This window comes from Marmota monax, unplaced genomic scaffold, assembly GCF_021218885.2.
Source record: "Marmota monax isolate L192 unplaced genomic scaffold, Marmota_monax_Labrador192_F-V1.1 WCK01_AAM20220418_F8-fsc00029, whole genome shotgun sequence".
Classification (NCBI taxonomy): Eukaryota; Metazoa; Chordata; class Mammalia; order Rodentia; family Sciuridae; genus Marmota; species Marmota monax.
The window spans coordinates 12,971,214-14,122,065 of NW_026693024.1; the positions used below are offsets into that span (position 1 = coordinate 12,971,214).

The following is a 1,150,852-nucleotide window of genomic DNA, read 5'->3' on the forward strand; positions in this document are numbered from 1 at the left end:
GGTAAGCTAATTTAGAGTTAGAGCATGCGTTCCATGAGTTTGGACAGCCTCAAATCCCACTTCACACTAATGAAACAGTTCTTATATAGTTATTTCCTCTACATTGGGTGTTCTGACATTTGGATCAGGCACCAAATGAGAAAGCTAACTTAAAATGCTTATTGTCTTCTTTGTGCCTGAAAAAAAAATTGTGAGGAACAACTTTCAAAAAGATCTTTTACTCCACCCGTAAGGAGATACGACCTTGTCTAAGGGTGGATATGGGTAAAACAGGTTGTACATTGCCAGACCTAACCCAGGAGGTTTGAGGGACTCAACCCTCTAAAACATGGAGGTATTAGATTCCACTTTTATCCACTATGTTTTGGCTAATTTCTTTCGTAGAAGGGATGAAGCTCAAGACAAAAGATAGCAATTGTAAAGAAGTAAACAATAGCACCACCAACAAAAAGAAAACTAATGTAGACCTTAAGAAAAAGTACTTAGTTGATTCTTATTGCTCATTCTCTTGTCTTTCTTAATCACCACCTATATGCATCTCAAAGGTTAAAAAAACAAACCCCTTGTAATACTATTGTGTAATAATATATACACATAATAGAATAACTAATATAAATTCCTCCAAACCAAACCTATAGGAAATGCCTTATAGAACATGTTTTCTGAGAAATCTTGAACTGTGTAGATTCATCCTTTTTCTCTTAGCCAGCTTTCTCTGACTGATTTCAGTAGGCTTCCTGGGGTCAAGAAACCATAAAATACTACCTGGCCCCAGGAGGAAGTGTTTCTTCAAGTTTGTCCAAGCAGAAGGATTACTGGGGCATTGTTTAAAAACATAACTTCCTAGCATCCTCGCCTACGTAGACTCACTAGACGGTAAGTTGAACCCCAGGAATATGGATTGTGAATAAGGTGACTGTCAGAAGAGGTGTGAAATACTTCTCTAGAATACAGAATCTCCAAATCATGACCTCATCCATTGAAGATGTACCTGTTTTGTTGACACATGTGAATGGAATGCTATGTCATTTCTTTATTAATCTGCAGAACAACTCTCTGAGGTAGGTTTTATTGTTACAAGTTTACAGATAAGAAAACAGAAGCTCAGAGAAGTGCTTTATCTAAGATCACATTATCTATAGGTGACAGCTAGGATTTGAACCCAGATGTGCCTCCTCCTAACACATGGTATGTTAGTGAGAGGATGAGCCACCGATTATGAGACAAGAAACTTGGATCTGCTTCCTGGGGTGCCATTGTGTCATTGTGTGTGGTTAGATTGCTCTTGGGGTGTTTCGGACCTTGGATTCCAGAACTTGCTGTGGACTACTTTTGAACAGTTGATAATGCAGCACCAGTGGAAGTAAATACAGGACCTCTGTTGGAAAAACCCGTGTAAAAATAAAAGGAACATTTCAATAACCTTTTAGTCACAGCAGTCACAGGTGAGGGAGCCCATTGAAATCAACTTCAGAGTACCATTTGTCTAACTGGGGACCATTTGATGTTTCGCTTGTCTTTTGACTGCATCTCATCCTTGTGCACTCTGTCCAAAGAGGCAGGGTGGGTCTATCATCTCAAACAAAGCATTAGGTTCCAACTGGCAAAAGGATCTCCCAGGCCCCATTGCCTAAAAGTAAACTGCTCTCTAATGAGTGGCTGTTTTTATTGAATATTTTGCTGCGCTGATTCATCCTCTTGGATTACAAGAGACACAAACGTAACGCCATGTGCTTTTCCTCTGAAAAGCTGTTTGCATGCTCAGTAACAAGTCTTCAGTGAATCTCTGCAAATCAGTGATATTTGTACAGATTTAAAGAGGTTTGCACGAATCTTTGAAAGAATTAAAACAAGCACATCGAACATGCTCCCTGGTGTCAAGGCGTATTCTCTGTAAGAGGGAGCTGGGGGATATGAAAGAGGACATGAAATTAATGTTAGGAAAGCAGATGTCCAGAGCCTCAGGGACCAGCCAGGCAATTCCTGAACAAGAGAGCTACAAAGTGTAAATGAGTCCAAGAAAGACATGTGATATGGGGGGGGGAGTGCTATCTTTTGGGGAGGTCCCAGGTCTATTGGGGCTTCATTTTTTCAACATCAAGTCAATGATGGCACCAAGAATGTATTTGTGTCCACTGTGTTAATGGATGACCCCAGGCTGACCCAGAGAAAATTAAAATTCAGAATGACTTTATTCAATGTGGGGAGCAACTTAGGGAAGATTTTGAGGCTGGGTTCCAGGCAGTGCACAGAGACAAAAAAAAAATAAGAGTGGTAGAAAGTCATTTGGGGTTTATAACAAACTTTATGCTTCCTCGAGGTCACCAGTGCACAGCTTGGTACTATTTCCTAAGCATGGGTGGTGTGCAGTGTTTGGCGGGAGAGGAAGCATATGGTAGGTTTCCTTTTCTTTTGTCAATAAAACACATGGAGGAAAAAGAGCATAGAGATGAATCACCAAATGAGAGATCTGGGTCAACCAGGAGGAGGAGATTTGTAATAATGAATTTGTTGAACATCAAAAATGTATGGGCAGGAATGCTGCTACCATTCCTGAAGATCTCTGAAAATCAGAGAAGTTCTTCTCAGATGGCAAGGATTCACATGTGGTTCCAAGTGCAGATGATTCTGGAAGGCGCCCTTAGCCCAGGGCTTCCATGGACTCCAGGAGAGGAGAGTCCGCGCCCTGCACGAGAGCTCCGCAGGCTCTCCTCTCTCCTCCCAGGTCCGGACACAGTCAGGATAACTCAAGTTTGCTTTTCATCTCTAATCAACTCTGAATTGGGGGCAGGCTTCCATTTCTTCTCACTCTCTCCCCAAAGTGGAATGGAACAATTTCATTTTTCTCCTCCTTTAAACTTAACTCTGACTTAGTGGACTTAGATGAGAAGGCAAATAAATAAACAAACAAACAAACAAATAAATAAATAGAAGGAAAAACTGAGGAGTACCTAGGTCCTGGAGCTTTGATCTCCATTTGCACCTCCTCTTCGGGCCCCCAACCTCAGCTCAACACTCTTGTGGCTGTGCAAACGTAACTCTGAGACCAACTCCCCAGACCCCTCTTCCAGTCGATTCACTAGACACCCTGGAAACTCTGGACATGTCAGTTCTTTTACATGATCAAACTCATAGAGTAAAGGTAGGGGTTGGGGGAGGAAGGAGGGGAGGGAAAGGGAAGGTCCTGGGGAATGAAATTGACCAAATTATGCTATGCGCCTGTATGACTATGTCACAAAAAAATTCCCACTATTATGCCTGATTATCATGCACCCATAAAATACAAGATAAAAAAAGAAGTGCTCATTCCCTGACTTGGTCATCATCGACATCCTTGGAGATACATCATCTAGTCAAGCAGTTTCATTTTACGAAGGCACAACTAAGAGTCAGAGCAGAAGAATGGCCAGATCAAAACCACCCTGCCCCAGGATAGCCGAGGAATGCTGGCCTTCAGGAATGCAGCGGGCTCCATGGGGCAAGACCTCTGTCTATTTTTTTTTTCCTGCCACGTTGCAGGATTTAGCACAGTGCCAGCGCATAGTAGGCACTCAGTAAATGTTTGTTGAATGAACAAACAATGATTCCTGAGGAAACGTTCCGCATTCTTCCTGCACGAGTACGTTATGTTAGGTCTCTGAAAGGCACCAGCAGTGGCCATCTGAGGACCCAAGGAGCTCACTCTGCCCCACCTCAAGCCCTGAAATGACCTCATATTTTATCTTGGAATGTTCCACTGGGTTTCCAAAAATTCCTAGTATGCAGTGGTGTGGTTTGACTTAATTCTGTTTTCACACACACAAAAAAGTCTGGCTACATGAATCCTTCACAAAAGCTCCATTGTATTCACCAGACTCTTTTTTTTTTTTTTGCAAGTGAAGAAACATCACCTTTTATTCCTAATTTTTGCAGTTTTGATTCTCAGGCCTTCTTCTTTATCTTTCTTAAAAACAATTCCTGATCAATGTGAAGAAACTCTTTTATCTTGGTTTGTAGTTAAAAAAAAAAAAAAACAAACAGATTTAGAGTACCGTAAGCCATACATACGCAGGTAATTCTCACTACATATAAATTCTGGATTTCAAGAAATCTGATTTCAAGTCCAACGAATTACAGGTGAGGCCAGTTCTTTGTAGTACTGAAGAATTCACCGTAAGATCCCTTTAAATATTGGCCTAGGGTGTAAACGTGGTTCAGATTACGTGCAACCTTTAAGGAACACATCTTCTGTGCACATGAGGTAATGTTTCTGAGACAACCACCAAGCAGGAAAATAAATCCACTGTTGTGTCTTGTCATAGGAGTGACTCAGTGGGCCAAGGGCCAAGGTGACCAAGACCCTCCTATAGGAAGCTCTGGAAGCCAGGGATGACCTAAAGATCCCCCCTACTCACAACCCTTTTCCTGTTTGTTTTCCAGCCAGTTAAGTCCAAAGGTGAGAGATAAATTGGAGATTCATGTTCAGAGCAGAAGGAAAGAGCATTGTAACTCAAACTGGAGTTTCACATGGCCCAATCCTAGCTAGCTTTGAAAGATATGTGATAAATAGTTCCAGGAGACACTGAGATGCTTGCATTCTATATATTTTTTAAATTAAATAACAAGGAAATCACTAAATACAAGATGGAGAAATCAAATATACAGATGCTTCTCAACCTAGGATGGAGTCGTGTCCCAGTATATCCAAGGCAAAGTGAAGATGTCATATGTATCTAAGATGTATTTAATGCATCTGACTTACCAAACACCATGTTCGCCCCACAGCACATTGTAGGGTGTGGGTTGTTTCCCCTGGTGATCCCAGGGCTGACTAGGAGCTAGGGTCACTGCTTCTGCCCAGCAACTGGAGAAAGGATGGGTACCACATATGGTCAGGTTGGGAAAAGATCCAAATTCAAAACTCCAAGAATGTTTTCTACTGCGTGCATATTGCTTTCATACAATTGTCAAATTTGTAAGTCAAATTATCATTCAGTTTGGGACCACTTGTATATGAGAAATCACATAGGAATATAAACATGAGAGGCTAATACGGCAATGGAAACCACTATGAGAAATAGCGACATGACTCCTGGTGTTTTAGCAGTCAAGGAAAAGATAAAAGCTCAGTTACACAATTGACTGTCTTCCTAAGGTGATTCGATTTTAATTTGCTTTTTGTTTTTGTTTTGGCTTTGGTTTTTTAATGCTCAAGAAAGAATCAAAAAGGTACTAAGAAATGTGTCTTCAACATCCCCATGAAGATGATACTAGGGGCCGGGTAGGTGGTGCACGCCTGTAATCCCAGTGGTTCAGGAGGCTGAGGCAGGATAATTGCAAGTTCAAAGCCAGCCTCAGCAACTTAGCGAGGTGCTAATCAACTCAATGAGATCCTGTCTCTAAATAAAATACAAAATAGGGCTGGGGATGTGGCTCAGTGTTCAAGTGCCCCTGAGTTTGATCCTAGGTACAAAAAAAAAAAAAAAAAAGATGATACTGGGTAAATAAGAAATAATATTTTTAATGATACCTTTACCGTTCACTAGTGCTTTTCCAACTTTGGCAGACATCAGAACCACCTGGAATCTTGTTAAATCATAGATTTCCCTAACTACCCAGAAGGTGTCCTGCAGTAAGTCAGTCTGGGATGGAGACTCACATTTGTGTTTTGAATAGACTCCCTGCTGATGCTGATGTTGCTGCTCCAGGGACCACACTCTGACAACCAAGATGCAGACACAGGCTGTCTGCTCAGGTCTCCTGAAAGCACCCTCCATACACACTGGTGACAGTGTTCTGACTGGAATTGAATGGTCTCACTGAACCAGCACAGTAGCCTCCAGGTGCATGCCATCAGAGTCCAACCCGCCGTGGGAAACACCAATAGGGAGAGATCCTGGCCGCCATTTTTCTTTCAGCATGTTTACCATGTCCTTTCCTGATGCACTCCAGCCTGATTGGTTCATTCACTGTGTCCTCCAACAGACATACGGATTTCTTTCTCACTCATCAAATTCCTCTGCAGCTCAATCCAGAAAGAGCTCTATCTCTTGGAACCCAACCATCATTTATCAGCAGTGACAAGAACAACCTTTTCATTGAAGATTGCCTTTTAAATGTCAGTAGAACTCTGCACTTCACTTATGAATTACTTATATATTCTCCTCTCATTATATATATTCCTCTTTTTAAGACTAAAATACCTTGTATTTCCAACCACAGTTATATCTAATACACCTTCATATGGCTAAAGCATATAACATAGTGTTTTGTATAAAATGAAACTTCGATTATTTGAATGTAAAACAAAATTCTTGAGAAGAAAATTGTCAGAAGCCCATGAAATGACCACTAGTATCATAACTTATGGTCTTTTTTCATGAAGCTTGGCTGTTTTAGGTTGACTACATTTTATTGAAGAAAAGATTATATATTAAAAATGTGGTTTTAACCTGGCACAGTGGCACACGCCTATAATCCCAGCAGCTCCAGAGGCTGAGGCAGGAGTATCACGTTCAAGGCCAGCCTCAGCAACTTAGGGTTGTTCTAAGCAACTCAGTGAGACCCAGTCTCTAAATGAAACACAAAATAGGGCTGGGGATATGGCTCAGTGGCTGAGTGACCCTGAGTTCAATCCTGGGCACTCCCCCCCAAAAATGTGGCTTTATTAGCAGTATAATCAAATGTGTCATATAGTTTTTCTCCCGGGAATATGTTTCCACATTCTAAGTTGATGTCATTTACTGATTTAACAAATATTTACTGAGAATTTTTCCATATTTAAAGGAATAGAAAAGAGTATATTCTCTTTTTTTCTTTCACTTTTTTTAAATTGGTACATTATAATTGTACTTACTGATAGGATTTTTTGTTACATATTTGTACATGAACAAAATACAAAATATAACAATGTAATTTGGCCTTTTCACTCCCCAGCAATTCCCTGCTCCCTCCCCACTGCTCACCCCTTGGTTCCTTTCCTCTACTGATCTCCTTTTGATCTCCATGAGATCTGCTCCCCGCTCTTTTCATCCTTTTTCCTCTCTAGCTTCTGCATATGAGAGAAAGCATACAGCCTTTGTCCTTCTGACCAACCCGCATTGGGAAGCACCAATAGGGAGAGATCCTGGCCACCATTTTTCCTTCAGTATGTTTACCATATGACTTATTTCACTTAACATAACTGTCTCTAGTTCCCACCTATTTTCCTGCAAATGACATAATTTCATGTTTCTTTGTGGCTGAATAAAACTCCATTATGTGTGTATATATATATATATATATATATATATATATATATATATATCACATTTTTTTTATTCATTCATCTGTTGATGGACACCCAGGGTGTCCATAGATTGGCTACTGTGAATTGTGCCTCTATAAACATGGGTATGCACATATCACTGCAGAAACATGACTTTAATTCTTTAGGATAAATACCAAGAAGTGGTGAAGTTGGGTCATATGATGATTCCATGCCTAGTCTTTTGAGGAGCCTCCATACTGATTTCCACAGTGGTTGTACTAATTTACTATCCCTCCAACAGTGTAAAAGTGTTCCTATTTCTCACATTCTTTCCAATATTTATTATTATTTGTATTCTTGATGGCTGCCATTCTGACTGGTGTAGGATGAAATCTCAGGGTAGTTTGGATTTGCCTTTCCCTAATTGCTAATGATATTAAACATTTTTTTTTAAATACTTGTTGGCCATTTGTATTTCTTCTTTTGAGAAGAGTCCGTTTAATTCATTTGGCTATTTATTAATTGGATTTGATTTTTTGGTGTAAAGTTTTTTGAGTTCTTTATATACTCTAGATATTCATCCTCTGTCAGAAGAGTTGCTAGCAAAGATTTTCTCCCATTCTCGGGGATCTTTCTTCCTATTCCTAATTGTTTGCTGTGTGGAAGCTTTTTAATTCGATGCCATCCCACTTATTAACTAGGAGAGAGTACATAAGGAGCTCACACCACAAAACAGAGAACAGATACATAAACCAAGAATGTGTTCCATGTCAAACCAAAGGTACATACAAAGCATACTGGGGAGACGGAAGTGAGTCGTTGGTTTGGGGGTGTCAGGGGCTGGGCTTAGAAGATCATCCTATTTGAGGTAGCAGAACACATATTGAGGGTGACGTTATTAGAAAAATAGAGCTCAGGCTGTTGGGAATTGTCCTGTCTTATACCATAATAAATGAAAGCAAGAACACTCCTTCATTAATCCATAGTCTACTGGGAATAAGAGAAGCCTGGGGAATCCAAGGGCTGAGCTAAGGCACTCAGTGGTTATTTTGAGAAGAGTCATGAGGGATCTCTGGCCATGGCCTAATATTTCTCCATTTAGAAGTTCTTCCTATACACCTTAGCGACTTTCTGGTCTCTTAAAGGCCTTGGGGAAAGGGCCATTTCTCCCAAGACATCATCTCTCAACCTTGGCAACGCTACTGACATTTTGGACTGAAGAATTCTTTGTTATCGGAGTCGGTCTTATTTATTTTAGGAAATTTAGCAATTCCCTTTAACTTAGCAGATGCCAATAACAACCCACTCCATAGTCATGGGAAAAAAAATTTTGCAGGCATTGCCAAATATCTACTGGGAGACAAAAGCACCCCTACTGAGAACCTTCTTCCTAGGAGAATGAGAGAGGTCCTTCTTAGGGAGATGACCCCTCCTTTACCGTCTACCCCATCCCAGCCAAGGCAGCTAAAAAAGAGTGACAGAACAGTGAAAACTTAGGATGACATTTGCAGCCAACCTTATTGGCTATAACAGGTCTGGCTGTCAGTGGGGTGGCAGGTGCCACAGACTGATAGCCATCACTTCCAACTGAAATTTAGGAATCAAACTATCAGCACAGAAGAGATTTTGAAAAGAAGTGATTTGAGATTTGAAATCAAAACTGCTCAATTTTACATGAACTTGGGGGGAGACAGGCTAAACTGAATCTTCTCTTTAAGCATACATAGAAAAAACTCTATTGATGATGTATTGATTAACCAAACCTCTATAACACATGCAATTGTTTGCACATTAGTAATCAATGTCATCTGACATCTTTTAAAGCTTTCCAGCTTTGAAATCCTTTTCATATATTATCTTTAGAAAATATTAACAATACATTATCATATTTTAAAAATCTAAATCTAAAAAGGAAAACAGCGAAAAGTCTCATTTGCACCCTTGCCCCATTTACTCCATCCATAAATATCGTATGAGGGTTTATTTTTTGTATTCTTCCAGAACTTCTTTCTTAAAATTAAACACACACACACACACACACACACACAAATAGGAGCTGAGGTTGTGGCTCAGTGACAGAGTGCTTGCATAGCACGTGTGAGGCGCTGGGTTCTATTCTCAGCACAACATAAAAATAAATAAAGTCATTGTGTTCATCAATAATTAAAAATATTTAAAAAAACACAAATACATGTTCGTAATTTCCTGTGTCTTAACACAAAAGATATCATGCTATACATTCTCTGCTGCAGATTACTTTAGTTCTTACTGTTTACCCTCTTGGGAGTTGTTTATACAGGAGCGATTTCTCATCACTTGTTTTTAGACCTACATCGTCTTCCATTACCTGGATATGCACCATTATTGAGACAGTACCCTGTTGGGGAATGTGTGGTTCCTTTTCCAGTCATTTGCTATTGAAAGCTGAGATGATTGTCATTATTTTGGGTGCCTCACATAAGTGTCCTTTTATGTCTGACTTACCTCCCCTAGAATTCTGTCCTCCAGATTCATCCAAGTCATAGTATGCCATCATATAGCGATCCTCTGCCTCAGCCTCAGTCTCCTGAGTGGCTGGGATTACAGGCATCTAGCTTCCCAATGCCTTCATCCAAGTCTGCTTAGTATGCCATCATACAGCATATTTGTTTACCCAGTCATCATCAATGAACATTTGGCTTGTTTCCACCTCTTGGCTGTTGTAGATAGTGTTGCTGTGAACAGAAGTGCAAAAATATCCCTTTGAGACCCTGTGTTCAATCCTTGTGGGTAGGTAATCAGAAGTGACATTGCTAGATCATGTGCTAATTCTATTTCTATTTTTTTTGCCACCCTTCTTTCTGTAGCAGCTGCACCATTTTTAAATTCTTTATAACAGTGTAAAAGTCAAATTTGACTCTTCCATAGTAGGAATCTGACTTAGTATTCTTCATAGTATGAAGCTGATATAATTCTGTATGTGGAAACCAAGACATGTGCTACAGCCTTGTAGATAGTAACCCCTTAACACAAATACTACCCTGAATCATCCCCTTTTCTGCATTAAAATTCACAGTGAAATAAATAGTGCTAACCTTATTTTCTGTCTCCACTGAGTTTGATTGTCTCCAGTTCAAGTTTCTGTGATAATTTTAGTGAACGGATTTTTATACTCCCCACTTTCTCATATCTGCTAATACTCCCCCTAGTACCACCACCATACTTAACACTCCAAAAATATAGATTGCTACACTAGATTATTTTTTTGTTGTTAATGTCAAGGGACAGTCCCCCTCCACCATTCACCAATTAAGCAAAGTTTAAATATGGATATAGACTGCTGCCCACTGGGCCAACACTGGGGAAAGAGTCCTAAATGGTTAAAAGCGTAACCCTGGATGCGATTGCTAACTATACGAGCTGTGATCTCTGGGCCAGGCTCGTGGAGTCAGAGGAAGAACAAACTTTTGGCTGTATTGTTGCATTTTTCCACCAAAGAATTATTGCAGGAAGACGGGTCACGAAGTCAAGGCATATATTACTGAGCAGGGAATACCATCAGAGGCAAAAACAAATACCAGCAGGAAAAAAGGGAAGCCTGACCCACTCTCCCTCACACGTCTCACCTCAAAGATGTTAGTCGTTGGAAGCTGTTTCAATAATGATAGCTCAAACCGTTGACAATGCTTTACAGAACAGTCCTCGGGATCCAATATTTTATGTGTCCTTGGTCAGGGAGCCAATGAAGCAAAGAAAGGTCATCGCCATGGGGAAGGGTGCAGCTGAACATTGTCCAGCAGAGCTCTGCTTTCCTGACCTACATGCCTCCGGCCAGTATTCAAAGGGTTCGTGCTCCAAATTGTCAAGGAGCTTGCTGCACACTGTGAAATAACACTGTGCACATCAACATTCAGAGAAGGTCAGCTATTGCACATGAATGAAGTAACTGATGATTAGTTAGCAAGTACTGAAACCTGACATCAAGGCAAACTAGAAATCCACTCACCTACCAAAGGAGGCATTGAAAAGCGAGATGCCTGTAATCCCAGCCACTCGGGAGGCTGAGGCTGAGGCAGAGGATCGCAAATTTGAGGTCAGCAACTTAGTGAAGGCCCAGTCTCAAGATAAAAAGTAAAGAGGATGGGGTGAAGCAGTGTAGCTCAGTGGTAAAGCACCCCTGGGTTCGATCCCAGTATTGCAAAGAAAAAGAAATAGAGGAGGAGGCGTTGAAGGAACTGCAGTCTGGCACATATGAGGGTTTGCTACCTGATTTTGCATTTCCAGTTTGGTCTAAGGAAAAATGAATCCAATCCAAGGCCTTGGGAAATAAGCTTTGACCTTTCAAATTCCTACTTCTTTTAATATCAAAATCCGAATCATGCCAGGCACCGTGGCACACACCTATAATTCCAGTGGCTCCGGAGGCTGAGGCAGAAGGATTGGGAGTTCTGCGCCAGCCTCAGCAATTTATCGAAGCCCTAAGCAACTCAGCAAGACCCTTTCTCTAAATAAAATATATAGAAGGGCTGCAGATGTGATTAAGGGCCCCTGGGCTCAATACTCAGTATCAGTAAACAAATAAATAAATAAATAAGCCTGAATCATCATAAATTAACCTTCCATTTTATCAGTACAATTTCTTATATAATATAAATACCCCCAGAAAGCAATAATGCATGAAAATACCAACAGCCAGCTCTCTACTGTAACTCCAATCTCAACTCTCCTATCCACATAGCCAAGTCAGTGAACTTTTGAGTCTCATAACTTATCCAATGCAGACGACTGAAGCAACTTACGAAATTGAACGCAAGTCCAATTGGTATTTTGAGTCTAGTGTCAACTCTGTTAAAAGATCTCTGATCTAATTCCATAAAAATCTATAATGTGCCTATTATCGTTATTACTATCAACTTATAGGTGATGAAACTGAAGCACAGTGACAGAGTAACTCGTCCAAAGTCACAATAAGTGAATGATAATTTGCAAGGTAGGATTCAATTGATGATAAACCCCAAATACTGCCTCACCATGCTTCTTCCCAGTCCTCACATCCTATTGTGATGGTAGAATTCAAAAATCAGAACTTGTCTGCTGTCCTATCATTAATAATATGTCCTTCCTTATTACACATTATTGTAATTACATATTACTCTAGTACAATAATATCTGATGCAGTGATTTATCTCCAAAGACTCATGAACCAATGTGAGTAAAGCATCTGAAATGAAGTGGGATTGGCTCCTGGGGGAAAGGAGAGATGGGGCTCACCTCCTTCTGGATTTATTAGAAGTTTTACTATGTTCTGGGGTCTAGGTATGTATTAATGAAAAACACAGATGAGAAAATGTCTCTCAAGGATCTCACATTTTAATAGGAAAAAAAAATGTCAAATTAAACAAATAGGGAAATAAATGATATCATTCAAGAAAATGGTAATTGCTAAAAAAAATCAGAATGTGAGTTACTAGAATTGTTTAATATCAAAAGTACTACATATCAAAATATGTGTGACACAAAAAAATCAATATGTAGAAGCATAGAGACAAAACCTTGCTATTAGAAAAATATGAAAGCTAAATTTAAAGTAAAATAAATACCCAATTTTGGAAGTTTTATAAAATCCCAGACAACTAATATGATAAAGCTAAATTTGAAATTAGTAAAATAGAAAGCAAAACTTAAATACATTAAGGAAGCCAAAAGCTTATTCTATGCAAATGCTAATCAAATTGTCAGCAACATCCTGGCAAAACCAATCAAAACAAAAAGACATATTTTTTTGAAAAATAGAAAATATAGCAAAACTGACACAAGAAACCTTGAAACTGAAAACCCAACATTTAAGATATTAAATCAGTCATTTAAAATAATAAAACAAGCAAACAAACAAAGCTCCCCTGGCACATCCATGAATGAAATGTAGGTCATCTTTCTAAAGTCACTGTAGTAGAAAAGAGTCGATAAATAGTTTAGGTCTTGTAGGTCATACATGATCTCTGTTACCTATTTTTGTTGTTGTTTTTTATCTCTAGAAACCCTTTAAAAATATGAAAACCATTTTTAGCTCTTGAGTTATGCAAAAACAGGCCCTGAATTGGTCCTGGGGACTGTGGTTTGCCAAGCCCTGCTTTAATTTGATCATTCTGGAAAGAGTCCCAGAAATTCATTAAAGAAATTTCTAAAGGAGTGAGAGCGCCAGGAAAGGAGGAAGGTAAAAAGCAATCCAACATGAGAGAGGCATGAAAGAAATCCCACAAGAGAAGAGAAGGAATCAGAGAAGGAATGTTCCCAGAGGAAGGTTGCGCAGCAGGCCAGGGACAACCCATCTGCTTGAGAACAGGAAGAGAAGAGTTCCAGAAAAGTTGACTCCAAGAAAAAGATGAAACCGATAGTTTCAACTCATGTATTTGGCTACTCGAAAAGGAGTTTTCCTGATTTATTGGTGGGTTTGACAATGACCTCATGTTAGCTGCACAGAAAAACAAACAAAAAGTAAAGTGATAAATAACTCCAGGAAAGATGATCACCTATACAAAAAGGAAAATGAACTCATAGCATACGACATGGGTCAATTATTAATAACTAAAGTATGAATGGGGAAGAGGGTAGGAATATTAAACCCTCATTTTCAGAGCAAAATGTCAGTAAATACATCATTTTTAAATCAAATTATTGTAAACCGTTGTGCACGCCTGAGATCCCAGCAGGCGGGAGGCTGAGGCAGGAGGACCACAAGTTCAAAGCCAGCTTCAGCACAAGTGACACACTAAGCAACTCAGTGAGACCCTGTCTCTAAATAAAATACAAAATAAGGCTGGGGATGGGCCTCAGTGGTCAACTGTACCTTAAGTTCAATCCCCAGTACCTCCCTCCAAAAAAAAAAAAAAGCAATTATAGAACCACATTGTTTAAAAATAGATAATCACACTATTTGAAAATAAGTTTGAGAAGGCAGCTAATGTTCTGTGATTGAATGTTCTCACCCACCAACCTGGTATCACCTGACTCTTATTAATTAGAAAATGGGCCTGGTTTCTGAGGAGCCAAATAATTCACTTTTGAGACCTCAAAAATATCTTATTCATTATCTCTCATGCTATACTAGGACAACTTATATTCTCAGGAATATGCATTTTTGTTTTATGAGAAGTGCTATTTATTCTCTTGATATTAATATATCTGGACGTTCCAAATTCTAGAGTGTCTAGGTAGTCCTGACCTATCTTCCTAATGATGAGTTCCTTTTCAGAACTCAAAACCCTGAAATCTAAATTAAAAATAAGATCAGTCTAGGAACTGTTGTCTTCCTCTCCACTCAGGGCCTAGCTCCGTCAGTACCTTCTGAAATGTCTCTTCATTTCCAGAAAAATTATCCATAATTACAGAAATCTAGCAACAGTGAAAGGAAGTGGTTTTGTAATCACACTGATTTTGGGTAATTGCTACCTCTTCACTTTTTACTTCAGGCTCTTTAAAATTAATATCACTCTATTTTCCATCCTCAGGAAAAGTAAATTAGGGAAATAAAATGCTCTCAAATTCTCCATAGCTCCCTGTGCCACTGTGCTCAGCATGAACTAAAACTGAACTGTTGGCCACCATTTTCCTTCTGTTCTGATAACCTACTTTCATGCTCTTCTCCCTTCCTCATATGCTGTTTTTCTGTTTGCCTATTAACATACATGTTTATAACTGTTCATTAGAAGTATGTCCATATATCTATGTTGATATGTACATTTCACCCACTGTATATCATTTTACATTTATGTTTCATTATAGAAATACATGACATCTTTATGCTCTTCCGTTTTTTCCCATCGTAGTCAATTCTCTCTGAGGTTTCTAGGGCAGTTGACTGTTTATAATTGCATGCATTTACTAATTTACCACTAACTTGCATCTCAGAGTGTCATCTGCCATTACAGCTACAGAAACATTTCGAAAAGCATGAGATACGAATTAATCCAATCAATCAAACAGAAATCATAACACAATGTGGGAAAGGTATTTATGGCATAGAGTTAGGAGGCTCACTGAGTTCAGGACAAGGGTGTATGCTACTAAAACCACAATGTAATTTTGCTGAAGCTGGGTGCTTAGATTATACATTGGCAAACGATGATCTCACATCTGCCAATTCCTTTTAATCCCTTTTGTCTAGACTTCTCATGTCCTAAATGCCTTGATGCACGGTAGTTCTAGTATATCTAGAATTTCTATCCCTATGAGAAACTCTACATCCCATAGTTTTATGCATTTTAATAAATATCAGCAATTGGTATAGGGTTCAAAAAAAATCTCCATCCAGCTGCCATTTGGGAGACTACTCTACCATCTCTTTGGCACAGGTTCTTAGTGGCCCGTTTCAAAACGAATTTAGGCTGCGAGTCTGGGTTGAACCACGGGGCACAGCTCTCAGACTGAAACACTTTCACAAAATCACCCAGGTCCTCTCTGAGTTAGGAGAGACATGAAAGGGCTTTCTTTCCTGAGTTCTCAGCTGAAGAGGGAACAAAACAACCTGTTTGTCACCCTCGATAGGAATTTGAGTCTAATCAAGGGCTACAAATTAATCATGTTTCCAGGAAGAGCCCCATCAGGAAGCTTTTCTGGCTGGAGAGGAAAAAAATGGGAATGAAAATAAAGCAGCACACTTCACCCATTTGAGAGTTCTGAAAATGAGTCACCCAGCAGTCATGTCAGGAATGCCGGGCTGCTACCAGATGGCAGGACTGGGCGGCAGACTGGATCCTTGAGATCCAGGTGGAGGGAAGAAGTTTCTCCTTCAGACCAGACCTTAGTTGAAACTTGCTGAGATCCAGGCCCATCTGGGAATGGAGACCAGGGTGTTCCCGGGGATGTGGACACTGCTGTGTCCTCCACTGTTGGTTGACTTTGGAAGGAGTGTATTTCTCTCAGAAGCACCTCAGCCTGTCTGGGTGGGACTTGTAGTTGGTGTAGCACAATTCTAGGGGTGCCTATGCGTGCAGGTGGTGATTCAACTCACACACACACCTGCAGTTCCATGTGAGGCTTGCCATCTTGTGTACTAGCTTTTTATTTCAAATATGATATATATATATATATATATATATATATATATATATATATTTCAAAATTTAATGTGTAAGACAACTTTTAAATTTTATGTCACTTAATTTTTCACTGAATTCTCCACCTAAGCCAACTATAAGCTCATTAGGAGAGGGGATCATACTTTTTACTCTTTGTGATCTCCACCCCTGCCCCCCATCATCTAGCTGAAATTAGATTGAGACACATTCTGGATTTCAAATGAATAAAAGAATCTGTGTGCTGTTCTTCTTATAAAGGAATCTCATGTGCTAAGCAAACATGGAAAAGGCACATTTTCTACAAACTTATCTTATTCTTCTTGGAACTAATGGCACAAAGGCTCTGAATGGGAAAAGCGACCATTGGCCTAGGTGTGTTCCTCGCAGGTGTACTGGCACCAGATTCTTCCTCCCGGGGCATAAACGTCACAACGCCTCCCTCTGGTCTTGCCTCCCATCGAATGTTGCCACTGACCTCAAAAGCAAAATCACTTAACTCATGGAAAATATAAAGTGACCAATCAAAACATTGTTCTTAAGTCCACTATGCCCAGGGACTTTTCCCCACACACAAAAATAATAAGTGTTTCCAAGTCAAAAACAGATATTATGACACCGGAACTGGATCTCGCTATTGGTGAGAATATGATTCATAGTGTACCTATTTGGAAATAAGCCTTAAGTGTGAGTTCTTGAGGGGGGGGGTGTCTTATTCATTTACTCGAGATGTGAAAAGTCATGCCCAGAGATCAAGTAGGCACTTCTGGGCTAACGACACTCTGGAGTAGTGTTTCCCAAACCACCCTCTTCAGGACGACAGTTTCTGGCAAGGTGTCAGTACATCCATGTTCAAAGGCCCTTGTGATTCAGTGAGTTTGGGAAATGGTGCCCACTCTTATCACTCACTTGAATAATTCTCAATGCATATAACTACAGTGACAATTCTGAGAAGTCCCCTCTGCTGAGAAATCTTCTTATCTTCGTTTGACTCAATGTTCTCCAAATTCATTGGCCTAAAGATCACCTCTCTTGTATTTTCACGATGTATTAATGTTTCAGGAAGCACCAAGTTTCCAAGGAGCACAATTGGGAAAGCTTCCTAAGGATTCATTCTTTAATTCAGCTCTTTTTTTTTAATAAGGAGGAGATTCACTGAGAAACACACACACACACACACACACACACACACCTGCTCTCTGTGATGCAAACTTCACCCAGTGTCATCTGTGTATGTGCCTTGGTACCACAACCAGCCTGTACTTCCTAGGACAGAGGTATCACCTGCAACCAGTGAAGTGAGAAAATAGTTTCTGTTCTGTATAATCTTTACTTTTTTCTCTCTTCTCTCTCACTTGCCTTTTTTTGGGGGGGGGGGAATTTTTAAAATTCTTGCCTCATGTTACTAAATGTAGAAAAATTACTAATATTTCCTTCATCTACCACAGGCTGTTGCCTATTGCTGAATCTCCTCATCTTTCCAACTTGCCTGTTTTCTGCCTGAGAGGTTAATTTTCTGTGATGTTTAAGAGAGAGAGCAGTAAGACACTACCTGCTCTCTTTTTGGGGGAGGGTGGCGAGTACTGAGGATTGAACTCAGGGGCACTCGACCCCTGAGCCACATCCCCAGCCCTATTTTGTATTTTATCTAGAGACAGGGTCTCACTGAGTTGCTTGGTGCCTCACTTTTGCTGAGGCTGCCTTTGAACTCACGATCCTCCTACCTCAGCCTCCCAAGCTGCTGGGATTACAGGCGTGCGCCACTGCACCAGGCCCTACCTGCTCTCTACTTAGTGTTTTTTCTTTGTTTTCAAGAATATTCTGTGATAATTAATAACCTACATATGTTTTCAGTCTTCCCTCAACTGACCCTGTTCCCTTGCTCCATAAACACATTCAAATCTCTGCTAGGCTAAACCAACAAATCCTCTTGACTTTGCTTAACTTAGCATAGTTTTACATTTTCTCCCAAATGTAGAAGAAAGGTTATTTTTACTCTTTCTGTTGCACCTCCAGTCTGAGATCCCACCCTCTGTGCTCCGGTGGTCCTCATCCTGCCCCGTCCACTGATAACCGTTCCAGGGACATCAAAACCGCCTGTTATCGAGCTCCATCTCTGAGGGAGTGGCCCGTCCACCGGCCCCTCCTGACCCCGTCCTCACCTGACTGGAGGGACCGCCCATCCTCCTAGTGTTCTCATTCTTGCTCACCTCGGAGATTCTTGGTGTCCATTCAACCCTAACTTGATTGTCCTCTTGCTCACTCTTCTCGCTCCACTTGTTCTTTCTGAAGAAACTTTTAGTTTCCACTTGTTGCTGATGACGAGCGATCGGGCCAGGGTCACCTCTGTGTCTAGACTCACAAGACCCAGCGCCTCCTGGACACCTTAATTCATCTGCCTGCTCCACACAAAATCACACTCAACATCCAAGGTGGAACCCTGCCTGCCCCCGGGAGTGGTGGCGCGGCTTGGGAGGCTGAGGTGCGAGGATTGCAGGTTCAAGGCCAGCCTCAGCAACTTAGTGAGGCTGGAAACAACTTAGTAAGACCTCGTCTCTAAATAAAAAATTAAAACGGCTGGCTGGGGATGTGGCTCCGTGGCTCCATCCCTGATACCAAAAAAGAAAAGAAAAAAACACTTTCCTTCCTCTGACCTCACACAGAGTCCCTCTTTTAATGACATCCTTAGCCACAGTTAGATTTGTCACCCTACACAAACACCCATGTGTTCCTGTATGTTACCTCTCCTCTCTTTTTCCCCTCACCTCCAACAGCATTGAACATCATTGGGTGACTTGACTATATATATATATATGTTTATACAATTTACTTTGTTTTTATTTATTTATTTGTGTGTGTGTGTGTGGTGCTGAGGATTGAAACCAGTGCCTCACACTGTGCGAGGCAAGCACTCTGTCACTGAGCCACAGCCACAGCCCCCCCGACTTGACCTTTTCAATCCTATCACCTCATCATGTCTCACTCGATCAAGTTCATTGACCACACAACTGCTAGAATCATCCACCTAAAATACCTGTGGCCCAGTCGTGGCTCTGTGTAATGTCCCAGCAGAAACCAACAGGAGGCCTCCATCCATCTCGGCAGAGTTTTAGTGTCGGCTGAAAATTCTTCACATTTCAACTTCTTGTCTCTGTGAGGCTGGATAATCTTCATCAATTTCAATGAAATCAGCACAACACAATGCAAAACCCAGATGAACTCTATTCAGCCAGACATGAAAGGATCTTGCGAAACCATTAAGAGAGACCATTCTTCCATGTAATTCATTACGTTTTGGAAAATGGGGTTACTTTTCATTAAAAAAAAATCTGTTATCTCTGTTAATGTTGAATAAATTGTTTTTAAGTGAATGAATAAATATTTGTAAATATCTGAGTTAAAAATGTCTAAGAATAAATACAAATGGATATAATCTGTGTAAACTAAGTTCTTGGGGATCTTTCAGACTTTTTAATAGTGTGAAGTGATTCTGAGGTCCAAACCAGGAAGGTTCTGATCTAGAGGATCCAGGCACTCTCCCCAGCAGGCAGGTGATCACTGGGGTGTTTCATGTATTTAATCAGTCATGACTTTGTTGGTGAGTTGGCTGGCAGTCAGGGAGGGAAGGAGGGTTAGAGTCAAGAGCGAGGCTATGTTTTTAGTAAAGCAATTAGATAGATGGTGGGGTCTTTTATTGAGATGGTGGGTTTTGGAAAAGAGTAGAATTTATAAAGTAGAGGGGTGGGACAGAAATCAAGAATTCAATAATATGTATGCATATCACATATATAATGCCTGTAGCCTATCTATTTGGCCTGTAGTGGGGACTCCTGGCAAATGGTATGATAATGGCAGAGGTGCATATGGAAGAGATCTCATGGCAAGACAGGAAACCAGAAGGAAACTAGGAAAGCAGGCTGGCTCCATCTACCAACTTGTTTTCTCAAGAACTCACTTTGCAAGACCTGCATTAATCCCTTCTGAGGCAGTGTCCTCACAACCGCATTCTACCGTATCCAAACTATAATATACTTGTGACATAAAAAATGGATAGAAATTGGCTCCTAATTTTCTACTTTGAAAGCCTTGTTCTATCTCCTATGGTAGATCAAATTCAATGACTGCCTATATCCTGTCTTTTAAAATATTAAATTGTGGGCTGGGGTTGTAGCTCAGTGGTAGAGTGCTTACCTTTTATGTGTGTGGCACCAGGTTCAGTCCTTGGCACCTCATTAAAAAATAAAGAAAGAAAGAATAAAAATATTAACAAAATATTAAATTCTCAGCTATTTCTGGGCAAGACTTACACTCCAGAGTAGTATTCCTCAGAGTCTGAGGATAGATAACTTCCAGAAAAATTAAATTAGTTTTCTAGCTTATCAACACGTCCCCTAAGAGATTTGTATAAATAATAACCAGACTCACTCATACACTTGCAAAATAATTTAATTTTATTGGTGAAAGGTCAAGCGATGATATTTTGCTTGCAAAATATTGTTTTTAAAGCTGATGTAGTTATTCTCTTTATAGTAAAAAGCCTACCAAACGTATCTTAGGAAGCAATATTTCTTTAATGAGGGGTGTGTCCCTTTCCACTTTTAGACTTGAAGTTAAAACTAACTTAGGTCATTAATTTTTTGTACTTCTGAGTTCATGTGAGAACTCATGCCTGAGGAATTCTCTAACTGAATCAGCAATGTCAAGAATTTTGGAGGATATTCTGCTAAATCTCCCAAAGGTTTATTATTTTTCTAATCAGTACATGCAACACATAAATAAAAAGAAATGGCCATGATTGGCTAACAAAGACTTAGCCCTGATCAACTCTTACTACTATCAAATGGGAATGGAAAACCCGTCTGATTACAGCGTATACATTAGTTTCCAGGTGTTCCTAGACATCAGGATCTAAAATAAGAAGGTCAAAACTTTCATCTGGCTTGGGATGTAGCTCAGGGGTAGAAAGCTTGCCTACCATGCACGAGACCCTGGGTTCCATCCTCAGCACTGAGACACAAACTTCATCTATCCCTCGAAGATTTTGCTAAGAAGGATAATATGGGGATTCTGGCTAGGTAAGTATATGTGTACGTAAGTGAGTATATATAAATAGGCATGCATACGTGACCAACTGCATATTTGATGGGCATGAGGTTATATTGCTGGTGACATGATAGCTATCTTTGTGTCAGTAGACTGATGGTCACATGGTGAAGTTGATTCACAATTCATTTCTCAGAACACATCCTCATCATTAAGCTACACATGATTGTATATGTATGTGTGTCAATTTGAGTATGTGTGTAGCTAAGTGTGTGTACATTTCCCATGGACATATCGTAGGTAGATGTCAACTAGCCATCAATCTCCTCTAGAGAGGAATCAGGGAGTACAGAGATACACAAAGGGGACTTTCACATTTATTCTGTGAATATCCATAATATTTGAAATGACATTTGGATCGTTCACCAAGTGAATGCATTTATGTTTCTTTGTGTGATTTAAAAGGAAATAGAGAAAAACTAAAGAAGCAAATGAATCACATTTATTAAAAAGAGGAGGAGTGAGAGAGAGGAAATACAAAGATGACCATCCAAAAGTGAAAATACAGCAGAAGTATTTAAACTTCCTTCATTGATTTACTCTCCATTCGGGAAATTTATGCCAAGGCCTGTAGCATCTGAACTTGAACTGAGCCCAACTGGCCGGTTATGAACAAGCGAACCCGCTTCTGCTAGTTTGTGCAGGGAGAGAGGCAGGTGCCACCTCCTTCTGCAGTGCACGCTCCCCACCTTCAGTGCTGTCCATCACAGGTGTCCCTCAGCCGATGAGTCACGGTGGACCTCATGCTGCTCGGTCTGTTTCCGGCTCCCACTATTGACAGGGCCGACCTTGGCTGAGATCCTCCCCCACTTTGTTTTATTAAGTTTAATTTAAAAACAAGCTTGCAAAGGCTCTTCTCCTTTTCCCTTGGGAATGGTCATGCGAGTCCTCCTGAGTCATGTGTACCTGTCCAACACGCAGCCTGGAGGAAAGAGGGTGTCACCGAGCAAGCAGCTCGTCTCGTTAAAACAAAACCCTCTGACTTCCAGGGAGTTTTTCTGTGTCACATCCATCCTGTCCCCAACATCTGCAGGCATCACCTTATGGAAACGCTCAGAGACATTTCTCCCAGGAGTCAAGCTGCCCCTTGCTACCAGGGAACCCAGTGACCCTTGGATGACCAAATCTTCAGTGGTCGGAATGGAAGTGACAGCTAAATGTTCTGATACCCCCTTCTCTCCCTCTACCCTAGCCCCCTTCCCTTCTTTTTCAACCTTGGGTCTGTTTCCTTCACCTCAGTGTCCAGTACCCCTCAGAGTCTTGGCTTCAGCCTCAGGACTGGGTGGCTTTTTGGGGGGAGTGCAGCCATCTGCCAATCCCTGAGGCCCGGCGGCCTGCCTCCCTGACATGCTGTTCCCAGAGGCCCACGCCTGCAGCCAGGGATGGCCCGCGGCTATCGCTGACCACCTGGAATGTACAGATCGGATCTGACAGGCAGCTTCAGTGACTTGAAGGAATGTGAAAGGAGAATTTTGCCCCTCCTACGTGAGTCCAAGTTCTCTTTGAATCGGCCAATCTCTCTTCCCCTTCACTCCTTGCTCGGGGGCAGGCTGGGGACCCAGAGCCACACTCCTTAGCAACAAGGGTTTGAGAATGTCTAAAAGTGGCTCATCATGACATCCCATTCGGCTAAGTCCTCCTCCTGCCTCCCCATCCCCTTCTCTCCAAAAAAAGGGAGAGAGAGGGGGGCAGAACTGTAATTTCCTTAAAGTGACCAAATGCCATCCAATGCAGAGAGGCCCTGGAGAGCCACAAGTCCTCCTGGACATCTGAGTATGGTTTCTATTGCTTAAGTGGGAGAGGTGGATTTCACCAAAGAATGAAACCTCACCCACTTCCTCTTTTTTTCTTTGCTTTCCCATTTTGTGTTGGCTCTTTTCTGTGACACATAACGTCAGGATTCACTTTGACATCATTAGAAGAGCATGGGATATAATTTGCTCTAACTCAGTTCCTCGTATTTCCCCTTTCCCTCCCTCTACTCTACTGATCTTTCTGCTATTTACTTTTAACATTTATTATTATTATTATTATTATTATTATTATTATTATTATTATTATTAGAGTTAGTATCCTGTGTTTTCGTGTGGCATTGGTCTGGGGTTTCTGGCTGGTAACAAGTGGTACCTTTTCTTCCGGACTCTCCTGTCTGAGGTCCGTCCTCCCTAACACTGGCAGGGTGAGTCATTCTCTGGCTACTCTTACCTCATCCCAGTGACCCCATCCCAAGCTGTGGACCAAGTATGGGATTGAACTTTGGGGAAATAAACTTCGTGTTTTATATTTTTCTTGGTACAGACTGGCTACTCAAAACAATAGTTGACATTTGATTCTTTAAAACGTTCGAAATGTTAACAGGTTGAATGCCTGTGGCCCTGGCTACTCAGGAGGCTGAGAAAGGAGGCTCCCTTGAGCTGAGGAGTTCCAGGCCAGCCTAAAGAACACAGTGAGACCTCATTTAAAAAAATAAATTAATTAAATTCCTCAAACTTGCATGTGTAAGATGTTGCAGGCCTAGCTAAGGTGATTCAGGTGTAACTTAAACCATACACCCCAAATTCCCCAGGCTTCTGTGGAACAAAGATGACCAAATTATCACAAACAAAGAAATGAGGTAAAAATATGGATTAATTACCTTAATTAATTACCTTAATTAGGCTTTGAATTTGGAGCCAATACTTTAACCTGATGATAACTCTCACTCTCTATCTTCTAAAGTAGGAGCCAGAGAGTTATCTGTGAGCTTCAGAAAGTCCATCCAAAGTTACCCACCAGTTCTTACTTCTCACCAACAGACAAGTTTCATTGTGAAGGCGTTTGAGCTCCCTCCTGTTTTTTAGGCATTTTGAAGTGTGCTCATCGGCCAGGTAGCCCAGCACGTGGCATTTTCTAGCTATGGATGCTTCTGTGGCCTTGAGTTTTCCTACACCAGCACAGAGCACCCCAACCCTGCTGATTTTTTAATGACTCAACAGGTTCAGATTCAGGCAAGAATCTGAGAGCCATCACCCAGGCCTGAATCAGCCGGCATGAAATCCAATTCATCACTTCGCAAGGATGTTTGTTTATTCTTGTTCCAAATGCGGTTCAAAAACAAAACCCAGGAAAGCTGGGTACAATTTGTCAGCCTGAAAACAGCAGTTATTATAATGAAACTATGTAGAAGAGACCTGGTCACCGTGCCACAGCAAGGACCCTTTGACTTCTCGGTTTACTTAAAATGATCAAGAGCGTCAGTCATGAGTCACCATTTTTGCTGATGTTGTGGTTGTTGAAGGAGTAGAATCTAAAACCTTTTCTATATTCATTGTCAGGAATTATTTCCTGGGACATCTGTCTTATATGAATCTCCCACCTAATTTTCTGGACCTTGGCCAAGATGTCCCTAGTCATATAATTGATAAGTCACCATGTATTCTATTATTCAAATGTATTTCTGTTTGGGGAATCAATAAATCCTAAAGATTTTTAAATTACTCTTTTCTTCTCTAAAGCCTCCAACTCACAATTTCCATCTGTATTGTGGGGTCCTGCCAATGACTCTCTGAGTTCTAAACTCCTTAGAGATCATCATTTTGCTCTTTGACTTTGTGAAGATGATCCTGCCTATCGTTGGTGAGTGAATCCTGGAGAAGGGGAGGTGAGGAGACTAGGGAGGAGATGGCCTCTTCCCCAGCCACAGCAGAGGCCCTGACTATGCTGACATTTTTACAGTACAGTGATAACATAACCAACCTATGATTCCAAAGGGTGCCCTGCCTTTGCTCAAAAGACAAATTTTTAACAGGCATCTGTTCCCAATCTCTTCCAAGAGAGAAACAGCAATATGTAAAAGAAAGTGTCACGACTTATAAAAAACAGAAAGTTTCTACTTCTGTTGTGTGTTGGATAGGTCGATGCTGTGGGGCAGCCTGATCACTCTTCCTCCTTGGCTATATTAGGAGAAATGTCCCTCTCTGAGGTCAGCTTCTTTCAAGGGCACTGAGTCTGCCTCTGAGCTTAAACCAGTTCCCACAGGAAACCGTGGATGTTGCTCAGGCTGTTTATGAGACAGCTGAAAACAACTTTTGCAAGGTATTTGTACATAATCGACTGTCGTGGGTCAGGATCACAGCTGTACAAACGGTTCTCTAAAAACCATGACATCAGTGAGGTATTTCTGATTGTTGAAGTAAGATATTTCCTATCATGACCTTCTGTGGGACAATGTAGTTACTAGGCATGAAAGTTCCCAGAGCTTGTCCAGACGCCCTTGGCCCGAGACATGCCATCCATCTGCCTTCAACTGGGTCAAACGGATTTCTCAGACTGTACAAGAACCTTCATCTGCCAATAGCAAATAAGGAGATAAACCATACTGAAACTGAATTTTGGCTGCTTTGGGGAGTAGGTAGTGTCTTAGGGATTCATGGATGGACAGAGGTACTGAAGAATTAAATCACTCAGACATCTGAGTTTACTCCTACTCTTGGGATTGCTTGAAGGTGCATTCAAGTCTATGAATATTCAAGTGGAGTCTCCTCTAGCACTTCAGCCACATCTACCTCTTTCTAATTGAGCACCAGTCAAATAGATAGACTGATCAGCCTTAACTCCTCTACCAAAGAGTAATGTCACTATTGTTATATAGTTTTCAATTAATTTTTTATTCAATATTACTCTAGTGAGTAATGAAACATACTCTCAGCCAATGGTTCACTAATGAGCATAAATAGAGGCTGTTTTAAGCATATTTCCTTGCTCCTGAATAAAAGGCCGCACAATTACACAGGGAGGAGTATGTTGATGACGAGGTAAACTCTTAAGAATAAGGGGACATTTCTATTATAGATTTTCTAAAATTTTGAAATGTTAGAAGGAAAGAATTCGACTGTTTGATGTTTGGAAACATCTGTGTGTTTCTCCAGTCTTTGCCTTTAACTTTCAATGAAATTGCACTGATGGCTGATATCAGACACACCTGTTCTGAAAAACCTGGAGAAATTGGAAAAAGTGGATAAAACTGATGCACACAGACAGAAGAGGCTGTGAGTTGAGAAAGGTATGCCACAGGCTGGTGCAGCCAGGAAGCTGCATGATTGCAACTTGACTTTCTTTCCTCACTGTCTTTTCTCACAGTGTGCCCTGTCATATGGTCCCAGCTATGTCGAGTGGCTCAACTCCTACCTATTGGGTTTGTTCATGAGAGTCAAGTGACGCCTGATTTAGAGCAATAAAAATTCAGCAGTTAAAATTTTACTTTTCCTAAAGACATTGGACCAATCCTTGTTACTCATACGAAAATATTGGTGTTTAAGTGAATTTTAAAAGTAGGCCACTGCTCCTCTTTTAAAAAAAAAAATGTGCACATACAAATATGTAAAAACAAACCCCACCAGTATGTACAACTATAATGCACCAATAAGAAAGGAAGGAAAAATAAATAAAACATCCTAAAAAGCTTATCCAAAACACTACATACAGTTAATTATGAATGAATAGTTAATTATAGTCAATTATTAAGACTGAAAATCCTAGAGGTTATCCAGTGATAATTTGAAAACTTAAATTTTATTTCTTTATTGAATTGGTCTTTATTCTTCCAAGGTTAGTGAAATTGCCAAAATAAAAATAACATAAACTATCATTGATATAACATTGTGGATAGAACTGAAACCTAAAATAATTTATTTTTACCCTGCAGTTCTCAAGGAGAAATGTCCTTAAAAATGCTGGAGAAACAAATCATTTGGGTTAATAAACTTCCAGGTCTATAGTTCTAAACAGTTGGATAGGAATTTTCTGCCCTATTCAGACAGACACCAGGTTAAAAAAAAAAAAAAGTTATGCACTTTTTTGATCTAACTTGAAAAAGCATTGTCAATGTCAAGAACACAGTGGCCATGGGTTGTTTATTATGCTAGAAGGAGCCTTCTGTATTACATTGTTTGCATGGTATGAAGTGACATTGTATGCCTGCTGTCCCTTGGGACCCTCATAAAAAGGAGATGTGTTATCGCCCGGCCTATGCCCATAAATGAATTCTGTAAAGTAAATACATCATATAAAGCCAGGCTTCATTCCAAAGCCATGCTGTGTGCCTCCCTTTGGCTATAGAGAAAGTGACTCCTAACTTTCAAATTTGGTGTGGCATTATCAGGTAACAGCAGCGGCATGGTACAAGGACCACCATGAAGCAACGTTAACATCTAGGCATGCCATGCACTGCTCGCCATCTCAGTTGCAGTTGCTTACTAACCAAGGGGGCTGAGGGATAACTACAGATGTACAGAGAAGTCAGATCATTTGAGAATCAGCATCGGATCACTCATTCATGTGGGAGGAGTTGTTAAGTACATCCACTTAGAACTGCATTTTCTTTTCTGTGTACTGAAGTTTGGAGAACTAGAATATGTTTTATTTTATTGCTCTACATCTATTAGGGATTACTCGCCTCCCTTGAAGAAACCAAATATGCAGGAGGAATTTAGCCACTGGACATACTGCAAGTCAGAAAGAGGATAATGGAGAAAGAAAGTCAAGTTCAAGTGGTATGGCTTTTCCTCGGTGCCTGCCATTTCTTTCCTGCTCCTGACACCCATTCTTTTCTGCACATGCACATCAGTTTGTCCAGTTTCTCCAGGTTATTGAGAAGATGCGTGTCTGACCTCAGCAGTCAGTGCAATCGCATTGTTGGCGTTAAATGGCATTCCCTTGCACCTGAGAACATCGGGATTCGAATTCTGACTGTGCCACCTACTAACTGTAGCTTTAGACAAACAAGCCTTTGAGCTTTGCTTGCTTTGACGAAGCACTGGAGATTTTATAAAATAGCCACACAACACTGGAAACACTGTATTTTCATGGCAAGTTACAGATCTGAGAGCACATCAACTCATCAAAAATACTTGTGCTTTTTTTTTAAGACAGAATATTAAATAAAATTTATTTTGCTATTTACCGTTCTTAACTATTTAGCATTCACCTGGTATTCTATATTGCATAATAGAAGATACAATTTTTGCCAAAGGCATCAAACTGATCCTTGATCCTCAAGTGAAAATTTTGGCTAGATATTACTAATTTAAATTTATGACTTAGAAACAGAAATAACTTAAAATGTCAGAAACACTTCTGAATCTTTAAAAAGTCAAGCCAAGGTATCTAGAAAAACATAACAGAGTATCTTATAAACTCTCTCTTTTTTTTTTTCCTCTATTTCTCTCCCTAGGATATCTTTCTCAGTTTAGAATACTTTTGTATACACTTGTATATATACTGCTTTAAATTTGCTAAACATTGATGTCAATACAACCAACATTTCAATCACATATTATGTTGAAGAATCAAGATGGATTTAGCAAGCCTAAATTTTATGTACTGAAGCATTTATAGCAAATCTAGAAAATAGGTCTTTGGACTTCTTGTGATCTGTTTTAGAATGCCTCATTTTTTATACCATCTCAAAACATAAAAGAGAAGCTTCAACACACCAAATACACTTGGTGTAGGATAGCCCAAAAGGTCAAGTGCCTGAGGATTAATACTTTTCAATTGAGTATTCTAAGGAGTAACATTAATGTGTTTTTTCCCCCTCCTACTGATTGAAGCAATTGAAAGTCAAGCAATTAAATTTCATACTGTGGAAAGAACTGTTGGCTTTTCTGGTCAGTGTCCACCTGCCCACTCTCTATGGAATTAGTGTGGAAATTTACATCGCCACAAAGAAAAATCACTCATAGTACCCTCAAGAGCATAGGCATCTATTTTGTTTTCTTTGGTGATTTTAAAACCTATCTGGGTCTGAATGTGTGTTTTTGAAACTGCAATTTGTCAGTTTTGTTGTTGACATATGACATTCGTAGGGTTTGATTTGAGCTTGTCTTTTAAAAAAAAATAAGAAAGAAAAAGAAAAAACAGAACTTCTTGAAACTGTGAGCCTTTATCAGAAGTCTCCCCTGGGCTATTTACAAGTGCCATGGTTACAGACCTGCTAGACTGATGATATTCGCATGCAGGAAACAATGCAAGGAAAACAGGATTTGCACGGCTCCGACTGCACTGGCCCAAGAATTCCAGGAAGTGATTGTACTTTATGAAACCGTCTGTGCTCCGCTAGATTGTCTATAGCTTTTAAGGTCAAGTCCTATCACCCTGAGTTTGCAACAAGGCGGCGTGTTTATGAAGCCCAGTACACGCTGTATTGTTTATCAGCCCGGGCGGTTGAAAGGTGCGATATTCCAATCGGTTGTTCAGGATGGCACAGGACATCCATCATGGGCTTTCCTGACACAAGCTTGGGATGGGTCCCTGGAACAGTGGCCACCACCGTCCAGCGCGTGGTGAAAGTCACGAAGCCCACAGTCCCGGACAGGACAGGCGGGTTCTTGCAGAAGACAAATGTGGGCAGCAGCACACTGTGAGTTTACGTTGTTAGATTTCCGTGCTTCCTGCTGGGGCTGAGGCGGCTCCTTGCAGGGAGAAAGGGGCCGCGTACAGTAGGCGCTGGGTCTCAGAGTTGGGAAAGGGGAAAGGAGCGTGAGACAACAATGGAATTTATTTCTTCGTAAGAGAGCTGGGAGGCAGCCAGGCGTTCCAGGGCCTGGCTCTGGAATTCTTTGATTTCTCTACTGTGCACAATGAGAGAGACTCCTGGTGCCTCTGGATGCTGGAGCCGGGCAGGGGACGCCCAGGCTGCTCACGTGCGCGGGCAGCGCTGCCAGCTGACCGCGCTCCCCCCTCTGCCCACGTATCTCTGCAGCCAAGGGAGGAGACGCTGCGGTCAGACCACCGCTTGCTCCTTCTCCTTCAGTGACATCAGTCCCTCAAACTGGGTTAAAGGAGCTAATGGTAGCCCACCACTATTTAAGGATGCTGCAGCGATTGGATCAGCTGTGCGTGCGCTCTTCCAACCCAAAGCATCTCAGATACCCATTCCCAGGAGAACCGACTTTCTAGAGACATTTAGGCACCAGGTCCCCAGGTCCTAGGAGCAAATATGACAGCACTGTTTTCAAATGAATGAACCTTCATGGATGATTACTGATACCTAATCAATCATGTAAATTTAATGAAGTCTATGACTTTAGAAATTAAATGACTCACTAAGACTATTTCCTCAAGGGTGACAAAATAAATGACGATAATGTACATGATGTACTCCGAGAATGGCTTTTATAGATCTGGTTTGGCAATGGATGGATGGATGTTGTTGATTGGATTTTATTTCTAAGTTCATAAGGCACCTTGAGCATCGTCATTTAATTCCTGAACACTCTGTTAACAAAAATCACTTTTTTTTTTTTGCAACCAGGGATTGAACCCAGGGATGCTTAACCACTGAGCAACATCCCCAGTACTTTTTTATTTTTTATTTTGAGACAGACAGGGCCTCATTAAGCTGCTGAGCCTGGCTTTGAACTTGGGATCCTCCTGCCTCAGCCAACTGAGCCACTGGGATTATAAGCATGGGTCATCGAGCCCAGCCACACAAGTATCCTTAAATCTTTTAATAAAAATGTTCTTTGTTTCTAGTAAGCTCAAAGAGGCCCAATGTTGGTACCTCGTAAATGGTTGCTAACTATCGGCCAAAGCACTTAAAACTAAGTAAAAATTAAAATAAACCTGTGACTCATTGGGTAAGAATACTGTAGAAAACTCCAGATCAGAAGTCCTGAGACATCTGTTCTGTCTTGGCCCTGCCATTAACTCCTAAGAAATCTCACCTCCACCACAGGACTTGGAACTGTCTTTTCCTGGCCCTTCGTTTCCCATTTGAAAAAGACAAAAACAAAAGCTTTGAAACACACGTTTTTAAGAGCTTTTGCATCTATGGAGATAAAAATTAACACGTGGCGTCTATCTAAACAGAAGTCTCTTTGGATTGTGAGAGTGAAATCCTCTTAGGGGAAATAGTAGAAAAACGTTTTTATAATTTAATATAAAAAAGTAAGGAAAAAATACTGACATGGGAAAAAAAAAACAATCATTTAAATTCATGAAGCACTTCAGCTTTTACAAAGTGCCTCTACATGTATTATATCCTTGGAGGTTAATATTAGGATTTTCCATTTAGAAATAAGGAAATTGAAGCTTGTAAAATTTAAATGAGTTACTGAAGGTACATGGGATTAAAGTTTAAGTCAGAAAAACCAATAACACTCGTGGGCTCCCCAACAAGGGCTTCTTAAAGGATCCACCTGCAAGGACAGAAGTGTCTATAGGGAGAGCACGTCTACACTTGGTTTTCCTAGCTATATAGATCATCTTCATCTTCTCCACGTTTTAGATGGCAAAAATACACAGAAGGGTCATGGGCCCTTTGTAAGAACATCTTCTGATTTTAACTGTGCCAATATTATTTTTCACTCAGATAGGACATGCATACATAAGAGAGAAAGGAAATCATAGAGTCATTTATTGAGGTTATCATAGTTAAGAGAAATATGTCCACTAGAAATTATGAAAACCATATTCTATGCCCTGGTGCTCCCCACTCATTGTTGGATAATGTCAATAAAATGTCGAGGTAATTGCTTTATTTATTCAATAATTATGTTATTAGTTTTAACAAAAAAAATCTATATTTAAAAGTTGTAGAAGCAACAAAGGCAGTTCTTAGAAAAATATAATTTACGATTCTTATATTAGAAAAAAGTAAAGGCCTAAAATTAATTGAACCAAATATCCTACCTACAATGTTTGAAAAAGAACAACAAAATAAACCCAAAGAAAGAAGGAAAATAAAAGAAAAACACATATAAAACATAAATAAAACAGAAAATAAAATTCAAAAATCTAAAAAATTATTGCCTGAAGAAATGAATCTCTGGTGAGATTAACCAAAAACAAAAGAGGGAAGGGGGCAGAGAATGTGCAAACAGATAGCTTTAGACATAAGTGAAGGAGATGAATATTGTTCTCACAGATATTTGAAAATAAAAAAGAGACTTTTACAAAAAAAATTTAGGCCAGCAAGTTTGCAAACTTATGAAATATGAGTTTGTAGAAAATGTGTCCTAAAAATGACTCTGGAGGACATAGAAATCCCTAATGTGGTAAAATCTTAATTGAACCTCTAATTAAAAATCTTGTCACTGAGGAAACATTATGCCAGCTTTTCATGAATTTACCAAACATTTCTTACATAAGATTTTTCAAGAAGTTTTATAAAAATATGAAGCACTTCCACACATATTTTATGAGACTTGAATAACCTTAATGTAAAAGCTAACAGAACAAAATGGGAAAGTTACAGGCCAGGATTATTGCAATTCATTACTTTAACAAGTTGAAGGAGATTAAAACATATAATTACACCTATAGTCACAGCATAGATGTCCCATTACATTCAATAACCATTCTTGATAAAAACTCTTACCAAAGTAGACAAAGTAAAAAGCAATGTTTTAATTGATAAAGCAGAGATCCAAAATTGTGAACATCTACATAATAGTAAAAGTTTGATAGTAGTCATTCTAACATCAAGAACAAGACAAAGGTGGCTATTAGCAGACTTTTGCATAATGTAGTAGAAGTCCTAATGTTCATGATTCAAAAGGACTAAGAGAAGTTTTGAGAATTTGCAAAGGAAAAAAAATACCAACCTTTCATATTGTTTAGAGAGGAAACTTGAATTACTGACATTTTTTTCAATTAATAATAAAAATTGACAATAAATTAATTGTCAAAGTTCATTGCATTTCTACATATTAAAAACATTCAGGCAAAAACGTAATTTAAAATATACTTTTAATAAAAGTAACAAATTACATAAAGGACATAAACAGGAATAAATTTAACAAAAGTTATCAAAGGCACTTATAGGGAAAAAATGGAATTTATTGAAGTTTATTTAAAAGCTGGATTAATAGAAAAGTGTTGGATGAAAAGATCTGTATCATAGAGTCCACAATTCTTCTACCTTCTAATGTCATCACACTAACAACTCCAGCAAGTTTTTTCATAGAACATGGCAAGCTGGTTTTGAATTGTGTATGAAAGAGTAAAGGATAAGAGCTGATATGCTCCTAAGGAAAAAATAGAAAAAGAATTTCATCCATTAGATATCAAGACTTCCTGTAAAACTATAGTACTAACTTATTACAATGTAATGTTGTGCATTAATAAATAAATCGACCAGTGCAACAAAATAGAAAACTTGAAAACAAAATCACAGATGTAAGGAAACTTGCTTTATGACAGAGGTTGTATTTGAAACAAATGAGAAAAATTTACATTCAATACATTCTTCATTCAAAATTTAAGACCTGTAATTAAAGCCCTCTTCACACCATGCACAAATGTTAAATTCAAAGAGGATTGAAGATATTAGAGTGAAAACCATAAAATCCCAAGGAGGTGGGGGGATGACATGTCTAGAAACAAAACTTAAAATGCAAAAACTCTAAGAAAAAAAAGATTGAAGAATGCAGTGATTTTAAAATTAAGTACTATTCTTTGCTAAATGAACCTACCAAAAAGAAAGAAAGGAAGAAAGAAAGAAAGAAAGAAAGATGATTGATTAACTAGGGAGTGAGAAAACATAACTATCTCACATGTAATTTGTAAAAGTAAATAAAATTCACATGGTTATATATTTTTTTGCCTATCCCTATTCCTATTTTGAGTATTTAATGAGCTCCAACTAATTATTATAAAAAAGAGAAAGACCCAATAGAAAACTAAGCAAAAAGATCCCAAAAAAGAATTCTAAAGACAAGGAAGCAAATATAGCCCATCTACACATGAAAAGAAGCTCAGCTCCTTCAATAATTAGAGAAATGCAAATGCTAAATCACAATGAGATTTGAATCCACATCCTCTAGACTGCAAAGAACAAAAAAAAAAAAAAAGAATTGAGCAACAGCACATTCATTCAGAGGATATTGAGCAAAAGCAATTCCCATCTACATCTGGTGGGAGTTTAAATGTGTATTACAACTTTGGAAAACAGGTTTGCCTTCCCTGGAAATTTTAACATTCCTAGCTTATGACTCAGCAATTCTAATTCTAGGGTTATCCTCTAAGAATCTTGAATATGGGCACCAGGAGAAAAGTACCCCCAGATTCATATAAATCTTCTTCACAGTATTCACACACTTGAAAAATGTATGTCTATAAAAAGCAGAGAAAAATAAATTCGAGTGTCTATCAAAAGCAGGATAAACGAATTTGTATTACAGAATGCTATACAACAGCAAAAAATGAGTTACAGACACAGGCATCCATGTAAATGATGTGTAACTTTCAGAATGATTGATTGGCACTCACTAGTCAAAGCAGGAAATAGGAACAGGCAAAAACTAAATTTTATTTCCTTTTGCAAATAACTTGCTATATAACTTATGTTTTCTTGCTCCATAGCTAATTATTTAAATACAGGTTTGAGCAAAAGGAACAAGCCCCAGGAAGATATAAATATCAAATTTCTTATTAAATTTCCCCCAAAGTCAAAACTAAATTATATATATATATATTTTTTAGGTATGTGTGCCCCTGTGTGTGTGAGAGAACTATAAAGGAAATCAAGGACTCGTGATCACAAAATTCAGGAGAGGGGAAGCAATCTACTTTTTACATTTAACATAAGAAGATTAAAGCTATAGATTCTATTCTGCAGTGAGCAGTGAGTATATAGGTGCTCAGTTTATTGTTATTCTTTGCAGTGCAGATGGGCTTTAACCCTTTTGTGCATGTATGAAACACTCTACAATATGAATAAATGAATCTCAACTTACCCACTGAGTGTTCCTATCTGGAGATCTTTCAAAATTTCTTTATTCTTTGCCACTGAACCATTTTGATATGAAATGCTTTGAAAACCGTATTTTTACCTTGATTACTACAAATGATTAGCTTTAAGATTTATAAGGTGATAGGAAGTAAGGGAGAGTGCTGGTTACCTGGAGCAGGCATGGGGACAAGAGGGACAGGAATCTAGTGGCCACCACTGTGAATGTGCTTCACACCAGGAGCAACTTTGCCTACTGCAGTCCCTGACCTCAGAACTGCCTGGGTGTTTGGAAATCCCTCATCAGTCACCATTTCCTTGGTGACATTAGCTGTTCGGGTAAATTCCACATCATTGAAGGCTGGATTTTAATAACAAAAATAGAAGGAAATAGAAAACAAAGACAGAGCCCCGGTGGTAGTACTAGAGTCTCTCTGTGGCCTCTTCCCTGGCCTGGTGACGTTCTCCTTGGTTAAGTATGTTAAGTATTTGGAAAACAGGTCCCATCTTGTTCCCATACTAGGAAGAGTGACAGGTGTCTTTCCTTATTACAGGAAGGCTCATCTGAACCCCTAAAGCAGAGAGATCATTTTTTCCCCACATTTTTATGGGTGCATTATAGCTGAACATAATGGTGGGTACATATTCGTACGTGCACACATACGACACTCTGACTTGACCGATATCACCCTCCAGTTTTTTCCCCTCCCCTCCTCTCCCTCCCTGTCTCTTTCCTCTGCTTTACTGACCTCCCCTTAGGTTTTCATGAGATGCTCCCCCACACCTTTCTTGTCTTTTTTCCTCTCTAGTTTCCACCTATGAGAAAAAACGTAGGACCCTTGACCTTCTGAGTTTGGCTTATTTCACTTAATGCAATGTTCTCAAGTTCCATCCATTTTCCGGCAAAACTGAGCAAATCGACTTCGGGATAACATGTATGTAAAACTAGAAAGCAGAGCTAAGACTAATGAACAGAAAATTAAAGAGAGCTAGCTGTTAGCCCCAGCAAGGGGAAGATGGAGGACCTGCGTGAGAGTTGAAATTCCCTGGTAAGGAGGGCAGGTTCTCATGCGCACCTCTACTCCTTTCAAATTTCAGTTTTTCACACATATCCCTTTCAGATGAGTCATTTTACATGTGACCCTCTGACCTGAAGAAACAAATCATTTGCTGAGATGAAAAGGGAAAAGGGAAGAGAGGCCATGAGTCTTCTGTCCAGTTGCCCACTAAAAGCCACTGGAGGAGGATGCCCAAAACTACATGTAGAGGGTAAAGAGCATCCAGTCCCTCAAAGAAATGCCTCAGCCACTCAGGAGGCTGAGGCAGGAGGATGGCACATTTGAGTCCAGCCTCAGCAACTTAGTGAGACTCTGCAAGATCCTGTCTCAAAATAAAAATAAAAGGGCTGGTAATGCAGCTCAGTGGTAAGAGGGCCTCTGGGTTCAATCCTTAGTACAACAAGAAGAAAAGAGAAGGAAAAAATACTGTACAGCAGGTGTCTGTGTACGTCAGTCTGTCTGCAACAGCCCCTGTCCTGCCTGCTTTGTGCCCTCCTTTTCCTTCTCGAATGTGTGACAGTTTGACAATAAATGATGCCATCACCCTATACATTAAGGATAGGGTGTGAGAGATGAGGGCAGAGGGTTGTCCAGGGAGGCTTCTCAGAGAAGGAGAATCCACTGCTCAGAGACTACAGCAAAAAGACTAGAGAAAACTTTTGAAAAAAAATATTAGAGAAGAGAGAGAGAGAGGAAGAAAGAGGAGGAGGAGGAAGAAGAAGCAGAAACAGCTTGTGTGGAGTCTGGGCTACCTCTTACTTCAATTCCCTTTCTACCTGAGACGGGTGCAAGGTGCGTGGGAACTGGAATGGTGGGAGTTGATGTAGAGATTAGAGAAGGTTCCCTTCAAGCCCTCCGCCTTGCCCTTGCCTCGAGGAGGAGAGGATGTCAGTTCCTCCCCTCTCCCATCATGGAGCTTGTTTGGGACCTGTAATTTTTGCTCTTTCCCAATACACATTTTTGTGGCTTTGTGAGTTCACGGAATGCCGTGATTTATGAGCTTTCTTCCCTTTCAGCCCTTCCAGCTGACTTTATCAGCATCCTCTGATTTTATTAACAAAAGAAAAAGAACTATTTTTAGGGACGATGATGACATGAAGCTGAGCCAGACCATCCTAACCAAGCACGTTGCAATGTTGTAAAGCCATCCAGGGTGGCCATTCCTTCTGCACCTGGCCTCGGAGCAAAAGTCCCTGCTTTTACACCCTTGTCTTCATGCACATAGTAAGTGCTGCTCTTTCCTTTATTTCTTCCAAAATCTCTATTTGCATATGACGTTGGGGGGCATCATAGTTTATTGGGGAGAGGGGGGGAGAGATGAAAGTTTAAACAGAGGAAAGAGTGAGAGGAGGAGGTAAAGCAACAGATCACGTGGAAGCCAGAAAACTGCTAGTAATTACGGTGGTGGTCCTCTTTGTCTTCCCGAACCTGTTCTTTTCTGAACAGTGGCTGCATTGGGATGGATAAGTCAGACTGAGATCCTGGATGAAGATGTTGGGAACAAGGAGAGGAGGAGCAAGACCAGCCAGGAATCCCTTGCAGGACCAAGGATTCCAATGATCAGGTTTCAGTGTCCCTAGGGAAAATCCAGGCTTGTTCATTTCTTGGCCTCCAGAGATACTGAGAAAAACATGATGGATCCACAGAGATAAGCAGTTTGATTTGACTCAAGAGCACTCAAGGTAGAAAGAAAGATCTAGATTTCCAGTTCTGGAATCAGACACTCAAGAAGGGGGCGGAAAAAAGCCATTTGCTAATGTTTTCACAGCATCAAGATGAATAACAGCAATCAAATCATGGTTCCATGTACATTAAGCTCTGTACCCAGAGCTGTTACCCAGAATCATTCAAAAAGTTTGCATCATATCCAAGGAAGATCCTTGGCAGCAAAGAGACTCCTACCTGAAGAGAATAAGCAGAACACCAGCTCCAAAGCTCAGTAAATATTAACAGTCTTCATTTTTCCGGTTTAAAGGCCGCTCTTCTTCTATATAGACACTTCAATTCTTCTTTTTTGGTCTCTGCCTACAAAGAGAAAAGGGTCATCATTTCGTATGTTGGACTCGCCACGGACATTTCATGACAAAAGGAAGAGTGGCCTTGAATTGACATTAATAAACATAAAGGAGAATTACAGAGGTACCCACAAAAATCTCTCCCTGTCGACGCTAACTCCAGTAAGTGACAGCGATTGAGGCTGGGAAGTTAGTCCAGTGTGGAGCAGGGAAGAGAGGTGTACCACTTGTGTTGTGAAGCATGCGTATCCATCCCAGGCACACCTGTTCAGTGCTCACGGAGGCAGTTGGTCAAGTATTTGTCCTTTCCCACTTCTTTTCCAAATAGTAGGTGAGGTCAGCTCCTTCTCAGAAGGGAAAGGTGGTGACAGTGGCTTTCTCTTTGAAAAAATCAGCTCAGTCCAATAGCCAAGATGGCGAAGTAGTCTCCCAGAGAGGAGGCTTCCGAGCGTTGAGATGGGTTTTCTTCTTGTTGCGGGGTCTCTACACAACTTTGGTGCTTTCCAGTATTACATTCAACACCTGGGGTAGGCGTCTCCTTGACATCACCCTATACATTGTTTGTTCGAATGTAGAGTGATTGTTAAAGGGGTGGCTTAGTAGGAAATGAGGAATCAGAAGAGAGGAAGGATAACTTCAAAAGGTGAGGACAACAGCCAATGGATCCAGGGGACAGAGGCTGAAAGAAACAGTGAAGCCATTAGGAGACAGAGAATGACAGAAGAGAAGAAGAGCCGTGAGGAGGGCCAAGGTCAACTTAAATGACAAACATCTAAATTGGCCTTGGCCATTCCTCTAGTGATGGATTGGCTCAGGCTATTCCATGAAATATCCATTCCTCTGGCCAACGTTGGTTGAATATTCTAGGTTCTTGACTCAAGTCTAGAAATAAAACTGAGGCAGCTATTGGTACAGCTTCCATACCAGAGTACATGTTAGAGGAAATGACATCTAAACTGGGCTTTGAAAACCAAGTAAGAATTCACAAGAGGCAGTAGCACCTGGCAGGAAATCCATTCGTGATTTCTAACTCAAATGGATCCTCAAACATTGCATGTTTTCCGCTCTTCCGTAAAGTAACTAACTTTGTAATTTGACCTTCAACACTGCCCTCTGTCCACTCATTGTCAGGAGTTAAACTAGTTTCCAGGGGAAAGAGGGGTCACCCGTCATGACGATCTTCACTTCTTTCTGCATCTCCCTTCTGTATTTCCCCCCCACTCCACCCCCTTGCCTCATAGGACAATGTGCTCACCTCTCCTCCTTGGTTAAACCAAGCTTTTCTTCAAATCACTGAGATCAGGACTTTTCATAACTCACAAGGAACCTGCAAGATTATTATCTTGAATCTTGATCCTCCTCCTTAGTTCTTAGCAAGAAAAAAAAATCAGCTCTTCTCCCTCTTCAAAAGCAAACTCACACCCAGTACACACACACCCACTCACAAAATTTTATTAAAGTAATTTCAGTATGTTTTCCCTCTCTTTACTTAAATTGCTTTATTAATATCCTCATTGACAAATCAATGAACTCCCCTCTATTCCAATCCTCTTGGATATTTCTGCACCTTAGGTGTGGATAATCATTCTTCCCTTCCTGGAATGCTCTCATTTCTAAAATATCAACTCCTTACCAGGTCCCTTCCTTCTAGCTATCTTCTCCTGATTTATTCTTTAGCCCTTAACGGTTCATAGGGCCCAGTGGATGGACCTTGATCTGCCTCTTACTCCATTGTCCAAGTCATTTTACTCCCTTTTAAGGTACTTTCTCCGGTTTCTTACATCCTACCAACAGTAATTTCTGCTAGATTTTTCTTATGTTTATCTATTCTAACCTCCTCTCTACATCCAGCGTGCTATCCGTACCCAGTCTTGGCCATCCTCGCCCCCCACCTGGCTGGAATTAGAGCTTCCTTGTGCATCTTTATGGTTTTCTTCTCGCTACCCTCCAATTCTTCCTCCAAGCTGTGCCTGAGTGATCTTTCTAAGTGATAAATCTTATCTTTTGCAACTCTTCTTAAAACACTCCAGTGGTTCCTCATTGCCTTCAGGATAAAATCCAAACCTTTATCAAAGTTCTTCTTGTGGCAGGGAAAATCATTTAAGATCTGTCCACTCTATTTTTATAAATGTTTCTTCCCCTTCTTGATCCTCCAAGCTGACTCTGAGTGAAATATTTCATCCTCCTTCAGCCATACCATGATTTTCATACATCCTGACTTAGTTTCTGCTTAAACTTAACCCTGGATTATCTCTATTCAATTTTTCTACATGGAAAAAATATATATATTTATTCTTCAAAATACAAATACAATTTCCTCTACTCTGAAACATTTCTTTGTTTTTGTTGTTGCTTTTGGATTTTGTTGTTGTTGTTGTTGTTTTGTTTTGCTTTTTTTTTTTGGTACCGGGGATTGAACCTAGAAAGCTGCATTACACTCTGAGCCACACCCCCAGCTCTTTTTCATTTTTTATTTCAAGACAGAATCTTTCTAACTTGCTTAGGGCCTCACTGAGCTGCTGAGGCTGCCCTCAAAACTTGCAATCCTCCTGTCTCAGCCTCCTGAACAGCTGGGATTATGTAGGCCTGCACCACCACATCTTGCTTCTTGATAATCCTCCTTCCTCCTTTCATCCTGATGATACATCCCAGGCAAGTTTATTGTGGCTTCCTTTATGCTTTTACAATATTAAATTCACCCCACTAATTATAGCCCCTGCCAGATCTTTCTACGGCTCTATGATAGCTGTGTTCCTTGTGGGAATGTAAGGGCCTGACCCAGCATGGTAGGGACAGTTGATGTTACAACTGGAGTAATCATGATGTAGAGCACTTGTGTTGTGAGCTGTCTCCTACACAGTGGTATGAGGCTAGTGTCATCCTGCTGGAGAGCAAGAGACGGATCTGATAACCTCTGAAAGTCTGTGTGCTATGACCATGATTCTTTGACTACCCTCTTTCAACATCGCTGCCCCCACAGAACCCACATAGCTGATGCCTTTGAAGGCTACCCTGGGAACAGGAGCAGGAAAAACAGCCCCTCTCTTACCACATCACCATCATCATTATTGAAGGTGACATCTTGATAGTGTTCAGGCTTGTTATCATTCTCAGATGCCTGGATAAACAGAGGGGCGTTTTTAGGTCTGCCCCAGAAACTGAATCATTTTGAAAGGTGCCACAGTTATCTGAAGAGTTGGGCATTCGGAGAGGTGATTCACTGTGGCTTATCAACGAGTCGAGATGAATTAATTGTGCTTAATGGACCTCTTAGTTCAAAAGATCTTCCTGAGGATCAATCCAAATACGAAAGTGCTTCTGACATGGAAGGAATCATTTTTTTTTTCTAAAATGGGAATTGAGCTCATATATTTCAACCTAATTTCAGATATTGGAAAACCCAATTGAACAGTTAGCCAATGAAGCAAACTGTAAGAAGACACACTTTCTGGTTCAAATAGCACTGTTTGGACAGAATTGAAGTTTCTTGAATAAATCATTCTTTTAGATAGTAATTTTATAATACAGAGTGGAAGTTTTTAGGCCTCATGTAAAAATACATGGTACCTACAGAATGGTAGAAGTTCAACTTGGAAAATTTACCCTGCTCCTTTGGGGAGGTAGCAGAATAGAGGACTTTAAAACTAATTATGTAATCCCTCGGGCTGCTGTTTGGAGAGCAGGTCTGTGGGGAAGCTCGCAGGGGCAGGTCATTAGGAGCCTGTCACAGTGACCAGTTTATGCTTAGGACCAGACAGGTCACAACAGAGGCAGTGAGAGGCGCGGAGAGTCTGGATGTAGTTTGTAGAGAGAGACCGTCAGATTTCCTACCGGAATGAACTTGAGGGGTAAGAGAATAAAAGGATCCTCTAGTCCTGGCCAGGGGAAGAATGGGCAGGCCATTGTCACTCCCCCAGGGACACTAGTCCAATTCGGAGGAACTTGAAGTGAACAGTTGAGCGTGATCTCTTGGTCAGAATTTGTGGACATCTTTCTAAATGGTAAGAAAGGAATTCTCAACCGAGAAATTTTAAAGATTGTTTGAAAGACACTCCATAATAAAAAAAAAAAATTCTTGCATCTATATATTACATTAAGAGGCTCACCTGATCCTATCAAAATATCTGTAATACAAAAAGTGTTTTCAAAAAAAGATCCATGAAAAAGGAACAAAAGGGTATTATTATACCAGGTTTGATTAGTGAACAAACAGGGGCCTTGAGAAATCGATACACACTAAGGCCTGGTTCTCCTCATTTCTTCCCCCAGAGAACTTTGCCCCATGACCACTGCCTCCCTAGCCACATCAAGCTCATTGGTGGTGCTTTTATAATAAGAATGATGATTTTGGTATGAGAAGACTCTTGGGTTTTAACTAATGAACTCCTCAGCTGGGGAACACTGATTGCTGTAGAAGATACAAAGTATTACCCAGATTTTCTTTTATTCTTTAAATCCTAGCCATCGAATTAGAAAGACTCAATAATCTGCCAATTGTGTTGTTTCTTAGGTATTAAAACTAAAATGCAAAGATTGACTTGGAAGTGCAGATGCTATTTGAACATCCTTCCGGAAAATATTGCTTTGTACTAATGCTAGAGAGGGAAATGAATAGATCCAAGTTTAGGCTTTGGTTCCTCTCAACTTTCTCTTCTGGCCATTCTAGAATGTTCTGAAAGCAGGCTATGCAAGCAGAGAAAGTTCACAACAACTTGTATTTTCTCTGCTGTGGGGCAAAGCAAACCTTGAATGTCGGTTTTATAGTCTTCTCTGCTCCCAAGGGATTTGAGGTATGCAGCGCTCTGGCTGAGATTGGAAAGGAACCACTCAGAGGTGGGAGTTGCAGCTTAAAATGTTCCTTTGTTTAATTTTTTTCCTGTTATTGTATATGAAACTTTGAAACCATCCTGACTTTCCACCCCAAAGGCACACGCCGGCCCAGGTGCCAAGTGAGCGACTGTCTGGACGGGGGAAGATACGATCACAGGCTTTTAGGGGGGCCCAGAGTCGAAGCAAAAGGGGGGGTCTCCTGGAGAGGGTTTCCTCGTGCAGAGAAGAGGGCCACCTTGCAGGGTAGGCTGCCGTCCCCACCTGCTCTTGGTGTCCTGTGGTCCTGCTCTGGTGAGGAAGGTCTACGAGGGAGATTTCCAGATTCGGTGCAAACTGGTCTAAAGCAGGAAGGCCAAGGATCAGGTGGAGCTCCGGATTCTACCCTCCATCTGTGTGGACTTGCTTTGTAACCTAGGGCAAGCGCCTTTAAACTCCCTCAGCCTCCATTTCTTCATCTATTAAGTCAGGCATGCCACAGGCACTGGTATTATGTAAATACATCATTCCTTAAAAAAAAAATAGTGCTTTGATTAACCAACAGGGCTTTCCACTCCTTACAGCAGGGTGTGAATCAGAGCTCCCGGGTCTCACCCCAAATTCTGAGATGCTCTAGAAAAGGCACCTTCTTGGCTTTGAATACGTGACACAACTGACGCTCAGATCCAGTGGCATCTTTTCAGTACATCCTTCTGAAATAAGGGGCCTTGGACCTGCTGGCCTAGTGATCTTGACCATGTCCAACAACAAATCCCACCTTGAACATGCTGGATCCACTCTCCATACTCCCCCCTCCCAAATACACACATGCCCCAAGACCTCTGCACACTGGTCATTTCCCTGACCTGTGTCTGGTGTCATTTGAGGGATGACAAAATGCTCCCTACTGCCACCTACACGCACCCCTGGAATTCCCCCTGTGACAACATTTAAACAGGTTAGTGATGTGGAAATCAGGAGAGTCGAACGCACGTGGTGGTTGCGACCAGTGTCAGAACAGCGTTAAGAGCATGGGCTTCAGGCTGGGATCCTGGCTTGGCCACTCATGGGATGTGTGAATCTTTCACTGTCTATGACATGATGACAGACAGAGCACAGGTCTCTCGGACTGCAATGACAAGTAAAGATGACCATGATGCAAAGTCCTTCGAATGCTGCTGATACATAATCAGCACACAGTAAGCATGTGTGCTTAGGATGATTATGATTGACAGTAAGAAGGGAGGCATCCCATGACAGGGAAGCAGGACAGAGCTAACCAGGCATTCACACGGACCGGCTATGAGTGTTTACATTCTCTCTCTCTCTCTCTCTCTCTCTCTCTCATTCTCTCTCTCTCTTCTGTTTCTGCTTCTGGCAAATTCCAAGGGTTTGCAAGAGCTGCCTTGTCCTGTAAGACAGACTAGTCTAACCACCTAACCACTCTGTTGCTAATAACTGCAGTGACCTCTAGTGGTACTGATTTTCTCATGGGGGGGCGCCAACCAACAGTCTCACACAAGTCAAAGGTCACTTTTAGCATCATCATTTACTGTTTTGTTTGCGAATCCCAAAGTCAGAAGTGGTTGTTAATTTGGTGCTGAACTGAACGGACTGATTTAGTAATTAAAAGTTTACCTCTATGGGGTAGTTTGAATAACACCCGAATATCATCTCGCCTTGGCTCCATGTGGCTTCTGGTCCATTGCTACTGAACCATGGAAGTAATTCATTAGCATTCAATTATACGCCCGGTATTAGACCAGACAGACAGAAAAAGACATATAAAGATGAAAAATAACCAGACCCCTGTGAAAGTATTAAAATGACCCCTGTGTCCTTTAAAAAATATACTAAAAGAGATGTTGATGCCTATAAAGTATTGCCACCATTTGATGTTTTAATGGCTTTTGTGGCCACCTTACTTTTTCTGATATGAGAAGAAACATACTCTCTTCAGATACATCAGAGTGAAGCAGGCCTGAGACCCAAGAGAATTCTCCCCATGAGCTGCAACATTTGGCCAAGTGAAGAGCCAGAGAGCAAAGCAGAAGAGTATTCTGCTACAGTTTTTAAAAAGTCAGTGTTAGAGAAGCAAAATTCGAAAATCTTTTGAAGAAGTCATTTAAAATTTGTTTTGTTTTTTCCAACTACCATAAATCCCCTCTTTCCTGGGTAATTCCATCTTCAAATAAATGCGCTTCTTTTTTTATGAAAGCAAGCATTAAATATGCAACTGAAAATGATCCTTTTAATGCTTTTTTATATATTTTTATATAAAGAAGTTCACAAGCAAGAAAAATATTTTGTCAGAGTTTATTATATCTTGCAGAATGCTAACAGTGTATATCTAGTCTCTGTGTAAGAGATGAAGAGTCTCAAGGAAAAAACCAGTATACTAATATAAGGCCCATACTTTGTTGGTTTTTCTTTGTTTGTTTTTAAATATATATGTTTTATGACTTTATTTTGTTTATGTATTTATTATGTGGTGCTGAGGATCAAACCTAGTGCCTCCCCTGTGTTAGGCAAGCGCTCTACCACTGAGCCTCAGCCCCAGCCCCAGCCACATGGGCCCATACTTTGATTGGTTTAGATGGCTACATGAGGCTAAGAAATATTTTTAACTTCATGAAAAACACAAGTTTCTCTTTTTTTCCACTGTACTTCATGAAGTCCTTTAGTGCATGAGGCCTTGGCTTCAATCCCCAGTACTGAAAAACCAAAAAAAGAAAGAAAACTTTTAGAAATGTCTAGTTGACAGGCTGGTGGCCTTATCACAAAGAACTATTTGGACTTGGCAAAATTTTAGAAATCTCTACAGCCTAAATCAGTCTAAAATTCTCAAATGAACTCACAAAACTTCAAACCCCCTTCTAGTAACTTTGCACTCCAAACACCCTGTCCTCTGAAGGAACACTGAAAGATTCCTAAAGCACAGCATCCGATGATGGTTGGGAATTCTGGTCTATTCCTGTTTTAAGCTTTCTCTTAAGTGCCATTTATGCTCGTCTTATGTCCTGGAGGCATGGGTATAACCAATTAAGGACACTTTAAAATTATGTTTTTAAAACTTATTTTTAATTTGTTCTTTTTATTCCTTATTTATTTTCTTTTTAAATTCTTGATCCTATTTCTGATTTGTCTGATTTATTCTTAGCTGCTCTTCAGTTTAAATGAACCTTGAGACATGCCACATCCCAAAGATGCTCACTTCTCCATGGTGAGGCTGAGTCTGGTGAGGAGCTAGAGAGAACGGAACAAACAATTCTGAAGGAAATGTCCTAGGAAATATCTGCAGGGACAAATTGAAAATTAGAATCCCATCTGCATTTATAAAGTATGTGGGATATCAATTTCTCATTGGCAAATTTTATCTGATTTTTATTTGTCTTATACTTAAAACAATATCTACAATTTGTTTTTATGAGAATTCATCTTAGGAAACATCAAGTGGTAACTTACACACAGTTGGACAGCTTGTACTTTTTAAAGCATTTTTTACTTGAGAATTGAACTGATGGTGAATGTGTTGGTTTTAATTATCTGAACTTAAATGTTACCCTTAAAACTGCTATAAACATAGCTGAAACGAGAAAGAGACTGGTTGCCATCACAGATATAAAATAACTTTCATATGAACTAGAAAAGCTATAGTATCCAGATGTCTTATTTTGACTACAGAAAAGTAATAAAACTGGATATGATCTTCATCAGAAAAGTGTTAGGGCATATTAGAGGTAAAACTCTGTCCCATGGAGTTGAAGGTAAGTGGGTTTAGCTTCAAGCCTCAAATTTTTGAGGGAAAGTCGATAGTTACCAATGTGCCTTTGAAACTTTACACCTGTGTTCTTTCAAACCATTCAGTTTTACCCACCTGCCATCTTGCATCTTCTCCCTTCTATGACTGGGTGAACAGGTTCCAGTCCCTTGGTCCCTTGGCTAATTGTTTATCTCAGCAGTTTGCTGCCACCTAGTGTCCAGGATGGAGTGCCATGTGTTGAACCTGATGGTGGCTAAAGAGAGAGCTGGACATAACTCTCCAGAGGGTACAGAATACATAAGCAAGTACACAAGGCAGGTATGATAATGGTGCCCAAATGGATCCAATAACGTCACGACATCACGTTCAGCTCTCATTAATGTGTGTCTTACAGGAGGAATGGCTGGAGAGTGGGGGTGGGGGTCTTGAAACACTTCAGGTTTCAAACTAAATTAGAAAACCACCTTAGCTGTTGTCAGGAACCTGGCTTTCAAATCCCAGTAAGTTATGATGAGAATTTTCATAGCTTCAGCTCTACCAGATGACTTAACAAAGGATCTGGTAGGATTTCAGAGAGTTTCATGCTGAATTAGGTCTACCATGTTCAGGGGGTACTTTTAGATGCTTGGTCCTCATATAAGGGAAATTACCCCTGATTTTGTCTACATAATTTGAGATCTCTTCAACTGAAATCTTCTATTTATATCCAGCTACAGTTGGATCACGTGTTGATTATGGAGGTCTAGCTGTTCCTAGGATATGACAAAATGCATTTGACATCCACTTTTCTCCCTAAACGTGTTCCACTTACAGCTGCTCTGGAAAAAAAAAATAGATTTCATTTTGAGAACAGAACACGGTACTGTTACATAAAGTCTGATTGATAGGAGTTAAGGTGGGCAGAAGTTATCAAAATCTGAAAATCAGGTGTTTGAAGGGAAAGAAATGCATTATCATTAAAGAGGTGGGAGTGTAGAATTGCCTGCAACAACTGGGGGATTGGTTGGTGGCACCAGCCCCCACTGTTGATCCCAAGATCTGTGCCCAGCATCCTCCCGAATAGGTGATCACCGCTGACCTCACCAGGTATGAACTGATCCGGTCACAAGGAAAGCCATGTTGGCTTATCTCCCTGTAAGTGTGGCCAGAGTAGAATATTAGAACCCACCAAGGAATGACCTCAGCAGCTAAGAGCCAAAACAAATTAGGGAAATGACAAAGAAAGCAGAAAAGGAAAAAAAAATCAGCCTCACTGCTATATCCACTCTGAGATCTCTCTTTCCCCATCTGTCTCTTCCCCTCCCCTATTGATTTTCTCACAATTCTTATACTCAGTCTCTGCCATATACACACATTTATCCCTCCCCAAACAAATGAACTGACTGCAGAAGCCTTCTCCTTGTAGCAGAACAACCATTGAATTATATAAAATCCTACAGTTGTAAAGTTTACACATGCTCATTAAACATACAGATTGATTGTAAATCTTACTTATCATTTCCTTCATGGATATGAGCTTAGAATGCTAGGGCATAACATAAAGGATCTGTGAACAGAGAGAACATAACACTTATCTTTACTTCTCTAATTATGAAAATTTTCATTTAAACAGTCTCATCTATCAGGTATAACCTCTAACAAAGACTCTTCTCTGCTTTGAATGTTAAGTGGGTGGTACATAAAGGAAGACTGGATTGTGTATGAAGAATTTATTCTGATCATATTGGCTCTGTTGTGACCCGCTATGTCTGATAACATTCTTAATGAAGACAACTCTATAAATCTGTCCCTAATGAGAAAAAGTGCCTAGATGATAAATCATAATGCCAATTTGTATGTACTGTGAGTATAGATTCCCACCTCCCAGTAACCATGGAGAATTAAATCCATGGATGCTCCAGTCCCTTATACAAAATTGGGTAGAATAGCACCTACACAATCCTTCCATGTACTTTAAATCATCTCTAGAGTAGTTGTACCTAACACAATGCAAATGCTCTGTTAATAGTTACTATACTGTATTGTTTAGGAAATAAAGACAAGAAAAAATATCTGTGCATGTTCAGTAGAGACACATAGTTTCAATCTGTGGCTGGTGTAGGATTTATGGATTCAGAAGGTCTATTGTATGCATATTTCTATACACCTCTGCACATACATTAGAGAGAGACTGAAGCCAGCAATAGGAATCTTTATGTTAATATTAGGCAAGGAAACTCCTTTTTCTGAAAAGATATCTTGAAATATAAATTTCCAGGGTAGACCTTGAATTGTCAATTGCTAATATTCCTAATAAGCCTATGATAATAAAACGTCATGTTTTTTTGTTATTCAAATAAAACTGTCCACCGACACTGTATTATATAAAGAAGACTGAGAACAATTTTGAACGTTGTTTTATCACTCTGTTTTATCAATATAATGGAAAATATTCCTCTGTTGATGTGATCTTGGTAGAGCATTGAGAATAATCCTTCCTGCAAAAGAAGAAAACCAAATATCTCTAGTGGTGGAAGGGCACATGTTCCAAGAACATCCACTAATTCCCACAACAGAGCACACTCAGAGTGTGTGTGGGCAGCGTGTATTATTGTGCTTTATCTGTTTAAAAAAATAGAATTAAGATGCAAAGGCACCATCATGTTTTCTCTAGTGTCCAGATGTAAAATTCAATTAGTTAAACAGAAATTTTTTTTTTTGCAACTTTGAAAAGATGGTCAGAATTGAATGCTATATTCAACAACAAAAGCTTTCTCTTCATACCTCCTGCAGTCATCCAAATGAAAACTGCAGAAAGAAATTTTAAAAGACCTTAGAAGATGTTCTTGGATAGGCAGAATTAATATTGTCACAATGACCACACTACCAAAAGCACTATACAGATTTAATGCAATTACAATCAAAATCTCAATGACATTCCTCATAGAAATAGAAAAGGCAATCATGAAAATGTTTTTTGGAAAACTAGGAGATCCAGAATCGCCAAAGCAATCCTTCAAGTGAAGCTGGTGGCATCACTATAGCAGACCTTAAACTATAGTACAGAACAATAGTAACAAAAACAGCATGGTATTGGCAACAAAGTAGACTTGTAGACCAATGATACAGAATAGAGAACACAGAGACAAACCCACATAAATATAGTTATCTCATACTAGACAAAGGTGCCAAAAACATACATTGAAGAAAAGATAGCCTCTTCAACAAACGGTGCTGGGAAAACTGGAAATCCAAATGCAGCAGAATGAAATTAAGCTTCTGTCCCTCACCATGCACAAAACTCAACTCAAAGTGGATCAAGGACCTAGGAATTAGACCAGAGACCTTGCACCTAATAGAAGAAAAAGTAGGCCCAAATTTTCATCATGTCAAATTAGCCCCCAACTTCCTAACAAGACTTCTAAAGTGCAAGAAATAAAATCAAGAATCAATCAATGGGGTGGATTCAAACAGAAAAGCTTCTTATCAGCAAAAGAAATAATCAGCGAGGTGAATAGAGAGTCTACAGAATGGGAGCAAATTTTTACCACACATACATCAGATAGAGCACTAATCTTCAGCATATATAAAGAACTCAAAAATCTTAACACACACACACACACACACACACACAAAATAACCCAATCAATAAATAGGTGAAGGAACTAAACAGACACTTCTCAGAAGAAGATATACAATCAATAAACAAATATATGAAAAAATATTCAACATCTCTAGAAATTAGAGAAATGCAAATCAAAACTACTCTAAGATTTCATCTCATTCCAGTCATGGCAGTTATTAAGAATATAAGTACCTGGTTCGGTGGCACACACCTGTAATCCCAGCAGCTTGGGAGGCTGAGACAGGAGGATCGTGTGTTCAAAGCCAGCCTCAGCAACCGCGAGGCACTAAGCAACTCAGTGAGACCCTGTCTCTAAATAAAATACAAAATAGGGTGGAGGACATGGCTCAGTGGTTGAGTACCCCTGGGTTCAATCCCCAGTATACCAAAAAAAAAAAGAAGAAGAAGAAGAATATAAGCAACAATAAGTATTGGCAAAGATGAGGGGGGGAAAGGCACACTCTTACATTGCTGGTGGGATTACAAATTGGTGCAACCAATCTGAAAAGCAGTATGGAGATTCCTTAGAAAACTTGGATTGGAATGAAACAGACTCAAACTAGCCCAACGCGTATTTCTGGGTTTAGATCATTCAAATTCGTTATCTGGGGATTGCTAGCCACAAAGAATCGACTTGAGAAAACAAACCAAACTAGATGACTTTTCTGCTTTCTTCCCACCATTTCTGGCTTTCTGAACTTCTCTACTCACTTGTTCAACCAAAGGTCACCCAAACCAAGCCAGCTGTTGACCCAATCTTTGCAATCAGCCTGCCTGAGTCAAACTAGAAGTAACTTTATTCCTTGTTTCACCAAAAATAGACTTAATAACATATCTAAACCTTTCCCTGGAGAAGAGAAGGAGGATTGACCAGAAAGACAAATTGTCAACTTGCGAGTCAAGGTTGACTTCAGAGCAACAACAGGAAGTGTCCATGAAGCTGTTTACAGCTTGTCACGCCTGGCTAATGGGGGACTACATGTGGGACCTACCTTGACAATAGCTCAAGCTCTGGAATTTCCTTCCACTCTAGTAAATTTTATGGTGCCCTTGAACCAGGGAAGCCCTGGGTTGAGAGGTAAGCCAAGAAGCAGGATTTGCTGGTAGATGATCCTAGGTAAAAGTCCTCAGAAGGTCACTCACCAGCTGGACGGCTTTGTCAATTTCCTAAAGAGTGGGAACTTCTTTATTATAATATGATCATAAAAATATATGCCTAACAGTTCTGTGTGAGGACTTAGAGATAATATCTAAAAGTTCCCGGAACACATCTCTACCCATTACCGAGAGCTTTATACAGAGCATTCGGTATATAATGAATATAATGTATTATAAAGAGTTATATAACAAATTATATAGAATGGGGAAAGGGGATTTTGTTGAAGACCCAAGTAAGAAAAGGCTGGGGATTCAGATAAATCGTACACCTCTACAGCACAAGATTTCCCTGAAATCCAGCAAGTACCATGCAGAGGGAAGGCAGGTGACAGAGATTTGGTGACGGTGTTTAGTGGCCCTACACTGGAGCTGTCTCCTCTCAGTTGCATTCTGAAAGTCCCCTTTTCAACAAGCACTGTGCTAGTTGAGTGGTGCCCACGGGAAACGTATCACTCTGTAACTATGCTTAAAATCAACTTTAGCAACTGCAGTGCCTAAATGGCAAATGCTAATTTTTGTCAGTCCTTTGGCACATGCCAGATTGACACATACAGAATTTTGCTAATCTAAATGAAGAATTTTCATCAATCTAAATAAAGCACTTTCACTTGGAGACTGTTCCATTGCTTTATTGAATTAAGAGACGAATCATTCATTAGGAATACGCAGTTCAGGTTTTTGATCCCAACGTTTTGTCTTTTGAAGGAAAGCTGGAGTGAAGCTCCTCTCCATATGCTGGGGCAACATCCATGCATCTGTAATATTCATCCTAACCCTCTCTGCCTTGGCACAGCAGCTGCACAGATCAATGCTCCTGGATTTGTTCCAAGCACATCACCACAGAGATTTGTAGCAATAAATCAGAAATTTAATATCTACTGAACAAGTTTTGCTAGTGGGTGGGGAAGTTGATTTACTTTGGTAAACATATATTATTAGTACCTTTTCATGCAAGTCATTGAATAAACATTATTTAATTTTCCAGCAATCTTGCTCAGAACTCCAAAAATCTGCAGAAAACAGTTTATTTAACTCGAAAAGCATTGTGCACTGGATAAAAAGGAAACATAGAAAGTTTCAGAGCTTCAAAGAAAGGAAAAAAATATTTCAGGAACCTACAAATATACGCTATGATGTGGTTAGAAGTAAATCTTAGAAGCTGGGCATGGTGGTGCACACCTGTAATCCCCGCAACTCAGGAGGCTGAGACGGGAGGATCATGAGTTCAAAGCCAGCCTCGGCAAAAGTGACGTGCTAAACTACTCAGTGAGACCCTGTCTCTAACTAAAATACAAAATAGGGCTGGGGATGTGGCTCAGCGGTTGAGTGTCCCTGAGTTCAATCCCTGGTATCAAAAAAAAAAAGTAGAAGTAAATCTTGGATAAGCATAGGTTTTTGGACAAGACACAGAAAACACTCCCATAAAAGGAAAAAAATTGATAAATTAAGTTGTATCCAAATTTAAGTACATGTAGGAAGACATGAATTAGTGTGAATATACTTTGTATACAACCAGGGGAAAAAACTGCATATTAAGAATTCATTTTGAGAAATTTAATAGACATCCCAAATATTCAGAGAAAAATATTCAGTGTGCTTAACCAAGAATACATATCTAGACTATATAATTATTACAAATCACCTGTTTTAAAAATGCAATGAATGTTGTTGTAAGTTTTGAATAGACACACTCCACAAGAATACATACAAACAGCCCAAAATCACATAAAAGTGCTTATCATTAGTCTTAAGCAAGATTCAATTTAAAACTAATAAAGCATTGCTTTACACTTACTACAGTGCCCCAAGTTAAGATCACTGACTACACCAAGTATTAACCAAGTATATGTAGCATCCAAAATTCTCATATCAGTGGCAAGCCATTTGGGAGGACTCACTTCCAGCAATTTCTCTCCTACAGACTCTCCTGTGCTACTTATGCAGTCATGCATTCTGGAAAAAAAAAATGCATCCTTAGGCAATTGTCAGTGTGCAAACATCACAGAGTGCAATCACACAAAAATGGAGGGTCTGGGTCAATCACTGCACATGACCTTGAAGCAATCAAGAAAGAGACCTGGTAAGCCCGAGAGAGATGTGGCTGCTGCCGGCTCCGTGTGGTAGGCTGTTCTACCCTATACTTCTATGTTTTGGAAGTAGAAGAAGTCCACTCTGAAACAGCAATAAAACCATGGCATAGTAAACACATAAACAAATGACAGTCAATTGTTCTCATTATCAAGTATTGTTGCTGTATGTGATGTATGTTCTGTGCTTTTATGTAAATGGCAGAGCAGTAGATTCGTTTGCACCAATGGCACTGCCAACGTGCGAGAAATGCATTGCTCCACAAAGTCACAGTGGCTGCAGCATCACCAGGTGATAGGCATTTTTTTCAATTCCATTAGAATCTAAAGGGACCACTGCTGTATACACAGTCTATTGTTGCCCAATTTTACTGTGCCGTGCATGGCCATATTTATCAATGAGAAATGGAAGCATATGTTTACAAAAAGATTGGCCTGTGCAAGCTTATTTTTAGTGGTTTTATTCATAATAACCAAAAACTGAACTAGCTTCAGTGTCCCTTAAAAGGAAAATGGATATATGAATTGTGATATATTCATATTATGGAAAACTATTCAGTAATTAAAAGGAAAGGAACAGCAGTACGTACAACATCTTGGAGGGATCTCAGAAGCATCATACTGAATGAAAGAGGCTGGCCACAAAGACCCCATTGATAAGAAATCCAAGTTCAGGCAAAACCACTCTGTGGTTATTGAAATCAGACAGTGGTTTGAAAGAGAGCCTGACTAGAAAGAAGCACATCAGTGGAAGTACCCTGGATTTTGTTTTGGGTACAGGACGGAAGGGAGTCTAGTAATGCCGAAACTCCAAGACCAGAAGAGATGCACGCTGGTAGAAGCCATGTGATCCTACCAGAGCATTCCACTCATGCATTCTTGTAAAATCTGGACAAAATGTAAAAAGCAACAACCTGGAGAGAGACACTACCGGACAGACACTTGGATAAAGAAAACAAAACTGGATTGACTTCATATTTATGTGGCTTTTAGCCTGAGGGCAAGCCCTAGTCGGTGCCATGCAGAGATCAGACCTAAATGTGCTGCCACACCAGCTTCAGGGACCACGTGGCAGAAGTTGGTGGGCCACAACTTCAGGGAAATGAGGGGACAATCCCAGAAAGCAAGACAGAGAGGGTCAGCCTCCAAACCTGTCTAGACTCAGCTCTAACCTTCTGTTGGCTCCAAACTGCACAAGCACTGGGAAGATTGCTAGCAGCCCAGAGAAGCCTGGAAGAATTGAACTGAAATTTCAGCTGCTTCCGGCTCAGGCCAGTTTACTGCCCAGCCTAGTGATGTACCTATCTGCTAGCATGAAAAAACTCAATATTTTTCAGCCACATTATAGAATCCAGAGTCTGTTCAACTTATCATTTGTCCCTAATGCAACCCAAAATTCTCCAATAAGGTAAAATACTCAAAATTCAAGTGATTAGGCATTCGATGGAGACTGAGACGACGGTGCTCTGGATATTGGAATCAGCAAGTAAGGAATTAAAAGAAGCTCCGTTAGCAAAGCTATATAAAATGATGAAAAAAGGAAGAAATTCAGTAGAGACATAAAACCTGGGGGGAGTGGGGCAGCGGGGTGGCGGGTGGTGGCACACGCCTGTAATCCCAGGGGCTCAGGAGGCTAAGGCAGGAGGATTGCAAGTTCAAAGCCAGCCTCAGCAACTTAGTGAGACCCTGTCTCAAAATAAAAAATAGGCTGTTGGTGAGGCTCCGTGGTTGTAGGCCACTGGGTTCAGTCCCTGGTGCAAAAAATAATAATAATAAATAAAAACAATTGGGGTGAAAGGAGAAAGCCAAATGGAAATTCTATAACTGAAAAATCAATGTGGCTTTTAGTTGAGGGCAATAATTAAACATTGTTCCAACGGACTGGAAATTGCAGAATAAAGAAATATTGACTTTTAAGACAAAGAGGCAAAAAGTATTCAGTCTATCGAAGACTAAGGGGGAAAAAGGCTGAAACTAATGAATAGTGCCTGTGGGACCAGTGGAGCGACAGCAAAAGATCTAACATACACAGAATATTGGGGTCCAAAACGAAAGAAAACAGACAACAACTCCCCCCAAGATATTTGAGGAAATAATGGCTGAAATTTTTCCACATTTTTTTGTGAAAGACAAAAGTTATAGATTCAAAAATCTCAGGCAAGCCTGAGTCTAGGTGCCGGGATGTGGATGTTAACTTTCCAAGTGATAGTTTCTCTCTCTGATTGAAATTTTTCATAATAAAATGTTGAAATAGAACATAAAACCTCATCGAAATGAACACTTCATTCCTGTGTATCTTATTGTATGTTCATGATATTTAAATTGTTTAAAAAGTAACCAATCTATTCTAGAATGTATTAAGTACGTATTCCAGCTTTAAGCATTAGCTGGAAGGTACAACATCCAGCACCTTTATGATGCCTGTTCATGTAGGTGAACATAACCCATGGGAGGGGGATGGGCAATCGGGATTATTTTGGTTCAGTCCCAAATCATCTGTTCACCCATCCGTCCTCAACTTGCTTCTCAATCCTCATCTCAGCTCTTTGTTTTTAGCTCATGGATAATATACACATCTAATAAAAGTTTAAACATTCAAAAAAAAAAAAAGATGGGAGACAACACAGTCCAGCATGTACACCTTCCTCCCTGTTGTCGGCTGGTGACCTGTGTTTTACCAGCAAGAGTGTGCATTAAAAGGATGTGCCAGGAAGCCCAATCCAAACCTGTGTTTAGGCATGATGAAGAATGCTCTTCAGGAGCTTAGTGTTCCCACATCATGACTCTAGTGACATTAACTAGTGGCATTAACTAGCATGTGACTGTAAACACCTATATTTACCCAGAACTCATTTTCCCCCCTCTAATATGAATAGACAAGGAAAGAACTGGTCCCTCAGCCTCATTCATGTCTAATAGCCGCTGTCATCACTGGGCCCTTTGCAGAAGGATAATCATTCCATAATTCTGGGAAAACGGTGAGACACGGTGAACCAAGTTCTCTCGAAACAACCTCTCTGGCCAAAGTCAAGGCCAGAGCTTCAGTTGGCCCCATTTGAACTCAGCAGATTTGAACATTTTCAAAAAAGCATCACAAACTCTTAACAATTGTTCTTTTTTTTTTCTTTCTTTCTTTTTTTTTTTGCAAAGAGGAAACTGACATTAACAACCAGGTGGGTTTTAAAAGATACAAAAATCCCCAAAGAAAAGGTAATGTGCTGCGATTAAGTTCGTACAGAATTGACATCATGTGGGGGACAGAGAGAAAAAAAGCCACCTACAATAAAATGTTATGCCTGTCCCTGTTTTCAATTTCCTCCCACACATCGACTGCTTCTGTTGAAACTTGTTATTGCTAAAGTACTTTTTTATCATAAAAAGAGCTACAGTTCTAAAAGAGATTGTTGGCACCCAAATTCAGCTGTGGTATTAGTGGCAATTAAATTGTTTGGTAATTTCTTTCTCGGGCATTTGATGTTATGACTGTTGTCAGTGTGCCCAGCAGAGGGGTGATTTCTATTAATCATACACACAGAAACATGACAAGCATTATTATTAGAAACACCAGAAAATTAGAAATATTACACTAATCTTTGAAGACAATGAGATAAATTATATCATGTAGTAATGGTAGGGGAATAGAAAAAGCAAAGACTTTATTGGTAAAAAGAGATATATTCTATTGCTAATCAAAACACACAAATCATTCCAAAAAGCTCTTCTCCTAATTTGGGGTGTTTGAAATTCAGAAAGTTATTTCTGGAGTAAAACAAATGTGATTTAAAAAATTTAAACAATAAGGTCTCCAAGTCTTCAAGACCACAAAACCAGGTGACCCTGAGACTAGTAGGCAGATCCACTGTCCAAGAGGCATCCATCCAAAAGCCTGTGAGATCCAAGGCCAGAGAATGTGGACGGTGGAAGGGAGAGCCAGTGAGACCATAGGGCTGCAAGACAGCGGGTCTCAAGATTGCAAAACATCTTCAGGCATATGAGGTCACGAATTTATGATGAAATATCAGTCTCTGTATTCCCCAAGACATCTGGCTTCTATTCTACTCTGCAGCTAAATAGACAACAAGAAGAACTTAAGGATACTCAGGATTGATTGGGAAACAGCAGTCTTGGATCTCTGTCGTTTTTATTGGTGCATTAACAATTATATACAATAGTGGGGTTCATTATGCCATGTTCCTACATGAATATAATTTGATCAATCTCACTGAAGCCAAGAATGAAATAGAGAGAACCTGCTAGCTAGACAGAAGTTCAAATGTTCTATAACCTAATCACAGAAATGGCATCTATTCAAACATAGTCTGTGGGATGCTGGCAAGCTACTCAGGAACAGGTTTAGATGAGGCCCTGGATACCAGGAGGTGAGGAAAAACTGGGGACCATCGTAGAGGCTCGGTGACAGACATTTCAAGTGTTTACAGGTTGAATTCCATTTTACACATGAACTAAAAGTGTGATAGGAGCTACAGAGGAGAAGAGAAGAGGAAACATTAGAGGATTACAATTTCTCGTCTACCATGTGCATCTAATAGAGATTAACTCAAGGCAGTAACAACGACCATGATATTTAAGAATACACAGGTGAACACCAAGGGATAGGGTCTGGAATGTGATATTTCTGGCACTATTTTAGCATATATTTTTATATAAATAAATATTAATTAAATGGAAGAAATTATCATCCTTTCCTAGTAGAAAAAGAAAGCAATAATACAGTATTCAGCTTCCCTTTGGGCAATGGCAAAGAAAATTATGAGAAAACATGAATTAATGCCAAACCAAGAATCCAGAGCAGGAGTATTTTTTTCCCTAAGTAACATTAGCTACAGACTTGACACTTCTCAAATAAATCTAAATGGACTGGATTTTGATTGCTAAAGGAAATCCTTAATGTTGACCGTATTAATTGGATTTCAGAGTTTTAAAGGGGCTTTTTATTGCACTATTCATTTTATGATTTTTTTAAATATCCGTGGCATTGATTTTTATTCTTTAACAAGTAAAAAATATTGTCAGGTATTTGTTATAATTTGCAGCTTATCTTTGTAGGTACCACAGGCTTTATTTAAATCTGTACTTGTATGTGTGATTGTGTGTGTGAATGTGTGTGTGTGTGTGTGTGCATGCCTACATGTGCGCATGCCCAGAAATACTGGATATTTTTTCATTTTGACTTTTCCTCTATGAAAGCATGAGAGCTTTTATGAATGGAGTTAGTTAACTACAGCTACTAGAGGTACTTACTTCATCTCTAGTTGTATTCCGGAAATACTTCTTTTTCTTGTAAATTAAAAAAGAGAACTTTCCCTTTCACTGAAAAAAAAATAGATTTGTAACACCAATTTTGTTATGTGTCTTAGTGAAAAAAATCTAATAAGCATGATTTCTTTTTATCCAGAGACATTTTTATAAGGATCACAAGAATATTCTTTCTTTCTAGTGTAACTTTTAATTATTTATAAAGGAAACTGCAGGTGTGTTTTTATTTGTTGTTTCAATTGTCATATTTTATTGAATTTTTTTTTTTCGGTTTTCCTAATTGATGGGCTATTTCGGGATTTAGGGTTACACTTTAACTCAGCTAACTGTGTGCCACTATTCCATCAGAGTCTTGGATTGCACACCTTGAAAGCTGACCTTTGAGGTAGGAGCCCAGCTCTCCTGTGTAAAATAAAGCAGAGGGGAGATCCCTTGTTCAAGGTGACATGGCTACAATTCAGAGAATGCCCCATCTTCTAGAAGATTCTTCCCTATTCAATGCTATTTCCACCATGCTTAAAGTTGTCCCACCATATTTTCTTTTAAATAAATGGATGTTGTGCATGTATTTTGTTTTTAATTTTAAAATATGTCCTTCCCTTCCTGGGTAAGAAATTAAATATATGTCTAGCAAAACTTATATACAAAGGTTTATAGCAGCATTATTCTTAATAGTCAACAAGTGAAAACAACCCAGTGTCCATCAACTGATGAAGAGAGAAGCAAAATGTTCTATATTCATTCAATGCCCTATTATTCAGCAACAAAAAGAAATGGAGTATTGAAACCCACTTCCACATGGGCGACCCTTAAAAACACGCCAAGTGAAAGAAGCCAGGTGTAAAAGTCGGTAGAGTGTAACATTCCATTGATAAGAAATGTCCCTGAACAGGCAAATCTTAGAGACGGGAACAGACTCATGGACACCTGGGCCTGGGGGAACTGGGCAGTGGTGACCAAGGGGACTTCCATTTCTTCTGGGCCTGATGAAAAGGTTCTTCATGTGGTGGTGGCAATGACACATGCTGCAAATAATCTAAAAGTCACTCAATTATACAGTATAAATGGGTGAATTTTATAGCATATTACTTATATCTCAATAAATCTGTTGTTATGGTCTGAATATGAGGTGTTCCCAAAAGCTCATGTGTGAGACAATGCAGAAAGGTTCAGAGGAGAAATGATTGGGTTGTGAGAGACTTAATAATCAGTGAATGAATCTCCTGATGGGATTAACCCAGTGGTAGCTTAAGGTGGGCAAGTTGTGGCTGGAGGGGATGCCCTTGGGGTATATATTTTGTATCTGGCAAGTGGACTGTCTCTCTCTCTGCTTCCTGATCTTGGGGTGAGCTGCTTCCCTCCATCATACTCTTCCACCATGATGTTCTGCCTACCTCAAGCCCCCAGGAATGGAGCCAGCTGTCACAGCCCTGAGACTGTGAGCCCCCAAATAAACTTGTCCTTCTCTAAGGTTGTTCTTATCAAGTCTCTTAGTTGCAGCAGTGAAAAAGCTGACTAAATCATCGATAAAAACTGTAACTCAGGGCTGGGGTTGTGGCTCAGTGGTCAAGAGCTTGCCTCGCATGTGTAAGGCACTGGGTTCTATCCTCAGGACCACATAAAAATAAACAAAATAAAGGTCTTAAAATTTTTTTAAAAAACTATAACTATGTTGGTCTTTTTAATAAAGAATTTAGTTTTATATTATCATCAATTCTTAAAACGAGATGAAGGAACCATCAAGAGCCATTGATACAATGAGTGACCAACAGAAAGTGGATAAAAACAGCCTAGCTCTTCAGTAAAATAAATTTAACATAGTTTTGCTTTCCTGTTCTTTATTGTATTGATTAGGTTCTCACTAACTGGTGTCAGGAAATAACTGGAGTGTTAGTGTACCACTGTGGGGCAGGCTTACACAGTCTGCACATCACGTTCCTCCTACTTGATGTCAGAAGCTGCTGGACACGGGAGGTAGAACAATCCATGAAAACACAAGGTCCTCCCAGGGCGTTCATGACAAAGATTTCCAGTTTTGTCAAAGAAAATGAAAAAAAAAAAGTCAGCATTTGTTAAACACGTTCCATGGGCCAGACATAAAACAAGGTCATTCCCTGTCTCACTCTTCTCTGTTTCTCAGATACCTGTTCACCTAAAAGTTATCAAAATGTGGTAGGCTCCATACAAATTGGTTGACTCTCCAAGGTAATTAATGATTTAGCAATAGGATTGCCTGTGGTTTGTAGTCCATTAAAGTCCAAAGAACCATGGAACAGTTTGTTTTATTGATTGCATTACTCCTCAGTCCAAGGGAGCCGAAAAGGGAAAAATATTTGCCACAGCAGAACAGGGTGAGTTCAGAGCACAACCTGAAACCACGCAGAAAAGATGGTGAGAGTTTAGGGACTGTCATGGATATTGTGGTCTGATGATTTTTTTTTTTCAAACGATTCGCCAGGCTAACCACCGCTTTATGCTTTATTTCACATGGCTCCCAAGACTCCCTCAGGCACAGTAGTTGCTTTATTCTTTTGTACTTGAGCTTGAAAAGAGAGTTTCTCTTTATTGCATATGCTTTTGGTCCATGGCATCTAAAGACAGAAGAAAGCGTGGCCAGTGTCAGCATTTGCCCTGGGTGCAGTCAAGGGGATAATATCAACTCTTTAAAGTGTGACTTTTCTTCTGAGAACAAAGTGCTTTACAAATATTATCCTACTGAGCTCGGAACACCAGCAGAGAGGCCAGGAGATAGGGACTAGTAGTAAACTATTTCACACCTGAGAGAATCAAAGAGAAAGAGACTTTCCAACCGAGATGCAAGGACGTTTTGACTTCTTAACTACTAGAGGCAAATGGTCCAAGAAATCATTTGAGAATGAGTTTGCCTCCTGCATCTGGATGATGGCTAACACAGCCCCCAGATATTGAGTGCACTCGGCTTACATCACACAGAATCTCTGGGCTGCACAGAATCTGGCATTACAAATGGGCCCCTGCTCTGGGAGATGGCCCGAGAACCAGGCCTGAGCAGAGTGGGCTCTTGGCACGATTCTTATGTTTGAGATTGAAAACAGTGAACCTTGACATAAAAACACAGCAAATGCTACAGGCCTGCTGCATGAGACAGGGGCAGCAATGATTGCCACTGGGACTGTAAGAGAGAGACGAGGAGAATGTGAGGGTACTTGCAGTGGATTTGGATTGTATCCACCCACAGAAGGGCTTGAAAAATAAGTTACATATTTGTGTGTGTATATGTGTATATATGTAAATTAGCAATTATATAGTGCATATGTATACACAGCATGTATTATATATATACACACACATATATGTAGGTATATATATGCATATATATATATATATATATATATATAGAGAGAGAGAGAGAGAGAGAGAGAGAGAGAGCGCAAGAGAGAGAGAGAGTTAAGCAGTAATGAATAGAAACTACAAACAAGTCCCTGGAGTTTTCATTAAAACAACTCTTTATCAACTGATGTCCACTTGCAGACATTTTCATTACATTATCTGTTGGAATGACAAGAGATGAGTAAGTAATATAACTGAAGGTTAAAGTATCAGAACAATGCATGTTCATTATTGAAAATGAGCATCCTGGCCCTGTCGTTTCCTGTGTGATCTACAAAGGTCATTGAATCTCTCTGTGCCTCGGTTTCATCATTTGCCAAATGAGGGTAAGGAGAGTATTTGTCTCCTGGAGTTATGTAAGAATGAAACAGCTTAATAACAACAACAACAAAAATACAGGTGAAAAGGTGTCTAGCTCAGCACACGGTACGTAACTGCCAGTTTATCTTTGTCCCTGTGGTTATTGCTGCTATTATTATGTCATTCGTGTGACAGTACTGAGCACTGACTTTAGACACACACCGTCTATCAGTAAAGTGGACATTAAGTAAGGGATTACTACAAAGTAATGGTATGAGGTTGGGGAAATAAAAGATGCTTATGGTTCTCAACTAAATACAATCTCGTCTCCAAAACCGCAATTTTCCTGTTTCCTTGCATTTGCAACTGCTTGGGGCTCAGGCTCAGTACAAGAGCCAAGAGGGCCAGCTCGACCTTGGACCCTAGGCAGGCGATTTTGACTCATGGATAAACGAGAGGTAAGTGGGAGGAGACTGCCTTCTAACTCTGCTCTCTTCGAACAAAGGGAGAAGAGAAGATGCTAGGGAACTTGCAGAAAGCCTCCTTAAAACATCCATGGGGAAAGTTATCAGCAGCATCAGAACCAGAGATGGCAACAGAAATGAGAGCCAGAAAGGGCTGGCTGGTGGCCTTTGGTGGCCTCTGGCATTGCATGGATGCCCTTCAGAAAGGGCAGTCTGAGCCTGAACACCTGGAGTAGTGTCACCTAACTAGCAGGACTCTGAATCAGCATCTATGGCTGTCACAATGACAGAAATGAGGATGGCAGCTGTGTCCAGCAAGGCCGGGGTCCTGTCTCTTCATATACCAGGCTTGTGTCCGAAGGATCCTTGGGTAGGCCCCACGTTGGAGGAGATGCCATCACCCAGGGCAGTGGGTAGAACTACAGAGGACTGGAGATCTCTGCAGAGTCAAAGCAGCTGCTATGGTACAATTACCACGGCCTGATTGATGGCCTGAATTACTGATGCCAGAAAAAAAGGTACGGACACTTTTCAAAGCATTATATTTTAGTGCTTTTTTAAAATATTTATCTTTTAGTTGTAGTTAGACACAATACTTTTATTTTATTTATTTATATGTGGTGCTGAGGATTGAACCCAGGGTCTCGCACCTGGTAGGTGAATGATTTTACTGCTGAGCCACAACCCTGGCCCCATATGTTAGTGCTTTTAAAATCCAATTCTAGTGGGGCTGGTGGTACACGCCTTTAATCCCAGCGGCTTGGAAGGCTGAAGCAGGAGGATTGCAAGTTCAAAGCCAGCCTCAGCAACTTAGAAAGGCTCTAGGTAACCTAGAGAGATCCTGTCTCCAATAAAAAATAAAAATTAAAAAGAGCTGGGAATGTGGCTTAGTGGTTAAGTACCCCTGGATTCAATCCCTGGCACCAAAAATAAATAAGTAAATAAATAACCCAATTCCATATATAGAGAATTATGTATTTATATATAAATCATAAAATAATACTTCTAAAAACTACAAATATTAATTAAAATAACTGGAGAAGACACAAATCAATGGAAAGATAGCCGGTATTCTTAGATCAGAAGAATGAACATTGTCTAATGTCCATATTTCCCCCAACGACTTTAGATTCAATGCAACCCTATCAAAATTCCAATGGTGCTTTTCACAGAAATAGATACAACAATATTAACATTTGTATAGAAACACACACAAAACACCCCAAATATCCAAAGTCATCTAGAGTAAGAACAAAACAGTATCATACTTCCCAATTGCACATCATGTTACAAACCTGTACTCATTAAAACAACCTCACACAGAGGCATAGACCAGTGGAAAAGAATAGAGAGCCAGGGAGTGAGCCCCCCATGTCAGTCAAGTCCTTCTGTATAAGAGTGACAAGAATAGACATGGGGAAGAAGAGTTTCCTCCATAAATGGTGCTGGGAACACTGCATGCACATGTATAAAAATTCTCTTGGACCCTTACCCTGCACGACACAAAAATCAGCTCAAGCTGGATTAAAGATTTAAACCTAAGATCCAAAATTATAACATTCCTTGAAATTTAAAAAAAAGCCTACAGGAAAGTCCATGACCCTGATGTGGGCAGTTTGTGGTTTTGTTTTTTTCAATATGACACCAAAAGACAGAAACAAAAGCAAAAATAATCAAGTGGGACCATATAAAACTAAAATGCTTCCACTCATCCAAAGAAATGATAAACACAAAGAAAATGCTACCCATGAAATGAGAGAAGATATTTGCAAACCATATAGCCCATAAGGGATTAATATCCAAAATGTGTATGGAACTTGTACAAAGCCAACTCAAAACAAACAGAGCAACATATAATCAACTTAAAAATGAGAAAAGGACCTGAATAGATATTTAATTTAATTGATTATAATAGGTATTTATCTATTATAATAGATACAAAAATATGCTCAACATCACTGATCCGGAGGGGAATGCAAATCAAAATCACAAAGAGAGATATCCTCATACCTGTTAGGTTAGCTATCATCCCAAAATCAAAAGACAGCATTGGTAAGTCTGAGGAGAAAGGTGAGTGCTTATGCATTTTGGGTGGGATTATAAATTAGCGCAGCCATTAAGGAAAGAGTATGAGTTTCCTCAAAAAATTAAAATGGAACTCCCTGATGATCCAGCTATCCTACATTTGGGCAGGCATCTGAAGGAAGTAAAATCACCATTTTGAAGAGATATCTGCACTCCTATGCTCAATGTGACAGTATTTCTAATATCCAAGATAGGGAATCAACCTAAATGTCCTCTGATGGATAAATGGATAATGAAAATGGAATTGTACTGCAGTGGAATACTATTCAGCCTTTAAAAAGAAGGGAATGCTGTCATCTGTGACAATATGGGTGAACTTGGGAGACATTATGGTAAGTGCGATGAGCCAGACATACAGAGAAAATACTGCATGAAATTATTTACGTGTGAATCTGCAAAAGCCAAATTTACTGAAACAGAATAAAAGGTGGGTGCTACAGTTGAGGCTGGGAGGAATGGGATGCTGGTCACATGGCACAAGCTCTGAGTTACAAAATGAGTAAGTTCTGGAGATCTGATGTACAACATAGTGCCCACAGTTAACAATTAAGCATTCTTTCGTTGTCAGTTGCTTAGAGAGCAGAACTTCAGATTTTTCACACACGCAATGATATGTGAGATGATGGGTATAATAATTAGCTCGCACCGTGGAAATCATTTCACAGTGAAATGTATATCAAAACATCATGTTATGCAACTTGAATATATGAAAGTTTCGACAAGTATACCTCAAAAAAAAGAAAAGAAAAAATTGCTAATGTGTTATTTTAATCCTGTGATAATGAGAAGTAATGTAAAACCCCCAAATTAGCTATAGAAAAAGTTTTCTGTGAGTTCCGGATGGACACTGAGACTGTAATTATTTAAATGCTCTCTATGAGGTAGAATTCTGGTTTGTTTATTTGTTTTTACTGCCATGATTATTTCAAATATGTTATCAATGACCCATCCAGGACAAGGGAGTATTCACAACAAGGATGAGGAACTGTGTATTATTTGCCTCTTACACCTGTTACCATGGGTAACACAGCACACATCTCTATATAATCTAAAGTAGAATGATTTGGGTGCTTAAAAATATGCTGTTATCTTTTTTTTCCTCTCTTTATTAAAATTTACTTCCCTTAATCAGTGTGTTTCTTTGTCTTTCTCTTGAGTCATGCTTACTAGGGACACACACTCAGGCTTGGCTTTAGATAAAATTGCAAAAAGCATCATTCATTTTCATGTCCCCAGTGACCGGCTCTGCTTCCTTTAGTCTTTCCCAACCCCACCTTCCACCTTCTCTCCAACCTCCAGAACATCTGGTCTGCCTGTATCATTTTCCTGATGTAATCCATGGAAATCTGTTTTAGAAGAAACGACAACTGGAATTAACTTACCATCACCCCATTCTATGTTGGTGTAATTTCCTCCACAGAGAAAGAGCTGGATTTTAACAAGAAACAATGCCTGAGCTTCTCAGACCAGGGAACCTTTTATTCTAGGCATATATCAGGCTGCCTGAGCATGAAAAACCACACGACAAACCTGCTACATCTTCTTGAATTCAATTTTAATAGTACCTCATCTTAAATATTTTTATATTTTAAAAAATAGGGCTCCATTATAAATTGGGATTTCAAAGTAGCTGAGAATTTTAAAGTTAAAATACAAACTCTAAGGAAATTTTATATTTGTGATCAGCTCTCTGAGCCAAAGCTACTCGTGACTCTACTATTTCATATGAAGTTCCTTAGCATGACAGGCACCTATAGAAAAAATTAAAGTAGCACAGCCTTTACCTAAAGAGATGAAGTCCTCGTGTGCAATTTATCTACCATGAGCTGCTGAGACACCATAAATCAGCAAGAGGGCGATGACTCTTATGTAACAGCAAACAGTTGATATCCTGATATTTGCTGACTGTGTGATCTTAGGTAAGGCACTTAACCTCTCTGAGTAAATTTCCATACCTGTGAATTAGAAACCAAGGGTCCAGTGTTCTTCACAAACATTTGTGAAGCTGAAGGAAGACAAACTTTATAAACTGTAAAATGCTTTATAAACTGTAACTTACTCTCGCTGTTTTTCCTCCCTCAATTATATTGTGGAAATGTTTCAAAGCCCTCTTGAACCCTGAAATCCCATCCCTATAGCTAAGCTCCAGAATACCTTTCCTCTTACTTTGTGTGTATATCCATCTGGACTTCTGAGTTCAAGTCCAAATTGACCGAGTATTAGAATTTGATCATAAATAACTATCTGTGCTCTATATTGAAGTTTTACATAAAAGAGGGGAAAAAAGCATCTACATGCAAACTCTGTGCATGGTTCTTGCTCAACCCACTTCCACCTAGAGGATCTGCAAGATCCAGTGAAGAAGTCAGGGTTTGTGCTAGAAATGCTTACTGTGAGCTGGAAGGAGCTCAAGTAATCACATTCCTTTCTTTGGGACCAAGATTATCTCTATCTTTGGCTTATTGGCCATCTGTGCTGGTAAATCTTTTGGGGAGAGACAGATTATAGCTCTAGATTCGAAGCTTTCAATTAGCTATTTATAAAAATTTTAAAAATGCCTTTATCTGAACTTGGAACTCCTTAGTGGGTGTGGATCAAGATGATGCCACTTCCACTGTACAAAGTGGCAAGCCGTGCACCCGCACACAGCTAAATCACAGTCATGCAATTCTCCACTCCTAAGGAGCATGCTGTATGACGATTGTGAGTTTTTTCTTGCAACTTCTTGATAGAGACAAATTTCCTTTAAACTGCTACTGTATTAACTATACAGCTGGGAACTTGTCAGCCCTGGGGATTAGGCATTGTCATGTCAGGGAGACACAAGATGCATGATTCTTTAACACTATGAGAATAGAGTCACTCTTGGGAAGGGTATATTGGCAATCAGAGATTGAAAGACTGTTTTTCTAGAGATTGTTCTAGATCCATAGGTTATGGGGTTTTGTTGTGGTTGTTAGTTTTTTTATCTTGGAATGGCAAAAGCAAAAAGAAAAGCTAGACAAAAGCTCATGTCCATTGATACCTGAGACAGCCTGGTTAATACCTAGCCTGTGTTTTCTGAATTGTGCATCGATATGTACATTTATTTCTTTTGACCATGTTTGCCTGAAAATTGTTGCTTTTTAAAAATTAACTTTGCTAAGTATTTTTACTGAAGATCTATGGATTTAATGTTCCACTTAATTGGATTCTGGATTATTTTTCTCCTATTTAAGAGACTTAATAATCATTTTAAACCATACTCTTTCAACATGTTTCTCTACTGCTATTGCTTTCTGGTTCAATCTTTTACTAAAGAGTCTCTCTCTCTCTCTCTCTCTCTCTCTCTCTCTCTCTCTCTCTCTCTCTCTCAATGTCTCTCTCTCTCTGATATACAACCTGTTTGTGATTAGTGATCACATTTTTTTTGTTTTATTTAACTTTATTTTTCTCAAAAATAATTCTCAAAAATTGCTCTCAATTATGACTATGAAAATATTATTTAATTAATTATTCAGTTATTCGTGTTTTATAAATTGTTTTTAGTTGTAGGTGGACACCATACCTTTATTTTGTTTATTTATTTTCATGTGGTGCTGAGGATCGAGCCCAGTGCCTCCCACATGCTAGGCAAGCCTCTGCCACTGAGCTACAACCCCCGTCCCCAATCATTCCTGTTTTAATTATATAGTCAAGAGCTCTGGTGCTTTGTTTTTTAATTGAATGTGCATGTCTATGTAAATTAGATGCTTCTCTAATATTCACTAGTTTTGATACACAGGCATGCTGCTGTTTCTGTTTGCCCTAACTCACACTCTTTTCAGCTGTCTATTTTGATTTCTTGCTCTGTTAGATGGACCACCTGTCGGACACCCGAGCACATCTTCCATCTCCTGCATGCGTGACCCACAGTCCCTGTGTCACTGGGTTCATGTGCCCCTGAAGAGCACCCCACATCTAGAATCCAGAATCAGGAAAACTGTTTCTCTTTTAGCCCTGCTTTGGGTCCATCAGTGACACTTCTTTGCAATTCAGTTTCGCACAAACCTGAGCTCCTGGGACGCTCCTCATGGCTCAACTTTTTCTTCCATATTTACCTCTATCTGTTCGACCTTAGTGTCGGGAGAATTTTTGAGTTCTTCTACTTTTGTATTTCCAGTATCTAGTATTTCCAGTATCTAGTTCTTCTACTTTTGTATTTCCAGTATCTAGTCTACTATTCATTGCATATGTCACGGTTCTTATTTGAATACTTGTGTATTTAATCCCCACATATGTGGCTCTGATTTTAGAATTTCACGCCAGCTTATTTTGGATCCTGTATGCAAATTCTTTTAAGGCTTGTTGAGAACATAGTCAAAACCATTAATTTTTTTCCCCCTCCCGTTTCTTGAGGGAAATCTCAGGGATGCCCTTGCTTTGATTATTTTTGCATATTATGGTGAAGCATATAAAATTTCCATATTCCAAACACTATTTACTTACCAGCGTGGAAATTTTATATAGTCTAATTTAAAAGAAATGCCTGATCTTTTTCAAAACCTATGACTTCAGCTTTCGGAAGCAAGTCAGGGCTCCCCCAATGGGCTCACATTTCAGTCAAAATGAGGCAAGCTTGTGAGACTGGGTACTACCAGGTACTACCTCTTCATGTCCAGGTACATTCAGGTACTTGGGAGAGGAAGTGTTTTTTTAAGATAAATATGTATTTTCTTTTGAACATCCCTGAATTCTGGGCAATGGGGAGGAAGCCAGAGTTTCAAGTAGTCCCAATGGTAAATTTTGTCCATGACTTCATATCTCTTTGTGGTGCTAAATTGACTTGCCTGTTTTTTGGTTGTTTTGTTTTGTTTTGTTCTTGGTATGAAGGAGTGAACCCAGGGGCACTTAACCACTAAGCCACATCCCCAGCCCTTTTTCATATTTATTTAGTGAGACCCTGTCTCACTGAGTTGCTTAGGGCCATGCCAAGTTGCTGAGGCTGGCTTTGAACTCATGGTCTTCCTGCCTCAGCCTCCCAAGCTGCTGGGATTACAGGCATATGCTACAAAGCCTGGCTGCCATTTTTCTTGTCACTAATGATAGAAGAGGAAGCCAACTGGCAGTGTGTCCTTTGTTGCTGCTGTGGTAACTGGATCTGACAAATAAAAAGGAAAACTCAGTTAAGTTTGAATAAAAAACAAATAATTTTCTAGTATTTTTGTAACCTACAGAGTATTTGGGTCATACATGTATTAAAGAAGTATTCATTGTTGATTAGAAATTCACCTCCATCTCGTTCCTGTATTTTATTTACTGCTGAGCCCAGCCACAACATCAAATGATGCTCAACACAACTAGGCAGGCAGCACAAATCAACTGGTGTTGACATGATTTGATGATGTTCTTTTGACATCCTTTAAAGGAGCATAATTGGTGATGTCTAAATCCTACTAAAGAGGCCGGACTGGACTCCAGCCCTTGCTTTCCTGAGTTTTTGGATACGGGGACCTGCAGGATCTCCTTGTCTCCTCTCCAGGAACATTGCAGGTCACCCTCTGTAGATCTCAATCTGGGTCCATCAGGCTGCCTCTCGTGTAAATTCCCCAAATGTTATGGAAAATTAGTAGCATCTTTTCTTCATTTGCAGGTTTTCTGTTTCTGATTTTAAAGCAATCTTGGAAAGAAGAATACTAAAAGACCAAAATATAGTCATCTTGCCATCTGATTTGGGCCACCAAACGTTTTTAAATTTATTTATCTGTTTCTATTGATGCATTATGATTATACATAAGAGCGGGAGTTATTGTGACATAGTCATACATGCACATAACATAATTGGATCAATGAAGTTTTCTTCACTTAAAACAAAATGAATTCTTGCCCATGGTCAAATGATCACATTCCACCTAACTGTGACACTTATCCTTAGGATAGTCAGTATTATTATGAGTGGACTATTCATCTGGTTGTAACAAAAGAGATTTGAGAAAGAGAAACATTGAAAGAAATTGCCTCTTCCTGCCTCTTTTGAATGTGAGGCCAAGGGCACACATTAAGAATTGATCAGTGACAATGTGGCATATATACACAACTGGTGTTGACACGATTTGATGATATTATTCAGCAATAAAAGAGGATAAAATCATGGTATTTTCAGGTAAATGGATGGAATTGGGGAAGATAATGCTAAGTGAAATTAGCCAATCCCCAAAAAACAAATGCCAAATGTTTTCTCTGATCTAAGGTGACTGACTCATAGTGGAGTAGGGAGAGGGAGCATGGGAGGAATAGATGAACTCTAGATAGGGTAGAGGGGTGGGGGGTTAGCAAGGACAGTGGAATGTGATGGACATCATTATCCAAAGTGCATGTTTGAAGATATGAATTGGTGTGAACATACTTTATATATAAACAAAGATATGAAAAATTGTGCTCTATATGTGTAATAAGAATTGTAATGCATTCCACTGTCATGTATTTAAAAAATAAAATCAATTTAAAAAAAAAAGAATTGCTCAGTGACTATCATGAAAAAGAACTCTTTAGAGGAACACACTAAAAAAAGCTTTGGAAACTTCACATTTAATACAAATTCTTATTTCAACACACACTAACCTCAAGCTTCAAATGAGAATTCATTGAGAATTAAAAAAAAAAAAAGACAACTAAGTAGCACCTGAGAATTTTACTTACATGGTCTCCTCTATTCTCTTCCTTCATCTCTTTCTCTTCCTGGGTGATAACAAAAGAGAAAACTTCTGTAGCATCAAAACAGGTTTCATACTCATTACTAGGATTGTATGTGCATTGCCGATACATGCCCTATTCTCATTTAAGTCATGGAGATTACTAGAAAAACATTCTTTGGAGAATTTTGCTTGTTTTTTTCTGACATTTGTGCATATTTCATGCTAGATAGATCAGACATTGACCTTAAAATTGAGTATTCATGCTTCCATTTGCTACTTTCAGTCAATACTAAGGGTACCTGAACAAACCTGTTAGGCAGGTCTAAACATTATACAAAATTTCAAATCAATTCATTTTTACTTCAAAAGTATGTTGTTAATAAAACTCTGCTGTTCCTGTGGTAGGAAGTTTACTTTTCTTTCTTACTGTACAAAATAATTTTCATCTTTTAAAATTTTTGTGTGAAATACACTCAAAGTGAAAATTAAAAAAATATAAAATAGCATAAAGAAAATATGAGAAGTTATCTTTAACTCCAATCCTATGAGACAAAAATGATTAATTTTTAAAAATGACCATTTAATTGTGATATACTCCTGGAAGTCTTTCTGCTCACAGACAGAAACACAAATGTAGCAGATGTATGGACACAATAACAGAAGAGCAGGCTTTATTTGAGGTGTAGTGAGCTCCAGTACTTTATTTGAATTTCTTGTTTATGGTCATTCCCAGTGTAAAATAAAGATGTGAGGACAGAGAGGACGTCACCTTGTCCAAGGTCACATAAAGGTTAGCAAGTGGTGAGTCCAGCATCTGAAGTGAGACAGTCTAACTAGAAAACCCACAGCACTGAGATGCCCCAGAAGGACCCTTGGTTTCACCTAACAATATTTCATGGACTCCTTCCTGTATCCAATGCTCACATCCCTTCCAAGGTAGCAGAGATAATCCATTAGCTGGCTCTACTGTGATTTAGGTAGACAACTGCTTCACATTGGCGTTTACCTTGTTTTATTTTTTTCCCCCGCCATGTTTTTATTTTTCACTATTATAGTAATTCTTTGAAGAAGACCCTTGAGAGTCATTTTGGCTAATTTTTAAGATTACTTCATTTGGGTCAATTCCTAAGAGTGGAATTTGGAAACTCAGTTGAATGTTTTGATACACACTTCTAAAATCCACTTCCTAAAGATCAACCCAACCTACACTCCTACAAACAGTGCATGAGAATAACTTTTCCCTACCTTGCACCACTTAGGAAATCCATTTTTAAAACTTTACATTCCAAGACACTTTCAAGGCAAAAAATCTCCTTCCATAATGAGCAGCAACTTCCGTGGTTTCCATAAAACCCAACTTCTTTAGAGCCCGGGCTACTCTGTCCTGGGACTAATGCTTCTCTTAGAAACACTCTCCCGGGGTCAGTGTGCCCTATCGTGGCCAGTAGGCGGTGCTCACAGACAGATGAGAAGGATCTCTGGTCACACTCTTGAAGCACAGCCAACATTCATGTCACCTCAAGCCCTTGGAAAATATAACCTGCTGTGGAAACCACTTGCTTGCTTGCTTGAAACTTACACTATGGTTTTTCCCAAGAATCCCTGAAGTTCAGGATCATGGCTATTATGTACCCATGTCTTGGGGTCAATCGTGTAGGATCTGTGGCGCCAGTAGATCCCTACAGCATCCATTAAAATATGTCTCAGCCAATCTTCCTTCCACCCACTATATATAGTCCTTGTCTAAAAGGGGTGCCTGTCAAAACATTATCTAGTGCTCTTCCCAGCCCATATTTCACTTTTCATTCATTATCATGCTTTTCTGATTAAAAAGATGACTAAAATATTTATCACTCAGGTAAAATTTTCTTGGCATTTTCTTTCCTTACCTGAGCCCATTTTACTGTCTTCTAAAGTCTCTGAAATCATCCAGAGCTATGATACAGCCTTGTGCTTAATACAGAAAATTTTTTGCCTCCTTTGTAGTTTGGTTGTTAACATTTCTAAAAGCAGAATACAAATTGAAAGATGGAAATATAAAAATGCCTGGATGTCCAAAATATCAGAAAAACATTAAATTCACAACAAATGTCAATCACAAAAGGTAATCTTAGAAATCTCTCGTCTGTGCCTATTAAAAATAATAAAATCCTAACAGAAAAAAAAATGGGCAAGTTGCCTGAATGGAATCTATAGAAACACAACTATGGATATATTTTTTAAAAATATCCAATATAATTAGTTATGAAAGAAAAACAATTGAAAATTACCTTTGTTCAAATCAGCAAAGAGTAGTTCAGAGTTAGCCATGATGGTTAGGATATACCAGAGGTCAAACCACCCCTCTCACATAGTTAGCAGACACACGTAACCATACTAAGAAGAAAAGTTACAATGTATGACAAGAACATGAAAAATATTGTATCCTTTGGTTAGCAATATGCCCCCAGAAATAAAAGGAAACAGAGTCAAAGAGTATATATGAAAAAATTCATTTTGGCATTGTTTAGCACAAAAAAAAGTTAAACATCACCAAATATCCAATAAAGCAAGAAACTTTATGATACATATGTATTTTTATTATATATAATATATGTATATATATTATATGTATATGCATATATATGTAGAAATATCTCTTCTATGCCTATTAAAAATAATAAAATCCTAACAGGAAAAAAAAAAGGACAAGTTGCCTAAACGGAATTCATAGAAACACAACTATGGACATATTTTTAAATGATATATATGTGTGTGTGTGTGTATACACACACACATGTATATATATACATACATATATGTATATATGTACATATATAATATGTGTATATATGATATATACATATATGTGTATATATTATATGCATATGATATATGCATGTGTATATATATCATATATATGCATATATTATATAAGTACATATATACATATATATGTGTGTGTATATATATATATATATATATATATATATATATATAAAGAAAGGCAGAAATTCTGCCCTATTTGATGGTTTTTTTTTTCCTTCTGATGTAGTTTTAGTTTTTTACTCATACATTACTGTTTCTTACAGTTTGTATAAGAGATCACATTAATTTTATAGTTTAAAAAATAAAAAACTTTAAAAATCAACAAAATTAAGATATAATTCTTACACAATAAAGTGCATGCAATTTAAGTGCAGAATTTAGTAATTTTCACACAATGACACCCTAATAGCACTCTCATGTAATACTTGCCACAATCAAAATGTAGGATATTTATAGTCTAATATTTCTATCTCCATGCCTAGTGCCATTAGTCAGCATGCTATTACTATGGACCAATCTCTAAAATGTCATGAAAGAGGATCCAAACCATCTTTTTTTTTAAATCTCCTTTCCTTCAACATAATATTTTTTGAGATTTAAACGTGATGGTACGTGTATCAATGTGAGTTTGTTACTTTTTATTATTGAAGAGTATTGCTTTTGAAGATGTATGATTTGTTTGGTAACTAATGAAGGATGGGTGGTTGGTTTCTGGGTTTTTAGTTTTTATAAATAAGGCTTCTGGTCACATTTATGTCAAAGTGTTTCTGTGAATATATGCTTTGATTTTCCATGGGTAAATACTTTGGAGTAAAACTTCTGGATACTGTTATATATGAACTTTTAACATTATAAGAAAAACCTGCTAAAGTGTGTTACAATGTAATTATACCAATTTACCTTCCCATCATCAATGTGTTAAAGTTTGTCTTCACTTTTATCTCCCTAGTGACTAAATTTGAGCATCTCTTCATGTTCTTATGACCATCTGTGTGTCTTCATTTGTGAAGTCTATTCTAATCTTTTCCTCACTTTTAAATGGAATGTTCACAAAATTCCTCGTCTTTGTATCTTCTACCTAAAAGTCCTTTATCAGATAAACATTTTTCCCGGTCTGTGACTTGACATCTCGTTTCCTTAAAATGTCTTTTGCAGAGCACTTTGAGAAGTTAATAAAGTGTAATTTACTGATTTTTCTTTTATGGTTTGTTTTTGTTGTCATATTTAAGAAATACTTCCCTCCCTGAACACAAGAAAAAAAAACCCTGTTTTCTTTTTGAGGGATCTTACTTTTAGCTTTTATGTTTATGCCAATGATCTATTTCTAGTTTTTTTTTTTTTACATACTGGAAGGTAATTTGAGATTCATTTTTTTCAAATAGGTATCTAATTATCCTAGCATAATTCATTGAAAAGACTAATTTTTCTTTAGTGAATTACCCCCCAAAAAAATGTTCATAAGAATTCAACTGACTCTGAATATAAACGTCTATTTCTTGATTTGCTATTCTGTGGCAATGATCTATTTATCTCTCCTTCCACCAGGAATCACCAGCTCTGACATCTCTGCCATCTGCATGTGCACATGTCATAGGAGATGGGAATCACCTCACCCTATGGATGTTAGAGTCAGAAGGCAACAATCTTGAATCTCAGTCAGTCCTCTAGCCAGCAAACAACATGAGCCAGTTAACCTTTCTGAATCTCAATGTCTTCATCTATAAATGAGAATATTGATATTCTCCTTCTAGAATCCTTCTGATTACTTGGTGTGATGATGGAGTAAGGGGTCTAGAACAACACCTGAGGCACGTGTGGAAACCAAGGCAGATTGGTGTGTCTTCACAGAAGCCACCAAGAAATATTCCAGAGTATCTATACCACTGGGATTTCTAGCCCTGATTTTATGTTTCTAATCATTTGATTTTAATTTTGATTCTGACACTTAATTATTTGACAGCTCTTTGGTGAGTCCCACAATTTGTCTGAGCCTCAGTCCCTCCTTCTGAAGAAGAGGTCACATTAATCTTCCTTCTTTAGTCACCCCCATCTCTACCTGTAGTATCTCGAGGGAGGTACAAGCTTCACAAGCCGCCATGTTGTTTAAGTTGTGCGCAGGTCATGGTGTGCAGATCTAGATCGTTCTCAGAAGAAGAGGAATGAACAAGAGGGCATATTAAGTCTCATTGCCAGAGAGCAAGAATCTGGAGATCGGAGCTCTTGGGGACTGACAGAAAAATCTTGCAATGATTAACCTGGGAGAGAAAGATGGAATAGATAAATGCTAATGGGCTTCAGAAACCAAAATACCTGTGGGAACAGGGAAGAGAAAGTTGTTCCAGAGGGTCAGACAGCATTAGCATGGAGCATGGAACATGGCTGAAGGAGGGGCAGGTTGCCATAATTCATTCATGCACAGATATTTATAGAACAGTCTGCTTTCCTACAGAAGCCAGCTCCCTGCCCACTCCAAGTGTCCAAACCCAAGTCAGATCGTCACCTAACAGGAGTGTTCTACAACATCCTGCAATGAGCTTTTAACTTTTCTAGAATGCCTCCGAAATCCTCTCTAACTCCATGATGTCGTGATTCTATGAAAAGCTTGAAAGAACTCTAGGGTCCTTGAAAATATACATCATAAAAATTCTCAGTTTCTAAAGCCAAAATAGCCTGTGAATATCCATCTTTCATCACGAGTTTAGGTACCAAAATAAAGAAAGAATCAAATTTTACCTCTTTTGTCATCTCTGCAAGTGGGGGAGGGGGGAGTTCTTTCAGTTCCAATGGTATTCAACTTTCTACCTCCCACCCCTGCTCCAGAACAATAAAAATTAAAAGATAAAATAGTTTAAAGAAAAGAGGTCTATCTTTTCCCCCTGCACACTGAATTAAGTAAGGCCTATAGGTCTAAGGCTGGAGGGAAATCAGACTATAAATAGGAACAAAATAACAGAGAACCATAGTAGCGTTGCACATAGTTCTCTGTAGCTTCATGCATATTAATCAGTATCTAATGTACCAATTGAACACAAACTTTTCAAGGTGAAGGTTCATTTTTTTTACTGTGTTTTCTTATCAATTCAGTCCTTTGAAATAGTATTTTATTAACACAACCCCAAATACTAATAATAATCTATTATATTATGCTGCATTCATCAAAGATTTTTTTAAGTGAATGGTTAGTTCATCTGATTGGCATGAGACAGCCAGGTTAAGTTAATAAAATTTTTCTGAATCATGATTTATAACTGATAACAATCCTTAGTTACAAACTGTAGTAGATTAGTTGCATTATGGCTCCAATTCTTTATCCCTCCTGATACACATTTTGTCAAGTGACCCTGGAGGCCCTCCTATTTTTCCAGCCCACATGCTTTCCTTTGACCTCTAAACTGAGTGGAAATGGCAGTGGCCTTCTGAGACCAGACCTTGCAAGTGTCTGCCCCTGCTATCATCTGGAATATCCCCAGGCTACTTCACCAAACGATAAGGGACATGTTGAACTGAGCGGAGCTGTCCATCATCTCAGCTGTGGCATCCTAAACCAGCCAACCTCCAACACGTGGGTGGGTTCCAACAAGATCAGCAGGGACCCCACAGGAAAAACACATCTCTCTGTACAATAACAAAGCTCCATGGCTGGATGTTAAGATGACAATAAATAACACGGTTATTTTGCAAGCTTTCTTGTAGATGATGTAAGGTGCCCATTATATCTTTAAACACTGTGAAAATCGACTCTGAACTGATTTTGTTTCCTTGCATATCATCAGAACCTTGGGCACCCCAACCTGCAAACAGACCTCTCCTGTATCTGTGATCACACATAGGTAGCACGGTCTGTCAGGCTTAAGTTCACAAACACAGCAGAAATGTCTGCCTTCAAATACTGTCATGCTGACTTTTAGAGTCTCAAAAATCAATTTCTAAGCAAAATCCATTTCATGCAATAAATCTAGACTCAATAGAGATGTGTGTAGGTCTATGTGTGTGTGTGTGTGTGTGTGTGTGTTTGAATCAAACATACACATTCTTCTTAAATGTCCTTGAACTATTATTTAAAAAGATAAGATACTAGTTTACAAAGAAAACTTCAATAAATGAAAAGAAATAAAATCACATAGGCTATTTTCTCTACATCATATGTTAACAGCAAAAATTTATGAAATATTTTAAACACAAAATATCAGATTATATTTTTTAAAACTTTCCTAAAATATTTTACACAAAAAATAATTATCTTAAACTATTAGTTAACTAGGAACAACTACATTTCTGGAACTTTTAGTCTGAAACCAGAAGTCACATTATACTTAATAATGAAATGCTTGATTTTCACTATCATTCAGACATGTAAAGTTTAATATATTTAATGTATAATAAAAATATGCATTTTAGTACATTAATATGTCAATACTTGTAAATCTTTAAATAACTACATTCTTATACATATTATAAAAAAACAATCTATTCAAATAAATGATATAGTTGCTGAGAGTGATAGTAGATGATAGACAGTAGGTACACAGGGTAGGTGGGTAGGTAGGTTGATAGGGATATGGATATAGATCTTATTGTAAATACGATTTTTATAAGAGGCTAACACTGTTAAAAGAATGTTGGAAATGATCATTAAAAAAATTCCTGTAATACATTAGGAGTTGATTGGGGGCTAGTTTTACCCTTGGTTAATTCTAGGAAGAGTAGTACATTTATTCTGTGCTTGAAACAGTGTTATGGTTCAAATATAAGGTATTCCCCCCAAAATCTCATTTTTTGTGGTGACAAAAAAGTTCAGAGGTGAAAAGATCAGATTATGAGAGATATAACCTAAACAGTGGATTAATCCATTCATATGGATTAACTGGGTAGTAACTGTAGGCAGGTTGAATGTAGTCAGAGGAAGGAGGTCACTGGGGATGAGCTCGTGAGGTTTATATTTTGTCCCTGGTGAGCAGAGCTCTTTGCTTCCTTGTTATGTTCTGAGCTGCTTTCCTCCACCATGTTTTACCTCATCTAGATCCAGGGATGGAGAATTGGCAAACCACAGAATGCATCTCTGAAACCTTGAGCTAAAATAACCTTTTGCTCCTCTAAGTTGTTCTTGTCAGGACTTTTGGTCATAGCAATGCAAAACTGAGTAAGATAAACCAGTACTATGAAGTGGAAAATGGAGCTTTTAATTGGAACTTATTTCTATGTGTGTTACACCCTATTGTTAATTAAATGACAAAACAAAAAAGAGCTATATATAATGGCTATCAACATTACAATTTATACTGGAAAATAATCTGTCTTTGTGCTTGTAAAACTCTTATATAATTAGTTTAGTCAGTGGTATTAGAAAACACCACAATAAAAATAATTCTGAATTGTTTTCCAACAGGCCTGTAGTTATGACAAACACTCATACACACCATTTGTGTTTACTTTGTGGAGAGATAGCTTATTTTGTTTCTGGTCTCTATTCCTTCCACACAAGTTATACTTTGATTGCATCAGAATCATTTCTCAGCCAGAAGCAATTCGACCTTGCACAATGAATTGGAAAACGCTCTAGCAATGTCTTCGAGGGAGGCAAGAATCATGCATCAAGACCACAGATGGGCAGATGAGAGTTCATCTTCTCTTCCTCCCTCAAACTATTGTCTGGGAGAGGTGTTAATGATCAGTGGAATGGCAACATGCTTAATATAGTCAGAAACGCAGGAAAAAGAACCAGTCTAGTCAACTTCTGAAAACTGCAGGGCTGGATACCCCTAAAACCAACCCAATAAAAATGAGTGACAGATATGAATCATTAAATTCAACCAAAAATTACATAAATGTATAAAGAACAAGAAAAAAAGTGAAAATTTAAACAGTGGTATATATTTTTCCACTAGATTGGAAAAACTGAAAAAATCGATAATATTCAATGTCAACAACACTGTCAGAGAGGGCTGTTAGGTAGGTTAATTGGTACAAGGCTGTAGAAGCTGGTATGGTCGCAGGAATCAGAAACACAAGTAGCATGGAGTAGAGAGAAGGGCTTTTTTTTTAAAACACATAAAAATGCGGGGGGGGGGGGCGTAGAAGCTGCAAAGATTGGTTCAGCTGTTGTCTTCCAATGTTTCTGCTCTGCCAACCCAGGGCGTTGGCTTTGTATACCTGTGCTCATTGTCCTGTGTGGGAGAAATTGCTGCTGCAGCCCGTGGGGTGCTGCACCAGACTACCCAGCAGGGAGAAAAGGTCCAGGGCCCAAAACCCAAAGCCTGTGGTCCCCCACCTTCACCTTTTCATCTGGAAGGGCCACCAGCAGTCTTCCCCCAAGTCTCACTGGCCAGAGCTGAGACTCATGTTCACTCCTAGAAACTGAGATGCATGTCCATTCCTAGAGCCAGAACTACTGAAGAAGCAGGAGAGATGTAGAAGGCCCAGCGCCACCGAGGGAAGCCAGCTCTTAACTGGGACGTGAATTTGTGCCAGTCAGAAATTCTAAAGGGACAGTTGGGTAGTAGTATCCACCATAATTTAAATGAGTAATATTTCTTCCAGGAATTTGGGCCATAAAATATAAACATATTTTATATATAAAATATCCTTCCAGAAATACTGTGTAGTCCTATACACACTATATCTGTTCTTCCAGAAGGATTGTCATATGAACATGTGTGAATCAGTCATCATAAAGCACTGAGATTATAGGAGCTCAGCAAAGATGAGACCTAAGCATAGGTCATCGGTCCTGGCTGCGTGGTGGAGTGTCCCATGATTTCCTAGATGGGAACCCAGTCTATTTGCAGACAGGAGGCATGAGCTCTGAAACATGACCCAGGCAGTCCTAGAAGAGAGAAGGGCCTTTACCATTCCTTAAAGCCTGCAGCAAATGTCTCTCCACCAATTCTCAACCCGTGAGCCACCCTCCAACTACAGAGGAGCAGATAAAGTACCACTGCCCTCAAACCCTAGGTTAAGGGGAAAGATATTAGTACACTGATTTCAGATACAATGGAAACCAAGACAGGACCAACCGAGATGTCTCATGATGGGTGAACAGATAAAGAAAATGTGGCATATATACACCACGGAATATCATTCAGCCATAAAAAAAGGAAATCCTGTCATTGATAGCAATATAGATGAAACAGAGGAGCATCATGTTAAGTGACATAAAGCAGGCACAGAAAGACAAATACTGCATGTCCTTACTCCTGGAAGCTAAAAAAATAAATATTTCATTGTAGCCAGGAGCAGAAGCTCAGAAGAGCAGAAGGGAGGATGGGTAGAGAGAGGTTAGATAACAGGTATCAAAATAGGATTACATAGGAGGTATTCATTCTAGTGTTCCATAACACAGTGGGGTGACTATGGGTCACCAAAATTTATTACATATTTCAAAATAACTAGAAGAGATGGATCTACAGTTTCTCAACACAGAGAAATGATAAATGTTTGAAGTGATGGTTGTACTTACTATCTGGATTTGATCATTACACATGTACACGTGTATCAGATTATCATATTTTATCCCACAAATATGTACCATTATTGTGTAGTTACAAATAAAAAGGAAATATTGCTAATGAATGTTAATTTACAATGTGTCAGAAAATCTGGTTCACGAGTGGTCCACCTTAACCATGAACAAAAGTACAATTAAAAAAAAGCATAAACCGAGCAATGATTAAAAATTCTCAGGGAGAGCCTTGTGTGATAGAAAAAGTTAAAACGAATATTAATTTTATAAATGAAGAACTCAGAGTTAAAAGAATGAGGTCACATAAGAAGAGGATATCAGAAAGCTCTTTTCATTTTCAGCCAAGGAAACAAATTGAGAACCAAAAAGACTGACCCTTACTAGGATAATAAGTAAATAAGTTAAAAACCTTAAGCAATAAATTGCATATAACAAATAGACAAATGCAACTCATCATCCAAATGGGTAGAAAATGATGAATAAAATACTGCAGAAATGGTTAGAGATACAGTTTGCATGGGTAAGGACAGTGGTCGCCACACAGGCAAATATTTTTCTCACGCTGACACCTCACTATAACCATAGTCATAATCATGGTATGTCAGAGAGAACAAAGAAAAGTGCGATAACATCTAGGGAGCTGAAAAGCATAAAAACCCTCAGCCACAGAGTTGGCAGATCCAAGGACAACGTGATCATCAGCCAGCAGTGTAGGAAGCTGAGACAGCCCAGATTGCTTCTGAGTTCTCAAAAGTTACAGGAACTCTTCTCCCTCTGGAATTGGGGGCAAAATGGAAGAAATGTCCATACCAAAAAGATATCTGACAGAGCTGTTTGCAAAAAGAAAAAGAAAATGTCACAATGCTTTCAAGATTCTGAAGGCAACTCTCTCTCACCTTGAATTCTATAGTTAGCCAAACTACAAATCAAGTACAGTCAGATTAAGGACATTCCCAATAGTGAGGGCTCAAAATATTAACCTCAGGCACACTTTGATAAGAAGGTACCGAAGGATGTGCTCCTACAAAATGAGTGTATAAACCAAGGAAGAGGAAGGAGTAGAGATGCAGAAAACGGGTCATTCAATGCAGGAGAAAGAATTCTCAGGGGAATTCCTGAGGAAAAGTGCCATCTGGGAATTATGGTTATGCCCTAGATTAGGAAGCAACAATCCAGCCTGAAGGAGTGTGTCTCAAACAACAAATAGGCAGGAAGATTTCTTCCTAAGATCCCTACAGCCAGAATTCAACCTGGAATGCTTGGGTGCACCTGTTCCAAATTCTGAGTCTTGGATTGTTTAGTGCAACTTGTGCTGCCAAAATTTCTGCTCTCCATCCATAATCCAATGAACCAACATTGGGTCACCTAAGTCCCTTTTTTCCAAACCACATAAGTGTACTTCAGTCACTTTTATCTGCCAACTAAAAGTGGGCCATGATGAGATGTATTTATCAAAGTGTTCCTGGATGTGCTTTGTAACACATCAACTGCCAAACCACAGGGATCTATGACTTTGACAATACGTGCTCAGTAGCTGGGGTTGGAGACCCTGCTCCACAGAGTCACTGAGACACCCAGGCTGATGAGCTTTCTAGTTCTTAACATACTGCTGCCACCAATGCTCTGGCAGGTGCACAGAGAGTTGGCCTGGCATCGGTTCTTGGATCTTCCACCCAGAAGTAGCACACACCTCCCACACTCCCACTGCCTTGGCGACAACTAGAAATGTGGCCCCACCTAACCGCCAGAGTTCCAGGAAATGTGGCAGACCACATGAATAGGGGGTGAGTAATCCACATCTCTGCGGCAGACGCCGGGAAGCAGAAAATAGAGAACAGCCCCATCTCTCTGACGACATTTTTGTCACATACCCAGCTTCTGTCCCACAGCTCGATCCTGCCAGGTGTCCCATTTTGGTAAGCTCTGTATTTTCCGGGGCTCAGTCATGACCTCTCCCACAGGAAGCTGCTGTTAATTCTAAGAGAAGGTAAAGCTCCAGTATGACCCTGAGAGTGTTCACCCTTGTTTGCTTCATTCAGAGGAGACCCTTCCTGACATAACTAGGTCCATACTTGCTCCTCAGATTTTCAAAACTAAGGCCAGGTTGATAGCATGAAAAAAGAGCAAGTAATAGAGAGAGACGGAGAGTTCACTCATGGGTTAAAAACTACTTTGAAAAAATAAGGAAATTAAAACATAAAAGTCAGAGCAGGGGCGGACAGGGGTGTGCTACACCTGGGAAAAGTACTGGTGATAGATTTTCTTTCCTAGCCTGGGTGCTAGGTTCTGGGCACATGGGTGTTTTGTTTTATTAATGTTCTGAAACCTATTTATCTATCTACCTAACCTCTGTGTGGTTTTTATGCATTTTTCCATTGGGTGGTAAAGGATTAATCTTGCCCAAAGAAAATTTTGGCCCTTGATCAGCTCCTGGGAGGTGACCTCCTAGCCCTGAGAATGTTCTTCTTGGTACTAGTGTGTTTAATTACTCTGGGACCTGGAGCCGCACCAGATAGTGCACACTCGCAATGTGATCTTTGGTGCAAGCTTTGGGCTGGAACACAGACTTGACCTCTGCAGAGGCTGGAGACGGAGGTCAGTCATGTGAATCAGTCACACCTGTGCATCTCTCCCCAGTGAGACCCTGGACTCCAGGGCATAATTGTGCTTTCCTGTTCAGCAATATACACATCACTACTGGGATAAGCAGGCACTGTCTGCACAGCCCCACTGCAACAGGACAGCTAGAAACACTATAACCTTTTTTACCTTAATAAACTGAATAACTTTGTTGAATTCTCTCTTTCCAGTAAATCATTGGGTCTTGGTAGATAGCTGAACTGCAATTGTATACAAGATCTTTTGCAATTAATTTTATAAAAGATATAATAGAAGAAATTTACCGTAAATATAGTTAGCACTAAATCAGTACAGTGCATGAGCATTTCGTGTCCTGCAGAAGATTTGTTATAATAAAAATCTACATGATGACATGTCATGAAGAGGTTACTGAATATTAAGTATAATGAGAGAAAAATCTTTACTCATCCAGAGGAAATGTAATTCACTTACAAAGAGAAAAAATAACTGCTATTAAGTTCTAGGGGATAATATAAAAATATTATAAAATCTGAGGAAAAGTATTACAAAAGGATATAATAGCCTAAATTATTGCTTTTTTAAATGAGCAGACAGAAATTCTTAATCAGGAAACTATCAGGCTAGAGCAATCATGAGCCTTTGCTGAAAGCAGTAACTCCAAAATCAAATCCGATGCAATCAAAAGATGAATCAAAATAAAGATATCAGAAGAAGGGAAACTGATCTAAAATGATAGGTACCCAGGATTGAATTCATTTCAATGCACAACTATGATTAAACAACTGTAGGAATGATAGCTCTAGAGAAGAGCACTCTTGACTAACTAAAAATAATAAAATAGAAGTCAAGATGTGGATGGGAAGGCGGTAGGAGGGAGGGAGAAAAGGCAGGATACATTTCTCCACCTTGCACAGCTAAATAAAGCTGCAGAATGTTTTGAAAAATGGACCTCACCCAAAAACAGAACTCCCACCTCTGATGCTTCATAACACTGTCTTTAAAACAAATCTATATAACTGCTAACATAAAAATAACTCCCATTTATGAGTCACTGTACCTCGGGTCCTGTTTTAAGTGTTTGATGTTATCTCTGGTTAATCCTTGCAGCAATCTTAAGATTCAGGCTCTTTAAAATCCCATTTTACAGATGACAATCCTGAGGCACAGATGAAGTAAGGCATTTTTCCAAGTTCCCATAGAATGCTTAAGCAGCAGGTCCTGGAAGAAGTATTTTTTTTCATGTACAGAAACAATTTTATAGTTTGACTTCCATTTTTTTCCTCTTCATTATGTTCGTTATAATTAAATTTAAAATGTCTTACTTAAAATAGCATTTATGGCATGGTTTCTTTTTATTAAAATTGATTTCTTCTGTCTAGGTATTTTAAATACACACACGTACACACACAGACACACACACACAGACACACACACACAAAGTGTTGCAATGTTCTTCACCTTACATTAGAGAGTTAAAATTGGGGTTGATATTTTGCTCTATGCTTTAGACTTTTCTATACTGCTTCAATGTTTTATGCACAATATATAAAATTAATAAATTATCTTTAAAGGCACACCTTCAATTTAAAATATATATACATAGTTCTCTTGTACCAATGCCATGAAATTTTAAGCAGCTATTTAAAGTATTGCTATTCATAAAGAGTTACTGAAGGGAAAACTTATTTTTATAAAAACAGTCAATTTGTGATACAATATAAAATGCATTTTAATTATCTAGAATGAAATGTCTTGTGTGGAAGGTATCACAAATTGAACAGGCATAGAAATATTATTTCCAACGTGTTAGTGGTGGTTAACCTCAGTGCTGGTATTTGAGATGATCTTTTACTTTATTCTTCCTTGTTTTCTGAGCTGAACCATTTGTTAACCATAAGCACATCATTCATTTAATTAAAATCTTCATATTCATTTGGGGAACTGTACAGGTAAGGGCTACATTTTTATTTGTTCCTTGGAGAGATTCCATGATTGCTCTTGATGTTAGGTAAGTGTGTGGGTATTTGGGGTTTTTCCACTATTTTTTTCCCTTTGCTGATGATTACCCTTGATTACCTATTTTGATATTTAAGCAAGCAGGCATCTTTCAATAGTGATTCATTTTGCCTGAGAGGGAAAGAAATGTTCCAGGGCAAGTGGAAGGAGAAGAAAGGAATTGATTATAGGTTGACCTATTGCTGCTCCAATAGCTGAGTTTGCCCAGCTGTGGCATGATTGCCCTCGAGAGTGTCTGCTGCCCAGGGAACACCTTGTCCCCATCCTTCTCTAGACCAAGCCTGACCATGCTACTCCAAGTGGTTTTGAAGAGCAGCCTGTCTCCCTGGGGAGCTTGTTAGAATGCCATCTTGGGTCCCATCCCTGCCTTATTACCTCTTATGAATGCCCCAGGAGATGCTCAGGTCACTGAAGTAGGAGGAGCTCTGACTTAGAGCACAACCTGTCCCTGTCTCTCTCTACCTGCACTGAGGCTAAGAGTCACTGAGTGCTCAATGGGAAAGACCCTTCATTCCACACAGGAGCATCTGGGCTGAGAATCAGGCTGACTCAGAGGAAGAGCAATCCCATGCGCCTCGCCACAATGACACCCTGCACAGAGAAGTGCCCAGGAACCTACAAGACCATTATTCAGGGATGCAGATTGACTGTTTTTAAAATCAGGATATCTAAATATAATATTGCAGGCTCCAGTGCTGTAAGGTAGCTCTCAGTGGCATTTACAGAAGAGAGAGTGAACTTCCCTTTTCATTAAAACATTATTAATAATAATGAAGAAACGGAAAAACCCCTAAGAGACTATCAATGGACAAATTAAAAATGATAAATGCTGGTGAGCATGTGGGGGCTAAGGGAACCCTTATACACTGTTGGTGGTGATGTAAATCAGTATAGTCACTATGGAAATGATTTTGGAGATTCCTTAAAAAACTAAAATTCAAACAACCATCTAATCCAGGTATACCACTCTTTGGTATATATCCCAAAAATTAAAGTCAGCATACTATAGAGATATCTGCACAGCCATGCTCATCATGGCTCAACTTACAGTAACCAGTTACGGAATCAACCTAGGTGCCTTTCCAGAGATGAATGGAAAAGAAAATGTGGTGTCTATTCACAATGGAATATTATTTAGTCATAAAAATATCTGACATTTGCAGGAAAATAGGTAGAACTAGAGATTAACATGTTGAGACATAGAAAGATAAATATTGTATGTTTTCTTTCATATATGGAATCTAGAAAAAAAACAGATAACATGAAAGTAGAATAGAGACTGCCCGTGAAGAGGAAAGGGGTCAAAGAAGGGTAAAGGGGGTAGAAGGGATCAAAACATTTTATCTGCAAGTCTAAATGGGCCACAATGAAACCCACTATTCTGTATAATTAATGTGCCCTAGTATAAAAAGAAAATGTGATAGAGATACCCAGAGAAAGAAATGTTATTCAGCTTTGTAAAAGGGGACCCTGTCATTGACCACAAGTGGATGGACCTGGAGGACATTCTGCTAAGTGAAATAAGCCAGAAGAAAAGTTCTGCATGATCTCACTTATATGTGGAACCTTGGAGCGGGGGAGGCCATATAGACAGAAATTAGAATAAAATAGTGGTTACCGTGGGTAGGGAAGGAGAGGGAAATGGGAGGTAGAGGTCAAAGGATACAAAGTAGCAGATATGTAGGAAGAAGAACTCTAGAGAGCTACCTTACAGCACTGGAGCCTGCAATATTATATTTTTGTATTAGAGATTTTTGTTAAATAAATAGATTTTAGCTGCTCTTATGACATTAAAAAGTAACTCAGTGGTTGATAGATGTGTTCCCTTACTTCATTCTAACAACCACTTTCTCATCTATATGTTCCCATAACATCACATTGTCAACCTCAAATATAAATGATAATTAGCATGTAAGTATTGATCGTTATGTCCCTAATGAGTTCAATGTCCCATGTTGCCTCTTTGGGGTGCTAATTTCCAAGTTCATTGTCACACTGACTTTTTATTTTTTCTGAAATGCTTCAAATGCATAATTTAGCAGAATAATTTAGCAGAGTTGAATGGCTTTGGATCACAAAGATCAGCTGTCAATGCTGTTTTGTTAATGTTTACAGGCAAGAATTTTAAAATGACCTCCAACTAGGACATTCGGGGAAACAACTTAATGTTCTTTTATTAATTCTTAAGTCCTCAGTTAATAAGTAATAAAGATGAAATAAATAACATTGATTTGAATTATTAGAATGGACCAAGAATAAGTTTATTAGGATTAAAAATCACCACCCAAAACAGTGTTTTCCCAGGCTTTGTTAGTGCAAGAATTTAAGTGCCTTAAAAGATAAATGTGGAAGTATCCCACACTGAGCCAATTATGTAATTCCACCAGATTTTCCAGGAAATAAAGCTCAGAATGTTTAGTTAGGAAGGCATGCAATCTCCAGGGCTGCATCAGAACAGGCCCTTAATAATTCAATTTTCCTGATTATTACAGATAACAAAAATATTTTACTAGTGTACACTTCTTTTACAATTCTATTGAAGCTTTAACTATTTCCTGATTCTTCTTTTTCTTACCTTCAAAACAGTCCTGAGATGAGCCCAGAGCCGGTGTTGTGAGTGTGTGTGTGTGTGTGTGTCCACTTTGCACATAAAGAACTGAGCCCCAGAGATCAAGTCTCTTCCAAAGCTAAAGATGGGTGATTCTGCATGGAATGGGGATTCCATTTGTCTAGAAAGCAGAATGAGCATTAGATAGCTTACTTTTCAAATTAAAAAGATTATGTAAATTCCGAACTACTTTAAAATAATATAAGCATGCAGGAAGTCATTAAGTAGCACTTGAAATTAAGTGTAAAATCTAAGGTGGATGAATATCTAAAGTCTTTGCCTCTAAGGAGAGCAACCAAGAATTGGCCCAGAATTGCACAAGGGAACTTTTTGTGGGGTTAACAATATTCTAGATAGTTAGAGGGCTGGGTAGACAGATGATAAGGTAAGTATAAAAAAATGTTAACAATACAGTCTTGGTGCATATTCAATGTTTGCTGTATAATTTCAATTTTTCTGTATGCTTAAAGTTTTCTGTGTGCTATAAAATACTAAAGTCCTATTTTATATCACAAAAAAATATAATAAAATGTGGAAAAAAGGCAAATTCTTCTAAATGGAGTTTTAATTCAATATATGTTAGAAAGTCCATGTCTAGACACACAAATCACCATATGCCTACTTCAGAAATACAATTTGAAATAGTGCACATAGGAATTACAGTCAGGAGCGGCATTGGGAATCTCACTGTGTTTTTCTTGAGAAAAAATTTGATATGTCCAAACTTCTGTACTTCTAAACTAAGTCTAAAATGAAAGCTATGATTATTTGCTCTTCTCTGAAGGGCACCTGGGTTGGTTCCATAGTCTTGCTATTGTGAATTGAGTTGCTATAAGCATTGATGTGGCTGCATCACTGTAGTATGCTGATTAAGTCCTTTGGGTATAGACGGAGGAGTGGGATACCTGGGTCAAATGGTGGTTCTATTCCAAGTTTGATATGTGGATGCTAATTCACAATAAGGAGAGGTAATGGGGAAAATAAACGTTCTTTGGATTAGGTAGAGGAGATTAAAGGGAGGGGAGAGGCTGGGGGGTAGGAAGGATAGCAGAATGAATTGGACACTATTACCCTATGTACATATATGATTAGACTACCCATGTGATTCTACATTATGTACAACCTGAAGAACGAGAAGTATACTCCATTTATGTATGATGTGTCAAAATGCATTCTACTGTCATGTATAGGTCATTCATAATTAGAACAAATAAATAAATCTAAAAAAAGATAGGCAACAATCTTTTGAAATGATCCTAGTAAAGTAGGTGTTTCACTTTTCTAAAAGTGATGATGGATGAAAGACCTGTACATTCTCTCCTTGATTCTGTCACACTCATGCATGCCCAGTGTGATCAAAGACAGCCAGAGGCCATGCACCATGGTGCACACCTGTAATCCCACCCAGCAGGTGGGGAGACTGAGGCAGGAGGATCACAAATTCAAAGCCAGCCTCAGCAATTTAGTGAGGCCTTAGGCAACTTACAGCCTGTCTCAAAATAAAAAATAAAAAGCGTTGGGGATGTGGCTCAGTGATGAACTGCCCCTGGGTTCAATTCTAGGTACTGAAAAAAGGCAGACAGTCACTGTACTCGGTTCTTCCTGGAAACCTGGGCTGCCCGGAAATTCATGCTTGTTACGTTTCCTGTGCTGCATACTCTCTAGGTGAGTTCTGATCACTAACCATTCTTTGTTAATATTTATACACCACTCAAAACTTTTCCCAGTTTTCAAATGCTTCATCAAGCCATCTGCCATTATGTCACATAGTAATGGGATCTAATCCTGTGTGTGACCCATTGATAGGCTGATTCTCTTCAAGGTAATCGCATTGAATTTCTGATGATGTTGAGAAACTTGAGCTTATTTGTGAAAGTTCTTCAGTAAATTATTGAATAACAACTGCAAATGATGTATTATTGGTGGGGTAAACTTGATGTTAATAATGTTAACTTAATATTGACACATAAATATATGAAGGGCCTGGCTAATGTAGAGGCTCTACTCCTGGCTATAAACGCAAAGAGGCAGATGCCACCCAAGAGAGATAGGTCGAAGGATCTTAGAGACTAACAAAACAGGGCGATCTCTGGGGAGAGAGGACCCGAGTCTGCTGCTGTGTCCATGACAGAAAGGGCAAAGAAAAGCCAGGAACAGAGGACAGAGAACCGGGGGGGGGGGGGGGGGGGGGGGCACAAGCTAGCTGAGTCCTTTTCTTTCCTTCTTTTGCTTTATTTATTTATTGGCTGTTACTGTGGAATAGAAAAGCCATAGTTCCCGCCCAGTGCCAGGTACAGGAGTGAGTAAAATCAGAGACAGTCTGGAGCCTTGTTTGCCCGTCACCTGCACTGACTCCAGACATTGAACAAAGAGCTCATGGTGGAAAGATGTGTCTTCAGGTGTATTTTGGTAGCGGTGGGCAACCCGATGACAGGGACCACACTGGCAAATTTACAGATAAGGCACCACATAGCCAGTGCCAGGGCTGTGATGGCCCAGCTTGTGTCATAAGTGGTGACAATAGCAGTGTCCCCACCTGTCTTGATTACGGTGGACGCAGAGTGGTCCTCACGCTGGCCTTCTGCCCAGTCGCCTTTTATCTATCAGGTGGTCCCTGGAAATTCAGACAGGTCTGCAGAATATATGCACATATATGTGTGCACAGGAGGAAAGTTCTAGAGTCCACATATCGTATCATTTCACTCCATTGCACTTTATGTCCAGTTGTGTCTCCTACTATTGCTACACTCCACAGTCAAGACAACTTGCTCTCTGCACTTTTCTACATTTGAGCCCCTGATGTTCCTGTTCCTCTTGCCTGGGACAAAGTTCCCCTTTCCCTCCACTGGAGCTGAGCCGTGAGCATGTGATCTGAGGCACTGAGAAGACAGGCAAGCCAATTCTTTAAAGCAGTTCAGTTGGTAAGGGGTGGCGAGCAAGCGGGTGGTAGAGGACATCTAGGAGACAGGCATTTGCCTGAAGTCAGCTCTGCCTATTGAAACTGTCGTGTCTGCAATTTGCCTGGAGCGTCACCTGACCGCATTTATCCCAGCCACCCCTGGACCCTGGATCTCCAGCCTTTGCCCACTTAATGGAGCACAGTAGTAGCAGGTGCTTTTAAGACAGATCAAGCTGTCAAGTGGATGTGGAAGGTGAAGCCAACGTCTAGAGAAGGTGATTAAAATAGATAGGCGAGACACGTGTGCATTTTAAGTTTTCTTTGGTCAGCATTGCTACAAAGCTGGATCATTAGCCTAATGGCTGTGGTTCTCTGCAAAGGCATATCCCAGAGTGTTCCATGAAAACCAGGCAAAGAAGCCATTAAAGCAAAGACAGGTGGTGCACCAAGGCTTGTGATTCCCCATCCCACCTCTGCTGTCCTCACCTTCTCCTGTCTTCATCTTCACCTTCTCAGGCTCACCTCCCCTGAACCCTGGATGCCCGGAGAGTCGTTCATTTCTCCCCTGTCCCATTGTGAGACACACTTAAAAATGTTCCCACCCCAACTGATGTTCCTCTGCTTCCATCTAGTTTTGTTCTGACGAATAGTCAATTAAGTGTCAGCTTCAGTGGGGCCTGGTGACATACACCTGCAGTCCCAGTTTCTCAGGTAGCTGACGCAGGAGGATCACAGCAGCCCCATGAATACAGTGCCAGTCTTGGAAACATAGCAAGACCCTGTCTCAAACAAAGGTTAGCTTCAAGAAACCAGTCATTAAAGATTGATACTGTTTTTAATTGGAACATTTGAAATACCTTAGGATTCACAAGAAGTATAAGTCATTGGCCCTGGATTCCAGCATGCCGACAACCTGAAAAGAAGACTGAGGCTCTGTATGAAAAATCAGGTGGGAGCCAGGCTCAGTGGCGCATAATTGTAATCCCAGCACTCGGGAGGCTGAGGCAGGAGGATTGCAAATTCAAACTCAGCCTTGGCAATTTAGTGAGGCCCTAAGCAACTTAGCGAGAACTTGTCTCAACATAAAAAATAAATAAAAAGGGCTGGGGATGTGGCTCAGTGGTTAAGTGCCACTGGATTCAATCCCTGATACAAAAAAAGAAAAAGAAAAGAAAACAGGGGGAGTTAGAAGCCCTGTGGGTGTGGGCAGGAGCATGCTCTTCCCTCTCCCCACCCTGAACTAGGCAGGCTGAGTGTGGGCTCTGAGGACTACATTTGGCCGTTCTGCCTGGCTTGTGGGCTCCCTGGATTGACACAGCACGCTGGGATGGCAGACAGGGCATCCCCTGTATGCACAGGCAGTTTCACAGGGTCCCTTGCTTCTGCATCCACACTGGCTTTCTTCCTGCTCAACACACCCTCTTATTTCAGGGTGCAGTCTCCATGGCTCCATTTGGATTGTGAATTGTCTTTGTGCCTGGAGAATCGGAGTTGGTCAGGGAAGGAGGGGGTTAATTGATTTCTAGCCGCCTACTTCCTATCACTCCAAAGATCTGACTGGGTACATGCCAACTCCTGATGGCCACGAAGTGTTACCTGCCTGAGAAGTGCAATGAAATCAGTGTTCCCCAGAAATACGTCCACTCCCACGCTCTCTGCAGCACCTCTAACAATAGCCAAGGTGAGGAAACAAACACAGTATTCACCATCAAATAGATGACTAAAGATACAGTGTGTGTGTGTGTGTTTACGTGTCTATGTATGTATGTATATTTATGTATGGTGTATATAGACCACGAATACATGCATATATGTCATGCACACACACACACACAGCCTTAAAACGGGGGGGGGCCTCTCATTTGTCACAACACAAAAGAATGTGGAAAGCATTGTGCTAACTGAATAAGTCACTTACAGAGAGAGACAGATAACACATGACTCACTTATATGCAGAAGCTAAAAACATTTAACTCATATAGGTAAAGAGCAGGAAGGGGATTGCTGGAGGCTGGGGAGAGGGGTGCACAGGGACTGGGTGATGTCAAAGGCTGCAGTTGCTACAAGGAGGAGTAAGGTCTGGGGTCCATTGCACAGTGAGGCGACTACAGTCAGCAATAATGTATTGTGTATTTCAAAACTGCTAAAGGAGTAGATTTAAAATGTTTTTACCCCCAAGAAAATGAGAAGTACAGTCAGGGGGTGTAGCTCAGTGGTAGAATGTTTGCTAAGCATGCACAAGGTCCTGGGTTTCATCCTCAGTACTGTAAGAGAAAAAAGGAGAGAGAGAGGGAGAGAGGATCTATTTGTTATTTAGTTTGATTTAATCATTGCACATTGTAAACATATGGCAAAACATCACATTGTGATCCGTAAGTACAGACATTTATCAATTAAAAAGAAAAGAAATGGATTTTTTTAAATAAATAAAACTAACAAACATTGTGCCCCAAGGGAGAGAACACTTTGCAATTTGTTGATTTCTCCCCCAATACTTGGCTCAGGTCCCTGTGTGAGTAAAAAGACAGAGTGTCAATCCCTCTGGTTCTCTTTGCTGGAGCAACAGAGAACAGCAAGGTGCCCAGTAGGTGCCCCTGACAGGCAAGCTCAAGCTGTGCAGAGCCTCCCCACCAGGCCCTCGACAGCAGGGCCATCCCTGCCAACAGACGTGTTCCAGGCAGAGATTAAATCATGATTGCTCTCCCCCACACACACCTCTGCCACCCAACTCAGGCCACCCTCCAACTGGGGGCAGCCCAGCCAGGATGAGGAGATGGAGTATCAACCTACAATGCAGCAGTAACAGGATCCGGCAGGATCTGGGCACCCCGTGTTGAGTGTAGGTCGGGAGGATAGGTCTTCTGCTCAACAAGGAATTCTGGTACAGATCCAAGGGACCAGAACACACTGGAATTCACCAGAAAGTACAGAGGGCCAATGTGAGAATGGCAGATGAAGTGGGGGTGCAGCTCAGTGTTAGCACATGGGCTTAGCATGAGCGATGCCCTGGGTTAGATCCCCAGCAGCACAAAAGAGAGAGGGAGGGAAGGAGGGAGGGAGGGAGGGAGGGAGAGAGAGAGAGAGAGAATAGGAACAGAAGTTGAAATGAGTTTTAAGAACTGGTTTAAGAGATGTTGGCGCCTGGAGATGTAGCTCAGTGGTAGAGTTCTTGCCTAGCATATGTGAAGTACTGGGTTTGGTCCCCAGTCCTGTTAAGGAAAAAGAAAGAAAGAAAAAGAAAACTAAAGAAAAGCTGGAAAAACAAGGTTAAGAAAGTGGATCAGGAAGGAAAATAGAATAGAATATAAGTCCTCACAAAGATATAAGAGAATGAGTGTAATTTCTCATTCAATTGCGAAATTGGAAATGTAGCCCTACTTTGAATGACCACCCCCTTACTCTGCACAGATACCTAAGACGGCAGAGGAACACTGAGGGGCAGTGGCAGGGCCTGATGTCACATGAGTGTCCCGTCAGAGAAAACAAAGGCACCAATAGCAACAACCACAGAACACGCACTGAAAACAGAGGACACCGGAGAGGTCAGCACGGACTCTAAAGGGGTCAAGGGAGAAACACAAGTGCTGTGGAAATTCCATAAGGACAGCTGTCCTACCACCAAAGGCAGGGGACAAGGTGGAGATGGACTGGGAAGGGGCAGCGGGGATGAGAGGGAAGGACTGGTGTACCAAGAATGGTTTCAAAATAGGTGGGGAGCTGGCACTCTCCCTGCAGATAAGTGGAAGCATCACACAAAGATATACATATCTCTATATGTATATTTATACAGCAAAGAGTGCGGGGCCAGAGGCAAGATAGCAAAACAGTCACATGGAGGAAGACAAGGACAGGAAGAGGCCAACAGGGAGGGTGTTCAGGAGAGGTGGGAGAGTTGGAGAAGCCCACAGGAGGCTACCTGGAAGAACAAGCCCCGAAACGTGACCGTTAAATAACTTGACCATGACCAATGCGGTAGTGAGGGACCAGAGTTAGCCAATTGTAATTCTATTTTCTAAAAGCACTTAAAATGCAGCAATTACTGCCAGAAAAATATCAAATTTAATTACCAAAACTGACATAACAAAAGGCAATAGTGGGAAAATGCTCTTATCTTGCCCAAGTTCTTGTGGCATGTAGGTCACCCAGTTCCCAATCCATGGCCATTTCTTTTCTTCTCTTAGTCATCAGTTTACCTGAAAAAAGACTTAATTGTATGCCATATTACATATATATATGACATGTATGTTTATAATACATATACACATAAATGTATGCATACATATATATCTCCTTCATCAACATAGACTGGCCAGTCCACTAGCAAAAGCATCTGCAGTACTCAGATTTAATCTTGAATTATTATTTCCCATTAAAAAGAAATGATAGATTGCTGAGAACATGCTGGTTCCAGATCTGCAGCAGGAAATGTACAAGAAATTCCTGGCTGTGATTAACCATAAAGAAATGCAAGGAAATGGTGATTGTAAAAGTCAGGATGTGATTGACTGAGCAAGGAGGGGCCCTGGAACGGCAAGCACTGTTCAGTTTTAGCCTGAGTGATGCTCCACTTCCTCACCAAGTAAATTCTCCTTAAATTCTGCGAGTTTCTGCATCCATTTTTATTTCACAATGAAGAGATTAAAAGCGAAAGAGAAAGGGGAGATGTGGTTATCTGAAAAGAATGTTTGCAAATTCACTCAACTTAGTGACAGGGCAGTCACGTTTTGGCTTGAGGGAGACAATATTGGTGGAGTGACAGAGATGCAAGATACAATCGCTCTGGTGGAGGAGGGATTGGTTCCAGGGCTCCCTGCAGACATCAAAATCCAAGGATATTCAAGTCCCTGATGTAAAATGGTGTATTATATGCTTATTAACCTATGTACAGCCTCTGAGCAGTTTATAGCATCTCTAGATGACTTATATATAATACCATAAATGCTATGTAAGTCGTTGTCCTGCTGTGTTGTTTAGGGAACAAGATGAGGAAAACTTTGTACATGTTCAGTGCAGATGCAATTTTTTTTCTCCCTGAACGTGTTCAATCATGGTGGGTAAAATCTGCAGATGTACCCCGACTTGTGACTACAGGGGGCTGACTACAGACTACAGCAGGGAGAAGACTGAGCAGGAGAGGAGGAAATAGAGTGATGAAGTGGAAATAAGAGATACGGCAGTAGATTCAGGGTTATGTCTAGAAAGGAGAAATGGGGATGTTTAAATGCTGGGAAAATCAGCCAGCAGAGAGAGAGGTTGAACATAGAGGCAAGAGACTCTCAATGACCAAATCCTGAGCAATTTGATCAAGATTAGATAAATCTCTACAGAACCACATAATCCATTTAAAAAATAATACCCACAAGTCCATGGCAATTTCATTCATTCATTCAATGACAGCAGAGAATGGAAAGCTGTTCTTTACACTAAAATGTCAGCTAATGAACATGGAAGGAAGATAGAAAATTATCAATGGGTGCTAAAAGTAGTGAAAAATTGAAGAATAGGATTTTTTTTAAAAAATTAACATGTTAATTGCACATGATAATGTACTTGTTAATGTAGATCAGCATGACATTTCCATACTTATGTCCAACCACCCTTTTTACGCCCTTTCCCTACCCTCCTCGCGCTTCCCAATCTCTAGTAAACATTATTTTATTTTCAGGTTGACTTTTGAAGTTTCCACATGTGAGAGAGAACATGTGTCTTTGAGACATTTGTCTTTATGTGTCTGGCATATCTCAATATGATATAATGTCCTCCCATTCCATCCATGTTGCTGAAAATGGCAGGATTTCATTGTTTTTTAATGGTTAATAATATTCCACTGCATATACATATACACCACATTTTCTTTATCCATTGACCTGTTGGTGGGCACCTGGGCTGATTCCGTATCTTGACTTGTGAATATTGCTGCCATGAACTTGGGAATGCAGATCTGTCTTCAGCACACCAATTGCATTTCATTTGGATCTACACCCAGAATAGCTGAATCCTATGGCAGTTCTATTTTTAATTTTGCGAGGAACCTCAATACTATTCTCCATATTGGTTGGACTAATTTATATTTCCACTGTGTATTCGAGTTCCTTTATCTCCATATCCTTGCCCATATCTGTTATTTTTTTCAAATAACAACCATTCTCACTGGAATAAGATAATATCTCACTGTAGATTTTGATTATCCTTTCCCTGATGGCTAATAATATTGAGCATCTCATATATATATTTATTGGCCATTTGTATTTCTTCAGATCATCTGCCCATTTTTAATTGGATTACTTTTCATTGTGAAATTTTTCAATTCTTTATACATCCTGAATACTAATTCAGTGTTAGATGAATATTTAGCGAATAATTTCTCCCATTTGTAGGTAGTCTCTTTACTCTCTTGATTATTTCCTTTGCTATGCAGAAGCTTTTGAGTGTGATGTAATCCTATTTGCCAGTTTTTGCTTGGATTTCCTGAGTTTGGGGGGCACTATCTAAAAAATCATTGCCTGTACCAATGCTTTGAAGTATCTCCCCCTGTGTTTTCTTCTAGTAAATTCAGAGTTTGGAGTCTTACTTTTGTACAGAATAAGATATTTCAGTACAGGGTGAATAATAGGGGTCAAGTTCCCATCTTCTCCAAGCTGATACCCTGTTTACCCAATAACATTTGTTAAAGAGACTTTCCATTCTCCAATACATGTTTCTGGCATCTTTGTCCAGAATCAAGTGGCTGAAGATGTGTGGATTTGTTTCTGGGGGTTCTCTATCCTGGTCCATTGGTCTTCATGGCCATTTTTTTTTTTGAGAGAGAGACAGGGAGAGAGAGAGAGAGAATTTTTTTAATATTTATTTTTTTAGTTTTCGGCGGACACAACATCTTTGTTTGTATGTGGTGCTGAGGATGAAACCCAGGCCACACACATGCCAGGTGAGCGCGCTACCGCGTGAACCACATCCCCAGCCCCCTTCATGTCCATTTTTATGCCAATACCATGCTGTTCTGGTTACTATGGCTCTGTACTATGCTTTAAAATCAGGTGTTGTGATACCTCCAGTTCTATTGTTTTCATTCATGACTGCTTTGGGTCTTTAAGGTCTTTTGTGCTCTTATATAAATTTTAGCTTTGTTTTCTGTATTTTGGGAAGAACATCATTGGTATTTAGATGGAGGTTGCATTGAATCTGTACATCACTTTGGATAGTAGGCATATTTAAACAATATCAATTCTTCCAATCTGAAAGTAGGAGAACTTTCCATCTTTCAGTGTCTTCGATGTCTTTCATCAATGTCTTATAATTTTCATTGTAAAGGGCTTTCACTTTCTTGTGAAGTTTATTCCTAGGGTTGATTTTTGTTTGTTTGTGTTTGTAGGTTTTTTTAGTTTTTGTTTTTTGGGTTTTTTGTTTGTTTGTTTGTTTGTTTAGAGAGAGAGAGAGAGAGAGAGAGAGAGAATTTTAATATTTATGTTTTAGTTTTCGGCAGACACAACATCTTTGTTTGTATGTGGTGCTAAGGATGGAACCCGGGCCGCATGTATGCCAGGTGAGCGCGCTACCGCTTGAGCCACATCCCCAGCCCTTGTTTTGTTTTTTAATGTGTGCATGTGTGGCTATTGTAAGGGGGATTTACTTCATGGTTTCTTTTTCAACAAATTCATTACTGCTGTATAGAAAAGCTACTGGGTTTTGTGTGTTGATTGTGCTTCCTGATACTTTACTGAGTTTATCACTTCTAGTAATTTTTTATTTTAAATCAAAAATTCTAGTAATTTTAAATTTTGATGTATCATCTACAAATAGGGATAATTTGACTCTCTCCCTTCCTATTTGTATGTCATTTATTTATTTATTTATTTATTTATTTATTTTGCCTAATGGTTCTGATTAAAACTTCAAGTATTGCAATGAATGAATGGTGAAAGTGGAAACCCTGGTCTTTTTCCTAATCTTGGAGAAAATGCTTTCGTCTCTTCCTTCACTGAGGACAATGTGGGTATAGATAGACTTAATTTTGTTGAGATATGATAATTGTACACCTAATTTGCTCAAGGTTTTTAATCAAGAAAGGATGTTGAACTTAATCAAGAAAGGATGTCTCTGCTTTTCTTTTTTGTTATGTCTTTGTCAGATTTTGGAAATAAGGTAATGCTGGCCTTCTCTCAATTTTATGGAAAAGTTTATAAATAATTGTCACAAGCTCTTTAGAAATTTGGCAAAATTTAGTAGTGAAGCCGTAAGTCTTGGGCATTTCTTCATTGGGAGATAATTTATTATGGACTCATTACCCGTTATTTGTCTATTCAGGTGTTTTATGTCTTCTTGATGCCATATTGATAGGTCTGTATGAGGGATTGGTCCATTGCTTTTGAATTTTCCAATTTGTTAGTATATAGTGTTTCAAAATAATCCCTAATGATCCTTTGTATTTTGTGATATTGTTTGTAATGTCCCCTTTTTCATCTCTAATTTTACTTATTTGGGTCTCTCTCTCTCTCTCTCTCTCTCTCTCTCTCTCTCTCTCTCTCTCTCTCTCTCTTTCTTCTTCTTTTTCTTCTCCTCCTCCTCCTTCTCCTCCTTTGATTAGTCAAGCTAATGGTTTGTCAATTCTGTTTATCTTTTCAAAGAGCCATGTCATTGTTTCATTAATCTTTTGTTTTGGAGTTTAGTCACTTATGTTTTTCTGATGTGGTTACTCGCTGTTCCAAACCTCCCTGTTTGTATAACTGTCGGTGTTTCTCTCTGGTTTTGCAATGTTGAGTTTCTATTTCATTTGTTTCAGTTTTTTTTTTTAATTTTCCTTATGACTCTCTCAATGACCCACTGTTCATTCAAAAGTGTGTTGTTCCATTTCTCTGCATTTGTATAATTTCTAAAATTTATTTTGTTCTTAACTACTGGCTTTATTTCATTGTGACCAGAAACATACAGGATGCGATTTTAATTTTTTAAAATTTGTTCAGACTTGTTTTGTGACCTAATATACTGTCTACTCCAGAGAATGTTCCACATACTGGTGAAAAGAATATGTACCCTTTAACTGGACACCAGTTCAATTACATTTAAAGTTGCTATTGAAAAGTTAGGACTTATTCCCATTATTTTGTTGCTTTTTTTCCCAGTTGTTTTGAATATTCTTTTTTTTCTCTTCCCCTCTTATCCATCTTTGCATGAATTATTGTATTAACAATGTTTGGCCCTTTTCTGTTTCTTTTGCATATCTGTTCTCCTAGTGGGATGCATAGTTTCAAGTACTCTCATGATGGTAGTCCCCTTCCACCTCTGGGCATAGGACTCACTTAAGCATCTCTTGTAAGGCTGGTCTGGTGGTCATGAATTTCCTTGTTTTTTGCTTATCCTGAAAGGACTTTATTTTTCCTTCCTCTCTGAAGGGTAGCTTTCCTGAGTATAGTATAGTTGGCAGTTAATATAAGGGGAGCTTTCTATTATTATTTCATTAAATAGCGTTTCTATGTCCTTGACTTTAATCTCCTCCACTTGCAGGTGTTCCAAAGATGCCAATGTTTGTTCACTCCATGATGTCCCCAAGGTCTTGAATATGCTGTCTTCTTCTCCAACCCACTCTCTTGTCTGAATGGTTTATTCCAAGAAGACTGTTTTCACATTCACATAGCCTGTTTTTCACTCAATCTGATCTGTTGTTGAGGTTTTCAATTGAACGTTTTTATTTGATTTATTGAGCTCTTCATTTCCAAGGTTTCTGTTTGGTCCCTTTTCAGACATCTCTACTTCATTCACTGAATTTCATTCATATCCTGCACTGTCTTCCTGATTTCATTTAAAATGTTTTTCTGTATTCTCTGGGGTCTCATTGAGTTTTTTTGTAATCATTCTTTTGAATTCTTTATCAGGCATTTCATCCATGTTGATTTCTTTGGATTCTGTTGCTGGAGAGTTATGGTCTTTAGGAGAGGTCCTCTTACTTATCTTAACTTTGTTTTCCATATTTCTTGTGTTCCTACATTGAGATTTGTACATCTGGTGGATCAGATACCTCTATTGTTTTTATGGAGCATCTTTTTAGTAAGTGACTTTCTCATGAAGTGTGTCTTGGGGTGTCGGTGTGTTATGCGATGTTGGCTTTGTTCTGAGTACCATACTGTAGTCTCCCTGTAGCTACTTTGGCTATGATCAGTGAGTTTGGGCACCATGCATACCATGTTGAAGTTGGAGAGACCCACTGTCTCTGTGGACCTCACAAGAGTAGAGACATTCTAGCAGTTCAGGTAGGTGCAGTGTAGACATCAGAGAGTGTGGGATGCTCATGTGTGGCTACTCCTACAGTGGGAGTGGTGCTCCCTATCACATGATGGGGTTTCACCAGGCACTACTGAGTTGGTTCTGCTAGTAGAGAAGGTCTCTGACCTGAAGCACTTGTACTCCAACCAGATATTGGTATTGTCCCAGATGTGCGTGGGGAAGGTAGTGGCAGGAACCACAGTCCCTGCACCCCATAGTGCTCATACCCAGTCCTGACAGCAGTACATGTTCAGACAAGGTATGGGACTGGTGGTGGGAGCTCTGGAGGTGTGATGACAACAGGAACTGATGTTCTTCATTTGTTACTAGTGGAAGTGCTCGCTTAGGACCAGGACCTCACACCCCCTTCCCCCGATGTGCACACCCAGGGATGGGGTGATAGCTAGGATTTTTCTCCATCTGACTCCTTCAGCTGTAGTGACCTCCGGGGAAACAATTTGAAGCAGGACAGTGCCAGGGCCAGGCAATGCTCCCTCTCAGGGTCTCCTTTAGCCATGTGCCTAGGGGCAGAGAGAATGAGAGTCCTTATTACCCAGGGCTGCCTCAGCATGTCCCTGTGGGTGGGCCAGCAGTGGAACTCTGGTCTCCTGTCTTCCCACCTGTCAGTAACAGGCATCTGTGTGTTCAGAGGGAGAGGCAGTGGGAACCACATGGGTGCCTGCCTTCAATTCTGGCCCCGGGACAAATCCACAGATCCCTTCAGAAAGACCAACAAAATGAGAGACTTTGACTGCATATTTATTGAATACAATGTGATATTCAATGTAAATACAGGAGGTTTTAATTGACTATATGAGCATAACACCTACTCCAGTTGATGTGGGGGGGGGGGGGTGGGCAGAGACTAGAAGCAAAAGAAAAATATATCTTATAATGCAGAAGAATCTCCCTCTGCCACTGGTGAGAGAGACCCAGAAGACTGTAAGAACTTAACATCTATTAACGGCTGAGCGAGGGTGCTGGGTTCTGGTCCTTCCTTTGGTTTTCCCTGAAGCCAGTTTTCATAAAATGTGGCTTTAGGCTATTTTTAGACTAAGGCATAAAATGTGTTTTACCTGCAAAGTGCTCATAAAACTGTTTGCCCTGGTCGTTGCTTGAATTTAAAACCTATCTGTGGAACGATGAAATCCTATGGCCAAAGGTGAAGTATTCAAATTGTAAACGCACTCTCTATAAGTACACAACATTACTTTCATACTTTTCTTTTAAAGTGCCCCAAAGAGACCAATAGCTAGAGTAGATGTATTGTGCTTTCCTCGAAAAATTGGCTTTTCTTCCTTCTTTATGGCTTAAAATTTCACCTTTCCAGGTCATTATAGCAATAATTTGATCAATCGCAAGATGCACTAGAAGGGTTCAAAGATAAATTTTAATAGTGGCCTCCAAAGGCATCTTCTTATGGTGCTAAGTCTGTTCAAGCACAAACTGTCAATATAGTGTTTTTTATATATGGGAAAATATAATGCCATCAGAAATTTTTAAAAAATTAATGAGAGCTTCTGATCACTCCAATGAAAGAAAACCCTACTTAGAAAATTTTAGAAATTGAAGAAATTATTGAATGGCTGTTTCTAGGTCCTACTCCTCTCAAAACAATTTCTGGAAATAAAGGTGCAGATTCATTTTGAATTCTACAAGAGAAAGAGGTTCATAAAATAGGGTTTTAACTGATGTTCTCAAAATTGCTCATTTGGTTGGTCTTTTTGAAGGGAAAATCGAGTGACCTTTTTTTTATGAACATAATAATTTTTATGAACATAATAATTGCTCTGTTGTTCAAAGAATTACTGTAATGTATGTCTATGAAATAAACCGTGTTGAAAGAAGTAAATGTGTATAGAACTCTGTGTGTCTCCACTCAGCCAGGACATGAACCAGAAAATGTGAGGTGCCATTGGTTTGTGTAGCACCAAAGAGTAAAGTTTGCTCATGGAATAAATAAGGAAGGAACTCATAATTATGTTTAGATTTTTAAACATAAAATCATTGATTCATAAATTTTTTTATAAATAAAAATAAAACTCTCACCAATTGTTTTATCATTTTTCCTGCTATGTTCTCATAATACTTTTTAATGCATTTTTTCTTCTTCTGACTTAAAATATCTGAGAAAAATGGATTATATGACAAAAGTTAAATCTATCATTACCATGTCCTTTTTAAAAATTGCTGTAAAGCTTGCTGAGGCTTGGGACAGAAGATGAGAGGGGGATGTCCGTAGCCAGCACCAAAAGATGCAGGCTACCCTCTCCTCTTGGAAACTAGAGTTGATTACGAGATGCTACAACTGGGAGTAATTTTCTTGCTTTCTATTAAAGGGTTTTTTTTTTGTTGTTGTTGTTGTTGTTGTTTAAAGCATGGTCTTTCCAGGCATGGTCATGTTGCATGCTTTTAACCCCAGCGACTCTGGAGGGAGAAGAAGGAAGATCACAAGTTCAATGCCAGCCCAGGCACCTTAGCAAAACCCTGTCTCAAAATTAAAAATAAAAAGGGCTGTGGATGTAGCTCTGTGGTAGAGCTGCCCTGGATTCTATCCCCAGTACTATAAAGAATAATAATAAACATGATGATGATGGTGATGATGATGATGGTATGTTGCTTTTACAGTGATTTATTAATAACACAATTCCATCGTTACAGCATAGCTATTTTTCTCTTCTTTATGAAAACACATTTTCCACACAGCTATAATAACATTTAGACATTGACGAGTTTTAATATGTATTTTTTTCTGATTATGTAAGTCATATTGGGACAGAGGAATCCAGGAATCTGGACACAGATGGTCGTCCGTGTGTCCCTCTTATTTCAAGTCCTCTGAGGAGATTACTCAGCATTGAATGCATGATAGCTACTTCTAAGAGAACTGCACCCTTGTGGCTGGGCCATGAGCTACCCAAAGATGGTGCAGGCTGCAGAGGAACAGGTATACACGGACCCTCTGTGCGCAATGCTGGTGGGAGAGGAGGAAGAGTCAACCACGGGAACAATTGCACCTGAAGGCTGGAGGGCACCCATTTATATTTGATGTAAGGCTAGTGATAAGTGGATTCAGACAGGACCATTAAAATCACTAAGAGCCTCAGTGGAAAGAGAAGAAGGGGAAGTTTTGTATTGGTGAAATGTTTTCTTCTTGCCAAGCATAACTGCACCTACAGGCTTACGTTATGAAACTTGGTGTTATTTATTTCATGCCCTCTGAACGCTTTACTACTGTGCTACAATTGTCACATAGCAGGGATGTTAGTCCTTCTCTGTTCTACACGATGATGCTTCCTATTTATAGAAATTTCCATTTTTATATAGCCACATATTCTAGCCCATTGTCATTTATTATCATTTCTGTTGTTTTAATGTCTCAAACATGTTCTCCACCTAAGGATTTATTAAATATCCACATAAAACTTGCTGTTACAGCGATTTCATTTTTTACCATTATCATTTAAAAATTTTTATTGTTTCTTTTCGGTTATATGTAACATTAGGATTCTCATTTTGACATGATTCTGAAAGCATGGGATACAATCTGCTCTAATTCAGTCCGGTTTTTCCTTTTCTCCCTCCACTCATCCCTCCCCTGTTCCCTTCCCGCTACTCTTCAGATCTTTCTGATATTTACTTGTAGCTCTTTTTTAAATTAGTGCTTGTGGAGGGGCCTGATGGTGAGATCCACTGTGGACATTCAGACAGTCCACAGGAAAGTTAGGTCAGACTCCTCCCACAGTCCTTCCCTCTTCCCGTCCCTCCGCCCTCCCCGTCCTACCCTTCCTCTATTCCACTGATCTCACTGAACTTTCTTTCATTTTCATTCCCCTCCTTTTTATCTTTTCTTTCTCTCCCCCCACCAACCCCCCATTGCTTTGGATTAGCTTCCTCCCATCCCAGAAATCACTTGGACTTTGACCTTCTAGGTCTGGCTTATTTCCCTGAGCATGATGGCCGTTCCCCCTTTATTTTTTTGACATTCGTTTGGAATTTATTTGTTATATGACATAAAGATAGAAATAGGAAAAAAAGTACATCAGCCTCACAGTATAAATACTATGGCGATGAAGACCGTTAATATATTTTTGTTAGTTTGAATTATTTCCTTTTGTTAAATTCTTATTAAAACCAGGTCAAGGGCATCTGGTTCTTAGTTGCATTCCTTTCTGGAAGAATTTGCATTCACTTAAATATGACTAATAGTGAATGTGGTTGGCTATCAATTCAGTGAAGCTTTGTTTTACGTGTGTTTACACTCCTAAACTCCAGTAATGTCTTGTTAGGTGTAAATATAGTGTGTTTAGTTATGAGGACTGTTTAGTTATAGTCTTGGTGTTACATGAAACACTAACAGAAACCAAGGACTCATCTCTTCAGGAGCTCCACAAATGCTACATGAGTCAGGAGTGGATATAATAGTGGCAACACAAATAGGTAGCTAGTAAAATGAGCTTCATATTGAAAATAATAATAAATTTAGAAAAACACGATGCTAATTAAAATACTTTGAGACATTTTAAAAAGAGATGTTAGCTCTATTACTGTGAGAAGATATCTGAGAAAATAAGCTTATTAAGAGGAAAGATTTATTTTGGCTTATGGTTTCAGAGGTTTCAGTCCATGGTCACTCGGCTCTGGCCTTTGAGTCTATCGTGAGGCAAAATATCATGGTGGGGAGTATGTGGTGCAGAAAACTTCTTGCCTCATGGTAACATGTAAGCACAAATTGAAAAAGGGAAGAATGTGCTTGGGTACCAATAACCACTTCCAGGGCCCACCCCCAATAACCTGTTTCCTTTCACTAGGCCACACCTCCTGAAGGTTCCACACCTCTCAGCAGCTCACTCAGCCGCGAACCAGGCCTTCAACCCATGAGCTGTTGGGGGACATGTAAGCAAACCGTGACTGTTGGCAAGGAAATGAGGCCACCTGAGACAGACCCGGAGGGCAACACCCCCTTTGAGTTCTGTGTAAACGGTGCTCACTGAGGAGCTGCAGGTGCTACAACGTAACCACAGTGAAACAGGACTTCGGGTGATAGGATTGAGAATCGTTTTTATTCTTTCTAAAGACTTCTGTATTTTCAACTAGATCTGAAAACAAATTTCAAAAATATGTTTGAAAAACCACCAACATGATTATATGGCATCTTGTAATCCCCCCCAAAAAAGTATGAACAGGGGATATTTGAACTGAAAAGTAGATCCAAGCTACTTATTATATCTGGAATTAAAACTAATTCAGCCATATAAATTCATAAATTCATCAATTCAATTTTCACCTGACACATACTCAATGCATGTGTTTCAGGAACTCTACACACAAACACTATAATACCACATAATAAGGTGTAATACAACATGCAAAAGAGCACAGTTGATTTTAGAATAGGTCCTGTCACATAGTAATTGCCCAATAAATTTGTATGAATGGATGATGGATGATGAGTAAATAGATATTATACCAACTCAGATGTCAACAAAAATGACATTTAGAGTACACACGCTGTTCATTTTATCTACCAGGAATCAGTGTGAAGGAGGAGAATGATGTGAGTTTATTCAAATGCTGAAATCAAGCACAAATTGCAAATGACCGATACAAAATACTGCCAGGAATCCTGAGGGCATATTTGGTTTATGATGATCATAACTGGACCACTCCTCAAGTCAACCATCCATTGTATAGATAGTCCTTCCCAGGAGCTACCTAAAACTCAAATACCTAGCAAACTTTGTAGTGTTATTTATCCCATATAGATAGTTCCTACTAGAGACCAACTAAAAGTCAACAAGCAAATACTGTGATTCTTTAGTCGTTCAATTTATAGTCAGTATTATGCTTAAAGCCCTGTTTTTGTAACTGGGGAAAAAGAAGTAGTTTTGAATTTCAAGAATCTCAGATTCTACCAGTAGATACCTATCATCATCATCATCATCATCATCATCATCATCATTGTCATCAACATCAACATTATCAAATCATCATTATCATCACCATAATCAAATCATCATCATCAACATCATCATCATCATAATCATGAACATCGTCATTGTCACCAACACCATCACCACCATCTCCATCATCTTCATAATCACTAACACATCATCACCAATATCAGCACCAGCCGCACCATTACAATACAGTAGATATGTATAATAGGAACATGGACCTGACTATAAGAATATGGTGTCAGAGTGTTGAAGGACGCACACAGGGAAAGAATAGCACCCTGGGCAGAGGCAGAGCATGTACATGGGAAAAGAGGCCTCAGGAAGCATGGTGCCAGTTGAGGCCAGCAGGTCTGGTCTGACTAGAGCAGGCAGTGCTTATGGAGGTAGGACACGATGCAGTTTGGATCTGGACTGTCCCTCAAAGGCTCATGTGTTAAAGGCTTGATCCCCAACCCATGGTGCTCTTGGGAGGTGGTAGAATCTTTAAGCTCTGGCCTAATGAGAGGTCTTTGGGCTACTGGGGGGCATATCATAAAGGTGATTATGGGGATCCTGTCTCTTCCTTAATTTTTTTCACATCCCAGCAATGAGATAAGCAGTTTTGCTCCACCATGATGAGCTGCCTGTTCCCCAACACACACACACCAGACACCTAAAAGAAATAGGTCCGCCTGATCATGGACTAAAATCTCCAAAACTTTGAACCAAATAAACATTTTCTCTTTCTAAGATGATTATCTCAGGTTTGTTGCAGTATGGGAACACTCTGTGCCTGGCACAGAGTGACCTAGTACAATTGCTGAACATGAAACCCCTGGGGACCCAGATGTCCCACTAAGCAGTTTGAACAGCATCACAGAGAAATATGGAATCACCAAAGACCCTTGTTGTCAGGCAGAGCAAAGCTCTTCCTATTTTGAAGGTTTTAGACTGAATTCTCAATTTAGAAGATTCTAATAGAAAACATAGTTTGAATGACCTAAGTTTATTTGCAAGTTGTATGTGAAAGGCAGTCAGCTTGACCTGGGAAAGATGACCTGTTATTGAGTTCTGTGAATGCAAACTATTTGTCTCAACCACTTACTGAACTGCTTAGAACTTTGTGATTTCCTTGCTACTGTTGGCATACTGTTTGATGTGTCAACTGCCATTGTTCTTAATTGTCCTTCTTAGAAAAAAATCCAAAAGGTCCCTTATCGAGGTACCAGGGGATAATTTCCCAGTGGAGGTGGTGCACAAAAGTACTTATAGCTTGAAATAATCCCAGTGAGCCCTGAAAGGCTGACCCAGACTCCTGCAAGACACCCAGGCCTTAGAGAGACTGACCATTTTAATTACACCCAAATCTCTCTTCTTGGCCAAGGTGGAAGCACCCGTAATGTTTAAAGTTCTTCTTTGCCTTTGGTAAAACAATTGTTTGAGAAAGAAACTTTGTCAGATTATAGTTTTCTCAGCATCTGACAGATTATGATAGATTCTGCTCAAAAAGCTGTTAGGAAACAAAAAAATTTCTGTCCTCACCACTTTGCAAAGGTTTTCTGCTGTGAATTCTGTGCACTCATTTTTGGCACATCTTTAGCCCCGAAAGGATGATTATATTTTATTTAATTTCATGTAATTGAGATTTTAAATGTGTCCAAATAATCATTGTGTTTGTCGGCCTGTTTGATGAAGATATTTCCTTACAGAGATGGGGAAGGCCCATTCGAGATTGGAAAACATATGCAGTGGCCCTCAGGAATGGAAGTGTATGGAACACTGCAGAACACCATCATGGCACAATTGTCACCTCTGAGAGGTGACATCCAGGCAGGTCTCGTTCACCACGGTAAGAAAGGCGTGAGAAATGCATCATGGAAGCTAATGGATGAGCGAAGGATCTCAGTCAAGTCTATGACGTGCTCAACGTCTATGATGAGCTCAGTTTGAATGATCAGGATCCATTCTTACATCACTGCTGGGGATGAACTGAGGAGAGTCGTGCCTGGTATCCAAACCACCACTGGAAGGCTGGGGAAGTAACAGGAGCCAGAAAATGATGAGGTTGTAGGAATAGAAGATATAAAGAAACTTAAAGGAGGAAAGAATGAACTGGATTTAGTGATTGACTAGATTTTGCTGGATGAAGAAAATGCAGAAATTTAAGATACTCCCAGCTTTCTGAATTGGGCTACCTGGATGATGGTGTGCCTTCCACAAAGAAAGAATACAGGAGCAAGGACAGTTTTGACATATGTAATGATGATAGCTGAAATGCGTAGGGTCTCACTCCCTGCTCACTGTACCAAACTCTTCATGCTGTCTTATGTCAAAAGGGAGTCCAGTTTTGAACAGGATGAGTTGAGGAGGCTCAGGACTAACCAAGCCAGGGTCCTGACTATCAGCACCAGGGGGATATGGATGAGTCTGCAGCTAAGAAAAACGGGTTGATTTGGAGATCAAAATTTCAGAGTCATAAGAACATACAATAGCTAACTTTCAGTACTAACCACGTGCTAGGCACTGTTCTAAGGACATTATGTCATTTACCCATTAGTTACCACAGCCACAAAACGTGGTAGGGACTGTTATTGATTCCTTTCATAAAAGAGGAAAAGGAAGTCCAATAAGAAATGTTAGTAGACTTGCCCAAGGTCACAAAGCTGGTAAATTGCTCAGTCCAAATTCGAATCAGGGACCAGGTTCTTAAATCCTGTGCCTTGAGGTTGAAGACCCAAAGATAATGGCTAATGTGAGAACCCTGGACCACACATGGGTTCCTTTGAAAGTAGATCCACTCTTGCAAACCAGGTAGTGGTGTTCTATAATCTATAACCTAGAGCAAATGCCAAGTCCTGTAGGTAATTTAGGTTAAAAACCAGAGTTTGAAATATCCTTTGTGTGGTTTTAGGCAAGCAACTTTTTCTCTGTGATTTTCAATTTTTTCCTCCGTCTTTCAACCTTGTATAAATCTACCCAAAAGTGTATTTCCAAGAATGAAATAAAATGAATTTACTTGAAAGTGCAGCACACAGGGAATACTTTCTTTTATATATATATATATATATATATATATATATATATATATATATAATTTTTTAGTTGTAGTTGGACATATTATCTTTATTTCATTTTTATGTGGTGCTGAGGATCGAACCCAGCGCCTCACATGTGCTAGGCGAGCACTGTACCGCTGAGCCACAACCCAGCCTGGGAATACTTTTAAAGGTCTATCATCCTGCTACCTGTTTCAGTATACAATAGCTCATTCACTTCTAAAAGTAGCCATGATTACAACATACCAAGGAACAGATGAGGGAAAAGAGGTTTAAAAAAAATTTTTTTTAAATGGTATTTCTTCACATTGTCTTTGCAAAATTAACCTGTTCAGGTAAGAAAGACAAGGAAGCAATGATTATATCCACCCCTTTTCAAGAACTGCAGTGAACAGCTCATTATATTCTGGGGAAAGGAGAATTATGGGATATAGCCATTTCTCAAGCCAGTGCTCTGCACTTCAACTGACATAATAATTTCTTTAAAATGCTGCACTAGATATTAAAACATCTGCAGTTTTGCATTCCCTATCATTGGGAATATTAGTGCTATCATTCATCTTTTAAAACCTTGAGCTTGATGGCTTTACAGGTTTCCTCATTTGTAAATGTATCTTTACGCTTTATTGAAAATAGAATATTTTCCCAAGATGCCTATCTCTAATTGTTTTTACTGAACAAATGTTTATGTCCATCAAGAACAGAGAGAGTGACTTCCAATTCTTTCATATAATCCATCAGTATCCAGGAAAATTAGGGGAACTTAACAAGTAAATGTTGAGTACAAAAATATCCTCTAAAATGTTCCGTAAAGAATCATTCTGCTAGTGGGATGACCATAGTACTTTAATCATGGCTTGATTTGGGCACTTGGGAAAATCTTACTAGGTTCAGCAGATAACACATCCTAGGATAATCAGGAAATCTGAACTTTTTGAGATCCTATTTTACATAGAACTGGTCTACCCATAACTAAACAATATGCTTGAGAAATTTTGCAGAACTACATAAAAACGCATGGCTTAAGTCTTCTCCAGTCTTGAATCAGACATAATCCATTTAATTAATTTTTCACCCAATGTATGGGGTACTATAGAATCAGTCCATCCTTCCTTCTTCCCAACTTGATTTCCAAGACTGGGGTATAAAATTCCCATCTCACAGTCTGTAATTTAGGTATTAATCTTTGACTCATCCTTGACATTCTACTGACACCTACACAAAGCCTTTCAGTCTTACAAAATGCCACCATTTCAGAGTTTAACAAATTTAAGCATACATATCTTTATTACTAAGAGAAAAATAACCTGTCCCTTCACCGACTTCTCGCTCCCCCCCTCTCCCTCCAACTACTTTAACATGAGGCAAGTTTTTCATGTGTCTCTGCTAACTTTGAAAAACCGTTTTTCTGAGTGTTCTAAGTTCATTGACATTCTTGCAAGAGCTTAATAAGAACTCAAAGTTTCCCAAAGACTATGCCACCCTTTATGTCAACGATACCTTCCAAAATTGCTTTCACACCATCCTGTAGCACAGCGACTAAAGCTTCTATTATTAATACCTGCCTGGCATTATGCTCTCATTATATTAAAAAAAAATTCTATTTTACTTGAATTGAATTTAGATGTCTGCTTTTCCTTAGGACTTCTCAGCACAAAGAATCTTTTACTTAACTCTACATTAGAATTACCTTGAGAAACTTTTAAAATATCAATGCCTGGGCCTCAACCCAGAACAAATAGGTCAGATTCTCTGGGAGGGGGTGGGGTGGTCAGATCTGAGCTTCAATATTTTCTTAATGTCAGGAAAATGCTTTCAAGGTACAACCTGGGTTTCACCCACTGTTGAGCAACTCAGAGTGCACTGAAGTTGGGTTTGGCTAGGTCTGTCCAGTTATCTTTGAAGAATGGCCCGTGACCAATGCAATGGCAAGACCCCGAGTCACTTGCAACATATAAAACTTGATGTTTGCCTCTCGTTGAAATTCACATTCTGATCCATAAGGTCAGGAGTGAGGCCTGAGATAGAGCATTTCTAGCAAGCTTCTGGGTGATACCAGAGCAGCTGGGGACCACTTTGAGTACCCATCCGAGTATTCCATTTGGTGGTTAGAACCCTATCTACAAACTGAGATCTTAAGAAGTAATGATGCCCTGGCTGAAGCCCTTTGGAAGGTGAACTAGAGTGAGTGGAGGCAATCAGCCCTTGAGGTGGGGCCATGGATCTTGTTTTCAAAGAGATCCTCAGATGAATCTGCTGAATACTTGAGTGAGTATCCCTAAGATTCCATTTCTGATTCAAAGCTGGGAGAAATTCCAGAAGAAAACTTTGGAGAGTGATGCTTTACTGGCTGCAGGAGAGGTTAATTGCCATTAAAAGAAAAAAAATCATCAGTCAAGACAAATGTGTCGGTGCAAGACCTGTAATCCAGTGACTCTGGAGGCTGAGGCAGGAGGATCACAGGTTTGAGGCCAACCTCAGCAACATATGTAAGACACTATCTCAAAATTTTAAAATTTTGGGGTGGGTGTAGGGGTGTAGTTTGGTAGTAAATTGCCTATGGGTTCAATCCCCAGTACAGAAAAAAGAAAAGAAATGGGAAGGAAGGAAGGAAGGAAGGAAGAAAGATCATGAAAGCATTTGTACATGGTGGGCTAACTAGTTACTAATGCAGATCTACCCATCTAGGACCGCATCAAGGACCTTGGAGTCTGGTAGGCTGGGATTCACTGACTGGTTTGTCTCTGGCTGCTCTGATCATCTGTGAACACAATAGAGATTTCTTAGTAGATTTGCAACTGTGAGCTCTCCTCTTGGTGTCCTCCTTGGCTTCTGGAACAACCTCCTTCTCCCAGCCCCTCTCTGTCCTCAGCCAGCCTCCCCTTCCTCTGGGTTATCCCTGAACACTCTGTTTATTCTGGTCACTATGCCCAGAGTGATCCCATTCATTCTCATTGCTTCAACTATGCTAATGGACAGTTCATCGGCACAGTCTGGCCTCTCCCTTTACACCCACGATCCCTACACTTTTAAATATCTACTAATGAAATTCAAAGTGACCCAGATTGAATTACACTGTCTCAATCAAGTACTCCTTCTATTTTGCCTGGACTCTGTCAATTGCCTCTTAAGACTCTCTGCCTACAGTTTAAACCTTAGAGAAGAAAGTCAGGACACAATATTCATCAGTGTGGTACATTTTCACCTCTTCTGCCAACATCTAGACCTGTCCTTTACAAGAGCCCCTCCAACTCCTTATTCTTCCTGAGATATAATAGGCCTTCCATGCTTGCATGGCTATTCCTTTGCCAGAGTCTCTCCCCCACTGAGCAACTAAACTGCTCCTCAGCTCTGCAGAACTTAGGTCAAATGTTACCTGCTCTCACTCTCTGTACCTGCAAGATGATTTGGTTAAGTTCCCTCCTGGAAATGCAGTTAAATTACTTTAAATTTTAAATTGCAATTTTTTGTTTGTTGTTGTTGTTTTACAACTTTCTTTTTCAACAAACCTAGGGCCATTGTTCACCTTTACCCCCAGGAGAGGAACCTAGGAAATTGGGGGTGGTTGTTTTATTTTTTAGCCTATCTAGAAGAACTGCAAAACAGGTCAGGCAAGCTAAATTGTCACCAATGTTGCTCTCTTTGACTCTATGAGAATTCAACCTTTTTTTGCTTCATGCTTTTGTTCAATAAACATTTATTTGTGAGACAGAGAAGATGGCGGCGAGGGGAGTGCATTGCCCCCGTGTGCTGCTTCACTGTGTGGGAGTATGACAAGTCAGGACGGCTAAAGGATATCTTGTTAGGAATTTCCAGCAATAGTGGGGTGCTCCAGAACCTGGAGGAAGGATTTCCATCGCACGAGGATCGGGTACGGGGACTCAAACGTGAGAGGTTTGTCGCACGGAGGGTAACACTGCTTATTCAGCAATTCGCCCCGCGGCTAGAGTCTGCAGCACGCGCTGGGATAGAGACGCAGGGATACAGCGCTGCAGTTTCTGCCAGCCGCGCAAGCACCGTACTCAGGGCTGAATTCTGGGTTCGAGACGGGGGAAGGAAGCGGTCCATCTCGGTTCTCTACACCGGTCAGACCACAGAGGAGGCCAGCAGCCACCATGTTGGTAAACTGACGTCACCTTCCCTGTTTTCGACGGACCGCAGCTCATTCAGCCATAGAACAGGTAATTTCAGGCTGCAATTCGCCTGCGGCTTGCAGACAGATTGCTAGGGTTCAGCGCCTGGGTGCTTCTTAGAAACTGACCTTATCGGAGCGAACACCAAGCGCGGGGCGGCCGAGTTCCGGCTCCCGGAACCGTCCCGGAACCGCCCTGGCCCAGGGCTGCGGAGCCTGCGGAGGCTGCTTCTTGGACCCTGCTACTATCAGAGCATACACCAAGCACTAAGCGGCCGAATTCCGGCTCCCGGAACTGAGCCCGCGGGGGCTGCTTCTTGGAGCTTACACTTATAGGAGCTTACACCGAGCACGGAGCAGCCGAGTTCCGGCTCCTGGAACTTCCCTGGACCTGGGCTAGGAGCCCGCGGAAACTGCGTCTCGGTCCGGGTCCTGCTGAGGGCCGGTCAGGACTCACCCGTTGCTTTGGTTGCCCGGCAAGGGGAACGAAATGCTGCCATTCGCATAGGATACCAACATGGCAGAGATCTGATGTCAGCAGAAAGCGGCGGAGGAGAGAACTTCATCAATACCAGCGGTGACATAAGCAGTTGGTCTCCTGATAGGGGGGGTGAGGCACAGTCACCCGAGTCCCCTCAATTTGTCGTCGAGCCAGAGGGGAGGAGCCGGGCCGCCAGCGCCCAGAGCAGGCCCAGCGGCTCGTCAGCGTGGTGACCGCGTGACCCCAATTGGAGAGGGGGCGGAGCGGAGCCGCCACTTGCACCCGCAAGGTGGGCAGACCCGCGACCCAGTGGTACATGGGCGTGGTAGGAGGGGCAGGGCAGAGCCGCTGTTAGTGCTTGTAAGGTAAACAGACCTGTGACAGCCTGGCGGGTCAGGCCCAGTGGCCTGCCAGTGTGGTACACACGTCACCCCAACTGGAGTAGGGGCAGAGCAGATCCTTCTCCCATGCCCGGATCAGGCCCTGCCGGTGTGGTGGTCACGTGACCCCAATTGGAGTGGGGGTGGAGCGGAACCGCTACCCGTGCCCGCAGGGTGAGCAGACCAGTGATCAACCTGCAGATCAGGCCCAGGGGTCCGCAGGCGTGGTAGGAGGGGCAGGGCAGATCCGCCGCCCGCACCTCCAAGGGAGGCAGACCTACAACAGACCGGCGGATCAGGCTCAGGCCCAGGCCCAGGAGCCTGCCCGTGTGGTACAAACACCACCCTAATTGGAGTAGTGGCAGAGCAGAGTCGCCGCCCGTGCCAGGAACAGGCCCAGCGTCCTGCAGGCGGGGTAGTCACGACACCCCAATTGGAGTTGGGGCAGAGCAGAGCCTCCACCCGTGCCCGAAAGGTGGGCAGATCTGCGACCGACCAGCGGGACAGGCCCAGTGGCCTGCCGGTACGACAGACATGTCACCCCATTTGGAGTAGGGGCAGAGTAGAGCCGCCGCCCGCGCCTGCAGGGTAGGCAAACCTGCAACCGACCGGCGGATCAGGCCCGGTGGCCTGCTGGCGTGGTACACTCCAATTGGAGTAGGGGCAGAACAGAGCCGCTGCCAGCTCCCAGAACAGGCCCAGTGACCTGCCGGCGTGGTAGCCACGACACCCCAATTGGAATAAGGAGAGAGCAGAGCCGCCGCCCGCACCTGCAGGAAAGATACGCAAGCAGTATGAAAAGACAAGGAAAGAAAGGACCACAAGCAATGCAGGTCAACGCAACTTTAGAAGAGGTAACAGCTGCAGCAGATGGAATGTCAGATAAAGAATTCAGGATATACATGCTTCAGATGATCTGGAGTATCAAGGAAGACATTAAACAGCAAAATCAGACAATGAAAGATCACTTCAACAACGAATTACCCAAACAAATCCAGGAAGCAAAGGATCAACTATACAGGGAGATAGAGGTTATAAAAAACAAACAATCAGAAATCCTAGAAATGCAGGAAACAATAAACCAACTTAAAAACTCAATGGAGAATACTACCAGCAGAGTAGAACACTTAGAAGATAGAACATCAGACAATGAAGACAAAGTATTTCAACTGGAAAAGAACATAGACAGCTCAGCAAGACTGTTAAGAAACCATGAGCAGAACATCCAAGAAATATGGGATAACATTAAGAGACCAAACTTAAGAGTCATTGGGATACAGGAAGGTACAGAGCTCCAAACCAAAGGAATGAACAGTCTATTCAATGAAATAATACAAGAAAACTTCCCAGACTTGAAGAATGAGACAGCATCCCAAATCCTAGAAGCCTACAGGACGCCGAATGTGCAAAATCATAAGAGATCCACACCTAGACACATTATAATGAAGATGCCCAACATACAGAATAAGGAGAGAATTTTAAAAGCTACAAGAGAAAGGAAGCAGATTACACTTAGGGGAAAGCCAATCAGGATAACAGCTGATCTTTCAACACAGACTCTGAAAGCTAGAAGATCCTGGAATAACATATTTCAAACACTGAAAGAAAATGGGTTCCAACCAAGAATTGTGTATCCAGCGAAATTAAGCTTCAGGATGGAGGATGAAATTAAAACCTTCCACGATAAACAAAAGTTTAAAGAATTTGCAGCTAGAAAACCATCTCTTCAAAACATCCTCGCCAAAGCATTACAGGAAGAGGAAATGGAAAATAACAATGAAAACCAACAGTGGGAGGTAGGACAGTAAAGGGAGGGGGGAAATAATCAAAGAGGAAAACAAACCATGTTTAGTAACAGAAATAAACAAATATGGCTGGAAGAACAACCCATATCTCAATAATAACCCTAAATGTTAATGGCTTAAACTCACCAATTAAGAGACACAGGCTAGTAGAATGGATCACAAAACAAGACCCAACAATATGCTGCCTACAGGAGACGCATTTGATAGGAAAAGACATACATAGGCTGAAGGTGAAAGGTTGGGAAAAATCATATCACTCATATGGACTTCGGAAACAAGCAGGCGTGTCCATACTCATATCAAATAAAATAGATTTCAAGCCAAAGTTAATCAAAAGAGATAAAGAGGGACACTACATACTGCTTAAGGGAACCATACACCAACAAGACATAACAATCATAAATATTTATGCCCCAAACAATGGTGCAGCTATGTTCATCAAACAAACTCTTCTCAAGTTCAAGAGTCTAATAGACCACCATACCATAATCATGGGAGACTTCAACACACCTCTCTCGCCACTGGACAGATCTTCCAAACAAAAGTTGAATAAAGAAACTATAGAACTCAATAACACTATTAATAACCTAGACCTAATTGACATATATAGAGTATACCACCCAACATCAAGCAGTTACACTTTTTTCTCAGCAGCACATGGATCCTTCTCAAAAATAGATCATATATTATGTCACAGGGCAACTCTTAGACAATATAAAGGAGTAGAGATAATACCATGCATCTTATCTGATCATAATGGAATGAAACTGAAAATCAACGATAAAAGAAGGAAGGAAAAAGCATACATCACTTGGAAAATGAACAATAGGTTACTGAATGATCAATGGGTTATAGAAGACATCAAGAAGGAAATTAAAAAATTCTTAGAGATAAATGAAAACACAGACACAACATATCAGAATCTATGGGACACATTGAAAGCAGTTCTAAGAGGAAAATTCATTGCTTGGAGTTCATTCCTTAAAAAAAGAAAAAAACAACAAATAAATGATCTCATACTTCATCTCAAAATCCTTGAAAAAGAAGAGCAAAACAACAGCAAAAGAAGTAGAAGGCAAGAAATAATTAAAATCAGAGCTGAAATTAATGAAATCGAAACAAAAGAAACAATTGAAAAAATTGACAAAACTAAAAGTTGGTTCTTTGAAAAAATAAACAAAATCGACAGACCCTTAGCCATGCTAGCGAAGAGAAGAAGAGAGAGAACTCAAATTACTAGCATAAGGGATGAAAAAGCCAATATCACAACAGACACTTCAGAAATACAGAAGATAATCAAAAACTATTTTGAATCCTTATACTCCAATAAATTAGAAGATAGTGAAGGCATAGATAAATTTCTTAAGTCATATGATCTGCCCAGATTGAGTCAGGAGGATATAGAAAACCTAAACAGACCAATATCAATTGAGGAAATAGAAGAAACCATAAAAAGACTACCAACTAAGAAAAGCCCAGGTCCAGATGGGTATACAGCAGAATTTTACAAAACCTTTAAAGAAGAACTAATACCAATACTTTTCAAGCTACTTCAGGAAATAGAAAAGGAGGGAGAACTTCCAAATTCATTCTATGAGGCCAACATCACCCTGATACCTAAACCAGACAAAGACACTTCAAAGACAGAAAACTACAGACCAATATCTCTAATGAACCTAGATGCAAAAATCCTCAATAAAATTCTGGCGAATCGGATACAAAAACATATCAAAAAAATTGTGCACCATGATCAAGTAGGATTCATCCCTGGGATGCAAGGCTGGTTCAATATACGGAAATCAATAAATGTTATTCACCACATCAATAGACTTAAAAATAAGAACCATATGATCATCTCGATAGATGCGGAAAAAGCATTCGACAAAGTACAGCATCCCTTTATGTTCAAAACTCTAGAAAAACTAGGGATAACAGGAACATACTGCAATATTGTAAAAGCAATCTATGCTAAGCCTCAGGCTAGCATCATTCTGAATGGAGAAAAACTGAAGGCATTCCCTCTAAAATCTGGAACAAGACAGGGATGCCCTCTCTCTCCACTTCTCTTCAACATAGTTCTCGAAACACTGGCCAGAGCAATTAGACAGACGAAAGAAATTAAAGGCATAAAAATAGGAAAAGAAGAACTTAAATTATCACTATTCGCAGATGATATGATTCTATACCTAGCAGACCCAAAAGGCTCTACAAAGAAACTATTAGAGCTAATAAATGAATTCAGCAAAGTGGCAGGATATAAAATCAACACGCATAAATCAAAGGCATTCCTGTATATCAGCGACAAATCCTCTGAAATGGAAATGAGGACAACCACTCCATTCAAAATATCTTCAAAAAAAAATAAAATACTTGGGAATCAACCTAACAAAAGAGGTGAAAGACCTATACAATGAAAACTACAGAACCCTAAAGAGAGAAATAGAAGAAGATCTTAGAAGATGGAAAAATATACCCTGTTCATGGATAGGCAGAACTAACATCATCAAAATGGCGATATTACCAAAAGTTCTCTATAGGTTTAACGCAATGCCAATCAAAATCCCAACGGCATTTCTTGTAGAAACAGAGAAAGCAATCATGAAATTCATATGGAAAAATAAAAGACCCAGAATAGCAACAACAATGCTAAGCAGGAATTGTGAATCAGGCGGTATAGCGATACCAGACTTCAAACTATACTACAGAGCAATAGTAACAAAAACAGCATGGTACTGGTACCAAAACAGGCGGGTGGACCAATGGTACAGAATAGAGGACACAGAAACCAATCCACAAAACTACAACTATCTTATATTTGATAAAGGGGCTAAAAGCATGCAATGGAGGAAGGATAGCATCTTCAACAAATGGTGCTGGGAAAACTGGAAATCCATATGCAACAAAATGAAACTGAACCCCTTTCTCTCGCCATGCACAAAAGTGAATTCAAAATGGATCAAGGAGCTTGATATCAAATCAGAGACGCTCCGTCTGATAGAAGAAAAAGTTGGCTACGATCTACAGTCGGTGGGGTCGGGCTCCAAATTCCTCAATAGGACACCCATAGCATAAAAGTTAATAACTAGAATCAACAAATGGGACTTACTCAAACTAAAAAGTTTTTTCTCAGCAAAAGAAACAATAAGAGAGGTAAATAGGGAGCCTACACCCTGGGAACAAATCTTTACTCCTCACACTTCAGATAGAGCCCTAATATCCAGAGTATACAAAGAAATCAAAAAATTAGACAATAAGAGAACAAACAACCCAATCAACAAATGGGCCAAGGACCTGAACAGACACTTCTCAGAGGAGGACATACAGTCAATCAACAAGTACATGAAAAAATGCTCAACATCTCTAGCTGTCAGAGAAATGCAAATCAAAACCACCCTAAGATACCATCTCACTCCAGTAAGATTGGCAGCCATTAGGAAGTCAAACAACAACAAGTGCTGGCGAGGATGTGGGGAAAAGGGTACACTTGTACATTGCTGGTGGGACTGCAAATTGGTGCAGCCAATTTGGAAAGCAGTATGGAGATTTCTTGGAAAGCTGGGAATGGAGCCACCATTTGACCCAGCTATTCCCCTTCTTGGTCTATTCCCTAAAGACCTAAAAAGAGCATGCTACAGGGACACTGCTACATCGATGTTCATAGCAGCACAGTTCACAATAGCAAGACTGTGGAACCAACCTAGATGCCCTTCAATAGACGAATGGATAAAAAAAATGTGGCATTTATACACAATGGAGTATTACTCTGCATTAAAAAATGACAAAATCATAGAATTTACAGGGAAATGGATGGCATTAGAGCAGATTATGCTAAGTGAAGCTAGCCAATCCCTAAAAAACAAATGCCAATTGTCTTCTTTGATATAAGGAGAGTAACTAAGAACAGAGTAGGGACGAAGAGCAGGAGAAGAAGATTAACATTTAACAGGGATGAGAGGTGGGAGGGAAAGGGAGAGAGAAGGGAAATTGCATGGTCATGGAAGGAGACCCTCAGGGTTATACAGTGGAGGAGGTAGAGAGAGAGGAGGGGAGGGGAGAGGTGGGGAGGGGGGATGGTGGAGGATGGGAAAGGCAGCGGAGCACAACAGACACTAGTATGGCAATATGTAAATCAATGGATGTGTAACTGATGTGATTCTGCAATCTGTGTATGGGGTGAAGGTGGGAGTTCATAACCTGCTTGAATCAAAGTGTCGAATATGATATGTCAAGAAATTTGTAATGTTTTGAACAACCCACAATAAAAAATTAAAAAAGGAAAAAAAACAAAAAAAAACATTTATTTGTTTAAGCTTCAATTAATTGCTTAGCTTCCCTAGCGATGTCAATGTAGCAAAAAGAAAAGAAATGAATTCATGTATTAGGGTGAATTCAAATGTACAAATGGTGGTTTCTGTAAGGTAACTGGGTAGCTTGTCTCCGTATCCTTAAACTTAGAAAAAGCACTGCGCTCCCTTATACATCCAAGTCAAGATCTGGCCAGGAAAAATGAGGCAATTTCAGGGTATTTTTATTGTAACATTCTTTCCCTGGCTTTACAGCCATTGAAGTTTGAACAACACCAAATTTTCAAGCTCAATTCTATAAGCAGAAATCAGAGGCTGTGGATATGTGAGCAGAAACAGAATTGACAACCTAAATGTGTCAAGTGACATCAGCAGGTTTGGTGGGCTATTATATTTTGTTGTTGTTATTTTTAAAGGTGAGTAGTTGTTTTAAAACTTTAAAATGTTTAATTGCTTGTGGTTTTTAAATGTGTTTTTAAACATGAGAAGTTCTTTACAAGAATTTGGAGATAGGTTAGAGCCAAAAAATTTAAACTTGTGTTTACAGCTAAAAGCAGAACTATTGAGAAAAGACAGCTATCTCCCAAGAGATGTGATAATTTGGGGATTATCCCCAAATAATTAGAAAGGGGCCCTAGAGTGTGGACCTGAGGTGACTATCAGCATAACTGTCTGTAGGGAACTGCCACAGTCTGTCTGGGCACAATTCAGGAGCCACTTGTCAAAAGAAACGAACTTTATTTTTAGAACCACACACACCACACCACACAGCTCCTCAGGAAAAACCCTCAGAGCCCAACTGCCACCACCGGCTTCCCACAAGCCTCTCCACCTCCCCCACTCCTCCTGCTCTTGAGGCCCATTGGCTGGGTTGCGTGGGCGGAGCCAAAAAAAAGTCCCCCAATGAGCAGCTCCGTGGTCTGAAAGGGCGGGGAACCAGCCCAAGGAGCCAATCAGTTGGCAGCTAGAAGTTGCTGGGGCCACTGTGAGCCAATCATCAGCCGGCAGCTGGAAGTTTGCTGGGGCCCCTTTGGGCTGTGGCTCTCAACATCGAACCTCCTCACAGCAGAGTTCTACAGGAACCATTTGATGACAGTCCCTTGATGGATATTCAAAGGACTTCCACTTGGACTGCAGAGGAGAGAACAGCTCTGTGTAAAGTCATTGAGCACAAAAGGATAAATCCATTCCCAGGCGATTTTGTACTGTCATTCTGCGTCAGGTTGTTAGGGATGTTCCCTTCAAAATGAACCAGGAAAGAATATGCAGATTGTTCTGTGGACATGTTTTACCTCTGCTGCTGAAGGGCATCAGTAAAATTCCTGCTGAAGCAAGACAGTTCTTCTGTCTTCTCTGCTCTCAAAGAACTGAGCATGCCTCTCTCTCTTCCAGAATGTTCACACTTACCACATGTTCAGCGTCTGCTTCAGTAGCCCATGAGTTCTTGGGATGGGAAAATTTTATTTTAAATCATGTTTTAAATGTTTAGCTTGCTGGGTTTGTAGGCCCAAAGTGGTTCAAACCAGAAATTTCATATTGTTCAACCTAGTCGTTATGGAGCTTATTTATTTATTTATTACAGTGTTGGAGATCTAATCCAGAGCATGGTGCATGAACTATACCACTGAGCCACATCTCCAGCCCTACTGTTCAATATTTAATGAGTGAATAATGGAGTTTCTTCATTTACCAGGAATGACTTTTTTCATGAGGAAATTTAGCATTTACTTCATGACTTTCATGTTTAATGATGTTTGTAAAATGATAAGGAAGTATCCATTCTTCAATTATTAGTTTTGTCATAGGGATTTGACCTGAGTTTATGGCAACTCAGCCCTTATAGATAGCAAATAAGAACCCATGTCTCATTTCTTCTGATAAAGCAATTAAGTATTATTACATATTTTGAATATGAGAATGTTTGTTACTAAAAACAGATTTTCATTGTGTGTGCATGTTTGTGTACGTCTGTTTCTCTCTCCACTCATATCTCTCTCCCTCTCTCTCTCTCTCTCTCTCTCTCTCTCTCTCTCTCTCTCTCATGGATTTTCCAAATATTTCTAAAGGGTAGACAAGAAGTTGAAATGGAGAAAAGTGTCACTCTGGTAACTTCTGGGAGACATGAGACTCTTTTCTATATTAAGTGAACTTTGAAAGAAAGATAATTTCTTCTAAAAAGCCGAGAGCTCCAGACTAGCTGGTAAGCTAAAGGACACCAAAGTCAAAATCAAAATAGATCCAGCCATATTTTTGTTAATCATGTTGTTCAAGGGGTGATATGAGAATTCTTTAATACCATTTATCAATCTGTTTCAACAATAGCCCTTTCTGTCACACAAGAAAGCCATAAAACCAATCCAAAGAGACATTTTCACTTTTTGATGTATATTTTATGTCATTTCAATGATATTTCAGCCTTGAAACCACTATAATTTAGTTTAAAATCTAAAAAAAATGTGCTTTTGCAATTCTCAATAGCCAAAATATGGAATCAACCCAGATGCCCTTCAATAGATGAATGGATCCAGAAAATTAGTGAACATCCACATGGAGTTTTAGTCTGCCATAAAGGATGAGATGATGGTATTTACCAGTAAATGGATGGAAATGGGGGAAATCAGGCTAAGTGAAATAAATCAGACTTAGAAAATCAAGAGACAAATGTTTTCTCTCATATGAGGAAGCTTAAGGAAAACAGGGACAGAAGGCAGGTGGAACGAGATTGGATATCATAAAAATACAGGGAAGATTAGTGGAATCAAGGGAGAAGGAGAGAGAGGGAGGGAGGAGAGGGGAAGATACGTGGAATGATTTAACAAAACCACGCCATGTTCACACACGAAGGTGCCATTTATGTATATGGAAGAAGGACCAATCAAAAATACACAAATAAAGGAACAAAAGGAAGATTAGTAAAGTTGAGGGAGAGTAGAGGGAGGGGGTAAAGGAGGAAAAGGAGAGGAGATTGAGATTGAAACCATCCCTTGAATGTGTGATTTTCGTAAAAATTGCCCAGCGCAGTAGTGCATGGCTGTAATCCAGTGGCTCAGAGACCAAGGCAGGAGGATTTGGGAGTTCAAAGCCAGGCTTGGCAACCGCATGAGGTCCTGAGCAACTTAGCGAGACCCTATCTCTAAATAGAATATTAAAAATGACTGGGATATGGCTCAGTGGTTAAATGCCCCCTGGATTCAATCCCTGGTGCTCCCCACCCGCTAATGAATCTAAATACTCTGTTTAATTATAATGCTCTAATAAAAATGTTTTAAATATGGATTTGGGGGCTGGGGATGCATTTCTGGAGTAGAGTGCTTGCCTACAATACATGAGGTCCTGGGTTGCACTCCTAGCACTGAAAGAGAGAGAGAGAGAGAGAGAGAGAGAGAGAGAGAGAGAGAGAGAGAGAAAAGAAGAAGAAGAAGGAGGAGGAGGAGGAGGAGGAGGAGGAGGAGGAGGAGGGTGGGGAGGAGGAGGAAGAGGAGGAGGGTGGGGAAGAGGAGGAAGGAGAAGGAAGAGGAAGAGAAAAGAGAAAGTGAAGAGGAAGAAGTCAGGAAGACAAGCTTCCTTGGTATATTTGCATCTTCTATAAGCAATAACTTATTTCAGTTGGCTTGGGCTGAGCCAGTCTGGGGTGTATTATTCGGCTTCAACTACTACACTAAGAACAGTTGATTTCTAGCATTAATGTTAAATGGCTTGCTGCTATGAAAAACTAATCATGGCAGGAGTTGCTGCATGTCAAAAGCAGAAGCCTCACAATGAGTTGTACAAACCCAACAGCAAAATGTACCTAGCATCTCCCTTTCCAAGAGAAGAAAACACTGCTGAGTGGCTTATAACTTCAGAAGTCGGCATTCCAATTTCTCAGGAGAAAGATAGAAAAATGGACAAGAAATCAAGTTGGTATTACTTGTTCCTTTGATTTTAACAATAACTTTTTAGAAGGGTAATTGACACACAGTAAAAAATATAAGCATATTTAAGGAATATAACTTCATTTGTTCACCCTGGAACTATATACACTCTGGAACTATATGTGCTCTTGAAACCATTTCCCACAATCCAGGTCATGAACAGCCCATCGCCTGCCATATTTTCCTATGTCCCTTATATTCCTATCTCCCCTGCCCTACTAAATTCTAGACAACTGCTAATCTTCCTTTTGTTTGTAAACATTCGTTTGCATTTTCTGGTGTTTTGTATAAATTGAATCATACACTATGTACTTCCTGGTCTTGCTTATTTCAATCGGCATAATCATTTCGAGATGCATCCAATTGTCACACGTATCAATAGTTCCTTCTCTTTCATAGCTGAGCAGCGTCTCATTGGGTGAGTGTACCACATGTAGTGTCCGTCATCCTCCTTTGAGTGACGTGTGGCTTGTTTGCTGCTCAGGACTTGTTAACAATACGACAGCAAGGAATGATCATGTCTGAGCCCTTTTGCAAGCATATGACTTTGTTTCTCTTGGATGTTTGGTAGGAGCTGAATGGCTGGATCAGATGGTAATGACTGTTCATTTAAGAAACTATCAAAGTGTTTTGCAAAGTACTTGTAAGAATTTTACCTCTCCACCAGCAAGGTAAGAATTCTAGTTGCTCCACAGCCTTCACCACACTGGGGCTTCTTAACCTTTTTCACTGGAGACATTCTGATAAGTGTCAACCTGCCTTTGCCATGACCAGTGCTGTTGAACATCTATTTGGGGGGGTGGTATCAGGGATCAACCTCAGGGGCATTCAACCACTGAGCCACATCCCCAGCCCTATTTTGTATTTTATTTAAAGACAGTGTCTTGCTGAGTTGCTTAGCACCTCCCTTTTGCTGATGTTGGCTTTGAATCTTTTTCTTTTTTTTTTTTTTTTTGTAGTTGTAGATGGACAGAGTTGCCTTTATTTTATTTATTTTTATGTGGTGCTAAGGATGGAACCCAGTGCCTCACACATGTTAGGCAAGCACTTTGCCACTGAGCCATAGCCCCAGCCCTGAACATCTTTTGATGAGCTTATATTTCATCCATGTATTTTCTTTGGCAATGTATTCAAATATCCTGCCCATCTTTGTATTTTGTGTTTTTGTTTGCTTATTATTGAGGTTTGAGAGTTTTTCTTAGGGAACATGATCCTTTTATCCAGTACGTGGTTGGCAAATTTTCTCGCTCTTAGTGTATGATTTGTCTTTTTATTCTCTTAGCAGCATTATTACCATCTTAGCTCCATAATAAGCTCAAATTGATGTAGCTTGATCTCTATGTCAGACACCTATTGGGCAAGTCGGTTTGTGAGCCAGCCCATTCAGATAACTTCTTTTTAATACCTATTAATATAGTTTCTATCAGAAAAAGAGAAAATAATAAACATTGGCAAAGATGTAGAGAATATGCAATCCTTGTGCATTGTTGGTGGAAATGTAAAATGGTAAGCTGCTGTGGCAAACAATTTAGTGGTCCTTCAAAGAAATTAAAAATACAATTACTCTATTCATCAGCAATTCCACTCCTACGTATATTCCCAAATGGATGGAAAACAGGGTCTCAGAGAGATACTTAAATACTCATGTTCTTAGCCTTATTCACCGTGGCCAAAGGATAGAAGCAACTCAAGTGCTTATTTTTGATGGACAGATGGTAACAGAATTTGAGGTATATGTATAATGGAATGTTATTCAGCCCTCTAAAGGAAGGAAATGTGACACATGACAACCTGAAACTTTAAAACATTACACTGTGAGAAATAAGCCTGTCACAGAAGGATAAATACTCTATGATTTTACTTATACCAAAGACTTAAACTCATAGAATCAGAGAATAAAATGGGGGTCATCAGGGGCTGAAGGGAGGAAGGAATTGGAGGAGCCATTGTTTAATGAGCCTAGAGTCTCAGTTTTGCAAGATGAAAAGTGTTCTGGATTTGAATAATGTGGATGGTGCACAACCATGGGCGTCTATTTAATATCAAACAATTACAAGTGGTTAAGTAGAAAATTTGATGTGTATTTTGCAACAATAAAAATATTTTTAATTGCAATGTCACCAATAAGGCACCCCGCACACACACAGTTGTGGTCTTTGAGGTCCATGCGGACATAGAATGGCAAGGGCCCTGCAGCAGGATGAATGTCCTGACTCAGGCACAATGAACAAGGGGAGTTTACGGTGGACCATCTGAAGAAGACTGGTTCCTTCCCCTTCTCAGCTGACTGGCCACATGGGGAAGACTCCTTCAGTCGACCCCAGCGAGGCCACTTAATCACCCATGATGTGACTCGAGGCAGGTCACCTCAACTCTGCACTTCCAGTTTGTCATCTGTGAAGTGGGAATGATGACCAAGAGCAACCTCATGGGGGTGGGGTCGAGTAGGCCATGGTGCCTGGAACAGCTGACCTTGCAGTCCACAAACTTATCCGTGGAAACACAGCCAGGAGTGCCCACATCAGTGGCCCTCACACCTGAATGGGACTGTGAATGAAGATCTTGGCACGGTGCAGAGGCTGAAGCAGTCGGTCTGGAGAGAGGCCCAAGGCTCTGCAAGATGGATGCTGCTCACTCATGGACACATTGTGAGAGGCGAGGCAACTTAGCATGGGTCTCACAGTGTGTCCACCTCTAAATATCTCAGTCTCTCTTATGAAAAGGCAGTTTTAATCAAGCCTCAGTTGTGTTGCCTTCCATTCTGACAAGTCTAGACATTATTCATGCTGGTTTGCATGTGGCTAGTCCCCCAGGGACTCACCCATTGGAAACTTGGTCTCCTGAATGGCAATGCTAAGAGGTAATGGGACTTTTAAGAGGTGACCCTACAGGGAGGTCATTGGGGAGCTGCTCTCAGAAGAAACTGATGTTGTTTTTATGGGACTCTGATTCGCTCATGAGCCAGCCTGGCCCCTCCCCATACTCTGGCTTCCTGTTGTACCATGTGTCCTCTCTTTGCACACATTCTTGCCAGGATGTCATCTGACATATGATGCAGCCAGGAGGCCCTCCCCAGGGCTGGTGCCATGGTTCTGGGACTTTTGGCTTCCAAAACTTGAGCTAAATAAACCTCTTTCCTTTATAAGTTATCCACTCTTGGGTCTTTCATTATAGTAATGGAAAACAGACTAATATGAGTGTAGATAATCTTGGACGCTAAATAATTTAACATGGCCATGTTACAAGGGAGAAGAAAAACTCATAGGTGGAAAACACCGTGCCTCAGGTCAAAAAGCAACAGTTACCTGGATCCTTAAATTTACCACTCACACAGTGACTACGGAAGAATCTTAACCTGGATCCTCCCTAAATAAAGCTCTTGATTGAAAAGCCCAGGAGCAGAGGGGAAGTGGCTGGACTTCAGAGAGAAGCTCATGAGGGTATCAGCTTCTTTCAAACCCAGAACATTCCTCTGAAACTTCCCAAAGCCAGCGACCAGTCCACATTTTGTCAATATCTCAGAGTCCAAGAAAGATTTTATGCGAAGCAACCCAGGCCGTCTTCATTCCCAAAGTTATTTTTTGCCCTTGGGAGTGTAGAAAACCTTCATCTAGGATTCATGCATGTCTGACCCTGGTTTGGGGGTATTTGAATCTCAGGTTTTAATTTCTCTCTCTTAAAAAAAACACACGAAGGCTCCCCCACACCAACCCCCCAGGAGCACAGAGAGACACTGACTCCGCCTGCAGGAGCAGGCAGTGGTGACAGCATCCAGTCCCACCACCCAGGAGCCTGGGAGGGAGTCTCTCCATGCCCGTGACGAACTCCAGCTTCCTGGGAACGTGTCATAAATGTTCCCAGCGCTGCGCTGCAGCCCAGCGGGTGCTTTTTGGCCGAGTCTCACCACATATGTTACCTTCATGGTAGCTACTCCCAAAATGGGTTTTAACTCAAGGGAATCTCTTCACAGATCTGTGTCTGGCTTTAAAACAAGGAGCTCTCAAACATGTCAACTCGGGGGAGCAGACGGTGGTGTCTCTATTTCGAGATGCGCTTTCCCTTCGGGTTGGTGAAGATTTCCTCTGGGAGGACTCTTCCCTGGTCTGGCTGGTTGCAGGTTGGAAACCAGCCCGTGCTTTGGGGAAGGAGTTTTGTTCAAGGTGCACCATTCAGCTAGGTCCAGGCGGACTCCAGAGGGAGCCCAGCAGCAGAAGGTGGGGGAGGCACACCCCGCGCTTAATGTACACAGCGTGGAGCATGAGTGGAATACTTCTGCTGGTTGCCATAGGAATGAGAAGACTTTTGATTTTAAATCACAGTTCCTCTGGAGCTATGTTTAAAATGTGATGTAGATTCTTGCTGTTTACAGCTATCAGCTTTTAAATCAAGGACTCTTTAAAAAAAAAAATGCTGTCCAGGTGTCTACCCTGCCAGAGGAGGTGACACTAACCTGAAAAATGTCAGTCCCAAGGCCCTAACAGCTAAAGAACACAGATTTCTCCCAATTCCCTTGTATCTTGCAACCCCCCAGCTAGTGAAATACAATGCCATTCTGTTATTTCTCCTTCCAGGAGGGACCTGTGAAATACACAAAAGAGCCTGTAACACATGGTAACTCACTGAAGGCAATTGTCATTATTGTGTTGTGGAAGCACATTTAGGAAGCAAACAATTGGTGTAAAACCAACAGCTCTTGATGTGTTTTAAAGATTATTTGTTTAAAACCTGGTGGCGTATGTTTGGTTTTTTTTTTTTTTTCCATCAGTCAGCCTTTAATCCTTTCTATAAAATGCTTATTCAAAGTTAGGGCATGAGGGTACCAGCCTGTGAGTTTAACATTAAACACTGCATCAAGTTTAACAGTGTCTACTCCTTCATTTACCCATGACCAACAAGGTACCGGATTCTTCATCTAATTTGGAAAGCCGTGGAGAATTCAAACACACTCAAGATTGAGCATCCTACATAAAGCTCCCATGGTGCCCCTGCAGCCTTCAGAGGCCGAGCGCATGTCCTGCCTGCCTCTGTTATAAATATGGTCTCTCTCAATGTGTGTCTGAACGTGAGAACAAATGGGAGAATCTAAATTCAGCTAATTTGTTATCTCCCGAGAAAAAGAGTTGGTTCAGTAGATTGTATTCCCAGCAACAGGACAGTACCTGGCCCTGTTAGTGATAATCATGTGTCAATTAAATTGTGGAGAATGAACAAGTAGTGACCGAACATTCATACTGGATTACATCTGCAGAACCATCCCTGGGAGAATAGAAACATCCATGGTCAAGCCAGTGCTCAATGTGCAAAGCTCCTCCTCTGTTATGAGCATTGACGCATCTTCTGCCATTTAATTTGGCCCAGGATAAAGAAAGTGAACCTGTAAAAATTCTGCTAGTTTTTAACTCACTGTTGCAAACTTTTTCTCAGGAAAGCGAGGTAGTCAAAAGCATGACAAATGCCCTCCTGGTGAAAATAACTTGGCATGAGTCTTTGATGCTCCCTAACCTTACATGCTCCTCCAGAACCAAGAATGCACTTTGGAGAACTCTCTGTGATGGAAAATAACGACAATCACTAACCCTTCCGAGGCAATGCTACAAGCCAAGCACCATACCAGATGCTTTGCCCATATTAACTCATTTAATATTTGCATATTCATAAGTAACTATAACATAAGCTAGAGCCACAGACGGTGATGGAGGTACTGCTGCAAAAGATGTACTAGATGGATGTGGTTTGGGTGGATGGGACAGGGTGTCTTATTTCTATAACTCCTTGTGTATGTACGTTGTCCAAAAATATTTCTAAATAGTACTAACCTCAATACTTTCTGCATGTTGGGTTTTGTCACTGTCTACATGTATTATCTCTCTCGCCCTTGATTTTTAATCTGATACCACAGAGATGGAAACCAAGACAGAGGTTAACCAGCTCAGTGAATAAGCACCTAGATTCCCATGCCAACATATCTAACTACATCATTGCACTGTCTTCTGAATAACTTAATGACCTTTCTTTAGTGCTAACTGTACAGCAATGAGTATTTGGTGGCTAAGTGACAGATCTTGTTTTTTCTGTTTTCATGTACCGATCGATCAGGTTTATGAGAAATTAAAATGCAGGGAATAGAAGTAAGGTCCTCTTTGTTTCAGAAGTAAGCCCCACCCGCCATCATCTGCCCTGAGCATCATGAGTTGGGTCTTCTGTTACCCTCAATCCACTGGGTGTAGAGCATTATAATTGGGAAACCTGATATCTGTGATATGAGTCTCTCCAATGCCTTTAGTGACAGAGCCTAAAGGTACTTAACTCTAAAAAAATAAATCAAACTAGGGACTGTGTCATGAATAATAAAAATAATATTTGTTATACAAACATATGCACCAATTATCCTTGCGTGTATATACATAAAGAAAATGTTAAGCACTAATATTTAAGCACAAAGAACTTGCACTTGAATCTGACAGTGTATTTAGAACCCAAAAAGAATGAAACAGTCTCCAAATTCCCTTTGGCATGCTATTTTGACAGGACTCACACTCACAGCCTCTTGTGTGTTCTCACGGCTGTGTTCAGTCTTGTTTTCCTAATGTGCTTGGGAAGCTCAGGGGCCCTCTGGTCTGGGTAGGGTGCATTAGATTTGTGGCCCCTAGATATCATTATTCTGTTTTTCTTCAACACATCTTTGGTTATCTTCAGGTTGCTATCTGGATTTTTAGGACTAGGGAAGTGCTATTGAACTTGTGGATAATTTTCAGCCCCCTCCAGGAGAGTTTAAAATAAAGTACACAAACAGACAAGCAAAGAATTGGGAGCAACATTATTTTCTTTCCAGAAAGAGTGAAGTCAAATATCATCATCATCTACTGTAAAGCTCAGGTTGTAAACCTACTGCTGTCAACACGTTTTTCCATCACTGGGTGCTCATGGAGGGCAAAGAACAGTCTCAGGAGTGGTAGCCAGTGGAGCCAAGGAACCCACTCTGCTGGACTCTGGCCTCCAACACATTGGCCAGGACACTCCTCCCCTAGTGAGGCTCTCTCTAGTGAGGACTGGCCAACGGGAACTCCTTTGGCATAAATCCTTGAATAGGATTTAGGAATCTGACTCTGGACCTTTAGGGCAACTTCAGATGCTGGAACTAACTGAGATGTTTACAGATTTAATGCTTTTTTTCCTAGGAGAATATGACATCATATACAAAGGTAGGCCCCCCAAAACGTGCCTACAGACTTATATGGAACAGAAGTAAGCTCCTCCTCTCTGTGAAACTTTTTTCTTATCTTCTCGGCCTTCTTTATCTTTCCAACTATTATTAAAACTTTCTCAATAAGGATTGAAAATTCATTGCAAGTAAAAATAACTGAAGATGGCTGATAGTATCATCTCACAGGGAGAATTAATATGAACAATGCCTTAGATAAAACCTTTGCAGTACCCCTACTATTTGATGACAGGTTTTAAGGAGCAATGGAAGGATATATTTCTAATAAATGAAACTCTGGGAGATAAGAGTACCTTATCAAACAGAGGAACCACTTCTCCTGAAACAAATCTATTTGGGGGTTAACTATTTATATAAAAATTAATATTCTTTTCTGTACAGTAACCATGGGTTCCATATCCACAGACTCATCCAATCTCAGATTAAAATATTTAGTCAAAGAAACCTGCATCTGTACTGGACAGACTTTTTTCTTGTCACTATTCCCTGAACAATAGAGTATAACAACTATTTACATACCATTTACATTGTATTAGGTATTGTAAGTAATCCAGAAATGATTTAAAGGATACAGGAGGAGGATGTATATAGGTTTATGCAAATACTACACCATTGTACATAAGGGACTTGAGCATCTGGGATTTTGGTATCCATGGGGCTTCCTGGAACAGTCCCCACAGAGACCCAGAGAGCAACAACTGTGCTTATGTAGCAATCTGGCACCTCACCCAAGGTCATCGTCCTAAGTACCCTGCAAGAGATCCAAGGTATCATCACACTTTAAGAGAGCTTCTAATATTTTAAAGTTACACTTGGTTTGTTTTATTAGGAAAAAGAGAAACTACCCCAAGATTCCATGTAGGTAGAAGGCAAAACTTCACATGATCTAACACAAATACAAAATATAGTCTTCTAGAGAGTTTTGGAACATAAAAAGGCAATCAAGTAAGAAAAAAAAAAAACTCATTGGAAATTTGTAAAGTACCTTAAGCAAACAGACTAAGCCCAGACTGATTCCAATGGAAGTTCATCAGATGGTATAAAAAGAGCAAGTTATCTAATTACAAATCATCTCCTCTTCTCTCTCTGAATGTTTGAATCTATGCCATACCATAGGATAAAAAAGTATACCCCAAAGATAAATTAATACAAGCTGATATCTTTATATGTCTCTAGATCCCTTCATGAAATATGCTTCTATTTTGAATTTATTCAGTACTTCTTCCCCGAGTCTATAGAACACTCTCACACATGTCCTCTTACCACCAAACCAGAAGCAGAAAAGACTACACTACTAGGTGCCATCAGTGTAAAAGACATGAATCTACTTCAGAATTTTCAAAAAATGTTTAATTTCTGGGACATGAGCTGTTAATTCCATACGAGTTAACTTTCACAGAGCCAGAGTCTCAAAAGTGTTTTGAGGTGAATTGTTCGTTGCTACGTCTGAATATTTGGACTAACCTTGCCACCTTCTCTGATATTACTATATCTGCTTTTGAACAGATTCAAGTTATAAAACAGTTGAGCTGCCCAAATTTTGACATTGCCTTTTGAACATTACTATCTTTCTCTGCCTTCGAAAATAATGTCCTCACATACATATTCCTATATGAAATCTATACCTCTGTTTCCCAGAGAATGAAATCATTTTTTAAATGTATTTCAGAAGCTGGTTATATAATGTTGAAAGAATCTGGTGATTAAGTAAAATGAAGCCCCCTTTTGCAAGAAAATTATCATTGCCTTCCCAAATACATGTCTTTTCTTTTTTAATATCTTTTTAATTGTAGGTGGACACAATACCTTTATTTTATTTATTCATATATGGTGCTGAGGATCGAACCCAGTGCCTCACACATGCTAGGCGAGCGCTCTGCTGCTGAGCCACAACCCCAGCCCTACATGTTTTTCCTTAAGTTGAATTTTTTCCCCCTGTGAGTTTTCTTAAATTGTGGCCCTTTTATATGATTTGTTCCCTTTGTAAGGTTCTCCAAATTTCCTTCTCTTGGTCAACTCTCCAGAAATGCCGGGCTTCCAAACCCAGCCCCAACTCCAGAAAGCAACTCTGTTTTTCCAGTGTCCTATTTAGCGTCCCCTTGTTCCATCACACGTTCATTGCCACTCACCAAAATGTTTGGTGTTTGTCACCAGCAGCACACTTGTGCACTCTCTCCCTCTCCCTCTCTCCCTCTCTCTCACCTATGAGTCATTACAATTTCCAAGGAATCACAATAGAGGGTTCAGAACATGTCGCCCACACCTGACTGTAAGCGAAAGGAACTAGAAGACAGCTTTCTCCTCTTGTAAATGTCAAGTGTTCACAGTGCATCTCCATTGGGGGCTGAATAGAAATGTAACCTTAGAGCAGCGAGTCCTTGGGGCTGAGCAGAGCTCGGAGCATTCAGAGTCCTGGCTGACTTCCCTACAGAGGCTTCAACCTTCTTGCATCAGGCTGAACTCTCTGCAGCACCAGCGTGGACGCTGATTCGCGCTGGTTGGGTGGGCAAGCCCACGAGACAACAGCTGACAATTTCCTGGTTTGTGTCCAGGGAGGCTGGCAGAATTGTACACACTGGGGAGGGGAGTCCCACGATCCTCCCTCCGGGTCTCTTTAGATGTTGCTTCTCCCTTCTTGACAATCCAATATGCTGCCTACCACACCACACTAACAATCAATTCTGCTTCATCCACAAAGGGTGCAAGAGGGTTGTGGAGAGTACACAATAAGGTTGATGTGGCTATCAATCTGCTTTTCACAAGCGGATCTCCAAGAATTGCACCTCCATGTTCTTGCTGAGGTACAGGAGGGAGGCTATCAGGCCAGCATAACCTCAGGGACCTTACCAAAGTTTTCTTTTGGTTGCCAGGATTATTTTGTGACATTCACCCAGAGAGGAATGCATTGAGAAAGATTGGCATGATTGTGTTGGAGATCTGACCAGGCTGTCAGAGGCAGGAAGAGGGAGGGAGCCAAACCAAACGTGCCCTCTGTATTTCTGTCCAGAAAAAAAAAAAAAAAGCTCACATTTATAATTACCCACCTTGTTTTGCAGCTCAGAATAAAAGTGGCATTGCACCAAACCCTACCGGAGCAGCCTTCGTGATTAGAAAGTGCTCCACACCTTCGAGAGCCGTGGAGACATGAGAATAATTTTAAATGCAAATTAAATTGAGGGGGTAGCAGAGAAGAATATATAAAAGACAGTAAAACAAAACCTTTCAATTTTCTTAAATTAGCAGTCTAATGTGTTCTAAAGAGCAGCCCCACTCAGATCTCTTCTTAGGGGTTGCATTTCATCACAATATAAAATGGGCAAATCCGTCACTTTCCTCCACTCAGGGCTCTTGACTCAAGATTGAAGGGAAAATTAGGAGCTGCTCATTTGGGCTTGCGGGCTCAGCAGCACTGCTCAGCTTCATTTCGTGTTCTCCCGGTGTCCTGTGGAAAGGGGTCAACAAGTGCTGGTGAGTATCTGCTAATTGAAGAATCTTCCTTCCATATATCTTTCTATCCACCTTTCCTTTTCCAAGAGGAGGGGAATTTCCCCTACGATCTGTGTTCTAATGCGTCTTTCAAAAATCTGGGCAATTTCAGACAGCTTTTAAAGCTGCTTCCAGTGACTGATTCACAGAAGGAAAGAGTTATTTTCAGCCTCAGTGCCGGTGACTGTTCTGTGTATTAATTATAACTAGCGATGCCGAACACAAGCGGCTCCTGTGGCCTTTCCTTGCCAGCTCCCATCTCTGTCACCCGTAGGTCAGCATCAGTGTGGGAATGGATGCCCCAGGACAGTGTTGCAGACAACTTTCTCCTATTCATTGTTTCATCATTTCATATGCTCTTCTGTTTTGATTGCAAATCCAACAGGGACTTGGGGTTGTGCAAATAAATCATTACACCACAAATCTGCTTTTTAGTGACTATGGCACTTCTCTGCATAAAAGATGGGGGGGGGAGGTAAGGAATGACCCTAAACGATATCAAATCTACATGTGGATTTTGATGGTTTGCTGCCAAAGTTTTGCATGGGAAACTGGTAATTTTCTTCCTCCACAGGGGAGGGTACAGAGAGGCTGTGGCTGGCGTCACCTTCTGTTGCTAAGGTAACGCGCTCTGGCCATTTTATCTGATAAAGGAAGTCCAGTGGACAGAATGCATTATTCATCTCTGATCTAATCAAACAATCAAAATTGTTTACTTTCACCGGGAATATTTAGTGAGATCAAAGACATCTGGCTGAAACTGCTCTTGTTTGCCGGCAGCCCTCGATTTTTTTTTTTTTTTTTTTTTGCAGTAAGTATAATTTGCTGTTGGGTACCTTTGGGTATTTTTAAAAAGTTTGCTCATACCAGACTTGGGTTCTTAAAAAATTAAAACGTGTACTGGTAGAAAGGGAAATCTATTCAATTAGCCTTCTGAGCTTCATTGTAATGACTTTGTCTTGTTCATTCTTTCTAAAAGAAAAAAAAAAAAACAAATCCTGCTGAAATAGATACTTCATTTGTGCAAATATCAGGGAAAGGCTACATGGGTTTGCAAAAAGAGGCTGGATTCTCCTTGATGAAGCGTATTCGCTTCCTGATGGGCAAGTGCATGATACTACTGTGGGAATCATTGCAAGGCTGCAGTAATTGCTGCTGCTCTGAGAACCACAATTCTTTCTCCTAAGCAGCCTGTGTCGGGTGTAGGCAGGTGAGGATCCTATAGCACTTTATAAAATGTGCCAGAGGGAATCGCTGAGAAGGAAGGAATTCGGGGCATTTCTATAGCAAACAAGTCAGTGTGTCATAAACTCAGGGCGCCTATGAGCGGAGTCACATTCCCAGGCAGTTCTCTCTGCTGGAGGGGAATCCAAAACTCCCTGGATCAATTGAGGATCAACCTTTCCGATGGCTGACGCTAATGATGCCATTCATCAGACATTTTGAAAACCGATAGCCTGTGAATTTAACAGTGTATTTTCCAATTAATGTACAGCAGGGAGAGACCGGTATGTTATCTCTCTTTAGCTTGGATTATCTGTTTTTACTGAGTAGAATATATTATTTTAAATGAATGTTAGCTAAAGGTTATATTTTCTCATACAATAGGAAAGTGCTGCTGAATGGTGGTGGGGCAGGTGGGGGTGTTACTTAGAATTGGAAATGTCAATCAAATAATGGGATATCTTAATGGACTGTTCTTATTCAAAATATTTAAAGTGTATCCATATTTTATTCTTGACAGTCTAAAATACTGTGGATTTTCTTCTCTTTATAGGCATCCAGGTGAAGATTTTTCTTGCTAAATTCTGTGCCTGGAACATCAAGGATGGATTATCCCAAAATGGATTATTTTCTGGATGTTGAGTCTGCTCACAGACTCTTGGATGTTGAGTCGGCTCAAAGGTTTTTCTACAGTCAAGGAGCTCAAGGTAATGACATGGGGAGAAAGGAGGAAAGCCCGCTGTTTACAAGCTGGTTTAATATTAACAGTGCAGGGTATAGGCTGTGACAACTTGGGCTCGGGCTCAGAAGTTCAACAATGGATATTTCTTAGTTAATAACCTCTTGGAAGCTGTTGCTGGAACTGTAGCAGGTATAGAGTAGAATAAACAAATACACACCTGTTGAATGTGGCAGAAACAATGTATCTGACTTGAGGTGCAACTGCTCTTCTAAAAGCTGTGATAGAAAATGATTTCCCCTTCTCCTGAGTCCAAAACCTGCACTGGACAGGAATCAGGAATGCTTTTATGCCTGGAAAATTTCAAGTTTTCAGACACTGCAGTTGATGAGATCTTAGGGCACCTTGACAGAGCTCAGGGGAGTCAGCTGGGCTAGGGGCTCTTAGGATCAGCACAGAGCTTCTACACTTCCTTAGCTATTTTAGATGATTTTAGTTAGTGCCATGGAGAATTAACAGAGTACATTCAAGGTGCAGTCAGGAACAACCGTGTGGGGAGTGTGGCTGATGTGCACATTTTCATTACCTATTTCAAGATGATCAATTAGTCTCTGTTTGTTTGCTCTTCTGTTCTAAGGTGCATTTAGAATGTTTTACCACCATGTTAGAGTAACAAAAAAAGCTAGGGTGTTTTATAGGATCATCTGATAGGTAGGGGATTTTTTTAAAGCATAATTTCCATTTTCTGTTGAATATTTTAATTGTTCAATCAAAGCAACCTGGTGATGGGCATGTCCCAAATGGTACAGGTGATAAATTGAGAAGGAAGAAAATGGGCTTATATTTAAATAGAAAAGTCATTGAATTCTTGGAAGTCACAAAGAGAGCTGAGCTGAGCAGAAAATTCCATGTTTATAATCCTGGCATCTTTTACTGTCATGAGATGGGGTCTTAACACCAGGCACTGATAATATTTTGTACTGGCTTTTCTAAGTGGTCTTGTGAATTGTTTTTAACTTGCTCTCAAGCCAACTTTTATGGTAACCTTGAGGGTTTGCAAACCTCCTGTTTCCATTTCTCCAGGGCATGGGCCAGACTTCTGATAATCCAGGGGGGTTTAGAATGATTTGGTTGATTTCCTTGGGTCAGCATGCTCATCAGCAGAGCTTAAATTAGGAAAAATGATACAATATCTAATTTTCCTTCTTCTGGGTGGAAGGAACCAGCATTGCTACTCTCTGCCACTAAGACATGAAAGTGTAGCTAGCGAAGGAGAAGGGACAGAGACTGGTAGAATTCTCCTGCATGGTCTGAGTTACAAAGATTTTGGAAGAAGCTGCAGAGCAGAGGCTGGAAGGGAGGTTCACTCTGTCCCACAGCCTGTTCTGAATTTATACATGGCCCCATTCCTTCTGAAGTGGAGGATCACATTCCCTGATGGGGTCACGCACCTGAGGGGCTCAATTGTTGGCACAGCAAGAAGGGGAACAGCAGTTAGTTATAGAGAATTAAGATGTCCACTTTCTCCTGACATGGAGATGGATTAAACCTTGAAGGAAATGATGGGCTTCTGGCTTTTGTGGAAGGGAAGCGGGCAGGGTGTGGGAGGCTCAGAGAATTCAAGGCAGCCTGGTGGCTGACAGCAGATGGAGCTGGGGGCGGAGTGGTCAGATTGTCACCATCAGTGACTGTGGCTTAGACACCAGAGCTGGAATGACTGGAGAATGCAGGGGAGGTGGTAGCATAAGCTACTGTGGCTCCCTGGGATCCTGTTCATTCGAGGGTAATCAGGATGATGTTCCAGTTGAGGAATCCTGGATTGATTTGCAGGAGGCATTGGGGGCTGCCCAAATGTCATCTAGGCCAATGTTTGAAAAGCTCCAGACTCCCAGAATCAGAAGTCCAGGTGTTCAGAGGTCCTGGACCTAGCTGGTTGGAGTTTTCCTTTTAGTTGGGAACACCAACAGTGGTCACCAAGCCAGCCCATCAGTGTAGGGCTCCACAATTAAGAAGCAATCCATCCCATCCAGTTACTGTCCTACCACCCTGGGACAGAAACATTAGAGGCAGACCTCTCTGCAAATTGGAGACCCTAATAATGTCTAATCCATACATTGTTAAGAGCATTAATGAGGCAAGATTTAAAAGTGTTTAAGGCAGTGGCTGCCACATTAGACACACTACACGTCAGCAAATCAATGGAATCGACATCCCGGCAAAGGGCCATTCCTACTCTGTTTGAGATTTCATAAGGAAGCCAGGAAATGGCCTGAGTACCCTGGCCTTTTAAATTTGATACTTATATTTTAGAGGGCCATGCTAAAGCCCATACCTAACCAATGGCAAGGCCCTGAGACCAGGAAGGAGCGCAGCAGGGTGGCCACCTCTTGAGAAGGGGGTAATTAGGGTGCCTCTCAGCCCATAGCAGCTCTCTGCTCAGTCAGTCTAGCCCAGGTGCAGAGGGCTGTTAGCCAGGTCAGGTAGCCCCCACGTAATACCCTCTTCATCAAAGGTCTACCAGGACCCCAGGAGCACAGTGCAGAGTTGAGTACCTGGAATGAGGGTGTCCACAGACCTGGGGTGGGATTTTGCATTTTCATGTGTCCTCTCTCACTGTCACACAGCTATTTCCATAGACTGGTCCAACGTTCTTACAGATATAAATACTTTTAAAGGGAAAGGAAGAAAATCTGGGTATTGTTATCTTTCCTTCCCATATGATTGCCCTTACCTCAGTTTACTGTATTTGCAAATTCATGATGTTCTAGGAAAACAGCCCTTTCCATATGTTTATCCAAGGCAATAATTTCAGAACCACGCTTTTGACTGCCTCGTGGTTGTTTTATAACTTTTCTTGGAAAGTGGTAATAAGCCTTCCCCTAAATAGAGGACATTCTAGCTCATTAGCATGAAGGGAATCTAGAAGGGTAAGGAGAAAAAAAAAAAAAGCAAGACAGGAAGCATATGTCACCAGGCACATTCTTTGGGAAGTCCTTGAGATTTTCAAAGGTCAGCAATCCATCCTGCGGAATAAGCACCTTATTCTTTTTCTCCCATCTCCATTTTTCCTTGGTTTGAACCCAAGGTTGGGAAGACCGACTGTCTCTCTGGGATTCTGCTTCCAAAAACCATGATGTGTCATGGAGAGCAGAGAACAGTCCAGAGGCATCCCATTAGCCTCCTGTCAGGGAGGGATGCTCTCCTGATTAATTTGTGGGTAGCTCACCAACAGTCAATCCTGTCAATGCAGTAATGCTCTGGGGCTCCTCCCTAAACTAAGGGAAACAGAACTGTGAGGGCAAGATCCAGGTCCCAGGACTGTGTTTTCAGTAAGCCCCTGGGTTATGCTAGTAAACACCAAAGGTTGAGAAAAATGATTATGGGTCATCAGCCACTCGCCTTCCAGACTATGGGCCCAGGCTACACAGCACCTACTTCCTCTGGCAGCTAATCATCAATTCTAAATCTCAGTCCCCATCCCCAGTCTGGAGACTCAAAATGTGCATTTTAACAAGTTCTCCAGGTAATTTATGTTGAAGTTTGCAAACCAGTAAGTGTATCCAGTGCACATCAGAAACACCTAGGGCCTAGCTAAGTTGTACAAGTACCTTGGGCTACTTGTTGGTGGAGGCACATTTTCAGCCAGTCATTTTCAGGGTGATAAATCAACTCTGTGGACTGGCAGAGTAACAATGGTGACCCTATCACACTTCCCAAGATCACGATGCTGGGGCTCAGAGTGGCACCACCCTGTGCCCAAATCACTCAGCTTATAAAGAGAGGACAGAAGCAAAACCCCGATCTCAACTTACCACACCCCTGCTCTTTCCACTGAGCTAAGTTGTTTTGTTTTGTTTTGTTTTCCCCTCTAAAACCATCAATAACACTGGACATTTAAATTACCTCCTCAAGGGAAAATATATTAAAAGACAGCCAATTGACTAAAGTCCCTAAGCATCAGATTTACAGCTCCTGACAATAACACCCTCCCCTGCTTTTAAAAAAAAAAAATCATTTTACATAACTCTTGGCATTAGAACCAGGCACCCTAGTCATTGTTACTTGTCAGAATGTCTCCTCTACATTGTCTTGTTCCACAAAGGAAAGTGCCAGTTTTGACAGCTGATGAGCGCTGCGGTGAGCAGCTCACATGCTCTCGGGTTGTTTTTGGAAGTAGAGAGGAATTCACCCAAACCCCTTCTCCCCACCATGTTCCCCCAACCCTCCCACCTCCACCCTTGGCCCAGCCTGTGAAATCTGTCAGAACAGCTGGTTTTCGAATCTTCAGCTTTGAGCTAAATGAACTCTAAACCTAAGCTCTACGCCCCTGGGACTTCTTCACGTGGCCCCAAGAGACAAAGACGTTCAGTGGTGCTCAATTAGTTGCAAATCATTAACAGCAGTCTCAGGAACAAGGATCGCTCCTGTCCTTTCCTTTCCTGTGCTGAATGCAAGACCCAGCCCCAATGTCACCTCCTCTGTGAAGGTCATCCGATGCTTCTCCCAAAGTGTTCTGTTCACGCCTACATTCTAGCCTTCTCTTGTCACAGTGGACGGTGCCACTTATGATCCATTTTGTCTCAGCCACTGACTAGATGCATGAGCTCCCACAAATAGCTGTGCCTCTATAAACCTCTGGTTCCCATCAAAACAGGTGCAATGCTAGCTTCAGGTCCACAGAGACATTGGAGAATTAAGTGAGACATGCCTGCAAAGTGCTTGCTACATTATCTGTCCTTACTGATTAGTCATCTAGACTGTTATTTTATTGCTACTTAAGTGTCTGTTACCTCATCCATGGTAACCTCCTTGTGCACCATTTTCTGGGGAACCAGTGTCACCCCAGTGTACAGTAGAGGCACAGGTTTATCCACCGTATGTCTCTATTGAATGATGGAATGAAAGCGGAAACCTGCACTTACGGAGAGAAACTCTGGATTCAGAAAAGGACTTCAGGATTCTTGATTTGGGAAACAGAATCTCTGAATACATTTAGAGAATTAAAAATCTTCAGCTGAGAATAGAGACTGCATAAGGCTGAAGGGAGGGATATATACAAAAATGAGGTTCAAATACAGAGAGAGAGAGAGGAAATGGGTGGAAGTCATCAACCACTTCATTTCCTAGTAAACAGAAGAGATTCCTTTAAAAATCCAAAGGGAAAATAAAATACAACAAAGGGAATATTGGAATGTTACTGAAGAAATTTGACGCTTTAAAACAGACTTCTAGGGGTCCATGAAGTCTCTTTAATATACAATACTCTGTGATGACTGGGTGTTTATTCTGCCTAGAAATAGAGTCATGGGATAAATGGCCACACAACTCTCACTGTGATGAACTCACTGTGATGGATCCAAAAGCTACTCTGAACATGTCCTTTCCCTTCCCTCTGTAGACCTTTCTTCCTAGCCCAGTCCACCCACTTTGTGGCCAGATGATCCTCAGATCAGCCACACTCTTGTTTCCAGCCATACTCAGTGGAGGAGTCTGTGGGAACACCATGAGTGGTCCCTGAAGCCCATCCATGGCCATCTTCCTTCTCTGTCCCTGTCCCGAGACCTCATGTCATAGCTTCATATCTGCACCTGCAGGCCTTATTAATTGAGTTATTAATTGATCGGAATGACTTCATTGTATTTTGGATCCTTTTCTTCCTCTCATCTCTCAACCTCTCATTTTTTCACTTCCTTTCACCCTCATGGTCCACTTTCCACAGAAGCCCTGGATCCCAGGACCTGGCCAGGCAGATGGAGGCCCAGGTACCAGCATTGTAAGCACCAGAAGTGCTCACCAGGACCAGTGATCTGGAGGCAATTTGTTTGGGGCTTGACTGGATTGTAAACTTTTCCATTCATCAGTCTAATGTCCTCCCACCTGCCCTCAGAGTTCTGCTAGGAGAGCACAACAAAGTTGGCCACATCTCCTCAGAGAGATGCACTTCCTTTATTTTTGTGGGTTCATGAGCCAACCAGTTTGTTTACATGTGATCATACAATTTTCTAGACCTTTCTCTGAGAAGAGCTTCCAAGAACAATTTTTTAAAAATAGATTCCAGTCTTGTTTTTAGGATGCCTTAGCCATTGCCCTCAACAAATTCCTGGTGTTTGGTTTTTAGGGGTTCTCTTTTTCCTTGTTTTTTTGTTTTGTTTTGTTTTGTTTTTTAATTCTATAGTTCTAGCCCGGAAGCTCCATGCTGTGCTTCACTTATGGACGACAAAGTAGCGACAAGCCCCCTCCTAACTTCCCACACATTCCATTTTAGACCTCTAGTTTCTCCTCCCCAGGCTCTCCAAACCTGTGTTTAACACAGGGAACATTGTGTCCAAAAGAGAGAATGAAGGTAAATCAAGAGGGAATATGTCGTAGATGGTGCATAGAGGACCATGAGCTCCAACCCCGACTTCCGCAGAGTGCCTAGGGACAGGGACAGTTCTCTGCACACCCAGGAGCACTCGATGTTGGTACCTGGGCCTCCATCTGCCTGGCCAGGTCCTGGCATTCAGGGCTTCTGTGGAAAGTGGACCATGAGGGTGAAAGGGAGGGAAAAAATGAGAGGTTGAGAGATGAGAGGAGGAAAAGGATCCAAAATACAATGAAGTCATTCTGATCAATTAATAACTCCTACGCCCCCAGGAGGCATATGAGAGAGAGGATCAGAGTGCAGCCCACACTGCGCCAGCATCAGCGCTGACCCAATTAGCATAAACAATGCACAGGTGCTCGGAAGAATTTTCACTCCTCATTTGCCCAAACAAATCTGTTTCTGGGGAAAAAAAAAATCTTTCAGTACCACCCTCTGTTCCTGTGCTAGCACAGGCATAAAAATTCACTTGTGGCCAATACCGTTTTAAGAATTCCTCAGTAAGCAATTAGATGCACACACTTATACAAAGCCTCTGAATGAACATTGGTGTTGAATCAGAAGGCTGAAGTCCTAGGACTGAACAGAGAGTCTATCCTCAAGATCCACGTGTCTTTTGCCAATTAGAAAAGCAAACTGAAGATACTTGTAAAGGTTTTGGAGGTCGAAACCAAGCCTACATTCCATTTGCCTTTTTTATAGCTACTTTCCATGCCTTTCGAAATACATTTGAAATTTTACAAAGTTAACAGTTATGGCACCTACAAAATCGGAGTTAGGATTGAAATAGTTGCTGGCATTGGCTGAGAAATGTCACAGTGTTTTGGAATTTCAGTTGCTCTGAGTTCAAACTATGATTTCTACTTTCTAATTTGAGAGGTTATGCAAGGTGATTTCCTTTTTCCTCATTTTTCACATTGGCATGCCAATAATGAGAAGTTCCTAATCCAATATTGAGGCTTAAATGAAACAAAATATCATTTTGCATGAACTCTTTTATAAATAATGTATTTATTTTATTGTTTTAGGGAAATATAAATAGAGGGCTGGGGTTTGGGCTCAGTGGTAGAGCGCTTGCCTAGCAGGTGTGAGACACTGGGTTTGATCCTCAGCACCACATAAAATAATCAATAAATAAAATAAAGGTATTGTGTCCAACTACAACTAAAAAATATATTAAAAAAAGAAAATGTAAATAGAAAAATATGTAATTGGTATATACAAATAGTAGCTAGCACCACATTTAGGGAACACTGCTTAACACAAATAGTACAAGGAAAAGTAGGCTGATCAATCCATTTAAATAAAAACATTAGGCCAATAATGTTAATAATATAATAATAAGTGACAGTTTTGTGTAAAAGTGATATGGGAATGCCTAAAGTTTGGGAACACTAAACAAATGAATGTAAAGTACTAAGCAAATGTCAAGCCCTTACCGAATGCTTAATAAATGTTAGTACCTATCTTACTTATGCTTAAATTTGATCAAGCCTCAGAGGAACACAGTAGGACATGACCTTCCCCAAGAGCGACCTCCTCCCTATCCGATCTCTTCTCTGATGCCATTCATTCCTAATTCAAAGTTCTAGGCCCTTTGAGAACGTGAGACAATCTTAAAGCACACACACACACACAAAAGCAACAAAATTCTTATTTTAAAATTAAATGACCCAACAAACCCCTAAATCTACTCCTGGGTAACATTAGCTAAATCATGCTGATTTCCTATGAATGTTCAACAAATTCTAGTTTATCAGAGACCGAGCTGTTTCTAAGTTGGCCTCCAAGAAGAGATGGCAATTAACTTGCATTTCAGTTTCATTTAGAGAGTAGAAGAAAATCTCCTGGGCAGCGTGAAATGGTACGTGATAAGGCATGGACTATGAGGAGCGTGATACATCGGGGAAACAGTGCGTGCTGCATTCACTGTGAGCAGACTGAGAGGTGACACTGCCAAGATGCAGAATGACAAGAGACCAGAATAGCAGGTGGAAGCCCCAAGTGTGCACAACCTCCCCTGCTAAACCAGGGGATTCCACTGAAGAGTCTGGCACAGAGATCAGTGGTCAGGGTTATTTCTAGGAAGGTCAGAGATATGGAGGATAACTGGGGAAGTAAGAGGAGAGCCAGGAGAACTCCAGCTAACCACCAGAGTGATCAAAACAAGAGGGCAATGTAGCTTGGAAATGCAGGGGCTGAGCAAGTGAATTCAGAAGGGGAGAGGTCCTGGAAATATTAAGCAGATTCTTTTTTTCTTCCTTCCTTCCTTCCTTTCTTCCTTCCTTCCTTCCTTCCTTCCTTCCTTCCTTCCTTCCTTCCTTCCTTTCTTTCTTTGTAGTTGTAGATGGACGGCATGCCTTTATTTTATTTGTGTATTTTTTCATGTCGTGCTGAGGACCAAACCCAGTGCCTCCCACATCCAAGGCAATCCCTCTGCCACTGAGCTATAACCTCAACCCCATAAGCATATTCTTTCAGGTGCTGTATAGTGAGGGGAGAGGGGGTCCTTCAAATGATCCTGAGATGTTATGCATAGTCACACTGGAGAAAAGATAAAGCTGCTCACCCAGAGTGGGAGCCTAGGAAGAGAATCAAGATGAGGAGGACTCAATTGAGAACCTGCCAAATTTAGAGGCCCTATGGAATATCCACAGGCTACCAGCATGGAGTAAGTTTTTGGGTCCAAAACTTGGTATAGAGACCATGGAAAACCATCAAGATTTCCTATATGCCTTGGTGATTACTAAAATGATTTCTTTTTTATTTTTTATTTATGTATGTCAGTGGAATGCATTACTATTCATATTCACATACAGAGCACAATTTTTCATATCTTTGGTTGTATACAAACTATATTCACACCAATTCATGTCTTAATACATTGTACTTTGGATAATGATGACCATCATATTCCACCATCATTTCTAACCCCATGCCCCCTCCCTTCCCCTCCCACCTCTCCGCCCTATCTAGAGTTTGTCTATTCCTCCCATGCTCCTCCTCCCTACCCCCCTATGAATCAGCCTCCTTATATCAGAGAAAACATTTGGCATTTGATTATTTGGGATTGGCTAACTTCACTTAGCATTATCTTCTCTAACTCCATCCATTTACCTGCAAATGCCATGATTTCAGTCTCTTTTATTGCTGAGTAATATATGCCACATTTATTTTATCCATTCATCTACTGAAGGGCATCTAGGTTGGTTCCACAGTTTCGCTATTGTGAATTGTGCTGCTATAAACATTGATGTGGCTGTGTGCCTGTAGTATGCTGTTTTTAAGTCCTTTGGGTATAGACTGAGGAGAGGGATAGCTGGGTCAAATGGTGGTTCCATTCCCAATTTTCCAAGAAATCTCCACACTGCTTTCCATATTGGCTGCACCAATTTGTAGTCCCACCAGCAATGTATGAATGTACCTTTTTCTCCACATCCTCACTAACACTTATTGTTGTTTGTCTTCATAATAGCTGCCATTCTGACAGGAGTGAGATGAAATCTTAGAGTAGTTTGTATTCGTAATAGCCGCCATTCTGACTGGAGTGAGATGATATCTTACAGTAGTTTTGATTTGCATTTCTCTAATTGCTAGCAATGATGAACATTTTTCATATATTTATTGATTGATTGTATATCATCTTCCAAGAAGCATCTGTTCAAGGACCTAGGAATAAAACCAGAGACCCTGCGTCTAAAAGAAGAAAAAGTAGGCCCTAATCTCCTTCGTGTGGGATTAGGCCCCAACTTCCTTAATAAGACTCCTCTGTCGCAAGAATTAAAGTCAAGAATCAATAAATGGGATGGACTCAAACTAAAAAGTTTTTTCTCAGCAAAAGAAACAGTCTGTGAGGTGAATAGAGAGCCTACATCTTGGGAGCAAATCTTTACCCCTCACACATCAGATACAGCACTAATCTCTAGGGTATACAAAGAACTCAAAAAGCTAAGCACCAAAAAAACAAATAACCCAATCAATAAATGGGCCAAGGAACTGAAATGATTTCACTAAGATGTTTTGATTTTGCCTTTGTGTGTGTACTTCCACTGAGTTTTTAATTTTTCTTTCATATTATTTAAAGGACTGGGAGATTATTTAAAGGAAATATTTTCTAAATTAAACACTTTTCCTATGAATTCAATATCTTTTCCCTAGCACTAGTACTTAAAATTAATAGTTCATTTTACATGTGTACATGAACTAAATGTTTGCAGTTACCAAGATTATTTGAAATTTGGACTCATGTTTTCAATAAGCAGCAACATTCTAAATTATCACTTATGAACTCATCTAAAGAAACCAAGTTTTCCAAAACCTTAGTGCAACTCCATCACAGTATAGGACTATACCTTACCACAGAATGTTGCCAAGGAAGAAAAAACAAGAGATATGATTATAGCTGGTTAAAACTAGACCTTGCTTGGACCTGTTCTGTGTAGTGGATTATGTACTTTTTTGTGACCAAACTTAAATAGGTGACAGGCCGACAAGAAAACCAGTTGGCTTAGCCCCATTTTATCATCATCTTCGAAAAGTGAAAACACATTCCTACATCATACTGCAGGACTGTTGGACATCAACCCCACATCTGTGCTAGCTCAGCAATCCGGATATGTGTACTAGGACTGAGGAAGGAAATGAGGGTGAGAAGAGGACTTGCGTGTGTCAGGGACTTCATATTTGTTGTTTAACTTGATCCACACAAAGGAAATTTATGGACTACATGTCGTTATCTCCATTTACACATGTTCCAGTAATCCAGTAACTTGCCAGGGTCACACACAGCTATACCAACTGAGCCAGAAGTAGGACCCTGAACTTTTCCGTTCTTCTCACTACGTCTCACGGTCCCATATTGCATCGGAGACCATGGCAATGCTAGCAAAGACGTCATAAGCAACATATGGAGACACACAGATGTTCATGAGTTGCCACATGCTCAAAGGTAGAATATCCCAATGTTGTGAGATAAAAATATGGCAAAAGAATAATTTTATGTACTCATGCTCTTAGGGTAAGCTTCTTAAAAGAGGTATTTGTCTTTTACTTGGGAAACCACCAGGATGGAGTGGTGGGGCCCTTGGTTTAAATTGCAGGGCATGTGACTTGCTTACAAAGACAATCTTCCCTAGTCTCCATCATGGATTCATACTTGCTTTTTCTTCTCTATGTGGAACATATGATCATTCATAAATTTTTAAAAATAGAGGCAAAACAGCAAAGTAAAGCTTAATTAGTCCCATCGTTTAAAATAGGTACTTCTTTGCAACCTGATGAATAATTTTACATTCCTTTTTCATACATGTGGACACACATATGTATATTTTTAACTCCATTAAAGCTCCTCATATTTAGTATCTTTAGTTTTTTTCTGTCTTAATTTTAAAAAGAATAAATAATAAAAATTCTTCTTACTTTGGGGCTCTTGATTCTAACTAATGCATGAAATAATCAAAGAGAGTGGTCAATGTAGCTTTAGTGTTACCCCAAGGGTGACTTTGTCAGCTGAGTTAATGTCCCTGGATCTGTTCTGATATTGGTCACTAGACACAGTCTCTGACTGACACCCTGTGATCTGACACTGTCATCAGCTCACCTGTTGACACAATAGACTACAAATAAAATGTCCACTTACTCTACCTCAGCAGGTCTTCTCACCTGGGGAATTTTCATATTTCCTCCTCCACAACCACAATATGCTGTTTTTTTTTTTTTGTTTTTGTTTTTTTTTGAGGAGGGGAGCTAACCAGAGATTGAACCCAGGGACGCTCAACCACTGAGCCACATCCCCAGCCCTATTTTGTATTGTATTTAGAGACAGGGTCTCTCCGAGTTGCTAAGCACCTCACTTTGCTGAGGCTGGCTTTGAACTCGCTATCCTCCTGCCTCAGCCTCCCGAGCCACTGGGATTACAGGCACATACCAGCCACATATATTTTTATTCTTGTTTTAGATAGAAATGGTATTTCATTACCTTCCATGAGCAAATTTCTAGGTATTTCTCTTATTTCATTGAACAGTATAATCAAAACAATAATAGAACATTAGAACCAGAAGTTACTTAATTCAACTGGCTCATTTCACAGATGATAAAACTGAGCTTCAGGGAAGGTAGGCAAGGCAAATATCGTTTATTAGATGCCTAACATACCAGAAGCTATGCCTGTTTATTTTGTTCAAGACCACAAACTTACAAGTTAGATATCACTGCCCTCAATTCATATGGAATTAAAGCTTAGAAGGATCAGGAAACTGAAGAGGTGGAGCTAGGATTCAAACATCTGTCGTTCTGACAACACAGCTTTCCTTGGGTGATCCTGCCTTCGTGTGCCTGTGTGTGGGGGAGTGACTTACTAAATCAGACAGCTAGATGGTTGCAGGGCAGGCATCAGAAAGAACCTAGTCTCATGCTCTCTTAAGTTCACGTTCACATCTCCTGCAGTCTTCCTGTACATAGGACTCAAATGGTACTCACCTTGACCTCTGGGGTTACTCTGCAGTCAACCAAGTCCAGCAGATTGCCACCCAAAGACATTTCCAAGTATATGCCATCTTCTCATACATCAAACTTGAACTAGAAATGTTAGAACCTTTCATTTTAAACGATGTCAATTAATTAACATCTATATGGAAAATCAACCCTGTAGAAAATACAAAATCAAAACAAATAATTTTATTATTATCTTCACTATTCAACGAGGCTGGGAAAATGACTTGTGTACCTTAACCAGGCAGGTTCAACATCAGAATAATGGAAAGCGGCTTGGGTTTAGGTCTAACTTAATTCAACATGCAAAGCTTGAAGCAGTTTCCTTTTCTGCATCTAACACGTTTTAGCAACCAGCCCCCAGCCACTCTGCACAGCATCTACTTTAAGAAACTGGGAGAAAGGAAGCAATGAACATTTGCTGCCCGCCCACAATTTGTCAGGGTCTGTGTTTTACATTTATTATATAATGTTTTATCCTCCCAAAGCCCAGTGAGAGAGTTCGTTTTATTTCCAGTTTGCCTATAACTAAACCAAAGCTTAGAGAGCTAACTTTTTTTTAACAAGGTCTAAGAAGTATTAAGTTTGGGAATTATGCCAAAGATTAATTTCACAGCCACAGAGTTACTTGAAACTGGCTAGCAATAATAGCTTTAAGACAGTAAATCTCTATCAAGAATTTCCATTGCCAAACACTTCATAAGGATTATGTATTTAAATTCTTAGAGTGACCCTACCATGTAGGTCCTGTGTTAGCAGCATCTTACAGATGCATAAGAGGTTAAGTAGTTTCATGAAATCACACAACCAGTAAGTATGGGATGTGGATGCCAACTCAGGAGGAGTAGTCTTAGCCTGTGCTGCTATCCAGTAGTTCCTATTATCTAGAAGGAATACAATATCCTCATTATCTTGCTTATACATTCATACCAAGTGAAAATTACTAAGTGACACACGGTTGGCAGAGATAAAGAAAGAGGAAGATACTAATTCTCCTAGGGCTGTTGAAGCAGGCATGGGGATAAAAACGTTTTAGCCCTACAGGGTGGACACAGTTTGGACATGCAAAGATGGGGAGGAGAAGATAAAGAAAGGTTTTTCACTGGGGAAAAAACAATTCCTTGGTCACTTTAGTTTTCTTTACCATCATCTCTCTCTTGAAATGTATCAACTTATCCATCATACTGGTTAAGATCTGGGTTTTCTGGTACATATGGATGACATCTAAGGATTTATTTTTGATATCTCTGAGTCCATTGAGAACCTGTAAATATTACTTATTTATTGATGCCTCTCATATTACCCCAAAACTTAGTGGTCTAAAACAGCAAACACTTATTATCTCACACCTTTTGTGAGTCAGAAATTTGGGAGTATCTTAAGCTAGGCTATTCTGGCTCAGGGTCTGAGATGACAATCAGGATGTTGGTTTGGGCTGCAGTGACCTTCAGGCTTGACCAGGGATCCCAAGGTGGCTTGTGCACATGGCAGAAGGCCTTGGTTCCTTGCTACATGAGCCTCTCTGTAGGCTGCCTATGGGTCCCATCACATTGCCTAGGGGACCCAAAAGCAAGGGACCCAAAGGAAGAGCAAGACACAAGCGACAGTATTTTTGTGACCATCACTTCTATCATATTCTAGTGGTCACAAAACTACCCCTTATTTAATGTAGGAGGGAAATTCACAAGAGTTGGGGATCCCAAGTGTTGAGGGTCACTGGGGGCCATTTTGAAGGCTTTTAGAAGGCACATAAGTCTTTTAGGGAGTGGAAATGTTTCAAAAGGCAGAGAAAATACAATTCCTGTACTTAGACAGGGTTTGTTAATATGTCTCATATCAATAAGCAGTTTTTAAATTGGACACAATGATGCCTAGAGCAAAAGGTAGTCCATCTGGGAGAGGATGGCCAGGCCAACATTGGTCTAGCAATGACTAGTCTCGCACTCATTATAGTCAGGCATTGATTCAAGAAAAGCTAGGTAGTTGAGCCTTAAAGAAGAGAGCAAAGTCACCACTAGAGCCATATCTTGTTACAGGAAATGGGGCTGGTCTGAATGCCCAGATATGGAACTGTCCCTTTGGGAAGGCCCCATCTTCTGTATCATCTTGCACAAACTCTACCGTTTCTTGTCCTAATCACATAGACTAGGATGCGAATTGTGCTCCCTTGAGTTGTGTAACAGGGAGACAGGACTCAGAGCCAGAAGGAACACTGTGCACCTGGAATCCAGGCAGCAATTGTAAAACCAAGGCAACCACCCGCTCTCCTTTATGCACACCCACAAAATTAGCCAGATGTAAGAGGGGAATAATATCAGAACTTTTCTCTAAGTGGACAGCTTGTTTAACAATAAATTAAGCCCAGAGAACAAAGATATACCAATAGCAGCTCCTCAGATTGTTGCTTCTCTATCAAAATAGGTGTATGAATAGACAAGAAAACCATTCTAGGATCTGTGCTCTAAATTTAGTTGTGATTAAAAAGCCAGTCAAAAAAAACATTTTTGGCATATTTTTGAGAAACCTATTTAGATATGCAAGTTACTAATGTAGGTTGGGTTGATATTTTACTTAATAGCATTCATCCTCATCATTTACATTTTTATATTTTCTACATGAATGATTTTCAACACCATCACTGTGATTAGCGACAGCCTACTGGGCTTAATTGTGAGGTACACAAGTTCTTATATTTCTAATTCATGTCAGATATGCAAAATCATGAAATATGCTTCATCTGTATCGCCCAAATTCTTAATCTGTTTCATTAAAATACACCAAGTTTTTCTTTTCCTTCCTTTTTTTCTTTGGTGTGAGTGGGGGGTACCAGGGATTGAACCCAGAGGTGCTTAACCACTGAACCACATCCCAGGCACATTTTTTCTTTTTCTTTTTTTTTTCTTTTTTTTTTTTGCTTTGAGACAGGGTCTTGCTCAGTAGCTAAGAGCTAAGGCTGGCTTTGAACTTGAGATCTTCCTGCCTCAGATTTCTGAGCTGTTGGGATAACAGGCTGTGCTACCACATCTGGAAGAGTCAATTTTTAAAGAAAAATTCCAAATCTTGCAAATAAATTCAGGACAGACTACTCTTAATATCAGCGTTATGTTTGTTCAATGTCTATAGAAATGAATACCTGATAATGACAAATTTTCATAAAAAAATTTTCATAAAGTAAGGAAGGGTAGGACATCCTCTCTAATCTTAGAAAACCCTCCTGAATAGAGAGGAATAAACAGGTTTTTACTAGTGTTTTTTAACTTTTAATGGAAATCATTTAAAACTTACAGAAAAGTTGTAAAAATAAAATAGTATGAAAAACACCTAAATGACCCTCCCTGTTGAGGGCATTTTACCTGATTTGTTCTCTCTTATCTCTCCCTATCATCTCTATTCTCTAGAGTAAAAAAATATTGTGGGGTGGGGAGGCTAGAGACATAGCTCAGTTGGTAGAGTGCTTGATTGATGCACAAGGCACTGGGTTCAATCCCCAGCACCACAAAAAAGTAAAAATAAAATTGTGTTTGTGTGTGTGTGTGTGTGCATTTCTGAGTTATTGTGGCCTTTGATTCCTAATACTTGAATGTGCATTTCCTAAGAATTTGGATCCATAACCACAGCACATCTGTTAATTGCAGAGAATCTGACATTCCCATTTTAATTTGCATTTCATTTTGTAAGTGGGTGTAGTCATGTCTTTTAGAGTCCTTTTTCTACTCCAGGACCAAATCCAGTCTAAGGTCAGTTCTGTCTAAAATTAGGGGCCAGGAAAGTCCAGTCTAGGCTCAGGTCTGTTTGGCCTTTGCCTTCTTTAATCTGAAACATCTCCACACCCTTCATTTGTCTTTTAGGATTTCAGCATTGTGACCAAATACAGTTCTTCTCCCGATTTTTAGTAGACCACTCCTAACTTACCTGATAATGTATCATGATTAGACTCAAGGTCAGTCAAGGTCTGGCTGCAATAGTTCAGAGATGACATTGTATACTTCTCTAGATGTCACACCTGGAGGTGCCTAACAACCCACCATCTGTCCTTCATTGGAGATAATTTGCATTGCCCAAGTGACAGGCTGTCCTATTTCTACTTTGAAACTAATAAATGTTTGGGAGGAAACTTTAAAGCCATGAAAGTGTCCTGGTCATCATCAAAATTTCCCCCTAGGTTTAGCGTCCATTGTTGGCTCTTGCTTCTTCTTTACTGTGATGGGTGCATAATGATGATCCTTCCAATTCCTGCACCACCTCCATGTTGGTGTAAGCCAGGGTAAGCCAGGGTCTGCTTCTGTCCTGCACATATTTCATTTATGTACCATTTTTCCTTTCCAGATTTTATCCATTCATTATCAGATCTCATAGTGCCTGTTTTTAACGACTTATCTTTCATTAACAGACTTCATTGGTTTTTGTTCAAATTGTCCCAGATTTGGCCAATGCAAGCCTCTTTGAGCTGGCATGGGTTCTCATAACACATCACCTTCATTTTGACCCTTAACAAGGCATAGCAAGAATTCCATTGTCGTCATTATTTTTTTATTCCTTACATCACTACCAATCCAGTTATTTTATTATATAGTTAATACATTGGTAATGAGGCTTGGAATATTTAAATATAATGGCTATCAGAGATAGGTATGAGGATAGCCTAAAAATAAGGAACAGGAAAAAACACCACAGAATTTTGGAAGAGTGGGATTATTGATAATCCAAAGATGGCCCAAGTCACTAATAAATTATTTCCATTAATTAAATTTATTTTTGACATTATGGTTTTACAATATTTAGTGCTTATTTTAAATGCAGTAATTCTCAAACTGACTTGGGGATCTTAACATGCCAGAAGCTTTTTACAAAACTGAATTTTTAGTGGTATAGATCAAATGTACATCATTTCCCATGCATAAATACAAAATGTGCAACCTGAACTTTTACAAAAGTAATCAGCTTTCTTAAAAAGTAGAACCACCATGCAGATCAAGATACAGAATATGTCCACACCCCACATTGGTTCGAGACAGTCTCTCTTCCATCACAGCATGATAACTTTGCTTATTCTTCAACTTCATGTAAATGAACTCATGCAACTTAAAATCTTTTAGAAATGGCTTCTTTCATTCAAGAGTATGTCTAAGAAGATTCATCTGTGTTGCTTCTTAGAGCAGGAGTATTTTATTTTCATGTAGCATGACACTGAGGATATTACAATTGTTTTATATGCTTCTCCTGCAGATGGCCATTTGAATTATTTCCAATCTGGGGCCGTAATAAGTACATCTTCTATGAACATGCTTGACCACATTAAAGGACACACGTAGGTTTATTATGTAAACATGCAGTCTTCCAAAGTGATGTTACAAGCTCATATTCCCATCGGCAATATCTGAATGTTCCAGTTCTTCCACAGCCTGACCAATACTTGGAATGGAATGAGTTTTAAATGTTAGCCATGTAGGCTAAAATTTCAATATCCATTTACCTACAAGGAATAACGCTGGCCATCTTTTCATATGTTTTTTGGACACCTGGATATCCTCTTCCTATGAAGTGGGCTCTGTCAAGTCTTTTGTCTATTTTTTTTAAGCTAAAGAGAAAGAGAAAGGAATAAAAAAAAAGGAAATCTCATGAAAATGGAAGGAAGATCAGTAGAATAGAAGCAGAGGACCAAAGGGGAGTAGGAAATAACTAGGAAATGAATTGACCAAATTATTCTATGACCATGTATCAATATATCACAGCTCATTCCAATGTTATATATGATTATAAGGCACCGATTTAAATAAATAAATAAATAACAAATAGAGGAAAATATCTGCTCCAGGTTTGCACTTTTCTTTTCCACTCTCATGATGTTGTCATTTTCAAAAAAAAAAAAAAAAGAGTGCATATATGAGCAAAAAGGTATTTTCTGTATTCTCCTATTATCTGTTTAATGGTTATAGGATCCACAGTGATAGCCCCTATTTGATTTTATGATATTGGTGAGCTGTATCTTCTCCTTTTTTTTTTCATTAGTCTTGCTACAGGCTAGTCAATTTAATTGATTTTTTTAAAGATAGGATCTTTTTGCTTCATTTATTTTCTACTGTTTTTCTATTTTCGATGCCATTGACTTTTGCATTTATCTTTATTAATTTCTTCCTCCTACTTGCTGTGGATTGTTTTCTCTTTTTTTCTAAATTCCTGAGGTAGGAATTTAAATTATTGACTTAGGACCTTTCCTTTCCTCTAAATCAGTGTTTAATGCTATAAATTTCCCTACTAGCTCTATTTGAGCTGAATCCCACATATTTCAAATTTCACATTTCTAATGAGGTCTTCTGATGAACAGAAGTTCTTAGTTTTAAGGATATCCACATATCTACCTTTATGTTAGTAGCTTAATTTTGTCGCATTTAAAAATCACTGCAGAGGTCATTAAAAGTAGAAGCTTTGTTGTTTATTTTCCACATATGTACCCTTGATCCATTTGGAATTGGACTTTGCATATGGTGTGAGGTTGGGAGCAAGACTGATTTTCTTCTTTGCTAGGAGTATCCAAGTGACTGAGCACTATTTATGAAAATCGCATTCTTTTCCCACTACATTGCAGGGGACTCTTGTCATGGTCATGTAACTGTTCATATATGAGTCTATTTTTAGGTTTCACTCTCTTCCATTGGTCTATTTATCTTACACTCTTTTTGCATTCTACCATGTTTTAATATCCTCTACTGTCAGTCCTACAAGCTTATTCTTATTTGTCAAAATTGCAATGGCTAGTCTTCTCCCTTTGCATTTTAATATGCATTTTAGAATCAGCTTTTTCAATTAAAACAGCTGAGATTTGAGGAATTGCATCAAATCTGAAAGTCAATTTGAAGAGACTGACATTTTAAAATTATTGTATTTTTCAATCCAAGAGCATGATCAGGGGATCTTTACCCCACTTCCCATTTTTTAGTTCTTCTTAATTTTTTCAACAATGTTTTATAGTTTTTCATTTAGAGGTATTGCTCATTTTTTGTTTATTTGTAGGTATTTGATGGTTTTGATCCTATATAAGTGGTCCTTCTAATCTTTATTTTCTAGTGATATTGTAAAATTTGATTAATATTTCTAATAAGTCTGCGTATTATTTTCTTTTTTTAGTCTGTGTATTCTTGAGGATTCTATAAGTGCATGACCTTAACAGATACAACTAATAACAATTTTATTCTTATTTTTCCAATAATTTTATCTGTTAAATTTCTTTTACTTGCATTATCTCTCTGGCCAAGACCTGTTTCATAGCACTGAACAGAAGTGGTGAGCATGGTCATTTGGGGAAGACTTGAAAATTTAAATGTACATACAGGTCTCACCTCTCAAATTCTGACTCAGTAGGTTCAGGTTGGGGGCCTAGAAAATCCACATTTTATAAGTATCCCACGTGATTCTGATGTAAAGATGTCCTAGAAACACACTTTGAGCAATATTTTTAAAAGATAACTTTTACTCATCTGAAGAATTTTCTTAATAAGAATGAAGTTTTATGCTTTTATTTTTTTCTCATCTTCTCCTCTCTGTCCTCTTCCATGTCAGTGATGGATTTATACCATCTTACTTTTTTCAAGTACTCTTCTGTACAACTTCTCTTTCCCTTGATGTATTCTCTGAAAACAATGTATGTGTAAGAATCCAGAGTTTTAAAATGATGATTGACTTTAGAAAAAGGGGGAAAATGTCTTTTTCCTAGGCCAGCAATCATATTCAAAAAGAAAAAAAATAACTACATCTGGAAGGAGTTGAGATCATTAAATTCTATCCTTTTGATATACACGTTTGCATCCACACCAGCAGACATAAAATTTTAGGTGCTGTCATATGACTGGAACAATCTGTGGGGACAGAGTAGATTATAAAGGATGCAGTTACATAAAACAGACTTGGATAATAGATCACTTGTGAGAAGTGCAGATACCATGTTGTTCCCTGAATATGATCAATTACAAATTAAAGGAAAAATTATTTTCTTGGATGTACAAAGTATTCCTTGGATATTTATGAAAAGGAGTAGAGATACAAGAATAGCTGCAAATGATTAGGTATTGAAACTAGGAAGAACATTTAAGATTATAGTATTGACCCTTGCATTTTCAAAAGTGAGGAACCCGAGCCCCATCCTGGCAGAGTGACTTGCAGTGTACTTGATGAGGCAGTAGTAATGTTGGGATCCCTGATTCCACCCCAGGTTCTTCCCCTGATGTCACCAAACAAATATTTTATAACATGAAGTCACGAATGTGAAAGGAATACCAGAGGATAAAGAATGTGGTCATATACAGACAAGTCCACAAATATGAGTCCTTCATATGAGATACAAGGAAAAGGAACTGTTAGAAAGAACTAAAGAAAGATGTGAGAAAAGGGGACAAAGTGAAAGCAAAAAAAAATTTAAAAAGTTGAAAGATAGAGAAGAAATAAATTAAGGAAGCCAAGAAATGGAAGATATAATCAGAAATGAAAAAGTGATAAAAGAATTCCAAAGCATGAAGAAAGATATAGTATTATATTCTGTTGTCAAAACATATTAATCTGGAATTACAAAATAAATAACAAAATAATAAACAAATAACAAAATAATTATAATGAAATAAAATGAAAGTGCCTTTAAACTCCTCTGAAGAGGGGTTAACCTAAAGTGGTAGCGATATTAACTTCCTAATCCTCTAAAATGTTAAATGAATGAGAATCAGAAATTCAAAGGTGTATTTCTATATATTAAGAACCATTATATCATAAAATCAAAGAAACATTGGAAAATCTAAGGCTAGTTATTCCTTCAAATGGCTTTGTCATTTTTCTAAAGACTGACTAATAAATGAAAATTCTAGTACCAGAAAATTCCAAGCATTTTGAACAAGGAAATTAGCACTGCATTGATTCAGAGTTAAGATTTATTAATTAAGATTTATTAATTCAGAATTGTTTGAGTTTATTTCCTTACTTTTTATACTTCCTAAATAACATAAACTCAAATGTTGTATTACAATTTGGTTTTACAACCTTAGTAGTCATCTAAAAATATTAACTTTCATAGTTCATTTGATAAGACAATGATCTTTCTTGTTTCCTCTTGGAATTGGGGGCATCCATTTTTGATTTATGTTTAACAAAGAATAAATGTGATATAATGATGAGGCGTATTTAAAATATTTTAAATGTCACATTTAAAATATGGATAGTACACCAAATACATATACTTAGAAAAATCAGTATACACTCATCCTTCCATATCCATGGGTTCCTATTTTAGTTATCTTTTTGTCACTGTGACCAAAATACCTGACAAGAAGAACTTAGAGGGGAGAAATTTATTTGGGCTCACAGTTTCAGAGGTTCAGTCCACAGTCATCTGACTCCATAACTCTGAGTCCAGGGTGAGGCAGCACAGCGTGGTGGAAGGGCATGACACAGGAAAGATGCTCAGGAAATGATAGCCAGGACGCAGAGAGCAAAAGTACCTACCCAGTGACCTACTACCTCTCACCACACTGTACCTATGGTTACCACCCAGTTAATCCACATCAGTGGATTAATCCACTGATTGGGTTATAGCTCTCATAATCTCATCATTTCGCCCCTTTTCATTGTCTCACACCTGAATTGGGGGGGAACATCTCATATCTAAACCATAACAGTTCCACATCTATGAGTTGAACCAACAGTAGATCAAAAATATTGGGGAGGGGGTTACATCTGTACTGAGCATGTATAAACTTTTTGTTCTTGTCATTATAATTATAATTTGGATTTACAACCTTATTAGTCATCTAAAAATATTAACTTTCATATCTAAATTCCCTAAATGATGCAGTATAACAACTATTTATATAACACTTTCACAGTATGAGGTATTATAAGTAATCTAGAGATGAGTTAAAGCATGTGAGTGGAAGTATATAGATTCTCTGCAAATACAACACCATTTTAGATAAGGGACTTGGACACCTGAGGCTTTGGGGGGTCTTAGATTCATTAAAGAGATAGGATTTGGAATCAGGAAGACATGGATTTGATCCCCAAACTTAACTACTCATTAGTTATGTAATCTGCCTTTACCCCCTTTCTTTTTTCTCTCCGTCTCTTCTTCTTTTCCCTCTCTTCCTTCCTTCAGAACCACGTGCTGAACATTTACTAGGTACTAGGTTCATGTCTTAAATACATTCTTAGGGAGAACATGGAAAGTTTATAGGGAAGAAACTGAGGTGTGCCATTGGAGCACAGGTGCAGATGCAGGAAGGAGCCAGACTTGGGGCAATTCCCAGTAGACTAGAAGAAAGTATGGTAAGTAAGGATGAAAACACAGATTAAAGTCAGGTTGATGAAGACCCCAAATGCCAGGGTGAGCACTTTCAATTAACATGCAGAGAACTGTCTAAGAATTAGAAATCAAGTGGCTAAAGGAGTTAACCCAGTACTGGAAGGATATGGGAGGGGAAATCTTTGAGAGGAACAAATTACTAAATACTTCAAAGAAACTAAGAAAGAGATGCAATGGAAAGACAGGTGCTGATGGTCTTTTAAATTAATCTTGGTTGAGAGATGAAGATGAAAAGGTGAGGGTGAAACTTGCCACTGGGAGTAAGAATTGGAGCTGGAGGGGCCAAAAATCCTATGGCAAGATTAAGCAGAAGAGCAAGGAAATAGTATGGTAGAGAAACAGCAGCAAGGTCAAGGGCAGATATATTTTTCCAAAGATGGAAGGTTACTATGCACATGTGAGGTCAAGAGACCAGTGAAGAGAGACTGAAGATTGCAAGGCAAAGGAACCCAAGATGGGGGAGAATTGACAGCTGACATGGGGAGGGAAGACTTGCTGAGCCAAAGGAACATTTTTCCTCTGGGACTGAAGGGCAGGACTTCACATGGAGATTACCTTTGTACCAGGGAGGAAACCCAGGAAGGGTAGCTGAGCATTCCAAGTGAGCACTTAGATAGAAAAGTGGCAACATTGGGAAGCAAAGGGCCAAGAAACTGAAGTTTCAGAAAGATGAACATAAAAGAGTTTTTACTCCATCAATAGGTTCAGTGGGAGCATCACAGGGGTCCAATTCACATCCCAGAAAACCTACATGGTTCTTCTCTTGTGCTGCTGGGAGGGTGGGGCAGCAGTACCAATGTTCAAAGAATTGTAAAATCCCTTTGATCCTCACCTGTCCTTCAGAAACAGTGGCACAGGGTTGTAGAGACTACAGGTCCATCCCAGAGAGGAGCGTCTGTGCTATATGTGACCAAGTAAAGAGAAGGTTGAAGGGCAAAATGAATGGATATTTATGGACAGATAAATACAAACTAGAAGTTAGTAGCTGTGTGGGAGGACCACTCCATCCTGCCTGAGTAAGAGTAGTCCACAAACTTTACTGCCAAACTGTCCCCAAACTTGGGTACACTTTCCCTCCAGCCCACACCTGCAAGTTGTAAGGGATAGAAAAGAGTGGCTGAGGAATTTCAGATCTGGTTCTCTCTCTGTTTGAGCTCCTGGTCTGGAGCAGAGGGTGCCCCTGGTAACAATGCCCTCCTCCATGACCAAGGGACCAGGGCTGGCACCGCAGGAGTGATAACAGCAAGCAGGCAGCGGCCAAAGCTGGGCCCAGAGGCCCGCATCCCGCACTAGAGGATCCTGAGGGTTAAACAGACCATAGTGGGCACTTGAAAAGCAGAGTAAGTGCGTTTGGCGGGAGAGGGCACAGTGCTGACTGGGCATCTTTGCTTTAGAGTCTTTCCTTTCGCATTAGCCTCTCGGTGCCAACGCCTGAAACTGGGGCTGCGGGCAAGAGGCAGGGTGTGGGTCCTGACCACTGACCCCTTGCCCTGTGCTGGGAGGGGACTCAGGGGGAGCCCCCTGCGCCAGCCAGCCAGGGACAGCCAGGTCTCTGCTCCAGTCCACGGATCCTTAACGGATTTTCTTTCTCTCCCTTCACCCTTTTCTCTCCTTTGCTCTCCTTCTTTCTCTCTCCCTCTTTTTTCCTTTTCCCTCTCTTTTCCCTCCCTCCCCGTCCCCCTTCCCCTCCTCTCCCCTCCCCCCTCCCCTCCCCCCTTCCCGGTGTGGGAGCCTCTTCCTCTCCCCTCCTCCCCTTTCCGCCTGTCTCCCTCTCTCTCCTCTCCTTCTCCTCTCAGCTCGCCGGGCGACCCTGCTCCTGCCTCCCACATTAATGGCGGCATCTTCGGAGGACGATATAGACCGGCGGCCCATCAGAAGAGTCCGCTCCAAGAGCGACACTCCGTACCTCGCGGAGGCCAGGATCTCCTTCAACCTAGGGGCAGGTAAGGACGCCCCCTCGCCTGCCCCGCTCTGCCACCCGGCTGGTCCCTGGCTTCCCTCCAGCCGCTGTCCCCCGGCGGCCGTGCCCTCCCCGCCCCCGCCTACCCAGCCGGGCGCTGCCCTCTGCGCTCTTTGTGTCGCCGCCGGTGTGCGGAGGGCGTGTGCGTGTGTGTGCGCCCGCGTGAGTGTGTGTCGCAGGGGTGGGGGAGGGGTGCGTGGAGCCCTACATCCGCCCGGGAGTCACATGGGGGCTCTCCCCTTCCAGGAAGAGAAGAAAGTGTTGTCAGCGCTAACAATGACACTGGGAAGCCCGGGCTGGTGGGGACGCCCGTGCGCTGGCTGGCTGTGGGCGGAGGGGCTGGCGAGGCTCGCTGGCGGGGCTGCTGCTACCGCGTGGAACTTGTTGGTGACATTCAGACTCTGGTGATTTGGACGGGTGGATGCCACCGCTGCGGTGCTGGAGTGGGGCGAGGGGGTGGGGCTGACCGCGGGGGACAGAACCTTCTCCTGGCACCGAGCAACTGGCAGGCAACGTGGTGGTCATCATAAAAGCGTGGGCTACAGGAGGCACGTTGGGTGACTTGACGCTGTCATGGGAACTGGTGCTGCAAGTGGCCCAGGTTGAATTAGGTGGAAAGGGTAACTGGTGTGGAGGAAGGGAGAGCAGGGGGCAGGGGAGGAAGGAAGGTAGAGGTAAGGAAAGAGGGAAAGAGGGGAGGGAGGGAGGAACAGGAGGAAAAGAGAAGCCAAGAAGGGAGAGAGGGCAGCAGAAAGCAGAGCCAGAGATTCAGAGTGGAACCTGCCTCAGTTGAGTCCACTCAGGTTCCCTAATAGGAACCCCAGAGTCTGCTGCTGTGCCCAACTCGCCCCCGGAGCCAGCTGTTCATTGCTGAGAAGAAGTTATCCACCACTAACTCCTCGGTGCTGCCGCCTCTTCTGATAACTCCTAAGCCTCACCCCTAGCTGTGTCTCTTCCTCTCCAGGGTCTCCTGTTAATTCAGTGACTCCCCTGCCAAAAGAGTGGGAGCTTGTTCCTGAAGGCTCACTTTCCATATAAGTTTTGAAAAACAGGCAATACTTTTTTTTCCCTCCCTTTAGGAAATTAGACCCTTGAAAATGGAACTGAATTAAATACTGTGTGTGTGTGTGTGTGTGTGTGTGTGTGTGTGTTAGAGCAAAGTGAAGCTTCAAGTGATAAGTATTTTTCTCCTTGTTGAGAAGTTTGGGCAAAAGAGAACACTCTGCCTAGAAAGGAAAGATTCATTCACTAAGCAACCACATATTTGTGGTTGGAAGAATGGGGACTGCATGTGCCAAGGTAGCCCAGTTGGTTGGAGTTTGATTTTACTGTGTCGGTGATTTGTTGTTTTTTTTTTTTTAGTCATACAAATCCAGTCACTCTCTAAATGGTTGCCTCTGGCTTTGGGGATAGAGAAAAGAGGACTTCTTCAAGGAAGCTCTGATGTGTCATGCTGTGGTAGCTTGTGGTGTTCATCTCAGAGTTGGTGATCCCTTGCTTGTGTATTCCAGATTTAGCATAGGGTTATGAAGGGTGTTTTAAAGGACTGAGAAGAGCTTTTTAGGGACTGAGTTTTGTTTTTCCAAACCTGGGACATGAGAAGTTATTCCATTGACCCCTTAGTGTAGGAAAAGGACTAATGCCACTAGTAAAGGTTGTTAACCTTCTACTGGCACTCTCAATAAAACAAAGCACTCAGAACGGGTTTCAAGTTTCCACTTCTACTCATTACTTTGAGCCACTTTGCCAACAAATTAAACCCAGTGACTTGCCATCTTTTATTCTGGTTAAATTGCTCTGGAGTCCAATTAAGAGATTGGCTCAGGCAGGATTGGTCTCCCTTTGATCTGCAAATAAACAAACCAGGCAAGTATTCTGTCCCTTCTGTATGTCCCTTAAAATACCCCAAATGCAAAAATGCAAAACGTCAAGAAGATACCAATGAGAAAGAAATGCTGTGGAAGGAGGCTGGTGAAGGGGGAGGCAGGCTGGATGGCTGGTGCTGCGCACAGCGGAGCTGTCCTCTCTCGGTGGTGCTGAAGTGAAGGGGGAGGAGGCAGAGATGTGCTTGTGAGCCGGACAGCGGAGGAGGGGTGCTCAGGCCTTCTCTGTGATGGGATCTCAGGGGAAATGCGGAAGATGTGACCACAGAAACTTTTCTATACCTTCCCACCCCCATTTGCCGCCTGTTTACTACGCCTCACGCCTACTGCTCCACTGCTCAAATTGGGCATTTTTTTGCTCTAATTTTGCACCGGCTGCTCACTCCTGGGGCTTTGTTTATTTTCCAGCTGGTTTCTGGTTGCTTTCCTAACAAAGTAAGATGTACTCGCAGATGTGCCTTTCCCCCGCGTTTAAAAGTAATTGTAACCCCTGATTTTAAAAAGCAAGCAGCCTTGTTTATCTCCTCGAGCAGCAAGTTGTAATTAAACTATTAGCGTCATTATCAGCGTGGCTGAACAGAGAAGCCTGCATACTTCCCATAAATTACATAATTTGGGCATAACAAGAATTTGGTCTGTCTCTTAACAATTTATAAACAATGAAGCAAACATGCATTCCCCTACCCTTTCTTTCCATCTCTCATGCCCCCAAACACTCACTCACTGTTCATACTTTCCAGATAAATCCTTTATTGTTTTAAACTACTCCTGTTAAATATTTGCTTTCCCACACCCACTCTTTGTGTATAAATCCATCTTTAATATTTTAGAGGCTTAGGAATGCTTCAAGGAAATAAATATACACATATTAATTTTATTTGGCTATCCTGAAATCATCGTGGGTACAAACTAGCTTCCACCAATCTGTAAAGTTGCCAAATAAAGTGGACTGGGCATTTGGAATACAAATTAAACACTTCCGCATTCCTTCAACTACACCCTGCCCCTGATAATACTTAATATCATTTTGAAAATTACTCCAGAGATTGAAAAGGATATATCCCCTCACCTGCATTCCCAAATCAGACACCGAATAACCCCCAAATGGGGGTCTATCATCACTTTTATGAAGATGTTAATTTTAAGGTTCAGCCTAGAGTGAAAGAACAGAAATTTTCTGAATTGTGTCTTTTATTTGTCCCAAAGAGACCCTTTTCAAGGTTTTAAACTTATTTCAGCATTTAGAAGATATAAATCTTGATAGATGGTTGTTTGCTGAAGATAGTATAAATGCTAGCAAAAATTTTATCAATGTATTTGCTGAGAGTCAGATACATCAGGCTTCCTTTAAAACATTGAAAGTGCTCCCCTCCGGGATGGGGGGAGAGATTCAAATGTGTTAAAGGACATTCTGATACAGAAGAGTAATATGTTCACACTGTTAGTAGCAAGTGTTCTAATTGTGTTCACACTTAGTGGTGAGCATCATTGACATTTAGCTTGAGAGTTCACCCTGCTTCATGAAATCATTCATTTACTACATCAAACTGGATGCAATGAAGAGTTATAGCTCCTCTATCAGGTACTTCCCTGGGGTCCAATGTATTCTATTTATCTTTATATTGACATTATATAGAAGGTATCCACTATATAGGTGGTGATAAAACTGAAAAGTTCTCTATAATTGAGTGAATAAATGTGTTATGGTAAGGAGAAGAATTATACCCATCTAAAACTTCTTAAAGGGATCGAGGAAGAACTGCTAGTCATCCTGATGATTAGGACTGTTTAAACACAAAAATATTGGGCCCTATCGAAAAGAAGGACTTCTCAATGTTTTTCTAACTGGATACTCAATACTTTTTTAATCATCAGGAGGTTACTCTTTCCTGGCACTCCAGAATTGCTTTTGTATGGGGAGATTTTAAATGAATGCCATGGTTAACTCCAGCAAGCTTATACTCTTTATGGAGCTGGGATATGTTTTAGTGTCACCCAAGGATATCTGTTTTTGACTTCCAGTGGTCTCTTTCACTCTTTCAGTCCCAGAGAATGAAGGAGTTAGAATTGGTTTGTTCTGGCTACCTATAAGAATCAGGTAGATGAAGAGGAAAAAGTGGGTTTCAGGAGACCCTTTTCTATCCCTCTTGAAAAGAAAGACCTTTATCCCTTAGCCACATTTTGAAAGCCCATGATCTTGAGAAGTGGCAGCTCAGAACATAGTGTCATCACTTCGCATTGAGAACCATCCCTGGGGAAATTGTGCTGAACTGAAATTGTTTCTCCTACCTTAATTTCTTAGTAATCATCCTCCATGCCTCTTTCCCTGAAGAAGGCCAGTGTATCCCTCTTAATACTATTTTTGTTGCTGATTTCAGATTGAAGGAAGATCTTTTGGGCCTGGCTTTTATTGGGTGACCTTAACACTCTTTTTAAGTGTTGCTTCTCATATTTAATAGCCAGAATTCAAGTAGCCAACCACAGTGCTAACCAGAGGTCTCTGTTGTAGGAGGCTTTCCTTCTTGTGTGCCATAGTTAAGTCAGCTAACTTAATAACCTCATTATGTCATGCATTGAAGTGGTGCTAATGAAGATCACCCACGTAATGTAAATGATGTAAACAAGGTACAGGAAAGCAAGTGATTAGCACTAGGAATAAATGGGAAATCTTTTTCCACAAGTATTTAATGTGGCTATTTATGATATTATTGTTTCCACAATGACATTTATGAGGCAACTTAAACATAAAATCTTGCCGCAGTCTGGCTGGGCATAAATCTCGAGCCACTGAAGCAGGAACAAACTTTATTTTTGAACTGCAGGAAAACACTTCACACAGCTCCCGGGGAATCCTCCCGAATGCCATGTGGCTAGTCCAGGAACCCCCAGCCGGCGATATCTCTTCCGGAAATCCCTCCTCCTGCACTTCCCCAACCAATGGGAACTCTCGGGGAATCCCTGGAAATCCCCACTAGAACTCCAAATAGTGCGAGAACTCAAAAGTTGCGGCAGAGGCGGATAGTAATGCCTCGCCTGTCAATCAATACTGTTGGTAAAATGCCAGGGGCCATACAGACTCGGCCATGGCTCTCAGCAAAATCTGTGTTGAGTAATTAAATGCACTTAGGATCTATGGTCTGGGTGTTCTTAATTTTTTAAAACCATCTAGGTATTGTATTTGTTACTATTTTATAGCTAATGGTAAGCTACTTCTTTGGTTTGTCTATATGTTTGCATATGATTTAAACTTCATGGAAGTCCACAGAGGTGTGTTTTAGATAAAAAAAAAAAATGTGAGATGAGAGTCAGAAGAACTTGATTCTTAAGTGCTGTATACTAAGACATGGGCAAGCCATTTCACCTTTCTGGGTTTTCCTCATTCAGCTCTAACAAGAGATTGGATTTAAAATCTTTAAAGTTTCATCCAGTGTAAAAATAACTAGTGTTTCTAACTGTAGCTGTGTTATTGAATATATGCTATACCACTGATTTTATAAGTAATTTATTTAAGGTATAAAACACAGAGAAAAATATAATTACAATAAGAATGAAATATTTGACTACTGCAAAGTTATTGAAATGTGTTGAACTAAGAAAGAAACAGGGGGGCTGGGGTTGTGACTCAGTGGTAGAGCGCTCACCTAGTGCAGGTAAGGCACTAGGTTGAATCCTCAACATCACATAAAAATAAAGGCATTGTGTCCACCTACAACTAAAAAATATTTTTAAAAAAGAACAGGGGCTGGGGATGTGGCTCAATCATGAAAGCATTTGCCTAGCATGTGTAAGGTCCTGAGTTCAATCCCCAGCATTGCTGACAAACAAAAAATACACATTATATGCACCATATTAGTTAAAATATTTTAAATATGGATATTCAGGAATTAATCTTAGCACATTTTATGCTGTTTAAATATTTATTGTACGATTGCATAAGATATTGACTGGAGAAATTTACATAATAAATGGATAGTGAGTAAACTAAATATTAATCCAGTTCCTAATTGGCATCTCAAGTCTTTTAACCTGTACTCCTTTATAGTTAAAATGGCATGGGTAGGTAAGATCTATGTGTTCCCCTTATTCTTTTAGACTACCAGGGTAGGTAAACATCAGTGTAGACCTGTGAAATGCCAGAACTCAGCACAAGTGGATTCACAAAGAGTAATCCTAACCTCTAGGCTCAGAGAGGTCATGAATTACAAAGGACTTTTTTCCTTTTTTCTTTATAGGCATATAAGCTGGAAGGAGCAAATAAGTTATTTGTCATAATAAATGCAACAGTTGCTTATGAATAATTATATACATATATTTTAGTACCAGAGCAAACATTTTTAAAGTTACTTATAGAGTTATTCTTTGATGTATGCAACTTCAACTCATGATAATTACTTAGTGCACAAGTAAACAAGTGGGAACAGAGGACAATTTATAGAGCTTACTTTTTCTCCTTAACTTAATGGAGTAAAAAAAGGGGGGGGGCATCAAGTATAGCCAGTGTGCTATGTGAGCAGAAGAGAGCCCAAGAAAACATCTGATACAAAGTGATTTTCACAGTATGCTACAAGACAAACTCCACATTTTCATATTTGTTTCATCAATGACAGGTGCTAAAGTAGATGTGATTTCCAGGGGGAAAAGTGGATCATGTGAACAATTTAAATGCTTTAATTTGTAAGTATTTCATATAATGAAAGATAGTTAAATGGAAGCAAAATCAATTTGATGGCCTTACTGAGGGATGACAGACTCATCACTTTGTACCCGGGTTGCTGAAGGACAGCAGGGATGTCCTCACGCTAGCAATTATTTAACATTTATGAATCTAAGTGCTGGGTAAAAGCTTCTAGGTTTCCTATTGATCTTTTCTGCCACGCTTGTGTACCCCCAACTAATAATTCAGCAGCAGGATCTCTGATAGTATATACTTGGGCTGTGATTGGAGTCATGAGAATTCATTGTATGGAGTCATGAGAATTCATTGTATGTCTTGGTTTTGAATCTATTCTGAATTTTATCAATATGATCATTTGCCATTTATGGTCACAGAAAGCCCCGTGATTTCTGGATTACATTCCATCAAACCACAAGTTAGTTTAGTATTAAATCATGTTAAAATGAAAGGTACAGAAAGAGCTGTATTACTCTTGAGTTCCTCTTTTATTCCACCTGGGCCCTTTATTTGGGGGGAGAGGCTATGAGATAAAATGACCCACACCCCCAGCCCTTTTTATATTTTATTTAGAGACAGGGTCTCATTGAGTTGCTTAGGGCCTTGAAAAGTTGCTGAGGCTGGCTTTGAACTCAAGATCCTCCTGCCTCAGCCTCCCAAGCCACTGAGATTACAGGTGTGCCACAAATAACATCTTAATCTCATGAATTTTAACTTCTAAAAATGGATTATGGGTAATGAAGAATATAAAGGTGGAATATCCCTTATCCAAAATGATTAGGACCCATAAATGTTTCAGATTTTGAATTTTTTGTATTTTTGATATTTGCCTAGACTTTAGAGTATTCCTAAATTGAAAAATCTGAAATCCAAAATTCTCTATAAAGTTGATTGTGCACAAAAATTTTTAGATTTTGGAGCATTTTGGATTTGGAGTTTTTCAGATTAAGGATGCTCAAACTGAATATGTAAGTAAATTATATAATATGCTCTAAATTAATGTGTTAAGGCCAAAAATGAATAAAGCAGACTAAGAGATTGAGGTATGTAGAAGCAAAAAGAAAAGTGGGTTACAGGATTAGCAGCATGGAGAAACAGTTTTATCCAGGCTCTTCATCACAGGTGAAAGAATGGACAATGTCAGTGTGGGTTGGGGTGCGGAGAGGGCTGAGAAAAGGCAAAGATAAAGGATCTATACCCAGCGTTCCAGGGATGGTAAGGAGCCAAGGCTGGCTGGAGAGGAGCAGGTGAAGCAAGAGGGGAGAGTGGACAGGGAGCAGGGATCCCACTGTGCAGGGTCCAGTAAGCCATTGCAAAGACCTTGACCTCACTCTTGGTGAAGCGCAGAGTAGTGCAGGGTTTTGAGCCCTGCTAGGTTTTAAGGGATCGCTGGGTTTGTTATGTTAAGAATTGGCTGTGGCGGGGCAGTGAGGAAGCAGGATAGCCAGTTTGGAGGCTATTCTAGAAAACCAGAGAAACAATGGTGGCTCCCCAGCATGATCCTGCAGAAGCCTTGGGAAGTGGTCGGAGCCCATATGTATTTGAAGGTCTGGCCAGTAGGCTTTCTGGATGGACTACATGTGCCTGGGAGAGAAGAAGAGCCAGGAGTACTTCAAAGGCTTGACCGGAGTAATTGGAAGGACAGAAAGGCCATCTGGGGTCTGGCGGAATGGTCAGGAGTTCTAGGACAGATGTGCCAAGTGTGGTATGTGCACTAGACATTTAGTGGAGGGAGTAGATGGATAAAATGAGGTCTGGCCTAGAAATGAATATTTGAGTTGTTATATAGAGAACATTCAGTGGACAGAGAGTAGTTACTACACTTCTGGGCCAAGGGCATGTTAAGCATTTGTCCATTTATTTATCACAATGACCTTAGGAGATTGCCATTATTATTATTGCCCTCCTTATTTTATCCACACGAAAACTCAGTTGCAGAGAAGTTAAATAACTTAGCAAATTACAACTAACAAGAGAAAGAACTGTCATTTGGACTATGTTTTATATGACTTCGAAGCCTATGTTCTTGGTGGCCATGATTTACCCCAAGAGAGTAAGATTACTAATGTGACTGGCTTTGTCCCAAGATTGCAATTCAATCTGAACGTAGCTGAAGAAAAGGAAAAGACGGAAATAGGAATGTGTCCTAATAGTATTTTTAAAAATTGGGGGCAGGAGCTGAAGTGTAAGAAATACACTTTTTATCACCCCACATTAACATATGTATGTATTTATAATTGGAATGGAACTTCCCCCGAATACCCTGACAAGGTGCAAATATACTGTGGTGTTTCCATATTATCCTATCCCATCCGTTCCCACTCCAGGCATTCTAATATATTTTAATTGTGAGTGATTTTACAACCCACAGTCTGAAAAAAACATCACTTAATTGGTGGTTTTCTAAGGGCTATTTCTCAGGAAAAACTATTTGCAAAAAACATTCCCGCTGAATGAGTGTGGCAAATCCATTCTCTCATCTGGACACGAATTTAAGGTGAAAGAGAAGAATCCTATTTTTAATTTTACTAATTTTACATTTGGGACTTTCTTACCCCAAGGTGTCATAGGCACAGAGCCCTGTTCAGGATATTCCTAGAAGCCCACAAAAACATTTTAATTTCTTTTAAAGTTGAAAGGAAAAAAATAATACAAAGCAGGCTGTGGATTGTGTTTGTCATTATACTAACACCAACCTCCCCCTGCCTCAGTGTTCTCTCCTGTGAAATGGGATAAATGATGGTGACTCTATGGATTTTTTTTTTTTTTAAAGAACAAATAATTTAATGAACATGAAACCCAGACTAGCGCCTGGCATGGTGGGAGTGTGGACTCCTTAGCACAAAGTGGAGAATGAGGTCCATTATGTTTCTCTTTCCTGCTTCATCTTCTCCTGTCCTTCAAGATGATTTTACAGAATGATGTCCTTCTGGTGGGTCTGTCTTACTCCTAGAAGCAGAAGATCACATGGGGTACAGATCAGAAATTCACACATAAGGAGTCAGTTTTCGTGGGGTTAAATTTTACCATTATTGAATCCTTCTTGCTTGGACTATGGAATAAATATATGAAGACCAAAATGAGAAAGAAATTCACTCTTGGACTCTGAAAATTAGAGCAATTTTCGTGAATAGTCTATCCTCTGAAGTTGAGTAGATCAACCTTAAAAACATATCTTGCAATAGGTCATGTGGAAGTGAGGGAAACCTACTGGAAATTCCAACCACCTTCTGAATTTGGAGGAGATTGTTGAGTTTTAAGAGGATGAAAGGGCAGAGTAAGACATACAGGGAGAAGAAGAGAGGGAAATCAAGGAGGAGGCAGGTGAGAGAGAACTCAGCTTTTCAGTGGGAGGAGCCATTTCTGTAGGTCAGGTGAGCGCATCCCAAACCACAGCTTCTTACCTTGGCAAAGGTAACAGGAGCCTCTTTTTTTTTTTTTCTAAATAACAGACACAGTGTTGTGATGGGTCTGTAGATTTGCTAGTTCCTAAACCCAGTCTACCACATAAAAACTGAATCATTTCATTCATACTGCCAAGCCGGTAGTATGTGGCTGTCACTCTGCCTAAGTGTCACTGTTTCTTTGAGAACCAAGTGCGAACACACTTGGCCAACAATCCAGTGCTGTACAAAGGCCAGAAACAGGTGTGATGTGGGTGACTGAGACAGAATTCCACGCCTAACACTGGAGAAAAGAAGACGTAAGAATGAAAATGTAAAAAATAGACTAATCCTCCCCAAAGTGTTGCCTTTGCCACAGCCCCAAACTCTACACACCCTAGTACATCAAATAGGCTGAACACAGCACTTGCCAAACTATAACTGAGGCCAGGTTCATGCCTCTGCTATCAGTTTTCATCCTTATGCATAATGTGGCCTCCTTAGAATATTACTAGCATCAAGAGACCATGTGCTTGAATTTTACTAAGCACTTTTGAGTCACAGAAATTTTTAACTTCTCAGGGCAGGCCCAGCCTCACTCCGCCTGGCACCACGCCACCCGGCACCACGCCACCCTCCAGCAACATCCTTGCTGCATCTGATCTCGAGGCTGACTGTAATCAGCAACGAAGCAACCCTTCAATAAGACCGGGACTTCTGCAGGCTGCCCCACGTATTAGAAACAGTTCTAGAAGCGATTTCTCCATGTTAACATTGTTGAGTTGAAATAGGACAGGCAGAAACAAAATTATGTGTGATGGGAATTTTACTTATTTATTTTCTTATTTTGTCTTTGGGTTTTACAGCCTGGAGTCTGCTAAACTATGGATTTCACTCATAAAGCAAACTAAAATTTTCAGCCTACTCTCTGGGCCTGAAGCTCTGATCGAGAACACAGACCCCACCAAATTCTGGTTTAGCACTGGTTCCCTATGACATAGAACCTAACATCCCCATGATTCTCATGCACGCATTTTTCTGTAGTTGATGTAAAACAAAAATACTTGATTTATAGATTTTGAACAAATTAGATGCTCAGCGCTTTATTACAGTTGTGCAAAATCTCACAATGACTAAATATTTTTGCAAGTAGTAAAATGGCTAGATAGTTTTCCTTTAATTTCCCTTGAAAGAAGTTTATTTTATATACACAGGAATAAATCATTAGTGTGGTTTCTGAGGTTTAGCCAAAGGTGGTCTCTGCACTCCACGTACCGATCAATCCTCACCACAAAAATCCTGCCCATGTTATGAAGCAACCAGACAGCTTTGCCAACTTATACCATCAAGCTTGGTTTGTAGTTTACTTGATTTGAAAAATCTTTGGTTTTCAAATTTGATTTATATGTTTTCATCTGTAGGTCAGGTAGTAGTATCTTTGGGGTATCTTGAAAAAAAATTATTTTTAGAAATAAAAGATTTATTTTTATTTTTCTTGTCCACCAAAGTCTGAGTCAAACTGTGCCACCACTTGGATCAGAGAATAGTAACCGAGTCAATGGGGTGTGTTTCTCCTGCAGGAAACATCCTTAAAGATAATCCTAGGTCAAGCCAGAGTAAGCTCAAGTCAACCTTAAAGTCACTTCATTGGCCTCTGGGTTATAGCTCATATAAGATGATCTGTATGAACAAATTCTCTTGCAAAGCTGCCTCGTAAAGAAATACATCATCTGCACAGTGCTTTCATAAACCCAATTATAAGAACAATTCAGCAGAGTTATAGCTGCTGGGATCTGCGTCCTATAGCTGCCTGATTCCACATATTGCAGACAGTGAAGTGGAAATATTGAGGCGGAAAGGAAACAATATTGAATTTAACCAACACAAAAAAAAGGCCAGGGTAATCACTCAATCAAGGGTAACTTTAGTGCTCTCTTATTACCATGTCGCCAACTTCCTTTGTGATAGGTGATGTGCCCTAAAAATAAACCTCTAAGCCAGTCCTTGGTATGCAAACAAGAATATACTGTCAATATCTCATTGACTTTACTTGCACAAAATTGTACAAGATTCAGCTAAAAATATTAGTTGGTGATTAAATTCAATCATCACAGTACTCTGTTAACTGAGCACTTTGGTGGTGAGTGGCAGAGAGGAACCTAAGGATACAACAAGAACACATTGTTTGTTAGTAATTAATAAAATAAATCATTGGGGGGAAAGTCCCAGTTGTGAAAGATGTGATCTCTTTTAGTTTTTATACCAAAACTACAATTCAGAAGATATTATGACTAATTTGTTATCCCACACAGGTTGAAATGGCAATACTGTTTTTGTAATCACATGGTTTATAATAAAAAGGCAAAGAAGAAGACAAAACATAGAGTAGATGTTAATGGTTGAAGGAAAGCTTTCCTGGAGCCAAGACCTGTCATTCAGAGGTGGACGACAATGAGAGGCATATAAGGCTACTGGCATATTGAGTGACTCCGTAGTGCACTCTCCACAATTGAGCAAGTAGACCCAGCACCACTGGGGTGTATTACAGCTAGTGTCATTTTCTTTAGTGCTTCTGGTTCTTAGAGGACTTTATTTTCTGTCACTTTCTGAAAAGCTCAAATACGGTGCCGTAGCCACAAGAAATCTTACGCTCATTCTAGTGTCTTTTCTAAATTATAACTGGTTTCATGCGTGCTCTTTGGTGACTTCAGGAAAAATAATGAAGTTATATATGTGGGCTCATAAAAAATGTTGATTTCCCCCTTAAATCCGTAGTTTCGGTAAATCTTTTGCTGAGGTTCCATTGGTTTTCTGCCCCGAGTCACAGAGCACTGGACAAGGTTAGTTTCTTGTCATTTCTCTTCTCGCACTCCTGGCTCTGCCGAGTGTTTGCATAAAATGCTTCTCCAGGTGAAGGTCTAGAGGCTGAACAGCCAAGAGCAAAGGGCAGATGCAGAAAGTGTGTGGAGGTACAAGGCAGAGCTCTAGTCGTCCTCAGGAAGTGAGGCTCCCACTGATTTTCAGCATACCATCATGGCTAGGAGGAGGGAAATGCCTGAGATCATCATCTCATCTGTGAGTTGCTCTGGTCTGGTAAATGTGAAATGATTGTCTAATCCTTTGGTGGCCCAGGGAAGCTTTGTGGATGAAGTAAAGATAAAGGTGGATTTGTGTCACAGACCTGTTTGAATTCAGACTCTATCCAAACATTTTAGGGCAAGTTGATTATCTTTTTATTTTTATTTATTTTTTTTATTTTGGGGGGGCCAGGGATTGAATTCAGGGAGGCTTAACCACTGAGCCACATCCTCAGGCCCCTTCCCCCTTTTTATATATTTTATTTAGAGACAGGGTCTCGTTGAGTTCCTTAGACCCTGGCTAAATTGCTGAGGCTGGCTTTGAATTCATGATCCTCCTGTCTCAGCCTCCCAAGCAGCTGGAATTACAGATGTGTGCCACCACACCTGGCAAGCTGATTATCTTTCTGAACTTCATCTTACTCGCCTGTAAACTGAATATGCTCATATCTCAGACTTGAGAGAACTGCATGAAAAGGAGACATAAAGTGAAGAACCTGGTATAGTAGGTGCTTATAGTAAGTATCTTTTCAACAACTCGAGCAAGAAACAGGCTTAATTTGGTTATTAACCTAAAATCTTGATGCTATATCACAATGACAATTATTTAGTTAGATTACCCATAAATCTGTTATAAAAACCTGCTCATATTTTAAGGTAACGAGGATGTACTGTCTTTATTGTGAGTCGTGGCATTAATTATCAATCTAACAAACATTCATCAAAGGCTGCTATATACTAACCCAATTTGACAGTTTCATAAACAACTAAATCTATCACTAGACACAACATCAAAAAGAGGACGGATTCCTTTTCCAAGGGAAGGAGCCATATCTGCTTTGTTCGCCCTTCCTCTTGGCTGGTCCGGGGCATGGCCTATATCGGATGCTCAAATAGTACTTGTGGAGGGAAGGAATGGGCAAGAGCTGTGACCACTGGCTGTCATTCCTTCCTTGTAGCAGACTTGTTGGAGCTCTTTCTCATCATTTAGTGACGTCTGCAGACAGCCAGGTGCCTGGCCCTTATTCCTTCAGACAGTATTCTTATGCAGAAGCGTGGAGCTAGGCAGACACTGGTCAGGCCTCTCAGCATTGTTGTATCCACGTTTTCAGCCCCCTCCATCCTGAGAAAGCATGCAGAGACCTGATGTTCTCAGAGCGTTTGTGTTTGGGTCCTAAAGAATGTGGAAAGGCTGGTGTTGATTTTTACTCTTTATATTATAGCTGTGGTGTCACTTGCGATGGTAAAGTAAAGGTAAAGGTGGTAATTAGCTCTCCTACGTTTATTCAGCTCATGGTCTCCTCCCAAGCGATTCCCGGAGTTGTGAAGAAAGATTTAGAGTGCAGATCTCGCAAAGAAGACCAGATGTCACATCTTCTGTGCTTTGGAAATAGGGATAGTTTTGATTTTACCCATTTTGAAAATGCAGAAATAGTAATTAAGCAGGTACTGTGTGACATACCATAGTGTGTTTCCCTTCATTGACCTGCAGCGTTTTCTTTATGAGATGCACTCTAAGAATTGACACCGTGGTGACAAATTCAGGGGAACCTCCCAGTTGACATATTTCTAAAAATCATACCTAAGTTATATAAAATAAATTTACTACAATTGAAATAATGGACTCTACCACCCAAGGTCATCCTTCATCTCCAAATCATTAGACTCTGAACTTGAACTAAATAGAATTTTTCTTTAATTCTGCTGGCATACTCAGGCTGCCTTAAGATTAAGAGTAGGAAAATTATTTCAATATTTAAAGAACTGAATTAAAAGAGAGCTTAGAGATTGTCTATTTTAATGAGCCCATCTTGCAAATGACCACAGAGCTAAGTGGTCCCTAAAGAAGAGAAAAAGAAAATGAAAGGAGAACTTCTCAGAATCTAAGGCTTAATAGTACTTCAGTTCTAGGGTGTGACGGAGCCAAGTCTTGCGAGTTCACAAGAGCCCTCCGGGTATATTCTTTCCAACTTCGTGATGGGAGCCATCACCTTGGTATCTTGAAATGGGTAATGGAGGGAGTTTTTACACCTTAGGAATAAGCACACACTACCATCCATCAGCCAGTTTGAAACATTTATCAGCACACCACTGCGTCGCTCACAGTTGAGATGGAGATATGGTAGACATACTATAATCACTAAGTGTACATGTAAGCACTTCAAGCATTTTTTGTTTGTTTCTTTGTTTTGTTTTGCTGCAAACAATATTGAAGGAAAAGCATCAAAATGGTTTTGCTTGGCCAATCAATTTAATTTGACAACTTAACATTCAAATGTTTATTGACTTCAAAGGATCTAAGAATGCATGGATAGGTAAACTCAGGAGTGCTTTTCTATTATTTTAAATGGGAACATCAATATGGCTAGGGTGAAGGATGGCAAGCACATCTATTGAAAATGTTTCCATCTTTAGAACAGATATAAATTTATATGACCCAGAGATGCTTAAACATTTTTCATAGGAAATATTTTATTACCTTACATTGTGTTTGGGACACTTATGAAGATAAAGTGAATTGCTTTTTGCAGTCCATTCAATAATAAGTTCAAGGTGGTAAGCATTCCAACATACTATGCAGCGTTTCCACATATCCCAACTAAAGCCACCATAATACATCAACTCTGTTTGGAATACAGTTTCAATCAAGTAGATGGTGAGTCATTTACAGTGTCACCGTGCCAGCCATGCCAGCTGGGCAGATGTATCTTGAAGCAAGCTATCAGTAGCTCTTTAGAATCCTCCCTGCATTTTCTCCTCAGCACAATTGTTTGACTATATCAGAGAGTTCTGAATGTAGACCTTCCAATGGGAGCATCTTAAATTATATTTCATTTTCCACAGATCACATGAGTTTTTAAAAAATTTTGTATAATATAATTTTTGTATATTTTAATGTGCCTGTATTTTATATTATTAGCGAATATTTGGGGGTTCATCATGACATATTCCTGAATGAATAACATCATTTGCTCCATTCTAATCCCGGTACTACTTCTTTCCCTCTCCTTCCTCCCCTAACCCCTTACCCCTACTTTATTGGTCTTCCTTCTATCGATTTATTTTTTTTAACTGGTGAATTATACTTTTACATAAAATTGAAATCCATCGTGATACATTCAGACATGCACATAGCATAATTTGGTCAATTTCATTCTACATGCTTTTTTAAAGCAATGTAAAGAAATATTCTGTTTGATTATTTTCTGAATAGCTCCTGACTCAAAGTTAATGCAGCCACAGATGAAACGAAGGTCCCAGGTGAGCACTCGACATGCTACGGGAGATGTGAACTAGCTCCTTCAAGTTCTTTACTGTCTCTTTGAAAATGTGACCAGAGGACAGTCATGGAGGATGACATGTGCACGTGTGGAGAAACCAAATCTGAATTTTGCATTTATGCACAGGGTTTAAAGATAATGAATGATAAAAAAAAATTGCCTTTTTGACGTAGGTCAAAACTCTTCAAGTTATTTCCAGGTACTCTGATGTGACAGAAAGCATAAATAGATTCAGAATCAGAGATTAATTAAGGAAATGGCCTAAGGATGGATGATTCCAGCAAACGTGACAAACTTTAACGGCATAAATAAACCCTGTCTGTGTTACGTAAGCATATTCTATCTAAACACATGAACCAGTGGAGATTCTTAGAGGTTTTTAGCCTAAATGTTATTGCACAATGGGCCTGGCATTTTTCTTGGGTGTAGAAAGTGAGACCTGGCACATTGAGACAATTTGATTTGTTAATTGAGAGTTAGAATTGCTTGATTTTGACCAGTTGGTTGTGACTAGGTACACCGGTATCTTTGGGACAATTGAACACCATTAAAGCCTTTTCAGGGAACAGATCTTAGGATCTATCAAACCCCTAGGGGGCAACAGATCCTGGGAAGAGAGTCCAAATTTTATTTCCTTTAAGGTCATGGTAGGATGAATTAGTAGGAAGGGGCAAAATAATGTGCTTTTACATTTTCTTTTCCTATTTGAGACAGGCATGAGTTCCAGTCTCAGTTTGGGTTGGAGTCTCGGTTAGACCACAAGCTAAGGAATGCAGCCCAGAGGGCTTGAGCATCCCACCTGCAGTTTCACTAAGTACAGAGTTTGTGGATGGTCCCTTTGTCTTGCTTCCTCCTGGAAAAACTGGGGATCATAATCATGTCTGATTCACAGTTGTGAGGATTAGATAAGGCAGCGTGTATAAAGTTCTCAGCTTGGTTTGGGGTACACAGCAAGCACTCTGGAATGTTCGCTGGTGTTATGAGAAGGGAGGGCTGGCCCAGTCAGCCCAGGATGCTAATAAGCTGCAGAGGCTCTGCGCCTGCTGAGAAGAGAACTGCAGACAGACTCGGGTGAGCAGAGCCAGCTGGCTCAGCCACAAGATCCCTCCGTGAGTCCATGTTTTCACTTTGGTCCCCCTTTGACACAGGTCTGCTCAGAAGCTCAGAGCACAACCTCTTTAGCTCCCTGGGTCGAACCTTGGCTGAAGTAACCTGTCCCACGCATAGTTCAGGCTGTGATGAGGCAGCTTCAAGTCCTTCTTAGGCAATTCAACTTATGGGGTAAAGTATTTAACTCGGTAGGCAGGTAAAAGATGTGATATTTCAGTGTTTAGTCACATATAAATCTAACTGCTTGGGATGATGATGCAGTTTGAAATGTCAAAAGGCGTGGGAAGCAGGGGATGAGTCAGTAAAGACTCCAGGTCCTTTTGCCCTTCCATTTGGAGAGCCTGCTTGCTGTATCCTCACATCGTGGGGACTCCTAAAGTGCCTGCACAGTTATCCCGGAGTGGTAACATTGGAACAGGTGTGAATCCATTTATTTCACAACACACATCTATTTAGCATCTCCTGTGCCCACACCATGAGCTAGATATTGGGGAAACAAAGGTAGATGAGCATGCCCCTCATCTTTAGGACCTGATCCTGGTTGGGCAGAGGGATTACAAGTAGATGGTAACATAGTCGAGGTACTGATAAAGCACCAGTGCACACAGAATGAAGGGACCAGCCCTGCCTGGGAGCACTGGGAACTGGAAAAAGGAGGACACTTGGTCTGATTCTCCAAGGATGGGTAGCATATTTCCCTAGGATACATCATGTTTGGAGGGACCCGGGGGAAGGGTTTCATGAACTGAGGGCATTGTCATTAGAAGAAACTGGGCACAAAAATGCATCTGGCATTTAGGTCCCCTGGTTCATCAGATTTTATATGTGCTTCTTTAGAAATATCTGCATGTGATCTTCAGAGCACCAGAGTGGCCATGGAGATACAAAGATACCTGTCCCTTGGGGTGCACAGAGGGTAAGGAGGATGCTGTGGAAGGGGAATATGATAGAGTACCCCAGTTCTTGAAGTCCTTTGTACTTGGAGGGAAGAACGCGATGGCGGGCCACCAGAAGAGTTTCAGGATCTAGTGTGGCTTTGGGTGAAGGTGGTGCTAAGGTAGAGCTTCAGGAATGAGAGGTACCCCCCAGGGATGCCAGATTTTGTGTGTGTGTGTGTGTGTGTGTTTGTAGGTGTGAAGGCAAACAAAACAAAGAGCAAGAAAACTGGTAGGACCCAAGCATATCGTAGGAGCAGGAAAATAAAACAGATGAGAGAAAATTATACAGGACAAGGCAGGGACTCGTGGGTGTCGGTTTCAAGAAGCTCATGGTGGCCGAATGAGGAAGATGAAGGATAACAGTCTTACCAGGGAGGCAGGGTAATACAGCTTCATCTTTAGCATTTGACAGGACAGGATAAAGGTCTGAAGAGGCAAATAATAGCAGAGGCAGGAAACTGCTTTATGTTAGGCTCTTTAAGAAGTAGAATGGCCAGGACCTCATCATCAACTGACTATGAGGGATGAGGGAGAGGGAGGGATGACCTGCCATTTTCTACCTTGGCCAGCAGGGTAGGTGGAGGGTTCTCTGTTCAGGGAACAGAGGATGAGACAGATATTCACCAGACAAATGACTGAGCTCATACCCTGGCAGGTGGACTTGGAGGGTGGCATTCTAGGGAAGGATCCAGTGAGTTTTGGAACTTGGGGAAATCCTTCATATTTACTGAAATCCTGCATGGGCAATATCTCCTGGTCAAGGATTCTTGTTCAGTGTCATCAGTGGATTGTGTTGTGCAGATGCTTGGATCCCTTTACCACCTCAGAATGGCCCAACAAGGCCAGCTTAGGTTCCCAGCCCAGCTGCCCCCAGGTATCATTGGGCCTATCATTTTACCCTACTGTACCTTAAAATACCATTCTTGTCTATATTTGCCGTGTCGGGACAATGTCAGGAAGCCTAGTGTGGGGAGACCATGGGGAGAGATGGAGGAGGATTGGTAAGGGACTCCTAAAGGAGCATCCACGGCAGAGGGCTGCGGAGAGGTGGAGCCAAGTGGCAGCTGAGGTGAGAAGAGCCAGGCAAGGGGGACGGGGCCATCCAGGGAGCAGGAAGGGCCAGCAGGGCCGAACAGCAGACAGGCCAGGAGGACTAAACCACGTTGCTTTTATTTGTCAGAGAGAAAACAGTGACTTTATCATGGATTCTTTTAGTCAAGCAGTAGAAGCTCAGTCGCAGCAAGTAGAAGAAAGAATGGAGGTGAGAAAACGGAGGCGATTTGGTTTCTCAGGGCTTGGGCTGTAGCTCAGTGGCAGAGACTTGCCTAGCATGCAGGAGACCCTGAGTTCCCGCCCCAACACCAAAATATAACTCAAAGACACTGGCTTTCAAGGTGTCCAGTCCCACATTCCCTAACTAGAGTGGGACACGTATCAGGGAGGTTTTGCACAGATGTGTGGCTAATCTGATTTCCCTGCTTAGTTCACATGCTCCCCGAAGAAGAGGCCCTGCTCCCTACAGAACTGGGCACATTCCAGAAGCCAACAGGACGTGCGTGTCCACATGTTCATTTTTGTCATGGAATTATTCAAACAACGTTAATTGTACGCATGCCAGTTCCAAATGTCTGTTGCATTTACAAATATGTGCACGGGCACATTTCATAAGGAGAGAAAAGGGATTTTCTTAAGTTAGCTAGCAGTGGTGGATCTGTAAAATACTATTGGGCTTCAATGGACAATTAGCCTCTTTCCCTGGGGATTTTCTTTTATTGAGATTTATTTTCAAGTGCTACAAGACATTTTATGCCCACTTCTGCATAGTGGCCTTTCTCTGACGTTCATCTGTAAAGTCACATCTTTTCTACCACAGTGTTTGGACCACATGTTATCCTTTGGTTGGGTTTTGTTTTGTTTTTTCCTTTGGGGCAGTGGTAAATGGTACTTGGGGTGGGTTTTATCATTCTCAAACACCAAGCAAATAAACTAATTGGGCTTCAGCATGAAATCAACTCTTCCCAGACAATGATTTATTGATCAAAAGCACCACCCTTGCCATTGCTCTTAAATTGAAAGCTCCATGTGAATTCATATCAGGTAAAGCATGACAAACAAAACGCAATAGTCCATGTTTAAAATTTCTGTTTGCCCTAGGATGTGTTATTTAAACTCAGAAAAAAGTGTTAGGAATGATTGCAGATCATAGCAAATGGATTCCGTCTTCAATTCCCTTGTTTAATGTTAATGTTCACCAAATCCAGTGGGATCTCCAGACATTTATATATAAAAATTCAATACGGATGTGTGAAAATAGTGAGACCTTTACATAAGAAAAATATGCCCTGTAAAATAGTGAAAAGAATAAGATAAACTTTGGTGAACTGATTAAACGCACAGCAGACATCTCTTTACCAGGAGTTTGGAAATTGTCAATTATATGCAGTGGTTTCTGTTCACATTTTTCTGAAGTGAAAGGTCTTCAGGGCTGGGGGGCGTAGCTCAGTGGTAGACCACTTGCCTTGTCTGTACCCAGCACTGCAAAGAAAAACTTTCAATCTCCACTTAGGAAAAGACCGGTTATTTCAGCTAAAACTCCATTTCATGCGGAGGTTTCTTAAAGGGTGCAGCAACTGAAATTTCACATGTGGTGAGTGATCCTGTGGACGTTCTACTCTGTATCAGCTCAGTCTCTTAAGAGCAACGTGACAATTGGCTATATTTTCCCCCAGTTAACTTGCAACTCTGCTAAAATTTGTACCATCTCTCCTCACCTCATTCACTTGTATGTTTTTGAGACTTAAAACAATTTATCACCTTCCCAAAGAGATAGAAAGTGCAATTTTACTCATTTTGTCATTTTGCTTTAGACCAGGTACTTGAAAAACACCACATTTCAAACTAACCCCCAGAACCATGGGCAACAGAACCAGGAAGCTGTCAGTTAAAGTCCTTTCTCCATTCTAATATAAAACCTCAGATTTCACAAATCTCATAATCTCTGAGCTGTGAATATTTCCTTCAGGTATCAACTTGTCATTTTTTTTTAAAAAAATCTTTAAAACCCCATGGATATTTCATTTTTCCAGAATATCTGCTCCTTATATAAGGCTTAACAATATCAAACTTAAACAAAAATATCCAATATTCCCCATCCTAAGAGTCAGAAATAGAAATCTCTTTGTTTTGTGAGCCCATTTTTCCCTTTTATGTCATTGTTAACTGTAGGCTTGGATGGACCCTTTGTAGTGATTGGTTAATTGACTAGATCATTAAAGTTACTGCCCAGAAAAATGTAATCTAAATGCACACAAAGAAACAATTGCCTCTAAGAATTTGTGCTTAGGTCTTTCATGCTATAATCTACAGTGTGCGGCTGGAAGTGCAAGACAAGAGAAAGGCCAGGGGCGGGGGGTAAAAAGAAAGGTCTTAAATGAAAGGTCCAAGATTGAACACAGTTTAAAATATGAGGCAATGGTGTTTGACCCAACTGAGGCAGAAATGTATTTTTGTATTGGAAATACTCTTTATGGCACCCTGACATCTATTTTTGATGTTATTAACTATCTTACTACATCATATTCATGGATGATGGTTACCTAGGCCCCCACAGTTTGCAAAGTGCTCTCACATCTTATGTTCCCACCTGCATCATAAACTCCTGGAGAACCAGAGGCCTATATTGCACTTCCCTGATGCTTCAGAGGAAATATATATAAACCATAACCTGGATACATTTGAATATATTCATGCCAGTTATTTTTGAGCCTTGAAATATCTATGGAATGTTTCAATCCATACGACACCTGCAAACACTGTACTACAGACCTAGTACTGTAGTCTGCTTTCACTGGAGGTTATTAGCAGAGATGGGGTTCTTGGTGTCTGATCCACTTTAGTTCCTAAGAGGCAAAGCCATTTCCAATGAAAGTCGTGCTCCCCATAATGACACCTTGGCCAATGACAAACCATATAGGAGATGGTGGTCCCATAAGATTGTTGAAGCTGAAAAATTCCCCTTGCCTAGTGACATTGTAGCCATCACAGCCTCATAGTATGTAGCACTGCTCAAATGTCTGTAGTAATACAGGAGTAACAGACCCTCTGGGCTGCCAGTCATTTATAAAAGTAGAGCACATGTAGGTATGGATCGTGCATAATACTTGATAATGATGATAAATGGTTTTAATCATTAGAATGATCTTTTCTTATAAGAAAATTTTACTGTAAAACAATGTGCTGCGCGTGCAGGCAGCAGCCTCCTGGGTCTCACACTGACCATGACTCCTGATTGCAGCATCTTTCCTTATGCTTGATTTAATCGCAGACTGTTTTGTTCACCCTGGTCTCAGCAGCAGTAGGCTCTACCATATAGCATTGGTAGGTAGGATAGACCTTCTCAGCTTTGTACTCTCGGATGTTTGCACCATAACAAAATCACCTAACAAAGCACTTCTCAAAACCAGTCCCTGCCATTAACTGGTGCATGACAGTAATGTGTCCCTAAACAGTTTCCAAGTCACTTCTGCAGCATGTGCAGAGCTGAGGGACCAGGACTTTCTATTGTCTTTGCAAGATGACTTCCCACATGTGGAATGCAGAGGAGGAGTGTGCAGCAGGTGCTTCTCAGGGCCTTCTGGCCAGAGGAGCCTGTGAGAAGGAAGGATGAGCAGGAATGGTGCTCGGTGCCTCCCTGTCTGCTCTTCCCAAGACTAACCTAGTCTCCCTTAATCTTCTTCACACATTAATCAATGACCCAGTGTTTCAGTTATGTTTTTGTCACTGTGACCAAAATGTCTGACAAGAATAGCTTAGAAGAGGACGTTTATTTTGGCTCATGATTTCAGAGGTTCCATCCGTGGTCAGCCAACTCCAGAGTTCTAAGGTGGAGGTGAGGGAGGACATCATGGCGGATGGGTGAGGCAGAGGAAAGCAACTCAGGACATGGAATGCAGGAAACAGAGAGAGAGCTCCACTCACCAGACACAAAATATTCACCCCCAAACAGCGCCTCCAGTGACCCACCTCCAGCTACACCCTACCTGCCTACAGTTACCACCCACTTAATCCCTATCAGTGGATTAATCCACCAATTAGGTCAAGGCTCTTCTAATGGAAACATTTCAGCTCTGAACATTCCTGCATTGTCTCACACATGAGCTTTTGGAGGACACTTCACCTCTAAGCCATAAAACCCAGGGACACATACTCCTTATCACACTTCATTAAACATTTCAAATAAAGAAGTTCGTATTATTATAACCCTATAATAATAAATGTTATACTCTCAAAAAACGCCCCTAACAAAATAACACATCCCATGGAAAAATGGTTAAAATAAATATCTCTGCTGTTTTTTTTTTAAAATTATTTGGAGAAAGTTGGATCTTGCCATCTGTTGCCACACAGTTAACTAGTCATGTAGTAAATACAATCTGAGAACACGAATCTGTTTCCATTCACTGAACTCGTTAATCATGGGCCTAATGTGATGACATAGTTCTGCTCCCATTCTAAATTTGTTTTAAGATGATAAAGGCTCATCCTGGGATATTTTATTTATTTTTGATTGCCAAGTGACAAAATAAAATTTAATATCATGTTTTTTTTTAAATTCCATTGTGGTGGAGAAAATATGCAAATTCATGTGAGATGCAAAATGGAACGAAATAGCTTGTACATATGGAGATCTAGGAGCAGGTGGTTTTCTTTTCCTCTAACTTGGGTAAATTTTTTAGAAGCTTGGTATTTGAGGATCGGAGAGTCCAAGATTCCCTCCTGCCAATAGTTCTGACTAGAACAAACTGTACTTTCAGGTCCACAAACCTCCATATCTGATCGAAGATATTACGAACCATCTCCATAGATTTCACAGGCAGGAAACCATTTGTTAATTATATACGTAAAAACTGTTAAGACCAATTAGCTAAAAATAATTACCTGATTCAACAATCACTTGTTAAGTGCTTATTCTCTGCCAGACATTGTGCCTGAAGATAGAAAGATGATGATCAGCAACATAATCATGTTTTCTGTTCTGATAGATCTTACAGTTTTAAGAGTTACATTAGCTGGCACACTCAGGTGATATTTTAAACTTAAAAAAAAATACTCTCTGAAGATCTGTTCTCTTTGTCATGCAGAAGCAATATTTTAACCAAACATGTTTTTCTGTATCTTTTGGCTATCAATGAGATTTTTTTAAATTGCATGTAATTGAATTTTTAAAAATTATACACATTCCCATCAACATGGAAAGTCTTGATTCTGCAGCCAACACTGGCCTTATTTTTCTTTTCCTTGTTTACTTAAAGAATGAAGAAAAAGTGAGAATTTCCTCTGTTGTCTTAACACACTTCTCATTATCATTTACAAATTTAAGTTTGTCCAGAATAAGAAAACAATCTCTTTACTTCTACTGGAAAAGCTGATTCTGTAAAGTTAGGATCAGAATAAAGTAGGTACTAAATGACACCCACAGCTCACACTACCGTTTCTGGCAATAAGCAAGTCACCATTCCACAAAGATTTCCACTTGGCTTTGCAAAATACCACACAGCCATTGTCACTGGGCAGAGGTAGACTCCATTCCCAGGGACAAATCAGAAGTGCCTCCTGTCGGTTAGAATCAGACAATTCCAGAGGTCTAATTGTGTGTGTGTGTGTATGTGTGTGTACTTTTAGCGGCAGGTATTAGGGACTGAAACTAGGGGTGCTTTACCACTAACCTAAAAAAATACATCCCAGACCTATTTATTTATTTATTTGCTTATTTATAGGTAGGATTTCACTAAGTTGCTTAGGGCCTCACTAAGTTGCTGAGGCTGGCCTCAAAGCTGTGAACCTCCTGCCTCAGACTTCCAAGTTGGATCCATCTATCTATCTATCTATCTATCTTATCTATCTAAAACATGCTGTTCCACATTAACATTTGCAGTTCTACATATTCAAGTTAAATCCCACCCACCTATTAAGAGTTATTCAAACAAAATGAGTGTGTTATTTTAAAGTTTGTTTTTATTTTTAATCAATCATTCATACTCCACCATCCCTAACTTAAGAACAAGTACTAGTTACAGAACTAATATTTACTTTTTCATCCTGCTCATTCACAGATTGAGGAAATGAGATGGCTAATGGTAGAAGAACATTGAAACAAATTCTTGGATCATTTTAAAAGAAGACTAGTTAGGGATCTTACATGATGTAGCCTATTATTAAATGCCATCTTTAATACACAGAAAATAAGAAGCTTGGACCCACACTTTCCCAGAGCAGGGTGACAGTGGCCATAGGAAGCTCCCAGATCAGTCGTCCCCCTTCCTAGTTGAGTAAAAACACTTATTTTTAAGGTGAGACACTTTCGGGTGTCCCCATAAGGACATGCAGGGCACGCACATGGCATTTCTACTTAAAATCCATTCACTGGTGGAAATAGCCAAGAATCGAGGAACACTGAACATTTTCTCCAGTATTCAACACGGTATTTCCAGGCATTTGAAGAGTAATAGGAAGACGAGGTTGAGCCCTCAGCTAAGACTGGTGTACGCACAGGGAGGGGATGACTTTTCATAATAATTCTGCCATCTCAGTTCACAGGGTGTGGGTGTGGTATGAGGGCTCTGGGGGAATTCTCAAGACTGAGTCATGTGTGGATCCTTTTTAAAGATAAACAAGGCTGCTACAGCTCCGTGGTACAGCACATGCTCAGTGTACTCAAGGCCATGGGTTTGATCTCTAGCACTGCCAAAAAAAAAAAAAAAAGGCGAAAAGTTATACATAGATGTATTATAAAATTATATAATATTATATTACTAAAAATATATATTATATATTTCTTATATATTTTATAAATATATAATTTTAAAATATATATTAAAATAATATATAAAATATGATTTATATAAAATTAACTAACTCAAAAGCCTAAGGCAGGAAGATCACAAGTTTAAGGCCAGCCTCAGCAACTTAGTGAGGCCCTAAGCAACTCAGTGAAATCCTATCTATAAATAAGCAAATAAATAAATAAATAGGTCTGGGGATGTGCTTTGTAAGTTAGTGGTAAAGCACCCCTGGGTTCAATCCCCAATACCTGCCCCTAAAAGTACACACACACACACACACATACACAATTAGACCCCTGGAATCTACTTGGATTATTTTTGTTATGTGTGTATGCAACAGAACAAACATATTAAATGTGTCCATATGTAAACCAGGTGAAAACCCCCTTGCTCTCAGAGCCCTTTGGACAACCATAAAAATCAAAACAAATTAACAATCAAATGCAAGCTACAGAGGCAATTAAAATCAGGTTAACAAAACTAACTTAATGTGGCAAAACATGTCATTTGGACAAGATTAAATTACCACTCAAACTGCAAGTAGAGTGTGGCCTGCTATGGCAACAGTGCTTTTGATTTCAGCGTGACTATATATATATATATGAGAGTAAAGCCTTCAGTTATTCTTGGGATTTATCATCAAACATTTGGGTGTACAGTTTGATTTTGTTACATAGTATATTGCAGGGCCCCTAATGATCCATATTGTGTCTTTGTGCGAATTAGAAAAGAGCCTCCCTCTCAGCAGATGTGGCCTGTAGCCAGGGCTCATGGTTGAGCCACTGGGTCCAGATGGGACCTAAGCCCTATTTGCCCCTTGGCTCAGTGCCCCGCTGCTATGACAACCTGCACAACTGTACATGGCAGAGCCAGTATATTAAAAAGTGAACAAAGCAAATTTCCTCTTCTTCATTTCATTTTTTTTTAAGGAAAGAAAATCAGTCTCTCAAATTGATTCATTAGCTAAGTTAAACCTCTGTGTGGTGTCATATTTACTCCACTTAATTAAAGCAGTTGCACTGGGAGATGCTCCTTGCAGTTTCCCTGGGGTTACTATTCTTGGTGGCCTCTTATTAAATAAAAGACACCTTCGACCCATGAGTTTCTTTTCCACTTATTTCCCCTAATTTCTTTGCATTCTTCCCATTTTCTTTCATGTGATATGATTCATCAAATGGTCAAACTCCAAGTCCTCTGACCCTTTCTTGGTTAGTTTGTATTATTGAAAAGGCCATGTCCTTATGTGATAGGGACTAGAAAGAAATGCTTTTCCTACCTGCTGTGGCTGTGTGCCTCAGCAGCAGTGCAGACACATATACATATATATGCATATGTATTCTTATTATAGCTTAATTTGAATAAAGTTCTTTCATTTATAGAAAGTATCTCAAATAGAAATACATCATGGAGAATTATGTAATGCTGCTAACTTAAATATCGCTACATACAGGTTATTTCTAAATGTGCGAGTCCTTGATAAAGTCCACCAGTGTTCACACGTCACTGGAGCCCAGAGGGAAAGAGACCGATTTATCAAGAAGCTGTGGCAGGAAATGCTGAACGAAGCCTGCAGGTTAAAACCAGGACGTTAGGAAAATTCAGGGTCTCTGCAACCTGGCTGCATTTTAGTGGAATCGTTATTGTTGTTGAAATTTGTAAACCTTTGACAGGTATGTGACTAATAAAACGCACCTGGAAGATGAATCTGTGGAAGCATTCGTGTGTGTGTGTGTGTGTGTGTGTGAGAGAGAGAGAGAGAGAGAGTGACAGAGAGACAGAGAAGCCATTTCATTTCTTGTGTGTGCATACCAAGCATTCTGCAGAGGCAACTTCATACATGAGGACCAGGTCCTGACATACAGAAACAGATAATTGCTGTTATGCGATTGTGAGCTTAAATAGTAAATCCTCTCTCCTCTAAGCCCCATACCCAGCAGAATTTTTCATAGGCAATTTTACTTAGTGGATTATGGTCATTTATCAAGCAGTAAATCTTTTGCCAGACTCCTGCAAAAGCAATAGAGCACTCGGAGCAGTCTTACCTAAGGAGTCTCAGCCTTGTCTTCAGCCCTAATATCCCTCTCTCAGGCATGCGAAATGACTCCTCTGCACCAGCAAGTCAGGTGCTTCCTGAGCAGCCCGCCTGGGATTTGAGTGCCTTCATTCAAGCCGCCTGTGGGTCAGCTGGAAAAGGAACCTAAGCACAGCTTCAGAAAGTGATCCCAAACTCTAAACACATGTGTAACCCTTGAATGGATAATCTCGGGAATCCTGGACCACAAACCTACCCCATGCTTCCTCCTTGTCTCTTTTTTGTGATGGATGGTCTTGGAGGACAGAGGAACTGGGGCCAAGACTGAGGGGAGAGAGAGATTTCTGCTCTCCCCCCTGTAATTACAGGAAGAGTGCTGAGGACCCTTTGCACAGTGGGGCACTCAGGCTGCTGGTGGCGGTTCCTTGTGCGGAGCTGGAATTCTTCCCAATGCAGGGATGGCTTGTTCCACATCACTGTCTGCTCTGGGACAGGGGATCTTGAGGGTGGAAATGAATGAGTTCTTCAAATAGGCTCCGTGTGCTGAGGATCCCCCCAGGTCTTCTCCCATGTCCTGGATCTGGGATGATTCTGGGTTCACAGAGAGCCCCTGTTCTATGGTAACTTTAGAGAACCCAGAGCTCTTGTGTGCCTACTGTCAGTGGTATGGTCCACAAGTGTCTCCAGTTACCAAGTTTTCCTTCCATCCTGCCATGACTTGGATGTGGTTTGAGTGTGTCCCCAGAGGTCTGGGTGCTGATAGTTTGGTCTCCAGTGTGGCAGTGATGAGGTGGTGGAACATGTAAGAGGGGGGCCTGGTGGAATGCAATTAGGAGTTGGGGGGGCTGCAGCTGAAGGGATTCAAGCTGGTCTTGTACAAAGCTGGTCTTGTAGAGTGAGTTGGACTCACAAGAGCAGGTTGTTATGACATGAGGCCGCCCTACGTGCTTGGCCCCTCAGTATCTGGTTAGCTCCCTTATCTTTTCCTCTCCATGTTGTGATGTACCCCGTTGTCTGTCATCAGAAGTCAAGCAGATGGGACGGCCTGATCTTGGACTTTCAGCCTTTCAAATTGTAGGTGAAATAAACCTCTTCTCCTTATAAATTATGTAGCCTCTGGTATTTGTTATAGCAACAGAAAAACGGACTAATATACATCCCATACGTGAGCGTCTTGTGACAAAGCCATTTGGAATCAGTGTCTTCAAACGCTTGACAGGCTATTTTCCAAGCAGGCCTATAAATGTTATATGGTTTTCCTGTTTGAAAGAACATTTTCATTAAGAAATCCACTGTTCCCAATGGACTTAAAATCAGCATACTTTAGTGATGCAGCCACATCAATGTTTATAGTAGCTCAATTCACAATAGCCAAACTACGGAGCCTGTCTAGGTGCCCTTCAACAGATGAATGGATAAAGAAAATGTGATATATACACACAATCAAATATTACTCAGTCATAAAGAAGAATGAAATTAAGACATTTGCCAGTAAATGGATGAATCTGGAGAATATCATGCTAAGTGAAATAAGCCAGTCTCCAAAAACCAAAGGCCAAATGTTTTCTCAGATATGTGGATGCTAATATACAATAAGTTGGGGTAGGGGGAGACAATAGAAGTTCATTGGATTAGACAAAGGGGAATGAAGGGAAAAGAGGGGATGGGAATAGGAAAGACAGTAGAATGAATGGGACATGACTTTCCTGTGTTCATATATGAATACACGACCAGTGAGATTCCACATCATGTAGTACCACAAGGGTAGGAAGTTATACTCCATGTACGTATGATATGTCAAACTACACTCTGCTGTCATCTATATCTAAAAAGAACAACACCAACAAGGTATGTCCACTGTTAGCTAGGTTTCTCATTTGGAAGGAACAACATTCAGTTTGGTCTCTTAATCCATGAAAAGCAAGGCCCCAGAGAACTGGTACTGCACGGTGTCCAAGGTCCCTGTCCCCAAGCCCCCATGGCAGATGCCCAGGGCCTGGTCCTGTTACCCGTCACCCTGCCCCTTCTGCAGCAGGGTGCTCCTGAGCCTTTCCTCCGGGGCTCCTCTGCTGGCCACCCCTACTTCCTCCTGGAGGAAGATGGGTAGAGTGGTCACTTCATATTCTTCTCTCACTAATAACTGTTTATTTTAAAATTGTCCTTTCAAAATCCCAAGTAAAAGAAGGCAACTGTCTTAAAAATTAACGTCAACTTTCTTGGGGCCAAGCATCTGTTGAACTGTCATCTCATAGGTTTCTGGGCACCCTAAGGGTCCCCTTCCGAGTCCAATCATTAGTCCTGGAGGTTTGAACATGGCCCAGAATACACGCTTCTAAACAAGGTCATGGCTGGGGTTGCTTTTCTTAGCAGGACCCATGGGTGGGACAACACTCCAAGAGGGTGCACTGGGTGGGCAAGTACCATGATTGACACTTCCTGTTTCATGCCAGACTGTGAGGAGGCGGGGCTTCTCGGGGGCCAGACATGGTCGTCTTGCGTTTCTAATGCTGTAATGTTTAAATACAGATTTGTAAGACTGAGGATGTGGCTAAGGTATTCCACAAAAATATTGACAAAAAGCACGAATTGTTTCACAGGAATCTTTAAATCAAGTATTTAACCTTTCATGAGCTTGGATTGTGAGGGTACATGGAGTCATTAGGAGAAAAGTAGTAATGACAAGTAGCAGGAACTAAAAGGAGGCAGGCTCACCCTTTAGGGATGCTAGAAGGATCTAGACAGAGGCCAGCAGCAGAATTTTAAAACAGGACTACTATTAATTAGGCAGAGTAACAGAGATATAGAAAATAAGGCTTCTGGGTGGGACCTTAAGTGATAGGAAATGAGGGGCCATGTAAATCTCAAAAAAGAAGAATTATTCAGTCCACATGGTAATTATTTGAGTGCCTATTTTTAAATTTTTTAAAAATTCATTTTAATCAGTTATACATGACAATAGAATGCATTTATGCACTTTGATATATCATACTTAGGTGGGATATAATTTCTCATTTTTCTGAGTGCATGTTATAGAATCCCATTGGTCATGCAGTCACATTTATACATAAAGTAATAATGTCTGTTTGGTTCAACTATCTTTCCTATCCCCACATCCCGCCCCTCCCTCACTTCCCTCTACCTAATCTAAGGTAACACTCTTCTCTAGTGCCCCACCCCACACTTTATTGTGAATTAGCATCCTCATATTAGAGAAAACATCTGGCCTTTGGTGTTTGGGGATTGGCTTATTTCATTTAGCATGATATTCTTCAGCTCCATGCATTAGTACCTATTTTTTTTTAATAAAATATACATTCAGCTGGAAACTCAGCTGGGAGATTGAGAAGGGAAAAGAGATGAAGGATTTGTTCTCGACCTGGATCATTTCTGGAGCCAGATATTTACAGTGCTCAGCTAGGAATCTTCCTTGGGAACTCTGGCCCCGTATTTAGTGTGGCCGTGACTTAGGCCAGACGAAGTCAGTGCTTCCAGTTCACCTGACTTAGGTGAATATCTGAGCCAATGAAGGAAATCAAGGGTGGCCGGCCGTGGTTGCATTACTGGTGAGGTACTGATTGAATGTCAGAACCCTGGCTTGAGTCGCAAGTGGTCACATGGTGGTGTCTCTCTACATTCGCTGCAGGGGGTGGGGTGGGCCTGCAGCAAGGGCTCTGCTTCTTTTCTTGTGGTCCTTGTGCGTCCTGGCAGGTGACCAGGAATATACTGAATCTGTGATGGGTCAAATGGGTTCACATTTTAAAAAGCCCACCTGGGATTAGCATTGGCTGTAAGTACAGGAATTGTATTTGATAATACATAATTATTAAGTGGCTTATTATGGACATATGTTTTTGCTCCTTTTGGGTAACATGTGGACCCCAATGACAGCTGAGGTGTGATATTAGGTGACTAAGGCACAGGGAATATGTTCTTAGGACAGTGAGATGACTGTCTAACTTGTCCTTAAACTTAATTAGCTACAGTCCAAGCCACTGGGCTTTTTCAGTGGTGTGTATACAGAGTGCCTTCCTGTGCGCCAGGCTTTCGTGGGCACATGGAGAATGGGTTCCAGGCTAGCATCTTTCAGCCTCAAGGAGCTTTCGGTCAAGTTGTGGAGAAAAGCAATAATAAGAATCACAACAACTTAACATTTGTTGGCTGTTCAATGCTTTACATGTATTCCTGTTACCAAGGGATCGTAAAAATTATTGTCTCCTTTTCAGAAAGGATGAAATGAAGGAATATTTGGCTGATATGATGAGCCCAAGTGACAGGATATAGGATTCAAATTCAGATGATCTGAATTCCAATCTACCTTTTCTACTATGTCATGTTAAATAAATAAAATAGTGAAATCATAGCAGTAGGATAGATAATCGCTCTAGAAATTCAGAGGAAAGGAAGATAAACACAAGATCAATTAGTTTTGTATTTGTTGATAGTCTTTATAGAAGGCAGTGCCATAAATCATACACATACATATACATGATGATATATACACACCTGCTCACATGCTTATGCATGATGATATATAAATATATTCACACACATATGCATGATGATACACATGTATATGTATATACACATACAGATATATATCAATATACATACATAGGTCTGCACACACACACACATGTATAAAAGAGAGAACAAGAAAAGAAAAATTAAGCTGCTCCTGGGAGTTGATACTCTAAGAAGAAATGTAGGACATACCTATAACAAATTAACAATTCATTTAACTGACACATACATACAGACCCTCACTATCTACAACTGCTTGAACTGTTATCGCATAGAGAGGTGGCTGTATCCACCACCCTCTGGCTCCATTCCCATCTACAGCAGAGCTGTTATGTAAGGAAAAAGTAGGAAGGTATGTATGAGATTGACGCAGAAGAATGGGAAGTGTATTTTCCATCTTGCTCAGGAAGGAAACTAGAGACAAGAGTTCTATCTTCTGCCCTGATGTCTTATAGCAAGATATTGAAGTAATTCAAGGGTTAATTTGGTGCTACAGACAGGCCAGCCTGGCTGCTGAATAGAGGGGAGTACAGATTCAGGTTTCTTCTTTTGTGTTGAAACAAAGGTATTTTTGCAATGTGTTGTGTCAAGTCTCTCTGCAAAACAAAACTAAGAAGTGTGTTAGGAACTGGATGTTTACAGAATAGGTTCTTACAGCAGGCCTGGCTCCCAAGCACCAGGCACCCTCTAACACATGTTGTTGAGAACAAACTGGGTTTTCTTTGCCAGAATAGTTTTATTTATTTATTTGTATTACATTACATACATTATACATGCTATTATTACATATGCTATATCACATACACTACATATGCTATATTATTACATATAATATGCTAATATAGTATGCTATACTAATATATTATGTTATATTATATGTAATATTGTATAATATGTAATATTATATAAAGTATGTAGTATAATATATACTACATATATACTATATAGTATATATACATATAATATATAGTATAGTGTACATATATACTATACATAGTATACTAAACTAATATTACATACTATTATTTCTAGACATATATTATACCTACATATATTACACATAACATTATATTATTTGTATTACATTTTATTAGTGATTCAAGTCTTTTTTAATTAATTCATTCATTCAAAAGTATTTATTAGGTGCAAACTTAATGTCTGGTAGTGGAGTGTGTTCACAGTTGGACTCACCCCATTGCTGACATTGGTCTGGCATTCCTAAAGGGAATTCTTTCTTGATGAAGAGCCTGTCAAGGTCCAGCAGTGTGCTGTGTTCCTGACAGCATACATAGTCTTTTGAGACTCAGAGCCACAAGTCATGTCTTACAGCCCTTACTCCCTCTGCCTGCTGATGCTCAAATATATTAACATGGCGACTGGAGGGGCTCCATCCCTGGGAAAGAGGGGCCTCTGAGATCATCGTCTACAGGGCCTGTTGTGCCTTATTATAATACAACATATAGATGTAAAGAAACGTGGCTGGATTTTTCTTTTTCTTAGTTAATACATTTTGATTGTACAAATTAATATTGTTGAGAGTCGTATTTCAGAATGCACGTAGCACCTATCGATCATGTCCAACCTCCCTTCTTCCACACACCACTCCCAGCCCACATCTTCTCCACGCTGGTCTCTTGTCCTTCTTGTTTTGTTCTTTCTAGTTATACAGGACAGTAGAATCTATTTGGACATATTTATGCAAGCATGGAGTGTAGCTTATTCGGATTAAGATCCCAGTCTGTGGACATACCTGATGTAGAGATTGACTGGAGTGTGTTCATCTGTGTACTAGGAAAGTCATGTCAGACTTGGGAGGGGAAGCATAGAGTTCAGTGGATTAGACAAAGGTGAATGGCGGGAAGGAAGGGGAATGGGAATAGGAAAGACGGTGGAATGAACCTGACATAACTTCCCCACGCTGGGGTTCTTAGGCTACTCATAAACTGATGGCAAACAAAACCAGGAGCGTCGCTGCTTCGTGTGTGTGTGTGTGTGTGTCCAGCATAATTATTAATTTATATAATTTATAGCTTCCTAAGGTGACTCTTTTGGATAGGAAGATAATTCCTAGTCCAAATTCTGATATTTGTCAGCCACCGTTTCAAAGCGTCAACTAGGTGGATTGAAACAGTCCAGGCTGTAGTGTCTTCCCCAGATTCAGAAGTCAGTCCCCAAGGAAGAAAAAGTAGAAGGAAAAATCTGAACTCCTCCTTCTTGAAAAGTGACTTGTGAGTGTCTGTGCAGAGGTTCAGGTTCTTAGAGGATAAATAATAGCTGCCAGACTCCTCTCCCGTGCTATGTGAAGTGCTTAAATGTCAGAGAAGCTGGACATCTGGAAATTGCTGTTTTGAGTTGAGTTTGAAATGACAGCTGCTTCGGGAGCACAAGGGCCACTCTCCCCAGTGCCCACATCTTCCATCTCGGTAGGAGGGTCATTCTGACGTTTCTTCTAAGTTAGAACCACTTGGCCGAGCCCCAGTAACAACCATGAACCACAGGCATGAAAATATTCTACCCGTGAAACTACACGTGTGTGACTCCCCAGCTAAATCACTGACGGTAGCAAGTTTGTAAGTTTAATATAAATTCAGAGAAGCTAAGATATAAACTGTTGAGACATGAGCGAGACACAGATGCTTATCAGCTTATGATGAGGTTGATCCTGATAAACCCATCATAAGTTAAAAATCTTGCATTAAGCCTGCTTTTACACCCCTAACCCATGGAACAATCTTGCTTGGTGGTGCTGTATTATGTGGTGGTCTCCCCTGGTGATCGCCGGGCTTAGTGGGGGCCCAGCATCACCAGAGAGGACAGGACCACATACCAACAGCCTGGGATAGATCCAAATGCAAAATTTGAAATAGCATTTCTACTAGATGTTCACGGGCTTTGCACCACAATGGAGTCAAAGGATCATTAAGTCAAACCATTGCAAGCCAAGGGCTTCTTGTACTACAAAGAGAAATGTTTAAATTAACGAGGCAATTGCAAGTCAGGAGCATTCTGAGCAAAAGCGATGATTTGAATGGACACTTCTTACAGAGTATTGGGAGAGAAGGGGATTTAGACATCATTCCCCCCTTTACAGCTGATGAGATTGTGGCAGGAACAGAACATGAGGTTGAGTGGGTTGATGCTGACCTTAGATTCTACCCATAAGAGTTCCCTTTTTTAGATACATGGTATCATTATCACTGTTATTTTTTATTGGTTAGGATTAAGTAGGTGTGAGATTAAAATCAGGCATAAAGCATGAGAATTATGAATACTTACTTTAAGGCTACCCCCTTAAACTTTCTTCATAGACAAGTTACTTCCTTTGAAAAAGACACCAAAATCTTGCCTTGACTTGAATGCCCAAGGCAGAAGGGTCTATAGTGCCACAAATTGCAGACAGGTATCTCCCTTATCTGTAGCTTTGCACTTTGTGATTACAGTTAGTTAGCCTTGGTCAATCATGATCCAAATATAGTAAATGGAAAATTCCAGAAAAAGCAATTCATATGTTTTAGACTATTTTTATTACAGTAATTTGTTATAATTGTTCTATTTTATTATTAGCTGTTACTAATAGTATCCTGTACCTAAAATATAAACTAAATTTTGTCATAGGTATGCATGTAGAGGCTACACATACAGTCATTTGCCTAACAATGAGTTGACTTTGGATTTTTCATCTTTACAATGGTGTAAAAATATACGTAACCATGGGTGGGCTAGGTGTGTTAAATGCACTTTAAACTTACAATGAATCTGTGGGGATGAGACCCCATTGGAAGTCAAGAAGCATCTGTGTGGGGTTCAGTCCGTTCATCATCTCAGGCATCTGCTGGAGGTCTTGGGATGCATCCCTGTAGATGCGGAGGGGAAGGGCTTCTGTCTATTCGAGACCAAGACTGGAGCAATCCCCACGTGTCCTGAGCAATGGCTTCCCAGAACACAGATCTAAGGAACAGTTGGAGATATGTTCTGGGAGTTTCTTCCAACTTTCCTTTATACAAAGGTTGGGAAGGTCATGGAGAAAAGGTCATGGCTCTGGTTTATAGCTTGGCTCCCCTAACAGGTGGACAGAGGCTGCTTAGAATCAATTGCTGGGTCAGGTTGAGTCAAAAGTTAAATCACAGCCCTGCTCCTGGGAAGATTCTGGCAGGCTGAGGCTAGGGTCTTGACGGGGTCCCAGGGCCCTTACCAACAGTGACGTTCTCCCCAGTGTGACCGCCCCTAGGCTAGAATCAGTGTCTAAGTGGACAAAGGGGGCTGACTGCAAAGACCATGACAGCAACCTCCGCCTGGCCTGAGCCTGGGACTCAGGGGGAATGTGACCCCACCAACGGTAGGCTCAGGCAAGCAAAGCAAAGGAAGCAGAGCCCCCCAAAATCCAGTGCTCCCTCCCGAGCTCCCTGGGACATCAACCCATATAATCATATAACTAGTGGTGATATTTCCAGTTTGCATATTTAGTAGATAAGGGCTTGACTTTGCAGAAATGAAAATCTAGAGGCCCCCAACAAGAGGGGAATATCACCTTATCAGAGTAATTTCCAGGGCTTTTGAATGACTTAGCAACAATATGCAAAGTCACCTGTCGTTAATGAGGATGGCATGGGTGCTGGAGAGGAAGGAAACACAATAAATGAGAATCAGTTCATCAAGAGTATATTGGTCTCTAATTTTCTTTGAAGCTTTATTTCCCCTTAGTACACTCTTCTGACTTTTAGATGGCCTAAGATCCCAATGTGAATTTCATAATAGTTGTTATTATTCTTACCTTTCAAAATATTAATAAAGTGAGAAATTAGTTACACTAGCTGACAATATGAATGAATCTGACAGTGGCCAAGGCCTCACCGGCTGCCCATTGTATGCTTAATATCCTGGAAGTCACTTGTAAGAATAGAAAAGAAATCTAAAACACGGTTTCTGCCTCCTCCAAGAGAGCTCATAATTTTGGGGGGAGATAAGACACACAAGAGAAGAGTAGAGAAATAATGAGAGACACAATTTGATTAAGTGCTGAACTGCAGGCCTGGAGGGAAAAATGCAAAAGCAAATATGCAGAGACAAGAGGAATAATATGAGTTGGACTCTGAAAGGAAGATAGGACCTGGAGAAGAAAGCTTGGAAGAGAAAGGAGGAAATCATGGGAGGAGAATGAGCACCTGTCTGGCATTTCGCCACCTGAGTCTGTTGTAAGATTCCAACCACCTCCTCTAGGTTCTTTGTTAGAGCTTGTAGTTTCTGGTTTCTCTCTTCTCACTTCTTGAGTCGCCTTGCTTGAGTCTTTACCCCGCTTGCCTTCATGCTGTCTGAGGCCACGAATGGCATCCCTGCTGTTGACTTTGAAGGTCAGTTGCCAACCCTCATGTTAGTTGGTCTGTCAGCAAATTTGGCCCCATAGACATGTCCCACCACCACACTGGTGGACTTTCCTCCCGTGTCTGGCTTCCAGGAGAGTCTCTTCTCTTGGTTTCCCCCAGAGCCATCTATTACTTATCCCTAGTCTCTTTCATAGCCCTTGTTCTGACTCTGATCATTTAATACTGGGGTATCTCAGGGCTGGGCCCTTTGCCCTCTCCTCTCCTCTATCCACACCAACTCCCTTGGTGATCTCTGTTTTCATGATTTTAAGCATCATCTATGCAGAGAGAACTCCCAATTTATACTTTAGTCCAGATCCCTGTTCCAGACCTTGTACTCACATATCTGACTTTTTGACTTAAATGCCCAACTTACATCCAAAACTGTGCTCCTCGTCTTCCCACCAGCACTTCCTCTATCCTCAGCCTCGCCCACCCCGTTGGTGGCCGCTCCATCCTTCTGGTTGCTTAGGCTAAAGCTGTATAGTAATTCCTGCTGGTCCTCACTGCTGACATCTGGAGGTCCTGTTGGGCTATTCCTTAAGTATGTCTGACCACATCTTGCCACTTCCGTTGCCACCACCCTGGTTCACACCATCATGGTTCACCTGATTTATTCAACAGCCTCTGAATAAGTCGCCATTTCTATGTTTTCCCATTAGAAATATGTTGTCAAACAGAAACCAGAAGGTCCTTCTTATACGAAAGGCAGGTCATATGAGTCCTCTGAGTAAACCCCTTTACCAGTTCCCAGGTTCACTGGGGAGTAAAAGCCCAAATCCTGACAATGACCTACAAGGCCATTCATGATCTGGGATTCTGATGGTCTCTCTGATGGCTTTTCCTAGAATTGTCCCATGCGCTCACTCCCATCTCATCACAATGAGCTCCTCTTTCAAACACATCTGGGACGCTGTGACTTCCAGCCTCGTCACCGACTGCTCCCTGTGCCTGGAGTGCTTGACCCCAGGGATCTGCTGACTCACTCCCTCTTCCCTCAAGTTCTTACTTAAATGTCACCTTGATCAGGCCTCCTCTGCCCACCCTGTTTACAGAGGCACCACCCTAGCGCCCAGCACCCTTAATTTTCTATTTCTCAACATGTGTCTCTCTGATAAAATATGGGCCCGTAAGACCAAGATCAGTTGTCTGTTTTATATAGTGATAAAGACTGTTGAGTGTGTGCCCAGTAAGTATTTCCAGAAGGAGTGAACAGAGACCAACTATGGATGAGTTATGAAAAACACGGTATTAATGGAAGTACATGGGATGGATCAAAAAAACCTAGAGGTAAATGAAGAACTAGGTTTTAGAAAAAAATAGGAATCCATCTCCTCAGGAGTCTATCATCAGGCTAAATCATGAGTTTATGAGTTCAAGTTTGCAATTTCAAACTTGAGAGCTCTGATTGGTCTAGCTGGGTCACCTCGACCAGGAGAGAGTGAAACAACTTGATTGACAGTTCTATTAAAGCTAGATCAAGTAGGAAAAGATCAAGCCCTCCCTTTAATATCAGTGGGCTGTTATCAAAAGAAGGGGGACTAAATGAACTAAATGATGACCAGACAAACACAACAGACATCTTATTCAACAGTCATTCAACACACGTTTATTGAACACTATCTGTGTCTTGCACTGGGCTGCAGAGGGGTTTTGGGATAGAGACAAACAGAGATGTAAGCAATTCTGTACAGTGTAATACACACAGCGCTTTGGGAACACAGAAAGGCAAATGACTGCCCTGTATGCAGAGGGAGAAGGGGAATAGGTGGAACCTTCCAGAGGAAGTGTAGCTGTTGTATTGAAGAGGACCTCGACAACCTCGGCCTCCAGCCTTTACCTAAGATGCTCAGTTGCAGCCCTCTCAGAAGGTCCCTGAGATACTTGCTCCTGTTCACTCCATGGAAAGAAGGAATATATTTAAGGAACTAGAGCAACTCGAATATCCTGATATAAGACCCCAGCGTATCACCACTGATCTCGTTCTACAAATAAAGGGACCTTGGGCTGGCTTGTGGCTCAGCGGTAGAGTGCTTGCCTAGCACGTGCCTTAGGCGCTTGGTTCGATCCTCAGCACCACATAAGAATAAATAAAATAAAGGTATAAGAAATAGTTTTAAAAAACAAATAAAGTGACCTGGGCAGAGTGGCACAGTGATGTCTGAGCATGGTGTCTTGAAGTGGCAGTGAAGAAACCAGGCTTTCAGCAAAACCAGGTGCACACCCAGTAACCTTAGCGCAGGGGTCAGAGGGAGGAGGTGGCAGGGCAGAGTGCACGGGCTGGCTGCTCTTGAAGCCTTCTCCACTCTGAGACCCGCTGCTACATGGGAGAGGATAATGCACCAGAGTCACAACCTTTATTCGGAAGACTAAAGAAAACCATGACATCGTCTGAGTAGATGACCAGTCCAGCTCTCCCCATCCAAAAACAAGCAGCTGCTAAAGATCTGTCCTTTTAAGGAGTGTCTGCTGACCACCCCTCTGTCCAGATTCTCTTCTAGGTGTATTAATGAACAAGGCAGGAAAAAAAAAATCCCTCCTTGTTCAGTGGGAGTGTACCTCACAGAGGACAAAGCAGACAGTGAATACATAATATGTTTCATAATGCACAGGTGAGGTAAGCACCATGGGTTAAAATAGAGCAAGAGGGAGAGAAAATAATGGATGCAGGTAGGTGGAGACTATTTAATAAAGGGTGATCCAGGGAGACCTCTCTGATATGCAACACTTAAGCCAAGCCCCAAAGGAGGCATTAATAGACATACATGCACTGATGTACATATATGAAAGTACACATAGGTGTGTATGTATGTGTGTGTATATGTTCGCATCTATAGTTGCTTAGATATCAATGGAATTGATAGATTGTGGGTAGAATTAAGAAAATGAGGAGTCCTGACATGGTCCTGAGAAAGAAAAATTAAACAGAATAGTTTTCATTACCCAGAAATTCACAATGCTTCAAGCATCCTAAGTATGCCTGCGTCCTAGGTCATCCATGGCTGTGAAAATTTCATTGTTGTTCGTGTCTTAGAAAAACAAACCAGTTTGTTGTGGTCATGATTTCCCAATTTTTGTTCAGAATCCTGAAAATATAATTTGGCTTGGGATTCTTTCGGACTCGGAGGCATCTTCAATCCCATAAAAATGGAAGTCAGGGTTTCGTGATGTTAAAAAGAGCTGGGGATTCTTGAAGGTTTATATTCCCTCAATGCCGGTGCTTTAAATAAAGCCTTTTTTTAAGGAGCGCTCATCAAAGGAATTCTGAAGTGTTTCCATCTTGACTACACCTACGTGCTTGCTATTTAGAGCATGTTTCTCTTAAAGACATTGCTTAGATTTTGGAATCTGCTTGCTCTCAGACAAGTTGGTTTGAGACTTGTCATTTTAATTTTATCTTCACAGATGTATTCTTCCCCCTAAGGTCATCATCAATCCCCACCCCATGTGGAAAAAGAAAAATGAAAGGATAATGACCAGGTAGCCTTCACACTCATGTTTGTTTTTTTTTTTTTTTTTCATTTTTTGCTGCTGCGTTTCTCAAGTACGCAGATAGGAGATTACTAAGTCTGTATTTCATGAATGTTTCAGAATCAAAATTGAACATATGGCAAGTGTTTCCTTATGTGAAAATTGGCAACCATTCCCACGAGGTCTGATCCTTGAGTTTATTGGGTTATAAAATCTTGCAACTGCAAGATTTTTATATCATGTTTCCTTCATTCAGAGTCGTTATGTTATTTTTTTCCCTCATTGGTGTTCTTTGAAGAAAGCTATTTGGGAAACAGGGTTTTGCAGGATTTCTGCCCTTGTATCTTTTTCTGTACCCTTTTTGTGTGTCAAGTGAACCAAAGGAAAATTTAATAAATGACGTCTCTTTATGCTTCAGGATTTGAAAGGCAAAATAAAAGACGGAGAAAACAAAATATTTGTGCATCTTCTGGCTGGAAGATACCTAATGCACCAAACTCTGATTATATTGAAGAAACCAAAACTCAGAAAGGAAGAGAGACTTTTAAAAGTTAACTTAGTGGTAGGGAACCCAAGATTTATGCTTTCCCACACTCAGGGGTGTCTCAGCCATTAACGCTATTTTCCAAAGGAGAGGAGAAAATCAGACTCTCTGAGATCCGCCTATGCTTCCAATTTCTTTGATAAGTAATTGAAATTTCCAATTAGTCATTATCACTTTCCCAAAACCTCCTCCAAAACTACCATATGGCAGTTAGTAATTTGAGTGAGCATAAAGTAGAGACCCATGTGAACTAGAAATAAATTTAACCCAAAGAGCCATTTATCATGAACCAACAAAATGCTAGGCACCAGGCTTAATTATCAAACTGTAAAAAGAAATAAGGTGGAAAGGGTATGGTTTAATGTCAGAGACTTGGGCTCAAATCCTAGTTCAGTCATTTAGCAGCTGGGTGATCTTGGAAAAATAAGTTGGCCTCTCTGAGCCTCAACCCACTTGGCCTACTCATGAAAACAGATGGAACATGACATTTTGTAAAATGCCTAGCCCACTTCACACATAGTAGACCTTCAAATGTGAAGGCCTTCTCCTTTAACTTATAGATCAATCGATCTAGCAAGAGACCAAACTTAACCGATGACTGTGATACCACTTGATAACCACGCAGTGGAGTGTGGAGGCAACCCTCCTTTGTCCTGGAAGGATGTGCCCGTGGAAGGGATTTGCATGCAGACAGCATATGGAGGGTCATTTTAAACCCAGGGAATCATCCAAACAGATTGCAAGGCTGCAAGTGCTGGGCACAGAGAGGCCCTATCCCATAGAAATAGACCCAGCTTTCAGTTTTCTTGAAGTCACACTTTAGAAAGCAAAAAGGAGCAACTGAAATTCATTTTGATACTGTTTTTGACTCTGCCATATACATATCTAAACTAGGATCTTTCAAATGTGTCATCAGCATAAAAACTTAAGAGGCACTTGGTCTCCTTTCCCCCTGGGAAACCCCGTGTGTTTTTCCCACTCAGGACTCATCTCAGTCCACACGGGCCCTGGGGTACCATACTGCACAGACCCGTGGACTGCAGGGAGGCTGGGCGTGCAAGAGAACAGGCATTGGAGGGGAGAGGAGCGGAGGTAGAGGCCAGGGGCCAGATGACAGAGGCCCTGTTGACCACGTCACCAAAGGGGACTTTCCATTTTTAACTAGGAGAATTATATGACCAGATCTGTTCCATAGAGATCACTCTGGGGGGGGCGGTAGGGAAGGAACACAGCATCACTTAGGATCCTGTCACTATGGATCTAGATAGACTCTGGCTTCTCAATTTCATTGTGTGTATCACTAATCTGAGAACCTTGCTCAAGTGAAGGTTCTGGCTTTCTGAGCCTGGGATGGCCTGATGTTCTTCATTTCAAACCAGCTCCCAGTGATCGGGTACTCTTGGGGCAGGCACCGCACTTGGAGGAGCAGGCATCTAGAATCAAAGAAAGACATTTCAAAGCTGCTTTTATCTAGACAGAACAGAGAAACTAGTTCATAATGAAATGGAGAACAAATAACACAAGCACTCTGAGGTCTAGAGCTTTCTCTCAGCACTGAGCCTCCTGATGAAGTTGCTCTTCTCAGGTATCTAGCAGTATCAGTTAAGGATGTGAGTGACAACCATGATCTCGCAATTTAATTTTTTATAAAACATTTCCAGGAAACTCATTATTTCATGTTAAATGGTTAAAGACATTTCAAGTACAAACTGCATGTGATTTTTTTTGGGGGGAGGGGTACCTGGGATTGACCCAGGGGTACTTAACCACTGAGCCACATCCTCAGCCCTTTTATTATATTTTATTTATAGACAGGGCCTCCCTAAGTTGCTGATGCTGGCTTTAAACTTGGGATCCTCCTCCCTCGGCCTCCAGAGTCCCTGGGATTATAGGCATCTTCTACCATGCCCAGCTCTGTGTGTGATTTAAGGTTCCAATTCACATATGAATGGAGAACCACAGACTGTAGCTGGAGTCCCATCTAAAAGCTGGATGTGATTAATGGATCCCAGTGTTGACTTATGTAACATGGAACCAAGTGATGGGAGGGGGCAGGGGAAGAGGAGAGCCACAGAATCAATGGATTCTTCATTGTGCCTATGCAGGTTAGACAGTTTGAGAGGTCAGTTGATCTATATTAGGAGGACCCTCAGGACCATGGAGATTTATAAATTTATTTATAATTTTTCTACTTTCAAAATAGTAAATTACCCAGTTGTATTCCCTCTTTTTTTTCAATAGAGTGAAACTTTGCTTCAAGGGGCAATCCTGGGTGGAATACTGTCTTCTCTTAACCGGAATGTACGTTTTAGGCAAATGAATCTTCAAGTTAATAGAGAAATATTAATCGTTATTCTCAGAATTTATTAAAGACTCCCATGTGATGACTCCCGGCCATTCAGTGAATTTAATTAAATAAAGAGTGAATATTTTAAAGGAGAGGAATTCCAACACGTGCACCTGTGTACCTCTGGCATCCAAAGATTTTAACCATGCAGGTTACTTAAACAAAGCCCACAATGTTGATATATTTATTTCTTGATTAAGTTGAAGGGATTTGGAAAAGAAGAAAAAAGAGCAGCATTTGGGAGTGCATGGGCTAAGGAGATTTCACGGTTGTCACTTCTATTCTAAACACGTATTTCCTTTTACAATATTTGAGTCCCCTCTGACTTCAGTAAGCACATGCATGCTGTTTGTTTTATAGCAGTTACGTATGAATCCCAGTTTGATTCAAAACAGTATTTTCCCCAGGACATGCCACTTGGAAGATTGCACAATGCTACAGGCTGTCTGTTATTTTACTATTTCATGTGACCTAGTTCCCAGCACAGACTTGGGACTGGAAGCTTTCTCTCTGTCCTGTCTGTTGACCGAGGACTAGCACAGTTCTCTGATCATGAGAGGATGGACTGTGGGACATGTCTGCACAAGGAGCCCCAAGATGGGATGACCTCATTTGCAAACATGAACTTTGATTTCAAGGTCAGATTCCCGGCATAGCTGCATAGATGTTGGTGCCCGGAATTTCCACGGATACCCAAGGAGGGGAGAGAGGTGGGACATCCCTGTTTTTGCAAAATACTCTCCCTGGGCCTGATGGCAGAGGGACAGTGGGGCACTACAAAGCTAGAGTCCATGGCAAGGGAAGGGCAGCTGGCATCTGTCTCTACCCATTGTGCTGCAGATGTTGGGTAGACAATCCAGCAGCTCTTAGGGACTCTGGACAACGCCACTCAAGAGCACTTATCAACACCTCCCTTATTAGTAGAGAAACTTAGAAATACTAACTAACTTGCTGTGGAACACAGAGTTTGTCAGTGGGAGGGCCAGACCCTAGGCCTGGTGTGTCAAACTCCAAAGCCCAGAATCGGGGGCGCAGCGGGGGGTAGGGTGCACACACGTACAAGCATGCACAAGTGTGGGACAGAAAGTAGGACAGACTGACAGACAGAGAGACGTAATTAATGTAGGACTCCAGTTGGAGAGAGGAGAGCTGATCTTACAGGTCCTGAGGCTTTCCAGGTGGAGTGAGGAGGACCCACTGCGAATTCTGTAGCAGCAGCTTGCAAGCAGCTAAGGGGCAGCTGAGCCTTTCCCATGGCCCCCGGGAGAGGGTTCTGTAACAGAGTCGGCAACGAGAACATGCACATTCATGGTCGAGTATTGGATAGGGTTTCAAGTGCATGCACTTTTATTGAGTTCTCAATATGACACTGAGTACACTGGCTCTTCTCAGTCTGATGACTACAGTGACTCTGGCCACTGGACATGCCAGTGGAAAGGTGGCTCGTTCAGGCCTTAACAAGTGATTCTCTGAGCATCTCTTGCATAATATTCTGGAGTTTACAGACCAGTAGGGAAAGGAAGTCAGCAATGATAATGCAAGAGAACAGCTGGTGGGATGGAGGAGATGTCAAGTGCAGCTGGAGCTGGGGTTGGGGAAGCACAAGGAAGCCTCCCGGTCTCATGGACAAACCTGGGCTTCTCACCCACCAGTGTCACCACCTCCATCCCAGGCCCCTCCCTCCCTCCCTGCACTCCAGCCATGCTGGCCCTCGTGTCTGTCGATCTGTGAAGTTCATTCTTACCTTGGGGGTCTGTACCACCTGTTCCCTCCGTCTAGAAGGATGGGATGGATGGTCCCAGGACCGGCTCCAGTTGGTTATTTAGGTGTCAGCTCAGATGTCCCTTCCTCCCAGAGGTCATTCCAGACCGCCATATTTCAAGGAGCCTCCCACTGCCCTCGGTCTGTACTACGTCTTCGTGGAACTGGCCACTCTCCAACCTGCTATTATGTCAGTTTGTTTCCAGGGTTATTTTCATGGGCTTTCTTCTCCTCACCTCTCTCTCTCCTCTCTCTCTCTCTCTCTCTCTCTCTCTCTCTTTCTCTCTCTCTCTCTCTCTCTCACACACACACACACACACACACACACCCTTGATATGTGCTTAACAGAGTTTCCAGCCAATAAAATTGTCACTGAATGAATGAGAGAGGAAAGAGGAAAGGGCTAAAAGGAAGACGGAGAAAGTGTCACTGAGGGGAGGTGAGGGGTGGGAGTGGCTGTGGGTTAAATTGGACCAGCAAGGGGAAGGGGTAGGGGACCTGTGCGGGGGTGCCTGGTGATGTGATGAGTAGGTGAAGGTGCAGGGCGCAGAGTCCCAGGGGAAGAGGGAGACATGCTTTAACATTTCAAAGAGTCGATTTGATTCCAAAAAGAATCCAATCCATCCCAAAATAAGTCCAATCTATTCCAAAAAGGATCCAGTTCATTCAAATGGGAAAGATATGTTCCCGCCTCAGAGAACACCCTTAGTGTCATTACTTAATGCTTCAGTAACGCATCACAGCACAACTGACTGTAATTAATAAATGACCAAGTAAAATCAGCGCTTAGGTGACATCTCTGACAGCTTGCTGACCCGCCTAGGGCTGCATGTCCTTCTTTCTAAGTCAGGGTGTGGGGACCTGCCGGTGGGCTGGTCACTTCAGAGGTTCTGTCAAGGGAGCTGGGTTTTTATGCTGGGTTATCTTTCAGGCCACACTTTTTTATTGGCTTCGAATGTTGGTGGGTCGCTGGCATGTGCCCTGGGCACGGTATTTACATATTCACATGGTTTCCACGGGTAACACGTTTATGGTCCTTCCTGAATCTATGTCCTGACAGGAGAGGTACTTGCTCTCCACACTTCTGCTCTAGTTGGTGGCTTTTCTCCCCAAACCAAATTCTACCAGTTCCCCTGAGAAGAATATCCAGTATTCTTTCTGTTCTGCAGTTGCTCCCTTTTCTTTCCTTTGTTCAAAATCTCCAGGTAGCAAATGGAAGCATTTCACAGACTTAAGATTATGTCAAATTGGGAAAAGGCTGAGTGACATGTTCTAAATGTCACATCGCTGCTGCCGTTACTGTCAGGAAAAGCAATATCCAGTTTTTAATTTGCCCTTTCTGTGGGGCACATTTGGTACATGTGATTCACTTCAGTTTTCCTCAAGTGGTGAGATTTAGAAAAGAATCCTCATCCGTGCGATGTTGCATCCTGATCTCCAGAAAGGGGAGGATGGAGATGAAACTGAGCATCCATCGGGGGTCACACTATGGGGGTCACAAACAAGCCAGGGTCACGCTCACCTGGAGAAAATTCGCCTGTGAATCTCATCAGGTTAATACCTGCATAATACAACCAAAACCAAAATGCATGTGTCAATGTGATTTTGTTCACTTTCAAAGGTAGAATCATAGCGTTAGATTCTTCTCGTCCTTTTCCAGATCTAAAAGCTGTATAGGCTTCCTGTTAACATTTTAAAAATACCACACACACACACTACCAGGTGATCTCATACTTAACAACATTTGGAGTGACTCCTGAGTGTTAAGATTTCTGTAGCTATAGCAAAAACACCTCAGATATCGAACTTATAAACAAAAAATGTTTAATTTGACTCATGGATTTAGAAGTTTTAGTTCATGGTTAGTTGGCTTTGCTGCTTTGGACATGGGGTGAGACAGCACATCCTGGCAGGAACATGTGGCACAGCAAAACCATTCACTTCATGACAGGAAAGCAAAATGGGGAGGCAAGGACCAAGTTCCCATCATCTCCTTCATGGGCAACCCCCAGTGACCTAAAGACCTTCCCCTATATCCCACCTCTTCATGTTCTGCCTCCCACTGCTTCATCCTGGGTGCTGAGCCTTTAACACGTGGACTGTTAGGAGCAGTTGAGCATATAAACCAAACCACACAGTGCCACAGAATTAATTATAATTTTGGTACCACCTGTTCCCTCCATCTAGAACACTCCTTGCTTGGGTAGTCCCCGGATTTGCTCAAGAGTCCCAGGACTTGGTCCCTCCTAACCCAGACATCATTGCGAGAAACTGACACACTACACATTTCTGTTGTGGCGACAGTCCTCACCACCCTGTAGTGACAAGGACGCTGTGTTCATGGTAACCTGGTGTCAGTCATGTTTACACCATAAATCCGTCTGAATTGAGTAGGACCTTGAAAATAACAAAGGAAAGATAGATTTTATCTAATTATTCAAAGGTAAACTATTATTGAACTGAATAAAGATGCTGGCTGTAATAGTGAGTCAGAACTCTGTGTTGGACTGCTCTAGTATGTCACAGTTCTTTCCAATGACCAAGAATTTTTCCATAGATTATTTCCTTTAATCTTTCAGCACTGTCATAGTTTTAAATTATCCTTTCGATCCCCATTTTATTTATGAAAATATTGATCTCAGAATACATGAAGGACGGACATGGCAAATCTGGGTCTTCTGACCACCATTGCTCTCTTTTAGAGGGAGCAAGGGACAGTCACATGTGCCAGCAACGGTGGCCAAGAAAACCTTCAATCTCCTGAATTCTTTAGACTGGATGTTTATTCTATAATTTGATTAGAATGAGTTTCAGGGGGTATAAATCCCTGGAGTTGATTTTTTTTTTAAGTTCAGGGATTATCATTCCATATGTGCAAAAGAAAAATCTCAGAGTCTGGGCATTTCACCGAAAGACTGCAACCCAAGAATAAGGAAAGTGCGTGGGCAACACACGCAGGGAGGCTAACTTTATCCTTCTGGTGTTTTCGGCCTGTTATCCTTCCCCCCAGCCTCACGTTCAACCAATTGATTTACGTCTCATTGTGCACTGTTGTTTTTTTCTCTGAAAGTGAGTTCTGATGTCAACGTGCGTTTTTCATTATGGAACTTCCTAACCAAGAACTTCGTAGCCAAGACAGTGAGTTGTTCTGTCTAGAAAATATGGAGTTAAAGAATTTTAAGTCAGCCAGACTAGTCCTTTTCCCTTCCAGCTCTCAGTATCTAAAAGGTGAATCTTTCCAAAAATTTGAGTATAATTTTTAAAATAAGATGGAGCTACTGGGAAGATAGCAGGTGCTAATTATCTACAAGTTGTCATTGGGATTTTTGATTTTTTTTTTTTTGTATTCAAGATGCTCAAGCAAAAGATAGCTGTATCAGTGTGCCTTAACTTAGTAATTTGTATTGATCAAGTAATTTAGACTAAGATCTAGAGCCTGGGAATAAATACAGGTTGATAATATTTTGCAGGGGAGGAGGTACGAAACACTAAAAAGCTTTGTACAAATGCATCCCAAGAAAACACACACTCCTTTGGCCACAACACTCAATTTGCATGTTAAATTATTAAGAAGGTTAATAGAGACCACGTGACCCGTGGTCCGGCCAGCAGCGTCACTCCATCTACCCCTCTGGGACCAGGTGTCGGCAGCACTTCACCTGCCCGACCATGTGTGGCTTGGGCATCTCATCATTAACAGAATGTAGGCCAATTAGAACCAGTTCAGAAGAGGCCTTGAAAATAATTATAAGGTTTATGCATAAGAATAAAAATAAAAAAGAACAGAGTATCCTCCCTGCTGGCTGACAGCTCTGTATGTAGGGTGCAGGGATGGCAGGAGGAGGAGGAGGAATTAATTGCAAAGAAGAAGCTAAAAAGTCTGTAGATGTTCAGGAAGGAAGCATTTAGCAGAATCTTGGGACTTTAAAGCTGCAAGGCATCTCAGAGATCATCTGGAGACTTGGTTGGAATTAATGAGGCTAAATTAAGCCGGGGGAACTTGAGATAAAATGCAAAAAAAAATAAATAAATAAAAAACCATCTGCAAATGAGAACTATTTAATAAAGCTTTATTCAGCAAAGAAACTACTTCACTTCTTCCCCAAGATGTTAAACCCTAGAATAGGATGTCCTTTTGCCACTTATAATTTTTTGCTTACATGAATCAGGAATTAAGCTCCTGAAAAGTCACTAAATAAATTGTTGGCTAATCCAAGCATTTGACATTCTAGTTCGGTATTATTAATACCATTATTAGTATCCTTATCTAATTCAAATTTATTTATTGAATTATAGGCAGAAAATATAATTTCTGGGTTCTGGGTTCATGGAACTCTTTGACTTTATATCATAGGTTCTCCTATGATTTGTGATTGAGTGATATATTATTTTATATAATGACAGTAAACAACTTACAAAGCCAGTTAACACCAAGGACAAAGAGCAGATTCTAACTTGTACCTAGGCCCCCTTTTCCCAGCCTAATAACTTATTTATTAAAATAAATATTTTTAGTCCCTCATAAGTTTATAGTCATCATTAGCAATTCATGGTGAACATAAAAGAAAAAGGAACAGTCTTAGAAACAAAATGATATTCCCCAAATCAAATCATTTTATATGCTGGCAAATACAATATATAATCCGGCTAAAATAGAAGCTGAACAGGAGCAAATTTTAGAAACTGATGTATATACAAGCTTAAAAAAAAAGAAGAAGAAGCGCAATTAGAGCTAACCTGCCTACTTTTAATGACTCTAAGAAATTCAGAAAGCATTTACTTTATTTTACTGAAACTAAAATGCCATCAATTACAGGATGCACCATTATTTTATCTGTCACGGAAAAGGAGAAAACCAATTAAACTATGACATGGTTGCTTTTTATCACATCAATTATAAGATGCACTTTCCGTTTTCAAATGTTAGATTGTTTCTTACAGTTGTGCTTCTTAGAATCTTTGAACTGCGATATTTTAAGCTTAACGACATGGACATTGATTACCTCTCTAAACTCACAGCTGACAGCTGTCCCAGTGGAAAGCCCTTGACACCCAACAGCAGCCTCACCTCTCTCGTCAATTCCAAGAGGTGGAATTTTAAAAGTGACCCCAAGTTTTGAGTTTTGTTTTCCTGTTGTTTTTTGAATCGATTCAATTAATTCCCTGCTCTTGGATGACAAGGGTGGTAAAATAGAAACCTTAATGGAGATAGCTCATATATGTGGCGGTACCAGGAGGAGCAGGCACACTGCGTGATATAATGAAGGTGAACCTGTGTGGGGATATCAGGCAGCCCTGACATTTGCCCTTTTAAAGCTTGGGTATTCAACCCTGACCTGTGGACAAGCTGCACCATTCTATCTGTGCACTGCGGAAGATGCTTCTGTTGGGTCCTAAGGTCATCTCACCTCTTCACCAGCCCTCGTGATTGACAGTTGTAGGGTCGGTCCTGCAGCTGCACTCAGTCATTGGCAGGGCTCTGGTACCTTTGAGCCAGGCATGCAGGCTAATCAGGCTGCAAGGGAGGAGGAGGCTGTGGCAGGACTTAGGGGTGGTCTGTCCTGCTCCTCCCTGCACTAACTCTGACTGGGTCCACCACTCTGCATGGGGAGGAGGAGGAGGAGTCAAATTAAGAAGGACGAGGGAGCCTGGGGCTGAGCCTACTAAAGAAAGAAGAGGAAACTGAGATAATGAAAATGTGCTACAACGGCATCACTTTCAAGGAACTCCAACTTAAACTCTGCATCTTTTTTTAAAAAAGTATTTGTTCCTTTTAGTTATATACGACAGTAGAATCTATTTTGATGTTAACTATGTAAGCATGGACTGTATCTTATTCTAGTTAGGATCCCATTCTTATGGCTGCCCATGGTGGTGGGATTCACTGTGTTGTTTTCATATATGTACATGGGAAACTTACGTCAGATTCAATCCACTGTCTTTCCTATTCCCATCCTCCCTCCCTTTCTTCCATTCCCCATTGTCTAATCTACTGAACTGCTGTTCTTGCCCTCACCACTCCCTTATGGTGGGTTAGCTTCCACATATCAGAGAAAATGTTCAACCTTTGGATTTGGGGAACTGCTTTTTTTACTTAGCATGTTAGTCTCCAGTTCCATCTATTTGCCTGCAAATGCCATAATTTCATTCTTCTTTATGGCTCAGTAATATTTCGCTGTGTATATATACCAAGTTTTCTTTATCCATTCAACTGTTGAGGGGCACCTAGGTTGGTTCCATAGCTTAGCCACTGTGCATCATGCAGCTGTAAACATTGATGTGGCTGCGTCTCTGTGGTATGCTGATTTTAAGTCCTTGGGATACAAACCAAGGTGTGTGATAATTGGGTCAGATGGTGGTTCCATTCTAAGTTTTCTGAGGAATCTCCATATATGCATCTTACACCCTGGAATTCTACCCCCAACACACACACACTTGGGGGGTTGAACCAGAACGTTGCACAGCTTAACCACCTGTTCTACCACTGGGCTACACCAGAGCCCCCACACCTTGTTACTCTTAAAGAGTAAAATGTATTTTAATAAACAGGAAAAAGAAAACAATTACTGCCTTTTCATACTAAGGAATTTATGCTGAAAGGATCAGAAATACAACCATATTCTTTTCTAAATTCCTCTGAACCCTGGGTAATCCAGGGTTTCTCAACATTGCCTCTAGTGACGTTTGAGCAGCCACTGTGTCCTGGAGGGGCTGAGGGCTCTCGTGGGCATCACAGGCTCTTAGCAGTATCATCATCCCTCTATGCTAGATGCCAGTAGCAGCACTTTCCCAGTTGTGACAACCAAAAATCTCTCTAGGCATTGACAGTTATTCTCTGGAAGTTAAAATTTCTCCCCATCCTACCCTATTGGAGAACCTCTGTTCTAATCTCTTCAGAAAGAAAACCTTCAGGAAATGGAACAAAATTCTAAATGATAACGAACTATTGATTGATTTTCCATGAAGGCCTGAAAGGATTCCTTTTCTAGAATTTGCCAATGTCACGCAGAGAGACAGAAAGGAGGACAGAGCTGTTTGATACTGCTCCTCTGGCCTTGGCTCTACTACACGTGTAGTGACTTCGTTCTTTAACAAAGATGATCAAAGGCCAAAACATTTTCTGGAAGTATCTTGTGGCTAGTTTGGTTTCTTTTTGCTTTTTCAATTTAAAGTCAAATGCTCATTGAATTACCAGCAGATTGAATTGTCTGATGATCCTAACATTGACATCAACTCCATTTAGATTAACTCCATGACCTCTGGGAGGCTCCTTCAGTGTTGATTTACATGGCTTTGAAAATTCCTTTGTCCCATGTTCTTCCCATGTGTCCTACCTTGCTTGGAATGGCCCTGGGCATGGTAGTCTTAAGAAGAAGAATTAAATATTGTGCCTGAGTTTGACTGAAAAGCAACAATTCCCTGAAATCAAATTTATTTCAAGAAAGATGGTAGGTTCCACTGCAGAATAATTCTTTGCTGCATAAAATAATCTTATAGGAATTTTATTAAATATTATTTTATCAGATATTTTTAGCATCCATAGTCTGAGCATAATAGCATGTCACACCGGTGAAAACAGACTCTAAGAAAAATGACAAGAATTAATCCATACACATTTACTCAAAAAATTCAATCTTAATGGTTATCACTACAAATTGTACAAGAATAGAAATAACTATTTTATATGCTATTCAGACTCTTGTCCTTATTTTGTCTTCTGTATATGTATTGCAAGGGAATTTTGCTTTTTTGATTACTTCTAGGCTCTTTGGGATCTGTCCATTTAACACTTTTTGGTAAAGTTTGGAGCAAAAAAAAAAAATAACCTATCAAGTTATTGTGTTAGTTAAGTTAGAAAATCTTATCATGAAGGAAATGATTCATCTGCTCTTGAAAAATATCACACTTGGAATTCATCAATTAACACATTATATGGAATTTATCTAACAATACTTTTTTAGGTGCCAAATGCTTCTGCTTCTCTAAAATAAATCTCTTAAATAATCTGGTTGACTCGAGGGTATAGTGGGCCTCCAGTCACTGCCAGACCTCTGGAATCCTCCCTGCTCTGTCTCCTGCAGGGGCTTTTCTAGAAGTGTGAACCGACCCTCGCTCCCCATTTGTACCTCAATCCTGGACGTTTGCTCCACAGCACTCCTCAGGTGACATTCCCTAATGACCAGTGACCTACCAATCGTCAACTTAAATGGCAACTTATTTGCTTTTCCTCATTTTTAGTAGCATTTGCCGGAGTTGAGCAGGGCTTCCTTCCCGAAATTTCCATCCTTTGGCCTCAAAATGCCACATTGTTCCCATTTTCCGCTGCCCCAAATCCCAGTTCTCCGTCCTCCTGTCTTCCCTGCAAATGAGTCTCCATGTTCTGAAGTTGGTCCATTTCTCCCTCCACACTGTTCTTAGAAATCCTCAAGGCTTTAACTTCTGCCTCCAAAATACACACCGTTGAGCTTCCTGTCTGCACTTCAGGACCTCCGCGGGCCCCACCACCCTCAGCTCTGCAGACCAATCCCTCCTCACCCTGCAGTGGTCTTCTCTTCCCTCTATTGGGGCTGACATGGCCATCGCCCACACTCTAAATCTGGAAGACAGGCTTCACTTACGACTTCCTGGCCTGGCACACATTGTGTCAGGTGCCAACCAGGTAGAAAGCCCTTTGGGGAGGTCTCCAGTGAACCCCTGCTCCCATTTCGCCTCAAGACCTGGACTGAGGTCAGGCTCCTGTTCCCTGGTTCTCCCTTCCAGTCCACCCCACAGGCTGCTGCTAAAGCCAGTCTGTTTGCAAAGAAGGGATCTTTCTAAAGAAATGGTGGGGTCTTTCCCAGGCTCAGAAACCTCCAGTGGTTCCTCGCAGTGTTCAATGGCTTCCACTGTCTAACTTGACACATCCACACCCTGGCTGACCCAGACCATGCACCATTCCCTACGTACAGTCCCCACCCCCACCCCCCCCATGGTGTCCTGTGTTTCTGTTTACACCCTGGTCCTCAGAGCGTGGTCCCCATGACCAGCAGCACCAGCAGCACCTGAAAACTTGTTAGAAACGCAAATCTTGGGCCAACCTTAGCCCTGCCGACTTAGAAACTCTGAAGGTAAGTCCAACAACCCGTTAGAAGTGGCCCTCTAGGGATTTTGATGGATTCGGCATTTACCAACATGGAATGCAGTGTCCTGTTTCCTCTGTTAACATTTTCTCCATCTTTCAAAATATACTTTAAATGTTGTCCCTTCTGAGGTTGTCTGATTCTCCACTCGGCTCCTGTAACCCTCTTTGGTGCCCTTATCACATCATTTCTGAAACTTTGTCTTGGTTTTCAGTCACATGCACATGTTGGCTCTTCCCTGGTAGATCCCAAGCTCAAGGATCAGGAACGTGTGTGTGCACGTGTGTGTGTGTGCAAGTGTGTGTTATACTTTGCTTTGTGTCTTGTTCAGGTATTTTTGTCATTTGTTTTATATTTTTAAAATTTTTAAGAGAATAAATTAAATTTTCTTACTTTGTAATTGATCAGACTCTGGAAAACTATCAGGAGAATTGAAATAGCATGTAACACCGGGCAGAGCAGCTTTGTTCCTCTGGTGATCTAAATCTGTTCTTTGTGCCCGTGTGTTTGTCCCCTGGTGACAGGCCTTGGTGGTTCTGTGGTATTTACTTCAGATCACTTTGACTGTCTAATCTCTTGAAAAAAAGAATTTCCCAGGCAATGGTAATAGAGACAGAGCTGTGTTTTCAGAATGTGTATTGTTGCCTACAAGGTTCACGGTTACCGTTGCTTTTCCTACCATTTATTTTATTCAAAGGGCGACCAGAGGCAAAGAAGAAAGCTCTTCCAGATGTGTCTGAAGTTTAAGTATTGAAATCAATATGTCTAAATTTGTCTATTCAATCATCCTGTATCTGCGATTTGAACTCATTCCATTCTGTTCTGCTAATTTTTTTAAAGAGAGAGAGAGAGAATTTTAATATTTATTTTTTAGTTTTCAGCGGACACAACATCTTTGTTTGTATGTGGTGTTGAGGATCAAACCCGGGCTGCACGCATGCCAGGCGAGCGCCCTATTGCTTGAGCCACATCCCCAGCCCCCTGTTCTGCTAATTTTTATGATCTTGTTTAAGGAATTATTTGGTTATAATATAAGATAAAATAACCATGCATAAACACTTTGTATCTTCTCAAGTATGGAGCAGAATTCTCAAGTAGAGGAAGAAGAGGAAAATATGGTTGTTGGTAGTAAGACTAGTTCATCATGCTGCTGGTGGTACCCAACCCACAATTTCAGATGAACCATTAGTGGCAGAGAGCCTTAGTTTCATTTTGTTACTTTATTTGGGGTTGGGTGGGCCATTAAAGTTGTAATTAGGTGGCTCTCAACAACTGACCCCAAAGACTATTAGATAATGACTTCTAAATTGGGAAAGGCATAGAGTGCCTAACTCTAGAGCAAACACTTCAAAAATGACACTTTAATTCTTAAAGCTTCGAAAGGAGAGATAGACCTTCCCCATGGGCCAGGATGCTTCAGCAAGGGGAGACAAAGACACTTGTCCAAGGGTCTGAAGGCCACACAGTGAAATTCTCCCAGACTTCAACCTGAACACTCATGGGTTCCCTCCAAAGATTAACAGAGCTTAACAGGGCTTCTGTGTGTAGCCCTTCTAAATTCTTGGCAGTGCATTTAAAGGAATCCAAGCACCTCAAGTCAGCACGAACCCCAGCATACACCTGCTCCAGCGGCCGCAGCTCAGTGTCCACACAGGCATCCTTCCTCTCCTGCTGATAGCCACAGGCTGCTGCCCCCTGCATCACGTGGACCATGAACAGAGCTATGAGTAGCTCTGACTGTACTCCCACAGTCTCGCGAGGCCAGTTTCTCACTGTGCCATAGGAGAATCTTATCTACTGCAGCTTGAAGTTGGCTGTGCATTCCTCTGCACCTTGTTGTGGATCTTCTCCATGACTCCGCCTGACCGCCCCTATAGTATATTCAGGTACAACAGAAGTCAGCTTTACACATTGTGAACACTTGGCAGTAAATATGTGATAGGACTGCAATACCCTGAGGACCCCTGGAGCACATTAGGTTCCATCTATTAGTTGACCAGGTAATGGAATATAGAGATGTGGACTATGATATGACAGAATTGTGACTGGTGGAGGATTAAGACAATTGTAGTTGGATTTTTAAAGACTTTTAAAGGAATATGAACCCTGACACTCCTAGCATGTTTTCATGCTAGGAAATTTTCTTCTATGGGAAACAAGCTCTTGAAGCAATTATTTTTATGAATCAGCTCTGCATTATTCATTTCAATTTAATGTATTTTAATCATCCTAAAGATTGACTCTATAGCTATTACTAGTGAAAATGTAATGATTAAAATAGATACACTGCAATGCTGGGCCAAATGACTGTCCTTAAAAAACATAGCTAGTAGGACCTATATTTTCAGAATTGTGAATTTGTTTGCATGATCACTGCAATTACAAATCTGGAGTTTTTAATCTAGCAATCAGATGACAAGTTGAGCAATTACCATTCCATGCTTAACTATTTTTATGATGACATTTTTTGAAAGCAGCTGTTGTGGTTAAAACTACAAAGATTCTTATTTTTTATTTCCATGCTACAGTATTTTGGCAAACAAATCTATGTTTCCCAAAACATAAAGAGTCTGATTCTGAAAGATGATGTGGTAACACATGTGTGCTTCATAGACGTTCTAGGGCTTAATTACCTTACAGAGCTGGGATTTATTTTAAATCTCACACAGAGCTTAGTACAGAGCAGATAGCTAAGGAGTCAGCCATGAATGGCTGAGTGAGTGAATATTATCTGGATTATTTAATCGTATTTTTCTAAAAGGGGTATTTTGTGTAAATGAGCAACTGTGAATGGAAAAGAATATATTTATTCCATTTTCTTTTCTTCCCCAATAGACTGATGGCGTTGAACTGATAGTTTTTCTTTGGAGAAGTTTGCACCAACAGGGAACATCTTGTTTCTCCTTGATGTATATTGTGTCAACCCACAGAAATCTTTTTTAAAATAGTTTTATTGATGGGACAAGTTCAAGCTTATGCAGAATACTGAGATGCATTTTGGAAGAATCATACACACATGGAGTATATTTGCTCCATTTCAGTTCCCGATACTTCTTTTCCTCCCCCTTTCCTTTCCCCTTTTCTGTCCTCTGCTGGTCTTCCCTCTATTTATTGTGGTTTTTTTCAATTGGTGCTCTGTAGATAGAAATTCACTGTGGTACATTCCTATATGTACATATCACATTTTCTTTATTCTTCTTGTGATGGGCCCCTGGGCTGGTTCCGTAACAATTGGCTACTGTGAATTGTGCTGCTCTCAACACTGACGTGCCTATAGTATGCTGTAATATATACTGATTTTGGTTCTTTAGGATAAACACCAAAGTATAGGATAGCTGGGTCACATGGTGGTTCCTCCGTTCCTAGCTTTTTGCGCAGTCTCCATACTGTTTTCCAAAGCAGTTCCACCAGTGATGTGTGAGTGTACCTTTCCCCCCACATTCTCGCCAGTGTCTATTATTATGTGTATTCTTGATGACTTCTAGTCTAGCTGGATTGAGATGAGATCTCCATGTAGTTTTGACCTTATGAACTGAGAAAGCTAGAAAGGGTAGTGGATGGACGGGGACTGCTGCAGAGTGCTGATTTCAGATGTTTTAGTTTGCCCGTGGACAGTTTAGGGTAGAACAAAGGCATGTGAAATGCTTCAAAGATTGATATATAAAAAAAAAAAAATCTTGTACCAACCCAGTCTCCCTAGTAAATCCATCTTAACTAGTTCTTCATTTATAAACCTTCACTAATGATCAGGGGCATAATTTATGCTTGAATTTTTCCCTGTGTCTTGGATTTGTTTCACCAATTCTAGTGCTTATTACCCTTAGGCCCCAATAGACTTGTTACAGATATAAAGGACAGGGCTATGTTTTAATAATCATTGCATCTGCTGCATGGAATCACTGTGTGGATGCAGTTGCCCAAAGTTTGTTGAATTCGATTTGGAGAGGGTAAACTTATTCAATTCATACACCTCAGTCTCATTATTTTAAACTGATTTTCAGTCTATGAGTTTAATCTTCAGAGACCAAATTTTCCACTTAGGCAGCAGGATCATTTCCATAATGTTAACTAGTTTGGTTTGATTCTAACTTATACACCAGGCTATGCTGGAAATCAGGATAATAATTTAGAACTCTGTCCTTGCTATTTATGGAACTTTTTCTTATTTTCTCTAACACTTCTCAAAGTAGAGTTCACTGTGGAGTCCTGACCCATCTAATGAGTCAAGATATTCCTGACAAGCAGGTAACTTTTTCCATTATATCTCTGTATTTAGAAAAAGTATTTTGCCACCCACATAGTGCCAAATATGACATTAATATGATTCATTGTAATCACATGTACAGAAACCAGTTTGGGGAAAGCTAATTGCTAATCTATACAACAGAATTCTTTATTAGTCTCTTATGTCTTATTCAGGCTTTGGGCACATTTCAAGTATTGATTTCAACTTTTAAAAATTTTATGGTAAATAAGTTTTATAACATTTTAGTTGAGCTGTTTATCAATACACATCCAAAGTAATTTGTATTCACGTTGTTTCAGCAATTCCACTCATAAAAATGTACCCTAGTAAAATAATCACGTAGGTGCCAAAAGATTTGGCTGTAAAAATCTCACAGAATTGGGATAATTAAAATAGTAAAAATTAGGAGTCATGGTAATATGAAACCACATAAAAGTGGCTTAAGGGAATGCAAGGAAGATATTCTAAATAATATAGAAAGATTTTCATGAGATATGATCAAGGTTCAAACAGTAGATGAATATCTATTTTTAGAAAATAATCCTGTAGCAGAAGGAGAATACCAGTATTATTGCAGCTGTTTGATAGAATAGTAGTGATTTCTGATATCTTATTTTGAGTTCTATTTTCTAACTTTGCACAGAGAGCACAGATTGCTTTGACAGTAAGGAAAATAAAAGCTATTGCTGATAATAAAAGCTATTGCTTTTGCTGTGGCATGGAGAGGAGCCAACCTCTGTCACTCAAGAATAGCAGGAACCCCACACCCAGACCTGCTCCTGTGACCTCCACAGACCTCATCATCATCCCAGGACGCTGCCTGAGTCCTTGGTGAACCCATCACCCTCGGCACATTGCACGTGGCAGCCATTGCCCCTTCATTCAAGTTGGCACAAGAGACAAGACCTGTTTGCCAACAATATACAAACACACACACAAGTAAAACAAAACAAAGCTCTGTTCCTGGAAATTTAGATTTAAAATTATCTCTTTGCATTCAGATCTTCACACAGTGTTTATCTTTCTCCATTTATTAAAACAAAACAAAACAAAACAAAAAAATAAAACACTTTTCTTCACCTGCAGGGAATATTACATCCACAAATGACGTGATAGAAGTCTTTCTTGAAGAAAAAGAAAATAATGCTTTAAGTAAGCTTCATGGTTCTTCTGCATGGGGCTGGGGATGGGGTCCAGGGCCTTGTGCATGCTGGGAAGTGCTCTAGAACTGCACCACGCCCCTGGGCTGCGGTTGGATGGTTCTTACAAGATCAGATAAGAGGTGGGAAGACCCATGGGTTGGAACTTCATCTCCATCCAAAAAATGAACAAACAAAATGTTATTAAAAAATGTCTTTTGTGGATGATAACAAAACTTCTGATTCTTTTCTTCTTCTGACTAGTGGTTAGAACAATTCATTTTACAAGAATTCTTATCATCTTCACATTAATGTCCAAGACCTCACACTTGGAAGGAAAGTGTCTAGGGCCCTAATACTAGAGAGGAAAATATGGACTAAACAAACTGAATTTATTGAAAATCTAGATCTACAACCTATTCTGCTGTCAGGTTAATCACCTTTGCTTCTTGAGAAGTCTTTTAAGAGCTGAGGATGTGGCTCAGGAGAAGAGTTCTTGCCCAGCACGCAGAAGGTCCCGGGTTCCACCCCCAGCACCGCAAAATAAATAAATAAATAAAAGAGGCTTTTAGGTTTTAGGTCTTAGGCGCATGCCGTTTCAGCTGGTATGAAACAGATGTGATCTAATGAGACCTACCTAGGTGGAAGATGAAACGACGCTTCATGAGGTATGTGAATTTCAAAATCTAGGTAGATTTCATTCTCTCTTTTCTCACTGGTTCTTAGTAAACAAAAAGACCAGAATTGCTCCTTGGTTCCTGCCCTTTTGTTCTTCGGCTGCATCGTGGGAGTTTTTCCCCCTTGAAGAATTCACATTGCCCTTCCCGCAGGCCAGTCCTGTGCCCCCCACCCACCCACCCAGCCCCTAGTGACTACAGAAAAATTCCCACTGAGTCACATTTGGAGAATCTGTGTGAAGCTCTTCCGGTTCCACCACACAGAGATGCACTGGCTTCTCCCATTGGATGGGATTTCTGAGAGGTCTCAGCAGCTGCAGGACTGGAAGTCTGTTCCCTTTGTCGGGAGGTGACAAGGGCTTGTGTTCCCAGAGCTTCTCCTTAGTGACCCAGCCTAGTCTCTGCCATGGAGTGGCTGCACACAGCTCAGCACTGTCGCTCCACTTCTCTTCCCAGAGGACCTTCCTCCTCCTCGGCCACCTTCACCTCCTCGACACCTCCGCTGTCTGGGCTCCTGCCTGCTTCCTTTCTGTGTGCGCCTATGCTCCTGGACTGTAAGTCACCTGTGTGTCTCACATTCTCACTTCTCAAGGAGAAACATGTCTGCCCCGCCAGTCACCCTCGACCTGCAGGCAGAGCACCCAGGAAGCCGTAGGGCTCTCAGGCTGCTGTCCTGACTGTGATCAGCTGGCTTTGGGACTGTCTTCCATCCTCCTTCCTCGAAGAGGCTCCTCCACCTCAGGAATGGCTGTGGATTTGGCAGATGCTCGGAGGACTTCTGTGGCATGTTCAGTACAAGACTGACTTCCTAGGTTATTTCGTGAGCTGTCTGGTGACTGGGATTTAGTGTGATTGAAGAAGCCTCATTTGCTTGTTTTATTGTCAGTCAGAAATTACATACAGGAGTTTCAGAAAGCATGGGAGGCAAGAAATGTAACAGATTGGAGAAAGTGTTGGAAATTGTGGTGGGGTTACACTTTGTCTAGTCACATAAACCTACAAAATGAAGGAAATCGAGCTCGGACAAGATCTAGCACTGGTTTCGTTAAAACCATGACATAAAATGTGTCTCTGTATCTGGCTATGCTGGAGAGTAGAATTTCATAGCCCCAAATAGCTGTGGATTTAATAATTTGACTTGTTGAAAGCAAACATGATTTCTACCTGGAAGTGCTCTATAACCCATAGGTGTGTTACGAGGCTGTATACTTACCTGTAATAGCCTTGAGTTACGCATTTGCCATTAGTGTACTAGATTTACTTAATTTTAGGTTGGTTGTTCTTGAGTTTAGAAGGGTTGATATGATTTCTCTCTCACTTTCTATTCCTGTCTTGCCCCAAACTCCAGCCTGGAGCTGTACCCTGAATATCTAACACTGGGCGCCAGCACTGCCCACTGCTCCTCCTGGTGCTGCCCCACCCCACCCTCACCTCCCCTGCAGCAGCTGGGGCTGCCTCTGTCATCATCAGGTACCATCATGCAAATAACCCTGCCTCTCACTCCCTACTTAGCCCCACGTTTTTTGAAGGCAAGTGCTGTATCTTATTCTTCCTTATGACTCTGTGGCAGCCTGCGCGGGATTTAACTCACGTTGGGATTTCATTAAGACTGTAACAAATCAGGGTGTCAGAACCACACAGAACCATGGCGATCCACAGCCCTTCATCTTTTCTGAAAGAGGAAGCTGATCCACAGGTATTTGGCGAAAGGACGAATAAGCACTACTGTTGTTTTCTATTCAGGTGAAATGCACACAACATGAAATTAACCATACTAAAGTTTACCATTCGATGGTAGTTAGTTCCCCACCTCCATCTTGTTTTGAAACATTTTCATCACCCCCCCCCAAAAAAAAACTCACAAGGATTAAGCAGTCACGTCCTATTCAATGACCAATCTGTTTTCTGTCCTTGTAGATTTACCTATTCTGAATATTTCATGCAAATGGAATTATATAATGATGTCCTTTTTCTCCCTGGTTTCTACCACTTGGTATAATGTTTTTCAGGTTTAGCATGAATCAGTACTTCATTCCTTTTGGTGGCTGAAGCATTGACATTTTTTAAAAAATATTTTTATTAGTTGTTTATGGATCAATATTTATTTATTTATATGCGGTGCTGAGAATTAGACCCAGTGCCTCACTCCTGCCAGGCAAGTGCTCTACCACTGAGCCCCAGCCCCAGCCCCTGAAGCATTAACATTTTTGAACACTAACATACAACAGACACTGTTGTGTTTTATATGTGTAATCTGAGGGAGTCCTATTAATAGCCCCAGATGTAGATATTATGATCTCTATTTTACAGAGATTTGAAGAAGTGGATTGTCTAGCCTTTGTTTGTTGAGCAATCAAACCATGCAACCAAGTCTAGGATCCTCATTCCTGAGCTTTAGCACAGAGTTCCTCCAGGGCACCTCTCCTGCAGAGCACCCAAATGACTGTACCCATCCAGCCTCAGCATCTGTATTTGCTGACAGTGGTGATGCAGGGCATTTCAGAGTGGGCCAAACAGACCCTTGCTCCTGGATGTGGAAGCGTACGTGTTAGGTTTCACAACACATTTTACAAGCATTGCAGAGATCTCTTTTGCACAGTGGTGGGGCGTAATTGGAGTCAAAACAAATTGAGGCCCAAAAGCAGTTCTCCTTCATCCCCTGGCGCTCATCAAAGACAGCCTCACCACACTGTGCGTGGACTGTTGGGGAGGGGGGGCTTTGAATATGCATGAGCACCGCAGAGGCGGCAACTGCAGAGGTGGATTTTAAATAATTAAATCATTAGGCCAATTTATTTCTCTAATTGACTGAGAAGTTATATCAACTAGGAGTTAGTGAAACAATTAAAAATTTAAAAATTTTGAAAAACTTGGTTGAGTTTGGGTATTAAGGATGCACAGAGAGATGGAAAGCAGACAGGGCGCCCTAATTATTCCTTGAGTGTTTAAATATTTACAAATGGCACTTCAATGAAAATGATTTTTATTTTCATAAATGAGTGCTGTCTCTATTTACACTGGGGTATTGGTTCCAAACACAAGTTTGGAGAGCCCTGTTGGGGTTGGAAAGCCTTGTTCTTAAACTTGGGTCCATGACCCGGCTTCAGGGGTCTATGAACATCTGCAGATTATCTGGAGAATGTTACACATGTGTGCATTTTGGGGGGATTAAGGCACAGGGTTTTTACCAGATTCTCGTGGTTTGGGATCGACAACTCCACAGCATCTTCTCCAACTCTCTGAGTCATCAAAAAACAGCAGTGTAGCTATCTGAAGACAAAACTCCCTCTTCCATTTAAGGAGATGTATTTATGGTGTGTGAGGGGCCTTCTGCCATCTCAGAGTAGACCATGACTGACCGGCTGCTTAGCAGGGGCTCAGAGCCCTTCCAGTGACGATAGCCTTAGAAAAGTCACTCTGCACTTTCCAGCAACCCTGTCTTACTAATTAACCAAACTATGCCAGAGATCAGAGACTGCAGCAAGTACTGGGAGGAGCCAGATGAAGGCTAGCACTAGAAGGAGTGTTCTGGAGGTACAGAAAACCACCAGAACCTTGCAACACCAAGACATTCCATGCACCAGCAGCATCTGCGTCCCCTTGGAGCTTGTTAGAAATGCAGGCTCCCAGGCCCTGCCCCAGGCCTGCAGAATCAGAAACTGCATCTGAACAGCATGACCAGGGATCCATGCATTACGGTTTGAGAAGCACCCAGTTCTGAAGGTTGCTCTTTGTTCCCAGCCCAGTCCCTTCTCTTCTGTCTCCCACGTGAAGCCACATCCCTTCTCTGGCACTGCCCTGATTCTGGCCCCTCAGCATCAGGAGGGACATCTACTGTTGTCATGTCACCTAAGGAAGCACCAGTTTCCTGTCCAGCCATGTCACCTGTATTCTGTGCTCTGGGTCCCTTTCTGGAGTATGAACCCCTCTGACTTCATGATCTTGATGGTGCGGTGATAAGAGACAGGCAGGGAACCGTCAGATCAGGTTCTGCAGTCACTGTCTGCATGAGCCACGTGGATATGAGATGTCACTGCCTCCCTCCTGTCCCTCAGTTTCCTCATCTTCATGGGGACTTGCCAAGGACTGAGCAAAGGTACCTAGGGGATGTGCTTTGTGCCTGGCAGGGAGCACAGGTTCCAAAAATGTCCCTGTCATTACAGCTGTCCTCACTTCTCTGCAGGGGCATGTTCCGAGACCCCCAGCCAGGCCCGAAACCTTGGCTACTACGGAACCCTCTGATTCTGGTTCATCCTATGCATATGCACCTATGGTAAAGTTCCAGTTGTAAACGAGGCACAGTAAGATATTAACAATAGTAATTAATAGTAAAACTAAACAAGTATAAAATGTACTCCCTCCCCTCTCCCTCTCACATTTCCCTTTTATTTCCTTCACCTTTTTCCTTCTCTCCCTCACCCTCTCTGTCTTCTAAGTACCCTCTTGTACTTCTACCTGTTCACAAAAGGAGATACTTTATGACTCCTCTTTAGCGTATCCAAACTACCAGCATCATGACCTTGTGCTGTGTGTGTGTATGGAGGGGGGAGCTTCAGGAAACTAAGGGTACTTGGCAGTTTGATTCTGTGAAGGGTGGTCTGATAACCAAGATGCCTTGGGTGACCCACAGGCAGGTGGTATACACTGATAATGGACGCAGCAATGATCTGTCCTCACTAGTGGGGCCAGATGTCATCATGCCAGGCAGAACAGTGCGCAATTTAAAACTTGTGAATTGATTTTTTCTCGGTTTTGCTACTTAATATTTTCAGACATCATTTGACCCCAGGAAGCTGGAACTATGAACATGAACCCGTGGGTAAAGGGGGGATAGCTGCACAGATTTGCACAATGGCCACAGGTACTCTCTGGAAAGACACTGAGTGGGAACCCAGCGAATCTGTTCTCCTTGTGCCTGATCAGGCTTTGACTAGTTGTGTGTGAATTTGGGGTAGTCTCTCCCCCTTGGTTTCTCAGCCTGTAAAAAAAAAAAAAGAGGCTTTGACCACTGTACTGTCTGTGGTCCTCTCTGATTCTGTCATATTATGTGCTACTTCCCATAGGAAGCCCTCGCCCACCAGATGTTTTACAAATGGCGAGAAAAGCTATCCTCGGTGGGTGGGCTCCATCTAAGGTTTGGAGGGTCTCCCTGGGACTCATTTGTTTTCACAGTTCCACTTCTCTGGACGTGAATCCCCCTCCATTAGTGATTCTGAGTCGCTGTGAGTGCTTAATGCAACTTCAAACCCAAATCTTTGTTCCTCTGTAAAGCGTCCTCCAATGTGTTGGCCTCAAAGTGCAACATACTTCCTGTGAATTAAGCAGTTGCAGATTCCTCTGCGACAAAATGAAAAGATTAATTTTGAGCTTCAGTACTCGTGTTTATCCATCACGGTGCCAGCTGTCATTGTAATAATCTAGTCTCTGATGCAGACAATTAAAAATCAAGCTCAAGGAGTCTGTTCTAGTTGCTTTGCTTTAAATTATAATTCAGTGTGGAAACAGCCCCCATGCAATAAGGAGGACCATCACGCTTCGTTTGCCGTTTCAGAAATTTATTAATAACCTGTAGCTACTGCTTTTCTCTCCAGAACATTTCAAGGAGTCCCCTAAAAGCTGTAGATACACAAAGGGTGTCTTTGGTAATGCCTGTAATTCTTCTTCCTTTTATTCCTGGATACCCAGTCTGCCTTTCCCCCCAACCTGGCTGTGCAAGATTCCCTTCTCCCTTGACAGCCTCAGACTCTGGAATTTTCACCACCTGCATCTCTCCATCCAAATTTACCTGTTTTGCTCATTCCCTCTGGAGCCAGATCATTGCTATGAAATAGCAACGGTGACAAATTCATCTGTTTAGTGGCTGCCAACGAAGCTACTCTTGTTTTTTTGTACTTTGGAAATGGAAAAGGGAGAAAATTATCTGCTTCTTCTTTCACAGAGTGTAGGTTGGCAGGTGCATGGGGTAGGGGTGGGGGTAAAGCAGAAACGGACACCCAACTCCTTCACCTGCTTCCAAATTATGTCAGACCTGTGAAATCCTAGTTCACATTGGAAACAGAGGACCAAATGCACGTCTCTGGGGAAAGTAGTGAAAGGGATCTGTTTATTGTCTTTCAGGTATTTTTTTCTCCCCCCCCCCCCACCAGCAAGTACAAGTACATCAGGGTCTTTCTATAAGAGACTGAAGATTTGGGTGGGGTAAAGTCAATTCCTGTCTCTTCATGTACGTGCACCTTCTAGGGGACAGGGTAGGTGGTCCCAGGCCTGTGCTCAGCTTCCAAGGGAATGAACCAATATTTCCTGGGACTCATTTTCAAACAGCAGAATCTCTCCAATATGGACAAGATGAAAGGAAGTCAACTCAGCACACCTCCTTATCCAGACAGGGGGACGATATCAGGAAAGGGAACACAGGCAAACATCCATATCATTAGATTCTGGAAACTTCCACCAATGCCACCTCAAGTGATTCCATGTCACATTAGAATTGGAAGGGCATAAATGATTCTTAGAGATTCATGAATGTCAGTGTAAACATAAAGAAACCATCAACTTATCTCCTGAATATACCTCATGATACCTGATATATTCAGAGAGGCATGAGCCACTCGGTCATGTATGGGAGATCTTTTATCAGAGTCATTCCTTTTGAATTTCAAAGAATGGATGTCATTTCTTGAACATTTTATCCTTCTCTTAATCTGACGCTCTCTCTAAGGTAAATGCAGCCATTCCCTTCAGTCTTCTAGACGTAGGTAATTAAACTCTGTGGGTGTACATCCTGGGTTTCATGACAGGGAGAGATAAAGCCTGATTAGGTTCCCTCCCCAGGGGGAAAATCCTTACTCTGAGACACCGTGTCTTTGTTCTTGAGGGATTTGCATTATATTACATCATAGCTGGGAGACATTTGTCAGCATGTCATTCATTGTCCAGAGAAACCCTAGCTGCAACTCTGAGAGTATCACACGCTTCATCAGAAGTGATAAATCTCATTTTTGTCTATATAAGTTGCAAGAGCCACAGCCTAGAAGACAGACTTTGATTTCTTTTTCTTTTGTGATAAAACAGTCTTGCATATCCTATTAGGAAGCTAGGTTGGTCCGAAGGTTGCATTGACAAGTATCAAAAGACTTTAGGAGTCCTATTTTATTTCTAAAGAAGACCGAAATATCAGGACAATATTTATATTGGAGCAGGATGTGCAATAGAATTATAGTTTGCCTTAACTGGAGCATCCCCATGGGGTTTAGTCATGCAAAAAGAAAAATACCACTTTGCCAATCCAGAATGATGCTTTTAATTTATAATGCAGAGGGAAAAAAAAGGAAATGGGGCTGTGTATGTGTGTGCATGTACAGGCTCATGTGTGGGGTTCTCTCAAGAAACAGACTTATAGAATATCTATATAAAATCATAAAAGGAACTTTGTATATATAATTAAAAGAGGGGATTTATTTAGATTGGCTTATACTGTCAGAGGCTGGTAGCCCAACAGTGGCTGTCTGCAGGTGAAGAGACAGAGAATTCAATGGCCACTCAGTCCAAGAAGCTGGAAGCCCCCCAAACAAGAGGGACCAACAACGCAGCCCCAGTCCAGGCTGAAGGACTGGAAGCCCCTGGAGAGTGAGTTCACGTTGAAGGGCTGACGTAGCTGGAGTCTGTGGTCCATGAGTAGTGACAGCAGCAAAATCCTTACCCACTCTAGAAGAATCCAGTTTGCTTGAACTGAAGGGCTTCTTCCTTTTGTTCCATCCAGGGCCCCCAGCTGTTGACAGTGCCACCCACTTTCAAGGTGGGTCTCATCCCCCAGTTCACTGACCTCCATGCCAAGAGTCTGTAAAATCCTCACAGGGACACACCCAGAAGTACGCTTTATTGGTTTCCTGGGCATCCCTCAATCCAATCCAATTGCCAGTCAACACTGACCACCACAGTATGTGTGTGTGCACGTGTGTATGTGAGCAGGCTTGGGTGTCTGTGCACACATGTAGTGACAGAATTTTTATGGTGGTTTGCAGGGAAGTAGCATTTGGTTCCTACTGGTGTAGTGGTCTAAAGATGTTGATCACACCTAAGTCTTTGTTACCTTTTGGTATTTTTAGTGGGTGGTGGGAGAATGCCCTCTTTTGCAAGGGAAAGACTGAAAACAGGAAAAATTATGAAGCAGGTGAAATTCATCATCACACCCTCCATCTCCCATTTCTATTTATTTCTCCCTCTACCCCTTCTGGTCTATCCCAGGAGGTGTTGTTCTGATGATCAAATGAAATTGGCCGTGCAGTCAGAGGCTGGAGAGTCCAACAGTGGCTGTCTAGCTTCCTGGGCACGCTCACATACACATGTGTACACACACGTGCCCTCTGTACATGTGCACACACACATATACTGCGGTGGTCAACATTGACTGGCAATTTGATGATCACATGAGACAGCGATTTGTAAATTTAAAAACTAAAATCTATATAGAGATGGAAGTATTGTCATCATTATTCCCATTAGCTTCAGAAAGGCATGTTCCCGGTCACTCCAAGGAGTAGCAGGTGTGCTTCACCATTTTGAGGTTAAAATAAAGAATCTAACATGAGGTGAAGAGGAGACACAGAGCCGTTTTTTGGGATCAGTTTTGCCCCATTTCCCACTCAGCCATCAGCCTCTTGCGTTATCGAGGTGCCAGGGCATTGTTATGTGGAGGGGACACCCCCAAGGCATGGCTTCTGCCCAAGTCGCAGCAGCTCACTTCCTGATGCAGGTGTGGGGGAGGAAGTGAAAAGTGAGGGGTGAACTGTTTGGGGACTTGGTAGGGGGTGAATATTTCATGGGTGTGTATGTCACTTAGTATGCTCAACCTCTGTGGCAGGTGTGTGTGTGTGTTCACGTTGTCATCAGCAAACAGGTGTTTTTCATGTCTCTAAAGATAGCAAAAACTTGCTCGAGAGCAAAGAGATGCATTATACGATACCCCCCCAGCCCTTCACTTGTATCGCACCCCCCTTTCTCTTCTCTATGTCCTTCTCGCATCTTCTCTTATCTTGGAGTACTGTGTCTTGACAAAGGGGCCACAGAACAGGGAGATCCATGAGGGACTAGCTTCCACTTGGCAAGAGAAAAAGGAAATCGATTTGAAATTGAAGAGCTAACCGTTGACCTTAAACATTTAACTTAAAATTTGAATTCTGCATTTTTTCGTACTTAAAAATATATTCCAGTATTCTTTTTTTGATTAAGGATAGAAACTAAAATGCTAAATTATGAGGTCCCATTTTATACAACTCTGAAAAAAGTTTTCATTATCACCACCAAAATCAAACATGAGAAAGAAAGAAAAAAAGAACGAAGGAAGGAAGGAAGGAAAATATATACAAAAAGAACCCTTCCCTCTCTGCTGTGGCTAGATGGTAAAGATGATAAGAATGCCTGATTTTGTCTCTTTTACCTTTTCAAAATACTCCCAAATATTTTCTTATGGAAAAAGCTAGCATAGAGATCTAAGGTTTTCAGGAAAGAATGTTGGTCTCTGGGTATGTGTGTAAGTTAGGCACTTAGTCTTTCTGAGGTCCACCCTTGTGGTTATGCGGATGGTTGCCTTGGATACTCAAAAAAAAAAAGAGGGCAAGTGCATGAAGGCCAATCATGGATGAATGAATGTGGCTCAGATCCTAAACCACCGGCCAGGAACCCTAGGGCATTTCTTACCTCTAACCCTCCTGAACTCCATGGTGGCCAATCACTTGATATTTTAATGACTCTATAGAAATGAAGATGATTGCATATTTTGTTTAAAAAAAAAAGACTTTTGAATGATAACATCTCCAACAGATATTGAGTTAAGAAGTTCTTTCTAACTGCTTTTTTCAACTTTTAAAACATCTCCAGATAGTATTATCCCCTTGAAGTTACAAACTGTGAAAGAGATGTTAAATAAATTGCCAGAGGTCACCCAAGCTACGTCAGATTTAAAGCCAGTTCTATGAGCAAATGAGGCTAGGTAGCAGATTTTACTGTAAGCGTTGTTGGCTATTCTGAAAAATTCTTGAAAGGGAACTTTTGGGGAAAAATCATTCTAAGTGCTATGAAGACACCTTAATTCAAATACACCCCCCCTGGACTAAAGCGAAGTAAGAGAAACTTTAGGAAAGCGACGAGGAGAGTCTGGTATGTGTCCTAGGGATGCTGATAGCACTTGATGGACTGTTACTGTCTGAGAAATATAAGGACAGGCTGCAGAATGGAGGTCTGTGGTTTGGAAGGCACTGGACTTGGGTTGGCTAAAGGTGAAAGTTGTGTGGCTTCCAAAAAAGACAGAAACAGAGAACTGGCCTCAATGGATGTTGCCATAGACAGCCATCCAGAGGGACAGTGAGACCCTGTGAGAGAGAACCAGAGACCTTCAGGGGAGCCACAAGGAGCCAGGAGCTGCCCTAGGCAGGGAACTACTAGGGGAGATACTATGTGAGGGGCATTCTAGGACATCTAAGTGGCAGAGGCCTCCTGACTATCCACCAAGCCCTTCAGGGTAGAGAGTTGACTCTAAACATCTGCTACCACCAGTGGACACCAAGACAAGCTCACTGCAGTTGTAAGCCACGGAGACATTGCTTGTTCCTGATCACTGCTCCTTCCCTGCTGCCCCAAGCCCTGAAGGAGCAAGGGCATCTGGTGAGTGGATGGCGGGAGGTGGAGGGCAGGTTCAAGTCAGGAAAGAACATAAGAGGGCCGGCTCCCTTTCCAGGGTAGGCTTCTGACCTACCCCTTCTGACCTACCCACGCGTCTACCTTCAGGTAACATTGAACATGTGAATAAACCAAACCAGAAATAGCAGATATTGAATTGAGACTCTTTCAAGATCTAAAGTAAGAAAAATATTTTGTTTCATCATTTCTGAGAAGGCAGATGAGCATAAAATCAAATCAAAGAGTTTGCAAGAGAATAAATGGGAGCAAATAAATGCCTTTTTCTTCAAGTTAACAGTAGCATCTGGCCTAGGGATAGGAGTGGCTGAGCAGTGACAATAAGCCAGGGTGATTTGTTAATAGATTTACTGACCCGGATGGTGGTAATGGGCATCTTGGCATCAGATCTGAGAAAGATTGTATAACAAGGTAAAATTGCTAAACCTGACCAACTGCAGACATCACTCGGCCCTGGAGACTCGGCTCCCATCTGTCCCTGACCTAACCTGGGGCAGTTGACTTGCATTCTCTGTGCTTGGATTTCTGCATCTGCAAAATGGGAAGAACGATATCACTTTTTCATAAGATTTTGGGAGGGAAGTCAATAACTTGATATATTTGAAGTGCTTAGAAGAATGAAAGACACAGGGGAAACACTTAATTTGATATTTTAAATGAACTTTATTAAAATCAACACAGTGAATCCAAGCAGTTAATTTGAAAGCAATCACTCATTAGATGAGAGTGATTCTAAAAACAATAACATATAACAAATGTTCCAAAAATCAGCAAGAGGAAAAAAATAAAGTGCTATCTATTCTTCCTTCATTATTAAGCAAGCCTGCCTCGGGACCTGGGGACCTGTCTGGTTGGCTTCATATCAACTGGGGATCCACATGGAATGTGGAACTTCTGGAGGTGAATGACCCACCTGCACATTCTGAATTGAATGGCACAGGTGGATTTGTACACAGTCCTCTTGTCAGCATGAGCCTCAGGTTCATTCTCTGTTTGCTTCTGTCTGTGGTTTGGTCTGTTTCCATAACAGGGCAGAAGTCATTTCCTGCCATTGTAGAAGCGTCTACTTAGCGTTCCTTCCTCACATCCACTTCCCCCTTATTTTGCAAACAAATATAAGCTCAAATTCATCAAATATAAGCTCCTAGGGATCATTTGCTGCCTCGCTGGGATGTGACTGCACATCGATTTGATGTACTTCTGAGTTTCCTTTTTCATGATTTTCCTTTTAATAAAAGGAAAGTGGTATTGCTTGTCTGGTGCCCCTGGTGAGATTATGCATCTGCGTACTATCAAGTAAGAGTTCAGCCTTGTGAATACTTTTCATTCTTATTCCACCTCTCTGGAAGAAGATGACTTAAGGATGGAAAGTTTGAAAGAGCTGGTGAGGGACGACTGGAGCCCAGACAGGAAAGGCCAAGCCTTGTCCAATCCTAGCTGTGTTGTCCTGGAGCGCTCAATCTCTTCTCAACCGTGGGAGAACGGAACGGAGGTGGACTTGGGTCCTGAAGGTTCAGAAGACTAACATGAGTGTGCATGGCTGGCAGTGTGTGTTTTGGTCTAACACTCGTGTGACAGCTAAAAGCAAGGGTTCTGCAACCAGGGTCCCTGGGCTTAAATCTGGCTCCATCTCCCTTACCACCACGGTGACCTTGGGCAGGTGACATGGGCTTCTACATCTTTGGAAGGGACATTAAGTAATTAATATTTAAACTGTCTAGAAGAGTGAGTGGCATAGGTGGCCATAATGTGGCTGGTAACACAGGTGGCAATTCATAAATCTTAACCATTATTATTTATTCTGTTTCTCTGCTCTTATTTTTTAACGAAAGGATAACTTCTTATTTAATGTTGTTTCTCCATATTATTTAAAGCACATTACAAATGGAACAAAGTAAATTGATTACAATATCTAAGTTAGTGTATTAATATAACCTATTTGTGTTTTTAAGAATTTTGAAAAGTCATATGCTGGAAGCCATAAATCCCATCATTCTTGTTTTTGCAAGTGGATGCACAAGTGACATCAGAGAAGCAGTTAAATTTCGAAGGCCTATTTTTTTCCCTTCCTCTTCCTCAGTCACTTCCCACAATCTCATTCTCCTTTGCGACTTCTTCTAGAATCTTCTTCCATCTCCCTTTTTGCTTCATTATATATATTATTTATAGTTAATATCTATTACTTATATATTATATATATTATAACAATATATATTATTATTAATAATAATATATATTATTTCAATCATGAAATTAAATTCTCCCAAACTCACCTTTATTCTTTTTTTTATTAGTTGTTCAAAACATTACATAGCTCTTGACATATCATATTTCATACATTTGATTCAAGTGGGTTATAAACTTGATAACCTCTCTATTCACAAGAGGTAAGCAATAAAAATAAGGTATGAGAAGAAAAGAGGAGAAGAGAAAAAAAAACAGGAAAGAAAAGGTTGATTTCAGGAGAGTTCATAACTTCATTTTTTTTTGTAAATTCAAGTTTTCGAGTTTTGTTTAAATTTTAATTAATAATTCTAGTCAGTTGGGAGTGTTTCTCAGAATCAATGTGTGCATTCCCGTAGTTTTACAAGCCTCTGTAGTGTTGAGAGGGAAAGTCATTTCCCCCCATGGCTAACTCCAAAATTCTAAGCATTTCACCAGTGGATGGAGTGGATGGAGTATACGTTTATTACAATATTTCTATTTATATATTTACCATTTTCTCAAAAATAATTGAGTACCATACAAGGATATATACTTTCCAACAAGATAACATGATTTCAAAGTTGTGCTCCACCCCACCCCACCGACACACACACACAAAGAGAAATAAGAATAAATTTAAAATTATAGGCAAAGTGGAACCGGGGGCTAAACATGTATGTCATGTTCAAAACAATTTAACATGTATATCATAATCCAAACTTCTTTAAGAATATCCCTTCACTAGAAAAAGGAAAAACTTGAAAAAACTTGGTCACAATTCCCAATATTTTTTTTTTTTATGTTAGGGACTGATGGCTTTTACCTATGATGTAGACTCCTCTGGGGGGACCCAATTATAGCCAGTTGGCAGTTTGTTTTTCATCTTTCTGCCACTAGAGAGAAAGTATTTGAGGATTCAAATGACTGTGACATAATTATAGAATATACTTGAGTCCTCTCTGATATCAGTCCTCCTTATTTCCTATGAGCATGATTCATAAACTTCATCACTTTTATATTGATAATAAGAATCACTCACGATGCATCTTAAATTTACCTAGAATTTCTAGGCCTCCATAATTGACATCATCCATGGATCGAGTGTAAAGGGAAATAATAACTCAGGACAAGGACAATTAATCTTGCTATGAAGAGCAAGTGGGGATTTCTCTTGGGAGTCCTCTGAGCACAGATCATGCAATGAATGCTTTCTCTGGGACACCCTGACAGTACAAGTACTGGGGCGTTCCACTGGACCAATTATTTTAACAGCCTTAAAAATGGCTGTTGATAGCATCCTAACAGCCACTAACTGTGGGCAGTGGGTCACGTGATTTTCTCATTCCTCGTCTTTCTTATTTCTGTGCATGAGGCCAATTGTCATTGCACTAATGATTATTTAGGCAGACAGTCCATACTGAAATATGTTATTGGCTAAAATCACCGGAGTTTTCTGGAAAGGACTTTTCCTGTCTTCTGCTTAATCACTTTAGATATATTTAAATTCATTGCATAATTATGAAAGCAAGCACACTCAGTTGAATCTATGCAAGCAAGGTATCTTGGATATTTTAGTGTCACAAACTGATAAAATTGCAAAAGCTAAAGACCCCTTCCCCAGAACAGTGCACAAAGATTTATAACGTTAGTTTTTTGTTGTTGTTGTTTTGAATAGTTTTTTGTTTGTTTGTATGGTACTAGTGATTGAACCCAGGGATGCTTTACCACTGACTTACATCCTCAATCCATTTTATTTTTTATTTTGAGAGACAGGGTCTCCCTAAGTTGCTCAGACTGGCCTGGAACTTGCGATCTTCCTGCCTCAGCATCCCTAGCTGCTGGGATTGCAGGTGTGCACCACCATGCCCATCATACCATGAGAGTTTATGTATCATTTCAGAAATGTTACAGACCTTCTAGAAACTATGCAAAGTCCATTTGTTCCAACTTAAATAGGGTGTCTTAAGAGAGATACTTCTATATGAAAATCTGTTTATGGACAATCTAGCTCTAGTACTTAATTTGAAATGCCTACAACATCAGTGTCAATAGACAGTGTAAAGGGAAGATTTTTTTTTATTCATTTAAAAACAACATTAAATCCCCACAAAGATGCAGACTCAATTTGCTAGGATTGGCAGAAACTTGTGTTTATGACTGAGATATTCTTAGAGCTGACAGAATTTAATATTTTCATGGAAGTGAAAGCCAGCTTTAAATTGTCCACCCTTCCTGAGAAGACTGGCATTTGGCTAGCACATGATGATATAAAGAAAGCTGAGGTGGATTCTAATGCAACTGTCTGCCAACTATATCCCATGATAGCATGAAGAGCGCAAGAGCTTTATCTTCTGTCTTGTGAGAGGGGATGGGTTTGCGATGCATAGAATATTGGGATCTATTATGACCTGGTAGTTGGGCCTTTTTGATTTTTATGACTCACTTTGATTTCCAGCAAGTGTTTAATGTCCCTCTTTTCTGGTAGAAAACTTAATTTGGAATGTGATTGTCAGGTTAATCAGAGCTAGAATTATCTCTACAAAGAAGTAGCTGTGGGCTTTGATTACCTACCTAAACCTCACCCAATCCACGTGGGCTGAGTGGGAAGGTAATGGCATTGTCGTTCTCTGATTTTGCTGCATGTGATGCCCGTGCGTCAAAAGGATTTATTTATAGAAGATCATGAAATTCTCAGCTTAAAGTGGAACATTGTGCTTCTCTATTCTCCACCTAATTAGGAATTGTCATGGACTTTTGCAGTTACCTCCTTAAATAGTATTGGTTCTTAGGCAGTACATTTTCTATAGCATATTTATATGTGCTCGGTGTAAAAACATTACACGTGAAAACCTAGAAATTAAAGTGAAATTTGGATGCTATAAAATGATGTAAGATTATGGAGACATGTTGTTGTTTATATAAGAAAATAACTATGACAAGCAGATGATTGAGTACATGCTGCGGTAGAGTTTCTATGCATTTTTAATCCTTTTGTATGTAATGATTGGCATCTCAGTATTACTTTAAGTCTGCCACTAGAGAGAAAGTATTTGAGAATTCAAATGACTGTGACATAATTATAGAATATACCTTACCTTTCTTTAAAAGGGTAAAGAATATACCTTACCTGTCTTGCAAAAGGAAAAGAAGAGACATGAGAATTCAGCTGCAGTTGTGGCTGAACTGGGTAGGATTATGGATGATTTCTATTTCCCTCTGTTTCTTTATCTCTATTTTCCAATTTTCCTGTAATGAAAATGTATTACTTTTGTAGTGAACAAAAGAATCAACAAAAGAACGTTCATTTTGGGGGAAAAAATAATAATGCTCTGTTGTAAAGGATGCAAGCTCTTTGAAAAAGCAATTTGGGATGGAGGCGTGACGTGCCTCAGAGCCCCTGACCTGGGGGAGTTGTTACAGACTCCAGGCAAGGCCTGATTTGAGGGCCACATGAGGGGGACTGCTCAAAAGGAAAAAAAAGTGGAAAATAAGAGTTTCAAAGCTAAAGAAAACGCTGCTTTCGGTAACAGAAAGAGCTTTTTCACATAACTATGCCTCCGTCTAATGTAGCCTGAAGGGATCATCAGAGGTTTAGTAGAAGAGAGGATGGGGAGCAAATTATTGCCTTCAGTATAAGACTAAGGAGTTTCGTGCTTGATTTGGGAAGTGATGGGAATTCCTTTGAAATGCCTTTGAGTAGGTGGGTGATGAGATTAGTGATATGCTTCGAAAAATTAATCTGCAGTCCTGTGTAAATGGCTTGGTGATGGAATCATAGTAGAATGAGTTTAAGGGATGAGTTTAAATGAGTCAAGATGTTAGTGCACTTGCTTAGCATGCGTGAGGCCACAGGTTCAATCCCCAGTACCAGGGAGTGGGGTGGGAAAAAGCCCAGATGAGAATTTGAATCAGGCTCCCAGTTCTAGAAAGAGATACACACAAGATTAAGAAAGAAAAGTAAAGGTGTCTATTCTTCATGTTCTCTGAGACACCCCATTTATTTAATGCACAACTGTCTGAAGTCTCAAAATTGAAATGATCTAAAAACTCTAATCAAGTTTGACACGCTGCTGACCCGATTTCCAGAATCTTCTCTATTCTCTTAGTCAATTGCTTTTGAGATTCAAGGGCCTTAGAAAAAGATAATCTGAGAATGCATTGATGTAAATCCCTGCATTTTAGAATCAACATCTTTCAAGCTCACATTGATCACGTCGTCGATATTAAACATGTTCATCACAATGATGAATACAGGGAGATGGAGAGAGAAAGAGGAGGTGCAGAGGGAAAGAGAAAGGGGGAGGACACTGAAGAATGTGGACGTGTAGACCATCAGTTTATCATCATCTAGGTGCAGAATATGCCAATTGAAGGCTCATTCTTCTGAGTTATAAGTAAATGCTTTTAAAAGTCAAATTATGCAAACATAAACACATAAAGTAAACAAAGAATTCTCATTCTATTTAAGTTTCTTCCAGAAAGAGAAAATAAAGAAAATTGAAATGTTTCCCCGTGTTTTCTTATTAAAAAATCCATTGCCTTGCACACAGCAGAAGCTCAATAGATATACACCACTGTATAGTTATAAAAATGAGCAAGTAAATGAATAGACGATGAGTTAGACTGCATTTTTAAGGCTCTGGGAATGCTTGAGGACAGTCTTTGTAGCTTAGAGACATGAGGATTGTCACAAAGTAGAAAGCACCATGCGACCCAAATGAGGAAAATCATCCAGAAAAGAACCCTTCACCCAGGGCCTCAGGCATATATTTATTGTAGTTTGAACTTCATTGGCCTAAAAGTAGGGGATGGACCCTTAAAACAGAAAGAAATTCCATCCACAACTTCATAACGAAGTCGCTGACATGTAGGCCTTCCTGGGACACGGAGATGTACAGCCTGGATCCGCAGGCTGCTCCCTTGTTCAAATGGGTGCTGCAGGATTGCACACTCCCGGGGTGGCTTACTATGAAGAATTTTGTAATTCCTACGAGACTTTGGCAGTCTGAGACTGGTCTGTGTTCTGTCATGTTCTCCGACAGACATACCAAGAATGGCAACTAGGATGTGATTTAGAACTGTTGGTGGTCTCCAGTTCACCCAATCAGCATGCTATTTATTCCTCTTGGCTAATAGGAGAAATAAGACAAGGTCAAGGCCAAAGATTGGAAAATATGCTTCTCATGAACATGGCGAGAACTTTTCGGGACACACAAAAACAAGTTCTTACGTAATTGCTATGTCTTTTAATCTTTTAATTTGAGGGAAGAAAGGAAAAGATCTTAGGCCATCTCATCTGAAAACCCTTCTGATTTAAAGAGAAAACAAAAACCAACAGTTTACAAGGAGGAAATATTGAGACGGTTGATGAGGAAGCAGATGAGGGTCATGTCCATTTCTGTGAGAACCGTGGTGAAACTAGGGGTACTCTGCCATATGTCCTGATGAAAACAGACTAAAATGCAAATTTGGTGAAACATTTGCTATGCACTAGAAGTTTGAAATGCAATTCATACCACATAACCTTTAACTAGTTTGGATGATTTTAAATTTGGTTTTAAAATTGAAGGTCTCTTTTCCAGGCCAGTACATTGGTCACACTCTAGCATGAAGAGGAAGAAAGCTAGTCATTGTCCAGTCATCAATATAGAACTGTAAACACTGAAAAAAATCCCTCTTGGCTGTGGCATGCCTCAAATAGTCACACACTCCATCTCTCCACAACAGGAAGCGCTCTGGGCTCTTTCAATCTGGCTTTGGTAATTGGGATGCAAATAAACTCTTTAGGGACTCAAGAACTTCTCACATGAAGGCTAATGAACTCTCAAAGCAGGCAAAATTGAAATACTTTTATTAAATTTAATGTAATGCGAAGAGTTCATTTACCCTATTGCTTATTTCAGCATTCTCTGCCTGAAGAAATAATTTAGTTTCATGTCTCTAAACTGTTATTTGGAAGAGAAAAATTCCTCCATCTTTCATTCCTCTTGTGTTGCGAGGCATGCCAAAATCACAGAGCAGGAGCCGGGGATGTGGAAAGACATTCTAAATGCTCAAATGCCTGCCCTCTCTGAGCTAGGACATTTAGCTTCTTTTCCATCACGTTCAGTCGGTGTCTTAGAACATTCACGGTACAGTCAGCCCACCCCCTGTGGATTGGTTCAGCATCGGTGGTCAGCCAGCCGCAGATGGGAAATGTAGGGGAAAATAATTTCTCCATACTGAACATGCCCAGGTTTTTTTCTTGTCATTATTCCCTATAATACAATACAGCAGCTATTTATATCACATTGATATTGAATAAGATTTTATAAATAAGCTAGAGATGTCTGAAAGTATACAGGGGGATTTGTGTAGGTTCTATGCAAATATTGCTCTGTTTTATATAAGGGGCTTGAGTGTCTGTGGATTTTGATATCTGTAGAGGACCCTGGAACTCATCCTCCTATACTGCTATGAAAGAAGCCTTTCTAGGGTTTTCCTCAAGTAGCCTGCAGCTTTAGATCACCAACCACAGTGTGATTGGAAAGGCAAATTCCGAATTAGCATTGGGCCTGAACCTAGGGAGGAGACAGAGGCCAGGGAACTTGATCTAGGTTCTGGAACCAATGAACTGTGTATCCTTGGGGAAGTCACTTCACCTGTAGGGCTCACTGTCTTGTCCACCATTAAACTGACCTCTGAGGCCCCCAGTGCCCCTAAAGTGCTATGATGTGAAGTGGCCATCTGCATACTATTCAATTTTGGCTTCCTATTGGTGCTAAAGCTGTCCCCAGCTGTCGTCTCTGTGACACACTATATAACCACTGTTCTACAATGTTCTGAGGCTTAAATAACATGACTGGAGTGTGTCTTCTCTTCATCTTCACCACTACTCCAGGGGAGTACACCATCTCTCTCATCTGAGTTATTGGGTGATCTCCTGCCTCCATTTTTGAGCATGTATACACATACACACACACACACACACAAAATCTTTTCTCCATGTATCAGCTAGAGTGAACACACACTAGTGGTCTCCCCCTTACTTGGAATACACCCACCCCCAGCCTGCCCGGGACATCCTGCAGGGCATGGGCCCCACCTCCTCTCATCCTCGTCCAGCCCTTGCTCCCAAGCCTGGTCCCTCCCAGTGTCTCCTCTGCCCCTCACACCCACACCTTGGGGGCTCACTCCCACTTAGAGCTTTTGTGCTAACAGCTGCCTCCATCTGAAATGGTCTTCCCCCATCATCACGTGGTGGGGCCCTCCCTACCACTTGAAGGATCTCAGTTTGGGGGCTGCCCCCTTAGAGAGACCTTCCTGGACCCCATCTTTACAGTAGGCCTGGTCACCCTCTGTTCTGATCCTTCCGATTTAGTTCCATGATAGCACTTAGCATTATCAGGAATCATGTTATTTTCGTACTCATTCACCGCATTTCTCCTTCCTCCTCTGCCCCCAAATGCTTGAGGAGACTTTACTTAGTCATTCCATTGATGTATGGCTAGAACGGTACCTAGCAAACAGTGGGTGATCAAGAACTATCTTTCAAAAGACTCTAGAAGAAAACAAACATATGTTATCTTTGACTGGAATCATCTAGTTTCATCAACTCTGGGGCCCCAATGGCCCACAGATAGTGGTAGAAATGTCTTAGCCTTGCTCTCTGGGAGGTTGGGCCTGCGAAGCCTGGTGCTGTACTGGTTGAGACTCAAGCACACGGTGGAGTTAACTGGGTTTCAATCAATGAGGTCAAATGGTAGTGTTAACCAAGAAACTAAAATAGAGGGTGCAAGGGATGTTTATGTGACTTGTATCTTTAACTTATATGGTTGTACTATATGCAGAGTACAGACAAAATCCGTACAGATCTAGGTACAGTCAGGTGCAACACCTGTCCAGTGGGTGGAAACAAAACATTAGTAACACAGGTGAAACATAATACCAAAACAGTTTGCCACGATTTACAGGTGGGGCAATCATAGCCGTCAGGTAATGAGATTATAAAAACAAGTCGGAATGGCTACTCCCACATGAATGTCTCTCTTATTGTGGTCTTCTGCTGCAATCCATGCTTTCTACTTGAGTAGTCATACAGAATGATTCAAGCTCCTGAGAGTGACTTGCTTTTGATAAGGTGCTAGAACAACTAGGAACATGCTAGAACATCCTAGAACCAAATGGCTATCGGCAGTGGAAGGAAGCACCTGCAGCTCTCCACATACCCTCTTCCTAAAGATGTACGCCCAGTCCCCAGAACAGTGCAATTGGGCTGCTTTTCTCTCACAATTGGTTAGCCACGAGGGGAATTCAGAAGGAGGGGTGATGAGCAGAGGATGGAAGGCTTGGCAGGAAGTGAAAGGAGGCCCTGGTAGGAGGCAGAGAGCTGGCAGACAGGGCTCAGGAGTGGGCAGATCTCTCCAGAGAGAACCTGGGGACAGAGGAGAACTGGGCACCTGAGAAAGAGGAGGAAGCCCAGAGCAAAACAGTGCCTGCTAGAAGAGGGGGCCTCTAACAGGTAAATTCCAGAGACCCCTCGTCCTTTCCAGCCCTCAGAGGACAATGAGATGTTTCTGGGCAATCTGCGTCCAAGCATAAGGCTCTGGGGGCACGCATGTAGGATGGAGCCAACTTGGACTGCTCTGTCCATCCCTTCGCCTGAGCGATGGGTGGCCATTGGGTGTGCCAGGCCTGAAGACCTGATCTTGAAGAGAAAGGCCAGATCCAAGGAACACTTTCAAACATTTTTGACTTGAAATTCACTTACTTGTTTTTAACAAACCCTACATGATGATTCCCAAATTTCAGAAGTACTAAGAGGCTGTATATTAGAGAAAAAATGTCCTTCCCACCAAAGATATTTCTTCTACCCCTTCTGAGAGATAGTTTGAAGAAGCCAGTGTAGACTGAGGATAGATGTTTTGTACATTGGCTTCTTCATTACCATAGTTTCGTTGTATCCTGACAAATGCATAAGATAGACAAGACTGAGATTATTGTTTATATTATATATATTCTCAATTACTATTGAGAAAACAGGCTCAGAAAACTTAAGTAACATAACCAAGATTTAGTGGCACTCTCATGGAAATATCTAGATTAAGACTCAGGTCTTTTGGAACACAAAGGAAAGAAAATAGTTAAAGATAACGGCAAATGAAGTTTCTCATATACTAATTTCATCCATGGCTTTTTGAATAGCTGCTGAGCAGAAAGTTTTAGATTCCTTTTGAAGCAAAAGAAGAGAAAAGCCTCAGTGTGTCTATATTGTTTCTTTATAAAATCCAATGAAACATAATGGTCTTTTATTGAGTGCCACAATAGCAACGCTAATAATGGTCCCGGTGCTTATGAATTAAGTACAGGGGCCTTTGTTTCAGCGTGAATTACTTTCTGAAGCCTTATCAAGAAGCCATCAGACTCACCTGACTTCTGCAGGGATCCGAGAGTGCCCCCACAGAGACACAAAGCGTGAAGAGTAAGCCTGGCTCTCGGGTTTAACTGCCATCTTTCTCTTTCACCTGCCAACTTGGATTTATTTTTCAGCTTCCATTTCAGGATAAATGAAGGAACGAGGTATTCTATTTTTCGTTGGTCAAGCAATTTATCTGGATTCATCTGGTCACACAGTTTAGTGAATCTAAAAAAATAAAAATACAAAACTTGGTTTGAGTATTGGTTATCAGGATGGCCCCTTTTCGAAGCTCCTTTATTGGAAGCTAAGAGCATCTGTATGGAGTGGAGGATTCTTGGCTGAATATAGGCATGGGAATTCTCTAGCAGTATCCGAGGAAAGCTGGAAGGTGTAAAGGCATCCTCAAGTACTGGTTGGACTGTCCTCTTCAAAAATTTTCCAGAACAAATCCAGTAAAGAATTCCATAAAGAGATCACAAATCCCAGAGAGAGACTCATTCAACTTTGGAGTCCATTTCTAGCAACGATCATTGAAATAACTATGTAATATTGCTAGAGATGTAAATTATATAGTTTTAAAATCACTGTCTTTTCATTACAAAAAAAAAGGAAGACTTGTTCTCAGAAAGCAAAAGCACTTCCTCAGTAATTTTCATTTATAATTTAGAATTTTAAAAATTATTTCAAATATTAACTGCATTAACAAGTCTTTCTCCAGGGAGTGAAGAATTTCTTAAAGGCATTATCTCATCAGTTCTATTAGTTCTTCTGATGTAATGAAAAAAATGGAACAGATATTTAGCATCTTTTCCATACTCCTTATGAAAAGTAAAAGATAAGCAAAGACACCATTTATCCAACTTAACACAGCTTACCAAAGCAAGCGATTAAACCAAACAGGAAAATCTCTCTCTATGAATCACAGCCCTACCTTAAAGTAGCTATATGGTGCCAGATAAGTTACTTGGTATCCATGAGCATCACCTTTCTCTCTTTAGATGTGGATAAAACCGTCTTCACAGAATCATTAGGAGTGTTGTAGAGATATAGAGGGGAAAGTAAGAAGCCAGTGACTTCCAGCAACAATGTAGTATTAGTCATCTAGCACTGCCTGATGAGATGGCCTCCAACCTAGTGGCTCAGAACAACACACATCCATCATCTCACAGCTGCTGTGTCAGGGTCCCAAGGTATGGCTTATCTGATCCTCTACTTCAGGGTCACATGAAGCTGCAGTGGTGTTGGCTAAGGTCACATCCTTATCTGAAGGATCAACTGGGGAAGGGTCCACCTCCAAGCCCATGTGATGGTTGGAAGAATTAATTCCCTGTAGACATGGAATTGAGGGTCTTGGTTTCTTACTGTCTATCAGCTGAAGGACACTCAGGTCCCAGAGATTGTCTTCAAGCCCTTGCCATGAGGACCACCCCAATACGGCCACTTGCTGCATAAGTGAGAGATATTAGCCTCCAAAGTGACACCTCCCTGGCTCTATTCTACTGAGGGAAATCCAGTTACAGGGCCTTCCCACCCCTAAAAAGAAGGATTCATCTGGGGTGTGAAAACAAGGAGGCGGGGATCATGGGGGTCACCCCCTGAAGTATCCACCTGGTTCCTCCTCTTCTGCCCTACCACCCTTCCCTTCTTTGACTCCCAGGTCAGAGGATGAAAACCCTGCTGTCCGTCAAATCTTCTTTATTCAGTTACTGTTAGTACTTTAGAATCCCATAGAGATAAAGTAGAAAAAGACAACTCACAATGGGAAATATCAAAACTTGGGACTTATAACAAGTTCATTTGGCATCAGTAAAGTGAACCGTTAAGTGGAATTTCATAAAACAGAAAGCTTTGTTCTCTCCTGTTTGTGGGTGCTTTGGAGGCCAGTTTGTTGGGGCTCATTGAGGAAATGATTGTGAATCTGAATCAGGGAGGACCCAGCACTCCTGAAGCAGGCACCACAGAATAATTTTACTGAATAGCCTTCAAATGGCTGTGGATTTTATTTTCCTGAGTGTAGTTAAATGGCTCCAAGCCCCAACATGAGGCAGAATAGTATCAGTGCAGGGATTAGTCACCCTGGGCAGCTTAGACATTTGACATGCTCTGTGTCTCAGGTCCCTGGAGTCTGAGAAGTGGGGTCTTCTTTGGACTATATTTAGCATTTTAGTAATTATAAGGCTGCTGCTGCTGTTGCTGATGATGATGATGATGATGATGATGACTCCTATTTACTATGTGCTTATTACATGACAGTTATCCTCGGTGGCTCATGTGTCCACTCAGTACAACCCTGTGAGGAAGGACGCTTTTTATTTGAATTTCACAAATGCAGAAACTGAGGCTGAGAGAGATTCAGGTCACATGGCTGGCAAGTGGCAGGGCTGGATTCTAACCACAGAGGGGTTCAACTTGACAACTTGCTACGAGGAACTGGGAACTCTGAGGCACAGTGTTGTAGGGCTGACTGTTGAAGATGGGTGTGTTGTACCTGTGGCCAGGGGATGGTGTCAGCCTCTCCCACACTCACTCCCCGCCCTGGGCTGCTGTGTGTGCCAGGCAAGAGCAAGCCGTTGTCCCTGCCCTCCAAGCCAGTCAGCAGGGAGTGCGCAGAGGGTTTCTCAGACCCTCCAACCCACACCACGTCGTTCCTGGGGTTCATTAAAAGTCATGCTGTACAATGTAGAAGGCAGAGCCTCCAGGCCACTTGAAGGTCAACAGCCCCTTCTCAGTACTTCCCAGGCCCTGGGGACTGGCTCCTCCCACCCGATTCCACTGACCCATTGCAAGGGGACCAGGACTATCTTTGTTCTCTCAGACCTCAGCCTCTCCACTGGAGCCCACAGTTGGATGTAGAAGCAGAAAACACATCACAAACAGATTAGAATATGCACACCAAACAGTGCGGCCACCCTCAGCCAGGACACACATCTCCTGAGGCTAAAGAAGCAAGATCAACCATCTGTGCACGCTGCTGCTGGGTAGCATCTCTGGTGCTTCATCCTGATCAGATGTGGTGCGGGCGGGCAGGCTGTGCAGAAGGAGTAACCGGGAGGCAAATGGTAGGTGGAACACAGCTAGAGGCAAGAATAAACCACCACTGCTTCCCGCAGTCAGCCTTCCAACCACCGAGTGCACGCCCATGGCTTCAACCCAATGTGTCAAAAATACTTGAAAACCCAAAATTTGCATCTGTTCTTAGCATGTTCAGAATATCTAACTATCTACGACAACATAACCACTATTAATAGAGCATTTGAGTTGTATTATGAGGTACTGTAAGTCATGCAAACACTGTGCCATTTTACAGAAAGGACTTGAGCATCATCCATTTTTGTATCTGCAGGAGGCCCTGGAACCAGTCCCCCATGGATATCAAAGGACCTCTTTTATGTAGAGATGACCCCCAGTCCCATGGGGGTGGATAGATATTGATGAGTGGGTATGTGGGAGACTTCAAAAGACCCAGTTAGGTATCACCAACTTCAAATCTTATTTGCAAAACTATCATTTATTTCTGTGTTGTTCTTTGTTGATGCTAATTCTACCAAGAATTCATGATAAAGATCTTTCTAGAAATTAACGTAAAAAAGGCAGAACAATTGACTTTAGTGGAGTCAATATTGTGATGTGGCTACACTGTATTCCTTTAAAACACTGGCCACCCATTCCGTTAACTTGCTTCATCACACTTATAAGCCACACCGAACAGAGAAAAAGGACTTGTGCGTGAGAAAGGGTCTAGTGGGGCCTCTGTCCAAGGATTGCCTTGTAGAAACAGATTCCAGTCAGGAAAGTACGCAAGGAGACTCTGTTAGTCAGCTTTCTGCCACTGTAATGAAATACCTGAAATAAATAACTTGTAGAAAGAAAAGTTTTATTTGGGCTCATGGTTTAAGAGATTCCAGTCCATGATCAGGTGGACCCATGGCTTTTAGGCCTCTGATGGGGGTGCCAGCAGCAACAGTGGGGAGCACTTGGCAGAGCAGCCTGTTCTTCTCATGGCCAGGAAGCAAGAGGGAATACAGAGGGGCTGGGGTCCCCAAAACCCCTTCAAGGGCTAGCATGCAGCGATCTACAGACCTCCCACAAGGTTCTACCTTCTGAAGGTTCTACCTTCCACCACCTCCCAGTAGCACCACCCTGGGGACCAAGTCTCCAACCGTGGACATTTTGGGGAATATGCAAGACCCTAACTATAGCAGAGAACTCTTCCCCACTGCCTGCCAACCAGATGTGCTTCCTCATCTGCATAGAGAAGCAGCAGTGCCTCCCAGAACTGGAAATTTCTGGAGCTACCTGATGAAGCAGCTCTAAGTGCAGTCTGAGCTACGAACAGGCAATTTAGAATTAAGACTCTCTATAAACACACTTGAGCAATTTCTCACCCTTTCTACCAAAAAAAAAATACATAGGTGTCTTTCTCCACCCCACAGATTTGTAGCTTGTCAAAAGTAATGACCATTTCCTCTCTCCTTTTAAAAGAAAAATCCAATGGGTGTTATCACCACTTTAAAGAAGTCTCCTATGCATGAGAGAAGCATTTAAAAACTGCTTGTTGCAATGAGCTGATAAGAAATAAGACTTCAGAGTCAGCAGCTGAGTTGACTTTGTGGAAGGCACGGCCACCCTCAGCCATGCTCAGACAAGACCTTGTACAGGTGACTGGGTGGGAACATGGAACTCATGAAAGTGACACTCTATAGGAGAGGATGCCCTAGGTACATTTGAGGTTGTTATAGTGAAAAATATAAAATCCAACTTTGGTTCTTTGCTGTCTATTGCAGAATAGGTATTCCTTAAACTCTTCAAATGCACTTGACTTCATTTAATCCTCTTTGTGTTAGTCAGTTTTCCATCACTATAGCAAATATGTAAGATGATCCATCAACTTACAAAAAGCAAAGGTTTATTTTGGCTTGCAGTTCTGAAGATTTCAGCCCATGATGAGTTGGCCGTGTTGCTTTGTCCTCTGTTGATTCAGACGTAGTAGCAAGATCACATGGTTGATCAAGAGCGCTCCCCTCAGGGCCAGGATGTGAAAGACAGAGAGGGGGCAGAGAAATTGGAATCCCACAGTCCCCTTGCAGGGCACACCTGAAGTGACCCAAAGACTTCCCTCATCTTAAAATTTCCTGCACCTCCCAGTAGCACCAAACTGGGGACGAGGCCATCAACACTGGCCCTTGGAGGACATCCCAGTTCCAAGTCACAACTGTTGCTTTGTTTCATCTTCTCAGCAAATGTTGCAGGTATAAGATAAGGAAACTGAGATGTGGAGAAGTGACTCATCTAGGGTCATACACTGAATAAGTTGTCAGACAGGGTCCAGACTTCAGGACCATGATCTCTCTACTACTCCAAAGTGTTATTTCCTTCTTTTTCTCATTTGTGACACAGAATCACATCATTCTACTTAAAAAGCATGTCTCTGCAACATTTGCGCTAGGGTGATTTGAGAGGACACTACCCTGAAATTCTGGAAGACTATTTTTAAGTTTAAAAGGGAGGAATTTCAAAGTGTCTCAGCTCTATACACTCATGGTTACAGGGAGAAGAGCATGATATGTGTGAATTGAGAATCAGATATCAAGATTTCTATTGTTTATATTGTTAGGAAAATAAAAACATTTTTTGAAATGTTGATGACTGGATTAAGATCAAATTTCCATCATGCTTGGGAGGAAATGGTTAACCAAAGAGAATAACTTAGCATTTCAGTGTTGACTGTAGCTATCCAGCTATCAAAACATAGAAATGATAGGTATAAAAGTAAATAAATGGATCTGACCAAGAAAGAGTGCTCTAAACATTTCAATTTTATACCAAGTTAATTTTGGTAATTATTTTGCTTTATCTGGTATATCTCTTGTGGGAATGATTAGCCTATGAAAATATTCCTTTCTATTGACATTATCACTTAATTAAGCTGCTTATTTTGTTGCCTTAGGGATCCTTACACCTTTATTTTTAAAATGAAAGAATATCTTTTGAAACTTTCGATAATATCTTGAATCTTACTTCAGGTTTCTGAACCTCAGCATTCATGTACTATACTTACTGATTATTAAGGAATCTCAATGTTCTATGAAGTGGACAACTAGTACATAATTATAAATACCTTCTGGGTCACAATGTGACTTCCCTCCTTTTATATGCTACCTAAATTAAACATGTTCTTAAACTTTCTTGTTGTCATTGGAAAGTAGAAGAACTCTGGGTTAATGTCTTGATGGCCCATGTATCTTGATGTTAGAACTGAAACTCTTGTTTTAAATTTCCTTATAGGTAGGAGAATATTCAAAATGTTCTCATTAACAGCTCACAGCAGTAATTGGCTTGAGTCAATCTTTGAGAACATTAAAATAAAAGTCATTTCTGTAGATCCAAAAAGACTAGCTCTGGAAGTTTACACAGCAGGCACCTCAGATATCTAGAGTTTTGATGTTTCTTCTCGCTCCTCATTTCAGTGAAAATTTACAAGACCCAGAAGAAAAAGGGAGTCAGAAATCATGAGCCATAGAATCTGGTGGTAAGATGGCCGATGGGAAGAGTAGAGCCAGGAGAATGGGAAATAGCAGTTATGTATGTTGTGTGTGTGTGTGTGTGTGTGTGTGTAGATGGATGGATGGATGATGGATACACAGACAGACAAGAAGACTGATTTACCTAGAAATACCTATTTCTTTGGAAGCTGATGAGAAACCCAGTTGCTTAGAAACCATTGATTCCTTATAAGTATTAGATTGTGCATCATAAATCACCAACTTCTTCTCATGTCAGTTCCCAAGAACTTCAGACTTAAATGGGAACTAAGCTTTGAGACATTAAAAGATGGTTAATAAACCGATGTCAAATGAAAGATATAATATGGGGAACAGGCACCACCATGCTAGGAGTAGCACCTTGTGGGAAGTTGGTCAATATGGTTCCTATTGTCCTTCATTGAAAACAGGTCACATTGATGTTTGTTTTAGTGTAAAAATGTTTTATGTGGTCATAAATGCTTTTTCTTTCTTTGCATCAGTGAAGTGTAGCAGAAACAAATTACATGTTAAAATCAAAGAGATGTGGTCTGAATTGCAGCTGAATGCCCACCGCCTGCGTGACCTTGTGCAAATCAGTTGGCATCTCTGAATCTTCATTTCCTCTGTGTAAAATGAACCTTCAAATTCCAGTGCAAATTCAACACTAAGGATCAACTAGCTCACTGTGAGGCTCTAAGTTAGCACAGGTTAAGGCACACAGCTCCTGATATTCTCCATGATGTGCCGTCATTGTTCTTCACATAGGGGACACTAAGGTGCAGTATATAGACAGTTCCTGGACCTTAGGAGTTCATATATTGTTAAGAAGGTGTTCAATAAGTGATGGAATTTAATAATGAATGCAAAACACTACTGTAGAATGCAGAGAAATATTAGATAGGGAATCTATTTTCTAGAGCCTTTAGTGTTTCAAGAACTATTAGATGATGGAAAGAAAGAAGATGGTTGGGGCGGGGTGGGGGCGGGAACAGCAAGGATCCTCCTAGGAAGGAAAGCACTTGCCTCCATGCAGAGCCCTCTAGCGGTCGGAGTGAGTAACAGCAATCAATGCTGGGGCCACAGTGGGCAATCCCAAGGGGCTACAGAAAAGGCCACCAATTTTGTTTCAATTTGGTAAAAGCTTTGGGGGAGAAAACAACAACAACAAAAAGACCTTAATGATGTACATGTGACATGAGTGTTTATGTATATGGTTACATACAACTGCATCAGAGTGTTAAATCTCTATTTTTCACGACTGTGACTTTTTAATTTACAGTGCAATTATGTGCTTGGTGTGCTTGTAAATCCTAGCATGATTTAGGAGAGGGAAAGTGAAGAAATGCCCTGAGTTATTTTGGTCTCTCTTCTCCTTCCCATATCCCATGATGCGTAGGTGCCACCCCATCACATTTGCCTGCAGATCTTTTGAGACTGCTTCCCCCCTCTCTCCTTTGCATCCCAGTCTCTAGTGCCAGCTGCTGGCTTGAGCTTTTGCAGGGAGAGAGGAGCAGGGTGCAAAGATGTCATTGTGAAAAATCCCCCCTAATGCTGAGCATTCTCTCTCCTGCTCAGCAGCATCAGATGGCAGTATTACAGTCCCTGGCACAGAGGTACTTCCCCCAGGGGTTACTATTTCTGCTCAGCTCTGAGACAGTCTAATGCACTGAAATCATGATCACATGTACAGCTTTTGTGTGCTGTTTACCAAAAAAAAAAAAAAGCCCTGAAAGGAAAGTAACTTTGGGGGTTAATGCATCTCCTTGTGAGCTCCCATGTGTCTGAGTATCAAATTCCTGCGCAATTAGGTTCCTTTCGTAGGTTCTGGTGTGTATCCTGCGCATGCATCTCCGCAATGTATTTTATCTCGTTCCTTTTAAAAGACAATTTGGCAAGAAGGCAGCCTTCTCTCAGGTTCTGTGAGAGTAACTTTGGCTTCTTTATTTAAATGAGCTCTTTTATCATCCTTAACATTTCAAGCAATTACCTGTGGGCAGAGCCCATGCATCTGCTGAAAGTATGTGTCTCTTCTCCACTTTATTCCTAAATCAAGCCAGCAAGATGAATAGTTTAACTTACTTACAGATAGCAAAGGGGAGGAATGTGAAGAGAAGGGGACTGATACACACTTTGAAGGCATTTCTGGAATGAAGGAATGAAGGAAAGAGAGAGAGAGAGAGAGAGAGAGAGAGAGAGAGAGAGAGAGAGAGAGAGAGAAGCTGATCCCCAAACACTGTACAAGGACTTTGCACCTCTGGAAAGGATGATCCTCGCCTGTGTAATTTACCTACTACTTCCTGGGTCAGTGTGGAGCCTGGCACCTAGAGAGAGCTTAATAAATATCTGTGCAATGAGTCAGTTAATAAATGCCCACAGCTGAGGCTGAGAATGTAATCTTTAACATTATGAAAATGGGGAATTCTAATGGGATACCACAGATCATCTTCTGCCCTTGGGATCATGTTGCAGATTTCCTTCAAAATAGTGGCAGTTTTAAGGACTCTGTGCTCTAATAAATCCAGTTTCCTTTCAGCATTTTAAGGGTCCCTACCGCGAGGCAATGAACTCCAGAGGTAGGTGTTCTTCATCTAATGAAGCTGTGTGTAGACCGTGAGTTTAAGATTCTGAGCTTCAAGGCATACACGGTTGTTGTTTACAAAGTGAAATCCGATTTCTATGTGCAAGGAGTGGCGAGAATTTTGGGGTCTTTATTGGGCTTTTTAGTCATACATTTGCTTATTAACTTTTGAGATGATCCTAACCTTGTGGAAAGTTTGGAAACATAAGAAAATACAGAAACTTGTGATAGCATCACCTTCACTCCATTGTGAGAGGCTCCTTCAGCCTTTGTTTCGTAGCTGCAGAGAGGATGTGATCATTGTAGATGTCGTTTGTACCCCATTTAGCACCCAGCCTTTGAAAGGTGATGTTCTATGATAGGCATTGTGTGTTGCAACATAGTTTCACACTATGTAATTCTAGTACTCCTGGCCTGGTCACAGTCAGTGATGTCATTTTTAACAGCAGTTATATAGAAATAGATGTAGATATAGAGATAGGTAGATATATGTATATAGATATAGATAGATACGTGCAGGTACAGATAGGTAGTAAACAGATATGAATAAGTAATCGCCCCTCTACTATTCATAAACCTAAGACTGAGCAACCTCATCTATGACAAAAGAGATGAATTAAATACCAAGAACAAAACAAACCAAAAAGATCTCTCAGTTGCCGGAGTCCATGACCCAAAGCTGTTGGGTCTCAGCCACAGTAAAAACTTCTCTGTTCTCACCGAATATCTATAAATCTTATTTCCTATGCGATTTTAACACATTTAGCTGGCGATTGATGGTTAGTATTAGGATTGATAATGGCAATGAGCAGAATCTGTTAGTGAAGCTGGGAAAACTCAGAGAAGAGCAGCCAGAGACCACCTAGCTAAAGAGAAAAATGATGAGCACATCGCCAGGTGTTTCGGTGGGACAATATCCTAATTTAAGATTCATGATAACTAATTATTTAAAAAGTGCTGCTTTATATTTAGGATGCTCTGTTTCCAAAGGCAGGGAAATAGCCAATCATTTGGAGATATTTCCATCCAAAATTAATTTTGAAAAGTTAAATTATTCTTCCATGATACCATTTAACTGAGGTTTGAAAAATAATTAGCTATTTCCTAAAACAGTATCTTTTATTTGAACTTCTTTTTTCTCTCCATCTTAATGTAGTTAGAACAGCATTTACTGGGGCAACAGCAGATCCTTGGGCAAAGCTAGCATGGAGCATTTTATACATAAGGAAGGAAGAATGAAACCCATGACCCATAATAATTCAATGTCAGCCTTGGTGCAACTCAACTGGACTTGAATTATTAACCACACCCTCAAGCTACACCAATGGCATATATTAATTGGAGACAGAGTAAGCTAACCCCCCCCCCCCCCAGAGAGATCAGGTCTGTGTGTTGACATCTTTATCTTTAGCCATTGGAAATGATCACCCATTGATGGAAAATTAAAAGACGTCAGTTTCTCTATACTCTTACAAATACACATATACACATATACCAAGTAGATAAGATTTTACATAAACACAAATACGCATACAGGGTAATTGGTTCATTTTTTTTTTTACTTTATCTTCTTTTCCCAAGCGTCTTTGGGATCTGCTGGACTGAATCAAGATGCCAATCTGATTTCCCTTAAAGATCCAGTGCAACTGGTGGAGACCTTTTATTTGGAAACTTAACAGCAGTTCACTTAGAAAGGGGAGGAGGGCTACTTGAGAGAAAAAAATCTCCAGATAATTGGCTTGCAACATGTCTGGAGATGATCTCACTTTAAATGACATTTAATAGCTTTTTCTTCCACATCACTGATAAACATTTCAGTGTTACCGATCACTTTGAAAAACAAGACATGGGAACTTGAGCAGAAATGAGGAGAACAGCTGGGTTTCTTGTTCCGAATGTGTTTTCAAGTCTTTCAGCTGTCAGAGGACACTAGAGGAACTCCCCTGAGACAGAACTCCACTGCCATGTAACGGAACCAGGTTCATATTCATATTCTCTCTCTCTCTCTCTCTCTCTCTCTCTCTCTCTCTCTCTCTCTCTCTCTCTCTCTCTCTCTGTAAATTTTTGGATTCACAGATTGCACTGACTCATTTTTCACAGTATGACTCCTGTTGAGTGAGGCAGAGGCCCTCCTCCGGCAGGAAGTCTCCCATGTAGCCTGAGATGGAGAGAAGACTCCAACATATGAGCAATAACAGAAGCTCCCCAGGAGTGTGCGAGAGAATGAGCCACTTAGGAAGGCCTTGCCACCTCCGTGGGTGGCTCTGAAACACTTACCACAGCCAGAGGAGGAGGTGCCCAGAGGGGCAGGGGTGTGAAGAGGGTGCTGAGTGGTCTGTCCGCAGCCCCCTGTGGAGAGGGGCTGTAGGTAGCACTCCATGGTGAGGGGTCAGATTTTCAGGGCAGGGAAGAGGAGCAGTCCACAGTAATGGTGGTCAACAGAAGGAACTGGGAGTCTAAAGTCCAGGCACTGGAGAAGATGAGGAAGGCAGAGACTCCATGCCTGCAGGAGAAGCAGAGGCCCCGTGACTGACGCTATGATTCCATCTGCCTGCTGGGACTCGAACCTGGAAAACGCATCCCAGCAGGGGAAAGACGCTGCGAGGCACAGTCGGGACATAGACGTGCTGGATCCAGAGGCTGCAGCAATACCCACCCACCCCCCCAACTCTGAGTCTTTCCATTTGAGGCCTTTTTTATGCGCAGGCCAAAGAAGACCCAGTGCCAACAGGTTACATGGTGAGCACATGCTCACAAGCAGATATTTGCAACCCTGAGTACCTATGCCGAATTCGGGTGTTTATGACCTTGACTGCATGCTAAAACACAGCTGGTCAGAAGTCTTGTTGGAGGAGCACAGCCATAGCCATCTGGGGCTTGCGGAACTGAAGAGGCCTGGGAGACTTCTGGTTTCACCAACTATGACATTAACCGTTATATTCACCAACCGTCACATTCCCTGACATGTTCACGGGGGGGGGGGGGTTCGGTTCCCATCTTCCAGACAATGGACAGTCATAGAGCAAAAGGCTTCCTTCCCCTGTCTCCAGAACTCCTCAGACATTTTAAAATACCAAATAAAAACCCACAATGCTTGCCCACAAAGTTATGTTAAGAGTTTTAAATTTCCAGAAAATAAATTAAGCAACATTTATTCAAAATGGAGAGAGTAGACCTGCTGAGTTGCTGAGGTTTCCTGAGTGACTTCATTTAACAAAAGTCAGTGCCTGCTTCTTTTTGCCTGGTCTGGTTGTGTGTTCTTGGGGGTCACTTTTCTTTCTTCTATGTCCTTTCTCCTGCTATGTTGCAAGATCCGACTGCATGCAGGGACTGAAGTTTGGGGCAGTCAGGGATTCCTTCTTCCTTTTGCCCCTGATGGATTTGTCTGACTTCACCTTTCCATCTCCACTTCCTGTTCTTATTCCCAAGACTGCACCATGCTGAATCTCCTTCCTCCTTCACAATTTCCAGGAAGCCTTCAGAACAACAATTGCTTCTGCCTGCAGCTAATACAGACTCCTCCACCCGAGTGGACATTCACTGCAGATATGATGACTGCCCACACCCTTTCCCACCGTGCCCACATGCCCACGCAAAGTCCTGTGCTCCAGGCAGCCACCACCAGGTCACCAACTTTGCACACAAGATGAACTATATTTGCCACCTCTCCAATGGGAGCTTTGCTTCTTCAAAATCCGTCTTCACCAGAGAATGGCTTTCCTTTCCACTTGAATCTCTCAGGGGCCCTTCGCCTCAATCAGTATTGGTATTGGTTTCCCAGGACTGAGGTCACAAAGCTCCCCAAACTAAGGAGTTTAAAATAAGAGAAGCATATCCTTTCACAGCGCTGAAGATCAGAAGTCTGAGGTCGGGTGGCAGCGTGGTCTTGCTCCCTCTGAGGACTCCCGGGAGAATCCTCCTTGACCGTTCCCGCTGTGGCTCTCTGTTCATTCCTGTGTCCCTTGGCTTGCACACACATTGCTCTAGTCAATGGCAGTCGTCTCCCATGTGTCTTCACATCCTCTTCCTTCTGCCCAGGTGCCTTTGTGTCCCTTCTTTTAAGGAGACACAAATCACATTGGAGTAAGGCCCCCCCCCCCATGAAATCAGAGTAGTTTGATTACCTTTTTAAAGACCCTGTCTGTCTCCAAAAAGACACATCCTCGGGTTCTGGGATTTAGGACTTCAACATATCCCCTCTTGGGGTACACGATTAAACCCATGGTGATACCCCAGTGAGCTGTCTTAATACATCCATGTATCTTAGTCTTCCTGACTTCAAGAGATCTCATGTGTTTGCTTCTGAAAAATTCTACCTCATCCAAATTTCATAAATTGGACATGATTATTCAAAACTCCTATCAAACCAATAGATTTAGTAAGTCAAACTTAACAAGAATACATATGGTGTACCAGGAAGTGGGTGCTGAGGGGGAGACGTGCAGAGGATAAGATGAGGTTTTGGATCTAAGCAGTCTACTTCCAGTAATGCTTAGGGAACACGATCTAGATGAATCGATAATAATGGAGGGCATTAATGAGTTCATGCAAGGAGATTCAATCCTGTTGAGAATAGCAGTGGGTTTTGATGGCACTAGAAGAAATTGCTTGGAAGGGAATCCAAGAATGGCCAAATTTTGCCTTTCAATCAGCCAACAGCGTTCAAGTTTCCTCAGGGAAATGGATATAAGTAATAGTTGTCTAATGCAATAAAAGGTACCACTTAATCATTAAGTACACAAGTAACCAATAACTCATAATGCAGAGTAATGATGGCCAAGCCAGGTTGGAACAGATTCCAGCATCTGAGTAAGAGCATATATTTCACCTGCCTCTGCTTTAATTTTCCAAATCCTTAATAATATGATAGAGTCTAAGGACTTACTCTAAAGCAGTTTGAACTTTTAGTTCTACATTTTCTATTTAAAAAATAGAAACCTTCAACAAGTCTTCATTGCAGGGCTGAAGGGTTTTCTCTCCCATCAGGTGTTCCATGAGCCTTGGTCCTGCTATGGAAGAGCAGCTTTCTTTATTACGTTTCAATATACAGTAAAGAGTACTGGGGTCAGTCCTAAGAGAAATGCTTCAGGAGCAAATTTAAAATACCAATAACCTGACCATAGCCAGGTAACAGCCCAGAGCTGGGCTGAGGGCTGACTCTGCGCTACAAAAACTAACCCAACGAAGGGAAACAGGAATCTTACAATCTTACGCCACAAGAACTGGATTGAAGGAATAAGAACACCAGAGAGGGGCACATGGGAGGTAGAGGAATGGGGCAGTCAGAGCAGAGACCAGGAGCCAGGCTCTAAGTTCGCCATTAACCAACATGGTAGAACCACCAGACAGCCATCTTCCTGGGCTCAGTTTCTATCACTACCAAACAACTGAGTCAGACCAGATGTTTTTAAAAGCTCTTTTTTACTGATATGGTTCTAGGAAGCATACACCATCCCTAGAAAGTCCTTTAAATAAGTGGCCTAAGACCCCAGAGAACATTCTATGCTAGATACTTTCTCACTGGATCAGGAAGGTACAGTTATTCTGGTAGGAAATGAAATAGGTAAACCTGCTTGAAAAAGTATTCAAAGGAGCCACTTAGTTTACAAAATACATATATAATTATATATATGTTATATATGATATATATTAAATATATATTAAGATTATTATGATATATTAGATATATATTATTTTCTCTGACATTTTATAATAGCAAAACATATAGAATTTGCTTTTGGAATGCAAACTCCTTACACATCCATGCTGAAATAACAGCAGTCTCTAGACATCATTGCCTCTTGGATCTGTAGAGAAATTACTAAATTGACCGCCTTCCTCTGTCAGCCCTGGACACAATGCATCCTGCACGGAGGGGTTGTTTAACCCCTATTCTGGAATCTCTTGGCAGGAAATCCTTGGCCTCCGTCAGATCTTTTCTCTTACACAACCAGAAGTCCCAATAATCCACCTTATAGCCGGAGTCTCCAGCACTGCCAATTTCAACCTATTCAAAGGACATATACTAAGCACCTACTGTCACAAAGCACGGCACTGTGGAACGCATAAAATTGAGTGAGAAACAATCCCAGCCTCAAAAGCCACAGAATCTATGCCGGAAACAGCCAACATGGAACATGTACTACTGCAGCTCTACTCCAGTGTCCCTGCAGACACTGGTTTCTTCCAGTCGCTGGATGCAGCTTCAGAATCTTCCACAAAACATGTAGAAAGGCAGAAGACGCTGATCAGAGTTGGCCCAGGCATAGGATCTATTTGTTAACTCGGGTTGGCCCATCCCCAGGCATGAGTCACGACCGTTCTTGTTTCTGAATGCTAAGCAGGGACTCAAATAATGCGCTGAGAGAGTGACACTAGAGGACCATCTCTTCTGAGCAGGAAAGGAGCAAGGAGGGCTTTGCGGAGAAGGTGTTTAATGACACTTGTCCAAATGAATGTGATGTCAATGGGGGATGTTTGGACTGTGACCCACTGTCCCACTGGGACAATGGCAGAGACAAAAGCATGGTGTCAGGGAGGCAGAACTGAATGTCAGCTCCATCTGATGGGGGATGTACACAAGGATAGAGTGAGAACCCGAAAGTGGCTTAGAGTTTTGCTATGGAAAATCTCCATGTCTTAGGAAATTCAACTTCTCCCTTGTGATAATGGAAATTTTCTTGAGTGAAAGCAACTTGCTACTTTAATCGATTTATTTAAAATAGAGCAAAAAATATCAGAAGTGCTCATTTATCCAAAGAACTGCCCGGCACTTGGGTCCTCCGTGGTCTCCTGATAGTTGTGTTATGGAAATGTGTGCATTGCTTTCTCTTTGCATTTCCTCAATGTAGGGTAGTAGGCCAGGCTAATAGGAGGTATTTTGGGTTGAACTGCTTGTCTCAAAGGATATTTGCACCTTGCGAGCAATTTCCTCGTTTCTGTCAAATCCTGATGGAATGCTCTGCTCTGGGCCTGGGAAAGTGTAGGACGGACAGTTCTGTCCAGGGACTTCCTGAATATCTAATTTTTAAAAGTTAGGCTCCGAGTCTGAAAACGACATGAGATCTATCTGGCACAAGAAGAGAAACACAAGTTAAGCATTGATCCCTTTGGTGACATCCTGGCAGAGTGGCTGACAGTGAATCCCTGGTTCTCTTGATTCTGGAGCCTTCTAGCCCTGGGCATATCAACAGTGACATTAATAGTCACAATCCCAGGCTGCTGAAATGGAAGGCACACGTCACTGTAGGTTGTAGAGATTCTCAATGACAATGGTTTTGAAAGCAGTTGCCAAGGGAACAGCTCAGCTGATCTGAAGCCCCCTGCAGCCTTGGGTCTCTGGGAGCAGAATTGTTTAGTCTCTTCAAATCATTAAGTCTCTGTCTATTTAAGCTTAATTCCAAAAGTTCATTCTTTCTAGAATTATCTAAAACACAATACACAACCAAATGCAAATCTTCTTGTATGCTCAATCACATACACATGAGCCTTGTGAGTACAGAGAATCCCCCTTTTTGCTGGGTTTGTATTGTAATGTCGGCTGGGACCTATGGCCAGCAAGATCCTACAGTCCTTCTGCTTTAGCTGTTTGCCCTGATCAGTTCTCTGCAGCTCTGGGGAGAGAGCAGCAATAAGTCCTTATCCTTCTGCCAACAACAAAACGTTGGTGTTCACCTGAGAAACAAGCCAGAGGCATCCTGGGCATGGTCACCTTTACCCATGACCAGAGGCAGAGACCTAGTTTTCCCAAATACTGTGACCATGGAAAAGGGCAGTGGCATCATGGCTGTCATGAAACCTCAGAATCTTTTCAGCCTGTGAAACCTAAAGCCCTGGTCATTTTCATTCTCTCTTGAGGCTGCAGGAATACCCAGCTTCCAACAGATCTAAGCAACCAACTAAGAAAAGTATGACTGCAAACAGGAAGGCTGGAAAACAATTTCCTGTTCTCGAAAAATAGGTCTGGGTGTGCCATCAATCAAATCTCATTTTATTGACAGGGTGGTTTGTATTTATTTTTCCTATTAGCTATTTGCTGCCTATGAGCCAAAGTTTCATGGGAATTCATTGCTTAGATAAAAATTAGGTCAAGCCTTATGCTAGGGAAAAGACCTAAAATTTATACTTAAAATCAAATTAATATACTTACATGATTTAATTTTTTTTTTAAAAAAAATCAACATTCCCCTAGGTAGGAATAGTACCATTTGGGGATTTAAAACAAAACCATTCTGAATGAATTAGCAAGATGGGTTTAGGTTGTTTTGGGGGTTTTTTTTTAACATCCTCAGAGCCTTAGGCTACCTTTTTCAGCACTTTGGCAAGATTAATCTTGGGATTAATCTTGGGACTAGTTATGATTCTTCTACTCATAAGTAAAAAGGTGAGATTCCATCACCTTGCTTTGACAAAAATCTTTCGGAACAAAATAAGGGTTTTGCAGTCACGTGACCTAGTTCTGAAGTACTAAGTTTGCCATTTATCCACGGCAATCTCCGTAGGTCATTTCGGTACACATGTACTGAAAGCTCCATATGCCACATACTGTTCCAGGCACGTGGGAGGCAAAGATTAAAAGATAGAGCCTGTTCTCACTAAGTTTACAGTAGAGTTTAGAAATAAATGTGCAACGACCCTGCAATATGAAAGCTAAAATAATGTAAGTTGGAGTGGAAGGCACAGAGCAAGTGGGGCAGAAATCCAGGAAGGCCTTTTAAAGGGACTTCACAAAGTGACATTTATACTGACAAATTCTCACATGTGATCCTTATTGTTATAGGCTTAGGAATTCTGTTTGGTCAGGGTCCCAGTGCCATTGGACTTAGGGAGGTAGACACATGTTGATCATACTTTGAGAAGGCCAAAGAACAGAAATCATAAAATAACTCACCAATTTAGAGACAGATATAAATCCCCAGGGCATTGGATCTTCATGTCCCATCTGTCAACACAGCAATGGTGGTATGGACAAATCATTCCCTACATACTTGATAAGTATGTTGCAAAGTTTGCAGATCAGATTGTAGCAAAGTGTCCACTATTACTGAAAGTTTAAACCAGACACTGCAGCAATGCTTCAAAGCATTCTTTTATGTAGTCCTTTCTCATTGTTAAGATATAGATATTCTTATGCCAATTTCAAAAAGGGGGAAAGTAGAGCTTAAAGAATTTAAATAGCTCATTTATATCAGTAATATTCATAGCCACAACTTGAATCCGATGGTTCCAAAATCTGTGGTATTAAGATGTTAGTCAACTTTCCATTACTATGACATAATACCTGAGATAACAACTTATCAAGGAGAAAAGGTTTTTTGGAACTCACAATTGTAGAGGTTCCAGTCCATGATCGGGTGGACCCGTTGAATTGGGGCTTCTGGGAGGGGTGCTGGATGGCCAGGGCAAGGGCTACACGGTGGAACAAAACTGTTCACCTTATGGCCGGAGAGCAGCAAAAGGCAGAAGAAGAGACAAGGGTCTGACTTATTTCATTTAACAAAATATTAGGTCCTGACTCCTCGAGAGAAAGGTTCCATGAAGGGACGCAGCAGCGGTCAGCCCGCACTCCTGTTCAGAAGGTGAACAGGGCAGCGCTGCAGGGTCTGCCGTTCCACGGCTCATTGAGACGACACAGAGACCCCATGAAACACAGACGCAAGATCAGCAGTTCCGTGGTCTTCTGGACTCGACGCCCGATGCACGAGCCCCAGCTAGAGGCATGTGTTGTGATAAAGCAGACGCCGAGGGAAACTCAGGCAGAGGAGCGGGGTGGAACCCCTTCACCAGGGACACGGGCTGCCCCTGTTGGAGGAGTAGGCGGGTCCAAGCAGGACGGGGGCTCCGGGCAGTGAGGAAGGGCCGTCCTCTGTGTTCACTTCAGTCACTTATGAAGGTGCAGCTGATGAGTTTTTCTTTTCAGTTCTTGTCTTTAAACTGTGACCAACCAATGCACAAATAATGAGTGTGAGATCTGGCCTCATCCTCCCTGGGCCAGAGAGCTAGTTTGAATGCTGGAATCAGTTCACATTTTTAAAAAATTAAAAAAAAATTAATTGATCTTAAAGAATTTTAATCAACATCAGAAATAAATACATATATACATGAAAATGCAATCGTGTGTATATTATATAGAGAGAGACAGACAGACAGACAGAGTGCCAACTGTGTTGCACACATCTGTGATTCTTCCTACTCCAGAGTCTGAGGCAAGAGGATCACAAGTTCAAAACCAGCCTTGGCAACTTATTTGACATCCTTTCATATAATAAAAAATAAATTAAAAGAGATTAGGGATGTAGCTCAGTGGTAGAGTCCTCCCAAGTTCTATCCCCAGTACCATAGAAAATAAAATAATAAAATATACATGAATAAGTGTGTGTGTGTACATACATATACATGCATACCCATGTCTGTGTGTGGAGCACTGTGCATGTGTGTGTGGCTGTGTACCTGTGGTCACTGTATGTGAGGTGCTAGGCCAGGAATGGCTGTGTTGGTGGAGGGGAAGGGGAAGCGGCTCGAGGATGAGGCCAGCACTGTCTGTGCCTCTAAGGAAGCGCGTGTCCTCGTAAGTGAGAGCAGCATGGAGTCCAGCTGAAAGGACTTGGATGACACACAGGGGAAGGCAAAGACTGTGTACACACACTACAAAGCCAATCTAAGGGTTCTAGACACAACACTGGAGTTCGGGTGCAGACAGCTATAAGTTCAGCCCAAGTTGCACACCTGGCTAATGGTGGGGAGCTCACTGGCATGCCCTTGAGCACAGGGCATCCCACTGAGACTTCAGAAAGAAAGGACACCCCTGGGGCCACAGCCCAGGTCAGCTGGAAAGCACCATAGCTGGGAGACCTTGAGACAGGGGCCTTTGCACACATGGAGGGATGGTTCTCATCGCGGTGGTACTTCCTATGAAGAGCCACACCTCCCTCCCTTCCAAACCTGAGATGGGAGTGCAGTCAGTGGTCAGTTATCACAGAACAGGATGAGACCAACATTTCTCCATCATCACATACCACAGGGATTGACACACACTGTGCTTTTTGCAGCCAGCAGGGCCTAGGACAAAGAAGAAAGGAAACAGAGGAGGTCACCTCTTATCTGATAGGTCTGGACACTGAGGGGCTTCTCTGGGTACCTTCTACATCAACTAGAGTAACTCAGGATATATGAATGACCTTGTGCCGGATTCCACATAGCAGAGTCTAAAAGTGGCCAGAGAGGGCCTTGTGCAGGCATGTGGTGGACAGAACAATGTCTTCTGCTTGAAAAGACATGGACCCACACTGAGCTACCTCTTTCCAGCTATGTGCCTGAACAGATCATTGAAACTCTCAGAACCTCAGGTTTTTACCTTTAAATGGGGACTCTCATAGGTACACTTGAAATAATCCATAAAACCCTAAAGTATTATCAGCAGCAGCCTCATTTACTAATAGAGTGATAGATGAAAAGTCAAGAAGTTGGAATCTTTACACGATGTATTAGTCACTTCAGGCTGGTATAACAAAATGTTCCAGATTGGTGGCTTACACAACAGACATTTATTTCAGGCTGGAAGTCTGAAATCAAGGTGCTGACCCACTTGAAGGCCCCCTTCCAGGCTTACAGACAGCTGCCCTCCCTCGTATCTTTCTATGGCACAGAGAAGGAGCCTGCTTCCTTTTTCTATAAGGGCACGAATCCCATGTGGAGGTCCCACCCTTATGACTTCGTTAAACTTTCTACCTCCCAAAGGGCCAATTTCCAAATACCAAGACGTTGAGGGTTAGGATTTCAACATTCATATTTATGGAGAACACAAATGTTCAGTGCATAGCACTATATTGAGATGACCACTGCTTTTGTTTACCCATGAGAAGACGATAAGACGATGACTCAAGATAACATAAAATGTCCTGAGTTTTTCTCATTTGAAGGCCAAGAGCCTCAATAGGATCTGTCCTTCCAGGCAATCCCTAGAAATTAAAAAAAAAAAAAAAAGATGTTAAGGAAGCCGAATTTGGATGATAAGGATTGCATCTTAGGACAGAATGACAATTGCATGGTTCTTTCCTTCTGCAAAGAAATTATTTGTTGTGTTTTCCCTGCCTTTAAAGGAATAAAAATTCTTCAATGGGATGCTAAAATAAACTTGACTGCTTGCAGAACTGCAGGTGCTACCCAGTGTCAGGGGTCAGTTGAAGGTGACTTCTGAAGCAATTCCTGAGTGACGATATTAGCTGGTAAGCAGACGGGAAGGGTGAGTGGAGAACAGAGAGGGTGCCCATGTTTGAGTTTCACACACTGATGCTGAGGCTCGTGAGTCTGATACCATGTGAAATTTTTCCCTTTGATTGTGGGATCCAAAATTCTTAATTTCCTTGCCTCCATAGGATGGTAAAAGCTGGACACAATGCCTGAATCCTTGGGGTCTTTATAATCCACTGAGTATTGGTCATAAATAAGGAGAAAGGATGTGAGGCACTATTTCAGTGCTTCTCAGACTTCTGCTGTGTGTACCAGAATCACGTGGTGGGGATGAACAAGCAGAGATTTCCAGGCGACCTCCAGAGTCTATGAGAACATTGGCCTGCTGGGCCTGAGACTTTTTGTTTCCAACATATTCTCAGCTGATACTGAGGCTGCTAGTTCAGAAGGGTGATGTGCTTTGCCAGAGACTCCCTGCAATCAAGAGAGAGACCACACCCCAACACGGAGCCTTACATTCTAACAAATCTTTTTTTTTTTTTTTTTTTTGGCTAATCTGTCCTTTTGAACAGATCAGATTTTAAAAGCCATGAGATAAACATGGAGATCACTGCAGACTAGCACACAGGGCTTCGTTTCCACGGTGGGTTATCTCAGTTGCTTAGAGGATTTCATGGTTGACTACACAGCCCAGCATTCCTAATCAACTTCACTATTTGTTCCTGATTTTCTTCTCTGTCATTGAATGTGTTCTTCTCTCTCTGCATAACTGGTTTTGGTGTATTAGTGCTAGTTAGTGCTAGACAAGGGCAAGAAGTAGCAGGCAAGGAAAGAGTAGGCAGGAGGTATAGTGACCAACTCTTTCCAGTTTTCCCTGGAAGTATCCCAGCTCTTAAAACTGAATGTTCCCATCCAGGGAAATCCCTTAGTCCTGGGAAAATCAGGATAGTTGGTCACTTTCAGGGAAGGATAGCTTACCAATGACCTCAGAGGACAGTGGTTACTAATAATGCCATTTACACTAATAGTGCTGCTTCTGACTGGCAATATCCTTTGACAATGAAGAGATCATGGGACCAGAAAAATATCCTTCAATATTAACGAATTAATCTGACAAATATCGTCAAGATTGTACCTACTACTCTGACTAATTTCCAGCTTGAACCTATGGCTGAGATTCTATGTAATTGTTTAATGTGATAGCTATTTGTCACTGTGATCAAAATATCCGACACAACACAGAGGAAAAATTGTTTATTTTGTCTCACGGTTTCAGAGGATTTAGTCCATGGTCAGCAGCTTCCATGGCTCTGGGCCCTGGGTGAGGCAAACATCATGGTGGAAGGACATGGCGGAGGAAAGCTACTGAGTCATGGCATCTCTGAAGTAGAGAGAGAGAGAGAGAGAGGAAGAGACTGGAACAAGATACACCCCGCAGTGAGCCACTAGGTCCCCCCTCTAGTAGTCCATTCCAATTATTAATCAGCCAAAGGATTTAATCCACTGATGAGATCGGAGCCCTCAGAATCCAAACATTCCCTAAAGTCCTACCTCTGGACATCGTACATTGGGGACCAAGCCATTAAGTACATGGGCCTTTGGGGACATTCCAGGTCCAAACCATAACAATTAATGAACACACATATGTAGACAATCCCCTTTACCCAAGCGCTTTCAGTCTTCAATTCCTTGGTCATTTTTATCCTCTTTAATGGGCACCTTGTACTCAATCCCCACAGCCGGTAGTGCCTGAAGGCCTTCACATTCTGTAAAATAAGCAAAGCTGTAAAATTATAGACCTGTATTTCTTGGTGTTTCAGGACAGTCCCACTTCTAGATACCTGCTGCATGATCCCCATGAGTATCTTGGTCTTGTTGAATTCAGGGAATTGGGGTCTTGCAGTACTTAATATTAAGTTTTCTTCCAGCTATAAAACTTTGTAGTCCTATTCCCCCAAAGAATGCAAAAGTCCCCAAAATGAAGCTCAATGGAAGGACAGTTTGGGTCCCTGGTCCCACTTTTACCTGTCACCTTTCTGACCTCTTTCCTCACTGTAAGAAACACACCCTTCTCCAACAGAAAGGGCTGAAGGAGCCTCTGAGTTACTGTTTTCCTGCTTGAAAACATGATCCTGGAAGGAGATTTACCACTCTTTGAATTGTGTTTTGCATCTTCTGTGAACAGGCATGGTACTCAGCAAATTTCAGTTGAAACAACAGTCTTGGGGAACAACCATCGTGATACCTATGCCAGAGTTTGCTCTTCCATGGTGCCTGAGTGATTCAAGCTGATGGTGATGCTTGGGATTGTAGGCTTAAAGATTTTCACTTCCTTCTAGCCAGAACAAGTGGTTCCTCAGGTGAGCAGAGTGCATATATCCTAGGACCTAGCATTTTCCCACCAAGGAAAAGAGTTACCGAGAAACATCTGGGCTGCATCTTAAACTTCACTTATGGTCTCTTAACCTCTTCCTCTCCCCCTCCACCCCCACATCCTTGGGGACAGAGCTGAAGGACCAGTTGCAGGCAACTCTGCAGGACTTTATCAGCCCCTCTCTCCCCAAAACGGAACATGGAAGTTTCAAGAATTCTCCCCCTGAAGCTCAGAGCTGCTGTTCTCTCTGTCAGCCAGAATTGGTACCTAAAAGGCTCAGCCCGCTCAATCTTCTTTCCTCCCACACGCTCCACTTCTTTGCAGGCTGAGATGGGGTAATTGAGAAACCATATTCAAAATGTACCATTTACGTTCACGAAGGTTAAGGAGGCTGTCGACAGGGCGCCGAACTTCCCTCTGCAAATAAAATGTTATGCAAGTTGCCTTGCTGAGAAAAGACGCCATGCTTTGGCGACAGAAAAGAAATCATCAACAATGGTGGGAGGGGTTTTCAGCAGGGTTGTGTGCTGGGGAATGAAGGCGCCTGCAGGTGCTAAACTAGTCTTTCTGTTTCTCACTTCCATTGAACTGAAGCAGAACTTTCAAAGGAAACTTTCAATGGTCCCTTTTGTGTCCCTGGGCTGAAGTCCCAGCTTGCAGAAGGCCTTTCTCTTTCTTGCTATTCTCTCCTCACAACTGCCTGTTGTGCTTGCTAAGATTTTAACTTAGCTAATGGTTTGGAACTGGGGGGGGGGGGGGAGAGAGACAGAGAGACAGAGATGCTGAGAGACACAGATATGGCCATTGAGAAAGAAGAGTCAGAGATACAGGGAGAGAAAAACAAACAGAAAAGGAGAGAGACACTGGTCCCAGATTTCCCCGTGTGGGAATGAGGGTGGCCTCTCTGGGAATCGTGGTTCAAGTGGAGTTAGGCAAGAGATAAACCAGAGGAGGCCCTGACCCTGACTTATGTAAATGCTAAACCAAAAACCACAGAATTTAAAAGATGGATAATCTAGTTTAACCACCAGCTGTTAGAAATGAAATGAGGGAAAATCCCAGAGAGATGTCTTGGTTTGTCTGGGGTCATCTAGTTAATTGCTGGTAATGCCCTTTGTACAGCTCCTGAGCTGCTTCAGGCACCCGTGGGGGTTGGGGGGACTACAGGCCCCCAGCAGAGGAGGGTCCAGCACCAGGTTTAGGCAAAGGCTGCTTCCAGACCACTGGCCTGGTAATTCGCACCAATGGGCCCTTAGTCTTTCTAGCTCAGAGGTCAAGACCAAAGTCAGGTTCCTGCCCAGTCTTAATGCTCTGGCCAGCATGGCAGGCTCTACCTCATGTACCTGCTGGGCTTCGGGGCCAGTGTTTCAAGGGGACAAAGGAGAGTTGAACCTCACTGGGCTCATTGCAAAACAGGAAGAGCAAGGCCCAAGTGGTCGGGTTCTTCTGTTGATTAAATCAGGTGACTATGAAAGTTAGTTCCTGCTGGGCACAGTGGTACATGCCAGTAATCCCAGTGACTCAGGAGGCTGAGGCAGAAGGATCACAAGCTCAAGACCAGCCTCAGCAACTTAGTGAAACCCTCAGCAACTATCTCAAAAAATAAATAAATAGGGCTGGGGATGTGGCTAAAGCGGTAGCACGCTCGCCTGGCATGCGTGCGGCCCGGGTTCGATCCTCAGCACCACATACAAACAAAGATGTTGTGTCCACCGAAAACTAAAAAATAAATATTAAAAATTCTCTCTCTCTCTATCTCTCCCACTCTCTCTTTAAAAAATAAATAAATAAATAAATAAAAACATTGATAAGGGCTAAGGATACAGCTCAGTGGTAAAGTTCCTCTTCATTCAATCCCTAACACGTGTGCATGTGTGCGCGCACGCACACACACATACACACGCAGAGGAAGAAACAAAGTCATTTTCTATTTGTCAGGCTCTCTTTTAAGTTCTTAGCCTGGAACAATTCATTTATTTGTACATTATAATGATTCTAGACTATTCTTCCCACTTCACCCATGAGGAGACGAAAGTACGGAGAAGGTAAGTGACTTGCCTCAGAGGTTAATTAATACAGTGTTTGACAAGATACTGGTAGATGGAGGAGTTACTATTTCAACCACAAAGCTATTGCTGGAGAAGTTCAGCCCTTATCGTGGCCCACATTATGCCTGACATAAAGCAGTACTTTACAAAATGCAAAATGTCATGATCAATATGGAGAACTTGAGAGTCATGGTGACTCACATGACAAAATAGGAAAAGACAGACCTAGAGGTGGGTTGGCCTGTCCCTCTCCTTCTGTGTCAGGCTTGATTGAAGTCGATTATTGGAGGAATGAAGGAAGAGGGAAGGGAGGACCTGGCCCATGGTTAGTGTGTGGGCAGAGGTATGGGCCTGTCTGTACGCCAAGGCCACACACTGCCACTAGCTCGCACCTCTTAGTGGTCCCATTTCAATGGACCCATTGGACATCTTTGCTGAGTATAAAAATTAACATGCTGCCTGGTGCATAAGACGACCCCTCTGACACTTCCATGCCTCTGAAATTCCGTAAAGCATAATAGCCATCTTTTCCCCCTTGTTTTTTCATGGTATCTGAACCCACACTCTAAAGATGAATTTGGTATGAAGACACATTCTGGAGATGGCAAGTCAAGTCCAGAAGCAGCAGAGAACCCATGAAGCAGGGAGAGTGTGGGAGACCCTCTGTCATCCACCAAGACTTCTAGATTGAGACCTTCTTATCAATTGTCCCCAAAACAGCACCAGGGCAAATGACAGATACACCAGATAGCAACACAGAACGGAAGAGAGAGAAAGAGAAGATGGTGGGAAAAGATGGGGTGGGGAAGCACAGAACATTGCCATTTTTTCCTAAATACCTCAAGTATAGCAAATGTCCTATGTCCAGGCCTTTTCCCAGAGGGTTAAGGAGAGAGTTGAACAATGGTCTATAAAATGTAAGGACGGTCTAACTCATGCCCAGGATCTCGACCCCACGCAGGCAGTCTAGGGGCATTCATTTAGGACAACCAGAAACTAATACCTTCTTCCTTCTTTTATTTATTTATTATTGGAACTGGGGATTGAACCCAGAAGTGCTTTACCACTAAGCCACATCCCCAGCCTTTTCTTTTTTATTTTTTATTTTAAGACAGAGTCTCACTAACTTGCTTAGGTTCTCACTAAGCTGCTGAGGCTGGTCTCAAACTTGCAATCCTCCTGTCTCAGTCTCCTGAGCCACTGGGATTACAGGTGTGCACCACCAAAACCAGCAAGAAATTAACACCTTCCAATGGTCCCTTTGCCAAATGCCCCAAAGATATAAGAACCGCAATCCCATCCATAAACTCCACTTCATAAATCCCCTTACCTATGAGAGTAGCCTCACGCTTTCCCAGTATTAGGCTCAGGTGTGGGGTAACCCCTCATGAACTCAGCTTCTGCAATCAATAGATGGTTCTGCACACTTTGGCCTTCCTCCAAGCCCCTCCCACTGCCTCCCACATCCTCCTAATCTGCAAGTGGGTCAGGGCTATGATTGGGCTTCAGGTTTAAAAACCCTGGGCCATGAGAGTGTTTCATAGAACATTGACACCTGCCCAGCCTGCAGCTGACAGAGGGTCCTGGAGGCATGCAAAGTGAGGAGAACTTTGGAGTGACATTCAGGTACCTGATCACCTGCCTCCCCCAAGTGCCCTCCCCTTTCTCCCCACACCCGCTGCATCACCCAGCTAGATTCCAGCCTTTCCACATTTCCTGCCCCTCTACTGACTAGTCTAACCTGTCTGTCTCCTGCTGCCTGCACTTTTACCCCATGGCTCAACATGACCTCCAACTCCCACCTCTACTTGAGGGTGTACCTTTTCCACCTGTATCCTCAGCCTACTGGTCCAGGCCTGCTCAAACCCTGGCAGCACCTGTTCCTTTAGTCTAGCGAATCTCCCACCCCTGCAACAGTTCCTGATACTCCAGCATATCTCCCACCTCTGCATCTCTTCCTGACCTTCCATCCTTGTGCCCTGACATTGCAACTAAACTGGGATCTTCACTGCATATGAAACCCAGGCCCACCCTCCTACTAACCATGGTGTTTTTGTTAATAATGTCTATTGACCGTGAATGCATATGCTCTATTCTTGAAATTTTATCACCCACATGAGCTCCACGCGGATCAGAAGGTCTCTTTCTATCTTCTCTGTTTGTGGCTCATTTTATTTACCTTACTCAGGACTTCACACATTCTATTGCATTGTAGTAGGCTTCCCTGTATATCTCTCCCACATACATGATGAGCAAGATTGAGATGATGCAAGGCCTCAGATCCTTTTAACAAATCGTCCTCAAGCCCTTCCTCTGTGTCAGATTTCACTCCAGGTGTGGGGGTTCTAAGGTGACTAAGCCTGTCTTTACAAGACTTTATTGTATACTCTGATTATTTGTATGTTCCAACCGCATCTGGAGAAGTGCCTGTAGCAGCTCATTGGTACATTTTGTTGGATCTAATGAAAAGAGGAAGGCAAATTAGCTGGTTGAATGATCCCTGTAGCTGAATAGGGGCATGGTTAAAAAAAAAAAAGATTCCTATGCTTCCCCTGTATCAACAGCATCCCTAATTGGCTTAAAGCAAACATGCACATATTCCTCAATAAGATGTCAGAGAATGCAGCAGTACACGTAGGTGTAATAACACAGTGCTCTGTCAATTCAAAGAGATCCTTTGACACTTTCATTTCAGGCAAAGATTATTCACCAGAAAATGTGCATCTTCTTGGGAATGTTTTCCTTTCTCTCTTTTTCCTCTCTCTCTTTCTTTTTCAATCCGTGGCTGTATAACCTAAGTCAATTTTTCTAAAGGGAAGATTGGTTAATGTATGATTATATGTTTCATCAAAGAGATTTTACCACCTCCCCCTTTGGAATGATATTTGGTAGAATGATTTTTTTATTAGAAAATGTGAGCCTTTGGGAAGTTTAAAATTCCATCATCCAGGCTGATGGCCTGGGACTTTATGTGACAGGCCTGCATCAGGTGTATCCATAATGGCACATCCACAGAGCACACAGGACTGGGCCCACCCATACTCTTTTATTTTGCCTCTTTTGCCCACTGAAGTACATTAAGTGTCCCCTTGTGAGACCATCAAAGCCTCATGAGCCCCTCGTCTTGCCTCCTCTTCCATCTGAGAGGGATCAGCCACATATACGCACTCCGTGACGGGAGTCCTCCGACTGGCAAGAGCTTAGAAGCCTGGACTCGCCCCTGAAAGGTCTTCATCAGAGTGGTTTATTTTTATTCTTATTTTTTATTGCTGTTGCTTTGATTCAGCTCACTCTAAAAATCCGATATCCACATTAGTATATAGGGGAAAGTAGTTACTTCTTATGCCCAGTATTTATTAAGGTCACGAGAGCTTGGGTTTGTTTTAAAATCTCCTAACTCAAAAGCAAAAGTAGAAAGATTGGAAAATGTTGTTCAAGGTCAATGATAGATTCATGGGTGTTGGCTCCCTGTCAGCTGTACTCTTCATGAATCTTTAAAAAGTACCGTGGAAAAAAGTTTAATAAAGGGCTGATCTCTCACACACACACCTGCACATGTGCTCACGCACACACATCCACACACAAACACACACACACACACACACACAAGCACCCCTGCGTTTTCACTTTCTTTACGGTTTTATGTACGTAGAACAACCACTTAATTACTCAATTCTCTGTGCTTGTTGATATGAGGAAGAACATAGAGGAATAGAAGTATTTTAGTCCCCCAAAATGAGAATCCCCTATTACACATTAATGAATTGTGAGCCTGGTGGGATCCAGTCATGTGACTTTGTAGCCCAGCCTCTTTCTCTCCCGTCATCAGAATGCCCCTTGCAGTCCTCTGTCATCTTGCTCTTCATTGTGGTTCTTAAGGTAAGACCCAGTTTAGATGAGAGATGAGAAGAGTAGTAAATGTTGACCCATATTTACTAGGTCACTGTGCTGGGCACCAGACGTGCAAACATAAATAAAACACAGAGTCTGCTGTGGGAAGATGTGCAGACAGGTAAGTTCATTACAGAGACTTTAAGCAGCTTTAAGCAGTTAGTGGAGGAGGAAAATGTTTCCCTGCCTTAGATTCACCCAAAGGACTTTTGGGGCACAAAGATGGATACCGAGGAAGCCCAGAAGAAGAAGCCTGGAGAGAAAGGCATCTGTGGACCCCCGGACATGAAGAGAATTAGAACCATAGGAAGGGACAGAAAATGTTTGGGAACAGGGATGTGAGTATCCAAAGGTGGAGGAAAATGAATGGGCAGAGGATGTCAGGAAAGGACTTGGTCTTCTGCTTTGTACAGTAGCAACATGTGCCCAAGGCCCAGCCCTGGAGACTGGATCCAGCCTCCACCTGACCTTTTTTTTTCGTAAATAACACTTATTAGACTGCTGTCATGTATATTTGTCTACAGATTATTCATGGCTACTTGTGCACTTAAAGGCAAAGCTGAGTTGTTACCAAAGAGAGTTTCTTAGTGTAAAAAGACTGATGCATTCACTATCTGGCCCTTTACAGAAAAAGCTTCCCCACCCCTGAGGTAGAGCAGTATTTCTCAAACTTTGATGTGCATTGGAAATACTTGGGAATTTTTGCCTAAATGCAGATTCTGACTCAGCAAGTCAGGGTGGGCCTGAAATCCTGAATTTCTAAGAAGCTCGCAGTGATGTTAATGCCACTAACAGCTTAACACACCTGGAGTAGCAGGCTCTATAGAAAGTCTGGATCCCCAGGGTTTGTTCCTCCAGAATGCCAGGCCATCAGAGGGCGTCTGCCAGTTGAGAATAGGAAAAGAGAACTCATCTCTAAATACAACCTGACTTACTAAACTAAGACAAAAAGTCTGGCTTCAGTGACTGGAGTTTGAACTTTTGGAAGAACAGTTTTGTAAATCCCAAGTGGTTATTAATCCTGACTTTCTTCTTCCTCAACCAAAGCCTTATTCCATAGTCACTGTAGGATCTGCATTCATTCCTTGTGTCTCCATTTCTATTCCTTTGAGCTAAAGTAGGCCCCATAAGGCTCCACCATGTACCTGGTCCCCATGAAGCTGCCCCCATCTACATCCTTCTCCTATCTGCAATTATTTGGTGATCAAACACATCTCCAAATGCAGTATTAAACTGAAAGAGGTTCTTTTTTTATGTTATAAAACATAAAAAGGGCAAATTCCATGAATCTCTCACTTGAACTGTAACAACTACAATAAGAATGCTATTTCCACCTACCCCTTTCAAAAATCTTTATAACATTGCAGTAAAATAAGGAGCGCTGCTCACTCCTGAGGTATGCTTTGCATATTTCAACTTGTTATTATCAAGACTGGGAATGCCCCCCCCCACCCCGAGCCTGCTCCCTTTATTTTTAAATAAGGGATTAGAACCAACTCAGATTTGGCAGACATTCCCTTTGAGAGAAAATTTAAAATCCTCTGATATTCAAATGTGTTTATTCTTGGCAAAGAACTTCCTGATTCTGCACCAAATAAATAAATAGATGAATAAATAAATAAATATGTATATCAAAAGAAACAGGCTTTCAAGGGCACTTTGGACATCAAATGGCTCCCAAAAGAATAACATTTAGATGAATTAATGCCAAATGACTCAGAGACATAAGGATCGAATTCCCACAGAAACTTCACACATGGACTTCATACTTAATGTATTCCATAGACTGTATGTTATAATTTATCTGGAAAAATCGTTTATTCTTCATCATAACTCCAGAGGATTCTTGGTTCTCTAAGAGCCCCGGGCCAGGAATCAAGGCTGAGAGTCCCTGCTCTGCTAAATGGAAGTAGAATCTGGTGCCAAGGTCACCCGGAGCCAAGATTCATTTTCTGATCTCAAATCAAGGGCTTTCTTCAACATTCTGGGCTGCCCCTATGAATAAAAATCATCCTGTTATCCCCCTTATTCTGGAAAGACCAACAGTGAAAGCTGCCCAGTGCAATTTGACCAGGATGTGCCCTCCAGCATCGTTGGGTCACTCCTGTTTTGTGGGCTGACGTTGGAGATGTGTGTGGGCTCCACACAGTGATGGAGAGGTGTAATCCCTTCCAGTGAGTGGATTCGCTGGAGGAGCCTGGCTTGCTTGGCACGGGGTTTCTCAAGCTTTCCTGAGAGGCTGGAGAAACTGAATGTAGCCACGCAGTACCACACGCCTATGTGTGGCTCATGAAGCTCCAAGTGCATAAAGAGAAGGTGATGCTGCATGGGGTGCTCAGGACCTGCTGCACGATGTACTTCTTGTGCAAAAGTTATAATACAGCTGGGGAGGTCAGAAACGTGGATGGGAAGATTGGGACATGCCATCCTCAAAGGAAGCTTTTAAATGTTTCTGTTTCGTGGCACCTTCTCTATCAACACAGAAGAAAGAAAACAAAGTGTTATGAGTGCGTAAGGACAGATCCATGTCTTCTATAAGCGAGGCTGCTGCTGGCCCATCAGGTGCCCATGTGCCATCTGGGTAAAGTGCCTCTCTGCAAAGCATGGGCCTACTGAGCAGAGCAGAGCCTGGACCTCTGTTCCACCTTCCGTGCAGCTTCATGATACGAAGAAAAGCTATGTACATGCTGCTTACAATGCATCTGGCCCTATTTTAAATGAAAGCATATATTAACTAGGTCCTCTTAAAATAATCCATCAATGGGAACATTATTTACAGCAGGCCCAATAACTAGATTACTATTGCTATTATTCCCACTTTAATCATGGGGAAACTGAGGCAAGAAGCAGTTAAGAAACCTATCCAAGATCACATAGCTAATAAAAAACTATGAGTAATCAGCTCTGGTGAGACAATGATCCTGTAAACTTCAGCTTACCCTTGCCTTTGGGGCATGAAATACGTCCCCTGTCTCCTGAGGGAAGGCTTCTCCTGCAGGGCCAAGCATGCAGACGGTTAATCTGTAATGGTCAGGTTCAAGACACTACACAGATTAAGGCATGGCTTCCAAAATTTATATCAAGAAAAAAAATGTGCTCAACCTGTACCAACCTGAGGCAAGTAAACCAAAGTCCTCTAGAAAAACAAATAGAATGGAGAGATTTCACCATGGTTACAGGTGGTGTAGATTATAGATAGGTTAATTAGAAGGAATTTGCTCAGAGGATTATGGAGATTAAGTCCCCTAATCTAGCATCTGCAGGCTGGTGACCCAGGAGAAATGGCACAATTTGGGCCAAGTCCAACCACCTGAGAACCTGGGGAACTGGTGGTGTAAATCCTCGTTAGAAAGCAGGAGACGTGAACTGTCCTAGCTCAAGTAGTCGGGCAGGGAAGAGTGAAGGGAGGCGCACTCCTCCATCCTTCCCCTTATCTCCATCCCTGCGCTGATGGGATGATGCCCATGTGCATGGGGAGGGCCATCCTCTCTTCCTAGCCACTGATTCAAATGCCAATCTCGTCCTTATACACCCTCAGAGACACACCAGGAACAGTTTCGTCTGGGGACCCCATGACCCCAAGGTGCTATGGCTTGGATGAACATTTGTAAAATTCTAAGTCGACACATAGAATCACCGGAAAGTTTCACCTCAAGGCAAAGTTTTCGGGGTGACCGCTGAGAGGGTCACAGTCCAATGGACGTGTGCATGTGCTGGTATGTGACGGCCATACCTGCCGTGTGTATGCCAGGGTTGTAGAGGCTGCTGCTTCTCGAGTTCTGTGTGTGATCACTGAAGGCTAAGTCAGCGAGCTGCTCCTCACTCCTCAGGGGACTCACATCCTCTTTCTCTGGCTCCCCCAAGTCCTTCCCTCCAAGGCCAGCTCCCCCACTGCCCTCCAAGCTCCCCTTCCTCACAACAGCGTTGATTTAGTGTCCAAGATGCAGGCCTTGGAGCCAGGTGGAGTTTTCTTCCACTTGGGCTTATCCACATCCTCCATCGCTGCTGTTTTCTCAAACGGGCATGACCAGAGTGCCCATCTAGTGGTGGAGGGAGATCAGTCATAGACTCGGGTGAAACTTGGAACATCTCCAGGGTGGCTTTCCCGCTCAGAGCATGCTGGCTTGTAGTGATTTTTTGTTGTTGCTCTTCGAGGCCAAAATCATGCCTTTTCAGACTCTGGGGCACCAGCAGCATGCTGGGCAAGGAGCAGCCCTCAGTCAATATGTACTTAATAGGAGGCGAATAAACATCAGGGCAATCAAGAACCTCAGAGAGGATCTTATCCAATGTTTTGTCATGTATTTAAAGGATGCCTCTTATAATCCATATGTGATGGTCCCCACAAAATCACAGATACTTGGAATATCTGCAGATGGAGAAAATACTAAGCTACTATGGCGTGAATGGACATTTGCAAAACCTAGTTTGGGACCAGATTTGGTACCACGAATCCAAATCAACTTCTACATCTTCAAAATAAAGTCAAAATAGGGAAAAAATAAAGTTATTTCGAGAATCAATTAGCAATAGCACCTGAACAAGAAAGTGTGTCTCTTGAGACCCTGTCCTTGCCCACAGGGAACTGACCCTCTTCTGGGAGAAGCCTCACTAACTTACATACCAAATCCTTGAGACAGACACGAAGCTGTTCATTACCAAGCACTGATGGTAGGTTCCGAATCTCCAAGTGCAGTTGGAAGGGAGCCTGGTAATAGTGTTCGTTCTGGAGATTTTAGAGCAGGCCTCTGAGAATTGAATTGCTTTTGAAATATTTAGAGCATTCCTGAGCCGTTCAGCATCATCAACTCACTTTGTCTCCCATCTAACTTCCCTGGGTCCTGAAAGTGTGATATATTGTCCTTTGGAACTGTTGTCTAAATAGGGAGGAGCTGGATAAGGAGGCGTGAGACGGATTTAGCTGCACCATTTTCAAAGGGCTCCTTTGGAATTTATGGCTCCATGCGATCAATCGCTCTTCCATCCTCAACCTCACCCCCGCCTCTGTCGGAGTCCACAGCACACAGACCGCACATGTGGCAGCCGGGTGCTGCTCACGGTGCAGAGCGCTGCGGCTTACGGTGAATTCGACATCGGAATTCAGCTCTTGCTTGCAGTCATGATTTTCAAGGAGCTAACTGCCCAAGTGTGCCGCAGACTGTAGAGGCTGTGGCTGGAGGCCATGAGGAGTCCCAGAGGCTGACAGTTGTCTGGGTAAGAAAGAAGAAGAACGAGATTGAACCCGGGCAGAGGCCGAGGGGCAGACAGGGAGAGGACAGGCCTGACAGAGGGGTAAGCCCTCTGAGGAGAGAGCGTGGGGCTGTTCTGCCAGTTGAACATGGAAACTGAGAAAGAAAAATGGGTAGAAAATCATGCCCTGGCCTGGGGCCACTCAGTATGCCCAAGTAGGGGAGCCTCATGAATCAGGCAACGAGGGGACCCTGGTTTTTTCTGCATCCTAACTTCACTTTCCTTGGGTGCTTGGAAGCTTCCAGAAGCCTCCAGCAGCTTCGGGGTTTGTGTTCTTTTCTTTCCCTTCTTCTGGCTTCATTTGAACCTGATCTGCCTTCTTTCCCTGGGGACCTCTGTGCCCCCATCGGAGGCTGGTTAGGGGGCTGGGTTAACAACCACACATAGTATCCACAGCCAACGTTTACTGAGTGCTCAGTATGTCCCACTTATTATCTGATTTGGTCCTCACCAGATTCTCTGAAGCAGAGAATATTATCCCCATTTTTCAGATGATAAAACCAAGCAGCACAGAGTAAAAGTGACAGGATCCGAACCCAGGCCATTGGGTTCCACAAACCCCATTCCAGCCCCACAGGCAAAAAAATACTCCAAAATCAGCAATCACTGATGACGGTGGCACTTCTACTCTTACAGGGTACCACCCTCTATCCTGTGGAGCAGCTTGAAGACCGTGGTGCATGCTTTTCATGATGTGAATAGATCCATATTGAAAGGATATCCCCTCAAGCGACACTATTCCCAAAATATCCTGCTGGGCTGGGATTCAAAGCACTCACATTTATTAAATGTCTACTACATTCCTGCATGCCTATGCATACTAAGCTAATCTCTATGGCATATCCTTATAACCCCAGCAATGTGGGAAGCTGAGGTAGGATCCCAAGTTCAAGGCCAGCTTCAGCAACTTAGCAAAATCCTGTCCCAAAGTTTTTTTTGTTTTTTTTTTTTGTTTTTTAATTTAAAAAGGAGCTGAGGAGGTAGCTCAGTGATAGAGTGCCCCTGGGTTCAATCCCCAGTAGCCCTCCCCAAAAATGGGAATAGACACTAGGAGGTAGGTGCTGTTACCATCAACTCTATTTTATAGATGAGGAAATGAAGCCCCATAAATCACATGGTGACTCAGGGACATATTTGAGATTTCAAACCCCGACAAATTCAGATTTTTATCTGCCCTGCCTGGCTGCAAGACAGGTATGCCCCCAGAGAGCTCACAGTAGTTTGGAAACATTGATGCATGATTAAGAGCTTTTGGCAAATGGATCCTAAAATGTTTAATGTGGGTTTTCATAACCTAAGCCAATGGGAGCACATCACTGAAAAGCAAAGGTCAGGCAGGACTCGAACAGATGAAAAGGGTTCAGGTGCGGACGTCAGTGTGGGTCAACACAACAGGCGAAGGCCAAGTGCACTTACCGACCTGCAGGGTCCGAGAATTCTAGGGGGGAACAGGTGCGTTGTGGTTCAAAAGGAAATGTAAGCCCTTTCGTTGTCAGGCTAGGAAATGTGATCTTTTTCATGATAATTTTTAATAAAAATTTCATTATAATTTTTTATGGCACAGTAACGGCCACGCTCGGGGGGCGGATATCAAGGCTCTGTTTCTTCATCTGAACAAAACAGAACTATTAATAGTACCTGACAGAGAGTGTCAGCCAGCGTGTGGAAGGTGTCAGGCGGGAGCCGGGAGTGGCCATCAATGGCGGGTATTCCTCCAGCCACAGGTCAAGGCATGAATTGTGTCGGTAAGCCAGGGGCTGAATTCAAAGGCAGAAGATGTAGGAAGAGGAAGGTATGGATTCGTTGACTTTCTGAATATTGGGGAGGGGGACAATGATTTCTTGTCAGGTGGCTCCAACTTTCCAGCTTGATTGCAAAGGAGAAAGGGGAAGAAGCCAGGAAAGACAGAGAACCAGAGAACGATGTCTTAGTCTGTTTCCTGTTGTTATATCAGAATACCTGAGACCAGGAAATGGATAAAGAAAAGACGTATATTTGAGCTCATGGTTCTGGAGGCTGGAAATTCCAAGAACATAGCTCTGGTGAAGGCTGGATGCTGCTTCAGATCACGGCAGAAAGAAGAACATAGCGGGGCAACCTTGCTTTACCCCACTCTTGTAGTAACTGACCTAGTCCCAGGAGAGTGAGAACCTGGTCACTCCCACAAGATGGCCAGATCTCTCATGATCCAAACACCTCATGAAGGTCCTGCCAATACGGCAGCACTAAGGACTGGATCTCACCATGAGTTTTGATGGTGACAAGCCATATTTGAACCATTGCAACCAGGAGGAAAGAACACAGACCTTGGTTTCAGATGCTCTGAACCTGCTATGACCATGGTAATAGTGAGGAGGAGGCTGGAGGCGGAGGACGAGAGCTCTTTAAAAAGTCACCGTGTGGTCCTGACCCTGGAGACCTCTATAATGATATCAAACCTGTCTTCCTCCTATCCCCACCCAAATGCCCATGGCTGGCTCTATCTTATCATTCAGAGCTCAGCTCAAATGTCACCTCCTCCAAGGAGCCTTCCCTGACCACCTTAGGATGGGGGCACCTCCCTTCACTCTGCGTTCCGTCACCCTGTTCTGTTTACTCCGTAATACTTACACTCTCTGCTTCCCCGGGAAAGATGCGCTCCAAGACGGAGCATGGGCGTGGTCCTGCTGCCCATTGTATCTCCAGGGTCCTGAACATTGTCTGTGACGTAGCAAGACTCAGTACATCCTCGCAAATGGTGTTAGGCTCTGTTAGATTCAATAAATATGAACACATTTGCATATGTAAATGAAGCTTCGCCTTTGGAGGGAGGCAGAAAATGGATATGGAGAAGAGCAGAAGGTTAAGGTACAACTTCTGGAAACCTCTGCTGCGAGGAGGCAAGAATGAGATAAAGAGTGAAAATGAGCCCCAGAGGTGGGAAAGAGCCACGGAACAGACGGGCCCTGCTGACCAATGACGAAGGCGCTGCGGTTTGATGTGGTTTGTTCCCATAGGCTCAGGTGCTGGAAGCTTGGTACCCAGAGTCATGGTCCTGAAGGGCGGTGGAACCTTTAAGAGGTGGGGCCTCATGGGAGGTGTCAGGTCTGGGCTGCCCCTCAGAAGGGGTTGGTACAGCTCTCACAGGTCCCTGTTAGAGCAGGTTATTACAAAGAAGGCAGCCCTACTCTGGGTGGCCCCTCTCCCCATGGACATTCCCCTTTCTGCTTCTCTGCCATGTTGTGACACAGTCAGGGTACCCCAGCCAGATGCCAGCACCATGCTGCATGAACTTTCCAACTACTAGGATCATGAGCCAACTAAACCTCTTTTCTTTATGGAAAACCCAGCCTCAGGTATTTTGTTATCGCAACACAGAATGGACTAAGACAGATGATGCTGTGTTAAAAATTTTTTTTTTGATATGATCAAATGCTGAAGAGAAATTAAGGAAAATGAAATATGAGAGCAGTGCATTTGACTGGAGGCTAGGACCCACCGCAGATACACCTGGAGTGAGAGGGCAGGTGGGATGAGTGATCTCGAGGAATCTCTGGGGGAAACAGGGTTGAAAGGGACAGGGACTGAAGGAGAAAAGAAGGAACGGGGAAGCAAATAGTTTCTAGAGAGGATAGAATTGAAGTTCATGAAGAAACAGGGAGGCTCCAACAAGAGAGGAACCTCTCCCCAGGGGAGCAGGACTGAACAGATCCACACCAGGACTTGGTATGACGTATGGAAATGGTCCTCATCACCATATGGTCATGACCTCAAGCCTAGGGGGAAAAAACCATAAAAATACATAAAAACACATGCTAACTAATGCTTTGGGGCGTGTGGAAGAAGGGTTTCATCTGCTTTTAATCAACGGATGAGCCAAATAAGAGCCTCCAAGCGGAACGTAGAAATAACAAGAAAAAGATGGAGACGATTTTCATTTTTAAAAAGGAGAGAAGTTTATTAGGACTAGTCACCACGATGACTGTCCCCCTGGTTGGAGCAAATCACTCACCCTTCTGGATGGCCCCTGTCCACTCTGAAATACACAATGGATCCCGGCCTCTTGCTCCTCCCTTGGAGGCTTTGCGGGGTCAGTAATAAACGAAGCCATGTAAAGCACTTAGAAGAATGTTACCCGTGTTCATGGGCTGGCGTGGTGATGCTCCAGTGTTTGCACGGTCCTGGATGTGATAAGATGGCTTTGTGGACATCCCTGCTGAGGTGATTAATGGGGCTCCGGCAGCCTCCGGCAGAGGCTCTTCCAAACACCTGTCTGGAGGTGTTGGCCCGCAGGAGGCTGAATGGAAGGGCTGCCCCCAGGCAGTAATCAGCACTGGCAGCAGCGGGGTCCCCACAACTCACCCAAAGGGTGGGTCAGAGCAAGGGAGCAAAGCTTGACCACAGAACCCACTGCTGTACCAGGGCCTGCCTGGGGACAGCCAGCTGGGTGGCACAGGTTCTCAGATATGCCCAAGAACCTCAAATACATTTTAATAGAGTCTTAAAAACATCCCTCCAGCCACCAAGAGTCCTGAGTCCTCTGCATCCCACGCTCTCTGGGATGGTCCAGGTCCCTGTACCCCCTCTTCTACAGGCCTCTGAGCTGGGACAGGTTGAGGACAGGGTGACAAGGCTGGGCTGTAGGACATGGATGTGGCACCTTGGAATGGCTCATGCCCGGTTCCTGTTTTGTGTTTTGACTTTTCCTACACTATTTCCTTCCCCCGTTTATGTACGGTAATTCTCTTTTCACGGGTACCAGTCCTTTGGCCTGATCAGGTAATGCCTTACACAGTTACAGTGCATATAATTACCTTCATCTACCACCCCATGCACCATACTCACATGAACACACACACACACACACACACACACAGCAAATCACAGGCATTGAAGGGCAGGGAACTACTCCTGACACTTTTATTTCCCAGTACCTCTCGGAGTGCTATGCTTGGTACATATTTACAGATATTATTTCACTTTTCATTTCTTCTCCTTACATTTCCAAATTAGCACAAAGGGTCATAAACACACAGAGCTGACCATCATGTTTCACTCCAGAAAATGACAGATGTAGATGGTTGAATTCTTGGGATTTCTTATACATTAAAAATTACCATTGGTGCCAATACATCATTCATACAGTCGTTTATTCATTCATTCATTCACAGAACACCACTGGATGCTTATGATGGGCAGTCAACGTGCACACTATACACACACACACACACACACACACACACACACACACACACACCTGCTCTCTAGTAACTCAGATATGGAAAAGATAGGTTGAGCATCAATAAATAATGACAGGCATGCCAGATAAAGGAGCTATTGGGATTGCTTGATAACTAAGCAAAGGTTGCAGGAGAGTCATTCCCCAGGATGAGAGAGCACCCTTCCTCCCGGGGAGCCCCCTGCATTCTAACTTCACTCCATCCAACCCACCCAGACACCATGCAAACCTAAGAGCACCCCTGGCGTCCCCACCCATCTGTAGTTCGGAGCAAGGGGGTAGAATCAGAATTCCCTAGGATCTCTGTGTGGTGGGTCCACACAGCCCCACGATGCAGAAATGCTTTCATCTGGCTCCAGAGGGGCCTTTCCTCGTGTATCTGGTGTCTCTCCAGAAAGCTCTCTTGGGAGGCCTGACCTTGAGGATCCGTCTGAACCCCTTTAGGCTCTCGGAAAGCTGAACATTTACTAACCTGGGGGTCATGTGGGTGGCTCTCCTCTGACCCATTTAAGGGAGGATGCCTGCCTGCCGTTGTTCAGAGGATTCCCATCATCTGTAAAATCGGTTTTCTAGTGAGCTGAGGCAGGGGACGTCTGGGGCCTGGCCTCTGTACTTGACCTTGAAGTCTGGAGTGTAGTCTGGCTTTAGAAATGGAGGAGCTGGGTCATCTTGCTGTCTCTCCTTGCCTCCCCCTGAACAAGGTTTGGTTAGTGAATCATCTGACCAGAGGGATTATTGTTTGAAAGTTTTTCTTACGAGGACACAGCCCTTGGTGGGTGGCTTTATTTCTAGAGAAGGTACAGTTTTTCATCTCCACACTCACAGCAGTGGGAGATGAAGAAGCAGCCAAGGGGAACATGGGCCTGGGGACAGCAGGTCCTACGAAACCCTGTCCAAGGATCCCTCCTAAGGGATGTGCCTCGCTGTCACCTTATGTTAAAGTAGATGGCAGGTGCATATGTGGTCACGTTGGGATGTTTCTTAATTGCTAAAAAATTGACTTTAAAAATTCCAAACATCTTAGACTTACTCCTAAGAATGAAAGAAAATGTGGCTTAAAGTTAGAAGGTCAGTGTCAGTGCTAGTGGTTCCCGTTTCAGAGATCAGTGCTGCGGTAATAATTTTAGTATTACAAAATTCTTCCACCCGTTTGCACTAACCACTTTAAGTACTTAATGGTCAATGTTCCAAACAACTCTTCGGAGGGGAGGAGGAGTATGCCCATTTTACTACGAGTTCCGTGAGACAGTGGATTAGGTAACTTCCCCAAGGCCATGCCCCCAGAGGAACAGCTCCGTGTCAACTCTTGAATGACACATCTGCTATTCCCACATTGGTGTCTTACTCCCCAGAAAAGAGGCAGAGCCTGCTGGCCAGGCTGCCTAAATCAACTCAAATCTGACCTTGAGAGCTAGGTTACTTATGAGGACCAAGTGACATGGACAGTATAGTGTTCTGATCACTAGATCAGGTCCCAGACACCACAAGCTCACACAGAGAGTCCCCTCCAGGTAAGCCCCCTCCCGGTCTGGTGAAGTGGGCTGAGTGACACAGGTGAGGGAGAGGGTCCACCTACCAGGGAGGGCTGCTCCTTCGTTACAGTCATTTGCCCTAGGAAGAGGGTGTGGTCAAGGAAGGGCTGCGTGGACCACAGTGGTCATGAGATGCCACAGCCTAGTGACATCTCCGTGGCTCTAGTTGGTGGTGTTTGCAGAGTGATGAAATCACCTAGCGACACAGTTCTCAGACACGTCCTTGAGGATCATTTCCCCCTGCAGAGACTGTCAAGATCCTGAGGAAGGTGGACCCCTAAGGAATGCATGTTTTCAAAAATTTTAGCTATCATTTTAAAAAGCAGTAGTGGGTGGGATCGCGGGATGCTGCAGAGCGTGAGGCAAGAAAGTTTGGATCCAAGTGGGTTTCGGAGCAGCAAGCTGCTCCAGAAGATTCCTCCCCCTCCCCTCCCCTCCCCCTCCCCTCCTCCCACTCCCCCTCCTCCCCTCCCTTCTCTTCTCTCCCCCATCTTCCTCCCTCCAGTCCTCCTCCCCTCCTCCTCTTCCCCTTTCCCCTTCCTCCCACCCCACCCTCCTCCTCCCTGTTTCCTGATGAGCTTCCCCAGGCACCAGGTGCTGATCTGCTCAGCCTCCATCCCCTTTCCTTCCTCCAGGATCTCTGGAGTCTGGGGAAACCAATACCTCCAAAATGTCATAAACGGCACCTAGGTTAGCATTATATAACTGCGAGTAAATTTTAAAAACCACAAGTCATCAAAGAGGAGTTATATCTAACCCTTAAATATAACTATGAATTGAAAGGCATGATTTTTCATTTTTCTGAAGTGTGTGACTATTTAATTATTCTTATGTTCAATGAAAGAAACCATTCGGTTACCCAGAAAATACAGCCATCCAGAATGACTCCGATTTGGTTAGTTTTGCCATCGTTAACAAACAGCTCTGAAATCTCAGTGGCTTGCCACATGTCCCATACATTATGTGTAGTTACCATCCTGTGCAACAGAGACCAGAATCATTCCTCTCCCTTTTCTATAACTCTATGTACTTCCTGTTTACCATCTACTTCCCCTGCTGGCAAAGCTTGATGACACCAGATGTCTCTGCATGTTCTGTTCGGTGACAACGTTTGGCACAATGTAGGTGCTCAATAATTATTACTTGAATGATCAATTGAGCCCCAATCTTCACCCCTTGAAACAAAAACTTGTAGAGAATTTTTTTTTTAAATCACTAGGCTACTTCCTTTACCATTTTAATTGATTTTCAAATGAGAGCTGTAAAAAATTTGTTTTGTGTTTGGAATATTCCAAGATAAGTCTTAATTCATCATGTCTGGGTAAACAGTCGTATCCAAAGTAGTATCAACTTCCCCCGGGAGTAAAATAATCATCTTTTTCAGCAGCATCATGTAACATTAGGATAACAATGTGAAAAAAATAGTGTCAATTCTCACATTTTGCAGGTCATGCTGTGGAGTTGAAATGAGTAATGGTGCTGTTCCCTTACAGTTTAATCTGTATCTTTACCCCAGTATTTTAAGCCACCTGTTCCCCCTAGGCTAGGCAAATGCTATTGCGTGTCCAAGAGAAGAGGGAAAGCTTATTCTGGCTCCTAGTTTCAGAGGTTCGGTTCCTGGCAACTCCATTGCTCAGGACAGAGGTGAGGCAGAGCATCATGGCGGAGGAGCACTGCTCCACTCTTGGAGGCCAGGAATCAGAGAGGAAGTGGTAGTATTGGGGTATTTTTGCTGATGGTGTCATCAGTGGTACAATTTTTCCAAAAGGAGCCGTCAATTGGCTTGGTGTATCCTCCTCCCTTCTGCTTATGATGGTCATTCAGCTAAAATTTGGGGGCCAACAGAGATGAGGCAAAGAAGCTCACCCCCCGCTGGTACAAAGACCTATCCACAGGTGCGGCTGTATGCTGGACTGGTAGTCAGTGATGGGTAAGATCCAATTGCAATGGTACCAACCTAAGAATGGGTAAGGACCATACTATTGGACAACCTAAGGCAGGCACGGTCCCTAAGCCACATGCTTGTTGTTTAAACAGAGAGGGGGAGATGTTGAGACCCACAGCCGAAGGGGCCCGAGCAAACTTCCAGCTGCCAGCAAACTTCCAGCTGCCAGCTGATTGGCTCCTTTGCGGTGATGCTCATTGGGCTGTTTCCCCGCCCTTTCAGACCACGGAGCTGCTCATTGGGGGACTTTTTTGGCTCCGCCCACATGACCCAGCCAATCGGCCTCAAGAGCAGGAGGAGTGGGGGGGTTGAGAGGCTTGTGGGAAGCCGGTGGTGGCAGTTGGGGTCTGAGGGAATTCCTGAAGAGCTCGTGTGGTGCTGCGTGTGTGTTCTAAAAATAAAGTTCGTTTCTGCTTGATAAGTGGCTCCTGAATTGTGCCCAGCCAGACTGCGGCATGCATATATATATATATATATATATATATATATATATATATATATATATATATATTTAAAGCCCTCCTGACACTCCAGCAAAGTTCCACAAGGCTTGGTGCTTCTGCCAGAGCCCTGTGCCTCCACAACAGCTTTTTCAGAGTCTACATTTTATAGTCATGCGACTGACCTTTGATCGCATTATCGGTGGAAAGGACCAGGTTTCACTGAGAGTCCTTATAAGGTTTGCACACAGCAACAGTTCATTCTGGGACCCGACTGGGCTTGAAATCCAGTCACCTGCCAACAGTGTACTCCTTGTAAATTCCCAAGCCTCAGTTTCTTTATCTGTAAAATGGAGATAAGAACAGGGCCTACCTTACAGGGCTATTGGAAGAGTGAGTAAGATAATACTTGTAGGACTGCTGTTAGTAATCTTATTAATTATGACTCTAAGGAGAACGAAAAGACTCCCCGAGGGACCCATTTTCCCGAGGGAGTTACCAGCTTATTGTTAAGTGGGTTTGCTAAAAGTCAACGTTTAATGCATGAGCAATATTGTGCTCCCCGTGAACCCCGAGAATAAGGTGCTGATGCATCCAGCTCCTCCTAAGTTGCAAAGCCAGTGACTGTGGAGGGGGGCAGTTTCACTCAGTTTGAACTTTGTCGTCAAAACTGGTCATCTTTGCCAAAGGATCATGTTTGAGAAAACTGATCTCCATTAAAATGGAAAGTTCCAGGACAGGGTCTGGCTCATTTACCACATGATGCAGTTAGTGAGGCTTTACTTTATGTGAAGAGGAGGCCACACGTGCATGGCTGCTGTGACTGGACAGAGGTTCTTCAGACCTGGGTCCAAGTGGGACCACACTGCCCCAAGGAGTAGGGGTGGAAGATGCAGACCCACGTAGGTTGGTGGCTACTCTGGACTTTGGTGCAAAATCTCCAAGTGTAGGGCTGGTCTGGTTGTTGAAGTCATAGCGTCTCTTAGGTTGCTCCTGCTGTGGACTGGCCTGGAGCTCCTGGTCAGCAGAGCAGGACAGCGGCAGCTGCTGTTTCAGACCAGGGTATAGACACGGTTCTCCTTTCCACCGAGTCAGGGCACAATGAGAAACTGAAGTTCACCTTCCATTTATCCAAAGAGACATGAGGATGTGTAAGACGTCGTTGGTGTCTGCCCCAGGGACACACAGCACAGGGCAGAGAGCACGCAGACGTGGAAAGGTCACCCCTGTGGAGTAGGACAGCTTCCCCAGGGGACATGGATGATGCCAGCAAAGAGGACAGGCTTCTTTAAGACATGGATCAGGGTTGGAGGGGTGCGCTCCAAAGAAGAGTCGATTTGCTGAACCTGACCTTGAAGTCATGCTGGGATTTCTCAGGACAAAGAAGGGAAATAGAGGCTTACAGAGAAGGAAAAGGGGAGGGAAAAGTGTAGTCTTGAGGAAGGAGTGTCCCAGGCCAGAAACACAGTTGAAGACGATATGGGAAAGGACAGTCCCATTCCAGGGGTCCCCCTTATCCTGGGGGCATATGTTCCAAACCCCCAAGTGGATGCCTGAAGCCAGAGACTCAAACAGTCATGCACGGTGGGAGGAGAGGACATTCTGAGAAATGTGTGACGGGGCGATTCTGTTGTGTGAACATCACAGCACGTGTGTGAACAAAGGCACCTCTGCCATCGTGGGCCAGCAGGAGCCGAGGGAGCGCCCGTCATTATTGACCCAGACGTCATTACGTGGCACACGGCTATACTGCTTCTTCCTACCCAAACATGCCTGTGATAACACTTACTTTATAACTTGGGCACAGTGAGAGGTTCACAACGATAACAGTGAAACAGAGTAATTATAACAACACACGGTAATAGAAGTTGTCTAAAACTTATGAATTGTTATTTCTGGAATTTTCCATCAAATATTTTCGGACTGTGGTTGCCAGCAAATTACTGAAACTACATAAAATAAAACTATCGATAAGGGGACTACTGTGTTTGAGTTCCTACTATGTGCTGGACTATGCTAGGCCCTTTGTGAATGCGATCCTGACTCCTCTGCTAAGCTGCATCTTACAGGTGAGGAAAACTGAGCCCTGAACTGTTGAAAGGATTTCATGGCCAGTCAGGTACAAAGCCAAGGTCAAAAGTGCCTGCGAGACCCCAGAGCCTGCTTACTGTGTGTCACACATGCCAATGCTACCGAGGCCTGGGAAACTGAAAATTTCAATTTCTTAACTTTTTATAAATCCACAGGAAAAGTAAATGCTGCTTTAAGGTGTCCCTGCTCTCCCTCCCTCGACCGAGTCTCCACTAGAATTGCTACATGGAGGATAATGAATAGTCCCATGGCTCAAAATAGAGCAGGCAGCAAGATAAGTGGACAGCTGGTGCCTGGACACGTGTAGATACATGCAAGATGGCCCTGCGGTCACCTGCACATGGCTTTTTAAGCTTGTTTTTTGGAGAACGCCTTCTCCCTGCCTTATAACCTGCAGCGCCCCTAGTCTGTGCACGATGATCGTGTCATTATTTTTCAACGAATCTATGGGCCCTACTTTCCAGCCTCAGATTGATGAAGGTGAGAAGCAGTGTGCTTTCCCCTTCCTCTTCTCCCACCACTACCACAGACACGGTTTCCCCCTCAGGACAAATGGCAAGGTCCCCTCCCACAGGCAGCTCACTCAGGGCCAAACCCTTTGCTCATCAGGAGTCACAGGGGCCTCCAGATTCAGCAAAGCAGCCCTGTTGTTCAAGGAAGAGGAGATTCTAGAAGCCTCATCTGTATTTACTTGAGGCGAGTTTTACCTTCTGCGGAGCAGGGGCAAGAGAGTGAAGACACTGTCTTGGGATGATGGCAGCTTGCAGAGATGACAGTTTGCTGGGGGGACCCATCTTCCACATCTGCGGGATTTGTAGGGAGCCCTTCCTTTCCGCTTTTTAATCTCTATCGCCATCTCGTGGCTAGTTTCAGTATTGCAGGCGGTGGCTTGCAAGTTCACTCCCTTGCTCTCTCTTGGAACAATTACTAATATCGCAGACACATACACAGGAAAACAAGCTGCTAATTGAATAAGGAAAGCCTAGGAGTGTTATTGTAATTATTACTTACAGCACTTTAAACCTCAGCAGACAGACACATCATTGCCAGTATCAAGAGGTGTGAAGTTTCTGCACTAATAGTTAACCGTCCTGCCCAGCCACGCTGTCACCAAAGCACATACCAGTCCTGCTATGTGACAATCAGTTAACAGGTTCCCATTAGAGTTGTGAGACATCTGAGAAACAGAATCAAACATATACCTTCCAATATTTTAAATCACATAATAAACACACAGCATTAGGGGGAAAATCTAAAAGAAAAAGAAAGAAAGAAAATTCAAATTATATATAAAACCATCCCACAAAGATAACCATAATAATTAAAATTTTCATGTATTTACTCCCCATTTTATGCATATAAGTTAGAAAATCAGCATAATATGCATGCTATTATTGCTGTTATTAGAAAAACAGTGTATTTTATAATATTTTTCTGAGTTTTTTTTGTGTGTGGGTGGGGGGGTTTTGTTTTGTTTTGTTTTGTTGTTTTTTGGGGGGTTTTTTGGTACTTGGGATTGAATCCAGAGGAGTTTTATGATGAGTGACATACTTTAGGGTTCTTATTTTGTTTTGTTTTATTTTTTCAAGAGAAGATCTCACAAAGTTGCTGAGACTGGCCTTAGATTTGCAATCCTCTTTCCTCAGCCTCCCAAGTTGCTGGGACTACCAATGTGCACCACCACACCCAGCCGCATGCTGTCTTTAAACCACCTCTTTGTTTGCTTCTCTATCCCTAAAGCCTTGTTTAACACACAAAGTTTTCTTTATAAGTACTTCTTAAATAAATGTATGTAAATAACCCAATCTGTATAATCATTTTGAATATCTGTATGATATTTCATTCCTAGGGTATTCCTTGTGTATATAACTAATCTATTCTTGTCTGATATTATGATTCTTTCAATTTTATGAGCAGAGCTATAATAAGCAAATTTTGTGGTAGCGTTTTATGAGTTTCGTAAGATGGTAGCGTGGGAAAGGGTCCCTCGTCACCCTTGTGTTTGTGAGACTAGCTGCAACAATGGTGGCCACTGCTTTCTAAATCAAACACAAGCTCTGCTACAGAGGATTGCCATATTCCTCAGGTTTTATCCATCAAAGTGAGGCAAATGTGATCTCTTCCTTATCAGAACTTTTAATCCACAATTCTCAAGCCTGTCTGCAAGTTAGAACTTCCTCGAGGAATTTTAGAAGTTCAGTTGCCTGGTTCCCATGCCCTGGAGATTCTGACCCAATTGGTCTCTCAGCTGGAGGTATTTCCCAGAACTTCCAAGAATAGCAGTCCCCCCTTATCATCAGTTTTGTTTTGCATGGTTTCATTTACTCAGGTCTAATGTGATCCAAAAATATTCACTGGAAAATTCCAGAAAAAAAAATAATTTATTAATTATAAATTATGTGTTTTTCTGAATAGTGTGATGAAATCCCATACCATCCCACTCTGTCCTGCCTGGAAGGTGAATCACCCCTTTTCTTTCCAGCGTATCCATGCTGTATATGCTACCTGCCCATTAATCACTTAGTAGCCCTCTTGCTTATCAGGTTGACTGTCATTATATCTCAGTGCTTGTGTTCAAATAACCCTTGTTTTACTTGATAATGGCTCAAAGTGCAAGAGTAGTGATGCTGGCAATTTTTGTATAGTATATTGTTAAATTATTTTATTTTATTATTAGTTATTATTGTTAATTTCATAATGTGCCAGATTCATGAATTATTTTGCCATGTGTGTTTAGGAAAAACTAACATATAAGATTCATACTATCTGCAGTTTCAGGCAGTCACTGCAGGTCTGGGAACATGTCCCCATGGACAAGGGCTATCACAACTGTACTGTGTAGCCAGGACTGAGAAACTCAGCTTCAGATGGAATTACCCACAGAATTCCTGTCAGGGAGATCTCACTAGAGTGCTGTGTGTGACTCCAGATAAACAGAGCGCTACATGCATTGTAGATGCTCAGCTGCAATGGTGCAAGTTCTGCATCCTAATTAAAACCCGTCCTGCATGTTTTAAGGACTAACAGCAGAATTCCTGAGACCAGAGTCAATACCTATTAGATACCATGCCAATACCACACATATCGGCCATAACCTTGCGTACAAAACCTGCTACTGTTGTAATGTAGTGAACCTAGCAAGTATTAGCCTGTACTCAGCATGAGAACCCAAATAGGCTTCCACTGTAGGGTAAAAGAAATTAGCTTGTAGGCTACACACATATGCTGTAACTGATTTAACACAGCTTGGGAAATTTGCTAGGGAGTTTCTCTCCTCAGCTCTTTAGAAAGCCAGACCATGTATTCCCCTGACCATCCCTCAGCCCATGACCCTGTGCTCTCGTTTTATGCTTAGCAGGCTTGCAAGCTGTCCCCTCTGAACCGAGCATGCCCAGATCACTCACCCCCACCCACTCCAGGGGACAGTTTACTGCTCCTGGGGACAGGCATGGCAGACAGCCCCATGGGATGAAAGTGAGGTAAGGGCATTGGATGTGTCCCCCCTCCCTGGGAGACTCTACTTAAAAATAAAAGTCAACCACCGAGACCCGTCGCCCTTCAGTGCTGAAAACGGTTCTAAATGTGTTGCTTTAGGGAACGAAACGTCAGGCTCAGGAAACCACAGTGCACAGACAACCCCTTGAGTTTTTCTTCCCATAGAGTTGATTTTGATCGGTGTGGTCCTTTCTTATCTTTCATGTAGCGCTCCTGTGTTTTTATCTTACTTGTTGGAAGGGTGAGCAGGTCTTTCTAGACAGTGGAAAGATCCGTTCTCCATCTGCAATGTGCTAAGGGTAGAATTGAAAGCAGGTCCCAGATCTTCTCTAGATACTGCAGTGCAAGTCCCCAGGACACCGCCAACTGCCACATGGAACTCCACCTACATGGATTAAGTTGAAAGTTCCCAAATCAGGAAGATCGCTCACATTCTTTTAAAAAAAGTCCTTTCTGAAAATAACACCGACTTGAATTAAATAGACAGCCAGAGTCATCCCGGGCATGGGTCCTGGGATTTGTCATTACGCAGTGGACACGGAAAATCTCCAGTCTCATCTCTCGCTGTCACTTCACCTCCCTGTGAGGGCTGTGCCACTCCATAAAATGACCCCATAGAAAATATTCATTGTTGCAGTGCAAAAGGTTCATCCTCCTGCTTAAAGCTCATCCCAATGTCCTGCTTCTTCTCGGGCTCTGTCCTCTGAATCTCTCCTGCTAGCTCTTCCCACTTTGCCCTCTTCCACCCATGCTGAGAGAGCCACCATCAACCCCATGTTTTCTTATTCCACCACAGGGCAATCTCCCTAATGGCCCCCAACACACGTGCAGCACACACACACACACACACACACTTCACCCAAGGTGTCCACTTCCCTTCCTTCCTATGGATCCGTCTGACTGCAGCCTCTACCACTCCACTAAATCCTCTCCAGCCAAAAGCCCCCTTCTGCCCCTGTTCCCAGTGCAGCAGGCACCCACCTTACCATCCCCTCTTGCTCCTGGATCTGGGGGCATCAAGCACTGGGAGCCCTCTCTCTGTGACAATCTCTTGGGCTTTTCCCATCTTTCGGTCCGTGTGGCCCCTGCCTCCTCCTGCTCCTCTCAGCCCAGAGTTTTCCCGCAGCCTTGCCCCGGACCCCGTCTCTTTCCTCGGCAGCTCCTCCGTGGGAGGGGTCCATCCTCTTCCACGTCCCCAGCTGGGAGCTGATGGCTCTCAAAAACGCACGTGCACCCTGGTCACCTCCTGAGCCCTCTGCTCTGTCTCTCAGCGGCTGCTGCTTTGCTCTCCCTGCTGGCACCCTCTCGCCCTGGGACCGCCTGGCCACCTCCTGCGGGCACACTGCTTTCATCCTTTCTGATCCGGTCTCCCTGCAGCCTGAACAGTGTCTGTCCTCATTATCAGGACCTCCCCACGGCTTACGTTCTGGAAGGTTCTCTGCAATCTCCCGTCTGCATTTTCAGTCTTCTACGTTGACCAGCTCCCCTGCAGGGATCTCTGGCCACTGACCTCAGCCCTTGCAACTGCCCAGCTGCCATGGCTGTGTCTCACCCCCAAGGCCTCTGCGCATGCTGTGCCCTGGACCCTCCAGCAGAACTACCCCTCCCCCACTGCTTTGCCGCCACTTCCCATATACAGCCCCGCCCCCAGGAAAAACCCCAAGTTCCAAACGCTGCAACAGAGGCGCCCTGGCCATCCCCCAGCACCCTGTACTTCCATCCCATCCTTCCTACACAGAAACTGCCAGTTCACCTGTGTCCTCCCCACTCCCAAAGACTGCACCTTCCTTACCAGCGTGGCCTGAATCTTCCTCCCGTGCCTGCAGCATGTCCCCTGGTAAAGGACCAACAAATACTAAGTGAATGAAGGCAGCGTGCTTTTACTTCCCTAGGGCAGGGATGTCATGAGGCATGGTGACAGAGGAAACCATTCTAAAGGCATGAAAGCAATAAAGACACCTCCAGAAGATGGCATGTCAGCCATTAATCTGTTCCCCCCATTAATGTGATTTTTAGATGTTTGTCCGCCATAAACTGTTAAAATGGCCCAGCTAATATGCTTCATTTTCCGAGTGAATAAAACTATCAGGACAAGGTGCACTGCCATGCAGATACTGGCAAGTGTTCATAAAATTCAGGCACTAAAGTAAGGGAGCCAGGAGGTGAAAAAGGAGGCCAGGGGTAGAGCCCTAGTCCTGGGATCAGCATGTGCTCACCTGCGCCCTCTTCTGGACAAACTGAGACTAGCATGCATTAAAAAGACCCTGCAGTGTGATTGCTAAGTGTGACCCCAGCTGAGAGGTTCTAGGTTCAAATGGCTCAGACCGGTAGGTATGCAGTAGCTGAGAGTCCAGGGAACAAAGTGTGTGACCATACGATCAGGGCACAGCAGTGAGTGCCTCGTGTAGGAAGCTGTCCAAGTCTGTGCCAGGGATTTGGTCTGTGCTTGGTCAAGCCACCCTTTGTCCCTCATTGCTGAGAGCGATGGGTTCCAGGAGGTCCCACGGGGTTGTTGCCCCTGAGAATACAGTCTGTCCCCTGAAAGTGCCTTTGTCCTGACAGCAAGAAAACCAAGTCAGCTCAGCAGACCCTCTCTGTAACCCTGGTTTGCAGATGTTGGGCAAACATTTCATCTGCCACCCTGTCTGTGACCTACCCCGCTGTGCCCACTTCTGCTCTCCTGGGGCTCTCCTGCTCCACCTTTTCCACTCGCTGGATTTTTTTTTCCTCTGAAAGTTTACTTGAACTTGAGAAGGTTTTTCTTTGTTATTTTTAACTTGTTGTGGTCCCCTCTCTGTGGCTCGTTGTCTGCCTATTATTTTTATTTTTTTAATATATTTTTTAGTTGTCAAAGGACTTTGTTTATTTATATGTGGTGCTAAGAATGGAACCCTGTGCCTCACACATGCTAGGCAAGTGCTCTACCATTAGCCACAACCCCGGCCCTTTCTATTATTTATAGCTACTTTCTCTTTTTTTTTCTCATTTTCCCCTGAACTGAATTTATCTTGTGATTTTTTTTTTTTATGACTTTAAACTTATCTTTCCTCCCTTTCATCTTGGACCTGACACACTTTCAGTTTCGAAATTTCCTGGGATCTTAAATTATTTGTCCATTTCCATTGCCTTTGCTTATTTTAACGTTTTGTTACCTTTTTTCTAAATAAGGTCCAGTTTCAGTGTCCGACTCCAGGGCAGGAATCGTTCAGTGTCTTGTTTTGACTTTCTCTGTTTTCCACTATTCAGTTCTAACTCTAGTACGTGTTTCCATTTAATCCAAAACTTTACTTGACATTTAAGCCTCTTTCACTTTGCTTTTCTTTTATTGTTTAGACAAGCATAATCTTGTACTGGTATGCTTAAATTGTTATTTTCCCTCTTATTTTACAAAAGGGCAATTCAGGACACATGTTGGTAAAGAGGACAGTTCCCCTGAACCTTGGGGGTACACAATGTGTGTTTGTTGTTGTTGTTTGTTTGTTTGTTTTGTTGTTCTGGGTAGTGAGCCCAGGTCTCGTGCATGGAGGTAAGTGCTCTACCCCTGAGTAACACCCCAATCCCTACAGTGTGCTTTTCCTTGCCTGTGGGAAGAGTCTAGGGAGAGCAGGACTCTGTTCTAATTACTCTCCTTCACTTAGTTTCTTTGTGAGTAAAGAATGAATGAAGACTGGGGGTGCCACTCAGTGGTACGGTGTGCTTCGCATGCACAAGGCCCTGGGTTCAATCCCCATCTCCAAAGGAATAAATAAATAAGCAAAGTTGAGTCAGAGGTGAGCAAGGTCATAGGACCTCGGGCTGCTGGCTAAGAAGGGATCCTTTTTTCTGCTTGTAAGACTGATTTTGCAGCAGTACCTGCCCATCAATGTGGTGAGAACTGCGTGACAGCCACTTCCAGATTAGGCAATGATACCTTGGCCTTCAGTATGAGTGCAGAAAGTTAGGGAGCCCCAAGAACAAGAAGCTTCTGTGGTAGTCCTGCCCAAAAGGCAGTGATGAGTTCAAAATAAGAATGCAAAGAAAGGACTGGGGTGAGATGGGAACAGGGGGAGGAAAAGAAAAGAAAAGAACGAGATTTTTAGAGTGTTTATATCCACCTTGTCATTGTACAGCCCAAGAGTCAGCCACCTTCGTCAGGCTCCGATCCCTGAGAAATCAGCCCGTTGTTCATGCTCAAACACAATCTCTTAACACAGGGCTTGGAGTGGGGGACATTTGGCCCTGTCCGGGGACATTTCTGGTTGTCACTGCCGCAGCCCGTCTGGCTGCAACAAAATAACCGGGGGGTGACGAACAACTTGTGTACGTTGATACAGCAGGAGAGCAGGAGTGGGAGCCGTTTATTGCAGGACAGGAGCAGTATTTATACATTCCACACAGCTTATCTAATTAGCATAAACTAGATACATCAGTCAACCAATCAGAAATCTCCACACTTAATGGCTCGCTTTTGTTACTTCTCAAACCACTCCCTCTGGCATTTTGCCAGGCGCCATCCAGACTTGTTTACGGACTCTAACAGTCACAGCTGGGGACGAGGTGAGGGGAAGGCTACTGGCCTCTGATGGCTGGAATCTGGGGTGCTGCTCAGAGTTCCAGGTGCACAGGACAAGTGCACCCAGCAGAAATGGTCCACCCGCCATGTCTGGGGCTGAGGTCGGGAACCTGTCACACGAGGCTGGTTTTCCCAGTGCCCTTGCTCTCACCCTCCAGTGTGTCCACTCACTTCAGCCGCTGACCTCTTCCTCAGAACCCCCTCTGGGTAGCCCAGCATTATCCATCAGCCAACAGTATCACGGGCATCTCTGCTGTGTTATTTTTCTCCACGTCTTTCCCAGACTGACCTTCTCTCCCAGCACCCCTCTCTTTCCCACTGCCATAGGTAAGGCACGTCCCACCTGGGGACCCTGCAGATTCTCTGACTGCGCAGGTCACACCTTGACCAGACCTGAACCAACCCCCACTTCCTTCACCTCGTGTCCTTAACCAGCAGTCCTGACCCCAGGGACCCAGAAGGCCCTCCCCCAAGCTCTGAATGTCCCTGCTAGTCCAAGGAGGACAAGGGGCCATGGGGAACGGAAGCAGGCATCCACGTGAGAGGCAATGGACATGGTGGTGGGGCCTGGAGCAGGCACCTGCACTCAGTCCCCAACCCTGTCACCCTTCTCAACCCTTCTGTGCCTCAGTCTCCTTGTTTACAAAGTGGGGGTGCCTTAAAGGGTTCATCTGAGGATCGAATGAGTAAGGACAAGGAAAGCACTCAGACCAGGGTGAGGCTCAGAGCAACCCCATGGTCAAGGGTGGATTTGATTAAAAGGGAAACACACCCTATAGTCCTGGCCAAGAAGGGGACGTTGCCATCACAAACACCCCCCATACATAGCATTACCACAAACGTAGCAGCAACCCAGAGGGTCAGTTGGTGGAGGTCACCTCCTGCCAGGGCAAAGTACAAAGCTAAACGATTTCACTCCTTATAAGGGCAACAGGGCAGAGCCACCCTACCTCTGGATTCCGTTCCTTCCTGGCTATTTGAGGACAAGAACACCGTGCACACTCTCCAAGGCCCCCTGCTCCGTCCCCTGGCCCCAGAGGGTTCTGAGCCTTCTGCCTGGTAACTCCGTGCACAGTTATTATGAAACACAAGTCAAGTGCAATTTTGCTTATTTTATTAGAGAAGAGAAATAGGGCTAGGCTCCTGAGGTCCTATGAAATAAAGCGAAATAGCTTTTAAATTATTGTTCATAGTTACATTTTGCCACCAGCTGAGTTTCAAAAGATGTGTAAAGCCTGAAGTAAATGAAAAGAGACTTCAGCTTATTAACATCCCTAAATAGTTCTAAATGGGCCAAGAATTCAGTGGTAATATCTGTGGGTTTGGGGGTTCTTACGTCCCGATAATGCCACAGGTTTTATAATTGAGCATATTTTTCAGGAGGTAACAGCTTAAGTTTTTTAAAAGCAAATTTTGTTTTTAACTTCCAATAACATAATTTCAAATGCAGAGTTTTCTTATTATTTGAACAGAATATTTACACCCATTCCAAGACGTAGGAGATTGTCAAGCTATTTTTTTTTCATAGTCTAGAACACAATACAACATTGGTAACAAAATGTTTCCTTTATGTTTATTTGATTTAAATGACTGAAAGAGACATGGGAATCCACAAATGAACTATAACTAAAAGCCACAGCTAGGGTTTTATTGGGGTTTTTTGTTCTGTTTTTTTTTAACCAGTGTCTTTTATAAAAACCATTTATTCCACTGGTTGACCTGGCCTGAAAATCACATGGCACGTTAAACCTTCCATCTTCCATGTTCCTGTCACCTCTTTGACCTGGGGAAAGATAAAGGACTCATTACCTACAGAATGAACCAATTACGCACCCCAAGGCCACTAGCCGGGTCACAGCGGGGCATAATCAGCACCCCCTTAGGCAGCCTGGTGTACAGGACCGTGCAGGGCATGGCCTGGCCAGGCGCATTAACATTGTGTCTCTGCTGCCTCTGAACCCCTGAGGCCTCAATCTCCTCATGTATGAAAGGGGGACCAAGCGATTTTGTTTAGATGATGTTGATAAACTGCCTGTTGGCAGTGAGCACTCGCTGTGAATGCTGATCATTAAGCCAGTATCCCCACTACTTCCACAAAAATGGCAGGAAATCACGTGGATAGTAAGGAGCCCTCGTACCCATGAACTAATTCAATGAACCATTGGCAACATGTTACAATTAGCTGGGGGGCTTTTGAAAAACTTCTGATGCTGGAATCCAACTCCAGAGAGCCTGCATTACATGGAGATATGTTATCTGTATTTTTAGCAAGTTGGAAACACATTTTCAAGGTAAAATCCATTTGGACACATGGTCCTCTCTTTAACTCAGTTTTAAAGTGTTGGATATCTTTTAAGTAAGATCTTCAGCATTGATTCTAGAGCCTGCCCGCCTCCCCATACTACATGTCTAATCAGTCATCAGAAATTCACTTAAGCCTAGAATGTCCAGAATGCCACCCAAGTGCCACCAGAGTGGAAGTTACCATGGTCTTTGCCTCAAGGCACTCCTGGCCTAGTGGAGGAGACAGAGGATGGGACAGTTGTATGTGACAGATAAGAAAGGGTCACTAACCCAGGATCTGGAGGGAGAGGGCCTGCATTTGCACCCAAAGAAGGGATTTCAAGGCTGTCCAGGAGTTAACCAGGCAGAGAAGAGACGTTCAAAGGCAGGGTTTTGGTGGGGTGGACCAAGAAGATAATTGAACAGTTTCCTATAACAATGATGAATTATTCTAAAATAATCAGTTTAAGGTTTGCAGGTATCTATCATCCATTTAAGATACTAAGAGAAGAGTCCTATATGGCAGCATTCCCATTAACTAAATTCCCTGGGAAATATGTGTGACAATATCCTGCCTTAGTATCTGAAAGTGGTTGAATAAATTACTTTTAATATTGCATCTGATTTAAGTTCCAGAACAGAGGTGGGATCATTTTGCAAACTATCTGTCTCTCAGTTAATTCTTGCTCTTCTATTTCTACAATAGACTAATTAAGACAGATTTTTGTGTACTTGTCATTGTCTTCATAGGAGACAGAGTGGTGGAAACTATCAGTATGTTCTCAGTATGAAATTAATTCCCTGATATTTGGCCTGTTGACAACTCTGATTTTAACCATTTAGTCAGAATGATTTTAAAATATGTTACATCTTATGCTCAGTAACATTCAACTATGGATTACTGCAAGGGAGGGACATTAGAGCATTACAGATTGATACTTTGCTATACTCATAAATCCTGTGTTTCCACTTTTTTCACTACCTATTATCATAGAGCTAGATGAATGAAGGACAGCTCTTGCCCCCTCTAAAAAAAAAAAAAATCTCATGTTTGAAGATGTTGCCAGATCTTTAAATGAAAAGTGCTATTGCTAATAAAAAATATGTGCTTCCCTCAGGTAATCTGTATATTTTTAGCCGTGAGAACTAAAAAGCACCATCTAATGCAGGATATAAAATTAGTATTCTTCAATTGGAAATTCAAACTTAACTGATATGGAAGGAAGGAAGGGAGGGAGGGGGAATTGATTGGGAATCCTACTAAAGGCAAGGATAAATACAGACCCTCAAATGATATCATCACACCTCTCATTGGGTGTCTCCTCTCAGTTCTGTTACCTGCCTTCTCCACAGAGATAGAGAAAGAAGATTTTCACAGCAAGTTTGCTCTATACAGAGGAAAATGGGCCTGGGAAGTCCAAGGTCCCAAGGTGAATACAGTTCCTGATCCCTGAGAGTGAAACCCTCCCTCAGGGAAGCTATCTAGTCCCCAAAGAACTCTGATTGGCCTTGGTTAGGTCATGTGCCCACTCTGAGCCAATCACATCGTTTAGGTAAATGAGGTTTTCTGATTGATGTTTGGCTGCACAACTGTGAAGGGAGAGCATCCTTAAGGAACAAACCCACTAGAAATACCTAGAGGGGAGAAGAAAAGTTCCCATAAGGGAAAAATTAAGGCAAAGCAGATAAAAGATGGCCATCACTGGTCACCTAGTTAGTGTAGTGTCCCTCTTGTTCTTCCTTCAAATTGTTAATACTGCCACTAAATAAAAATGAAAATCTAATAGAAAAATCAATGAGATCCTATAGTTGGTACTTCTCTTTTGAAAGTCCTTGCAGCTATTCACACATTTCCACTTTCTATGATGTCACACAACTCTCTTTGGTTGTGCAACTGAGAGAACTCTTAGTAGTTCATTTAACTAGTGCATCAGAAGAATCATGGTTTTATAGAATAAAAATAATTTAGCCAAGCCAAATCAGCTCATATTTATTAGATCTCCAGAGAAGCAGATGCAGGCTGGAGAAGAATGGGAGAACATTTTAAATTTATAATTTTAAACTACAGTCTAATTTTTGTGACCTTCATTCTATAAGCTTTTTAAGAAAAGTAGTTACTGTATTTCTGTCTAGCTACTGAAGTTTGAAAGACATTGGTTTCTACTCCTCCCTGACATTTGGATAGAATCAAACAGTGCAGAATGACCTTTGGGAGGTCATTTTGGTTTAATGCTGTATTTCATCTTTAAAGATTCAGAAAATTGAGTATTTTCTCCCCAGTGCATTCAAACATAATCAGTATACCCAAGTCTGGCTAACAAACTCACCAAAGAAACCTGAAAATCTTTCTTGAACCCTCCCTTTATTTCAACAGAGGTCAAGTTCTCCTGATTCTAATTTCTTAACACCTTCCGTTCTGATTCTCTTTTCTAGCCCCTCTGCCTCTGACATGCAGAGGTCCTCATAGCCTCCCATCTTGACTATGGTTCTACTCTTCTGACACCCTGACTTACTCTTCCTTTCTTCTCAATCCATCCTTCAGTTGAGGTCAATATGCACATTCATGATGCAAATCTGATATGAACATCCTAGCATGGAACCCTGGGGCATAATAGGTAGTTCCCTAATTAATATTTAATTAATTAGATAACCTAAATGAAACTATATGAAATAGTGTTTCAAAGGGAGAAGGTGGTCAGTGAATTCTCTCCATGAGAGAATTTCTAGAAGAAGCCAACTCTTAATCTCAAAGTTGCTTCAAGAACATGAAATATTAGTAAGGTCTATTACTGGAATAATGCCAATGGCTAGTGGCATCCAACTATGTCAATTTGATGTGTCCATATTTATTTATTTAAATTAGACCAGTTAGTTTTAGAATCCTGTTCTGGGAGATTTTGTAAGAAAGCGCTCAATTTCTCTTTTTCTGGATTCTGCTTTTGTAAAGACTTTAGTTTTTTTAGATCAGTTTTAGGTTCACAGCAAAATTGAGAGGAAGCTGCACTGCACAGGTCCCCTAATCCACACAGATATGGCCTGCACTTATTCACATCCCCAACCAGAGTGGTCCATTTGGTCCATTGGGTACAAGAAAGACACGGAGAAGCTTAAATGCATATTACTAAGTAAAGGAAGCCAACTGGAAAAGGCTACAGACCTTATGATTCCAACTCTTTGACTTTCTAGAAAAAGCAAAATTATGAAGAAAGTAAAAAGATCCATGGTTGCCAGGGGTTGGTGGGAGGGAGGGACGCACAGGTGGATCACAAGGTTTTTAGGGCAGTGAAACTACACCATATGGTACTGTAATGGGGGATGCATGTCATTACTCATTTGTCCAAATCCACTGAATGCACAATACCAAGTGTGCCCTGGCATAAGCTCTGGACGGCAGTGAGATGCCAGTGCAGGTTCACCAATTGTAACACGTACACCAATCTGAATTCCACTTGTTAGTGTCATGGTTACCATATACCTTCTGCTGGTATAGTCTTTCTTTAGAAATGATGATGAATCCTTGAGATTCTTTTGAACACTGTTCTTACAGCTTTAGACTTGAGAGGTAATTTTTAATGAGATTGGATTATATATGAGGTAGACTAATAGCTAGATAACCTAAAAAATCTATGTATCAGGAAAAAAGAAAGTATCTGTGTGGGTTGTGTGTATATATTGTGTATACACACACGCATATATATGTATATAAATATACAGTATACACACACACACACACACAATTCCATTCTTTCTGGATTTTAACTACTTTGACTAGTGGACCCAATAAGACATCAACATCATACTACCTAAAGTAGTATCTGGACCAGGATCGTATGATGAAGATGCACACAGAACTATAAATCACTACAGAAGAAAATATATTTACTTGAATTAAGTAGCACCAGGGGGCAAGGGCCTGGCATTTCAAACACCATCCAAAACCAGACCTGTCCACTTGCATGGCTGGCAGCTCCCAGGGAAAGCTTGTGTGTGCCGTCCATTCTCTAGAAGTTTCCATGACATGGCTTCTCCAGGCACCACGTGGGCATCTCTGGCTGGTTAGGCCACGCTGGCAGCACCCAAGGGCCATGTGTTCCTGGATGTCAGGCAGTGTGAAGTGACCAGTGCCCTGGCTAGTGGCCGCTTTGTGACTGGCAGGCCCAGCGTCTTGGGGGACGTTTCTCTGCTTCAGTGGGACTGATGGGAAGGATGGGAAAACACGGTTAGTGTCCTGTTCCATAGTGCAACAAACTCCCTTCAGGTCAGTTTCTCAGCCCTGAGCCTAACTGGAAGGACTTTACCTAATTTGTAGCCAAAATGGTTTTTCAGGCACATCACATTTCAAATAACCATAGTCCTCTGTGAGAGGGTGCTTTACGACTAATGGGAATCAAATTTCCTCTGAGGCTTTATTTAGATAATAGAGAACTGTACTCATGAGGTTGTATAACATAAAGAGACTGTGCAAGGTTTGGCTGCTGCGATCAAACTGGAGTTTTTTATTAAGAGAGGAAAAATAAAACTGAGGTCTATTAAGGGAGGAAAAATGATCAATTAGCTTTGTGCCATCATAAAGGTCCAACATCTCCAGATTCTCCATAATCAATTTTCCCATCCCATACTGCTGCAGTAAGGGGACAAGTTATCATAAAATGATATAGAATAAGAAATATTCAATAGTGAAGGATCTTTTGTGAACTGTAAATGGGAAAGTCACATTTTAAATTACAATTAGCTCAAAAGGTACCACAAACTCTTGGCAAAAACAAAAAGATTCAACTAAGCATGTAAATAAATCCAAATTATTCATTGAAAATAAAAAACTGTGACAATAACCTTGATCCCCCTCAGGCTTACGTTAGTAAGTTGGAAGCTTGATTTTGAATTTCATCTTCAAGAATCATTCCTACCCACTCCAGTAAAAATGAGACAAAAATGAGAATCTTAAGTGTTAGTTACATTGTGTTATAAACCTGTCTGGTTTATAATGCATCACAATGCGGCCATTGAAGAGATCTTTAATTTTCAATAATTAATATTAAGCATCTGAGGATAACAAAATAGGCAAATCTAGATTCTGACAATTTTATTTGTGGGTTTGTTTTATTTGTTGAGATAGGCAGAGCTAGGGTAATGGAACATCAATGCCATGTTTTAATTATTAGGCCACAAAAGAGAAAGAAAACCAGTGTGGTCATCAAATGGTACTCAGATAATTCCTACAGAATCTACAGCCTAGTCTACATCACTCAGTTACTGAATATTCACTGTCTCGAGAGAAAGTTCTCTCTATGAACAACTGACATTAAAGATGTTCTTTATGTCGACCCAATATCTGTCTTACCATATCTCCCACTTATTGGCCAAGCTCTTCCCAGGGCCAAGAAGAGCAAGCGCAAACTCTGGCAGAGTGTCAGTCCTTTGAGCTCACCAAGACAGCTATGAAGTCGCCCTCCATCTTCTCTTCTCCAGAACAAACATTTTGTGTGTCAAAAATAGAACTGGACAGTTATAGAGACGACTTACAGGTTCATCAGCAGGAATCCAGGAAGGTCTAATAAAGAGGTCATGTTTGAGCCTCAAAAAGGCAGACCACAATTGGGCAGGTGACTATAGCATAGAGGCCAGCAGGGAAGAGGGACTCGTCTACCCATGTAGATGCAAATGCACAGCAGAATGTGCGTAGAACCACAGGCCAGCCTGGCACTGGTACCAGGCCATCAGAGCTACAGGAGGGAGGAGATGGTTGAGGGTAGGTAGAAGCAGCCCGTCTTGAAGGTTCTTGACAATATGGAAAACGCTTATCCTACTAGTCAGAGAGAGCCCTTGGATGATCTTCAGCAGAGAAAGGACACTGTCAGATTTGCATTTTAGTAAAATGTGTCAGGGAGCTGTACAGAGAAGAGAAGTTGGAATTCTGGGACAATGGGAATGGCAAAAGTGGAGAGAATATCCTGATTTTTAGGCAAGGGAGGTGGGAAGGCAGGCTGGGAGCCCAAACTGTCACCAGGTGAAATCTTTAGGACTCCTCAATACTTGAAAAAATGCTAGTGAAACGAGCGTTCAGGAAGTTTGGGGTCTTTTAAATGTTTTTACCTAAAGATTCTAACTGTATCACTCATTCCATGTTATACTATTTCCCGTCTCCTCCCAATTTTGATATTGATGGGAGCTGGTGACCCTCCTGCCAGTTTGTCTTGTATTCTTCCTTACGGTGCAACGATCCTGAGATAACAGCAACAGCATTATTTACATCCCAGTGCCAACTTAAATGGCAATTAAGTCACAGGCTATCAGGAACTGTCGTCATAATAGCTATGGCTGCCTTTATCTGCACATGCTGAGTTGTGAGATGTATAATTATATGCAGAAGTAATTCGTTTTAGATTTATTTTTTGCAATTATATTAATTGAACATGGAAGTGAATTTAAAAATATGAAGGGCATGTCATTGAGCCTGATGCCATCTCTTCAGAATAAGTAAATTAAAGGAATGGTTATCATCAGTAGCTGAAAACAAATCTTCTCATTTGTAATGATGCAATGCAAATACAGCCACCCATGTGCTCCTCCGGGCACAATGACTGTTCGGTTCCTTTGCCATGTGGCAACTGCTTGAGGGTCCATTTGAAAATGAGCCAATGTCCAAAGCAAGCAGAAAGCTCCCTGCTTTTCCTGCTGTGGTTTAGGATCTGCAGTCAATACTTGGAATTTTCCTGGAAGCCACGCTCAGTAGCACCTAAAGTCACCATTCCTCCATGTCTATGGCCAGATTCCCATGGCACCCCATCTTCTAACAACCACTGTGATCTCTCCAAGTCCCACATCCTAAGATCCTGGGTGCCCTCAATATCCATCCATCTCTACCCTGGCAAGCTCCGTGGTCCTTCTACTCGTGATAGAAGTGAGTTCTAGGAAATAAGGCTGCTAATCTCACTCTACAATATGAGCTGACAGAGCCAAAGATTTAGTTGACCTTCAAGCACATCCATGAGCAGTTGTATGGAATATACCTTTGAATCTTTAAAGATAGCCACCTCAGCATACATTTGATTTTCACCTGCCTGTGCATGTCTTATAAAGCCTCAGGTATCTAGCGAGGGACCAAAAAGTAATCATGGAGCATTACAGGCCAATATAAACCAGCTGACTCTCATGCTAACAAAATGAACAAGGTACTTGTTTTGAAAATAGAGTAAGAAAACTTCCTTGTCCAAGTTATGTTTTATTCTCTAAGGAAAAGGTATTACACCATGTGTTGATAACAAAACAAACACACAGTTTTTACCAAGTAGAAGTGAATATGTTTAACTCATCTGTTTTCTAGTAGGTTAGGGGACAGTAGTCAGAGTTCCAACTTCAGCTTCATTCATTTGTACTACGAATATATATGGAAACCCCATATATTCAATAATACTTGCCATTATCTACTGGGTACCCGCTGGGAGCTGGTCAAACTCTAATCCTCCAAATAGTCATGAAAATAGGCATTTTTCCATTTTGCATATGAGAAAACTGAAGTCTTGGGGCAGATGAAGTGGCAAAGCACAGATCTGAAGCAGGTCTGTTGACTCCACTATACTATGACAGCTCACAAGCAAGGTACCTCTGAGAACCTCACGAGGGCTTTGAACCAGGGAAGCTAGAAGCTGTGTGCCTCCAGCTGTGGTTCCAGATCGCACCCAGAGTGTCAGAGTGCCAAAGCAGCTGAGAACGAAAAGCTCTGACTAGCATGAAGGTGATTTAGGGGCAGGCCTGGGGAGAAAGGGGGAGAAATAGTCCCTAAGACTTCCAGTCACAACCTAGTGACCCGTGACCAAATCCCCCACCACACATAACACAGCAGGTGCTCGAGGAATCCCCACTGATGTATAAGCATTGCTGCCTCTATTTTTTCACTACCTGCTCCCCCATGTCATGTGGATGCACCCCAATTGTGAATATTGTGGCCATGTGTGATTTCTAAACTCTTTGTAGCCTCATTTCAACTTTTGATTTCTTTTCTAATCTCTATATAAACCAATGATTGGTGCTTTGTGTGCATTTTTTTTTTTTAAAGCCAAAGAATTAGGAGCTGTAACTTTGTGTCTTGCTTTGGGAAAGACAATGCAAAGAAAACACACCCCGGTTTGGGCCTTGTGTTGCGTCCTTGATGGGTCTGTCTGCTTCCTGTCCGTGTGACCAACACCTGAGAGAACTTACAAAGGGAAAGGTTTGTTTGGACTCACAGTTTTGAAGATGCCAGGCCATGATTCGGTGGCGCTGTTGCTTTGGGCCTGTGGCGGGTTAGTAACATGGCGGGAGCTAATGATGGAGTAAAACTACTCACTTCTTTGACTCACAAGTTCCAGAGAGTGAGGAGGGGGTCAGGGTTCCACAATCTCCTTCAAGGACAGAAGACCTCCCCCATGCCCCGCCTTTTAAAAGCCGCGCCACCTCCTGATAGCACCACTCTGGGGACCAAGTCTTTAACACACAGGGCTTTGGGCACATTTGAGGTCCAACTATAGCGGTTAGTGGGAGCATCTGGCCTCTCTGAGAACTTTCCAGGGAGCTGCTAAGAAGAGCTATTTCTACAGGCAATGCTTGCAATACTGAGAGATCTGCTAGAGGGCAACATACGTTAAATAATAATTCAGTGGGATGACTTAAGTCCCTTTAGTTCTAAAGCAACGTCCAGAACTTATGATATGGCCACACGCTTCTTTGGTTTAGGAGGGGGAAAAGCCCACAATGACCACAGGATCCAACTAAAAACAGCAGCCTTGAGTTTCTGCTGTTTTTTTTTTTCCCAGGGGCTTATCATAGACACCTTTATGATTGCTTTTGTCCCCTTTCCAAACAGCTTCACGGAGTAGCCTGAGTGACTTAAGGCAAGTGACCTTCCCTACCCTCAGCTGTGAGATGCCCACCTGGGAGTGCAGGGGGCTTGTCTGGCCGAAAACAAACAGAGGGAGGGAAGGAAAGAAGGACCCTGGGGACAAAGAGACATCTGATGAGCTTCACAACTGCCACAAAAGCTTTGAACCTCCAGAGTTGATGAGGGCAGGCTTCCAGGGGACCCTACTTCTAAAGTGGACCAGAGGGTCCGCTTCAGGGCTTTTATCTTACTCTGCGTAGTGCACAGACTGCGTTATCCAAAGACAACTGGTTGTTTGATAATTTATATGCATATCTACAAAGCTGGGATATACCCCATGTGAGAAAGGGGTACAGGTGTTATCCATGTGGGCCCACCCCCTCATCTTCTGCTCCCCCTCCCAAAAGCCTGCCTTAAATGCTTTGATTTGTCCTCGTGTATCAAAGAAACTTGCATTTAGAGTCATCGTAAATATATTTCGTAGGAGGAATCCATCACACTTGAAAAAGCTTCATAGCTGTTCTCCCAGACCCTGAGAAGCAGAATTTGGCATGTCAGATTAGATACCAAGTTTGCTACAGAAAAACCCAATGAAAACATGTGACCAAAATTCAGGTAGCCCCACCTGATAGGTGCACAAAGAATGATTCCCCAGGTCTCCGTGGAAGGAGACCATGCAGAATACAGAACAGTGCTGGGTCCCCGGGTTTGTCAAGTCACTAGTCTATGAAACCAGGTTGCCAGGCAATTTGGCTGTGAGCACTCCTCATCTCCCCAAAGCACTTAAAATGTCAAAAGCTTCATGAAAATTTTAGCACACCAAGTCCCAAGACTTTATTGCTGCAAACCCAAAGCACCGCAGAGGAGTTAAGCACTGGGCAGCTTAGAGCTGGTTAGGCTCAATCAAAACCACGCAGCTTCCAAGTGAGACCACGTCTCCCCAGAAAAGGTCTGAAGGAATGAGACAGTCCTCAAATCGTTCCAGGGGCTCCCAGGTGACTCTCGAGATCCACTCTGCATGCCTTGAAGTCCAAGAGAACTCCTAAAAGGTGGGGTTCTGGAATCCCTACATAACTCCAGCTCTGGAGAATAAATGCACCACTTTGGCCTGCACACCTGACATCCCAGTGGCTCAGGAGACTGAGGCAAGAGGATCGTGAGTTCGAATCCAGCCTCAGCAACTCAGTGAGACCCTATCTCTAAATAAAATATTTTTTAAAAGGGATGGGGATGTGGCTCAGTGGTTGAATGTCCCCGGGTTCAATGATCCCCAGTACCAGGAAAAAAAAAAAAAAACATTGCACACTTATCCCAACCTCTTTCAAAGTCAGAAAGGATGTCAGGGCCACAGATTCAGAGACGTCTGAGTGATTTTCATAATCTAGAGGCCCCAGCAATACCTTAATAACATGTCGCCATTGGCAAACACGCAATGCTCCCAGGTGACCATGCAGCATCACAGAGGTGATGCGTCTGCCTCACGCTGTCTGGATGCGTTTGAAAATGTTGCTTCTGAGAACATCCTAAACTTCCAGGTAAACTCTGAAGACAACATGATCCTACTGAATGGTCTGAGACACATACGACCTCCTTTCTTGGGACGTTAGTGTTTGATTCTCTAATAAAATACCAAAACTGACTTTATAAAGATGGAGATGTTTATTTAGCCCACTGTTTTAGGAATTTGAGGGTGTGGTGCTGGCCCTGGCTAAGCTTCATCAAGGACCTTCTTGGCTACATGATGTCACTGTAGGGGCAGGTGTCTCTGTCCAGGCATGCAAGTGTCTCGTGTTCTCTCTGCCTTTCTTATAGAGCCACCAAGATTCAATTATGGGGCTCCACCCGATGACCTTATCTAATGTCAAAGGCCCCCTCTCTGAACACCAGAGCGGGATCAAGTCTCTGCCCCTCACTGGTTCACAGTGGGGAAGGGAACTTCAGCACTTGCAGCCTTGACCACCTCTAAACTACAACCACACCACGCCACCCAGCATCTCCTGGCTCCTTCTGCCTCCAGGGGCTCCTTCTCACCTGGTTTGCCGAACCTCTCATTCTGCCTCATCCTTAAACTTTGCAAACCCTAAAGATTCCATGCCAGGCCTTTCCTACCTCTGGGACTCCATGCATCATTCCCGGGGCACTTCATTCAACTACTACATACGTGTTTAAGGAATCTGGTCACATCCCACTTTCCAGATCCTTGTCCTCGTGGCCAGTTAGATTTCTCAGCCCAGAGGCCCACCGACACATTAGTTGTGGCAATGACAAATAAAAAAATTCATTCTCCTCACCACCAAAAGGCATCCCTCCTCCTTGGTCTCTGTTAGGACCATGTCTGTTCAGATGCTCCCTCAGCACCATCCAATCAGGAGACAGAAACCAGGCAGCATATTGAACAAAGGAAGTTCAAACCAGTTGTATATCCCTTAACAAAGGAATATGCTCTGGGAAATGCATCGTGAGGCAATTTGTGTTGTGCAAGTTAACAGAGTGCAGTTAAACAGACCTGAGTCCGGCAGGCCCATAGCTTGACCTGGGCTCTTGATGCAATCAAAAGACAGGTAAAATGAGACATAGGAGGCATGAGGTGCAGTGGATAAAGAAAACAGTCGCCAAAGCTGAAAGAACGACCGGACAAGGCTTGTGGTCCGAGAAGTGCCCATTTATTGAGGAACAGCTCTGCATATTTATAGAGCCAGGGCGGTTTGACAGTTATGACAGTTTGGCACTGGGCGCTTTCTGATTGGTGGGTAAGGATCAGGAGAGTCAGCAGGGCTAGTCTGATTGGTAGGTAAGGATCAGGAGAGTCAGCAGGGCTAGTCTGATTGGTGGGTAAGGATCAGGAGAGTCAGCAGGGCTAGTCTGATTGGTGGGTAAGGATCATGTGAGCCAGCAGGGCTGGTCTGATTGGTGGATAAGGATCATGTGAGTCAGCAGGACTCACTATTGGATGGCTCTTCTCCAGGGATGGGGAAGTTAGTCTCTGGAGCCCGGGACTCCCAACAAAAGCAACAGCCCCTGCCCTCTAGTTTACAAACATGCAAGGAAGCCTGGCATGGAAACAGGTGATTGCAGATGCTGCATGTTAGGTAATAACATAAGCCCCCACATCCTCATTTACTTCTCAGACCTCACCAGTGACCCAGCAGATCAGTATTTCTAGAATTGAACCCAACCTCTCCTCACCCCCTGCCCCCCTCTGCCTTGGTCCATCTTCTTCTCAGCTGACACGTGCAATTTAGCCACAGCCTTATGGTGGGTTTTCCTGCCACCGTCATATCCTGACTTCAGTCCTGTCCCTGCACTTCTAAAATAAGAAAATCCCTGCTTAAAAACCTCTGGAAACTCATTGGCTGGTCTAAGATCCTACTAGGAAAATCTGAGAGGAGGGGAGGGCTTATGTGGGTCATTCCTGACCTTGGGTCCGGGCAACCTCATCTCTCCATTCTCATCAGGCTGAATGTCACATACCCAGCCCTGAATTTCCACAGCTCTGCTCCAAAACAAGTCAACTCCCTTCTGGGAAACAACCTTCCTTGCTCTCCTCCCCTGAAAACTTTCTACGTATCCTTTCACAGGAGCCTTTAAAGACAGACTGTTCTTTCCAGCCATGTTATTACCTAACATTCAGCATCTGCCATCACCTGTTTCCCCGTCAGGCTCCACTGTGTGTTTGTAAACTAGAGGGCAGGGGCTGTTTCTTTGGCACCTGTTTTCTTTATCCACTGCACCTCACATACTGCCTGGCACAGAGTAGGTGCCCACAACATATTTGCTGGGTGATGAATGAATGAATGATCACCAGAGCACGGCAGCCTGTGTGATCAGTTTATTGCCCTGTCTCTAGGAAAGCAATATCATTTAGGTAGTCAGGATGCCCATCTTGTAGGAGGAAAAAAAGATCAAATGAAGAGGTCAGACCTTCTAAGATGGATACCCTTAACACGAAGTGCAATGTTGAAACTCAGTAAGTTTTCAATTGCTAACTCAAAATGATTAATAACTAATAAATCTAAAGAGAATTGCATCCTGCTGGGTCTGGGCTCCTGAATAGAACAAGTTGTCCAAGTGATGAATGAAGGAAGTTCTTTTCCTTTCAATGTATCCCCCAGGCTAACTCAGAATTCCCAACCACTTCTGGTTGGAAGGATACTATGACCATTTTCAGGTTGGTTGGGAAATGAGCAGCAGATGTGAGCAGAGGGAACATCTGTGATTATAATTCTGGCTTCCATTAATAGTAAGTAAGTGTCCCAGGCTCCACATCCAGCACAGCACGTGGACGTAATCCTCATGTTGGCTCAATCAATTCCTTTTCCCAGGGCTGGGAACAGTTCTTGGAGCAGGAAGCCAGTTTATTCTTTTCAAATCAGATCTTATTCGTGAAGGTGCTAAGAAGAGATGTTGAGTAAATTTGTCACCAGGAGACCAATAGCAGAGCCTGGGTTTCTCTCTGACCAACTAACATCCACGGATGCCTTGCACAGAACAGGTTGGGGCCCAGCTCCACACCCACAGCTTTTCAGGTTGACCCTTGGGAGGGATTATGCCACACACCAGGATTGTTCAGGTACATTCTGAGCCTGCTCTTTGGTCAAATCCAACAAGAGAGCAGCATGAGGAAAGCCGCTCCATCCGAGAGGTAGATATTGCCCTGGGGTGAAACCAACCCTCGCTCCTAGAGGTCTCTATAGGAACTCAGGGAAGGTGGGTAAGCCAGACACTGCTATTCTAACAGTGCCACTGAAATTTGAGTCCAGTTTGTGTTCAATGGCAAGCAAAAAGAGCCACAAAATCATGATCCTGACTTCATGACTTGGATCATTAGGCCCATTCATGCTGATAAGAAACAGACACAATGAATAGCATAACCATTCTGGAGAGCATAGCATTCTGGGCTTCCTTCCTGTGCCCTTCCATGACATATAGCTAGCTAAAAAAAATAAAAAGCAATAGCACAATGGATGGTTTTTATAAGTCAGTCCAGGAAAACCACCCCTACTAGGCGCCACAGGTTGATTTTTCACCAGACAGGCCTTGTCTTAAATAAAGGGCTGGCCATTGGGCCCATCTGCAAATCTTGGTGCTTTTCTTCTCATCTAGGAACTGCCAGACACCTCTGGGGCGGTGCAGGGCTGAGGTTTTAAAGTTCTCATTACTCCTCTGAGCATCCCAGAGTTACTTTCTGAGCTATAACCTCTGTTATGCCATGCACATATCCATGCTTAAATGGCAATGCCATTTATTGTGTACATGATTAATCTCTACATAGTGAAAAGAGTGGAACACGAATTTCGGCGGTGCATATATGATTGTGATTGTCGGCGTTACTTCCGCTCTTGTGTATAAAACCAGCCCTGTTTGTGACAACGGCCACAATTTCATCATTTTATTAGCAGACAGAGGTTGTCTGATCGTATTTTAAAATGTCCTTTAGTAGTTTTATTCGGTCATAAAGAAGAATGAGATTATGTCGTTTGCAGGAAAATGCATAGAACTTGAGAACATTATGTTAAGCGAAATAAGCCAGACTCAGAATGTCAAGGGTCAGATGTCTTCTCTCATATGTGGAAGCAAGACAGGAAAAAGAAGAAGAAAGGTGGGAGGGGATCTCTTGACATCGACGGGAGATCAGCAGAGTAGAAGAAAGAGACTGGGGAAGGGAGGAGGGGAGGGAAAAGGGAAACAGTGGGTGATGATATTGGCCAAATTATATCACTGTATTGTGTACGTGTACAAATATGGAACAATGAACCTGCCATTATGCACAACCATAACGCACCAATAAAAATATGGAAAAATACCCATGACTTCAAGGTGATGTCATTCCAGACATAAAACATGTCACATGTCCTAAGAACTCAAGCTTCCCAGACCTTTCCTCATTGCATGCGACCACTGACCAATGTCTAAAACCCTTAGGACACATTACCAAATCTAAAGAGAGAAGCCAAGCATGTAATCCCAGCCAGAGCCCTAGAAGTGCGCCAGGGATCGGCTGGTGAAAGAGACTATTGGAATTTAATTTGTACTCAAGATGAAACCACTGTTTTCCTGGGTCACTTGAAGTTTAATTTTTACCTTGTAGCTAGGAAAAAATTTTTAAAAATTGGAATTTCTTTTAAAGTGCCAGCTCATCATGGTCCTCGTAAAGACTGAAGGGGAGGGATATAACCACATTGAATATGCAGCTGGATGGTAAAATAGCCTTAAGAATCTAGAAGTGGTGTTTTAGAATCAGGGAAATAGGATACGTATTTTACTCAGGTGCCTGACAACACTCACAATTATATTTCTCACGTGGAATTTTCCCATTTTGATACTTGTGACTTTGACCTCTGCTTCACTGGACACTCCTCGACACAGTTATGAGAAACCCCAAAGTCCAGGTTACCGTCACTCAGGTGTCTGTGATGGAGAATTAAATGCAGCGGCCACACCCTTCAGCATGGCCTGTGCTTACAGTCAGTGTCATCACTGCTGGACTCTAATGTCCTTATGACAGGTGCAATGTCATTTTCATCTTTTATCTGTATTGCTGGAGTGCAGTGTCATGCTGGGGACCGTAGAATTGTTGAGCTGTGATGACTGAGCAGGGGTCTTGCTGCCATACACACCTGTGTTCCTTCACAGTGCACACTCCACTGCCTGTGGTAACTTGAGGTTCCAGAAGCCTCCAGAAGTCTTTGGAAGTTTCCAGTCTTTGAAACATTGGAATGTCTGCCTTGCAGGATAGCTGTCAAAAAAGGACCACGAATTCAAAGCCAGCCTCAGCAATAGTGAGGCACTAAGCAACTCAGTGAGACCTGTCTCTAAATAAAATACAAAATAAGGCTGGGGATGTGGCTCAGTGGTCAAGTGCCCCTGAATTCAATCCCTGGTACCCCCCATCACCAAAAAAAGAGAGGCAAAATCCCAAGAAGCCAAAGGCCAAATGTTCTCTCTGCTTTGCAGATGCTGACTCACAATAGGTGGGGGTGGGGTGGGGAGAGTGGAGGTTCACTGGATTGGGGTGTGGTGAAGGGGGGGATGGGAATGGGAAAGACAGTAGAATGAATCAGACATGACTTTCCTATGTTCATATATGAATATGCGACCAGAGTAACTCCACATCATGTACCCCCACAAGAATGGGAAGTTATACCCCATGTACATTTGATTTGTCAAAATACATTCTACTGTCATGTACAACTAAAAAGAAAAAAAGAGAGAGAGAAAGAAAGAGGCAAACTGGCCTGTAAATACTTTCCTAAAGCACATTATTTACTCAAGAACTATTGGTATTACTATTCCCATATGACCGAACCCACATAAGTATCTTCTCAAATGTTTGCTAGAAGTGTCCAAGTAAAAGTCATGAGTAGGAACAAGTGAGGAGAGATTTAAGAGACTCACTAATCTCATTTATGTCCTGCCTTCAATTTATCTGACAATGAGCTCAGGGAAACAAAGTTTTGGGACTTTTCCTGGTGCTGCTGGTGACGCCCAGGGCACTCTGCCGCTGAGCTACACCCCTAGTCCAACTATGAAGGTTTCATACTCCTAACAAGGTAAAAATTCCCAACAAATCGTAGAAAGCGTGCAATCCACATTATGAAGGTTACCTTGACCATTTCGTGCCATTTGCATTTGTTAAACTTAGGCTGTTTGCTTTTTCCCCAGTTTGAGTCACTAATCAGGTTAACAGCGGGTTAAGAATTTCTCCAAACCTGAAACCTAAAATAAACTGCCAAGGATTCTGGATTAGCAGAGGTGGTAATGGACACTTCCCATCGTCTCTGTATGAGTGGTAATCCATTCATGGTCAAGTTTTACTTTTCCTCCTGTTTCTGTGGCCCTTGCCAAGTGTTATACAGAACCAGAAAGAATACACAGTAGATTTTTACCTACACTACAATCAATTGCAGAATTCTAGGGGAAGTAAAAGGACTGTCCCTGAGAACCAGACAGGCCACAGAGAGGTAGGAACAAAATAAACAGGGAGAGGAAAGTAGCTATCTGAAGGTGTCCGTTCTCATGTTGAGTCACTTTGGGGGTCAGAGGGATCCTGCCATCAAGTCCAGGGGACCTGAAAACAGAGCCCCTCATAATAATGACTACCAATTGGGGGTGATTAGCCAGGTTTCAAACACGGTGCTAAACATCTCATTTAGCCTTAAAACAGCCTTTTGAGTTTGATATTGAGTTTGGCATTGAGTTTGATAAATTTTGAGTTTAGCTGAACACAAGAAGCTTAGAGAAATTAAGGAACTAGTTCAATGTTCAGAGCTCAGACTAGAGGAGGACAAATGAGGCAATTAGGGGACAAAATTTAAGGAAGTGCCTGTCCTCGGGCTGGCACAAATGTATTTCAGAACAAGCACCTCTTTAAATCTGTCATCCCAGGCTCTTTAATTACTTCTACCTAGTCCCCACCTGGCCATGATCACGCACAACTAAAATGAAATAGTTGAAGGGAAAAAAAATGACAGATCAGGTCCAAAGTTCAAGTTCAAAGCCATTTTGTTGGTCATTAATTAGTTGAGGGAAATCACACTCAGCTTTCTGGAGAACAAATTCAATAAATCACGAGCACCTGCTGACACAAGGCTCAGGGCTAGGCATGCAGGACGACGGAGTGGGGAAAGGCTGTCCCTGTCTTCAAGACTAAAGTGCTAGTGCACTGTGAATAGTGGACATTCCCAGGCAGGCTGAGAGGAAGAAGGTCCGCAGGCAGCTGGCCCAGGCCCTAGGGCCCCAGTGCAGACAGGATGGTGGAAAGGGCTCCTCCCCATTCTGGGACTCACTCTCCACCTCTGCAGAGGGGACTGCTGGCACCTATGCTATCCACCCACGCCACACAGTCACAGCAAGGAAGCATCTGAGCAGAGGGTGCCCTCTAGACTAGGAACAAGCAAGAGCCACTATAGAGCAGGGAATAATTAAGAGCGACTTTTACAAAAGCAATGCCAAGTCTAATGGGCAGAGCAGGGGATTTGGAGATGGGATCATTGGGTTCTAATTTCTGGCTTTGCCTCTTCTCAGCAGTGCGACCTCACGAGGCGCTCTTCTTCCTGCGGGATCTTGCTTCCTCCTGCCCTGAGTGAGAAAATTAGATTAAAATTGGCCCTAAGACTTCATAATTGTGTGGCGGAAGTACTGAGGGAAATATGTAAATTGTGTAAAATTATTCTGCAATTCTGTCTTATTGTGCAGAGTTCAGTACGTGTTCCAATGATATTGGCTTTATAGACTTGCAAATTTATACTAATGCTGCCCCGTTAGGGTAATGAATGAAACTGTTAATGAATTTTAGCTAAGCCTAAGGAACAGCATTGTAACCATTCATTTAATCAAAAAATAATAATTATGGGATACCATGATATGGGAAGAGTTGGATCTGCGTCTTCAGAGCATAAACCCCTTGGTTCTTTCTACTTTACGACATTGTCTCTAAAGGCAATAAGGGACCAAATGGTATAGTTCAAATCCTCACTCTGCCACTTACCAGCTTTATAGCAGCTGCTGGGTATATAGTCTCTCTGAATCCAAATATCCCCTGAGTGTCAGTGAAGCTAAAGTTACTTCAGAGGGTTTTTCCTGGGGATTCAGTTATGTGTGCTTATAAAGATCCTTAAAGATAGTAGGTGCTCCAATAAACCAGTAGGTAGGTAGCTAGCACGAGTTTGAAACAGTGACAGAACGAGTGTCCGTAGCACCGGCTGCGGACAGGTAGATATGTAGGTTCTGTTTTGCCTCATCTCAACCACACCCTCTTGAAGGGCCTCCAGGCAGCACAGTTCTCAGATGGAGAGCCTCATGTAGGTGTTCTATTTGTATAAAAATGCGGGGGTGGGGGGGGTCAACCTTCCCAAATACATGTCCCCAAACATACCCGGATGTGACTCCTGCTGTGTCAGTCCCTCCTCCCCAGCCCCACTGATTGGCACCCTCTGTCCCGACTCAGCCAGGCAGGAAGTGGCACAGGGTAGGGAGAGTTGTTCTTGGAACGCAAAGGGTGAGGGGCTGAGCCGAAGCTCACTCCTGGACTTTCATCCTTCGTCTGTCAAGGGGGAAGGGAATGATGACATCCTTTTACTTTGCAAAATTTTGAAAACTGAGTAAGAAAAGGCTTTCAGAACTAACACACTTAAGAGAAGACAGGGTGGGACGGACATGAAGACCTACTGCAGTCCCTGGTGCTGGGCTCAGGGGAAAGAAGCGAGGGCCTGGGAGCTAACCCGGCCGAGCCCTCTGCCCAGAAGAGCCAGGCAGGGTCCACACCCTCACACCGGGACCTCGAGGGACGCACAGATCAGCTAGAGGGCGCTTGGAAGTTACACCCATAAACGTGGCAACGGAAACAGGAGCATCTCTCCCAGCAGATTCTGCACGCACTGGCTTCTGCCTTCCGTGCCCTCCCACCAGCCTTTACCCTGCACGACAATGTCACGCACACGTGTGTTCAAAGCTGTGGCCGTCACTGGGTGGCAAAAGGGCATGTCCAGGAAAGGACATCCCAAGCGGATCCCATCCACTTGCGAGTCGCTTACTAATTTGTTAATTCCATGAAGAGTTGGTCGGTGGCTCTGATGAGTTCTACTCTGCCCCCCGAGGACAAGAAGCATCAAGACAGGCATGGCCTTGGGAGTCAGGCCCACAGTCATTCAACCCCCGACTCCCACCCCCGTCCCCATGTCCACTAGTCCTGAGTCCTGAGGGGTCTTCCTGGGGAGCCTGTCTGGCTGGGCAGTCTCTCCATCCTGCTTCATTTGAGCCCTTCTTCAGGACTCAGAGGGGCCTCCTGTCTCTACTCCGTGTTCTCAACTCCATCTCCTAGATATCCAGCCGACACTGTGCTCACACAGGGCGGATGGTGACCTCACAGGACTATGAACAAAAGAGCAGCGACTTCTGTGTGCAGCACTCAAGGCCCTGCCCACGCTGGTCCTGCCTATATTTTCAGCCTTGGAAGTGACCAGTCCCTTTAAAAGCCATGCCTTTGTGCCTCCGTTTGGCTCTCATTTCTGTTGCTTAAGACTCTGCTCAGACATCACCTCTGTCAAGATTTGCATTATTTTTCTACAACCCCCAATACTATATCATCACAATTATGTTCCTGCTGCTGCCATAGCACATATCACCTGTGGTCATTATGCACAGTTGTTCAGACTGTTCACTGAGCAAGGACACCTGGCCAAGAGAACGAGCAAGGGTCTGATTCTTCTAATTCACCATAAAGGTACGATTCAGGATAGTGCTGACCCAGTGTCAAAAGGAACCTTAAATCTGTACCTCCCTGAGAACATCTGCCCTTCCTGACTGCCGACCATGTGGGGCCACGTCTCCCTTCTCTTTATACCTTCAAGACCCAGTGAAATCTCTTGTATAGGTTTGCAAAGATCGTCAATTTGGGAAGATTGCAACCACAATATTAGCCCTTTAAAATCCTCTATGAATCATTCTCATTGCTCTTGCGTGGACAATCTCAGTTATACAGAAGCCTATGCAAAAGGAATTCGTATTCTTTCCATTTTATAGATCATAAAACTGGAGCTCAAAGAAGCTGTTACTTGCTTAATGTCACACAGTCAGGATTCGAATCCAGGCCTGTCTAATTCCAGAGTGTGGGCCTTGAGCATTGTGGCAACCGGGAGGGGTGCCTGTGCGCACATCAGCCGCACACACCAAAAGAGCTCGATCGCGCGTGCTGGTGTTGGAAAAGCCAGGACCATGTGAGAACCTGGAGTGTTTTCTAGAAAGCAGTCTGATGAGGAGCAAACCTCGCGGCATCCTGACGTCCCTCTGGAAAAAGATGTCACTTCTGCACAGGAACAGGGTAAAGAGCCCCAGCTGCCCCCTGGGAGCTCAGAAGAATCTCTCTCCTGGCAGGTTGGTCCCTCTCAGAGCTACGAGGGCAAAGCCTGTGACCGTCCCCTGTCAGCATCCTTGCTCTGCTGTGTGCCATCAGCATCGTCCTCTCTCACTGGCGTTGCACTTCGGCCAGGTTGTTGGCTCGTGGTCAATTCCCAGCCACAGCCAGGCACTGCAGGAAGCTCCAGAGCCAGCCCCTCTGTCATCTCAGATGAAGAGGGTTCACCCGTCACTGCTGGGCCATGTGCCAGGCCCACCATGCGCCATTGCTTCACCTGGCTCATGAAGGTGTTGAGCAGGAGACTCAGCGGGTGCCTCCTGAGGGGATGGCCTGGTGGTGGGTGACAGACATCTTCCAGCCATGCCAGAGAAGGACAAGCTCCCTTTGCTACGCTGCGTTTACCGTGTGTGTCCAAAATCGCAGTTAGTCCCTGTGCAAGACTGCCTGGCTTGTCCTGCTATCTGCTAACAAAACGGCCTTGAAATTAACCCCCAGGATTCTAGATAGTTCTAAAAACTAGGGTGTGACAGCGTTTTGTCTTTGTTTTTCCTTCAGAATCCTCCTTTAATTTCGACCTTCTCCTCAAAATCTGCTACAGCCCTGAAGAGTTACATCCGCCTTTGCTCATGGAATGTCTGCATCTAATGACTCATTGGAAAAGTTGCAATCCCATCCTTCCATCCATCCATTGGTCCATCCATCCATCCATCCATCCATCCATCCAATCAGTCATGAAATGAACCCTGAAGCTGTCCTCTGCACCAGGCAGTGTGGTAGTACCAGGACAGATAACAAATTAAAGCTCTGCCCATATCCTCAGGGGAGAGCCCCGTGCATTGGGCAGATGGTTGACAGAAAGCTTCCGCAGACAGTGATGGATTCCATCACACAGACAAAGGCACTTGGAGACAGCAGCTGTGATGTCTTCACCCCCCAAGGCAGGACTAAAGAAAGGTGACAGTGAGTGACATGAATCTTGAAGGAGAAAAGGACAACATCAGGGGACTTCAGGTAAAAGCTCCTTAAATCAGAATGTCAACCCAGAGGCGAGGCAATGTCTTTTTAGAGAACTTCCAGGTGATTGCAACGTGCAGCGGAGTTGGAGAAGCACTGCTCCTGAGAGCTGCTCACCCGGGAGACGGCGCCCCCTCCTGTTACCGCCATCCCCCTCGCCACGCAGATCCCAGCCAATGAATGACCAACCCAAGCAGGGAACCAAGGGGCAGCCTCAGAGGGCGGCGATGCAGGCGGCAGAGCTTCCCAGGGTCAGGCAGAGCAGGTCTCCAGCCAAGACCCCACCCTTGCCCAGCCCCTTCCCCTGCCCACCCGCTTCCTCCTAAGAGCATCCATTCAGTAGGCCACGCGCCACTCACCCATCTGTTATGGGAAAGGCTTGCAGGACAGCGGCTTGAACTCAGAAGAGGAGGCAGCAGGCGACTCTCAGACACATCCACCAGAGGACAGGTGACTCTCTGTTCCCCATCACACACCCTGTTCCCCAGCCCCTGGAAGCACGCCCATTTCACTGCCGCCTCCCTGTGTTCTCTTGGTTTGGAAGCACACGTCCGGGTCCCCAGGGGATATTCTGGAACAGCTTCTCACTGAGCAGCCTCCACTGGATTTCTCCTCCATTTCAGCTTGTCAGAAGTAATCACTTAATATGCTGTAAATAACTCCCTGCCTCTTCTGGGTAGAGCAATCATTGTTTTCAGACGCTGATGCACACCTTTCTCCAGCAAGTCATCAACAAACAGCCTCTGTTGAAAACACAAAGATGACGGTGCGAATTGCCACAGTCCAGCTGCAGCAAACTAACCGGGGGGTGACGAGCAACTTGTGTACATTGATACAGCAGGAGTGGGAGCCGTTTATTGTAGGACAGGAGGGGTATATATACATTCCACGCAGCTTATCTTAATTAATATAAACTAGATACATCAGTCAACCAATAAGGAATCTCCACACTTAATGGCTCGCTGGCGCCACCCCACAAACCACTCCCTCTGGCAAAATGCCAGGCGCCATCCTGACTTGTTTACAGACCCTAACAGCGAATGACAGTGTCCTTGGCGTCACCAGCATAACTACCATCTCTGAATTCTGTCTGCATCTTCCTTTTTTAATCAAACATTTTACCCCCAACATACTGCAAATAAAAGACTTCCTAATCGGTCGACTGAACCTCCAGCACCTGCCTCGGACTGAGAGTTTTTGTGTGTCTGAAGAACTTCTGTGGGGACTCTCTAAAGAAAGAAATACCAAGGAGTGGAGGACAGTCCCCGGGGGACTCCAGCGTTTGGTAACCACTACCTTTATTTGTGCCCTTCCCACAGCCCGTGTACCAGCACTGCCAGCCTCGTCTTCCCCTTAGCATTGACTTGTCCCCCTGAAAGTCACCCCATCTTTCCCCTAGGTGGTAAATCATTGCAGAGGAGGGCACACAGGGGCTGGTCAGGAGGCTCAGACCTGTTAGAAGAAGTGGAAACAAATACCAGTTCAAGGTCAGTTAGCAAGTAGGCAGCCCTTTGTATCCGTGGGTTTGTATCCACAGATTCAGCCAACCCCGGATTAAAAATATTCTGAGGAACAAAATTGTGTCTGCACTGCTCACGTACAGACTCTTTATTGTCGATATTCTCTAAAGAGTCCAGTACCAGTGCTCTTTATGGGGCATTTGCATTAACTTAGATCTTAGAGGAAATCTAGGAATGACCTGAAGTATGCAGGAGGATCTGCATAAATACTGCACCCATTTTATGTAAGTGACTTGAGTGTCTGTGGATGTTTGGAATCCTCAGGGCATCCTGGAACCAAAGCCCTGCAGACGCCCAGGGAAAGTTGTCACTGGGATTGAAAGGGGACATATCAGGACCATTCATCTGGAAGTCTGACTTAAATCTTGAGCCCAGAAACAGAGATAAAGGACAGGCTCCTAGAAGGTAAAGGCTGATCTTCTTTAACAAAAGGGATAAACGGATAGGAACTGGCTTTTCTCTTCCATGATCGTCTAGAAGGCCAGGGGCGTAGGGCTGCCCTCCGCATGGACTCCCAAGGTTCCTCTGGTTATTGAGAGTGGGCAAGGGAAAAGGAAGTTTGGGGAGCCACCTTCCTCTTCAGAAAAGAGAACCCCACGGTCACTCAAAGTACTTTGGTTCACCTCCTTGAGAATTTCAGGCCATCATTTCCAAGCTCCATAAAACCGGGCAAGTTCTTTAACTTACTGAACTGTGGTCTCCTCAAGTGCCCAGTCAAGTCAAGGAACGTTCTGTGATGCAGGTGAATGACACAACGCACACAAAGGCTTAGGAAGCCACCTGGGTCGTTCAGAATCAAAAGATGCCGTCATTTAAGGAGTCAAAATGCTTCCTTAAAATATAGAAGAATAAACAGTGTTTTAATAAATGTTTCGTGTACTCAAATAGTAACTAGAATGACGACTTGAGATTGGGTATCTCTTGGGAAGATTATTCAAGAATAAATGAACTGGGCACAGTGGCCCACTCCTGTAATCCCAGTGGCTCAGGAGGCTAAGGCAGGAGGATCACAAGTTCTACGCCAGCCTCAGCAACTTAACAAAGCCCTAAGCAACTTAGCAAGACCTGTCTCTAAATAAAATAGGAAAAAGGGCTGGGGATGTGGCTCAGGTTAAGTGCCCCTGAGTTCAATCCCCAGTACAAAAATAATAATGATATTAAAAAATAAATGAGTTTACATCATGATGGGAAGGTGTTTGAACACACACACACACACACACACACACCACTTAAAAGGTCTATGTGCTGATTAAAATTGGAATACATGATTTCCATCCTTGGAGGTATTTGGGAACAGTGTTGGCCACGATCACTATCTCGAGCAGCTGACATATTTACTAGCATAGAGACGGGAAGATGAATTAAGGAATTTTGTTTTTAATTCCTTCCTAGACTGCGATTCTAAAACATGGTCTACCACTCTCTTCTTGTGAGGTCCAATCCAAGTCAAGCTGTATCTCTGGGCTCCATTGTTTCTGTCTGAAGACAGGAATCACGAATGGCTGCAAAAATAGACAGGGGAAAAGGTATTGGAGGTAAGTCAGTGTAAAATGGGATTGACCCCACCACCCTCTTCCTAGAGCTGTTAAAGATAATAGAGCCAGGAGAGGTGGTGAACTCCTGTAATTTCAGTGGCTCAGGAGGCTGAGGCAGGAGGATGGTGAGTTCAAAGCCAGCCTCAGTAAAAGCAAGGCCCTAAGCAACTCAGTGAGACCCTGTCCCTAAATAAAATACAAAATAGGGCTGGGGATGTGGCTCAGTGGTCGAGTGCCCCTGAGTTCAATCTCTGGTACCCACCCTGCCCTGCAAAAAAAAAGAAAAAGAATGAGATAACAGACACCATGTGGGCCCTAGCAAAAACTTAGTAAATGCCACCAGTTGTTCTTACTATATTTAAAGAGCCTAGAATTCAATTATGAACAAAACATCTCCATGGTTTGGAGAATAAAAGAGAACCCAAAGTGTAATAGAATATAAACTGATGTTACATCACAGAAATTCAGAGAAAGCACAGACTACACCTCAGATGTTAATTTATTGTGTTATTTATGACATGTTTGGGTTTGGGAGTACATTGGCAAAGGAGCAGTAACATGGAGGATGGTTGTCTTTCCAGAACGGATGAAGAACCTATTTTATTTCTTCCTCACTTTATTTCTGTCCAGCTGGATGTGCTGTGCAGATCCTCGAGGACTAGCTCGGTTTTCCCTGCCTTTGTGCGGAGGCTCCTGCTAGACCTGTGCCCTGAAGGTCGCGGGAGGTCAGCCCTCGGCAGTGAGATATGTCTTCTTATTTTGCCTGGAACCTCTTGTCCTCAAATGTACTCAAATTCTTCACTCAGAGCCTGTGCTCACAGCCACTACCTTGTGATTTCAGACTGGATGTCAAAAACAAAATAGGCAGCCTCTTGAAGAAATATACATATTTGCAATAAATAATCCGTGTTGATGTGACATCAAAACAAATAATATAGTAGTCACCTCTGCATTACTGCAATGAAAGACCTGAGATAAACAATTTTACAAAGAGAAAAGGTTTACTTAGCTCATAGTTTGGGAGGTTCGAAATCCAGATAACGTAGCACAGGCTTGACAAGGTCTGTCCCTAGGCTGCATCACCACACGACGAATGGTGGCTAGCAATGGCAGGAGTGTTTCAGAGGAAACCGTCGCATCCCAAGCCAGAGCAGAGAGAGAGAGAACATTAGGGTCCTACAATCAGATTTAAGGGCACACCCACGATGACCTAAGGATTTTCCAACAGTTCCCATCCCTAGAGATGCCATCGTCTCCCAGGTGTGCCACTCTGTGAACCAAGCCTTCAATCATGGACCTTTGTGGGACACCCAAACCAATACCCAAACTACAATCCCACCCAGACGCTTTATGTATCTTCAGGATTTTAGAAAGCATCTCAATTTTCATTTCAAAAGAGTCTGAAAGAATTTTTCACAGCCAGGCTCTCTTAATTCACGATTAAAGTCATGGATCTGGAGCTGTATGAACCACCTACCTACTGATATTTATGTTAGTGTAGTAATGATTAGAATATTAATTGATCCATCTAGCCCAAGGCACCCGAATCTCTGCACACAAAATTAGGATGTAATTGCAACAATGAAAGAGATCAAATGAGATAATTAGAACATGAAAGATGACAATTGCCGACTCTCAGGAGTCTTTTGTAAGCACTGAAATGTTTGCTATTTATTTATGAGGTATGATTTACCTTCTAAGGATGGGGTTCAGGGCAGGATGATTTAGGTGATCTATTTGCACACAGATTTTTTTTTTTTAAGGGAAGAAACACACCAGCCGGGGTAAGTCTTGAGTTACCTAAAACAGAGCGAATTGGCTGCCATTTTGAGGATCACTGGAGGACAAAGATGACATTTTGCCCTGGATTCAATTCTTCCAATTCTTTTTCTTATTGACCATTAAAAAAAAAAAATGAGGACTCATCACTTCAGAGCCGGCATGTCCACAAGTTTCTAAAACGTCCGATTTCTGCTCTTCTCATGGAAGTCCCGGGCCCTGATCCTGTTTCTTCAAAATACCCTTTTCAGCCTGTGTCCGTCTCTCCCTCCTGCAGAGCCGGGAGGCAATGAGCTTAGGACCGGGGCTGATGTAACCAGTCTCCTTCTGCCCACCTCTGTGTGTTAGGCAAGCTACAGAATCCCAGGGAGACACAACCCGACCTCACCAGCAACTAGGACCCAGAAACAAGCCTGACGTTGCACACTTACTGCCCCATGGCCACTGTCACAAAGGAGGGTCCTTGGAGACACTGCTTGATTCGCACTCAGCTCTTGCCTTTTGCGTTACGATAAGTCAAAGTCTCTGATCTCAGGGAGGTAAAGTTCCCGTTGGGGGAGACAGGGAGTAAACAAAGACACAAGCAAATACCTAATATAAGTCAGATGGCCATGGGTGTCATAAAGGGAGATAGAGAAGTGAGTGGGGAAGGGGTGCTGGGTTTTTTTTTTTAAGAGTACGGCCAGGAAGAAGGTCCCAGAGAGGGTGCTGGGCCATCATCTGAAAGCCTGTATGAATTAACTCACTCAGGGAGTCCTTAGGTAGACTCATGAACTTAGCTTTTATGGGAACAAAACCAACGCAAAAGATAAAGCAGGATCCTGTCTCGGCATCCCGAGGAAATAAGGAGTTAATTTTTATTAAGTACCCCAAGTATTCACTTCTTCAGTGCTGTGGCAACTTTATGAGGTGGGGATTGACAGTGGCTTCGCCCCTTGTGCAGAGGAGGTTGGTGACTCACCAAGGGTTACGCAGACCGTCCACGGGGCTTCGAGTGCGGAGCCGTTTCAACTCCAAGCTCCCTCCAGGGTTTGTATTTTATTGTGGGGCCCGACTGTCTTCAGGCGTAGCTGATGTACAAGTGGCCCGTACTGAAGGATGCTGTTGGAGGGTTTTCGACATCGGTGTCCACCGTGGAGCCCTAGCCACAGTGGAGGCAGTGAGCATGTCCCTCATTTCCCCAAGTGACCTCAGGCCTCCTGTGAATTGCTCCCTCCCATCCTTCCCTACATTCCAAGCAACTACAGATCTGTTTTGTCGCTGTAGATTTGCCTGAAATTTCTATGATCGTCTGTAAATGGAATCCTACAGGATGGCTGGGGGGTGGGGAGGGAGGGTTCTGGCTTCTTTTCCTCAGCAGAGTTGCTTTCTGATTCATCCAAGTTCTTGCAGATGCAACAGTTCATCTCCTTCCTATCACTGAGTGGCGTTCGTCATGTGGACTCACCACAATCTATCAGTCCATTGCCCTGTTAGTGAGGCCTCAGAAACTTAATGAGACCCTGTCCTGTTAATGGGCACTGGGGCTCTCTCCAGCTTTGGGCTAGTAGAAATGAAGCTCCTGTGCCTGTTCAGACACCGAGCTGCGGATCAGGCTCACATGGTAATCATTACCTAATACGGTTTCTCTAAGGAGAGCTAAGAATGGGACGCACAGACGCTGTATGGTACGGCAAAATCGTACCGGCCCAGAATCAGGACTAGTAGGTTCCGAGAGCTCTGGTCCCACCCTCGCCTAAGGAGGATGAGTAGCCCCTGAAAAGTACAGTTGGAAGCGCTTTCATTAGATGTCCTTTGTCTTCTCGGTGAAGGAGGGATGGCCTTGGATAACCCAGCCTACAATGCCTGCTTTGCGCTCTCTCCCACATTTACTGGTGACAGTTGACAAGTCACTCTGCTCATCAGTCAGAGCCCCAGCCAGCTCCCAGGCTGACTCATGGCTCCTGCTGACGGAGAGGCAGCGCATCACCCGCCCGGCGGCCTAGTCATCATTTCCACGCTGTTCCACGCCTCGTAGTGCTGGATCTTCCTGGCCATGAGAATTCCGGCTCCTCAGAGCTGCACACAGCCTGGGAGAGCACAGAGGTGAACCGAGGCCCAGGGAGCCAGGGTGTACCCAAGGCACCCCCTTCCCAGCAGTCACTGGCACAAAAATGGCCTCGAACCCAGCTTTCCTGACATCTAGTCCAGAACTTTCCCTCCTACACCGAACTGCTTCCTGCTGACTGTTCAAGTTGTATACCAAGCACATTGGACTGAATTAAGAGGGTGCACGTTTTTCCATTTTATACCGAGTCAGGGCAGCCATAATCCTTCTGTCTCAGAATGTTTACTACATGATTTGTGTTCGAATCTCAGATGCTTGAGTCGCCAGGACCCAGAGTAACACCTCGCTAGCTAGGTAAATGCTGCAAGATGGGGAAACTCTTGGAGGGGAGAGGAACTGGAATAAGGGAGGCAAATAGATGATTCATTCCCCCCCTGCTGTTCGTGGAAGTTATAATTACCCAAACTTTAAAAATAAAACCTGAACAGCATCGCTGTCTCCGCCACACAGCAGCAAAAGCACAGCCCGCTGCAGCCGCTCCCATCACACATTTAACAACTGCTGTTTTAGGTTGAGACTAATTAAGGAAGGATCCTTGGTACATGTATTCCTACCGCAATTAAATAGCTCTCGGTGCAGGATGGGATGGTGACGACTTCTGAAAATCTGTTTTTCATCCTTTGGTGTTAAGAAGTGAATTTTTCATATGAAACTCAGTTGTGAGAGGTTTGTGCTTAACGCAGGAGGGCCTCCGTCTATTGGTTTAGAGGGACTTTTCTTTAGAACGACTCCAGTCGTGGGGTTGTAGGCTGGAAGAATTTCTTTTTAGAAATAGTTGAATAGAATTTCTATGTTGAAATAGTCCGTGGGGATCGATGGCTCCGTAATGGTTGACCAGAAGTCAGGTTGGGACCTATAAGACCTGGGAAGCCTTAAATAGATCAGTTGGGCATCTTGGGGCACCTTGTTGTTTGGGAGCTCGGTGAGGCCAAGAAATGGCTGAAATGTCCTGTTTCATGTCCTGCATGCAGCTCATCCTGGCTTTGACACACGAAAAGCAAGTAGGTTAGAGATGCTTATGTCACTCTTTGACTTTGAACGATGCGCTTTGTGCTCATTTGTACAATCCAAGTGTCGGGGTCTCCCATTAACAATCCTAAGGTTTAAGTGTGCCTGAGTCCAAGAGTGTGTCATTTGGGCAGGAGACATTTGCTCTCTGCTCATGACAGATGCTGAGACAGAGGAACTGGGACCAACCGAAATGATTCTCACTACTTTCACCCAAGGCAGAGGTGCCTTCAAAATGTCCAGGGGCTGGGACGCAGCTCAGTGGCAGCGCGTGTGCTTGGGATGCATGAGACCCTGTGTTCGGTCGCCAGCACTGGGGGAAATGTCTGTATTGATCAGCTCTAAGGATTACAATATGATTCAAAGCAGAGAGTGAGGATTCGCTTTTCAGAGGTGTTTACAGGGAAGGCAGACAGTTTTTACTTGGATCTTGTGCTTAGGGGCCTTCCTAGAGAGCCAGTTCCATGTGAGCACTCTTTTGCTACTGATGAGGTTCATGGCCAAGACCAGTCACGCTTGCTAGTTCACCTACAGAAAATCCTTGGGCCCCAGAACATTTTGGTGAACTCTATTCAGTCAGTGCAGGGCTAAGCCAAACCAGAAATAAAAGGCCCTTTAAAAAGTACCCCAGGAGAAGAATCCAATGAATCGCAGGTCTGTGAATCTAACCTCCGTCATGCATCCTGCATGGTGTCTGTCACTTGGGGACTGCGTGATGATGGAGCTCTTGGCAACCATCTGCCTTGGCACAAGTCACCCGGAGAGAAGGTGAAGGGTCCTTCTTGCAATCACAACCGTGGAGAGAGGTGAGCAGAGACCCATGGCAGGAACAGGCTGGCCCAAGAAAGGAAGATCAGGAGGGGTCCCTGGCCAAGCCCCTGGCTGCAGGACCTTCCCTCAGCCCGGAGTGCAGGAGTGGGAGGTCATTGCCTCTCACTTGCCACTTCCCCCCTCTCTGCCTAAATGTGCTCTCACAAGTGGGAAGGGCCCCAAAACCCTGTAATGGAAGCCTGGGATTCTAGGAAGCCCCAGAAGTGTGAGTTTGTCAGGACAGGCGAGCCACCATCCGCATGGTAGGGAAACAACAAGATCAGAACCCAGGGCGGACCTAAGCCAGGAGCAAGCCTAGGAGCCAAGGGCCATAGAGCCTGGCGCTGGCAGAGCTGAAGGCAGGCACAGAGATGGAGACACCAGGTGGAATGAGACCAGAGTGTGGGCTTCGATCAAGTACCTGAGTAGACCTCAGTTCACTACAGTGAACTCTCTAACACACACAGAGAGCTCCCCAACACTCCCTGCTGGAGAAGCTCTTCCCCAACATCTGGACACCTTTGAACAGCAGCAGGAAACTCACAAACTCCCTGTCCTGCCCGCAACTCTGTGTGTCCCCCCAAAGACAAAATAGAGGCCCCCACGTGGGATCTGTGCCCAAGTTCATTGGTGTTGACTTTCAAATGCCAAATTTCAACACAGAAGCCACCACAAAAGGAAGGAAAGGAAAGAAGAAAGGAGGGAAGGAGGGAGGGAGGGAGGGAGGGAGGGGTCTATAAACCTCAAAATGATCCCAGACATTTCCATTAAACACGTCACTTAATATAATACAATTCAGAGACTTTGGTGTGCCTAGTTCTGTGCTGCCTCGACACCACAAAGGTGGTAAGAATATAAACACAACCCAAGCGAACATTTTGAGTACTTATGGGCCAACTGAATACCTTAAATTCTCTGCTGTAATTAAAACATGTACGCTCTATGTTGTAGTTAGTTGCCACAAGTGATGGAACCAAGTGGTAGAGGTTAGGAAAGATGTTTAAGGCCACACACTGATACCTACCAGACCTGGGCTTGTAATTCACATAGTCCAACTGCTGTGCCCGAGTGTTTGGCAACAACTCACCCTAAGAAAGTAGTATGTGGGCTATTGGAGAAATGAGTCATCCATACCCATCTTCTTGATCCAGTGTGATATGAGCACACACACGCCCATGAATGTACATAACAACATTATTCATGACAGCCAAAGGGCATAAACACCCCAGATATCCTTCAACAAACCAAGTGTAGATAAACAAAATGTGGTAGATGTAATAGAACCATGTGGTGGAATATTATTCAGCCATAAAAATGGATTATTGATCCATGCTACAATACAGATGAACCTTGAAAACACTTTGCTAACAAAAAGCCAGACAGAAAAGACCACACATATATCATATGATTTCATTTATATGACATGTCCAAGTCAGACAAATCCACAGAGATAGATGGTTGCCAGGACCTGGGGCAAAATGAAGGAGGGGGAGTGACTGCTTTTGGTTAATGAAAATGTTACAAGAGTTGGGATGGAGCTCAGTGGTGAAGCATCTGCCTAGCAAGCAGATGGGTTGGATCCCCAGCACCACAAAAAGAGAAGCAATGGTATGGAACTAAGCAATGGTAGTTTCATGGTTGCATAACATCGTCAAAGTGCTGATGGTTAGAATGGTGAATTTTATGTTATTTGTCTGTTGTCACTAAAAAAAAAAAAAGCATGTAATGTCCCTGGGGTAATATGTTCCTTGTGGCATTTGGAGGCTTTCATAGATGTGTAAGATATATTCTGTATGGAAACATCTAGAAATGCACCAGGGTGAAATTAAAATGCACGTCTCCTTCCTGCTGGTTTAGGAACATGAAGGTGTCTTGACTTTGGTGACAAATGGTGTCTCTGAGTCGATAATTGAATCGACATCTGTCAGAGTGCAATGATTTGTAGAAGCTGACAAGCATTTGAGAATTCAAAATATCTCAATGGCATGTGTAAATTCCTTTTATATTCGAGGTTACATTTAAAAATGTCTGAGACGATAAATCTGTAGGTCTTCGACGCCTCTTCGAGTTTTCTTGCTTTTGCTGGAACAATGGGGAATATGACTGATAAAGGCTGACTGCTCTACATATTTAAATCCCAGGTCATTTGATGGATTATTAAAGATGCCAGACTGCATGTGGGATTAATTGGGAACAATTGCAATGTTCTCACTACATCTCGCCACTTCCTTTGGTTAATGAAGAGAGATTACCCTCTGTCCTCCTGATGGCAAAGGATGGATCTTCTCTTATTAACAGACAGCAGGCGAGGAAGGAAAGGCCGGAATGACAACAGTGGCTGAGAATCCAGGTGGTGATAGAGGACAGGAACCACAGCATGGTGGCCTCAGGTAGAGATCCCAGATCCAGCCTCTTGCCTCCTGGGGACACTAAGAGTCCAGTTCAACCTGCCCAGTTAGCCTGGCCTCTGTCTGCTAGTTGACAAAACCAAGCTGCTTAAGAATGGAAAATATGTTAAGGAGGATTAAAAAAAAACCAACAACAATGGAGTTATTTAAGGAAATCCCTCCCCATTCACAATGACACACCTGTATTAATTCTGGGATTCAAAAAGTAAATCGGAAAGAAAATTAATATGTCTATAAACATGTTTAATACTAAACCTCTTTAAAAATAAAATTTCTTCTTTTGACTTTTTATTAAGAGTGTTGGTGGGGGGACCCCCAAAAAAAAGAGTGTTGGAGATGAGGGTGTGTGGCTCTGTGCTTCAAAAGATCACATCCGTCCCCCTAAAATAACTCCAGACAGACCACTATGATGTGTAAACGTGGAACATCTACTTTGCCAGCATTTGATAATAGGCTAGGAGAACAAAGAGGCTGGAAGTGGGGATGACAGGGGTATCGAGGATTTGATGGCCACCTTTGTGCTGAGACTTGGTTTAGTCCTTCAGCACAGCCGTGGTTTCCGTACCTCTCCACAGCAGTTGACCTTGCCTATGTCACTTCTCCTTCTACCCTTGACTTCCACCCACTAGCTCAGGTCTCTGTATAAAGCCCCTTCCTCCAGCAAGCCCTCCGTAATCCACTGGCCCAGACTGACCCAGTCTCCCTGCTAGGGACAGCTGCGTCTCCATTTTCCCTGACACGGCTCTTACCAATACCTTGTGGTCACTGCATGTTAACTTCTCTGCCATTCGGGAAAAACTAGAAGTTCCACGAGAGCTCAGTCTGTCTTCGTGGTGGACGAAGAAGACTTGAATAGATCAGTCTTTTCCAAAGTGTGGTAATTAAACCCTAGTTCCTAAGGTTTCTGGAAAAGGTGAAATCTGGTGTTTAGGAAATATTGGGCTAAGCACAACTGACCCAGCTGATTTGTTGCAGGACTTCTCAGAACATTCAAAATGCTCAAGTTCATGACACACCCAAGGGAGGAGGAGATGTGGTGTGCCCAGTGACATTACCTAGGACCGTTACCCACAGAGTCCTTTTCTTCAGTAAAGCATTTCCTAAAGTCCAGTGTTCTGAGGAGACATGGGGGGCAGTGCCACAAAAGAAAAAAAAACGAGGGAAATTCTGTGCCTGATAAGACGGTAAGCAGAGAAAGATAAAATTGAGTAGAATACCTAGCAGACTTTTCTAGCAGACATCTTGGAATTCCAAAAAGGAACGCAATGGGAGAGAGTCAGGGAGAGAGTGCAGAATGGGGTAGGACCTCAGCGCCATCCTGAGCACCTTGGACATAGGCTACTGGGACGTCATATCAACCTTCGAGACACAGTGTCACGTCCTAGCTTGGTGACCGGGAAGGTGATTCCGGTGTCAGTACAAGTAGCAAAGCAGAGAGGTGGGCAGTTGCAAATGGAAGACCAGTTGGGTTATTCTGACATTTCTACTGAGAGAAGCTAGGGATATAGAGAAATGGCCCTGGGCATAGGGAAAGGAGGGCTCTGGGTAAGTAGGTCTGAAGATCATTGTCTGATGAAGTGAGATCATTCCGGAAACAGGAAGACCAGGAGAGGGCTCAGGAGAGAACCAATGTTAAAGAAGTAGATAGAAAAAAAAGAGAAAGAGATAATAGCATAGTATAGTTAATGCAAACAAAGCAGCTTAGAATAAAGGTGTTGTGGAAGCCAAGAGAAGAACTGCAATGTGGTGTCCAGTGTTAGAGGGCTCAGAGGTCTAGGTCAGCTTTATACACAACGGGGTGGGGATGGTGGGTGGGTTTCTCATGGGGTGCCATGAATCATTAATGGGTTTTGTAATTTTCCAACTTCTTGATAAGGAAGTTGTCTTCCTAAATTGCCACATGCCCAGCTGAGGTCTTTCTGCCTGGCTCCTCGCTGTGGCTCTTCCTGATGCACTATTTAGATAGGTCTTCTGATAACCCCACCCTTCACTCTGGCTTCTGAAGTAGAACCTCTTCCTGTCATTTTATTTTCTGTGACAGAGCCACCTTATGATTTTCATTTCAATTAATAGGTAGAGGAGTGGCTTGCTACAAAAGGTTCAATGGGGTTAATAAAAAAGGATAGGAAATATGATATGTCAAGAACTGTGTAATGTTTTGAACAACCAATAATAAAAAAAAGGATGGGTAAACCACATTTGAATTTTGAATGAGTATTGAATCGAAAATAAACAATCTAAAATGTAGGGAGAACAAAAATGCTCCTTAGAAAATTCCTTTCAAAGCACCAATGTGGGAGCCAGAGAGCTCTGGGTCTGTACCCTCACTCTAGTAGCTACAAGTTTTGTGATCTCTGGGGAGAGAAAAGTGCACCTTACCAGGTCTTGTGGTGAACGGTACATGCACACTAATTCATGCAGTCCTCAGTGACTCCGAGAAAAAGATGAGACTCAAGAAGGTTCATGCAATTTTAATCTGTGCTGGGTGACACAGTCAGATTCCAGCCCAGGGCTATTTGATGACAAAGCAGTTACTATTCACCAGTCTGAAAACCTCAGGGAAGCAGAAAACACATCTCTTCTATTCATGTCTGTACATCCAGAACCTACAAACTCATAGTCCTCTATTAATAACTTTTTGGGTGAATAACCAAATGAATACACAACTGAATAGGTGAATTATGATGCTGTTTCCAGTCTCCTTTATCTTGTTCAGTGCTGATGTTCTCCTCTGTTTCTCAATGAACTTTTCCAATCACTGAAGGAAGGCTGAGCTCACTGGGAACAGACTTAGTGGCTGGATAGTTCTCTATCCTTAGTGAAAGCAGACTTCCTGCTCTAGAATAATCTGGCCAGTAAATGCTGACTCAGAGAATTGAGAAATTTCAAGGTTTGATGGTAGGTGAGGTGTACAAAGCAGCTAAGTTTGGCTACATCGTTTGAACTAATTCCTCAAGATCAGGACATCAACATGAAGGATGGGAAATGTAGTTATGTAGAGTATGGGTCAAAGGGTAAGTGTCTAAATGAAAGAAAGTGTGATTAAAGAAAGAAAGAGATAGCCAGGCACGGTGGCACACGCCTGTAATCCCAGTAGCTTGGGAGGCTGAGGCATGAGGATCGTGAGTTCAAAGCCAGCTTCAGCAAAAGCGAGGTGCTAAGCAACTCAGTGAGACCCTGTCTCTAATAAAATACAAAATAGGGCTGGGGATGGGGCTCAGTGGTAGAGTACCCCTGAGTCCAATCCCGGGTGCCCCCCCCACCATAAAAAGAAAGGGCAGTGTTCTGTTCCGTTACAAGGCCTCAGGAAAACCATCACAGCAACTGGAACAGGGTCATTGCTGTGGGTCACAAACAATGTCCAAGATATGTGTCCACTCTGTGCTGGCCACGATGATAAGTCCTTCAGAAGAACCACCAGCTTTATCGTTATGAAAATCCTAAGACCTAAGCATTTGTTTTATTTCCTTTATAGACATGTGGACTTGTCTGAGGTCACACAGCCAAAATAATAATGGCCAAGATTTAAACCCTGGTCCTGCCTGGTTCTGGGGCCTTGGCCCATGTTCTTTCCCTCTAGGAGGGCATCATAAGGCCACACTCCTTTTTGTGGGTTTGTTGTGTGGTCTTCATCTACACTTCTTTGATGTGTACGGGTTGCTCTCACCCTCTTGAATATCTGAATATTCGATAATCTGGTAATATATTAAATTTTACTTCCATGAACTATCTCTCTCCTCATTGGTGTGCCAAGTCCCCAAAAGCATTTTGAAATAAAATGGGACAGACTTATTCAAGGGTCTGACTAGAGCCCTAAAATAGCCAGGTGCAGGGAATTCTGATGAGACAGGGCTTCAAGGAAACAGGAAAAATGGTCCCGTTCTTTAGGAACTATCAAGCCAAGCCAATGAAGACCCAGGAACGCCCAGCAAGGCTCTCGTAACCCACGGTGACTGGAGCCCAAGGGCGGTATCTTCCAACACAGGCTTTATTCTCCTGGGGCTCTGTGGAGGGGGACCAAGGAAATGCCCAAAGCCACTGTGATTATTTGGGGCGCTTCCTGGGGGCCCTGAGCCTCTGACTGTACCTTTAAACAGGACACAGACACAGACTGGCCAAAAAATCCATGTGAGTTGGAGAGGGTATCGCCATCAGGAAGGGGTCTGACTATAACAGCTCTGGTGATTCTGTTTAAAATAAGCTTGAAGAATACATAAGTGTTAATATGAAACAACTTGAAAACCATTTAGTAGTAACACCTCTTTAAACCAAAGTTGTTTGACAAATTTAAGATTTAGTATTTAAAAACACCCAGCTTCTAGAATCTGAAGAAAATCAGTAAACCAGTTGGGATCAATGAGAAGACCCATCTTCTCATGCCACCACACACAAGCGCACAGGACTCCAGGGACTGGGGAAGGAGAGAGGTTACCACCTGGGAATGGAGCAGCCCTGCCCATGGCTGAAAGAAGAGCTGATTGGCTGAGCCTCGTGGGCAGCGCCATCTCACATCGCACACACCCCATCTTGGGCTACTCAGGGCTTTTAGGAACAGCTAATGGATAACACTGCATAACAAATCACTCCAATGCATGACTGCTTAAAACAGGCACCATTTCCTTATCTCCATGTGTTTCATGGGTCAGAAATCAGGAAGGACTCAGCCAAGTGCCTCTGGATTCAGTGTCCTCATGAGGTTGTGGTTCAGACAATGAAGCTGAGACCTCTAGAAGCCCTCTCTGGTCTCTCCACTCAGACTGAGCTGGTCTTCCTCCAACATGGCGGCCACAAAGCAGCCAGCACGTTACGTGACAGCAAAGGCTGAGAGAGGGAGCACTCCAAGGAGTCAGGCAGGGCTGAGGGCGCAGCTCAGTGGCAGGGTTGTGCTCAGCACGTAGAAAGCCCTGGACTCAATCCCCAGTACCAAGGGGAAAAGCCAGGTGGTTAGGCATGAGCTCCGTTGCTTTTTATGATGGATCAAGCCCTCCTGGATTCACAAAGAGAAGGAATTAGGTCCCACTACTTGATAGGGGAGGAGCCTGGTACTAGAAGAATATGTAGGATGAGAGATGTGATTAGGTCCATCCTTAGAAAATAAAATCTGCAAAACAGGGGTTTGAGGGGTGACACCATTTGCTGGAGGTCTCATTTAATTCCACCAAAGAACTCTAAAAAGGGGCCATTGTCACGAGGGTGCAAAATTGAGATGTATGCAGTTGAGGGGCGAAATAAAGAATGTCCACCTGCTTCTCCCCCTTTCAATGCTTTATTCACTCAAATTACTCAGTACAATTTCACTCTATAGGTTATTAATCAAGAAAACAACAATCCTTAATACTAGGCACTGCAACAGACATAATTGGTTCACAGCAGACAATTCTAGATTCATTAATTCACAGAAAACACTTCTAGATTAATTCTAAGCACTGCAAACACACTTAATCATGACCAGCTAATGACAGACATTCCTTCTGCGTGCCAAGTTCAAAAGTCTCAAGCCTTAGGCTTTATGTCCAGCAGATGCCCACTCAATCAGACCGCAGTGACCAGGTCCTGAACCAAGGCAGGCTTTTCCTGACGTGGAGTGGACAACCTTTTGAGGAGAGGGTTGTAGGAAGAAGTTGCATCTCACCAAGGTCCAGACGAGGTGGTAGAGTTTGAGAGTGGTGAGGATCACGCAGAGGCTCAGGAACGATGGCAAGTGATGGGATGGCAGGTCCTCACCAGGCTCTCCAGCTGGAGTGCATCCTTGTTTCGGCTGGCGGAATCCCTGCTCATCAGCTCTATTATTTATACTAAACTTTGGGGCTTTTGACCCCCCTTTCAATCCTTATCAGCTACCACCAGATTTCTCAGTGACATCATTTAACCTGGGGTCAGAACATCTGGTCTGGTGGTCTCCACCCTGATCTTCTGGCCTTTCCCTCTTATTAGGGGAGGACAGCCTGCCAGGGGCTTCACTGTTGATCAGGGTGAGGGGAGTAGCTTGTCTGAGGCCACACTGGGGGGCTCTGTGGTGTGCCTGGGGAGACTGCAGGTTTCAAACTGGAGTTTTTAAAATGGACTGGCTTAGGCTCAGGCCTCAGGCCACCCTCACAGCCATCATAGTCTCTTTCCATTTGATACAGGAGGACGGGAAGGCTCACAGCCAACCTGGCCAGGGGCATTCAACACCTGCTCGACACCAGAACCCCAACTGATGCTTCATAAACATCACCTCAGACACCCCCCCCCAAGTTTAGTCAACCAAGACTCCACACCTGCCCCTGTGAGCAGGTGGCCAAACCAGAATGCTATCCCGGTTTTCATAGTGCTGCAAAGAGTTCCTTAGTCACGGAAAATGAACCTCCTGTATTCACCCCATTCCAAGGGCCCTGCATTACGTCTTTTTCCTTCTCGGGCATCTCTCCGACCTGAGTCCTATTTGGACCCAACTCATGACATAAATCCACACGTGCTTTGGAGGGCACTAAGGAAGGCCTGAAGCCGTCTCCTTGTGGGAAGCTGCCTTTTCCTGTTGCTGTCCCCAAGTGAAGCTGTCATAGAGATATTATGCTGAGCTGGCTAAAAAGCAGGGTGAAAAATGGCTTCGGAGATTGGCAGAGGCATCGACTTGGCGACTGCTCTGTTATGGATTATGGCGGAGCCCTCAGATCTCTTCCTGTCAGGCTGTGCCTTCGTTATGGGAAGGCGTGTTCTGCGCAGCCCTGCTCGCTCTGAACAAGAACCCTCTGGCCTCAGGCCGCTCTTGTGCATAGCGCTGAGGACCTTGCACGGCTGAGCAGAAACAGGCTGGTCTAAGTTCAGCAGCTGGTGAGCTGAATATGGCTTTGGCAAGAAACCCTCCATACAGAGAGCCTCAGGGAGCTGGCCAAGAATAGCAAGGGACGAAATTAACTTGTTTTAAAAATAATAAGTGGAAAGGGGAGTGCTCGAGAGAGAAAGGGAAATAAGAAGGCAGAAGGGAGGGAGGTCCGAGGCCACAGAAGTCAGTACATTCACATCTTGACAGACGCCAACAGCACGCGGGGTAGAGAGCAGGTGAAGTGAGATACAAGAGGCGTTCCCCCTACCGCCACCATCTCATGAGCTCCCGACCCACCATCCCCAACACTGTTATGATCCTGGGGTATCTAAGAATGCTCCATCTCAGGAAGAGACATTTTCTATTCATTGACACTCACAATAGCCAGTCATTCTGCCAAACCCTGTAGACCTGAGCTCGGGGAGTGCCCACAGGAATCCACAGGGTGCTCATTCCTAGGCCAGGGATGTAGCGTAGTGGTAGAGCACTTGCCCGGCATGCACGAGGCCCCTGGGGCCAATCCCGCATTGCAAAAAATTAAAAGGAAAAAGAAAAAGAAGTCCTCATCCCCTTTGTGCAGATTAAGAAACTGAGGCTCACAGCCTTGAAGGACCTTCCACTGCCGTGCAGTGTGCTGTACAGCCAGGCAGTGGTGGCCAAGGGCTCACCAGTGGGCACCCTGGACCATGTCCACGAGGGTGTCCGGCTTTCCCAGGGCTCAGCTCCTCCTCTCGCCCCAGCCAGGGCTCCTGCTGCAGTCCTCTGTCCAAGTCTGAGATGTCTCAGGCTTCAGAGTCTCCAAGCACCCCATTGGTAAGAGTCTTCTGTGGACATTAAGGCCATTATGTTGTCTCTGTAGGTCAAAATACGTATTTATCATGTGAATTTTCGAGGGTAATTTCTCTTCATTTCATTTCAACAAGCATTTGTTAAGCCCTTAGTGGATTCATTCCCACTCACACAGTCGGGCTCCACTTTGTGGGAAAAAAAAGTGGAGGAAACAGGCACAACACTGAAAACCTGGAGGGAAAACAATTGGTAGCCTGTACTAGAGCCCCGTGAGACTATCCTTGGGCACCCCTGGGCAAGGCATTCATTTTCTGATCCCTTCATTTTGATCTCATAAATTTTCTTCCCCCCACCCCTCTCTCTCTCTCTCTCTCTCTCTCTCTCTCTCTCTCTCTCTTTTTTTTTTGGTACTAGGGATTGAACTCAGGGGTTAACCACTGAGCCACATCTCCAGCCCTCTTTTGTATTTTTTTTTTTTATTTACAGACAGGGTCTCACTGTGTGACTTAGGGCCTTGCTCAATTGCTGAGGCTGACTTTGAACTCTCAATCCTCCTGCCTCAGCCTCCCGGGCCGCTGGGATTACGGGTTTTCTTTTTTAGAGCGGTTTTAGGTTCACAGCACAATTGATAGGAAGGTACAGAGATTTTCCACATCTACTCACCTCCCAGCTTCCCCATGATCAACATCCCCACCAGAGTACTACACTTGCTACCATCAATGACTCTGCAGTGACATCGGAATCATCCAGAGTCCGTACATGACATTAGGGCAAACATTCCTTGGGTTTGACCAATGTACAAGCACACGCGTCCACCACAATGGAATCATGCGGAATACTTTCACTGCCTCCCAATCACCTGTGCTCCACCTAATGAGCCCTCCCTACCCCTAACCCTGGTTTTTTCACTGTCCCTATAGTTTGTGCCTCTTCCAGAATATGGTATAGTTGGACTCCAAGAGTGGGCACACTTTTCAGATGGGCTTTTAGTCATATGCATATAAGTTTCCCCATCTTGTCATGGCTCCACAGCCCATCTGCTGTTACTTATAAGATCGTACCAGTATATCCATTCACCTACTGAAGGGCATCTTGATCACATGCAGGTTTGGGCAATTACGAATACAGCTGCTATTCATGTGTAAGTTCTTGCTTGGGTGTGAGGTTTTCAGCTGCTTTGAGTAAATACCAAGGAGCAGGAGTTCTGAATGGTATGACGATGGATGTTTAGTTTGTAAGAAACCACCAAACTAACTTCCCAAGTGTCTGGTGGCAACAGCGAATGAGCTTTTATGATACCCGACAGGCTCATCAGAGCTGGTGTTAGTTTCCCTACTTCTTAAAGCACTGATTCATGGAATTATGCAGAAACTGCAATGACTCTGAGCAATGAGATAAAAAGTCACCTCCCACGATGTCCACACGGTATGCCTCCTCATGCCCTTACTCAAAGCCACCTTACTCTTAACTCTACACAAAATACTACCAAGCTAAGTTTTCTTTCTCCTCCCTTCTCTAAGAATTCAACACTTTATAGACATAGAGACACTAAAATACAAAACAAAAGACACACGCATTAGCCTGTTTATGAATCAGTTAACACCTGAAGATGGAATCCTGCGACTTTGTACGTCTAAGGGCACATCCATCTGTCATAACTGGTGTTTATAACAATACCATAAAACACTTTGTTAAAGAATGAAACTCTATTCAAGATGCACATATATTAAAAATTGGGGATTGATCCCAACCTTATTGATTCATTGTTGGAATTAAATGAAACACGTGTAGAATTATCAGGGTGGTGTCTGGTACACAGTGAGTGATAATAGATATTTGCTAGTGTGTAATAATAACGACGATGTACTAAGTAATTAGAAATTAGAAGGGGAGAAGTGGGAAAGAGAATTGTGATTCCTTAGGCATTTATTCCTCCTGTGACTCCACAGGGAGACTCCTTTGGCCCAAGGTGAATTCAAATGTGAATTCATGGCTCCAGGTTCTGAAGATGTCCTTATCTGGCATATCATGTGACCATAATGAATGTGATAAATATCATAATACACCTACTTATAGCAGTGGTGCCATAGCAGATGAGAGGACTATAAGATTAGAGAAGACCTCAGTAAATAGTTGAGCAAGGCTTGGAAGATATGCTATTTGACAGTGAGTAGGTGTTTCAAGGACATTCCCGGCAGGGAATTTAAACAAAAGGCACAAAGTGATGGAAATCAAGTCATTTCAAGCCTGCAGACCAAGTAAAATCAAAGGCCAGGTAGCAACAGGTTGAGCTGGAAAGACCCCTGAGGCCAGTTTGTGATCGCTTAGCGCACCAGGGCAAGGAGTGTGGTGTTTATTCAAAAGGCAACAGGCTGCCATTAAAGTCCTTAAGTTAAAAAGCGATATAATGAAATGTCTGCTTTGGACACACGCTCACTCCATAGAGACAGAAAATGAACTTGAAGGGTAGAGAGTGGGGTCTGAAGAACAAGCAGAAGTTCTTGTGATGGGTTATGACTGGAGCCCTTGGGAGAAGTTACAGGTGTATTTAATAAGATTGTCTATTCCAGGAGCTCTAGGAAGTGAGGGGGCGACTTTGAAGGCCTTGACTTCAACAATTGGGGCAACCCAAGAAGGGAACCTTCTACAAACCTAAGATTTATTCTGTGATCTTCGTATCTCCTAGTGGCATGAAAGAAACTGATTTTTTTTCCCCCGAGGGGAATACTGGGGATCGATCTCAGGGGCGTTTTACCACTGAGCTACATCCAAGGCTCTGTTTATTTTTTGAGACAAGTTCTCACTAAGTTGCTGAGATTCTGAGTTGTTTAGGCTGGCCTGGAACTTGTGATCCTCCTGCTTCAGCCTCCCAAGTGGCTGGGATTACTGACATGCACCATTGTGCCTGGAAAGAAACTGAATCTTTAATGCTATTTAAATTCCAAGGCATTTTCCTGCTGTACCCCAGAGAGTACCACTTGAGTTATGCTATAGGGCTAGAACTGAATGAATGTAATTTATTTTTCTAAGAACTCTAAGGAGGGATAAATAGATATGTTCTCAGAGAACATATTCTAATTCAAAATTGGCCAAATATAATCCAGAGCCGGGCCATCTAATGTGACAGCTACTAACTCTATATGACTGCTGAGCTAGTCCTAACTGAGATATGATATAAGATACACATTGGACTTCCTAGATTCAGGATGAAAAAAGGAATAAAAAATATCGTGCTAATTTTTATTTATATCATGTTGATAATATTTTGAATGTGGTATATTAAATAAGCTAATATTACAGAAATAATTCCACAAGCTTTTTTTTTAATGTGGCTACTAGAAAATTTGGGATTACTGCTAAGAGCCAAGTATATGATGCATGGCATTTTTGGTCGAAAGGTGACGCCAGCTAGCCATTGAGATGATATGATTATGTTAAGATTTGCATTCATATGGATATTGGACTCCTGCTGTTCACCTAGGCCGGCTACCGGACTCCTGGAAAGTTCCCATTGGTTGGGGAAGTACAGTAGGAGGGAGTTCCGGGGGAGGAGCGCTCTCTGCGGGTCCGGGAGGAGGCCGCGTGGGTGGATCGAAAATCTTCCCGGGCGCGTACCTGACATTGGCGGCAGTTTCAAAAAATAAAGTTTGTTCCTGCTTGAGTGGCTCGTGATTTTGTGCCCAGCCAGACTGCGGCAGATTACATATATGGTTTACATGATGTTTCTATTGGCCCATGGTGGTCTAAAAAACTTGAGTTTTGCAGTGCCCATATTTAATGGCTATATGTAGACCAACAACAGATTTTTCTATTATTGCTCCTCTGTCCTTACTGAAGAAGGTCTTACTACCTGATGTTTTTCTCATATCTTCTGATGTGTCCTTATTCTTAAGAAAGTAGTTACCATAGCAACTGCCACAACACCTTATATATTATTTACTATGCCTGGAGGGTGAGGCATAAGTGCCCATCTGTCATTCAGGTGTTATATTTTTCTCTTGTATATGTGGATCTTCCATTGCAAACCAGAGCTCTGAGATAGGAGACCTGTTTTAGTCAGTTTTTTTTTCTGCTGTGACTAAAAGATCCAACCAGAACAACTGTAGAGGAAGAAGAGTTTATTTGAGTTTATTTGAGGACTCACAGTTTCAGAGGTCCCAGTCCATAGACAGCAGACTGCATTCCTTGGGGCTTGAGATGAGGCAGGACATCATGGCAGAAGAGTGTGGTGGAGGGAAACAGCTCACATGATCATCAGGAAGCAGAGAGTCTCCAATATATACCCCCAAACCAAGCCCCCATTTTTCACCTCCTCCAATCACACCCCACCACTTCAGTTACCAGTTAATCCCTATCAGGAGACTAGTTCACTGACTAGGTTAAGACTCTCATAACCCCATCATTTTTCCTCTGAACCTCCTGCATTGTCTCACATGTGAGCTTTGGGGGAACACCTCGCCTCCAAACCATAACAAGACCTGACTTCTAATTCCTGCCTATGTCACTGGCTCCTCTAGTCTGGATAGAGGGGATAGTAATTTCCCTGTGCTTACCTCAGAGGGACATGTGGCCAGTTATAAAGTATTTCAAAAGTGATTCTTAGGGCACAGTATCCACCTAACAACCCATATTTTAATGTGATAGCAAGATCTAGTATTCCTCCCAGAGCTGGGGACAGGCAGGAAGGAGAAAGCAGTTTCTTTTGTGGATATGGGTGAGGGACACAGAAAGGAGAACAGGAGATGCAAGAGGGAAAAAAAAGAAGGTTGAGTGACATTAGCATGTGTTCTCCTATATGTCAACAGTCCTCTTCAGGTCCTTTCTAGATTTACAGCCAGGCTTCACTGGCTTGGAGGAGACTGGGGGACCCAGAGTCCCCAATGCATATAGTTCACCTTGGTGTTGGCATAAAACCAATGAACAGGTTTGAGTTTTTGAATTTTGATCATGAGGGTTCATGAAGCTTTAATTGTATTATGTTCCTGTTATCACATCTCAGTTTCTCAAAGAGCCTCCCCTCCATGCATGGGTCAATGCTATGAACGTGCCAGCCGCTCAATCTGTTTCATTTGGAAGGATGGGAGATGCTGAGGCAAGGAAATTGGGACAGACTGACATGATTCCTACTACCTTCACTGAAGACACTGGTATAGATTGGCCTTGGGGATTATGATATAGTTGGAAGTAGAGGCTGGGGCTTTTAAGCAAACAGTGACCATCCTATTGATTTGCACAGCCTATTGATTTGAAGTGGCTGAGGGAGGTTTTATGAGGATCAAGGTTGCAGCATGGGTTTTGGCTAAAGACCCCTTTGACATCTCACAGAATTTAGATGTGTGGCCACACAATAAATCTTATAGGTCTTAGGCTTTGTTTGCAGGTGTGCTATAATCCTATGTAATGCCTCTCGACTCCTGGTGCACTCTATCATTTGAAAATGCTCTCAGCAAGGAAGCTGCTGTAGGACTGTCTTGAGAAATCCCCAGGGCTGGTATTTAGGAGGCCTCCACCCAAGAGGAGGGGAACAAGGGAAATGGGAAATGCATGCGAGCACACTGCAAAAAGGCAGTCCCCTAAGGAAGGTTCCAGAAAGGTTAATTGTCATTGTGTGGTGGTGGTTCACGTGTCTGCCCTCGGTTTCTTCCGGGCTCCTCTGGGGGGCAGTGGATGATTGGGGGGTGGGGGTTGAGGAGCTTGGCTTCTGATCAGAACTCAAATGGCACACTTTGAATTACATAATGAAGCTTCTGTGAGTCAGGTGCAGGAGACCAACTGCATGTTAAAAAGTCCAAGGAACACTCAAAAACGGAGGGGGGGGGAGGGAGGAGGGGGGGGAGAGAGAGAGAGAGAGAGAGAGAGGGAGAGGAGAGAGAGAGGGGAGAGAGAGAGAAAGGGGAGAGAGAGTGAGAGAGGAGAGAGAGAGAGAGAGAGAGAGTGAGAGAGGAGAGAGAGGAGAGGGAGAGAGAGAGAAAGGGGAGAGAGAGGAAAGAGAGAGGAGAGAGAGAGAGGAGAGAGAGAAAGGGGAGAGAGAGAGAAAGGGGAGAGAGAGAAAGGGGAGAGAGAGAGAGGAGAGAGAGAAAGGGGAGAGAGAGAGAGGAGAGAGAGAAAGGGGAGAGAGAGGAGAGAGAGAAAGGGGAGAGAGAGAGGAGAGAGAGAGAGAAAGGGGAGAGAGAGAGGAAAGAGAGAGGAGAGAGAGAGAGAGAAAGGGGAGAAAGAGAGAGAGGAGAGAGTGGGAAAAGAGAGAGAGGAGAGGGAGAGGGGAGAGACAGAGACAGAGAGAGGAGAGAGGAGAGAGAGAGAGGGAAGAGAGAGAGAGAGAGAGGGAAGAGAGAGAGAGGGGAGAGGGAGAGAGGGAGAGAGGGAGAGGGAGAGAGAGAGAGAGAGAGAGAGAGAGAGAGAGAGAGAGAGAGAGAGAGAGAGAGAGAGAGAGAGAAAGCACACCCTGAGGGCACAAGTTCCAGACTTGTAAACTGCAGTTTCCTGAATCAGCTGGGCGGGCCGGCTGCGGGCTGAGTCGCCAAAGCTTGGGGGCGGCCAAGTGCAAGCCAAGGGTCTGCTTGGATCCCCGGGTTACTTTCTGTTTCATTTCGAAATGTCCCCTGCTTCCGAAACCGGTGGCCTGCCGGGTCAAGGGGAACGCAGGACTCCTTGGAGGCTGCCGCCCGGCTGGTAGGAGCCGGGCCCCGCGAAGGTAAGAGGCGACCGCCCGCCCGGGCGCCACCGGCTCTGGGCGCCTGCGGGGCACGCCCACTACCAGGCGTGGTGTCCCTGAGTGCTCGGGGTGGGTGCGGCGGAGGCTCCACGAACAATGCGGGAGGGGGGCTGAGGTTATGAAAACGGAGACGATGGACCCATCCTGCGGAGATGCGGGGCCACCTGGTCCAGGGTGAACCCCCAGCTCCGTGGGCTCCTTTCTCGGCTCCCTTGCATCCTGCCAGGGAGCTGGTCAGCGGCCAGCGCATTGGCACCGCCGGGAAGGAGGACCAAGGGGCTGCCTGGCACCGCGAGGCTGTGTGTGTAGCATGTGTATTTGCAGAGCACGACACTCCAGGAGACTGTTACACAGTTTCAGAAAGCACAGCCACTGGAGAGCCAGCAGCAGACCCAGGCGGGAGGATGCCTGAGTGAGCCTCGGGCTCCGGGCTATCTTTAAGGTAAGCTTGGAGTCTGAAATGACTTGACTGCTTTCTGCTTATTCATTACATGGATTTTGGACTGGTTTGGGGCTTTGTTCGGTTTAGAGACTTTTTCCTATTGTGGAGCTGCCAGTAGAGATTGATTTGGTTTTGCAGTCTCGGAGCTGGTTCATCAGGGTGTCCTGGAACCTGCAGATGCCTCCAAGTCAGAGGCGATGGATCCAGATTTGGTGATGTTTTCCAGATTCCCTTGCAAATCTCACCAGCAGTGGAGATGCTGGGAGCAGGCTGTTAGGAACCTCAGGAAGTTTCAGCCTTAAAGAGACAGGGAAGGAAAAATCCAGATCTGTAGTTGTTATTTGGGGGAGGTGGACTCAGGGAGAAGTTGTGGAGGGTAAGAAGGTGACTTGAAAATAGAAGGATTATTAAGGAATCAGTTTGGTGGGATCTCATCCTGGGCTCTGGCATTTTGAGGCTTGCTGCATGGAAGTAGAAATCAATACAGGAATTGGTTCACTCGCGGTAGGAATTGCTCTGATGGATTCTTTTTTTCTCTGACTTCTGGAGGATCTGAGAAACAGGTGAGGGATTCTTTTTTTCTCTGACTTCTGGAGGATCTGAGAAACAGGTGAGGGATTCGTTTGGTAGAGTTCATTTCTAATTGTTATTCTTCTGGGGCCACATGCAGTACTCTAAACAAAATATGATGCTGTTGGAATCAAAAGGAAAAATGTTCTTAGAATAATATCTATAAAAGAGATCCAAGTTTTTGCTTGAATTCTTTCTCACCTTACTCCGTTTGGGGACAGATTATATGAGTTGAATGTGTCTAATTTAAACCACTCTTTAATGGTGGTACAATTATCCCTCTGAAAGGATAGTTGCATATCCAAATAAAAATGATCTTGAATCTGTGGTTCTTAGTGTCTAAGTCCATGGAGCGCATTTGGGAATTAAAGACTTTGTGGGTCCTGAATTTCTGTCATCTTCTTTCTACTAGGGTCCTATTATCTCCATGTACTCTGACGCCCAGCAGCCAAATGAAGCCAAAAGGCATCATGAGGTTTTTAATTAAAACCTACATTTTGAAATATAGATACTATAATATCATTATAAATATTCATAGTATGTAAGAACAGTTCATGAACTCCCTGTGTTAAGACTTTGGTGGTCCCACAAGAAAGCATTGCTTTAATAATTAATGTCACTCAGTGAGTTCCTTTGATCCGTATTTCCATCAGTTGAAACATGCAGAAAAACTGCACTTCTGTGTTTCAATAATTTGCTAAAGACTGCGATTCATAAGGTCTGAGATTCCAGTCACTACAAGACCCTTCACGTCATCCAAAACACAGAAGATAACACGATTCCGAAGACTTTCCATTTTGCTTTGTTTTCGAATTCTCTAAAAATTTTGTCTAAATTTTGGTGTTCACATTTTCTGTGTCAAGAACCTGGACTTATGGTTTTGCAGAGGGTTTAAGGTTACATTCAGTATAAGGGACAGTCTGGGAAATGCAATTTGGAGGCCAAGTTTTGTCCATTTGGGGGAAAGTTCAATAGTTGATAGAACAGCTGTTCGGAAGATGTGCTGTAGAGTGGATTTGGAAAATCCAGTTCTTATGGTAATATAGGTACTTTAGTTCAGAGCATAAGTTTTTGAATCAGATTGACTTGGGTTCCTTTTGCAGTTGTGCCTCCTGATCAGTGAGTTACATTCATCAGGCTCAGTCTCTCATCTCTAAAGTCAAATAGTAAGAGGTTGCATGAAAATAAGTGAAATAATGCATGAACAGAGCAACACATGGTATCATGCTTGGCGTAGGTGACACCTTCAGCAGTACCTGCTGTTACTGTTGCTATCATGTATAGTATCTGGTGACCACAAAATAGTTGAAAAACAAGGTCATCTCCCACCTTTAATGTGCCAGAGAATAGAGAATTTGTGTAAAACTTTAACTCAGTGTTTGTGATCCTCAACATGCTCTGGGATTAATTCACTAGCAGCTCTACTCCAGAGTAGACCCACAGCTACTGAATAAGTTTGCTAGAGCTGCTGTAACAAAACACCACCCCCAGGTGACTTAAACAACAGGGGCTTGATTCCTGGCAGTTCTGGAGGCTGGAAGGTTGAGATCCAGGTGTCAGCAAGGCTGTTTTCTCCAGAGGCCTCTCCTTGGCTTGTGGGAACCCCTTCTCACTGCGTCTTCGCCTGGTCAGTCTTTGGTCTGTGTATCGCATTGCCCTAGTCCCTCCTTATAAAGACACCAGTGGCCCTGGATTAGGTCCACCCTCATGATCTCCTTCACTTCTTTAAAGGCCTGACCTCCGAGGGGAGTGGCATTCTGAAGAACTGGGGGCTAGGGCTTCAATATGCAAATCAGAGGGAGGGACCCGTCCGTCCTTAACAGCTATCAAGTTAAGGAAACTTGTTTTTAAAGTGTGCTGTTCTTGTTTCAGGAGTCAATCAGATCCATACAGAAAGGGTGTTTTTATAGGGGAAAATGGTATCTCCACACTGCAGTGGGGAGCCCCCCCAGAGGGCAGCGAGGTAAGCCTGGGCCCAGCTTCCAGAGCAGCCTAACTTGCCAGGGAAGGAAGTGAAGACCACATTTTATTGACTTGCATTAGGTGTCCTGCCAAAGGACTAGTCCATGGACCTTAGCAAGGCTGCCTTTCGGTGGTGACAGCCATTCCGGAGGACGGATTGAACGATGAAATGCTCCTTTGAGGTCAAAAGGATCCTGACATTTCTCTGGACAATTCCCCACTGCTGTTGTCTATTCTGTCTCTCAAAGTTGAAGAGTGACCCTGTCGCCCACTTTCCTGCCGTGTTTGATGTGGCCATGTGTGCTCACCATTTCTTCAGTCTGTCCCCGACTGTCCCTTTCCTCGCTTCAGCATGAACAGTGGTAGTCAAGGGCATAATTGCTTAAAATCCATGTATGCGCTCTCTCTCTCTCTCTCTCTCTCTCTCTCTCTCTCTCTCTCTCGCTTATTTATTCATTCCAGAAACAGAATTTGTGACTAGAGAAGATGGCTTGCACGTGACATTTATAAACTCTTCCCATTCTAAATTTCTCCTTTTTGATTTTAGAGAAAGAGACAAGAGGTCCATCTCTTGGCGGAGGTGCCCTCACCGCTGGGGGAAGCACAGGGGAATGGACACCTATTCTGTGTGCACAAACGTGAAAGGGCCCAGACAAGAAAGTGGTGCCTCGGCAGAGCAGGTGGTTCCCAAGGGTGCTCAGGCAACAGCCAGAGTGCTCCCTGCTCCCTCCTCCCTGGAGAGGAGGAGCCTGCGCACCTCTGGCAAGACCTTGCACCCTCTGGGAGGCACAGCCCTGTTCCCTGTAGACACTCTGGACGGCCTATCCAAGCAGAGAAATAAAACCCAAAGGGGGAATGCACACAGGGAAGAAAGAGATGCACCTTAATTTTCTTTTTTTCTATCAAAAGGAGCAAAGGAGTACTTACTTAGTGACTTATAAAAACTCTGTGTCACATCCTTTTTCATGAACAATAAGGCATGTCTTCAGTGCCCAAGGGAAGGAGGGGTTCCCTGAGTCACCACCGTGCCCCCTGATTCTTCTCTAGTTCTTGGAACAGACAGGAACACACTCCATCATCTGGGGAGGACCTGCTTGCTCCCAGGCTGCCCTGCAGAGGCAGAAGTCCTGGGCTTGTGCCCCATGTTGGTTCACCCAGGCTTCAAGCTATTTGGGTACAATGTCCTCGCCAAGTGTCAAGAGCTCTGTTTGGGTTATTAGAATGAGGCTGTTGAAAGAAACTATGATGTAATTCAGAATTTGTCGGTGCTTGAATTATTTAGCCCTGATATCAAGGTTCAGGACTTGGTTGAAAAAGGACTCAGAGGCCGAAAATGATAAGGACAGGCACTTAGGAACGAGTCACCAGACTTTAAGAATTTGCTGTTGCCTCCATTTCGCTTTCATTTTAAATTAAGAACTTGATTTTTTTTTTTTAAAGATGGTTTGTTCACATGGAGAGTTTCTCAAAAAAAAAAAACTGTTTTTAGAAATATCATGTCTCTTTTCAATGAAGCAAAATTAACCACCTTGTGGGTTTTGGTGGTAGTTGTTGTTATTGTGTTGATTCAGTAAGCAATTATTATCTGCTTTACCAAGGACAAGCCATTGTGCTCAGAGTTGTGCAATGTGTGAAAAGATGAATCAGATCTACCCAGACCTATTCAGAGAAAGAAAACATGCATAAAAGTTTTAGCAAAAAAAAAAAAAAAAAATGTAGAAAATGACAGCTTCCCTGGGAACAGAGAAATGTGGTTATTGAGGTTGGCAAAAGGGAGATATTAATTCCAACTAGAAAAGGTTCTGAGAGTCTTGGGAAGAGGGGTAAGAGGAGGAGGGAGGGGCCAAGACACCCAAGGCGGGAGAGAGATGGGAAGCAGGTTCCTAAAGGAAGGCTCCTTCCTCTGGGGTGTCATGAGGCAGGAGACCCGGCCAGCTTTCTTGGAGGAGAGGGTAGAAAAAAAGGCAAACCAGTTGTGAGGTCCCTGGAAGGAACTTGAACATCACGCTGCAAGTGGCCTGGCCAGACTCAGAGCTTGTGCCTCATCATCAGCTGCAGTGCTGTCGCTGGGGACAGCAGGTCATGGCACTGATACTGGTAATAAGGGTGTGGCTCTCGCTGTCCAGTGGCACATCATTGCTTAGATTATCTTTGTTCTGCACAAGAAATTTGCGGGGAGGGCACCGATGCAGTGGATCCCTGTCTTCCCTGGATTCCGTTTTTTTTGCAAACTTTGCCTGCTCTCCCAGAATACAGTGTTGGTGAGGCACCTTCACGGTCATCTCCAGGCAAATGCAGAGTAGCAGAAATCCAAGCTGAGATGGGGCCAGGCGATGCTCTGCTTTGTGTTTCATCTCTCACGCTGCAGATCTGCGTCCTTTCTGCGGCGTATCCAGGGCCACAGGGTTTGCGTGTTGGGGCTCCTCCTGGGTGGTTTTGCTGTGTAGGATGGCCCAGGTGAAGTGCTAGAGAGCCAGGCATGTTCCCAACCGCAGGAAAGCCGTGATGTGCCGCATGGAGAGCAGACATGTGCTGGGCAAGCTTAGTTCAAAGCTGAGTTCCGGTGCTCTGGGCCATGACCTCATTCCATGTTCACAAATCAGTGATGTATGTCGAATCCGATGTGTTTCAACAGAAATGCACATAAGACAAAGGTATGTGTTGATGTGTGAGGTTGTTGTGCTTGTGTTGTGTTGCACTTCTCCCAGCAGTGATGGTTCAGTATTCACTAATCCCGTGTTTGCGGTGACTCTCTAGGACAGAACTGCCATGAATATTGAGAACCGAGTAGCATTTTCCTTTCCAAAGAGAAGTAAATTATCTGGGGCTACATGGTTAGCATGAGTCAAGTCTGTAGTATGCCGTAATGTAACGGTGTACCTTTGTGCAGATGAGATCGAAGGCCCTGACTTGGCGATGGCAATGAAGAGCAGAGGAGAGGAAGCAAATTATAACCGGTGCAGGGAGTGGAGCCCATAGGGCCAGGTTTCTGAGTGCCCTGGAGGGCAGGGAGGAGAATGGGGTTTTGGAAGGCCCTGAGGTCGGGTGGAGGTGCAGACTCTTGGCAACTTGAGGATCGGGGCTGCAGGGAGGGTAATGGGTGGGTACAGCAGTGATTGATGACAGGGCTTGAGAGAATAATTGTAGGTATTTCTTTTTGAGCCCTTACTGTATTCCAGATGCTGTTCAGAGGCTCCTACTAAATGATCTCACTAGATCCTCAGAGAAACCCTCCAAGGCAGGGATTCTTATTCCCATTTTACAGAGGAGGCGAGAGAGGCTCAGAGAACCCAATAACCTGCCCAGGACACGCTGCTCTGAAACTACAGAAGAGGGGGTGCACCCCCAGGTGCAGGGACCGCTGAGACTGTAGGCACAAGACACGGAGTTTCATGTTTTGGAGGAAGAGAAGCATTGGTGACAGCCTATCTTGCCCTGTAATTTCCTGTTTTCAATTTTGCTTTTTCAATATTTTCCTACCTTGTGTTTTTCTACCTGTGTGCTTTTGCTGAATTCTTCACGGCCAAAGGAATGTTGTTCTCCTGACCTTTAGGTTTCTTGTCGTTCTCCTTTTGTGATGTTGCAAAAGGTTGGTTGAAATGACTTGTAGCTGCAGAAGTTGGGCATGTTAGGTGATGTTTTATTATGTTGTGTTGTTCAACAAGACAAAACAAAAAGTTTGAATGTTGCAGAGTTTCCTAGAATGTAATACATGTTCCTCAGAAGAATCGCTCTCTCAGTCACTCTTGCATTTCACATTACTGTAGTTGATTGAGCTGTAGTTGATTTGCAGATGCGCTCATTAACAGAGGAGAGGCACAGGGATGCTGTTTATCTGTTAGATTTCAATAGCCTGGTGTAAAAGGACAGGGTCTTCGCTTTGCATTTCATCTCAGATATCAGTGATCTCTGAACATTTAAAAAAAGTATGAAGCATTCCCTCTTCAAGTTGCTCAAATCTGTATCGCTTGCTGAGATTTGTTTATCTCTATGTTCCTGAGATAGTAAGAGATTAAACATTCCCTGACAAGTTATTCTCAGAGCACTCCTGGTACTACTGCACCACGGATAAAATAGTTTCCAAATAGTACAGAGGGTGTTTCATCTAAAAAGGCTCAGAGCTGCTGATTATATTCAAAATCATGATAATAATACATTAACAGAGGGAAAGAACTCTCATCAGATTTGTGGTCTCCTTCTTGCTTTCTAAGCTGCCCCTCCAAGGTGTCCAAGAAGGCCAGCTTTCTCCTGGCCACGTGGGAGTGTCCTCCCCAGAGGCAGGGCACTGGCTCCATCAAAACGCCTCTGCCCACAGAGTTCAATGCCCTGAGATGCAAGGAGAGCAGTCTCTGTAGGCAAGTGGAAAGGAGTTCACCTAAAGGGAGTCTCTATGCTTTGAAATAACCAAAGTCCTAAACCCTTCATTTATAAATTGAAGGGAGAGAGAGAGTCGCCATGTGGTTGGCAGCCGGGCTCTGTACTCCAGTGAGCTGCAACTCCCAGGTGGATGGAGTCTGCATTTGTGTGAGGATCTGGTGGTGTCAGGACAGAGACTCTGAAATCTTCATCTTCTCCTAAGACTGCCATCGCCTGAAAGGGAACGGGGAGAAGTGTAGCTATGTTCCATTCAGAAAGCACTGGAAACCATCTCTCCGCTATCCTGGACAGTGTGTTTTGCCAAACCCAAGGGAAATGAACTCCATGTGGTTTTGATTCATTTATAGTTTAATCACCAAAATATTGCTTTGCAAGGACTGGTTATGACCAGAAAATCCCTTCATGAGCCAGTTGAAAACATTGTCTTGAAACAGGAAGTCCTGTTTTGCCAAGAGCTCGCAGATGCCCGAGCAGAGGCCCCGGGTTGGGTTGTGGGGGGGCGGAAGCCATGGAGGCTGAGCTTCCAAACCTGGCAGGGCTGTCTGATCCCCTTGGGGAATCCGTGTGGTGAGTCTGTCTTTACTCACTAGCAGAATAGAGATCCTCCAGGGAAAAAGAAATCACCTGAAGGAAGGAGGGCCCCTGGCTTCCCTGATGGCCACTCGGACTCAAGCCCTTTCATGCCATTTCGTGTTCCCTGTGCCACCTCCCTAGATGCCAACTCAGGAGAAAACTCCTCTACCCAAGTCATAATGTTAGCATCACAGCCTTTAAAAACCCGAGGCAGAATTTCATAAATGTGCTTGGAAGCACCAGCTTCACTGGATCCATGAGTTCCAGGAACAAGGGGAAAAATTGTTTTACTTTGAAATTAAAAAAAAAAATTATGGTAAAACATATGCAACAAAATTTAGCGTCTTAATCACATTGAAGTGTCCAGGCCAGTGACATTGACTCCATTCACAGTGTTGTTCAGCCAGCACTGTCATTTATCTCTAGGACTCTTTTCATCTTGCAAAACTGAAACTCTGTGCCCATGAAATAAGAACTCCCGACTCTCCTTCCTCCCCAGCTCTGGCAACCATCATTCTGCCTGCTGTCTGAATTAAAGAGTAACTGCATTCATCTGGTGGTGCAAGCCTGTTCTGTCACTAAAATGCAAAAGGACTTTTAGTGCAGGGATGCTTGGATGAGAATAGGGGCGCGCGATAGGGGATTGTGGAGTGGACACAAATGACCCCCTGACCCCCAGGCAGGTCTCGGGAGTAGAGTTCAGTGAAGGCGTTTTCCCAGGGAGTTCTGCTCCTGTGCTGCTTTTTGATGATCTGATAATAGAAGTAAAAGTATATAGGACCTTCTTAAAAAATGCTTCTCAGTTTCCCCCAGGATCCTGGGGATCTTGTTAATATGAAGATTCTGGCTGAGCATGTCTGAGGTGGGCCTCAAGGTTTTGCATCTCTAATAACCTTCCAGGTGATGCTAATGCATCTGGTCCATGAGCCACCTTTCAAAAAATAAGGTTCTGGAAGAGTGGTTTCATGATGTGGAAGTCTTAAAAAAAATTCTAAATTAATTGTTCTGGGCATAGTTGTCTTTTGTTTTAGTTTGGTTTGATTTTTTTTTTTTTTTTGGTACTGGGAATTAAACCACTGAGCTACATCCCCAGCTCCTTTTTTTCTTTAAATCTTTTTTTTTTTTTTTAGAGACAGGGTTTTGCTAAGTTACCTAGGACCTCCCTAAGTTGCTGAGATGATCCTCAAGCTTGCCATCCTCCTGCCTCAGCCTCCCGAGTTGCTGGGATTACAGGTGTGCACCACCAAGCCAGGTTTAGACATAAATATATTTTAAGATCCCAAGCCATCCTGGTGCAGAGCTAGCACTGAGGACCCCTGATCTGGAGAAATAGTTAATATTTCTAGGCTGCTTCTCTCAAAATCAAATACCTCATATGATTTTTTTTGGTGAGTGTCAGAATGCAGTACTTGGCTTTTCTAAAAAGAGTCTTAAGTGACTATTGCTATGTTGCTGATAAAACGAAGAGCCAAATGCTTAAGATTCCAGATGTGCTGACTGCAGAGTTGACATTCAACTACAAAAATCTAGCGACCTTTCTTGCGGTCTTGCCCCTACAGAGGCTCCCTCTGTGTGCTCATGTGGGTGAACTACAGTGATAATTATGGGTAGAACCAACATGGATCCTCAAATTTAAAAAAAAAAAAATGCTTAATATGCTCAAATACTTAGCTATATATTTGAGAACTCAGAATCCTGCACCAAAGAACATCAGAATTTTGCCTGAAAAAATGTTAAGAACAGATGTTCCAATCTACTTGTCTCCACCATGAAGTAAGTCTGATTCTGCTCATACTTGCATACTGATGGCTCTTCTTGGGTGAGTTCGCCCTCAGGAAGCTGAATGTGCAATTGGTGGTTGCTGAGGTTAAATATTGTGCACTTAAACATTAGCAAATGCCTGCCAGATCCAGCTATGTCAATTTTAGCTTAATTGAGACTCAACTTCTCTCTCACAGTAATTATCTAACAGTAGCTGTGTTTCCTTAGTTATCATTCTAATTTCTATTAATAAAACTATGGCAACATAGCAAAGATGCATCTCTGTTTGCCAGATGAGTGCAGATCCCATTTATTGGATAATTGTTTCTACTTATTTAAATTTTAGACCCCAAATAAGGGTACCTTCAATGTATAGAACTCTTTTAGATCTTAAACTGCCCCAAACCATTCTTATCCACCACCACCTTGACTAATTTGGGGGAGGGGGGGCAGTAATACTGTGATGGTGAGCTTTGAAGAATTAGGAATTTTTTTTAAAAAATTAGGTATTGATGAACCTTTATGGTATTCATTTATTTATATGCAGTACTGAGAATCGAACACAGTGCCTCACGCATGCTAGGCAGACGCTGTATCACTGAGCCACTACCCCAGTCCCAGGGAAATTTTGATACCATGCAAACATTTTCCAGTTTATTCTGTGGGCAGTTCCTGTGTGTGACGAATCGAAGACTGAGGAGAACAAACATTGTACTAGTCCTCCTCACCATTCCCTCCTTGAGTTGACACTGTCCAGTTAATGACCACTGCTAGAGCAGACGTGGCCAGGACAGTCACAAGGAGATGTTTGTGCTCTCTCCTGCAAAACACTGTTTTGCAACCTGTGGGCTCTGCTTGGCTCTTTGACTTATCCTGCTCATGCACCAGGAGTGAGCAGCGCCAACCGGCCGAAGCTGGGGATCCTTCTTGCATATTTCCTGTCTGATTCCATCTCCACCCAGCCCTGGCCTCAGGACCTAGAGCTCCTCTCTTGGACCTTTTGCCCATCAGACTTATCTGTGTTCTCTTCAGTTCTCATTGGGTGTCTCTGGGGATTGGTTCCAGGAACCCCATAGATACCAAACTCCAGATATGCTCAGGTTCTTATAAAATGGCTTATACTTGCATAGAACCTGTATATCTTCCTGTATACTGTGAAGCATCTCTTGATTACTCATAATGCCTAATAAAATGCAAATTGCTATCTAAATAGTTATTCTCACTGTATCATTTAGGGACTAATTGCCAAGGAAAAAACTGTACATGTTCAATACTGATATGTTTTTTATATCCCCAAACATGTTCAATCTGTGGTTGGTTGAATCCATGGATGTGGATCTATCCTGTGTTGAATGGCTGTACTGTTTTAAAAATCTTTATTTCAAAATGTACCTTTTAAATCTTAGTTCCCTGAAATACTGGAAACTGACTAATATAACTCAATTCCCCTAAGGGATATTTTCAGGTAGGCCCAGTTTTTCATTTTCTGAGAAAGGAAAAAAAAATAGCTGATATAGAATTTTGAAGCGATGGCTAATAAGCTCATACCTGTCCGTTTGCTTAGATAGTAGAATTTTTTTCTTGAAGCAAGTGTGAGCCACATTTGGAGTCCATCTAAAGGAGCAATGCCAGAGACCCCATCTATGGTAATCCCTGGGATATGACCTTTAATTCTCATAGCCAGAATGGTTTTTAGCTTTTGGTGACAATTTTTCCCCCTATGCTGGGGATGAAACTCAGGGCCTCTCGCATGCTAGGCCCGTGATCTCCCACGGAGCTACACCCCGGCCCAGATCCAGTCTGGATGTACTGGATCCACCTGTATATTTAGTGGATGTGTTTTCACTGAGGAAGCAGACCAACAAGGGAAAGTGGGAAGTTGCTATAAACGTTGAAAACAAATAATAATGAAGGTTGAGCAGCTGCAGAACCAGGCAGAGACAATACCAGGGACTCTAAGGCGAGCAAGACGGGGAGGAGAGAAGAAAATAACAACCAGAAGGTCCTCTCCAGAGCCTGAACCCTAAGTCCACTGAGCAGGTCGGGATATCCAGGAGGGCTCTCAGGGGATGTAAATTCCCAAAACCTGAATATGATCCCGAGAGAAAGAAGCATGAGCTGGGGTGGAACTCAGCGTGGAGTGCTTGCCCATCACACAGAGCCACAAAGGAAAAGGAGAGGAAAAAAGGAAAGAAAGGAGGGAGGGAGGGAGGGAGGGAGGGAAGGAAGGAAGGAAAGAATACCCAAATTAATCTAAGTGATGGGGACAGCTCTTCTAGTAGGTTCTCTGAATGTCCTGGAAGCAAATCTCAAAACACTGATTACAGGATTTATCCCCGGCCGGGTGCCGTGGTGCACACCTTTAATCCCAGCAGCTTTGGGAGGCTGAGGCAGGAGGATTGAGGATTCAAAGCCAGCCTCAGCAAAAGCAAGGCACTAAGCAACTCAGTGAGATCCTGTCTCTAAATAAAATGCAAAATAGGGCTGGGGATGTGACTCAATGATTGAGTGCCCCTGAGTTCAATCCCCAGGACCAAAAGAAAAGATTCATGCAGGATTCCTTGAATCAAAATCTCTAGACAGCAGACTCTGCAATCAGAACTTTCACAGAATAATCCACAGGTAATTCAAATGCACACTAAAAGCTGTGAGCCTCTCTTGTGCTCCCTTGGGACAATTCTGGGAGTGGATATTCTGTGGCTGCCCTGTCCAGCTGCTACCAGCTAGCGCTGTGTGGCCAATGAGCACTTGAAATGTGCCTAGCTGTGCAGTGCTGGGTGTGCACTGGATCTTGAAGATCTGACTGAGCCTGAGAGAAATACACACAACGCTTCCATTAGGGATTTTTTACATGTAGAAATGATACCTTTCATATATGGTACATTAAGTAAAAATATTCTTTAAAAATTCATTTCACCCGTGTCTTTTTACTGTTTTAATATGACTTCTAGAATACCTGTCTTTTCCTTTTGCAGTGCGAGGGGTCTAACCCAGGGCAAGCGCTCTAAGCTGAGTGACACCCCCGGCCCTCGAATACTGGACATTACATTTGTGGTTTGCTGTGTATTTCTGTCACAGCTGATCTGGATCCTGCAGCTAAAACTACTGTGTTCTATAAGCAATGGATCCAGGGGAGAGTGTAGGAGAAAGAATTTTCCCGTTCTGAATTAGAGCTTAGCTTTTGTATTGGGAATTTTGGTTTAAAATTAACTTCACTTTTAAGCCCTAAATCTTGCATTTCTTTATACTTTAGTAGATACCTTCTGCACAAAGGTTCAGTCCATAGAGATTTAGGGATGAAAGTGCTTCCCAAGCCTACCCCAATGGAAATGTTTCCCAAGTTAAGTAGATTATTGCTCTCAAATCATTTAGCCACGTTTCCTCCAGAAATTAATTGAGGAAAATAAAATGCTAGATAATGCCATATGTTTTTTTCATATCTATCAGATTGTCCTCAGCACATACACCCCAATCAAATATCCATTACTACTACGGGGGTGACAGTGGGACCCAGATAAATCTTTGAAGTTTCAGCTTGAATTCTCTGAATTTACCAGAAGAGAAGCATGGAATTTGTTCAGACTGGAAACATTTTTTTATCCTTTCCATTAATAAATATCAGGAGTATGGAGTCCCAGGGGAGGTACAGGGGGATAGTGGTGAATGCTCAGGACTTACAGAGTATACAAACCGGCAATTACACACTTTGGATAAGGCGCTAACAAAACACGGTTCAAAGGCACTAAACAAACACTCGCTGAAAACAGGAAGCTAGTTTAAGATCCGCAGGATGCAGTGTTTCCAAAGGGTAGGTGAGGAAATGGGGCTAGAGGCAAGAGAGCACAAATTGTGGAGTCCCCAGAGAACTGAAAATAATTCCCTTTTGCTTTTACATCAGGTGCAGGGAGAGGGGAAGAGAAATAGGTGAGATAAGCCCCAAAGGTGAGCAGAGCCAGGGCCAAAGCCCACATAGGGTGGATGATTCCATCCCTAAAGAAATGTCCAGAAAGGCGAATCTAGAGAGAGACCTGGACTCGTGGTTGCCTCGGGCTAGCGTGGGAATAAGGCAGGCGTGATGGTAAACTGCCACCAGGTTTCTTTTTAGGACAGTGGAACTGTTCTAAAATTAGATCACTGTGATGGAAATTCTGTAATATATACTGAAACTCTGTAACTGTATTTAAAAAAAAAAACAACTCATGGAATCCCTGTGACTAATATACTTGAAACAAGGTGATTCTCACGGTATATAAACTGTGTCCTAATAAAGCTGTTAAAATTGAAAAGCATCTCATGAACCCAGCTAAGGAGTTTTCATGCTGTCCTGGTGAAGCAGGAGGGTATGGGTAATGCAGATCTATGCAACTACTTTTTAGAAAAAGCTCCCGCGGTATCATGCACGGCCCCTGCCCCTGTGTGCAAGAGTGAAGCGAGGTAAACAGAACCGACCTCCAGGGTGCGCTTACCGTATATAAGCACTTTGCAGAGGTCTCTACCCACAGCATCTCATTTAAACTTCACAATGACCTCTGATACCTTTCTTCATCTGGATGGCTCATTGCTGTCATTGGATCTAAAATATGAACAGCCGCTGCTTTCCCTGTGGGGGTGAGGTCCCCAAGATGTGGTGTGATTTGCCCAGAGGCCCAGGAAGTGGCAAGACCAGCAGCATTTAGGGACTAGCAGGGAATGTGATCTGAAGCCCTGCTCTCTGCCCTGCACCCTGGTGTGGATGAGCTGAAGTGCCTAGTGCGAGGATGAGCCCTGGGGTGCACAGACCAGAGGTGACGTTCACACCATTGCATTCATTCCTCGTGCTGCTGTCACAGCTCACCACGATTCATGGCTTAAAGCCACCCAAGCGCATCCTTCCCCAGTTCTGGAGGCCAGAACACAAATGAAACCACACAAATCAGTTTCACTGTGATAAAGTCAAGACATAGGCCGAGCTGGCTCCTTTTGTGGGCCCCAGGGCAGAAGCCCCCTCCTCACACAGCATCCCCCTCCTCCTCACATCTCCTTCTTGGACTTGGGCTTTCTCGATTCCCTCTTCTGAGGACCCTTGCAATTACATGGGGACCATTGATGGGTGGAAGATAATCCCTGCTTCTCAAGAGCCTTGATTGAATGACATCTGTCGAGTCCCTTCTGCCCTGTAAGGTAACCCACAGGTGCGGGGATCAGGCCGTTATTCTGCTTACTGTATCTCAACTAGAGAACCTGTGTTTGACCCGAGTCTCAAAATCAAAGTGCTCTTCTGGTCTTGGTAGGGGAAACGGAGAAAGAGGAGGAGGGAAAGGATTGGAGTAAGTTACGTGCTTAAATGAGTATGTCACTGTGAACCCCACTATGAGCTATAATGATGATGCGCTAATAAAAACATTTAAAAAGTAGCCTTCCGTATTTTGACCACACACATCAGCTCGAAAATTTTTTCCCTGTTCATAACAACAAAATCAAGACTCGCAAGTCCCAAAATACTGTTGTTTATTTGGCTTTAATTTTAAATGTCCTCCACTTGAAATAAAATAAATAAGATACTTGATCATGTGCCATTAAGGATATTATTTTCCTTTGAAAGTATTTTTATTAAATTACAAAACACCATCAACATGTCGAGCCCTTGGAGAGGTCACTTGCCAAGGGACTGGAGAAGTTTGGACAAACGAGAACAAACATATGTAGAATAATATTTGTATTGCACTATAGACTGTTTTAGGTCACACTGTCTCTTCTATAATTTCATTTAAAACAAATAGGAGTGTCATAAAGCACTTTTTTGGAGGGGTGGGTACCAGGGATTGAACCCAGGGGCACTTAAGCACTGAGCCACATTCTCAGCCCTACTCTGTATTTTATTTAGAGACAGGGTCTCACTGAGTTGCTTAGCACCTCGCTTTTGCTGAGGCTGGCTTTGAACTCATGATCCTCCTGCCTCAGCCTCCCAAGCCACTGGGATTACAGGCGAGCACCACTGCTCCCGCATGAAGCAGTTTTTAAGTTGGTCTGTGGGTTCTGTGGTGTCTCTTTGCTCAGGTTTACCTCCTTGTGTAACACCTTGTCAATCAGGACTCAGAAGGTGTCAGGTTACAATCAAAGATACAGAGCAAAACCAGGGCCAGGAGATGGCCTTGGATTCTGACCAAAGGAGAGGACTTGTCTATTGTCCCTTGATGGGGTTATTGTTCCAAAGGTGGGAGACCTCACTATATTTTTTTTTTAACTATATATATTCAAAATCTTGGATAGTAGGAGTTTGGTGTTGGAAGGACTGGATGTGACTTTAGCTCCTGTTCAGAATTTTCGTATCTATTCTCACGTCTTCTTGACTAATGATAACGCCTTTCTTATAACTCCCGCCCACTTCACTTACTGTCCTCTTGATTTTATCTTCTCTTATATTCAGCATAGCACTGTGGGATTTTTTGGTTCTGCAGTCTAAACTCCATGACAGACTTTGCTACAAGTAGTGTGTTAGTTCAAAAGTGCCCCAGACCATTCATTAAGCTCATCTCACTCTCAGAGAATCCTGGGGACTCAGATACCTGCTGTCTGCCATTAACTCTCAGGGGACCGCGAGGCCAGTCAGTTTGGATCTCAGTATCTAACATCCTAGTGTTGCCTGCTAGGTCTGTGGTTCCCTTTCAAGGTGAATATCATCTCAGGACATTTGGTGGGTATGGGAAGTGTGCTGGATCTGGGTTTGGGATTTCCAGGAGGCTGACTCAGGAATAGGAATTCTAGTTCTGTGCTCAGAAAATACCAGCAGAGGTTTGGGGAAATAAGAAAACAGAAGGGAGGCAGTGAAGAGTGTATTGTCAGCCGTGCGGTGTGCCACACGCCTATAATCCCAGTAGCTTGGGAGGCTGAGGCAGGAGGGTCTCAAATTCAAGGCCAGCCTCAGCAACTTAGCAAGGCCCTGAGCAACGTATCAAGACCCTGTCTTAAAATAAAAAGTAAAAAGGGTTGGGAATGTGGCTCGGTGGCTCTGGGTTCAATCCCCAGTACAAAAAAAAAAGAGTGTGTTGCCAAGACAGTTACCAATGTGTACAACCCATCACCAAGTTATGCCAACTTGTGGGCATGGAAATTAGGCTGGTTACTGCGTCGGTGGGCTTTGTTTTCTCCTCCTTGGTCTCTTGTACCACCATCAGGAAATGAAGGCCTTCTCAGAGGTGCCGGTGATCTCGGTGAGCTTTCTAAATATGGAAGTCAGTGCCATTGGATTCCAGCAGGATGCTGACAACCTCTACTACAAGGAGCCGGAGAGGTGTGGGGAAACAGGGAAGGAGTGGTCAATTAGGAAATCCGAAAGCAGTCTCCGATGTGTTGGAGTCTTGCTGTGAGTGTTTCAGAGGTTCCAAGTCCTGTTCTGTGATGTTTAGCAACCCATACATGCTACCCCCACGCTGGACATGGACAGGAAAATTAATCTGTAGCTAAAGATAGTGTAAGAGCTCACAAAGCTCCTGACCCGAGAGAAAAGGATATTATATTAGTAAAGTATGGTTATGCTGCATTATTTATATGGAAATACTCTTAAAATGTCATTCTTTGAACATAGGCAATACAGTTTTCTCTTTCGAGCCACTCTTCAGAATGACATTAAAATGTCAGAGTGCTGTGGCATTTGAACTAACATTGAGACATTTTCACTTGTGTGGCACAGGAGGTCGAGTTTGGCCACGTGTGGTCCCTGCGCGTTTGGGGTCTGTGTTCCGTGCCATGTGTGAAATGGACCACTCGATTCTGTGCTCGCTCATTGGAAAGGTTTGGCGTTCAGATACGCTTTTGGGAATGTGTGGGGTGGGAAGAATGGGGCAATCTGATTCCTTTTTCCCCTCCTCCACTTTATTTCTGAGAAGCCAGCTTGCTGACGTGTATGATAGATAGACGAGCTCAGCAGTCACTCACTGGAGGGGAAGGAGACAACAACGAAGGAACTGTACACTTCAGTCATTCTGCGTTTCAGAACAAGAAAGCGGGATGGCTGACTTTTAGATTTCCTTGGAGAGGCGGTGTGTGAATGGCATATTGAATATTTGAATAAAGCCAAGTATAGGTGTAACTCCTTTAGCAGACAATCTGCTAACAAGTGAAACTCCTTGGGTGAATTTTAAATAAGATTTGACTTGACATGCAACTTGGAATAAGAAGGGAATGCACAGAGCATCTGATTTAACCTTCCCATTTGACTCAAGAAGAAACCGAGACCTTGAAAATTTCAGAAAGTGTCTGTGGTCCACTAGGACCACAGGATTTGTGGATTCAAGACTCCTGATGTCCCACTGGGTGTTCTTTCTGCTTCAGCACTTTGCTTTATCACTGCTGCGGCTTTTCTTTTTCTCATTCTCTCTTTCTCTTACACACGGCCCCCCACACACATACACACACATGCAATATTATCAAGTCTCCCTTGGCTTCATGGTGATAGAAGTAAAATGGTCCTTCTCAGGTCAACTGAGTTCCCTAAGGAAGTGGGCTGTGCTTATTTACCGAATGCTGAGAGCAAAATAATTCGTTATAATGTAAGAATGGAAGTTGCAGGGGGAACTTCCATGGGTAGGAAAAGGGGATGTTTTCACAGAAACCATTATTCTAGACTTAACTCCATTTGACCTCTGTTTTGAGAAACAGACGGGGGCCATTTCGTTTGACCCAGAGAAGGTCACTCTTCCAGGGGCTCCATCTTGCTTCTTTCAGATTTCCTTTGCCTGAGGCACCTCAGTGTCATCATTGATGGTCTCTGCACCTCAGTCTCTCTTGTTTAAATGACACTTCTTGGCAAGGGTGGGTCTGGTTTAGAAGAAGCTCTTTCTAAGAAAAAAAATATATAGTATTCAACTTTGGAAATTTGAGGAAAATGTAATGCCACAAGAGCCTGTTGCTAGATCCCTGCCCCCGGGGCCTTGGAAGGGGCCCAGAGCTCCTATAAACTTCATCAGCTTCAAGGTTCTGCCCGCCTGCCCCAGTGCCCCAGACAGTCTTTCCTCCCAGGCCTGGGAATCCGAGCATGTCTGCCTGGCCCTGTTGACTGCAGCACCCTTGGCTAGGCCCTGGCCCCCGATCCCACCCAGGCGACTGCTCCATCTCCCACTGGCTGCCCAAAGTGTTGACATCTCAGTCCCACCACGGCTCCCCGCAGTGCAAGTCCTCCTGATTTCCCACCGTCTTTGGATGAGTCCCCAAGTCCTCTGAAAGACATCCACAGACCCCAGGAGGAGCCCGTCTGTATTGCTCCACACGGGTCACCCATGCTCTCTGCCATTCCCAACCAGAATGGGTCTCTCCTGCCTCTGGTAGAAGAGCAGGGGATGCTCCTAACCCTGTTTTGTCCTTAATAGGCTCAAAATTGATTGCTGCCTTAGAAACCCTTTCTGTAGAAAAAACTGAGAAGGGGAGTAGCCCCCAGACCGCTGTCTCCCCACCTCAAGCCCAGCCACGGAGCCCGTTGTGAACCGGGGACTGTGTAGCCTGTTGGATTTGCCTTTCATCAGATGGAGGAGGAGAGAGTCTGAGTCTTGTGCTCTTTTTGATCATTTCCTCCCTTTGGACTGACTCCTTTAATCATTCCTGTAATCGTGGAACGTGTCTCTGAATCCATTAACATCACAAAACGTGGCAGTGCTGTGCTAGTCACTGAACCCAGGAGGAGAAGGAGCCAGGGACCTCCCCTTCAGGGCTTCAGAGTGCAGATCGGCTAAGAGAGGCATCGTGGAGGCCGGGCTGTGGGTAGAGCTGACAGCGGTCCTCAGAGGTCAGGCCTTCCAGGGAGACCTGCCTGCACCCCAGAGTGGTGAGACACAGGGCCGGACGCCCCTACGTGTGCTGTTTTGCTGAAACTTGGCAGCAACGTGAGCCTGCGTGTGGGTGTCCTTGTTTAGGGAAACACTTCCCATGTTTTTGTGCGTGGAGGGGTTCCCCTGCGGTGAGTTTGCCATGAAACCAAATGACACCCCCCACACCCCAAAATGCACAGAATGAATTTTGCAGCATATTCTGGAAAGTCTTCAAAACACTATGATTCCTTCTAAAACAAGTCAAATGATGAGCCTTCTCTGGCCCATTGGTGGTCAGACACTTGCTGAATTCCGCATCTGATTTAGAATGATGTTCAGGGGACCTGCTTCACAGTCAGTGGGTGGCTCTTGGAATTGTTCTTTCTGTTTGCATGGGAATGAAATCACTTTCACCGTTGGTGTGACATTGGACACCGGCAGAGAGGTCTCTTCCCAACATATAGAAACGTGCCATTACTACTGATGGCAAAGCTGATGCAGTCAGGATGCCCTGGTAGGTCATGGAGACTTGCTGTGTGTCTTAGAAGAGGGAGGTGGCCTAGGTCCTCAGCATCACCTAAAATGCTGGTTACTCTAAAAGTTTCAGGGGGAAAAAAAAGCCATCCATCATCTGTGCATGTGACAGTTGTCAAATGCTAAAGGATTTATTGTTGTCCACTTTCACCCATTTTGCCCCTGCACATCGGTCCTCTCAGTGGCCTCAAAAAATGATGGGGATGAGAAGGATTTATTATCTCCCACCTGTCCCCCTCCCAGCCCTGGACCTCAGGGCATCAGGGTCCAGCCGTCAGCTCTGTGCAAGGGCCATCGCCTGCTCCCCTGGGCGGGCTTTACTTTGCGGGCACCTCTTTGCTTCTGCTCAGCTTTCCCCGTGCCTGGAGTTTCTATTTCCTTCTCCCACCCCCTTTGCACATCCAAGGTCAAGGGGTGACCTTCCGCAGCACCAGGTGACGCTCCTCCAGGCAGATGCCCTTCCTCTCCCCCTGTGACAGGGGTATCCCGGTGTCCCCGCCCTCCTGCTGGAGGCCACTCTGCATTGCTGTTGTTCTGGTCTTTGTGACATCGTCAGCTCCTCCAGGGAATGCGCTCTTCCTGGTCCTTGCTAACAGAACAGCAGAGTGCACAGTAGACAGTGGTGTGTGCTGACTTCTGGGCCCAAGAAACATCCTATTGAATGCATGGGAGAGTTATGAGTTCAAATTGTGGTGACTTGGATGGAGGCAAGGAAAGAAGGATGAAGTGCAGCATTTTTATTTTTATTTTTTATTTTTGGTACCAGAGATTGAACCCAAGGGTGCTTAACCACTGAGCCACATCCCCAGCCCTTTTGATATTTTATTTAGAGACAGGATCTCACTGAGTTGCTTAGGACCTTGCTAAGTTGCTGAGGCTGGCTTTGAACTGGCGATGTTCCTGACTCACCCTCCTGAGTCGCTGGGATTACAGGTGTGTGCCACCACGGCCAGTGAAGTGGGCGGCTTTTTACAAATGCAATTATGTCTACGAAAACTATTTAGATGGTCTGTAACACACACACACACACACACACACACACAGCTGTGTTGTAGAGACTCTCATCTCCTGAGTCTTATACAAATTCTTTTCATTCAATCTTAGAACTCCTGGTGCAGACCAAAGAAAAGACATCCCGGAAGGCAGAGAGCCTTGCTGATCTTCATGTACTTCTACAAAATCTTTCCTTTGTCATTTTTCACTTTTTTGGAAATTCCCAAGTAGGACTGAACCTGACCACGCAATTTCTTTAAAACTGAACTTGTGCATCAGTATTCATAGCTCTGCCTTCTCTTCCGCCCATTTCCAAGCTGTGTACAGGTGATGCAGGTGTCTGGATGAGGTTCCATTCTGCTTGACATAAACCTGGCCGGCTTCCTTCGACATCACCCACAAGGTTTGGACTCTGACGTCCTCATCCTTGCAGCCTGGTTCAGGCAGCTCATTCCCGCGGCTGTGCATTTCATCTGTCCTCACACATCAGTGCTTCAGTTAAGAAGTGGTGCTCAGATTGGCCTTTGCAATAGATCTGGGGCTGTCAAGGCTTTAGGATTTTTTTCAGAGCAGATTTCATAAACATAATAGTATAAATACTACTGAAAAAAGAAAACTGGAAAGGATGCTGAAGAAAAATAGCATAAAAACCATTCCCCACCCCTGCCTCCCTTGAAAAACAACTAATATATCATTGTCTGGCCAAATATCTGATTGTCATTTTATGCCTTGGCATTGTGTGTCTTGGTTCCAACTATTAGCAGGAAGTCTTTGAACTGAAAGAAGTAGATTGCATTTCCCTTCTTCTCCTGTGAGCCATCTGAATAACCCCGTGTTGGAAAGATCTCTCTTGTTAGGTAGGGAGAATTCCACAGAGCGTGCCCACAGGTAGGCACTTCTTTACGCAAATGTCTAGACCTTGTCCTGGGCTCAGAGGCTAGGAGTTGTCTGGTTCAGAATCTTCCCGCAGGGTCCCTTTCTGTCCTGTGTTCATTTCTCTCCCTCACTCCTGCATCCTGTGACCAGATAACCAACAGCACCAGAAAGTCCCTGAACTTCCAGGGAAGAAAACTTGAAGGTACAAGTCCATCATCAGGGGACAGTTTATGGTAGATAGCTGAACATGTGCCTCAGCCTGCCCTGACATGAAATTGCCTATATCTTTTCAATCTTTGGAACTTTATTCCCGGAGTCTGGGTCAGGTCAAAAGGAGCTGGCGGTTACTTGAACCCCATCAGATTGTTGGCATCCCCAGGGATCCGTCCAGAGCTTCCCCTCGGCCCAGCTGATTGCCGTTAGACTTTCCTGCATCTGTTTTGCCTTGTCTCTCTTCCCAAGTCCCATAAGCCTCTTTCCTTAATAATCTTTGAGAGGAGATTAAATATTTGCTTACGGATTTAAAATTCCAGAACGAGAATTGAATTAAATTGTAGAGTGAGTCACATTTCACCTAAATGACAGGTCCCAGCATTCCTGTTCATAAGGCTTTGCTTCCTATGACTTTCCCAGGCACCTGGGTCCCTCTTACTGCACACCCCATAACCCCAAGTATTTCTCTCCATGGAACATCCCAGGTTGCAGTCCCCAAAGCTACTACTTAACTCCTTGTTTAACCCCTCCTCTGTGACCTGCATGATGACTTTTCTACTTCCTGTCTCTTTTTTTACCCATTATAAAAATTAAACTATATAAAACTCCCTTCCCAGGCTTGCTCTCAAGAGTCAGCTTCCTTGCATAATGTCACTAGTCTTCAAATGGGCTAACCTGGGGTTCAAACTCTAGTTTCTATCACTTCCACAACCTCTGTTCAGTTCCTGACCCTCAAAACATGTTCTTCCTTCCCAGCCACAATGAATGAGAGGTAGATTCAAAATAACTTCGTAATTGGAGATGTTACACTCAGTATAAATGAGAGGATTTTAAAATTTCTTTTCTTATCATGACGTCTAAGACCCCTAAAACTATGAAGACCAATTTCTCAATTTCACATATGAGGAAACTGGTATTTCAAGATCCCATCGTTTGATAGTAGCAAATCCGGGAACAAATCCCACACATAGAGCACCCCCGAAGGTAGAGACTTCTTTACCTACCGTGCAAGTGTCTAGACCCTGTCCCTGTGGTCAAGAGATTAGAAGTTTTCCCGTTCAGAATCTCACCCTCTCTGTCCTGGGTTCATTTCTCTTACACAAAGACCAAGGGTGTGGCTTAGCATGTGTGAGACCCTGGGTTCCATCCTAGCTCCGAAAGCAAGAATAAAAACGAAAACAATAAATAAATAAAACCTTGTGAAAGACTTCTAGTTCATTGGGGATTTTTGTCTATTGTTCCCCTATATGACATTCTGAATTTGCAGATTCAAATAAATACAAGTTAATTTAGTGCTTGCTGAAAAGGAATTGGTGTTAAGCACTGAAAGTTTAAAAAAATAAGAAAGCCTAATTTCTGCTTTAAAAAAAAATTGTGAGCAAGTGGGGAAGAAAAGTATGTCGACAACTTACTACTGACTGAGCATCCATAACCCAAAAATCTGAAATGTGAAAAAGACTCTAAAGTCCAAAAATTTTTGAGCATGATGCTAGAAAATGATGGAGAATTCTGCATCATGAATCTTTGTCTCATGCACAAAATTATTTTAAAATATTGTATGAAATCACCTTCAGGAGGTATGTAGGAAGTATAAATGAACTTTGTATGCAGATTTGAGTCTTGAAGCTAAGGTAGCTTATTATTTATGCAAATATCCCCAAATTCGAAGATAACTAAAACCTGAGCATTTCTGGTCCCCAACTGTGCAGAAAAGGATACTCAACTGTAAATACAGGGCAGAATAAAGTCAGTGCTAAATAAAGTCAAAATCTGTTTGGAATTTCTCTACTACAAAGAGAAGGTAGCATTTAACCTAACTTCCTCCCACTCAGCCCCACCTCCTAAAAACCACACCAGTCAAATTCTGATAGGAACTACTTCAGAGTACTCAATTTATAAATTATTTTCTTATTTTATAAACACCGTCACTTGTGTATTTTCGACAATAAAAATGCCTGTATTCATGATCAGAAATATGCATATAAATATCTGTGTGTGTGTGTGTGTGTGTGTATAAGTGGTTTTTAAAAGGAATGTAATTGAGAGCATTACGGTCAAGCCCATAATCTATTGTGTCTAGGTTAAGAAAGATCTGGAATACTAAGGATGTTAATCTTGTTCTGTGGATGAGTGAGAGGTCAGAAAGTCCTTTTTACAGCAGAGTTATATTATCAATTGAAGCACTTGGAGAACAATTCAGAACAGGATTTGGTTCAGCTCCAAAACATGTTACATCAACATATGCAACAAGTCGAGCTGAAAAATAGCACCGGGGACTGGAATGTTAATGGGGTCAGAGCTGAGCTTGGAAAGATCTGTAATATTTAGATGGAGGGAAAAGCAGGGGAGAGGACATTCTAGGCTGAAGTGGAGAGTGAGCAAAAGCACAATTGCAAGCACCCCTGTTTCTGTTTGAAGATAATGAGATCTGTGGATGCATAGGGGAAACCACAGCAGGTTCCAGAAGGAAGGTTTTGGACTTGATTGTGTCCCTCAGTGGAGATTTTGAAAGTGGAGAACGATGGGATAAAAATAGCTCTAGAGCAAATAAAGCTCATTCTGCAGCAGTGTTAAGGGAGATGGGGGGGCAAGGTGCTCCTGCTTTCCGCGTGGAGCGCTGACAGTAGAAGCAGCGGGCATGGTGCAGAGGAGGTCCCAGCTTTAAAATGTAAAGATCCTTAGAATGGGTGCAGATTGGCTAGAGAGTGAAGGAGAGAAAAAAAGAGTTGACTAGTCTCCCACTGTAGCACAGAGTTGTGAAGTCCCAAAGAGAACTATATAAAGTGCCATAGAATCCCATTCACGTGCAAACTGCAGCACCCTCCACCTTGGGAGTCCAAAAGGTGTGTGTTTTCCCAGGAATTGTGCTACTTAGGACCACCCACTCACACTCACCTGATGAGACCTTTGAAGGCCCCTGGTGCACATTTCTAAAAGGACCTGTGGGGCCAGGCACAGTGGTGCACACCTGTAATCCCAGTGGCTCAGGAGGCTGAGGCAGGAGGATCTCAAGTTCAAATCCAGCCTCAGCAAAAAGGAGATGCTAAGCAATTCAGTGAGACCCTGTCTTTAAATAAAATACAAAGGAGGGCTGGGGGTGTGGCTCAGTGGTTAAGTGTCCCTAGATTCAATCCCCAGTGTCCAAAAAAAAAAAAAAAAAAGGATTTATCAAGCTGTGGCCGTGGAAATGAGCAAACTTAGCCACTGACAGAGGTGAACTGTCAGCTCTACTCTTGCATAGCAAGTGACAGCCAATTGAGGTCATCACTGTGCATTAATAATAGAAATTAAACGCTTTGGGCTCCGTTTACAGTACACCTTGGCAGGCAAAAGACAGAGGAATAAATGTACCATTTCTTTCGGAGCTTTTTAAAAGAAGGAGGGATTGTCATAAGCAATTATAAATTAAATAGTCTTCATCCAGACTGATTGCTGTGGATGACCTAGAAATCATCTCAAAGTTTTATGTGCCACAAAGCCACATCATACTAATCACCGATTACCATGGGGGTAGTAGAAGGGTGTGGAAAATACTCAGATGCCATGTTAAATGTTCATGATGAAGTATTGAAGCAAAAGGTTCACCTTTGATCTTTGGCTACAAAATTATCATTGATTGGTGTTAGTTGAGGTGATGTATTATGAATGAAGATGTGTCCATCAATCATGGAAAATCACCACGATGCAAAATGATAATGTTCGAAAAGCACCTAAGCATCCCTTTAATTCCTGGATCTCACCTTACCCACCGTGTGGAGGACACTGTTCCCCTCTTTACATAAGAAAACTGAAGCAGGAAGCTTAAACAGTTTAGCCAGCATCACGGTGGCAAATGCATGATGGGAAAATCCTGGTCAGTCAAGAGAGCCATTTTGAAATTTCAGCACCACCCTGATGCGTGGGACCAGTCTACCTTGATGTCCTTTGCTGTAGAATGGGGATCACAATGGCAGCCTACTCATCTCACAAGTGATAATGAGAGGATCAAAGTGATAATGGATGGGGAAAGTGGGATTCAAGTGCAAGGTACCATCAGTGTGACTAGAAATGGGAAGCCCCATACATTTTTGAACTTGGCAGAGTCCTCTGAGGAACAATGTACTTCTTGTTCAACCTGCTGCTAAAATGAAATCCGAGAAGGAAACTACTGTCTCTAACCATTCAGTGTTCACTGAGGCACCCTATGTGCCTATGTGCCTCAGTGCTTCATGTCCTGTGCACGGCAATGAGCAATCGACATAGAATACTGCCTGACTTCCGGGTGGACAGGCCATTCATTCATCCCTTTTCCAAACCATCAGTGCTAGGCCATGTGCCCAGGAAACTGAGCACACCAGGACACACAAGGTATCATTGCTTTCCACAGAGTCTCAAATTCTGTAGGAGGAGGCAGAGGTGCAAATACAGATTCACAGAGCCACAGACAGGTGAAGCATGAGGAAAATGCTGGAAGAGCCCAGAGGAAAGAAAATAACTACCTGGGTCAAGAAACTGTCCTCCATGAGGTGGCATCTGAGCTGCAGGCCAACTAGTTGGGATTTGGGCTCATGGCTGCTTAGACCAAGGGAACCACAGGCTTCCTGACTGGGCCCTCAGCCTCAGATATCTCCTGAGCCACTCACCCCTCAAACACCCACCTTGAAGAATCTTCTTGAAGTTTTCTGTCGGGTGCCTGGGATGGCAGGGCAGCAGCTTTCTGAGTGTGGAGCCCTGAGCCCAGACCAAACTTGTGAGCCATGGACTCCCATTTCTCCTTTTTGGAATATTCTTCCACCTCCTGATTCCATCGCACCCCATCCCTGGCATGTAGGGTTGACCAGCTGTTCCAAGGAGATAGCCACCCCCCTCCCCCGCCCCCCATGGTTGGTCTTAGGCCATGTGACCTGTCCCTTGCTCCAGGGGAATGGCCTGCTGAGCAGATTGCTTCTTCAGCTGGGATGCCCTTCCTTTCACATAGCAGGTGAGGTGGCTTTAGCACACAGATCCAGGAGGATGCTAATTGTTTCTGTAGACAAGGACTCTGACACCCTGGGGGTGGCCCTGGTTTGCAGGATGGTGAGCAGGTGTAGGTTTCCCTTGTACCTTCACCGAGTGGCTCATGCTGGAAAATTTTCCACTTACCAAAGCTGAGCAATAAGTCAGAGCTCAGTGATTCCAACAGCTTATTCCATTCCAGCAAGAAGACCTGCCCAACAGAGAGCGCCGTGAAGAGCCCGCCACGCAGAAAGGTCATCTTCTGCAGGTTTCTGGATTGCATTAAAATGGTTCCCTTCGTTGATCCCCAGTATGATCCCTTCTGCTTCTTGATTTATTCTTGTCTGACAAAGACTTGTCCTGCATCTTTTTCTTCCTTACAAAAACAAAACCAAACAAACTGAAGAACTCAAACTCCCCGATCAGCATTTTGCTGCCATATGGAGCTGGCTGGCCTCTGAGGTAGAAGCTGGGTGACGAGGCACATTGGGAAGAGAGGCCAGCAGTCTCGTGGAGCGTTCCCAGAACAGAATGGGCTCCGTTTAATTAGATTAAACTATAATGTCTTTTTATCGGGGTGGGCGAAGAATCACATGCCCGATGTTTTCTGTATACACTTTATTTAAAGCTTGATCAGGATTTCAGATAATGAAAATATCAAGTCCTTAATGTGAGAAGCCGACAAATTTTAAATCAGAATATATGACCTTACTTAATTGTGTCATTGAAATACTGTTTCTGTGTCTTTTTAAAAAAAATATTAGGAAAGGTCTTTCAAAATCCTAATTAGTATCTGCAGTTTTCTTTGTATGGTGCTAGGGATTGAATTTACGGCCTTATACCTGCCCGGTAAATGCTCTACCACTGAACTGCACCCCCAGCTGTCTTCCCACACCCACTAGCATGGATTGTGATTTACTATGTTCAGAAGGTAAACAACTGACTCAAGTAAGGGAGGAGAAGGATGTCCAGGTTAATTAAAGACCAGGCCTCTCTCCTTCCTCCAAACCCTTTCCCAAATCTCCCAGAGATAGATGTTAAAGGAGAAATCAGAATACCTTCCTCCTGGAATGTAAACAGATTCAAAATGAAGTCCCCTGTGTTTTTAAGAAAGTGAAGATCTACACAAAGTTGTTAATGAAATGGTCAAAAAGCTTCTTGCCTCGTTTCCATGGGTTGCATAACTAGGTGGCCAGAGGCTATTCATAGCATCCGAGTGCTATTCTTAGGTCTCAATACAGTTTTAATTATTTAAACAATCTTTCAAATGGGGAGGAAGAAAACTAGCTGAAGATGGGGTCAGAGCAATCAGGCCCCCTAGACAACTCTGGGCATCTTTCTGTCATCCTCTTTATCCGCCTATACAATGTCTCTTAGCTGGGACTTAGACCCATCCTGCATCGTGTTGCAAGTGACAAATTGCAGGGAACTTCTTAGTGGATGTCAAATGCACCTAAACTCAGTTCATTCATTCATCAAATATTTACCAAGCTCCTGTTTATGACATGCCAGGGACTGCTCTAGAAGCTGGCAAAGTGGAGCAGGGAGAAGTGGCGGGCGGGACATCAATTCTTGCCTTTGAGATAGATGCTCATGGACTAGGGGGGGAGGGAAACATGGAAAGAAATGACCAGAAGAAGCTTCCGCAGCAGCAGAGAGGTCTAGAGTGGTATTGCTGTAGGGAATCTCACCTGCGCAGGCTCTCAAAATACCGAGGGCTCCACTCTCAGTGCCCTCTTCCAGGACAAGAAATGTGACCTAGAGTTTGCTTGAGACCATGAGCTAAGACCCTTCTTAAGTGAAGCCTCTTCAAGGAACCACCCAGTAATAAACTTGTAAATAGGGGAACAAAACAAAACAGAAACTTTGCCTTTGAGGACTGGGAAGGACCAGGGGCCTTAAGCCCTGAGGATCTGGGTAGAGGCAGGAAGGGTCCTGGGAGAAGTTGAAACTGGAAGCTTATAGGGTCCCAGTTCCTGGTAGAGGAGTCAGGAATTCCAGGGCTAAAAGTGAAGACAAGACCTTGGAATCGCTGGAATTCTGATAGAAACAAATTAAAAGTGACTGTAGAGGGCATGAAAAAGTATCCTGTTAGAATAAGATATATTCCATGCTAGTATAAGTAGATCAAAATGGATTTTACTGTCATATATAACTAAAAAGAACCAATGGGGGAAAAAAAGAAAAAGAAAGAATATTCTGTTGAGAGTAAACTCACAATGAGAAAGATCCAAATCAGGTGGAGAAATAGACCACAGTAAGGAGGGTCAGCAGACGTGACAAAGGAAAAAATAGAAATAAGAGGGAAATCTAGAAATTACTACAAAATATATGTGCTCACAGTAAGAAAATAATGAATAAATAGAAACATAGGGGAAGAAGAGGCTACTATCAAAAACAATAACTCAATATAAGTTAGACTAGAAAAAGAAAGAAAGAAAACACCTACAAATGAAAAATACAGTCTTTGAAATTAAATTGCTTAGATTAAATAACAGAGTGGACACAATCAAAGAGAGAATTAATAAATTGGAAGACCTAAGGAAATCCCTCAAAATGAAGCCCTGAGAAATAGGAAATGAAAAATAGGGTCTATAGTGGGATATGGAAGAGAAAAAAGCAATAATGATATCTAACCCTCACATTCTGTGTGTCCCAAACCCTGTTCCTGTTGTCTCTGCATTTTAATTCAATCAAGCCTTGTCATGACCCACTAAGGACTAGCACCAGTTTTACAGAAAGAAAACTCATGTGTGGAGAAGTTGGGGGATAGGCCATACGTCTCAGGAGGGAACTGAGAAACTGTTCCTTCTTCCCCCTGAACTTCCCCATGGCTCTGTTTTGCCCTCCTCACCCTGTGGACCCCCTGCACTGTCTCTTTCCCTGTCTCTCAACACCTAATTGCCCTTTGCACTCTTTGTGGCTTGCTGTGGAGCAGTGACCAGTGCAATGTGCATTATTTAGCATTACTTCTCATCTTTCTTTGGCTTCTCCTTTTTACCAGTCTTGGGGCACTGACCTTGCACCTTTAGAATAAATCTTTAGTAGTCGGTACCTCAAGATCTACTTCCACAGGATGGGGCAAAGCTACTTCTCTGTCTCATCCTCAGGAGATGCGAGCTTCTCCTCCTTGGTGGAGTGGAATCCAAAAGTACCTGGGCTAAGGCACACAAGCACACCCAGGAATGAGGAATGAGGCTTGGCTGCATAAGGGGTTGTAATGAGAACCTATTTCTACCTGCTGTAGAAAGAATTAGAGATTGGCTTCAAGAAATATCAGAAAATAATTTTTAAGTGATCATTAATTCCAGGAAACATGAAAAGATGTTTAAAATGGGAAGTAATATCATAGAATCCCAGCGAACCATTTTAGCAAAATCAAAATAATGGAATCATGGGGCTGGGGCTGTAGCTCAGTGGCAGAGCGCTTGCCTACAATGCGTGAGGCACTGGGTTCGATCAGCACCACATAAAAATAAACAAATAGAATAAAGGCATTCTGTTCATCTACAACTACATAAAAAAATTAAAAATAATGAAATCATGGAATAGTTAACAAAAAATATTTTATAAAAATGAAAGAGGAAAGGAAAGCAGGAAGGTGTAAGGTAGCTCAATCTTCCTCAGTAATATATAGTAAATAATACTGTAAATTAATGAATTAAGAGAATGGTATGAGCATACTATTTAGACACTTGGAGATAAACACCATAAAGAATAGCTCATTAAGAAACAAATGTGAAAAATAATAATCGCTGAGGAAGTCAGAGATAGGAGACTACTATGTTTAGTGCTAATTAAAGATTCTAACTACTTACATAGTTTCTTGGTTAATAATCATTGTATAAATACTGATGCCAATAAGTCAGCAGAATCTGAGTTTGCTGTCAATGATCCTCATGAAATGAACTAGTCACGTATTTGTAAGGAAAGGATAACCTAAGAAGAAAAAAGAGTGAGATTCAAGGGGCAGATGTGAAGCTGATAAATATGTTTGTAAAGGTAAAAAAAAAAAAATAAATGGTGGAATTTTTTTTTTCAAAATGAGGAATTACATATCTGCTAGAAATTAAAGCAGGGCTATAATCATGAGAAGAGAGTAGGGAGAGTAGATCTGTGCATCCCAGGGTTGTTGAGAATATATTAGCCAGGTGCATTAAAACAAAAACATGTTAATGCTTTAAAGACCGATGAAAAGAAAACAGAAACAAAACATATCACTTCCAAACCAGAGGAAGGAAAAAGAGAAAAGTAAAGAACGCTCTATCAATCAGAGCCCAAGAGGAGCAAAGGCAAATTAAAACCAAAATAATATGTTACAAACGAGTCACAGTAATTGTAAATAGATCAAATCTCTCAGCTCAAAGTCAGAGAGAAAAGATAATGCACCAATAATACAATAGCAAATATTAACCAAAGAAAACTAGCACACCAATATTACTATCACATAAAGTGGGTGTTAAAGCTAATGGCATCATTAAAGATAAGGAAAATTGTTAATGATAGTCATTAATGCTTAATGATGAATGCTTAATACTTAATGATTATCATTACCACTTAATGAGAAGGAGAATCTTTCATAGGAAGATATAAAAATCCAACAAAATAGTCTCCAAATATAAAACACACCAATGATGAAAAATTATAAGGAAAAATTGAATATCCAAAATCATAAATGAGGATTTTTTTTTTCCAAAACATGTTTTCTCAGCAACGGGATAGCTCAGTAATGTAAGTATAGTGGAGGTTGGAACAACTCAACTAACATGTTTTCTTTAATGTATACATTCAACAATTGAAGACTACATATTATTTTAATATATGGGCCATTTAAAAATTAATTACAAGCTGGATCATAAAAAATCAACAGATTCCAAGCATTAATACCATCCAAAGCATTTTCTCTAAAGTGCAATAATGCCACCTGTCAATACCAAACTATTGCTGAAAATATGTTTGGAATTAAACACCTGATAGATTCATATATCACAATAAATTATAATTAAATTATGAAATATTTAGAACCAAATTATAATTTTAAAGTACTTTAAAAAATACATGGGATTTGCAAGTGGTATTTAAGGTAAATTTATAGCTTTAAATAGACATAAACTGTATTAAGAAATAATTAATATTCACTGTTAATGAACCACACAGTCAACTCAAGAAATAATGAATAGTACAACAACACTAACTCGAAAACTGAAGAAAGAAAATATTTAAATAAGGGAAGAACTTACTGGGAAGGAAATCCAGGGTTACCATAGAAGACTTCAAAAAATAAAATATAATGTTTCAAAAATATTAATAAAATAGGCAGATCTCTGGCAAAATTCATTATGAATACCCCAAGAGAAGGTAATATAAAGAGTTGAGGGTCCTGCTTAACAGGAAATTTTTAAACATTTTAAGGAAATATGAACTTTATGTAAGTCAATTTGAAAACAAATAAAATTGAGAAATTTTCTAGGTAAACTACAAATTTCCAATATTGACTGAAGCAGCAGTAGAAAACTGAAACCTTTGCAGTCAGTAAGGTAATTGAACCCACAATAAAAAGCTCTGCCAGTTAAAAATCATTGGGGCCAAAAGGTTTTGCTGGTGAATTTCAATAAACATTCAAGAAGCATCACCCTTATAAGCTGATTGTGGTGGTGCACTCCTGTAATCTCAGCTACTTGGGAGGTTAAGGCAGGAGGATTGCAAGTTTGAGGCCAGCCTCAGCAACTTAGGAAGACCCTGGCTCAAAATAAAATACAAAAAGGGCTGGGGATGTGGCTCAGTGGAAGAGCATCCCTGACTGGGTTCAATCCCCAGTGCAAAAAAAAAAAAAAAAGAATTACCCTTAAGTTACATAGATATTCTTAGAGACAAAAAGTGTGGTCTCTCCCTTATCAATACTGTTAAAGAAATAAGAAAAAAAGGAATGCTTCACAAATCTTTTCACGAGGGTAATATGATCCTTTTATAAGAACTAGTCAAGTACCATATGAGAGAGAAAATTTATAGTTCCATCTAACTTATGAACATAGATGCAAAAAACCCTGCGTATGTTTTCAACCAAAGCCCACAAGATATTTAAAAGAAAATGCCATGGCCAATTAGAATAATTCTATTCTTAGTTGGCTTAACCAAGAAAATCTATTCAGGATTTTACTACATTAACACAGCATAGAAAAACACAATAATTATCTTAAAATACATATAAAATATATGTAATATAATTCAATTGACATAAAAAATTGTTTTATAAATCAATGAAGAAAGAATGTACGATTCAATAATAGGACCCAGGAGAAAATGGCTCCCCATGTTATAAAAAATAAAATAGTCTTTTAAACTCACCTCATAATTAAAAAACAAATTGGATGGATTAATTATATGTATACTTTTAAGGGCAAACATAGGGGCTGGAATTGTAGCTCAGTGGTAGAGCGCTTGCCTAGCCCACGTGAGGCACTGGGTTCCTTCCCCAGCACCACATAAAAAGAGCTAAATAAACAAACTAAAGGTATTTGTCCATCTACAACTAAAATATTTTTTTAAAAAGCAAATACAGGTGAAGACTGTAAATCTCATCATAAGAAGGAATTTCTTTGAAAGTCAAAAACTTAAGAAAATAATAGACATTTGCTGTTTGACTTTTTTTAAAAAAAGATCTTTTATATGACAAAGAACACATAAAAAAACTATTAATAAAGGACTCAACCTAAATATGCAGTTTATAAACACTTGTCACAACAGAAGAAAACTCTTTGCAAAACACTGAGAAAAACAGAAAATACAGGCAATCAATGGACAAAATTATGAAAAAGCAGTTTGCCAAAGGAGAAATGTGACTACCTAATATAGTATATAGCAATTAAATCACCCAGGATGCTACTACTACTACTACTACTAATAATAATAATAATAATAATATTGATAACACCAAGTGACAAATAGGTGGAGAGGAAACTTCCATATGCTGGTGGTGTCGTGGAATTGACAGTGACTTTGTGAGACACTGTCGATGACTAAGCTAGCTGTGTGCATATACCATGATAGAGTTGTTCCAATTCTACTTAAATTCCTTGGAGAAACTATTGCACAGAGTACAAAGGAGAATTTATCAGGATGCGCAGTGTAGGATTGTTTGTCTTTGCCTAATTAGGATACCAACTAAATAGCCCTACATAAGAGTTGTTTTTAAAAAAAAAAAAAGCTTTGGTCTAATCATATTGGAATTCTAATACAGTAGGAAATATGAGTGGAGTGGATTTACATGAATCTTGCATGAATCAAAATGCAATTATCTTGAAATTTAGTGTTAAATATAGAATGTTACAAAAAGGATTCTTAGAATGTGATGCCATTTATGTGCATATGAAATCCACAAAGCAATATTAATCTAGTGCTTGCAAATGCACACATATATAGTAAAAGTAAAAAATAATAATAATAATAATAATAATAATACAGAAGGGTTACACAATCACCAGATTCAGGATAGTAAGTGCCTCTTGGAAAGCGTATGGAAAAGGGAAGATTGGCGGTCTTCATCTGCATCTGTAATTTTTATTTCTTTCTGTTCTTTTTAAAGCAGTAAAGACATCAAGATGCAATGTTAACATTTTAAAATCTAAATGCAGAGGTGGGAAGGATTGCATTTTCCATCTTTTCCTTTTCTTTAAAGCATTTCATAAGGAAAGTTTAACTGCATACAGGGTGTTATAGTAAATGTTACAATAAATGCATGCAGTAGGTTCCAAAAGGGCACCAGGACTGAGCAGGTAGCCAGGCGTCTGTCAAAGCGTGCTGCGTCCTCTTCCCACATGTGCTTCTTAATGCTGTGACACAGTGAGGAGAAAGAGGATCCTGGGAGAGGTGAGGAGATGGCTGATGTCAGTGGGGAGTCAGTCCCCTGGAGGAGGCTTCTGGGAAGTGGTAGGAGGTACCAAGGTGGTGAAAGGTGCTGTGACAGAGGAAGAAGATGAAGCCTGTCTTGGCTGTCGATCAAGATTGGATATCTCCGGAAGGTTAAATGGTTGTTGCGAGCTCTCATTTCTGTCGAGTGTCACTTTCCACTTCCAACACTATCAATTCTTCATGCTTCTTTCTTTCCACAACATACTTCCAAGAGTTGCAATTTAACATCTGTAAGAGGCAAAGAATTGCATTTCTGGAAAGACCTTAGCCATCACCTCCTGGTCCAGCCTCCTCTTTCTATCAATCAAGGAACGTACTGGTCATTTTGAGGGGAAATCCCTCTGAAAGTTTTTATCTTTGTAATTCAGGTTAACTTGCCCTGGCATTCTGGAAGAACAGATCCTCAGGAAAGGTTTATGGAGGAATCAGGGACACACTTTGCCAGGGAAAATGTTCCCTAGTAGACAGTTTTACGAAAATCATATTGGGGTGCATACAGACAGGTATATAATACATTATAAATGATGTTTATGGATCTTTATGGGAATGAATAATGGAAGAAATCTATTCATTCACATTTCTGAAGAATGAGAATGGGGGTGCAGTCTCATCTCACCCCGAAAGTTGGGGATGATTTTTCATCCTAAATAAGGAAGGAATTGGGAAAAGGTGCTCATAAGGCTTGGTTTTGTGTTCAGATGAAGGAGCGATCGTAGAGCTGAGGGTGCAAACCCATGTGACGGGCAGAAAGGGTGACCTTGGAAGGAGAACAGCTTATACAGGAGGACAGTGATCTGGGGCTGCAATGATGAATTTTAGAACATGACTATACATTGCAAATCAATTTGATTCATAACCCTGCCCAGCATCACCTGCAGTCGCCGATAAACATAATCATCTTTTTCAAGGATTCTCTGTAATGTTCTGAAATTCAGCTTCTCCCAGAAAAGGACTCTCCTGCCTCTTTCTCATCTCTCTCTCTCTCTCTCTCTCTCTCTCTCTCTCCCCCCCCCCCCTTTCTCTCTCTTTCTCTCACACAGATATACCTTTTAGCAGAATCTGGCAGCCTAGAAAATGGAAACCAGGCTGGGGGTGATATTGCATGCGGACTATCTAGGTTTTAAATTGTAAAGAATAAAAGCACCTGTTATGGGTTAGATATTGTTATGCTCGAATTCGGGACCCCCAAAAGACCACCAGAGACCAAGATCGATGTAAGCAGCAAAGAGGTGTTGATTGCGAGCTAGCTCGGTCCTCTGCGCGCACACACACAGCAACTGTGGCGCTGAGAGGCCCCGAGCCCAGGGTTTGCAGCAGTTTTATACTCTCTTTGAGGAAGGCAGGGACCCCACATACATCATAGCATCTCTTAGCAAATCATCACACACCGCGGGAAAATCATAAAACAACTCTAAAACATGATTAGCACATTCACTGGCGGGAACAAGTTGGGTAAGGGTGATTGGTTACTACAAGAGGGGGATTCGTTTGAACTGATTGGTTTAAGCCAAGAGGGGTGTTCATGCTGAACTACATGGTTTCCCAACACCATAAACTACTGGGGTCATCTGCCATCCCAGGTATTTCCCTGTCTCATGCTGATTGGTGGCTGCTAGGGGGTTTTTATGGGTCCTCACCTAGCCTGACTGAGTCAGGGACACCAGGCACAGCAGATCTCTCCTGTTATTTGTAGATAAACCACTTAGCAGGGTGGGAATGTGCCTAGAAGTGTTCTGTGGGTCTTTCCAAGGACAAAAGTCATGTCCCTTCCTTGGACAGGCTTTGCTCTGAGATAGAGGCTGGTTTTTCAATATGAGGTGTCCTCTAAAAGCTCATGTGTGAGAAAATGCAAGTAAGTTGAGAGGTGAAATGACTGGGTTATGAGAGCCTCAACCTCTGGTTAGGTTGAGGCTCTCATAACCCAATCCACATTATGATTAAATCCACGTGAATGGATTACCTGGGTGGTAACTCCAGGTACTGTGTGACACAGCTATACCTTTTAGCAGAGTGTGGCCAGAGGAGGCTGGGTGTGTAGCTCAGTGGTGGAACGTTTGCCCAGCATCTGTGGGTTTGATCCCCAACACTGCAAAAAAAGAAAAGAAAAAAAGTGAAATCCAACCAGAAGAATATTCCCCACTTTGAAGAAGGACTCTTGTTTCACATCTTCTCACTCTGGTTTCCTGGTCCTCCATGTCTTCCTTTAGGAGTCATGTGTAATCATATGCATTAGCCATGGTTAGACCAGAGTGTCCATGAAGGATTCCCCCAATTTGTAAGATGGTCATCAGTGGAGATATCAGCTCCGGTGACACTGACTGGTGGCTGGTATGCAGGGATCATGGATAGTAGTATCAATCTAGATTCCAATCAATCTGGAGTTGAAGATGAGGGTTTTATTGATTCATTCATTTATTGCCCTAGTGACCAGTGCTCTCAAAGCTCTGCACAGTCCCCTCCTGATATTAAATGCATGCGTCTATTTACAATTAATGTTTCGGTGTACATTTGTGGCTAATGGACCCTCTCCTTCCTGGGCCATCATCTTTTTCCTCTTTTATACAGTTTTGAGCTAAAATTGGTTTGGAGAACACAGCGGCACAGTGCTCATCTCCTTCAGCAAACAATTCAGTGTGTCAGCTCTATTAGTTCCGTAGTTCAGGGTCTCTCCTGACTTGGCAAGATGTCACTGACACTCCAAAGCATTATATGCAATTATATGTATTTCAATATTTATTTACAGAAAAGCAGCTCAACTCTTTTTTTTCTTAGAGTTTTTTTAATTAGTTCATTACATCATGTAATTTGGGGGTTCATTTTGACATAATTATACAAGCATGGAATATTATTTGCTTCACTCATTAATTCCTCCTTTCCCTCTCCTTGTCCCTCCCCCTGTCCCCTTCCTCTGTTCTGTTGATTTTTCTTCTATTTATTTATTATTTCTCAAAATTAGTTTAGCTTTCTTTTTAGTCCATGCAGAAATATCTTTCTATCTCATTAAGACTTTAAGGAAACTTGGGGAAAATTTTAAGCAGACATTATTTGCTATGATTCTCCTGTGTCTCCTTATACTTTAAAGCACAGGGGTGCAAATCACAAAGTCTGTCTCTGTTGGAAGATGTACTTAAAGTTGAAGCAGTGTCAGCTATTGTTTGATGGTATGCAACTGTCACACACCAAGCTTAGCACTGCCAATACCCACCTTGGGGGCTCACGTTAGATGAGTGTAATGATGGATAATAATTCTCAACTGTGCATATATGTTCTCAAACAATTCACAGCTAAATGTGCACCTTTTGAGAAGAATTAGAAGACCCTAATAAGCAAATGTGCTAATATGTGGTGGATGGGCTTATAGGCTTATATGGTGGGAAGGCTTATAGGTCTCGTGAATAAGTGCCTTAAGGACAGCGTGTGGGAGCTGTGACTTTTGCATACTAGATTCAGGGGGTCCAACAATGTCTGCTCCTTTCTCTTGCAAGCAATAGGAGCGTTATGTTTTTAAGATTAGGGTTGAGATGATGCAAGGTTAATTAAAGGGCTTCATTGCTTTGGGAGGCACTAGCCTGGGAGGGCGTGGTTTGTCCTCCTAAAGTCAGGGGAACTTAACCTGGCAGGCTCCCTGTCTCCCTGGCATATTGCCAGTTTGGGAAAAGGAAAAGAAAGGAAACTAACAAAAGGGTGACTGGAAAAGGAACTTCTCATGGTTAACACTTTCACAAGATTTCCTTTAAACAGCTTCTACACATTTAATTGGCAAAATGTAAAGATATGTTGATTCAATGGCAAAACAGAGTAAGGATCGGATCTTTATCTTCTTTCTCAATTTCTTTTCTTTTTTCTTTTTCTTTAGACAGGCTGTGGTCTTGAATTCTTGTGCTTAAGCCAACCTCTTGCCTCAGCCTCTGAGAATAAATGTGCTGGGAGGACAAGGGACTGGGGGGGGGGGCGGATATGCACTGCACCCCATTGGTCCTTTTTTTTGAAGTTTGATAATTCCAGTTTTCCACTTGCTGAATGCCAAAAAAAAAAAAAAACAAAAAAACAACAAAAAAAAATAGGCATGTTTTAACATGCTTTTAAAATACATTATAAGATCGGGTGTAGAAAGATTATTCATTTTGAAGCCCTTCAAAAAAAAAACTATAAAATAGAAAAGTAGATGTATATCCAGTGTGAGCAAGTAGATGCAATTTAACACAGATCACAGGTTGGTTCTTCATCATTAGAAAGTGCTTGGGAATTTTCTGGTAGGTGAGCTTGGAAAGATATTTTTGCCTTCACTATAGCCTCTTTCCTGTGTGCAAATCCTGGACCACAGCCTTCTTCTTCGGTGAAGGTGCATTTGTCTGGCCTGCATTAACTTCAGACTGGGCTCTGCTGTGTCTGTGCAGTGCAGGTTTTTGCAACTTCATCTCTCTGGCTTCTTCCCTGTGAGATGGTGGCCAGACACCTCAAATCTTAGCACTATCTTGAGGATTCAATGATGAAATTCTTGGTTAAAGCTTTAAAGTCCTTGCAACACACACAATATGATACAACATTTAATGTTAATATATATTGAGCCTACTTGCTATTATCTAAGTGTATTTTATAGATGAACATACCATGAAAAAAAATTTGAATTTTTTGTTTATAAAAAGATGAGCAGAATTTCTCAAACACACAGGAAGCTCACCAAATAACACATCCCTCCTGCTCCCCCTGCCTCCTTCACAGTGCCCAGTTTCCTATAAGCTCATCACCGTCACCCCAAATGGTGGTGCTAAAATTGTTGTAATAATTTGTATGGATTATAATATGCATTACAGAGGTAAAGCTCTACCGAAATGTAATTTATCAAAATAAATTTCATTTCTCTTCAGCCTGACTTCTCTGCTATTAAAAAAAAAAATCATTTTGGAAGCTCACCAGATCACAGGCTCCCAGAGCTCTGGGAACAGGGTGCAGCCTCACTGTTAGAAGCAGAACTGTTCCTCGGATGGTTTATTTCACAAGTCTTAGAGGACATGTTGAAGTTTTCCTCAGTGAATTAGACCATCTTCTTTGGAAGATGTCATTTGCATGCCACCCTTTTATGTACCTGTCAAAAATTCTTAAATATCCCTGAGACTGACCACCCAGAGTGTCATGCACACCCAGTTCCAGTTTAGGGGCAACCAAAGTTCTCACACTTGGGAAAAGGGCCAATCTCGGTGGCAGCCAGTGTGACGTTATCCCCTGGCCTTATTGCACCTGCTCGAGAGCAACAGTGGTGATTCTGTCCTGATGGCTGGTTATCATTAGCTAGCCCTAATCTTTTGTCCAATCTTTTGGCCCAATCTTTCGTCCTGAGAGGCTCACTGCACCTTAGACACAACCCCACCCCTGAGAGGATCACACTGGCGAGTGCACAACGGCAGCCTGTTTTAAAGATTGAAAGGGCAGGAATCTGCCAATATAGATAATAGATAAGAAACTGTGCGTCCTATTTTTATCCCTGTCCCCTTTACCACCAGCCGCTCTGCTCGGCATGGCAGCCAAGGTTTCTGTGTCCTGTGCCTGTATTCTGATAACCTTTCTTGGTTGTGTTTTATGATGCCATATGCTTCTGTCCTAAAATAGTGCTGAGGGTCCTCTGATGAAAAACACCTACTGGCTCTCTGGATGTCAGGGGGATGTTTGGGGAGGGAAAGGTGTGCGTGGCTGTTACACATATTTCAGCTCCTGTTTCTACTTGGCAAGATGCTAATTTGTGGCACCTGGGAAAGGAATTGAATCCCACTCAGTTGCTGTTTCCCGAAGTGTGAAAGGAAAACAGTAGTTCCATCTTAGGGTGTTGGTATGCTGATTGAATAAGGTCACACACACACACACACACACACACACACACACCATTGCTGTGTTTATCTTGATAGGCTAGGCTAGATGCTGCTGCAGTTAAAAACAACTCCAAAATTTCAGTCTCTTGAGACAACACAAGCTTGTTTCTCATTAGTATGACCATTGTCAAGGCTCTTTTTTAGTCAGTTTTGCATTACTGTGACAAAACACCTGAGATAATTAATAATGAAATGATGTTGGCTCACAGTCTCAGAGGTTTCAGTCCATGGTTGCTTAGTCCTGTTTCGAGACCATGTGGCAGAGGAGGCTGTGCTCCTCCCAGTCACTTGGAAGCAGGAAAGGAAGGAAGGGCCTCTGATATGCCCTTCAAGGACACGCCCCCAAAGACCTAACTTCCTCCCACTAGGCCCCACCTCTCAAAGGTTCCCTTACCTCCTAATAGTGCCACCCTGGAACCAAGCCTTCAACACACAAGTCTTTGGGGGACATTCAAAACTATATCGGCTCACTCCAGAATCCCAGAAGCAGCAGCTACCATCTTGAAATCAGCTCATCACTCAAAGGTTGGAACTGGTGACCTGGCTCTGCCCACCCATAAGAGGATCTGGCTGTACAAACTGCAGTCCTGCCTTGTACCTCAAGATGGTACATCAGGGGCTGGGGCTGGGGCTCAGAGGTAGAGCACTTGCCTTGCATGTGTGAGGCACTGGGTTCAATACTCAGCACCATGTAAAAATAAAATAAAGGTAATTTGTCCATGTATAACTAAAAAAATAGATATTTTTTTAAAAGATGGTACATCAGACATATTTGGAGAACAATAGTAATATCCACAATATGTGTTTGATAAAAATGAGATCTAGGTATAGTCAGTTCTCTGAATTTTAATTTTTTCATTTAATAATATATTGTGTAAATTCTTCCAAGACAACTTTTTTATATTCAACTCATTATGTTTAGTGACACTGTGCTGTAAATATACCACACATATGCAGTCATTTCTTTACTGGTGGCTTCATTAATTTATTTATTTTATTAGAATATAAACACATCTAATAGCACCTCTGTCATGGTACTTTTACTTCTATAAAATAAGTAACTGGAAGTGTTTAAATCTAAAAAGAAAAGAAGAAAGAACGAAAGGCAGGCCTGGTTCTAAAAAGGAAACATATATCATAACTCTTTTTAATTATAGGATTTATAATTTGGAGCAAAATGAAATGAAACTAAATACTTTGGAACAACCATAGTTCTCACTTATTAATCTTTGACAGTTCTGATGCTCTACCTCATCTGTCCTGTTTTCCTCCAGACATGAGCAACTAGAGCTGATACCAAGTTTTTAAACCTACAACAAGGGCCTTCCTTGGAGATTGGCAATAAGCACTTTAAAGAAGCTACAAGATCTTGCAGAAAATTTCCCCCTTGATCTTTTTCCTGTCATAGTCACAAAAATGACATTTGCTTTAACAACACCCTCTCTCTTCCTGTTGCTATCTGTTGTGTGTTTACAGAATAATGTGCACAGAATAATCCCTTGGTAAGCATAATCGTCATGAGCCTAGAAGTAAATTTGCTTTCTATTCAACGTTTTAGGAGGGAAAGACTCTCAACTAAAACAAACAACAAACAAGTAAAAAAAAATAAAAATAAAAATAACAAAACAAAAAAACTCCATAAAAAAAGGAAAAAGAATATCATTTAGATGTCTCAACTATATTTATAAAACCCTGTTCTAAAAGCAGCCACATGAAATGTTTCTGTATACCTGCTATGCACAGACTTCTCCCTGGAGGTCACACCAGAAACCTAACGGAGTGGATTAAGAAAGAAGAATGGGAAAAGGAAGGTCAAAAGAGTGTTCTTTTAGGCTCCAAAACATAGGTGGAAGAAAAGTACTGAGAGAAAACCTTTCTTATGGGAGAGAAAAGCATGTGTGGCTTCTTTCTAATCTTTATCTGCAAGAGCGACATGCAAAATGTTTAATAAGTGGAGTTGCAAGATACACAAGGAACATTCAACCTATTAGAAGAGATGCCAGTCATAAACAATCCACGCAGCTGGGTCAGTGCACAGGGGCTCAACATGAGCTCCACTTGTGCATCACTGAGTTGCCTACAGAATTTTCACCAGCCTCTCACATTGAGCCCTGATCACATCTCCTTACTCAGAAGTCCCCTCTTACTTGTGGTTTCTCTTTGCCCAGTGTCAGTTATTGGTGGTCAACCACAGTCCAAAAATATTAAATGGAAAATTCCATAAACAATTCATACATTTTAAATTGCACAGCATTCTGAATAGTGTGATGAAATCCTGTGCCATCCTGCTGTGTCCTACCCCAGACAGGAATCATCCCTTGGTCTAGTGTATCCCTGTTGTATATGCTCCCTGCCCTTTGGTCTTTTAGTAAGTTGATCTGGCTATCAAATCAACTGATTCAGTATCATGGTGCTTGTGTTCAGATAATCCTTATTTTACATAATAATTGCCCCAAAGTGCAAGAGTAATGATGTTGGTAATTTGGGTATGAAAAAGAGAGAGAGAGAGAGAGAGAGAGAGAGAGAGAGAAGAAGAAGAAGAAGAAGAAGAAGAAGAAGAAGAAGAAGAAGAAGAAGAAGAAGAAGAAGAAGAAGAAGAAGAAAATGCTACAAAGTGCTTCCTTTTAATGAAAAGTTAGGGAAGAAAATGATGCTATGCTGAGGTTTCAGAGTTCTACGGTAAGAAAACCATGTAGTATACATATGGTTCGGTATACTCTGCAGGTTCAGGCATCCATTCATCCACTGAGAGTCTTGGAAGGTATCCCTGGTGGCTATGAGTGGACTGCTCTACTAACTGTGAGAAGGTCTGAGAGCTGTACCTCCATTTGATGACAGTCTATTTCCATTCCATCCATATGCTCATTCTGTCATCTGCCAAAACAACAAAATACACACCAACAATGACATCACACACATAAGCACAACTGCAGCCGTACACTACTCTTCTCTGCTCATGAACTCATGAGAAGTAATTTTTCACCATTTTCTTAATTTGCACTTTGTAGATTTGCTTACAGTTCTGCTTTTTTCTTTTTTCTTGTTTTTTTTTTAATTTGTTCTAATTAGTGACATGTGACAATAGAATACACTTGAAGTATAACTTCTCATTCTTCTGGTTGTACGTAACATAGAGTTACACCTGTCATGTAGTCATATATGCACATAGGGCAATAATGTCCGATTCATTCTACTATCCTTCCTACCCCTCTGCCCCCTCCCTTCCCTCCACTCCCCTCTGCCTAATCCAAAGTACCTTTATTCTTCCCTAGCCCCCACCCCTTATTGTGAATTAGCACCCGCATATCAGAGAAGACATTCAGGCTGTGGTTTGGGGAATTGGCTTTGACACACTATACATTTATATTGAACCTAGAAAGAGCTAAGTACTATTGTTATGTTAGGATGATAACATTGTTAATGCTTTGAGAGTAGTCACTAGGGCTGGTGTAACAAATGATCACAACAAAGTTGGGGGCTTGAAGCAACAGTCTCTTATTTTCCTATAGCTCTAAGTGTCAGATCCGCAGTGATCCCTCCAGAGGTGCTTGGGGAAATCCCGCCCCTGACCTTCTTGCAGCTGTTGGCATTACCTAGACTGCGTCACTCAGTCTCTGAGTCCAACTTCACATGCTGCTGCCTCTTTTTTCTATGTCTCTCCCAGTGTCTGTTACAGGAATACTTGCTGTTGGATGCTGGGACCACCCAGATAATCTGGGATGATCTCCTCATTTCGAAATCCTTAATTACATCTGCAAAGACCCTTTTTCTAAATGAGGTCACATTCATATGTTCCAAAGATTTGACATTCAATCTGTTGCAGAGAGGATAGGAACGAGAAAGGGGGCAGAAATGGGAGGAAAATGGGATGGATAACTGGAGTTTAAATCAAAGAAAAAAAATGACTGAGAAAAGAAAAAAGGATTTAAAAAAATCTTCTTACCTCCACTGTGTAGACATTTTTATCTGAGCACACCTCTCTGAATGGGTCCATTGCTCCGCCCTCTTTTGACCTTAATATGTTATATTTCCACTGTCTTTTTCATAGGAGTTACAGAAATTCATCAGGATTTCCAAATCTCTACCCTTAATTTTGATTGTGTCTCCTTTAAGCTAAGAATGATGGGGTTCAAAATGATTCACGTGCTGCTTCTTACATTCAGATTTGGGGGGTTTCAAGGTCTGCAGTTGCCTTCTCGTCACTCTAATGGTGGGATCTTCTGGGAAGTACAGTTTTTAGTCACTGCCCTTGCTGGGTCTAACAGGTACTTCCAGACCAGTGGCTGCTTGCCTGGGATCCACTCTACCCCCACCACAATCTCCTTATCCAGGAACTTGCCACCACTACTGCCACCCCTCTGCCCCAGTTGCTACAGATACACTTTCCCAGGGAATTCCTCCATGAGCTCCCTCTTTTCCACATTAGCACTGCAGAACTCTCTTTGCACGTGGCCCCCACTTAGCACATGAGAATGATTAAATGCATTATTCTCCGTAGCTCTTCCTAGGTATGAATTTGCACACATTTTCAGTTTGGTGTGTTCTGTGACTCAGTTTGGTGTGTTCTATTATTATTATTCATCGAGTGCACCCTCTTTCCCATAACTTTTAAGCACCAAGAGATCAGGAGTCTTATTTATGATTTATTTTGGAACCAAAATATCCGTTCCTCTGATAGGCAATTGATAATTATTGGGCTGATTCCTATGGAAATTACCAACTAGGGTGTGCTTCTCAAGCCTTAGTGTGCATCCAGATCACCTGAAGTTCTTTGTAAAGTGCAGATTCTGAGACAGAGCTTGCATTTCTAATAAGCTACCAGGTAATTGAGATCTGCTGGCCCCTGGGGCCACATTTTGAGTAGCAAGGTCCAGATCAAATAAGTTTCCAGGAAGGTATCCACAGGTTAAGTATATTCTGAAGACTGGATGAAGAGGAGACTGTCATGCCGCTCAGTGACACTGAGAGTGATAACAGGATTCCCCCCACCCCCATTTAAATCATCTCTGAATAAATTCCATGCAAGCCACACAGGCCTGGGTTTGAGTGATGAAGTGCACTGGATTCTCCTTCTCTTTAATATTTTCTCCCTTCCTTTTACAAATGAAAATAAGAGCCTATATTTTTTTTCCCTAGAACACTGTAGGATGACCAGTTTTCTTACATTATCAACTCAGGGAGGTAACTATCAACAATAGCAACCAAATTAAGTCATAATTGTGAGGTTCATAATTAAACGTAAGTTCGTCTGATGGGAGGAGACAAAGGACATCTCTAGGCATCAAGAGCTATGAGGAAATTATAATAATGGACATCAGAAAAAGGCTTCGCTGAGGTGGCTTACAGTGGCCAGAGAAGGTCGAGAAAATGCTTGGATATGGGTCACATTAGCCCTGATGCTGGCTGAGGCGAGGTGTTTTATGAAACCACCAGATACAGCTACCAGCTTCCAATCTGCCACCAGTGCTAAGGCACATTGCCACTTGGTCCCTTCTTTATCTGCCTGCTGTAGAAGACAGCACTTTTCTGCTTCTGAAACTTCAACTAATTGTCCCTGAGTTCAACCCAAGTCACGAAAATTCATACATCTTCCAAGATCAAGTTTCCATGATGATGGAAATGTTCTATTGGTTTCTCCAGTGACTACAGCTGTCTCCAGATGCATGTGGCTCCTGAGCACTTGAATTGGGGCCAGTGCAGCAGAGAGACTGAATTTGAATTTTATTGAATTGGAATTAACTTAAATGTAAATAGGTACACAGGGCAAGTGGGTACCATATTGGATATCACTGCTTAAATGCTTCGAACTCAGGTAGTACAATTTAGGAAGATGGCCCACCAAACAAGAAATACAGCTCTTCAAGGCAAACCAAAGGCCTTTACACACTTAACTTGAATAAGGAGCCCACACACTTCGGGGCACATCCTTTGATATCTGAGCCTAAGCTGAAGGCTGTGTCAGGGTTTGCTATGCTACAATCACAGCACCACTCAGCCAATTAAGATAGGGACACACAGAGCCCTTAGGTTTGACTTAGAATACAGCGAGTGAATAAAAGATTGCTTTGGGCTCAGTTGTTTTAATAAGCTCAGATGGGGTTTCTGCAGGTCTCCTGTTCTGACCTCTGGGGCAGAGAGTAAAGTGGTTTTCCATTTTACTGATAATTTAAAAAATACAGTTCTGAAAAGATGTAATGGGCTGTCAATACAGAGTCTCCTCTTTTCCAAAGGGTATTTATTAGGTGATGCAGTTTAGAGGATGAGACTGAGGATTATAAAAAGAGAATGACAAATGTTTTCCCGTGACAATGCAATACCTGTTCAGTATTACCAGTGGATCCTTTGTCACCTCTAAGATAAGGTTTATAATTAGCCAGGGACCCAGTGATAAGAATGAGCAGGTTTAGTGGCATTTACCTGTGACTGGTTGGGATTGTCATCTGGGGAGAAGGGAGAGGTTACGGAAGCCCTTGGTAGACAAGCAGGGACCGGGATCTAATTAAAGAGGGCACAGCTCTAACACTTGCCTTCTTCTTCTGTCCCTGACATCTCCTGGTACAGACAATCGCAGCTGGATCCCTGACTTTCCAAATAAAAGAAACTCTTACCGTGCTGATTTGGGCAGAATGTTTTACAGATGAGAAATAGTGTAAATGATATGATGATAGAATTGAGCATACAGAAGAATATTATGATACAGTTATTTAATCTCCCTAGTAGATTGTTGACCCTTTTACCTGTGAGGTGGTGAACTGTCCATGTCGAATATGCCCAGTTGGAGGAGAGACCAGCAATGACCTGCCTTTTGCAAAAGTTCCAGTCCCGGGAAATTGTAATTAGCTCTGCAGAAATTCCTGTAAACGACTGGAAGTAATAGTACATTTTTTAAATGCCACTATCTTGGTAGGCTGGAAGAGAGAGCAAGGTTGTGACTCAGAGGGAATGGGGTGCAGTGGAAAGAAAACACACACCTGGCTGTGAACACCTGTTTCTCAGTTTATGCTTTGCATCAGAATAAACTGGGGAGCTTGAAAAGCGACAGATTCCTGGGCCCTACATGGTCCTACCAAGCCAGAATCCCAGAGCTTGGGGCCCCAAAGTCTCTATAGTTGTTAAATAGAGCCAGCAAAGGGATTGTGGTGTGGGGCTTCTCTAAACTGTGATTGACAACTTCCTCAGGATGGTTGAGTGAATTGGTGGCTTATATTGGATGTAATGTGATTTAAAACGAAAAACAAAGTAAGTCAAGGTTCAATTACTTTTAGTGGTCATTGCTACTAAGCCATGGAGTTGTCTTCTTTAAGACACTGCCCTCTCTTGCAAAAGCTCTGTAGATGTCACTTGCCTTGCTAAGCCTTATTCACTGGGCTAGGACATCTGGAAGATTCAGTGCAATTAACTAGTGTTCCAAAGTCGCAAGTTGTATTTGAGTCTGGATAGTGTTAATGATCCTGGTGTAAGGTCCCCTTCATTTAGGGGGGTGCATTTCAACTGGGGGTGAAAACATCAGTTATCCAGTTAACAGGGTGTCTGCTCCCGGGAAAGTTTCTGGGGACATGGATGGGGGACCCACCAGAGGATGGTAATTTGTTCTGGCCCGAGAATCGCTTCCACCCCAGGGCTCTGGGCTCAGCTGCCTTGTGTGTGGTACATCTTGCTTTCATTTGGCAGCGTTAGGCTTGCAGAGGGGGGGCGTGGGGTGTGCTGGCATTCTGCCCTGGCGCTCGGGAGTGGAGGGAGCGGCAAAGCCAGCCGGCTCTGAATTGCTGGGGCCAGATCACCTAGGGGTGGGGCTGCCAGAGGAGGATGTGCACGTGAGACCCCGGGCTGGAGCGAGTGGAGCGCCTCAGGTAGGACTGAGGAGCGCCTTCCGCAGTCCCTCCTCGGGCCTCGGGATTCGGATTGGCTCGGGCGGCGAGGTCGGCGAGGTCAAGACCCCTTCGGCGACTTCCCCGAGCCGCCCCGCCGCGGTGGCGTTGGTGTCGCGCGGCGGGGGCGGGGCGAAGCGGGGGCATGCTGGCCAGGCGGAGGGGCGCGAGTGGCAGCGCGCGGGGGCCCGAGCAGCGCCCGGCCCGGGGCTCCCGGGGGCCGGATGGCGGAGCCCACGCGCGCCGCGAAGCCGGGGAGGTTTGCGCTCCGCTCGCCGCGCTGCAGGGAGGGCGCGGTGCCAGGCGCGAGCGCCGAGAAACCCCAAAAGAAAGCTTTTTATTTGCTGAGGATGAAGCCCCTGAAGGAGCCCGCCCCCAACAACAACAACAACGTGTCCTTTGTGATCCACTGTCAACTAGGCAAGGAGATCAAACACATTTGCAGCAACTGCAGTCGGGGGGAGGACGCCCGGGACGGTGAGTGCTGGGGCCCGTCGGGGCGGTGGCGGTGGCGGGAGGTGGCACTGCCGGTCCCCAGTTTGGGCGCAGCGGGAGGGGGACTGCTTCCTAGAGAACTGCGGGGACATCCGCCCTCTACCCAGGCCTGACGCCCGCCCGCCTGGCACTTTGCGGAGTGTCATCCAAAGCCAAACCCGGCTCGCAGTTCTGCATCTCCCACGGATGTATATGCTCCTCAAAATGAGGGGTTTGAAGCAGTTAAAGGAGCAACTCTGGAATTTTTATACGGGAAGGTGGGGCGTTTGGGGATTTGTCTGCAGCAACATTAAAAAAAAAAAAAAAAAGGTGGTCCACCTGCTTTCCCCCCTCCATGGGTTCCTTAACTGTTTTCCCGTCCTTGCCCTATGATAGGATTTAGGATTTGCTGGGCTGCATTATGGTTGTGGGCTTCTTTGGGGGCGGGGGGCTTCACTTTGGAGAGGTGATTTGGCCTTGGCCACCGTGGCGCCCAGCGACTTGTGGAGTTGTGGAATGATGTCTGTTTAGAGTAAAATATGGCTGTGGTTTTTGGAGTGCCGCTGCTGGTCCCTCTTGGAATGATGCCTGATGGCCAAATGTGGGGAGGAGGGGGAAGGGAGTGGGGCAGCATCTTCCAGGTGAGCCTGGGCGTGTGCAAGCCAAGAGCTCCCCTAAATCCCATGTGAAGCCAGGCGGTGAAGGGTGCTGGGCTGCTAGTAACTGGGTAGAGGGAGCCAGGAAGAGTAACAGCTGGCGCTCGCAGGCTCTGCAGATGTGGACGCGCCTCTGTGGCGGTGCATTGGCGGGAGCCTCCAGGCGGTTCCCCAGCAGTTCACAGAGCAGAGTCCAGGAGGACCACTGAAGGTCGCGCAAAAGTTTTAGACAGCAGATTTTACAGGCAGAGCATTAGCTGCCTCCTGGCCTTAAGCCCCTCTTCTCTCCACACAGACAACCTGCTTGGGAGGCAGATTTTCCTATCAGCCAGGCAGGTTTCTCTTGTTCCCTTTGGAAGAACAAATATTACTTAGGATTCCTGCAGTTCTTTGTGGGCCTCAGAAGTGCAGAGTAATGAAGTGACTGTGGCTTGGCTAATGTCTTCAAAATGAGAGTCCTACTCGCGTAATTATAGTTTTCGTTGATTAAAGTACAAGAGAGGCTGTGGAGCACTGGCAAGAGACGGCCAGAGGGAAACAGGGACCATGCTGGAGGAGGGCAGGCAGGAACACTAGCTACTCCCGCTCAGTTTGGGAAAGGTATTGGTTTCTGAGAAGCACATGCCTGCTTCCGTGTGTTTGACTCATGATGGCTGTATGAGCCGAGGACACAGGACCTGTGAGTACAAATGGATTCATCAGATGATCCAAAGCCAGACCTTTCCCGGAGAGTGTAACAGAGCACAGGATGCAAGCCAAGATGCTGATTCAATGTCAGTCACTGTGTTGATTGAACTGTACCCCAAATAGGCTGCTTCCCCAACCTTTGGAGAGGTGACTTGGCCTTGGCCACCGTGGCACTCAGAGACCTAGAGACTGGTGGAGTTGTGGAATGATGTCTGTTTAGAGTGAAATATGGCTGAGTTTTTTGGAGTGCCGCTGCTGGTCCCTCTTGGAATGATGCCTAATGGCCAAATGTGGGGAGGAGGGGGAAGGGAGTGGGGCAGCATCTTCCAGGTGAGCCTGGGCATGTGCAAGCCAAAGAGCTCCCCTAAATTTCATGTGAAGCGAGGTGGTTAAGGGATGCTGGGCTGCTATCAACTTAATAAATTAGTATCTCTAAATACTGCGACGGTAAGGAAAGACATGTGTACATTCAAGGATTTATGTCTCTGTCATTGTGAACTCATCACTGGTAAACACATGGTGTAGGGCAGGTGTATGTCTTGACATACAGCACATAATTCTTCTTATAACATAGAGCTTCAAACACTTCAGAATGCCCTACGGAGAAATCTATGCATGTTCACTTTATCACCTGACAGGATTAAAGTATTTAATTTCCATACTTTCTTCTACAGGGAAGCCCACATGTTGTAGTGCCGAATTTTTGCTCAATTCCGTACTGTTCATCCTCCTATTGAATGTGTGTGATGCTCACTTACTAGTGGGAATAGAGGATGGTCAGTTTAAGCCTCTTATTGCCAGAGCCCAAAGCAGCGCCACCCACTGCAAAAGTGAAGAGAATTCAAATTTGTAGTGAGTGACTGCTTCACTAGATACATTCTCTAGAAGCAATTTGAAATTTGAGCATTTTTTTTTTCCTGTATGCCCAGAACACCAGCTGTTTTAAAGGAAATGTATGGTCAAGTTTGCAACAATGCATTTCCCCAACATACCTGTTGGGTAGGACTCACTGGAGGGAGATGTTTCTTAAGATGGGGTGCACCTCTGTTGTGGCCTTACCCTAAATATACCTGGTTTCTCATTCAGCACTGAGGAGGCCATTTGGTGGCAGTGGTGGGAAATACTGTCTCAATGGAAATCACTAGAAATTTTATGTGGGTGTTGGTGGCTTAGCTTCCTCCATTCTTAACTTCCTTTCCTATGAAACGTCAGCTTTTTAAAATGTATTTAAAGAAAATTTTAATACTTTCCATTTAAAGATAATCTATAACTAAATGCATTCAGCTGACATAGAATAAACATTAAAAGAAAAATTATTTCTGGCTAGTTGAGCTGCATGTGACAAGGGAAATTACATTTTAGCAATTATCTTTTTTACTTTTTTTACTCAAGCATTTAAAAAAAGTTCTTGGTATCCATGAACTAATACTAAAGATGCTTTGTTGACTTTAAGTGATTTTCCTTTTAAAAGAAACTGTGTGGTACAATTCACACGTCATTCATGGCCAAGAGAGTTTGTGTTTCTGTTCCTCCTGGCTGTTTGGGTTCAACACTGAGCCTACTTTTAGATAAGGAAACATATTTATGTAAAATTTCAATGCTACTACAGCCAGTACAGGAAAAAACAAAGAATCATAGTGTTTCCCACAGTGCTATCAAGTTGATTTAAAAATAAATGACATTGTGTCTTTCGCCTATACCAAACGTAGAAAATTAGATATTTAATTAGATATTTGATGTGTGTTCACACACGTGTGTATGTGTGTGTGTTGTATATATGTATAGTCTCAATGAGCTAGGTTTATTAAGGTAAGGAATTAGAAAGAATTATAAATTTCCTGGAACAATTTATTTTATTTTTAGCTTTCCTTTACCCTAGCTGATAGAAAGGGTGACTGACTGGTAGGAATAGAGAGAAAGAAATTTATAGCTAAATAGAAGTTGCGTACACTGTAAAGCTATAAAAAAAATAGAAGTCATCACTGAAATTTTATATTGGAAGTGAACAGGTCAATGTGATTTAATTTGCAAATGGATTAATAGCAGGTTTAGAGGAAGATCTAGAAAGCAAAGGACTTCTGTATATAATTTCATACACATTTTCTATTCTCATTTGGTTCCTTTCAAGGCTAATAATGAGGAATTACTTTAGGAAATACAGACTCAATAGTTATTAAGAATTATTAAGATGTGGGCTAGAGGTGTAGTTCCGTGGTAGAATGCAGCTTAGCATGCTTGAGGCCCTGGGTTTGATCTCCAGCAACACACACACTCATAATTATTATGAAAATGTGATTTCAACAGAAATAAAACATTTGAACAGTTTTTAGGAATATTTGGAAGTTTTTCTGTCTTATTTTTACTGTGACAATTAACGAGTAATAGAATAGTGCCTTTAGAAACAGGCATGTTGATTGTAACTCCTGCCCCAGGGCCCTCCACATGTGATTGATCAGTAGTAGTTCAAGGATGTGTTCACGTCTTTTAAATATGATTTCTGTTCTGTAAAAATCACATACAGATTCACAAATCCACTGGTGTGCTGGATGCATCTCCATGTTTTGCTTCAGGGATTAGAAACATTTAACATGTTCCTAGGGATCCTCATCAAGAACTTCTGGAATGAGGGCAAATGGCCATGGTACTTCTCTGTCAGGTTGACTGGAGGAGTCTTCCAGCAGAATGGCATTTATGCATTGTGCATTTCCATGGGTCCCATCCTTCTTCTGCAGGTGAGAAAAGCAAGGAGCATCAGGATGAGGGCAGAGATCCTCCAAGGTCAAGTCACCCCCTGATGTCGGGGCTGCCACCAGAACTGACCTTGAGAAGGGAAGCCATTTCTCGTACTGCTCCAGAGCTGGTCCTGGAACCCCCGCCTGTTTTCACTAAAGCCTCCCACCCCTTGCTAGCTGAGTAGCTGTGAGATATCATAATGTTATTTACTGCGGGGAATCATGAGGATTGAATGAGATAATTGGTACAAAGCACTTCGCGTGGTGCCTGGCCAGCAGAGGCGCTTAAGGAACATCCGCTGTGATCTCTATCATTTGCATGTTGCTGCCAAGTTCACCTTTGCCTTGGGTTTTTCCTCTTGCTGGACCACACTGCTGTGCCCCTTTGTAATTAAATTCCTTGGGTTGGGTCCAAGATGAAAGCACCCCATCTTCTGTATAGCTCGCAGTTAAGATATATATTCTTATGTTCTAAGAGAAAGAACTTACATCTGTACATGATTGTATGATGATATAGCATTTTTTGGTCAGCTGGATAATCCAAAAAGTAGGCAGATTGAGGTCTCATTCTTTCCCAGGGAGGAAGAGACAGTAGGGAAGAGAGACGCAGAGGGTGTGGGGTCTGGCATGCAGGTCTAGCTATGGTAGAGCAATTGCCCTGCCTGTGTGGGGCCTGGGTTCCAGTCTCAGTATCTCAGACAAATAAATAAATAAACAAAAGAGGGGCTAGCAGAATATTAGGAAGGGGTGGAGAGAGTGGAGGGATCCTCATCAAGATTGACTTTGAATTTTATTGAGGTGTCACGACCTCCAGCAATTGGGTTGTCACGCAATTCTCCTGCATCCATTGGTAAAGCTAGCAGCCTGCATGTTCAGGGTCCCCTCAACTTGGTGACATCAAGCAGCTGTTGCCTTTGAGGAATTTGGACACTGCTAGATGACCAGAGGAAACTGTTCACTGTATGAAGAAGCAGGAGGGCCTTCCAGGGAGGGGACATTTGTACCAGGACCTACAGGAAGAGTTTTCCAGGTAAAGAAAGGAAGGGCATTTCAGGAAAAATGGATGAACCATTGTGTCCAGGAAGAGGTTAACTGATAGCAGGTGGAATGTGGCAGAGAACGACGCATGTTACTCTGGAACATTTGATGGAGCAATTCATTTTTTTTTTTCCAACCAGTCTATTTGTCAATCATTTTTGATGTGCCACTCTAAGCGCTGAGAAAATAAAATCAATAAAACAGAATCATACAGGGAGATTAAAAGTTAGACACGTACGTGCACAGAAGTTTGAAGAAAATATCTAAGAGAGAAAGTTATCATTTGGGGGAGGCAGAACGTGATGGGTCCCACCTTGGGCAAGAAGGTTAGGAAAAGCTTAGAACAGTTATTAAAAGAGTTTAGATTTCATCCACTAAGTACCAAGTACAGGGATTCTTCACAGAGGTGATGCATTGGAGCTAACTCCTCTTTTTAAAAAGCAGGAGAAATTGTAGACACACGAGAATAAGGAACTCCCATAGATTCGTCACCCAGATTCCCCACTCCTGAATTTTCTTGAGCAAATATGAGTGGGGTTTTAGGACAGGATTTCTGGGAATGACCAGACAAGGGAAAATCCTGAGTTCCTGTGGTGGCCGCTCATAGCTCAGGAGAGGGGCCCCTTGACCTGGAGCAGTAACTGTCAAAAGACACATTCTACAGCTGTTACAGACTCAGAATGTGTTCAATACACTTTCAAGCACAGGAAATACAAAATCAATGGGTCTTATTTATAGCGTAGGTTTCAACTCATATAATTTCAGTGATCGTTTTCCATTCTATTCTAACTTTCTTTCTGACGATTTTTACACACATCTGAAACTCTTTGCTTAGTTTAGGAGAAAAAAAAATATTTAAAATATTTGTGAAATTTCTAGCATAAAATAGACCTATCTATCTAAAGGAGACAAGATCAAACTGAAAGGATTAGTCGGCAGGATATATGCATTACACTTTAGTGGGGAGGGAGAGAAGGATCAGTACTTGTTGACTAGCCCAGAACATTCCTTCCTGTAGTTTGCTAACCGAAATGGAAGATGTTTGAGGTTTCAAGAGGTGTCTGAGGGCTGGGGATGTGGCTCAGGAGTAGAGCCCTTGCCTAGCATGTGCAAGGCCATGGGTTCAATTCCCAGACCTTAAAAAATAAATAAATAAATAAAAATAAATAAAAGAGAGAAAATCCAGCTCACAGGGAGCGGGTGTGTCGAGCCAACTGGGAGCCACCAGGGTGGTGTGTATCTGGTACTGCTGTGGATGGCCACCTGATCAGAGTGGGTAGTTGTCATGGAATCAGGGTCATTGATGGGATCCTGCTAAAGGCCCATAGCCAGGGACAGGGGAAGAAGTGACCTTCCCTTCTGCACTCACATTGTAAGGGAGAGAAGGACAGTCCAAGGAGGCAAACTTTGGGATGGTCTAGTAAGAGTACCAGGAGCTGAGAAGCTCCAGGAGCTATTTGTTGGATTCAAAGAAATGAACTGTAGAGATTTTCAGTACAAAGAAAAAAAAATCACCCAGACCACAAGAGAGAAGTACTGTGACGGTGGATTCCTCAGGGTCCTGCTGTTTCTAGGTCCAAGGCCAGAGGAAGGGTAGAACACGGTCACTGGTTTATTGGTGTGTCAAGGGTTGCTGTGTGCAGTGACCCTGATGCTCAGCGGGAGAGGTAAGGGTGACCCAAGAGGAACTCAGCGTCCAGTGAGGGATAGGGCTGTGACAGGTAAGCCCGGGATATTGTGTGCACAAAGGTGGAGGACCCATCTCCCTCCTGGGGGAGACGGCCACTGAGGTCCTGTGGGAGGGAGAGGGCCCCTGAGCCATTTGTGTCTGGTGAGTGGGACTGGGCTGATAGAGATGCCTGAGGGAAAGAAAGAGTCCCTTCCCAAGGGGACAGGGAGGGTCTACAGACCCGTCTGTCTCTGTCCTCTGCTGCTCTATTTCCAGTGCCTAGCACAGTGCATGGCTATGAGGCCCAGGTGTGATCCATGAATACAGATGTTGTTTTGTTAATCACAGACATAGGTAAGAGGTGCATATTCTTTAGTTAAAGTGACTACAAGGACACGGGTTGGTAGAGCATAGCAGCTAGAAAGTGACGAGAAGGGAGCCCGGGAGTGGGTAGAGGCCACACGTGGAGGGCTTGGGCTACCAAGCTGAGCAGCTGGGACTTGCTACATGACAGGGTGCAAGTCTCCCCGGGGGATTTTTTTGGGGAAGTTTTATTGAGATATAATGCACACACCATACAATCGTTCATTCAAAGCATATAATTCAGTGGCTTTTAGTATATTCATAGAATTGTGCATTTATCATCACAGTTAATTTTAGATCATTTTCATTATCCTGTCTCCCCAAAATCCTTTGTTCCCTTTGCCTGTTCATCTAATTGTCCTGTAACCCCCGCCCCCCATCCCTTCCAGGAAACCTATAGATGTCCCTATACCCAGCACTTCATCTAAATAGAACCGTGTGGTGTACGGTCCCTGGTGCTGGCTTTTCTCAGGTAGGGTGATGTTTTTCAGGGTTCCCCCATGTTGTGGCGTGTATCAGAATTTGATTTTTCTATAGCTGACTGGGTCTGTTGTGTTGATAGGTCATGTTTATTCACCCATTCGTCAGCTGATGGACACAGGGTGGCTTTTCCTCTGGACTACTAAAAACGTGGCGCCGTGAACATTGACATGCAAGCGTTAGCACAGAAGCACGTTTCCATTTCTTTGGGGATGGACCTAGGAGTAGAATGGCTGGATCACATGGTACCTTCATGCTTAGCCATCTGAGGATGGCCAGACTGTTTTCCAAAGTGACTGTTCCATTTTACTTTTATTCCTGCCAGTGATGAAGATTTGAAAGACCCATTTCTCTGTGTCCTTTCCAATACTTGTTACTGTTGGTGTTTTGGATTATAGCCACCTTGAGGACCTTTTAAGATAAAAAGTTAGCCAGGAGCCGTGGTGCACACTGTAACCCCAGTGGCTGAGGAGGCTGAGGAAGGAGGATGGCAAGTTCAAAGCCAGCCTCAGCAACTTAGCGAGGTGCTAAGCAATTCAGTGAGACCCTGTCTCAAAATAAAAAATAAAAAGGGCTGGGGATGTGGCTCAGTGGTTAAGCGCCCCTGAGTTCAATCCCCAATACAAAGAGAGAGAGAGAGAGAGAGAGAGAGAGAGAGAGAGAGAGAGAGAGAGACAGAACTTTAAAAAGGTTCTGAGCAGGTGGTCAAGAAAAGAGTGAATTTAGTCCACTTAAGAAAACCAGTAAGTTTAGGAAACCTAGATAGACCATTTGCTTAAGTATACTTACATGTTATAGTTCTCATCTTATTTCCTTGCATACATTCAGAACAACCCTTGAAAGTTGTAGTTATTACTGTAACCATATTAGAGAATCAAATTCAGACAGAGTGGCCACAGTGTCCCCAGGTCACCTGCTGATGCTGCTGTGACCAGGCTGTTCCTTTGGCTCCATAGGCCACCTTCTCAGCCAGGTTTGGCTGCCTCTGAGGGTCACTCTTCACAAGACCCCTAAGAAGGGATTAATTGTGTGGACCACTGAAATTTAACTGCTTAAAGTGATGAATTAAATGAAAAAATGTGACAGTGATACATTTGGGCAAATTTGGGCAAAACCAAACCCCAATGCAAAGTGTTAACTCATAAAAATGGAAAGAGAAAATGATCTGATGAAGAGGTGTCTGTAGAATTAGGAGGGACCCTGCTGCCCTCTACCTGCCCTTGAATCACTTCTGCCCTGAGATTGTTCCACCTGGAAAATGAGCTTTGCAGAGGTGCCTAGATCCATCTAGGTTAGGGGTGCATAGACTCTGGCCCAAGACACCTCCCTTGGGGTTGGGAGGGTGAGAATTTTTTTTTTGATAGATTCAAATGGTTTAAAAAAACATGAAAATAATATTGTGTGACACAAGGCACATGAAATCCAAACGTCAGTGTCCGTAAATCATTGTTGGATCACAGCTGTGCACAGTTGTCACAGAGGGTCTATGACAGCCTGTAGGCCACAATTGCAGAGTTGAGTGGTAGCAATGGGGACCGGCAAAGCCTCAAGTGGTTGCTCTGTGACCCTTTATGGAAAAAGTGTGATGATCCCTGGACACATCAAACTTCTTATAATGAGAAACTACCACTCCTGATCATTTTGGCACCGTATCTGAACTAGAATTGTGAAAGACCCCGTAGATTATCCGGTATCCAATAGCATGTAGCTGTGTCACTCAGGCAAATTGCAGCCCTTTTTTTTTTTTTTTTTGAGATGGAGTCTTGCAACATTGCCCCAGCTGCCGTGAACTCCTGGGTTTAAGTGATCTTCCTGCCTCAGCCCCGAGTATCTTTGACCACAGGAGTGCACCACGCCCTGCACAACCTTTAGTCTTTTTTTTTTTTTAATGAGGGAACTTTTTTTTATATAAAAAATATATTTTATTCATCTATTTTTTTTATGTGGTGCTGAGGATTGAACCCAGGGCCTCCCACGTGCTAGGCATGTGCTCTACCCCAGCCCAACCTTTGGTCTTTTAAAGGGACTTTTAGATGTCTGCCTGTACTTGGAGGGACAGGTTTAAAATGAAAACCAACCTAAAAAGACAGAACCCAGCCCGGTGCGGTGGCGCGCACCTGTAACCCCAGAGGCTTGGGAGGCTGAGGCAGGAGGCTCACAAGTTCAAAGCCAACCTCAGCAACAGTGAAGCACTAAGCAACTCAGTGAGACCCTGTCTCTAAATAAAATACAAAATAGGGCTGGGGATGTGGCCTGAGTTCAATCCCCGGTACCTCCCCCCACACACACACTAAAATGAACTGAGTTCATGTGCTCCTTGTCTTTAGCAACCCCACCTCCACCTGACCTTTATGTGGGCGTCGGGCTGGCATGCTTCACAAAGGGGAGGGACTTTCTGCACCCCACCTAAGAGCCAACCATCATGACTCTGTTGTTTCGCTGTGAACTTTAGAACAATCGCCTCTGCTATTTTGGCACATGGAGATGTGCCACACAGTAATTATTTCGCAACCCACAAAAGTAATTATAAAATCAAATAATTATCTTCTAAACAAGCTGTAACCCCGGCAGTGGCTCTTGGGGGAGAACAAGACGGTTCCCATTCTCTAAGTCGCGTCTTGAGGGCTGTGCTGTTCTGCCTCTTTTGTCACCTCAGTTCTGATGTTATTTCAAGGACAGTAGCAATCTCTAATGAAGCCTCGGCTCCTTTTCACGCCACCTTCTCGACACAGTAGTTCCGCTCCAAGTTCATGAGCAGAAAGAGCAAGCAGAAAGGGGGAGAGCAAAACCAAGTGGAATTCTGATGGGAGTGGGAAATAAAAGAGAGAATGGGAACACGGCTTCCGAGAAGCCATGCCCGGCTGGCCGAGATCACCGAGAGGCGCGCAGTGGGGAGGCCTCTGGATCCTGAAGGTGTTCTCAGCAAGGGCTGGCACCGGGATCTCCTGGCACACACAGTTTGAGGAGTGAAATCTGCTGCACATTTAGCAACCATCCTTCTCGGACAGGCTGGGCACAGAGCAGAATTAGGTTCTTTCCTGAGAGACATAAAATCTGTTGCTGGGCATGCACTTGTCTGATATTGGATGACGTGTTTGTTAATATGTTTGGAAACTGCTGTTGTTCCGATCAGCCCATAAGAAAGGACATAGGTGGAAGCAGACCTTGGTGACAGGCATGGTCAGGGCTCTGATGCGCCGTCAGGAGACGCACTGTGCAAATTTCAGCCTCCGTAAAGTCAAACAAGCCAGGAGGCAGGGGCACCTCTCTTCCCGGGTAAACACACCTTGCTGCCTGCCCAGAGCCCTAACATATTCCATCCAGAACAAATGTGACGCCACAGTCTACTACTAGCCATGATGCAAATTGTTCACACGCTGTTAAGCAGCCTGTGGCCAGAGCACCAGGATCCAAAGTAGAACTGAATAAAAGAAAAAGTCCTTTGGCAAGGGGAGGAGACAGGATGGGCTGAGGGTCCCTCCATCCTCATCCGGGGTCTTTGAGGTTGAATCTCTGCACATAGAAATAACTTGGAATGCTTGGCAAATACGGGATTTGTTGGGCTGCAGGCCTAGGCTAATTATTTAGACTTTTCTAGAAGGCAGAAAGGGGGACATACGTGAAGAAGAGGATCTGTATTCAAGAGAGTAAAGACAAGAAACATATAACAAACAGTCATTTCTTAAAAGAAAAAAAAAAGAGACTTAGGAGCCCTTTAGAAGAACCCCTATATAAATGGGATGAGAGGAAAGTCTCTGGCTGGGGCCGGGTTGGCAGGGTCTGCTCTGACACACGCCGTGGATGTCTGGAGTTTTGAGACACCACAGTCCCCGGCAGCCCTCTGCTCACCCTGACGAATGACATGGGATGCACTGCAGAGTGATCCCTCCACCTCTAGAAAGTGAACATGACCCTATGACAGGGGATTTGTACCCTCAATTTTAATTCAGTGAAGATGACAAAATATCTAAGAGAGCCTCTTTCGGCACAAATAATGAACCACCAAATATATTCTGAGGGGTGTGTGAGTCTAGTGCATCCTTGGTAGAGCTGGTTTGGGGAAAGTGTTCCAATTAGCTGGAGAACCACATTACATCCTACGTAAATGAGGAGAAAGACGGCATTTTTAGACTCAGACTGTTTCCAGAGGAATGTTTCTTCTCGTGCCAACTTCACCAACCACCTCTCTTGAAAAGACAACTGCTTAACATGAAGTTGGATCAGTGACTGCGCTGTCCTCCTAACAACGTGGAAGGTTCTGGAATTCACCCCCCCCACACACACACACACCGGATTTATAAACAAGTACAAAGAACCACCAGCAGTGGCCTTGAGCACGTAAGCCATGTGGGGGACGGAAGGGTCAGCGGGCGTTGCTAGCCCCGACTACGTAATTAGCCATGAATGAAATGGGACGAATTTAACTTGGAAAATGTCATAGCGTAAGTCACAGCAAGATTTAGCTGGGAAGATTTCCACCACGGTTTGAGAAAGCAAACATGGCTTATTTTTATTGCATAATCCTCAGAGTGCAATTCCCGGCAGTGTTTACCAGAGAGAAGGAATTAGCAGCCTCAGGGGGAGGGTTGGGGAAGAAAGCACCCCTGGCTCTGGAGCTCCTGGAGTTGGGTGCAGCAGCCTCGGTGCCAACTGGCCACAGACAACCCAGGCTGCCCCACCTCGGATTTCCTTCTTGCAAAAGGGGGCACGGGATGGGAGGATCAGGCTCCTTTCCAAAGGGTCTTGAAAGGATGCAGGAAGCAGTTGTTGGAGATCTTTCAAAAATAGACCACGGGGGCTTTGTGCTTTTATTTCCAAGGCGCTGGCTGGAAGGTTCCAGAAGGAGGAGGGCGATGCGTTTCTCTGCTCTTCTGGTTTTCTGCTCTTGTGGGGATGGGTGGAGCCAGGATGGCACCGAGCAGGCTGTGTGACTCACAGGACCAGGAGGACAGGAGTCGGGTTATCTCAAGGTGAAAGTGCACAGGGGTCCCCTGGGCTGGGGGAGCAGATGGCGGCACCATGGCTGCTGCCCTGCTTCCGGCTGTGCGTGTCCTCACCCGTGCCTGGCTGGGCCCTTCTCAGCCCGTGTGGGTCACAGAGCTGTGGCCCACTCAAAATGCAATCTCCGGGAGGCCACTCTGCACCCTGGAGTGATGGCTGTTTCCCTGCCAAAGGTGAAGACTTGCACTGAAATGGGGGCAGCTGGGCTGAGGTCTTCTAGGATGTCCAGATCCTTTTCAGGAAACCACGGTCCTCTGTAGAGATCACAGAGCATCCAACAGGAACAACTGGGCCCTGGACTTAGGGTTTAAAATATATTGGAGAGGAATGGGGACTAGTTGGGAAGTAGGTAGGAAAATTGACATAGTAGGCACCTTCTGCTTAGGTCTTGTACAAATGTTCTCTTACTTTTCTCCCTTGGGAACACTCAGGGTCACTCTTTGTTGGGATGTTTGTTTTGGTTTCTCCCTGCAAAACTTGAAATTAGCCTTCTTGTTTGTAGGAAAATAATAATTTGATGACGAACCTCTAAATATGTCTAGGTCAGTACCGCTCTATTCAGTCTAAGGTACTAAGGCAGAAAAGACAGATTCTCCCATTTTTTAAATGCCAAATGGAAATACGGTCTGGTCAAATTCTAGTCCTGTTGCAGTGGAGGCCAACAGAGGCGTTCCTCTTCGTGCCAGAGACTTCTGAGTTAAGGGAGGCCGTGCTGGGCTTCTTAGCCATACACAGGGCCCCACAGCGGCTCTGGTTAGTGGGAAACCTCGTTCTAAAGATCAGTGTGAAGGTTTGTGTCAATTTTTGTATTCCCCATAATGCTTAATCCGTGGGATAGAAATGGATTCCATGAAGTTTTCAAGGTCAGACTGGTGTGGAAAACTCAGCTCACCAGACTCAAGCATATTGTTTTAATCTCAGAGATGCTGTTGTGCTTTGTAAATCTCCAAAAGAAGGGTGTATATTCTTTCTGTTGTTGTTGAACTTGGGATTGAACCCAGGGCCATTTAACCATGGAACCATAGCCCCAGCCCGTGTTGTATTTTGAGACAGGGTCTTGCTAAGCTGCTCAGGGTCTTGCTAAGTTGCTGATGTGGGCTTTGAATTCGAGATCTTCTTGCCTCAGCCTCCCGAGCTCTGGGTTTACAGGCATCTGTTGCTTCTTTACCCAAACTTATTTTATCATATAATTCCCCTTGCTATGGAACTCCTGGGCTCAAGTGACCCTCCTGCCTCAGCCCCCTCGAGTACCTGGGACTCTAGGGCTGCACGTTCATGTGCCACATCAGATCCCTCCTGTAGAAAGTTTAATCCTGTAGATTGAACCTGATCCCACTTGTGAGCCATTATAGAAACACAGAACAATAGAGTCCTTCATGAATTTTTCTTTCCTTGGAAATGCGATTCGCCTGAACTATAACTAGTAATTGAGAAGAAACGTTCCCGATGAAGCTGAGCATATTTATCCAATGATTTTTTTTGTTTGTTAACAGAGTTATTTAATGCCAATTAAAACATCTTCTTGATGGTGTTTGTTTCACTTGGTTGGGGAATCAGGCCCTTCCCTCCGCCATAGTCGGGCACTGGGGTGGATCTAGGTGGCAGGGTCAGGGCTTCCTGTGAACTCAGGACAGGGAAGGGTTTGGGGCAGGACTGCAGATGACGGTTCCTTGCTCTGTGGGGGCCCCCTGGGCATCATGGGGCATCTCTAGCCTCTGCTCACTGGGTGCTGTTGCCCACCTCCCATCAGTGACATCCAGAGTGTCTGCAGGTGTAGCCCGATGTCCCCTGGAAGATGAGGCTGCCCCAGAGTGATAACACTGATGAGGGCTCCTGAGGGTAGTGCCGAGCATGAGTGAGTTCACCCAACAGGAGACAGTGGGGGAGTGACAGCTGGGGGGACCCGGGGAAGGGGCAGTGTGCACCAGTGGTCAGGACAGAACGAACCCTAAGTAGGGATAATGTGAGCTCAGGCAGAGGCCAGAGGAGGAGGAAGCGTCCGGGATGATGACAACAAGCCAGCTTCTGTTCCCGTTCTGCTGCTAAGCGCTGGGCCAGTTCTGGGAATTTCCCGTTTCACCTTCCAGGGTTGGTTCTGTGGATCTCCATGTGGCACAAAAGGAAACTGAGCCTGCAGGCACTGAACATCTGCCCGAGGATCCCCAGGATAGTGCTGAGGTTAGGACTGGAAACCGGGTCTTTTGGGACGAGACTATATTCAGATGACACCAGGGCAGGGCAGGGCCTTGTTATGGGCTATGGGCGGAGGCCCCTGGGCATCGGGGATGCGCTGTGTAAAGTAAGGGCAGACTCTTCAGCGGGAGTGCCAGGGTGAGAGGGCGTGGTGGGTCACTGCCTCTGCCCTGAGAGGGACAGGGAGCGGGTGGGGGTGTGTTGGGTGGTGTGGCCTGAGCAAGCTTCAGCACTGCAGAGCAGAGGGTCCCTTGGGCTTGGCCAGGGGCAGTCACGGCAGGATCAGACAGGAAGAGGGGGTGCAGGGTTGTCTGCTCACAGTGGGGAAAGGTGGACAAAGCCTGGGGGAATGGTGACGGAAAGGGCCCAGAGGGGACAGAGAGGCCTCTTTGAGCTGTAGTTCATTCCCAAACTCACTTTATGTGTGTGTGAGTGTGTATGTGTGTGTGTGTGAGTGTGTGTGTGTGTGTTGCTGGTGTTGGAACTCAGGGCCTAGTGAAGCCAGCACTCTACTGCTCAGCTATACCCCCAGTTCCCCAAGGCTCACTTTCTTATTTCCTTAATAGCAAACACTCATGTTATACTTCTCCTGAGCCAGCTGATGCCCTCTGCCATGTTGGTAAAGGAATTCCTCTTACTCATAATGACCTGTGGATATCATCCCATTTTGCAGAAGAGGAGACCGAGGGTCAGAGAGGTTCAGTATTGCCCTGGATCTTGCTCCAGAGCCAAGTCCTTCGTAGCCTGCTCTTCAGCCTACTGAGCACCTTCTAATCCAGCCTCCGCAGAGCAGCCTGCACTGAGGCGAGGGGAGCACTGTCGGCAGCTTTCTCTCCTGAGGTTGCTGGTGACCTTGGACATGTCTTGCTTCTCTTATCTATGAATTGAAGAGGCTGAGCTTGTAAATTCATTTTAGCTTCTCCATTCTGTTCTGTGAATAATGAATTCTCCTCTTTGAATAAGTCAGACACAATTCAGTTACTTATTTTAGTATAATGGAGACTTTTTTCCTTGAAAGAGAGGTGGGTTTTCAGATGTCTTCCTCTTAGGGGCATCGGCTGGCTTGGGAAAAGACAGTCCTCTGAGGTCTGCAGGACCCTGAGCAGAGCTCAGAGGAAGCTGCTCTGCTGTGTGTGGGGCTCGGTTTACTCTGCTCATCTGTGCACTCATTGAGGGTGAGACTATGTTATCCGTTTTTGTGTTTCCGGTGCTTAATATTTACCTGTGGAAAATCAGTGATTGTTTTATTTGTGTGTTTCTTTCTGGGTCTTGCTGATTTCTGGCTGTGAGGAAATCAGATTTAATAAGCTTCACTGTACAACACTGCTATCCTTCACATAGACTCTTTCCAGAAAGAAAAGCAGTGGTCACCAGAGGCCCAGAGAGCAGGGGGTGGAGGCCAAGGCTGACCAAGGGTTAGGTAGGAACGGAGCTCTGACAAGTCCAAGGGAGACTAGGCAGCCGCACTGTGTATTTCAAAGAGCGAGAGGAGGTTGATTGTTTTCACTAGGAGGAGCTGGTACATGTTGGAGGGGTAGATGTTCAATCTGACTTAAACATTGTATGGTGTGCACGTGCAGAACACCACTCACACCCATTGATATGTAAAACGTCGAGTCTATATATCAGTTAAATTCAATTTAAAATTTGAAAAGAGAAAAGGTATTATTAACCCTCAAGATGACTACAAGAAAATAGGGGCAGGGGGCTCATATGCATGGAAATGCAGCTACTTAGCTAGGTGCCTTTTGAAGTTGACATGACTGACTGCTGAGGGGCTCAGACAGAGGTGGCAAGCCTTGTCTGTAAAGGGCTGGATAGCAGCCGCTCTAGGTTCTCACCATGGCCTCTGGCTGAGCTCGGCTGTTACCTCGCAAATGCAAAACAGAGAGGAATGAGCACGGCTGTGTTCTAATAAAACTTTATTTACAAAGCAAGGCAGTGGACCAGATTGGAAATGAGGGTGAGCGTTTGTCCAGCCCTAGTGTGCTCTCAGGTGTGCCAGAGCCGGCCACAGACGCAGCTCTTCTGCTTGCTTTCTGGGTGACCTTCCATCAGATGAAGCTTCCGTTTGGGCATCTGTAAAGTGTGGGGGGAGTCTAGCAGCATCTAGAGGGTTGGTGGTGGGATTAAATAAGACTATTATATAAAGCATGTGGCTCTGGCCTATGCACATAGTAAGTGCTCAATAATTAGTGGCTGCTGTTATTTTAAATGTCATATCCCCATAGTCTTTTTCCTTCCCCCTTTTCATGTATTAAGTGAATCCACGTTGAATTCCTTGCTGCAGGTGCTACAGCGAGCTGCACCTCTTTTCCTGTGTCTTGTGTTTGTTGGGTTCTAAGGAAAGCGCTGTAGTGCCTCCTAGATGGGATTGTCGAGTATGAAACTCCTGTGCAGAGATGCGGGCAGCGCCCGGGGCACAGCACTGGGAGCGCTGTGCTCATAGAGCTAACAGGAGGAGGGAAGAAGAAGTTGGAAAAGACGTTTCTAAAATGAAAAGTGGAAAAAAAGAAAAAGATCTAATTACTCAGAAACCTCGTGGAATTTTAGTTAAATCGGAATTCTGATGGGGCAGATTTGAGCATTAAGTGTGCAGAAAGAGCTTTGTGGTTTTACGTGTGGAATCCATTAATTGCTCGGCTGTGTGCATTAGGGACCCCCTGAAGTGGCTTCGCTGCTCATAAACAGGCAAGGTTGCAACCAGACCAGGTGTTTGCTCTCCAGAAGCATCTGCTGTGTCAGAGCCGGACCAAGGTAGAACCTGCGCGCAGAATCGCTGTTGGTGGCCAAGAACAGCCTCTGCTCTGCACGCTGGGAGTGCACCCTGCAGACCCCAGGGCCCTACCGAGGCTCACTTGGAGCCTACAGGAGAGGTGGAAGCAGGACCACTCCGCTAGGTCCAGCCTCTTTCTGTTACTGTGTTCCAAGGCAGAGATCAGGCTGTCTCTACTTCCCCACTAAAGGAATTTAAATTTATTTATTTTGGGTACCAGGGATTGAACTCAGGGGCACTGGACCACCCAGCTGCACCCCCAGCCCTATTTTGTATTTTATTTAGAGACAGGGTCTCACTGAGTTGCTTAGCACCTCACTTTGACTGAGGCTGGCTTTGAACTCACAATCCTCCTGCCTCAGCCTCCTGAGCTGCTGGGACTACAGGTCTGCTAAGGGCATTTGGAGACAGGGAATTCAGCACTGTGGGAGACTGTCCTGGGCATTATAGGACATTAGCAGCATCCTGGCCTGTCCCCGTTGGATGCCAGCAGCCACACCCTACTCCACAGTATGGTATCTCCAGATACTGCCAAATGTCCTTTGGGAGACAAAATTGTCCCTAGTGGAAGACCACTGGTGTCAATGGAGGATCGAATGGAGCCAACAGACATATGTTCCTACATACACACCTGGTGACTTATTCCTGCTGTTATATGCATCAGATTTTTCAGAATACTCTTAATCTCACATATTCTGCCCACTGACCTAAAAGGTATACCTAAATCCAAGATTTTCATTAAAAAATATAGTCACCGTCCCTAAACAGAGTTTAGGCCTCAAAGTTTGAATACGTTTATTTTACACTGTTCATTTTTTTTTTTTAATTTTTTATTGTTGGCTGTTCAAAACATTACATAGTTCTTGATATATCATATTTCACAATTTGATTCAAGTGGGTTATGAGCTCCCATTTTTACCCCATATACAGATTGCAGAATCACATCAGTTAGGCGAATAGTTAATGAACTTCGTAACTGGTTAATGATATTGGGCGTAATTATATCCATTACTGAGTGATGTAAATCTACTACTAGTTTAATTGAAAATGATTCCATTTAAAACTTTCAACAGGACAGTGTTAGTTTTGGGTCTGTTTTCTTCCCAGATCAGTACTAAGGTTAAAAAGGACCAGTGCATTTGGGGGGGGTTTTCGCTGTCACCTGTTTTACAGTGAGTTCCCGCTGTGTGTAGCTGGGAAGGGAGGGCTTTTGCTATTCTCCCTGACTGCCAGAACGTCTGTCCAGGTAAATTCTGTCACACTGGCTTTGTCACCTGAATCTGGCTTATTAACTTTAGGGTACATATTATTTATAAAATAATGTTGATATTATACAGATCTTTTTTAAAAAGCATTAAAAATTACCACTTTCTTTTCCCTCATTTTTTCTTTCTTTCTTTGTTATTATTTTTGAGATGAGGGTCTCACTGTGCTGCTCAGACTGGCCTCAAACTTGCCTGAGATCCTCCTGCCTCAGCCCCCCACCCTTCCCCCCAGGGATTTTAGGTGTGCTCCACTCACCCTGATACCATTGCTTTTTTTCATCTTATCTTTGCCCAAGGAATAGGCTAGTAGTAAGAAAAATGAAATCAAAGTCCGCCCTTCTGACTCGGCCTTCTACAAAATGGAAAAGGACATGTGGCCCTTTAGAACAAGATGACCAGTGACAGGGACTATGGAGAAAGGCGAGGGCATTTAAATCACGTCTTGACAATATTTGAGGTGGAACATGGTTTTCCATATCACTACCCTACGTCTTAAGGCACTCACTAGCCTAATGAAAGACCAAATTTTCAGTATGCAGAAGAACAATTCAGGAATATAATGTTTCAGCTAATTCTGTAGAATAGTTAGCTACCTTTGGAGATTTCTTTTGATCATACAGAGCCTGGGAATCATTTTGCCAAACTATCCCTTAGTAGGTTTCTTTTTTTTTTTTTTTTGACTTTACCATTTATTAAAGAAATATATTCTTACACCAAACTCAGGCCTTGAAAAATGATTGTGGCCTGCAGTATTTTAAATATTGGTTTTCCTAAAACATGGTTATTTTAAGCTCCACCTGTTTTTCTCTCGTGAATCAATATATATGTAATAATTGGCTTTCCTTCCTCTCCCCCATCTGGTTGCGTAGAAGAAGACCTGTGTAAATGAGTGACAAAGCATCTCTGTTGTTTTTCAGCTCTGGGTCCTGTGAGATCTTGGATCTGCAGTAGAATACATGCCATTGTTACTGTGTTTACAATAGTGTTTTACTAGGTCCTTATTGGTATGCGCAGAATACTTCTTGTTCCTTTGCATTTATATGATACTGATTAACCTTGTCGAGAAAGGTTCATTGTTTGAGAGTATGGACGATGTATCACATTTTTGTTGTTGTTAATTGGTTTTTGTTACTATTTTGGAGTTATGGTCAAAATTCCAGTAGAAGTCTCAATTTTGGGAAACTTCAAAACAAATTGTTTAACTTGTATTCCTGAATTTCATTAAAAGGGACCTGATTTCTGTTTTCTTCCTCTTGCACTTTCGTTCTAAGGTGTGGATTTGAACTTGCAACTACATATATAAAGAAAAAAATCATCAGAGAACAGCAGCTTATTATCAAATACATTAGCCATAGTTTAAACTGTGTACAGTAAAATAAGCACAGAATTGATACGTAACTCACCCTAGCAAGGGCCTGTGGTTCCATTACTCAATGTCTCCCCCCCAGCCAGACTCCAAAAAACTGGATGTTCCACAGAATTACCTTCAAACTCTCAAACATCACATTTTTACTATCAATAAAATCCCACTGTTGCTTTTTGGCAGGGTCCTGATTTGGAAAACTAAAATGAGGATCTTCTTCCCTCTGTACCTCTCTCCAGCCCTGACTAAATTGGAGACATAACTGGTTACTTTTCATTTTCATTGTGCAATAACTGCAAATCCTTGACACAGTCTAGCTGCTATTATCATGAGAGTACTGCACATAAAAGTATTAGTGCCAGTTTTATGGACAGGTTGTCTTGTATGAGCACTCTGTTAAAATGTACCATTATATCATTGATTTCTTTGACAAATAGCCATATGCAGTAGTTATTGGCAATTAGATAAAGAAAAAAGGGATTTTAAGACAACTATATAATGCCGTTTTGTTTCTAGCTATTTATTCTAGTCAGCCAGCCTCAGAACCAGAAAGAGAATTGCTGTCCCCGGTATTGACTCAGTCTGTCCAATCTTGAAACTTAATTCACGCAAACACGACTACTGGCATAGAAATTGTGTCGACCTTTACACTATCAATCAATTGTTCTGGAAGAGAACCTGGCTGGTCCTCTGAAGATAGAGCGACTTGGAATCTTCCTGTTTCACAGAGGACCTTAAACAAAGGGCTGGGTTATGGTTTTTAATAAAATTGTCCATACTTGATGCCAAGCTTAATAGAGCAAAATGGTCTCAAGAAATAGTTCTAAAATCCATGCATGAGCTTATCTCTAAGACAATCGGAAAATTGTTTTCATCCTATCTTGTCTAAGCCAATACTTGATTGTGAGTGTGTGTATGTGTGTACACACACGTGTGTGTATCCCACAGTATTTGCGTACTTCTGAGCATCAGGTACTTATTTTTGTTTAGTCCACAAGACTGGACAGAGCAGATTCTCAGTAAATGTTTATTGAACTGAATTCATAAAAGGTGGTTTGTTGGAGAAGCCAGCTTTTGTTACAGTACTTAATATAGATTTTTTTCTTTCTCCAACCAAAACACTTCCTCTTATGTCTTATCTTAGAAGTTCAGGTATTGATCTCTTGGTGAGCTAAATAAAATAAAAAGAAAAATAACTAAAAAAGAAAAATTCCGCTCTCTGGTTCTGGGGCTGAGGGTCTAGAGATGACTTGTTGGTCAGAGTTAAATTTTCTGAGCCTTGTTTCTCCATTCGCAAATAGAGAGTTCTCCCACTGGCTTGTCCTCCTGAGTTGAATCTTCCTCACATCAACTGAATCTTGTAAGTGCCTCTAATTTTTATAAGTACCAAAGGGCATAATTACATCTGAATTTGAGTAGTATGGAAAGGATTTTTTTTTTTCCTTTTCTGGGCAACAAAAAGCTATTAAATAAGCCATGCGTAGTGGCCCATGTCTGTAATCCCAGCAGCCCTGGAGGCTGAGGCCAGAGGATTGCAGGTTTGAGGCCAGCCATGGCAACTTAGCAAGGCTGTTAAGCAACCTAATGAGACCCTGTGTTAAAATAAAAAATAACAGGGTGGTGGATGTGGCTCAGTGGTTGAGTGCCCTTGGGTTCAATCCCTGGTATCAAAAAAAAAAAAAAAAAGAAAAGCTAAGAAATAGATCAAGAAGTCACTTTCCATGGTTCTTAAAGGACAGTTCAACAAGTATCAAACACTGTTGGAAACCCATGAAAACACTGACTTCATGGAGGCGAATTTCTTTCTGCTTAGTGCACCTCCATCAGAGCCACTCGTGGCTATTTCCACTTAAATAAATGCCTCTGAAGCCTTCAAAGTGTCCGCAGCGGCTGCTTCGTGCACAGAGTGATTGTGAATGTGTCTGAATCACTTTTTGCCTTTCTGGTCGAGTTAGCTCTAAGATTAAAACCCAAATTATTTTGTTTTCCCAAGGTAAAGATTAATTGTAGCTGTGTCTTGTTAGGCCAGCTAATGGGCCCTGTGGTTTTTATTAGTCTATAAATGCTAGGCTTCGTTTCTCATGAGAGCACTATTTTCACATAAATTAAGTCCTAGAGGATAAAGATGAATGTGGCGTCCAATTAAACTTGAATTCATTTTATTATATTCTTTCCTTCAGAATCTTCTCTCTGTTTGCCCTTCCCCTCTGCCCACTTTTAAGACAGGAGTGTAACTCCCTTCAAAATACAGATATTCCAAGAAGTTCTAGGATTGATCCCTTTTGAACCTAGCAGGCCATTTTTACGTGTTGTTCTAATTTCTAGTTAATGATTCCTATAGATCTCTTTTAAAATTCAAGAAATTCAAGGTAAATATTAAATATTAGTGGAAAGCCAGGGCAAAATATCTTATATTAAAAAATATATTTTATGGTGAATTTATTTATTTGTCTTGTGGTATTGGGGATGGAACCCAGGGCCTCACATATGCTATGATGTGTTTGCAATAATTCTGACGCTTGTTGGACTCTGTAGTTCAGCCAGGAGCTGGGATTATAGTACAGGACTCATGCCTTGGAGTGTGAGAGAGAGAACATTCAGGGTCATCAGTAATTCCCTCATGGCCAGCGCACTCAACCATGAGTTCCACCAAATACCATCTGTAGATCTGTTAGACTTCAACACAAAGCAGTATTCAGGCAGACTGGGCTGTCCTCATCCAAAATCTGAAATGCTCTCAAACCCAAACCTTTCTGAGCACTGATGTGATACCACAAGCAAACACTTCCACACCATGAAACGCTGTTTCGTGCACAAAATTATTATTAAAATTATTGTATAAAATGACCTTCAGGCTAGGTGTTTAAGGAGTGTATGAAACATAAATGAATTTTGGGTTTGGACTCAGGTCCCAACCCCATGATATCTCATGATGTAGATGCAGATATTTCAAAATCCAAATAAATCCAACATCCAAAGCATTTAATAAAAGGGATCTTCACCTGCATTGCAATAATGACAATTTATTTTTCTCATATATCGATCCCAGTAGTTAACACTGGTTAGTACCCACCCTTTGCAGGTTGCTACCACTATAGGATTTACCTGTCTCCCTTCCTCGTTACAACTTCAGAGACAGAGGGTCTCTGGCCTTCACTCTGGTACATAGGTAGCTACTGAGGTTCAGCACGTGGCAGATAGATGGCAGAGATGGGATTAAATCCACCCCTGCTCCCTGAAAAAAAAAATGTCAGAAAAACATCATAGAGAAGCTCAAGTTCATTATAATTTTATCAGCCAAGTAGAACCACTCTTAGCTGAGTTTCTTCTAAATCCTCTGCCTGCCATAGATAGAAAGCCAGAATTATACTATACATAACATTTGGCAATTTATTTTTTTTCACCGAGCAATGAACAGTGGCAATTTTTGATGCTAATAGAACTAATAGAATAACCCATCATTTTTGTGTGTGTGTGCCAGGAATTGAACTCATGAGCACTTAACCATGGGGCCACATCCCCAGCCCTTCTTAATTTTTTTTCTTATTTTGAGAAAGGGTCTCACTAAGTTGCTGAGGCTGGCTGTAAGCCTGAGATCCTCCTGCCTCAGCCTCCCAAGCTGCTGGATCACAGGTGTGCACCACCGGGCCCGGGCTCCGTCATCATTTTTAATGGCCACATAGACACACATTGGTTCCTTAATTTAGTGAATCCCCCACGATTTGATCACTTGGGTCATTGCTTTCTGGGCTATTATATACAAATGAAAAATATATATAGTTTAGTTTGTGATGTCACCCTTCAATAATAGACCCAATGACCCCAATCAGCAATCTCCTTGTGTCATGGGGGGTGAACTTGTGTGAAAAGCCAGTGATCAAGTTCAAGCAAACACGTCGACTTGGTCAGTCCAGGAGATAACGCTTAGAACCAAGAGAGCTTTTAAAAGCAGTGTGGCAGCTGCTCATGTCCCCTTGGGTGTGAGCCGGTTCTCGGGTGCCATTCCTTACCTGCGGTCCGGAGGTGACACGGCCTTCTATTGTGCCGTGGTACCTACTGGGTGAACCTGCATTGCGTTCTCTACCAGGGAACATTCTAGGAGATGGGAAGGCTTGGGTGTGGGGGGGGGGAGCCAGAGCTTGTCCTGTCTTTTGTTTAGAAATACTCAGTCGCTTTCCATTCAATCGGTGTCCCTGAGCGTCCACTACGTGTCACGAATGGTCATCTTACCCTCCAGAGTGCGCCGTGCTGTAGTGGCATGTCAATTAGGCGGGTTTGGACTGCAGTAGCGGAAGTCCTTATGCACATTGGACATTCTCACCCAGCAAATCTGCCTGTGCAGCAGGCTCGCCCCGATCCCACCTCCCATGATTCTCTGCTCTCTGCACCCCCCACCTTGCTCCAGGACTCCGGCCCCCGATGCTGCAAGACTCCTACGACCCTTCAGTCCCCACCTCCCAACACCACAGTGGGCAGGGGCAGAAATGGGGTTGTTTCTCAACTCGGGAAGCCTTTCTTAGGAGCCACCCCTGCAGGCACCCCTGAGAGGTCTCCTGCCAGATCTGGGTGGCCCGCTCACCGTTCACTAGTCAGAGAGCCACCGGCTGCAGCTTGCGCTGGGTCCCCCTCTGGGAAGGACTGGACTTCAGAGGGTCCTGTTCAGAAGGATGTCTGTGACAGAGGAAACTGGCAAGCAGCGGTGACACAAGTCGTTAATCAGCCAGGCAGAGGGAGCGGCAGTGTCAGGGCATCGAGGCAGAAGTGGTCTGTCACTGGTATTTGAAGGAAAGAAAGCAGAGGAGCAGGAGCCTGTGTGTGGTCGGTGATGGGGCTGGTCACGTCCCTGTGAGTTGGCGTGAAGGCTTCTCCCGCCCTAAGAGCGAGGAAGATCCTGGGGGGATTGGGCCAAGAGCAGGGTGCACCTCGATCAGGTGTGTGAGAGCTGCCCCTGGCTGCTGCATGGAAGACCTTAAATAACCAGAGCAGAACCCAGAAGCTGAGGGTGTAGACAGCTGGTCTCCAGAGGAGGGGATCAGGAGGGTGGGAATAACTCAGGGGCTCCTTTAGACCCGTCTTGGGGATAAATCTGGGTGATCTGGTGCAGGGAGGGAGGAGGTGGAGTTGAGGACAATCCTGCTCCTTCTCTCTGAGCAGTTAGATAACGGCTTTGCCATTCCTGGAAAGTGGTTAAGGATAAAAATGATTCACTTTAGGTGAAGTGGAGGTGAGGTGCCTGTGACCTGAGGGAGATGAAGCAAGGCGTGATACTAGTTGTGACGGGGAGACTGTGCCAGAGCATGGATTTATGTGAAATCATTCTGTTTCTCACAATGATCCCCCCAGGTGGGTGCTGTTACGTCCCCTGTTTTACACATATGGATAATTGAGACCCAGAAGTTAATTAGCTTGGCCCGCGTTACGCACCAGCATTGGGTCAGTTAGGAGAGTCTTCTCGGCTGAAGCGACACCTTTAGAAAAATGTCCAGGTTATCAATGCTGATCAAAGCCAGGGGAGCAAATGGAATTGTCTGGCGAAAGCTGAGCCCTGGGAGATTTCATGATTTAAATCAAGGCCTGAGAGAGAGAAAAAAAAAATACTAGTGAGGAGAGAGGGGAGAGAAGAAGAGAAACTTCTGGTAGATGGGCTTCTTTTAAATGAATATTCAAGTGTTAAAAATCGTGAAATTGTTTGGCTCCTTTTGAGACTGAGAAGCAGCTTTGAAAAAGGTTCTGAAGTTCTGCCAGAAAGAGTGTCAGATATGAACATATATGTCAGCACTTGATGTCTGCTGCTTGCCAACCATAGGGTTTGGATAAACTCAGGCAAATCCCTGCTTTGCATCAGGATTAGGCTCAGAGGCAAAAAGCACATAAAATAGAAATAGTATAAGCAAGATAGGGGTTTATTTCTCTCTCATATAACAGAAGGAGACAGAGGCAACAGTTCCAGGATGCTGTCTATGGTGGTCCACACAATTCTTTAAGACCGAGGTGCCACAGTTCCTGCTCCATCCTAACTATGATGTCCCTTGCGTCCACAAAGGCTGCCACATGCTAGGCATCACATCTGTGCTACACAAACCCAGAAGTGAAGGGGAAAGCCAAGAAATAGCACATCTCTCCTTTTTAAGTAGACTTCCTGGGGGTGATTCACAATGCTTCACAGCTCACATCTTATTGACCAAAAACTTGATAATATGGCCACACCTAGAGACAGAGGAGACTGGGAAGCAGCCCTTTAGCAGGGCAAAAATCAATTTGTATTCACCCAAGAGGAAGGGAAGAATGGATTGGGCAGGGAACCAGCCATCTCTGCCACTGTCAATTTGCTCTTTCGTAAAAGAGGGTTTCAGATATTCGTCTCACCTCTCTTGTTGGGTTTTTTTTGGAAGGATCCAGTGATATAAGAACCGGGTAAATGCTTGGTAAATGATAAAACAGTATTCAAACGGTTGCTGTGAGATGCTCATTGATTCCCCTCTGGCACTGAAGGCCCTTAAACGCGTTTCAAATGAGAGATCCTTGAAAAAAATTCATACATTTCACTAATTTGTAGGGTCAAAAGCAGGCAATGTGAATTGGTGAGAGAGTATTTTTCTGCAAGCTTTGCATTTCAATGGGGGAAAACCTTCCTCTGCCTTCAGAATCCACTGCAGAAATGGCTGAGATAGATACTTAGTAAGCTCTGCAGGAAAACCTCCCATCCATATGCCGTCTCTGCTGACCTCTGCACCGTCCAGAGAATGTTTTCTGGTAGATAAACTGGGAAAAGGATGTGGAGACAGCAACACGTGTCATTAACACACCTGGCAACGCAGCAGGGCTCGCAGACCTAGGTTCCTGTGGAGAATGCATTTAAGGGAATGGTTCTGTCACTCCAAAGCTGGTTACAGGGATCATGAAGGCACAGAACGCAAAGATGGCCGGGCATTTAGATACCGAGCTACTGAGGGTGCCCTGATGTCCCCAGGCGTGGGTAAAAATAGAAGTTTCTTTTCCTACTGAAATCAATCTAGGGCATTCGGGAAGTATCTGTGAATATTGATATGCTTTCTTAAATTTTGAATTTGAATTCAGAAGCAAAAGATGTTTTTGCCTTTTGGTGTCTGACATCTTTTATCATGTGTGCTTTATGTGTTGGTTATTAGTTCCATATGCCTCTTCCAGTAGTGTGTGCTTTAGTGTGGTTGGTACTTTTTAGGATTTTTAAAGAATAGGAACATCTGAAGGCTGAAGCAGGAGGATTGCAAGTTCAGAGCCAGCCTCAGCAATTCAGCAAGGTGCTAAGCAACTGAGTGAGATCCTGTCTCTAAATAAAATATGAAAAAGGCTGGGGATGTTGCTCAGTGGTTAAGCACCCCAGGGTTTAATCCCTGGTACCAAGAAAAAATAAATAAAGAATAGAAACATCCTCTTTTCTCACCACTTCTGTTCCATAATTTGAGTTTACAATAAGTGCAGGTTTGCTGAGTTGGTGTGTCATAACCTCATGCCCTCAGGGGACTTGATACAAAAGTGGCTGGGTTCTAGGACACCCAGGGATACCAAAATCCACAGAGGCTCAAGTGCCTTCTATAATATGATCTGGTATTTGCAGAATCTTCCTCTCTACTGAAATTCATCTCTACCTAACGCAAGGTGAATGCTCTGTAAGTAGCTGCTATATAGGGAATCGTGACAATTTAAAAGGCCAGTAGTGTTCGGCACAGGTGCAATATTTTTAATAGTTTCAGTCCAAGATGGGTTGAATCTGCAGATGAAGAAGAACCTGCAAATGCAGAAGGGGCCCCTGTATTTCCTAAAAGTACCTGAAGAGACAGACATGAGGGCAGGAGCCCGCCATGACATCTGCTTACTCCTGTTTGTCTTTTCCTTGACTTGATACCTTATTATTTAAGGCTTAAGGGTTTTGAAAAGGAGGGCTGGGGGCACAGCTTGAGCTAGGGCACTTACCCAGCATGTGTAAGGTCTGGTCAACCTCCAGGGTGTGCACCTGTGCACGTACACACACACACACACACACACACACAACTGAAAAGGGGAAAATACTTCGCTCAAAAAGAGCTAGTGTTAAGACGAGTCTCATTGTGTATCCTACAGAAATACTGCAAGGATGCTCTATAAATTAAAATACCTGTTGCAAGGAAAACAGGAACAAATCATTGGTAGATGGTGAGCCCAGGTTCTAGCCAACAACTGCACTTGAGCGACTTAAGGGTCCCACTTGGGATTGAGGCAGCTCTGTGAGCTTTTTCCATGCCCTGGAGAGTGGGTCCTAGTGGAGAGTCATTAACTGCACTTTCTTATACCCTCAGCTGAGACAGAGCAGCCCCCACAGGTCAGATGAGATGGCTGGGGCCCTGAGGGGTTGGGGAAGGGGGTCCAGGGTGCATACAGGCAGGGCAACAGGCATAAGTAATCAATAACCCAAATTTTGAGTCAGGCAATATTTAATGAGCACCCACTAAATGCTACTCACACTCGTTTTTGCATGTTAATATAGGGATTATACATTCTGGTGGGATTATTATCCCCATTTTGCAGTTAAGTGGTTCTGAGAGGATCATCTATGTTCCTGTGGTCACACAGCTAAGTATTTGTGGGCACTTAGACCTTGATGTTCAGCGTCAAGTTCTGGGTCCTAAGGTCATTAGACCAAAAGAATTTTTAAAAAAGCACTAAATTAAAGAGGAATTGAGACTTTTTTTTTCCACCAGCGCTGGGTGAGGGGGACCCCAGGCCTCAGACATGCTAGGCCAGAGCTCCGTCCACCACTGAGCTACACCCCGACCCTATTCAGAACTTCTTAGGGGGCAAAATTAACCACTGAATTTCCCCGTGGAGACAATTTTAATAAAATTTTAACATCTTTCTTGCAGAATAGTAAAGATCTCTAAAGAGATTAATAAGACAAAAAGAATAGGACATTTGCCTCTGAAGAAGGGACGAGTGGAACCCAATTTCTGTGTTCTGAGACAAGATAAATGGAGAATTTTCTTGTGAAAATCTCAACAAATATTCTAATGGGGCTCTTCCTCTCTGACCGATGAGCAGGCCTAGTCGGGCTATTGATGGTGATGACAATATCCACACGTGGGGAAGGAGAAAAGAAAACAAGGGGATTTCAGCAAGGATCAGCCCCCGTGCAAAACACTCTTCCCAGAAGTACGATTTGGATTTCCCACAGCCACCTCCCAAATGACAAATGACACTGAAAAATTGGTCTGGGAGCTAAGGGGCGCTACCTAAGGACACTGTAATGTCATCAGAGGAAGAAAATGAGAGCTGAGCTTAAGAGGCGGTGGACGCAAGAAATGATATTTCAATGGAATGTCAGGTGTCATGTGCTTCTCTGCCACCCTGCCACAGTGGGCAGTGGAGTGTGGCTGCTACCAGGAAACCGTGGAAGGAGCTCAAGGGAGGAAAAATGCCAGGAAGTGTTTGAACCGCGGCAGAATTAACTGAGGGGAAGGCGGTTTGCAAAGAACTGAATCAGAAGGCCTGCTCAGCCCGGGCGAGAGCATTCTGGAGCCATCCATGAGACGTGATGTGCGGCCCAGGATCCTGGCCCACTTTAGTTCCCGGGGTAACTTGGCACATTCTGGGGCAGGGCACTTACCCGCTCTGTGTCTCCTTTCCTGCATCCGTAGAATAGGACAAGAAAAGATGCTAACACAGCAACTGGCCCACTGTGTCCCCTGGAGCCCCTGTCTGTGAGGTCTTCATGAGGTCCCACTGAGGAAACACGAGCCACCACATTTGTGATTAAATTTGGGAAGCAGAGGGCTAAACAAAGTTGAGAAGATGCATTGCAGACCTTGTCAGAGCCTTGAAAGGGCTAAATTGTCATGGGGACCTTTGAGAAAATAGCACATCCATCATAATTATGGGAGAGGGAATTTGGGGGATGTTATGGGGATGTTTGGAAGATCTAATGAGATTGAGAAAAAAAAAATAAAGCACTATGTGAACAATGTGCGTTTTAAGGGAATTCCCAATAATATGAGGGGTTTGGGGCTGACAGACACCACCAAAGTGTGGCTTCATTTTTGACACTAGCACCTTCCTCCTTAGCCAGCCGCCCTAAGATAACTCTTATAGAGCCCTTGCTCCATGCCTCCAAAGAGTCCTTTTACCATCTACCTCTTGTGTGAGTGTTCTGTTGCTGTGAGAAAATATCTCAAGAAATCAACTTAAAGGAGAAAATATTTACTTGGCTCCTGGTTTTAGAGGCTCCAGTCCATGGTTACCCTGCTCTGTGGCTGCTGGGCCCGGGTGAGGCAGGACACCATGGCAGGGAATCTGTGGTCAAGCAAAGCTGACCACCTCACAGTGGTCAGAAAACAAAGAGGGAGAGAGAGAGAGAGGGGAAGGGACCAGGCTCCCAACACCTCCCTTCAAGGACAGCCCCCCCCCAATGACCTAACTTCCTCCCAGTAGGCTCCACCTCTTAAAGGTCCCTCCATCTCCCAATAGCCCCATGGGCTGGGGCCCCAGCCTTTGACCTATGGCTGTTGGGGGACAATTAAGATCCAAACCATAACTTAGCCTGTTGGTCCTGTAAATCAGTATTATCCCCATCTCGCAGAGTGGAAGTTCTGGATCTTTTTCTAAGCTCATGCAGTATATTTTTTGATTACAAGAAGAGAAAACCTAACCCAACCTAACTTAGGTTAAAACGAAACAAAACTTACTGTCTTAGGTGAGGAAATGGTTTCAGGTATAGCTGGATCCAGAGCAGCAAATGGTGAAGTGAGGTTTCAGTCTCACATGAGTGGGTCTCTCCTTTCCTCTCCTTGGCTTAATTTTCAGGCAAGCCTGTCCCTTTGCAGTAGCAGGAAGATTGTCGGCAGAAATATGCTGTAGGACAAGGGTTGGCAAACTATTGGGCCTGAGTCCATCAAGCCACAGAATTTACCATGTGGCTTAATAGAAGGAATGTGCTGACCCCTGCAGGAGGAACCAGGGTTTGTTCAGGTTTGACTTGCATCTGAAAGGCACTGTTTATTTAACTGCAAGGATATGAGACCCTAGGGTCTAAGGTTTCCAGACCATAAAGAGTCTGCATCATTTAGAGATTGTTGCTTTGGATTAACACAAGACTTTACAAGTTCATTTACAATTCAAATAAACAAGTTCCTTTCCCTGTACAAATATATTCTGTAGATTAAATGAGTAAGAGAATGCTTTATAAGCTTTTGTAGTCATTACGTGTATGATTGAAGGCTAGACTCCCGGGCGATGAAACAGGAATTTTGTATGGAGTATCTCAGAAAGAACTTTGCTAATGACATCCAGTGTCTCAGTAAATACAACACAGAGCCCGTGGAATTGTAAATTTAAATAGGACCTCTTCCCCTGCCCGTCTGGTCTATTAGCAGTGCTTTTTGTTTATTGACGGCTGATGGTCATGGAACCAGAAATGTCCTCATAGAGATATCCTCGTCCTTCCAATGCAGCAGTTAGAAAACAGAAGTCAGTTGACATAATAGGATTGCTGCTTCTTCAAAGCTTATGAATTGTCGTCACGACCTGGAGATTCTTTCAGTATCATCTAGGGCTGAATGAAGGCTTTTACGTCGGCAGCCCCTACTTGGACTAGGCTCGGAGCCTGTCTAATCTGCAGTCTCAGCTGAAACAGAGTGCCTGTCGGTATTCCCAGAGAAATCTAGAATGGAGTCCTGTTGCCTGGCCAGGCTGTAAGGGTGGAGAATGCAAAGACATGGTTGGCCAAGCACAGGGCACGTGCCCTCCTCTAGTGTCAGAACTGAGATCATTTCTTCCTGAACCCCCTAGACTGGGAGGAGAGGAGGGCCGACTCCTGAGGAAACTCAGGAAGCCCTTGTCACCTGCTGGGAGGCTCCAGGAAACTTGGACCCACCAGCAGCCACAAGATGATAGATGTGACCCTACCTCAGCTTGCTTTCAAAATCAGCATTTTCTTCACTCTGTAATGTAGAACATTTTTTAAAATTTGATCTTTTTATTGTTGTTGATAGATGTTTATTTTTTCTTATATTCATATGCGGTGCTGAGAATGGAACCCAACATATGTGAGGCAAGTGCTCTGCCACTGAGCCACAACCCCAGCCCCAGAGCATGTTTTGAGTGAAGCAGATTTGAGCCTATTCGGGTCACACTTGGCACTCACTGAGCTCCTGCTTGCAGCTTGTGACACAGGTGCTTAGTAGAAAATGTCCTCCTGGTCCCTGATGTCTTAGCAATCTAGGATGGGCATCTTCCAGGGCATCCACACACAGGCGGGCACAACTATTTGGCATTTTAGGGTAAGACAGCACCTGTTAGTGGAATCGGATTATATTGTCATCTCTTTTGTCATCTTTTCAAAAATGGAGGTCATCTCCTCCCTCATCCCTGAAGCCTCCTGTCACTTGGTCAGTAACAGAGAGAGTTGAAGAGCCAGACACTCACGCAGCAGGGAGGTGTCCTTGAAATGGGACAGGTCTTCATTAAAAGCATGCATTTCTTTTCTTCTGAGGAATTGCTTCTTCCTATTCACTAGCTTCTCCTCCATTTCCCCAACTATAAAATGGGGCTGTGTACACCAGCTCATAAAAGGAGCATGAGGATTCCATCATGTGTTTTTTTTTTTTTTTTGGGGGGGGGGGGTGTAGGTACTAGGGGATTGAACTCAGGGGCACTGAATCACTGAGCCACATCCCCAGCCCCATTTTGTATTTTATTTAGAGACAGAGTCTCACTGAGTTGCTTAGTGCCTCACATTTGCTGAGGCTGGCTTTGAACTCGAGATCCTCCTGCCTCAGCCTCCCAAGCTGCTGGGATTACAGGCCTGCGCCACCGTGCCTGGCTGTGTGATGTGTTTTAAGTGCTCAGGTTGGTGCCTGCACAGACCTAGGGACTGAAAAATGGTACCATTACCTTCCTCATTCCCACATCCTTGTCATGGTGTCAGCTTTCCGTCACTGTGACCAATACTTGAAACAAATCCACTTCTCAGGAGGAAGCGCTGACCTGGGCTCACGTTACAGAGGTTTCCGTCCACGGTTTCTTTGCCATTTCTTTGGGCCTAGGGTGGCCCAGTAGGTGGAAGCCCAAGGAGGAGGAAACCTGTTCACCTCCTGGCAGACAGGAAGTGAAGAGAGCAGGAGAGGAAGCTGGGCTCCGGTATCCCTTTAAGGACACGCCCCCAGTGCCCTGACTTCCTCCAAGGAGGCCCCACCTCTTAAAGGTTCCACCACCTCCCTGCAGCACGGCAGGCTGGCCATGAGGCTCTTAATCTTGTGCCTTTAAGGTCCATTCCAGATCTGAACCCTGAGGTCGTCATCATCGTTTAGTGAGCTTTTCCTCCACTGGGATCAAAAAGCATGACAAGAACAACACAGAGAAAGAAAAGTTTATTGGGGGTCACGGTTTCAGAGGTTCAGAGCATGGTCAGCTGACTGCAGTGCCCTGGGCTGGAGGTGAGGCAGAGCTTCATGGTGAAGGGCGCGGTGCAGGGAAGCCGCTCAGGACAGCCAGGAAGCAGAGAGCCCCCCTCTCTAGGGACAGAGTATAAACCCCCAGTGCCCTGCTTCCTCAGCCACATCCGCCTGCCTGCAGTCACCACCTTGTTCATCGCTATCAGTGGATTAATCCAGACAGTAATACAGGGATTCAAAGAGCCAGATGTTCACACAGCAGGGTGGAGTTCTTGAAAATAGATAAATCTTAATTAGGAGCACGGGGTTTTTCCTGAGAAATCATTTTAAATCTTTGTAACCCAAGCATTTCACCTCTGAACGCTCTTGGATTGCCCCCCCCCCCCCCCCCGCATGGAGGACACCTTCATCCAACTGTAACAGTCAACGTCCTCAGCGTGGGTGCCCAAGGAAGTGCTGTCCTGTTCAGATAGTCCCTGTCCAAAAACCCAGGTCAGATTCGCATTCGGGTCCTCCCAAAGTCCTAGGAGCACTGGGCCCGTGGGGCGAGCTACTATCAGAGCCCCAACTGCCCTTCTCCTTCTTCCATGTGGCCGACTCCAGCCAGGAGAGACGCATGGCCACCAAGCCTGCCTTCTTCCCAGTGGCTCAGAGACCCTGGGGGACAGCCTTCCTGGGCCAGCAGAGAGCCACAGTTGGTGCCATCCTTGGACCTGAGAGCCCAGCCACCACAGAGTGGCAGAGGTGCCACCTCTTATCACCGAATGCCCCTGGATCCCCCGGGAGCCATGCCAGGGTGCATGAGGGAGGACAGTCAGGACCAGCAGGCACAGGTTCTTTGGGTCATGGTGATCGAGATCACATCAATGGTACCTTCTCTGCATTTCTATGGAGAAAGAAAAAGCATCCTCTAACTGCTTTTCCCCTGCAGATGGAGCAGAACCCAGCCAGACTGCAAGGGAGCCCCAACTGTCTCGTCGCTTAAAGCGTGTTCTCTGGGACACTGGAGCTGGGGGGCCCCCAGGAGATGTTGGGCTCAGGCTCCCGCTGCCCCTCAGCCGTCTGCATCAGCTCAGCTGCCCAGCTGCCTGCCTTTGGACCCAGCATCTTGTCTTGGCCGCGGACACTGGAGCGGATCCATGTCTAAGTGGGCATTTTATCTAGGCAGCCTCTCCCCTGTCCACTGCACGAGGCGTTCCCCTTTGAGACTGAGAATAGAGGGCCCCAGCAAAGCAGCCTTTATGTGATCTATGGCAAAAAGTCTCTCTCGTGATCCTGCGCTAGATGACCTTGATTCTGAGCCTGGTTTGTTCTCCTGGCTTTTCAAGCTGCATTCACAGGTTGGCCTCTTGTGTCACTCCTGGGACTTCCAGTCTCCTCCTCTGATGGCAAAGCATTCCGACAGAGAGCGAGGCCCTGTCCCCAGATGAATCGGTGGGGAACGTAATACGGGTGATTAAAACATAAATCACTTAAGCCTAATGTAGTCCGGTCTGCTCAGTAATCTACTGCACTGAAGGGCTAAACATCTTGAATTTAATAACACACTTATTAAGGATTCATTTCACCAGAGTTATAATCACGTCTTCGCGGTGCTTTCCTGTTCCTTGCCGCTCTGGTTGTTCAAGGCACTCCTAATTGATCATAATTATTTTAATGTGGCTATTTCAGAATAATTTTTATTCATTTCTTAAATACATCCTTGGGAAGCAGCCTCTGGTCCTCTGGGTGCCTTTTTCTTGAGATGAATAGTGATACTGATTTCCACACCTCTCGAGATGTGGGTGACGGACTTGAGTGAGACGCAGTTCCCGTGCGGCTCTGCCTGGGTCCTGGCTTACACGGTGACAGTGGCCTTCTGACTATTTCCTCTGTCACCTGTTCCTTTAGGTTCCAATTCAGCTTCCCTCCGCTGCCACATGGTGATATCCCTAAGAAGCAAATCTGAGGCGTGCTGATCAGGAACCGTCTCAAAGAATCGGACCACGCTCACCAGAACCGACCCTCCCTCTCCGGGTCTCACTCATTGTTTTCTAGCCCCCTGCCGATCACGCGTCTTCTGTCTACTCTGTTCTTAGCATCAGTATTTATTTTCTCCCCACTTCCGGGGTGAGCTCCCCGAGTCTGTATTCCTACCTACTCCGTGTGCTGATGTGGCCTCGGTGTCTGTTACAAAGTGAGCGCTCAGAGCCTACCGTGGAACGGACCGCGGTGATTTCCCGTTTTCAGAGTCTGGTCCTCTTCCCTCTAGTGATAGGAGGGGACTCAGGTGCCTATGAGGCCTGTCCAAAGCTCGGGTGAGCTGCTTCGACCCTCCATGGCGGGCTCTCCTGCTCTCCAGGGCACCCCCCTGGCTCTCCTGCTCTCCAGGTCTCCCTATGTCCTAATGCACTGACTCGCACGATCCACGGGGTCCCTGACTCCTAGATGTGCCAGGTGTGTCCAGCAGATCTCTGGGGTTACTTCGTCCTGCCAGGATGTAATTCCCCCCTTGCCCATGCAGGGAGGAGACCCCTTGCTCGTTCAAACCTAAGCCAATGGGACCACCCCCCATTTGGGACCGCTGCCTGGCACGTGGTCACAGTTCCATATACATTGGTAGGATGAAGGAATCTCCCCATCTTCTCCAGCACTGAGGCAGAATTCGTTGCTGTCTCCACTTTGCCTTCATTCGGTTATTATTATTACTTATTTTCACCGGTCCTTTTTGGTTACATTAAGATTCATTTTGACATAATTATAAAAGCATGGAATATACTTTGTTCTCATTCAGCCCCAGTGAGTCCCCTTTCCGGGCCCTCCTCCCTCCCCTGAGTCCCCTCCCTCTACCCCACTGGTCGTCCCTCTTGGGCTTTGCCTCGCTGCCCCTGTTGAGGCTGATGCGCTGTGAACCCCTGGGTCCCCTTGAGGCCTCTCTGTTCAGTCCTTCTGTTCGTCTCCCCCAGAAGTGCTCACAGCGTCTGGTGCAGAATCACGCAGTCACTCCATCCATGATGGAGGAGACGAGCTGTCGGTGCATCAGACCACACTCCACCATCCCCACCGTCCCCGTCTTATGAGGGGCTGCCCTTAGGATTCTCAGCTCACCTGGGGCGGCCAGAGTGCCTTGCACGCACTGGAAATTGTATTTCAAATTTCAGACTCAGGCCTTTCCCCGGCTCCTGAGATGTGACCAGATCCTCCCTCCAGATGCTGGGCAGCTGCAGCGACCCCGGCTCCCATGGCCCCACTTTCCCCGGGGGGAACCACCCGTGCCCTGCAGGGTGCTGTACTGATGCCCAGGATGCTCAGCAGGTTGGGTGGAGTCCGTGGGGTTTCAGCTCAGGGTGTCTGAATTCACAGTGCGTTTGCCATCCGAGGTCAGGAACGTCTGCAGTCATTGTCATCGTCCTCGCATCTGCCCAGATCATCGCCGAGCTCAACCCCCAGCCTGTGCCCCCTCCGGTGTTCCTCGTCTCAGGATGAAGGGGGCCGTGCCACTGATGTGCACCTGGCAACCAGGAGTGATCTGCTTCCTGTCCTGCAGGTCACTGGGTCCTAAGTCACATGCATGGACTTTGCTTCTGCCCCTCCTCCAAGTCCTTCTACTTCCTCTCAAACCTACTGTCAAGAGCCTTTGTCAACCTGTCACCATCTGTCACCAACACAACTGCCACCACAGGCTGCCTGGCACGTGGTCACCGTTCCAGATAGATTGGTAGGATGAAGGAATCTCCCAAGTTAAAAGCATTTTTTTGTGTAATAACAGGGGCCACAGATTGAGCTTTCACAGACTGCAAATGTTGCAAAAGTCCAGATTTTTCTGAAGGACAGGATCTGAGGCCAAACACGGTGGTTTTTGAATTTGCCACAGCTTTAGATGTAATTTTGCTTTCTGGAAAGTTGAGTTCTTTCCACCCCCTTGATTTTGCCAAGGAAGTTATTTTCTCTGATTAGTCTTGCCTTAGAAATTCAAGTCAGGGTACATTTAGCTCACTGGAAGATGCAAATACTCATGAAAGACTTTGTTTTATTTTATGTTGCAAGAAGTGTTGGGCCGATAGTGGCCTTCAAGAAAGTGTCCACAGTGTTTCCTTAAGAAAAACTGAAAGTCTGAAACATCCTGTGTTAGCTTTCTGTTCCTGTAACAAAATACCAGAGATATTCAACTTATAAATAAGAAAGGTTTCTTTTGGCTAGGTGTTTGGGAAGTTTCCGTGACTGATTGGGCCCATTGCTTTGGGTTGGTAGTGAAGCAGCACCTTCTGGTGGGGAGTGCATGGTGGAGTAAACTGTTTGCCTCCTGGGAGGGAAGCAAAAGGAACAGAGGAGACTAGGCCACACCCCCAGTGACCTAGGACCTTTCATTAGGTCCCACCTCTTAAAGGGTCTACCACCTCCCAGTAGTGCAACAGGTTATGGACCAAGCCTTTCACACATGGTTCTTTGGGGGACAATCCAGATCCTGCACTCTGCAAATGCTGTGTCATTGAGAACAGTCTAGATGCTCCCTCCAAATACTCCCAGCTCTCGATTTCTTAGAAGATTTTTGAAAGCACATCTACAGGGAAAAAAAAAAAAAGACCTAAGAGGAAGTTGTAAAATCTGATGGAAGTGTGCATGATTCTAAAGTTGGTCAGTGCCCTTAAGATAGATAGTAAGTGTGCTGTACAGAATTCAGTGCTCCTCGGGGCCTTGGTAGAGCAGGCGGGAGGGAAGTGGAGAGCCGTGTGTGGCGGAGATGTCAGCATGGGGACAGACCCTTGATAAAACAGTCTCCTTTCTTCTCACCAAGGTTATATGATCGCATCTGCCAAGTCTAAGCTGAGAAATTGCTGACCTCATTTGACTCTTGGGATGGTCTTTCCTTGCCTTTTAGGTGGGGTCTCTTACAGGTCCCCCTCCTCCTCCCCCTCCCCCTAAGTGAGGTTGGGCGGATCTGGTTGGGGGAGCAGGTGCAGTGACACACCCTCTCATCCCAGTTGCTTTGGAGGCTGAGGCAGGAGGCTCAAGGAGGCCAGGCCAGCCTGTGTAACATAGCGAGACCCCCATCCCTTACTTAGGAATGAATGGGTGCATGCACGGATGGATGGATGGATGGATGGATGGATGGATCTGGTCGGCAGGCTCTGCGACTCTCGGCTTTGGCTGACTGTCCCCAGCTGTTAGAACACAGTGGTATGACTTCCATTCCAAAAGGCAAACGGAGCGGGAGCCACGTGGTTCCTGTTATCTGTAACCATGGAAAACGCTGGCCATCTGTGAGGCTCCCATTTTAACACTTTTTTCTCTCTCCCCTCTGTGTTTCCATCTCTTCCTTGGGAAAAACAAGCTGAGGAGGTGGAGAGGCTGGCGGCGATGCGTTCCGACTCCCTGGTCCCAGGTACCCACACCCCACCCATCCGGAGGAGGAGTAAGTTTGCCAACCTGGGCAGGATCTTCAAGCCCTGGAAGTGGAGGAAGAAGAAGAGCGAGAAGTTCAAGCACACGTCGGCAGGTAGGGTGATGGCGTCCTCTGGCTCCACTGGGCGTCCCCTGGATTCAAACCCTGGGTCTTCCTGGTCGGATTTCATGATCGGAAGCTGAACAAAGAGAAAACTCAAGGCTCGGGGTGGCCCTGGTCTTTGGTGGTTGCTCAGTGTGACTGAGAGTGGCCCTGACAGCCTGTGTCTTCTCAAATCTCACGGGATTCTGTTGTTGATATTGCCTTTTAATTTAAAAACCATCATTTTATTGGATCTATAAATGATGGGAACTTAGAGCTCCACCTTTTCTCTGATGGAACGCGGGCCGTCTCCCGCTGACAGTCCGTTTCCTATCATTCATTCTGTTTTTGCTGCTCGGGTGTAAGTCAGCTGCCGGCACAAAATGAGTTATGTACGCTCTTTGGCAGATGAGAGTAAGTTATTTCATGGAGGAAAAATCTTGAATAAATGATTCCTAGACGAGGCAGGAGAACAAAGAGTGGAAGGGAATCGTCATTGGGGTGATCAAGATAGCTGTGCAGTTCTCAGTGGGGTGAACAGCAAGGGAGTGTGGGAGGGTCAGCAAGATTGAGGGCTGGTCAGTCCTGGGGTCAGACTGCCCGGGTTCAAATCCCAGCTCTGACACCTGCTAGTTTGATAGCTTGCTCAGTTTATTGAACTCTGTGTCTCAGTTTCTCATCTCTGAAACAGGGCTAAGAATCAGCTAAGAATTAACTGCTTACAGGAGTTAATATTTGTGGAGATTTTATGTGGCAATGGAAGTGGACATTTTTAAATAAGTGAGAGTGTTCAGAGGGAAATGTACAAGGGTAGAAAAGAGAGTCATTGCACTCTTTTGGGGTTTGAGATGAGATGGTGGAAGAGCTCTACAGGTTCTTTGTGGTTTTGGCTTGGTCTGCTTGGGTTGGCATAACAGTTCCACAGACTGAGGTGACTTAAACGAGATAAATCTATTTCTCATGGTTATGGAGGCCAGAAGTCCAAAATCAAGGTGCGGACAAGGTGGGTTCCATTCTGAGATGGAATTGGGGGCTCCATTCATGTGTTGAATGACCACACTCTCCTCCTCTTGGCTGGTAGGTGGCCGCCATCTTGCTCCACACTCACGTGGCCCCTTTTTGTGCAGAGAGAGACACGCGGAGAGAGAACATCCTCTCTAGAGTTTCTCCTGATACCTGCACCAATCCCCACATGAGGGTTCCACCCTCTTGACCTCATGTAACCCTCATTAGCTTTCCAGGGACCCACCTCCTCAGCCCGTCACACCGGGACTTACAGCTTCAACGTAGGAACTTGGACAGGTCACGAGTTGGTCCGTCCCCCAGCCTGGCTTATGGCCTTGGTTTCCTTCACCCCCCATCTGCTCTCTCTCCCCTGATTCTCTCCTGAGAATCATCACTGCCTGTTTGTGGGGTTTCTTCCTCCTTTGTTTGGTCCCCAAACTAACTTTGAAGTATAAGATGACCTGCGTCTTACACCTGGGCCTCGGTCCATAGATCTGAGAATCTTCATGCCAATCACTTTGAGAAAAGAAAGAGAACAGCAGACAGAAAAGTTGGAGGGAGTCTTGAAATCTTAAAGGTTCCCGCGATAGACATCCCCAATTCATGTTTCATGACTCCCTTTCTTGATGAAATCCCTGACAGCCTGTTGGTGTAATTATCTTATTCCTAAGATAAGAATGAACAAGTCTCCAGCCCATGGCCCCTCTGCGTGTTCTCCACCGGCTCCGTCATTGTGCGGATGGCTTAAGGTAGATGGTGGATCATTTGTGGATCCTGAAAGCCACTGAGTAATTTGCAGGTGAGCAAGACTCCAAATGAATGTCTTCCACTGAGGGAGTCAGAAAAGGACCCTCCTGGGTCAATGGATTATAGGTATCAAGATGCTGTTTGGCACAGAAGGAATAAATTCTGGTGTTCTGCAGCACAATAGAGTGATCAAAGTTTACAACAACGATTGATCTGTTGCAAAAAGAACTAGAATGAGTCCAGTACAAAGAAATGACAAGTGTTTGAGGAAAAAGAAATGGGAATCACCCTGATTTGATCATTACACGGTGTATACACAACGTGATAATCACACTCTGCCCCATAGATATGTACAATTATGATGTGCCCATTAAAAATGAAAACTAAAAAAATAAAAATAAATTGTATGGTAAAAAAAAATGAAAACTAAAGGAAGAAGAAATCTAATTGGAATAGATTCTGCAGGCCTAGTCAGGTGTAACACACACCAACAGGGAAGAAAGTGGGAGCATTCGTTAGCACTGAAAAAAAATAGCAACCAAGATCCCACAGATCCCTCTCTGACTTTGCTATGCAGAATTGTTTGTAAGAACATAAACACACATTTAAATAATTGCCATTTGTCAGCGTGAATCCCTGGATGATGGAGTAGGAGACGTGTTTCCTCCCAGCAGGCCGAGGCCTTCGTTAATACCTGTGGCGAGGAAGGAAGGAAAGCCCGAGTCCTCCTCCCATGATCCATGACGCTGACTTCTTCCAGACATTGGAAAACTTGTCCCTGAGACAGGCAAAGACAGTGGTGTCCAATTACTCACGTTAAAATCTGGAAGCTTTCCATTGCAAGCTCTTTGGGGAGAAAGAATCAAAACACGTGGCAAGCAAAGTTAATAACTTGAAGTCATTCTTATCATGAACTATTCTTAGCAAGTTTTTTTGTGATGTCCACAGCCCAAACGATTAATTTGTCAGTTCAATATGATATTTATACGTAGTTTTGGATTTTTTTAAAGAAGAAAATTCACTCCTGAATTAGAGAAAGCAGAGGAAAAATTATAGGATATCTTTATATCACTATTGATGGACAAGTACATCATACAACTGCAGCTATTCTAGTTTAAAAAAGAAAATCAGTGTTTTACCCTGGAGCACCCTTTCTTCTTAGCTGCATCCCAAAATATTATTTATTATTTTTGCAAAGTAGGGACTTCCTGGACTCGTTTATATCTCAAATGAAAAATTTGACAGTGTAAGATTGTTTAACAGGATAATTTGTGTATTGGCTCCAATGATACTTGAAAGCACAAACTTTGCTACCTGCGGATAAGCGTTGTATGTTAGATAAATATATAAGAGAATGGATTTTTTGGTAGGACTAGTACTGGTTGGTCAGCTTTAGCTAACTGGTCAGCTTTAGCTAGTGTGTAAAGATTTGTCTTGTACGTGGGTAGTAGTAAGTTAAAGATGATTCAGTGAGTCTTGTTGATCATGGTCGTGGAGACCTATTCAGACCCCTGCAACAGGTAGAAGGGCTTCTCTGGTGGGGTCTCGTAGGAGGGAGGGAAATCAGACTCGATTCTGAACTCTGAGACTCCTGAACAAGTGGGGATCTGCAGCCAAGGAATGGGGTGAGGGTCCATAGGTGGAAAATTACTAAGAGAAAACATCGGGGGTGGGGGATTATGGATAAACCAGCCTAACCAGATTTTGCTGAAAACAGACCAGGATAACCAGACACCATGTGGAGGAGGTAGCAGCTGAGGGATATGATTAGATACCAAGGTTGCCCAGTGGAGGGGGATTCCGGTTAAATTGACTTACCAGGGTCCGTGCTGAAATGGGACAATGCAGATAGGAACCCAGAAGTCTAAAGTCAAGCCAAGTAGGAAGAGAGTTCAGAGGAACGTGAGCAGGGTAGGCTAATGAGAAGTCCCTGTGATCACATATATATATCATATATGATATCTTGCCCTACAGACAACAAGGACCATGATTTTAAATACAAAGAATTAGTCCACATATTAAGTTTAGGTTATATATTTGTATTTTAAATAATGTGCCTTTTTAAAACAAAAAAGCTGTCTGCACAGTGCATACTCAGCCCCTTCTGAGTTTCACATCTGTGATTTGCCATCCTCAGCTGCATTATAGTTTCATTACTAACTGAAGTTCCAGGGGTGCCCGTGTGTGTGCATACTGCACCCTCAGAGGTTCCACCCAGAAATGTCATTTCTAAGTCTTGGAGCAATAAGAAAACTGCATTGGGAAATTATGATCTCAACATTTTCAGCCCTTTTGGCATCAGTGGTTTGGGGAACCCTTTGAAGACAGGTCTCCATATCTCATGCTGACCATACGTCCAGCACATTCCGAGCTGCAGGCTCATGTCCTTAAAGAGCCTTGAGCATTCAGACCTAGAGGCTGGTTCCCAAAGGTGGGCAGCAGGGTCAGATAGGACCTCCCCTCAGAAGCCTCCCTGGGTAACAGGACAGGAGGAGGCTCACGGTGACAGGTGGAGCTGACACAGGAGTCCTCAGAGAGTGGGTCCTGCATGTCCAGGGCCTGCAGAGCAATTAGCCAGCCATGCTCAGCCCCCTGTGGGGAACAAGCCCAGGGAGTGTCCACTCCTGCCCTGGGAATGCAGACAGACGATCACGTCTTCTCTGAAATACAACAGATAGTGTCTTCCACGTAGTCAGCCGTTAGAGTCTTATCCAAATTCCTGGAAAATGAAGACTGAGTTTATAAGTGGGACTGGCAGAAATAAACTGAGGATACCACTGGATCTTGCTTTTATTTCCTCTTGACAGAAGATCATAAACCACAGGGGTTATCTACAGTCTAACTTCCTTGTATGCTTCTAAAATTTTCGGCATACCTAGGACCCTAGGGAACGGTCTACTGAGTCTACCATGTGGCCTTGGGAATGGGACTGAGCCGGAACAGATCTGGTGGCATGCACAAGGTAGAGCGAGAGGCTGAAGTCAAAGTGAGGTCATGCCTGTGGGCAGTGCAGGAAGGGTGCGTAGCCCAGTGGGAGGGGAACTTGACTTGGTCTGAGAGGTCGGAAGGACATTTTTAAGGAAGAAAGGCTAGAGCTGGAATCTGAGGGGAAGGGTAGGAATGAAGAAAATGAGCACTTGAGGCATAAGAAACAGCATGTTACAAGGCCCTGTGGTAGAAAAAAACAGGGATGAGCAGTCCAGGAAAGCAAGAAAGACGAGTGGCTGCAGAGCGAAGAATTGAGAGTGTGGTGTGTGCTGAGTCTAGAGCCAACCAAAGATGGGGTCCTCAGCGTTTCTGCGTCATGGAGAACAAATGAGACCAGAGAGCCAGTGGCTGAGGCCACACCAGACAGGAGGCCATTATGCAATGAGAGTAGCTTGAACTAATGTCGGGTGGGAAAGGGTTGGATTTAGGAGATGTTACAAGAAATAATGAATCAGACACAGGAAGGGGAAAGAGACCGTAGTGTCACCTTCAGAATGGAATTCTCCGTTTGGGCATTTGGGTGTAGTGTTCTTTAGTGTTAGGTAGGAATCCTCCATTTGTGATAATGTGGGTGAACCTAAACAACATTACACTAAGTGACACAGCAGTCACAGAGGGACAGATCCTGCGGGAGTCCACTCATGTGTGGTTTCTAAATACCCAGACTCAGAAGCAGAGAATGGGTGATGGTTGCCCTGGGATGGGGAGGGGAAGGGTTGGGCAGTGGTTATGTATAAAAGTTCAGTTATGCAGACAGAATGAACCCCAGGTGTCTGCTGGACTTTAGTGCTTCAGCCAACAGTGCAGAGCTGGACACTTAGGAGTGTAAGGTGGTGGATCCCAGGTTAAACGTTTCTACTACACACACACACACCTCAAAGAGACACAAGGAAACTTCTGGAGACAGAGGTCCATCACCATGATTGTCATGTATCACTGGGTGTATATATGAATCTGTCCAGACTCATCAAATAATATGTTAAACATGCAGTTTGGGTTTTGTATGCTCAAAAAAAAAAATGTTCTTAGACGAAGTATCAAGTTTGGCACCTCGCGTGGGTTTCGGGTATGTGGTGGTATGTGGTGACGCCCTCCCAGAGGTGAGTACTTTGGGAGAATGGTGGGTGTGGTGAAGGGACTCCAATTCTAGATAAGAGCTTAACTTCTTTGCCATGTTCCCAGTTGGCAGTAGGATACTCAAAGCCCAATTTGCATATCTGAGGGTCTTATGCAAACTTGGGGTGATTTGCATATGCATGATAATTAGGGTGATGACCCGTGGGATTGGCAAGGAAACCAGTGCAGAATGGAAGGAAGAGAGATAATGTCAGACTTAGAGACAGGAAGAACCTGGTCACTGTTGACTACAGAGAAGAGAGTGAGCCTGGAAGGAGGCAGAAAGGCAGGGCTAGAGCGGTAGGGGGACCAGACAGGTGTGACGGGAACGGCAGGGACCCAGAGGCTGGCTGCCGTGGTAGGTACGGTGATGGGTGTGCTTGGTGACCCTGCCTGATGGCCGAGTTTTCCTAGGTAATAAACGAGACTGTCTCTGAGCAGGAAGGGGAGGAGGGAACAGACAGGAACAGAGAAGTTAAGACCATTTCAGGTTGATGACTGAATCTACAATAGCCTCCCCTTTACCTTCTGGAATATGTCGAAAGAACCCTGGGTGATGCCTGAAACCATGGCTGGTACCAAACCCTATTGAATGCTCTGTTTTCTCCTACATCCACACACCTATGATAAATTGTGCTTTATAAATTAGACACAATAAGAGATGACTGATAATAACTCATGATAAAATAATTGTGGCAATGCATAATAACAAAAATTATGGGATGTATCTAAATTGCCAGCTTAAATACTCCTATGTTTTGGGCCATTAGAAAAACAAGGGTTGACTTGAACACAGGCAAGTATACAAGACAGTGAATCTGAAAACTAAGAAAGCTAATAAGTGACTAACGGGAGAGTAGTCTATATAGCATGGATACTCTGAACAAAGGGGTGCTTCAACTTCTGGCTGGACAGAGCAGGACAGGGCAAGATTTCACCATACTACTACAAATGGTGTGCAATTTAAGATTTGTGAATTGTTTGTTTATACAAATTTCCATTTAATATGTGTGGACAATGGTTGACCTTGGGTAACTGAAACTGGGGAAAGCAAAAACTGTGGATAAGAGGGGATGGCTGTACATGGTACTGGAGACTACTTTCAGTGGCTTTCACTGTCCAGGCATAGCTATGGATAAAGGGTCCATCTTGGACTAGAGTATTACCAAATGATTAAAAAGAAAAGAAGTAAAGGCAGAGGAGATTTGGGTACTAGAATTAAATCTCCTAAGGCTATTATAACAAATTACCATAAAATTGGTGGTCTTAAAACAAAGAAAATTAATTCTCTTACAGATTTGGGGTCCAGAAGTCTAAACTCAATATGCCAGCAGTGTATCCATTCAGTATAGGTCACTCACCCGTTAGGCACTTAGCAGCTTTCTTAGTGTTCAGATCCACTGTCTTGAGGATAGTAAGGTGGACTTCTTCAGGACCAGCTTCCTCCTGGAAGCCATGAGGGAGAATCTGTTTCATCTCTCTTAATCCTGCTGGTGGCTGCTGGTGATCCTTGGCATTCTTTGGCTTAGAGATGCCCAAGTCGAATTTCCGCCTTCATCTACACATAGCTGCCTCTCTATGTCTTTTCCACCTATCTCTTTCCTTTCTCTTGTAAGGACACCAGACACTCAATGTAGGGCCCAGTCTGTATCCAGGATGATCTTCTTCAGAGGTCCATAACTTTATCATAGCTGCAAAGACCTTTCCAAATAAGGTCACTTTCATGGCACCAGGGCTCAGAACAGGGACTTGTCTTTTGGGAGGACAGGGTTCAACCTGCTGTGATATTAAACTTTAAATTGGATAAGACAGGAGAGGCCCAGTGGGTTGAGAGGAATTAGAAAAATCAATGCACTTTAAGTTTCAGGGAGGTCAAAGAATTCTAAGCAGTCAGTGGGAGCGGCCTCAGAAGCACACTGGGAAGGGAAGGAACTACATTCTCAAATCAGTGATTCTCCAGGTGGTGCAGACTCAAGCCACTGGAGGGGACCTGCGATGGAGGAGGAAGCCAGGAGACAGGATCAGCTGATTCAAAACATAGTAAATGACCCTGCCTACAAACAGACACACACTCAGATATTTTATCTATAAAATTTTGGGCTGACTTAATTTGCCATTTTTAATTGCATTGAAAGGAACTTTCCTCTTTGGTTTTAATAGTCACTTAATTGTCGAATAGATACTTTCTTGGAAAGATTCTCTGTGCTGTCTTTTTCTAGAGTGAGATGTTTTAGTCCGCCATTACTTTTAAGCTACCGAAGTAATGCAATTGAATTGATTTATAGGAAATCAAAGGTAGCTGTTTAATCTTCTGCTCCAGCAATTAGCACACCTAGTTAATATGGACAATGGTATAACAGGAGAGCATGGTCCAGGAAGGAGTAATTGTTGGCCTTCTCCCCTGTCCACCTGGGCATCATGGAGTCAGTCTTGCTGTGCCAACCCCACCTGACTGCAGCTATAATGAAGAGCTGGGCCTGAAACCTTGTAAACTCCGGTGGCACTCATGGCGGGGTCCAGAGAAGCCCCTGAATCTAGCATTGTTCCTCCCTAAGTGAAATTCCTTGAATGCAGAAGACAGTCTAGATTGGATTCTGCCTTTGGGCCTAGTAGGATAGGCTTCTGGGCTCTTCAGGGGAGTCCGTCTCTGATACCTGGTATGGCTGGCCCCCATCATAGCCCCAGATCACATTTTTTCCTCTAGAAGTTCCTAACGTGCGTGTGATTGGGGGAATACATTTGCAGTTCTTGGGCCAGAGAAATCCTAAGAGTGCATCAAAGTTTATCTTGACTTTCTGGAATGTAGGATTGAAGACCACTCTTAATAACTGCCTCTTATCCAGCCCACATCCACCTCTATGAAAGTCCACCATGGAAGCTCTATGGACCGACCCTGGCTCAGTTGTGAGCTGGAAGTTCATATTCTTCCAACTCAAGGAAGAGATGAAACCGTTAGGTTGGAAAAAATAATGATGATGAACAGGCATTTGTGCTCTTGAAAGAGAGTAGACCACAGGCATGGCACCCTAACTTCAGGTTGCATTGATACCCCCATCTTGTAGCTAACAAAGCAATCCATGTGCTTGTTCAGAGCCTCGGGTTTAGACTTCCACAAACCACCGAAAGTTCACAAAGGAGACCAGCTTAGCTTATTGGACGTATTTTTGTGCTAGACACTGCCATTATCCATAAAATGACGGTAGTGGGGAGGGGCATGGCCCCTACCTCCCAAAGGTTATGGAAAAGAAAAACAGGTAATTAGGTGAACAGTTACCATAAAGAATATCTGATCTCATCAGAGAACACAGAGGAGACAAACCCAGGGGACTTAGAAGTTGCAGAAGGGTTTCCCAGAGAAAGGGCTCTTTAACCAAGGAATGGAGCAACCAACATGAGATGTCGTCTCTCCTCAGTGACAGAACCAAATGTCGCAAAGGCTGGGGAAGAGAGAAGCTGGCATGTCCTCCAAAGAGCTGCCGGGGAGGAGCAGGAGGGAGTCGAGAGAGATGAACAGGGAGAGGTGGACAGGCGTCTGCTTTTGAAATACCTTCGTGGGGCGTGCTGAGGAGGCTGGGCCTTATCCCAACACAATGGGAAACTCCCAGAGGAGCACCTTTTAGAACTATCCTCTAAATGTGGGAGAAGCTTGGAGTGGCACCCGATGTTGATTTCACGGTTAGAAGGTCACGCCTGTATATTTGTGTCTGTGATGAGAGGGGTTTACTTGTGATCGAATCAAGACACCTCATTAACGACACTTCAAGAGGAACGTTCAGTGTCCCTGTTGATCCCAGTGGCAAAGACACGGGGTAGCAGGTGGTTGATCATAACGTCGGGGAGAGGAGAAGACAGCCTAGACTAAGATAGTGACATGAGGAGCTGAAGACTGCGCACAGACCGAGGGACACTTTGGAGACACAGTGAGCAAGACTCGATTACAGACTGAACGAGGAAGACGAAGGAAGGGGGAGGAGCCGTCCTTGGATCTCCCACGGAGCAGTCAGATGAAGGGAGGCACCACTCACTAGGTCAGGGACACGGAGATGGGGCAGGTTTTAAGGAAAATGATCCACTTATTTTGGGGACTGCTGCATCCCTGTGTTTTCAAGACGTCGATGGAGGGGACACTGGGGACAGAGAAGAAACAGAAGAGGTGTGGCTGGAGGTGCAGAGTGGGGGTCCCAGGCACCTGAAGAGCAATGGGAACTGTGGAGTGTGAACTCCAACGAGGAAGTCAGTGTGAGTACGGGGCTGCGGCAGCCCCCTGAGGTCCACCAGCCTGTGGGTCAGGAGCAAAGGCAGGGAACGCAGGAAACCAGGAGGGGCTGACGGCACCACTGAATAGGAGGAGAGAGCCCAGAAAAAGTCCACTCTGGGAGGGGGTGAGACGTGTCCGGTGCATTTGGTAACAACTTGTGGTGGGTGTGTTTGGGATGATGGTTTGGGGGAAGCCATGTGGCTGGGATTTGGGTAGCACAATGGCTGAGGAGTAGGGGCAAGGAGAACAGGCAGACCTCGTTGAAGAAGCTTGGCTGAGAGGAAGGAGACGTGTATACAGTCGTCTCCCAAAGAAGATGTGAGCTAGAGGAAAGTGGATTTTTGTTTTTTCTTTCCTTAAGATTGATTGGATTGTTAAGTCACAAAATTTGACTTAACGTGGCGTTGACGTCCCAAGGGAAATGGAAACATCAGCAGAGCGACTGTGAAGCCAAAGAAATTTTTTTCCACACATTTGTCAGAAGTGACCATTCTCACAGCTAGGAGAAACAAACACACAAAAAATCCGTATTATTTAGAATATGATTTTAATAAAAAAAAAAAAAAAGTCACCAAACCAAATTGACTGGCTTTCAGCCTCTGGCTGGATCACACATTCTCTTTGGGAAGTTGTTTGGAGTATTCCCATCTGGATTCAATCTCTAGCACCAAAAAAAAAAAAAAAAACAAGTAAAAATGAGTAAAATGAGGTTAAGTTTGGACAGACCAAGAATATCTTTACTTGTGTGTCCATTTTGACCCACAGAGGGAACTTCTAGGGATTAGAAGGCAGAGTAGACTTCATAGTTCTATTGTTAAAACTTTTTTAAAAAATCCGTATTTCCTGTAGGCTAAAGACTATGGAAATCAGTACCCTCTAGTGCTAGGTCATTAAAGATGTAATTGTTTCCTTTCAAAGTGAACTTTGAGCTGGGCACAGTGGCGCACACCTATAATCCCCGTGGCTTGGGAGACTGAGGCAGGAGGATTGCGAGTTCAAAGCCAGCCTCAGCCACGGAGAGGTGCTAAGCAACTCCGTGAGACCCTGTCTCTAATAAAATACAAAATAGGGCTGGGGATGTGGCTCAGTGGTCGAGTGTCCCTGAGTTCAATCTCTGGTACCCCCTCAAAAAAAAAAAGTGCACTTTGTCCAGGACTCTTCGCTTATTAAGTTGTTTCATTCACCTTTCTGTCTCTGTGATCAAAATACCCACCAAGATCAACCTACAGGGGAAAATTCCTTTGGGGTTCATGGTCTTGGAGGTCTCATTCCGTGGTTGCCTGACTCCATTGCTCTGGGCCTACATGAGGTAGCACTTCAAAGTGAAAGGGCTCATTGGGGAAAAGCTGTCAGCTGATGGCCGCTGGGAAGCAGAGGGGAAGGCCACAGGGAAGATGCACCCTCCAGGGCTCCTACCCAGTGACCCACCTCCCCCAGTCACACCCCCCTGCCTGCAGGTACCACCCAGTCAGTCTGTTCAAACTGAGATGCACTGATTGTGTTATAGCTCCCACAATCCCATCACTTCACCTCCAAACCTCTTTGCCTTAACACAGGGGCTCTGGGGGGACATGCCATACCCAAACCATAAAACAATAAAATGGCTTTTTCCTTTGTCTCCCAGCATGGACCAGAGCATGTGGTAGAGAGCAAGTGCCCAGCCAGTACAGATTGAGTTGAGGCAGTCACGTGGCCAGGCAACTATCTTTTTATACATTCACTAGCCAAAATGTGACAGAGGAGAGAGGGTTGTTACTGCAGTTGTGAGAGGACGATCCTAGGCTTCAAACAGTTTGCTGTCATTCATGATCACGTTTCTGTGTATCGGAGTTACACACAGGTTAGGCTGAATGACGGCACAGGTAGAAGCTCAGGTTATCGGACAGGATTGTGATTTGGGTTATTTATTGCTGTGTAACAAAATATTACAAAACTTAGTGGCTTAAACCAACAACCACTTGTATTGTTTGTTGTGGCCTGGGGGTTGATCTGGCTTAGCAAGGCACTTCTTCTGCTGGGTTTTTTTTTTGGGGGGGGGGGGGCTCTCTCATGCATTCAGAAGCAGATGAGCTTGGAGATTTCTGGAGACTCACTAGGGATGCAGGGAAAGCCGAGCCTCTCCCTGTAGGCTCAGGTGGTTCAACCAGGCTGTCTGAGCTCTCGGGCCCCATCTCTGTAGCCTTTAAAATAGGGACACATAAGGTACCTTACAAAGTTGTGAGAACTTAAAAAGAAGTTAAGTAATAGGAAAAGTCTTAGAATAGTACCTGCGTATAGTAAGTCTTATCTGCCATTATTTTTTCTTCTAGACATGCATTTTTAAAAAAAAACACGACTTTTAAGAAAAAGACTCCTGATGTCTTATTCTCAGGCTGTGGCTGGTGTGTGTAAAGTGATGATGTTTCTGTGTGTGTTTGGGGGCTGCTTTCTGACACACCCTCCAACTCCACAGAGTTGAGATTTTGCCCTTGTTTCCTTAGGTTCCAACAAGTTAGTCCACTGAAGGATTTCCTCCTCTCTCTGAACTGACAATGAAGTGAACAAACCTGGGAGGAATTCTCCACCCTGTTTCTCCTTTACTTCATCCAGGAAGCCCACGTTCCTGGAGGGGAGACTGGCCACGACCTCCTTCTGAAAATCTATGGGGGGCCAGAAGGCTCAGAAACAGAAGGCACGTGAGCAGAGTGACCGTAGACTTGACCTTCCAAACCTGGACATTTAAAAAAAAATGTCCTTATATAAATATAAGCCAGACCTGGGTCAGGCAAGGCCGAGAGTGTACAAAACCACAGGGTCTCAAGTTGCAGAACTGAGGCCAGCTCCATTTTACAAACAAAAGAAGGTCCCCGCTGTTCTCAAGAGAAACTGGAAGGGGCGTGGGAACCCCGTGCATGAGACTGTTAGAATGGCCCTCCACTGTCCACCCTTCTGTCCAGTTACTTAATGGTAGCCGAATCCCTTGGCTTCTTTGCATAATGAAGCTGCTGCCTTCCCAGCCCTAAGAGGGTGACTGGAGATCTACCCGCAGGCCAGTTTCCTCCACTGGCAGTTTTTTCTCTCTTCCTCTTGCTTCTCTTGCTCTCCAAAGTTCTGGATGGCACCTGGCTTCAGCTCCCACCCCAGAACCCTGGAGCTGTCTCCCACACCTTCCAGGCATGCACAGCACACACGCGACTGCTGCCACTCACCTTGTACCCTCCCTGAGCACTAGTCCACCATGTGACCATAGGACACTAGCTGTGGTGCGGCTCTCACCACCTCAGCCATCCTGTGAGTCGGTGGGTGGCCCCTGATGTCTGTTTTGTGCCTGAAGATGGTGAGACTTGGAAGAACCAGTAACCTGCTGAGGATCACAGGCTGGTGGGCGGCAAAGCCCTAGATTGTCACGCAAGCCTGTCTCACCCCAGAGTGCCCGGGGCTTCACCTGGAAATGTCACCATTGCACATGACTTGAAAGCGTAAGGAGTGGGACGGTCAAGGCGTCAGATGTCTAGGTGGGTTCGTTTTTTATGCACTTGAGTTCAGCTGATTTATTAGGGAAACGGAAAAGAATATCAGAAACAGGACGTGGAGATTTTGGTGACGAAAGCTGGGATTACTGAGGCAGAAAAATAAACTACATGATGTATTTTCACTGTTCTGTTTAAAAAAAAAAACGGTGTTTTGTGGTTGATGGCTTTAATTTCCTTGTTAAGTTGTAGGTGGTGACAGGCCTGACATTAGGCAGGGAATCAAACGTGAGTTGGGGCTTGTTGGCCTAAAACAAATATTTGGTAACCTTAATATGGAAAAAAATTGACTCTGAGGCGTGATGTGACTCCAGATAGTTCTTGAAGGTCAGTTTTAAGGGTCCGCCTTCCTCTTGTGAGCCCGAGGGAGAGTTGCAAGATTTTAAAGAAATAACAAGAATGAAATAGCCTTGTGTATCAAGGGTCCACCCTAGTGTGTCTCTGACCTGGGAGAGGAGGCTGTGGGTGGGTGGTAACCCCAAACGTCTCCAGGACTTTTCCTCCGTGGTCACCAGGAGTGATCTTCATGAAGCTCAGCCCCCTGAGAGGTGGCTCTGAGGGTGGAAGTCAGAGGAGTGAGTTTGGAGTTTGGAACAAGTAGAATTTGGGCACAGGAGACTATTGTGATGCTGCCTGCATATTTTGCCCTCAGATTAACTGAATGTGAGTTTCTCAGAGATGATGTCTTTTCTATAGATACCGACATGTTTGTGGTCCCAGAAAAAGCCATCCGTCCCATCTTGTTGGGGGTTCAGTTCTCTGGCTTGTTGGGGGACAGAAAAGGCTTACATGTAGGAAGGGGCTTGCTGCTGCTGCCCACTGCAGTTCAGAAGGGCCTTTTATGTGCTTTGCAGCAGACAAGAAGGGGCCACTTAACGCCAGAGTTTGGACATCCTGCTAATTCCATTTCCAGAGGGTTCTAGGAAAACAGGATGGAGCGACTACCAACTGTAATTCTGCAGCATCACTTTGCCAGAATATATTCCGATGCAAAAAAAAAAAAAATCAGACAATTTATCCATTGTAGCACAAAACTCTATTTCATGCATGGACAACTGGAAAGATTCATTATAAGAAAATTTGCTATTATAACAAGGTTGATCTTCGTCTGCCTGATGAATGGCTGAAGCATCACTTGATAGATCTGGGCCAGATATTTACAGAGATGCTCAGAACACCGTGCTTCTCCCCGGTGGCCACTGTCACATCGGTTTCTGGCCAGCGAGCTCATGTGTGTTGAATCCTAGTTGTGGATGCGTAACCAAATGTCTTCTGAGAAGTCCCTTAACTTGTTTAGTCACTTGTCGTAATTTCATACTTGGATTCCGAGTAGAAAACTTGAGCCTTAAAAATGAAAACAATAGATTCCATCCGAGTTTGAAAGTAGAGACTCAACCCTTGGTGCTGACATTCTTACCCATGTGATCACTGGCACATACTGGTTTCCATTCTTTTAGAACAACTTCCTGTCGTTGAAATCAAAATAGAGCTATCATTGTATCTCTTATCTCGCTTTTGTAACAGGAATTCTTGCTGGTAGTCAGCAGTCACCCTCATAATTATAAGACACTCCCCCCTGGGTATGAGTTGTTGTAAATAACCCTACCACCAACATCATCTACACCTGCAGCATTTCTTTGGATTGTTTTTTTTTTTTTCCTTTGCTATAGAAACCTGGTTCCAAGGTGTATTGAGTGTGAATGGTTTTATGGCCTTTGCTTTTCCAAAAAGGTTGCAATAATTTTCGCCACCTGTGATGTGGAGAGTAATGACTTCGCGCTCAGCGGGGTGGAAATATCGAGATGTGCAGTGGTGTGAAGTGGAAGTATTAGTGAGAAACCAAGGAGGGAAGATTAGGCCGTTTCTCAGGCTCGTCCAGCACCACTGGGCCACGCGGAAGCCGGGGTCATTGGCCTCCATTTGGGCTGATTTCTTCTTTCACAGTTTATTGTGAACTCCTGGGGTGAATGTTGCAGAACAGGCTGCTGTAGTCTATTTTCCCTTCCAGAGTAACCGAACTTCAGCAAGTGAGAATTTTAGTAAGAACCAGCTGGAAGATATCTGGAGAGCTCTACCGAATTAGCAGAAGCCACAGAAGGCGTATCTCTGGTAATAGGATGAATAAGGAAAAAAAAGAACACTGAAGGAAATAAACTGAGTGTTTCATGTCTGAGGTGAAGTGCAAAGAAAAGTGCATTCCTTCAATGAGTAGAATAAGGCTTCACGGGGGCCACAGGCCGAGGGCTACCGAGCACCACCGTGTCATTGAGTTTTAGGCAAGGGTCGAAGGATCACTTAAGAGAAAAGGCACAGAAGGGACCAGATTCCAGGCCTTTTCCATCATATTTGGGATTCCAGGCTTTATCTTATTTATAGTTCACTGGGAAAGGTTTTCAGCTGGGCAGTTGGAGAGTTCATACTTTCCATTCAAAGGAGGTGAACTAGCAAATCAAGGAAAATGAAAAAGTCCCTTAAATGTATATATATATATATATATAATGTTCTCACTCTCCCTCATGATTAAAGGAACACAGTTTGAAATGAATGAGATGCCACTTTGACTTGCACTTTTGGCAAAGATAAAATAGATCAACACACCGTCGGTGGCACGTGTGAGACTAGGCCCGGGTGAGTGCCACTGACCTTCTGTGCTGCTGACGTGGCAGGAGGGATCCACGCAGGCTTTTTGGATAGCATGACAGCAGTCGTCAAGGCGGTGGACGCACTCACCTTTGATCTTGAGATTTACCAACCCAGCAAAGGATGGGAAGGGAAGGGAGAATATTCCAGAAAGAGGAGGGGAAAAAAAAAATTCTGCCCAGCTCCCAACTTCAGGAAGGGCTTGTGCAGAAGAATTACAAACTGCCCGGAACTTCGTCTACGTGTACGGTGCAGAAACACAGTAAGATGGATGTGGCGTTCGTTCCCTCCTGATGGTTTATAATAGCAAAACAGTGGCAACGACGAAGCCGTCATCGCAGGACGGGTTCCATAAATCACAGTCTTTCCACACAGTGCATTAGCAGCGAGCCGCAGAAGAGCCGGGGGAAGATCTGTATCTTCAGAGGCAGAGAGAACTTCAAGGTGCGCCGTTCAGTGGGGGAAAGCCAGATGAGGTGCAGAACAGCACCCGCTTGATGACGGTGCTGACGTGAGCGTCACCGAGTCGGCTGGGTACAGTGCGTGTTGGTTTCTGAATGATTTCTTTTCCCCTGCAGAAATAAGGAAGAAACACTTGAGAGTGTTGTGTGATCTTTGAGGACAAAATTAGGTGTTTTAGATTCGAATTATTTGAATTATTGCCCTGTGTATGGGTTACTTTTTTGCAAGATCGCTTTAAAAGGTGTGCTCTCACTGAATTTTAGCCGCACATCAGCAGTTCATTGTGGTTAAACAATTAAATTAATTAAGCACACGTGCTCTACTAAATATGCTCATCAAAACACGTTCTGTATTGCCATTCACCCTCTAAACTCTTCACGTGTATTGACTCTCATTAGTCACTAGCTTTCATCTTGCAATTTACCAACCTAGCAAAGGATGGTAAGATAAGGAAGAATATCCCAGAAATAGGGAAAAAAAATATTCTGCAAAGCTCAAAGGGCTTGTCCAGAAGAATTATGATACTGTCAGAAACTTCATCTACAGGAGACAGGGAATATTTTATTCCCATTTTGACGATGAGGGAACTGAGGCACAGAGAAGTTAGGTAACTTACCTCAAAGTCACACAGCATTTACAGAGGAGAGGTAAGGTTTGAACTGTTAGTCAGCTGGCACCCAAGTCCGCTATCTTTTGCTCAATTATTATTATTTTTTATTTTCCAGTATTAAAGTAGGAAGTTTTCCCCTAACATCTTGGTAATGATCCATATACTATGACTCATTATCCACTTGAGGTTCTGTCAGTGAATGAGTGTTTTATTATTAAGAGGCTAAAGTTGTTTCTGTCCCCTGCTGCAATACGTGCCGCTTTCTCAGATGCAGAACTTATTTAGGGTTCATCTGGAGACAGTGAGGTCAATTCATAAAGGAGGGAAGGGTCCTGCTATAGTTTAGAGAAGTGTTCCCTGAAGGTCCATCGTTAAAGATTTGGTCCCAGCCTGAAGCTCCATTGGGAGGAAGTGGAACATGTAGGAGGTGGAGCCTGACGGGAGGAGGCTAGGTCATTGGGGGGTGCCTTGAAAGGAATATTGGGACCCCTGACCCTTCTTGTCTTGCTTTGCTTCCCAGCCATGAGATGAGAAGCTTCCTCTACCACATGGTCCCCAATGATGCATGGGGCTTTCATAGTCCCCGGAACAATAGGGTCAACCATCCATGGACTAAACCACCAAAACTGTGAGCCAAAAGAATCCTTTCCTCTTTTTAAGTTAATTTATCTCAGGTATTTTGTCACAGTGATGGAAAGCAGACCACACATGCCCTGGCAGCTCCTCCTCCTTTATGAACCCGGTTTTGCTTTTCTGACACATTGCCCTTCCAGCCATGCTGTGAGCCTGGGACGCATTCATAGTTCCTTCTGTCATCGGAAGCTGTAGGCTGCCAGCCTGTGCTGCCTGAAGACCCCAGTTGCAGAGCACTTAACAGCTCAAGGTCATAGGCCAATGGATCTTTCTGGCTTCTGAGTCAGCTTGAAAAAACAAAATACCGCAAGTCAAGCTAGATCCAGGGCTCCTCTTTGGGGAATTAGGTCATAGAAATAAACAATAGTGTCTGATCAGAAGAACTTCTCAGCAATGAATTATATTGGGGGAAGAAAAGCATCTTTCTTTTTTTCCCAACTGGCTGATACTTCTGATGGTTTGCATTGCCCGGTTATTTGCTGTGGGTTTCTATGGCAAATTTCTTTGTTCAACAAGCACTTACCCAAGATCTCCTTAAATGTCGGGTGCAGGAAATGGAGAGCCAAAGAGGACAGGGTCCCCCACACCATGCACGGTATGGAAGAAAGAGAACTGGCGGCCAGTCATTACAGGGCTGGGTGGTGAGTGCTCCTGAGGTTCTGCATGTGCTCTGGAAGCCCACGAGTTCCTGGATTGCTTTAAGAGAGCCCCCATTGGCAGCTCCTGCTCAGGGAAACGCCTTGCGATATCCACTGGCAATACACAGGCTCGGGTCCTCCAGCCCCTCGCCTGTTGGCGCCCACGGGACAGACACGTAACGTCTAGCAGTGCAGACACAGGCCTCCGTGTGGGGAATGGTACTGGAGAGTTCCTGTCTGTTGGGATGGTCCTGCTCCGGGGCGTTCACATCCAGCTTCCCATTTGTTTCTTGAGCATTTACTTTGTACTTCCCAGTGGCTGAGCGCTAGGTCAGGTGCCTGCACGCACAGTTGAAAAAAGATCATTCCTCACCTTGAGACGAATATGGCTCACTCAGAGCGGAAGTAGAGATGGCAGCCGGATATGGAGAGCCAAAGAGGACAGAGTGAGGGGACTTTGTCACTGGTGTTCAAGGTCGGACAAAAGAGAAAGGATGGTTCAGACAGAAGAAGAAATGCTGCAATTCGTGGGCCTCACGGAAGGGCGCGTCCACAGGACTGATAAGAGGAACTGGGTGGCATGAGGGGGGTCAGTGGGGTGCTGCTGGGGTCAGGAGACGCTTTACCTCCCATAACGGTAGCCCCAAGTCGGTGAACCCAGGCCCGGGGCTGTCCCACGTGTGGCCCGTACGCTGGCTCATCTGGTTCTCACGTCGGACCCTGAGACAACAGGCCCATTCTGTATCTGTGGACGCTGACATGCAGGGTAGCGTGGCGGGTGACAGTGCCCATCCCAGAGCCAGGATCCATGGAGGGCTCCCGGGCCTGCAGCTCAGCCAGGCGCCCTAGCTGCAGTCTCTGCGGCAGGGCCGGGACCCAGGCTGACAGAGTGAGGGGAGAGGACGTTCTAAGCAGAGCCGGTGGGTGACCTGAAGGGCACCAGGTGGGAACCGGAAGCACCTTCCGGAAGTTGGACTTCCTTGGGAAACGGGTGGTCATGGGCAGGAGGCCTCGGCCGGGCCTGGATCCTGGAGAGTCGTGGAGACTACAGAGCTGGGCTTTCACTCCCCTGGGGGCTTCTGAGCAAGGAGGTGACATAATCACAGCTGGCCTTGGGGTGACTCAGTGGCAGTTAGAGCTCTAACCCGGGAAGGGACCAGCGGGGAGCCTGTCAGGCTCCTGTGAGGAGAGATCACTGGAGCCTCCCACGGGGCGATGGCACCCAAATTAAACCGGAAGGAGAGACAGGAGAGGCACAGCGCAGGTGGAAATGGCGGGACCCAGGAGTCACAGCGTGGGAGTGAGGGAAAGGGGAAATCAAAGCTGCCTCAGAGGTTCTGACCCGGTGACTCATGATCCGTGGTGCTGCTTTAACAGGACTGGCTACGAGTCCAATTTAGGAGATCAGACAGGGCATTCTGCCCTTGACACAGAGCCTGCTATAGTGTGAATAATGTCCCCAAAGGCCCCAAAGTGGTGGGGGATTGCCCCCAGTGTGCGGTGCTATGGGGAGGTGGTGGGACCTCTGGGAGGCGGGGCCTAAAGGGAGGAAGTTAGGTCATTGGGGGCCCCTTCTTCGTTCTCTCTCTCTGCATCTCCACCACCGTGAGGTGAACAGCCCTCCTCTGCCACACGTCCACCATGTTGCACAGTGCCACCGCAGGCCAAAAATGTAGGGTCAAACGACTGTGGATTGGAGCCTCTGAAACCAGTGATTGGAGCTCAAGTCAACCTCACCTCCTTGGGAGTTGATGACCTCAGGCATTATGTCACAGTGACAGAAAGCTGACTAACATCCGCCCTTGTGACCTGAGAAGATCCAGGAGGGGCGCCATGTGTCCAAAGGAGAGGGAGCATTCTTACCCCAGTTGTATTAGTCTCCTTGGGCTGGTTTCCTTCAGGCTGTGGAGGGAGTATGTTCCAGGCCTTTCCCTTGGCTTTAGGGGGTTTGCTGACAATCTGTCATTATTTTTTTCTTGCTCACAGAAGCATCTCCCCGATCACTGCCTTCGTTTTTCACCTGGCATTCCCCCCTGTGTGCCTTTCTGCTTCAAATTTCCACTTTTTATAAGGAGCTGGGTTCTATTACATCAGGGGCTCATGCCATTCCAATCTAATCCAACACCATCTTCAACAGCCCCATCTCTAAATGAGTCACCTTCTGAGACACGTGGGATTAGGACATTGTGTTAGTCAGCTCTTCGTTGCTGGGACAAAGTACCTCAGGAAAACAACTCAGAGGATTGATTCTGACTCACAGTCTCAGGGGATTCAGTTCACCGTCAGCTGGCTCCATGGCTTGGAGCTGAGATGCAGAGCATCATGGCAGAAGGATGGAGTGGAGGGAGACTGCTGACCTCGTGGCACCTGAGGAGGTGGGGGAGGGTGAGCAGGAAGGGGCCTGTTCAAGGTAGATCTTCCAGGCGTGGCCCAGCACCTACTTCACCCAGGGAGATCTGCCTCTGACAGTCTCCACCACCCTCCAATAATGCCACGAAGGTCTTGATCTACTGATGAGGTCAGAGCCCCCGTGATCCAGTCTCTCCAGAGCCCACCTCTGAACCCTGCTGCACTGGGGACCAAGCCGTCAACACATGAGCCTTTGAAGGACCTTCCAGATCCCATCCATAACAGACCTCCACACGTGAATGCTGGATAACCAGTTCAAACCCTCATGGCTGTGAATGAGGTGACGTCCAGTTGCTCTCAAAAGATAACCACACTTCTGTGGTCCTCGGGCATCTTCTCGGGGTTTGTGAGCCATCTATTATTGGCTTACAAAATGATTATCAAGTCCACTGGAGCCGAAGCCTGTTGACAGCTCATTATTGGACGTGCAAATATTTTTAATGAGCCAGAGAAGGTCAGGACATGAATTATTCCTGAGATCTGGGCATCCTCCTGGTTTCTCAGCTCAAGAGACTGGTAATCCTTCCCCCAAATATCATCTTGCAGAAATAATCGCTCCCCAGCCAGGAGCACGTTCCTGCTGGCTGGTTCGCTCTCCCCTGGGGATAAGCTGCTTGAGAAAGAAGAGGTGAAGGCCCGAGCCGAAGCCGGGAGCACCCAGCATGTGGCGGTCCAGGTGAAGTCCCACCTTCCATGCACATGGGGAAATAACTCTTTATTTTGCTCCGGTTTGGGCATCTAGCTTTGTCATAGCTTACGATTTTTAACTCAACCTCGAGTTTTTCCTTCTTGGAAATGAATTATATCACATTGTCCAAAAGAAATAAAATCTTCCAAAAATATTTTTAAGGTATTTGATCATTTTTCCAGTTGATTTTTATCCTTATGTGAGGCTGATAGGCTCTTGTGGCTAAAGAGAGTCAGAAAAGAACACATTTGGATCAAGATACAATAAGATCCTTCCTCATTAAAAAAAAAAATTAAAAAGCCAACCAAAGGAGACCTGCCCAGGGTTCATCAGATGGGTGAACAGGGATGGATGGGCACCCGGACCAGCGCTCAAAGCGCTCTCCCCGGGTGTTTGTGATTCAGATCCAGTTCTTCCCTAAATAGCTCACTGGTGGTATTGCATTTCCTAGTGGGTCTCTTTACATTTACACCCCATTTATATGATTTGACAGAGCTGGAGGCTGACAGCTTAAACCCTTTTCCTTCACTTCCAGTTTTCGTTGCCCTCCCCATCTCTATCGCCTTGGAGATGAGCTGTTCCGAGCTCCTCATTAATTTTTCACTCTCCTCGCTGCGGGAGACTCACAGGATTCCAGGCCACGGAACACTTGGCAAGCCACCGCTGTATCTAGCATTAAGTTTCCAAAGCACGCCTCAGGGGACTGTAATAGGTAAAGTACCCGGGACCTGCTTGCACACTAATTGTGGGTTTCCTGAGAAAGTTCCATGATGTTCCAATATTTCTTTTCTTTTTTTTTAGTTGGACATTAAATTAAGAGTAGCAGTGAGATACACTAGTGAGATCTCTGGTTCTCACTGTAACCAGGAGTATGACCTTGATCATGGGAGTGCACCTCTCTACACAACTTGGCTTCATCTTCAAAATGTGTATCTTAGACTAGACCATCTCCAGGATTCCATTACATCTTACCTTCCTCTCATTTTTTTGTTTGTTTATTGTTTGTTTTGTTTTATTTTTTGTACCCGGGATTGAACTCAGGGGCACTCCACCACTGAGCCTCATCCCCAGCCCTATTTTGTATTTTATTTAGAGACAGGGCCTCACTGAGTTGCTTAGAGCCTCACCATTGCTGAGGCTGGCTTTGAACTCGCGATCCTCCTGTCCCAGCCTCCTGAGCCTCTGGGATTATAGGCATGTGCCACCCCGCCTGGCTCTTCCTGTCACTTTGACAGTGCCCATTCTTCTCTCTGGGTTTTAAAGAAAAGATATTTAACGAGTCTTCTGTGGTGCTATTGTTTATTCAGCCAGAAACAGGATCTGTGAGCTGGAAGACTAAAACATTCACCTGCACCCAACTTTATGTATGAAATACACCACATGGAAATCATCACTTAAAACAGCCCTGTTTCCAATTCTGCCATGACCTTGGGGACCTGTTTTATCCTGAACAACCGTCACTCCTGAGTTAGAATACTTAAATGTGTTTCTTTAGTGACCTTTGGGGAAAAAAAAAGTTATTTCAAATGCTGGAGTTTAGGGTTTTATAGGACAAGAGCAGGGCAGAGAAATTCATAATGAGACTAGAGTCTCTGCAAGCCGTGAACACACACAGCTGGCACATTAACCCTATTAAAATTTTCACCCAGCTGGCTTAATTGGAACTGGGTCAAAATGAATAAGACTTCCACTGACTGAATTCATTTACTACCCAAATCAATGGTGCACATGATTTCTTTGCACAAGTCCTCTAAAATGGAATTGAACATATAGATGGGCTTCCAAGAACTAAGAATCCAAATGTTCAATGAACAAGAGGATCAGAGCTGCCTCGCGTCACCTGGTACCGCCTGGATCCGCCGTCTCGGAGTAATTATCTTGGGAATGAACTCTTGATCAGGAGCCAGGAATGCTATCTGTGACAAACAAATTCCCTTATGCTGTCCTTGAAGACAGTAAACAATGTCATAAGAAGGAAACTGTAACAAGAAAACTCCATGGGAAAAGAAAAGAGCCAGGTCTTAGGGATTCAGGGATCCTGTAATGGTAGAACTGTCCCCGCCGAAATTTGACATCCTCCTTAGTGAGAACTTCTCGTAAAAGATAAAAAAGGTTTTTAATGGCTTGCTTCTAGGACTAATAGAAAGCAAAAGAATTTTCAGGCTGAGCCAATGTGAGACTATTTTAAGGAATATGTAGCAAGCAGAGTACAGACAACTGGTTTTCTCAGCATTAACTCCCAATGTGTGGAATAACAAGTGCGTTCTTCATAGGAACAGAGGCCAGAACTCTGTACAGCATTTTTAAATGCTGTGTACAAAACCCTAAGCGTGTCACTTTTTTTTTTCCTTGTACCAAACAACAGGGGTTTAGAGCTGTAATTACTATGAGTGTTCCAGTGTTCCAGTCCTTGATATCACCCCACTGGACTTCCCAAATCAGCTTCTCTTTGTAGATGAGCTGATGAACTCCCCCGGAGCTCGGCTTCCTCATGCTTGAAGTGAAGGGTTCAGAATAGATGGTCTCGGAGGCCCCTGCCAGCCCGGATATTCTTTGGTTTTATATCAACACGTTTGGGAAAAACATGTCAGGTTTTATTAAGTATGTCTTCAGCCGCATTCAAATATAGCAGCAGAGATGATGGATGCTGGTGTTCGCCCTTCTGTTTGCAAAACAGCTCTCTCTGTGCACCGTCCTCCCCAGCCCTGCTCCTGCTGACGGCTGCGTGAACGGGGTGCACGATGCTGTCCCAAAGCTTATTTAAGTAAGAGGCCAAAGCAGAGTGTGGCTTTCCTGCTGGAGGTGCCCGCCGTAGGCTTTCCTAACAGGAGCCTGGGAGTACTGTGACATGATGTCCCTCTCACACTGCTAGCCCTTTCCTGCTTTTACTAACAGCTCACTGACGGGCCACACTTTGTTGGCCACAAGGACGGACCTTCATACTGACCAGGAAAGAGCAACCCGAGCCAAGGTAGCCGGGGGGTCAAGGCAGAGCCCTGGGCACCACTCAGGGCATCTCACCACTGCACTAAGGTATTCTGCATCCTCCGGCTCTCGTGACACCCGACTCCCCTTTTCTTCTGTGTGTCTGCTTCCTTCTCCTCCACTGCAATCTGCAGGAGCTCTTGGGGGCACCAGTTTGCTCAAAGACAGCTCCCGGAGATGGCCGACCGTGTCCATTGTGTCCCCTGTGTGCTGAGGGGGAGGTGTCACCCTGCCGTTTTGTGCCCGGGGAAACGGTCATTCAGGTGAGATGAAGATATGCTTAGCTTTAAAAATCCCAAAGAGTTTGCACCGAGAGAAATTCCCTGGAAGAAATGTGAAAGAAGGTAACTCAGGGAGAATCTGTGTAGCAAGCTGTGAGCAGTAAAGACGGGTGAGATTTTGCCAGTGTGAGCAAGGGGCCATTGTTCAAAATTAACACAATTTGTTCTGAGCAATTTAGAGAGATATTTTTTTTTTTTTAAAAGAGGCAGAAAGAGTGCAAGATAAGAGCGTGTAAAACAGGAGGGAGTGACCTGAGTAGACATTCGCCAGGCTCGGTGTGGGATTCCAGAGGCAGACTCATTTTGAGTTTTCTTAGTAAGCTTTGAACATTTAAGGGTGATCACAAAAAGGATAGAACACGTGACAAAGCAGAGTGAAGAAGAAGGGGAGAATAAGGAAACTTCAGCATGTAACTGAAGATAATAAAGAAGGAAAGTGTTAGGAAAACCATCCATGGTGATTCACGCAGAACAAAGAGGTAAAAATTAATCCAAGTATGTCCATGATCGCAATGCACTTATCTTCTCTATGTACCAGTTAAAAGATTGATCTTGTTTCAACATATACATCAAAATCCAGATATTTGCTGCTTATAAAATATACCTAAAGCTAAGGATATAGAAATATTTAAAATAAAAAGATATATCCACTAAGTTTTTTTTAAAAAAAAAACAGTTTATCTACATTAATATCATGCAGAATATATTTTAAAGGCAGAAGGATTTATGAAGTGGAGTCATGTACGGATCAGACAGTTCATCAAGAAGATATAACAATTCAAGATATGTATGCATATACTAACCTCAGAGTTTCAAAATCTATACAGCAAAAGCGGGTAGAATCTGAGGGTACATGGGATACATCTGCTAATGCATGTCCCCCAGGAATCGATAGAAGATTCCCCACAGAAGTGCTTGATTGACAAGCCTATCGACAGCCAAACCTATCATAAGTTTAGAAATTTAAAGATGACTATCTAAATGTTTTCTGGACCAAAAGATAAATGATACTCTATCTTAAATATTTAGAACTGATTTAAGATAAATATATTACATGTCAAACACATCCGAGATATACAGCTAAAGCTATATTGAGAGGAAAATTTATAACCTTAAATACTACTTTGGAAAAAAAGAAAGATTAAAAGGAGCCAAAGTTAATGAGTCAGAGAACAATGAAACAATAAATAAGCCCATCAAATCTAAAATCAGTTATTTGAATGGCCTCTAAAATCGATTTTAAAAATCTAATCAAATAACCTAAAAATAATGAAATCACAAATTTTAAAATGCTAGCGATGTAGTTTTTTTTAATTAAAAGGAGAAACTGAGAACAATTTTATGCCAAAATTTGAAAATCTAGGATAAAATGACACTTTTCCTAGAAAATTATATAAACTGTCAAGATGGGCTCTGGTAGACAACAGAACTTTAATTTTGTAACCAGTGTAAAGTTAAAACAGTAGTTTGAAAGTTTTCCTTCTTTTTTGGAAACTTTTTTTTACTGAAGTATAATTTGAATATAGTAAAATTCACCTGTTTTCATATCCAGTTCTTTGAGTTTTTAAAATTTATTTATGTATTCTAACTTGTTATATATGACAGCAGAATGAATTTCAATTCATGGTACACATATAGAGCACAACTTTCCATGTCTCTGGTTGTACACAAAGTAGAGTCACACCATTCGTGTCTTCCTACATGTACTTGGGTAATGATGTCCATCTCATTCCACTGTCTTTCCTACCCCCTGCCCCCTCCCTTCCCCTCTCTCCCCTTTGCCCTATCTAAAGTTCCTTAATTCCTCCCATGCTCCCCCACCCCATCTCCTTTGTGGATCAGCATCTTCATATCAGAGAAAAGTTTTGACAAATATACACAGACATGAAATCCTTACCACAATCAAGATATACAGCGGATTTGTTGTTCTAATAAATTCACTCATTCCTCTTTGTAGCTATTCTTCCTCTTACTTGGGACCCTAGTAGCTACTGATCTGATCTGTTTTCTGCCCCCCATAACGGTTCTAGAATTTGATATAAATGGAATCACATGATACACAGGCTTTTGATAATGCATTTTGGATATATCCATGTTATGATGTGTATCTGTAATTCATTCCATTTTCTTGCCAAGTAATATTCTATTGTGTGAATATACCACAATTTATCTATCCAACCAGTGAAAGACAGGGTTTTCTAGTTTGGGTTACTAGCGACAAGTATGTTTTCATTTCATCTGAGTAAATACAGGGATTATTCTAAGGGCATGTTTAACTTTTTAAGGAGTTGATACCCTATAAAGTTAAACATACTCTTAGAATAACAGTACCATTTTGCATTCCTATTGACAATGTGATTGGGTTTTAGTTGCTCTGCATTCTTGTCAACACTTAGTATTATCCAGTCTTTTATTTTAGCTTTTCTAATAGGCATGAGTGGCTATCTCCCTGTGGTTTGAATTTGAATCTCTCTAATGATTAATGAACATTTTTTTGTGCTTTTTGCCATTTCTATATCTTTGTTCTAATCTTTTGGCCATTTTCCCCTCTTAACCGGGTTTTCAGTTTATCCTGGATAAAAATTACTCATGATAGTTTAAAATTGTCCTTCTTAAAGAAATAGAAGAAGTAGGCTTATGTGGTCATTTAGCCAAATCCTACCCAAACCATTCAGGAAAACTCTCCCAGAAAATAGAAAATGAGAGAAAGCTCTCCAATCACTTTATGTTATAACCAGGATATCAATACGTTGGTGAGAGAAAGGAAGATACGTTTGAACAGTTTTACTGACATTGATTAAATATCACCGAACCAAATTCAGTCTCTGGGGGAAAGGAGTTATGTCCAAAGGAGGTTTATCCACCCAAGAATGGATTAATGTTGGAAGATGTATTAATATAACGTACCACATGCCCACGTGAAGGGGAAAACCATAACATCATCTCAAAGGAAGAAGAAAGGCATTTGATGAAATCTCATATCTGTTCATGATATTAAAGGAAGAAAAAAATAGTGAATTACAAATAAAAGCAGACACCCTTAACCTGGTAACACAGAGTGCACCTCCAAAAAGTGACATATTGAATGTGAAACATTGGAAATCCTTTGTCTGATGACAGTTAAAACAGGGGGTACTGGGGATTGGACCCAGGGGTGCTCAACCACTGAGCTATATGTCCAGCCATTTTCATTTCATTTTATTTTATTTTTTGAGACAGAGTCTTGCTGAATTGCTGAGGCTGGCCTTGAACTTTCCATTCTCCTGCCTCAGCCTCCCAAGTCCCTGGGATTATAGTTTTTTTTTTTTTGGGGGGGGGGGCGGGGTGTAGTTGGACGAAATGCCTTTATTTTATTTATTTATTTTTATGTGGTGCTGAGGATCAAACCCAGGGCCTCTCTATGCTAGCTGAGCACTTTACCACTGAGCTACCCCACCATGACCAGCTTCCCAGGTCCTACCCAGTAAGATAACACATGACACCTACCCAGAGAGTAAAAGAGTCTGTTGACCAACTTGGAATGAACGTGTAGGGTTTAGTAACTTTTCATTGAATGGAAGAATAATACATGTCTAAAAGGAGGATTCCTATATAGAAACAAACGTGATAAGAAAACATGATTTTTAAGAGATTCCATTCTTGACATCCAAAACAAACAGAGACACCTAGGTCTCAGAATGGTGACTCCAGTTTTGTAATGGACTCTCCGTTTCACCCCTCACGGACCTGGCTCCTGACACTGCTGCCTAGGGGCAAGCTGATCCTCTGTCTTCTGAGTCTTTTACGAGTGTCTGTCCCTGGGTGGCTGTGTCCTCCCGGGTGCATGTCTTGATCCCCTTCATCTTGTTGCCAGACCTTCACTCCCTGCTCTGTCTTAGTCACCTTCTTTTGTCCGTCACCTGTTTATCCCGTTTCCTTTTGTGAGATCTAGAAGAACCCCTCCCACAGCTGCTCTCCAGAGCCCTCCAGCACAGATCGATCAGCTGGTCTTTGTTTTGACCGGGTTTCTATAGGACCTTTTTCCCTCCTGGTCTTTACCCACCTTTGACTCTCGGCTTTTTGGGTGTCCCCGTGCTCATCCTGAAAAGACCCCCCTCTGAAGCCAGCTCCAGGATTTAAATGACCAGCTGGTCTGCAGGAAGACAGGGACACAGAACGGTGCTCCCTCGTGTGCGCTTAAGAGCAGGGACATCATGCTAGTCGACTTTATGTTCCCGGAGCCGAACAGAGAGTCTTGCAAGAAGAGTCCTGCAGAATATTCTGAAATGGTTTATATGGAACTCCAAACACCCAGGCAGCAGAGCAGTTTATTCAGATTTTCTAAGAGCCGGTGGGAAGGGGCTGCTTTACTGCCGCTGCCTCCTTTCCCTTCCCTGTCACTGTGCAAGCGTGAAGAGACTAGTGCAGTCCCTGTCCCTGAGCTCCTGGCCTCGTTCCTTCCCTTCCCACCACAGGAGCCTCCGGGGCACGATGAGGACGCTCACCAGCCACCTGCTCAAGCTCCATCTCCAGGAAGCTCTGGGCCATCGGGGCAGGGAGTCCAGGGGCCCACGCACCCAGAGTGGGGCTTACGGGGTGTATCAAATTATGTACCTTCCACCACCCCGATACCATGTGACGTTCTGAAGGGAAACTGGGCAGCATTCTGTCATTCACCCCTTCTTTTTCCCTGCCATGAACTGTGTCCCCCCCAAATTCATATGTGGAAATCCTTCCCGCCCCTCGATGTGGCCATATTTGAAGAGGGACTTCTAAGGAAGCAATAGAGGTAAAATGAGGTTATTGGGGGTGGGGGGCACTGATCTGGTGAGAATTATGTCCCCATAAGAAGAGAGAACAAAATCCTGGCACCATGGCACACACCGGTAATCCCAGAGACTCAGGAAACTGAGGCAGGAGGATTGCAAGTTGGAGGCCAGCCTAGACAACTTAGCAAGAGCCTGTTTCAAAATATAAAATAAAGAAGGCTGGGAATGTAGCTCAGTGGTAGAGTGTCTCCATGTTCAATCCCCAGTACCACCACCAAAAAAAAAAACCAGCAGAGAGCTCACTTGCATTCTCTGTCTGCCTGCATGTGCACAGAGAGGTCATGTGAGCACACAGCAAAATGGTAGCCACCTACCATCCAGGAGAAGAAGCCTCAGAATGAAACCTACCTTGCCCCCACACCTTGATCTTGGACTTCCCACTCCCAGCCCTTGGTGCGTTGTCCTGGAAGCCTAACAGGCTCGTAACACTATTTCCAACATTGCTCCTAAGAGAGGGAGCCCGGTTGGGATGGACAGGCTTGCTGATGGCCTGTCCATTCCTAAGCAGAGGAGCAGAGCGTGCGCTCAGTTCGCTGTGTCCATGGTGGTCTTCCTCCCTGTGCTCAGCACTCACCTTGGTGGACTTCTGCGTGAGGCTCTGCTAGATCACAGGAAGGAAGCAAAACGGGCACCGTCTCTCTGTCTTGGTTTTGTTTTATTTTCGTCAGTTGCATCCCAGGTGAGACAGTTTCAGTTTTAGCAAAAAGAGGAAAGTGCGTGTGTGTGTTGTGGGATCCCCAGAATATCCTATAGGGTGCTCCTAGACAGCAATAGGCAGACGGAAAAAATAAACACATGCCAGCCCACGACCTGTAATGCAAGGCTGTCCCAGGATTGAAGTGAATTCAGGATGGAGGTCAAGAGTGGAATGTGACCTTGAACTTGGTTTGGAAATGCAGTGGATGCTGAACTCCAGGGGAGGTTAGATCAAAGACTCACGGGGTGACCTCCCAAGGAAAGACATGGGATCTGCACCGCGGGCTGACCCCATTTCATCTTCTATGTGTCAGGTCGTGTGGGACAGGAAAGTTCCTGGACAGGAACGGCCGTGATCTGCGTGTGGGTTGTATTTATTTATTTTTATGTTTTCATTTGTGCATCATGAACTGTACCTACATATGATATAATCATACAATTTGACAATCGCACATAGGATGATTCAGTCCCAGGACTCTCCCTTTCCCTTTCTCTATTGGTCTTCCTTCTATTGATTTCTAGGGTGTTTTTTTTTAATTGTAGATACACATAAAGGTGAGATTCGCGGTGGGATATTTTTACATGTACGTAGTGTGATTCAGTCAACTTCACTCCACCAGGGCGGTGGTGATTTTTTGGACCCCAGAAGGCAGAAGGAAGGTCTCTAATGTGTCATTTCTTTTAACCATGTGCTTCCCAGCTGGGAGTGACGTTCTCCTTGGCGCTGCCTATTTCTCTTTAAACGTCATTCCCATAGTGACCTTAACTTCCTTGGTCCACAGACAGTGCCCAGACGACCCACCCCACGGAGGTTAAAATGGGGATCCTTCCAATCCACACTCTTTTTTTTTTTAAAGCTCTTTTGTCAACACGCTTTCCTGGATAGAAACCAAGTTGATAAATAAAGAAAACAAGTTGGACGGTTTCTTTTGCTCTCCCCGCGTTCATCCCGGTTTCCTAGGAGCCAAACAAGTGATGGGTCAATCCCAGGACTCTCCAAAGGCAAAGAGAAATTTGTCTTTGGATGAGAGATTAAACGAATGCTTCAGATCCTACAAATATGTCGCTAATTAGAAACAGCTGGACGCCCCTCGTGGGGCAAAAGGCTTCTTACCTACGGGTTGTTTTAGGCTTTAAACTAGAGAAATGTTCCTGCAGAGCTTCTCTGGGAAGCGGATCAGGTCTTGGCGACAGGGTGGGTGCAGACTACTGTCAGTAATGGCACTCGAGAGGCTCTGAGCGTGTGAGAGAGATGTCCCTGTGCACAGGGGCAGGACATGTGGGAAAGCCAGCACCTGTTGATCCTAAGGCGTGAAGGTCATACAGGAACTCTGGTGGCTTCCCTGTCTGCTTCCAAAACGTTCTGATCTAGGAGACAAGTCAGTACTGCGACAGATTTGCCCACGAGGCGTAGCTTTTGCAATCATTGCTTTTAGAAATGGCCGTGTATGGGGGGCTGGAAGGACACCAGGGAGAAGGTGGATCTGTAGTGTGAGTAGGTTCAGGAGGCAGGCGGTTCCTCCCTGCCGTCAGCCAAGAGCGCTGGTGTTTCAGAAAGGTCTCTCACTGCGTCTGTGCACCACGGGAAAAAGCAAAGTGGTGTTAAAAGGCAAGGTAGTGGGAGTTACGTTTTTCCGTCTTTTCTCTGTCCTTCCTTCCTTCTTTGATGTGTGTGGCGCTGGAGATCGAAGCCCAGGCCTCACTCATGCTAAGCAGGTGCTGTGTCACCGAGCTACACCACCCCTGCCAAGAGCCAAAGTTTTCAATACACAGGAAAAGACCAATCTGTTATTTTAAAAAGAAGACTGAGGCCGGGCACCATGGCACAGGCCTGTAATCCCAGCAGCTCAGGAGGCTGAGGCAGGAGGATGACAAGTTCAAGGCCAGCCTCAGTGACTTAGCAAGGTCCTAGGTAACTTAGCGAGACCCTGTCCCAAAATAGAAAAGGAGGTGGGATGAGGATATGGCTCAGTGGTTAAGCATCCCTGGGTTCAATCCCTGATACTGAGAGAGAGAGAGAGAGAGAGAGAGAGAATATATCAGGCTCTCTGTTACCATAAATATTAATAAGGAGAAAGCAAAAATTTTCAGACACCAGATTTCACATAAATGCCATTTTTGACAGGTCAGGCTTATGTTGTTATTGCAGAACAAAGTTAACTCTTGGCAAACCACAGAGGGGGTCCCTGGATGCTGTGCTGGTATTCTAGCTATGGAATGCGGCTCTATATCTCCAGGTGGTCTCCAGAATTTCTTTTTATGTCGCTGTGGACAGTGCAGACATCATACTTGCTGAAGATGGATTAATTTCTAAGACCACCTTATCGACGTTGATGCAGATCAACCCACGCCTGGGTTTTTTAGCGCCTTCCCCCATCCTCCCCTTGCCCCCAGCGCCATCAGCAATAGTGCAAAGGCGTGTTTGAGATGATTCACTGGAGCTGACTCTCTATTTCTACACCTCACAGTGAGTTCTTTGTAGTAGTAGTATTCTGGGATTTCATTTTCTCAGTTAGAGCAGAGGAAAAGCGACGGCACTTTGATCCTTCCAAGGCCTTTTGACTTTACCCTGGGAAGCCGGCCTGAAGCTGAAGGACGCCCCCCACCCTTTGCCCTGGCTGAGGCCAGATGGGAGTCTCTAAGTAATAACCAGGGTCCCTTGGACCGGGTCAGCTGCCGGCTGGCCACCCAGCACCCTCAGTGGGCCTCGTTCGCTGTAGCCATCCTGTGTGTCCAGACAGTGTTAGCCTCCCCGTGGACCCAGCCGGCCCTCCCTGCCTCCACACCCACCCTGACTCCTGTCCCCACCCAGGATCTCACCTGGTCAGCACAGAATGGAAACTGCTCTTTCCAGACCTGACACCCTCCACGTCGCTGCTTCGAGGTTTTCCTCTCAGTTAACACGAGGAGGACACGGCCAGGTCCTTTCCTTTCTGATGTCCTCTCCTCTTGGCTTGTCCCTCTGCCTCCCGCCTCGTCCATCTGTGAAGAGTCCCCGCGGCAGGTCCTCAGCCCCTTCTCTCTGGACTCCCTCTGTGGAGGGTTCTCATCACACGAGGCTCCCGGCACCCTGTCCCTGCTGACCAAACCCAAGTTTGCCCGGCCAACAGGGTCTCTCCAAGCCCCCAACCTCCGGAATCTCCACTCTGTCCTGCAAGGACCTCGTGTTCACGTGGCCAGACTCAAAGTCGTCGTCCACCTCATTAAGTCCAATTCTTTCTCTTTTTCCTCCTCTGGAAATAGGCTCATGTCCCCTCTCATGGAGGACAGCGAAGCCAAGGCTGACTGCCACCTCCCCATCCCGAAAGCCTCCAAATCCTGTTGCTTTTTGCTTAATTTTTCCTCTGAGGCATTCAGCTTTCCAACTGGGAAAACTCCCGAGCTGTCTTCCTGGACCATCGAAGTAGCCTCCTGCCGTCTTCCTGCACCCCCTTGGACAACCCGCCCTCAAGTCTCAGCCCTGTATCCACGACGTTAGTATGATGGGGAAAGCATGGTCAGATTATTCCCTCTCTAGGACATTTCAACAGGTGTCGAAGCCAGAGTCCTATAGCCCCGCCTGCAAGCCCTGGGCCTTCCCCGCCCCTCCCTGGCCCTGCTCCAGCCATACCACTCTCTCTGTGCAGTGTGTCTTTCCTGCCCCTGGGCCTTTGCACATGACCGCCCAGTCTTCACCTGGCTGTTTTGACTTATCCTGCAGGTCTCTATCACTTCCTCAGACATCCTTGACCTAAACACAGGTACCATTTCACAGTTGTTCATCAAACTCTGCTGTTCCCAAGAACTTTTCTCTGGTGACAGTCATATGTGTCTTCTTCTGATGAGCTGATGCTTGTCACCTCCAGCAGACTGTCAGCTCTTTCTCCCAGGCACATGGTGGGCGATGGATAGGAGCGTCCTCTGGAACTGACCTTGTTCTCTGGCGGCTCGAACTGGCGCCTCTAGTCCTGCTAGGGATGGCACAGGCCATTCCCAGGGGCAGAGCTCGCTTCTGAGGCATGGTAATGAGTCTTCCTGTCACAGAGCAATCCTAAGGGGGAGTTGTGTGTTCGTGTGTGAGTGTGTGTGTGAGTGTGTACACATTCCACCGTCTGCCTCAGAAGAGCGTTTAATCTTTTAAGAATTTCTAAATAGACACAAGAGGTAACCTGTCCACTAAAATCCAAACTTCTATTGACAGAAAGAACGTAGGCTCTTTCAGCAAGACCTGTTCATGCTTACACACATTTTTTTCAGCTGTCTCTTTGCTGTGGTGGTTCAGAGTTTGTTAGCTTATGTTTTAATTGGGAAAAGAAACAGAATACTGATGTTTAAATGATTCACTGCCTCAGGGAACGTCCTCTATAATTTCTTTTTCTTTTTGTACGAGGATTGAACCCAGAGACACTTAACCACTGAAACACATCCCCAGCTCTCTTTATTTTGAGACAGAGTCTTGCTAAGTTGCCCAGGGTCTCACTAACTTGCTCAGGGTCTTACTAATTGGCTCAGGGTCTCACTAAGTTGCTGAGACTGGCCTCAAACTTGCGATCCTCCTGCCTCAGCCTCCCAAGTCTCTGGGATTACAGGGGTGCACCACTGCGCCCAGCGAAGTCCTCTGTGATTTCTAAGCCCTCGTGGATGATGGGAAAGCAGAAAAGGTGGCTGATATGATGTGGTGGGGGGCCAATGGGGGGGGGGCAGCTTGCTCTGGTCGACTGCATGATCATCAGATGTTTCAGACATGCAAGTTACGAGCCTTACAGAATCCTGGTGGTAAGGGTTTCGTAAGAGACCAGATTCATAAAACTGGAAAAGGAAGCTTCATTTAGACGACAGGGGAGAAAAAGAATAGTCTTTTCCTCCCTGATGTTAGGATCAAGGCGGAGGCCCCTGTAACAAAAGATAGGAAGGAGAGTCAAGCGTAGAAGTCTCTCTAAGTTTTATGTGACACAGGAGCCTCAGAGATAAAGAACCAAAAATCAACAACGACGACAACAAAACATGAACAGAGGAGCAAGGGGTGTAGCTGAGAGAGAAAAGCAACAGTGAAACTCGTCTGCTTTGATTCTTCGGTTTAATGAGGGAGTGGATAATCATGAAGAAATGTGTTTGGGGAATAAGAGCTTCTTATTTAATGGCAATAAATTTTCTCTAGTATTTGCAAAAGAGGATTCCCTGGCTTCCAACACCTGGCCAGCAGATGTTTTTCTGCACAGGTATGTAATGCAAAGCCCTTAAAATTGATGAATTCTCCCCCTGTAGTAGGTGCATCAGGGAGACTTCTGTCCTGCTGACAGACTGGCAGGGAAACATTCTTTACTGCCTTCAGGGTCTTGTCTCCCTGTTCCAGCCCCACACGGATGCCCTTGGTATTTACTCCTCCCCACCCCTCCGTGGGCACTCTTGGGGTCCCTGCCTTTCACCGTCTTAAATTCCCACGTTGGTTGGTGAGTGTTCTACGGATCTCTTTCCCCAAACTGTGACTACCAGCTTCAGAGCCTCCTGCCTCTGTGGAATCGAACTCATCACTCGCAGCATCCACTGTGCCGCTGCGAATTGGAAGGAAGGCTCCAGAGACGATCAGAAGATTGATGTTGAGCCCTGGTCCAACCTGCCCAGTTACTAACAAGGCTGCGATAATGAGGATAAAGGAGAGGGGTCAGGAGAGGAGACAAACCTCGCTTCTTTACCCAGTTCTTCCCAAACTTCAGTGGACACCGGAATCTCCTGAAGTTCTGGGTAAAACTCGTGTTCCTTGACTCTGTCTTCCAAGAGAGGTTCTGACGCAGTAAATCTTGGACAGGGCTCGCACGTTCTCATTTTTATAAGCTCCCAGGCGCCTCTGCTGTTGCTGGTCTGACTCTCCTCTGAACAGAACTGGCTCAGTGTAACCCACAGCAAGAGCAGCTGACTCCTATATTTCTCTTTGAATCTTCTGCAGTAAACTTGTAGTAAAAGAGATTGATTTGGGAAGCCGGGCTTGGTGGCACAGAGCTGTAGTCTCAGCCACTTGGGAGGCTGAGGCAGGAGGGTGACAAGTTTGAGGCCACCCTGGGCAATTTAAGTGAGACCCTATTTCAAGATAAAAATTTAAAAAGGGCTGGGGGTGTAGCTCAGTGATGGAGCACTTGCCGACCTTACATGAGGCCCTGGGCTCCATCCCCAGCTCTGCAAAATGGACAGACAGATGTCCATTCCAGAGCAACTTAACATGGGCAGTGTAGCGTGGAAGAATGCAGTTTTTGCCATACAGTATCCATCCATTCACTCTTCTTTATATTAAGAGAAAAAAAAAAACTTTGAATTCTGGGAGGCACCACCCCTTCTAAAGCCACGTGGACTGGGTAAGCTGAGCCTCACAAAGATGGGTCCTCGGTGGCCTAAGCCAACAGGTCTCCATGTATTATCTGTGAGCCCCTTGGAATTCCCAAGATATCCTTACAAAGTTGAAGCCAGAGATGCTCTTGGCCTTTGTGCTGGGTTGATATTTGCACAACGGCACAAAATCAGAGATAGATAAGACCGCTGGTGATTTAGTACAGGCAGCGGCTAATATGCATTATGTTCTTTTCTGCCGTGCACACACAGTAAATAAAATGTCAGTGGCACTCGGAATATTCTTGATAAGGCATTAAGAATCATTTTATTAAATCCCAACCCGTGAGTACACATCTCTTTATTAGTCTTTGAGGACAATGGGAAGTCCACATAAAGCCTTTTATCCCCCACCAAGTATGAGGGTTCCAAATCTGGAAAAAAGAACATTCTGCAAAGTATTTTGAGTTATGAGCTTTAGCTGACCACACTTTTCATGGGTTACCATTTTTACTTGAAAGAAAGACTGAGAGAGACAACCTGTGGCAATGAAGACTCGGGTCTCCAGTGGATGCCTTCTCTAAAATGAAAGTAGAGACTGCAGCTTCAAGAAAGCCACCCTAGTGATTTGTTGCCAAGGATAAAATGGAGCTTGTAAGCAAAAATTAGAATTTTTCTAAAATTTGTCTCCAGCACCACGAAATTGACAGCATCCTAATACCCGGGCTAAGACCTATGGGGATATTAAGAAATTTTTTGATACTGTAAAATGAAATATGTCAACATTTAAAAGATCTGCAAAACTCAGTTGAACCAGTAATTTCCAAATGACTCGTTCATGGTGTCACAAAATCCTGCATGAGAAAAGATCCAAAGTGGGAGACACACCAATGAACTCTAATACATCAAAGTATGAAAAATTCATTCATATAGCTCCAGATTCCACGTGGCAAATACCTTTAAAAACTAACACTTGAATAGTTTTTTTTTTTTTTCGTATCGGGGTGAAATATCTACAGTTTTCTGAAGAGACTACTAAAATTATCCTCCCTTTAATAACTGTGGATCTCTTTGAGGCCAGATGTTCATGTTATACTTTGGCCCAAACAATACGTATTTCCACAGCCTGCACTCAAAGGAAGATGTGGGAATCAAACTGACTTCCACTAAGACAGGAGTTAAAGATGCTCCCTACCAGGCACTGGGCACCTGTACAGTATGCCACATCACTGAAGTGGCAGGTTCGGCCAAAGAAAAATTTTATTCATGAAGTGGCTGAATTGGAAACTCAGGTCCCAAATCCCCCATCCTGAGGATGGGGTTTAAGGTTATCTATGGGATAAAGAAGGATGGTCTGAGGCATGGGGAAAAGGGGTTGGAGGTAAGGAAACTAGAAGCCTTCAGTTGTCTGCACATTTGTTATCAAATTTCATGACTGCATAAGATGCATGTTTGAAAAATGGCGGTGTTAGCATGTGGAGGTAGTGGACAGCAGGTCAGCCCTCAGACACTTGCACCGACCCAAGTGAAGGGTCTCTGCCTTCAACCAGTTTTACATAGACATAAAGCCATCTCCAAATCCTAAAAATTATCTTAGGCAACTGTTAGCATCCTGACCCACATGTCAGAGACGTTAATGGGAGGCCATTGCTTGCATAGGTGACCTCTAAAATTGGTGATAGAGGCTAATAACTAAAAGCAAGTGACACTACAAATTTTCCCTCAGTTCCAAAGAGACTTGCAAAAAAAAAAATGAAATAAAAACCAATATTACTTTTATTTACTATTTTGGAAAATATGGTTATTTTTAATAAAATTGGGTTATTTATGGGGGAAAAAACAGAGAGGGTAGAATAACAGAGAAAATAGACGAACCTCAAATTATGTAACTGAGAGTTGTGTGGTCAGAACGTGGTGGGCATGAAACTCCGTGTTGACAGTTTCCGTCACTGGTCCAAGCCGACTTGGGTTGACCGTGGGAGACACTTGTAAAATCTAGGCTGTGTATTCAGATGCAGAAAGTATTGTGCCAGAGTCTGAATAAGAGGAAAGATAAAAACAAACAAAAAACTTTACGATTAAAATACCTGTCTCAGACTCCATGATATGGCTCAGCAATGCTGCTTGTGATCAGTGAAGATCTCTTGACCCAGTGCACACCCACCCCTGGGTTAAAGTTTGGCTTGTGTTCATGTCACCAGGTTTCAAACAGGTCTTGCTTACCCATCTTCTCTCTAGATATCCCACAAAGCCTCTGAAAAGACTTCCCCCCTCAAGCTCAAGATGCCTGTCAAAATCTGGCCAACTTCTGTTGCTCAGTGACCCAGAGTTTCACCGCCACAATTAGTAACACTTTCTTTGTTTTCCCTGAGGGCAAAGCAATTGCCAAGTATTTAGCAATCAGCTTCTAACAAGCCCCATCCAAGGAGCTATTGATTGGGCTGGAGGAAAAACCAGCACAGTGAGGTTTCAGAGGAACCATCAGAATTCAGCATGCACCAAGTTCTAGAAAGTCCTGAAAGCCTCTCTCCTTGGCTCTGAAAAGGGAGTTTCTGGGTTTGGGACCACAGCGTGAGAAATCAAGCTGGTGTGACTTGGAATATTTTTGTACCCTTGAGGGACCAGAATTACAATGAATAAAACTTGTAAATCCCCACAGTAAGTTCTGTAATTAGAAGTGAAAGGCAAGGAGAATTTTTAGCATTTAACAGCATAACCCATTCGTCCAGGGCAATTACACTGTGAATTATGTGTGTGTGTGTGTGTGTGTGTGTTTGTTTGTTTTTGATTCAACTTTTTTCTTTCTTCGTTTTTTGGCCTTGGGAGCAGTGCAGAGCAACCAGGAGCTGTTGCCAAATCTTTTGTAGGTGCCTTAGGATGTGTAGCATCCCCTTGGGGAAAAGAACAGGGTTTCCATCTCTCCACATTTAGCTGCAAAAACTGTTCTTATTTTGAAGAATGTGCAGAACATACTGGTGTGACCGCGGTGTATTACACCTTGAAATGTAGCTGATGTTGCACTGGGGGTTATTCTACGCAAATCATGTTGGATTTTTTTTTTTTAATGAATCTCTAAAGTAGCAGACAGACAGACAGACCCACTTGCTTCCTTTGTGACCTGATCACCTCTAAGATGGCAACTTGCAAAAGCTGCTCTTCGCCTTTCCCTGGGTTCTCTGCAGCAGAAGACCCTCTCGGCTCTGGTGTTCCGTTTTTTCATGGAACTTTGCAGGCTCGGCTTGCCTGGGTCCCATGTGATTGGAATTCATTTTATGATACCATCAAAACAAAGGAGAGAAATTTCTACTTATTTCCACCTAATAGGTGGAATAAGGTTCCACCTATTAATAAGGTTCGTTATAAATATGGCTTGGAAAATGTTCTAAGGAAATGACTTTGGCCTGTTGGGGAAAAAAAAGTACCATGCTGTTAATTTTATTGCTTTTTTGGCAAACGTGTTAGTGTTAAGCAGTAGATATAATTGGAGGCGTATTATACATCAGACATGACTGCTGCTAGGCACAAGATCTACACCAGCTTTAGATAAAGAGCATCTGAACTCTTTTCCAAGGAGGAAGAAGAAAGAGGCTGTCAAGAATGCCAACAGGGTTTGTGGCTGTGAAAATTTTCAGATTTTTGACAAGGTTTGAATGATGATCATGCTTGCTTCATAATAAAAAAAAAAGATACTAAAAATAAACCGGTGTTAACAATTTGTGGGACCGCTGTTATTTTCCTGACATCTCAGTACCTGTAGTAGCTTCTTGAGATGAGCTTTTTTCCTGATGTAAATGATGATTTTAAAAGAATGTGAAAATGAAAACATGTTTCTTGGTTTTGGACTTCCACGTTGAACTAATTTTAGACTGATAAAAACGGGAAGATAGCACACAGTGTGCTTCAACCTGGGCCCATGTCGCAGGACAAAATTACAGCACAAGATCTCTACTGGCTTTCGTTTTTGATTCTTGAATCAGGCAACACCTCCCTTCCATGAGATGGAATAAAGGTTCCAATGAACCGAGCATGGAGGGGTGATTTTATAGACAGAAAAGGCAGAAGACAGGACACACAAAAGAACAAGCCACAGATTGGTTGTCATGTGAAAGTCACCTTCCCTAACTTTCAGGAACACAGAAGAAGGTAGATAACAGATGGGTTCACATCAGTTACTCCAGGTCACCTCTGGCTGATGGAGGGGTGGAGGCCGAGGGAACTTCACTGTCACACGGATGGAAAGGGACCTCTTCAGGAAATTTCGCTGTTGTCTCTCTAAATCATCATTTCTCAGAAACTCGGGTAACAGTTTAGTTTCCACCTGGGAACTGCATTTTGAAGTTCACCTGTTCTGCCCAGGAGCTCGACCCCAAATGGTGGCCTATCTTAATTGTTATTAAACCTTTGTTTCCCCAGGGTTGGTATTTTCCAGAACCACAGAATATGCTCAGGAACAGGACACTATTTTTAACTCAACTATAACCCTGATTCAATTAATTGAATTTCACCTACTTTTCTATCAATGTTCTTTGTATTTTCTGAAAGCTGTTCAGGACCTCAAATTGAATTTAACTGGCATTTCTCTGTAGTATCCTATAATCTATAATAATCCATCAGTTTTTCCTAATTAGAATTAGGTATACTCCAAGTATGTATAATATGTCAAAATACACTCTACTGTCATGTGTATCTAAAAAGATCAAATAAAAAAGAAAAAAATTCCATCATTTTTTTTTCAAATTTCTTAAAGCAAGTGTATTGTGTATTTGTTGAAATATATGTGCAAGATCGTGTGTATGTGAGTGTGTGTACATGTGTAGGGGGGCTTGGGCGTAGTAATTACACAGGAAACCCTTAACTCCTTGATTTCTTAAAGAGAAATACTGCAGAGACCTCTCCAGTGTATTCATCATACATGACAGCTTGGTGTCATTCAGCAAGCTTCATAAATTCAGATTAACTGAAAAACATCTTGGGGATTTGAAAAGTCTAGAAGCTGTGGGTGTAGCTCAGTGGTAAAGCACAGGCTTCCGTGCTCCAGGGCTGGGTTCTGTTGCAGGGGGGACCTGCCCACGGAGCCCAGGACGGGTGGCTCTATAGCCTCTGTTCCTGTGATCTCACAGGAAGAATTTCAATGGCATCACACAAGAAATAGACAGGAGGTTACTAGAAGAGTGAGAAGTGGGGCTAGCTACAGTGCAGACACTGTGGGGACCGCTCCGGGAAGAACTGCACCGTCCTTACAAAGCTTGGGGGTTTTAAGGGTTTGGGGTTCCTTGTTCTCCAATTAGTTTCACATCCTCCACCTTATGCACTTGATTACCCTTTGTACAGCCCTCAGCACATTTCCTTTGTGAGAATTCTAAGGACCTGGTCACAAGGGGTGGGTGTGACAAGATCTTGAGACACCAGTTCCCTTTCGGGGGTTAGAATGAACTATGACTGGGGAAAGTTTGACATATGTATCCCATTTTCCAGATGTTAGTTTGGATAAGGTTCCCTGTGGTTCCCTGTCCTGTGACCTGTGGACTCTCATGTCTGTGTATGATGTCCTCTCTGTGAGTCTCCACCCTTCAGTGTCCTTCCCCCACCTTCTTGTCCAGAGCCGACTAGAGGCCAGCAAACACCACACATACATAATACAAACACACACACACACACACACTCATACATACACATGCACGCACGCACACATGCACGTAGTACACACACAAGTATATGTGGATATGTATTTTACCCCACTACTTTTAATACATAGAAGTGCAAGTAATTTTTGTTTTCTCAACGTTGTCCTTAGGATAGGCATACAGATACCATCATGTTGCCAGCAAATAAAGACTTAATTCTTCCTTTCCAATCTGCATTTTATTTTTAGGTCTTGCTTGATTGTGCTAGTTACCTAGTATGTCTGTAAGAGCAGTTTATAATACAGCACAGTGTTAAGTAGACATAGAGTAGACATCCGTGCCTTGATCCTGGTTTCACCATTACGTATAATGTTAGCTGCAGCTTTTCAGTGGTATACTTTTAAATTAGGGAAGTTGCCTTTCATTTGGTTTTATTTAAAAATCATGAACGGATGAGGAATATTATGAATTATTTTTTTAATCTCTGAGATGATTCTACTCTTTTAATACAATGGATTGCAGTTTAATGACTCTGGAATGTTTCACCAAACTCATTTTCTGGGAGAAACATCATTTGATCATGCTGTATTATACTCTAGATATTTCTGGATTGAATTTGCTAACATTTTATTAAGGATTTTCATATTTATGTTCATGAGAGCTAGCAGTCTGTGGTTTTCCTAAGTCTTTGTTTTGTTTAATCAGGGTAAAGCTGACCTTCTCAAATAAATGGTGGAATGCTTCTTCTTTTTTATTCTGAACACATTAGGATAGAATTATTATTTCTCCTTTAAGTATAGAATTCAGCAGCAAATCCATCTGCCTTTTGTGGGCAGAGTTTCAGTTTCAAAGTTCCTATATTTGATAGAGCCGGGACTGTTCATGTTTTTTTCTTCTTCTCTCAGTTTTGATAATTTGTCTTTCAAGCCATCTCATGGGCATTGTTTAATGTATTGGCCTGACGTTGTTAACAGTATTTCCTGATTATCCTTTAAGTGTCTATAGGAGTGCTACAGTTCTTTGATTCCCAGTATTGATCATCTTAAAAATTGTCTCTTTTATTTATGATCACTTTTCATACAGAGTTATCAATTTTACTGATCTTTTCAAACAACCAGATTTTAGCTTCATTGACTTTTTTTATTGTTTGTTCATTTTCTTTCTTGCTGATTTCCAATCTTTTATTCCCTTTCCTCTCCTTTGAGTTTAATTTGATTTTTTTTTCTCAATTCCATGAAAGTGGGAATCTTATGCCCCTTGATGGGTCTATAATATAAGCATTTAAAGTCTCATAATTTTCCTTTAAAATACTTTTCCCCCCTGTGGATTGAATCCAGGGGCTTCAGCATACTAAACACCTTCCTTCCCACTGAGCTACACCACCAGAGTCCACAAATTCAATAGATCACATTTTTTTCATTGTATTCTACTTTCAAAGGTTTCTAATTTCCTATATGATTTCTTCTTGGACTCACTGATCATAGATACTGTTGTTGTTTAATTTTGTGGTATGTAACTGTTTCAAGTCATTGTGGTTTGATTTCTAACTTCTTATAGTTTCAGGACGTACTATGTATCATTTCAGCCATCTTCAAGCCAATGAGACTGATTTTAAGAACCCATATGGAGAACAACTTGGTGAATGTTTCTTGTGTCCCCAAAAGAATGTGAATTTTGCAGTTGGGGGTAGATAATCTTGTAATTGACAATTGGGTCAAAGTGGTTTGTAGTGTTATCTAAGTTTTCTATACCCTTACTGGGTTTTTGTCTACTTTTATAGCAAATACTGCAAATTTCCCAGTATAATGGGGTTGTCTCTTTCTCCTTTCCATGCTATCAGTTTTTGATCAATTTATTTTAAAATTGACATTTAGGATCATTAAACCTGTATTCTTCAAAAATTGACATATATCATTATGTAATGGCATTCTTTCTATCTGCCACTATTTAGCATAAAGCTTATTTTATCTGATATTAATATGACATTCTGGCTTCCTGCTGTTTGTATCTAGGAGTGTATCTTTCTTCTCTCCTTTTACTTTATATTTTATAAATAAAATATTTATTTTAAATATTTCTTTATATTTAAAATAAATGGGGTTTGTTGTAGGCAGCATATGGCGGGTGTCAGTATTTTAATTAGGATTTTGTTTTAATATAACTATAAACATGGTTGGATTTAACCTGGCATTTTTGCTACCTGTTTTTCATTTCTCCATCTATTTTTTTGTTTTTTCTTCCCTCCTTTCATGCTGTCTTTTGAGTTGAGTTTGGGCTCTGTCGTCTTTTTAAAATTTCATTTTGTGGGCTCTATTTGCTTTTAAACTATATTTCCTTATTTTATTGCTCTGGAATTTTTCTGAATTCATCTTTCTTTTATCACAATCTTCCTCCAGGTGGTATTTTGTATCTTTTTTGCATAGTAAGACACCTTCAAACAATAAACTTCCATTTCCACGCTCAGTTCTTGAGCTATTGTGGAAATTCACTTTAACGAAGGTTATGAGCCTCACAAGGCATCGTTATTGTTTTCGTGTAGACAGCTAATTGTCTTTCAAATAAATTAAAAACTGAGAAAGAAAACTTCATGTTACTGCTCTTTATTCTTTTGTGTAAATCGGAGTTTTATTTGAGAAAAATTTATTACACACAGGTGAATAGTTCTCTGGCTGCTCTTAGGATTTTAATCTTTACAGATCACTTTAGCTTTGTTCAGTTCTTTTCAGTGTCTTTTCCCTTTTTATTTCAGTTAGTGTAGCTTTTGTTCCTGTTTCTGTAAGTTCCGTGACCTTTCCTATTGCAAGGTCTCCTCTGATGATCTCATCTAACCAGAGCTTTGGTTCAGATGGAGTATTTTTTTCTTTTCTGTGGGTCTTTCTTGTTCCCTTTTTATGGCTTAGATTTCTCTCTTCTTAAAATGATTGCTTTTAAATCCTTGGGCATCCATGAATAGCTTTTTTAAATCCTTATGTGCAAATTCCATTCTCTCTGTTATTTCTGGGTCTGCTCATATTGACTGATTTTCCTCCTGGCGGTGATTCACATTTTCCTGCTTTTCCATGTACTTGCTAATTTTTTATTAGATTCTGAACATTTTGGGGTCATATTGTGGACTCTCACTCTCTGGGGTGGGCAAGGGACAACAAGAGTTTTTAAAGTTTTGTCTAGATTTTGGAATTTTACAATTGAAGGTTAACAATTGACCTTCAGTGCCTTCAATGCTGAAAACTGAAATTTCAGCCTTCCTGAAGAGTGTTGTGTACTATTTTGGTTTCTCTCTCTCTCTCTCTCTCTCTCTCATAAGTTTTTTCCTTGATCTTCAAGAATTTTTGTTTTAATGACTAGAGAACCATCCTTTGAATGGATATACCATAATTTACATATGACTTCTCCATAATTTAAATAAAACATAGGCCCAATTAATGCACATTAATATTAATGAACATTTTTTATTATCTCCATGGAACAAAATGAAATTACCATGTCAAAAGAAACAGAAATTTGATTGGCATCTTTCACAAATGACCAGAAGCATCCAGAAAGATTAGATTATTTTAAACTCAGCATCATTATATGAGAGCATTCAAACTACCATGACCTCACTAGTACTAAATATTAAAAGTTTTTTTTTTAATCTTCAGTTTAAGTAAAATAGGTATCTTAATATGGGAACTTTATTTTATTATTTCATTATTTATTTATTATTCTTTATTAATTTGTTTATTATTTATTTTAATATGGTTGTCCTTGAATTTGCATGACATCTTTGGCCATTTGCATTTGTTTACTTAAAATTCTATCAAGTTAAATATCTGTGTCTTTTAAAATGTCAAACAGTAGAGAAAATCTTGCATTGAAAATAGCCATTGCCTGTCCTACAGCACTTTTAGATTTCCAAGGTGGATCTTAGTTCTGCTTCAGCTTTTGTTACTAATGTGAGGTGTTCACTCTTTGCTTCCTGCTCTGGAGGCAAGATTCTCCCTCCAGTCCCCCCACTGCTCCCAGCATATTGTGTAATTCACTTAGTAAAGAGGACCCACAATGTTGAGTCTCTGCAATGATGTTCTCTATAGAGCCAATATGTTCTTACAGTTCTTGTGTAGTCTTTTTCTTTCCTTCCTGGAGCATTTAATTGTTTTAGATTGTTCTTCTTTTATTCCTGCGATATCTTCTTACAGTAGTAGTATTTTTGTTCCTGGAATATGTATGACACCACCTCTGGACCTGCTGTCGTGTCCTGAGGAAACTTCCTTAGATACTTCCTGAATACCCGCCCCCCAGGAATTTCTGCATCCCACAACTTTATTTTTCTGTGATTTTTTTTTGTCTGAGTAAAAATCGATTTGTCTCCTTGAATATACAATTCCATGTTTAAAATGATTTTCACAAAAGTTTGAGGATATTATCATAGCACTGAGTGTTTTTGAGAAGTCAAATGAGTTCTGATTCTTATTCTTTCAGATACAACCTTTTATTTTTCAGAATATTTTATTTATTTTATATATTCTCTGTATCCCTGATGTTCTAGAATGTCCCATTTGTGTACCTGTAATATTGACTGTTCTTACCCCCTGGTTGACATTTGCAATCTAAAGGCTCTTGTCCTTCAGCTCTGGGTAACTTTCTTTCTTTTTAAATTTTACTCTCCTTTATTCTCCTGTTTTCCTTCTTTTGTCTTGTTCTTTTGTTTCTGGTTTCTGGAATACTTTCTCAAGCTTCTATTCCACCCTGTATATCCAGGACTTGTTCTACTTTGGTGATCTTTTTTTTTTTTTTTACTTTCAACGGTTCTTACTCTCTGTTCCTTTTTCATAGCATACTGTTTACCTTTACTTGAAAGTTGTGTGTGTGTGTGTGTGTGTGTGTGTTTCTACTAGAATCTTTTATTTTATTTTTGGTCACGGCATCCCTCTTTAACATAAACATTTTCGCTCAAATTCCAGGTGTCCTTTGTGATTTATATTTAAGAGCAAAGCCTTGAGACCTCTATCCCCAGCAGTATTTTGGACTGAATTCTCAGAAAGGCCCCCCCACTACAAATAAATTAATTTGATCTTGGATAAAGCATATTATAATGCATTGCTGATTTTTCAGGAGGTGATGAAATTTTTTAAGCTCCCTTCCCCGTAAAGCAGTTGCTGATTTATAAAAAAAAAAGGGGGGGGGGGGTAAAATGCCTTATGGGGACACCTGAGTTGGAGTTGTTTAACAAAAAGCAAAAGCTGAAGGGAGATCACCATGAAAGCAAATGCTGATCAAAGGCAGCAGCCAAAAGATAAACTGAAGCATTCCTGTAGAGTTTAAAAACATGCATCTAAACAGCTCCTGGGTAAGAGAATAGATTACGATGGAAATTTAAATATTCAGAGCAAAAAAGAACTAAAAGCTCCATGTCAAAACTGGTGGGAGACAGGGAAATTCACAGCCTTACATGTGTTCATATAGGAAAAGAACAAAGATTTAAACACTTAATTTCAGAAACTAAGCAAAAGAACCAAAGAATAAACCCAAAGAAAGTAGAAGAAAGATGATACCAAAGACAGGGGCTGAGACTAATAAAATAGAAAAGATACAATACAAAAGATCAACCAGTAGACTCCCTGGTGAACAAATCCAAAAAAAAAAAAAAAAAGGTGAAAAGACACATAAAATGTGTCATAAATGAAGATGACAGCATTTCAAAAGGCAGTAAGAGAGCAAGATAGGTAACTTTACCAGATAAAATTTAAAGTTTAGATGAAATAAGTCCTTAGAAAAACGTGACTAATCAAAATGGATTGAAGAAGAAATAGAACTCCAAATAAACCTGTAGGCACTAAATAAATTGAATAATAGATCAAATTGTCTTTCATCACAGTTTTTCCAGGCACTCGGAAAGAAACATTACCATTTTAGCCAGTCTGTGCCAGAGAAGGCAGGTGGGGGGGCACCTGACCTCACACCCCTGGACTTGGCTCCTCATTCATATTAACAAATTAAAGAAGAAAGTACACACTTCAGGAATCTCAGAAAAATCACATTACAAAATTCAGCACCTGTCCTTGAACTACAATAAAAACATTAGCAATAGAAAAGGAGTTTTCTCATCTTAATAAACAGTGCTGATACCAACAAAAACAAATAAGACCAAAAAAAAAAAAAAAGTGGACCAAGGCTCATTTTTACTGCTGAAATATTAAAAATTTTTTAAAAATCAGAAACAGGAATGCCCACTTTTCGGGCTTCTGTTTCTCCACTGCACCTGTGGCCCTGGCCATCAAAGCCCCTCAAGAGAAATCTGTTAACATTATGAGGATTGAAAGAAGCCAACTCATGATCTGCAGATCACATGACAGCTAAGGGGGAAAAGCCTAAGAAGTTCTGTGACTGGTTGTTAGAAATAATGGAAGTATAGAAAGGTGAGCTCTAAGTATCCAAAGCCAGGTTCCACGTGGATAAAAAGAAATAAAATCAGATCGATTTTTGGGAAAAAACAAAAAAAACAGCAGCAAGAAAATCCAAAAGGAACTGTAAATATGTGCAAAAGGTTTCTCTAACAGCCGTGCCCAGCACCAGTTTATGATCCTGTGAGTCCTGGATGCTGAGCTGACGGCTCCACTTTCTCTCTCTGCCCCTGCCAGGAGACCTCCCTCCTTGGTTGGCTCAAGAGCAGAAGAGACTAAGTTCTTTTTGTTCGTTTTCCCCAAAACTCCACATCCCTTGAGACCTCTGAGTTCACATCTCTATAGAGAGGGAGGCAGCCTTTGGTCTGAGCCACCCCAGAGCCCCTCCTAGTGACACATCCCCAGGGATAATGTGTGCTCTCTCCTGACTGCCCGGGAGCATCCAGTCAAAACTTGTCCCCACCAGGAATTGCTGTTCTGTTAGTAGACGGGAATATCAGGATACCAGACTATAAAGTAGCGAGCACACACCTGGATAGCAGGATGGCATTTGTCACCAGGTCAATTACATTTCAGAATCAGGAATCGACAGGGCCAGCATTAGAAACTAATTTTTCTACTCAGTTGTCTTCAACCCAGGGCATTTTATCCAGCACCCCCAACACACACACAGACACATACATACCTCCAGGGGACATTTGGTGATGTCTGTGAGTATTACTGGGGTCACATGTTGGGATGTGGGGGTTAAGGTGCTACTGGCATCCTTTGGGGTAGGCTAGAGATGCTGCTAAAAATCCTACACTACATGGGACCTCCCACCCTCACCACCTCCCCCAAAATGAATTATCTAACTCAAAATATCAGTAGTGCCAAGGCTGAGAAACCCTGCTCTAAAACAACAACTCACCCAACAAAACCATCGTCACAGTAACAGCAGTTGCCGGGGTTTGAGCCCATCTTATTGAGCATTTATTTACCACAGTGCTGATTTGCATACACATTCCCATAGCTACACAGCTACTCCTACAATTAAAAACAAAACAAACAAAAAAAACCTGTTCTTACACCTATTTTACATACAAGGAAACGGAGTCTTAGAGAGGTTTAAAAAATTGTGTAAGGTCACCTGGTGACTAAGGGGTATAAAGCTGGAATCCAAATTGATCTGACTCACACCAGGGCCAGAACTTTAACCCAAGCTAAACTGCCTCCCAGGTTAGGGACAAAGCCCTCATTTGGTAAAAGAGACAACTGGATGGGGGTTTTTTCTCCAATTTTTTATTTGTTCTTGTTAGTTACACATGACAGAATATCATACATACAGGGAGTACAACTTCACATTCTGTGGTTATACACGATATGGAGTTACACTGGTCCTGTATTTATATATGAACATAGGAAAGTTACGTCCGATTCATTCTACTGTCTTTCCCATTCCCATCCCCTCTCTCTTCCCTTTGTTCCCCTTTGTCTAATGCAATGAACTTCTATGAACTTCTATTCTTTCCTCCCACCCCACCCTCTATTGTGAGTTAGCATTCTAATATCAAAGAGAACATTCTACCTTTGCTTTGGGGGGACTGGTTTATTTCAGTTAGCACGATAGTCTCTAATTCCATCCATTTATGGGCAAATAGCATAATTTAATTCTTCTTTGTGGCTGAGTAATATTCTAATGTGTATCTACACCACATTTTCTTCATCCATTTGTCTGTTGAAGGGTACCTAGGCTGATTCCATAATTCAGCTATTGTGAATTGAGCTGCTATATATAAACATTGATGTGGCTGTGTCACTATAGTATGCTGATTTTAAGTACTTTGGGTATATGGATGGCTTCTTAATGAAAGTTGTTTTTTCTTTCCATCCTTATCAAGTGCTATCATGTCTTGAGACAGACTTAACCCCAAACTGCTTTTACACTACCAGAGAACCGTTAAGCTAAAGACTTGTGTATCTTTTATTTATTTTTCTTATTTATTTATTTTGAGAAACCGTAAAGCCACACAGCTGGTTAAGGTATGTGTCAATCAGTTTTCATTACCCTAACAAAATGCCTGAGGTAATTAACTTAAAAAGAGGAAAGTTTTGTCTTGGCTGTTGGTCTCAGTTCATGGCTGGTCCTATTGCTTTCAGGCGCGTGGTGAGGAGCAGGTCATGGCAGGGAATGTGTGGTGGAGCACAGCTGCTGGCCTCATGTTCAGGAAGCAAATGTGAGACAAGAAGGGGCTGGAGCCTCGTAATCATCTTTGGGGACACACCCCCAGTGACCTAAGTCTTCCCACTAGCCTCCACCTCTCAAAGCTCCCGCCACCTCTTGATAGCACCAAGCAGAGGTCCAAGCTTTTAGCACATGGGCCTTTGGAGGGGCATTTCACATCCAAACTGAGAGAAGTTTCCCAGGTAGAACCCAGAAAAGCCCCACCACCACCATGCTGCCCGCCGTCCTCCCCCTCCTCCTCCTCCTCCCCCTCCCCCTCCCCCTCCCTCTCCTCCTCCCTCTCCTCCTCCCCCTCCCTCTCCCTCTCCTCCTCCCCCTCCCTCTCCCTCTCCTCCCCCTTCTCCTCCTCCCCTTCCTCCTCCCTCTCCTCCTCCCCCTTCCTCTCCTCCTCTCCCTCCCTCTCCCCCTCCCTCCCCCTCCCCACCCTCATCTTTATCGCACTTGACTCTGCATCCTAGAGAAATCCTCTGAAGCCACACCTTCTCCCTTCCACACATGGTTGGTGTTGCCTGTAAGCAGAGCCTGAGACGTGGATTTGGAGGCAGGTGGTTTATTCAGAGTTCATCTCAGGAAACAGGTGTGATGCAAACTCAAGGAGGAAGAAAGGCCACCAGAAAGGTGTGTCCAGTTTGAGGTCACCTCTGTGGACAGCAGGGCTCCCGTCCCCATTGCTTTCCATCCACACGTTTCCAGGCTGCACTGGCCCTTGGGCTGAGTGTAGCGGACTTGGGGCAGGGAGCAGAAAGATGCAGGGGACCACCACTGGGAAGAGAGCTTGTGTCTTGCTCAGTGCAACTGCCCACCCCAGCTCCTGCTGCATTCAGAGTGAGGCCTAAGGGCGGAGAACCCCCACAGTTCCACCAAGCAGTGACTAGAGCAGATGCATGCTGGGTAAGCAACCCAGTGTGAATCTTCTACTTAGGATGTGCGGAGCAAGATGTGCTGGGGTGGCGTGGGGCTGCCCTGATGTGTCATCAGGTCACCGGCAAGGATGGTGTGCAGACAGACTTCATTCTTGACTCTCTAGTTCTCCACTTTTTTCTTCCAAAAGTAATTTTTTTTTCCATATAAGTTCTGGATAGGGGCTGGGGATTGAGCTCAGAGGCAGAATGCTCACCTAGCCTGTGTGAGACCCTGTGGCCAATCCTGGGCAGTGGGAAAAAACAAAAAAAAAAAGGTTCTGGACAAATCCAATCATCAAGAGGTAATCATTAACCCTGCACGTTGACAAGGCGAATGAGAAAGCGCTAACTGGTCTGAGACTGGGGGGACATGCATTTCACGTGCAGGCGCCAGGGTTACTAACCCATCATGCTTTTAAGGTACCAGCCGTGTTTGGAGAGGTAGCAGCAGGCTGCTTATGCCCTGAGATGGCCTAGAGAGAAAGGTGTTGCGTGTAACACCCTTTATTTGACACCTGTTCTACGTGTAAGTGTGACATGAGGCAGAGGAAGGCTGCTTGACTGAGCCCTTTGTTTTCTAAAAAAATAAATAAGCAAAAGTACAAGCCAACAGTTCTTGAGCACTCACCAGGCATTAAGCTACTTAAGGCCACCTTGAAAGAATATTAAAGTATGTGAGAAGACCGAGCTGTGTTTCTTTTTAGGCCAGACAGAGGAGACAGATGGGAAGGCCACAGGAGGGTCTTCTGGGTGGCTGCCAAGGCTTCATTTCCTGTCTCCAGGTGGTATCTGCACGTGTGCTCTTTCACATAAGCCATACATTCCTGTGTTTTTGTAAGAGCACAATGTTTTATAATATAAGGAATGTTAAAAGTTGATTAAGAACTTCTGAGGAGGGAATAATATAGGCTAAACTTCCCGAATCTGAGGTCCGATGTGTTCCAAAATTCAGAACTTTGTGAGTGCTGACAAGACACTACCTCTAGAAAGTTCCACACCTGACCTCAGGTGAGGAGCCCTGGTCAAAATGCAGGTGCACTGAAAATGTGGTATGAAACGACCTTCAGTCTATATAATTTGTACCTAAAGCATGAATGAATTTTGTGTGTTGATGAGTCCCAACTCCCTGACATCTCATTGTGTGTGTGCGCAGATGTTCCAAAATCCAAAAACTTCCCAAATCTGAAACACTTCTGTCCCCAAGCATTTCAGATAAAGAGTACCCAGTCTGTCATAGAAACTTTTAAGCCACCTGTTTGCATTATCTCACTTCATCACCTTGTGAAGTAGATGAACACATTATTATCCCTGTTGTCAGGTGAAGAAATTGATAACACACGCAGATCAAATTCCTAGATCATACTGCCGGTAGGTGGTAAGTGTTTCTGTGTAGGCATAGTATTACTTTTAAAGTGTCAGAACTGGTCCATGGATTTATTCAAAACCTGAGTGAGGTCTGCACTGGCTCAGACACTCACAGACTGACTTAGACCCACAGAGCCTTGAAGCCCAGACACTGCCAGAGGCAGAGTGCATTCTGGGAAGAAGATGGCCCGCCATGTTGTTTCAGAGCCGCTGACATATTACTGTAGAAACCTGCCCCTTACCCCACTCTCTTGGTTTTCCCTTTAAATGAAAAGTCACTGGTTATTTGTAGAAGCAAAGGTAAGTGACCCCTTGCAGACTGAACCCAGGCAGGATGCCATGTTTAAAGGGTTTGGGGTTTGGCTTCAATTGGTATCTTTCCATCCTGTGTTAGGTTTGGTTGTTGTGCTCTTCTTCAGGACTTACATCAGGTGTCTGTTCAGAATCTCAGAAAAGTACTAATAAAGGGCATGAAATATTAAATTAAAAATACATTCTCAGCTCTTCAAAGGCTAACATTCGAATCTTAGTCACCATCTGACATGCTTGAGTCAATCAGGCAGCTTTTTATTTGACACCTGTTCTGCGACTAGTTAATACATGTAAGTCTCACAAAAATGTAGACTTTGGTCAGCAAGATAGGATGTATGCAAATATGTGTGTATTTTAAATCCCACTGAGCTTGCCTTTTAAATGTGTCTAACGTGACTGGCAGTAACTCACCTTGTGATTTCGGCCCACACAGATCACATCCTCTTCTTATCTCTATTATGTTCACTAGCAATGGTAGCACTGTGTCTGTCCCCCTGACAACTGTACCCTCCTTTCTTAGCCACCTCTTTTTGTATGGTTTTTATTCACCCCTATCCTGCCTACCACAGAGTTCTGCACAAGGCAAGCTCTCACCAGATATTTCAAATAAATTAATGCCAACTGTTGCTTCTCCACCCAACTCTGGATGTCTATGATGAGAAGGATGATCTCACAAATTCCTGGAGAATGCAGAATGTCATCGGCTGCTCCTCTTTCAGCCAATACATAGTCCTCGGTGCTGGTTCTGGAAGCTAGATGAAGTTTTAAAATTCAGCCTTCAGTGGGTTTCTACCAGTGAATTAAAACTTCAGAGAAATCTCTGAAATGTTTTGGAACTGGAAAAGTGTACATGTGTGGTAGGTTCTCTGCCTCCTCCATTTTTACTCCCCAGGGAGGCCTTGGTGTCGCGGATGTGAGTTAAGAATGACACTTGCTCCCGGGTTGTGCTTGGACACCGTGGCGTCCCTTATAACCTCCAGAGAGTCCAGAACTGTCTTGGCTCAGGGAATCAAGGAAGGAAGAGGTCCCTTGCCCTGAAGATTAACCAGGTCCAGGTGGCTGATTAAATCCTTTCTCAGAAACTCCACGAGTTCATTGCTCTGATGCTCAGCCAGCCAGGATGGCATGGCGTGAAGGAAAGGGTCCCCTTGTGGCAGAGCTCTGGCCTCACACAACTGGGGCTATTCCTGCAATACCGAGCCTCAGTTGCTTCACCTGCAAAGTGGGAACTATTATACTTACAGTGGTAGGTGATGGTGAGGGTGTCCACGCATGAAAAGCACCTCACTCATGACCAGCCCTGAACAGATACTTCTTCTCCCCTAATCGGAAGATATTTCAGGAACCCCCTCCCTCCCTGGCTTCCTGGATTTCAGGCTTTCTCTTTGTCTCCTCTAACTTACAAGGAAAAGAGTCAGGTTTTTTTCTCCCACATATTTTATTGAATCATTATAAGTTGTGCTTAGGTAGGATTTGTCTATATATTTATACAGGCATTTGATATAACAATATAATTTGGCTGATATCACTCCCCTGCACATTCCCCCTCCTTCCTTTCATCCTACCCCCTCATCCCTTTCCTCTATTCTACTGATCTCCCTTTGATTTTCATGAGATCTTTGCCCCCCCTTCCTTTTTTAAATTTATTTTTATTTTTTAATATTTATTTTTTAGTTGTAGTTGCATGCAACACCTTTAATTTTATTCATTTATTTTTATGTGGTGCTGAGGATCGAACCCAGGGTCTTACACGTGCAAGGCGAGCGCTCTACCGCTGAGCTAGGACCCCAGTCCCCCCCACTTTCCTTTTTCCTCTCTGTCTTCCACATATGAGAAAACATGTAACTTTTTAAAAAACATCTTTTTCTCCCCAAGCCTATTTTTAATATGGCAAACATGATAAATTAGATCTTGTGGAAAGTAAGAAAATCTTAGCTTTCCGTGAAATACCCAGAGACTGGTATCGTGTAATGCATTTATGAAAATCTATTGAAATTAATTGAATCTCCTAACATTTGTTGGGAAACACCGTTGGACTTCAGAACTGACTTGAGATTCTTCTCTTACAAAGTACACCAGTTATATGATGAATTGGTCCCTTGTCATCACACGGGGAGGTGACCACACAGTGCTACACATATTGTCCCTGCTAATGCATGCTGTGGTTCCAATGTGGTCTGTCCCCCAGAGGTTCATGTGCTGGAAGGTTGATCCTCAGTGTTCCGGTGTTATGATGGTGGAAGCTTTAAATGATTAGGTCACTGGGAGAACCGCCCTCAGAAGGGATTGAGTTCCCAAGAGAGTGAGCTGTGCGGAGGGAGCTGACTCCTGACTCTCTGTCTTGCCACGTGACCTCCCTCATGCCTGCTCCCACCATGGGGATGCCATTCACCAGGGCTGAGCAGATGTCAGCGCCATCTTGAATTTCCCTCTTGGTCACCTTGCTTGTTAATGAAGACCCAAGAAGAAAGCAGTCTTAAATTGCTTTTCCCTATGCCAAAAATATGAAAATGCTTTTATAAACAGACTTTTTATATACTGTCTTTTTAAAGAAGCCAAGAGTACTTGGATTTATATTTAGCAATTGATACTTCAGTATTTGAACTGACTTAGAAATGACTCAGATGTTTATTTCCCACGTAACTTTCAGACTTCAAATTACATGAACAGTGCACCTATAAACAGTTGTCCCACATATAGCTTCTTATTTATTTTTAACTCTTCTTCCTAGACTACCCACGAGAACTGAGATATTAGCGTCATCATCATTTCAAGCTATTTATCAAAGAAAAACCCTTAACTTGCTGCACTTGAGCATAGACCTTGCATAATTTTAGTCTTGAGACAAAACATTGAGTAATATAAATTCACCAGTTTTTAAGAAGATAGTTGAATCCAAATCATGTTGCTGAGAAAATGGAACAAGTGAAGGTCACCTTGAAGATTTTCATTTGCAGTCTTCCAAAGGCTGCGACCAGAGCTTTCAGGCAAGGTGACTTACGTACGTAGCAGCGTGGTCAGACAGAGCGAAAACCTTTACCACATAAAACCTTTACCTTCCTTCCTTTTCTGAGTCTCAAATGAGTTTAGGAGATAACTCTTAGATGTTTGCATTCCGGCCAGGACTGGCTGAAATAACAAACCTCCAAGGGACCTTGAATAACAAAATTATCTTAACATAAGCAAAAGGCCAAGTGATTTAAAGTAGAGAGATAGGAAGAGAGGGAGAGGCCCTTGCATGTTAACTCCGTAAGAACTATCTTAAAGGTCTTTACGAGAAAAATTTCAAGTTTACCGTGCCAAAATATTTTCAACAAAATATCAAATTAGGCGTGCAGAACCATGAGTGAACTCATCAGGACAAAAAAGAAAAATCTCTAAATAAAATACGGAATAGAGCAGGGGATGTGGCTCAGTGGTGGAGCGCCCCTGAGTTCAATCCCTGGTACCCCATCCCAACTCCCCCAAAAAAGTACAGGGGGAAAATACCTAAAAGAGTGAAGAATCTGCAAGAATCCGCGCCAAAGCTGTCTAGGAATTCCAGGATACGTCTTGTCATCACTGGAGAAGAGTCAGAAGCCTGCCGTTGATGGAGGAGAGGAGCTCTCCTCGGGAGAGATTGCCTGTTCCCCACCGCAAGTTCCTAAGGCCTGGGAAGCAATGTCTAGTCAAAATGCAAATCCCCTGATTGATTACTCAAGTAAGGATTTCAAATTTGGTCTGTGGTTAGAGAATTTCAAAGCGTTGAAACCACGAAATGACACATCTGGGTGTCCTGGAATAAAAACAGCACACACTTCCCCTGGAGTTCCTTGACCTTCCTGCACATCTGCAGGATGGACTGTCTTCCCGTCTCCCAAACCTTAAATTGCCAGCAGCCCAGATGGATTTCTCTGAATCTCCCAGATCTCCCCTGGCTTTCTGTAGCCAGGCATCCCTGACCAGCCTCCCCTTCAGGACGTAGGTTTCTTTCCATCTCCTGACCTCTGCCCTGTGGCATCCTGGACGGAGGTTGCTTTCAACCTCTCAGCCCGGGCAGCAGAGGTGTGACCTCCCCCCACCGTGTTAGCTGCTCTAGGAGCGGACTCCAGGCCCTGCACTTGCCCAGGACAGCAGCAGTGCAGGGCCCGTGAGTCAGACCCCAAGATGGGGCTTTATCTGCCCCACGGTAAGGGGTCACTTCCCCTGATCTGCTCAGGACCCACTCTGGCAACGTGGAGAGCCCTCCTGGGACTGGCTGCCGCCGCTCACCACTCCTGTGGGGAGTGAGTAGCACAAGCTCAGGAATTTCCGAGGGCAAAATTCCATCTGAGTCATTTGTTTTGTAACTGAATTTTGTCATGAATTCGCCACTTGGTGAGCACAAAGCCAATAAATGCAACCAAGAGGAAAGGAGTGGAGAGAGGCTTGTTCTTTGCAGCAAATTAGGCCAGCGCTGGGCCAACGGACACACAGGCTGTCCCCAGACGAAGCAAGGCAGGAGCTTTTACTGGGGAAAGTCCTGCCTATTCATGTGGGAGAAGACGGATCACATGGAGAACAGGCTCAGCTCGAGGCCACGTATCACATGTCCAAAACCAAAAACGACAGATGAGAGAGTCTCTGGGAGAAGAATTCACTACTATAATGAGCTACGTTTACTCTTAGTCACCAAAAAGAATGAGTCAGAGTGTCAGGCTATTCGGGCTGGCTCCTTGTCATTTTCTCTGAAGGCATTATCTAAAACAAACGAACAAACAAACAAAACATTGAGGGCATACTGTGAGTCACTGAACAGGGCAGGAGCTTGCCCCTGAAAGCATCTGCTGTGACTGTCACCTCTGCCAGGACCTCAGGTGATAAAGAGCAAGCCTCACTCCCTAAGGAACCTAGTCTGGGTTTGTCGGGCAGGTGAACAGCCGGGAGCCAGGGCTTGGGAGATCTGGAGAGGGAGGTTTTCTAGCTCAGGATGGGTGTTTTCCAGGCCACAGAAACCAGCAAAGAAGCCCAGGGCACCAGAGGAAGCAGCTAGAATGTCCCAGTGATTAGGGGCGGAGGTTCCTGGAGGAGGTCTGGCACGGGGCACAGACTGCAGAGCCAGATTGCCCGGGTTCTGTCACTGAAGAGCTTGGTGACCTTGGGAAACTTGCTTCACCACTTCCTGCTTCCTTTTCCTCACCTGTCCCAGGGGAACAGGAGCCCCGGGATGGAACAAAACGCTCAGAAATCCATAGTATGGGGTTTTGCAAAAGGAGATATTTTGTTGCATAGACAGCTGGCTAAAATGGAGCCCCGCTCCGCCCCCTGGTCAGTTGGTAGTGCCATTGTTTCTAGGAAGGGGAAGGGGGAGGGGGAAATTTCCTGTTGGTTGGATGGCTGGGGGACGCACAGATGCCAGTGGTCACCTTGGTTCTTCACAGGTGGCGTGTTTCTTTTGGGGGCCGTCGTCATGTAACGCTGGGGCCACTGATAGGACAAGCTGGCTTTTGTTGCAAGTGTCCATCCTTAAAAAGCTGGTTCCTGACCCTCCTGGAGTGGATTCTGGAAGCTTTTCCCTGAGAAACCGCTCAAGCACTTTGTTGTTTAAGGAGTGTGTCCAGACCTTAGCTGGTGTCAGAACCTCCTTCCCAGGTTCCCTGTGTAGTAGACTCACTATTCCCGTACAGCACATGTCTGACTCTATTAGGATCATTTGTGTCTCAGTTCATTTTCAGTTGCTGTAACAAAATACCTGATACTCAATAATTTATAAAGAATAGAGGTTTACTGTTGCAGCACTTTCAGAATTTGTCCAGCAAGCTTTCTGAGCTTTTGTCAGAAGCACTCCCTACCCTGACCCCAAAGAAAAATAGGGGTTTATTTAGCTCTTGGCTTAGAGGCTGGGAAGTCTGAGAACGTGGTATCCACATCTGCTGGGCATCTGGGGAGGGCCTTTAAGCCGTGTCCTAACATAGCAGAAAGCATCACATGGTGAGACGGACCGAGCTCCTAGCCCAGGCCTCTCTGCCTTTTCCAGTGAAGCCAATAATACCATCACGGGGCCTCACCCTAACCACCTCCCAAAGGGCCCCCACCTCACACCATCGACATATGAAATTGGGGTACATTTCCGGCGTGTGAGCTTCTGGAGGATGAACGCGGCTTCTTAAAAACAGCTGAGTTAGCAGGGTGAATTTGGGTGGGGACGGTGAGAATGGCCACATGGAGATAGCAGAGGCCCCCTCAGTCCCTTCAGGGTCTCCTCTGGGCTGCAGCAGTCTGTGCTAAGGGCTGGATGTGAAATGATGGTCATATGAATGAGGGATGGCGGTGTCTGAAGGAGAGGAGCCAAGGGAGAGACTGTCCTGGATTGAGATCAGACATCCGCAGCGTGAGGCTCTGGACCTTCCTGAGCTTTGAGTATCTATGTAGGGACATGCACATGTGAATGCTCGTGTGCACATGCATACATGGTCTTACAAGAACTACGGGCAGTATCATGGCCTGCTGAATGCCTGTCATGTGTGTAATGGCATTTGCCTGCGTGCGGATTGGGATCCATCTGCTCCTAAGCCCCGCAGCCCCCATGCGTCGTCTAGGGCTCTTCCTCTGTGTCGGGATTCTTGCCAGCAGGGTTTAAGTGGTAAACAAGCCAATGGAAATTAAGATCAGTTAAAGAAAAACAAAACCCTGAAGAGTTTCAGAACTTTGTGTTCTCCAACTAGGTGTCTTGTGTTTTTGAAAGTTATTTTTAATTAGGGTTGCATAACCTGCTACTGATTAAGCCTCCAGATACTCCTGGAGTTTATGTCTGTAATTAGATGAAGTTGAACTCTCCCAGAGGAGAGGGTGTGTGAGCTTCCTGCACCTCTCATCTCAGGAGACTTCATGACCACCACCAGAAGTAAAGCTTCCAAAACATGTGTGAACATCAGCACCGGTGTCAGTGGGTTAAGACGGCACTTGTAGGTTAGGACATGGTGATCGTGCCAATCGATTGATGATATTGTCTAACTCCAGTAGGGAACCTCTCTGGAGAGACACTCTAACTTCCTTATCAGGCATGAGAATTGTGATGATAGTTGTTGAAAATGTATTAGTAGTTGAGGTTCATTGCACTAATCTTTCTACTTTTAAATACTTTTAAAATTTCGTGGTTTTTTTTAACTTTTAAGGAGAATTAATTTGAAAATTGAAGGATGCTTCTAGGAACCACTGCCCAGAGAGTATGTGGTGTGATTTGAGGGTCACTGGAAGGACCATGCAATCTAGGCTGCTGTTGCCAGCATTAGGTTGACAGTTAATATCATCGTCCTTGGTCCTTTTAAAAATGAGCACAAACTCACTACCTGTGAGTTTGCATAGTGCCTGCACATCTTCATCAGGTACGTTGGTGGTCCGGGTTTCTTTTAATTTGTTAATAAGCAAGCTTCTTAGAAACCAGGAGGAAGTATCTCTAAAATGTCTCGGAAGATGAACTTGTAGTTATCACTTTAAAAAAAGATCAAGAAAGGAGCAAACTTCCTAAGGACCAGAGTTCCTGGAACTCAGGAGAAGGAGAGCATCCCACAATCGTGAAAGAATCAGTAGCTGGACTGTATCCAGCTCCTGGCAGTGAGAATGAAGAGCGTCTCCCTGTCATTGTCCTCTCTGAGTGGCCTAGGACCAGATTTTGGAACAGGAACATTTTTTTTTTCTTTAGGAAATCCAAATCCACATGCTCTCACAATTGGGAGAATAGTTAGCGCTGAATGGGAATCTAAATGAAGGACAAAGAGAGCAAGCTGCTTACCAGCACAGCCTTTCTCTCGCCCAAGTGCAAAGCAGCAAACATTTAAGAGCCTATAATGCACATGGGTCTCTAAAAATGAGAATCTGAAGGCCACTTAAATTTAGATCCTACATCCAGCTCTGTTGAGGGAAAATGAAAGTCAGTACTATCCCCCATGAAATTAGTAGGTATCTCTCAGTTCTTGCTGGCTTGAGGTGAGGGATTTGGGTGGGTGTTTCGTCCCTGGGAATTCCTGAAATTTTGACAAGAGTGCAAATGTCTATATCCATTTCTCTAAATAACAGCAAGTTGAAGTCAAGAAAATGGTGATGAATTGTTTTTGTATCATGTTGCTCTAACGCTGGACGCAACTGTCTCTTCCCTCTCTTTACCCGTGTCCCATGTAAGGCTGTAATCACCGCATTCAGACTCTCAGGGCGGTGTGTGGCGTGAGGCAGGGATTGAGAGCTCAGTCAGTCCTGAGGGGCGTATGTTAGTCAGTGTTGCGCCATTATAACAGATACCTAGGAGAATCAACTTATGAAGACAAAAGGTTTGTTTTGGCTCACACTTTTGGAGGTTCCAGTCCATAGTCGAGAGCAAAGCAAAACCACTCACAAGACAGGCAGCAATGAGGAGAAGAGGAGGGGGCTGGGGTGCCACAATCTTCTTTAAAGGCGTACCCTTAAAGACCTTGTACTAGGCCCCACGCTTCAAAGATTCCCACTTGTGCCACCCTGGAGACCAAGCCTGTAACATGTGGGCCTTTGGGAGACATTCAAGTTCCAAACGATAACAGCACAGTATTTTTAATTACTGGCTTGAGGATGAAGACCCCTGACTCCAAAGTCAGACATCCCAGGTCTTCAAGGGAGGTGGCCTTTTTAACCAGAATGACGGTTGATCTCCCCAAACTCCAGTGACCCAGGAAACGGTGTTCCCCGTGTTTGGCAGCTGCGTCAAGGTCCTCACCAAAAGGACTCCACGAGTCTGGAGCTTTTGAGACACAGCAAGCTCATTTGTGGATCAGTGCTCCCAATTCTGTACCCCTCTCCCTCCCTGCAGCCTGTCAGCCAGAAGCATGTCACTGGGGCCACATCTCCAGCTGACGTGGAAGAGCTGCAGAGCCCAGCTTCCCATATCCTGGGCTTTCCCAGTAAATGGCGTTCCCCGGGGTTTATGTCACTGAAAGAAGTAATACCATCTGTTTCCATTTGTGTTCTTAAATAGATCAATAAAATAATGAGATAAGTACGTTCCCTAAAATACAAAACCATTCGAGAGCCCTCAGAAGCCTATGAGCAGTGGGCCACGGTGGTCAGGAGGGCCCTGTGACCTGGTCAGTTCATTGTTCACGGACACCCCACTTAGCTGTGGACGGTTTGGCCACTAATAAAGTTCAGAACTGTTTTTGTCACCCAGTGGGTTTGGTTTAATTTTGTTTTGTTTTTTGAGTTGCCTAGGCCAGCCGTGAACTCCAGACTCAAGCATTTCTCCCACCTGAGCCTCGTGAGTAGCTGGGGCTAGAGGTAGGTGTGCACCACCTCACCTGGCCCACTTATATTATTAAATATTGTCTCATTTATATCTATAAAGTTTCTTTTTTTCTTTTTGGTGCTGGGGATTGAACCCGGGGCCTCATGTGTGCTAAGTGGGCAGTTACCACCAAGCTACATTCCCAGTTCCTCTATAGAGGCCTTTCGATCACAGACACAGACCTATCTATCATGGTGAGCATAGACTGGGTGGTTAGACAGTAGACCCGTGTTCTTCACAGTTCTGGAAACTGGAAGTCCAAGATCAAGGTGCCTGCTGGGTGGGTGAGGGCACTTCTCCTGGCTTACTGAGGGCAGCCTTCTCGCTGCAGATTGTCTTGGCAGGAAGAGAGCTCTCTGGTGTGACTTGTGAATACCTGACATCTCTTATGGTGCGTCTGTATAATCTATCAGATGGGTCCCCCCAGCATGACCTCAACTAACCTATCTACTTCCCATCCCCACATACCATCACACTGGGGTCAGATCTTGAACCTGTGCATTTGGGGAAGACATGTACAATCCATACAAGTCCCACGTTTTCTAATGCAAGCTAAGAAATTAGAAGGCACGAAAGACCGTCTCTATCCTCTACTGAAACACCAGTAAGATGGTTTTAAAGGGGTAGATGTCCTGTGTAACCAACTAGGACAAAGCACCATAGGAAAGACAGAAGCAGAGAGAAACCCCAGCCAACCTTCAAAGACGGGAAGCGGAGGAACTGACTGAGCAGACTGAGCAAGTTGAGAACTAACGGCAGACAGTGGTGAAGCCCAGGACAGGACAGGGACTCATGCTGATCCATTGAGGTTGTTTCCCGCTTGCTTGTGGCTCTGTATGCTTCGAGAAGGGATTTTCTTGAAAATTCCCGCATACCTCCTCTTTGCTAATTTGGATTTTGAGATTATAACTTATAAATACAATGGTCGTACTTCTATTACTTTTTTTTATAGTCTTGATTTTCTGTTTTTGAGAACAGTGTCTTTTGGAGGTTTTCTAAATTGCCTGTCAGTCACTTTCTAATGCTTCCCAAATGTCATGTATCATTGCTTCTCCCAGGACTTCATCTTCTGTCTCCCCCAACAAAGGAAGAAATATATAATTTCTAAAAATCCATGAAAGTTTCTCTGTGTATTAAAGGATTTAAATTAAAAATGTACAATATTTAGTGCCATATTTCTTATGCTTTAAAAAATATGGTGTTGAACATGGTCCAGGTCCAATCCAGGCCCTCTGTGTGAAGATATTTTCCACATGGAAGGTGTCCAGGTGTGCATCTGAACCTGATTATATTTTGGCATTAGTATTAAGAATTTAATAATATCTAAAAATTTTTACTTATTCAAATAAGATTTCCTTTTTGGAACCCAGACCGAATCACAATGCAAGAAGAAGAAATGATTCAAATGATGTGACTGAATGCACTGTGCATGTGAACTAGAATTTACCAATGCTCTGACTCATGGAGATACTTTTTTGCTTTTATTTGTAAGTAACAATAAACATCAGTGTATCTGGAATCTCGTAAGTGTCAAATGTTTCGGAGGAACAGGAAGAAAGAGAAGGGGAAGGAAGGAACTTGGCTGTTTATTTCTTAAAACATGCAAGAAATATAGGCAACACTTATGTACTGTTGTATATCTCCAAAAGCTAAAAAGGATTTTGAAAGTTTTCATTATGAAGAAATGATAGCTATGTGAGGAGATAGATATGTTTAATCTGATTTAAACATTACGCAATGTATACATCTATTGAACGTGACTTGGCATTCCGTTAACAAATACAGTTTTGGGTTTTTATGTATCAGAAAATTTTAACAATTTTTTAAATGTGCAAGAAAGAATGAAACCATAGGTACTCATAATACATTAGTTGCTAATGGAAACATGCTAAGTGCTGGATAAACCTCTGCTAGGTAACAGAATGAGCAACTCATTCACACCAAGAGAGTCTGAGTCCTTCCCAGTAAAGAAAGAAATTGCCTTCAACAAGCCTCCTAGCCCTGGAGCTGGGAAGTATAACCCACCAGCTAAACAGCCAAGTGTAACGTGCATGTCTGTGCTCACGGAAACATCATAGTCCTGTTGGTAGATAGCATTACTTCAAACCTACAAGCAAGGGACCTGAGGGTTCTGTGACTTGTCCAGGGTCACCCAGCTAGGAAGTGGTGGATATGGAATTTGAGCTTGGGTCTGTTGGATGCCCAAATCAGTGCTCCTAACCAGATAACAAACACTTTACTTCCTGCATTGTACTGGAGATAAACTTTACCCCTAGGCTTTTAAGGTTTGTTAGCTAGGCTTGAAAATTAAAGTGGTGAAAGACAGATCAATAGAAGGAAAGGATTCATGCACTTATTCAACATGTGTTTTACATGACAGGAGAGCTTTGAAAAGGAAATGAGGACCCAAAGACACATTCGAGATGAACACTTGCATACTAAGTTGGGCAAGGATAGCAGATTATGAAAAGGTGACGAGGCAGAGGAGCTTGGTTTTTTTGTACCAGACTTTCGCTGTCTTTGAGTGTGTGGTTGAATGGGGTAGGGAATGGGAAGCCAAACCACCAAACAAAAAAAATCTACATTGTAACCAAAATCAAACTAGCTTGGAGTAGGAGTTTGGGGAGCCCTCCCAGTGATCTGACTGGGTGAATCTCTTTTTTTCTGTAATATTTCTTAGTTGTAGATGGACACAATATTTTATTTATTTATTTTTACGTGGTGCTGAGGATCGAACCCAGCGCCTCACACATGCAGGGCAAGCGCCCAACCACTGAGCCACAACACCCGACTGTGTGAATCTTAATGCAGGGACTCGTGTCACCCGTTCTAGTGGCTCCATGGCTTTGGGACTTAAATATAGTCACATTTATATTCATATTTGACCAAGGAAACTATTACTAGCAGTTCAGAGACTATGTGGGACTTCCAGAGTGTCCTCTGACTCTAAATAGGAGATGGCTTTAGTGCCAGCTTCCAGAAATCTTAATTGCCATGAATTTTTAGGAATCTGAATTTAAATAAAATAGACTTGAAGAGCATAATGGGGTGTCAGAACTGTGTTCTGGCTTCACCACTTTGAAAAAGCTATTCTGAATTTCAAGGAATGTGTGGTTACGTTGCTGAAGTATTTACAAAACACCGACATCAGTGTACCTTTTTGAATTCATTTATTTGATTCATGTTTAATCAGGCATCGTACTGTTATACATCGTACTAGTTGTATAATCAGGTCTCTTGATTTGTTGACATTGTATGGAAATATCACAGTGTCTCATTAGTCATTAGGAAATTAGGTGTTGTGTTTTAACCCCCCAAAATTGTGTGTGTGTGTGTGTGTGTGCTTGTATATATGTTGGTGTAATGTTCTAAAGTTTTATAATCAATTTTCAATAACCATCTCTCTTTTTTTAAATATGCAGTTTTCCGTTTTTGAAGTGCAGTAAGCCTAGTTTTACACCGCTGTTTCAGGGTCCTTACTAAAACACTTCCTACTGCCCTCTGCTCTGAATAATGGCGCTCACAGGGGCTGCCCAGGGGTGTAAGAAGATTTAGATTTTTTTTTTTTGGCTTTAAAATCCCCTCCCATCTCCATTTCTGTGAGCTGAGATTTTTGTCAACCAGCTTCTCACTTTCTAATTTATGTTTCTAATGAGGTATGAAATACGAAGCCAAGTGACGGAAAAAAAAAAATCTGTCTAAATTGTCCCAGGGAGAGTTTACTGCAGGGACTTGGGCTACTCCTTTAGCAGCTCCATCTCTAGCAACTTGGGCTCCATCCCTCCCTGGCTTCCTCTGTCTGGAAGTTTGATCCCGCTAAATGAATGCTGTGCTCTGACGGGATTCCTGGATTCACAAAGAGAAGGAAAATCGGTCAGATATATTTCAAATCATTAGGAAGGGTGAAATACCTCTCACTTAAAATAAAACAACATAAAGAAAAAAAGATGGACTGAGTATCAGCATCATTCTCTTGTTTTCTTTGAACTTGAAAAAGTTGACAGAATGTGGAAGTCTTTTTCTTCCGTTAGCCTCACACCGCAATCTGGAGGACTTTTTATTTTTCTAGCATATTTTTGCTAAGCAACCATGAGCTCAATATGAAATTTCATAGTTCCATGAAGGCAAATTAAAATTTCCACTGAACTTCTCATAAACCAATAATGTGAGGCTTAAAAATAGTTTAATGACCTCATTAGACAGCTCATCCAACCTGTGGATTTGTACAGGTGCATTTTAAAGTAACCTTTAGGTGTATTTTAAAAAAATTTGTTTTAAAGCTTGTTATGCTCTGAATAAAGCCAATCCTGTCAAATTCCCACCTCAACCCCATGAGACTTAGATTTTTTTTTTAATTTCTTTTTTCCTCTACCAATCTATTTCTTATATTTGAAGTCTTGGTAGTAGAAGAAAATTCTGTATTTTCCCAATGTCCCAATAATTTAATTGTAGGCAGTTTTTACAAATGCAATCTTCATGTAAGTTTTTGAAGGTGTGATTTCCTTATTTGCAAAATTTGCATCTATGCAAATGAGGAAATGAAAGTGACATTAAAATGAACATTTAAAAATATAAAGATCATACTTTTACTGATGATGGAGCAAATCCCATTACAGGTGTTTTTAAAATAATAGCAGAACCCTTATGTGCAGCATTTTAGTAGTATTTCTTACATAGAGTATTCTCACCTAGAATATGTAAAGCTAGACCTCAGCTATCTGCTCAGCTATCTGCTCCAGCTATCTGGATTTCATTCTTTCTTTCCTAACAGTTTTGTTTTTTGTTTTTTGGTGGTTTTTTTTTTTTTTGCATCCTGTGTTCAAGGCACAGAACCAGGCATTGTGACAGCCTTTTGACCCTGTAACTTCTCTGTATGTCTCTGTTTTTCCATCCCCTTTGCTGTGGGTACCTCTAAGGGTCATTGCCCTATGTTCTCATCTGATTTCCTTTCTCTGGGAAGCCCATTTCTCCTTGAACCCTGGTCATCTCTTTGTTTCTGACTTCTTGCCATTTCTCAAGCTGACCATAAGATGTCTTCATTTGGAGATTCCAGCTCATTCCAAAAATAACCCCACCTCCCCCATCCCACCCCCAGCACAATGCAGGCTGTTCCCAATGTCCCCACTGAGGTTCCAGTACCACTCAAGTTTATTCAAAAGGGGATTTAATATAGGCATGGGTGCTGAAATGACGAGGGAATGGAAAAGTGACACAAAGTTGCTTGAATACAAGCAATTAAAGTACAGGAAAGGTGTGGGGGTAGGGTCAGGGTTGGAGATTTAGAGCAGAGGCTCAGCCACAGGCCTGAAGATTCAAATGCACAATGACATCACCTGGTAATCCTTGGGAGAGGGTAATCCCTAGCAAAGGTATAAAAGGAGGACATTAGTCTCTCATCACAAAGGGTTCAAGGATGAAGCTAAGAAAAGAATTGAGTTACTGAATCAGAGGTCTCAGAACTAGAATTCTCTGGCAAAGCAATACGAGCCCTGATTGGCCCTCCTTGTCAATCACCCCATCTCCAACGCCTGGTGCTGTGCCTTGAACACAGGGTGTGCTAAAAACACAACCTGTACAAAGAATGAATGAATGAAATCCATACACAACTTACCCAAAATGTGATCATTTATTTGAAGCAGATAGTCGAGGTGTGGTTAGTCTTCTTGAGTGATGTGAAATCCCATCCTGAAAGTTCAGAGCATGGGATCCAGAGCAACATTGGTTCATTCATTCATTCATTCATTCATCTTGCAGTGCTGGAGATCAGACCCAGGCCTTACACATGCTAGGAAACTGTTCTACCACTGAGCTACATCCCCAGGCCCATTTTTTAATTCCTCCCATTAATATCTCCATGTTTCAAAATCTTCTTCAACTTTCAAGGAGCTTCTGCCTCATTTAATTTGGAAATGTACAGCATTCCACTTTGAAAATAATAATTAAAACATTTTGAAAGCTTCCCCAAATGGTCAGGTAGACCTGCTTAATATTTTAAGGTACAATTCAGTGATCTGATCATACCTCATACACAAACAACCTTCTCTTCATTTTCTTGTGTTCTTTTTATAAAGTAGAAAGGGGCTTTTGCAAAGCCAGGAGTATTTTAGAAGCAGTTTGAATTCAGCTGTCACTCAAAATTTGACCTTCATGATATTTCCCAATCTTTTTTCCTTCAATATCCTTCCCTAGAACCATTTTAAGTAAAAACAGTGCATTAGATCCCCTTCTGAGAAAAGAAATTCTGATGGCCTTTCTGGGAAAGTCAGGATATTTTCAATCCACATCTAAGCCAAGGCTTCTTGCCCTGACATAGAGGTTCAGGCACTAAGCCACTCAAAAGAACCTTCCAGAATCAGTAACTCCTAATAGGCTGTAATGAGTTGGTAGGAGAACTGGTGTGGGTTCCTCTGATTCTGATTAGCTTGCGGAGCTTCCTAGCTTAATTGTCCGTGATTCAACCTCTGCCTTCCCTTCCAGTCCCCCTCAGGCCCCATCTGGAGGGGTCCACGCCCTCAGCTGAATCCAAGTAGCCCTAATCCCTCCTCATCCCTCAGCCCTGAGCTTCTCAGCCTTCTCAACAGACCTGGGCCCTCATTTAGACCATATTCTGCAAACATCCAAGGCCCCTACCATCCACTGTGTCCTCCCCGAGGCAAAAACCTAGCAGGTGTCTATTCATGATCTCGTGGGTGACATCGCGATGGCAGTTATTATTTATGTCATTATGGGGTACAACTACCTTTGGAAAGCATTAGGGGGGAAATCGCCACTGAGGCTGCTGAGGTGCAAGGTTCTTTGCAAAGCCCGGAAACATTAGGCATTTGAATTTGGTTCGGTTTGGTTCTTGTCCATTTTTCCTTTCATTCAGTAAACACAGAAGGAAAAGAGTCATTTTTCAAGATGTCTCTTGGACTCAAGTTAATGGAATATGCCTAGGACCTAAGGCTAACCCTGCGTCATAATTGCAACGATGCTCCGTATAGATAAATCCCTGAAGAAGTGAACTGTTTGGACAGAAGCCGTCTTAATTCAGAGATCGCCCATTAAAAATGGGACTTTTGAAAGTTACTTCACTAGTAGGTTTCAACTGTTTGGATTAGGTCATCTATCAAACTTTGTCCACCTTCTTTTATCTGAAATAAAAATAAAGCAAAGCTCAGGCTTGCGCATTTGGTCATTCTTCTTGTTTGAACCCCAGGCTGTGCTGCCAATCATCCTTCTCCTGGGCCCCGAGTCCTGACCCTCCGGAAACCCAGACCTGAGAGTGCAGCCTCCAGGTCAGGGAGGGAAACGGCCCTCTCTTGGACTCACTGGCGAAACCACAGCGGCAAAGCCTTGTCCTCCTGGGCTGGGAACGTGGCAGGACTTGGGAAGGGATAAGGAACGCGGAAGGAGGGGCTTCTAACCCTCTTGGGGTCTGAGCTTTAAAAATGGAGCAGGTTTTTTGCAGGCAACATGGAACAGTGACAGAGAGACAAAGCCAGACACTAGTTAAAGACAGATTTTGCCCAGTACTGCTGCAGTAGGGGAGAGACCTCTGTGTAACCTGAGCTTAGCTCTGTGGGAGCAAAATGCAAGAGGCCTCTGAAACTCCGGGGGTGTGCTAAAGGAAAGGACTGAGGTCCCCCGGGGTGTCAATAGGCGCTCCTGTCTGCTAACTGGTGCTTGGGGAAGTTAGACTCCTATCTTCCCAAGAGACTAGGTTGCATTTCAAAGGCATGGCTCCCAGGTCATGATAGCATGCACCTCAGAAAACTTTTAAACTTCACAAGTTTAAAAGTTTTCTGAGGTGCATGCTATCAGAGAAGGATGTTTAGGGGCCCCTCATCAGTCGTTGGTTTGCACAAATCATGAATTCTTCTGGCAGCTTTGAGCTTTCTCAGGCAGGTATTTTAAGGGAACTGTGACTGTTTTCCTAGGGACATGGCTTTGAGCTGCTAGAGGCTATGCTGAAAGTTGGAGTCCTTACAGGCCACGTGGAGGCCGGGGAGAAAGCGGCTCAGGGGTGCCTGACTAGAGTTTAGTCAAGGAGCCGGTCTTTGTGCACACCCTGGGAGGAAATCTAAGGGCACAGTGAGATGGATGTCAGGGGACCTCACTGGGCCACCACCCAGCAGGAGCATGTCCTTCCAGGGTGACCTTGGAGCCTCCAGTTGTATGTTAATGAGGACCCTGTCACTGGGCCAACAGCTAGCATTTGTTAAGTGACTCATTTTTAAGGATGCCATTCCTGGCTGTCCCCTGAGATTTTCTTCTCTGTAAAGTCAAAGTCTTGTGAGGAAGAGTTAGGATTTTAAAGTTCCGCATCCAAAGTTAGGGTGAATTTTATTCATCTGGAGCTTCATTAAATCAAGGAGCAGAAGCTTGAACATGGCACGAAGCCATGTATTTTGCCTGTATATGGAAGCCACAGTTTTAAACTTAGCTTTTTAAAGAAATCACATCAAGGGTTCATTTTGCCATTGTCTTTTTTTTTTTTCCCCCCTGCAAATGTGAAGGTTTGTTCCTCTGCCTTTTGGTTAGGAGAAAACTCTAATTCTCAAAGTCTTTTCCCTTGAGACTTCTACAACAAGGGTTAGCAAATCATGAGCCAGGGCCAGCTCCATCCCACTGCCTTCTTGTTAATAAAGCTTTATTGGGACAGCCATATTTGTTCGCTTGGGTACTGTTGTGTGTGTGGCTGCTGTCTGCTCTGAGTGTTTCCCTCGGGGACGGTGTGGCCTGCAGAGTCTGAAGCACTAGCTGGCTGGCCCCTACACAACAACTTACAAACCCATGTTCACATGTCCAGAGGAGGGCCGTCTTCCATGACACTCAGGTTGTCTGTCCATTTCAATCATGACTTTAGAAAACTTGCACAGTCCAGAGGGCTACCTTCGTTTTCTCAAAAATAACTTACATTTGAGGAATTCATCTTGAAGGAACAATGGTGGCTTACGTGTTTCTCTGCAGAGAAGGAAGGAGTCCAAGTACCTTCAGGAGCCAGGTTTCCTCAAACTAGCAACAGTCCTTGGCTCGCATCATTAAAGACCCTCATCAGACCCAGAGGAGGAAGGTACAGACACTCGCAGTAGAGCCCTGTTCTTCACTAGTTAGAAAGAAACCTGCGGAGAAGTCTCTATTCCGAAGATAAAAATAAAACAATAGACTTTTCTTTCTCTATAACATGTAGCCTTGTAGCCTTTCCTTTCCATGAAATCCAGCCCCACTTTCCCTCTGTCAAGAAAACAAGCCTCATCCTGAAGGATCCAAGGAGGCTTCTAGCTTGTGATTGATCCTGTGTCCCGAGGTGAAGAAATAGTGACTTTTAAAAGCATTTAGGCTCACAACCAAATATATAACATATATATAATCTCTATCTTAGATATGTATATAATCTCTTAGATATATATATAATCTCTATAGATTCTCATAATTTTCTTCTCCCTAAGTTTTGACACATTATGACTAAAGCTGCTCACCTTGTATCTATTACTATAGTTAACAAAACCAACCAACAAATAAACAAAAAAAACAGAACTTACCCAGTGCTGGTGAGGATGTGGAGAAGCCCGAGCCCTGCCCACTGTTGGTGGGAATGTAGAATGATCCCTTGGCTGTGGAAAACAGGGTGGTGGTACCTGGAAAAGGTGGAAATGGAATTCCTATGTGATCCAACATTTTCTTACACTTCTGGTTGTATATCCAAAATAATTGAAAGCAGAAACTTAAAGAAATATTTAGACATCCATGTTCATAGCAGCTTTATTTGCAAAAGTTAAGAGGTGGAAGCAACCCAAGTGTCTGTCCATCAACAGACGGAGGGCTAAACAAAATGTGGCATGTATGACAATGGAATATTGTTCTGCTTTAAAAAGAAAATCTCAACACATCATACAATGTGGATGAACCTTGAGGGTGTTACACTGAGATAAATTAGTTGAAAAAAGACATATAATAAAAAATTAAAAAAAAAACACAGAAGAACAAGAAGAATAAGACAGATACTATATGAGTCCACTCTATGAAGTACTTAGACTGGTCAAATTCATAGAGACAGGAGATAGAATGATAGTTGCCAAGAGTTGGGAAATAGTGGGGACTGGGGAGTTTGTGTTTGGTGGGTATAGAATTTCAGTTTTGTAAGGTGAAAAAGTTCTGGAGATGGTTATACAACAATGCAAATATATTTAGTACTACTGAACTACATTATAAATATTAGGATGATATATTTTATATGTATTTTACAACAATTTACAATAATGTTTTTTAAAAAAATCAAACTGATGATGTCATTGAACTTCTAATTTTGATGCAATGTGTGACAGAATCCAGGCCAAGTGTCTATTTAAACCCTGTCTGCATGGTGTCGCAGCGGTTAGTTTCTCTCATTATTTTGCCAGGTGATGGGATAAAAATCGGGTGAAGCTGATGGATCTATTTGCATCACTTGTTTCTGTATTGCGAAGATGTGACCTCAGGCAAGCTTCTCTGTTAACCTGGTGCCGGGAACCAGCAGAGCCCTCTTAATGAGTTTGCCATAAAGAACAGGCATTGGCCCTTTCTGTCCATTGAGATCATCTTGATTCTCCTCAGAACCAAATATTTCCTTCCCTCACCCACTCAGCCAAGATGGCACTAAGAATCAGACTCTGAATTCTAAATTACCACCTTAGCCCTTTGCCCACATCCACCCAACTTAACAGGAGCCCCTCTGCAGAACTGAGAAACTGCTGGACCCTATTAAGGAACAAAGCTCCATTTGTGATGTCATAATAACTCAGTCCAAGCAAGCGAAAGGAACGAGTTCTGCCGTTTCTGTTGTGAGCTCAGGGTTGCATGTTGGCCAGCTTCCCCCAGACATGCCCCCTGGACTTCAGAAGCCACGCAGAACTGCTCATCAGAAACAAAACTCAGAAGTCGTTACCACGAAAGACGAGGAGTTCAGAAGTCTTGAGTATTCTTTTAGGGGAGCATGGGCTGCCCGGTCTCCTGCCCTGTCATGGTGGTGAAGACAGGGGGCATCGTGAGAATAAGCAGTGCCTCTAGGAGAGCTTTGGGCAGTACTGTCCTTCCAGACCTTTCTTCTCCATTGCACACATGATGAGACTTCTGCTTTCTGGGTTTGCAGTGGTCCAATTTTTTCAGTTTTCCCAATTGCAGATTGGGGAAATGTTTGATTCACAATTTAAATAGTCTGGGAACTTTTTTTTTTTCAGGGAGTACCAAACATTGATTTTTTTTTCCTAATACAAATTAATAATTCAGTTCTCCTGTTGGAAGATAAGGGGTATTTGGCCATACTTGTTTTTATTACCAGCTGATGAATGCTTGCATGAAATACAGACAAATCCAGACCCTGTTTCAGGTTTTATTTTTTTTGGGGGGTGGGGAGGACATTATAATTGTACATAATAGTTGGATTCATGGTCCATCTCTGTTTGAAGCATCTTGTCATGCAAGATGGAAAGGCTGAGACAGAAAAAGCAGAAACAAAACAAAATATGTTTATTGTGCAGAATAGGAAGAGAGATTTCTAAATTACTGGACTTTTTCTTAGATTTGGAAGTTTTTTGTTATCCAATTAAAATATAACTTAGAACAATTAAAAAAAATAGAAAACATAATGAATACTGTGTGTATTGAACAAATTGTGTTGGTAATTTAACAACCTTCCCCAAAAGAGAACTTGAGGCCCAGATGGATTCACTAATGAATTCCTTCAAATATTTAAGAAAGAAACAATACCAGTCTTACACAAAAAACTGACTCCAGGCACCAGAAGAAGAAAGCAACAGATTTTTCAACTTGTTTTAGAAAGCCAGCATAAACTAGGGAGCATATCATAACGAAGATATTATAAAACAGGAAGGTTACAGGCCAATATCTCACTCTGTATGAAGGTGAAATTTTTGCATACAATATTAGAAAATTGACTCCAATAGGGTATTTAAGATAACATATCACAATTAAGTTGGGATTGGTATTGGTAAGGCAGAATTGTTTAATATTCAAAATCAATATTATTCATACTACCAGCAGAAGGGGAAGATCTTATGATCAAATATAGATAAAATTTTAATAAAATTCAATATCCATTTAAACTTAAGCAAGGTAGGAATAGAGCTTCTAAACTCTGATATAAGGTACTGCTAATAAATAAAGAAATGCACATATCAGAAATGCAGATATCAGATTTATCCATGAGGTAGTAAACGATTATCCCCTGAGATTAGGAGAAAAGAAGGGTGTGATCATTCTCTTCAACATGGTGTTAGATGACCTAGCCAACATTATAAAGAAAGAAAAGTTAATAAGGGGATTAAAGATTAAAAAGCGACAAATAAAACCATGGGGTGTGCATTCTAAGAACAAATTACATACCTAGAATACTCAATAAGATCTGATAACCTCACAGAAGTCCCTGTGTGAAGGTCAGTACAACCAACCCTCCATATCTATGAGTTCCTTGTCCATGAATTCAACCAATCACTGTGAGAAAATTTAAGGGGAAAAAAATAGTATCTGTACTGAACATATACAGACTCTTTTCCTTGTCATTATTCCCTAAGCAAAATAGTACACACTCACTTACGAGGCATTTACGTTGTATTAGTATTGTAAGTAATCCATAGATTACTTAAGACATCTAGTAGGATGTGCATGGGTTATATGCAAATGCTACACCATATATGCAAATACTATAGTGCTTTAAATAAGGAACTTAATATCTGCATACAATCCCTTAGATACTGATGGATTGCTGCATATAAAAATATTATTTCCACATGTCAGCAACAAGTATTGATAAATAATTAAGTAGCATTTATAAGAAGATCAAAAAATATGAAGAGATGTACTATATGGACTGGAAGACGCAATATTATAAAAATGTCAATCCTTCCCAGTTTATCTCTAGTTTCAAAGCAATAGGTTTTTGATGGAAATTGACAAGCCAGTTCTAACATGTGCATAGAAAGTCTAAGCTCCAAGAAGAGCGAAGGCAATGGAAGAACTAAGTTAAGGACATGAACTATTAGAGTTAAGAATAATCATGAGGCTATGGGGATTTAAATAATATGGTATAGATGAAGACACCTTGGAACAGAAGAAAGTGTCTAGCTGTAGAGCCGCACATACCTAATCACCAAATTCATAGCAGAATTACCACCACAGTGAAACAGGGCCCATACAATAGATGATGCTTAATCAATCCATTATTTTTTAAAAGCAGTTATTCCATATCTCCTCCTTCTGAGCTTCTCTGTTCTGCTTTGGAGTGAAAGTCTTGCTGCAGCTCAGTATTCCAAGCGTAGGCATCAGAATCCACAGCACATCTGCATCTGGCTCTCGCCTCCTGCCATGACTGTTGAGGAGTAACTGGGCAGATGTTTGTGTTCCTAAATATGGATATTACTTTACCATATACATATAAAAGAAGAGAGTGAGATTTTATTTCCTCTGGACAGCTTAATTTTTCCCAAAAGTGAGAGAATTCTAATGAAGGTTGAGAATTCCTAATCCAAAAATCCAAAACCCAAAATATTCCAAAATTCTAAACTTTTTGAGTGCCAAGGTGATGGCACAAGCAGAAAATCCCACACCTTGACCTCTTGGGATGGATCACAGTCAAAACATAGGTGCGGGCTGGGGATGTGGCTCAAGCGGTAGCGCACTCGCCTGGCGTGCGTGCGGCCCGGGTTCGATCCTCAGCACCACATACAAACAAAGATGTTGTGTCCGCCGAGAACTAAAAAATAAATATTAAAAATTCTCTCTCTCTATCGCTATCTCTCTTGCTCTCTCTAAAAAAAACATAGGTGCACTCAAAGTACTGTTTAACATTACCTTCAGACTATAAGGTATAAACCTTAAGTAAATTTCGTATCACTTGGGCCCCCTCACTTAGAGAGCTCAATCTCTCTCTCTCTCTCTCTCTCTCTCTCTCTCTCTCTCTCTCTCTCTCTCTCTCATACACACACACACACACACAGTATGTAGAGACATCAGAGAGATGCTCTTTCTGAACACATGCACTGATATATATATAAATATATATAATGTATATTCTAAAATCTGGACAAAAAATCCCAAATCTAAAACATTTTTGGTTCCAAGCATTCTGGATAAAGGATCTTCAATCTGTAATAACATTCAGAGATTATTGGGTTTTATGTCAAGACAGTGTACTTGGTCTTCATGTGAAATCTCATTCAATAACAACAGCAAAACTTAATGATTTAAGACATGACCACAGTTTATAAGTGTCATGGACTGAATGTGTATTTCACCGCAAAATCCTAACCCAGGGTATGACTATGTAACGACGTAAAGGTAAGTGAGACTGTAGGGTGAGGCCCTGATCTGTTAAGATCAGTGTTCTTAGAAAGAGAGACACCAGAGAGATGTTCTTTCTGAACACACACACTAAGGGAAGGCCATGTGAGCACATAGAGTATCTGCAAACCACGAAGAGGGCCCTCACCAGAAACCAAAAGGGCCAGCTTCTTGATCTTGGGCTTCTGGCCTCTAGAACTGTAAGAATATGAATTTCTATTGTTCAAGTCAAAGAGTCTGAGAAATTTGTTACAACAGCCCCAGCAGACTAATACATCGAGGGTATAAAAAATCTGCCTGAGCTCAAAGAATTGTATGTTTAGTTCTTCTGTGCATACACTGTGGCCTGTTTGTACACACTTGTTCATTGGCAGGTAAGCTGTGTGGCATAATCCTGGTGTGAAGGGCTGTGGAGTCCAGTGAATAACAACACACTTAGGCATTCACACACAGGAATCACATGGCCTGGGTTCAAATTCAGCTCTATACCTTGGGCATCATCTTATTCTGCCAAATAGAGGTCAGAGTGCCAACCTCCCAGAGCTGTGAGATTCACATAAAGTTCAGCCCAAGGAGTGCACAGCGTGTGGTTCCCAATACACAATGAATGTTACCATGGTGATGATCCGGAGAATGGCATCTTCACACAAAATGAACTACTCAAGCAGAATGTCTGTCTGGGTAGACATCTGACATATCAAAGTGTATTTATGATTTTTTAAAAATGTAGTTTACTACTATTAGCTGACTTTAATTCTGATTGTAGATGATAACAAATAAAGCCCCTCAATCAGAGATGGGGGTATAGCTCATTGGTGGGGAGCACAGGTTCCATCCCAGCACCAAAAAAAGAACCCAACAATAAAAACCCCCAGTCTAACGCTGCTGTCTTTTCTGTGACTTTAAAGAGTCAGAGAAGTAAGATTTTAAAACCCTCCCCAAATCTTAACCCTGTTAAGATCAGCAGCAGGTTTGATTCCAACCAAGAGGAGAAAAGCAAGCCGCGAAGCGGACAAGCTTATTTCCATGAACTTGGCACCACAGGACACTTTGAACAAGGGCGCTATTATTTTTTAGGTAACAGGTGGTAGCGAGGGTATTAAGCTGTTCTGGGCAGAATTTCAGATTTCCATTCTTTAGTGCCTGAGGCAGCGCACTTCTATCACAAAGCAATCAATAACAATTAGGTGTCTGGAATGGAATAGTCCACCATTATGCTTCCCGCGTCTGAAGGGGATAAACTCACTTAACCAGCCCTCAATCAATGAATTTCCCTTTTATTCCTGGGGGGAGTATTCGAGGCGGCAGAAAACATAGTGGAAGTGTGAATGGTGGATCTGAGCGCAATCACAAAAAAATTAGATGTTACGACACACCCTCTTCTTGCAAGTTATAGAAGCAAGCCCCAAAGCACAAGCCTTGATTTCTAATATCAACACTCAACACCTTCATTCTCTCTCCCTGCAGGGGGGGGGTCACTTTGTTTCATGTCTAATGAAAAAGTGTGTCGTAGGTGGGAGAACAAAGTGAGGATTGTAAATGGAGCTTCCTGTCAGTAATTCTTCAGATCTTGGTGTTATTAAATAATTTTAGATCCTGTTCCTATAAGAGCAGCTAATAAATGGAGAAGAGATGACTTCTCTTCTGTCTTGCAGATCTCAGATGGCACAGCTGATACTTCCTTTGTTAGAATTTGGTTTCAAGTTTCCTGCGCAGATTAGAATAGAGAGAGAGAAGATGGAATCAGCAAATTAGATCATAAACTCTCCTGCGTGCACTTGGACAGCGGTACAGCCTGGGACTGGCAGCTGTCCCCTCTCTGTTGCCTCTGATGGGTCACTTTAAGGAAGTTCTTGAAGAATTCTGAAGCCTGACTTGTGTAGAGTCGCTTGCTTCTCGGACTTTCTATTAGCACTTTCAACCCAACATTTCAGGCCCCATCTTGCTCTCTGGAGACCTGGAAGAAGCCTAAGTTGATATTAAGAGCCATCCCTCCATGCTTGTGCCTGACCTACTTAAAGAAGTGCCCAAGAAAAGGTGCATTGTGGCATTTATTGCCTTAGAATGGCCCTTTCTTTCACTAGCAGGAGCTAGTTCACTGGCCACGCTGCATGATCTCGTTCTATGGTGGCCAAGGTTTTATTCCCCTTTGGAGACAATTGCAATATACAAAGAGAAGCAGAGCTAGTGAAAATGGCCTTTGAATATCTTTGTTTGGGGGAAATAAAACATACACTGAAAAACCAGGTTAAGTGTTGACATGAGTTTAGCAGGACATGCAGTTTAGCAGACGTACCATGTAACCAGGGCCCAAGACAAAAACGTGAAGCATTGCTAGCACCCAGGTCCCCCAGTGCACCTCTCTGACTGCAGCTTCTCCTCCTCACCAGAGGTGGACACTGCCCTGATTATTATTGTCATCACACCCCTGCTTTTCTTTCCTCTGTGGTTCTAAATCTTAGAGATGCACATATCTAAAATGATGTACATAGTTTTGCCCATTTTTGAGCTTTGTACAAATAGAACCATTGTAAATGTGTTCGTCTTGTTTTTTTCACTCAAGATTGCTTGTAAGATTAATTCATTTCTGTGTTTGCCTTTTAGTTTTAAAACAGTCAATGTAGAAGTCAAGAAGATTGTATGACGGCAGAACCATCACCTAAGAGTTACTAAGCTTTGCCCATATCTGTTACTTTTTTCTGAAGCGTTTTAAAGTAAATCACAGACATCTCTAATCATGTATCTCTAAAAAAAAGAAAAGGAAAGGAAAATGTCCTCTATAACCATAGACTATTTTTTTTTCAGTTTTTATTTTTATTGGTTCTTTTTAGTTATGTACATGACAGTAGACTTCATTTTAGTATCATTGTACAAGCACAGAATATATCTTGTTCTAATTAGGACCTCATTCTTACGGATGTACATGGTGGGGGGTTCACTGTGGTGTATTCATATAAGTACAGAGGAAAATTATTTCGGATTCATTGCACTCTCTTGCCTTTTCCTATTCCCCTGCCTGCCCTTCATTCCTCTTTGTTTAATTTACTGAATATCTTTGTTTAATTTGCTGAATATCTTTGTTTAATTTACTGAATATCTGTTCTTCCCCTCTTCTCCGTGATTGTGGGCTAACTTCCTTCCATTTATCAGTGAACACATTTGACTTTGTTTTGGGGGGCTGGTTTATTTCACTTAGCATGGTAGTCTGCAGGTCCGCATAATTCCCTAACATGGTCTGATACCCAGTCTATATTTGCGTAGTTGACCCCAAAGTTCTTCGTCAGCTGGTTTCTTCCAAACCAGGATGCAGTCGAGCTCCGTGAAGAAGGTATTTTTCATAGCACGGCTTACGGCTTTCTATGGGCTGTGTCCCTTCCTTTTCACAAATAGCTCATCAGCTAATAGGACTCCTATGAGGTCTGGCAAAGAGGGGAACAGACACCGCCCCAGTATTGGTCACATGCTTTGCTTTCCAAGTCTGTCACTGCAGAGGAACTATGCCGTCTGAATTGCAGTCATCAGACATACTTAAAATCCGTTACGTCAAAGCCAGAATTGTCACATGGGGCAGATACTGTGGTATTGGGCTCCTTGGGGTTAAACAAGTCTGTGGCTTTATTTATAGGGAATGTTCATGAGGCTGATCCACCAAAGGTGCTCATCCGAGTGCAGGGATCTGCTGCCTGAAGTTCCCCCAAGACCAGAGGAAGACAAGGAGGTAGAGAGCTGATCAAATTGCACCATTAGGATCATCCCAGCCAGTCATGATGTCTTTGCTTGATGTGACAGGACTTGAGGATTTCAGTTGTGTTTGATTTATTTACCAAAAAGTTCCTTACAAAAGAGTTTAACCCCTCAGCTAGAGTCCTCCTTCAATATCTATGGGGGATTAATTCTAGGACACCCTCCCCACAATCCCCAAACCCATGGAGCCTCAAGTCCCCTGTATAAAATGGCACAGTATTTACATAGTCCCTACCACATCCTCCTGGGTGCTTCAAATCATTTCTAGATCACTTATAATAATGCAATGTAAAAGCATCGTATGAAGACGGCTGCTATATAGTGTTGTTTCAGGAATAATGACCAGGGTGAAAAGTCTGTGTGTGACCAGCACAGACACAAATCTGTTTTTCCTGACTGTTTTGAGCTGCAGTTCTGTTGGTTGGACTTACTAAGGTGAAACCTGAGGCAAAGCGCAGACTGTGTACCCAGCTGATCCTCCATAAAAGGGTCTTGTGGTCCAGGGAATTGGTGGGGAGGAGTGGGTTAATCCAGCTGCTTTCTTTCCTTGGAGTCTTCCTGGAGCCTCCAGGGTGCTGCGAATGCTGCAGTCCCCCCTGTAGCATGTGGCACTTCCTCAAATCACTTGTCCTCAGAGTGCTTTTCTCCAGACACCCACAGAACAGAGTTTGGGAAGTGCTGACCTAGACGGGTTGGATCTCACCATCTCAAACAGCATTATTACGTAAGTCGTCTCAGCTTTGGCCTCATGGGCCACAAAGAGCTTGCCCCAGCTCAGTACTTAGCCGCTTCCATGGTTGGGTCACCATGTTGGACATGAGGAATGTTCTTCACGTGCCCTAGTGTTGTAGAGACAAACAAGGCAGGGCACCAAAGATAGCAGGAAACGGTTTTATTTGGCTGCCGCCGGGCTCAGAGGGCACAGCTTTTGCTGTAATCAATCAATCCCCTGAACCTCAAGTTCAGGGAGTTGCAGAATTTTATACCCAGCATGGAAGGGGAGGGGCTCAGAAGTCCACAGTCTGCAGAAGTTCACATAAAAGCAGCTTTTTCTTTCACTGTTCTGGGCAAGTTAACTCTTCAAGGACAACCCCTGAGAAGGGGGGAGCTTCTTCTCCCCTTTCTTTCCTCCCCTGCCAGCTGTGACCACGGAGCCCAATTGGTCACTTCTCTTATCTTAGAAATGTAGACATCTCTGAGGCCTTGTTTGCACATTTCTACAAACTACTATACTGGATACATGTTTGTGAGAAACTAGTAAGGGGTGTCCAGCACCTGGAGTGCTGGTATCTTCCCAGCCAGTGGCCATGTAAAACAGGGCAACATGAAGATAGGAAGTTTATCTACATTGAACCCTTTTGTAGAGACTCTTTTGCTGACAGTCCTGAAATAGCCATGGTGAGGGTTTCTGGAGAGGCCCAGCTAAGACTTTTCTGTGGAGAAAGGGGGTACTACACTAGCTTCACCAGCCAAACCTGCACTGGAGTCACCCTCATATCGGACACTGTTTCAATGTCTGGGGATATTCAGGCCTGCTGGGGAAACCTGCACCAGGGTCACAGAACTGGTGAGGCCCCCTGTGTTCTCCGTCAGAGGGACAGATTACGGGGCTGAAGTTCCTATTGGAGCAATACAGAGGGGGCGGTCAGGCCAGAGCAGAGACCAGGACTTGGGCTTCTTGTCAGGTGACAGGGGCATTCATTCACACCTCAGATTCTTGTTGTTGGGATTTAGTTTAGATTTTTGGGGGGAGGGAAAAAGGGTTCTAAATTTCTCCTCCTTTCTTCTTTTGAGGATCTCTTGGTCTTAATTGCCAAAGAACAGACTTTTTTTTTTCTCATTTTGAATTAGTGATTCAATAAGCTTTCCTGGGATAAGCAAATAATTGAAAACCTTCTTATCTAGTTAATTCCTTTGCTTTTGGCAGAAGATTTAGATATTCATAGCGCACTTGAACATCTAACTGGGTGAAAGACACAATATTTGATGTTCATAAAAACTTCCTTTGATTACTATGCCTTTTTCTGGAGTATGTCTGTCATACCGTGCTGCCTAAAACTAGACACTCAGAGCTGCGTTCTTTTTTAACTTTCTTTTCTTTCCTTCTTCAATATAGCAATTGACAACCATGTTTCTTTTCTCATTAATTTCCTTATGAAATAAAAGATCAACTGGTATTTTCCATCTGATCCTTCAGAAGGGCAGATCACCCTTTTTTTTTCTGTTTTCCAAATCCTTTCTCCTCTTTCTCTTCTTCTCTCCTATATTGTGTGTATGAATGTAATTTCACAATAGTCTCTTTATCTTTAAAAAATGAAAGCATTCGCTCTATAGATGGCATCGAGGGGGTGGATTGTTTCATTTTGGGTCCTGCCAGCCTGCCTTTGTGGTGTCGTATCAATATGTGGGTGGGTTGTTTTGTTTGGGGTCCTTCTAGGTCATGGGTATTGCATCCTGTGAACATTATTCAGGAAGCCAGATAAGAGGTGGAGGCCTGATCTAGGTTCTGGAAGCTCATTCCATTTGTCACTTGTAGATTTCAAGCCTAAAATTTCCTTTCACTGGAGTCGTGAGATTTCGAAAGGGGGTAAACACTTCAGATTTTTCTTGTAAGTTGACGGTTTCAAGGATGGAAAGTAGAAGACTCCATCGTCAGCGACTGCACATTTCATCATTTCTCAATTGCTTTTCCCTTTCAAGCTTGTATTCCCTTCAGAATGTAATTTAAAGTCAGTTAAACAGGGAATTCAACACACACACAGAGAAAGAGATTGTTCTGGAGAAAAACCTGAACAAGTCTCTTCTCTGGTGCTCTTAGTAGGACCAAATGACTTTCTCCAGCACCAATATTGTTTTTTTTTTCACACTTTCTCATCTTTTTAAAAAATGAAAAGCATCACTTAAAAGTCACGAAACATAAGTTTTCCTCTTTCATCAGGACTGAAAATACACACAGAAAACACTATGTCCCCAAATTGTACATCCAGCTACATAGTTTAGAAAAGCCTTTGTACGTGTTCTCATTGGTAACTGAACAAGTAGATTTACAACAGCAAAATTTATGCCCAAAACATAGAAACTTAAATTTCCTTCTTAAATTAATCATGGTGCATTCGCCTCATGAAATGACAGGGAATATTCAAAAAGAATGAGATGGTCCAGGATGTACTGAGAAGATCCCTAAAACCAACTAATGAGTTAGAAAAAGAAGAAAGAAAGAAAAAACCCTCACAGAACATGTGAAGAATGATTCCATTAATGGTTTTTGTTGGAGGTGGTTGGGGTCCTGCTGGGGACTGAACCCAGGACCTCACACATGCTGGGCAAACGCTCTACCACTGTGCCACAGCCCCAGCCCTTCCATTTGTGCTTTGTAAAACTATGTATATGTATGGGAGGATGAGCACTGGGGACAGAGGACAGTGGAAAAGAGAATGAGGTTATCAAAGGAGAGCCGTGGAGGCATTTAGGTCTCTGGGGAGAGAAAAATGAAAAAGGACTTTGTTTTCTGTGTATTTCTTGTATTTTTTTATAGTGAAAATATTTCCATGTATTATTTCCATCAATAAAAAGATGCATATATGAAAGAATAAAAAGAAAATGCCCTAGTCATTTAAACAAATTCATCCAACCTGGGCATTCACTAAGGAGAATAAGGGCATTTAAGATGCTTATTTTACTTATTTATTTTATTTGTGGTGCAGGGGTTTAAACCCAAAGCCTGGTGCATCCTAGACAGTTGCTCCACCACTGAGCTGTACCCCAGCTCAAGATATTTATTTTCAAATTCACTGATGTCAGAGAAGCACAGCAGCTGTTTTTATGACTGAATCAGGGAGGGTACCGAGGAGAAGAAAAAGAAGGCTCCCACCGTGCCAGAAACCCGTAAGAAAAAGTGAAGGAAATTTGCAGAGCTGAAGGTAAAGTGCCTGAGGAAGAAGTGTACCCAGAAGACGCTTCAGAAGGCAAGGAGGAAGCTCATCTATGAAAAAGCCACGCACTACTACAGGAATACAGGCAGAGGTACAGGATGGAGATTAGAAAGGCCAGGGTTGCCAGAGAAACTGGCAACATCTCTGTCCTGCAGAACCCAGGTTGGCATTTGTCATCAGGATCAGAGGGATCAATTGTGTGAGCCCAAAGGTTTGTAAGGTGTCACAGCTTCTTTGTCTTCACAAGATCCTCAGAGGCACCTTCGTGAAGCTCAACAAGGCTTCAGCTAACATGCTGAACCAGACATTGCATGGGGTACCCAAACCTGAAGACAGTGAATAATACCAACATGGATATGGCAAAATCAATAAGAAATGAATTCCCTTGACAGATGACGCTTGGTTGCTCGCTCTCTTGGTAAATATGGCATCATCTGCAAGGAGAATCCGATTCAGGAGATCTACACTATTGGAAAATGCTCCAAAGAAGCAAATAACTTCCTGTGGCCCTTCAAGTTATCTTCCCCCAAGAGGTGGAATGAAGAAAAAGACCACCCATCTTGTAGAAGGTGGAGTGATAGAAACAGGGAAGACCAGATCAACAGGCTGATTAGAAGGGTAAACTAGGTCTCTACCATGGCGCTTTTGAAATCTGCCCAGTTAATTAAACAGTACCTGTTATCAGTATAAAAGAAGAAGAAGAGGCAGAAGCAGCATAGCATTCCTTGACATATCACAAACCTGTGTTGATAGAGAGACTGGGAAGAATAAAAGAAGGAGAGGTGATGGGGAGCTGGCTTTTAGTGAATACGGCATAGACTGCCATAGTGTCTTGGAAGGGGATTTTATAAAAACAATCAGATTAAGGCTGAGGCAGGAGGATCGCAAGTTCAAAGCCATCCTCAGCAAAAGTGAGGTGCTAAGCAACTCAGCGAGACCCTGCCTCTAAATAAAAAGTACAAAAAAGGGCTGGGCATGTGGCTCAGTGGTCGAGTGCCCCCGAGTTCAATCCCCGATCTGGCAGTCTATCAGGCTTTGGGAGGAGGGCTGACCAGGAGGCTGAGGGAGCAGGAGGAGATGTAGGCAGGCACCTGTATTATGGCTTCCCTGGGAAGGAGTAGGCAAGGCGAGGTGAGCAGGTTTGGGATTGGCCAGTGTGAACACCTTCAGTGGGACCTGGGACGTAGGGGCTGTCTGCAGTTCTCTGGTACCCTCCTGGGTGGTTAGGGTGCTCGGTGGCTGGTTTGCAGATCTAAGGCAAAGGCAAGTCCTTCGCTACCTCTCAGAACTGGCTAAAGCCAGGAAGAGGTCCATGCAGGTTCAGCAAGGAAGCCCTAAGCATTAGAATTACAGAATTTTATGAAAATGCCCAGGTAATACACAGTGGTGCAGAGGCAAGGATAACTAGGTCTGTTGAGGCTTCTGCCTAGTTCTTATATTAAGCAGAGTTTGATGGCGAGCTTCGGGAATCTTCCCTGGACAACCTCTGAATCGGGTGGGTTTGGGGATATCAAGGGCCACCTTTGCTACAGAATTGAGAGAGCATTCTCCCACGCCTATCCCGGGCAAAAGGATCTCTGAAGCCTCCCCTCAGTGTTTGGATGGACCCCACTGACTCACTGGTGTGTGAAAGCAAATCAGAATTTGTTTGCCCTCTCCCTCTCTGGGACTTCTCGTGGGTTAGCTTCGAATTTGGGGCTGGGTGTCCCTGGAAGTCACCTCTGCATGTTTGCTGGCTTCTGTTTCTGTTTCGAGGCTTCAGTGGCCACAGCGCATCATCACCCGTGATGCTGCTGGGAATTCGGTTATTTTCTTAAGATCAGGGAGTTGCATTGGCTCCTGGCCATGGTGATGCTTGTTCTCTCAGAACCAAATTCCTGATTTTTACATTTTGGTTCAACTGATTGACTAAGGTGTTAGGGATTTAAAAATTGCTTTTAAAGGAATTTACCTGTATTTTTAATCCTTTTATTTTAATGTCAGCTTATTAGCTCTCTGTGCCCTAAAGCTCATCACTTCCTTAATGGTCTGCTTAGATGTGCTCTTTTTATATTTTTAATCAATACTTTTGCCATTTGGGGTACTCCCCCCACCCCATTTTAACAGCTTTATTGAGATGTCATTTTCCTACCATCAGTTAACCCCATGTCGGTGTACAACTCCACGATTGGAGTCTATTTGAAGAGTTGTGCAGAGCTGGGGTTGTAGCTGGGTGGTGGAGTGCTTGCCTAGCATGTGCAAGGCCCTGGGTTCAATCCCCAATAGTGAAAAATAAAATAAAATAAAATAAAATAAAGAACGGTGCCACTATCACCATAATCCCAGTTTTAAAACCAAAACATTTACGCCCAAGCATCTCCATGGGTGGTCACTCAGATCTACCCTGCCCCCTGGCTTTAATAAGTGAATACTAGTATAGTGATCCTCATATTTTAAAAAAGCTTTTTTTGTTTACTGATTTTTATATAAAATTAGTACCTGCTTGCATATTCTTGCCAAGCCCAACAATACAGAGTTTGACTTTTTTTTAAGGGTTATGTTTTTTTCCTGTTCATTACCTCGCAAAGACCACACATTTCACAAGTGGCCAACCCACCACCAAGCCCCAACTCATGACCTGACTTACCTTGTGGCTGCTCTCCTTTGGGCAGGTGGGGTGCATGTCACACCTGTCTCCCCCAGGCCTTCCTCCTCTTCTCCTTAGCTTTTTATAGTTTTGACTCATTTTCCTTTTTGGCTCTACCCAAAGCCAGATTACCGGGAGGGAGAGAGTTGAACTTTGGTTGGTGAAAAGCAAACCTTTCTTTCTTTTCCTGTCTACAGTAACCGTGCTTCCACACCGTTATGGCTCAGGAGTAAACCAGGTCAAGTGGCCTGAGGTGTCCCTCTGCACCAGGCAGCCCACTTACTGTCACTTTCTGGAGCGGTGGTGAACTTGACCTTGGTTAAACCTAGCACTCACTTTGGAAGGGCAGCTGAAGTACAGTTAAGAGAGAGGCATCGTGCACACCTTATTAAAAGAAATAGCCAGAAAACAGGGCTTTAGAAGGAGCAAGCAGCTATGAATAAATTAACTGTCACTTTTCCGGGATGCTCAACCCCAAGTAAATTATTAATAAGGTCGCCTTTCGTTGTCAGAGCTGACCATTCTCACGTTCATTCTACTGGTCCTCATGGCCAATATGGTATCACTGGGGGAAAGGAAGAGGGATTGGGTTTTTTGTTTTGTTTTATTTTTGATCTTCTAGTCTCTGCTATATGATTCCAAACAACTTGATATTTCTGGACCTCAGGTACCTCATCTGTGGAATGCAAATGATGATTTTTCACAGGATCGTGGGGAGGATTGTGTTAAACAACGTAACTTTCCACCCTTCTCAAGTGATGAGACAAGTTCCCTGTGGGCACAGGGTTCTGTACCACGAAGTGGAAAAAAACCTTAGGATCAATAAGCCGCCTCTTTTCAGAGTGTTGATTGAATTTGAAAATTGATGGGGAGCACATTTTCTCATTTAAATTAGAATGGATATATTATAAGGGGTGCACCTAATTTTTTGTTTTTCTTTTGGTGCTGGGAATAGAACCCAGAGCCTCGCCCACACTGGGCAAATGCTTTACCACTGAGCCACACTCCCAACCCATCCATCTTAATGTTGAAAGAAAAACTCAATGCAAACAGCAAGTTCAGGGCAGAAGACTTTATGTCATACCTTTGGAGTCCCTGGCATCCATTCTTTGTATGAAGAGTGTTTTCCTTGGAGAGTTTGAGCAGTGCTGCCGTGTGACAGTCTAACACGGTCCAGGCCACATGCACAGTCTCCTGTCGCTGCTTCTGGTTTCATGAAGTTTCCAACTGCACTTCCTTTGCACCTTCTTGATGCCTCCTCTGGACCCGGCTGACCCTGGAGTTCACCATCCGCCCTCCAAACCCAGTTCTCATCTCGTACGTCCTGCCTTAGTGATTGATAGCACCTTCTGTTCAGTTGTGCAAGATGGGAAGGAACCACGTTGTCCTTGACCCTTCTTTTCTGCACGTGCCTTGTCTGCTCCTTAGCTTGAGGTCATGTCAACATTGCCACCTCTTGACCACATCCTTTGTCTCTGTCACCCACAGCTTAGCCCAAGCTGCCATCCTGCCCTGCCTTGACATCTGGAATCATTTAGTCACTGGTTTCTACCCATCTGTTCTCCACATTGAAGCGAATGTTTGTCTTTCAAATGCTCCGTTCTGACTGTTTCTTCCCATTCCTCTGGGAAGAGCATGGTGCCTGGTGCAGGCCCCGCATGGCCAGCCCTGCCCTCTGGCCTCAGCTCCAACATTCTCCACTGGGCGCTGGTGGCTGCAGCCAGGGCAGCCTTCTTTCTGTCCTTCCATGGTACCGCGATTCGCCCACTGGGTCCAGCCTGCTCTCTCCGGAGCTCCCGTCAGCCCTACCGATTGCTCTTTGCTGAGATATGTTCCTCTTTCAAATCTCAGCTCAAGGATCTCCTTCCTAAAAGCCCCTGACACCCCAACAAGGGACATTAGTTGAGGACTTATTTCAATTTTTAAATCACACATTGGGTGATGTCATTATTTAATGACCGTCTGATTCTCACATTAGTCTGTAAACTCTTTGAGGGCAGGGACTGTCCCTTGGTCACCATCATCTCCAGTCCCTAGCAGGTGTCATTCATCTGGAGCAGCCGCTCTGTCATGATTGGCTGAGTGAAGTGTGACAGCAGGGGTCTGGGTGGCCGAGTGGGCCTGGAGCCCATCCACGTTCTGCTAACAGCTTCGAACCTCAGACCCTCAAGCCCAGGGCACTGCCCGCCAGGGGGCAGATTCTTGCTTACCGCTGTGCACCAGACCCATCCATCCCAGTCTGTGGTTTTGAAAAGTCCTGGGAAACCACACGGTGTTTAAGAGAAATCTGTTCCATTCATGTGGTTGAGTATAGGATGGCAAAGCACCTCATTCCATGACATGGCTTTGTGTCCTCTAAAAGATGTGTCACCAACCCCTTGCTTCAACTCCTGGCTTCCCCTGACCTGTCCAGTCTTCTCCCAGTGCTGCCAGGCAGATAGATCTTCTCAAGCCCTGCAGAGCATTTGATCCTAACTTGGAATTTTCCTCCCCTTTTCCAGCCGTCCCAACCCTCCCTGCATAAAGAACCCCCTTCTGTCCTCATGTATCCTATGACGTCATTTGATCTGCGTTGGAAAGTGCTTTCACCCCCAAAACAAACCCCACCCCCGTGTTTCCTACACCCACCTTTACCCCTTGCCTTACCTGTGATAACCTCCTGCCCTCTCTTCCGTGGGTCTACATCTATGTCTCTCTTATTATCAATATTCTCAGTAAGCCACAGGTGAGTGCGTCTCTCCTGACATTTGTTTTCTTTTCTCATATCTCTTAATTCATTATGATTTAAGCAAAGAAGTTAGGATGAGATTTAAAAAAAAAATAGTAAGTTCCAGATTTTATAACCAGCGATCCTCAGCCTGGCTATGCCTAAGAATAACCCGGAGAGCTTTTTCTCACAATCCAGGTGTTCCTGTCTCACCCTGGACCTGTAAAATTGAAATTGTGTTTTCCCAGACCAGCAAGTGACTCAACTGAGGTCCCACAGCTAGTGGGTGACACAAATAGAATCACAGCCCTGGATTCCCTCCTCGCTTTCTAGTTCTTAGTCATATTCTTCAGATTCAGTTCTGTTGAGGTGCATGTGTGTATGTCTAATTAATCTGTATATGAATTTGCATAAAAAGTTTCCCTACTTTTTTTTTAATCTTTTCCCCTGAATAACTATGCCTCCAGAGGGTGACAAAGAGCCTCGGGGTGATAACCTGTCATCACCCCATGCACAGTGTTTACCAGAGGCTGGGCCTGGGGCAGCTGCTGTCCTCTGTAGGATCCACCAGAGCCCCCTGCAAGCCCTTCGAGCTGTCCCTCACTCCTCCACGCCTGGGGTCCTCTGCCACTCAAGTCTCTTCCATCTGCCCACTGCTCTTGCCTCCCCCAGCCCCACCTGGCTCAGGTGTGTGGCTGGAGACACATCTGGAGCCAACAGAGTCTATTCCTCATTGAGCTATTCCCACACATGGAGCCTGAGAGAGGCGGGTGTGGGGCTCCTGCCATGGAAGTCACCTGCCGCCTCTCAGATAATCCACCAGGGACCCTGGGATGCCAATGCCCAGTGTTTGCAGGAGATAGTTTCAAACTTACTATTTCTTAGTGATGGGAGTCAGTGAATCGGGATCTGTGAAGTCCAGCCAGAAAGATCCCCACACTCCAGGGAGGGCCTTGGACTTCAAGGTGGAGTCCATACGAGAGGTCACATGTCTGGCGTGGAGTCCTGGTCCCTCTGCTCAGTGGCCCTGTGACTGGTGCAGCCTCGAGCTTCTCCATGCCACAGCTACCTCACCATACACCAGTGTTAACTCAAATTCAATAAAATGCCTATTTTATAGGTAATGTAGAGATTGGAAGGTTTAGACAAATAATCTGATTAAGAGGCTGATCAGCCAGGTGCACACCTGTGATCCCAGCACTCAGGAGGCTGAGGCAGGAGGATCACAAGTTCAAAGGCAGCCTCAGCAAAAGCAAGGTGCTAAGCAACTCAGTGAGACCCTGTCTCTAAATAAAATACAAAATAGGGCTGGGGCTGGGGCTCAGTGGCCGAGTGCCCCTGAGTTCAATCCCTGGTACTCTCCAAAATAAATAAATAAACAAAGGCTTATCATCCTAGCAAATGATGGTTACCTTCTACAAGGGAAGCAGAGTGTACAGAAGCTCTCCGTGCATCACACGGCAGTTCCAATCAGCACTGACCTTTGGAAAGACGTGGTGCCCTTGTTCCCTACTCACCCTGCTTCTCTCTCTCTCTTGCTTGTAGCCCTGGAAAGGAAGATATCCATGAGGCAAAGCAGAGAGGAGCTGATAAAGCGAGGGGTCTTGAAGGAGATCTATGATAAAGGTAAGAGTCCCCATCCCCTGCCCATGGGCCTGCAAGCCGTGCGTGGACCCGGGCACATTTCTGACATTGCATTGAATTTTCTGCATCAGTTTATGAAGTGATTGGAAAATTTGAATCCTTGAACTCCAGACTATTGTGGGGAGAAAAGACAATGGAGACACTAAATATGTGGATATTATATGATGGGGGGAGAAAAATCCCCATTTTTCCCACTTGGGAATCAAACCACGGGATGCTAAGAAAAATGCGTCTCCAGAAATGATGTCAGTCCAGGCTGTGGGTCCAGCAGGGGCGAGTTTAATCGTTTGTGCTCTCACAGGCACTGGGGCTTCTCAAGGTAGCTGTTTAAAACCCACAGGCTTCTCGGAGGGAACAGGGGTTGTTCTCCCATCCCACCCCTGCAGTCTGTCTCCCATCCATAGAAAAAATAAAGTGGGGAGGCTGAGGCAGGAGGATCGAGAGTTCAAAGCCAGCCTCAGCAAAAAACTGAGGCGCTAAGCAACTCAGTGAGACCCTGTCTCTAAATAAAATACAAAATAGAACTGGGGTATGGCTCAGTGGCCTAGTGCCCCTGAGTTCAATCCCTGATTCAATCCTATATATTCAAAATAGGGCTGGGGTATGGCTCAGGGTTCGAGTGCCCCTGAGTTCAATCCCTGATATGCACCCCCACACACACGCGCAAAAAAAAAAAAGTGGAAAAAATTATGACAGTACACACAAGATATCTTAAATGGTAATATTTACAGAGATTTGAAATGCTCTGTGAACATGTCCCCAAGTGTTCACCAGGGGCCACTACATCTTTTGCTTATTGAATTGTTCTCTTCAAATACGAAGCTTGGCAGTGACTTACATGTTATATTAAGTAACATTCACTCCTCTGTTCTAAGATCTTTGCTGTTTTAAATTGCACTTGTGTGGGTCTCCTCTCTCTCCCTCCCTCCCTCGCTCTCTCTCCTTCCCTCCATCTTCTATCTTCTCTTTCTCTGACTCTCAGGAATACATTCTCCTCTTTGAGCTTTAAGTGGACTAACAGACTGTCACTTCTGATCTTGTCACAGTCCGGTCCTCTTCCTGTTCCACCCTGGCGTTATCTGGCGGACCAGGTGATTCAGTATTCTATTTAAACATTCATCCTAGTTGCCCAGGCACCCTGGTAGTTCTGACGCTGCGGTTGACCATGTTTCTGTTGGATTCTTGATGCCCAATTTGGTCCTAATACCCAAAGGGAGGCTGCTCCCAGGTCCTGGTGTGGCTCTGATTCCGCTTTTCTGGGACCATCTGACCCCCGTGGTGCATCTCACCTCACTGGTTACTTCCTAGAGGTGCTTTTGAAATATTCTCTTTAAGCACAAATTGCCAGCCTGAAACACAGTGCCGCCCTGGTGGCAAGGGACACTGAGGTAGGATGTGGAGCTGTCCTATTCCGATCTACATCCCATAATTATTGGCACCTTCTGAGCTCATGAGTCCCTATGGTGAGCCCCTCTGTCCTTTATATCTGGGGAATCCCACAGCAGAAGACGACTTCTTCTCTGGTTGATTAGGCTCTCATTCCGTGACTTCCTCTGCAACGTCCTGCCTTCGGTACCTTCCCCCAACCCTCCCTCCCTGCAGTGACCTTCTTCTCCATGCTTTCCCGTAAGTTCCTTTCTCTGTGTCTGCACCCCAGGAGAGAAGGAAGATGTTGACTGCAGGTCTAATGTTATCTAATAAGCCGGGTTCTATGAAACGGTCCTTCCTGCTTCCTCCTTCCTTCCTGCAGCTGTGGAGTCTCTGCAAATCCTCAGGCATGCCCCAAAGCAGAGACCACCTTTTACTATACATTTATTATTTTCATGGCATCTAATAACTGGGTTCAGGTGAGTATCTCCCAGGAGGCTTCCCAACTTAACTAAGGAAATCCCAGGTTGATGGAGTCAAAGCCACCTTTGGTAAAGAAAGGATTAGACGGCTGTGGTGGCTGGGGCTTTCCAGGGCCACACCAGCAGTCAGATCCCTGAGAGTGACAGGTGCGTTTCTCCATCAGCAGGCACAGAGCTGGCCCCCGACCTGCGCTCCCTTAGTGGCTCTGGAGGAAAGGACCAGTCTGTCCCCCTCTGTCACCAGGCACTGCAGCTTCCTGTTTTATTTTTATCTTAGCACTTAGACTGTCAGCCCATTTCTGTTTGTTGAGTGACTTTTTGCACTAGCCCTTAAGCTCCGGGAGAGCAGGGTCTCAGAGGGTCACAGCTAGATCCCCCAACTACGAATAATGTTGGACAGGAATCAGACTCTTCAAAAATATTTACTGTCTGGACGATGGAAAAGGAGAGGAAGAGAGGGACTAAAATTAAAACTCCACAGGTTGTGTTTGCACTGTGGATCTTAATCTCCTCACCTTATTCTGTTACATTGTCAGGTAAAGAGCCCAAGCCTGGGAATCAGACTGCTAGGATTCAAGTCCAGTTTTACTAAGTAGCTGTGCAATTTTAGTCAGTTTGCTTCTCTGTGCTTCTGCTTCTTTATCTCAAAACGGGGATCATATTGTGGTGATGAGGATTACATGAGACGATCCCTGCCACCTTCAAGACCCGTTTTCAAGAGATGCTAACATGCCATCACTATTATTAGTCTCATTGTCGTCATCATCATCCTTTATATTTTTCACAGAATTGAAAAGGGCGCCTCACCTTAGTTGATCTTATCAACAGACCCAAGAAATCAATATTAGGAAGGGTGGACATCACTGCCCTCTTTTGTCTCGAGATTAAAAAGGTAAAAAGACCTACCCTGGAAATGGTGTTAGGGGAGTCTGTCAGTGAGGACCCTGCCTCCGCCTTCAGCAGCCTCCTTCAGCTCCCCTGCACCTCCCGGCTTCCCTCTTGGCCTCCACATGAGCCATTTTCCTCCCTTGCCTTCCCTCCTCTCTGCAACATCCTTCCCCTCGCCGTATCTGAGGTTCTGGTGGGCAAAAGAGATAAGATCTCATTGCCACAATCCGATGGGCAGCAGGCGGCAGAGAAATTTCCCTGTGCTTTGCAGGTGGTTAGTCTCAAAGGGGAATTTCGTGGACATGGGGCGGCCCTTACCCGTGACCTGGCTGGTAGTCCCTAACTTCACTGGCAGTGCCTCCTGGTGTCAGCCTGCAGCACTTGAGCTGGTTACCTGGCACAAGGCCATTCCATCAGAGGTCCACAGACCCTGACCACTGCCTGCTGTTGGGTAGCTGCAGGGTCAGCCCGTGGCCAGGACGCAGCCCTCTGGGTCCAGCCTCTGCCTTATACTGTGCATACCCAGTGGGGGTGTATGTTAGTGCTACTGTGGCAGAGAACAGTTTATTCTCTTTATTTAGTAGGAAATATTTTCTTTTCCAACCTGCTTTGTGTTTTTTATTTTTCTTAATAACACCCCACTCATTCATAGAAAGTCCAAAAGAAGGCTCCTGTAGTGATCTGAAAGTCACAGCTGTTGGCAAGAGTGGACTCAAATGGATCAAGGGTTGTCACTCTTTGTATTTCTTTGTATTGTTGAAATCCCAAATGTTCAATGAATTCAGATCAAGGAAAATGAGAACTTGGGTCTAGAAGAAAAAATTCAGATGTCCCCAGAAATTCCTTATTTAACGGGCTCTGAAATAAAAAGCATAGTTATTGAATGGCTTGTATTTTTTATTGGTTTTCATGTGGAGTCACATAATCTTAGAATTCAGAAGAGCTTTAGATAAAAGTTTAAAAACCAGAGTAATTTGTTGGATCTCGAGAATGTCTCTAAACCATGTAAGAATGCAGTGAAGTTTAAAGACTACGTATTGGGGAATTTTAGAATTTCATTAGCTGCAGTGGTAGGGAGGATGTAAAATGGTTAAGTTCTTTTTCTACCATTTTCCAAATGTTCTTCAATGTGGTACTTGTAGTTTTATGAAGAATGCCGTGTAAACATTCATGTGAACCATCCACTCTCTAAATGTTAAGCCAAGCAGTGGTGGGAAATAATTTATGATTTGACAGCTTGTTTTATTTATTCCCCAATTGCATGGCCTATTTGTTTAAATTAGAACTGGATTCATGCAAACTAAACAAAAGTTTAATTAAATGAAGTTTTCCTGGACTCCCAGAACATACATTCATCCATTCAGTCATTCAACCCATCAGTCCCTCTGTGCCAGGAAGCCACCTTAGGAGTTGAGCTGAATCCCTTACCTTCTCAGAGTCTGCACTGTACTGAAGGGAATGGGGAATGGCATGACATTATGTATTCTCAAAGAGCCTTTAGTGATGTCAGGGAAACCAAGCAGCAGAATGTGGAGCCTAAGTTGGTGGAGGGGGTTTTAGGCCAGGACAGCCGTGCAGGGAATCTCAGAGGAGGTGATAGTTTTTGAAGAGACTTAGAGGAAATCACTGGGTGGCTGAAATAAAGGCATGGCAGCCCAAATTCTTGAACTTGGTCCTACTGTTACTATCAAAGAACCTGTCACCTAATTCCCAAGCCCTCCCATTCGTTAAATCAACTTGTTAGGTTTGAGTAGAATTGAGTCCTCTGTATTGCACTTGCCCCTCTCTGGGTTCTCTGTGAATCAGGGCGGGGCACCTGCTGCTCAGAGCCTGCCTGGCTCCTCCCCTCACTCGGGGAACTTCCAGGCTCCTACTCAGCCTGCAAAGCCCTCCACCATCTGCCCTCCACCCCCTGACTTTTTCTTCAGCCCCCTGCGAACTTCCTCCTCACTGCCTCTCCTTGACTTCACTCCAGCCCTGCTTCTGGCCCTGGGGGCGCTGCATGGCCCACTCCCTCTTCTAGAACTCCCTTCCCCCAGCTATGCAACGGCTAGCTCCTCCTTCAAGTCTTGGCCTGAAAGACTTGAAAGGTGTCACCTTCTCAATGGAGCTGACCCTAGGACCACCGAATTTTAAATTGTCCCTTTCCCTAATTTCTTAGTTCCTTTCCTGTTCACCTGTTTTCTTTCTTCTTATCACTTTCTCACATGCTTTGTGATGGCTTATCTATCAGTTCAGTGTTTTCTTGTCTCTCTCTCTCTCCTCTGACAGTAAGCTGCACCAGGTAGGGTGGGGTCCTTGGCTTACTCACTGATGTAGCCCAAGTACTTCCAGCAGTGCCCGGGGCCTGGTGGGTGCCCAGTAAGTGTGTACAGAAAGAGAAACACATGCAGACAGGGGCACTTCTGCACGTTCACGTGGATCCGTTTAATCACCTGCACTGGCAAAATCCAGAGCACAAGTCCTCTGTATTTGTTCAGTTTCATGGTCCATGAAACTTTACTTAAATAGACAACATTATATTAGGTGCATATTTATGTATATGGATGCCAAATACATCAGATGGTGTCCTTAAGTGTTATGGGGGAGATACAGAACCAAACCCGTACTGTCAGGCAATTAGTATAACAGCAGTGCTATTTCTCCTACTTGGCAAGGACCTAAGAATTCACCTGGCCCCAATGCTGTTGTCATTGCAATGTCACAACAAGGGAAGCCTACAGAGGTGACTGACTTACCTATGTCACAACCAAACGAGCATGACTCTTAAAGCCCTGGGAGGAATTTAGAGGGGCAGAGGAAAGCGGTGCATATGGGTAATCAGAGGTCCTGCATGAATATTGCAACTGGTGGTTTAATGATCCTTACAGATAAACCTATGTAAGTTGAACTTGAACTTAGGTGTGAACTTGAAGGGTAACAGTGACAACTGTGGCTCTGCATCGCTGGATTTCTCTGTGAAACCTCAGTCCCACCATGGTGTCCTTTGCTTCTTAGAGTCAAGGTGTATTGAGGTCACGTGACCGCGTTTCCTGTGAGCAGCGGGGAGGGAGTCGCCCTCCACCATGAGTGGCCTGATGTGGGCAGACAGGTCAGTGCCCCTCTCATGGCAGCCTGCAGTGATAGGTTGGGGCTACTGCAGCCTCCCTGGTCGTAGGGGGAGAGACAGTCCCACGTGGAGGGAAAGGGGGTCCGGAAGACAAGCCCGCTACAGGAGAGAACAGCACCTGCTGCAATGAGGGAGAACATTTCTCAGCAGGTGATAAAGTGCACCCAGGTGTGCTTTTCTCCTTAATCAGGTGAGCGCAACCTTTTAGAAGGTGTTATTTTTAATTATGAGTGCAAACAGACGCTCCAGGAAATGGACAACTCTTTTCCATTTCCCCTGCTCTGGCATTCAAGAGGAAAAAGCTTGATATTTAAATGAAAAGGTCATCAGTTTTTGAAAATGAAGTAAAAACTCTTCCCTCTATTAGAGGAGACAAGTGCGGGCATGAGCCTTCCCAGAGCCCCTTGTTGACCTGGGATCCCAGGTGCGTCGACATTTGAAATCTGCGGGTTAAATGGGGAATGCTTTTGACAGTCCTTACCAGGCTCTGTGGTTGTCACATTTTGAGCTGTTCGGATGTCTCCCCTGGAAATGGCACCTAGGGGAAGCTGTGGTTCATTGGAACTGTGTGGAAAGGGAGAGTGTTCACTGTCAGAGCCCGCAACAGGTCATCGTCCGTGTCGCCCTCGGCACCAAAGACAGTGCAGCCACCTAGACTTGTTTATTTAGGGTTTTGAGCAAAACCTGCCTTTAAAAATGTAAAGGAGACAGATGGAAAGTGGTTTCAAGAATCAAGAGAACAGAGAGAGATCGTAATACACATTCTCTTAAGCAACTCTGAATTCTCAGAAAAGCACTGTCCCAGCCAGGAGAACTCATGCTGTCATGACCACCGCGGTGAGAAGCAGTGTCCAGGAAACTTACTCACTGATTGTGTTTTCACTAAGCACCTGTTGTGTTGCAGGTACTATTCTGAACACGAGAAATAACATAGCAGGAAGGATAAGAAGGTGTCGCTTGTAGTCCTGGGCGGAGGTGGCTTGGCAATAATGATGGGACGATACAGGACTTTCAGGTGGCACTTGGAAGTTTCACTCACCAGGGCTTGGGGACTTAGGCAAGGCAGATTGGAAGGAGCAGTGTCTTAGAGGAAATCTGAAGGATGAGTAAGAATTCACCTAGAGGGATGGGATGGGATGGATGGGATGGATGGGATGGATGGGTAAGGGGAGTCCTACAGGACTGGCATGGTCGGAGGAACCAAGGTGCTAGTGGGTGCAGGTGGTGCAGGCTGGAAACTGCTCACGGTTTACTCCTTACCCTGAGAACAGAGAGGAGCTGTGGGAGGGTCTTCTACATGATCATATTTGCAGCCTCCTCCCCCAGCCTACAGGGGGAGTGACTTGGAGGGAGTCTCAGACCCCAACCAGGGAGACCAGTTGGCCGGCCATTGCAGGAATACCAATGATGTGGTTGTGGGTGACAGGAACCAGGGTACGAGGCTCGCAGAGAGGATAGATAGATGAGAGATTTATAGAGCATGAGGCCAAATGGGACCTGTGACAGCTCAGATTTGGGGGAGTGAAGGAAATTAGCAGGGCTGATACCTAGATGTGTGCTTGGGTGACCAAGTGGGAAAATACAGGGGCCATTCTCTAATCTGGGAACCCAAGAGAAGAGCCTTTAGATCACAAAATGGTGTGACGATTTGGCCCCGTTGACCTGGAGCGATTCAGAAGTCTATGTGAGACTGCTCTTCAGATAGGTGTGAGGCTCAAGAGGGAGATCAGCGCTGGAGATGATATGGCGTGAGGTTCTGTAAATTGATGATATTTCTCAGGCGGAAGGTGGAGTGAGGGGAAAACGTGGCCCTGATAGAAAATCCGTGGACCCTAACATTTAATGTGTGGAGAGTAAAAAAGAGAAAGTAATCTGGAAGTGAGAAAAACCCTCACAGCCTGAGAAGTGGCCCAAGGAACAGGAAGTAGGTCAGAATGGTGGATGGTGCAGGGTTCTGGAAGCCAAGTGAGGAGACTGTCTGTCTGCTGACAGGGTGGAGAAATGGTCCCCACACTCAGTGCGTGGGAGAGGCTCGGGAACAGGAAGTGCCCTTTCTGTTGTCTTTAGGCTATGTGATATCATCCGGAGTTGTTTGCTGTCATCAGGGCGTAAGTTAAGATGCTGCTCTGCAGACCACAGCAACACAGTGAGCTCAGAGAGGCTGAAACAAGAAGCAAACTAGGAATGTCCTCAAAGCCAGCAGTGTTCCCTAAAGTGTCCCAAATGCTTCAACAATGCCGAGTTTGTTGATGCTCCCTTAAAATTTATTGCCTGACGGAATGAATGAATGACTTACCTAGGATTAAATGGGGGGGGGCAGAGCAATGGAATCACAGTGGACAGAAACGTCTAAGACCCTCTAGCTGTGATAGTTCACGTTTCTTTGTGAATGAAGAACACCTGAGGAGACACAGCGTGTGCCTGGGTCCCAGCAAACATTGGAATGTGCCAGTTCTGCCTGAGCCCTCCATCCTCATCAGTAACAGCGGAGCAAGCAGACCCCAGGAGCTTTCCCAGGAGACAGAATGGGGAACAGCACTGTCGCCCGCCCAGCCCCTGCCCCCCAAAGCCTCCAGAGCTAACTTCTTCCCCTGGCAAGAACTGCAGAGGGGTCAAGTAAGGTGACATCTCCAGCCCAGCCCTGGACGAGGACCAACAGTATCAAAAAATATTAAGGCCACTCAGGAGCTCTGACAAGCACCAGGAGGATACCGTATTCTCTGAACAAAAAGACATTTCAAAGGCAACACGATTTTCAGGAAATACGATTATGTATTGAACGCGGAATAAGGAATTATTGCTAGTTTTCTTGTGGTGATATCATGGTTGCATTAGAAAATATTTTTCAAAGACATGTATTATAGTACAGAGGAATAAAATGACAGGCTCTCTGGGAGGTGCTGTGACATTTCTATGAAGAAGAAGAAAGAATTCGGGCAAGTGTGTCTGATTTTATCCAGACAATCATTAAGTCTGATTATCATTACATGTGATCCACAGCATTTCTCTCCACTTATGAGTGTGTTTGAACATTTTCATAATTCCAATTTTTAAAAAAAAAGTGAAAAACTCCAGTAGTGGGAAAAAGCTCTAAAAATTCATAAAGTCAGAGAAATTTGTTACCAAATATATTTTTTGAGACATTTAACTTGCCATTCTCAGAACCTGTAAACTCCTTTAGCATATGCTGTGAAATTGGGTGTGTGAACCACACAAGGTACCTGAACAGAAGCCTGATTTTCAATTTGAGAAAAATTGAAAATAAAATAATAATAATAAAAGTCCGGGTATAGCAGCACCAGGGTTGGTTAACCTAGTTCAGGGAGGTCATCCTCAGGCTGTAAATCCCCAAGGTAACAATGTGGATGCCATAATTCTGCCATCACATGTGCATGCCACAGTCTCCTGAGGAACAAGAGGATTCTCTTTTTGGTATCTCCTTCAAAGAGCAAGAAAAGCTTGCCCTAGAGGCTCTTCAGAATTATTCTCATGTAAACCCAAAGATTTTAAATGCCTACACACCCTGGGACCCCAGATGAACAAGGGCACCCCAGAAAGCTCAAGTCTGCATTGGTGTCCTCTGTGGAGAATATAGATGGGAGATATCCTCTGGATGGATAGCTGCTGCCTGATTTTGACACGTTTCCACACTTAATATGCCACGTGCCGTGGAAACGTGTCAAAATCAGGGAGCAGGACCCTGTCCTGCCTGAGTGCACAGGAGGAATCCAGACAGGCAGTTGGAGAGGGTGCTCCTAGGGCGGGCCTTCCAGAGAGGACCCACACCAAGTGGCAGCTCTCAAGGTCCTTGGGCACATCGGGCATCGCTGTCACCCACAAGTCCCCTGCCACCTGATGCTCCATGCCTCCATAGTCCCTGACCTACCCTGGCCTGATGAGAGGGCCAGCCAGACTTTGGAAGGCTCACAGCCAATGAAAGGGGAGCTGCCCAAAGCTTAGAAGAACTTCCTCACTTTCTGTGTTTCCCTAGGGTCACAGAGAGGGGGCCAGTCCCTGGGGCACTCAGCCTTCACCACCTAAATGTGCATTCAGCAGCGCGCGGCTTGCAGAGGAGCCCTGAGCCTGGGCTTCTGGTCCCCGCTCTCCTTTCCCCTATAGAAGGCCCAGGACGTCTGTCCATCTCTCTGGATTCTGCTTTCTGATTGGATAGAAATGCAGGATCCCAGACGCTCCCAGCAAGGCCTTGTGGGTTTCTTACTATCCCTGTGTTTCCTGGCCCCCAGCCTGCATTCTGCCTCCTGCAGTGGTGGTCCTGTGTCTCTGGTACCATGGAGCCATGAGCTCTTCCACTCCACTCAGGCCCTTGCAGGTACTCTCCTAGGGCCGTTGGAGGATTGGGACACACTCCATTGGGCTCTGAGGCCATCGCCTGCCTGGAGCAAGTGCTCCGAGGTTGTTAGCTCTGGTCTCCTGGAGACATGGGCCCTGTCTTGATCGTCGCTCTCCTTCCTCTTCATCCCACCCAAATCCACCTGTAGGAGCTGAGGTTCCACCCAAGGGACGTTTCAAAAGGCCGAATCCACCTGTGCAGCTTTGTGTGGCTCAGGAGTCACCCTGTGCACACGCGTCCTGGAGCAGGTCTCTGTCCCAGGGCTGCAGGCGTCCATCACTGTGGTTTCTCTATGGGAGACCCTCTCCGTGGAGCAGGCCATTCCTGTGACGGGGCCCAGTGAGCAGCCTCTCTGTGGCAAAATGGACTTGCTTTTGCACACGCCTTGGACCCAGTGTTGTGATTTTCAGTTCTACACTTAGAGAATCCTCAGCGATTACAGAAACATCCTGCCACATATGCTGGCCCACAGAGGAGCCACTAGCCACTACAGTTGTGGAGCATTTGAAGTGGGGCCAATCTGACTGAACAACACATTGCAAACTTTATCTGCTTGAATAACCACCACGTGTGGCCAGGGGTGACCTGTTTGAGAACTCAGCTAGAGAAACAGCTGCTTAAATTTGGAAATGGCCGATCACTTCCCTCCCCCAATCATAGCCACTAAGGAACTCTTACAGTCTCCGGTCTCAGCTGGGCTACCCTGTTCACGATGAACGACCCTCAGCACAGTGATGATGTGACTCTGAGGTGCAGACTGTCTTTGCACAGGAGAGAAGCCGTGACGTCCCGTTCATTTGATATTCAGTCCCTGTCCTGGTTGTGTCTTTGATATCCAGATGCCCAGGAATAGCAAGATGGTCTCCTCGTTCAGCTTCAAACCTTGAAGTCAGTCATGATTTGGAAATAGAGCTGTCACAGTTCATCAGGGTGGCTACGGTTTGAACCAGTGCCCCTGGAGTAAAGATTATTGGGGAAGCATCGGTCCCCAATAAGTCACACCATAGTGTGACTCCATGACATCAACAGATCCCCAGCAGGCTCCAAGTCAGAGAAGCAGCCCACATAAGCGTCTTTGAGCAGGGGTTTGTTTTGACCATGCGCTGCAAAGACCAATAAATCCAGCAGGAAACAGCTGCAGGAGAGTTCAGCCCAGACGAGCTACCCAAGGTCAATGTCTTTGCCACTTCTGTGATAGGAAGTCATTACTGCTCACGTAGTTCATATTTCTGGGAAAGGCCTCTGAAAAAGAAAGAAATGCCTATTAAAATCAAAATAAGGTATTAAAGCCAGAACAATAGCAATGATAACACAGCAAAGTAGTTGATTGTCCGAGCACAAAAACACGTACGGTCCCATCCCTCGGAAGAAATCGCCCTCACAGAATGTCACAGAGTCGATCGCATCCTGAGATTGGAACACATTTTGGTAGATTTTCAGTACATTTTGGTAGATGGTTCAAAAGGATTCTGTGAGTCAGAAAGATGGCTATAGCGGACAGAAAGGAACTTGGTGGCTCTTGGAAATTTTGTCTTGTATGTGTGCTGGTCAGAATAATCCAGAGACCTCTGAGAGCCGATGGAGATAAAAGAGAAACTGGAAGATTCTCTGACTCGTGGATTCTGGAATACAGGTTCCCTGGTCCTAGATAACTTTGCAGTCTGTGCCTTAAATCCTGGTGGTACCCAGATATTTTGAATCACACACACACACACACACACACACACAGTGTCTTTTCTTCACTGAGAAAGAACATGTGCCAAAGAATTACTGATTTTTTGTTTGTTCATGTTTTCTTTTTCAAATAGTATTTCCAAGTGTTTTAAAATGCTCGAGAATCAAATGCCAGGAACATTCATTCATAGGCAGTGTAAATGACATGTCAGCTGACATATCAGCAGTCAGCTGACATGACCTGATGTTTTCTGTCTAAAATTGTCACATGTCACTTTACAGAAGTCTTCTTGACAGTGGAAGCATGAATGTGACCATGATTTCATGATGTTAGTGGTGGTTTTCTGCTACGAGGACTAGCAGGGAACAGAACTTGAACTTCACCTGGGACAACTCCATGTCTCCTTTATAAAGGACTGTTGTGTTGTCCTTTTGCCACCCTTAAGGAATTAGAATGTGAAGATGGATCATTTTAAATGAGATCACAAGCACACACTTACCATGGACCAGCTCAGCGGTGTGACTAAATGCAGCCCAGCTCGGTTAGGTATTCAGTGTTCACCTTTCTCTCTACGTCGAGATGATTTGGGTACCGACATCAGTGGATGGATGAATAGGTAGGTAGGTAGGGAGAGATGAAAAGGAGATGGTGGATGGATAGACAGAGAGAGACTGGTGCAGAGCAAGTTTATGAAATGCTGTTTCAGGGCTTGTTACCACGATCATAAATAGAATGCCCAACATAATACTTGGCAGTGAAGATGCTCCGAAATGTTTCTTTCTCTTTTCCTTTCTTCCTGTCCGTCTTTCTGCTGTGTATTGAGGCATTTTATGTACAGAATACAGACCTTTAGATCTACACTGAAACTTATCAGGGTTTTGAAAATGAAAATATAAAGCTTTATTTAGCTCTAGTAAACCAGTAATCTGTCAGTTTGCTTCTCAGTGCTGTAATATGTCCAAACAGAGTAAATCAGAAAGGAAAAAGAAAACCTCAATTTGTGTGGTTGGTGGGGGGTACCCAGGGGGCTGAATCCAGGTCCCTGCACATGCAGTGCAAGCGCCCGACCCCTGAGCTGCCTCCCCAGCCCGGGATAACCCAAAGGTGAACTGCTGGGCTGTGTGGGTGCGACGGTTATATTTCAGGCTGACTCGCAAATGTTGGGAGTGGGGCTTATTTTCCTTCTCTCCCAGCACCTCCTGCTGAAAACATGTTGATCTGGAAGGAAGTTGGGCATGTCTAATGCAGTTCTTTTGTTTTCAAAGGACAAACACGGAAGTCCTCAGAACTTAGGTGGCTTGTCCTAAGTTAGTGATGGCGAGGAAACCCAGGCTTCCTCAGCTGCCCTTACGTGCCACTTTCTGTCCCTCCTGTCTCTCTGAGACTGGAGAAGGGTGCTCACCAGCTCGCCTCTCTTTGCAGAGGCTGCCCAGGAGAGTATAACGCCGTGCTTCCTGTCGCCCACCTGTGGCTCCTTCCACTTCTTTTCATCTGAGATAGAGGTTGTGGAGGATTTGAGGGGCCCACTCTGAGCCCTCTTGATCTGTCTCTTGAGTTTTCTGAACCGTTTGAGAAATAAGTGGGAGATCAAAGTAGGGTCTCACCTTTATTGTCGATAAAGACTGGTCTGGAAGAATTCAGGGATGGACCTCAGGATGGTCCTCCCCCCAGTCCTTGACATCGAACAAGATGAGTTTGCAGTCCACACTGGCCCGGGGCCGGGAGTGCAGGACAGACGGAAGCTCCTCCCGGGGGAGAAACAGGGAGCAGGGTTTGTCTGTCAAGAGCACTGGGGAAGCACCCCCCAGGAGCCAGAGGAGTGGGGAAAGGACTTTTCCCTGTAACAAAACCTTTTATGCTTTCATCTTATAATTTAATAAGGTAAAATTTCTTTAATGTTTTTTAAAAATAAATGTGAGCATCTTTAGAGGGGGAAAAGCTAATGACCATTAAACTCTACCTATGCCACATTCCCTTCAGAGCTCTGCCCACCTACATGCACATTTCCTTTGGTGTCATCGTCACCGACGTGCGTGCGTCTCTTTTCCTCCATTCCTGCTGTTGTCCTTGACATTGTTTCAAACACAGCCCCCTGTATCAGCGTCACCCACACGGACATGCCATTTGCATTTCTCTCATTCCCAGCAGGGTTATCCATTTAGCACGCGGCACCTGGGGCTTGATTTTTATTTACCTGAACAAATGCTCAGCCTGCGCAGAGTGGTTGGTTCTTCTCGGAGCTATGTTTAGCTCATAACTTTACACCATGCTGCTCTTCTCCCCTTTCTTTTCAGTGTACAACAACACTCCACTTTGCAAATTAAAAGTCAGAAAGTTTTATGAGTAAGTCCAAACTCTCCATCTGGCTTCCCTCTTGTGCAACTCGAAGAAATAAATATGTATTTATTTCTACTCTTTTTCCTGTTTTTGTACTAGTTTTGAAATTTTGTTTTTAAATTTTTTGAGCCTTGTGAAATTTATTGCAGTAATGATTCAATATGTAGATGTGAATGAAGTAAGTCTGTATACTCACATGCAGCTGTTATTTATTAAATACAGATTTCTTATTCCACTAATTGTTTTTACATAGACCATAATTCATAGTCTAGGAAATCAGATGCAGCAGTGAGCTTAAGTTTTTTAAAGAACTTTTGCTTTTCAGAAAATAAATTGACATTTTTTGATCTTATGGTCCAAAGGGCCATAAAACATGCACCTTCTCAAAATGAAAGGTCCATCTTTAATGTTTTGAAAACAGAAACTGTTATTATTTAAGTGTCCACGAGAACCTGAGAGAACACATCACCCATTCTCCAGATGACTTTCACCTGTAACAACTTCAGTTAATCTTTAGCTTTAAGGATTTTTTTTTAATTTACCTTTTTGGTTGTACACAATACCTTTATTTTAACATTTCTTTTATGTGGTGCTGAGGATCAAACCCATGGCCTCACATGTGTCTACTGCTGAGCCACAACCCCAGCCCTAGCTTTAAGGAAATTTAGTTGATCATAGTCAAGTTGAAGGTAATCACTCTAAAACCAGGGAGTGTACTTGAGTTAGTCAATTTCCTGTTACTATAACAAAATGCATGAGATAATCAACTTGTAAAGAGAAAAAGGTTGTGTTTTTTGCTCAGAGTTTTGGCAGTCCCAGCCCAAGATTGGTGGACCCACTGCTTTGAGTGAGCAGGGTGGCAATGGCAGGAGCATGCGGCAGAGCAAAGCATCCTGAGCCACCAAGCAGAGAAAGAGGAAAAATCTCTTTTGGGGACACACTCCAAATGACCTCTCAGCACCTCCCTCTAGGCCACAGCACCTCTCAGTAGCACTACCTTGGGGACAGAGCCTCAAATACATGGACCTTTGGGGGTCATTGTGTTTGAAACAATGTCAAGGACAACAGCAGGAATGGAGGAAAAGACCATTGGGGGTCATGCAACATTTAAACCCTAGTGAGCCCCAAGCAAAACAAACAACAACAAAACAAGAAATATTAAAAAAAAAAAAAAACCTCAGAGCACAGGCACAGGGGAGGAGTCCATTAGAGGTAGCTGCAATTAATAAAGAAAATGAAACATTAAAAAAAATAGTGTCTTCTGAGCCAAGTCTCTGAGTCAAGACTGTAGCCTACCTTGTACTTTTAGGACCCTGAACAAGTCCGCACAGGACAAGGACCTCCTTCTTCTTGGTCTCATGCTGAGCGTACCGCTGCCTTCCTTCAGGCCTCTCTGTTTCTGCTTCTCAGGGCTCAGCTCCTCGCCCCAGCCTTCCCAGCTCCTGTGCCCACTGTCAGGCTGCCTCCGCTCTGGTCTACATTTCTGCCTTGCTGGGTGACAGCCTGTCCCCTCTGGTCACCCGAGGAGTGTCTGTTTCATCCTCCGTAGTCTGCACTGTGCCTGCCCTTCTGGGAGGAGAGGAAGGGTGGGAGGGGGGATGCGGTCAAGGCCAGGGCTCTGGAAGCAGCCAGTGGAGTGCTGGTTTTCCCATGGGTTGTGAAGAACCGTTCTCATGAGGCCAAGGTCACTGCAGGGGTTGGCGTATATGATGCATGCTGTCACCCAGGTGCTCAACAGGTGTGCTCAACAGGTGTGCATCGACAGATGTGCGCCAAATGAAGTCATCCACTCTCACCTTCCCCTCCCTCTCCTCAACTGGTGTCCGCCTGACTCTACCAACGTCTTGCTTCCCGTCACCTCCCAGGGGAAGAGGAGAACAGGGCTGGTGCACTGCCATGGATCCATCTGCACCTGAGACCCCTGCTCCCTACACCTCACCCCGCATTTGAGATTCTCAACATTCACATGCACCAGCTTCTGCATGCAGTGGGCGGCCACCTCTGTGACCCGATTCTATCTTGTTAGTTACGTCTGCCTCTGGACACTTTTTTTCCCCCACTTCACTTGACTGCTTTCTGCAGCCTGATGTCTTTTGTGATAACTGTATGTTCGTGGTTCATGGTTAGATGACGCAACCTCCTCCTCCCTTGTCCTTTCTGAGGCTTCAACCAGCCACAGGGTCACATTCCTGCCCTGAACCTCGTTGTGACAAGGCGCCATTGCCATCCCAGGTTCTCTGGCCTCCCAACTCCTGAATTCTTAACCCAGTGGGTCTCAGAGTCCAGAACCCCGACCTGCCAACGCAGCAGCAGCAGCGTCCCCCAAGCACTTGGTTAAGGTGCCTATTCTTAGGTCCCAGCCTAGACCCACTGGGTCAGCGACACTGGGGTGGGATCCAGCAATCTGGGCTCCAGCAGCCTCCCGGGCACTTGAGGCTTGACAGAGCTTGAGAACCATTGCCTCCTGCCTTCCGCCTTCCTCCTGCTTGCATTTTACTAATTTTAGTAGGAAACTTAAGATTTCAGGTCATTTTGTGCCATTTCGACCATTACACAAATAATTTTTATAGGCAATATAAAGCATCAGGATAATTTCCAGAGCTCAGTGAACTGTCTTATCCACGATAAAATGAGATGTAATGAGCAGATGGATAAAGGGACAAATAACCCATCAGCTCATCTCAATCAGGAGGGTTAGATTCTTCCTGGGGATGGGGACAGAAGTTTTTCTAATAATGCAAATTTTAAAATGCTGGTAGAGATATAGACAAACAGTACTTATGAATATTAAACAGACTTGGAGAGCCTAAATGGTCTTCTAGTTAATCATGCTTGGAATTACCAAGCATTAGGTATCCCCAGCTAATTCCTTAGAATGATGATGGACACATGGAGCTCATTACATTATTGTTTCTACTTTTGTGTCTGTTTGAAAAGGTCATAGTAAAAAAATTAATCTTGAAAGTGGCAGCAGTATCCTCTCACTTTTATCACTGCCCATCTGGGTCACAAATGAGATCAGTAATGAGTTTGTTGTGCCTATTTAATAATTTTAATTTTTTTATTATATGTGTGTGTATCTGTGTGTCTTACATCTATGTAGATAGAAAGACATGTAGGTGGATAGATAGATTGATTAGATACATAGTTAGGGGGCTGGGCATATAGCTCAGTTGGTAGAGTGCTTGCTTTGCATGCACAAGGCCCTGGGTTCAATCCCCAGCACCACATAAAAATTTTTTTTTAAAAAAAGATGGATAGTTAGATAAGTCATAGTTATTAATGTTAATGTTGAAGAAATTGCCAAAAGCTAAGATACATGGTCGGTCTGTACATTGTTGCTACCTATGTCAGTTGGAAAATCTTTTAGAGAAAAAATTTCACAAGATCCATTTATAGTATCACTAGATGTTAGAATATTTGTACACACAGGGCTGGGATGTAGCTCAGTAATAGAGCACTTGCCTAGCATGTGAAAGGCCCTGGGTCTGATTCCCGATACCACAAAGGAAAAAAAAAAAAGAATATTTGCACACCTAAGATTGATTTGTTGGAATTTGTCCTAAAGGAGGAGAATTCTTATTTCAGAAAAAGATTCGACACAGGAAGGTAGTCCTCCCAGCACTTCTGTCATAGTCACATAAAGCCCTGGAAATCCCTCTGTGACTGGTCGTATGGAGATAGCTAAGTAAATGTCCAGATGTTCGTCAGTGTGATCATTAAGATGATGATTATGCAAAGTATGCTTAGATAGGGAGAAAGAAAACAAGACACAAATTTGATACGTGGTAGGATTTACAACCGTTAAACATACACACAGAAAACTATTTCTCTTAGGGTGATGTGATCGGTGCCTGATTTCTTTTTCTCCCATTTTTATTTTTCAATGGAAATATGCATGTAATAGTCATGACAGGGGAATTCCCGGAGCAATTGTTCTCCAAAGCAGTTTAGGCCTTTGGGACCTGGCAAAGGTCCTTAGAGTCCATAGGAACCTGATATTTTAAGAGTGACCACACCCCAAGAGGAGTGAACAGTGTCACCTCTCAGTGTCAGCAAAGCTTCTCACCCCCAGCTGCCTTCAGGAGAGCCAGCGTCACAGGCCGGTGCAAGGAAACCAGCTCCAGTGTCGTTTCTGTGGCAATTTCAACTGTTAGAGGGGATGCCGATCATCTGACTGCCTCCTTGCCCTCAGGAAGCAGAACCTGGCCCAGGCACTGAGCCCCTCCCCACAGGCCGTCCTGTCCAGAACTGGAACCTCAGGAATCACAGGGGTCTCCCAGGGATGTCTTGAGTCGAATGGCAGCTGTGTCATTATTCCACCCACTGGGAACCTGACACGGAGCTGCTTCCCACAGCCTCAGCTTGAACGTGCCAAATAAATGCGTGTTCAGAGAACCCGGGGCCATCCCATGGTGCGGCATTACCACTGCACCCCACCCCCCTTCCCATGTGAAGACTCCCATTTCGGCTGGGTGCTTTCCACCACATCAGCCTTGGCGTCTGCACAATTCCTGTGTTCTTACTAATCACTGGTGATTGTACTGTTAATCCCAATTATAATATCGTCTCCTGCCATCGGAGACACCAAACTAAAAGAGGCTGAATGAAAAGAAGAAAGAAAACAGCCCAGTGTTCAAGTGCCAGGGCTTCCTATTGTCTGCTTCAGTTTGATTTTGTGCACACTAGTTATTCTTTTGTTAATGTTTAGAGAAGGTTCAGGTCCCAACACCAAATGAGTGTCCTGAGGTCATAGGCTATCCAAAGCCTGTCGGTTTGCAGATTACCCTGCTGGACACACATTTCACTGAGCCAGTTCCAAGGGGGTCCTGGGCCACCATGTCTCACTGATGTGTAAAGTCAGAACTGTGGGGGGAACATAGCAAAAGCAAAGGATTAACTCTGGAGTCACTTCGCTTATCATCTTTCTTCCCAGGTTGGGTCAGGTGATAGCTTGCCTGGCCCCCTCTCTTCCGAGTAGGATGACTTTGTCTCGCATCTGGGTGTTCATTCACTGACTGGAACAGCTTTTAGTCCTCTTTAAAAATTAATTGTACTTTGATGTCTCATTATCTAAGACCCCCCCTGGGCTAACGTGAAATCACACTGAGGGGACTCTGATCTGACAAGTGGCCACCCATGGAGCCTTTGATCCTCTGCCCCTCGGGATGCTGGGTTGTAAACAGGACCAGCGTTGTTGTGATTGCTGGTTGGCACGGGGAGAACCCTGGCACTACCAGCATCCTGGGGCTGCTGCAGCCTGTTGAATGGACCTCAAGCTTGGCTGAGTGTTTCTCCACCTAGAGGTCCCCACGGCAGAGGTGAACAGGACATGGGATGAGTGTCTCCCTGGGACCCTGGAGCACCATGCACTCTGTGCTTGTTGGGTGGCACGAAGCCCTCGCCCCCTCCTTCCTGGTGTCTCAGTCTCTGAGGCCCACTGAGTTCTTCCAGCTTTTTAACAATCAGGAGAAGGGCTGGGGATGCAGCTCTGTGGTAGAGCGTATTCCTAGCATGGGTGAGGCCCTGGGTTGAATTCCTACACCACGCACACACACACAAGACGATCAGAAAGAAAACTTAATTTGCTTCAATTTAAAAAAATACATGGAACATCGTGTTGCTTATGAGAAAAATGGAGAAACGGCAGGTGAGTTGCCGAGGATTGTTGGAAGGAGCTGTCCTGAGGGTCGGACGGCCTGTGTCTAAAGATAAAACAAAAGTTCGAAAAGCCAAAGAATGGAAGTCATCTTTTGGACACTGACCTTGGTAAAGATGGTTCAAAGGGCTCTGAGGGTGTCCTTCCCTGGCAGCAGACATCTAACCCTGTGGCCTTCTCTCTGACAGATGGGGAGCTCTCCATATCCAACGAAGATGACTCCCTGGAAAACGGACCGTCCCTCAGCTCCAGCCAGCTGTCCCTGCCTGCCCTGTCCGAAATGGAGCCAGTCCCCATGCCAAGGGATCCCTGCTCGTATGAGGTGCTCCAAGCTTCAGACATCATGGATGGGCCAGGTAATGCCCCGGGCAGAGTCACAGCACAGCAGCCCCCAGAGGTCACTCTGGGGACCTCTGCCGGGGCTGGACGTCAGGTTCTACTCTGGGCCACCTAAGCATAAAGATCTGGATATTCAGATCAAACTGACCTCATAGGAGTGCTTCCTACATCCTGATTATAGGAACATGAGAAGAGTGTTTACACGTTGTTCTACAGTTTTAAACAAATCTTTCTATAACTGCCATCATTTTAAAGGAGATGTGTCTAGTTTTTGTAATATTGACAATTTAAAGTACCATTGTCTCATTTTCTTACACTCATCTCTGTTATGAAGGTGAAGAATCCCACATTTCTGTATAAATTAGCGCTGATCTAATTTGCCTGTTCACAAGGCCTGGCCATACCCCTAAATCTCTAGTTCCAGTGTACTGATTAATGGTTGTATCAATTTACTGGATACAACTAATTTAATTGTTGATTAAATCACATGCAACTTAGTGGTTAAGTTTGAGCCTGTTGGTGGGTGAATTTTGATGCCCTCTGACCACGGCCCCCCTCTTTGGTCCACAGTCACTCATGTGGCCAATTCTCAGCTCTCAAGGGGTTTGCACAGTGATACGGATGATACCGATGGGGTCTCCCAACAGGTAGGACTGGTACATGTGTCAGGAGACCCATCTAGGGCAAGGAACCTCTTGGCATACTTGGAGGATGGGCAGAGAGGCCACCTCCCTTCTTGTTTACCGTGTGCAGATTCATATCCACAGGGGGAGGCTAGGGGGATGGGGTGGTTCACAGAGTTCATTCCTGTGTTTTGCTGTGGGACTTGGCAAGTCCCGGCCACTTGGGTGGGCTCGTCACTGGTAATGAGAATGTCCCTTGAGACAGGGAGAATTTAGTGCTCACAGGGATTCTTGGCAAAGCATTTCTGCTGTGCAGAACAGTGATCTCCAGATAGAGGGAGAAAAGGAGGGTGGGGCAGGGGAGGAGTCATTGATAAGCTTGCTCGTGGGGGCAGTGATAGAAGAGGCAAGAGGATGCGCAGCTGAGTTTATTCTCCCCTCCAGGGAATTTTCCAAAGACAGTGATTTATTATCATTTTTAAAATCCCACCTTCCTTATGACATTGCGATCAGGTGGATTTGATTGTTTTAGTGAAATCTGTCATCCCAGAGAAGTCGTAGAATGTCACTCTGTCACACCCAGGCTGCCAACTTGGTAGGAAGGCGTGTGCTGTCCCCACCCCCCATGACAGCTCCCAACTTGAGCCCATCCCACAGTCCCCCTGGGGAAGGGAAGAGTCGGGCCCCTTGCAGAGCAAAGGGAAATGGAGAGAACTGAAACAAGTCCACAGGATTCAGGCAATGAGAGGAGAGGAGAGGGGGTGAGGCGAAAAGAGGTGTCCTCGAGCATCTTGGGCTCATGGATTCGTAGGAGCAGGCAGGCAGGAGATGTCCTGACAACCAGCCTCCCTGGAGGCTGAGGCTCAGTGCTGACCACTGGAGGCCAGAGGACCAACACTCAAGGCTTGCAGGTTCCACGTGAGCCCTCCACGCGGTCTGCAGAACCTGGCGTCCCAGACCTGAGTGCAGACACAGAGGAAGACCCAGGGTGACACCCGGACTGCACCAGCACCCTCCCTCTTCCCCCCAAAGGGCACACGGGCCCTGCGCAGGGGCAGCACTTGGTTCTGCTCTTGTTGGCAGAGCTCTTTATCCTTGACCTGTGCCCTTTCGCTGCTGTTAGGTTGTCACATCACTGAGCATCCACAGACAGTGACAAATGCCAAGTTTGAAATGGTGACATGTTTGACCAGCAAATGTCCTTCCTGCTCTTCTTTCTCCCTCTCGATCCTCCCCCCCTCTTCTTTCTTCCTCTACCTTCCCTCTGCCTCCCTCCACGACCCCTCTGCCTTATCAGAGTCCCAGTGTCCTCGCTTTAGCTCTCCACGTGCGTGTGACAGCCTACGGCAGTGGTGTTCTGCTCTCTTGCTAGCGGGGCCGCGTCCCTGTCCTGTGTCCTGGCTGACCCCCGCCATCCCCGGCCCCTGCTCTGCATCTGTGTAATGTCTCCTGTGTATCATGTGGTTGTCCCCTCAGTGTCTGAAGAGAGTCCCTCTGCCAGTGACTCTGGAGTCCTCCTGTCCCAAGATCCTACAGCCAAACCAGTCCTGCTACTGCCCCCCAAAAAACCTGCTGCTTTCTCTGGAGACCATGAGGAGACCCCAGTGAAGCAGTTGTCCCTTCTCAAGCAGCCCCCGGCCCTGCCTCCCAAACCCACTACCCGGATTGCCAACCACTTAACAGGTGAGTGGAGACATCCTCGGGGGACCCCCAGCCCCTCCTTCCCTTCAAGGGATAACGTCTTTCTCTCTCGCTCTTTGGATCCGAGGCCTGAAGGCCCCTCTCTGGGGTGGCTGTCTTGTGGGATGTGTGGGTGTTTCTCTGTGTGTCTTGGTACATGCGGCATGACCAGGATTTGTGTCTGTGTCAAAAAGCATTTGATATGCACCTGCCAGCCATCTGCCAAGAGCCCTCAGTCCTGTGTATCTGTAAATATGTGCGTGGCATCCATGTGACTGATGCAAGATTAGTTGCCTGGGCAAATAGATTCAGCATCAGACGTTGGCAGAGATAAAGAATAGTGCCTAGTTTCCTTCATAATGAGTGTGTCAGGCTTTTAAATGTTGTGTCTTTAACTTACTGATCTAAATACCAGTATAGTTCTATTAAAATTCTTATCAGAGGCTGGGGGTGTAGCTCAGTGGTAGAGCACTTGCTTAACGTGCAAGGCTCCAGGTTTAATCTCCAGCATGGCAAAAAAAAAAAAATGAAAATAAAAAATTCATTTCAGTACTGTCTATTCTCTTTAAAAAGGAAGAAAGAAAACCAGAGTCAATAGTCTGTAAAGTATTTGGGAATTGCTTTCAGAGGAAGAATAAGCTAGAAATATTGTCCTCACATGGATTCTGATTTTATTCTTCCTGAGGGGTTAATGAATGCATCCACGGTTGTTAAGCTGGGTACCCAGTGAAATTGCTTCTCACCGCACATTGACACCTGAGTCAGATACCACCTTGTGACCAGAGGTTATAATATAATCAGATACTTAAAGATTTTAGAGAACCTTGATCATAATCCTAGCTGTTTCCAATCATGTGTTTGGTATTTTTAAAATGTATTTATTCTAATTTGTTACACATTATAGCAGAATGCATTACAATTCATATTACACATATAGAGCACAATTTTTCATGTCTCTAGTTGTACACAAAGTAGAGTCGTGCATGTACTCAGGTTAATGATGTCCCTCTCATTGCACCATCTTTCCTACCCCCATAACCCCTTCCTTCCCCCTCCTCTTTGCCCTATCCAAAGTTCCTCCATTCCTCCCATGCTCCCCCTCACCCTCATTATGGATCAGCATCCACATATCAGAGAAAACATTTGATCTTTGTTTTTTTGGAATTGGCTTACTTCACTTAGCATAATATTCTCCAACTCCATCCATTTACCTGCAAATGCCATGATTTTATTCTCTTTTAATGCTGAGTAACTTTCCATTGTGTATGTATACCACAGTTTCTTTATCCATTCATCTATTGAAGGGCACCTAGGTTGGTTCCACAGTTTACCTATTGTGAACTGTGCTGCTATAAACATTGGTGTGGCTGCATTACTATAGTATGCTGTTTTTAAGTCCTTTGGGTATAAACTGAGGAGTGGGATAGCTGGGTCAAATGGTGGTTCCATTCCAAGTTTTCCAGGGAATCTCCATACTGCTTTCCAGATTGGTTGCATAAATTTGTAGTCCCATCAGCAATGTGTAAGTGTGCCTTTTCCCCCACATCCTCGCCAACACTTATTGTTGTTTGTATTCTTAGTAACTGCCATTCTGACTGGAGTGAGATGAAATCTTAGAGTAGTTTTGATTTGCATTTCTCTAATTGCTAGAGATGTTGAACATTTTTTCATATATTTGTTGATCAATTTATACCATCTTCTGAGAAGTGTCTGTTCAGTTCCTTACTCCTTTTATTGATTGGGTTCTTTGGTTTTTTGGTGTTAAGATTTTTGAGTGCTTTGATGTTCTTGTGTAAAAATTTGCTTCCATTCTGTAGGCTCTCTCTTCACCTCACTGACTATTTCTTTTACTGAGAAGAAGCTTTTCAGATTGAATCCATTCCATTTATTGATTCTTCATTTTATTTCTTGGGCTATAGAAGACTTGTTAAGAAAGTCAGGGCCTACTCCGACATGATGAAGATTTGGGCCTAGCATTTTCTTCTATTAGGTGCAGGGTCTCTGGTTTAATTCCTAGGTCCTTGATCCACTTTGAGTTGAGTTTCGTGCATGGTGAGAGAGAGGGGGGCTCAATTTCATTTTCCTGCATATGGATTTCCAGTTTTCCCAGCACCATTTGCTGAAGTGGCTCTTTTATGTTTGATATTTTTCTAAAGAGTTTCTACAGCATTTTATAGCATGCAGTGGGGCTGGTGGTAGGCAAGAATATACCCCTCTCTTTTAACAGAAAACTGAAGTCCAAGAAAAATAGGTCCTTTTCCAGGCTGACAGGAATTCTTCAGTAGCAGCATGATGCGACCCTGAGTTTCTCACCTCCTGCAGCGGCAGATGCTGTTCCTGTCCTAGTGGGGCGTCTGTCCGACTTCACCACAGACTTGCTCCAGACTGCTCAGCTAATGTTTAGTCCAGCCCAGTTGTGTATTTGTGGCAAATGTCTCTCTAAAGGGACTGTTCAACACATTAGTAGCCCTCCAGTTCAAGGCCCAGAAGTTTAAATCACAAAGGACAAATAGCCCCCCAAGCTTTGATCTGAGAGATGCCTACTGCCCATGTCTCTCTAGAGTAAAAATTGAATATTGCTGTACGTGTGATCTTACCACCTGCTTTTAGTGCTTAATGATACTTCGTGAGCTGATTCTCATGTTAGTGAATATTCCACAATGTGATTTTATTAGCTGCTTGGCCTCGATCAAGAATTACTGGGTGGGTCTCTCTCAGCTTCAATGCCTCCTCTCTTGTAAAACACCCAACAGTGGACACCTGCAACAGCCTACATCTATCTTTATAAGTATGTCCAGGTTTCCCTCATTTATCTCTAGGACTAGAATCGCCAAGTCAAAGTTTACGTGACTTTTAAACCTCTGGTATCAAATTTCTCTTAAGAAAGATTAAATATTGTCCAAAATAAACCCCTACATGACATGGAGCACATTTTTTTTTATCCAACAGCCTTACTATACACAGAATACTGCACTAAGTATCAAGGTGAATTCTGCTCTGTGACAAGTTAATGAAGACATGTACAGTGAGCCCTCCCTGGGCATGGGTTCTGTATCCGTGATTCAACCAACACAGATCAGAAATATCTGGAGGAAAAAAATCATTTCTACACCAAAAGAGTACAAACTTTTCCTTATCATTATTCCCTAAATAATACAGTATGACTTTTTACAGAATACCTTGTAGTAGGTATTATGGGTCATCTAGAGATGATTTAAAGTGCACGGGAGAGTATGCAAAGGCTGCACCCTTTTCTATAAGGAACTTGAACATCTGTGGTTTTGGGTATCCATGAGGGTCCTGGAACCAGTGCCCCACAGGTAGCAAGGGACAGCTGAATTACCTGGATATAGCAAATAGAGTGCTCCGGACCCTCCGTTCAGAGTAACGCTACGGTTCAGGGCAGCCTCGCATAGGGGCTCCTGGAGAAGGTGTGGACATATTGAACCATGAAAGTCGTGTATGGAGAAGGAGGGAAAGGATTCCAGGAAAGAAGACCCTGGGCTCAGAGGTGACAGTGTTGGGGTCATTGAAGAGTTGCCTGATCTGGGGTTCTTGGGGTGTACCGAGAGACAGGGTCACTAGGTAGGGGCATGTGGAGATGCAGATCCCCTTCCCTGGGCAGGGGAAAGCCTTCGGGGGTTTACGAGCACCAGGTGGTAGGACCGAAACTACCCTTTCCCAGGTCGCTGTGTAGAATGAGCAGAAAGAGGAGAAGGTCGGAGGCGAGTTAGAGAAGTGACGGAGGCAGCTCTGGGCTGTGTACTCCAAAACTGCTGGTAGAATGAAACGGAATGACCTGAGCCGGGAGGCTGCTCCCTCCGGCCTTGGCAGTCTGAGCTGGCGGGCCTCTGGGGCAGCAGGAAGAGCGCAGACCCGGGTGAGGCATCACAGAATCCCGGAACTCACCACACCCTCTGATTTGTCTAGTTACCTAATGGATGGAGGCCCTCTGGAGCTGGAGTGGCTGCTGTCCATGGGACTCTGTGTCTAAGAGACTGAAAAAAGTCAGCACAGTCTCTCTGGCCTCCCTACTCCTTCCCCAGAGAGTAGAGTATTCTCTCTGAATATCACCGCCATACAACTTGTATCAAGTGCACAGAAACAGCTCAGTGGTAGAGCGCTTGCCTACACATGTGAGACACTGTGTTCGAACCTCAACACTACCTAAAATAATAAATAAATAGGATAAAGGTATTGTGTCCATCTACAACTAAAAAAATTTTTTAAAAATACATTGTATCCTTGCTGTGTACCTGGTAGTGTCTAAAATATGGTAAAAAAAAAAAAAAAGAACAACATCTTTGGAGAGATCTATGGTCTGCGAGTATATTACAATCCTTTCGGGTCTAAACTCATTAAACTTATTTAATTTTTATAAGTGAGCGATCAGTCATAGTGAATCTGCATCACCACGAGGCAGCTCCATTAACCCTGTTCTGTTACTAATTACTCTAGAGACATCTGGGCCATGTCAGAAGGAATTAATAAACTCGGAATTCCAGAGCTGTAAATGGAGACGTATGAGTGTTAGCATGTTCTCGGTGTCTTGTTCTGTTGACATGTTTGAAAGGAAACACAGGATAATTGAAAGACCCCAGGGGTGATTAAGAGAGAGTGACAGTGGTTAATGATCTGGATGGATTTGCTGGAGGAAATAAGGCCCTGGACCAGAGCTGCTGCCAAGTTCACGATCAAGGAGTGGCATTCAAAATCATCCCTACCTTGGCATTTTCTTCCACTCTCCCAGGAAGACACAGTGAGCTTGCAGAATATTTGCCATTCTTCTCTGCTCTTCAGCCTGGCTGAGAGAGGCTCTCTCAGATCATCTTCTTCTCTTGTTCTCTCCCATCTCATCTTCCCCATCATCAGCCTGCACAGTGGCATGTAATACAGGGTCAGGGGTTTTGGGGTATCAGATTCCTGCCTTTATGGAAGTATATTCTCCAGCGAAGCTGGTTGTGTTCTGAATTTGCTCTGAGGTGAATGAATCTCAAAATAGATTCTTATTAGAATGATAGATGTCCCCCCCAAAAAAGGGCAGAGACCCCTGTTTCCTATCTAAGTGTTCATCAGTCACCTCTCAGGCATCCTAACCCCCAAAAGTCCAGTGTTAAGCATTACATTAACAACCCACACCTTCTCCATAAAGTACCCTGTATCAACAGTCCAATGAAGACAAATCCCGGCCAGGCATGTGGCACACACCTATAATCCCGACTATTCAGGAGGCTGAAGTGGAGGATCACAAGTTCAAGTCCAGCCTGGGCAAATTAGGGAGACCCTGTCTCAAAATATTTTTTTTTTGAAAGGGCTGAAGGTGTAGCTCAGTGGTAGAGTGCTTGCCTACTATGCACGAGACCCGGCTTCAATCATTTGCCAAAAATAATCACTATAGGCCGGGTGCGGTAGCACACTCCCATTATCCCAGTGTTTCAAGAGACTGAGGCAGGAGGATCATGAGTTCAAAGCCAGCCTCAGCAACTTAGCAAGGCCCTAAGCAACTCAGCCAGACCTTGTCTCAAAATAAAATATAAAAATGGGATAGGGATGTTAAGCACCCCTGGGTTTAATCCCTGGTACCAAAAAAGGGTCAATTTACTTGATAGCTCTGCTTCACAGCTTGACATTCACAATTGTGTTAATAATGGCAGCTAGAAATTTAAGAACTTTATCATGCAACATTCAGTCCTGTAAGGTAGATACCTCATTCTTACCTCCTTTACATCGAAGATGAAAGCAAATTTGGAGAAGTTAAATGACTTAACCATGATTACACAGAGAAGGACCCCTAACCCATTCTGTTTAACTCTAAATCTTCATTTATAACCATTAGTTTATACCAAGATGCTTATTCCATTATTTTTTAAATAATCAGCTTTCTTTCTTTTTATAGCTTTGTATGTATTAATCCAATTAATAAATTAGAAAATTTGCTTCTTTATTTTAATAACTTATATTAGTTTCCTTGGGCTACCCTAAAAAAAAAAATGAGACAGATGGGTGGATTAGACAACAGACGTCTATTTCCTTCCAGGCCCAGAGGCTAGAAGTCCAGGGTCAAGGCCTTGCACATTTCACATCTGGTAGGACTCTCCCTGGCTCATAGACCTGCTGCTTTCTTACTTTGTCCTCACAGGGCAGGGGGAAGAGAGAGAAAGGGAGGGAAAAAGAGAGAAGAGAGAGAAGGAAAGAAAGAGAGAGAGAGATCTTGGTGTCTCTTCTTATAAAGACACTAATCCTATCAAGTTGGGGTCCCAACCTTATGACCTTGCTTAATTAGTTCCTACTCCAAATATGGTCACTCTGGGGTTAATCCTTCGTCATATGAATCTGAGGCGAGGTGGGGACACAATTCAGTCCACAATTCACAAATGTTCTCTAGTCTCTTAGAAATAAGTAGTGTCCTCAAAGCACTTGGTTATCACGAGGGGATCCTGAGTTCAGTTTGATTGGATTTCAAAGAACAGACCAGAAGGAGACCGTCCATAGAGCCAGGAACAGAGGCAGATCACATGGGCAGTGTTGGCCACTGTCAGAGGCAGTGCAGAAGAGAAAAGGGACCGCCACTGGTCCCTAAAAGCAGTCCTTCTGATAACTGAAACCTGCCCAGGGCTTACTGGCACCTGGAATACAGGTGACTTTCTACGGTTCCCCACTTTCAGATTCGACCAACTGCAGTCAAAAATATTTAGGGGGAAAAAACATTTTAAAAACTACAATAAAAATAATGTGAATTTTTAAAATAGGGTATAAAAATCACTATATTCATCTAGCATTTTTATTGTATTAGTCTTATAAGTTAAATCTAGAAGTGATTGAAGTATTCAGAAGGATTGAGTAGGGTCTGGGCAGCCCTTGGCCATTTTATGTAAGGGACTGGTGCATCCACTGATTTGGGAACACAACTGCAGGGTTCCTGGAACCACTTCTCAGTATTGAGGGGTGACCGTATATTCTCGGATCTTAGGTGATTGCAGATTTCGACATTGCTAAAGTATTTGCAGCTATAATTTTGCCTGACAAATGGCACCTGTGCCCTGTGGGATTTTCAGCCCTAGCGCTTACGCATGTCTGATGAGAATAGAAACCCAGTGTTTGTCAAGCCAAGACCAATATTCCCTATCATAGCTGTCCCTCTGGTTTTGTGGACATGGTCAGGGCTCCACAGTTGCATTCTGATGTGTGATTTCATCTTGACTCTCTGTCGCTCTCTGATCCTCTCTCTTCACTTCTCAACATCCCCCCCCCACCTGCCACCTCCCTCCTCTTCGCCCTGCACAGTCATGTACCTCTGCCTCTGTCCCTGCCTTCCCTCCTGGTGTTCTGCTCTGACAGTGCAAGAAACCAGGTTAGAAGGCCAAGAACGTGGACTTCACTTGTGCCTCCAAATGGAAACAATGAATTGTAACCTGGAAGCCAGAGAGTTTTAAAGTCAATGCTCCCTTGGTAACTGTGGTTTTTGAAGGTGTTCTGGCCCTTTCGGTGATGCCCAGTGGAGCACACCTGCAGGTAGACACATAGAAGAGGCTGAGGAAAGCACATTTACTATCCCCACAGGTCCCAGGAACGGCAGCACCGCAGAGCACACCATGCAGGGCCACCTAAAGGGGGTGGGGGAGCCTTGGGGCAATCAGGGGACAGAAAGGGGGAGCCAGGGGAAAGCCGAGGCCAGAGCCTTTCCTGGGGTTTCTGCAGGAAACCATTTAGGATTAGCTACTTTGAATAATTTCAACCAGCTTTGTGCCATAAGGGCGGCCTGGTGCCTGGCCCTGGTGGAGGAGGGGTCTGGCTGTCCTTTGCATGTGAAAGTCATGCTCCTGGCCACCCCTAAGAACAGGCTAGGCCCAGTCAGAAAGGTTTCTAACATGTCAAAACTCACAATATACAGAAAATTTAAAATGTGGATAGAAGGAATTGACTTTTTATAGCAATTTCTCCGTGTTTTTCCAATCTTGGTTTTCTTTTCTCAAAATGCCGACTTTCTTTTTCCTGTAGTACCTGTATGGATTATTTATTGATCAAAACTTTTTTTAATTTATTCTAATTTGTTATATATAACAGCAGAATGCATTTCAGTTCATATTACACACACAGAGCACAATTTTTCATGTCTCTGGTTGTACACAGAGTCACAGCACGTTTTTAAAGGGTGCTTGCTGCTCTGAATTCTACAACTAGAGCAAGATTGTAGCAAAATGCCTATCTTTTTCTTTTTTCTTTTCATTTCTCCTCCCTCCTCCTCCTCCTCCTCCTCCTCCTCCTCTTCTTTTTCTTCTTGTAGCACTGTTCGGTTGGAGATTTAATTGACTCAGCAATCACATCTGGAGGGCCCACTCTGTGCAGGTGTTCTACTAAGCCCTCATATTGCTAAGGCAGCTGCAGGCAGTAATTAGCTACAGAAAATGTTCATCATAAGGAGGGAGACAAAGGGCGCTAAAGAAATTCAAATAAGAAGAGGTCAAATCCTTTTGGAGGGATCCAGAAGAGGAGCACCATGGGGACGTGTTTAAGTCGAGCCTTAGGGACGAGTTCAGTTTTGACAGGTAGGTGTCGAGAAAGAGCTTGTTCTTCAACAACAAGCAGAACAGACACGGCACCTGAGTATGAGGCATGTCGTGCTCAAGAGATAACAAACAGTCCTGCGTGATAAGGATGCAGGATTCTTGTAGCATAATCATGAAAGTGGGGGCTGAGAAGTGTGGCAAAGGGAAGCTGGGAAGCCTCGGATGCCAGGAGGGGGCTTTAGCTTGGTAGGAGAGAGCGGCCTCCTGTGTGGACTCTGAGCCATCAACTGCTAGATTTTAGCACCTCTCCTTGATCTTCTTGGGAAAGAAGTGGACATTGATGCTCTTGAATGGATGTGCAACTCGATACATAAATATAACCAGAGGGATATTTAGCATCCACCTGAAATTGAAAAGGGTGTCCACCCACTGCCCAGGTGCAGTGGCACATGCCTATAATCCCAGTGTCTTGGGAGGCTGAGGCAGGAGGATTGCGAGTTCAAAGCCAGCCTCAGCAACTTAGTGAGGCCCTAAGCAACTCCGTGAGACTCTGTCTCAAAATAAAAGACAAAAGGGCTGGAGATATGGCTCAGTGATCAAGTGACCCTGAGTTCAATCCCCAGTACCTTAAAAGAAAAAGGAGGGGGGAATCTTCACAAGGATAGGGATTCAGTGGGCCTTGTTTCTTACTGGGTTTTTAGCTAACGCTGCCCAGCAGAGAAGAGGAGGCCTTCAGAAGAGGGAGGCCCCAGCTGCTGAAGGCCCTTCTGGATGGGTTGGAGGATCATTTGCCCGAGAGTTCAAAGCAGGATACTTGCTTCTTTAGGGAAAGTAAGCAGAATATTCTCCAGCTCTGAATCCTGCCATACATGAAATCCCACTCCTCTGCATTCTGTAGTGTTCACAGGAAACATGGAAAAGCCACCTTGTAGTAGTATCACTTACCATGTGACAGGCTCCCATTGGCCAAACTCATGGTCCAGCCCCAGGTCCCAGGGAGTGCCCCAGGAAATTCAGGGAGAGTGGGCGTGCCTTCCAGACCCACACTTCAGGTGGTCTGACCAGCCACCAGCCATCAATGCAGGGTGTGGCCTCCAATGATGAATAAATATATCAGAGTTATATTTATTTCTATATATTTATAAATGCACCGGAGAGATTCAAGGTGAGGGATGAGCTGCAGCCATCTTATTTTCCCTTTACAGTACTTCTGTGGGACATGTTTGTACTGATTCTTGGACTGATTTGTCTCTTCACCATGACTATCCTACCTCTTAGTCATTCTACCAATGGCCTAGGTAGTGTTTTCTTGCACCTGATCTAAATTTATATGCTTTGAACTTCACGGCCCTATCCGTCATTCTAGTGCTGGGAGAGCACATGAGCAGCTCCCTGATGACCCTCCCTCCTGACTGTGATTTTGCCTGGATTGCCTCTCAGCTCCCGACTGAGTCCCAGACAGCAGCCATCCTGGGCCCGCCCTATTGTGGGCACTGTGGGATCTGGCCTCCTTTCAGCTGGCCGTCCCTGGACCTCTCAACTTCCATATGTCTGTCCTGTAGCAGGCTCAGATGTCACGGCTCAGTGACCAGTTGCATGGCACTCTCCTGTCCTGCTCTGTCTGCTGTGGATAGCACTGATCCATGGCTACAAAAATACACAATTTAATATATTTTTTTACATAGGTGACTTATAATGTCTAAAAAAAATATGCAATGGTCTTATCGACAGCTGTGACAGCCACATGCCATCCTGGTCTGGGGGAGAAAGCCAGATCTGAGGCATTGGACACGAGCTCCATTCTGTACCCTTGTTTCTCTCTGCACCAACCCTCTCACCACAGGGGACCAGCCAGCACATTTTGCCTCCCACGGAAGCAAAGTGCCAGGCCACCTTATAATAGTCCTTCGCGGGGCCTGGTGTGCTGAAGGAATCCATAGAGCTCCTCTGAGCTCCCTCGTGCAGGCAAGGAGGGATCTCATCCAACAGGTCAGTGATGCCGGACTTTGATTTCAAAGTTCTAAGTACATTTCTGGTTGCCCTCCGTGCTTTCAGGTTTAAAGCCCATATCTATGAGAGGAGATCAAAGCATCTAAAACACTGAAATCAGGTTCCAAATGACTGAGAAATTCTTACAACGCCTTTGTTCATTAGGCACTAAGTGCTACTATCCTTGACAGGTCCTGGTGATGCATTAACAGTTACAAAGGGCTCCTACAGCAGGTGCCAATTTAAAAGTTCATTTGTGGTAGTGAGAAGAGAAGCTAGAGGTATCAAAAATTCTTAGATCTAGAAGTGTTTCAGATTTGGGAACTTTTTTTTAGATTTTGTATTATGTGCACATATACACAATAAGCAATCCTGGAGATGGGACCCAGGTCTATATACAAAACTCCTATATGTTTCATATACACCTGGTTCACTTAGCCTGATAGTAATTTGTGTGGGACAGGGTGGGGGGGTTGAACCCTCACTCATGCTAGGCAAGTGCTCTACCACTGGGCTACGTCCTCAGTACTTTCTGTTTTATTTTGAGACTGGGTTTTGTCACCTGTTTCTTAAGATAGTATGGCCACCTCATTGCTGAGGCTGGCCTCAAACTTGTGATTCTCCTGCCTCAGCTTTCTGAGTCGCTAGGACTCCAGGTGTGCGCCACCCCAAGCGACTCCTGATAGTGACTTTATACGTATTTTTATTGCACCTGCATTTTGACTGCAACCTGTCACACGAGGTCAGGGGTGGGATTTTCCACTCCTGGCATCATATCAGCACTTCGAATTTCAGATTGGTGACATTCCACTTGTATTCATTTAGCCCTCACTTTTCTCACTCATGGCCCATGGTCCTGTGGCCCCAGAACTGACTACGGAAGTAATCCTGCATTTTTGTGTCCTTGTCTGAAGTCATAAGCCATAGCTATGTCATTGCTTGGAATTAAGACCATCTTGGATTTTATGGCTCTGTGACACAGTTTGGGTGTATTTTCCTTGTTCCCTGCAAATCAAATGTTCTCTCTCTTTTTTTGTTTGTTTTTTTTTTTCCGGCTTCTTTCACTCCATCAACTGAGACAGCTTTGTGAACACCCCACATTCCCGTCAATCAGGCTGCAGGAAGACACAGTGTGTACTGTACTCTAGCAGTCCCCACCGCCATAGGCACTACTCATGCAAGAGGCAGAGTGTCCCCCAACATGGGGAGACAGCCCAGATCCTGTAGATACAAAGCATTTTGTTCAGCAAGGAGCTGACCAGGGTAAAGGCAGCATTTTTATCCTTGGATTTTTACAGGTGAAGAGACTGAATTCTAAAAAGGTTAGATACCTTTCCCAGCTAGTTGGGTTTTCTGATTCCAAGTTCCATGTTCTTTCCCACAGGCTCTCAGTGGGTGAGTGGTGTGCCCCAGAGAGCCCTGAAATGTGGGCCACCCCCCAGTCCCGCTGCCGTGTCTCGTGGCAAACATGAAGAACTGCAAAGATGCTCGTTTAGACGTCTCTTGGCTCAACTGCTTGCCCGGCTTGCCCATCACCACTGGGCTTTGTCACCTGTTTCTTAAGACAGTACGGCCACCTGGCAAGTGCACCTTGTATGGCTTTCCTGATTCCTGTCTTCCACCCCAGGCTGGGAGGCATGAGGACAGTGGATCTCAGAGCCCCAGGTCTGACGCTGCAGCTGTCTCAAGCAACAACTATTGAATCAGATGCTTGGTGGTTCCTACAGGCCCTACAGGCCCTCCCAAGACTCAGTTTTCCCATCTGTGGAAAGGGAGTTTTCTCCACCATCCAGGTCTGTTGTGAGGAGCAAATGGATTAATATCCATACAGTCCCCAAGTAAGGTGCTAGGGGGATCAGAGGGCCGAATCTAGCCTGAAGCCTGTCCTGGCATAGGGCAGAGCCACCCCAGAGGTAGGTCCCCCTCCAGCTGGCACCTAGTTAATGTTACAAAGTCCCCATGCCGGTTAGCAGAGTGTCTGGTTGTTCAAGACCCTAGTGCTGTCATTGATATGCCACAGGCATCCAACAAATAGTCTTGATAGATTCTGAAGTGAGCCCCATAATACATTCCCCGCCTCACCCGCAGGTTGTTCAGAAGCCCCCCCCCCAACCCCCACCCCCGGCCAGGTACTGTAGCACACGTCTCTAATCCCAGCTCCTTGGGAGGCTGAGGCAGGAGGATCACAAGTTCAAGGCCAGCCTTGGCAACTTAGTAAGACTTTGTCTCAAAATAAGAAATGAAAGAGCTGGAGATGTAGATCAGTGGAAAAGCACCCCTGAGTTCCATCCCCAGTACTGCAAAAAGAAAGGCTCTTTAGGTAAACATGACTAAAATGTCCTTAAAGCATTTTAGAGCAAGTAAAATTGAAAACTCTGCCCACAAGCTGAGTGAGGTGGCACACTCACTGGTAATCCCAGCCACTCAGGGGGCTGAGGCAGGAGGATCTCAAGTTCAAAGCCAGCTTCAGCAAAAGTGAGGTGCTAAGCCACTCAGTGAGACTCTGTCTCTAAATAAAATACAAAATAGGGCTGGGAATGTGACTCAGTGGTTGAGTACCCCTGAGTTCAATCCCTGGTACCAAAAAAAAAGAAAAAAAAAAAAAACCCTCTGCCCACAAGATATGACATGATTCACAAAATACTCCATGATAGATTATTTTTATAAATATAAAATTCAATTAGAAGTACCATTAGACAAATTAGTTTTAAAAATACCTTTTAATTGCACATTCTAAACTTAAGGAAAATAATTTTTAGGTGAATTTATTTGAGGCAAATTAGCTTTTAATAAACTGGCTTTGGGGCTAGTCCGTCTTTTACTATTCTACATGTGAGGGCATAGGAATAGAATTTGGAAACCATCCTCATGACCTCGGAGTGGACATTGGTCCCGATGCTGGATGGAACTGATATTGACCTGGCCATCGCGTGTTGGTATGTCCTAGCCTCGGGCAGCATCCTGCTGCAAGCAATTTAGTGGCCCTCAGGGCCTCTCAACTCCTTGTACAAGACAAGCCCCTGGGAAGCATTTTAAATCCAAATGCCTGGCCCAGAGATTCTAGTTCAGCCGGTCAGTCAGAAGGGAGGCCACCTCTTATTCAGAGAGAAGGACAAGAGCCCGTTGCAGCCTGGCCCATTATAAATGCAGTGCTTGACTCTCCCGTATAATCCCTGGGGAGGAGGGTGGCATGAGTGTGATTCTGACACGCTGTCCCCACACCGCCCAACTGAGTGGGGCTGACAGTGACCAGCACAAAACACAGAAGAATTCCATGGGGCTGCTGACCACCAGGGTCATGAGGGTTCCAGGGAGGAAAATCCACAGAAGTGGGTCTCTAGTTGGGCATCAGAGGACAAGTGCAGTTCCGATCCTCAGGCAGGAGCAGGGACGGTGTTCTGGGAAGTCAGAGCAGGTGCAGCAAGCACCATAGAGAAGGGATGATCATGGTGACAGGAGACCCAGCAAGGAGCCTGCCTGGCTGAGAAACCAGAGGGGGCCGGGAGGGGCAGAAGAGGAGACCCCCATAGACCTAGACTGAGTTGCCCTTGGACTTGCAGCAGGGGCTGGACCGTGAGGGACCCCAGCATGGCCAGCAGGTGCTTTGGGGAGGCGTCTAGGTGGAGATGGATTAGAGGCCTGGGACCTGTATCCACCCAAGAAAAGATGCCATCCCAGGCTGGCATGGTGGTCCAGGGGGCAGAGAACACCGAAGGAATACCCAGGAGAGATAAGATAGGTCGATGAGGGGTGGGCAGAAATTTGGAATGACAGAGGGTGTACAGCTGGTTCCAAATCTCACCTGCAGATCGGCTATGGAGAATGACCTGGTGTTAAGATATTATGGAAATATAAAATAGGCATTGCCCTGTTCACCTGAACCGCACAGGGGCTCCTCAGCGATGCGGTGTTGGGGAGAGATAGGGACCGCCCAGCAAATTTGCAGAAAGCAGCCAGTATCCACCTGATTTTAGTCTTTTTTCTTCATTTCTTCCCTTTTTACCAAATCCATTAAGCCAAAAGGAAAAATGATTCTAAGCGATTCGCCTTCATCCTCGGCCCTTATTTGATTTGTAGCCATGTGTAAGGAAACACCCAGAAAAGAGATAACAGGCAGCAAAGGAGAAGAGGGGTCTCCGCATGGCCCCGCCCTCTCCTGGAGCAGTGGGAGTGACCTCTCCACCACCCAGGGCCACCTGGTGCCTGCTTCTTGCCCTGTTTTCATAGAACTCCTGGGACCCTGGTGGCCAATTTTCTAATGGTGATGCCAAGTCAGTTTTGCTGTGGAGATAGTGACAAGAAATGCCGTGGTGGGCTGGAGTGTATACAAGAAGCTGTCACTTGTCACGATGGTCAGAGCCCGGTGTCACTACTGGGTAGCAAATTCCACTCTGCCCTCCTGGCTGCACTTCTTCGTGAAGTGCATGAGCACCGACTGCCTTAGAGAACCAGAACCTGCAAATGAAGGATGGTGACTGAGGGGCCTCTGGGGGAACACCCAACACTTCCAGAAAGATTGCACTTGCTGTGCTCGGGCTCAAGGTCCCAGGAGCCGCAGGAGGGCACCTGTGCCCTGCCAGTAACAGGAACTGGCAGAGAAGTGCGCTTGCTGCGTCTCACTCGGTGCTTTGGAACCAACAGCATCTGTCATGTCCCTGCACATGGTTACCTTGTGTCGTTCACATGGGGACCACAGTGAACAGGATGGCCTTTGGGGGCAAGCGAGCAGGAAGCCTTGTGGTTATGACTGATTTGCTTTGGGATGTTAGGCGAGCAATCTCATCAGGTCCTCTGGAACTGTTAGGTTTCTTTGTATGTAGCCATAGGATCAGCCGGTGGGTACCCATCCGCTCGCAGCTGCATGATCCTAAGTTCATGCCCCATCTCCCTCCTGGACGGTCTGTCACAGGGAAAGTGTGGCTTCATCCAGCAGCAGATCATAGTCTCGGCGCCATCTGTAAACTTGGTGTGGGCCTCTTACCGTGTAAGCTGGGTGCTGAACAAGATGGTGAGGGTCCTGTGATAAGTCACACACAGCCACAGAGGCGCAGGTGAGGAGACAGGTCTGTAAACCGGAAGTGCTACCTAGTGACCTCAGAATCTGTTTCTTCATCTGGAAAAGTGAGATAATAATGGTGTCTACCTCCCAGGCTGCTCATGAGGATGAAATGGGTTGGTGTATGAGAAGCATTCAGGACAGAATCTGGCACAGAGTAAACACGGTACAGGTTGAACATCCCTAGTCTGAGAATCCAGAATTCAGGATGCTCCAAAATTCAGCATTTTGGTCCCTACAAGTGACAGTTTCTGGTGGTTCAAAGTGTACTAAGTTATTAAAAAATATTGTGTGAAATCACCTTCAAGGTATGAGTGTGATGAAACATAAATGAGTTTTGTGTTTACACTTGGGTCCCCAAGACACCTCATTATGGATAGGCAGATGCTCCAAAGTGGGGAAGTTGCTGACCTCTGAAGCCCCCTGGTCCCAAGCATTTTGGATAAGGGACTTCATCTATCTAAGTCTTGGCTGTAATGGTGACTGTCACCATCATTACTGCTGTTACCATCAACACTGGCTCAGCGCACGTCCCTGGTACAGATTGGAAAGTGACATGAAGGTCAAGGAAGGTCAAGAAGACAGGACAGAGAAGCCACTCCACACTAAACAGGGGACAGTGACATACAGAGGCCCCGGGCATTTCAGGGCACTCGGGAGTGGTCAGGACTGAGGGTGCTTGCTTGGGGGCGGGATCCCAGGGGGAGGAGGGAGCCCTTGAGCCTTCACCTCCAGTTTCTCTGTGGATGGGGAGCAGGAACTGAGAGGTGGCCAGAGAAGACCACAGCAGCTGTCCTGAAGGACATGGCTGAGCACAAAGCCCAGAGCCCGTCTGGCTGATTTCCCTGAGGGTGGACGCTGAATTTGTAGGATATAAGTACAGTTCCAAGGACAGTCTGCTCAGGACTTTCCAGATACCATAGGAAGGCTTATTTCCAACTGGGGGACCCAGAGCAGAATTCACAAAGACTGAGCCTGAAGAGAGGACCCCATAGCACCCAGCCCAGAGAAAGCCTTGGAGGGTGTGGCGGGGAGTCTTAGTCTGTTAACGTGGGCAGACTTGTGCTCTAGGAATGGCATTGGGCAGGACTGTGGAGTCAGAGGCCACACCCAGAACAGACAAGCGGGTGAAGTCCAAGACCTCAGAGATCAAGAGGTGAACCTTGTGGTGTTCCCCCAGGGGATAACAGGTGTGACGTCCAGGCAGCCTGCTCCCCCTGGCCACACCCTCAGGCCATGCCTTTCCCACAGAAGCCTGCAGCCCACAGGGCTCAACCACAGCCCCCTCCAGGGCCAGGTGATCTTCAGGAATGTGGGGGTACAGAGGACTATAGGGTCTGCCCCAGAATGCCCTGGGGGCTGGTCTGACCCCAAGCCCCCCCTAAATGTGGCACATCTCTGGGGAGCTTTGGTGGCACTGTCATGGAATCAACGGTTGGGTTCTGCTCCAAACGCCAGCAATTTCTGAATGGCACATGGCACGGTGACACTTCCTTATATTCCAAGGAGCACAAGTTTTGCTTCACACACAAAATATTGCATGCAGTTACCTTCAGCCCAGAGCGTAAGGGCTACATGAAACATGCACCCCAGGGTCCCACTGTGGATGGCAGTGAGTGAGCCTGCCACCAGGTGCCTGCCCAGGCTCTGCCGCTACTCGCAGTGGGATGGTCATCTCCAGGTGGCAGATGAGGGAGTTATAGTTGGCAATATTAAAGTCTCTTGGGAAGGGACATGCTGTTAGTGGACTTGAGCCTCGTCCTGGCTTCTGTCCCTAAGGTGTCAGCTGAAGAGATGTGTTCTTTAATAATGGCAAATCTGTAGACATCGCAGCAGATCCTGGAGGTTTCTGGGACCACCCCTGGGCTTCCATGAGCAGAAGAGACATCCCCAGCCCCTTCCTGCTGCCTTCCTGGGCTCCTTATGAGCAGCTGGTGCACTTTGGGCAGAAAACAAGCTGGTGGGTGCCATCTGAGCAGCCTCAGTTGATGCTTCCTAGCCAGGGACCCCACTTCGGTGTGGCCCCAAGGTGAGTTTCTTCCCGTGTCCCCATCTCACGTCTTTCTCTCACCCTCCTTCTGCTGCAGATCCTGGCGCCCCTGTGAAATTGCCTTGTCTGCCAGTGAAACTGTCGCCTCCGCTACCTCCAAAGAAAGTCATGATCTGTATGCCTGTAGGGGGCCCGGAGCTCTCCCTGGCGTCCTACGCAGCCCAGAAGAGCAGCCAGCAGGGCGTGGCCCAGCACCACCACACGGTCCTGCCGTCCCAGATCCAGCACCAGCTGCAGTATGGCAGCCACGGCCAGCACCTCCCCTCCTCCACTGGCACCCTCCCCATGCACCCCTCGGGCTGCAGGATGATAGACGAGCTGAACAAAACGCTGGCCATGACCATGCAGAGGCTGGAAAGGTAATGGGCAAGTGGGAGCAGAAGGAGGGAGGAGGGAGAGGGACAGGGACAGGGGCTGGCTGGGGCATGAACCAGGGCTATTCCCTGCTCTGGGGGGAAAAAGGCTCGAAAGTAAAATCAGACCAAAAGCTGAATGTCCAAGAGAGTATGGAAGAAGAAATTTATATTGTCAATCATCAAACTGTAATCACATTTACTGAAAAGACATAGTAACATGCACAGGAACATAGACACCCATGTAATGTTTCTCTAAACATGAACATGAACGTTTTGTCAAAGGATGTACATGTCATTGTGAATTGAGGTTACCCTGGGACAGAGAAATGGGGAGGAAATAATTTTTTATTTCAGATCTTTTGGAACTGCTTACTTTTATTGTTGTGTATGTTACTTTTGTGATTTTCAAATGCAAATGTAAAGCAGGAAAAGATGAAGCCGCTGGATGTCGGAGGGAGGCAGGGGGCGGGAAAGGTAGAGAGCCATACCCTTGTCCTTGCTGATGGAGGACCCAGAGTGTTAGAGTTGGTTTAGATGCAGTTGAGCCTCCAATATATGGCAGCCAGAACCTGGAGGGAGACCTGCAGAAAAGACCCCCACGGCAGACCTGCGGCAGAGACTCCAAATCCCCCAACTTAGGGAGACCTCTCATCTCTCACTTTGGCTGTGAATCGCTCTTGTGTGCATGCACATTTGTGTATGTGTGAACGTGCACGTGTGTGTGTGTTCAGATCCATTCACCACCTTCCTGCCTTATGCCCAGGAAATGCCTGGGGTTTCTAACATGGTATCAGGCACGTTGCTGGACCAAGGTGCCTGACATGATGAGGAAACTGTTTCCTTCTGTTGTGAGGGTGTGTCTGAAAGGGACGCTGGATGCACGTCCCAGGGTGGTGACTGCTTTCCACTGGGTCCTACGGAGGGGGACATCGGAAGGGTCAATGGATCTCCAAAGCAGGGAGCCAACGGCAGGATGCTCACACAGGTGGGGGCTCTCGGTGAGGTTTCCTGCCGCCCGGCCAAGAATTGTGTGTTTGGGAAATGAATGCCTCAGAGGGAAGCTGTGGTCTCGAGGAATTCGGACTTGATAACTGTGTTCATACCGGCCCTTCCTGCCAAAAAGGAAAAGCAACATTTAGTTTGGCACCTTGCCATCATTTTCAAATACTTTAATCATTAATGAGAACAGCAGTAACTTAACGTTGGGGCGGCACCTTTTAACCTACCACACATACACACTGAAGTCATCACCATGGTCATCGTCATCATCGTCATCTAATTACGGCCCCACCTAGGGAGCCTGAGAAAATGGAGAACTAAGGGGGGTGGATTAAGTTCCCTGTGGCCACCTACTCAAAGAATGATCCACAAACGGCCTGGTCCCCATCTGCAACCACCTGAGCAGAGAAATCGAGAACACACTGTTAGATACTTTTATGGCCATTTGATCGTCATGATTTTATGTCTGATGAATCTTGGGATTAAAAAGAGTTTCACTTTTTGAACATTTTTATTACATTTGGCAAACGCATCGGTTTGTGATGGATTGAATATTGAAAGAAGGTACCACATGATCTGGGCAGCTGAGCCAAGGCTGTCTGTGTGCTTCAGGCCACCCCTGGACTCCTGATACCTCCTTCCATGTCCCTCCACTGCCACCCCAGGTCAGGCATAGGCTCCTCCTGGTAGGGCAGCGAGGACATGGGGAATTAGTGAACGCATCACTTCAACAAGAGTGCCCAGGCTCAGAAAGAAAAGCCTTCCTCCCCAAACTAAAGATTGGAGATTCTTTTTTTTTTTTCTGAGCATCTTTGTGATCTCCCAGGAGTCTTAGAAGGATCTGAGAGCAGGACAAGGTCACAGGCCACTTTCCCACGTGGTGAGAGAACTGTCACTATCTAGGAGGTTGCCTTTCCATTCACTAACCTGAAAAAATGCTCCCTGTTACCTGTCCCATGATTTCATCCTGAGCCTACCAAGTTTCACACTGAAGTAAGGGTTTCTCTATTCCTTTGGCAATTTCCAGTCACCCCAAAAATGCTGAAAAAGGAAGAACACCTTGGCAGTCTGTCTGTAGAGATCCCACGCTTGGGCTGTCACTGTCCCTGAAATCTCACAGGATGTCACCTGCGGCCCAGACACAAATTAACAGTAATAACATCAGACTTTGGGTCATGCATTTGATAAATGTGATCTTACCCATCGTGGCAACTGACCCCTGCCCATACCTGGTCTCCACTCGAATGGGCTCCTCCCTGGCCCCCAGAATGGCCTTCTACATTGGCAAGAAGTTCTGATTGGTGGAATTCCTACCTTCAGAGAAAAGCTCTACCTGCCGTATCTCATATTTCCCTGATCTTGTTTCTCATGTCCCTATTTTTTATGACAGGCTTTCAAATCTTTGAAGATAGTTACCATATTCTTTATCTGAGAATTCTTGTAGACTTTTACCATCTTGTGCCTGCTCCCAGAGATCATGATAGATCTGTTTTGATTTGTATGAAGTTCGTAATCATTACCCCCACCAAGCCTACTTAATTATTTATATCTTTGGCTAATCTGATTTGGGTAGGGGGGCAGGGGGCACATAATCAGGGAACCAGAGACCTGCTGCAGCAAACTTAGAGGGTGTGTGGTTATCCAAAGGCAGGGACGCTGAGCTAGAGGCAGCCCCCCGTCATGATCAAGTGCATGGGTTCTGGAATCCACAGCAGGATTTGGATCTCAGACACACTGCCTATTAGCTGTGTGACCCAAAGCATGTTACCTGACCTCTTCAGCCTTTCATTCCTCATCTATAGGACAAGACAAAGATAATACCACCAACCTCATTAGGGGTATTTGTGAGGTTTGAAGATTTAATCCATCCTAATCAGTCGGGTCATGGCGTGGCACATTGTAAATGTCCAATAAATGGCAGTAAGCATTAAGTAAAATTGTATAGCACATAAAATATTTGTCCTCAGCGCCCCTAAAAGGCACATTGCAAGTGGGTTTGAGCCGATCTTGTGGGGGATTCTGTTTGTGCCTGTTTCCCCACATTAGATTGTCTTCATTACCCTCCTGTTGGAGATTCATGTCTTTTTGGAAGGTGAGGCTTTATTTCAATCATGCCATTTTCTTTGTTTTTAATATCTGCAGTGATCTCTCCACTTGGCATTCCTCGTGGAGCTCAGACTTTGAATTCTGATTAGCCACTCATTTTCTCTCTGATGTTAATTCGTTTAGTCAGTTCTTTGTGCTCTCGCTTCCTGTTAGTGAGATCTGGACCCCGTTTGACCCTGAAGGAATTCCAGGAGGATTCTCAGGGGATTGCATGTGAAAGAAGTCCTTTGCAGTCGAAGGTGACTTCATTTCTAGGTGTTCACAACGTAAGCCTGGGGTCACCCTGGACCCCAGTCTTTTCCTCATACCCCGTATCTGATCGTCAGCGGTTCTTATTTGGTCTCCCGTGGGAAGAGGTCTGGATCAGCCGCTTCCTCTCCTCTGGCTGCCCCTGGCCTCAGCGGTCATCATGCTCATCTAGCTTGCTGCGTTCCCTCTTGCCTCCTGTCCTGCCCCTCGAGTCCTTCCCAAGCACAGCCATCTAGGAGACCCTTGATGGAAACTTGATGAATACCCTAATAAAGTCCCTCAGCCTGGGTGGCCTCAGCACCTGGGATCTATTGTCTCACAGTGCTGGCAGCTGGAAGTCCAAAATCAAGGTGTCCCAGGGTTGGTTTCCTCTGAGGCCTGTATCCTGGCTCGCTGGTGGCCATCTCCTTGCTGGGCCCTCACATGGTCTCCTCTGTGTGTCCTTCCTCCTCTCTTGCTATGAAGACGCCAGTCCTACTGGATTAGGGCCCACCCCAACAGTCCCATTGTAAGCTCATTACCCCTTGAGAGAACCTGCTTCCAGAATCAGTCACATTCTGGTGCTCGGGGTGAGGACGTCAACGTTGGAGCTTGGTGGGGGTCCACTCTTCAACTCAAAACCCTCCCGTGGCCCTCCGCCCACTGAGGGTAAGAACTGTCACCATGGCCTTGGCCTGGTCTTCTCCTCAGTCTGTCTGTCGCTCTCTTCTTGGTCACTCCTGTCTCGCCACCTCGGCCTTCTCACCTCCGCACACCCTTGGACGTACCCTCAGTCCATCATGGCGCCTGTCCTGGAGGAAGTACTCCGAAGACACTTGCTGAGTCTCTTCCTGATATGGGACCTTTCCCGATTGTTCCTGTTGGTTTTCACCAATATGAGGAACAGGGTAGAAACTTGCTCCTTCATTCAGTTCTCTTGGAGCAAATCCACCATCAAGGATAAAATCAGAGGGGAATATCATCTGTGGCTCCTCCAGCAGATGGGTGAGGTGTAGGGACTCAAAATTGATACTCTGGCTGTATGCACTGTCCTTGAACTTAAAACTGAAAGAAAATCATGCAGAAAAGGAGATTCATCCTAGACAGATGAGAGGAAGGCGTTGACTAGGGCATCAGGGGTGTTCACGTGGAGAAAATCCTTGAAATCTGTGAGGAATACAATGAGTTTTTGTTACCATTATCATTCATATATTTCAATAGTCAATTGATATTCTTAGGGATACTTTCTTTTCACTCAGTGAATTTTAGTGTAAGAAATTTTAATTAGGAGACATTTAGGTCTACTAGCATAAATTTGCTACCAGTGGCCCTTAGAAGTAAACAAAGTAGTACATGGCTAATAAATCCATCCTTCATCTATCTTCTCCTGTCCATTAGCAGATCAGGAAAGCTCTGCCATCTACTAGGAAAAAAAAAATCTCACTCAAGTAGAAACAATCTCTGCCAAGAGTAAGGAAGGCACCTGTTTATCAAGGGTTTTTAGTTCATTTCATGCGACTATGACAGAGTACAGCAGGTTGGGCAACTTACAAAGAAAAAAAAAATTTTCTCACGGTTCTGGTGGCTAGAAAGTCCCAGGGGCCAGCAGCTGGTAAGAGCCTCGCCACACCATCCCATGGTGGAAGGTGAGAGGGTGAGAGAGGGCGAGGCATGAGGCCCAACTTGCTTTTGTGCTAACCCACTCATGGGATAAGAAGGTGAACCTTCTCATGAGGGCAGAGCACTCACAGCCTCTGATGTTCCCATCTCAACCCTGCTGCAACGGGGATTCAGTTTCTGGCAGATCTCAACCATAGCTCTTCGTAACCGGAAGACCCCTAACAGTCCTTTACTGAATACCCTTTCGGGAGCAGGCTTTGTGAACCCACTCCATGTCCCCTGGAGACTGGGCAGGTCTGCGATGGTGGGGGACAGAGTGAGGGGAGAGCAGCAGCGGAGCCAGTAACTGGTCTGGGGTTGCACCATGGTGATCATCCAGACCTAGGAAGGTTCCAGAACCTTCTCCGACTCTTAGCAACACCTATCAAACACTGCAAGTCAAAGTTTGTGATAGAGATATAGAAAACACAGTCTTTATTTTAAAATAACATTATTAGCCCTGGTATATAAAAATAGCAATTGTTTATCATACCTCCTTTTTATATGTACATATTAGCTAGGGGTGAAGTTATTACCTGTGAAGAATATTGCAGAAGGAATCATTTTTATATTGGGCAGAAGAACTTGAAATCAGTAGCCAAAAAAGAAAAACAATTCCCTTCCATCTCTAGAATTCTGTTTATCCCATGATTATTTTCCAAGCTTTCAAAGAGTACAATGGCAATTTGTAGTCCTGGGATAAATCCATTGTACAGTGACAATTACTTCTCCTCACATTGCCTCCAGGGTCACAGGAAATTCTAAAGAGTAATACTGGCCATGAGCTAGGCCATCTCCAGTTTCTTTTCACCTTAACCATCGGACTTGCTTGTTACATTGTTACACTTGTTACAACTTGTTACATTCATAATTGTTATATTGTTACGTTGTTATATTACATTTATGATGATCCACCTGAAAACCAAGTCCTCCTTGATAATAACCAGACACGAGTTGGTGCCCAAGCACCTCAAACTCTGAAGACCTAGACGTTATTTGTTTATGAGTTGGCATGGATTTGAAGTTGGGTGTTTTGTTCATTGTATAGCAGACAATAGACGTTGCTCAAAGAATTGTGTTTCCAGGTAAAGGCTCTCTTCTTCTGTTGAATGCCATCTCTTCGGTAGCTCACGCAATTCTGGTTAGACATTTGTCTCTGCTTCTTGGAAGCCAGAGTTATCAGACATTTACTTTAGGTTAGTTCTTTGATTTTCAGACATCTCGTTATCATGTCTAAGTAGCTGCACAGAAATATTGCTTTTCCCTTTTAACACTGTTGCAAAAGGGCGTGATAGGATTTCATCCCTCCTCCCCTTCAAGGCTGGCAAGCAAATTAGTTAGCAGAAAGTGAAAATAAGACTATAGAAACCATTATTCTTTTAAAGTCTTGAGAGGATTAAAAAGGAAGTATTTTCTAAAGAAAGAGAATCTGCTCTTGAACTCCTTCTCCCAATGCATGTTGATTCTTTGTTTTTCTTGGAAATCACTGTCCTGAAAGGTTTTGCAGGTCAAAGATAAAAATAGTACAATAAGTGTCTTAATGAATTAGTGGATGTTATCTATCCTTTGATGGAAATTAGTGGGCATGACTTAATGACTGGCTTATGATGAGTTGCAAGTGCTCAAGGGAATCTGATTACAACAGCAACTACCAACATGGACGCGCGCACAGCGTTTTCTTCTGACCTCCCAGCAGCCTGTGAGTTCAGCAATCGGGTGGCTTTATTTAACTGCCGAGGAACCAAAGACCAAGAGACAGAGCTGGTGAATGGCCCAGCTGTGGCTCCACCACGGTCCCCCTCATTTCATGTCCTGCCCTTCAGGTCCTCCCTCCTCCAGCAGAGTGTGACCTGGGACAGTCACAGATGTTCAGAGACAACGCCGAGCAGAAAAGCCACCATTGTTTGACATGTCCATTCGAAATGGAGATTGCTGGAAGGGCGGCCTGCTGGGTGGACTCGCTGTGTCTTACGATATGTTTATGGTATCAGCAATGTGGGTCATGGTCCCTAGAAGGACAGAGAATGGGTTGGAAATATGAATTAATTTAAACCCGCTACCGCTTCTGGAAAAAGAAACTCAAAATACATTCTCAGGAAGGCTCAGAACCCTGGTCTATATATAGAATGGCATGGCTTCCGCTGACTGAAGTCCAACAGAAAACAAGAGCTCTGATGGTTTCTTATCTTGGAAGGCTAATCCAACGCCATGATAAACCACACAATGTTGCCTGCTTTCTTAAATGAAGCTGATTGACTATTTTAATGGGCTCCAGTGGTTATTTCTGTCATTTTTCAGCCTTAGGCACTGTAATTTGTAGCAAAATTTCTCACACATTCTTGGTCTCCAAGAGGAAAACGGCTGATTGTTCTCTCTCCCCTCTGAAAACCCTCCCCCTAATGCTTGCAGATGAGATCACAGAAGCTGTTCCTATTGAAGTTTAATTCCATCTTCAGTGTCATATTTGTAGATAATAAATTTCCTCTGTCCTTTGAGGCAATTAATGTCCTCTTTTTTTTTTATGGTTTCATTTTAAGAATCTGTGCATTTGGAATCAGACGCCAGAAAGCAATGTCCCTTTATTACACGGTTTTCTTTAGAAAGGATGGTAAAATGGTTCCCAAGGATTTTTGAGGGAGATTTAAGGGTTTTTAAAAAGTCAGTGATTTTTAATCTTTGAAACTTGACCCTGATTCCTCCAAGAGTTTCAAAGATGTGTGATAACCAGTGATGATGGGTCACCGTGATCTCCATGTGGCGGAGAGCAGATGACAGTGTCACCTCCTTGGAGAGAAGGACCAGCCGATGGCATGACCTCCACTTCTTGTTGATCTCTTGGCATCCATTTCCTTGTGAATCATTTAAAATATGATCTGTGCCTTGCCCTCTCCCAGCAGTGAACAAGAAAGCCCAGTCAGCCTTTAATCTCTAAGTCTAGAGATTTCTTGGAAACACACGACCGTGTACAGGGCAGGGAAATGGGTATCTGAGGGCACCCACCCGTGTTTCCCATTGGGTTGAGCAGAATCAAAGAAGAGAGGTGGGTTTCCCAAAAGAAGACTTATTCAAATGGCTTCTGGATGGAGATGGAACCAAGGGAGAGGATAAAGCTTTTCCTTCCCTACTGTGTTGTGGGGACATGAGGAAGGGGAGTTTAAGTGCACACCTTTTATCAACCCAGGACCGCCATTTTGTTCTCAGGTGTTGCCCAAGTTTCTGTGTTTAGTGTTTCTTTTGTAAACAGCAGGCCTCCTGTTCCATCCATTCCTCCTGTTCATTCATTTCCAGGAAGGAGAACATTCAGGCTCCAGGGAGACTACAAGGAGAGAGCAAAGTCATCATCCTTGGGTGAACTTACTTTTTAGTGAGGGAGGCAGATGATAAACCAATAAATATGGGATATGGAAAGAGGGAGGGGACACTGGAGAAAAATTAAGCAGGGTAGTGGGAGGAGAGGTGTTGGTGGCTTTCTGTACTCAATGACATATGTTGTCAGTGTGGCCACAGTAGACACCAAGCCTATGGCATGCCCCCTTCCTGTCCACCATAGTCCATTATCCAGCGTGGCCGTTATTCTCTCCTCCACCCTGTAGCCTGCTCTCTCCACACACCTACCCACACTGAAGGAGTTGCACCCCCATCTAGAATTTGAACCCACCTGTGAGTCCCATAATGACCTCTAATCATGGGGCCCACTAAGATGCATTGCAAAAGAGCAGGAGGGGTGGGTGAACAGCTACCATCCTTGCTTTTCATTATAAAAAATTATCGCATTCCATTTTTAAAACTTGGTTGCACAGATTGCATTCCATCATCGGATCTACAGATGGGGGAAAATAATGGTCGTTGCTGGTTCTCTGAGAAGGCAGACAGCACAGGTAATGGAAAGAGCCCAGAGGGTGAGAAGACTCAAGTTCATGTTCCCTGCGGTGATCACAGCCAAGCGATCACTGATGTTATCAGACACTTGTGTCCTCCACCATGAAATCAAGATCGTAATAAAGGCCTCCTCAACTCTGCAAATGTCTGTGGAAATTAAATGAGATGATGAATATTTATATTGCATTTTCATTGGATGCATAAAGGACCATCGGTATTAGCCATTGAGGCTCTTCTGAAAGATGCTCCTCCTCCTTCATCCTGAGGTGTGGGGTCCCCTGGTGTATTTAAGAAGTAGCATAAAAATATTCCAAAATGGCACACTTGTCCAACATCTGGTGAGTGTCCTGAATGCTCTCCATCCCTAGTACACGAGCAGGACATTATTTGGAGCTACCTAGAAGACAGGGAATAAAAGCTCATCTTTTACCCCCTGGAGAATAAGACCTTTAATGTTTGTTTGAATTCATTATAAAACATTAGCCAAAGAGAAAATGTCTAGTTGTCTTCTAGCCCAGCAGCCTTACCTTACAGAGCAGCCTAACTCTGAAGTGAACTGACATCCAGGAGTGAAGAAATGGGAAATGCTGTCACTTTAGGCTCTCTGTTGCCTCTACTAGGCACACATAGTCTTGGAGTATAAAGCACACAGGTATCAGGACTTTCTTCCTGCATAGATCTCTGTATCCAAGCCCTTTGAATTATCTTAGGAAAGAGAACTCCAGATCACTCTGCCTCAAACCCTAATTCTCCTTCACAAGGATACTTTCCCTACAATAGCAAGACTCTAAGGGTCATGGAAAGTTGTTTTAGTGAATTCAGTGGTGGAAATTGTGTTAGTCAGTGTTCCGTTACTATAACAAATACCTGATAGAATCAACTTAAGAAGATAAAAGGTTTATTTGGGCTCACAGTTTTAGTAGTTTCAGTCCATAATCAGTTGACTTCGTTTCTGTAGAAGAGGTTCCACATCATGGCAGGAGCATGTGATAAAGCAAAAGTGCTCACTTCATGGCCAGGGAGCGAAAAGAGAAAGAGACTAAGGTCTCCCAATCCCCTTCAAGGACACAACCCCAACCATGACCTCAAGACCCCTCACTAGGCCCCACCTCCTACAGACTCCACCACCACCCAGTAGCACCTCCCTGGGGAGCAACCCTTTACCACATTGACTCTGGGGGACACTTAAGATCCAGACTATAACAGAAAGCACAATGGCCAACTCCGATTCTGAGATCCTTGAATTCAAATATTTGATTGACTTTTCCATTAGTTTCCAAAGCAGGCTCGATAACAAGGCTGGCCACGCGTGTGAAGATACTTAATAATCAGCCTCTGTCTCTGGAAGGCTCACGGTCGTTGCGGGCAGGGGAGTAGATACTTAGCCATGTAATTACAACACAGTGTGACAGATGCCGTCGCAGAGGTGGGAGAGGAGGCTGTGGATGCTTTCCTTTGGGGGAAAAAAAATCGGAAAAGGCTGCTCCCCAGAAATGGCACCTGGGCAGTCCCTGAAGGATGGAAGGGATGATCCCAAGGGGAGAAGACCAAGGCGGAGTGACCTCAGGAGCAGGAAAGTCCACAGTGTACCTGGGCAGTGGCAAGGGGCCTGGGGTGGCTGGCACACTGGGAGTATGGTAAAGAGTAGGAATGAAGTTGAAAGGCGTGGTGTGTATCGATGGCTACTAAGTGACAGTCAGGTGGTGCACTCATGCACAGTAGGGTGACGACAGATGACAATAATGTATATTTCAGAAAGCTTAAAGAAAGACTTTTGAATGTTTTTGCCATGAGGAAAGAGGTGCTGGGGCAGAGGGGTGTGGCTCGGGGTAGGTGGCTTATCTAGCATGCACAAGGCCCTGGGGTCAATTCCCAGCAGGTGAGGGAGGGAGGGAGGGAGGGAGGGAGGAAATGGGTGTTTTATTTTTTGTTTTGTTTTGAGGCAGGGTCATACTACGTTGTCAAGTTGGTCTCCAAGTTGCAGTCCTCTTGCCCCCGCCTTCTGAGTAGCTGGGATTACAGGCACAGGCCGCTGTGCCCAGCAATTTTTTATTTTTAACCATAAAAAGAATAAGTGTTTGAGGAGATAGATATGTTCACTTCATTTAAACATTACCCAATGGATACATGTATCAAAACATCACTTGCTGCCCCATAAATATGTTCCATTTTTATGTTTTTAGGTATCAAAAAAATTTTTAATTTTCAGAAAAAATTTTTAAAAAGAGGAATCGGTAATCAGATGGTAAGACACCTCCTACTCCCTGCCAAAGAGGATGGCGTCCATCCAGTTTTCGGTGAAGCCTTTCAGAGCTCTTTCCGTTGAGATGAGACCCATTTGAGGGCAGTGTGGAGGGTGGGCTGGGTGGTGTTGACAGAGGGCATGTTCTGGAAGCAGAGTGAGTCTCAGGAGCAGGAGGAGTCCCAGAGACGTCCATCGGTAGACTGCCCAAGTTCACGAGCACCTGCTCCCTTCTAGCTGAGTGACCTTGGCCATGTGACGTGGGTTTTTCCTCCTTAAAGTGAGGAGATCACGATTGTCTCTCTCTAAGGACTGTGATGAGGCTTGCCTGAATACATTTTAAAGGTTAATTTTGTGATTATCTGCCGTAGCCAGTAAAAATCAGCCCGGGCTCCATCCAGGTGGTTAGGATGGGATGCTGTATGTCTAGTTGTGGTTTAGTGATGAGTCAGCCTTGGGAAGAGGAACAGTACACAAACCCATGTGGGATGAAGCCCGTTTGAATTCAAAACAAACCAAATGCTTCCTGCAAAGAGTTTTGATGGAATGGCCTAGAATAGACAGGATTGTGTGAGTCCGCGCCTCCTCGGGGAGTTAGGCAGCTACTCTGGGAGAGGTGGTGACTCTTTCAGGCCACTGGAGTGTCATTGAGGAAGCTGCTGAATTGGACAACGTACTTGGAGAAGGCAGTTCACTCAGGAGGCAGTTCCCAGATCTTGCATTAGAGGGGTAACTGCTCCAAGAGCAAGCGACTCACCAAGTGGGACCGTGGTAGCAGCAAAGTGCCAGTACAGCCCCCAGAATGCCACCCTGAGGCACTGTAAGTCAGGATCCGGATGATTCTCCATCATTCAGTGAACGCTGCCCATCCCAGGCCATCGATACCAAAGGCGGCCCCCAAAGCAGACTTGTGTGGACCAAATGTTCCTCATGCTGAGTGGGCAAAGCCTGCTCTAACCAGTATTTATCCACACACGATGTCATCCGTGACCCCTAAAATGAGTTTAAATCAACCTTTTATAAAAGTTGTAATATTTCTATTAACTATGCATATGTGTATGGATAATGCCTATTAAAATATAACTATTATAAAATAAAAATGTGCACTTTACCCTGTTATAAACACAAAGAATTAGCATATAAATTCTGTGATAACAAAGATTATCATAGGTTTTAATAGTGTTGATTTTTAATGATAAAAGATTATCCAAGGATATAATAGTGTTTAAATTATTGAAAAATATTGATCTAAAGAAAAATATCAAGTAGTAATAGTATAAGTGGACTTCCAGGATGGCTCACGTAAAAAAACGGAAGGAGACGTGGGTGTGATTGTGGCTTAGGAAACATTAGTGTGGGTCAGGGGTCAGGAAAATTTCTTTTATAAAGAACCGGGTAGTAAGTACCTAAGTCTCTGTTGCCACCACTCCACCCTGTTAGTGCAAGTGCAGTGTGGCGACGGTGCATTGCAGAGTGTCCCCACCATCCTGACTGGTGGAACGTGGTGTCCAAGTGAATCCATTCAACTCGGTGCCCCAGGAGCGGCCTGATCGTGACGGGGTAGAGCGCTGTTTACTCTGGCTAGTAAGACTCCGAGTATTTGCAAAGTAATGAGGCCCATTTTTCATTTGTGTTGTTGGCAAGGCGTGATGTTTCCTCCATTTCTCGTGGGCTCGGTTAATAGGGTTTGTGTCCAAAGGACACAGTCTCATGAGTATCACGGTTCAGTTCCTGGATACTGAATATCGTAAAAGAGTGAGTTCAAATCCCACCCCCTTCCTTCCTTACCTCCTGTATTTGTGGACTGATTAATGATCCTCTTAGGGCCTCAATTTCCTGCTTCATAAAATGAGGATAATAGCACCTCCCCTGCAGGGTTATTACCAAGATAAAAGGAGATGCTGAGTGTGGAAGTTTCTAGAATGGTGGCCAACACATTGAGTAAATAAATGTTCCCTTTCCCACTCTCCTTTTTTCCCTTCTCTGTCTCAGTTCTATGCGTTTGATGAAGCTGCCCATCTGGTTCCTATCTAAGCCATTGTTAAAGAATTCTAACCAATCTGGGAATACCCAGAGCCCTGTGACTTATCACTAGATGCCCCCTGAAAAAAAATTTAAATTATTTAATTATTACCCTTTGAATATGCGTTTCAATCATTTACAAAACCACCGAAATATATGTCATTCTCCCAATATTTCTTTTATTCTCCAAAAGACATGAAGAAATGACTGAAGGTCCACTTTGTGTCTGAGAATGGTACTGGGCACCAGATTCAAACACAGATAAGATACAGCCACTGCCCATCACAGAGCCCACGACCTTGGTGGGGAGAGCAAGATGGTCAGCAAAGAGATGCCCATAATTTTCGCAGAATTTTGAGGACACTCCTGTGAGCCGAGGCAAGGAGTTACCTGAGTCAAGAATTAAAAGATAAATAGAAACAAAAAGTGAAGTCAAAATGGGAGCCCATTCCAGGCCAAGAGCACTGGACGCACAGTGGCAGGTCACTGAGCGGAGACAGAGGCGAGGGGGAGGAGGAATGAGCTTAGTTAATAATTTAGGCCAAATTGCATACGGTGTGGCACTCTCACCAGGTTTAACCCATGGTGCTTGTAGGCTGATGGGCAGGACTTCTCTTCAGCAGTGAGAAACTTGTCCTGTCTTCTCCGCGGCAGCTCTGGTATATACAACCAGCGTTACTGACACTGATGTCCTCTGGGTAGCCCCTTCCTGCCCACCAACTCCAGGGAGCCACGTGAGATGAGATGCTGCGCTTGAGTGGGTTTGGTTCTTGGCCTTGAGCAGTACAGCTCAGACCAGGCTAACTGGATTCTCCATCGTCGTGTTCTTCCTGGAGCAGTCTGCACTGGCTTTGTGGACTGGAGAGACATTCGGAGTCCTCACCCCAGAGGCGACTAGATCCAGGTTTTAGATAGTTGCCCTGACAGCAGTTTGGAGAACAGACAGCCACTGACCTTTGGAAGGCCATTTCGATAACTAAATGGGGGTCTCATAGGTCATGCCAACTGGATAGTCCACATGCACCAGCGCTATTAAAAAGGCATGACTCACCCAGTTTTGCAACTGAGGAAGCTGAGTCTCAGAGAGGCTGAATAATTTGCCTCATGTCAAGAATTTTGTAAATAGCAAAACATGGACTTGCATCTGTCGGACTCCTCCAGAGGAGGTCCCAGCATAACCCTTCACCTGGTCCTCAGCCCACTCCTCCACCCTGTCTCTTGAGTGGTTCTCCGTAGTTGTAGGGGTGGGTTTATCTGGGAATGGTCTTCCTCTCAGTATCTTTCCTGACACATACTTAACCTTCAATGGATATTTGTTAATAAAATATTGTAAAACCCTTCTGATGGATTCACCTAGATTCCTGGGAAACACCATCTTTCTCCAAAACGAAAATGAGGCCTTCTAGCTTATACTAGATTCACACTTGAGGAAGAGGACCTGTCTGGCCGGGGGTCTCCAGCAGTTTCTGGAGCACCCCCACCAGGCGGGTTTTGCCTCCATGACTGATGGCTGTGTCACAAGGCTGGTAGCACGTTTTTGAGGCCCCCCCCAAAACAGCTGGTTCCTCCATACAATCCCCTTCTATTCAAGACAGTCTCGCATTTCCCCTCTTTTTAAACATTTTATCTTTATTTATTTTCATTACAAATATAGATAATTATAATATGAGCTTATTACCACCTGTATGAATGGTACAGATTCACGGATTTCACCAGGACATTTCTCACGTGCATATTTAGCTGGAGGAAGAGAAACCACAGCTTCTTGTTTTATCACCAGCCACCAGCGAGGATGCGCCTCTGACCTTCCTCTGCAAACTATTGCTCTTTTCTTTGGGAGATTTCTGCCTTAAGGGAGTCATGCTTTCAACTTACCCACCCCCCCAAAAAAAAAGAAAGATTCTTTCCACTCGTTTTTCATTCCCAGCTCTTCATTTTTATATTCAAAGATCTGTGCCTGCATAGGAACCATTGCTAATTCAGCTATAGAGAGGGGTCAGAGGCGGGTTGGGGTTGGGGTTGTGGCTCAGTGGTAGAGCGCTGGCCTAGCACGTGGGAGGCACTGGGTTCGAGCCTCAGCACCACATGAATAAATAAAGATGCCAGTGTCAGATATTCTGTCCAGTCGTCCCAGAGGACATCTCTCAGTGCTCCTCTTTCCTCCCCCCATCACCCTTGCTATGAATTAGCTGGGGAATGGACCTCCTCCAGCCATGTAATAGGATGCTGCACTTTTTCTAAATATGTGCTTTTATCCCCGTCTGTGGTTGAAGGTTTGATGTTTCTAAGTTGATTGAGTTTGCTGCCTTGAACATCAGAGCGCGAAATGCGTGAACTGGATTTTCTGTTTGTGTCGTGGTGGAGTCACGTGAGAGATAAAAAGAGAAGAACAACTCTTTAGAAACAGTGAAAGGAGGAAAGTTAATTGAATTTGAATTAGACGTAGCAATAATAGAAAACGTAACTAAAAACTTTAAAGAAAACTCAGGCTTGTATACATCATATGATTTCTTTTGGATAAAATATCTGAATGTAAAACTTACTGATGGTGTAAATAACCTCACAGTCCGTTTTCTTGTGAGTGTCCAACACTTTGGGATGGTAAGATACATTGGGTGTTCTAAGTATCTTTAAATGGAGGATAGAAATTCCACTTCCAGTAAATCTGAACTAGAACCGGAGTCCAGTTCAGTGGCAGAGTGTTTAGCTAGCATGTATGAGGCCCCAGGTTCAATCCCTGACCCTGGGAAAAATGGCAAAAGAAATATGTATGTGGACTGGGCTTGAAGCTCAGTGGTAGAGCACTTGCCTAGCACATGTGAGGCACTGAGTTCGATCCTCAGCACCACATTAAAATAAATAAATAAAATAAAGGTATTGTGTCCATCTACAACTAAAAATAAAAGAACATATTTTAAGAAAACTATGTATTCCTGTTTCCCTATTCTCATTATTCTTGCTGAGCTTCAAAGTCTGTCATTATAAGGATTCTAAATTGCTATAGGATCCTCAGATAGACTGTATTAAGAAAATAACTATTTTCCTCATATTCAGTGATATGTATTTCTTAATTTTCTAAGAATCAGTGTATCATACTTAATTTTTTTTCCATACAGTGGATTGAACCCAGGGGCATTTAACCACTGAGCCACATCCCCAGCTCTCTTTTGTGTTTTATTTATAGACAGGGCTTCACTGAGTTGCCCAGGGCCTCGCTAAGTTGCTGAGGCTGGCTTTGAACTCACGATCCTCCTGCTTCAGCCTCCCTAGCCACTGGGATTACAGGCGTGTGCCACTGTGCCTGGCTATCACCTTTTTTTAATTGAAAAATGCAGTTGATCTTAGTACAGTTGATCGTAGTTGGCTCTGAGAACATCATCATCCATCTTAGACAACTCACCTACAAAAGCAAACAAACAAAAGAACAGGTCAGTGTTGCCTGCAGCTGCCACCTGATGCCGTCCTTGGGAGAGAACTTTTCCTGACCACGTCTGCCTGGTGTCACAAGTGGGTCTCCAGGCTTCTGTCGTCGAAGCTCTTTGTCTTTCTCTGCATCCCATACCCAGCATTCCAAGCCACCTCTCCCACACACAGTCCCCACCCATCACCCTGCAGAGCGTTTGAGACCTAGTGCCTCGCTGGTTGCCTTTGTGTTCTGGAACTCTGGCTGCACCATGGGGGAGTCCTTTACCCTCCCCTGAGAGACACACAGGCTGCAGACGAACCTTCCTTGGGTTCTTGGAGATATCAATCTGAATCAGAATTATCTGCAGAATTAGAATTCCTTTCTTACAAATCCTAAATTGTGGTGAGCACCCATCAGATCTTCCACGTTAACGGATGGCAAGTGTGCGGGTCGGTGGCCATGAATCCATCCACATTGCTGTGCCTCCGTGACCGTCGTCAGGGAAATGGGACTCTTATTTCCTATTCAGGGCCGATACCACAGTGGTGGTCAGGGAACCGTGCCGTCCTGAAAAGATGATCTGTAGAAATGGATTTAGATTTACATCAGCTGGCGGACGCCTTGTCTCTGGGGACCAGGGAATTGGATTTTAAAATGGCACCAAGGCCTTTCCTGGCTGAGTTAGCTAACACACGTTTCCTCCTCCCCCCTTCTCTTCCAGCAGCTCCGAGCAGCGAGTCCCCTGTTCCACTTCTTACCACAGCTCTGGTTTGCACTCGAGTGACGGTGTCACAAAAGCAGGACCTATGGGCCTTCCGGAAATAAGACAAGTGCCAACTGTTGTGATTGAATGTGATGACAATAAAGAAAATGTGCCTCATGAATCGGACTATGAAGACTCTTCTTGCCTGTACACAAGAGAAGAGGAGGAGGAGGAGGAGGACGAAGAGGATGACAGCTCCCTGTACACCAGTACGTGCATCCGGGCCCTCCTCCCGGGGGCGGGCAGCATGGTGCTGGGGAGCTGGCCCAGCTGCCCGAGGGTCCCGGGGTCCCAGGTCTGCTGTGAACTGACTGTTCATGGGGAGCCCAGTTAGCCTCTGGGAGCCTCGGTGCTTCTGCAGTAACACGAGAGGGCAGGTGGCCTCCAAGTGCCCAGGAAGCTCTGAATACTGCAACACCACTTAGATGGCTCCTAGGTGGCTCTTAGATGGCTCCTAGGTGGCTCTTAGATGGCTCCTAGGTGGCTCTCTTGGTTACACCCTTAGGATGCCACACTTCCCTCAGAATGAAAGGGAGAGGCTTAAAAGTCTCTTCCCTCCTAGAAAAGACACAAATACTGACCACTGGGGTTGCAGCAGATATTTGTGTAAACACACCTCACCAACTTTAAAGTCCTGAATTTAAATTTGTCATTTAAGACCTTTAAGTATGCTGAGAGACAAGAGAAGAAATAGGAAAAGCCAAAAGTCTATCACTCTGGCCATGAATAATAAATGTCAGTGATGTGAGTACAATCTCTCACTTGGCCACCTTTATAATAAATGAATTTGTGATAATAGCAAACATTTATTGAGTAAATACGGTGTGCCTGAAAACTTGCTAAGATTTTTATCCTCTTAGCAACACGTTACAACAGCTTTAGGACATAGACACCATTTGCCCCTATTTTACAGATAAATAAATGAAGGCGGGAAGTTGCCCACATCCTGGGATGGTATTCCAAAAATCCCTTGGAAACCAAACCAGTGGAGGATGAAAGAAGAAAAGCATTACTAAATAAAATCCAAAAGAATCCACAAGCTTGTCAGTCAGGGTGGTGCACACCTGTGATCCCAGTGACTTGGGAGGCTGAGGCAGGATTATCACAAGTTTGAGGCCAGCCTTGGAAACCTAAGAGAGACTTGCTGGTATCTTCCTCTCGCTCTCTCATTAGCTAGCTTCATTTGAGACTGGGTAAGAGGCCTGATGAGCTCTGAAATGAGGCAAGTCATTTCACAGAGAGGAGCAGCCAAAGACCCCGGTGATGTATGACCGGAAGCAGCAGCTCGGCCTGTTTGCCTGGTGGTGTCCGGACATCGGGAGGCTTTGCGCCAGGGTTTCTTAGCCTTGCCCTCCTGACTGTTGGGACCAGGTCGTACTCTGTGGTGGAGGGCTGGGCTGTGCTCTGCACTGAAGGACGGTTGGTGGCTTTCCTACTGCCACCCCAACACTGGTCTAGACTTTACCAGATGTCCCCCTGGGAAGAAAAATCACACGGGGTTCAGAACCACAGATTTATCCCAGATTTAAGGAAGCCCTGCCCTGGCTGCTCAGGAGCCCGTAGGTTAAAAGGGAGTAAACAGTGACAGCCTTGCTGTCCTCACCTCCACCCCGGCCCCCACAGGCCCCACATCGTCCCCAGCTTCATGCTCCTTCCCTGCCCCAGCTCCAGGGCAGCTGACCCCTTCTGCCCCCGGGAAGCTCCCGTCCTGCACGTCGCCCCGTGCCTGCCGCCTGGTGCAATCTCACTCCTCCCCCTGGGGTCAGCACCTCCTCCGTGAACCTTGCTCTAGTTTCTTCAGGCCCTTGTCCCTTCTCCTCCTCGTTTCCGGAGGGCAGGGGCTCCGTCACAGGCTCCTGTGACTCACCCTGTCCAGCCACAGTGCTGGGCGCAGAGGTGGTCATGGCGGGAACACGGGGAACCGAGGCCTTCGCCCCCCCAGGTGCTCAGCCCTTTGGGTGTTTCTTCCTGCCTGTGGCGGACCGCCCGCAAGGCCCGTCGCTGGGCCCCTGGGCGCATGAACTGACCCGTTTCTGCCCCCTGCAGGCTCCCTGGCCATGAAGGTCTGCAGGAAGGACTCCTTGGCCATCAAACTCAGCAACAGGCCCTCCAAGCGAGAACTGGAGGAGAAGAACATCCTGCCCAGGCAGACGGACGAGGAGCGGCTGGAGCTGAGGCAGCAGATCGGCACCAAGCTCACCAGGTAAGACAGCAGCACCCTCTGCCCCCGGCACCAGGACCCGGCCACTCGGATGCTAGCAGAAGCCTATGGTCCCAGCCAGCAGCCAGTCCCTGTGCCCCTTAATAACTTCCTGCTTTAAAAAGCCCATGGAAAGCTTCCCATGTTGTCCCCGGAGCTGCTTCTACTGTCCCTCCTCTTTACTCTGCCAGATATCGGAAATGTCATAGGAGTGGGTTGGCGATCAAATCAGCCACTCTCTGCCGCGGTGCCACGTGGCTGGTGGTGATGCCTCCTTAGTCCTCTGGACTCTCCTTCTGTTGGACTGAAATTCCCACGAATGCCCCTCACCCTTCCTCTCATGCCTCCAGAGGGCTCGGGGACAGTGGTCCTGGCCTCCCGGGGTCTCTTCTCCCAGGCTACATACAACCAGATCTTATTGCTGGGGGTGGGGACGGGTGGGTAGTGTGGCTCTGGGCTGCCTCCTGACCCAGCTTACTCAAGTTTACACAAAATGCAAATAGAGCTCCCCTTAGGGGGCTCGGTCAAAGGGAAGGCGCAGACCCTGACCCTAGCCGCCCTCCCCCATGCTGAGCTCCACCTGCTGAGAGTGGGCATCCTGGATTATGACTCCTGCCCCTCGACTCCCATTTCCCTCCCTTTGCTGCAGTTCATGCAGAGCCCCAGGCATATCGGAGGCAAATGGAAGACTGCTCTGCAGTTAGAGTGAGATGCCAGCACATCTGGTGCCCAACACAGCTTCCTGGGTGGAGGGAGACAGAGCAGGAGAGATGTGGGAGGCGTGGCAGATGAGTGAGGTTGGCACATGCTTGTCCTCCGTCGGCCCTGCCACCTGGTGTTGACTGACAGAGTGGAAAGGGACATGGTTCCAGAGCATACTCCAAAGAGAGACAGCCCCTGGCCTCCCATGCCTGGACACGCACCACCATCATGACCTGGCAGGCATGGCCACCAAGCCCGGAGGCGTCAGAGATAGAGACCATCCATGATCAGAAAACAGTCTCTGTATTCAAGACTTTGTCCTGGGAATCTCTCAACCCTCTCTCTTTTAAAGCAGAAAGACTGCTTAGAATTCCTAAAATCCACTGAAGGTTTTCCTGTAGGAGGCCTCCGTTCCCAACCTTCTTTCTTTATGGTTAATAGCAAAAGACAAGCCGACTGGAGAGAGAGAGAGAGAGAGAGAGAGAGAGAGAGAGAGAGGTGGAGGTGGAGGTGGAGGTGGAGAGGCAGCTTTGGGGTATTCAAAGCACTGAGTTGGCCCCCTTCTATGAATCCGTATCATCTGTGTTCACTCTTTTAACTGGAGTCTCTTTTTTGTGGTGAGACTCTGACAGGGGCCGTGATTAAAGAAGTCCAAGTATGTAGCAGGTTGAGGTTGGGTGGAGTTCAATAAATCAGGCAAAGAGACCAAATCTCACCCCAAAGTCATGTTTGATTCACGTCTAAAGAGTTTTATGGATGATCTCATTTAGAATGAGATCTCAGCTCCTGTGCTTCCAGAAGCTGACCCTCATCCCGAAACCAGGGCAGACTGAAGGGGAAGTGAGAGAGCCAGGGACCAGGGTGACCATGACAGGCAGAGCCATCCTAGAATCAGCAGCTTGGCTTCTAGGAGCTATTGGCCCTCCTTGGTGCTTGCACTAGGTCATCTGAGCACCACGTGCAAAACGTGGGTTTCATCATTGCAAAAGGGAACTCAAAGAATGTAGAAATTTGTTGTAGGGTTTGCATTTCTGAAGCTGCCAGGCTGTAGCATTCTCTGACCGCGTGAGGCAGCCGCCAAGTACTGGAAACCTTCAGCTCTTGGAAAAGCGCATAGCCAAGTCTGCAAGTCCTCATGGAGTGAGCAAGACAGAAGCCACAATCTTAGCCTGACAGTTGTAATAGCATAAGAAAAGAAAAGAAAAGAAATAGCCTAGCATTCCACAAAGAATCCCAAGGTAGGAGGAGGGGACGGAAACACCAAGAAAAATGATGTCAGTTTTTGCAGAACCTTCTAGTGTTGAGGCAGTTTCTACATAAAAATGCAAGAATTTTTGCTCTTCCAAAAGTATCTGCTTGATGTTGTTGGACGGATTCTCCTAAATCTCTACCGAGGGGTCACTTGGTTTTTTAATAACAAATATCTATTTCATACAGCCACTGTTGGGGAAGCGGGGACTGCAGTAGATATGAAGGTGACCAGGAGGGTGTGCACTGCTTCTGCCCCTTATGTATACACACTCCAGGACAGTACGGAGAACCCCAGGGTGAACAGGGTTGTCTGCTGCAGATGAAAGAAGCAGAATTTCTATTTAAGCTCAGTCTGTGTCGTTCTTTATAAATCTGGTTCTTTGTGTTGGTGTTATTATGTGTGTGGTACCTCAGGCCGCAGGGCTTGTCTCTTTCTTGTAAAGGAAGAAGTGGCACGTGCTCACCTTTCTGTGGGTGGAGCTCTCCACACACTTTGCGTCTACTGGTCTGAGGGTCACTTTTCACGGCCGGGAGAGCAGGACTTTCCCCTCCAGTGACCTCTCGTCAGTGAAGTGCAGAGACCTCAGGGCAGTTGGTCACCCCAGCGTCGTGGTGTTGGCTGGAAGTCTAAGATCTGGGTGTCGGTGGGGCCGCTTGCTTCTGGAGACTGTGGGAGGGAGTCTGTCAAAGCCCCTCTCCCGGCGTCTGCTGGTCTGCTGCATATCCTGTCCTGCCTGGCTCTGAATATGCATCACTCCAGTCTCTGCCTTTGGTCTTCGTATCTCTGGGTCCCCGTGGCCCTCTTAATAAGGACCAGATTCATATTGAATTAGAGCCCACCATCATGTCCTCCCTTTGACCTGGTGACCTCTGTAAAGACCCTGTCTCCACATTCTGTGGTGCTGGGGTTTCTGCTCTCAACATAGAAATTTGTGGGAGACAGAATCAACCTTGGATAAACATAAAGTGGGTCTACCAAGAAAAGGGACCATGGCCTCAAATGCATATGGGGACCCACAGACATTGCACAGAAGTGAAGCAGGCAGTAAGAAGATTATCGATGATGAATGTGGGGAGCTGGGGTGAGATGAAACCCCCCATGTAAAAGAAGCCATCACTATTCAGTTTCAATCCCCGACTATCGTTTTGAAGAAATGAAGGGCCAATTTGTCAGCTCTTCTGAGATATATCTCAATTTTTAAAATGAGAACTCCAATTTTTAAAAACTATTATTGTTAACCAGCTTTCCATTGCTATAACAAAATGCCTGAGATAATAAACTTATAAAGAGGAAAGGTTTATTTTGGCTCACAGTTCGGGAGGTTTCAGACTATGCTCTATTAGCCCCATTGCCATCAGGCCTGTGCAAGGTAGCACATCATGGAAGGGAGCATGTGGTGAAGCAGAGCTGCTCACCTCACGGCATCCAGGGAGCAAAAAGAGAGAGGAAGAGGAAGAGACCCAAGTCCCACAATCTATTCTAAGTGTACATCCCCAGTGACCCAAAGACCTCCCACTGGACTCCACCTCTTAAAAGTTTCCACCGCCCCCGTGGACTGCAGACTAGGCTTTAACACCTGAGCCCCTGAGGATACTTACCCAAACCATAGCCACTAGAGAGATCAAACAGTACATTTATAGGCTGAATTTAGCCCAAGGACCCCGGCTCATCCCTGGGCGCCATGGTTTCAATCTCAGACCTGACAGCCGTGATTTATCCTACTGACAGGGTGTCCACGAAGTCTCTGTGAATGCACAGCAGCAGTGTTCTGCACTTTAGACCGTCAATGGGAGCATGCCCATGTGTGTATCTGCAGCAATTTGGAATTAACATCTGTAGGATCCAGTTTATTTTGAGAGTGCTTGTTTGTGTGGCTTGACCCTGAGGAGTTGCAGCGGGGGGTTGGAGGAAGAGGTTGATGGACACGGCCCCACGGCTCACCTCTCCTTGACTCTCAGGAGCCTGGGGCTCAGGAGCCGGGGTGAAGCGCTTGGCAGGGTTGGTGTTGTGATCTTTTCTGAAGCTCTGGGAAATCGCTGAGCCCCCAGTGGTGGATGGGATGTGGGTCCTTCCTTTAGAAAGTGCCACAACCTGCTTCTCTTCTTCTTGCTTATCATGGCCACTGCAAAAGCTGCCCCAGTCTTTGTGTTTACACAAGAGAGTGAGATAGGGAAGTGGACAGGTCAGATCCTTCCCGTGAGACCTAGCCCGGATACCCTCTTTCATCTAGGACTTAATAGTAATTCTAGAAAGAAAAAAAAAAGTATCCTAAATGTGTATATTATGCCTCTAAGTAGTACACACCGTCATCACTCCAGTGCATAGAAAACAATATGTACAGAGGATCGTGTGCTGCTTTCAATCATAATGCACCGTTCAGGGAGAAAATTGAAACCCGTTTTTTATGCTCATAGCCCAGGCAATAAAATACAGTAACTCTGACTTCCAAATGTGGCTGGCGTCGTGTTTATGGTTTAGGAAAATTGATGCTGTTCAGCCCGACACGGCAGCACCTAGCTCCAAAGTGGCAATCAGCATCTCCCCCAGGAATCTAAGGTCTGATGCGAAGTGAGAGCTGGCCCCTCCCTGCGCTAGATAATTTGTTCTGCAGAGAAAACACTTTCTAAAAATAGGAATACCAATCAAAGGCTCTGTGAGTTCAGTTCAGCTTGGACTGACTGAGGGTGCCTGGATACACATCACTGTGACTTCTCCACTTGGAGAGAGAAGGGAGGAAGATAAGACTGGAATGAAAGGTTTGGAGGATCTTCCTTGTACATTTGGTCCTTCCAGTTTTGTCCTCCATCGTCATCGTCATCGTCATCGTCGTTATCATCTTGGCTTGAAATGGGACACAGCTTAGAGAGGAAAGGAAAGAGGGCACTGGTAACTGCCTGGGTGGGAATGGCTCCGGTTGGGGGGACTTTTCCAGGGATTGTGACACCTCACATGAAACCTTCATGAGGGAGCACGTCAAGTCCGGATGAGTGTGACTCGATGTAGTTCCTGAGCAGCGTGGCATTTGTGTTACAAGCAGGGGGACCCATCGAGGAACAAGCTACATTCAGATCACGGGACATCTTTTATGACCTCTCTGCACACATTAGAAAATCCTCTTTAAAAACCCAGGTAGGGGTTGTGGCCCATGGGGGATGAGCAACTCAGAGCCCTGGCGGGCACGTTGGCCGCCTCTTGCCCTCTCCAGCTCTCCAGCTGTTAAGAATGCATTGAAGGATTAACCCTTGACATCCTGCCATCAGGAGGGAGGACCTGAGTCCTGACTGCATGTGTGTGTGCGTGTACATTTGTAGCACGTGTGTGTGTGTGTGTGCACGTGCACACACCTGTCTCAGGAGGAGAGGACTCATGGTCTGCGAGTGCCATCCAGGATGTCACAGAACAAAGCCACGTCTTCCGAGCATTTCTGGTGATTGCATCCGGGGCTCCCAGCTACCCTGGCCACCTGTGCATTGTTTTTCAATGCCATAGTAATAAATAGGTGGGCAGAAGTGCTGCCTCTTACCCAGTGAGAACAGAATTGGTGTCAGTGTTTAAAACTTGCAAAGGTTTTTCAAAAAGAAAGTGGCTGTCCTTGGGGACTGTGGATCTTTTGTTTTTGTATTTCATAGTTTTGTTGTTGTTGTTGTTGTTGTTTGTTTGTTTGTTTAAGGACTGGTTATTCCAGCAGCTTCCCTACTTTGGGTGCCCAGCCATATTCACCTCTAGACTAACCAGGGAAGGGATGAATCTCTGGACTTCCGTTACGCTGCCATTTTCAGGGGCTTCTCTGAAATTAGATGAAGGGGAGACTTCAAAGACGATCCTATTGCTCACAGCCTCCTTCTGGCTCTTGGTGATTTTCTTCTTATCATTATTGAGCAAATCCATAACATTCTTTTTTATTATTTATCTTAACACAGAAAGGCAGGCTCTGGTTCATGGGCTCTTTGGCTAAATGAAAGTAGAATCCTCCTGTCCACATTTAGAGACGGCCTCTTGGGGTGATGGAAAAAAGACCCCAAATGAGCATTGCTTCTATTTCAAGGAAAACTAGCTGCACGACCCTCTGCTGTTGATAAAATCCTCTCCCATTCGCACCTGTCTAATGATCTTCACTGAAGCCTTCCAAGGCAGCTGCTGTTGGGACTTCCACTTGGTAGGTGAAGAAGCTCAGATCATCATCTTAGAGAGCATCAGTGACAAAGAGAAGCACATCTTCTAAATCCGGGGCTTTTCTATTTTCTGCTGAGAAAAATTTTAGTTGGCCTTTAGAGTGTTGGATTGAACTCAGGGGCACTCGACCACGGAGCCACACCCCCAGCCCTCTTTTGTATTTTATTTAGAGACAGGGTCTCACTAAGTTGCTTAGGGCCTCGCTGTTGCTGAGACTAGCTTTGAACCCACGATCCTCCTGCCTCAGCCTCTCAAGCCTCTGGGATTGAAGGTGTGCGCCACCGTACCTGGCTCATGACCCCAGTGTAACTGGCAGGGAGGCTGGAAAACATAGTTGAGCCCTGGAATATTCAGTGGATGTAAAGTGTCCTCACACCTCACTGCCCCCCCACAATGGCCGTGGGTCTTCCTTACTCAATGGTTCATGCAGTCATATAAAAGAGATCATCGCAAGTAAAAGAGATTTGATTAAGAGACCTTTCACAATCGGTGGTTGGAACGCAGGGCACGTGGTTCGTCTTCGTGGAGTGTGTCATGTGGATTGCCAGAAACATCGGTCCTGGATTGAGTGCATGGGTACCCAGTGAACTTGCTCCTGAGGTCCAGCTTAGTAAAGTGATGGATGGGAATCAAAATTATCTCATTTAGAGGGAAAAAGGACACCAAATTAGCATAGCTTCTATTTCAAGGAAAAACTAGCTACATTACAGCTGGGAAAAAAAATGAGTTTGTTTTATGAGTGTAAGATTAATTCTCCAGAGATACAAGTTACTAGGGGAGACCACGGACCTCATGTTCAACAAACTGCTGGTATCTGATGGTATTGATGAGCACCCAGTGTATGCCCAACACTGTACCAGGTGTCATTTAAATGGCTCCTGGATCATTATTAGCCCTAGAGGTACAGCTCAGCTACTCAGGGTTCTCTGGTCTAGTCTAGGATGCTAATGGTGAATTTTGTGAGGCAGGGACATATTCTTCTGGAGCATGTTCTTTTGAGGGGGCTGAATTTATTTTAGATTATTTTTCTTACTATCTCTTTTCCTTTAAAATATTTCTAGAAGAATAGGTGTGGGGCAGGGCCCTGGGTGATTTAAACACTGACTATCTAAAAATCTGGTTCAGAGTTTCATTTCTCAAACCTCTGCATTCATACGAACAACTTCAACTTGAGTGGTTAGGCCACTTGTCTTGCAGTATCATGATTTCTTCTTCTTTCCTACACCCTTTTGACCCACTTGCAAACTAAAGCAGTCACAAGCTTGTTATTTCTCTCCTATTTTTATTCGTGGGTCTCTCAGTCACTTGTGAACTCACCAAGGGGCAACAAATGACTGTGAGTTAAATCGTTTTAGGAAGTGTCTAAAGTGTGGCCCCAACTTTGGTTGACAAGCCATTTTGTCACATAGGACATTACTTCAAATGTCTGCTTTAACCTTCAGATTGACTCATTCAGAAATTATTGTCTATCCAAGTCTGTACCTATGCCCCATGGGAGGCCACTGGTGAGTTTCTTCCCCTACTTCACAGCTACACCTGGAGGAACTTAAATGACAACTTATCGTCACTGTGTCTGATATTCTTAATTTTATGGATAAGGAAACTGAGGCTGATGATATTAGGATACTAACCAAGTTCACATAATTTGTGGCTGGATTAGGATTTCAAACCAAGTTCTCTGGCCCCAGCCACTGTTAAAAATTAATATCCCTCCAAAAAAGGAAGAAAAGCATTCACCTCTCATGGGAAGAAACAGGCCAATTATTTGCTAGAAAGCACTGCAAATCACATTTCTCAGTTGACTTTCTCCATTTGGAAAGAACTAAGAAAATTGATTTCAGAAAGCAAAACAAATGACTGAAAGTGGAAGTTTTGAATTAAGTCTTTGAGAAATAGTTTTAGGAATCAAAAGGCCCATGAAAAAGGAATCTTTGGATTCTTCCATACTTAGATTTTCTTCATGGACACGGTCATTCCCCTTCATCCCACTTTAGGAGTTAAAAGAAAATTTTTATTAAGTGTGCAATTGAGAGCAAGAGATGTCCCCTCATCTAGATCTCTGATGATGGGTCCTCATGGCTCAGTAGGGTGCCATTGATAATTTTGAAGAGCTGTGCCTGGCACGTGTGAGGCCCTGTGTTTGATCCCCAGCACCACCCCAAAATACCAATCATTATTATTGCTCTCTTGAAGACTGAACAGGTATTTTTGAAGGATCCCAAAAATGGTACCCTTATGTAGAGTTGTCCTATCGAGTGATTCTATTCACCCCACCCCCCTTTTTTAGTTGTAAATGGATTTAGTATCTTTTTATTTACTTATTTTTATGTGGTGCTGAGGATCGAACCCAGTGCCTCACACGTGTGAGGCAAGCACTCTACCACTGAGCCCCAGCCCCAGCCCAATTCTCTCTCTTAAATGGTAAATAGATCTACAATCATCTATATTTATTAAGAATCCGTTCTTTGTTTCAGTGGTGAAGTTGGTATTTCCAGTCTCCAGAGTAATTTCCATGGTCTATAGGCTGTTTCTCTCTCACACTCCACTTTGCTTTGATTGGGTGTGATTTTTCTGCTGCTCCTACACAGAGCTCGCACATGGTCCTGAATATTTAACTAGCAGAACTGGATTACCACTGAAAATTTGCAATGCAGTTGTTTTTCATGAATCCCTGTACATTTTTGTTTACTGGCAAAATACCTCAAATCTCATGCAAAATGCTAATAAGAGTAATTCATTTTATTTGTCTGCATTATGTTCATTTCACTCCTCTTAGAATGCCCAGATATTTACAATAGCCTCAAAAAATACATATATACTCCCAATTGAATAGTAGTTTTCAGATAGAATATAAACAGGAGAAACCATCCAAAGATACAACTGCTGGAAAAACCTTGTTCTCTGTGATTCTAAAAGCAATCCCTTTGAAACAGAAGTGAATACACTTCTATTTTAGGAAGTGAGATCATGAAAATTTGATGCTCTATGCCCACTGAATCATTAAAACAACAGTATTTCAAAACGGGCAGTCGTTTTAGGTCCTTTGAAAAGAAGTCGGCAGACAGATCACCAGTGGGTGCCAACGGGTCATCAGCGTAGTGGAAAGAGACTGGCCTGCCATGCATCCAGTCCTGCTTTTGACTGTTAGGATTTTTGTCTTAGTGTTGTACTTATTACATTCTCTCTTAATTAAAAGATGCCAAGATGTCATTTCATCTTTCTGTGCATTCGAAGGCCATATGAGACACTGCCCTGAGCAAATTTGATGCTACCCCCAGGGAGCCTCATCAGCATCCCATTCCAGTGGAGACCCAGCATGGCCGCCTTGAGCCTGTAGGTACCACCACCGTACCTGGGGACCCCCAGTGGGCAGCTTCTTCCTGAAGCCCTCCGTGTCAGTGCCACACGTCCTTGGCACCTTCCCGACCAGCCTGTCCCTGCCGGCTCTGCCTTGGCTCTCAGTCAAGTTGCCCCCTCTGCACAGCCGTAATCAACAGAGCCGTGGGGGCTATGGCCCATGAAATCCGGTCCTCATCACGTAGTCAGCAAACAGTGCCACCCTCCCAGAGGAAACGACGAAGGAATTAACTTGGTCAGGGCAAAAATAAAATCAGCCCATTCATTTTAAACCAAAGAAACAAACCAACAAAAAAAGCCACTGCGTGTCTCAGCTTTAGGCCACCGAAGAAATCAGTTAAAATGTACCATAAATTTACATCATGGATGATGTGGATATCTATTTATAGGTCAACCACACTGAGGTATTTGTAAAACTGTGGAACATTTTTTGAACCATAATTTTTTTTTAAATTTCTATCCAGTTCTTCAAACCGCCTGTTGGACAGGTAATTTTAGGGTACAGTGTCATTGTGAGGCCAACTGAAAGATGGGCGAGCAGTCCTTCTAAAGGAACATGCTTTCAGGTTCCTTAGTGGAGGACCTCACAGCTGCAGAGCCACCAAAAGTCTAATCCTGACGTGGGCTGACATGCTTGCGCAGGGCACCAGCCTCAGAGGAGGTCGGGCCTCAACACAGAGGAGATGAAGAATACGGGGTTACCAAAACAGTATGCTAATACAGAAAGCCAGTGGGACAGGACATCCTCCAGATGCTCTGTGCATGATGATGAAGACGAATCGGAGTGGGGTAAGAAGTTAGGCCATTGCCACCCACAGTCCACAGCTCCGGCTGCACTGGTGTTAGAGATTTGAGGGATTGTGGTCGGCCCCCCAGAAGCACTCTTTGTAACCTTTGACCTTGTTGGGCTTCTCAGTCTTCTGTGTTGAAGGACCCAGCAGAGTACATCTTTCTGAGTAGGGTTAAGGACTACCCCAAGTGGGGAGTCACCCAGTTCATTTTGCACTGGGGACCAAACCATTTACATCTAGTAAGCTGTGACCCCGTTGGTTGATGTTTCAAGGAGACAGTTCTCAGGCATGAGTGACACTCTTTGACATGTTGGCCCCAATTTACAGCCTGAGGGCCAGTGTTGGTCTTCCACCTGTCTTTTTTGGTATGAACACTGTTATGTTAGATATTAGGTGTCCCCCAAAAGCTCACATGTGAGACAATGAAGAACATTTGGAGGTGAAATGATTGGGTTGTGAGAGCCTTAACCCAATTGGTGAATTAATCCCCTGGTGGGATTAGCTGGGTGGTAACTGAAGATGCGTAGGGTGTGGCTGGAGGAGGTGGGTCTCTGGGGACATGGCTTTGGGGTAGTATTTTATATCTGGCAAGGGGAGTCTCTCTCTGCTTGCTGATCATTATGGGAGCTGGTTCCCTCTGCCACACTCCTCCACCATGTCCTAACTCACCTCGAGCCCCAAGGGTTGGAGCCAGCCATCTACAGACTGAGACTTCTGAAACCGTGAGCCCTCAAATAAACTTGTCCTCCTCTGAGACTGTTCCGATCAGGTCTTTTAGTCACAGCATTGAAAACTCTGACTGAAACAAACTCTTTACCACCAAGTTGCATTTCCAGTTCTTTTACTTTTTCATTCTTTCTATCTAATTTTGAGACAGGATCTTGCTAAGTCGCCCAGCTAACCTTGAACTTGCCGTCCTCCTGCCTCAGCCTCCTGAGTGGTTCGGATCACAGGTGTGCACCACCACACCAGACAGGCTGCCTGTCTGTGCCAATAAAGTTTTATTGGAACGCAGTCAGCGGTCTTTCATTTCCACACCATCTATGACTGCTTTTATACCATAATGGCAGACAGAGAAGTTGCAAGAGAGGGCATGTGACCTGGAAGTATTTACGTCTGGTCCTTTGAGGAGGAAAGGAATGACACAATGAAGGACCGAGGCTGAGGACACTGAGAGAAGGTATCAACCCCATCACAGTGTTGATGGTGGGCCCGTTCAGGAAATGTATCTGCTTAAAACATCTCCATGAGAGGGGGAAATTAGATTTATCTTCTTTGTGCTTATTTCCCTAATCATCAAAATGATTCCATTTACTTTGACGTATAGTCCAAATCTGCCCGTGAAGCACCATCTAGCATATAAATTATGCCAGGGATACAGTCCAGTTTTTAAAACTCGATTTATTACCTGAGTCGTTCCAAAAGCTACTCCAAGGACAACCAAGTGCCATAGAAGCAGCTCAGCCATTGGCCAGCAAAGAAGGGACGGGGGTCCTGATGGACAGGGTGAGAGGGAGTCTGATTGAGCAGCAGATGTGTGTTGTCCTTAACAAAGGTAAGCCACAGGCAGGCTGCTCCTGAACATAAGTAACTAGGATGACAACTGTCACCTTGGATTTGCAGCTGAACTAGATTCCAAGCCCACAGGAGGAGGTGGGACCAGAGGGAGCAAGGCCAGTGAGTGCAAGGCAGGTACTGAGACCAGACTCCTTGAACTTCAGACCTCTAACTTCCTGAGAGGTGGCCAAACACTGGGTGTCACACGGCTATGAAGAGAGACTGTGGCACGTCCTTGCCATCCCAGCTACTCGGGAGGCCACGGCAGGAGGATCAGAAGATTGAGGCCAGCCTTAGCAATTTAGCAAGACCTGGTCTCAAGATAAAACATAAAAAGGGCTATATAGCTCAGTGGTAGAGTGCCCCTGGGTTCAATATCCAGTACTGAAAAAAGAAAGAGAGAAAGACGGACAGACAGAAGGAAGGAAGGAAAGAAAAAAAGTTTTTGCCTATGTACCAGAGAAAGCAGATGCTGAGAACACTCTGCATTCCTGTGGGTCATTGTCCCTTTCCAGTGCACATGCCTCTCGCAGGAGCGGTGGCCTGGGCTCTTAGTGGCCCAGTGTCCGGCCAGCTGTGCGAAGGATTCTGCTGCAGACAGGCTCAGCAGGGCGGTGGCCTTTTGTAGGAGACAGGTAGGGCTGGACCAGGGCGTGGGAGGGATGCCCCCCTAACTGAGGAGAGCATCACACCCTCCTTGGCTTCCCCCAGGAAGGGGACAGGTGTGGATGTCACGCCTCGGGAGCTGGTTTTGCTGGCGTGGCGTGTCCTGTGGGGGACGTTTCAGTCACAGGCACAAGGCTGCTAATGGAATCTGCCCAAGTGTTCCTTCACTGTGGCTTTGAAATCAGTCTGGCTTCAGGCATCAAAGGGCACAGGGGACTGGGGGAGGGAGGGTGTGGGGGATGGAAGTGTGAGCTGCATTTGATGTGACCAGAAGTGAGGAAATAAAAAGCCACAGGAGAGGTGACAGCCTACGACTGATACTCACCAGCTGCTGTCCTGTGGCAGACGTGTGTAGGAGTTCGGTCTCTTTTGGGGTCTCCTATTTGAGAAACATTCCTTCTCTCAAGGAATCTCTCAAGCCCTTGAACAGATAAACTGAAGGAATTAGAAAGAAATCCCTTATATTTATTTTTACATGATGAGGATAAAGTGTCTTTCACCCTTCCTGACCCTCTTCATTTCTCCAATCTGTTCCTCATTCGCCTCCCGTTCCCATATAGAAAGATTCTTCCCTATTCTGAATGAATAAGCCCATTAAAACTCCCTCTCTCTAGATCGCCTTAGAATTAAGAAAGAAATATTCAAAAATTGCAAAAAAAAATGCGAATCCAGACTGGTCAGAAATTTCTAAAACCTGTCACGTTGCTGGAAGAGTTTGGGGAGAGGGTCTTTTTGGGATAGGTAGAGGAAAATGTGTCTTGTGAAAAGAGTGCCGGGCCACAGGAGAGCAATCAGAAATTAATAACCATGATTATACCAGCCCTTTGGGCTACTGGGCTATTGATTTAAAAATGAAAGTTTAAAATTGTGGCACCAGGGACCTGGAAAGAATAGAGGAAGTGAGACCCCTTTGGAGTTTTCAAGTTTGAATTCCCAGGTTTCTAAACAGCATGGGATCTCATCTGAACCTGAGTTTATTTTACTTTATTTTCCTGAAATAGGAACTCAGAAGAAGAAGCCCCTGAGCGGCTCCAAGGAAGGTAGAGAGGCCCTGAATGAGGAGGAAGGACAGGGACTCCTGCCCCGCCCCTGGCCCACAACCCTCCCATCCGGCTTCCACCTCCCCCCTCCACCCTCAGCCTCTCCTTGGGAAGTGCTGGTGGCCCCAAGATGAGAGAGTCACCTTTGTAGGGTGACGTTAAAAGCATGAGTCACACATATTCCCTAGTACCTAGAAGGAATCCAGATGACATCTGCAGGCAGAGTCCAGGGGGAGACATCTTGGGGCACATTCCTGACTTTCCTTCCCTGGCCTGTCTTGGGAAGCGATCGGCAGTTGTGTGTGTTGTGCACTGAGGCCCAGCACAGCAGAGGCATGGGGCAAACCTGGAACCCTGAGAGTTACCAGCTGGTTGATTAATTTTGACATTTTTGTATCCTCTGGGCTGTGCCCTTCAGCCTAACCTTGACAGTGACTCTCACTAGTGAGCTCCAGAGCTTGTTCTTTGTCCTACCACTCATCCTTGCCCCAGAGTTCTGCGTCCCTCAGGAGCAATAGTCTTTACAGAAGGAAGGACAGCAAGCACGGGATACCAGACAGAGTCGGGTTAAGACACGAGCAGCCGGCCACCCCCCTCGTAGCAGGCGCTCCTGCCCGAGCCTGCAGCAGGTCTCTTGTGGAGACACAGGCAGCTGTAGGCAGGTGTGTGGACTGATCCTGGGTCCCGCAGGGGTATCCTGTCCTGAGATAGGCCAGCTCCCCCAACACGAAGATCTGTGCCCCCTCATTGGGTAGTAGCAGTGACTAGGGGTCTTCAGATGACCTTGCTGAAGGGGCTAAAACAGAAGAGAAAGAAGATGGCCGGTGCCGTGTGACAGTGGCAGGACTTGCTTTGAGACACACAGTAAAAATCACATCGGGGGCTGCAGTTGTGGCTCAGTGGTGAGCACTCGTCTTGCATGTGTGAGCACCACATAAAAATCAGTAAATAAAGGGGTTGTGTCCATCTACAACTAAAAATATTATCTATATTTAAAAGGGGGGGGGGGACGCCATGGTGCACGCCTGTAATCCCAGGGCTCAGGAGGCTGAGACAGGAGGATCGCGAGCTCAAAGCCTCAGCAATGGCAAGGCACTATGCAACTCAGTGAGACCCTGTCTCTAAATAAAATCCAATACAGGGCTAGAGATGTGGCTCAGTGGCACCGAGTTCAATCCCCGGTACCCCTCCCCCCTCAAAAAAAAAAAAAAAAAACCAGGAGGAACTCTCAAAGAGCTGGGATACATTGCAATGATTGGAGGTGACCTATTTGTGTGACCTAGAGAACACTAAATGTAAACATCTGAGTATTTTTTTGACTTATTTAGACCTCTTATTTGGAACGTCATTCCCAGTTTAAGCCTCTACCCTTGAAAAGAAACCATACAAAGATGATTTGACACAATTGCCATTATTTGTCACTCTATGGATCATCAGGGTTGTTGCAGTTATCCGATTACCAAGAGCACCTCCCTCCTCTGGGGGTCCTCAGGAACACAGATCTGAGCACCTTCTCCAGAAACCAAGACCCCTCCTGCCATGATTCCCGCCAGGGTCAGCGTTCCAGCAGGAAAAGTGGTTTCCTAATGGTGAGAGCCGGGGGAGGACTACACCCAAGACTAATCACAGCCAGGCAGGAGGCACACGCCTGAAATCCCAGGGTCTCAGGAGGCTGAGGCAGGAGGATCACGAGTTCAAAGCCAGCCTCAGCAACAGCAAGGCACTGAGCAACTCACTGAGACGCTGTCTCTAAATAAAATACAAAATAGGGCTGAGGATGTGGTTCAGTGGTTGAGTGCCCCTGAGTTCAATCCCTGGTACCAAAAAAAAAAAAAAAATACTAATTACAAAGGGGTAGGCAGCTTCAGAACCCTCAGCGCGGAGCTGCAAGCAGCCTCCAGGGGACAGCCAGACTTGGCAGATGTGATGAATGAGCATGCGGTCCCCTGTGACGCGTGTATTTAGTTGTATCTTCCATGACAACCAAGAAAGCAGTGGCCACTTGTGTGTTTTTATATGAAGAGGCTACGGGGGGTGGCGGGGGGGTGAGGGGCCTGTCATATGCAACAGACTAAAGAGAGGATCAGGCTCTGAGCTGAGCAAGACCCCCCTCTGAGATGCCAAGGCCCGGAGCTTTCCCCCAACCTCATCTGCATCTTTTTAATTCCAACCCACCCAGCAACTTAACCAGGGTCAACAGTTATATCTCAAATCACACTGAATTAAATTAAATTAATTTTAATTGAATAAATCAAATTGAAATAAATTGAATACAAAGTACAAAAGTAAATGTTAACCCATTCATCTAAACTATGGCTCGTAACTCCAGAATCTTCTCGTTTCCAGAGGTTTGAAAACAAATCTCACTTTTCCCCGGATTAGCCGACACTTCGTTGCTTTGCTAATCGCTCAAGATATCACCCTCCTTCCAGTTGACAGTGACTCGGCCCCTTGCAGGACACACGAGCTACCTCCAGACGCTCAGGTTCTCTCTGCTGCCCTCTTGTTGCCCCCTGTCCACCCACTTACTGAAGCAGTCTAAAGCCAGTTGACCTCCAACTTCCCATGTGTGAATCTCCTGGAGAGCCCTGGAAACAGCACAGACCGCTGGCCCCACTCCCAGGGCTTCTGAGGAAGCAGGTCAGAAGCCCAGGAAATTTCACGGTTAACAATTCCTAGGTGATCCTGATGCTGCTGGCCCGGTGACAAAGTTCTGATTTAAAGAGATGCCTACGATCTTGAGTGCATGGGGGCATTACCTGGGAAGCTTTCAAAGCCATCTGTTGGGCTGGGGACATAAGTCGGTGGCAAAGCATGGGCTTAGCGTGTGCAAGGCCCTGGGTTCCATCCCCTGCACTGCAAACAATAAAATAAAAAATAAAAACCTATGCCTGAGTTCCACCCTCAGATATTCTGATTAAATTTGTCAGGAACGTGGCCCACCCGTGGGTATTTCTTAAAGTAAAGCAGGTGATTCTCAATGTGCTAGAGGATTGAGGACCACTGGGTCAGGAAATGGGAAGTAGCAGAACTCAGGAAAGCCAACAAAATGCTGTAGGAAGACTGTCAAGAGCAGCTAGAAGTTAACACTTGAGCCTGTGTTTTGTCCTTCCTGGTCTGATGAGGAGTGGTGGTCAGGGGCAGTACAGGTGCGTCAGTGTTAGTCTTGCCTTGACCTTGTCATTGACCTTGACCTGTCCCCAGATCACATAAACATTGCAGACTCCAGTGTAAGGTGATGAAAAGCCACCTGGTCCTCGTGGGGAGACTGTTACCTTCACCCTGGGGACCCAGTAAAGCTGTCTGTTGGAAGCGAGGAGAAAGGCAAAGCAAACCCTAAATTCTGTATTTTAGTGTTTGGGAACAGGCTAGTGACTACTGATAAAGCCCGGCGCATCTTTGATGGCAGAACGTTGTCATATCGTCTGTGCACAGTCAATCTTGCTGATGTTGCTCTAACACACAGCTCTCGTGGAAGGCCCAGGCCAAAGTCTGGCACATGGAGTATGATGGACGGACAGACGGATGGACTGACTGACAGCTGAGTTGGGCTATAGGTGACCAGACTTCCTTAGTCTCTTTGAAGTGTAGACTATTGCACATTATTTCCCCTGTGTTCTTTAGCTTTCGGCAGCACCTGATTTGGGCATTCATTTTGATCACTCTCTTAAAAAAGAGCCTGTTGCAATGAGTGGGTTCCTTGGTTACCTTCACTCTCTTAGCCTTTGCTTTACCACTCGGATATTATTCAGAGTGAAATCTCACCCACAGTCGGTGTGGGGCTCACGTCCAGTATCCTAATCCTATTGAAAGTGTTCACTGTGCAGTTTTTAGGTCACCTTCTCGTGGGTCCGAGGCACACACACGGGCCCGTCATTATTTCAAAACTGATTTCCACAGGACACAACCAGAATTATTACAAGGCTTTCCCTGGTTTTCATCTCACTGTACCCTATTGTAGCCATGGGGCCTTGCATTGGGGCCATGGCCTCTAGAGAATGAGGCCAAAAACATTCTCTTAAGCGTAACCTATTTATCTATTGGAGGGAAGGGGCCTTTTTCAAGCTACCCAAAATACTCCATGCTTTCTAGTTATTTTTGCCAGGGACTTTCTTATCTCGTTCTCATTTGTGCTCCCAGCACAGCAGTCGGGTTCAGTGTTGCTGAGACCATTTGTTGTAGGAGACACTCACTCGGGCGTGGAGAGGGAAAGTAAAGACTGTACTAACCTTATGGTCAGTGGAGGCAGGCCGGATATGGGACTCCGGGTGCCTGTCCATCTTCCCCAGTGGGATAGCTCTGCTAGCCAGGCTAGTTGTTCATAAGCTGGATAGAATTGGGCTGGAATTGCTGGACAGAATTGGGTGTGTGGATTATCAGTATTGAGTTGTTCTGCCTCATGCACAGAGAGAAGTGCCCAAAGGGCTTGATCCTTAGATTACAGTAAGACTACTTTTCAGCCTTCCCAGAGGAACACCTTCATATAAAGCCCAGAGTTCCCTTCCATCCCCATGAGCACAACTTGCAGGATCGAGGTAGTTTTGGTGGTGGTGGTGATGATGGTAGTTTTTGTGCCAGAGATTGAACCCAGGGACACTTAAACACTTAGTCACATCCCCAGCCATCTTTATTTTTATTTTTTAATTTTGAGATAGGGCCTCCTCGCTCAGTTGCTGAGGGTGGCCTTGAACTCGTGATCTTCCTGCCTCAGCCTCCCGGGTCGCTGATTACTAAGGCGTGCACCACCAGGCCTAGGGTTAGGTAGTATTAATTTATTTAATCTTCAAACGTCTCATGAGCCCCTTCAGTGCGCCAGGCACTAGGCTGGGTGCCAGGAACACAGAAATAAGGGTGATGTGTGCCCTTCAGGTGGTCACAGTGCAATGGGAACTCCTCCTGTACCTGGGACCATCAGTGTGGTGGACAAGGCCATCGCCTGGACTGGGAGCTGCCAGGACGGTCTGGTGGCACTTGGCTTCCCTCAGCCCCCAGTGTGGGACCGGTTGCCTCCCAGTGAACCAGGAGTAGAGGCAACGAGGAGCCCGGGTCTCATTGCACTGGCTGGGGCACGACAGGAAGTGACTTAGAACATTGTTCTTAGTGCACTGTGAGACCCCGGGAGGCTGTTAGCAGAGGAGGGGACCCTGAGCTGCAGCTTCTCCAGCCCCCTCCTCCTTGGCCCATTGTAAACACAAAAATCCCAGGAAATCTGATCCCGATGGCAGTTAGAGGATTCCCTCCCCTCCACAGCACAGAGATGGAAGGGTGAGGCTTTGCGGGGAACGCCGGCTCTTCTGAGGTCACGCCTATTAAGTACTGGGCACAAGGTGGTCACTGGATGCACAGTACTGCCTCTGAAGCCGCTCTGTAGGACAGGACACTGTGGGCTTTCCTCAAGCCTGAGATCTGGCCATGAGCAGGAGCCAGGAGGAACAGGAGCAAGGCTTCTGAAAGCCCAGCAAAGAAAGCAGATTACGAAGTCGCCGTTAGAGGTGCCGCCGGAGAGTGAAAGTTGAACAAAATGAGGCCTTTGGTCAAGTGGTGAAGCCACTGATGGCCTCAACAAGAACTGACTCAACAGAGCGGGGCTTCTCGGCCATGGCATTGCCCAGGCTTTAGGCTGGATAACGCTTGGTGGTGGCCGGCTGGAGGAGGTGCTGTCCTGTGTTTGTAGAGGGTTTAGCTGCCTTGTGACCACTAGATGCCAATGACACATGCCCAGTCACAACCAAAAATGACTCCGGACCTCACCCAGGACAGTGGAGAAGTGGAGGCCTGGACCCCACATTCAGGACGTCTGACAGCCAAGGGCAGGTGGTGGGCGCTGGAGGAGGAGGTCAGGTAGGACAGGTTGTTGACCGTCGTCGTTGTTGTTTTGCTGTTCTGTTTCTAGTGGACACTGCAGTTGTTTCCCGTAGGGAAAGAACTAGATAAGAGAGAAAGCCGGAGGGTAGTCACGGAGCCGCCTCTGTCATCATTTCACAAACATTAGGCATCTCCAGTTACCAGGCTCTGCCAGGCTCCGGGCACACCAGCATGAACGAATGATAAGTGCTTTACCCCAAAACTATTAAACATTTCAAACTGACGGCAAAGCATGGAACCCCAACATGGGGCCTTGCTCAGCCTGGTGGTGAGTGAGGCATAGGGGCGCTGCTGCCTTGGGACCCCGTGGTACAAGCACCAGGGCACGGGAGGCGCAGGACAATGAGGAGGCACCTTGACCGAGAGCAGGGAGCACAGGACGTGGTGCTCGAGGCTTAAACTGCCCTGTCAGGATCACCCCCGATTACCCAATGAGATAGCCACAGGCAAGGCCTGCGCATCTGCAAGGAATCCAGAGGGGCTGGTTATTCGTGAAGGACAGGACGGGGGACGCTCTTGGCAGGGGCCAGATCAGGAAGGATGTCACAGAACAGGCAATGTCATCGTCAGATCCGCCCTCTCAGATCCTCCCTCTGCCCGGGCCCAGGAGTGGCAGCATCTGGCAGCAGCCAGGAGAGGTGCTGGGCTGGGGCCTGCTTCCCCCGGGGTGGTGGAGGTGGGATAGGAGGAGGGATGGTTTAGACGCAGGACTTGGTGGTTGATCAGCTCTTGCCATGGTCTGAGTGTTGGTCCCCTCCAAAACGGAATCCCCAGTGGTATTTGGAGGCAAATCCTTAGGAAGTAATTAGGTTATGAGAGTAGGACCCCATAGTGGCATTAGTGTCTTTGTAAGAGGAAAAAGAGAGGCCCCAGTTAGCAGGCTTGCTGGTTTACCATGCGATGCCCTCCGCTGAGCCAGGACCCGGCAAGAAACCCTCACCAGATGCCAAGCAGATGCTGGTGTGATGCTTCAGAACCATGAGCTAAACAAACATCTACTCCTCATAAATTACCCAGCCTGTGGTCTTCTGTTATAGCAACAAAAAACAAACTAAAGCAGCTGTTGAGAGGGAAGTTCAGAGAGAATGATTCCATTTTCCAGTTTGGGCAACTCACTGGGGGAGAGATGCGGAACTACTTGGAAAGGAATGTGTCTAAAGGAAGAAGGAAAAATTAATTTTCTTAGGGTCTTTAAGTTTAATAATCTGTAGGCAGTTGGAAAGGGGGTTGGGGACTCAAAAATATGACCCAGAGGCTTTGATTTTAGAATCATCAGCACATTGATGCTAACTGTAGTCATGAGTATTGTCGGATCAGATGGGGGAGGCTTTATTGAGATATCACTCCCGGGCGGAACTCGATCAGACCCACAGAGGGGACAGGGGAGAAACCGCGTGGAAGCTCGACCGGACTGGACTTTTATGGGGCTTACAGCAGGAAGGGAAGGGCTCAGGACAGGAAAAGTGTTCCTAGGGTCCCTTGCCCCCTTGGAGTTGGTCAGGGGAGTTGGCTGAACTCCAGGATTGGACAGGGGGTCCTGCTGATTGACAAGCGTTAGTCAGGAGATCTGGCTGATGGACAGGCATTTCCGACAGCATCTGATTGATGTTCTTTTCCTGCGCGGGCGCGGGCTGCTTTGTTCTAAGTTACCACTAAGTCGCCACCAAGTCGCCGCCACCGACCTAACAAATATTTCTGTGATCATCCTGGAGTATGTGCAGCATTGGACCTGGGAGGATCTGGATTCAATAGTTCTATCTGGAACTATATTAAATGGCTCCAAAACTGAGCTACATAAACTTCTTTGCTTTATAAAGTAACGAGAATCTGGTGTTTTGTTATAGCAAGATACCTATCACCTCCTGCCTTAGGAGGACCCCCTCCTCTGTCATCTCCTCCAGGATGACTGACATGGCAGTTACCTCTCCTTGGTCCTCTCTTTAGTCCTGAGATGCAGAAAACCAAAGTCAACTCTGCTTTTCCTCATCCTGAAATGCAGACACAGCTTCCAAGATGCAGGCTCTGAAATCACAGCTCACAGACAATAAGCAGTTGTAAATGCTAATGAACGCTGTGACCTTGCTGTTCTGCAGCCAGCAGAAGGCTCATTAGCTCTGTGCAGCAGAACTAATCCTCCATGAGTCAGACCAACAAAACCTACAAGGATTTTTGTCACCTCTCTGGGGAGATGCTGCGATGCCCCCTGCTCAGCATGTATTAAAACATCTTGCTTTTACATTCTCCAGCAGGCTCTCTCTCCCGAGGCCAAAACCCAAGTGCCATTTATTTGGGGTTTTATTTTTGCTTTTGTTTTCACAGTCTTTCTGTGCAAAAAAAAAGGAAAGCCTCGTTGTATTCAAATGTTTCTTGTGGTCACACATAATGATAGCGTTGTTCACACTGGAAGAAAAGGCAAGATTCATTTTTAAATTTGAGCGAAGATAGAAGGCTCCCCCACAGCAGCTGGCGGCATGTGACATTTGCGCAGGGACCCAGTGACTTCAGTTCACAGTAAATGAGGAATCGTTTAGCTGTGGTCCCCGATAAGGAAGAAATCACTGGAGCCGTGGAAAGGATCTTGCTGCTCTCACATTTTGTCCACCAGGGTCACGTGGAACAGCCAAGCTATTTAAGATCACTTGAAAGCACCGAGCATTTAATTCTGGATAACTTGCTGTATAGAAAGTTTTAACTCTGGAAAAGATTTCCCGTGCCACCCGGCATATGAATATCTCAACATAGCTTTCAGGAAATTTCTTTTCAAATTAATGTTAGTCTAAATCAGACCCAATGAGTGAAATCTACCAGCCAGGTGGGGCCAAGGCAGATGCAGTCAGGAAAAATATCTCATCTCGGAGTCTTAGCTTATCAGCTCTGTGGGATCCCAGGGGTCCCCCTGTGTCTACCATTTCTGGAACAACAGTGATCACAAAATATTGAGCAGTACAGTAAAGTGTTTTGAGAGACAGAAAGGAACCACATTTACACCACTTTTATTATAATGTGTTGCTGTAATTGTTATATTATTAATCTTTGTACCTCATTTACACATTAACCCTTATTATAAATATATATGTATAGGAAAAGACAACGTCTGTAGGGTTTGGTACTAAGTGCAATTTCAGGCATCCCCGAGGGGGTCTTAGAACAACACATCATCCCATAGGTGAAGGGCAACTGCTGTACGTAGACCCATTTCTAAGAACACGTCTTCACGGCAGTGAGTGAGGGTGCCAGTATAATTGGGAGGCTTGAGAGAAGAGCTGCGGAGGAAGTAGTGTCAGGCAGAAGCTCCATCTCCTAGCGCCTGGCCCCACTCCCCCTGCCTACTGGGCGGGTTTGGCCTGGCCCAACTCTGCAAGGATCTGCAGTGGGCAGTGAAGTGGAAACCCTGTCCGTCATGCTGACTGTTTTAAGGACATTTCATTCCACCCCAACTCCTTGGAAATAGTCCTTCCGGTTTCAGCATGCACGTCTTTTTTGGTACTGGGGATTGAACCAAGGGGCACTTATCCACTGAGTCACACAGCCCAGCCCTTTTTTGTATTTCGTTAGAGACAGGGTCTCACTGAGTTGCTTAGCGCCTTGCTGAGTTGCTGCAGCTGACCGTGCATTCATGGTGATCCTCCTGTTTCCAACTCCTGAGCCACTGGGATTTCAGGCATGCACCACCACACCCGGCTTCAGCTTGTACATCTTCATCACCTGACCCTCGGCTCTGTGCTCCTTAGGGATGTGCCTGACCCTCAAGGTGGCCCTCAGTCCATGTCAAGTAGATTAGTGGATGGAAGAGTCAGGAAAACAGAACAGGATTCTTATGACTGGATGATGTCATCCAGAGGCCTCAGACTCAGAAAGCCCAGGGAGGGTGGATGGAGGGATGGAAAGTCGGACAGCAGCACACACAGAAGTGCCCTCACCTGCCCGGTCTGAGAGCGCGGTGGACAGGGCTAGCAGCAGTGCGCATGCCCTATCTGAAGGCATTCAGCCTCAAAAAAGTGCCGCCTCTGACCTTGCCAAAGAGAACTGCAGAGTCAAATGCAGTGGGCGATGTCACTTTGCAACATCTGATGAGGAAGCGGCATTGCAGCTGCGGTAGACAGACGATTGTCATCACCCCTCCCCAGTGCCCCCGTCCTAATCCCCAGGTCACACGGCAAAGGGGAGTTCACAGCCGTGATTAATTAAGTTAAGGATCTTGAAATGGAACTGAAGTGAATTTTTATACATGGTGTTTGGAACCGTGCCTTGTGTTTTAGGCATTAAGCCAACATTAGTTTATTCAATTATTATTTACTATTCACAGGAAAAAGAACATAGGCCTTAGCAGGATTCACCTTGTCCTAGGCTAGTAGTACCAGGAGAGCCAGGACCCCTAAGTCCTGAGCTATTTAGTGCTTTGTGATCCAATAATGCCACAATATCGTTTTCCTACCACAAATCTCATTTTCAGAGTCAAAACAACGAGTAATAGCACATGCCCAGGAGGGGAGCTTGGCTACACTTTGGAACTAAGATCTACCTTCATGTCCTCAGACCCTTTGAGAGAAATGAAAACTAAATCGTTTTTATTTTGAGACCACTTGTGTTCGTAAGGAGGTCTCATGAACGACAGAACTTTCTCAAGTTCTCGTTCACTCACTCATGTTCTGCACTCTCCAAAGATGAGTCCTAAGATAAGAAAGACCAGCACAGAATCAGGCAACGTGTCTGCTCATGGAATCCATGGGCTCCTCAGCGGAACCCAGTGTGTCTTGTATGGACACCCCCTAACATAAGACTCCAAAATATGAGCCTGATCTCCAAGAGGCAAGCTCCTCTGAGCCTGAATAGCTTGTTCAAAACATACCGCCCCTCAAACACGAAGCCCAGGCGTTCCCAGACCCTCCCATAAAGGTAATGCGCACAGGTGTTGGGAGGGAGAAGCTGACAGGTGAGGAGAGCATCCACGTGGGGCCGGTAGGTAGGCTGCGTTCCTGCTTGCTCCCTTGTGTGATCACCAGGTTCCCCTGCGGTGAGAGAAAGCTGTTTACCTGGTGGATTTCCAGATGCACAACTGGCCTTGGCCTTGGGGGTAAAGAATGCCTTCATGGGATCTTAAAAGAAAAAAGACTGTTTCTCTCCTCTCACGTGAGCAGGGACCAGATGTGTGGGCTTCTCCCCACACTCCAAGCAGTTCTCCAGGGAACACCAACTAGGAACCCTGTCCTTCATTTTCACTCTGGCACTTAGTGTCAGATCCCACAGAGCCCCCGAAGACTGTCCTTGTTTCTAATGCCAGTGGCAAGGAGGGATCTGTCACCTCTGCTTCTGACCAACTTGCTGTGACTCTGGGGTTCCAGTGACCCTCACAGTTCAGAACTCAGGGGAGCACTTCATGCTCACCAGTTTTTTGTTGTGTTTTTTTAGAAGAAATCTGGATGATTTTTATCTATAATTGCATATTGGAGGTGGTATGCTGAGGTATGACTCCAGAAGCTGTCAATGAAGGGTTGATAAATTTACACTTTTAAAAAATTGCCTAAGGGGCTGGGGCTGGGGCTCAGTCGTAGAGCGCTTGCCTATCATGCATGAGGCACTGGGTTCAATCCTTGTCACCAGCTAAATATAACAAATGAAATAAAGGCATAAAAATACAATAACATTTTAAAAGTTGCATTAAAAATACCATACATAACACTAAAAATTGGGGGAGTTGTTTGGTGTGTATTGAGCTTCAGTTTTGCAAGATAAAAAAAAAGTTCTAGACACCTGTTACACAATAATATGGCATTAGAAAGGATCAGACGAAAGGACTGAAGGAGAAAGTGTGTGTGTGTGGGGGGGGGGGACAGAGCTTCCTTACCCCTGGGGGCACAGCACCCTCCCAGTGCCACCAGGTTTCAGCAGCCTGAGCTCATCAAATGTCATTGTTCAAGAATTTTTATAGAGCTTATCTCCAGCCCCTGGTTGGTTATTGGTCTTTCTGGTGACCAGCCCCACCCTGAGGCTATCTTGGTGTGTCACCAGGCTGTGATCCTAAGGGACTCATCAGGAATAAGATACCCCTGTCACTCGAGAAATCTCAAGGACTTTAGGTTCTCTGCAAGAGGAACCAGAGACAAAGACCATGCATCCCATGCAATGCCACAGAAATGTTCTTGAGAAAAGGAATAAAAAATGTGAAAATGTTCATAGAAACCTAAAAACACTTGGAAATATACAACTTCCAACAAGGTGCTGCGGATTTTCCACATGACAATAAGCCCTGAACTGAAAAGAGGTCCTTGGAGACTCCATGAACTACATTTTCATTTGTCAACCTAGATGACAATCAAAGGGAGAGATTCTCCAAAGAATCAAGGCATTTATTTGGAAAGAGCAGAGCCCTGCAGTGGGAATGTACGTGTCGTCGTGAGCTGTGAACAGGTGCAAGGGAGTTGGGTGGGGGGGAATTTTTAAAGGTAAAATGAAGAGGGTCACATGAGCTATTTTGAATGAAAGTGACTTAGGGAGGGATCGGTAACAAGGTGGTACAGTCCAAGACTGAAGAGCCAGTTGTTGGGCAGATGTCCTTGCAGAAGCACTTTTGGTGTATATCATGAGCGTGCTACGTCACAAACATAGACCAGATGCGTGTTTCTGCCTACAATGTCAGAATGTGTTGGAGAACACTAAACTCTCAGGTGACACCATGTTCATCATTGACAGTTCTCTGAACACTTGTGGGTCACCTGGTCATCATAAACCAGACAACCACAGGCTCTTTTATTCCTATCTCAGTGTCTAAGATCAGTAACACTCAAGTCTCACTTTACACTTTACACAATTTTATATTTATTACAGAAAGGCTAGGAAGGGGTCAGGGGGCTGAACCGAGAGTAAAGGTAGAGAGCAGATATGAATGCAAAGAGTCACTGTAGGCGGTCAGATAAGATGAAGAACCAAGGCCAGAGCCTGGTGGCACACACCTGTCATCCCAGCAATAAGGGAGGCTGAGTCAGGAGGATCACAGGTTCAAATCCAGCCTCAGCAACTTAGTGAGGCCCTAAGCAACTGAGTGAGACCCTGTCACTAAATACAAAAGGGATGGGGATGTGGTTCAGAGTAAGCACCTCTGGGTTCAATCCCCGGTACTAGTAAATTAATTAATTAAAAAAAAAAAAAAGGTTAAGACCAGCAAAGAACTTGTTCAGGGCTCAGAACTGTCAAAGTGCAGGAACTTATTCTAGGCCAAGTTTCAGACAGATGGCAGTTTCACAGTGTCACCTTGGAGTGGGACTTAGGTCATCACAGGCAAGAGAAGCTGCACTCTGCTAAAGCCCAAGGACAGAGATGTGGACATTTGTCACTGTAGCAGTCTTCTGGGCAAGGCTCATGAAGAGAGACCAGGCCACCAGGTCAGGGTGCCACAGTGTCCAGTCTCAGGGCTCTAAGTGAGAAGGTCCCTTCTTTTGGAGTCTGGCATGTTTGACGAGCTCGTGGGCCTGGCTTCGCCTGGGTTTGATTCGCCTGTGCATCCACGTGCTCCTGACTAATTTGACGGGTTCACAGTGGTCATTCTCATCAGCACGATTAACTTATTTATCGGTTTATGTCTTAGGGTTGTGCCAGGCTGATACAGAATCGTTTCACCTCAGCCCTTAAACTCAGAATGGAGTAACTCGTGGCACACTGCTGCTCAAACAGAGCCAGCCACAAAGGTCCCGGCTCGGCCTAAAAACTCTGGTTCTACACATCACGGGGTAACTCAGCAGAACACACCACACTCCACAGCAAGGCTACGGTGGCTTCTCAGCAGGGTCGTGGTTTTGGCAGAATCTTTTGTGACGTGTTCTTGCTGTAAAACACACATCCACCAGATCCCCTCCTTCCCAACCCCTGGGTTTACCTTGACTTATTATCTGTGGTTCGGCTTTGACCACAGTGACTCCATGTTGATGCTGACAACTTTCTCACATTCTGATCTCTCTCTCTTCAGATTCCACAATATAAACATCTCACCAACTGGCCACACTAGTTTCTGCCCCTCCCTACCCCTCAGGACCCAGTGGAAGGCTCCGGAAGCCTAAGTGTCCCTTCCACAATGTTCTCCTCTCACCCTCACCTCACCCCCGTGGGTGCCGTAGGACTGCTGAAGGGTCGCAGGGTTGTTCGACAGCCACTGACAACTTCAGAGTGTCCCATTCCGTCCATGCGCAGGCCCACTGTGTAGGTGCCCATCCTTCCTGGGACTCATCCAGGTGGACCAAAATGCAGTTCTGCCCCGGAAGCCTTTCCCATTCCTGGGAACTGTGTCCCCTCAGTGCCACCTTCCTGCGGTCTGTCCCAGGGCACCACCGCAAGCCCCGCCCCCTTGGTCGAGTATCTCTCTAGCTGTGGCTGAATGACATGCCTGGCAACAGGAGTGTCATTTCTGTGCCTGTCCATTTGTCATTCCACGTCTAATAAGGCTCGGGTGGGGAGGAGAAGAAGAGCAGCTATTGTTCTGTGCAGACAGGCAGCTCTTTGACGGGGCCCCCGGGGCCATGCGCCTCTCTGTGTCCTGTGTCTGCACAAACATGGCAAGAAGCAAGCTCTAGCCTGGAGGGAGGGGAGAGAGGCAAGAGGCCACGGTCCTGAAGTTAAGAGGCCACAAGGAAAGAAAGGGACTTCTGTGGAGAGGAGAGTCCCATTTAAGTTTCGGTCCCCTGGCCTGGGGCAGGCCGGGGAGGGGCTGGCGGAGGGAGGAAGGCAGTGGGTCAGCTCTGCGAGCCGTGACGCAGGGTGCCCTTCCTGGGGTTGAAATTGAGGAACTGAGGAGGCGTTGGTGGCAGGAGGCAGTGTCTCAGAGCGCAGCATGGAACAGGGGCTCCGGCCACCAGCTCCGCCTCATGTACCTACAAGGGCCGAGGAGATTCACCGCCCAAGGGGGATATGATATGGTCCAAAAACTTTTCCTGGATTTTTTCCGTAGGCGGCTGAGCCAGAGGCCGACTGCTGAAGAACTGGAGCAGAGGAACATTTTGAAACGTAAGTGACTAAGCCCACGGCCATCACAGACGCTCGCTCGGGGGCGACTCTCCTGATTACTGAGTGGTGGGTCACCAGGTTTCTACCTGGAGCCTGGGCAGAAAAGATTGAAAGCCTGTCCCATGGTTGAGGCTCGTCCCCGTGTGTTAGAACACCAAAGAGGACGTCCCCGTGGGGAAGGCAAGTGGGATGCCACTCAGCTCCACTTTGTTGGCTGGAAGCTCACAGACGGCTAAAGCACCTTCCTGCAGTGCCAGCCAGAGAGCAGCAGAGAAACTAGACCGGGTACTTAGTATTAAGTGGTTGAGAAGAGAGATCAGGTCACCTTTAAATCAAAATGGGCTTCAAAACAGTGACGAGGGTATTGAGGGGGGAGAGCCGTTTGAAAACTGAGACCACAAAACAGAACTTTCCATGGCAGCTTGCTGCTGTGGATAGAGTTTTCCAACACTAGCTTTGCAGTCGAAGACAGCATTTCCAAGTGACTAAGCTTCATGGCCATCCCTCAGGATCCCACTGGCCTGGGGTAAGCCCACGTGACAGTCTCGTTCTGGAGAAGCCAGCTGTCACTGAGGCTGAGGACAGAAAAAAATAAATGAGCTCCTTGTTTGGTTCAGGACACGGGATGTTTGAATAGGGACAGAATCCGTTGGGTGCTAAAAAATTAAAGAACACAAAATACTAAAAGAAAATAAGCACGTCTTGGACACCACCTTAGGGTGGTGGAAGATGTTAAGTAGATTTTAAATCCCACCACCCTGCTCACATCTATGGGGTCATTGCCGCTGTTGTCCCTAACACTTTCCTCAGCATCGCTGACAAGTCATGTTTTTTAGTTTAATTCATGATACTTTCTAGCCCAACCCACAAATGCCCTTCTAACTTCTTTCCAGGAAAAAGAAATTGCACAGGTGTTTTGTTTGTTTTGGTTTCGGGTTTTTGGTACTAGGGATTGAACCCAGAGGCACTTTACCACTGAGCCACATTCCCGGGGCCCTTTTATTTATTTGATTTGCTGTTTTTGTTGTTGTTTTGAGACAGGGTCTCTCTAAGTTGCTGAGGGTCTTGCTAAATTGCCAAGGCTGGCCTTGAATTTGTGGTCCTCCTGCCTCAGCCTCCCAAATTGCAGGGATTGCAGACTGTCCCTTGCGCCAAGCCTGTGCAGCTTTGTAGACATTCTGTATTACATGCTGCATGCATGCACACGCACACGCATGCACAATCTTTCAAACACTTAATTTTACAGTCTAAGAAAGTATCAGTCACGTAAGATCATGCCCTGGGTGCCTTGATGTTTTCACTTAAAGTGTTCTCGATTTTGCTTTTCTCCCAATGGTCTTGTGACTTGGTCTGCATTAAATGGTTTGTCAAGGGGGGATGTTGACGCTCACCCACCCCAGGAGGCTGCTGGCATGTGCAGTTCCTGCAGTGCCCATCTGCTTCACAGTCACCTGTCTCCATATCCTGGTCCCTTCTCCACGGCCACCACCACTTCCCCAAAGCTCAGAGGAAGCCATTTCAGGAAGGACCTTCCTCAGTCCCAGGGCACCTTGCACATCTCCTAGGTCTCTAGGAATTTGTGGGCATAATTTTTCTAACCCACGAATGCCCTGAAAGTCCTCTAAGGCCACCGTGCTAGCCAGTGGAGTAGGGACTTCTGCGGCAGAGCCCCGGCTGGGAAAATCTGGGCCTATGTAATGGCTCCCTTTGGGCCCCAATCTGCTCCCTGACCTGATCCATTATAAACTTTCCATTGTGGGAGAGAAAGAAAAACAAGAGGTGAACATCAGTTCCTAAAATCAGAAATCAGATAACTCAACTTCCTCCTCTCTTCCGCCTCGCCCCACACGTTTAGCTGATCTGGGTCTGCTGTCCTCCGAGGAAGCTGCGTACAGCTCACTCACGGGACCCGTGGGACTTTTGGCCTCCGATCTGACACGACTCCAAGAGGAGGGAGACGTCTGGGGATTGAAGAGGTTTTAGAAAACAGGGCTTATTTCAGTCAGGTTTAGACATGGAAGGTCTGAAGTCCCAAGCTGTCACCTCTGGTTTGCCCAGAGCCAGGCCGATCCCTGGAGACTGGTTTTCACTGCCATTTACTTGTGCTAGTAAGCCCAGGGGGACCAAAATGGGAGTCCAAAGATTGTCACCATGGCTTTGTTTTATTGTGTACCCTCTTCCTTTTCATCTGGTCAAATAGCTACAAACCAAAGCAAAGCTTGGCCCAAGTCAAACAGGTTGATCTTTTCCCAGTTTCAAAACTCTGTAGAAATGAACTCATTTTTCCCCCGTGGGTTCTTACTTTCTCCTGCATACTGAAACTTTTGGGTTTTTTTTTCTAAATTTGTTGTCTTTTTAATGTATTCATTAATTTACTTTGATTGCTAAACAAAAATGTCTAGTGGTATAAAAAAAATGCTGAGATTTAAAAAAAAAAAACATGCTCAGTTTCTTCTGAAACTTATTTTCTAGGCTTTAAATGGCTAAAGGGGCCCCTTGGTCCGCGGTCAGCTCAGCACTCAGCTTTAGGTTGGGTTTGCAGCCCCTCCCTGCCTGGCCCCAGGAGCAGCCCTTGCTCTGTCCCCACCTGAGCACATAATGGACACCCTCTGATGGTGGCACCCTCAAGAATGACATCACAGACTTTTCCTGGCCTCTTTTCCTGTTGCCTTACGGGGTTGTCTTAGCAGCTTCTGCCTGAGAATTCATGACACTTGGTTTGTAAATGGCTTTGAACTAAAGGTATAGATTCCATAGGCAGTAGTTGGGCACCCTGCCCCTCAGAGGGACCTAAGGAAGGCATGTAGGAGATGAAGGTCCATGTTGTGTCACCTCTGGCACAGAATGCCCACCTTAGAGGCTCAGCAGGATCCTGTAGGGTCAGAAGTATGAGGCCAGCACCAGTAATGAGGAGGGCTGGCCCCAAGAAAATCAAACCTGACCACAGGAAAAGGCTCAAGTGTTTGCCTAACTAATTAACCCTATGGGGGGACTTGGGACATGCCCTTCACGTCTTCATTTGTAAACCAAGGTGGTAGTCGGTGGTTTCTGTCAATATTAACCAGGTGTCCTGGGCTGCCTCTGGGGTGGACTCCCAAGCTACTTTCCTTTCTTTCTCTCTCCCACCTACAAACGTGGCTGACTGGGGTCCCCCATCCGATTCTTCTTATCTGCCTCCCAATTTATTCTCTGATAGATTAATTCATAGTGAGGTACTAATGGCTAACTAGTTTCATAGGTTTTGTCTCTGGGAAGTTTGCATCTTCACAAATCCTATTCTTCGGGGGGGTCTCTCCTCTCCTGGGTCTTGCTGTCTGCCTCCCAACTTATATCTGATAGAGTAATTCATATTAAGCTATTAATGGCAGACTAGTTAATCTAAAAGAAATTTGCATTGTTAAACAAAATTCTAAGAGGGAGACAGGATCTTTAAAGGACGGAGTAGCAATGGTGGAGGATTCCGGGCTTCTGTGGCTCCGGTGACCTGTCCCACAGCAGGATGTGGACATTTCTTGTGCTGCCCTTAATCAAGGTTCTAATACCCAAAGGCAGTCAAGGCTGCAAAGTCTTGCCCTGGGGGTGTCAATCAGGACCTGAGCTCTGCTCAGAGGCCCCATCTGTTCCATGGGCAGTGTTGTCACCGTCAGTGTGATCTGGCTATATGGCTGTGGCTGTATGGGGTGGGACTGATTACCAGTCAGTCCCCACCCCCATTCCTATGCTCAGGGGTCTCCCTCTTTTGAAGATCTGTCCATACTTAGACAAGGAGAAGCCACCGAGGTATCAAGTGTTCAATGCAGCCAAGTAATTATCAAAATGCAACTTTATGAGTATGATTGCAAAATGAAAAAAAGAACAGGTATCCTTAATACCAAATATTAATACCAAATCAACTTCTGGTCTCCTTACACCAATGTCGTAATAAACACAGTGGTGGGAATCACAGGTCTTCTATGACATGAGTTGGCATGACGTGATTTTTTTTTCCAAGTCCGACAGTACTGTATTGATATGTGTGCTTCTGTAGATACCAAGGACTTCTTCGAAAGCACAGAGGGAAGTGATGATCTACCCAAGGTCATTGGTTAGCTGAGAAGAAGAGATAAGCCCATATTCTCTGCCCCTAGAATATCTGCTCCTTTCCCAGAACCTCTTGCTTCCGCTCTTTAAAACTCTGCCAAGTCAGTCACCCACATTTTAAGCCGAGAACGTTTTTTAAGCTCTGAAGTCTTCTAAGACACCCCTGACTAGCCTCAATGCAGGCAATTGCACCCCACACTCTGGCCTCACACATGTTCTGTGGACTTCTTGGAAGATTCAAAGAATTAATGGAATCAGGGTTTGCGAAAGGTGAGCGGTTTGAAATTCCCCTTGGCGCAGCCTGCCGGCCTGGTTTCTCTCTGCATCGGGTGCAGGCCTGCCTTGCCATCCACCCCACAGTGCACCAGACACTGGGGCCACATGGCCATGAGCCCTTCGGTCTCTGGCGGCGCGAGGGGCTGTGAGTGAGGCCCACCTTCTTGTCCAGAGAAAGGAGCCTCTCTCCTCCCCAGAGGCCAAACTTCCTTGCTTTGTCACACATTTCTCAGCCCAGCATCTCGGCCTGGGGAGCCAGAACCCACCTGGCCTAAGGTCACCCTGCTCACTAGGGGTTTAAAGCAGCACAGGTAGTTTGGAAGTGTCCCTGCAGGCAGAAGGGTGGCCGGGGAAGGCGACTGGAGCGCCCTCGTCCCCTTTTCAAATGGAGGTCCTTGGACTAGACCAGCTGTGGTTCCAAGGAAGCACCCGTGTGTGACCTGCTGCCCTGAAATCAAAAGCATCTTCACTGTTTCTTTCAGCTCGGAATGAACAAGAGGAACAGGAGGAGAAAAGAGAGATCAAGAGGCGACTAACTCGAAAGGTGAGACCCTTCTCCAAGCCGATCTCAGGGACAGAAGAGGGTGGGCTGCCCAGGACTCCGGGGCCTCAAAGCCACAAGTCCCAGTGACTCCCCTCCTTGGGTGTCAGATCACACAGCTCTGACCCTGCGAGACCTCTCCAGGGCTGGTAGTCAGCACAGCTTCCTGACCCTCCATCCTTTGGCTGGTAACGTTCAACCCTGCTCGATTTATCACACACAGACACTCCCCGCCACCCCAAACTTCTTGAGGTCTGTTGCATTGTATTATCAAATTACACTAAATATTTTGTTTTTAAAAATTCATCATAGGACTTGCAGCTGTAGCTCAGTCAGATGCTTGGAATTCATGGGATTCCAGACTTAATTCCCAGCACCAGGAAGAAAAACAAAAAAATGGGTAACCCTGTCAGGCCATCTGAAACTCATTATCAAAATTAGTCATCCTCATGTAACATTGTTATTTGCTAGGATCCTAGAAGGTGTGAATTTTCCTTGCCTCTGGACACAGTCTTTCCTCATTAGTTCTTAAGAACTATTTGACTTCGTTATGCTACATACAGTTTGCATTATTGGATTAGGAAAATGCCAAAAGTCTGGAAAATTTAATGAAGATGTTTGAAAAGCAGTTAGATAAAAGTCACAAAGCTCAAATTTTTATTTTATTTTTAGCCTCTGAAATAGATGGTTTGGCACTGCGGTGTAGACCCCACGTGGATCTCACGCTACATGAGTGGCCTCTTGAATAATAAACTTGTGGCTATTCTTGGATGCTGTTGAAAAGTTTAATTAATTGGTGACACGCACAGGATAGAACACTATCTCTGTCTAACTAAAGTGTTTTTAATCAGCCCCCTACAGTGACCATCTTAGAGAGAGGCACTCCACTTTTAAAGATGGTGAAGAGACCCATTAAAATTAATTTTTAAAAAAACTTATTAGTGCATTTTTATTCTTAGAAATGTTATTCAAAAGAAGAGACTCTGAGGTCCTGAAACAGCATTTATGAAGGGTCTATCTTCAATCGCCAACACTTTGCCTAAAAGTGTCCCAAATATCTAGTGACAAGCCAAACACCAACCCAATAAAAGAAAATAGGGTCTGAAGGGTCAGGTGACTGGCGGGTGCTACCTTGGTGGGGACCTCTCTTGGGCCAGTTGCTGTTACCTGTCAAGGTCTGACCCCTACGTCCTCCAGAGCCCCTGGTCTTGGTACACATGGCACATTTATTCCTGAGACTGAGTGGTGGGAAGGACAGAAGAAATACATGGGTTTCTTCTAAATGTGTTCTTGAACAGATAAGGGTATGAAAAAGAGCCTAGTGATAACCTCTCATTTCTGATATAGAAACATCTAGAAGCTCTGAAAAAAAAAAGTTTTTTTCTCATTTGGAGCAAGTTCATCGGAGTTGATTACTGAAACCCCAAAATTCTCTAAACTCCAAGGCTGTTTGCTAAAGAGGGAGTCATGGAAAATCAATCAGACATCTACTCATTTCTTATGTCTTAAAAAAAAGATGGTTCTATTTTTGCAGAGGGAAATTTGACTTATTGCATAATTTCATGGTGGGCAAGAGAAAAGGGCTGCTTCCCACACCCATCTCCCCTGGGGTGGGTAATACATGGAGATCCATTAACCCCAAATAGCCACTGAATTTTGCATGTCCCCCAATAATTGCTTTTTCCCCCTTGACCCCCCCTCCCCCTCCCCCCAGGGAACTGGCCTTGAGGTACCCTCCCCGGGAGTCAGGGAGAAACAGTGAGTGTGAGCTGAGGGGTGGCTGCTGATGAGGAGAGGCTGGGCCAAGGGGAAGCAGCCTTCACATCTGTCCCCAGAGATGTGGTGCCCGCCGGCAGGTGGGAACCCACATCCTGTCCCGGCTCTGGGCAAGCTCCTTTCTCTTGAGCCTTTATCACACCAGGACCAGATGCCAGGAGTGGTGGCTGTTTTTCCTTGCCTTGCCCTCAGCCCAAGGATCTCCTCAACCAACTTTTATTTATTTTTAATGTGCTAGGGAGAAATATGAAACCCGGCGGCTAATGGGGATGATAGCAAGAGACCAAGTCATTTCTGTGGACCAAATGGAGAATCAGAATTACATACTTGGGGAAAAAATGACTCCAAAAAGAAAAAAAAGAGGGTCTGGTTAGCTGAATGGACAGCCAGATGCATGGATGGATGGGAGGAGAGAACACAGGAAGGAAAGAGAAGGAACGCACCAGGGTTTAGGTTGATTGATTTGGGGAATCTGAGTCGACTATATTTTTCCTGCGTATTTGCTTCCACATATAGATACAGCTGCTGCCGACCCCTGCCCCACCCCTTCTCTCAGCCCATCATCCCAGAAAACTTGACACTGGCCACAGGGATCATTTCCTTAGCATCCAAGGCAGGACCTCAGGATCCAGATGCCCCAAGGACTGCGGCCAGCCACAGGCTAATGGCACATCTTCTGAGCTCCATGTGATCAGGGGACAAGCCCACAGTCACAGAGGAGAGACCTGGAGACGGCTGGCGTCAGGGTCCACACTCCACCTGAGACTGAGGGGCAGCAGTTGGAGCTTTCGTCACTCGTGCCCTCCCAGCTCTGGGGTACAGCACCTTCCCCATCAGGCTTGGTGGTGCCTAAGCCCCCGTGGGACCCGGGCACGACACTCTCTGCCCTTCAGTCCTCCTTTACACTGAGTTTTCTGTCCCCGCGGGACTCTGCCATAGACAGACTATTAGTAAAACCCAGGTCATGAGTTCCAGGAAGATAAATTCCAAAATCAGGGCTTTTTCTGAGTCACATATACAAACTAATGTTGTGCATTCGGTGCCCCAGCGACAGGCCCTGGGAGTTCTGAGTGAGAGTCTGATCATCCGGGCTCTATGTGGTAAACATTAAGCGTCTTGTACCAATTCTCCCTGTTCTCACATGTTGGAGAGCACATTTGGGTGTCAGGATTAGGCCGTATTTGTTTATAGCAACCCGGGCTGTCTGCCCTGGGAAGCCTCCCACAGCTGCCACCTGACAGACTGGGAACCCCTAGGGGGTGGCGACATGCAGTCAGGCCAGTGGGCCAGCTCCCCCAGCTGAGGTGGCTGGTCCCAGAACTTCCCACTCCTGGCCCAGAGGAAGATGCAGGCTGCCGCAGGGTGGCGTCAGAGCAGCCGTGGTGGTGGTGGTGGTGGTGGTGGTGGTGGAGGAGGAGGTGGGGGGTGGGCGTTCGATAGGCCTGAGTGGTAAAAATCTATCTGACTACGTCTTATATTAATAGCACTGAGCACAGTCTCAGGCCTGGAGGGAAAAGTGTTCTTAAATAACATTGGTTGAATGTGAATTGACAGCATCCTCAAAGAGGTGACTGTGTCGCCCCAGAAGAAATAAACCTGTGACAGGTGAAGATAATAGAAATGTCAACCCTGTGTTGTTCAAGGACAGAGAGAGGGCGATGGGGGGAATATCAGGAGGTGACTAAGTAAACATGGCTTCGTCCTCCCTCTCACAGTCCTTCCTCACTAGCCCCTGGGGGCCCAGCCGGAGCCTTCCTCGGCATGAACAGGGCCAGCTCTGCCCCCACTCAGCTGTGCCTCTGTCCACTGACCTTTCATTTGCCCTTCTTGAGTATGTCTGCACATACACTTTTGTGGGTGTCTAAGACACACGCACATGCACACACGTACACACACATGCATATGTAAAATGCATTGCAAACCCATCTTGAAGAGAGCCCTCAATTTGCACAGGATGTGGATTCACATGTTCAAAATAAGACAGAATTATTGTACAAGATGACTGCCATCTGGTGGGTGAAGGACGCAGAAAAGTCCACAACAGGCACCCACAGCCACACAAAAAGCCAGCCTTCTTACAAAGACCTGTGAAGGAAGAGCCAGGCTGGCGTCAAGCCGTACAGACCTGGAGGTGCTGAAAGGGGTTAAAAAGGTCCCAGAGCCCAGAGAAGTCCAGTTCCAGGAGTTGGGAGCCCTGGGTCCCCACAGGGCCTTGCCTGGACTGGCTGTGTGAAGCGTTGGTGGCCTCTCTGGAGGACCTCATTTTCCACTCCTACAAGTTCATGGATGGACCCTTGGGGTCTCAACTCCTCTCACTGGCTGGGCCCCTCTCTCTTCCCCTCTGCAGCTCAGTCAAAGGCCCACAGTAGAAGAACTTCGAGAAAGGAAAATCCTCATCCGTTTCAGTGACTACGTGGAGGTGGCTGACGCTCAGGATTATGATCGGAGGGCAGACAAGCCGTGGACCCGCCTCACAGCTGCAGACAAAGTAAGCAGAGTGGGTGAAGAGGAGGGAGGGGAGCCCCAGAGGGTGGCAGCAGGGTCTTGTGTGGGGCTTCTTGCTTGCCACTGGGGAGCCTGTTAGACTGCAGTAAAATCTCCACCCTAGCCCATGATGGGCGCTGAGAGCTGGGTTCTAATAGTGCGACTTCCTCCGTGCCTTTTCCCAGGAGCTTTCTGGGTGATCTGCAGGGAGGTCACTGAATGTGCTTGACCACTCACAAGACAGACAGTGATACTGTGCTGGAGTTACAGAAAGAGGAAAGCACTGTCTTAGGCCATTTTCTGTTGCTATAACAGGATACCTGAGACTGGGTGATGTTATAAGGAAAGAAGTTTATTTGGACTCAGTTCTGGAGGTTCTCACTTCCTTCAAAGATTGGGCAGCCACTCCTGGTGAGGGCCTCATGCTGCTCCATTTTATGGCGGAAGTTGGAAAAGGAAGTAGGTACATGTTAGAGACAAGACACAGCGGCTAGCCTTGCTTATGACAGTCCACGCTGGCAGTAACCAGTCCCATTCCTAGATAAAGACATTAGTCCCTCTTCATGATCTGAACACTTCTTAAAGATCCCAACTAAAAGTTCATGGATGGACCCTTGGGGTCTCAACTCCTCTCACTGGATGGGCCCCTCTCTCTTCCCCTCTGCAGCTCAGTCAAAGGCCCACAGTAGAAATTGAGTTTCCACCACGTGAACTGCTCAGGGACACATTCACACCATAGCAGGCAGCCTGGGAGGGGGTGCCCAGAGGGACAGAATGACACTGGTCTAGGCCCAGAACAGTTCAAGAGCATGAGGCTGCAGGCTCATCATAGACCTTCACATGAAGGGCTCTGTCCCCTGCACCCAGGAGGGGATGTTCAAAGCTCAGGAAGGCGCAGTCAGTGTGTCTGCCATTCTTGTAACCTAAGGGGACAAAGAGAGCACAGACCTTAAGACACATCAAATGCAGGACCTCACTGTGCGAGGTCAGCTCCCCCTAAGAAGGGCAATCTTGCAAGGTTCTAAAGGACATCTCAGGTGATTTTGCCCCCTTCCGATGAAAAGGTATTTCACACAGTCATGTGGCTTTGTGGAAGACGAAGGTGTTGTGTGACGTGCAGTGGAAAGGGGTCCCTCTGTCCCCCCACCCCTCACCCCTGGCCTCCTGACAGGCTGCTCTCCCTTCCAGGCTGCCATTCGGAAAGAGCTCAATGAATTTAAAAGCACTGAAATGGAAGTTCATGAATTGAGTAGACACTTAACAAGGTCAGTATCAAAGGGTTTCTGTTTGTTCTCTTCCCCCCCCCCACACACACACACACTCTTGAAATTGCAAAGTTTACTTCCAAACAAAATGTCTCCTGTCTGCTCCCGGGTCACCTGCGGTTTGGTTGGTCTACTTTAAGTTGAAGGCCTACTTTAAGTTGCCAGAACTCGCACAAGGAATGCTGAAGGCCCAGATGCGAAGCAACCTTCTCCAAGCCTGCTCCTCCCTTCCTTCAAATGAACACTCTGACAAACCCCAGATTGCCAGTCGCCCCAAACTGAGGCGGTTTTTATGAAACCAGCCGAGGAGAAGAGACCCCTGCAGTTTACATCCCGTCACCAAATCCTCACGGGCCTTCCCATGCAGATTCACTTCTGATGCTCTGTGCTGCTGTTCTCCCAGACAGCTTTGTGGGATGTCATTTGGGGAAACTGAGGCACGGAGAAATGAAGGTCACATGGCTAGTTAGAGACAAAGCCATTGACTTGATTCTACTTATCCTCCTTTGGCGGTCACTTAGAGAACCAGGACTTAGCAAATATGTGGAATCTGGACTCAGAGCCACCATCTGGGCCCCTCCCACCTTGCTGCTGAGCCCCCAGGGTCACCAGGGCTGCTCACTTTGGGCCCCAGGAGGTCCAGTTAAACTGTCCCAAAACCAGGGGTGAGTTTGGGTGAAGTTCAGGTACTAGGGGGAGGGTCTGGAGGCACGTACCTTCCTGTCACTCTTGCAACCCGGGTGTCTGAGGACGGGAGGGTGGCACTGCCAGGTGCCAGGCCCCGGCGGCCTCGCGGTCCTGATGAAGTTCTTTGTCTTCTAGGTTCCATCGACCTTAACAGTTAAATTCCTCTTGAGTGCTATGCTGTCTTCAAAACATAAATTTATAAGAACCATAAGTGCTGGTATTTATTCACTTCCCCATTACGATGTAAATCTTCTGAACTGCCTTTTTTTAAAAAGAAGAAGAAGAAAAATAAAAGGAAACGCAATCAGAATTCTCTGTGCGAAAACGTGATGGTGACCACTGCACGGTCAGAGCTGCTGGCATCACTGCGGGTACCGAAACGCGTCCCACCGGTGGCAGGGCCCTGGCAGAAGACCTCCCGGAGGCCCAGCGGTCCTCATCCTCGCCATCGGAGCCCAGCAGGCACCACGCTCACCTGGTCTCCAGTGAAACCCTTCCTCACAAGGGTCTGTCACCTGAGTGGAAAGAAGGCGGAGGCAGTGAGCTTGTCTCAGAGACTGTGCCCAGCTGGCAGTCCGGATGGCCTTCTAGATTTGGCCAGATGCGCCGGGCAGTCTGGGGGTCCCCGAGGAGGGAGGTGCTGAGAGCCGGGGAGCGCTTCTCCGTGGCCGGGTCCTTTCTCTTCGGCCATCATCCCCGCAGTGAACAGAATGGAAGGGCCTTTTCCCCGGGGGTTCTGGGGAGTCTGTGGCTGTCTGTGGGTCCTCAGGTGGGTGCCGTAGGGGCGGAAGGCTGTCAGGCAGCGCCCATCCTGCCCCCTCAGCCTGAGCTGAGCCGCCTCGCAGGAGACTCTGGTTTCAAAAGCGAGAGTTGTCACCTGCTCAGTTCTAATTAATTGACCCTCCCAGTGTCACACAGATGCCATGGCTAAGGTACTCCCATGATGTCCATGCGTCTGAGGGTGCAGACAGCGTGGGGCCATGAGCTGGGGTCAGCCCTCGCTCAGGCAGCACAGGCACTAAGTGGAGCCAAACAGAAGTCTAGCAAGGCTGGTCGGGAGCTCTGCTTGGCCAGGGTTCATTTTCCCTGTGCACCCAGAGGCAGGGGTGGTGTGACTTGGAAGTCATCGGTCCTCTGAGCCCAGGACCCATGCATGGAGGCCAGAAGCCCTTCCTGTAAGCCTGGCTCCCCAGCCACTGAGGGACTGGAGTTCCAGTGCCACTCTATGGCCTCCTGTTCTCCCTTCTTTGCACTGAAAAGCTTCCATGGAGAAGCCCAGATTTCAGCACGTGCCAGATTCGGCAGATGCCAGGCACGCCAGCCCAGAGTGTCCCTCTCTTCCTGCTCCATTGATCCAGAGAGAGTCCTGACTCTCTTGTGATGCAGGGTGATTGGAGATGAGTCTCCAACCATCGTCCTGCACACCGGGACCACAGAGAAGCAATACTCTGTCGGCAGGGACACCGGGGTTGGGTGTGTGGTGAAGTAAGGACACCCACAAACCCTACCCAGGATCCCAGCGAGGCCCAGAACACCCACTTTTCTTTCTGAGCAGAGCTCTCTCCGCCTTCTGTGGAGGATCCAGAGCCACCATGGTCCCTCTAGGCCTTGGCTCGCTCTCCACCCCACGCACCCAGGGTTTAGAAGGATGCCAGCTGCCAGCCTGGCCATCCCAAGAAAGAGTCAACAAGTCCTCATTCAAACCCAGGGGGGACCAGTAACCCTTGGGATGCAACACACATCTCTGGGGCTGTTGAATTTTCTACAGCCTTAACGGCTCCGTGGGCAGCACCAAGCAGGAGCCAGACAGATGTGGGGGAGAGCTCAGGGCAGCTCTGCAGGCAGTGCCCCCAGCCACTGGTCTCCTTGCGCCTCTGGAGCGCGCACACCTCTGCCCAGCCCAAGGGCAGACACCATCACCATCACTGGACACCATCACTAGATCTTTCTTTTTTTCTTTGAATGTTGAATCTGAATAGTTCCTGCAGTCGGGAGAGGTATTCAGGGAAAATGTCTTCCCGAAAGGCTTACTGACAGTTCGAATGTTCGAATGGAATGACAGAAGATGCTTGGCTCTTGTGTTGAACTTCTCTAGGGCAGGTGGGGCAGGCACACATTCAAGGCGGAGGTGCCTGACTGCCCGGGCTTGAGGCCCGCACTCCCTCTAACCAGCAGCTGAGCTTCAAAAGTGGCACGTGGTGCCCTGTGGCCTGATAGTCGGGCCTTCCCCTGGCCAGGAGTGAGTCCTCAGGGAACACATTCCGCTGACTAGACTCCTCCCACCAAGGTCCCTGGCATCCCTGCTGGCCTTGGGTCTTGGGCCTTCAAATTCCCTGGGAACAGAAAGACCAAATCCCGCTCCCTGCAGCCAGCCAGCAGCCCGGGTGGGCCACCCAAAGTGCCCTAGGGTTGCAGTCCACTTCCTGCATGGAGGAAACCAAACGCCACTTCCACTCCTCCTCCTGCAGGGCATCCTTTCCCAGAAGTCACTTTCTCAGACTGAGGGGTGCACCTTCCAGTCCCTGAAAGGTCACCCACCTTCAGGGTCAGCTATCTCAAGCCCACTCTAGGTGGTTCTTAGTCTCAGCAACCCCAGTGGCCTGCAGGACGGGGCCTCTGCTGTCTCCCTGTAAAACCTCCAGGTCTTTAGAGAGATCATCTACCCACATTTTTCTGGCCACATTGTTATGACACCGAAGCAACTTGTGTTTCCTTCCAAGATGACAATTGGACCCTCATTGGGGGCAGGGGGAAGAGATGGGCTAGATGGTTTAAAATGCATCACTTTTCCGGAAGTACTTGCAGTTTTGGAGTTGGTGCATGTACGTTCCCAGTGGAGCATGGTGTCATCTGGATTCGTGGGAGAGGGAAACGTGAATTATCTCAAATTCTGTCCCTCTCGAAATTAGACATGGCTCCAAGTCTAACCCCAACCCCCCCCCTTAATGACAAAAGACACAGCCATTGGCCAACTTCCTTTCTCAAAATTCTGATAACCTCATTTCCAAGGCCCCCGAGCCCTGTCACACTTTTAAAACATTTGCCTTTCTGTCCGATTAGAGAAACTACCAACGACGTGGCGTTGAACGTGAGGAAAGCTTTGGGTTTATTTTTCTCCCGCTTTATGAACATGTATTTATATTTGCCGAATGAACATCGTGGTGTGTGGCTTCCATGAAGGGAGCTGCAGGCTCCCCCATGCACGGCCAGTGGGTAAAGGTCACCTGCCATGACTTTTCCTTCCCGTTGGTCTGTTAACCCCCAAACCGGTTGCTTTCTCCAGTTGCTTCCTGGGTGTGTGTACATAGTTTGTCTTTGTATAGGAGTGAGTGTGGCGACCGTCAATCCGTGCCCTCCCGGGTTCCGCTTCACAGATGACGGCTGTATGAGGGAGACGATGTACATACGACACAAATTAAACTGGATCTCTACGGCCTCGGTTTTGTACATACAGAAACTGCATGGTATTTAAATTATTGTTTGTCTCTGATGATGTATGCAGTTTCTCTAAAAACAAACCAAAACAAAAAAGTCTAAAAAAAAAAATTGACTCCTGTGTGTTTTATCATCCCCCAGAAGGAAATACCAAAGACAGATCGTTGGGCTGGGGAAGGCGGGTTGGTCCTCATCAGCCAAATAGGGCCAGTCAGGGGACACGTGGGGCCACCTCCTGTACCAGGAAATGCTGGGGAAGGAAGTTTCATGGCGCATCAGTTTTCTAGAAGACTTCTTGTCCACTAGGGGTTTGCCCTTAATGTTTGGAATATCTAAAATGGTTTGCCCAACTGTGGTGTCCTTGAATTCCCTGGGTGGGGGAGTTTAGATGAGCTTTTTGTTAATGACTCAGGTCATCTCAGTAGTATTAGGGATCAGATGGTCTTTAGCCATAATGACTTGGGAACCTTTGGGGTTCCTGTCACTAATGCCCTGTCACTCCATCCATGTCTGTGGATTCCATCAACCATGGATCAAAAATTAGAATGAACATGCAGACTTTTTTCTTGTCATTATTCCCTAAGCAGCACTGTGTAACGACTACCTACACAGCGTCTATGTGGCACTAGGTAGTAGAGGTCATCTAGAGATGGGCCAAGCACAGGGGAGGGTGTGGGGAATTCAGTGCAGGCCTTCCTTTTACTCACGGGAATTGAGCACTGGTATCCACAGGGGCATGGGTGGTCCTGGAACCAACTCCCCCTGGTATACACAGCTGGACTTCTTTCTCCTTGAAAAGCCTGGTTTTTGTCCTATAAAGCAGAGAGCTTTTTTTTTGTAACTACCATTGCTAAATTGCTTCTTTGAAGATCTGGGGGGAAACAGGAGAAGCAGCACGAGGAGAGGGGTGAGGTTGCTGGATGACACATCCTCGTCCCAGCAATGGAGGAAACTTTTTTCTAGGGAAGAGGAACAGGGTGGGAGCTGCTTAAGAATCATCTGGGGCTCTTGTTAAGGTGCAGGTGCCCATCAGCAGGGTGGCCGGGGCCCAAGTCTGCTGGCTCCAGGGTCGCTGGTCCTGCTGGGAAAATAATCAACTTTATGAGTCGCAGGTGCTTGTGAGGACAGCCCAAAGACAGCCACATTTCCCTTGCCTGGACCTCTGATGACCACAGGCTCTGCCTGTTTCTTTGCTGAGGAACAGCAGCCAAGCCATCGCTGGGTGTCGAGTCCTACAGGATTCGCAGCCCGGTGCCAGGCACCTGTGCAAGCCCACAGCACTGGAGCCCGGAGGCTGAAGCAGCAGAGCTTCCAGCTCCCGGCCTGAGTTTTCTCCCTCCCTCTTCCCCTTCTGGCTTATGAACTGCAGAACCTGCCTGCAGCTTTCCAAGGGGGTAAAGGGGCTAGAAAGCAAAAGCTCCAGGAAGCCCCCAAAGGCTCTGCCAGGCAAGAGGGAAGGAAAAGGGCCTGGAAGGGGAGGGAGGGTGTGGTCACACAGTCTCCCCAGGCGGGTGGGCTGCTGTGACACAGCAGTCATGGCTCTGCTGCTACACCTAACAGGACAGTTTGGGTGACGTCCCTCAATTTCTCCAGGCCTCAGTTTCCTCATCACATCACATGAGACGTTCTCAAGCCTCCTCCAGTTTGTCAGCTCAGGGTTGGGGGAATTTTTAAAACACTAGACTGAGTCTTCAGGAAAGAGGAAGCTGTGAGCAGGCCCACGGGGGCCAGTCTCCTGGAGAAGAGTTGGGATTCCTCTAAGTCTTCTGCAAGTGCCTGTCACAGACTGGCCCCCTGGGGAGCCGCCCTTCCCAGTGCCCCCCTGAGGCCTCATCCTGCAGCAGCTTCAACCAGTTCTGCCTAAGACCCTGCCCCACATTCCCAAGGTGCCCCACATTTTAAGGTGCTTCCCTGGTGGGGTTAATTCTGCCATTAACCCAGAGATCAAGCTGGACACCACACACGCTCCCCGGCTCCCTCTCCACAGGTCCTGAGCCATCTCCCCCACAATCCTGGCTTCCGATGTCTGTCTAAGGCTGCAGCTTGAATCTGCCCTGAGCTCCGGACCCAGCTTTCCCCACATCACAAAGCAGCAGTGTAGCATAGTGTTAGGAGTGCATGGCTCTGAGCCCAGAAGGCTTGGGGTCAAGTCCTGGCCCTGGCCCTGGCCCTTCCTGGTTGTGCAACTTGGGGCAAGTTATTTAATTTACCTTGTCTCACTTTCTCATCTGCAAAAGGGGACTGACTGCACCCAGTGCCTATTCTAGGGGGTTGTTAGGAGGATCCGGTGTCAGTCTGTCTGACATACAGGTAGGCCTGACTTCCTGTGAGCTCTTTTGTTGGTGTCCGTGTTTCCCAGCAGAGCCTCAAATTCAACATGCCCAGGCTATGACCACTGTAAATCCCACCTCCCATCAGTCCCCTCCCTCCTCTCCTATTTCCTGTTGCAGTGATTGACATCACCTAAGGTCACCTTCTGCATTCCACTTCCAGCTGGTCCTGAGCACCTGCCAGTGAGTTCTAGAAGCTAATCCTCCCTAGGCAGCCTCCTGCTCTTTAATTAGGCCTTCGTCTCCCACCTGGGCCATGGCAGCCCTGTCTTTTTTCCTGTGGCCTCACTGTGTCTGATCCTGCTGCCAGAGTCACCATTGCCAGACAGACCTGCTCACCCCCTGGTGAAACCCCTCTGCCCATCTCTGATGAAACCCCAGCTCTGCAGGGTGGCTCTTGCCCCTTCTCCAGCCTCCCTTCTCATCCCTTTCCAGTTCCCCTGCATTGGGATCCCTGAGCAGGCCCTTCTGATAAGTGACCCTAGAGGACTGCAAGGGGACTGTTGATGTGGCCCTGCTGAGGGAGCCACCACAGGGACAACCAGGGCTTAACCAGGGACCTGGGGGACTGAGCACATAAGTTTTCCAGAAGGATTCCAAGAGGGGCCTCACTTAACTGATCTTGAAATGCTAATGGGGAGCCAGAATAGTTGTGGAATGCCCCCCAAAGCCCAGTATGAACAACAGTTGGCACCTGGCACCTTGGCACCCCCGATTCCTGACTCTGGCTGCCTGAACGCTCGATTCCTGTTAACACTGCTTTCACGCTGCAGGCCAGGCACCTGCACATTAGTCACTGACCACAAAATCCACCCCCGGACAGCAACTTAGAGACACTTAGAGGTGGAGTGGCTTCCAAACACAGATCCCCAAGATTCTGAAGCAACGCCCCCCATGTCCCAGCGAGGCTGAGGCACATATTATTGTGCTCCCCTGTCCCGGGTTCTCACTCTCTCTGGGTCCATTCAGTTATCCTGGCTGCCTCGTCCTGAGGTGTCCTTTGGTGCCAGGGACCAGGCAAGACCACCCCGTCTACAGCATCCCCCACCCCTGTGCTGCCCATCTGTGATTAGGCTGAGTCTCCTGCCATAGGGACCTCCCGTGTGCCGCAGTCTGGCTGGGCACAAAACAACCGAGCCCCACACAGCCTTATAGGTTCAAACAGCAACTCTTTATTCCCGAACTCTCACCAGCACTCTACACACACTTCCCGGGAATGCACTCCCTCCACTGGGCTCCACTCGCCAATTCTCCGGGAACTCCAAAGTAGCGGGCAGGATCCGCCCTATTCCCCCCCCCCAAGATCCACCCTAATCCGGGAGCCGCCCTAAACCCAGAGCAGGGTCACCTTTCAACCATTCCCTCTAGCAAAATACCAGGCGTCATTTCGACTAAACTGTGGCTCTCAACACCCATGGCCACTGGATAGCCAGCCAATATTTATGAGTTCCTGCAAGGGAAATAGTGTTGAACGAGGCCCTGGCGCTGCGTGAGTCCTACCTAGAGCCGCAGCAAAGGCAGCAGAGCAGCCGGCTGCCAGGCAGAGAACATGCCAGATGCTTATTCACTGCATGAGCACCCAGTTCCTTTCCTGGGGACTGTTTTCTGGTAAAAAGGGGGGTTCTGCTCTTAATCAAGGAATGCTCTCCATATTTCATCATGGGAAGCATGACCATCCAGGGTGTCCAGGGGCGACACCCCAGATGAAGGCAGAGGGGCCTTGTTAAATCAATCTGTTTGCAGAAGACAACAGATTAGTAAACCCCAAACACGAGATGAATGCTCATCCCTCTTCCAGGAAGACAGCCAGCTCATGTGCATCCTCCATTGAGCAGGAGACCCGGAGCCCGGAGCCCGGAGCCCGTTGCTCTTCTTCATTCCTGCCTACCAGGAGGTCTCTGAGGTGCAGCCTTTCCTGCGTGGTGACATCATTGCTGCTGCTGTTCCTGTAATTAAAAAAAAAAAAAAATGAGCAACAGCAGCCATGGCTGGAGGGAGGGACAGGCTCCCTGATGGGACGTTGCCACTGCCACCTTGTCCTCTGGGGTCTCGGGTTCATGAGAGGCTGCCTCTTTAGAAGACCTGTGTGTTCAGAATCTCCACCCAGAGGACAAGCAGTGCCTGCGGCCACGCAGAAACCTACTGCACGCACTGATTTGGCTACCCTCTGCCCTGCCATGGATGGAATTAGGGGAGAGGCTTTGGTCCCTTTCAGAAGCCCCACGGCCTGTCCCCCCATCAGCTGGGCTCACTAAGGGGCACATCTGGGGCTTTGTGCTCAACACCTGAGCCTCCCGGAAGACTCGGCCCCACCACAAAGCCCCAGTGTGCTGGCTGTACAGGGCCTGGGGTTAAAATGGCCAAAACACCACCTGCCAAGGGGCTGGCCTCTTCCAGACTGTGTGCTGCCTTGTTGTTGGGGTGATGGGGACACTTTCCCAAGCCACTGTTAAAATGCCAACCATCACCTCTGCCGGCCCCCAGCCAAGCCCTCGCCCACTGCTTCACGACCACCCCACTGAGGCTACAAGAGCCCCTTGTTGGGGCAGGCTCTCCTGGGCTCTCTGGCTCGTGCTCCCTGGCTGGGTGACGACAGCCCCACAGCAGACAGGACAAACCCCTTCTTTCTTCCTAGAAAAATACAATAACCAATTCACTGTTTGGCTAACCAAGGTTGGCTCCAAGGAAGGGCTTGGGGCTGGTGTGTGGACAAGAGCCGCTGGTCATTGCAGACCTTATGTCCTGGGTGCCTTTGATCCTCTGTGAGCATATCCTCCCTTTTACGTTTAAAAAAAAGGTTACAATTTTGTTTTTAAAGGAAACCTAGAACGTACACTCAGTGCTGTTTGCTTTTATATACATGATCAAGGAGACAGCCCTGCGTGTGCTGTGCGCCCCGTGGGCCTTAATTCAATCCCATTACATTTTTAAATCTAGGAACAGACCACAGTAAGGAAAGGCAGTCATGTTTCAGACCATCCAGCAGCTGGGCAAAAACTAAGACCCACTGGAGCGAGCTCTGAGCGGTTCATACGACACCTTCCTATTTTGGTCTATGGTCACACCCTGTGCGGAAGTGAGCTCATCTCTTCCTATTTTCAGTTCACTGTGCAATCGTGGTTTTGCGCTCCAGGAACTGGCAACTACACATGAGCAGAAACAGTGCAGGTGCCAGCCTAGTTGACTGGGGCGAGGGCAGGGGAAGGCAAAGGATGGTGGTCCCAGGTTTGGTGGCCCTGGGTTTGGAGCACGGCTGAGAAAAATTGGAGGGTCTTGGTTTGGACAGCCGGGGTGTGGGTGATTCTGTTGTGGTTGAAAACACCTTACCATGGGCTCCCGTGAACAGGAGAGCCCATCCTCACTGATGATCAGTAGAATCTCTGGCCAGCTTGGAGCCCGCCGCTGGAGAACAGTCAGTGGACGGTCGTTTGGAGTCAGCAGCCGTGCAATGGGGGCAGCTGACGTGTTCTCTAGGCTCGCTCCCAGCCTGGCATTAAGCTCAGGAACTGGGAGGTGGGTTTCTCAAGGCCCTTGTCAAAGCTGCTGGTGCTGCCCTGGCCTCCCTCCAGACAAGTGACACTTAGCCCAGCCAGGGTGGCAGTGGAGGCAGCCTGCTCTGCAGCCCTCAGACATCAAGGTGGGCACACAAAAGAAAGTGCCAGAAGGTGTGTCACTGCTGGTGCCTAAGCATCCCCTCCCCTACCCTCTGCTCTGTCAGCGTTGCTCTCTGCTTTGCATCCATCCATCCGTCACCTGGGCCACTTCCTGAGACACACCCACTCAACACCAGTGCGACAAGTTCTGCACTGGGACATTGTGCCAGTCACTCCAGGGGAGGGGACAGAGGCTTACAGAACACAGCACACAGGAAATAGCAGAGTTGAGAACTCCTGGATTCTGACTCAATTCAGTCTTCTTGTCCCCAAATAGCTAAAATATCCTGCGGAGAGGGGTCAGAGGACGATAGTTCTAGACAGAGGGTGTAAGGGTAAAAGAAATTGAAGTTAAAGTGTAAAAGTTAAAGTATAAAAGACCGGGCATTGTAAAGTTTCTAAGCTGCAAGGCCTGAGTTAAAATGTAAAGGACCAGGTATTGTTAAGTTCCTATGCTACATGCAAAACCTGAAATTCCTGCAGCTGTTAAGACAATACTCAAACTGCCCAGTAAATATTCGCCCTGACCGCCTGGTTGTTTAATAACTTAGGGCCCTGTGTGGCCTTGCACGTAGGCATCGCAGGGCCTGGACCAATCAGTTTGAATGTGTACCCCGCTTTAGAACTGAACTGTCACCCCCGCCCGACCTGTTCCCGCCAATGAATGTACTAATCATGTCTCAGAGTTGTTGTTTGATTTTCCCGCGGTGTATGATGATTTGTTAAAGGAGACTGTGATGTATGTAAAGTCCCGCCCTCCCCAAAAAGTGTACTTACGCATTGCACAACCCCTGCTCTGGGCTCTGGGACGCTCTCCCTTCTTGAGTGGGCACGGAGCCCCAGCATGCTGGATCAATAAATCCCCTTCTGCCAATTGCATGAGTGGTCTCTTGGTGGTCTCTCCCTCCAACGCTTCGCCGGTCCCTTACAAGGGAACCTGTGTCTGCACTGCCAAACTGCATCTGCTCTGGTGGCATGGGTTAGCATGGGGTTGGGCAGTGCTCAGCACTGGAAACTCACCCAACCATAACTGGAATAAATCGTGCTTTGGGTATTTTTTAAAAATTTATTTAAAAGAAGTCTAGAGTTAAGGGAGAGCTTCTGTGGTGGCCCTGGGACACCACTGATATGTCACAGATCTATTCTGCCCCCTTGTTACTGGGGTCCTTTGGGGAAGGTCCCAACCCCAGGGGTCCCAACACACCAGGCTCAGCACCCATCCCAATGTGCCAAAGAGACGAGCGTGGTGGAGGCAGGAGAGGAGCTTTAATCAGCGTGGCTGTGCCGAGAGCACAGGTGCCAGGCCACAGTGGCCGACAAAGGTCTGTCTCCATGGACTGGCAGAACCCTGAGGCTTTAGAGAAAGGGGGACAGAGGCAGGGCTGGGGGCTTGAATGGCTGGGCATTCACAGAGCTGGCAGATAGGACATCCTGGCCGGGCTGGTCTGGTTGACCATTATCTTAAGACTGATTCTGTGAAGCTCTGAGAAGGTCATCTGCACTCAGGGGGCAACTGTTCCCATTGTGAGATGATTGCTCCTGCTTAGGGGACAGTCTCAGCTCTGTCAGGGGGTAACGGCTCCCGCTCAGGGACCCCATCTCATCATGTGGTGATCTGTTCTGGGAGGTTTGCCATGGCTCAGGGGTAGTTTCGGTTCCTGATATAAAGATGCTTATCAATCAGACCTGTTGTTCCTGGAATCCAAGGTAACTGCAGAACAAAGTAGCTCATAAGGGAAAAAAAGTTAAAAAGGGCTTCAGAGAGAGGGACAAAATGGAGTTGGTTAGGTCAGGGACTGGGCCCTCTGTAATCACCAATCTTATTTTATTATGGAAGTTGCTGCATGTTCCAATACAGTTGCTAAAGTGCCAGTCATTGTGTATGTGTTCCAGGCAGGAGGATGGAAAGATTACCTGCCAGCTGAGTAAATCCTCTTTAAGAACCTTGTCTACAAATTCTGCCTAATGACTCTGCACACTGAAAATTTAATCCCATGCAAAGCCAGCCACAGGGAAAGTTCAAGACAAAGGGGCCGAGGAGGGAGGCGTGGAGAGAGGACACAGCTGGCAGGAGGGGTCATTTCTGACCTTCTGTGGCACAGGAGGATAACGGGTTGGCAACAATTAGCTGAATCTTTCAAAATAGCTAATAGGATTTTGAATGTTCCCAACACAAAGACATGAGAATGTGCTGATGGAGATGCCATGACCTTGAGCTGATCGGTATGTGTTGTGTACACTTCTCAAAATGCCACATTAACATATTCAATTACTACGTGTCAACTTAAGATACACTTTTTTTAAAACCAAGTTCGGTCTGTGCTGCAGCTCAGAGGGAGAGCGCTTGCCTAGCATCTGCACGGGCCTGGACTCCACCCCAACACCAAAGCAAAAGAGGGAGTTGAACACGCCCAAGCTCAGTGGTGTTGGAAACACCACACGAGCTCAGAGGAAGGACAGCGACTCTCGCTCAGAAGTCAACAAGGGGCTTTTTGGAGCCAGCAGGGCTCAGTGAGGCCTTGAGGACAGAGCAGACGGTCCTAGGTTTACTGCTGCCAATGGGGCTGGTAAAACCCCAGACGTTCCATGCAGCGCCATGTTTGTTAAGAACGTCTTCACAGCCCCCAGGCCTGGTGCTGGCCAGTACTGGGGACGAGGGCTGGTCAGAGCCAGGCAGGAGGCTCAGGACCCTGGGACGCAGACAACACTGGGTGAAGGTGGCAGAACAGTGGACGGGGGGGGGGACGTGTGCAGAGGCTCCGGGCCCCTCCCCTGTCCAAGGTTCTTGTCACTTCTTCCATTATTGAGGGAGGGGACAAAACCCACTCATCTCAGAGAAATGCTAACCTGCCCTGGAGCTCCCGTCTGGCTCAGGTCACCTTCTCCCTCGCGTGGAGCTCAGGACAAAACAGGCGTGGGCAGTAGCTCTCTCCCCTGCATGACGAGAAGCTGCAAGAGGGCAGGTGCCACGCTTCTTCCTCGGCAGTTGACGATCCGTACCTGGCTCCCAACTGCAGGTTTATGCACGTTTATTTCATGTCTCAGTGACAAAGACAGGAACAAAGGAGCCAGACCTCCAGGAGGGGGACAGGAGCCTGGAAGCGGATCACCCAGTCCACCTCCCGCCTGTGCCTCCCTCGGGCTCCTGTGGGCTCCCATCACGGGGAGGGAGGACGCTGGAACTGCCTAGGTTGGCACTCAGGGAAAGAAGGTGAGGTGTGCAGCCCAAGTTCTCGGTCACTAGGGAGGGACACCTGCCAGTCAGGCGTGACTCGAGGCCTGAGCCCTGAGGGCTGCTGGGGCACTTGGGGTCGGTCAGTCAGGACAGCTTCCTGGAGTCGACTCGCGGTTCTCTGGTCACGTTCTCCAGCTCTCTGAGTAAAAGCAGCCCCCAGAGGTGGGAAGGGGGTGAACTGTCACCTCATCTCACGACTGTCCACTTAGTTTGAGCCCCCACAAGGCCAGGCTGAAAGGGGAGCCAGCGGGGAGGGGGAGGAGCAGTGAGGACAGTAGGGAAGGCCAGCCTCCCGGGCCTCCCCCTTCCTCCCATCCCTCCTTCCCGCTTCAGCTCTGGGGCCTGAGCCAAGAGCCACCGGTAGTTTCATTTGGCAGAGCCTCAAGGAGAACCGGCCTTTCAACCAGCAGAGGGAACGCCACCAACTGCTGCTACTCCCCTGGTCCTGCCCTCCTGTCCCCCTGCCCCACTGTGACCACTGTGCCAAGTGCAGAGCCAGGGAACCTGCCCACGGTCGCATGTCCACACCCCACAGCAGCCTGAGGCTGTAGGGCTGGGCTCAGGGATGGGCTATGCTCAGCAGTGACGCCACAGCAGCCACTGCCACATGGCCATCCAAGCAAGGCCAGGCCTGGGGTCCAGCCTGGGCATCTGTGCTGCGAATCCCGAAGGGGACGTGCTCCCTCCAGCTCTGAGGACACAGAAGTCACAGCAGGGAAATGACAACCACATGGCAGGGATGTGAGCAATCAAGACAGCAGGCCACCCAAGCCAGAGCAAGCGGGAGGCCTGCCGGGCCCTGGGCCCCGCACGGAGCTTCCATTAGCAAAGAGCAAGCCGTTTCCAGGGACCCCGGCCACCTCCGGAAGCCACTGCCACACACAGCCACGAGTGCGTCACTTGGCTACTCAACCTGTCATCAGGTAAAACCACACCACGTAATGGCCAGAGTCCACCCAGAGAGCCACTCGCACACAGGCACATCACATGACACAAACACCCCCACGTCCACACCCACTGTACCACACAGTCCACACACAAGCCCACACACACCACACGACACCCCCACATACACACCCGCTGTACCACACAGTCCACACACAAACCCACACACACCTACACACCTCAGATAACACCCACACACCCCACACTCCCCCACACCACACAGTCCGCACACACAATCCCACACACCACACATCACACAAATACCCTCACCTATATACACCACACAAAACCCCCACATACACCCCCCATATCGCAGTTCACATACACCTACACACCACACATAACACCCCCCCACATACACACGCACTGTACCAGACATACCCTACACACACCACACAACACCCACACACACACAAGCCCCCACATACACCGCACCTAACACCCTCCACATACACCCCCACACCAGTTCGCACACACATATAAACACCCCCCACATAACACCCCCCACAGGCCACACACCCCCACATACCCTACACACACTATATACGTCACACACATACACATCCCACATAATGCCCCCTGCCCCCACATACACACTACATAACCCCTACACATACCATATACCTCCCACCCCACAAATATACACACTCCCACCCCCACTTGTACCTCACACATACACAACACCCCCCACATACATATAAAACCCACACACCCCACACATACACTTCCCACACACTCACATCTAACACACACACACACAATTCTCCCTGGGTCCTCAGAGTCTCGTAGCCCAGCAGGTTGAGGCTTCTCTCATCTGCATTTAAGAACCTCCAGAGGAGAAGTGTAGGAACCAAACTGAACCACGTCAAACCCCGCTTTTCTGAGGCAGAGGGAGGATCTGCGCCTCAGCTGCAGCAGTAGGGCTGGGGCACACTCTGGGCTTTAACACAGAGGACCGTGCCATGGCGCCCTGACAGAATGTTCTGGAGGCAAGGAATAGGGAGGCATTTTTATTAGGAACTGTGCTCCTCCCTCGACCTCTCAGCAAAGTAAAATTAGGATATTAAATGAAATTGGGCCCTTACCTACTCCACGTGGGCTTTTAAAAATCTTCACAGTGGATTTTTAAATTCTCTGATGTTAAGTTTTTCAATAAGAAAGACTTTTGATGGTATCAAATTCAATCACTTAAAAAAAAAAAAAACAACCCTCAGCCCACCCCCATGGCTAGAAAGGCTTTCCCACACTAGGTTTGAGACGATACTTGTGTTGACTGTGGGTCCCTAGCAGTTGAGCAGCAGCCTTCCGTTTCAGATCCTCTGGGCCTCAGCCAGAGGGTGGGGTAAGAGGTCAGCCAGCCCCAGCCCTCCTCCAGCCCTCCTCCCCGAGCCCCAGGCCCTGGCTGGCTCCCAGCCCTGCTCCCCAGCACCCCAGCCTTCCCCGATTCCAGCAGGGGTTCCCAGGAGAACCGCCTTCACAGCACCCTCTTACTCAGAGATGGTGGCCAATCCTTTCTCCTCTGGAACTGGAGGCCACTAGCATCCCTTGACTTCATCGCTTCTGTTCTACTAAGAACTCATCAGATGACACGTGGCTCTTGAACAGAGTAACGTGATTCCTGCTTCACCACCTCTCTGTGAATTTCACCTCCCTCAAGATCACTAGACAGCAGACAACTGGGGCAGGGGTTCCTGTGCGTGTCCTTTCTTAGTCCCCACAGTTCTCCAGGGGCAGAGGAGGTCACTGGACAAATGGTGGGTGGCCAGTTTTTAGGACAACTTGGGTCTGTGATGTACAGAGGTCCCTGCTGGGTTTATCAGCTCCATTTTCTCTGAACTCTTTCTCAACAGGTATTTTACACCTTGGGGGCTCTGTTCTTGGGATTATAACTGTCCATAATTTCATCGTCTGCCTCCCAGTTGAGGGGCGGGCTGGGGTGGGGTGGAGACTTCTATTCACTACTCAGGCCCTTGCAGGTCAGACAGCTGAGTAAATTTGAAACAAAGGGCCCCATTTCACTCCCCAGTCTCAAAGCCGGCAACTGTCCCGTGAACAGTGACGACTGTGTGGCACCATGTGCCCAGGGGTCACTGGCTATTAATCTTCACCTGCCATCCCTCCCACGCCCTTTGTGTGCAGCACGGCTCCCTCAAGTCTACCCGGCATTTAACAGCCAGTGAGGAGAACGCAAGGGTGCAGCGACTTCCAAACAAGCACCGCGCCTAGTTGGCAGATCCAGACATATTTTGTTCAATAAAGGCTTTGTTCAACTGTCACAGGGAAAAAGAGCGAAACGACTATTTCTAAGCCTATTTAGCAAGATGAGGCCTGAGAAGGAAGCTTAGATTTAAACAAGTTCTGCACCAACAAAAGATAAAACTGAGGTGTCAACCAAAGGAAATTGCTTTTTATCCCAGAAATAGAGCTTCAACAGTGACGAGTTGGTGCTAATTAGAGAGAGGTGGGGCAGGCTGCTCTCTGCTCCTGAGTACACCCACCCCCAGACAGAACTGCTTCCAGAACTAGAAGCTTTTTCCTAACCACCCTTGAACAGTGAACTTGGCATTCCAGTGTGAGTGAAGATGCTGATCCACAACACGGCAACACCAGCTTTTTTCATTAAATTATTTTACTGGGGAAAAAAATTTCACGTTGAGCACCAGAGCAAGACAACTGTTCCAATCAGCTTAGTAGACTGGTGACAAGAACAAAGTGCCCAGAGGACAGACCATCCCCAACCATCAGGAGGCTCAGGCTGAATGCACCGGTGTCCCACAGTGCTTGTGCCACAAGTCGATGGCCTTGCTCACGATGGCATCCGAGCTGTCCTGGGGAATCTGTGAACAGCAACCAGTCTGGGTGAGACAGACGTGTGTCTGGAACTTGAGGACCTTCTCTCATTCACTGCTCACTGATAAAACTGATTTCCGTGGGAGATTTTACTACTGTTCAGAAAGTACAGCATAAAAGGATTGTTTTAAAGTCACCTGAGAACATACCAAGTAGACAGCCAGGTTCAAATTCTGTACTGCCCACTGATCGTGGGGCTCAGGGTGGGTTCAGAGCCCCTAGAATGGGGGAAAGGACAGCCCAACCTCACAGAGCTGTTCACAGGATGACAGGATCATGAAAAATACTCAGCACAGACACTGATGTTTATGATTCATTTGCTGAACACATCTTCACTTAGTACTAATTATTTTCCAAGCCACTATTCAAATGTTAATATTAATTAAAAAAAAATGGAGGAGGGGGGCCGGGGCTGTGGCTCAGTGGTGGAGCACTTGCCTGGCACATGAAAGGCACAGGGTTTAATCCTCAGCACCACATAAAAATAAATAAAAATAAAACAAAGGTTTTGTGTACACCTATTTTTTGAAAAAAGGATAGATTTGGGGTCCTATCTATGATATATTATTCATGCAGGCCTAGCTCTCCTTCCTTTCACCTCTTATATAGTAGAAGATACTTCAAGATACTCAGAGGGCAAAGCTGATTCATTGGGGTCTTTTTTCAATATGTATTAGATAATACTTTAGCACACTGACTAACCCTACTGAGATCACACCGGAGACAGTAACAGAAATGAAAGAATATACAAAATCTAAGACATCAGGGTTCTTACTCCATTGAAAAAATTGCAGCTACATCTCCAAACATGCCTGTTTGGTAGTCACTTAGGAAAGGCGCTCTGATCCCCAGTGGGCACACTTGAGCAACGGCCTTGCTGCTCAGACCAGCAGCCCCCAGACAGGGGTACACACATTACAATCCAGAGGCTAACTTTAAAAAGACATGTTTTAAGGAAAAAAAAAAACAAAAACGTTTATTTTAGTGTTAAAAAGATACTATATTATTTCTCGGAAATAATTTAATGCAATAAGAAATCTGGCTTGCTAACCTGACTTCATTTCTAGATTCAAAATTGAATCAAGATGTTGGGGGTATGGCTGGCAGTGGAGCACTTGATTCCCACGTGGGAGGCCCTGGGTTCAATCCCTAGCACCAAAACAAAACAAAGAAACAAAGAGTCCCCGACACAAAAAAATGAATCAAATAAAGTACACTTACATTTTCCAGGAATTTCGTTATCTTCTCCGCATTGTTCAGTGCCATTACTTTTATTTTAAAAGTTAATAAAATTTCCACAGCTACAAAAACTAAGATTTTACAGGATCCACTTACAACTTTATCCCAAACCCTACAAAAATAAGGAGATATAATCAAATTACATAAATTTTAAATTTATATTCACCTAGACATCTCAAATTACAAAATAAGATCACATTACTCCTATTTTAAGTATAAGCTTCAGATAAGAACTACTGCTAAATAATCATCAAAAACAACAAAATAGATGAACCACTGAAATATATTCTTGACATAATCATCAGCAAAGGAAAGTGGAAAGTTCACTAAAAATTACTGCCCTGAAATTGGGAACAAATTTTTACCACACGCACATCAGATAGAGCACTAATCTCTAGGATATATAAGGAAGTCAAAAATCTTAACACCAAAAAAACAAATAACCCAATCAATAAATGGGCAAAGGAATTGAACAGACACTTCTCAGAAGAGGATATACAATCAATCAACAAATATATGAAAAAATGTTCAACCTCTCTAGCAATTAGAGAAATTCAAATCAAAACTACTCTAACATTTCATCTCGCTCCAGTCAGAATGGCAGCTATTAAGAATATAAACAACAATAAGTGTTGGTGAGGATGTGGGGGAAAAGGCACACTCATACATTGCTGGTGGGACTGCAAACTGGTGCAGCCAATCTGGAAAACAGTATGGAGATTCCTTGGAAAACTGGGAATGGAACCACCATTTGACCCAGCTATCCCATTCCTCGGTCTATACCCAAAGGACTTAAAATTAGCATACTACAGGGACACAGCCACATCAATGTTTATAGCAGCACAATTCACAATAGCTAAACTGCAGAACCAATCTAGATGCCTTCAGTAGATGAATGGATAAAGAAAAAGGGGTATATATACATAATGGAATATTAAAAGAGAATAAAATCATGGCATTTACAGGTAAATGGACGGAGTTGGAGAATAAAATGCTAAGTGAAGTTAGCCAATCCCAAAAAACCAAATGTCGAATGTTTTCTCTGATATAAGGAGGCTGATTCACAGTGGGGGTTTTGGGGGAGGAGCATGGGAGGAATAGATGAGTTCTAGATAAGGCAGAGGGGTTGGAGGGGAAGGGAGGGGGCGTGGGGGTAGGAAAGACGGCGAATGAGATGGAAATCATTACCCTAAGTGTATAAAGACACGAATGGTGTGACTCTACTCTGTGTACGACCAGAGATATGAAAAATTGTGCTCCATATGTGTAATATGAATTGTAATGCATTCTTTTATCACATATAACAAAGTAAAATTTTTAAAACCTGAAAAAAAAATTACTACTCTGCTAGGAATGTGCCAAAGGCCCATTCCCTCCTGTTACAAACCCAACATCTTCAGGGAAAGAAAAGAAGATCCTAAACCAAAGGTTTTGTTTTACTAACATCCCCCAATGCTATACAATTAGGCAACAACAAAAGAAGGACACGAAATATGAGATAAAGTCAATTTCACTGCTATCTGGAGACAGATTCCTTAAACTTCTCCAAGGGCTGAGGAGCCACTACCAATCTAACATGATCATTGTAATAATTCCTAAAACTTTGAAGGTTGGTGTTAGACTCTACACTTCACTGCCTAGTCTAATGCTCGGTGTCCAGCGTTTCTTCTCAATGAAGTCCTGGAGGGGTAGGGCTGGGACTCAGAAATGCCTAAAACACGTGCTAAGAATGACTTGCTTACGCCTCATATCTTTGCCCTCAGCTCCTTTAAGGATGTCATGATTAAAATAAGATGAAGATTCCTGCTAGATTAGGATCTGCCAACTTCTGGAAAGAAGAGCTCACACTTCCGTGAACTTCTGGAGACATTTCAGGTGTGACTGCTGCACAGCTACACATAGGGGACCCTCCATTTTTCTAAGTGTGTATTCAGAAATAAGCAGAATCATGTGCAGATATGGCAGCTGCTGGAGAACGTAGCTTCAAACTACCCTCTCCTTCTAAAGCAATTTACATGCTGGGGGATGGTCACATGAAAACCAGGATTCTTCCTGAACTCCAGGTCTTTGGTCTGTCTGTGAAAAAAATACTTGCCTCTGTAAACTGGATTCAGGCAGGCATCCTGCGAAGCACCTCTTGAACCAGAGATCGTAAGGAAGCTTGGACACTGCAGAACATGCTCTCAGATGAGTCAGCAGTCTGCTATCTTCCAGATTCAAGTATTGTTCAAAAGCCTTTGGCTAAAATTCAACAGGAAGAGAGATTACTCATTTCCTATGACATAATGTCACCTGATATTATAGCCTGTGATGAAAAAAAGTTTGCATGCTGAATTCAAGGAAGTGCTAGAGGATGAAACTTCAGAATCTCCCAGTCCCATGTGACACAGCAGTGCCCAGGTCAGCAACGGACAAGACCGGAGACTCCCAAGACCGGAGGCCTTCCAGGGACACAATACTCTCGGTACTAAACCTGGGACAGTTCCAGGCAGAACAGAAGAGCTGGTCACTCTAATTGCATTAAGTCGATTCAACAGCCTAAGGCTAAATCCAAAACAAAGTTGGAATGTTATGGAAGCTGAAAAAGGCCACAACCTTAATGGCTGGTCTGCAGCAGCTGTACATTGCAGATGAGGAGGAGATAAGGAAAGATCAAGCCAAATAAACAGAGTGGGGTTAAGGTGTGGAGAAAGAGGAAGAATGGGACAGATAAATGGTGGCAAGAAGGAGCCAATCAGCCACTGACCAGATACGCACCACTGCTCTACTGAGCACAGGAAGCTCCGCCAACAGGGCTTCCCGAGGATGAGCACTGTACCACACAAGCCTGCACGGGGATTTCTTGGAACAGATTCATAACTCAGGCACCTGGATTCTGTCTGGTAGCCTCCCTCACCTGAGCCAAATCTGGAAGACCCGCGGAGCTAATAGAGCCAGCTCTCCAGACCCGCACTGGATTTAGGGTCCACTGGCAAGGAACGGACACTGAGGGGCAAACTCCAAGGTCTGTACTCACTGTCATGAAGAGTACACCAGATCCCATCTCACCAAAACAAATGCAAGTGTTTGTTACCAAATACCCATTCCTCTCTGCTCTGTCAAAAAGGCCATTCATACTCTTTCCAGTGTCCATTGAAGCAGATGTGTGCCATGCAAGGAATCGAGCAAAAGACAAGTTCAAGTCCCTGCCTTTAAGGAGCCGGACTGAGACAGACAGCAGAGATGCAGCTACAATAGAGCATGATGCTAAGACGTGGTGATGGGCAAGCAGGAGATGGGGGGCCCGTCCAGGAGAATCTTACCCACGTGTGGGAAGCAGAAACAGCTCCTCAGGAGAGGTGACAGCTGAGCTGACCCCAGAAGAATGAACAGGAGTCAGCCAAGGAGGGACCCCATGTTAACATCTGGCCCAGCTCTCCCCTCTCTTTCAGGGCTTCTTTAACTACTTTCTGTTTCTGTAACTTCCCCATAAAATTATAGTTCCACTATTACAGTCTCCAAGCTCCTCAAGGATATCACACAGATTCCTCAAAACAAGGGGTGTTCCCAGAGGACAAGCCAAAAAGGGCAGGCCTACTCTGTTATTTGGGCCGGTTTTGCCAAACGGATCCATGTGCATGGGTGAAACACACACATCTTTATTTTATCTTGTGGTGCTGGGGATGGAGCCCAGGCCCTGCACACGCTAGGCAAGTGCTGGCACTCAGTGAGGCTCCGGCCCACCCATCTCATTACGAGTCCTGTGTCTCACTACGAAGAGAATTTCATCCACAAGTCAGCCCAGGTAATAAACAGGACACAGAAGAATGTTTTAAAATCATCCTCTGTTATGTCTCTTCTCCTTGATGAGACTATAAGCTCACTGAGGGCAGGGAGCACACCTGTCTTGTTCTCTGCTGGATCGCCAGGACTCACAACATGACTTGGCATAGTAAACACCAGATATGTTAATTTTTGAGTAAGTGAATACCATGAATTAATATGAAGTTTAGGAATATACTGATAATCACTCAGTGTTCACCTTTTTGCTAATTTCTTATAAATTTTCCTTTCTGATTTATAATATGCTAGTATAAGAAATCTTGAAAATGCAGAAAAGAATAAAGAATTCAAAGGTCACCTATAATCACACCATCCAGTGACAACCACCAGTCATGTGTTTTGCACCACATCCATTCTTCCTGCACACACACATGCACATGCACACATACACACATACACACACACACACACATACTTCGGTCTGTCATTCTTTGGGCTCATGTTGAATATACAATTTAGATTCTGCTTTTTGTACTCAACAAATTGTGAGTATTTTCCCAGGTTAATAAATAACCTTAAAGGGTTAGTAGCCCTAAATAGAGCTTCTAAAAAATAGGAAGGAAAGAGACAAGAACGCTATAGAAAACAATGCACACTGCTCTTACCCACCTGAAAAGATCCTCCACTCTGTGTATCATAAGGAAGTACAACCTAGAGCTACCCTGAGGCACGGATCAGCCTCAATGATGGCAAAACTCCAAAAGACTAACCACACCCACTCAAGGGAACTGGCTGTGAGAAATGGATCCACTGGTCCCGAGGATACAGAAGACCATGAGCTCTGTGAGGGGGACGGGTCATCTCTAGGAAAGTCATGTATGCATTTACCCCTTGATCCAGCCAATCTGCTTCTAGGACATCTACACCAAAACTCTCCTGGCAAACGTGAAGAGACGTAGGCACAAAGCCGCTCATCTGTAACAGCGCCTCTGTAACAACTGAAAGGTGGACACACCCATGTGGCCAACAGAGGACAGGCTGAATAAACTAGGGAATGTACACACGATGGAGAAGCACAGAGCCCTGAAAATCTGTGGAGTATCGCTACCTCCCACTAGGGCAGAATCGCCAGCCACATCAGGCTCACGGCAGGATGGGAAAGAATGTGTGCTGCAGGCTACTGCTTAAGCTAAGAAAGCAGGTGAATTTAAACATGGATGTATATATTTTTAATGAACGGTATTGCCTGATATCTTTGCACTTAGCAAATGGTAAATAAAATCTATTATAATTCTGTTACCACTGAACCTTTAGGTTCTAAATTTTTCCGTAAATTTTTTTCCAATATTCCCATGCACCCAGATTCTTAACTTGTTGAAGATGATAAAGCACATCATCAACAGACGGTGAACCCGACAAGAGACGCACCCATAGGAAGAGGCTGCTGCCTGCTCGTTTTAACACGTCTGTTAGGCTGGCTGTGAGACAGGGTGACAGCCGCACAAAGACCACTCACATGTTCTGCTGACTGAGCACAACTGAGTTTGGGTGAAGAGGCCTTCCTGCCACGCAACTCGGGCTAGCCTCCACTCCCCGTGGCCACGAGAGGCCTTGCCAAAGAGCAGAATTCTGGAAGCCAGTGAGGAGGAAGCCTTGAAGCAATCCTGGGGACGAAAACTATGCAACGTGACGAGCACGTCACTTGGAACCTCAGTGTCACTGTTGATCACCTTTGACAGTGGTGAGAAAGCAGCCTGCACCTTGTGAGCACAAATTTCTCTGGTCAAACTACAAAAATAGAAGTAACAGACCAGGATAATGGAAACTCTGCTTTGACAACAGACCAAGAGGGAGAGATCCACTGCAAGACAACAAGGAATTTCAAGACAGCACCATTCAAACCAAAGTTCAACAGGCAAATCGCCTGAAGCCCAAATCAAACAGCAACAACAGGAAGTTCAGCTTTTCAAGACCTCTTTTAAAAAACTATACGTGTCAGGCACTATATTGTGTTTACTAAAATAAACTCTGCTTTTACCAATGAGGAGATCAAGGTTTATGGGACTTTAGTATTTTTCCCATTCTAAAATTCATTCCTAAAAAGAAAACTCAAGAATATCCAAGACATTTCTGAAAAAGAAAGAGGAAACTTTTCCTACCAGCTATCAAAATATACTAGAAATCTGTATTAACTGAACTATGTGGTATTGGCCTAGGAGTAGACAAATAACTCCATGGAAAAAAGAACCTGGAAAAGAGGTACAAATACAAGCAGCGATGCCATATATAATAAAGATGGCATTTTGAATCTGTGAGGGGAAAAAAAAAGGAAAAAGTAGTGTGTTCTGCTAGTTACTGTGCGCCCTTGGGAAAATGACTGAATGTCTCTGTGCTTCAGTATTCTGTTCTGTAAACACAGAGATGACATGCTGAAAAGAAGTAATTGGTTAATAAGGAAATTTAGCACTCCTGACATGAAGAATATTCTCAGTGTGCTAAACAGAGGGGGAGAGGGGGCGCTGGTAGGACTGTGGTGTTGTAGGCAGGTATAAAAGAGTGGTGTCTGTCTGATACCTCTCAGTGAGAAATCCCTGGGAAGGGAGACTAAATTGAAAATGTTAAGCATTTTTTTAAATGTTAAAAGAAAAATATGTTTTTAAATCTTGGGATGGAAAGGTTGTTTTAACATATAAAACAAGCAAAAGAATACTGAAACTCCACTTTATCAAATCTTAAAAGTCTTACTCAACAGACGGGGATGATTCCCAACCTGTGCAATAGGTAAAGGATAGACTTCCAGACTATGCTCATGATTCCTGAAAGGAAAGAATAACCAGAAATATGCAAACTGCTCGACCTCTCCCAACACTGCAGATACACAACTGAACATGAGAAGCACTTCACCAGCAGATGGACAAATGCTTCAGAGATGGACACCATCAGGTGCAGACACTGGGGTTGGAAAGAGGAGACCTCGTAGTCTGTCTGGGGGGCATAAACTGACATGGAGTTTAAGATTTTAACAAGGCACACACAGATTTTAAAGATGTCTCCCCTTCACCCGCTCACTGGCTTAGAGGCCCCCACCTAGAGGAGACACACACACAGGGAACTTAGAGAGGGGTCTCCTGTCAGCACGGCTCTGCCTCCTCATTATGCTAAACTCACAACAGGAAATACTATGAGTGAATTAGAAGGGAAAGTGGTTCCCACTACAGAACTGCCTCCAGCTTCTGAAAAATTAGCACCCTAGCACCCCACCTCTAGAGACTGATAAAACTGGCCTGGGTGAAGGACAAAAGGTGGCAGGAATTTTGAAAAGCTTCTGGGTGTACTGAAAGAAGCCAGGTCTGAAAACTATCTGTACCAACGTGGAAACTTCTCTAAGTAGTACGTTAAAAATAAAAACAAACCCAAGAACTATAGGGCCACATGCACATGAATGATACTACTTAAGTGATTTTTTAACATCACTTTACATATGTGTGTGCGTGACAGTCTAGAAGAATACTCACCAGGTGACAGCAAGGTTTACTGCTTAGAGAAGGTAAGGGAGTGGGGGCAGGTGGTAAAGATTTAGGAAATCAGAGAGCCATGTGGATTATTTAACTTCTTTTAAGAATATGTTCATATACTACTTACCTCCCTAAAAATAATGCCACTGACTCCAATATTAAACAAGAAAAGCTAATTAAACCATATATAATTGAGATCTTCTAATTTAATTAGGCAACTAGCATTACATTTACTTATGCTCCCCTTCCATGATTCAGTTATTTTTATTGAAATCAATTAGGTGGATCAAATTTTAGAACCCTAAAAATCAAATTTTACTTAACTGAAATACATATTAACTGTTCTCATAAAAGTTCCATGAAGTTGAAGGGCCCATGGCCCTCCCTCTTGGTCAGTACTGGACTCCAGCAGTGATCCCCAGGGCTCACCTGCCTCCACCATCACCCCACATTCCCCCTCCCGCCAGAGCACAGTAACCACATCCGTACAACCTTCAAATGAACAACTCAATAACCAAGGAAAACAGACAGATTCATTCCTATACACTAGCTGACTAAGGGGGGAAGAAAGAGAATGGTCAAGGGAGACTGGCTTACCCCTCAAGCTAGTGCCCTTTGGCTGTCAGGATTCCCAAACCAGGGCACGGCACAGAGAGCTGGTGCCTGCCCCGCATCCACACATCCCTCCTCCACTAACTGCACCCCATTTTAACAGGAGATGAATATGTGCCAAGCTTTTAAAATCCATGTTTCCCAGAATCCACAGCAGGTGGAGGCCAGCAGCAGACTCTCCCCAGTTTATGATGGCTTAGCTTAAGATTCTTTCACTTTATGATGGGGTGAAATGATATGCATCCAGTGGAAACTGTCCTTCAAACTCTGTCTCTCGACCACTTCCCAGGACATCGCCATGTGGTCCGACAGCCCTCACCTAAGAAGCCCACAATCCTGAAGGTGACCTCCACTCAGTGCACAGGCTGCGGAGCTCTGGTGTCCAGCAAGTAAAGTGTATGAAACACCTCCTGACTGGAGACTTTCTTACCTTACCAGAAGAGTCCCTGCACACATGCAGAAGGAAATCTGCTTAAGGGTGGCAGGCTGGACAGACATGTCCCTCTTCCTCCTTCGCCTTTTCTTTTTCTTCCATTCTAGGCTTGAACCCAGGGGTGCTCTACCACTGAGCTGCATCCCCAGCCCTTTTCATTGACACACAGTCTTGCTCAGTTGTCTAGTCTGGCCTTGAACTTGCAATCCTTCTGCCTTGACCTCCCAAGCCGCTGGGATTACAGGCATTCACCACCACACCCAGTTCCTCCTTCATTTCTTTTTCCTTCCCTTCTTTCCAGCCCAGAATGTGGATGCCATAACTATCAGTCCAACAGCAACAGTAGAGGAAGAATTCTGGAGTGAAACAGCAGGAGCAGAAGTCCTATCTTCCCCATGGCAGGACAGTCCCAGCTCTGGTCTGCCTCACCTCTGAACTTCTGATTACATGAAAGAAAACAAGCTTCTTGGGCTTCCATTATATGCAGGCATATGTACACCTTAACTAACACAGAGAGATCATTCTCAATATATTCAGTGGATTCTGGAACAGGGTAAGGAACACCACGGAGTAGGGATTGGCACACTCTGGCCTGCAGCAGGGCACAGCCAGCCCCAACCATTCTCCAGTGCGCTGTTTGCTTTTGTGGTCCAACAGCAGAGCTGCCTGGTTACAACAGAGACCATCTGGCCCACCAAGCTGGAAATATTTACCATCCGTCTCTTACAGAAAACCTTGCTGAGTCCTGCAATAGAGGCAGCGACAGGAGGTAAGAGTACTCACTGATGACCCCAGGACCACTGCTCACCCCTCAAAAGCCCCAAACAAAACAACCCCTCACCAGCTGGGGTAAAGAGTCCCGGTACTTGTTGTTTAGCTGGTTCACGAAGCATCGGATGATCCAGCAACAGTCGACACTGTCTTCCACCATCTCTTCCATGGCTTTAGCAATGGCAAGAAATACTTCATCCTCTGGCTCCTGCAAGGTTAATAATAAGTCTCAAGAGCAAGGCAGGAGAAGGGAGGAAGACACATTTCTTTAACAAAAATGAAACCTTGCCCCCTAAATTTTGAAGAGGCTGCATTAATAAATCAAAGTGGGATCAAAAAGCAGAGTTCACCGGTAATGAGCAGAGCAAGGGGGAGATGAGCAAGGGCGTCCACAGGAATCCATCCAATCAGCGTAGCTCATCAACAGCGGGTTCCAGGTTGAGCACACAAATTCTCCAACTTCTAACCCTAACCCATCACAAGTCAATGTCCATTATGAGCAAGGCACTGACTCTCCACCCCAAAATATTCTCAGAGCTGGATGAAAATTCTTCAAACAGATGTGATCAATAGAACAAACAGTACCCAAAGAGATCGTCAATACAGTAATTTGTAAATACTGAAGGACTCAAGAAACTAAGGTTTTACTATATTTCAAAGCATCCATACATGCCTTGAGAATTTTGTTCTAACTTTAAGCATCTAAAAAATTAATATCCTTAGAATCAGAACTTTAGGAATCAAAACAATGGCATTTCTCAAAGTATGCATCAACACCCAGATCTGAAAGTAAACCCTCAAGTAAATTTCAACAGAGTAATCTATAAGATTACTAGAACCTTATGTGGAAATGTGCTTTGTTTTAAAACACCATTATTATCTACAAAAGTTTTACATTTTCACCTCAGCTTTCATGTATGAAGGATTTTAATGTTAAAAAGAAACTAGTAAGTATCATTCTACTTCCCTGGAAAGTCTCATTTTATTAAAAAGTATCTCATTTTTAAGACTTCTTCCAACTTGTTAATATTCATAAAATGTCAAGAGTAGCAGAGCTAGGATCATAGAGAATAAATTTCCCTAACCATTTTTTTAAAATGTGTTCAGAGAAGGAGAGGAAAAAAAAGAGAGAAAAATCTCCTTTCTGGGGTTCCCAGGCAGCCCTGGGCACAGTGCAAGGTGGCCCCAGAAATGGCACGTCCCTGACTACTTCCTCTTTAAGGGAAGAGGACCTATGCCCTTCAGGCATCACATTCCTGGCCAAGCACCATCATACATTCTTTTTAATCACACAGATTAAAAATTTTAAAAAAATGATTGGGGCTCTATGCCAGGGGAGGGTGTGGTGTCACACTCAAAAAATACACTCCAACGGCATGTGTGCCCAAGACTGCAATGAAGGTGTCAGGGCTTAGAGCCGGGAAAAGTTGAACAGGGTGGGGTGGGAGCTGCAGCCCCTCATTTACGTTTCTTGAGCTACCAGATTATCTAACCTAGTCTAATGTGTAGGTTGAGAACTCGTGTGGTGCTCGCAACCCCACTGTACCAGTCAAGTGAAAAATTCTAGTTATTATTTAGAGATCTTCTCTCTTGACAAATTCAGTAGAAGTAGATGACCTTTATTAGTTCTGAGGTTTGTCCATGGGTTCCACAACATTAACTGCAAAAACAAAAATAAGTCAAAGCCCAATCTACAATAAATGAACATTTTATAGAATAACCAGGCTCTCAAACAAATCCCTGCTTGGACCATGCAGCCTGTTGACCAAACAAACACATAAAACCTTCATTAAAATGCCCAGAGAGGACTACCAAAACAGCCAGAGCTTAGATTCTATAGTTATTCCTTCCTCTTCCCTCTCTCACAACGGTAAGTAGTCCAAGTAATGAGAGTGAAAGGTTTGCTACGGATGAAGTTTAAAAAGCGGTTGGGATCCAGTGAGGTTAGGAGAGGAAACAGATAAGGCCAAGGAGGTGTGAGGGGTGACGAGAGGTCAGGGTTGAGGAGGCGGTGAACATCCAAGACCACCTGCACCCCGAGGGTCAGGGCCAAGGAGCCCAAGGGCCTGCAGGCCAGGGCCAAGGGGGCTGTCAGGGTTGGTTACACACAGGGAAATGGGTAAAGAAGTAAACACACTGAGGCCCCATCATGGGGCCTCTCCACATAGGCAACCAGAGGAACTGGGAGCACGGACATGGTGACAGCCAGAAAGAACCTGAGACACTGGAGTGGGAGTAGACCCAACAGGTGAACTCGGGGTTTTTAATATAGATAGATAGATAGATGGAAGGAAAGAAGGAAAGAATGTGATGTACAGGGTCCGAGCTCAATGTAGAGGACACATAGCATGTGAGGTACCGCGTTCAGTCCCCAGTGCCACACAAAACCACCCATCCATCCACCAACGGGACGTGGTGAATACCAGTGAGAGTGAGTGTGTGCACAGAGATTTCCTAGCTTCTGCTCAGAGTGCCTGGAAACAAAGACAGCCCAGGAAAAAAGGAGCACATTTAGTGCCAGGTTTGCGGTCTGTGAATATCACATCCCCTCCAAAAAGAGAGGGCTGGTACCACAGTCGCAGCACAGAAAGCTCAACATGCAAAATGATGGGAACTTGTCAAAATGACACAGGTGTCAGATGCAAAGTGCTCCCACCAGCCAAATCTGGGACATTCTGAACACAAAAAGAAATAGGGCAGTAAAAGATTACAGGTCACTGAATAAGAAAGGATCATAAATCCATATTGATATCTATAAGCAAGAGAGGGGAAAAGTTCTCCTGATAGAAGAAAAACAACTAATAAGCACAGAAGGAATAAGGGAGTTAGAAAACCACCATTTGGCAATCAGAGGACTAAAAACTTTCAGACAAGAATTATTAGTTGTTGGGTATTTATAAGCCTCAACCTCACCACAAGTTACATATTAATCACAAAGAGGAAAACAGTAACACTGCAGTGGAGAAGGCTGCAGACACCACCTTCACCAGATGATCAGGCCAGCAGCAACAGGAGCGATCATCACACCTCTGTGGCCTTCTTGAACAACGCACAACCAGACTTTAATCATGAGGAAACATCCGACAACTCAGATGGAGAGAAGCTCTACCACCAGTACTCTTCAAAAGTTTCAAGATCATGAAAGAGCAAGAGAGACTGTGGAACTTTCTGGATTAAAGAAGACATGGCACCTGGGATCAGAAGAAGGGCATGAGTGGGACAGTCGGCAGATTTCAGTAAGATCTACAGATTAGTTGCTAGAGTAGCATCATGGCTAGCTTTCTGGGTCTGATCACTACATCAGGGTCATGAACGATACAGTTGAGGATGCTGGTAAAGGCATCTGGGGACGCTGCACTACTTTTCCTATTTCCAGAAGTATTTAAATATGAAACATTAAAATTCAAAAACTTCTTGAAATCATCAACAAATGGTGAAACTCATGGGCAAAAGTTTAATAAGAAATAATCATGTAGCTGAGATGAACATCATTACCCTAAGTACATGTATGAAGACACGAATGTTGTGACTCTACTTTGTAAACAACCAGAGACAGGAAAAGTTGTGCCCTTTTTGTGTACTACAAATTGAAATGCATTTTGATGTCTTGTATAACAAATTAGAATAAGTAAATTTGAAATTTTAAAAAAATTTCTCACACATACACATATAGTCTCCACAAAGGGAACGATAACTTTCCAGTGCCAACCCCAGCAGGCACACCATCACCAGGTGATCAACGCTAGCATTACTTCTCATGGGACAAATCTACATTCTATGCCTCCTGATACAACACATGGAGAAGGACGTGCATGACCCATGTGGTATTCCCACTGAGTGGACATCCTGGATCTCGTCAGGAGGAAGCATCAGCCAGACCTAAAGTGAGGGGCTTTCTACAAAATGACCTATACCCCTCAAAATGTCAAAAGCATGAAAGATAAGAAAATTGAAGAAATTGTCCCAAATTGAAGAGAATAAAGCAACATGACAACACAATGCAATTCATAATTCAAAATCAATCCTCATCCAGAACTTTCATTGTTTGTGACAAAGGGCATTACTGGGAAAAACTGTCAAGTTTGAATGAAGTCTGTAGATTACATGTTAATATTCTATCCATGTTAACTTCTTAGTTTTGACGACTGTACTAGGATTATTTTATAGGGGTGTTCTTGTCTTCGAGAAGCATACAGTGGCCTGCATTCCAAAAACTGGTTAAAATATAGTTGTTTTCATATTAATTGTTCACCAAAAAAGTAACCCTTTGCTGTCTTCTTTATTGCTGTCCTGGCATAAACCTTGCCTATGTATACCCTGTCCAACTGCCACCGTGAACCTCTGGACTGCTGTGATGCTGAATATCCTTAACTGTCCATGCCCCACCCGACAGAAAACAAGGACTTTGGGTCACTTCCCCCCAACTTCGCCCTCTTTCAGCACAAAGTAGCTCAGAGATATCGTTGCCCACTTTTCCACAGAAATGGAAGGTAGAAATTGACAGTGGGGAAATGTAACAGTGGTCCCTTCACCTTCTGAATGTAGCCTTCATAGCTCTAAGGCTTATTTTTTTTTTTTAATGTTTTTTTTCTCTCTTTTCCCCTCTCGCCCTCCCTACCAAGATTAGGGAGACAGTGTTATCTTTTCTTCCCCTAGTTAAGTGCCCTTGAACACACCCACTACAGGAAGGAGACGTCTGCTCAGGATCTGGGAAGTGAATATCTCCCAAATTAACCAAAGAATCCTAAAAAGCCATCAGGGTGCCCTGGGACTGCCTACCAGAGCACACCTGGAATGTAACCCTCCACGGGATCCTTTAAAACTCTCCTGACTGGGAGAGCCTTTGGGACAGGAGTCCCCTGTGTTTCTCCTTTGCCAGCAAAGCAATAAACCTATTTTATCCTTTATTTCCAAAAAAAAAAAAAAGAAGAAGAAGTACACAGTGAAGATATCTGGCGCATCATGTCCACATCTTACTCTCAAATGGTTTAAAAAAAGGAGTATGTGTGGATTTATAAGAAAAATGACAAAGCAGATGCCATAAAATGTTAACAATGGGAATCAGAAAAAACAGTATACAGGAATGCCTTTGATTAATGCGTGTTGATTTTATATCCTGCCACTTTGCTAAATTCATTTATTAGCTCTAACAGTTTCTTTGTAGAGTCTTTTGGGTCTGCTAGGTATAGAATCATGTCATCTGCAAATAGTGATAATTTAAGTTCTTCTTTTCCTATTTTTATGCCTTTAATTTCTTTCGTCTGTCTAATTGCTCTGGCCAGTGTTTCGAGAACTATGTTGAACAGAAGTGGAGAGAGAGGGCATCCCTGTCTTGTTCCAGATTTTAGAGGGAATGCCTTCAGTTTTTCTCCATTCAGAATGATGCTAGCCTGAGGCTTAGCATAGATTGCTTTTACAATATTGAGGTATGTTCCTGTTATCCCTAGTTTTTCTAGAGTTTTGAACATAAAGGGATGCTGTACTTTGTCGAATGCTTTTTCCGCATCTATCGAGATGATCATATGGTTCTTATTTTTAAGTCTATTGATGTGGTGAATAACATTTATTGATTTCCGTATATTGAACCAGCCTTGCATCCCAGGGATGAAAAATAAAAGACCCAGAATAGCAAAAACAATGCTAAGCAGGAAATGTGAATCAGGCGGTATAGCGATACCAGACTTCAAACTATACTACAGAGCAATAGTAACAAAAACAGCATGGTACTGGTACCAAAACAGGCGGGTGGACCAATGGTACAGAATAGAGGACACAGAGACCAATCCACAAAACTACAACTATCTTATATTTGATAAAGGGGCTAAAAGCATGCAATGGAGGAAGGATAGCATCTTCAACAAATGGTGCTGGGAAAACTGGAAATCCATATGCAACAAAATGAAACTGAATCCCTTTCTCTCGCCATGCACAAAAGTGAATTCAAAATGGATCAAGGAGCTTGATATCAAATCAGAGACACGCCGTCTGATAGAAGAAAAAGTTGGCTACGATCTACATTCGGTGGGGTCGGGCTCCAAATTCCTCAATAGGACACCCATAGCACAAAAGTTAATAACTAGAATCAACAAATGGGACTTACTCAAACTAAAAAGTTTTTTCTCAGCAAAAGAAACAATAAGAGAGGTAAATAGGGAGCCTACACCCTGGGAACAAATCTTTACTCCTCACACTTCAGATAGAGCACTAATATCCAGAGTATACAAAGAACTCAAAAAATTAGACAATAAGAGAACAAACAACCCAATCAACAAATGGGCCAAGGACCTGAACAGACACTTCTCAGAGGAGGACATACAGTCAATCAACAAGTACATGAAAAAATGCTCAACATCTCTAGCTGTCAGAGAAATGCAAATCAAAACCACCCTAAGATACCATCTCACTCCAGTAAGATTGGCAGCCATTAGGAAGTCAAACAACAAGTGCTGGCGAGGATGTGGGGAAAAGGGTACACTTGTACATTGCTGGTGGGACTGCAGATTGGTGCAGCCAATTTGGAAAGCAGTATGGAGATTTCTTGGAAAGCTGGGAATGGAGCCACCATTTGACCCAGCTATTCCCCTTCTTGGTCTATTCCCTAAAGACCTAAAAAGAGCATGCTACAGGGACACTGCTACATCGATGTTCACAGCAGCACAGTTCACAATAGCAAGACTGTGGAACCAACCTAGATGCCCTTCAATAGATGAATGGATAAAAAAAATGTGGCATTTATACACAATGGAGTATTACTCTGCATTAAAAAATGACAAAATCATAGAATTTACAGGGAAATGGATGGCATTAGAGCAGATTATGCTAAGTGAAGCTAGCCAATCCCTAAAAAACAAATGCCAAATGTCTTCTTTGATATAAGGAAAGTAACTAAGAACAGAGTAGGGACGAAGAGCAGGAGAAGAAGATTAACATTTAACAGGGATGAGAGGTGGGAGGGAAAGGGAGAGAGAAGGGAAATTGCATGGTAATGGAAGGAGACCCTCAGGGTTATACAGTGGAGGGGGTAGAGAGAGAGGAGGGGAGGGGAGGGGAGAGGTGGGGATGGGGGATGGTGGAGGATGGGAAAGCACAACAGACACTAGTATGGCAATATGTAAATCAATGGATGTGTAACTGATGTGATTCTGCAATCTGTGTATGGGGTGAAGGTGGGAGTTCATAACCCACTTGAATCAAAGTGTGGAATATGATATGTCAAGAAATTTGTAATATTTTAAACAACCCACAATAAAAAATTTAAAAAAAAAAAGAAAAAAAAAAACAGTATACAGGAATTCTTGATAATATTCTTGCAACTTTTCTATAGGTTTGTATACATTCAAGTGCCACATGATTACATCAGCAAAAGACCCAATATATGATGGTGGTCCCATAAGATTAAATTGCCTGGTCACGGTGGTCTTAGTTTGAGTAAATATACTCAGTAATGTCTGCATAACAACAAGATTGCCTTACAACACATTTCTCAGAAGTATCCCTGTTGGTAAGCAATGTATGACCGTACTTAAACTGTATTTTTAAAAAGTACACAAGGTCAGAATGTGCAAGGTCATGGATGCCAGATAAAGATGTGCTATTAATGCTACTCACAATGGGGGGTCAGTGAAAGTTTCTAAGGCAAACCTCATGCAATCAAAGGCTGGCAGACGGGACAGTCAAGAGTTGAGCTATGTGTTGAGCAAAAGTGACCACTAACCAGTGGGAAAGAGGGGCTTCGAGGCAACTTCCCACACTCCAGCTGATACATGCGGAGATAGACTTCAACATGAGGCGTAGCGTCATTGACGAAGCGAATGACTTTCAGAGCGTGAAGGACATCAGAATACTGCTCCTTGCGGTACATCATTACCCGGGCATGAGACTCATGGTGTGGAGGCAGGATCCCTAGAGACCCAAAAGGAAAACAAAGGCAGAACCCTGAGACACCACTCCAAATCTTTTTTATATTAAAAGAATCGTATAAGAAGCAGCTCATGAGAGACTAGAATCCACACAAATATTTAGTTACCATATAGATTCTTTATAATTTCTCACTGTAACAATCTGAAATGTTAAATGCTATCAACATTTGAATGATGACACATCATTAGTATTAAAGAGAAATGAAATGACACCACCAAAGCATTTGAATAAGTATGCCACATGATTTCAAGATAATAACCACATCAATTATAACAATGGTTTAAATCAATTTGGGTTGTCAGCCCGCGCCACTGTTAACTTTTTAAAGGCCTCTATCTGGATCTGGCACTTGGCCTCCTGTACTTCAGAAACACCAACAGTCTGCTGAATCCTTCTCTTCCCAATAGTTAAAACTTATTCACAAAATATCAAATGTTCAGGGCCACACAAGTCCCTGATCTTCTTTGACGAGGTCAACTTATACTTCATCGTCATGACATTTTATGCTCATCACTACATTAAATGTGGGATCTACTCATTAGCTTTGGCATAAAAACCACGTCTTTTTTCTTTTCTTTTTTTAACAAGCAAATGATATGGAAAAAAATATACAGGAAAGACCACTGGACAGTAATGCTAGGGTCTTCTCCCAGACGTGCTAACACCAGGACTCTCACAATAATGTCAGTCCCTCTGCACGTGTCTCCTCATCTATCAGAGGCAGGAAGTGGGCAAACACTTAACTGAAAGTTCTCTGCAGAATCAGCACCCCAAGAGTCCTCATAAGAAAAAGTACCATCGCTACTAAGTATATCTGAGGACAATGAATTTTCAAGGCTTTCAGCTTTACTTTTTCCAGCCTCACTCAGTGAACCAGGCTGTACAGAAGCACAGACTATGGAGCCGAAGTTCCTGGGTTTAATTTTTTGCTCTACAATTAACTGACTAGGGGACCTGCAGCAATTTTCTCCATCTCCCTATGCCTTAGCTTCCCCATCTGAACGATGGGAACAGTAACCCCTAATTCTATACAGCTGTTGTGATGAATACACAGATCAGTGTACATAAAGCTTGGGCAGGCTAAGCTAGGATGAGCATTTTGACTATGGCTCCCTCTTCAAAGCACCATAGATCCAGAATTCCAAAGAACATTCCAGAAACAGCAGTTAGATGAGCTCAAAGTCTCTAGCTAAAAAACCTACTTAAATGTTCCTTTTCCTGAAATGAACCTACATGCACCGTAGCTTCAGGGCTCCATGCAGGCTTTCAGAGAAGCCAGGGGACACACTGAAGAGTTCTACACATCTGGGCTGATACACATGAGACAGCTGTAGCTGGACCTTCTTCACACCATTAACAGCAGCACAGTGCTTCCCACATTAAATCTTAAACCTGTTTTCTAAGAGTTGGTTCTAAAAAGTTTCTAACATTTACCCAAAATGTTACCAGGAAGCCAGCATCCAAAGATCCCTGAAAAATCAAAAAGCTGTTAATGTGACAGCTCTAAATTCCCAGTGCCTTTAACTCCAAACAGAGCAATGACTTACATGATAAAGGTAAGAAAAACAGAGGTGAGGATAAGCCCGATAGGCCCTGGCACTCAGGAACGCTGCAGAGCACAAGGGTACTGACTAATCCACTGGAGTCACTAAGACATGTGGTACTTCCCAGCAGAACTGAACCCTGCCACCTTGGAAGGAATTTATTTTGATGGTCCCTGGAAATAGTACGATTTAGGCAAAAACACTCAGACAAAAACTCAAATAGTCGTCCCCACATCTGTAGATTATGAGTGCACAAAGGCCGAAAGCTGCACAACAAAGTGTCATTGTGCAGTGCTTCCTGGGCGGTATTCTCTGCCTCCATATTATTCAACCACACTTAGGACTGCAGGTTTTGCAAGCCCTGAAAATATACACATTTTAAAAAGAAAGTGAGGTTCATAATCCAGCCTACCTTCAAGTGAGCTCTACAAAAAGCTTAAGCCCCAGCTCTATCTCCTGACAGGGGCTCTGAGGCCTTAGGCAAGTCATTTTCTGCACACTTAAAAATGGGATACAGAGGCCTACCCCTGTATTGGGTTACTCTGAATAACTTAGGTACACTACTCAGCTGAGTGACAGGCACACAGGGAGGCCCAGCAAATAACAGTAATAGTTCCTATTCCTGATAAAGTACTACTATCCCAGAGCTGACAAATTTGAATTGTTTTTTAAGAAAAAATGGGAGGTGATAATAAATATGTATTATGTGCTTCAGTCGGCTCAGTAATGGTAGGGAAAAAAATCTTGGGCGCCAAGGGGATGCTGCCAGCTACTTTTGGTACCTTTTCTTCCAGAGAAACTAAGCAAGTCAGTTCTTCTCATTCCGCCACTCATCACTGAAAGTGACTCACTCACACTTCTAGTAGAGTGACTCCTTTTGACTCCAATAGCACTGGGCAGGATGTTATATCTCCACTACTGAGACTCACAGAAATCTACAAGCAATTTAGCTCAATATTCTAACTGCACAGATGCAAAAACTGAGGCCCAGTATCTTGGGTCTTCCTCCAGATTTCTGGGCTGACAGCAAAGACCAATTCTCTTCTCTCCTAGTCCAATGTTCTTTCCACATTTTATTTCAGGAACTTTATTTTGCATTACTAATAAACTGATGACTCAAGAGTAATATTTAATGTATTGCTGCTAAAGTTACCATCTTAAAGGGTTTTATAGTGAGCAGTCTTCTGAGGAAGACCCAAGATACAGCAAAAAAAAAAACAAATAAATCCTCCTTGTTCTGACTGGAGGATGAAAAATGATCCCAATATTCAATATTTTTGAAGATACATTTACCAACTCCTAGGTTTCGTACCTAGGAGCACCTTCCATACCAACGCTCGGTACATGGATGGAAGAGGGAACCTCTGGCTGAAAGTGCAAAGTTTCTCAATATCTAAAGAAGAATGAAACAGTAGTTAGATGCTTTTCATGCTCATCACAGTACGTAAAATGCATTTCACTTTTTAAATCTGAAAGTACAGTTCAGACATTTCTTCAGGGGAATCGGCAAATTTAGGAAAGGCAAGGCAATATTGGTCTGGTTTTTAGATAAGGTCTTCCAACAACTTAGCTATTCAAAACAATTATAATCAATGGCATAAAAGAGATATTTGGCATATATTATTACATTCCCTATAATATTGGTAGCAGTTAAAATTATAGGATTTATTTCATTTAATCCATACTACAAGCATGTTGGGTAATAACAGTCCTAAAGATGCAGAAACTGAAGCTCAAGGTAGTTAAGTGACTCTGCCAAGTTCCGATAGCTTCTAGTGGTATAGTTAGCCTGAAAATCCTGATAAATTATACTTAACAGCTATGAGCCTCTATTTCTCTACTTATTAAAGGAGAAGATTAATGCCAGCATACTTAAAACACAGACTATATAATGAGGACTAATGACCAGATGATAAACATTTTTGAAACTTTATAAGCACTCTAGATGGGCTGAGGATGTAGCTCAGTAATGGCTTGCCTGCCTAGCATGCATAAGGCCCTTGAGTCAATCCCAGCCCTGCAAAACAAATAAACAAAAATTACTCATGTAAATAAGATATTATTTTTAACTATGGTTTAGCTTGTTCCACTTTGATCAATGGTGGGCTTTATTATTACTAGCCTAAAATATCAATATATAATGCAGCCTTATTATTTCCATAAAAGAATATCATGACTGAGTTGTTGCAGAAGTTTACCTAGAAGTTATGATGACATATCTGAAATTCAAGAAAATATGCAGGCATAATAAGAAAAAACAGTCTTGACTTTTTAAGAGGCCATGCAAAAACTTCTGGCTCTCAGTTAAATATAAGTCCGAAAAACCTACAACTTTTTTCAAAATATACCAATCTGTCACCATGTCACGAACAAATGTATCAATAACACCCTGGATTGTGTGTGTGTGGGGGGGTAGTGGTACTGGGGTTGAGCCCGAGGCCTTGACCTCTCGATATCTTTTAAGGTAATTATTTACTTTAGAACACCTAGAATGACTGAGAATCAATGAGCTTAATTAAACATATAAAACTCACCCAGGCGGTCATCTTTCAGGAGGATTTCCAGTGATTTCTTTTCTTCAACTCCACGAAACCCCACTTTCTCATAATATACTGAACGAAAGTTTCTCTGAGAGTCCTCAGTCATGTTTCATTCTTGGAGGAAAAAGAGACAGACATAGGAAAACAAATAAATAAGTGAGCCTAGAAACAAAGAATGAAAATTTAGGCAATTTTTCAATGATTTTCTCCACCTTTTCAATTAGTTAGATAAACTGCCTCCCCTTGCACAGGATTCAATATTAAATCTTTCCATTCACACAACTCTAACACTGTTTCATCTAAGCACCTTGACCAAAAACCAAAACAAAAGCCAACAATCCTCTGCTTAAATAGATGGCACAAGGTTTATGCACTAGGGTTCCTATTTTTACTTATTAGAGCTCCTAGCACAATGGAATATTCTGTCTATTATAAATGTGCAAAGAAAAAAATTAGTGAAATGGGAAGACCAGATATGTTATCAGAAGGGGTTCCAAACAGTATATACTATAATTCTGGCTTTGTTTTCGCCAAAGACTATGATTTTTTATTAATTTTAAAAATTAAGACTATATTTCAAAATGCTAGCAATGGCTATCTTTCTGTACTAAGATCCCAGATGATTTTAATTTTCTTTCTTAGCAGTGCTTTCTAAAATGGGCATTTTGCAAAATGAGATATTATGTAAAAGTAAAAAGACACAAGTCCTTCCCTTATTTCTCTTTTACTCGAAACACAGTTCTAGCAAATGTAATTATCAAAATTCAAAACCCACAACAGATTAACAGCAGTAAATTATAACCAGAAGAGGGTAAGGAATTTAGGCAGTTGACAAGTGATACCAGAGTTAGAGGCAGAAAAAACGATTTAAAATCTGGCAAGAGAATTCAACCGCTCAGTGGCCTCCAGTTCTTTCAAAATATTGACATCATAATATTGATGGTAAGTCAAGAAAAAATGGAATTAATTTGGTGTTTCAAGAACAGTAAAAATGTAATGCACTTTCCAAAAACTTACTGCACTGCCTTACCCAAATGCTTAAAGTGCTGGTGCAAAAAAAAAAAAAAAAAGTAAGTCTTCAAGAGTTAAAAATCTTTAGACGTTCCCAATGACCAGAAAGGAGTTTTGTCCTTACTGAACAGATAGCTTCTAAACCGATTCAGACACAAGATTAGGATTCATTTAGGAAAATCAATTCTAAAGGACACTGAGCTTTGACGACCCATCAGATGTTAAAAAAAAAAAAATCAACAAAAAAAGTAACTCTTTAACATGCAGAATGAGTTTGAAGATTTATTTTTTTAAAAGCATTCAAACAGCTGCACAACGATAAGGTCCTGTGGCCTGAGGACAAGCATTCTTAGACTGTACTATTAAGGCAAAGGCCCTTTTGAAGGAAACACTGTCCATTACACCTCCTGCTGCGAGCGTCCGCCCGGTGGGAAAGGTAAACACAACTGGCCCCAGACCGCAGGTCCCGCGGTCCCTGTCAGGTATGCTTCACCTCCAGGAGTGGGAGCACACCGGGTTCACACTGAGAGGTCCCGGGGAGGCGGCGGAAGCCAGGCCGGCGGACACCGAGAGGGCCAGCGAGCGAGCGGGGGGGCGAGTCCCAGCCAGCGCGGGAAGGCAGCTGGGACACCTGCCGGCTCTCGGCCAGACCCGGAGCCACTACCCTACGCCGTCGCCGCCGCCGCCCCGGCCGCCGGACGTGACGTCACCTCCACGTGGGGTGGGCCCGAGCGCGCGCGTGCGCAGAGGGCGTGCGCAGGAAGCTCCGCCCATCCGGCGCTTCCGCTGCGACTCCAGACGCTGCCGCGGCTGGGGAGAGGCTGCTCCTGAAGTCTAGCCCCCGGCCCTTGTCTTTGGGCATGACCCTGAGGCAGGCAGAGGAGTGGGCGGGCTTCAGGGTGGACCTGGCGGAGGAGGGCGTTCCGCTGTCTTTGGTTAGTCCTAAACTGGAAGCAGGGGCAAAATTAGGAAAATTAAGTTATTAATTAAATCCGTGCCTTTCGGGGCAGGTTTTTATGTGAGTTCCTGTTCATCTTCTTGGATTGCTCCTGAAGACCGCCGTCTGGCTCCCTGCAGGTGTGACTGGACAGCAGAGCGGTTGTAGACAAAGAGCTCTCTGCGCAGGTTGCAGCAGGTTGTGGGTCAGAATTCATCTCTAGCAGTCAGAGAAATGCAAATCAAAACCACCCTAAGATACCATCTCACTCCAGTAAGATTGGCAGCCATTATGAAGTCAAACAACAACAAGTGCTGGAGAGGATGTGGGGAAAAGGGTACACTTGTACATTGCTGGTGGGACTGCAAACTGGTGCGGCCAATCTGGAAAACAGTATGGAGACTCCTGGGAAAGCTGGGAATGGAACCACCATTTGACCCAGCTATTGCCCTTCTTGGACTTTTCCCTGAAGACCTTAAAAGAGCGTACTACAGGGATACTGCTACATCGATGTTCATAGCAGCACAATTCACAATTGCTAGACTGTGGAACCAACCCAGATGCCCTTCAATAGATGAATGGATAAAAAAAAATGTGGCATTTATACACCATGGAGTATTACGCAGCACTAAAAAATGACAAAATCATAGAATTTGCAGGGAAATGGATGGCACTAGAGCAGATTATGCTTAGTGAAGCTAGCCAATCCCTAAAAAACAAATACCAAATGTCTTCTTTGATATAATGAGAGCAACTAAGAACAGAGCAGGGAGGAAGAGCAGGAAGAAAAGATTAACATTAAACAGATACATGAGGTGGGATGGAAAGGGAGAGAAAAGGGAAATTGCATGGTAATGGAGGGAGACCCTCATTGTTATACAAAATTACATATAAGAGGTTGTGAGGGGAATGGGAAAATAAACAAGGAGAGATATGAATTACAGTGGATGGGGTAGAGAGAGAAGATGGGAGGGGAGGGAGGGGGGATGGTAGAGGATAGGAAAGGTAGCAGAATACAACAGTTACTAATAGGGCATTATGTAAAAATGTGGATGTGTAACCGATGTGATTCTGCAATCTGTATTTGGGGTAAAATTGGGAGTTCATAACCAACTTGAATCTAATGTATGAAATATGATATGTCAAGAGCTTTATAATGTTTTGAACAACCAATAAAAAAAATTAAAAAAAAAAAAAAGAATTCAGTTTTATTTATGGTCTGGTCATTATCGTTGTATATGCAGCCTCTCGAATGCTATAAAAATAAAATAGAAGTTACACTAAATGCAAACCCAAATTTGTATTAGATTCAGCTGTCACAAAGTTAATCTTTAAAATGGTTATCGAAGTTTTTGCTTACCTCCACTGGTTCTCAGGTTTGAATGCAGCCCTAACCAATTGTTTTTGAAACTTTTGTGGTCTAAAAGAAAAACAGGGTTCAGTGGTGGATACTGTCTCCTTTAAAACCTCCTGCCTTGGGGGCTGGGGATGTGGCTCAAGCGGTAGCACGCTCGCCTGGCATGCGTGTGGCCCGGGTTCGATCCTCAGCACCACATACCAACAAAGATGTTGTGTCTGCCAATAACTAACTAACTAAATAAATATGTTAAAAAAAAAAAAAAAAACCTCCTGCCTTTACAAAACAGTATGCAGAGACACCACACTCTAAGAGAAAATCAGCCTAGTTACAGTGCAGGTAAGTCTGAGATGTAGTATCTAGACAGAACTTAAAAATGAAGAAGGTTTAACTCAAACTTTCATGCCCCTCACAGTCCCCTGCCAACATTATCTTCAGGTCTTCCTATGGAGATGCTAAACCCTGTTTAGGAAGTGTGTTTTCACATTAGTATTTAAAGTCTCCATGATCTCTGTGAGTTGCATTTAGCTAATCTAAAAACCTATTAGCAAGTCACTAATTTGCACAATCTCCTTTTTCTTTAACTTGGAGCTAATAATAGTGAGAGGATGTCATAGAAGTGTGTGAAATGCTTGGGACAAGGCCTTGCATGTGGCACAGAAGGGATACATGTGGACACACTCACTGCTGTTTGCTAAATGGTGACAGCAATATGCCTACCTTTAACTGCCCTTCACTGTGCTTTTGGATGAGCTGATAAGCTGAATATTATGAAGCTTCTATAGGAGATGAAACTCTTTGAAGCTATTCCCAGCTCTCAGCCCAGGTGACCCTTTGAAAATGTCTCTGCATGAAATCCTGCATCACTGCACCTCACTGAGTAAAAACCATGGTCCTCACAGTAGCTTTTGCAGCTGGTCATGATCTGCCTTCTTTGACCCTGACCTCATTTTCTAATAGGTACTTTCCTACCCCATGTCAGTTCTACTGGTCTACTGGTCTTTTCTTTGTTAGCTGATGAATCCTGAATTCTTAGAACAGTGCCTGGCACTCAGAAAGTGCTTAATACAGACTCAGAATGAATGGGAATGGGCATCCACCCTTTCTTTAAGTTGTATATTTGGGCTGTGAGCTGTTAGAGGTCATTGTTATTTGTTGGACACACAAACTGTCAAGACAGTCAATAAATTTTGAGGAGTTTAAAAGTCACAGGTGCACTTCATTTGAATGTAACTTCCTGTCCTTTTGTGGCCCCATCAGGCCTTACTGCCTTGTAATCGTACTGCCCTCTGGTGGTCAACTGTTTTTTTACCAAATTATGGAAATAATTATTCTGCTGGTCATAGAATAAAGTCTCAAGATCCTAAGGGCCTTACAGGTCACCTAGTCCCATCAAGTGTGGTGCGTATAACTAAACCTGAGAGCTTAATAACAGCAGAATGAGTTTAGAAGTGGCATCATATCTTTCGACTTTTAAATTCACTTTAATAGATAATCATTATCGAATACCATCAGCCTCAACCTCTTGCTCCTCTTTTTCTAGAGATGCGGAAATGGATGCCCAATGACTTTATGGCTGTAAGGCAACTGTCTTCATATTGAGTAGCAACTACAATTATTGTAGTAAAAATCCCATCACAGCCTGATTGGTGCTATAGTTTCAATCTAAAATGTCCCCCCAAAGACTTACATATTAAAGGATCTTGGTCCTCCATTTGGTGCTATCACAGATGGCAGGAACCTTTAATTGTGAAATAACCAGTTGCCCATGTATTTAGGGGGCCTAACGGAGATTTTTAGGTCATGGGGACATGCCCTCAAAGAGGCATGTCTCACTGTGCTTATAGACCTCTATGCTTATTCACCTCTGTTCCTTCGTCTCACTATGCTTATAGACCCCTATGCCTGGCCTAAGCTTGGCATGATGAGACGCATGGGATTGTATGCACTCTATTACATTATGCCTGTAAATTTTTTTTCTAATAGCTTCTGTTTTCATACCTTATCATTTGGACCTAGTGGTGAGTTTTCACAGTCCCTTCTTGGGAAGCATAATTGTACACAGGAAGTCCTCTTAGGGGGAAGCAAGGTTAGTTTACCTGTCCAAGCTGGTGGCAAATGTGCTATGTAGCTGTAGTCATAGATGTCCAACCATCCTGGTATAGAACCTCTGATTAGGGCCATAGCTTGTGTATTGCACTTGGGGCCATTTAACAAGTAAGTGTTCCATTAACCACTGGTGATAGTTCTGCCTTGTCCCTGTCTTATATTTGCATGAATCTTTGCCAGTTCTAGTGTCAAGACAGAGAATAAAGGTAGCAGGATAGAATGCAAACTTTATTTTAGTGGGAAAATATTAAGCAGGTGAAGTTTCTAAAAGCAATGGAGATCAAGCAGGACACAGGTAGAAGAAACAGGGAGAGGTCCAAAGCCACAGGTCTCAGAGCCAGCAGGACACTCATCCCAAAGGCAAGGGGATTATTTTGAGAGGCAAAACCTAAATTTGCTTTTTTTAAATAATGGGAACAGAACAGACAGATGGTGACAGAGTCATCTCATGACCCAGCAAGAGGTTGTGGTACAAAAGAGGAGCAACTATCCTACACATAGTAGTTATAAAATTTGGAGACACACACACACACACACACACACACACGTACATCTGTTCCTTGAAGGCACTGGGGTACAACCAAGAGCAAGTGGACTCCCATGGGCAAGTTGGCTTTTGGGAGAATGGACCAGTACTGCGTGAGTTTCAAAGCTCTGGGTGTGCCCACCCTTTTCCTGAGGGGCAGCTGTTTGCAGGGGCTGTGCCTGAAGCTTAGACTTGCAGTCTAGGAAATCTGTACACATGCAGAATGAACTCCTGATCGTGAGGTGGGGGTGATGGAAGGAGAAGGAAGGCTGAAGTGGTGAACTGGAGATTGATTCCAGATGCAGTTCAGGAGGGAAACTCGATGACCCTTTTTGGCCCCTGTTCCACAGCTCATTGTTTTCTTCTCCTATCTATCATTTTTATTGTGTGTTATGAAGGTTATGCACCTGCTTTGACTCTTTTATTGCATATTAAAGTCTCGAGGAGAGATTTTTACAGTCTGCTAATCTTAGAATGATTCATAAAATATGCCACACTTCGACTTAGGATATAAACTTTTCCACTGGAAAAAATTCCTCATTCAGTAAGCATTTACTGAGTGCCTGATCTATACAGATCTCCGCAGAAGGCACAGCAAGAAGTCAAAGATCATAAAATCAGATAATTTTTAGCTAAATGGAAATTTGGAGAGGAAACAGTTTAACTTACTCATTTTACAGAAGTGAAAACTGAAGCCCAGTGAAATGCAGTGAAGGGAAGGTCAGCTCTTGGTTTGACTGTAGGATCTTGAGTCCTGATATACTCCTCTTTACCAGTTCAGTGAACTAGCTGCCCTCAGAGAGCTTGCAGTCAAGTGAAGTGATCACCAGGAATGGTACTGCAAGTGAATTTCCAATAATGAGATATATTTAGGTGAATAAACAGCTTAACAATTAGTATGTTCAGCATGATCCTATTTATAGTCAAATTAAGCAAATAGTAATACACACAAATATTGAAAAAAATTTTTTAAAGTCTGGAAAAATGTGTGTTAAGATGGTATCTCATCAAAGAAACTCTGGGGGCAGTTACAAATAGAACAGTTAAGATTAAAAGAGTTTTAAAAATTAGTCTTAATGGGGTATAATTAACATGTACAAAATTGCACATATTCAAAAGTTGTACAATTGGGCAAGTTTTGACATGTTTATACACACATGAAACTATGACCACAATCAAATTAGTAACCATGTACATAATTCCTCAAAGTTTCCTTGGGCCCTTTTGTAATCCCTCTGTCTCAGGTTCCTCACCTGATTTCCTGTCCCACAGAACTATCACCCTGCAGTCTGTCACTATAAATCAGTTTGCATTTTCTAGAATTTTATGTAAATGGAATTATATTGTATGTATTCTTTAATGTCTGGTTTCTTTAACTCAACAGCATAATTATTTTGAGCTTCCTGCATATTGTTGCATGTATCAATAGTTCATTCCTTATTATTGGGGAGTAGTTTTCCATTGTATTAATATACTACGGTTTTTAACCATGCACCCACTTGAAGGACATTTCAAGTTATTGACTATTACAAATTAAGATGCTATGAATATTCTTATACAAGTCTTTGTGGAAACTTGTATTTTAGCTTTTCTTGGTAAATGTCTAGGAGTGGAATGACTGAATCACATGATAGATGTGTATTTAACTTTTTGAAGAAATTACCAAACTGTGTTCTAAATTGATTATCTTTTTTTTATTCCCACCTGTCAGGGTACAAGAGTCCCAATGCCTCTATACTCTTGTCAATACATGGAATAGTCAGTTTTTAAAGTTTTAGCTCTTTGAGTAGATATGCAGTGATATTTCATTGTGCCATTCATTTTCACTCTTCTAATATTGAATATCTAGCATTGTTATGTTTTAGATATGAGGTGTGCCTCAAAAGCTCATGTGTGAGATAATGCAAGAAATTTAGAGGTGATATGATTGGGTTATGAGGACTTTAACCTAATTATTGCATTAATTCCCTCATGGTGATTAACTGAGTGGTATCTAGAGTCAGGTAAGGTGTGGCTGGAGGAGGTGGGTCACTGGGTGTGCCTTTGGGGTACATATTTTGATCTCCCTCTCCCTCTCCCTCTCCCCTTCCTGGTGCCATGTCCCCAGCTGCTTCTTGTGCCACATACTTCCTCCATGATACCCTGGTCTAAGCATGGGAAGTGGAGAGGCAAGTCATCACAGAAACTTCTGAATGGTGGCCTCAAACACATGTAAAGGGGAGGGACTTGGAGGCCAGAGGTCTCTCTGGAGGTGCTGCAAGCCTTGAAGAAAGTGGAAGGAGTTGGCCTGTGCAATGAAGAAGATATGAAAGAGGAGCTCGCAGCTAACTTGGGACTTAAGTCTGGATATTTTATGATGCACAAAAAAAAAAAAAGAAAGAAAATAAAGTTAGGAGCAGGTTTGAGAATTGGTTCTAATTGGTTATCTATAGGCTGAGGTCAAGGTACCAAGGAACAGCATCAATAGCAGTGTCCAAAAGTGGTCATAGATTGTATGCTCACATAAAACTGTAGAGCTATAATGCCAAGGGCACTCCAATCCTGAACTAAATATCAGAAGCCCACCCTTCTGCTCTGCTCAGGGTTAAATTTTGCCAGCCTTGCAGCTGCAGGAACTCTGCCCCATGTAGTTTTCAATGTTAGCAGCAGAGGGCAGCAGCAGTAACAGATTGGACCATCCTGACCCTGGGAGCCAAGGGAAACTTCATTCTAAAGGGGAGCTGGGGGCTTTGCCTCCACCAACCAACAGTGGATGTTTCCAGGTGCAGAGGAAAAGAAGACTGGCCTTGATTTGCACAGTCAACTGCAGATCCATCTTCATCTGGCAGATGGAAATGCTGAACAAAGCAGTAGGGACTTCTTTATTCCCCCAAGCAAAAAGCATAATAGTAGACTGTGTGTATTCAGTGCCTCCTTGTCTACGAGCTGTATGCATGTTGTTGTTCATTGTCCCAGCAACCCTGAAGAGTCCCTCTTTTAATTACCAGCCACATTTTATAGTAAATGAGCTCAAGAGGACCTGACTTATACATGTCAATATCCAAGATGCATAATCCATACATTTAACTGTGATACTGTATTATTGCCTCCCTGTGAAGTGGTAGTGTTCTTGGAGTACATATGTGTGTGTGTGTGTGTGTGTGTGTGTGTGAGCACACTTGCCCTTTTGTGCATAGATGGTTTTGTTGGCTTGTTAAAATTTGAGGTAAGATAAAAAACTTATAGGTGTTTTGATCTTCTTTTAATCCAAAACACTCTATGGAAGAAACAAGACACAGTTTTACATTGCTTAACAACTGGGGTACATTATGAGGAATGTGTCTTTAGACAATTTTGAAGTTGTGAAAACCTCATAGTGTTCTTACATAAATGAAGACAATTATGATGTCACTAGGTCATATAATCTTATAGGACCACTGTCGTATATGCTGTCCATCATTAACCTTAATGTTGTTCATTAGCAATTAACAAATACAGTAGTGTTTAAAGTGTGGTCCACAGAGAGTGCTGGTCCCCAAACTGTTGATTCCTGATTGGTCTGTTAGGTAAGTATGGAAATTGAGAGGAAGCATTTAGATACTTTTATAACAATTTGAGAGAGTAATTTTGTCTATTGGATCTAATGATAAAAATCAGGGGCATGTATTTTGCATGTTATTTTAGTTTCATTTTCTAGTAATTCATGGCTTGTCCTTTGTCGTAGGATTGTTCAAGAAGCTGTTGGGCTGGGGTTGTGGCTCAGTGGTAGAGCACTTTCCTAGCATGCATGAAGCTCTGGGTTTGATCCCCAGCACCACTTATTAAAAAAAACTAAATAAACAAGATAAGGTATTGTTCATCTGCAACTAAAAATATTAAAAAACAACAAAAAAAGAAGCACTGCCATAAACGTCATACTCAGATGTAGAACCTGTTCAGGTTTTAGATATGTTACCTCAACTGGGGAAATGAAACCTAGCATCATCATCATCATCATCATTACAGTGCTGGGGATTCAACGCAGAGCCTGGTGCATGCTAGACACATACCCTACCACTGAGCGACAGCACAGTTTTCCCAACTGGAAGGAGCTGCTATCTGAATCCTCCAGCAGCTCCACTGATCCTTGATGAGAAAGAAGGAGGAGGGAGGGTGAGAGAGGAGAAGGGACAATCTTTTGGAGGTTTGGGTTCTGTTGTCTTTGTCTGCCAACATTGCCAGGCTGGTCTTGAACTCCCACCTCAGCTCCTGAGTGCTGAGACTGCAGGTGTGTGTGGCCATGGGGGGGATAATCTGACAGCTCTCCCAGAAGAGGATCCTTTTCACTTCTTAGCCTTTGGCCAAATCACTCTGATGAGAACAAGGACACATTAAGAAGAAAGAGAGAATGAGGAATCTGTTTCTAAAAACAGCAGTGCTCTTGGAGATCACTGATGTCCCTTTTACATGGACATTTGATAAATCAGAGGCCCCAGAGCAAACCAAGTTTTCATATTCGTTTTTCCATTCACTTATCCCAAAAATCAACGTCTGATTTTCAGCTGAAAGATGAGCCTTTGGCCTCATGCCAGCTTGCCTTCAAAAGTTGCTATTTAGAAAAAAACAAGAAGTTGCTGTTTAGGAATATGGGGAAAAATGTTTTTCTTCTAAGAGAAGTGGAGTTTCCAGGGGCAGCGGGGAGCAGCCTCAAAACTCAAAAAGGGAACTTGTCAAAACACAAGTAAAATTTTGAGAAGGAAGATGGTTGTTAACGGAGGGGGAAAGGCACCAGTCTTTGTTCACTCGCAGGTGTTTTCTTGTTTTAGAAAAAAAGCTGAAAAATGATTGGAGAAAAAAGTAAATGTCCATCATACAGCACAATCTGCCAGGAGGAATTTCCCACTCTCCCCAACTCTTTCTTCTTCTGCTCCTCCTCGGTATTCAATGCAATTTGTTTAGCACAATTCTTTTCACTATTAAAACAACAAAAAAGGAGTTCTGGAAGGACCAATATGTTCTGCCCAAGTGATCACTTTCACATGAGTTTGTGAGGTCCTTTCCAGAGAGCCTGATTTGCTAGGACAGATGGGGCTGGAGGGGACTGCCAGTTCCTGTTCCTTCCTCAACTCACCTGACTTCCTATGATAGGCCACACACTGGGAACCCAGGCCTCTACCCTATAGGAGCTTAGAGCCAGCTGAAGGCAACATGAGTCACTCTGGTTTGGATGTCCCACAGCAACTCATGTTAAAGTTTCACCCCCAATGCCAGGTAGAAACTTCGTCCAGGGAAGTTATTTGGGGTAGGGCCTCTGGGAGAGAATCAGGTGTAAATGAGGCCATAAGGATGAAGGGGACCCTAATCCAATGGAATTGTGGCTTTATAAGAAGAGGAGGAGAGACCCGAGCTGAGATGCTCAGTCCCTTGTGCCATGGGACACACGGTGCTTCCTCAGGACTCAGCAGAGTCCCCACCAGCAAACCTGATTTTGACCTTGCCTGCCTCAGACCTGCAAGTGAGTAACCCTCTGCCTTATAGATCCTCGGCCTGTGGCATCACCCAGAGCAACAGGAAGTGGACCAGGACAAGAGAATCCAGAAGAGACCCAGATGCCAGGTGTTTCAAGGTGAAAAATTGGTGGTTATGTTGGGATCAGAGAGGATTCTTTCAGACTGGGAAGGGCCATAGAAAATGAGGAGGTGCTGATTTGCTGATGGGTATGTGGATAATTTGTTTTAAGATGACTGAAAGCCATAGATGGAGAATGGCACACCTCAGGTAGGACTGGGGCAGACACAGCACGTCAGTCCTGGGCCAAGCGTGGGAGCCCAGGATGATGTCACACTGTTCTGGACTTATGAGAGTAAGCTAGGTAAGGGTGTTAGTTCCAGTGGTTATGTCTTGACTCCCACCTTCTGTAACCTAGCTCAAACTCAATTTTTAACTTAAGTTCAATTCATATTAGCTCTCCAAATTATTCATTGCCATTTTTGTGACATAAAACTTTTCTGGCAACAGGTCAGAGATATGTTCTGGGTCCTCAGATTACTAGTTGGCAAAGTTCTTAGCTTCTCAAGGCCTCAATTGACTCTCTGTAAAAGGGAGAAAGCAATATTTACCCTCTTGGGTTATCATGAAGGTTAAAAGAAAGAAACACATAAAGCACTTTTGATTACTTTGGTTGCTAGAGATTATGTCTGTACCCAGTATTTGGATTAGCAAGGGGCTGTGTGTGGGGAGGGCCCTGTTCTCTTACTCTGCATAAGAGTTCCAGGGTTTAGGAAGAGGTGGTTAGGTCAGAAGAGTTAGCAGCCAGATGTGTGGCACACGCCTAACCTTCCCAGCAACTCAGGAGGCCGAGGCAGGAGGATCACAAGTTCAAAGCCAGCCTAGGCAACTTAGTAAGACCCTGTATCAAAATAAAATATAAAAGGGATGGGGATGTGGCTCAGTGGTTCAATCTCCAGTACTGGAAGAAAGGAAGGAAGCCAGGAGAAAAGAAAGGAAAGACAAGGTAGCAGTTATACACCTGAATGGGTCCACAAGGAAAATTTGGAACCACTAAACAGGGTTGTTCCCCAGATTAGACTTAAGAAGGGGCTTTGGTAGAAGATAAGCTTTTAACAGGAAGGCAAAGTCAGTTTCTGTAGGTCATGTGGGGAATTGGCAGGAAATGAGCAGAGGATCCTGTCTTCTGTTGAGGGTGTACAACCAGAGAGTGACCAGTGGTTAGTTAGCTCTTACTCTGTTCAGGGACTTTTCTAGATGCTTAGATTGTGTCCAAATAGTTAAAAACATAAAAAATAAAATCCCTCTGCCTTGTGAAGTGTACATTCTAGTAGAGCAAACAGAAAACAAACAATACATATAATAAATGCATAAATTTATTTTTTAGAAGAAAGAGGTAGATCAGGGCAATGCTGATGGGTGTTTGTGGTGAGGTTGCACATCTGTGTACTTGAGGTTTGACGAACACGTTGGGAGCGCCAAGGGAGAGCTGTGGTAGCAGTAGTCAGAAAGGGTCATGGGAAGGGGTGAGCTGATTTGGTCAATGTGAGAACTTTGGCCCTTTCTCTGAATGCAATGGGAAGTTTTGAGGCAAGAATTGATATGATCCAACCATCTATTTAAGGAACCACCTTGGTTGCTTCTTGAGAATACATTTCAGGAGCATATGGGTAGAAGCAGGGATACCTGTTAGGGACTCAGTTGAGGAATTATGACAATGATGATGACAACTTGAGTCAAGAAGGTCATAGGGGATGGGGTCACAAGTGGTCAGACTATAGATCTATTTAAGGTAGAGCCAACTAGTTTTCCTCATAAATTAAATGTGGACTATGAAGGAAAAATAGAGTCAACAGTGACTTCTAGGGTTGGGCCTGAGTGACAGGAGCATGTTTGTGAATGCTGGTTCAACTTGGGCATGGCAAACCATGTCCTTGACACCCAGGTAGAAATGTTAAGCAGTTGATAGTGTGTTAGTCAGCTTTGCTGTGGCTAAAAGACCCAATAAGAACAACATAGCAGAGGAAAAGCTTATTTTGGCTTTGTGGTTTCAGTTTGTGGTTGGTAGGCTTCAGAGTCTGGGCCCAAGGTGAGGCAGAACATCATGGCAGAAGGATGTGGTGGAGGAAAGCAGCTCAGGCTATGAGAGCTCGGAAACAACAGAGTGAGATCTCCACTCACCAGGGAGAAGATATAAACCCCAGACATCCCCCCCCACACACACCCATAACCTACTTCCTCCAGCCAAGCTCTAGCTGCCTGTAGTTTCTGTCCAGTTACCCATTCAAGTGGATGAATCCACTGATTAGTTAAGACTCTCATAATCTGATCATTTCACCTGTGATCATTCTTGCATTTCTCACACATGAGTTTTAAAGGACACCTCACATTTAAACCATAACAGTCAGTCCTAAGTCTGGAATCTAGTAGTTACCAATTAATTGCCTCCAGCTCCAAATCCACCTGTCATTTCCTGCTCTGCAGTAATAGAGCTGGACCCTGTAAATATTTTTCCTTTGCCCTCTAGCATGATGTGAAGCTCTCTCTGCAGAATGTGCAGAGGGGAAAGTTTCTGTTTGGACTGCAGTGCATGTTTTGTGGTAGGTTCCTACAGTGTGCAATGTCCACAGTGCCCAACTCCTCCAGTGGGTCACAGCCAGCAGCACAAGGCAGCTCCATGTGGGTGACCTCCCAGGTGCCCTTTTGTGTGGCTTTGTAGCAAGTTCCAAGATGCACAAACCAATACACAGCTTTTCCGAGTGCCCGGGAGATCCACTCTCAGTGAATCCCATCAGTGCAACTTCATCCTGTGAGCCATGGCTGGACCCTCTCCAGCCAGGTGTGGAGCTCAGCCCTGGGGGCAAATGGGACCCCTCTCTCAGGTTTGTCCTGTGGATGATGTATCTTAGTCTTAGAGTTGGTGGCTGTTCCCTGAATCTGCTAGTCTTATATTTTTTAATAGAGCATTAAAGTTAGTTATATATAATAGTTGGGTTTATTTTGACAAAGTCATACATGCATGGAATTTGATTCATTCCATTTCAGTCCCCATTCCCTGTCCCTACTCCCTTCCCTCCTCCCTCTCTCTACTGATCCTTTACTCATTTAGCTATAATATCAACATGAACCCATTTAGCAATTTCTCTTAGCCTTCTAATCCCATTACTCTCTGTTGAGGGAGATGGAAGAGAGAGGAACACCAACCTATCTTGTTTTCAGGGAACAAAAGGACTAAGCACACAAAATACACTCTCATACACACACACACACACACACACAAACTGATTCAGGAAACAGTTGACCTATTCACCTCCTCCTCCCTGGAAACTTGTTCACAGGGGTCCACATCTTACTAGACGGGATGGATGAGCCGCATGAGGAGGAATTGCAGGCTGACTGCTGTGCAGCATTTGCGGGAGGAGTCAGGAGTTGGGAAGAAGGACAGGTGGCTGGGTGGAAGTGGACATGGAGGAGCCAGGTCGAACATGGAAGTGTGTCTCCTAGAGGGGCTGCTGGGTGCCCACTGGAACATTTTAGGGCATGGAAAAAAATATAAATCATTGCCATTGTTTTGTGTTGGACATCTGGTTGTCTGAGTGCCAACTTCTTTTCAGCACAGATCCTATTTGTAAATACTAGAAAAATACAAATCAACCAGCTCACAATATTTTCTGAAGCAGAAAAATCAATTATTGGCAATGTTAAGCTGAAGACAAATTCAGACCTTTGAAAAGCTCCTGGAGTCAAAGATTTCTGTTTTGGGCTAAAAAAAAACCTTAAAAGACCATTCCGCTGGCTGTCTGGCTTAAGAAAAGAAAGGAATGGTTAGTATAATCCCATTTGACAGATGAGGCAACTGAGGCATAGAAGGAGATGATTTAATTCTCCCAGTCTGCAGCCAGCAAGGGGGTAGGAGTTAGAAATCCCAGTCTCCCCGCCCCGCCCCCATGCTGTCCTGCACCTTGTTGTCTGTCCAGCTGATGAGTGATCAAGAGGAATTGTAAGGAGTGAACTAACTACCTGTGTGCCTGGAAGAGGAGGCTGCCAAGCTCTGCAGAGCACTTGGGGTGGGTGGACCTCAAGCTCGTGTCTGTGCACCTGGAGTTGACAGAGCCCCTGGCAGATGAGTTAAGTCAGTTTGGAAAAGCTTCCCAGGTGAGACTAAGGTATAGCCAGAGCTGGGAGCTGCTTTTTAGAATGATGATTCTTAACAAGAGAAGGTGGAGAGCAAATGAAGCACGTGTCTCAGACTCACCTGGAGGGCTTGATGGAACAACGCTGTTTCCTAGGTCTGGGGCTGAAGGTTTGTATTTTAATAAACTCCCTGCATGCTGCTGCTGCTGCCCTTGCTGAGCCAGGAGCCACACGCTGAGAACCGCTGACCTGGAGGTGACTTTTCCAATTACGCTTGTCTGGTCTCATGCCTTAAAGTCTGTTGCGTTGCTAGGGTGGACTTGGAGTGTGCATGGGGAAAAGGGCCATTCTGATTAAGCATGCAAACTAAAAAGAACTACAGAACCTACAACTCCAACTGTGTGGCCTGTGCCATCTCTTGGGAGCCTCGGAGAAGGGAAGAGTTGCAAGCCAATGACCCAGAATACAAAAGCAAGAAATGAGCATTGTTCATGTGGGCTTCCTGTGCTAAAGGTAAAGTCTCTTGAAACTCACCCTAGAATTAGTTAATTTTGGGAAAACGGGTCTAAAGAAGCTCTAAATGGCTATTATCAGGCTCCACAGTAAGGCAGCACTCAGAGCAAGACCTTTCTCTACAGACATCAGCCAGATCTGGGGCCTGTTTCGGCCCCTGCAGGGTTTGTCCCTGACTCCTTTACTTCACCTTGTGGAATAATTGCCAGGACTCTGGTCTCAGAGTGAGGTGTGAGGCAGTCTGTCTTTCCAGGGAAAGATATCAGGGAAGTGAAAATACATGGGGTGTATGGTGGCCCCATGTTCTCTGAGTCTGACAGCCAGGTCTTGCCACGCTGAATTCCATTGACTGAAAATGACCACGCCTGGAATGATGTATGGACAGGTCAAAATCCAATAGAGGAAGTGTGGAGCGTGGTCCTGAATGCGTGTGCAGACAGGGCTGGTCATGTAGTGGGCAGGGGGCACCAATAGGTTGTCCAGAGAAGTGGCAATTAGTATAGGGGCTGCTGCATAAGAAAGAAGAATTGAAAAGAATCCCAAATGATTTTATAAGCTCAGAGCCACACTCACCAAACCTCCGAATACGTGGATGAAGTGTTGGTGTGTGCATAGCATAGTATACCACTCTGGGGAATGACAAAACATTGGAATATTCTAGATCTCCAACAGAGTAACCTCACCAGCCAAATCCTACTGATGAGTCTCAAACACAAAGACCCAAACTACTTGAATGTGGAAAATATTGGGGTAGATCCTGCAAGCTTTTTACTTATTCAGACAGAGTCATGAATTTAGATACTATGGTGCCTTGTCCAGGTCACTGAGAGCCCAGTTGGCAGGTGTCTAACTGTGTGGCCTCTGTCTGCCGGTAGCAAGGGCTTCTTTGTGGGACCAGGTTGACTGAGGACTGAGAGAAGCTGCTTGAAGATTGGATTTCAGTGATAGCTCTGTCCCTGACCTTGTTTCCTCAGACCCCAGCTGCTCTGGGGTGTGTGGGTCAATGGAACTCCACTAAACCCCACAGATCTAGCCCCATGGTGCTGGATCTCAGGGGATTTAGCTTATCTGAGCATGTCACTTGTGAAAGGGCTTTATCCTAAGCCTTTTAGCTGGCTTAAGAATGCAGAAACGCTCTTCAAGAAAGTACAAGGAGGCCCTCCCAGGTATGGGAGGGACCTAGGTGCTGCAGACTTTGTGGGCTTTGTGACCAGGCTTGAATGGCTCCAGCTCTGACCTGATTTCCCAAAGGATGAAAGGCATTTCAGAGCTGAAAGGACTCTAGCCTCAGAGTGGGAGGGCTGTCAGTGGCAACGTAGCTGTGTGCAGATGTCTGCCAGGCTAGGAAAGGATCCTTTCATACCCTGCAGCTCTTCCAACAGCCACCTGAGGGAACACAAGAATTCCTTGCTCTAAGGAAATACTAATCACCTTTCTGTTCTTAGGGTCTGCAAAATGGCGGGGGCGGGGGGGGGGCGCTCAGAATCATGGCAAAATGAGAGTAGGTGTCCCTCAAACATCAGGCTGGTTGACATGGCCAGGGCCAGGAGGGGGCGCTGCGATTCAATTACTTGAAGAGCTTGAAAAACAATTTTTTAAAATTATGGTAAAATATACATGTCTTTGTGTAATGCTAAGATCAGGGTAATTGGCATATCTACCACCTTGGGCACTTCTATTTCTTTGTGTTGGAAACATTTAAAATGCTCTGTTTTGAAATATTCATTTAATTATTGTCAAACATACAATAACTACAGTAGTTATCCTCCCTTAGGAGTTATTCCTCTTACCCAGCTGCACCACCATACCCATAACCATCCTCGCTCCACTCTCCCTCCTCCACACTCTTCCCAGGTAACCACTATTCTGTTCTCAACTTCTTTGAGATCAACTTTTTACATGTAAGAGTATGTTCTTATTTGTCTTTTTGTGCCTAATTTCATCCATGTTGCTGTCAATGATAAATTTTTATTCTTTTTATGGCTGAATATTATTCCATTGTGTATGCATAGCACACTGTCCTTATCCATTCATCTGTTGATGGACATCTTGGTTGATTCCATATTTTATATATTGCAAATAATGCCTCAATAAACATGTAAGTGCAGATGTTTCTTCAACATACTGATTGCCATAGTTTGGACCCAGAACGTCCCCCATGCGTTGAAGGCTTGGTTCTCAGTAGTCCGTGATGCTATTGGGAGGTGTTGGAACCTCTAGGAGGTAGAGCCGGCTAGGAGATCTTCAAGTCATTAGCCTCATACCCTTGAGTAAGGCTGGCCTGAAAACAAGAGGGCGACTCATCATGGACTGGAACCTCTGAAACTGTGAGCCAAATAAACCTTTTCTCTTCATCAGTTGATTATCTGTTATTTGTTATAGCGACAGGAATGATTCATTTCCTTTGGATGTGTTCAGTAGTGGATGTGCTGGGCCACAGGCAGTTCTGATGGTTTGTTGAGGAACCTCCATATTGTTTTCCATGATGACTGTACTAAGTTACAGTCCCACCAACAGTATGTGGGAGTTCCCCTTACACCCACGATCACTGACGTGTATCTTTTTATAGTAGTCATTCTTTGTAGAGTGAATTTGTTTATTTAAAAATTTTAAAACACATTTTCAAATATACGTGAATATCAAGGAGTATATTGAACCCCTGGGTACCCATTACTCAGCTTCAGTAATTATCAACATTTTCCAACCCCATTTCATCTGTTCTTCCTACCACATCGCCTGGAGGTACATTTAAAACACAGCCAACAATGATATTCTCTTAAATTAATTTTATGGGAGCATTGTGATCATGCCTGGTAATGGGTTTCATTGGGACATACTCATTACATGCACATAGCATAACTCGGTCGATCTCATTCTGCAGTTCCTCCTCTCTCCCCTGGTCCCCTTCCTCCACTTTACTTGTCTTCCTTACGTTTTCAGGAGATGCTCACTCACTTTTTTCTCTCTAGCTTCCACATATGAGAGAACACATGACTCTTAACTCATGAGTCTGGCTAAGTTCACTTAACATAAAGCTCTCAAGTTTCATCTACTTTTCTGTAAATGACATAGCCTCATTGTTCTTTATGGCTGAATGAAACCCCATGTTGGATACACACTATATTTTCTTTATCCATTCATCCACTGACAGACACCTAGGCTGTTTTTCAACATTTGGCTATTGTGAGTTGTGCTGCCATATACATGGGTATGCATGTGTCACTATTGTACGCTGACTTTATTCTTTGGTGTAAATTCCGAAAGTGGAATAGCTGGACCATATGGTGGTTCCATTCCTAGTCTTTTGAGGAACCTCAATGCTTATTTCCACAGAGGTTGTCCTAATTTACAATTCTGCCAACCATATAAAAGTGCACCAGAATTTATTATATTTTTATTCTTCACGGCCAACATTGTTCCTGGAGTGAGATGATATCTCAGTATAGTTTTATTTGCATTTCCCAGATTACTAAAGCTGTTGAACACTTTTTCATATATTTGTTGGCCATTTGTGTGTGTGTTTTCTTAGAAGTGTCTGTTTAGTTCATTTGCCCATTTATTGATTAGGTTATTCACCTTTCTGGTGGTGATTTTGAATTCTTTATATATTCTGGATATTAATCTTCTGTCAGAAGAGTGACTGGCAAAGATTTTCTCCATGCGCTAGGCTCACTCTTCATGCTCTTGTTTTCCTTACCTGCAGAAGCTTTCTGTTTTGATGCCATCCCACTTATTAATTCTTGGTATTATTTCCTGAGCTTTAGGAGTTCTAGTAGGAAGCCATTGCCTGCACCTGTATATTACGGTGTTGATTCTGTTCCAGCACTTTCACCGTTTCTGGTCTAGTTTCTAGGTTTTTGATCAGTTTTGAGATGAGTCCCACACAGGGCGAGAGGGATCTAGTTTTATTCTTCTACATATAAATATTCAGTTTTCACAACAATGTTTGTTTAAAAGGCTATCTTTCTCCAACATATATTTTTGTCAAGGATCAGATGACTGTATCTGTTTGGATTTGTCCGTGTCTTCTGTTCTGTTCTATTGGTCTATGTGTCTGTATTTCTGCCAATACCATGCTATTTTTGTTACTGTAGCTCTGTGGTATAATTTGAAGTCTGGTATTATGATGTCTCCAGCATTGCTCTTCATACTGTGTATTGCTTTGGCTGTTCAGAGCCTTTTATTCTTTCAAATGAATTTGAAATAGTCAAAGGACTATTTTTTTCTACTTCTGAGAAGATTGTCATTGATATTTTGATGGAGATTGCTTTGAATCTTGTATGCAGCTTTGGTCATATGGCCATTTTAACAGTATTAATTCTGCCTATCCATGAACACAGGACTTTACATCTTCTGGTGTCTTTTTCAGTTTCTTTCTTCAGGATTCTATAATTCTCATTGTATAGGACTTTTATCACCTGGCTAGGTTCATTCTTAAGGTTTTTTGTTTTGTTTTGAGGTTATGGTGAATGGAATTGTTTTCCTTGGTTGTTTTTTTCCCCCAGAAGACTCATTATTGGTGCATAGAAAAGCTATTGGTTTTTGTATGTTTCGTGTCCTGCTACTTTGCTGAATTTGTTTATTAGCTCTAAAAGTCATCTGGTGGAATTTTTTGCTCTTCTAAGTATAGGATCATGTCATCAGCAAACAATCAAATGATTGTTTCCTGTTTATATACCTCTTATTTCCTTCTCTTGCCTAATTCCTCTGGCTTAAATTTCAACTACCACTGAGTAGGAGTGGTGGGAGTGGATATATACAGAGGAACATATATTAGAGGAAATGCATTCAGTTTTTCCCTATTCATTGTTATGATGGCTTTGGTTTGTCACATGTAGACTTTGTGATGCTAAGTTCCTTCTATCCTTAATTTCTTCAGTGTTTTTATCATGAATAGGTGCTGAATTTGTTAAAGGGTTTTTCTCTATCAATCAAGGTGATTCTGATTTTTGTTCTTAATTCCATTTTTGAAGCAAATTAAACTTATTGATTTGCATATATGCATCCATCCCTGGGTCTCTGGAATGAAAACAACTTGATCATGATGTACAATCTTCTTAATGTGTTATTGAACATGATTTCTTAATATTTTATTAAGGATGTTGGCATCTATGTTCATCAGAGACATTGGCCTATAGTTTCCTTTTCTTCATGTGTCCTTATCTGGTTTAGGTAGCAGGGGGATACTGGCTTCATAGAATGAATTTGCAAGTGTTCCCCTCATTTCTATTTTATGGAATAATTTGAGGAGCCTTGACATTTATGCTTCTTTAAATGTCTGATAGAGTTCAGTTGGCAATCATCTGGTCCTAGGTTTTTCTGTTTTGGAGGTTTTTTTATTATTATATTACTGCTCCAATCCCATTGCTTATTACTGGGCTGCTCAGCTTTTCTATATCTTCTTGGTTCAATTTTGGTAGGTCATTAGTATCCAGAATTTATCCATTCCTTCTAGATTTTCCAATTAATTGGAGTATAAGTTTTCAAAAAAGTCCCTAATAATCTCCTGGATTTCTGCAACTCTGTGATGTTATCTCTTTTTTCATCTCTAATTTTATTAATTTGGGTCTTTCTCTTTCTTTTGATTACTTTAATCTTGTTTATTTAATCTTGTTTATCTTTTCAGAGAAACAGCTCTGTTTCCTTGATCCTTTTAATTTCTTTAATCTTTATTTCATTACTTTCAGCTCTGATCTTATTTCTCTCCCTCTATTGATTTTGGCATTGGTTTGTTCTTATTTTTCCAGGGCCTTGAAATGCATTATTAGGTTGGGTGGTTTTTTTTGGGGGGGGAGGAGGGTGTTAAATGTAGGCACTCACAGCTATCAACTTTCCTCTTAGAACCATCTTCATAATGTTCCAGAGATTCTGATATGTTGCATCTCTAGTCTCATTTTATTCTAAGAATTTTTAAATTTCTTCTGATTTCTTCTATTACCCATCCATCGTTCTTTCCAATGTGATCTGATAAGATGCAGGGAACCATATTGTTTTTTTAATTTGCTAAGACATATTTTGTGGTGTAAAATTCAGCTGTTGCTGGATGAAATATTCTATAGATATCTGTTAGCTCCATTTGATTTATAACATTTTGGGTCTGAAGAATCTTTACTGATCTTCTCTTTGTCTAGATTATGTATCTATTTATGAGAGAGGTGTGTTGAAATCGCTTAGTGTAGCCGGTCATAGTGATGCATGCCTACAGTCCTAGTGAATCAGGAGGCTGAGCAGGAGGATCACAAGTTCAAGGCCAATCTCAGCAACTTAGTGAGAAGTTGTCTCAAAATTAAAATTTAGTTTTACTCACTCCAGGTACAATGGCAGCCAAGTTTAAAGTACAGATTCTGGGAGTGTAGCTCGGTGAAAAAGAACCCTAAGTTAAGCCCTCTATACCAGAAGGAGGAGGAGGAAAAGAAATAATCTAGTATTATTATATTCAGGAATTATTGTATTCAGGTCCATGTGAGTCTTGTTGAGTAGAGTTTGTTTTATGTAATTAGGCACATCAATATTTGGGAGATAAATATATGTTTTTATGAGATTGTTCCATTAACCAGTGTAAAGTAAACTTCTTGCCTCTTCTTCTGATTAATTTTGACTTGTAGCCTGCTTTGTCAGATGAGAGAGTAGCTGCTCCTGCTTGTTTTCAGGCTTCATTTGCATGGAATACAATTTTCCATCCTTTCACTTTCAGCCTGTGGTCGTCTTTGACTGCAGGATGAGCTTCTTGCCAACAAATAGTTGGATCTTTTTTAAAAATACTTTCTTCAAGTCTGTGTCTCCTTTTAATTGGGGGCTTGAATCAACTGGCATCATTATATAGGGAGATTGAGTAATTCCTGCCATTTGATTCATTTGTTATGTTTGATTTGGTCCTAGTTCTCACTTGCTTACCTGCTCTTCTAATGGCCTTTCTTCACTCAAAAGTTCTGAAGTTTGTATTTTATTTTGTGTGTGTGTGCAGAATATTTTTTGTCTTTATTTTTTATTGGTCCTTTTTAGTTATACAAGACAATAGAATTTATTTGACATAATTATAAAATCATGGAATACAATTTGTTCTAATTCAGTTCCCAGTACTGGCTCTGCTCCTCCCTTCCTCTCACCCCTTTCTCCCTTCCCTCTACTCCATTGATCTTTATGCTGTTTGCTTATGGTTATTTTTTTTAAATTGGTGTCTTACTGTGATCTATTTATATATGTACCTAGGAAAGTTAGGTCAGATTCATTCCACTGTCTTTCTCTACCCCACCCCTTCTCCTTTCCTTCATTCCCCTTGGCCAACTCCACTGATTTTTTCTTCTATTATTTTTTTGTCTCCCCACCTTATTTTGTTTTTATTGGTTCTTTTTAGTTACACATGACAGCAGAGTCCATTTTGATGCAATTATTATAAGCATGGAATATATGCTTTTCTAATTAGTATTCCCTTCCTGTGGATGTACATGATAGTGAGATTCACGGAGGTAGGTTTATACTTGAACATAGGAAAATTATATCAGATTCCTTCCATTGTCTTTCCTATTCCCATCCCTCCTCACTTCCCTTCATTACTCTTTTTCTAATCTACTGCACTTCTATTCACCCTGTGGGTTAGCTTCCACATATCAGAGAAAACATTCAACCTTCAGTTTGGGGGAAGTGACTTATTTTGCTTAGCATGATAATCTCTAGATCCATCCATTTACTGGCAAACATCATAAAGTCACACTTTTTAATGGCTGAGTAAAATTCCATTGTATATATACACCACATTTTCTTTATGCATTTATCTATTGAAGGACACCCAGGTTGGCTCCACATCTTACCTACTGTAAATTGGGCTTCTATAAATATTGATGGGGATGCATCACTGTGGTATGCTAATTTTTAGATCCTTTGGATATATACCAATGAGTGGGATAGCTGGGTCAATGGTGGTTCCATTCCTAGTTTTTTGAGGAATTTTCATACTGCTTTCCAGAGTGGTTGCACCAGTTTGCAGTCCCACCAACAATATATGAGTGTACCCTTTTCCCCACATCCTCACCAACATTTATTGTTAATTGTATTCCGGATAATTGCCATTCTCACTGGAGTGAAATGAAATCTCAGTGTAATTTTAACTTGCATTTCTCTAATTTATAGAGATGTTGAACATTTTTTCATATATTTGTTGAGCGTCCGTATTTCTTCTTTTGAGACGTATATGTATAGTTCCTTTGCCTATTTATTTGGGTTTTTTTTTTTTTGGTGTTTTTTAAGTTCTTTGTATATCCTAGATATTAATTCCCTATCTGGGGAACAGGTAGCAAAGATTTTCTTCCATTTTGTAGGCACTCTCTTACACTCTTGCTTTTAAGAAGCTTTTACATTTGATGTCATTCCGTTTATTGATTTTTTAAATTTTACTTTTTGTGCTTAGGAGTCTTGTTAAGAAAGTCATATTCTAAGCCGATGTGTTGGAGTATTAGGCCTACATTTTTTCTAGCAGGTGCAGGGTTTTTGTTCTAATTCTTAGGTCTTTGATCTACTTTGATTTGAGTTTTGTGCACGGTGAGATAGAGGGGTTAAATTTCATTCTACTACATATGGATTTCCAGTTTTCCCAGAACCATTTGTTTAAAAGGCTATCTTTTCTCCAACATATGTTTTTGGCAGCTTTGTTTAGAATGAGATAACTGCATTTACATGGGTTTGTCTCTATGTCTTCTATTGTGCTTCCTGCCAGTTTGGGTGTTAGAACCCTGATGTTTTTGTTACTATAGCTCTGTATTATAGTTTGAGGTTTGCTATTGTGATGCCTCTTGCTTTGCTTTACTTGCTAAGAATTTCTTTAGCTGTTCTTGGTCTCCTCTTTTTCTAAATGAATTTCATGGCTGCTTTTTCTATTTCTGTGGAGAATGTTATTGGAATTTTGATGGAAATTGCATTGAATGTATAATGCTTTTGGTAGTATGACCATTTTGACAGTATTAATTCTGCCTATCCAAGAACATGTGTTTCCATCTTCTAAGGGCTTCAATTTCTTTCTTTATGTTCTATATTTTTTATTGTAAATGTCCTTCACCTCTTTTGTTAGATTGATTCCCAAGTATTTTATGTTTTTAGGCTATTGTGAATGGGATAGTTTTCCTACTTTGAGTAGATTCATCATTGGATTATAGGAACACGATTGATTTTTTTTTTATCTGCTACTTTGCTGAATTCATTTATGAGTTTAAAAGCCTTCTGGTGGAGTTTTTGGGTCTTTCAAAAGTAGGACTGTGGCTGGCAAACAGATAATTTGAGCTCTACTTTTTCTATTTATATGTCTTTAATTTCCTTCTCTTATCTAATTGCTCTGGATAGTTTCAAGGACTATTGAATAGGAGTGGTAAAAATGGGTGTCTTTATCTTTTTTTCTGTTTTTAAAGGAAATGCTTTCAATTTTTCTCCATTCAGAATAATGTTGGCCTTGGGTTTGTCATCTATAACCTTTACAATGTTGATGTTTATTCCCTCTCTCCCTAGTTTTTCTAGTATTTTCAACATGAATGGTTACTGTTTTTTCTCAAATGCTTTTTCGGCATTCTTTGAGATAACCATGTGATTCTTTTTTTTTTTAAGTCTATTTATGTGCCAAATTACATTTATTGATTTCCATTTGTTGAACCCACCTAGCATCCCTGGAAGGAAACTCACTTGATTGTGGTGCACTATCTTTTAAATGTGTTTTTGTATGTGGTTTTAAGAATTTCTACATCTGTGTTCATCAAGAATATTGGTCTGAAGTTTTCTTTCCTTGATGTGTCTTTGTCTGGGTTTGGTGTCAGGGTGATACTGAATTTGTAGAATGAGTTTGGAAGAGTTTCATCCTTTTCTATTTCATGGAATAATTTGAAGATAATTGGTATTGCTGCTTCTTTAAATGTCTGATAAAACTTGATTGAGAATCCATGCAGTTCTGGCTTTTCTTTGTTAGAATGTTTTTGATATCTGCTTCAATTTCCTTACTTGAAATTGATGTTTAAGTTTTATATATCCTCTTGGTTCAATTTGGGTTGGTCTCATGTCTCTAGGAATTTGTCCATATCTTCAAGATTTTCTAACTTATTGGAATATAAATTTTCTGATATAAATCCAGATGTTTCTGGTGAGCATCTGGATTTCAGTAGTGTCTATGGTGATATCACCTTTTTCATCTCTCAGATTTTATTAATTTGAGTTTTTCCCCTCTTTTTGATTAGTTTAGCTAAAGGTTATCAATTTTGTTTGTTCTTTCAAAAAAAACAATCAATTGTTTTGTTCTTTTACATCTCAATTTAATTGACTTTTAGCTTTGATTTTCATTATTTCCTGTTTTTAACTATTTTGGCATTGGTTTGTTGTTCTTTTTCTAGGGCCTTGAGATGTAATGTTAGATTATTTATTTGATATACTTCTATTCTTTTAAGAGCTATGAACTTTCCTCTTAGATCCACCTCCATACTGTCCCAGAGATTCTGATATGTCATATCACTATTCCCATTTACCTCTAAGTATATTTTTTATTTCTCCCTTAATTTCTTCTGCTCTCCATTCAAAGATATATTATTTAATCTTCAGGTGTCAGGGTAATTTCCATCTTTTATCTTATTGTTGATTTCTAACTTCATTCCATTATGATTTGATAGAATGCAAGGTAGTATTTGTATTTTTTTATTTACAAAGATTTGCTTCATGACCTTAAATATGGTCTCTTTTAGAAAATGTTCCACGTGCTGCTGAGATGAAATTGAGTTTAGTCATTGATGGATGAAATATTCTATAGATATCTGTTAAGTCTAAATTATTGATTATATTTTTTTAGTTCTATAGAATCTTGGTTTTTGTTTTGATGACATATCCACTGATAAGAAAGGTGTAGCTTACCAGTGTTTTTTGTATTGTGATCTGTTTGATTCCTAATATTGAAAAGGGGTTGTTTGATGTACATTGATGCTCCATTGTTTGGGGCACAAATATTTATGATCTTTATTTCGTGTTGCTGTGTGAATCACTTCAGTCAGTATGAAGTGAGCTTCTTTGTCTTTTCTGATTAATTTTGGCTTAAAATTTACTTTATCTGATGAGAATAGTAACCCCTGCTTGTGTACAAGATCCATGTGAATGGGATGTTTTTTCCCCCCATTGTTTCACCGTTATACTATGGGTGTCTTTGCCTGTGAGGTGAGTCTCCTGCAAACATATTGTTGGGTATTGGTATTGATTTTTATCCAATCAGCCAACCTGTGTCTTTTGATTGAAGAGTTTAGACCATTTATATTCGTTATTATTATTATTGAGAGATGATTTTTATTTCCTGTCATTTTATTTTTAGTGTTTAAATTGGATTTGATTCTCTTTTGATCGACTATTGTAATTCCTTCCTATGCTGATCTTCTTTTTATTTTTCATTTCTTCTTCATGAAATATTTTATTGAGTATATTTATGGTGCAGGCTTTCTGGTTATGAATTCTTTCAGCTTTTGTTTTTCGTGGAAGATTTTTATCTCTTCTTCAATTCTGGAGCTTAATTTTGCTGGGTATAGTATTCTTGGTAGGCATCCATTTTCTTTCAGAGGTTGGTAGAGTCTGGGTTTAGAAATCAGTTAAAATCCAGAATGGTTTATCTGTGACCAGTCATTTTCCCCTTGCAGCTTTTATATTCTATCCTTATTCTATATATTAGGCATTTTCACAATAAGGTGCCTTTCAGGGGAGGGAAATGACAGCCAGTGTCTCAATAAGGAGTCCTTCTTTCTGCCCAGGAATCCAATCCACCCTAAAACTTACAATCTCAGATAATTAGTAAGTAACAAAACAGAAGATACACAGAAATATATTAACATAATGCAAAACCCCTGATAGATCCAGTCCACCTGGGTTCTGGAACTAGACAAAGAGAAAATAGCTCTGGTGGTTTATTGAAGAGAGTACATCAAAGATAGGGTTGAGGTTTCAAGGGCAGAGTCTTGCTTCATGATGTCTTGCAGTCAGCAGGTTGATTGACATCTTGGCAGGTCACACCCATCTCAGGTGCTGTGTGGGCTACAGGCAGAGTGGGAAAGAGATTCACATTGTCCCTGGGCAGTTGACCAGAGGAAATGTCCACTGGTTATTCCCAGATACCAGATGTCTCTATCTACAAGGCTTCCATGCACGGTGACCCATATGCAACCCATGAATGGCTCATGACAGGTGCCTTGGAGTGGATCTGTTGTGATTTTGTATATCTGGAGTCCTATATGTCTTCTGAGTTTGAGTTTCCATTTCATTCTTAAGGTTTGGAATTTTTTCTGATATTATTTCATTGAAAAGATGTGCATTCCTTTAGTTAACCTTCATCTACCCTGATGAATCTTAAATTTGGCATTTTAATGTTATCCCAGATTTTTAAAATATTTACATTGTCTCTTAATATCTTTTCTCTATGGAAAACTTTATTTTCAAGATCACATACTTTGTCTTTGAGGACTGAAAATTTATTTTCAAAGTGTTCTAGCCTATTTTGATACTTTTAAATTGACTTTTGATTTCTGTTTGGTTCTTTTTCAGAATCCAAAATTTTTCAAATTTTGAATTTCTGTTTGGTTCTTTCTCAGAATCTCTATCTCTTTATCAAAGTGATCTTTCACTTCCTATTCTTTTCCTCTGATTTCAGTTTTTACATGGTCTTTTAGCTCATGTAACTGTTCAACTATGAACTCTCTACATTCCTTCTCTGACATTTCCTCCACTGTGGTGTCCATGAAGTCTGTTGTTGACACATTTGGGGTGTTTGGGATGGTTTGGTCCCTTGTTTTTCATATTGTTTGTATGCCTACCCATTTATTGGTATGGTTCTGACTTATTTTAAGTGAAGGACTACTTTGTAAAGTTCTTAAGAGCCCTGGGTCAGGTGAATATCAAGATAAAATGATATTTTAATTCAATGCATGACCTCTGTTGATCCCAATGTCAGTACCACTTTAAGAGATGCCACTGAGCCTTATTTACCATAATCACTTCTGAGCCAAACCTCATTCTGTTCAACCTTTATAAGAACAAACACTTGTTGCAATTGTTCTCTGCAGTTCCTCGAATTCAGGTAAGTACCTATAATAAAGTTGTAGAATATGTCAAAAATTTAGTTGTTAAATTTAGTGAACTTAACTGTACCCTTAAGTGAGGGCCAGAAGGAGGGAAGAAGAAAAATGGGCAAATAGGAGACAGAAAAAGGGAGATTTTATATTTATTATATATATATATATATATATATATATATATATATAATGTGTGTGTATATATATGTATATATGTGTATGTGCGTGTGTATATATATATATGTATGTATATATATATATACATACATATATGTATATGAGAGAGAAAAGCTATAAAATGGTAACTTACACTAAGATAAAAAAGGGTGATTGATGGGCTGGGGATATAGCTCAGTTGGTAGAGTGCTTGCCTTGCATGCACAAGGCCCTGGGTTCTAATCCCCAGCACAAGGACAACAACAAAAAAAGAGTGATTGATGAATGGGTATTATTTGAGGTTGTGACAGAGAGTGCAAGAGGATGAGTACAGGGTAAGAGAAGCCGGTGTAAACTAGAACTAGGAAAACAGAGATACAAAGATTGGTTCCAGTTAATGCTTTAAACCATTAAATAAAAACACATTCAAATGAGTTGAAGGCACAAGGTTGGCTATTTGGCTAACAATTATCATTCAAGGAATTATTTATATGATCAAAGTTATCTAGGTGAAGAAAATTCTTGTTGAATCTTGATTTGGATTTTATTGGGATTTGGACATTTAGCAGATGCCCTTTAGTTTTGGGCTATGGATCTCTCCTGAGTTGCAGTGACACAGAAGTCAACATCTTAGCTGATGTGAACCTGCTATTAGCAGCTCAGAGGCCTGCAGCTGACTGCTCAGAGGATGGAGTGTAGAGGGATGGCTGTTTCTGATGTGTGCAATAGCTCAGGACGCAGGTTTTGGAGTGCCCCTGTGATTGCTGTGGGTCATTGTGTACCTCTTTCTCTCTACTGGATCCTTTCATAGTAGTGAGGATCCTGGTGGCTGTCAGTGAGTGCCAGAACTCTGGTTGTGGATTTTCCATGGTGTCCTATGGTGCAGAAGCATCCCCCACAGCTCACACAGCTCTCTGAGGTACTATAGTCAAGGGTCTCCAATGGTTCACCTGGACTTTAGTGTCCACTGTCACAGGTCGTGAATGGTATGCATCAATTTCCTTTGCTTACTAAGTCTGATGCAAGGTCCCACAACTATCTGAACAATGCCCTGTCACTTGTCTGTTGTGATCACGGTTCAGGCTGTGCACCTGTTAAGCCTAGTATCAGCCCCTTTCTTCTGCATAGCCGCAGGCTCACTTCCGCCACCTTCCGTTCCCTTCTGTGTGAAATATTTCTTTAAGTACTTACTGCAGTGCTGGCTTAGTAGTAATGAATTCCTTTAGTTTATGCTTATCTTGCAAGGTTTCTATTTCTTCTTTGATTATGAAGGCCAGTTTTTCTGCATATTGAAATCTTGGTTGACAGTTATTTTCAAGTTTTGGTAAAATTCAGCAGTGAAGCCAGCCAGCCCTGGACTTTGATTTGTGGGAGACTTATTACTGATTCAATCTCTTTACTTTTTATCAGTCTCTTCAGGTTTTCCTGATTATCAAGTTTCAATTTCTGTGGGTTACATGTATCTAGAAGTGTATCCATTTCTTCTAGATTTCCCAATTCCTTGGCTCCTAGTTGTTCACTGTGGTCCCTAATGACTATTTGTCTTCCTGTGGAGTCTGCTTCTGTTTGTGTTTTGTTTGTGTTTGTCTGCTTCTGTCTGCTTCTGTTTGTGTTTTGTTTGTTTGGGTCTCCTCCCTTTTTTTCTTGTTTAGTCTAGCTCAAGCTTTGTCAGTTAATCTTTTCCAACAAAACAACTCTTCATTGATCTTTTGTAATTTTTTAGTCTATTTTATCTATTCATGTTCTGATCTTTGTTATTTCTTTCCTTCTACCAATTTTTGGTTTGGTTTGTTCTTGTTTTTCTATTTCCTTGAGTTGCAGTGCTACCTTGTCTATTTGAAATGTTTTTATTTTTTATGTAGGCACTTATTACTTCCTTCTTAATACTGTGTTGATTATATCCAGCAGGCTTTAATATGTTATGTTTTCATTTTCTTTTGTTTCAATAAATTTTTGACCCATTGGTTATTCGAGTGTTGTTTAGATGTTTTTACAATTTCTGAAGTTCCTCTTGTTGATTTCTATTAATATTCCATTGTGATCAGAAAAGGCACATGCTACAATTTTAAATTTTTGCATTTGTTGAAACTTTTTGAAACCATAAATATAGTCTACCCTGGAACTTGTTCTGGTGCTAATGAGGACAGTGTGGGTTCCACAGCTGGTGAATGAAATGTTCTGAAAATGTCTGTTCAGTCCAATCGGCCTGTAGTAAAGTTTAACCCCAGAGTTTGTTTCCTTGTTTACTTTTTGGTCTAGATGATCTGTCCATTGATGAAAACAGGATGTTGAAGTCCCCAACTACCATTGTCTTGAGTCTCTCCTTTCAGATCTAATAATGTTCACTCTATAAAACTGGGTACTGCATCATGGGGTGCATATATATTTAAAATTGTGATTTTCTCTTGTTTGGGGTACCTTTATTATTATACAGGTGACCTTCACAACTTGACGTCAGGTCTGTTTATCTGATATAGGTTCAGCAGCTGGCTCCTGGCTTCCATTGGCAACTTGTGTCTATCCATCCCTTCACCTTCAGCCCATGTGTGTCTTTACTGGCAAAGTGAGTTTCTTGCAGGCAGCATATTACTGCATCTTTTCTTTAAGGGTCCATTCTGCAAGTATATATATTTTTAATTGGGAAATTTAATCCATTTCCATTTGAGGGTATTATTGACAAGTAAAGATATACCCCTATCATTTTAATTTTTTTTTCTGGCTCTTTTTTATTTCCTTTGTTCTTTTCTCTTGTTGTTTGGTGGTTTTCCTGTGCTGATTAAGTGATTCTCTATTAATTAATTAGAATTTTAATGCAGATTTCCTTTAATACAGTCATTAAAATAATTAGGTCAATCTTATATGCTTATGTGGAGAAATGTCTTTAAAATCCATATTAGGCAAGCTCCAGAATAATGTGTAGTTTATATACTGTCAGAGTTTGGGCTCAGAGGTCTTCAGTAAGACAGGGGTTCAACGCCTCTAGATAATGGAATTGAGGGTTTGGGATGGAAGGGATTTTAACTTTTATTGTATACTTTTTTGCACCGTTTAGGTTAACAGATTTCTGTGTTGTTTGAACTTTAAATTTTTCTACTCATTTAATCATTTTATTTGGTGTGCTTACTGGGTGGTAGTAATTAGAGTTGGGATTTGGAATCCAGTTTCTACCTGAATATTGATTCAGACTGTGTGGTTTAGTACCCAGACCTGCCTGTATTAAGATAGTCCTTTTTGATTATGATATACACCTTTTTGAACAAGATCTACCCATAGAAGATGTTTGTGGGCTTAAATGATCAGAGAGTTCTTTGTATGTCAGAATATTTATTTTAAACTAATTATGTCATTATTCAAATCATATTTAGTAAACATTGGAAACTGTATAGTCTGGAATAAGGATTAGGCAAAGGCCATTTCTGCCAAATTTGGGGTCTGAACTATTTTTGGTGCCATATTTACCTATAATCTGGTGAGATTAGTGACTAGGAATAATGACTTCCCTCTCTCCCAGAAAAAGTTTTTAAATGTGTAAAATAATATGCATATTATTGGTATCAAGTTATATTGCCACACAGTTACACAAATTCAAAAGGAAATTGTTGGTAGAGCAATATGAGTTGTTTATTGAAATATTAAGTGATAAAATCTCGTTCTACTCTAGCGATTTCCATAATTTCAGAGAAGTGATGAAAGTAACTGATATTTTAAGAAATCTCAAAACCAATAATGAAATATGAAAATATGTATGAGTTCTGTTGGTGATAAAATCACAGATAGTGTCTTCTTGTGATTCTTTTTTTTTTTTTCGTAATACTGAAAGGAAACACTAAATTTCATTAGTGTTAGTGAAAATCAAAATTCGTTTTCCCCCTCTAACTTCAGAGACTCCTGAATTCATACGCCAGGCCAGGAATCATCGGTCTCACTGAAGGATGGAGGGAAGGGGCAGGTAACAGAGCGAGAGCAAGGTGGGACAGGAGAGCAGGCTGGGAAGGAGCAAGATCCAGCATCAGGAGAAGGGATGCCTCTGCCTTGGTTTCCCTCCTCGAGGATAGGGAAGAGGGTGGATTCACATACATCAGGTGATGGAACAGGGAAGAAGGCTTTTCTTGAATGGCTTCAGACTGGACGCATGGATGGATGAAAGAAGAGGTGGTTGTTTTCAGGGAGGGGAGAAACCTGCACATCACAGAAAAGCCAGGGAGGCAGAGGACCTAGGGTGGATCTGGGGACTGAGTCAGCGAGTCCAAGGCAGCAGAGACCTGGGCCTAGGTGGGGCTGATGAGCTCCCACTTCTGCCGGCCAGGCCTGCTGTGCTGCTGAGGAGAAAGCAGATCACAGTAACAGCGTAGAGGGGAGGTTGTGTGAAGGCCCCAGAGGCGTTGGGGGTGCCCATCAAGTGGAAAACTACTGAGTGGAGAGGGTGTCCAGGGGGACGAGCAGCCTGGGAGAAATGGCAGATGTTGAATCCATGAAGATGTCAGGTTTGGGGGATTTGCAAGTAGGAAAAGGAACATGAAAGGGGGTGGGGACGCAGGGTCACTGGGGGTCTTAACACAGTGTGACACCCTGGAAACGTCCCAGCCAACAGTGTGGTGGCTCCTGTCAGAATTCCTCCCTCGTTCCTTCTTATCTGCCATCCTCCTCCTCAGACAAGCTGTTCCTGGAGCAGAGTTGCAGGCCTGCCAGCCACAGAGGAAGCAGATTTCAGAATCTTGTGCCAAGTGTACTGATCTCCACAACCTCCGTATCTTAGATTCACAGCTCTGTGGTCTTCCTCTGTTCATTCCCTTTAATCTCTTTTTACCGGTGGCTTGAGCTAGCCTCTGCCTGCCGCGCTCTCCTCCCCTGGCTGCACAGTACCACCAGCTCCTTCCCTTTTTTTCCTCTAGGCATCTTCTTATCTCCCTCCTACTTCTCCATGATCTGTATGATTCTAGCACTCCACAGCTGGATTCATCCACAGCTGCTCTCACGGGGTTAGTTCTGTTTTCTGCTTCGTGGCGGAAACCTGAACTTCACGCTCAGATTCCCACAGCCGCACCTTGAGGAGCTGCCTCGGAAGACACAGTGGGCCCTAATTCTGCCTTCCCTGGGTTTCAGTTGCCATTGTGTCTGCTTGGTTTTTGCTTGTGAGAAGTCTGGAGTGGTTCACCCGTTTCCAAAGGAGACTCAAAGAGCCTCCGTCTGATTTAGTCCTGTTTGAGACACCTTACGTTTGCCTAAGAGAGAGTCAGGGACTTGGGGAGAAGGGTTCTGAAGCAAGCCTGACCTATGAGCAGTGCATGTGGTCTGCACAGTTGCTGTAGCCACGTGAGGCCTTCTCACAGCTCCTCCCTCCTGGGGCACTTGACAAATGGGTTGGAGACAACAGGGCGCACATACAGTGCATTTCAGATTGTAATGCTAGGACTGAACCCTATCTATGACCAAGGAATGAGTTAAGCTATACAGTTGGTCCTCCACATCTGTAGGTTGGTTGGCTGCAGATTCAACCAACCATGGATCGAAAATACCCACCCTCCAAATCACATAGCTATGAAACATCTAAACTTTTTTCCTTTCATTATTTCCTAACCAATATAAAATAACAACTGTTTACATGGCATTTACATTGTCTGGGGTATTATAAGTAATTATGAGATTATTTAAAGTATACAGGCTATGCATAGGTCATAGGCAAATGTTACGCCATTTATAGAAGGGACTTCAGAATCCATGGATTTTGGTATCCCTGAGGAGACCTGGAATCAGTCCCCTCACAGATATTAAGGGACAATATAACTGCCCAAGAAAAGCTCCAAAAAAGTTATTTAATTTTTCACTTTCACACATGGCTGAAGGGAAAGAGTTTGGTTTGACCCAAGGGTATCAAAACTTGCATAAAATTAGGAAAGGTATTTCTGTGCTTAGTGTGACATTTTAGAGGAAGCCTAACAACTAGGTTAGCTATGGTGGGGTTTGTCTGGCAGAGCTGTGGTCAGACCTCAGCAGTGCTACAGAAGCTGACATAGCGAGTCTTTACCCAGCAGATGGAGACTCAGAGATAAGATTCAAAAGGAAGCCTGACTGAATGAATGAGGCAAAGGATTTTGAATGGTTTTAACTTGCAGCAGTATTTTTGTTTTGTAGTTTGGGATCAAGTAAGCTGCAACACTGTCTCTCTGATTGTGACTTGGCACCAACCGTTTGCAGTGATGCCTGTTTTTCATCTCTGTTGTCTAGACTTGTTGGACAACCTTCCAGCAAGAGTTGGGGCAAAGCCTAAGGGGAGATCCGGGCAGAGGGATCTTAGCAAAGAAAAAGGTGACTGTGGGCCCATTAAATGGGACCCCCTACTTAAGGTGAGGTGAGCTTTGTGTTTTCATTTCTATACAGATTTCTGCAGACTTTGCACATATGTAATTCATTCTCATAGCAATCATGGGAGTCAGTTTATTTTTCAAACTGAATCACCCAGCCTTATCACAACAGTGCTAAAAAATACATGAGATAAAAGCAGCAGGCAGTGAAACAGGAGAATGGTTGTGTTTCTAGGTGGTGGGTGGATAGACAGGAGAGGACACGCAGAGTTCTCCTTTGACCAGCAAAGGACACCGTGATGCTGGGCATCTGACTGTTCATTTCCGGCAACAGTTTGGAGATAGTGAAAGCTGTGCTCATCATATTTTGCAATGTAGTAGGAGGCAAGGCCAGTTGAGTAGTCCTTATACAAGATGCTTGGGACCCAGTGTTTTTTAGGTTTCAAACTTTTTTTAGGTTTTGGAATATTTGCAAATGGTTAAGCATCCCTCATTTGCAAATCCAAAAATAAACAAAATCTGAGATGTTTTGAGCATGATGTTTCTACTAAAAAAAATCAGATTTCAGAGTATTTGGGGTTTCTGATATTCAGATTAGAGTGTCAACTGTATATTCTCTGGTTTATAAAGCAGGAAATAGACCTTAACTGGGAGGAATCGACATCATGGAGAACACTTACATAAATGCTCAGGAGATATGAGGCCTATTGAAGGTTGGTTGGTTCTTCACTCTGATGGAAGATACAGAGAGACTGGACCTTAGACCCCGTCTCAGCGGTTCTTCACATCAGGGCAGACGGTGCCTTCAGCTGTGACACAGCGTTTGTCCTCACTGCCCTAAGCAGAACCATTATGAGAGTCCCTGCTGATTGCGCACAGCATGGAACATTCTCAAACTTTGTGATCTCTGTGGATGCAGAGGTTTGCAGCAATCTTATTATCTTAACAGTTAGACTGAGTTCTGAATAGGTTCAGCCTGCTTATGAAGGAGAGAATAATGAGATTTCAGGCCTTGTGATGGTTAATTATCTGTTTATATAAAAGGAAAACATGGACCAGAAGCAGCACTGTACATATTCTGTAAGACTCAGCAGAGTGTGGAGAGGAAGGGGCCGCCCATCTGTGGGGAACCCATATATGCAAGCTTCAAATTAGGTCCACAATGGCTGTCCTTGAACACTGATATAAAAGTAAGCAAAGATACTCTCTTACACAATCGAGTGAACCTGTCGTAAGTGTCTTCAGAGCTTGGTTGTGGGAACTTAGGGTGTAATATTAAGATGACAAGCAAATTTCAAATTTATTCTCCCAATCTAAAACTGCATCGCCACCCTCCTCCCTGGTCTAGTTTTTGACAAACGCATGAACACATACACGCATGTACACACACACACACACACACACACACACACCCCAAGAGGCTCTAGGGAGCTTCTCTCCTCTCCATTTCCACTTTTCCAAAGTGAGGGTTTGAAGCAGCTGGCTGTGAAGTGCCTCCCACTCTCAGATTCAATGATTCCGATCAAAAGTGGAAGGTGAGTTGACCCCTGACTCAGCTTCCTGGGTGCTGACACACGAGAGCTGCCTCCAGCACACACACCCCTCTAACATACCCATTCACGCTTCACATCCCACAAATCCTGCAGGTACCTAAATTAGGAGCACCTGAGCTGAGAAAATGAGAAAGAACTGGAACTGCTGCTGCTTTTAAATCTTTATTTGCCACTTGTTTTCTTTATCCCACCAATGCAAATTGTGGAGAAGAGCGAGGGGCCGCATTTGGAGCCACACAGGCGAGCAGGCAGAGGGATGTGACCCCCTGGCCCCAGCGTCTTGTAAGCAGTAACGGGGATCTGCTGGGTGGGCCAGGGTAATGGTCGCCAAACCTGCTGGCAGGCCCAGCAGGGAAGACTGGCTCCCAACTCCCACAGTAGTTTGTCTTTTAAAACACTAGGAACAGTTGCATTCATTGTCCTTTTCTTTTTATTTTTTTGCTTTAATAATAAAAAAGAAAAACCAAAACCTTCTATAATTTATAAGCTATTTTTGCTATCTACATTATATATAAAATATAGACTCTGTTTATAACACACATCTTTTCCCCTTGATAAATAACTCTTTAAAATATCTAGTATACATGCCTTGACTTTTTATATATAAGTTTGCTTTTATACACATACATACATATATACTCATGTTTGTAAAACACAATAAATACATACTTGACAACGACGACCCAACCAATGCAATTTTGGTTTAAAAAAAAACAAAACACATACACACAAAACAAATGAAAAGCACCAGGCAGCAAACAGAGAGTCAAAATTGCTAGAAACTTCTCCCACCCCTGGACAAGGCAAAGGGCAGAACAAGGAGCAGGTCAGATCACAAGCCTTTGTTTCTTAACCTGGGATTAGACTCAGCATCACAAATAAATCACTGCGTTTATAAGGAGGAACTAAGGGACTCATTCAATGATTTAGCCCTTGAGGTGGCTGCAGAGGACAGCAAGAACTGGACAGAGAAGGGGAGAGACAAGAGACGTCAAGACTCCATGGCTCTGTGTACTTCCTGCCAATACCTGCCCAGGTGAGCTTGGATTGCTGCACAAAGCATCAGGCCATTGCATTCAGCAGGTTCTTTTTGTTATTCTATTCACTGCTGGTGGAAACAGAGAGGACTGTAGCAGATTCCAGAGTTTTCAATAATGCAACACCTTAGGAGCCTGAAGGAGAGCCAGCCTCTTTGGCCTGCCTCAAGGGCTCTAGCAGATAAGCATGGGGACACTGGAGAGGAAAATGTCAGCAGGCTACTACTTTCCGCTCTTAACTGATATGATCGTGCTCACTCAGCTATGGCACTGACTTTACAGCCAGATTCCAATGGGAACACCAAACCCATCATTTACTTAGAGAAGCACGGGAGGTCTCAATTCCTCTGTAGAGAAGTTCCAGAAACCCCAGTCCATCTGGACTGTCCCCACTGGTGGAGACTCTGGGCTCACAATGCAAATACATGAGACTTATCTTTCATCACCCTCCTTCCTCTCCCCAAAAAGGAATTGAAATGTGGAGTTCTGATAGTTGATCCCCCCTCACTCCACAAGCTACTCAATGTCATGACTTCTGCCCTGTCAACTCCAGGGCTTTACAGGCACTGAGTGGAGAAAAAATCCTGAGCTAGTCCGAGCGAGCCTCAGGAAATCCCAAAGGTGAAAATCTGAATGAATGTCCCCTATCCTTGCCAAAGAAAACGCCAATTAGAGATTACTCACATTACAATTACAATGGAAAATTTTTAAAAGCTAGTTTTCTGAGTATATTTGAGATATAACTGAGTTCATGAAAAGTGAATGTACCTGTAAGAGCTCAGGGAATATAGTGCAATGCAGTCCCAACCTCTCTACCAAATAGGGAACCTCAGACCAGTCACTGCCCCTCCCTTAGCCACCATTCCCCATCCAAATCTCTGAGGGTGCTGTGTGAGGCAGGGTGAGACTCAGAGTCAGGAAACTGGGCTGGGGTGACGTTAGCCACCATTTACCCTCTCTGGGATACAAGATGAGGGACTAAATGTATTAGATGTTGAAGTCCCTTCACATGAACTGGATTTACTATGTCCCCAGGATGTCATCAGCAAAGCTGATTTCCTCCTATGCTCATCAAAAGAAAAGAGATCAGATCAGAAGCCCCATCTATAATCACAGGTCAAATCCAAGAGCTGCAACTATAAGACAAGATGTAGAGAGTAAAAAATACAAATGTACAAATGCACGGCTCTAATCCCAGTCACAAGAAATCAACCCTGAAAGCCCCACTCCCTGAGAAAAGATATTTTCCTATATTATACTCATGCCCCCCAAAGCAAAATCTAAGGCCATCTCTGATAGTCAGCCAACAATGTTTTGAAAATCTCCAACTCTGTGGTTTTCTAAGTTTTTGTACATTTTTTTGTACTACAACCAAAGATAAAATTAGGAAGTTCGTTTTAAAGGAAGTTGAGTGCTATTTCCATTTGGGGAGGAAAAGAAAAATTGATCATTTCTATTTGCAGCTCTAATAACGAACTTTCTGGCAAAACACCAAATGTTGAATCCTGCTCGACAGGAGGGAGTCTCAGCAGAGAAGTGGACTCCAGGTCTCACTGGAGTCCACTCAGCACAGGGGGAGGGCAGCCCCTCTCCAGGGCTTGAAGGGCAGAAACAGAACTGGGTTTGGAGAAAAAGGTGGTAAATTCCAGTGAGTTCACTTCTGCCTCCTGGCTGGTTTTTGGACAGTTGCTTTCTAGTGTGTCAAAAGGGATGATAACACCCAGTAGGGCTGTTCTTATGGACTGAATGAGATGCTGTGCATACTGTATCTGCTGCCAGGTAGGCCACACTAGATCTGAGGTGCCCCACGATGCAATCCTCCCAGCAAGGGGAGAAGTCTTGGAGAAACAGTGATCCCAGCCTCCAAAGTTTCCAAATAAGCCCAGGGCATTCCCTTAACACTGTGCCTGCCTGAACAGAACCCTGACCTACATCTTCTCTGAGAATTTGGAATTTAGGACTTTTGTAGAGGCATCTACACAACGAAAGGTACCAGACAGTCAAAGGGAAACTGAACGTGAAGACCTTAAAGGGTTGCCTCCATTACAGCAGGCCCTTGAAACACATTAAAGAAATGTGCTGGGTTATTACTGGGAATTAGTCCTAGATCAAAGTCAGCAGATGGTACCCAGACCCCTGAGGGTGCCAAGCTGAAACAAAGTCTTCAGGAATTTCAGTCTCACCTTGCTGCTTACCAGTCTTTGCATGTGGTAGGACAAGTGCAGAAGGAACACTAAAGTATCCTAAACTCATTTGCTGTCATTTTTGTACTAAAATATGAGCTACCTAGGTCTTTTCTTCCTCGTTTCTGTATCAACCTACTACATGCATTTCAGTAGATAAAATTTGAGTATACTTACTAAAAGTATTTTTCATGCTTCTTTTAAAGTATATGCCTTTTATATCCCCTGGCCTCAAACAAGAATTTTTGTATATTACAGAGCTCAGAGGCCTTTGCGTGGGGTAGGGGGAATCTCTACAGTGTTATGGTTAAGTACAGAAACACAAAATGGAAACTCAAAGAACATCTACTTAGACTACAAATGATGTAGAAAAATGAAACCTGTGGAGTCACCTAGTTTTATTTCCCTTCATCCTTAATCACAGCCTTTCAGGCAAGCTAGGAAAAAAATAATTCTTTCTACAGTTTTCACAAAAACTACTTCTCCAAAGGGCAATTTAGAACAGAAACCCAAATAGTCCAGAAATGGGGCCCTTTGCTCCAACTAGCACTGGGACACTTTTCATCCACCACATCTCCCAATTTTGAAGTGTGTCAACCTATCAGGGAACATAACCATGTCATGGAATTTCTGCTAACAAACCCCACCATGTTGCAGTAGGGGCCCAGGGAACAGGGTGATTCTTCCAAGAAAAGCAAGATTTATTCTTTTGTCCTAGAAGATGAACATTTCCCTGGTGCTTAGATACATCCAGGACTATTCCTGTGTGTAGGAGCAGCCTGGGGGCTTTGAAGTGTATCGACTCCAGGGAGGAGGACGGAGGACACCTCTATTGGGACTGTTCCTTTTCAAATGTTGCCCATTTAGAGGCTGGGAGTGGCCTCCAGGGCCTTTAATTCCCTTCTAGTTCTATTGCTGGTTATCCAAAAGGAAGTCTACACCCCAGCTGTACGCCAAAGACACCTGTTTGACTTCAGAAATCTGTGAACAAAAGCTACGTAGACTTACGAGGACTAGTCCCCACACCCAGCCTCACAAATGTATTATGGGATGGGGGTGTGTGTGAAAAGTTAGCAAAGACAACAATAATTCCACATTTCAAAATGTACTTGACTTGGTCTTTCTTTCAAGGTCAGACCTGAATTTTAAAAAACTGATTTGGGGGACATTTGATGATGGTAAGTATTTACAAATGAGTATATGGGCCCATGCGACTAGCCGTTCCCTTTTGGCACTGCCCACTCTTGAGCTTGCAGTTGGCTGTCGCTAATGGAAGCTGGAAAAGTGGGTGAAAATACAAGAGAGCCAGGGGGCAAGTAGAAGATTTTCCACCTTCAGCCTGATCCGCCCTGACATACAGCCCTCCGAGGCCTCCAAACCCCCATTTTAGAAACACTGAAAATCATGTTCCTTGTTATCTTTTTTGATAGATATTCAGTAGTTTTCAGGTGTCAGAATTCTAGAAGCCAAAGCTAAGGGAAAGAGCCTTGTCTTCTCATCTTAAGAGAATTCTGAGTGGAACTGAAGGCTTCCCTTTTCAATCTACCAAGCTGGGAAGCCCAGCTTGGTGTTGGAGCCCAAAGCAACTCCAGGGCTATGCTCATTTTCCCTGTTTGGGGACTCACACTGCAACCCTGGGGCACAGTGGCTGACCCAGGGCAGCGTGGGAACTTGCAGTCAGACCCACACTTGGTGCGGCGTTGTGTGAATGGCTCTCACTCATTCCGCCATTCCTGGAAAGGTTATAAATCAGTTTTTGCATTGTTGACAAGCTCAGAGGGAGGGTTTACTCTCTGCCTCACCTGTTCCCGTGCAGTGTGTGTTCTTGCTCACCCCTTTCAGCTTAAGGGAACCCTGCTCTCTGCTGCCATTCCTGATCTTTCCAACATCAGCCAAGGGACAATGCTTCCTTACCCCACAGGGAGAAGGATAAGGAACCAGACATGCCCTAGGGCTCCCCATGAGGAAGATCAATCAAGGAAGCTAAACCCTTTGCTTCTAAGGAGTTTCCCTTCAGACACTTCAAGTAGACTAAAAAGTGGCCTCACCTACCCAACCCACTTCCATCTCTCCCTAGACTGATAGGCTTATGAGGACATGAGATGATGTGCCATCTCCTGCCAGTGGCAGGTGTGGCGGGAGCCTGGCTCCCATGGCCTTGCCCCCTGATGCAGGGCCATTTGGCTTGCAAAGGAGGCCAAGGTGTGGGGGTGGATGAGGTAGGGAGGGAAGCAACCCCTCCTAGCTTCTCAGTAAAGGGCAGCAGAGGCAGCGAGCCTTCTTCCCACTCATGCAAAACCTGGCAAAAGACGTGTGGAGGACGGCAGGCTCTTCTGCCTACGCCCTGGCTGTGAGCTCAGCCCACCGACACTCTTTATTGGGGGCCCTTACCTGGGCTGGGGCTCACCTTCTCAGATACCATCTACTAGTGTTCTGTCCCCAACTCCCACGATCCCCATGACCACCACCCTCTCACCCTTATGTGTTTCCCCTTCTCTGGGCCCCGCACAGAAGGTCGAAGTCCTGCAGGTCCTTAGTCTGTGCTAACAGTAAAGGGACATCCGGCTGCGGCGCATGGCCTCGCTGATCAGGTAGGCGGGACTCAGCTCAGGCTCCTCCGTCATGATGGCAATGTTCTGCCACTCGCCGGTCTGGCTGGACCTCTTGATGGTGTCCACCACACACAGCGCGTACAGGCAGTCGTCGAAGGTGGCGGCCATGGTGAGAGGCCGCCCGTCCCACGTGCGCCGGTCGTCCTGGTCCTGGAAGGCCTGGCGCACGGCCTGCATCATCTTCATGGTGCCACGAAGGTAGGGCGAGGGGATGTCGCTGAAGGCCTTCTCGGGCAGCAGGGAGTTGCTCACGGGCGTGGCATCCTGCAGCAGCAGCTCCTGCTCGGGGGCACTGTTGCGCTGCCCGTACAGGTCGGTGCCCACCGCCAGCAGGCGCCCGGCCGAGCCCACCACAGTCACATCCTGCTTGAACTCGCCGGGCACATTGAAGTTGAGGGTGACGGTGCAGCACACCCCGCCCTCCAGCACCATCTGGAAGGTGCAGAAGTCGTCACTGGTGATCTGGCGGATGCCCTTGATGTGGTCTGTCTGCTTGACAAAGGTCTTGAGCAGCCCGTGGACCTTGACGGCTTTCTGGCCGGTGAGGAAGGTGAGCAGGTCAATGATGTAGGTGCCCACCGAGTGCAGGCCGCCGCCGCCCATCAGGTCGTCGCAGCTCCAGTTGTACTTCTTGCCCAGCAGGCTGCCGCTGTGCACCTGCACCTCGCACACCAGCAGCTCGCCCACGTAGCCCTCCTCGATCAGCTGCTTCATGCGCACGAAGGCCGGCAGGAAGCGCAGCACGTTGCCCATGATGCTCATGAGCTTGGGGTAGTAATGTGCTGCTGACATCATGCGGAAGGCATCCAGCGGTGTGGCTGTGCGGTCACAGATGACGTTCTTGCCGATGCCTGCGGGCGGGAGCAAGAACAGCGGGTCAGTGTTCACGGTGGAGTGAGCGGTAGGGGGCGCTGTGGCCGCCGGGGCGGGAACCACACCTCAGCAGAGCGCCCCCTGCCAGGTTATTTTTTAAAAATATTTTCTAACACCTTTCATTTATATAAAAAATACATCCTACATATTTCAATATTAATTTGGGGAGTATTAGGGATTGAACCCTGGGACACTTTACCACTGAGCCACATCCCCAGCTCTTTGAGACAGAGTTTCAATATTATTTTAAATAAGTTAAGGTATTTAATTTTAATATAAAGCCATGGTATTGACTTAAATAGTAAGTTTTACTTTAATGTATTTATATAGCCTGTATTTTTAGAAATATTTTAAATGTCTGGCATAAAATGCTCTAATATTTATATAAATCTATATTCATTTTACATGTATAAAATATATTAATTTATATTTTAATATTTACATATAAATTATGGTTGTATTAATACATATACAAAATATTTTGCTAAACTATGAAATGCTTTACAATAACTTTTACTGAAGATCTATTAATTTAAAAATCCTACATAGAATATAATCTGGATAGAAACAGGATATAAGCAAACCCTAGCCCAGGGAATGTGATTGACACCCTGTGAAGGTGTAAGCTTTGGGTACTGTCTCCCCCTCCCTCCCCCAAGTCCCCCAGGATGGTATCTGGAATGTTATCTTGTTTATTTTGCATTCTGGATTAAGACTGGCCCTAATCACGGATGTTTGTTTAGTGTTTTTCTAGTCCCATAAAGAACACATATTCATTATATCTGGGGTGGGCAGTGCCTGGTTCCTTCCCCACCCGCATCTGCCTCAGGGTGGAGTTTGTTGCTTTTGGCCAGCAGAGTGCTGGCCAAATAAGAATTAGTCTTGTGTGATGTCTATCGTGGGTTTATAAATTACACGGAGCTGCAAGATGAGCCCTTTAGGAGACTAAGTGGTTCTGGATCTGGAGAAAACAAAGGATCAAAGGAAAGCAGAGTGACAAGGAATGAGAAAGGGATTTATTCTGCAGAAGCAGAGTCAGGGAAGAAGAAAAACAACCCTACTAGCCTGGGGAAACAGCCAACTGGAACAACAACAGAAAACTGTACAGGTGCTAGCAAGCCAGATAAGACGGATGCCAGGTGAGAGGACGTGGGGGGCGGGGACCGGGTCAAGTTCTCTGTGGTGCCCTCATTAGACCTTCACTTGGAGACCCAGGCACTCCAGCCACAGATGAGGGAAGGGCCCCAAAGAAACTGGGGGTAATGAGACACATCCCCAGGTCCTAACTGAACATTTGATTGACAAAAATTGATAAGCTCTTGAAACAAGTTGAGCTGAGATGGGGTTTTGCCCAAGTCTGCAATTACAGATGCCTGACCAGTAGGGGGCGCCACGACAAGGCTGTAGACTGGCACTTGGCACTCTCATTTTCTCCAAGGAAGAATCAGCTGAACAGCAGAAGTGATGGGGCAAAGGGGAGAAAAGACATACAAACGATAGTCACCAACTTCCACATGCACACCTAGTTCTGGCCCCAAGTGGAAGTCTGGAGCCTGCAGAGTGACCAAATACCCTTTTAACTCCTAGCAGCCAGGTGCAGACTGAAGCACTGGCAGTGACTGTATCACTGGAAGTGCCATGTACCTGCATGACAGAATGTTCCCAGCAAATATGATCTTGTAGGCATTAAGTTCATGTTGCCAGTTATATGTAAACAGGTTGGTAGGTCACTGAAGGCGCAGGTAAAAATTCTGCCATCCCTGCCTCACACCTGTTGGGTGTAGGCTATGGCCTCTGCTACACCCAGAACAGTACCTGACTGCCATCTCCTTAGTTTAATGATCATATGAATGACACTCAAAGAAGTTTACTTTTTCTATTATAAAAAACTATAAAATAACAAAAGGAGAAAAGGATAAGTAGAGGAAAACATTCACCTTCCTCTAAACACTCACTCCAAACAATCACTGAATGGGTAATTATTGGCCACTCTATAGATGAAATGATTCTGCTGAAAGTTCCAGAAAATGCAAGAGGATCACACAAATTCTGCTTCATCCTGAAATTTGTGCCGGGATTCCCATGAATACAGGAACCCCTCTCCTTGGACTATTGTTACATATTGTGGTTTCAAACTATCCAGCAGGGTCCTCAAGGATAAAGACTGGGTCTGTCATTCATGAAGTCTTTCCTATGCTCACAGTCCTAACAGTATGTCCTGAATGTGGCAGAGACGCAGCAAATGTTGTCACCTGACCTCACCTCTCTGCCTGCCATCTTTTGTGACATCCATGCTTTATAGATGGGTCTTGGTAACACCTTCACATACAAAGTCTCAACAATTGGAAGAAATGTCTAGGAATCCATCTAAGCTTTGTGCCCAAAGATGCTGTTCACTGTGTGACAATCTAGGAACACAGCAACTGCCCAAGAATGGGTAGGAAAACTGGAGACCAGCCATATAATAGAATACTGGGCAGTCCCAGAATCTGATGCCTAGGAAGACTGTCCAGGGGCCAGCAAGATGACTGTTCTGTCACGGTCCTTGAAAAGGCTCTATTCATAAACTACTATGATCTCAATTTGCTTTAAAGAGACAGAAGGAGAAACCTCGTAAAGGAATACCTCAACGCTTGTAGTGGTGAATGCTGATCAGTAGGACGATGAGTGATTTTTCTTTCTCTTGTATTTTTGAAGCTGGGGATGGAACCCCTGGGCCTTGTGCATGCTAGCAGGTGCTTTACCACCGAGCTACATCCCCAGCACCAACATTATCCCATAGTTTCTAACGTTAAAAAAAAAAAAAGACTAATAATCTTTTTTTTTTTTTTATCTTAACTGGTGAGATGGGACCTTTGAAGGACAGCACTCACAGTGACAGCAAAAAGACCCTCGAGAGTCTCTGATGGATGGGCAGCTCCAGTTCTTACGGACCTGAACTTCATTAGCTTCAGTAGCTAGGCTCTGTTACCTACTCTCCGGCTCCAATTGCTCAGAACCTCTTTATACGGGGGGAAAGACTGCCCTGGTCTCACCTTGCATAGCCCAGGGGACAGTCCACTTCCTCACTCCCAGAGAACAACTTTAGCAAAGGGACAGGAAGGCCATCCCTGCCGCCCTGTATCCATACGCCTCACAGAGAACCACACCAGACACGCCTGCTTTAGGTTTCAATTTACACTGTCTTGCAGCAAAATGTGGTGCCCTCCTTCCAAGACAAAAGATCAAAACCTTCAGGCCTTCAGACACTCTTACAGAAAATCATGCTGCATAGAATTCAGCAAAAGCACTTCAGACAGATGGATTCCATTTCACTCCGAGTATAGTCAGTGCTGGGAAAACAAGAAGTGCCTGGAAAACGTGTTTCGTGTTTTGCCAAGGCCTGATGGCTTCCAAGCAGGGCAGTTCAGCTAAGCTCTCTGCAGTCACAGTGATATCAGAGGAACAGGCGAGCTGTCGGGCATGCTGGTGACAAGTGGCCGTCCCTGGCTGCTTCCACCCAGATCGCACACTCCAGGCTCAGCTTGCTCCCTTGGGGGTCTGTCCCTGTGCCCAAAAATGGGTGTCTTGGAGGTGGCCATGAGTGGTGGCAAAACACACACAGGGACTGCCCTGGATCTTCTGAGGAGCCCTGCTAGCCCTCCTCTGTGTAGACCATGACCCCTTTGTAAGAGGAAAGAGGGCTTAAGCCAGGTCTTTTGGGGAGCTTTGGACTTGATCCAACCTGATTTTTCAAGACAAGACTCCTTCTTCAACAAATAAAGTAAGAGCTATGTGCCGTCAAATAGAGATGGATAACTTCCCATCTCTTCACGGAGCTGAGGTTGGAACAGTGGGAGACTGACAGGGAGCCCTCAGAAGGTGCAAGTTCTCCCAGCAAAGCAGGGTGCCTGCTCTCTGTCAGAAGCACTTAAATTCAGTAATTTCCAAAGTAACTGCACTGCCCTCCTGGGGGATAGGGGCACTTGGCTTCCTCCAAGCTACAGAGCATGCTTTCTGTAACTGAGCTGAAGTACCCATGGCCCTCTTGAGCGTGCATTCTAGAGAGAAGACACCAAATGCCACCTGCAATTGGCTGCCCCTTCACTCTCTGAGCTCAGGCTCTGCAAGTCAGAGGTCGGTCCTGGCTCACATCTGTGCATCTCTTGATGCAAATGTTGCCCACTAGGAGCTTGGGCAAGGGGTTTCTCAGTGACACCTCTAGACAAAGACCCAGGCTCTCTGCTCTCCCACAGAGCAGGTGCTCTTTGCTGATCAGGGAGGCTCTTGCAACCCAAATACTGGACCTATTCCCTAACATAATCAGCCTGGAACTTCAAAGCATGTCTCCCTGCCAGCACATTTCCAATTACATACTCCCTTATCTAATCACGCTGGAAATCTCTGAGGCCAATGCTACTTTCCCACCAGTTCCTCCTGATTATTCCACTTGTGTTGACAGCCCCTTATCTTGTGGAAGCCAACACAGATACTGGTCCTACAGACCAGCTTGCAGCTGTCCCAGCATACAGGCAGAGCCCTCCAAAGAAATCCCATCAGACAGGGCTTCCCAAGTTTCCCAACAATTTGCAGAGAGACGTCTTGCTCTGCATTTCAAGCGGGAAACTCATCATCTTCACGATATCTGATACCTGTTCCTTCAATGTTCCTGGCACTGGGACCAGCAAATGAAGAGGAAAGCTGATTGGGAGCCATAACCTAGTAGAGAAGAACAACCAGGAAGTGAGAAAATACAGGCTGCAAATCTAAGAGCCAGAGGAGCAATAAGAAGGTGGGCTGCTCGGCTGATTTGGACCAGGAAAGCAGCTCTACGGGATAGATGACATGTCATCAGGGTTCTGAAGCATGTGCAGGAGTTTGCCTGTTTATCAGATGTTCAAGTCATCCTTCAGATGTTGCTCCATTTAGAAAGTGGGATCTGAGAAATCTCTACAACTGTACTGTTCACAAAGATTGTGAGTGTCCTGATGTGTAATTTTCTGAGGAAAAGGGCCTTTGGATTCTTGAGAATCTAGCATTCAAACAAAGATTAATTAAGCAGATCTGGAGCTCAGAAGAGTAAGAAGGCACATCAAAGACCAACATCTGGTTTTAGCAGAACTAGGCCCTGTATGTGAACAGCTGGGGTTACTTGTGATCTCTCCACCCAGCACCCAGAGACCTGGGACCTTCCATTGGCTTCAATGGCTCACGACAACCCTCTGTGAAGTCCAACTCTATCTCCTGTCCTTGCTCCAACACAGGTGCACACACACCACTTCCTTTTTTTCCACTTACAAAGTGCAAGAGAGTGGCCTCATCGTAAGCAGAGATGACTCATCAACTCCCACGCTGCTGCCCTGGCCCCTCCTCCGTGTAAGCTGGAGAAGAGCCCATGCAGAGATGAAATCCCCAATCTTTAATCCCCACGGGAGTTCCTGACAAATACAACGCCCCAGCTCAAGCCATTAGTCTGATCTGCGCAGAGTAATAATGACACCCGATAGCAACTGCCGCCGCTTACTGAGCACTTTATGCAAGGGGGAGGGGCGAGTGTCTCCCACGCATTTGCATTTCTCCCACGACATAACCCCATGAGATGGCACTATTACTGTCCCCACCTTCCAGAGATGGGAACTGAGCCTCTGAGAAGGTAAGCATCTGGCCCAGTTCCTCCTCAGTGCAGCTGAGATTGAACCTGGATTGTCAGGCTTTGGAGCCAGCCTGGCCTCTGCCATCTGCCCACCCTGTCTTAGGTGTATCTAGCACCCATGTCACCCCCACCAGTTCACACAGGTGCAGCGTCTCAGCTCACAGCAGGAGAGGGCTCTGGACAGAGCCCAGTGAGTGGCTGCTGCAAGCAGCAGAAACCAGGGCAGACTGGTGGGGGCTGCTCAGCTGGGGGACAGCTGAAATCCCAGAGCAACTTAAGTTTCCATCCTAATTTTGAACTTGAGATGGAAATGGGTCAGGGTGACCCACATTTGACTCCTTTGTCAAGGCCCCGTGTCATCAATGGGCTCTGAAAGGAAGCAGCCCAGCTGACGGTGGCGGGCTTGAGGCTGAACTGAATGATGGCCAAGGGCTTCTACCTGGAACCTGCCTTAGGGCAGCTCCTCTCCCGCCCACCCCCTCGATGCAAGCCTGTTTGTTGGCCAAGCCCTCTTTCTGCACAAGAGCCCACATGGTTCTTGGATTTTCTCAAGCTGCCTCCTCTGCATTAGTGTCACCTAGCCGCCGAGTCTCTCACATCCATAAGAGGGACAGGGCCAGGGGATCCCGCACATCTCCATCACTGCAGGTTCTGGATGAGACTGGGGTAAAGATAAGATGGGAGCAGGAGCCCCTGGCCAGCTGCTTCTCACGGGGCATTCCCAGGAGAGAGAAGGAAAACTACTTTTTACCATCCCAGGAGAGACAGACAGAGGGAAGCAATTCAGCATCAGCAGATAGATAATATGCAGGAGGCAGAGCCCTGCAGGCTAGGGGCCAGCTCCCCAGGTACATGGGCCTGGGCCACCCTTCCCTGCCTGTCGGTGGCACACACTGACTGGAGTGGAGGGGCCATTGAGATGGTAGGAGGTCCATGGAAGGACAGAGGACTGTGATCTCCAAAAGTTGAGTCTTGCTGCTTTGGTCTCAAATAGCCAAATAACACCCACTGTACTTCAGTGGTCCCTACGCTGGGGGTCAGCCTGGAGTAGACACTCTTGAGCCTATACTGCCACTCCACACCTGGACAGGCCAAAGGGCACCAACTGGATCCAAGGGACATAGCTAGAACCACCTAAGCCACCCTTTCTCTGCAGAAAGTAGCTACCCCAGGAGAGGAGGGTACAAGGGGTGGAACGCGGAACCAGAGCCACCAAGAAAACGAGCTTCTCAAAACAGAAATGATACAGTTGGATGAGATTACAGGAAGGGGCTGTCATAACAAGAAAGAGAAACGTTGGGTTTCTTCTCCAGAGAAGGAAACTAGCGAGGCAGTGATCGGCCGAGCCGTGTGGTGCCTCTGTAGTCAGATGGCAGGTGCACCGGTGTGTGGCGTGGCAGTTCTCTCGTGCCACCACATTCAACGACCACAGGCACACAGCAGCTTCACCCAACATCTGCTCACTATCTGTCAGATCACTAGGTCAGAAGTCCAGGGGGCTCAGCTGGGTCCCTGATTAGGGTTTCAGACAGCCATTCCGGAGAAGAATCTGCTTCCACGCTCATTCAGGGTGTTGGCTACATTCGGTTCCTTGGGGTTGTGGGACTGAGGTCCGTTTCCATACCAACAGTCCAGTACATCTCTGCCCTGTGCCCTGCATCCTCCAGCCAGCGAGAGAACGCGGACACCATATCCTTCTCTCACTTGGCGTCTCTCTGAGTCCCCTGGAGCCACCAGCTACAGAGGACGTTCCACCTTAACGCCCTCCTGTGATTAGATCATGCCCACCCAGACGGCCTCCTGTTTGAGGCCACCGAACTACTCACAGGGATCTTACCAGAAGGCGAAAGTCGTGTACGTGCCAACCAGTGACTCTGGCCCAGCCTGCTCTTTTGTTCTGAGCTCTAGAAACTCCCCCCGGGGAAGTCTCCAGGACTGGGCCAACACAGAGTGCCTCTGACCTGTGTCTGCATTGCATTCAAAGCTCCCTTTGTTTCTGGACCTTTCAGTAGGTTTTACTCCATCGAAAAGAAAGTCTCAGTGAGGTACTCTGGAGTTTTAAAAATCTTTTCACACCTTCTTATTAACCAGGAGGTTGTGGCTCTGATGCCAGGCTCTCTGGGCAGTAGGAACAGGTGCAAGGTAGGAGATAAAGAGGGAATAACAGTGTTACACGCCCACTAGGTGTCATGGGTTCCCACAGGCTCATCTAAACACCACACGGGCACCATTAACCCCATTTATACAGAATGGGGAAACTGAGGCCTAGGGACTGTGGTTGCCCAAGCTCTGCTCTGCTCAGTGTGGCAGGTCCAGGCTGCACAGCTGGGCTACCATCCCCAGCCCGGCGTGCCCCACCTAGAGAGTGGCTCCCTGCAAAGGATGGGAGCAGGACTAATGCCCGAAGCTATCAGAAGAATTAAGAAACCCTAAGCCCTGGATTTGTTGCAAAGTGACTGTGGATGGCCATGGAGGGAGGGCAGAGTCTTGCTAGATGTGGGAAGGGGGGAGAGCAAGAAGAGCCAGGGGCTGGACGGGGGAACACAAGGGTTGTTCCCCTGGAGAGCAGCCATCGAGTTGCTCCACATCCGGGGCAGAAAACCAGCCAGAGAGCAACTGAAAGATGATTATCAGGAAGGACAGTAGCTGGGGAAACTGACCATTGTGGTGACGGGGTTGACACAGCCGAGGAAAGGAAGCCCCCAAGGGCCCCAGCCTGCTGCAAGTGGGCGCCTGCCATCTTGGCCAGAGGAATTGGCAGCAGTGGCTGTGCCCCATGCTTCACCTCCACGAAAGTGGGGTAGCAGGAGGAAAGTCACCGTGGGCCGTACCCACATGGCCTCAGAACTGCAGATCATTGGGGGGGGATAAATACCTCGGGGTGGCCAAAACCCACCCAAACCCATCCAGTGCTCCACACTTCCTCCCACAGACACAGGGAGCCTCGTCCTTCAGCCAGAGGGGAAGGAAGGGTGTCAGCAGGAGAACCATGTTTCTTTATAGTCTTCAACTAGAGCAGTGTGACCTCTCCCACAGCCCGAGGTGAGCATCCAGGCTCCCCCAGGACAAGTGGTGGTGACTACCAACATGGGGTTCCCAGAGTATCTCCACCCAGTCACCGCCACAGTGTCCACAAGTCAGACGAGGCTTGGGGAGTAGGGGAAAGGCACTGAGGCTTGGAAATGGACCATATTCTACTGAGCCACGGGTGTCTGGGATGTTGGGGAGCTGGGTATGTCAGTGGGGGAGTGGACATCTGCCACTTGGGGAAGTTGCCCAGCCTCTGAATCTCCTTGCTATGCTGGGCTTGGGAAATGCCCCTCCTGAGGGTCTTGGTGGAAGGAATGGCTTCTCTCCCCTGCAGCAGCCAAGCCAGCAGCTTGTTTACCCAGCAGCCTTTGCAGCAAAGGCAGGGGCACACGCCTGGGTTTGCCAACCAGGGACACCACGTGGGCCTGGTACACAGGAGGAAGGTGGAGATCGGGGTAGCAGTGGGGAGCGACTTCTAAATTCTCAGCTGGGGTGGCAGCCCTGCCCGTGGTGGCTTCTGTCACCCAGGGCCAGTATCACCAATTCCAACCATGGAGCCAACTCTGACCATGCTGGATGGGGTCCCTGGTTCCTCTGGTTTTCCAAGCCTACTTCCTCAGCCCCCTGGATGTGTCTGTGAGGCTCTCATGTCCTTTCCGAAAATTCCATTCTGCTCAAATCAACCCCGTAGATTGTTTGTTGGCAATTGGAATGTTTCTCGAGTAGCACAGGTTTCCAAGCTTTCTGGACCTTGTCTGAAAAGATTGATTTCAGTGCAGAGGAATCACTGAGTGCCTATTAATAAAGGAGCCCAGGATCCAGAGTGATGTATTAGACAGGGAGGGGAAATGGGGACCAGGGGGTGTGGACTGATGCTCTGATACCTGCATTTGCAACATCTGTGACCTGAGCCATTTAACATTGAGAAAACTCAGTTTCCATATCTATAAAAATCAGAATAATAATGCCTGCTTCAAATGGCTGCTTTGAGGATGGGACCACACAGGCACTGTCCGGACCCATGAAAAGTGGCCACAGACGTCTACCGGAGTCCATCGTAGATCCGAAAACCAACGGCACAGGTCAGCTCTGAGAGCTGCAGGAATTCAAAACAAGCCAGAGGCAGGGAGGGGCGTATGACAGCGTGGGGGTGAGGGAGGTACAGACTCTAAGCAGTTCCAGGCCTGCCCTGGTGCAGAAGCCATCTGGACACAAAGCCGATATCTGGCCCTCCAGCTTCCCAAGATGCGGACAGTCCGGAGGGCGCAGCGCAGCCCATAGGAAAATAAGCCGTTAGGAAAAAGCCTCTCACCAGGACCAAGTCACCGCCGAACACTGCTGCAAACCAAATCCGCGCTCCTCGCCAGGGCCCTGTGGGCTGGGTCCTAGACGCCCCTGTGAATGAGAACCACAGGCAGAGCCACAGCCGCGGGTTGTGCCTGGGTGAGCGTTGAGATGCAGGCTGGCAGGAGAACTTTAGCCAATGTCAAGTTTGCTCCGCGCCCCTCATGGCCTGGCAGAGGCAAGGGCTGGCATTACCTGCTCTCTGGGGTGAACCCAGGGAAACGAGGCTGGGCAAATGTAGGGCAAAGGCCACCTGAGAGTTTAACTGAGCACCTCATTAGCTGCTCCTCATAAATAAAGCTCAGCTGGACATGGAAGGCTACCGGTTAAACCTCTCCTGCCAAGGGACAAACTTTGCCCCGGGTCACAGCTGTTGTTTGGACAGCTCTGTGTTACTAACCTCCCCGGGCCTGGGTTCCTTGGGAAATACTCCTGTCCTGCCAACAGTGCTTGGAACCTTAAAACTCGAAAACTGGGGACAAGGAGTGAATGACCAGAGGAGGTGTTTACAAAGCCTGACCCCTGATCCAAGCTTCCCTCTGCAGCTCCGGAGCCAGCAGATTTTTTTTTTTTACTTCCTGTGTCCTCTTCTCTTAAAGGGATGGTGCTTAATTTTCCACCTCAGGACCAGGTGACAACAGCCTGCATTAAGTGGACAGGGTTTGGCAAGCCCAGCCACTCCAGGCTGAAACACTGCTCACTGCCGATGGAGACCAGTCACATGGCCCTAGGCACTGGCCAAGGTGAGTCCTAGTACTTTGTTTTCTTTTGCAACAATTTGCAAACAATACAGACTGGTGTGTGTGTGTGTGTAACTGGGATCGAAACCAGGAGCACTCTACCACTGAGCCACATCCCCAGCCTTTTTATTTTTTATGTCGAGACAGGGTTTCGCGAAGTTGCTGGAGGCTGGCTTTGAACTTGCAATCCTACTGCCTCAGCCTCTGGAGGTGCTGGGATTACAGGCGTGTGCCACCACGCCTGGCTACTGACGGTTTTTAAAGGCAGAAACCTAGTTGGCAGGAACTCTCAGAAAACTGGACGCAAAAGAGTCTGTATTGGCCAACACTCCCTCCAAGCTGCAAGCTGGAAAGCCAAGCCTGGCCTGGTGAGGGCAGGTAGCTGCAGCTCCTTCTTACAGAGGAGGAAGTGGGCTGGGGATTCAGGGTTAACTCTTTCTCTTCCGCAAAATACTGTGAGGCCCGAGAAGAGGCTGGGCTACAGGACAAGAAAGTCCTCAGCCCCTGGAAACTGAGTCCCAACAGGACTGTCATGGTTCCCTGTACATCTGAGGGCACTGCAGGGGACTGGGCTGGAACAGGTCTGGCTGGGGGTCCTGAAAGCTCACTCTTCAGGCTTGCGCAGGACCTTGACAAGCCTGTGGAGAGATGTCTGAGTCTTGGGCACCAGAGATTCTCTTACAGGTGTGCCAAAGACAGAGAGCAGGGTGCTGGATCTGCTCCATCACAGGGGAAGAGGGAGTCTCTCTCCCACCCTCTTCTCATTGACAGCAGCAGATGAGGCCTTGTCATGCATCACACTGATGTGACAGCCCACCCTGGGGGAAATAATAAAGACTCACACATATTGATTGGAGCACTTACAAGCACCAGGTAAGCGCGGCGCACAAACCATCTCCCTGAATCCTCCCAACAACCTGCAGAGCTTCTGTCCTTCCAGCCTCACTCCGACACCATGAAGCCAGGCCCTCGCCCGTCGAGGTCCAGAAAGTGGTCGAAGCAGGGTGCAAGCGCCTCATACCAGCTCTGTGCATCTGTGCCCATCTCCATTATGCGGCATTGCAACTTCAAATGCAACTCGAGAAATGGTAGAATGTGACTGCGAAGGAATAGACTTGTAAATGTGGATTTTTTTTTCTTTTTTCTGTACTGGGCATGGAACCCAGGGTCACTCTACCACAGAGTCACATCCCCAGCCCTTTTTATTTCTTATTTTGAGAGAGGGTCTGGCTACATTGCTGCGGCTGGCCTTGAAGTTGGGATCCTCAGCCTTGTGCTCCCTAATCGCTGGGATTACAGGTATGCACTGCCGTGGCTGGGGGTGCTGTGTCTCAATTGCATCAACTGAGCAGTTGACCTAGACCAGCTATGTATGCACACTCGGTGACGTTCACACAGAACACCTGAGGATGCAGTTCTTAGAACACATCCCTGTCGTTAAGAATCCATGACTGTATTTTAACTTTCTGATACTCAACATTGAGTTTTGGGCAGTTGCTGTGATTACAAACAGACACACCAGGCAAAACTCAAGGTGGGAAAGAAATGAGGGAGGAGGGTTCTATCTGATGCCAAGTTTGAGAAATTGTTCAGTGGCTAACAGGAACATGTGTACCATTTTAAGTCATACTTATTATTCAACAGTGAAATAAAATCTTTTTACTCTCAATTTGTGTGATTGTTTTTCCCCAAGCAACTGCAAAGTTGTTAGGGCACAAACACTTATTAAGTTGTGTGGACCTAATTGCTTACTAAATCGAATTACTGGGTCTTTTTTTTTTAACTTAAAAGCACTAAAAAAAAAAAAAGAGAGAGAGAGATAAGAGTGAACAGAGAATGGTTGTGAAGCTGTGTTCTAGAACATTCTGAGTAGCCCTATTCCCAACCACAGACACTCAGGCCCTCAGCTTGGGGGCCAACATGTTTTGAAGGAAAGAGAGTGGGAAAAGAAATCTAAAGGAGAAGTGAGCTGAGTAAACCTTCTCGACCTCCAGAATACATACAATTTTCTGAGCTCTCTGATGCAAAATAAAATAATCAACAGCCTCTGGTGACCACTGCAGCTCCAACAGGGGTGGAGCAATGAGCTGCCCTGACACAGTCTCCTCCCGCTCTCATTTCTTGCGTCTGGCAACACCAGAACTTACTGAAGTATACGACTTCACTTACATTGTCTTCAATTACCCATAGTCTACCACAGTCTGAAAATACTAAATAGAAAGTTCCAGAAAATATGTCATAAGTTTTAAATTGTGTGCCATTCTGAGGTCTACGATGAAACCTCATGCCTTCCTGCCCAGGATATGAAGCCCAGCTTGTTAGCCAAATAAACCTGTTTTCTTTATACATTTCCCACACCCAGGTATTTTGTTATAGCAACAGAAAGAGACTAAGACAAAGCCCAAGTTTTGGAAGGGATGGATTAAGCAGGGACTGGCACCCCTCCACACACATGACAGCCATGGCTTTTGGCACAGCCCTCTCCCAAGAGGAACTGGATGTGCAATAAAGAGCCTGTAAACCACCACCTGATAAGCTCATGCATTGTGGCCTTGCCTCTGATAGGGGACTCTTGTTCCTCTTTTCTTGTAACACCATAGGGATTCATGCAATAGCCACAAATTGAGGTGTTGCAGGGTCACGGGTGGGTCAATCAGAAGCTGGACAGAGGCCAGGCTTGCCCCTTCCCAGCTGTGGGAACTCTGACACAGGAGTTAGTCTCTCAGGGTTCCAGCTTCCTCATCAGTAAAATAGGACAGGGACAGCTGATGACCAGATGACCTATGGAAAGTGACAGCCAGGACTCACACGTAAGGGTTAGCCCCTCCCCCTTGAGATAAAGAGCCCAGGGTGGGGGCTTCAAGATGTCCCTGGGCCTTGTTCCCACTGGAGAAACTCCCGGGGCTTAAGTGCCAAGTCTCTTCCGCCCGCTCGCAGAGTCGTTCCCAGCCGTGGGCAAGGGAAGCTCTGAACCTCCCCGGGCTGCACTGCCCGGTCCAGAGGCACAGGGCGAATCCAGGGTGAGCTGGGGGTGTCCACTCAGGCGGGCAGAGGGACGGCTGGAAGGTCCTCCAAGGGTCGCTCTGGCCTGCCCTTGCTCAAATTGCAGCAGTGGGTTTTAAGAATTTGGAAGTCTGGGGAACAGCCTTTCACTTACTTTTAATAACCATGGAAACACCCATGGAGGCCCATCCAACGCGCAAACAAAGCCGAGGAACGAAACTCCTCCCAGGAATCGTGAGACACCACTTATTGAGCACCTACTGTTTGCCAGCCCCAGTGCTAAAGGCCTTTCTCATTTCTCAGAGTCAGCTCAGTGTCATTTTATAGATGGGGAAACGGAGGCTTAACCTGCCCCAGGTCACACAGCCCAACAGTGAGTCAGGAGCTGGGCTCCCGTCAGGTGCCGTGGACTTCCAAATGCGCTCACCTCTCCCAGTGAGCTCTATGCTGTCTAGGTGACAGAGCTGTACCCACAGCACCATCGCCGGCAGGACAGGTGGCCTTTCCCAGAAGCTGGTGGCAAAGCTGAGTCCTGCAGGGCTCAGAAAATGACCCCCAAAGACTGCTGCTTTGATCCCTGCAGAGACCTTGGAACCCACCTCGGGATCCCAGCCCCGGGACCTCCCGGGGGTCTCCCTGTCCCTGACAGGGAGCAGCTGTCTGTGAAGTCCCTTGATCTGCCTGAGGGTGGTTCCACCAAGACAACACCATCCACCTTGGTCTTCTTGCTGAAATTTCATGAACCACGAGGACCTAGACAGACTTTCGCCTCACACTGGCCTCGTTTGCTCCCACAGAGGATCATTTACAAACCACTGTCTGTTGTGTGGACCGGTGGACTGTCCCGGGCCACCCTCTGTTCTCCAAGCCCTTGAGTTCCCCTAAAATCCATTTACCATTCCCTAAAATCCGTCTAGGCTCCCGACTCTCCCCTCCTCCTGGGAAAGCCTGTAGCATCTTCTTCTTTTTTAAAGGGGGGGGGGAGAGAATTTTAATATTTATTTTTTAGTTTTTCGGCGGACACATCTTTGTTTGTATGTGGTGCCGAGGATCGAACCCGGGCCGCATGCATGCCAGGCGAGCGCGCTACCACTTGAGCCGCATCCCCAGCCCAACTGTAGCATCTTCTTGAGCTGGTGGCAGCTGCTCTGTGATGGCCCCTTGCAGATAATACATTTGAGTGATTTCTCCTATTCATCTTTGTCACTTTATTCCAATAAGCCTGCAGAGGGCAGAACGAAATGTCCCCTTTGCCCCTTCTCCTGGCAGGCAGACTGTCACCTTTCTAATCCCTCAAGCCTGTGACTGTCCCCTTATGTGATGACAAGGAGACTTTGCAGATGTGTTGAAGTTAAGGATCACACAGGGGGATTATCCAGGATTACCCAGGTCGGCCGGTATCTCACAACGCTCCGGATAAGGAGGAGGCCAGAGGTCAGCATGGACGCAGGAGGCAGAAGGGAGCCCAGGTGGGCAAGAGCCAAGACACGCAGGCAGCTTCTAGAAGCCGGGAAAGGTAAGGGGAGGAACGCAGCCCTGCCAGGACGTGCAGTTTAGACTTCTTGCCTCCAGAAGCGCTTCAAGAGTAAATCTGCACCATTTTAAGCCACTAAACCTGTGACAGCAGCCAAGAGGAAACTTGGATACCTGGGGATGTTGCATGTCAGAGGGAGGGACAGGTCTCACCCAGGAGGAAGGGTGGGATCCTGAGTGGCGATGACCACGGGCGCACAGTGACTCCCTTGAACCCAGGCTGCAGAGCCACAGGGAGGCTGTGTGCTGGAGAAAGTGCTGGGGAGGGAGGAGAGAGCCCACAGCAGCCCTCAGGGAGCTCAGAGCCACAAGCCAGGACCTGGGGACAGATGGGCAAGAGCAGACGCACGGAGGGACCCTGCAGAAGCCGGTCCTCAAAGGAAAAGGGACATCAGGCTCCAGGCCCCTGGCTGCTCCGTCAGAGCACAGGTGAGACATTGACCAGAACCTGCATTGTACGGCTCTCGAGCCCGGGATGGTCTCGGGGGCAGCCTGTGCCGTATCCTGAAAGGGGGGGACTCTGCTGTGTCAGAAAGCCCAGAGCTGGGCCCTGGGAGGGCTGGGCTCTGTTGGAACCCGGTAGGGAACCATCTATGGTTAGAAGCCAACACAACACAGGAGGGCAGGGGACACACAACTGGCCAAACACCAGCTCAGCCTTAGGAATCACAAGAAGATGGCGGTGACCCACTGTGGGTGAGCTGGGAATGACACATGGCCCAGGTGGCCTCTCTGGAGTATAGTCCTTTTACTTGATGATTTGGGGAGGCATTGAGAGCAAATATTTATAAATTAAACATCTTATTCGAAAATAAACAGGTTCCCTTAGAACCAAAAACAAAGTTTGTATTCATTTTTTAAAATATTTTTTTAGATGTTGATGGACTTTTATTTGATCCGTTTATTTATATGCGATGCTGAAAATCAAACCCAGTGCCTCACGTGTGCTAGGCAAGCGCTCTACTTGTATTCATTTTTAAAAGAAGAAATTTCTGAGTACAAGCCAGGTCCCCAGATACGGACTCCCTCCGCCTCCCAAGGGACGCATTCCCTTTCTCTGTCCTTGACAGACAGGAGGAAGTCTGAGAAGCCGACTGCTGCCTTCTGGGGCTGTTCTGAGGATGAAACCAGGTCAGGTACAGGCATGCTTTGCAGGCATAGAAGGATACCTGGTTTCACTGTGATTTGCTTTTTTACCACTTCAAAGCATTGCACCGTTTGCATGTTCAAGGTTTGTGGTGACCCTGTGTCCCCTGCATCGAGCAGATCTACTGGGACCATTTTCCCAATAGATCAGATGATCACTAGCATTTTTTTTTTAGCAATAAAGTAATTTGAAATTAAAGTCTGTGTATTTTTTAGACAGAATGCTATCACATGGTAGACTATAGTGTAGCACAAACATAACTTTTACATGTACTGGGAAACCAAGCTTCTGTGTGACTTGCTTTACTGACACTTTCACCTAATGGCAGAGATCTGGAGTTGAGCCCTCAACATCTCTGAGGTCTGCCTGTATCGGATAGTCATTGCCATGCTCATGGCCTGACAGACACCTGACTTGAATCTATTACAGGACTCACTTCTCACCAAGGCCTGGGCTGGGTGGGGATCAGGGCTCCGCTTGGTCTTGGACAAGTCCAGGCAAATACAGGTGGGACCTTCTTTTCAAAAAGTTCATCCCTTTGAAACATTCCAGCTCTGTATTGGGTGGCCATTTAGGTAGATACACTTATCGACATTCATCACACAATTAATTCCTGCACCACATTTTGCTGCATATAAATTCACCTCAGTAAAATATACATATATATATATATATATATATATATATATATATATATATATAATTTTTTTTTAATTTCCCTTCATCCTCAAACATGCACCTTGCCTATTTAACTGAGAATATGCATGTGAGTGCACAATGCACCCCTGGACTCACGGTCCCAGCACCTGGAGGAAGAACTCAGCTCTGCTGACCCTTCCTCTCCTCCCATCCCACTCAGCCATCCAGGCATCCCAGTAATGGACATGTCTCTCTCCTGCAGGGCAGTGCTCACAGCAGCCAGGGGCAGTACCCCAGAGCAGGAACCAGGAGGGACCGTCCAGGGGCTCAGGGCTCCTTCTGAAACCTCTGCACTAATGAGGAAACCACAGACAACTGTCAGATCTCCTTTTCCTTATTCCTCCCAGCACACACCCTGAGCGAGTCCCAGGAGACTGGGCATTCAGAAGAGATGGGGTGCACCAGCACTTGGGGAAATAGGCAGATTTCATATGTATTGGGGTAAGAGTAAAGACATTTTAGGAGAGTGGACGCTCTGGAATGGACACAGTCCAAGATCATTCAAAACAAACATAATAAATGGGAGGAGCCTCAACCTGCTGCATACAATGACAGTCACGTTGGAAGCTGGAAAACAAAATATACACTCATCATTTGGCAAATAGATTTATGTACTGGGAAACCAAGCTTCTGTGTGACTTGCTTTACTGCCACTTTCACCTAACGGCAGAGATCTGGAGTTGAGCCCTCAATATATCCTTATCATTTGCCCTGGGATTCTGGAATATTCCCCATACCGAGGACCCCACCCTAGTCCAGCACCTTGAACCCTGGCAGCTGCCACAGCAGGAGGCAGGAGGATCATGAATTCAAAGCCAGCCTCAGCCATGGTGAGGCACTAAGCAACTCAGTGAGACCCTGTCTCTAAATTAAATACAAAATAGAGCTGGGGATGTGGCCAAGATAATTCAATGGAAAAACAGTCTTTTCAACATAGGTGCTGGGATGACAGGATACCCACATCAAAACAATGAAACCAGACCCCTTCCTCACACCACACAAAATTAACTCAGTATGGATCAAGGGCCTAACTGTAAAAGCTAAAAGCTATAAAGTTCCTAGAAGAAAACAGAAGAATAAAAAGTTGAGACCTGGGGTCAGGCAAAGCCTTTTCAGAAATGACACTCAAAGCCAGACACTAAAAATTTAAAGAGAGAAAGCAAAAGAGATAAATTGGACTTCCTCAAATTAAAGTACTTGTACTTTAAAGGAAATCATCAAGAAAGTATAAAACAACCCAGAAAGTGGGAGAGAATGTTTGCAAATCCTGTATCTGAGAAGGAAACTATATCCGTAATATATGAATAATTTTACAATTCAATAATACAAAGATAAATGAAATCAAAACAGGCAAAGATCTGAATAGACATTTCCCCAAGGAAGACATACAAGTAGCAATAAACTTGTGAAGATACTCAACATCATTAGTTGTTAAGGAAAGGCAAATCAAAACTACAAGGAGATACCAATTCACTTAGACTAAAAGTGACTATAATCAAAAAGAAAATCTCAAGAGTTGGTATAGATGTAATTAGAATACTGCTGGTAGGAGTGGACCACGGCATAGTTGTTTGGAAAACATTCTGGCAATTCCTGAAAAAGTTAATCATAAAGTGACTACATAACCCAGAATTTCTACTCCCAGGCATCCATCCAAAGGAACTGAAAACAGGTATTCTAACAAATACATATGCATGAACATATAAATGTTCCCGGCAGCACTGTTAACCATAGCCACAGACAGAAACAACCCAGATGTCTCTCCACTAGCAAATGGGTAAACAAAATGCAGAACATCCATACAAGGGGACATATTCAGCCACAAAAAAGAACAAAGTTATGATATATGCTACAATGTGGATGGATTTTGAAAATATACGATATCTAGAAAGAGCCTCACAGAAAAGCACACGTGATCTCTCTCATATGAAATTTTCAGAATGGGCCAATCTATAGAAACCAACATTACAGTTGCCTGGTGTTGCAGTAGAGGTAGAGTAATTACTAATGGTTTCTTGTTGGGCTGATGAAATGTTCTAAAGTCGGTTGTGGTGATGGTGGTACAACTGTGAATACATGATTTTTTTTTTTTTGGGCAGGGAAAAAAAGTGGAAAGATTGAATGCTTCCATATTTTTAAAAGTTAAAAAATGCTAAATGATGACAGTTTGAAATCAAAGTCTAATTTTAAATGAAACCCGAAATAAATTCCTACGATGTAAAAATATTGACTTATCATTTAATGCACAGAGGAGATGTCTGGAAACGACTTTGCAAAATGTTGTAAGATAGAGAGCCAGTGAAGGAGTCCCAAGGGGAAAAGTCTGGACCAGGCTCAGCCCTTTCTTGTGACTAGGAAGTCACAAAGACAAGGACTCATCGAATGGTCACCTTGTCCAGAACCTTCTTAGAACTGAGAGAAATTGCAATCAGCCAGCAGTGCTAAGGACTTGCCCAAGCTCCCTGCCTTTCACAAGAGTTTTGTAAGGAGTAAATGAGACGAGGTACAAGATAAAGCTTTAAAATTCCTTGGAATTCAGCCAGGCGGAGTAGTGCACGCCAGCTACTGGGGAGGCCGAGGCAGGAGGATGACAATTTCCTGGCCCACTTAGTGAGACCCTGTCTCAAAATAAAAAAATAAAAACAGCTGGAGATTTAGCTCAGTGGTAGCATGCCCCCTGGCTCAATCCCTAATAGAAAAAAAAAAAAGTACCTCTCCTCGGCACTGTGACTATGGCATCTAAAATATGGGGTTCCAACAACAGTTCTACTCTCTTGCTGTGGCCAAGTAGGAGATTAATTTTCCTGAACCTCATTTAAAAAGGCAAAGAGGAGCAGGTGGAATTAATTTTAATTGTACACTGCCCTTCACCCAGTCTCTCCAAACTTTTATTAGCATATAATCAGTATAAACATGAGACATTTTACATAGATCTTCCAGACTCAGCCCTGGAGATCTGGTATGAATTTTAAGTGGTAGATTCTGGGGCTTTGGTATTAATGGATATGATAGAGCTGGAAATGGAGCAAAACTGAGATCGCATTAGTCGTGTGTGTGTGTGTGTGTGTGTGTCTGTGTGTGTGTAGGGGGCAGGCATTCAGGGCTTCTGTTTTGTGTGGAGTCTTCTCTTACCTATTTTATGTGCCTAAGGGGTGGGGTAGGGCAGGGTTAAAGACAGACAAATACAGAAGTGTATCTCTGTCCTAGAGGTCTGAAGGTTCCAGGGCCAGGAGGATTTTTCCTGTCCCTCCTGGCCTCCCCTCCCCAAATTTGGAGGCAACATTCTGTATCTCCAAAGAACAAGCCTGCTACCTCTGCTATTCAGAGAATATTCTGTCCTCACAACTGTGATATTTTGGGTCATTTTGGCAGGAGGCAGAGATGGGCAGTGGTGGAAAGAACTCACAAATTTTCTCTGAATCGGGAACCTGTGAAGTACAGACATCTGGCCGTAGGATTTTGCTGGCTCCAGGACATCACTGTAAACCCACTAACACTAATTGCTTTCACGTCTGCTCCCATTTCTAGTGGCAATGAAATGCTTCTCTGGCTAATGGAAAATGAAACGCCCGTTTGCTATTTACCACATTACATAAGAGCTCTCTGTGCTACCTGTGCTCCCTGCAGCCCCTGCCCTGAAACCCTTTGAAAGGCATCTTGTGCGAAGCCCGAGAGGGCTCCACTTGGACGGGTAATAAGGCCCCAGAGAGACACCTCATTCCTGCTAGGGCTGTGGAACTCCCGCATCCTAGCCTAGATGGAGGGGAGGGGAGGGGAGGGGAGGCAGATGGAAAATGGGGAGATACAATGAAAGGAGTCCTGCCTGTTTTAAATTCATGCTTTCTGGAGTATTTTGTACATGTGTACTTGATGTTAAGTACAAAGGCCTAGAGAGTAGCTCCTTGACATTCAACTTCCAAGTTCAACTTCCCTGAGCAAGAAGGGGAAATGTGGGTCCAGCTGGAATGGAGATTTTAGAAAATGGACTCTGAACCCATAGGGCCTTCTAGAGTGGTTCTTAAAATGCTTTACAGATGGTCACTAGGAAGCTTTGTTTGGGAGTCCTGTTGTAGTTGTTGCCTATATTCATCCCAGGGTTGGTTCTTTTGTTTTTTGTTTTAATTAATTAATTAATTAATTTAATTAGGTATATATGACAGCAGAATGCATTTCGATTCATTGTACACTGGGTCAGTTCTTATTACACAGGGTGGTGATGAGTACAGAGGGCAAGGGCTATCCTTCTTCTCCTTCCAATCACTCTCTCCTTCTCTAGTAATAGAACCATACATTTTTACCTGGACCTGTGGATTCCAAGAATGGAAACTACATTTCCCAGTTTGCTTTGCAATCAAGGTTGGCCATGTGACTAAGTTCTGGCCAATGGGATAGGAGTAGAAGGGACCTGTAAACTTCCCATGGTGCAACTCTCCATTCCCTTACCTTCCTGTGTCCATAAGCACAGGCACAGGGGTGAGGCCATATTGAACCACATAGTCAAGAAGAGTGGGGCAACAAGATAGAGAGAGGGTAGTGTGAAGCCACCAGGTTGTTACAGAGGGCTTACTGTATGAGAAAGAAATTGTGATTTTTGGATTTGGGATACAGTGGCTGAAATTGTATGCTTGGGATTTATCTGTGAAAGAGAAGACAGGAGACTATCCATCCCCCTTAACATTGATGATGACACCTTTGGCTTTCCTCTGGGAAAGTCAACCTCTAGCTTCTCTACCTTTCTCACGGATAAAGAATCTCACCCTTACTAGCTCCCGGACTACAGAGACTGTACATTCCCCGTTTCTTTCTTTTTCTTCACCTCCATTTGCCGTCTACTTTAAGAGCACCACTCCTTGACCAGACTGGCTCAGGCTCCCTGAATAAAGGACCATATTAAAAACTAATGTCAATGTCTCTTTGGAATGCCTTCCAGACACCCTGTTACAATGGCCAAGAAAACTGTCCAAGACAGCCAAGTTCAAAGGCCTTCTCCTAGAACTGAAAATCTCCTCAAAGCAGAGATTGGGTTTCTGAGGAAACATCACCTTCTGCCCAGCTCTGAGGCTGTGTGGAGCAAACCTGGGGACAAGGAGACTAAGATCAAAGGGACCCAGAGGATCAGCCGTTACAACAGGACCCAGTTGCATGGTTTTTCCTGTCACTGGATTTCATTGTCAGGGAATTGCAAACACAAAACCTTTTTTTAAGGTAGACAGTGATGAAATAAATAGGGTGACTCCGACTCAACCCCGCCCTTCCCCGGCTCACCCAACTGACTTTGGGAGATTGCCCAACCCGAGAGCAGAAGTTCACACAATATCTCTTCTGGGGTCAGCTCCCAAAGGATGGGAGCACTTGGCTTAGCTCCCAGAAAAGCTGTGATCTGGCGAAGGTATGTGAGAAATGCACCCTTCCCTGGGGAACAACGCAGGAGAGTGGCAAGAGCCCTGTCTGAGTAGCATTTGTCCTCTACATGGAGGCTGACTTGGGAAACAGCCACCTGATCAGAACACAACTGAATGTGACCTTAGACCAGGCTGTGGCCGGCAGAGTGTAATTTCTTTTCCTTGTAAGGGCAGGGCCCAGTCTCAGTTGTCTTGTTTTGCCTAATTAAATTTGCCACACAATATCGCAAGTATCTTATCTAGACAGGAGGCAAAATCTTCCCAGTGAGGGAAGGTTTGACCAGGGGCACATTTTGTTCACAGACAACATGGACTGTGAGGGGGGTGTAGTTTCTCTACTAATGGCTGCTGTTCTGGTAAACGTTTGTACTGGGTGGTGAGGACCTCCTCAAGTGACCCTGAAGGGAGAAAAGATACAGCAACCTGGTAAAGAGCTCAGGTGAGCCAGTCAGGACCTGCAAGAAAGCAGGTCACTGGGTCGAAATAAAACCCAGCCAAAAGCAAACAACAGATTTGATAGACGGGAGATAATCTGAGGCCCGGGGTAGACCTGGGGCCCTCTACCTCAATGATTTTATGACTGAAAGTGCTCAGGGCTCATCTGGTTCACACAACTCTGTTAAGGGAAGAGCTGGGATACTGTGTTTGTTTACTTCCCTATTATTTTCTCTTGGAATGACTTGATGGATTTTAGGAAAAAAATGACACATGCTCAAGTTTTTTAAAAAATTAAGACAGGCAAATCTGAAGAAGAAAATGAAACCAGTCCCCAAATCCCAACACCCATCAAGTTCCTATTATTAGGTGAGGGGACTAATTTCAGTTACCTTGTTACACACAGACACAGCTGGGGGGATGGAGAGATCTATAGGTGGAAATGATTTCCAAGGGAGGATGCCACATTCTTTTCTTGAATGAAGGGGTCTGTTGTTTGAACTTGGATAAGTCAGGAACTGAAATGAAGTGGAATCTGCTGAATTTATAAAGTGATAGAGACCTTTAGATTTTTTAGAATTGGAGGGATTCTGCAGGCAGGGTGAATGTCCAGGGCCAACCCGGTCAATGACATCAGGAAGGCAGGTAAGATGGGGAAATGAAGTCCCAAGCCCCAAGTGATTTGAAGATGTTTTTTCTTGGATTTCTGGAAAGATGCCTTGACTTCAGATAAGGGTAGCAAGCTACCCTGGAATCTGTATTCTAGGAGTCCAGGGTCCTGCGTCTATCAGTGCCCCTGGCCCAGCTGTTTTGGATGGTGATTGGACCATGTCGGGAAGAGGTGTCCCTCTAGTGCTTGGGAATTCATGTTAAAGTCCCAACCCCCAGGCCCATAGAATGTGACTGTATTTGGAGACAGATTCTTTAAAGAGGTGCCTAAGATGAGATTGCTGGGGTGTCCCTAATCCAATCTGACTGATGTCCTTAGATGTCCTTAGGAGATTAGGACACAGACACACACAGAGGGAAGACCACATCAGGACACAAGGAGAAGATGCCATCTGCAAGCCAAGGAGAGGCCTTAACAGAAACCAATCCTGCTGCTACCTTGATCTCAGTCTTCCAGCCTCCAGAAGTGTGAAAAAAAAAAAATGAGTTCTGGTGTTTAAATCAGTGTGTGGTACTCTTTGTTATGGCAGCCAAAGCAAACTGATACAAACCAAGGTTGACTGTAATTTTAGCGGGGCTGATATTCAGGTAACAGGGACCAGTATGGAAGCCAAGGCAGCATCACTTCTGATAGGTGTCAGCAGGTCTGCCCCTGCTCCCATGCATTAGTCTTATTCCTGTGGTGTGGGCTCTCCAGCCAGAGAAGTGGCTTTGGGCTGGAGAAATCAGTGAGCTTTCAGCTCCCCTTTCCTTGCCTTCCCTCCTGGGCTTACACAAGTGCTGCGCCCTCCCCCACTCTTGGGAAGCTGTGATGACCAAGGACAGGGAAGGGATACTCCTCTGAGCAAAGCCATTATCAAACCCTCATCTGAGAAGCCCTTGGGGATCCCGCCTGCTTCAGAGAGTGCATGCTTCTGAGGACTGTGACACGGTTGCTATGACAATGAGCATGATCGTGTTTGCTCAGCACTGCTCACAGTCTCTCAAGCAGTCTCAGTGGAACCCACTGTATACACGAGAAGGCCAAGTACACCTGAACTGGGAATGAACTTTTCCCAGAGCATCAAAGATGCCCAGGAAGATGGCCGACCCTTTGGTCTGCCCCTGCACCAGCCTTTATCGACATGTTTCCCTAGAACGTCTGTACCTGAGATCTATGTGCCACTTGCACCTGATATTCTCCCTCATTTTTCAAAATACCAGCCACACGATTTGGTGGAGCATTTATCCACTGTGCCCCGAACCTTCATGTTCTTTTGGTAGCAGGAGGAAGGAACGGAGGTGACCTGTCCATCGTAAAAGTCTGCCTGGGGCCGGGCATGATGGTGCACACCTGTAATCCCAGTGTCTAAGAGGCTGAGGCAGGAGGATCAAGTTAGAGGCCAGCCTCAGCAACTTAGTGTGGCCCTCAGCAATTTAGTGAGGCCCTGTCTCAAAATTTAAAAAAAATAATAATAATAAAAAGGGCTGGGGATGCAGCTCAGTGGTTAAGTACCCTGGGTTCAACTCCCAGGACCAAAAAGAAAAAAGTCTTCCAGGGGACAGACACCACGGGGACTAGGCTGCCTGCTTGCCAAGGTTCTTCAGCCGGTTGCTGGCCCACGGCTCGCTCTCCTGCCACCAGGGCACTTGAGCACAGCCAGAGTCGGCCTCCACAATGACAGCTAATAAGCATGCATTCCTTGTCCACAGGGTCATCAAAAGAACAGGTCTGATCCAAGAACCATCAATGAAGCCTGGCTGATGGGCGGCACCCTGGTGGCACTCAGCTGGGTACAGTGTGGCCCTTCACTCTCCTCACCTCAGGAGGCCCAGGATGAGCAGGCTGAAAAGAACAAGCCTTCCGAGGCCAAAGGGGGTGGAACCACCCTCTAAGCTTCATTCCAAGGCTGCGGTAGCTGTCACCCCTGGACTGTCTGACAGCTGGGCTCCCTCTCAGACATGCCCAGTGCAAAGCAGCCCACAGCAAAGCCAAACAGACGGCCCAGCCAAGCGGACCAGGGCGTCCCAGAGCTCCACCTGGGCCTCTGCTCTGTACAGAGTAATGGGAATGGCAGCCCCTGAGGGGTGATAAGGGGCAGAGATCCCCGAGACAAAGAGGCCCATACAACAGGCACACAGTGGCTAAGGCCTGAACCTCTCCCAGACAAGTTTCTGGATTCCACACGTGACGTTTCCATCTCCTGAGCAGTTGCCAAAGCAAACCACATTGTTCTAAAAAGAGATAAGGACTTGTTCGTGCCAACTATTACAAGGCAGGTCTCTACCCACCACCAGAAGGGCACCACCCCGCGGAGACCATTCTGTTCCCCAGTCAGGCTGAGTGACACTGAGCCACTTCTCAGTGCCATTCTGGGTGTCCTGGGTAAACTGGAGGAAAAAGCAAAGCTTGGGCCCTGTTCCGTAGCGTCTCGTGACCTGCACAGGGAGAAAAGATGTGCATATTTGGGAATGACTCACGATGGCAGCGGTCACGCTGGAGGGCGTGCCAGGTTTGTGATGCAGGTCTGTGAGGGCTGAGAAGCATTTGGCAGAGGCAGCCTGCCCCTCTGCAAACCCAACCAGCCGAGTCAAGCCAGCCAGCAGGGGTTCCAGAGGCTGGAGTGAGCGGCTTGTCTTGGTAGAGAGTGTGGTCCTTTGGGTCAGCCAGAATTAACCTGCTGTCTCCGGCAGGACACACAGTAGGGCGAGAGCAAGAGCCGCTTTGCTTGGGTTCAGTTACAGGCACGGCCACCTGGGCCACCTCATAAGATTTCTCTGGGCCACAAGAGCCTCATCTGGAAAATGAAGACCAAAAAAAATGGTGCTCACATCACGGGGTTGCTGGGGGAAACACATGAGTGTGGTGCCTGTCACTCAGGAAATGCTCAATGAACACTTCAAAAGGACCCCTCAGTTTATAATCACAGGAGGAATCAATTATATCAGCTCAGTCAAAAGATACATAAGACAAAGTGATTTGAATTTCTAACTAGATTTCCCTGGGTGGTTCCTGGAGTTTTGACCTGAAATGTCCCCCGAAGACTTATGTATCCAAGGTTTGGTCCTCAGCATGTGGTGCTATTGGGAGGTGGCAGAACCTTTAACAAGTGGGACCTACTGGAGGCAAGTTAGGTCACTGGGGGCGTGCCCTGGAAGGGGACTTTGGGACTCTGGCCCCTTCTCATCTCTTTGTTTCCTGGCTGCCATGAGATAAGCAGGCCTCTTGGGCCACACGCACCGCCGTGAGGTAGCACGCCACCACAGGCCCAAAGCAGCAGGGCCAAGAGACCAGCACGGATACCTCCAAAACTGTGAGTCAGAATAAACCCTTCCTCCTTTTAGGTTGATTATCTCAAGTATTTTGATTTCTGTTCACTCAACAACCACTGACCATGTTTTTCTAGCCTCAACATCGTGTAGGACACACTGTGACAAAGGACAGACACGGTCCCGTTGTCATGGAATTTCATGTCCCAGACAATAAACAACAAAGAGAGACCACCTCAGGTGGTGGAAGTGCTCTGGGGGAGACAGACGGAGTGTGGCAGTGACAAGAAGGCTGTCAGGGAGGCCTCTCTGAGGTGGCATTTAAGCTAAGATGAAAAGGATGGGGAACAGTTCGCCCATGGAGAGGAGGGGGTCGGCAGGTCCAGGGAAAGCAGAGGGAGGTACCACTCGGGGAGGTGGGAGCCCTGGGCAGGGGCCACATCCGTAGGCCTCACAAAAAGCTCAAAGTTCCTCCCACAGCAAGTGAGGAGTCTCGGAAGGTTCTAGTCAGGAAAGGGCAACTCAGCTAGACGTACTTGGGTTGCTTTGGTTATTCACAATAAAAACTTGGTATCCACCTCTTATTCAGCACTTACTTGCTCCAGGTGCTCGACAAAAAATTTTACATGAATTATTCAAGCATGACTTGGCAGGGATGAGCCCCAGGGAGGAGGAGGTGGGGACAGAGGAGGAGGACATATGAAAAGCATGAGAGAGGGCTGTCCAGCTTTGCCAAGAGAGTGAACAGGACCAGGGAAGAGCCAGGCCAGACACCGCCACCGGCTTCTCCAGCTCCCGGGATCATCTCTCAGGCAGAATTATCATTGACCCATGAACAAGAGTAAATCAGTCACTCAACTTCCTTATAAAGCACCTACTGTGACACTGCACAGTGTGTTCAAGAAGAAGCACATGCTAGGCTGCTCTGTACAGAAGTGGCCCCTCATCCAAGGGGGAAACGTTCCAAGACCCCCAGTGGATCCCTGGAACTGTGGATGGTCCAGAAGCCTAAACGTGCTACATATCTTTGCTGCACATACACATCTTCAATAAAGTTTAATTCACCAATGAGGTATTGCCCCGTGTGACTATCCCAGACAAAGGGATGATTCACATCCTGGGCGGGACGGACCAGGGTGGTGCGAGATTTTGTCATGCTACTCAGAATGGCGTGAGTGCAATTTAAAACTTAAGAAATATTTTATTTCTGGAATATTCCATTTAATAGTTTTGGACCATAGTTGACCACAAGTAACTGAAAGTGCAGGAAGCAGAACTAAACAAGGGGGTTCACTTACTCTAGAAAACTCTAGTACCCTTCACTTGGCTGCTTCTTTTTTACCTACTTCCAATGGTGGAGTCTAGCAATCCTATGCCTGTTGCTGTTGACCAACTAGAGCAGAGCTGCTAGTACAGACGGCGCGCTGAGAATGGACTTGTCCTTCACGCAGCCTGTAGGCAAAGACCCCGGATGACATCAAGTTCAAAACAGCATGGAAACCCTGAGCCCAGGGGCACTTCTCATAAATGCAATGGGAATACGGGTTCTTTAAACCACACCTCAGTAACAATATCAGCTGCCACCTCATCGTTCATCAAGACAATAATGCACATCTGGATTCGGAACCTGCTCGGAAGAGTTAGTTGAAAGAGTCTAACCCACCCCTCGGGTAGCACCCATGCTCGCTCGTTTGAATAACAGTGCAACAAGATATGTCCCCTGCTTTTATAATTGTGTCAAAATGGATTCTGCTGTCATGTGTAACTAAAAAGAACCAATAAAAAAGTAACAATGCGACGTGGAAAGCACCGACCACGCCCACTGGTGCACAGTAGAACTTCACAACAGGTGGCAAAGTAAGAAAACAAAGTGAGAGGAGAAACTTTCTAAAGGTGACTACCCTGCTGCACCTGGGAAGCAGGTTTTAACTTGCAGGAAGAAGAGGGAAAGGGACTGGGCTAACCCCACCTGGCTTCAGCCCCCGACCTGGACTGAGGTTGCCATTTACCTGCTCACTCAAACCTCACACCTCTGCATGCAGCAGGCAGAACTAGAAGTCATAACAGGACGAGGGACGGATCAAAATAGGTCAAATGGAGGCTGGACCTGCAGGAGCACAGCAGTCGTTTGGGTGGGTAACTGTCCTACTTGCAGTAATTCCTCTCCTGAGATGCAAAACTCCAGCCCAGACAGAGCCAGGTTGACACATGACTGATCCAATCAGACCTTTCTGCAGAATATGTGGACATCAGCGATGATTCTCCTTGACTGCAAGTTTTATTTTCGTATCCTAGCTTTGGTTTCTTGCATCTCCTTCAACAGAATGAATCCAGCCATGCAGCCTTGATGTCCTAAATAAACAAACATGGAGGACCAAAGAGTGGCACATAGACGACCCTGAATTTGAACCTGGGACACCACCATCAGGACTCTCCCAAAGCCCCAGGTGTTGGTTTCCTCGGCTCCTTGTTTCCTGCTCAGTCTTTCAGCTTAGGATTTCTAAGATGTCAGTTTCAACATCTTAGAAGTCAAACTAAGACTTGGCCCACACATCTGGCCAGTGGCAGAGCTGGCATGAAAACTCTGGTCTCCTGAGCAGTGGTCAGTGGAGCAAGGGCCACCCATCACCCTGGGAAATGTTTCTGGGCCCTTTTCACTAACACAGTCAATAACCCAAAGGCCAGAAGGAAGCCGAGCAGGGCTGAGACGGGTGGGCATTCAAAACACATCCTGCCCATTGTCCACCTCGTGTTTCCTGGTCAGACGGGCAGCCTGGGGGCCTCGGCAGGTGGTTCCTGGCTTTGTGTTCCAAGTTCCCATCCAGCAGAAGCTTGGCCTGGAGGAAGAGCAGCAGATGGTTCTTGCACAAGTCCAGTTTGCCGTGTTGGACTCCCATGCACTTCCTGTTGAAGAAAGAACTTGGCAAGGGAGAAGCGTGCCCATGAGAGGTGAGCATCTTCCAAACGGACAGGGATACAGGGATCACCACAGCCGTGACCGAGACCTGGAGGTCAAGACTCCAACGGGGACGACTGGAAAGTTCCTACTCTTCCCCTCCAAGCCCTCTGCAGGCCGCGGCTCTCCTCCCGAGACAGAGTGGAAGCAGATAACATCTGATCTCCCCACAGCGTGTGTCCCCCAATGGGCCACTTCCCTCGACACGGCGACCACCCTCCCTCTCATCTGCACTGAAGCAGGAGTCGCTTCCAGCCCTGCCGATTGCTAAGTCAGAGCCAGGAACAGCACACCAGGTCGCCCTCTCCTGCCACCAGCCCTCAGGGCCCTGCGATCCACACAGGAGAGAAGCCCAAGGCCTGCTGGGGCTCTGCAGGGCCACCTTCTTCCAGAGCTCCCCCCCACTGCTCTTCTGCCTCCCCCTTGCTCCCCCTCAGTCCACCACCCCACTCGTGGCAGACCTGCAGCACACTCGCAGCCCTGTGGGGACGGCTGGTGCCTCCACCTGCGGGTCCATATCCACAGGTCTCCCTTCCTTGTTTCTTCAGATCTCTACTTAAATGTCATGTCTCTGGAGACCTCCCTCTGCCACCTGTGGAAGCCAGTGCTGTCCCACCCCCTCTCCCCCATCACTCTCTTGATCTTCCTGCTCAGTTTGGGTCATGAGCCTCTCGCCTGCCAAGGGCACGCAGTGGTCTCTGTATGTTACTCTCCCCCCACCAGAAGGTACCGGAGCTCAGTGTGGCAGCACCTGGTCTGTTTGCTTCTGGGACGGTGCTCAGCACAGACTTGCTGGCTCCCGGGGAACCAACTCCACCCCTTTAAACTAGATTCAGGGACAGAACGTGACTTTCCCCAGAATGCCCAAGGCCAGTGGGCGCCTGGATTCTTTGCATAGGCAGGTGTGTGTCTGAATGAATGCATGTCCTCCTGTCTGTCCAAACAGCCCTGTTTCCGAAGGGTGACAACGGAGCCTCAGAACACACTGCACAGGGCCTGGCAGGGAACTGAGAGCCAGGTCAGCGTGGACAACTTCTAGAGGCAGAGGGCCCAGAGTGGCCCAGATTCTAAGCAACCCATGGCCTCTGCCACCCAGACACAGCCAGCCTGAGGGTGGGATGCTGTGGGAGCTGGGGTGGAGGGGTGAGCAGAGATACAGAGGGAGCCAGACAGATGTGCTTTCCCCTTCCGCCCAGTGCACTGGATTTGCATCTGATGGAAACCTGAAGGCTCTAGAATAAACTTTGCCAGTGTTCACCTTAAATTTTCAGGACACCTAGCAGTGCCTCAGGTCCATGCCTCTGTTTCAACAAAGCACTGATCTCCCCAAGTCTTTGAGAGCAAGTGGTGTGGGCATGCTCCTTCCCGTGGTAGCGTGTCGTGACACCAAAGCTGCAGAGTATTTCAAGGGCACCTTTAGAAACTCCATGCCTAGCAGCTCTGCTTAAGAAAATCTACTTGAAATAGGATGTCCTAAATCAGACAAAAAGTCACACGCAAAGATATTCACCCAGGCACTATTTATAATGAGGGGAAAGTTGAAAACAACCTAAACGTCTAAAAATAAGGATAAAATTCTTATCCCAGTGTCTGGCACACAGTGAGCATTCCATAAGGGGTAGGTAGAACATTTTATTTTGAGTAATTAAATTAAGTAGAGTACATCTATAAGATTGTATCCACATGTGCCGTCAGAAACCCCATCAATCTTTTCCACTACTCCACCCTCCGTATTTGACTACTGCACAAAAGGAATGTGCCACCCACCACATCTCTTCTCTCCACTCCAACCCTGTCCTTATTAGTCCCCCTCTCAGGGGCGGGGGTGGTGGTGGAGGGGGGCTGTGGGGGTAGCCTCCTGTAATTTAATTGGCATTTTTAATGTCTATGATTTTCTGAGCCCAGGCTAGGAGGGACATCAAAGGGGTGATACTTGGACTGCGGCTCAGACTGTTGAAGCCAACTTAAGATGGGTCCCTAGTGAGGGTCCAGAAGGTTCTGCTGGGCAAGCATGACCTTTCCCCAGGGCTGTCAATCAAACACATGCAGCTGTTACAGGGCCAGGGCCTTCTGGGAAACTGAGGCAGTACAAAGACCCGCTTCAAACCCTTGTGATCAGTCAGAAAGATTTCAGACATGTCACTCAGAGCAGCAGGAATAAGTTTATAGAAGGAATAGGGAAAGGGAAGGGGGACACTCTCAAGGGAGAGAGTGGGTCCTCTCAGAGAGGAGAGGGGACGGCATGCCTCTCCTGCACTCCAGTTTTATTGGGGATCCCAGGGAAATTTCCAGAGAGTCCCACCTAGGTCCACCTCTTGACTTTTGACTGACAGCAAGATGACATCAGATTTCAAAGACCCCACTGACATGACAACTCTAGGTCACCTCGGCCCCTGATGACCAGTTCTAATTGGAATCTTAACCAGAAGATTCGTATAGATTTTATGGTCGGGAGGAATTACCTTTATCTCCCTGAGTTTCAGGATCTGGTCACCAAAGTCTCCCCCTGCAGGGTTACTGGGATCCTCTGGTGGACATCATCTTGGGCCTGCATCTCTCCTGCAGTTAACAGGCAGTTTGCCGAGGAATGTGCCGTAGCCTGTCCACTTAGGCCCGGCGAAGCTCCAGCTCAGTTGCTTCTTGGAGGAGAGAGCATGCGGGGTCAGCACATGGGCCCGTTTTATGGGATCATCCCCTTGACCTCGTGTTGCCACCACTCAACATCTGTCTGTCCCCTAACGCAGCAACTTGGGGTGGACAGAGCAAGGGCTGGCTCCTTTCCCCAGGAAGCACCAGTGGGCCCCAATCTGAAGTCCTGAGCTATAATTTCTTTGAGGAAATATAACCAGGGAAGGAGGAAGAGAAATCAACCGACCCTCAGGAAATTGGGGATGGGTGGACCCCTCCCCCATGGGGTCCTTCCCCTTTACACACACACACACACACACACACACACAGTTTCCTCTGGTCATGCCCTTCTCCGGTTAAGTTTATCATCCAATTCTCAGGCTCTGGTGATGACAAAATGAACAAGAAGCTCACTCATGTGGTTTGTGATGTTGTGAAAATACCAAGTGGAGCCAGAGGTCGTGGATCTCAAGTTGCCCAGCACCTGGATTTTCAGGAGAAAAAACCGACCCCCCAGATGCAGAGAACAATATGGCTGGAGGGGGCTTGAGAGCCCACACACCCTGCAGGGAGGAAACTGGGGTTGACCAAGAGACCCCTGGTGTCCCCAGGCTGCCACACAAGAGCTTCCATTCCCTCCCTGGCTCCTCAAGACCCATCCCTCCTGCTTCATCCCACTTCTGCACTTACTCATGATCTATTTTAAACAATGCCTCAATATTCAGGAGCAGACACTTCCCCAAAAGTAAGGGCACCTAGTGTCAACACTGACCCTTTGCCATGAGCTGCTACCATTGCAGGTGGATGATGGAAGAAAAAAGAGGGGAAAAAAAAAGGAACCTTCTGGTTCAGATCATTCCATCTTGGTAGGAAGCCTGCGCGCACCCGGATACCAGGGCTGGTTCCTTTGTTTAAACAAAAGGCTTTCTGCAAGCCACAGGAGGAGGGCAGGCTTTCTCAGCAAGGACCTTCCCCTGGTGAACAGGGAGGTGCCCTGGTGGGAAGGCCCTGGCCTGGTTTAACAATTCTGGAAATTCAGGGTGGGCTTTGTGTGAGTGTAGACACTGCAAGTGTCACCAGGGGAGTTGTTTTAAATACAACTTGCTCTAATTGGCTGTTTCTTTTATATCCAACGCCACGTTGAATACACCCGCTAGATGGAAGAGCGTGTCAGGGAATAAAGGTGGCATTCACAAAGCACCACATGTCCCAAGGGGCTGGAGATGCCTCCTGTGGCTGGTAAACTAGGCACTTTCTTAAAAACCAACCAAGGGCATACCTTTGAAAGCCCGTTTCACTTCCAAGATAAAATAATGGAGAGAAACCCCAGAAAATGCCATGTGTGAGATGAACTATAAGGTGTGTAGAGTAGAACCCGGCACAGGGATAACAGCTTATGAATAACAGAACCAGGGCGGGGTGTAGCTCAGAGGTAGAGAACATGCCCGGCATGAACAGGTCCTGGGTTCAAGGACCAGCACTGCAAAAAACCAACCAACCAACAACAGACCCAGAAGCCCTTGCTCCAGCCTTGGGACCAGATGACAGCCGAAACTCACACCATGACACAGACACAGACACTGCTGAGAAAGAGAATGGTGGGTTTCTTCACTGGGCACCTGCCAAGAGCAAAGCACAGTGCTAGCTGCTCTCCTTCAGTGTCACATGCCTCCTGGGAATGTGCCCAGAGCCCCTGCAGGATGCAGAGCAGGATGTCCAGGGGTCAGCCAAGGCCACACAGCAAGGAAGGAGCCCAGCTAGAGCTGGACCTGCTTGATCCAGACGCACACCTCCACTAGCCTGCCTGGGGTGAAGGTGCCTCTTTCTTTGAAATCCTTTGTGACCTACCTCCTCTCAAAGTAGGAACATCTCCAACACATGGCCATTCACTCTTTCCTGAAATAATTATGGTGACACTGGGCTCTGGGAGTCACCACTTCAACAGGTGACCTTCACCTAACTCTGATCAACTGGATTTTTCAGTGCATTGGCTTCTGTGGGAGGCTCTGAGAACGTGAAGATGATGATGATGACGTCATGCCGATTTCAAATCTTCCTCATAGAAAAGTCATAGTCAAGGGTTCCCTTTAATCCTTGCGTCCCATCAAGTACATCTTGGAACAAAAGAGAATACTTAAATACACGTCATTGTCATAAGGATGGAATACCCCAAAGCTATTAAAATAAGGTCCCAAAGATACCTTGTATCACGAGAAACACATACTGCTGGCCTCTGGATCTGTAGAGAGCGTGGATTCAACCAGCTGTGGATTGAAAACACTCAGGGGGAAAAAAACTGCAACTGTGCCAACCAGGTACAGACTCTTTTCTTGTTACATTGTATTTTAAGGGAATAATGACAACAATTTATGTAACATTTATATTATATAAAAGTAATCTAGAGATGACTTAATCTGGAGGATGTATGTAGGTTACATGCAAATACTACATCATTTTAGATTAGGAACTTGAGCGGAACACCTTTGGATTTTGGCATGGGAGATAGTGGTTGGAAGTCATGGTACAGTCAGCTGTGGATACCGAAGGATGACTACAATCACTCTTGTGTCCAAAAACAAACAAACAAAAAAAAAAAAACCTCTATGCATATAAAAATATATTGAAGGAAACTCAAAAACTATATGAGTGTGTTCCCCAAAGGTTCAGGTGCTAGAAGCTTAGTCTCCAATATAGTGATGCTGAGAGGGGGCCCTTTAAGAGGCGGGGCCTAGCTGAGATAGGGCTTTAAGAGGGATTGGTGCTTTTCCTATGGGGGTGTGTTCTTGCTGTCACAGGAAATTCCCTGAGAGTGGGCTGTTATAAGTGAACCCTGCTCTCTCTTGCTTCCTTGTTCATACAGGTGTCCCTTTGTACATGGCTGTTTCACCTTCTTGTCCTCTGCCAGGCTGTCATGCAGCCAGGTGGCAGCACCATGCCGTTTGGCCTCTCCAACTGCCAGAATGGTAAGCCTAAGAAACCTCTTTTCTTTATACATTACACAGTGGCAGGTATTTTGTTATAGCAACATAAATCAGACTAAGTGATTACCTCTGATTGATAGAAAAAAGACTTTTAAAAATGTCCTTTTAGATTCTGCTATCATTTTGAAAATTTTCAAAGTTTTTAAACATTTTTATATTTATCTATGCAATGTAGAGCACAACCCACGAGAGCACCTTCTATATAACAGCAACAACAACAAAAGTATATAAATAAATAAACGTAGCAGCACCAAACCATACATGGGGCTACCATATGCCAAGCATCTTCTTCAGGCTGTTACATAGGAACACACTTAATTCTTACCTCAGCCCCTGGGGCTAGGAGCTGTCATTGTCAATTTTTCACAGCCGAGAAAACTGAGGCCAGAAAAATTAAGTTAACTATCCAAGACCCCAGAACTAGTAGGAAGTAGGGGCAAGACTTAAACGCGACAGACTGGCCCCCCAGGCCTTGCCTGGGGCCACTACCCCAGAACTAGCTGAGGGCTTACGTTCCCCAGGCCAGAGCTACAACAGATGGGGCTCAAACGAGCAGGAAATGTTTCCAAAGTCATCTGGGGACAGAGAGCTTCTTGAAGTCCCTCTGGTGTCACTCTGGTATGGCTCTGGTCAGCAGTCCACCCTCGCCTCTAAAAGCTTCAAGATCTGCCCTCCGTGTTCTTCCTGAGGAGGGTACGTGGCCTGACTGCTCCTGCCCTGGTCCTTGTCCCGTTTCACCAAAGATGTGGTCTCCATGTGGCTCTGATAGAAATTAAAATTCAACTGAGAGCCAGACGTGGTCGCGCACACCTATAGCCCCAGAGACTCAGGAGGCTGAGGCAGAGGATCACCAGTTCAAAGCCAGCCTCAGCAACTTATTTTTTTATTAATTATTTATTTTAATTAGGTACATATGATAGCAGGATGCCTTTTGATTCATCATACACAATTGCAGCACAACTTTTCATTTCTCTGTTTGTACATGATGTAGAGTCGCACCGTATGTGCAGTCAGTCATACATGTACCTAGGGTAATGATGTCCATCTCATTCCATCATCTTTCCTGCCCCTATGCCCCCTCATCACAGCCTCAGCAACTTAGGGAGTTCCTAAGCAACTCAGCGAGACCCTGTCTCTAAATAAAATATTAAAAAATGGCTGGGCAATGTGGCTTAATGGTTAAGCACCCCTGGTTTCAATCCCTGGCAGGCACACACACACACACACACACACAAAATCAGATGACAGCCACGTTCTCTGGTCTTCCAGAAGGCAGGAGAGGCCTGGTCAGCTTGCTCACAAGAAGGCAGGCTCAGGCTGGGGACCCTGCGCCAGTTTCTCCCCACAAGTGGCTGCATCTCAAAGTCTGCAGACACAGGTTGCCAACGTAGGAAGCAGGTGAGTCGGGCTGAGACTTGGTCATTCGGGCTCTCTTCCCTCCCACCAGCCTCCTAGGGAGCATGTTCTGGGCCAGGAAGGCCACAAACACTCAGAGAGAGGCCATGGGCCAGCCTGCCGGTCCTACAATGCAGTGGGCCAAGAAGCCACAGAAGCAGCCATCAACAGGGCTTGGTGTCCCACACGCAAGCCCAGATTTACCCCCTGCAGACTTCACTGTCCTCTGGGTGACAAGGTGACTGGAGAGCAGGGGAGTGGTCTCTTGACTGAGTGACACAGACCTGCCCTGATCCCAGTGTGAAGACTGCAACCTCTCCCTCACCTCTTGTAGCCTGCCAAGGTCCCTGGCTCCCAGGCCAAATGTCTAGAAGCCTGAGATGTCACCTCTGCTCCCCCAGGAAGGTGAATGAGGCCCTCACTGGGGTTCTGCAGGCACCCAGGGTGGGTCAGGTCACATAAGGAACCTGGAGCAGGCAGGAGGGACAACTCCCGAGAACCCAGAAGCAGAGGCTAAGTGGATGACAAGGCATCCCGGGAGCAAGGGACAACCCTGTGCCTCAGGAGCAGAATGGGACTAGGAACTAAGCCAGGCCGGAGGACAGAGAGCCATGGGCCAAATGTTTCACATTCTCCCAGCTTTCTTGGCTCTGGCAATGGCTGTGTGTCCACTGGGAAAAGGACAGGGCTCCGTGCAGGAAGGCCAGACTGGAGCCACGGCCCCCTCTTGCCTCCCCTGCGTCTCGGAGCACAGGACTTACTTGCTCCGTGTTACTTGGCTTCTCCTCTGTAAGAGGGTGTGACAGTGTTCATCTCGCGGTGGTACATCATGAGGAAGCTGGCGATGGCCCTGCTGTTGTGTGTTGTGGGAACCCACGGGACACACAGAGGTGACAGGCTCACAATGTGCCGAGTTTTCTCAGTTGCACACAATCATCTTGAAAGTACATTTTCAAGGTTGTCCCGAGTTTTCCCAGAACCCCAGGCGTCAGTCTTTCATCCACCTCCAGCCTCCGAAGAGAGAATGTGCATCCAGAAGGGCTCAGCTTTGGGAAAACCCAGGAACCAAGCAAAAACTCAGAATGACAAGCGGGAGGCTCACGAGAGAGAACAGAGGGAGTGACCGGGAAGAAGCAAAAACAGTGAGAAAGCACTAAGCTCCTCGGGGTCTTTCTGAATTCCATGAGCACAGAGTTGGAGCGCTTCTCCACCTGACAGCCAGGGGAGGGTGGCGTCTGCGGGGTCGGGTCTTCAACCTGCTCCTGCAGCACGCCCAGGGCACCCGACAGGCACCTTGCCACTCTCTGAGGAGCTCGCAGGCCCAGCGCAACAGGCTGAGAGCCTTGATGCAGGAGGCCCGGAGCACGGGAGGGGACTACCACAGTTTGAGGTCAACAACACCAAAAGAGAGAGCTGACAAGTCCCCGGGAAGCTGCTGGCTGCTCCCTGTTCAGAGGGCTGACGCCTGGCCCACCCCAGATGGCATTCACAGGGACACCCTTCCAAGAGTCTCAGGACTGAGGATTGCAGGCACCACTGAGGTGGCAGGTCCGGATGGAACCAAGTGGCTCTTCCACCCACCAGGCTTGAGTCTGAACTGCTTTTCTTCTTCGTGTTAGAAAGACACACTCGCTGCCCTTTGGGTCTCTGCAGCCTCTTTAGAGGCCAGGTCCTTTCTGATCCCCCGGGGCCTGGGCTGAACTAACCCCCTGCTCTTTCCCAGGCCTCTTCTGAGAAGCCTGGAGGGCACTAGTCACCTGTGGGGCAGGGACTGGGGGCGGGGAGGAAGTGGGAGGGTGGGCGACGGGAGGGATGAGGCACAGCCACAGCCCAGTGGAAACGCAACCCCACATTTTCACTTTCCTGATAGATACCTTCTGATCTCAGGTACCCAGTGTGGCTGCACCCTGCTCCTCATTTCCATTTCACACCCAGAACGTTAGAGAAAGTTTCAAGAACAAGAGGAGGAAGGCGAGAAGCTCAAGGTTAAAACCTTGACACCTGGGGGAATCCAGCACAGTTCTCCATTCCACTTCCTCTACCCAGGCACCCAAAGCCTTCCCCAGGGGTCGGGACCCCCCAGGCAAGAGATATTTTTACTTGTACTATTTTAATTTGCTACTTCCTTTATTATCTCATTTATCTCAATCTTTCCTATTTAAATTTATTTTTATTAATTTCTAATTATCTCATTTATTCCTTTTTATTGATCTTATATTTCATTATATGTTCATATTTATTATTCTCTCATCTGTTATCTTTGTATTATTTATGACCTCCATTTCTTTTTTGGGCTAAGGGTACCAGAGATTGAACTCAGGGGCACTTGACCCCTGAGCCATATCCCCAGCCCTATTTTGTATTTTATTTAGAGACAGGGTCTCACTGAGTTGATCAGTGCTGAGGCTGGCTTTGAACTTGCAATCCTCCTGCCTCAGCCTCCCAAGCTAGGCATGTGCCACCTCTACAGCACCCTTTCCTGTTTTCCTCCCTCAACACTACAGCCTAGATGTCAGCTGCAGGGTTCTCCTGAGTCCTCTCTCAGAAGCAGAGAACGTTCTGATCATTCAGCAATTCCAGTAAGAAGCTCCCTAAGGACCGTGAGCCATATGGCTTCCGGCCTGCTTCTTCTCTGGGCTGGTTAAACAGTGCCACGCTGAACACACATCCTCTTCACCACATGGACAGGGCACTATCTTCATTGGTGCCAAAGACCCCGAACATGTAAGTTATCCTGCCAGAAACTCATTCAGTGCCCTAAGAACATGGCCAGGTCACTGGTCACCTATAAAGAGGGGCTCCGAGGGGCTCCAGAAGGACCTGGAGGAAAGACCCAGCAGAAGTCGGAGGCAGGGATCTGCCTGATTCACAAAGGGAAACCAACGAGTTTCTTCTGGTTTCTGTTCTCTGTAGGCCCAGGGGCCCTGGTGCCAGAGCCCACCTTCTAGTCACCTGTTTCTGCTGCACATGAAGTTAAATAACACAAGGGGCCACAGGAAGCCAGTCCCCATGAGGGACAAGCTGGTCCTCTGGGTGGCAGGCGCTGGCTCTGAAAGAGGGTTGTGTGGTCCTCACACAATGAGTTGCTCCTTCTGCAGACTGTCAACCTGCTGTTGCTCTCAAGACCACCTGGCTACACAGACCACAGGGGGCACAGAGACTGTGAGGGTGAGGTCCCTGGTCCTCTCAGGGCACTAGGCTTGCATTTCCTGGTAGCCAGGAATAAGGAGTTGATCAGGACCTGCTCCACATAAAAGGCTTGGCCGGAAACTCACTCAGGTGGTGTCCTGGGCCTCCGGGCACAGAGTGGTCACTGGGGTGCTTAGAAACAGCCCTTCACAGAGCCGTCTAGAAGCAGCAGACCAGGCCCAAGACCACGGAGTATCAGGAGATCAATGGAGGGGGCTGGCGAAGAGCCTCGTTCTCAATGGGACACAGAATGCATGATATGTGATAAGGGAGGACTACTTTGTAAACGTTTTATTTTTAATATATCCAAATATATTAATATTATGCAAATATGTGCAATTATACCAATATAGAGAGACATGCTGTAATATCTGTATTGATGTGACAGATTGTTTTCTTCAGAAGTGGCCCTGGTACTCCTCATCTCACGTGTGGTTCCAGAACCCTGGCACCTCCTGATGAGGTGGCATCTATGTCCTTCCCCTTGAATTTGGGTAGGAATGTATGACCTGCTTAGTGAAAAACAAACAGTGGAGATGGCACTATGTGACTTCCGAGGGCGGCTATCAAAGGTGCCCACAGCTTCGAAGCAGCTTGCGTCTCTCTAAGGATGCTCACTTTTCAAATCCAGCCGCCATGCCGTGAGAAAGCCCAGCCCACAGGCTCATGGCCTCCATGAGGTCCCAGGGAAGAGTCGGAACCCAAGATAGACAGCGAGCCTCAGCCAGATCCCAGTCTCCCACCATCTTCAGAGCCACCAGGATGGTACAGCATGGAACAGCATGAGCTGGCCCAACCCAAATTACAGATCTCAGACCTAAATACATGAGTGTGTTTAAGCAACAAAGTTGTAGACTAGTTCATTATGCAGATACAATATAAAATGTATCTTGGACAGTCGGGCCAAAAACATCCGGGGAACACTGAGCCAGCCCATCTGTACAAGCAAGAAGCCCATCATTCATTTTTCTATTAATTCACTCACTTATTTATTCTGTAATATTTACAAAGCCTGGTACCATGCTGGCCAGAGCACACGACATTCACTCCGTCCCCCCAGCATCCGGGAAAGGGCCGACCACGTTATCATTCCTATTTTACAGAGGAGAGAACAAGGTAAATCCTGCGACCCTGGATAACAAGTCAATTCTTAGCCCTGCTCAGGACAACAGCAAAGCAAGAGAAAAAACCAGAACCACCACTCACATAACTTAACATTCAGACAGGACCGTCAACATGGTCTAACCCAGACGCAGCTCTACCTACCCACAAGGAAGCAGACCCAGAGAACTGAACTGACTTCCATGTGTGCAAAGCTACTAGGCAGCCGAGCTGGAACCCAGATTCAAATATCCCAGGCCCCACGCTGGGTTCTCTCTGCCCTCACCACACGGAGCTGCCACTACCTGGGATTTGGTTCTCGGACCCAAGTAATTTTCTTGCAAAAGGCATGAGCAACCACTGGTGAGGTGTTCACCATCGAGACTAAGCACAGGGAAGCGACTTGCCACTTTGTCACCTACATTCCCCAAATCCATCACCCTGTCTTCTCCTGCCTCTCCAAAGAGGACCCCTCTCCCGCAGGATCCCCACCCTGAGGACTCTCAATCTGAGACTTTTCAAGGAGTCCTTGCTTTTCTCCTCCTATATTCCACTCATGGGTTAAGATCTTATTATGTGCTTCATCTGACTTATCAGTCACCGTCTTATTTATTCTTAGGGAAACTGAGGCACAGAGAAAGAAGTTAAGACATTTGCTTCAGGTCAGGCACCTAACTGGGACAGAACACGGGCTGTTTGATTCTGCAGTGTCCTTATCATCACTTTGCTATACTCTGAGGAAAACTGAGTTGGAGAAGGAAAACTGAAATGGTTGGTGGCGATGAAGGTACCACCCATTGTGCCATGGCTTCTCATTGTCACCAATCGAGACAAGTAACATGATTAGTCCCTACTTTGCGCATGAGGAAATTAAAGCACAGAAATGATAAGCAACTATTTCAAGGTCAAGGGCCAAGACGGAACCCCAGAGCTCCTATTCTTCCCATGTAGCCACTACTCATGGTCTCTCCTCATCCAGAAGAGCATGGTGGCCCCCCTACCCTGACCAGCTAGGTTCACATGACTAATTCAGACTGTCATTTTCTCTGTGCCCTTGCCTTAAAGACACATGTCTCAGTCCCTCCTGCCTTCCTGCAGGCTGACACATCTCTGAATCCCACAGGGGATGCCCCTGCTGGTGCACCCCGACTCCAGTCTCCCTGAATCCCAGTCCTATCCTGGGGGAGTAATCCCCTCACTAACCAATAAGGCGCAGGGCTCTTTTAGCCACAGAGTTTGTGGCACTTTTCCAATTAAAAAGTCGGTACCTGTCCTCTTCTGCATGACTCTACTCTAAAAGGCACCGTGCAAATTGCATTTTAAGCGGCGGGGGGGAACGCTTTTAATTAATGATGAGAAGAATCCCAAAGCAATAATCTGGCACCTCAATACAAATTTTAATGACCACTTACTTAACTCCCAGGCCACCATCAAGTGTGAAACGTCACTGGCTAAGAACGTCTAATGAAACTCCTTCTCCTTCACTTTCTTCCTCCTCCCCCTTCCCGTCTCCAAAACCCAAAGCTTGGTTGGAATAGGTGACTGTTGAGAGCCTGCGCTTCCAATGGTGTATTCTGTTCAAAAAGCAGCCCTCTCCACCCTCCATATTCAAATTCACTAAGACAAAGGCCACCCCCCTCCCCAGGCACCTGGCTCTGGTGTAAGGTAGCCCCAGTGTTCTCTCAATGACTCTGTCCCAGCCTGGTCCACTCTACTTGCTGGACGACCTCTGACCCCCCTGAACAGGCAAACATCAAAATAAGCTCTGGGTGCGATTTCCTGGATGGGTTCAGAGTCGTCAGACAGCCTTGTCACAGACAGGTCACCGGAAAGCAACCTGGTTACAGGATGTTCTGAGGAGGTGAGAATCTTAGGAAGAGACCACTGCCATCTCCATGTCAACCAGTGGTGACCATGAGACTGCAGGGAAGGTAGGGTCAAAAAAAAAAAAAAAAAAAACCACCCCGTCCAGTCTCCTCGCCTTCTGCATGGCTTCTTGGTGGCCCCAGTGTCAAAGGCCTGTGCAGGACCCCAGGCCACCATGGTTGTCCTGGGAGTGGGCATCACAGAGGAGACCTCGGCCGCCTCCACACCTTGCTCTACCCCGGAGCATCTCCCTCCCACTCCCACCACACGTCCCACCACACCTGGGGCCACGAGGTGAGAGAAGCAGAGGTGTCAATAAACAAAGGCGCAACTTCACCCAAACCCACTTCCTCTCCTGCATCTCTGGTCATAAAATGTTCCCCTGGGGTGACATGAGTCATCTGCGTGTGCAAATCGATCAGAAACACGCCTCACACCGCCGGCAGCCCGTCCAACAGTCGGCAGGTGGCCAGGCCGTCTCCTGGGCTGGTTCTGGAACGTCCCCACGGGCCCGCCTTGTGGCAGGCTGGCCCACGGCATGGCACTGCTAGGGAGCAGGGGAGACTTTCAGAGGGGACACCCGGGGAGGGTCTTCTGGTCACTGGAGTTGTGTGTGCCCAAGGGACTGCAGGACCCGGGTTTCTTCCTTCCCCTCATGTTTCAGCCATGAGGAGAACAGTTTGCCACACCATGGGCTCCCACTATCATGTCCTGCCCATTCCCCAAGGACTGAAAATCAGCACAGTACAGTGACACAGCCACCTCAATGTTTACAGCAGTTCAACTCACAACAGCGAAATTATGAACCAACCTAGATGGCCTTCAACTGATAAATGGAAAAAGAAAATGTGGTATAGATACACAGTGGAATATTATTCAGCCTTAAAGAAGAATGAAATCATGGCATTTACTGGGAAACAGATGGAACTGGAGACTATCTATCAAGCTAAGTGAAGCAAGTTAATCCCCCAAAACCAAAGGCCGAATGTGCTCTCTGAAAGGCAGGTGCTGACTCACAACATGCTGGGAGGGGGATAGGAATAGAAGTTCATTGGATTAGAAAAGGGGAATGAAGGGAAGGGAGGGGCGATGGGAATAGGAAAGACAGTAGAATGAATTGGACAGAACTTTCCTAGGTTCATATGTGAATGTTCCAGAGAAACTCCACATCCTGTATAACTGTAAGAATGGGATCCTAATTAGAATAAGTTATACTCCATGTATAATATATCAAAATAAAACACCCTTCTGTCATGTATAACTAAAATAACAAATAACTCCACCACAAGAAGCCTAAAAGCAAGGGGTCCACCCAGCATGGGCTGAAACCTCTAATACTATGAGCCAAAATAAACCTTTTCTCTTCATAAATTCACTTATCTGGGGTATTTGTTACAGTAATGGAAAGGTGGCTAGCACATCATGGTCCACTTAAGGTTTTTCAATAGCAGCATGAGTGATATTTTGTGCTGGGTCATTTTTGGATGTAGGGAACAGACTTTCCCGTGAATTTTAGGATATTTAGCAGCATTGCTGACCTCTACTGACTAGATGATTGAGCTCCCTAACTGAAACAATCAAAAATGTCTCCAGTCATTGCTAAGTATTTCCTGGGGCCAAGATCTCTGCCAGTTGAAAATCACTAGCTTAACCTGAAGGAGGGCTTCCACGGGGGAAGGCATCATGGGGGGCTTTTCACGAGCTGCACACCCTTTTGATCTCAACCACCTTATGAGACATTTTTTCTTCCTTCATTTCTGGGCATTCTACCACTTTTGCCTAGAATACCTATCACTTCCTCTTTATTCTCTCCATCCAACAGGGATGATGAGGATCAGCCAGAGAACAGACTCCTCCGCTCAGCCTTCATGAGCTCTCCCAGCCTCACACATCACCTGCGCCAGTGCCTAAAGGCATTGATCTGCAGACCACTGCAAACATTTCCTGTCTTCATGGACAGGCTATGCCAGGCCCCTGAACACAGTCCCGAGAAGCACCAAGACTGGTGTGAGCATTAGAATGACAAATAGTGTCATAGCCTGGTGCAGGGGGAGAGCAGGGCATTATGGGAACTCAGAAATCAAGTGCAAAGCATTGTGGGAACATAGAAGTCAAGTGCAGGGCATTATGGGAACTCAAGTCAAGTGCAAGGTACTATGGGAAAAGAATTCAAATGCAAGGCATTATGGGAATTCAGAAGTCAAACTCCCAAGTCTTAGACTGGAAGGAAAGGGGGAAGGAGAAGACGTCCAGAGAAGCAATTGTTCAGGTCAAATCTTAAAAGATCAGTAGCCATCAGCCGGACAGATGGAGTAGGGAGGGCACTCCTTGAAGACAGGGTAAAGGAGACAAATTGAGTTCCAGAACAACAGCAGGCCACAGGCCAGAGGACAACCAAACCAACAGGAACTGCAAGGCCAAAGTTGGAAAGCCAGAGTCCTGGGAGATTCACCGCATGCTGAACCAACATCTGAGTCCCTCCAGCAGGTCACTTGTGGCCCCAAAGCCATTGCAGAAACTCACAATCCCCAGGCAACCTCAGAACTACCTCTTTCTAGAGCTTTCTCTTTCTGGGCATCTCTGAGTTCATGCTGTGCTGGACTCAGGACCACCCTACTCGTATGTCCCCACAGAAGGGCTCCGGTTTGCAGCCTTGGGTTACAGCTGCAGTCTATCCACCTAGCTGGGAGACAGTGCTAATGAAGAAAAAAAGCAAGCAACTGGACTCAAACACAGAGAAACAGAGAGCCCTTGGAAAGCGTGTCTCCCCACCCTGGCTGCATCTGGGTAATTTCCTGCTCAGACCCTCCTCTCAAACAAGACTTCCTTTGCTCATGAGCTACTTCAGACCCTGATCCGTGCTCTTAGTTTTCCTTTCTCTCTCTCATTCCAACTGTAATTAAATAATTGTTTGTCTCCACCAGACCATAAGCTCCAAAGGAACACAGCCCACATGTGTTGGGCACCACCTCTCCAGGGACTCTGCCCCAGGACCATCCCCAGTGCACAAAGCAGTTTGTTAAGTGGTTAAGATACTTCTAAATGGGTTGGTCAACAGTACTGCTTCAAGCCCACTGAATGCCTTTCCCACAGGACCCAAACTCGTCCAAACTGTGCAACGCTTTTTTTTTTTTTTTAAACAGTACTGGAGACTGAACTGAGGGCCTTGCTCACACTAGGCAAGAGCTCCCCCACTGAGCTAGCAATGAAATGCCTTTTCATGATAGGGTTTCATTGTATTCCCTGGAAACAAAGTACTGGCTCCAAGTAATGGGCTAGCCCAGCACTTTGATCTTGCCTTCTGTCTAGCACTAATAGCCTTGGGAAAGTGGGTTTCTTCCTTGACTAGCTTTATTCTTTAAAACCTAATATTGGGGGCTGGGGCTGTAGCTTGGTAGTAGAATGCTTGCCTCGCACATATGAAGCCCTGGGTTCAAGCCTCAGCACCACATAAAAAATATATAATAAATTAATAAACAAAGATATTGTGGGTCCATCTACAACTAAAAAAATATTTTTTAAAAAACTCAATATTGGGTCTGAGAACGGTTAGCTCGAAGGAAAAGTACATGCTCAGCAAAGAGCAAGGATCTGGGTTTGAGCATTTTAAAAAAATACAATATTATAAATATAGGAGTGGGGGAGAGGCAGGGAGAGTCAAAGGGGATTTCAGTATGCATGCATGTTTACATGTATAATCAGAAGCTAGTTTAAGGAACTTTTGTTTTTGTATATATGCAAAATACATCTGGAAGCACACGCAAGGTAACTGTTGGCTCCAACAAGAGAAACTGACTAACCAGAGGAAGAGAAGGAAGGAGATTCATGTTTCACTGTTGTCTTTTTTGAATATTTGAATTTTGAATCATGTATGGGTCTTACCTGTGCTAAGGATACAAAACTAAGACAAGTTCAAAAATTGCACTTTGAAAGACATATAAATAAAACAATTTTAAAACAAAAGTAAAAGCCGGATATATTCTTTTAAAGAAATATAACACGAGGGTAGGAAATAAAATTAAGTTTTTCCCTTCGCAGCCCTGTATATTCCCCAAGTAAGATGGTTGCGAACAGTTTTTGGCATATTCTCCTGGAATAGAGATCTTTGAAAAAAAATTAACCTAAATGGATTATGCTATACATTCGATTCATTTTTTAAATTTTTCACTTAGTATGACTTAGAAATCTTCCTATAGCAAGACACCAAACCTAAATTATGGTTTTGCAGACTGCATGAAGTTGTATTAAAACAACATGGTTAGCTGAACCCTCTCCCCCATGCAGGGACATACAGGGCATACCCGTTTCCTGTTATTCAATACTATAACTAACGCTGCAATAAACAGTTGTGCTAATGTGGATAAATGAGTTCTCAGAAGTCGCTCAGAGGTGAGGGCGGTGCGACTTTCAGCTTTCACGGCTACTGCTGAATGGTCAGGCACACACTAAATCATTCTATGGCTTTATTTTCTCCATTGGTAAAGCAGGAAAATATTGATGGGCTATCAGGTTACTCCTGTAAAAGTCTTGGCTAGCCTGAGAAACGCGAGGCCAGATCATTTTATGTGACATTCAGTCAAAGACACTGTGTTTGTACAGAACTCCAAGTCAGAGCTTTGGCTGGGGCCAGCTTATACTGATGGCTCCCGGCCAAGCGGCTGGTCCAAAAGCCCCAGGATAGCAGGGTGTGCGGGTCCTCGGGCCAAGGAACGGGGCTGCTGTGTCCAGAAGGACTGTATGTTTACCTCCTCAGGTCACTTTTAGAGAGAAAGCATATTGTCATGAGCAGAGGATAAAGAGAAAGGGATCAGGCCCACTCCAGGGTCATGGCAGAGACAGAGGTCAAACACTGCAGCCTCAAGACCCGAGTTGGTTCTGGATTTCTGCTGCTTTCCCTGGTCCAACACATTTCCACAATGGACACTCCAAGTGTCACTGAAGATTTTTATCTTTCAAAATGTTCTTCCTCTAACCAAATGCAGAAGGCGGGATAGAGAAGGACTCTCTTACTCTAAAAGTCACTCTGAAATCCTTCACAGCCACCTCCAAATGCAGCATTGTCCAACAGAACCTTCTGTGATGCTGTCTATCTGCTCTGTCCCGCGTGGGAGCCATCAGCCACGTGCGACCTTTGTGATCCTGGAATATGGCTGAGAAATTAAAATGTTCACCTTGTTTTCTTTTCATTAATTTGATGTAAATAATTACAGATGGCTGGTGGCTCACGTTGGGCCGAGAAGCTATTAGACTTTGGATCTAGAGTGCCCCTTGAAGGCTCGGTCCCCTGTGCAGTGATGCTCAGAGGTGGGCCTTTGAGACACGACTGGCTCACTAGGGCTCTGACCACATCAGTGGATTAATCCATTGATGGCCTACGGGGAAGTGGTGGAAACTGTAGGAGGTGGAACCTACTTAGAGGGGTGGGTCCTTGAGGCTGTGCCCTTGGGGACTATATCTTATCTCTGGACCCTCCCCCTCCCTCCATCCCCCACTCCTTTCTACCTGACATGAGGTGAGCAGCTGTGCCCCACGGTGTCCTCTCTGCCATGTCATTCTGCCTCAACACCGGCCCATAGCAATGGAGTCAGCCAACCACGGACTGAAACCATGAGCCAAAATAAATCTTTCCTCCTTTAAGTTGATTTTTCTCAGGTCTTTTGTCACAGAACCAGAAAGCCAACACAGCAACCGAAATGGTTTCTAAAGTACAGGTGCCTTTTGAGTCCAAATCTCTCAACCAGCCTATCTAAAAAGACAAGCCACCTCTCCAGCTACTGCATAATAAATGGACGTACAGGGATGTACAGCCATGAGCATACCATGGGCCAGCGTCTCAACTGTGACCTTTGGCAGTCCCTGCTTCCCTCTGGCCACTAGCTACTGTACTCCAGACCAGAACACACCACGGTCCACTTAAGCCTGTGGAGGAAAAGATGCCTTCAACTCATCCTTCATTCAACCAACAACTGGGACAGGTGTGCCACGTGGCACTGGTGCCACAGAGAAATAAGAGGCAGAGGGAACAAGTGGGCAGGGGGTGTAGGGAGGGAAACACACACACACACACACACACACACACGGAGAAGAGAGCAAGAAAAGTCACAAACGGTGTGCTGAGCATTCATGGGCACTGCAACAGGTTGCTCCGTTACTTGAGCTGAGTCAATAAGACACATCAATGTCAACGGCCACGTGGTGTGAAGTGAGTGGGCCACCGTCAGAGGACTCGGGGAAATGTAAGGGGTCTGCACCAGGTTGAGCCTCTACTCCCATCTGCAGATTTGCAGATGTAAACCTGACGAGCCCAGAACTGGACATCCCCCGGCCCACTGCTGTGACCACTCTGTTAAAACCTTAAATGATTTCTCTCTCTTGTTTTTTTCCCCTTTCCCCTCACTTCCTCTTATATGTAATTTTGTATAACAATGAGGGTCTCCTTCCATTTCCATGCAATTTCCCTTCTCTCTCCCTTTCCCTCCCACCTCTCGTCCCTGTTTAATGGTGATCTTCTTCTCCTGCTCTTCCTCCCTGCTCTGTTCTTAGTTACTCTCCTTATATCAAAGAAGACATTTGGCATTTGTTTTTAGGGATTGGCTGGCTTCACTTAGCATAATCTGCTCTAGTGCCATAGGAAAGGCAGCAGAATACAACAGACACTAGTATGGCAGTATGTAAAAAAGTGGATGTGTAACCGATGTGATTCTGCAATAGGTATACGGGGTAAAAATGGGAGTTCATAATCCGCTTGAATCAAATGTATGAAATATGATATGTCAAGAGCTTTGTAATGTTTTAACAACTAATAATAAAAAAATTTTAAAAAAACCTTAAATGAAGAAACTGTATAGATCCCTCTTATGCAAGACCAAGAAGAAAAGAAAGTTCTGGAAGGCAAGGAGTCAATGAGGTACTGAGGAGGCGATCCCCTTATCAACAAGGAAATCCGCTTGTGACCACACACAGACTTTTGCCATCGCTTATCATCACTCAACAACAGTTCCCACGCCCCAGAGAAAATTCACTACCATCAATATAAGATTATACTTTCTCACAAATGGATGGAAAGTTTAAGTTTTAAAACACAAATGACTGATCTTTAAACTAATAATACTTTATCCAAAATGCTTGGGACCATAAATTCATCAGATTTTTTTGATTATTTACTTTTTAAAATAAATTATTATTTATTTGATTATTTATAAAAATATTTATCCAATATTTTTTGGAATATTTACACAGACTTTGCTGGCTGAGCATCCTAATTCAAAAATCTAGAGAGCTCCAAAAATCCATAGCATTCAACAAGTTCTGGATTTTAGAGCATTTCAGATTTTGGATTTTGGGGTTAGTAATGCTTGACCTATATTTTGATATTAATACATATTTCATCTACACTACTGAGCACTTATAGCAGACCTGACATATTTATATTATCCCTAATCTTCATCGTTATCCTGCAAAATTAGCATGGCCCTCACTATTCCAGAGATGGATAAACTGAGGCTCAGTGGCCAATTACTGACCCAGGATTCTAACCCAGACCTTCTGGGGTCTGAGGTCCACACTCTAACCCAGTGACAAACACCCTGGGGCTGTGCATGATGCCCATGAGACCCTCTGAGAGAGTTTGGGTGGGAGCTGGTAGTATGGATGAGGTTTGGCTGGTAATGTTCAGACAGCAGAATTGTTTCCCCAGACACACTGGATTTTATAATTGTTTATGGAAGTAATCGAGATGGAAATTAACATTCCCCGAGTAGACATAATTTTATATCACTGAATGAGGACAGAACACAGAAATGAAAGCCCATTTGCATTTTTGACTTCTAGAAACATCCATCTCTGCAATGAGGGTACTTGGGAATTAACTGTCCCAGATATGCCAGGTAGAAAATCAGAGGTGCATTTACCCCAATTTTCCTCATTTGATTTTCTTGAGAAGGCCTTTTGTCAAACACTCTAATAGGACTTTATTGATGGTGATGTTGTGCTGGGTATGCAAATCGGGGCCTGGCATATGCTAAGTGTGCGCTCTGCAACTTACACCCCAAGAGTCATTTTTTTAAACACTTATCACAGTGCCTTGGCAGAGGAGAGGGGGAATCAGAGAATAAATGATTGAAATGAAAGAATGTCGTCTGTAATTCCAAACAGATATGGATGTGCCTGCAGGTCTGAGAAAGTCAGGCACTGACAGTGTGGCTGCGCCAGGAAGACCCAGCCCAGAAGGGGCTCTGACACTCAGCCTTCCCTTCAACCCTTCTTTGCCAACACCAATGCAGGCTTAGAACCTAACTGAATCTCTCAAATAAAGCCAGAATGGTGCTCCTTTGCCTTCTAAGAGATGTGGAAAACATGACATTTGCATTTCAGGGGTTCTGTTTGCATATAGAGAAGCTGAGCTGGTGATGTAGGTTGGAATTTACTGAGCATTTACTATGTGCTGGGCAGTCGACCAAACACCAGGCTTGTCTAGTCTTCCTCTTTGCAGCAACCGTATATGCTAGATAACATTATCCCCACTTTCCAGATGAGGTTTGGAACATTTCCATAGTGTTACTTACATAGTGGTTCTCAACATGTTTATCCAAAGGGAAGAGGGGAACACTTTTAAAAAACATCAGTACCTGTGTTCCACCCCAAGAGGTTCTTAAACCCCTTGCCCTAGGATGCAGTCTGAGTACCCAGAGTTTTAAGAGCTCCCTGGGTGATTCAAGATTGAAAACCTGTTTGGGGTGCTGCTCGGTGGTAGAGCGCTTGCCGAGCATGCACGAGGCCGTGGGTTGCATCCTCAGGACTGGGGGTGGGTGGGGTAGATCAAGAACCACTGTACAAAAGCAATTCACTGAAGGAGGCAGAGGGGGACCAGACTCCTCCAATCCCAGGACTTAACTGCTTACCCCACTCTGCGCTCCCTGCTGACATAAAGAATATCAGGTGACAGTGATCAGTACAGTTGTTCTAGGAAATCTAAGCTAGACTAATTCCACCATTCCAGGTGGCCCAGCCTCCCTCCCAGTTCTAGGACTTTCCACATAGGGGTTAACGGGAGCTCTCTGTGTGTGAACCGTGCCCACTGCCTGGAAGGCCCCCTGCCAATCTTCCGGTGACAGCGTCAGAGCCCTGCAGCCCTGGACAGCACTCTTCATCCCTAGCAGACCAAGAGTGCAGACTCCCTCTCGTTCCAGGACTGGCTTGGTCTCCTGGCAGCAATTTTTGCTAACAAATCTTTTCAGAAATCAAACCCAGACATGTTTCCTATTAGATCAGAGAACAGCTTTCAATGTAAATAGCGCTCAGATGATTACCCAAACAGCCCGAGTTCATTCCAGAAACGCAGAGCCCTGTGTGTACTTAAAGTAAGTGCTCAGGCGGTTACCTTCTGCCAGACCGCCCCACTCTCGAGGCCTGCTGCACGACTGTCCGTCCCCCACTCTTCCTCCCCACAGCATACAGGAGCCGCTGCAGTGGTCTGCCTCCTCAGATGGACAGGAGCGAAAAGAACAGGGCTGGGCCTGGTGCACTGTCCCTCGTCTGCTTATCTAAAGGCTCAGATCACAGAGGAAAGCCATTCCCCAGGCCCCATCTGCCAGGTTGATAGGACTTCAATGGATCATAAGCATTTGATGTTAACCTCTCCTTCTTCAGCCCTCGGTGCGGAGGCTGGCAGAGTGGATGTGCCCACAGTAGGCCCAGGTTTTGTTTTTTAAATGGATTCTCTTACACTTACACACACACACCCCCACACACCCCCACACCCACCCACCCCTTAGTGCCAAAGGTCGAGGAGGTCTACCATGGACATCTGTTCTTCTTTTTCCTCTCACACCCATGCTATCATTCTAGATCTACAGATTTTGACTTTCCTTGTTTAAAAAATGGCTGGATTGGGGATGAAAGGTTCCCTTGAAAACAACAAATCCAAGATCGTTGCAAGTGATAGATCCAATTCAAATGAAATTCAATGCCCATGACTGATCCCACCCACAGATAAACCCTTATCCAACAGAACAGGAGAAAAATCTCTGAATTCACAGTTCTCTCCAATCTCATATTTCATGTTAAAAAGTCTTTTGTAAAAATTGCTAAAATTATAGATTATTTTTTACAAAGTTGTTTTTTTTTTATTTTATTTGAGGAAAAAAAATATTATTCTTAATTTATTATGTCTTAGTCTGTTTTCTCTTTCCTGTAGCATAATGCCACTAAGTTATAAAGAAAAGAGGTTTATTTTAGCTCACAGTCCTGGTCTAAGATCAAAGGACCACATCTGGTTAAAAGTGTAGATTTTAAGAGTTGTCATCACATACAAAAGGATAAGCATGTGAGGTAACATAAGGCCTATGCATATTAGCTTGACTTAGCCACTCCTCAATGTGTGCGATTCTCAAAACAGCACACTGTGACCCAGCAATCCAGCTTCGGGTTGTCTGCAAAGAAACTGAAATCAGTAAGCCAAAGAGACATCTGCACCCCCGAGGTCATTTCAGTATTGTTCACAATCGCCATGATAGGAAGCAGCCCAAATGTCCATCGAAGGATGGACAGAGAGAACACACGGAATAAGATGTGGACAGATTGGAGGACATCGTGCTAAGTGCAATGAGCCAGGCACAGGAAGAAAAATACCGTGCGATCTTACTTATAGGTGGAATCGCACAAGTCTCCCTCATAGAAAGAGAGCAGAAAGGAGGTCCTCAGAGGCTGGGGGACAGAAGGGGGGCTGGGGAAAAGAGATGTTGGTCAAAGTTTCATTTAGACTGGAGGAATAAGGTCAGGAGCTCCATCACACTGCATGGAGACCACAGTCAGTGATAATTACTGTGCATCTCAAAATTGCTACATGAGATTGCTAACATTCTCATCCCCAAAAAAGGATAAGTCGGAAAGGCAATGGGTATGGGGCTGGGGTTGTGGCTCAGTGGTAGAGCGCTCGCCTAGCACGTGCAAGGCCCTGGGTTCGATCCTCAGCACCATGTAACAATAAATAAATAAAATAAAGGTACTGCATCAACTACAACTAAAAAATAAATATTTAAAAAAAGAAAAGGTGATGGGTATGTTAACTAGGTTGACAACCTTTTCCTATAATGTATACTTAGTAAAGTACATTGTATCCCGTAAGTACACACAATGTTATTTGTCAATCAAAAGTAAATGTTTACAGTTATGCATAATGATATCCAATTTTCATTTGTGTATTTTTAAAAATCAAGTAAAGGGCTGGCTCGGGGACATAGATCTGTGGAAGAGCGCTTGCCTAGCCTGTGCGAGGGCCTGGGTTTGCTCTCCAGCCCTACAAAACAATATTTCTTCATCTTCTCAGTTCTACTATAAATATCAAGCCCCTCTAATTATTAAACAAATCTTCCCCAGAAAGAAACTTAATAATATGCAAAGCAGTCTTGCCGTAACAGCACACCAATGATCAGTGCCACATGATACCCAGCTTCTGCACACCCCAGCAGATGCCACACACAGCAAAGGGACAGAGCCCAGTAGCTGGCTGTGGGAGGCAGTCACTCTGAATGATGAGCATTTTCCTTCCCGTGATTGGTAGAGGCTCTGTTGGTCACTTTCTTAGTTATCTGGTCACCTTCGTAGTGGCCCTAGACACTGCCCAGATCCTTGAAGTAGGAGAATGTGTCTTCATGTGCAGGCCTCCCTGAGCCCCATGGATCAAGCTACACTCAACTTGTTCCTTTGTGATTCACCCCTTTGCCCTGTTTGGGATAGAATGTTCCACGGAAACGCCCTTTGGGTGTCCCCTTCTCTTGCTCTGCCTTTGGGTGTGGCCTTCCTAGATGTCAGTCAACCTGCTGACAGTGGACATCAGGAAGCTAGACTCAGCCCCCTGAAACCTGACTCCTTGCCTCATTTGAATGGCTTCTCCTCAATAAAAGGGTCAGCACATGTTGGGTCTTGCTCTTTCTGTGGACCGTTAAGGTCAGAGGAGCTGTCACAGGACCCCAAAGAAAAAGGTATCTCTGTCTCTTGTGTGGTTATTCCGTGCAGCCAGTTCCCCTGGAGTGACCCTGAGTGTTTTTGTCATGAGGAATGTGACAGCCAGCTGCAGGGACGCGGCAGGGGACAGTGAGCAGGAAGCAGTTAGCGTTCTGTGACAGCCTTCCAGGCTTACAGATGCTCAGCAACTCCTGTCCTCCCAGTGGAGGACTCCTGTCCACTGAGGAGTCGAGCATGGAGGAAATAATAAGCCTCGAAATGAGACCTGAAGCTGCCCCTAGCTACGATGTCCCCTGGATCATGTGTCATAACGTTCTGCACTGGTCCTGAATCTAAAGAGATCTATCCCCTGGGGATCCTGATCTCTGAGATGGAGGCTTTGCCTTCTGAAAAAGCCACTCAGCCTGGACAGAGCCTGGGAGAGGAGGCTCAGGACAGGGTGAAACCGAGAGAGGCAGGTGAAGGCCCAGGTTCACACCTGAGGTGGCCAACGGCTAATCCCACAGCAACCTTCCCCCACAGCATCGGCACACAAGCCCCTGACATCAGCAGCAAATCACTTGTGTAGGCCACCTCTACTCCCTTGAGCACCTGTGTGCAGGCAGCAGCCACATATAGCCCAGGAAGCCTTGCAAAGAAATGGAGGTCTTGAGAAAGAGGGTGAAGACCAATATGATCCCACTAATCCATCCCTCTCTGGGGGTAGGAGGTGCTTTCAGGGGCTGGAAGCACACACTTGGCCTGGCTGGCATTGACATTAGCCTCATCACACTCTCCTCTGCCATCTTCTAGGTGCCCAAAGCAGAGGTGGCTTCCCAAATTCTGGGTCCATCCAGCTCCAGGTGTCACAGATGACTGGCAAACATTTGCTAATATGAAACAGAAACCAGTGTTCTAAAACTTTGAACCTAAATGCTAAAATAAGCAAATCACTTTTTGCCATCATTATATAGGTCAGAAAAGATTCAAGGTAGAAGATGTATTAGTGCGTGAAGGCTGCTGTAACAAAACACTGCAAACTGGAGGCTGAAACAACAGATTTATTGGCTCACTGCTCTAGAGTACGGAGACCCAAGATCCAGGTGAGGGCAGGGTTGATCCTTCCAAGGGCCGTGAGCTGTTCCACCTGCTCCTGCTTGTTGTCCATGTTTGACACTCCTCAGCTTGTAGATGCACCACTCAACGTCTGCCCGGTGTTCGTAAGGCATTTCCTCTGTGTGTGCGACTGTCTGAATTTTCCCATCTTATAAAAACACCAGTCATATTGAATTAGAGCCCACCCTAACGAACTCAATTTAATTCAATGACTCTATTTCCCAACAAGAGAGTCCGAGGTCCTGGAGTTGAGGGGCACACTTCAATCCATAACAGAATGGAATCTCAGAGATCCAGGGATTTCCAAACTGTGTTTTAGGGAGCACCAGCTTTTTCTATGGGTAGGTACCAAGGATTGAACTCAGGGGCACTCGACCACTGAGCCACATCCCCAGCCCAATTTTGTATTTTATTTAGAGATAGGCTCTCACTGAGTTGCTTAGCACCTCGCTTTTACTGAGGCCGGCTTTGAACTCACGATCCTCTTGCTTCAGCCTCCCAAGATGCTGGGATTACAGGCATGCACCACCTCGCCCAGAAGGAGCACCAGCTTTTTTAAATTCTCTTTAAATTGAGAACCATCTGGTCCAGCACATCTGAGGAAATCTCAATCTCCATCCTAGGGATTCACTACTAAAATACATTCTAGAAGCATCTACTGTGTGCCAGGCACAGAGCTCCCCTCTAGAATCCAGAAAGAAGTCTGGTCACTGTGGAGGATCCACAGTTTTCTTGGGGAGTTGGAGTCGATGCCAGGGTACTGTGTTGAGAACTAAGAGGGGGACCCAGTCACTGAGGGGCTAATCTCAGACTTGGAGGAACAGGGAGTGAAGGGGACTTCCCAGAGGAGAGGCCTGGCTCTGTGTGTGTGTGTGTGTGTGTGTGTGTTCATGTTCCTTTGTGAGGAAGGCTACGTTGCCGTGGGATTTGGAAACTTCAACTTTCTTTTCAAAGTTGTTCACAATGTCCTTCCTTGGTGGGAGACCCGTAAGAGCACAAACAGTGAGGGGGTTGGAGATCACAGGCACCCCGTTCCTCTAAGCTATGGCAGGTATGGGTGGCGTACTCAGCGGAGATTGGCTGGACGAAGAGATGCTTCACGGCTTCACATCCTGGCTGGGATGTATTTTATTTTGATTGACACATAGTAATTGCACATATTATACATATTTACAGGGTCCAGTGTGGCATTTCAATACATGTATTCAATGTGTGACGATCAGACCAGGGTAACTGGCATTCCAATCATCTCAACGTTTATCATGTCTTTATGATGGTAATATTCAAAAATCCCAACAAACCACTAGTGGTTTTAAAGTATTCAGTTAATTGCCATCAGCCAGAGTCATCCTACCGAGCCGAGAGCATTAGAAGTCACTCCTCCTGGCCGACTCCACCCCTGCACCGTGGCCCCCCTCTCTCCATCCCTCCCTCCCTCCCTCCCTCCAGCCTTTCGGTCTCTGGCAACCATTATTCTACTCTCTGCTTTCACAAGAGCCAACTTTTTTTAGTTTCCCCACATACGTGAGATCATGCAGTCCTTGCCTGCATCTGGCTTATGTCTCTTAACATAATGTCCCCCAGTTCCATCCAGGTTGCCGCAAATGACAGACTTCATTCTTTTTTTATGGCTGATGAGTTTTTAAAGTACCTAGGAGTTTTCCAGGCAAAGACACTAGGAAAAGACATCACCATCAAGAAGGCAAGGGGCAGAAAGGCACTGGCCCCTTCCATTGGAGGCAACGTCACAAGCCGAAGACATTTCAATGACAAAGGACGAGGCCAGGGGTACGGGAGGGGCAGATGAAGAGGCCCTAGGGGCCAGGGAGACACTGAGGCATTTATAGTATTCTTTCCAATCTGCAGAATTTCCCAATTTTGGTTTCTGCAGTTTCAGTTACCCGTGGTCAACTGCAGTCCAAAAATATATTTTATGGAAAATTCCAGAAATAAACAATTCTTAACTTTTAAATTGCATGCCATGATGAAATCTCACACCACCCCGCTCCAGCCCACCCGGGATGTGACTCATCCCTTTGTCCAGTGTACCCAAGCTGCGTACACCACCCACACCTGCCAGTCACTCAGGAAGAACGGGGGTGCCTGTGATCCCCAACCCCCTCACTGTTTGTGCTCGGATGGCTCTTCCACCAAATAAGGAGACTGTGAACAATTTTGAAAAGAAAATGAAAATTTCCAACTACCATAGCAACACTCAGCCTTTCTCACAAATACCAAGAGGGGGTCTGCCCGGGACATCTGCCTACTCGTGCGTGCTGCCCGCAGCAGGTCCCTGGGACATTCAACACGTTGTCTCCGCTCTCCAAGGGGAACGAGAAACGCGCTTCAGATGCTCACAGGTCAAGTCGGTGTGTCAAGCCGCTAAATTGCCATGGATTTTTCAAGCTCTCTTTAAACAGCCTCCAAGGGTGATGCTCTGCTCTTACAGCTGCTGGTGTCCAGCACTGGGGACTGAGCCAAGGCCTCTCTGAGGCAGGGGCTAATTTTAAATGCTGGGATACAAAGAGTGATGGGGCCATTCGGCCCTCAGAGAACCAAGTTCTCAACACCAGGGCCACCGGGGCCAGAGTCAGAATCAAATACAGATGCTCCTCTACTTCACCAACGTGTTGACAAGTGGCACGATGAAAATGCACTCATACCCCTCACCTAACCACCATCCCGACTCAGCACCTCAGCTGAGTGCTCGCCATTTCCCTCAGGATGGCAGGGCAGACTGGGAGCTGTGGTCACTGCGGTCACTGCCACTCGGCACCATGAGAGAGAGTTGAACAGGTTACCTCTAGCCCAGTAAAAGATCCAGATCCAAACTTCCAAAGATGGCTTCTACTGAGTGCATCCTGCTTTTACAAGGTGATAAAGCCACAAAATCAAACTGGACCGAGGTAAGTCAGGGACCGTCTATACTGGATTTGGGTTCTCACGATCCACAAATGCAGAGCAACCAACATGACAGCTCATACCCCTCTTCGTTTCCTTATACACCTGCAGTTCCCGCCACTCAGAATACCAAGCTCTACCTGCCCAGGACAGAACTGTGGGTACCTAAGGCATCCAAGAGGCCATGTGTAACTTCTAGTCAAAGTTCACAGAAACTGTAAGTTTGCCAGGAAGAGACCTTGTACTTCCTTGCAAATTATCTTTCCTCTACGGGTAATTTTTCCTGACTGGGCCCTGGAGAAATGCGTAACCAGCGACTGATTAGAGAATCCAGTCCCCGTTGTGGCCCACGAAGGATCTGGCTCCTCACACAACATTTGGACTCGGTGTGGGGTAGTGGGGACAGCAGTACCCAAGAGGCGATGGTCATTAATGTTCACTGAAGTGTCTATTCAAAAGGCAGAGGGGACCCGCTCTCTATCCCATGGATTAGCACTGGGGTGGGGGGTTTTCTTGCTCTGAAGTCACTTTGAAAGGGGTCTCGAGGACCACACCCAGGTTTGTCAGAAGTGATCAACCAGCGTGACCCTGAGTTCTCTCTCCTGGGGGATTTACACAGAATGCGCTCTGTTCCCCCAGCACATACCGGTGACCACAGGCATGAAGTGCTGTCTACCAGGGACACTGGTTAGGAACTCACCGTCCTGGGTTTTTATTGTGGGGCTGTTTGTGTAAGCCAGCTGCCATGTCCCCGGATTCCAGCCTCCCAGATGGAAAGCAAGTGTCCGGCAGAAAGCACACTGTTTGCACAAGCAATCCACGCAGAGTGAACCCTCTTGTCTTTTAGGGCAAGTTCTGCATCAGTGCGGTGAACTGTTTACTGGTCAGCTGCCCTGCAGAGCCCCTAAAGGTCAGCTTACAAGCAAGCCCTTCTAAGGACAGCAGTCTTGGGTCTCTGCAAGGGAAACAGGGCTCAGGCAAGGCATGTGAACCTGAGCACAGCTGCCTGGGGATCATCCTGCCACACCGTGACAGTCTCTCTCACCCATGGACAGGCCCATCTGACGTGACACAGTGGTGTTGTTCTTGGTACACTCTTAACAACTCCTGCCAGGATTCTTAGTGGAAATCACAGAACTCAGAGCCAGAAGGGTCCTCAGGTCCATTCCCTTCAGGATATAGGAGAGGGGAGCACCCTGTAGGGAGGTTATGTGTCAGTCTGACATTTAAACCTTCCTCAGGCTGGGGGTATCGTTCAGTTGGTAGAGTGATTGTCTCCCATGCACAAGGCCCTGGGTTCAATCCCCAGCACCAAAAAGAAAAGAAAAGAAAACCTCTCTCCTTTCCTAGACTCTCCGGCCCAGGCCTGGAAGGGCTTCTGACATGGACCGGGCCCTAAGCCACAGCCCTCCACCATGACCCACAGGCCTGGGAGCAGCTCAGAGGCATGATTCTAGGGATCCGCCTGGCCATGTAACTGGTGTGGTCAGGGAGGAGTAGCCTGACCTCAGTCACACTCAACAACAGGCCGTGAGAACAGGCTCGAGGTCCGGCCACCTCCAAAGACCTGGAGCCACCCGGCAGCATCCTGAGGCTACGCAAAGCCCCTACGAGAGGCTGAGGGGCAGATGGTGCTGAGGAAGCTCCGGGGGCCTCAACTTGAAGCCCGTATCTTGGAGGATGGGAATAACCAAGGCCACGCAGCTGGCCTTGGGCTCAAGCAAATGTGCCACATTGTCACTTCAGAGAGCAAGAGGACAGATCACCAACAAAGAGAGAGGCATCAGACTGAGAAGCAAGAGCCAAGATTGGGCCATATGTACCCGCCAAAGACAGGCGGGGCACGGGACTAAGGTCAGCAGACTAATCATCCTGGGTGAAGCCACCCTGGAGTGGGGGCTCTTATGATGCTGACGCGTGGCCCACGTTGTCTGTTGTCACTAGACCCCACCACCGCACGGGAGGGAAGCAGATGTGGGGATCAAGATGGGATTTAAGACACTCTGGCTGAGTCCCTTCTGCCCACCCCTAGAGCTGGTTCCATTTGTCAGAGGACTTTTTGTTTAAAATTCAGAATAGTGGAGAAGCGGCACCTAACCCATCAGGGTAATGTGACCGTCACACGGGGCAATCCAGCTGTGGGGCTCCGCAGAAGCCACCTCCCCCATACGTTCCTGCCTGTCCCCAGGCTGTGGGCTCCCTCAAGCCCAGAGACCTCAGTCTAGCTGTTCTGTATCCACCTGAGCACCTCGCCAAGTGCTTCGTGTATAGCCAGCCTTGAATAAAGGTTTTTTTGTTCAGCATTTCCTCACGAATTCCATGAAGGGGATAGTTGTTTAGTCATTTGAAGATAAATAAATCTAGAAATTCAGGCAATAAGGTCCTTACTCCTTTCAATTCGTTCATTCATTTATATGGGCTCTCACTATGTGGCCCAGACTGGTCTCCAACTCCCGAGCTCAAATGATCCTCCCTAGTCTGGGAGTCCAGGGGTGGTGGCCCACTCCACTGACCGCTTCTAAGACGTCCTTAAGAAGATGATGTTTTCATAACTGGAGGCAAACAAGTGAGCCAGTATAGGTAGTGGCAGCAACTTAGGTCTAGTGAGAAGTACACTAAAGTATTAGTTGCACTTTTAAGTTTTATAGAAATATATGTAAATACACATACCTATATAGATATAGGTGACAGCTGTCCATCCCACGCCATCACATCCCATACCCTGTTTCCATGGCCTCCCACATAGGGAGAGCACAAACCCCTCTTTTGCCCTCATTATGGGTTGAATTGTCTCTCTCCAAAAGACACTGATGTTTCCAGCCCTGATGGCTGTGAATGTCACCTTATTTAGAAATAGGCTTGTGGCAGATGTGACCAGTTCAGGTGAGGTCATTAAGGTGGGCCCTTGTCCAACCTGACTGGCGTGCTGATACAAAGGGGAAATCTGGGTGCAGACAGACGGACATGCACACAGTGAGATCATTATTAAACCTGAAAGCAGAGACCAGGTGATACGTCTGCAAGCCAAGGAGCATCAGAAGTCGCCAGCAAACCCCCGAATCTACAGGGAGGCCTGAGCAGACTCCATGGCAGCCCTCGGGAGGAGCCAGCCCTCTCAACGCCTTGCTATGTTGGGCTTCTGGCCTCCAAAACCAAGAGAACACATTTCCGTTGTTTAAGCCGCTCAGCTTATGGCCTGTTACGTCAGCTCCTGGAAGCAAATACGCCCCCGTCAAATGGCTACACAAATTGGCTGGGATGAACACCACCAATAAATCATCGCACAGAGGCGCATGCAGAAGGCAGTAATCGTGCCCTTGTTGGACTGAAAAGACACCGAGCATTGAGGGGACTTTATACTCATTGGCACCCCCCAAATCCTACTTCCTGGCCTCTCCATGACTACTTCTTTTCAAAGAAACCAAAGAGAAGACACCTTTCCAGGCCACCCATCGGCTCTTCAGAATGAGCAATGCCACCCTGCCCATCGGCAAGCACACACGTTGCCACACTCACACGTCACCCACAGAAGGGACACTTCCACTCTCCTCTATGCAAATCCACCGATGGTGTTCTCCACCCTCCCACATACCACCTGGGATGCAGAGAGAAGAATTGGCAGCAAGGGACAAGGTCGATGCTTCCCAGCTGCAGGAGGGAGAGAGGGGGGCGCCTCACAGGGGATACCAGAGCAGGAGTTGGGGCAGGGAGTGCTCTTCAGACCCCAGGACCTTGGCTTCACCCTCTGGCTATCACAACAAAGCCCTGGTTTCCCTGGGATGAAATCCTCGAATAGATACTAAACGCATTTAGGTGGGACTTGCCGCCCTCTGATGCTGTGGCTTTCACTGGAACTTAGGGTTCCGTCATCTGCAGCCTCTGATCTAAATCCGTCTGCACGTGAGGCTGTCACTCGGGGGCTCTGCGCACACGTGCAGGCCCGGCTCCCATGCCGTCCTGGAAGGTGTCTAGCCAGAAGCACACAGCTCCCGGAACACTCTGGAAGCTTGGCAGCGAGCAGAGGCACCCCTGGAGGTGTGGGGTGGGTCGAGTTTCTCACCCGATCCGAGTCGAGTTTTACACCCGGGGTTCGCCGTTTCCGAAGTCCCTATCACGACATCACCGTGGTAATTCCAGATGCCCGTCCTGGGTTTGGTTTCTTGAAAGGAAAGCCAACCCCGGCTCACAGACACCAACAGGATGGTCGCCGGCCGGGAGGCCCCTGCGGTGGAAAAGCCACCTCTCACTGGCTTCTGGGAACCAGGGACAGGAACAGGTGTCAGGGTGAAAACCCTAGGCTGGCTCACCCCAGGGTGACAGCTTGCAGGGCAGCAGCCTGGGCTACAGGCAAAGGGGGGCCTGAAGCCAGAACCCCAGCAACCTGAGGTCCTGCTGCTGCCCACCAGCAGCACCCGGCGCGGGCCACCCGACGTCCTGCGGACCTGGGAAGCCAACTCGGAACAGAAACGAACGTCTCAGCCAAACAAAGCACAGACACCCACACAAAGAGCCACATTCAATCAGAAAGGCACCAAAGGTCAAATTGCCACGGGACCCGCCTCGTGTAGGTGTTGAGGTGCCTCCCACGGGAACCCTCCTGAGAGGAGGAAAGCCCGTCAGTGGCCCAAAGCGACCTCTCCTGAACCCCCAGGTGGTGATTTAGCAGCCGCCTGGTCATCCCTTCCAAGGACACAGAGAAAAAAGACAAACAGACTCAGTTTCTCCTCTGCGCCCCCCCAACAGCTTCCGACCCCAGGTTTGTGTGGCTCCCCTGCCTTTATTTCATTTTGACATGAGGATTGTGGAGTTGGTGTCAGCCTCAGGGGTTGAACACTCAGTCCCCAAGACTGGCCCCCCCACACGTAGATGCCAATCACAGCCCCAAGTTGTTCTACTGGTTCTTCGAGAGACCTACTATGAACCAGGGATCCGACAGCCTCTTCCTCTGGTTCAATTAGCTTGTGTACCTCCCAGACCTCGGGGTCACTTTCACTTACTGGCTTACTCTAACGGGTGCTACAGAGGAGCCCCAATACCAGGTGCAGAGGGCGAGGCGGGGGGAGTGGGCATGGTGTTCCCCCAATTCCATGGGTTCAGCCATCCAAACACTCTTCCATCTTGGTCCTCTCTTTGGGGTTTTCGTTACAAAGACATGATTCAAACCATCAGCCATCGGTGATCTACTGAACCCCTAGATTCCCCTCCCTGGAGGCTGGGGGCTGGGCTGAGAGTTCCAACCCCACCCCCACCCCCGTCCTGTCTCCGTCTTTCCTGCGACTGTCCTTATCCAGGCTTCAGCCAACTCACTAGTTTACAAAAAATATTTATCACTTCGGAAATTCCAAGGATTTTAGGAGTTACGCCCCAGGAAATGGAGAGGAAGATCAAAGGCAGGCTTCACAGCACCACAGCCCTGTTTGGACAGAGTTTTCAAATAGGCAGGGAGCTTAGTGGATTCCTCCATGTGGCCCGACTACTCTGCTTATTCTGAACATATCATCAGGCATGATTTTGACACAGCAGGCCTGAGGCTGGGGGCTCTCTGCTCATTCAGCCAGCTCCAGCCAGGAAGGCTGCTACCTCCCAGGGTCTCACGGTACTGATCACCTCACAGCAAGATCCCAAAGGTTGGAAGAAGGAAGTGAAGTTTCTTAGAGTGTGCCTCCCCCCCACCCCATCCCCACCCCCCGGTACTGGGGATTGAACCCAGTGAAGCACCACTGAGCTACATTCCCAGCCCTTTTTATTTTGAGACAGGATCTAGCTAGTTGCTTAGCGCTTCACTAAGTTGCTGAGGCTAGCCTCAAATTTGCCATTGTCCTGCCTCAGCCTCCTGAATCACCGGGACTATAGGCATGCACCAACATATCAGCCTAAGATTGCCCCAGCTTTCTAAAAAATTTCCATTAGCCGGGCATGGTGGCACACGCCTGCAATCCCAGCGGCTCGGGAGGCTGAGGCAGGAGGATTGCAAGTTCAAAGTCAGCCTCAGCAATGGCAGGGTGCTAAGCAACTCAGTGAGACTCTGTCTCTAATAAAATACAAAAAATTGGGCTGGGGAGGTGGCTCAATGGTTGCGTGTCCCTGAGTTCAATCCCTGGAACTGCCCCTCCCCCCAATTTTTCCCATTAATACTGTCATGAATACAGGTGCAGCTGATCCCACTTTCTTTCATCTATTTAAATATAGGTCCGTTGCAGCTGCCTCCAATCATTTCTAGTTTAAATCAAGAATCGAAATAAATATATCTGCTGATCTCAACTGCTCTTTTGTTCCAGGAGATGAATGCGGAGCATATGTTCAGTCCTGACGCAAAGCCTGCCAGAGCTGGGCTTCCCACCCAGGACACGCTCACCGCACTCCACAGATATGTCTTAGGGACCCACAACGTACGGTAACCCCCTGGAAATAAAAGATTTTCATATTCAGACAATCCCAGGGACATTACTGAGCAGAAGAAAAGTTCACGTGAATTTTCCAAGAATGAGAGCCGGGCACCGTGGTGCACGCCTGTAATCCCAGCAACTCCGGAGGCTGAGGCAGGAGGATGACAGGTTCAAGGCCAGCCTCAGCAACTTAGCAAGACCCTAAGCAACTCAGTGAGATCCTGTCTCAAAAAATAAAAAGGGTTGGGAATGTGGCTCAGTGGTAAAACATCCCTGGGCTCAACCTTCTGTACCCACCCACCCCCCAAAAAAGAATGAGAGGCCTCAAGGAGACTTTGCTGTCCCTGTAAGAAGCTGTGATCTGTGCCCTGACTTGGGGTACCTGAGCATGGAAGTTGGGGAGCACCATCCGGAGCACCCCTTCTGGAGACACCCGCCCGCTCTCCCTGTTCCCATAATTAGCAGGTCCTGTTAGAGGCCTGCGTGGGAGAATCGTGGAGCCTTTCTCTCATAACCAAGGAGTGAACGGACGGAGCTGCCTCCGGCCCACAGCTGTGCAGAACAAAGCCACCTGCTCCCGTCACGAACAGCAGAAAAGACTACGAGGGGAAGGTCACCTCCCCAGACACACTCCCTGCTGCGGATCCCAAGTCAGGCTTCGCCAGGAGCAAGTGGGCACCTGCCAGGGATGTGAACTGTGACCTGGACTTTCTGGAATTTTCCAGAGTCTAAAAATGGAGAAAAGTGTCTGGAAATTTCTGTCACAGCCAAAACTGTGCCCTACAGACATCAAGTGTTCGGCCAGCGTTGGGTGACGTGGACAAACCAGCCCACCACGAGCAAAGAGCCAACCAAGGAACTTGTCCCCAACCCCTGGTGGCACCTGATATGCTGGGGCATCCCTCCAGGGTCCTCACGAAGCTGTCCTCAGCTGCACTTTGGAAAGCACTGATCCAGAGAAACAGTCGCACACCTGGGGAATGAAGGGGCTGGGCCGGAGCCAGGTCTGGGTGATGCCGCCACCCGGCGCCTCCTCTCCTGGGCCGTAAACCTAATCGATTATTGATGGAGGCCGGGTATTTCCCTCTCAGCACTGTGATCATCAGTAACAAATCCCTGTAGATGGATGAGATTCAGAGCAGCAAGCGATCCTCAGGGTAGCTTTAAACTGGACTCCACGGCTCCTGTTCTTTGGAAGTAGCTGAGGACCTGTTCTCACAAGACAAATGAACACCAGGGCTTTCCCTGGCTGAATGAAGTATTTTCTATCCAGCCAGAGCAGAGCTCTCTTGGTTTTCATTTTTTGTTGTTTTTTGGTTTTGTTTTGTTTTGGTACCAAAGACTGAACACAGTGGTGCTTAACCACTGAGCAACATCCCTAGCTCCTTTTTATTTTTTTATTTTGAGACAGGGTCTCACTAAGTTGCTTCGGGCCTCGCTAATTTGCTGAGGCTGGCTTTGAACTCGCGATCCTCCAGCCTCAGCCTCCTGAGCTGCTGCCAGCATAGAAGAGCTTTCTAATAGGATTCTGGGGGCTCCGCCTGGAGTCACTGGCTCAGAAGAATTATGTCATTCCTTCCCATCAGCCTCTCCATCCCCTAACCTAGAGGTTTCAGCCCATCCAAAAGGATATTTGAACTCAGGACAATTAAACACAAATGTAATTTACTGGGCCCCAGCCCTTGGGTCCTATTTCCTCAACCCTCTGTCTTATTTATACATTGACTTACAAACCATCTCTGAAGTCCTTTGAAATAATGACACCATCAATAACAGTTCACTGAATTTGCCAGCTGTGGTGAAGGATTCCAGCTGAACTTGACTTCAGTCCAGGGCCTTCCTTCCTTAGCTGTGTGACCTTCCACAACTGTCCTCCCCTTTCTGAGCTCCATTTCTTCTGCTGCAAAACAGTATTAACACCTGCACATATGGGATTGTTGTAAGGATAAAACATGAGATGACATAGAAGTGCTTTGTGAGGCTCTGGTAATTATCATGGTTCAGGCAGCCAGAAAAAAGGACCCCACTTCCCCTCAGGCAAAGAAGTGAGAGGGAAATGGAAGCATTTTTCACGATTTCTTGTAAGAAGTGACGATGGAACAGTGGGAAGAAAATACCCAGGACTGCTACGCTGGTCACCAGGTGCCACAGCCGGACTGCGGCAACCAGGTGAGACCAGTGCTTTGCTTCTCAAAGGCAGGGTGGACGGGAGAACGGGACATGCAGAAGGACCCAGAGACTTTGTCCTGTCTTGCTACAGTCTGAACATTCTTGTTGCCCTAAAATGCATGTGTTGGAAACTTAATCCCCAGCTCCGCAGTCCTGGGACGTGGGATCATAAGGGAGGCATTTGGGTCACGGAGCCTCTACCTCTCGAATGGACTGCTACCACCACAGGAGGGCTTGCACGGCTCTCTCCTGCCACCTGAGGACATATGATCATCAAACGTGCCTTTCCACCTTCCATCATGTGGGGACGCAGCAAGAAGGCCCTTCACACACCAGACACCGGTGCCTTGATTGGAGTCTTCCAGTCTCCAGAGCCATGGGAAACGAACTTCTGTGCTTTATAAATTACCCAGTCTGTGGTATTCCGTCATAGCAGCACAGAGCAGACTGCCACTGGCATGGTCTGGAGTTGTGTGTCAGGTCCATCTTCATCTCCCATCTGGACTCCTTGGAAGCAGGAAGTCCATCTTGCCATGTTTCCAAGCCTCCTGAAGAGGGGAGAGGTTTGTGACTCGTTTTTGTTGTGTTGATTCTCAGCGCTGGGGTGGAACAGGGCCTCGAGCAGGCCAGGCAAGCTCTCTACCACTGAGCTGCTCTCCCAGCCCCTGGCAGGGTGCCCTGGGCACGGTGGGCCCTCGGTCAAAGTGCCGCTATCGTGATCATCAAGGGCGGCTCCCTCTGTTTCATGTCACTGAGGAGTAGCTGGGGAGACAGGAGGGTTCCCAAGGTGCAGGGAAGGGGCACCTGCCCTTCCCGGGCCCACCCTTGCTAGCATGCCACCCGAGCTCTCCTGGGGCTCCTCGTGCAGCCTGATGCAGGCTGCAGTTATGCCCGTTTGTTTTCACAGCCACTGTCAGCTGGCGCCTCCCACCCCAGGAGCGGGACCCTCTGTCCCACGCCCGGCTCCTTCAGCAGCTGTTTGCTGTCAGCCAAGTCGCAGGCCATGTGCTAGGACAGTCTTCCCCTTTAGACCCACTCTCTCCCTTGCACGGACTCCCCGTCTCCAACCTCAGGATGAATGAGGGCCCCCCTATTCCTCCACCTTGCCCAGGCTCAAGTCTCCCAGAAAACACAGGAGGCAGCCTCGGCCTCCATCGAGCAAGCCGCGGCTCAGGGGACCAGACTCCCACCTGTCCCAGTGATGGGCACCAGGGATGGTGCCCTGAGTCCCCCCAGCGGGCCAGGCCTCCAGCGGCGAGGCAGCACAGCCGTGTAAAGACTCCAGTGGTAGATCTGGGCCCAGACTCCACCAGTCCCTGGGTGACACTGGACAAGCCACCGTAGGAGCGAGGAAATTCCCCTCCCCCTCTGAAGGTTGCAGTCGGTTTCATGTATTTCCAGACTAATGCACGTCGGCGAGGTGGTTCGGTTGATTGCATTTATTTTAGAAGCGTCCCCTCCCATCCTGCAGGAGAAAGGAAGGACTGGAGACGCGGTTCGCAGGCTTCTCCTCCAGCGAGGTGTGTCAAATCAACACGCTTCGGAGGGTCGCTTTCTGAGCCCCGAGCAAGACCTCACCTCTCGGTTTCCCCAGCTGTGAATGAAGACTGTCACTTGCTCAGACCGTCATGGGGAGAACTCAGCGAGATGCCTGGCACTCGGCCAACACTCCACCTTTAACAAAACGACTTGCTTTCATGTGGGGGAGGGTCTGACCTGGCTCATCTTTAATGCGACAATGGCTCTATTTTATAAACACTCCTCTTATTATCCACATGCAGAGAAAACAGGGAGTCCACGGAGAGACGCTCCTGCAGCCCCGGGCCACTCAATCCCGTCGGGGGCAGGCTATTTTAGCTCCCAACCTCAACATCAATGAATCAAGATTCTTCCTAGGATTTCTGTCCCTCTCTTTATGTTTCCCGCCAGCCAAGACGACGCCTCAGCCGTCTCAGGCACTTCTGGGCCTGGCGCAAGTCAGCAGGCTGCGAGCTTCACATCCACCGTCAGCTCGTCCAGGACGTGGAGTTCAACACTCTGCCAGACCCAGCCCCTCAGCCAAGGCTGACGGTCGTTCCTAGAACACTGTTGAAAGTTGGGAAGAAATTGCTCCTCTTGCTCTTTCCTGGGCCCCCTGACTTTCCCAGCAGGGTCAGTGAAAGAGGGAGTCTTTTCTGGCTCCAACTGATGGAATCCAAACAAATAATGTCCACCACACCTCAAACAGAATTGTAAGCATGACGAACAACATATAAAACACATGAACCAAAGGCAGCCTGAGCTGGGTGCAATGGCGCATGCCTGTACCCTGTGGACTCGGGAGGCTGAGGCAGGAGGATTGCAAGTTTGAGGCCAGCCTCAGTAACTTAGCAAGGTCCTAAGCAACTTAGAAAGACCCTGTCTCAAAAAATAAATAATAAATAAATAAATAAAAGGCCTAGGATGTGGCTCAGTGGTTAAGCACCTCTGGGATCAAACCCCAGTACAAAAAAAGAAAAAAAGCATCCTGATGATTTAACCTATGTCCCCAAATGCCCACTGTCATCGTCATTTGGGCCATTCTACCCATCTGGCCAGCAGTTTCCTCTCCTTGAGGTGAAAGCAACTGATGAAAACAAAGCCTCTCATATTCAGGTTGCACATGGCACCCTGAGCTCAGTGGCGGGGAAGACGAGCTGCTAAGATTTCATCAGGCAGAGAGCATCTGTCTTTTCAAACTCAAGTCACACAGGCGAGCAATTAAGCAACTGAAAGAGAAGAAGGAAAAGGTTTCTCAAGGAGCATTTAAAAATGCAAAGCGTGTTATCTGTAACACCACCCGGGCACTTAATCAAGGGTGTCCTACAGAAGCATCCAGCCTGGCTTTCCTGACCCTCAGAATGCAGACAGGGGGAGCCGGCCGGTGGTCTGTGCAGAGATCCCTGCTGTGAGATCCCGGCCAGAGTTCCCTGCAGTGAGCCGGTTAGGGACAGAGGGAGGGCATCTGTGCCTTGCAACCCAGGAGCCACAAGTTAACTGAAGAGAAATAAAATTGAAAGCCCAGCCCTCATTCTCACTAGCCGCATTTTCCATGCTTAGTGGCCTCGAGGAGTCAGTCTCTGGTCAAACTGGGCAGATCAGAACATTTCCATGGTCACAGAAATGTTGCCCCAGATCCCAAGACCCTGCAAGATACTTTCACTCCATCCACCAAGACCTGGGGCTCTTATGTGCCCAAGGTGTGGATCCACTAAGCATCACGAAATTGGATCAACAGGTCACGGCCAGCTTTTCTCCCCCCCCCCCGCCCTTTTTTTTAAATGAAATGGAGAAAATAGAAACTACCACAGGGCATCACGTGCCAAAGAAACAAGGGTAAATGTCGTGTCCTAAAAGCCAGATTCAGTTTTATTTACGTGCATCCATACGTTTACCCGGGCACCCACAGTTGTCTGTTCTTACAGTTACGCGGATCCTCAGGGACTGGGTCACAGTGTAAAATGTGTGTCTTCCGGGGCATCGAGGTCAGGGAAAGCGAGGTTCTCACATCGGCATAGAGACAGCTGGGTGACCCGTCCCCGCTCATTTTCCCCTTTTCCGGACGAGTCAGCTCCCGAGAGAATGAGGCCTGGGGTCTGATTCGTGGGACCCCACGCGGGTTTTCCTCTAGAGGTGAGTTTCCACGTGCTTGTCCTTGTGAATCCGTTTCCTCTGGGCACACAGCCAGGGAGCTAGATGGACGGCTCCAGATGCCCAGCTGGGCTCCCAGTGTCCACAAGGACAGACGGGAGGTGGACAGACCCACCCACGGCCAGGCCCACACCCGCTCTGGGAAGTCCAGCTCTTCTGCATATAGCAGAATAAAGACTTGCCAGAACCCCAGCAGCAGAGACCGAGAAGCGGCCATAAGTCATCCTTGCTTCCTTGGAACTCAAGCTCTTGCCTCTTAACCACTGTTCTGTGGTCACAGAGCCAGAAGATACTGGAGCACCTTGCCCCGAGTTCGGTGGTGAATTCCGCTTGTCAACATGGCTAGGCCAGGTAGCCAGGGGTGGGGCCAACATGTTTTTCTAAATGTCGAGGTGAAAATAGATGTTCTGCTGAAAGCATTCTTAGATGAGAGCAGCACTGCATCGCTAGGCTGAGTAAAGCAGATTACCCTGTGTCACATGGGTGGGCCTCAACCAATCAGCTGAAGACCTTATTTCATTTCTTTTTTTAAAGACTGATCTCCCTTAAAGAAGAGGCACCGTACCAGCACACCTGCCATGGATTTGAACTCCATTATCAACCCTGCCCTGGTCTCTAGCCCTCTGTGCTGGTGTACCACTCACCTCTGCGCCTGCATCCTCTCTTGCTACCTGGTGCACACACTTGGTCCATGTATGCTGGTGTGTCTATTAGTCAAGGAGACTTCTGTTTCCCAGGAGAAACACGAGATTAATAACCCTTGACTAACAACCCCCCTCATCCTGGAACACCATCTCCCACGTGCAGCCACCCTGATTTGGTCTGCTCCCTGATCTCTGCTCACCCCTGTAGGACGCCGATCACGCCACTTTTTTGGCAAACATGATGACTGGGCCCGTACGGTGGCTTGTCGGCCAGCCGAGGCTTTGATTCCAAACCTTATTCTTTAAAGCTGGGTCCAGCAGCTGCAGCAGCCCCTGGAAGCTTGTTAGAAACACAAAATCCCAGGCCCCACAGAACCAGGATCTACGTTTAAGCCAGATGCCCAGGGGACTGTCTGCATGTTAAAGTCTGAGAAGCACGGCTGCAGCAAGAGGTTTTTAACTCTGAGCAGCTTTTTTTTTTTAAATTTTTTTTTGTTTTAAATGCCCATGTTCTTTTCTACTCCCAGAGACTCTGATGTAACTGGCCTGGGGTACAGCCTACACACCCCGACCTTAGGAGCCTCCTCGGGATCCCAATAGACCATTGTAAGGAAGCTCTCATTTTGTGGGGGGATCCAGGGAGTGAACTCAGGGCACTCGACCCCTGAGCCCCATCCCCAGTCCTATTTTGTATTTCATTTAGAGACAGGGTCTCACTGAGTTGCTCAGCGCCTCGCTTTTGCTAGGGCTGGCTTTGAACTCCCGATCCTCCTGCCTCAGCCTCCCAAGCCGCTGGGAAGGAAGCCCTAGCTTTATAAGAGGAGTTAAGGATGGGAAGGCTGAGGATCTGTAGGAGGCCACAGATGAGTCAATACGAGGAATAAGAACCTTCCTACCAGGGTTTCATGTCTCCCTAAAAAACGTTTACAGGAAAGAGCAAACAGATCCGCATGCCCTGTCAACACATTTAAAATGAAACCCGGGTCATCTGACACCCCGCTGAGGGGGTCGCTGTCAGCACACCAAGTCATCTCTGCAAACAAGAACCAACCGAACTCTCTCTAAATGCAGACCTACTCATTTAGGCTGAATCTTAGGAAAACTTCTCATTTATTTATGACCGTCAAACGCTGAAACTAAGCACCAAATTAGGGCTGGGAAAGATGTGTGTCACCCCCAGGCTGGACGACCCAAAAATGTCCCGCGGGGATGCAGGGAAGGCTCAGTGGCTCCCTCATTCTGTGCTGATCCCGAGACGCTCTGGTTATGTAACTTCTCTGGAAGGTACAGGAAGATGACACTGTGCCTCCTTCTGGTGGCCATCTGGTGCGGGTTTTTAATCTGAGGAGCAGGAAGGAGAGAGGAGAGGGAACGGGGTTTCTCTTCCTTACAAGGCGCTCCCTGGCTTTTATCTTTTTACTGGTTTGGTGAGGTTGACTAATTCCTCCGCCCGGGTCATGATCAGTAACAACAGGCTCTCCACCCACAGAGATCATCAACGTCATGTCCTCTCCCTTTTAGGAAGGGTGACTACCCACCAAGGGAGCCCATCTGCCACCAGCACCCACATAAGCAGCCCTGCACCTGCAGATGACTCAAACACTACAGGGTGACATTCTCCGTCACCTCCCTGACTGTGGCCTCCCATAAACTGTCCATGACACAATTTCTGACCTGGAGTCGGTTGGCGTGAATATTCCTTGATCTGCTCAGGGCCACACAACCACAGGGTGCAGAACCACATCATTCCTTGGTGCGATGGAGAACAAGTGGTTTCATGAAACGCCTGCAGAAGCAGCTTCCACAAACGCCCACCATGCTGGTAAATTTGTGCCCAGCGATTAAGAGGCGCCCCACTGAATTGCTGGCTTGACAGCTGGTGAAAACACCTACCCATACAGACGTGTTCTTGGCGCAGTCATCAGGGAAAATTTAAGGGGGAAAAGAAACCCACCGTGGAGGGCACAACACACGTGGGCAGGTGCACACGCCACACACACGCATCTCCACACACAGAAGGGCAGGTGTGCCTGTAAGCACGCGCTCTCTGCTGTCCCCCGAGCCTCGCCAGCCACACCCCTTTGTCCCTGGAATGCATCTTCTCCTCCCCTGGAGATAAAGGGAACGTGGCTTCCTGGTGTGCAGCAGAATCGTGTAGGTTTGTGTAACTGAATAGGAAACATGAATGCCAAGCTAATCAACTGTGACAGCGATGGCAATAGAACAGCACCTTAAAATATTTACCAACCACCAATTTGGCCTGTCGGTGCCAAGCTCTTAAAGTGAGTTATTAGACACACAGGGTGGGGACCAGAAGGAGCTCTTAAAAACCGACTCTAGCGTCTACATTTTACAGGAAGAGAAAGCCTAGGCCGGGGAGGTCACTCGCCCAAGGTCCCACGGCTAACTGGCCAAGGTGTTGGGACAAGAAGCAGCCATCCAGGTTCCCAGGCCAACACCCTTTTTGGATGCGCAGCACCCCACGCAGGAGGTGATAGGTTTTCTCGGGGTCAGGGTTCTGAAGCTGCAAACCATAGACACCAACGTGGGTTTGGCTGAGCAGCAGCTTCCTGCAAAGAAAGGGGGAATAGAAACTGGAACAGGGCAGGTGCACCATCCCTCCACCTCTGGGAAGCTGCAAGAGCCTCTTCCCACCAGGGGCAAGCTCTGGAGGCAAAGGGAACCCCTGGGGTGTGTCCACACAGCTCCGGCTTTGGCCACACACGGTGGGATATAAACAAACCACCCTGCAGCCAGGCACCTGTGGCACATCCAGACCCAGAGACACGCCCACAGATTCACCGAGCATCAGCAACGCCCCTGGACTACAATCACCCCCTTCCGCTTCCCAAAAGAGGCGGCCTTTCCCTTGGGATAATGTGGGACTCCTTTTTCTTCCACCAAACACATGTGTAGACACCTGGGGACAGCACCCAGGCCCAAAGGATCACAGGACGGAAGAACTGGAGAGTCACCCAATCAGACCATGCTACTGTCTCTTTGTTTGGTGGGGCTGGGGATCGAACCCAGGGCCTCACACGTGCTCAACACTGAGCTATAGGCCCAGCCCTTTCTCTTTTGAAAAATAAATTAATTTTCCCCACTATGACCATAACTTGTGGGTATGTATGTGTTTTACTGGGAATCAAACACATCCTCCGTCCTTTTTATTTTGAGACAGAGTCTCTCTCTCTAAGTTGCTCAGGCTGACCTTGAACTTGCGACCCCCCTGCCTCAGCCTCCTGAATCACTGGGATCATAAGCGTGCCCCACCACACTGGGCCCACTATGACCATATTTTTAAAAGATTGAAAATATAGACGAGAGGAAAAAAAATCCATAATTCCACAATTTGGAAATAACCACCATTAGGATTTGGTCCTCTTACCTACCAGACTTGAATTTTCTGGGCAAGGGTGAGTGTGTACTAGGATGGTAGGATGCACCTAGCTGCTCTGATATGGAATAATATTTTTTTCTAGTATTTCACTGATTACAAATAAGGCATCGGTGAACACTACTGAGTCGGTGGGTGTTCTGTCATCACTATTTGAAGCCAGTTCCTTAGGAGAGCTTCCTAGAAGTCATCCTTGTCATTATTGGGAAAGCAGAGGCCCCGAGTGAGTCAATGATTGAACAGGGTAAGAAACGCGCTCTCCAGAGACCTGGGCTTGGTCCCCAGGAGGCTGTCGGCGGCGACCAGGGTAGGAACGCTGGTAAGCCACTCCCCTCCTCAGCAACTCAGTTTCTCTGGGGCACCAGGAGACAGTCCTCCTAAGCTGACAGGCGTCCCGGTGGCCAGTGCCTTCTCTTTCCATGTTCTCTGTGGCCTCCCACCCGAGATGCCAAATTCCCCAGCCGGTCCCCCTTCTTCGCTTTTCTTATTAGCTGCTCAGAAAAATGACTCGGTTGGAACCCACGGAGGGACCGTGTTGGTTTAAGCACGTGGGGGCCATGCCCACCAAGTCTATGGAGTATAAGCCCTGGTCACAAGTGGTCACTCCTCTACAGAGCCCTTGCCACCGCTCTCTGAATCCAGGTCAGCCATGGCATTCACAGACCTTGCTTCTCGTCTGCGGTGTTGGCCACGGGGCATTGTGATAATAATAAACACACAGGCCTGCACTTGGGGACTTCTCAGGACTCAGTCAGGCATGGGCCGCAGTCATCTGTACCTCCTAGGATGGCCCTTGCCGAGGACAGAAAAGCAGCCACTGGTCACATCTCACCCTTGCCCCAGAACACGACTACACTGATGCAGGGACGCAGCCCACTCCTCAGGTCCACCTTGGTCCTACACTCCAGTGGGCATTTAGCTTCACTTCGATTTTTAAAAAATGAATCACGATCATTCAGCTGGGAGCAGTGGCGCAGGCCTGTATCCCAGCAATGCGGGAGGCTGAGGCAGGAGGATCACAAGTTCAAAGTCAGCCTCAGCCACCCGGCAAGACCCTGTATCAAAGTTAAAAAAAAAAAAAAAAAAAAAAAAAAAAAAGACGCATCCACATTTCAGATGTTAGAAGGTGAAAAGAATCCACGACTTAGATTCCACGATGCAATATTTAACTTCCCCGTAGTTAAATTTCTTACTAGCAAGAGGGAGAGAGGTGCGAATGTCCACCTGGGAGTCAGCTGTGCGAGGTTACACTTGTATCACACCCGACTCCAGGCCTGCTCCTCAGAAGTACCCTTCACAAGGTTAATTTCCCTAAAGAAGAGAGATCGGGGGACAGAGGAAGGGTATCGAGGGGGACACAGGAGGGATGAGAAAAGAAGGAAGGGTAGAATGAATCTGGCCTAACTTTCCCAGGTACATGTATGAATATACCCCAGTGAATTTCACCTTTATGTATATCCATAATGCACTGATCTTAAAAAAAAACAAAAACGCTATATATAAATGGAGTAGAGGAAAGGGAACAGAAAGGGAGGAGGAAAGGGGAAGGGGACATATCGGGACTGAACTGGAGCCAATTCTATTCCAGGCTTGTGTAATTATCAAAATGAACCCCAACATTATATGTCTCCATAGTGAACTAATTTTAAAAATACTAACTTCCCTTCTCATTTCAAATGTGATGGGTAGGTTCCGGATGGACCACAAGCTCCTTCAGAGTAGATGTCATATCTTCTGGGCTTTGACCTGTTCACTTCTATGACCAAGATGTCTCCTTACGCCGTGTAGGTACTCAATTAACGGGTGGGAAGACAAATGTTGGACTAGTTTGAAAACTGCTAGGTATGTAAGCCAGGGACTCCTGTCCGAGGATATAGCATGGGAGTCCCACTGGCCTCCCCAGGGCCTGAATGTGACAGCACATCTTCAGTGTAATCCTGCCTGGGTCTGGGGGCAGGAAGAGCCAATGTCAGCTCTGGAGGCACCGAGAATCCCACCCCCCCCTGCCACAGCCTGCAGATGGAGGCAGCTGCATTCAGGCCAAGAACGACTGGCTAAATCGTACTTCTACAGACAAACGTGGCACTGTGGTACCCAGAGGCCTCCCGGAGAAAGCCAGACTGCCTTCTGCGCCCCTGTGAACGGCTGTGCATATTAAGTCAGGCAGCTACATCCCCTGGGGCTGTGAACCTGTCCCCCAGGACTCTCTGGGAGCAGCAGCATGCAGTGTAAACAAATGTCCCACGTGGGTGGCGCTGCAGGGAGCAGGGCTCACACGGACAGCCATGTGCATTCCCACCTAGGTCTGCCTGCCTGCCTGCGGTGCCTCTCCTCCAACGCCCCAGCTCCTTTGGAAAGGGAAAGGAGACGGAGCAGGGGAACTAATCTCACTTTCACCACCCACTTTTGATTATTTATATTCACGTAGGAGATGAGCAGGGCTTCCAGGGACACATTTAAATATCAAGTCGTCTCAAATCACTGCTTTGCCCTTGACTCCAGTCGAGTCATTCTGGCAGAAGCGTGCTCCTGCGTGTGTGTGTGTGTGTGTGTGTGTGTGCTCACACCTTCACAAATACACACCCACCCCCGCCCCCAGCACGGAGCTCCAGCAAGCCCAAGTTCAACAGTCCCAGTTCCCCAAGGAGCGTGTGCACAAATGGATATGGCTTTCTCGGTGTCAATGGGACTCGAGGAAAAAAACAAAAAGCAATAATAATTAGCAAAATAGTGATTACCTATTAGTCGAGGCTTCGGGCTCTAAGAATTTATTTAGCCTCTCCCCTTAGATGATGGGAAGGACAGGGGTAAGTGAAGAGAGGAGGAATAAGTCAGGGTCCCTGTGTCCCCCACTGTCACGCAGAAGCAGAAAACCATCTTACTATGAAATCAGAATTCTTCTTCCCCTCAGCCCTAGTCCTCGGGAACTAGCTGCTCAGTGTTCTCACAGGTTCTTGTAAGATCAAGAGTCCTGGCATCTAGAAACTTCCCTACATCGTCTAGTAAGCCCCTTCGCTTCTCTCTGCTTCCATCTCTACACTGACAGAATTCCTGCCTTGGCACCACTCCTCCCTGGTCTGTGCCATCTGCTACCTAAAGTCTTGGGGTGAAACGGAGGAAAGGTGGGGGCCGTGTCATTTACTTGATTGATCATTCCCAACTTCTCATGGGAAATTTAGGAAACTTTCCACACCTGACGCCCTTCTTATTAATAAGAGTCCTTCCTAATGAATCCAGAAGAATGTGCCTGGACCTCGTGAAACACCTACTAATTAGTTCTGAGACACAAACATCCCATGAGTCGACGCCCTATTATCCCACTCCTTGGAGAAAAATGAAACACATCCAAAAGTTTGGATTTCTCAAAAAAATCCATGTTTAGATTAAACACAAGCAACTGCTCTGCTCATAGCTATACCCCCAGTTTCAGGATTAGTGCCGTCCAACAGAATTTTCTTGAGGGATGGAAGTGCTCCATGTCACGCCATCCAATATGGCAGCCACGAGTGGCCTTCCAGCACTTGAAATGTGACTGGGGCAACTAAGAACTGAATTTTCCCTCTTGTTTAGTTTTAGCTTATGTCAATTTAAAGAACCACACGAGGCTAACAGCTATTCCATTGCTCAGCATGGATCTAGACAGCGCCGAGGAAAGGGAAGAATGAATGGACCCCAGTTCACCCCAACGTGTCCTGATGAAGCAGGATCTTAATGTTTACTGAGCATTCAAGTTGAACAAAGCCCTGTTTAGGTCAACAACCTTCAGAGCTAGTTACTCTTATTATCTCTGTTTACAGATGAAGAAACAGAGAAGGGTCAATAGCCACGTAGGTCATGGCAAGGCCAGGATCCAACCCAGGTCTCCCACACCCACATTGCCACAGCTCCCCAGGTTTTCGGGGATCTGATGGAACCGTCTCTCCTAAAACTGGCTGAGTTTTCCTCTGATGAAAAATATGGGGGTGCACCACTTTCAACAGAGTGAGATCAGATTTCACAGGGAAATTTTCCTTTTGAAATACAGCAACAAAGATACGTGACGCGTCTCATCCGGGGATCTTCTAAAAGTCTAGCTGCGGCAGTAGCCTCACAAGGTGCTGGTGACTGAATTGCAGATCCCGAGTCAAGAATTAACTACTCATTCTACCTCTGTGGCCTCCTCCTGAAGCCATCTTCCACAACGGCAGCCACTCTGAGATGGCCCAGCAGTCACTATCTCCACGAGCTCTCGAGGAACGCAGACCGGCACATCCCCATGTCACACGTGAATGTCCTCCAAGGGCACGAGTCACCAGCACCACCCAACAGCAGCCCAAACCAGGGGCGAGACCCTTCCCACCCTCCTGTCCCCAGCTGCCCGACTCCATCACACACAGGACTTTTATCTTCACAGCGTCTCCAGCTGCTCTTTCCGCCCCCTCTAAGGTCCACCAGGTCCTCTCCAGCGCCCTGCAGGCTGTCTCCCTCGCCCACCCAAGAGTGCTGTCATTTGTTACTGTGACTGTGTGGGATCCTAGGGGAGAGGACCACGCAATGGGAACTGACCGCTGCTGAAGAAAAATAGTTTTAGGATATCAGACATTCTTTTTCCTAATTTTGAAATCGATACATGACATCTGTACTTATCAATGCTGAACTGATGGGCAATTCCATACTTGTCTGGGATGTGCAATGATCAGAGCAGGGTAATTAGCATTTCCATTGCCTCAAAGACTCTCCATCCCGTGTGTTGGCAACCTTCAAACTCTTTTCCTTCAGCTCTTTTGAAAGGTATAGTGGACCGCAGAGAACCTTGGACATCCTCAGGCCACTCTAACACCGTCCTGGGTGGCCAACGGTGCACAACACCAGGTAGCTCCCAGGGCAGCCATGGAAGACTCCAGAACATTCTACACCTTCCCTTAAAATTCTTTAAACCTTGCCCCTCTTCTTGCTCCAGGGGAAGCCCCAGCTCCTCACAAAGATCTCCCAGGACTTTGCAGCTCTCAGCTCCTCCCCAGCCCGTAGCAGTCCAGGGACTACACAGCTGCCCCAGAGGAAGGGCAGTGGGGACTGCGGGGCCCTTCCCCACAGGTCCTGGACATCTTATCTCCCACCCCAAACTCAAGTTCCCCCCTGGTGCTTGGCAGGGAAGAGGAAGTAATCATTCACCAGCAATCAGCAGGCGCCCTTCCAGGTCCCAGCCCGCTGAGTATCTCCCATATTCATTCTCTCTCTCTCTCTCTCTCTCTCTCTCTCTCTCTCTCTCTCTCTCTCCCTCTCACTCACACACACACACACACACACACACTTTTATGGAGGGTTCTGTCACAACATATGTCCTGTCGCCTTCCTTTGTTCCAGTGCCTTCAGCAACTGGCCCTGGGAAGCTCCCCCCACCCCCGTGGCCAACTCTTCATCCAGGGCTGACCTGGGAGGGGGACCGTTCACTTGCCTTAGGTGAACCCCTCCCTCTGGGCACCACACTGTGTATCTGGGTCCTTTCACGGGGCATCGTGATTTCCATGTTCACCCTGCTCCTCGCTACACACCCTGCTGCCTCCGTGTGTCTGCCTGTGGTTCTCTTTTCCCAAGGACAAACCCGTGTCTTACTCTCTGGGCTGTTTCTCACCACAGCCAAGAGCGAGAGCTGCAGGCATCCAAAAGGCACTAACTGAATAAAAATAAATGGAAAAAAGAGAAATAGTCTCTAGGCGCTGAGAAAAATAGGGGATTAGGAGACCCCACGTGGGCACTGGAGATAATCTGTAAATTGCAAACATGCCCAGCAGAGTGCATTCATCAGGGCTCGGTGCAAGGCTGCAGCCCCAGGACCAGCCCCTCCTGCGCCTTCTCCGCCTTCAACATAATGAGCCATTTTAGTAAATATTTGCAAAGCTCACTTTTCTTGGATTGGAGAAATAGTCCCACTGTACTAGTTCCAGAAATCGAAAACAAAGGACAGGGGATGAGGGGGGTGACTCTACCCCTTCCCCAAATGAAGCCTGCTACTACAACAAACTAAGAAAAATCACAAAACCAGCATTTACAACTCAATAACAGGATGACAAAAACCTATTTAAAAATGGACAAGAGATTTGAATAGACATTTCACCAGAGGCGAGGCATGACTGGATGATAAACCCAAGAAAAGATGCTGACATCATTAGTCATTAGGAATATGCAAATCAAATTCATGAGATACCGCAACACACCACCTCTAATGGCTCTTATCAGAAAGACTGACAATACCAAGTGCTGGGGATGACATGGAGAAATCAGAACGCTCCCATATCACGGGTGGCAAAGGAAAAGCGTGCAGTTGCTTTAGAAAAACAGTTTGGCAGTTTCTCCAAAAGTCAAATATATACACTCCCTATTATCTCAACAATTCTAGTGCCAGGTGTCTGATCAAGAGAAATGAAAATGAGGATCTGCAAAAGACTTGTATGCAAATGTTCACTGCAACGTTATTCTTAATAGCCAAGCACGGAAATAATAAGAAGACCCGTTAGATGATGGGTGGAGACACGACATGTGTTATATTCATACCATGGATTATTCCATGGCAGTAACAAGAAACATACTTCTAACACTCGCAACAACATAGATGAACATGGAAATCACGATGCCCCGTGAAAGGACCCAGATACAAAAGACTACACATTATGAGGCTGCATAAGACTACACATTATGAGATTGCATTTAGATGACATTTCTAGGAAAAGCAAACTGTAGAGACCGAAAGCAGATCAGTGGCTGCCTGAGGCTCATGGTGGGAACAGGATCATCTGCAAACAGGCAGGAGGAACCCGGGGGTTGGAAATGCTCTAAATGTTCTTTTGTGTAGTGATGGGTTGCATAACTACATACGTTTACTAAAAATCTTTGAAGTGCAATAGGTGACTTTTATAGTATAAAGCTAGCCAGTTAAAGCTTTCCTGGAAAAAAAAAATGCTAAAGCCACAAACCGACTTGATTGGGGGCTTCGGAATCTTCTAGTTTTCGCTGATGGCTATTATGCTAACCAGAAGAGTGGCTGAATGTTCCAAGGGCTGTCACAATTAGAAACTGGAATTTTTGAAAACTGTATTATTTTCAATATAAAGTTATTTTTCTGGGTTTTTAAAAACTACAAAGTAGGACATCAACAATTGTCAAGAAAAGTCTAAACCCCAAAGCATCTCAGACTTGAGCAAACCCCAGAGGCCCTGTAGACAGTAAAGAATCTGACACGGTGAAGGTGAGTGACAAGGCTTCCCCCAAGGCTCCCTCAGTCAGAGTCTGAACTCACAGGACCTTCACCTACAGGGCCTCCTGTTTGGAGGGGAAGTACTCAGAGGCTCACGGCTGAACTGGACGGGGCAGTTGCTCCAGCATGTCTTTCTAGACCCAGACTTGTGGGACCTGACTTTCAGGTGCTCCATGACCAGTTTACCTGGCCAGGTGGCAAAATCTCTATCAGTCAGGGTCCTCCTGAGAAAGAGAACCCATGGGATGTGTGTACAAATACACAAAGGGTTTTGTCTCCAGAGACCAATCGTGAGTTGAAGACCTCATCAGTGGAAAATGCACTGACTACCCCGCCCGGTGGTGCAAGCCTATAATGCCATCGGCCATGCTGTGATGCAGCCAGAAGGGCCTCATCAGAGCTGAGTAGAAACCAGTGGCGTGCTCATGGACCTCCAGAACCCTGAGCTAAGTAAACCTCTGTTCTTTACAAATTTCCCAGCTTCAGGCATTTCATTGCAGCAATGGAAAACGGACCAACACATCTCTGGCTGTGACATACACGTTTGAGTGTATCCCCCAAAGCTTCATGAGTTGAAATTCAGTCCCCTTTGTGAGATATTAAGAAGTGGAAATTGGCCAGGCACAGTGATGCACACCTATAATCCCAGTGGCTCAGGAGGCTGAGGCGGGATTGAAAGTTCAAGGCCAGCCTCAGCAACTTAGCAAGGCCCTAAGCAACTTAGTGAGACCCTGTCTCTAAATTAAAAATAAAAAGACCACGCATGGTGGTGCACACCTGTAATGCCAGGGGCTCGGGAGGTGGAAGCAGGAGGATTGCAAGTTCAAAGCCAGCCTCAGCAAAAGTGAGGCACTAAACAACTCAGTGAGACCCTGTCTCTAAATAAAATACAAAATAGGGCTGGGGATATGACTCCATGACCAAGTACTCCTGAATGCAATCCCTGGTACCCCACCCTGCAAAAAAATTTAAAAATACAAAGGGTTGGGATGTAGCTCAGTGGTAAAATGTCCCTGGGTTCAATTCCCTGTTGCAAAAAGAAAAAGTAAAATGAAATAAAATTCACAGACTACCCCTGATGTCCTAATCTTCACAGCTTAACGACATGGTACACTGTAGAGTGTTGGTTGCAAAGGCAGGAGGATGGCAAGTTCAAGTCCAGCCTCAGCAACTTAGCAAAACCCTGTCTCAAAATAAAAAAAATTAAAAAGGCTGGGGATGTGGCTCAGAACCACTTGCTGGGTTTGATCCTCAGTCCCCCACCCCCCACTTTCCTTCCACTGCTTCACTTCGGTCATTAAAAAGGCAATGAGATAACAGGTGTGCACTTCATTCAGTCAGGACTCGACACCGTCAAGAATCGTCTACGTTTGTAAAAGTGTCCACTCGGCCCTCCTCCACCCACTGCCATCCAGCTGAGTGGGCCCAGCAACATTTTTAATGTGTCCCTAGTTTGTGAGTGACCCCAGAAAACACGGAGCCGGGAGTGTAGCGGACACAAGCCGAGATGACCGTGAAGATGGGGCTGTACTTTCCAGGTGACACTCCTGTGATTTGTAGATCTGGGAGCTGCGGCGTGTGGACAATTATTTTGTTCACCACATGGGCCCACGAAGCAAAGGAGGCTGGTGTGAAAAGGGGTGGGTGACGAAGCTGACACCCGGGAGTCTATGGCTAGGTGCCCAACACCTGGCCCCATCCCTACTCCTGGGTTCGTTGAGATGGCCAGCATCCTCAACACAAGTGACCACAAATCTTTCTAGGATCATAGTGAGGACCTGACAGTGACATCAGACCTTCTACTGATCACATATCTGTGAAGCGAGGGCTGCTGTCCCTTGGTATCTGCCAGGGGCTGGTTTTAGGACCCCCAAGGATACCAAATTCCACGAATGCTCAAATCCCTTGTGTAAAACAGCACAGTATTTGCATACAATCTACACATATCCTCTTGTATACTTTCAATCATCTCCAGATGACGTATAATACCTCAGACAACATAAACAGTTGTTCTACTGTATTGTTTAGGGAATGATGACAAGAAAAAAAAGAAGTCTGAGCATGTTCAACGCAGATGCAATTTCTCTTTTTAAATATTTTCAACCGGTAATTGGTTCAAGCTTGTAAAACTCTCAGACACAGATGGCCAGCTGTACTAGATTTGCAGCAAATGCCTGTAATCCCAGCATCTCAGGAGGCTGAGGCAGGATTGCAAGTTCAAAGCCAGCCTCAGCAACTTAGCAAGGCCCTGTCTCAAAATCAAAAAAAAATTTTTTTAAATGGCTAGGGATGTAGCTCAGTGGTTAAGTGCCCTGGGTTCAATCCCCAGTATCAAAAAAAAGGAACATCTGTCAAAGCACCATTTGGGACAGGCTACAGAACTGATCATACTCGGGAGAAGTAAAAATGAATGTTTGTTGAGCTGATGCAGATAACTGAGGGAGGACAAAACCCAAGTATTTAATTACCCCTCATTTTAATCACCACACCATATGATATTGTCATTTCCTCCATTTTATTAAGAAAACTTAGACTTAGGAAGGACAGGTACCTCTCCCATAGTCACATGGTAGTAACTGGAAGTCTTTCCTATCATTGGTTACCTTCTAAAACACACATCCAATAATATTACGATGCTCTTTGCTGGGCCATGATTGCCCTGGATCAAAATCCATAATGAATTGCCTTCTGTATTTCATTCTTGGTGAAATCCTCAAAACATGCTATTTACTTCTACTTTTTTTGTTGTGGTCATTCTCCCTCAGTTTCAGGTACCAAAACGTTCAACATCTTCAGAATCATCTGTTTTCAAAGTCAGATATCACCCACAAAAGGGTCGTTCAACTGCACCTAATTTCGGTGAGATGAAATGAGACTGGTGAGGCTTGACTTTTCCTAACAGTGAGCAGGGTAATTTCTTTCATTTCCATAATGCCCAAGGGCTCCCTCAACTCTTCACAAATTGATAGACTGAAATCATTTCCTGCAGCGCACAGGGGCAGGAACCCAGCGAGAAAAAACTACAGTCACCCTCTTCCAGAGTGTTAAGATAGGAGCAGATCCAAAAGAAACCTCAAGGATGAACTGGGAACACAGCATTGGCTGGATTTCAGCATGGTCACCAGCAAGTCCAAGTCCACCCTCGTCATCCTCTGCAGCCATGTCTCAGCTGGCGTGGCAACAGTGGCCTGCAAGCCTCAGCCCTGTTTCCTCCTGTGTCACCTCTATCCCGGCTGCCCTCCTTAGCATTAAGCAACTGCTGCTGCATGAAGTGGGGCAGGGAGAGGCAGGACGCTCAGGTCCTCGGCTAACAATGCCAAGCAAGTTGGGGCAAGATCAATGGGCGGCTGGATTGGAGCTCAGTGAAAACCTCTAGCCTTCCTCACGGCCCCAAGGGAGGCTTCCAGGGGAGAATCTGCACCGCCATCTCCAAAAGCCAGGATAGGGATCAACGAAACAGATGTCATCGCATTCCATGCAAGGCAGAGAAATGATGGCAGGAGACATCCTGGTTTCCCAAAGGCAGAGGGTCGGTTCACCTCCAGTGCCTGGCTATTCCAGTGTCTGCATTAACAGAGACCTGGACAGAAACTGTGACTCTCAGGTCCCATCTAGGTATCTGCACCTTGAAGAGAACCCCAGATAAGGTGACTGTGTGTGAAAGTTGGGAAGGCAGAAGCTACGGCAGGTAGGACCAAAATTCTGCGTGTCGGTGGGCACCGGGTGTTTGCAACCCCTCACCTTCCCCCAGGGAGACAGCCACGCAATGGAAACCGGTTGTGCCTTGGTGCATCCTTCAACAAACACTTACAGTGTGCCCACCAGGTGAGGAGGCACTGGCACTGTCTGGAGAGCAGGAAAAAGGCCCCACCCTCCAAGAACTCACCTTCTAGCTGGAGAGACAAAGAGCCCTAAGAAGACAATCTTGCAAGCGAAAGGGATGGTCACAAACTGACAGTGTCACCAAGAAGAGAAAGAGGATGACAGAGGCATGACCGGGAGGCCAGAGTCTGGAAAGGCCTGGCTCCTAAAGGACATTTCAGCTGGAACTGAAGTGACGGAGCTCGGAGCTCGTCTTTGGAAGCAGTGAGGAACCAGACCTCCAGGCAAAGGACAGAGACTGGGTGGGGGCCTGGAGTCATGGAAGGGGAAGTGGCCCTGGGGGAACAGAGGAGGGGGCTGGAGGGCAGAGAGTCCCAGAGGGGAGCTGGGCGAGGCAGGGCCATTTCCGGCCAGGTAGATCACGGTGAGGCACTTGGTGTTATTCCAGGTGCCGAGGGAACCTTAAAAAACAAAGAGCAAGTCCGAGCGTAGGTGTGCGTGCACATGCATGATCTGTGCGCCCACACACACCCACTTTTTCCACTGTCTAGCGATCAGACTGGATAGGAGACAGGCTGGGACCCAAGGTGGTTGGACAGCTTACTGTGTTACTCCAGGGAGACTGGCAGTGGGCAAAATATTGCCAGGCTAGGCTGACCCCACAGGATGGCTGGGGCCTGGTGCTGGCCCTGAGCCCCTTTGCTCTGGTCACAAAGGTGAGTGAAAGCATCCTTGCTGCCTTGGGGACCTGGCAGTCAAGAGCCTTATCCGTAGAGGTGCCGGGGAAATTGAGAAAGTGCAGTGCCATTTCGGGCGCCAGTTAATCTGGCAACACTGTGGCTAAATGAAATGCGCAGAAGCCCACGGACCAGCTCTCAGTCCCCACAGGTATCCTACAAAGAAACCGACGTGTGCAAAACAACACATGCTCAATAATTAGATCAGTCTCATGCTCAGGATTATTTATGTCATGTTTGCATAAACAAAAGATTGGAAACAACCTGAATGTTGAGTCATAGGGAACTGGTTAAATAAATTCTGATTTTTCCATACAATGAAATGCATACAGCTAAAAACAGGAACAAGGCTACGTTCACATTCTGCATTTTATATGTGTGTATGATATAGATATATACATGTGTATACAGTTGTTCTGCAGAATCTTTAGGTAGTTGGTTCCAGGACCCCCTCAGATACCAAAATCCATGGATGCTCAAGTCCTTCATAGAAAATGGCACGTCATTCCATATACTTTATATCACCTCCACATTATTTAGAATACCTAATACAGTATAATGCTCTGTATGTAGTTGTCCTGCTGTATTGTTTCATATTTTACAGGCACATAAAATAATTTGATCATTCTCATTCCCTAGTACCTAATTCACACATGTGGAACCCAAGGAGATGAAGGACCAAATATATGTGTAAATATTTGCATATTTTATGAAACATTAATATGTATTTATATATAATAAACATTTATCTATGTATAAATATGTGCTCATATATTTATGTACTTTACATATATTTATAAAACATATAATGCATCTAAATTTTACATAATATTAAATTAAGATATTACCTTTTTTTTTTCCTCATACCAAGGATTGAACCCAGGGGTGTTAAACCACTAGGCCACATCCCCAGCCCTTCTTATATTTTTATGTAGACACAAGGTCTTGCTAAGTTGCTTAAGGCCTTGCTAAATTGCTGAGGCTGGCTTTGAACTTGCAATCCTCCTGCCTCAGCCTCCCAAACTACTGGGATTATAGGCATGAGCCACCACAGCTGGTTAAGATATTATATTTTTAATATATACAAATTTCCACAATAACACTGCATAACAATATCAAAGTATATAACCGTGTGAACTAGATGTTACCAAGTGTGTAAAAAATGGTTTAAAAAGTCTCCCACATGTATTTTCAGTATATCCCTAGAAAAGTCTTGAAGATTGTGTGTGTGTGTGTGTGTGTGTGTGTGTATAAAACAACATGGATTGGCTCTGATGGAGACAGGGACCGGGGACATTTACTCTTCACTGTGTACATTCATAGCATTTGAATTTTGTATCTTGTGAATATATAGCCTATTCAAAATAACTAAACAAAATTTAAATTTTTAACAAATGTATGCAAAGAGGTGCTAAAATGGGGGGGGGGGGGCACACAGTGCTGAGAACTCAGAAGGGTACATGGGGGTGGGACCTACCAAGCGCTGATATACTGAGTCTTGAAGGACCAAGATCATGATCCCAAGGGACAAGGGTGTTCCTGTCAGAGGCACGGACATGGCAGCCAACGGAGTCCCTCCAAGGAGACAACAGCAGTGTGTCTCATGGGCTCCCATCAGCCTGCAGGACGAGTTGCTTCCTAGGACGTGATAGGGAGCCTTGAAGGGGGAAACAGGGCCAGTGGCAGGCAGGGGTGAGCTGGAACCTAATTCAAAACTAGGTGAGGCCCTGGATTCTCTGGGGAAGCGATGACACAGACGGGGAAGATACAGAGAGATTCAGGAGACGGTGTGGGAACTGATTCCATGGGTGGGGTCAAAGGGAACCCAGGACATCACCAACCAACTCTGTTGCAATGCCATTATCTGGAACAGCCGTGAACAAGGTAGAGGTGGTAAGAAAGGAAGAAATGACCACGGGTTCAAGTCTCTAGCTGTGTGTCCTTGGGCAACTCATTCCACGTCTCTGAACCTCAGTTGTCTCATTGGGGCTAGTTAGTATCTATCTTAGAGGATCACATTAGTCACAAAATAAGACACTATGCACCAGCACCTTCCACACTACCTGGCACACAGCAGGTACTTAGAAGCATCCTTGGGCAGTGTAGAGATTCTATGTGGTAGAAACATCTCCATAACAGAAGGCCACGGGTCTATCATCGTCCCTGCACAAGCAACTCAAAGCCCAGGCTTTTGCTAAAAGAATTCACCAGGACTGGTGAAAGGTTGGCTGGTTTCAATTCCAAGCAAACACCAGCATCTGTAAACCCCAACAGCCAGGCCAGCCTGATAACTGTTTGGGGTTTTTCACTTCCTGCACCAGGTTGAACTTCTAACCATGACTGTGAAGCCGACCAAGACGACCACCCCATATGTACTCGCAGGCCCGACCAAAGGGAGCCCTACCCGGGGATTTTCCAGGAAAGATGAGGCTTAGCACAAAAGTCCACATCTAAACCCGGCCTCTCCATGTTTTCCATATGCAAGGACTACCTTGGCTTGCCTACGAAAGGAGGGCTTAAAAGAGAGTCCCCAGTCTACCTCAAAAACATGAACAAAATCGTATTCCTTGGTTAAACTTATTAAACTAAGTCAATTATGCCGTCTATATTTGGTTCTGAAGAGATAACTCGCATTAGTCTTATCAATGAAAAAGCCATGGGGATGTTCTTTTTTCCTGGTTCTGGGGATCAGACTCAGGGCCTTGTGCGCGCTAGTCACTACACTGAGCTCTATCTCCAGTCCTCCTGGGATTTTGAGAAATAAGCACAGAAGTATCCAGAAATGACTCCTCTGGGCCAGCTCCCCCAAGTACTTTTCACAGCCCCAGTGCCGGAGATGGTCAGAACACAAGAACATCCTTGTTCCCCAAATTGGCACTCCCCCCTGCTCTGGGGTTGCTCTGTGGGTCTGCCCTGCATTGGGGGGGGGGGGTGAGGAGCAATGTTCCAACAGGGCCTTTCTAGTAGATGCAGCTTAACAGGGACCAGTTTTCTACAAATTGCCCTACAGATGCATCTATGGCTTGGTGGTAACCTATCTGCTCTGCACATATCCAGTGTAAATAAGGGACTTTCCCACCCGACATAAATGTCCCATCAAAGAGAAAAGACATACTGGCCAGAACCCAGTGGAACTCAATTCAAGACCAAAGGGACAAGGCCACAAAGGCCAGAGGCTTGTTAAAATTGCGAACCTTGAGCAGATGCTCAGGCTCTAACTTATCAGATATCCCATCTCCTCTTGTTAGAAGTTCTGCTTCTTTGCTCACTGATAAAAACTCCAGCTCCCCAGGATGGGCTATTAAATGGCTTAGGGTAGGAAGGAGCGAGCCGTGGCCCTGGGGTTGTTTGAGGGGTGCTTGGAGCTGCTGGGGGGACAAAACACTTGCACTTTTCTGTCCTCAGCACAGCAGGGAGGTTGACAATGCAGTTCAGAGGCTGTTCAGCCCCCTGGAGGGAGTTGGGGGGGACCAGATGAAGAGGGAGGGTGACAGTCTGCTTGTCAACACCAAACCGCTGAACTATTCCTGAAAGGAAATGAGGGAGATACCATCACAAGCTTTCAAAACAAACTGGCAGCTTTGGGCCCTTTTCCAATACAAAGTATCCAAGCTGCTGAAAAGAGAGTGCCCCATCCCCTAAAAATAAAAGATTATTCCAAATCGGTGCAGAAGTCAACTCCCAGGAGGCCGCACTCAAAGGTTAAATTACAGGGGTTTAACCTATCTTTAGTAACCTATGACATCTCCTAAAATATTCTAATAGTCATACATACATACACACACACACACACCTCCCGCCATCCTTCCTCCTGCCTGGAAGGAAATCAGTCCAGCCGATTGTCACATCTCTAATCTCACACTATACTCACTCACAGTGGAAAGAAACAAATCACCCTAGCAGGGCTTCACAGCTGCTGGAAAGCAGGTACTCTATCGCCCCCACGAAAACCCAGACACGTGTGCGGCCCTTTATTCAGGCCCTTTTATTGCGGGCTGCGCGCTCCCCTCTCCCAGGTGCGTACTCGGCACTACACACACACACACACACACACACACACACACACACTCGCACTACACACACAGCTGAGGGCAAAGTTTCCTCTCCGGGAGTAGCAACCCAGCTCCTGTTCTCCGCATCCACCTGATTTGCATCCCCCGAACCCACGCACCTCCATTCTCCACGCCACGCACCTGGGGAAGCGCGTTCAGGTGGTGCGGGGAGAAAGGGGAGAAGCGCGCAGGTGGAGAAGGGCAGGCAGTAGGGAGGGGGAGCTCCGAGTGGGACCCGGGATCCCAGATCCCTGGGGCGGTTCAGATGCTGGGTAAGCCTCTGGGATGTGGAAAGGGCAAGAAGAGAGAGAAAGGCATCCGGAATGGCACCGGGAGAAGGCGGGGGGGGGGGGGGCGCTCACCCAGGGTTTTGACAGCGATCTGCCTCGTGAGTGGCGGCGGCAGGTTGATGCACACTAAGTCCACGTCCTGATGCAGCAGCACCTCGTCGATGCGGCTGGTGTAGAAGGGGACGCTCATCTCCTTGGCCAGCTCCTCGGCTTCTTCTTGCGTGCGGCCCCACAGCGCCTTCACCGCGAAGCCCTCCTCTTTGAGCAGCGGGATGATGACACGGGCCGTGAGGCTGGTGCCGAACACGCCCACCCCGGGAAGCATGGCTGCTCAGGTTCGCCCGGTTCTGCTTCTGCTGCGATCGCCAGGCCAACACTCGCGCACACACACCTCTTTAGCCAATCGTGCACCGGGCTCCTGCAGCAGACCGACCACGCCGCGGTGCGCCAGGCGCCCAGCACCCGGCAAGGCGCCCGGGTGCCGACAGCGCGCCGAGCTGCGGGCAGAGCAGGCTCTGGGCTCCTCAGCACGGCGACTGTTGCAGTGTCCCCCACGCAGGGCTCCCGTCCTTCCCGGAGGCCGCGTCTGGGACTCCCCCAGTGCGCCCGAGGCCCCGAAGCCCCGCGGAGCCCGGGCTCAGGCAGCGCTCCCGCTGTGGCGCCGGCCGGCTCCGTGCGCCCCGCCGAGGCCGTTCCATGGCCGGCTCATCCCCGCGTGCGCACCGCCGCAGCCCGGGCCGGTTCTCTCCCGCGTCGCTTCAGCAGCCGGCGGGTCGCACACGCGATTCGACACCCAAAGCACGGACTCGCTCGGCGGCGGGGGCTTCTTTCTCCCCCGCCCTGGTTCCCAATGAAACAATCCAGCGGCCACCGGGAGGCCGCCTACGGAGGCGATCCGGAGCTCGCCGGACGCGGATCTCGAGCTGCAGCGCGGCCACGGCGGCCACCCACCGGCGCCAGCCTTCTCATTCTGCTGCCATGTTCGCTGGAAGCGCGGCTCGGGCGGCCTCGGCCCCAGGCGGGCTCGGGCTCCGGGATCCCGCGGGGCCGAAGGCGGAGTTGGCGAGTTTGGCTGTCAGCGGCCGGGGTTCCTGCACCGCCCTCGCCGCAGCGCAGCGCGCCATTGGCGGCGGCGCCCGCTCCCGCCCCCGCCCCCGCCCGGCTCCGGGTGCGCACTGCGCCGGGCCTGGGAGCGCAGCCTGGCTCCGCCCCGGCCCCGCCTCGCTCGCCTCCAGCCCCTCCGCTTCTCGCCTTTCTTCGCCCTCACCTCCTCCTTCTCGGGGTAGCTGCGCTCCAAGCCCCGCCCCAAGCAAGCAAATAAATCTATCAAAGCAGGGCGCGCCCTAATAGCCGTGGAGGAGAGCAGTGGACGCCCCGGCCCGGGGAGGCCCGGATCCGGCGAGGTGTGAGCAGCGGGTGACTACAACCTCTGCCCCGGGAGCGTTTCCTACGTGCCGGGCACCACGCTAGGAGAGCTTCCAGCATTCGCCCCTTTAATCCTCGCACTAACCCTAAGGTTTTGGAAACCCATTTTACCGGTGATGAAAATGAGCCCCAGGGAAGCTAAGGGTTTGGATCGAGATGACTCAAGTAAGCAACAGGCCTGGGACTGGAACCCAGACTCCAAGTCCAGGCGCTGCGCCCCGGATTCCGTCTCCTTCTAAAGGATCCCACTCCACGCGCGAGTCAAAACCCCCACCGCCCACCCCGCGTCGCGACACGCGGTCCAGCCGCCTTCCTAGCAGTCTGGCCTGAGTAGCTCAGCTTTTCCCGGCCCAGGGCCCAATTAGACCGTGTGGCGAGGAGAGCCACAGCTGGGCCGGGTCTCCAAACGGGGTAGCCTGTGAGTCTAATGTCCGATTTGCCAAACTGATACGTAGCCCTGGCCAGATGCCACGGCAGTCTCTCCACATCTGCTTCGGCTCCTGTCTCCTCCACCTCTTGAGGCCTTTATGTGCCCACTTTGTCCCCCACCCACCGGGGACCAGGAGGATGCTGGGGGCAGGTGGAGACTTGCCCAGCCCCTGGAGCCATAAGGCCCCTGCGCCTCTGATTTCCTACCATATCTTCAGCAGTCACGCAGCTTGCCTCGTAGGTAGTAGGTGCTCAATAAAATGTGGATGCTAGCTTTGCCCCCCTTGGTGCTGGGAGCAGGGCCTAAGGCTGAAAGGCACAGGGACCTGCCCTCTGACTCGATGTCTCTGGAAAGGTCAGGGGTCATGTCATATTTGTCTCTTGCCTTCAGCATTCAGCTCGGTGTGGCACTCCTGCTTCAACACAGGAGTGAAAAGGTGACATTTGCAAGAATTTAAAGCAATTGTAACAACTGGCAGGGAGGCAGGGCACGGGGAGAAAGGAGGACACCAAAAAAAACCCTTGTATGTGGCAATGCTGGGAGGAGTCTGACCTCAGGACATTAGAAGAAAGGACACGGAGTGCTTTGGGTGACTGGCAGTGGCCTGAGAAGGGCTGGGGGCAGGGGCTGCCATCCGCTGGCTGCTCTTAAGCAGAGGGTTAGTAAAACCAAGACAGGAGGGTGCATGGGGCAGGGCTGCTGGGGCCCTGGGAGCCGGGCTTGTGTGGTCCTGTCCCCCATGCCTCTTGCTCAGAGCCTGGGTTGTGCTGCTTGGCACAGGGGGCATGAGCAGAGCCAGAGTGGCAGGGGTTGACTCCCAGCTCGGCCCTTTATGTGCGGTGACACCTGGAACCACTTCTTCTCCATGCCACGGTTTCATCTGCAAATGGGGGGACGGTACCTACTACAGAGGCCGCTGTGGGTCATCGTGGAGTCCTGAGAACAGCACCTGCGCACATGCTCCACATGAGTGCCTGTGACCTGTATTTTAATTATTTATTACACATAACCTATTTAAATGCCCTATATATGAATGTTATCCTGTATATAAAACCTAACCTACAGAAAAGCTCTGTTATAAATGTAAAATAAATACGGAGAGTGAGCCTATTAACAACATCATCCTTTTTTGTTGTTGTTGTTCTAGGGGTTGAACCTTACCACTGAGGACATCCCCAAACCTTTGTTTAAATTTAATTTTATTTTTAAAAGGATCTCACTAAGTTACTAAAGACCTCACTAAATTGCTCAGGCTGGTCTTGAACTTGCGATCCTCCTGGCTCAGCCTCCTGAATGACTGGGATTACGGGCGTGCACCACCACCCCCAGCCCAACATCATTTCTTCACTGTAGGAGTCCAGGAGCATCTTGCTAATAAGAGGGGGGTTTTCTCCTGTTCTCTTAAAGGGAATTCTATCCTCACTCCAGTGTGACAGAAAAATAGACCTTCTGTGTTCATAGCATCAAAACAAAATGACCTGCCTGGCTGGTGGCACACACTTGTAATCCCAGAGACTGGGGAGGCTGAGGCAGGAGGATGGCAAGTTTCAAACCAGCCTCAGCAACTTAGCGAGACCCTGTCTCAAAATTTAAAACCAAGAAGGCTGCAGAGGGCTGGGGCTGGGGCTCAGTGGTAGAGTGCTTGCCTAGCACGTGCAGGGCCCTGGGTTCGATTCTCAGCACCACATAAAAATTAAAAAATAAAAGGTATTGTGTCCAACCACAACTAAAAAATAAAATATTTTTTAAAAAAGAAGGCTGCAGAGGTAGCTCAGTGATAAAGTTCCCCTAGGTTCAAACCCTAGTAACACACACACACACACACACACACACGTGTGTGCACGCGTTCACACCTACACAAAATGATCCCATTTGTTTCTTATTAAATAAATACTGTCCCTATTTCATAGAAAACAAAATCAAATCCTGGCAGCAATTCAAACGGACAGATCTAAAATAGATCTTCACTCCCAGCCCTACCCCCAACCGATCCTCCCTTATCAACAGTGGCATCGCCAGCTCACCAGTTGGCCCAAAGCCTCGACGCCGTCTAGGTCCCCCCTGTTTCTCATGCATTCTGCAGCCAACCAGCAGCAGATCCTGTGTCTGCTCTGCTTGCGAAGCACATGCAGGGCCTGACCACTTCTCCCTGCCCTGGGAGGTGGACATCCAAGCCACCATCATCCATGTCGGAACTTGAGCTGTCTGGTCTACCTCCTTCCCATATTGCTCCTCACAGTCCCTACCCTCTGCTCAGCAGCCAGGGCGAAGCTTTGAAAGATAAAAGCAGACCCATCAGAATCCAGGCCTACCTACCAGTGAATGCCCATCACACTTAAGCTCCATAGTCCTCAAGACACCTGACGCCCCACCTGATCTAACACCTGGCCTGCATATGTCAGTACCACTTAGTGCCACAGGCCCTGCATTCCAGCATGCTGGCCTCCTCCCTGTGCATGGTGTGGCCCCAGGGCCTTTGCACAGCCTTTGTGCCCTTTCCTGACACCCTCCCGCTCCACACACCCATCCACGGGCCTCCCTGCTTACTGTACTCAGGCCTCTGCTCAGATACCCCTCCTCAGGTTGCCTGTCATTTTGTCTCTTTACCCAGTACTTTATTTTTCCAGAGCTGGGGGTCAAACCCAGGGTCTCACACATGCTAGGTGAGCACACTACACTGAGCTCCAGCCCCAGCCCTGTTTTTCACTAGAGATCCGAGCAGGGCTCCATATTATATCATAGACCTGTTTATCATCTGTTTGATCCCATGGCTCATAAACTCACTGCCATCAGAAGCACTTCTGAGCCACTTCTGAACGCCCGGCACCTAACGCTGTATGTGGCCCCTGCTAGACACTCGATTTGTCTCTGCAGAACGAATGTCAGCACATTCTTCTACCAGTCTGTATTGTCATGGGGATGAAGAGCTGACGGTTTGAGTGTGTCCCCCAGAGTTTCACGTGTTGAAATTCAGCCCCCAGGGCTGGGGACATAGCTCAGTTGGTAGAGGGCTTGCCTCGCAGCCCCCAGTGTGAGATACTAACAAGTGGAAATTTGCCAGGTACATGCCTGTAATCCCAGCCACTTGGGAGGCTGAGGCAGGAGGCTCGCTATTTGAGGCCAGCCTTAGCAATTTAGTGAGGCCCTACGCAACTTAGCAAGATTCTGTCTCAAATTTTTTAAAAAGGTCTGGGGATGTGACTGGGTGGTAAAGACCCCTCCGTTCAATCCCCAGTCCAAAAAAAAAAAAAAAAAAAGTGGACATTGAATCTCTGATGATGAAAGGTAGGTGATAAGGGTGAGATAAGTCGCCCCATGATTGAATCCTGGTGGCTTTATAAAAAGAAGAGAGACCATTTAGTTTGAGGCACACAAATGACTGTCACCACGGGATGCCCTGCATGGCCTTGGGACTCTGCTAGCAACATGGCCATCCCCAGATGTGTACCCTCCACAACCTTGAAGGAGCTGGGAGCCAAAATAAGCCTCTTTCTTTATTTACCCCCTCTGTGGTATTGTGCTACTAGCAACAAAAGGGAGTAATACTGTGAATAGTTAAAGTCTTCACAACTGCGCCAAGTGCCACGGGAACGATTTTGGCACTGGAAAAGGAAGGGCCTCGGGCCGCATGTGCCTGGATGCCCCTTGGTGGGGACAGGATGCACCCAAGGAGGGGGCTGCAGGGTAGATTCCGGAGCAGAGGAGGCCTTTGGACTGGGAATGGAGGCCTGTGAGGGTGGGCAGAGAGACGGACAGTACTAGCCGGGAGAAAGGAGAACTTTCTAGACAGGATAAGTCAGGGTGGAAGGGCCTGTGGAAGGCAGCCAGGACCATCCCAGATGGGGGCTGGGACCTCTGTTGCCCGGCCTCCAGGAGGGAGGGGCTCAGGAGGGCTCCAGACGCAGCCCTGGGGAGACAGCACCCAGTCCCCCAGAGAAGGAAGGGGGCCGGACAGAGGTGGCCGCTGAGGGGATGGCAGGGTGCTCAGGAGAGAGCGGCAGGGGCCTCTCCCAGGCCACGGGAGGACAGTGCCCAGGAGCCGGGGGCTTCTCTGGGGGCAGTGGACAAGCCAGGGGTGTCTGTGTCTTGCTGGCTTCCTCCTGCCGGGCACCTCGGAGCCCGCGTCTGTCTGGAGCCTCGGTGGAGCAGAGCTTTGACGTGGGGTGCTCGGGCAAGGTGGGACTCAGAATGGACTCCTGGGGGCATCCGTGGGAAGCCCCTGGAACCCCTGGCTCCTATACCCCACCCCATGTGAACTGACAGCTGACATTTTAAAACAGTTCCAAAAGTAAGCCTGAGATTTTCTTCCCCTGCTTTAGTTTGAGGGTGAAATGGCCCCCCAAGGCCCCTGTGCCAAAGGCTTGGTCCCCAGGGTGAGGCTACTGGGAGGTGGTGGAAACTTCAGGGGGTCGGGCCCAGCGGGAGGTGCTTGGGTCATTGGAGGCATGTGCTTGGAGAGGACTATGGGACCCCCCCTCTCTCTTTTTGCTTCCTGGTCACGGGCTACGCCCTGCCATTATCATGCAGCTGCTCCACCAGAGGCCCAAAGCAATGGTTCTGCCCCATTTTGGACTAGAAGCTCCAAAACTGTCAGCCATAATAAACCTTTTGTCTTTATAAGAAGTTAACTGCCTTAGGTATTTCATTATAGTGATGGGAAAAGATCACACCCCTCAATTCATGATTCAGCCACCAACCTCTGTTTTCACTGGGGTGAAGATTTCAGGCACATTTGAATGTCATTTAAAATAATTGGTCAGGTGCAGTGGTGCGCGCCTGTAATCCCAGCAGCTCAGGAGACTGAGGCAGGAGGATCCCAAGTTCAAAGCCAGCTCAGCAAAAGCGAGGCGCTAAGCAACTCAGTGAGAGCCTGTCTCTAAATAAAACACAAAATAGGGCTGGGGTGTGGCTCAGTGGTCAAGTGCCCCTGAGTTCAATCTCTGGTACCCCCCAAAATAAATAAGTAAATAAATAAATTAATACACACATACATTCATACATACCACATGGTTCCAATGTTTAGGACCTTCTAAGCCTTTCAGAAATAAAAATAGGATTGTTTTTTTTTAAATTTCTGTATCTAGGCTGATGCTAAAATGGAATTTCTATTAATGTAGTTTAGTGATAAATGAAAATGTTTTCACTGTATAAGTCATGTGTGTGTATTATAGACGTTTCAGATGAAATCAGCCTTAATCTCTCCATGCTGATAGCTACCGTAAATAATCTGGTTTACTTCCACAGTTTCAGGGAATATGTTAATATTTTAATAAAATATGAAAGAAAAAGTTTCACTCTTTACTGTTTTTTGTTCCTTTTGACACAAAGCAGAAATGGCCGTTGGTTATTTTTAGCCAAGTTTCCATAAATACCCAATATCCTTACAAACCTGAGCATCTGCAGAACGATACACTTTCGCCATTTGCAAACCTCGTCTTTGCCAGGTTGGAAGGTGGACAAGAGTCGGGGGACCAAAGGTCCCAGAGCAGCCCCGGCACACAGTCCCAGCGCCCAGCCCTGAGGCGACGTCTGAACTGGTTTGCGTTAGTAGAGCTGTGAGGACACCTCTCCTTCCTCTTCCAACTCCTGGGCTTGGGTAGGAGCTGCCTCGGGGAGGCTGAGCCAGCCCCTGTGTCCCTGACCCCTCCTCCCTGGGGGGGGGAGGGACAATCAGCCCATTACCAAGGTTTAAAGACCAGCTGACCAAGGTCAGTGCGCAAGCTGCCCTGGAACTTCCTGGGTCAGTGAAGTCCTGCTCCTCCTCTGCCTGCCACCCACGCCTTGTGCACACACAGGCTCCTGTCCCCTAGGGAAGGGAAGCACTTATTTCCCCTGAGGACAGGGCCACCAGAACTGTCACCCAGGGCAAGAAAAGCAGTGCTGGGCTGGTGCTGCTGCTCCTTGGGGACAGAGCATGGGACAGTAGTGGCCACTGTCATCCTGGCCCCAGGCTCCTCAGCTTGTGCCTCCTCCAATCTGTAAGTTCTCAGGAGCTTCTAAAAGCCGGTTATGTCTCCGCCTTGCCTAAAGCCCCCAGTGCTTTCCGGTTGCAGTTGCAATTCCAGCGGAAACCCTTAAAGCTCCCCAGGGGCTCTGCCCATGCTCTGGCTTTGGTCTGATTCCACTCACCCTTGACCTAAAGCCCCTTTGGCTACAGTCACACTTGTTTTCTTCAGATTCCTGGGACTAGCCTGGTTCTTCTCTGCCTCAGGACATTTGCACCTCCTGTTTCCTCCTCTGGGAATGTCCTTTGACCTCTTGGCTGGCTCACTTGTGGCCGTTTGGGCTCCACTCAGATGCTGCATCTTTCCTGCCCTGCAGAAGGTGGCAATCCTTCCCAAATCCCCACGGGTGCTCTCCAGCGACACCCTGTTTAATTCCACTCACGGCACTTACCACAGTCTCTGAGTCTGCTCTCCAATGGCAACTTGGGGCAAGGGGTCTTCCTAGTTCATTTAGGGCTTTATCCCAACTTGGGGCAAGGGGTCTTCCTAGTTCATTTAGGGCTTTATCCCAGCCCTTGTCCGTTCGCTGATAGACAACACACAGGCACTGAAACATTTGCCACCGTGTGCAACAACATGGGAAAATGCATTGTGTGGGGTTTAAAAGACCAAACCAGGATGTAGGCAGGATGTCACTACAACTGTGCAGTCGCCAACTTAGCAGGGTCCGGCTTGATGACTTTTTGACATTACAACGTACAAAAGCAACACGTGCTCACTAGAACCCACACTTGGAGTTTGGAATCCGGACCTTTTTCCAGGCCCGAGATCTACTGCTTCTGATCCTCTCCGCAGACGCTGGGCGGGGGCAGCGATGACAGATGGCAGCCGGCCATGATCACGAGGGAGCAGCCCCCTCTACAGAGAGCTGTGCTCCAGCGTTTTTGGATACACGTATTCAATCAGTGACATGGGACATTCGACTCTTTAGTACACAACAGGCTTGTGTTGGATGGTTCTCCCCAACTACAGGCTGATGTGGGGGTCCTGAGCAAGGTGAAGGTCTACGATGTGCTGGGGGGGGGCGGGGCACGACTTCCAGCATTCTCCACTCACAACAGGTGTGTCAGGATGTGACCCTGCTGTCAGTTGGGGACCATCGTCCTTATTCTTTGCCTTATTATCATGGTAAATATATAGGACACCTGGCCCCTGGCGCACACCTGTCATCCCAGTGGCTTGGGAGGCTGAGGCAGGAGGATCGAGAGTTCAAAGCCAGCCTCAGCGATTTAGCGAGGCCCTAAGCAACTCAGTGAGACCCTGTCTCTAAATAAAATATTTTAAAAAGGGCTGGGGATGTGGCTCAGTGGTTAAGTGTCCTTGGGTTCAATCCCTGGTATAAAAAAAAATTATACACACACATGCACACACACACACACACAACAGCAAAGTTACCATTTTAGCCGCACAATCCAATGTCATTAAGTACATCCACGTTGTGCGTACAACTATCTACCTATATTTTTAAGAAGCAACAGCCTAAAAATGGAGAGTGACGCACCTCTGTTAATATTCCTGCCCTGTCCCCCCCCCTTTTTTTTTACATTCACAATGAAGAAAAACACATTTTAAGTCCCGAGTGGACTAACTGTTCTGGTCCCGTGGCTGGAACATCTGCAGTCCCTCATCTGGGTTCTGAATGCAAACTCATCAAAGGAAACAGCCTAAAGGTCCACCCGGTCACGCAGCCTCTGAAATACCCCGTGGACTCCAGAGTCACTGGCGCGGGGTTCTGGCCTTTGCCCGCCCTGGGCCAAGAAGAACACACCCTCTGCAGCCCCTTCCCAGGTCAGGGGCTCCTGGAGGGTGGGGATGGGATTAAATGGCAGTAGCTCCCCTGATCCTTGGGGACACTTCCCAAGACATTAGTGGAGGCCTCAAGCCTCGGACTGTACTGAATCCCATCTGTATTTTTTCTACACTGTATATCCTTTGTGTGTGTGTGTGTGTGTGTGTGCTAAGAATGAAATTCAGGGCCAAGCAAGCATCTACCACTGAGCTATATCCCCAGTCCCCATGAATATACAGACTTACGATAAAGATTAATGTGCAAACTAAACACAGTAAGAAAATAACAACAATAGCTAATAATTATAACAATATGCTATAATGAAAGTTATTTAAAACTTGTGAATTGCTTTGTTTTATGGTACTGGGGGATTGAACCCGGGGGCACTTTACCACTGAGCTGCATCCCCAGTTCTTTCTAGATTTTACTTTGAGACAGAGTCTCACTAAATTGCTGGCCTCAAACTTGCAATCCTCCTGCTTCAGCCTCCAGAGTCGTGCTACTGTGCCCAGCTAAACTGTTTATTTCTGGAATTTTTATCTCCCACTTTCAGACTGAGATTGAACAGGGGTATGTGGTACCACAAAAAGTGAACCTGTGGGCAGGGGGGCCCTGGTGAAAGCACAGAGGCCTGAGCACCCCAGAAGCTTGTATGCAAACCAGAGCTTCTCTCTTGGATGTGAGAGTCCTCCGGGAGCTTGGCCGCTTCCTGTCCACAATTTCTCTGCACAAATGCTGGTCAGCGTGACTTCCACGGCCTCGACAAGACTGATAAGGGGTGTGGAGGCAGATGATATAACTGCTCTGTAAATAAACAGGAAGGGAGTACAGTCCTCTTTCTGGGCAGATCAATAAGTACCTAGGGAAACGAGTATCCCAAATCATTAACATGTGGGCTGCCTGTACACACAGATTTAGCACAGCAGAAGGAAAAAAAGAAAGAAACTTTTGTCAGAGTCTGGCAGAAAGCAAATACTATTTAAAATTTCAATTTGCCACTGAGAAAGGGTGACATGGCCTTTGGAATTCAAATGAAGAGCACTTTATTACACTGTACCCCATAAATACGTACGATTATTATGTGGCAATTAAAATTAAAAAAAAAAAACTTTAATAAAATATAGAAAAATGAATTAGGAGCCCTATTCCAGTCCCTTGGTTTCTGGTTGAAAGCTGAGTCACATAAAACAATACATGTTTCATTTTAAACAGGTCCGACCTGTTTATTCGTTGAAGCAACACATGGACTCCGAGACCAGTCACTTACACTGTGCATTTCTGAGCAATAACGCCATCCACAGGCTGCAATCATACAGCCCAAGGAGGCTGCTCAGGGGGCTGGGAGACTCAGGGGCTGGTCTAAGCTAGAGGTGAGTGGGCCAAAGTGTGGCCCAGGAGATTAATGGCAGTGAGAACCTGTCATGGGACTCAGCACAATGGGGGACCCTTCATTCACTCCTTCAAGCAGGGGTGATAGACAAAACACTTACCATCCTGGTTTGTTTTTGTTTTTGTTTGGGTACCAGGGATCGAACCCACAGCCACATCCCCAGCCCTTTTGATTTTTAAGACAGGGTCTCCCCAAGTTGCTTAGGACCTTGCTAAGTTGCTGAGGCTGGCCTTGAACTGGCGATCCTCCTGCCTCAGCCTCCTCAGCTGCTGAGATCATAGGTGTGTGCCACCGGGCCCAGCTTAATATCGTATGGTGCACGGGCACCAACCGAACAGAACAAATGTCCATTTCCCTGGAGCAGAGCTATCCTTGGAGGTCCTCTGCTCCTTCGGGCATTAGCATTTACACTGCTGGATCATGATTGGGTCTGGCAGGCCGGGGGGAGTGGGCGGGGCAGTGAGATGACAAAGTGGCCCTCAAAGCTCAGATTAACAGCAGGAACTTGTCCACAAACAGCACAGTCTCACGGGGCCTGAGCTGCCAGTTGACCAGCAGCCCTGTGATCAATTTCTGCTCATTTGTCACCTGCTCTGTCCAGGTCCCTGAACAGAGATCCAGAGCGAAGAGCCTCCGTATCCTGTCCCTTGAGCCGCTCATGGCCTTGGGCATGTGACACCCAAACAGATCTGAAAGAGGCGGCATCAAAGACAACATTCAGCTTCAAGATCTCAGGTGGCTTTTCTTTGCAATTCTAGAATCCAACAACTTCTCATTCTAGAACATACACTGAGCTCCAGCAAGCTCAGCAGAGGAGCCTGGCTCCACAGACAGACATGGAGAATGAGAAGTGGATCCATGTTTCAGCCATCTTCTTTGGGAAGGTTAAAGCGGAGGGGACCTCCTCCTCATGCTGGCCGACACGGGGCCTATTTGGGGACTTGGCTCCTCCCTGTTCATTTCTTGGAAGGTCAGATGACAACTTAATTTTGGTGGGAACTTGAGCCCAAGAGACTTCATTCTAGTTTGCTCCGTTGGGCTGGTGCAAGAGCTCCGTCCAAACCAGTGGCCTCCTATCAATTTTGTTTAACAGTGGTGTGTGGGAAGCACCATCAAAGGTGAGCTACCGACCCGTGGGAGCCTCTTTCCTTCTCGGCCCCCCTTCCGCCATCTTTCTCATGTTCTCCCCCGTTCCCCAAGTATTACAGACCACAAATTCGCTCAGTTTCCCAAGTTCTTCTTCCAAACCCATCTCCCTTTCTGATGTAGCTAGTTTCCTAAAAGTTTAATTCCTTCCCAAACAATAAAAGGATTTGTTTATTATGAAATGAATGATTATTTAGAGAGAGTCCTCACCAAATAAATAAACATACCTACTTGGTGTGTGTGTGTGTGGTTCTGGGGTTTGAACCCAGGACCTGACTCATGCTAAGCACGTGCTCCACCATTGACCCACAGCCCCAGCCCCTGACAACACGTCAGTTTCTCCAGAAACTCACAGACACTGGACCATTTAACAGGCCCCAGGGAAATCATAAGAAATTCCAAAGGAATTATGTCACCACATCATGCTCTTCCACCACTAGTCACTGAAAATAGAAACCAAGAGTAGAAACATTCTCTCCCACCTCTCGAATCCGACAATTCAAAATACCATCCCAAGCCATCTCTGGATTTAAAAAGAAACTGTGACGAAAACGAAAACTATTTAGAAATGAAACACAATGAAATCACGCGTAGAAAAACCTGTGAGGTATAGCTGAAATTGCACACGGGAAATTTAGAACTCAAATATGTTCTTTAGATAACAAAAGAGATTTGAAGCTTAATGAACTAAGCATTCAACTTAATCTAGATAGAGAAAATGGTAAAGGATTTAGAAAAGAAGAAAATCTAGAAAAAAAAGAGAAACAAACATAAAAGCAAAAATATTAGATTTGAAAAACAAAAAATTATCAATAAAATCAAAGTGTTGTTAATTAGAAGACTGATAAAATAGTAGAATCTCTGGGAAGACTGGTTAAAAATAAAAGAAAAAAATATCAGGGATCAAAAGAACTACAATTCTTTACTATAATTTTGAAAATCTCATAAAATGAACGATATAGAAATACAGACATTATAAAAGTGATCCAAGAAGAAACTGAAAATCTGATATGGCAATAATCAGTAAAATAATTGAGTGACTAGTCAAATAGCTCTTTTCAAAAAGAGAACAGGGTCAGACAACTTCACACACAAATTGAACCAAAGCTTCAAGGAATAGTAACTGTCATCTTAGCCAAATGGTTCCAGGTAGTAGGAAAAAAAAGGGGAAAGCAATCTAATTTAAGTAGAAAAATAGGGCATTTTCTTAAAGCAACAAAAGAAAACGATAAGCCAGTGTCGCTTATGAATATAAATGCAAGAATTCTGAATTTGAAACTAGCAATGCTGATTTAGCAATATATTAAACTGGACATAACTCATTACGTTTTATCCAGTCAAAATGTGTTTGGTTCAACTTTAGAAAAACAATCAAGTTACTTCCAAGTATGGAGATGTTGAAGAGAGAACAATATGATCATCTCAACAAATAAGGGAAAAAGGTAGGGAATAAAATTCAACTCATTTGTTTAAAAACAAATACTCTCAACAAACTTTGAATAGACAGAAACTTTCACCTGACAACAGTATTTCCCAGTAACCTATAACAACGCTGTAACTATTGAAACTTTGAACACATTCCTGATTAAGGCTACTACCACCAACATTTTTCTGGTAGCCAATGACAAGGGACCAAAAAAAAAAAGAGGTGAAAGAGTTAGAGGGAAAGAGAATGGTCATCGTCCACTTGAAATCTGAGCCAATGTTCAGGCAAGCTACGGGAGATCTCATCAAGGATGCTCCATGCAAAGTGGAACCCAGTAACATTCCTTATACCAGCAATAACCAGTTAGGCAGTGGTGCACACCTGTAATCCCAGCGGCTTGGGAGGCTGAAGCAGGAGGATCATAAGTTCAAGGCCAGCCTCAGCAACTGAGCAAGGCCCTAAGCAATGAGACCTTGCCTCAAAATAAAATCTTTTAAAAACGAACTAGGGATGTGACTCCGTGGTTAAGTGCCCCTGGGTTCCATCCCTGGTACAAAAAAAAAAAAAATTAGAAAGGGTAACAAAGGAAATATTCTCATTCGTAATAGCAACAGAAATGTTGTTGATTCTGTCTAAAGTGATAGCTATGCCCAACACACTTATCTGGTCATGACTATACATGTACTGAAATGCCATACTGGGCTATCGCTAGGTGCCAGTTAAAAATTAAAGCATTTTTTAAAAGTAATTTTTTTAAAGAAAGAAATTATATGGATCCTGAGGTGAGCAAATGATGTTCAGAGCATTAGAGGGAAAATATACAAAGTTGTTGCAGAAAAAGGAAAAAGAGAAGCCGGATACCTGGACATGAAAAGCGAACCTGGATGTCCTCTCCTAGGATGGAAGTGTAAGTTCAGCCTAAACTAATCTTGAAAAACAAGAACAGGGATGGGGAAGGGCTCCCTGGCTCTGCCCTGCGGGACTCCCTGTTAAGCTGGCTGAGTGCCTGTCTCCCTCTAGAAGTCTCAGGGTCCTCCTCCCCCACCTGGTGCTTCTCTGTGGTCTCCCCAGGGGGGAAGCCAGCCCACTCACAGGGGGGTTCAGCACCCCCAGAGAACCAAAGCAGAAGCTCCCAGGCCTGGGACTCATGCCTCTCTCTCCTCCTAACCATGAAGCGAGTCACAGGACCGGCCTAGATGGAAGGAATGGCTTCTGTACCTCGGGTGGACTTGAAGAGCAGAACTCTTTGGTCCTCCTCCCTGTGGGAGGTGGAATGGAATTCCCCTCCCACTGAGCAAGGCTAGACAACGACATAGTGACTCACTTTCAATGAATAGAATAAAGCGGAAGTGACAGTATGTGACTCTAGAAGCTATGTCATAAAGGGCACTGCAGCTTCCTGCTTCCTCTCATTTGCTCCATATTTTGTGGATGCCTCACTCTGGGGCCCCAAGTCACGAGGACTCTCAGGCAGCTGCCCTGAGGCCCTGTGGGAGGAGCAGAGACTCCCAGCCAAGAGCCATGTGAGTCGCCATTTTGGAAGCAGAGCCCCGCTCTGTGGACTTGGGATGGGTCTCAGTTCTCTCGAGCTGCTAAAACAAAATACCACGGACGGACAGTGTGGCTTGAATGACAGACGGTTATTTCTCAGTTCTGGAGGCTGAAAGCCCAAGATCAAGGTGCTGGTAGATCTGGAGTCTGGTGAAGGCCCCTTTCCTGACTTGTGGTGTCTGTCTGTGGCTGGGGTGGCCATGGGTCTGTTCTCTTCCCCTTCTTATAAGGCACTAAACTCATCATTGGGCTTCGCTCTCATGAGTCCATCTAAACCGAATTACCTCTCAAAAGACCCTACTTTGAATACCATCACTCTGGGGGTTGGAGCTACAACATGAATTTGAGCAGGGTCACTAAACCATCTTCCAGGTCACCAGAGCAATGCCAACCAAACCAGGATGAGATTCTATTTCCCAGCCATCAGGTTGACAAAAATTAACAAATCTAAGAACACCAAGAGCTGATCAGGCTGCCGCCAAATGGGAATCCCGCTATTACGAATGGTTGTACACATGGTTACGGCCACCGTGGAAGCAATTGGGTGTGTGTGGTAAAACGGAATATACACACACTCTGTGATCTGATAACTCCACGGGTCTAATCTCCAATTGAATGCACATCTTAACATAACCATTATCATCTCAATGGCTTGCTGGCGTCACCTTTCAACCAAAAATGCCATGCCTGTTAGGCATAGTTACACAAGGAGGCCCATACAAAGACAGCTACTGCTGAATGGATGGTAGTCAACGTTGGAAACAACATAAATAGAAGATAATATGTTTAAGCCAATGCTATACCAGAATAAGGGAATAAACTAAAGTTTAGATATCAGTGTGGATTGGTCTGAGGAACATGACTTCTTTCAGGATTTATTGAGATATGACTGACAAAAATTGTACATAGTATTGATTAAAATTTAAATATGACTTTTACATTGATTTTAAGACTATATGCAAAAAAGTCTGAGTTCTTATGGATACATGTATGATTTGTGTGTGTCTAAAATAAATTCAAAGAACTCACAGACCTATGCATTAAGACTGCATGTAAGTCACTGGGCACAGGGATTGGTGCCTGCCTATAATCCCAGTTACCAGGGAAACTGAGGCAGAAACATCACCTGAGCTCAGGAGTTCAAGGCCAGCCTTGAACTGGGTCCTTTCTCAAAAAAGAAGAAAGAGGGGAAGGGAGGGAGAGAAGGAGGAAGAAAGGCAGGAAAGATATGTATAAATTAAGCCTCAATATGTGCCTTAAAAATAGATTGAAAAAATTGGGCTGGGGTGTGGCTCAGTGGCAGAGCACTTGCCTGGCATGTGTGAGGCACTGGGTTTAATCCTTAGCACTTCATGGAAATAGATAAATAAATAGAAGATCCAACCACTGAATTCATCAAAATTGCTAACAACTACTATGCATTATTTAAATTCTTTTAAAAAGATTGAAAAAAATAGATTGGGGATGTAACTCAGTGTTAGGGCACTTGCCTAGCATGTGTGAGGCCCTAGGTTCAATCCCCTACCCTTCCCTGCCACACACACACAGATTAGGAAGACTGTGACAGGTGACATCCAATATGTCAACTTGACTGGGTCACGGGGTGTCCGGGTATTTGGTCAAACCTTATTCTGGGTGATTCTGTGAAGGTGTTTTTGAAATGCGATTCACATTGGAATCAGTGCATAGAATACAGTAGCAGGTGGGCCTTGTCCAATCAGGTAAAAGCCTGACTAGAACCAAGCAACTGACCACCCCATAGAATGGTGGTGGTAGGGGGGAGTCCTTCTGCCTTGAAGCCTTTCACTAGAACACCAGCTTTTTCCTGCCTTCATACTGAAAACAGTTTTTCCTGGGTTTCCAGCCGGCTGCCTTGTGACTAGAACCCTTGGTACCAGGCTCTCAGATGGACGGGCCTGTGTTCACCCCTCAGGCCTCGTGGGTCCAGCTCACCTGGTCACTCTGGACATACTGGGACTTTCCTACCTCCATACACGTGGGCCACTTCTTTATAATAAATCTTTATCAGGTTGTCATATGGAGTCGTCCCTCAGTATCTGTGGAGAGTTGGTTCCAGGACCTCCTGAGGATACTAAATCCGGATGCTCACGTCCCTTCTATAAAATGGCATAGTATATGCATGGAAGCCCAGCACACCCTCCTGTACGCCCTCTGTCATCTCTCGATGACTTGTCATACCTAATGCAATGTAAATGTACTTTAAAAGTTGTTATACTGCTTTAGAGATTAGGAAGAAAAATGTCCATACCGGGTCAGTACAGATGCAAAGTCTTCCCCTAAGTATTTTCAATTTGCAGTTGGTTGGATCCATGGATGGGGACCCCCAGTCACAGGGGCCAACTGCACATTGGTTCTGCTTCTCTTGAGCATCCAGACTGATCAGGGGACAGATACTACCTACATGATAGTGGCTGGGTCTTTGATAGAGCATGGAAGATGGGAACAGCAAGTTTGATTTCAGTGTTCTATTCCTATTATTAAGAAAGACCGGAAACAACTGTAACAAAATGCTAGCAATTGCCGGGTGCAGAGGCACACCTCTGTCATCCCAACAGCTAGGGAGGCTGAGGTAGGAGGATCGCAAGTTCAAGGCCAGCCTCAGCAACTAAGCAAGGCTCTAAGCAACTCAGAGAGACACCGTCACAAAGCAAAATATAAAAAGGACTGGGGATGTGGCTCAGTGGTTAAGCACCTCTAAATCAATCCCTGGTACCAAAAATAAAAAATTTAGCAATAAAAATGCTAGCAATCATCATTTCTGGTTTGTGGATGTAATACAACATTACATTTTCATATTCACATTTTTTATATTGAAATTTTTCAAAAAAGAAGAAAAAAATGCCTATTATACAAAGTCTTAAAAAAAATAAAGTCTAAAGGAAATACTAAGTGTTGGTGTTTGGTCTATGCCTTTCTAGCTTTTCTTCACCTTTCCCAGGAGCACTCTGCCTATTCACATACCCCGTCTGCTTTACAAAGCAAATCTGTCCTGGTTTACGGTCTGCTCTTCTCCCATTATTCTGAAGGGGCATCTTTCTGCATCAGTGTTTTTAAGGACTGGGTCATGGTTCAGAGAATGGCTGAGGTCTCATCTATTTAACCCGCCTCCTCTTCACAGGTCTTCACGTCTTCTCCTCTTTCCTGGGCTGAGTTTTTACAAAAGGGATTGTTGAGAAGAAAGTCCTCGTACATAACACATGTTTGTCTTTTCAGTCCCTGAAGCATAAATCCTAAAGTGAAATTGCCTCATCAAGGACGGCTACATTTTAATAACTTAAAACACACGCCAGGCTACCCTCCGCCTAGAAAGGTGATGCCAATTCACACTTTCCCTTGACCTCACCAACCCTGAGAGCTAGCCCTTGAAGACCACCTAGATGGACATCCTCTGGGTTTCCTTGTTAACTCCAGGAAGGTTCTAGATTCCTGTATTCCTCAATAACACCCCTCCTCCCATACATTTAACCAGTAACAAAGACTTTTTGTTTGTACATACACCCAACTGCAAGATCACATACATGATGTATGTGTGTGTTTCAAGAATGGATGGATGTGCACTGAGCTAATGTCGTCACATACATTCACAGATGGTCCCAACTAAGCCCCCATTTCCCTGGAGACTAATGGAATTTCCTCCTTTGGGGCCATATATTTCCATTTCAAATACTCTTTGAAAGCACCCAGAATTGCTAACCAAACCCCAGCTCCTTTCCCAGAGGAGACCTGTGTTCAAGAGGCCCGTGCCAGCTTCTGCGAGAGCCCCCTGGATGCCTGCCGGTTCTGTGGAGCACTGACCGCAGAGTCCCTAGGCCAGAGGCAGAGGCTCTTGGGGCTGGTGCTGCCAAGGGGCTCAGGAAGCAGAAGCCCCAGTTTCAGGTTAATTAGTTGGTCCTTCCCTGGTTCAGGATTCCCTCCTCCTTGGGACAAGTTTTGGTTTTAGTCATTTCCAACTTGCGATGGGCTGCGCCTTGGCGGGACATCAAGCAGGTGACCTGTCTCTGATTACCAAGGTTGCAAACATGCACAAAGCTTTGTTTTTATTGTACGTTGCAAGAAAAGTCAGTAGACTAGTTCAGTGTCAAGCCCTCGGGGTCTGTCCAACGCTGGGGGATTCCGGCTGGCGTGGAGAGGGGTCAGGGGTGATCACCGCATTATTGGAAGCAGTGTAGGAGTTACATTGGCAACATCTGAGGCTGTGAATTCAAGGCCAAGATTCGACCATAGAGGCTCTGGTTAGGTCCCCTGAGGGTGGGTAAGACGAAACGCAGAGACTTCCAAAGGCAGCCCTTCACATCCAAGTGGCAGCGGGTGACAAAGCCCCAGGACACCTGCGCTGTGGACTCAGCCAGTCAGAACACACTTTTTAACTCACCCACATTCGTTACCCACATTAGTTGGTCCTTCCCTGGTTACTCAGATTGCGCTAGGCTCCGCGCTCAGAGCCCAGGGAGGCGTCTGATTCCTGGATGGGCTTCCCTACCCCTAGTCCTGCTCAGTGGGGCAGCAGAGGGCCAGGCAGAGCCAGGCAAGATGGAGGGGCACCAGCAGCCTCTCTCCGTCTCTCGGGTTGGCCACTGCCAGCTGTTCTGGCCTGCGGGTCCCTTATCTGGAAAATGAGAGGACGGAGCTAGGGGCATCCAAGGCCCCCCCCCCCTGGTTTTCATCAACTTGTGTCCATTTATTCCATGAAGAGGAAAAGCCCGCCTGGCACTGTGAGGACCGTTCTGGAACTCCAAGCCCGTGTCTTAGGGGGAAAGAGAAACCGGAAAAGTCACGGAGTCACTGGATTAAAAAAATGCACACCCACACACAGGAGTCCACGGTGGGAGTCCAGGGCAGGCAGATCTCCACCAGGAGGTGGAAGGCGGCCACTGCTTCCTTCCCAGTGACTCCCTGTGTCACACCTTTGTAACATCAGTGTGTACACAGGTCCACTGCTTAACCACGGGCTCCAAGTTTCAGTGACCACATTTTTTTTCTCTGAGAACACTGGGAGCACTCATTACTGTGTCCACTTCATGGAGACCTAACTACCCGAATACCCCCATCCTGGACAGGATTAATTAATATTCATGAGCTCGTTAATATTCATGGTGACCAAAGACTTGAGGATTTGGAATGAAAACTTGGGCGGCTGGTTTTATCCCTCTAAGAACTCAATACATAGTTACTCTTAGAAGAAGCATGGAGGTCATCAGTAAGCACATGAAATGCAGGGAACAGACAGTCATGGCTTGGCGTCCCTGGCAGACGGGTATCAGGAATTCCCCTAGACAACAAAATGCACCGTTGCTCAGGTTGCTTATTCAAAATGGCACAGTATTTGCACAGCACCTAGGCACATCTTCCTAGGTGACTCTAAGTCATCCCTACGTTGCTTGTAATACCTGACGATGTAAATGCTATGGTAACGGTGGTTGTGCTCTATCATTCAGGAAATAATGATAAGACAAAAAAAAAAAATCATGCTGCACAGGTGCTACCAGCAGCCATCGTGGACCTAACTACTACATTACAGAAGACTGAGATCGGAGGCGACCAGACCAGAGAGAGATGGAGGGCCTGTGAGATGATGGCACCCACAGCGGGTGGGGGGCGGGAGGCGTCACTTCACGCACAGGGATTCAGCATAGGGCTCAGTGAGCAGCAAGTTCAAGTGAGGCTTTTTAGAAATTTCTGGGGAAAAAATTCTCCAATATTTTCGACCCCCGTTAAGTTGAGTCTATGGATGTGGAACATGTAAATATGGATAACTGATGGCATCTTAACATTTGCAGACTTGGAATTTCTATACCTGGATCTGAGTTCCAATCCCATGTCCAAATTGTGTTAAGATTCAAAAAACCATATTGCACTAGAAAAGAGATGAGCTGCAAACATTAGTTCTTTAACTAAGAGAGAGATGAGTATTTTGTTGAATTATATCAAAGCGGTTGTTTATCTGCAAAAAGAGCCCTAAGAACACTCATCTACTATAACTGGGTGACCAGTTGGTTCACTATTTTTGCTCTAACCTAAACTGCTACCCTCATGTTGATGGTGAGCATTCCAGATGTTTAAGGCACACCGTTATGTACTTCACACAGAGGCCACCTTCTAATTAGAGGACATAGAGGGGACGAGATTTGGGAGAATGCGATGTATTTTCTGGCCCAGATTACTCTTGTAAAATATTAAAATTCAAGAGGTTTAATGCATTTATTCTTTTTTCACTTTACAATTTTGTTTGCCAAAAGGCAACTAATCCAGAGCAGGTAGCTCAATGTGGAGCATGCACGAAGCCCTGGGTTTGAGCCCTAGCACCAACAAAAGAAAAGTGGGTGGTGAATTATCACAAGGGGTTCACATCTGTGTTCACATCCCAGGCCAAGAAATAGAACATTCCTATCCCCAAAAAACTCTCTTAAGCTCCTTCTATCGCTATCACCTTCTCTCTCCTCAAAGGTAAATCACTATTCTCACCTCTAACAACAAAGACTTAAAAAAAAAAAGTTAATATAAATGGGGAGATTGCTCAGTGGTAGAGCAATTGCTTAGCATGCACAAGACTCTGGATTCCAACCCCAGTACTGCAAAAACAAAACAAAACAAAATCTGTAAAAATGGTATAAAATACTTTGTTTTTTTTTTGTTTGTTTGTTTTCCAAGATTTCCTTCGTTCACCACTGTTTGGACATTCGCCTGTGACCTTATGCTGTGTGGTAGTTCATCCTTTTGATAGCTATATAATATTCCATTCTGGAACTGCTATCATTTGTCCTTTCATCCTGCTCTCCATGGATATCTGAGTTTGTTTCAAATTTGGGGTTGTTATAAACTGTGCTAGCATGAACTTCCTGGTAAATTCTACATGACTTCTGTTGGGGGTATGAATAAAATTGCTGGGTCATAGGTTGTGCAAATGTTGGATTTTGAGAAACAGGGCCAAGTGGTTTCTCAAAGTGGTTGTGGAGCTTCATTTTTTCTTAGAAGCCACTTTTTCTATTTCTCAAGAGTGAGTCAAAGAGTGAGTAGGATTTCTAATGCCTTGCAAGTTTCTTGGAACAAAGTATCTTTTTACAAACACTATTGAAATGAGTGAAGTTCAAAGTAATTAAGGGTCTAGGGATTAAATTTCTAAACTACAGACCTAAAAAAAATAACAAAACCAAGTGTAAAGTGCTTGAGGCAAATTACTTTGTGATCTCCTTGTTGCCAAAATATCTGAAAAGCAATTCCAGATGCTCAATCCAATCCACAGCTGTGCAGACCAGCCTCTGACCTGATATTATCCTGGGGTTTTCAATAAAATAAACAAACGAAATACAGAGAGAAGCTAGAATGGCCAATATTAAAGCAATGTCACTCACATGGACTTAAGTAAATAAGCAAAATTTCAATATAACCATAATTTTGTCAAGAAGTGGGGTAGGTTTGAGGGCTGGGGTTGTAGCCCAGAAGTAGAACGCTTGCCTAGTATGCATGAAGCATACTACCTCAGCACCACATACAAATAAAATAAAGATATTATGTCCACCTATAACTAAAAAATAAATATTTTTAAAAAAGAAGTGGAGTAGATTTGAACTTTATTTATTTTGTAGCAGGGCTTGAACCCAGGGTACTTAACCACTGAGCCACATCCACAGCCCTTTTAGTTTTGAGACAGGGCCTTGCTAAATTGCTGAGGCTGGCTTTGAACTTGTGATCCCCCTGCCTCAGTCTCCCCAGCCACTGGGATCCCAGGGAAGCACCATACCCCTGGCTGACCCTTTTTTTAAAAAAAGGATTGGGCTGGGGATGTAGCTTGGGGACAGAGCAACTGCCCACCTTTCCCTGGGTTCGATCCCCAGCCCTGCAAAAGCAAAATGTCAAAAAAAAAAAAAAAAAACCTAAGCCTGGAAGCTTCTTTCTTCGTTGTAGGGGATACAGTCAGAAAGTCAGAAACGATTGCTGGAAATAAAGAAGGAAGAGAGGACACTAACGTGCCCATTGGGACTCTCCCTGAGAAACTTGATCTGGTTTTTCCTGTGGAACTCTCTTACTTTTGCTTAGTGCATTTTTATTAAAGAGAATAATGGGTTTCACCTGGCATATTCCTGCCTGCATATGACCTACTCTGATCCTATCTACCCCACCCAATGACCGTCCACACCCCCTTCCCTGTGATCTCCTGGTCTGAACTAGTCCCCCTGCTACTCTCATGTCTGTTTCCCCACACAGACTCTGAAAATGAGGGAGAACAGACTTGGAGCTGTCTTTCTCATTGCGAGGAAGCGGCGAATGAATCCTCAGGTCTAAGTGAGAGTGTGCTCACCGGCGCCCCCTAGGTTCCGGAACAGATTTCTTGCCAACATAAATAAGGTTCCAACATAAGAGATCAACTTTCCAGGGTGCATAAATATAAAAAGGCTAGATAACCAGTTAAGAAAATTGTCCAGCTCTCCCACGTTAAAACGCAGTGTTCAGAGTGTGCAAGGCAAAGCCTTTATGTCACCAAAAGTGAATACCTGCAAATAAACGTCCATATGTGCCCACAATGCAATCCAGCATAGATTCCATGAGACTGAATGAACTACATGGCACGAGGAGTAACGTGGACAGGCCTCAGAATATAGAGGAGTGAAGAGGCCAGACACGAAGAGAACACACTGTGGGTTTCAATAGGTAGGAAGTTCAGCAACGGGCAAAACTGATTTATGGTGATAGAATCAGACTAGTGTGCTGGGGTGGGGGGCTCCTGGGAGTGGGAGCAAGGCAGGGACCTGGATTCTGGTTAAGTTCTGCTCCTTGATTTGAGTACTGACCACACAGGTGTGTTCATTCTGTAAAAACCTGAAAAGATGAGTGCTTACGGTTTGTGCACTTTCCTGTCATACATATTATACTTCAATTTAAAACAGAAGATCTCTGTTGAGTTCAAGGGCAGACTGACTTTAATTGTGATTTTTTTTTAACAGTCCAGCAGCTTAGGGTAATATTAAGTAGCCAATCCTTGCCGAGCAGCATAAATCCTCCCCAAATCTTTGGCAATAATATTTTATGGAATAACAAATATGTATGAGGCTTTTTTTTTAGGTCCTGTATATCTGTTATCTCTAGTCTTTTAAAACAGACATTCAAAATCGGTCACATTGTCCCAGTTCCCAGATAGGAAAGTCAAGTTCAAAGATGGCTAACCATTTGCCCCAATTTTATGCAGCTAGTCAGCACCTGTGGGCACAGACGGGATTCCCTCCTGGACTGCAAACCAAGCAACCCCGCTGTGGGCGGCCAGCCTGCCCCATTTCCCATAGGGCTGTGGGACCTGGACAGGCTGAGATCTGGAAGGCATGCTCAGGAGAGCCAGGTGCAGTCTGAAGAAGGGGCGAGATGGAGCCCGGAGCTCAGGGTTCCCAGCCCCTCTAGTGCTGGCTCACCGCAGGAAACTCGGTGAGTGTGTGTGTGTGTGTGTGTGTGTGTGTTTCTATCCTACAGCCAACAGTTGGATGCCTTCTTCCTCGCCATGATCCAGTGGTCTAGGAAGTCCTGCAGTATGAGCTTGCAGCAAAATCCAGATGTCCGTGTGCTGAGGCTTACTCAGGCGGGAGCTGACAGCGGCAGACCACGTCCCTTCAGAAGAATTCAGTCCAGCTGAGGATCCCCTTTAGTTATTCAGTCTCAAGGAACCTGGACCCTAGCGCCATCTGTACAGCTTGAGCCATCCCAGCCACACAAGGCACAGGGCTCCGGCTCTGTCATTGGGGGGAATCCCGTCTGCATTTGCCTGTTGTTCCGTCTTCACAAGTTGCCAGTGGGTACTGCTACCCACTGTTCCTTTTCTTCTTCTTTTTTTTGGGGGGGCGGGGTGGGTGCTGGGACTTGAACCCAGGGCCTCCTTACGTGCTTAGCACATGCTCTGCCACCGAGCCACACCCCCAGCAACTGTCCCCTTTTCTTCAGATGAAGAAACCAAGTTGGGAGAGGGTGGATGGTCTGCTCAAGGCCAGGACACTAGTAAGTGGCAGAGTTGGGACTCAAAGGGGGCTTGGTCTCCTTACCCCTCCCTCCCTCTGGGACCTAAATCTCCTGCTGCTACCCGAGGGCTCCCTGTGTGTGTCTGTATCTTTGAGTCTGTCACGTGATCTTATAGTCACTGATTCATATGCATGTGTCTCTGACGAGATGGTGAGGGGAACTTGATGGCTGATCCCCAGTCCTTAGCAAAGTGCCTGATAAATAGTAAAATCAAGAAATTTCCTGGGTGATTTAGAAGATGAGTCAGTGCACATAATCCTGCACCCCTCTTCCTAGACTTGAGGGAACATGCCATCTCTCCCACCCTCCGTTTTTACATTTATTAAAGGACATGATTTTCCCAGTTTCATAGGGCTGTTGTCTTGTTTGGTCTGGGCTGCTATAACAAAATCCCACAGACTGGGTGCCTTAAAAAACTGGTATTTCTCATAGATCTAGAGGCTGGAAGTCTGAACTCCAGCTGCCGCAGGTTTGGTGCCTTGTGAGGGCCTGTGTCCAGGTTTGCAGATGGTCACCTTCTTGCATAGCAGAGAGAGAAAGTTCTAGTGTTTTTTTCTCCTCATAGGGACAGTAATCAGGGCGTCAGGCCTCCACCCTCATAACCTCATAAACCTAATCACATCCAGAGGCCCACCTCCAATACCCTCACATCAGGAGACAGAGCTTCAACATCTGAATTGGGGTGGGGGCAGGGCACACTCGGGCCCTAGCAGCTATTATGAGAATTCCATGGATCGTAGTATGCTGAGAACTTGGAGTGGTACCCGGCACCTGGCAAAACTAGACTGACCCAGTACAGGGCAAAACGACCAAGTACCTCTACAGCTTACCAGCAAAGCCCCTTGTGTGCACAGAAAGAATCGCTTCCCTCTCCTGAGTGTACACCAGGCGCCAGATGCTGTCATCTGCACACCATGGTGACCATGGATCAATCAGCTTTCTGTTGCTGTGGCCACAAGACCTGGCAAGAACAACTTAGAGGAGGAAAGGTTTATTTGGGGATCACGGTTTCAGAGGTCCAGCCCGTGGTCGGCTGGCTCCATTGCTCGGGGCCCGAGGAGAGGCAGAGCATCATGGTGGAAGGGCGCGGAGGAGGAGCATCGCCCAGCTCACGGCAGCCTTGAAGCCAAAACGGCTCGAGTAGTACGAGCCAGGGACAAAATATATAATTCCTGAGGGCACGCCTCCTCCAGCCACCCCCACCTGCCTCCAGTGACCACCCCATAGTCCATTCAAATTAATGATCCATCAAATGGATTAATCCACTGATGAAGCTGCAGCTCTCTTATGCCAAGCATTTCCTCTCTGCCCCACAATAGCCCCTCAACGCTCCCGGATGGGGGGCTGTTACTCTTATGCATGAGAAAGCTGAGGCTCAGAGAGGCCCTGGGAGGAACCCAGAGTCCCCGGGCCAATGGCTGTGCCTCCAGGAGTCCCTGCTGTTGAGGCCTCACTCTCCAGAAGCTTGCTCTGTTGAGGCCACCGAGGGGCCGAGCTGACATTTGAGATGAATCTGAAGGAACGGAAACGTCTGTCACCTTCGTTTTGCCCCGAACGCCGTTGGGTGTCATGTTGTTGGCTGATGGCTTTGGCTGCCACAGGGCTCTCAGCCTCGACCGGGGCCTTTGCCACGGAGGCCATCCTGTGTGTTGTGGGATAGTTAGCAGCATCGCTGGGCTGTGCCCAGGAACGCCAAGCACACCCTGTTCCCCACATCGACAGCCCAAATGTCCCATTTCCCCCTTGGGGAGCAGAATCCCCCTTGGCTGAGCCACAGGCCTGTCTGTATGAACACCAGTGGCCTCAGTCAGCTGTCCACGGCACGAAGCCGGGTGGGCCCTTCATTTTCTCCAAACAGCCCAGTTCTAGAAACAGAAACCGCTCCGTGAAAGGCCTGTCAAAATACACGATCATCATGACCCCCACTCTTAAAGTGCCTCCTATTGGTCCTCCAGATGTCACCTCCAATGTCACCCCTTTGGGGTGCTCTTCCCAAGAGCTAGACGGGTCAGGTTCCCTTCCTTAGCTTGCAGCGAGCAAAGTGCTGCGGCCTGAGCTACCTGGTCATTCCCCGGAACAGCCTGGCTGTAGAAGAGCAGCTAACAGTCTGCATTTTAAATAAGGAAACTGAGGCTCAGAGAGCTGGGGGGGCATGTCCAAGATCATACAGCCAACAAGTGACAGACGAAAGCCCATGTCCCACAACAGTGGGTCAAGTCCCCAGAGGGACAGAACGGTGCGTGCTGAGCAGAGAACCGTGTGGGCTGGTGTTGGGGACCCAGTGTCCATCACAGAGAAAACGGGAGCTGAACTTGCTCAGAAACCAGGGGCTGGTGTGGCAGAAGTAGGAGATCCCATGCGGGGGTGGGTGTCCCCAAATCACACTTGTGCCAGCCTAGAGCACTGGGCGATCCCAGGGTGAAGGTCACACTCACAGGCAAGCCAGCTGTGAGTCAGAGCGCTCGGAGGAACTCTGGCCTGGACCAGGTGGAGGGAGGGAAGGGACGTCTGCTGGGCGAGCGCTTTCCCTCCACGTGGCCCCAGAAGGCGGGGCCTGGGTGCACTGGCCTCGCTGACCTCCCTTGGGGAGATGTCAGTCATCCATCTAGTCTGTCCCTACTCAGCCGGGGCTGCTGTGCCTGGGCCTTGGACAGACACAGCTGGTGCAGAGGTGGCCCCCGTCTCAACCCCAGTTATCACACGAGAAAGGGCTGAATTACAAAGTGGGACAGGTGCTGGGAAGGACAGGGCCAGGCACCCTGAAGGAGGTCCCCTAGGCTGAGCGCTGCGGAAGGGGTCCCTGAGGAGGCCATAACTGAGCTGAGCTCTGAAGAATGCCTGTCACACCAGGGTGAGACCCCAGCAGAGCCATCGAGGAGGGGCTCCGACGCAGGGCCCTGGAATGTGCCGCGGAGATCAGAGTGGCTAAACAAGAGGACAGCGAAGCCAGTTCGCCACCCAGGGTTCCACTTCCAACAGGACAAAAATAACACACTACCTCTAAGAGGGGAGGGCTGACTGGGGCAGGGCCTCCGTCAAGGTGGGATCTTGGTAGGGTGGTCGGTCCAGAGTTTGATCTGAGAATGTTCAGGAATTAACTTTTCCAGTTCAGTCGATCGTATTCAGGAGGCTGACTCGCACTGACCAGAGTCACAGAAAACAGAAGCATGAATCAAAACATCTCGATTTTGTTGTGAAATGAGAGAGATCACAGTATCTGTGTCTGCAGCTCAGTGGATGGATCCCCCGCTTCTAACATTCCACAGGGAAACGCAAATGACTTAAGGTTGAAGGGTAAACAGAGAACTGGAACCAGGGCCGCTGGCTGAACAGTTCAGCTGTGATCGTTTGATGGACCCTTCTCCACTAGCGGTAAGTATAAGTGTATTTCTGAGCCCCAAATCAGAACACAGGGCTGAGCGAAGAACTCTAGCCAGGTTCATGAATGCCTTTTGGGCCTTCATTGTCAAGTATCAATGCTCAAATAATATTTTGCTGTATGTTGAATAAGCCACCCTTCTTAGAAAGAATAAAACAATATGAAAAGAAATACATCACCCGGCAAAATATATATTTAATTCAACATTTTTACGTATGTGTTCATGTTGATAGTTTGATTTTCTAGCAATTCTCCGTTTTCTCAATTGTTCTCTCAGTTATAAAAGAAGTACTTCTTAACAGGCCTGTGAGCAACTGAGTTCCTAAGAGCTATGTACAGTTTCATTCATTGTTGAAAGTAATGTCTGAGACCCCAACGCTTTCCATCAGACCTGGAAGCAAAGGGAATTCAGGGGCAATGAACACCCACAGCACCAGATGTGGTTTCTAGAAATCACTTCTCACCAAAAGAAACCAGGGACCATTGGAGAGGCGACGAATTTCAGACCTAGAACAGGGCCAGAGAATGTGTAGTGGAGATCAAAGTGATTAACCAAAGATCATGAATCATTCCAAGTCAGACTAGACTGTGTTGTTACACCCCAAAGCAAAGGTACCACCAAAGACCCATGGAGTCAGGGCAAGAGCAGTCAGAAGTTAACTTGAAGAGGTTTTCTCTGGTCATCATTGGGTTAATTCAAACACAAAAAGACAATAATCATAATAGATTGAAACACATCAAATGCAAAAGAATCCAATTGCTCCCATCATGATAAAACATACCAGTTATCATCTGTGTAGGTTGCCAGGGCACCAACTCTCAACCGGTGGTTAAATCAGTAAAAGGATTTTTTTCTTTTTCTGTACAAACTGTATTTCAAGGTATATTAGTTTGTTTTCTGTTGCTATGACAAAATACCCAAGGTTGGGTACTTCATAAAGAAAAGAGGTTTGTTTAGCTCACAGTTTGGGAGGTTGAAAGTCCAAGATTAGATAGACCCCTTGGGCTATCCAGAGCAACCCAGGGGCCAGGCTTGGTTGACAGGAAATACAGGAATACAGAAACACGTTGAGTGTCACCAGGAGAATGCAATCAGCCAAGTCTGGAATGTAGGAATTTCTTCAGGACAAATAACCCAGGTTCTTTGACAAACAAGTGGCATACAAAGGTCGTGATGGTGGGAGAAGTTAAGGAACTTGAGAATATTGTATGAGCTGGGCTGCCATGACAGAAGTCTGAGATCAAGGTCCCTGCGAGCTTGGGTCCTGGTAAGGGCTCTCTTTCTGGTTTGCAGATGGTCACCTTCCTACTGAGGGATCTCCTGGCTTTTCCTAAGTTCATGGCCATGGAGAGTATGACATCTCTCTTCTTTTTTTCTTTTTTTTTTGGTGCTGGGGATCAAACGCAGGAATTCACACTTGCTAACTAAGCACACGCTCTACCACCGAGCTGCACCCCAATCCTACTTCCTCTGTTAAGGCCACCAACCCTTTATGGATAGGACCCCCACTGAACCTTAATAAAAGCCCCATCTCCAAATACTGTCACATTGGGTGTTGAAGCTTCAACATACGCATTTCACGGGGTCACAATTCAGTCCATAGCATATGTCAACTAGATACCACCCGTGGACCTTGTTTGAATCCTGACTGCAAGACAGCAAGTGTAGAAAGAGACTTTGGGACAATCAGGGAAATTTCAACATCACCTGTCAGAATCTAAATGATAGTGAGAAATCGTTAATTTTTGTAGATATGACAAAGACGTTGTGGTTTTTATTTGTTCTGGTGCTAGGCTTTGAACCCTGGGGCAGTTTACCACAGAGCTATAACCGCCCCGCCCCCCTTGTCCTTTCTATTTCTTACTTTGAGACAGGGTCTTTCTAAATTGCTGAGGCTGGCCTTGAACTTGTGATCCTCCTGCCCCAGCCTCCCGAGTTGCTGGGATTACAGGTGTGCGCCACCGTGCCTAGCAGTGTGGTTGTTATGGTTTAAATACAAGGCTGTCCCCAAAGCTCATGTGTGAGGTGACACAAGAGAATCCACAGGGGACTTGATTGGGTTATGAGGGCCTTCACCGCATCAGTGCTTCCATCAATTTCAACAGATCAATTGGGTGGTAGCTGTAGGCAGGTGGGGTGTGGCTGGGGGAGGTGGGTCCCTGGGGGCTGCCTTTGGGGTTTGTATTTCGGTCCTGTTGAGTACAGCTGAACCCTCTGCCTCGCTGCTTCCACGTCCTGAGCTGCCTTCTTCCGCCACGGCCTTCTGGCTTGATGTCCGGCCTCTTCCTGGGCCCAGAGCCATGGAGTCGGTTAAATGTGAACGGGGACCTCTGAAACCCTGAGCCTCCAAAGAAACTTCTCCTTCCCCTGCCTTGTTTGGTCAGAGCCTGAAAACACTAACGAAACACTCTGGGTTTTTTTATACTCCTTCTGAGAGATACGAACAGAAGTATTTACCTTTGAAATCATGTAAGGTCTGAGATTTGTTTTAAAATCGTGAACTGGGGATAGGAGTGGACGTGGGGCAGGTACAGAGGAAAGAGTTCATCCCCCTCGCAGGTAACTCTGGAAGTCAGGTGACGGGCGCTGGGCTCTCTCCATTTGTGTACGTTTGAAATTTTTTCAAATAATAAAATGATTTTAATACTAGAGAAAAGGAAGGGGGGAAGACTCAAAAAACACACCAACTCTACACGACCTGTAGATCTAGTTAGATCCTATTTAGAAGCCACCAGTTGAAACACTTGGAGCAAGCTGACCATGAACTGGGTTAGAGGTAGGGCAAGCTGCTGCTAATTTGCTCCCGGGTTTTCTTTTGCTTTGTTGCTTTTCTGTTCCTTATCTATTAGAGAGACATATTGAAACATTTAAAGTCTTTTATATTATTTGAGATTTGCTTTAAAATACAAAATCATCATCATCATCATCATCACCAGGAAGGTGGATGAATTATGATTGGCAGAATGTAGATGATTGTTAAAACTGGTCAATGAGTAAGGGGCGTTTCGTTGCATCATTACTTGAAAGTTCCTACCAGAAAGCATTAGTAGGACTCTCCCTGAGGCCGCAGCGTCCCGTCAACAATCACAGGAAGAATTCCCACGCCTGCCTTTGACCCAAACTCCACGGATACTAGGAAGACCAACGCTTTAATGAGGACAAAGTGTAAGGACTTCTGTCGAGCTCTGATTGTAGCTTCCGATTTCCTCTTTAGCAAGGGAGTTCTCCTTAAGATGAGACTCAAGGACACAGGGGTCACTGTGTGACCATCATGTCACACGGTGGGAAGAACACTGGCTGAAAACCTCCCTGTCCTCAGCCGAGGACATCTCTCAGGGATGTCTGCAACTTAAACCAGTGACTGTGGGAGGATTTGAGATTCCCTCCCAAAGACCTAGAAAAAAAACCACTTACCGTATATATCCCTGAATCAAAAAAAAAAAAATTTTTTTTTCAGTGTTATTAGTGAAAAACAACCAGAACCAAAGTTGTTATTTTAGATCTTTGATTTTTTTTTCCTTCTTGAGAATAATGGGAGTCTCTTCATCTAATAATAAGTACTCTCTGGAAGGCTGAGGCATTTTTATTATTTTAAGAATAGGCATTTTTCAAACTGAAAGCCGTGGCACACACCTGTAATCCCAGAGGCTCAGGAGGCCGAGGCAGGAGGATTGCAAGTTCAAGGCCAGCCTCAAGCAACTTAGCAAGACCCTGTCTCAAAATAAAAGGGCGAAGGATGTAACACCCAGTGATGAAATATCCCCGGGGTTCAATGCCCAGTGGGACAGGAGCCGTGTCAGAGGCTAGTGCAAGACGTTTCCAGGTGAGATGATGGGGGCGGACCCTGTAGGATGGGGTGGGGACGTGGTCTGGTGGAGAATCTCCTGGTGCTTTGACGTAACGCTGGAGTCCAGTCTGTCCCATCTCCCGCTGTCCTGTGTCCCACGTCACTTGGTCTGGGCTGCCTGCCCCCGGGGCCCTCTGGTGCCCTCCAGCCCTGACAGCAGCCAGTCTCAAGTGGCACTTGACTAACTGGGGCTGGGTGACAGGCCAGACAGCAGATACCACAGGTGTCTGCCAATTGAAAAAAAAAATCCAGGAAGGGGGGGGGAGTAGGTCGGGGAGCCAACTTCTAAAAATACCCCAATAGGGGCCCAGAGATGCCTTGTCGCCCAGGACAGTCGAGAGGCGACAGAAGAATGCATTTGCCAGAAAACGGAGAGGACAGGGGAATCTGGAGGCAAAGAAAATATGTATTTGGGTCACTCACAGGCTGGCCCAATGGCCCCTAGGAGACAGGCGCTTGGGGAGTGCTGAATAGCCTCTGGTCCTTTGCCAGTGGGAGCGTTTTTGTCAGGCCACCAAGGCCCAGGCACCTGCCAGCTAGGCTCAGGGAGCTCAGAGAGGCACTGAGAGGTCCTGGGCCACGGGATGGGTGTCAGAGAGATCTCAGACGAGATGAGGCAGGAGAGTTTTCCAGAAATCACCGGCGCAGAGAGGACGGGCACGTGCCACCTAGGAGCAGGGCCTAGCAGGACACGGGCAGGGCTGTCCCCGTCCTGTTTCTCCGCTGCCTGTGGATTTACTCACATCCTCCCCCCACCCCATCACTGTGTGGAGAGAGGCCACTTAAAAGGAAATGCTGACAACTGGCCATGTGACATGGCCCCAGGCTCCTACAGGGTCCGCCCCCATCAGCTGAGCTGCCCCATCTCCTGGGCTGACCCTTTAGATAAACAGAGCAGCTTCTGCCGCCCCTCCAACACCCGTCCAGCTGGCCAGGATGCACACTCTGTCCTCCCGGCCAAACATTCCAGGTCTCCTCTGGACCTCGGCATTCCCTGGCACACCCACAGTCGCAGCTGGGGAGTGTCCGTCTCAGGCTCCCAAAGCCTCCAGAGAACCAGAAAAGGAACCTCACCTCCACCTGCCCATCCCCCTCTGCCCCACCCCCACCTCCCTGGTGACCCCCACCTCCTTGGTGACCCCTATCTCCCTGCCTTTATCTTCTCTTCCCTGGAGAAACCAGGCTAGAACCAGAGCAAAGACCCAGGCAGACAAGAAGGAATATGTCCTCCAATACGTGGGTGAGGCCAGCTTGTGTTTATATTGCGCTTTGAAGTGTACCAAGACCCTTCCAATACACGATCACGTTTTGGTCTGACAAGCTCTAAATGAGGCAAGGATCATCAATCCCACTATGAGCATAGAAACTTAAACTGGAAAGAGCTTAAAGCAATAGTTCCAAGGTCACTTGGCTACAGAAGGTCAAAGCTGCAATTCAAACCTGAATCCCAAGTTAGATCCAATAAAACATAGCTACAATGTACTGAGCGCTTGCTATGTGCCATGCCTGTGCTAGGTGTGATTGGTTTGTTTGGGGTATTGGGTTCTGTTTTGTTGCAGGGCTGGGCCTGGAACCCATGGCCCCAGGGACACCAGGCAAGTGCTCTACCCCTGGCCACACCCCAGCTCTAAGTACACAAATCATTACAGGGAGCCTCACACCTCCTGGGTTTATCTCCCATGGGCCACACAGTCTGGCCCTTCCTGGGAACCCAGCAGAGCGCCAGACCCTCCAGCCCAGCCAAATGACAAAGGGGACTTCTCCCCCTCCCCCAGCTTCCATGCCCGTGATCCAGCAGTCCCACTTTGGGGCACACAGATGCTCCTCACCAGGGAGGGGTTCAGGTCAGGACCACGGTAAGTTGACGATGCCCTGAGCCCACCTCCTGCCCCCGTCCTCGCTCACAGCCCAGCACGCTGCCCAGGGCGGCTGCCCCCCTCCCTGCCTGCGGCTGGCCAGGAGCTGTGGTGACTGCCGCTGCCCAGCCTCTCCAGGGAGTATCAGACCCAAGATCCCCAGCCTGGAAAAGAGCCAAGCACGGTTTCTGCTGGAGGCCCGCGACTTTCACACTATAGTAAAGTTGAAGACCTTAAATCTAACCACCATGACTTCAAGTGTCTTGTGCATCCAAAGGGAACAAAATCAATGTCTCAAGGAAATATCTAGACCCACCCAGGTTCATCGCAGCATTATTTACAGTAGCCCAGATATGGACTCCACTGGAGTGTCCACCGAGAGGGGAATGGATGATGACAGGTGGACACACACACACACACACACACACACCACGATGGAGTGTTTTTTAGTCATAAAAAAGAAGGAAGTCCTGCCATTTGTGACAACCTGGATAAACCTGGAGGACCACGTGCAAAATGAAACAAGCCAGACACAGAAAGATAAAGACCCCAGGATGTCACATACAGTGAGACCTTAAAAATCTGACCCTTAGAAGCAGAGAGGAGAATGAGGTTGCCAGGGGGTTGCGGGGTGAGGGAATGGGGAGACGTTGGTCAACGGGGTCAAACTTCCAGCGCAGGAGGGATTCAGTTCCAGGGACCGAATGCACCGCCTGCGACTGCGGCTCTCCACGCTGTTCTGTATATTTTGAAATTTGCTACGAGAGCAGATCGTCAGTGTTCTCAGGGGACGGAAAACCAAAACGGTCCCTGTGCAGTGCAGGATGTGTTCATTCACTCCGCGGTGGTGACCGCTGCCCAATGCATACACGTGTCCAATGAGCACACCTTTCGCCTCGAACACAGACAGTTGGAGCTCAATAAATCCAGAAAAAGTAGCCCTCCCTGGGGAAAGGGCGAGTGAAGTGGCTCCCAGAGCCCCCACCCCACCTACCTTTAACCCTTAGCTTCCCTCGCTTTTCTAAAAGAATGTGTTTAAGAGGATTTGTCTCAACAGGAGCATACCAGTTCCACCCTGGCTGGGTTCACCTGGTCCTGGGCAGACAGCATCTTGTCATCATGCAGGCAGAGGTGACAACATCTGCACCAGACCCTCTGGCGGTCACAGATCTGCCCACCAAGCGCTGAGACTGAGGGAGGAAGAGAGCAGGAGCTGGTGGCACCCACAGATCACGGGATGGAAGTTGGGGGAGGGGAAGAAGTCCCCTTTGTCATTTGGCTGGGCTGGAGGGTCTGGCGCTCTGCTGAGTTCCCAGGAAGGGCCAGACTGTGCGGCCCCTGGGAGATAAACCCAGGAGGTGTGAAGGCTCCCTGTAATGGTTTGTGTACTTAGAGCCGGGTGTGGCCAGGGGTAGAGCACTTGCCTGGTGTCCCTGGGGCCATGGGTTCCAGACCCAGCCCTGCAACAAAACAGAACCAAACACCCCAAACAAACCAATCACACACTGAAAACAGTTGCGTTTTTTAAAAAAGACCCAGGTGGGGCACCTTGGCTGGCTAAAGCTTCCACTGGCCTGGCCGTTCAGGAGACCCAGAATCTCAAAACTCAAGTGACAACTGTTCCGCAGTGACAGTGGGTGGACAGGGAGGGGGCAGATCGGAAGCAGAGTCTGGAGCCATGGAATTGGATTTTACATAAATTGTGGAAGGGGCTTCTCCCCATCCAGTAACACCTGTATTGTGAAAGAAGTCATCTAGTCACAGAAAAGGCTTCAGGGGTTTGTGATCCGTGATTCAGAAAAGCCGTGGAGGACTGAGGTTCCTTCTCCCTGCTTCTCCTCTCTGCCTTGTTTTATTCAAGGTCGGCAGCAAGAGGGCTGCAGCAGCTCCAGGCATCACCTCAGATGGAACCGAGGCCAGAGAGAGAACTGGGCTCCTGATGCTCTCCAAGCAGAGACGGACCTTATGATAAAAGTCCTGAGGAACTCCCCTGTTGACTAAAGGTGGGTCACCTGCCCGTCACAGAGCCAAAACCAGCAGAGGGGACGGGGTTGGTTACATCACACAAGTGGCCCTATGCTTAAGAGGGCATGTGAGGGAGTGACAGCTGACCTTAGCAAACCAGGGCTCTGCTAAGGAGCAACAAGAGGGGGACAAACTCTGGGTTGGCAGCCTAGAATGTTGAAACATGTTTCAAAGGGCACTTAAAAATTAAATGGGGTCATGAGACAGACGGCTCACAGGAAGGCTCAGCTCTCATCCCAACTGTCACTGCCTGGGGACATGGAAGAAGCCTCCTAACTGGACTTCCCCACACCATGGGTCTGCTCTCCACCTTGGCCCACCAGATCTGCCTCAAAGGCAGCTCTGATACTAGAATTTTCCTAAAGTACCCCTGTAGCATTACTTCCGTGGAATAAGAAGACAATTGCTTTGACCTGATGTACGGATACCGTACTTCCCACACGCAGATGTGCAGAGCAGCGATTTGAATCATGGTCTTTCCAGTTCTCTGTGGCTGCGATTGCCCTGGGAACTTCCTGTGGGAAGGTACAAGTCAAGATGGCCCGGTTGCTATGGTGACACTGGCCTGAGAAAACTGTGCAAGGGCTAAGAGTTGTATCAGTCGGGACCTTGAGCGGAGGCGCCAGCCCCCTGGGACAGAAGATTCGGAGCCTAACAAGATAATCCTAATGTCTCCCCAGATTGCCTGCTTTGCTGAAACCTTCCCACAAGAACCTTTTGAAGAAACCTATATAATAAACGTGCTGAGCTAGTCCTGCGGCAGTCAAACTCCATCAGAGGTGGGCTGCCCACCTGGCCCCAGGTTTTTCTCTCTCTGTGTGTCTGTTTGTCTTTTCTTCATCCCCCATGAACCCTCATCCAGTGCTCTCCAGAATTAACGGCCGTGGCTGAGAGATGAGAGGGCCACGGCACGCAGGGACCTATTCCAGGCACTTTGTGCTGTGTTGCTTAACGTACCTCCCAGGACAGCTCAAGGGTGGCGATGTCACTGAAACCAGGCAACGGACGGAACAACAAAGAACTTGCAAGTCTCCCACCCCTGTGCACCCCAGCATCACATCATGAAGGTCTAGAACAGCACAACCACACCTCAAAAGTCTAAGGTCAGTTTTGTCCGGGGGCTGTCCCCAGGTGTCTGTGTCTGGTCCCCGCCAGGTGGCCACGTCACGCTGTATTTCCAGCGTCACCTCTCCATGCCACTTCCTCTCTACTTTTACAAGGAACCTTGTGATTACATTCAGCTCACGCAGATAATCTGGGATAATCCCTCCATCTCAAGATCCTTAACTTAATCACATCCACCAAATCCCTTTTGCCACGTAAGTGACACAGTCACAGACTAGAGAGGTTTGGCTGGCAGATCTCTGGGAAGCCATTGTCCTGTCTGCTGCTCCCACATTCTTGTGGAAAGAAAGTAAAGTGGGGGGAGGGATGTCAAGATTTGCGCTCGGCCTCCCCAGCTCACAGATAAGCCAGGCCCCCCCAACCTGACTGCTCTGTCTTGCACCCTGAAGCCCTTCCTCAGGTACCCCAGCTCCCCACTTAACCTGAGGACTCGCCTCAAATGGCCCCTTTGGGAAGGTCTCCACGACAGCTTGGTGTCCTGCCCTCTACCCCCCTCCTGGACTGGCCACCCCTCCTCTGGGTTCCCACAGCTCACTGATGACATATCACTATAAGTTTAACCACAGTGGGCCCTACAGGGTACCTGCAGCTCAGGAACGCTGGTTGGTTGGTTGGCTGGCAGGTGGGTGGGTGGGTAGGATGAATGCATCAACTGAGGGTCAGGTGTTTGAAAGCAGATGATTATAGGAGGTAACAGATACTAGGGAAGGAGTCTGGGGCCAGTAATTTTTTTCAAAACTGTTCTAGTGCGGGGGCTTCAGGACAGAAGCCTGCTCATTCCCCTGTCCCGTGGAGAAATTCATTAAAGACAGATCACAGGTGAGGGAGGAAATACAGTGTTGGTATCTGCAGGAGATTGGTCTCAAGCCCCCATGCAGATGCCAAAATCCCTTATATAAAGTGGCCTAGCTGGACACATGGCACCGCCCATAACCCCAACAGCTTGGGAGGCTGAGGCAGGAGGATTGAGAGTTCAAAGCCAGCCTCAGCAACTTAGTGAGGCCCTAAGAAATGTAGTGAGAACTAGACTCCAAATAAATTTTTAAAAAGGGAGGGTATGGCTCAGTGCTTAAGGGCCCCTGAGTTCAAACACGAAAAAAAAATGAATGACCTAGTATTTGCATAGAACCTATGAACATTCTCCTGCAGACTTTAAATCATTCCTAGAATGATTGCACAGTGTAGATGTCACCTTAACAGTTGTTGTACGGTATTATTTAGGGACCAGTGATAAGAAAATGTGTAAACATATTCAGTACAGACGTGAGATTTTTTTGGAATAGTTTCCATCTGTGGTTGGTTGAATCTGAGGATATGGAGCCTCAGGCAGGGAGGGCCAACTGTACTGGACAGAGAGGGACCAAACAAGAGACCTCACCAGGAGTCGACAGGAGGAGTCTCCTGCTTATTTGAAACCCAGCTGGGACATACCACAGAGGAGCCTAGGTAAGAAATGTACTTCCTTGACACTAGGAGAATTCACTGCAGTCTTGGCATGTGACAATGTTCAGAGGGGACCAGCGACATGTGAGGGGTGACACTTTAGCTCATGATTTGAAAGACCCTAGTGACGCCCCTGGTCTCTCAACAACTGTCCCTAGCCAGTGAGCCCCAGAGTTGGCAATCTGCATTTCTCTGTGAAGATGACTTGGTACAGCAAGTCTACCAGAGTCCCTCCAGATCCCGACAAAGGAGTCTAATGTCCCAAAATTGGCATTTTGATACATGAATCTATTTGGGGCAATAATTTATTCTCTCTATAAACTGACCGGAAAATATGAAAACAACCATTTTTTTAATTATTCTTTTTTTTTTTTAAATATCTTTATTTTATTTTTTATGCGGTACTGAGGATCGAACCCAGTGCTTCACGCATGCTAGGCAAGCGCTCTACCTCTGAGCCACAACCCCAGCCCCCTTAAAATTATTCTTGACTGGAGAATCTGGAAGCAACCATTTTTTAAAAAAAATGACGACTGTTGTTTTAAATGACGGTAACTCACCCTGGCCTAGCCTGTGACCCCGGAACTGAGTGGTCCTCAGTTCCTCAGTTGGTGCAGAGAAGAATAAGATCCGGTGTATTTGGGGGAGGTCAGAGGAGTCACTGAGGAGTTCATCTCAGGGGTAATGGGCAGGGGACACTGTCCAGCCTGGCATGTGGACAGTGGCTGCTAAGCGAGTGACTTCCACGTTGTCCCTTGGGTTGGTCATCCAGTGGCAGTAAATATACTAACCAGACATTCACCCGGGCCAGGTGCTGCCCTGATGTCTTGCGCGTTTCATTTTCCCATGAGAAGTTCGTTACTGTGTCTGTTTTGTTGACAAGGACATCAAACCTCAAAGAAATGGAGGAACTTCCTACCCTCCCAAGAGCCAGAGCCAGGATTCTGAGTCTGACCTGCCGGCCTGGAAATCCCTGCTCTGGAGGCCTCCCAGTCCACCCTGAAGGTTACAGGAGACAGGGCCAAGCGCTGTGGAAAATTAAACGACAAGAAGCAGAGACTCTTAGTTGGTCTCCTTTGCACACCCAGGCCCAGTGCAGGCCACACCTGGGGAACCACGAGGTCGGGGACCCTGGGTAAGAAGTGGCTTTCGGGTTACTGAACAAGTGTGCCGCCCCGGGCAGTGCTCTCTGGAAGGTTCCAGAGCAAATGGAGCCCCTTGTCTCCTCCCCGGGTCAGCGCACCCTCCTCCCCCTAGACAGGAGGGGAGAAATAAGGATAGGGAGAGACTGCGCAGGGAGGGGAGGGGAACTGAACCTAGGAAGCTCGCTGACACCCACCTCACCCCCACCCCCACTCCTGAATCCCCCACTCCTGAATCCCCCACGCCTGAATCCCCAAAAGGCCCAGGGACCCGGAGCACTGCGCGCCCAGGAACCAACGCCCACACACGTAGCTAGCTTATGCAACGTGTTTCTTTAGACTAAATAAGGCCAAGGGGGAAACATTGCTACAGACCTGTGACATGGGGACATTTCAAACATCGCCTATTAACTAGATAACATCTACCTAGAGGTCCTGAAAAGAACCAGGCCACCATGACCCGCCCCACGCTCCAAGATTAAAATAATTGAGCTCATCAGGCGCCATCACACCCCTTCCCCCAGTGCATCTCTTGTTCATTATTTAAAGTTTATTTTATTTATTCATTTATTTTTGGTACCAAGGATTGAACCCAGGGGGTGCTTAACCATTGAGCCACACCCCTGGCTTTTTTTTTTTAAATGTTGAGACAGGGACTTGCTAAGTTGCTTAAGGCCTTACAGAGTTGCTGAGGCTGGCCTTGAACCTTTGATCCTCCTGCCTCAGCCTCCCAAGTGCTGGGATTACAGGCAAGTGCTATAGCGCCCAGCTGTTTATAGTTTCCTTTAAAAGAAGAGCCCAAAGAGCCAGCCACAGTAGCTCCCAAAGACTCAGGAGGCTGAGGCAGGAGGATCACAGTGTCAAGGCCAGCCTCAGCAACTTGGGGGTGCACTAAGCAACTTATTGAAACCCTGTCTCAAAAATAAAAAGGCTGGAGATGTGGCTCAGTGGTAAAGCATCCCTGGATTCCATCCCTGGTACTGCCCCCAATAAATAAATAAATAAATGAAGAGCCAAGATTCTGAAAGTGCATCTTGCTCTCAAGATGGCACATGTTCTCTGTCCCTTTAAGTGTATACACCTTGGTTTCCTAAATAAATCTGTGCTAGTGCCTCTTTGAACGATTCCTGAAATTCCTCCCTCAGCGTTAGCTCAAGAACCTGCCAGTGCCGAGCTGAGGTCCCTTCTGTTATGGCTTCGATCTGGAATGTCCCTCCTAAAGCTCATGAAACTCCAACGCGGCCAAGTTCAGCTGTGGGTTTTGTAGCCCTGGTTGGTTGGGTCACGGAGGCTCTGACCTCATCCGTTCATAGTTGAATGGAATAGTAGGATGCCGCAGTCTGGCTGGGCACAAATCACGAGCCACTCAAGCAGGAACAAACTTTATTTCCGAACTCCCCCCAACGCCACCCACGCGGCCCTTCCAGGGACACCACACACCAACTGGAACTCCCTCCACCGGAACTCCACCAACCAACGCGAACTCCCCAGGAATCCCCCCAAGAACTCCAAAGTAGCAGGCTCCCGGGCGCCCCCCTCCAAGCAGACAGCAGGGGTCTATATACAATTGAATACACAGCCTGTTTCAATCCAGCATCCTCCAGTCACAGCAATTATAGACAGCTTAACTTAATGTCATCATCTTAATGGCTGCCTCGCAACCATCACTTCTGGCAAAATACCAGGGGCCATTCCGACTTGGCTGTGGCTCTCAGCAGTAGGAAGTGGGGCCAGTGGAAGGAAGTGGGGGGGGGGGCCCTGGAGGAGTTCATCTGCCCTCCACTACCCTGTCACCATGATGTTCTCCCTTGGCCTCACCTGGGCTCCAAAAAAATGGATCTGGCTGATCGTGGACAGAATCCTCAGAAGCCATAAACCAAAAATCCTCTCCTCCTCTAAGTTGTCCTTCTAAGGCATCTGTGGTCACAGTGACGAAAAGTCAACTACCACACACCTTCTCTCTTCTGGGAGGGCTCCTGGACCCCTGTGCAGTAGTATCCTCAGATCACCTTGGGGATACCCAGCCACCTAGGCCTGGACCCCCTGGGCAGGCCACTGAGGTATGTGTTCTACTAGAGGCCCCTTCATCCGGGCCTAAGGAATCTGGTCAGGAGCAGAAGGACGTGCTGGTGTCCCCCACCCACCCACTCTGCAAGATGAGTATCAAGCCCAGACGCTCTTGGCACACATCTTTATCAACTGTTACCTCTTTTTTTTTTTTTAAGTTGTTGATGGACCTTTATTTTATTTATTTATACGTGGTGCTGAGAATCGAACTCAGGGCCTCACACATGCTAGGCAAGTGCACTACCCCTGAGCCCCAGCCCCAGCCCTCAACTGTTACCTCTTTAGTGGTGACTGCTCTTCACAAAGCAAGGTCTCTCCCCTTACCCTGTTTTAGTTTCTTCATCCCTATTAAAAATTATCTTTTTTAAAATTTATTTGTTGGGTTTTTAAAAATTTTTCCATTTTTCATCTCTCTCATTCCCAAAGTGAAAATAGGCCTGTTGTATCTCTCGTTTCTAAAATAGGGTCCTGTGCATCATAGATAGTCAATACACATTTGCTAAATGATGGACAGATGGAAAGAAAAATGGATGGATGGATGGATGGATGGATAGATGGTGGTTGGTTGGTTGGATGGATGAGATTGTCAAAGTTCTCCCTCTATTTGGGCTGCTTGCTTGTCCCCAGACTCAGAGAAGAGCCAGTCTCACTGGTGATATGGCTGGTCCAGGATCTAGAAGCTTGACTACTCTGAGAACATGACAATAGAGAGGGCTCTGCTGCCTACAGCTTCACAAAGGAGACAGCATTTGGTTGTGAAAAGTGACGTCTCCAGAAAAAGGTCAGCAAAGGTGCAGGGGCCAGGAGGGGCCTGAGGAGCAGAGGGAAGCCCATGTGGCTTGCCTGCATGGTCAGGGCTGGGCAGCAGAGGCAAGGCAGGTAAGGGCAGCGATGCTCAGAGGAGGACTGTGGGCAGAGTGTCATAGGAAATAAGGATCCTTCAGCGAGCAGGGCAGTGCCAGGACCCTTGGCCCTTCTGGCCACCAACCACAAATGCAAAAAGAAGTTCTGCAAAAAGAAGCACGATGTATGTGATCTACAGCAGCTTCGTGATTTCACACAAATGATCGTGAATCACTTTTGGAAGTCACTAGTAGTCCATTTTCCACACTCCCCCCTTCTCTCCATTTCTTTGCCGTATCAGGGTGATTATTCATTGATAACAGTGAGTCTTAGCAACAGGAAAAACACGCGAGCAGGTGGTCAACTCCGCAGCTGTGAGCCGCAGTTTCAATTTGCGCTAAAATAAGGCCCAAACTATTTCAGGCTATTTGAAAATGGAATCTTTTTCCTGAAAATGTGAATGTTTCAGTTAAGAGTCAAATCAGCATTCAAACCGTATTCTCTGAGTGCTATTCACTACGGTATCTGGAATTCTTACTAGAAATTTCAGGAAACCTAGTTATAAGGAGGAAAAAATACTGCACATTTGGAGGAAACCTGCATCCTGTAGATAGTGGTTCTCGCTTGAGACTCCCTTGGGATGTTTTTAAAATCCTGATGTCCCATCGCAGCCTAGGCCAGTTATATTCCAGGCCCACTGGGTCAGAATCTCTGGGGATAGGACACGGGCTTCACTATTTTTTAAAGGTGTCTCCAGGGAGCAGGGAGCAGCTCGCTGGCCTAGAGCCCCGCTGAATACAGAATAAAGTGATTTTAAGAACCCTGACATCTGGGCACCCTCCCCAGAGACTCTGATCCACCTAATCTCAAGAGGACCTGGGTATTGCTAATGATTTGGATCTGAAATGTCCTCTAAAGAGCTCATGTCTCCAGTGAATGCACGGTCCCCAGTGAAGCAAAGTTTAAATGTAGGGCTTTTAGGTGATGCTTGCAACACAAGGGTTCCAACCTCATCGGTGGCTTAATCCATTTGATGGATTCACCCACTGAAAACTGAAGGGAATAGTGGGAGGTGGTATTTGTCAGAAGTAGGTCCCTAGGGCATGCCAAGGAAGAGTCTGTCCTTTCCCTATCTCTTGCTCCTCCCAGCACCCCCCCCCTTTCCCAATTGCCACTGGCTGAGCAGCTTTTCTCTCCACACCAGTCCACCATGTTTCTGCCTTGGAGCTGGCTGACCGTGGACGGAACCTCTGAAACCATAAGCCAGCTGAACTTTTCCTCCTCTGCGTTGTTCTTGTCATGTATTTTGGTCACAGCTATAAAAACGCTGATAATGCCACCAGGGCCTATTGTGCAACCAGGGTTGGAATTCTCTGGCCTAAAGCTACCTCCTCAATTAAATCAAATCAAGTCCCTGAGCCAACCTCAGTGGGCGGTTACCTCTCCCACCTCCTGCAGTCTTTTTCAGCCACCTCTGATAGACTGGCTCTCCTTTTTTTTGCATTTCTCATTTGCATATGAATTTAAACCAGCACTGCCCCAAACTGTCAGGGTTTAGACATTTGTGCAAATTACCTCTGGCCAGTAGTCCTTCTGGAAGTTGCCAGAGTGGACGGCAGTACAGAGAAAAAGAAGGAGACCAACACCAGCCCTTCAACCGACCCCTTCGTTGGAATCACGTCTTCCATTCTTGGAATTCCATGGAACTTTCTCACTGGGCTCCCACGCCAGCCACCTGTGATATAATTACTGAAGCATGCAGCAGGCGGGTGCCTTGAGCAAACCACCCATGTGCAATCTCCAGAAGGGTTCATTGTTGGTGAGGTGAAAGGTCCTTGGCCCAGTTAAAGTTTATTTGAATAAAACAAAAACAATTCATGAAATTGGGCTCCTCCCAGAACAGGCCAGGCCCTGAGAATTCCAGCCAACAGCGTGATCAGACAGCGTTTATAGAAAACGAAAGTGAGGCAGAGAAAACAACTTAATTGGCTATAGCCTGGTCAACCAACCAGTCAACTGGTAACAGCTTAACTAGTTAGTTTTTTACGGTTTAATCAGTATATTAGCAGCAGGGTCTTTGCAACCAGCTGAAGCTCAGTTACTGTAGACACTACAGTGGTTTGGTCTCTTGGGCCTCGTACAGGTGCCCATTCTGATTCTATGACTTCCTACAAGATTTTATTTAACAGGGAGAATGAAAGAAAAGAAAGATATGTTTTTTTTTGGGGGGGGGGACAGGTGCAGGAATTTGAGGAAGTTCGCATCCTATTCAGAATTTTCTAGCAACCACCAAAAACTGCAGTTAAGTAACTCACCTGGGTCACAAGATAGTAGCCTGGGCTGCATTCCAAGCCAGGTGTCTGTGAATCCAAAGCTGGTTGGTTTTCCCTGAACTGAGTTGGCCTCATGTTGAAAACTGGCCCACATTCTCTGATTTGAAACCTCTGAGGCCAGAGTGTCTTGGAATGTAGAAAATTTTGGATTTTAGAAAGGTAGATACATTAATATTTCTGCAGCAAACATATAAATAGAAGGCCTTCAGAGCTTTGGGGGGATTTGGGAATTGCAGACAATTGAAGACCGAGGGCGTGAGGATCAGAGAAGATTCACAGGCAGCAGCGAGCACTTACTGGACAGGGAGGATGTGTCAGACATTCTGCAAAGCGCTGTACATGTGTGACCTGTGTACTAGTCTTGCATGACGTGGGCTAATGCCATCCCCAGCCTAAAAGTCAAACCAGGTGTGGCTGGAGTAACTTGCCCAAAGTTAAATGACTGAAAAAAATCCATGTATTTGCTCAGTCTCAGTTAAATTAAAAGCTTATAGTCGTCAGGTGTGTTCACGCACGCCTTAATCCCAGTGGCTCAGGAGGCTGAGGCAGGAGGATCAAAAGTTCAAAGCCAGCCTCAGCAATGGCAAGGCACTAAGCAACTCAGTGAGACCCTATTTCTAAATAAAATACAAAATAGGGCTGGAGATGTGACTCAGTGGTCAAGTGCCCCTGGGTTCAATCCCTGGTACCCCAAAATAAATAAATAAAAACAAAAATAAAAAGGGCTGGGGATGTGGTTGAGTGGTTAGGCACACCTGCATTCAATCCCCACTACCAAAAATAAATTAATTAAATTAAAATAAAACTTGAACATTTCTGGAGAAAATTTTTTTTCTCTCTCTCCTTGAACGGTAGACTGTTTCCAGAAACACCGTCTGGGCATTGGACTTTGCGCTAAGCTGACAACTTAGTTTTCTAGTTTTAAATTTGCATATTCTGGGGCTGGGGTTGTGGCTCTTGGGTAGAGCGCTGACCTAGCACGTGCACGGCACTGGGTTCGAACCTCAGCACCGCATATAAATAAATAAATTGAATAAAGGTATTGTGTCCAACTACAACTGAAAATATATATATTAGAAAAATAAATACATTTTCATATTCTGCATGAAACCCTGGGTTCTATCCCCAGCACCACAATAAAAAATAAAATCTGTCTTCTCCTTATTATCAGTCTTGTTTCAGCTTCAACCAGTCCACAAAAGAATACTGTAGGTTCCCCTTTTAAACTCTATTAGAAGTCTGGGAAGGTTTAAGACAAAACAAAACAAAACAAAACAAAAAACTTGCAGTGGATTGGATTGAATTCATTTCATTTGTTCTTTGTTGAATTTCCACGAGAACCAGCACTTGACCAGGACACAATGAGTGAGCTCCCATCAACACAACATGGCAAAATGAAGATTGGGTGACCAGGAAGGGTTCTCCCTAGTGAGGCTGCATCGAGACGAGGCCCCGGCCATCAACATCGTGTTCTGCCGTCTGTCCGCACAGCTGCGCTTCCTCTGGGCTGATAACCTTCGCCTTCCAAAGCCATCTGATAAAATTCACGGGAAGCAGTTTCCTGCTATTGTGCCTAACCGATTTCAGAACGCACTTAAAGTACTCTCCAAGATTTATCAGGGACGCATCTATGTTCCAATAATTATTAAAGTAGAAAGTGTTGAAATCACAGGGCCATTCGGAATTCCAGGAGAACAATGTGCTTTGTCTAGGTGATCTTTCAATTTTTCCCGGTCGGACTTAAAATGATTGTGCAAAACACACACACACACACATTCATATGTACACATATTTATATATATATACATATATATATTTTAAACCTCCTAATTTTTAAAACTCATGCATGTTTTATATAGCATATATATATATATATATATACATTTTTTAAAAATCTCAGCTATTCATTTTGTAATTAACCTAATTTTATTATTTCAGAAAATCAAGATTCACTTTTTTACTAAAAGGAACAAATAAAAAATTCAAAAATCACTGTTTTCCCATAACTGTGTTCGTTAAAAGTGTTGTTGCTGTCTAAAGAGTGATTCTATTCTGCTTAGGCCATGAGACTATCCAGATAAGAAAACCCAACAGGAAGAAGAGTTTCCCTATAGAAATTCAGTCTTTGATTTATGGGTGTTGATTTTATATCCTGCTACTTTGCTGAATTCATTTACTAGTTCCAGAAGTTTTCTGGTGGAACTTTTAGGGTCTTCCATGTATGGAATCATATCATCAGCAAGTAGTACTAATTTGAGTTCTTCTTTTCCTATCTGTATCACTTTAATTTCTTTTATCTGTCTAATTGCTCTGGCCAGTGTTTCAAGAACTATGTTAAATAGAAGTGGTGAAAGAGGGTATCCCTGTCTTGTTCCAGTTTTTAGAGGGAATGCCTTCAATTTTTCTCCATTTAGACTGATGTTGGCCTGGGACTTAACATAGACAGCCTTTATGATGTTGAGATATATTCCTGTTATCCCTAGTTTTTCTAGTGTTTTGAACATAAAGGGCTGCTGTATTTTGGCAAATGCTTTTTCTGTGTCTATTGAGATGATCATATGGTTCTTATCTTTAAATCTATCGATATGATGAATTACATTTATTGATTTCCATATATTGAACCAACCTTGCATCCCTGAGATGAAACCTACTTGATCGTGGTGTACGACCCTTTTGATATGTTTCTGTATTTGATTTGCCAGAATTTTATTAAGAATTTTTGCATCTATGTTCATTAGAGATATTGGTCTGAAGTTTTCTTTTTTTGATGTGTCTTTGCCTGGTTTTGGAATCAGAATGATATTGGCCTTGTAAAATGAATTTGGAAGTGCTACCTCTTTTCCTATTTCCTGAAATAAATTGGAGACCTCAGTCTATACCCAAAGGACTTAAAATCAGCATACTACAGGGACACAGCCACATCAATGTTTATAGCAGCACAATTCACAATAGCTAAACTGTGGAACCAACCTAGATGCCCTTCAGTGGATGAATGGATAAAAAAAATGTGGCATATATACACAATGGAATATTACTCAGCAATAAAAGAGAATAAAATCATAGCATTTGCAGGTAAATGGATGGAATTAGAGAAGATAATGCTAAGTGAAGTTAGCCAATTCCCAAAAAATAAATGCCGAATGTTTTCTTTGATATAAAGAAGCTGATTTATAGTGGGATAGGGAGAGGGAGCATGGGAGGAATAGACGAACTCTAGATAGGGCAGAGGGGTGGGAGGGGAAAGGAGGGGTGTGAGGTTAGAAATGATGGTGGATTGTGATGATCATAATTATTCAAAGTACATGTATGAAGACATGAATTGGTGTGAATATACTGTGTATACAACCAGAGATATGAAAAATTGAGCTCTATATGTGTAATAAGAATTGTAATGTATTCTGCTGTTATATATAAATAATAAAAAAAAAAATGAAATTCAGTCTTTGGGACAACTTGGAACAAATATGTATTTTTTATTTTTCTTTTTTGTGGCCCTAGGGATCAAACTGAGGACTCATGCAAGCTAGACAACTGCTTACCACGGAGCTACATCCACAGCCCTTAATTTATTCTTGAATTTAACGATGAATAATAATAATATTTACCCTCTGTAGGTTCTGCCTGCCCTGGAGCATGACCTCCTGCTACTTCTCCAGAAGGCTCCCCCTGGTGTTTAATCAAGTCCAACTTTCCTCGATTCTTTTTGAACCCTAAGTACTTCTAATTGTCCTAAAAAAGATACCTATTGATGTGACACATATTATTAACAAAGCTAAATCATTTGGCCAAATTTTGGAAAATGTTGAGTGTATACAGTTGGCTGACCATATCTGCAGTTTCTGGATCCATGGATTTAGCCACCCACAATCGGATATATTTGAGAAAATATTGCATGTGTGCTGAACATGTCACACTTCTTTCTTAAACAATACAGTACACATAGCATTTACATAAACGAGAACTGTTTACCCTAGAGTAGGTACTCCGAGTAATTGAGAGATGATTTACACTCCACAGGAGAATCTGCTCAGGATCTCGGTAAACACTGTGCTGTTTTATATAAGGGGTCCAAGCATCTGTGTACTTTGACGTCCTTGAGTGCCGCAGTCTGGCTAGGCACAAATCACGAGCCACTGAAGCAGGAACAAACTTTATTTCTGAACTCCACCAGCACACTCCACACACGCTCCTCGGGAACTCTCCCGACGCCACGCGGCTCCTCCAGGAACACACCAACCGGAAATCCCTCCTCCGGCACTTCCCCAACCAATGGGAACTCTCCGGGAATCCCCGCAAGAACTCCAAAGTAGCAGGCGGACAGCAGGGGTCTAATATACACAGCTTAACATAACCATTATCATCTCAATGGCTTGCTGGCTTCACCTCTCAACCACTCCATTCTGGCAAAAATGCCATGCGTCATCCCGACTCGGCTGTGGCCCTCAACACTTGAGGAGTCCTGGAACCCTTTCCCCGTGAATACTGGGGGACAACTATAAAGTAAAGTAAACCCTTTTTTTTTTTTTTTTGATTGCTCAGGACATTCCTGCCAACCTCGCATGCACTGTAAACCAGGCAATCATTCAGAAAGAGATAACTTAGCTCTGACCCTGACCCTGGCCGTGTGACCTCGGGTAAGTCATCTCACCTGCTTGACCTCTGATTCAACAAACATGGATTGATCACCAGTCCACTCCAGGCCACGCCCAGCGCTAAGGACACCACGGTGGGGGAAAGCGAACGCTTCCTGTTCTCACAATCTTCCTAAGTTAAGGGGTTCTCAAACTTTGAGGTGCATCAAAATCATACAGAGAAACGGATAAAGCACAGATAGGCCTGGGCCCCCCTCTTTCTGGGTCAGCAGGTGTCTGAGAACTTGTTCCCTGGTGACATTGCTGATCTGTGAATCCTACTTGGAGAGCCAGCCCTCTAAGGGGACAGTCACAGTAGCCCTTGGTGAACTGGGACCCAGACAGAACTTCTTCTGTGGGGAAAGAGACTATTTCCCCGGACACGGCATATTTAATCAGTCCTGAGACCTTGGCTTCTCTGGAACTGGGAAACCACCAACACTGACTATTCTTTCATATTTTTTAGTATCATCAAAATCGAATCTACACCCTAGCTTTTTGTTATCGGTTTCATCATGATTATCCTAAGTGGGTGTAAAGTGGTTTCTTCCTGTGGTTTTGATCTGCATCCTTAATCGTGCTGAGCATATTGTCATGTGCTTGTGCCACTGTATACCTTCTGTGGACGAATGTCACTCCAGATGCCTTGCACATTATTATTGAGTTGACAGTGTTTTCTGTACACACTAGAAAAAGTCCTTTATCAGACATGGGATTTGTAAATATTTTCACTCATTCTGTACCCTGTCTTTTCACTTCATCAATGGTGATCTTTGAAGCATAAAGATTTTACATTTTGATGAAATCCGATCTATTTTTTTCTTTTGTTACTTGTGCTTTTTGTTATCCTAGCTTAGAATTCCTTGCCAAATCCAACGTCATAAAGATTCACCCCTATAACTTAAGAATATAGCTTTTTGCTCTTATATTTATGTATTTGGCCCATTTTGAGTTAACTTTTTGTGTATGGTTCAAGGTAGGGGATCAACTTCATTCTTCTGCTTTGGGTTAGCCAGTTGTCCAATGTGGGCACCATTTGTTGAAAAAAACTACTGTCCCCCATCATCCAGGATCATATAGATGATTTGGTGTTCTTACAACTCGAGAGGCTGAGGCAGGAGGATTGCAAGTTCAAGGCCAGTCTCAGCAACTTAGCGAGGCTCTAAACAACATAGCGAGGCCCTGTCTCAAAATAAAAACTAAAAAGGGCTAGGAATATGGCCCAGTGATAAAGTACCCCTGGATTCAGTTCCTAGTACCAAAAAAAAAAAATCAGCTGACCTGACCCTAGAGATTTATATTTATTTTTGTACCCCCAGTTCTATTCCACAAACCTCTATGTCCACCCTTGAGCCTGTACCACACTGCTTTAACTACCACTTCTGCTTAAATGTTGTGACGGGGCTGGGGAGGCAGCTCAGTGGTACAGTGATTGCCTAGCATGTGTAAGGTCCTGGGTTGGAGTCTCAGCACTGCAAAAAGAAAGAAAAAACGTTGTTATACTATTTTATTAAATGCACATTGATTTTGATGATGATGATGTTAAAATATGAAAAAAGAATGGTCAGTGTTCTTTCTCCCATCCCTGATAGGAGGCATCCCTCCTGGGGGCTTGCTAGAAATGCAAACTCCCAGACCTACTGAGTCCTGGGTGAGGGTCCCTTGATGTGGATATTAAGGAGACTCCAGCTGAATGGCACTAACGTTTGAGAATTGCTTCTCCTTACACACCCCTACAGAGCTGGTGGTTGGGGCTCTAGTGCAATGCTCTCTATCTGGCCACAGTACACATATAGTGGCAGCTAACGTTGGTGCAAAGAAACAAGGGAATCAGAATCTGTATTTGCTCTCATTTGTGTAGAAAAAATAGTAGAAACATAAATATGGAACTAATAAAAAATTCTCCTTGGGAGGAATTACTAATCAATACTCAATTTTCTAAGTTTATTACATAGATTTGGGTGAGTCGTGGATGTTTTGTTTGGTTTTCTGTGTCCTAAGTTATTTACTTTGGTCTCTTGTTATGGTTTGGATATGAGGCGTCCTCCAAAGCTCCTGCGTGACACAATGCAAGAATGTTCAAAGGTGAAATGATTATGAGAGCCGTAACCTAAGAACTGGGTGGTAGCTAGGGGCAGGTAGGGTGCGGCGGGAGGAAGTAGGTCACTGGGGGTGTGCCTGTGGGGTTTACGTTTTGACTGAGGCCAGAGGAGCACTCTACTTCCTGGCTGTGGCGTCCTGAGCTTCTCTCCTCAGCCGCACCTTTCTGGCATGACGCTCTGCCTCTCCTCGGGCCCCGAGTGATGGAGTTGGCTGGTTATGGACTGAACCTCTGAAACTGTAAGCCAAAATAAACGTTTCCTCCTTTAAGTTGTTTTTATCAGGTCTTTTGGTCAGAGTGATGAAAAGCTGACTAAAACATCTCTATCAGGAATGTTTTCAGCTACAAGTAACCAAAGACACTTACCTGGAAAAATCATTATTTTTCTGATATCACAAGGAATACATCAATCTGTAGTTCTTTGGCCTTTCCCTCATGACCCTAAGATTGTTGCCATAGCTTCAAGTATCACATCTGCATTCATAACAAGCAAGAAAAACAATTGGGAATGGTAGTGCCAAGTCTTTCTGATCCTTTTATTGACAAAAAAAAAAAGAACATTTCAGAAGCCTCTTAAATAGATTTTTCAAAAGAGAGTAAGTAGTTTGGCATCCCCCCCAAAAAACAGGCTCCGGCCAGTGATGATTGACCATCTAGAACTGAGCACATTGCACATTACCCTGAACACATTTAGGGTTTGCTTAAAAGAAAGGAGTGGAGATGGTGGACTAGGCCACCGTCTATCCCTCTCTGTCCTGTGGGGTTTCTCCTGAGTTACTGTTGTCCATGCTTTTCTGAGTGAAGGGTCTGTTGGTGGAAGGGCCGATGGGACACATACCCCATGGGACAAGGGCCCCACGGGACAGGGACGATGAAGGGCAGGCCCCACGGAAAGATGGTCAGCCAGAGAGTCTGCCCTTCTTTTGCAGAGCCCCAAGTATCCGTGTGACAGGTGGCTTCTGTGGCCCTCTTTAGTTTTTCCAGAAGGAAACCCCTCTATGCAGGTGCCTCGGAGCAGCATGGCTGCGAAGGGCAGGAGGAAGGGCCTGGATCTGACCATTCCACCCCAGGGCTTTCATTCTGAACAGACGCTCGAACAACCAGCCCCCCACCCCCCCACCCCCCACCCCCACCCCCACCCTCCCCCGCTGACAGGTCCAAGACCATCCTCCCGGCTCCTAGTATCTCTCAGAGAACCCCGTGTGTTTCCCTGTCCAGGAAGGGTGGCCAGGTTTAACCCATCAAAAGACAAAGTGCCTGGTGACATTTCAATTTTGGATTTAAAAAAAAAAGTGGTAATTTTTTAGCATCATCATGCTCCAAATATTTCCCTGCAATATTTCTTTGAAGCTCGCATTTCACGGGGCTCCTTGTATTTTATCTGTCCCCGGGGACCTTGGGCAGTGTCTGGAGACATTTGTGGGTGTCAGGAATGCGCTTCTTGGGAGAAGCCAAGAGTGGCCTGAACGTCCTGCTGTGCACAGGACAGCCCTGACACCAAGATCTCCCAGGCCGAAATGTCAGCGGTGCCAGGTAGGGAAGCCAGCTCAAAGGCACATGTCTGCCCCTTCAGCTTCTCCGGAGAATAAAGGTGCGGTTCCCTGAGTGACATCTCGGGCCCCCGGAGGTGTCTACTTTGTTAGATCTCAGTGTGATCTATTTCCAGGGTCACAGCAAAGATGGACACAGTCTAGTTCTTAGCTTTCGTCTCTGTCTAATGAGCATTCTGAGGAGGGGTGGCCAGGAGAAGAGAGCTCTGCTGTCAAGCTCAGGGCCAGGAGGGCCGCTCTGGGGCCTCTGCTTGGTAAATTCAGAGGCAGCCTCACAAAGTGGCCGTGCAGAGCTGGTGGCCGGGCTGAGCCCCCTTGCCCCTCTCCTGCGGGAAGGCCACCCTCCCTGAGGGAGAGGCCGGCCACACACATCAGCCGTCTCCTCAACAGACCTCTCTTTAACCAAACAACCTTTAGAAAGAACAGGCCAGGAAGGAAACCCAGGGTGGGGAAGCTTCCCCTGGTTCTTGTGAGCTGTGTATGAGGCCCTGGGAGGGTATTTGAGGTGACTTATCCCAAGCCCTATTCACGGTCGTCCTTGAAATGCAAACCAGAGCATTAGAATTCAGGGATCTTCACTCCTGTTCACGGACCTGGGCTGTTTTCTTCCCTGCCTTGCGTCACACCTGTGGGGACAGGGACAGAACCCAGTCTGCTGATGTTGGTGTCCCTGGAAAAAGATGAAGGGTAGGGACCTTGCCTTGATTTATTCTTTTAATAAGGAATAGGAAAAGTGACTTTACTGCTGACTCAGAGAAGCTGGGAGACCTGGGGAATGTCACAATTAAAATCCATTCAGGCGTTCACTAAGAAAACAAGACCAACAGCCTTCCAGGCAGGGAGGCGCTTGGGTTCTATAGGAACTCTGTCTTTGCAGTCGTCTGCTTGCTGGAGAAGAGAATTCAAGAAGCCCAGGAAGAGGGGCTGCATGGGGCCTGGGAAGGCCCCCCAGGCTCCGCTGTGGCCCAGCCTGGCCTGCAGAGGGGGGGGGGGTGAGCACAACCCCCTCCTCCTCTAAGTCAGTGCTTCCTGCCCATCGGTGTTTGTCCCGTCTACGTGAACTGCAGTGACCACCTAGTTCTCTCCCTCATCTTTGGGAAGCATTGTTGTAAACTAAACTAAAATTTAAAAGGAGAAGAACTTGTTTTCATTTTTGTCTTCAACCTTTAGAACAGTAGTGGAGCTATGGGGTGGGAAGGCTTGGAAAATACAAAAACAAAGGAAGAAGTCGGGGAAATCATAGCCGAGCCATGTTTGAGTTGTTAGGTGAATGCTCACGGAGACCACCTCTGCTTTGACCTATTTCTTTCTAGGATTTTTCTCTAAGCTTCATTTTTTAAGCTCTTTAAACGCAAGGTTGTACCTTCCTTTAAAAAAAAAGAGGCTGGGGAGCCACGTGGTGGTTGAGCTCATGCCCAGCAAGCCCAAGGCCTTGGGTTCCATCCCCAGCACCAAATGCAACAAACAAACAAAACTGCTGTTTACTGAGCACTTGCTATGTTCCAGACTCAATGCTGAGGCCCTGTGTGCACAATTCCCCTTAATGACCAAAACAACCCGATGCCAACGATACCGCTGTGACTTCCCATTTTGCAGGTGACAACCTGGGACTCGGAGCAGCCGCAGAGCTGGCAAGTGGCACAGGAAGGCAGTTCCTTTTCCATATTATAACTCTGTTTAAACATCATTTGAATGGTTGTCCACTGGTTCCAATTGCTGGATCACACTTGATAAAATCATTCACCTATCATCGCCATTGGGGGTCCTTCCAATTTCTTGAAAGTTTATAGATAATGTTCCACTTTTTATTTGTGATTAGAGAGAATGCAGTGAACATTGTTGAGAAAAACTGATTTAGATTTTTATTTTTTATTTTTTTAGGATAGATTTCAAAAGGTGACATTGGCGTGACTGTAATTTCTTTTAAGTACTTTTACAGGGAGAGTCACACTGGTACCCAAATAGGTCCCTTTCCCTGTATCCTCAGCAGCAATGGCGATTATTATTTTGAAACTTTTAGTTGGTTTTTAAAGTCAAGAATGAGTAAACTGTTTGAATTTGCTTTAGAGTTAGCCAGGTGGAATACTGTTTTCTTCCATTTCTTGGCAGGATGTAATTTTTTTCCTTGGGCAGTCCTGGGGTCCAAACCCTGGGCCTTGAACCCGTTAGGCAGGTGCCCTATTACTGAGCTACCTCCTCAGCCCACAATCTCTTTCCTAATTGTTTTAGTTCTTTTTCCAGTTAGCTGTTGGGGCTCCCATGTTCGAACCAACTTGAACGAATGATTCGGTAGCAAGTGTTTTGTCATGTTCCCAGTATTGTCCTCAGGTTGCTCTTGGCCTCCAACATTTGACTTTCTTTTTTCTGCCTAATATCTGAAAGTGTTTCCCATTGCGATACCTCTCACCTATTCACGCCTCTTTTCTCCGAGTAACATGTTTTTAACATTTCAGAGAGATTTCTCTTACTAGAAATTAAGATTCAACATAACACACAAAGAGAAACCACGCAAGCGCCTCTCCATCCTCACTCTCCTTGAGCCACTGATGGCCTTAACTCCGGGCCTCCAGCTGCCCGGCACTGATTGGCACGCGCCGTCGCTGGGCACGCTCCGGGCGGCTCCATGCCCTGGCAAGCCTCCTGGAAGTTAACAGCTCTCATTAGGTGATGGAGCAAACCCTCCACGGACGCTCTTATTCTGCCCTGCAAATCCCTCAGCTTTTGTTCCAAGCTCAGCAGAGACAGAAAGGGAAGGCAATGTCCCCAGGTTAGGATTTTTCACGCATAACATTTGCCCAGGACGTGATAATAAATATGAATAAATAAATAATATCCCAATAAGTATTTCCTGGTTAAAGTTGATTTTTAAAATCTCTAATTAGGACTATTTCAGGCTATCTTTTTCCAAGTTAAATGAGCTAACAGTTTTTTTTAAACTCTTTTTTTGAGGGTTTTTTGTTTTGTTTTGTTTTGATTTGGGTACTGGGAATTGGACCCAGGGTGCTTAACCACTGAGCCACATCCCCAGGTCGTTTTATTGCTTATTTAGGGACAGGGTCTCGCTAAGTTGCTTAGGACCTCACTAAATTGCTGAGGCTGGCTTTGAACTCCTGATCCTCCTGCCTCAGCCTCCTGAGCCACTGGGATCACGGGCATGTGCCACCACACCTAGATCTTGATCATCTTGGTATTTCCCCCTTCACTCCTGGTCCTCCTGGAGTCCAGTCTCCAAGCTGAGGCGGAGAAGAGTTCACCTCCTGTCACCCCTGCCTGGGACTCTTCCAGAAGGGGACCCAGAGTCTCCATCCCTTCGCCCACGGTTTCTCCCGGCCAAGTCCTGGAGGGTGTTCAGCCTGGCCTTGTCCCGGAAGAGCTGCAGGCTGACATGCACACAGGGGCCAGAGGAGACGGGGCTGGGACCCAGCTGAGCTCTCGGGTACAGAGTGACAGGCACAGGAAGTATCTAACTGTGGCTCACAAGCTGACATCGGATTGAAGGCATCACCATCACCATCAACAATAACATATCGTCATTCGTAGTGAAATATTGTCACAGAAGATATGTTAAAGTCAACGGTCCTATACGTACATAATCAGGGAATTTCCTTTTTTCCTGAGAAAAACATCCATTTCCCAGTCCTTAAAATGCCCCCAAGAGGCCCAGGCTCGGCTGTCACCGCTGTTGACACTCTAGTCATGCCTCCCCGTGTCACTGTCCAGGTGAGCTGGAGGCACTGTTAGCTGAGCTGCCGGAGGCCCAGGGCCAGAGCTGGAAGAACAGGTGGTGACGGTGGAGGTGTGGCCTCAGAGGTCCCTGTTGGGACAGGCATCCCCAAGTTCCAGGACAGAGCCTCAGCTTGTACCCGTCTAGCCATCCTGTGTCACCTGGTCACTCCCTCCAGGCCCTGCTCCCTCAGCCCCCAGGACGCTGAGGAAGGGACTGCCGGAGGCAGCTCCGAAGGGTCTGGTGAAGGGTGGTGTGGAGGGATCTCCCCTGCAAGGCCGTCACCCTCGTCCATGCCAACCCCGAGGCTGACAAGGATGGCAATGTGAAGGTGCCACTTGGGCACCTGAAGCCTTCGGAAACCCTGCGGTCCCAGAACCAGGAGGCCAGGCCTCCCTCACGGGCAGCCACATCTCCTGCACTCACAGCGACCTGCTGGGCCGTCAGCCCCTGCCCCCGGGTGTCGGGGTGCTTTTGCCCTGCTCTGGGCCCACGGTCTTGCCTCAGCACCTGGCCTGGGCCTCCTTGGCCTCTCTGACCCCGGGAACTGGCTCGTCAATGGCAGTCGGAAACAGTGAGGGTTTGTGAGGCCCAGGAGGAGGCAGGGGCTGCTGGCCTCCCTTCCCCAGGACCAGTAAAAATGAGAAAGAGGGAGAGAGGAACAAACAAGAAAAATCAAGTGCTCTAAGTCTCGCCTCAGAGTCAGTTTACCGCGGAGGGACCTGGTGGCTGAGGCAGCGTGATTGGTTTGGAATAAAGGAGCCACAGCCTGGGGAAGGGAAGGGCCCCACTGGTGACCATTTGACCTCAAACCTGGACGTGTGTGTGGTTTGCATTTTAAATCATCAAGGTACCTCTGTCCAGTGTTCGACAATCCTAGTCTTACTGAATTGAGAACGACTGGGGTGGGGACTCAGACAATGTTCCGAAAAGCACACTCACAGGTGACAGTCCCCAACACAGTCAGAAGAGACATCAGAGCTCCAGGGCTACTTAGGACAGGAAGGTCCCAGCTTTCAAAATGTCTAAGGTTGAATGGGGCAAAAGATACGTCGTATTTCTACCGGAAAGGTGACCACAAGAGTACACAGCATGCCGGGTGTGATGGCTCACGACCGTAATCCAGTGGCTCGGGAGGCTGAGGCAGGAGGATCGAGAGTTCAAAGCCAGCCTCAGCAACAGCGAGGTGCTAAGCAACTCAGTGAGACCCTGTCTCTAAATAAAGTACAAAAATAGGGCTGGGGATGTGGCTCAGTGGCCAAGTGCCCGGAGTTCAATCCCCGGTACCAAAAATAAATAAATAAATAAGAGTACAAAGCATGTGATCAGAACTAACCACATGTCTAAGCTTCCTTTTTATTTTATTGTTTTATTTAAGGTCTTATTATTACCATAAAATATCAGTTATATTTTTCTAAATTTACTGTATTTATGTATAGATTTACTATATATTCCTGCTTTGCAGAAACTTTCCCACAAATAACTTCTGAGGATAAGACCTGTGTGGTGAACGTGCTGAGCTAGCTCTGGGTCTCTGTCCCTCCATCAGAGGACAGGGCCCCACCTGGTCCCAGCTTCCTCTCCCTGTGTGTTTGTCTTTCTCAGTCCCATTCAATGTTCCATGTCAGCTCCGCCGAGGCTCAACGTGGGCCCCGAAGCTGTCTTCATCTTGCACGCTCATGTTCTGCAGTTTGTTATGTGATCATCTCTGTTCACCTACGTCTTTCAGTTCAGAGCATCCTGCAGATCAGACTTGAGTGGAAGTGAGACAGGCAGGGGCAGCCCGCATGGAGGACCAGAGGCTGGGACAATGAAATAATCACCCCGTGCAGCACGGCATATGGCTTCCCTACCCTGATAACCACAGCAGCAGAACGTTTGCCAAGACAAAAGTGTTACCGGGGAAAAACTGAATGAACCCTCTGGCTTCGCTTGCTCTGTGTCAACTTTAAAGTTGCTGATTTGGGAGGTCCTTGGGTGACCTGGTGACACACGGCCTCCCACTAGCTCTGCTGTGGCTAACACCTCTGATGCGCAGGTCCTGATGACAACGGTTGCCTAGGTTACCTGCAGGGAGTGCCTTTGCTGAAGAACACCGGCTCTTCCTTGGCTCTGCAGATGTCTGGTGGGTGGTGGGAGCAGGACCTGTCTTCTTATTGAGCCTGTCCCCTTTGTGGCCTTAACTTCTGGACTAGATTCTACTGGGCTCTGCATGGAGATGCTCTGCTTGCCCCCTGGCGCTGGTAGGTTTTTCTTTCTCCCCACTTTGGGCTTTTTCAGTGGCTACAGCAGCCCAAACAGCACAAGGCCTTGAGCCTATCCTATGGCCCAGATGGAGTCCCAAGGCCAGGATGTCTGCACAGGGCGAGAGTGCCAGGCCCCAGAGGACAAGCTGACCAGGACAGCCTCGTGTCTGAGTCTTCTGCAAGAAGAAACATCATTTGGAACCATTCCCGGGGCCATTGGTACCAAGGTTTGATCCCATCTCTGGCATCAAAAGTTTCGTTTGAGGGAAAATCCTGCCTCTTGGAAGTATGAAGGCCACCCATCCTATCTCCCAATTGAACCAACAGGGACTATGCCAGAGAGCCTGGTCTGCTGTGCTCAGCCCGGACTTCCAGCCAGGTGTGCTCACCAATACCCACCTCTGTTGACCGTTTGTGACCTGACCTTGAAATGTGGCAGGCCCCCAAAGCCACTCATTTTCTATTGGAGCTAGTAGCAGAATGACTTGGTGATGGATTTGGAAAATGACATCTGAGCTGATGGATTGCGTTATTCCACACTTAACAGTCTACGTTCTTGCCTCTCTGGGTCAAATAGTCAAATACACTGGTCCCTCAGTATCCACAGAGAATTGGTTCCAGGACCTACAACAGATACCCAAATGCAGATGATGCCTTGTATAAAATGGCATAGTATTTGCAGAGAGCCTGAACATCATTCTGTATATTTTCAGTCTTCTCTATATTATTTGTAATAACTAACACAGTATAAATGCCATGTAAATATTTGTTTTATCTTTTTGCTCAGTTGATTCAGGCAGAAGCTTTTTCTCTTGAGGCAGAAGAACCATTCACTTTCTGGAATCCTCTGGCCTAAGACACTGTCAAACCTGAGACTGTACAATTTGATAGAGAAATTCCATCACTTTCACTAAATTACAGAGTTTTCCAGAAAGCAAGGGAAAACTTGAGTTTGAATTCCCTTCCAGAATTTTCCTCAGTCCCTCTGAAGAACATAAAAAATATTAGAAGACAAACACTATCCCCTTGCTGATAGATTTTGTTATTCCACACTTACGTCTCTGTTAAGAGGGAACAACTATTGATTCTGCAAGATGACACCATAGGATTCTTTTCAGTGCTTTTAACCTTTCTTTACTTGAAAGTCCTACGAAGAAGTAACAATATTTTTGCTAAATTTAAATTGACCCTATTATTAAGAAACGAATGTGTGTGTGGTGGCACACACCTAATAATCACTTAACCTCTATGTCCAGACAGCTGCATTTAAAATGGAAAATGTTAATATTGACATGAAGGTTTAAGGAAGAATAACTTATTAATGACCTGCAATTTAGGAGACTGTGGCAAGGAGATTGCAAATTTGAGGCCAACCTGGGCAATTTAGCAAGACCTTCAGCAACATAGTGAGATCCTATCTCAAGATAAAATTTAAAAAGCTGGGGTGCTAGGGACATAGTTCAGTTGGTAGAGTGCTTGCCTCACATGCACAAGGCTCTGGGTTCAATCCCCAGCACCACACACACACACACACACACACACACACACACACAAAAGATGGGGATGTAGCTCAGTGGTAGGGCACCCCTGAGTTCAAGCCCCAGTACCACACACACACACACACACAAAGAAGAAGAAGCAAGAGAAATGAATAATAGAATGCATGCTATTGCTATTAAGAAATGACTTCTATATTGATACATTTTCAATAAATTATCTTAATCTATTAAATTTATTCTCAATTTATTATTAACTTTACAATAAATATTTTTTAATATCAAACTGAATGACCCTGGGCCTAAACCACCTCTCTCATCAATCCTAAGAAGGTCACTTTCAGACCGTAAGCCTGAATTGTACATAAAAACGCAGGGAGAAATATGTCCAGTGACAGTTCTAGTGTCCCTGGGTAGGCGCCCAGCGGGATTGATTTAGGAGCATTTTACAGTGACTCCTCCCTGGCCAGCCCTCCCCTCAGCCAAGTTTTAAAAGGAATCAGCTCAGCATGCAATTAATCCTTCTCTTGCCTTTGACTTTTAAATTGGTCTGAATTAAGTTCAGCCTCCTTTCAATGAATAATACAGTGTGGAATCTTCTCTTTTTATGGAGTCATACAGTCCCAGGTTTGAACGTCTCACTCCCTAATCTTGGGCCAGTCACTTAACCTCTATGTCCAGACAGCTCCATTTAAAATGGAAGATGTTAATACTGACCTGAAGATTTAGGGAAGAATAACTTATTAATGACCTGGAAGCACTATAAAGCGATATAGAAGCCTCTCCTACAATGATGCATGGGAAACCTCAGTGCAGCAGGACAGCCAAGCGCCGTGGTGGAAAGAAACCCCTGTGGAGCCATTTTGGCATTCTGTGAAATTTAAGACTTTGAGAGCATCCTTCCTCCAGGACAAGGTTTTTGCCAAAGGACAAGGACATCAGAGTAAGTGGACTCCTGTGAACTTGCTTTCTGCTCAATCCCCCCAGGGTACATAGCAACAATCTGACATGATTCCCCAAGTCTGGGTCTCATCACCTTGACCTTTTTTGTCCACGATGGTAGAAAGTAGACTGAGGCAGGAGAATCAAGGAAGCAAGTTCAAGGGCAGACTTAGCAACTTAGTGAGACCCTGCCTCAAAATAAATAAAAATAAAAAGAGCTGGGGATGTAGCTCAGTGGCAACCCTGGGTTCAATCCTCAGTACCAAAAAAAAAAAAAGAAAAAAAAAAAAGAAAAAGAAAAAAGAAAGAAAGAAAAAAATGAAGAAGGCAAAGTTTGTGCAGTGAAACACATTGGAGCAGAAAATGCTAAGAGGTTAGGAAATGTGCATTTATTCAGAAACTGTGTGGAGCATGTGGAAGAAGAGATGCACAGTGGACACCTGTCACACATCCTAGCGTTTTGGAGAATGTGCAGGTGTATTGCTACAATAGGAAGCATGTCCAGACCAAAAGAGGCCAATTTAAGTCAACACTTAAAAGGAAGTGGTGCTCGCTGGTACGGTGGACATGGGCCTGCGTTTTGCATGCTCAGTGTCTGTACTCCCTTCCAATGTCTGGGGAGTTCTCTCTCCTTGTACGTTTTAGCACGACGCAGAGTCTTCCATGCCAGAGGTGGAAGTGTAAGTTACTCCCTTTCCCAGGAAACAGACCTAGGACAGAGTTTCCTCCAGACAGAGGCATCAACCGTGGACTCTCACAAGAGAACTAGTGAAGGAAAGGGACCAGAAAGTACTCTGACAGTGGCAGAGCATGCAGAAGTTCAGCCTCTCGAGCTGCAACCAGGGGGCACCCTCCCATGCAGAGATAGCAGAGTCCACGGTCAGAAGTGGGTCCCGGCGATGGCAGCTACGAGGCTTTCTCTCTGGTATTTGAGCTCTGCTATTGGCTGGAGGTCTCAGACCTGATTTTAGGAATATTCTGTGAGTTACCCAGTCTCCTCTCACTGCTTATTATTTAATATGAACATTTGAAGGCACATACAAAGGTAGAAATAATAATATAATGAACCTTCTTTACCCCTACCTCCCCAACCCCTGCTATTCTTGGTATAAATTACCATAAAACTCACACTCTGTAGTTGAACAATTCAAGGATGTTTTAGTGACTTTCTGAAAGCATCCCCCAGACATCACTGCAACCAAGTCACATTTTTGCTTTTGTCTGGTTTCACCGTCCTCAGTGAGTCTGCTACCTGCACAACTTGGCACAGCTATCACACAACCATAGGAACAGTTTTCATCCCTCCCGGGAACCCCCTCCCCAGCTCCTAACCCCAAACAACCATGGATCTGCTCTCCATCTTTTGTCTTCAAGAATGTCTTATAAATGGAATTACACATAGGTGGCCCTTTGTGTCTGGTCCCTTCCTCAGCTTGTCTTGGAGATTCTGCCAAGTTCTTTCATTTATCAATAGTCCACTCCCTTTTATTGGCTAGTATTATGTTGTAGAGACACACCCCCGTTTACTTGTCCATTCACCTGTGGATGGACATTTGAGTAGTTTCCACTTGAGGGGGTACGAATGGAATTGCTATCAAATATCTTTTTAACAAATTCATTTTTCTAATTAAACCTGCCAGAGTTGGTTTATGTTGCCTGCAAGGAAGAATCAAGACTGCTATTCCTTTGTAACCAGAATGTCCCCAGATCTCATCAGCTGAGGGAACAAATAAGGTCTCCTTTTATCACTTAGCTACTTAACAGTCAAATGGTCCACACCTGCATAACTACAGAATCCCAGGTTGGGTTTGGTTTTGACTTTTTTCAGGGGGCAAGGGCATCCCTCCCTCCCTCCTCCCTCTCTCCTCCCTCCCTCCTCCATCCCTCCCCCTCCCCTCCCTCCTTCCTCCATCCCTCCCCCTCCCCTCCCTCCCTCCTTCCTCCATCCCTCCCCCTCCCCTCCCTCCCTCCTTCCTGCATCCTTCCCCCTTCCCTTCCCTCCCTCCTTCCTCCATCCCTCCTCCTTCCCTCCCTCCTAGGGCTGCACCACTGCCCATCTCAGCAAGATGACTCAACCCCGCCCGGGCCTCACCATTCTCCTTGGGCAACTGGTCTGATTTTATGCCTACTGTTTTGCCTTTTCCAGAGTAGGACATAAGTAGAATCACACCTTATGTATCCTTTCCATCTGGATTTTTTCACTTAACACTTTTGGGATTCACTCCTATCATGGTTTTATATTATTCATTCATTCATTGGTTTTTATACCTGAGTAGTATCCAACTGTAAATCTGTACCACAATTCATTTATGCATTTACATTTGATGGGCATTTGGGTTAAACCAGGTTTCAGCAATTAATACAACTGCTATAAACATTAGACTTCGGGTATTTCTGTAGATGTATGCTTCCATTTCTTCTGAAATACTCCAAAGTGAGCTTGATGTGTCAAAGTGGATCCAGACCAAAATATAATACTGAAAACAAACTTCTTTAGCAACATTTTCCGATAGCACTTTCTGCAATGTTGGAAATCTTTTATAATTCTGTGCTCTCCATACAGCAACCAATAGGCACATGTGGCTATTGAGCTCTTGAAATGTGACCAAGAACTCAATTTTAAATTTTATTATTTAAATTTTAATTTAAACTTAAGTAGCCACATTTGGCTATTAGCTACCATGTTAGTGTACTTCCAGAAGATAACACAAAAGAAAATCTTTGTGATTTTTATTTAGACAAAGATTATTTAAGATACAACTCACAAGCCTTAAAATAAAGTGATACATTAGGCTTCATCAACATTTGTAAACAGCCTTTTGAAAGAGATAAGGAAAAGACAAGTCACAGATGGAGGAAATATTTGCAAAACACATCTCATCATGGACCCTTACAAATTGAAAAGAAGAAAATGAAACAATCCAAAGAAAGGTACACAAAATAATGGTACAGATACTTCACCAACAAATATGCATAGCAAATAAGTTCATGAAAAGGTGTTCAACATAGTTATTCATTAGAGAAATGCAAATTAACACTGCTTTCAGGGAGCTTAACACCTGCTTGGGGAAGATAAATTTTAATCAAATAAACAGAAATGCATTTGAAATCTACAAGGGTAACTGCTGGTGCTGTATCAGAGACAGGAATCTCACCTGGTGGAGGCAGGGAGGCGTTTCTCTCCCAGGAGAGAAAGTTTCTCTCCCAGGAAGCAGAACTGAGCCTGGAAGGGTGAGTAGGGGAAATGCCTTTGTTTTGCAAGGGCAAGACCATTCCCAAATGAAGCTGGAGTTCAGGGAACCATACAAAGGATGGTGGCTGATGCTTTAAGAGAAAGTGACCTGACCCAGGGTTGTGTGTGTGTGTTGAAGAAGGGTAGGGGTTGGTCTTTTCAAGCCTGGAAGAAGGGATGAGCCTGGACTTAACGAAATACAATGCCCCCAGAAGGGTGGAGGGCTACATAGTGGGCCTGTGGACCTCAGCAGATTTTAATAAGGGATTCATGCAATAAGCACAGAGAGCAATGAAACACAACTTTGAGAGGAGGTCTATGCTGTGGCTTGGACTCTTGTGGCTGAAGCCAAAGCGCTTAGGCCCACATCTCAGCTCTACTGACTGACAGCTTTGTGCCTGGGAACTTTTCCTGGGCCTCAGTCTCCCCACTGTAAAGTGTGGATGGTAGTACCTACTTCATCATGTGGTGGGAAGGATTTAAATTAGTCCATAGACACACGGCAAATTCTTAGAAATGCTGGGCCCAAAAGAAGAACCACATCCACATTAGAGAAAAATAAAGGCCAGATGTGGGTGCCCACCGGCCTCCAGAAGCCCCTGAGATGCTAGCACAACCTACAGAAGTGAGAGGGGCCTTCAAGTGGGTGGAATTTCCAGCCAAACTGGAACATGGTTGAAATTTGGGAGGAAACACACACAACCACACACACACACACACACTCACTCACTCACTCTCTTCATTGTTAAACGATCTGCCCCCAAGTTCTCAGATCACTTCCCTCTCTGGCCCATTGGCAAATCCATAACTAATTCCATTCTAGGAAAAGTTGTGCAGATGAGTCTCCATCAAAGAAAAAAAAGTCCCGGAGCCGCTGGAAGGGTCCAGGTACCAGGACTCCTGCAAGTCAAGTGCCAGTGGGGCAGGGCGCATTCATGTGAGGCCTGGGTGGGCTAGCCCGGGAAGCGACTTCCAACATCTAAAACGGAGTTTCGAGGGAACCGACCCTGCTGTTTGGATGCTCTGCCCAGACCCTTTGTGCTCCGGCTGTGGGCGCGAGGAGGAAGCCACCCAAGCGGTTACTCCCGCAACCTTGGAAGCTCCCGAGGACCAAGCAGGTCGCGTGCCCTCCCCAGCCCGCCGTGGCGCAAAGAAAGGAAAACAAAGAACACTCCTCCCGACTGTGAGCAGGACGGACCGGTGTCCCTCGCTCGGGAGCGCAGGCCTGGCTCTCCGGCAGGGGCCGCTGCAGCCGGTTAGGACGCGGAGGCTGGGCCCCGCGGCCCGCTTCCTCCCTGCGGCCTGGAGCAGGTGCGCCCCCCTCGCGCTGGGCCCGACTCCGCGGTGGCCCGGCTCGGCGGGGGTGTGCGCCCCGTCCCCGGCTCCCTGCGGCGCGCATGCGCGGCCCGTGGTGCTGGGGGAGGCGCCTGGGACGGCGGAAGAGGGCAGCGTGGGAGGGGTCGGCCCGGGCTCTGGTGGCCCCAGGAGTGAGGACTCGCAGACTCGGGACGGAGCTCCCTCTGCGGAGCCGCAGGGCGCACGGCGCGGGCGGGGAGCCGAGGCCTTCGGGGCGCAGCGCCGAGTGGCTGGGTCCGGAGAGACCCGGGAGGGGCCGGGCTGCAAGACAGAGTGTCCCTGCTGGCGCAGGTGGGCCTGGGAGGCCGCCTGGCCCGCCCCGGAGGACGCTGGGCCCAGCCACCCTTTTGAGAAAGGGACCTTCTGCAGCATCCAAGGTGGTGACCGTGGACCTAGGAGGGCGCAGGTGCAGGTGGAGCTGTCGGATTTGCAGAGCTGTGGTGCGGAGGAGGGGGCGTCGGCTAAGTCTTGCAGTGAGGCATTGGGAGAAGGCGGCTCTGGGACAGCTGGGCGCTCAGGCCTGCGAGTGTAGGGTGGGAGCTGGCCATTTCACCTGGGGCCGGAGGCTAGGGGCAGGGTCAGGAGCTTGGGAGGATGGGAGATCCAGAGTGACAGGGCCAGAGAGGTAGAAAGTCAGGACAGGTGGGGGCTGTCAACTAAGGGAAGCACGTTTCCCAGAGAGGTAATCATCAGGTTTAGTGGCAGTGGACATTGGTAGGGGTTGCTGCTAACCCTGGCAGGGTCCTGGAGTCTGTCGGTATAAACACCTGAGGACTCGTGTATTGCATTTATGTAGCTCCAAGGTGCCCTTTCTTCATCTCTTACAAAACACTGTTTACTGTTTGCCCTCAACTCTGTATCCTGGAGATCTCTATCAGAGAAGAGACAACTTTGCAGGTTTTTGTTGTTTGATACCAGGGATTGAATCCAGGGGCGCTTAATCACTGAGCCACATCCCCAGCCCTTTTTATTGTTTATCTTAACACAGGGTCTCCCTAAGTTGCTTAGGGTCTTGCCAAGTTGCTGAGGCTGGCTTTGAACTTGTGATCCTCCTGCCTCAGCTTCCTGAGTCACTGGACTTACAAATTCATGCCACCACTCCTGGCTTGGCTTTTTTTTTTTTTTTTTTTTTTTAATTGTGGCAAAATACAAGTAGCAAAGTGAAACATCCTAACCATTTTAAAGGTATTGTTAAGTGGTATGAAGTACATTGGTATTGTTGTGCTACCAGTCTCCACAACTTTTTATCCTGCAAAACTGAACCTCTGTACCTGTTATTTTTAAGTATTTAGTTACAGTAAAATTAACCCTTTCTTAGTGTAAGTTCTGAGTTTTGATAGACACAGTCACCACCATAGTTATGATGTTCCATTATCCCGTCCCCTCCTGTCACTTTGTAATTACTCATGCCCCTTCTGATGGCCACAAATATATTTCCTGTCCCCACGGTTTCATTTATTCCAGAATCTACAAGTAGAAGCAGACATTCTTTTTTAAAGAAGCCATAGTGCCTACTGTGAGTATGAGTTTTTTGAACAAATCCCCTACAGAGGGACATTTGTCTCTAGACTTTGTTGTCAACCACAATAGTCTGATATCCATAGATAAGTCATTTTGAATTGATCCACGTCTTTCTTTGTGTTTGTTTCCCTTTTATAAAATTCCTTGAGTTCGGATATGTGCTACCTTGCAGAGACACTCTCAGGCCTTTGTCATCCTGACCCTACTTGCTGACCTGGTTCACAACTTCCCTGCCTAGTTCAGATCTCAGAAATGGCGTTCTCATAGAAACTGTACTTTCATCAAACGTTTAGAGAGATTTTAAAAAGGTTTTTGTACTTTGAATAAAGCAGCATGAATTCTCACACTTAGCCTCTTCCCAAGCCTCCAAGGCAGTGATTCTCAAACTGGAGTGGTCTCAGGCTCACCTGCAGGAGGTCCAAGGGCTCCAGCCGCAGTGTCCTCTGACTCAGTGATCTGGGTGGAGCCCGAAGCTTTGCATCTCTCACTAAGTCTTGGTGACCTCACTGCTGATCTGACATCATACTTGAGAGCCACTGCTCAGGGGAACCTCTGAGTGTCTTCAGGGGTGTTCCAGAGCACAAACTGAAAATAGTCAACACAGGATGAATATCACAAAGACCTGAATATCATGAAACTAAGGATTTTTGTTAAGGATGTTCTTGTCTAACTCACAATGATTCCTCTGAAGACTTTTTGGCTTTACCACGGTGCTGTTTATTTGCATTTAATAGGGTGTTCAGTAAATCATGTGTAGTAATCAACACTTGATTATAAAGTAGGTTCCTGTTGGGTGATTTTGCCCGCTGTAGACTAATGTAAGTGTTCTAAGCACATTTAAGGTAGTTGAGGCTAAGCTGTGATGTTTTGCAGGTTAGGAATAGTAAATGCATTTTTGATTAACAATATTTTTACATTGTCACAAAACCCTATTGTTAGTCAGGGAGCATCTGGGTCTACGTAAATACATATAATAGTGCCCTTAACAAGACACACACACACACATACACACACTTGAATGTTTTCTGATTGTTTATATTTTGCTTTCTGATTTTTTAAAAGCCTGCCTGGAGAATTAGTACTTCTAATAAAACCAGATGCGACCTCTCCAGATTGTCCCCAGCCGATTAATTTCCCAGCTGTGTCATTGTCTGAGGTCTCCGGTATCCCCTCAAAGCAAGATTTGCCTAACAATGGCTCGTCCAAGTTCAAGTAAGTCCTCCCATCTCCTCTCCAGTGGACTGTGAATTTCCTGAGTTTCCTACTTACAGTTCTAAGGGACCGCCTATAATAAGTAGGTGCCAGGCGAGACTTTGGACAAAGCCACCCTGTCCTCTTTTGGGCAGGGCCTTCCTAGGCAGGGTCACAGTTTCTCTCTTAATGCTCAAGGGATGTCTATTTGTTTGGCATGTTGATGCTTCTCCCAAACTTCAAACCCATGAGTTCTTGCTTGTTTGTTGGCAATGCTGGGGTGGAAGCCAGGCCCTTGAACATGCCTGGCAAGTACTCAGCACTGAGCCATCTCCCAGTCCATGATTTCTCTTTTAAACTCCTCACCTCTCTGCAGGAGGGAAAAACTGGTGGTGGTCCCCGAGGGCAATGTGGGGTTTGATTTTCTACTGGAAATTCTTTGTACTTGACAAAACTCTGCAGGTTAATGGATCTTAGCCTATAGGGAGGAGGGAGGCCATGCAGTTTATAGATAAATGATCCTTAGGTGAGCTGCTACACAGAGCTTTAATATACCATTGAAAGGCCACTCTGAGCTCTTTTTTGCCTTATTTCTTAGTTTTGAATATCTCCCTGATACCATGAGTCTGCTCAGGTGTAACAATGCCTGCTTCCATTTTGCCCACTATCGGAAAAAAAGAATCAAAACACCCAGTTCTACTCATCCACCTGGCCCCTTGGTGCACAGCAGGCTGCTAGAGTCTGTGGGAGCTTCTGGGGCATGTACCTGACTTTGGCACAAAGTGGGTTTTCTGTGTCTGGAACCACAGAACAAGTGGGCACCTTTGCTTTAGCAAGTGAAAATGTAGTTTTCGTTTTTGCTTTGTTTGCAGTGCTCGGACCTCGTGCAGGCCAGGCAAGCACCCTGCCATGAACTACACCTCTAGCCCTAGAAAACGTGTTTTAAAAGATTTCACACCACAGTAACGTTACTGCACTTTATATCCTCTTTTCCCAGAACCAAACCTACACTGACTTCTTATTTGTTTGTAGAAGTTGCTTTATGTGGTTCCTTAATAGAAGTCACCCGGACCTAGGGATAGATTTTTCAGGAAATGACAGAGTTTATCTGCATGGTAGAAAAGACCTTTCAGGCTGGGGATAGTTTCAGGGGTGAACCTTGAAGTCCTTAGGGACATTTGTAGGGGCCAAACCCAGCAGCTGTACAGGCTGTCCCCAGAGAAACACTTGTACGTTTTCTCATTGTTAATGTCCTTGAGCTTTGTTCTTCCAGGTGGTTAGGGTAGAGTAGAAACGAATTTACCCAGACTGGGCTGCTGTTCCCAGGGTCCTCTGGGCTTGGTAGCTTTAGTGTCCAGTGGGTCTTATTTTTCTCCCCAGCCTGTCTCAGAAACAGGTGTGAGGTCAGCCAGGGCTTCAGTGCGACTGGCTGTCAGGGTTGTGGGCTGGTTTTACTGGGAGACAATAGTGTGCCTAAGCCCCCTTGGTTTCTTCCAGCCTGACACTACCAGGAGCATGGCCCAGAGAGCCACAGGAGCTGGACTGCTCTGGTTCTCTGGTCTGAGGGTCCACTTGCCCCTTGGCTCACTTTTCCCAGTAGTCTGCTGTGTAGCAGGGAGGAAGGGGAGAAGAGGGAGGACGAGGCCTTTCTTGGGATTATCCGGGGCCCAGCACAGTGTGTGGCTATAGCTTATGACAGTAAGGAGACCAAGTATGAGAAATAGTGGGTCCTGCTTTACCAGCTGGGGATGCAAATCACACCCCATTTCTCTTTAACACTCAAGTCAACTGTTTCCGAGCCCCCATCCCACTGTCTTCCTTCCCCGCTTCTGTCTCTCAGGGACACTCATTCAGTCAAAGTTGGATGTTGGTTGGTATTACCTCAGGAGGGGAAGCCCAGGACACCTACCTACCTGCTTGGTCAGCTGAGGAATTCCGTTCCATTTTGGCTGGAATCTTTCATGCTTTCACACAGGGTGTCTGTTCCTGGAAGACATCCATGTCAGGGGTGTACCCTGCTTTTGTGACAGTACCTGCTGTGGTCACAGCTGGGCCAGCACCCACTTGTCCTTCGGGGATGGTGGAAGAGGGAATCCCCCTTCTCCTCTTGGAAACTGTCCCCAGTTCTGTACCCACTAGGTCTGGCCTACCATGGCCACAGCAGTTGTCCCCCTAAGGGCCTTCAGGGCTACGGGGCCTGGGGGAGAAGAGCATTGGTCGGCCACGGGCAGCGCCTGGACCACAGCCCTTCTCCAGTCTCTGCTGCCCAAGAGCAGCAGCGGCAGCTCCCCCACTGTCCGCTCCAAGTGTGGCTCCTGCTCCTTACCTGGGATGAGGACATTTTCTGGGGAGAAAGATGCCACCTGTGATCTACACATGTTTAGCCCTTGCCAACCACATGCTGCCCTGGGAAGAGGCAGGAGGAGGCTGCTGGGGCAGGAAGGCAAGGCGAGTCTGTGCTCACGGGAACCTGCTGGTGAGCTATTCTCTGGGTTCATCTGCCTTCTTGTGCCCCAGGGAGAGCCTGGCTCTTGTGTGAGCTGTAGAGGAGGTGGTCAGGCGTCCATGCTGGGCAGGGCACTTGTTCCCAGGGCAGGGGGACTTTATCCTCACCTTTGGTGGCTGTGCTGAGGGAAGATGGAATGAGCAAGACTCCCACAGGAAAGATGGATTTAGGGAGGAATTGGGGCTTTGGACCCAGTGGCCCTCAGCTCAGCCTTCACACAAATGCACATGCTTGTTGTGACTTTTATGAAGGGAGGCAGGTTCCCATCCATCGGTCTTTTAAAAATCTGCACAGCAGCTCTGCTCTAAGAAGGCACCATGGTACACATCAGGCAGCTGAGGAAGCTGAGGCTCAGGAAGGGTTGGGTGGGAGGCGGAGCTCACTGTGCCCAAAGCCCCTGCTTCTTTAAAGTGCCACACACTCACCCTTCAGGCCGAGGGACACAGTGACTTCATGATTGAAGTTTCTATGGAAGTATTTCTACGTAAGTATCTTAATGTGTAACTTCATACAAGGTCAAGTTTCAAAATAGAGACAGTTGATATGGGATATAAATGTGTAAACAGTACACGGGGTCAATACCAGTTTTCCTCTCCGTTTAGATATGGCCCATTTTCGGACATGTTTTGCCAAAGCCAAGCACATCGTCATCATCTCGGGGGCAGGCATCAGTGCTGAGAGTGGGGTACCAACATTCCGAGGAGCGGGAGGCTACTGGAGAAGGTGGCAAGCTCAGGTTGGTAATGTTTCCAGAACATTAAAAAATTCTAAATGAAGTCGAAACAGAGTGTGGCTCCGAACCTGTACCCATGCCCGAAATGCAGAGGGAGAAGTTTGTCCTGTTGATTTTGGCATCAACATAATGTCCCTGTGATAAAGATCTCAAATTTAAACAGTCACTGTCTTTACCTTCTAGATATAAATAGATTATACTTACAGAAAAATTAAATTTTTCCCAGTAATTACATTAAAGTAGAATCTGAAAACTTTTGTTAGCATAATTTTACTTTTCTAAAGAATTTAAATTAAATTTTTCACATTTTTAAAGTTTCTGTGAAATATTCATATTAAAAGTTGAATTGTTGAAGGCTGAGGGCTTGATGCTTAAATGTTTTTGTTTTGTTTTGTTGTTTTTTGGTACCAGGAATTAAACCCAGGAGTGCTTAACTGCTGAGCCACATCCCCATCCCTTTTTAATATTTTATGTAAAGATAGTGTCCTGCTGATTTGCTTAGGACCTCGCTGAGTTGCTGAGGCTGGCTTTGAACTTGTGATCTTCCTGCCTCAGTCTCCTGAGCCCCTGGGATTACAGACGTGCACCACTGCCCCCAACTTGATGCTTAAATATTTAACTGAAGACCATTAGAATAGAAGTTCTAAGAGGGTGTAAATGGATCTGGGTTTTGTTTTGTTTAATTTTTATTGAGATTTACATACAACAAAATTCACCAATTTTAAGCATATATTCAATGAATCTTAACAAATGGATATAGTTGTGTGACCAACTCCATGATTGCAACATAGATTGTTTCTGTGTTATTCAGCTTTCTATTATCATAATGAATACCTGAGATAATCACCTTAGGAAAGGTCTATTTTGGATGACAGTTTTGGAGGTTTCAGGGCACGACTATTCAGGGCTTTGGGGCTGGGTGGGATGAGCACGGAGGAGCAAAGCCACTTGGCTCTTGGCTAGGAAGCAACAGAGAAAAGAGGAAGAGCCCAGGGTCCTACAGTCCCCTTCATGGATATGTCCCCAGTGACAAAACCTCCCTCAAGGCCTCAGCTCTTGAAGGTCCCACCATCCACACCTGGGCCTGGGGGTGATTCCTGACCCACACTGTAGCACTGTTCCTCCAGCATATCCCAGCACGACCCTTTGCCTTCTGTGCCCTCCCAGGCCCCTGGCGTGGTACAGTCTTAATTCTAGAGAGCAGGGAATTTGGTCTGTTTTATTGTACTGTCCAGTTCCCAGAACGCTGGCATATTATTCGTGCTTAATAGATGTTTTTGTGGTTGGATGAAGACAGTCGTGAATTATTACTTCAGGACATGGCTTCCACACCTAGTAGGTTGGCAGTTTGTCGTTGCATGAAGGTTTGTGACCTCGCCCCTTCTTTCCTCTATTAAGTGTCTGAGGCTGGCAGATGTCCCCTCCGGGGCCTGGGGATTATCCCCTTGAAGGTCAAGGAGGGGAGAAAGGAGCAGAGGGCCACCAGGGTAGAGGAAGCAAGATCTGCTGGGGGGCAGCCACAGGGGCGCAGGCCCCAGGAGGAACAGGGGGAGGGCGCTCCTGGTGTCCAAGGAGGCTGAGCACTTGTGGCAGGAGAGAGGCCAACCCCATGCCAAAGACCCCACGTACACAGTCCTAGGTCACCTGTGAGCTCCTCCAGGCCACTGAGTCCTGGGTGGTGAGCAGGAGGGAGGGGTGCAGGGTTGACGAGGGTCCTCCAGGGGACAGCGTGCTCACAGAGGGCAGTGCTGCTAGGACAGGGAGAAGAGGGCTGACGGTGAGCTGGGGGCCCGCCTGTGAACGGGGACACGCGTCCCAGACAGAGAAGCCACGCTTCTGAAGGCTAGTGCTAATGGAGGCAGGATTCAGCAGAACGGAGTACACACGTGCAGGGTGTGTACAGTTTGCTGAGTTGTGAAAGGTGTGTGTGCAGCTCGATCACACCGCCACCTCCACAGGCAAGATGTGGAACGGTCTGTCCCTGAAAGGGCTTCCTTGTGTCCTTTCATCCGTTCCAGCCCCAGTCAGTCCTGCTCTGCTCACTCACCAGTGATGAGGCTGGCCTCTTCTAGAAGAGACCCATACTTTAAAACACAGATGTTTTAGATATTGTTAACATGTGAGGTTATATGTACGTGTGCAGTCGTGTGTGGATATGTATAGTTTGTGTGTAAGTGTGTAGGGGTGGTGTTCTAGTGTGTGTGTATGAGTATAGTTGTGTGTGTGTTGTGTATGTAGTTGTGTGCATGTAGCTCTCGTTTAGCTGTAAGAACCCACTTCCTCAATTACAACCATCGTACTACAGTTGAGTGTTTTGCAGTTCATGTTTTTCTTGGGTGCACCTCAAATTGAGATTGACTTCATGTATTTTGGAGTTCTGTGAACAAGTAGGTTCAGCTGGGTGCAGTGATGCTCGCCTGTAATCCCAGCCACTTGGAAGGCTGAGAGGGGGGGCTCCAACTTTGAGGCCAGCCTCAGCAACTTAGTGAGGCTCTAAGCAACTTAAGGAGACCTTGTCTCAAACTAAAAAAGGCTGGGGTAAGGCACCCTGGATTCAATCCCTAGTACCAAAAAAGAACAAAAATAAAAGTAGGTTCATCTTCACACGCAGTCCTTTCCTCGTGTTTCATAACTGCCTGAGGAGCGGCGGGCCAGGTTGCATGTCCCCTGCCCTAGCAACAGCATATTTCAGACTGACTTCTCCACAGTCCTGGGTCCTGGGCTGGTGCCACAAACCTGCACCTAAAGCAGATGGGCCCCAGCCTCACCCAGGGGCTGCCTGACGGTCTTAGAGAACAGTCCAGAGCCTGCTGCCTCTCTCTGCCCTGATCCTGCCTCCTCTGTCACCCCCAGGACCTGGCCACTCCTCAGGCCTTTGCCCGCAACCCGTCGCAGGTGTGGGAGTTCTACCACTACCGCAGGGAGGTCATGCTGACCAAGGAGCCCAACCCCGCACACCGGGCCATCGCCGAGTGTGAGGCCCGGCTGAGCGGTCAGGGCCGTCGGGTCATGGTCATCACCCAGAACATCGACGAGCTGCACCGCAGGGCTGGCACCAAGAACCTTCTAGAAATCCATGGTGAGGGAATCGGACTTTAAAACCCTGCCCCCCTGCCCCCATCCTTCCTGCCCACTAGCATAGCTGTTGTCATCTGCATCCCTGTGAGCCCCTCCCGGGCTCTGGGGAAAGGTATCCTACAGTGACAGCTTCCCAGCACAGCTGCAGGGCAAGCAGGCTGGCCACGGGGCAGCTGCTTCAGCAGGGTCAGGGTGGGATGGGGCCAGCACCCCGGGGTGTCTGTGTACTTCCCTTCATCCCCAGGGGGGCACTCTCCACCTCTGCTCCCTTTGCAGCTGATCTGCCTCCGTGCTCCACGGGAGGTAGCTTCTGGCAGCTTCCGGCTTACTCCAGTGTGGTAACTAGATCCTCAGAAAATAAACCTCTGGGTGACCTCACCGGGCCATTACCACCCATTTGAGCAAACACTACTGCCATGGGGTTGGGCACTGCAGTAGCACCAGTCTGGAACCTGTGGCCAAGCTGGTATTTGGAATGTGATGGACAGACCCATCAGCTCCACATGGCATAGAGGAGCGATGTCTCCCGCAGAGAGCGGATGGAAAGAGACAGCTTATGTACAGTGTGGTGTGTGAAAAGCTCAGGACAACACCAGCACATGGCAATAGTCAGTAAACCGTGCCCACCATTATTGCTTTAGCTCAGTAAGTGGTTGCTAGTATTAATTTTTCTTTTACTAATTATTCACTGAGCTGCTTTTGTGTAAAAGATTCAATCTTTATTAAATCAAGGTTAAGATTTTATGAACGCTGCTAGCCTGAACCTTTCTATACTTAGTAAGTCATACCCTTAGCTTCATCTTCCTTACTGACCACTTCGTTTCCCACTAAACTTCAGTCCAAGGTAATCTGAGAGCACATTATTCATGTAATTAGTTATTTTCGCTCTGGGGATTGCAAAGTCCTTCAGGGAATTTGCTCTTGCCTGGTTCAATGGAACTTCGTGTCTGTTTCCCATGATACTAGGGTAAGCCTATTCCAAAGAAATGTATAAGAACAAAATTATTTTTATCTTGTGTTAGTCAGATTTCTGTAACAAAGTATCTGAGATAACTAACTTAAAAGGAAAAAAGGTTTATTTTGACTCACAGTTTGGGAGGTTTCAGTCTATGGTCAGTCTATGGCATGGAGCATGTATGGAGTAAGCTGCTCACCTCATGGCAGCTGGGAAACACAGGAAGTGGAGGGACCAGGGTCCTGATTATCTCCTCCAAAGACCCGCCCCCAATGACCTAACTTCCTCCCACTAGGCCCCACCTCTTAAAAGTTCCACCACCTCCAGATAGCTCCAAGCCAAGGACCAAGCTGTTAACTCATGGGCCCTTGGGGGACATTCCAAACCACAGCACACCCTTTCAAACGTAGAGATGACTGCCTTAATTATACTCAGTTCTGAACTTGCTTAACGTGTGTTTTCAGGTACCTTATTTAAAACTCGATGCACCTCTTGTGGAGCTGTGGCTGAGAATTACAAGAGTCCAATTTGTCCAGCTTTATCAGGAAAAGGGTAATTATATTACACTACAGAATAATTATGTTTTCTTCTTTAAGTTGAACATAAATGTGAAGAAATTGAACATTCATTGAAGATTCCATAGATATTCATGAGAAATAAGACTATACAAGGTACAGACATAAGATAAAATAATTTGCTCACAATCTGAAAGCTTAAGTAAAAACTATAGGATTCCAAACCATCTGCCATGTGATTCTAAGTTCTTATTTAAACATATGTACATAATCCATGTTTATGTGTCTGTGTATTAGCACAATGACCAGAAGAAAATACCACAAAATGTTAATAGTATCAGGAATGGAGATATTATAATTTTTATTTTTTCTTCATATCATTCAAAAATTTCCAACATTTCTATGGTGAATATGCATTATCATTATAATTGGAGAAAAAACTTAAGAAAAGATTCAAAATATTGAATAAGAGTTCTACTGGCCCACCTTAGAACAGTATAAATTATATAAAAAACATGTTAATATAAGGTTATTGCAGAAGGTGCCCATGATGATGAAGTACACGCCTGGTCACTCCAGCCTCTCCCCATGCAAATTCCATCTCTCCAGTTCTTTGGGGTCTATCCTTGGACCCTCCTAAGCTAGCATGGGCTACTCTGCTAAACAAATACCTAAGAATGACCTTGTTCCTCTGTTGTTTGGTTGCATTGATGACATTCTTTCTTTTCTGTTATTATTTGCTTCAGTGCTCCAGAACCTGAAACGGAAGATGCCAGAATCCCAGTTGAGAAACTTCCCCGGTGGGTAAAAACCTTTGATTAGCATTTGTGTTCAGATTGGGGGAAAAAAATCAGAAATCAAGACCTAAACATTTTAATTTCAGTGAAATGTCCCTTAACATAATTGTACAAATGCAGAAACTAGCCCTGACCCATGAGGCCAAGTGTGAAAAGACAAAATATTCAGTTTTTCTAGTGGATCCTGGAGAGTGTGGTTCAAGGCAGGACTTGAGAGAGACATGAATCAGAGAAGAAACGGAAGGTCACTGATGAACTTAGGGGTGGTTTGTGTATTAGAGGCAAATCTGAGGCCAGTGTTTCACCCAGGTCTGGGTAACTGAGTACGGCTGTGCCACTGAGTAAAATGAAGTAGCAGAAAGAAGACTTTTTAGTAACAGAAGGTTAAGTTCAGCTGAAAAAATGTCCACACAACTTGGTGCACAGAGTCGAGAGAAAAACGTAACAGGACAGCTCACCTTAGCCCTTCATTCATGTCCAGGACGAGGTCATACTGGGATAAGAAGGATCAGAGGTGACCCTTCTGGCTGGCCTGGGTTTGGGGTGGCCCCAGCCTTCCTCCATCCACCTGTGAGCCTACCTGGCAGGTTGGCTGGGGTGACTTAAGGATCACGTTCTTCCAGGTGTGAAGAGGCAGGGTGTGGGGGCCTGCTGCGACCTCACGTGGTGTGGTTTGGAGAGAACCTGGATCCTGCCGTTCTGGAGGAGGTTGACAGAGAGCTGGCACTCTGTGACTTATGCCTGGTGGTAAGTCACACCCTTCCCTAGTCTCCAGGGTCTTCTAACACACTAAAGATGGGAAGGAGTTTGTTCTCGCCTCCCCCCTCCCTCCTTTCCTCAAAGAAGTATGTGGAGAAGTCTTGTGGTGTCCTACAGAAAAACTAAGAAACAATGAATAAGAGTTGACCTTAAGATGCGAAACTAATGTTGTCTTGTCTGCAACATTAAAAAAAGAACATGTCATTGATTGAGACTTTAGGTATAATCCATGCTCATTATTAAAGTTCATTGATAAAAGGAGAAAATTTTTAAAAATTAAGAAAATCAAATTATAAAATGGAAATTAGAAATCATCATTCTGAAATTGGTATGTTTTCCTGTAGACCAGGGGTGAGCAAGCTGCAGCCTGCAGGCCAAATCTGATCTACGCCCTGTTTTGTGAATAAAGTTTTATTGGAACACAGTTGTGGCTGTTCTTCCGCACACTGTCTCTGGGTGCTCTCACACTACAATGGCAGAGACAGGAGGCCTGCAAGGCCCGAGACACTTACTTATGTAAGTGTCTAGAAAGTCTGCCCACCGCTCTTCTAGACCTTTCCTTATGCAGATACATGCACATTGATTACTATTAAAAAAATGAGTTCTTGAAATATTTTCTGTCTTGAAACTGATTTATTTACCTAGAAATTCACTCAGCATATTCCATGTCAGTGCATCTGAATCTGAGTCACCTTTTAATTGCCTGCATGATCTCCATCACGTGGATATAAAATGATGCACTGAATTAATCCTGTACAGTTGGACATTTTGGGCTGTTTGAAAATTTGGTATTTTAAACACTGCTGTAATGAATATCCTTAGATATAAATCGTAGCAAGCTCTTTAATTTCCTTAGGACACATTTTCTAGGAGTGAATTAACTAGCCAAAGCATATGAATATTTCCAAATTTCCTTTATCTGTCTTTAAAAACAAAGGTGCTTTCTGGTGGGTACACATCCATTTAGCCAGTGTCTGATCAGGTGCGCCCAGTGTTGAGCACCGTCAGCATTCATGACAGACTGTTCAGGAGAAAGGCTGGTTCTTGCCCAGTCTTTCCATTTCTATAAATGATGTTTATAAGTATATTTTATAAGGAAAGTCCTGAAAGGATATATATTAAAATGTTGACAATGGTTATCTTGGGGTACTAGGATTATGGGTGAAATACATATTTTTTCTTCATATTTCCAACTTTAAAAAAGAATATGGATTATCTGTATAACTTCAAAGAGCAAAAACAAAACCAAAGCTCTACCTCAAAACATGTCAATTGGGTCATTTCTTTGCCACTGTGTCCACTTGCCTAACTCTCCCTTCTACGTCACACATTCTTTCCAATCAAGTGATTGGCTACAAGGACACCTCTTAACTTCCAGCGTGTCCCCTGGACACCCCGCACTGTGTCTCCTGCAGCTTAGCTTTTCCCACACCTGCAACCACAGACCTGCCTGAATCTACGTAAGGTTCTCTGAAAAACTGTTTCTCCTCCCATAGTATGGTCACTGTCCATTTCTGTGTGCTTGCCTTGTAGGTGGGGACTTCCTCTGTGGTCTACCCAGCAGCCATGTTCGCCCCCCAGGTGGCCTCGAGGGGCGTGCCAGTGGCCGAGTTCAACACGGAGAGCACCCCAGCCACAGACAGATTCAGGTACAGGGAGGACCGAGGGGCGACGGGAGGTGGAGGACAGGCTTAGGAGACTGTGTGGGGAGGGGTGGAGCCTGGTTTGTGTTTTCTTTTTTGGCTGTAGTTGCTTTTATGGAAGAACAATATCACTGACTGCAGATTAGGGAGACTGTACCCGGGATTCACCACCTGGCTCTGTGTCCTCTAGACGTCACTGTCATTTGCATATTCCTGTGATCTGGCCATAGCAGTGCTTACCAGGTCGGCCTGGGCCAGACCTCGAGGAACCTCATCGTCTGCTGTTCTCATTGTGAGGCAACCTAGGTTTTCTTTGGTCTAATCACCAAGAACATTTGTATTTGTGGCCATGGTATGGTACTTTTTCCTGTTTCCTAAATTTGTGTGCAACGTGCAGATCTCTGTAGTGCACATTGTAAGTCTCAGTGAGACAGGGTCTCACTGAGTTGCTTAGGGCCTCCCTCTTACTGAGGCTGCCTTTGAACTTGCGATCCTCCCGTCTCAGCCTCCCGAGCTGCTGGGATTGCCGGAGTGCACCACAGTGCCCGGCTTACTTTTAACTCTTGTTAGTGTGTTTAATTCTTCTCTAGAATAAAATAGAATATAAATAAGTAATAAATAGAAATAAATAAAACACAGACTTCACTGAAACTTCCTGTCATTAAGCAGTGGTTTTCCACAGTGGCTGCATATTTAAAAAAATACTGATGCCTAGGTGCCACCCCGTGAGACTCTGATGTCACTGATCTGAGGGGTGCCCTGAGCATCACAGGTAATGCTAATGTGCAGGTAGGGTGAGAATCACTGCTCTGGGTCTTCACCGGGATAGAAACAGGGTCCCCTTCAGGTGAGCTGACAGACGTGGGCCCGGTCTTTCCATGTAAACCTATCATCAGGACAGACTCAGTCCTTGGTCCACAGTTATTCATTTGCATGTAAGTGCTGAGTACGAGATGACAGTTTTTTAAAAGAATTGTCTTCTGTGCGAAACTGATGCTCTAACAATTATAGAATGTTATTGAAAGACATAAAGACCTAAATAAACAAAAATATATCCCATGTTCATGGACTGGACAACTTAATATCATTAAGATGACAGTACTCCCCAAATGATCTATTAGTTCAACCCAGTTCCTATCAAACTCACAGCAGAAATTAACAAGATGGTCCAAAATTCCTACGAAAATTCAAAGAAACCCAAGTGGCCAAAGAAAAAAGAACAAAGTCAGAGAACTTATATGTCCTAATTTCAAAACTTACCACAGGGACTGGGGCTGGGGCTCAGGGGCAGAGTGCTTGCCTAGCACATGTGAGGCACTGGGTTCAATCTTCAGCACCACATTAAAAAAAAATAAACAATCAAGTTATTGTGTCCATCTACAACTAAGTTTTTAAATATCTTTAAAAACTTACTGAAGAGTTGCTTTAATCAAGATGGTGTGGGCAGATACATAAAGTCAGTGGAACAGAGCTGAGAGTTTAGTCAGAAGCTCTCATGTTTGTGGGCAACTGATCTTTGCAAGGACTGCTGGGGCAATTCAGTGGGGGGAAGAAGAGTCTCCTCAGCACCGTGCTGGAGAGCCACAGGCAAGAGTGACGTCGGACCCCTTCATGACAGCATCCACAAAGCCGGATGCTGGACCTCACACCTCAAAGTAGGAGCTAAACCATAAGCTCCTTAGAAGAAGATCTAGGAGTAAATCTTTGTGACCTTGTGTTAGTTAAAACACAAGTAAAAGTCACATGAGAAAAATGGGTAAATCAGAATTTGGAAGTCTAATATTTGATATTTACAATATGTAAAGAACTGTTACAATTCAAAAGACAATTGTGGATTCACTTAAAAATGGTCCGAAAATTTAAAAAGATATTTCTCCAAATATATGCACATGGCCAGTAAGCATTTACAATGATGGTCAACATCTTTAGTCACTGAGGAAATGCAAATTAAAATGACAATACGATACCACTTTACAACTACAAGGATAGTCATAATTTATAAAAAGAAGAAAAATAGCAAGTGTTGCTGAAGACATTAGGGTCCTCTTACATTGATGGTGGGAATGGACAGTGGTATAGCTGCTTTGGAAGCAGTCTGGCAGTTTCATGGTGAGTTACCATGGGACCCACTGGTTCTTCTCCTTGGTATACAGCCCTGGAAATGAAAGCATGTCTATACAAAAATTTGTATGGGGCCAGGCACAGTAGCTCATGCCTGTAATCCCAGCAGCTTGGGAGGCTGAGACAGGAGGATCACGAGTTCAAAGTCAGCCTCAGCAAAAGTGAGGAGCTAAGCAACTCAGTGAGACCCTGTCTGCCAATAATATACAAAAAAGGGCTGGGGATGTGACTCAGTGGTCAAGTGCCACTGAGTTCAATCCCCAGTACCAAAAAAAAAAAAAAAAAAAGAAAAGAAAAAAGAAAAAGAAAGCTGGTATATTACAAAAATTAAATTGCCTTCTAACTTATCCACTGGCAAATGGACATTAGGGCTCCCTCTGATTTGCACTGTGTCACATGTGTGTAGCAACTGTCTGCTTAGCATCACTGCAAGTGACATCAGAGCCAGGAAACTCAAGCCTCTCATCTGAACACTGATGAGTGAACAGATGAACTTACTGAAGCACTGTTCCCATTCAATTCTGCTAATGTGGCTTGTTTTTAGCCATTTGATCTCCACCTCATTTCTAATGATTATAAAGAATTAAAACAAATCATCATTGCAGAAGTTTTGTAAGAAAATGCAGAGAGGAAAAAGAAGAAAAGAAAACTTGGGTCTTTTCTTAACCCAAGATTAGAAGTGGGCCACCTCTCTCCTGCTGTGGATGGACGGGCAGCAGCAAGGTGCCCGTTGTGTATGGTGGCCATGTCTCCTTGGGAAGGACACTGGATGAGAGAATGCTTCCTGCAAGTTAAGAAGGGACTTTTGGCACATAGCACATATTGTCACACAGGTCCAGCCTCCTAAACCAGCTGCTGCCACTTCAGTCATTCCCCAGCTCCCGATTGTTTTGAGAACCTGCGATGTCTGCTCAGACACACAGCTTTCTTGCTAGTTGGAAGCCCTTACCAGTGAGACAGGCTGCGAGAATCATCATCGTGTGTGGGTGTCTCTGGGGAGCAGTGGTGGCTGCCTGTGCCTCTCGTCAGACTGTCCCCTGATGAGTAGTCTGGTGGGGGAAGCCAGCCCAGCTTGCAGCTCAGGGTTATCAGGCTGAAGTGTAGAGGAAGGCCTGCAACCAGCCCCTGATCCTGCTCAAACGTTCCCCTGGGGAAACCAGTCCTCGAGCAACAAGTTTAAACACACAGCTTCACGATGTTGGTTTTTTCTTTTCCATCTCAAGCTTAACAGATTTTCATTGAACTTGTTCCTTTTCCTTTTCTTTCTTTCTTTTGGTCAGCTTTAAAGCCCTTCTGTTCGAGCAGGGATCAGTTTGGAGCTCACCTTTCTTGCATGCTCTACTGCGGTATCGGTTGAGTATCCCTAGTCCAAAAATCCAACCAAAATGCTCTAACGTCCCAAACTTTTTGGACACTGACATGATGCCACAACTGGAATACTTTCTACCATGAAACTTTGTTTCATGCAGAGAATTACTTAAGATATGGTATAAAATGACCTTCAAAACTATATATTACCAAATTTGAAATGCATAATACTTCCAGTCCTGAAGCCTTTTAGATATTCAACCTATCATTTCTGATAGTTTATGCTTTTACAAAACAAAATTCCTTGGTGAGTAAAAAAAGCAGTAATCCACTCAAAGAAATTAAGACACTTTGTGGCTTACCCTGGGGAAGCCGGCTGTCTGTGTCTTCTATTCCATTCTGAGGAATCACGGGGAAGATTTTTACTGGCCAACCTAGATATATACTTTTTTGTTGTCAATTGTAAGTCTTGCTTTTTGCATTGCATAAACGTAGGTACTGAGGAGCCCGGGCCACATAAGCTCAGCACTGAAGGGCTTTTGTCACAGCATTGCCCCTCTACTGCCTTATCCAAGTAATGGGTGGTGGTGTGCTTTTGTGTCCTATTTAATGTCTGTTGGTTCTATGAGACCCCAATCAGCTTTACCCAAGACAAGAAGGAAACCACCCTACCTGCCTAGGGATGAGCCCCCAAGCCTCTCTCTTCTCAGGTCTATGCCAGTTTCTAAATGACCCTTTATTTTTACCCCCTGCCATTTGACACTCAGGATGGGACACCACTGTAAGATCTGAGGCAGGTGGGGGTTCAGCATGCTTTTGTGAACTAAGAAAGGGGCCCTCAAAGCCACTTTCTTTGGAAAGAGAATATATGGAAGTTGAGGGTCTGAGAATTCCCTAAAAGCTCTCCATGACTGGCTGTGGGTAGGATTTGTCCATGAAGTAGCCGCCATCAGAGAACAGTGGACTTGGAGGCTGAGGCATTCACGATGTGTGCTATGTCAAGAATAAATAATATGAATAGCGAACTACGTTGAGGAAAGGCCCTTTCTGTTGTAATTTTGCTTAACTGGTTTCCTCATTAATAATGCATTTGAAAGTTCTGCTTTTGTTTTTTATTCATAGTTTATAGGATATTCTTCCTGTCCTACATGTTTTTCCTTAAAGGAAACACAAACCATTGATTTTTCTTCTTTTTTCTCCCTCCTCTTCCTCATTCTCATTTTCTACTTTCTTTTCTTTTTCCTTAACTTTATTTTTTATTTTTTGGTAGTACTAGGAACAGCAGCCAGGGCCTTGCACGCCAGGCAAGCGCTCTGCCACAGAGCTACCCCTCAGCCTTTTCTACTTTCTAAGTCAGAGGCTGCTCAGAAAGTCCAGGGGATGGTTTGAGAGGTTTGTTGACTCAGCTAAAATCCTGGTCTGGGCGGTGCCTGAGGTTTCGTCCCTCTTATGTACACGTGAATGCTCTCTGAATATCTATGTGTGTATTAAAATTATAAATTGACAAATTATAGTTGCAAATATATTATGCATATATTTATAGGATACAAGGTGATGCTGTGATTTACGAATACAGTATGAATAATTCACTCAAGCTGTTCCATCTCAAATCCTTATTTTTTTTATGGGGAGAACATTTGAAATATATGCTGAGTAATTTTGAAAGGTACAATACAGAATCGTTTACGGTCTCCACCCCATTATGCCATATACACAAAGAAAAAGCCTCTGCTCTCCCTCCTGTCTGAGGCTTTGTGCCCATTAGCCGGCATCTCCCCAGTTCCCACCCCAGATAGTAACTCTGTTCGGCCTCTCTGGGTCACATGGTTTTAGATCCTGCCTGTAGGGGAGGATGTGTGGGATCTGTCTTTCTGTGCTGGCTTAGTTCAGGTGGCCTTATGTTCTCCGTTTCCATCCACATTGCCACAAGTCCCTGAACTTCCTGAAGGCTGAAGTACTCCACGGTGCTTCTAGACCACGTTTTCTTTACCCATTCATCTCTGGACGAATACTTACTTTTGATTCCATAACTTGGCCATTGTGACTAGTGCTACAGTGTACATGGGGTGTGCCTGTCTCGTCACCATGTAGATGCCCAGAGTGGAATGACTGGATCATGTGGAAACTGTTTGGTTTCTTGAGGAACTTCCACAGTTTCCATAATGGCTGGACTAACTTATGTACCCACCACCGATGTACATGTGTTCCCTTTCCTCTATATCCCGACACTTGTTATTGTTTGTCTTTTTGATAAGTCATTTTGACAGATGTGAGGTATCTTATTGTGCTTAAATAATACAATATCTAATTAGGCATTATCTAATCAGATAATAGTAAGGTATTATCTGATTAGATAATACCTAATGATTTAGCAATACTGAGCATTCTTCAACTCCCTGTTGGCCACTGGTATGTCCTCTTTTGAGGAATGTCTATTCAGGCCCTTTGCCCATTTTTTAATCAAATTATTTGCTTTCTTTCTATAGAACTGTTTGAGTTCCTTGTATATTTTATATATTAACCCCTTATGAGACATATGGCTTGTAAATATTTTCTCCCATTCAAAATAATTTGCCATGAGTTGTTACTTCATTCTGTTGATTGCTTTCTTTATTGTACAGAAACTTTTTATTTTGGTGTAATCTCACTTGTCTAGTTTTGCTTTTGTTGTCTGTTTGCCTAGACCAAGGTCAAGTATTCCTCCAACCCCCATGTTTTCTTCTAGTAATTTTATAGTCTCAGGTCTGTTTAATCCATTTGCAACTGATTTTTGTATACAGTGCAAGAGAAGAGTCCAGTTTCATTTTCTACATGTGGATATCCAGTTTCCCACACCATTTTTAAAAGAGACTGTTCTTTTCCTATCATATGGTTGGCACCTTTGTCAAAAATCAATCACCTAGGCACGGTGGAGCAAATCTGAAATACCAGCAGCTGGGGAGGCTGAGACAGGAGAATCACAAGTTCAAAGCCAGGCTCAGCAAAGGCAAGGTGTTACACACTCAGTGAGACCCTGTCTCTAAATAAAATTCAAAAAGAGGGCTGGGGGTGTGGCTCAGTGATCCAGTGCCCCTGAGTTCAATTCCAGTACCAAAAAAGAAAGAAAAAGAAAAAAATCAATTGACCAGTTGGGCATAGTGGCACAAGCCTGTGATCCCAGCAACTTGGGAGGCTGAGGCAGGATGAGCACAAATTGAAAGCCAGCCTCAGCAACTTAGTGAGGCCCTAAATGATTTAGTGAGACCCTGTCTCAAAATGAATAAATGAAAATGGCTGGAGATGTGGCTCGGTGGTAAAGCACCCCTGGGTTCAATCCCCAGTGCCAGGGAACAAACTTGACCCCAGATGCATGGACTGTTTCCAGGTTTCTTCCATTCCATTGGCCTTGTGGCTCTTTTAATGCCTATTTTTGCTGCTTTAATTACTATTGCTTTATAGTATATTTGAAGTGATTTAGTGCAATGCTTCCAGCTTGTTCTCTTTGTCATGATCGCCTCGGCTATAAAGAGTCTGTGTGTTAAGCAGGGTGGGGTGGGGTGTACTATATGAATTTTAAGATTTTTCCTCTATTTCTGTGAAAAATGGCATTGGAATTTTGAGGGTGTTGCATGATGATAATTCTTCCAATCCATGAACATAGGATATCTTTCTATGTAATTGTCTTCATATAGATATATGTATGTATATTCATATGCAGACACATATTTCAGCTATGAATCTGGCACTACAATCACAAATTACACTTTACAACCCTTTACACTTCCCTACCCATTAAATAAACTTCTGATTCGAAGCACACAGAGGCCAATCTCTTGCTTCTCTAGAATCCCTCAGTCACCCATCATCAAGTGGCATCTTGAGTTGTCAGGGGCTGAAGGAGTGAATCTGAAATACCATATCTGAGAATCCAGATCTTACTCTGGGTGTGACTGAGAAGTGTGTGATGTTCTGCAATTTTACGTTCCCTTTGCTAACTCAGAGCTCATACTGTGCTGTATTTGGCCCTTCCATTCAGGTTTCATTTCCATGGACCCTGTGGAACAACTCTTCCTGAAGCCCTTGCTCCGCATGAAACTGAAACTATTTCCTAAGTGCCCTGGGGAAGGAAGGAATGATAGTATATCAAGAACTAGGCCATGAAGAGGAGAAATGATCTTGTGGATGGTGAGCTGAGTATTGGAAGATCTAAAAATATCCTTGTGCCTCTGGCTGGAATCCACCCTGTTAAGTGACTGGGCTTAGAAGTAGTAAGAGCAAATGTATAAGCAAGAAGTCCGAGAACTGTAATGTTAATGCACGTTACTTGGTTTCAATGAACTCTAAGTGTCTTATGCTTGATGTGTTTGTTTGCTACTGGGAGGAGAAAATTTTGTAGTTAGACTGTCTACAAAAAAGTAATTATCTTGATTGTATTTTTGCTCGATGGGCAAAAATAGAAATAGAGAAGTAAAATCCTGGTACTTAATTCTGATTTTTACACAAGTTTTGGTGGAAAATGAAATCACTCTCTACAGTAGTTAATTTATCATATAAAAATGTTACCCTAAAAGATGTTGTTGGGGGCTTTTTCTTTTCAGTATTTGTTGGTTGCCTTACCTCAAAGAACACAGGATATTAGGATAACTTACAACACAAATGAATGCAAGGAAGGAAAAATGACACAGGAAGAAAGCAGATGAGGAAAAAAAGGCAAACATAAGGATCACCCAAGGATAAACACAGCTGCCTAAAATTTAGCTCGGGTTATCTTGGCAGGAAGAGCAGGGAAGGAAGAAGGAGAGGATGACCCTTGTTCAGCACTGAGGCAGGAGATTGATCATCTATAGGTAGACAGAAATGGGGACCTTGGAGAAGGGGATCCCACCACCCCAGACTAAAACCTGAGGCTCAAGCTTGTCTTTGGCAGCCTGACTGGAGGCCCCGTTCAGCTTGGTGCCACACATTCTGTTGTCGCCCTAGGCTTCCTTAACGACCCTAACATCAGTCAACCCCAGAGGGTTGTTTTGAACCCAAGCAATTCTTTTCAGCATACAGGACAAACTCAGGTTAACAAACACATTAAACCATCTCATTATGGGAATAAGAAATTAGAATTGCATGCCTTCAATTGAGTCAGAAAAAGAGGACAGTCAAGAGAGACTTTCCAATGAAACTTTAGTTCTTCATCAAAACAGCATAAAAAGCCCTAGACAGAGAGCCACCAAAGATACCCTCTCTGGGACCCTTTCCTTGCTTGCTTCTACTAAATCTGCTACTGAATTCTCATCCCCCATCATCCGGGTACTTCTTTCTTGGGGTGTGTGAGACAATATCCCTTCCAACACTCACCACCTTATTATGTTAGAGCATCTTCCAGGAAGATGCATACAGCCCCTGGGGGGTTCGCAAGCCCTCCCTGGTACTGAATTCTGATGGGAGTTTCCCCCTGGGTCTTTAATAATGACACCCTTATTACCTTGGACTAGGGAAGTAAGACTACTACTCTTTACTCAAACGCCACAAGCTAGTGGGCTCTCAGGGCCCTTGGCTTACCTGAAGCTGGGCTGTGAGGGGGCCCGAGTTCAAGTGTATGCAGGTCATACATAAGACCATCCCTTGGATTAGGTGGGCTTCCCCTGAGTGATTACAGACCTCTGCCATGTCACCTCAGCCCCTTGAAGAATTAATGTTATGCCCTTAGGTTTATAGTAACAGGTGACAAGCCACTGCATATGAATGTCTTTGTATTTAATAAATCCCAAAGGTCCTTTGTGTGCAAAGAGGGATGGTCACCGCCTACAGGAGACTGGAGAACCAACTAAGCACCCTGAGGAGTCAGTTCCCCCTTTAGCTGGATGGGTCAGGAGTATAAACTGAGGGGACAGGTGACACCAGTAATAAAGTGATGCTGGGATGCAGTTTTTAAGTGCAGTACTATCAGGCACTTAATAGGTTTGTTGTTGGACTCCTCCAGGTTAATTTTATGCATTTTCTGAGTGTTAGCAACTGTGGAAGTCAACACACTCTCAAGAAGTCTAAATGTTTTTGTTTTGTAATTTCTATCTGACCAAAGACCAGAGATTTCAGATCTTTTTTTTTTTTTAGTTTATTTTTTGGTACCAACAGCTTTGTTTATTCTTGTGTCTTGTCGTTTTTTTCATACGGTTTTGTTATTTTAAAACTGGGAACTGCTTTGAAATCCAAGAGATGAAAGGAGATTAAAAATATCAAATATAAGTGAGAATTATTCAGTTCGAAGGGGCATTTACTGAACATCCTACCATATGATGGTCATTATAAGTGAAATGATCAGCAAGGCCTGCGTCTTACCCTCCAGTTCACGGCGTGGTTGGAACCACCACCGTAAACTTACACAGTGTGGAAAGTGCAGCAGTAGACGTCAGTGCAAGGCTCCAGGTTCTCACAGGTCTGGAGATCGTGGGAAGTCATTCATTGAGCCCAGTGTCCCCGCCCCCGGGCTCGAGAGCCGGGAGTGCACAGCCCCAAAGTGCAGCAATAGACGTCAGTGCAAGGCTCAGAGAAGGCAATCAGAGCTCCACCAGCAGCGACGAGTGGACGGTGCTGGAACTCGCCTGGGGGGAGCTTCTGAGTGCAAGAGGGAGTTCTGGTGGGGAGTGTGCGTCAGCAGAGGGCACAGCGCAGGGGCACGGCACGCGGGAGGCCGCTGATTCGTTGGGAGAATGAGTAATCAATCATATTGTACAACGGGTGGGAAAGACAGACGGATCGCGAGGCCTCTGTGCATAGACAATACACGGGGTGGGGGCAGAACGAGCGCGCGCCACGTTCAACGTGACGGTGTCCTGCGCTCCACAGGGTCGCACTCCCATCTGCGGCGGCTGAAGGTCAGTCGCGGGCGGGAACCGACGAGGGTTCTACACTCACCAAGCGTCTGTTCTCCTGGGGTGCCACACAGACCGAGCGGCTGCGCGGCCGAGGTCGCCAGGCGCGCGTCTGATGCTGAGGATTTAGCTAAGCCAGGCTGTGTCCCCGGTGGGTGACAGCAGGAGGGAGGGCATCGGCGTCCTTCCGCTAGAGCGCACTTCTTCCCGGTGGAAGCTGCGAGGCGCTTGGAGCCATACCCACAAATACCGATGAACTTAGGACCTAACCGAACCCAGTGCTAAAAAAGGCAGCGACAAGCGACCAATGCCTGGCACCGGACAGCGAACATTCCCGCAGCGGAGGAGGGCAGCCCGACCTGGGCAGCTGCGGCGCCCCGGGAGCTCGCGCGTTCAACTAGCCTGTCGCGAGAGAACGCGCCCCTGCATATTTGGGCCACGCCCCATGGGAATAGGCCCCGCCCCTCATCTTGCGCATGCGCTTCAGTGACCTGGGGGCCTCCAAACCTGCAGGGGGCGATAAAAGTTCATGTCGCTTACTCTTCCAAGCCGCGCTCTGCTGGCTGCTGTTTCCGGGTCAGAAGTCAGACTGATCGGCGCCGCGTGAGCCATGGTGCAGCTCCGGCCGCGCGCGTCCCGCACCCCCGCGTCGGCGGAGGCGATGGTGGATGAGGGCCAGCCGGCCTCGGAGGAGGCGGAGCACGGCCTGCTGCTCGGGCAGCCCAGCAGCGGTGCGGCCGCCGAGCCCTTGGAGGATGAGGACGGGGAAGACGAGCTTGACGACGAGGCCCCAGAGGAGCTGACCTTCGCCAGCGCCCAGGCCGAAGCGAGAGAAGAGGAGCGGCGGGTGCGCGAGACCGTGCGCAGGTTCGGAGCCGGCGGGGAGCACGGGCGCTTGCGACGCCTCGGCCCTGCCCGCTGACCCGCGTCCTTTCTCCCAGGGATAAAACGCTGCTGAAGGAGAAGAGGAAGCGGCGCGAGGAGCTGTTCATCGAGCAGAAGGTGGGAGGGCGGCGGGGCGCCGCGTTCTGCAGCCACCTTGCCGGGTGGGGCGCGCTGTCGCGCGGGGCTGCCGACCTGGTGCACGGGAGACGGCGTTCGAGCCGCGCACGGCCGGGCCGAGACGCCGGGGCCCTCCGCTGCCCACCTCGGAAACGCGGGTGGACGAGCTGTGAACGCGAAACGCCCCGGTCGTTGGGCGTCGCGGCGGTGGTTTCTCCCGTCGGAGTCTCGGTCGCCGAGATGAAACGGGGCCATTTGTGAAGGGAGTTGGTTCAGACGCAGGGTCTGGTCGCTTCGCTGTCTCGTGTGGGCAGCTCGGAGAAGTGCCTCCAGGTGGTCATGCTTAAAGTCCTTTCAACTCCTAAGTGACCCGAGGGGGGGAGCTGAGGACACCCTCCAGGTTCTCACAGGTCTGGAGAGCGTGGGAAGTCATTCATTGAGCCCAGTGTCCCCGCCCCCGGGCTCGAGAGCCGGAGTGTCCTGCCCCAGAGTCCGGCTGCCCTTAAGATGGGGACTTGTAACCAGGCGTCGTCTTACGCACCGTACTGATTCTTTAATGTCTTTTTTTTTTTTTCCTGAAAGAAAAGAAAACTACTTCCAGATTCTCTTCTAGAACAGTTAACTGCAGCGCCGCACACCGAGTGAGTACTGGACCTTGTTATGTTCTTGCTCACACGTAGCCAGCCATCTCGGAACTCCAGGCTGCAATCCACCCATGTAATTGAAGGAATTACGGAACCTAAGTTAATAAGCTTCACAATGGTGATATTTGAATTTGGTGGAGAGAGGGAAATATGGCACTTTTTAGGCTTAGTTTTGTTTATTCCCCTAGATAACTCTAGCTTCTGAGTTCCTAATCGCAGTGTATTCATTGAATAAAGTTTGTTGAGCACTTTTTGCAGTTGGGGCAAAAAAGGATAGACCGTGTTGAATACAAGTGTTTTAATATTTAGTGGAGTGCAAGACAGTTACCCAGCAAGCTCCTAAAACTCAGCTTTTCTCAATCTTGCCTTACCTGCCACTGTTCTTCCTCTTTTCCCCATTTAGTGACTTTGCCATCCACGACATTTAAAAGTCAGCAGTTGTCATCTCCCTCTAGTTCATGGACTCGAGACCGACTGAATTTATAGACTTAATTTGTTTTGTTTTTTTGTCATCCCTCTTGGCTCCCCTTAACTGCTTTAAGTTCAAAAGTTTAACCCCCTTCTATGTAGGCCAGTAGTTTCCAACTTTTTATTAAAAGAAAGTTTTCTAGAATTTTTTTTTTCCTTTTTTTGGTACAGGGGATTGAACTCAGGGACACTCAAACACTGAGCCACATCCCTGCTCTCTGTGTTTTATTTAGAGACAGGGTCTCTCTGAGTTGCTTAGGGCCTTGCTTTTGCTGAAGCTGGCTTTTAACCCAAGATCCTCCTACCCTCAACCTCCCCAGCTGCTGGGATTACAGGTGTGTGCCACAACACCTGGCCAATTCATATCTTAAATACATATGTAGCTCCAGTTGTTGATTTTTTCATCATTTTAAAATCAACTTAAAGTGTCACCCTCTTTTGACTTCCTCCTTTGTTGCAAATGGTTCTGCATTGTACTCTGTATACTCATACTGTATTTGTCATCAGTCTGATCCTTTTCTCCAGTGACTATAAACTGTTGAATTATCCTCTGTGATTTCTCCAAGTGTGAGATTAGGCCTACCTTTGGTTCTATTAATTCTGTTCAAGACACCATTCTACTGCTTTGAAGCCTAGTAATATGCTTTCAGATTTAAATCCTGAGAAGATACTGTGATCCTTATAATACTAGATCATTGATTGAGAATTGGTATGGTGCATTGCAGAAAGCCTTTTGCTTTCCCAACACTGAGAGATCCTGAGTAAAAATTGAGGATGGTGATAATGGGGCGGGGGGGGGGGGAGCGAAAGCCCGCATTACATAAAGCCAGGAATTGTGTAGCATGTTTTAAGTATTGTGCCATTGCAATCTTTTTCTCTTCTTTTTCTTCCCTTAGCATAAAGAAATCACCAGGAAAGTTGAAAGAAGGTATGAATTGTTCTCATTTATGAACTTCTCCTGTGTCAAGTACATTTAAAAATATTTTAGTTCAGTGTTACTTGGCCCTTCCTTAGCACTGGCCTAGGTCTAGCCAAGGTTAGCATAAGTCTGTGACCTCTGCTTCTTATAAATAAAACCTATACCCAGGTAAGTCTGTAATAGAGACTTAAAAGTAAGCTTAAATGCTAACCAGAAAATGGAACTCAATTTTTCAGTTAATTTGCAAAAGAAAAACGAAGAGTGTGAAAAAGGAAGTGACTCCAAGAAAGTTAAAGTACAAAAAGTACAGTCTTCCAGGTAATCCCCCTGCCCCCCTATAAAAGAAACTGATAAAAGCATTAGCTTGGCTTGTGTGGGAAAATATTTTAATTACCAGCACTTTCAGATTGGATCCTTTGCAAAAAAAAAAAATATATGTATTATATAAAGTACACGTTTACTTGCTATGCGAAGTTGTGACTATTTCTTATAAAACCACCCTATACTTTAAATTACTATTTGAAATAACAAAAATAATTCCTTTTAAAATAAGCCAAAGCCAAGGAGGGGTGTCTATGTGGCTCAGTGGGAGACCCTCTGCCTGGCACATGGGGAGGTGCCCTGGTTGGTCCCTAGCACCACAAAAGAATAAAGCTGTTTATGAAAGCGCATGTCATTTATTTTGATCTTTTGTGTTGATCACCAGCCAGAAAAGCTATTTAGCCCTAAGGCTAAAAGACCAAGATCTGAGAGATTCAAGGCAACAAGCCGCCAAAGCCTTTATACATAATTGTCTGTACGGCCCAGGAACCAACAGAACTACTGGTAATCTGCTTGTGGACTATTTTTGCTCATTTTTTACTGCAAAATAAACAAGGAAATGATAAATGATTCTCTTTTTTAGTAAATAAGTTTCTGTCTCTTGACAACAAGAGGTTACCAGTGAAAAAGGCTGCAGCCCAGTTTTTGAATCATGCTTGGGGTAAGATTCAGCTCTATTTTCAGCTCTGATACTTTTGTAAGTTGAATGTTCTTTTGAGGACAATAGTTTGTAATGATAATTGAACAGATCTAGTTTTATATCCCATTCACATGAACCAGAGAATCTTCAAAAGAATGTCTTGAATTTTACATCTCTCAGGAATTTTAACTAATATTTAATATTCTTATATAAAACTTTCTATTCCAGGAATCCAGAAAAAACAAAACGCCAAGAGGTTTAAACGACGGTGGATGTTCAGAAAGATGAAAACTAATAAATCAAAGTAAAAGCCAAATAAAGAATCTGTACTTTGTATGTAGAGAATTTAGAGCATTCATTTCTCTTACAAAAACCTTTTTAAGGTGTCATTATAAAAACCATAATAAGTCTGTGTTTGGAGAAATATTTAACTGTATTTCATCTTTCTGGAATATGATCATGCCTTCTCATCTTTGAGAGCCCTGAAAGAAAAAGTAGTCTTAAAATAACTATTTTCCTTTTTTTTTTTTTTTTTCAATCCAGTAAACGAAGACAGTCTTAGGTGTCTGGGTATCAAACTCAGAAGCAGTTAATACCATCGACATTAATTGCTCTAGTTCTACATTAACTATAAACGTATACATATGCCTAATATATATAAACTTGACTGACACGCTAGTATCTGTAGAAGTAAATTTTTAATGGCTGGTTAATTATATCACTACATTTTTATTGCAGTATAGTACTCATTTAAGCACTTAAAAATGGAAGGTGTACAAAGATTAAATTAAGACACAGTAAATTGACTAAATATTTGGTTTTTATATAAATAAAGGTCATAACCACACTGTTGACATGTAATACTGTTATAATACAACAGTTAAACTTGTGAGTCTACAACAGAAGTCATCTGTAATTAAACAGGAAACAAAGTTGAAAAGACCATGTTAAAACCAAACTACTGGGACTAACAGGTTGGGATTGTAAGTAGCAACGAACATATTCACTCAGCTCCTGAGTATTTCAAGTTTTACAGTACACATTAAAAATGATTTCTTCCATCAACACTATAAATTCAAACTGTCGGATGTTTATGCATTTTGCAAGTTACACTGATTGAATGCTTATATGGGAGCGGGGGTCGGAACATCTCCCAATTTGAAGTTTACATCACCCACATGCTAACACAAACACAACTTGTTCCATTTCCTCTCCCCTTCTTCTCCCCACAAAGAAGGCAGGACTTTTTGGTTTGTTTTAGGTAATTTTTTAAAGGATTTCTGATGATCGATTTGAATGTCTGAAATTCAGTAATATTTAACTCTTAGACAACTAAGAGGTTAAAGATGGAAAATAATTTCTCCTAACACTAAGTTAGAAAATCATTTGCATCATGCTGTAAACTAGGAAGCAATGTAAAGCGACAAAAACCTGTCCCCAGTACATAATTAAAAAAATCTAAATTTCAAATCAGCCGAGCTGGTCTAACTTCCATGTTGACTATATGCCACAATATAAGTGTGAGCTCTTGAAATGCATAGCTAATGTAGGTAGTCTTCCACTGTGGCAAATGCACAGGAGCCAATTCCTGATCGAGCCATCAGTCCTAGACATTGTGTGGCCTGTCCCATTGCTAGGGCAAGTGGAGGTTGCTTTGGCAGATTGTGGGTTTCTGAGGAAAAAGGATTTAAAAACAGAAACAGCAGTAAGACATTTTAAAAAATAATCAAGAAAACATTGTGTTTCCTACTCAAGTATCTGCCTATATGCTTCCTATGACCTCACTAGCAAAGGCAGAGTGATGCCTTGAACATACTGTTCTACCATACTGTTCCCGGGTGACCAACAGAGAAAAACTTGCAAAATCATGCTCTGAAAGTATCAGACACGTAACTATGTTGGGAAAGACAACTTATCTGACATTCGGTCTGGGGAGTAAGTAATATTTAATATTTCTCTTCTACTTGACCATAGTGGGTTGATATTAACCAGGGGGAGAACCAGGTTTTTATTAAGTTTCCAGTGATACCCACCCACCACCTTGAGAGGACAGAATTCAATTGAAGCTGCCTGCCTGCCCCCAAAGCATAGTGGTCAGTGATATTTGGGGTAGATAATAGTGATGTCAGAGAACATACAGAAGGATCACCCTAAAATTTTGGAGGGATCAACTTAAAATTGATAGTTCAGACACTTTAAAAAGTGGAAGTTTTTAGAGTGCTACATAGCATAAATTTGTCAGTTGGAGCAGAAGTGCAATGATTAACACATTTATTACTTGCAGAGACGAAAAAGTAAAGGTAAAAGTAGTCTTAACTCAGAAGCTGGTAATCTCTCTGTATGTTGACCGGTGTCCAAATTTATGGGAATTCTCAATTAGTAAGGGCAAATACAGAGATACACAGCTGATAAGGAGCCCCATATAATTCAACTCCCCTTGATTCAGAACTTGGAATAGCAACAGGCTGGGTGTGATGGTGCAAGTGGCTCAGGAGGCTGAGGCAGGAGGATTGTGAATTCAAGCCAGCCTCAGCAACTTAGATCCGGTCTCTAAATAAAATTTACAAAAGACTAGTGATTTGGGGCTGGGTTGTGGCTCAGCGGTAGAGCGCTCACCTTGCACGTGTGCAGCCCTGGGTTCGATCCTCAGTACCACATAAAAGTAAATAAATAAAATGAAGGTATTGTGTCCAACCACAATTAAAAAAAAAATTTTATATATATATATATATGTTTTTTTTTTTTTTTTAAAAGGACTAGTGATATGGCTCAGTGATTAAGCACCTCTGAGTTCAATCCCTGTAACCCCTGCCCTTCCCAAATTGCACTATGGTGATGAGTGAAAAAAAAAATACTTCCTAAAGAATCAAAGCAGGGAAAAAGGAAAAAAAAAAAAAAATCAAAAGCAAGCTTAGAATGTAAAGGTACAAGGGAAAAGGAAATGAGAATTCCTTGAAAAGTATTCAAGAAAAGGTACACAGACCAGTGAGAACAATACTCTTCAAAACATCTGTGGGTTAAGATTATTAAAGAACTCATTTACTAATGCTGAAAAAGTTTTTTTTTTTTTTTTTAAATGACTCTTGAAGACTAACTCTTGCTCAAATACATGCATTAGGTACACGATTACAGTCTCATTTTAGCCAACAGAGGCATCCAGTAATAAACAAATTTTTAGACATAGGAAAATCATAAGAATTACATATAAATGCATTATGCACTATATGTAGGAAAATCTATATAATACCACACAATATAAATATGCATAGTAATTTATAATTTGTCATTAATTTTACAGGAATGACAGTTAATAAACTGAAGCACTAATTATAGCTGAACCTATTATAGCACAGTAAGAATACACATCTTAGATAGGTTCCAGAACAATTTAATTCCTTTGAGGAATCCAACAAATAAGAAAATTGGTTACTTTTCTCCAAAAATTCTGCCCAAGTTTGAGTTGTACCTGGCAATTAGGCCTGCATGACCAGCTATAGTATAATAATTTCAAACAATAGTCTTCCCTACAGAGCCACTATTGTTACTAATTTCTCTTATTTTTGTCAGTAGAGCTAAGTGGATTCTGTATAACCAAAAACACATTAACCAAAAGAAATTCATATCATTTACTATTACACAAATTAACTTTCAAAAACTACCACACGAAGGACACTACTCCCATTCCCAAACATCAGTATTAGTCCTTAACAAATAAAGAATCAATGAACTTTATAAAGGTCTGCCCCTTACAAAAGGTAATTAAATGTGAGTACTGAGATCACCCCGGTCCTTCACTGCAAGTCTTCCTGTGTGTAACACTGCCCACGTCTTCCTAAAATAGTTTGAAATGTGTGACTAAAAGACCTGAACCCTAACAGGGCTGACAGCTGAGCAGCCGTCTAAACAGGACTGAAGTCCCATGTTGTCTGGAGAATCAGAATCTTAAAAGTCAGATGAAAAATCACTGTTCTCTAAATTACCTTTGAAGAGAACTGCCCCCAAATTAAAGGTTTTATTGTATACAATCAACCTATATTTACTAAGAAATATATAAATGTTAGCACAAATACCCTCAAATATTCTCAGAGGCTAGGTGAAGTTGTGCTTTTTGGTTTTACTTACCTAATATTGCACTATTAAGAGCTGAGCACACAGGTTCTCTCTGAATTGGGTCAAGCTGATTTCCAACTGGGCTATTCCAAGGATCTGAATATGCTAGTAAACTGAAAGCATCCTGTTGAAAACAAACAATTTGATTTTCAATTCAAATAGTTCAACTGTTATGTTCACAAGCTGAGAGCTGGTTCCAAGCTGAGAGAGAGAGATAGATATGAAATAATCCTTCAAGTCACTAGTCTACTGTAATTTTAAACTCCTTTTTCCCAGTCTGGGATGCTATTTTTTTTCTTTCTTTTCCCTGCAGTGCTGAGGATCCAACCCAGGACCTCAAGTGCTCAGCCACTACCCTCCACCCCCATCCCGATTTAGATAAATGTTACCTTCAACTTCCACCTTGCCTGTTTGTACAGTTACGTGCTGCATAAAGACATCCAGGCCAGTGACAGACCATGTACGTAACAGTGGTCTCTAAGACTGTAATGGAGCTGAAAATTCCTGTGGACTAGTGACAGCATAGCTGGTGTCATGTTTTAGCACAATGCACGCTCACCTGTTTGGGGGGGGTGCTGGTGTAAACAAACCTACTGCACTGCCACTTGTGTATATTAGGTATACCACACTTGGTAATGCGTGACTGCCAAGCCCAGGCCACGCCACATGTCCACTGTACAGCCAAGGTGTGTAGGTCTGTTTAAGTACACTCTGATGTGTGCACAACAAAACTGCCTAACAACACATTTCTTGGAACACAGCCATGTTGTCAAGTGACCCGAAAGCATGGGATTCAGAAGTTTATGCCAATTCCAAAATATTTAAGAATTCAAAAATAACTACCATCACATGTAGTCTGAGAAGGGGAGGATGATTTCTAAGACTCGACTACAGCAAAAAATGTTTTCAGATGCTCTTCTCTAGTCTTTTTCTTTGAATCCTTATAAAGTGGGTCAGTTATTCATCCTTGTGTGGATCAAGGTTAAGTCTGAGGAATGAGAAGGAAGCAGCTGAGAATATTAAGAGAGCCCCCTAAAGAGTTTGGGAGTTGCTCAGAAGTCAGAGGTACAAAATCAAAGCCATCCATAGTCTTTGAATAAAGATGAGTAACATCTTCACATAATTCAGTGTGAATAAATCAATTTATCAAGAAATATCTTTAAGAAACAGAGCCATAATAACATTTTCTGAGCTTTGTGCAATTTAAAATAAATACATAGTAAGCTAATGGCATATAATCAAATTTTTAAAGGTACCACATAAACCACACCTTCCTTCACGCTGCTCAATTAGTATAAATTCTAACAAGACAATCAAGTCAGAAGTATAAAAATCTCCTAAGAATTCTTCAACACATTTCATAATCTCAAATATCACTTTAACATACAAGTTCTCAAAATGCAGTCGTGGGACACACAAGTCCAAGAAGACCCTTTGAGGAGATCTGTGAAGTCGAAACTACTTTCATAATGACACTAAGATATTCTTTGTCTTTTTTACTTACATTCTTTCATAACTATAAAGTCGAATTTTCCAGAGGCTATATGATGTGTGTATCACAACAGATTCAGAAATAGGTATAAGAATCCAGCTCATCTATTAAAGCAAGCATTGAAGAGATTTGCAAAAAATATAAAGCAACACTACTACTCATCTTGGAGAGAGGCTGGCTTGGGGAAGAGAGCTATTTTTCTTTAAAATGTTACTTAATGAGTTTACTGTAGGATCAATGACTAATTTCAGCTTCAGATTCAAAATCTAAATAAACTTTCACAACTTTCCCCCCCTTGTACAGAAGGAAAACCCAAGGGCCTCAGGCATGCTAGGCCACTGCTCTACTATGCAGCTGCATCCCTAACCCTTTTTAAAAAAACTTTTGTTGTAAGATAGGGGGAACCCTATCTAAATTTAATAATACAGTTTGCAGTATTAAGGACTGACTCCAAGTCCTTGCATAGGCTGGACAAATGCTCTACCTTTGTGGTGTATCCCCCAGTCTTTTTTATTTTGAGACAGGGTCTCACTAAATTGCCCAGGCTGGCCTCCAACTTGTGATACTCCTGTCTCAACCTCCCAAGCACCTGGAAACACAGGCTTGCACCACCATGAACAACTAATTCTAACTTCCAATATGGTAAGTATCAATAGATGCAAACAACATAAACAAAAAAAAACTCTTTGGGAATCATTAATTTTTAAAGGATTCAGATACCAACAAGACTAAGAGACACTGTCCTAAAATATTCTCAGAACTTAGCAAAGAAATACTCAGTTTTCCAAATAATTTTAGAAATCTAAAATAATAAAGACAAAGTGTTAAGTTTCCTCTAAGCACTGTTGATTTCAGGAAAAGTTCTAGAATGTTGAGCAATGATGCATATTGGTACTATAAATTAGAGGTGACACATTAGAGAAATATTTAAAGGTGGGCAGGGAGAGTTAAGTAAAGGCATATTCTAACTTTAAGAAAATTTTAAACTTCTAAAGCAAATATGGACAGCTAGTTTTCTGATACATGAATGTTTGATTTGAATTCCATTATACACCAATTTTATTTAACTTTTTAAAGAACTGTAATTTCACCTTGGGGTTGGGGGGTGAGGGGCTGACAAATAGCACTTATTATGCTACACAGTAGATGAAGTACCAACTCTGGTGAATAGACTTCTTTTTATACCTCATCTACAAGACTTCGAACCTTTACAAGAGGCCCTTCACCCATCCTAAGAAGGGGAGCATTGATATGTGTACACAGGGGGTACACTGAGGCCACTGCGCAATTCACTGTGCTTTTACTGATTTTTTTGCAGAGTGTATTATATCAAGGGCAACTAGGCACTGCCCACTGTTACTCTTAGTTGAGGTCTGGAGAGGTGGTCAGGGGGCTTGCCCTTTCCTACCACACCTAAGCATCATTTCAAGAACATTTTATATGCATCTCTCCCTTTTGCAATGATTGCAAGTGGTACGGCAGGGGAGCGGAGGGGAGGTGTCTTTCTAAAATCTTCTGGATGAATTGTTCAGAACAAATCAACTTTTAAAGTCCCATAACATGTTCACAACTAACTACAATTTGACTTCAGTAGAGAACTCCTCCATCGTGAACTGATTCACAAAATTGAGGTTAACTTTGAACTAGTTTACTCCATTTAAGCAGATGCATATTTAGGTGAAATTCTAGGAAGGGATTATTAAATGAATATACCAAATTCATGAACACTCCCTATCAATGCTCACCATTGACTGTGGACATAAACCCACAAAAGATTTTAAAATGAAATTCAACTACTCTGGCCATGAAACATGACCCAATCCTTCACTAATCCCCATAAAAATAAAATACACATTATATATTCAATTTGCTGCAATCCTGGAACAATGTTTACTAAAATACTACAATTATAGTCTTATTGGTGCACTCACACTTCTCTTAGTAACTCTACCAAATGTTACTAAGAATTAATAAAGCAAGCTGACACAGGCATACAACACAGAAATGCACCAGAACTGGGACTTGGACCATATTTTTTCAGCCTGAAGCCCAATGCTCTTCTTGGTAGATCAGCTGCTTAATCCCATCAAATATTTCACTAGTGAATGGACAAAAAGCAGGTCCAAGTTCCCCAACAAGAATTCCTAGCACACTCCTCAAGGTTTTACAAACTACATTTCAGCTCCTTGAACCCATTTACAACCCCTCCGAGGGAAAGCACACTCACCTTCAGCATTTTCTTATTTGCTGTGTTCTTGCCACACTCTCTCCTCAGCTGCTCGCTCATTGCCTGCAGCTCTCGTCCAAAGTGGATCATTCTCTCTATGGCAGCCTGACTTCCACCACACAACTGGCGTCTCAACTGACTTGAATCAACTTCTGTAAGCAAAACAACCAAGTATTTTACTACCTATGGTGAACAATGGAGAAACTAATATAAAATTTCTAATAACATTTGGTATATTCATTTAATAATCACTCCTAATATTTCATCTAAATATCCATCTTTTATATTTAGTATGGAAGTTTGCAGCTAAAAGGTGTACTTTATTTGGGTCTCATGGGTCTAAGATCCAATAGCCAGCCTGCAGCTGAGAATCAGGTGACAACCCTTTAATGTCAGAAGGGGTCTCACACCTCAGGGGAACTTTCTGAACATAAAGTTAATGCAGTGCAGCTCCAGGGTGGAGCACGAGCTCAGCCAACACAAGGCCTGGGTTCTACCCCCAGCTCTGCAAAAAACAAATGAGCATTTTAAAGTTAAGTGCAACTCTACAACTGTACTGAGCAACATAAAAAAAAGAAAAGGAAAAAATATATAGTAATTGCCTCTCAGGCTGCTGTAACTGATAGGCAGAGATGGAATAAAATATTTGTGGAAGTTAAGACTAAATGACTTCAATAAAAACACAGAAGAGCCAGGTGCAGTGGCGCACACCTGTAATCCCAGCTGCTCCGGAGATTGAAGCAGGAGGATCACAAGTTCAAAGCCAGTTTCAGCAAAAAAGAGGCGCTAAGCAACTCAGTGAAACTCTGTCTCTAAATAAGATATAATTAGGGCTGGGGATGAAGCTCAGCGGTCAAGCCCCCCCCCCCCCGCATTCAATCCTCTGTTCCCCCTCCAAAACCACAGAAGATACCATATTTTACTAATCAGTAAAAGGATGAATTACACTATTAGAAAAATACTATTTTTAGAAAATATTTTTACATATCTTAACAATTATCAATATCATAATCATATTATTATATTATTATAATATAACCGTAAGTCATTAATATGATGAAGATGATGATAATGGCTAACTTTTAGTAAGTACTTTGTATTTTTAGCTTTCAGTAAATGAATATCTCATTTACTCTTCCCAGGGCCTATAAGATAGTTATTATTTTACCCATTTTACAGATGAAGAAACTTGAGGCACAGACCAGTTAGGCACTTTGTGCAAGGTCAAACAGGTAGTATGTGGTGACTACAGAAATCACATCCAGGTAATCTTGATCTTCATCACTATGTTTAAAATACTCTTTGGAGGTTGAGGTTCCTGATATGTAAGAGCAAAACTAGGCTGCCTTTTTTTTTTAATATTTATTTTTTAGTTGTAATTGGACATAATACCTTTATTTTATTTATTTTTATGTGGTGCTGAGGATCAAACCCAGGGTCTGGCACATGCTAGGTGAGCACTCTACTGCTAAGCCACAACCCCAGCCCTAGACTGCCTTTTTAACAATTGGAATGTACACCTTTTAATCTTGAAAGCTAAGAAATCTAATATTGCTATGAAATTCCAACAAATAATTTATAAGATCTAATAATTTTCACTGTGTATTTGATGAGAAAGTTTGCTGGTGACTTGACTTTAGGATACAACTCACTACATAAATTATCAACAAAATAAATTATGCATACAAATATATCTTTGAGCCACATTTTTTTAAAAAATAGTGGGAGAGGTCCTACGTAAGCACCTTCTATGTGCCTAGCACAGTACTGTATATAGTCACGTTTATATTAAATGAATTTAAGAAACTATTTAATTAAAATTTATACATCATTCCTGATTCATTTGGCCTTATTGACTTCATTGAAATAAGTACTAAAAGTTTTTAGATCTTCAACCTTAAACATCCTAACGGCTCAAAGTTCTGTAAGCTAGTTCTCCTGCATTAATGACAGCACTCAAGTCAAACTGGGCAAAGAGAACTGTCTGGATTTCAGAAGGAACTAAAAGTATCTCTACTCTCTTAACAACCCACTCTGAAAAAGCTTAAGTTATTCATTCTTTAAATTTGGTTTATGCTCATCAGCTGTGAATCAGTACAAGTAAAAACATAACCTTGTAGCCATCATTTTTATTAAAAATGTAAGAAATATCACTGCAGACCCATTTCCGTGTCACAATCTTCCATTTCGTGGTCATGTTTTGAGCTACCATTTAGGAAGCCATTGGATGAGGTTTCTCCAACTCCATTGGAGTAGTGATCTGTTTCCATGTCTACATCATTACTGAAAATGAAAAAACAAACCTAAGTTTAGAAATATCATATTTGCAGCTTTGTTTAAAATCAGTCACCACTCAAGTGCATGGCCTAGTATAGACTAACTTTAAAAGGCAACAGCAATCTGGAAAGAAGGTTTTTGGTTAAATCCTGAATGGATTCAGAGCCAAACACCTAGCTGACTTTTAACAAACTCAAACCTGTGAGGACAAGAGAGGGAAAAAAGGCAGATGTGCAAAAGTGAAGTGATTTTGTGACTTTACAACAATATGGAGAAGTCGTACTGCAGGGCGATGATTCTATTTTTCAAACTCAGGTCTGCACTTCCCTGTTCAACTCCTGCCCCAGAATCCCCCCAGCCATCCCTCCCCCCTGCTCCCTGCACTCATTTCCAGCATGTAAAGGACAAACCTCACTCTCCAACAACTGCACCGACTCCCGGGCCACAGCCTTCTTCTGCCCTCACTTCACTCTGCTTCTAGACTGCTGCAGGTTCTAGAGCCTTTGTCAGTACTACTCACCAATTCTCAAAGGTAAATAATACTGCCCAAAATGAAGGTTTCAGAAAACTGTTATATACATTTATTAATGTCAAAATGAACCCATCATGTACAACTATAATGCACTAAAAATAAAACGAATTTTTTTTTTTTTTTTTTTTTTAATATTTATTTATTTATTTATCGGTGGACATAACATCTTTGTTTGTATGTGGTGCTGAGGATCGAACCCGGGCTGCACGCATGCCAGGCGAGCGTGCTACCACTTGAGCCACATCCCCAGCCCCAATAAAACGAATTTTTAAAACTCAAGTTTCATCTGCTCCCACCTTTTCAGCTTCACCCCCACCCCCCAGAGACTAGATTAGTGGCCAAGAGTTCTAACCTACTGCTGAGTCTCCATTTCCACTTTTTATTTTTGAGACACGGTCTCACTGTGTTGCCTAGACTGATCTTAAACTCGAAAACCTGATTCCACCTTGCAACAGCTGGGAGCTCAACAAATCTCCAACTGCTGTCGGATGGTTTCTGGGCAGTTTCTGATTTTCATTCATTCCACACTAAATGAAATAACTACAACTCCCACGCTCTCACAAGCAAAACGCTGTGTCCAATCTTTTAAGATTCCTCCTATGAAGATCTAGGTAAATAGTTTCATAACCCAGAGGTAAATATTTGATGAAAATTTAGGGAAATACTTAAATAAAAAATAATGACTTTTACCATAATAAAAGCAATTATAAATTCATTTAAATAATAAAACAAATGTAATCACTAGTTAATGCAGGTAGCACATTCACCTGTGTGTGTGTGAGAGTGAGAGAGAGAGAGCGAGAGCGAGCGCACCCCCCCACACACAAGTGAGCACATGCATGTGTGGGTGTGGGTGCTCCTGTTTGTGAAGTCTGTAAGGTAAGAGAGATTTTGGGAGAAGGGGACAATGGTCCTAGGACTCCGCACCAGACTTATTCAGTCAGAAATGTTTATTATCTTCACAAACTTAGAGAAATAAAACTTCAAAAATAATAACATACTAATTTTTTTATTCACTTGGGTTTTCAATTTAACATTTGAGAGGCACTCATTCATTTACACACATTTAAGAGCCTCTGAGGCAAGTTGCTAATCAGGTACGAGGAACATTATGTAACAGCCTCTGTCCTACAATAGCAAATGGCCTATGCAAAGCTAATGAAGTCAGTCTAGTCGAGTGACCATGATCAGAACTGTCATCAAAGTCCATCACAGCATGGGGGCTGGGGGGATGATCCTAGAACAGTGACATATGAAGTTGAGTTTTGCAGACTGAACAGAAGTTATAACGGAGGGGAGGAGGGCAAGGAGAAGACCATTTCAGATGGTGGGAGCCATGGGGGGAAAGCACAGTTTGCTAGTCCTAAATCCTGGGAAGCAGTATCAGCTCGGCAACTTACTGCCTCCTAATCATTGACCTTTACATCTGTAAAATGGTTTAAACAGTTACTACCACCTTTGTCTATTTAACAATATTAATAAAGGAAAACCGTTACCGAATGACTTTTTGTTTAACGCAGTTCAAACATTTACTGGCTTTCCCTTCTCTCTCACACACAGAAAGAAGGGATGCTATGTCATCACCCTTCCTTTAAGCTGAACTCAGGTAATAACAGGTCTATTTAGCAACTTCCAGCTATGAGGAGAGTATTTAAGAGAAAAACCACAAACTGACCACAACTTTACCACCAAAGGCTTAACCTCTATTAACAATAAAATGTCAATTATAAAGCATTAAAGGCTTAACATTTAAAAATTTCCATTCATGATTTCTTTACATATATTTGAGGGGGCAGGGTACTGGGGATTGAACTCAGGGGCACTCGACCACTGAGCCCCATCCCCAGCCCTATTTTGTATTTTATTTAGAGAAGGGTCTTACTGAGTTGCTTAGTGTCTCACTTTTGCTGAGGCTGCCTTTGAACTTGTGATCCTCCTGCCTCTGCCTCCCGAGCCGCTGGGATTACAGGCGTGTGCCAACACACGTGGCTACTATAATATCTTAGTTATTATTTTCCAATATGTTATTAGCTACTGTGAAAGATCATCCCAACCTCCTCAGCAAAAGGCAGGCATTTTTTTCCTGCCACTTTTGTGGTCCTCTATTATAACCTTATTGCACAACACCATTACTTTCATAAGTTTTTGTCACTGTGTTAGATAACCCAGAAATTTTGATTAAATCTTCAAATTTTCAAAAACTTATTTTTTAAAACACAGATTTCTTTCTGGTGAATCATATTTCCTATATGATTCCACACTAAAAATTAGGTTCTATCCTTCAATTAAAAAAATGTTGTACTGATAAACATTCCCAATAAATGCACTGTGACTAACTAGTTAAAGTTATAAGGCCATATCAATATCAAACTGCTTCAGATGTTGATAATTAGATAGGATAAATGCACAAGAATTTGCTCCTGAACATTCATATTCAATTTAAGTGATTACATTTCATGGACTTTTAGGATCCATGAATATCAAACCTGAGTACGTCAAGGTTCACAGTACATTGATAAGAGATGTTACCTTCTCTCAAAGCTCCTCAAAGTCAGTTTGATACCTAAAAGACTGTTTGATACCTAAAAGGTCTTCAGTATTTTTGTCAAGCTACTGGCTACCAGTCATGTGCAAGCTCCTTAAAGACTTTCAAACTAAACATTTTACCAAGAAAACTCTCACAGAAAAATCAAGGTGTAAATTTATCTTACGTTAACATTAGAGGTTAAATATCCTATTCATGCCTTAATTTGAAAACAACAAATGGAATTTTCATGGTGATCTGAAGAGATTGGCAGGAAAAAAGATCCACAGAATCTTCCGTATGTCCTTTCATCTGTCATCATCATCTCACCAGAGGAAAAGAAGGTAGGAGAAAAAGGAACTAAAGTAAAAAGCCCACATGCATTTAGGAAACTGAAATACTTTGAGGAAATGGCTCCCTACTTTCTACTTTGTGGGGACCTGAGAACTCTCAGACCCTAAACGAGTCATATAGATTCTTTCAAAATTATTAACAATGATGACATCTATAACTTGGTCTTTTATACTAATGCAAAAGCTACCTACCTGGTGAAGTTGTTAACTTGTTGTGACCTTGACATATTTATACTGTTCAATTCTGGTACATTCAGATTGGATGACTGGTGTTTACTATGGCAATATGATTGATGTGCTTTATTTGATATTACACCATTACTACAACTTTCAAAACCTGGAGGGTAAAGGGGGGAAAAAAGGTACCATATGGAAATAGAAACAACAAAAAAACAACATTAATTAGGCTGCAAGTAATGTCCCCATATTTGATTTTATATTAAGACTTTTCAGATACAGGAAAGTCAACGGACTATTTAAATAGTAAATAGCTTCTTTGAGGGTACTGAAAGCATTTCATTGTATGCTATAATTATTATCTCCTCTAACATTTCTTGTTTATGGATCTTAATCCCCACGAGGGCACTACAATCATGCACTGCTTAACAATAGGAATACACTGAGAGTAATGTGCTGTTGGGCAATGTTGTCCTCATGCTGACATCGAATTGTACTTCCTTAAACCTATTATACACATAAGGCCGAATGATACAGTACACTGCTCCTACTCCAAGAACCTGGATAGTATTTTGCTGTACTTATTACTGTAGGACATTGTTACACAATGATAAAATGGTGTATCTAGACAGAAAAGACACAGTAAAAATACCATGCAATGGGAATTTTTCTGCTCCACTGAAATCTCATGGGACCACTATTATATATATGGCTGCTCGTCAGTGACAAAAATATTGTTATGTGGCATATTCCCATCATCCCCGCTTGACATGAGTACATCATGGCTCAGAGTTTGTCCAAGTCTAAAGTGACTGTGTAATATTTAAAAGGTGTAGTGGCTGAGGATACAGACACAGGAATCATTCTCACTGTGCAGGATGAGGTCAACAAACGGAGAGGTATTAATGCAAAAACAGTACATACTGATTGCGAAACCAAAGGTGCTACAGTATGAAAATCCAAAGGTTCTACAGTATGAAAAAAAACACCACTACCTGATTTGTTTTACAAGTTAAATGTACAGTGGGAAGGTAATGTGCTGGGAAATACAGAATTAAAGAGATAAAGAGAAGAATGATAAGGGTCACTCATAAACCTGTAGATGTCACGAAAGCCAAGGTACAAGAGAATTTCAATGAAGAGAACACCAAAAACGACAGAGTGAAGACTGGCAAGCTGAAAGGGGAAGAGGAGAATATGGCCTGGGCAGACACAGACCTGACGACAGTGGCTGGGGAAAACTGAGGGAAAGATGCCAACCTAGCTTTGACAAGCTCTGGCATGAGATATTACAGCCACATCACCTTTAAAGCCATACTTTATTAAAACACACAGTTACCGTCTCATTACTTAAGGGTTGGATTTTAGTGGCAACTCATGTGGAATGCTGGCATTTGTTTATGAAGACCTACTAATAAGCTACTCTCAGAAACACCTATTCTTTCTGTTACTTTTTGGTACTGGATAACACACAAATCTGAATCTACAATTTTCAGAATGCCTGGAGATCAAGTATATATAACTACATATTATCTACCTCCAAATTTTTACAGAATTTTTAGGGGGCTCAATTTTATTAAAAAATGGGTGAAAGTTTCAATGTTGAATCTCACCAGAAAAATGTGCAGTACTTCCTTTGCCTGATGCTAAATTGTGGATATTCATTCCATGGCTGGGGCTCATGCTTGGACTACTAAAAGGTCGAGGACTAACAGGGTAACTGTCTTGAGATTTTGGACTTCGGCCTCCCAAACATCGCACTTCGCTATCTGTACCATTCACCATTTCTATAAATTGACGCACTCTAAAAGAAAGAAGAAAAATTTAGACAAGAATCTTCAAATAGCATTCTGTTTATGTAATAGTAATTTCTGAAAATAATTTAAAAGCTTCTATTTATCAGTAAGTTTGGTCTTTCCACAAAAATCACAGTACAGCACAAAAGACATTACAATAACACTACCCCGTTTAATAACGATTAACTAAGAAAATGAAAGTCTATCTGCAGCTATAATAAATAAAACAGATACCACTGCTAAACCTAAGAATGATTTTAACAACATTTGTACTTGGAAGGAAATCAATCAGTGCCTGCGAGCATGGCTTTATGTGCATCAGATTCATAAATAACCTTTTCATAAATAGCCTTTTCCCCAACTTTCCTCACCCTCAGTCTCATTCCTAATCTCTTAACCAAATGAGCCTCACTTAAACTTTAAAACAAAATAACTCTCACCTGACATACAAAGGATTTCTGTGGCTTAAAGACTTGAAATCTTAAGTTCAGTAACTTCTGACTTTTTAAAATAACAAATATTCATAAAACCAACAAAACCTCAAAATTATGGTGATTAGTATTCAAAAAACACACACAAAAAATTGTTGGTGGGAATGTAAAGAAATTTAAAACCTTGTGCATATCTGGTGGGAATATAAAGATGCACCTAGGGAGGAAAACAATATAGAAGTTTTTCAAAGTGTCAAACACAGAAATACCAGATGACCCAGAATTCCACTTCCAGGTATATACCAAAAAGAAGTAAAAGCAAGACATTTATACACCTATGTTCACAACAGAGTTATTCATAATAGTCGAGAGATGGAAGCAATTCAAGTGTAAGTCAACAGACAAATGGATAATAAGGGGTATTATCCATATAATGGAATATTATTCAGCTTTTAAAAGGAAGGAAATCTGGATGAATTCCTTGAGGACAGGGGTTGGGGTTGTAGCTCAATGGTAGAGCACTTGCCTAGCATGTGTGAGGCACTGGGTTTGGTTCTCAGCACCACATATAAATAAATAAAATAAAGATCCACTGACAACTGAACAACATTAAAAAAAAAAAAAAACCGAGGACATAACACTAAGTGACTAAGCCAGTCAAAAAGACAAATGCTATATGAAGGACCTAAATGGGGAGGGAAGGATGGGAGAAGTTAACATTTAATGAGCGAAGATTCAATCTAGAAAGATGAAAAAGCTTTAGAGATTGGGGTAGGGGACAACTGCACAAAAATTTAAGTGTACTTAAAAGTACAGAACTGTATTCTTTAAAATCAGTAAAAGTAGTAAATCTTATATTTTTAAAAATGCCCAGGAGAGTTACTATAAGATACTTTTCAGGAAGAAAAAATAAGACACCCATCTTCTAAACAAAATTTTCACATTTGTAATACAAGACAGATAAAAGAGCAAACACAGGAAAAATGCCATCTGCTTAGAGTCCTTAACACAAAAGTGTGGGCAGAGGTGGGAATGCCAGGGATTGAATCCAGGGACCCGCACAACAAGTTCAGCAAGGGTTCTACTACTGAGCTGTACCCCAAGCCCCCAAAAGTGTTCATAACTTGTTAACTACTATACAACAAATATTTTAAAGAAGGCAAAATAAAAATTAAACTCTGCTAGCATGACAATGGTTTTCATTACAATAACATATATATCAAATATGTGTAATATATATTATGTGTAATATAATATATATATATAAACATAAATAACAAGCTTATTTTAAAAACTCACTTTAATGTGAAAAGGAGATTGGGATTTCTTTCAAGTAAACTTGGGTATAACTGTTGTGTTGTTTCAATGGCTTCTCCCATTCTTCCTGCTAACACCAATTTCTGAATTCCTATTCAGAAAAAGAAAGCAAAACTGTAAGTTCTGTAAGAGTAAAAACATAAGCTTAGTGGATCCTCAGGTAAAGAGAAAACAAACAAACTTTAATTTCAATTTTGTTTTTAAAATCAGTTTCCATAAAAGCAATACAAAGAAAATTTTCAAACATGTATTTTAAAAAATCAAAAAACAGGGCCGGGTTTGTGGCTCAGTGGTAGAGCGCTCGCCTGGCATGTGTGAGGCCCTGGGTTTGATCTCCAGCACCACATAAAAATAAAACAAATAAAATAAAGGTTAAAAAAAAAGAAAATTAAAAAAAAAACAAGTACCTTTAAAACTATTTTTCAAATTGATAAACTAGCATAGAAGAAAAATACCTATTAAATAATACTGAAGTTTCAAACAGAAAAATTTTGAAGACTACATTTTTTAAAAAATTGGATTTAAAATGTCTTATGGGACCTTATGGGATTTAAAGGAATATAAGGCTTTGAAAAGATGTGAATTTAACATACAATCACTGAACATTCACTTTTAAATTAGGCTTGAGGATACAAAATGAGTAAGTGATCATCTCTGACAGCTTTATTAAAGTAGTGAGAAAGACAAGTGTAACAATTTGCTACAACACAATGTCATCAGTACTATTATAACACTGTGACCCATACAAAACAATCCATAAAAAGATTGCTTTCACCCACCATGATCTTGCCCATCAAGTCATGCCCACCATGATGAAAGACAGCACTGGCTTTAGAATGGTTAAGTGTGGGCCAGTTATCAGGCTGACCTCCCCTCCTGCTTAAAATAGGCCCTGTAGACCTGGCCAGTACTAGGACCTAAGCAATAAATACTTGTGATCAATTGTATCTTAAAATTAGATAGCAATTTAAATTTAAGAATATTTTAATTTCTTTCACCTGTTTCATCAGGCCTACTTTAAGTATTTTTTAAAAAGGCTTTTTATTAAATGTATTTCCTGAAAACTTAAAGAATTTTTTTTCAAAATTATAGACATTTATTAAGAAAAATTTCTCCAAAATTATCTCCTTATATGTTGAGAACTCTGAAATAGAAAACTAATTATAGAGGCATCCATGTCAAATTATGTTTGAAAAATTCTTAACTACAAAAACATAAATTTCTAAAAACCAAGCTTATAATCTGAAAACAAGTGTTAGCCATGCACCACAGACAGTGTCCTTACTTTGTCTATTCTTAATGGAAGCTAATTCTTCTAGAACCGTCTGGTCTGTAGATCTGGCAAAGGCCTCTGCTGTGGCACAGTACCCATGGTGGACTAAATAAGATGAAACCATTCTTAAAAAAGAAGAAACATACATCTTTTAGTAAAATACATCCTTCATACTACAATTTATATCAACAACATCTACTCTGGTGTTACAAAATGAATCTCTTTCCTTGAAAGAGTTAAGGCTTTGAGAACCTCAACTTGAAGGTCAGTTGAAAAAAACATCATCGTACTCTAGTCATGCATATTTCCAAAAAAGATCACAGTAAACAATATATTGAGACTACTCTCAATAGCAAATAACAGATTAACTGTTGTTCTGAAGTTCAACTATGTCTTTATTCACCAGTGAAATGAGACTGGATCACAGGTGCAAACAGAAGACATGCTAAGGCAAATCAAGAAAAAGAGAGCCCAGAAGAAAGTCTATGAAGGTACTACTAATCAATGAGAAATCAGTCTTCTCATCTGTATAAATTACTATGGTTTTACACAGGAAATCAATTACTCAAGTATGACTTAAGAAATGACATACTAGTAAGATAATAAGTTCATTTTTTAAAAGTTTATTTTAAAAGCCACCAAGTGGTCAAAATATGTACTTACATCTCCCCACAAAATGTAGTTAGAAACACTGGTAATCCAACAACAGTAATCCAAACTGTGGTATCTCCACATATTTAACTGGTAAACCTGGTATGTCCTGAAAACTACTAAGGGCCAGTTAGAGAACTGGTGGGGGGCACTGGAATACGGAAAAGCAGGGATAGGGGACAGATTTCTAAGAATAAATTTTCATCTTACTTTAATTCAGTTATTCAGATTAATGTAATGAAAATGCAATCTTTTAGAATGGATTTCTTGAGAGTTCATGGTATCAATTTCATGAATATAATAATAATTTGGGGAAGGGCAACTGACTTAAGGCACATAATGTTAAAGGATTAAGGCACATAATGTTTCCTCTACTACTATCCTGCATGATACTCGGTGGCAACCACTTTTAGAGGAATAATGTTGCAATCCATCCTGGCTCCAGATCATGGTGACTATGGGATTCTGCCTCAGGGCTGGCTGTCCTTTCAACTGTGCTGGACAAAGACACTAGTGTTCAGGTTCCGTAACACACATGATAATAGCTCTAGGACAGAAGCTTGCTTTCAGACTCATCATCATGTGTCCCAAGCACTGCCTCCTCCCCCCACAAAAAAAACCCCAAAGAATTTTATTAGAGTTTTAAATTTAAGAATGCTAAAAGCAACCCAAAAGGACACAATTAGAATGAATTTTGTCAGACTGATGGTATTTGAAGGTTTGTTATTTTCTTGGCCTAGATTATTTGATGAAGATGGCTTTTAAATTTAATGGTTATGCCAGGTGTGGTGGTGCACGCCTCTAATCCCAGCAGGCTGGGAGGCCGAGGCAGGAGGTTCACAAGTTCAAAGCCAGCCTCAGCAACTTATCGAGGCCCCAAGCAACTTAGTGAGACCTGTCTCTAAATACAATATTCAAAAGGTCTGAGGATGTGGCTCAGTGGTTAAGTACCCTTGGTTTCAATCCTCTGCATGCATAAATGAATCAATGAATGAATGAGTAAATAAATAAGTAATAAATAAAAAGGTTATGTAACTTTTCATTTTCTACTATTTCAATCTTTAAGGGCTACCATTTAATACTAATGACACTCAACTGGGCATGGGGCACACACCAGCTACTTGGGAAAATGAGGCAGGAGAATCCCACGCTCAAGGCCAGCCTCAGCAACTTAGCAAGAGCCTGTCTCAAAATGGCTGGGGATATAGCTCAGTGGTAAAGCGCCTCTGGATTAAATTCCCAGTACAAAAACAAACAGCCGGGCACAGTGGCGCACACCTGTAATCACAGTGTCTGGGGAGACTGAGACAGGAGGATCATGAGTTCAAAGCCAGCCTCAGCAAAAGCAGGGCGCTAAGCAACTCAGTGAGACCCTGTCTCTAAATAAAATATAAAACAACTAGATCAATTTAATCTATCAGTTAAATTCAACAAATATGAATTTAGCACTTCATACATGTAAATCCCTATGCTGGGTGCTTGCTAGTCTTGCTAGTCCTAAAAGCTGTTTTCTCCTTTGTAATAACTTATTTAGGTGGTTTGAAGCATTACTTATTCAACCAGTGTCACACATTAGAGTGTTGATTTCTTTCTATTTTCCAGAAGAATAAAAATGTAAAGCCAAGTTTAAAAAAAATAATATATATAAAGGGCTGGGGCTATGGCTCAGTGGTCAAGTGCACCTGAGTCATCTCTAGCTCTTTGGCAAAGGTAAAGTCTAAAAGTTAACTGTTGTAGGAATTTTATTTTTATGCTAACTTCTATAATAAATAGGCTGGGAACCTTTGGCAAATATTTGTATAATTCCATTTCTACATAGTTGTAGTTTGACAATTATTTGTGCTCTGCTGTTGGTTATCCTCCACCATTATTACTAATGAGTTCTGATTAATGTATTCACTTTTTGAGAATCCTAACTCCATAGTCACTACTCCTTGGCCTTCATTCACTATACCTATATTTAATAATAGTTTATACAAGTAAGCTTTAAAATTACTTAGTACTATTTTCTAAAAATTCCTTTAGATAGAGGCTTTTGGTTAGATTTTTCTATTTGGTATAGGAACAATTACAATTTCCATGAATCTAAATGCTAAATAACAAATATTTAGCAAAAGGGATTCTAGTAACCAAAAATAGTGGGTATTACTTTTACAGAGTACACCAAACACTGGAAAACTTAAGCCAAATTCTGAAACAAAATGTACATATCATATATGTATTCCAATACAGTGAGAGTGAGAGAGAGAGTGTGTGTGTGTGTGGCGCGCGCACATACGCATGAGCACTTTAATGGGGATTGAACCAGTGGTATTCTACCACTGAGCTACATCCCTAGCCCTCTTTTACTTTTATTTTGTGACAGGCTCTTGCTAAGTTGCTGAGGCTGGCCTTAACCTTACAATGCTCCTGCCTGAGCCTCCAGCCACACCTGGTTTCCAATACACTTTGATGGTTAGAAAAAGCAAAGAATTCTTTTCTTCATGTAAATGTGAACAAACAGAAGTTCATGTCTAAAAACCAAAGATGCTGAATTATGAAATCTTAATTATCCCTCTGAATTTAGCTTTTACATCAACATTATTCAAAGTTGAATTATATAACCCATAGAAGTCACTAAGGATTTGTTATTATGGTTAACAAATAAATTAATAATCCATAGGCTAGCCTATGGGACCTCTGTCACTTTACTTCCTCCATCAAATTAACCCAAAGTGAAACATCATTCTGGTTATGTAGTTAAATCAACACTATCTTTAACTTTGTTAAAATAGGTGAAATAAAAATCACTTTTTGAGCCATCAAAATGTAATCAATAATATATTAGTACAATCAGAGTTTAAATTAATAGATTTAAAAGCTTTCATGAATACCTAAAGAACAAATATCTTATGAATCATAATTCCCAGCTCTTCCCTCTTACTTCTGTATCATGGTCTGCCATTCTCCTTCTCGATCTCCAATAGGGAACCGGTCTATCTGTGCCTGTATTTTGGTTCTCCATTCTCGCATGTAGTCTTCTATATCAAACACAAAAGGATGTTGCCCAAAATTGGCATCAACCACTTCTCCTGGTGTCTGAAGCCCCACAGTAGGATACAAATTTGGCTGTAAAACAATTTATTTTATTAAAATTCTATCTAGTTTATATTAAAAACATTCTTTTAATTCTTTCAAAGAACAGAACTACAAATTTATTCATGAATATTTAAAAGTTCCAATCAAAATATTGGCAGAGAAAAACAAATGTAAAATACATTATGTATTAGATGAGAATATATCACTTCCTGCAATCTAATCATCAAGGAAAATACAACAAAATATGAATCTTTATTTATTGAGGAACCATGCTATATTATACCATGTGACAATGTGTCTGTATGAAGATGCCATTCTTGTTCTTTAGAGACTATGTTATGTAGTAATTACAGAGATTAAAATACACATTACTTAGAGGTTTATCTCAGCTTTTATATAAGAAACATTCCTAGGAATTGCATATTTAAACTAGTTCCCTTAAAAGTACTACCACAGCCAGTCATAAACGACTTTAAATTTACTACTTTCATTAGCCTATACATTTGGGAGGTCTCCCTTCACAAAGGGAAGGTGATAAGAACTTAACTATAAGCAAAAGAGTGGGGAATTTTTTATAGGAAAATTCAAATGTACACTTTTCAAGGGAGGAAAGAATATATCTGAATATTCAAACTCAAAAACAAATTCAGATATGTGCCAAGATTCCAAGGCTAAACAATCAAGTGTAAAGGTGGTAGCTTCAACTATGCACAAATTACACGAATCTTTTTGGCTTTATCATCAATTAGCTGCTACATCTGAAAGGAGAATGTATGACTGCAGTGTTTATGAAATCACATAGTCTAACCACTGTAATAATCCACTATTAAGAAAGGAAAATTGAGACTTGGAGTTAAATAATGGTTATTCTGCTAACAAGTGGCAGAGATGGAATTACAACACAGCTTTACCTGACACCAAATGCAAGCTCAATTTATATTCTAGTAACTTCAAACCCTACATCATCTCTATTCTCTGTATTTTATTTCTTTGCTTTACTTTTTCAATATAAAATGAGATAATCGGAGTGTGAATGCAACATTTTTAAAAATTTCAAAGCAGAGAACTAAGAGGGTATGTTTAAAAACAACTGCTCAACAACCAGTCAGAGACAAAATACTGTGTTAAAAAATATAAAGTCCCACTGTTTTATGAAAAAGAATGATAAAGGAAAACATTCGAATGCATTTATTCTTCAAAATCATTAGAAATACATTCAAAGATTTCTGAGCCAAAAGTAGGTGAGATACTTAGTACTATCTTATTTCAGCAATGAGAAAACTAAGACCTAGAGAGCTTACAGGTACAATCCAAAAGCAAAGAGTTTATTAATTTTACTACATAAAGGGAAAAAATTCATGTCTCCATACTTTTAACACAGTATACCTCCCATTAACCCCATTACAGAATTATAAGATACTTTTAAAGCAAAAATATAGAAAGCCAAAGACAATGAAGACATCAGTAAAGTGAAAGGCAATTCTAGTCAATACTGAAGACAAAGATGACTAGTTGGAGCTCTGAAGAATCACAACAAAAACGTACACAACTTGCAGGAGAAAGACAAAGTGACAATAAACACACAAAGAGACACAACCTCAGCTTTTCACAATGCAAATTCAAATATGCAGATTCTTTTGTATATCAGGTTCAAAAGACTGAGAATATCCAATAAAGTTAATGTGTGCTGAGAAAATGAGCCCCCCTCCACCATACACAGAAATGTTAATGCACACTCCACCTGCACTGCCTCCTGGAGCTGTGGGTGGCCACTTGGTGGAGCAGCCTGGGCCCAGCGCCTGACCTGCCTCTCCCCTCCTGGGCCCCGGCTCTCTCCTCCAGCCTCCTGTGAGGCACCATGGAAGCAGTGCCCACCCTGGGTGCCTGGAGGCCTGCACACCCTGCAACTCTGTCTGAATAAGGCGACAGGGCCGCCCACCGCCCACCCAGCATGGAGGTGCTGGCCCCCAGTGGCCAGCAAGCCAGGGGAGAGCATGGTCAAGTGGCAGGCAGTTCTGCTACAACATGACGGCCAATTTGTGGTGGATGGTGAGTGGGGCGCGGGCAGGACTGCGGCTCAAACCTGGCCTGAGTCTTCCTCTGGGCACCCGGGGGTCTCTGCTGGGGGAGCCGGGGCGAGAGCAGAGAGGTCAGGAGTGGGGCACAGCAGGCAGAGAGGAGGCGGTTTCAGCACCTCACATCTGGAAGTATGTCTGCTGATGCTCTGGCACGACGGGTGCCCCGGCAGCCTCCTAGCCCGACCTGGCCCACTTGTGTGGACTTGGCTGAGACTCCGGCTGTCCTGGGGCCTAAGCCAGGAAGTTCTGTGGCAGCGAGGTCACAGGCTAAGAAGCAGGAGGCTCATGCTGGTGTACTGTGTGACCCTAGCCAAGCTGCTTCCCATCTCTGTGTCCTGTGACTCCACAGAGCGGGTGGTCGCCTCTCACTCCAGCCTAGTTGGTGGGCAAGGACCAGGGGAAGGTGGCATGGGGCTGGTGCCTGGGTCAGCTCAGGGAAGGGTGAAGCCCTGCCCCCATAGTCGGCACCCTTTTGGAATATTAGCCATAGAAAAACAATGCCTTATGACTTTAGCAAGTGAATGGACGGATCTGAAGACTATCATGCTAAACAGGTCAATCCCAAAATGCCAAAGGCTTTGACTGTTCTCTGATATACGGATGCTAACACAATGAGAGGGAGACAGAGGTTCAGTGGATTAGACAAAGGGGAATGAAGGGAAGGGAGAAGGAACGGGAATAGGAAAACCAGTAGAATGAATGAGATACAACTTTCCTATGTTCATATATGAATACATGAGCAGGGTAACTCCACATAATGTTCAACCACAAGAATGGGATCCTAATTAGAATACATTATAATGCATGTGTGTATAATGTGTCAAATACACTACTGTTGTTTATAAAAAAAAAACTAAAGAAAATAATAATAATTGTTTCAAAAAAAGTACACTGACATAGTATAATAAAGAATTTTGAAATAAATATTGAAATTCTCTCTTTAAAAAAAAATTCAAAAAAGATTCATAGATATATAGATGATACTCATACACACCACATTCATCCAATCTCAGATTCCAATAAGATATACTATTATTTTATGCCTAGAAAATAACACTGCAAATTAAACTGATGGGATATAGGTTCTGAAATGCATTCCCATTTTAGAAATGTTAAAACATGAAAAAAAAAAAATCTGAATTGAAGAACTGTGGTAGTATATCCAAAACAGAAAATACTGTGAAACAGACAAAAACGACCAGAATAAAAAAATACCCAATACATATTACTAAAGGAAGAAAGCAAGCTATATAATGGTGTGTGTACTGTGACCCCACCTTTCTTGTAAACATGTAAGTAACAGGCATACAGTCTTATACTTATTTAGAAAGGTCTAGAAGGATATATACTCAAGTTAAAACATCGGCCACAGATAAAGAGGCTGGGATTATGGACGGCTTTCCTTGCTGACAGGGATTCCTAGGCTCAAGTGATCCTCTTGCTTCATTCAGCATCCCAAGTACCTGGGATAGAAAGTATGAACCATAGGCCTAAGCCAGTAAGGATAATTTTTAGGCCTTACTAAACCTTAAAAGTGAAGAATTTAGGTAAAAGGATCAAGGCCATAGAACTTGTCATACAAGTCAGTGGTTTTTAGTAAATTCACAGAATTGCGCAATCATCACTATCTGGTTTTATATTTCTATCACTTCAAAAGAAAAAGCTGTGCCCATTAGCAACCGGCCCCCATCACCCCACCTCCCAACCCCCTGGTAGCCGCCAATCTAACTTTATGCATTTGCTTATTCTGAACTTTCTGTATGAACAGAATTACACAGTATGTGGTCTTTTGTTCTGATGTCTTTTCAGTAGCATGTTTTCCAGGTTCATCTATGTGGTAGTAAGAATCTAGATTATAATGCACATAAAACAATGGGCCTTTTTCCTAATATAAAAAATTATAGACAAAATAATAGTTTAACTATTATGAAAACAGATTTTTAAAATATAACTTTTAAGTTATATTTAGTAAAATATTTGCTGATAAATAATGCTCTAGTAAGCAGAAGTGTTATTATATATAGGAAGGAAAAGTACTATTACATTCATATTCTTGAAGAGACAAGTGTGTATGTGGAGGGGATTGGTTTTTGAGCAGAAAATTTACAGTTGATAGGCAGGTGGTGGAGTGTGCAGTTGCAGATTCTAGTAGTGGCTTGATGTGGTCCTTAACTTTTTGTTGCAGAGATTTTAGTAACAAGACACTAAGATTCACTTGGTTGAAAAGTTATTTCATGTGAAATACAGACAGTAACAATATTTTCAAATTTAGAAATTATTTGAAAAATAAGTGTACATTAATAAAATTCCTATTTAACAGGAGTTTTATTCCATTACATTTAAAATATTTCTTAATGAAAATAAAAGCAAATAATTTATTTGTAGAACAGTAGATTTCAAGCCAGCCTCCAGAACTAGAAAGCAGCACCATTTTAAATGAGAATAGCTACCATAATAAAAGGAATATACAATTAATCTCAAATTGAACTTATCAATTTGTAGTCAAGAAAATTTCTCAAGCTGGAGAGGTAGCTAAGGGAGAAAAGCTATTTTCAAAAAGATCTAAGGTTTTCAGAGCTGTATAAACACACTATGATCCACGATCAGTGCAACATAGCCTAGGTAAATTCGTTTTTCTGCAAATATAATCTTACACAATTCAGTGCTGCAACTAGTTAGAGAGAAACCACAGGCAGAGAGCATGCCAACACTTGCTTGGTGATTCTTTTTAGGGGAAGACTAACTTTTCCTTTTTTCTTCAAGTAGAAAGGTGAAATGCAACATGCAGAAGTCCCAGATTTCAGTCCTAAAAATGAAAAAATTCTAGAAACAGAAGAAATCTACAACAACCACAATAACCACACTACCTACTTTTACAAAAACAAAGCTGCATATCACCAATGGTTCTCCCTAGACAAGGCAAAACATAACTGGTGCTTCAAAAGCAGGCCACAAAATAATTAGAAGCCTGCACAAAAAGTCAACATATTTACAACCAACTAAGCCTTTTCCAAACGATCACTACTCTATCCACCAACAAAGAACAAGATAACCACAACACAGTCTATCTATCAAGTTAGTTGTACATACTTAGTGCCACAAAGGATAGAAAAAATAGCATCTAAGCCTTTCCACCAACTTCGACCAAGTGAATCTTAGTGTCTTCTAAGGTCTCTGCAACAAACAGGTAAGGACCCCATCAACCCACTTACTAGAGTCTGCAACTGCACACTCCACCACCTGCCTATCAACTGTAAATTCTCTACTCAAAAGCCAATCCCCTCCATATATCCACTTGCCTCCTCAAGAAAATGATCATAATAGCACTTTTCCTTTCTATATACAACAATACTTCTGCTTGCTAGAGCATTATTTAAAAGAAAAAAATATCCCACAAAATATAACAGTTTGGGCTAGGGATGTGGCTCAAGCGGTAGCGCGCTCGCCTGGCATGCGTGCGGCCCGGGTTCGATCCTCAGCACCACATACAAACAAAGATGTTGTGTCTGCCGAGAACTAAAAAATAAATATTAAAAAAATTCTCTCTCTCTCTCTCTCTCCCTCTCCCACTCTCTCTTTAAAAAAAAAAAAACAGTTTGTTTCTACTGACCCCATTTCCATCACCCTGCTTTCTTTACTTCCTATCACAGCCAACATCCTCCAAAGGTATCCAGTCTAACTTCTCTCTTCCTATTTTAAATCCCTTCCAATCATGATTTCTCTACCCTCTGCTAACACAAACGTGAATCCTCGTCCTTGAAATGATGTGTCACTCACAACTGTGCCACTGATCACTCCTTCTCACTTATATTTCTTCACTTGGCTTTCAGCATCAATTCTTGTTTTCTTGCTTGCCTCACAGATTGCTTCTTCTCAATTTCTCTTGCTGGCTTCCTCCATTGACCCCAAAGGGAGAATACCCCAGAATTCAGCCATCTGTCCCCTTCTCTTCTGTGCCTACACACACTCACTTGTTGATCTCAACCAGATGTATGACTTTAAATAACATTTAAATGCCAATGACTACCACATTTTCATCGTCAGCACAGATAAGCAGAATTCCTGTTCATTCCTCTCAAAATTTGCTCCACCTTAGCCAGGCACACTTGTATATAACTGTAGTCCCAATGACTTGGGAGTCTAAGGCAAGATGATCTCTTAAGCCTAGGAGTTTGGGGGGCAGCCTGGCAACATGGGGAGACCCTGTTTCTTAAAAAACAAAAACAGGAATTGGGGTGTAGCTCAGTGGTGGACACCTCATCTAGCATGCACAAGCCCTTAGGTTGGATCCCCAGCACTCTACCACAAAGCCACATCCCTAACACTCAGTGATAAGAAAGCGTGTGCCATAGTTTATTGTTTTTCCCCTAACATCTACTTGTATATTACAACTGACATGTCTAATATATGGCAAATAAGACAGACAGAATGACAGACACCATCATCCCTCATTGAATATCTCTCACGGGCTCATCAAGGTTCTGCCATTACCATCTCCTGTAGTTAATTTTTCAACCCCCGCATCAGATTGATCCTTTAACACATGAAGTCACATCATCACAACTAAAATTCTGCAGTGCTTCCGCATCTCAGAGAAAAATACCTCAGTCTTTCAGGGCCACAAGGTCAGATGCCCTGTCTCATTTTCTCTTACGCATGCCTGTGCCTTCCCCACTCCTCTCCGCCACACTTCCTGCCCCTCTGCAAGCACTCCAGGCATGTTCCTGGCCTGGGCACCTTTTCCTCACTTTCCTCTCTGCAGATGCATTTGGCCCCCTCCCTCACTCCCTCAACCCCTGCTCACACTGGGAGTGGAGCTCAGTGGTGGAGACCTGTCTAGCATGTGTAAGTCTGGGTGCCAACCCCAGCACTGAGGCCACTTTGAGCAAAGGTGAGCAGCTTGGACAATTCCGTGTCCTGCCTTTGGCACTCCGTGTTCTAGTTTTTCCTTTCACATACTTAAAATCTTTAAAAATGTGTCATCATTCACTTTTTTCATGTACTATTTATTCTCTAACTTCCCCCAGCTCGAATACTATAAACTCCAAAGAAAATTTGCTACCGATTTTTCCAAATGATGGTATTCTAAGCACAGGATGTGACATGTGGCAGGCTTCCATAAACCATGGACAAATAAATAACTGCAAGTGTTGTCCAGCTTCCTTTACTGAAGAGTCCAAAGAAACCCAATGACAATAAAAAGCATATTTTAGGGCTGGAGGCGTAGCTTGGGGTAAAGCACATGCTTACCAATTATGAGGTCCTGAGTTCAATTCCTGAGACAAAATATGAAAAGTATATTCATTTTTTTAAATTTATGATTTATTTTCCTTTGTGCAACAAAATCCACTGCAATTTGGGGCTTAATGTCTGAAGGTCCACACCCAGAGTGACTACAGAAAGGCTCTCTATTCCATATAAACTTAATAGCATAAGCCTGTGTTTTAAACACACATCATTCTAGTTTCCTTATAGTTTCTTTAACTGAAAACACAAAACTGTTTTTTAAAAAATTACAACTTACCGGCAGGTCAGTGAAAGCAATACCTAAAAAAAAAAAGAAAGAAAAGGTAGCATTAGAAGTTGTTTTTCACAGACAAATTATACTGATAAGCTAAATTTCTAAATAAAAAGAAGGAAGAAAATGGCAAAGGGAGAAAGGCAAAAGTTTTAAAGCCTACATATAAAACAGCAGTACTACTTTTTCTCAGTTTCACTGATGTGAGTACAGGTAGAGGCTGTCCCACTTAAGACCACTGGCCTTACGGGTTGCACACAAATTTTAATCTGGGATGTTGCCATTGCCTTCAGATTTTTCTTTTTTCTTTCTTTTTTTTAAACTCAGGGACACTTAACCACTGAGCCACATCCCCACCCCTTTTTTGAATTTAATTTAGAGACAGGGTTTCACTGAGTTGCTTAGTGCCTCACTTTTGCTGAGGCTGGCTTTGAACTCACGATCCTCGCTGGTGTTACAGGCATGTGCCACCATGCCTGGCTATATTCAACTTTTTTTTAATGGTCTTGGATATATCTTCCAAATTACATTAGGAGTAATATATGAAAAGTGGTGGCAAAGTGATCACTTGATTTTTTTAATCCCCATGCTGTGTGATCTAGTCCTATCACTGAATCTCCATCTAGATTTATCTTTAAATAACTGTAGGTGGAAGGAAAAAGAGAGATTTTCTGTTAGAAAAGGCAAACAAGAGGAAAGTATGATGCTTGTGTCTTTTAAAAAACGTTTTGGCCAGGAACACACCTGTGATCCCAGTGACGTGGGAGGCTGAGGCAGAAGGATCACAAGTTCAAGGCTGGCCTGAGCAACTTAAAGAAGCCTGGTCTCATAATAAAGGACTATGCGTGTAACTCAGTAGTAAAGCACCCCTAAGTTCTATCCCCAGTACCCAAAAAAACAAACAAATGAACAACAAACCACCACAAAAATAAAAAGGACTTATATGAAAGCATATTCTGGAATACTTTTTTAAAACAATAAATACTTCCGCATGGTTTACAAGGTTTTAAGAGTTGCTCTTGAATGCATCCCTGACAGTCATTTCAACACAACCAGGTTCCAAACACAACTTGAGCAATGGCAGTGGCACCCAAAGAGACAATAATCTATTTTCAAGTGTTCAAATATATTAGCTGAAAATAAGGTAATAAACCAAGTACCTCTGTAATACCTCACTGATGTATTTAAAAGATTTAAGTTCTAGACTAACAAGAGTGGGAGGTGTCACTCAGTTCATTTCAAGTCTTTCAGTCTAAACATACATTAAAACAAACAAAACTGCACGAGCACATCTATAGTCTTGCTTGATTACCATCTAAAAGATACGGGCATTTGGTTAAATTACTGAGATTCAATGATGCGGTGTGATTCTACCAGAAAATACAAACGATCTGTTTGTACTTAAGTTAAAAGACACACTGAATATAAATATTACAAGTTGAGCATTCCTAATTTGAATATTCAAAATGTCCCAAATCCAAAACATTTTGAGTATCAGCACAATGCTACAAGGGTAAAATTCCACACCTGAAATAATGTCATGGGTTATAGTCCACATATGTGGGCTGAAAATATTATATTAACTCCCTTCAGGCTATGTGTATAAAGCTATATATAAAACAGATAAATTTCATATTTGGACTTGGATCCCATCCCCAGAATATTTCATTATATATAGGTAAATACTCTAAAATAAAAAGAAAAAAATCTGAAATCTAAATATTTTTGTTCCCAAGAATTTGAGATAAAGGATATTCAACATGCACATATCATAAAAAAATATGGCCAGATGTAGTGACACATACCTATAATCCCAGTGGCTTGGGAGGCAGAGGTGCTAAGCCACTCAGTGAGACCCTGTCTCTAAATAAAATACAAAATAGGGCTGGTGATGTGGCTCAGTGGTAACCCCCACCCACCCTGCAAAAAAAATGTTAAAAAAAAATGCTTTGTAGTTAGTGAAGTCCTATTTTTATTACTTTTAAAAACTAGTAAATTCATGTTGGTTTGTCAGGAAGCAAAGCTGGAGTTTTGTTTGTTTTTTAATCCCATGCAAAACATTTTGATTACATTTAGTTCCATTTAAAGCGTGAACCAATTGTAAAAATTTATTCGAAAAATTTCAGAAGACTTTTTAAAAATACAAAATTAACAAAATATTTAACAAAATATGGCTATACACTAATTTTACTTTTTATAATGTAGATTAATTATTTTCCTCAGGTATCTATTTATTAGAATAAACAGGGGCTACAGGTGCAGCTCAGTGGTAGAGCACAAGCCTCGCATGAGAACCCTAGCTCCACCGCAACACTGTGAAACACTGTCCAGTTTATACTCTTTTTAGCAAGAATCCGTTTTGCCAGTAATTACTGATATTTTTACTTTTTGCCAAGAACTCCAGTAGAAAATCTGAAATTCATTCCAGATTAACATTTTTGGACATTGCCAAACATTACCATAACCTACATAGTTCAGACCACAAAAAGAGGTACTTTAGCAAGTTGTTAACATTTAAATTTTAAACAATCTTCTATTATTATAATTTCCTGATTTGTCAAGCTTTCTGAAATGTGATCGACTGATGATACTTAAGTTAAGGGGGGGGGGTGCTTTTAAATTAACATATATACAAATATATACAAATAAAAACTTTATTCTGGGGGGGCTGGGGTTGTGGCTCAGTGGTAGATCACTCGCCTAGCACACTCAAGGTCCTGAATTTGATCCTCAGCACCACATAAAAATGAACAAATGAAACAAAGATACTGTGTCCAACTACAACTAAAATATTAAAAAAAAAAAAAAAAAAACCTTATTCTGAAAACCTTGCAAGAGACAGAAACTAAAGATATACCAGCTTTTGGGGAGGAATTATCCCCCTTGGGAAGTACGAGGGAATAGGAACGAAATAGCATTTTATCTTCTAAATGCTGAGATCTAGACCAGAAGTAGGCAAAACTTTCCTGTAAAGAACCAGTCAGTATTTTCCACTTTCCAAGCCACTGGTCCCTATCACCACTACTCAACTCTGCCTCTGTACCAGGAAAGCAGGCCTAAACAACATGGAAACCAATGGGCGTGGCCACGTTCCAATGCATCTTCATTTTTAAAGCACGCCCAGGGTACTCTAGCCATAGCTTGTAGAGAATCCATGTTCTAGAGGGATGATTTCTGCTCACCAATATCATCACTGCATCCCTGGCACCTAGCCCAGTGCCTGGCAAACAAAGAGTAACAGTAGTGAGTACTTACCATGTCCCATGCAAGGGAAAGGATCTAAGAACTTTTCATGTGTCATTTCAGTTTATCTATCCTTAATGTGGTAGATATTACAGACACCCAATTTTACAAACTTAGATATCTGAGGCACAGAAATGTTAAGTAACTTGCAAAATGTACATAGCATTAGCCAGGAGTCAAACTCAGTCAAATGTGATTAAAGAACCCTTATTATCATTGTTATACTGATGATGCACTTAATAAATAAGTTTATGAATGAATAACACCAAACATTTCAAATTTATTTACAATTAGAATGTAATTCCAGCATTAGGTGCCCCTTTTCTTAAGAAGCATCTTAAGTTTTAAAAATGGCTTTCTTATTCAATGGAAAGAGTCAATTTAAATGTTTGTGAAAATCTAATAGGAAAAGAAATAAAATCACATCACCTGTGATCTTCCCATCTCCCAAAATAAAATTTCTTCTCTGGAAAGTTTAGAAAGTTAGTGTTAAAAAGATTAACTGTGGTTTTCTAAAAAGTCTTGTTTTCCATTTTTGAGGCATATGTCACACCCAAAAGCAGGCTTCTCTCAGTTTAGTTTAAGATCTTAAATATCTTATGCAGCCAAAACCACCAAGACTTATCAATTAAAAATTCTGACATATAATCTGCATGGGGTCCTTAAAATTACTGTAATGATGAAAACATAAGCATTTTTTGTGGACCTTAAATAATCTTTAAGTTAGAAAACACAAGAACCTCAAAATTAAAATAATCAAAAGTAAAAACGTTAAACTGAATGTAAATATGAAAGACCTAACTTTATATAAGAATTTAGGTGACACTGTTATCTACACAGCCAGATATTTAGATTGTTCTACCATGAATGACACAAACAGCTTTTGCATTATTAAAGAACATTTACTATAAGGTAATCAGACTAGTTGCAGTCTAACTTTTAAACTACTATTCATATGCAAAAGTAGTTCCTGTCTCGGAGGTTAGTTTTTGCTTCCTTTAACTTTACTCCAATAGAAGTAATTTGCTATTAGTCAATGATTTTCCCAACAGTAAAAGTAATGTGAAGTCCCTTGTTTTAAAGGGGGCGAGGGATCAGTCTTGTTTTCTTTTATATTTTCTATAACCAGAAAGGGGTGGTGGGAACTTTTAAGAAAAGGGAATGCAATAACCACAGTTTTAAACGTGAAGTGCGAGTAAGCCTATGCATATTCAGCGAAAACCTTATTTTTCATCAATGTATAGATCTCTTCAAGTTTCCCTCAGCCTACTATTTCTTACTACCTACCTTTTATTCTTAGAAGTTTACTATTTACTTCTTTCCCTCCCTCAGAAACATTTTGTGGGCTCCATGCTTTAGTAAGTCTCACCAGGTCTGACCTCTGAGTATGTCAATGTCCTTCACTTACTAGAAGCACTGGGCTTTCTGTCCCTTTTATAACTGTTTTCCATACTAACCTAAGAACTGGCAACCCTTTCTGCACAGTGGCACCTGTTACCTAGAGAACTGGATAATACTATAAAAAGTCAAGAAAAACTTTATTAAAGCAAAATTCCTGGGCAAGTGCATTACTAGAATTTCTATAAAATAAACATCTTAGTCTGGCGACTCTTTCTGTGGTGACTCCTATGATATAAAATAACCTTCAAAGAATACAAATCTTCACTACTTCCTCACCTTCCACATGGAAAAACAAAGAAACCATTTCCAGAAGCATCTATCCATAAAGGAGAATTACACAACATGACTACCATGCTGAAAGTAGAATCATCACAATAACTGGTTATTTCCCATGCAACACATTATTATCTCAGTACCTAAACTATGTCCATTCTTGGTGTAAAAGCAGGTATTGTTGATAAGGTTAACACAACAGCCAATGACATCGCCAGTTGTAAAAGTTGGTCCATAAGGTTGTCCGGTTCCAGAAGAACAAAATGAATGTCCATCATCCCCATGGTAACCATATGAATGTTTATCCCAACCTAAAGAGAAAAAGGTTCAGTATATTTATAATGAAAAGAAAGGCTCCCAGTACTGGATTTATTCACTAAGATTATAAGTACATTTGTGAATGTACATTAAAATTCTCAATAATTATTTCTGTATTAAGATACTGTTTATACTATTAAGGAAAATAAATTTCACGACATGGAATACTAAAGCAAGTATTAAACAGAAAGGACTCCTACTACCAGAAAAAAATAAATATAAATGCAAAATCCACAGCAGGACATGATTTTTAATGAATATTTCTTTTGCTAATATACCAGAGGAACTTTGCTTTGAAGAAACAACACACATGCACATAGATGCCAATAGTATAATGTAAACAGAAGGTTATATCTTATTCAAGCACTGCAAGCTTTATAAGGCTGTGGTCCAAATGCAAAAAACTAGTGGTCTTTCCACAATATTGAACTACAGACCGATCTATATAATTATTAAGAAACTTATCATTATCAGCACATGTACTTTATCAATTACTTTGGTGGGGATGGGGGGAGACAGGGATTAAACTCAGAAACACTCAACCTCTAAGCCATTATTGCCAGCCCTATATAGTATTTTATTTAGAGACAGGGTCTCAGTGAGTTGCTTAGCACCTCAACATTGCTGAGGCTGGCTTTGAACTCAAGATCCTCCTGCCTCAGCCTCCCGAGCCACTGGGATCACAGGCGTGCGCCACCGCGCCCGGCTGCTTTATCAATTACTTCTAAGGGGAATTTTTTAAAAAAATTCTCTTTCAAGTATAATTGTAAGCAAAAAGGTACAATGAAAGTTAACATATCTCATTACAATTAGAGGGCAATTGCACTGGCTTGTTTCTCCAGTGTAGTTTTATATTGGCCATTGAGCTTTCTAGTCCCCCCACCTAAAAAAAAATCCCTAAAATTATTTTAACAGAATAGCAGACAAAATAATCCCAGAATCACTTTCTTCATTTTCTTCTGCTAAGAGGTGTCAATAAACAGTTCCGCCATTTCAACTCCTACATTTCTTAGCTCGCTTTTATAAATTTTAAATTGTTTATTATGTTTTTAAATTTAAAAAATTGTATGTTTATGGTACATATCATGATGTTTTTAAAATCACTTTTAGTATTAGCCTATATTCCTACAATACTGAACAACTGAAGATGAGTTTGTGATAAGTAGCATACAGAACAATTACACTTAAATATTTAAAATAACTGATATAAGCAACTGCTTAAGAGATTAAAATATCAAAATACAAAAAACAAATAAGGGGGAAAACAATATGGTTTTCTAAAATAACATGAATAACAAAAATAATAAGTTTTGCTAAATAACATGAACTTTAAAATTTACTAAAAACTGCTCAGATTCCAATTAGAATGCATAAGAGATGATTTTGAAATACAGGGAAAAAAAAAATCAATTAACTGTTTTGATTACTTAAAATTTTTAACCAAAAAGAATTTGCCATAAGACTATTAAAACCACAATTCAATCACAAGTGTACCTGGTAGTCTATTCATGTTCACACCTTGAGCAGAAAGACCAATTCCCATGTAACTGTCGAGGGGAGGAAAGAAATGCAGATTATTACAGTCGTATTTGTATAAATTACCCCAACACTCTCAAGCATTATCAGAACCAAGCCCAAGTTGAAATTCCTAGAGTAGTTACAAAAAGGTTATTAGAATTTATTAATTCCAACAAAGGGCAATAAAAACCAGATTCACAGTGAATCTCCTGAAGTAACCAGTCATAAATATGCCTGAAATACTGTACCTATAGGAGTTTTACCATTAAAAAAATCCTTTGACTTTTTTTTTTTAACCTATGAAAATCTTTCTATTTTCTTTACAAGTAATTATTTGGGATTACAACTTCTCAAAGGAAAAAAAAAAGTAGATAGGATGGAGAAGAAGTAAAAAACAAAAAAAAAAAACCAAAAAAACCATTAAATGAAACACAAATATACTTCCTAAAGGACACAGTGAAAATCCAGGCTACCAGAAGAGAGAAGAGACAAAGATTCACATTTGGAAAATGTCAAAAACATCCCAAAGTTAATAAAGCACACTAAAAAATTGTGGCCTTGGGGTATCTATGTATAATTATTTTTTAAAATTGAGCAAATTGTGACAAAACCTACCAAAATAAGAAACTCTTAATTACAAATTTATAAACTTAAAACAAAATAATCTCCGCAAATATAAAGGTGGAAAGATAATTATTAAGGCATACAGTTAATCTTCAAAAGTAAATAAAATGCAAAAAAACCAAAAATTTATGAAGTTTAAATCAAGTATACTTAGAAGTATGAAGGCAGAAAACTCAATAAGATAAACTGAATCTAGAGTTGGGGTTGTGGCTAAGTGGTACAGCACTTGCCTCGCAAATCTGAGGCACTGGATTCGATCCTCAGCACCACATGAAAAGAAATAAAATAAAGGTATCATGTCCATCTACAACTAAAAAAAAATTTTTTTTAAATAAAAAAAGAAGTCAAACTCAATCTAGTTTGTTAAAAGTCTAAGTGACCCTGATTGTATCAAGATTAAAAATGGCAGTTAATAAAATTTAGCCATCATTCCTCATAATGAACTAAAAATAAAGGGAAATTATTTAGTTGACAATTTCTAAAATTAATACTACAAGATAATCAACAATGAAACACTGAGCCTTCCATTAAAATCAGGAACAAAGAGATGACTCTGTTAAAGTTGTTTTAGATAATTTAATAAAAAACCAATATAAACATTAGATGATAATTAATTTTACATGTAGCTGGTATGATTATACACACAGAGAACCACAGAATCTACCAAAAACTTTTTTTTAGAATTAATTATTTTGGCAAAATAAATGGATATAAGAAAACAGTTTTATTTCTAGTAACAGCTAGCTAGAAAAAGATATGATGTGTGAGAATATACCAGTCACAATAATAGAAACAATACAACAAGAATAAAGTTCTCAAGCAAAGCTCAAAAACAAAAATTTATTAACAAACAATATGTATTCGGATAATCTGACACCATAAAAGGTGTCACTCTTTCTAAAAGTAACATGTACATGTAATGAATTTTAAGACATATTCCTATTGAAATTTTTAAACCAGATAAAATAATTTTAAAGTTCATATGTAAAAATACAGAACACTTACCTGGAAAAGACAAAAAATTTTAGAAGAAAAATAACTTAGGGTTTTCCCTACTACATAGTGAGTCATAATAAATCAAATTCACAAAAGCAGTACTAACAATAAGAGCACACAGGCTAGGCACAGTGGCACACACTATAATCCCAGTGACTCAAGAGGCTGAGGCAGGAGGATTGCCAAGTTGGAGGCCAGGCTCGGGAACTTGGCAAGGTCCAAGCTGGTGCAGTGGCACACACATATAATCTCGGCAGCTGGGGAGGCTAAAGCAGGAGGAGGATTGCAAGTTCAAAGCCAGCCTCATCAACCTAGCTACACCCTAAGCAACTCAGTGAGATCTATCTCAAGATAGAGGCTGAGGATGTGACTCAGTGATTAAGTGCCCTTGGGTTCAATCCCCTGTGACAAAAAATAAAAAAGGCTGAGGTAGTAGCTCAGTGGTAGAGCACCTCTGGGTTCACTTCCCAGCACCACAAAAAAACAGCATATAGACAGACAAGAGTGACAAAGTACTAAGAACCAACACCTATTTATCTAGTCTAGAAGGCTCACCAAGTTTGTATTTTGCTAGAAATAACATAAAATGTAAGAATTACCAAAAAACAACAACAATAATAATACAAAAAAATCATCATCCATGAAGACAATCAACACAAAGCTGTGAGTGGGGATACAGTGGCGGGTCCGCAAAGCTCCCGGACTGTGAGCTCTCATTAGTGGCTGGAAGTTCTCCCTTCTTTAAGGACACAAGGACTAAAAATGCTGTTCAAGAGAAGAGTTAGCCATACTTATGGAATAGGCTTCTCCTGAAAGGAGGGTAAGAAAATAATGATACCACCCGTTACATGGGCTTATTTGACACTGAGGCCTAGTTAAAGGTAGGGAGAGGGAGGAAAGTTCTTGACTAGGATCTAAACCAGGTACTGAATGGATCAGGGACTCTGTCTACAATGGTTCCCCAAACTATCCTGAAGCATGGAGCTAGAAACTCTCATACAAAACTAGTTCTGAACTGATGGACAAGGAGTTAGAAAGCAGGTACAAAGTATAAGAAAGAGAAAACTAGCATAGAAAGAGACCAATTAACAAATGTTTTTTAAATGTTAAAAAACTTCCCAATAAAAATGACTCTGCAAACACAAAAGCCTAAAGTATAAAGCCAACAAAATTAACAACTGAAACATCACTCAGGATGACACCACTCAATGAACATTATGGGTTTGTTTTTTTTTAACCCATGAAAATAAGCATATTTAGGATACATAAAATTTAAAAGAAGGGATCCAATCACCAAAAACCTAAGGACAGTGGAGAATTGAAATTTTCTAATTTAGGTAATAATCTTTCAGAACTGAAAAATATGTTGTTGAATTAAAAACATATACCACATACTGAGGAATATGAAGATTAATGAGAATATCAATGATAGACATAATCTTAAAAGCTTCCAGCTAGAAAAGGTACAATACTTTCTAAGAAATGACAATTAGGCTGACAGCCAACTCTGCAGCAACAACTGATGACCGCCCCCCAAAAAAGGAGTGCAATACATTCTAAGTGTAGAGGATAAAGAAATGGCCTAGAACTTAATCCTCAGGTGATGCAGCAAGAATGAGAGGAAATTAAGATATGTTTCATAAAACCTAAGTGTTCAATCTGAGGATGTACATTAGCAGAGTCTCAAGTGAAAGGAGAACAGAAGAAACACATGAGACAGAGAAGGAACAATCAATCAGTTCAGAAAACAAGTGTCACTAAATTAATTACTGATTAAAAATGCTGTTCTGAATTCTAAAATCTATTATTCATTCATAATGTACTAGGATACATTAACAATCACTTGACATATGAAGAAACTGGAGAACATGGGCCATGTTCTAGAGAAACAGAGAACAACCCTGATCTGATCCATATGTTAGAATTACCATTCAGAAATTAAAGCTAGCTACTGTTACCTGTTCAAGATATAAGCTTGTTTTAGATGAAAAGAAAATCTCAGAGAAGTAATAAAAAAGAGAGAGCCCCTGGGGTCTAAATGTTTTGTCCCCCAACATTCAAGTGTTAAACCCTAATTCCCAATGAGGTGGCATTATGAGGGGGGCCTTCTGGGAAGTGATTAGAGCATAAGGGTTCCCCTCAGAAATGGGATTAACACTCTTAGGAAAGAGGCCTGAGGTAGTGTGTTGACCCTCCACCCACGTGAGGACACACAGAATGTGCCACCTATGTATAAGTAGACAGCTTTCGCCAGCAACTGCATCTGCTGGTGATTTGATCTTGAACTTCCAAAACTCTAGAATTGTGAGCAATAAATTTAAGCTGTTACAGCAGCCGGAACAGTCTACAACAAGAACCAAATGGAAATTCTGGAGCTGAAGAATATCTGAAATAAATATTTACTGATATACTTAATAGCAGACGGGAGATGGCAAAATGAGTAAGTAAACATGACAACAGATCTGAAGAACAGAGAAAAAAATTGGGGGGAGGGGTCTCCTGAGATCAGAAGGTCTAAAACACATGTAAACAGAGCACTAAGGTGAAAAGGATTGGGGGAGAAAAATTGACAATAATCTCACAAAACTGGTAAAAGAAAAATTTAAACATACATAAGAAGGTGACAAACTTTAAGGAAGTGAGCTTCCCCCAGCTGCCACCAAGGTGCTTGTCCTTGAAGGGAAGCTAAGGTTCTGCTGCAGTGAGGCCCTCACTTTGGCCCCACAGTCAGAAGCCCGCCTGCATCTGCTCTGCCCTCATCCTGCAGGGTGTGGGTGAGATCAATGCCCTCACCCAAGCAGCTGGTATAAATGTTGACCCTTTTTGACCTGGCTTGTCTGCAAAGGCCCTGGCCAATGTCAATTCTGGTAGCCTTGTCTGCAAAGCAGGGGCTGAAGACCATGCTGCAGCACCAACAGGAGACCCTCCCACCCACCCACCCACCCACCCCGCCCCCAACACTGACACATCTAGGAGCAGAAGAAAGAGGAGCAGAGAAGGAAGAATCTGAGGAGCCTGATGAGGACACGGGACTTGGTCTTTTGGACAAAACCTCTTATGTAGGGCTGGGGATGTGGCTCAAGCGGTAGCGCGCTCGCCTGGCATGCGTGCAGCCCGGGTTCAATCCTCGGCACCACATACAAACAAAGGTGTTGTGTCCGCCGAAAACTAAAAAATAAATATTAAAAAAAAAAAAACCTCTTATGTAACATGTTCAATAAAAAGCTGTATTTAAAAAAAAAAAAAAAAACAACCCACAGGTAGACCCAAATCACAGCTAAATTTCTGAAAACTAAGAATAAAGCATTGAAAGTAATCAGAGAAAAATGATACATTATATTCACAGAACACAGAGCTGAATTACTACTGACATACCAGAAAATGTGAAAGCCAGCAGACGGTGGGATGAAGTGTTTAAAAGTGCTGAAAGGGGGAAAAAATCAAGAGCCTTCCACCACAAAATCAGGGAAAATATCCTTTAAAAATGAAATAAAAACATTTTCAGATAAAAGGAAATAGAATATGGTGTCAAGCAGACCTGCACTAAGAAAAATGCTCTTAATTTTCTTACAATACATGTTTTATTAAAGCAAAATCTTACATACACTGTAGAGTTTTTAACATATGTAGATGTAATACAAACAACTGGGAAAAAGGATGGGGTGGGGGGACGGGTGTGGAAACACAAGTCCCCACATTGTACATGAAACCATACACTATCCACAGGGGACTTCGAAAGTGGGGATCCTATTAAAATCTCTATAGATTGATCACTAAAAAAATACAAGACATAGTTTCCAAATAAATAAATTAAAAAGGAATGTGTCAAAATACATTCTACTGTCATATATAACTAAGAATTGTTTTTAATTAAACAGAATTCTAGTAATGTATCAAAATGATAACTGAAGAATGCAAGGTTTAACCCAAGAATACAAGGTTGATTTAAACGAGTCAAAACTAAGGCACTTCACCATATCAAGAAAAAAGCCCAGATGATTATTTAAATGGTAGCAGAAAAAAACATTACAAAATTCAACACCCATTCACAATAATACTCCCAGCAAACTAGGGATAAAAGGGAACTTCTTCAACCTTCAAAACCCTACAGATAGCCTCAGTGAAATAACGAACATTAGTCTCAAACACCAAGAGCAAGGGCAAGAAAGTGAGCGTTCTCCACTTCACTCCACGCAGCACTGCAATCCTAAGCATTCCAAACACAACAATAAAGAGAAATAAAAAGTATAAAGATTTATAAAGAAGAAATAAAATTGGCTCTATTTGCAGGTGGCATGATCATTTTAAAAAAAAAAACCCTAAGGAATCTACAAAATAATCACAATTAAATTTTGCAAATTTAACAAGGCTGTAGGATACAAGGTTAGTATATAAAAATCTAATTTATTTGTACATATTGGCACAAACAGTTGGAAAATAAAAAAATTTTAAATTCTACCTACAAAAGCACCAGAAAACATAAAACACTTAAGAACTGAACAAAACACATGCAGACTTCTCTACTAAAAATTACCTAACATTGCTGACGGAAATTAAGGAAGACATAAATAAATGGAAAGAAACATTAAGTAAATGTATTAGAAGACTCATTAAAACCATAATTCTCTTCAAATTAAAATTAAAACCACAATTCTCTTCAAATTAATCTTAAAGTCGTTACAATTGAAATCATAATCACATAAGACAGTTTTTTAAAATCTGAGGTGAGTCTAAACTTTATGTGGAAATTTAAAAAAAGATCAAAATGCCCCAAGAACCCATGTGTGCTAGCACATGCCTGTAATGCCAGCAACTCCAGAGACGCAGGCAGGAGGATCCCAAGTTTGAGAGCCTGTCTCAAAATTAAGAAAACAAAGGGCTAGGGATATAGTTCAATGGTCAAGTGGCTCTGGGTTCTATCCACAGTACTGGAGAAAATAAGATTAAATGCCCAGGGAAAGTTGACATATAAAAGAACAAAACTGAAATTGTAGGATTTATGCAATCTGCCTTCAAGACTTAGCATAAACCTAAGCAACCAAAACAGTACAGTACTGACATAGGATCCATAAATATACAAATTAACAAATTAGGGAGGCCAGAAAGAGAGCCACATTTATGTAGTCATGTAATATTTTACAAAGATGTCGAAACAATACAGAAGGGAGAAGAAAAGGGCATTTAGCAAATACTAATAAACAACTGGAAAACAATGAACTTTAACCACTACCTCACAAAATACATAAAAGTCAAATGAAGATGGATTATAGTCCTAAATATAAACGTTGAAACTATACAGCTTCTAAAATAACATATGTAAAAATATCCTAATGATTTGAGAATAAAGCCAAGATTTATTAGGACACAAAAAGCAGGAGTCATAATAAACTCATAAATTACACCTCATCAAAATTAAAAACTTCTAGTGGTGCTGACAGCATCACAATACCTGTTCTCAAATTATCCTACAGAGATACAGTAACAAAACCAAAATGGTATTAGCATCAAAATAGGAAGACCAAGGGAACAGAAGACACAGAGACAAACCCACACAGTTAGTCATTTGATACTTAACAAAGGTGCCAAAAATAAACACTGGAGAAAAGATAGCCTTTTGAACAAAAGGTGCTAGGAAATCTGGATATCCACTGGTAGAAAAATGAAACTAGATTCCCCTCTCTCACTCTGAACAAAAATCAAATCAAAGCAGATCAAAGGCTTTAGACTAGAAGCTTTGCAACTGCTAGAAAAAAAACATAAGGTTAACACTCCAGCATATGATTGGAGGCTCTGACTTCCTTAACAAGACCCTAAAAATTCAAGAAATAAAATCAAGAATCAGTAAGTGGGACAATATTGAATTTAAAAAGATCTTCACAGCAAAGGAAATGATAAAGAGCACGAAGAGAAAGCACACAAAATGGCATAAAATCTTTGCCAGCAAACTCCTCTGACAGGTGATTTATATCCAGAATACATAAAGAACTCAAAAAGCTTAACACCAAAGAAACAAAACAACCAATGGGCAAGAGAAGTAAACAGGTACTCTCAAAAGAAACACAAATGGCCAACAAACACATGAAAAACTGTTCAACAGGAAGATGGCGGCGAGGGGAGTGCACTACCCCCGTGTGCTGCTTCACTGTGTGGGAGTATGACAAGTCAGGACGGCTAAAGGATATCTTGTTAGGAATTTCCAGCAATAGTGGGGTGCGCCGGAACCTGGAGGAAGGATTTCCATCGCACGAGGATCGGCTACGGGGACTCAAACGCGAGAGGTTTGTCGCACGGAAGGTAAAACTGCTTATTCAGCAAATCACCCTGCGGCTAGAGTCTGCAGCGCGCGCTGGGATAGAGACGCAGGGTTACAGCGCTGCAGTTTCTGCCAGCCGCGCAAGCACCGTACTCAGGGCTGAATTCTGGGTTCGAGACGGGGGAAGGAAGCGGTCCATCTCGGTTCTCCACACCGGTCAGACCACAGAGGAGGCCAGCAGCCACCATGTTGGTAAACTGACGTCACCTTCCCTGTTTTCGACGGACCGCAGCTCATTCAGCCATAGAACAGGTAATTTCAGGCTGCAATTCGCCTGCGGCTTGCAGACAGATTGCTAGGGTTCAGCGCCTGGGTGCTTCTTAGAATCTGATCTTATCGGAGCGAACACCGAGCGCGGGGCGGCTGAGTTCTGGCTCCCGGAACCGTCCCGGAACCGCCCTGGCTCAGGGCTGCGGAGCCTGCGGAGGCTGCTTCTTGGACCCTGCTACTATCAGAGCATACACCAAGCACTAAGCAGCCGAATTCCGGCTCCCGGAACTGAGCCCGCGGGGACTGCTGCTTGGAGCTTACACTTATAGGAGCTTACACCGAGCACGGAGCGGCCGAGTTCCGGGCTCCCGGAACTTCCCTGGACCGGGGCTAGGAGCCCGCGGAAACTGCGTCTCGGTCCGGGTCCTGCTGAGGGCCGGTCAGGACTCACCCATTGCTTTGGTTGCCCGGCAAGGGGAACGAAATGCTGCCATTCGCATAGGATACCAACATGGCAGAGATCTGATGTCAGCAGAAAGCAGCGGAGGAGAGATCTTCATCAATACCAGCGGTGACATAAGCAGTTGGTCTCCTGGTAGGGGGGGTGAGGCACAGTCACCCGAGTCTCCTCAATTTGTCCTCGAGCCAGAGGGGAGGAGCCGGGCCGCCGCCAGCGCCCGGAGCAGGCCCAGCGGCTCGCCAGCATGGTGACCGCGTGACCCCAATTGGAGAGGGGGCGGAGCGGAGCCGCCACCCACACCCGCCAGGTGGGCAGACCCGCGACCCAGTGGTACATGGGCATGGTAGGAAGGGCAGGGCAGAGCCGCCGTTTGCGCTTGCAAGGTAAACAGACCTGTGACAGCCTGGCGGGTCAGGACCAGTGGCCTGCCAGTGTGGTACACACGTCACCCCAACTGGAGTAGGGGCAGAGCAGATCCTTCTCCCACGCCCGGATCAGGCCCTGCCGGTGTGGTGGTCACGTGACCCCAATTGGAGTGGGGGCGGAGCGGAACCGCCACCCGTGCCCGCAGGGTGAGCAGACCAGTGATCAACCTGCAGATCAGGCCCAGGGGTCCGCAGGCGTGGTAGGAAGGGCAGGGCAGATCCGCCGCCCGCGGCTCCAAGGTAGGCAGACCTACAACAGACCTGCGGATCAGGCCCAGGAGCCTGCCGGCGTGGTACAAACACCACCCTAATTGGAGTAGTGACAGAGCAGAGTCGCCTCCCTTGCCAGGAACAGGCCCAGCGTCCTGCAGGCGGGGTAGTCACGACACCCCAATTGGAGTAGGGGCAGAGCAGAGCCTCCACCCGTGCCCGAAAGGTGGGCAGATCTGCGACCGACCAGCGGGACAGGCCCAGTGGCCTGCCGGTACGACAGACACGTCACCCCATTTGGAGTAGGGGCAGAGTAGAGCTGCCGCCCGCGCCTGCAGGGTAGGCAAACCTGCAACCGACCGGCGGATCAGGCCCGGTGGCCTGCCGGCGTGGTACACTCGTCACCCCAATTGGAGTAGGGGCAGAACAGAGCCGCCGCCAGCGCCCAGAACAGGCCCAGTGACCTGCTGGCGTGGTAGCCACGACACCCCAATTGGAATAAGGAGAGAGCAGAGCCACCGCCCGCACCTGCAGGAAAGATACGCAAGCAGTATGAAAAGACAAGGAAAGAAAGGACCACAAGCAATGCAGGTCAACGCAACTTTAGAAGAGGTAACAGCTGCAGCAGATGGAATGTCAGATAAAGAATTCAGGATATACATGCTTCAGATGATCTGGAGTATCAAGGAAGACATTAAACAGCAAATGAAAGACATTAAACAGAATGAAAGCTCACTTCGACAACGAATTACGCAAACAAATCCAGGAAGCAAAGGATCAACTATACAGGGAGATAGAGGTTATAAAAAACAAGCAATCAGAAATCCTAGAAATGCAGGAAGCAATAAACCAACTTAAAAACTCAATGGAGAATACTACCAGCAGAGTAGAACACTTAGAAGATAGAACATCAGACAATGAAGACAAAGTATTTCAACTGGAAAAGAACATAGACAGCTCAGCAAGACTGTTAAGAAACCATGAGCAGAACATCCAAGAAATATGGGATAACATTAAGAGACCAAACTTAAGAGTCATTGGGATACAGGAAGGTACAGAGCTCCAAACCAAAGGAATGAGCAGTCTATTCAATGAAATAATACAAGAAAACTTCCCAGACTTGAAGAATGAGACAGAATCCCAAATCCTAGAAGCCTACAGGACGCCAAATGTGCAAAATCATAAGCGATCCACACCTAGACACATTATAATGAAGATGCCCAACATACAGAATAAGGAGAGAATTTTAAAAGCTACAAGAGAAAGGAAGCAGATTACATTTAGGGGTAAGCCAATCAGGATAACAGCTGACCTTTCAACACAGACTCTGAAAGCTAGAAGATCCTGGAATAACATATTTCAAACACTGAAAGAAAATGGGTTCCAACCAAGAATTGTGTATCCAGCGAAATTAAGCTTCAGGATGGAGGATGAAATTAAAACCTTCCACGATAAACAAAAGTTTAAAGAATTCGCAGCTAGAAAACCATCTCTTCAAAACATCCTCGCCAAAGCATTACAGGAAGAGGAAATGGAAAATAACAATGAAAACCAACAGTGGGAGGTAGGACAGTAAAGGGGAGGGGAAATAATCAAAGAGGAAAACAAACCATGTTTAGTAACAGAAATAAACAAATATGGCTGGAAGAACAACCCATATCTCAATAATAACCCTAAATGTTAATGGCTTAAACTCACCAATTAAGAGACACAGGCTAGTAGAATGGATCACAAAACAAGACCCAACAATATGCTGCCTACAGGAGACGCATTTGATAGGAAAAGACATACATAGGCTGAAGGTGAAAGGTTGGGAAAAATCATATCACTCATATGGACTTCGGAAACAAGCAGGCGTGTCCATACTCATATCAAATAAAATAGATTTCAAGCCAAAGTTAATCAAAAGAGATAAAGAGGGACACTACATACTGCTTAAGGGAACCATACACCAACAAGACATAACAATCATAAATATTTATGCCCCAAACAATGGTGCAGCTATGTTCGTCAAACAAACTCTTCTCAAGTTCAAGAGTCTAATAGACCACCACACCATAATCATGGGAGACTTCAACACACCTCTCTCGCCACTGGACAGATCTTCCAAACAAAAGTTGAATAAGGAAACTATAGAACTCAATAACACTATTAATAACCTAGACCTAATTGACATATATAGAGTATACCACCCAACATCAAGCAGTTACACTTTTTTCTCAGCAGCGCATGGATCCTTCTCAAAAATAGATCATATATTATGTCACAGGGCAACTCTTAGACAATATAAAGGAGTAGAGATAATACCATGCATCTTATCTGATCATAATGGAATGAAACTGAAAATCAACGATAAAAGAAGGAAGGAAAAAGCATACATCAATTGGAGAATGAACAATAGGTTACTGAATGATCAATGGGTTATAGAAGACATCAAGGAGGAAATTAAAAAATTCTTAGAGATAAATGAAAACACAGACACAACATATCGGAATCTATGGGACACATTGAAAGCAGTTCTAAGAGGAAAATTCATTGCTTGGAGTTCATTCCTTAAAAAAAGAAAAAACCAACAAATAAATGATCTCATACTTCATCTCAAAATCCTTGAAAAAGAAGAGCAAAACAACAGCAAAAGAAGTAGAAGGCAAGAAATAATTAAAATCAGAGCTGAAATTAATGAAATCGAAACAAAAGAAACAATTGAAAAAATTGACAAAACTAAAAGTTGGTTCTTTGAAAAAATAAACAAAATCGACAGACCCTTACCGATGCTAGCGAAGAGAAGAAGAGAGAGAACTCAAATTACTAGCATACGGGATGAAAAAGGCAATATCACAACAGACACTTCAGAAATACAGAAGATAATCAAAAACTATTTTGAATCCTTATACTCCAATAAATTAGAAGATAGTGAAGGCATAGATAAATTTCTTAAGTCATATGATCTGCCCAGATTGAGTCAGGAGGATATAGACAACCTAAACAGACCAATATCAATTGAGGAAATAGAAGAAACCATAAAAAGACTACCAACTAAGAAAAGCCCAGGTCCGGATGGGTATACAGCAGAATTTTACAAAACCTTTAAAGAAGAACTAATACCAATACTTTTCAAGCTACTTCAGGAAATAGAAAAGGAGGGAGAACTTCCAAATTCATTCTATGAGGCCAACATCACCCTGATACCTAAACCAGACAAAGACACTTCAAAAACTACAGACCAATATCTCTAATGAACCTAGATGCAAAAATCCTCAATAAAATTCTGGCGAATCGGATACAAAAACATATCAAAAAAATTGTACACCATGATCAAGTAGGATTCATCCCTGGGATGCAAGGCTGGTTCAATATACGGAAATCAATAAATGTTATTCACCACATCAATAGACTTAAAAATAAGAACCATATGATCATCTCGATAGACGCGGAAAAAGCATTCGACAAAGTACAGCATCCCTTTATGTTCAAAACTCTAGAAAAACTAGGGATAACAGGAACATACCGCAATATTGTAAAAGCAATCTATGCTAAGCCTCAGGCTAGCATCATTCTGAATGGAGAAAAACTGAAGGCATTCCCTCTAAAATCTGGAACAAGACAGGGATGCCCTCTCTCTCCACTTCTCTTCAACATAGTTCTCGAAACACTGGCCAGAGCAATTAGACAGACGAAAGAAATTAAAGGCATAAAAATAGGAAAAGAAGAACTTAAATTATCACTATTTGCAGATGATATGATTCTATACCTAGCAGACCCAAAAGGCTCTACAAAGAAACTATTAGAGCTAATAAATGAATTCAGCAAAGTGGCAGGATATAAAATCAACACGCATAAATCAAAGGCATTCCTGTATATCAGCGACAAATCCTCTGAAATGGAAATGAGGACAACCACTCCATTCACAATATCTTCAAAAAAATAAAATACTTGGGAATCAACCTAACAAAAGAGGTGAAAGACTTATACAATGAAAACTACAGAACCCTAAAGAGAGAAATAGAAGAAGATCTTAGAAGATGGAAAAATATACCCTGTTCATGGATAGGCAGAACTAACATCATCAAAATGGCGATATTACCAAAAGTTCTCTATAGGTTTAATGCAATGCCAATCAAAATCCCAACGGCATTTCTTGTAGAAATAGAGAAAGCAATCATGAAATTCATATGGAAAAATAAAAGACCCAGAATAGCAAAAACAATGCTAAGCAAGAAGTGTGAATCAGGCGGTATAGCGATGCCAGACTTCAAACTATACTACAGAGCAATAGTAACAAAAACAGCATGGTACTGGTACCAAAACAGGCGGGTGGACCAATGGTACAGAATAGAGGACACAGAAACCAATCCACAAAACTACAACTATCTTATATTTGATAAAGGGGCTAAAAGCATGCAATGGAGGAAGGATAGCATCTTCAACAAATGGTGCTGGGAAAACTGGAAATCCATATGCAACAAAATGAAACTGAATCCCTTTCTCTCGCCATGCAAAAAAGTGAATTCAAAATGGATCAAGGAGCTTGATATCAAATCAGAGACGCGCCGTCTGATAGAAGAAAAAGTTGGCTACGATCTACAGTCGGTGGGGTCGGGCTCCAAATTCCTCAATAGGACACCCATAGCACAAAAGTTAATAACTAGAATCAACAAATGGGACTTACTCAAACTAAAAAGTTTTTTCTCAGCAAAAGAAACAATAAGAGAGGTAAATAGGGAGCCTACACCCTGGGAACAAATCTTTACTCCTCACACTTCAGATAGAGCCCTAATATCCAGAGTATACAAAGAACTCAAAAAATTAGACAATAAGAGAACAAACAACCCAATCAACAAATGGGCCAAGGACCTGAACAGACACTTCTCAGAGGAGGACATACAGTCAATCAACAAGTACATGAAAAAATGCTCAACATCTCTAGCTGTCAGAGAAATGCAAATCAAAACCACCCTAAGATACCATCTCACTCCAGTAAGATTGGCAGCCATTAGGAAGTCAAACAACAACAAGTGCTGGCGAGGATGTGGGGAAAAGGGTACACTTGTACATTGCTGGTGGGAATGCAGATTGGTGCAGCCAATTTGGAAAGCAGTATGGAGATTTCTTGGAAAGCTGGGAATGGAGCCACCATTTGACCCAGCTATTCCCCTTCTTGGTCTATTCCCTAAAGACCTAAAAAGAGCATGCTACAGGGACACTGCTACATCGATGTTCATAGCAGCACAGTTCACAATAGCAAGACTGTGGAACCAACCTAGATGCCCTTCAATAGATGAATGGATAAAAAAAATGTGGCATTTATACACAATGGAGTATTACTCTGCATTAAAAAATGACAAAATCATAGAATTTACAGGGAAATGGATGCCATTAGAGCAGATTATGCTAAGTGAAGCTAGGCAATCCCTAAAAAACAAATGCCAAATGTCTTCTTTGATATAAGGAAAGTAACTAAGAACAGAGTAGGGACGAAGAGCAGGAGAAGAAGATTAACATTTAACAGGGATGAGAGGTGGGAGGGAAAGGGAGAGAGAAGGGAAATTGCACGGTAATGGAAGGAGACCCTCAGGGTTATACAGTGGAGGGGGTAGAGAGAGAGGAGGGGAGGGGAGGGGAGAGGTGGGGAGGGGGGAGGATGGGAAAGCATAACAGACACTAGTATGGCAATTTGTAAATCAATGGATGTGTAACTGATGTGATTCTGCAATCTGTGTATGGGGTGAAGGTGGGAGTTCATAACCCACTTGAATCAAAGTGTGGAATATGATATGTCAAGAAATTTGTAATGTTTTGAACAACCCACAATAAAAAATTAAAAAAAAAAAAAAAAAGAAAAAAGAAAAACTGTTCAACATCCCTAGCAATCAGGGAAATGCAAATGAAAACAACACTTGAGATTTCAACTCACATGAGGCTGAATGGCAATCATCATGAATACAAATAATAGATTGTGGCTCTGGGGTAGAGTACTCACCCAGCACAGGTGAGGCTCTGGGTTCCATCCTCAGCACCACGCCTCAACACCACATAAAAATAAATAAATAAAAATAAAGGCATTGTGTCCACCTACAACTAAAAAAAAAAAAAAAAAAAAAAAAAAATGCTTGGAAAAAAAAAAAGAGGGGCTGGCGTTGTGGCTCAGAGGTAGAGCACTTGCCTTGCATGCATGGGGCACTGGATTTGATTCTCAGCACCACATAAAAATAAAAGTATCCGTGTACACCTATAACTAAAAAATATTTTTTAAAAAAGAATACAAATAGTAACAAATAACGGAGAGACCTTGGAGGAAAAGGCACACTCATACATTATTGGTGGGACTTCAAATTAGTACAACCACTCTGGAAAGCAGTATGGAGATTCCTCAAAAAACTAGGAACAGAACTACCATAGGACCCAGCTGTCCCACTCTTCAGTATTTACCCAAAAGAACTAAAATTAGCAGATCATAGTGATACAGCAATGTTTACTGAACTACAACACACCAATGGCAAGACATGAAACCAGTCCTGGTGCCTGTCAATAGAAGAATGGATTAAGAGAATGTGGTATGCATACACAATGGAGTTTTACTCAGACATAATGAAGAATGAAATAATGGTATTTTGTGGTAAATGAACTAAACTAGAGAATATCATGTTAAGTAAAATAAGTAAGATTCACACAATGAAGGGTCAAATGTTCTCATATGTGGAAGCTAGAGCAAAGTAGGAGGGGAAACGGAGGAGTTGGATATCAAAGACAGAGAAGAGCACCATGGGAACGGGGAGGAAGTATAGGATGAATCTTGACAGTTGTCTACACCATGTGCATGTCTCAATATACCAACACGAACTCCACCTCTGTTTATATCTACAAAGTACCAATTAAACATACAGAAGTGGAAGGTAGACTAGTAGAGTAGAAGGGGAGGACAGAAACAGCACTAAAAATGGAATAAATTAAATTGTATACATATGTGATTACGTCAAAATGAATTCAAATATTATATACAACTAAAATGCATTAACAAATGCCAAAAAAAAAAAAGCCAAAAAGAATTATTCTTGGCTACTACAAACTTAAGAATAAAGAGAAATATAAATAAATAAAGGTCCATTGACAAAAACTATTTAAAATAAAAAAAGAATAGAGAAACACATCTTTTAAAAAATTTAGACCTTGGGTTGGGATTGTGGCTCAGCAGTAGAGCACTCGCCTCGAACATGTGAGACCCTGGGTTCGATCCTCAGCACCACATAAAAATATATGAATAAAATAAAGGAATTGTGTCCAACTACAACTAAAAAATAAATATTTTTTAAAAATTTAGACCTTCTGCTCAAAAGACATGAGAAGACTCAGTTTTAAAGAATGAACAAAATATCTGAATAGACCACAAAATAAGATACTGCAAATAACCAAGAAGCACATGAAAAGTGTTCCACACATCAGGAAAATGCTAATTAAATCACACTGAGATACCACCATACACCCACCAGAGTTGGTACTGTTTAGAAGACCAACAAAACCAGTATCACCAAAGACATATGGCCCAATAGGAACATTCATACTTTTTAGGGAAGGTAAAATGGTAGCAGTTCTCATACGACTAAACATGTATCTACCTTATGACCCAGCAACTCAGAGAGAAATGAACTCAATGTCCACCAAAAGACTTGTACAAATATGTTCATATAGCAGCTTTTCTAACAATCACAAAAAACCTTCAAACATCCTGGGTTATCCATCAACAAGTGAATAGATAAATAAATTGTGTGTTCCACCTGGCAACAAAAGGGGAAGTGGAATTAGTGCTATACCATACACACTTGAGAGGAATCCAAAATGTTACGCCGACTCAAGGAAGGCTTACAGGAGTGTAAGCCATACAATTCCTTTTATTTGAAGTTCTAGATCAGGCAAACTAATATATGGTACCGAAAGGGTCAAATACTGATTACTTCTTAGAGGACAGGAACAGGTCCTGAGTAGTTAAGAACACGAGGGGATGTTTCTAAGGATGGTGGTATTATTCTATATTTTGGGTAGGGTTGGCATTACACAGATGTATGCATCTGAAAATTCATCAAGCAATCCATTTAAAAGGTGATACATAATTTCATGTACATAAACTGTACCATAATAAAAAGAACAATGAACAGACATCAAACTCTAAAGATATTCATGGTACACTGATTAGGGGTAACCAGTATTTTCCTTGAAATGTATCAGAAAGTAAAATGGATCAATGGCTGGACAAAAAAAATGGAGACACATAAATAGAACAATTATAGTCACTTCTATATTGTTATACATGAGTTCCTTAAAAACATATTACACAGCCAGGCGTGGTGGCACACACCTATAATCCCAGTAGCTCAGGAGGCTGAGGCAGGAGGATCACGAGTTCAAAGCCAGCCTCAGCAAAAGCCAAGGCACTAAGCAACTCCGTGAGACCCTGCCTCTAAAATACAAACTAGGGCTGGGGATGTGGCTCAGTGAATGAGTACTCGAGTTCAATTCCCAGGACCCCCACCCCCCCCACCCCTGCCAAAAAAAAAAGGACACATTAAAAAGGCCAGAAACACAAAACAGTAATGCAGTTTTACTTGTTAAATTATTATATGATATGAAAATAACACAATACATTTGGCACTTCACCTTGAAAAAGTTTATTTGGGAAAGTGGATATCATAAGGGTTGCAGCTTAAGATTTATTGATGTAACAGAAGGAGGGTCATCTAGCAGAAGAAACTCCCAACAACAGGTCTGGATGAGTATGTCTCATAATACACAGTTAACCGAATAGCTGGTCTCTGATGCATTACATAAAATGCTCAAACTCAGCAATAAGAAAGGTAAAATTTGCTTATTTATTTGCTTACATATTTAGACGTGAAGACTTTTCAGATCGATATGTCAATATACATAATCTCAAATTATAAACTCACTGTCCCTGTTAATATCTATGCGAACATATTAGCAGGCTTGTGGGTTGAAGACTGCCACCTTGCTGTCCATACTCTCTGTGTTTACATCTTTTCCTGTTTTTATTTTTCTGCTTTATGACCACTACTAGTTTTTCACTAGGCCTCTTGGTAGTATTTTGTAAATCTTTAACAGGTTACAATCTTAACTAATATTAAAATATATATTTATCACATTTTAGCAAGACACAACTTTTAAAACCTATTTATCTTCTCACAATTTTTTTTTGCTACTGTCCTTCTGCTTCACTCCCTTAAATCACAAACTCCACACAGCACTGTAAATTATTACTTTAAACAGGACTAGATTAACCCAATAATCTTAGTGGTACACTTTTCATCAGACTTAATTTAGCCAAACTATAATAAAAAAGGAAAAATTTAAGACATTCCCACATAAACAAAAAACAAAAATGTTGTTAGCAGAACTACACTACAAGTAATAGAGGATCCTTCAGGCTGAGGAACACTAGATACTAACCCAAATCCACACAAAGAAATAAACACCACCTGTAATCCCAGCAGCTCAGGAGGCTGAGGCAGGAGGACCGCCAGCTTCAGCAAAAACAAGGTGCTAAGCAACTCAGTGAGACCCTGTCTCTAAATAAAATACAAAATAGGGCTGGGGGTGGGGCTCAGCGGTTGAGTGCCCCTGAGTTCAATGCCTGATAACCAAACCAAAAAAAAAAAAGAAGAAGAAAAAGAAAAGAACTAAACACCAGTAAAGATTAGGTAAGCATAGAAGAAAATACAAATACATTTTTACTTTAATTTTTTCCTTCTTCCTGATTTAAAACATAATAGTAATTATAAAACTGTGGGAACTTAAAATGTGTAAAAGCAGTAGCACAAAAGAAGAAGAAATAGAGATTTTAACATACAATTCAATTTGGACTTAAAAATCAGCATACTATAGTGACACAGCCACATCAATGCTTATAGCAGCTCAATTCACAATAGCTAGACTACAGAAACGACCTAGATAAAGAAAATGTGGTATGTATTCTCAATGGAATATTAATCAGCTTTAAAGAAGAGTAAAAGTATGGAATTTGCCAGTAAATGGAGTTGGAGAATATCATACTAAGTGAAATATGCCAATTTCACAAAACCAAAGGCCAAATGTTTTCTATAATATGCAGATGCTAATTCACGATGGGGGAGTGGGGGCCTAGGGAAGAACAGCATTATCTTAGATTAGGAACAGGGAAATGATGAGATGGGAGGGGATGTGGGGATAGGAAAGATAGTAGAATGAAACAGACATTACTTTATGTATATATGTGAGTGCATGACCAATATGATTCTGCAACATGTACACTCAGAAAAATGAAAAATTATATTCCATCTATGTATGATATACCAAAGTGCATAAATGCATTCTACTGTCATGTATAACTTAAATTTAAAAAAAAAAAATACAATTCTGGCATTGACCCATACAATGTTGTTGTTTTGGTTTTTTGGTACTGTGGATTGAACTCAGGGGCACTGGACCACTGAGCCACATCCCCAGCCTTATTCTGTATTTTATTTAGAGACAGAGTGTGAGTTGCTTAGCGCCTCACTTTTGCTGTTTTAAATTATGATATCATCTGAGTAATCTCCAGGGCCGCCATTTGCAGGGCAGAGGACGACAAAATTAAAAAGAGACATGGATCTAACCACACAAGAGAGAAATAATGAATAACAAAGACATGAAATACAAATATCAAAATGGCAGGCACAAATCCTAAGTATTACCACCTACCACCTATCAGTCATCTCAATCCTACTGATAACAAATCTAATCAGCAAAAAAAAAAAACAGTTAAGAACACCAACTCATTCCATAAGGCAGGTCAGTATTATCCTGTTGCCAGATAAAAACATCATAAGAAAACTACAGAAAAATACCCTTTATGAATATAGATGCAAAAATCCTCCACAAAATACTACTCAAATCAAATCCAGCAACGTACAAAAACAATTATGTCATGACCAAATGGAGATTAACCCCAGGAATGTAAGACTGATTATGCAATTGAAAATTAAAATAAATCATATTGAGAGAAGAACAAAACCCACATGCACATCTCAAAATAGAGAATTTGATGGATTCGAGCATATAGCTCAGTGATAAAGCACCTACTCAGCACAGACCTTAAGGCCCTGGGTTCTATCCCCTGCACCACCATCTCCCCCAAATTGAATTTGATAAAATCCACCCCCTTTCATGATAAAAACATTCAATGAACTAGAAACTGAGGGAACTTCCGAAATCTAACAAGTAACGTTTACAAAAAAATCCACAGCTAACATCACAATAAACAAAGACTGAATACTTTCCCCCTCAAAATCAGGAACAAGCACTAGACGTTTTTCTACCCTGACCAAAAAGGCAAGAAAAGGAAACAAAAGCCATCCAGACCTGAGAGGAAGATATAAACTTCCTCTATTGCAGATGACACAATCTTACACACACGAAATCCTCGAGAATCCCCACCAAGAAAGTATTAAATTAGTATGCAAGTTCAACAAGATGGCAAGATACAAGAGCAGTAAGCAAAATCGGTTGTAGTTCTATACACTGGCAATAAATAATTTTAAGATACAATCTTTATTTCCAACAAAATAAAAGAATACCTTAGGAATAAATTTAACAAAGAATATGAGATTTGAAACACTAAAAGCTATAAAAACTAATGAGAGATTAAAGAATACCTAAATTAAAGAGTCACGTTTTCGTGGATTAGAAGATAATGAGCAAAAGAATACTCACCAAATTAATCTAGTGATTCAACACAATCCCTATCAAAAGCATAACCTGCTTTTCTGTAGAAATTGACAAATCAATGCTAAAATTCATATGAAAATACAAGAGACCTAAAAGAGCCCAAAAAAATCTTGAAAAAGAACAGAGTTAGAAGCCCACATTTGCGATTTTAGAACTCACCATACAGCTACTGTAATGAAGGGAGAATTCCTGGATTAGAAATAGACATACAGGAGGCCCACGCAAGGCCCTGGGTTCGATCCTCAGCACCACATATAAATAAATAAATTAAATAAAGGTATTGTGTCCAACTACAACTAAAAAATAAATATTTTTTTTAAAAAAATAGACATACAGATCAATGCAATAAAACTAAGAGTCTACAATTAGCCCTTATATCATCAGTGGTCAATTGATGTGGGGGGGGGGGGTTGTTGTTATTGTTGTTTTGTTTTGGTCAACTGATTTTTGATAAGAGGGAGAAGAAAATGAGAAAAGGACATTCTTTTAATAAATGGTGCTGGGAGAACTGGATATGCACATGCAAAAGGATCAGGTCATATCCTAATCTCACACCGTATACAAAAATAAACCCAAAATGGGGCACAGAGCTAACTGAGGAACTAAGACTGCAAAACTCTTCAACAAAGACATGGAAGTAAGTCTCTACCACCCTGGCTTAGTCAATGAGCTCTTAGTTCTAACAACAAGAGCAAAGCAACAAGAGAAGAAATAGACTTCATAAAAATTAAACAATTTAAAGACAAGACACAGAGTGGAAGAAAATATATACAAATTATATAACTAATAAGGGACCTCCTTTCAGAATTCATAAAGCTTACAACAAACACAAATACAAATACACATTAAAAGTGGGAAAAGAGGAGGCTAGTGGTGTAGCTCAGTTGTAGAGTTCTTTCCTAGCATGCTTGAAACCCTGATTCAATCCTAGAAGCAAACAAAAGGTGGAGAGCGAGGATCTGAGTAGAGTTTTCTCCAAAGAAGATGTACAAATATCCAATAAGCATACTGATACCAGGCATTATGCACAAATAGGAAAATGAACATAAAAACATGGCACGATCTCACTTCACACACACTGAGATGACTAAAAACCAAAGAGACGAGTTGGTGAGAATGTGGAAAAATTAGAACTATCACAGCTGGTGGGAAAACAAAATGGGGCAGCCACTTTGGAAAACAGCCTGACAGTTCCTCGAAATTTTCGTCATGACTTTCTATATGATCCAACAATTACATGCCTAGGCCTCTATCCAAAGAAATGAAAATATAAATTGACACTAAAATGTTATACAAATGTTCATAACAGAACCATTCACAATAACCAAAAAAGTATTTCTACCAAAGAATGAACGAACGAACATATCCATATCATAGAGTATTATTTAACAAAAAGAAACAAGGCCAGATGTGGGAGTTCACACCTGTAATCCCAGCAACTTAGGAAGCTGATGCAGGAGGATCAGAAGTTCGAGGCCAGCTTCAGCAACTCAGCGAGGCCCTGTCTCAAAATTCTAAAAAATAAAATAAACAGAGCTGGGGATGTGGCTTAGTGGTAAAATGCCCATGTTTAATCCCCAGTACCATAAAAAAAAGAACAGAGAACTAATACCATGTTAATAGCTGGAAAATGTTACGCTATGATAAGGAGGTCAGAAACAAAAGGACACATAATGTATGGTTTCATTTATAAGAAATGTCAAGAATAAGAAAATCCATGTAAACAAAATAGATGAAAGTACCTGGGACTGAGAGAAGTAAACACTTTGAGTTTAGGGTTTCTTTTTCAGATAATAAAAATGTTCTAAAATTTAAAACTGATAAGGATTACACAACTGTGAATACAGTAGAAACTGTGTCCTTTTAAAGGGTGAATTTGGCTGGTATGTGAATCATATCTTGATTAAATTTTCATTAAAAATAAACAAAAGGACTTTTGGCTTCACCTCCAATATGTAGAGGTGTTGGGAGTCATCACTCCAACCCCAACAACAACAAAAGATGAAGAACTAAAAAATCAGCTGGGTCCACAGGCAAAACACCTCCAAGAAAACTGAAGAGAGCAATACAGAGAATCAGAACTTAACTAGGAGAAGCCTACAAAACTAAGGTGAGTTTTGCTAGAGACTGAACTAGCTTTAGGTCCACGGGCTCTTGAGGGCCCAGTCATAGGAAAACCTTGGCACTTTCATGACTGGTACTTTCAGGAGCTCCACCAAGTTTTTAATCAGAGAAAACTCTCCAGTTTTGAGATTGGGGAAGGTGGAAAGTAACCACTTTGAAATAAATTCTCTAACCAATTCCTGCCTTCAAGGGTTCAAGGGCAACTTTACCAGAACCTTATATGAACTGAAGGAAGGGCAATTAGACAACCTCAGCCTCCTGCAGGCAGGGCTAAGAAACTCTTCTGAGTTATCACAGAACAGGGACTTGCGTCCATTAAAAAACGATAAAAAGGAGGGTGCAGAGGTGCACGCCTCTGATCCCAAGGGCTAGGAGGTTGAGAAAGGAGGATCACGAGTTCCAAGCCAGCCTCAGCAACTTAGTGAGGACCAGTCTCTAAATAAAATACAAAATAGGGATGGGGTGTGGCTCAGTTGAGTGCTCCTGAGTTCAATACCCAGTACCAAAACAAACAAACAAAATAACCGGTAAAAACAACAGGAACAAAACCAGAGATTTCACCATAAAATTATACAGTATTTCCCTTCCCCAATAGCTTACCAGCATACCAGCAAGACTACAATACAAGAGCAGGTGCAAGTGAGCTTCTTAGGAAACTCAAAATGACAAAAAAAAAAAAAAAAAACTAGAGAAAAAGGAAGGCTCTGATATCTACAAACAGTACAACACCTCCCAAACATTAAATACAACCTGCCTCTCCTAGCCAGAAAAACACAAATCTCACATTAAAAATCTTTTTGCTTGAGTTTTTATTTCCCAGTAAGTCATGTCTAGTTTTCAACAAAAAATTACAAAGGCGTATAAAAAGCTAGGGGAAACAGTTTAAAAAGACAAAGCAAGCATCAAAACCAGACTCAGATATGGCAGAGATTTTGAATGATCAAACTGGAAATTTAAAATAACTGAATATGCTAAGGACTGTAAGAGTCAAAACTAAATGCTAGAAATCAAACACCACTAATACAACTAAAGAATACACCTCTGATGGGTTTTCAGAAAAATGGATAAAACCAAAGAATCAGTGAGCTGACACATGTCAATAAGAACTTATCCAAACTGAAAGGCCAATGAAAACAAATGAAAATCCTGGAACACATTATCCAAAAATCTGTGACAACCATAACAGGAAATACCAGAAGGAGAAAAAAGAGCAAAATCTGAATAATGATTGTGAGTTTTCCAAAATTAATGACAGAAACCAAACCACAAATCCAGAAATCTCAAAGAACCTAAACGGGATAAATAACAAAACATCAATACCTGGGCTTCTTATAGTCAAACAAGACCCAAAGACAAAAATCATGAAAAGAAACAAGGAAAACAAACCAAACAACAACAACAATGCAACTTGGAACTGGAATTGTGGCTCAGTGGTAGAGTGCTCACCTAGCACGCATGAGGCACTGGGTTCAATCATCGGCACCACATAAACATAACAACAACACTGTGTCCACCTAAAACTCAAAAATAAATATTTTTTTAAAAAAACACCTTATCTACTGGAAGATATATTATATCAAACTTCTCTTCAGAAAGCATGCAAGCTCAAGAGAACAGAGATATTTACATGCTGAAAGAAAAAAAATCCACCAAACTCAAATTCAGTATCCAATGAAATCATCCTTCAAAAGTGAAGAAGAAAAAAATCCTGTAGAAATAAATCTGTGGCCAATAGATAAGACCTTGTGTTTATTACAAGGCATAAGAAAAACGACAGGTAAGAAAAATCACTTTCTTCTACATAAAGAAAAGTATATCATTTTCCTTGTCCTAAATTGATCTAACATAACTTTATTCATAACACTGTATTGTGTAATTATAGTTTATGGATAAGTTAACTGAATGACAGCAATATTATTTGGGATGGAAGAGAGAAATAAATTATATCCTATTATAAGGCACCTGCACTATCTGTGAAGCAATGAAATGTTATTTGAAAATGGACTTAGATTAGTTCTAATGTCTACTGTAAACTCTAGAGAAACACACGAAAAAGATTTAAGTATAACTGATATCTTAAGATATGAGGAAAAACTGGAATTAATCTAAAATGCTCAGTTATAACCAAAGAAGGAAGAAAGCAAATAGGAGCAAGTGTAATGAATTTTAAAAACCCCAAAATATGGTAGGCATTAATCCAACTACTAAAATAATCATTTTCAATGTGAATGGTCTAACTATACCAATTAAAAGACCTGATAAGTCAGGTATAAAGGCAGATGACTGTAATCCCAGCACTAGGGAAGCTGAGGTGGGAGATCACTTGAGCTCAGGAGTTCCAGATCAACCTGAGCAACATAGTTAAGACTCACATTCCAAAAGGAGTGGATTTAAAAATAAGACCTAGGTTGGGTGTGAACTTGCCTAGCATGTGGAAAGCTCTGACTTCAATTCCTAGCACTGGGGGGTCGGAGGGGGTTGTGGATTGAAAATAAAAAACAAGATCCAAATATATGGGGTGGGGTTGTAGCTCAGCAGTAGAGAGCTCACCTAGAACGTGCAAGGCCCTGGGTCTGATCCTCAGAACCACATAAAAATAAACAAAGGTATGTGTCCAACTACAACTAAAATTTTAAAAAGATCCAAATATATGTTGTCTGCAAGCAAATCACTTTAAGGACACAAATTAAAGTAAAAGGTTAAATAAAGATAAACATGTCAACACTAATCAAAAGAAAGTTGACTACCTATGTTAATTTCAAACAAAGCAGAATTTGGAACAAGGAAACTCATCAGGGATCAAGAGGAACATTACATAACAAAGGATCAATTCCTTTAACAGGACATTGTCCATATCCTTAATGTGTACGCACCTAATAACAAAATGTCAAAAGGTGTGAGAACAAAAATGGTAGAACTGCAAGGAGAAATTGTTAAATCCACTATTAAAATTAAAGACATTGTTACACCTATATCAGCGTGAGCAGGCAGAAAATCAACAAAAATATAGTCCAACTGAAGAGGGCCATCATCAACCAACATTTATAGAAAACTTCATCCAATACCAGCAGAATATGTATTCTTATATTATTCCCTCTTAAAAAAAATTTTTTTGTAGTTGCAGATAGACAGAATGCCTTTGTTCTATTTATGTGATGCTGAGTATTGAACACAGTGACTCACACATGCTACGCAAGTGCTCAACCACTGAGCTACAGCCCCCGCCCTCTTATTCTTAAGCTTACAAAAATATTCACCAAAAGAGACTACATCCTGAGCATTAAAACACATCTTAATAAATATAAAAGAAACAGAACACATATAAAGCATGCTCTCAAATATTAGAGCAGAAATTAATGAAACTAAAGAGGAAAATAGAAAAAAAACTCAACAAATTAAAAATTGGCACTTTGAAAAGATCAATGTAACTGATGAACCTCCAAGCAAGTTAAATAAAAGAGAAAAACACAAATTATTAAGCCTAGGAAGAAAGAAATCAGATATTACTATCAATAATATTAGTAATGTTATTAATAATTTTATTATATATCATTGTGTGATTATATATTATTATATACCATTATAATATTAATCCCACAGATATCAGAATATTGAAGGAATATCACAAATAACTCTATATACAACAATTACTATAATCCATTACATCATCAGACTAAAGAAAAATCACATGCCCATATCATTAGCTGCAGAAAAAGTATCTGGGCCAACATCCACTCGTGATAAAACAAAATTCTCAGTTAACTAGGAAGGGGAACTTATCAACCTGATAAAGAACATCTACCAAAAAATTACAGCTAGAATCATTTTTTTAAAAAATTTTTTTTAGTTATAGATGGACACAATAACTTATTTTTTTGTGTGGTGCTGAGGATCAAACCAAGTACATCACAAGTACTAGGCAAGCACTTTACCACTGAAGTACAACCCCAGCCCTAGAATCATATATTAATGAAGAGAAATAGATGCTTTTCCAATAAGATCAGGAACAGCAATAAAGATGTCTCCTCTCACTACTTTCTGCCAATCCAACCCAGTTGTACAAAGGAGTGAACCCAGGGACATTCTACCACTGAGCTATGTGATCTTGCTAAATTGCTGGGGTTGGGTTCAAACTTGCAATCCTCCTGGCCTCAGCCTCCAGAGTTACTGGGATTATATGAGTGTGCCCCATGCCCATCCTCTCATTACTTTTATTTTTGGGGGGAGGGGTAACCAGTAATTGAACCAGTAATTGAGCACTTGACCACTGAGTCACATCCCTGGCCCTATTTTATATTTTATTTAGAGACAGGGTCTCACTGAATTGCTTAATGCTTCACCATTGCTGAGGCTGGCTTTAAAATTGGGAACCTCCTGTCTCAGCCTCCAGAGCCGCTGAAATTACAGGCACGGGCCACAGTGCATGGCTCTCTCATATATATACGAACTAAGAATAAACCTGTCTTTGCTTATAGCTGAAAAGATCTGTCTATGTAGACATTCCCCCCAAAAAAATTGACAAAAACTTTTGTCAAAAAATGCACAAAACTGGGCTGGGGATGTGGCTCAAGTGGTAGCGCGCTCGCCTGGCATGCGTGCGGCCCGGGTTCGATCCTCAACACCACATACAAACAAAGATGTTGTGTCTGCCGAAAACTAAAAAATAAATATTAGAAATTAAAAAAAAATGGACAAAACCTTTTGGAATTAATGAGCAATTATAACAAGGTCACAGGATACAAATTAATATACAAAAGTCAGATGCTTTCCTATATACCAGCAATGAGTAACTGAAATTTGAAATTAAAAACACAATACCAATTACGTTAGTATCAAGGAGGAGGAAGTAGTCAGGCATAAATCCAACATAATATATACAAAATTCATACAATAACTATAAAACTTCGATGAAAAAAGAGAAGATGGGGGAAATAACTCACACTCATGGATTATGAAAACATTCAATATATTAGTTGTTCCCAAACTGACCCACAGATTCAACATAATTCCATTCAAGTTTAGCAAATTATTTTATGGATATCAACAAACTGATCACAGAAATAGTCACCTAACCTAGGACAAATAAGCAAAAGCAATTCAGCAGAGAAAGTCTTTTCGATATTGGTGCTAGAACTCTATTGCAAAACGCATATCCAGATACAGACTTCAAAAAAAAATTAACTCAAAATGGGTCAAAGACCTAAATGTAAAATGCAAATTATAAAATATCTAGAAACACAGAAGAGAATATAGATGACCCTGGATTTAGTAATGACATTTTAGACACAAAAGCAAAAACAAAAACTGTGAACAAAAAAAAAAATGGATAAGTAGGCCTCATCAAAATTAAAAACTTCTGATCTTTGAAAGACACTGTTAAGAGAACAGACAGACAAACCACACAGTGGGGAGTAAAATATGGGCAAAACAACAATCTGATAAAGGACCTATATCCAAAATACACAGAGTTCTTAAAAATTCAACAATAAGAAAACAGATAAGGACTGAGGTTATAGCTCAGTGGTAGAGCACTTGCCTAGCACGTGTGAGGCACTGGGTTCAATTCTCAGCACCACATATAAATAAATAAAATAAAGGTCCATTGACAACTAAATAATATTTAAAAAGAAAGAAAAAAACCAGATAAGTCAACTAAAAAGTGGGCCAAACAGATACATCAACAAGCAGCAATTAAGCTATGAAAAAATGTTTTAACAATACATTATAGGAGAAGTGCAAATGAAAATCGTAAGATACCAACTTATAAGCCTATTATAATGGCTAAAATGCAAAAACCTTTCATACCAATTACTGGTGAAGATGTGAAAGAACAGGGATTCTCATTCACTGCTGATGGGAATGCAAAAATGGTACAGCCATTTTGGAATAAAACTGATTCTTAACAAAATTAACCATAGTCTTAACATACGATGCAGCAATCATGCTTCTCAGTATTTACTTAAATGAATTGAAAACCTCACAAAACCTGCACACAAATATTTATGGCAGCTTTATTCACAGACAAAAACTGAAACTAAGCTGTCCCTCAAATTTTGAGTAGATAAATGATGCTAGGTGCTTGGGGGCAAAAACCTGTAATCCCAGCAGCTAAGCCATCTCAAAACGGTGAGGAGCTAAGACACTCAGTGAGATCCTGTCTCTAAATAAAAAAAACATAAAATAGGGCTGGGGATGTGGCTCAGCGGTCAAATGCTCCTGAGTTCAATGCCGGTATCCTGCCCCCCCAAAAATGTGAGTAGATAAATAAAGTGGGGTATGCTCATAAAATGGAATATTAATGATAAAAAGAAATGAGCTATCAAGCCATAAAAAGATATGCTTGGGTCTTAGATGAATATTGCTATGTCAAAAAAAAAAAAAGTCTGCCTGAAAAGATGACATACCATGGTTCCAATTATATGACACTCTAGAAAAGGCAAAAGGATGGGGGCAGTAAAACAAGTCGGTGAGAACCCGAGTTTGCAGGTGGAGGGAAAAAGGACAAACAGGAAAAGCACACGGGGTTCTTAAGATGGTGAAACTATTCTACTGATCATGTAAAGTGGCTGACATTATATATTTGCTAAAACCCAGAGAATAGTATAATACAAAGAGTCAGCCCTCAAATACCTATGGACTTTAGTTCATAATATAGCCATCCTGGTTCACCAATTATAAGAATCATACCACCGAAATGCAAGAAGTCAAGAGGGGAAACTGTGTGGTCAAGGGAGATACATGGGAACCCTGTACTATCTGCTTAATTTTTCTGTAAACCTAAAACTGTTCTAAAAAACAAGCGTATTAATTAGAGAAGTAAAAACACCAGAAACAAACACATAGAACAAATTAGAAGAGAACTATTTAGCATACATAATAAGGAATTGTATCCTTAAAATATAATATACTTAAAAACATTAAGAAAAAAAGTTTCACAGAGGAACCAGCTTGCAAATGCTTACAGCAACTGTGCTCACGATGGACATAAACTGAAACAACCCACAATCTTCCCACCATGAAGACATGAATACACTGTGGCACATCCTTAGAGTGGAAGGGTCCTCAGTAATAAAAAGTAGTCAACTACTGGTATAAGCATCAACACAAATTAACCTCAAATATACTAAGTGAAAGAAGCTAATTTCAAAAAAATACACATTACATAAAGTAGGATTTTATTTATGTCCTTATGGAAAAAGCAGATCTCTTAAAGAAGGAGAATGATTCAGTGGCTGCCAGGAGTAAGAAGTGGAAGGAAGATTAATGAAGGGCCACAAAACAAAGTCTGGGAAGGGCTGGAATGTTCTGAATCTTGATGGTGGTGGTTACAGAACTCTGCATCTGTCAAAACTCAGAAACACGTAAAGAAAATAAGGTGAATTCTACTATGTGTTATCAAAAACAGAGGAGGCTGAGACAGGAATCGCGGGTTCAAAGCCGACCTCAGCAACAGCAAGGCACTGAGCAACTCAGCGAGACTCTGTCTCTAAATAAAACACAAAACAGAGCTGGGGAAGTGGCTCAGTGGTTGAGTGCCCCTGAGTTCAATCCCTGGTACCAAAAAAAAAGTAAATATCCAAATACCCCAATTTAAAAATGAGTCATGTTGGGCCTGGGGTTGGAGCCCAGCGGTAGAGCGCTCGCCTAGCTATGTGAGGCCCTGGGTTCAATCCTCAGCACCATATAAAAATAATTAAATAAAAACAAAGGTATTGTGTCCAACTACAACTAAAAAATAAATATTAAAAAAATGAGTAATGTTGGAATAGGCACTTCTTAGAAATGCCATAAGCAATTCAGTGAGGCCCTGTCTCTAAATAAAATATACTTTTTAAAAAAGTATGTGTCTCATGGTTAAGGGCCACTGGATTCAATCTCTGGTACTCAAAAAACAAACGAAAAAACGCATACACACAATAAGAAATATGAAAAATATAAGACCTCACTTGTAATCAATCCTGCCAGATGAGGTGGTGCATACTCAGTAATTACAGCCACTCAGGAGGCTGAGGCAAGAGGACCCCAAGTTTGAGGCTAGCCTCAGCAACTAAGATCTATCCAAAACAAAACCATGAAAGTCTGGGGATATAGCTCTGTGGTAGAGTATCCCTGGGTTCAATCCCTAGTAGACCCTAACCCCGCCAAAAAGGGAAAGAAAGAAAAATTCTCCTTAAAACTGGCAGATCAAGGGCTGGGGATGTGGCTCAAGCGGTAGCGCGCTCTCCTGGCATGCACGGGGTGCTAGGTTCATTCCTCAGCACCACATAACAATAAACATCTTTATGTTGTGTCCACCGAAAACTTAAAAATAAATATTAAAAAAATTCTCTCTCTCTCTCTCTAAAAAAAAAAGGAAAACGGCAGATCAATTTTCACTTAATATATCCTAAACCTTGAACATTTTCCTTTCTCATCTCTGATAAAAAGAAAAACTTTGCTCCAATTCTACGTTGACAATAAAGCAGCTACTTACACACGGCTTCTTTCCTACCCATTCCTTCTCCTTGTCCCTGAAGCCATCATCACCTACTGGACACTAGCCTTGCCGTGGTACCATTCGGCCCTCATCTCTCACACATACACAACACTTAAATCAAGTGCTGGCTACATTTACTGAGATGGCCTTTGCTCTGCTATGGAAGTGGTCTGTCCCCCAAGCGTTCATAGGTTAGAAGTTGCTCCCCAGTGTGATGATGACAGGTGACAGAAGCTCTAAGAGATGGTGCCTAGTGAGTCGGTTAGGTCACTAAGGATGTAACTCTTGGAAGATATTAAAATATTTCTTATGAGGCCGTGAGTTAGTTCTCACCAGTTGCTTGTCATAAATCATGAAGCCGAGCCCCACCCTGGTTTCTCTGGCTCCTGGTTTATCTGCCCTCTCTCCCTCCAGCCCCGCTCCCAGCACAATGTCATAGGCCATGTGATGCAGCCTGGAGAACCCTCATCAGAGGCCCAGTTGATAGGGCCCCAATTCTGAGAGCCAAATGAACCTCTGTTCTTTATAAATCACCCAGACTTTCTCTTATAGCAAAAAAATAAGGGCTGTATGAGTCTGTGTTAAGTATCTATAAATTTATCCTCCCTTTTAATTATCAGTAAGACAATAAAATTCTAAGGAAAAAGGCAGAATATTAGTTTGAGAATACCTCTAACAATTCTTTGCCAAAAAAATTTTTTCATTTGGTAGAAGAAGCTCAGTGAATTAGATGAAGGGTAATGAAAGGAAGGGAGGGGAGATGGGAGTAGGAAAAATAGTAGAATGAATCTGACGGAACTTTCCTACGTGCACATGTGAATACATGACCAGTGTAACTCTACATCATGTACAATCACAAGAATGGGATCTTAATTAGAATAAGTTATACTCTGGGTATAGGTCAAAAAACATTCTACTGTCACATGTAACTAAAAAGAACAAATTTTTAAAAATTGAAAAAAAAAAATCTTATTTGGCCAGACATGGTGGCAAACACGTGTGTTCCCAGTGACTCAGAAGGCTGAGGAGGATCACAAGTTTGAAGCCAGCCTCAGCAATTAAACAAGATTTTAAAAAGGGCTGGAGATGTAGTTCAGTGGTAAAGCACCCCTGGTTCAATTCCCAGTATAGAAAAAAATAAATCTCATTTGTAGTTGATTACAAAAAACAAACAAAACTTGATTTTCTGGGGCTGGGGATGTGGCTCAAGCGGTAGCACGCTCGCCTGGCATGCGTGCGGCCCGGGTTCGATCCTCAGCACCACATACAAACAAAGATGTTGCGTCCGCCAAAAACTAAAAAATAAATATCAAAAAAAAATTCTCTCTCTCTCTCTCTCTCTTTCTTAAAAAAAAAAAAACAAAAAAACTTGATTTTCTGCCTTATTAAGATAGTCTGTAATAATGTTTAATTCTAAGGTAAGGAAAATAACTTACATGTATAGAACAACACATTTTACTTTTTAACCCTATAGATACTAAATTACTTAATTACGTAATAATTTAAGTAATAATATCTATGATTATTAGAAACTTTTAATTCTAATAAAATGACATTTTGGATAATAAAAATTACTGACATATTCCATACTTAAAATCTTTCGTTATTTCCCTACAAAATTCATAATTAAATGAATGTAGAAATTCCAAATCATGTAAATAAGTTCATGAAGAGAGCTTCATGTTTCAATTTTACAAATGTTATAGGTACTACTTATCAGACCAAGGGAAGAAGGATAGATTGAATGTTTTTTGTTTTTATTGTTTAATTTTTCAATGGACTTTTTCATAGAAAGTCTCTAATTTTTTTAATGTAAATTAGTGAGGAAATAGTATTTTTATTTGTTATCTTACAGGAATTAGGGGAAAAAATTCTGAAATGAAACAGGTCAAAGGGAACAAAAAGGTGAACAGATCCCACAGGAAAAGTGGGGAAAGAACGGAGAAATTTTTTTTTAAATAAGCAAATACTAAAGGAAGAAAAGGCTTTTCTGAATAAATGACATAGTAGTTAATGAAGACCCAACACACGTTCATAACTGAAGTCCCCCCAAAACAAATCAATGCAATCAAACAGTGCAAATGTCAAAAACTATCACATATTGTGGGTATTTAAGGCCCTACCTGAAAGTCAATGCCAAGGTGTATTCGAATACTGCTTCTTTAAAGAAAGATAAAAATCACTGTGGCACTGACCGGAACAATACAACTTTCAAGTAAGGTGGGAAAGCAGCATAAGACTTTGGCAGTAATAGTTTAGCCAAGTCTGTGGATCACATAAGAAAATGTCGGGTCAAGGAATTTGCATCCAATCAAATCTTCAAATATACTGAGTCACAGACAAATAGTGTGAACCAGAAAAAACTTAAAGGAAAGTTGTTCCTATGAGTTCCTCCTGAGCTCTCTAGTAAAGTATGAACTTCAGACAAAAAGACCCCAAAAGAGGTCTGATGATGACTAACGAACATATTTAACTTAGAACAAACATGAAATGATGAGGATTAAAAGATAAAGAAGGGCTGGGGTTGTGGCTCAGGGGTAGAACGCTCATCTAGCATGTGTGAGGCCCTGGGTTCGATCCTCAGCACCACATAAAAATAAACAAAAGTATTGTGACCAACTACTTTTAAAAAATAAATATTAAAAAAAGATAAAGAATAGTATATACAAATATTATGGGCTCTTATTAAAGAAATAAAAAACAACAAAATGGTGCAAAAGAGAGAAATAACCTACCAATACCTCCACTACCGGGTGAATGTAGAATGCATCATGCCAAGAGCGGGGGGGAGCAAAAGCTGGAATTCAGAAGGCTACAGCTTCACAACATTCTGGTTTCAAACAACCAAACAATAGGGAGAGAAAAGGGATCAGTGATTGCCAGAGCTGGGGAGGAAGGAGAGCTTGATTAAAGGCATGTCAAGCTGGAACAGGAAGAGCTGAGGACACTCTTCTCTATCTTGATTCTGCTGGTGGTTATGTTACCTTATATATTTGGAAAAACTCACAGAACTATATAAGAAAGTCAGTCTTACAGCATGTAAATCAATATTTCTAAATATAAAAAAAATAGCAACGAGGGGAAGAGAATACAAAAGAGGTTACTAATTAATTTTATTACTGTTCACAAAAAGAGTATCTTAAAAAGGGGACAATAGGTATTACTAAAAAGGCAACTCTCTAAAAATATGCTAACCCTCAAAAAAAATCCATTTCATCATAAAAGAAAAAAGCAACAAAATTTGTTTATTTATTTATTCATACGTGCATGCATACATACCCAGGATTGAATCAAAGACTGATTTCAACCACTGAACCACATCCCCAGCACTTTTCATTTTTTATTTTAAGACATGATCTCAGTTGCTTAGGGCCTTCCTAAATTGCTAAGGCTGTCCTTGAACTTTTGATCCTCCTGCCTCAGTCTCCCAAACTACTAGGATTACAGGCATAAACCAACATGCCTAGTTTTAAAGTTTCCTTTTACTCATACCCCTATCTATGTCCCCCTACCTAGAAGCAACTATTGTCAACAGTTACTTGAGATCTGTTCAGGGGTTTCTAAGGTACAATTGCTTACATTTTCAAAACATAATGGAAGACCAAACCAAGAATAAAAACAGATACCTGAGTCAGGCACAGTGGTGCGCATACAAATCCCAGTGGCTTGGGAGGCTGAGGCAGTTCAAAGCCAGCCTCAGCAAAAGCGAGGTGCTAAGCAACTCAGTGAGACCCTGTCTCTAAATAAATAGGGGATGTGTCAGTGGTCAAGTGTCCCTGAGTTCAATCACTGGTACCCCGCCGCCACCCAAAACAAGGGTACCTGAAGAAGACAAAAAGAAAACTGAATGTTCTGTGAAGTGCCTTCTTACACAGTTTGAATTCTGAAACAATCTAAATTCTTTATGTAATTAAATAAAACCCCAAAGAAGAGCAATCCCTAAAAATGAAAGATAAATTTGAACATATGTAACTAACAAATACATAAAAGGTTAGTGGTAGATGGCTGGGACTGTAGCTCAGTGGCAAAGCACTTGCCTAGCATATGAGCACTGGGTTTGACCCTTAGCACCACATAAAAATAAAATAAAGATGTTGTGTCCACCAAAAACTAAAAAAATAAATATTAAAAAAATTCTCTCTCTCTAAAAAAGAATAAATAAAAAATAAAATAAAGGTTATGAAAAATTTTTTTTTAAAGTTAGTGGCAGAAACAGAGGAAAAAAAATAGCATTTATCAAAGGGCTTTAAAAACATACTATTTTCACCAGGCACAGTGGCATACGCCTGTTATCCCAGCAGCTGGAAAGGCTGAGGCAGGAGAATGGCCAGCCTCACCAACTTAGCAAGGCCCTAAGCAACTTAGTGAGCCCCTGTCTCTAAATAAAATAAAAATAAAAAAGGCTGAGGGGGCTGGAGCTGTAGCTCAGTGGCAGAGCACTTGCCTATTGTGGGTTCGATCCTTAGCACCACACACAAATAAAATAAAGGTATTCTGTCCATCTACAACTACAAAAAATTGTTTAAAAGGGGGGGGGGGGGCTGGGGATGTGGATCAGTGATTAAGCGGCCTGGATTCAATCCTTAGTACAAAAAAAAAACAGTATTTTCACTATTTATCCCTAATAAGATATAGTCTAAGAATCAAAAGAAGACAAAAACAAAGCCAATCAATATTAATACTAATACTTTTAGAAATGTGCAGATATATTGTAGGATAAAATAGTATTTGTTAATATCATTATAAATGAAGTTTTCAGAATAATAAAAAGAAGATATAAATGTAAATATCAGAGAACTTAAGTAACTGACTTGGAAAACTGCACTTTACTTCGAAATTCATTTAAAAAAACAAGGAGTTGATAAATAAATAGATTTATGATAAGACAAAGCAAAATCCTGCCAGGCATGGTGGCCTACATTGGTAATCCCAGCAATCTGGGAGCCGAAAGCAGGAGGATTCCAAGTTCAAGGCCAGCCTCAGCAACTTATTAGCAAGGCCCTCAGCAACATAGTGAGACCCTGTTCTCAAAATATTAAAAAGGGCCAGGGAGGTGGCAAAGCACCCAGTACCCATTAAAAAAAAAAAAAAAAGGCAAAAATCTAAAATCTAGGAGGCAGGTAGCATAGGTACTCACTGTATTAACTCTTTGAGTGTCTGAAAATGTCCAGGAGAAAAATTGCTTAGATTCTGTACTACCCAAATCCCGGAGGGAGGGAGGGAGGGCCCAACCAACCACTGGGATGAAGCTCAACTGGTAACAGTCAGTTCTTCCACCAGCCACAATTACTATTTTGCAATCACTTAAAACATTTCAACCACCCCTCTAGAAAAACCTACCCAGACTTCCAAATCATCCATGAAAAGTCAAAACATCTAGTACCAATAGACCATTCCCCCTTATTATGGAACATTTACTTTCACCTAAGTGAGTTCAACAACAAGCAAATAGTGTATCTGAGATCAATATAAACAGACTAATTACAAACTGTTTTTGTACTTCTTAAAACTAAATGCAATTTAATAACATGTTCATATGACAACACTCAAGTAACATATTCATTATGACAAAGTTACACAACCTTAAAGTTACACTGAAAGATTATGGATGTCTTCAAGACATTATTGAAAGTGGATTATCTCTGAGCATGTAATTAAAATCATACTAACATGAAGGTATAAGAGATGGTAACATGAAGTAACAGTCTTAAAATCTCTCTTACATGATTCAAATATATATTAAACCAATCTTTCTTGGACTAATGTTAAAATTAGTCTGAACAGAGAAAAACAAGCTGAAAGAATATATCCCAAAAATGTAAACTACAGTTAGTCTGATGGGTAGGATTGTAGATGCTTTAAGAAACATTTTATGGGGCTGGGGTTGTGGCTCAGCGCTCGCCTAGCACATTAGAGGCCCTGGGTTCGATCCTCAGCACCACATAAATAAATAAAGATATTGTGTCCAACCAAAAAATAAATATTAAAAAAAAAAACATTTTATGGTTTTCTCTCTCAAAGAATTTGATTTCCCCCTTTCCATTAAGAATGCATTACCTTTTAACTGCCCCCCCCAAAAAAAACCTTAAAATAATCCAGGCCTTATTCCTCCCCACCTCTACTCAGTTAACTTATTTATCATCCAGCACCTATTTTGTGTCCAGCATCATTCTACACACGCTAGTGAGCGAAATGGATAAAAGATGCTCCCTCATTAAAGCTCTGCTTCTCTTAAATCATTTCTAACTGCTATGTCCTACGCCTGGCATTTTCAGCAACTCCCCCTGACAAATCCCTCTGCGTCTCAATGAGCCTTACTGAACACAGCGACATGTGAGTCTCTCCATTTTATCTATCAGCTCTCGGCTGAGCCAGTTTCCCTCCTTACCCAGCCTGCACTGGGACAGTCCATTTAGATACTCTTTACAGTAACCTCAACTACTCTTACTGCTTCTCCATTTACCTAATCCATAATTTCCCATTCGGCATCAACCATTCCATTCAACTTTTCTCTCTAACCAGCTGAGGAGGCTGGACAAAAACAACATTACGTATTTAAAACTACTGCCACAACAAATTCTTGGCCTTAAGTCTCGTGATTCCTCAATATTTTTACTTCTTTGGTCCATGAACATTTACTAAGTAACTATGTACGGGACAACATAAATAAAAATGTAAAAAAGACAAGTCTGTGCTCTCCTAGAGCTGACAGGGAAAACAGATCTTAAAACAAATAATTATGAATATGATTAAACGGTACAAAGAGAAACACAACACATTTATGAAAGTAGCAATAACTTAAGAACCTACCTAGGTTTGAAGGTAAAAGGTGTCAAGACAAGCTTCCAAAAGTGATGATACTTAGGCTCCAAACAACTTCATAATGAATTCCAAATTCCCAATTTACCCTTTAATCCTCATGCCCCACCCCCTCAGCAAAGGAACTAGGCTCACTTGGTTCCTGTCTTCCCTTGAACTCACTACTGATTTCATCTCCTCAGCTTGTAAATATGACAAGGCCTATCCCTCCTAAATGTAAATTGAAATAATTTTCCTCAAGAGTAATTTGGCCACGTTTATCATGAACCTTAAAAACATGCATACTCTTTCTCTTGAACCAAAAAATTCAACTTTGAGGATTCTTTATTATGGAAAAAGAAACTGATTTCATGAATAAGAATTATTTTTTAAAAAGTTTTGTAGTTGTAGATGGACAGCATGCCTTTATTTTATTTACTTATTTGTTTGTTGGCTTGTTTTTACTATGGTGCTAAGGATTGAACCCAGTTCCTCACATATGCTATGGATATGTTCTGGCACTGAGCCATAACCCTAGCCCCTGAATAAGAATTATTGAGAATAGTGAAAGAGTTAGAAACAACCTAAATAATCAACAATAGAACAATAGCAATGGATGTGCCATAGCCAAAACACAAGAGATACTCAGAGCTTTTAATCTCATAGGAAAACGCTTTAACTATGCAAGAAATATACAGTAATAAGTACATATAAATAAAACAATACTAAACACAAGGTGCAAAAACCTATAAGAATATAACCACTTAAAATATAAGTGCATATATAAAAACTGGAAGAAAACAAGTAGATATGTTAGTGATTAATTATACCAAATTATAGACAGTTTTCTTCTTCACATTTTTTCCTGTAATTTTCAAATCTTCAAATTAGCAAATGAATTGTAATTATTTCCCTCAATAGCAACACAGCTACTCAGTCCACTGGCAGATTATCTCCATCCCTTACCTCTAACTTGAACCTAACTTGTACCTGCTTGCGTCCTAGGTTTAAGGAAACTGCCCTCACAAGAACTAACAACTTCCTAAACTACAAACAAGCAGACACCTGGCAGTCATTCTAAACTGACCTCCTTAGCTTTGGGTACACTGTACTCACTAGGACCTGCCTTCTAACTCTCCACCCACTCCTCTTCAGATCCTTAGCTAGATTCCCTCCTGGATAACCTTTAAAGGTGGTGCTTCAGATGTCCATCTAGGCCTATTCTTTTTTTAATGGTACATTCTCAGGTGTTCCTATCAATGTAAATTCTCATCGCTCCAATCTACCTTCAGCTCTGGTCTCTCCTAATCCCACTCCTGGAGCTTTCTCTCTCTCTCTCTAAGTCATAGCCTCATTATCAACCATCTGGATATTCCACAGCACTTCAGACATTGTTCTCATCATCAACTTTAAAAGATCCACTTCCCTCCAGCATTTTCTATTTTGTTTATTCATATCACATCACCATAAATCATCTAAGCCAGAAACCTGGATGTCATCATAGCTCTATTATCAGCCACTTCTGCCACTCCCACTTCCTAATCAAGCTTTGCAGGGTTTAAAATCCTAAATACAGTAAAGCACCTTATAACAATGTGTTGATCAACAACAAACACCACAAATACATGTCACTGAATGAGGCCACAGCCAACTTGGTTTGTCCAAGTACTCTGTGATGTTCACACAATGACCAAGTTACCTAACAACACACTTCTAAGAACATATTCCGGTCATTAAATGATGTGTGTGACTGCAGTTAACAGCCTCACTAACCCACTACACAGATTAAACCATCAATTTATAATTACAGTAAACTATCTGGTCTTCTTGGCCTAATTCTCCATTTATTTCCATATTATCCTCAGAAAATGCAAATCCAACTATATTATTCCCTGGCTTAGAACCAGCAGCTGAAGGATAAAAAGTAATGCTCATTAGCATGAAATATCCCTCATGGACCTCTCTAGACTATTGTCTGGCTCTCCACAGGCTCTGTGCTGTGCTTGCAGCAACGGCAGCAATGATAGCCTGAGTCTGATCTGCACCAGGGACTCTAATAAAATATTTAATTATTAATGATTTATTTAATTTAGTTCCACGAGGTTGGTACTAGTATTTCCTTTTTTTTAACATGTGAGACTGAAAGTTTGCTGAAAAGCACAAAATTGCGGAACTAGTGAGTGGTAGTGCCAAGTCTGAAATCTGCATTATATTTCAACAATAGTAGCTATGTAGGTTCCAAAACAGGTATTTACGTTAAAAGCGCATACTATCTCAGGCAGGATACCCAAGAAACAAATAAGCCTAAGGAGGAAAAAACGGTGACAAAGAACAGGAAAACCAGAGGCCTGGGTTTAACTAGTCCTCTGGTGTCACTTCACATAGCTCTCAGTGAAAGCCTTCCCTCAACACCATTCCATCTTCTGAGAGTTACTTGGTGCTTCGCCCTTAATTCTTCCCTAGTTTGTTCATATGTCTATTACTACATATCTGAAACTGGATTTCATTGTTTACTTACATTTTCACTTCCCTTCTTATCTGCAAACTTCTGAAGATAGGGACTTTATGTTTCTATCATCCTAAATTCTTACCACAGTATCTGGCACATCAACAAATGAAACTTCCCCTTTTTTCCCCTCCTCTCTCTCTCTCTCTTTGTGCATTGTACTGGGGATCAAACCCAGGGCTTCAGGAATGCTGGTAGGCCAAGTGTTCTACCACTGAGTTAGGTCCCCAGCCCTATTTTGTTTTAAATCTCTATCGTAATCCATCCCTAAACAACAGTTTCCTACCTAACTCCAACCTTTAGCCACCCTACAGGCTGCCAGGGCATTCCATATCCTTTCCCTAATTCCCACTCAGTACTATCTAACTCACACATCCTCACTTCTTCCCTCAAAATGGAAGCCTCCCTCCTACTCTGAGTGTTCCCCCCTAGAACTACAATCAATGCTCTCTAATATCTAATTGCAATTCAATTTTTACTTCTGTAACCCATTATAATCCCCCTCAGTAACACTGAACTACATACCTCTCCCAAGGCCATACAGTGCCACCCACTCTTCACCTGAGACTATTCCAGCCACTATTTCATCACTATTTTTCCACAATGGAGTCTCTTAAATTCTTATTCTATAAGGTCTATCCAATACTACTTCCTTCACAAATCTGCTACCTTGAGCCAGAACTCTTCTCGGTTCTCTCGTTCATGAGCTCAATCTTATAGCATTCAGCATGTGATGTCTTAATCTAAAGTTATGAGGCTGTCTGCTCCCTGCCCAGCACCACGGTACCTTACAAGTAAGTGCTACGTTTGATATTAGTCAACGCATTTGCTGAGTTTCTACTAAATGTCAGATCCTCTGACATTTTACTCTGTCCTAAAACAGACATGAATGAAATCTTTCTTATACTTACTTAGCTGCTGACAATGCAATATGTTTAACAAATATTTGTTAAATTAACAAATATACTGCTTACTTAGAATAAAGATCATCTGTGAGCTTCCATTTGCTGCTTATTGCTAACAATAAAAGTTTTTTAGAGCTTTTTAAAGCTAGCTAGGAAGCAATGTCTTTACTTCTTTTCTACTCCTCCCAAAAAATAATCTAGAAAGTCAGCAAACATAGAAGGAACATTATGAAAAGGAGCATATCATTATCAGCAGAAGAATTTAAGAACAGAACAGAGAGAATTACACACCAGCTCTTCCTGAATCACTGTCAAAGAATGACATCAGTATTGTTTAAAGAACTAAAAATATCACTCAGAATAAATAGTTGTAAAAATTTTCAAATAAAAATTTTTAATAAATTACATGTAGAATTGAAAGCATCTCCACTGCCTCTATTAGTTGTATAATTTTAAAAGTTTAATGAAAGTTGACACAAACTTTTTTGGAAATTCATTTTACCAGCAATCACTAGTGAGAACACTGATCACCAGTAAGAACACAAAGTAGATGTATACCCTTTAAACGTATCTCCTAAAAAAGTCATGAAGTCAATTTAATTTTTTGTTGTGAAATGCATTAGAAACTTACTTTTAAATTAGTTACAAAATTTTGACAGGCTATTCTACCCTATTAAATTAAGCTTATTTTGTTGAATAAACACAAATTATATTCAGTGTATTCTTTCACCCAATAAAACAAACTTCCTGTAAGCTTTATTTTCTAGGAAACAAATAAATACAAGTAACAGTCATCACAGTCATGTTCCTAATTTTCCACAGCAGAACTAGAAATAATGCATATGGCAGAATAAATCAAGTCTTTTCAAGCACATAATACAGTAATATCAGCCCCTTCTGTTTTCTTTCACTGTGCTGAAAGAGGCAGTTCATACTCAACGCCTGCTATTTCATGGGAAAACCTGTTGTCAATAACAATTTCCTAAAAAACTGAGATATTGGATTCAAATATTTATATACCTGTGCTAATCTTGGATAAATACAATGTTTTTTAAAAAATTCAATTTTAAATTAAGTAAAAAAAAAAAACTTTCAGATGAACATACATCATTGTAAACAAAAAGTGATTAATGGCTGTTCTTTCTGGTACATTCTTTATAAAGATATTGGGATTTTAGGAAGCAATATTTAAATCGTTTGATATACTTCAATATGTCTCCAGAAAGACTCTTCTTGGAGCTAGGGATGAAGTTCAGTGGTAAAATGCCTCTGGATTCAATCCCCAATACCAAAGGGGCAGGGTAAGTACTTTGACAGAAAGACACTAATTGGCCAAAATTAGTAATGAGAGTTGCTTTAAAAAAATAATAATAATAATAATTGTTCTTCCCTTTCAAACCCAATTGGTCTGGCTTAGAACTATAGTCAACAAATTAACAAGACAGATAAGTGGAATCTGACCAAAGAAATAAGTTTTCTGAGGAATACAATAGGTAATCCTCCTTATAAATTTTTTAATTCAACTGAATGCTAGCTATAATAAGTGAAGTTACAGACATGTAAAATAGTCCCTACCCTTGATGTATCATCAGACAATTAAAACAGTATAAATATTATGATCAGTCTGCCCAAACTGTACAGGAGGCATAGAAAAGAAACTATTATTTTGGGAAAGGCAAAGTGCCACAAAAAGGTACTGTACACTAGAGCTTGAAAACTAGTGTAAAACTTTGTGACTAACCTGGCCAACGGAACAAGGGCAAGACAAGGTGAACACAAAGAGGAAAGAAAGCGCACTCACACAGAACTAGAAATATGAGCCACCATATGCAATCAAAGAATGTAAGCAGTACCTTATAGGTGAAGGGCAAGTGAGAATTAGGGATTCTTCAACCTTATTAATCATTAGGGAACTAAATTAAAACCATAGTAACCACAAAAAGAAATCACTAGGTATTTATATGACAGCTTAAAAATAAAAACAGAACAACAACAAAAAAAAAAAAAAAAACCTGACAATACTAAGTGCTGTTAAGAAGGCAAAGCAACAGGAACTGTCAAACATTTCTCATGGAAATGCATTACAAAACTATTTCAGTTTCTTATAAAGTTAAAAATACAATTAACTATGATGTAGCAATCTCATTCCTAGCTTCATTTCACCCAAGTGAAGTGAAAATGTATGTTTCTACAAAAACCCCTACATACACATTGACAGTGGCTATATTTATAATTGCCAAAAACTGTTCTTCAATTAGGGATTATATAAGCAAACTGACTCACTCATCCACACAATCAGTAATAAAGACTGTTCTAAGGGACAACTGCCTGAATTAAAAGGCTAAATACTGTATGACACCATTTATATGCCATTCTAGAAATGGCTAAAGTATAGAAACAGAACACCAATCACTCTGTACAAAGGGTGATGGAACTGCTCTACATATTAACTGTGGTGGTGGTTACAGGACAGTACATATTTGTTTAAAAAAAAATGCACACCAAAACTAAAATACATCTAATTTTTAAAATAAAGAAAAAGGGAGGTTGCGGGATGCTGGTTAGTTACAAAAAAGATAAGACTGAAAAATTATGCGGTAGCTATTCACATCTTTAAAAAAAAAACACTAAGAAATTTCAGATTTTAGCATTAAAATCACAGATATTACAAATAATCTCAAAAAAGAGACAGAGAGGGCTGAGAAGTAGCTCAGCGTCAAAGTACTTGCCTCAAATTCAAAAAGCCCTGGGTTCAATCCCCAGTCAATTTGTTTTTCTGTTTTTCTGTTGGTAGTGGGGATTGAACCCAAGAGTGCTTTATAACTCATTAACATCCCCAGCCATTTTTGTTTTTGAGACAGGATCTCAGTTGGATAGGACCTTGCTAAATTGATGAAGACGGCCTTGAACTTGTGATCCTCCTGCCTCCTGAGCCTCTGGGATTACAGGTATGCAACACCATGCCTTGCTTATTTCTGTATTAGAACACTGACAACAGTTATAAACAGGAAGCAACTGGGACAGCCAATAACCAATCACCTCAGTTATTCAGAAGATAAATTACCAAGACCTGACTACAGGACAGGCAGTGAAAATGATCAGAAATAGTAAAGGTAGAAATTCTCAAGTTTTTAGCAACAGTGAAACCACTAACTTGATTTAAGAAAAAGATTTTAACAAGCTAAATTTAAGTACCTATGGGACATTCAAATGGAAACATCTGGGTAGATGTACTTGTCTGGAGCTCAAGAAAATAATCTGAGATGTAGCATTAGACTTGAGACTCATGAGGGTATTTGCAGCCGACAATACAAGGTCGACATCATGCAAAGACAGTGTTAAGTACAGTGAAAGTAAAGAGAAACCTAGGAATCATCCTGAGCAACTCCAGCATTACAGAGCTGATACAATTTGAAGTACAGAAAGAACTGGCTTACTCAGGATACAGCTGTAAAGCTAGAAATGGTTACAAACATGGACCTATTTTAATCTGGGACCTCTCTCAACCATTTTCCTTAGCATCTCCGATTTTAGCTTTGATTTGAACATTCTGGAAAAATTTAGGCAGATAAATAAAAAGCTAGCATTGTAGTCCAAGGTTTCACTTTTACCTTTCATACTGTTGACACTGAGAATATTGAGCAAATAAAGTAAGAACCATATATTGGATACACCCTAATTTGTCAGACACAGCAGTATTACTAAGAGAGATTAGTTAATGACTGGCTTCAAATACACATCAACTTACCCACAAAACCCAAAAGCTTTATCTTGGTTGCTGAAAAATGACTCTATACCACAACGAAGTTAGTACAGGATGGAGGATGGGTCTAATAGCTCCAAATGATCAGATGACTTTTTTTTTTTTGGTGGTACTACAGACTGAACCCACTGAGCTACATACCCCAGTTTTGTGTGTGTGTGTGTGTGTGTGTGTGTGTTTTATTTTGAGATGGTCTTGCTTAAGTTGCTGAGGCCTTGAACTTGGGGCCCTCCTGCCTTGGCCTCCAGAATAACAGGAATGCACCTCCAGGATAATAGGCATGCACCACCATGCCCAATGTAGATAATTAGTTCTTAGTCAAGGATATGCACTAAAATTCCTCATGGAGTGTTCTCAAAATGCTCATCTTGCCTAAAACTCTACTTCCAAAAAATCCAACTTAGGAATTTTTAAAGTAAGGCCCAAAATATTTTTAATAGTCCCCCTAAGTAAATTTCTCATTGGCACACACACATCACCTATTTCAAGTCAAAAAGCAATGAATGATAAAAGTTGATTCAAGGATCTACCAAGAAGTTCTCATTGGGAAGCTTTCCTTTTCAGTGCTAGGGATCAAACCCAGAGCCTCTTGCCTGTGCTCTACCAGTGAGCTCCCACTCCCAGTCCTTACTTTATAAGCTTCTAAACCACATACTAACCCTGGGGATAATCTTTCAATCGAGAGCATGCAAAACACATTTCCCAAGCAAAACATAAAATTCTAAGCCCCCTGCCCTGTAAAATACCTACAAATCACCTACTGGCTTTTATAACTCACTTTTAGAAGATGTAACTTCTCAGCAGAATTCAGAAAACAGGCAGTGTAAGAAAAGTGATAAAGATGAATCATGGCTCAGTGGTAGAGCGCCTGCCTAGCATGTGTGAGGTTCGATCCTCAGCACCACATAAAAACAAATAAATAAAATAAAGGTATCGAGTACATCTACAACTAAAAGAATATTAAAAATAAAAAAGAATAGTGTTATTGTCCCTCTATTGTTTAAACCCATCTTCTCCATTTTAATAACAAACCTACCAGAAAAACTCGTTTAAAACCACAAACTCAAGCTTTGGTTTCAACTAGTATTTAAGCAGAAATAGATCAAATCTGCTACACTGAAATATTCAGATTCCACTTGTCCAAGTACCGAAATTTCCCAAGATTACAACTTTCCTTCCAATTACATCATAAACACTATAGATCAAAACAAAAATAATTACCCAAGAATAGCAAATTAGGGGCTGGGGCTCAGGGGAAGTGCACTTGCCCGGCATGTGTGAGGCACTGGGTTCGACTCTCAGCACCATATATAGATAAATAAAATAAAAGTCTGTCAAAAAAGAGATACCACTTCACCCTTATCTGATTTGGATTATTTATTTAAAAGAAAGAAAGAATAGCAAATTATTTTTCCCACTAAAATTTACTTACCCATCTCTTCCCTTACTGACAATTTTTACTTCAAAATAATAAATTCCACAGGCTGCTGGTATTGGATGCGTGGCTCTAACTGATGCTGCATCTTTTGGGGTTTTACCATGACCTGCATGTGAAACAGAAAGAAAAAAAAAAAAATCAAAAAAGATATTCAAATGATAATCTTAACAATTCAGGAACAAATAAGGTTTCTGAAATGATATTTAATTTCTGCTCCCATCAGTTCAAATAATCAAAGACTTAATATTTACCAGCACAATTAATCCAATATGCAAAACAGCCCAAGTTGCCGAAGAACTCTTCATGCTATTACAAGTTTTTTGAGATTTCAGACTCTGAACACATTGGACCTAATAGTATTTCATGAAAATTAAATTAAGTATTTTAGCATAGACTACATATGTACTTCTTTCCGCCAGTACTGAAGACTGAATCCAAGGGTGCCTTACCACTGAGCTACATCCTCTGCCCTTTTTAATTTTTATTCTGAGACAGGGTCTTACTAAATTGCTAAGGTTGGCCTGGAACTATCAATCTTCCCACCCCAACTTCCCAAAGGATAGACTACATTAAAAAAAAAAAAAAAAAGAAATTCTTCTACACTCTTTGACAAAATGACCTACCTTTTTAAACCAGAAGCATCTATATCACAATACAGTTTCAAGTGAAATTTTATACAATTAGAGTAATGAAAACAGAATTCTTACTGCTAAGAATTTATGATTTTGTTTTTTTATATATTCTTATTATTAATTCTGTCCAAAAGCTGAGTCATAAAAATTGATCAGGAAAAACCTATTGAAAAATGTATTGTTACATCTTTATATGTGTGTATATATATATATATAATATGCATATATATATATATATATATAGTTAAATATGGACACAATATTTTTATTTTATTTATTTTTATGTGGTGCTGAGGATTGAACCCGGTGCCTTAGGCATGCAAGGCAAGTGCTCTACCACTGAGCTGCAACCCCAGCCCTATTGTTACATCTTGTTAACTTTTTTCTTTAAGAAAGGAAATGAGGCTGTCATTGTTGACATTTTAGATAATGGCTTTTAAGCTTTTAAAGTAGTTCAATTCTAATCCCAGAAGGTTTCCCTTTTCACAACCACATCCCCTACCTCATACTCAAGATACAAATTATCTTGGAAGGTAGCATGTGAACAAAATCAAGTTAGCAAGAGAAAATATGTGGATCAAACAGCATAAGAATAAAGAGAGAAGTTGAAGTAGCATGCCACAAAGCATTGAAAGAGTGTGACACAAGTCTCCACATCCTCAAAGGGACTCTATAAGAAACAATATTCTTATTATTCAACTATTCTGGTTAGATTATGCTTCCCTAAATACGAACTTGCTATTATAATATTTCACTCATACTATAAAATGACTTTCGAGGACAGGAGAATTTTTCTCAATTTCACCATGATTGTTTTAAAACTTAATTCCTTATTTAGGTCAAAACGCATATACTAAGATACACAATAACCATCACACACAAATGAGATCATATCTTCCCTTACCACACACTTTGCCAAATTACTAATGATACCCTATCATTAAACAGTTAAGTTTATGCTTGCAATGCAAATTAGTACATGTGAGCCCAGAGGAAACTGAATGAACTCAGCCACTCCTTTAATTATCATGAAAAATTTGTTATGGGCAGAAATAAGCTCTCATGCTGAATAAACAGAACCTAACCAAAGTCCCAAATCAACTAGATTTTACTATTTGTTTTGGCTGATTTTTGTTATTTCCACTTTGAAGGCAGCAACCAAAACTTCCAAGGTACAATAATGTCAAGATATACTTAGTGAAAAAAAAAAAAAATAGTTAACATAGTTAATACTGTGTGAAAGGCACCGTTCTAAGAACCTTATATTTACTAACTCATTTAATATTAAAACAACCCCATAGGGAAAAGTACCACATAAGTACCATTCCAAACTGAGGAAACCAAGGGAAGATGAGGAAAACTGCCACGGTCAGACTGCTGAGTGAGAATTCCAAACCAAGGTTTGTCCAGGGATTTTAATTCAAGAAGCCTGAGCTAACGTGAGCTCTGAGCCCACAGGAAGGATTTACTTTCACTGAGCATTCTGGGATCACTTCATATTCATCACCATCTCCTATTCTTGATACTAAGAAAATTAATATTTCAGGGCAAACAATCTCTCAGTGATAGGTGATTTTGTATGAATTTTTCTCCTTCAATATTTGTGAAATAGTATTATTTAGCCTAAATTTTTTTACATGAGGAACGTTATAGAGATTACACAACATGGCCAATTGATAAATCACACATTAAAAATGCATGCATGGATTAAAATCCCATATATTTTTCCATTATGCAAAAATGATGAAGTACCACATAACCTTAAATCTTCAAGGATCCTTTTTTTATTATTATCATGGTTTACTAAGACATTATAGAAAAGTTCTATAAATGTAAAAATTGAAAAGAATGCTTGGGGCTGGAGTTGTGGTCCAGCAGTATAGTGCTCGCCTAGCCTCATAAAAAATAAATAAATAAAATGTTGTGCCCAAGTAAAAAATAAATATATAAAAAAAAGAATGCTTCATATTTAAAGTAAAATTTAAATGTAAAAAGACAGAGGGAAGCTGAGAGTGATGACACATGCCTGTAATCCCAGTGACTCAGGAGGCTGAGGCAGGAGGATTACAAATTCAAGGTAGGCCTCAGCAATTTATAGCAAGGCCTTGACTCAAAATAAAAAAAATGGGCTGGGGATATAGCTCAGTTGGTAAAGCACCCCTGGGCTCAATGCTCAGTACCAAAAACAAAACAAAACAAAAAACAGAGAGGAAAAAGTAAGTTTAGATGTAAAATTAAAATTAGGATTCATGCTATTTCTTAGATGAGACTAGTAATATCAGAAGTGTATGACTTATTTTAATAATGTTCATCAGCTGGAAGTATATTAGTTTAAATTCTGTGGTTAAAAAACAACTTCACACTACCAAAGTTTAAACTTTTAAACCACAACTTCTTCAATGTTAAGTGTTTTCTATATGGCTCTAGAAGAAAATTAATGTACTGCTTCAAACAAAACCCTGAGGCTAGCAAGGTTAGTAATTTTTATTCAGTCTATTTCTCCACTCTCCAACATGCAGCCATACAGTGGCTTTCTGGAAACCAACCAGTTTTCCACGAATCCCCAATCCTTACAACAACTAAAATTTCCTCCAAAGCCTCCTCTTTGGCCTAGGTAAAAGACTTACTTCCTAAAATCGTTTCTGAGCTCACCCTCTCTCTACACTTTCCACCACCTCCTCATCTGCCCTATTTTCAGTTCTAGCCATGAGCAGAGAGTGCCTGGAAAGCTCCACCCTTCCTTCTGAGCCTGGTAGGATCCTCCTCATCTTTACATCTCAGCTTAAGCTTTCCTTCCTCAAATAGTCTTTCTCTAACCTCACTAACTTGGTCTAAACTACTTCCTACATGCCCTCACGGCAACATACATCTCTCCTATACAACTGTGACACACTGATACTTATTTTTGTGACTATTGTTTCTGCTTTTTAATTACTGGGCCTCTTTATTACCACTGATTTCTACTCTAACTTCATTTATTCCTTCCTGCAGCCACACTCTGGATTCTGACATCACCTGAAACTATTCCACTGCAGAAATATTAAATTCTAATATGATTTATTCTGCTACAAGACATTTCTTGAATACAAATTAGCTCACCTGCACTTGATAAATATGGGAATAGTGCTAGTATAATAGTCATCTGCTTCATAACAGCTTTTCCTAATATATTAATGAATTAAAAACAAAAACTTAGCTCTCTCTCTATATATATAAAGGCCCTAAGCAAAAAGAGCTGGGATTCCTATTGAAGTATATGTCAATAGTGCTTCAGGAAATGCTAAATTTAACCACAATGTTAAGCCATCTGGACAAAATTCAAGCAGTACCTATAAAAGGTGCTAAGAAATTTTATTAATCAGTAGGGATTCATGTATTTCATGTATATTATTTTTACACTTTAGGTTATAAATCAATATTACTTTATTTTGTTGCTCAAACATTTCCAGCTTTGACTATCTGGAGCTTTTCGTTCAGCTCCGCCATCGTTTAGAACATTACCCCCATTATGTTTTTTGTTTTTATGACTTTCTGGCACTAAGTGATGCTGGAGGCTCATCTTCTGTTTTTCTTGCCGCTATCCTAGAATAGGCCATTTCTCCAAGTTCTGCCTTCTTCTACTGAAAAACAGTATTAGAACCTAAGATATAGTTACTAGTTGAACTCACCTTTCCTGGAGTGTCAGCGATTCTAGGCCCTCTTCTTGACAAAAGCCAAGGAAACATATAGGAAACATGTGAACCAGTGCACCTACATATAATCTATGTTTCTACATGTAAACATCCTTAAGCCAAGTATGAGTTCATACTAATGTTTCCAATTCTAATTCATTATTACCTCATGGTTAATTCCAACTTCCCCCTCTTGCTTATCTGTAAATCCCACCCCAATGGTGAGAAAACTGGCTCCCATAATTTGCACATCCATTTGTTCAATTAAATCATTCCAGTATACATATATTGCAAGCAGTATCAGAACTGTCAGCCCATACTGCCATAGCGTACAACTTTATCAACTAAAGTTCAATGATTAGGTAATCCATTCGCCTTTTACTTTTAGACTCCATTTATTTCCAAATTACTTAAAGTCAATACCTCCCCCCTTCCCTTTCCTTCATATATTTGTAATAAATTAAATTATTTTGTTACATTTTGTATTTCTATCCTGAGATTTTTCCCTCTTAAAAGACTTTTTTTTTTAAAACAGGGATTGAATTTAGGATTCAATCGCTTTACCATTTTTATATTGAGACAAGGTCTCACTAAATTGCCTAGGCTGACCTCAAATTGCAATCCTCCTGCCTCAGCCTCACAAGTCACTGGGACTGCAGGCGTGAGTCACCACACCCGGATCCTAAATGATTTTACTTGCACATATTATGGTTCACCCTTTGTCCTAAGTTCTATGGGCTCGACACTGAAATACTGTCAGGGATCCATGATTACAGGATCATACAGAATACTTTCACTGCTCTAAGAATATCCTCTGTTTTGTCTATTCCACCAACCCCTCCCCCAACAACCATTCATCTTTTTATTCTCTACAGTTTTGCCTTTTCCAGGATAATTCAAATTAGAGTACCTAGCCTTTTTTTTTTTTTAAAGTTGGCATTGGACACAGTACCTTTATTTATTTATTTTTATGTGGTGCCAAGGATCGAACCCAGGGCCCTGCACATGCTAGGCCAGCGCTCTACCACTAAGCCACAACCCCAGCCCAGTACCTAGCCTTTTTAGATTGGCTTCTTTCATTTGACAATATGCATTTTAGATCAGACACATCTTTGCATGACTTGATAGCTCTTTTTTTTTTAATCACTGGTAATATTCCATTGTATGAATGTATTCCAATTTGTGTGCCCATTCATCAATAACTGAAAGATACTTGGTTGTTTACAGTTTTTAGTGATTATAAAATGTTGCTATAAACATTCCCATACAGAGCTGGGAATGTAGTCCAGTGCTAAAGTGCTTGCCCAGCATATTCAAAGCCCTGAGTTCAACCCCCAGCACCACAAAAAAACATCCCCAAAAACATTCACATGCAAGTTTCTATGTGGGCATAAATTCTCAGATGGCTTGGGTAAATACCTAGGAGTGCAAATGTTGGATCATATGGTTACCAGTATGTTTAGCTATTATTGGCCAAGTTATATGGTTATATTGTGTGCATGCACAAATAATTTAACAACAAATACATTATCATGTACAAGTCTGACGCACCAATAAAAAAAAAAAATAGGGAAAAAAGTATGTTTAGTTTTGTTAGGAACTGCCAAACCCTTCCAATGTAACTGCTGTTATGCTATGCATTTCCACAAGCAAGGAATGGGAATTCCTGTTGCTCTGCATCCTCACCAGCAATTGGCACTATCAGGTTGCTTTTCCAGTTTTAGCCATTCTAATACGTATGGATGTTCTATTTAGCAAAAAAGGAAATGGAGGAAATAAAAAGCTACCCGAGTCATATTTTCATTTCAATTAAACTACTACCACACACATCTTGAAGAAGGAAGCCCAAGATCCAGAGTCTAAGGCTGAAAAAAATCACCTGTGATACTGGGCATAAATGCCAGTGGAAATTTTAACTGGGCTTGTAGTTTATTAGGACTGTAATTTTTGTAGTGCTCTGGTTAACGGTCACAAAGTTCCATAGGCTTTAAGTGGCTGCCCAACCCCAATTTTCCCATAAGTCCTGTTATTTTTAGCACACAGTTGTGTGGAAAAATGTGCTTTGCCCAGCAATGCATTTATGGCATTAAAGTAGAAATGCCTCTATCTTCCTGTTCCCTACTCTTTTTGAAGACCCCACTCTATATACTTCCTCATCAAAATCACAGGCATTCGGGGCATGGTGGTGCACACTTTTAATCCCATAAGCTCCAGAGGCTGAGACAGGAAGATTATGAGTTCAAAGCCAGGCTCAGCAAAAGCGAGGCGCTAAGCAACTCAGTGAGACTCTTTCTCCAAATAAAATACAAAACAGGGCTGGGGATGCGGTTCAGTGTTGGAGTGCCCCGAGTTCAATTCTTGTAACAAAAAAAAAAAAAAAAAAAAAAAAAAAAAAAAATCACATTAACTCCAATTCCCTGAATCTTTTTTTGTGTTTTTCCCTCCCTTTTTCCTCAGCCTGGAACAGGCTATCTGGGAATCACGTAAAAGCTCTCAAATACCTTGATTTCCCCCATATGCCTCTTTCCATCCCACTCAACCAGCAAGACTATAGTGTTTCATGAACATTATAAGCTACCTCCCCCCTACTCCTGCACTAGACAGCTGACCTGCACTGAATAAAGTCCAACAATTTTGCAAACAACCATTATGATCAAATGATGTCACCCAGACTCTCCCAGGGATACCTACAGTATTTTCAGAAAATCTCAGTCAGTTTGTTCCCCATCTCTAGCAATGGCTAGTCTGCATTTTCACCGTTCACCTGAAGCTGTAAGTCCTCTACTCAAATTCAATGAGTCTGTTTTATCAAGAAAATGGTAGGGGGCGGGGGCTGGGGCTCAATGGTAGAGCGCTTGCCTAACATGCATGAGGCACTGGGTTTGATCCTCAGCACCATATAAAAATAAACAAAATAAAGGCATTCTTTCCACTACAACCATACAAAAAAAAATTTAAAAAGAAAGAAAATGATATGCCATTAGATAGTGGAGCGCTCCACTATGCTACTACAAATGGTCTCTGTTCCCCCCACCCCAAGTCTTCACCTCTTCCACTATTACCAGAGAAACAGAACATCCTCTCCTCTCCAAGACTAACTATCCTGTGCTCTGGAAACACTCATCTGTCTCCCAGCCCTCACTAGCTCAGCCCCCAAGCTTCATCCTCTTCAATTTCTTCCCCTTTCCCCTCAACCTGGAAGAGCTGAATGTCCCAAAAACGCATACACCTTTCACAAATTCACAAAGTCCTATCCCTCTGTGTTAAAAATCATTGCCAGTAATGAACCGGAGTTGGTGATAAATACAATGAATTCTTTTTTTTAACGTGAAGGTTGTAAAAACCAGGTACTGCTAATATCTACTTTTTTAATATTAAGTTTTGTATACATTTACTGGAACATCACAACTTGGACTAATATGTTCTCATTTTAACATCAGTTTTACCCACACAGTCAAAAAAAAGAGTGACTGGGCTGGGGATGTGGCTCAAGCGGTAGGGCCGTTGCCTGGCATGCGTGCAGCCCGGGTTCGATCCTCAGCACCACATGCAAACAAAGATGTTGTGTCCGCCGATAACTAAAAAATATAAATATTAAAAAATTCTCCCTCTCTCTCTCAAAAAAAAAAAAAAAAAGAGTGACTTAAGAATGATTGTGGGGGAGCATGGGAAAAATGGAGCAAAGGGGAGGGAGGGGAAGGGGGGCGCAGGAAAGATGGTGGAATGAGATAGCCATCATTACCCTAGGTACATGTATGACTGCACATATGGTCGACACTACAGCTACATCAGGTACAACCAGACAAATGAAAAGTTGTGCTGCAATTGTATACAATAATTCAAAATGCATTCTGCTGTCATATATTACCTAAGAAACAAACCAACCAACCAGGGGCTGGGATTGCAGCTCAGTGGTAGAGCACTTGCCTGGCGCAGGTGAGGAACTGGGTTCCATCCTCAGCTCCACATAAAAATAAATAAAATACAGTTATTAAAAAAATAAAAAAGAATGGTATGACTTTCTGACTGTACTTTCCAAAGAGACTTTAAGGATAACTGATTGTGTGGGATTTCCACCTTATATACTGACATCAGAAGCTAACTCTCAGCTAAAATGTAAATCCACTATCAGTTGTTAAAAATTGAAGGGGGGAAAAAACTTGTCTCAACCTCGACCTCCTCTAGGTTCTGCCTAATCTCTTCTTCTATCTGTATTTCTCAAGAGTAATCTATGGTGACATCCTATTTAGTCCTTCTGTTTTGTTTCAGTCCACTAAAAGCTGGTTTTGTCCCCATCAAATCAGTTCAAACTGCCCTCCCTAAGTCACAAAGATCTGATTTCCAATTCCAGAATAAAGCTGTGCGCACACCACTATACCTATCGCTGCACTGGACACTACAGGCCGCCTCCCTTGCTGAGCTTCTGGGACACTACTCTCCTTGCCACTCAGGCACCTCTCTCATCTATTTCTTCTTGGGCTCCATCCAGTCTTCCAGTGGTGTAGCTGCTCAGGGCTCCACTTTCAGCTCACAGCTTTTCTCACTCAACACACTCCAGTGCATCTACCACCCAGAGGTGACCCCTGAATCAGTCATGACCTCGACCTCTCTACCAAGATTGGGGAGAATTCAAGCACCTGCCAACCCTCCCTAGTAGAAAATGTGTCACACACTGTCCCTACTGAAATAAACAGAGCCCAGTAATTAAAGTGCCAGGAGGATAATGTGCAGTTAACTACCCTCACACCCCAGATGACTCACACAGGTCAGCACCTGATCTGAAGGCCACCAATACACACCACAACATGTAATGAAAAGTTCTGCCCAACTGAGAATGATAATTGGCTAGGCCAATCTGATAAAACTCTCAGGAATGTAAAATGCGAAGGAAAAGATAAATCAGTAGAGAAAAGAGAAGAAAACCAGAAATTTGCAACTGTTGCTGAGTCACCTCAACTTAAAATAAAAAGTCATGAATTCCAGTTGCTGAGAGCACTTAAAAATCCCCTTAGTTCTAGAAGACCTGCTCACAAGGCTTGTTTTTGTAGCTTCTTCTAGTTTCCATGAAGACTGATCAAGAGTTAAGATTCCCATTTTTATTTATCTCCAAATTTAACTAACTTCTTCAAAGTAATTATTTGATTCATGGTTCACTGCCAGAACTAACAGAGCTACAAACCCAAACATCACTCTTGATTCCTCTCTCCATTATTCCTCATACCCTCTCACTTCTACCTTTATCTCACAAATACCTGCTCTTCTCTACCCTACCACAGACCAAGTAGAGGACCTTATTTCTAACATGGTCTAACACAAGACTTTTAAGTGAGTTTGTTATTTCCTGTCTTGTACCCCTTGAATCTATCTTCCAATCAGTTGTGCAATGTGACAAAAATGAAAATGTGAACCAGTCACTTCCTACTTAAAATTCTTTGATGATGGGCTGGGGATATAACTCTGTTGGTAGAATGCTTGCCTTGCATGCACAAAGCCCTGGGTTCAATTCCCAGAACCACGGGTGTGTGTGTGTTTGTGTGTGTGTGTGTGTATAATGACTTCCCCATCTCCTACAGAATTCCATTTAAGCTCAATAAAATACTCAATCTTTTCTCAGACCTTGTTACACACTAAATTCCAACAACTCAAAATTGCCTGTAAAGCAAACAAAACATAACCCTCTCCGCTGTGCTTTTGTTTTCCCTTCACTCGGCCCCTCTTCTTCCCTACACCTACTGAACCTCCAAGAAGCTGTCCCTAACTATCTTCATCCCACTCTGGGTTTGATGCTCCTCCTATCTTCCATAGGGCTCTTTTAACACTTCCCTCCTGCTACATTTTATGCCCTTTGAGTCAGTGAATTCAAAGGCACTATCTCTTATCTGAGTGCCCAGAACCTGGCACTATGTGAACATTCACTAAAAGTTTATTAGATAAATGAGAGAAAGAATAAGCAGTGAGCAAGACTGCTTATACAAGATGCCCAGAACTCTTTGCCTTACAGCAATTGCTCAATCAATTATCATTATTACAGTCACTTGCTTCAGTTGTAGTTACCAAGTGGCATTTTTAAAGCTAATTTCCTAAAATTTTGGCAAAGGATTCCCTGGGAAGAGCATGGTTTGATATTTAAATTCCTTTATTTTAAGAAACATTTCTGTATCACCACTGTAAGTTCATAACAGACATTTGTACTTGTAGACAAGCAAGCATTTTTTGAAATATTTGTTCAACCTTAAGGTAAAAAATTACGCAATTATAGTTAGGAAGTGTTAAAAACTAATGACTGGAGATGTGGTAGGAGGAGTTGGGCACATTAAAATTCAACGTTTTTTGCTAGATACAGTTAATAATGCTTCAATTAAAAAATGTAATTCACTGTTTCATTGCTTCCCTACCAAATTTCAGTTCTCTGGCATTTCTCCTAAGCTATCCTAACTCAGTAAAAATTAAGGTGTCATTCTCCCAGTTTTTTTTTTCCATGTATTTATTTATTACCAGGGATTGAACCCAGATGCACTTAACCAATGGGTCACATTCCTGACACCCCCGCCCCTCTTTTTTTTTTTTTTTGAGACAGGGTCTCCCCCTAAGTTGCTCAAGGCCTTGCTAAATTGCTGAGGCTCGCTTTGAACTTGCAATCCTCCTGAGCAAAGTGGCAAAAGCCACCACTCCGGGGTACTCCATTATCTTTTCTGCCCTAGAGAACTTTTAATCTCAATTATTCTTCTCAAAGGTCTCTATATGATCACCTATTTGATTAATTAGGTCCCCCACAAACTGAAAAAGGCAACAATATGGTATAGAAGAAAGTACTGAATTTATAATCAGTAAAATTAGTTTCAATCCTGGCTATGGCTGGGGAAAAAAAATCTAACCTACAGGTGCTCCCACTTTGACAAATTTAAAATTACAATTCCATAATCTTGCCCAGTATGTATCAAAATTCTCTGTAAAGTATCTGAATAATTTGAAAACTATAAAAATGTAATCTAGCTGGGCATGGTGGTATGCACCTATAATCCCAGTGGCTCAAGAGGCTGAGGCAGGAGGAACACAAGTACAAAGCCTGCCTCAGCAACTTAGCAGGTCCTTGTCTCAAAAAAATAAAAAGGATTGGGGATGTGGCTCAGTGAATCAGCCTCCCACTTCCAACCCCAGTTACAGAGGCGGGGGGGGGGGGGGGGGGGGGGGAGAGAAGCAATCTGTAATTAAAACATTTAGGCTAATTGAATCCATTGTCATATTCATGCTTGCCTAGCATGTGCAAGGCCCTGGGTTCAATCCTCACACACACACTACACACAGAGACAAGAAAACCCTAAGTCTAAAAAAACCTGTCACTTGGGTATTCAACACTGACAAGAATTTTTAAAATAAGAGGGGCTATTCCTGGGCATTTCCATAGTCAGTGTGTGCTAAGCAAAAGGTCTTTTACAAAACTCTTACCATGCACCCCTCTATACACACCCTGCTACTCTTCTGCAATCCAACCATGCATGTGGCATTGTTTTGCATTAATCCCTTCAAATCATTTATGGAACAATACTGCTTTCAAAAGCAGCAATTCCAATTTAAAAGACAAAAATCTTAAACACAGAACACGTTCAGAGCAAAAGAAACCAAGATACTTCAATTTCAAAGGTAGTAAGGGAAATCTATAATTCTGGAAAATAATTATGATTTTTTTTCAAATTCTGGAATATGCAAAAATGTCCAATGTAATTTTTTTTAAAGTTTTGTAATGCTTAGATAAAAATCAATGAGTACAATGATAAAATAAAATAAAAATCCACTCTTATTTTGTGATTTCAAAGTTTTACCATCCACTACCTATGATACTTTCCCTTTGCTACTTGGTTACTTGCCCACTATATTTGGTGAAGTGCTCTCAGAAGACATAGAAAAATAACAGTAACAACAGAAAGCACACAGCAAGAGACTCTAAAATACCAACAAGAGGAAAGGGGGGAAAAGAAAGACTGTCTGTGACAAGGGAGAGACAAAGAGAAACCAGAAGAGGAGAAAAAACAAGGATGACAAACAACAAAATCTGTTTCCAGAAGTAATGGTTTATGTTTATAAGCGAGTGATGCTTCCAGAAAGTGAATCTAGTATTACACAACAGAAAGCAATAAAAAAGGTCAACGGGAAAAATAATTGAGACAGCAGTGTTATAAATATTCCAAACTCCAACCAATTTCACATAAACATGTACTTTCCTCTGACCCAAATCATTAATTTTATGTAAAAGAAGTTCATACAACTAATCAAAGCCTGTTACAGAGATAAATAAACTGTAATCACGAATCTCAGCACAGAAATTCAGAACTGGAAATTTCCTTACCAACCATCCAGTTCAACTCCCACATTACTCAAGAGATACTGTCTTGAAACAAACCTACAATCACAAATACTGCAAGACCCTGGAAAGCTAAAATTCTTTCTTCAGTAATCTTTCGTATATACTGCCTCTGGTTTTAAAGGCTTATTTTGCACCATCAATTATTAATTTAAAATGACAAAGTTTTGTCAAGTCTAACAAAAGCAAGTTGATGAGCCAGATTAGAAGTAAACACTTCATAACACAACACTGTCCAAATTTAAAAACAAATTTAAGTAATGCTTCATACGGAAATTAACAAAATCTTCTAACATGAGAGAAAACAAAGATCAACTATTTTGAAATTCGTAGTTGTTTAAATGAAGAAATATAACATTCAATTATGAACACTTTCAAAATTGAAAGCGCTTCTTTGGATCTATGGCAAGGATTAAAAGGAAGACTGTTCAGCAAGGCCCATTTTTGGGAGCGATTCTTTCCAGCCAAATAATTGAGTACACATCTGTTGCCATTCTCCTTTCCGATTAAATAGTAACTTATCAAGGTTCTTCTCAAATTTCGGTCCTGTATACTTTTATACAAGGTTGTTTATACCCTCTACATGCATGCCACTAGGATCAGAGGAAGAAGCTGCTTTGTAGCCAATCAAAACGAGGCTGCTTAGAATGTAAACGCTCCTGGCTCCTGCTTCACGTTTGGGGCCTGAAACACTGGATTTGTTTCCAGACAAACTGATACACTGAATTTTTTTTTCTCCTCCTTTTCTCTTTTTCCACAAGTAAACTTGACGCATACCACTAATCTGCAATACATTTCAAAATCGCCATTGCAATGTATTCTCTTATAAAGCTTTGTTTTAACCTAGGAGAGGCTGGGGGGGGTGCCCACAAGTCGAAGGTGGTTGGTTTGCTTTTTTTTTTTTTTTTAATGGCAAATGTAAAACACAAGCCAATTTTCTCTAAAATACTAAACCGCACATTAAAAAAAAAAATCCTATTTTCAACAAGACTTCACCTAATACCAACCCGGAAATATCGGTAATTTCCAGTCTGGAGAGAGGTTTCTGCTCCCCTAAGAAAATGCTGCCACTGAGGTTTGTCTCTTAGCCTTCCAGTTGCTTTTAGCAGGACAGATTGTGGCAAACTTGTGCCCCTTGTCCTTTTGTCCCCCTAGACAATCTCTGGCCTAATTTTGGACAAAATCCTCCACTGATTACTCCTCCCCCCATACATCCCTGCTCTCCCTTAATTAGAAAACGTACCTCGGAATCGTGCCTCTCGTCCCCCTACGTAGGGGAGAGCGCCTGACCCACCACCTGGAGAACAATGTAACCCAACTCCAGTCCCTAGCTTCTCCCTGCAAGCCCCAAGACGTATCTCACCGAGGATCGGAAAGCCAGGTGCGTCCCGACCAGCCGAGCTCCCCAAGGCGTCCTGCTAGGGCCTAGGCCCTCGGCTCCTCCCCACCAGGGGCACTCTGGTCCCCGCCCCGCACCCTGGGACCTTCCGCGGGACCCGGCGCCCACCCGCGAGGCGGCAGGTCGGGCGGCCAGTCCGCTCCCAGGGCGCCCGCGCGCGGGCGGGGGTCGGGGGCGGGCCGAGCGCGGCGCAGGCGGCGGCCGGACACGTCGGGTCCGCGCCCGGCTCCCACCGCGGCCGCACGCCGTACCTTTGTAGTGCACCCGCAGGTTGTTCTGAGACAGGCCGATGTAGCTGAACTTGTCCTTCGGGCTCCAGGACCGCGGCAGCGGCGTCTCCTGCTCGTCCACGGCCGGGTAGAGGCGCTTCAGCCGGCGCTGCAGCTCCTTCTCCTGCTCGTTGAGGGCAGAGTCGCCGTGCGGGAAGGGGGCCGCGGCGCTGCTGCCCGCCGCCAGGGCTGGAGCCGGGGCGCCCGCGGCGGGGCTGGGGCCGGCGGCCAGGCCCGGGGGCGCAGGGGGCGCGCTGGCGGGGGCGGCCGCCGCGGCAGGCGGGGGCGGCGGGGCCGCGGTGGCCGGGGGCGGCGGCGGCGGCGGCGGCGGGTGGAGGAGCAGGGCGGCCGCCGCGGCCCCCAAGCCGCCGCCGCCGCCACCGGGCGACCCGGCCGGAGAGGAGCCGGCGCTGACGGCCGGGGGCGCGGGTAGGACGACTCCGGAGACCGGGGCCACGGCCGGCGGCGGCGGCGGCGGCAGCTGCTGCTGCTGCTGTTGTTGTTGCTGCTGCTGCGGCGGCGGCGGCGGCTGCCCGGACATCCCGGCCGCGACTCAGCCTGCGGCCACCTCCACCTCTTCTCTCCTTCCTCCTCTGCGGCCGCCGGCACCAGGCGCCCAGTCCGCCCGCCCCGGAAGCAGGCGGCGGGCCGCGCGCCCGGGAGAGCGCGGCGGTTGGGGGCACAGAGGCGCGGGAGCGGGCGGCCGGTCGGGCGGCCCCGAGAGAACGTTGGCCGGAGCGCGGGCGCGCGGCCCGGGGGCGGAGGCGGCGCGGGGACGCGGGCGGGAAGGCGCGCTGGCGGCCGCTGCTCTCGCGGCGGCTTCCCGGCGGGCGGGCGGGCTGGCGGCCGGCGCGAGACGCTGCGCGCGGGCGGCGCTGGGCGAGGGGGCGGGACGGAGGCGCGAGGGGCGGGCGGCGGGGGCGGGCGGCGGGGGCGGGCCCGGGTCCCGGCTGCGTGCGGCGAGGCGCCTCTCCCCGGCCCGCCGCCGCTCGCCGGCAGGGGCGCGGGGCTGCGGGCGCCGCGGGTCCGTCCCGAGGCGCCCGCCTCTTCCCGCGAGCCGGCCGCGCCGCCCCCGTCGCCGGCGAGTCTCCGCCCACTGACTTCTTTTTGTTGTCGTCGCCCCACCTCCCTACCGCGGGGCGCCGCGGAGCCGCTGCTCGCCCAGGCGAGAGCAATCGAGCCCCGCTGGGGCCGCCGCGAGCCCGCCCGGCGGAGCGCCCCGGGGCCGGCGGTGGAGAGCCCCGGGGCTGGGGCCGCGCCGCCTGCTGCTGGCCTGCGAGCCGCCTCTGTGCTCGGCCACGACCCAGCTCGTTACGCTCGGGCGTTTCTACCCCACGGTTGACCGTACGGGCAGTGGAAGTCGTTCCCGAAAGCAAAGTCCGCACATAATTTTATGAGGACTTTACGGTGAACTTAGGGTGGTAGTGACCTAAGTGACCCTAGGAAGCCAACGTAGACTGGCACGTCTTCAAAGGGCAGCGGCACCCACTGTAGGAATGCACGGTTCTAGTGTGTAGGAAGGGAACACTTTATGGGCTCATTAATCCTCATAACAGGCCTCTTTGTTAGGCAGCAGAGAATTATGCCCATTTTTTAAACAAGGAGATATATTTACCGAGGTCAGCAGAGTCAAAAATAGTACTTCCTACTTTGCAGTTCCCAGTAGTGCGCTTGGTCAACTCGTTTGGCACAACTTGCCAAGTGTTGCTCTCTGACCTGTCACAGCACTGCTGTTTGTTGTCTCCACTTCCCTTTGTGTAGCTTATCCTTTCACTCGCTGGCAAGATCAGGCTTCACACGTGTCATCTACACCATATAGACTTGATATTTTGTTTCAAACGATACTATGATAGCAATTTGTCAAAAAAGCAAGGAATGCATTGAATAGCGAATTATTTATGTTTTGAAGAATGCAGGTGAAAGGTGATTTAATTGAAGGTCCTCAGTGTCAGGCCAGAACTGAGTCATTCTGCCTAATTTCTCTCTCAGTTACCCACACAAGTAGATGCCCAATTGTTCTTTAATAAAAATATCTGATAATTCTAACCTATTATTTGATGACTTTTTTTCAAGGCACTGCACTTTAAATCACATGATGTCATTGAGTTAAGTTACTTAAGACCTCCCTAAATTGCTGAGCCTGGCCTTGGTGCCTCAGCATCCAGAGCCACTGGGATTACAGGCCTCTGCCACTGTGTCCAGCAACAGCAATGAGTTTAATATAAGCCAAGGTCCATTTAAATGTAAGACCGCCATGCTAGGAAAAAATGGGCTCCAGGCCTTCTCAGACTTTCTTGAAATAATCATGAAGGTCTTTTAGCTTGAGGTAGGGTCACATGCCTGTAATCCCAGCAACTCTGGAATCTGAGGCAGTAGGAAGATCATGAGTTCAAAGCCAGCCTCAGAAACTTAACTAGGCCCTCAGCAATTTAATGGGGCCTATAAACAACTCCATGCTTCTAAATATAAAGAGAGGGGGTTGTGGCTCAGTGGTTAAGACCCTCAGGATTCAATCCTCAGTATCTACCCCTTGCCCCAACCAAAAAAGATTTAGTTTATGAAAGTGTACTCTTTTTTGGTCAGCACACTTAGAAAACACCTAGAACTTGATCATGTGGATAGTGGAATCCATTTCTGTTAAGGAAATCGAACTGTTAAGGGAACAGAGTTATCTGACATCTTATTGGAGCATGGAGTATTCATAAGAATTTTTTGTAAAGACATCCCTTCAGAGCAATGGAATTACAGAAGAAAGCCAACCAATTAGAAAAAAATCACCCCCTCCTCTTGACTTAGTGGATCTCAGGCCCAAGTTCAGACCCACTCCTTCCAGGCTTCTTGCATAGGAGTAGGTTGAGACGAATATTTTATGGCCTCATAAAAATATTGTTTTGAAGACAGAAAAATTACTAAATAAGAAAGACTGTGATAATTATAGCACTGCCCAAATCATTGCCAAAAAGACATGATGTAAAATCATAAAAATGTTTCTATAATAGACAATTATAGAGCATAATTAAAAATAAATTTTCATTACAAAATATTATAATCATACATAGAGATATAAATGATGAAAATCCATTAGCCATGAATTTATCCACATTCTCCCTGCATCTTTATCTTTAGTCTAACATGTATTGCTGTAACATTGCTACTTATTTGTTATCTGTTTCTCAGGAGCAAACAATAGGAACCAAATCTGGCTTTCTTAAGCAGAGAAAGAACTTACTGAAAAGGTTGTGCATGGGCCTCAGAATTTACCAGAAGGCTGGACAGTGGATGTCTGAAAACAAAGGCCAAAGGAGAGCAGGTGGCATAAATAGACCAGCTCAGGCCTCACCATTAGCAACAGAAATCACCACCAAATAGCACCTTCACCATGTGGACTCACCGTTCTGACCCCTCATCTTCACACTACTCAAGTTTCAGAGTTGACCACACCTCATTGTGTGTGCATGCCAGGAACTGCCAAAAAGCAGAGATTCCCAGTTTATCCAACAGTAGGGCTATAGAGATATAAGTTACTGAAACCAGCTCAGGGTGGCCTGAGAGTCCCCAGAGCTGATCCCAGTGAGCAATCTCATAAATTCACAGAGTACCTTACACATCTTATTTTCTGTGCAAGGCCCAGCATGAAAAAAGTTTAGAACTTACTGTCCTAGTGGGGAAAGGGACACTGATGCCCAGAGTAGAGCATCTTCTGTACCAGGAAAGAAATTCAGATGGTGGACAGCCTGTTTTAGTCAATGTCCATGATAATATCCTTCTAGATACTGAAAAGTGTCATGGCAATGTGAGTCAAGATCTGTAGTATGGATTTAGGGCCTGTATTAGCCATCTACTGCTGCAGAACAATCACCCCCAAACTCAGTGACTTAAAATAACATTTATCATCACACAGTTTCTGTGCAGCAGGAATCTGTCACAACTGCACCAAAGGTGGCAGCTGGAGCTGCTGGCATCCCAAGACTTGACTGAGCTCCCAAGCTCACTGCTGTAATATTAACCACATTCAGTTCCTTCCGAGCCATTGGACTAGGGGCCTCAGCTCCTTGCTAACTGTTGGTCAGCACTGATCCTCAATACTTTGTCACATGGGCTCTTCAATATGGCAGCTGTCTTCATCAAAGTAAGTAAAGCAAGAAGGCAATACTAGTGGGACAAAACTCATGGCTAGGTTGGTAATGTGACTAAAGAAGTGACATCCCCTCATTTTTGCAGTGATCTGTTACAGGAAAGTCATTAGGTTCAGCTACATGTAAGGGGGTAAATGACATAATCCTTTTTTTTTTAATTGCAGTGCTGGGGATTGAACGCAGGGCCTTGTACATTGTGCATGTGAAGTAAGCAAGCACTCTTCCAACTGAGCTGTACCCCTAGCCCATACAAGCCATTTTATTCAGATGTGAGTATTTGTGTCATCCCATATGACTGCAGAAGGAGGCTCTGCATCTGAATTTGCATGCTGCATTGGGCAGGACACAAAGTCAGTGCTGGCTGTTGCCACAAACCAGGAGACAGTATTGCTGAGGTCCAGGAATCAGGGTAAAAATGGACTGCAGAATCTCATGGGAAAACACAGATGCACTATTTCATGCTCGTGTCTGAATAAAAATGGTGACAATTCAGTGCTCATGGAATAAAATCCGTGTGGAAAAAAACAAAAATTAAATTTAGAGGGACCTGTTTTATTCATCTGTTCCAGAAGAATTTGGACAAAAACTTACAGTTTAGGTTGAAATAACCTACACTAACGACAATTTGACAAGTAGATACATTCTTAATCTCCTTCTGACTTCCCTTTCTAATTTTCCTTTTTCTAGTTCTCCATAGGCTTTCTTTCATTTGCCAAAACACACATCCTTCCTTCCACATGGATCTCCATGTCCCCTCTTTCTTGTTTCCTGCTGGCTGGCATAGGAAGGACATTCAAAATGAAATAACACAGGAGCGGACAGCAGGCGCTCACTTCCTCCCTTGGTGCAATGGGGTCAATGATCAAGTTTTTGCGGAATCATAGAAGGCTGACCCAGAAATTCTCTGAGCCCCAGGAGATGCCACCCACAGGCCTAGGAAATGCCGTGGGTTCAGGGAATACCATATTGTACAGACGCCAAAGGCAGAGTTAGGAGTGAAGAGACAGGAAAGGGAAAGATAAGAGACAAAAATAAAAGAGCACAGAAAAAAAACAAAGAGGAGAAAAGATTGTCCTTTAGGCCAATGATAAATAGCCCCACAGAATATCCGATAATATGGGGCTGTAAACTGCCTGCCCACTATGTGTTAGCCCAAAAAAGTGGCCTTGATTCCATCATTCATCATCAATCAAGTGCGTATTAGACGCAATACACAGCACTGGTAGCATATAGATATTTTCTTTCTTTCTTTCATTTTCTTTTTTGGCTGGCTGTTAAACCCAGGGCCTAATGCATGCTAAACACATGCCCTACCACTCAGCTATGAGCATGGCCTCAGCCTCTAGAAAGTGTGATTTTTTTTTTTTAAGGAATGTAACATCCTTGCCCTCAAGAAGTCTGTAGTTTTGTAGGAAAGAAAATCCTTTACACAACCAGTGTTTCAGGATAGAATATGAAAATTACTTTAATAGGGACAAAAAGGGCCATGAGAATCTTTTCTAATATCCCAGGAAAAGAAATTCTCCTACCTAACCCATTGTCATGTGAAACAAATTAATTCTCGGTTCAAGTTTCTTTGAACCTAGATTACAGCATGGAGATAATTGATACAAAATTCTCCTTATTGTAATGGTCCCCAATGAAGGGACAAGGCCAAATTTGTGATCTCAGGATGTAAATTTAAAGTAATTTAGTGGAGCAATTTTATTTCACTATGTAAATCACTGTTTCTTTCATCAAGACTATATATCATTTTCTGCCTGGTAATTAATTTTTTTAAAACACTGTTGTTTGTTTTCCTTAAGTGCCTTCAAAGATACACAAGGAAAAATATGCTCAGCAATATGTGAGACTTGCCAGAATTACAGTATTTCAAAGATGTCAGAACATCTGTATCTTAAAAAGCAGCATGAATAGTAAAAGCGTTTCAAAGGCTTCTTCAGTATTTTTCTGCTTCAGCTGCAAATGGTTAATTCTACAAATATTTAACTTAGAAACAGACATCAGTTATTTAAAAGGGAGTGGCCCTGGCTATAGAATTCCTGTTCTGACTACAAATATCACCAGCAGTCCCTCCTAGGTAGCTTATGTCACTATCCCTATGAAAACTTGCCATCAATAAATAAATCTCTGACATTCTTAAGACACCCAGGCACTGAGAATGGTGGCACATGTTGTACTCCCAGCGCTCAGGAAGCTGAGGCAGGAGGATTGCAAGTTCAAAACCAGCTTATCTAGGCTCTAATCAACTTAGCGAGACCCTCTCTCAACATAAAAAATAAAAAAGGGCTGGGGATGTGGCTCGGTGGTTAAGCCCTTCTGGGTCCCAGGCCCTTCTGAATCCTTATGCCAGCCCATAAAACTTAATAAATATAATGAGAGTCATCAACGTGACTGGACAGGGGACGTTTGGCTGGTCTACTCAGCAACCGGTGGTGTGCTTACACGCAGTGCGCTAGCTTCAGTATACCCGTGATGCAAATAGTGCTTTGCAAAATGATGTCGAGGACCTTCTGGATGCTTCTGAAGAATCAAGACTATGGGTGTTTAATGTACATATAAGTGCTGGCCTGATCAGATTCTTCAAATATGCACATGTGATTGTATCTTCATGTGATTCTGCAACATGAAAGACCCAAAAATGACCCCCAAAAAAGGTGTCTGCGTCCAATCCCTAGAACCTGTGAACGTGACCTTATTGGGGAAAAGGGTCTTTGCAATTGTGATTACGTTAAAGATCTTGAAATGAGACAATCACAGGTTGTCCGGTGGCCTCTAAATCCAGTGACAAGGGTCCTTATGAGAGAGAGGCAGAGGGAAATTTGAGACAGAGAAGAACCCAGAGGGAAAAGTCATGTGAAGACGGAACAAAGGTGCAGCCAGGAGCTGAGGAAGGCAACAGCCCCGAACCTGGAATGAGCAAAATGGGCTTCTCCCCTGGGCTGCCTTGGTTTCAGACTTGCAGCCTCCAGAACTGGAAAAGAATACGCTTCCATTGATTTTGGGGGGTTTTGTTTGTTTTGTTTTTGGTACCAGGAATGGAACCCAGGTGTGCTTCGCCACTGAACCACATCCCCAGGCCTTTTTATTCTTTATTTTGAGACAGGGTCTCAATAGGTTGCTTACAGCCTTGCTAAATTTCAGAGACTGGCTTTGAACTCCCGATCCTCCTGCCTCAGCCTCCTGAGCCGCTGGGATTACAGGTGTGTGACCCCACACCCAGCAGCTTCCATTGTTTTAAGCCACCAAGATTGTAGTAATTTTTTTAGGGCAGACCTAAGAAAACTGACACATTCACAGACGCACCTCCAACTCTTTGGGTTCCAAGGGAAAAGATTGCACAAAATTTTCATGAAGATTAAATGTGCTGTATGTTGTAGAATCCAGAGTGATATAATAATCACATTTCCCTCATCAAAATTGCCCTGCTTTTTATTCTGTAAGATACAGAGCTTGGTGTGTCCTGTAAATCATACACCCCAATAAGGCAAATCTAGGCTTGTTACTTGTCTTCAAAATTTTACATTTTTAAAGTGTTCTCTCTTTCTGACCACCTTTCAGTCAAGGAGGGGGTTATGTAAGCACTCTGGTCTAATGGAAACAGAGTTTTATGATTAGGGTATGAACTGAAATGGCTTTTCCCCTGTGCAGAAGCATAAAGCCATAAAATTACCTTTAAGGACACTATTAGAGGGTCACTGTGGCTGCTGCATCTCAGGGCTGTTCATTTCTAACCATTCGGTGCTTCATGTCATGTCTACTATGCTTTAATAACCATTAGAAAATCTGACCCCATAAGGATAACCTTTAGACTAAGCTAGGTACCCCACATCAGGTTTCCTAGGAAAGGAGCCTGACATAGGGTCTCTGGTATAACTGATCATTTGAAAGAGTCCTGTCACATGCAACCTGGGGGAAGGATGAGGGACGCAGGATAGTACTGGGAAGGAAGCCAGGTAAAGGTACGGACTCTGGGCAGGTGTCATGCCTGTAATCCCAGCAATTAAAGAGGCAGGAATAGGAGGATCACAAGGTTGAGGTCAGCCTCAGCAACTTAGAGAGACCCCATCTCAAAATTTAAAAATAAAATAAAAGGGGCTGGGGATGCAGCTCAATGGTAAAGTGCCCCTGATCAATACGTAGTACCAAAAACAAAAAAAAAAAATACTGTGATTCAGAAAGTCTGGCTTCAGCCTGATCCCATCAGGATCCACACCATTACACAGTTGTTGCATCTTAGGGCAAAGACTCCAAGGCTTTGATAACTTGTATTAATTACTCATTAGCTGCAGACCACATCGCTCCCTGGGGGTAGCGCTCAGGCATCTCTGGGCAAAGAGCCATAGGCCACCAACATTCCCAGCAGCCTCCACATGGGAGTCCCAAGACCATCCCGGAATGCATAGGTCCTACTTCTTACTGTTTTCCTAATCCCATAGCTGATGATTGAAACGAGCATTTGCCTTAAAGACAAAGCTGAGAGGCTGAGACAGAGAAACATCGGCATTACCAAAGAGTGTCGGGAATTTCATGTCCTGCAACTCAAGTTAGGGAAATGTATTCAGCAAATACCTTCACAACTCATTAGGGGATGATTCCGAGTCTGTACATTGGGCAGTACCCACTTGGCCGTGTTTATTTTCACAATCTCTGTTTTTCTAATCTGTGGGTAACAAGTGAGTCTGTCAGTATAAGCACAGTTTATCTTACTTATTCTGCAAGGTCCCAGTAGGTAGGTTATGGCGAGATTGCAGTAAATCACTGAATCCATCTTAAAGCAGGAGATGGAAATTTTACAGGTGTTCTGGTGCTAGGGATCTGAACCCAGGGCCTTGTGCATGTGAGGCAAGCACTCTACCAACTGAGCTATATCCCCAGTCCCGTGGGAGATGGAAACTTTATTCACCAGTTGGCGGTTTGGAACCACCAGCTGGTAGGCCAAGGGGTAGGCTGCAAGTCTACACCCTTCGACCTCCTCCTGAGTTTGAGTACACCTTTTTTTTTTTAATATTTATTTTTTAGTTGTAGGTGGACACAATACCTTTATTTATTTATTTTTCCTGTGGTGCTGAGAATCGAACTCAGGACCTCACATGTGCTAAGCGAGTGCTCTACCACTGAGCCAGAACCCCAGCCCTTGAGTATACTTTTTATAGTCCAAAATCATGTTAATCATAAGTGGCTGATGCTATAATTCAAAATCATAAACAAACATCATGAGATCTAAAATCATAAGCAGAAGAGGGAGTGGATCAAAATGGCCCTAGTTCAGTACAAGTTAAAGAATGGTCACTAACATCTAGACAATCAATCTCTGACAGGGTACACTGTCCAAGAAAAATGGGAACCAAAAAGAGAACAATTTCACATTGTATAAGAATTGCCATTTTGTGTGGGCGCGTAATCCCAGCGGCTCTGGAGGCTGAGGCAGAAGGATGGTGAGTTCAAACCCAGCCTCAGCAACAGCAAGGCACTAAGCAACTCAGTGAGACCCTGTCTCTAAATAAAATACAAAATAGGGCTCGGAGTGTGGTTTAGTGGCCGAGTACTCCTGAGTTCAATCCCTGGTCCCCCTCCACCTTCCTAAAAATCAGAATTGCCAGTTTGTGTTGCCAAACATGGTCTGCTAAGCACCTGTTGATGGGTACAGAGGCGGGCTTTCCCCTGGGAGAAGCATTTCTTTTTTCTTTTTTTTTTTAAATTTTTTATTGTGGGTTGTTCAAAACATTACAAATTTCTTGACATATCGTATTCCACACTTTGATTCAAGTGGGTTATGAACTCCCACCTTCACCCCATACACAGATTGCAGATTCACATCAGTTACACATCCATTGATTTACAAATTGCCATACTAGTGTCTGTTGTGCTTTCCCATCCTCCACCCTCCCCCCTCCCCACCTCTCCCCTCCCCTCCCCTCCTCTCTCTCTACCCCCTCCACTGTATAACCCTGAGGGTCTCCTTCCATTACCGTGCAATTTCCCTTCTCTCTCCCTTTCCCTCCCACCTCTCATCCCTGTTAAATGTTAATCTTCTTCTCCTGCTCTTCGTCCCTACTCTGTTCTTAGTTACTTTCCTTATATCAAAGAAGACATTTGGCATTTGTTTTTTAGGGATTGGCTAGCTTCACTTAGCATAATCTGCTCTAATGCCATCCATTTCCCTGTAAATTCTATGATTTTGTCATTTTTTAATGCAGAGTAATACTCCATTGTGTATAAATGCCACATTTTTTTTATCCATTCGTCTATTGAAGGGCATCTAGGTTGGTTCCACAGTCTTGCTATTGTGAACTGTGCTGCTATGAACATCGATGTAGCAGTGTCCCTGTAGCATGCTCTTTTTAGGTCTTTAGGGAATAGACCAAGAAGGGGAATAGCTGGGTCAAATGGTGGCTCCATTCCCAGCTTTCCAAGAAATCTCCATACTGCTTTCCAAATTGGCTGCACCAATCTGCAGTCCCACCAGCAATGTACAAGTGTACCCTTTTCCCCACATCCTCGCCAGCACTTGTTGTTGTTTGGCTTCCTAATGGCTGCCAATCTTACTGGAGTGAGATGGTATCTTAGGGTGGTTTTGATTTGCATTTCTCTGACAGCTAGAGATGTTGAGCATTTTTTCATGTACTTGTTGATTGACTGTATGTCCTCCTCTGAGAAGTGTCTGTTCAGGTCCTTGGCCCATTTGTTGATTGGGTTGTTTGTTCTCTTATTGTCTAATTTTTTGAGTTCTTTGTATACTCTGGATATTAGGGCTCTATCTGAAGTGTGAGGAGTAAAGATTTGTTCCCAGGGTGTAGGCTCCCTATTTACCTCTCTTATTGTTTCTTTTGCTGAGAAAAAACTTTTTAGTTTGAGTAAGTCCCATTTGTTGATTCTAGTTATTAACTTTTGTGCTATGGGTGTCCTATTGAGGAATTTGGAGCCCGACCCCACCGACTGTAGATCGTAGCCAACTTTTTCTTCTATCAGACGGCGCGTCTCTGATTTGATATCAAGCTCCTTGATCCATTTTGAATTCACTTTTGTGCATGGCGAGAGAAAGGGATTCAGTTTCATTTTGTTGCATATGGATTTCCAGTTTTCCCAGCACCATTTGTTGAAGATGCTATCCTTCCTCCATTGCATGCTTTTAGCCCCTTTATCAAATATAAGATAGTTGTAGTTTTGTGGATTGGTTTCTGTGTCCTCTATTCTGTACCATTGGTCCACCCGCCTGTTTTGGTACCAGTACCATGCTGTTTTTGTTACTATTGCTCTGTAGTATAGTTTGAAGTCTGGCATCGCTATACCGCCTGATTCACACTTCTTGCTTAGCATTGTTTTTGCTATTCTGGGTCTTTTATTTTTCCATATGAATTTCATGATTGCTTTCTCTATTTCTACAAGAAATGCCGTTGGGATTTTGATTGGCATTGCATTAAACCTATAGAGAACTTTTGGTAATATCGCCATTTTGATGATGTTAGTTCTGCCTATCCATGAACAGGGTATATTTTTCCATCTTCTAAGATCTTCTTCTATTTCTCTCTTTAGGGTTCTGTAGTTTTCATTGTATAAGTCTTTCACCTCTTTTGTTAGGTTGATTCCCAAGTATTTTATTTTTTTTGAAGATATTTTGAATGGAGTGGTTGTCCTCATTTCCATTTCAGAGGATTTGTCGCTGATATACAGGAATGCCTTTGATTTATGTGTGTTGATTTTATATCCTGCCACTTTGCTGAATTCATTTATTAGCTCTAATAGTTTCTTTGTAGAGCCTTTTGGGTCTGCTAGGTATAGAATCATATCATCTGCAAATAGTGATAATTTAAGTTCTTCTTTTCCTATTTTTATGCCTTTAATTTCTTTCGTCTGTCTAATTGCTCTGGCCAGTGTTTCGAGAACTATGTTGAAGAGAAGTGGAGAGAGAGGGCATCCCTGTCTTGTTCCAGATTTTAGAGGGAATGCCTTCAGTTTTTCTCCATTCAGAATGATGCTAGCCTGAGGCTTAGCATAGATTGCTTTTACAATATTGCGGTATGTTCCTGTTATCCCTAGTTTTTCTAGAGTTTTGAACATAAAGGGATGCTGTACTTTGTCGAATGCTTTTTCCGCATCTATCGAGATGATCATATGGTTCTTATTTTTAAGTCTATTGATGTGGTGAATAACATTTATTGATTTCCGTATATTGAACCAGCCTTGCATCCCAGGGATGAATCCTACTTGATCATGGTGTACAATTTTTTTGATATGTTTTTGTATCGGATTCGCCAGAATTTTATTGAGGATTTTTGCATCTAGGTTCATTAGAGATATTGGTCTGTAGTTTTCTTTCTTTGAAGTGTCTTTGTCTGGTTTAGGTATCAGGGTGATGTTGGCCTCATAGAATGAATTTGGAAGTTCTCCCTCCTTTTCTATTTCCTGAAGTAGCTTGAAAAGTATTGGTATTAGTTCTTCTTTAAAGGTTTTGTAAAATTCTGCTGTATACCCATCCGGACCTGGGCTTTTCTTAGTTGGTAGTCTTTTTATGGTTTCTTCTATTTCCTCAATTGATATTGGTCTGTTTAGGTTGTCTATATCCTCCTGACTCAATCTGGGCAGATCATATGACTTAAGAAATTTATCTATGCCTTCACTATCTTCTAATTTATTGGAGTATAAGGATTCAAAATAGTTTTTGATTATCTTCTGTATTTCTGAAGTGTCTGTTGTGATATTGCCTTTTTCATCCCGTATGCTAGTAATTTGAGTTCTCTCTCTTCTTCTCTTCGCTAGCATCGCTAAGGGTCTGTCGATTTTGTTTATTTTTTCAAAGAACCAACTTTTAGTTTTGTCAATTTTTTCAATTGTTTCTTTTGTTTCGATTTCATTAATTTCAGCTCTGATTTTAATTATTTCTTGCCTTCTACTTCTTTTGCTGTTGTTTTGCTCTTCTTTTTCAAGGATTTTGAGATGAAGTATGAGATCATTTATTTGTTGGTTTTTTCTTTTTTTAAGGAATGAACTCCAAGCAATGAATTTTCCTCTTAGAACTGCTTTCAATGTGTCCCATAGATTCCGATATGTTGTGTCTGTGTTTTCATTTATCTCTAAGAATTTTTTAATTTCCTCCTTGATGTCTTCTATAACCCATTGATCATTCAGTAACCTATTGTTCATTCTCCAATTGATGTATGCTTTTTCCTTCCTTCTTTTATCGTTGATTTTCAGTTTCATTCCATTATGATCAGATAAGATGCATGGTATTATCTCTACTCCTTTATATTGTCTAAGAGTTGCCCTGTGACATAATATATGATCTATTTTTGAGAAGGATCCATGCGCTGCTGAGAAAAAAGTGTAACTGCTTGATGTTGGGTGGTATACTCTATATATGTCAATTAGGTCTAGGTTATTAATAGTGTTATTGAGTTCTATAGTTTCCTTATTCAACTTTTGTTTGGAAGATCTGTCCAGTGGCGAGAGAGGTGTGTTGAAGTCTCCCATGATTATGGTGTGGTGGTCTATTAGACTCTTGAACTTGAGAAGAGTTTGTTTGACGAACATAGCTGCACCATTGTTTGGGGCATAAATATTTATGATTGTTATGTCTTGTTGGTGTATGGTTCCCTTAAGCAGTATGTAGTGTCCCTCTTTATCTCTTTTGATTAACTTTGGCTTGAAATCTATTTTATTTGATATGAGTATGGACACGCCTGCTTGTTTCCGAAGTCCATATGAGTGATATGATTTTTCCCAACCTTTCACCTTCAGCCTATGTATGTCTTTTCCTATCAAATGCGTCTCCTGTAGGCAGCATATTGTTGGGTCTTGTTTTGTGATCCATTCTACTAGCCTGTGTCTCTTAATTGGTGAGTTTAAGCCATTAACATTTAGGGTTATTATTGAGATATGGGTTGTTCTTCCAGCCATATTTGTTTATTTCTGTTACTAAACATGGTTTGTTTTCCTCTTTGATTATTTCCCCCCCCCCTTTACTGTCCTACCTCCCACTGTTGGTTTTCATTGTTATTTTCCATTTCCTCTTCCTGTAATGCTTTGGCGAGGATGTTTTGAAGAGATGGTTTTCTAGCTGCGAATTCTTTAAACTTTTGTTTATCGTGGAAGGTTTTAATTTCATCCTCCATCCTGAAGCTTAATTTCGCTGGATACACAATTCTTGGTTGGAACCCATTTTCTTTCAGTGTTTGAAATATGTTATTCCAGGATCTTCTAGCTTTCAGAGTCTGTGTTGAAAGATCAGCTGTTATCCTGATTGGCTTACCCCTAAATGTAATCTGCTTCCTTTCTCTTGTAGCTTTTAAAATTCTCTCCTTATTCTGTATGTTGGGCATCTTCATTATAATGTGTCTAGGTGTGGATCTCTTATGATTTTGCACATTCGGCGTCCTGTAGGCTTCTAGGATTTGGGATTCTGTCTCATTCTTCAAGTCTGGGAAGTTTTCTTGTATTATTTCATTGAATAGACTGCTCATTCCTTTGGTTTGGAGCTCTGTACCTTCCTGTATCCCAATGACTCTTAAGTTTGGTCTCTTAATGTTATCCCATATTTCTTGGATGTTCTGCTCATGGTTTCTTAACAGTCTTGCTGAGCTGTCTATGTTCTTTTCCAGTTGAAATACTTTGTCTTCATTGTCTGATGTTCTATCTTCTAAGTGTTCTACTCTGCTGGTAGTATTCTCCATTGAGTTTTTAAGTTGGTTTATTGCTTCCTGCATTTCTAGGATTTCTGATTGCTTGTTTTTTATAACCTCTATCTCCCTGTATAGTTGATCCTTTGCTTCCTGGATTTGTTTGCGTAATTCGTTGTCGAAGTGATCTTTCATTCTGTTTAATGTCTTTCATTTGCTGTTTAATGTCTTCCTTGATACTCCAGATCATCTGAAGCATGTATATCCTGAATTCTTTATCTGACATTCCATCTGCTGCAGCTGTTACCTCTTCTAAAGTTGCGTTGACCTGCATTGCTTGTGGTCCTTTCTTTCCTTGTCTTTTCATACTGCTTGCGTATCTTTCCTGCAGGTGCGGGCGGCGGCTCTGCTCTCTCCTTATTCCAATTGGGGTGTCGTGGCTACCACGCCGGCAGGTCACTGGGCCTGTTCTGGGCGCTGGCGGCGGCTCTGTTCTGCCCCTACTCCAATTGGGGTGACGAGTGTACCACGCCGGCAGGCCACCGGGCCTGATCCGCCGGTCGGTTGCAGGTTTGCCTACCCTGCAGGCGCGGGCGGCAGCTCTACTCTGCCCCTACTCCAAATGGGGTGACGTGTCTGTCGTACCGGCAGGCCACTGGGCCTGTCCCGCTGGTCGGTCGCAGATCTGCCCACCTTTCGGGCACGGGTGGAGGCTCTGCTCTGCCCCTACTCCAATTGGGGTGTCGTGACTACCCCGCCTGCAGGACGCTGGGCCTGTTCCTGGCAAGGGAGGCGACTCTGCTCTGTCACTACTCCAATTAGGGTGGTGTTTGTACCACGCCGGCAGGCTCCTGGGCCTGATCCGCAGGTCTGTTGTAGGTCTGCCTACCTTGGAGGCGCGGGCGGCGGATCTGCCCTGCCCCTCCTACCACGCCTGCGGACCCCTGGGCCTGATCTGCAGGTTGATCACTGGTCTGCTCACCCTGCGGGCACGGGTGGCGGTTCCGCTCCGCCCCCACTCCAATTGGGGTCACGTGACCACCACACCGGCAGGGCCTGATCCGGGCGTGGGAGAAGGATCTGCTCTGCCCCTACTCCAGTTGGGGTGACGTGTGTACCACACTGGCAGGCCACTGGGCCTGACCCGCCAGGCTGTCACAGGTCTGTTTACCTTGCAAGCGCGAAGGGCGGCTCTGCCCTGCCCCTCCTACCACGCCCATGTACTACTGGGTCGCGGATCTGCCCACCTGGCGGGTGTGGCTGGCGGCTCCGCTCCGCCCCCTCTCCAATTGGGGTCACGCGGTCACCACGCTGGCGAGCCGCTGGGCCTGCTCCGGGGGCTGGCGGCGGCCCGGCTCCTTCCCTCTGGCTCGAGGACAAATTGAGGAGACTCGGGTGACTGAGCCTCACCCCCCTTACCAGGAGACCAACTGCTTATGTCACCGCTGGTATTGATGAAGATCTCTCCTCCACCGCTTTCTGCTGACATCAGATCTCTGCCATGTTGGTATCCTATGCGAATGGCAGCATTTCGTTCCCCTTGCCGGGCAACCCAAGCAACGGGTGAGTCCTGACCGGCCCTCAGCAGGACCCGGACCGAGACGCAGTTTCCGCGGGCTCCTAGCCCCGGTCCAGGGAAGTTCCGGGAGCCAGAACTCCGCCGCTCCGTGCTCGGTGTAAGCTCCTATAAGTGTAAGCTCCAAGAAGCAGTCCCCGTGGGCTCAGTTCCGGGAGCCGGAATTCGGCTGCTTAGTGCTTGGTGTTTGCTCTGATAGTAGCAGGGTCCAAGAAGCAGCCTCCGCAGGCTCCGCAGCCCTGAGCCAGGGCGGTTCCGGGACGGTTCCGGGAGCCGGAACTCGGCCGCTCCGTGCTCGGTGTAAGCTCCTATCGAGAAGCATTTCTTACATGACATGGAGTCTTGGGGTAAAAAGGAGTCTGTTTGGTCATTGCCCATATAGTCTGGCCCATAACAAGTACAGGCCACATTTGTTTTCTAAGTAAATGTTGAAAGATAATGGACTTAATAACCATTCCTCCTTTTTTTTTTGTGTGTGGGGGGGGGTACCGGGAATTGAACTCAGGGGCACTTGACCACTGAGCCACATCCCCAGCCCTATTTTGTATTTTCTTTAGAGACAGGGTCTCACTGAGTCACTTAGCACCTCACCATTGCTGAGGCTGGCTTAGAACTTGTGATCTTCCTGCCTCAGCCTCTGGAGCAGCTGGAATTACAGGTGTGTACCACCATGCCCAGCCATGAGTATTTGCTTTTGATGGTAAAAATTATACTCTATTTAATAATTGCTCAGACTTTTACCATGTGACTAAGGGATCATCCCAAGTGGGAATTACAAATCTAAATACCTCTAGAAGGCAGACAAGTAATGTAAAAAATTGAACCATATCAGGTATTCCACAACAGCAGATGAGAGAGCATAAAAGGACTTTAATCAAAATGTCCCAATACTATATGGGCCAAACAGAACGCTTCTTGGGGCAGGATTGGCCAATGGGTCACCAGTGGGTGGCCTAAAGGAGAAGTCTGAACTCAGAGCTGGAAATTCAGGCCAATTGATTATGTCCTGGAGCCGAGCACAGTGGTGCATGCCTATAATCCCAGCAGCTCAGGAGGCTGAGGCAGGAGGATGGCAAGTTTAAGCCAGCCTAAGCAACTTAGAGAGAACCTGTTTCAAAACAAAAAATAAAAAGGGCTGGAGATGTGACTCAGTGGTTAAACATCCCTGGGTTCAATCCTTGGTATGCCCCACCCCAAAAGTCCTGAATCTGTCTTATATTTGCCTGGGTCACTGAAGAGTCAAAAGCTGTCATTACTGGTTTCTGCCTGCCGTGGGTGAATAGAAGTACCAGATTTTTCAGTCACATGACCACAGACCAGACCTAGAGCTCTTGAGATAGTTCCTGGCTTGCCTGGGAAATCTGAGTAGGAACGGCCCATTGACTTTACACAAAAACACATTAAAAGAGCCATTTCCTATTATAGCACCCCATATCTAGTAGCTCCTTAAATATTTCCTGATGATTCAAATTAGCTGGTTTCAAAATGCTTGATTCCTGGCTTTATAAAACTCACTCAATGGTTTTCATTCGAAAAATGAATTTTTCAGTTTAATTAAGATGTGAAATTACATATAGTTCTATAACAAATATTGGAGAGGATGTGAAGGAATCAGAACCCCAGTAACGAAACAGTAATGAAACAGTATGGCAGTTCTTTCCAAGTTAAAACATAAGGTTGCCATGTGACCCAGCAATTCTACTCCTAGGAATCTGTCCAAGAGAAATGAAAAATATGTCCACACTGTTAAAACACGACGCAAAGAAAAGACCACCGACTCCACTTTTAAATTAAATTAAAGCAAGCTTGTAATTCCCACTGGCCGGGCCTGTTTCTCCTGAAATCCGTGGGTTAGAGGACAGTACCCCAGCTCTCCAGGAGCACAGTTTTATAGCACAAAAAGTTGCAAAGGAGGGTGTCCTGAGAGCTTAGAGATAACAGGATTTTGACAAGTGTAGTACAAAGGCAGATAGTAGGTTAATGGTCTAAATGGTTCAACACTTAGGGAGTAAATTTAGAACCCAACATCAGAATTTATGAGGTGCCATTAAGGTTTCAGAGAGGGTTGTTATCTGGTCAGGGAAAGCCAGGCATGGGTGAGTTCAAGGCACAGGCAGGCATTCCAAGCAAGTTTAAAATGTCAAAATATGGCCAGGCCAAATAGAAATCCTAATATTTTACAAAAAACAGAAATGAATCTTTTATAACTTTTGACAAGATGGCTCCTGATCTTAAGAGGGAATTAGGGTGGGTTTATCAACACAGCCTTGTACATGCATGTCCATAACAGCGTTTTTCACAATAGCCCCAAAGTGAAAACAATCCAAATGCCCATTAATGAATAAATGGATGGATAATTTAAATGTTGTACATCCGTGCAACGGAATATTATACAGAGATATAACGGAACGAAGTCTGATACACATTACCACAAGGATGAACCTTGAAAATATTATGCCAACTGAAGGGTGTTAGTCACCAAAGAGAACACCTTTTAGGATTCCATTTATATGAAATGTCCACAGTAGGCAAATCCATAGAGCCAGGAAGTAAGTTAGCCATTGCCAGAAGCAGGGGGGGAGGAGGGAAGGGGAAGGGATTGCTAGTGGATAAGATTTGTTGTTTTTATTATTTTATTTTTAAAATTTTTGTACTGAACCTAGGAACATTTCAGCACTGAGCCACATCTCCAGTCCTTTTCATTTTTTATTTTGAGACAGGGTTTTCCCAAGTTGCTGAGGCTGGCCTTGAACCTGCAATTCTCCTGCCTCAGCCTCCCAAGTAGCTAGGATTACAGGTGTGCACCACTGTGGCTGGCTCAAGATTTCTCTTTTGGGCAGTGAAATGTTCTAAGATACATCATGGTGATGGTTGTACAACTTTGGGACTATGCTAAAAACAATTGAATTGTGCATATTAAGCACAATTATATATATATGAATTATAACTTAATAAAGCTCTTAATTTTTAAAAAAGATGACAGGGCTTAGCACTTGCCTGGCATGATTGGAGCCCTGAATGGGATCCAGCACTGCAAAAAAAATGAAAACTAAAAAAACTTTGCGGGGTGCGGAGGCACATGCCTGTAATTCCAGCGGCTCAGAAGGCTGAGATAGGAGGATGGAGAGTTCAAAGCCAGCCTTAGCAATGGTGAAGTGCTTAGCAACTCAGTGAGACCCTGTCTCTAAATAAAATACAAAATAGGGCTAGGGATGTGGCTCAGTGGTTGAGTGCCCCTGAGTTCAATCCCTGGTACCAAAAAATAAATAAATAACATTAAAAGATTACACTGGCCGTGAAGGTTTTATAATAGCTGCCAAATAACAGTATACAAATCTACTACCATGTAAAATACTTTTTCTTTCTTTCCTTTGTTACTGCACTGGGGATTGAACCCAGGGGTGCTTTACCACTGAGCTTGCTTATTTATTTATTATCTTCAGACACTATCTCACTAAGTCACTTAGATTCTTGCTAAATTGCCCAGACTAGCCTGGAGCTTGCTATTCTCCTGCCTCAGCATCCAAAGCAGTCATGCACCACTATACCCAGGGCATATTTCTTTTTTTCAAAATAATTTTAAAGATTTATTATTCTACTTTTCTTAAGCATATTAATTTTGTCAGCTTTATAATGTATTAGGGATAAGAATTTTAAAAGACCCATCTTCTTTATGTCAATAGTGGAGTTACACTGGGCTAAGAAATGCCTTTTCAAATGTTAAATGCTCAACAAATGGACCAGTACAGTGGTACTCAAACTTTGGAAAGCATCAGAATCACCTGAAGGATGGATGTGGGGTCAAGAATTTGCATCTCCATCCAGGGTCCTGGCTGCAGGCTTCCTGCTGGTGGTTTAGGGAGCACATTTTGAGAATCACTAGAATCACTAGATTAGCATTTCTTCTTTTAAATCCACCATCACTTTCTTTTTTAATTTAAAACAAACACAAAGGTACAGAAAAGTTGGAAACATAGTTCAAAGACAATTTTAACTGAGCCTCCCGAGAGGGAGTTGCTGACAGAACACAGAAGGTGTTACCTTTGTGGAATTCCTGCACACACTGTTGTGTGTCTACTAATCTAATCTTCACACACTGTTCACATTTTGCCAATTTACCCTACAACATTATTGACAGCCAGGGGATCCAGTCCCACATCCCTGCACTGAGCTGATTGTCATGCATCTGTGGCCTTGGAATAATTCCCCAGCCTCTCTTTGACATTCATAACCCTGACACTTTAAAAATGCAAGCCAGTTATTTTTTTTTAAAGTGCCCCTTAATCTGGGTTGTCTGCTATATATTTATTTAGTCCTGGGGATTGAACCAGGGTGCTTGACCATGAAGCTCCATCTCCAAACCTTTTCATGTTAAAATTTTGGGACAGGGTCTCCCTTCATTGCTGAGGATCTCACTAAAATGCTGAGGCTGGCCTCAAACTTGCCATCCTCCTGCTTCAGCCTCCCTAGTTGCTGGAAATACAAGCACGCCCAACCACCCCCAGCTTGCTATTTATTCTTGAGTAGGTTCAGGTTATGCATCTTGGGTAGGAAAAATCACAGGAATGCCTATATGCTCTCGGTGCATCCTATCACACGATTTCAGTGTGTCCCATTACTGATCATGTTAACTTTGATCACTTAATAAAGGTGCTACCTGCCAGTCTACAGTAACTACAGAGTAACTCTTTTCCTCTTTGCAATTAAAGCACATTTTTTGGCAAGGCACTTTGAAATGATCTCCATAGCCCATTCTTCATCAAACTTCCGATTTCTTCCTTTATTTATTTATAGCTCAGTGGCCTTGTGGTTTGCTTTCTTATTCAATAGACTTATAACCTTTTACTATTATCATTTATTTCGATGTTCAAATCCTTCCTGACAGGGTCAGTGGGAGCCCCTTCTGTCTGGCTTCCCTGTCCTTCGGACATGTCCCCATCATTCTTGAAGCTGTTCTCACTCCCTAGCGTAGCAAAGTGTTCCCTATTCATCTGGAACTTTCTGGATTACAGTTCTGGACTCAGCCATCTCTCCAAAGAAGTGTGGTTCCCTTCAGGTGAGAATGGCATCTGAAGCTCAAATCTGGATGTTATTGCTGCTCTCAGGCCTGCCCAGGGGGAGCCCAGGAGAACACGTACACCGCACGCCAGCGCTCAGGGGCTGTGTCACAGACTGTTCCAAATTTAACAGTCTGCAACACAGACAATGCACATTTATTGTCTTACGTTTTTCATAAGGGGGTTTGAGGGTCTGGACCCTGGCATGGCTTGGTGGGGTCCCTTGTGTCAACGTCTCACCAAGCGCCGGCTGGGGCGGTGGTCTTGCCTTGGGGTTCAGCTGGAAAGATGCTCTTCCAAGCTCCTACAGTGGCAGAATTCAGATCTCTGTGGGTTTGCTGAACTGAGGTAGGTTCTTACTGGCTGTGGGCTGGAGGCTGCCCTCAGTTCCTTGCCATAAGGGCCTGTCCCCAGGACAATGCACTACGCAGAAGCCTGCTTTATCAAAGCAGCAAGAGGATGTCTTATGCTTCAGAACCATAGAAATGACATCCTATTGCCTTTGCTGTATATTCGCTTGGTGAAAGCTACTCACTCACAGGCTCTGTCCACAGTCAAAGGCACAAGTCCCAGGAGGTGTGGAACAGTGGGGGTCATCTCGTAAGAAAAAGTTTCCTATATGATCACCTTACCAAGTGGTGGATGCTCAGGTGGTCCCAGGTCTTCCACAAGGAGCAATCACAGGCCATCTGAGAGGGAGTCTGTCTGCCACTATACACATATGCATTTATGTTTATGTTTCTATTTACCCATCCATCATCTTTCTTCTTAAAAACCTTGATTCATGCCAGCTGACATGGTGCACACCTGTGATCCCAGTAGCTCAGGAGGCTGAAGCAGGAGGATTGAGAGTTCAAAGCCAGCCTCAGCAACTTAGTGAGGACCTCAGCAACTCAGTGAGACTCTGTCTCAAAATGAAATAGAAAACAGGGCTGAGGATGTGGCTCAGGGGTTAAGCAGCCCTGGGTTCAATCCCCAGTACCCAAACCCTGATTCATAGTGATCCATCTGATTTCACTCAAATGTCACGGAGTCCATTTTGATTTCTTCCCTCTCCACATCTGCAACCTCATCTTCTGACAATGAGGAATTCACTGATTTATTTGGCTGCTCCCCTCCTTCCATGGCCGTCCACCTCCCCTGGATGCCGTTCCCTCTGCCCAGCTCTGATGAGCTGCATTCACCTGCCCCTCGCTTTGGTTTGGATGTGGTCTAAATACGTACCCAAAGGTTCTGTGTTGGAAGCTTGGCTCAACGTGGTGACATTAAGAGGTGGTGGAACAGTTTCTGAGTGGGGTCTGATGGAAGTTGAGTAGGTCATTGGGGTGTGTGCTCTCTCAAGGAATAAATGTATTTATTGTGGCACCCAGTTAGTTCCCTTGAGAGTGAGTGGTTATATAAAGAACAAGACAGTCCCTCCCCACTCTCGGCTGCCTGTCTTTGTCACGTGACCTCTCCTGGCCCACACTTCCCCCGTGATGCCATCTGCCATGCTGTGATGCAGCCAGAAGGGCCTCATCAGAGCTAAGCAGAAACCAGTGCCATGCACTTAGACCTCCAGAACCCTGAGCTAGGTCAACCTCTGTTCTTGACAAATTTCCCAGCCTCAGGCATTTCATTGCAGCAATGGAAAACAGACCTACGTCCCATGGAGGGATGCCTTTGTCATCACACTCTGGCTCTGACATAAACGTTGAGCACCCTGTGTGTGGATGCCCCTCACCCTGTGGGCTCTGGCCCTATCATGTCAGGCTGTCCCCTGGCATGGAGGCCCCCACTATCATGCATGGCTCTGACCCCCCCACACGGCTCACCCTCTCTCCCCACACCAGGCCCACTGTGCCCCAACTCATTCTTCAGGACTGAGTCATTCAGGAAGAGAAGGAACACATTTCTCTTTAATGTTGTCGTTTTCCCTCATTAAATACGATTCCCTTCCTCTCCCCCAACGATGACAGAAGACACAAAGCATACCCTGCACAGATGGCATGAAGTGGGGTGGCTATTCAGTAAATCTGCAGCTTATTAGCTGGAGTTGCAGGATGAACTCTAATGTGTGAAGCAACAGAAAAAAGCAGCACTGGCGAGGAAGGAGAGGAGGAGCCGAGCACCGGGTGTCTGCATCCTGCCTCCACGTCTTCTGGAGCCATCTGCTCTCCAGTCTGAAATGCCCATTCCCCCCCTTGGCAGGAGTTCAGTGCTGCACTTCCTTCAAAGGCCAGCTCACGAGGTCCCTTCTTCCCCAGCGGTCCCTCACCCACCCCGGCCAGCCCTGGTGTTCTCCCTTTGAAGATCCCATACCCTACTCTGCCCCAGGGTGCCCACGCCCCAGCTCTCCTTCTGTCTGACCTTGAGCTGATCTCTAGCTCTTGCACACAGGCACATATTTTTTTTCTTCCTGAACTAGAAAGTTCCTTAAAGATAGACTTCATTGTGGCTTTCGTGCATCTGTCTATGACAGAAACCAGCCAGGCTGTGGAGGGACACCACGTCGGGTGGAGCAGGAAGTGGGGAACCCTTTTCAGACGGGGCGGCCACTAGCGACTCTGTGTCTTGTTTTCTGGTTCATTCTTTTGGTTGAGGGCAAGCGTGGCACGGAAGTGTTCCCTATGTATGTACTGAGCTGCCATCCAGCACTCACAGGAACCGCAGTGTGTCCGGAACAGTGGATCCCAGAATGCGTGCGCCATGTACTCCACTTGTCCCAGAGGGTTGACAATGGCCTGCATGTGAACCTGGAGGGGGCTTGACTTATATCCCTGTGTGTCTGGACCCTGTACAACATACTAACCCCATAACTTAGAGGGTTTTACTGAGTATGAATGTAATTACATTTACAAACCATTGAAAGAAAAGGATCAAAAGTCAAGGTGGCTGGGTGCAGTGGTGCACGCCTATAATCTCAGCAGTTTGGGAGGCTGAGGCAGGAGGATTGGGAGTTCAAAGCCAGCCTCAGCAAAAATGAGGTGCTAAGCAACTCAGTGAGACCCTGTCTCCAAATAAAATACAAAATAGGGCTGGGGATGTGGCTCAGTGGCTGAGTGCCTCTGAGTTTAATCCCTAGTATCACTACCATCATTCCAAAGTAAGTCAAGGTGGTCTTCTGAATCAGAATTGTAGTTCTAAAGACCAGCAGCCTTTGCTGTTTAAGAGTAATGTTGGGGCTGGGCTGTAGCTCAGTGGTAGAGCCCTTGCCTACCATGTGTGAGGTACTAGGTTCAATCCTCAGCACCGCATAAAAATAAAATAAAGATATTGTGTCCACCTAAAACTAAAAAAAAATAAACATTAAAACTAAATAAATAAATATAATAAAGGTATTGTGTCCATCTACAACAACAACAACAAAAAAAGGACAATGTCTATTTCCTAGAATGTCCTGGGTCGTCAGCCTTTACTGTATGGCAGCTGCAGTGTTTAAAGGTTGCTTCTCATGGATCTTTCAAAGCTACTCAGTGTGTGGAGGAGGTGCATGTGACTTGAGTTTCCGACTTTTTATAAAAACACATCAGAAGCTTATCTAATAGTAAGATCCCTAGTAACTATGTAGAGGTTGGATATTAATCATGGTGGCAAAAATATTAAGTAGTTCGACCTCAGTCACTAAAAAGCATCAAATGGCCCTGTGCCCGCCTGGGAGCCCAGTGGCTCAGGAGGCTGAGGCAGGAGGATTGTGAGTCCAAACAGCCTCAGCAACTCAGCGAGACCCCGGCTCTAAATAAAAAAAAAAAAAGAAGAAGAAGAAGAAGAAGGGCCCAGGGATGTGGCTCAGTGGTTACGCAGCCCTGGGGTCAATCAGGGGCGCCAGAAAAGAAGCATCCAGTGTGGGACATCTTGACCTTCTGGGAGTGTAACTTCCCGGAGTCCCTGTGGATACTGTCATTATTTGTTTTCTCTCGTCGATGTTCGTGACACTAATAAGAGTGTGACTCTGGGCTGCGGCGTCTTCGAGTCACATTGTCAGGCTTTGCCTAATCACCCCCATCGGACCCAGAGCGTCGCCTGCCCGCGCACAGTCGCCGCGCAGCGCAGCGCCCCGCCCCCGGCTGCTGGCGGCGTGACAGCGCGGTTCCACTTGGCGGAGCGGTTCCTGGAAGGGGTGGGAGCAGGAGGAATGCGTGTGGGCTGCCAGCGACACGTGAGCCGCCCAGGAGGACGAGCCGAGCACGTGCGCGGGCGACGGAGCCCACACTGCGCCCTTGCCCCTGGGCAAAAACAAAAGACAAGAGACAGCTCGCCGGGGAGAGGGCAATGTTCAGATGGGTCAGCTGTGGCCATCTCTAGAGGATTTTCCCGTCAATTCAAAGCTCTTTTTTTTTTTTTAAGTGGAACATCTGAATCAGCTCCGTAAATAACTGGACACGCCTGTGTGCGCGCTCGCACGCCCTTTGGTTGCCCAGCGAGACCTTAAGGAATCAAACCAGCGCTGTGACTCTGGCTCCGCGGCTCAGGGACGGCTCGGGTCTCCCAGTGCTGTGGTCCCTCCCTGTGCCCAAGGGACGGGCTTCATGCTCAGGACGGGGTTAGCCCCAGGAAGGGCTGTGGCTGTGCTCCTGGTCTTTTGTTTGCTGGATTTCCATTCTACATCAACACTCTCCCCAGGAGGAAGGAACCCGATATAAAGGAGGCTGGGCCCAGAGCAGACAGCGTGAATCTATTCTCCAGCACACAAAGGGCTGAAATGTTCTTTATCTGAGAAACTGAGGTGTTTTGGTTTTTTTTTTTTATGAGAAGACTTAGTTCAAACGGAGGTTCTGTGATGAATTCTTTTGTTTAGCAAATACCCCAGTTGTTTTGGATGGCTATCTCAACCTTCCATGAGCTGGTTTGCTTAAAAAGTTCCACCAATACGGATCAAAATGTTATTGGAAAGTGCTGGAAATGATTGCTTTTTCCTCTGCCAGATTGATTACTAGTTAAAGGAAGGGGCCTGGGCTTTGAAACCAATCCTATCTGAAACCTGCTTCTGTCCCTAAGTAACAGCAGACACATGATTGGGCCACTCTGATCTGATTGGGACACTATTTTATTTGGGGGGGGGGACTATGAATTAAAACCAGGGGTGCTTAATCACTGAGCCACATCCTCAGCCCTTTTTGTATATTTGTTTAGAGACAGGGTCTCATTAAGTGGCTTAGGGCCTCACTAAATTGCTGAGGCTGGCTTTGAATTTGCAATCATCCTGCCTCAGCCTCCTGAGTTTGGGATTACAGGCGATTACCATCCCACCCTGCTGATTTTCAGTTCTGTGTCCATAAAATGGGGTTTATTTTTCCAGCCTCACAGAACTCTCAGTATAGTGCTGGCCTAAAGTGGGTGCTCAGGGAATCAAATGACCATCGTTTTCAGTAATTTCAGAGTCTGAAGCCTGCAGAGGTTGCATGTCTCAAATGGCCATAAAAGGCCAGCATCTCAGACCTGATTCCTTACCTAGGCCAAGAGCAGGACAACAGCCAGCCCCTCTAAAATTCCAGGATCCAGAGTTCAGATTCTACAGGAAGAACTGCTTGACCTTCAAAATCCACTGAATGAACAAAAGGATAATCTGTATGATCTCAGGAGGGATCTGGATAGGCCAATTCAGAGAGAAAGTAGAATGGAGGTGGCCAGGGACTTGGGGTGATGGGGAATCCTTTGCATGACATACAAAGTTCTGGTGATGGATGGGGCTGATGGCTGCATAGCAGTGTGAACGTCCTTAATACCATCGAACTAGAGCTAAAAATGGTTAAAGGGTGAATCTTTATGCCATGCTTACTTTACCACTATTTTAAAAATGAAAAAAAAAAATCCATCTGAATGAAGCAAATCAAGATACATCCCATTGTCGAATACTATGTAACTGTTAGAGGAAATGGGGTAGATTTTATTCTACTGACATGGAAAGATGCCCAGGATATATTGCTAAATAAAAAAAAAAAAGCAATTTGCAGCCATATGTGTGGTATGATACCCGTTTTTTTTTTCCTGCTTGAATTGCTTTACATGTATTAACTAATCTAATCCTATGACATATATCCTGTTATCATAACTTCATTTTTGCAGATGAGGAAATTAAAGCCACAGAGGGGCTAAAGACCTTGTCTCAGGAACCACATCTGGTAAATGATAGATTTTCCATCCAGCTTGGACCACAAAGTCAATTTGACACCTCCTGCCAGGACTTCCCTGGGAGCTTTTTAGATATGCAGATTCTCTGGCCCCACCCCAGACCTACAGAATAAGACTCAAGAACCCCAGTTGATTCTAGTGCACAGTGAAGGCCAAGAAGAGGCTTAAAACATTATGCAGCACAATGTAATAATTAGCCTTGCTAAATTAATGTACTCAGAGAAAAATTTACTTGGAATTCTCTGTGTGGGAGGGGGTGTGTGTGTGTGTGCGCGCGGGTGTTTTAAGGAAGCAGTAAATTCTAGAAACTAGACAAAAATAATCTGTTAACTTGGTTGTGAACCTGTTTATTTATTTATTGCCATTCTGGGGATGGAGCCCAAGGCCTTGCACACGACAGGTATGAGCCAGGTTTATATAGCACTTGCTATATGAAAGGCCAGTCCCCAGCCCTACATAAATAAAGAGAGATGGGGGGGCGGGTTAGAGATGTTTTTCTCTTGAAGTTCCTGCCTAGAGTCTCCTGAATGCAGCCCTTTTTGATATTATCACACCTTAGGAGGTTGACCTCAATTCTGAAGTGTAATACATTCCTTTGGAATGTGGTGAAGTCTAACTAATTTGGGGGTGGGGTACTAGGGATTGAATCCAGGCATGCTTAACTCCTGAGCCACACCCCCAGCTCTTTTTTTTTAATATTTATTTCTTTTTAGGTGTAGATGGACACAACACAATGCCTTTATTTTTTTATGTGGTGCTGAGGACCCAACCTGGGCCCCGCCCATTCTTAGGCGATCGCTCTATCACTGAGCCACAATCCCAGCGCCCCCCTCCCCAGCTCTTTTAATTTTTTGTTTTGAGACAAGGTTTCACTAAATTGCTTAGGGCCTTGCTAAATTGCTGAGGCTGGACTTGAACTTGCAACCCTCCTGCCTCAACCTTCCGAGCCTTGGATTATAGGCATGCGCCACCATGCTGGGCAAATGTGATTAATTTAAGAAGGAATTGTTTAGAAAGCAAATTATGAAGACTTCTAAGGAAGCATATTTAGCTACCTAAATTAGGGCAGTTCCTTTTTAATTTCAAGGATTTTGGTGCATGGATCATTCTGATTATAAGTGAGACGTCAACATTTATTAAAAGACCATGACAATGCTTCACTACTGTAGTACTTAACTAATTGGATAAATGTAGTTTAATGTCCTGGTGTCACCAGAGGGGGTCTGAGGAGGCCCCAGAGAGAGGGACCACAACTCAGGACCAGGGAGTCCTTGACAAATGCCACAGGGAAGCATTTCTAGACATGTCGGATATGGAGGCACAGAGATTTATCTGGAAAAGCAAGGAGCGCACATTCAAGGGAGAATGTGGGCCACCTGAGAAGGAGAGATGCTTTTAGGGTTCCCTTGCTCTTTTTTAAAAAAGAAAATGTGGTAAGGGGTGCATGGGAAGGTATGCGGGATGACATCAGTCTGGTGATCACAAGATGGTTCACTGTGGTCTGGTCACTTCAGTATCCATAGGTTAACTCCCTCTCCATTATCTGATCAATAGATAACATTGGCAAAAGTAACCTAGATCATCAGTTTCTAGGGAAGAACCCTGTGTTATAGGTTTTGTATCTCTTTGTTCAATAGATTCTAAAAATACATATATCAGTGGGCTAATTAACAGTGCACAAGGGCAATTTTCCTACATGGGCGAATTGCAGGTAACTTTCAGATCATGAGTGAAGTTGGGCACAGTGGCCGATGCCTATAATCCCAGCAGCTCTGGATGCTGAGGCAGGAGGACCCTGAGTTCAAAGCCAGCCTCAGCAACTTAGTGAGGTCCTAAGCAACTTAGAGAGACCCTGTCTCTAAATAAAAAAAAAAAAGAAGAAAGAAAGAAAAAGAAAAAGAAAAGAAAATTGGTTGTGGGTGAAGACTTGTAGATTTCCCAGAAATTTGGAAGCAACAGGCCTTTGGAGAGAAAAAAACGGGCTTGGGCAGTAAAGAGATGAACTTCAGCACAAACCTTCCAAATTAAAGTTACATGTTCCTTTTCCTTCCTTTTGTCTCCTTTCTGCCTATTTTTAAAAATTTCTTCTACCTCACTAGAACAAATTTCCTTAGAAACAATTCCATAATTCATACACTTCAATAATCCTACAATGCATACACTTTTCAGATAGTGTAAATCACCCACCATTCCACACCCACCTTTTCAACTGAACTAATTAAATATCATTTTATTAAGCTTTGGATAATATTATGTAGTTATCATTAATCCCTAAACTAAGACGGTTTCTCATTTTCCATCTGTAACATGGGAATGTTAAGGGGTACAGGCAGGGCCCCCGCAGATGGTTGTGCAAGCCAAGACCTGCACATGGGGGCAACATCTCCCACCCGCATGGCTCAGGCCTGCAGCCCTGCCTCAAGCGGTCTTGGGAGGACAAAATAAGTCAATGCATACACAGCAAGTGACAGTGTGCCTAGCACAGAATAAGCACCATTTAAAGGTTTAATATATTTAACAGAGAATTTCTTGATTCAAGCAGTTCAGGCCCTCACGTAAATATTGCAATGAAATTATAACAGAAATGAATTTGAAATGGATGATCTGCTTCCCTCAATCAAAATTGGTTGATCTGATAAATAATCATTACCTTCATAATCTTCCATGGGAAAGGCTAGAAGCTGGGCACAGGGGCATACTACTGTAATCCCAGCAACTTGAGAAGCCGAGGCAGGAGGGTTTGCAAGTTCAAAGCCAGCCTCAGTAACTTAGTGAAACCCTGTCTCAAATTTAAAAAATAAATAAATAAAAAGGGCTGGAGATGTGGCTCAGTGGTTAAACACCCCTGGGTTCCATTCCTGGTAACAAAAACAAAGAAAAAATAAAACCAGAAAAACAACTTATGATACAGAGACAGAATAACATACTCTAATGCTAGGTGCACAAATACAACTGGCATGAATGGCGGTGGCAATTAGCAGAGTGAGCTCTGGCCACACAAATGCCCAACCCTAGGTTGGCAATCCCCCGTGGTGAGACCTTCACCTTAGCCTCAACTTTACCTCATTTTAATTTTTATTTATTTGTTTTTTGGCACTGGGGATTGAACCCAGCAGTCCTTTACCACTGAGCTACATTCCCAGCCCTTTTTAATTTTTAAATTTTGAGACAGGACCTCACTAAACTGCTGAGGCTGGCCTTGAACTTGCTGTCCTCCTTCTTCAGCCTCTAGAGTCGCTGGGGTCATAGGCCTGGGCCATCATGCCTGGCAGCTTCACCTCTGTATTCCCAGTTTCCTAAGTAGCATGGGGAGAACGATAATGGGAACATGGGGTCCTCACCAGTGTGAAGACGAAGCACACAAAGCCTACACTGTTGTTAGTGGCAACTCGCCTGCTGGTTGCTGGCTTTGCATGCACGGGCCACCATGTCCTGAGCCACCTCACCCTGTACGCTCTAGTTTTGATTCTGAACCCTCAACTTGGCCCAATCCGAGACTCACTGCCTTGGGCCACAGCCTGGGAGAAAGGCCAAGTGAGATGGAAGCCCAGGTAGACCAGTTACCTCTTACCTACCAACAATCAGCACCCACTGCTCTCCTGTAGGAAGAACGAAATGGCAATGCTTTGCTCTTCTAATGTCGTACATACTATAAATATCATCAGACGTAAACGTGCATCCGTCCTGGGTTTTTCTTTGTCTCGTTTTCAGTTCTTCATTGCATCTTTAAAGTATGACATTAATTGTTGCCACACTTAGTCACTTTTAAAGGTTGACTTTGTGCATGGTTGCTCATTTGTTCATGAAATGAGTCTGCTGGACCCCAGCTGCGAGGCAGCCGCTGGGCTGAGTGGCAGACAAAGAGAAGGAAGGTGGAGACTGATCCTCAAGGATGCCCAAGTTTGTAAGAAAAACAGAAAGAAATAACAGTAGCACAGAAAGTGCAACCCAGATAAGGACTGGGGCGGGGGGTGGGGGGGGTGGGGGTGGAGCTCAGGGGTAGAGCCCCCCACCCCTTCCATCCTCAGCACCGCTATACCCAGCCCCACCAAAAAACAAAAACAGATCAGCTCAGGGTGCTGGGGTAGATTCCTTAGTTACCACAAGAAGGAGTTTAGTGCCCACAAGCTTTTCCCCACAACTATAAACACATTTGAGTCCTAAAAAAATATATCACGCCCAAAATATGAAAAGAAGATGACAATATCAAGTAGATATTTACGAAGTGTCTGTAAAACGGAACATAATGTCAACCACATGCAAGGTCCCTTAGTAGCTATAAAAGTCATCACATCTGAAAACAATTTGTAAACTAGACATTTTTTTTCACTTTCCTACAATCTCAGGTCTACAAAATTATTGCTGATCTAAACAATTATAAATGGAGATAATTACTCCTAGTCAATTTTCAAAACACTGTAAAACAAACTCTTTCGAAAGTACACCACAAAATGATATTTAATTGGGGATGTGGATACATTTTAATACCTTTAATAGGATACAGGGTGGGGCAACAGCAAAGTCCACCAGTATCCTTGGGAGGGCCAGGGTTACACCATGTTAGCTCCTGGGAATGATGAGCAGTCCAGACTCTTGGGCCAAGAACTGCTTCCAAGTAATGTCTGAGTGGAGTTCAGAAGGGACAGGGACATAGGGACATCAATTTGCTAGGGCTGCCTTAATAAGGTGCCAGAAACTGGTGGTTAAACATAGAAAATCTATCCTCTCATGGGTCTGGAAGCTGGAAGATCAAGATACAGGAGTGGGCAGGGCTGGCTCGTGCCTTGGGTGTGGGTGTGAGTCTGTTCCTTGTCTCCCCCTTGCTTCTGGTGGCTTGCCAGCAACCCACTGTGTTCTTGGCCTGTGGCAGCAGAACTCTGGTCTTTACCTGGCTTTCTCTCCCTGTATCCAAATTTCCCCTTTTTATAGGGACGCCCATCATCTTAAAGAGGCCCCCACCCTTCTCCAGTATGACCTCATCCAAATTTAACTAATTACCTCTGCAGTGACCCTATTTCCAAATATGGTCACATTCTGCAGTCCTGGGGTTTAGGACTTCCACTTGGATTTTTTAGAGACACAAAGCACCCCAAGGCACTGGGTACAGATGAGCGTGGCATGAGGGGTGGGGAGGCACAGGTCAGGACACATCTTGTAAACCTTCTGGCTTTGTGGTTAACGCAAAAGCCAGAATTTTTTGATGTGATATTTAAACATCAAACTGAAACAACAAGACAATCCTCATGGCTCTTTTTCCTCTTCCCACCAGAGCTCCTCTGACCTTGAGTCCTAGAAGCTAGGGAGGAACCAAGAAGAACTGGGGAGGAACCAAGCCCAGCAGTTTATGGAGTCATCCGGGTCACAGGCTCGCTCTCCTGGCACAACCCGAGTTAGATGTGTGTCCAAGTCTCCGCCTTCTACTCACCAAGCTATTTTTATTTGTCTCACTTAGAAAGTATTTTTTTTCAGTTGTTATGGAATATTTGATCATAATTCTTTGGATCCATTTTTTTCTCTTTTTGTACGGAGAGTGGAACCCAGGGCTGCACAGCTACTACTACGTATGTGCTCTGCCACTGAGCCACACCCTCAGTCCAAAATTGGACAGATTTGATTATAGAGTAAAATATAAACTTCTATACTGCAAAAGGCATTTTAAAAAGCTAAAAGACACATGATAGGCTAGAATAAAATATTGACATCATATATTTTGACTAAGGCTTAATAGTCTAAAGGTCCACAAAGAGCTGGAAAGAAAAGAAAAACTCAAAAGGAAAAGAGGTCAGGGCTGGGGATGTGGCTCAGTGGTAGGGCACTCGCTCAGCAGGTGAGAGGCACTGGGTTTGATTCTCAGCACCGCGTATGAATAAATGAATAAAGGTTCATCAACAACTGAAGACACATTTTAAAAAATGGAAAAGAGGCAAACCAGAGGAACAAATTTGGTGTGATAGTAATATAAATGGCAAACAATAAAATGTCTTGCCACCCCTGGGCAAGGTGGCACACACCTGTAATCCCAGAGACTTAGAGGACAAGGCAGGAAGATCACAAGTTGTAGGCCAGCCTAGGCAACTTAGTAAGACCCTTTATCAAAATAAAAGAATTAGAAGAACTGGGGATGTAGCCAGGCAAGGTGGCGCATACCTGTAATCCCAGGGGCTCTGGAGGCTGAGTTCAAAGCCAGCCACAGCAACAGCGAGGCACTAAGCAACTCAGTGAGACCCTGTCTCTAAATAAAATACAATATAGGACTGGGGATGTGGCTCAGTGGTAAAGCACCACAAGATCCAGTTTTTTAAGGGCAGGAGTCAAAGGTTGTTCCTGGGGTACATGCACCTTGCTTTGTTTTTAGAGGAAATTGGCAGCAGCTATGAAAATTGAAAAGCCAAATATGCTTGTGATCAGAAAGTCCAATTCTAGGCAATGACAGCAAGAACTGGTAACCTTGGCTGAGCATTTCCAGTATGTCAGATTGCAGGCCCAGGGCAATGCAATGGGTGGAATGCCCATTTCCATCACTCTCTGGGGAGTGTAGGCTAATGGTTACCTCCTTTTCCAGAAGGAGAAACTGAAATTTAGGGAAGTTAAGCTGCCCGCCCAAGTTTTCAAAGCTAGTAAGCCGTGATACCCAAGTTGAAATCCGAGCAGTCTGACTCCAGACCCTACATATATACATATATATATATATTATTTATTTATTTAGGTAGTGGAGATTGAACCCAGGGGCACATAACCACTGAGCCACATCTCCAGCCCCCCCACTTTATACATATTTTTATTTGTAGTTGGACATAATAACTTTATTTATTATGTGGCACTAAGAATAGAACCCGTGCCCCGCACATGCTAGGCGAGCGCTCTACCCCTGAGCCCCAGCCCCAGCCTTTTCTATATTTTATTTAGAGACAGGGTTTCTCTCAGTCTCTCAACACCTGGTAGATTTTTTTTTAATCTTGCAGAATAACAGAAATGAAAGAGTCTGATGACCTAAGGCATTGATGAAAAATTGGAGAACTGTGTTGTCCTCTTTGATGGACAGTTTATCCCTATCTATTAAAATGTAAAATGCACATAGCATATCACCCAGCAGATCTATTTCTAGATGGTTCCATGGAAGAAGGCAGGAGAGGCAACATACATACATACAACGGGATGGTTGGAGTTGCTGTGGGGGGCAGAAGCTGGAGCCCTGTGCTTCATGGGTGAGAGGTGTATTCTTTCATATCATTAGAATAATTTCCTTATGCATAGACTATTTTTACTCCCCTTAAAATTGTTAACATCATGGGGCTGGGGTTGTGGCTTAGTGGCAGAGTGCTTGCCTAGCATGTGTGAGGCACTGGGTTTGATTCTCAGCACCGCATATAAATAAGTGAATAAAACAAAGGTTCATCAACATCTAAATAAAATAAAAAAAGGTCAATCACCAATAACATTAATGGGTAGATAGGTGCATAGATACGTAGATGGATAGACAGAAATAGGTGGAACAGTGGAGGTCAAAGGGACCTTAAATGCTGTGTAATCCTACACCATCCTTGGCTGATGAGCAAACAGCCCCAGGGTTCGGTGTGGGTCCGAGGGTCTTATGGCCACTGCCAGAACTGGAACTTGAATCCGGGCCTCCTCCCCGGTCTAGCACTGATCCCTCAGGTCATGCTCCCTGTCTCAGAAGATGCATCTCAATTATTTTAGAGCTTTCAATTTAGGCTCCAAATGGTGATAAGGAGGTCTGTGTAGGTAGGCGTAGGCGCGCACACAGGGGTGAGACTCATTTTAAGAAGCGATTAAATGTATGGGATCCAGCCGGACAGGTGGCCCACGCCTATAATCCCAGCAGTTCAGGAGGCTGAGGCAGGAGGATCACATGTTCAAAACCAGCCTAGCAACTTAGTGAGACCCTTAGCAAGACCCTGTCTCAAAATTTAAAAAAAAGGACTGGGAATGTGGTTCAGTGGTTAAGCACCCCTGGGTTCAATCCATGATACCAAAAAAGAAGAAAATTTTAAAAATCACATCTTGTGGTTCTGCCTGACTTTTCTTCCCTTGGGTGTGAAATTGAGAATCCCTTAATATGCTTAAAAATGGTCAACATTTGTTATTTTACGAATATTTCTTTTGTCCAACTAAGATTCTTTATAATATTTTTTAGTTGTCAATGGACCTTTATTTTATTTATTTATATGTGGTGCTGAGAATTGAACCCAGTGCCTCACGCATGCTAGGCAAGTGCTCTACCACTGAGCCACCACCCAGCCCCTGTACAACTAAGATTTTTGTTAGAATTAAAAAAAAAAAAATGGAACGATCCATTCATGGGAAGGACATTGCTTTTTAGGCGGCTGGGTTCCAGGTGGGTGGGAGAGTGAGAAGAAGGGCCACCACAGGCCTGAAGCCTCACCTCAGTGGTCAACTAGAGTGGCTGCTACATTCCAAAGGGATTAAAGCATCCTGAGAAACACACAAACAAAGAAGGATACCTGTGGAGGGGAGCCGGGACCCAGAAAGCCTAAAACATTTACTGTCTGACCCTTTACAGAAAGTGCTTGCTGACCACCGAAGCCTGTAACAGAGAAAAGGAGGCTGAGATGGGGCATCTGGGAAATGCAGATAGAGTGGCATCTCAGAGGGGAAGAGTCAGCCTCCCCAGGAGATCAGAGAGGTGAACAGTGTTGGGTGCCACCAGGAACCAGGAAAGATGTGGGTGGGAGTGCTTTGGAACCAGCAGTTAGGAAGGAGGTCACTGTGACCATATATGGGAGTTTTCTGAACTCTCTATTCTAGTTCATTAGCCTATCTGTCCTTATACCAATGTCACACTGTCTTAATCACTTTGGCTTTATAATCGGGATTGAAATCAGCTGATGCAATTTTTTTCAACTTTGCCTTTCTTTTTCAAGAATCTTGGCTCTTCTATGTACTTAGCAATTCTGTATTGGTCTTAGAACCAACTTGTCAATTTCTTCAAAAAGGTTTGCTGAGGTTTTGGTAAGGATCACATTGAATCTATAGATCAATATGTTTTCATTAAAAGAATATTATTCAGGCCGGGCAAAGTGGAACATGCCTGTAATCCCAGAGGCTCGGGAGGCTGAGGCCAGGAGTTCAAAGTCGGCCTCAGCAAAAGCAAGGCGCTAAGCAACTCAGTGAGACTCTGTCTCTAAATAGGGCTGGGGCTGTGGCTCAGTGGGGCTGTGGCTCACGGGCTGAGTGCCCCTGAGTTCAATCTCCAGTAACCGACACCCACCCCCACCCTCCACCCCGCCCCTGCCAAAAAAATAATATTATTCAGGGTTTCTAGCTCTATGCTTATAGGATGTTTTCTGAGATATGTTTGTTGGGAGCTCATATTCCTTGGAAATCATTTTCTGGTAATTAGTTGAGGCCTGTATTTTCCAGAGAAGATTTGTGTTTCTCAGGTGTGATTTGCCACCCTGGTTTACTTTTGTTTATTTAAAGTGGTTTATTTTTGTTTAAAATCTAAACAAAAATAGTTTGTTTTGGCTGTTGTAGAATGGCACCCAATTCTAGTAATTTGGCTTTTTCTGTTTTCTCGTGGATGAAGGGGTGAGGAAGACAAACCAGTTCGAGATGTCCCCAGAGAGGAGAAGTCTCTGGAGAGGGGCCAAGCAGTTCCCGGAGGAGGTGGGGAACTGGACTCAGGACCAGGGGGGTTCTTGGCATCCAGGATGGAAAAGAATTTTGGCACGAGCCAGACAGAGGTTTATTTAGGAAAGTACATACACATTCAAGGGAGGACGCAGGCTGTCCGGAGAGTGAGAAGCCGCCCTGCCTTGGGCTGGGGGTCCAATGTCTGTAGAAGGGCTGTATCAGGGGCCGGGCTGGAGGTGGAGCCAGGTGGAGCTGGACAATTTCTCACCAGTTTCCTGCACTTGTGTAATTTGCCTCATTTTCCAAGGACACAGGTCAAGGGTGTTCTGCTCAGGGTGGGCCACTGTACTTTCTGCATTGCTGTGGCTTGTGGGTATTTCCTTTAAGATTCAGTATTTTTCTCTCTTTATCCTAAATCCCTATCTCAATACTACTCTGTGAATAAAATGTATTTTATACAGGAAGGTATTTTTTATTTTATCAATTTTTTATATAGGACAGTGGAATGCATTACAATTCTTATTACACATATAGTGCACAATTTTTCATATCTCTGGTTGTGTACAAACTATCTTCACACCAATTCGTGTCTTTATACATGGACTTTGGATAATAATAATAGGGCCTCACTAAGATCCTCCTGCCTCAGCCTCCATTCCACCATCATTGCTAACCCCTTGCCTCCTCCCCTCCCACCCCTCTGCCCTATCTAGAGTTCATCTATTCCTCCCATGCTCCCTCTCCTTACCCCACTGTGAATCAGCCTCCTTATATCAGATAAAACATTCTTGGCATTTGTTTTAGCTTTATCTTCTCCGATTTACAAGAAGGTATTGCTTCCCAGTAAGATTAACCAGTTCAGGGGCTGGGGATGTGGGTCAGTGGTAGAGTCTATCTACAAGGACCTGAGTTTGATCTCCAGGGCCAGAAAACAAAACAAAAAAGATCAACCCGTCTGTGCAGGATTGGATGGATTAGCCAACTCCAGAGGGGGTCCTTTTGACCTAAGAAGGGAGTTATTAGAAGGGCAGCCACTGAGTTTGCTTCCTTTATTATGAAAATGGAGCCCACCAGCAGCAGATTGATCTTAAGCTATTTTTATTAGAAATGAACCATACAAATGTAAAAATAGATCAATGGGCTCCTCCTAGTCACCACTGGTGGCCCTCAGCGGAGGTGTGTTTCTGTGGGGCAAATTAGCACGGAGCTTGTTGTGTGGGGGAACACTTGGCAAGGTTAGCCAGCTGGAGTAGATCAGGTGGGAGCAGAGGGAAAAGAGAAAGTGAAAAACAGGTGTTGCACCTGTAGGAAATTTGCCTGCAGCCATAGACATAGAGCCTCCCTAATTTCCTAATTTCTTTCTTTTCTTTTTGGTATAGGGATTGAACCCAGGGGTGATCAACCAGTGAGCCACATCCCCAGTCCTTTTTTATATGTTATTTTGAGACAGGGTCTTGCTGAGTTGCTTAGGGCCTTGCTAAGTTGCTGAGTCTGGCTTTGAACTCTTGCCTTGGCCTCCAGAGCCGCTGGGAGGACAGGCGGGCACTACTTTGCTTTGGCAGCCTCTCCCTAATTTTTAGAGCGTGTTTTCCATACAGATGAAATGGATAGTGTTAACACGTCTGGATTCTCTGGGCCATCCTGGCTGTGCTTGAGCACACACCCATGCCAGGAACAAAAGTCTGAGAGAGACTTGAGGGTGGCACCGGAAGATCTCAGAAATGACTGCCTTCCAAGATAACAAGGGAAGTACAAATCTAGCCCGAGAACACGTGGAAGGTAGCCTTTGAATCACCTCCTTAAAACCCCTTGTTCCCCGATGGACAGAAGAACTACAGCCTCTGGGACAGGAGTCCCCTGGCCTTCTCCTTTGCTAGCAAAGCAATAAGACTTTTTTTTCCTTTTTCTCAAAATCATGTCCTCATTATTGGATTGGCATCAGGGACAAGAACTGAGCTTTCAGTAATATGAGGGTTTTGTTGAAACACAGAGTCTGAATAGTAGGTCCGGGCAGGGCCTGAGATTCTGCATTTCTAACCACCACCCCGTCTCACTGCTACCTGTCCAGGGGTCATTTATAAACAGCAAAGCCTCAGGAAATATCTACCCTACAGTTTACACTTGTCTACCTAAAGTTCCACCATTAGCGCTACTCCCCCCTCCTGAAAGCCAGGGGTTGAACCCAGGGCCTCCTGCATGCAAAACGCACACATTTCCATTGAGCTACACCCCCATCCCTAACACTACTTCTTTTTTTTTTGGTGGTGGTGGTGGGGGGACACTAGGGATTGAACTCAGGGCCACTCGCCCACGGAGCCACATCCCCAGCCCTATTGTTATGCTCGGATTCGGGACCCCCAAAAGACCACCAGAGACCGAGATCGATGTAAGCAGCAAAAAGGTGTTTATTGCGAGCTAGCTCGGTCCTCCACACGCACACATAGCAACTGGTGATGCTGAGAGGCCCGAGCCCAGGGTTTGCAGCAGTTTTATACATTCTTTGGGGGAAGGCAGGGACCTCATTTACATCATAGCATCTCTTAGCAAATCATCACACACTGTGGGAAAATAAAATAACAACTCTAAAACATGATTAGCACATTCACTGGCGGGAACAAGTTGGGTAGGGGTGATTGGTCAGTGCAAGAGGGGGATTCGTTTGAACTGATTGGTTTAAGCCACGAGGTGAGTACGTGCTGAACTACGTGGTTTCCCAACATGTTATCAACCACCATAAACTACTGGGAGGGTTATCTGACATCCCAGGTATTTCCCTGTCTCATGCTGATTGGTGGCTGCTAGGGGGTTGCTATGGGTCCCCACCTAGCCTGACTGAGTCAGGGGCACCTGGTGCAGCAGATCTCTCCTGTTATTTGTAGATAAACAACTTAGCAGGGTGGGTATGTGCCTAGGAGTGCTCTGTGGGTCTTTCCAAGAACAAGGGTCATGCGCTCTTCCTTGGACAGGCTTTGCTCTGAGGTAGAGGCTGGTTTCTCAAAAATGGAGTCACATCAGTTTCTCACTGTTTTGTATTTCATGGTGAGACAGAGTCTCACTGAGTTGCTTAGAACCTCGCTAAATTGCTGAGGCTGGTTTTGAACTCCAATCCTCCTGCCTCAGCCTCCCGCACTGTGGGGATTATAGGCAGTGCCAGCACTACAAAAATACAAGTATCATCTGAAAGATATGGAGAATTAAGTCCCAAGAACACCTCCCTTTCCTGCGGCTGTTACCCCACCTGCCCTGGGCTAAAACTGAAGCTTTTGTCATTTAAAACCCCAGGCCTCAGCCAGAAGGAAGGAGCACCAAGGAACTTGGGCCTGCCTGGCACCGGCCCCACTCCCCATGGGCCAGGTGGCCCCAAAACAATAAGCCTCAGGAAAGTCACGGTCCACTCTCCAGTTGGTGCTAATGGATCAGCTCACCCCAGTACAATGAACCTTAGGAACTACCCTCCTGTCCCACCCTAAATGAAGCCTGTGAAACCCAGACCCTTATTTTAGCCCACCCAAATAAAAAGCATCCATTAGCATTTTGATGTGAATTTGTTTATCAGATCCTTCTTGGTTGGATAGCAGTAGTTTACAGTCAAGAAATTAGCAAATTTTCAACAAGAAAGTGTCAGGTCCCTGGCGGTGACTTAGGAACAAAGCACCAAGCAGCTGCACGGGCACCATCGAGGGAACCACCTGTCAATCAGCAGGGTCTCCTGGCCAATCCTGGATCTCAGCCAGTTCCCCCATCAACTCCACTGGGACAAGGAACTCTAAAAATCCTTTTTCCTGTCCCAAACCCTTAGCTTTCTGCGATAAGCCCCAGAGCCCCCATGCAGTTGAGCCCCCGCGTGGTTTCTCCTCAGACCCTCTTCCTATCCACTCTGTCGGTCTGATAGAGTTATGCCCGGGAGTGACATCAGGTAGGGTGCATGCTTAGCGAGCACAGGGCTTTGGGTTCAATCCACAAACCATACACAAATTGAAATTACAGCTGAGCATGGTGGTACACGCCTATAATCCCAGCAACTCCAGAGGCTGAGGTAGGAGGATCATAAATTTTAAGAGGCAAGCCTCAACAATTTACCAAACTTTAGCAGGACCCTGTCTCAAAGTTCAAAAATGAAAAGAGCTGAGGATGCAGCCCAGCAGGCACTTTACCACGGAGCTCCCTCCCCAGTACCCAAACAAAATCATAAAAAAGGTAGCACTTTATTACTGATAAACCACTTTAGAAAGTGTAATGTAAGGAAAGAAGCAAATGAAGGAAATAAAGAAAAAGGAGAAACAGCTCAACTCAGGGTTATTCAGGACAGACCTGTGGAGCGGGGTCCAGTGCACACCGAGACCATAGGGAGTGGGGGAGGGGGAGGAGGCCATGGCCACGGGGCTGTCAGGGAAGTGTCCTTGCGCTGGCTATTAAGGTGGCTGGCGCAAATATCCACCAGAGACACATCTCTGAGTTCAAGCAAAGGTTTATTGACAGAGAATGTTGGCTAGACTGCCCTTCCGCAGGGTGCAGCCGCCTGCTGGGAAAAAACTTCTCAATTATACAGTCAAGTACAATGGAAGTGGTTAAAAAGAACCCGTCTGGTCCTGTGAGGTTTTTGCTATGGTTTCTGGAGTTAGGGACTCTTTTGGGGTCCTAATAGGAAAGCCATGTCTGGGTGGCCGGGTGCTGATTTTCAAAATGGAGTTGCTTTGGCCTAAGGACCCAGCGGTGTCACCTTCATAAGGAACTAGGTGTTTTTATGACCTCAGTCCCAGATAACAATTTCCTTTCTACAATTTGGATGGAGAGTTTGGGGTTTCTTTGCAGAGTGAGGCAGTATGTCTGGGGTTTAGGTCAGGCTGAGTCAGTGACTGTGAGGTGACTCTTTCCCAAGATGAAGGACATGTTTCAAAATGGTGTTGCCTACGTCAAGTTCTACCTAACAGCTAAATCCCATTTTTCATCACGAAGCATATGCCTACAGATACTAAAAGCAAATAATTATGTAATTCCAGACTGTAGTGTGCTAGACACATAAAAGATAGAAGTTCCTTCTATTTGGATCCTGAATTTGTGATCAAGGAAGATAGATGAAACTCTGAAATAAGACTGCCGCTGCATTGAGCTTGTACCACGAGCCGGATGCCAAGTGTGTTCGAGTGTCAAGTGTGTTCGCGTGTCGGGTTGGTCACTCTCATCTCATGTCTGAAAACAACCTTGAGGGGAGTATTGTCCTCATCCTCGTTTTACACCCCGGGCTGGACTCCTGAGGCTTGGAGAGGTCCTGTGTATCTCTTGAAGTTGCGGACCTATCTGTTGCCAAAGATCATTCTTACAATTTTATTTATTCATTTATTCATTCATTCATCCAACCAATATTTATCAGATCTCTGTGTGCCAAGCACCACGCTGTAAGCTGGAGATACAAGAATGAAGAGAGGGGCTGGGGATGTAGCCCAGTGGTAGAGTGTGCCTAGCTGCAAGAGGTTCCAGCAGAGAGAGAGAGAGAGAGAGAGAGAGAGAGAGAGAGAGAGAGAGAGAGAGGATTCTTCCTCCCCAGACAAATGGAGACACCTATAGCCATAATTCCCAGCTTCACGTCAACACCAGTGGACCCTGTCAAGAGTTAGTCCCATGAATCCTTTCTCTTGACATATTTCCCAATTAGCTCTTTTTGCTTCTGTTTCTTTTCTACAAATTGACTATCACACTTTGCTTTCTTGTTTACTTTGGAAGTAGTTTAAAGAAGACTCTAAAGTAATTTAAAGAACACCTGTGACCTTGCCTGCAGGTCATCGCTCATTGCTAGCTACTATCTAACAGTGGGACTCCCTAATTCCTCAGTGACTGCAAGGGCACCTTCACTGGTCTTCGTATTTGTTGTATCTGTTGTTGTCAAGGAGGAAACAAAGGATGTTATAACAAAGGATGAGCCCAGGGCCTCAAGTCATAAGATGTGTGTCAATCCTGGATGCCTCTGGGAGGGGGGAAACCTGTTGGGACTCCAGCAGGCCCAGGAGAGCTGGGTGCCTGGCTTGGTCCTGGAGCCAGGCATTCTTAGGAAGGTACAAGCCATGTCTTGTCTTGATTATGGTGAAGAAAACAAACCTTATTGTCAGAACAGCCTCAGAGGGTGACGCCCTGTGCTCTCATTTTCTCCACTCCTTTTGCAGTTGAATACCTGAGCTGCTCAATGATGCTAAAATCCTACACAGAAAGTTCTCCGTAAAGCAATGGGAAGTTTGGGGAGCCATCTCTAACACATCAAAAGTGCTTCTCAAAGAGAAATGATTATCTGAACATTTTATCTGCAGGAAACCTTTGGTGATCACTCCAGCTGGCCTTCGTATCCATGGATTCTGCATCTGTAGATTCAAACAACCATGAATTGAAACGATCAAAAACATTTTGCACCTGTACTGAGCATGTACAGACTTGTTTTGTCCTAATTCCCTGAACAATGTAATATAACAACTATCTACATAGCATTTGCATTGTGTGAGGTATTATGAATAATCTAGAGATGATTTAAAGTATGATGGAAGGATGTACATATATGCAAATCCTACATCATTTCACAGAAGCAGCATAAGCATCCTTGGATCTGGGTATCCCTAGGGGTGTTCCTGGACTCAATCCCCCACAGATACCCAGGGACTCCTACATTTAATGTGAGGAGTGAGTTTTCTGACGACATTTCCCCCAGGATGAATAACAAGCAGGAGAGCATCTGTCCAGGAATTGCATATGGCGCTGCTGAAACGCTCTGACCTATAAAGCGGGGGACTGAGGCTCCAGTGGGCAGCCCAGAGCCAAAGGAGAGCAGCAGCTGGAGAGGGCAGTGTGTGGACAGGATGCCTGCTATGGGACTGCTTTAATCCAAGATGGACCAGAAAGTCAGAGCCTGGCCAAGGTGAGAGGAGAGCGGGGACCGCAGGTGCACCAAAACCAGAAAGCTGAGGAGAAGCCAGGAGACCACACCTGAGCTCCAGAAAGAGAAGGGAAAGGAGGTCAGGTGAAGTCAGGAGGCTTTTTCTTATCTGGAGGCCTGGGAGCGCTGGGCGGGGCTGTGAGGGGCCAAGTGGACAGCCTGGCAACTTGCCCTCCCCCTCCCTGTACGCTGACATTGACTGACGGCTCATTCACTCTGGCAGTTGGCAGATAGGATCAAGCCTCTAGAACCCATCAGGCATTCGTCCAGGTTCTGGAGATATAGCAGTGCACAAAACAGGTTCTCTGTCCTCATGGGAAAGAGGAGGTCGGTCAATAGACAGGCAAGTGTGGACAAATGTCAGAGGAGATCACGCAGAAAAACAAGCCGGGTAAGAGGGATGGAGACCACGTGGCCTGGGGCTTTCACTCATGGTGTCTCTGAGAATGGTCATCGGAGACCCAGAGAAGGGACAGTCTGACACACCAGAGACCTTCATCACAGCGGGCCTGGAAAGGTACAGAATCTTACATTACTGTTAAGCTTTGCCACACTATTGGCTCTGCTCAGGAAGCATTTGTAATGGCTTCAATAGCACCTTCTTTAATGAGATGCTTATATTCTTATTTTTTTGGGGGGAACCAGGGATTGAACCCAGGGATGCTTAACCACTGAGCCACATCCCCAGCACTTTTTATATTTTTATTTTGAGACAAGGTCTCACTAAATTGCCTATGACCCTGCTAAGTTCCTGAGGCTGGCTTTGAACTCACAATCCTCCCGCCTCAGCCTCCTGAGCCACTGGGATTACAGGTGTGCGCCACCACATGATCTTTAATTTCTCAAAGCCCTCCCCCAAACCTTGAAACTGTTGCTTTTGTCTCCTGATGTGTATTTCCCTGGGGTCCTGAGAGCACCTGGCCTTGTGGCCCTGAATTCCTATCCCTTTGCTTCATGGCCAGGCTCAGCCGGACACTCGTTCAGTGACATCTGGAAAATAACTCTCCGGCTCCATGTTTCAGCTCTTGAAAACAACATGCCATTCTGTTATCCCACAGTCATGTTCTGATGGCCTCAGTTAAAAAAAGAGTTGGTGATGCTTTGAAGAAACTGTTATATAATTACACTTAGCTTTGTATTAGATGGAATGGAGAACTAAAAGCATAATTATGCCTGTTTTTGGAAAAACTGATACACGGAAATTCTCACAACACAGTTATATTTGGAGGAGATTTTTTTTTGCATTAAAAATCTTCACTAGTGCCAGGTGCAGTGGTGTGTGCCTGCAGTTCCAGATGCTCTGGAGGCTAGGTGGGAGGATCACTTGAGCCCAGGGGTTCAAGCTCAGCGTGGGCAACATTAGAAAGATGTCATCTCAAAATAAAATAAAATAAAATCTGGAGGGAGAGATTCATTGGATAAACAGAAGCACATCTCCTTTTCTCCCTTCCTCTCCCTCTACTCACCACACCAGGATTTGCTAAGCCTTCTGATAAACCTCTAATCGCTCACCTTCAATTGGGCCCTTTGTACCCACCTGTTAGTCAGCTTCCTGTTATTGTAACAAATACCTGAGATAAGCAGCTTATAAAGAAAAAAGATTACTTAGGCTCACAGTTTTGGAGGTTTCCAGCTATGATTGGTTGACTCTGTTGCTTTTGGGCCTGAGCAAAGCCGCTCATTCTGGCAGCAGCATGTAGCAAGAGAGGTTACCTCATGGCCAGGACATTCAAAAAAATAGGAAGAAGAAGAGCCTGGGGTCCCAATATCCCTCCAATGGCATGCTCCTAATGACCAGAAGATCTTCTACCAGTTTCCTTTCTTAGAAGTTCCACTGCTTTCCAGGAGTGCCCGGCACTAGGAAGCAGCCTTTGACAAATGGGCCGTAGAGGATCCTTATCCAAACTATAGTAGCACCCACGGATTTGGCTCAGCCAGAGCTGCCCTAGAAGACCTTGACTTGATGGCCTCCAACTACTGTCTCATCTCTTTGCTCCTCTTTCCAACAACTCTTCACAAAGTTGTCCACACCCATTGTCTCCTACTCTACCCCCATCTCTCGACTCCATTTTAATCAGACTGTCATCTCCCAAGCCTCTTCTGTCAAGCTCACGGTCAAACCCAATGGGCTCTGCTCAGCTCCATCCTGACCTCCCAGTGGCCTCTGGACCACCATCCCCCCATGCCTCTGCTCCCTCCTCTCTTGTCACCCTTGTGGCTCCTCCTCATCTCTCCAGTTGCCAATCACTGGAATATTCTAGGGCTCCGTCCTCACACTCCTCATCCTGTGCTACAGCGAGGTGGTATCATTGTCACTGGGTTTTCGAGAAATCATGAATACTGCCAAACTCATTTTTCAGTAGTGACCTCTCTTCGGTACTCCAAACTTGAAGGCTCCACTTGGACCTGTAACAAGGCACGTCTACAGCTGAGCTCTCCACCTGCCTTGCAGAACCAGCTCTCGGCACAGGGCGAATCACGACGCCCGAAGAGGTCTACATCTCAATCCCCAGGACCCATGAATATGTTGCCTTACGTGGCAAAAGGGACTTTATGGATGTGATTTATTTGAGGATCTTAGGAATGAGCAGATCATCCTGGAGGGTCTTTATCAGATCAGGAGGATCAGAGTCTAAGGGAGAAAAATTAGGTGTGATAACAGAATGAGAGGTTGGGATGATGGGCTTTGAAGTTGGAGAAAAGAGCAAGAGCCAAGGTATGGTTGGCGTCTAGAAACCAGAAAAGATAAAGAAATGGATTCTCCCCCGAAATCTCCAGAAGGAATAGACCCTGGCCAACACCCTGACTTTCGATTTCTGACCTCCAGAAGCACAAAGAATGAATTCATGTTATTTAAGCCATTAGGTTTTGGGTGATTTGTTACAGCAGCAACAGAGAACAAATACACACTGTCTTCCCCATGTCAGTGATCATGGCTCCATCCTTCAGCTCCAGAGGGACACTGGAGTTGGCCCTGTTTTTCCTCTTCCTCACACCCCGCATCCAAGGAATTGGCAAATTCTATTTGCTCTACCTTCAAACAGTACCCGGAATCCAATGGCTGTTCCTGAGCGCCACCAGGGACGCTCTGACCTACGCCATCATCAGCTCTTCTTCCCAGATTACCTCCTAGAGGGCCTTCCTCCTTCTCCCCTTGTCCGTCATAGCGCCCGAGTGACCAGGTGAAAATGCAAGTTGGAGTTTAGCCTTCCTGTGTTTGATGCCCCCCGACATGTGGACAGAGCCCATGTCCTTACTGTGGACGATGAGGGCTTCTGAGTCCCCTTCTGAGCTCACCTTCTGTCCCCCCCCACACACTCTGCCCCAATCACGCCAGCATGAACTTCCAGATCACCTTTAGGGACTGAGGGGTGCTTCTGGCTGACGGCCCTCAGGGGCCAAGGATGGGCTTGGTGGGGAGAGCTGCTTCCCTCGACATCCCATCCTACAGCCACGACACCCCCCCCACCCCACCCCCCACCCCCGTGACAGCCACGACCAGTGGGTAATGCGCCGTCTCCCCAACAAGCGACAGCTCTGCAGGGCCACCCTGTCGTCAGAGCTCCCGGGTGGCTGTCAGGCATTCACTAGAACTCTCACAGCTCATCTTCCTCTGTCGAGGTTCCCTCTCCTCCTTTCTCTTCCACAGCATGATCCCGAGAGCCCTCCCTGATGGTAGGCCAACTGCCATCTTGGAAGCTGCTTTCTGGGATCCCACCTGTGACCTGAGCTCTTTGCTAGGACACTCCTGACACTCCAAGTACTTTGGAGATGGCTGTTCCTTCTCTTGGAGAGCTCTTCTCCCATGTGTTCCCAAATTGCACCCTCTCTTCTTTCAAGTCTCTGCTCAAACATCCCACAATCTGTGGCCTGTCCCGATGACCTTTTGTAAAAGAGCAAACACCATCATCGTCACCAGACTACTCTCTGCATTAGGCAACTACAGTATTATCCTCATTAGGCACCGATTCCCTTTTTCCTTTTCTCTCTCATTGCGCTCCAGGTTCTTAAGGACAGAGACCTGTGTTTTGTTCCCCACTCTTTGCATAACAACTAAAAGAGCTGTCTGCTTAGTAGCAAAACAGGCTGCTTCTGGAACCCAAGTCTAGACCACAGCTACGTCCCTGTGATGAAGCTCCTGCCATTAGGACAGTCATTTTTACCCATTGCTTCTTCCCCGATTCCTCTGATTCTGAGTCACCACATTCATGGCTTTCATGGTGTCCTCCCTGACTGTCAGCTCAGGGGTGTCCCCCTTGGTCTTTCTGGATTTTGCAATCTGGCTCCCTAGAGCCCAGTTCCTGCATACCTGCTGTTGGGCTAGCAGCAACCCCACCTCCCACCCTTCAAATGCACTTGTATTGTGGGTTCCTAAAACACTCCCCAATCCAAGGCTCCTCCCTCAGGGATGTCTCATCCAAGTCTGGCCAGCCCCCTTGAAAGCCAGATTCAAGCTATGAGCCACTCCTTGATCTTTCCCATCAGAGAGGGCATGTGAGCCAGAACAGCCCGGCTGTGAATCCCAGCTCTGCCCCTTACCAGCTGGGCAGCCTGGCCAGCCCCTCCCTTCCCTGTGCAGTGACTTCTTCCCAGCGGAGCCAAGTTGATGTCAGCCGGACAGAGCTGTGTGCAACACGACATGAAGATGCAAGAAAAGTGTGTGACAGCTAGCGGACCGTCAGTAAAAGTCTCCCACACTGAAGTTCCCTGGAACACCTGCGCATTGTGTTCAATGGGGAAGCGAGTTTTCTCAGGAGGAAACTTGAGACCAGGTGGCTCCATCTGCAAAAAAATCAAACCAAACCAAAACAACAACAGCAAAATTATTTGCTTTGGGAAACCGTTCTTACGGCGTGAAGGTCCATGGTAGTTCCATATGCATTTGAGCAATTTGATAATCTGTTCACTAAAATTATATTGTCAGCCAAATATACTGAGTTCAGGCAGCATCTCGTATCAAACATGGTCTCACCCCCAGAAGGTAGCTTTTCATGAACAGGTAACAAAAGCGAAATGAATTGGTGGATTTCCCTCTCGCATCCTCACCTTTGCAGGATTTAGTGGAAACAGTTACATTCAACTTTGCCAAAGACACAAAAGCTTTTCTAGTTCTCATTACTTTGCTATTCAAAAGGAAGGGAGCAAGGGCTTTGGAGGTAGGGTGTGGTAAATTTAGCCGAGTACTGAAAGCAAGTTCAACACAAATATCCAATATGCTGGCAGACTGCACAATTCTCAAGTTATTTTTGTGATGGGGCGATGTTTTTCTTTTCTCTTCCGTTTTCTTCCCTCTTGAATTGCCTAATGATTTCCAATGAATAGAACGCTGTCCAGTTCAATCCAGTTAGCCCGCACTGAGAGGTGCTGTGTTGACACTCTTTATTTCAACAGATTTCCAGCAGAGTGAAAAACAGAAAAGGAACCGCTGTTGGGGATGTTCACTTGCAATTTGCACCTTTGCTTTGCAAGTGGGTCATCGGCTCAGCAAAGAGAACACAAAGTCACAAAATAAGGTCACCACGGTTTCTGAAGTCTGAGCTGTCATCTCTTGGAGAAGCAAAACATGTGTGGACACATTATGAAAACGTTTAATATTCTTCTACGTGACTGGGTAGGAAGCTTCCCTGTCCAACGCGGTGAGCCGTGTCCTGTTGGATTGGCAGCAACCCCAGGTGGAAGACGACGGGTGTGGGCTTAGCTTTCGGCAACCAGCACGAGGCTCCTTGCACCACCAGCTGCATCTTGTCTGCAAGGCTGCCTGAAAGAATGCGTTTGCAGTCGTCATTGATCACTCTTTAACCCACCCTGCGTTAGAAACGGAATAGTATCTCTTCTCGACATACTTTGTCCTTTCTCGTGGATGGGGGTGAACATCGTGCCCTTGAGAATATGGAGCACACATCCAAGGAGCCAGGTGGATCCCTCTTCAAAGGCAGCCCGTGATTGTTTGGAGAGTCCCAATTTCCTCCTGGGAAGTTGAGTGTGGGTTCAAGGGGGATATCTGTGTCTAGGAATATTTCCCAGGGGAAGCCTTGGCATTTAAACTTCTCTTTTCATTTTGTGAAAATGAAATACTTTTGTAAAAAAAAAAAGTATTACATGCTTATGGCCAAAAAATGAACAGGACACAGTGAAGAGTCATCTCCCTCGTGTCACTGTCCCCTCCCCAGTTCCCTTCTCCAGAGGCAACTACTGGTCCCAATTTTCTTGCGATTCCTTCCAGTGTCTGTGCATATAGAAGAGGAGCTTTGATTTTTGGGATGCATTTTTATATGTTCAGTTCAAGCGGCTCATAAGACGCCTCTTCCAAGTAATTCTCCATGGCAACACAACTCTGGAACACACACAGACTTAGACTTGTACACACAGGCGTCCTCTCAGGCATAAAATGGAGGGAAGATGATGCAAGAGTGGATAGAAGGCATGTTTCAGTGAGCCTCAGTGGTTAGTGGCTTCTCAGATGGTTCCAGACAGCTTTCTCTACAGAAATAGCTCAGCGAGAACACCCCAGCCCACTCACGCTGCGGAACAGATCTCAGGAGCTGTCTCGGTGCAACCTCCCCTCCAAGTTCAAGTCTAAACACATCAGAGCTTGGCAGGCCTGCCTCAGCACACAGATCCTGGGCTCCCCAGGCTCGGCTGGTTCCGTCCCCAGGAGCCAGCTGAGCTTTCTCACGGTTCACACCTGCTCCTCCCCCACACGAGTGGAAAGCCCCTCAAGCCTTTCTGTCACCAGGGGGAATCAAAACCCAACTCACCCTGACACTCTGAAGAAAAATCAAAGGAAGCCCACCAGTGCATACGAAGCCGTGTGTGTGTGTGTGTGTGTGTGTGTGTGTGTGTGTGTGAGAGAGAGAGAGAGAGAGAGAGAGAGAGAGAGAGAGAGAGAGAGAAATAAGTAAATCATTCCACTGGGGAGGCCATTCTGAAATTAAGTGATGCATAGTACTGTCGAAATTTGGAAGGTATATTTGTCCTTAGAACAGAGGTGGTGGAATGAGCGTGATCCGGAACAAGGTGGTAAGTTGTTGTAGAGATTTTCCATCACTGAAGTGTGAACAAGAGCACTTGAGTACTTTTACTGAAGTATTGCTATACCACAAGAAGCACTGTCAAAAGTATTAGTAAAATCAGCCTGTCTCTCTTCAAAAGGTGACTTTTAATATAAGATCCACGTGGAAACCAATAGAAAAGGTTCGTTTTTCAACCGACACAGGTGTACTTTAAAGGTCTTGGCGGGGAGTAGTGGCACATGCCGGTAATAACACTGACAGCTTGGGAGGCTGAGGAAGGAGGGAGGATCACAAGTTCAAAGCCAGTCTCAGCAACTCAGCAAGGTCCCAGGTAATTTAGCCATACCCTGTCTCAAAATAGAAATCAGAAAGGGCAGGGAATGTGGGGCTGGGGATATGGCTTGGCTCTGTTGGAAGAGTGCTCGCCTTGCGTATAAGGCCCTGAGTTAGATCCCCAGAACCAAAAAAAAAAGGTGAGGGATGTGGCTCAGTGGTTAAGCAACCCTGAGTTCAATCCCTGGTACCAATATATACATATATATATACACACACAGGTCTTGCTCCTGATTGAAGAAATAGTTACTTGTACGTATAGTTTTGGAAACATTAGAAAGATCCCTTTCCGAGAAAATACCTCCTTGCCTGCTGAACAGTGCCTGAAAATCCTTCACTGGCTGAGAAAGTCTTAAATTCCACAATAACAGATTAAAGGGTAATAAGCAAGTTCCCCTGAAAAGAATAGCAATGATAATAATGCTCATTTCCTGAGAACTCACTCATGGTAAGGGCTTTACTTTCCCTCCTACACAGAGCTTACATGAATGATCTCCTTTAATCCCTGTGGCAGCTCCTCCCCGTGACCCTAGCCTCTGAATAGTCCTGCCTTCTGTGCAATCTTCCCCTTGAAACTGAGCTGCCCATGACTCACCTATAACCAAAAGAATGGGGCAGAGGTGATGCCCTGGGGCTTTTGTAAAGCTAGATCAGGAGATGCCTTACTACTTCTGCCTCGGTCTCTCAGGATGTTCCTTCTGGAGAAAGCCAGCTGCCCTATAAAAAACCCCAACTCTCCTGAGGCTGCCATATTGCCAGGAAGCCCATGTAGCCACTTGGAGTAGCTGAGTGGGGGAAGAGACCCTGGGTCCACCCTTCGCTATTCTGTCCATCCCATACCACATACCAGGCATGTGAATACAGATGCCATTTTGGATGTCCTGTTCGACATAATCTTTGGGTGTTTCCTGTCCAGCTGACATTTGACTCTAACTGCATGGGAAACTCCAAGTGAAAATTTCCCATCTGGGCCCAACCAATCCACAGAATCCTCATAAACAGTATCAAGCTTCTATTTAAAGACTTTCAGTTTTAGGGTGTCTTGTTATTACTGAAACAATCCCCATGTTTACTCTGAAAGGTTTTGAGTCTTATCATCAACTCTCTGACATCCATTTCACCCCTTGCTCGGTGAGCATTCTGGGGAATTGATCCCCGTCTGCCAGTCACCCTAATTAGTCTATGCTAGCTGCTCACAAAGCATTGTCCAATAGCACCACTGTCACAGCAGGACTTTTTAGACAGGCAAATTCTCTAGGCTGAATCAGAGGCTCCAGGACTGAGGCCCAGTCATCTGTGATGAGTAGGTCCTTCAGGTGGTTCAGAATAGTGCTGGAGCCTGGGAGCCACTGGTCTCTAGACCAATCAGATTAATTCTGTCCCTCCTTGTTAGTGGTTGGCTTAGGACCCCAAGCCCAAGCCAGTCAGCGTGTAACCTTCTCTGTGTTCATGGTTAGTTTGTGGTTAACAGTGGCCTTGTGTCTGGGGAAGCCATTCTGACTGTGAAGAGAACTAGCCTGCAGATGTCACCGTCGCTGAGGCTGAAGAGCAGAGCTGTAGTAAGAACCTGAGGCCCTGACCCAGGTCAGTCAGCCTGCCCCATCTTTGGATTGTTAACCCTGTGGGTCAAAAAGTGTCCCTTTCTGGTTAAACCCATGCGAGTCAGCTCTTCAGTCACTTGCAACTGAAAGGGTACCTCCAGCCATCTCCATCGTCCCCATCTCTGTTTCATATGAGAAGAGAGGTCATGGCACGAGCTCGGGCCACTGGGAAGGAGAGGGGCTAGGATTTGGACCAGTCTCTTTGTGCTCCCTTCCTGGGAGGAGAAGGATCTGTCTTTTTAGTGGACCAGGTACTGAGACCACACGAGGGAGTGGGCATCTGACCAAAAAGGGACCCCGTGGAATGAAGAGCAAGTCCAGAGAGGGGAAGCAGGAGCCTACAGGACACATTGCTGCCGACTTCTCTTCAGGGCTGGCTCTGTGCGCTGACATTCCTTCAGGTCCTTAAGTTGAATGACGTCCTTTCTCCTCTCTTCTCCCCTGAACAGACTGACATAATGTGTTGTTCTGCAAGACCCACAGGGAGAGTGGAGAGCCAGTGTTCCTTCGAGGCGTAGGCCGATTGGTCCATGTGCTTCTATAAATGGCATCCACCCACATCATATTACTCCAAAGACGGGTTATAAGCACACAAGGAACAATCTGGAAGATTCCAATTGTCAACGCAGCCAAAAGGTAGCAGCAGCAGATCCTACCCAACACAGTGTTTTTGTAATGGTGGGAAGCTCTAGCCCAGCGCCCCCCCACCCCAGAGGATGCTGACCTTTGAGGGGGGCTCCTGCTCTCTCCCTCCAGTGTGTATCCATGGCAGCTCAACTTTCTCCCACTCCCACACGTGCCACATGACTCTGGGTGCCCCCTCAGAGTCATGTGGCCAGTTTTCAGCTTCACATGAAGCTGGGAACAGGGAAGTCCCAAGGTTCCAGGGCAGCTGTGGCTAAAGACAGTGTGACACAAGGCTTCTGAGAAACAAGGCAAGCCAGAAGGTGACAACTCGTGTCTCTGATGATCATCCAGAATCTACAAATGAGGGCAGATGATCTTTGTTAAATATTCTGGTGGAGAACGTGCCTTGAATTCTGAACAATTGGTATGGGAATCAGTGAGCATTTACTGAAGACTCTGCTGGGGGTGGAGCATTATTTTGGCACTGGGAAGGGGCCCTAGATGAAGGACAGTCATTGCAAGATGTTTAGAAACAGCTATTAAACAACAGGTCAAGTTCAAAATAGCACCCTGAAGACAGTAAGATGCACTAACACAAAATTGTTTCTAGGTCCTGAGATATTTTAGAGAAATTGAATCTGCATGGAATAGATATAGACTTTCTTCATTGTTATTTCTAAAGCAATTCGGTATGACAACTATTTACCTAGCATTTACATTATATTAGTGTTAGAAGTAATCTAGAGATCATTGAAGTAACAGGATGGGGCTGGGGATGAGTATACAGAAAGACGTGCATAGGTTATTTGCAAATGCTATCCCATTTCATATAAGAAGCTTTGAGCATCTCAAAGCATTTTTGTATTGCGGGGGGGGGGGGGGTCCTGGAACCTCCCATACAGATGCCAAGGGACAACTGTATTGTTATTACACCTAAAATACTGATGAGGAAACTGAATCACTGAGAAGGCAGTTGTCTGTGGTCACACAGGATTCATCCCAAGGCAACATGGCTCTGGAGGTAATGGAAGAAAGATGATACCTGAGGTCAGATCTTATTGGAGATTATATTGTGTTCTGGGCTCTCATGCCTTCAAATGAGAGGATTTCAAGCAAGACAGGAGACTTGGTAAAAATATAGCAAAGTTTATTAGAAGGGAAAGAAGGGGGGAGCACCCTCAAGGGAGAGAGTGGGTCCTCTTAGAAGAGCAGCAACTTCTTTGTGTCCCAGATTTTTTTTTAAACCTTTATTTTTTATTTTTATGTGGTGCTGAGGATGGAGCCCATTGCCTCTCATGTGCTAGGCAAGCACTCTTCCGTTGAGCCACAACCCCAGCCCCTGTGTCCCAGTTTTTACTGAAGAAGTGGGGAGACTGTTAGAAGGTCCTGCCCAAGTATCACCTCTAGGTTCTGAATGGACAGATACTTTAGCTAACGACATGAGGGCAACTCTTTTGTCTTGGCTGATGAGTCCTAATTGGAACTGGTTTTGTAGAATTCATGGTAGAAGGCTCCAGTCTTAATCCTCCTGCTTCCCTAGGTCTGCACATGCATCTCTGGTCTGAATTGTTTGTCTTAGCAATGAGGCCCTTTTGAGCAAACACATTCTTGCCTTTTGGTTCTTACCCCCTAAATCCTGTTACAGGAGGAAGAGTTTCTGGGGCTGAGATCAGGCGAGGGTCTTCACATAGCTAAATCACTATTTGAGGCAGGACTAATGATTAACTCATTTGCTCTAAGACTCCTGACCTGCTCCTCGAGTCTAGCTGCTAGCTGGGGCTACACTTCCCACCCCGACACAAGATGTTAACAGGGAGGTACACAGAGAAGAATGGGGTGGATCTAGAAACTTCTTGGAGGAAGTAAATCTTGACAAAGAACTGTGGCGATTCAGGGCAATGTTAGGGGTCGGAAGTTCACTTGTGTTATTTTTAATGATTGTGATGAGCTCTGCATGTGCTGGATCACTCCACCAGTATGGGGAACTGGGGGGAAAGGATGGCCAGATCACTTTCTTCTACAGATGAGACAACTAAGGTCTGAAGCCAGTCTGCGATGGCCTGGTCAGCGCCTCCCAACTCTGGGAGATCCCCGGGTGCAGCGGGCGAGGGCCAGTGCAACAGGGCTGGCATCTCTCCGGTGGTGTCCGAAAGTCTCAAGAGACTGTCCGGGTTGGGGAGTGGTGCATGTCAGGCTTGCCTGCCCAGGCCTGGGTCAGGCAGCTGGAGGAATGGGAGGGCTTGCCCAGGGCTGTTCGGATGCACCCTGGACTCCTCCCGGAGCCCTCCTGCGGTGCACCCTCAGGCTCTGTGGCGCCACCTTCTGGCCCAGGCTGACGCGCTCCAGAGATGGGGACCGCTGCCGCAGAAGCTGTGAGTCCCCCACCCACAGAGCAGGGCAGCGACCAGCAAAGCCTGCCCCGCCCTGGTGTCCTACAGGTCCTGGCAGCCAACCCAGACGCAGGATCTCCGTTTCTCCCCTTGTGCTCATCAGGAGTCGGCTCTGTTCCTCATCGACGTTTTGAATATAATGACTTTAAAATCATATGATGATGATATTGATATGATGATGGTGGTGGTGGCTTCATTTAGTTCCCCTTGAACCCTGATGAATGATAATTCAGATTTTTTTTTTTTTTTTGGTACTGGGATAGAACCCAGGGAGCGCTCAACTATTGACCCACACCCCCATCCTTTTAAATATTTTATTTGGAGACAGAGTCTCGCTGAATTGCTTAGGGCCTCACTAAGTTGCTGAGGCTGGCATTGAACTTGTGAGCCTCCTGCTTCAGCTTCCAGAACTGCTGGGATTTCAGACATCCGCCACCCTTGACCAGGTCTCTTGTGTTTTTATTATTTTTTCTTTTTCTCTCCCAGTAAGCACCTGGCCTTGACTTTGTTACATACATGTGTCACAGTCCTGTTCTCTGCAGGTATACCTGGATGAAGGCACAGGTATGTAATTTGCAGCATCCCATAAATAGAGTGTTGCTTGGTGGAGAACATAGTGGGTTCTAGTCCCCACCCTGCCCTCTGAATAAGTGGGAGGGCTACTTATCCACAAGCATCCCTTAACAACTGTGAACGCTATCTACTGTCTGTAGGTTTTCTTTTGCTTTTCCTATAAAATGGAAAAGATGGAAGCAGGAAGCTGGGGAAAGCAACGCGTGCAGGAGCACAGGCTTTGCAAGGCCACAACAACAACTGAGCCAAAAGAGACTTCGGTGTGGCAGCTCCCCTCCTGTTCCTTTTGAGCAAAAGGGAGCTGCAGGTGGCCTAGGCTACACTTTGGTTAAAACCATATGACCTGCTAGGTGTGGTGGCTCAGGCCTGTGATCCCAGCAGTTCTGGAGGCTGAGGCAGGAGGATCACAAGTTCAATGCCAGCCTCAGCAACTTAACGAGGCCCTAAGCAACTCTGCAAGACCCTGTCTCTAAATAAAATATGAACAAGGGCTGGGGATGTGGCTCAGTTTATGCACCTCTGGGTTCAATCCCTGGTACCAAACAACAAAACAAAACTATATAGAGGAGTTTTGAGAACTACCCAAAGGTGTGTGTGGATTGTCTAAATAATAACCCCTTCCCCCAGGCATCCGAGTTAGTCCAGAATTATAGTTGGATCTTAGAAACTAGTCATGACATTAAAAAAAAAAGTAATTGTAGATTTGGTTGGAAAACCAGTAAAAATATATTGTGAAACAGAATAAAATAAAATTACCCACAATACTGCTGGAAATAAGTGTATCCGGCCACTGAGGGGTGGCACTGATTGCATGGCCTGTGCTTTATTTTCGTGAACATGTAACCAGCACTGTTGAATGCCAACCTGATGACCATGCCCAGCCCTCTTCTGGCTTGCCCTCCTCCTACCAGAGCAGCTAAAACTACTAACCATTCCCCTTGTAATCTGTGTGACTCAATCCCAGTCTATGTGATATAAAGGGTTTTCTATGGTGGGCAATCATTCTTGATTTAAAGGAAAGAGACATGAGAAGAGTCTCTCTGCACTCACCTCTCTCTCCCTCTCTTTCTGAAGAGTCCCTCTGCACTCACCTCTCTCTCCCTCTCTCTTTTGCTTTGGATGCCGGTCATGTGAGGATAGGATGCCTGGAGCTGTGGCAGCCTTCTTGTGATCAGATCACCCTCAGTCTGAAGCAGAAAGCTAACACTTAAGGAAGGCAAGGAAGGTGGAAAGATGAAAGGAGATCTATTGCATGAAGGCAGCCTTGAGCTGTCAATCCAATCCTGAGGACTTCCTATTTCTACACTGAAGTAATAAAAAAGACATTAGGTGGAAGCTTCTGCTTGTTTGATGTTACCTGCTGCTGAAAGCCTCCATGCAACTGACACATATGTAAAAAACAATGACAGTAACAAAAACAACTGTGCATGTTTCCATGGGCTCACTGAACATCATGCTCTTCCGGGCTTCATCTTTTCTTCACAGTCTTAGCCACTAAGGTTTGCACAGACACCAATTCTTTTGTTTTTGGTACCACGGGTTGAACCCAGGGGCACTCAATCACTGAGCCACATCCCTAGCCCTTTTTTTATATTTTATTTTGAGATAGAGTCTCACTAAATTGTTTAGGGCCTTGCTAAGTTGCTGAGGTGGGCCTTGAATTTGGGATCCTCCTACGCCACTGGGATTACAGGTGTGTGCCACTGTGCCTGGCACAGACAGCAATTCTTGAGGTTGAAGAGACACTGCCTATTACAATAGCCCCTGGAATGCTGGTCATGCAAACTATAATACTATGCAAACATGAAAGAAATAGTAAAAAATACTTCTGTTTAGGAAAAGATATTGACTTTTATGCTGTCTGTGGAGAAAAAGATACCACCAAGCAGCTGTGTCTGACCTCCTGAGAGAATGAGTGTCCAGGACACTGAGGTGGCCTAGGGGCAGGGGTTTGAAGAATCATTGCTGAAAAACAGCAGCAGCAGAAATGATATGCTAAGCTGCATCTACCCTCCGAATACAGCTCCGGGGCTTTAATACTGAGCCGACTGAGGCTTCAGAATCATGAACTGAATAGGGTTTACTGAAATATTAGTGCGTGTGCAAAAAAGGAAAGAGAAAAAAGGATTAAACTGAAAGGAAAAGTTAAGGCCTTCTTTATACTTATGTATTTCAAATACTCATTCCTTAAACTGTGGGTCTCAAAATAGTTACCTGCATATGTGCGATAAGACGACGAGAATCTCAGTGATCTGTAGGCTGAAGACGCTGCTGGACAGTGGCCTCTCTCAGTGCCCATGGGCCCAGCACCCTTAGGCTTCATGGCAGGAGCCTCCTGTGGAAACTGCAGATTACAATGGAGACGTGACTGGCACACCAATGAACGTGAAGCTCTGCCTTGGAACGCCTGAGGCTCAGATTCCAGAGAGAAATCTGTTTCTAGAAAATGCTTTCCTTTAAAACAATTTTCTTATTTTTGGAAAAACCAAAGGCCCAAAGTGAAAAGGACTGAGTTTGCTCATGCACCACAGATGTGAAATGGGGCCCAGAGAGGACGGGGTGGACGGTGACTCACATCTAACACACCATTTGCGAACTTGAAGGCAGAGTTTGCAGATCACTCAGGGCCTTTCCCTATCTCAGAGGCTAATCACCTTTTAGAAACTGCTGCTAACCCTCAAGTCTAGTTGCTCTGATTCTAACTTTAAGATTTCTAGTTGGAGAAAATGAAAGGTACCCAGCATTAATTTCCTGACTACTTTTCTATTTCATTTGCCCAATTTTCCAAAGCATTCCTGTGGAGCAGACATTGATTACCCTGAAACTCTGCTCACAGAGCTGATTCCTGGGAAACCTGCCCAGTAGGCTCCCAGGGAGGTGAGCATGCAGCAAGGAACCACAGCACCCCTCAGGAGGCTGATGCTTGCTGCAGCCCTGCCCCCCCACCCCTCCCCAGACCATTCCTTTCCAGGTGTTCTCAGAGTGGAGCTAATCAGGGTGAGGCTTGTGTCAGAGGTAGCTGCAGACATGGGCCCTAGGTGCTTATAGAGAGGAGAGTTCTGATGGCATCTTAGTGTGCCTTGCCCAGACTTTGGTTGTGCAAGCTGAAAACCGAAATCATTTTCTGTCCAAGCTAGCCTGAGGTGGAATCCCATTATCTGGTTCCCCCTGCCCCCCAGTCCTCTCTAAAAACCTGTGCATTATGCTCATCATTTCCCCGAAGAAGTACTTAAAATACTGTACACAAGTATGCTGAATAATTCTTTTGAATAAAAATTTATTTTGTAGATCAAATATTTACTTTTAAATACTTTAATGTAAATTCAAATTTTCAGTTATTAGATTAACTTACAATTCACTCATTTTATCATATAAAGGATACAGTGAATACAGTTGTTCTAGACAGAAGTTATTTTAGTTTTTCATTTGAACCACTGGAAAAATGTATTAGAGGGCTGAGATGTAGCTCAGTGGTTGTGTGCTTGCCTAGTATGCACGAGGCTCTGGCTTCAATTCCTAGCCACCCTTTGTCCCCCAAAATATTAGTCACAAATAATTAAATATTTTTAGATAATAAAAACCTAATACACACTCCATTAGATAATAAACCATGTAATTGAATATTTGCTTAAGTAATAAAAGGGTTAACAAATGATTTTGGTTGTAATCAAAGGAAACTTAGGTACAAATCTTCAGAAAGATATATATTTTCCAAATAAAATTCCAATAAAGGACTAAACAGTCTTGAGTATTTTAAATAAGGAGTACATTATTTCCAGTCAACATGTTTTTTAGTGCCAAAAAAGCCACAACACAGTTGGTAAATGTCTGCTGAAGTCAGAGGTCTAGAGTACAGGGTGCAGAGGTCTTAGAACACAGCAGAGCAGGATGCTAATGACGGGCAAAGGGTGGAGAGGGAGCCAGACAAGGAGGGCAGATGGCAGTGCTGAGCACAGCTATGCGGGGACGGCCGGGAGAGACAGGTCTGCTGGGGCTGAGGCCTGAGGCATGAGTCAAGCCTTTCTTCTTGAACTTGCAACTTTCCAATGGAGGGGCTTGGCATATTTGAGGGGAAAAATGCCCACGTTGTTTTAGTCTTGCTAGATAATACCCAATTTCCTAAGGTGATCTGACTTCTCAGGAGCTGGAGGACAGGAAGCTGTAACTGTCTAGACATAGCTGGCTCCCACCATGCAGATGCTGGAGCCAGCTCAATGATTCTCAAATATAAAACACTGGCTAAATAATGGGAACCAGTCCCAAGCCCTGCTGAACTCCAGACCTGCATGCCATCCACATCTTCTAAAGGACAGTTCATTGTCCCCAAGCCCAACAGGGCTGTTCTGTGCTGCAAGAACTCTCAGAAAAACCAAAGGTCTAAGTTAAGTGATGGGATGATGAGGCCCACTAGGCCAGGAGGCACGATGTGGGAGTGCCTTTAGCAGACACAAGACTGTCACCCCACTGTTATTTAATGGTCAGGATGAAAGGACGGCATGCTTGCTTTTGACCTACCAAGGTCAGTGTTTACTTGAAACACAATGGCACATGGTACCTTTGCTCCTGGGGGCTTTATTTTGGAGCTGTGACCTGGTGAGTCCCTCTCCAGCTCTATCCTAGGTTGTGCTGACATTAGTCACAGTGTGGTCTTCAGGGGGGGCCACCTATGGGGTCTTCAAGGTGTCAGGCAACAGCTGAATGCACTGTTCTTCCCAGGGACTCTTCTTAGAAAGGGGAAAGAATATACTGATGAAATATTTTGTTAAGTCATTAAGACAATTTTTGATCTACTTGAAAAGGAGTAAATTAGGATACTTCACTTTGAAACTGCTTCCACTAATAGAAAAGTACTTGATTATCCTATGGTCTGAAGCTCAGAATGCTTGGTTTACAAATGTTTTCTAAAATAGTAAAGACTTCCTAATGCTTAGAAATTACATCTGAAGGACAAAGGTAACTTAATTTTACTAATGTGGTTGGCACTGGGTAATTTATTCTGCCAAACTGATCAAGAAATCCTCCTGTGGTTTCTGCACCGTATGGTGTGCAGCACGTGTGAGTGTAAAGACAGAAAAGGTCCTGTCAGTGTCACTGCTTCCAAAATGCTTTCTTTTGGGGTACCAGGGATTGAACTCAGGGGCACTCGGCCACTGAGCCACATCCCCAGCCCTATTTTGTATTTTATTTAGAGACAGGGTCTCACTGAGTTGCTAAGCACCTCGCCTTTGAGGAGGCTGGCTTTGAACTCATGATCCTCCTGTGAGCCGCTGGGATTACAGGTGTGAGGTACCACACCAGGCTCCAAAATGCTTATTCTTGCCCACAAGTCTGTTGTTTCAATAAGCACAAAAGGTACTTCTTTAAAATAACCCCAGTTGCACCTAGGATTTATTTGTTTCAAATACAGAGGTAGGGTAGGCCTGAGGACGTCTCAGCAACAGAAGCCAGTCCTCACTCGGAAGGCGCAGCTGAGCTGGTCACAGGCAGCACTCGGACAGGCGTGGGCTTCATCATTTAGAGCGACAGGACAGCCAGATGTCTAGACAACCTGCAGGAGGGAGCCGAGTGCTCCCCTGTAGAAAACCAAGATGCAGATGAGGAGGGACCAGGCAGAAGCGCACCCTGCAGCTGACCAGGCCGAGGAGGAGGGGTCCTCTGGGTGGCAGTGCCTCAGCAGAGCAGCATTACAGTTCAAGACACGAGGGGGATCTAGCATCCTAAGCAGCAAGAGTTCCCATTACAATTACAACGCTTCATTAGGCAGCAAGATTTTCTAGCTGGAAGGCACATTAAAAATAACATAACAGTAACTTACTAAGACAACGGAGTCGGCAGCAAGCATTCTTTAGGAGCAGAAGTACAGCTGTATTAACCAGAACCAGCCCAGCAGAGGCAGCGCTGGGGCGGGGAGCGGTGAGCGGTGAGGGGAGGGTGGGTGAGGAGTGGGCGCTCAGGGTTGGAGTCAATGATTCTTCAGCGCTTATAGCCACAGTCCCCTTTTAATGAAGACCCCAAGTCCTCTATGTGACAAGAAGATTTCAAATTGTAGGGAATTACAAAAACACTTATTGTCGGTATTGCACCAAGGTCAGACCAAGTGCACGGATCACTAAGTGGGTCGTCCAGGTGTGGGCCACACCCCTTAGTTATCAAGTTAACTAGGCAGAAGGCAAAAAGGATGATCAGAGAGTCCCTGACTTCTTTACTTTGGCTATGTGCCCATAATTTGTGTAAAAATAAACAGTATGCATTAAGTCAAATCAGAATTAAAATTTGAAACAAGAAAAAAAAAAAAAGAGACAATAGTCTGGTATTCTTAAGGCAAAACAATGGAAATCTCTTTAAATAGACACCTTTATTACATCCACAGGCGATAAAATCCCAGAGCTACTGTCAGGCATGTAAATACAGACCCTGTAAGAAAAAATAATTGAGTATTATTAGTTCTACTACAGCTCCTTGAGGGAACATGTTACACTGCATCAGATACTGTAAGTAGGGGCTGGGGATGTGGCTCAAGCAGTAGCGCGCTCGCCTGGCATTCGCGGGGTGCTGGGTTCATTCCTCAGCACCATATAAAATAAATAAATATTTTGTATCCACCAAAAACTAAAAAATAAATATTAAAAATTTCTCTCTCTCTCTCTTAAAAAAAAAAGATTGTAAATAAGCTAGAGGTGACCTGAAGTGCAGGAACCTCTGCTTATTAAGGAAACACATCCAACTACCTCTCCGCTATGGGGGAAAAAAACAAAAACAAAAACAAAAAAATACAGAAACTTGTCTGCTCACTAATATGCCAAGAAACATCTGCCTGTTAAAAACAAACTAACTCCATATCTTGAGACCATCAACTTCAAAGTACAAATAATTTAGTATTCACGAGAACTTCTCAAGAAAGTTTAGGATCACAAAGACTCTTGGTCACAAAGCATACATATATGTGTGTACATCCACATATGTGTGTGCAAATACATATACATGTGAATGATTCAGGTACAGATATTTTAATATATATAGTTATAACTTTAAAGTACCTGATTAATCTAAGCTTTTAAAACCGATTTGAAATAATTTCTGCATTGTTTGTTTGGCTGTAGCGCTGGGGACTGAACCCAGGGCCTTATGCATGCTAGGTTAGGTGGTCTACCACTGAGCCACATCCCCATCCCCAGGTGGGAGAGCGGTACTGGGAACTGAATCCCAGGGCACTTTACCACTGAGCTATGTCCTCAGTCCTTTATTAAAATTTTTAATTTTGAGATGGGGCCTTGTTAAGGTGCTGCTGCGCCACTGCCCAGCTTATGTTTTTGTTTCTGATACATGAATCTACATTCCCGCTTTTGGCTCAAAAACTGCAAATGCAAAATGACCCCTTAAAAGGAGTATTACCAATCAAAGCAGAAAGATCACAACTCAAATACCTTCTCTTTTATTCATAAAATATTTCCTTTATTGAATTCCTCTAAAATCCCAATAGCCATAATCCAATGATATTATTAAATTTATGACTTGTTCAATTGTAAAGTACACCATTATTTTAATTTTACTAGTGAGTAAAGAAAGGATAGTAAGAAAGAAAAAAATACCAATGAAAGAATAATACTTCACCTATTGAAAATTACAAGAAGCTTTCCATGAAAAGAAGTGCTAGAATCAATGAAATGCAATATTTGACTTCTATAAAGTTTGACGTATTTCCTTGCCATGTTGTTTGAACACTCAGACACCAAACAGCTTACCTGCTAGATACTTGATGGTGTCGAGCTTGTGCGACTCAAGCATGGTTTTGAGGCCAGCGACCTCCGTTTCTATCTTCCTATCTGTCTGCGTCAGGGCACGATCCTGCTGGGCATGCTTTCAAAACAAAGAGCTTCAGAGCATTAGGAGGCTTCAGGTCCTGGCCCCCCGCCCTCCATCCCAGAGCACCTTCCTGCTGGGGAGCCCCCGGGCAGCCTAGGGGAGACCAGGGGCCATGCTTTAGGTCTCCAGGCCTCAGTTTCCCCCTGACTGGGAAAACAAAAACAGACCCCTACAACCTTTGGCCGCCCTTCACACAGGCTATTTAGAGAATCAAAAGCGAGAACCCGTGTGCAAACCTTTCGTGAACTAGAGGTTGCCGAGCCTGATGAAGCATTACGAAGCCAGTCTGCCCTCAATACAATGACTGTGTTCCCTTCCTCTGACAAAAATTCTTTTGACTCCTCAGACAATCCAAAAGTGACCCTGCTTGTCTTGACGTTACTTCTAGTCCATGTTGGTAATTTACAGCTTTCTTCTGTAGTTCAGACATCAAGTGCTTCATTAATACAAGGCTTAGCTACCAAGGGTCTCTTTGTGTCCTTCCCCAAATCAACACAGTTAAACCAGGTGTACATTCACCCGCAAAGAGGTTGACATTATGTAACTGCATTCAGGCCTGAAACCCAGACAAGGCTTCACTGAAAATCCTAGGTCAGGCCAGCAGTCTCCTACCATTACCAATTCAGGCAACGAACAAGGAAGTGAATGCTTAAATGTGTTCCAAAGTATTCCAGAGCAACACCCCAGAATCCTCTCATGGACGCCTCTTAATAGATTTCACAGGTCCCTCATGTGAGCGCTGGGGCCTGAACCAGGCCCATGCTGAGCACATGCTCTCCCACTGAGCTACATCCCAGCCTTTGAGGGAGGACAGAGGAAAAGGAGTAATGCAGCCCGTAATTAAAAAAATGAGACAAGGTCTCCATTCCTTACTATTTGTCAATCACAGATTTAAATTTTCATCAAGATCAAGTATTTTGTTAAGTGTAAAATACTCAACTTCTGGGTTCACACCGAAAGAACTGAAAATGGGCTCAAGAGCTATTTACTTTCCATGTTTGTTGTAGCATAAAAATAGCAGAAAAGGGAAGCAACTCAGGTGTCCACTGACAGGTAAATAAGTAAAATGTGGTCTAAACATGCAATGGAATACAATCAAGTTGTGAAAAGGAAGAAATTCTGTCATGTACAACAATGTGGGTGAACCCTGGGGACACTGTGCTAAAGTGAAACAAGCCAGCAACCAAAGGCAAGGACTGCATGATTCCACTTACTAGAAATTACCTAGAACAGTCAGACTCTAAAGAAAGAAAACAGACCGGTGGTTGCCAGCAGCTGCAGGAGGAGGGAGTGTGGAGTTAGTGTTTAAGGGATACAGTTTTAATTTTGCAAAATAAATACCACTGAACCACAATCGTAAAAATGGTTATTTATTTGTTTGTTTGTTTGTACAAGAGAGGGAATACAGGGGTGCTTAACCACTGAGCCACATCCCCAGCCCTATTTTGTATTTTATTTAGAGATACGGCCTCACTAAGTTGCTTATTAGCACCTTGCTGTTGCTGAGACTAGCTTTGAACTCAAGATCCTCCTGCCTCAGCCTCCCAAACTGTTGGAATTACAGGCGTGCGCCACTGTGCCTGGCTCAAGATGGTATTTTTAATATTGTGTATATTCTTTTTTTTTTAATATTCAGTTTTTAGTTCTAGGTAGACACAATATCTTCATTTCACTTTTATGTGGTGCTGAGGATGCCTCATGCATGCCAGGCAAGCACTCCACCACTTGAGCCACATCCCCAGCTCCTATATTATGTATATTCTACCTCAATTTTTAAAAACCTCATGACATAAAGCTGCATATCTTTCCACAATACATAATTACAAATGACAATAACTATGAACAGGATGAAATGAAGATGGATAAAACTACAAAGAAAAGTCAAAGTGTCATTTCTTACCAATTCCATGATTTCTGTCCTCAATTCCAGCAGCTTCCTTTCGTTCAATGTGTACTGAAATAGACACATAATGCAGGTCAGACCCTGGTCCCCCTGATGGCCCCTCTCTCCTCTGCTGCCTTCGAGGTTCTGGTCTCAGTCCTCCCTAGATCACCCCGACACAGAAACCCCCTGGGGACACAGCAGCCTGCTCCCGTGGCTCAGATTCTGTGACTCAGCTTTCTTATTCATACTTCCTGCTCTGATCCTCGGATCTCCTTCTGTCACTGGTCACCTCTCTACTGTGGTACCAGGTAACAACCTGCACTAAATCCCACTGGTGCAGTAGCACTTCGTGGGTCTGATTAGATGGAGGCTGAGCCACAGGCTTTTTGGCTCTGAGAGGCTGAAAATGGTAGAGAACCAATTCAAGTTAGGAGCTGTCCCATCAGCTGTAAGAAAACAGGTCAGCACTGAGGTGAAGAGAAAGACCAGGACAATAGAAAGCTGGGGAAAAGATAGCTCCAAGGAATGTTCTCTGTGACACAGACACTGCACTGTGATTATAAAACACAACACAAAAATGTGAGAAACACTAAGCTACTGCCTGTGGGTTCAATAGAACAATACTCCTGCTCCGGCATGGTCACACCCAGTCACAAAGGAACCTACCAGCTCCAACCCTAATTAAAATGGCTCCTGCCTCTGGCTTTTAATATCTGTGAAAGGATTTAGTACAGTTTTATTGACATTAAAATCAAAATCAGACATATCTCCTCAGTAGTGGGCATTAGGATTTAATTAAGCAAATGACACATTGTAGTTTAAATGAAGATTTTTAGGACTTAAATTAACGTTATTATAAAGGAAAAAGTTAATGCTTTGAAATATCTAGGAAATTTCTGGGTATAAAATGTTCCCCTAGGAACTACCTGAACTAAGCAACTGGTAGTCAGTCCCTCCTAGAACTATCAGGGAATAGAGTATAAAAATACCATTTCTTAGAAGTAAAACAAAACAAGAAACTGACAAAAAATAAACAATGCCCAACCCCAAACTAAACTAGTTGCAAGACCAACAAAGAACAAATGTTCCCCAAATACCAGGGTTTCAGACCAGGGCATTAGGTGTCAAGCTGCCACCAGGGGGCAGGGTGGAGCTGGATTTTCCGCACACCTTAAAGCACCAGCCCTGACTTGGGCACCAGAAGAGAAGAAAGCCTGGACATCCCACAAGGTAGAAATGACACTCATGTGGGGTTCCCTCTCCCCAAGCCCCATAATATTTATATACCACACTGCTTTTGAAACTGGCTGTAAATGTTGCCACAGTTCATATAACTTTTAATTTAATAACCTCACTAAAGGAATTAGAAGGCCAAATGACTCATCTCCACCAAGGCATGTTACCTACACATGAGCTAACATGCTACTGCAGGTTCAGCATCACCAGGAACAGCTTCCCAGCTAGGTGAGTAAGTCACAGATTCATGGCTTTAATCAACCTTCACTTCCCATGTTCTAATCTCCTAGATGTGCTTTTTATCAGCTTGATTGCTGTTCTAAATCAAATGAATTCAGACTTAAAAACATGACCCAGGAGAATAAAGGTGACCAAAAGTGTCTCTCCTAGGTGGCAGTCATGTGCTTGCGGTCACTACTGTTTTAGGGAGACTAGGTGATTTCATCTCATGGCTGATAAGTATCCTGAGACTAGAAGATGAGTAACATGGGCATGAAACTGTTTTGTATAATGAAGTTCAATTTAACTCTTGAGGTCCAGCAGCAGTTCCAAAATACAATTATGCATTTATCCGAGTTGCAGTATTAGCTCCATTTACCATTACAGCACACATTGACTAAAGGGAAGTTGTGAAAAATGAGTCTGCACAGGCGGTGTCTGCAGGTGCATCCACACTAGTTCATGCTGGGAATATGCCCCACGTGCCCACTTGTCATTAAGCCAAGGAAAAGAAAGGCACCTAACTAACATGGCCATCTAGAGAAAGCCTGAGCAGAGAGGTGAATGCCTAGACAGGCTAAAAACCAAATCCAACACACGCATCTTCAACATAACACCTTCTCTCTGTATTTAACAGACAATATACAGGGTGCAGCTCCATGGTATAGCGCTTGCCTAGCCTGGGTTCGACCCCAGCACCACACACAAAGACAAAACAGAAATATGTTTTTTTGTAAGTATTTATTTTTTTAGTTGTAATTGGTCACAATACCTTTATTTAATTTATTTATTCTTATGTGGTGCTGAGGATCGAACCCAGGGCCTCGCACGTGCTGGGCGAGCGCTCTACCGCTGAGCCAAAACCTCAGCCCCAGAAATATGTTTTAATCCAGAATTTGTGTAGAATTTAGTATTATTTAATATTGCTCATCTGAAATAATCAACTTTTTCAAAATGAGGGCCTGCAGAGATTTAAGTCAGTATTAAATAGATCAAGATTGAGTTTAAATTGCTTATTAATGTCTATGTAACACATTATCTAGTATCTCTGAAACAAAGGTTTAAACCCAATTTGAACAAGATTTTAATATTAGCATTACTTTTTTTTTTTTTTTTTATACTGGGAATTGAACTCAGGGTGCTTCCACTGAGCCACATCCCCAGGTCTTAATATATATTATTTAGAGACAGGGCCTTACTAAGATGCTGAGACTGGCTCTGAACTTGTGATCCTTCCGCCTCAGCCTCCTGAGCCACTGGGATTACAAGCATGGTCTACCCTGCCCAGCAATTTTGAAAGCATCAAATTTAAGCCCTATTCCAAAACAGAGTGAAAAGGTGTTGTCTAACACTAAAAATTGGTAAATATTTTAACAATACTTGTGACATGTATGCAAACTTAGAACTTAACTAAGCACTCCATCCTGAAAAGAAATGAACGCGTTATTTATTTATTTATTTTAAAAATATTTATTCTTAAACTTTAGGTGGACACAATTTCTTTATTTTACATTTATGTGGTGCTGAGGATTGAACCCAGTGCCTCGTGCATGCTGGGAAAGCACTCTACCACTGAGCCACAACCCCAGCCCCTCATAATTTATTTTTAATAGAAGAACATACCAATTCTTTTACTCTGCTTTTTTCCAGATTGAAGTCTAATTTGGTATCTGTCCGGACTTTGATCATTTCATCCTAATAGAAAGGCAAAAACAAAGAGAAATCCACAGTCAGAAATTCACAGCTCCTGAGGACCTGAGCCCAGGACACCTGCCCAAGGGAGCCAGCCAGGGAAGGGCACGGCCGGAGGTGGGGCCAGGGATAACAATGTCAGGGGACTGTGGAGGAGCCAGGCTGGCCCTGTCTTCAGGCTTCCAGCCACATGTATAGACTAGAGTCCCTTCCGAGAGGCATGCCAGCCCAGAGTGGGTCATTACTGCTTTCTGTGTTGCCCAGGCTGCCCTCAAACTCCTGGGTGGCAGGGGACCACAGGTGCCTTTACTTCCAGATGTCCTACATAACCCCCTGTGGAATTCAGGAATAAAGCAGCTCCCCAGGTAACTATGGAAAGCCAAGACGAAACATTAAGCTCTGGTTGAAGTAAAGCCTTCTTTTTGAAACTCATCAAAATCTTTTCTTTTTTAAAATCAATACTCTTTCCTCCTCCTTAAAAAACCACACCAAACCAAACACAGCTGGCCTGGTAACCATTTAAAAATCACATGTGATTTTCTAAAGAAAGTCACTTTTAAGAGAAATCTAAGGGCTCCATTTGGTTACTTCACAAACATTTTGATTTAAAATGATTTAACTCCTCCTAGAAGGCAATTTTGTTAATGAATTTGGTTAGACACTGGCGACTTTTTCATTGGCTGTGTTAAGTCTTGCAATGTGAACTTTTGAAGCATATTACATAAATATTTCACCAAGAATTAAGTTTTTAAAAGTATATAATTATTTCTGACATTATGCTTATAAAATTTTAAAAAGTCAGCATATAGGAAAGAGAATCTTACCATTACTTGTTGCTTTAATTGATGTAGTTCAAGTTCTATTTTCTAAAAACACATTAAAAAGAAACAAGGATGTGTTTAGAAAGTTGTAAAGAGTAACAAAAATGTTTAGAAAGTTGTAGGAAAAACATAAAACTTGATAATCTACAAATACTACAACATGTATTTATGCACAAGTTCTTAAACTTTTTCCCTCATTTAGCACAAACTTGACAATATTCAGAGCTCAAATGTGTCATACTCTATGCCTGTGCAGACCTTGAAATTAGTTTTAATTCATCTTGAAGGTTGTGTAAAATTAGTGATGTAACTGCTTTTTTTTTTGTTACCAGGGACTGAACCCAGGGCGCTTATCCATTGAGCCACATCCCTAGCCCTTTTTATCTTGAGACAGAGTCTTGCTAAGTTGCTGACGCTGGCTCTGACCTTGCAATCAATCCTCCTGCCTCAACTTCCTGAGCTGCTGGGATTACAGGTGTGTACTACTGCCCTTGGCTACACAACTGTTTTAACATTTGCTTGCAGTAACCTTGCTTTCTTTAATATTTCCTTCAAAAAAATTTGTTTTCCAACTAATTCTGCCCTCAATAACTGATTTTGAGGATGACTCTGAGAGTTCAGACTTTACCTTTTAAGGATAAGGTTTCTTATGAGGTTAAAATCAACAGGCAATAAATAGCCTTCCCTTATGGGCTTTAAATAGGATTGAAAATAAAAGGAAGATGCAAAGAGAACGATTACTTAAGTGCTGACCCATGAGCCACGTGCCTTGCCTGGAGAAGGGAGAGGGACCTGTGCAGTAGCATGTGACCTGGACAGCCCTCAGCTGGGCATCGTTCCCACACACCCCAGGAGGACAGAATGGCATACTTCTGTGGCACTGCAAACACTGACCTGACTGAGGTCACCAGCAGGACCCTGAGATGGGTGACGCTCTGCCCCCGCATCTCCTCAGGGTGCATACTTGGAAGTTCGTGGTGGTACACACTTGTGCACTGCCCATCTTGTGCACTGCCCATCTGTGTGTGTGTTTTACCTCGGTGTAATTTTTTTTTTTTTTTTTTTTTGGTATTGAGGATTGAACTCAGGGACACTCAACCACTGAGCCATATCCCCAGCCCTATTTTGTATTTTTATTTAGAGACAGGGTCTCACAGAGTTGCTTAGCACCTTACTGTTGCTGAGGCTGGCTTTGAACTCGTGATCCTCTTGTCTTAGCCTCCCAAGCTGGTGGGATTACAGGCGTGTGCCACCGTGCCCAGCTCAGTGTCTTAATGTAACATATTTTATGAGTGATCTGTAGTTTTTACCTCATTTTCTGCTCTGAGAGCTGAAAATTCACTCTTCTCCAAAATGATCATATCCTTTTTCACATTAGCAATCTTAGACATTATTTGCTGAAGAGTGATCTCCTAGAAAGAGAGAAATGACACATACAATCCAGTGAGCCCAGCAGTCCACCTCCTGGTGTCTGTACCTGCTGTCATTGCCACAAGGAACTAGACAGATAAGGACTGGAGGGGGCTCAGTAAGGTCACCACTATTCAAGGTGAGAAAACGGGGAGAACAAACCATGCAACAGATCACCACCACGTGAATCACAAGTCTGTGGACCAAGGACACGACTCTGGCCACATCTCCATTTATTGAAGTACCCTGACCAGGACAGACAGCTTTTGAGCATAGTGAACTTTTAAGCATGAAGAGTCTAATTTTATGCTCTATTCTCTTTTGCCTCCTATGGTTAAAATTACTATATATTTTTCAACCAACTATTATCTGAAAAGTTTCATGAATACTAATTACAAATAACACCCCACTTTCAGATTTCCAGTTTGCTCACCCACCAGGACCACACTAACCTGCTGTACCTTGGTGACCATGTCTTTGTAGACGATGTTCATATTGGTCTCCATGATCTTGACCAGTGCAGAGACAATGATTTCTGCTTGTTGAGTAGTAAAACCTAAGCAAGCACACACACGAATATGGTCACACTCGGAAGAATGCAGCTGTCAGGATAAGACAATCCATGCCCACGTGAATGTTCCGTTCTGAACCCAGAAACAAGAGGGAAGCAGCGGGCAGGAGGGCGGAGCTGAGAGCCACAGCTGGGATGTGCCCGTCACCCTGACGGGTAAGAAACATCCCAGAGTGTCCCACACCCAGTCAGGTGCCCAGGTCATTATGATCTCCAACGCCCCTCCCACTGCCAAAACTCATGTCTTCAGATGGGTCTGCCAAGTGATAAAAGGCTGACTCCAAATTACAGATGCAGGACTGTTTGTACAAGTTGTTGTTTGGGGTGGTGCCAGGCACAGGACTCCCAGCTTCAGGATGCCAGGCACGCACCTCACCACTGAGCTACATCCCCAGACTGTTTCGATCATTTAACGAAGATTCATGGAAATTTTATTTTCTTCTTTATATTTCTCTAAATTGTCTAAATTTTCTATGGTGGACAATTTATCTACCACATATCAAATTACTGACTGTACAAATGGTAATCTAGCTGTTAATGTAACTGGGGTTCACGTGATGCTTTGACTATATCCCTGGTAGCTTTGAAGCTTACATGTTTTCTCTTTTTCCCAGTCTGTCTTTTCCCTAAACTTCTTCCTGATCTGCCCCTCCATCATATCTACTTCCTGATCTACCCTTCCTAATCTAATTTTCTCTGAATCACTTCTATAAAAGCACCCTGTTCCTATGGCTGGGCAGAATCACAGCCTTTGGGACAGGAGTCCCCTATGTTTCTCCTTTGGTAGCAAAGCAATAAACCTTCTTTTCCCATTTTCTCAAAACCGTGTCTTCCTTACTGGATTGAAGCCAAGGACTGAGCTTTCAGCAACATTAACTTATTTAATGCTAAATGATAAAATCAGTTCTTTGATTTTTTCCCTCAACATTTTCCTTCAGTCAATAGTCTGGGAGGTCCAAGTTGGATAAAAGATATTTTTTAACACTCAACAAATGATGGTGAATCAAATTATAGAGATTTGCAACTTGGCATTGTTAATGTTTTTAATAACTGTTGTCTGTAACTCATATTTCATGTAGAAAATTTAACAAAATATTTAAAACTTGAGTGCCTGAATAGCAAATTCCTTCTATTAAATGCTTCAGAAGAATCAGTACATTCTAAATAATACACATTCTGTTTGCTTGAATAATAAAATAATCTGTCTGGGTAAGATTAAACATGGGACTATAAGTAACAACGATTTTGAAAGGAGAAGAAAGGACCTCCAAAGATCTACCAATTTATTCAAAAGTCTTTTATTTTTCAAAATGTGTGTCAAGCACATCTTGAAGAAACACCCAGAAGGGTCCCCACCAAAATGTTCACTGTCTAGTTCTGGGATACTGGGCTCTGAGGTTTTTTGGTTTTCTTTTCTGCCTTCCTAATATTTAGAAAATGATCATGTTATTTTGCAACCTTTAAAACTTTACTAAGAGTTCTTGGTTAAACATAATTAGGACTTAACAGTTATGAGGAAAAGAAAAAGACAGACATCCCTGTGGACAGCCATCCTCACGCGTGACTGGGCGACTCCCGGTTTGGGTCTGAGGCTTCTGGCTGTGTTGGAACTTTCCCGGCCCTCTCCTGATGAGAGAACCCGTCAGTGTGGGGGTGTGACTGACCACTGACCCCGGGGGCCCAATCACTGACCCTGACCTTGGAGTGCGGCCCCCCCCTCAACCTTCATTGGATGGAATTCTCCCCTGAATTTCTTGTTCCCCAATAAAAGGCTACTCCCTGGCGTGCTCGCTCTCTCTCTCCTCTGCTAGCCCTGAGTAATCCTTGCTGCCCTACGGGTGGTTCGAGGTTGGAGCCAGAGAGGGGAGCCGTCTCGGACCTGGTCATAGAAAAAGGTAACTGAGTCTGTGTGTTTATTTCGATCTCTGCTAGCTAACTTTTATGCCAAGAACCTCATTAATGAAACCAATGCGCAGGCCGCATGGTGGAATTGGCGCCCAACGTGGGGCATTCTAGATTAGCTAGATTGAGTGGGAGCCTGCTATAAAGATAAGATAAAGGAAGTGGTGACAATTTAGAGTCACAAAAGTACCTGGAGATATTGAAGGAAAGAGACGTTAAATTAATTAAAATGGGAAATTCAACTTCTACTGATAAGGAAATGTATCTATTTTAGACAGTATAATTAATCAGAAAGGAAAACAGATAAAGAAAGCTCAGTTATTACAATTCTTAAAGATTGTAGGCAAATATTGTCCTTGGTTTTGTGAACAAGAGTCTCCAAATTTATCTACTTGGGAGAAATTAGGAAGAAAGTTACAAAAGGTTTATCTTTCTAATGAACTACCTGGAGGCATAGAAAGTATTCAGAGAACTTGGACAGCTCTGGAAGTTTGTCTTTCTGAGTATATGGGCCAAAGTTCGTGGCCCCCTGAAGACCTGTAAAAAGGCATGCAGAGGGCTATTAAGTCTATTCAAATGGAAAATCCGCCTGAGGCTAAGTTAATTCCCTTTCCCTTAAGTCATTTAAAAACAAAGACGCTAGGGGCCAAACCAAAAGTTAGGAATGTGACCTTAAACTTGCAAGACCAGGCTAGCCCGCAGGGAGATTATAGGGACAAATATCATAGAGGAGAAACCTCCGAAGTCCTAGAAAGCCCTCCGGAAGAGGTAGAGGATCTTCCTGGAGAGGAGAATCCGGAAGAGATTCCTAGAGGGGCACAGAGTTCTTCTCAGCCACATGGCTTAGAAGCCCAATTTCAAAATGGCGACAGCGCAGAGTCTGACCATGAATCACAGTCTGAGGGAGAAGAATCAGACGTTGAAATTCAGGACTTACAGAGAAATCTTAACAGGCTGCGTTTAACACCGCCTGCCCAGGCTATTCGAATTCGGCCAGTGCCTGCTAAAAGGACAAAATTTAACAGGTACGCTGGATTAACAATGACTTTTCTTACCCCGTTCCAGCGAGGTATTAAGAAAGCACAGGAAGATGGGGAGGATACTAGCGGTTTCCAACTTTTTCCAGTTTTTGAGCAAGTTAATGAGCAAGATCAGAGAGTTAGAGTTCATGCTGTAATTCCATTTAAAACCATTAAGGAACTAAAAAGTGCATGTGAGACGTATGGTCCAAATTCGCCTTTTGTACAGAGCCTGATAGAAAATATTTGCTCGCAGCCCCTTCCTCCTAGTGATTGGATTTCTTTAGCTAGATCTTGCCTGAGTGGGGGAGATTTCTTGATCTGGCGAACTTATTGGACTGATTTTTGTACTGAACAGGCAGAAAAGAACAAAAGACAGGATATAGAAACGCCAGTAGAAATGTTTCTAGGGACAGGTGAATTTACTGACATAAAAAGACAGTTAAATTATAAATTTGTAGTATACAATCAAATAACTGATTGTGCGAAACGTGCCTGGAGGCAGATTGTCCCTAAGGACCAATCCAATTTAGTTCTTACCAAAATCAGGCAAGGTGCGAGTGAACCTTACTCAGATTTCGTAGCCCGATTGTACCAGGCTGCAAACAGGTCGATCGGGAACCCGGGGACGAGTGAGTTCATTGTTAGGCAATTGGCATTTGAAAATGCAAGTAAGTATTGTCAAGATGTTCTTAGGCCGCACCGTAAAAAAGGGACAATTTCCGAGTTTATTCGCTTATGTTCTAACATAGACTCTACCCATTTGCAGACAATAGCCCTAGCCGAGGCACTAAAGGAAACTTTGAGTCCACAAGATTTAGCACAAAAACCCCGCGGAAAATGTTACGTTTGCGGGAGAAATAATCATTTTGCGCGGGAGTGTCGCATGCGCAATTTTAAGTTCAGGGCTCCATCTACTGGTGATAATAGATATTGCAGGACTCAACCCCACGTGGCGGATCAAGATGGCGCGGATGAGCCCGCCTTGTCATCATTTCCGCCTGGCCGGAACACAAACTTCTGGTCGGCCCGCCCCCGGGCCGAGAATGAGGAAGTAGGTGATGGTTGCGCAATGTGACGTCATCGCGCCGACCATGGGGGCCGCCGTCTTTAATTTTACCGGAGCGAAACAAGCAGTTTCCGTACAAACCCCTAATGATTTTCAAGGCTTTTAAGAGATATTAATTGGCTGAGGTCATCCTTAAAACTAACTACTTCTGAGTTAAGTCCTTTATTTCAGATATTACAAGGAAATCCCTCTCCAACCTCTCCACGCCAGCTGACCTTAGAGGCTAGAACAGCTTTAAGGAGAGTTGAACATGCTACTAGAGTTGATCCTAAAGAAATAGTGTATTTATTAATATTTCCAACTGATCATACCCCAACAGGAGCCATATGGCAAAGATTAGGAGTTATTGAGTGGATTTATTTATCCCACTCCCCTCAAAAAACATTAATTCCTTTTCATGATTCTATAGCTCAATTAGTAATTAAGGGCAAAACTAGGATTTTACAATTAATTGGATCTGAGCCTGATATCATAATCATTCCATTTTCTGTTCAGCAGACTAATTGGCTTTTTCAAACTTCTAGTTCATGGCAGATAGCCTTTGCTGATTTTCCTGGCCAGATAGATAGCCATTATCCTCGTGATAAGATTATACAATTTGCATCTTTAACGTCACTTATTTTTCCAAAGATTGTACGTGCACATCCTATAGATGAAGCTTTATCGGTGTTCACGGATGGTTCTAACTCAGGTAAAGCAGGTTTTTATAGTCGTGTTCACACAGAGGTAATACAAACTTCTTATACTTCTGCCCAAAGAGCAGAGCTTCAAGCTCTGATTTGTGCCTTAAATTACTTTTCAAATGAGCCTATTAATATTTATTCTGACAGCTTATATGCAGTCGGAGTTAGTAAAAACATTGAAACTTCAGTTATTGGGTATACTTCATCACAAGAGTTATTTGAATTATTTCATAATTTACAAAAGGCAGTGCTAATGCGAAAATACCCATGTTTCATAGCACACGTACGGGCTCATACTAATCTTCCAGGACCTTTAGTTTCAGGTAATGACAAAATTGATAAATTAGTAACTTTTTGTCAACAGATGTCTTCATATGACTGTGCACTAGCTTCCCATTCCTTGCATCATCAAAATGCTTCTAGCTTACATAAAAAAATTTAATATTACTAGAGAACAAGCTCGTCAGATTGTAAGCCAATGCCCTAAGTGTTATTCACACTCCATCTCTGCCATCAGGGGTAAATCCCCGTGGATTAAAACCAAAGCAAATATGACAAATGGATGTAACTCATATTCCTCAATTTGGTAAGCAGTGTTATGTGCATGTCATAGTGGACACTTATTCTAGATTTATTTTTGCCACAGCACGTACTAAGGAAAATACTCAACATATAATTTCTTATTGCCTAGCAGCTTTTTCTGTTTTAGGGTGCCCTATGCAGATTAAAACGGATAATGCTCCAGCTTATGTAAGCTCTTCTTTTCAACAATTTTGCCAAGAGTTTAAAATTAATCATAAAACAGGAATTCCTTATAACCCCCAAGGCCAAGCCATTGTGGAACGAGCTCATTTATCTATTAAGCTTCAATTACAAAAATTAAAAGGGGGGAATAGGGTTGTGACTCCCCAAAATAGCCTTAATCATGCTTTGTTTGTTTTAATTTTTTTAAACTGTGACGCAGAAGGTCACACTGCTGCTGAGAGGCAAATGTCTCCCTCAGTAACAGGCCCTTTGGGCAGAGTTTTGTGGAAAGATTTACAGACTGGTCAGTGGAAAGGCCCAGATCCGGTGCTTATGTGGGGCAGAGGTCATGCTTGTATTTTCCCAGAAAGCTCTTTTCGTCCTATTTGGGTACCTGAACGTGCTATTAGACATGGAAGAGATAGAACCCAGATTCAAGCGACTGAGGATCGACCCGGAGGAGCCCCTATCCAAAAGGAGGAGATATCGGAAAAGGATGAAGAAAGACCAGATTGACCCAGCCGAAAAGCTGATTTCATGGGAAGATGTGAAGAAGCTAACAACCCAGGCTTCCCGAATACTTCGACACCTAGGAGAGAACAGGACCCCAGTGATGATGGTAGCAACAGTAATTGCCCTGCTGGGCTGTCAGGTAAAGGGGGATCAAGTAGACACTTACTGGACATATTTCCCAGATCCACCCCTGGTACACCCAGCTGTGTGGACTGGAGAATCTATTCCAGTATTTACTAATGACTCATTCATGATGGGAGGATTTACAGATACTCATATTACCCCCAATCATGTGACTAGATTTAATTATTCTGGCTACAGTGCCCAATTACCTTTGTGTTGGTCACACGATAAACATGCTGGCTGTCTGAAAGTATCATTCGAAGAAAAGACAGCGATTGGCAGACCTAGACTGACAAATAATTCTATTTATGGGGACTTAAGACCTTATACTAGATCAGTAATTAAGATGGGACTTTCCCATAACAAGCCAGTCATTTCTGCAAAACCTCCACAGATACCCCACTGTCCAAATAGTTCTACAATTGAGATTGGCACCTTTCCTAGATGGATTGTGTAAATACCTTTCCTGTACAACATAAGGTGTCTAAAGATAGTGGGTATATTTTAGACTGGTCTCCAAAAATTGATGAGAGACAATTACGAAAAAATTCTGCTATGACACCTGCAGGATTTGTTAGTAATATTTTAACTTATAGTGAAGGTGGTGTTCAAAAGGATGTTTGGCGTTTAATTGCTGCCTCAGAATTCTTACATTTTACAGACAAACCTTTACCAAAATTTGTTGGCAAGAACTGTAAAGAGGGATCTTGCTATGGCTTACGAGCCTGTGTCCAATCTCCTTATGTTTTAATTATTGGAAATGTAAAAGTTAAATGGATAGATGACAGATATATTGTTACTTGTAATAAATGTAACCTAACCAATTGTATTACTAGGTATAATGGAGGAAAAGGAGTGCTGATACTATATCAGCCCTCTTTCGTTTTATTGCCTGCTAATATTTCAGAGCCATGGTATGCTGATACTGGTTTACAAGTCTTGCAGCAAATTCATGCCCAGCTAGCAAGACCTAAACGTGCTATTGGAGTTATAATTGTTGGTGTTTTGGCGCTAGTCTCCTTTATTGCCTCAACTGTCTCTGCGTCTCTGACATTGTCTCAAAATATTCAGCATGCAAAATTTCTTAATAATTTAGCTCAAAATACTTCCAAGGCTCTGTGTAATCAAGTAAATATTGATGAAAGGACTGAAACTAAATTAAACGCCTTAGAGGCGACTGTTATAGACATAGGTAATGAACTTTCAGCCTTAAAATTTAAGGAAAGGCTTAAATGCCATGCCAATTATAAGTATGTTTGTGTTACAGCTGCCAAGTACAATGCTTCTCTCTGGGATTGGGAGAAGGTTAAAAACCATTTGTTAGGTATTTGGCAAAATAGTAATAATAGCTTGGATATTCTGGAACTTCATCACCATATCCAAGACATTCAAAATAATAGAGCTGATTTTTCAGATCCTTCTTCTTTGGCAAACCAAATATTGAAGGAGTTGAATGGATTCAACCCTGGAAATATTCTTAAACACTCGGCCTGGTACATTATTGGATTATTCTCTTTGCTGTTAATTCTCTTTTGTGTTGTAATTATAGGATGGCGAGTCTTCGGAACAAGAATACAGAAACTCCAAAGAGTGAACCGCCGCCTCATTTTTAAGAATAGAAAGGGGGAATATGTGGAGAGCCATCCTCATGCGTGACTGGGCGACTCCCGGTTTGGGTTTGAGGCTTCTGGCTGTGTCGGAACTTTCCCGGCCCTCTCCTGATGAGAGAACCCGTCAGTGTGGGGGTGTGACTGACCACTGACCCCGGGGCCCCAATCACTGACCCTGACCTTGGAGTGTGGCCCCCCCCCCTCAACCTTCATTGGATGGAATTCTCCCCTGAATTTCTTGTTCCCCAATAAAAGGCTACTCCCTGGCGTGCTCGCTCTCTCTCTCTCCTGCTAGCCCTGAGTAATCCTTGCTGCCCTACGGGTGGTTCGAGGTTGGAGCCAGAGAGGGGAGCCGTCTCGGACCTGGTCATAGAAAAAGGTAACTGAGTCTGTGTGTTTTATTTCGATCTCTGCTAGCTAACTTTTATGCCACGAACCTCATTAATGAAACCAATGCGCAGGCCGCATGGTGGACATCCCATTAATGTGTACTTTTTATGTATCAGTTAAAAATAAATTTATTTAAAAAGGAAGAAAAAGAGATATAGAACTTACACAGATGATAAAACAAAACCAAAGCCAAACAGTTAATAACCACCCGTGGGAGAAGAAAGGGATATGAAAAAGCGAAAGTTAAGCTTTAAACCTATTGAGTTAGGTGGTGCAATTTGCAAGAATGAGAGAACAGGACACACTTGGGACAGTCAGATAGCAGACTTCTAGGAAGTTCTGCTAATCAGGGGATAGGTTCTGGAGAAAGAGAGCACAGAGTGTTCATTTAAGAGCCTCCCTGGGCTCCACCCTTGCCAGTCATTTGAAGCCCCTCCCCATCCAGGGAAAAGCCCCTTCCACAGGCCCTCAGACACTGAGGTAGGGTCCTCAGACACTGATCTTTAAAGTCTGACAAAAAAAGTTGTGAAACACGTTATATAGCACTTAATGGTTTTACCAAATTGCATTCATGGACATTATTTCATTTAAGTGCTCAAAAAGTTCTTTGGAATTCTTATTAGACTCATGCTACAGAGGAGCAAATGAAAACGAAGAAGTTTCATTTCATTACAGTTATGTCAGTAGAAGCTGGCAGAGGCGGGGTTTGAACCCTGTGCTTTGGACACCACCACAGGCACAGAACAACTCATCCTACCATCCTGACTTAGGCATGTGAAGCACATTACAGACAGAAGCTTCTCAAATGTAAACATGTGCAACTTTACCCAATGAAGTAAAAACACAGATATGTTTATTTTCAAAGCATAATCCATGTGAATTTGGAATTCTGGTTTTGAGAAGATGTGTGCCACAGAATAGAGAATCACAATTGGTATATTTGTCTGAATATAATCATGTATGAGAATGTTTCCCCATATTCTAAGGGCACCTTCAATGAATGCTATCTATGCCAGAGCAATAAGTGAAATTGCTAATTTGAATATTGAAAAGAAAAAAGAACAGTAAGTTAAAATAATCCATAATTGCTGCTCAGCAACATTTCCATTTTACAAAACTTTAATAGGCACACAGGATGCACAGTGGTGAGACTGTCACTGCTGTGCTACAGTCCCACTGTCAGAAATCACTCTTGAGCTTTGCTAACTTGTATCTAAGTCTTATCTATAACACTAAACTTTCATGGTGATGTTATAAAAATGCACTTCACCTAGACAAAGGGAAAATGTGGAGGAAGTCTCCAGTGTATTGATGAAGCAAAAATGTCCTTCAACAACAACAAAACTAAAACCCAAACAAAACAAAACAAAAGAACAATGACCTAAAAAGGAGACTGATGGAAAGGTCACTTGTAGACTTGAGTTGAAGAGAAACGTGTGAAAGTGAATGGAACACGGGAGGTCACTGTTCACTGTGGTCTTCTAGGGCACTCAGGGGGGTAAGGGGATTACCATTTTCTTCCAGCAGGCACACCAAGGCATGGGTGTCAAAGTAGAGCTTCCTAATCCCAGAGGAGGTGAACTCTGTCCTGTGCTCCAGCTGCAGGCACCCCGTAGACAGGCTCAGCTCTGGAATGGAAAGGAGAGCAGGGTCAGAACAATGTGGCCTCCCCCTAAGCTGCAGGCCTGGTGACCCTGCTGAATTTCCAACCCATCACAATCTTCTTATTTTTGAGGTCAGGATACCTGAAGGACAGAAGTCCCTCTTCAGGTGGCTGGCTGAAACTGGCTAGATAGAGATGGCTGCTAGAGTCCCTCAGTCAACTTCTAATGTCACTATAATTCCAACTGCATGCTAAATGACACCCCCAGGCCATGACAGCAGACAAATGCCATGACAATGACAACAGAAAAGAGCCAGAAAAGAAGCAAAAAGTGGTGCCTGAATACCTGGAAGACCCACGCCCATTCCCAGAAAACCCAAGAACACCCCTTCCCTTGATTAGCATGTCTCTCCCCTCTGTTTCTCTCTCTCTCTCTCTCTCTCTATATATATATATATATATATATATATTATATATATATATATATAAATAATATACAGACATATGGATATATATGCCCACATAGAGAAGGGGGCAAGAGACAGGGGGAGAGAGATTTCTCCCGCCCCACAGCCACACACACCAGGGTGTGGGAAGGGGAGTTCTGATATCTGTCACCTCCATTCTGGGCCAAGAGTAAACGTCTCTCTTACTGCTCCATCAGTGCTTGGTGGAGATTGGTTCACAAGTCTGAGAGAGAAAAAGGAGCCAGGCTTTGGGGTAACAGTAAACAAAAGCAGCTCAGCATCCTCAATCTAACAAGGCTCACCCAAAAGCCACTGCCGTGTTTCTGTTTGTTGTGCAGAGGATGGAAACCTGGGCCTCTGGTGTGCCAGGTGGGCACTACCACTGAACCACACCAACACCCTGACTATCTGGTTTTTCATAAGCTTTAAGGAGATAGATTCCATATACCATAGAATCCACCCATTTAAAATGTAAAATTCAATTGCTTTTATTTATAGAGTTGCTCATCCACGTTCACCTTTAGAATACCTGCTTGACCCTTCAGCCCTCAGGGCCAATCCTTCAGTCCTTCCCTGCACCCACATGGCAGGAGACAATCCCATGCAAATGGAATTACATGGGAAGTTTGGAATGGCTTTGTTCCCTTAGTGCCATCCATGCTGTAGAAGGCACCAGGACTTTCTTTATATTCTAGGGTAATATTCCATTTTAGGGCTGTACCAAATATTGTTTATCTGCTCATTAGCTGAAGGACATGGGTTGTCTCCACTTCTTGGCTATAATGAATAGTTCCATGGCCACTGTGTTTTCAACTCTGGGAGTGAAGTGCTGGATCATATGAGGGCTCTTTGAGTCTGAGAGACTGCGGCTGTTTTCCAAAGCACTGTACTACCTCACCTTTTCTCCAGGAGGGGAGGAGGCTTCTACTTTCTCTACATGCTGGTTAACCTTTGTTATAATGTTTTTAAAACTGTTATCATCCTAGTGGGTATAAGTGGTTTCTCTTTGCGGTTTTGACTTTCATTCCCTGATGGCTAATGATGTTGATGTCTGTGTGCCTATAGGCCATCTGTACATCTTCTTTAGAGACATGCCAACTTAAGTACTTTGGCTATTTTTTTTTAATATTTTTTTAGTTGTAGTTGGAGACAATATTTTATTTATTTTTATGTGGTGCTGAGGATCGAACCCAGCGCCTTATAAGTGCAAGGCGAGCGCTCTACCGCTGAGCCACAACCGCAGTCCCCTACTTTGGCTATTTTTAATTAGGTTATTTGTCTTATTATCACTGAGCTGTAAGAATTCTTCATATATTCTGATGTGAGTGGATTTTGGACATGGCTCTTCTTTGAGATAGACTGGCTATTATAGGTTCCTTGCATTTCCATATGAATTTTAGGATAAGCTTGTCAATTTCTGCAAAAAAGCCAACTGAGATTTTGAGAGGGACTGTGTTAAATCTATAGACCAATTTAGGAAGTACTGCCACCTCAATAATATTAAGAATTCAGATCAATAAACATGGTAAGTCTCCCATTTATTTAGGCCTTTAATTTCTTCGATAATGCTTCTTAGTTTTCTGAGTGTTTTATGACTGTTGTCAAATTCATTTCTAAGTATTTTATTTTGTTTTATGTTATTGTACATGGAATCATTCTCACTCTCATTTTCAGACAGTTTATTGCTGGTACATAAATACACAACTATTGTGCACACTGATCTTGCAATCCTGCTGACCTGGTTTATTCATTCTAACAGTTCAATGGATTCCTTAAGGCTTTCTCCACACAGATCTACGTCGTCTGAGAACAGTGAGAACTTTACTTCTCTGTTCCAACCTGGATGCCTTCTATTTCATTTTCCTGCCTAGCTGCCCTGCCAGAAGTTCCAGTAGGATGTTAAATAGAAGAGCAAAGCAGGTTCCCTTTCCTTGTTCCTGATCTTAGAAGTATACAGGCTTTTTCCATTAAATACGACATTAGTGGCGGACTTTCTGTAGATGCTTTTTATCAGGTTCTATTCGTATTTTATTGAGGTTTTGTTTTGTAAAAATAAAATTTAAGAAAACCATGAAAGCGTGTTAAATATTACAAATGTTCTTTCTCTGTTAAATGATCCTGTGGGTTCTGACTTTTATTCTATTAATGAGGTAATATAACATGAATTGACTTTAAGATGTTAAATGATCTAACATCCCTGAGATACCCACTTGATCATGGTACATAATATTTTTTTATATGTTGTCTGATAGTATTTTGTTGAGGCTTTTTCTATCTATATTCATAGAGAATATTTTTCTGTAGTTTTCTTGTGGTGTCTTTGCAAAAGCCTGTCCTTAGAGAGACGAGCTCTAACATTCTTCATGCTATCTTTTTGATGAATCGTGATACATTTAACAGCAGATCTAAGGCCTTTTTATCCGAGGGAGGTTACACAGTACTGAAATGGCTTCTTGGCTTCTGGATTTCATGAACTACTAAAACAGTTTTAAAATTCTGTCGAGAAAGGACATTTAGCTGGGTTCAGAGGTGCATGTCTATAATACCAGCAGCGACTTGGGAGGCTGAGGCAGGAGGATCCCAAGTTTAAGATAAAAAATATAAAGGGTTGGGGTGCTCAGTGGTAGAATGCCCCTGGGTTCAATCCCAGTACAAAAACAAAACCAAAAACTAAAACTAAAACAAAACCAAAAACATTTCAATATAATAGCTTCTTATTACCATCATATTAAAAAAAAATCTTGACACCAAAAAAGGGGAGAAAAAGAGTGGACAATCTAAATAAAGAATTTTATTTAATTTAAATTTAAATTATGTGTCTTTCCTCTTCTAACTATGCCATGGACTGGTGCTAGTCTGAGGCGGGGTGCTGTAGGAGTGGCAAGAAAGTAGGAGCCCTGTGCTAACTCAGAGATCAAAGGTTTCCTTAGTGGCCTGAGTGACCAGCAAGATACTTGAGCCAATCAACTACAACTCTCCATCCTTCACTCCTAAATGGTCTATGACAACCACAGGAGGTAAAATGTGACATGGACAAGACCCCACAGATCTGACACTTCTCTGCCGCCTACAGCAATTGTTAGCAAACCATTGGCAGTTTGGGAGGAGAGCAGCAATGGTCATGGTCGGCTCCGAAATGAGCGTGAGATGTAATGACGTTTGTATCAGCACTGCTTGCTGAGACAGAATAGAAAAGGCACTGGTGCCTGTGTTGATGGTAAAAACCGACCCTTTCATTCAAAGTGGAGCTGTTCTGAGCACAAGGCGCTTGCCCAGGAGCGCGAGCCCTTCTTCCCATTACAGCCACGCTATCCTTTCAGCTTGGCACCTACGCTGCTCCATGCCTTAAGTTTGGCGTGCTTTCCTCTCCTACCTGTTACACTGTTAGCATCCTTTCACACGCTTCTCTTTTAACTGGGCAGTTTATTAAGCATACGTTATGTTCCAGGCCTGCATTACGTTTCACTTTATGATTCTCTCTGCTTCCTCCACCCAGATAGGGGAGCAGCCTTACTGCTCCTGGTATTCTCAGCCTGTACACGTGGCTCTGGGACAGCACCGAGTTTCCTGCCACAGTGCACCATCTATGAGTCAAGCTGCCCAAGAATACCCAGTCTGACTCATTTTTTATCTTGTGCATCTAGCAGACGCCCTGAGGAGGGCCTGGCAAACTGCAAACGGAGGGAGATATTTAACTTTTTGTAACTGAACTGTAATGGCTTCTAAGAACTAGATTATGAGACTGTTTAGAAACTCTGGGATTGACTCCTTTCTCCTCTTCACCTCATTTCTTCCCTTTTCATAAATAAGCTCACTTAAATTTGGTACCTCTTTTCTCATCATATGTCTCCATCAGCCCTGAGATTGGAATTGGCCCTGATAAGAGACCAAGATCTGCCCTCCAGGGACAGTGGCAAGTAAATGAATGGACGAAACACTTCTCAAGGGGCCCTCTAAGGCCACCTCACCCACCTTAAACTCTGTTGGGCTGTCCCATGGGTCAGGGATCTTGAACACAGGACTTCTAGAATGGCTTGTGAAGAGTGACAGGGTTATTCTGGTCCCAAATTCCTTGTCTCTAATAACAAAATAATTCATGCAATTTAAAACATAACCTCCTACCACACCCACACCCATAAAGCAAATAACCATGCCACTATTTTCTAAGCAGAAGCTAAAGCTGATATGAACATTGCAGACCTTTATGTTTTTTCTTTTCCAAAAATGACTGGAACCAGACACAGCAAGCTTTTTTGAAAGAAACATTGCCTTTTGAAAAGTGGAGAAAAGGGCTGGCCACCTCTCCACTGGCACTCAGCCCTGCTGAGAGAAGGGAATGCCATCTTGCTTTCTGTCAAAGGTCAGCACCTGAGGACACAGTGCTCTGAAAGCCCACAGATAACCAAGGAGCAAGTGAATCAGCTGAGTTAAAGTGTTAATAGGTAATTCTCCTTTCAGGAGATGTTTAGCATATCAAAAGGTTATTAAAAACCCACAATTACAAAAGAAGCCCAAGGTTAGTCAGGTATGAATTTCCTACTCAACGTGACCTGCTAAGAGGTTGGGGGGAGTGGCTGGCAAGCCAATCACTGGACAGGAAAAAAAAAAAACAAAAACAAAAAAACCCAAACTGCTCATTAACAGATGGCTAGTGGGCAAACATGCTTCCTTAACCCTGTCTCTGTTCTGTTTCCTTGCTTTGATGCATTTACCCTTATTTTTAAGACTCTTGACGAATGAGAGCTTTGACACCATAACAACAGTACCACTTTGCTGGCACAATGATAGCAAGCCTAGGACAAAGAAACTCTCTTGCCCACAGTCTCAAATTATGAGAGGAGACCAGATCGGAAGTTATCCGTTTATCAAAATAAGAGCAACCAAAAGACAAATACAGAAATAAAGACCAAACCTACCCATACTGCTCCTAATCACTGCAGGACGCTGAGAGTTCAGTACTCCTTCCCACCCTTTGCGCACAAACTCCCTTGCTTTGTTGCTCTAATAATCAGCTTCTCCCCCAGCCAACGCTATTCTTAAATTTGAGATGCAGCCAATGTTTATCGGACATTGCTATTGAAAAAAATATGAAAAAAAGGTGCGGTTCTTGATGGCCATTAATAGGTAATGTATAGATTATCCCAAGTGATATGTGTACCAAGTTTGTTGAATACTCTCTCTATATTTTTATCAGCAATTTGTTTTCAGCAAATTCCAGCCTGTTTAACTTTCCTGTTCTCACATAGGATCTCCTCCTTCACCTCCTTAATAAAATGCTATCTCCTCAATGAAGCCGACTGTGATTGATCACTGCTTAAATTCAAAACTGGAGACCCACCCCACTTCCCAACTCTTTCCCCGCTACTGTTTTCCTGTAGCACTTATCAAATTAAAATCCAGGTATATGCAAAAAGTCTAGGGTTAGGGTTAGGTACACACACGTTTACGGCATCTCCACTGCTGGAATGAAGCTCCAGAGAGGAAAGATTTTTGATTGCTAAATCCCCAGGCGCAAGAGCTCCGTGAATGAAGCTTCGAGCTGTCAAACCCCCCGCCCTCCCCGAGCTTCGCCCCCACGCGCGCACGCGCCCTGCACTCGGCCCAGCTTCCCCCCCCCCCGCCCCCCGCGCCTCCAGGTGCGAGCTGGGAGGCGCAGCCCATCCGAGGCGCCGGGCGCGGGACCCTCCCGGTGAACGCGCAGCGCGCTCCCGGGGCCGCCGTTCGTCCGGGCAGGCGCCCGCTGCCCAGGACTCCCGGGCGCTGAGCCCAGCTCGCTGACTGCGTCCTCGAGGGCGGGCCAGACCTTCGCCCGCGAGCGCGAGGCGGCCGGGACCTCGGCTGACCCACCCTGCGCGCCGCCGGGCCTTCCCCCAGGGCACCGCCCGGCCCGGCACTCACCTCGCCTGCAGGAAGCCAGCGCGGCCGCCACGCCGCGGCCCAGGTGGAGGGCGCCGCCCGCGCCCGCGCGGCCCAGCGCGCACCTCCACGCGCCGCCGCGCCCGGCCGCGGGGACGGCGGGGCCAGGACGCGAGCGCCCCCAGTCGGCCAGGGGCCTGCGCGGGGCGGCGGCGACCAGCCGCGGGGAGGGCACGAGCAGGAGGAGGAGCAGCGGGGCCGCACGTGACGGGCCCCCGCGGGCCCCAGCGGCGCGGGGCCGCAGCGACCCCAGCCCGCAGGGCAGCAGGGAAACGTAGCGGCGCGTGGGGGTTCCGCGGCCGCCTAGGCTTCCGCCGCGGCCCGAGGGCAGGAAGAGCAGGAGCCGCCGGCGGCTCAGCGAGTGCTTCGGTCTCTCGCCCGCGACCGAGCCGCAGTCCATCCCCGAGAGGGTCACTGGCCCGGGCGCGCGCTCATGGCGTTCCCGCGCGGACCCGGACTCGAGTCCGAAGGCGGGAGCGAGCGTACGCGGCAGCGCGGGGCCCGCCCGTCGGGGGCGGGGCGAGGCGAAGCCCCGCCCCCACTGGGCTTCCGCGAGGGCGGTGCAGAGCCGGCTGGACCCTGTTGCTGCCAGGGTTTGCATGTTCCTGATCCTGCATTTAATGATCCCGCCGCCCTCCTCAGCCCGGTGAAAAGTCCCTGACCTCCAGACTGCCGTGTGTTTTACTGGTTAACTGGCTGGTCCTAAGTCCCCCCAAATGTGACTCTGGGGTGCATTTTAAGGGATTATTAACTGGGCCACGGGAACGGCGCTTACACACTCAATACACTTAAAGGCTAACGTTTCAGAGCTTTTGTTCCCGGATCAGAGTGCCGTTGACGTGGGAAGGTCGCAAGGTGGAATTTAAAACGCGGGCATGAATGTTAAATGAGACCTACTGGTGTAATAAAAGAATATTTGAAACAGGCAGTGCTCAGTGCAGTGAACTTTTAAAATTCCTATTGCACCTTTCACAGTTACTGTTCTCTGGTGTAAATCCAGAAGATGTTTCTTGAATGAATGAGTGAAAGGCACGAGGCACCAGACCAAGGAGATACAAAACCGAAAGCGATTGTTCTAGTCCTTCCGGAATCGTAATTAGTTCCTTTTTTTTTTTATTAAGTACATAAAAACACATACACATACAGACACGATGTAGAAGAATGTATTATGAGCCACGACAGAGTACTGTTATGGTCTAAGTCTGATCAATACAGATTATAGGTATAAGATATTGATAAGCAGAATAAGTAAGATAAAATACAATAGGATAATAGGAATGAGTACTATGAGATAAGTAATGTTAAACTGCCCTAGTAATAAGTAGAAGTAAGCCTAGAACATAATTCACCAGGATTGGGGCTGGGGTTGTGGCTCAGAGGCGGAGCGCCTGCCTCGCCCATGTGGGTTCAATCTTCAGCACTACATGAAAATAAATAAACAAAATAAATATATTTTTAAAAAATAATAATAATTCACCAGGATTAAGCATAAGCAATCGCAGGATAATTATGTAACTGTAAGACATAGGATATAAGCTTCAGGAAATAAGATATAAAACGATGTAAGGTGATAAGTGTAAATTAGTAGGCCAGTATAGTTATAGATAATATAGGCTAATAGGTTAACATAGAGATAAATAAGTTTAAATCAGCATAGCCATAGACAAATATAGATTGATATAGCCATAATGACTCCATCTTTGTAACCCTTCTGTGAACTTGTTGTGTAAGCTATTTAAAAAAAAATTTTTTTTAATATTTATTTTTTAGTTTTAGGTGGACACAATATCTTTTTTTTAGTTGTAGTTGGACATAATATCTTTATTTATTTTTATGTGGTGCTGAGGATCAAACCCAGTGCCTCACACATGGGAGTGGAGCGCTCTACCAATGAGCTACAGCCCCAGCCCAGACACAATATCTTTATTTTGTTTTTTTTTTTAATGTGGTGCTGAGAATCGAACCCAGTGCCTCACGCATGATAGTTTAGCGCAGTACCACTTGAGCCACATCCCCAGCCCTGAAAAATTTTTTAATATTTTATTTTTTTGTTATAGTTGGACACTATACCTATTTTTTTTATTAATTTATTTTTATGTGGTGCTGAGGATCCACCCCAGGGCCTGACTAGTGCTAGGCAAGCACTCTACTGCTGAGCCACAACCCCAGCCCAAGTAGGCGGTTTTGATAATATTAAGAAAATTGTTTTTTTGTATTTCATACAATGTACCTGAACCCAGGATGTGTGCCCACAAATGTGCTGGAACCCAGGATGTGGTTGTCTATTTTTGCTCTGCTAACTGCTTTCTCAGCTCCTGTATTTGGCTTGCTTGCAACTTGCAGATCCATACCCTCTGGTTTTCTTCCTTAAATACTCTGGCCACAAACAGCTTAGGGCTATTCTCCCATATAGTCACTTGGACTCAGTGAGGGACAGTCTCTGGCCAGATAATAAAAATCCTTGAATTGACTTTTAATTTGAACTTAGAGTGTTTTCTGAGCAATGGCCTCATGACACTATAAAGGGCTGGGAAGACAGAGTGAAGATGGGGAATATAGGCAAGTATCTATCAAAGTATAAAGACTGAATAAATAATAAGTAAGACCCAAAGTTTGTTTATATGAGAATATGTATTTGTAGAACTGGTAGGGAAAGTAATTAAATTTTGCTCCAGACAACTAACTCTGAAAATTTAACCACGGAATAATCCAGAATACTAAAAACCAACAAGGTTAGGCCCTAGGAACTCATTTTTAGAAGTCAAAATGTTGAGCATTGGCAATTTAATATAGATCAACCTAATGTGTGCACAGAGGTATTCATAATATATTTTATGATTGTGAAAAAGTGAACAAACTAATGTCCAACATGAGAGAGAGAGAGAGTTAAATAACTGTGGCATGAATGTTCTTCTTTTAAAAGCCTCAAATGGGGGCTGGGGTTGTGGCTCAGCAGTAGAGCGCTTGCCTACCAAGAGCAAGCTGCTGGGTTCGATCCTCAGCACCACGTAAAAATAAATAAATAAAATAAAGGTATTGTGTCCAACTATAACTAAAAAAAAAAAAAAAGCCTCAAATGACGTGAGTCTTGAGCTCCTGGGGCTATCACATAGTCTAAGACTGAAGCCATTGTGAAGAAGAGCAGAACTGAGAAATACACAGTCCTGTTTCAGTTCCTGGTTCTAGCTTATCCTGAAATTGGCATTTGCATTTATAATTAATAATAATTAAATTATCTGATTTAGAGTTTTGTCTCTTATCCTCTGTGACACAGGAGTCTACTGGACGGAGGCACTTTACCTAGGGCTCTAAAGGCTAATGGAAAAGAAGTACCAACTAATTAATGGATCAGGTAGGAGCCAAACCCCAAGGGTTGAAGACTTTTTGACAAAGTTGGATTGGAGGATAGTTTTGAAGCTGGGGTCAGAATGGGGTCCTTCTATTTTCTCCTCTCAGCTAGAAGTTGGGTTTTTCCATGCACAGTTGCTCCACAAAGCAAACCCTGACTTCCCCCCGGATCTGTGAAAACTGTAGGTGAACCTCACATTCTCTGGATGTTGTCAGGGAAAAGGACAGGGGAAGCTGGGTGCAGTGGCGCATGCTTGTAATCCCAGCCGCTGGGGAGGCTGAGGCAGGAGGATTGCGAGTTCAAAGCCAGCCTCAACAAAAGTGAAATACTAAGTAACTTAGTGAAGTTCTGTCTCTAAATAAAATACAAAATAGGATGGGGCTGGGGCTCAGTGGTGGAGTGCCCCTGAGTTCAATTCCTGGTACTCCCACCTCAAAAAAAAAAAAAGAAGAAAGAAAGAAAAAGACATGGGACTATGGCTAGAGCTGTACCTGGAAGACATTCTGGGCCTGCCCTAGGGGTTTACCCGATAGTGACCAGAAGGCCAGGGCTCATTGTCCCTTGTGCAAGCAGGTCAGGAACAACGGGGTTTAGTGCATTCCTTTAGCATAGGGAGCCCATTATTTGTAAAGATTGACCAGAAGAAATGAGTTTCTGGCAATCAAATTACTACTCTTCCTAACTGAAAAGTACTAAAGGATGAAGAGAGGGTTTTGGTTCTGGGTAACCCAGAGTAAGTACATTCCATCCTGTCTCTCCAGCTGAAACCAGTTGTAAAAGCTGGACAGAATGCACAGAGTCATTATTTAAGGACTCTGAAAAGTAAATAATAGCAGGCAGATCAGAGGAGAAGACACCAATTTAAAGTGCCATCAAACCAATGTTGGTTTTATCCTTTTTCCCAACCTCTGGTGTCCCCAAACCTATGTTCTCAACTTACAGTTCTATACCCAGGGGCTGGGGCTATAGTTCAGTGGAAGAGTGCTTTCCTTGTATACGTGAGGCACTGGGTCCAATCCTCAGTACCACATAAAAATAAATAAAATAAAGATATGTGTCCATCTACAAATAAAAATTTATTTTGATTATATAAAAGAAGAATTCTATACCCAGTATAAATATCCTTCAAAAATTAAGCTGAAGCCGGTCCTGGTGGCGCTTGCCTGTAATCCCAGCTGTTTGGGAGGCTGAGGCAGGAGGATCACCAGTTCAAAGCCAGCCTCAGCAATAGTAAGGTGCTAAGCAACTCAGTGAGATCCTGTCTCTAAATAAAATCCAAAATAGGGCTGGGGATGTGGCTCAGTGGTTAAACTCCCATGGGGTCCAATCTCTAGTGCTAATAAAGAGATTAGGTTATTAGATGTTCAAATAACCCAAAAGGAAATAGGAAAGGACAAACTGAAGAACAAAATAGCATAGAGGCCTAAATCCAAACATATTGAAAATCGCATTAAATGTAAATGGTCTAAACTGGAGGTCAATAGGGTTTTTTTTTTTTTTCCTTTAAAGTTTCTATGCTAACCATTTTTGTTTTGTGGGCTAAATACAATCTCTATTACATATTATTTTGTTTCAAAACTAGGCAGTGGGCTGGATTCAGTCCATGGACCCTAGTTAGCCTACTTTTGGTCTCAACACACCAATTAGAAGACAGAGATGGTGAGCATGAGCTAAAAGATAACAGAAAAAAAGAACAAACCATGACTCGACTAGGCGCTGTCTACAAGAAACTCCTGCCAGTCACAGTGTTAGAGACTGGTTAAGGAGAAAGGGCGAGGAAAGGGACACGGTTCTCCCTGACGTTTCCTCCCTCTGCCCTTATATGGAAGTCACATTCCTGGCAATTTCAGGTCTTGAGGACTCAGCCTTGAAACTGGAAGGAAAGGATGCCTCCAAGTTTCTTCTGTTACCCTGAGCAACATGAACTCTCTGCCACAGTGAGGGCCTGTAGAAACTGTTTCTGTCTATTTAATTTACAGATGTAGGGCACCCCCTCCTCCACCAAAAGTCTTAACTAAGCTTCTCCAGAAACCCTCACCATGGCTGATTTTAGGACTATCGGCAAAAGAGTCTCTACAAAAGAGTTCAATGTAGGTAAACTCCCTGTTTTCCTGTTGCCCTGTTTTACTTGGCCACTGGCTGGAAGAAATCGGCACTCCAGGTGCTGGACGCCCCTTTACTAGTTTTTCATAAACATTTATCCAGTAGAGTAGTTTGTAGAAGTGTTTTGCAAATGCAAAAATGTGATTAAAAAAAAAAAAAGACGCATCCTTTACCAAGGCCTCTGGCCTTGAGCTGGGCTTCACAGAGATGTCTACATTTCTAAGATAAGAGACATGACCAATTGGGCTCCGTGGTCACAGCTGGCAGGGGAGGAAAGAAAGGGGAGAAGAAGCTACCCCCTTCTCAGGGGTTGTCCTTGAAGGGTTAACTTGCCCAGAACAGTGAAAGAAAAAGCTGCTTTATGTGAACTTCTGCAGACTGTGGACTTCTGAGCCCCTCCCCTTCCATGCTGGGTATAAAGTTCTGAAACTACCTGAACTCAGGGTTCAGGGGATTAACTGATTACAGCAAAAGGTGTGCCCTCTGAGCCTAGCTGCAGCCAAATAAAACTGTTTCCTGCATTCAGTGCCCTGCCTTGTCTGTCCCTACAACACATACACTAATAAGTCCCTTCACCTATTGACCAATCTCATAAAGAACGAGTTAGAAGGGAGGAGCAAAGAGAAGCAAACGTGTCAGGTGAACTAAACTGGTGTGTAATGCTACAACTGCCAACAGGACGGTGTAATGGCCACTTAAAGGATAAAAGGATGGGTTAAGATACAAAACCAATTTCTCCTGGTTTTCTCATTCTGTACAAATCTCGAGAGAAATTTCTGGTCAATCTGTAGATTTCATTTTTCTTTTATTTTACGGATGTTTTCCCTTTATTTTTGATAGTTTCCCTATCCCTGTTGAATTCCCACTTCCAGGGCAACTATCCATCTGTTGGATCACTTTTATTTTCCACGTCTGTTCTGTTGTTTTTAATGACTTTGTTCATGTTGTTTTTTTTCCTTCTGTATTCACTTTGTTTAGTCCCTCGAGGTTCCTCATCCACACCCTGCTAGTCATTTGCTGTCTTAACGGAGGCCTCATTGATTCGTGCAACCTCTTCATTCTTGGCAAATCCTTTCAAGTTATGGAGGAATCTCTCAAGTGACTTCTTCCAGAAGTCATTCATTTCCTCCTTGGTGACATCATCTCTGGACCAAGCCAGGCTCTTGATGCAGTCACAGAGGTTTCAGAATGGCATCAGCATCCCCTCAATGTCTTCCCCAGATCCAGCAGTAGCCTGGGCAAAGGTCCTCCTCAGGGAGTAAGCTTTAAACGCTGCCGTAACACTTTATCCACTGGTTGGATCAAAGAGATGGTGTTTGGAGGGAGAAAAAAACAATTTGGAATAGGAATGAAGAAGATCACCAATACAGATGGAGGATGGATGTGATCATTATCAATAATCTTTTTTAAATTTGTTACAATATGTTTATTTAGTACTTTATTTATTTATTTTATGTGGTGCTGAGGATGGAACCCAGTGCCTCACACCTGTGAGGCAAGCGCTGTACCACTGACCTACAGCCCCAGCCCCCATTATCAATAATCTTGAACGTTATTCTCCATATAGTATTTCCCCATTCTTCTGGCAAAGCAATGCAGGAGGCATCTTGGAAGAGGAGCTGGGTCATGCAGGAGTTCTTATTGCTCTTTGGGACACTGTGTGCTTAATGATTCACTGGGGTTCTCACTGTGCCAGATCACAAAGGGTTGCAATGTGTAGCCCGTGACATTGCCCCCACGCAAGACTGTTAACCCTGTTCTTAAAATCCCTCAAATGGGCATTGACCTGGCTCCTTATGGATGAAAGTCCTTCTGGCCCTCCCATTCCATACAGGGAGCTTTCATCCATGTGAAGATCTGCTCTGGCAGGTGATTTTCCTCCAATTGGTTTATCTAGAGTTTCCCAAGACCCTTCAGCTGCCCCCACAGCTGCACTCGAAGACTCACTGCTCTTTCACATTCTGTGATGGATAGCGATTCCTGAGCAGCTCAGGCCTCCAGAGCTGGCAGCATGTTCAACATCAGAGTTGGGGCAGCCTTTTCTTTCAAGGCTGTGAGCAAACTTTTGCTTTGGGCATCCTCGATGCGATTCTGGGTCTGGCCTTCAATCCAGGCCCCTGGCAGTTTCTGGGCATCTGACACAGACCCTTCTGGAGCTTTTGTTAGTCTCGATGCCTTCAGTGGAGCAGGTCCTTTGACAGCACCTGTCCCTTTGTTCTTGCCCCTTAAATTCGTAGCTTGGAGTGGGACACACCTGATGGCCCATCGGTTTTCCTCTATTGTGGTTTAAACACTGTATTTGCGCCCAGCTCCGTGGCTCTGGGTGAGCTCTGATTAGCAACGCCAGCTGTGGGGCTGTATGTTTATGAACCACGAGGAACACAACATCACAAGAGGAAGCCAAGCCCAAGGGAGACACTGCCATCCAGAGACAAGGTGTGAAGGCTGCTGCTGGAGTCCCTCCAAGTACTGCTGGGTGGTAGGCCTGGTTTACAAGTCACAGTACACTTTAAGATAAAGATGAAAGTGTGGCATTTCATAAGCCAGCAACATGGTCATTTCCTATCATCATTCAGTGTCATGTGCTGCACGCCCTTGTGTGGGCCGTGATTATATGACAGCCAGTGCAGCGGGTTTGTTAACCCCAGCGTCACACAGAGGAATGAGTTGTGCTATGACATCACCGGGTGATAGGAACTTTTCAGCACCTCGATTGTCTTACGGGCACACCGTCCTTTATACCCGCTGTCGTTGAAGTGGTCTTTTATCTTTCCTAAACTCCTGAGCTCAAATTCTCATACTGCTGAGCAGTGTCCATCTCTGATGTCAGCAGAAGCACAAACCCTCCCAGCATTTGGCATTCTTGAACATACGGGATAGAAACCTTTCCCTGGGGTTTGAGGCTTGCATTTGTGACTGTGTTTACCTGTTCAGTTCAGAAGCAATTGTTTTGTTTTTTTGGGGGGTGGTGGTTGTTTGAGTTCTTGAATGTGGAACCCGTGCATACAGAGGGCTGTATTCTGCACTTGGGAAAAATACAGAATTGATACAGGGATTGAACCCAGGGGTGCCTAACCAATGAGCCACATCTCCAGCCCTTAGGGCCTTGCTAAGTTGCTAAGGCTGGTCTTGAACTTGCGATCCTCCTGTCTCAGCCTCCCAAGCTGCTGGGATTACAGGCACGTGCTAGAGCACCTGGCTTTAATTTTTTAAAATAAACCAGTGAAATCTAGGTGACATTTTTTTTTTTTTGGTACTGAGGATTGAACTCAGGGGTGCTTAACCACTGAGCCACATCCTCAGCCCTTTTTAAATATTTTATTTAGAGACAGGGTCTTGCTGAATTGCTAAGTACCTCACTAAGTTGCTGAGGCTGGCTTTGAACTCTGAATCCTCCTGCCTCAGCCCTCTGAGCCACAGGGATTACAGGTGTGCACCACCATGCTCCACAATCCAGGTGACTTTAAGTATTCTGCATTCTCAGTTTCATGCTCTTCATGTTCATCCTAAGTACTAATGGCATCTAATCCCTTTTCTGCTTCTTCCAAGGTCCTGCTGGGTTTGGGGTACAGTGGTCCCTTAGTCTCCCTGGGGGATTGGGACAAGGATCCTGAGGATCCCTAACTCTGAGGATGTTGAAGTCCCTTATATAAATGGTGTAATATTTGCATAGAACTTGTACAATTGTCCCATAGACTTTAAGTCATCTCTAGATTACTTAAAATACCTAATACAATGTGTCAATAGTTGTTATACTGTACTGTTTGAAGAATAATGACAAGGGAAGAAAATGTGTTTACCTGTTCAGTACAGAAGCAATTTTATTTTTTGGGGGTTGGTGCAGATCCCCAGATATTTTCCCTCCAAGGTTGTCTGAGTTCTTGAATGTGGAACCCGTGCATACAGAGGGCTGTATTCTGCACTTGGGAAAAATACAGAATTGGTCCCCAATGGCAGGTGGGTTTGCTGCTGGAGCGTCTCATCCTATCCCTGGGACGTCTGCACATTTTGCTCTTGAACACTAAGTGTGGATTTATGAAACCACTGCCCCTTTTAATTCTTTCTCTAAAACAATGCGGATACAAGGTTAATTTGATTAACAGGCCATATTTGAAGTTTTAGAGGATAATTATAGCATTAGTAAAACCCAGTTGGGATTTTGGATCACACCTCGCTCTGCCGAGTCTTTCCTGCCTTTCTCCACTAGGGGGACTCGCTCACTCCTGCCGAAAGAAGGCCCTTGTCCTGGGGTGGCCTGTCTTCCTTCCAGAGTCCAAGGCCCTGGGGTCGTATCAGCCGACAATTCCAAAATTTCTTGAGATTTTATCCCACGGAGCATTCTGCTTCAACCCCTCCCTTTGCCTCTGCCCAGACTGTCCTGCATTTCAAAGCTACATAGGCTCATTTGGGTGTTTTCCGAAAGGTGAATTGACTCAAGTTTCCATGTGCGCTCTGTGATAACAGCCTTCATTTGGTTTTGCTAGTTTTGCTTGTAGACAGGTGGCCTAAGCCCCAATATCAGCCAGGCCCTGCTGTATCCACAGTTCTCAGGTAACAGAAAGGCTTAAGGCATGAAATGTTGTCCGCCTTCCAAAACTCAGGATTGAAAGGCTGCTGTCATGTGCAGAACAATGTGGGGGTTAGGAGAAGGGCCCCTGCTCTGACTCTCTGGATGTCTTTGTTTCCATGTTTCTCCTGCCCTGAGTTACTCCATTCCTAAACACAACTCTATCACAGTAACACCATTTACCTCTTAGATAAGAATTAAAATGAGATCATGAGTTATCAAACCTTACTCCTGTGTTTGGTATATTGTATAAATAGGACCTACTTTGGTAATTGTTATTGTTTACAAATCCAAGGAGTCTTAGGTAAAAAGAGACTTGTATCTCAATACCGTAGTGGATTTTTTTAGAAATGCTTTTGGTTGCAAATAACAGCAGACTTGTATTATGGTAGCTCAGAGAACTAGGGATTTATTTGATCTTATGGAAAAGGATTAGAAGTTGATAATTCATTGCTGATTCAGTGCTCACTAATGTCCTGAAAACCCTTGACTCCTGTCTTTCTATCCTGTCTTGCTCAGTGTATGGTTTTTATTCTCAAGCTTCTTGGATTCGGGGTCACAAGATGGCTGCTGAACCACGAAGTCTCCCACCCACATTCCAGGTTGGAACAAAAAGAAAGGTAAAGGGCCAAAGGCTTTCTCAAACTGAGGATTGCCTTTTATTTGGGGAAGGTGGCTTCCCCAGGACCTTCTGCTCCCATCTCACTGGCCAGAACTGTGTCACATAGGCAATCGTACCTGTAAGGAAGACAAACAGCATCTCTGCCTCAACATCAAAATCAAGGTAAAAGCAGGGAAATGGACATTGACCCAATTTATCCAATCTGTCAGTGTAATTTGGAGTGCAGATGTGGCCAGCTTCTGAGGAGGTAGCGTCATTTTTCTACCCCAGGATCTAGGAAACTAGAGCTTGGAATCTGGAAACATGCACAGGGTTTTTTCTCAGCAGGCATCTGGGGAAGGAAAAGGCTCCCAGTCCCCTTTAACTTCTCACTGCCTCTTGCTGCATGACTGTTGAGTAACGGGGACTTCACTTTAAAGCCCCTGTTACAACCAGCCACTGGCCTCAGTGTTGGAGGAATATAGCCTTCAAATTGCTTGGTCTTATATCCATTGAGATATTCATGAGATGCTGAAAACACAGAAAGGGGGTATTCAGTTCAGATTGGGGAGCCAGGGAAGGCCATCTTAAGGAGGTGACACTGGAGCTATTTTAAAAAAAATTATTATTATTTTCAGTTGTAGATGGATACAATACCTTTATTTTATTTGTTTATATATTTTTTAATGTGGTGCCAGGGATTGAACCCAGCACCTCATGCATGCTACGCAAGTGCTCTACCACTGAGCCACAACCCCAGCCCTGGAGTGGTGTTTTGAAAGATAACAAAGATTCAAGGAGGTAAAGAAGGGGTGGAAAGCTATTCTAGGTAGAGACATCATGTGCAAAGGCCCAGAGGTGAGGCAGCCACCTGGATGAGTTGAAGTCTTTGGAGGAGTTTATCAGGGCTGGAGAAAAGACGAGAGAGAGAGAGAGAGAGAGAGAGAGAGAGAGAGAGAGAGAGAGAGAGAGAGAGAAGGGCAGGCTAAGAGAGCCTCCTTTGACACTTATATGGAGCCACTGCAGGAGTCAGAGGATGTCTTTAAACTTACATTAAACTGCACTGAAGGCAGTTTAGAGGAGGGGAGGAAGACATTGGAGGCAGAATAATCAAAAAGCCACGGCAGAACTCAGGGAGCCATGGGGTCTGGGCCACGGTGGTGTTGGAGGACACCCGGGGAGACTGGAGAGCTGCCCGGGAGGCGAAGTCCACCTGCTGAGTGGATCCTGTGTTCATGAGATTTCCAGGATGGCCCCATGTCTGGTTTGAACAACTGTGTGGTCGTGGTGCTCAATGGCACTGAAGAGGACAGATGGGGGGGTTTGACGCTGGACAAGTTAAGGTTGAGATGCCCGCAGAACTCGTCAGTGAATTGTGCCCGGCAGGTTGGAAACACAAGTCAACAGTCTGGACTGGGCAGGAGAGGCTGGCTGATCATTGCAAACAGACTGGAGGAAGTTTCTGGAATGGCTGTGCCTCTGTCTTTTCTGGGGGAACATTCCAGCCCCACCCAGCCCCAGGGCTGCCTTTGAGTCGTCCCCTATGAAAACAAATGGAAGAGAGCCCATTAATTACGTCTCCATAGGACAATCAGAAGTCAAGTGTATAAGCTGTACTCACCAAATTAAGAGAAAAGCTGCATTTTTAATCAGAGTAATTGGGAACTTGATGTCACTAGGTGTAGACGGCACCTCCAAGATGGGTGTTCACACTGTGCTCCGCTTTTCCCCATCTCAAGAGGGCAGAAGTCACCATCCAGCCCTTGGATCATTTGTTCTGGGGGAAGCCAGTTGCCATGTCTTGAGCAGTCCCATGGAGAGGCCCACGGAGGGAGGAGCTGAGGTTTGCAGCCCACAGCCCTGTGAGGGCGCCATCTTGCAGGCAGATGCTCCAGCCTCAGCCAGTGTCTGACTGCAGCCTGCTCAGAGGCCTGGCCAGAACCATCCAGAGAGCCTCCCCTGACTCTTGACCCTCAGGTGCTCTGTGAGATAATCAATGTTTACTGCTTTAAGTCACCAATATGAGATAAATCGATATACAACTCTAAACAATAATGAGACAGGATGTCATAATTTGCATAAAATAATTGTGTCTTATTTTCATGGAAATGAATTTATTATGTTGATTACAATGACTGTTTGCTTCCGTATTTTGTTTTCTATATGATCCTAGATTTTAGAACCTTTGAGATAGTAAACCATAAATAGGTTTTAAATAAATTTTAATTTTGAGAAGCTATATTCTCCAGTGTGGAGAAATAATTTAATAGCTTAGCATCTTAGAGTTTCAAACATTTTAAAGCAATATATAGAAATCAGCTGCTAAATTTTAATAGCACTTAAATTTTGTGCTTATGACTATTCTGTTGAAACTGCAACACAAAGAAAAGACCACCAACCCCAGTTTTAAGCCAAATTAAAGCAAGTTTATATTATGAACACAAGAGAGCTGACCAGCGACGGCCTCTCCTGAAAGCCGGGTCAGAGAACAGCCACAGCTTTCGAGCAGGAAGGTTTTTATAGCACAAGAAGTTACAAAGGTGATGTCTTGGGAACTTACAGCTAACAGGGTTCTGGCAAGCGTAATGCAAGGGCAGATAGCAGGTTAATGATCTACATGGCTTAGCATTTCAAGGTAGGGAGTAAATTGAGATCCCAACATCAGAATTTATGAGGAACCTCTGAGGCTTTAGGGAGGGTTGTTATCTGGTCAAGGAGAGCCAGGCATGGATGGGTTCAGAGCACAGGTAGGAATTCCAAACAAGTTTAAACATCAGAGTATGGTCAGGCCAAATAGAAATCTTAGTATTCTATAGTAAAACAGAAATGAACTTTTCATGACTTCTTGACAAGATGGCTCCCAGTCTTAAGGTGGAATTAGGCTGAGTTCATCACATTCCATAAATAAATGTCTGTTATAAAACAATTTGACTATTATTACTAAGAAGTAATTTCTTTCTTTTTTTGGGGGGTGGGTGTACCAGGGGTTGAACTCAGGGGTTGCACAACTGCTAAGCCACACCCCAGCCCTATTTTGTATTTTTTTTAGAGATAGGGTCTCATTGAGTTGCTTAAGCACCTCGCTCTTGCTGAGGCTGGCTTTGAAATTGTGATCCTCCCGCCTCAGCCTCCCCTGCTGCTGAGATTACAGGTGTGTGCCACTGTGCCTGGCAATTTCTAATTTATTTTTATGCATCAGTTATGCTTGTGAATTGTTCATGGTAAACACAGTAACAGTTGTGATTGTAGGTTAAAATTGTGAGCTAAACAATGCCATTTTGATACAACAAAATGACAAATGATATAAATTGTAATACAAAATGTAACCAGTATATTCCATCCAGGTGTTGTGGAGCTCACTTGTAATCCTAGCAATTTAGTAGGCTGAGCTAGGAGCATGGCAAGTTCAAGGTCAACCTCAGCAACTTATTAAAAAAAAAAAAAAACGGTTAGAGATGTAACTTGGGGGTAGAGCCTTTACCTAGCTTTGCTAAAACGAAATAAAAGAAAGGCATTTGTTATTAACTTTATGATAATAATAGATTAGTCCATCACTCACGAAAGTAGCAACTCATTTTGAAACTCAAGTTACTGTAGTTAAAGCTAGATCAACCCAATCTTCCTCCTCAATAAGTTAAAGGGGTGTCATTGATATCTATCTTGTTAGAACAAGACACTTCTTTTTCATTTGCTGGAAAAAAAATCTTTTGCATTGAATATGCAAATTCTCATTTTGAATTTGAAAAATGCAAAAATAAAAAAAGTAAAAGAATAATGACATCTCTAATGAGACTAGCACTTGTGATCACATGAAATATGCAGCCTGAACACACGAACATGGCCGCCCTGAGGGTACAGACTGAGAAAAGGTGGCAGTGAGAAGCCACCGCCTCCTAATCTAAGGGAGAGGGTGACAAGATCAGCGGGACATTGCCAGCGTCCTCCTGAGTTGGGTTATGTGACTCTGGAGGACATTTTCCCTTGCTTCCTAGGGCAGCGACCAAGTCAGAAGGACCGGTTCACCTTAAAGGGCAGACTTGAGGGGCTGCAGTAAGAAAGGGTGGGGTTCAGACACCTGGGAGGCTCGGGGGTGCTGGGTGAAGGACAGAGCTTTGAGGAGCTCAGCAGAGCACTTTTGGGATCAGCAACTTGGTGTCATCTGCAGGGTTGGCAGGAGGCTGGTGGAAATCCGGGTGCTAGTCACCCTGCAGTGAGAAGCAAGGAAGGACCTTGGTGGTTAAGGGAGAGCGTCTGCTGACCCCAACCACTCAGGGACACCTGGTGGCGGGTGAGAGCATCCTGTGGCACCTGGGCCAGCTCTGCCAAATGAGCCAACAATCTGGGGATGGGTTAGGAGGTGAAGGAGGGGGATGCTCTGAAGTACAAAGCCCCGGCTTTCCTCTCTCCTTTCTGCCATTCCTTGGAAAGAGCCCGGCCGGGAAAGGGAAACCCAGCGTGCAGTCTGATGTAGACCAAATTGTCCGGGGGCTCTGATAGGTTTGAGAGGGACTGGAACATCTTCCTGTCCCCTGGGCCTTCTTTCCCTGTACATCCCAACCCGGGGTTAATTAGGAGTTTGACAGAACGATATGATTCACGCATCTAGGGCTGGGCTTACTGGTGGTCTGTTGAAGTGAGCAGTGACACAGACGGGTGTATCAGATGGCTTTTGTGGACCCCTCACATCCTCTTAGTCTCGAATCTGATTTCAGTCATGGCCGGAGCAAATGGTGCTAAGTGGGCTCTGACTCATTTCTTGCTGACGGCGTCTTACCTTGACCATAGAACTCTTTGGGTCTTTTATTTTCTGCCCCAGTTTCACCAAAGCAATGGTAGCCGACAGGTGATGCTTGCTCTGCAGGCATGAATGAAAAAACCTATTGGGAGGAAGGGACGGGCTTCCTGAATTACCCCGTGGAAGGCTGCCTGGTGGACGGAGCCTGGTCCAGGACCTGAGCGAGAAAAGCACTCCTAATATATTAGTCATTGAGATCTGGCAGGAGGTGGGTGGATTTGTACACATGCGAGCCTTCCCCAGCTAACACACCACTGTACAACTCTGGGGGACACGCTGATGTAACTGGACATGAACGGTGGCTCTTTAGTGTGGGGCGGTACATAGCTTGCATGGCTGCACAGTGGCCCTATATGCTTCTCCAAGAGAGAAGCCAGAGACTTACTTTCTCAGTACCTTGCAGTTAGCTATGTGACCTCATATGTCCTGCAGGTACACATGTGCCCGATGAGGGCCAACACCATGTTTTTATCTGACAATGGTACCAGGGGCATCTGCGACCTCACAGTAGCAGTGGTTTTGGTATGTAAGGCACAGTGCTAGGTATGGTCACCAGCTTCCCGGTCTGGGCAGTACTGTTGTCTGATTTTGGATATTCCTGGTTGTGTAGGCTGCAAGCCTGACTCTGATCCCCCTGAGAATTCTCCTCCTCCTCCGCCACCTCCTCCTTTTGTGGCATTACCTTTTGTGGTGTTGATGCTAGGCATCAACCGAGGGCCTTACTCTTGCTGAACAAATGCTTTACCGTTGAGTCACGTCCCCAGCCCTGTTATTATTTTTTTAAATAATCTGTTATAGTAAGAGGGGAGGCAGGCTGAACCACAACAGTCTATTCAGGATTAGTATCTTGTCTGCTCTCTTCTTTACTCGTCCCACATATTTCTATCTTATTGGTCTATTTGTGTTGTAACACTGTGACCCCACTGCTTTCAATGTTTCATTGGCTTTCCAATCCTTCCAGAAGCATTATGTTAATCAGTTTTCCATTACTGTAACAAATATTTGAGATAATCCTACTTATAAAGAGAAAAGGTTTATTTTGGCTCAACAGTTTTAGAGGTTTCGGTCCATGGTCGGTTAGCCCTGTTGCTTTGGGCCTGTGGTGGCATATCATGGTGGAAGCATGGGGCAGAGCAAGCTGCTCACTGCACAGTGGCCAGAAAGCAGAAGAAAAAGAGAGTAAGAGAGTCCTCGTAAGGGCTTGCCCCAGCGACCTAATGACCCACCACTGGGTCCTACCTCTTAAAGTTTGCAGCCCTTGGCATTAGTGCCAAGCTGGGGACCAAGCCTTCCACACCCAGACCTTTGGGGAACATTCCAGATTTAAAACGTAGCACATATGCAAAGGAGGCAGGGCTAGTTAGAACCTGAAGGCCTCACAGAATAGAGCTTGCTGCGTCACAGAGGGCTGCCTTGCTCCAAGGTGAGGCTGGTGGAGAGCAGAGCCTTGTAGCCAGGAGAAGGAGTAAGTGCTTTATCCTGGTGACAGGGGACACCCTAACACGTCTTCAGTCTGCATATTGGAAAGGTCATTGCATTTACATGTGTCTAGGTTCTTGTGAGAAATAGAAGCTGACTCTGGCTGGCCAGGCAGGAAAGAGTCATTAAAACAATGTTGAATTATCAGGATTATCAGGAACCTGGTTTGAGGCTCAACCTCTAGGAACAGCTTCTCCATGCTTTGGGACGACTGGTGTGATAGGAAACCGTCCTTCGGCCGTCAGTCACTCACTGCTGAGCCCTAGCGGCTACAGCTTGTACTGCAACCATGTCACCAGCCAACCCAAGGGGACTTCTACAGGCTCCAGCTGTGACGCTATTTCAGCTTCAGCACGTCAGGAATCTGAGCTCAGTCACTGTTGTTCCCGAAGGCTGGATGCCAGACCGCAAGCGGACCTCCAGGGAGCCAGGGCCGCCCAGCTCTCTCCTGCTCGTCCAGTTCTCACTTAGGACCCGATCCGGCTACACCATGCTGCAAAGAAGTCCAGGAAGCAAGCTTCCTGAGCTGTGAAAGGGATGTCCCAAAGGTACCAAGGACAGTTGTCCCCATCAGTGACCTGATCACATGGTCTGGCTCTGCACACACTCTATCTGAATCCAGACGTTTATCTTGAACTTAGGCACGAGGGAGAAGAAGGTTGAGCTGTCTTTCCAGTTCCACATTTTAAATCACCATCATCACCATCACGTGTTTTAACTCCAATGTCATTACCGGGCGTTGAGCCAGATGCTTTTATTACACCCACCTTAATTCCTCCTGGGTCAACTCCCCACCATTATACAAATGAGCACACTGAGTTTGCTTAACCTGAAATGACTTCAGGTCAGAGAACTTGGAAGAGATGGAACTAGGAGTCTAACCTGAGTTTCCTGATTCCAAGATTTCCCCCATTGTACTACATATGAAACCCTGGGATTTTCTAAAATTAGGGAAGGTTTTTTTTTTTTTTTTTTTTTTTGGTACCAGGAATTGAACCCAGCGGCTTAACCACTGAGCCACATCTCCAGCCCTTTTTAATATTTTATGTAGAGACATGATCTCGCTGAGTTGCTTAGGGCCTCGATAAGTTGCTGAGGCTGACCTTGAACCTGCCATCCTCCTGCCTCAGCCTGGTGAGCTGCTGGGATTACAGGTGTGTGCCACAGCACCCAGCAGGAAAGGTTTTAATAAGTTGTAACGACTTATTTATTTACTTATTGCTGGTGGTTGGGAACTGGTGCATTTGGTTTATAGGGAGACAATGCTTTTGTTGTTAAGGGAGTGAGTCCTGGAGCCTCGGCCTCTTTCCATTGTTTTTTTCCTTTTTCTTTTTCTTTTCTTTTCTTTCTTTTTTTTTTTGTATTCTAGGGTTCCTAAGAATGTCCAGATACCACCTTTCCTTAGAGCAGATGTGAATCCACACAGTTTCTCAGAACTGGCTAAGCACTAACTATCATCACCCACACAGGGCTGCACAAGTCAGGGGCAATCAGGCCTTTGGGTGGCAAAAATCATAAAGTAACATTTGGATCCTGTGCCGAACAGTCTCCTGACTTCAAATATTTATTCACATTTGCTTCATGCCCTCATTCTTATGAAAAATAGGCATGGTTAGTACATTTTCATGATAAAATAAATGCATTCGTTGCTTATCATACTGACATTTTAGCCTTCTCGAATTTTTACTCTTAATATATTTTAAAAAGAAATCATTGCTGTGGTAAGTGGTAGATTCTTTACTCAAATGTTAAGGAACACTTTGCTGATCTGTGAGAATAGAAAGAATGTTCTACCTAAAGGAAGGCCAATTCTACTTGGAAGTATTTATCTATGTTTGCATGTATGAAGGAGATTTTTTTTATTGTTAGAAAAAGAAATGAGTGTGTACAAACACACACTCAGTGCCCCAGTGTACAATACTACAGTCTATTTTTCTGATGTGATAACTTGACTGAAGTTGCTGCCTACAACTGCCCAAACATTCCATTTCAAGGCCTCTGCCTATATCCTTCACCCCAGGCTCAGGCAGTTGTAGGTAGGGACCTACCTGGGTCCTGACTTCCTGCATATCATTGGTTTGGAGTTTGAGGGCTGGAGAAAATGAGCCTCCACCAGTGTACCTTATAAAGGTTAATGGGAAAAGTTCAAAATGCATATTTTTAGCAAAGAGCTCTGAGGAAGTTAGGTTGGAATATATTCGATGAACATGCCTTCTCTATTGTTCTCGTGGGAAATGTGTGACTGAGTCACAGAATCCTGACTACCCAGGGCCAGGTCTTTCAAGTCATGGGAGGCTCTGGTGGGGATGTCCCATGTTCCCTAACACCCTGAGCATGCCACCCTGAAACTCTGGCACAATCACCTTTTAGGATTGCATGCCACATCATTTGGATCTATATCTAGGTTCCTGGTCCCCCTTCTTGAAATGCTATTGATGCTATTTTGCCATAGTGTTCCAAAGACCATATATTATGAAAATGACTGATCCTTTCACGCCTGCAACTGCATCTCACCACCCAGGATGATGTGCCGGAGATATGTGCAGTAAATCATCTCCTCCATTACCAGGAAAGAGGGACCCAGACAGCTGGCTTGGCAGGGCACACCCCCACACACTGTGGCTTCCCTTCTTGCCTTGACTCACTGACTCCTCTCTCCCTGGGCTGGGCTCAGAGCAAGGAACTGTTTCCTGTTTTGTGATTATTTTTACTGCTGTGCTCTCCAGATACAAATAAGAGCATATTCAGGGACAATGGTAACTACTGCATAATGGGATAGATGTGGCTCCAGGGGAACAACTTCTAGAAGCCCCCTGACAGCACCCTCCTGGCCTGTGGGGGAATTGGCTGAGCCTAATGCCATCTGCTGAGTCTAGGCTGTGCAGGAAAGGGTTGATGTAGCAGGCCTACACTGCTGTCTGCAGAAAGACCTACTTGCTAGGCTGGCCCTTGGCTGGGATCTGAGAACTTAGATTTCAGGAAGGCTCCCACCCTTGAAATTTGTGCAAACAACCTGATTTATGCTAAATACTTGCTTTCCTTCTGGAGTCTGGCATTTTGGTATGTGTCACAAGGAGGTTGCCTGCATGCCCAGCTCCCAGTAAAAACCCTGAGTCTCCTCCTGGGTGCACAACATTTTGCACTGTGGTCACAGTTCATTGCTGGGGGAATTAAGAGAATTCTGTGTGATCCTACTTTTTTTCTTTTCTTTTCCTTTTCCTCCAGTGCTGGAGTTGGAACCCAGGGCCTCTCACATGCCAAGCAAAGGCTCTACCGCTGAACTATTGCTCTAGCTCCAAATCCAGTGCGATCTTAATGGGACAGGATCCTTGAAGCTAGTGCCTGGTTCTCCCCAGACTTTTCCCGGTGCACCCTTTTCCTTTGCGGATTGTGTTTGGAATCCTTTGGCCCCAATAAAACAGCCATGAGAATGTCTCTGTGTGGGTTCTGTGAGTCCTGCAAGTGACTGAAACTGAGGTGGTTTGGGGACTTGGCACACACAGGGTAATAGAAGCTCATTACCGATGCTGGAGCACCCACCATCTCCCCAACAATTTGGAGTCCATCTTTCCCATTGAATGTAAGCTCTGTGAGGTGGGGACCGAGTTCCACTCTTCACTGTTTAGCTCCGGATAGAGCATCTCTCACATAAATGACAGCTAACTCTATTTTCTAAAAGACGGATTGCCTAGACCAGTGGGAGGATCAGCTTAGCAGGTGAACTGTGGGACACTGGGTGCTACGGATCCGAGCCCACATTTGACTTCATTTGGAATCAAGTAGAAAAGTGACCCAGGTTGTAGGACAATATTTCAGGCTAAATACCACATGGTACTTGTGTTGCCATCTCAGGGGACCTTGGTCATGTTCATGTGTTATGAAAAGTGATTCATCTGTATTTCCCCCTTATTTGTTCCTATTATTCATGACCTGCTGGATCCTCAGACTGTGATCTTATTTTGAAATAAGGTCATTGCAGATATAATTAGCGTGAGATCAAACGGACGAACGTGAGTCCTAATCCAATGACTCTTTTTTTTTTTTTGATGCCAGGGATTGAACCCAGGAATGCTTAACCACTGAGCCAAATCCCCAGCCTTTGAATTTTTTTTTTTTATTTTGAGATGGGGGTCTCACTAAGTTACTCAGGGCCTTGCTAAGTTGCTAAGGCTGGCATTGAACTCAGAATCCTTTTGCCTCAACCTCCTGAGCCGCTGGGATTACAGGTGTGCACCACTTAACCTGGAATTTTTTATTTTTTAATAAGAAAAGACCAACAAGATGCAAGATGCAGGTGGATTGATAGGAGAAGATGATGCGGAGATGAGGTCAGAGATTGGAGTGATGTATCTCTGAGCTAAGGAACACAAAGGATTGCTGGCAATACTACAGTGAGGAGACAGCAGAGACAAATTCTCCCTCAGAGTTTCCAGAAAGAACCAAACCCCTTGACACCTTGATTTCAGACTTCTAGGCTCCAGACAGGTGATAGAATTAATTTCTGTGGTTTTAAGCCACAGAATATACTCTTCAAGTTCTGAGCCTTTTATTATAATGAGGCTGAGGAGGAGATGCTCAATTTCCTCCCACCTCTAGAAAGCAAGCATGTATGAATCACACTGGTGCAACTTTATGTCTTGTCTATGTAATTTCACATAATATTTATATCTCAAACACAGGCTTTTGTTCTCATTTATAAGTTTCTAATTCTAAATGAACACATCTCGTTAATTTGCTTTAGGGTTAAAAAGAAATTACTCAAATCAATGATCTTGTGTGACTACTTCTGTATGACTGTTTTTGCCACCTAAGTATTTCCTGTTTAAACTTCTTCTTTGGAAAAAAAATGGCACAATACAAATCCAGTTGGTATATATCAACCAAAGTGCAGTAGAAACATTTTTTTCTTGTGAAATCAATGAAGCCATTTGTAGAAGGTGGACGAGGAATCACAGTGATAAGTGGAACAAAATAAATTCCAGTCTGTTGAAAATACTCAGGGGAGCTGACTGGTGGTAGGGGAGGGGAAGAGGAAAGAAAAGCATGTTTACTTTTATCCATTGGTGTAGGAAAGTTCACTGAAGGTACTTGGTTAATTAACAGTATTCGTTGAGGACTTACTCTGGGCTATGCCGTGATGATGATGATCATCATCATTATCACAAGATCAATGCAGATATATATATTTGTTTGCTAGAAAAGAAGTATATGTACATATACAGCTTGTGACTTTTACCATAGACTTTTTCTTTTTTGAATTGAAACATAAAAGTTGCACAGATTTAAGGGTTACCATGTGATGTTTCAACATGCACACGTTATATGATACTCAAACAGGAATAAGAGACTTTGATGATATATCAGTCAAATACAATGCTTGTACCTTATTTTGCATCCTGACCTGAGCAGGCTTTGAAAAACATTATGTACATATACTTCTTTTCTAGCAAACTTACTATCCCCAACTGAGGCTCAAGGACACTGAAATGCACTACCTTAGTTGAATTTCAAAATAGTCTTTTGTTTTAAAATGTAGGTTTTGCTGTTAGGTATGGGAGGCTAACAAATGAGGAAGTGATTGACATTGAAAAGAGAAGTTTGTTACATGCTCTCAGACCTCAAGAGGGGGAGCAGGCTATGGCACACGAGCAGACCATGTGGGCTTCAGGAGGCAGAGGGAGCAGGAGGAAGCCACGGGCAAGGCTGGGTAACCTGGTTGGAGACTGGCTAATTTGAATGCTGTCCTGGGCGCTGGGGCCTGATTGTCCTGGCCTGGGGTGATCGGTGTAGGGAATATTGATTCTGAATGTGCACAGAGGAAGTATTGCAAAGTGTGGGCTCTGGAATGATTGGTTTGCATTTGACAGGTGGCCTCCCAGTGAGTCATTTACTGTCTCCAGGAATTTACCCTCTCTAGGAGAAGCAGTTTTTCCCGGTCAGCAAGGCCTCAGATATCAAAACACAGAATTACAGAAAATGAAAAGGCATGATGAATCTAACTTCAGATTTTCTTTCTTTCTTTTTTAAAATTTTATGGAAATGATTTAAACAAGAGATAGAAAATAGTATAAAGAACCCCCCATTTCTGCCTGGCGTAATGGTGCATACCTGTAATCTCAGCATCTCCGGAGGCTGAGGCAGGAGGATCACAAGTTCAAAGCCAGCCTCAGCAATTTAGTGAGGCCCTAAGCAATTTAGCGAGACCTTGTTGCAAAATAAAATATGAAAAAGAGCTGAGGATGTGGCTCAGTGGTTAAGTGTCCCTGGGTTCAATCCCCAGTATCAAACAAACAAACAAAAACCACACTTCACCACCTTCCAGATTCAGTAATCACCAACACACCCTGTTTCCTCTGGCCTCACCTCTTCTCCATCTTCTTCACATTGGATTATTTCAAACAAATCCCAGATTCGTTGGCATTGCATTCATAGTGATTTCACTATTGTCTCAAGGAAATAGACTCTCTAAAAAAAAAAAAACCATAAAACATCTTTATTACACAATAACACAAACAATAATTCTCTACTGTTACCGAACATCTACTCAGCATTTACAATCCTCAGTTGCTACATAATATTTTTCAAAGCCTGTTCAGGTTGGATGCAAATAAGGTGCATGCATTGTATTTGACTGATATATCATCAAAGTGTATTCACTCTAAATAATTCTCTCTGGGGTGTTACAATATCAATATAAAGACAAGGTGAGTGTCAAGTGTCAGCTTGTGAATTTCACCATAGACTTTTTCTTTTTTGAATTGACACATAAAAATTGCATTTATTTAAGGGTTACCATGTGATGTTATGTAATGCTCAAATGGAGATAAACACACCTATTTCCCTAAACACTTACCAGTTCTTTGTGATGAAAACATTCAGAAACATTTCTTCAAACATTTTTGCTACCATAAACTTTTTTTTTTTTTTTTGTACCAGGGATTGAACCCAGGGTAAGGAACAATCTCTAAACCTGTTTGGGGATCAGAGCTGTGGACATCAATAAAAACCAACCAGATCAGATGAGAAGTGACAGCGTCTATTCAGAGCTTGCAAGGGAGTCAGCCCTTGTCACCCAGCTGTTGACAGAGACTCAAAGGCTGGCAGAGAAGTGGGAAGGCTTTGCAGTGGAACAAAGATACAGCTGTGGGGAGTGGGGGTGTTGGGGTGGGGTCTCTGGAGGTGGCTGCTTAAGTGGAGGTGCTATGACATTGGTCAGAGGGTGGATTTGGCTTTGTACCGAGTTGGAAGCAAGAAAACAGATTAGGGCGGCAAGTCCTGGTCACTGGGGCCAATTGCTAAAGGTCACTATTTGACTTACTGCATTACTACGAGGCCCACTGATCTCTTTTCTTGCAAACTGACTTCTTCAGGCTGTCTTCCTGGGCTGATTCTTGCACACAAGGAGCAAGTTGCTGCAGGTTATGGGCCAGAGTTCTATTTATATATATATTACATATTCTCTGTATATCTAGTCTCTTGGACGGCAGAAAATATACCCGTGCTGTGCTTCCAGTGGGGGGTCTCGCCCAGTTCTTCTCCACCAGTCAGCTGTAAGAGGAATGGAGTGAGATTCAGGAAAGGACTTGGGAGAGCTTTCTGAGTGAGAGGCAAGGGAAAGTCTTCAAAGGTCCTGGGTCCCTCTCAGTGCCCAGCAAGAGCTCAGAGAGGGCCTGCTGTCCCCGGAGGCCACATCCCCAGAATAAGGAGTGACTTTGTGGTCCAATGAGCAAAGGCCAGATGGGAATATAGGAATTTTATTCTCAATGTTTTTCTAAATCTTTGGTCTCTAATGATCTCTTAAAAATTGTTTTTTCCTCTTCCCTTTACAAACATTACTATATTTTCTGGCGTTTGGGAACATGATCCCGAAGAGAGTGCCCCTCCAAAGGCTACTAATGACTGAAGAGCCACCTACATCCATCTTCCTGTATTTATCCTCTGGCTCACTCACAATGCCTAACACAGTGTTAACGTGATATAAATAGTTGTCATGCTGTGTTGCTTATGGAATAACAACGAGAAAGAAGTCTGGATATGTTCAGTACAGATGTGATTTGTTTTCAAATATTTTCTCTCTGGGGTTGGTGGAATCCACACATGGAGAACTCATGAATAAGGAAGACAGATTGAGGTTAAACATCAGTGTGTTAGTCAGCTTTCCATGGAAGTGACAAAATACCTAAGGAGATCAACCTAGGAGAGGAAGGGTTCCTCTGGGCTCAGGATTCCAGAGGTTTCATTCAGTCCATGGCATCTGGCTCAGTTTTTTCTGGGCTTGTGCTGAATGTCTTGGTAAGGAGGGTGTGGCAGAGTAGATCTGCTTACCTCTCCGCAGCCAGAAGGCAGAGAGCAGGAGTGAGAAAGGCACCAGGGTCAAGACATAATCTTTAAGGACAACCTCCAATGACCTTCTTCCTCCATCTAGGCTCAGACTCCTGAAGTTTCTACCTCCTCTCAATAATGTCACCTGCTAAGGACTGAGCCTCCAACACAGGACCGTGTGGGGGATGTTCCAGACCCAAACTATAACAAGTAAGGTTTTATTTTCTACTCTTTAAGGTAAAAGGAATGTCTATTCAAGTCCTAGTATTTTCTTCCAATTTTGGAGACCACTAGCTTATTGAACTTAAAAGAATAAGGGTAGATCTTAGAGAGAATGAAAGAGACCTGGATGTTCTTGGTCATTAAAAGAACTGTCACGGACTGGGGACGTGGCTCAGTGGCAGAGTGCTTGCTTGGCATGCGTGAGGCCCTGGGTTCGAGCTCCAGTACAGAAGAAAGAAAAAAAGAGCTGTCCTAAGTAGGGATAGGAAAGCTGTCCTTCCACCAGGGGTGCAAAGACTGTGGCCACTGATCTGAAGAGGACCAGGTCAGAGAGATGCTGATGACAAGCACCAGCCAGTGTCATGACTGGCGGGAGGATCCCCAAATCAGAACCACCCCCACATTAAAAGTCCCCTTCTCCTGGGCCACCTTGCACAGCTGAGTGGCTTAGGTTGGTGTATATTTGGACATCACTTTATTGATAACCAAATAGGACTCTTTTGGATGAAGTAAAACAATTACCATGTGAACAGATTTTGAAACTTCAGATCTCAAGTCAACAAAATAAAGGCGATATTCTGCTTAAGCACTCATGATTTTTGATATTATTTGGCATAACCAGAGTACTAATAATTTCTTCAACTTTCATTTTTCTTGGCTGTACTATGGCTCAAGGTATAACTGTGTTTTTGGCAGGTGTCTTAAAGGACAGATCCATCAAATCATTTTGAATTGCCTTTATTTAGCTTGGTGGTTCTCAAACTGTAGTGTGCATCAGAATTATTAGGCAGTAACTAAGAAACATAGGGTGCTGGGCCCCTACTCCTTTCTGATCCAGCAGGCTGGGGCATGGGGTGGGGTGGAACCTGTCATTTTTAGCAAGTTCCCAGGTGATATTGCCACTGTGTGGGGAACACACTTTGAGAATCATTGCTCTAAAGCCCTTGTCTGTTTTCCTTATTGGTGAGTCCATTTTTGATACCTGTTTGTTAGTATAAAACTGAAGCTATTAAGAAAACCTAAATCACGATAGTTTTCTAAAATATTACTTTTGACTGACTTTGCATACAGCAGTGATTATATTGGTAAAAACTCTGACAATTACAAAATTCTTCTGTATTGTCCTAAATTTCTCAGAAGAGATTTTTTACTCATTTTTATTGGCGTAAGAAATATTTCTGTATAATGCAGCAACTCTGTCTTGTATATGGATTGGGTAGCTATGGATAATATTAAACTTAACATACATTTTTGTATTGACACCTCATCAAAGGTAAGCTTGCAATTGTTCCCTACTGTTTTTTTTTAAAGAGAGAGAGAGAATTTTAATATTTATTTTTTAGTTTTTGGCGGACACAACATCTTTGTTTGTATGTGGTGCTGAGGATCGAACCCGGGTGGCACGCATGCCAGGCGAGCGCACTACCGCTTGAGCCACATCCCCAGCCCTCCCTGCTGTTTTTAAAACTGCCATTTCATGCCCCATTTCTGTGTAGTGGATGTCACTTTCTTAATGGTTATTTTAAAATTAGTCTCTTATGTTAAAAAACTTGATTATATGATGTTTCTAAGTAGCGTAAACTTTATTGAATGTGTGCTGTAATTTTTCTCGGTAAAATCGTTGCTGTTGTAGTAATAACACAGAATACAATTTTCCATTAGTATTGAGAACAATAAAAAAAAGAAATTTGAGTATTATTAATGTAAGCTTGTATTATGTTTTGTTAATCAAATGGAGGTCTTTTTTTTTCTTTCATTAGTCTGGAAAATTCAGTTTTATGCCAATTATAGATATAAAAGGATCACTAATTTTTTCAGAGTTTAATTTCTTTAGTGTCTGAATTGCTCAGAATGGCATTTGAGGCAAATCAAGAATTAGCACAGTAGGTAAAAAACATAGAGTAGCCCCCCCACCCTTTATCTGTGGGTATACATTCCATGACCCCCAGCAGATGCCTGACCCTATCACAAACACAGTCTGACAACCAAAATGATTTCCAAGGGACTAATAGGTGGGCAGGCATATATGGTGGGGTTTTTAATTATACTGTGTGGGGAGCCACCCGTGAGCTACTTGTGGGGACTTCACTCTGTACTGAGCCATGGAGACTTAAGTTTTTCCCGGCTACCCCTGCTTATCAGACCTCCTGAGGCATGAGACCTCTGTCTTTGCTTTACTAGGGAGACAGCTCTTGTAACTCCAAAGTTGGGCGTAACCCGTTGGGAACTGGACAGCCCATGTCCTACCTTATTTAGCAAAAAACATTCCATGGGAAACCTTTGATGTTCCCCCATATAAATAAAGCAAACGTGGGCTCCATCGCTCTCTTTCCAGTGTGGAAGCTCGGTCCTTAAGATGGGCCAGCTGCCTAGTCCCTGCTTTTTAAAAATTACTTTCCGTGTCCTGGGGTTTTTTCACCACCTTCTCTTTCTTAGCTTTATTTCACAGCCAGCCCACTCCACCAAGAGGAACCCCAATTTAGTCACCTGCGTGTGGTGTGGGTGAGACTAGGGGTTTATAATTCAAATCCAAGGTCTCCTACTTTAAGCCTTCCCTTTAGAAATATGCTCTTTATGCTCAGAAACCGCATATCTATAATATATACTTATTAGAACTTTAAAAGAATGGAATGATATCACTTTGTTACTTTGTAGTTTAAATTGTTTACTTAACATTATATCATGGACAGACATTTTGAGTTTATATATTCATTATATTATATTCATTATAATATGTTCATTAGAACATAGGCATTTCAGCGTGAAGTACTGCTTTTATCCCAAGTGCAGAAATGTACAACCCAAATACCACAGAGCAAATCCAATATTCAATTATATCTAGTTTTTTTCCCTTAAAAAAATGCCTTTCTTTCCTATTATTGTTGCTACTTTAACATTAAGAACAGTCTGGTATAGTGTGTATCTGGAATGTCCCTGAGACCCATGCATCGACCCCAGCCTGTGGTGCTATTGGGAAGTTTGGTCATTGGGCGTGTGTCCTCAAGAGGGATACTGTGACCCTGGCCCCCTCTCGTGGCTCTCTCTTTGCTTCTCGGCTGCCATGAGGTGAACAGGACTATTCTGTCACATGTTCTGCCATGTGCTGAGCTGGGTTTCCAGGCAGAGCCAAGTAGAAGTGGCTGCGAGCCCCAAAACTGCTGCAGAATTGGACAGAGGTAGGAAGAAAGAGGTATTAGAAGCATTTGATTGGTCTTGAAGATATAAAAGTAACAGTTGGAACCATTTTCAATTCCCTTTGTTTGTTTTTTTTTTTTTTTTTTACTTTGAATTTGTAACCCTCCTAGAAATGTGAACCCTAAGATAAAATAGGCTTGTCGTTATAAACCACAGTGCACGACTACTTTTATTTCTTAATTAATTGCATTATAACCAAAAGTCACCTTTTTTTTACATTTGTCATTCAAGGTTATCATAAACACATATTTTAAAACACAATTTTAATTAAAATATTTGTCGAATGTATTGCTTATTCAATATTTTTTATATTTTTATTGAAACAAACATGTTAATACTTTTCTACCTTGTTGTGTGAGGAGGTGAGGAATTTTATTCACCAGGAAATTCTCATTTACTATTTTGTATCCTAAATTGCTACTGTACTTTTCAAACTGAAGAAATTCCTTTGATTAATATAGTGATTTTTTTCCTTTGTATCGAGTTGGGAAATGATCATTCATTTGGAAAAGATTCACTTACCTTTTCACTGGATTGAACCCAGTGCCTCACACATGCAAGACAAGCACTCTACCGCTGAGCCACAACCCCAGCCCTGTTTTTTAGTAGTTTTACTGTGGTTTAAAGGAATAATAGATTAGACTTTGCTAGTACTTTTCCACTCTTAAGCAACATGTATTTATAATGGACTTTGGGGCTGTGAGTGCATTTTCTATTCCAGATGTGTAATTTAAGACTCTATGGAATCTGAAACGATTATTTTGCCTTGAGGATATAATCCATATGGATACAAAGTTGTCCCATAACTAAAACTCTTTGATACTGCTGAACCTGGAAAGCACATTTCCTTTTGAATTTAGCACGTTTGTCTTGGTAAGATAGCACTGTGCCAGTCATCCATCAAAGGAGACCTCCGGGCCGTAGCCACTGTCATCAGGCATTACGCAGGTCTCAGTAGGGCCCCTCTTCTCATCAACTCCAGGAATGTTTGCAGTCTGTGGAAAGAAGAAAGAGCACCAGCCCCTTTTGCCAGATGGAGGGTGCGCCTGTGGCCAGAACTGCCATCCCAGAGCGGCTGGTAAGCAGGTGCCATCTGTCATGGAAGTTCAGTTCTGGCCCTTTCCCAAAAAGCAACATCAGTGCCATAGTTCCCTGTGAAGTTGGAGAAAATGATCAGACTTCAAAACTTTCCCCTTTTCTCTCAAAGATGATGACTTTATATATATAAAAATTTACATGCATAAAACTGAGGAAGTATGAGAGGAATGTTTACTGAACTTGGGGATCAAAACTAAGTTCTAGAGCCAGACTGGCTGAAGGCGAGGCATGATTCTGTCACTCACCTGTCCCATGATGGGGCAAGGTGCCCAATCCTTCGGTGTTTAGGTTTTCCTATCTGTAAAATGGGTAGGTAGCAGCACCTTCTGCACAGCTGTGAGAACTAAATACTAACAAATGCTCCTGTTAGTATGATCATAACCACCAACATCACTGGTCATTTAAATAAGGGGCTCCTTTATTATGTTTAAAACATTTTATTTTGTGATGTAACAGGGTCAGAATCTTTGGGTTTGGTCTCAGTTTTACCATTTGCCTCTGTGATAACTTGAGCACGCTGCTTTACTAATATGGAGCTTCCTCACCTATAAAATAGGATGAGAGGATGTCTATGTACACTTTTATCACAAGTATATTTCCTTTTTTTATGACTTCTGTTCCACACAGTGGCTTTAGAAAATAAAAACCTGTGCTAGTACTGAGCCTACACTACTCACTCACATACATACACACACCCCACACGCACACCACACACACAGACCACACACACCACACACGCACACCACACACACAAACCTCACACACACCACACACCACGTCAGTTCAGAACATTTTTTCTCTTGTGAAATAAATAAAATGTTATTTTATTTCCTTCTAGTTTTTTTTTAATTTTAAATTTTTATTTGTTCTTTTTAGATGTACATGACAGTAGAGTGTATTTTGACATGTTATACATATATGGAGTGCATCTTATTCTAATTAGGGTCCCATTCTTGTGGTTGTACGTGATGTGGAGTTTCCCTGGTCGTGTATTCATACATGAACACAGGAAGGTCCTCTCCGGTTCATTCTACTGTCTTTCCCATTCCCATCCCCTCCTTCCCTTCATTCCTCTTTGTTTTATCCAATGAACTTCTGTTTTGATAGGCAATTCAGCTGACCATTTGAAGGCAGATTAATTTTGACCCAGCCTTTAAAATCATTGAGCTATCAGAAGACTAACATTAAACATGTAGATTAAAAAAAAAATTACTATTGTGTTTTGGGTTCTCTCAGAAGTTAAGCCTGGATCAAGGACGTGGTGGTGGGGGGTGATCCCAGGAAAGGGGAGAGGTAGACCTGGGCCTGGGGAGGAGGGGAAGCTGATGTTTGTGGGTGTTCCAGGTGCTGGGTCTCTGAGTTGGGTGGATCTTGACTCCCAGGATCATCTCTCTGCAGGATGGATCTCAGGTGTTACCCTCCACCAGCTCCATCCACCCACCTTGGTCGGGGGTCCGCTGGGCTGTCAATTGCCCTGATGGCAAGTGGGCTCCTGAGAGTGCAGGGAAGGTTGTGATGCAGGATGTGTGGACAGAGGTGAGCTCTGAGGGTGGGCCCTGTGGGTGTGAGCCTGAATTAGTAGAAACTGACTCTTGCACTGGTGGCCAAAATCAGAGGTGTATCCAGGGGATGGGACACAGGGGCAGTAAGCGAGACTTGCTGCAATTCCTCACTAATGTGGCCACCTGGTGCTTTGCACCATCCAGGGGCTTTTCCTGAGCTTCTTGCCTCCATTGTGGTGGGAGCTAAGGTGAGAAATGGGATGGGTAGGTTTGGGGTGGAGGTCAGGGATATATATCTGCGTGTCCGCAGTGAAAGCTGATAATGAAAAGGAAGAGGGTTTTTACATTTTGGACATTATTACTTTGGTGCAGGGGTGAGGGAATGGAAACGGCTTGAGACAGAGTAAGGTTTAGGTGGAGGTGACTGTGAGGGGCATGAGCGGGACTCTTATTGTGCAATAGGAGTGATGTTCAGTGGATCAGCAAAGGGCAATGAAGGGAAGGGAGGGGGATGAGAATAGACAAGACAGTAGAATGAATGGGACATAACATTCCTTTGCTCATATATGAATGCACAATGTTCTTCATTTGGATGCAGTGTGTTCACACAATTGGCAGAGGACTGGTCACAATGTCATCTCTCTTGCTGGATAGGGTGGCACACACTCCTGTAATCCCTGTGGCTTGGGAGGCTGAGGCAGGAGGATCGTGAATTCAAAGCCAGCCTCAGCAAAAGCGAGGTGCTAAGCAACTCAGTGAGACCCTGTCTCTAAATAAAATACAAAAAGGGCTGGGGATGTGGCTCAGTGGTTGAGTATTCCTGAGTTCAATCCCTGGTACCTACCCCCCACCCCAATGTCATCTCTTCCCCCTCCCCATCCAAATGGCCCAGGTACTATATTGTTTTAAAACTTGCATTATTTTTTTTTTAAGTTTTAAAACTATCTTCAATCTATGGCTGGTTGAATCTGCAGACGAGGAACCCATAGATAGGAAGGATAGATTTTCCCTATAGTCAAGTAAATTAATATTATTTATCATTTCAGATAGCTATGGGGGAGAGAGTGGGGGTGGGGAAAGGAGAGTAGCTGAGTCCACTGTCTTAGCAAGTTGTTGGCACATGCTTTTTACCTGTTTTTGTCCTTAGATGGACACTTGGGTTGCTTCGATGTTTTAGCTATTGTGAATAAAGCTGTCAGGAACATGGGTATACAGGTGCCTGCTTTTAATTCTTCCAATGTATACCCTGAAGTGGAATGGCTAGGGCATATGATAATTCTATTTTAAAAAATAATTCCATTTTTAACGTTTTCAGGAACTGCCGTACCGGTTTCCATTGTGGCTACTCCATTTTATGTTCCCATTCATAGTGCCCAAGGGTCCCAATGCCTCCGTATTTTCTCATACTTATTACTTCTTGTTTTTTTTCTTTTCGACAGTAGCCAGTCTGATGGGTTTAGAGCACTTCTCTTTTAACTGGTACAAGGACATTGGGATTCCAATTACTTGGGATCAGTCACCTGGGAGAGCCTTTGGGTAAAGGAAGCCAGTAGCTCTTGGCAGTGATCGGGGAAACAGGCACAAGATATATGGAGCTAGGTACGGCATCACCATGCAGAAGTCAATTGGGATCACAGGAAATGGCTCATCGCAGCCACTTCTTGGGCTTTAATAGACTCGGTCAGCATAATGAGAAACAAAACCTCTTCCACTATGGTGCTTGGTAGTACGAAGAGAAACTGCACACTACAGGTGCTCGGGAGGGGAGACGGGAGGGTGTGTGTTGGGGGGGGCAGTTAAAGCAGCTTTGAGCTGTTTTTTTGATGAGATGCTTCCTTGGAACAAACCCATTGATAATTCCTGCTACTGCTTTCCAGGGAGGCTTAAGGTAGTGAAGAAAAAGCATCCAGGCTGGTGACGTGAGGTCTTGGGGCTCAGCCAGGTCCAGCCCCCATGGCTCCAGTCTTTATTGTTCCCTTTGTGAGGGTGATCTTAGGGACTTTTTCACTTAGTGACTCACTCTCTTTGCACAAGAAGTTCTTTCTATGTAAGGGAAAGGAACTTCCCCACCTCTCCTTTGGTTTTACCAGTACCCAACCCTCCATGGGAGCAGGTTTACTGGCACCCAGCTGGGGCAGCTGAGCTGGAAGGTCACAGCAGCCTTAGCCAAGGGGAGAGTGTAAATGTGGGCATGAGAGGGCTGTGCTGTCTTTGCTTGGCAATAGCCTAAGACATTGAACTTCTCTCCTCTGGATCACCATCACCTTTCCTTCCCCATCACCAGTGGTCCTGGAGCCACTGTTACGGACTGACTTGTCCCCCATGTCCTTAATTCTTGAAGTCCCAACATCAATATTTCAGAATGTCACCCTATATGGAGATAGGGTCCTTAAAGAGGTGACGGAGGTAAACAGAGACCTTTTATGGAAGGTTCTAATCCAGTGTAACTGGGCCTTTCTGTGTGTGTTGGGAGTGGTGGTGGTGGTGGTGGGGTTGAAAACAAGGAACAAAATATAACCCCAAAGGCACCCCCCCCCACCTGCTTTCAGCCATGCCTTATCTCCCAGTAGTCCCTATAAATGATTAATCCAGCAAAAGGATTAATCCACTGATTAGGTCACAGCTCTCATATTCAATCTTTCCACCTCTAGACACGGCCACATTGTCTCACCCACCTTTGGAAGGGACCCCTTATATGGGAACCATAACAGTGTCCATCTACAAGCCAAGAAAAGAGGTTTTAGAAGCAGCAGGGGTTTTAGAAGAAGCCAACCCTTCTCACACTTTGATCTCAGTCCGGTGATCTCCAGAACAGTGACAAAATCAACACTGTTGTTTACGCCCCACAGCCGTGGTGGTCTTCAGTTACAGCAGCTCTAGGAGACTAAAGCCGTGAAAGAGGACACCTGGTTTGCTCTCTTTTTCCAGGGCTGTGTGTAGGGGGGTGGGGGACATGTGCATGCGCAAGCCGCGGCGGAGGACAGAGCAGGGAGCAGGCGGGTTTGCGCTCTAGGAGAGCAGAGTTAATGAGGTTGTAGCTGTGTCCCTCTCATCCCACGCAAGAGGTTTAAGATGGCCAGCTCCCACCAAGACGTGGGCCTTCAAGATGACCCCCATGCGAGCCTGGCCTGCGGTGGCCGACGGTTCTGGCAGGTGCTCGGGTAACCACGCCCGGTGATGGAGAGGGACAGGAGGGACTTGGGGAGAGGCCAAAGGAGGGCAAGGAGGGGGCGAGAATTGGTCCTTTCTTGCCGCAGTCTGGCTGCAGCAAAATAACGGGGGGGCGGGGGGTGACGAACTACTTGTGTAGATTGATACAGCAGGAGTGGGAGCCGTTTATTGCAGGACAGGAGCGGTATTTATACATTCCACACAGCTTATCTTAATTAGCATAAACTAGATACATCAGTCAACCAATCAGGAATCTCCACACTTAATGGCTCGCTGGCGTTACTTCACAAACCACTCCCTCTGGCATTTTGCCAGGCGCCATCCAGACTTGTTTACAGACCCTAACACTTTCTGTTTTGAGGGGAGATTCGCTGGAGTCAGGATCTCCGCCAGAGGCTTGGACACCAGCTCTGCCAAACGAGGAAGGAGAGTGCCCTGATGGCAGGAGCCAGGACGCAGAGGCCACCGCACCCGCGTTGGGGCCCCGCCCCCCTGTAGGTCGTGGGGCCCCGAAGCCCACTCGCAGGTCACCGGACAGAGCTGGCGGCGGCCGCTAGAGGTCACCAGCGGGGAAGAGTCCTGAGGCCAGGCGAGGCCAGGCGCAGGGAGGCCAAGAGCGAGCCCCCAGGGCGGGCGCTCCAGGGGAGGGGCTTCCACCTGCGCCGGACCTGAGCCAGGGAGACCTACAGGACGCATTTTCACGGCTGCATGAAACTACCCTGTACCTGTCGGGTTGGAATTACCTGGAGGGATTGCAACGCTTAATTACTAGCCTTCAATTTTCTTCCACTCCCAGCCTCCAGAGCCCCAGGGGGAGCGAGGGCGGAGTCCCCCAAACCGTCACCATCCATTAGTTAGGGAGAAAGGGAACTCGCCCCACACTCCTTCTTACCTTCTGATTGAGGATCCTAGGTCCTAAGAATACTTGGAAGACCTGGGTCAGGGACCCCCGTCGCCATCAGACACCAGCGTGGTGTAATCCTGTCACTCAAACAGTAAACGGGTCATTTTTTTTTTAAACTAAGGATTGAATTTAGGGGTGATTAACCACTGAGCACATCTCCAGCCCATTTTATATTTTATTTAGAGACAGGGTCTCTCTGAGTTGCTTAGGGCCTTGCTAAGTTCCTGAGACTTTGAATTCTCGATCCTCCTGCCTCAGCCTCCCAAGAGGCTGGGTTTACAGGTGTGCGCTACCTCTTCCAGCTCAAACAGGTCATTCTGCGGGCCTGCGCATCAGTATCCGAGGCTGGATTTCAGGACTGACAGGAGGACAACCAAAGGGGAGCTGAAGGTATTAACACCAGAAAACACGAGACCGCAGAACAGAAAACATCACTAAATAAAGAGGGTCTCTCTATCCTGATAAAACATTGCCGTTACCAGGAAGAAATAATACGTATGTACAGTTTTTAACAGAGTGACAGAACCATGAAAAGACAATTCCACCACATAGTGAAATATTTTAAACACACTTCTCAATTACTGAAGATCAAAAGATAGTTTATTAAGAACATGAAAGACTTCAGCGATGCTTCCAATACTAACAATGCAGTAGTGACTTATAACCCTTGCATCCCAGAAGTGGAGAATATGTATTTATTACCAGTACAACCGGAATATGTACAAAAGTTGACTATAAGCCTTAAACCCATCTCAACAAATTTCAAAGACCATATATTCTGAACATAGAGCAATTTAAGGTAGATGTTTGTGAGAAAAAGCAAAAAACTCAGGTGTTTGGAAATTTAAAAGCATATTTCTAAATACTCAGTGGATTTAAAGGACGAAGTCTAATGTAAACTAAAAAATACTACAAATGAAACGATAATAATACTACACACCCAAGCTTAAAGGATACAGCCAAAGAAGTATTTGTGAGAAATGTTTAGTCTTAAAAGGAAAAGCCAAAAATTCAGGAAGAAATTAATAAAGAGCAGAAAAGTAATGAAACACCAGCAAAAATAAAATAAGAGTAGTAACAAAGTTAAAATCTCGTTCATTGGAAAGATAATTTCTGGCAGTGTTAAATAAAAAGAAATCTGCAATTAGACATATGGCAATAAAAATTGCAAAGCATCAAAGACAAGAATACTTAACAATGTATTTCCCAGTAAAGAACAGAATGATACTGTCAGTGGAAGTATCAAGAATAAAAATAGAAGCCAGGAGAGAAGAAAACAATACATTGAAAGTGAGGAAGGATAACCACTGTCAATCGACAGTTGTAAACCCACCAAAAAAACATAGACAATTTTAATAAAAGTTGAATTCATCAATTCAATCAATAGTGGTGAATAAAAAGCCTTGTACAGCAGTCCCCTTGCCGGCAGGTGTGTATTCCAAGGCTCCCAGCAGATACCTGATACGGGGAACCGTACCACACCTTATATACACCATGTTTTTTTTCCCCTACACATCTATACTGATGATAAATTTAATTTACAAAGTAGGTACAGCAAGAGATTAACAACAGTAACTTACTATATAAATAACCTCAGCTTACAGTTTTTCTTATTGAGTCTAGAACTTTCCATGTAAAAGAAGCACTTTATGGCTTTTCTTTGGCATATCAGCTGCCAGCATCACTACTCCTTTGGGGTGATAAATAGGTAAAATGTGAGGTACCTGAACACAGTACTGTGACACCTTGACAGTTGCTCTGATAACCAGATGTCCCCCAAGTGACTAATGGGCAGGGAGTGTATACATGTGGATATGCTGTGGAAGACTCCCACCCAGGGAGGATCGAGTCTGGGGGGAGCATGAGATTTCATCATGCTACTCAAAATAGTGAAGTATGTACAGCTTGTGAGTGGTTTATTTCTAGAATTTTCCATTTATTATTTTCAAACTCCAGTTGACGGTGGGTGACTGAAACCATGGAAGCAAAAATGTGGATAAGGTGGGGCCACTGTCACACGTGGAGAGATCTTAATGTGACCACTGTCACACCTGGAGAGATCTTAATGTGACCACTGTCACACGTGGAGAGATCTTAATGTGACCACTGTTACACCTGGAGAGATCTTAATGTGACCACTGTAACACGTGGAGAGATCTTTTTTTTTTTTTTGAGAGAGAATTTTTAATATTTATTTTTTAGTTTTCGGCGGACACAACATCTTTGTTTGTATGTGGTGCTGAGGATTGAACCCGGGCCGCACGAATGCCAGGTGAGCATACTACCACTTGAGCCACATCCCCAGCCCCAACGTGGAGAGATCTTAATGTGGCCACTGTAACACCTGGAGAGATCTTAGTATGGCTACTGTAACACCTGGAGAGATCTTAATGTGGCCACTGTCACACCTGGAGAGATCTTAATGTGACCACTGTAACACGTGGAGAGATCTTAATGTTGATTTATAAGTCAATAATAGTCGGCAACTTCTGTGATTTAAAACAAATGAAATAGAAATGGGTGAGCACCAACCACAGGTGTAACAGCAGCAAGAGTAAAAACATGCTAAGGTTTGTGTACTTAAGAGGAGAATAAGGATACTCACTCTGACTCTAAGGATGTGCATTACTTCCTCCAGGGTAACTACTAGAGGATAGAAATAGGATTCTTTTGTTTTCAAATCATTCAAAGGGGAAAGAGAAATTGGTTAAAAGAGGAAAGAAAGAACAAAAGAAAGGAAAAAAGAAAGAAAAGAAATTCAATCTCCAGAAAAAAACCACACACACACACACACACACACACACAGTAGGGTAAAGAGGAAACTCCAAATAAGATAGTGAAACTAAATAGATCAGAAACTACAATGAATGTAAATGGATTAAACTCTTCAGTTAAACAGTGTTCAAAGTGTACAAAACCAACAGAAGAAACTTATATGGTGTTTTAAGAGACACACCTAGAATCAATCTAAGGACAGAGGAAAGCTACAAGTTAAAGAAGGAAAAAAAAATATATATGTATATATATTCCAGGTAACTTTCTTCCTCGTTAGAGCCAGGATTCTAGAGGCAGGATGGAGGTCCACTCTCCACCCAGACTCTGGTTCTCCTGAATGCCATGTGCACCTGTTGCTCCAGGTAGAGCTGGTGTTGTCCCAACTCCTAGGGGCCGTCCTTCCTGGTGGTAGAGTCCAGGGCCTCCTGGTACTGGGGCCCCACCTTGGGGTTCCTCAAGAGACTGCCCTTTCCCTCAAGAGTTAAGAAGTCAAAGATGACAATCTCGCTCCAGAGCTGAGGGAAGAGAATTGTCAACTTAGCAAGAAAGTGGACAAGGGGGACCTCATACCCCTTTTGCCCAGGAAACCTGTTTTCCCAAGGCGGATGACCTCCACTCCTGTTCCCTGTTCCAAACTGCTATTTCTCCTTTTCCTTTCTGCCCAGCCACTCTGGACCCTTCTCTTAACTTATTTTTCTTCCTGGAACTTACTGTTGACGTGTTGTATATTTTTCTGATGCTTTGGGTCGTATCTCTTTCCCTTTTCCCATCCTGGTAGAAAATAAGCTCTGGGAAGACAGAGAGTTCTAGGGAATGATACAGTGTGCCCCTCAGGAAGTATTTCTGGATCCGTCCGAGGACGCTGATCACATCATAAAAGGGATCTGAACTTCATAGAAGTAATAAAAGAAATGACTTTCTAAACTCTCCCTGTTCTCCAGTGTCTTCTAGGATGCGGGCTGCCTCCCTGGGCATCTCCAGCCCTGCCATCTTTCCCTCTCATCACAGACATTTTCCCCACTAGGCAGTGGTGGGGGTCTGGCTTGTCATGGGAGACGTGGTTAAGGGCAAGGTTCCCAGGACCTCGCCAGTTGGAGATCCATTAAAACTGAGGTGGTGCATTTCTGACTGGCTGCTCATTTTCTTCCCCTCACGGTGTAGTCTGGAGGCTGGGGGTGCAGCTGGCTGGTGGAGAGCTCCCCGAGCCCGTGTTCCATGCCTCCTCTGAAAACAACAACAGTGAAACAGGAAATGATAAAAACAAAGAGAACCCCAAACAGAAACAGTAACAAGCACTTCCTTGGCCTCTTGCTTGAATATTCACAGTCGTTACAGAAAACAGTGAGCAACAGCGATTTCGAGGCTCCCAAGCCACCCAGCCAGTGGGTCTCCGGCTCCTTAAGGTTCCTCCTTGTGGCTGAGTGTGTGGTGTGTGTGCCTGTGCGCGTGTGCATGCCTGTGAGTGTGTGTGCCTGGGGGTCCGAGTGTATGGACACGCATGTGCTTGTGTGTCCACGCATGTGCAGTGTGTGTGGGGTGCAGGTGAGGGGGGGCATGCACATGGGTGTGGGGGGCATGCACGTGTGTGGGAGTCTTTGGGACGCCCCATGACAGCCTCTCTTTCCCGAGCTGCTGGCTCCCCAGCCTCAGGTCCCTGTGGAGATGCCCTCCCTGCCCCCTCGTCCCTCTGCAGCCCCTGGCGCTCAGGGCCACATAACCCCTCGGGATGCCTCCTCTCTCAGTTCCTCCGGTGGCTCTGCACCTGCGCCTCGGCTTCCTCCTGTATCTTTGCTGCTCTTGCTGTTACCATGAGCTTCAGATGGCAGGTGACCCCCTGGTCCAGTCCAGCTGCCAGGGCCTGACCCCAGGAAGGCTGCACTGCAGTCCCTAACCCAGGGCCACTCCTCCTGACCTAGCCCTTCTGCTTAGGCTTCTTTAGGAAGATGCCCCGAGTCTCACCTTTGATCTGTCCTCTGTCTTTTTTTTTTAATGTTTATTTTTTAGTTATAGGTGGACCCAATGTCTTCATTTTGTTTTATGTGGTGCTGAGGATCGAACCCAGTGCCTCACGCATGCTAGGCGGGTGCTCTACCTCTGAGCCACAACCCCAGCCGTTCTCCTCTGTTTTGAACGTATAACATATGTTTGCTATAGTCATATCTTTTCAAAACCACTGTTCTATGTGATGATGTATGAATGTTCTCCTTAAGGCAACAACTGTGCTTCTATTTTTATTATATTCTATTATAATGCCATATATATATAGACACACACAGATGTGTGTATATGTGTGTGTATGGGTATACATACTATATATATGTAATATCCTGTGTTGTAACTTCAATTTTTAGCTAGTTAAGCCAAGAGGCTTATGCTACATAAATGAAGACACTTTTCTTCTCTAGAATTTTCCTTTTGGCATTTATAAACACCTCTTTGGACCCTTCATTTTTCTCCCCGTCCTTATGGAGCCGAGTGTGTTCAGCTTTTGGAAACAATACTTACTAGTTTTATAATCTCACCAGTTCTTTTCTCCTCATAATTGCTCTTTGGATTTTCTCCAACATGTTAGCATTTATCTCCAATTAAAAGGTGCCAAAAACATGGCCACATTTCTTCCCGTAGCTTGGAGCTGAGCTAATTTACTTCATAATTGAGCCAGTCCTCATCTAACTCCGAATACAGCCAATGGAGCTGTGAAGGAGACAAAATATCAAACTCCAAACTCCAGAAAAGCCATTTTATAAGGAATACAGTGTATTTCAAAACTATAGTTCTACCCAGTTTTACCCAGAACACGATGGTTCTCAAACTTTAGAATCAGCTGGAGATCTTACTAAAAGGATATAAGTCTATGCCTACTTCATGCTAGATTAAAATCTTCAGGGAATCGGGCAAGTCTGAAACCCTGGTGGCAAAATGTAAATAACTGAAGACAAAGCACCTATTGTCATAGCACAGTAATCTTGATGCTGAACTTGTAACAATTTGGATTATTTTTATTCATTTCAATAAAGAAAAGAAAGAAAGGGACACTGGGCACTAGTGAGTGCAAACCTCAGGACCTTTGCACCTGCTCGTCCCTCTACTAGGAAGGCTTTTGCTCTAAAAGCCATTTTCCGTGCCTCCTGCTCCTCATTCAGTGCCCTGGCCAGAGGAGCTTCCCGTGGTGATCTATTGTAAAAGAGCATCACCTCTTTCCACCCTTCCTTTCTATTATCTTACTGTTTTGTTGCCTTCAGAGTACTTATCACTGCTGAAATTTATTTGGTTGTGGATTTATTATTTTTTGTCTCTCTCCCCTTTTTAGAATGTGCTTCTCCAATCCTCAAGCCCAGGATAGTACCTGACACAGCAGAGGAGCTTAAGAGGGACAGGGTGATTCAGTGTGCTGGGGTTATCACACACACGGTGTCACCCAATCTCCATAGCAACCTCGTAAGCTGAATCTGTGCTGTCCGTTTTACAGATGAGCAGCTGAGGCTCAGAGCGATACAGTCACTGTGCCAAAGTCACTGGTTTAGTGGGTTGTGGTGCTGGGGTTTGAAGGCGGGTCTGCTTGATCCCAGTGTCTGTGTTTCTTCTGGTCGCATCTATCAAGTGACAGGAGGCACTGTGCCCAGAGAGCAGAGGTGCAGGGCATCCCGCCATCCCCAAGGTGCCGGTGTCTCAGCAGGGTGACAGATGGGCAAACACTTATTTATGTAAGGTGACAGGTGAGGTTGGTGGTGACGTTAGCTAGAGGGCCCACGGCCCCTTTCTGGGAATGACCTCCCTGCACCCAAGTGAGCTTCCCTTGGCCGCCCTGGAGGGCCTGCCACTCACAAGGCCCGGTGCTGCCGCCCACCTGCTGTGGCTGTGGGAACATGGTCACCGTTGCCTCCCAGGGACTGTCCTCCCTCAGCGGACCTGCAGCAGCGCCTCCCCCCCCCTTCTCCAGTCCACCCTCCATCTAACCCGCTGTGCAGCCAGCTCCGCAAGACATGTGGCTTCACCCCCTTGTTTCGGCCCCTCAAGGGGTCCCCGTCGCTCCGCCAGGTCCAGAGTCCTGCCTTCTCCTTCCGTCTCTCCTGACCATTTCCCCCGGCTCGCTCTGTTTCCCGGGCTCCTGCTGTGGATTCCCACTTCCTGACGTTGGCACAAACTCTTGTCTACTCCTGGATGGGTCCTTCCCTCGCTTGGGGAGCCGAGAGCATCTGCTCTTCTGGGAAGCCCTCTCTGAGCCCCCAGGGCCCATCAGCACCTCCACAGTATACTCCCCCCACCCACTGTCACCTCTCTCCGGCCACCTGATGGCTTGCTGGTCTGAATCCTCTAAGTCATCTCTGTGCTGTGGCACCAGCCTTGGGCCTGATGTGCAGAAGGCAGTAATACATGTTGGTTTTGGTGGATGCAGATTTTGGTATCCCTGGGGGTCCTGGAACCAATCCCTCATGAGTGCCGAGGGATGATTGTACATAAGTGAGAAGCACAGCTGCGCTCCAATAAAACGTGATTCTTAAGGATGGTGATGTTTGGATTTCATGTGATTTACCTGTGTCATATAATGCTATTTATTTATTTATTTCTGGTTACTGGGGGATTGAACTCAGGGGCACTTGACCACTGAGCCAGATTCCAGCCCTATTTTGTATTTTATTTAGAGACAGGGTCTCACTGAGTTGTTTAGTGCCTCGCTATTGCTGAGGCTGGCTTTGAACTCACCATCCTCCTCTCTCAGCCTCCTGAGTTGCTGGGATTACAGGTGTGCATCACCACACCCGGCAATACCACTTATTTTTCTTTCAAAGTAACCATTTGAAAATGTACAGATAATTTTTAGCTCATGGACTGTAGGTGGTAGACTGGATCTGGGTCTCAGGCCATAGTGTGCAGTCGCCTGGTTTTAGAATTGGTTGCTGACCTTTGTGGAGATGGATGTGCAGTTGGATAAATGCCATACGACTTGTCAGTGGGTCAATAGAGTCTGTGATGGAATGCAGAGGAAGAGTCCAGGAATCCCACCCAATGTCTCAGAGGAGCATCACAAAGTCCAATGTTAGGTCTGAGCTTGGAGGAGAGAAGGTTTTCCAAGAGAGGCAGGAGGAGGACCTCAGACCATCAAGAGAAGGTCCAGGACAAAGGACACCATTGTGCAATGTACGGAGCAGCATAGACTAGCTGGTACACAGATGCAGTGTGATGGTGCTGCCAGGCATGGTGGTGCACTCCTGTGATCTCAGCAACTCAGAGATGAGGCTGAGACAGGAGGATTACAAGTTGGAGGCCAGCCTCTGCCACTTATCAAGACCCTGCTGTAATGTGGTGGATGGTGGTAAGGCCTGGTAGAGGATCTGGGGTAAGATGAGAGATGAGACTTGAGACAATGGATCAGATTTTGTCTCAAGCCATTGAGCCTGACTTGATCTGCCCTGTGAGCCAACCGAAGTCTTTCCCGAACAGGGAAAGCACAAGATAAAGACATTTTTGTAATAAAAATCTGGGGGACATAAAAGATTAAAGAAAATCTTATATCTAAAGCAACTTAAGCAGTAAAATGACACATACTTCTGTGACTTCTCTGATCCTATTCTGTAAACTCATTTTCCAAAGGTAGCTGCTACCCTTGCGTACTTTTTCTTACTTTTTTCTTACACACACACACAGATTTTATTTATGATGGAGATGCACACACAGGTGTATGTAATATGCTTTTCACATGCTCTGCAGCTTGCTTGTTTCATTTACTGCCCTGTTTTGGAGGTTCAGTCACACTGGTACACGTCACACCAGTTTATTCGTTTAACTGCTGTGTGAGAGCCCATGGTCTGAACAGGTCATAATTCATTTCTCTACATGAAGAGTTAGTCTGTTTGAAGGTTTTGTCCACTTTTCACTTTGTTGTCGAGTCTTTGAATGCACAGAGATTCTACTTTGTGTGGTCTCTGTTTTAAAAAGAAAACCCTTCTCACCCAAAGATTACAAAGACATTCAATTACAATTTCTTCTGAAAGGTACAAAATTTCTCCATTTGTGTCACGAGGCAGGACTCTGATTTTCCTTTCCCCCAGGTGAGTAGGCAACGATTCCAACACCTTTAACTAATAGTCCGCATTTCCCGTCTCACGGATTGAAACGTGCTCCCCGCCCAGGTTCTTAGGGTGCGTGAGACTGTGTTGGGAGAGAGGGCTTTTAACCACGGGATGAAGGTGAAATGAAGTGACCAAGGGGAGGCCCTCAGCCGATAGGACTGGTGTCCTTCCCAGAAGAGACTGGACACAGAGATGCCTGTGACAAAAGGCCTTGTGAGGACACGGGAGAGGAGGCCGTCGGAACCGAGGAAGCCCTAGGAGAAGCCAAACATGCCAACACCTGCATCTTGGACGTCAGCCCCTCAAATGGTGAGAGACACTTCTGATAGTGAGCTGCCCAGTTGTGGGATTTGCTAAGGCAGCCCTCACAAAGGAACCCAGAGGGAGGCCCGTCAAGGTCACTGTCTGTGGTCATTATCCTAGGCTACTCCAAGCCTGTGGGCTCTCTCATGCTGACCTGTGATGCTCAGGGTTGCAGGATAACATCACAACTCTAGGTACTGTGACTACATTTCAAGGCAGGAAACAAGTAAAAGGACGGCCAAGGCCATTTTTTCTTAAAGGCATTTCATTATTGGGAGGGAAAAAAAAGGTCTTTCCTACAATCCCTGCTTCTCCAGGAGATTTCCCTTATAAACCTAAAGCCAGAACCATCCCGTAGCTACTCTGCAAGGCAGGTTGGCAAGGCCAGTCAGAAGTTTCCATCTCTGCAGTTTGAGATAGAGTTTTGGTCAGCCTTCTCATTGCTGTGACCAAAAGACCTGATAAGAACAATTAGAAGAGGAAAACTTTATTTGGCTCATGTTTCAGAGGTCTCAGTCTGCTGAGAGCCATTGCCAAGTAGGAATGACGCATGGCAATTTCCTTGTCAGCCTACCCCATGTTGCTTAGAGGGAGGACTCTCCATTGTGGAAATGGGCTTGCCTTGGACCCAGGTCATTTGCAGTGACATTGCATGAATGTTTGAGAAAGGTGACCCTGCTCAAGGACCAGGATGGATCCGGGTTTAGGGAGGATCCTGCTGGATTAGGGTGGGTCCAGGTTTAGGGTGTTTCCTGCTGGGAATAGGGCGTATCCTGCTGCCTCAGGCACCCGCCCGCTCCTTGAGTTCCCGTTGAGTTCTCGTGGGATTCAGAGAGTATTTTGGGATGCAGAGCCCGGTGGAGGTGTGGATTTTCCCCAGAACGTGCGTGTAGAGTGCCGGTGAGAGTTTCGGGAATAAAGAATTGCTGTTTGAATCTACAAGGCTGTGAGTGGCTCGTGATTTTGTGCCCAGCCAGACTGCGGCATTTGGTGGCCCGTACGGGGAACGCCTGAAACTTGGAGGTAAGTGAAATTGCTCGCCCCTGAGGGAAGGCGAGAGAATGGGTGACCATTTCAAAAAACAATGTGTTCTTGTTTTGATTTATTTTGTTTTTGTTTCAAGCTGCCTATCCCTAGAAATTTCTCAGGCAAACTGGGAAAAATGGTTGGCTCAAGGTTTGAAGTTTGTCGGCCCTGAGGAAGAGAAAATTGATACAACGATTTTTTATTCCGTTTTTATTTCATTCAGTTTCGGTTTTGTTTTGTGTTATCTTATTGGGTTGCGTTATCTTTATAGTAGATTAGAAATTAGTAAAAAACAAACCGAAAGAGAGTTAAGTAAATTGTTAGAGGTTCAGACCATGGAGAAAGACATTTTAGATCAAGCAAAAGAGAAGGTCTCTCGAGCTAGTCAGACAGGGGAAGAAAATTTAAAGGAAAAGGGGCTATTAGGAAAAAGTCTACAACAGGAGGCTGCCACTAACTCCGTTCTATCACCAGAGGGCGTAATTCAACCAACAGCTCCACCTATGGAGACAGCTGAGTGGCCCTCAAACCCCATAGTTGATAAATGGGATCCTGAGACAGGACCTCAAAGATTAGCATGCCCTGTACTTGAGCAGGCAGGAGGGCAACGAATTCACCGTGCTTTAGATTTCAAAACAGTGAAGCAGTTAAAGGAGGCTGTAACAACCTATGGTCCCTAAGCACCCTTCATGGTAAGCATGGTCGAATCCATTACCAACTTGGACATGACGCTAGCAGATTGGGCTAGCATGTGTAAATCTGTGCTAAATGGAGGACAATATTTGTTATGGAAGGTTGCCAATGAGGAATTTTGCGTGGAGACAGCTAGGCGAAATGCAGCAGCCGGTTACCCTCAAAGAAATCTAGATATGTTGTTAGGAAAAGGACCTTATGAGGGTCAACGGCAACAAATTGAATATGATCCTGCTATATATGCACAAATTGCTGCAGATGCAGTTAGGGCATGGAAGACTTTACAAGGACATGGAGATTTACAAGGTCAGTTATCTAAGGTAATACAGAGAGCTAATGAACCTTATGCTGAATTTGTAGATAGGCTTATTCAAACAGCTGCCAGAATTTTTGGGGATACAGAACAAGCAATGCCATTCATAAAACAACTGGCTTATGACCAAGCAAATCGTTGCTGCAGAGAGGTTATTAGACCATGGAGACATGAAGATTTAAACACATATATTAAATTATGTAGAGACATTAATGAACAAGGGCAAGTCTTGGCAGCTGCAGTACAACAGGCTTTAGATGCCAGGCCAAAAACATGCTACAATTGTGAACAAACAGGACATTTTAAAAGGAATTGCCCCATAGGAAAAGGGTTTAACAAAACTAGGTATCAAAGGAATAGAATACCGGGTATTTGCCCAAGATGCCATAGAGGGAGACATTGGGCAATGAATGCCGTTCTCAAACCACCACAGAGGGTACTCCCTTATCAAAAAACGCACAAGGACCAGGTATTTACCCACGATATCGTGGAGAAAGGCATCAGGCTCCATTGCCAAAAAACGGACTGGGGGGCCCAATGCTCCGGGGCCCACAACCACAAATATACGGGGCAGTGGAGGAACCCAGCAACACCATCAGGGTAGTGCCCAGGACACATTGTCCATTAAATCCCTCATCAGACAAACCCGAGGGAGCACAGGGTTGGACATCTGCGCCTCTGCCAGAGCAGTACTAACTCCAGAGATGGGAGTTCAAATCATTCCCACAGGAGTAAAAGGACCTCTTCCCCAAGGAACAGTAGGCTTATTATTGGGATGTAGTTCTTCTACACTAAAAGGACTTATGATAAGTCCTGGGGTAATTGATCCCCATTATGTAGGTGAAATAAAAATTATAGCTAGTTCTCCAAGAGGTATATCAGTAATTTCACCAGGAGATAGAATAGCACAGTTGTTAATAATACCCAGCCTACATGATAAATTTTCTAGTCATAGTGTAGAAAGAGGTTCCAGGGGATTAGGCTCCACAGGTGTAGATTGGGCTATGCTGTCTTTAAATTTAGATTCTCGCCCAATGCTAAAACTAAATATTCAAGGACATGAATTTAATGGGCTACTGGACACAGGTGCTGACCTTAGCATCATATCTCGTCAAGAATGGCCAAAACATTGGCCATTACAACAAGCCACTCAAACGCTTCGAGGCCTAGGAGTGGCGACTAATCCCCATAGAAGTGCAATGGTATTAGATTGGAAGGATCCTGAAGGATGTGAAGGAACTATACAGCCATATGTATTGGATCATCTTCCTATAAATTTATGGGGACGAGATGTCTTAGATCAATTAGGTTTGACATTAACAAATACCATCAATCCTAATGTGCCCACTACTAGGGCTAGACAAGGTTTTAGGAAAGAAAAAAGATTAGGAGAACAAGAACAAGGTATAGCAGCACCAATACAAATAGATCAAGGAATAGACAGACATGGATTGGGTTTTCAGAAGGGGCCACTGAGACAATAAAAATTACTTGGAAATCAGAAAGACCAGTGTGGGTTCCTCAGTGGCCCCTGACTAAAGAAAAGATACAAGTAGCCCATGACCTGGTCAAACAACAATTAGCAGAAGGACATATACAACCTTCCGTATCTCCCCATAATACTCCCATTTTTGTCATCAAAAAGAAATCTGGTAAATGGAGATTATTGCAAGATTTAAGAGCCATTAATAATGAGATGGTTATTATGGGACCTGCTCAATCAGGGATTCCTCAATTGTCTGCTTTGCCAAAAACCTGGTATGTTTTAGCTATAGATATTAAAGATTGTTTTTTTTTCAATTCCAATTCATCCCGAGGATAGTCCAGTTTTGCATTTACTATCCCTGCATTAAATCATGAAGGTCCTGATCAGAGATATGAATGGAAAGTACTCCCTCAAGGGATGGCTAACAGTCCAACTATGTGTCAAATTTATGTTAACAAAGCAATCCAGCCACTTAGAAATCAAAATCCTGAACTACAAATATTTCACTATATGGATGATGTATTATTAGCACATAAAGATAAAAACACATTGCTGGAATGTTATGCCACACTTACAAACTTATTAAAAAATTATAATCTAGAGATAGCAATAGATAAAGTACAATTAAATTTTCCAATTAATTATTTAGGAGTTCTATTATCCTCAACCATGGTCCGTCCACCAAAAATTCAAATACGAGTAGATCAACTCAAATCACTTAATGACTTTCAAAAGTTATTGGGAGACATAAATTGGATAAGGCCTTATCTAGGCATACCAACAGGAGAGTTGGGACCTTTATTTGATATTCTAAAAGGTCCATCAGATCCAAATTCACCCCGCATGTTAATTCCTAAAGCAAGAAAGGCATTAAAAATCATTGAAACATATATGGAAAATATGCATTTGGATAGAATTGATATAAGTTTGCCTTTATTATTTATTGTACTACCAACAAAAAATATTCCTACAGGAGTATTTTGGCAAGAAGGTCCATTATTGTGGATACATTTATCTTATTCTCCTAACACTATTCTTACTAGGTATCCTGAGGCTGTAGGACAATTAATACTCAAAGGAATAAAAGCAGCGAAGGGAGTGTTTGGAATTTCTCCCAATAAAATTATTACTCCATATACTATGGATCAAATTGATGAGTTAGCTAATGAGTTAAATACTTGGGCAATAATCATGTGTAAATCTAATGTTACATTTGATAATCACTTACCATCTAATCCTTTGTTGTCTTTTTGGTCTAAGCATCCTGTAGTTTTTCCAAAAATGACAAGAAAAACCCCTATCATGAATGCTCCAAATATATTCACTGATGGGTCAAATAATGGTACAGCAGCAGTAGTTACCCCTGATCAAATTTTTACATTTTTAGTACCCAAACAATCAGTTCAAAAGGTAGAGCTTAATGCAGTTTTACAAGCTTTTGTGATGTTTAAAGATTCTGTATTTAATTTATTTTCTGATAGTCAGTATATAGTTAATGCTATAGTATCCCTTGAAGATGCTGGTAGGATTTCTCCTTCCTCTACTGTTTTCTCTTTGTTTTCCACTATACAAAGTCTAATCTGGGACAGAAAAGATCCATTCTTTATAGGACATATCAGGGCACATACAGGATTGCCTGGAGCCCTTAGTTTGGGCAATGATTTAGCAGATAAAACTACACATGACATACATATTTTCTCTACACTAGAAGCTACAAATTTTCATAAAAAATTCCATGTCAATGCTAATACTTTACAAAAGCATTTTAAAATAACTAAGGAACAAGCCAGACATATAATAAAACAATGTCAAAATTGTGTGACCTTTTTACCACAAGTTAATCTTGGAGTCAATCCTAGAGGACTGATACCTAACCATATTTGGCAGATGGATGTCACGCACTTGCCAGAATTTGGAAAATTAAAATATTTGCATGTTACAGTTGATACTTCTTCCAGATTTTTGATGGGCTCCCTTCATGCCGGAGAAAAAACTAAAGATGTCATAGCTCATTGCTTACAAAATTTTGCCACTGTGGGCGTTCCTAAACAGTTAAAAACAGATAATGGTCCTGGTTATACTTCTACCTCTTTTAAACAATTTTGCTCATCATTTGGTATTACTCATATAACAGGAATCCCATACAATCCACAGGGACAAGGCATAGTTGATACTAGAGCTCATCAAACTATTAAAACGTACTTATTGAAGCAAAAAGAGGGAATTGGAAAGGGGTATATATCCCCCAAAGATAAACTTAAAATAACGCTTTTTACTCTAAACTTTTTAAATTTGGATTCATCAGGACTTAGTGCTGCGGAAAGGCATATGTATCCAAAAAATGTACATAAGCCTAAGGTACTTTGGAAAGATATTCTAACAGGACAATGGAAAGGTCCTGACCCAGTGATTGTCTGGAGTCGGGGTTCTGTTTGTGTGTTTCCACATGGAGAACAGCAGCTGATTTGGATTCCAGAGAGACTAACCAAAGCAATTTCTACAGACCAAAAAGAAGATGATTTGACTCAAATCCATAACAGCTGATATCCAGAGCTACAGCTTGGCTATTCTTACATCTGCGACAGTGATTAACCAGGATGCTTTTTTCAATATCTATTTTATTATTGCCTTTTCCCACATCATAAAGTTCTATTTTATTTTTTGAGCTCATACAAACCTAGGTTAATGTTTTTCTGATCAGTTTTATTTTTTGACTGTGGAGTTTTTAAACATTGCAATGGAAATTTCACCTGTGTAAAGCTACAAGGCCTTTACTATTGTCTTATGTGTTGTACATTTGTGTGCACACTTGTGTTTTGTGTTGTATGTCTGTGTGTGCGTATGTCCATATATCATATATGAGGAGCGCTCATGAAAAAATGGATCCGAATTTTTTTTTACTCACGTGATTTAAATGGTTTAATTTAAATTAGGTAAACAGCTGTTAAGGATTGTTTTTAAAGGAGGTTAACAGATCTGTTTGTTTACTTTCACCTTTCCTTTTCATTATATTTAATAATTCTGTTCAGGATAATGTCTCTTTAGCATCATTGCCAGAATTCCTATCTTCATCCCAGTGCCAGTGAAGACAAAGATAAAACCAAACTACAGCTTCTATGATAGCTATCACAGTAAACTGTATAAACTGATGCATCAATGAATATAACTCAACAAGTAATGCTCAATCAAGGACTCGGTTTACTTTGGGAGGAAATGGACATATTGATAGACTCCTCCGCTTTGAACTGTTTGCAGAACCTGCCTGGACTATGTATCACTTATATACATTGTGAACTATCGTTTGGTGCAGCGAATTGTGGTAGTGCTGGCATATCTTTGCTGATGGTGTCACCAGTGATGCAATTTTTCCAAAGGAGCCGTCAATTGGCTTGGTGTCATGGCATTTCTGTATCCTCCTCCCTTCTGCTAGTGATGGTCTAAAATTTGGGGGCCAACAGAGGTGAGGCAAAGAACCTCACCCCCCCACTGGCACCAAGGCCAAATTTGGGGGCCAACAGAGGTGAGGCAAAGAACCTCACCCCCCCACTGGTGCACAGGCCTATCCACAAGTATGGCTGTATGCTGGACCGGTAGTCAGTGAAGGGTATGATCCAATTGCAGTGGTATCAACCTAAGACAGGAGGCTGACGCCTAGAGGTCAGTTCATCCGATGACGGGTAAGAACCATATGTTGAATTGGACAACCTACCAGGCAGGGTCCTTAAGCCACATTGCTTGTTGTTTAATTAATCAGAAGGGGGGAGATGCTGAGAGCCATTGCCAAGTAGGAATGACGCATGGCAATTTCCTTGTCAGCCTACCCCATGTTGCTTAGAGGGAGGACTCTCCATTGTGGAAATGGGCTTGCCTTGGACCCAGGTCATTTGCAGTGACATTGCATGAATGTTTGAGAAAGGTGACCCTGCTCAAGGATCAGGGTGGATCCGGGTTTAGGGAGGATCCTGCTGGATTAGGGTGGGTCCAGGTTTAGGGTGTGTCCTGCTGGGAATAGGGAGTATCCTGCTGCCTCAGGCGCCCACCCACTCCTTGGGTTTAGGGGGGTTCCAGGTTTAAGGTGGACCCTGCTGGGAATAGGGCGTATCCTGCTGCCTCAGGCGCCCACCCGCTCCTGGAGTTCCCGTTGAGTTCTCGTGGGATTCAGAGAGTATTTTGGGATGCAGAGCCCGGTGGAGGCGTGGATTTTCCCCAGAACGTGCGTGTAGAGTGCCGGTGAGAGTTTCGGGAATAAAGAATTGCTGTTTGAATCTACAAGGCTGTGAGTGGCTCGTGATTTTGTGCCCAGCCAGACTGCGGCATCAGTCCACAGACAGCAGACTCATAGCTCTGGGCCCAGGTGAGCAGAACATCATGGTGGAAGAGTGTGGTGGGGGGAGGCAGCTCCGGACGTGGAACCAGGAAGAGAGCTCTGCACACTCAGGACAAAATATAGACCCCAAAGGCATGCTTCCAGTGACCTGCTTCTTCCAGCCACACCCTACTGTCACCAAAAGTCCTTGTCTTCAATGCCAATGTGACAATGAGGACAGGATTTTTTTTTTTTTTGTAGCAGGAATTGAACCCAGGGGTGCTTGACCACCGAGCCACATCCCCAGCCCCTTTTTGTATTTTATTGAGAGACAGGGTCTCACTGAGTTGCCTAGGGCCTCACTAAGTTGGCCAGGCTGGCTTTGAACTTGAGACCCTTCTACCTCAGATTCCTGAGCCACTGGGACTACAGGTGGGTGCCACCGTGCCCGGGGAAAGACAAGATTTTAAGAAAAAGAAAAAAGAATTTTTATTGCTTTGTTAGAAAAGGAGAAACACAGAGGACTACTCCTGGCCCAGAGTCTTTGATTGTCACCATAAGAGGGAACAGAGGGCTTCTGAAGAGGTGATTCAAAGGTACATGCGAGGTGGGCCCTGTCCGAGTCACAATTCCCGTGTAGCCTTGGAAGAGGGCTGTTCCTTAGGACTTCTGGTGGCATCTCTGAGGTCTGGATCACTTCATTCCTGAGGTGTGTGGGCTTAAGGACAGAGAGCTTAGCCCAGGATGGGAAGAGAGGCATCGTTGCTCCCCAAGGTTGTTCCATTTATTTGCTTCCTGGTACCTAATTGTATTCATAGAAGCCAACTTCCGGGCGGGATGCAAATTAGAAAATCCAGCCACCCACCTGTCTTCATAGCTGAGCCCAGGGACTTTCTCCTAACTGCTGTACAGAGCAGGACAGAGCTGTTCAGGTTCCTTCTGGGAGTGGGAAAGTACGCTTGGTTGTGGACACAGCATTAGGGCTACATATTTTGGAAGAGTATTTCCCTCATCACAACACAGGGGATGAAAGGGTCAAGTAACATATTTTGAGTCCTTTTTATGTAGCAGTTCTGTGTATGCTTGAGTCAAGATAGAAACTAAAACACAACAAAATAAAACAGATCCAGTGTTCCCTAGAGAAGAACCACCGTCTTGGGGCCCTTATCCATTTCCTCTTTTTTAAAAAAATTGAGACAGGGGTCTCCTTAAGTTGCACAGGCTGACCTTGAACTTGTGATCCTCCCGAGTAGCTGGGATTATAGGCATGTGCAACCACTTTCTGTTGCTCTTATCCATTTTCTTTTTTGGGTACTGGGGATTGAATGCAGGGGGGCTTAACCACTGAGCCACATCCCCAGCCCATTTAGCCCATTTTATTTTTCATTTTGAGCCAGGGTCTTGCTAAGTTGCCGAGGCTGGCTTGGGACTTGCCATTCTCCTATGGCCTTATCCATTTCCAAGAAGGATTTAGAAACCTGCAGCAAAACTTTCTATGCCTGGTTCCTGGCACGTGGGTGACCTAGGAGAGGTCCCTGCCTTCCCTTGGACCCCAGCCTAACCTTGTAGAAGTCAAAAAAGCCAAAGCAGCCTGTGAGTCTCAGAACATATAGAACAGGGACATCCAGGGACAAGGGGAGGATGTGACCCCAGTGGGGAAGAAACCAGAGTGTGACAGAAGAGGTTTGTGCTACACAGTTGGGACAAAAAGGGACACAAGCTGCCCTCGCAGAGGGGAAGCCTGCTGCTCACCAAATGCCTCTGTGGTCATCTATCAGGCCTTCCTTGCAGTTGGGTTAGGGCCATGGGACTAGTTCTAGTGGATAGAATGTGCAGAAGTGAGTTCCTCCTGTTGTCTCTTCTACTCCTCTGAGACGGTGCAGATGCAGTAGGAAAGCAGTTCAGGTCATGGATGCCAAAGAGCAAGGAAAGTCGTCTGGCTGAGTGAGAAACAAAGCTTTGTTGTTTGAACCACTGAAATTCCGAGGATTACTCGTCACTGCAGCATACCGTCACCTGTCCTAACCATTACATTACTGAGAGATCCAGAAATAGTCACAGAGATGGAGAATTTCAAAGCAAGCACAATAAAGAACTTCAAAGAGATGGCCTGATGCAGAGACAAGGCATTGTGAAGGAAAATGTGCTGGAGATACTGATTAAATTAAAAAGTACTGCTTAAATTAAACTTGACAGATGGTATATAAGTGGGGAAAAAAGTGAATGAATTTATATGCCAGGCCAATGATAAAGAATGTTGCTGTTTTTTTTCTGTCTCATCAACAGCAGTGAGTGCATTGTTTTATGTGACAAATATGGTAAATTTATAGATGAAGAATCAAGTAGTCAGCTGCCGTGTCAGCTCAGGAAACACTCCTAGAAGGTGAATTTCTGCTTCAGTCTAGTAAAGTAGTAGAACGTCCCAGAAAAGGAGTGAGAGATGAGTGAGTCCCTCCGGAGCACTGGAAAGGTTGATGAACGCGATTCTCTTTAAAATGAAGGTCAGAGACAAGGGAAAGAAAGAAAAAAGTGAATAAATGTATATACCAGCTCTGCAATTAAGAGCATTACTGTTTCTATTATCTCACCAACAGCAGTAGCTGCATATTTTATGTCACAAATGTGGTAGGTGGTTAATTAGAAAATATAAAATTGTAGAAAGAAGGAAAACTAATGAAGAGTGATGGTATTGAACACTGCTCTTAGCTCTGGTAAACATCTGTTTTCTTGTCTATTGAGATACTTTTCCCAAACATATTTGGATATCTAATTTTATATTTTGCCATTTATCCTTAGAATTATAAGATGAGCATTTCATGCTGTTTTTACGGTCTTCTTAACACAACCTTAAATGGCTGCATAATATTTTATGGAGAACAGTACTTTATTTAACTATTCTTTTGTTAACCATTTGGACTGTTTCCAGGTTTCCCCTGTAATAACAGCAAAATAACAAACACCTTTAGGAGCAAAGATTTTTTTTTCTGTATTACAGATTATTAGTCTAAAGAGCATAAACGTTTGCCAGACACAGTAGCACACACCTGTAATTTTAGCTAGTTGGGAGGATTGCAAGTTCAAGGCCAGCTTGGGCAACTTAGCAAGACTCTGTTTCAAAATAAAAAGGGATTGGGGTACAACTCAGTGGTAGAACTGCTTATCTAGTGTGTGCAAGGCCTGGGGTTCAATCCCCAGCACTGCCAAATAAATAAATTAATTAAAAATAAACATTTGTAATACTTAAGACATTCGGTCTTTCTCTAAAAGGATCATAATCTTCTCACATATGTACCGTTGTCTCAAACTTTCAGCTTCTTTACTAAATTTAAATTTATTATACTTTTATTCAAAATGAAATAAAATAAGCGCTATTTAAATTACAGAAGTAATGAGTGATCATTGTAAATGTGTCAAGTTAAAAGTTATATTACCCCATCATGTTATTTCCCAAAGTAATTACCGTTTATAGTTTGTTGTATATTCTCCCAGATTTTTTGATATGCATAGACTGACATTTATTGCAAGCGATCGTCGGTATTAAAAACACGCAGAGCATTTTGCATCTTGCTCTTTTTCGTTGATTGCTATGTCTGTGACATCTTGTCACACTGGCACATGTACATCCACCTCATTCTTTTTAATAGCTGCATGGTTTGAACACAGTACAATCTCGTTGTCCCATCTCCTTTGATGGACATTTGGGTTGCTTCCAAGTCTTTTCCTGTTACAATGCTGCGGCGAGAGTTCTTGTATCTACCGTTTATGTTTAATGAGCATTTACTGCGGCGAAAATGTGACTCTGAAAATAATCCCTGGCAAGATGCTTCTCTCTCCGTGTGCTGAAACATACAATATTTAAAATTTTAAGTTTGAATCGAGTCATTTCCATTATAACCAGGTTAAAATCACAACGATCTTTTCCTCTTATATAGGAATGAATCCTCTTGCTCCAGATGGGACATAAAGCTCCTTAAATTGAAATTCATTGCATGAGGGCGCTGATGGCCCTCAACAGATGGAGGAACAATCTCATTTGGGCGGTTATGTAACTCGGCGATTATCATGGAACCCTCAGACAGCACCAGGCAGAAGGAGGATGGAGCGCAGCTGTGCAGCACAGGCAGGTGACCAGGCTGCGGGTCGCTCTTCCCGGTATTCTGTATTTATTGGCTAGTATTAATAAGACGGTCTGGGATCTGAGCAGTGGTCTGGTGTACTGACTAACCTTGGACACTCAGAAATCGGACATTGGGATGCCAGTTGGAATTCAGAGAGTTTCTTCTTAGGTAACCTTGAGGGTGCTCTCTCTGAAAAACCACATTTTCACCAGGGTGCCAGACAATGCCTCTAGTAGAAGGATATGGTATTAATATTAATTCAGTAAATATTTATTGATAGGTGACAAGAACTCTTCTCGGTGCTAGGGATATGAGTGTAAATAAAATAGATGAGGATCTATTTTTAGATTTCACAAAGGTGACCCTGTCATCTTTAGTTCAAAACAGTGAAGGGATCTCCTTGAGCTCAGTCAACCCCCACGGATTTAGCTTTTACACCTTGTATCTTCTCCAGGATGCAGGCTGATAGGCTGACACCTGGGCACAGGTATTAGCCAATCAAAAGGCCCTTTGAGCTGATCCCTTCAATGAGATACTTTCCTCCTGCCCCACATTTTGGCTGCTTGGCTAAAGTTAGCATCTAGTTGCTCACACACACTCCTTCCTCCTCCCTTCCTCCCTCCTTCCCATCCTTCCCCCTGTAATAGTATCCAGAACAAAGATCTGGAACAGAAGTTGGTACCTAGTAGGTACCAAATAAATTTTTTTGATTAAATTTCTACAAATATTTTTTTTGCCTAAATTTCAGACACTGGGATATCTTTGGGGGTATACAGGGATAAATGAAATACTATTCATACCTTCTAAGACCTAAGATCTAGCTAAGGGCAGACATAGCAAGAAAATGGTCTCAAAATAAAATATAAAAAGATTGGGGATGTAGTTCAGTGGTTAAGTGTCCCTGGGGGCCCCCCCATAAGAAACCCTTTATGATGTGCACACATGCCTAGAGCGTACACCTCCACCTCCCCAGCGACAGCTACCACTACCATTCTCTTGTTCTATTCAATATACCCCAGGACTTTTAAATTTACTTAGAACTGGCAAGCCAGCCTGTGCTTTGGTGTGCGTGAGAGTACATTCTCTTCTCTTTCTGGTGGAGGCAGCCCTGATTCATGTTTTGGACTTGTTTGCAAAGTGGGCATAGATATTTTAGGACATAATTGAGATTTTTCTCATGGAAACCCACCCTCCTGTCTCTCTGTGCAGAAGTTTCTAGCTGCGGAGAGAAAGTACCATTAAAAAATAATTGTGAAGATGCTGATTCCATGGCAACCGTGACAAGCGGACGTCTATAACGGTTTTGATGAGCTTAATTTCAGTGATGACAAGGACAAGTTGTATTACTTAGCAAATACCTTGACCTAATTTGATCACTTTTTTTTTTAAAACCTGCTCCCAGTTAAAGGCTGTAGTGGGACAGACAAATCAGAATCCATTTGGTTTTCAGGTCAGTAGCACAATCTCAACCACTATTTTCAGACAGATTTGATGCTATTTATTGTAAGATTACTAGGTATCCTAAACCTTCCTTCTTATATTTATGCATATTGGGAAAAATAGTGAATAAGGAAAAAAACCCCTTCTTGGATACTTCCTGTAGAATAACACTTGAATGTACCATAACGAATGGGTGAAATTTTAATTTCGCCTCAGGTCACTTTTAATGTTCCACCCGTAGATGGCAGCAAGTGACCAGTCTGCGGAGCCTCCGGGCCCTCCAGCCAGTCCTCAGCTGGTGGATCTGTTGTACACCCACCATCTCGGGCATGAAGGGAGAAAAGAGCACAGTCTTCAGTCGTCTGAGATGTGGCCTTCTGGCCAGGTGTGGAGAACATTGTTCTGTTCTGATTCTTTTTTCTGAGTCTCAGCAAGATCTCCAGCAGCATCCAAGGACCGGCCATCCAGGGAGGGTGGGAGGCTCTGGGCTGCCCTGGATGGCTCGAGGTCTCCTGCTTGGACTCCATTGCTCTGAGCATTATGAAATGAAAGTTCTCCTGAAGATCCGGCCTTGTGCATTTGGTCCCTGTGGGTTTGGGCTCTGTCTCTCTTATTTCCAACCTCCCAGCAAACTGCACCCTTGGGTGGCCTATTTCTCAAGTCCTGCACACCACGTTTCCCATGAAGTTGGAGGGTCCCTGTGCAGATGACTTTAAGCAGAATAACCTAGAGTAGGCAGAAGCGGGCTGATAGGTGGTGTGCATCGATTCCGTGCTGCTTTTCTGTCCAGGGCTGTGCCAAATACTTTTTATTTGCTCCTTCCCATGTCTTCACATTAGATGACATGAATTTGTTTGACCAATGAGGAGGTGGAAAGAAATTAATTTGTTCAAAGTCACCAGTTTAATCAGATTTGACAAGTTGAAGGAGGCTCCTTCTCAGGATGTGGTAAGATTTTGACCTTCTTGACTTGTATGTTGGATTACGGCGATTAATGCCAACGAGAAGCTTAAATTATGAGAATAACACCAAGGCAGCAGAAACTAAGAAAGACAAAATTATGACATTGGGGATGGGTGGGTGGTGTCCTTGGAAGACACTGGAATAAAAGGGTTGGCTTAGTGTTTCTAGGTTTTCTTTCTTTCTTTTTTTAATTTAATTTTTTTTCTTTTTTTATTTGTTCTTTTTAGATATACATGACAGAAGAGTGTAGTTGACATATTATACATACATGGAGTAAAACTTATTTAATTAGAATCCATTCTCATTGCTGTGCATAATGTGGAGTTACACTGGTTGTGCATTCACATACGAGCAAAGGAATGTTATGTCGGATTCATTCTACTGTCTTTTCTATTCCCATCCCCCTTCCCTTCATTCCCCTTTGTCCACTGAACTTCTATTCCCTGCCCCCTACCCCTTACTGTGTGTTAGCATCTGTGTATCAGACAGAACATTCAACCTTTGGTTTTTTGGGGGGGACTGGCTTATTTCACTTAGCATGAGTCTCCAGTTCCATCCATTTATTGGCCAATGCCATAATTTCATTGTTCTTTATGGCTGAGTAATATTTCATTGTGTATATATACACCATATTTTCTTATCCATTCTTTTGTTGAAGGGCACCTAGCTTGGTTCCAGAGCTTAGCTATTGTGAATTGTGTTTCTAGCTTTTCATAGAAATGGAAGAGGCCTGGGATGTACGGGAGGTAAACAGAGACTTGGCTGAAGTGAGGTTGTGATATCCAACTTCCAGTTGCCCTTCATTGCTGTAGCATTAAGAACTTGCTAGCATGATCTTGTTGCCTGGACCAAGTTTCATTGTACTGAATTTTCAAACTCTCCTGGGAACCTAGGATCTGTGTCTACTATCAAAGTGTCTCTGGTGGTATAAGGCCTCTGGAAGCATCAGCAATAGGTAGAATCCCTAACTTACAAACATACAGTTCATGCAGAGCCGTTCACCATCATCAAGGAAATGCAATCAAAGCTACGATGAGATACTACTTGGTACCAACAGGGACAGCCAGAATACAAAAGTCAGATCACAAAATTTTGTTGAGGATGTGGAAAAGTTGGAACTTTCGTACACCACTATTGGGAATGAAAGGCGATGTAGCCACTTTGGAAACCCAGTCTAATGGTTTCTCAAATGATCGAACATAGAGTTACCATAGAACCTGCAATCCCACTCCCAGGTTTAAGCCCAAGGGAAAGAAGATGTATGACCACACAAAAAATTTGCACATTCACGTTTATAGCAGCAGCATGAGTCACAGTAGCCAAAATATGGGAAATAACCAGGTGCCCATCAATTGATAAATGGGTATATCCATACAGTAGTGTTTGCAGTAAAAAGGTATGAGGTGCTGATTCATGTGACAATAGAGATGAACTTTGGAAACATTACGTTAAGGAAAAAAGACTGATCGCAAAAGATTGCATGTTGTGTCATTCTATTTATATGAAATATCTAGTAAGTAAATCTATAGAGACAAAAGGTTCCTGGTTGCCTAGGGTTAGGGGTAGGGTATGCAGGATTAGAAGGGTGAGAACTAAAGGGCTAGTTTCTTTCTTTTCTTTTTATCTTTTTGAAATATTTTTAGTTGTAGATGTACATAATACCTTTATTATATTTATTTATTTTTATATGATGCTGAGGATCGAACCCAGTGCGACACACGTGCTAGGCAAGCGCTTTACCACTGAGCTATAGCCCCAGCCCCCTAGTTTCTTTTCGATGTCCTAAAACTGTGGTACTGGTTGACTGAAATAAATATACTAAACCCCACTGAATTACATGCATAAAGTGGGTGCATGGAATAGCCTGCAAATGACATCTAACAAAGTGGCTTTCTTTTCTTCCCTTTGTTTCTTTTCTTTCAGGATCCACCGTCTTCTCTAGTTACTTATGGAGAACTTACTTCTGTTCTAAACACTTTGCCTAGGTGAATTCTTAATCTTTAAGGCATTCTCACAGGGTAAGTGATTTAATTTTGATTATTTTACAGATAGGGAAATCAAGACACGGAGGGACGAAGGATCTTGCCCAAGGTTATTAAACTTGGCAGAGGATGCTTTAGAATCACCCCGGGAGAAATGAGAGGACCCCAGAATCTCTGCTCTTTTTTCTTTTGGTGGTGCTGGGGATTAGAACCCAGAGCCTTGTGCAAGCACTCTACCAACTGAGCTATATCCCCAGCCCAGAATCTCTGCTCTTCATTGCAGGCCACACTGCTTATAAGGGGTCACTGTGTGCAATCACCTGGTCAAATCCCCCCTTATTCTATATGTGGAAAAATAAGGCACACTTAGGGTGGTCTGGCACAGAGTCAAGTCTGTCGTTCTGATCCGGAGCTCTCTCCATCATATCACGTCACCTGGGTGCCAAAGTGTTAGCCAGGGTGTTATGGCTCATTCCCATTGGTGAACAGCCAAACTCTGCCAGGACCATGCAGGACATTTTATTACGTGGCCGATGAAGGGAGAAGGAGAGCTCACACTCTCCAGGCCACTTCTGCCCAGCAGGTCTGGGGCTGGGTTTTACTAGGGCTGGGTTGTACGGGGGTGTGGTAGATATGCCGTCAGCAGAGCTATTTATGGGAAGGGCAGATGATTTCCGGGAATCAGGATTCATTCTTCCTTAATTTGAGCTTAGTTGGTCTGGCAAGGCATGAGTGGGTGTATTTTTTCTTAATCATTCTGATGAGTCCGAGGTCTTCCGGAGTATCTACATGGTGTCTGGACCAGGGGGAGCTGGTCTGGAGTGCCCCTGCGTGGTTGGGAGCATGTGATAACGTGGGGGCCTGCAGCTGGGAGCAGGTGATTATCAGCACCCAGGTTTTAACTTTCACAAGCAAATGGTATCTGTAAGCAAACAGAGCTGACCGGACAGTAGTCTATCAGGATTTCAGGGTTCAGTCTGGTGCAAGGACACACCTGGAGCCGTCTGCATCCACAGGAGGCAGTTTTTGCTTCGAATTTGTGATTATCATTTTTGAATCTGGGGGCTGAGTGAAGTTGAAATGCCTAGGTGATGTTTGTGGTTGTGAAAAAGAAGAAAATGAAGGAGAAGACTAGAAAATTGGTCGGGGATTTGGGAGTTTGTAGAGGAAACAAGAAATAATGTGCAAGCCAAACCATGAAATATTGCCTATTTCATTCTTCATTATGTATTACCAGAAGATTTCAAGGGAACAAAATTTACAGAAAGATCTGGTTCAACCTAAAAGGGTTCTTTTCTTTATGAAAAATAATAGATTGAGTATGTCTTATCCAAAATGCTTGGAACTAGAACTGTTTTGGACTTTGAATTCTTTGTGTGTGTGTTAGGGATTGAACCCAGGGCCTTGTGCATGTGAGGCAAACACTCTACCAACTGAGTTCTATCCCCAGCCTGACTTTGAATTTAAAAAAAATTTTTTTGTTTGTTCTTTTTAGTTATACATGACAGTAGAATGTATTTGGGCATATTGTATGTACATAGAGTATAACTTCTCATTCTTGTGGTTGTACACGATGTGGAGAAACACTCGTCATGTATTTACATATGAACATAGGAAAGTTATATCCAATTCATTCTACTGTCTTTGAGTTTGGATATTTTAAAATTTTGGAATATTTGCATATAGATTATGAGATTTTTGGGGAAGGAACCCAAGTTTAAGCAGGAAATTCATTTATGTTTCACATATACCTTATACACATGATCTGGAGGTAATTTCATAAAGTATATTTATTTTTTTAGGTACTGAGGACTGAACCAAGAGGTGATTTACCACTGAGCTACATCCCCAGTCCCCATCTTTTAAATTTTTTTTTTTTTAAATTTTGCGACAGGGTTTCATGAAGTTGCCAAGTCTGACCTCCAAACTTGCAATCCTCTTGCCTCAGCCTCCCAAATCATTGGGATTACAGGTGTACATTACAGCATCCACCTCATGTAATATTCTTATCAATTTTGTGCATGAAACAGTTTCATGGTGTGGAACTTTCAACACGTGATCATGTTGGTGCTCTAAATTTTTCAGATTTGGGAGTGTTTTGGGTTTGGGTTTGGGGATAAAGGATGCCCAACCTATATTAGGTATTCCATATTCCATGTGTTTCATTGTTAAATCTCATCAGGACGGGAGTGGGTAGCAGTCTCTGGAGACAGACGGGTAACAAAGCAATCCTTGACATCCACTAAATGTCTTTAGGTCCTGGAGAATCAAAAAAAGCCTTCGAAGTCAGCACAGGATCAGATTCTTCACCATTGCTACGTCTCCTTGTCTTTCCTGCATCATTCTGTATCCCTAAGTCAGACCTAGAGGGTCCCCCCACATCTCTGGGCTTCTCCTCCCCTTTACGGGACTGGCAGTTAGTTTGCCCCATGGTCTTCTGAGTTTTCTGGAGACTGAGCCCTCTGTCCACTCTGGCTGGAATTGCTCACTTGCTCAGCTCATTTCTACCGCTGTTCCTTGAATGGCTCCAGACAGGGCCCGGTTTCAAAAGATTTGTTTGTAGTCTCACCTGTGATTTGCAACCTTGAAGGGGGGGGGGGACGGGCAGCTGGGGGAGGAGCCAATCCAGGTGAAGCCAACAAAATAAATTTGAGATGAAGAAGAACCACCACCAGCCAGGGGACAAGGAGGCCTCCCGGGAAGCAGTAGCCAAAGATCAGTGACAGCTTCGGTGGGGACAGCAGGAAGCCGTGTCGGGTGGGTGTCTCAGTGTGAAGGAAAGCTCACGGCGATGCACAGATGGATGGGAGGGAATTCTCCCAGAAGTCAGGATAAGCCTCCGACCAGGTCCATGATTACGTGTCAGCCACTATTCGATGTATCCATCAACATGAAAAGAATAAACAGTGATGGTCTCTCAGCTTCATTGAGGTAAGTGTAAGGCCAATGTTTTCAGTGACTGTGTAGAAAAAAAATATTTAGGACAATAAAATAAGCCGCAGCTTAAAGCAGGAGAAGAATTTTGGTCTTTTGGATTCGGCCTTTCACCTTTAACCCTTTGGATAATAAATGGCAACAGGGGTGGCATTATTATGGAATTAGGTTTGGACTGATCTACGGAGAAAGTTCTTCATTCACTCCTGTCGGTGACCTCTCAGTATTGGACTGGATGGAGAACACTATAGAGCCCAGGTGGGTCCAGGGGACGGCCTGCCCCACAACGTTTCTTTTCTTACTCTCAGAGCACCTCTCTCTCTCCCTCCCTCTCTCTCTTTCTCTCTCTCTCGCCCCCTCTCTCTCCCTCCCTCCCTCCCTCTCTCTCTCTCTCTTTCTCCCTCCCCCCTCTCTCTCCCCCACCCTCTCAGCTGGCAACATGCCCAGCTCTGGGGAGGATGTGATTGGCCTAGGCCAATCATAATTTGAGAATCACCCTTTGGCGACTGGCCCAGGGATGAAAGTGGACCCATTGAGTGTCCTGAGATGGAGCTGTTGAGGGATTCTGGAGGGAATGTTCCACCCCGATTACAAGGAGTAGCGTGATGAGAAATGCATTTGTTCACCTCCATCCTCCTGTTTGCATGGAATTGGAGTCATCGAGAAGGTTGCATTCGTGTCTGTCACTTTGTGCTTCCAATGGGGGCTTCTGCCGACAGGAGAAAGGGAAAGCAAGAGCCGGCCTCGGCTGAGATTGCTGGAGTTGCCCACCTCTGCAGGTCTTGTTTTGTAAAACAGACTCTTACTATTTGGGTTACATTTAGCCCAAACTTTCCTTTGTTGGAGTTAAAAGCATCCTACCTTCTAGGCACGGTGGTACATGCCTGTAATCCCAGTGGCTCTGGAGGCTGAGGCAGGAGGATCGTGAGTTCCAAGCCAGCCTCAGCAACTTAATGAGGCCCTAAGTTACTCAGCGAGACCCCGTCTCTAAATAAAATGTGAAAAAGGGCTGGGGATGTGGCTCAGTGGTTCAGCACCCCTGGATTCAATCTCCAGTACCAAAGAAGACAAACGAGCAAAACACTCTCCTCTCTGACACGAGTACTTTAACACTCTCTGCCTCTGCCAACGTAAGAAGAGCTAGCATGTCCATTTGGGATGTATGCGGAGCATTGATCCCAGGTCCCCTGAGGCTGAGCTGGCTCTCCGATGCCCGGCATTTCAATCTGTTCCATCATCTGATTTTGTGCACACACAGTAGAGTTTTACAAATGAAGTCCCTGAAGAGAAAACCAAACCAAATTAAAAGTTTGCTTAAATAAATTGATCCTGTAAAATCCTTTTGGAGTAAAAGCTGACGAAACAAATGTGTCTCTAGGGCCGGGGGTTCAGAGGGTCGTGCAGGGCAAAGTCCAAGAGGGGAAAAATCCCACAGAAGAAACAACAGGAATGATTAAGGTC

General features: G+C 44.0%; 7 protein-coding genes, 5 long non-coding RNA genes, 1 other non-coding gene and 1 pseudogene across 35 annotated transcripts; 7 read left to right on the forward strand and 7 right to left on the reverse strand.

The window, feature by feature from the left end:
• The first annotated feature begins 136,679 nt into the window (after nt 1-136,679).
• Nucleotides 136,680-634,068, forward strand: Phactr1 (phosphatase and actin regulator 1). 11 transcript variants are annotated; one of them, XM_046453339.2, is made up of 15 exons: nt 136,680-137,080; nt 138,876-139,029; nt 163,991-164,137; nt 439,561-439,725; nt 531,429-531,509; nt 551,585-551,752; nt 553,835-554,041; nt 571,678-571,999; nt 589,259-589,509; nt 591,347-591,503; nt 619,839-619,894; nt 624,733-624,794; nt 628,915-629,055; nt 630,240-630,316; nt 631,139-634,068. In XM_046453339.2, the coding sequence occupies exons 2-15, from the start codon at nt 138,927-138,929 to the stop codon at nt 631,152-631,154; spliced, it is 1,953 nt and encodes a 650-aa protein (XP_046309295.1). In that variant the 5' UTR covers nt 136,680-137,080; nt 138,876-138,926; the 3' UTR covers nt 631,155-634,068. The 11 variants fall into 11 exon arrangements, with proteins under 11 accessions (XP_046309295.1, XP_046309298.1, XP_046309301.1 ...); XM_046453342.2 differs by having other exon boundaries at nt 136,681-137,080; nt 589,262-589,509; XM_058582398.1 differs by lacking the exon at nt 136,680-137,080 and adding an exon at nt 138,048-138,308.
• LOC124098508 (uncharacterized) lies at nt 255,365-260,134 on the forward strand. Its single transcript, XR_006853591.2, has 2 exons — nt 255,365-256,947; nt 259,029-260,134. It is a non-coding gene; the product is annotated as an uncharacterized LOC124098508 (long non-coding RNA).
• LOC124098507 (uncharacterized) lies at nt 419,050-433,868 on the reverse strand. Of its 3 annotated transcripts, XR_009227656.1 has the most exons (6): nt 433,750-433,868; nt 431,544-433,148; nt 430,469-430,584; nt 425,429-426,423; nt 423,955-424,084; nt 419,053-420,777 (listed from the first exon to the last, which is right to left on the reverse strand). It is a non-coding gene; the product is annotated as an uncharacterized LOC124098507 (long non-coding RNA). The 3 variants fall into 3 exon arrangements; XR_009227655.1 differs by having other exon boundaries at nt 419,050-420,777; nt 423,955-426,423; XR_009227657.1 differs by lacking the exon at nt 419,053-420,777 and having other exon boundaries at nt 423,815-426,423.
• On the forward strand, nt 433,908-435,731 carry LOC124098510 (uncharacterized). The gene is made up of 2 exons (XR_006853592.2): nt 433,908-434,291; nt 435,181-435,731. It is a non-coding gene; the product is annotated as an uncharacterized LOC124098510 (long non-coding RNA).
• On the forward strand, nt 442,951-529,872 carry LOC124098524 (large ribosomal subunit protein uL30-like; annotated as a pseudogene).
• On the forward strand, nt 499,037-499,100 carry LOC124098702 (U7 small nuclear RNA). Its single transcript, XR_006853675.1, has one exon. It is a non-coding gene; the product is annotated as a U7 small nuclear RNA (small nuclear RNA).
• A 13,136-nt stretch (nt 634,069-647,204) lies between the features above and the next one.
• On the reverse strand, nt 647,205-671,495 carry Tbc1d7 (TBC1 domain family member 7). 2 transcript variants are annotated; one of them, XM_046453533.2, is made up of 8 exons: nt 671,292-671,495; nt 669,782-669,901; nt 668,560-668,640; nt 665,498-665,685; nt 657,854-657,991; nt 650,786-650,931; nt 648,673-648,802; nt 647,205-647,438 (listed from the first exon to the last, which is right to left on the reverse strand). In XM_046453533.2, exons 2-8 carry the CDS (start codon nt 669,891-669,893, stop codon nt 647,352-647,354), a joined length of 882 nt encoding a protein of 293 aa, XP_046309489.1. In that variant the 5' UTR covers nt 669,894-669,901; nt 671,292-671,495; the 3' UTR covers nt 647,205-647,351. The 2 variants fall into 2 exon arrangements, with proteins under 2 accessions (XP_046309489.1, XP_046309490.1); XM_046453534.2 differs by having other exon boundaries at nt 671,203-671,495.
• Nucleotides 671,496-707,064: 35,569 nt separating this feature from the next.
• Nucleotides 707,065-806,074, reverse strand: Gfod1 (Gfo/Idh/MocA-like oxidoreductase domain containing 1). 4 transcript variants are annotated; one of them, XM_046453462.2, is made up of 2 exons: nt 805,049-806,074; nt 707,065-713,598 (listed from the first exon to the last, which is right to left on the reverse strand). In XM_046453462.2, exons 1-2 carry the CDS (start codon nt 805,299-805,301, stop codon nt 712,679-712,681), a joined length of 1,173 nt encoding a protein of 390 aa, XP_046309418.1. In that variant the 5' UTR covers nt 805,302-806,074; the 3' UTR covers nt 707,065-712,678. The 4 variants fall into 4 exon arrangements, with proteins under 4 accessions (XP_046309418.1, XP_058438383.1, XP_058438382.1 ...); XM_058582400.1 differs by lacking the exon at nt 805,049-806,074 and adding an exon at nt 787,122-789,902; XM_058582399.1 differs by lacking the exon at nt 805,049-806,074 and adding an exon at nt 784,576-787,085.
• A 65,505-nt stretch (nt 806,075-871,579) lies between these two features.
• Nucleotides 871,580-893,170, forward strand: Sirt5 (sirtuin 5). Of its 7 annotated transcripts, none has more exons than XM_046453497.2 (10): nt 871,580-871,934; nt 872,959-873,010; nt 874,078-874,227; nt 877,315-877,448; nt 880,299-880,524; nt 881,943-882,030; nt 882,740-882,793; nt 883,414-883,537; nt 885,083-885,198; nt 892,637-893,170. In XM_046453497.2, the coding sequence occupies exons 3-10, from the start codon at nt 874,113-874,115 to the stop codon at nt 892,710-892,712; spliced, it is 933 nt and encodes a 310-aa protein (XP_046309453.1). In that variant the 5' UTR covers nt 871,580-871,934; nt 872,959-873,010; nt 874,078-874,112; the 3' UTR covers nt 892,713-893,170. The 7 variants fall into 7 exon arrangements, with proteins under 7 accessions (XP_046309453.1, XP_046309456.1, XP_046309451.1 ...); XM_046453500.2 differs by having other exon boundaries at nt 871,580-871,871; XM_046453495.2 differs by lacking the exon at nt 872,959-873,010.
• A 2,872-nt stretch (nt 893,171-896,042) lies between these two features.
• On the forward strand, nt 896,043-899,802 carry Nol7 (nucleolar protein 7). The gene is made up of 8 exons (XM_046453504.2): nt 896,043-896,330; nt 896,405-896,465; nt 897,048-897,106; nt 898,474-898,505; nt 898,733-898,814; nt 899,203-899,321; nt 899,401-899,478; nt 899,686-899,802. Exons 1-8 carry the CDS (start codon nt 896,074-896,076, stop codon nt 899,763-899,765), a joined length of 768 nt encoding a protein of 255 aa, XP_046309460.1. The 5' UTR covers nt 896,043-896,073; the 3' UTR covers nt 899,766-899,802.
• Nucleotides 899,803-900,136: 334 nt separating this feature from the next.
• Nucleotides 900,137-998,051, reverse strand: Ranbp9 (RAN binding protein 9). The gene is made up of 14 exons (XM_046453494.2): nt 997,356-998,051; nt 983,038-983,149; nt 936,021-936,073; nt 934,352-934,519; nt 929,298-929,320; nt 921,541-921,725; nt 917,979-918,091; nt 916,676-916,784; nt 914,763-914,953; nt 913,165-913,309; nt 909,448-909,569; nt 907,287-907,438; nt 903,580-903,691; nt 900,137-901,129 (listed from the first exon to the last, which is right to left on the reverse strand). Exons 1-14 carry the CDS (start codon nt 997,912-997,914, stop codon nt 900,999-901,001), a joined length of 2,175 nt encoding a protein of 724 aa, XP_046309450.1. The 5' UTR covers nt 997,915-998,051; the 3' UTR covers nt 900,137-900,998.
• Nucleotides 998,052-1,036,871: 38,820 nt separating this feature from the next.
• LOC131424507 (uncharacterized) lies at nt 1,036,872-1,048,121 on the reverse strand. The gene is made up of 2 exons (XR_009227658.1): nt 1,045,940-1,048,121; nt 1,036,872-1,040,834 (listed from the first exon to the last, which is right to left on the reverse strand). It is a non-coding gene; the product is annotated as an uncharacterized LOC131424507 (long non-coding RNA).
• Nucleotides 1,048,122-1,052,104: 3,983 nt separating this feature from the next.
• Nucleotides 1,052,105-1,056,905, reverse strand: LOC124098592 (uncharacterized). The gene is made up of 2 exons (XR_006853625.2): nt 1,056,152-1,056,905; nt 1,052,105-1,053,578 (listed from the first exon to the last, which is right to left on the reverse strand). It is a non-coding gene; the product is annotated as an uncharacterized LOC124098592 (long non-coding RNA).
• A 3,368-nt stretch (nt 1,056,906-1,060,273) lies between these two features.
• Nucleotides 1,060,274-1,086,139, reverse strand: Mcur1 (mitochondrial calcium uniporter regulator 1). Its single transcript, XM_046453467.2, has 9 exons — nt 1,085,656-1,086,139; nt 1,079,199-1,079,315; nt 1,069,516-1,069,619; nt 1,068,964-1,069,065; nt 1,067,657-1,067,698; nt 1,066,764-1,066,835; nt 1,063,701-1,063,754; nt 1,061,680-1,061,794; nt 1,060,274-1,060,351 (listed from the first exon to the last, which is right to left on the reverse strand). The coding sequence occupies exons 1-9, from the start codon at nt 1,086,071-1,086,073 to the stop codon at nt 1,060,296-1,060,298; spliced, it is 1,080 nt and encodes a 359-aa protein (XP_046309423.1). The 5' UTR covers nt 1,086,074-1,086,139; the 3' UTR covers nt 1,060,274-1,060,295.
• Nucleotides 1,086,140-1,150,852: the final 64,713 nt, after the last annotated feature.

What these genes read in the sequence shown, in the direction of transcription:
- Phactr1 (XM_046453337.2), top strand. Translation starts at nt 400,377, where the DNA reads ATGGCGGAGCCCACGCGCGCCGCGAAGCCGGGGAGGTTTGCGCTCCGC. An exon ending in ATCGGCACCAAGCTCACCAG is followed by an intron (nt 591,504 to 619,838) that starts GTAAGACAGCAG and finishes TTTTTTCCGTAG; the next exon opens with GCGGCTGAGCCAGAGGCCGA. An exon ending in AGAGGCGACTAACTCGAAAG is followed by an intron (nt 624,795 to 628,914) that starts GTGAGACCCTTC and finishes TCCCCTCTGCAG; the next exon opens with CTCAGTCAAAGGCCCACAGT.
- Tbc1d7 (XM_046453533.2), bottom strand. Translation starts at nt 669,893, where the DNA reads ATGACTGAGGACTCTCAGAGAAACTTTCGTTCAGTATATTATGAGAAA. An exon ending in GGGACTCTTTACCCCAGCTG is followed by an intron (nt 650,932 to 657,853) that starts GTGAGGGGTTGT and finishes GTTGAATTTTAG; the next exon opens with CCAAAGGCTTTTGAACAATA. An exon ending in CCTGAATCCAGTTTACAGAG is followed by an intron (nt 648,803 to 650,785) that starts GCAAGTATTTTT and finishes TTATTTTTGTAG; the next exon opens with GGTTTGGGATAAAGTTGTAA.
- Gfod1 (XM_058582399.1), bottom strand. Translation starts at nt 785,020, where the DNA reads ATGGCCGCTTCTCGGTCTCTGCTGCTGGGGTTCTGGCAAGTCTTTATT. An exon ending in CCCTGAGGATCCGCGTAACT is followed by an intron (nt 713,599 to 784,575) that starts GTAAGAACAGAC and finishes TCCCGCCCGCAG; the next exon opens with GCATCGGCAAGAACGTCATC.
- Sirt5 (XM_046453497.2), top strand. Translation starts at nt 874,113, where the DNA reads ATGCGACCTCTCCAGATTGTCCCCAGCCGATTAATTTCCCAGCTGTGT. An exon ending in GAACCTTCTAGAAATCCATG is followed by an intron (nt 880,525 to 881,942) that starts GTGAGGGAATCG and finishes GTGTGTTTTCAG; the next exon opens with GTACCTTATTTAAAACTCGA. An exon ending in TCTGTGACTTATGCCTGGTG is followed by an intron (nt 883,538 to 885,082) that starts GTAAGTCACACC and finishes CTTGCCTTGTAG; the next exon opens with GTGGGGACTTCCTCTGTGGT.
- Nol7 (XM_046453504.2), top strand. Translation starts at nt 896,074, where the DNA reads ATGGTGCAGCTCCGGCCGCGCGCGTCCCGCACCCCCGCGTCGGCGGAG. An exon ending in AGCTGTTCATCGAGCAGAAG is followed by an intron (nt 896,466 to 897,047) that starts GTGGGAGGGCGG and finishes TTTTCCTGAAAG; the next exon opens with AAAAGAAAACTACTTCCAGA. An exon ending in ACCAGGAAAGTTGAAAGAAG is followed by an intron (nt 898,506 to 898,732) that starts GTATGAATTGTT and finishes TCAATTTTTCAG; the next exon opens with TTAATTTGCAAAAGAAAAAC.
- Ranbp9 (XM_046453494.2), bottom strand. Translation starts at nt 997,914, where the DNA reads ATGTCCGGGCAGCCGCCGCCGCCGCCGCAGCAGCAGCAACAACAACAG. An exon ending in TTGCTTTCACTGACCTGCCG is followed by an intron (nt 921,726 to 929,297) that starts GTAAGTTGTAAT and finishes ATTGTTTTACAG; the next exon opens with CCAAATTTGTATCCTACTGT. An exon ending in TGGCAGACCATGATACAGAA is followed by an intron (nt 918,092 to 921,540) that starts GTAAGAGGGAAG and finishes TTCTTTTTTAAG; the next exon opens with AATGGTTTCATCTTATTTAG.
- Mcur1 (XM_046453467.2), bottom strand. Translation starts at nt 1,086,073, where the DNA reads ATGGACTGCGGCTCGGTCGCGGGCGAGAGACCGAAGCACTCGCTGAGC. An exon ending in GGACAGAAATCATGGAATTG is followed by an intron (nt 1,061,795 to 1,063,700) that starts GTAAGAAATGAC and finishes TTGTTTTGAAAG; the next exon opens with CATGCCCAGCAGGATCGTGC. An exon ending in CACCATCAAGTATCTAGCAG is followed by an intron (nt 1,060,352 to 1,061,679) that starts GTAAGCTGTTTG and finishes TTTTTCTTACAG; the next exon opens with GGTCTGTATTTACATGCCTG.